Below are 899,585 nucleotides of genomic sequence, written 5' to 3' on the forward strand. Positions count from 1 at the left end.
AATTTAGGTAAATAGTTTTCTTCTTTCTGGAAGGGGAAGAACATTCCCCATTCGTAACATAACATAATAGCGTAAATAAACAAATGAATGAATAAATAAATAAATAAATAAATAAAATGAATCACAAAGTAAAAGGTATACAGATTTCACTACATAAAAGTTGAAACGATCCATATGTTAGTAAACACCATAAGCTACATTAAAACCGAGAAATAACAGCATCCACAAAGCATTTATATTTATAATATACAAATAATCTATATAAATCAATGAATAAAACTCTAGCATCCCAGTAGACATGTGAGCTAAAATATAAACAGATAATTTACCTTATTAACAGAAAAAGAATTGCAAATTTAGACTGTGTATCTTTTTCCCCGTTAGAAAACTAACAAAGACTTGAAATGTGTTAATATTTTGTGTTGGTAAAAGCTCATTAGGACCAGGATTCTCACATTTTCTCATGAAATTGGTCTAATTTTTATGAAAAATAACTTGGTTAAATAAAGTAAAAGTTATGAAAATGTTTTCAATTCTTGGCCCAGTGAGACTAGCAAAATTTCCCTAGGAAATAGTAAGAGTTTCAGCCTAAATTTAAGTATAAAGATATGGACAACAGCTTTATTTATAACAGCAAAATTTATAGAAAAAAACACACACTCCACACTAAGGGTTAGAGTTTTGTATATTTATAGGAATATTACGCAGTTTTATAATTTCAAACTATTCTTAATGATTTGGGAAAATGCATACCAGAAAAGAGTGGTGGAGAAAAAAGTCAAGATACAAAACAATATACACGAGGGAAAGCTTTTGAAATTTTTTGGTAGTGGCTATGCGGAGTGCTGCATTCAAGGTTATTCTGAAATAACATCTGGGCTCAGCAGGAAGGAAGGCTGTGGCCGCTAAATATCTGCCATTGGCCTGAAAGGTGGGAAATAACACCACATATGCACTCTCGCGCCATCCTGTGTAGTACATACAATATGGCTTTAATCACTCATCCGCATACGTGTGTGGAGGATGTGTGTGTGTGTGTGTGTGTGTGTGTGTATGTAAAATCACTACATTGCAATAATAGTTCTCTTCAGACTGTGAGATTCGGCGATTTGGATTTTTTGGTATTTTTCAAGTTTTCTTTTTTCTCTTTTTCCTTTTTTTTTTTTCTTTTTTTGAGACAGGGTCGCACTTTGTCACCTTGGCCAGACTGCAGTGGCGCGATCTCGGTTCACTGCAAACTCTGCCTCCTGGCTTCAAGCGATTCTACTGCCTCAGCCTCCCGAGTAGCTGGGATTACAGGAGCCCACTACCATGCCGGCTAATTTTTGTACTTTTAGTAGACACAGGGTTTCGCTATGTTGGCTAGGCTGGTAAACTTCTGACCTCAAGGGATCTGCCCGCCTCAGCCTCCCAAAATGCTGGGATTACAGGCGCGAGCCATTCCGCCCGGCCTAGTATATTTCAGAGTTTCTATGATGGGGTTCAGGACATACTACCACAAAATGTGGCGTCTTGACATAGTTAATACTTTAAGCTGAAGGAATTTGAGAAAACAACAGAAGCAAGGATGTCTTGCTGACTCTTCTTGCTCTTCTCTCTTGAAGTAGGTCATAAAACCTAGGACCTTCCCGTGAAGCAGGTCTTAAAACCCGCCTGTGAGAGGTGCCCTTCCTCTACCCAGAGGAAAGGAACATCTTAATCTCTGAAGATAAAGGCACACAGAAAGGAAGCTGAATGAACAGGACTTGCTAAATTTCCCCCAATTTTATACAGTCTGCTCAACCCCCTTTGTCCTGTTATATTTCCCCACAGCTATCCACCCTCCATCAAACCTCGTATAAAAACACTCAGGTTTCACTGCTTCTTTGGGGCTTCATTTTTTTATGAAAACGCCCATGTCACATAAAACTTATATTAAATAAATGCATATGCTTTTATCTTGTTAATCTGTCTTTTGCTACAGGAGCCCCAGCCAATGAACCTAAGATGACAAAGAAGACATTTTCCCTCCCCTGCATCTACATTGAACACATATTGGTTTTACATTAATTTTTGTTTTAGATTTTCAAACTGTTCAGATGATATTTTAACTACATTCACCCTGGGGAAAGCCACAGGGGTGGGGAATAATTTTTGTAGAGAAAATAAATTTTGTATGTGCTTTCATTTCTTTTCCAGAAGGGAAAATGTATTATCAGAGTTAGGGATATCTTCCCCAGTACAGGTTAGTTCTAACTCTCTTCAAATTTGGTTATGAATAAGAATGTGACCTTTTGTCTCCTACAGAAATTCAAGCACTTGAAAAAAGATTTCTGTGAATGAGCTTGAAAAAAGAATCAATTTTTGTCGGTATAGATAGCCAAAGGGCCTGGACTAATAAGACCATATTTGAAAGTGCCAGTGTTACGGTGAGCTTTTAAAATGTTAAACCAATTAATGATGCTTTTAATGTCTCTTACTAGCTTGTATACTGCTGAGTCATTCCCATGCTTGAAGCTGATTTTGATATTTTCACAGCTCGGATTTCTTTGCAGAGAGTACTTACCAGGTGAAGAAGCGAGCAAGTGTGGTTGCATGACTGAATTTCTTCTACTTGGTGAGGCTGTCTCAGAATTGGAAACCCCAAGCTTCCGAGAGTCAGGGACAAAGGGCCCAGATGCAGCTCTCCCTTTAATTAGCTCTATGACCTGAGACAAGTCACTTTCTCTGTTCTCTTTTAGAGTTTCCATATTTATAATATGAAAACATACTATAACTCCCCTCCAGGGCAAAATATATAAGGATAAATTGAGTAAAAGATGTGAGATATATAAGCAGATGGGAGGCTATCTTTCCTTCTGGGTCTCACTCCCAGTTGACCATGTACAAATCCTTCCTAAGATGTTAACTGATAATTAGGATGCTAACTAGCAGCCAAGCAGTCAGCAACGTTTGAGCTTCTACAATCAACGTAAATTAAGTGCGATTGTCCCGAGTTTTGGAATCAGACAGTATCAGCAAGATATCCAGTGCCGCCCACAAGGGGCTTTGGGGGAGAATGTTCTCTGTAGTTTCCCACAGCCTCACTCAATTCTCTTGAATGTAAAATCCATGAACACAATTATGCACTATCTTCTACTCATACATATTCGACCACGGTTTAGCGAATTTGTCACCTTGCTCAGAGTTGATGTTTGCCTTCCCCTGCTCCTTCAATATGCTCTCATGTCCCTGGAAACGCCAGAACTTGGACCACCAGTGCTCAAAGAAGGAATAGTCTTTGTCTGAGAATTAGTTATTGGATAAGGTCCAAATAACTAGCATCTTCTTGGTAGAAACCTAAATATGCCAAGATACCCAAAATCCACAGGGAAAAATTTGACAGATTTGACTCATTAAATCTAAGGTTTTTTTCCTCCTCTGTAGCAAAAACACTATCGACAAAGTAAAAAACACAACACAAACTGAAAAGTAATTGCAGCACCTAGCAGACAAGGTAATATCCATAATTTATCATCATATCCATAAATCAATAACATAAAATATCATACATATTGTCTTTGAGAAGCCTTTACTGACCCTGAAATCTAAATCAAGATCCTCATTACATCATTGCATCGCCTCTTTTATCTTTTTTTCTTTACACATATCTGTATCCCAGTGGCATTTAACAAATGATCGCTCTGGACAGGCACTGTGCTACACGCTACCTATTCACACACAGACAAAAGAGCAACATGACAAGAGCTATCCTGGTTGGCATTATATCACTTTTGGAAGTATTTATATTTCCAGCTTGTAGACTCTTTTTTATAATTATCTAAACTCAAAGAGTTTAAAGCATGAAGAGTCTTGCTTTGTACTTATTTAAATTTTAATGAAATATATAATCCAGACAATTTTTGTTTTATACATAAAAATACATTACATTTAAACTATAATCTATTTCTCCATATTAAGTGGAAAGTTTTGCTTTGAAGAGGTTTTAAAAATGTAATATAAACACCAACCAAAAATATACACAGGTAAGAAAGCATGTGATGAAAGCACGTGATATGGCATTTTATGTAAAATTAAAGATATTGCTGAAGTTTGATTTTCTGTCCCAATGGTAGCTATTTCTTTGTGCCTACAGTTTAATAATGTTACCATGGAGCATTAAAAAAGAAAAAGACACTTTTTCAAAGTAAAGAATCTTTAAAAAAAAAAAAACTTAAATGTCCTTGTATGTCTTTGAAAATAAAATATTTATTTCCACCAAAACTGATTTATTAGAGACAAACCATCTGTTCTCTGGTTTGACAGAAGTAATTTTTTTTTCAGTATTGAAGACTTCTAACCAGTTGATACTATTCTCCATACAAGAAATGGCAAAATCTAAACTCCCCCTCTCCTTTGTTTCTCTTAACTCTTAGGTATTATGATGGTTTCCTGAGGGGTGGGGAGGGGAGCCAATTCTTGAATCATCTTAAGATCAAGTCACAGGGAATTCAGAAATTGTTTTATTTACATTGGTTACAGTGCATTCATTTATGTGATATGATTCTACACTTGCAAGTTAGGTGCCTCTGCATCATGCCAATCAAGCAAGGGTTAAATCCCTACCCCAGGATGCCCTGAAACTGCTGCCAACAAGATACCAATTAGGCTCAATAGACCAGCAGGAACTCCTTACAGCCACGTGGATGAGCATAATTGGCAGCAGGGAAGGTGCATGGGTACAAGCCAGCAGCAGGGACATCCATGGGACAAACTGGAAGCAGAGTAAGAAGATACAGGCGGGACGAGGCTGAATCTGGGCTTTGGCACGTGTATAGTTTATGTGAGTGGCTTGATCTGTTGGAAACTCTTGTCTCACCTTGGACTGGTGCTATCTCAGCTGAAGTGGCACAGTGTGCAACACCCTGGAATACTGTATTAGTCCAAGAAGATAGGCTTGCTTTTCCAATGTGGCCAAATGTCCCCTCTTTATAACAGGCCTCCTTTGTAGTAGATTTGGAACACCGGAAAGGCAGATTGAGAGAATTATCTGAACAATGCACTCAAAGGCAAAGGCTCTCTCACTTGCTGATGTGTTCCCTCCCCTCTCCATTCAGCTCCTTATTCTGATCAGGCTCAAACCCCTAAGTGAATACAAAGTTAGACTTAAGCATGATTATAAATACTAGGCTGAATTTTAGTTGACAAATTTGGAGAATAAAGGCAATGATTTAGGAAGCAGGCTTCATGTGAATCACTGAGGAGAGTACAGGAGCAAGTCATGCATTATTCTTTCATTTATCACATCTATCTAAAAATAAAGACATAATAATGGAACATTGAAAAGTATGTCATATTCATATGCTTTCAAAACAAGCATTTGTTGAGCATCTACTGTGTACTAGGTCCCATCCAAAACTCAAAGATCATTTGATTTGGTAGGAGAGTTCGACATGTTAGTAAACATTTATTTCTACAGTGTGTGATGAGTGCAATCTTAGAGGTAATAACAAGATACAAATAAACACACCAAGAAGGAATGGTCAGATCTAACCCAGAGGTTTAGAAAGGCACTTAAGGCAATCTTTAACCTGAGCCTTTAGGTTGAGCAGAAGTCTGGTTTGCAGATGAAGGTGGAAGGGAACTCTAGGCAGAGGAATGGGATGTCTAAAGATTCAGATGAATGGGGCAATAACAATGTGCTCAGTGACTCCAAGTACTTCAACATGGGGATAGGGTACAGTGTGATGAGGACAGAGGGGGAAGATTTTGTCAGCCAGTCTAAGCCTTTGACTTCTTTCTGAAAGCAAATGATAGCTATTGAAGGATTTAAACAAGGAACCCATCTGCAGATTAAAATGAGGATTATGAAAGCAAAGAGGGGGATAGATTGAAGGGGATGCAAACTGGGGCAGGGAGGCCAGCTAAGAAGCCAATTGTTAAAGTTCTTATGGGGAATGTTGGGGGCCTGAGATGACTTTTGACTATGAAAAGGTGATTTCAAGAGGAAAAGCATGGGATCATTAAGTCCGAAAATGAGCTGTACTAAAGCTTCATGCTATATGGTGTTCCGAGAAAGAGAGCAATGAACTAGAGAGACTGTGATGCTGCCTGCATAAAAAGAGGAGAGAGGTGAGAAGGTGAGGGGGGTATGCAGGCAAAGGCACTAATTACACAGCATCTAATTGAAAATTATGCTCTTTACTTAGAACTACATTAAAATCTGTCATTATGGCCTGAACTGGAGATAAATGTAACAATAAATTCAAATGTTGAAGAAAGAGAAATAGAAAGAAGGATAGAAAAATGTATTTTAGCTAAGTTAGTTTTCTATCACTGTGGTTCAGGTTCTGCTGCTGGGATACAGGACTAAAAACTCTACTCCCGGGTCTCCTTAGGCAAAGAGAATTCATACCAACTGTTCAGCTTCTGTTCTGTAATCCCTCTGGGAAAAGAATGAGTATTAGATCATTTTAGAAACATTTTCACAGTCTACCCTTCACTTTGTTTTAGGAATTCATTGAAATCCTCCTACAATGGTCTCTTCAGGAGTCACTGTACTCTAATCTTACCTGCTTGGCTCCAGACTTACAGGAAGCCCTCTGTAAACTCTCTCCAACTGGACCTCAAGAACCAACTAGGTTTCCACCTGTTTGATGTTCTACTCTGAGATCTGCATTTTAGGAAGCTCATTCTGGATGCTAAATGGAGAATAAATTAGAAAAAAAACAAGCGCAGCAAGCCAGCAATGGTTGCCTAGACTGGATGGTGGCTACAGTGATGAAGAGAAACAGATTTGAGAGCTATTTATCATAGATTTAGCATAGATTTGAGAGCTATTTATCAATGTTTAAGGGGCTGACCAATTATGGGGGATGAGCAAGAAGGAAGAGTCAAGGAAAATTCTTAGGCTTTTGATGCAAGCACTCAGATAGCTGGTGGTTCTATTTACTGAGCTAAGGGACATAAGATTCAGGAAGTTCAATTGAAGACTTTATGAAATTGAGGCACCCATGAGACCTCTAAGTAAAAGTGTCCAGTAGTTTAGATATACATGCCTGGAGGTCCAGAGAAAAACCTGGACTGAATTAAATGATTCTGGTGTCATCAGCATATAGATAGCAACACTGGGATGTCCCTAGGAGAGTGCCAATAGCCAGACCCTAGAGGAACACTGTATTTTAAAAATCAGAGAAGAAAGGAAGCTTTTGGTGAAGACCAAGAAATTCCACTAGAGAAGCAGGAGACAAACCAGGAGAGTGAAATTCAGAGAAATGTACAAGAAGGACTGCATTGTTAACACGATAAAACACCACTGAGAAGTCAAACAAGACAATTACTAAAAAGTATTTACTAGCTTTAGGGACACAGAGGCCACCAGTGACTTTGGAGAGAGCAGTTTTAATGAAGTGGTAGGCGTAGAAAACAAATTATAGTGCCTTGTGGAGAAAGAGTAAAAAGAAGAAATGGAGAGATCAAGGATAGACCATTTATTCACTAAGTTTGCCTATGAAGGAGAGGACAGAGTCAGTAAAGAGGGACATTATCTTAGTTCATTTTCTGTGGGATATAGCAGAATACCTGAAACAGGGTAATTTATAAAGTAAAGGAATTTATTTATAACAGTTCCAGAGGCTGAGAAGTCCAAGGCTGAGGTCCTGCATCTGGTGAGGTCCTTCTTGCTGGTGGGGACCCTCTGCAGAGTCCTGAAGTGATTCAGGGCATCACATGGTGAGGTGGCTGAGCGTGCTAGCTAAGGTCTCTGTTCCTCTTTTATAAAGCCACCAGTACCATGCCTATGATAACCTTTTAATTTATTAATCAATTAAGCCACAAAAAGATTACTCCATTCATGAAGGCAGAACCCTCTTGACCCAATCACCTCTGAGAGGCCCCGCCTCCCAATACTGCCATATTGGGGCTTAAATTGCAACATGAGTTTTGGAAAGGACAAACATGAAAACCATAGCAGACATATAATGAAGATAGGGTGTAACTGAGAAGATAAGACATAACAATAATGATCCGAGTGACAGAGGGAATCAGAGTGAGGGAGCAACTGTGGCGAGTTCAAGTGGTGGCAAAACAAGTACTGCTCATTGTGAAAGTCAGGACCAGTGAGTTCAAATTCTTGCTGGGCCATTATCAAGTTTCCTCCCCTGTAAAATGTGCATAATCCTTACTTTTTTGAGATTATCTGTATAAAAGTGTACTTTCCAACTAGCAAAAAATTAGCACACATCAATTTCTCTTTTTTTCTCCTTTTGTAGGCTAGAACAATAAAGCAAAGTGACTTCAGTACAAGAATAAAGATATGTGAAACATAGAATCCTCACATCTGAAGGAATATTTGTACATACATTCATATTTAAAATGCAGTATGTTCTATGGTAATGTCAAATCACATCATATATTTTACACCACTTTAAAATTTGCTCTGTTGTTTTCATTTTCATCTCACAACAACTCTATCAAGCAAGTAGGGCAGGTATTCTTATCCCTTGTTAAATATAAAGAAACTAGGGCATGCTGAGGTTAAGGGACAGCCCATCCTCAGTTGTTAGCAGTGGAGGTTGGACTAGAATGGTCCCTGGAGTCAGTGCTTTCTTTAGGAGTCCTGTAAAAGGCAGATAAAAGCTAATTTCAGTATCTGTAGCACATCTAGAACAATTAAAGGTGGGAAATTTCTTGCCACTTACTTTTGGATTTGCAGAAATAAATACATCACTTTCAGTTTCTTCCAGCTGAATTTTATATTATTATGCCCACAGCGACTAGTTCCCTTTTGCACCCTCTTTGCCTCTGATACTGGCCAAGTGCTAGCCTTTAAAGTTACAGAGATCTAGAAGCAGAGAAGTTGAATCCTGCTATCCCAGCAATAGGATCCGACCCCCAGTGAGAGGGCAAAGAAAACAATAAACCTACCCAAGAGTGACACGTCAACCAGAGCGAGGAAGCCGAGGTAGAACATCCAGGAGGGAGGGTTTCTGACAAAATGGAACTACAGACGAAGACTGATGTCAACCCAAACCAAAATACTACTACTACTGCTGCTACTAATACTACTAATAACAACAACTGAACAGTAACAGCAATACACGGAGAAATTCAACGTCACACATACCTAATGGAAGAAAAGACTCTTGGGAAATGTATTAATCTGCTTGGGTTGTTCTAACAAAGTACCACAGACTGGATATCAACACACATTTATTTTCTCACAGTTCTGGAGATGGGAAGTCCATGATCAAGGTGTGGAAAAATTTGGTTTCTGGTGAGGTCTCTTTTCCTGGCATGTAGGCGACCCCCTTCTGGCTGTGTCCTCACATAGCCTTTCCTCTGCATTCAGAGGTGAGAGAGAGCTCTATGTTGTTTCTCCCTCTTAATCCAATAGGATAGTTCTATTGGATTAGGCCCCATCCTATGACCACATTTAGCCTCAAATCATACCAGTCCTATTGGATTCAGGCCACATCCTATGACCACATTTAGCCTTAATTATCTCCCTAAAAGCATCATGCTTAAATATCATCACATTGGTTAGGGCTTCAACACATGAATTGGAGGGTTTGGAAGGGCATCACAAGTCAGCCCATAACAGGAACTAAAATCTATAATTTTCAAACAAAAAATATGATACTCATATCAGTAACCTGGAAGATCAAGTGGAAGAAATTGTTGACAAAAAGAAAAAGAAAAAAGTATAAAGGGCTAAAATTGATGGGGAAGAAACATGAGACTAGGCACACAGATCCAGCAGATATAACACGAGAATGACAGGAGTTCCAAGGGAAAAAAAAAATCATCGAGAAAAGGCAATAATCATGCACATAAAAAGAAATAATGTCCCAAGTTAATGGAAGAGAATAGATGTGAAGTGCTCACCTGAGTTCCATGCAAGACACACAGGTAGCATGCCCAGGTAAAATTTCTGACCTCTAAAAATTTTTTTTTAACTTTTACAAGATTTCCAAAAGAACAACTTAAAAACAAAATGAAACAAACAAAATATCAGAAAGGCTTGACTTCTCCTTTACATACCTAGAAAATGACAAAACACTATGATGAACTACTATTAACTGACGTAGAGAGAAAACGACAGCCACTTAATAATCTTGAAAACATCCAATATACCATTTACCAGCCAGGTTAAAGGTAAGATATTTGCCAAAAAGCAAGAATTCGGAGAATCCACTGAGAAGAGTATAATCAGATGGCAAACTAGTAAGAAGAAAGACCTCAAGAAAAGGAAAGATGAAGATGAAACAGCAGTGAATATTTAACCTGCAATATGCATATTTAAGATTAAATGGACGATAACTAGGAATGTAATAAAACATGTCCTAAATAAGTATTCTTGCAATAAAACTCTTATGCTATAAGAAAAAGCCTGTAACAGTTTGGAAAGTAAGATATTATCTTGGGCCGGGCTCAGTGACCCATCCCTGTAATCCGAGCACTTTGGGAGGCCAAGGCAGGCAGATCACTTGAGCCAGGAGTTCGAGACCAGTCTGAGCATCAAAGTGAGACCCTGGCTCTACTAAAAATAAAAAATAAAATAAAATAAATTAGCCAGGCATGGTGGTGTGTGCCTATAGTCCCAGCTAGTATGGAGGCTAAGTTGGGAGAATCGCCTGAGCCTGGGAGATTGAAGCTGTGTGAGCTGAGATTGTGCTACTGCTCTCCAGCCTGGGTAATGGAGCCAGACCCATCTCAAAAAAAAAAAAAAAAAAAACAAAAAAAAAAACAACTCAATGAAACCTAGGAAGTAGGTGGTAGTAACAAAAGGGGTGATGAAATGAATGAGGTAAAAGTTTTCTGGAAGTTCTATTTGTATGGGGGAGTCAGAAGTGAGGGAAGTAAAATTATTCTAAAACCACCTCTCTTTGAGTTGGGTCAAAAACCTTGTAGTAATTGGGGAAAGTAGTTTCTTACTGTCACACAATAATATATAAATAAACATTTATGAGTGTTAGAGAAAGGATGATAACCACTAGCTGAATGAAAAATTACAAGGGACTTCTAAATTAAAGTGGGGAGGTGAAGGTGAAGAGGGAATTAATAGTAACTATCAAATCACAAAAAATAAGGAAAAGGAAAAAGAAACCTCAGAATAAAAGTAATAGTTACCACAGATGAAAGAATAAAATATAATAATGATAGGATATAAAAATTTGCAGGAAGATATCAAACATGAATTAAGATGTAAAAATTCTTATTAAAATATTAACAAATAGATTTAAGTATTGTAGCAAAAATTATTCTGGGATTTCAAGAATTATTCACAACCAAGAAATTTACTAATATAGTACTTTATATTAACAAATTAAAGGAGAAAAACAGAATGATTCTATCAGTAGGTGCTAGGCCTTTGATAAAATTCAACAGCTATTCTTTTTTGTTACTAATAAAAACTCCAAGTAAAATAGTAATAAAGGAAACTACTTAAATATGACAAAAACCACCCACCAAAATAAATTGCAAAATAGCATTTCAAAATTGTGAAATGATAAAGCCTTTTTCATTAGAATCAGGAACAAAATAGAGATTCTTAATACTAACATTATTATGCAACACATTTCAAGGTTTTAGAAAATGCAATACATGAGGAAAATTAAATGATCCGTATAAATTGAAAAAGAAAAGATAAAAACTTAGTTTATATATGCTGATGACATTATTGTATACCTAAAGAATAACAGACCTTAGTAAGACCCTACTAGAATTTAGTAAGAAATTTAGTAAGGTAGTTGAATGCATAATAAATGTACCAACAATAATTACTTTGTTCCTCTATTAGCAAAAGCTAGTCAAACTATTACACTCACAATGACAATGAAAACTATTAAATAAAACATTTAAAAATAAATTTAACAAAAATAACATAGGACTTGCATAAAGAAAACTCTCATATGTTAGTAAATGACACAAAAAAATGTTCCAGATAATGGAAAATGATTTTAAATCCTTGCACAGGAGGACATATTATCATTAAAATGTCAAGTCTCTTGGCTGGGTGTGGTCACTCACACCTGTAACCCCAGCACTTTGGGAGGCCAAGGCAGGTAGATCACTTGATGTCAATCATTCAAGACCAGTCTGGCCAACACAATGAAACCCCATCTCTGCTAAAAATACAAAAATTAGCTGGGCATGGTGGCACACGCCTGTAATCCCAGCTACTCGGGAGGTCGAGGCAGGAGGTTGCAGTAAGCCGAGATCACGCCACTGCACTCCAGCCTGGGCAATAGACCAAGATTCTGTCAAAAAAAAAAGGAAAAAAAAAGGTCAAGTCTCTTCAAATTAATATATGCAGGAAATGAAATTCAAATTATAGTTCCACTTCTGAAGGGATGAAAAGTTTGAATAATAATATATTAAAGTAAATATGGAGGAATTCATGCCCAAGAATAATGAAGAAAATTATTTATAAGGGTAGTAAAGAGGAGGGCTTGCCTAACAGGATATTAAATATATCATGAGGTCACTATAATCAAAACAGCACAGTACTGACACAGAAATGGACAAATAGACCAATGATACAGAAAAGCCTGAAACATATCCCAAATTATAGGAAAACGCAATCCATTATAAAGATAACATTTCAATTCAGTTTCAAAAAAAGATGGCTTAAGTAGCCAATAATGTTGAAATATTTGATTATCCATCTAGAAGTAACACCCTGTCTCACACAATACTAAAACAAAATTCTAAGTGGATAAAGGACTTGAATGTAAAAAATGATATAATAACTATTCTATTAAGAGAAATTTGGCTTGTATGTATAAACTAGAGTTTGGAAAGACTTTTTAAACAAAACAGAAAGAGACGGATGAGGTGGCTCACACCTGTAATCCCAGCACTTTGGGAGGCTAAGGCAGGTGGATCATCTGAGGTCAGGAGTTCGAGACCAGCCTGACCAACATGGTGAAACCTCATCTCTACTAAAAATACAAAAACTAGCTGGGCATGGCATCAGGCACCTGTAATCCCAGCTACTCGGGAGGCTGAGGCAGGAGAACCACCTGAACCTGGGAGGTGGAGGTTGCAGTGAGCCGAGACTGTGCCATTGCACTCCAGCCTGGGCAACAAGAGCAAAACTTCATCTCTAAATAAATAAACAAACGAACCAAACAGAAAGCCCAACTCTCTAAGAGTGACAATGAACATGTTTCACTAAATCCAAATTTTGAATTTTGTATGACAAAAGATATGCAAAACCAAGTCAGCAGACTGAAGAACAGATTTTTAAAATTTGTACACATGATAGATTAATATCTGCAATAAACAAAGAGCTCATAGAAATTCGTGAAAATATAATAGGAAAAGGATATGAATAGGCAATTCAAAGAAAGGCAAATCCAAATCACTATTATGCATATGAAAGACAGTTTCATTGTCAAAGTCAGGGAAATACAAACAAAGTAACAATGAAATATCACCTAACAATAATTTAAAATGGTTATTCTATCTACTGCTGTTGGGGATATAGTTTAAAAAACAGTGCCTTCAAAAAATAGTTGAAAATACAGATTGCAATAGCATTTTGGGAAAGCAATTGGTATGTATATTAAAATGTAAAATACACATACCTCAGGCCCAGCAACACACTCCCAGAAAGTGAAAATTTCCAGTATATTGAAGAATATGATATTTATGCAACATCGCTTTAGTGGCAATGACAGAAACAAAGAAAGATCCATCCATTTGGGAATCATTGAATAAATTGCAGTACATCTACAACATGGAATAGGATGCAGTTCTTAGAAGAATAAGTTGGATCTATACTAACTGATTTGAAGGGATTTTCATGGTGTATTGCTAAACAAGAAAGGCATGATGAAAATTTTATTCTGTATATATTTAATATAAACAATTATCCTAAAATGAAAGTGTTTCTTGGTCAGATATAGTAGAGCCAAGCGGGGAGGATCACTTGAGGTCAGGAGTTCAAGACCAGCTTGCACAACATAGCGAGGCCCTGTCTCTACAAAAAAGCTTAAAAATTAGCCAGGTATGTTGGCTCACACCTGTAGTCCCAACTACTTGGGAGACTGAGGCAGGAGGATCATTTTACTCTAGGAGTTTGAGGCTGCACTGCAACCTCAAAGTGCAGTGACAGAGCAAGTCCCTGTCTCAAAAACAAAACAAAACAAACCGGTTTCTATATACTATGTGGTGGGGTGGGCTTGGGGTGGGATGTGTTTTATTTCCTCCAGGCCTTTACTCTTGGTGTTCCCTGCTTGGAATATTCTATCTCCAATTCTCTCCTTTTACCAGGCTAAAAGGAACTCCCACCTAAGGGCCATATTCTCAGGAAGGCAATCCCCAATCCCTTAGCTGAAGTGAGGTTCTCTTCTTATTAACTTCCTTATGACATCTTTTTCCTCTATCACAAGTTGCACGACATGTTAAAATCATTATTTGAATATTTCCCACTAAAATACGCTTTGTGCAAACCGGGGCTGTCTGCCTTGTTTATTCTGACTTCTTGCATAGTTTCTAACATTAACTAGGAGCTTAGAGCTCAATGAATACTGACTGAAAGAGTGAATGATTTCCTTGTAAGAATCTCAAGGCCATGAGCAAAACCATTTACTTCTTATGTATCCCTCTCCTCTCCTAGTGAATGTAGTCTAGAGACTTTTGCCTTAGCAGGAACTTATTTATTGACTGAATATATGAATAAATGACAGGAAGCATCATAGCCATGGTCCATGAAGGGTATAACCACTTCTTACAGCAGACTTAGATAATATTGACGATGCCAGGCCACTTAGTGGCATTGAAGGGGAAGGGAGCTAATGAATAGGGCTTTTAGGGATGGAGCGTGTCTTATTTGCTTAAGTCAGATTTGAGACAGATTGATCATGTCACTTTTCCTCCCTAGATCACTTGAGTGTTGAGGGATGGATATGTTAATGCCTAGAGATCTTGCTGTAGAGATGGGTTTCTGCAGCCCTAGATAGCAGCTAACCACACAGGCCTGCATTTGCTTAGATAAGGCGTAGACACTTGACCCAAAACGTGACTAATTTTATTGCCTCTCTTAAATTTCAATTTGGGAAACTGAGAGACTCTAGAGCTAAAAGGACATAGAAAACCGGGGCCAAGTCAGTACTACAACCAGACAAAGCCAAGGACAAGCACACCTGGAGAGAGCAGAGGGGTCTGTGCACAGCAGACAGAAAGATATGAATGGAGCAGTCATTCAAGGATAACAGATTGCCTGGTACCATGAGAGATGAAGAGAGCTGGTGCATTTCTCTATTTATCCATTCATCCATTCAAATATGTGCTGAACCTACTAGGATCCCTACATTACCACAGGTGCTAGGGATTCAACAGTAAATGGGACAATAGAAGTCCATGCTTTCAGCGGGCTTGAAGTCCTATAAAAAGGACTGTCGGGAACTGATTATGATGAAGAGTCACAAATGTTCTGATAGAGAAAGTTCAGGACGCCATGTGAACATAAAACAGGGAACCCAACATGGCCTAGTCTTCAGGCAGACTTTTCAGTTCCAATCCCTGTGTGGCCCAATTATATCTTATTTCCTGTCCTTCAACATCTGTAAGATTCCTTTTTTATCCCTTCAAGAATGAGCCCCCTTTTCAGTTGAATCAGCATACTGAAGATCTGATACATTTTGTCTGCCCAGTATGTGTTTGGGTACTGTCGTTTTAGGAACTGTCCCTTCTCTTCCTGGTGGTGCAATAGATCACAAGGTCCCACCTCTCCTGCCCCTTAGTCTCGCTAATCAAAATATCCCATGTTCCCCCTACAGTGACGGACTCAGATGTTTGGAGACAACCTACTCTGAATGACACTTGGACTCCGGACTCCTTTTTTGAGGACTAATGGGGAAATGGGGGAAACTGTCTCTGCTCTTCTAGGATCTCAAGCACGAAGCTTCTTATAAGGTCAGAGCCACTGGGGCCATTCTTGCCACTACGTGAAGAGGGCTTGCCTGGGCTTGAAAACACCACAGAGGACAGCAGAGCCAAGAGGTGCTGTAAATTAGAAAAATTCCTGACAACAACTTTTTAAGCACCTCAGGTTTCGAGTTCCATGAGCCAATACATTTCTTTTTTTCCCTTTAATTTAAATGAGTTGCTTTCATTCAAAACTAAAAACATCCTCCTTAATCCAGCTATTCTGGATAAATTTCTGTTCCCTGTGCAAATAATCCCTGATCAAGATGGTTTAGTGGAGATAGGGGTGGAGAGGACAAAACATGCCCTATCTTTCCCCTACTCTTCCTAGGCTGTAATAACTCATTTGTGTAATGCTTTACCCAACAATTCCTCACACAGTTTCCTACAGCCCTCACAACATTTCTGTGACATGGGTATTAGTATTCCCATTTGGCAGTGGTGTTCTGAGGTTGATTAGCTACAAAGTGGCTGATTTGGGACTTGGAATGTTGTTCTGGCACCAATGTCTGGTATATTCCCATTCTGCCACATCTTTGATTCCTGCTCCCCCAGATGCCAGTCCCTCCATGCCAGTGCTACTATATTCAGCCTCCAGCTTCATCCCTAGTTCCTTAATATGCCAACTGGAAAATGCCCACTGGAACATTATGAATTCATTTAATTATTTTCTGAGAAATTAAAATCATAACATAAATTTTACTACCCAACTAAAGTCTAATTTTCATATGCAAATTTTGGATAAATTAATAGTATCATCCAATTTTTCAAGAACCTTGAATCATGCCAACTTATTTTTTATTGCTGTGAATAAATGCATATTTTTCGAAACTTGGCAAACATATCTAGAAATAGTTGCAAAAATATCTAGAAATAGTTACCGCAATAATCAGACATAGATATCCATCAGATGATAGAAAGATCATTTTTATCCAGATTAAATGTACAGCAGTCCAGAGCTAAAAAATGAAACACAGAAAACTTCAATTTTTTTAAAATGAAAAATTCCCTGTACTGCCATGAAATTAGTCCTTAAACCTGTAAGATTTGGGGAGATAAATAATTTTTTGCTCCCTGACCCTAAAACATTCCAAAGGAATACTAAATTTGAATGAGAGCAATTAAAAATACCATTTAAAAAAATTTCACTGATGATTAAACTGTTGTTAAATTATTACACTTATTTTCTTGACAATTTAATAAAACTAACCTCTCTCTTTCAAACTCCATTATATTTTTAGTCCTTTAGAATTCCATTTGGATATTATCTTGTTATTTTTGGTCAATCTTTGAAGAATAACACCAACAATTATGCACCAGCAACCTGCCACTAAGTCACCTGCTAAAATAAGCCAGAGGCCATCACTACTCAATACACTTTTCTTTTGATGAGCTAATAATTAAAGCTTTATTTTAAATATAAATAGTGCCATTTGTACACATAAACACATACTAAGATTATTTACTAAATCTCCATATTGGTGTTTATGAATCAAAATTTCTTCATTAAAATATTACCCTATTTAGAATATGCATTTTAAAAAATAAAAAATTATTTCCCAAGTCCATTCTAAAACCATCTCTTGGTTATTATGAGGTTAATACATTTAAGAATTTGTCTGAACTTATTTCCGCCTCTCCTACACAAAGATTAACACAGAGTAGACTGAATTCTGTGTGCAGACTAAATGACTGTCTACACAACTTGACTTTAAAGACTGCCCAACTCTCAACATTGAAATCACTTAATACTATCTGAAAGTAGGGACCTTTGTGCCTCCTTGCACTATTATTGTCAACTGATAACACCTGGCCACGGTAGATTAACAAATTAGATTTCCTATTAGTGTCTAATACTAAAGGAACAGAACAGAGAATCAATGAGTTTCGTAGAGTAGAAGACAGGCAGGCAGAAAGGTCAGAATGACTGCATGGAGCTCTGAGCAGCTAGGAAGCATCAGAAAAGCACTGGCCCACCAAACTTCTGAGAGTAGTGAAGGCCCTAAATAAAAGGTAGGGAATATCATAGGACATTCTAAAGAGAAATCCACAAGTTTCACTGAATCCACATTTTAAATAGCATTATTTATATTTAGTGACATTTTCAAAATTTAATATCAGAATCATGACACTGAAAATAGATTCTGAAACTAAGGGGGAAAAATATTCTCTCAATTAAGCTCATGGAGGTAGTTGGCTGACTTTGGCAATGAAATTTAACTTATTCTTTTTCCATTCTCTCATACGTACACTCTGCTACACCTCACTGAACAAGCTGAAAATTCAATAAATAAATGCATTCATTAATGATTTAGTATAACCCAAAAGGAAAGGAAAGCTGCTGAAGCCACTCCACAGGTCTCCCACTTTGCCAAAAGCGATTACTGTGTGTCAGGGCTGATGGCAGGAACCCAGCTGTGGGAGGCCAGGGATGCGGGGAGGCTGCTGCCCCTTGCAGCTGTTGCTGTGAGAGAGATGCTGAAGACCTTAGAATCTGCACACCCACAGTGACTGAGAAATGAGGAATTTGAATACGTGCATGTGAAGGGTTCTTCCTTCTTCCCCTTCATTATGCACTAAGGGATGTTCTAGTAAAACTCAAGACAGCAGCTTAGAATATGTTAATGCTCATAAATTAAATTGCTCACAGAAGGTGATCAATTTTTAATGTTTACACTCAAGATGTTCTTTCTAATTAACACTTAGCTACATTTGTATTCTCTGTTCACTGTAGAAAATGTCTGAACTTGCAGAGAACTGCAATAAGTTGTAAGATACCAAACTACCATAATTTTCAAAGTTACACTCTTCAACTAAAGAAAAAGGATTTAGCTTCAGAGCATTGACACCATAAAGGGACCTAAGTTATTCTTCGGAAGTAGTGGGAAGTTACTCTGTATGAACAGATATTTTTAGAAAGTTACTTATATTTCTGATGTGGAGGTGGAAATTACCCATCCATAATGCCTATAATGTACTGAGACATATATGTGAAAATTAAAAGTGATTTCCAAATTTAGCAAAAGCTCATTAATTTAGAATATATTGATTTTAATTAATGTTAATTGGCCACTTGTGAGCTATATAGAACTATTTATAAAACAGATTATTTACTAGTTGTGTGGCCTTGAAAAATTGACCTAACTCCTCAGAGTAAAGGTGGGAATAATATCCACATGATGGTTTTTATGAGCTTTAAATAACATATGTGAAGTACATATCAGTGCTTCACATATACTATTAGATTAGTTTCTTTCCTGCGTATATTACCATATTTACTTGCATTGTGCTTCTTGGTACTTTCTCTCTGAAAATGGTAATAATAGTTTGTCAGGAAATATCTATGTATCTCACTGTGGAAAATACTGCTTCTGGCAGCGTCTGGGGTCCTGTGCCAAGACAGGAACAATTCAGGGAAGCAAGCCAAGGACTTTGACTTACTCTGCAAAGGAAAAGGTATTATGTGTCAGTTATTTATTTATTTATTGGAGACAGTACCCCACTCTGCCACTCAGACTGGAGTGCAGTGGCAAGATCATAGTTCACTGGAACCTCCAACTCCTGGGCCCAAGCAATCCTCCTTCATCAGTCTCCCAAGTAGCTAGGACTAGAGACATTCTTCACCATGACCAGCTAATTTTTTCCCCCTTTTCATGCAGAGACAGGCTCTCACTATGTTGCCCAAGCTGGTCTTGAACTCTTGACCTCAAGCTATCCTCCCACCTTGGCGTCTAGAGTTGCTGGGATTACAGGCATGAGCCACCACGCCCAGACATATGTCATTTAGAGGAAAACTAGTCTCCACAGAAAACAGATATTTGCCGGACGCAGTGACTCATGCCTGTAATCCTAACACTTTGGGAGGCCAGGAAGGAGGATCGCTTGAGCCCAGGAGTTCAAGACTGGCTTGGGCAACATGGTGAGACCTCGTGTCTACAGGAAATAAAATTAGCCGGGCATGGTGGACCACACCTGTGGTCCCAGCTACCCAGGAGTTTGAGGCAGGAGGATTGCTTGAGCCCAGGAGGTAGAGGCTGCAGTGAGCTGAGATCACGTCACTGCACTTCAGTCTGGTGAAACCCAGCCTGAATGACAGAGTGAGACCCTGCCCTCGCCCCCCAAAAAATGGAAAGAAAAGAAAACAGATATTCATGGAGCATGATGTGTACAATGGCTTTCATGATGCTATTGCCAGTTCTGTGGAAAATAAGATTAGAAAAGTACAAATAATTGTTTAAAATATAATGGACTCAGCCGGGCGTGGCAGGTCACGCCTGTAATCCCAGCACTTTGGGAGGCCAAGGTAGGCAGATCACCCGAGCTCAGGAGTTCGAGATCAGCCTGGCCAACATGGCAAAATCCCGTCTCTACTAAAAATACAAAAATTAGCTGGGCATGGTGGTGGGCACCTATAATCCCAGCAACTCGGGAGGCTGAGATATGAGAATCACTGGAACCTGGGAGGCGAGGTGGAGGTTGCAGTGAGTGGAGATCATACCACTGCACTCCAGCCTGGGTGACAGAGTGAGACAGACAAGAAAGAAAGAAAGAAAGAAAGAGAGAAAGAGAGAAAGAGAGAGAGAGAGAGAGAAAGAAAGAAGGGAGGGAGGGAGGGAGGAAGGAGAGAAGGAAGGAGAGAAGGAAGGGAGAGAGAGAAAGGAAAGAAAGAAAGAAAAAGAAAGAAAGAAGGAAAGAAAGAAAGAAAAAGAAAGGAAGAAAGAGAAAGAAAGAAAGAAAGAAAAGAAAGAAGGAAGGAAGGAAAGAGAAAAAGAAAGAGAGAGAAGTGAATAAAATAGAATGGACTCTTTTCATCCTTATATTCTCTCTAAATTGCATTTTTGTTTTCTTTTGTGTTTTTAAGGATCTGCAAGAATATCTCTAACATGGAGATTTCCACGTTTTCTTAGTTTGACGATAGAGGAAATTTCAGGCTCAGATGGAGATAGTAACAAAGGAGAAAAATTGGCACTAGGATAGGTGGGTGGAGCCAAAACCGAATTTACAGACTGATGAAAGTATGATTTTGGCAAAATGGACACAAATTTTTGGTTCTGCATATGCTCAAAATAGCTGTTGGAGTGTTAAAATATTAAATCATAAATGTGTAATTTTTACCAGTGGTGCACTAACTTCCTAGGAAGATCTCAAGACATGACTCTGAAATTAAGTATCCTAAAGCGTGTTTCTAGAGCTATAAATAACTTCCCTCTTTGTGTAATTCCAATAATCCATGCAAATGTTGCTTTCAGATATCTATGGAAATTTTTGGTACATGACTAATTAAAATCATTGTTTAAACCCATGGCAAGTCACTGGTGCACTAAACATGACAATGAGAGTATGCATGATTGTCATATTTAAACCAAAGCTGTGAGAGAGCTTCCTGGTCCACTATTTCTGGGATGTCTATTATAATTTGCCCCATGTTGAACTAGAAAAAATGATTCATATTTAGCTAACTCGACTTTAATTTTTTTGTATCTTACCCAATTTCCCAAATATTTTCTAAGTATTGCAATGTGAATTCATTTTCTAACAGTAAAAAAGGATATAGTTTTACAGAGTTCTATTTTCTGAAGTAGATAACTCAAGAATGTAAGGAAGTAAAGCAAAACACAAAAAAAGACTCAAGTGATTTTTTTGTTAGCCTGATAATTAGTTTTTGTTTTCTTTTTTAATCTGAAGATTTGTGGAGGAAATGATTTTACTTTATAAATAAGAAACTTGGACTCATATCAGCAAGAATTCTATTGGCTGGGCTCACACAATCCGGATTAACAGGGAACACTCCTTGAAACTTTTTATTTTTTTATTTTGTGAAACTATTTCAGATTACTTTTTATATGATATTTGAGTCACTATGAGTCAAACTGGGTAGTGATATCATCTAACCTCTAGAAGGGTAAATAGTTCAAAAAATAGTAGCCCTGATCAATGCTTCAAAATTGTGTTGCACATTAGATTTGGCAGAGTACCTTTCAAAAACATACAATACCCAGGTCCCAGGTGGGTCATGTCTTAGTATTAGTTCTTCAGAAACTCTACTCAGTGGATTTTAACGTGCAGATAGAATTAAAAACCACTGCTTCAGATAAAACCTTTTTTTTTTTTTTAACATAGAAAAGAGCACTTCAAAGGGTTATGTTCATCACAGTTCCTGGAATATGGAGAATGATCAATAAATGTTAGATCCTTAACTATGTGAATCCATCAGGTTAAACTTTTTCTGTAATAGATCTGACAGTAAATACCTTAGGTGTTGAAGGTTATAGGGTGCCTATTACAGCTAGCTACTCAACTCTGCTGGTCCCTCGCATCTATTCAATCCTGTCATTGTAGCACAAAAGCAGCCATAGACAATATGAACCAAATAGGCCTAGCTGTGCTCCAATCAAACTTTATTTACCAAAACAGGCGACAGATTGGATTTGGGCCACTGGTCATAGTTTGCAACTCTGGCAGTATATCATCTCTCAATTTTTGCAACTTTTTGCAATTTTATCACTATAGCTTTATTTTATAGTTTAAAACATTATTTGTTTATAAAATATTGCCATGGATTAAACCACTAACTATTATATGTGATTATTAAAGAGTTAGTGTAGCCAGACACATTGGCTCATGGCTGTAATCCCAGCACTTTGGGAGGCTGAGGTGGGTGGATCACATGAGGTCAGGAGTTCAAGATCAGCCTGGCCAACGTGGTGAAACCCCCGTCTCTACTAAAAATGCAAAAATTAGCTGGATGTGGTAGCATGTATCGGTAATTTCAGCTATTTGGGAGACTGAGGCAGGAGAATCACTTGAACCCAGGAGAGAGAGTTTGCAGTGAGCCAAGATCACACCACTGTACTCCAGCCTGGGCAACAGAGCAAGACTGTCTCAAAAAAAAATAAATAAATGAATAAACAAATAAAATTTTAAAAATAAAGAGTTAGTGTAAATAAAAATGACCAAATAATAATCTTTGCACTTTTGATGAGATTACCATCTCTAAAGATATTGGTTATTAAAGAATTTAATTTGACTTTATTTAGCCTAGCTAATGTAACTTCATAAATTATACCTACTAGGAAATGAAGAGATTAAATAGAAATTTCCTAGTGCTACTACTACTAAAGGACAAGAGCTGTTTAATTGTATTTCATAGAAAGTACTGCAGTCAACAGTAGAAAATGCGGAATATACATAAGGGCCACTTTCCTCTCCAGGAAAGACATTGCCAATCAATTATGCCTGATCCTAGATGTGATCTCCCAATACTTCTTACTATTACTCCAGGCAGTCATGACAAATCAAAGTTTGCAGACAAGATGAAATCTTTATGACATTCTTAGCACAAGAGGAGATGTGTTTCCAGCTCGAACAACGTGCAGGAAATTATTATTTGCTCCAAGGGTATACATGCCCTTCCCACCACCACACTGAAGAGTGTGCTGATCTTGCAGAAGAAACGTAGAATCACGTGTTCATGTTTGTTAGAGATGCAGAAAACTGCAGCAAGTCACATCTTACCCAAAGTAGGTAGTCAGCATTTTGCACAGCATACTTGGAAGAAAGAAAAGATTCCCATAGAAATCAATTGATTTAAAAAAAAAAAATCTATAGCTAAAGGCTGTAATTTAAACTTAAGCAAGAGGAAATAGTAAAAATTTTTCTATAATTTACATAAAATAAACTCTGAAGTAGAGGTTTTGGGGCAGCTAGTATGGGACTAGAGAAATGTGGGGCACACAAAAGGTGATTTCGATTGAATTGGAACTTTTTCCTTAGCCTCATTCTTCATGACTGGTAGTTGGCACTGGCTGTAGCCTGAGCAATCTCAATTCTCCTCTGGCTTCTCATCCTCCAGTGTACTAGATCAGCTTCCTTACATGAGAGTGGTGTTGGGGGACATTCCAAGAAAGCACAGGCCTTTGAGGCCTAGATTTCTGAACTTACATAACATCAGTTCCATTATGTAATCTATTCAAAGCAAGATTCAAGAGGTAGGAAAAGAGACTACACTTCTTGGTGGGAGGCACTATAAAATACTGGAGTTATGTTTTTCAATCTGCCACTCACAGTGGAGCTGTAGTCTTACTTAACACATTCTTCTGATTCTTCATAAAATTCTGAATTAAATTATTCTGATTATTACGTATGGACAGCAGGACCAAATGGGGCTTCTCTGACAACAACATCTTAAGATTCTGATGCTCAGAGCAGCAAAAATGGCCTAATAAAATTCCATCAGAATAAAGCATATTTCTGTCTAACAATGCTACATCTTACATATTCACCTTCCTTTCATGTTTGATTTCATAGAATCTTAACATTAAGAGAAAGAAAGAACCTTAAATATCATCCAATTCCACGGTAAGCAAAATTGCCAATACACAAAATATATACAACTTTTACTTCTTTAAAAGAATTGATACAGGCCCATGGAGGGGAATAATATTTTTCTACAATTCTGCTACCTTCTTTATTGAATTGTACAATGCAATCATTTTAGTAGCTCAAGGTTTAATGTCTGGTTATACTTCAGGAGAAGCAGCCAGGCAGGCAACATGACCAGTTCCTTGATTTCCCAGATAAGAAACAGACAGAGAAACTAAGGGTCTTGCTCAAGGTTACAGAGCTACCTCCTGGCAAAACTGATGCCACAAGACAAAACTCCTTGCTCCAAAAACAATGTTTCCTCATTGCTCCATGAGGACAGTTACTCTAATTCGGGAAAAGTCATTATTCTCTAAGCCTTACTGATCTGGCGAGACTAGAGGTCAGCAGCGTGTTTCTGGAAAGGGCCACATAAAAATTACTTTAGATTTTGCAAGCCATACAGTCTCTTGTTACCACTATACAACTCCGCCATCACAAAAGCAGACTGACAATACATTTTTTTAAATGACCATTCTGTGGTCCAATCAAATGTTTTTTACAGAAACAGGCAACAGGCCAGGTTTGACCCATGGCCCATAGTTTTCCAACCCCATGCACTTCATTAGAGTCTAAACTATTAAGACCCCAATTCCTCGTCCCTTTATGCGTCCACATCCCTTGCCATTTCATCATTATGGGTTCAGTTTATAAGTCCTTTATTTTGGGCTTGACCCTTTATTATGGGTCAAATTGTGTCCCCCCAGAATTCATATGTCGAAGTCCTAACTCCCAGTACCTCAGAATATGATCTTATATGGACATAGGATCTTTACAGAGGTAATCAACTAAAATGAGGTTATCAAGATAGGCCCAATCCAATCTGACTGGGGTCCTTGTAAAAAGGAGAAATTTGGAAACAGACATGCATACAGGGAAAACCCTATGTGAACACGAACACAGCCATCTCCAAGGCAAGGAGAGGGACTTGGAACAGATTCTTCTCTCACAGTCTTCAGAAGGAACCAACCCTGTCAACCCCTTGCTCTTGGACATTTAGTCTCCAGAGCTGTGAGATAATAAATTTCTGTTGTTGAAGCCACCCAGTCTGTAGACCTTTGTTAGGACAGCCATAGGACACTAATACACCACGTGACTTCTTGTGCCCTGTGATGCTGGGCTGGAAGTGGCAAATGCCAGTCTGTAGACTAGGTCTTAAAAAACCTTGAGTTTTTCCACTTGCTCTCTCATCCACCTTCCTTTGCTATGAGAAAATTATGCCCCAATGCTATTCTGCTGGTCTAAGAAGCATGAGACACACTTGAACCAGGGCCATTTCAGCCAATCCTAATCTCCAGATGACCTGCAGATACACTAATCATAATAAATTATTTCTGTAAAGCCACTGAGTTTTAGAATAGATAGCTACATAGCAATAACTAATTGATCTAAATGTTAAATTTAACATTAGATAAATTCCCAAAACACAGCTGTTTACATTCAATATAGAACTGTGACTTTTTTTCTGCATGTGTTTTGCCTTTTCCACTGAAAATTTAAGTCAATTCCTAAACACATGGTTTGCGATCCACAAGCCTCCTCTGTTCCTTTTTTTCCTCCAGTGAAAATAATGATATGAACCAATGAATAAATGAAGTCAGTTTGCTCGTCTTCTTCTAACTTAGGCCAGCAAAATTGCTATGTAATCTCACTCTTTTCCACAGTTGCAAAAATTTGCTCCATTTTGCTTTCAGCAGCCTTGTTTCATCAGTCAGGCTATTTATTAAGAGATGTATCCATAGAGGGATAGTTTGCTGCTGTTCTTATTGTTGTCAACTAAATAATGTGATCCATTTTTAAACACACAGTTGTAAAATGCCCTTTGAACAGACACACAGTTTGTTTGCTTGTTTGTTTGTGACAGGACCTCTCTCTGTTTCCCAGGCTGGAGTCAGCAATCATACCTCACTGCAGCATTCAGCTCCTGGGCTCAAGTGATCCTCCCACCCCAATCTCTGAGTAGCTAGGACTACAAGCATGTACCACTATGACCAGCTAATTTAAAAAAAAAAAAAATTTGTAGAGACAAGGTCTCACTATGTTGCCTAGGCTAGTCTTGAACTCCTGGCCTCAAATGATTCTCCTGTCTTGGCCTCTGAAAGTGCTTGGATTGCAGGCATGAGCCACCACTCCCAGCCACACACATAGATTCTTAAGTTGTTGGTACTTTTCACAAATTACCTAACATTTTTGGTCTTAGTTTTTGATTGGCAGGATGAAATTAGACTAATTGGCATGATGTACGGTGGCCTTGAGCCATGATGTGTCAGTTTGACCTCAGGAGGAACTGGAAACTGAGTAACAAAGGTCAGTCACACCATGAACTTCATGCCTACATGACCAACCCCCAATTAAAACCCTGGAACTGGCTGGGTGTAGTGGCTCACGCCTGTAATCCCAACACTTTGGGATGCTGAGGCAGACGGATCATGAGGTCAGGAGATAGAGACCACCCTGGCTAATACGGTGAAACCCCATCTCTACTAAAAATAAAAATAAAAAAAATTAGCAGGGCATGGTGGTGCGCACCCGTAGTCCCAACTACTCAGGAGGCTGAGGCAGGAGAATCTCTTGAACCCAGGAGGTGGAGGTTGCAGTGAGCCGAGATTGCGCCACTGCACTCCCACCTAGGCAACAGAATGAGATTCCGTCTCAAAACAAACAAACAAACAAACAGACCCTGGAACCAAAGTTTAGGTGAACTTCCCGTTTGGCAATACTCTGTGCTGTCACACATCATTGCTGGAAAAATTCAGTACTGCTCATATGACTTCACAGGGAAGGGATAACTGGAAACTTGTACTTGTTCTTTCCTTGTAAGAACAAGTTTCCGTGACTTTAACTTGTACCCTTTTGCTGTAGTAAACCATAACTGTGAGTATAACAGCTTTTGCCAGTCTATGAGCCCTTCTAGCAAGTCATTGAAACTGAGGGTGTTCTTGGGGATGCCCAAACACATAACTATGCAAACATACATGAAAAGAAAATATAAGATTGTGATGAATAACTTCTCCATGGCTTATATGTGTAATCACTGTACCCTGCCACACCGTATGTCACATTGGTTTAGGGATGACAGGTATGCAGGCTCCCGACCCCATGTGTAAGTGAGGAAGCCACTGAAGCTCGTGAGAGCCTAAGTTAGGGCATTCCATTTGATAAAATGATGTCAACATTACCATTGACTTCCCCAGTCTTTAGAGGATGTGGATCTCTCTTTAACCAGTCACATGGAAAACTTGCCCTCCATGGTCTTACAAGACCTAAGAACAAGGGTTAGCAATGCCCAGTAAACTATTTGCTGTTTATGAGATCCTGGGCAAATTCCATGAACTCTCTGAACCTTAGGTTCCTGGTTTTAAATAGGAAAGCAATAACTAGCACAGAGAATTATTATTAAGTTTAACAAAGATAATGCATGTGTGATTGAGTAAAAATTAATAACAGAGGATAGCTCTTTGCCACTGACCTCCTGGTGAAAGAAGATTTTGTCTGTCTCATCTTCTCCCCTTCCCCACCTTCTGAGAAGGATTCTGCTTTCCCAGTTGATTATTTGGAATTTGGTGTGCAGAATCAGAAAACGGAAAGTGGTAGAAGCGGAAAAAGTATATGTATAGACTAAGGCTGTGTGACAAGCTTTTCAGGAAGACTGGGGTTTGAGAGACAGAGAGAGATCTGGCAGCCCCTACAGAGAAGTAGAAAGTGAATGGGATATAGAAGAAAATGTTAAGAAGTGTGTATCCTCCTTATAAGTGATATTTGAGAATCAGAAATATAGACCTGAGTAACCTCAAACCAACTTATATCAAAATCCTATTTGAGAGACATAGTACAGACTGAAGAACAGTCTTTCTATTTTTCTGTGGATTAGGCCAGATCACACCAAGCTTCATACGCTTCTATTTGTCTTGCTTTCCAGAAATTCTTTCAGAGTTTCCCTTAAGATCCATGCCCTTAACTTATACTGAAGGAATAATAAACTCAAAAAATGTATTTTATTTGGGGAGATTTTTTTTCAGTGTGATGCCATGCTCAAGAAATTTCACTTAGAACATAAAGCCAGAGGAATTTCTCTCCTAAAGGTGTAATATGTTTTCCCTTCTGTAACTCTGATATACATGTGATTTTGGCTACCATTAAGATCAGAGTCAAATTTCTAGCTCGACTTTTGTCAATGATTTAAATTAAATTTAAATGATTTTTAAACTTCTGGCTGGATGTGGTGGCTCACACCTGTAGCACCTGTAGTTCCAGCACTTTGGGAGGCCGAGGAGGGAGGATTGCTTGAGCCCAGGAGTTTGAGACCAACCTATTTAACTGAGACCCCATCCCCCCAAAATTTAAAAATTAGCCAGGCATGGTGTTGTGCACCTGTAGTCCCAGCTACTTGGGAGGCTGAGGTGGGGGGATCATTAGAGTCCATGACATCAAGGTTGCAGTGAGTTGTGATCATGCCACTGCACTGGGCAGCACAGTGAGAACCTGTCTCAAATAAACCTTAAAATTAAAAATAAATAATTCTAAGTTCTATCTATCTGCATTTGAGCTGCCTTCTCCCCACTTTCATTTGCTCACACCAGATCATTGGGAATGGAGGCAGATAACAATACCAGAACAGGAGGATTTTTTTTTTTTTTTTTTTTTTTTTTTTTTAAAAGATAGAGTCTCACTCTATCACCCAGGCTGGAGTACTGTGGCGCAATCTCAACTCACTGAAATCTCTGCCTGCTGGGCTCAAGCAATTCTCCTACCTCAGCCTCCCGAGTAGCTGAGATTACAGGCACCTGCCATGCCCAGCTAATTTTATTTTGTTTTATTTTATTTTTGAGGCGAAATTTCATTCTTGTTGCCTAGGCTGGAGTGCAGTGGCACAATCTCGGCTCACTGCAACCTCCGCCTCCTGGGTTCAAGTGATTCTCCTGCCTCAGCCTCCCAAGTAGCTGGGATTACAGGTGCCCGCCACCATGCCCAGCTAATTTTTTGTATTTTTAGTATAGATGGAGTTTCGCCATGTTGGCCAGGCTGGTCTCAACCTCCTGACCTCAGGTGATCCGCCTGCCTTAGCCTCCCAAAGTGCTGGGATGACAGATATGAGCCACCACGCCTGGCCCAGAACAGAAGGATTTTGAAGTTCCCAGGAGAGGACAAAGAGGTAACAGACTTCCTTTGTGTGTAGGTGGGAGGAGTGTCAGTGGGAGTAGCCTTAAGATAAGTAATAATCAATCAACACACATTTAGGAGCTATAGTAAACCAACAAGAATAGAGCAGTTTATCGGAGCTTCAAGAGTCAAGGCTAAATGACACAAGGCTAAAAGATCCTTATGAATCTTGACCCAGCTTAAAAGATCTAAGTGATGAGAACAACTTAAAGTATTTTGGTTCTAGAATTTAGAATTCTTCTGTGTTAAGAATTTAATCAGGTGACTGCAAAGTGTACAGTTTTGATTTTAAAATAACAGGAGATTGAAACTTGGAGCCCCACCAGAAAAGACTAAATGTGCTTAGGGATTATGGCTTAGAGAGGTTTAACCAGCTGGAGGTGAAACAGTGTGCAACTGAACAATCTAGATGGCTTTGTGTGGTACTGTGCCATGCAGAGTCCTCATAATTTATCTCTGTAATTATAATATCAACCCTAGACCTTCATTTAAAAGAAGAAAATACTTGAACCATTATTGACTCCAGAAGGCAATATAAGAAGGCTTTCTCTTTTTTTTCCCCAGAAACTTTTTATTGGTTTCATTAACAGAATCTGGCATGTCCCCTTTAGTTCTCCTTAGTTAAACAGACATTTCAATGTAAGTCTACTTAAGTAAACTAAAAACATGACACATAGAGTCACGCCCAAGAAGAACCTTAGAAATCATCTAGTCCTAGGCTGGGCACAGTGGCTCATGCCTGTAATCCCAGCACTTTGGGAGGCCGAGGCAGGCTGATCACCTGAGGTCGGGAGTTCAAGACCAGCCTGGCCAACACAGTGAAACCCCATCTCTACTAAAAATACAAAATTAGCTGGGCATGGTGGTGCATGCCTGTAATCCCAGCTACTCGGGAGGCTGAGGCAGGAGAATCACTTGAACCTGGGAGGGAGAGGTTGCAATGAGCCAGCTGAAATCGCGCCATTGCACTCCAGCCTGGGCAACAAGAGCGAAACTCCTTCTCAAATAAATAAATAAATAAGAAAAGAAAAGAAATCACCTAGTCCTAGCTCCTCATTTTATAGGTTGGAAACTAAAATTCACAAAGGCCAGAATCATGTGTCTTAACTAATGGCAAGGACCTGAGGCCTCTGGATGCTCTGCACAAGATCCTGTTCTGTCAGAAATGCACGAGATTACTTTGCCCAAACCCCACCAACGCAAGTTATAAAAATGATTTTGAAGCTATTTCTGAGGCGAAAACAAAGACCCACAGTTCTGCAATTCCATGTGCCAGTCCCAGTTCACATTTGCCTTTTTTTTCTATCAATTATACAAATTAAACTTCTTTAGTTTTCAAATTCCAGAATAATTTGCATATTCCACTAAAGTCCCAGGTGACTTTATTGAGTGTAGGCGTTAACGGTATAAACAAATTTCATCATTTGACTTGTTGCTACATGTCTTCCTTTAGGAATCCCTTCTGGTTTTTATGACTCAAGATTTTCTTTAAAATCTCCTTGGACCAATATTTCTATATTTTCACTAAGGTTCAGTTAGCTCTTTTAAATTCAAAGCTGTAATCTGTAGCTATAAATCTGTTCCCCAGCAGGTTAAGCATACTTTGCAATTCTTTGGCAACCTTCTTTCTCTCTCCAACTTCTTCCATCCCATAATATTTACACTAAGTCTTATTTGTTCTTAGTTTCACTCCATGAATATCTCTTCTACCTACTAAGCACCCTCAGCCCAAGTTCAAGCAAAGATACAGAACAGAATCAAAAGTACACAAAAGAATAGTAGATACATTTTCAGGATCATTGTTAATCCTTGTTTTGTGTATTTTACCATGTGTGTGTGCATCATTTTGTTTTTTAATAACACAATATCTTTCATCAGTTAAAAAACATAATTTCTATTTTTCTATTGTAATATGGCCTGTTATTTCCTCTTATTTTTAAAAAATAATATGTTTGCTGTAACCTGTGTAACTGATATAGAAATAAGTTCACCAAAGATTATAATTTTTTTTTTGCAATAAAGAGTCAAGGTCAGGTACGTTGGCTCACGCTTGTAATCCCATCTCATAACAAAAAACAAACAAACAAAAACAAAGAGTTAGTCAAAACAAGTAGCTTGGCTGGACATGGTGGCTCACGCCTGTAATCTCAGCACTTTGGGAGGCCAAGGCAGGCAGATCACCTGAGGTCAGGAGTTTGAGACCAGCCTGGCCAACATGGTGAAACCCCCCATCTCTACTAAAAATACAAAAAAAAAAAAAAAAAAAATTAGCCGGGCATCATGGCACAAGCCTGTAATCCCAGCTACTCAGGGAGCTGAGGCAGGAGAATCGCTTGATCCCAGGAAGTGGAGGTTGTGGTGAGCCGAGGTCGAGCCACTGCACTCCAGCCTGGGCAACAGAGTGAGATTCTATCTCAAAAAAAACAAAACAAACAAACAAAAAATTAGCAAATTTTTGGAAGTCTTTTTGCAAGGATTAAATTCACAAATCTTAGATGAGCCAAGAGCTGGAAAATTCTGGCAAATGAAGTCAGAGAAGTGAGTAATTCCTCAGAATGAGTCTTACCCCTTGCATTTATGGAACTCTTATGAGATTTAATATGATAAATGAGGCTGGGCACAGTGGCTCAGGCCTGTAATCACAGCACTTTGGGAGACCAAGGAGGGCAGACTCCTTGAAGACAGACAGGACTTTGAGACCAGTCTGGCCACCATGGTGAAATCCTGTGTCTACTAAAAATATAAAACTTAGCTGGACTTGGTGGCACGTACCTGTAATCCCAGCTAATCAGGAGGCTGACGCATGAGATTCACTTGAACCTGGGAGGTAGAGGTTGCAGTGAGCCAAGATTGCGCCACTGCACTCCAGCCTGTGTCAAAAAATAATAATAATAAAATAAGTAAATAAATAAATAAATGTATATATTTATCATATATTTTTACATGATTTTATACTTATCATATATATGAACCAATTAGACTCCATTGTTTTTCAATGCCCCATCCCCCAAATTTGCCACCATTTAAAATTCACCAAAAGCTAAAATTTGAATTATTGCTTTACGACTAAAGTCTGTGAATCTGCTACCACCTATAAAATCCCTTCACAAGTATATATTCCCTTAGAAAAGATCAAATTCATCATAAGGGCAAATTTCAAGAGTATGAATTTTAAGCCATATTAAGAGTTCTTCCCAAAGCATCTCAGGGAAACATGTTCAGAAGTCCAGCCTCATGGCCACAGCCCAAACAATCCTGGAGTTATTTTAGCGCTCTGTGATACTTTTGTCCCTATCTTTGTCCTCCTTTTCTATAGTATCGCTTTCAGGATTAGTATCACTCTCATATAACTACACACACATACACATACACACATTAAAAACCTGTATGTAGGTATATTTTCATGTTGCCATATGCTTCTGATTATCCTTGATCTACATGCATATATGCTTTTAAAATAATGAACCTTATTTATTTTTCCAATTTCATTTTACCTTAGAACTGTTTATTTGCATAAGAGTAGTCAGTGAAATGTATACTTCTAATTGTTCATTTTTACTTGTGTCAAAACCAGATATCCTTCATCTTTTTTTCCTGACTTAACATTATTCACAAGCACAACCCATTTCCTTCAAAATTTTCTCACTGCACACAGTAATTTTCCAATGGTAGGAAAGAATGCTTCATGGGTATTTCAAAACATCTTCTGTCCTAATCCTTCCTTCTTTTCTCACTTTGGATTTCTAGTATCTTCCCACACAAAAAGGGGAATATGCCATCTCCCTTTGGGAAATCAAGATTCTAAAATATCTTTACTCTCTTGACCATTTCTCACATGGACTGTGGGTATTCATAACCTCACATATAAAATTGGCAGAAATGTATTTATTTATTTATTTTATTTTATTTTTTGAGATGGAGTCTCTCTCTGTTGCCCAGGCTGGAGTGCAGTGGCGAGATCTCGGATCACTGCAAGTTCCACCTCCCGGGTTCACGCCATTCTCCTGCCTCAGCTTCCCCAATAGCTGGGACTACAGGCGCCTGCCACCATGCCCGGCTAATTTTTTGTATTTTTAGTAGAAATGGGGTTTCACCGTGCTAGCCAGGGTGCTGTCGATCTCCTGACCTCGTGATCCACCAGCCTCGGCTTCCCAAAGTGCTGGGATTACAGACATGAGCCACTGCGCCTGGACTGATTTATTTTTTAAGTAATAAGCTTTTTTTCATTTACGATAAAACATCAGTTATGAACCACATTGTTAGTTTTTGTTACTCTTCTTTCGCTATTATATCTTAGTAAATATTGCCAAATGCATTTTAATTGTCTTTGATATTTTTATAGCTTCATGTACACTTGATGAGGTGTGCTGCCAGTCTAATTTTTTTTTTAAAGTTAAATTATCCCTCAAATAAGACTTTCTTCATTTTAAAATTTCCTCATCTACCCATAGTATTTGTTGATAGATGTCCTCAACTATTTTCTAGGTCTCTTGTTTTCTCTTGTGTTGTAATTAATCAGTTAGTGTTTTCATGCATAAGGAGACACATGTTGTTCTCAGGTTTCTTTCAGTTGCTTACTTACTCTTCTTCACAGCTTCCAGAAATATCTTTAGTTCATCTGTAGAATTAACAGGTTCAGAACACAGTTTCCTCTCCAGGTTATTGACTCTGTTTTCCCCTGTGATGTTGCAATTCTTATTCACTGGCCAAGGAGTATTAACTGGTGTACTCATTCGTTTGGGAACTTAATTGTTTGGGTTCTGTTATTTTCCTTTTTAAGGTGACTTTTTTTTTTTTTTTTACTGCATATAGAAATAAGGAATAACCTGACACTATAATGTTACTTCCTCTACTGTACCATCTTTCCAGAATGCCATAGACTTGCACCACAAAATACAGTCATTTTTTAATAGTCATGCTTGATTTTTTTCTTGTTAACTTCCTATGATGATTGCTGCACAGTATATTAAAATAGATGAGCATATTATTTTTAAAGTATTTTTCATCTCTTTAACAGGCTTTGTCTGCTGTGTAAGGTTTGGACACTAAATGATAATGACCCGTAATATAAAATAATTCATGTTCATGGATCTCTCCCAGTACGGATTTTGAGTAAATTAGAGGCACTCTTTCGACCTAGCAACTTTTCTTAGAACACGGAACAGCTGACATCTTCTGCCTTGATGCTGGGAGCTGCAATTGCTAAAGGTGGATACATTCATGGCCTAAGTGAGAATTTAGCCTTTACCTTACCTAGGGTATCATTCCAACACCCATCTACCTCACCACCTAAGCAGGAAAACGAAATGTCTTTTGTTTTGTCACTGGCTTTCTTCTCCATTAAAACTATAGAGAATAGTTGGTATAACTGTAAAACATAGAGCCTGTTCCCAAGGTTAAAATGGGTTGTTTTATTTTGTCTTTCACACACACACAAAAACCTCCTGCTTCTTTTTCCTTCAAGCAGGGAAACTGGCAAGTCTGTCTTGAACCATTGTGCCTTTCACATTCTCCTCCCCAAAGCCATTTAAACTCCTTTGACCTGCTTCTCTATTTCAAGAGGTCTTTTCTTTACATTTGCATAACTTAAAGGTATATATCTCCATAACAAAGAAACCCATTGCCTGGAAGTTGTGTTGGAGTTTCCACTTCTCACCTAATAAAGACTTCTTGCAGTTTTTAAATAATGAAATGTGAGAGACTGGGGAGATTACACTCTGTCATCCATGCCTCCAGCTTTTTTCAAAACCCACAGATCTGGGAAATCTGATATAACTACATAGTCTGCAAGACATAGTGCTATGCATTTATTGCATTCAAGTCATTTTCACCCCAATTGAGTGCTGACTGTGTACCTGGCTGTATCTATCTGTCAATGAACAACACAGACAAAACTTTCCCCTCATCCAACTAGTAAAAGGAACACCTGCCCTGAACAAAATGAGGAAGTTAAATATATATTATACAGCTGTGAATACTCAAAAAAAAAAAAAAAAAAAAGGAAAAAGGAGAGATTGGGAGCTAGGGTAGAGGGCTGTAAGTCATTCAGGCAAAGTCCCAAAGGAAGGAAGAGTGTTGCAGGCAAAGACTAACAGAAGGAACAGGCCTGGAGACTGGAGCATGCCTGGGGTTTTAGAAGAACCGCAAGGAAGCTAAAGGTAAGAACCCAGAAACTACAGCATTTAGAACTCCTATGACTAACATAAGGTTTTGCACTTTCTTAAGCTTTCTTGACCCTGTTGCATCCGAGGTCTCTAAGCTGTCTTAAGAACTCCTTAACTCTAAAAGGAGTTAGAACTATCCTTCAGCATTCCCTGAAGCTTAGGCCAGCATATTCTGAGCAACCATTTCTTCTAAATGCATAGACCCTCATAAAACCTTTTTCGGATCTATTTTTGTTTTTCTTACCCCTGGCTGTGTTCGTAATTGCTTCATGATGACATCTCATTGACAGATGCAAGGCTGCTGACACCACGCCAGACTCACTGAAATGAAATCATTTGGCACCTGAGGGGATCTGGGCCTTCTGGACTCCTCATTCCTGGCTGAGAACTCTGTGCCCTACTTTGAGGGTTTGAACCCTAGGGGAAGAAGCTAACTTAGGAATTCTCGTTGCCCTCATTGCTCATCTCTGAGCTACCTTAGCACCTGAAAAGGGGCCTGCAAATCCTGTCCCTTTCTTTATTCACAAACCTCCAAATTTGGTGACGGAGTGCAGGTGCCACAGAAACTTAGAGTCACGGTTGAACAAGCAGGGGCTGTGCGTTCGGATGCCTACAGAGGCTACTCCGGTCACGTATGCCAGCAAGAAGTTAGATGAGTGAGATCCACAGCAATTGTGAGCTTGTGTGTCTTTAGGGGAAAGTGAATTCTCAGATCTAGCCAGTCACTGAAATGTGGAAATAATAGTCCAGTGTTTCCAAATCTTATCATAAAAGAAAAGACAGCAATCCAAATATTTGTATGAAATTTCCTGATGTTTTAATGCCGACAACTAGTAATTCCCCCTGCCCCAAAAACAAACAAACAAACAAAACCACTATTGAATTAGGCCAAACAAGAGCTATCTGTAGCCTGGGTTCTGCCTGGGGGCTGTCATTCTATGACTTCTGAAAGAATCATCTTTGATCCTGTCACTCATTGCCCATTTCATGGTGTTTGTGGGAGTTTAAAATTTTTTAAATAAGATGTGGAACTAGGATGGCAAATAATTTCTAAATTGCATGTCAACTCTGATTTATTAGCAGTGGCTGCCGTGAGCATTATATTTAGGATTCTGAGGCTATTTCTGGGTCTGCAGAAAAAGTATGTGTTAAATTATCAATGTTGAATGATGGTACACAAGGCAAGTATTTGCAATTCTCCAACCAGACAATCCCCATGAAGGTTAGTGTTGGTGCTGGAATAAATGATTGCAGTTACTTCTCCTTCCTTAGCTCTTTAATTCAATAGTGCTTCTCTCATGTTCCCTAGGGCCTGGGAAAATGGAGCACTGACTTTCAGTGAATGAGGGGCCTGCCAAGTCATCAGGTGTCTTTACTTATAACTCACGAGGCACAAATCAAGCCAATGCATTCAACACCACAGGAGGAGAGTAACCAGTCTTATCTATCACTCAGACACCTGTTATAATTTGTTCAGATTTCTTGTGATGTAAAAATATCAGAGCAAAGTTTTACTACTCTAGACCAATCAGGCACCAGATTATAAATATTTTAATCCGAGTTGATATTATAGCTGATTTTAATATATCAAAATGAGTTTACTTTGGAATAAAAATGACCTTAAATACAAATTTCAGATACTTTATTTTAAAGAGAAACAATAAAAACCAACACTGGAAAGCAACCTACAAAATTAAATTATTGTTAGTGTTTTAATTCTTGATAGGGAAACTGAACCCAAGAAAGTAATTGAAAAATGTTATCCTCTGCAAGTATATCTTAGAGGTAAGGGCATTTGAATGTTTGGAAATACATATTTTTAAATATCCACTTATGTTTACTTTGAAAGGAATTTCTTGTAGAAAAATGCTAGCAAATAGGTAAGTTCTTACCTACTAATTCACTCTGTTTTCTGATAATATTCTGCCAAAATTTCATTCAAAGTAGTTGATGATCTACAAGCTTCCAGTTTCCAATAATTGCTAACTCAGTAACTAACATAAACTACTTGAGTGAATAGAATAGGTAGTAGTTGGCTGATATGTGATTTTAGACTATATATAGAGGATTTGATATAAAAAAAAACTTCCCACAATGCCCCAAGTCTCTTTTTCATCAACACAATGTTGATGCCTGAAACTCAGCAATCAGACTCCTTCTGAATTTTTATAATTCATTATTGCAATATTGTTTAATTGGAGTATCAAAATGTCAGTGTCTTTGAGACTATTAAAAAATTAGTGCTTCAATATAAACTATTTATTGTCTATAGTACATTCTTCCATTTATTTGATTCTGATTGTATAGATTTCTTCCAATTCTGTAACTTATAGGTAGCTAATGACATTGCAAAACATGCAACTGAACTGTCTGATAGAAGGACCAATTCTCCCACCATGGAAAAAAATAGTTTTGTCTCTGTTTACACATTTATTTCAATAGTCTTGATCTAGAAATGTGTCTGGTTTTTTGTTTGATTGATTGTTTTTGGATTTTCTTTTGACTTGCTTATAATATCTGCCTAGTTCTCTCACTGATCTATGAGTTAAGTAAGATCTTTAGTACATGTTTGTTTTATATCTGTATGAGTCAAGATTTTACTTCTTTATGAAAATTTTCTTTTAAAGATACTTTCCTATTTGATCAATATAAATTCTTGACAAGTAATTCCAATATTTATCCACATTTATGAAAAAAATGACCCTTTGAAAAAGAAACCTGATTAATGATTTGCAATTTTATTTTATTCTACCAAAATGTTACTGTTAAATGTGTTTCCAAAAAGTTTATTCCACAGCTAAGTGTCCTTTCCTATTTTATCCTTAAAATGTTAAACTTCAAATTTTGGGGAATGTAATAAGGAAAATAAACAATTAAAAACTCATTTAACAATTAATTATTGGGCACTTGCTATATTCCAGACTTGCTTATATATCAGACCAAGGATCCCAGTATGCGTCTCACTTTTGAAAAGCCCTTTTAAAGTCCATCTAAGAACAAATTCATTTCTCTAGCATCTACGGAAAAAGAGCCAGTCAAAGCATATGTTCCAAGTCCTCCCAGTGTTTCTCCAATGTAACAGCCACTGTCAGCAGGGTGACTGGGCCCCCTCCCCAGGCTGTCACGTCCGATGCTTCCTTTGGTGACGTGGCCTTCTAATTCAGCTTAACCTTTCCCCCTTCAACCTCAGCCCTGTCACCAGGACAGCCTCTCATTCCACTCAGTCCTGCTTCCAGTGGAAATTGGATGAGTGATTCTACATCCATGGTGGTCAAAGAAATGGGTTGCAGTGATGTGGGAGTGGAATTCAAGGTGCAGACATTCTATTGTTTAGAAACAGAGCTATTGAAGTTCCCCAGGGTAAACCAAAACTAAGAGTGCTGAGGAAGACCTAGAGGTCTTACAGTCCTTACAGTCTTAAGAACGAGACAGACCAGTAAACAAGCAATTAAAATATTGTCTGATCTGTAGATGATTAGGGAATGCTGAGGAAGCCCACAGAAGGTAAATGGATCCCAGTCTGGGTCAGTGTGGAGTATTTACAAAGGGAAGGATTGATGGAGAACTAGGCACTGTTTATTCAGCATGATCCAGAGAGAAACACTAAATATGGGCAAAATGAACTTCCCAGTAACTGGGAAATCATCTCTGTAGGTGAAGTAGAAATGATTGATTAGGCATTGCCACAGAGCAATGAATCTCTTCCATGCTTACTGATCAACATTCTAATTGTTAGTATATCTTCCTCGGTACCCTAATCTCAGCAAGGGAACATCCTGGGTGGGGATACATGCACTCCAGCAACTAGAACTGGATATCTCCCACTATATATTACCCAGGCCTCTTGTGAGTAGATTGCCATGAATCATCTTTCCAGAGGCTTTTCCACTCTGAGAAACTGACAGGGCTGAAGGCCAGACTGGGGGCCTTGTTAAATTCACCAAAGGTAATGTCACCTGTGAGGCTTCTCGGCAGACAGTTTTCAGCATTCTCCTGGAAGCACCCCAACCTTCTCTACAGCCCCTTCGCAATGTTTAACAATGCGCAAGGTGAATATGAATTGGATGTCACCAATCAGCTCTGTGGAAACGTAAACTCTCTTTAATGGTTACACATCCTTTTTTTTTTTTTTTTTTTTTTTTTTTTGAGACGGAGTCTCTCTCTGTCACCCAGGCTGGAGTGCAGTGGCACTATCTCGGCTTACTGCAACCTCTGCCTCCCGGGTTCAAGCAATTCTCTTGCCTCACCCTCTTGAGTAGCTGGGACTACAGGCGCATGCCACCACGTCTGGCTAATTTTTATTTTTAGTAGAGATGGGGTTTCACCATGTTGGCCAGGATGGTCTCAATCTCCTGACCTCATGATCCACCCACCTTGGCCTAAAAGTGCTGGGTTTACAGGCGTGAGCCACCGCACCTGGCCACTACACATACTTTTATTTGACAAGCCCTGTTACTGCTCAGCAGCAGAAAAACTAAATTGGTCCAATCAGAAAACTTGGTCCATCCCAGTAAATTTTTCAGTTTCTGCTGATTTAAAATTGAGCATCTCTCAGGTAAATATTCAATCAAATCCAAGTGTAATTATTTTCTGTTGTTGTCTAGTTCAATGCTTGTTCTGTGCCTATAATCCCTCCACTGTCCATCAAACTCTTAGGAGGCCACCAACACCTGTGTGGTGGACGATCTAAAATTAAGATCCAATATTATGTGTTGACTTGACATCTGGAAAAATCAGCAGGACCTCAAATGGCCTGATCCCAAGTTTACCTCCTCCTCCCATGGTTGAGGTCCCCCAGTCAAATAACCCTCCTTAGTCAGGGCACCAGGCACCGTTTCTACTTATCCCTGTAGTGGGTTTCAGTTCCCTACCTGCCTGAGGAATTTTTCACACAAACCAATCACATTCTCTCACAGAAATCAGGAGTCACCTTACCCTCTTGATACTACAAAGTCTGCCTTTCCCAGCCCTGGCTTGTTCACTCAGTTTTCGGGTGGAACTCTCACGTGACCCCGCATGGCGTGCCATGTTCTCCTTCCCCAGGTTATGAGGACTTGTAACTAATAAAGTTACAACACCTCCTCTGCCTGGTGTTGGGTGTCATGTGTTTGGCTATCCCAATAACTCTAAGGCACCAAAGGGTAAATAGGAGGCGATTAAAACACCCTGCACGAAGCAGCAGGAGGGAATGGAGATGTGTTACCTGACTGGCTGCACGGTGGCTGTAAGGTGGCTTCCTCAGGTGGGTCTTGCTGCTAGCTAGAGTCCTTCGCTAGTCTAGTCTCTGGCTCTGGTGTTTTATCACTGCCAGCTCTTTGGAATGATCTGGTAGATGGTGGATAACAGCCTATAAAGGCTTAGGGTGGCTTTCTGGTTTGGGTAATCCAATAAGGTGACCCATATGTGCTAAATCCTCCAAGGTCTGCCTCACAGGCTTAGGACATGAGGTCTTGTCCCCACTGAGAAACTTCTTGTGAGATGGCTGACAAGCCAGCAAGGACCTCAGCTACCTAGTTCCCTAGTTAATCCTAAGCCTACAGGAAAGCTAGGAATTTCCCCCAGCTGAGCTTGGCTCCAGAGGAAGCTGAAGGTAATCTTTCCCTTCTCTTGCCTCACATTGCCATCTCATCAGGGTCCTTCTTGCTCCAAAGGCGACAGACGATTCTGCAGATTCTATTGCTCAGCAAACTCTAGAAATGGTGTGTCAGTTTCTTACTTACTTGCCTACAGCTGCAAAACTAAAAATGATGCTTTAGAATGTTTCTCGTGTGTAGACATGTGGTCAGAATAAATCTTCTCAATGCTCAAATGCTCTCTTTTCCTCCTTTTCGTGTCCTCTCCTGACTCTCCTTCCCTTCATAGCCAAGCCTCAAGAGTGGTTCTATGCTGACTTCCTCTACTTCCTCCCATCACATTCACTCTTTGCTGCAGTCAGACTCTAGTCCCTGAAACTCCTTTCTATAAAGTCATCATTTATCCTCAACTTGTGAAATTCAATGACTGTGTCCTGGTCTTATTGAACTACAATGTGGCTCAATGTGCTGCCCACTCGCTCTTTAAAACTCTCACTTTAGTGTTAGTGATGTCATACTTGCCTAAGTATCATCTCCTTCTCTGAGCATCTTTCTGTCTCCTGCATGCAGTCTCTTCCAATTGCCCTTCAGTAATGCTACTGCCACTGCTCAGGACCTGATTTTTGCGTTGTGCTCTTCCATCCATATGGTTCTCATTAGGTGACCACAAGGAAGCCTCTGCTTTCCTTTAGCTACCACCATGTATGACCCAATGCCTCCAGCTCCTTCTACTGAGCTCAGACATTATCACTGGGTTCTGGACTCACATAATGTCATCTTTATTGGAAAAGAAATGATGACTTTATGGAAAAGAGTTTCTACCTGAAACTTGCCTAGACACTTCATACTTAACATGAATTAGAAGCCCTTCTTCCCTCTGTATTCCCTTAGTTGAAGGCACATTCATCCAAGGACCTAGTATTCCAGCCATTCTACATTCTGTCTCTTCTATCCCCATTGCCTGAGAATCTGATTTTACTTCCTAAATGTACATGTTTGGGCTCTTTTCTTCCCTTCTATTGCACTGCCATGGTCTTGGTTTAGGCCCTCATTGCTTTATGCCAGGATTATTGTTCTCTCAGCCTCTAGACTACACAAGCCCTTTCTCCTACCCAATCTCTACCAGAGTGACTTTTTAACTGTAAATCTGCTCATGTCAGGTCACCTTCCTGCTTAAAACCTTTCAGGGTTCTATTACATTCAAGGTAAAGGTCAGACTCCTCAGCTAGACACACTAAGTCCATCATTAATACTTTGGCATCACACTCCACAGCACTAGTGAGAGTGTAGAAAAGTTACTTAACCTTTCTATGCCTCAGTTTCCTCCATCCACAAAATAGAGATAAGATAGCACATGTGATAAGATTGTTGTCAGCATAGAATGAGCTAAGACATATAAAGTACTTAGGCACATAGTAAGCAATCTGTTTTTTGTTCGTTTGTTTTTGAAATGGTCTCACTCTGTCACCAAGGCTGGAGTGTAGTGGCATGATCTCAGCTCACTGCAACCTCTCTGCCTCAGTCTCTCAAGAAGCTGGGACTACAGGAGCATGCCACCATGCCCAGCTAATCTTTCTTTCTTTCTTTCTCTTCTTTCTCTTTCTTTCTTTCTTTCTCTTTCTTTCTTTCTTTCTTTCTTTCTTTCTTTCTTTCTTTCTTTCTTTCTTTCTCTCTCTTTTCTTTCTTTCTCTCTCTCTTTCTTTCTTTCTTTTTCTTTCTTTCCTTCTCTCTTCTTTCTCTCTCTTCCTTCCCTCTCTCCTCCCCTCCCCTCCTTTCCCTCCCTCCCTCCCTCCTTCCCTCCCTTCCTTCCTTCTTTCCTCCCTTCCTTCCTTCTTTCCTCCCTTCCTTCCTTCTTTCCTTCCTTCTTTTGTAGAGATGGGTTTTCACTATGTTGCCCAAGCTGGTCCTGAACTCCTGAGCTCAAGTGATCCACCAGCCTAGGCCTCCCAAAGTGCTGGGATTACAGGCATGAGTCACCACACCCAGCCAGCAATCTGTTTTTGATAGTAGCAATTCTTATTACCATTTAAAAATCTCATCTCCCCTCTCTCCCCTTCCCTTCAGCCACCCTACTGGTCTACTTGACATTTCTGAATACTGCCTATGAGTTCATTCTCCTGGGCTTACTTATGGTCCTGCTTCCTCGGTGTGTAATACTTTCCCCCTTTCTTCATCTAGCTAGCATGTACCTAGTTTTAAAGACCCTTCTCACATCACTTCTTCCAGAAAGTCTTCCTTGATCTTCCTGCTCCAGTTGGGGTTTAATTTCCCATGTGTTCATAACTCTCTGTTAATACATTTACCCCAGCACTCAATAACTCTGCATTGGGCTTGATTACATGTTTGTCTCCTATACAAGACTGTGGATTTCTTAAAGGCAGAATACAACTTTGTCTGAGTTCCAAGGACAGGGCTTGACAATATTGAACTAGGGGTTCAGTAAATGACTGCTGGGCGAATTAAAAGCTTTTGTCAGGTGCTTGGAGACTCTAGGACACCTTTGCTTCAAAAAGCACGTTACTTCAAAATTATTATCTCATTTCTTCCTCTATTTAAAGTCTCTATTTTTAAACTGTGAAATTAAGCACTATTAGTTTACTGTCAGTGATGAAACTAAGCTGGTCGACTGAAAATGTATTACAATTCATTTATACTTCTAAAGGGTATATTTATCCTTTCAAACAAGGAACTTGTAAAGATAATAGGATGAATTTTAGTGACGAGTTTTAAAGAAATATAACAGGAGGAGAAGGTGTAGTGTGAGAAGATAGGAAGAATAAATTTGTTTTTGCCCAGGCACAGTGGCACATGCTTATAATCCCAGCACTTTGGGAGGCCAAGGCAGGAGGATCACTTGAAGCCAGGAGTTTAAGGTTACAATGAGCTGTGATCATGCCATTGCACTCCAGCCTGGGCCACAGAGGAAGACCCAGTTTCTTAAAAAAAAATAAAAAATAAAAAATAAATACGGAAAAAATTAAAAAATAAAAAATAAATTTTATGGAAGAGTTGCTTGGAACTCTTCAAATAACATCAAATGGGAATCCAGCTTCCACTGGTAGGGGTAAGCTGATGGCCTACTATACGAGGGGATTTGACTGGAAAAACACCCAGAAGCTTTTCATAATTAAACTAGTTGGTGAAATACTGAAATAATATCACTAATAAAAAGGCAGCATGACAACAAAAGGAACTAAAATCTTGATACATGATACAACATGCTAAGTGAAGGAAGCCAGACAAAAAAAGCCATATGCTGTGTAACTTCATGTGTATGAAATGTCCAGAACAGGCAAACCCACAGCCAGAGAGTGGATCAAGGGCTGGGGAACAGGGAGTTATTTCTAATGAGTGTGGGTTTCTTTGGGGCTGATAAAAAATGTTCTGAAATTAAATAGCGGCGATGGGTGCACAACTCTTTGAATATACTAAAATCTACTGAATTGTACATTTTAAAAGGGTTATTTTTATGATATGTTAAATTATATTGCAATAAAAATATGTCAGAAAAGTGATATTCCAGGAAATACTGACAATAGACAAAAACCACCATGAGTTATTTATTATTATTATTTGAAGGTCCACAAATAAAATTATATTTTCTAAGTATGAAGGATTATATAGCCAGCCATTTTAATAGCTTACATAAAGCACTTTTATATTTCTTTCCCTCTAGTTTCACAGAACTCTTCTGCTGTATTGTGCCATTAATTAATAGGCTCTAAAAACTGCAGTTGTTTGTTAGCTGGTGTTTTGTTTCTCTTTCTTTCTTTCTTTTCTTTTCTTTTCTTTTCTTTTCTTTTCCTTTCTTTTCCCTTTCTTTCTCTCTTTCTTTCTTTCTTTCCTTCTCTCTCTCTCTCTCTCTCTCTTCTCTCTCTCTCTCTCTCTCTCTCTCTTTCTCTCTTTCTCTCTTTCTCTCTTTCTCTCTTTCTCTCTTTCTCTCTTTCTTTCTTTCGACGGAGTCTCACTCGTCGCCCAGGCTGGAGTGCAGTGGCTGGAGTGCAACCTCCGGCTCCCGGGCTTAAGTGATCCTCCTGCCTGAGTTTCATGAGTAGCTGGGATTACAGGTGCCTGCCACCACACCCGGCTAATTTTTGTATTTTAGTAGAGATGGAGTTTCACTACGTTAGCCAGGCTGGTCTCAAACTCCTGACCTCAAGTGATCCACCCGCCTTGGCCTCCCAAAGTGCTGGAATTACAGGGTTGAGCCACCGCGCCTGGCCCTAAACTTTCAATTTTTAAAAAATAATTTATTTTAGTTTTATAATGCTCTCAATTTAGCTCATTCATTCAAAACAATAACCTATACTATTTTTGGTTCAATTCATATGTTCCTTTTGATTATTAATTCCAGTTTTAAGATGAACATTTATAACTTTTCAAGCTGGTGCCACAGATATTCTGCAATAAATAACATTTTATGTTTCCTTTTATTTATCATAGTAACATAATTTTATATTACTGTCCACCATAAATGTCAGTTGAACAGAGGCTTAATTGAAACATTCTTTAGATTACAGAAAAAGATAGTGATGTTATACTTGTAATATTTCTCAAAGATTATACAAGGTTAAGAAATCAGTGAACATATGTTTATTGGAGGTCTACTACGCAAACGATGACTCTCAGTCCTCTTACATTTCCAAGTATACCTTGAAAACCAACTCTTCTGAGCAACAACCTGGAGAGATTAAATGTGCCACACAAGTCAGCAATAATTACACTGAAATCCCAGACTATCATGGCTCATAGTGTCTGTGAAAGTGTCCAGTCAGCACACTATTTAGCTGTTTACACTTTTACACTGAGGCCTTGTTGAAGAAGGAGAAATAGTCTCTTCCTTGACGATCCTCATTTATATGCTCAAACAGAAGGGTTTTTTTATGTTATAGTAAACACACATAATCCAGACATCCCAAAATTTTCTAAAATTTGATATCATGTTTTTGATAATATCCAAATAAAACAGCTCCTCCTCTTTATAAGTTCTGGGATGCCAGTGCTCTCCTTTCTCCTCCATCAGTATTTTCTTGCACCTCCTGGGGGTGCACATTTTCTCAGATGTTGCAGCTGCTTTCTCACTGTGGTTTGACCATGAACCATTATTTATGGCTTCCATGCTAGTTGTTATCCAGTTAAAAAGCAGAAACCAGTCTAGGGTTCTGTATTTGTCAGCTGAAACTACCATAATAAAATGCCACAGACTGGGTGACTTAAGCAACAGAGATTTATTTATCTATTTTATTTATATATCACAGTTTTAGACCCTAGGAAGTTCAAGACCAAGATGCCAGCTGATTTAGTTCCCAGTGAGGGGGCTGTGTGTGGCTGGCAGATAACTACCTTCTCTCTGTGTCCTCACAGGGCAGACAGCTCTGTTGTCTTTTCTTTTAGGACACCAACTCTGTTGGACTATAGCCCCACCCTTGTGACCTTGCTTTATCTTTATCACCTCCTCACACAGTCACATTGGGCATAGGGCTTCAACATATGAATTTGGGTGGGGGGAGGGGACCCAATTCAGTCCATAGCATTTCTTCTGCAGCCCTCCAAAATTGATGTTCTCACATGCAAAATACATCCATTCCATCCCAACAACCCCAAAGGCCCTAACTCATTTCAGCATCAACTCCAAAGTCCAAAGTTCCATCTAAACATCATCTAAATCAGATATTGGTGAGATTGGAGGTATGCTTTATCCTGCTGCAAAATTCCTCTGCAGCCATAAACCTGTGAAACCAGACAGGTTATGTGTTTTCAAAAGCATACGGTGGTGGGACAAGCATAGGATAGACATTCCCATTCCAAAAGGGAGAAATCAGACAAAAGAAAGGGGTGACAGGTCAGAAGAAAGTTTAAAACCTACCAAGACAAATTCCATGAGATCTTCAGGCTGGAGAATAAACCTTTTTAGTTTGATGCTCATTTATGTAGTTAAAAGCTACGGTTGTCCGTTAGTTGGTGTTTTGTTTCTGTTTTAAACTTTCAAAAAAATAATTTTTTTTTGAGATGGAGTTTTGCTATCACCCAGGCTGGAGTGCAGTGGCACAATACCGGCTAACTACAACCTCTGCCTCCTGGGTTCAAGTAATTCTCCTGCCCGAGCCTTACGAGTAGCTGGGATTACAGATGCCTGCCACCACACCCAGCTAATTCTTGTATTTTTAGTAGAAACGGGTTTCTATTAAACCTACTTTGGGGAGGACAAATTTTCTTTACTCAGTCCAGCGATTCAAACGTTAATTTCATCCAAAAACACCCTCACAGAAACACCCAAAATAATGTTTGACCATATCTGGACACCTGTTACCTAGTAAAGTTAACACAAAATTAACCATCACATTTTCTAACAGGGGGTACTTAATACAAGGAATGTGTCAGAAAACTGTTGGCACGGCTAAAAGAACAAAAATGGAGAGACATGGTTACCTAGGGATGGAGGAACAAAGGGGAAATAAAGTTACCTAGAGTGGATGCTGAGGTTGCCAGAGCAGCCACTGCTGCTGCTGCAACTGTGTTGCTGCACTCTGTGGTAAGTTTTGCACCTGCGTTGTCACTGACACTACAGGCGCGGAGAGGCCAGAAGATGCCTACTCTTGTTGCTGCTGCTGCGACTGAAGCCAGAACCTGTAAGTGCTGTGCTGCCAGTTCTGTTGCCGAAACTGCCTGACCAGGAACCCAGCAGCCTACACTTGCCTATTTGCCACCGCTACTGTCCAAGCTGCTGCCACAAGCAGGGCGGAAAAAAATGGCCTCTTCCTCTTTCCACCCTTCCCCTAATAGCCTACCTAATGCCTACCTTGGGCCACTGCTTATGCTTAACCATAAACTCTTAGGCAAAGCAATCTAGCAAATATCATTTGTAGCCTTTCAATCTCCTGTGATTTAAAGGATAGCATGAGAGGATAGGAATAGGGCTGAAAGCCAACAGCCACATCCCCAGAACAGTGACACTAATCCTACGATCGCTATTATTTTGCTGTACAGTTTGTCCCACATAGGGTATCAGCTCTGCTCTTTTATTCTACAAGCCTTGCTTTGAAAAAGGCTGCTGTGTGTAGCAAACTTTTTTGAAGGCTTTATGTAATTGAGGATATAATAACATAAGGAAAAAATCTCAAAGTTGGATACTGATTATGACTATTTCCATAAACCAAGGGAATAAAGCATAAATGTAAATACTTCCATGGGAGTTCTCTCCGGTCTTGCGCCAGGTCCCAGTCTTGCTTGTGTCTCTTGCTCAAGTCCATCTACTTGGTTCAGTCCCCGGCAGCCCCATATCTCCTCTCCACTCACTTCCTACATCCTCACCCCGGCCCCACAACTCACTCTGCCCCATGGAATGCTGCCAGTCAGTCTTTCTTTGACAGACCAATTTATCTTTCCTTGTTTTCTCAGTCTAACCTATCAAGGTACTTTTAAAATAAAATATCCATCCACCCTGGATATGAATTTAGCCATTGCAACAGCAATTGCAGTCCATTTTTGTCTTTAACGGCCATTTTTTCTTTCAGTTATTATTCAGATCTTTTTAAAAATATGATTTTAGGAACGCCAAGCCTCTTAGGTGCAGCAAATTATACCTCGCCATCCACTCAACTCTATACTACCATCCGCTCAACTCTGTGTGTCATACGCAGACATTACTGTAACAATGTATGTTCTTAGTTATATAGTAAAATAAAGTTTTCACATCATTGAAAAGTTGGTAGCACACCCCTGAAGATTTTCAGCACAGCAACCGAGAATCTCTAAAGTAGCAGGTAATTGCAAGTATGAAAGTAAATACAATGAATAAGACATCAGGCTTATTTTCCAGGAGTTTCTAGTCCATGGGGGTTAGTGTCCCACATGTAAAAACCATAAAATAAAGTGCTTCAAGAAAAAGAAGAAGAGGAAGAGGAAGGAGAAGGAGAAGGAGAAGAAGAGGAAGAGGAAGAGGAAGAAGAAGAAGAGAAGAGGAAGAAGAAGAAGAAGAAGGAGAAGAAGAAGAGGAGGAGGAAGAGGAGGAGGAAGGAGAAGCAGCAGCAGCAGCAGCAGCAGCATGAGAGCTTGAACGGGCTTTTGTAAGAAGTGGTCCCAGAGCTGAAGCTTGGAGAATTAGTTGAGACAGGCCATGAGAGGGAGGAAAAAAAAATATGTAGATGGGAGCATGCCATAGGAGGGGGCAGGGATGCAGAAGAATGCAGCCATGTTCAAGAAACAGAGTTGTTAACATAAGAAAGTCTTAAAATTCTAATTGACCCAAATGGCTTTTTCATTCATGCTGAGCTGTTTACCCCTACTCAGCCCCACCCTAACCTCCTGTCCACCCCTCCACCCTCATAAATACAGACCTTTCCAAGTGGCTAGATTGAGGAAGAAAGTTAAAGAAGGAAAGAAATATCCCTAAGTAGCTAGGGTAAGCCTTAGTTTAATTTATCTATTTGTTTTAGTTTATTAGCCAACGGACAAATGTATAAGGAATCCGAAATAGAAAAAGAGAGAAATCTGACTGTGATCACCCGCAAGATCCAAGCCCTGTCTAGTCCACATCCTAGAGACAGATGCAGCAGACAAAATGTAAAGAAGACAAATAAGGCTGAGCTTCCCAGCTCTAAGTATAGAACTTCTTAATGCTGTAGTAATCCTGTTCAGTAGAAAACAGTGACCTAAAGAATGACCCTTTCTCTGACCCCTCATTTCCTTTCCCCCTTCAGAGAGATGAAGAATCAAGAACAGGGTCAGCAGAAACAGGCCTTGGAAGATAAATGGCAGAACCCACATGCCCTATATCTTAAGTCCATATGTGCTTTTTGATCATAACCATAAATAGGATTTTTGGGTGTCTTGACTTGAAATTTGGTTTGGAGATATGAGGTGCATACCAGAAAGAAAGATGTCTCATCTGGAAGATTATGAAGGGAAAGCATAGTGAAGGGGAGAAAAGTTGACCAGCTATCTAAGGGTAGAATCGGCAATATTTGATGATGAAGTGGACATAGAAGCTGGGGAGAGGAGGGAGTAAAGTAAATAATCAGTTTTCAGAGTGAGACTCCTGACTAAAACGCAGAATATAGGATGAGAAACATGTTTGGTGCAAGAAAATTTCTTTTTGGCCTCAGTTAAATCTAGATGAGGTGGGGTATTCAGATGAAGATCCCCAGGAGGCGAGGCAATTGCTGTATGCGCTAGGCTTTTGGTAAAGAAGTCTAGGTCATTTATTTCCTTTTCTGACGCTAAGCTTCTATTTATTCTTTACGGCCCAACCCAAATGTTTTCTTTTACTGATCCAAATGGACAGAGTTGTATGTAATTGTTGTTCTCAACACATTTTATACCACTTCTGATAAAGCACTTATTTTTTTTTCTTAATTGTTTTCATCTCTTTTGTTATACATGAAGTCCTAGATAATGACTCGTTCACCTTTACATCCCCAATAGTTAGCATAGCCTAAATAATACTTATTGAAGTGAAATTAATGAATATTTTTGTTAAATGATTGATAGAACTTCTGAGAAATTTGGTAATTCATATGATATTTAAGGCAATTGGCAGGTGGTAGTTTATTATCTACTCAATATTCCCCAGTCATTGGGTTCTTTCATGTTTCCTAAAGGAGCCACACTGACTCCCATTTTAGGTTGTGAGTGTAGATAGGAGTTCCTCTGCCTGGAATGTTGTTACTTCAGATCTTTCTATTGTTATTACTTATTTTCATATGATCTCTTCAGAGAGGCACTCCAATCTGAAGGAATGCCATCCCAACTCAGAACCCTTTAACTTATCACCCTGCTCTGCTTTCTTCATTGCACATATCACTACTGTCTGTCTGCTCCCATACAAAGTTAGGTCTGTAAGAGCAGAGAACTCCTCTGTTTCATGCTCTGCTAGATCCCTACTGCCTAGAAGTTGGCCCTCAATAAATATTTGTTGACTAATAAATGAAGCAGGTCATCCCTAAGGGACAGTTATGTTGCCGTGAACGTTTGTAAAAACCTTTGCATTTGCTCCAATTTGGATTTATGCATTGAGAAATAAAGACTTATGTGGTAGTTTTCACATCCTCATGTGTTTTTCTCTCTACCTGCAGTTTTCCACTTTAGTGAATCCTGAGGCATACTCTCAAGAATCCTGCAGCCCTTTGTTTTCACAGCTGAATTGCAATGATTACAACTTCAGCGATAATAGACTGGATTCCTCTAAGATCTCTTTGTTGGACATTTTATCTTCTTTAGCATCACCCATGAGCAGAAACAAAAAATAAGTATGCCATTATGGCAGGTTCATGAATCTCCTCTACGTTAGCAGGAAAATAGATAGAACATCTGAAGGAACCATATGCAGTACAATTGTTGCTGCCTCAAGAAATGTGACCAAGACTCTGTAACACCCTGTCTGCACAGTTTGTAAATTGCCTAGTTAAGTCTGGACTCAAACTGTGTTACCACTTTTAAACTGTGTTAAATTTCTTAGTACTTTAGACTTGATAGGGTGAGCCCATTTACTGTGACAAAAGGATTACCTTTAAGTCGGTCTTCTACTTTAAGTAAGTAGTATTTAAGTAGTATTTCTCCTTTAATGAGTCTAACAAAAGAGGGCTATAGTTTATTACTTATGGGTAAGATTAAAGAAAAAGAGGACTCTGAAACACATGGGATTCTAAGAGGAACAGCTGTAAGTACATGTGCATGCCGGCACATAGTAGGTGTTGGGAAGTAGTATTAAAAGTCATTAGAAGGCCGGGTGTGGTGGCTCACGCCTGTAATCCCAGGTCTTTGGAAGGCCAAGGTGGGTGGGTCACTTGAACTCAGGAGTTCAAGACCAGCCTGGCCAACATAGCAAAACCCCATCTCTACTAAAACTACAAAAATTAGCCAGGTGTGGTGGTGGGTGCCTGTAATCCCAGCTACGTGGGAGACTGAGGCAGGAGAATCACTTGAACCCGGGAGGCGGAGATTGCAGTGAGCCGAGGTTATACCACTGCACTCCACCCTGGGCAACAGAGTGTGACTCTGTCTCCAAAAAAAAAAGAAGTCATTAGAATGATGGGGCCTGGCAAAACCAATCCTGAGTCAGGAATACATATTCAAAAGTAGATTAGAACATTTATAAGCTTAAATTTGAAATTTTGAAAATATTTTCTTTTAATCTGTATAAGTCTAAATATTTGCCTTTCCTTAATAATTTTGAAATTAGTACTCATCAAAGGGGCTGGCAATCATGGCAAGTGGCTATTAATGATTGATTTTTAACATAATACTAATTGCATTCATTAATTCATTTATACATTTTTAAAAGTCCTCCAACATTTTTTCATATTCTCCTTTGCTCATAAGCTTCAATATCCACATTCTCTGATCCTTATTTTGATCTTTTAAAATGCCTGTTGAGTATCCCTTATCCAAAATGCATGGAACCAGAAGTGTTTTGGATTTTGGAATTTTTCAGATTTTGGAATATTTGCATTATACTTACCAGTTAAGCATCGCTATTCTCCTTTGCAACAGGGTGCTAATATTCTCTTCTGTGTTTCTTGTTTTGTATGATAGTCTATGCCCACTTTCCTCTGGAAGTTAACATCTATGCCAGCAATAGTTCTTTAAATTTGTCCTCATCGTTCACGTTTCATTCTTCAAAGATCTCTTGAGATTTTTGGTTTCTATGCTCCACTTAATTTTGCTTTAGAATCTTTCACTAGTTGTCCAGTCCCAAGAAACCCATCAAACTTCACATGTCTTCTCTGACAAATGGACATTGAATTTCTCATTGATTTTACTGATCTCTGGGGAGGTGTGCTTCCTGAAGGCAACACTTTCATTTCCAGTGAAAAAGGCACAGTTAAGCAATATGGGAAAGGCATTTCTGAATTTTAGGACCAGTCCTAAAATTGAGTTTGGTCAGTTCTCTTTAGAAAAGATTCTATTTTATTTACAGAGCAAAATTATTTTATTCCTTACAACAATATCAGAGGAATTTTGCTACTATTTACATTCAGTCTTTTGCCCTAAGTCAAATAATCAACTCTGAGAGGAGGGGATCTTTGAAATAAACTTATTCTGTACCCTATGGACAGAGAAGAGTTCTTTAGAAGCCTTTAGTTATAGCTCCCTAAGAACTATGAGGGAAGATAATAGGCAACTGACTTCAAAAAATTTTGTTCTGTTTTTTTGAAAACTCAACTCATTTATGCTCTCCAGTGTCTTATCTCCATCCTGCTCTGTGTTTTACTTCTGAATCAAACTTCCTTCCCTCCCAAATATTTTCACTGTGACTTCTGGAAACCTCATTAGAGGACATCCCCTCCATTTCTTTGCTTTAATTAAAATGCAGCTACCTCCATGGGGACATTGCTTCCCTTGACATGTGCTCAACTGAAGGCTGGTCATTTTCCCAAAGGCTAAGGTATCATAGAATTTATTTAATTCAAGTGGGTTGGCATAATTTTAGCTCCATATTTCCTATTCCCAACCACTGTTCCTCTATTTTAATATAAAAGCCCCTTCTTTACTGTCTATCCATTTAACTATGATGTCTTCTAACAATTGCCACATTTATTCCAGAACTTCCTCTCCACACAAGCGACATCATTTTCTCATTTGGCTTCCCTTTCACATTCATGTGGTTGACTCATCTAACACCTTAACCTCATAGGTTCTTCATTTCCACAGCTCTGAGACTTTTTCTTGAATTCAACCTTCCACTGCCTATGTCTTAGACATTTTTTTAACGGCCTCAACTGTTCCATATAAAAAAAAAAACCAGTAAGCTTAAATATCCATATTCTCTGATCCTTATTTTGATCTTTTAAAATACTTGTTGAGTATTCCTTATTGAAAATGTGTGGGACCAGAAGTATTTTGGATTTTGGATATTTTTCAGATTTTGGAATATTTGCATTATACTTGAGTATATACAGTTGAGTATCCTTAACTTGAAAATCTGAAATCTGAAATGCTCCAATGAACATTTTCTTTGAGCATCATGTAAGTGCTCAAAAAGTTTCAGATTTTGAATTATTTCAGATTTAAGATTTTCAGATTAGGGATATTCATTGTTTGGTTGCCTTGGTTTGGGGCCACAATTTTATGTCCTGCTAGGGCAGCCTCTTCAGAGCCACTTCTTACAGCTGCTTCAGTGTGGGGAAGTAGTTGACAGGCTTACTGTGAAGCTCCTCCCAGACTTTAGCCAACTTCAATCTCAAGTGACAGGCAGAGAGTCTTCTTAGTGTAGTTATAGTCCTTTCCTGCCCTGTTTTATGTTGGTTAGCTCCAGCTTGAGTTCCTCTCTTGGAGCCTTTACTAAAAGTAGCAAGAAGCAAGCATCTTATGCCAAACACTTGAAATGTTTTATTCCATGTTCTTTGGAGTTAGAGGTTCAGATGGCATGTGCTCTACCTTCCATGACATCATAAGTGGTGGTTTTAACAAACATTTGTCCATGGCCTAGCTAAACCCACCAGCTGTATCACTGTCACTTGCTGGGGAATTCTGAGTAAATGCCACATATTTCAGATTCTGTTCTGTTCAGTTTCTCTTCCAGGTACAAAGTTTTGTGTTAGTTAAGATATAGGTTTGGTGGTTGCGACAGAAGTTCAAAATAAGAGTGGCTTAGACAAGAATAGAGACTATTTCCTGGTCACATAATAGAACAAGTTGTTAAGGTGGCATAGCTTTACAGGGCGGTCAGTACTTGCGTATCTTCTATTTTTCTTTTATCCAATAATTAAAGCATGGCCTTTGTGACCCAAAAGAGCTCATCACCACATCTGCATGTCAGCTGGGGAAAAGGAGAAAATACTCCCTTCACTGACATGCAGCAGTCACCAAAGCTGGTCATGTGGCTGTTGAGAAGGTGCAAGGGCAGCTGGGAAAACTGCAATGCATTCTGTGTATTGGTGAGGAGGCAGCCACACTCATTTACTCTGATATTGAGAATTACATGTGATTGCTTTTAATTTTCATGTTAAACTTATCATTATGTGAGTTGGAACATTAAAGAAAAAAATACAGAAACAAATAAACTAGAGGATATTTTCCACTCCATTCATGTGACTGTCAGTCTTTGATGGAGTTTCAACCTAACAGAGATGAGAGGCAGAGCACACAGGATAGGAAGATTTGAATTAGACTTTACTTTTAAATGCTTTCCTGATAACTGACTCCAAAAGTTAAATAAAAAAAAAACAAACGTTTAATTTTTCCCTCTAACTCTAGGTAGCCCTACATTACCATTATCATGAATACATTCCATTTAAAGACCTCCTTGAAAAGACAGCTCACAAATTCCCTCTATTAATGTTTCTCAGTTTTCTAGCCAAAATAAACATCTCAACTTGTGCATTTCCTTTACGTAAGGGTGTGCAGTTGTGATAAACAAATTATATATGGAACTGACACGATACTAGAACATAAACTCTTTGAGAACTGAGGCTGTGCATTTTTTAGGTTAGTAGATACTTTGCCATTTTTTTTTCTTTTTAATGGAGTCTCACTCTGTTGCCCAGGCTGGAGTGCAGTGGCATGATCTCAGCTCACTGCAACCTCCGCCTTCTGGGTTCAAGCAATTCTCCTGCTCAGTCTCCTGAGTAGCTGGGATTACAGGTGTACACTACCATGCTCAGTTATTTTTTGTAATTTTGGTAGAGACGGGGTTTCACCATGTTGGCAAGGCAGGTCTCAAAATTCTGACCTCAAGAGATCCACCTGCTTCGGCCTCCCAAAGTGCTGGGTTACAGGCGTAAGCAATTCTTCTTTCACCTTGATCAGCCCTTATATACTCAAAGAGTTACTTGGGTGCACACTTTCTTATTACCTATTTTTGTCATTGCATATATCTGAGGAAGGATAATGAAACTCTACTATCAGCAGAAAGACACTTGGATTATAAGTGCAACACTTTATAGCCTATCTTGACTGTTCTCCCAAACTTCATAGAAGATGGGATTTCTGACTCTTTTTAACTTCCTGGGACTGGAGAGCCAGGAAGACAGAAAAAAGGGGGGGGGGGAAGGGGCCTTACTTTTAACTTAGTACAAAGTTTATAATGGGAACATAATAGTTCCAGAAAGCAGAATAGAAGAATCTTATTAAAGAAACCAAGACAGGCAGCTTCATTAACATTCTTCTCTTGAACTCATGCTTTTATTATATACTTATGGGTAGGGCTATTCTGAGGACCTACTATTTATTTTTCAAATAATTAATATTTTAATGTGCTTACATAGGTAATTTACATGACATTGTATTTTTAGAAATCATGACCTATTTCAACCTGTCATGATTATCTATGGCTTAATTTCTGTGAAAAGCAATGAAGTCTGTCTGGAATCTAGCTATGATGATCTCTAATTTTGTAGTTCTCTAACTTGTTCACACACTTAGAATGACCTCTTATGCCTTTCCAACTATGGCATTTTCTATTGTTATATGGTTTGGGTTCAAATGTTCACCAATACATAGTGCTTGAAATGCATACTAAACACATATAAACAAGGGAGAAGAGACGTTGACATAGAAGCAGTAATACACAGTATTCCAATCAATCCACATAAGTTGCAATTTCTAGTTTCATATCTCATAACTCAAAATCCTGGGGAGCTGCCACTGAATCATTTCTTCTCCTAATCATAAATACCTAGACCCAACACACCAGGGAATATCAGGATCTTGAAAAAATGAAAGAATGGAATAACAAAATAGCCTCAGGAAAGCAGCCTAAATATATTTGAAGATGACAGATTGGTTGGTAGGTAGGTAGGTAGGTAGCTAGATATTCCAAGACTATAAAACCATGAACCAGTTTTTAAAATGATATAATCTTCCAATATTATGTTAAGTTGTGATCATCTGCTTATATAAAATTCAAGACACATTCAAAGAGATCCTCCAGTGATAATTTTTTTAATAGAAGGAAAAAGTTTTAGATGCTACTGGAGAAAAGGACAAAGTATAGCTGGAGTTTCTCTTTTTTCTAGTTGTTATTATTTAATTACACTATCTTTCTGGCCATAAAATGAACAAAAGGATTCATTCACTTGTGTCATTAGGTATTAAGCATCGGTTGTTTATTCATTCATTTCACACATTTTACTAGTGACACTGAATACTGCAGAGCCAAAGATGAAAGGGGGAGCAATTCACAGGCCAATGAGACGATGCATGATTATCATTCAGGTACTGAGGGCTGCAACGGAGGAAGAGTGGTGAGGGCACTAATGAATTCTTGCTATGTTCTGGTCATTGTCTCATCCTAATAACAGCTCCCTGGAAAAGGTACTATTAATCCCTAAAGAAACTAAAATTCAGAGAGATTAAATAACTTTCCCCAAATCACAAAACCAATAGCAATAGAGCCATAAATCCAATTCAGGCCTATCTCACATCACTTATTTTCTATCTGCTACAGCAAATGACCTCCTTGAGTTTTGCCAGATGCCCTCAGTGCCAAGGCATGAGCCCTGACCAGGGAGTCAGAGAATCTTTCTTTCTTCCCTTCCTTCCTTCCTTTCCTTCCTTCCTTCCTTTTTTCCCCTCCTTCCTTCCTTCCTTCCTTCCTTCCTTCCTTCCTTCCTTCCTTCCTTCCTTCCTTCCTTTCCTTCCTTCCTTCCTTCCTTCCTTCCTTTCCTTCTTCTCTCTCTCTCTCTCTCTTTCTTTCTTTCTTTGATGGAGTCTTACTCTGTAGCCCAAGGTGGAGTGCAGTGGTGTGATCTTGGCTCACTGCGACCTCTGTCTCCCAGGCTCAAGTAATTCACCTGCCTCAGTCTCCTGAGCAGCTGGAATTACAGGTGTGTGCCACCATGCCTGGCTAGATTTTTGTATTTTAGTGAAGACGGGGTTTCACCATGTTGCCCAGGATGGTCTTGAACTCCTGACCTTAGGTGATCCACCCGCCTCGGCCTCCCAAAGTGCTGAGATTCAGAGAAATTTTCATGGAGGGGGGACAGATGGAGTCAAGTCTTGTGGGGTGAACATGAGTACCACAGGTAGACCAAGGTTGTGAAAGATTTTCCAGACAATTGGAAGAGCATGTGAAAGACACAGATTTTGAGAAATGTCAAGTCTAGGGAACTGTAAGCCTTTTGGCACAAGAAAGCCACTGTGGACTGCAGAGGAAGGATGCCTACATTCAAATCCCAACTGCTACACTTCTAAGCTTTGTAACTTTGGCAGGTTTTTACCCTCTTTTTTCTTATCTATAAAATATAGATAATAATAGTACCTACCTAATAAAGTTGTCGAAGATTAAATGATATAGTACATGTGAAGTATTTTATACAGTGATCGGAACCCAGGAAGGGCTCTATGAATATTATATATTATTATTATTCTAAAGTAGCTGGAATACAATGTTCAAAGGAGATAGTGGCAGGAGACAAGTTTGAATTGAAAGATTGAGGCCAGAACATAAAGTGCCTCCTATGTTATATTTTATGTAAGTGGAACATCACTGAAGGATTTAAGTATTATTTATGTGTATATGTGTGTTTTAGGTAATTAATTCTAGTTCATCATTTTAAAATATCTTTCTGATGTCACTGTGAACAACAGGTGAGAAGAAGTGAATCCTGAGGTAAGGAGACCAACTCTCTGAATACTGCAATAATCCACGGAGGGTACCATAAAGATTTCAACTGGAAATGAGTTTATCGCGATGGAAAGGAAGGACAGGGCTGAAAAATACTTAGGAAGTAGTATCAGTAGAATTTGGTTAAGACAGAGCAGAGGCAGGCTACAGGGGTTGGAAGTGCCAATTACACAGATAGGGAAAACGGGAGGAGAAGCAGGCTTTGAAAAAGTGGCTTGTCTTGTAAAATTATGTCCTATTAAAACAATAAAAGAAATTAATATATTCAATCCCAAAATACAGGCACAATTCTGTTTGAAAGAGTTACCCAGATAATCTCGCTTCAAGTTTTCAGTTAAAAATAAAGAAATCTCTTGTTAACAAGTAATGTAGTCAGAGAAGAAAACACTTAAAACTTTATTGAATAAAACTAACAAAAATTTAATATCATTTATAGGAAACTGTTACATAACACACACATTCAATACTTTTAGGTAAAGTATAAATTAGTGGAAGGAGAGCACACACACAGAGGTTGCATTATGTTTATGATTTTATTAGTCAAGAATACAAAATTGAGTAGCTACATCAAGCAGAAACAGATGCTTCACAATCCAGCATAGAATCCCTTGACTTCCAAATTCCCAAAATAGACACATAAATACAGATGACACCGTCAGAACAAAATAGGGTCTCACCAGACCTATAATGTTCTTTTCTTGATATAAATATGCATATGAATTGCATATGGTCATATGGTGCCAATTACCATTATTTCCTCTGGGCTTACCTATCCATCTAAGGAGAATTTACACCAACACTGTACTTCTACTTACAAGAATGTATGAAAGCATAGTTAACTTCTGGCTTATGACCCCAACTCAGGATCAACAAAGCAGTCCTCTCAGGAGAAGCCCATTTTTCTACAATTTAAAGTCATTATAAGCATTAAATTAAATCTAAGTACTTGTAATGAAGTATGTTATAATGCAGTTAGGGAATTAGATTTCAGGTGTTTATTTTTAACACAAATCCATTAATTCTGACACCTAAGGCAAATGCCAGTCAATGTGAACGGAGAAACTTTGATTAGTGGTATATGTTTTCAGATTTCTGGAACATTCATAGACTCCTCAATGTCTTATGTACTGAACATTTTTAAACCATTGTTTTCTCTAGAAACTAATGAAACTCAACAGAAACTCATTTTTCAATACTAAAACATAGTCATAAGTAGAATATTAATCTTATATTAATTAACATGTTAACATATGTGAAATTTAATACTTCCTTTAAGGTATGAACATTTATCCAATTCATAATTTCAATGAAAGGAAATGTCTAAGAGAAACTGTTTTAATTCTTCAACCACAAGGACTACATAGAGCAGTTTCAGCACCAGGGATAGTAATCTTCCTGGATAGCAGCGAATGCTCTAATACTGATGAGTAAATCCTGTGTGTCTAAATTCAAATTAATTGTTAGGTTTATATGAATGAGTATAACAGAGTTAGGAGCATAGGCACAAAGGAAACATTCAAATTTGTTGTTGCTGTCCTTGCTATTATTCTTGTTATATGTGAGGCTGATATGATAAAAGATACTGATTTAGGTCAAATACACATATTACACGTGGAAAATTAATAACTGTAATTAAATGTTTCTTGTTTTATACACATTAATTTTAAATACAGCCCAACAATGGACCACTATTTCTCAATACAAGAAAGTAAAACATAAAAATCATGAAATTCTTCAATCAAACTTAAGTAATGGTTATTGCAAATAACCATTTGCAATAAAATTGCAAAAAATTTATAAAACATAAAACACAACACATTTTTAAAGAAATATTATCTTTCCAAACATAGCCATATGATTCCTCTGTATTAGAATTTTTCACAGGAATTTTAACTAGTATATATTTTCTACATGTTTTAAATAATAAAACAATTTGAACTGTTGACCAAATGTGATATATTTAAACTATCGTGTATATTTTAAAGTGAGGGTGAAAAAAGACATCAAAGCCTCTAGGAAGTTAAACTGAAAATTAACTTACAGAATTAATTAATTAGGAAGTTCAACTATAATTAACTTACACAAGTTACCAAAAAGTGTTAATGCCCACCCCAAGAATGACTATAGACCTATTAGTTAGAATTTCCATATACCTCAATTTTTAATACGTAACTGTTTTGAAAAATTTGGCCAATTTGAAAAAAGCCATAAATATGTAAATAAATATATCTACATTAATACATATTCTTTATTCTTTATTAGATACTAGATAATCTGGGTTCTGCACAATTTTGTATCTGGCCATTTATTTGTTTTATATGTCAATAACAAAAATACAATTTTTTGAAGCCACCAATACCAACATATTTTGAATGAGTGGGGCCATCTCTATGCTGACATACCATGGTTACCACACCAATTTATAGTTAACAGCTATCTGAATGTGATGCTGGACCTAGGAAACTAGTACTTGTAAACCCAATCACCAGGAACGCATGGTTGAGTGGCCAAAATTCAGGCAACATACAGGTGGATAAACCAATGATCCATTAACCTAACGGCATAATGGTTCCCAGGAACCAAGGGGAACAAAATTGGTTGGAGAAGAAATACACGATACAGAAAACAACAACTTGCTGCTGAGGCCAGGTTCCTTACTGGCATTGGAGGTAGCCAGTCCTGAGTGAGCCTGGTCTGAGGTTCCCTGGTAATCACTACACATGTCTAGCTAGTGGCATTCCTTGGTCAGTTTTGAATGTGGAGATAGAAAGCAAACTAACAGTTACCTAATGACAGTAATTCTCTCCCATCCACAGGAGGGTTTTGCCTAGCATTCACATGCATGTTGCTACAGTACAATTGATTCATTAATTAACTTTAGCCAATTACTTAGTAAACTCAGGTCAACAAGAGAGGAGGCAATGCTTTCGTTCCCAGCTGACACCATACATACTGAGGATCGAATAATTAGTGCATACATCACCGATTGAGTTTTTTTACTTTCAAAATATTTTGTGGTATCATGAAAACATGGTGTAAACCCCAAGGGAAATTTCTCTAGACATCTGATGAAGTTTTATCTTGCTGTCCAATTAGAAAATGGATGACTGGAAAGATTCTTCTAAAAACTGGCTAAGATATTTATTGCCAGAATTTTCTTGAGGAGAAACTGTTGGTTTAGCTCCACCTACATTTCCTTGCCTCAGCCATGTAATCCTGAGCACCTGCTCCTCAGGAGTCAATGCTCTCCTTCAAAGGATCCTTATACATACACCGGAGCTGACGCACAAAACTGTCTTGCTGCTTTTTGAGGATCTCAAATTTGGCCTCTTGTTTACATTATCCTTCTTTTTGTTCATCACATTTCCAGATTCCTGACTGTTTATCAAACTTTATATTGCCTTCCTATTCCATTCTTGAGGATCCATGGTCACTGCAACTGTCTTTTCAGGTTTGCCCCAACTGTGGCTTGTGTGAGCAGTTTTGATTCCTTGCCATTTGATTCCTGAGCACTATCTCTGGACATGGAACCTACCTAGCTCCTTTTAACATCCCCCACAACTTGTCATGCACTTTATCCAAACCAGTTCCCTGCTCTGAGTCTACAGCCATGACTCACTACTGCCTGTGCTTCCAGATTACTGGAATTACTGCTCCATTCCAGATTGCTGCCAGAATTAATGCTATTGCTTTCTCTGTAATACTTTGTACTTTTCAAAGGATCATAATTTATCTCGCTTCTGCTTACAACCCCTTTCTATAATGAGAGCTATTCACTCCCATTTCATTGGTAAGAAAATCAAGACTCAAAGAGGCCAAATAATTTACTTAATACCACAGTGTGATTTAATACTTCGAATGCTAGTTTTGAGGACCTTATTATTCCCGCAAAATCATGTTTTAGGAAATTTAGCAGTCCTTTAGAGGAATGATTTTATTCTGACTTTAAAACTTTTTGTTTTTCTTCCTTTAATATGTTATATTGCCTTGTAATGTAAGTAATTTGTATTAAACTATTGAATGTATTGAATTGTTAGAATTTTTACCTTTTAAGTTCTTTCCTCCTTTCTTTCCTTAATTGAGATATTTATCAAGTACTTACCATGTATCAATCAATGAGCATAGTATATTGCTGCAGAGTTTATTTATAAGCTATAGTCCCTGCCTTCAAGTAGTGCTAATGTAGTCAGGAAAAAATCATATAACAAAGTACTACAAGACTATATTTTTTTCATAAAAATAAATACCGTATAAAAGTATCATTTTCTGAAATCATATTATTTATATACATTTTACTAGTTTGTTGTCTGTGACCTCAATTAGAATATAAGCTACATGAGGACAGGGACTTTGTTTCATTTACCGCTATATTTCCTGTACCTTGAAACTACACATGGTTTGCAAAATACATTCAATAGATACTGTAGTAAGGAATACAATGTTAGCTCTCCTTTAGGCTTTTATAAAATTCTATTATGTTTCTAGGGAATGAAGACTATTAGATCCCACATGAGTGGCTCTCATTGCATAATCGGTTAGCACGTGGTACTTATAAGATGCTACATGAATTCAATGTATTTCACCTAAAGTTTTTGTTCTCTTTAGTTGAACTCATTTTCAAGTTTTTCTAACCTTATTAAAAAGGCCATATATGTTATATTATTTAACAGACACACAATCTTTTACACATAGAATTCATGTATTTAACAAACTTGTATTGTTAGAAATACATAATGTCTCTTCAAAGTTATCCCATTTCATGTTTTCCTCACTGGATAGTCATTAGTATGTTTTCTGATGACTCTAAAATGAATGCTACACAATTGTTACTGTAAAAAATTATTAATTTACTAGTTTATTTAGTAAATTTGTATTTCATTTTAGGTTAAGACTTATGGCCACAAAGCTCAAAGGGCTGATGTATCAATTATATTGACTATTTGTTGTTTATATCAACTACTTTTTGTTTGTAGTGGCTGCCTTCTAAGTTCCATTGCATCTCTGCTCTTAAATCTGTTCTGTGTTATATGTGATTATATTTCCTTTGGCATTTTTCTTAAACATCAAACAGATTACATTTCCCAATTTTAAGAGTGCTGAAACTATGTCTTTATAGTTATCTTTCAAAATAGTTAACAGTAATATCAACAGGTGTAAAGTTAATATGTTTTATAGTGATCCAATATGAGATGTTTTCAGTTTAGGCATTAGTAGAGGTTTTTTTTTTTTTTAAGAAAAAATTAATCATATGACATTTCTAGTGAATGAAGGCTACTTGCTAGATACTACTTAAAGACATTATGACTTTTATAAATATTCTGGGTAGGATAATTCCAAAGAGGTAACAGATAGGAAAAGAAAGTAGAGGTACAAAAACCTGTTGTTGACTCACATTTAAAAAACTGGAAGCAATATGGATAATCTTAGCCATAGCTAAGAAGTGCATACCATATGAATGCTTCCACAGTGTTGTGGGTCAATGTCAACACACACACCTAAGAAATAATTTCGAAAAGTTAATGTCATGAAATGCCACTGTTTCTTTAAAGAAGGAAATCAGGGAAAACCCTCTGTCTTGGCATAAACTTAAAGTACTGAGCTTGTTTACAAAGAAAGCAGTAACAAAAGATTTTTAATGAAAAGGAAAAGGAAATAGATATTGAAAAGTCTGGTTTAAACCACCAGATATATTTTGGTAGACTGTTTACTCTATTGGCTAGTAAATTATAAGGAAGTATTTTGTTATTATTATGTCTTTGTTCTTTTGGCTTTTTATTTTTATAAAGTTGCAGAGAAAAAGACTTAGTTTCTAATATGCCTTCTTTCTCTATGACTAGCAAAAAGCAAAGAAAAGTTATGTTGCCAATTTTACTTAATGTAATTAAAGGGATAAAACATTTAAGTTTAAGATAGGGATGGAAATCATTAAGGCTATCGTAAGATAAACAAATGTTGAATATATATTAGGCTATTCATTAAACAAACAAAACACTAAAGAAGACACTGATGTCCCATTTGCTCTTTGAAGAAGGGAAAGCCAAGTTAATGAATGAAGAGAAAATATGTGGAGATTAGTGTATTTAATTATGTAATGTGAAAACTCACAAAAACTGTACTAAGCCCTCTTTTTGCACTAATCTATAATCACCTGTTGAGCACTTATTACAGGCACTGTCTAAATGCTTTATATGTGTTATCTCTGTAAATCCTCCAAGCAATACATATGAGGTAGTTACAATAGTACCCCCTTATTCCATGGTTTTGCTTTCCATGGTTTAAGTTACTCACGGTAAACCGTGGTCCGAAAATAGTAAATGGGAAACTCCAGAAATAACAATTAATAAGTTTTGCATATCATGCTTTTCTCAGTAGCATGATGAAATATTGCACCATCCCACTCCATCCTGCCTGAGTCGTGAATCATCCCTTTGTCCAGTGTATCCTCATTGCACCTGCAACCTGCCCCTTAGTCACTTAGTAGTCATCTTGGCAATCAGATTGACTGTCACAATATCACAGTGCCATGTTCAAGGAACCCTTATTTTACTTACTGACCTCAACATGCAAGAGTAGTGATGTTGGCAATTTGGGTATGCCAAAGAGAAGTTAAAGTGCTTCCTTTAAGTGAAGTGGTGAAAGTTCTTAATAAGAAAAGAAAAAAATTGTATGCTGAATTTGCTAAGATCTATTGTAAGCATGAATTTTCTAAATGTGAAATTGTGAAGTTAAAAGAATTTCTTGCTAGTTTTGTTGTTGCACCTCAAACTGCAAAAGTCATGGTCACATTGGTGATAAGTGTTAGTTAAGATGGAGAAGGCATTACATTTGTGGGTGGAAGACATGAACAGAAACATGTTCCAATTGATGACAATGTGTTCCATCAGAGAACACTGAGCCTGTCTGAAGACTTCAGCAAGGGATCCTCTAAAAGGAGTAACACTTAGTCATTTACAGCAAGTAAAAGATGGGTACACATACTCAGGAATAGGTTTGTACTGAAAAATATAAAAATTATGGAAGAGGCTGCATCTGCTGATGATGAAGCTACTGCCACATTTCTGGCAGAGCTGATGAAGTTGATTAAGGAGAAAGGATACCATTCAAAGCAAGTCTTCAATTATGATGAAACCAGGCTCATCTGGAAGGAGATGCCTAATAGAACCCACATTCATAAAAGTGTAAAGGAGGCACAAGGGCATAAAACACAGAAGGACGGATTAACTCTGGTGCTATGTGGCAATGCTGCAGGGCATACGATAAAGCCAGGCATAGTGTACAGAGAGAACCCCTGTGCTCTCACAAACAAAACCAAAAATTATCTGCCTGTGTTTGATATAAGGTTCAGTACTATCTGCAGTTTCAGGCATTGACTGGGGGTCTTGGAACGTCTTTCCCTCAGATAAGGGAAGACTACCGCATATTTTACAAGTTCAGAAATAGGCTCATAGGTAATTTTTCTGGATTTGAACCCAATCTACCTAAATTCAAAACCCATTCTTTTAGCCACTACACCATAATTTGAAGGATTGTTTGGGATTAGAATGGGGATTGGATGGCAAAAAACAAAACAAAACAAAACAGTGAAATGTTTGGGAGAAATGTTTTATTTTATAATGGAATCATGTGAGCTCTCTTGTGCTTATGAAAGAAAACACTGTGGTGTGAATTATGAGGACAGGGCAAACCAGGTGCCCACTATGCTTACTATGCTTCACTGAATGCAAATAGCCTGAAACACGCTATGTTATGTGTTCTTGCCATAGCAAAAGAAATCTGCCTGAGCTTGTTTTAATATAAACAGAGACACTGGTGATGAAGCTGTGGCTAACATATCACATTTCATTTACTTCTCACAATTTTAGATCAGCGAGACAGAAGTGAAGTTTTATATACACATTTGTGTATATTTAACAGAATCCTAAATACTAAATATGATTAAGCATCTTAATTCTTTAAGATTCACTTTTACATTAACAAAAAAGGGGTTATATACAATGTATATTACAGAATATTTAAGTTTAGACTCTCAGATAAAAAGGAAAGGTCAGATACTATGTTCTTTCTTTTTACCTCTCTTTTCTGATCCTGACCCTTCTGTCTGTTAAGTGAAAAGAGACACATTATAGTTCTGGGAAATCAAAGTATAAGCCTCCAGTTTTCTCCATGACAATGGAGCTGCTAATTGGTCAATGAAGTGGCTGTTTCAAGCCATTCTTCCACCAGTTAATCCGTGGCTGCTAGCAGCAGAGAAAGGCTCTAATCCAAAACTTTATACACCACTACTAGGCTCAGATTGTTCTATGAAGTTTCTCAGTTGAGCTAGAGTTTGGTAAAGATGCTATCACCTATTTTGAAGAGATTCTAATAATGAGATACCTATTCCAAAGGATCCTCAGATATTTCCTCACAGCATTTCTTCTCTCCCCTTACCCAGGGTGTGTGATTTTTTATTATAAATATATAGATATGTAATCATAACCTTTTTCAACAAGGACTAGATTACACATTTTTTTTCCAGAAAAACATAAGGAACGATATATTAATGTAAGAATGAAATTAAATTTTGGTTACTTTTAATGAATATAATTAAAATAATTTGTTTATTCCAAGTGATTTTTCTCCAGGATTAAAATGATTTCCAGGAAACAGAAAGGCTAATGGCATTTTCTGAACCTTTCTTGGCATAGACAGAGATATAAGACCAGATTGGCTCCAGATATCATTTTTTGGTGGGGCGCTTTCAAATATACACACAAAAACATGATGATGTTCATTTTAAACGACCTGTCCTGGTCTCATTAGTATCTTTCGTCTGGTCAATTTGGTAGAAATTAGTAATGGTTTTGGTCTGGGTCCCAGTATAGGTAGTGTGGGATAGGAGTAAAGCTGTGGCTTCGGCCAGTCACAACTAGGATCAAATCCTAATTGTGTCACTTCCTTAAGTGTGACTTCACACAACTGACAGAACTTCTCTTTAGACTAATGTCCTAGTATGGGGCTAACAAATAACTTACTTGAAAGACTATAGTAAGGGTTTAGAAATAACACATGTAAAAGTGTGTGGCAGATAAGAGATAATCAGTGTGTGACACCTACAATTTTAAACAATTAAGCAGCCAGTAAAAATTAAATCAACTCCTTTCTTTAACATACTTTTCTTTCTCCAGACTATGTATACCAACCGCAATGGCAACTGCGGTAAAACAGATGTCTGCGCAAAACTAAAAGAGATTTACTGCATTGTTTGTTAGCGTGAAACATTTTATGTATAGTTTTTCTTTCTTTTTGAAGTCCACTGAAGGAGTTGTGTAGGTGACTACATATATTAACATGAATTTCTTACTGTTGGCAAAGGAGGCAGAGAAGAGGAAAATTATTAATTTAAGTGAAAATTTGTCAACCTATGCTATCTGAAAGAAAAATAATTTTTTTAAAAGTGGAATTGGGTACAGTGTTTTAGATAATTTTCTTTTTTTTTTTTCTTTTTTTGAGATGGAGTCTCGCTCTGTTGCCCAGGCTGGAGTGCAGTGGCGTGATCCCGGCTCACTGCAAGTTCTGCCTCCTGGGTTCGCTCCATTCTCCTGCCTCAGCCTCCTGAGTAGCCGGGACTACAGGTGCCCGCCACCACGCCCAGCTAAGTTTTTTTTTTTTGTATTTTTTAGTACAGACGGGGTTTCACCATGCTAGCCAGGATGGTCTCGATCTCCTGACCTCGTGATCCGCCTGCCTCGGCCTCCAAAAGTGCTGGGATTACAGGCATGAGCCACCACGCCCGGCCTTAGATCACTTTCATCTGGGTGGGAACATGAATGTATTCATGAAAACGGCACTTTCACTAGCAAGAATTTCAGTAGGGGAGATGAGAAGTATAGCGCAGTAGACAGAAGCAAGAAAATGAGTAAGGCACCAAAGGAGGAAAGCACAGTATATTAATTGGGGATAGAGAGAAATTCATGTTGGCTGAACCCTGTTTTCCCACCTGGGGACTTCGGAATTATTGACAGTGATCCATGAATACTCACATACATCAGGTATTGTTTGTGGACAGAATAAAAGTTAAACACATGCAGGTGAATTCGTTTCCTAAGGCTGCAGTAACAAAGTACTGCAAACTATAGGCCTTAAAACAACAGAAATTTATTCTCTCACAGTTCTGGAAGCCCAGAAGTCAGAAAGCAAGGCATCAGCAGGGTCATGCTGTCTCTGGAGGCTCTAGAGAAGAATCCTGCCTTGCCTTTTCCTCGCTTCTGGTGGTTCCCAGCAATCCTCTGCTTTCCTCAGCTTGCAGCTGCTTAACTTCAATCTCTGCCTCTGTCTTTACATAGCCTTCTTCCTTGTCTGCCTTTACATCATCTTCCTTCTGTGTGCATTTTTGTCTGTGTGTCTCCTCTCTTCTTATGAGGACATGGACGTATTTGGTGAAGGGCCCACGTCACTCCATTATCTCGTCTTAAGGTCACATTCACAGGTACTTGAGGTTAGAACTTGGATGTATCTTTTTGGTGGACACAATTCAACCCAAAATGGTGTGTATATGTATTTCAAATATATGTAGATGTGTGATTTTAAGTAAAAATTATTTAAATAGCATTATCAACCTGAAAGTAGCGGTTCATCACTGTAAATTTTCTCAATTAATGGATATTAAAGGAATACATTTGTCAGGTAGGAGTCTAACAATCTATAATTTTTTTTAATGATAAAAAGAGTTGTATACACTGAGAAGGGTTGGGATCTGTGGTATACGGTTCCTGTGGAAGAGAATGAGATAAAACTAGAAAATAAGCTAAAGTATGCAGGGTGTTTGGTACCGAAAGGACTTAATTTCTTAGGCAAAGAGAATTACTGGTGATGGTGATGTTTTCACAGATGCAGTGCATGTATGTAGAAGCTATTGTGATGAATAAAGTAAAATTCTGGACCACTCATCTCTCCATCAAGGTGGAACGTTAGGAAGACTACCCATGTAAGGATGAACTGGAGAAGAGTGAGTGTGGAAACAAGGAGACCAGGTATGAAGTGACTAGAATCTAAATCAGGATGACTGCGGTGAGAATGAAAAAAATGGGATGAATGCTAGACCCACTCCCAGGAAGAATGGGCAGAGGTATGACAATTTAATGGTGAATAAGTCTGTGTGGATGGTGCAATTGTATGCATATTTATGCGATGTTTACGGGTACATGTTTGCATTAGGGTGTTTGTACGATATCTAGTTCATTTAAGATTCCAGAATACGTATTATTTTAGCACTCTTTGACATTTTTAAAATACTTGCTGATTAATTTTCCATGTCTCAACACAATGTTTTTCTAAAGGAAATATCCAGAATCACTCATTTCAATTAGTTTAGTTTTTGGCATACAAATATTTATTGGTTGGTAAGCATCAACATTTTAACTATTCCCAAATTGGGTCAACTTAGGATACAAATATAGAATTTCTATTTTGTGTTTGTGTTCCCTCTTTAAGAGGAAAATTAGTGGAGCAAAAAAGATAAAAGAAGTAGTGGTAGTTGGAAGAAACTGACATTTAAGTTTGATGAAGAAACTCTAAATAGATACCTAGAGAGGCTAAATGACTTCAAGTCCCCAAGGTAGGGCAAATTGCATCCACCGATCCTAAAAGAATCTGAAAACTAGATCACTGAACAACTCTCAATGGTCTTTGAGGAGTCATAGAGAACTAGGAGTGCCAGAGGATTGAAGTGCTAAAGGCAGGGGGAGGTTAATTCTCGAAAATCCATAGCAAGTAGCTTAATATTGCCAAAACCAGTAAAAATACTTCACATCGATATACTTTCATTTAATTTTGCTCAGATACAGAAACAGAGAGTATCCAGACTGCAGCTAGACAGTTGTCAAGGTCCTTTATGGTATCCTTTGGAAAAGCCAGAGGAATATGTGTGCTAGTTATTAGAACACTATGGTAGCTAATTTATTATTGAAGGCTTATACTAAACAGGTGCTTATAAACAACTTAAATTAGTTTTTAAACTTTTTGACTACAACTTGCAGTAAGAAATACATATTACGTCATTACCTAGTAGGCCTACATATGTATTTTTATGTATATGTGCGTATAATTAAAACAGATTTTATAAAACGGTACTTACCCTTACAAAATATATTTTGAAATTTTTCATTCTGTGTGTTTCTATTCATTTCATTAAAAAACCCCTGCTGGTTGCAACCCACTAAATCAATTTCATGACTCCCTAATGGGTTGGGACCCACAGTTTGAAGAATGTGAATTGATTCAAGCAGAGTGATACTGGTGACTACTGAGCTGCTTCCATCCTGTTCAATCAAACATTTGAATGGAGGTATAGAAGGAATGTTCCCAAATTTGTACATAGGCTAATAAGACAATAAATTATTTGTGTGATATAATCAGGATTAAGAAATTCCTAGCAGATGAAATTTAAATGGAAAATTACATAGAAAATTTGAATGAAATATTTTTTTTTGTTTTGAGACAGAGTCTCGCTCTCTTGCCCAGGCTGGAGTGCAGTGGGGTGATCTCTGCTCACTGCAACCTCTGCCTCACGTGTTCAAGTGATCCTCCTGCCTTAGCCTCTTGAGTAGCTGGAATTACAGGTGGCCACCACCATGCCTGGCTGGTTTTTGTATTTTTAGTAGAGACAGGGTTTCCCCATGTTGGCCAGGCTGATCTTGAACGACTGACCTCAAGTGATTCACCTGCCTTGGCCTCCCAAAGTGTTGGGATTACAAGCGTGGACCACCATGCCTGGCCTTCAAATAAAATTTAAATTTAAATTTATATGTACAATTTTGTACTTTATATCTCAAAATCTACATGTAAAGCTACAAATTGTAGATATGCTGCTGCTAAAAAAAATTAACAACAAAAGAAAAAGCTTGTTTTTCAGGTTGATAATTATTTCATGCAGCTATTGTGGTTAATAAAGTAAAACTTTTTATTAATCCTAATTAATCCTTGATGGTCTAATCTGTCCATCAAGATGGAGCTTTATGAAGATTACCCATGTAAGGATGGACTGGAGAAGAGTGAGTGTGGAAAAGAGGAGACAGAGGTATGAAGTGGCTAGGATCTGAATCAGGGTGGCTGCAGTGAGGATGAAAAAAATGGGATGAATGCTAGACCTATTGCCAGGAAGAATGGGCAGATCTATAACTAATTTACTGGTGATAATAATTTCAATATGAGAGGAGAATGGAACCAACATTATTTGAGAACCCACCACGTGCCAAATGTGAATCATTACATTACATGAATCATCAGTGTCATGTTAAGAAAAAAATCCAAAACCAAAGCAAACCAAACAGATCTAATTTGATTTGGGGCAACATTAACAGGAGCTATATTGCTAAAGGTTGAGGGTGGGGTAAGAATTTCCCTCTGTTTTATACAGGTCCAAACCCACACCGAATTTGGAATATTCTGTTCAGATAAAGTTTAGAGAAAAGCAAGAAATCTGTTATTTAAAGAACAGGTGAAGGAAGTGGGAATATTTAGTGTGGAGAACTGCTGTTTCCATCCATGCATTTTTGAACACATTTATTCAATGTAAATTACAAGTCAGGCAAGGTAGATGAAAAAAAAAAAACAAAAATAATGACACAAAATAACTGTGGGTCTTTTCCAACAGTCAATGAAGGGAAACACTATTGATTGACACTTGCTACACTACCTTAAGTACCTTAAATGTATTAGCTCCTTTAATCCTATGAAGTAGTACTATCATCCTTATTTTGGGTTGAGTAAACTGAAGCTTTGAAGCTAAAGTCATTTTCCCAACACCATACTGTAAATTTAAGTAAATATAAGTGGTTGGTGGAACTAGAATCCAAATCCAGGTTCCATTGAATCTAGGGCATGACTTCTCTACCTCTCTGCAATATTGCTTCTTGAAACTCAGATTCACAGGTTTCTTATCTTTGAATGGTTGTCCCTGGGAAGTAGGGGTATGCAAAAATGCATACAAAATTAATATTCACCACATAAAATGTATTTTTAATCTGGAGATTTAAAAATATACAGATTAGGTATATTATTATGTAGCTTCTATTATTATGTAGCTTTTAATTCAAAATATTGTTAATATAAATGCAAAGTTATTTGTACACTTTCAGGAAAAGGTTTTGTAGGCCAAAAGGAAACAGACCTGCTGACTTTTCTAAACTTTACATTTTTGGGATGGTATGGAAGACATATAACTGTGCCATTATGCAGACTTATATGTGGTTATAATTGTAATTGTATGTGGTTATAATTGGTATTACATGTGTTTATAGGTTACACAATACACATGCCTGTATACTAAGGATACAAAGACACATTGACTATATGCTAGCTGCTCAGCTGAAATTATTTTATGGAATTCTCACTTTCCTATGGGACACGTATTATTATCCCTACTGAAGACGAAACTCAAATAGCTTGAGTAGACTGCAAAGGTAGTAAGTTGTGAGTGTGACTCAAAGAATCATGCACTTTCCACAGTATCATAGCGCCTGGGAGGAGCTGATCGTCCACTGGAGAAAACTTTTTAATTGGTAAGCTCTTCTAAACATCTCTGAAATTGAATTAAGTACGCAAAAGAAGTGGAGTTTTCCTACTTAGAAATGGTGATATTACCTTTACCCACTCACTATCTTCACTAAAGAAAAATGAGCAGAAAAATATAACCAAGTGCACACACATACTGCTTAAGAAAAAACACAAGAAAAATTAAAATGGAAATGTTAAAAATGATGTTAAGCTATTCATTCAGAAAGGAAATAGGAAGTTCAGGTTGTCACTGTCTCTCAAAGTACTCATGCAAGAAATCTAAAAATAGCAAAAGGTAGAACCTGCTGCCATATAGATATATGCACAGTGGGTAAAAAAACTTAGTATGACAACCTTTCAATCTAGATTTATGTATTTTAAAAAGATATCATTTTAAATTTGCAAATGAAACAGTACTCTTAACAGCAGATGATACTCACCTGGGACAGACAAAAAAGTAGTAGAAGGATATAAATGTTACAGGATTTTTCAATTATATAGTATATCTCAAGTCATACTATTATGACTTGTATGTTTTGTAAATTTCCCATACAGTTTCAAGCATTCTAGCATTTTATAATTCAATTGCTATTTAATTTAAGTGGACATGTTAGTTACCACTGCTTTCAGAAGTGTTTGCTTAACTACTTTAATAATCCAATCACTTTGGTGCAAGTTTAAACAAATAAACAGACATGCAACCAAGAATTCATCCTAAGCACTGGTTTTGAGGAACTTTTTTTATAACCTGTGGTACTTAGAATTTTACCATGTTCCCATATCCTGGGAGTTAACTTGACTGGCAGGTCCAATTAAATATGAATAATAACAAAACTGATAATGGTGGATTTGTATATTGACCTTTTTCATTTGAGATGACAATTAAAACGATCTGAATATACCTCAAGATACCTAATATTTCTGGTGGCTTTCAATAATCTTTACTGAAAAGTGCAGACCTCATGAAATATTAAAGAAAATTATATCCTTCCTTTCAAGGAATAGTCATGCCTATTTAGTTTTAATTCAATACGAGCAGTATGATTACTGGGTACATTTTAATTTTTTAAAATTAAAGGTTTATTTCTTATCTCTTGTGTCTGTGCAGACATAGATACGTACTTTTCTCACAGATCAAGGCTGGCAGTGAGAATCACCCATGTTTTCAGATAATTTCGAAAGTCCTCTGAATTGTACGTGCCTATGAAAAAAGGAAACATCAATAATTGGCATCATACCTGAGGATCGTCAGGGATTTTGAAAGTGTGGGATTTGTCGTTCCCACCAAACTACCCCAGTGTCACACACTGCAGCCTTTTTAGGCTGGGAGGTGAGTTCAAGAGCTGTTTGTTGTTCCGAGCTTGATCCAGAGAGGCTCACTGTTTGACAAGTTCTATTTTAAGTAGTGCCTGAGTGTGCAGGTGTCAGCCTCTTTCATGGCTGTAGAAGCACCATTACGCTCCATCTGTATTCTTCCCCCGACAATGCAGGATCGCGCCCCCACCCCCCCGCCCGCCTCCACCCCGTGCGTTTGTTTCTGCTTTGCCAGCCACTTTTTCTTCGGGAAATTCTAGGGAGGGCAGGCTGACAGGACTGCGAGAAAGGGCGAAGAGAGGCCGAAAGAGGTCGTCTGCCACTCCCCTACCTTACAAGGCACGTGGCACTCGCAGTAGCAGCAGCTGGATGCAACAACGGAGATGAGGAACCTCCTCCCAGCAAGAGGATATTGAGAGAAGGAGGAGGTGGCAGTGAAGGCAAGACACGCACACTGTGTCCTTCCCCACAGGGAAAATCCACCCTCAAGGGAAAAACCACAAGGAAGCCACTACCCGCCCCGCCTCTCCCAGCTTGCCCCAGTGTCTGGCAGCAGTCCCCATGCATCTGCTCACCTGTCTATCCTTTCAGGGTGGTTGGGGGAGGGACAAGGGGTGTCAGGGTGGGTGGGTGGGAAGAGAAGGAGGGCAGGGCGAAAGAGGGGGTGCACCGAGGGCTCCGCCCCCCCGGAGGCTGTGCGCAGGCGCAGTGGCCGCTACCGCAGGCAGGGGGCGGCAACATGGCGGAGTGAGCGGCGGCGTCGGGGCTTCACAACAACAGTGGCGCCCGTAGCAGCGGCGGCAGCAGCGTCAATTGCATCGGCCACAGCCTGAGCTTCAGCACCGGCAAGCGTCGTGGCCAGCTGCTCGCGTCCTAGGGCTTCTCGGAGCGGCTGCAGCATCTCCGCGGGGGGCGGGCCGGGCCGGACGGACCGGGAGAGGGAGAGAGCAGAGGCAGCGGCAGCGGCGGCGGCAGCGGCACACCTGCTGGGCGGGCACGGCCGCTTGCCCGGCAGCGGTTAGCGGTACCGCCACCGCCGAGAATAAGCTTGCGGATCCCCCGCCGCCTCCGCCGGGGAGAGCGCCGGAGCGGGCCGGGCTGAGACGCAGGCGGGGAGCGGGCCCGGCGCCGCGGCGCTGGTGGATGCTGGGGCTCCGAGGAGACGGCCGGGGGGCGGGGGCCGAGGCAGGTATAACGGTACCGGCGGCGGCAGCGCCGCTGCTCTTCCCTTCTCCTCAGGAGGGGGGCCAATGGCGAGCGAGAAGCCGGGCCCGGGCCCGGTGCTCGAGCCTCAGCCCGTGGGGCTCATTGCCGTCGGGGCCGCTGGCGGAGGCGGCGGGGGCAGCGGCGGTGGCGGCACCGGGGGCAGCGGGATGGGGGAGCTAAGGGGGGCGTCCGGCTCCGGCTCGGTGATGCTCCCCGCGGGGATGATTAACCCTTCGGTGCCGATCCGCAACATCCGGATGAAATTCGCAGTGTTGATTGGACTCATACAGGTCGGAGAGGTCAGCAACAGGGACATCGTGGAGACGGTGCTCAACCTGGTAAGGAAAAGGCGTGCTCTCCATCTGCTTCCCCAGTCCCCACATCCACCGTCCCTAGCGCCTTTCGCTCCCACCCGCCACCCCCAGGGTCACACGCGCCGCGCGTCCCTGGGAGCACAGAGCGTTCAGCCGGTATTGCCCAGCGGGTGACCTGCCTGGGCGCTGCCGGAACCACGCCACCTCCCTCCTCTCCTCTTTCTGGTCCTCTCCTGCCACCTGAGCGCAATGCCCAACTTAACACCGCTTCTTACCACTTTTTAGGACCACGAGTAAACCAGTCCCCGCGGTGAAGGTTTTGGGTCGACTTTAGAGTTTAGTTAGGAGGTGAGGAGGCCTCCTGTTCTCTGGGGTTCTTTTTCTCACACTCTTTATTGTCCGTGGTGTCGCTCTCGGAGGATGACAGCCTTGCCCCTGGAGCCTAAATTCCCCCGTGCTGCTGAGATGTGAGAAGCACATTAGCTTCCGACTTGAGCAGCTGGGGTGTGATGTTTTCGAGGGAGACAGAAAATGATGCAGTTTTGCATCTGTCTTTAAATATTCCAAGGCCATGATGGAGAGTGTTGTGTCTATCCATCCCCCTCCATCTCTGAAGCAGCCGTCCCTTCTTTGTAATGTTGCCCTGAATATACTGATTTCTTAGTCATTTTTTGTGCACACAAGGTGTGTGAGGACACCAGATCATACAGGTTCATTTCTGTGGTTACCTTCAGTAGCGTGGCATGTGGGTAAAGACTAAAGGAAAGGTTTGAAACGCAGCCCTAGGTTTTGGTTTCTTTCATGATAAGAAAGAGTTACTGCAGAAGTGTGTATGACTTAATGTTTTGCGCTATCTACAGAGAGGCTCAGAAGCGTTTAAGATGTCAGGGAAAGAAATGGAAAGAAATAAGGAGATGAGAATCATAAATCGAGGAAAATTAACAGTAGTTCATATTTAGTGCTTTGTAAATGGAGTTTTTTTTTTCCCCCCTGCAGCCAAGCTTTTTAAACAGTTTTCTCTGCAATATCTAGTCATTGACATACTGAAAGGTTGGGCTTTGGGAGGCAAGACATAAATCGGGAGCAATCAGTTGAGTATTGTATTTGGTGTGGAGTGACAGGAACATAACAGTATGCTTACAGGGGTGCTTTGTACACCCATGCAGTCATTTTTCAGCTAAGCAATTATTTTTACTTTATTGGAAAACTGAGAGAAAGCCGCAGCTACACCACTGGTGTCCTGAGGCATGCATTAGATAATGTCTACGGTTTATGAACCTCCTAAATGCACAGAAAAGTTGAAGCTGTTTTTTTCCTTTTGCTAGTGTGTCAGGTCAAAGGAGATTATCTGTCTTCGTTATATTCATTGTTGTTTAAAACAAAACACCTGTTTTTACTTCTGTGTGCCTTTCAAATAAATCATCATGAAAAGTCAGTGTAAGTTTGAGGGAATGTCACTAAGTTGGTATAACCAAGTTCTTTTCAGGGCACTACTGGAAATACGGTTTTCTTGAGTTTTAATTTTAACTAGTTGCAAATAAGAGGTCAGTACTTGCCATTTCTTTTTAAAAGAAGATAAATGAAATCTCCAACTGTTAGTATGTTAGCAGGTAACTGTATTTCTGTAATTTAAAGGAACACATTTTTAGTTCCAGTTTTGATCTAACCAATATCATTTTTATGTTAGATTATATTAGGCTATTTTAGTAAGTATTCCTATGCTTACTTAATACATTTTAACCTGGTAAGAGGCAGTATAGCTTTCACAACCTGGAAACTGATTTGAATATATAACCAGTTTGGATTCTGCAGCAGTAGCAATGCATGCTGAATCAGTTCTTCACAGATGGGGTTTTTTAGATAGACGGTAGACTAAGAAAGGAAGTGAAATGTTTTTCTTGAGATGAAAAAGAAATTTAACTCTTCAGAGCAGTAAAAATCTGGCATGAAGTTTCAGTATGCAGACATTTCAGAGAACTTTACAGTTAAGCTTAGAGTCACTAGAAATAAATTAATACTGAGATAGTGTATCCAAAATCTACTTAAGACTTTGTAACTGCAATGATATTTTAAATTTAAAGAGGTTTAAAATTTCTTTGTATGTATTTAAAGAATGCAATAGGTTTTTCAATAGAAACTTTTGGGGAAAAGAATAAATGACAAAAGGAGCTGTTTATTGCTAAGTTGTTAATTATATTAATTATGGAATATAAATTAGTCATTTGAAGTGCAATATTTCTTGAACTGTAGATTTAGGGCTTTATTGTGCAGTACACTCATGAAAATGAAAATGTCATATGAAAATTTAGGTGGATTCTCAAAAAATATGTGGAAGTCATGGGCGTTTAAAAAACGAATTATCAAACTTAATTCTATTTATGTAATAAGTAAACCAGTAAAATCCATATAGGACACTCAGTGATTCGTTAGAGTTTGGAAACCTTTAATATTAAATCTAAAATGAATTTTTTAAAATTTTCAGTTTTAATTTAACACTTTAAATAAAAATGTAAGGTAAAATAGTGAAATACCTATTACTGTGCCCTGAATGACAGAAAAAAAAGAACTAATGAAACTTAAAAAAGAAAAAAAGAAAAAAGAGGAGTTTCTACCTTAAACAATACCCTTGTCTCAGTCACCTTTGTCAGTACATTTTTCTTTGTTTTCCTGTATATTTTTTCTTCCTATGTGAGGATACTCATAAATACTTGGTTTCTAGGTGCTATTTCTCACATGCCTTGGCCAAAGAATTAAAAGCTGGGCAGAGTGAAGTTTAAGCATGCACTAAAGTGTAGGACTTCTTCAACAGAGCAGTGGCTGTAATTTTTCTGCTTTGTTTCCCAAAGGTCTAGAGACCCATTTTTACTACTAGGTGGTTTGTGGGAGTTTGGTGAAGAATCACCAATGTGATATGCAATAAAATGAGTGATTTTTATTAGAGATGTATGTATTTTGTATAATGATGTTATAGTTGACTTAAAACATTGAAATATGGAATGGATAATGTTAGGAAGATAGGTAAATTAGTTTGTGAATAAAATTACAGTCTGTATTGTCAAGGATTTTGCATTGTAGCTCTACTAATGAAAGAAACTGATCGTTAACAAACTTTGGCTTCTGGAGGAATTATTTAAAGTGGCAATATAAGAGAATTTAACTATAGAGAAGAGATTTTGTTGATTGTTTTCAGTTGTAAAGCTGGCATACTCCCTAATCAAACTAATCTATTCTTTTGTAAACACACTTAACATATGTTTATATAAGCTTTATTCATATTTGAAGTAAAAGCTATGTAAATATGTGTTATCGTTGTTTATAACATGGAAGTTTCTTTTATAAACATAAATTTCTAGAAAAATATATTTATAATAGAGGATTAATATTTACTTAGTGAAAGAATTCATAATTTTTTTGGAGTGGCTTTCTTATGTGTTATAGTATAATTCTATGATTATAATTATGGAATTATAGACTTGAAGATTTTTTATGAATAACTGAATTCATGAAATTTTTTTCACGAAATTTTTTCATGGATTTGTAATTTTTTTTCATGAGTTACTGTGAGTTGTATCAGTGTGTCTAGTTGTAGAAAATGATATTTCCTCTGATTATTTTTTTACACTCTAAGTGGCATGCTGTTGGCTGAGCTGGAAACCTGACAGGATGCTTTGAGGGGATATGTGGTTTACTGAGTTTCTTTCATCTTGGCTTATGGATCATGGTATTTTTGTTAAAAGGGTAACTTCAAGGTGTTTTTTGTACTTGAATATGGCAGTAACTCTTCTTCCTTAGAGTTTTTTTTTTTTTAATTTTGCAGATTGATAGTCATAATTTTCGTTTTAAAGATATTTAGAATTTTACAAAGAAGGTGTCTTCTGCATTTGAATTATATGTATTTTAAAAATACACAGTTGCATCTTAGAATCATAGAGGTCCTTAATACTAATAAAACCACATTTATATTAAAATAATTTCATGCATTTTAATTTATGTTGATATGTAAGCCTTTTCATATTAATTTGAATTGTATTTTATTCTCATGATTGGGTATGGAAAATAAAATTCAGGATTCACATGTAAATGCTCGGAGTTTCAATATCTTAAGGAGTTTTGAGGTTTTCCATAGAAAATTTAGTCATATAATGACACTAAGGCAGCAAATATTCTATAGTCTATTATCAATTTATATTAATTTTAAATAAATGTTTTGTGTATTGCTAGCTGCTTTTTGGCAAATACTGTGCTGTTAATTAAAAATATCTCAAGGTTCTTTACTCTTTTGCTATGCTTTTCCCAGACAGTGTGGAAGAATTTATTGGGTCTAACAGACTTAGCCCCCATTTTGTGTCACTGGTATAGCTGTATTATAAAATTCAGTCATCTGCTTTTTTTTTTCTATATACGGAACATATTGTTATGCATTAGTTCTAGGTTTTCCATTTCTTGTCTTTAAACAATGTCAGCATATCTCTTTGGCATCACATATCACCCTGTAGCATTGCAGTTATTTATGTGTGTTTCCCTTCCTAGGCTGTGAACTCCAAGAGGGCAGGAACTGATTTTATGTATCTTTATTTTTTGTATTTCTAGGCCTTGGATAAGTTAAGTGCATTTGTAGTGTGCATGACACTATCATAGGCAGTAATGATTATGGTCAGTTTCTGAAGTTATGTTCAACATTACGGTCCAGACCTAGGATCCTGAAATAAACTCATATATAAACTCAACTCATATAAACTTCATGTATTCCTTATTCTTCAAACTAGAAATATGTGTTCAATGTGTATAATATTACCTGGCTGTGTAGGCATTACTGCATATGTAGATGTTATTTTGAACTGGCATCCGTTAATAAGTTAGAATCTGGTAAAAACTTTTCAGTAAACTTTTATTTATAATCAAATATAATCACATAACAAGGTCATGTTGTTAACAAAGAAAATACGTAATGCATTGAAGAGAAATTATAGAAAATACTGTAAGCATTTGTCATATTGCCAAGAATAGTGAATTTGTTCTTGTGTGTCTGGCATACATTTCACCTCTTTGTAGTGGTACCTCAGTTTTCCTTTGATGATTCACTCATTCCCCATTTGTAGTTCAACTGGTTTAGGTGGGTCGACCCCACTGCCTGCCTTGAGGCTCAGACATCTAAGCCAGGTGTGGCAAGAATAGTGGTGATTGGTTCAGGGACAAACATTTAACTCAAGGGTAGCGAGCCAGAGTAGGTTCCAGGAATTGTGCTGGAAGGCATTCTGATGGGGATGCTGAATGTGTCAATTCTTAAAGAGTTGTAGGTCCCTGTCTTAGAATTTGACCAAGTGTGAAGCAAACAGCCTCATGATTCTGTTGGAGAACGTAGAGTTCTTTTTGTGGTGATTATCTTCTAACCATTAAATTATTTCCTTTAAAATTTACTATTGTTATTTATTTCAAATCAGTGTAAGTTGGGCTTTTTTTTTCACTTGTAAACAGAAAGAATCCCCAGTAACATAGACATTAGTATCTGGAAATGACACATTGTAGGAAACAGACCTTAGATTTTGAAATGGAGTGGAAGGCAGTGAGAACTTTGTGATCCTCTAGCAGTTCCTTTTAAGGAGTTACAGAGCAGCTATTTAAATTGTCACCTGTGTTATCTTTGTCAATGGAACTACTGAGGTTGGAATTTTAGGGATGTTGGAATGTTTTGGTCACTTTTTGGGGTCTTTGATAATGTCTTTTAAGAGAGCAGTTAACTTTGGTCCAAGTTAGGGTGCTTGAAAGCAAAGCAGAAAGAAAATGTAGCTTTTCCAAGGCAGAGAGGCTCTTTCTGCCTGTAGCTGCCATCCAAGATAGTAGGGAATTAGAATATTAAAGCTTTGTAGGTCATAAAGCCCTAAGTTTTTACCCCGTGCTAAAGTTGGTAAGAGGAAAGCCAAGAGTTTAAATTAGAACCAGATAAAGTTCTGTCTGATAAGCTTCTCCCAAGCCTCTCATGCAGCATACGCCAGCCTTCTGACCAAAGTAACAGTAATCCAGTTGTGAAGAGCTTTAAAATACGATACAACCAGGGAGCAAATGATAGAATAGCTGTGCCTCCTCACCCAGTTTATTGTTTCACATTGCTTCAAGGAAGATCATTAAGCTGAGGGTTAAGGGGATAAGAGTACTGGGAAGGCCTGTTGCTATGAGACTGAAACTTAAAAGCTGACAAGATCCTGACAGGATCGCATGTTTTGGTTGCGAATTCAAGTCCTTTGACTTAAGTAAAGTGACGAAAAACTTATCAAAGTTTTAGGGAAGCCATACTTGGAGAGAAACCTCAAGCCTGGTAAACAAAGGCCTGTATTCTTTTACTTCTAAGGCACTTCTAAGCTCCAGCAGTATAGCTGCTAGAAGGAAAATCTGCATTATGGAGGATAAGAAGTGAGATCTTCTGAGATAGTGGTAGTGAATGTATTCACATTGGCCGACCCAAGGAATTCCATTAGCAAGGACAGGGAATTCTTGTTACTCTGACCAATGATATATGGTTTATGCTTTGAATTAGTTATCATGGTGTTTCTTTAACCTTCTCCACTCTTCTAAATGCAGTTATTGTTACTTAATGTTCTTTTACCATTGTATATTAATTAGAGGGTATAGTTAAATTTATTACATAGCTATATAATTGGTCAGGTTTGAGGTATCACCAAGAAGAATATTATCATAACACAAAAATTTCAGACTTGAGGTTAGATGCAGTAATTCGACTTTGTCTTTTTTCATCCTCTGGTGAGGTGGTAAGTACACTTTCTATTGTGTCTAAGATAGCCATGTTAAACATGGATATGTAAGTAGTTATACGTATGAAAAGAAATGAGTGTCTGAGATGGGTGGGTAGCCAAGGACTATAATGTTACAGATTTCTGCCAGTTTTGGCTGCCTAGCATCCATTCTTTCTGTTGTTAACATTCTCGATTTTTTGATATTCTTTTAGGGAGTCATTCTTGATTTTTATGGTCTGGGGCATCATTGGACTTTATCCTGCTTTTCTGGACCAGACACAGAAACTGACGTCTGGCCCGACAGTAACTGGTATTGGTTATAAAATTTAGCTGTACTTCTGAGACAGTTTGATAATTTCTTTCTGAAGAAGGAAAAAGGTGCTTTCGCTGGGGTTGCTGAAAATGTTAGAATGTAAGTCTAGAATTGACTACCATCTGCACCATGAAGGCAGATTCTACTTGAAAACAGAGCCGTTAAAGAGGCACCTAAAACCAAGCAATACATTGCTGATGGCAGCTTTGGATCCCCTCAAGTCAGTTCTATCTCCAGATATTTCAGTGCATCACTTTGCTTTAAGCCAGTTTGAGGTGGTTTTCTATCCATTTGTGCCCCCAAAGATTCCTAATATTCTAAATTTTAAAAAAAATACTTCAGGTATTAAATATTACAGGATGAATCATAAGAAAAATGTTTACTTGTCAAAGGACTTGATATGTTTCAAGAAAGAAGAAATATACATGGTTAATTAATAGAAAAATATTCACTTTGGCTAAATAAGAACATAAGGTAACAGATAACATGAAAAAGAAGTGATTAAAAAGAAATGACCAGCTGGTTATGGTGGCTCATGCCTGTAATTCCAGCACTTTGGGAGTCTGAGGTGGGAGGATTGCTTGAGCCAGGGAGTTCAAGACCAACCTAGGCAACAACCCTGGAGGTTGAGTCTGCAGTGAGCTGTGATCATGCTGCTGCATTCCAGCCTGGGTGATGGAGTAAGACCCTGTCTCACAAAAAAAGAAGTGATGATTGTTTGCCAGGGCAAGTTAAAATAATCTTAAATGTTCTTGTTGGGCTCGTAAACTGTTACAGCTATTCTGAGTGACATTTTACCAATATGTATCAAGGATTTTAAAGAGGTTTCTATAATGTATTCTTAGTTCTTTAGGCTAAGGAAAAAATACCTGTGGACAGGTATGAAAATTTAGTGTATTTTTATGATGTAACGTATGTGGCAACAACTTAAATGTTCAACAATAGGAAAACATTAAATATATTATTTTTACGTCCATGTTATGGAATAACAGCTATTAAAACTTACCGTGCCTCAGTTTCTTCATGTGTAAAATGGGATTTCAGCCTTGTAAGATAGATACGCAGGTCGTACAGATTAAATGGGTTAATATATGTAAAGTGCTTGGTATATAGTAAACTTTACTTAGTACTTACTATTGTTTTAATTCTTATCTTGGTCCAGAGAATCACCTGACTATAGACAGAAGTAATGACTTACTAAAACTGATCTGTCCTATTTTAGCTTGGAGTACCTGAGCCTGGTGACCTGTCAGGGAGGGGACTCTTAGGTACTCACAGATCATGATGTCCTGCTGAAGCACAGGAGATCTGTTGTCTTGAATCCTGCATAGTCTTTATCAGTGCCTGAGGTAGTTTTTCTGATTTCTTTCTTTGAGGAGGGTGAGAAACTGGGGAAGGAAGAGACAAGAGGTAACAGGAGTTCCTTTGTGTGGAGTCTCTTCCATCTCTTCTCTCAGGTGGCTGACTTTCACCTGTAGATGTAGTAAGACATGAATGGTGATCCAAGGCAAATAGTAGCTCCCTCTGGGAGTATTTGCTTAAATATTTAGAAGACTACTTGGGTAACAAGTCTAAGGGGCAAGTTAAAGGATTACAAACTATTTTATGACTATTTTAGAAAATAATATTAGCCTATAGTTTAATAGCTCTTAACTGTTTACAATACACTTGTGGAATTGAACACAGCAGTGTTCTCTAATCCTTAGAATAATTTCCTTTTATAGATACCATACCATTCCTGCTTTACATATGTAGAAACTAAGGCTGTAGAAAATGTGAAGTAATTAGACAAGGTTATCTAGGTACTAAGTAGCACAGCTGGGACTTAGACCTTCAGGTTCCAAAGCTAGAGTTCTTTCCCATTGCTAAGGAAATGTAACTAGTACTTAGAAATTATCCCAAAGACAGCATGTATGAAGAAATGATGTTGGAAGGGGAGGGAGCAGCCAGCCTCAGTGAGTTGCTTTTCTGGTAGGGAATGTGTCCCATAGACAACTTAGGACAGGCTATTCAGAGGAAATTAAAAATGAATGCAGGTCAATTTAATGGATTTATACACAAAAGTGACTTAGCAAGAACTATACCATGAGTTATTAATATTTGAGTTTCGGGAAATAATTGGTTATATGGTAAATGGCTTTGAATTTTATGTTTTCACTGGGCATAATGTGGATACTTGAGAGATTACTCTGAACCAGAATAATAGTATGCATTAATATATTTACAGAAAAAGTAAATCTGTGATTTTCTTGTTATATATTGGAGGTAATTATTTGAGCCACTATATATACAACGTTTACTTGAATAAAATAAATGAGTTATAGAAGGAATATACTAGCATCTGGATATAATAATTTCTAGTAATTGTGATTTCTCTTTCAGTTTATGAAGGTAGAGCAAACATTGATTAATAGCAAATTTTATGGGAGTAAAAATATCTACATATATTTCTCTTTATTTTTTTTTTATTTTTTTATTTTTTTGAGATGGAGTCTCACGCTGTTGCCCAGGCTGGAGTGCAGTGGCGCGATCTCGGCTCACTGCAAGCTCCGCCTCCCGGGTTCCCGCCATTCTCCTGCCTCAGCCTCCTGAGTAGCTGGGACTACAGGCGCCCGGCACCGCGCCCGGCTAATTTTTTGTATTTTTAGTAGAGACGGGGTTTCACTGTGGTCTCGATCTCCTGACCTTGTGATCCGCCCGCCTCGGCCTCCCAAAGTGCTGGGATTACAGGCTTGAGCCACCGCGCCCGGCCCATATATTTCTCTTTAGCAAATACTTTCTTTTTTTTTTTTTTTTTTTTTTTTTGAGACGGAGTCTAGCTCTGTCGCCCAGGCTGGAGTGCAGTGGCGCGATCTCGGCTCACTGCAAGCTCCACCTCCCGGGTTCACGCCATTCTCCTGCCTCAGCCTCCCGAGTAGCTGGGACTACAGGCGCCCGCCACCGCGCCCGGCTAATTTTTTGTATTTTTAGTAGAGACGGGGTTTCACCGTGGTCTCGATCTCCTGACCTTGTGATCCGCCCGCCTCGGCCTCCCAAAGTGCTGGGATTACAGGCGTGAGCCACCGCGCCCGGCCTTTAGCAAATACTTTCATTTTCTGAGAGAAATAACTTGCAGCAGATTAAAAGATGGTATATACATATTTTTATGTCATTTAATTTTTTTACATCTGGGAAGGGAATTGGCATTTATAGATTGGGTTTGGGTTCATATCTTACGTTTTTAATGTCCTCTTCCAACTCCTTTGAAGTAAATGGGGATTTACTTTAGTATAATAACTAAACTATAACTGAGGTTAAGGAACTTGTCTGAGGTTGCAAAATTGCTTAGTAGCAGAATGAGATCCAAAGCTGGATCTTCCATTTCCAAGTTTTGCTGTTTAAATACACCATTACCTTCGATAATGATGATGATGACGGTGATAGAATCTTTACATGTCAGGCACTGTGTTAAGCATATGACCTGTGTTGTCTTATTTAATCATCTTGACCTAGAATGTGAAAGAGTCAGTGAAATAAAGTCATTGTCTTTCTAAGCTAAGCAAGTCTGCTATCTTAAAAGAGAAGTGTTTTCAACTCTGAATATATAAACGATACTTGATTATAAAATGTCATAGAATTATTTCAGTTAATTTATACTAATTCTTTATAACTTGATCACCCTTTCAAAGTCCTTGAATTTAAATTAAGTTTTTGAATTTTTTTAACCTTAGGAGATATGAGTTTTCAGTACAATAATGTTTCTTTTATTATAATATATTGACTGTTACTTGATAATTGTTACATTTCTCAAGTCATCATATTCTTCCATTTTTTGTCTAAAGAACTGCTCATCTTTCAAGATTTAGTTCTTACCCTATTTAAGTGACATCTTCCCTGATATTCCCCTAAAAGTTATTCCTCCCAACCCGTGCTTTCCCATAGAATTTTATACATATTTCAGATTTAGTACTCACACATTCTATTTTAAATTACAGTTGGCCCTGTATATCCATGGGTTCCATATCCGTGAATTCAGTTAACTTTGGATAGAAAATATGTGAGAAAAAGAATGGATGGTTGCGTCTGTACTAAACATGTATAGACTTAAATCTTGTCATTATTCTCTAAACCAGGGATTCCCAACCCCTGGGCCATGGACCTATTAGGAACTGAGCCACACAGCAGAAGGTGAGCCACGGGTGAGTGAGCATTACCACCTGAGCTCTGCCTCCTGTCAGATCAGTGGTGCCATTAGATTCTCATAGGAGAGCAAACCCTATTGTGAACTGCGCAAGCAAGGGATCTAGGTTGTGTGCTGCTTATGAGAATCTAATGCCTGATGATCTGCAGTGGACCAGTTTAATCCCAAAACCATCCCCCCTGAAGCCCCCATTCATGGAAAATTGTCTCCCATGAAACTGGCCCCTGGTGCCAAAAAGGTTGGAGATCACTGCCCTAAACAATATAGTATAACAAGTATTTACATAGCAGTTACATTGTATTAGGTGTTGTCTGGAGAGGAGTTAAAGTACACAGGAGGGTGTGTGTAGGTTATGTGCAAATACTACACCATTGTGTACCAGGAACTTGGGAATCTATGGATTTTGGTAACCACAGGGGGCCCTGGAACCAATCCCCCAGAGATATCAGGGGACAACTGTGTTTGTTTACTTATCAGACGGCACTAGAGGCTCTGAATCTTTTGAGGATCAGAACATTATCTTACTTTGCTAGTACGAGTATTTAACATAGTATCTGGCATTTTGTGGTGTTTAGTGAACTTTACTCTGAACATTTTCTCTCAGCTTTGATATAGTTACTTTGCTTGTTTCAGTCATGTCCAGCTTGTGTACAAATCTTAGCTTTGCAGGCTATTCTGATTCTTTTAATTTCTACATTTGCCTCTTGCTTTAACATTTCAGTTTTTATTTTTATTTTTGGGTGGCGGATGATTGGTATAACTACATGTATACAGTTGTCCCTTGGTATCCATGGAAGATTGGTTCTAGGACCCTTCAGGATACCAAAATCCATGGATGCTCAAGTCCTTTGTGTAAAATGCCATAGTATTTGCATATAACCAATGAATATCTTCCCATGTACTTCAAATCATCTCCAGATTACTTATAATACCCAGTGCAGTATAAATGCTAGGTAAATAGTTGTTATGTTGCATTGTTTAGGGAAGTGACGAGAAAAAATGTACATGTTCAATATAGATGCAACCATCCATTTTTTAAAAGAAATATTTTTGATCCCCTATTGGTTGAATCTATGGATATAGAACTCATGGATTCAGAGGGCCCACTGTAAATACATGGTTTATGTTTTTCAAAAAGTTTTCTTGATATTTGAGACTGGTAAAGAGTCACAATGTTTTCAGATCTGGTCAATGGCCTGACTCTTTCACTTGCATAGATGAGGAAACTGAAAACCAGGTAGGTTCAGATCCTGTGGTCCTTCACAGACTAGGATTAACACCCAGATTCCCTGACCCTTAGTCCACTTCTTTTTTCATTTTATCTTGATGACTGTAGTTCCACTTTGCTTCAGCTCATTTTCTGCTTTATAACTTTTACATGGAAACTTCTGTTTTTACTCCAGCAGGTTCAGAATACTTAAAATGATAGTAAAATAAATTACTGAATAATCCTAATCTAGTGTGCTATTGCTAGAGTCAGGATACTTCTTGGGTACATAAAAGAGTAACATAATTCATACCTTCAAATAACTTGAAATTCAGAACAGAGAATGGAAGAATAAACAGATAAATTATAATGGATAAAAGTAATATTGTAGAGATATAAACAAAGTGCTGTGGAAACATTAATGGAGTTACTAACTTTGCTTGGAGGAGTTGGGAAGGCTTCATGGGTAGATGTCTTGTGAAAGGAGTCTTGAAGGACAAGTAAGTAACTGTTCCAGGATTAAAAGAGCAGGAAAAGAACAACTTTCCACAGAGGGATAGCTTGCACAATGACAAGAGCCACGAGGGAGTGTTTTCATGGTTTTTTGCCTTAATGCTGACTGTAGACTACAGTAAATTAAATCAACTTTCTTTTTGTAGAAATCATTTTTTTTCCCTTAATTCTAGTAGTACAGTTGACCATTCATATCCTTCAGTTAGGAGGAGTTAATTACCCCTCCTTGAAGGAGGGTCAGCCTTTGGTTCTGTTCAGGCCTTTGACTGGTTGGTTGAATGAGGCCCATCCACATTAAGGAGAGCAATCTGTTTATACAGTATACTAATGCAAATGCTAATCTCATTCAAAAACACCCTCACAGACATTCAGAATCATATTTAATGAAATATATGGGCACCCTCTGGCCCAGTTAAGTTGACACCTAAAATTAACCGTCATAAGGGGTATGTATTTTCTCTATCAACTCTCCCTTTTATTTGACTGTTGAAAGATATATTGTTATACCCATTGCAGAAAAATTATAAACTGTGCACATAGTAGGCATTTAATAAATATTAAATGAATGAAGTACAAAAATAAAGGAATGGCTCACTGGCAAAAAAGAGGACTTTAATTTTGAGTATATTATACTTCTGAAGAGAATGTAAAGATGAATACATGAAAATTAACATTAACATTTGGCATTTACTTTTATTTTCAGTAGTCTTTGAGATGAATGATGAACTTTTTAAGGATATTAGTGTTTTGCATTTATAAAAAATGAAATTTATATACAAATCAATTTTTTATGAGAGCAAAAAACTATGACTTTGAAAATCAGTACAAGTGGTTTTTTTTTTTTTTTTTTTTTTTTTTTTTTTTTTTGGTCATTATTCTAGGTTCATTCCCAGGCTGGCCTGATTTGTTCAAAGTCTTGATATCTTTATTTTTTATAGAAGTAAAATATATGTAGCATATAATTTATTTCAACCCTTTTTAAAATTTTGTTTTCAATTGACACATAATTGTATGTATTTCTGGGGTCTAATGTGATGTTTTGATAGATGTATACATTGTGTAAAAATCAAATTGGGGTACTTAGCATGTCCATCACCTCATCTATTTATCATTTCTTTGTGGTAAGAACACTCAAAATCTTCTAGTTATTTTGAAATACAGAGTGCAATATTGTTAATCATAGTCACTGTTTATTTTAACCATTTTAAAGTGTACAGTTTAGTGGCATTAAGTGATTTCACATTGTTGTTCAGCCATCATCATCATCCACCTCCAGAATTTTTTCATCTTCTCAAACTGAAATCCTGTGCCCATTAAATAGTAACTTCTATTTCTCCTCTCCCAACCTCAGGTGATCTGCCTGCCTCGGCCTCCCAAAGTGCTAGGATTACAGGTGTGAGCTACCGCGTCTGGTCAAAAGTAATTTCTATAGGACTCAGATTATTTGGTTCTATTTATTTAATATCATGTAGAATATATACACACACACATACACACACATACATACACGTGTGTATATATATACCCACCATAGTGATATTTATATAAAAATTTATTTTTTCCGTTGCATTAGTTTTGTTCCCGTAGTAGAGCTACTCTTGATTCTCTTCTCTTGAAACTTCTCTGTAATGCTCCACACCCAGCCCTAACCCTGTATTTTCATAGTATTCCATCTCCTTCATCTTTATTACAAAGCTTAAAATAATTAAACTGGGAAGACAATCTTAAAAGATGAGGGAGGTGAAGAGACTCAGCAGGCCAAGCCAGAATTCTGGCACAGGAAAAGAAAGAACAGGAACACTCACACATGTATAATTTTTGTTGTGTCACCTAAAAATCGATGTATGGACAACAAAACTAATTTGTTATGTATGATTAAGCCTGATGATTTCACTTCCTTACTAAACATTCAGCAGTGATTTTACCCCAACTCCTCCTTTATCTAAAGCAAAATACTTGTAATTCATTTGTTTCTTAAGAGATTGTAAACATGTTACATTAAACAATCTGAATTTTAAAATAAAAAAAGATGGAGCAAAAACTTATCTTTCATCCTACCTGTCTAATTATAGGCTTCTAGAGAGCATGACCAATATCTGTTTGAACTTATTTTATATAACATACAACTTCTGAAGATACGTGTTTTCGCTACAACCCCTTTCTTTTTGTATTTTTAAGAAACAACATACAATTTTTTACTTTTATTATAGTCCTAGCTTAAATAACGTACTCAAGGCTTTTCAGTCATGGATATATTTATGCCTCTTTTGAGTCTATTTATAGCTGTATTTGTCTCCTTGTTTGCTTCTTGTTCTAAAGTTCTGCTGCTGCTTGTTTGTGTACAGCTTTACTATCCAGTGTGGAAGCCCATTTCTTGTGGCTGGTGAGCACTTGTAATGTGGCTTTTGAGAATTGAATGTGCTTTAAGTGTAAAATACACACTGAATTTCAAAGACTTAATTACAAAATATTTCTTATTAATAATGTTTTATATTACATGTTGTAGATATATTGCCTTTAGGTTATTTTATTATATATAAAACATACTTACTAAAATTCATTTTACCTGTTTATATTTCTTTTAGTGTGACTACTAAAATTTTTAAAATTATATTTGTACCCCACATTATATTTCTTTTAGATAACATTGTTCTAACTGAGGTAAGTGAGTTATTCGGTCTTATATTGGGGACTTTGGGAGACAAATTCATATTTTACATGATTTTATGAACCATCATAATAGTCACTTGTCCTTTATCTTTGGAGTAAAAATGATTATTTTTTATTTATAATGAAATTAGAAGTTATCAGTAAGAAGGGGATGACAGATTCAGATTAAGTTGTGATGGGGAAGTGACAATGGGAGGAGACCCCCTAATGCCTGGTAAAGTCAGATATTGTGGCCTGATATATAGTAAACATTTGATACACATTAATTTTTAAAAAATCAGATCAGGATTTGAAGAAATAGTAATAATAGGATATTTGACACCATGAATAGAGTTATAGTTTAAATGCATAGGTGTAAGTTTAGGCCCTGGGGAGTTTGGAGGTGCTTTTGGTTTTTACTGCCTGCCGTTGAGAGTGGGAGCTAGAACGCCAGGCATTTGTGAAAAATGATTAAGAGAAAAGGTGGAGGAAGGGATGAGAGTAAGCAAACTGAAGGTATTTGGAACTTATTTCTAATTTTTGCGGTCTCATAAAATTTGATTTCCAAAAATTGCAATAGTTCATCAAAGTAGAGTTAAATGGCTTGCTAAAACTTAGAAGAAAATTCAAGGGAGTGTGACACAGTTCAGTATTCTAAGAACAGGATCACCATGAATACGGATTTTTCCTTAACTGTTTTGGTAGCAGTACTATTTTGTCAAACCTTTCTTCTTCTGTAAGGGTTTCCTGTCCCCTCACCACCGCCTAAAGGAATTGTTTTGTCCTTTCTGCAAATTTACAGTTTTCTGTTTATCTGCATTAAAAATTAAAAGTATGTTACAGAAAAAATACCTTAGAAGCCAGGTCAAATAGTATTATATGTAATAATACAGTAACTAATTATGAAGTACTATGTTTACTTGTTGTGTTTTTTAAGAGTTGAGGTTCAGTGATTCATTTTTTACCAAAATGTGACTTTTCATATTGTAAGTTTCTTTAGAGTATCTATTTCTAGGAATAAAATATTCTAAGGTGTGAATTTTATGTTTTTTTTTTTCTAGGTGTTAATCTGTTCACATGCTTGTTTCATTGCTATTGTTGTTAAAGTCATCCACCTGGCAGACAGGAAGCTCTAATTGGGTGGGATTATAGGTGCAGTCTTTTAATACTGGACTGTACTAAATATAGATTCAAATGGCAGTGTAATCCCATTTCCTTGGCCTCATTAATACTACATAGCAGTTCAAGATTCGTTGAATGGTCATAAAATTGTTTTGAACTATTAACAGTTTCTCAACCAGGCCTTAGGATTAAAACAAAGCATTCATATTTAGGGTGACTGACATACGTATTTTAGGAGCCTGTTGAGTTGCTGTGAAGAAGCATTCTTCTCTTTGAAAGTACCCATTTATGTAAGTATAATAGGAAGTATGTTGAGCAAATAGGGTTTAGTCAGATTTGCTGATGTTGCATAATGACATTTTGGTCTACAGTGGACCACGTATACAATGGTGGTCCCATAAGATTACGATAGAGCTGAAAAATTCTTATCTCCTAGCAAAGTCAGAGCTATCAAAATGTCACAGCACAATGCATCACTCACTGTGGTGATGGTGATGTAAACAAACCTTTTGCACTGCTAGTTGTATAAAGGTATAGCACATACAGTTATGTACAGTACATAGTACTTGATGATAAGCAACTATGTTACTGGTTTGTGTATTTGCTATACTCTACTTTTTATCATTATTTTAGCATGAACTCATGCTTAAAGTTAACTGTAAAACATCCTCAGGCAGGTCTTGCAGGAGGTAATCCAGAAGAAGGCATTGTTACAAGAGGTGACAGCTCCATGGGTGGTGTTGCCCCTGAAGACTTTTCAGTGGAACATGATGTGGAAGTGGAAGACAGTGTTCTTAAAGATCCTCATACTTCGTAGGTTTAGGCTAATGTGTGTTTGTGTCTTAGTTTTTAACGAAAAAGTTTAAAAAGTTAAAAAAGGTAAACATAGAAAAAAGTTATAGAATAAGAAAATATTTTTGTATAGTCGCACAATGTGTTGGTGTTTTAAGCTAATTATTATAAAAGTCAAAAAGTTAAAAAAATGAAAATGTTTATAAAGTAAAAAAGTTTATAGTAAGCTAAGATTACTTTATTATTAAAGAAAGAAACTTTTTTTGTAATTTAAGTGTAGCCCAAGTATATACATTTTATAAAGTCTGTAGTGGTTACTGTAATGTCGTAGGCCTTCACGTTCACTCACCATGCAACCACTGACTGACCCAGAACAACTTACAGTCTTGGAAGCTCTATTCATGTTAAGTGCTCTCTATAGGTGTACCATGTTTTATCTTTTATATTATATTTTTACTGTACCTTTTCTATGTCTAGATATGTTTGGATATATAAATACTGTTGCATTATAATTGTTTATGCAATACAGTAACATGCTGTGCAGGTTTGTAGCCTAGGAACAATAGGCCATACCATAGAGCCTGTGTGTGTGGGCTGTACCATCTAAGTTTGTCTAAGTACACTCTGATATTTGTACAACAACACAATCACCTAATGACACATTTCTCAAAATTTATCTCCGTTGTTAAGCAATGGATGACTGTATTTTATCCTAGAAATAATGTTTAACCTTATTAGTGATGTGCACTCTGAAAGATAAACTAACATATTTTAGTTACTGTATGACAAACTGTCACTCATTGTGACAGCTGAACCCAATTACGTTGAAAAATTATGCTGCCAAACTCTGAAATAAATTGAAGGTGACCTGCTTTGAAAATATAGGATATAGACATTTACAACAGAGATTTGAATTCCAATGAAAGAAGTTGTAGTTTTGGATTGATATACATTTTATATTTTAGAACCTTAATTTATTGTCTGTGTATGTAAAAAGATTAGAGCTATATTAGTGGGAAGAAAGTTTATGGGAATAAAATTTAATAATTAGATGTGTCACACTTGTGGCATGTTATTAGTTGTTAAAGAGGGACTCTATTAATGTAGCTTATTCCTGAGAAAAAGCCACAAGTCTTATAAAAGTTTTGCTTTATATTATTATCAGGACATGATCAGGTATTAATGTTTAACATACACTCATAAGTTATTAAATTATATCATTGTCCAGTTTTGACTCAATTATTCAGTATGGGTTACTAGATTTAGCTCACAGATTATCTATTAATAGTTCTTTTGCTCCGAGCTGTTTCTCTGTGGCTTCCCCTCCTGCGGCGCCCACCCCCATATAAATACCAGTCTGTTGGATTTAAATATGTGTATTCATTTTCAATCTAACTTCATATCTGGTCACATATCCATTTTATCCCACAAACTTTTATTGATTACTTACCGTATGTAAAGCTAGGCACTTAGGATACAATGATCAAGATAAGGTCTCTGCCCTGGAGTTTATAGAGTTGTAGAAGGTGACAAATATGGGCAATGGGATGTGTAAATTCTATCATAGAAATCAATTAGAGTATTGTGGGCTACACTGAAAAAAGAAATCTACCAAGTCAGTCAAGGTAAGTCTTTATAAAGGTGATGATGCTTGAGTTGAGTTTTGAAAGATGGCTAGAGGCTAGATCTGGCTACAGCTGTGTGGTCCAGCATGGCAGCCACTAGCCACACATGTGGCTAGTGAGCATTTAAAATGTCCTTAGAGTATAAAATGCACGCTTAATTTTGAGGGCTAGGTGTAAAAAAAATGTAAAATATCTCAATAATTTCATAGTATTTACTACATTTTGAAATGATATTTTGGATATTTGGGTATATGTACTGAGTTAATAAAATGAAAGTTAATTTCACCTGTCTTATTTTACATCTTTCTTTTAATGTGGCTAATAGAAAATTTGAAGTTACATGTATGGCTTGTATCTGTGACTTGCACTGTATTTGTATTGGCTATCAGTGGTCTGGAGATTTCTGAAATTTTTAAGATTTTAAAATTAGAGGAACCATTAGAAGTATAGAAAGAAACTAAAAGATATTCTAGCATGCCCTCTTTTTCTTTGTATGCATATGTGTGTACATATGTGTGTATATATACACACACGTAACCTTTATATTGTTCAAGTCATTCATACTTTGGGTTTTCTGGTTATATGTCAGTAAACCTCATCCTAACAGATGCATTGACTTAATAGCAGCAATTTAAAAACCACAAACCACTGGGGAGAAACTTGTTCTCCCTACTCTGGTAAAAATTGCGTAAATAATTCATGGAAATCAATATGGCAACAAATTAAAATACATTTTATTGTCAGCAAATACTTTGAAAGGAAAATTGAAAGCATTGTTATAGAGTTGAGGAAACAATTATTAGAATAAAATGTAGGAGTTTGTTTCACAGTTCAATGAGAGTACTCTTATTCCCAACATGTTTTTATATATTATTTGCTATATTGTGTTTCTTAATGAAATAAACAACTGCTTTTTGTGAGCTCTATAAAAATATATATAAGTGAATGTACACTTTTGACAGAAATTCCTGTATTCCCTGCTTATTGAAACCAGAAATCAAGAAGGAATTCTAACTTTACCTGGAAAGCAGATGATGTGTTTTGTGAAGATTTTCTTATCAGAACAAGTCTCTCTTCCGGTATTAAGATTGCTACTTTGTGTATTAATTGTCAGGGGTACCATATTTTAAACAGGATTCTGAATGGAATACTAGAACTCCAGAATGCTGGTGTTTGATAAGATTTTAAAGATTATTTAGTTTTTCAGATGTGGAAACCTAGGCACAGAGAAATTACTGATTTAATGTGGGATACTTCGATTTTAAGTTGCCATACTGTAGAACTGGATTTCAGGTCTCTGATTTTCTAGTCTAGCAATTACCTCTTTGGTTATATTAATGTGAGTCTCTTGGGTTTGGCTGGTATATTAGTTTGCTGGAGCTGTCATGACACATACTGCAGACTGGGTGGCTTAAACAATAGGAATTTACTTTCTCACAGTTCTGGTGGCCACAGGACTGGTTTCTTCTGAACCTTTCTCCTTGGCTTGCATATGGCCATCTTTTCCCTGTGTCTTCATATGTGCTTTCCTTTGTGTGTCTTATGTCCTGATCTCCTATTCTTATGTGGACATCAGTTACATTAGATTAGGGCCTATCCATATAATCTCATTTTATCTGGCTTATCTCTTTAAAGGTTCTATCTCCAAATGCAGTGCCATTAGTATGTACCGTGTTCCCCCCAAAATTCATAATATTGAAGTCCTCACCTTTAGCATATGAATTTTTGGGGGGATACAGTGCAGCCTGTAATAGCTGGTCTTAACCAAGTGAAAATAAGGATAAAATGAGTGATAGTGATAAAAATGTAAGATCTTTTATTAGTAATGCTTTACTTAAATTCCTGTAAAAATGACACTGTTTTCTATTTTGTAAACCCATTGCTTTTTTACTTTGAATTATTTCATCCTTTTCCATGCTTCTACTCTTTTCTTTTTTCCCCCTCTTACGAGTTTTTATTCTTATGTGCCTGCATCTGTGCATCCAAAGGCACTGTTGGTTCAGTAGTATCACTGGAAAAGCCCAAATAGTTTTGACTCCAGCTAATTAAAAGAGAACACCTTTAAAAAATACATGCTGCAATGTTTGTAGAAGATCTAGGTCTTACTTTTCTTTATTAATATCAATAATAATAAAAATAACAATAAACCTCTGTTAAGCTTATATTAAGTACCAGGCATTTTGCTAAGTGTTTTACATGCAATACCCCTATGACTTTGGTAGTTTTATAGATGAGGGAACTAAAGGTTAAAGAAAGTGAAACAATTCTTCCAAGATTTCATAGCAAATAACTGTTAAATTAAGCTTCAGACAGAGGCAGTACTTGCTATGCTTACTGCCTCTTTTTTAGAATTCTTAGGAATTTAATGTGCAACTGTCTCGAATCCAAGCTGTACTCTGATTGAAATTAAGATATGGAAATAGCTTCACATGTTGATAGCTTTTGTGGTAACTATCGTGTTTACTATGGCAAGCATTCAGCACACTTAGCTTTGAATGTCTGAATATATTGAAGCTTTCATTCTTGAAGCCCTCAAGAACCTGTTTGCATACCCAGGCACAAAATCACTCGCATCTTCACTTGGCACACAAACACTAACTCAGTACTATGATATACATGGCATGCCATAATTTGCCTCTGCTTGTCTTTCTACTGACATTTTATTTTTTCTCATAGCGCTACAGTCTTTAGTCATAATAAACTACTACACTTATTTTCTGGAATTTAATTATTCTTATGGCTCCTTGGGGTTGCACACGTTCCTTAGTTCCATTTAAGAAATGTTGTATAGATTACTTACTAACGCACGATTCAGGGTGTGTTTGTTTTTGTCTCTGCACTATTGAGAGTGATTTTGGGGCCCAAAAACCAAAAAGGAGTTGTTTACAGGTGGACTTGGACTGTCCTGAAGAGAATCTGCAGATACCTATTTGTGTTTAGCTAACCAGAGTTTAAATGGCAATGGGCCAGAAGGAGCAGGGCTACAAAGGGAAGAGCAGGGGGAGAACATTATCTGTGTCCCTGGGTCCATCAGTAGGTACGTGCTTGGTCCCAGCTGGATCAGGTTAGTACTGGAGCAGAACTAGGAACAGAGGGCAATAGAAACAGTGGATGGGGAAAGGATTATTGTGGTGCTATCATTTTGGTGCTCCAAATCAGTGCCTAGAGTAGAGGACCCATCACAGAAGTGTTCTAGGAATGACTTATCTAGGAAACTAGTTACTGTAAATTTGGTTATTTGTCTATTTTTTTCAGACTTGGTGATACATATTATGGTCTTCATTAACGTTATATAGTATATGTCAGCAGCATTCTTGTATGGTTTTCAACCCTGACAGAACTGTAAAGACCGTTTGGTAAGGAGAAGCAGATTAGTTTAAACGTACTTCTATTTCTAGGTAGTTGATGGGAGCATAGTATAGGGATGGTATGCCCAACTCTAAGGACAGAACAGGATTGGGAAGTTGATTCTTATCTTTAAGGATTTCAAATTCTAATAAGGGAAACTAATGTGTAAATCAAAAAATACTAAATAATGTGTTCAGGCCTTTGTGGTAGGACTAGTCAGAATTCAAATCCTGGCTCTACCCTTCCTTTGCTTGTGACTTTGAGTGAAAGTGTATTAGATACCACAGTATTACAGAGAAGAAAGCGATGAACTATTTGAAGCAGTTGGGAAAGACATTTAGGTGGAGGATTCCCCTGAGATTGGCTTGAAAGGGTCAGCCGCAGTTTGCACAGTAGACTGGTGGAGTGAGGGCATTCCAGATAAGGAAATTTGAATTGGCACTGTGTATTCTAAATAGTGTTTTCTTCCTAGAAATGTTTTTCTTTCCCAGAAAATTCAAACCTATTCTTTAGATATAGCTTCTATCTTTTTTTATGGATCCTTGTGTAACTCACATCTGTCTCTTAACCTCAGGAGTCACATATTTGGCAAATGACATGGTTAGCAAAACTGCAGTTGCCATGATCAGGGTCTCCTGGATGGCAAGGGGTGGGAGGAGGAGAAATAAAGATCATGCATTAAATGTGTATATTTACATATAAACAAAAGTTCTGGAAAACAGTTGTTTCCAAAACCAGAATTATCTGTTGTTGCTTGTTTGTACCGAATGTAATAAAATGATAAACTAGTTACAAGGTTTTGTAAGGTATGTTGCTAGGCTGTTGACTCTTTTGATTTAATATTAGTAGCAGCTCTTTGTGAGAAGAAACACTATTACATGCTGAGACCAGCTCGGTCTGGGAGACCCTAACCCAGTGGCACTAGAGGATGTAAAGACACACAGAAATATAGAGGTGTGAAGTGGGAAATTGGGGGTCTCACAGCCTTCAGAGCTGAGAGCCCCGAACAGCGATTTACCTACGTATTTATTAACAGCAAACCAGTCATTAGCATTGTTTCTATAGATATTAAATTAACTAAAAGTATCCCTTATGGGAAATGAAGGGATGGGCCGAATTAAAGAAATAGGTTGGGCTAGTTAACTGCAGCAGGAGCATGTCCTTAAGGCACAGATGCCTTATGCTATTGTTTGTGGCTTAAGAGTGCCTTTAAGCAGTTTTCTACCCTGGGTGGGCCAGGTGTTCCTTGCCCTCGTTCTGGTAAACCCACAACCTTCCAGTGTGGGCTTTATGGCCATCATGAACGTGTCACAGTGTTGCAGAGATTTTGTTTATGGCCAGCTTTGGGGCCAGTTTATGGCCAGATTTTGGGGGGCTTGTTGCCAACAATTACATTAAAGGTATACATCAATTATGAGTTACATGTTTATTTCAGAAATGTTAAAATATTAAAAAAATATTTCTTGGAAAAAGGAAATATGGTATTCTCAATTAATAACTTTATGATGTAGGCATTTGTATTCCCATTTGTATATAAGAAAAATGAAGTTTGGTCAATTTGAAGCTAAGAACTTTGGGCAATATGGAGCAAGAGGCTTTTATAAGAGAGTGGCATGAGTAAAGTAGTGTGCCCATTGCATGTAGATTCATCTGATTGGATAGAGTAGTGTCCTCTTATCCTTTCAGTGTTTCTTACATTTCTTTTCCTGAAACAGGACTGGTCAGAGAGCACCACCTCTTCTGTAGTGAAGTGTATATAATTTGGGGGGTGCATCTTTCTAGCTCCAACTTGTACTTGCTTCTCTTAGGTCTATTATAACTATAAGCTGATGTACTTGACTCTCTACATTTATATTTATAGTATTAATGAATAAATAGTATTTGAATCCAATCAGTTTTTGTGTCCTGGTTTTCTGTAAATAACTTGGCCTTTGTGGTATGACTAATCTGAATTCAAATCCTGGTCTGTCTTTTCATGGCTTTGTGACCTTGAGCTATGTTACATATCTCTGAGCCTGTGTTTCGGTCTCTCTCTCTCTCTCTCTCTCTCTCTCTCTCTCTCTCTCTCTCTGTGTGTGTGTGTGTGTGTGTGTGTATGTGTGTACCTGTATTTTCTCACATACATGAAAATGAGGTAAATGATGTTATTTTTCCTTTTATTTCCCTTGTAAGTGGAAACTGTATATATGAAAGAATTCTATATATGATAGATCATTCTATTATTGTTTCTGCTGCTGTACTGCATGTTCTTTTAGCACATTTATTAGTCAAAATGTGGTCCACAGATGAGGTTTGCATATTCGTGAAATATTTGCTGTTCTAAGAGGAGATAAGGAACTTGTGCCAGAATGCAAATCATCTGTGCTAAGTACACTATTTCTTTTAACTAACCTTTCTTTCTTTTTTTTCCCTCATAATAAGACTTTCTTGATGAAGGAAGCAGAATGTTGATTCGTATTTTACTTCTGTCTCCTCATTGGCTTGTACTCTGAATAGCCTGAATGTAGAGTGCTTTTGGAAGATATTTTGAACAAAGCTTACTTTTATTTATATTACTTTTCATTTTTGGTGTTAGAAAGGTTATTGTTAGTGAAAAGATTATTAATTTTGAACTTGGTTTCTAATCGTGTCTTTGCTACTGATTAGTCGGGCAACTGAATTAAGTCTTCTAGGCCTTATTTTCCTGACTGAAAAGGAAGATTGGGTTAGATATCTATGGTTTTTGTAGGCTTTAACATGTTAATAATTATGTTTTTTAAGTACTTTTTTTTCTTTTACCTTTTTTTTTTTTTTAAAAGCAAAACTGAGGCCTAGTCAAAGTAGTAGATAAGAAGCACTGCAATAGAAACATGCTTTAAGAAGCTTCTTTTTGGAGTGGATGTTTTATTAAGCTGTTGTCAACCACATACCAAGGATTTGGTGCTAAGGATATAATGATTAATGAGACTGTTTTGTGTCTTCAAGTAGTAATATCCTGGGAAAGATAGACAAGTAAATACATATAAATGTAAATACATAAATATAATCGGTAGTGTGTTAGAGATATGGACCAAAAATGTGTGAAACAGGAGGCTGTGAAAGACTCTCTAGAACAAAGGTAAGCAAACATTTTCTATAAAGATCCAAGTATTTTAGGCTTTGTGGGCCATATGGTGTCTATTACAACTACTCACCCTGCAGTTGTAGTGGAAAGGCAGCCATGTAAATGAAAATACATCATTTTTCAACACCAATTCTCTGGCACCAATTAGGTGTCCTAAAATTCAGTTCAATCCTGATACTACATAGAATCAGTGCAAACCTCTTAAATTAGAGGCAAAATCTTTCAATTCTGACACTAATTAGCTAGAGTTAGTACAGGCTCCACAAGTTAAGGAACCAGTCCCACAAGACTGCTTCTATTTCAGATGCCAGCCTGAAATGGGCTCCCTGCACTTCTGCTCAACTGACCACAAATTCAGGGGTTCCCACAACTTCCCTCAGGTTCTGTAATCACCAGAATGACTCAGAGCTCAGGAAAGTGCAACACTTACAATTTTAGTTTTATTATAAAGGAAACAGCTCAGGAACAGCCAAATGGGAGAAATGTATAAGCAAGGCACTGAGAGGGAGTGAGCTACAGAGCTTCCATGCCCTTGCTGGGCGTGCCACCCTCCCAGCAGATTGACATGTTCACCAACTGAGAAGCTTCCTGTACCTCGTTGTTTGAGTTTTTATCAAGGCTTCAATTATGTGACCTGATTTATGGGCCATGTAATTGAACTCAAGCACCAGCCTTCTACTCACTTGCTTAGTTTTTTTGACTTGGCCAGCCCTTCCCTTGAAACTATCTAAGGGCCCCAACATGAGTTACCTTGTTAGCATGAGCTCAGCTATGGTCAAAAGAGTCTTGTTATGAATAGCAAAAGACACTCTTATCACCCAGAACATTCTCAAGATTTTTGAAGTTCTGTGCCAGCAATTGGGGACAAAGACCAAATATATATTTTAAATTATACGATAGGCAGCCATTACTGATATGTAAATGAATGGCCAATGGCTGTGTAATAAAACTTTACTTACAATAAGACATTGAACTAGAACTGACTTTTAGGTAGTAGTTTGCAGACCCTTGCTTTAGAAAAATGTGAAAAACTGCTGAAAGAATGTGACATTTGAACTGTATCTTCTATTTATTTTAAACTTTTTGCTGATATGATACTATTTTATAGAATTTTTAAAATTTATTTTTAGTAGCACTACTCATAGATTTTTTAAAGGTGCTATGAGAGTGAGGAAATTTTTCAACACATGTGCTGTGATTATTAATGTGATATTAATATGAAATTGATATCCATTTCATATCAATTGAGAAGGACTTCAGTTAAGTCCACTTTGTGCCTCTTACTAAGAAGGCTTGAAAACTACCTACTGGATCACAACTGGTAGGTGTTATTCTCCTGAGTGATCATGATTTTCATCACATTCCTTGATTAGTGATGTTTTTGTTGAGAATGCTGTTTACCTTCTGTCATTTATATTTTGCATCCCACTCTTGTTTTCAAAATAGTGAAAGGAATTAGAGCCTTGGGTTGGAGTTTTATTCCCTTGACTTAATGGGCCAGTGACTAGGCAGGTTCCACATTCTGAGAGCTGTCCAGTGAGGGATTAGAAATTTGACACTTACTGCTGTATAATAGGTTAACGAATGAACATTTAAAATTTTTTGGTTTAAAAAAAAACCTTAAATTTTTTGATTTCTGTTTTTTCTTTTATTTCTGGCTTGATGGTTTTATTTTTTATTTTTTAACTTTTAAGTTCAGGGGTACATGTGCAGGTAGAGTGCTTTTGGGAGATATTTTTACATAGGTAAATATGTGTCATGGGGGTTTGCTGTGCAAATTAATTCATCACCCAGGTATTAGCCTAGTACCCATTTAGTTATTCTTTTTGATCCTCCCACCCTTGACCCTCTAATAGGCCCCAGTGTGTGTTGTTCCCCTCTATGTCAGTGTATACTTACCATTTAGCTCCCACTTACAAGTGAGAACATACAGTATTTTGTTTTCTGTGTTAGTTTGCTCAGGATAATGGCTTCCAGCTCCATCTATGTGTCTGCAAAGGACATGATCTCATTCTTTTTTATAGCTGCATAGTATTCCATGCTGTATATGTACCATGTTTTCTTTATCCAGTCTATCATTGATAGGTATTTAGATTAATTCCATGTCTTTGCTATTGTGAATAGTGCTGCAATGAACATACGCATGCATGTGCCTCTGTAATAGAACAATGTATATTCCTTTGGCTATATACCCAGTAATGGGATTGCTGGGTCAAATGGTATTTCTGTCTTTAGGTCTTTGAGAAATCACTGTGCTGTTTTCTGCAATGGTTGAACTAATCTGCACTACCACCAACAGTGCATAAGCATTTCTTTTTCTCTGCAACCTTGCCAGCATCTGTTGGTTTTTGACTTTTTAGTCATAGCCATTCTGCCTGGTGTGTGGTTGTATCTCACTGTGGTTTGGTTTGTATTTCTCTCGTGATCAGTGATACTGAGCTTTTTTTTTCATGTGATTGTTGGGCACATGTATGTCTTCTTTTGAGAAGTGTCTGTTCATGTCCTTTGCCTATTTTTTAATGGCGTTGTTTGCTTTTTTTCCTTGTAAAATTGTTAAAGTGGCTTATAGATGCTGGATATGAGACCTTTGTAAGATGCATGGTTTGTAAAATTTTCTTCCATTCTGTAGGTTGTTTACACTGTTGATAGTTTCTTTTGCTCTGCAGATGCTCTTTAGTTTAATTAGATCCTATTTGTCAATTTTTGCTTTTGTTGCAGTTGCTTTTGGTGTCTTCATCATGAAATCTTTGCCCATGCCTGTCTCCTGACTGGTATTGCCTAGGTTGTCTTTCATGGTTCTTATAATTTTGTGTTTTATATTTAAGTTTTTAATACATCTTGAGTTTATTTTTGTATATGGCAAAATGAAAGAGTCCAGTTTCAATCTTCTGCATATGGCTAGCTAGTTATCTCAGCACCATTTATTGAATAGGGAATCCTTTCCCCATTGTTGGTTTTTGTCAGGTTTGTTGAAGATCAGATAGTGGTAGGTGTGCAGTCATATTTCTGGGTTCTCTGTTCTGTTGGTCTGTGTGTCTGTTCTTGTGCCAATACCATGCTGTTTTGGTTAATGTAACTCTGTATTATAGTTAAGTTGGATAGCGTGATGCCTCTAGCTTTGTTCTTTTTGCTTAGGATTGCTTTGGCTATTCAGACTCTTTTTGGTTCCATTTGAATTTAAAAGTAGTTTTTTTCTGGTTCTGTGAAGAATGTCAGTGGTAGTTCAATGTGAATAGCATTGAGACTGTGAATTACTTTGGGCAGTATGGTCATTTTAATGATACTGATTTTTCCTGTCTATGAGCACGGAATGTTTTTCTATTTGTTTGTGTCATCTCTGATTTGTTTGAGCGGTGGTTTGTAGTTCTCCCTGTAGAGATCTTTCACCTCCCTAATTAGCTGTATTCCCAGGTAATTTATTCTTTTTGTAGCAATTGTGAGTGGGAGTTTGTTTGTGGTTTGGCTCTCAGTGGGACTGCTGTTGGTGTGTAGGAACGCTAGCAATTTTTGTACATTTATTTTGTATCCTAAGACTTTGCTGTAGTTGCTTATCAGCATAAGAAGCTTTTGGGCTAAGATGATGGGGTTTTCTAGATATAGAATCATGTCATCTGCAAACAGAGATAGTTTGACTTCCTCTGTTCCTCTCTAAATGCCCTTTATTTATCTCTCTTGCCTGATTGCCCTGCTGAATAGGAGTGGTGAAAGAGGGCATCCTTGTCTTGTGCCAGTTTTCAAGGGGAATGCTTTCAGCTTTTGCCCATTCAGTATGATGTTGGCTGCAGGTTTGTCATAGATGGCTCTTACTATTTTGAGGTATATTTCTTCAACACCCAGGTTATTGAGAATTTTTAACACGAACAGATGTTGAATTTTATTGAAAGCGTTTTCTGCATCTATTGAGATACTCATATGGTTTTTATCTTTAGTTCTGTTTATGTGAGTCACATTTATTGATTTTTGTATGTTGAGCCAACCTTGCATCCTGGGGATGAAGCCTACTTGATTGTGAATAAGCTTGTTGATGTGCTGCTGGATTCAGTTTGGCAGTATTTTGTTGAGGATTTTTGCATTGATATTCATTAAGGATATCAGCTTGGAGTTTTTTTTTTTTTTTGTATCAGGATGATGCTGGCCTCATAGAATGACTTAGGGAGGAGTCCCTGCTTTTCAATTTTTTGGAATAGTTTCAATAGGAATGATACTAGCTCTTCTTTGCACATCTGGTAGAATTCAGCTGTGAATCTGTCTGGTCCTGGGCTTTTTTTGGTTGGTAGGCTATTACTGCCTCAATTTCAGGACTCATTATTGGTCAGTTCAGGGATTCAGTTTCTTCTTGGTTCAGTCTTGGTAGGGTATGTGTGTTGAGGAATTTATCCATTTTTTTCTAAATTTTTAAGTTTATGTGCATAGAGGTGTTTATAATATTCTCTGATGGTTGGTTGTATTTCTGTGAAGTCTTCTCCTTACCATTTCTGATTTTATTTGAATCTTCTCTCATTTCTTCTTTACTAGTATAGCTAACCGTTTATGTATTTTATTATTTTTTTCAAAAAACCAGCTCTGGGATTTTTTTGATCCTATGAGTCATTTTTCGTGTCTCTACCTCTTTCAATTCAGCTCTGATTTTGGTTATTTCCTGTCTTCTGATAGCTTTGGGATTTGTTTGCTCTTGGTTCTCTAGTTCTTTTAGTTGTGATGTTAGTTGTTATCTTGAGAGTTCTCTAACTTTTTAATATAGGCATTTAGTGTTATAAATTTCCTTCTTAACACTGCCTTAGCTATGTCCCAGAGATTCTGGTACATTGTATCTTTGTTCTCATTGTTTCAAAGAATGTCTTGATTTCAGCTTTAATTTCATTATTTACCCAAAAGTCATTTAGGACCAGAGTATTCAATTTCCATGTAATTGTATGGTTTTGAGTGAATTTCTTAGTCTTGAGTTCTAATTTGATTGTGCTGTGGTCTGAGAGACTGTTATGATGTCAATTTTGCATTTGCTAAAGAGTGCTTTACTTCTGATTATGTGATTGATTGTAGAGTAAGTGCCATATGGCAATGAGAAGAATATATTATTCTGTTATTTTGGGGTGAAGACATCTGTAGGTTTCTATCAGGTCCACTTGATCTAGGGCTGAGTTCAGGTCCTGCATCATATCTTTGTTAATTACCTGTGTTGATAATCTGTTCAGTATTTTCATTGGGGTATTAAAGTCTCCCACTATTGTGTAGGAGTCTTCAGTCTATTTGGAGGTCTCTAAGTAAGAACTTGCTTTATGAATCTGGGTGCTCCTGTGTTGGGTGCATATATATTTAGGATAATTAGCTCTTCTTGTTGAGTTGAATCCTTTACCATTATGTAATGCCCTTCTTTGTCTTTTTTGATCTTTGTTGGTTTAAAGTTTGTTTTGTCAGAAACTAGTACTGTAACTCCTGTTTTTTTTCTGTTTTCCATTTGCTTGGTAGATTTCCTTCCATCCCTTTATTTTGAGCCTATGTATATTATTGCATGTGTGTCTGTTGAAGACAGCATAGAAGTGGCTCTGTTTCTTTATCTAACTTGCTACTCTATGTCTTTTTTGTTTGTTTGAGCAGTGGCGTGGTCTCAGCTCACTGCAACCTCTGCCTCCCAGGTTCACGCCATTCTCTTGCCTCAACCTCCCGAGTAGCTGGGACTACAGGCACCTGCCACCACGCCTGGCTAATTTTTTGTATTTTTAGTAGAGACAAGGTTTCACCATGGTAGCCAGGATGGTCTCGATCTCCTGACCTTGTGATCTGCCCGCCTCGGCCTCCCAAAGTGCTGGGATTACAGGCGTGAGCCACTGTGCCCAGCCTAGTCTGTGTCTTTTAATTGGGGCATTTAGTCCATTTACATTTAAGGTTAGTATTGATATGTGTGGACTTGATCCTGTTAACAAGATATTAGCTGGGTATTTTGCAGACTTTTTGTGTGATACCTTTTAGAGTGTCACTGGCCTGTGTATTTCAGTATGTTTTTGTAGTGGCTTGTCTTTCCATTCCATATGTAATGCTTCCTTCAGGAGCCGTTGTAAGGCAGGTGTGGTGGTAACAAATTCCTTCAGCATTTGCTTGTCTAAAAAGTATCTTATTTCTCCTTTGCTTCTGAACCTCCATTTGGCTGGATGCAAAATTCTGGGTTGAAATTTCTTTTATTTAAGAATGTTGAGTATTGGGGCCCCAATCTCTTCTGTCTTACAGTGTTTCAGCTGAGTGGTCTGCTGTTACTTGGATGGTATTCCCTTTGTAGGTGACTTGGCCTTTCTCTCTAGCTGCTCTTAACATTTTTTCTTTCATTTCAACCTTGAAAAATCTGATGATTATGTGTCTTGGGGATGATCTTATGGAGTATCTTACTGGAGTTCTCTGCATTTCCTGAATTTGAGTGTTGGCCTGTCTAGCTAGGTTGGGGAAGTTCTTGTGGATGCTATCCTGAAATATGTTTTCCAGCTTTATTCCATGCTTCCCTTCTCTTTCAGGTACACCAGTCAGTTTTAGATATTCAGTTTCTTACACAATCCCATATTTCTCGGAGATTTTGTTTATTCTTTTTCATTCTTTTTCTCTATTCTTGTCTGCCTGTCTTATTTCAAAAGGATAGTTTTCAATCTCTGAGAATAGATTCTTTTCTCTGCTTGATCTATTCTTATTATGCTATTAATACTTGTGATTGCATTATGAAATTCTTGTATTGTGTTTTTTAGCTCTATCAGGTCAGTTATGTTACTCTCTGTGGGTCTGCAGCTCCTGCAATGTTTTATCATGATTTTTTAACTTCCTTCCATTGGGTTGCAATATGCTTCTTTAGCTCAGTAAAGTTTTTTTTTTGTTTTGTTTTTGTTTTTGTTTTTTGTTTGTTTTTGAGGTGTAGTCTTGCTCCGTTGCCCAGGCTGGAGTGCAGTGGTGTGATCTCGGCTCACTGCAACCTCTGCCTCCCAGGTTCAAGCGATTCTCCTGCCTCAGCTTCCCAAGTAGCTGGGACTACAGGTGTGCACCACCATGCCTGGCTCATTTTTGTATTTTATAGTAGAGACATGTTTTCACCATGTTGGCCAGTAATGGCTGTAATCCCAGCACTTTGGGAGGCAGAGGTGGGCAGATCACATGAGGTGAGGAGTTTGAGACCAGCCTGGGCAACATAATGAAACCCCATCTCTACTAAACATACAAAAATTAGGCCAGGTGTGATGGCTCACACCTGTAATCCTAGCACTTAAGGAGGCCGAGGTGGGTGGATTAGGGGTCTCAGGGGATTGAGACCACCCTGGCTAACACGGTGAAATCCCGTCTCTACTAAAAATACAGACTGGTCTTGAACTCCTGGCCTCAAGTTACCTGCCCACCTCAGCCTCCCAAAGTGCTGGGATTACAGGCGTGAGCTACCACACCAGCCTGGTTTTTGTTCATATTCTGAATTCTATTTCTGCCATTTTAGCCATCTCAGCCTCAGCCCAGTTCTGAACCCTTGCTGGAGAAGCGATGCGATCATTTGGAGGAAAGAGAGCACTGTGGTTTTTTTGAGTTTTCAGTGTTCTTGTGCTGATTCTTTCTCATCTTTATGGACTTGGCTACCTTAAATCTTCGAGGTTGCTCACCTTTGGATTTTTTTTTTTTCTTTTAATAGTCTGGCTGCTTTTCCACAGGACTGTTGTAGTTTGCTGGGGGTCCACTGCAGTCCTTAGTCATTTCGGATTTTCCAGTACCTACCTGAAGGTATCACCAGTGAAGGCTGTGAAACAGCAAAGATGTTAGCCTGCCCCGTCCTCTGGGCGCTCCATCCCAGGGAGGTAGGGACTTGTGCCTGGCCTAAACATACCTGTAGGAGGTGGCTGGAGACCCCGACTGGGAGGTCTCGCCCAGTCAGGAGGAACGGGATTAGAGACCTGCTAAGGAAGCAGCCTGGTCACCTTTCATAGAGCAGCTGTGCTGTGCTGGGGTACCACTTCTGCCTCTAGTTGGCTTGGGCTCTCTAAAACCTAGAGGCTAGAATGTTTGAGTTGCCCAAATAGCAAAGATGGCAGCCTGCCCTCCCTCTGGGAGCTCTGTCCCAGGAAGTTTTCGTTGGCCAGAGAACACTGGCGAGGGTGTCTGGAGGCCCCCCTTGTGAGGTCATGCCCAGTGATGAAGAATGGATTAGTCTGGTCACGTTTTGGTAGAGGAGCCGTGCTGCGCTGGGGGATTCCTTCTGGCCTAGATTGGTTTGGACTCTCCAGGGCCTGCATGCTGGAACAGCTGAGTCATCCAAACAGCAAAGATGGTGGCCCCCACTCCCCACAGGAACTCCTTCCTAGGTAGTGGTGACGCTGTTGCCCCTGGTTAGCTGGAATTCTAAGCCAGTGGGTCTTATCCTGTGTGATGCCATGGAAGTGGGGTCCGCAGACCATTACTGCTTGGTTCCCTGGATTCAGCCCCCTTCCCAGGGGTGTGTATTGAAGTCCTACCTCCTGCCTTGCTGGAGTTGCAGTCACTTTTGCCAGGATGCCCAGAGCCAGAGTCTGCAAAACTGGGCCCCTGTGCATGTCTGAGTGACTGTTCTGCTGAGACTCCACACAGCTCTTTGTGTCAGACTGAAGGCCCTGCTGGAGTGGGTTCATGAAGGGATCTCCTGACCTGAGGGTTGCAAAGATCTGTGAGAGAAGCATGGTTTCCTGGGTTGCACATTCACTCACCACTTCCGTTGGTGGGGGAGGTTCCTCTGGCTTTATGTCACTCTCAGGTGGGCCGTCATCCTATCTCCTTTTCATTGTTCTTTATGGGTTGAGTTGTTTCCTTGATTAGTCCCAATGCAAGTACCTGGGCTGTTTCAGTTGAAGGTACTGTATTTACTCGCCCCTTTCATTCCTCTCTCTGAGAGCCATGCACCATTGCTGCTTCTAGTTGGCCATCTTGGCCCGAATCCTCTGTTTTCTTTTTGCCAGAGTAGAAGTGGTTTCCTCTTCTTACCTGGACATTTCACAATGGAATGAATAAACAAGCTGATATCAATTTATCAGCTTATCTTGTTAGTTTCATTTCTTAGTATACATGAGATTTCAAAGTATACATGAAACCTCATGTATACTTCAAAGTACATGATGGTCACAAAGATGAACATTTAAAAAGCCTCCAAACAAGGAAAACTGGCAGTGGGCCATAATTGACTGTTTTAATAGAGATAGAGAGTTTGAGTTTGTTACTATCTTATTGCTTAGGTAATGTTACTGTAAGCAGAGGATAGAGAATAAAGAGAATTGCCCGTATGAATAAATACAAAATTGATGATGAAATGAGGGTAATGGGAAAATAATATTTTAGTGATAGAATAAATTCAAAATTCAGTAAAACAAAGTGGAGTTTATTCTTTTTGTCAGTAGTCACAGATGAGTTGCTAGTATCATCTTTAAACACAAATGGCAAGTACTTAAATGTAAATGGACTACAGCAATATTCTACCAGTTAGCAGCACATGAAATAGCTTGTTCACTTGCTGGTTCAGTTGAAATGTTTTTACTTAAATACCTATTAAACATTGTTGATACTGAATTAGGCTTGTTAGGAGAAAAAATAGAACAATAGTTTTCACAGTTTTAGCCTCATGCATGAGGCTAAGCATGTAGTCCTCACACTATCACTTTGAGGTAAAGTCCTGTTATCCACAATTTACATATGGGGAAAGGAGATTAAGTAACTTCCCTAGGTCAAGCAGGTAGAAATGGCTGCACAAGACCCAAGCCTTTTACTGGTTTTCTTCCTAACGACATAATTTCTTAAGTTCTGTGAGAAAATTACAAAGAAATCTGGAAGCGTCACATTACCCAACTTCAAACTATATTATAAGGCCTTAGTCACCAAAATAGCATGGTACTGGTATAAGAATAGGCACATAGACCAATGGAATAGAATAGAGAACCCAGAAATAAAGCCAAATACAGCCAACTGAGCTTCGACGAAGCAAACAAAAGCAAAGTGGCGAAAGGACACCCTATTCAACAGATGGTGCTGAGATATTTGACAAGACACGTGTAGAAGAATGAAACTGGTTCCTTATCTTTCACCTTACACTTAAAACTAAGACCTGAAACCATAAAGAATCTAGAAGATAACATTGGAAAAACCCTTCTAGATGTTGGCTTAGGCAAAGATTTCATGACTGGGAACCCAGAAGCAAATGTAACAAAAACAAAGATAAATAGATGGGACTTAATTAAAAAGCTTTAGTACAGCAAAAGAAATAATCACCAGTTAACAGAAAACCCACAGAGTGGGAGGAAATCTTCACAATCTATACATCCAACAAAGGGCTAATATCCAGAATCTACAAAGAATTCAAATCAGCAAGAAAAAACAATCCCATTAAAAAGTGAGCTGAGGACATGAATAGGTAATTCTCAAAAGAAGATACACAAATGATCAACAAGCATATGGAAAAATGCTGAACATCACTAATTGTCAGGGAAATGCAAATCAAAACCACAATGCGATACCACCTCACTCCTGCAAGAATGGCCGTATCAAAAAATAAAAAATTAATAGATGTTGGTGTGGATGTGGTGAAAAGGGAACACTTTTACACTGCTGGTGGGAATGTGAACTAGTACAATCACTGTGGAAAACAGTGTCGAGATTCCTTAGAGAACTTAAAAGTAGATCTACTGTTTGATACAGCAATCCCACTATTAGGTATCTACCCAGAGGAAGAGAAGTCATTATACGAAAAAGATACTTGCACATGCATGTTTATAGCAGTGCAATTTGCAATTGCCAAAATATGGAATCCTCCCAAATGCCCATCAACCAATGAGTGGATGAAGAAAATGTGGTGCATAAATACCATGGAATGCTACTCAGCCATAAAAAGGAATGAAATAATGGCATTCTCAGCAACCTAGATGGACTTGCAGACTGTTACTCTAAGTGAAGTAACTCAGGAATGGAACCCAAACATCGTATGTTCTCACTCATATGTGAGAGCTAAGTTATGAGGACACAAAGGCCTAAGAATGATACATTGGAGTTTGGGGACTTGGGGCAAAGGATGGGGGGTGGCAAGGGATAAAAGACTACATATGGGGTACAGTGTACACTGGTCTGGTGATGTGTGCACCAGTATAGAACTTATTTATGTAACTGAACATTACCTGGTCTCCAAAAACCTATTGAAATAAAAAATTTAAAAAAAATTGCAAATAATTAATGACTTTCTAAGGATTGGATAGATGTCTTTTTCTTTTTTCTTTGTTTCTTTTTTTTTTCGTGGAGCAGAGACTCAGACAAAACTTCATAAAGGAGAGATGTATGAGATGAAGTGAAAATCTAAGGTGAGGCCTAAGCATGGAAGGCATTGAATGTTAGGTTACAACATGAGGAGCTGCTTGAGTCATAGAGCTGTTTTATTTCTTTTGTTCATTGTACCTCTTGTAAACCATCCTGTGCTGCTTTTTTCTCTACGAAAATTGTTCAGATTTTTGAGGCTTTGTAGTTAAACACTGTTTTGCTTCTAGAGAACTTTTCTTTCTCTCTCTTTCTTTTTCTTTTTTTTTTTTAAATTGAGACAGAGTTTTGCTGTTGTTGTCCAGGCTGGAGTGCAATGGTGCAATCTTGGCTTACCGTAAACTCTGCCTCCTAGGTTCAAGTGATTCTCCTGCTTCAGACTCACAAGTAGCTGGGATTATAGGCATGCAGCATCACGGCCAGCTAATTTTGTATTTTTAGTAGAGATGAGGTTTCTCCATGTTGGTCAGGCTGGTCTCAAACTCTCGACCTCAGGTGATCCACCCGCCTCAGCCTCCCAAAGTGCTGGGATTACAGGTGTGAGCCACCATGCCTGGCTGAATTGTACATAACTATTTAAACAGAATAGATGCTAACATTAATCTGTACTGAGAAGTAATCTAATTCATTTTGATAGTTGTGGTCATTTTCCCCTCCAGATGAAGGCTAATGAGGTTCAGGATTTTGTTTCACATTTCTTATACCTGCCATACACTAGGCATTCAATCACTATTTGTGGAAGGACAGAAGGATACACTTTTAATTTAAAGTTGTTCTTTTTTCTTTCTTTTTTTTGGAGACAGGTTTTTGCTCTGTAGTTCAGGATGGAGTACAGTGGCATGATCACAGTTTACTGTAACCTCAAACTCGTGGACTCAAGCAGTCCACCTGCCTTAGCCTCCTGAATAGCTGCCATTATGCCTGACTAATTGATTAAAAAAAATTTTTTTTAGAGAACGGGTCTCACTATGTGGCCCAGGCTGGACTCAAACTGTTAGTCTCAAGTGATCCTCCTGCCTTGGCCTCCTGAAGTGCTAGGATTACAGGCATGGGCCATCACATCCTGCCTAAAGTTATTCTTTAATCAGTCTTCAAACCTTGGGATGGGCATATTCGAAGCAGTGCTGATCAAAAAGTAAGTAACAATGACTTTGAGGAAAATTCTGGAAGACTCTTAAGTCAGCTGTAATTATTAATGGCAAGATTTGGTTCTGGCGCACAGGCTTCGGATAACTAATATTTACTGATAGGAAGAATTGAAAAAATTTTATAGTGAACACCCATATATGTACCACCTAGAGTCTATACTTTACGTTTTACCAAAATAACTTGATCACATATCTGTATTTTTAGGCATCCATCAGTCTGTCTTTTTTTTTCCGGATCCATTTTAAACTAGGTTGACACTATATCTTTTAACTGAAATTCAATATTTGGCTACCTCCCCACCATAAAATTACATACAGTGAAAACATCTATCTTAAGTCTAATATTCTGTGAGTTGTGACAAATGCATGTACCTGAGTAATCCAAACCTAGAACATTATAGTCATCCCAGAGAGTTCCTCATACCCCTTTCCAGTTAATCCCTTCCTCCATACTCCCAGAGACAGAGGTTTTTTTCCCACCATAGAATAGTATTGGCTGTTGCAGAATCTTGTATAAATGGAGTCTTAACAGCATCAATGAATCCTTTTGAGTAAAACTTCTTTTATTTAACAGAATGCTTTTGCAGTTTTTTCATGTTGTGCTTATCAACATTTGCTACTTTTACTGAGTTGCAGACCATTGTATAAATATACCAGAGTAAGCTAATCCATTCTCCTATTCATGGAACTCTAGGTTGCTTCTAGTTTTTGGCCATTATGAATAAAACTTCCTTGAACATTCACCCATAAGTCATTTTAAGATATATGTTTTTATTCCTTTTGGGTAAATACCTAAGAATGTAATTATCAGGTCAGAGAGATGGCATTGCTTGGTTTTTAAAACCTGACAGACCATTTTATTAAGTGATTAAAACATTTTGTACTTTCAGCAATGTATGAAAGATCTCTTTTCCCCAGCATTTCATACGGTCAGCTCTTTTAGACATTCTGATGGCCACATATTGATACCCTGTTGTGGTTTTAATTTGAATTTCTGGGATGGCCAGTGATGTCGAGCCCTGTTTCATTCCTTTATTGGCCATTTAAAAGTTTTCCCCTGGTGGCTGGATGCGGTGGCTCATGCCTGACTTTGGGAGGTCAAGGCAGGTAGATCACCTGAGGCCAGGAGTTCGAGACCAGTCTGGCCAACATGGTGAAACACCATTTCTACTAAAAAGACAAAAATTAGCTGGGCATGATGGCGTGCACCTGTAATCCCAGTTGCTCAGGAGGCAGAGGCAGGAGAATCACGCAAACCTGGGAGGTGGAGGTTGCAGTGAGCTGACATTGAGCCACTGCACTCCATCCTGGGCAACAGAGCAAGGCTCTGTCTCAAAGAAAAAAAGACAAAAGAAAAATTTTCCCCTGGAAAGTACCTGTTCAAATATCTTGCCAATTTGCAAATTTTTAAAAATGTAAGAGTTCATTGTCTATCCTAGAGACAGATCTTTAACTCAGCTGTATGTTTTTGGGAAATTTTTCTTTTCTTTTTTATTATACTTTTAAGTTCTAGGGTACATTTGCACAACGTGCAGGTTTGTTACATATGTGTACACATGCCATGTTGGTGTGCTGCACCCATTAACTCGTCATTCACTTTAGGTATATCTCCTAATGCTATGCCTCCTCCGTCCCCCCACCCCACGACAGGCCCCAGTGTGTGATGTTCCCCTTCCTGTGTCCAGGTGTTCCCATTGTTCAATTCCTATGAGTGAGAACATGCGGTGTTTGGTTTTTTGTTCTTGCGATAGTTTGCTGAGAACGACGGTTTCCAACTTCATCCATGTGCCTACAAAGGACATGAACTCATCCGTTTTTATGGCTGCATAGTATTCCATGGTATATATGTGCCACATTTTCTTAATCCAGTCTATCATTGATGGACATTTGGGTTGGTTCCAAGTCTTTGCTATTGTTAATAGTGCCACAATAAACATACATGTGCATGTGTCTTTTTAGCAGCATGATTTATAATCCTTTGGGTATATACCTAGTAATGGGATCACTGGGTCAAATGGTGTTTCTGGTTCTAGATCCTTGAGGAATAGCCACGCTGTCTTCCACAGTGGTTGAACTAGTTAACAGTCCCACCAGCAGTGTAAAAGTGTTCCTATTTCTCCACATCCTCTCCAGCACATGTTGTTTCTTGACTTTTTAATGATCGCCATTCTAACTGGTGTGATACAGTATCTCATTGTGGTTTTGATTTGCATTTCTCTGATGGTCAGTGATGATGAGCATTTCTTCATGTGTCTGTTGGCTACATAAATGTCTTCTTTTGAGAAGTGTCTGTTCATATCCTTCTCCCACTTTTTGATGGGGTTGGTTTTTTTTTCCCTTGTAAATTTGTTTGAGTTCTTTGTAGATTCTGGATATTAGCCCTTTGTCAGATGAGTAGATTGCAAAAATTTTCTCCCATTCTGTAGGTTGCCTGTTCACTCTCATGGTAGTTTCTTTTGCTGTGCAGAAGCTCTTTAATTAGATCCCATTTGTCGATTTTGGCTTTTGTTGCCATTGCTTTTGGTGTTTTAGACATGAAGTCCTTGCCCATGCCTGTGTCCTGAATGGTATTGCCTAGGTTTTCTTCTAGTGTTTTTATGGTTTTAGGTCTAACATTTAAGTCTTCAATCCATCTTGAATTAATTTTTGTATAAGGTGTAATGAAGGGATCCAGTTTCAGCTTTCTACATCTGGCTAGCCAGTTTTCCCAGCACCATTTATTAAACAGGGAATCCCTTCCCCATTTCTTGTTTTTGTCAGGTTTGTCAAAGATGATGGTAGATGTGTGGTATTATTTCTGAGGGCTCTGTTCTGTTTCATTGGTCTATATCTCTGTTTTGGTACCAGTACCATGCTGTTTTGGTTACTGTAACCTTGTAGTACAGTTTGAAGTCAGGTAGCGTGATGCCTCCAGCTTTGTTCTTTTGGCTTAGGATTGTCTTGGCCAAAGGAAATCCTAAGCCAAAGGAACATACACCCTCCCAAGGCCAAAGGAAATTCCTAAAAGGAATTGATCCCTTTACCATTATTTAATGGGCATTTAGTGCTATAAATTTCCCTCTACACACTGCTTTAAATGTGTCCCAGAGATTCTGGTACATTGTGTCTTTGTTCTCATTGGTTTCAAAGAACATCTTTATTTCTGCCTTCATTTCATTATGTACCCAGTAGTCATTCAGGAGCAGGTTGTTCAGTTTCCATGTAGTTGAGTGGTTTTGAGTGAAGGCTCTTTTTTGGTTCTGTATGAACTTTAGTTTTTTCCGATTCTGTGAAGAAACTCATTGGTAGCTTGATGGGGATGGCATTGAATCTATAAATTAGGCTGAGCAGTATGGCCATTTTCATGATATTGATTCTTCCTATCCATGAGCATGGAATGTTCTTCCATTTGTTTGTGTCCTCTCTTATTTCCTTGAGCAGTGGTTTGTAGTTCTCCTTGAAGAGGTCCTTCACATCCCTTGTAAGTTGGATTCCTAGGTATTTTATTCTCTCTGAAGCAATTGTGAATGGGAGTTCATTCATGATTTGGCTCTCTGTTTGTCTGTTATTGGTATATAGGAATGCTTGTGATTTTTGCACATTGATTTTGTATCCTGAGACTTTGCTGAAGTTGCTTATCAGCTTAAGGAGATTTTAGACTGAGACGGTGGGGTTTTCTAAATATACAATCATGTCATCTGTAAATAGGGACAATTTGACTTCCTCTTTTCCTAATTGAATACCCTTTATTTCTTTCTCCTGCCTGATTGCCCTAGCCAGAACTTCTAACACTGTGTTGAATAGGTGTGGTGAGAGAGGGCATCCCTGTCTTGTGCCAGTTTTCAAAGGGAATTTTTCCAGTTTTTGCCCATTCAGTATGATATTGGCTGTGGGTTTGTCATAAATAGCTGTTATTATTTTGAGATACGTCCCATCAATACCGCATTTATTGAGAGTTTTCAGCATGAAGTGCTGTTGAATTTTGTTGAAGGCCTTTTCTGTATCTGTTGAGATAATCGTGTGGTTTTTGTCTTTGGTTCTGTTTATATGCTGGATTACATTTACTGTGTTGCATATGGTGAACCAGCCTTGCATCCCAGGGATGAAGCCCACTTGATCATGGTGGATAAGCTTTTTGATGTGCTGCTGGATTTGGTTTGCCAGTATTTTATTGAGGATTTTTGCATTGATGTTCATCAGGGATATTGGTCTAAAATTCTCTTTTTTTGTTGTGTCTCTGCCAGGCTTTGGTATCAGGATGATGTTGGCCTCATGAAATGAGTTAGGGAGGATTCCCTCTTTTCCTATTGATTGGAAGAGTTTCAGAAGGAATGGTACTGGCTCCTCCTTGTGCCTCTGGTAGAATTTGGCTGTGAATCTGTCTGGTCCTGGACTTTTGTTTGGTTGGTAGGCTATTAATTATTGCCTCAATTTCAGAGCCTGTTATTGGTCTATTGAGGGATTCAACTTCTTCCTGGTTTAGTGTTGGGAGGGTGTGTGTGTCCAGAATTTTATCCATTTCTTCTAGATATTCTAGTTTATTTGCATAGAGGTGTTTATAGTATTCTGTGTTGGTAGTTTGTATTTCTGTGGGATTGATGTGATATCCCCTTTATCATTTTTTATTGTGTCTATTTGATTCTTTATTTGATTCTTTTCTTCTTTATTAGTCTTGCTAGCGGTCTATCAATTTTGTTGATCTTTTCAAAAGAGCAGCTCCTGGATTCATTGATTTTTTGAAGGGTTTTTTATGTCTCTATCTCCTTCAGTTCTGCTCTGATCTTAGTTATTTCTTGCCTTCTGCCAGCTTTTGAATGTGTTTGCTCTTGCTTCTCTAGTTCTTTTAATTGTGATGTTAGGGTGTCAATTTTAGAACTTTCCTGCTTTCTCTTGTGGGCATTTAGTGCTATAAATTTCCCTCTACACACTGCTTTAAATGTGTCCCAGAGATTCTGGTACATTGTGTCTTTGTTCTCATTGGTTTCAAAGAACATCTTTATTTCTGCCTTCATTTCATTATGTACCCAGTAGTCATTCAGGAGCAGGTTGTTCAGTTTCCATGTAGTTGAGTGGTTTTGAGTGAGTTTCTTAATCCTGAGTTCCAGTTTGATTGCACTGTGGTCTGAGAGACAGTTTGTTATAATTTCTGTTCTGTTACATTTGCAGAGGAGTGCTTTACTTTCAACTATGTGGTCAGTTTTGGAATAAGTGTGATATGGTGCTGAGAAGAATTTATATTCTGTTGATTTGGGGTGGAGAGTTTAGTAGATGTCTATTAGGTCTGCTTGGTGCAGAGCTGAGTTTCTGGATATCCTTATCAACCTTTGGTCTCGTTGATCTGTCTAATATTGACAGTGGCGTGTTAAAGTCTCCCATTATTATTGTGTGGGAGTCTAAGTCTTTTGTACGTCTCTAAGGACTTGCTTTATGAATCTGGGTGCTCCTGTATTGGCTGCATATATATTTAGGATAGTTAGCTCTTCTTTTTGAATTGATCCCTTTACCATTGTTTAATAGCCTTCTTTATCTCTTTTGATCTTAGTTGGTTTAAAATCTGTTTTATCAGAGGCTAGGATTTCAACTCCTGCTTTTTTTTGCTTTCAATTTGCTTGGTAGATCTTCCTCCATCCCTTTATTTTGAGCCTATGTGTGTCTCTGCACATGAGATGGGTTCCTGAATACAACACACTGATGAGTCTTGACTCTTTGTATTTGCCAGTGTGTATCTTTTAATTGGGGCATTTAATTCACTTACATTTAAGGTTAATATTATTATGTGAATTTGATCCTGCCGTTATGATGTTAGCTGGTTATTTTGCTCGTTATTTGATGCAGTTTTTTCATAGCATCAATGGTCTTTACAATTTGGCATGTTTTGGCAGTGGCTGGTACTGGTTGTTGGTTGCCATGTTTAGTGCTTCTTTCAGGAGCTCTTGTAAGGCAGGCCTGGTGGTGACAAAATCTGTTAGCCTTTGCTTGTCTGTAAAGGATTATATTTCTCCTTTACTTAGGAAGCCTAGTTTGGCTGGAAATGAAATTCTGGGTTGAAAATTCTTTTCTTTATGAGTGTTGAATATTGGCCCCCACTGTCTTCTGGCTTGTAGAGTTTCTGCCGAGATATTCACTGTTAGTCTGATGGGCTTCCCTTTGTGGGTAACCTGACCTTTCTCTCTGGCTGCCCTTAACTTTTTTTCCTTCACTTCAACATTGCTGAATCCGACAATTATGTGTCTCGGAGTTGCTCTTCTCAAGGAGTATCTTTGTGGTGTTCTCTGTATTTCCTGAATTTGAATGTTGGCCTGCCTTGCTAGGTTGGGGAAGTTCTCCTGGATAATATCTTGAAGAGTGTTTTCCAATTTGGTTCCATTCTCCCTGTCATTTTTCTGGTGCACCAATCATACGTAGATGTGGCCTTTTCACATAGTCCCGTATTTCTTGGAGGCTTTGTTTATTTTTACTCTTTTTTCTCTAAACTTCTTTTCTTGCTTTATTTCGTTGATTTGATCTTCAATCACTGATACTTTTTCTTCCACTTGATCGAATCGGCTATTGAAGGTTGTGCATCCATCACATAGTTTTCGTGCGATGGTTTTCAGCTCCATCAGGTTATTTAAGGTCTTCCATACGCTGTTTATTCTAGTTAGGCATTCGTCTAATCTTTTTTCAACGTTTTTAGCTTCCTTGCGATGAGTTTGAACATCCTCATTTAGCTTGGAGAAGTGTGTTATTACCGACCTTCTGAAGCTCATCAAAGTCATTCTCTGTGCAGCTTTGTTCTGTTGCTGCCAAGGAGATGCGATCCTTTGGAGGAGAAGATGCACTCTGGTTTTTAGAATTTCAGCTTTTTTGCTCTGGTTTCTCCCTGTCTTTGTGGTTTTGGCTACCTTTGGTCTTTGATGTTGGTGACCTACAGATGGGGTTTTGGTGTGGATGTCCTTTTTGTTAATGTTGATGCTATTCCTTTCTGTTTGTTAGTTTTCCTTCTAAGAGTCAGGTCCCTCAGCTGCAGGTCTGTTGGAGTTTGCTGGAGGTTCACTCCAGACCCTGTTTGCCTGGGTATCACCAGCGGAGGCTGCAGAACAGCACATATTGCAGAACAGCAAATATTGCCGTCTGATCCTTCCTCTGGAAGCTTCGTCCCAGAGGGGCACCCGCTTGTATGAGGTGTCAGTCGGCCCCTACTGGGAGGTGTCTCCCAGTTAGCCAGTTAGTCTACACGGGGCTCAGGGAGGGGGCAGTCTGTCCATTCTCTGAGCTCAAACGCCGTGCTGGGAGAACCACTACTCTCTTCAGAGTGTTAGACAGGGACATTTAAGTCTGTAGAAGTTTCTGCTGCCTTTTGTTCAGCTATGCCCTGCCCCCAGAGGTGGAGACTACAGAGGTAGCCAGCCTTGCTGAGCTGCAGTGGGGTCTACCCGTTTGAGCTTTTCTGGCCACTTTTTTTACCTACTCAAGCCTCTGCAATGGTGGATGCCCCTCCCCCTGCCAGGCTGCTGCCTTGCAGGTCAATCTCAGACTGCTGTGCTAGCAGTGATCAAGGCTCCATGGGAGTGGGATCCGCTGAGCCAGACGTGGGATATAATCTCCTGGTGTGCCATTTGTTAAGACTGTTGGAAAAGCGCAGTATTTATGCGGGAGTGTCCATTTTTCCAGGTACCATTTGTCACAGCTTCCCTTGGCTAGGAAAGGGAAATCCCTCACACCTTGTGCTTCCCAGGTGAGGTGATGCCCTGCCCTGCTTTGGCTTGCCCTCTGTGGGTTGCACCCACTGTCCAGCCAGTCCCAATGGGATGAGCGAGGTACCTTGATTGGAAATGCAGAAATCACCCATCTTCTGTGTCGATCTCACTGGGAGCTGCGGATGGGAGCTGTTCCTATTCGGCCATCTTGGACTGACCTTTGTATTATTATGAAATGTTCTTTGTATTTGGTGATACTTCTTGTCTTGACGTTTACTTTATCTAATAGTTATATTGTTGCACAATCTGTGTTACTGTTTATTTGCATGCTGTATCTTTTTCTGTTCTTTTACTATTTCTGAATTTTTTATTTTCTTATTTTCTGTAAACAGCATATAGCTGAGTCTTTATAAAAATTAAAAATCCATTCTGACATTCAGTGTTTTAATAGGAAAATTTATGTTCTAATAGTATTTAATGTAATTACTGATATTGGATTTAGGCCTTCCATCCTACTACTGTTTGTTGTTTCTTTGTCCCATTAATTTTTTCTTCCTGTGTACCTCCTTTTCTGCCTTCTTTGGATTAGTTGATTAGAACTTAATTATTTTATGTATTTGTTTTTTAGGCATATCTCCCTGCGTTATTATTTTAATGATTCTTCTACATCTCTAGCTTTTCACAGTCTAGAGTTATTACCATACTATTTCACTTAAAAAATAGAAATCTTCAACCTGACAATGACTAAAAGTCATTTATCTTCCTCTTTTCTTCTGCTGTAGTTGTCATGTGTATTATACCTACACATATATACCCAATACATGTATTAGTCTGTTCTCACATTACTATAAGTAACTACATGAGACTGGGTAATTTTTGAAGAAAAGAGGTTTAATTGATTCGCGTTTTCACAGGGTGTACAGGAAGCCTGGCTGGGGAGGTCTCAGGAAACTTACAATCATGGTAGAAGGTGAAGGGAAACAGGCACATCTTCACATGGTGGAGCAGGATAGAGGGTGAAGGGGGAAGTGCTACATACTCTTAACCAAATCTTATGGGAACTCACTGTCATGAGAACTGCAAAGGGGAAGTCTGCCCCCATGATCCAGTCATCTCCCACTAGGTGACCCTCCAACATTGAGGATTATAGTTCAACATGAGATTTGGGTGGGGACACAGAGTCAAACTATATCATTCCACATCTAGCCCCCCCAAATCTTGTGTCCTTGTCACATTTCAAAGCACAGTCATGGCTTCCAAACAGACCCCCAGTGTCTTAACTCATTCTAGCATTAACTCAAAAGTCCAAGTCCAAAGTCTCATCTGGGACAAGGCACGTCTCTTTGCCTGTGAGCCTGTAAAACCAAAAACAAGTTAATTACCTCCAAGATACAATGGGGCCAGAGGCACTGGGCAAATGTTCCCTTTCCAAAAGGGAGAAATTGGCCAAAACAAAGGGGCTACAGATCCTATGCAAGTCCAAAACCCAGAAAGGCAGTCATGAAATTTTAAAGCTCCAAAATAATTTTATTTGACTCCATGTCTCACATGCAAGCACACTGATGCAAGGGATAGGCTCCCAAGACCTTGGACATCTATGCTTCTTTGGCTCTGCAGGGTACAGCCCCCTTGGCTACTTTCATGGGCTAGTGTGGAGTGCCTGTGGCTTTTCTAGGCACGTGGTGCAAACCATCAATGGGTCTACCATCCTGAGTTCTGGAGGGTGGTGGCTTTTTTCTCACAACTCCACTAGGCAGTGCCCCAGTGGGGACTCTTTGTGGGGGCTGCAACCCCTCATTTCCCCTCCACACTGCTTAGTAGATTCTGCATGAGGCCTCTGCCCCTGTAGCAGACTTCTGCCAGGATATCCAGACAGTTCTGTACATTCTCTGGTAGCCGTTCGGAGGCTCTCAAGCCTTAACTCTTGACCTCTATGCCCCCACAGGCTTAGCAACACGTGCAAGTCACCAAAGTTTGCAGCTTGCACCGTCTGGAACAGTGGCCTGAGATGTATCTGGGGCCCTTTTAGTCACAGCCACAGCTGGAGCTGGAGCAGCTAGGATGCAGAGAGCAGTGTTCTGAGGTTGCATAGGGTAGCAGGGCCCTGGGCATTGCTCTCAAAACCATTCTTCCCTTAGGCCTCTGGGCCTTTGATAGGAGGGGCTGCCTTGTCTTGGCTATTAACATTCAGCTCCTCTTTACTTATGCAAATTTCTACAGCCAGCTTGAATTCCTCCCCAGAAAATGGGCTTTTCTTTTCTACCATGTGGTAAAGCTGCAGATTTTCTTAACTTTTATGCTGTTTCCCTTTTAAATATAAGTTCCAGTTTCAGATCATCTCTTTGCTTATGCATGTGACCATATGCTGTTGGAAGCAGCCAGGCCACGTCTTGAAGAACACTTTGCTACTTAGAAATTTCTTCTGCTAGATATCCTAAATCATCTCTCTCAAGTTCAAAGTTCCACAGATCTCTAGGGCAGGTGCAGAATTCCTTCAACCTCTTTGTTAATGGATAACAAAAGTGATCTTTGCCCCAGTTCCCAATAAGTTCCTCATCTTGAGACTACTTCAGCCTGGACTTCATTGACCATATCACTATCAGCATTTTGGTCACAACAGTTTAACAAGTCTTTAGGAAGTTCCAGACTTTCCTTCATCTTCCTGTCTTATGAGCTCTCCAAATTGTTACAACCTCTGCCCATTACCCAGTTGCAAAGCTGCTTCCACATTTTCTGGTATCTTTTCCTAGTTACAAAGCTGCTTCTACAATTTCAGGTATCTTTATAGCAATAACCCACTCTCCAGTACCAATTTTCTGTATTAACCCATTCTTGCACTGCTGTAAGGAACTACCTGAGACTGGGTAATTTATGAAGAGAAGAGGTTTAATTGATTCAATTTCACAGACTGTACAGGAAGCATGACTGGAGAGGCCTCAGGAAACTGACAGTCATGGCAGAAGGTGAAGAGGAAACAGGCACATCTTCACATGGCAGAGAAGGAGAGAGGGAGTGAAAGAGGAAGTGCTACACAATTTTAAACACCCACATCTTGTGAGAACTCACCCATTATTACAAGAACAGCAAAGGGGAAGTCCACTCCTATGATCCACTCACCTCCCACAAGGCCCCTCCTCCAACACTGAGGATTACAATTCCACATGAGATTTAGGTGGGGACACAGAGATAGATCACATCAATATACAGTACACAGTGCTATAATTTTCACTTCAAGCCGTCATATATATTTTAAAGGTATACTAAGGATATGTATTCTTTCATGTTTACCAATATGCATGACATTTCTTTTACTTTTTGTTCCCTCCAGCATATCTAAGTTTCTGTCTTGTATCATTTCCCTACAGCCTGAAGAACCTTATAAAAGCACTTTTAAAAGATATGCTGGCAACCAATTCTTTTAAGTTTCTTTCTTTTAAATTTAAAAATGTGTTTATTTGACTATTCTTTTAAAGGATGTATTTTGGGTGTAGGATTTGGGATTGACAGCATTTAAAAAAATGTACCACTGTCTTATGGCTGGTTTTTTTTTTTTTTTTTTTCTGATGAGAAGAAAGTAGTCATTCAGTCATTGTTTTTCTATATGTAATATGACTTTCATTCTCTGGCTTTTTTAAAGCTTTCCTCTACCCTTGATTTACAGGTATTTGGCTTCTGAACCTTATCTTTTTGACAAGTTTTTTGAATTTTTAAATTTATATATTTCACCAAGTGTTTGAAAAATTTGGTTTGTTTCTATAAATATTTTTACTTACTCTCTTCCTCCTCTTTTTTGGGGGCTTACACTTGCAATTATGTTAGGTCTTTTGATTTTTGTACTGTAGGTCCTTGACAGCCTATTTTTTCCCCAATCTTTCTCCTGTCTCTCTTTTTTTTTCAGTTTAAATATTTATATTGATGTAACTTCACTGACTCTTTTTCTCTAATCTGCTGTTTAGCCCATCTTGTGAACTTTCTACTTTAAATACCATATATTTCAGTTCTAGAGTTTGTATTTGTTTTTTAATAGTTTTTATAGTTTTATAATTTTCTTAATAGTTTTATTTCTCTGCTATGATTTCTCATTTTTTACTTTTCTAGGAGGGTTTTTTTTTTTTTTTTAGAAAACATCCTTGAACCTAGTTGTAATAGTTGGTTAACATTCTTTGCCAGTTCCAGCGTCTGAGTTACTTCAGTGTTGGTTTCTATTGTTTGTGTTTTATCTTAAGTATGGGCTACATTTTCTTGATTATTTGTATATCAAATAATTTTGGATCATATTCTAAACACTGTGCTTGATGCTTTGTAGAGACCTGGCATTTTGTCGTGCTCGTCTTACTTTTTATTGAAAAATTGTAAGGTGTCATTTTACTTGGCTGAACTCATGCTGCAGACTGAAGAGATAGCAACAGCTGAAATTTCTTGCACATGAGTAGCTCATGGTTCAGCCAGACATTTGGCCAAAATTTATTTGGAGCTTCTTTAGTGCTCTTGTGTCTAGGATTTCTTCTCTCACTTTTAAGCTGCTGTTATTGTCCAAAATTTCTGGTTCATGATGCATTAGGTAATACATTGGAGTCTGCTCCCAGAGTATATAGATCATAAGAAATGGAAATTTACCTAATGCTGTTCCTTCTTTTACATGTGTCAGCCCCCTTTTGTTACATATTTGTCTGGGGGTGTCTTTAGATGGCGTTTAAAAAATATTTTGTCAAGAATTTATATTTCTGATCTTTGCTGTGTTAAGACCTACTCCACCATTATTAGATCCTGCCTATATCCTAAGTTCAAAAAGAAAAAAAGGTTAATATGCCATGAGTTCACCCAACAAATATTACAGAGCCCCTTATACATGTTTGACACTTTACCAAGCGTTGGAAATATGTATACTAGAGATATAGAGCTCTCCTCTCAGGAACTCACATGCGTCCAAAGAAACAAATGCTGTAAACAAGTGTGATAAATGCAATCCTAGAAGTTTCTACCTAGAAGGAAGGTAGCAAGGAGAGTGTGATTGATTTTAGTTGGGCTGGAGATTATGGGCATACTTGGGTGGGGTGGAAGAGGGGAGAATGTAAGGAAAGTATCATGAAGGAATATTACATCCAGCTGTCAGTTTGAAGGATCAATAGGTGTTTTCAGGCAAATGGGAAGGGAATGTAGGTGGACTGTGCTTCTGCTTCATTTTTAACGTAAGAACGAGAGAGATGATGTGAAACATAGAGCCAGGTCTGTTTGGAACCCTTAATATTTTCCTTAACTTTTCTCTTTCTTCCTTCTTTTATAATGTTTGATTTTAAGATTTCCAACTTATATAATTGGGTGACTACCCCAGTAGTTTATGAAATTTTTATGTGAACTGGTCAATTCCCTGTCTTCTACAGATATTTCATATTGGCAACTTAATGACCCAAAACTGGAAGAAGAGCTGAAACATAAGAAAATACTTAGTTCTTACCTGTTGCTTAAGTTTTCAAAACAGCTTAGGCAGCAAATGGAGATTATGTCCCCTTGATTGTAGTAGGAAGCTGTTGGTAAGAATTTGTGTTTGTGAATTGATCAATCAACAGTGTCAGTCTACACTATCAACTAGTCTATTTGTTTTTCTTTTTGTTTTTTTTTTGAGACAGGGTCTCTGTCACCCAGGCTGGAGTGCAGTGGTGTAATCACCGTTTGCTGCAGCCTTGAGCTTTTGGGCTCAGGTGATCCCCCCACCTCAGCATCCCTAGTAGCTGGGACCACAGGTGTATGCTATATGCCCAGCTAATTTTTTTTTTTTTGTAGAGACAGGGTTTGACCATGTTGCCCAGGCTGGTCTTGAACTCCTGAGCTCAGTAGTTCGCTCACCTCAGCCTCCCCAAGTGCTTGGATTGCAGGCATGAGCCACTGCGACTGGCCTCAGCTAGTCTATTTTAAGTAACCTTTTTTTGCATCAGGGATCTTTGGTCTATTTGTATATAAGTTTCAACAGATGTTCATTAGTGGTCTGTTAGTACATTTTACTTTTGCTAAGAGTTCAGACTCATCTTTATGGCTAGATTAACCATCTGCATAGTAGTGCTGGGCCCCTCAGAAAATTGGCACTGAGAATCAATAAAACCTTAACCTTCCGTTTGGGGAAGGTTAGATGCAAATATATATATATATATAATTTTTTTTTCTTTTTTTTTTTGAGACAGAGTCTAGCTCTGTCACCCAGGCTGGAGTGCAGTGGCGTGATCTCAGCTCATTGCAACCTCTGCCGTCTGGGTTCAAGCTATTCTCCTGCCTCAGCCTCCCTAGTAAGTGGGAATACAGGTGCATGCCACCATGCGTGACTAATTTTTTATATTTTTAGGAGAGACGGCATTTCACCGTGTTGGACAGGCTGGTCTTGAACTCCTGACCACCATGCCTGGCCAAGAAGCAAATAATTTTGGAATCTGTAGTCCCTTAATGGGGAGAAAAGGAGGTAGGATGAAATATATAAATAAGAGTTAAACATTTGACTTGGCAATGAGGTATTTGAGAGGGGAATAGTGCCCTTCAGTGTTTATTCTTACTTTTTTTTAAGGTAAAGGCTGGATATTCTTAATGTGACTTCTCAGCCCTTGCATGATCTCTGACGAGTCTCGTCTCCTGCTACTGTTGCAGTCATTACTCGCTCCTCTCCCCACTTTGCTGTCTATATTGCAGTCACACTAACATCTTATATCGTATCTTATTAGAGGTTATTCATTTGGTGACTCTATTATTTCTGCTTTAATTTCTCCTCTTCATTTCCCTTTCATCTTCTTCTGGATATTTTCTTTTCATCCTAATGATCTCAGCCAAGATATTATTTTTTCAGTTATTTCATGGCCTCTCCTAATAAGATTATATGCACCAATAGCATCCTCATTTTCTCCTTTGTAGAATTTCTCATTGTTGAAAATAGTTGTTTACTTACGAATATCTGTTTAACTTTGCTACAATGTAAGATGTATAAGGCAGTATTTTTGTGTTCACTGCTATATTTCCTGCATCTGTTACAGACCTTTGCATATAGTAGATGCTCAATAAATGCTGGAATGAATAAATCCAGAGATGAATTGATTATTCAGGATTTCATTTAGCTAATTTTCAGTGAGGAATAAACTGCCAAAGATTAGTGTGGAGACTATCCCTACCAGTTTCTACTTCTGACTCAGAGTGAGGAAGTGAGTCTCCAAAACTAAATAACCAAGATAAATGATGACTTTTTCATGGTTTGAGTATGACACCCGGTTATAACATAGAGTAGTGCCTACAGGCTATAATGTCTATCACTGAAATGAGCTATAGTGAGTAACATTATGTCCCGTATGCACTTAGGCAGTTACAAAAATTTTCATTTGGAAGAAATACTGTAATTATTTCTACCGTGTACTTTTCCCCCCCATTTGAGCTCAATTTTGATTATGGTTCTTTTGAAAAGATATGTATAAACAGTAAAAGATTACCTAAAACTATCAAAAATGGCTTCTATAAGGGCCTGGGCATGGTGGCTCATGCCTGTAATCCCAGCACTTTGGGAGGCTGAGGCAGGTGGATCACTTGAGGTCAAGAGTTCAAGACCAGCCTAGCCAACATGGTGAAACCCTGTCTCTACTAAAAATACAAGAATTAGCCAGGTGTGATGGTGGGCGCCTGTAATCCCAGCTTCTTGGGAGGCTGAGGGAGGAGAATTGTTTGAACCTGGGTGGCAGAGGTTGCAGTGAGTCGAGGTCATGCCACTGCACTCTAGCCTGGCTGACAGAGCAAGGCTGTGTCTCAAAAAAAAAAAAAGAAAAAGAAAAAAAAGGTTCTATAAGGAAAAAGTAAATAAATGAAGTTTAGTGGTTTATATGAAATAATTCAAAGGGATACCTTACATTAATTTTAATTATGTGGAATGAGTTTATACTAATCAGTTTTTGTTTTAATAAATGAATGGGAAAATGAAAATGTAGCTTTAAATAGGGGAGATTTATTTCAAATAAAAGGAAAAACATAGTGACAGTTAAGAGTGAGACAGACATAAGAATATTCCAGCAATTGAGAGAGTTGATGCGGCGTCCTTGATGACCTTTTAAGAAAATAGGAAAATATCTATTGATATTTCCTCCTATGTATGTAACTACTTTTAATGGTTATTTTTCTGATACAGCTTACCATATTTTTGTCATTAATTTTTTAAAATTTCCTGAATATGGAGAAAATCCTACCTTTACTGTTATGTATGAGCAATAAAACTCATTATAATTAGTCCTGTAAACCGTGACCACCAGGTACCTCATTGATAAGCTGGCATAGGAAGGGACCTCTTACAACAGGGAATTCAGCTAAAATATTAAAGTTGCTAATTCTGAATCTTGGCAGATGGCTGGAAGTCCAAGTCATCTTTTTTCTGAGACTCTGGTGCATATGGGTGGTTTTTGGTTGGTTCTGCTACCTGAAGTATCTGACGTGGTAGGTATTATGGACTTTGTATTTGAATTAATGATTTCAAATAATTGTTATATACATTGAAACACAAGGTCAGTCAGTGGCTGGAAAGGAATGCACACATTCAAAGTGAGAGGATTGATTGCTGAGAGCTTGTTGGGTGGTTTGGACCTCAGCCCTAGGTTCTCTCTGCCCCGACCTTGTGGCAGGAGGAATAGAGTTAGCTCAGGAAACAAGGGTAAAAGCCCATTTTCCAGAGCGAGGTAAACCAAGTAAGCATTACGGATATTAAAAAGGAAAAACTGGCTGGGTTTGGTGGCTCATGCCTGTAATCCCAGCACTTTGGGAGGCCAAGGCAGGAGGATCACTTGAGGTCAGGAGTTTGAGACCAGCCTGGCCAACATGGTGAAACCCCATCTCTATGAAAGATACAAAAAAAAAAAAAAAAAAAAATGAGCCTGGTGCGGTGGCACATACCTGTAGTCCCAGCTACTCAGGAGGCTGAGGCATGAGCTGAGATTGTGCCACTGCACTCCAGCCTGGGTGACAGAGTGAGAGCCTGTCTCAAAAAAAAAAAAAAAAAAAGAGAAAGAAAAACTTTAAGCATGTTTAACTTTATCAGAGGTTGCCTGAGTAAAAAACAAACAAAACCCAATAACAAGGATTTGCGATTAGTCAGCCTTCAGAACTAGAATAGGTTCTAAGAACTGCCTGCTACCTGTTCACCTAGCATGTATGGACAGAAAACAGGGTGGGGCAAAAGGAACAACTTAATTGGTTATGGCTAGGTGTTTTGTCTCACTTTAATCAGCTGACTGTCAACAGTTGACTAAAGCTCAGATGCTGTAACTAATAAACTCAGCTTTTTGTTACATGAGTACACGCTCGAGTTTCATTCAGCATGAATGACTTCATATTAGTTTGGTCTATTGGGCTCAGTAGAGGAGCCTAGTCCAAATCAATGGCCACCTACAAATTTTATTTAACAGGTTAAAAGTTTACTCCCAGAATATCTGAATTTCCGCATAAGGCAGAAAGATGAATTCTCAGTCCTACCTGCTAGTGGGGCGTGAGCCTTTAGATATTCTGTTGGGCTTGACCAGAATTAGCTCAAAGACTGAGCATTTGTTACTTGTAGCTGTTGAAGCCTGGAAAAGCAGGAATTCCACCTTAGAGAAATTATATGAATTGCCTAAGATCACAATAGTAATTTGAAACCGTGTCAGAATTGGGATCTAGGCCTATGTCCATTCCTAATCTAGTAGATTTGCTATATAATGCTATCTTGAATGTGCAAATTATAACCTTGTAGTTACTTCACAAAGTGTGTTTATTACTGTAAAGCTTAAAAAGTTGCTTGCTACTTGGAAAAGCAATCCTGAATAATGAAATAAATCTTGCTATATAAATATAAAATTGCATAAAATTTTTAGAAAACTATTGATAGTTTTTAGTATTTATTTTACATTCATATTCATCCTGTGGTAGATACTTGCTGCCTTATATTGAACTTTTGCCAATATTAGGGTTTAATAAATATTGATTGAGTGCTAATATCTGAAATGGTAGTCAGAGGAGTTGGAGTTTTCACCTCTGTGTGTGTGTGTGTGTGTGTGTGTGTCTGTCTGTCTGTCTGTGTATAATTGTCAACATGATAGAATTTATATTATAATCAAAATTACCTTGGTTTTTAGAAGTGATTTATAGTAGATTTACTTTTACTTCTATCTTTTGGGTAGTCCCAGCAATAATTAGTGAAACATAATGTAAGAATCAACCATTATCCTCTTTTTATAAATGAGGAAGCATACTCCCAGATTATGTAAATAGAAAAGGAAGTGTGGAAAAATCATATTTCTGAACATGATTTGTACAATTATCAGATTTTGTTTTAGGAAGACTCACTATTAAATGTGTGTGTGTGAGTGTGTGTATGTGTGTGTACATGTATGTTTTGATTATAATAGTATACCATGCTCATTGCAGATCATTTAAAAATATATGTGAAGAAGAAATGAAAAATTGCCAGTAATCTCATTGCTCCATGGTCACTATTGTAAACATTTGACATTTGTTAAATCTATTATTTATGTCCTGTATTCAAAGTAGTGTGGAGATAGGCAACATCCCTGGACTAGAAAGGAAATTTGAATATTCTACCTGTCTGTTACCTTAGTTTTTGTCCTTGGTGTAGGGATTCCATGATTTACCAACATTTAATTTTTAAAAGTATTTCTTACCTTACCTTCTTCTCCAGTTTCTACTGTTATTTCTGTTAAATAAATATGACTTTGTTTTCCAGTGAGATAACTAGATTAACATTACCTTTATAGTCAGTGAAGAATAAAAGATGATGTTTCACTTAGCTCATGTAGTTCTAGTTCTCAAGAATATGATATGTGATACTTTTTGAAACATTAAAAGTAGTTTAAACAGTATACATTTAACTCTATGAAAGTCTAGCTAGGCTCTCCATGAAGGGAGCAATTCCAATGGATGGTTTGTAACATCTTTTTCAGTTTTAAAATGCAGATACTCTGATTCCATTGCACATTGATATATGAACTCATTCTTCCTTAGTATTTTATTCCCCAAAATGGTAATTATTTTGCTTCTAGACCAGCAAGCTAATATATCAAAAACTCTTACATGTAAATGTAGTTGTTTGAAAATATTTATGCTGTGGAATGTCAGTAATTTATGAGTTACTGACATGATACACCTTATATTTTTGATTAATAATTCATTTTTAGGAAAAACTAAGAATAAAGTTATTCTTTGTATTGTTACCAGTCTTTTCCCAACCAAGTATTACTGAAACTATCCAAAAATCTTTTTACCTTTTAAGGTTCTCACTTTTGAGACTGAGAACTATGAAGCTAGTATTCAAATTTGCATTCATTGTTGTAATTTCTGGCAGCATGTCCAATTTACTTCTACTGTTGGGTGCTTGTTTGTTGTACTTATGAAGAGCTAAGAAGGATTTTCTAGTAGCCCAAAGTTATGTTATTTTTTTAGTGACAATTTTTTAGTGACAATTTTTTCAAAAGACCTTATTATAATGAAACCAATGAAAATGCATCATAGTACCTTTTTCAGAGTGCCAGTGGCTTGTGAGATAAACTTGTTAAAGTCATGTAACTAACCAAGCTTATATCCTTTTGGTAGAACTAGAGACATATTATAGATATTAATAATGAACAAAATTGGGGTAAGAATCTATCCTTCTTTTGTACTATTTTTTTGGTTAGTCAATAAATATATTTTTAAAAATTTTTGTGGTTATATCATATGGAGAATATATGTATGGAGTACTTTAGATATTTTGATACAGGTGTACAGTGTGTAGTAATCACATCAGGGTAAATAGGGTATCCATCACCTCAAACATTTATCCTTTGGCTCCTTTTCAGTAAAAAAAATTTGTATTCTCACAGCTCTCCCCCAATACTCTCTTTACCCCCTTACCTGAAATCTAAGTGCTTTTTGTTCTCACGAGTCTTCTGTACCTTACAGCGAGTGAAGAGCGTGACATTCTCCAGGTATTTTGCTTCTAGACTACGTTTTTAAAAATCACTTTCCTTCAGCAGAGTGTTCTCACTTTGAAATCTGTGTAATACCTGCTTTGCCATGATTGTTCTTATGTATGCTTCCTGCCATTAGTGAGTTTTTTTTTTTTTTTTTTTTTTTTTTTTTTTAAATAAGCTTTATAAAAGTGGAAACCTGATGTGAATTTTTCTGGGATTATTTTTCTTTTTTGACTCAACCTTACGGGTTTGAATTCACTTATTTGAGTATCTCCCTTTAACGTGACAACAACCTTATGAGATAGACACTATTATTATCCACACTTAACAGATGTGAGACTGAACACAGATATGTGTTTAGGTAACTTGCATAAGGTTATATATCCAGTAAGTGCAGTGTCTGGATTTTAACACAGGCATTCTATTTCAAAGCCCAGACTCTTAACCATTATACAGTACTTACATTCACTGGTAATCAGAACAATGCAAACTAAACTGTGATGCCCATCATCCATCGGTATGTCTGTATCTATCCTCCTTCTGTCTGTCTACATACATTTGTATGTATTTAGATTATCAACAGATTATCTGCAGCAAAATTGGGTACAATAATATCTTTAAGGGCTAGGGGAAGATACTTTTGAATTTAGTAATGTCCTAACCAGACATTAACATTTTAGAATAAGATAGACATAAGGACAATTTCAGGCATACAGGGACTCAGAAACTATCTTGTTCATAGATCATTGCTGAAAGAATTACTAATGGATGTACTCTAGCAAGAAGAGCAATGAACCAGGAGAAAATAATGGGATTCAGTATGTAATGATGCACAAAGAAAGCAGTAAAACTTGCTGTTACATTCAAATATAGTTGAAAAATTTACATGGGAATTGGGAGAGGAAGTATAGAGGACCATAACATAGTAAGCTGTGGTTCTGATCCTGTTTGGGAGAAGATAGGTACACTTGCTTGCTAACGTTAAACTTGGCTAGGAGAAAATAAATCTACATATAAACTGCTATAATAATACCACCTACAATTTACTAAGCATTTATATGTGCCAGATACTTTGTTAACATTTTACATGGATTATAAGAGATACACACATTCACTCTGTATATGTTATATATATTATATATTTATAATATATATAAAACAGACACACACACACATTTTAAGGTATACACAAATGTAGGGATATCAATTAAGCAAGCTTTTAATAGCTATATCCTTTAGGAAATAGAAGGGAAGGGATTGAGATGGGGAGGTGTGAAGGTCAAGTGGAAATTTTTGCTTTATCTTTATAGATAAATGCTTTTACATTAAAAATGCCATCACATATTATTCAGATTTTTTTTGTTAAAATCCTAAAGAAGTTTAAGCAGATATACCAAAAATATCAATAGCAATTAAATCTGTTTTTTTACTTTCCTTTTTTGTTTTTTAGTGTAATTTTGAATTTCCAAAAATAAAAAGCCTTGAGAGACACTTGGCAGTAATGATAACATAGTTTTTTGTTGTTGTTAAGAGAGGAGGTCTTAGTATGTTGCTGAGGTTGAACTTGAACTCCTGGACTCGGATGATCCTCTCACCTCAGCCTCCTGAGTAGTTGGGACTAGAGGTGCTTGCCAATGTGTCTGACTTGTGGCGTAGTTCTTAAATCTCTTCAAACTTCTATTAAAAATGGTAACTAGGGTAACTGAAGGAAGAAACAAGTGCTGGATAGGATACAGAGGAAAGGGAATCTTATACATGGTTGGTAGGAATGTACATTAATACAACCATTGTGGAGAACAGTATGGAAGTTTCTCAAAAAACTAAAAATAGAACTACCATATGATCCAGCAATCCCACTACGTAGATATATCCAAATGAAAGAAAATCAGCATATGAAAGAGATACTTGCACTCCCATGTTTATTGCAGCACTATTCACAGTAGTCAAAAGATGGAATCAACCTAAGTGTCCATCAACAGATGAATGGATAAGGAAAATGTGGTATATATGCACAGTGGAATACTATTCAGCTATAAAAACAAGTGGAATCCTGTCATTTGTAGCAACATGGATGGAATGGAGGTCATTATAGTAAGTGAAATGGGCTAGGCACAGAAAGATCAATACCACATGTTCTCATTCATATGTGGAAGATAAAAAAAAGTTGATCTCATGGTAGTAGAGAGTAGAATAGCAGTTCCTGGAGGCTGGGAAAGGGAGGAAGGAAAGGAAGAGATTGGTAAAAGGCTACTGTAATTTTGTAATTACAAAATTATAGTTAGATAGGAGGAACACTGTAGGGTGACTATTGTTAACAATTTATTGTATATTTGGAAATAGCTAGAAGAGAGGATTTTGAATATTTCCAACACAAAGATATGAAAAATGTCGAAAGTGGTAGATGTGCTAATTGCCCTGATTTCATCATTATACATTGTATGCATTGAAATATCACTGTTTACCCCACATGCACAATTATTATGTCAATTAAAAATTAAAATAGGTGACAGTATATCCCCTGTATCACTGAATATGAGTAAAACAATGGATAGCAGCAAGCATTATGGGGGAATAGCCAGTGACCAGGAATGGTTAAAGGAAAGATAAGCTATGGGGTATTCTAAGATCTGAGGAAACCAGAAACCACAAGCAAGTGTTCACCTCCAAAACAGGTACCCTCAGAAAGGGAGCTCTGGGGTCTTATCTGAGACCAGCAGTTGCAGTTGGTAGGGAGCTTACAGGTTACATACAGTTTGTGGGTGCAAGGAGACTGTGGAAAGGTCTGAGAGAATAAGGGTTCTCTGGGCCTTCAGTGTTCTCTGACATACTCAATAAGGTTTGGTCCTACAATGAGGAAAAATTTGTAGAAATAGAACACAATTTCATCAGTGCAGGAACTCTGAGTAAATGAGGGAAATCTTCCAAATACTAATAGGTGAATGACCAGCAAAGATGCATCTTAGAAAGTACTGGAGATGAGGCTATACTTGAGAGGCTCTTACTTTTTATATTTCTTGGTAACAGCAGTAAAGCTATGAACTCTATTCTGTCCCCATGTCCCCTCTTCTAATGGTTAAAGAGAAACCATCTCATTTAAACATATGCCTTAGAAAATGACTGTATTACAACTCCACAAAAATATATTGTATCAGGTCGGTGCAAAAGTAATTGAGGTTTCAGATAGTGAATTTTAAATCCTCATAACTATGCTCAAACACATATTTATTAATCAAAATAGGAATCATTACAATCAACACATTTTTGCCAATGAGAAATAAGTTTGTTTATTCCTGTAGTGTACAAATCTGTTTCGGGATGCCATGAACTCCTGGGGTGCATTTTTTGCATCCTGCTGGTTGCGGAAGTACTTTCCCCACAAAAAGTTGTTGAGATGCTTGAAGAAGTGGTAGTCAGTTGGCGAGAGGTCAGGTGAATACGGCAGATGAGGCAAAACTTCATAGCCCAATTCGTTCAACGTTTGAATTGTTGATTGTGCAATGTACATACCATAAGCCAACAAATAAAACCTCAGTAAATTTCATGAAACAGGAGTATTAAGAGCATTCTCCAACTACAGTACAGTGAATGAAGAATGCACACACTCAGTCCAAAGATGGCAGGAAAGAAGAAAATTATACATAGAAAAACTTGAATCAACAGAAAATATAAAGATGGTAAAAAGTTTGATATATTAATAATCAGAACAAATAGTATGAGCCTGGGCAAAATGGTGAAACCTCATCTCTACAAAACAAAAACTGAAAATAAAAATTAGCTCTGTGTGCTGGGGTGTGCCGGTAGGCCCAGCTACTCCAGGGGGGCTGAGGTAAGAGAATTGATTGGGTGGTGCAGCAAGCCATGATCACCCCACTGCACTCTAGCCCGGGCAACAGAGTGAGACCCCATCTTAAAAAAAAAAAAAAAAAGGGTATGCGGAATATGAGTGAGGTTGTAATGTGGGAAACAGAAAATGCAGGTATATGCTTTCTACAAGAAATGCCTAAGTAGTGAAAGGATGAAACATGGACTAGACAAACAGCTGCCCAGCCTGTCTCCCACAAGACACTAGGTGACTTTTAAAGTGCACACCTTTGATTTTAGGAAGGATAAAGAGCTGTCTAAATAAAAATTTCATTTCAGTTCATAGATATGGAAAGAAGATAAATGGTTTTAATTGCATCAAGTTTGTGATTGTTTATATGTTCCCATGTAGTTTGGGAATATTACACTTTGAATTTGTCATCCATAGACATTTTATTTCTTCACTTTAGTTTTTATCTCATTTATATTTGGTAGGATGCTTTGTTTTCTTTTTTTAAGAAAATTTTATTTTAAGTTCCAGGATATATGTTCTGATGTGCAAGTTTGTTCCATAGGTAAATGTGTGCCATGGTGGTTTGCTGCATGTAACAACCCATCTCCTAGGTATTAAGCCCTGCATGCATTAGCTATTTATTCTGATGCTCTCCCTCCTCCTGCTCCACCCTGACAGGGTGTGTTGTTCCCCTCCGTGGTCCATGTGTTCTCATTGTTAAGCTCCCACTTATTAGTGAGAACATGCAGTGTTTGGTTTTCTATTCCAGTGTTAAGTTTGCTGAGCTTAATGGCTCCCAGTTTCATCCATGTCCCTGCAAAGGACATGATCTTATTTCTTTTTATGGTTTCATTAGTATTCCATGGTGTATGTGTACCCCATTTTCTTTATCCAGTATATTATTGATGGGCATTTGGGTTGATCCCATGTCTTTGCTATTGTGAATAGTGCTGCAGTGCCCACACATGTGCATGTATTTTTATAATAGAATGATTTATATTCATTTGGGTATATACCCAGGAATGGGATTGCGGGGTCAAATGGTATTTCTGGCTTTAGGTCTTTGAGGAATTGCCATGCTGTCGTATTGGATGCTTTGTCTTCTAATGTAGATCATTACTATGGTCTTCAAGTCTTTTGTAAATTGCCGAATCTCCCGGCCCGCGGGATAGTCGAAGCAGGCCCTGGAGGAGGGGGTGGGAATTTGGGGAACAAGAGATACGAGAAATGGAGACAAGACAGTGCTCTGATCAAGTCTCTCTCTTTTAATGGCGGTAATGCAGTGCCTTATATACACTTGGAGGGAAAGGGGTTGGGCCAAAGGCGGAGATGATCTCATCGCAAAGGGCGTGACCAAGTAGGTATTGGTTTCTCTGGTCGAACGTCATGTTGCACCTGCGCTGTCAGGTAGTAATTTTCGCGGGCGCGGGAAAAATAGGTGAAGAAGCAGCAGGAAGAGCGCCATCTTTTATGAGGTATTAATACAGGGAGAAAAGGCAAAGATAGGGAGAAGGCGTGGGGTGGAAATGAATAGAGCTCAGGCGTTCCCAATCGTCAGCTATCATTCGCTATGGCCGGGGCGTGCAGCTCCGGACAGCCGAATGTTTGAAATAGTTTGCTGTGATTGAAAAGGAAGTTAAAGGGGAAAAAGGCACTGGAATACTAGACTCAGGTGTGCTGCTGCCACTGACAAACTTTGTTATTTCCCCTTGACTAATTTCTTGTTTCATTTATGCCCTTTCAGGCTCTAATATCCCATTTTGGAAGCAGTTCTTGTGGATTGGTGATATTGCCATATTTTTCTCTCTGTGGAAAATACCAGTGCATTTATTTAATCTGTGCATTAGCTTATATATTTCAGCAAGTCAACTACTTAATAAAATGATCATAGTAATCCCACTCGGTATATGACATGATGAAGATGAAGGTGCTATCTGGTTAAAGATCCAAAAGAAGAGGATTTATAACAAATAATGCTTGTCTGGACATTTGAAATTAATCATCTAAAAGGAGATTAATAGAACAGTGTGAATTTGCAAAGTAGATATAATGCAACTATGCACATGATAGAATAAAAATAGAGCTTTTGTCTTTATTTTTTAAAACTTAGGAGAATTAAGACGATTTAATGTTTTATGATGACACTTATTGTTTTGCCAGTTTTTTATTACCTTATTTATTATATATTATAATGCATTAAGTTGATATTGATTATCAATTATGTGCCAAGCATTGTACTGTTACATGTGAAATGATAAACTGTATTTGGGCAAATGATTTCCCGTGGCATTTTTGCATGTCTTGTATTAGCGTTTGTGCTGGACTATCTTTTCAGGGATTTTGGTGCAGGAAATAGCCTTGAGAAATAGACATATGTTTGGCACAGGGCAGATTTTATTTTTCTGACCATGATAATAAAGATGTTTCTCTCTGAGGCAAAGGTTGGACAGGTTTGCTGGCAGCTCCTTTAAAAGACTGGAGTTTTCAAAGCTTGTGGTTCCTTCTCTGTGACGCAAACTCACTGTGTGTGTGCAGCATCCACCTGCCTTGCTTCCGCCTTAACCCTGTGAGACTTTGGAGAAGAGAGGGAACCAATGCAAACATGAAGGTCATGATGCCTGTTGTGCAATGAATAATGAAATCTTTAATCTCTATAAACTTAAACCCTATAAACTTACATCTTTTGCTATCATCTGTGAAACTATCAGGCTAATTTGTTAGCTTGCAAGTAGGGTAAAATATCAGACCCTTTGTAGTTCTTGACCCAATGGAGATTGATTCCTTGGTATTATAGCATTTGTTCTCTAGTGGAGAAGACAGACAGTGAAACAGTTACTTACAGTGTCCTTGATAATCGTTTTGATGGTATGGAAGCACCTAACTGGAGCACTTAATTCAGTTCACTAGTTAAGGAAGAGTCAAGGATAGCTTACCAGAGGAAGTGACATATTTAGACCTGAAAAATAAGAATAAGTTAGGCAAAAGACAGAGATTAGAAAAGAGTTTATACTTCCCGATATGTGTATGCATAATTATTTTAGGCTTCCCTTTTTTGTTTTGTGTTTATGAATTACCTTGCACATTTTAAACTCTTTGACGAAACAGGAACCATTTCATAGCCTCCATGGGTTACATTCTGTAGTTTTCCTCAGGTATAAGGTGTATTTCTTCATTTCTTATAAGCTGCATGTGGTTAGTCTTTTTGTTTAAAATAAGTATGTGTATTTAAAAATGTAAATATCTATCTGTCCAGTTTGCCAATTCTTGTCTTTAAATTGGAGGGTCTAGTCTCTTTACATGCAATGTAATTATTGATGTATTTGAATTTAAGCATACTATATTACCAGTTAGCTTTTTATTTGTCATGTCGGTTCAGTACATTTTTCTTTTTCTTTCCCACTACTTTTGGATTTACATGTCTTTTATTTTTATTTAGCATCCCCCTTTACTAACCTTAAAAATTATTATATTGCTATTCTTTTAATGGTAACCCTAGATATTATAACATACATGTTTTATTTATTAAAGGGTAAAATAAATTTATACTTTTATCATTTTCTGAACAATTTGTGGATCTTCAAACACTAATTTCATTTATCCTTCTCCCAAATTCAGTGCTATTATTTTTGATGTATTTTAATCTTTTCCATCTTTTAAGCTCTTCTGGACATCATTGTTATTAATAAACATAGTAAATATTTATTTAGATTTATCCATGTGTTTTTCCTTTTTCTAGCTTTTATTTCTTCCTGCATTTCTGAGCTTCCATCTGGGTTCATTTGCTTTCTGCCTGAAACATAGATTTTAGTATTTTCTTTATTGGAAATCTACTTTTTAAAGTCTCTTTTTCTTTCTCTGCAATTTTTAATTTTTTCCTTCACGTTTGAAGGATATATTCCTAGATATAGAATAACAGTTGGCAGTTATTTTCTCTCCTAGCTTTTTAAAGTTTTTAACAGAGTCTCACTCTGTCACCAAGGCTAGGCTGGAGTGCGGTGGCATGATCTCGGCTTACTGCAACCTCCCGCCTGGGTTCAAGGGATTCTCTTAACTTAGCCTCGCGAAGAGCTGGAATTACAGGCATGCGCCACCAAGCCCGGCTGATTTTTGTATTTTTAGTAGAGGACTTCTGTTTTTGTATGACTTCTGTTATTTCAGTTTTTGAACAATATGTTGCTGCTTCTTTGAAGGTAATATATCTTTTTTTCCTTGTTACTTTTTAAAACAATTCTTTCTGACTTTTAGCACTTTTCCTCTAATGTGCATAGATGTGATTTTTTTTTTTTTGTATTAGTGAAATGGATGATAGATCAGAAATGATTCTGGTATCTATAACTTTATTTAATTGGCCTTGAAAATTTATTTGTAATTCTGTGTTCAAATACTGCCTCTTTATTTCTTTCTCCTATCCTTCATGAAGTGTAATTATAGGTATGATAGACCTATTCATTGTATTTCACATCCTTTTTCTCCCCTCTATTTTTGTCCTTATATTGCTATGTCCATATGTCTGAATTTTTTTTGTTGTGTATTCTAGTTCTCTCATTATTTCTTCAACTGTATGTAATGTGCTATTAAATCTACCATTGAATTGTCAAATTCACTTATTTTTCAGTTGGAGAAAGTATGTTTTATACTCCTTTATGGTTTTTTGTTTTCTGCTGAAATAGTCAATTTTTTGTTTGTTTGTTTGTTTGTTTTTGAAACCGGGTTTCACTCTGTTACCCAGGCTGGAGTGCAGTGGCATGATCTCAGCTCACTGCAGCCTTGACCTCCCAGGCTCAAGTGATCCTCCTGCAGCGGTCTCCTGAATAGCTGGGACTACAGGTGCATGCTACTGTACCACAGCTAATTTTTTTTGTATTGGTGGAGATGGGCCTTCACCCTGTTGCCCAGGCTGGTCTGGAACTGCTGAGTTCAAGCAATTTGCCCACCTTGGCCTCTCAAAGTGCTGGAATTACTGGTGTGCATTACCGTGCCCAGCCCTCAATTTTGTTTTTTACATTAGTAATTATTGTTTTATGATCTGGTTCTGATAACTTCATTATCTAGTCATCTGTGTATCTCTTTCATTATCTAGGAACCTATATGTCTGTTGTTTTCCTTAGCTTTTATTCACTTCTAATCATTTAATATGGCTGGCTGTTTTTTATTGATGCCTGAATAAAGTATATAAAAATTGTAGAGGTGATTTGAGGCTTTGGATACTGTTATCTTCCTTGAGAGAAGATTACTTTTGATTTACGCTGGTGGCTGGTATGTAGGCCTGGGACCCTGGCAGTCACAGATTGTTACAATCCAATTAAGAACAGGGATGATTTGAAGTTGTGCCTGGTCTCTGCAAGGACTTATCTATATCTTTTTTTATTTTTATTGAAATAAAATTCACAATGCCAATAGTTCACCATTTTAACTATTTAAAAATATACAATTTATTGGTTTTAGGATACAATTGTCCCTTTGTATCCTTGGGAGATTAGTTTCAGGACCTCCTATGGATACCAGAATCTATGGGTGCTCTAATCCCTTAAGGAAAATGGCTTAATATTTACATATAACCTATGCATATCCTCCCATATCCTGTAAATAATCTCTAGATTACTTATAATGCCCTATACAATATAAATGCTGTGTAAATAGTTGTTATACTGTATTGTTTAGGAAATAGTGACTAGAAAAATGTGTATGTTCAGTGGAGACACAGTCATCCATTTATTCCCCAAATATTTTTGATCCATAGTTGTTTGAATCCATACATAGAGACTCCATGGATTCAGAGGGCATAATGCAGGTCTGTATTTACAACATTGTGTAATCATCACCAACTTAATTCTAGAATACTTCTATTACATTCAAAAGAAACTCATCTCCCAATTTCCTCATCTCATCAACGCCTGGCAGTCCACTAATCTATGGATTTACATATTTTAAATGGAATCATACAATATGGTCTGTTGCTACTGCCTTCTTCCACTTAATATATTTGACCTTTTTTTAAACCCTTACTTTTAGGGTATACTTACTTGCGACAATTCTTGGAAGTCTGTGAACCCTAGCTTTGTCTCACTGTTTTCATGGGTATATTAAAACCTTTGTTCAGGTTCTCAGCCCTCCAACTGTGTTGCTTTTACAGTGGGCATTTATCTTGAGAGGGAAAATAGCCTAAAGTCTGGGCTTACTTCTCTGGGCTTCTTTTCTCTCTTGATCTGCCTTTGCAGTCTTAGTTTTCTTGGTAGCTCTCTGATGTCTTCAAGTATTGTTTTTATGTTTTATCCATCTTTCTAATTCCCAGTGAGAGCTCACTGGAATTAGACTATGTAAATATTTGCTGAATGACTGAGTTCATTTATTGAAACATTATTTATGAATGGAAAATATGTGCGCCAAATGCTGGAGGTATAGCAGTGTACAAAGCAGCAAAAGTCTCTGCTCTCACACAGGTTACATTCTAGGGACAGTTGATAGGAAATAAAGCATACACCTGAAATACATAGTATGTCAAAAGGTGGAAGTTTCTATGGAAAGCATAATGCAGGGAAAGAGCGTGAGTTCTAGGGCGTTGAGAGCTGTTTCAAGTAAGGTAAGTTAGGGAAAACCTCTTTGATCAGATGACGTCGGAAGAGTTACCTGAAGGGAGAGAGCCATATGGATATTAGGCAGAGGGAACCGAAAGTATAAAGGCAAAAATGAGCTGTCCCACTGTCCAAGCAATAGTGTGGTTGGAGCAGAAATGAGGTGGTAGATTAGCTCCGAGCTCTGGGGGATGGAGATCATGTAGAGTGCTGTACAAGTTTAGATTTTATTAGAACATTGTTGGGAAGCTGCCGGAGTGTCTTGAGTAGAGGATAGACATGATCTGCTTAGCACTCACGTTGATCTTGTTAAAACTGGTATTTCAGAATAAACCAGATCCTGGGTGGTGAGGGTGGATGTGGAGACACCATCTGGAGATTCTTTCAGTAACACGGACAAGGGAGGAATACTCTTTTAGATCAGGGTGCTAGCAATGCAAGTAGAAAGAATTGACCAGAATTTAAATATATTTTGAAGGTACAGACACCCCAGTTTGCTCGACATTTGAATGTGGGGTTATGAGAAAGTCAGGAGTTAAGTTCTTGGCCTAACTAATCGGAAGGATGGAAGTTCCATTGAGTGAAACTAGAAAGCTTGCTAGAGAATCTAATTTGTAGGTGGGATAGGCAGAAGATCAAGAGTTTGTTCTTGGCCCTGTTAAGTTTTATATGCCTGTTGCACAGCTAATAGGAGATGACAAGAGGTAAGTTAAATATATGAGGCTGCAAAATGGTCTGAGGTTAAAATATACATTAGTGAGTTGTTAGTATCTTGTTGATACCAAAAAAGCTTTGAGATTGAATGAGGTCATTAAGGGGTGAATGTGGATAGAGAAGAGACGCAAGTACGGAGAGACAATTCAAATTTTTAAGTCCAGGGCTGAGGAGGACTCAGTAAAGAAGAGTAAATGGGGCTCATACTTATAATCCCAGTACTTTGGGAGGCCAAGACAGGAGGATCACATAAGCCTAGGAGTTCAAGACCAGTCTGGGTAACATAGTGAGACCTCATTTCTACAAAAATTAAAACAAATATTAGCCAGGTGTGGTGGCACTCACCTGTAGTCCCAGTTACTTGGGAGGCTGAGGTGGGAGGATCACTTGAGCCTGGGAGATTGAGGCTGCAGTGAGCTGAGATTATGTCGCTGCATTCCAGCCTGGGCGATGGAGAACCTGTCTCAAAAAAAAGTAGATGTGCCAGGCATGGTGGCTTGTGCCTGTAATCCTAGCAGCTTGGGGAATCTAAGGCAGAAGGATAAGTTGAGTCCGGGAATGGGAATTCAAGACCAGCCTGGACAACATAGCAAGACTAGGTCTCTACAAGAAAAAAAAAAATTAGCTGGGTGTGGTGGTGTACACCTGTAGCCCTAGCTACTTGGAAGGCTGAGGTAGGAAGATGACTGGAGCCGAGAAGTTTGAGGCTGCAGTGAGCCATGATTGCCTGTGTGACAGAGCAAGACACCATTTCTTTAAAAAAAGGGCTAGTAGCTCAAGGATGAAGTGGAGCCAATGATTTTTTTTTTTTTTTTTTTAAGTTGGGATAGATTTTACTGCGTTTGTGTGCTGATGGGAATGATCTAGCAGGTCAGAGGTCAGGAATGAGTCTTGTAGCAGTTTTCTTGAGGAGGGGAACAGGTATGGAATGTAGAGGGCAGAGGACATAGGTGGAAGGTAGGCTCTATATAGTCTTAAGGGTAGTTCATCCACAAGAGAAGGGAAGGCAGATTATTTTGGTAACCCTACAGGGTTAATATGATAGAACATATCAAAATTGCCTTTTATCAGTAAGAGTAAGAATGGTGGAGGGGGTCCTGTAAGTTTAAGCAGGGAAGAAAAGCTGCAAAATAGTAATATGGAAAAGGAAATAGACCTGGGAAATGGATTGTAGAGGAGTACTGAGATAACCTCACCTTCTCATCTATAAATTGAGAAAGTTTAATTAGATCCGTCTCAAGACTTTTAAATGAATAAGTAATTGACTGCCACACCTTGAATACTATAATATATAAATTCTTGCTGTTATTTGCTCTTAGTTGTCGAACAGTAAAAAAAGTGTTTGATATGGATATAATATTGATATAAACAGAATTATTAATATATTACATTAGTGGATATAAATATGACATTGAAATGCAAATCTTATTGCTAGCAAAAATGTTTGATATTGATTTCTATATATAGTTTAAGCTACAGATTATGGAGAATAGAAGCAATGCCCGTAGTTGGTAATTCACATTTGAACTACATACTGATCTCTTACTACTCCCAAGAATTTCTAAAACTTATTTATGGAAGCTAAGTTTAGGTATGTATGTTTATTCAGGGAATATTCATTTTAGGCTACTTGATATTTTACTTAAGCTTAATTACTCACAGGTGTGCTATTACAGTTGTATGATAAAGGAAATAACTAAATTTTATGACTATTCAAAACACTCTTTGTAATTTTTTAACTATCTGTAAAGTTTTTTTAATTTTAATTTTTAATACAGTATTGCTTTGATATTTACAGTATTAATCAGTTGTCATTTATATCTGTTTATCAGTACATAGTGCCAGTGAAGTTATAGATACTATTCCCAGTAAGTTTTCCTCCTTCCTTAGTTCTGGCTGCCCATGTCATACTGGAAACATAAGGCAACTTAAATTTATTGAGTACTTTTAAAGTTCATTTTATGCCACTATAACAGAATAGTACAGACTGGCTAATTTATAATGAACAGAAATTTATTGGCACACAGTTTTGGAGGCTGGGAAGTCCAATATCAAGGTGCTGGCATCTCACCAGGGCCTTCTTGCTGTGTCATCCCATGGCAGAAGAGCAAAGAGAGGGTGGGAGAGAGAGCAAGAGGGGGCCTAAGTCATCCTTTTATAGGGAACCCATTCCTCTGATAAGGAGCCCTCTCTCATGACAGTGGCATTAATCCACTCACTGCACCCTCATGGCCTAATCACCTCTCTTTGGGCCCCAATTCCCAACAATCTTACATTGGGGATTAAGTTTTCAATACATGTCTTTTGTGGGAACACCTTCAAGCCATACCAAGTAAATAGCCTAGGTGAGTCACTTTTGAGTACTTTACATATGGTAGAGTCTTTAGTCTTGCAGCTGTCCTGTGAGATAGGCAGTGTTATTCTGAAAAGTTCCATGCCAAATTATGGATTTGTTAAGTGACAGAGTTGGGATTTATTTTCAAGTTATTCCAAATCTAAAGACTGTGCCACTATTAATGATTAATTATAGTTCAGTTAAATCTATTTTGTATAACATTTAAAAATAAAACAGTGGTTATTTAGTCTTGTGCCTGTGAATTGTTCTTTTTTACCTGGCTGCGTATCATCCTTAATTAGCGTCTTCCTGGACTCAATTATCCTCTTTTAATTAGTCTTTATTTTATGTTCTGATTGGAAACTTGATAATTTCTACATTATCTACAAAAAAGAATTTTTTATTCTACAAATTGTTTTTCTACAAATTTATTCTACAAAAAAGAAATTTTGTAAGTAAGAGACTGCTTAGGAGTCTCTTTTGTAAGTAAGAGACTGCATGGAGTGTGGAACTAGAGGTCAAGAGTTGAATGGCAGGTTGGCTCCTGATTGTGTTCTTTAGGGATAGGTTATTTTCGTGGAAGAGTTAGCAAGAATTCTTTTATCAAATTGATAGTTAATAGACTAGAAGGGGTAGATGGTTGAAAACTAAATACTTAAATGTTATTTTAAACCTACTTACAAATATACTGGCATCACACAAGTGATATGAAATACTTGCTTAATAATACATAATAGTTTCACATATTTCAGTGCATACTCTTTAGGTGCTTCTCATAGAATGGTCAACAAGACCAATGTGGAACTTACCGTTAGAAGTTTATAGTCCAGTGTTTGTATATAACGCAACCCTGAGAGATATATCCAGCCCCCACCCCTAGAAACTTACTATTTTCCCTCTGATTATCAAATATTCTTTTTAGAACATTGATGGAATAGGAAAAAATATAAAGATAAATATAAAGATAAATGGAAAAGATTTATAAGCCCACAGCTCAGAGATACACTTCGGACATATTTCACTTTAGTTTCTTTTTCTTTTAGACACATTTATTAGCATGAGTTAAACATGTATCTTTTTTTTTTTTTTTTTTTTTTTTTGAGACAGAGTCTCGCTCTGTTACCCAAGCTAGAGTGTAGTGGTACAATCTTGGCTCACTGCAACCTCCGCCTCCCAGGTTCAGGCGATTCTCCTGCCTCTGCCTCCCGAGTAGCTGGGATTACAAGTGTGTGCCACCATGCCCGGCTAAGTTTTCTATTTTTAGTAGAGATGAAGTTTTGCCACGTTGACCAGCCTGGTCTTGAATTCCTGACCTCAAGTAATCCACCCGCCTCGCCCTTCCAAAGTGCTGGGATTACACAGGTGAGCCACTGCGCCCAGCCTAAACATGTATTTTATAAGAAAAATCTATTTGCTACATTTTGCTTTTAGTTTTTAATTTTCAGGTTTTTTTTCTTTTTGTCTCAGGGTCACGTATGTCATTCTTTTTTCTCCTGTGACTCACTTAATCTTTGTATTTTCCGATCCATGAAATTCTGCTTTGACATGTATAAGTTCTTTTTATTTACTCAGTTTTGCTTTTAGAAATTCTCAACTTCATGAGTTAAATGCTTGACCCATTTATTGTTATTATTTGCTGCGTTTAATTTTTGCTGAAAGCTTTTTAAAATAGAAATTTTTGTAAATGCCTTCTCACTAGGATATAAACACAGTTATTTGGGAAGTTACGTTCCTTTCCTGTTACTACCAAAAGAACCCCTTTTTCATCTCAAGCAGGTTCTGTGAATTGTAGGGACCAGAGAATATTATTCTATTGTTCTAGTCATATATTTTTTATTTCTCTCAAACAGAAGTTTTGAACAAGTGAATCTTCTCATTTTCCTTTACCTCATCTGGTAATTTTTGCAGTCTATTTGTGCCATACTTGCAGTCTTAAAACTTTTTTTTTTTTTTTTTTTTTTTTTTTTTTTTTACCACTTTTAGGTCTTCAGATTCTAAATTCATTATGTATTCGGATGCCAAAGTTGTTGCATACTTCACAGTTGTCTTCTTAGTAGATTATTGTACTACTTTGGCATCATAGAACCGGAAGACCTTAGAGGTCATATAATTTTGATGAATATTATTTTTTAAAGATCTGGAAACTGGGGCGTGGAGAAGAAGTAAACTGATGTATCTAGCTCACTAAACTTCTGCTCAAAGGTTTTAGCAGAATCTTCACTTAAAAGCAGGGGTCTACTGGGACCTGGGCAAGCCTCAGTCCCTGCTGTAAGATGAAAGCCAGGCCATCTGCCACCCCCACCCTGCAAGGTACCTACTCCCGATAAACACAGAAGCTTCTTGGTGCTAGCAGGCACCAGACAGGCCAATGTGGGGACAGGGGCGGGGCCCCACCTGGTGGTGCCACTGGGCTAGGTGAGGTTGCCCAGGCTTTGGCCATAGCAGTCCCACTGCCAGCACTGGGAGAGGTTGAAGAGCACCAGAGAGGCCACCAGGGCCACTGTCAGCAGCATGACCTTTGGCTCCAGGCTCATCTGCAAGAAGATGGAGCGCAGGCAATGAAGCCCAGGACGCAGTTGCAGGTGTAGTACTGGGGAGGGGTGAGTGTCACTCAGGACAGGACCACCCCATCACCTCCTCTTGCCTCTGATCCAGCACTGACCCCAGAGCCCCACTCCCCAGTGCCTCAGCCTTGCGCTCTTGCTTTGCCGCCTCCCTTGTCAACAAAAAGCAATGAGACCTGAAAACAACAACAACAACAAAAAGCAGGGGCCTAGATCTCTTTCCATTTAACCCCATTGAATCTGATTTGAATCTGATTAGTAGTTCTGTGAGAAGCTATTACAGGATTTCAGATAATAAGATAGAAAATAATATAGCTATTCAGATCATAAAACTCATTTAATAATGAGTTATTGAGAAAGTATGTATTGTGATCTAAGTGGTGTTTTAGGAAGGTGAATTTGACAAAAAAAAGAGGGATTTTGAAACTGCTTGGCATGGTTCTATATTCCATCCCAGATATCTTTAACAAAAGCTAACAAACAGTATATACAACTACTTTCCATTCTTTTTAATATTGTCAGTTTTCTTTTATGTGGACTAAAGCATTATATTACTCTTAACAAGTAAGGTAATATTGCATGATACAATAATGAAATATTTAATTCAAGTCATATAGTCTGAAAAACAAAAATAATAAGAAAATTAGCCTTAAGAAAAACATTATGAAGATTAAGAATAATTACAAAAATATTTTAGTATATATTTAAATTCTGCATTTTAAAATGTCTATAAACATTAATAAATTTTATATTATGATTATATTCATAATATAATCATAACATAAAAATACTCTCTTCGGTGTGCTCTATTTGAGAACTTACATAATAACCTCATTTAGCATTATATATAACAGTGATTCAGGTTGGCAGATTTTATTTCACAAAGTGCAGTTATAATTACGGCTGAATTTTGAGATTCAGATTAAAATAAGGAATACAGATATTAGTTTTTCTTGTATAATCTTTATCTTTTATTCATCCATTTGAAAGTCATTCATTACACAGTTGCATTAGAATTGAAGCAAATAACTAGAATAAAGTTATGTTTTATATCAAAGAGCTTAATTCTTAAAATCCCAGATATTCAAGTATTGTTTACAATTAGGATTTAAAAGGTTAGAAATGATGCGCATATAACTCTCATGTAGCTTTTGTGAGTTACACTTTGATGTGATTGATTTTATAAATTTCTTTGTAATTATATTCTATAATTGTTTTGCCATATGTGTATGTGTGTGTATATATATGTATACATTTCTCTGTGTGTGTACATACATGTGCTAAAATGATGAGGATAACTTGTGAAGAGATGTTTAAGTTTTATGGTAAAAATGGAGTTTATTATTTTGTTAGAGTCTGAGTATTATATCTAACTGGGATGTATACACTGTAGTAATTTATTCATCAGCAACTTGGATATCTTGGACATTTGCCAACTCATTTGTTAAGTTGAGTCCTATTTTAGAAGGGACATTTTCTTGTATGACAGTTGCAAACTGTTATGTATCAGGCACTGAGGCAGGTACTAGGGTATATAATGGAGTGCAGAGCTACAGTACAAGCTCCGCCCTCCTTCAGCTTGTATGTGTATACACACACACACACACACACACACACACACATTTATTTATTTTAATGGGAGACAGATAATATACACACAAGTGAAGTATAGGTTGTATAGTGCTAGGAATGAAATAATGTATTTTTACACAGAATAATGGAGACATACAGTATTTTAGGTAGTGTAGGCAGTGAATGCCTCTTTGAAGAGGCAGCAACTCAAACTGAGAAGTATGAGAAAGAGTCCTCTAAGAGCCCGTTAAGAGCATATTAGAAAGAAGGAACAGTAAGCAAAAGGCCTGAGAGTTGGGAGAAACTATGGCTATTTAGAAACCAACTAAAATCTGAGTGATTGGAGTCTTTAATGAGCAAAAGGGAGAGTAACATGATTAAATTGGTGAGGTAGACATGAGTAAGATTTATTCAGGTTTTGTCGACTGTGAGAAACAGTTTGGATTCCGTTAAAGAACAGTGGGAAGCCATTGAAAGACTTTAGGCTAGGGGAGTGACATAATTTCTCTTATGTTCTAAAAGGATCATCTGCTGCAGTGGGAGAAGAGCAAAGGCAAAAAAGTGGCAATTTAGTGTAGTGCTTCATTTATAGTGGTTATACAGTGATTTTTTATTAAATAAAGTGAAGAAACTAGAATTAAGCAGGAATGTGTTGTTTCTAGTTGTTTCCGGTAGGGATGTTTCCATCTGTACACGATTTTTAGTAAAAATCCATAAACCTATGTTTTCATTTCCCTTGGGTACTAAAAGTGCTGAGGCCTACCTATGGGTAAATGTGTGTTTAGTGCCTGTTATATGAAATTTGACAAATTGTTTTCTGAAGTGGCTGTGTCACTTTGTGTTCATATAAGAAATGTGTGAAAGGTCCAGTCGTTTTACATCCTCTTCCATACTTGGGATCGTCAGTCTTTTTGATTTGAATCTAGTAGATGTAGGTGGTAGCTTACTGTGGTTTCAGTTTGTGTTTTCTGAATGCCTAATGGTGATAAGTATCTTTCCATGTGCTTATAGAACATTTTTATGTGCTTTTTTTGAAGTATCTGTTAAGATCATTTGTCAGTTTAAAAATGGCTTATGTTTGTTTTTATTAAGATGTGAGAGTTTTTATATTCTGGGGACAAATCCTTTATCAGATACATGATTTGCAAATATTTTTCTTCAGGCTCTGGTTTGTCTTTCATTTTCTCATTAGCATATTAATTTTGTAGAAGTCTAATTTATTGATTTTTTTCTTGTCCTTCTGTGGCTTACTTAAAAAATATTTGTGTAATCCAAGACAAGAAAATATTTTTTTCTTAGAAGTTTTACAGATTAACCCTTATATTTGCATATGATATAAGGTAAGGATGAAAGTTCATATGGCTATGTGGTTGTTTCTATTGGTTGTAAATACTGTTCTTTCTCCATTATTTATCTTGTCACCTTTGTCTCAAATCAATTGATCATTTATTGATTTGGTTTTTAATTTATGTGGGTTTATTTTTAGACTTTCTATTATGTTCTATTAATGTATATGTCTATTCTTACAGCAATGACATATTGTCTTCTTTTGTCGCTTCCTTGTAAGTCATAAAATCTGGTAGTTTAGGGCCTCTCAAGTTTGTTCTTCAGTTTCAAATTTGTTTTGGCTATTGTAGGCTTTTTGAATTTCCATATACATGTTATAATCAATTTGTGATTTTTCTAACAAAAAGCCAGGCACAATTTTGATTAGGATGGTGAAAGATCAATTTGGAAGACCAAGACCTCTTCTAATACTTAAATATGGAAATTTATATATCTACTTAGGTTTTTCTTTTCTCGTTACTATTTTTTAATCTTGGTAATGTTTTGCAGTTTTGAGTATACACTTTACAAATATTTAGATGTACTTATTCTGTATCTCATCTTTCTGTATTATAAATGATATTCTTTTTAGTTTTAATTTATTGTTTCAATTGTTCTTTGCCAGTATAAATAAATGTAATACATTTGTGTATATTGATCTTAAATACTGAGAATTTGGTAAAATTCTTTATTAAATTTGAAGTTTTGGGTAGATTCCTTAGGATTTTCCGTGTAGATGATTATGAGGTTTGTGAATAGAGATAGTTTTACATCTTCCTTTCCAATCTTTATGCCTTTAATTTATTCATTTTTCTTCCTGTTTTGCATTTGGTTGAGCATCCATGATAATACTGAATAGAAGTAGTCAGAGAGAACATCTTTGCTTTATTCCTCATCTTCATGTGGAAAGCATGCAGTCATTCACCATTAAGTATGATGTTAGCTGTAGGTTTTTTATAGATGCCTTTTATTAATATCTGGTTGAGGAAGTTCTATTTCTAGTTTGCTGAGAGCTTTTATAATGAATATTTTTGAATTTTGTCAAATGCTTTTTCTGTATCTTTTGAGATCATCATGTGGCTTTTCATTTTTAGTCAGCTGATATGGGGAATTATGTCATTTGAGTTTTTTTTTTTTTTTTTTTTTAATTGATGAACGAATCCTGCATTCCTGGGATAAAACCAACTTGGTCATGATGTCTTTTTTCTTTTTTTAATATGTTGCTGGATTTAATTTGGTATATATTAAGTGTTTTTGTGTCTATGTTTATGATGGCTATTTGGCTGTAGTTTTCTTTGATATGTTTTTCTGATTTTGTTATCATGATATTGTTGACTCATGGGTTTTGAAATGTTTCTTTCATTAAATGTTTTTTGTTTTTGTTTTTTTGAAGATAGAGTCTCACTGTGTCACCCAGGCTGGAGTGCAGTGGTGCAATCTCGGCTCACTGCAACCTTTGCCTCCCGGGTTCAAGCGATTCTCGTGCCTCAGGCTCCCGAGTAGCTGGGGTTACAGGTGGGCACCACCACACCCGGCTAATTTTTTGTATTTGTAGTAGAGAAGGACTCTTGCCATGTTGGCCAGGCTGGTCTTGAACTCCTGACCTCAAGTGATCCACCTGCCTCCATTAAAATTCTGAGAGAGATTGTGTAGAATTGATAGTAATTCTGTCACAAGTGATTGATAGAATTCATCTGTGAAATCATCCAGATCTGGGGTTTTGTTTGCAGGAAGGCTTGTAACTACAAATTTAATTTTTATAATAGATACAGGACTATTTAGATTGGCTATTTATTCTTAAGCTTTGGTAGTATATGCCACTCAATGAATTTCTCTTTTTAATATAAGTTGTCAGATTTATAGGTATAAAGTTGTTCACAAGAATCACTTACCTCTTCATAGTGTCTGCAGATCTATAGTCATGACTTTTATTTGTATTAGTGGTAATTTATATTTGTTCTGTTTGCCTCCCTCCAGCCTCTCCAACTGTCCCACACCTCTGCTTCATCTGGCTAGATAAATTACAGAACTAACCAACATTTGGTTTCATTCATATTCTATATTGTTTTACTGGATTTTATATCTTTGTTTTTTCCCTCTTGTTCTAGTTATATTTTTTCTTTGATTTATTTTGAGTATAATGTGCTCTTCTTTTATAGTTTCTTAATGTGGAACCTAAGGTCATTGATTTGAAAGCTTCGGTAGTAACGTAAGTCTTTAAGGTTATAAATTTCTCTAAAACACCGTTTTAGCTATATCTAATAAATTTTGGTATGTTACATTTTTATTTAGCTCAAAAATTTTCTGTTTTCTTGGGGACTACTTCTTTGATCTATAGGTTATTTGTAGTAAGTTTCCACATACTTAAGTATTATTATTCTGATGTATAGTTTTATTGATTTTTAATTCTACTGTGATCAGATATCATACTTTGTATAATTTGTGTTTTAAGCTTATTGAGATTTCTTTTGCAATCTCAGATATTCTTATCTTGATGACTGTTTCTTGTACACTTTTAAAAAGCTGTATTTTCTGCTGTTGTTGGATGGTATGTATGCCCCAATAACAATTTAGTAAAGTTGTTTGATAGTGTTGTCGAAATCTTCTGTATTCCTTTTTAAGACAAAGTCTCACTCTGTCACCCAAGCTGGAGGGCAGTGGCACGATCTTGGTTCACTGCAATCTCTGCCTACTGGTTTCAAGCAATTCTTGTGCCTCAGCCTCTGAGTAGCTGAGACTACAGCTGCGCGCCACCACACCCAGCTAATTTTCTTGTATTTTTAGTAAAGACAGGGTTTTGCCATGTTGGCCAGGCTGATCTCAAACTCTCGACCTCAGTGATCTGCCTTACTCAGTCTCCCAAAGTGCTGTCATTACAGGTGTGAGCCACTGTGCTTGGCAAATCTTCTATATTCTTGTTGGTAGATTTTTTAATATGGGGGGATTTTTTTAATATAATAATCTGCTATTACTGAGACGTGTGTTGAAATTTCAACAAAAATTGTATATTTGTCTATTTCTCTTTCATTTGTATAGGGTTTGCTTCTTGCTTTACAAAGCTATTATTAGATGCATTGACATGTGGGATTGCTGTGCCTTCTTGATGAACTGATTTTGTTTTTCTTCATATGAGACGCCATCCCTTCCTCCAGTTATTGTTCTTTTTATGCAGTCTAACTTGTCTGATACTAATTTATCCCTCTTTTTTTGGAGTTTTTTTGCATAGGGTTATTCTGTGTGTGTCACGGGCTGGGAAACTATTGCCCATCTGCTGGCTGCCTCACTTTACAAAGTTTTAATGGAATGGTGGCACACCTTGTCTTTACACATTCCCTATGTCTGCTTTCAAATTACAGATGAAGAATTGAGTAGTATCATGGAGACCAAACGGCCTACAAGTCTAAAATCTTCAGTATCTGGCCTTTTAAGAAAAAGTTTGCTGACCCTCTGCATTTTTTTTGGTAGACAGATTGTAATGGAGTCTTGCTATATTTTGTATGTTCTTATAATCTCTGCCTTTTGGGTCATGGTTTTAGAGTATTTACATTTAATGTAATTATTAATATTGTGACAATTCTGGCAGTTATCGTTGCTCTTTATTCTATATTTATTGCATCTGTTTTTTTTTTTCTTTCTCCTTTTCTTATTTTATGTCTGGTTTTGGATTAATTGAATATTTGTTATGACTTCATTTTACATATACTCGGTTTATTAACTACACTTTTTTGTTTTTTTTATGTTTAGTGGATTTTCTAGAGTTTATCATATGCATTGTTAACTTAGCATTCTCTAGCTTAAAAGTTATATGCTACTTCAAGTTTAGGATTTTAAGAACCTTATAAAAGTATACATTTATTTCTCCCTCCATGTCCTTTGTGCTGTTGTTATTGTTTTTATTTATATGTGCATTATCGTAAGCCCATAATACATTGTTGTTATTTTTACTTTAGATCATTATGTTTTAAAGAGATTTCAAACTGTGGAATTTTTTTTTTTTTTAACAAGATACTTAACATTCTGGTGCTCTTCAGTTTTTTGTGTGGATTTAAAATTTCCATATGTTTTCTTCTTTCTGATGAAGTTACTTACATTTCTCATAGTATAAGTCTATGAGCAACAAATTTTCTCTTGTATTTGTCTGCAGAAGTCTTTACTATGCTTTCATTTTTGAAATAGATTAGGATTTTTACTTGTTAGACTAAGAATTTAAAAGCGTTTAGTTGTTTGGCCATTAACACTTCGTTTTTAACTCATTTTACTTGTCACTTAAATACTGGCAGTCAGGTATCCTTACTATATCTATTTTTTAGACATATAAAGCCATTATAAAGGTGGTTATACAACTTTTGAAAAATTGCATATTGTTTTAAATATATTTGAAAGATATATTTTCAAGTAGGCACTTAGAGTATGATAGTCACTCCCTTTGGTTTCCCTTCCCTAGAGTTTTTATAGACTGTATTTGTAGCAGCATTTGATGTACTCTTGGGTACAGTTATTTCTATACCACAGAAAATTGCCAATATGAATTACTTGAGAGAGGACCAGTGTAAAAGAAATAGGAACCAAATAAGTGATTTTCTGTTTTGCTTACCTTTGTTTCCTAGCTGGGGTGCAGGGTCATTGATGTTTATTATGTTCATGTGTAAATTATAAGTATTTTTCTGTTATTTACTAAACAATTATCTAAAATTCATTTATTATACATGCTGATGGGGCAGATCTTAAAGGTTAAATGCTTGGTGGGGATAAATATATATGTCTTGGGCATGGTTTCTCTGGTATTCATATATTTAATTTTTTATTGTATTGAGAAGACATGGATTTGAATTCTGATGCTAACGCTAGCTTTGGGATCTTGGGTTGGTTATTTAATGTATGCTAACCTCAGTGTCCTCATTTTGAGACACCCATTGCATAGAATTTTGAGAATTAAATGAGAGTATACACATAAATTACTCAGCATATGGTAAATGTTTACCAAATGGCGATTCTTAATTATGTTTCTGCTTACATTTTTATTTCTTTGTATAATTTCATATAGGTATAACTTTATCTAGAAGAAGATTTATGTTTTAGAAATTAATAACTCAAGAGCTTTAGAATATAGATTGTGCCTACTTTGAAAAATAATTTGAATTGGCTTACAGTAAAAGATAGCAGTATACTAAAGGAAGGAAAGTAAAAACTAGGCAGGAAGACAGAATAAAGGAGATAATGAAGACAAATGTAGTTATCAAAATTTGGTCCTTAATTTTTAATTTCCTGGAAACCAAGGCAACAAGGATAATACGGTGGCTTACACTATTCTTATTGTATATTCAAAGAAAGCATACTAGTTCATTAAGGTGCTTAACATTTTTCCCCAAAGTTTATGATAAGAAAAATGTATTGATTTATAAAGGGACACTGTCAGTGTAACTGATGGGAGAAGTCACCTACAGGTCAGATGCCTAAGGAGATGAGAAATTATACTACTGATCTCATACTATATTCTTAACTTGCTTATATTTTGAAGGACTTTCATATTTTTTTCAATCTTATCTTTGTGTCCTGTATAATAAGTTATATTAAATATAATGTATAGTAGAGCTATATATGATTCCATGCCTTTGCTATTGTGAATAGTGCTGTGATGAACATACAAGTGCATGTTTCTTTTTGGTAAAAAAATTTGTATTCCTTTGGGTATATACCCAGTAATGGGATTGCTGGGTCAAATGGTAATTTTGGGCCAGGCGTGGTGGCTCATGCGTGTAATCTCAGCACTTTGGAAGGCCGAGGCAGGTGGATCACCCGAGGTCAAGAGTTCAAGACCAGCCTGACCAACATGGCGAGTCTCTGTCTCCACTAAAAATAAATAAATAAATAAATAAATAAATAAATAATAATTAGCTGGGCATGGTGGCACACACCTGTAGTCCCAGTTACTTGGGAGACCTAGGCTGGAGAATCTCTTGAACCTGGTAGGCAGAGTTTGCAGTAAGCTGAGATGGTGTCACTGCACTCTAGCCTGGGTGACAGAGTGAGACTCTGTCTCAAAATAAATAAAATAACATAACATAAAATAAAAGTAGTTATGTTTTAAGTCCTTTGGGAAATCTCCAAACTGCTTTCTACAGTAGCTGAACTAATTTACATCCCACCAGCAATGTATTAACATTTCCTTTTCTCCACAACCTTGCCAACATCTATTATTTGCTGATTTTTGTTTATAGTAACCATTCCGACTGGTGTGAGATCTTACCTCATTGTGATTTTGATTTGCATTTCTCTGATGATTAGTTACGCTGAGCAAATATACTTGTTGGCCTCATGTATGTATTCTTTTGAGAAGTGTCTGTTCATGTCCTTTGCCCATTTCTCAGTGGGGTTGGTTTTTATTTGTTGATTTGTTCATGTTTCTTATAGATTCTGGATATTAGACTTTTTGTAGGATGCATAGTTTGCAAATATTTTCTCCCATTCTTTAAGTTGTCTGCTTACTTTGTTGATAGTTTCTTTTGCTGTGCAGAAGCTCTTTAGTTTAAGTCGCACTTGTTTATTTTTGTTACAGTTGCTTTTGGAGACATCATCTTGAAATCTTTACCAAAGCCTATGTCTAGAAAGCTATTTCTTAGCTTTTTCTTCTAGGGCTTTTGTAGTTTTAGGCCTTACATTTAAGTCTTGAGTTGATTTTTGTGTATGGTGAAAGGAAGGGGTGCAGTTTCAATCTTCTGTATATGTTTAGCCAGTTACCCTAGCACCATTTATTGAATAGGGAGTCCTTTCCCCATTGTTTGTTAATGTTGACTTTGTTGAAGATCAGATGGTTGTAGATGTGTGGCTTTATTTCTGGGTTGTCTAATCTGTTCTGTTGGTCTGTGTGTCTGTTTTGTATGAGTACCTGGTTACTGTTGCCTTGTAGTACGGTTTGAATTTGAATAGTGTGATGCCTGTGGTTTTCTTCTTTTTTTTTAATGCCTGTGACGTGTGTGTTTTAGACTGAGAGCTCTAGTGGGAGAGTGATGAATTGAATAAAAGAGATGTCTCACCCTTTATCTCTCACTAGTCTCACTTGTCTCTCTTACTAGTCTCACTTGTCTCTCTTACTAGTCTCACTTGTCTCTCGCTAGTTTATTTTGCTATCGCTTAGATTTTCTTATCCATCCTCATTTTTTTTTTTTTTTTACAGACTCAGGTTATTATATTATGCTATTCTAATGATCAGTGAGAGGTTCTTTTCTGTTTCAATCTGTTTTACATACTACTAACATGCTGAGTTGTTTGGAAAAAAATTTAATTAGCTCCTTATTCCTATTCTAAGTGAACAAATTCTTTTGCATTTTCATTTTTTTCTTGGAGTCTGATATGGTTTGGCTCTGTGTCCCAATCCAAGTCTCACCTTGAATTGTAATAATCTCCACATGTCAAGGACAGGACCAGGTGGAGATAATTGAATCATGGGGGCAGTTTCCATCATGCTGTTCTCATGATAGTGAGTGAGTCTTATGAGATCTGATGGTTTCATAAGCATCTGGCATTTCCCCTGCTTGCACTCATTCTGTCTCCTGCTGCCCTGTGAAGAGATGCCTTCTGCCATAAGTGTAAGTTTCCTGAGGCCTCCCCAACCATGTGGAATGTGAGTCAATTAAACCTCTTTTCTTTTCAAATTACCCAGTCTCAGGTATTTCTTCATGGCAGTGTGAGAACAGAGTAATATAGAACCTCCTTGTAATCTCACTGTATTTCTCTGCTTTCTGTTTTCTGACTGTTCCCTGCTTTGTTTAGCTAGCATATTCACTGTTCTTTATATTTTATATCTCTTAGTTTTTTCTCTAGTACAGGGCACTTTCTGTTTTCAAATGCATGGCAGTATCTTTCATAGCTATCCATACCCATTGCATATCTCATCTTTTCATGAAGATGTATTTTATTGGACTGTCATTGTACCATCCTCTTCTATTTCTGAACTGTTGGTTAATACATTTTAGCAAATGATTGTTCCATAAGTGTTTTATATATTCTTTCAATTGGCCAGCTAGATTGTTAGCTTCTAAAACAGCACTACCAATAGAAATATAAAATGAGCCAGACATACTTTTAAATTTTCTAGTAGCCACATTTAAAAAGCAAAAGAAACAGATACAATTAACATTAATAATATATTTTATTAAATTCAGTATATCTGCTACTTTGGTGGTTAGCTGAGATTTTGACAGTTACCTACCTAAAATGCCAAGATAGAGAAGTATTCTATTACTACAAGTATAGTCACACCCATCCTCTTACCCTCATGAACCATAACTCTTGGTAACTACTACTCTCTTTTCTGTCTTTATTATGTTGTCATTTAGAGAATGTTACATAAATAGAATCGTATTTTATGTGATCTTAGGAGACTGATTTTGTTCACTCAACATAATATCTGTGATATTTATCCAGGTTGTTGTGTGTATTGACAGTTTGTTCCTTTTTATTGCTGAGCAGCATTTCATGGTATGGACTTGCCACAGTTCATTTAGCCATGTACTTGTTGGGAGGGCATTTAGTTGTTTCTACTTTATGACTATTACAAATAAAGCTGCTCTTAACAATTATGTACAGGTTTTGTTGTAGCTATGTTTCTATTTCCCTGGGATAAATTCCCAGTAGTGAAATTACTTGATAATATGCTAACTGTATGTTTAGTTTTGTAGTATACTGCCAAACTATTTTCAGAGTGACTACCATTTTATGTCCTTACAAGCAATTTATGACAGATCCACTTTTTTTTTTTTGCATCCACACCAGCACTTGCTGTTACTACTGTTTTCTGTTTTAACTGTTCTGATAATATATGCAGGGATAACTCTTCGTGCCAATCCATATATCCTCTTTGATCAAATGCTTCTTCATGTCTTCTGCCCATTTTCTGATTGAATGGCCAGCTTCTTTACTATCAATTTTTGAGGGTACTTTATACATTCTAGATGAGTCCTTTATTAGATATGTGGTTTACAAATACTTTCTTCCAGTCTGTAGCTTATCTTTTCAACTCTTTAGCATGATCTTTCTCAGAGTGAAAGTTTTTATTTTTGTGAAGCCCAATTTATTAGTGTTATCTTGAATAAATCCTGCTTTTGGTGTCATATCTAAAAACTTGTAGCCAGGCTCTAGATCCTGAATATTTTCTGCTATGTTATCCTCTACAAGTTTTATATTTTACATTTAAACTATGATTAATTATGAGTTAATTTTTATAAAAGATGTGCAATATCTTATAGGTGGAGTTTCATGTTTTTTGGCCTGTTGATAACCAGTTGCTATGACATTATTTGCTAAAAAGGTTGTTCATCCTCCATTGCATTGCTTTTGTATCTTTCTTCAGAATAACTTGTTGATAATCATTTAGGGCTATTTCTGGGTTCTCATTTATGCTTCGTGATCTATGTGTCTGTCAACTCACCAGTGCTACACAGTCTTGAATTATTATAGCTATATAGCATGTCTTAAAGTTAGAGAGTGATTCCTCCCACTTTATTTTAGATATTTCATGTAATTGGGGTCATATATTTGCCTTTTTGTGTCTGGTTTATTTCACTTAGCAAGAGGTTTCAAGATTAATCCATGTTGTAGCATGTATCAGAACTTCATTCCTTTTTATGGCTGAATAATATTCTGTTGTATGGACTATATTATTAAAAGTTATAAATTTTTAGTAATTAAGACTGTGTAGTATGGGACTCCTTTCTTTGTGTTTCTGCTTATTCATATTCCTTTGTTCAGTTACAGCAATGGTGAGAGAACAATTTTCTTAGAAACTTTTCTTGTCTACTTGACTGTTGAGGGCACAAACATTTAGTCTATAACATTATGTGTTATATATGATATATAGCACATATATATGTGTTTATATAGTGATATATAAGCATTTAGTCTATAACACCACTGCTGTGGTGTGGATGGCTGTAATGGGAGTTCAAGAAAAGCCATCTTTGTGGGTACTGGAAAGAGTTTCTGGATTAAGTGGTATCTAAATTGATATTCGTAGATTTAATGGAAGTTAACAAATCCAGGGTTTGAGAGGGAACCCTGTGTCATGCATAGGGAGTAACACATATAAAGGATTTTCTGTGAAGTGAGGGATGGTATTGTAGATACTTTCCTTATGGCAGTAGCTGGGAATTAGAAAAAGCTGAGGCTGGGAGTTAATTTGGGCTTTCTGAAAAGTGTTACCATTTTAGAGTTTATCCAGAATAACAAATTGCAAATAAATCCAGCAGTTTAACAATTGTTCACTTTGATTTAAATAATGAACATCGAATGATTGCATATGAAATCTAAGATTTCAAATTATTTAAAGACTCATTCTATACCTAAAACATACACAAAAGGTACTTAATTTGCTAGTATTTATAAACCTTAGCGTTCTTAGAAGACAACATGTTTCCAAGTCAGCATTTTGTATTTCAAAATTTTTACTCAGTAAAGTTTATTTACTTTATGTAAATAAAAGTTACTGCAGTTTGAAAAGCTCAGCTATGATATTTATTTTACACAAATTCACTTAAAACTGATTCTTGAGTAGCAAGCATCATTGTGGACCACTTCTCTAACAGCGGTAGTACCTTTCAGAATTTTTAGAAGGCCTGGAGGAAGAGAACACCATTTACCGTGCAAATAGAGTATCACAAAGATGCATTCAGATTTATAGGATGTCTCAACTAGTTTATCCTTCTTTTATACTATGGTCACAGTGATTTGACACATCTTTTCAAAGAACAGATTTTTATTTTTTATTTTATTTTTTAATTGTTTAATTGCAATATAATCTTAATCTTAACAATACACAATTCATAATAAAATAGAAACAAATTTTAGGCGTTTACCCATTCTTTGATAAAAGAATTACAAATATTTTTAAAGAATAGATATGACACAATTGACATTTTGTAAGCAATGTACTAGTAAATGATGGAGTATAGGATACCTTGAAATGATGTTGAAAGACTTTCAAATTCTCAAATCATTGAAAGTACATAAAATGTGTAAAACACAAATACAATATTAAGTAATGCATAATGCACATGATGTATTGTGAAAGTACAAATATAATTGTGTCTGTGAACCAGCACTATTCCAAACTGTTTTCTAAACAGTGTAAACTTGTTTTTCATCTGTATTTCCCGCTTTGTATCTTGCTACACATGCTAAGTAACTCAAAGAACAGATTTTTGATATTTAGCTTTGTTTTTTATTTAGCTTTTTCAGCTTTGCTACATCACTTCCTTTGCTTTTTAAGATGTTTTCTTATGTGTTTTTAAAGTATTTTTATTTGATTTTCTTATACTAGAACCTTCAAAATCTTCTGCTTTCTTGCTGAAATAACTTTAACAAATTCTTTTAAATTATAGACTATGATGTGTAGATGTTTCATTTCTTACCCACAAAAAAATCATTGTTTCCTCATTTTACTCTTCATAGAGCTTTTATAAATATCACCTCTCTCTTTCTTTCTTAAATCTACACTTCTGACTTCATAGCAAGTGATTAAGTGCATTTTGTAGTCTATATTAGTATCCTGGATCTGCCGTTTACTTATGTGTGACCTTAGTCTTGTTGCTTAACCTCACTTATCTTCAGTTTCTTTCTATGAGAACAATGAAGCCTCACTGTAGTTCTTCATAGGATCGTTAGAGAATTGTTTAAACAATGGAGATCAACTGTTTTTACTTATTATATGCTTTAGTTGCTAATAAACAACTCATTACAAGCAAATAAATATTTTCGTAATCTTGGGATGATATTTTCATTCGGCAGTTAGCCTCTTTAACATGAATGTATTAAAAGTTAACAATAAAGGTTATAAAAACATCTCACTGTAGAAAGCATAGGCCCATTAGAACATCTGTAGTAAATATTTTTACTGCTTCCGGCAATGAAATCAGAGAGCTAAATGATACATAGAAAGGGGCATTGTGTTTTTGGCTGTTAAAGATGTATACTCAGGCTTCATGTAACAGAGCCTGATTGTTAGAATTACATATATTAATTGTTAATTCCTTTCAAAGCAGGCTCCCCCAGTTACCCCTGCAATGAACCCATCTCTGCTATTTACATATGTAATTATTTGGTTATACCAGACTCTGCTAAAGCAGTTACAACTGGTTTAGGAGATTCATCTAAAAAAATTCTTCAATACTCTACAATTCAAGTGTATACCCTTTATTCTACAAATTTATACAGAGGCCCATAGGCATAAACCTCATTATCTGCTTCTATTGGTTCAATCAGTAAGTGTCTATATTATTGATTTTCCAACCTTTTGTTTTTATATGGTTTATTTCTCGAGAACCTTTTCTGAGTTACCAATCACTAGTGTTAAAGATTCACAGTAGTGACAGACTGAAGTCAGTTGGGCTCATAATAAAGAACAAAAAGGAGTTTTATAGTAAGGCAATGGTATGGTAAAAAAGTGATGTTTGAGTTGGTTTCAGTAAATGTCCGAGTATTATGTAATAGAGTGTATGATCCACAATACATTTGATTTTTCTGGAAACATAAGACAAGCTTGCTGAGTTTCATGATACTTCAGAGGTGTTTGATCGGTGACTACCTTTTTTTTTTTTTTTTAAATAGCTGGAAGCTGGGGTGGTTAGAGAACTGATAAGTGCTAACCTTAACTAAATGCTAACTGTATGTCTCCCATTGTGCCTAAGTACTTAATTATCTCATTTAATGCTCCCAACAATTCTATTAGACAGGAACTTTTTTTTTAGGTTTGTAGGTACATGTGAAAGTTTGTTACATAGGTAAACTCATGTCATGGGGGTTTGCTGTACAGATTATTTCATCACTCAGGGATGTATTAAGCCCAGTACCCAATAGTTACCTTTTTTGCTTCTCTCCCTCCATCCACCTTCAAATAGACCCCAGTGTCTGTTGTTTCCTTCTTTATGTTAGTAAGTTCTCATTATTTAGCTCCCACTTACAAGTGAGAACGTGCGGTATTTGGTTTTCTGTTCCTGCATTAGTTTGCTAAGGATAATTAGCCTCCAGCTCCATCCATATCCCCACAAGAGACATGGTATCATTCCTTTTTATGGCTGCACAGTGTTCCATCTTGTATATGTATCACATTTTCTTTATCCAGTCTGTCATTGATGAGCATTTAGGTTGATTCCATGCCATTACTATTGTGAATAGTGCTGCAGTGAATATTTACATGCATGTGTTTACATAGTAAAATAATTTGTATTCCTCTGGATATATACCCAGTAATGGGGTTGCTGGGTGGAAAAGTAGTTTTGCGTTTAGCTGTTTGAGGAATTGCCATACTGCTTTCCACAATGGTAGAACTAATTTACACTCCCACCAACAGCATGTAAGTGTTCCCTTTTCTTTGCAACTTCACCAGCACCTGTTATTTTTGACTTTTTAATAATAACCATTCCGACTGGTATGAGATGGTGTCTCATTGTGGTTTTGACTTGCATTTCTCTAATGATCAGTTTTATTGAGCTCTTTATTCATAAGCTTGTTGGCCACACTTATGTCTTCTTTTGAAAAGTGTCTGTTCATGTCCTTTGCCCACTTTTTATTGGGGTTGTTTTTCTCTTGTAAATTTAAGTTCCTTATAGATTCTGGATATTAGACCTTTGTCAGATGCATAGTTTGAAAATATTTTCTCATATTCTTTAGGTTGTCTCTTTACTCCATTGATAGTTTCTTTTGCTACGCAGAAGTTCTTAAGTTTAATTAGATCTCACCTGTCAACTTTTGCTTTTGTTGCTATTGCTTTTGGTGTCTTTTAGACAGGAACTTATATTCGCCTTTTGTAGATGAAGTAGCTGCGGCTTAGAGAAATGGTTTTATAGGCCGAGTGTTGTGACTCACACTTGTAATCCCAGCACTTTGGGAGACAGAGATGAGATGATCACTTGAGGCAAGGAGTTTGAGACCAGCCTGTTTAACATAGTGAGATCTTATCTCTTAAAAAAGAAAAAGGAAAGAAATGCCATCATTAAAGACACACAGCTAGTGAGTGGTAGAGTTAGAATCTGAATCCAGAAAGTTTGAATTCAGAGCCAATCTCTTAATCACTATTGTAGCTATTTTCATTAGTAAACCTGAAATAGTAGAAGGAGTTGAAGTTGTTTTGTATGAAAAGTGAAACTAGCCTTTAACTAGAGAGAATATCTAGGTCAGTCAAAGGGCAGAATTTCAGAGGGGCTAGTTGCTTATACCTTTTGTCTCTGTTATACTGAAAAACGTATGCATAATGTAATATTTCAAAATTTGAGACAAATGTTTCCAAAAATTGTCTCAGTTGTCTCTTCACTTTTTTGATTGTTTCCTTTGCTGCACAGAAGTTTTTTTAAATTGATGTGATTCCATTTGTTCATGTTTGCTTTGGTTACCTGTGGTTGTGGGGTATTGCTGGAGAAATTTTTGCTCAGACCAGTGTCCTGGAAATTTTCCTCAATGTGTTTTTATAGTAGTTTCATGGTTTAAGGTCTGAGATTTAAGTCTTTAATCCAGTTTGATTTGATTTTTGTATATCATGAGAGATAGGGGTTTAGTTTCATTCTTCTGCATACAGATACCCAGTTTTCTCAGCATCATTTATTGAAGAGATTGTCTTTTCCCTAGTGTATGTTCTAGGTACCTTTGTGAAAAATGAGTTCACTGTAGGCATGCAGATTTGTTTCTGGGTTCTCTATTCTGTTACATTGGTCTCTGTGTCTGTTTTTATGCCAGTACCACGCTGTTTTGGTTACTATAGCTCTGTAATATAATTTGAAGTCAGGAAATGTGATTTCTCCAGTTTTGTTCTTTTTGCTTAGGGTAGCTTTGGCTATTCTAGGTCTTTTGTGATTCCATATAAATTTGAGCATTGTTTTATCTATTTCTCTGAAGGATGTCATTGGTATTTTGATAGGGATTGCATTGAATCTATAGATTGCTTTGGATAGTGTGGATATTTTAACAATATCGATTCTTTCAATTCATGAACATGGAATATTTTTCTATTTTTGGGTGTCCTCTTCAATTTATTTCATCAGTGTTTTATAGTTTTCATTATAGATATCTTTCACTTCTTGGAGTACATTAACTCCTAGGTATTTAATTTTATGTGTGGCTGTTGTAAATGGGATTACTTTTTAAATTTCTTTTTCACACTGTTCACTGTTGGCATATAGGAGTGCTACTGATTTTTGTATGTTGATTTTGTATCCTGTAACTTTACTGAATTTGTTTATCATTCTAATAGTTTTCTTGTGAAATCTTTAGGTTTTTTCAGGTATAAGATTATATCATCTGCAAACAAGGATAATTTGACTTCTTGCTTTCCCATTTGGATACCTTTTCTAGCTTTCTCTTGTATAATTATGCTAACTGGGACTTCCAGGACTATGTTGAATAACAGTGGTAACAGTGGGTATCCTTATTGTGTTTCAGATCTTAGAGAAAAGGCTTTCAGTTTTTCCCCATTCAGTATGATACTAGCTGTGGGTTTGTAGTATATGCTTTTTGTTATGTTGAGGTATGTTCCCTCTGTCCTTAGTTTTTTGAGAGTTTTTATCATGAAGGGATGTTGAATCTTATCAAATACTTCTTTAGCATCAATTGAAATGGTCTTGTGGTTTTTCTTCATTCTGTTGAATGAATCAGATTGATTGATCCGTATATCTGATTGATATACAATCAGATATATCAATCAGATATACAAATCAGTGTATCAGATTGATTGATTTGTATATGTTGAACCATCCTTGCATCCCAGGGATAAATCCCACTTGATCATGATGAATTATCTTTCTAATGTATTGCTGAATTTGGTTTGCCAGGTTTTTGTTGAGGATTTTTGCATCAATATTCATCGGAGGTATTGGACTGTAGTTTTGTTTTGTTTTGTTTTGTTTTGTTTTCTTTCTTTCTTCCTTTCTTCCTTTCTTTTTTTGATGTGTCTGTGACTGCTTTTGGTATCAGGGTAATACTGGCCTTGTAGAATGAGTTTGGAAGTATTCTTTCCTCCTCTATTTGAAAGTATGCCCTTCTCTATTTTTCAGAATAGTTTGAGTAGGATTAATATTAGTTCTTTAAATATTTGGTTAGAATTCAGCAGTGAAGCTATCATTTCCTGGGCTTTTCTTTACTGGGAGACTTTTATTACAGCTTCAGTCTTGTAACTTGTTATTAGTCTGTTCGGGTTTTGGGTTTCTTCCTGGTTCAATCTTGGTAGTTGTATGTGTGTAGCAATTCATCCATTTCTTCTAGGTTTTCCAATTAATTTGTTGCTCACAGTAGCCGCTAATGATCCTTTGAATTTTTGTAGTATCAGTTATAATGTCTCTTTTTTTATTTCTGATTTTATTTATTTGGATCCTCTCTCTTAGTCTGGCTAAAGATTTGTCAATTTTGTTTAGCTTTCCAAAAAGTAAACTTTTTGTTTCATTGATCTTTTGTATTGTTTTCTTTATTTCAATTTTATTTATTTGTGCTCTGATCTTAATTATTTCTTTTCTTCTACTAATTTTGGATTTGGTGTGCTCTTGATCATTTAGTTCTTTAAGATGCAGCATTTGATTGTCTATTTGATATTTTGCCTCTTTTTTGATATTGGCACTTTACACATCCCTCTTAGTACTGCTTTTACTGTATCCCATAGGTTTTGGTATGTTGTATTTCTATTATTATGTTTCAAGAAAATTTTCAATTTCCTTCTTAATTTCTTCATTGACCCACTTGTCATTCAGGAGCATATCGTTTAATTTCCATGTATTTGTATAGTTTCCAAAATTTCTCTTGGTATTTCTAGTTTTATTCCGTTGTTGTCAGAGAAGATGCTTTATATTATTTAATTGTTTTGGAATGTCTCAAGATTTGTTTTGTGACCTAACATATGGTCTGTCTTTTCAGTTGATCTATGTGCTGAGGAAAAGAGTGTGTATTCTGAAACTGCTGCATGAAATGTTTTGTAAATATCTATTAGCTCAATTTGGTCTGTAGTGCAGATTAATTCTGATGCTTCTTTGTTTATTTTCTTTCTGGAAGATGTGTCCAATGCTGAAAGTGAGGTTTTGAAGTCTCCAGATATTATGATATTGGAGCCTATATCTGTCTTTAGCTGTAATAATATTACCTTTATATATCTGGGTGCTCCAGTGTTGGATACGTATATATTGAAATTGTTATATCCTCTTGCTTATTGACACCCTTATCTTTATATAGTGACCTTCTTTATTTCTTTTTGTAGTTTTTGTCTTGAAATCTCTTTTGTCTGATATAAGTACAGTGACTTCTGCTTTTTTTTTTGGTTTTCTTTGGCATGGAATATCTTTTTCCATCTGTTTATTTTCAGTCTTTGTGTGTCTTTATAGGTGAAGTGTGTTTCTTTTAGGCAACAGACCATAGGTCTTCTTTTTTCATCCATTTAGTTAATCTGTGTCTTTTGATTGGAGAGTTTAGTCTATTTACATTCAATGTTAACTATTAAGTAAGGACATCCTTTTGCCATTTTGTTTTTGGTTTTCTGGTTGTTTTGTGGTCTTCTTTCTTGCATTTCTGTCTTCCTCTAGTGAAGATGATTTTCTCTGCTGGTTTAGTTTCTTGATTTTTATTTTTTGTGTGTCCATTGTATATTTTTTGGTTTGAGGTTACCATGAGCCTTGCAAATACTATCTTATCACTCATTATTTTAACCTGATAACATAACACTATTTGCATAAGCAAACAAACAAGCAAAAAGGAAACTAGTAAAAACTTGCCTTTGTTGTTTCTGTTTATGTCTTATTATACTGCCTATGTCTTGAAAAGTTGTTTTAGTTATTATTTTTGTTTGGTTCATCGTTTACTCTTTCTAGTTAGGATAAGAGTAGTTTGCAAACCACAGTAACAATGTTATAATATTCTGTGTTTTTCTGTGTATTTATATTACCAGTAAGTTTTGTATTTTCAGGTGATCATTTATTGCTCATTAATGCCCTTTTCTTTCTGATTGAAGTACCCCCCTTTAGCATTTCTTGTAGGACAGGTCGGGTGTTGATGAAATACCTTAGCTTTTATTTGTTTGGGAAAGTCTTTATTTCCTCTTCATAGTCAAAGGATGTTTTCACTGGATATACTATTCTAGGGTAAAAGGTTTTTTCCCTCAGCAATTTAAATATGCCATGTCACTGTCTTCTGGCATATAAGGTTTTCACTGAAAAGTCTGCTGCCTGATGTATTGGAGCTCCTTTGTATGTTCTTGTTTCTTTTCTCTTGCAGCTTTTAGGATTCTTACTTTATTCTTGACCTTTGGGCGTTTGATTATTAAATGTCTTGAGGTAGTCTTCTTTGGGTTAAATCTGCTTGGTATTCTATAACCTTCTTGTACTTGGATATTTTCTCTAGGTTTGGGTAGTTCTATGTTATTTGAAGGTTTACTCAAAATAAACTTTCTATCCCTATCTGTTTCTCTGCCTCCTTTTTAAGGCCAATACCTCTTAGATTTGCCCTTTTGAGGCTATTCTCTAGATTGTGTAGGCACGTGTCATTGATTTTTACTCTTTTTTCTCCTCTGTGTGTTTTAAAATAGCCTTTCTTCAAGCTCATTAATTCTTTCCTCTGCTTGATCCAGTCAGCTCTTAAAGGACTTGATGCATTCTTAAGTATGCCAATTGCATTTTTGAGTTGCAGAATTTGTGCTTGATTTTTAAAAATTATTTAAATATCTTTGTTAAATTTATCTGATAGAATTCTGAATCCCTTCTCTGTGTTATCTTGAATTTCTTTGAGTTTCCTCAATACAGCTGTTTTGAATTCTCTGTGTGAAAGGTCACATATCTTTGTTTTTCCAGGATTGATTCTTGGTGCCTTATTTAGTTCATTTGGTGAGGTAATGTTTTTCTGGATGGTGTTCATGCTAGTCGATGTTCCTCGGTGCCTGGGCATTGAAGAGTTAGGTATTTATTGTACTCTTCATTGCCTGAGCTTATTTGTAGCCATCCTTCTTGGGAAGGCTTTCCAGTGACACTGCAGTTCTTGCAGACTTGTAGAGGTACCACCTTGATGGCCTTGGGCAAGATCTGGGGTAATTCTCTAGATTACCAGGCAGAGTCTCTTGTTCTCTTCCCTTACTTTCTCCCAAGCACACAGAGTCTCTTTCTCTTTCTGTTCTGAGACACCTAAAGCTGGGGGTGGTGTGACACAAGCACTCCTATGACCACCACCACCACCACCATGAGGTGCTGGGTCACACCTGAAGCAAGCACAGTGCTGGGTCTTGCCCAAGGCCTGCCTTAATCACTCCTCAGCTATAGCTGTGTTCACTCAAGGCCCTAGGGCTCTACAGTTAGCAAGTAGCAAAGCCAGCTGGGCCTGTGTCCTTCTCTTCAGGGTGACAAAGTCCCCCTGGCCACCAGCGGGTCCAGAGATACCATATAGGAGTCAGGGACTAGAGTCAAAAACCTTAAAAATCTACCTGGCATTCTGTTGTATTGTGGCTGAGCTGGCACTCAAACCACAAGACACAGTCCTTCCCCTTTTCCGCTTTTCCACTTTCCCCTTTCCAAAGGCTGAGAAACCTCACCCCGTAGCCACCGCCATTCCTGGCCATGAGGAGTACTGCCAAAGTACCACCGACATTCCCTTAAGGACCAAGGGCTCTTATATCAGCTTGTGGTGAATGCTGTCTGGCTTGGACTCACTCGTCAGGTCAGTGAGCTCCCCTTTGGCCCAGGGCAGGTCTAGAAATGCTGTCCAAGAGTCAAGTCCTAGAATTGGGGACCCCAAGAGCCCACTTGGTGCTCTACCCTACTGTGGTGGTGTTGGTACCTAAGATGCAAGACAAAGTGCCCTTTACTCTTCCTTCTGTTTTTATCAAGCGGAAGGAGTTTTGCCCCATAGCCACCACAGCTGGTAATGTGCATAGTCTCACCTGAAGCCAACAAGTCTCAGAAACTCACCAAGGCCCTCAACATAGTACCGTGGTATCACTGCTGGTTATTCAGGACCCAAGGTCTCTTCAGTTAGCAGATGATGAATGCTACCTGGACTGGGTCCTTTCCTTCAAGGCAGTGGGTTTCCTTCTGGCCTAGGGCATATCTAGAAATGTTGTCCCAGAGCTAGAGCTCAGAACAAGGGCCTCATGACCTCAAGGTGCCCTATTCTTCTGTGGCAGAACTGGTAAACAAGATGCAAGACAAACTTCTCCCCACTCTTCCCTCTCCTCTTCTCAAGTGAGAGGAAGGGGTTTCTTTTGTATCCACAAGCTGTTCAATCTGGGGTTGGGGGAGGGGTGATGCCAGCATTCCCTTAGCTGCCCCAGCTGGTATCTCAGTGTGTACCATGCTACTTTAGTCCACTGTGTTTGGGCCTAGTTCAGCACTAGGACTCACCTATGAGGTGCAGTCCTTATGGCCTAGACTGCCTTTCAAGTTTTTACTTAGACACCAAGAGTACTCTGGCCTTTGATACTGAGGTTTGTGGGCACTCAAGTTTGGACCTCTGGTATCAGTGATTCCCCTCTGGCTAGGGCTGGTTGAGATGCCTTCTTGTGGGTGGACATCAGCTTAGTTTGGTCAGATTTTCTTTTTGCTATAACAAGATGGCACTGGATTCAGTGCCTCACAATTGCTCTGTTCCTTCACCAGCACCCAGAGATGCTCCTGGCACCAAGCCATGCTGCTGGGGTCAGGGAGGGGTGGTGTCAGAGACTCAGAACTGTTTTTCTATCTTTTCAGTGTCTCTTTCAGTAATATGAGGTTAAAACCAGGTACTGTGAGTGCTCACCTGATTTTTAGCTCTTATGAAGGTGCTTTTTTCTGTGTAGTTGTTGGTTAACTTAGTGTGCTTGTGGTAGGGGTAGGGGGACAATCTGTGGAGTTTTCTGTTCTGCCATTTTACCTCACCTCCCTCCTAAAAAATATTCTTAAATGAGATTGTAATGTTTGTATGAACTTGCATGAAGACAGACTTCTTGTGTTTGGATCCTGTGTCTCTTACCCATTTTGTAACATTCTTCAACGTACTTATAACTCTGTGCCTATGATTCCTTATCTGTAAAATGAAGATAATAATAGTATCATAATAGATGTAAAACATTTAAAACAGTACTAAATGCCATGTAAGGTTAGGTGGTGGTATTATTACTATTTATCCTGTTTACCTCATATTCTGTGGTCATCTGTCAGTATTTGTGAATACCTTTCAGTGACAGGAAATTAATTCTACTTCTTGATCCTAATTCTACTCCCTGTCTGTTCCTAATCTTGTTTTTCCTTTGCTTCCTCTTTTCTCATCTACTCATATTTTATGTCTTCCTTCATGCTTTATATAACTTTTAGCCACCTTCAGTGTTTTTTGGAATAAAGTAGTGTATGCATACATACATATACATCTTTGTTCCTAGAATTTACCACTTTTAGTACATGGTTTTTATCTTGGACATTCATATATTCTAGTTCCCAGAACAGTAACTTCTAGACTTTAATAAATTATTTATTGAATGAACGAAGGAATCAATGACTTCAAATTTGTGAGGCGTTGTATATGATTATTATTTTATTCCTAAATCTTATTCTTTAGACCAAAAGGACATCCAGTTTGACAGTGTTCTTTTTTAAGAATGATGCTTATAACTGAATATAATAGTTCCTATGGGATTCCATCAGCAGAGAGTAAAAGAGTATTATTATGTCATTTTATTCTATGTGTATTTGTCTGCTACTGTACTTAAAATACCAAATAGGAGGGGCAGTATGACTTTGGACTCACTTGCCATAATGCTGAAGTCAAATGTGTTGCTGTTAAATCAGCTTTCTTTTACCCAATTCACATTTTTGCTTTAAAAAAAAATGTTTTACAAGACCTTGCATATTTCTGTTCAACTTATTTTTTAACATTCATTCCATTATTTCAGTATTTATTGTAAGTTGTATCAGTTTCATATTTCTTCATCTTCTATATATGGAGTTTATGTCCCAGTTACATCTCCTTATCTGTAAGACTAGTAATACCAAAAAAGAAAATGAATTTCATGTCTTAAAATTTATCATTAGTAAATTCTATATTTTCTGTTGATTATCACTTTTAAAGGCCAAACCCTCTTTTTAGGAAGTTTTCCTGAATCCCACCCAGGAATCACACGCTGTAGTTTGCTCTATTTTACTAGATTTGAAAGCAGTCTTTTCCATTTATGTGGAAATTAGATTTCTGTTCCCTAGTTTCAATGCTTACAACACCTTTCACTTACCTGTAGCTCTTATACTTTTGATCAAAATTAATTTTATACCAGAAGCCAGGAAATTTTTTAGAGTAGTAGTTTTGAATTCTTGTTATTTCATTCTACTGTTATCAGTAGCCTCCCATGTTAACACCATTGTTTCTTTCTGTTTACTTTCAGCTGGTTGGTGGAGAATTTGACTTGGAGATGAACTTTATTATCCAGGATGCTGAGAGTATAACATGCATGACAGAGCTTTTGGAGCACTGTGATGTAACATGTCAAGCAGAAATATGGAGCATGTTTACAGCCATTCTACGAAAAAGTGTTCGGAATTTACAGACTAGCACAGAAGTTGGGCTAATTGAACAAGTATTGCTGAAAATGAGTGCAGTAGATGACATGATAGCAGGTATGGGGTTGTCTGACAGGAAAGTATAACTTAAATGTTTATAAAGTTTCACATACTTCCCTTTATATTCCATAGGTAATGTAGATTTGTTGACACTACTTTGATTTAAAATAAATGGAAATGTATGAAAATTTTACTTTTTATATTAATGGGAAACGTGAAGAGTGGAAGAAGAAAAACATAATTACTGTAGTAGACAAACATAATTACTGATGTTTTCTAAATTTTAGAAAATCTCAGTACCATGGAGTGCTATGAAATCTATCAGAAAAATAAACAGTATCTTTTTATGTAGTATTTCATTAAGCTTTTACATAATTAAAATACCACAATAGGTATTACAGTTCTGTATAATGAGCATTTTACCAAATTCTCCTAGTTCTGTGCCCCTCAATCTGGCATAAATGCAACTATGACAGGAGGTACTAAAAGTCTTAGATAAGCATGTTGTATCTTTTGGACATGTCCATTTTGGAAGAAACTTGTATTAAAATAAACTAATATATTATGGGCTAGAACATAAAATTCACCAAGAATTTCAAGATAAAAATACTAATGTTTTGCTTGTTTGGGTTATTTCAAACAGTAACTTTGAAATCTATATTTTTTTCACCACCAACCCTTTACTACCTTGCACACTCATTCTCCTGTGTGGCTGGATGCATTTCAGAAAAGTGTTTTGAATATTATTCCAGAGCAAGTATCATTCCAGAAAATAAGTTTAAAGTTTGAAATGTTTATTTTTTGTAAGCCATGAATTTTCAGCCTAAGTATCTTCTGACATAAAAGCATTTTCGTAATTACACAAGTGCTGATATTACCCTCCACAGTATCATTCCTGATCCGGGAAAGTAGTTCAGATACCAGAGAATACTCTTTAACATTTTGGCTTATGCATTTAATTATTTTTAAAATTTATGGAACAATACATTAAACAAGAAAGAATGGAATGAAAAATGGGTTAAAAAAGAATGCAAAATTGCAAAAAGAATGCTTTTAATTTAAATATTTCAAAAAATTTGATTTTCTGAGAAAATATATTAAAAATCATATCTAATTACCTTCAGGGTGGCATATATCTTTTTTTAGAATGGTTTAGCAGTCCCTGTATGGGGTACTGATGGCTAACTTGATGAAAAATGAGATTTAGACATCTGTTTCTTAAAATACCTTTTTAATAAAGATATATTAATAGTAGCATTTCTATAAATTCTAGAGTTACTTAATAGGAATGTATTAATATAGACTTATGTGTACACATGTTTTGTAGGACATCACATGATCTTTCAATTCTTATATCTGAGCTTAAGCTCTTTTTTTTTTCTTTTGTAAACTGGCTGCTTCTCTATGGAGTGCAGTTTAGAGAATGAGCCAAAATTACACATATAGTAATTTACTGGTACATAATTCATCAGCACTGAAATGTAACAGTGACAGTACCATAGAAGTTCATATCTTGACATTGCTATTATATAAAGCTCCTTAATTCTCTTATCTTTTTCTCAGTAATAATATTAATAACACAAAACTTTCACTTTTTGCAGTTTCTAGCATTTCCCTTCAAAAGAGCTTGATGTTGGAAGGATATGAGAAAAGAGAATAAATGTCAGAAAAATACCTCTGTCTTGCTTTTTAATAGAGAAATTAAACTTTGAATATTATACTAAGGAAGAACCGGCAGCCACCAAAACACTACTAACATTCATATCTGAATGTATTGTAGTATGTTAAGTTCAGTGGGGTCCTTTTTATTTAATAATATAGTATAAGTGTTACTAGAAGTGGCTAAATTAAATATGTATAGCAAATTGATGAGAAAATTTCATGGTGTTAGTATTTTTCCTTTAAAAAAAAATCATTTCTGATTACTTTCAATCTTGTTCTCCAGAAAAGAAGACCTTCTATAATAGAATTAAACTGAGCTGCTTGGTTGTGTTACATATACAATATATAAGTAATTACTATTTTTTCTCTTTTAAAAATAATTTCTGATTGTTTTTAATCTTGTTCTCCAGAAAATATCTTCTGTAATAGAATTAAACTGAGCTGCTTCGTTGTGTTACATATATAATATGCAAGGAATTTTTAAAAATTTCTAATTAAATACAAAGTTAATAGATTACTTTTTGTGACATACATGGGAGATAAGATAAAGACTTGTATAACTTGAAAAAAAATTTAGATGTTGCAAATATTTTAAAAAGTTTTTTTAAAGTATTTTATGTAAACCTTTAAGAAATCTTCTGTAAAGGTTGCCATTGCAGCTAATTGCTTACAAATACTTCATATTATAGAAACATTAAATGGACTAAGACAAAAATACTTCATATTAGCTTAGGGTTTTTACAGTACTTGAATTTTTTATAGAAACATGCTTTTTGACCTATATATACTAATATTTTCATACATTTTTGTTGCTTAAGTGATGACATGTTTTATTTCGTTAAAATATTACTCTGAAAGTGGCATATCCACTGTCACACTTTTATTGTAGAGATTACTTGCTTATTGTGTGTTAAATAAAATTATTTATGAATTGATTAATTATTAATTGATGAAAATAAGCATACTAAGTTTCAATTTTGAAATATACAAATGAGAAATATTTTTTAAAGTCTCAAATTCCAGTTATTAATCTGTGATATGATATTGAATAATACACATTATATATCAGTACTAAGTATTTCAGCTTACCCTAACCTAACCTTTTTATTAATTGATTATAAGCTTTTAGAATATATATGTGTATTGCTTTGTAATAACCTTTGTAGTATGTTTCATTCTTAAGAAGTGCTTTAGAAATTGAGGAAATGAAGTATAAATGTTTAGATGTTCAATTTCTTGCAAAGAACAATGGCAGAAGAAGTATTAATCACAATATGTAGAGAAAGCAATCAGAGACAAGAGATTAAATGTGTAATTTTTCTCATTATTAGGTGTGCTGGTCTGTTATATGCACATGTACACTCACACTAGCATGATGGATACCATTAGTAATGTACTTACAGACTAGTGTGTAAGAGTGAGGGTTCTGAAACTATACTGTCTGGGTTTGAATCCTGATTCTACCACTTACTAGGTCTGTGTTCTTGAGCAATGTGAATAAATTATCTGTGCCACAATTTACTCATTTTACAAGGGGATAAAAATGGTACTTACCTCATAGGCTTGGTATGAGGATTTGTGAGGTTAGTATATGTAAACCACTTGGAATAATGTCTCACCTGGAGTAAGTGGTAAAAATTGCTAGTGGGCCAAGGAATATACCAAGAATATATTAAGAATGGACAATTCTGAAAGACAATATAGTCAGCTGTTACTTTTTCATTTGACAATAACCAATTTACAATTTTACATCTTTGTATATTTTCATATTTTTACCTACCTTTCCCTGCACACAGCAGGCTGTGTTGTGGTGTGTGTGTGTATGTGTTCTGGGAATATATAAAATCTATTTTACATTTCTGCTAAGAGAGCTTAATTGCATTGGTGATTTAATGGGGGAAAATCATATAATTGAAATAAATTATTTTGGTTATTTAATGAGTTAAAAATTGTTAATTGGGATGGCTATTCATGAGGACATTTAGCTGTATTAGATACATATATATAGAGAGAGATGACAATGACAACTTTTATCTTTCAAAAAGTATATTACCTTGACAGATGGCAGCTCATGACTAGAGTTCAGAATAACTTTATTTTCCTTTGAAGATCTTCTAGTTGATATGTTGGGGGTTCTTGCCAGCTACAGCATCACTGTCAAGGAGTTGAAGCTTTTGTTCAGCATGCTTCGAGGAGAAAGTGGAATCTGGGTAAGCTGTGGTCAGAGGGAAAGGTATTCAGTATTAGTTCATTAATACTTAATGTTCAAAAGTTTGTCTCTAGAGAGCTATATACTTGAATTTATAATGGAAATTGCTTTCCTCTTAAATGATTTAGTAAATGTTTTATAAATGATTTAAAATTAATTTTCTCTCTAGTTAAAAAACAGTCCAGTGGCTAACGTGGTATATTAAGTATTGTTGTTAAATTTGTACAATGACATTTATTTCTTTTATTGTTTCCCCAGCCAAGACATGCAGTAAAATTATTATCAGTTCTTAATCAGATGCCACAGAGACATGGTCCTGATACTTTTTTCAATTTCCCTGGTTGTAGTGCTGCGGTAAGTTTTAAATACATGTGCTGATTTTTATTTATTTATTTTTAGGTCAACTTTAGTAAGGTTTAATTTACATATAATAAAATTTACCAGTTTAGAAAGTACAATTTGATGAGTTTGGAAGTCATACAACCACTACTATATAATGATTTCAACAATTCCATCACTTCCCCAAATTCCCTTGTGCCTGTTGGAAGACATTCCCCCCTACCCATCCTCACTTCTTACTACTTCTGATTTACTTTGCTTTGTGTTCCTGTAGTTTAGCCTTTTCTAGATTGTCATATAAATAAAATCGTACAGTATAGTCTTTTTTTTTTTTTTTTGACGGAGTCTTGCTGTCACCCAGGCTGGAGTTCAGTGGTGTGATCGCAGCTCACTGCAACCTCTGCCTCCCCCGTTCAAGCAATTCTCCTGCCTTAGCCTCCCGAGTAGATGGTATTACACACACCCGCCACTGTGCCCAGCTAATTTTTGTATTTTTAGTAGAGACGGGGTTTTACCATGTTGGCCAGGCTGCTGTCAAACTCCTGACCTGCTGTTTGCCCGCCTAGGCCCACGAAAGTGCTGGGATCACAGGTGTGAGCCCCTGCACCTGGCCTGGTATATTGTCTTTTGTATCAGGCTTCTTTCACTTACCATGATGCTTTTGAAATTTTCTATGTTGTAGTTTTAATTACTGTTTTATTCTCTTGTCTTTTTTTTTTTTTTTTTGAGTAGTATTGTATTTTATGGATATACCACAGTTTTATCCATCCTATCCATTCACTAGTTGATGGACTTTTGAGTTTCTAGTTTTTGGCTGTTATAAATAAAACTGCTGTGAACATTTGAGCACAGGTCTTTCTATGGACATATGTTTTCTTATATTTCGATTAAATACCTGAGTGAGATTGATGGGTTTTATGGTAACTGCCTGTTTACTTTCATGAGAAACTGTCTACTTGTTTTCTGTATTAGAACATTGTACATTTTCATAAGCTGTGTATGAGAGTCCCACTTGATCTGCCTCCTGGACATTTTCAGTCTTTTAAATTTGAGGGATTTAAATGGTTGTGTACAGTAGTCCCGCCTTATCCATGGGGAATATATGTTCTAAGACTGGCTCAGTAGATACCTGAAACCGTGGATGGTACTGAACCATGTATATAATATATACTATGTTTTTTTCCTCTACATACATACCTGTGATAAAGTTTAATTCGCAAACTGGGTACAGAAAGAGATTAACAACAATAACTAATAATAAAACATAACAATTATAGCAATATATTATTGTAAAACTTTTGTGAGTGTTGTCTCTCCCTCCTTCTCCTCCCTCATTGTCTCTCTTTCAAAATATCTTACTGTACTGTACTCACCTGTTTTTGGACTGTGGTTGACCATGGGTAACTGAAACCATGAAACCACAGATAAGAGGGGAATCTACTGTAATGGTACCTCATCATAGTTTTAATTTTGCATTTCATTCATGACTGATCATGATGAGCATTTTTCATGTGTTTATTGGCCATTCTTATATCTTCATTTGTGATGTTCTGTTCAAATCTTCTGTTCATTTAAAAATTTTGGTTGTTTATCTTATTATCCTAAGAGTTCATTATATATTTGGAATGTAAGTTCATCTATTAGATCAAGGTAAAATATTCCCTGTTTTAAAGAGTCAAGAAAAGTTACATATTGTTTGACAATAAAATGTTATTTATATTGTATGATAATAAAACTGCCTGAACTAGTGGCTTAAATACTAAAATCTGAAAGGTTACTATAGGGTTTAACTCTTCATTTGAAATTGTGTGTGTGTGTGTGTGTGTGTATGTGTGTGTGTGTTTGTGCGCATGCGTATGTGTGTATGTGTATTTTTTTTTTTTTAACAACAAGTACTTAGAAATCTTTGACTACTTTGAGATTATTTATTGGCCACCTACAGAGTATTTTCTATATCTTCAGTCATTATGCTTGGAGTATACTACATTCCTTACTCTTGAAGAACTCTGATGGCTAGACATGCAGATACAGCTTGTTACAATAAGAGTTATAAATGACACTGTAGATTTAGGTACTCATAACTATGGGAACACAGTTGAAAAGAGAAATCACGCTAGGTTGAAGTCCAGGAAAGCTTCACAGATGAGGAACATATTAGTCTGCCATTAAAGAATAATTGAGATTTTGTTGAAAGGAAGAATGATTTGGATAGAAGCAACATGATGTATAGAAAGAGGAACTGTAAAAGAAGTGGAATAGCTGGTATATTTAGATGTACTTTGGAATGTGGGTTTGGGTAGTAGAGGAGGATAAAATCACAAGGGTTTGTTGGAGCCATAGCATGTGGGAAGTCTTGTATAACCTGAAGAAATTTAAATTTTATTCTGAATGCAGAAGATTTTTGACATAGAAGGGCCGTATTTTATTTGAGAAAGGCCATTATCAGCAATATGAGGATCTGTTTGGGGAACAGGTTAATTTTAAGATCATAATGGGTAATTATCTTTTATGTAGAATTTGGATAAAGCCTAGGAAAATAAATAAATCCATTCAGATGTTTCTTGAAGTCAGGTGAAATAATCAGCTACTTTCTCATTTATTCCTTAGAATGGCTACATTTTATTTGAGTGCTATTTTCAAGGGATAGCTATTTTATTTGATTGCTATTTTTCCTTGTCTGCTTTTGAATGGATCTGAATCCTTTTTGTTTATAAATATCAGTGGTTAAGTTTCTGAGTAATAAATGTCATGCTTTGCCTTTCTTGGTTTCAATGTTGTTAGCATTATAAACATTCTCTCTTAATGCTTGCATGTCTTCAATATTGATTCTGTTAACATTTTCTAGCTCAGTCATTTTTGGCTTTAAATATTCAATCTCCTTTAACCAAATGGATTACTACTGAAAACCTAGCATAAACCATAGAAAACTGAAATTGGGAGGCTTATATGTAAGAGACTCTATACTGATGAAACTAGATGGGGACTTCTTGGAGTATATAGTCTGAAACCTGCTATGTAACCTAGAGAGAAAATCTAATTCACTGAGTATTTGAAAATTGAATGCTTCTATAATCAACAAATACTATTTAGGTTTAGTTAGATTGTTTGAATAAAATACTAGCTTTTATTTTATGGATTTGTTTGTGATTTTCTGATATTTATACTTTGATTGTTATTTAATCTGCAAAAGCCATATTTGACATTAGCTACTATCACATTTCTTTAAATGATACTTTTGTACCTTTTCTCATTGCCTTGTAGGCAATTGCCTTGCCTCCTATTGCAAAGTGGCCTTATCAGAATGGCTTCACCTTAAACACTTGGTTTCGTATGGATCCATTAAATAACATTAATGTTGACAAGGATAAACCTTATCTTTATTGGTAAGTAAATGTTTAATTTTAGGACTTTTTTCTTTAAGTACTTGAATTCTATAAATGTATAGTCTCAAGGCAACTTAGAATATATATATATATGTATATATGCTAAAACTGTGAAGACACTGTAAATCAGTTTTATTTATGTGTGTATATATGCATTTATTTTGCTATTGATTCTAGGTCATCTGCCTCACAATTATCATTCTTTTTCAATTACAGTTTAAAAGTCAAAGGTACAGACTTTCTGTCCCAGTCTCCTTCAATGTATATCAGTTGTGGGAATTTTAGTGAGGATTGCTGGTCCCTGAAAAAAATTCCAAACTTTTACCAGATTTCATTCATTTTTGCCTTTTCACTTACTTTGTTCTATTAGCATAACTGACATATGCTTGAAAATTGTTAATAATAACTATGTAAGAAATTATAAGGTAAGATTATTTGGTGTGGACAACTAGAATGAGTTGATCAACCTAACAATGTGTTGATCTGTAAGGGTTGAAAGCTTGGTAATTTTAGTATGCCAGTAATGATGCACAGTCAGCATACTTATGAATAAGAACATCAAACATTCATTGATTGCCATATTATATGCTAGGCATTGTAAATGTTTATATATATGAACTCATTTAATACTTGCAATACTCTGAAATAAGACTGCCTGTGTTCAAGTTTTGGCTTCACCACCTACTATTCACCCTGTATTTTTGGTGTCTTCAACTATAAGATGAGGATAGTAATAGTGTCTATCCCATAGGATTTAATGAGAGAATCGTATTTAAAGCTCTTTGTTTAATGGCTGGGTCAGAAATGTGAGCAAAGAAATATGTGACCTATTACTATCTTCTAAAGTTCTATTATAAAATATTATATATGGATAAAATGAGAGCAAGTTTTAAATAAGCATCTGAACTTCCAAACATAAATGGGGTTGGACTTCAGAGTGGTCATTTTGGGAGGTCATACATTAATTTCAGTGGTACCTTCATTTTTCAATGATTAAACATTTTTCTACATTGTGATTAAATTTACAGCTAAGGGGAATGCTTCTGTAGAAGAAAACAACTATATTTCATAGTTACATCTTTTTATTTTTTTAAACTAAAAATGTACTGCTTTACTTGATCAGCTGCATTATTTATCAACCTTGACTCTGACCAAGTTTTTTTTTCTTTTTGTTTTTAATTTGTAAGCTCTTTTCAAAGGATTATAGAGCAGATTGTTATTTAAAATGTGAACTTTGTGTAAACGTGTTCTGTATTTGCTGATTGCAAATGGTCCTTAAAAGTAGATAAAGTCTACTTGGTGGTAGGTTTTTGTTGGCAATTAATTTGTTTTTAAGTATGTCTGAGATATTAGATTGAAATACTAAAAGCTTTCATAGTCTTTTGTTTCCCAGTTTAAATTTCTTATATTTACTTATAACTAAACCTTTTATATTTTTGTTTAGTTTTTATTTGACACATATTAAACTGCTTCTACTGTACAGGGAAATAAGTTTTATTTTCATAAGAATGTTTAATAGCCATTAGGTGTTTAGTTCTTTTTATCAGAGGATATTATACCATTGTCAGTTGTCTTTGCAGTTTTCGTACTAGCAAAGGAGTTGGTTACTCTGCTCATTTTGTTGGCAACTGTTTAATAGTCACATCATTGAAGTCCAAAGGGAAAGGTTTTCAGCATTGTGTGAAATACGATTTTCAGCCACGCAAGGTAGGTAAAAGTAAATATTTTTATAACTCACCTGTTATGACAGAATTCTTAAGTCTTTTATAACCTCTGTAGTATTCTCTTTCACTGGTTTTCCTATGCTTTTAATGGTTTTCTCTTATCCTTGTCTGTGTTTCCTTTTTATTTTTATGTTTGATTTTTATCTTCTATAAAATAAGTGTTTTGATCTTCTGTGATGCATTTCTGTTACCGTCTCTCATTATCTCAGTGTGATCTGTTCTATGGCATTCTTTCGATAAATACTTATTATTTACTGAGTATTGGACACCATTGTAGGCACTAGGGATTTATAAATATTTGCCCTTTTTTAAAAAAGCTAAATGTTAAACCCTCAGATTAAGCAATGCACCATTACTTTTTTTGTGTGTGTGTGGGAGATTCACCTAATCCTAGTAGTTCTGAGTCTTGTTTCCTAAGATGGAAGGTTTTGTTAATTTCTGATGCTTTAATAATGCTGGCTTCAAGGAGAAGAATGTTGCTGTGCTATTAGTTTTGGCTCATGAAATGTGTCTTTACTTAATATCCTAAATAATAGCAGAGACAAGGCCAAAACACATTTTAAAAACTGCTCTAAAGAGAAAATGCAGAGAACTGTGCAACTGTATGATTAGAATTATAAGAGATAATTCATTCATAATTAGATGGCATTTTCTAGAGAGATTTTCCTGCCTGTCTACCAGACTCCGTCTTTGTGTCAGAGTAACAAACTATCTGAAAGTCCAGATGAAAGAAAACAAGGACAGAGTGCAAAGGAGTTCCCGTCACACATGTTTAAGGCTTTGTCCCCTTCCAGGTTCAGGGTTCTTTCTTGGGTATATGACAGTGAGATTGTCAACATTTTTTAGGGCACACTGACTTCTCCTGACAGAAATATCACCTTACTCTTTGTGATTAATGGTACAATCATAACAGATATGATGAACCCAGATGCGGTGAGGGGGAGGTCTTTATTTCTTTTTCATATCTTTTTTGTTTGTTTTCTTGTTACTTACGATCTGATGTGTGTCTTGCTATATACAGAGAAATTATTTTGGGTGGTATTTTCAAAAATTTGTTTAAATTTTACATGATTCTAACGAAAAATATTTGCTTTATATTTAATGTCAGTTACTGTCATTTCTATTAAAGAATATCAATTTAACAATAATTCATTAATATATACTTAGAAAATAGTTTAAAAAGCAATGATTCTGAATACATATATTTGTTCATTATAATGTTGTATTCTTTCTTTTTTAATACAAATAGATTATTTTAATACCAGTCACATTGCCTTTGCTCTGGAAATTCTGTTTTATTAGAATTAAGGTGAGACCAAGATAGTTTGCTAAAAGTGCCAAATTATTTTGAATTTCAGTGGAATTGATTAGAAGTACAGTTGTTGGTATAATAATTTTTCATGTTAGGATTGTGTGTTTTTAACAAATATTCTAGGTAACTTTTCTCATCAGACAATTTTAGGAAACAGTGGTTTAAAGAATACACATGCAGACAATTAGAGTGAAGTTATAACCAAATGAAATTGTCATTAACCAATAAAAAGCACTTTAACCCATTTGTTCTCACTTTTTCTATTTTGTGTCTTCTTCACTGTTTACTTGTGGAAAACACATTCTCCTTTGTAAAGCTCTCAATATGCAGTGATTCTAAGGGGTCTAGTTAGGAGCAGGTCCAGAGAATGATGTGGATTTTAAAAAGTCTTCTGTGAAGATTCTCACAAACCTTGAAACATCACAAATATTTGCTTTTACTGTGTTTCATTATAATAAGTTCATTCTCTTATTTATTCCTTTCTTTAGTTTTCCACAGATGCCCTAGCTAAGTTGTTGTTATCCTTCCTAATAAGAAATTTACTGGCCTTTCAAAAAGAAATCTTTACATTAAAACTTTTGCTTTCCGAGCTGCACTACTTAACCAGCTGTTAGAACTTGTGAAAATGGATATAAACCATTAGCATGTTACCTAATGTTGATATGTGCTCTAGACATATTAGCTACTGTTGATATCATGCTGTACTTTTTAATCTTCAATTTATTTTCATATCTTTATATATATATATATCTTGTGGATTCTTAATATAGATCTTTTTTTTCCTTATTACTGGTTGTGTCCTTTTATAAATTTCTTTTTGAGTCTCAGACTAAATGCAGACTTCACTGTATATACATAATATCACTATGCACACATAGTTTCCAAGTTTATTTTTATTTTCTTTAGTCAAGGTATATCAGATCAAAAGTTAGGCTTTTTTTTTTTTTAACCATTGAAAAACTCACTTGTGTCATCTGTAGAGTACAGTTTGATGTACCAAGGAAAGAGAAAAGTTACTTTTCTTGTGAATAAGTACTATGGTCTTTACTGGGATCAGCTCATTAATCAGTGCATTTGTTTATTCATTCATTTAATTTTATCATATATTATTGTTATAACCAAAAGCAAACCTTGATAAACTCCAAATCTGAATAATTTTTCTGTATTAATTATCTTAAGTTAATGGTACCCTTACCCATCTAAGTGAAAATTGGAAGCCATTTTAGACTCCCCTTTTGTATGTTAACACTTCCTATCAGTTCTGTTAGTTAACTCCCATCCTCACTTTAAAATTATTAATGCCTTTGGCTGGGCGCGGTGGCTCAAGCCTGTAATCCCAGCACTTTGGGAGGCCGAGGCGGGCGGATCACGAGGTCAGGAGATCGAGACCATCCTGGCTAACCCGATGAAACCCTGTCTCTACTAAAAAATACAAAAAAAAAAAACAAAAAAAAAAAAACAAAAAACTAGCCGGGGCCGGGCGCGTTGGCTCAAGCCTGTAATCCCAGCACTTTGGATCACGGATCACGAGGTCAGGAGATGGAGACCATCCTAGCTAACACGGTGAAACCCCGTCTCTACTAAAAAAAAATACAAAATAGCCAGGCGAGGTGGCGGGCGCCTGTAGTCCCAGCTACTCGGGAGGCTGAGGCAGGAGAATGGCGGGAACCCGGGAGGCGGAGCTTGCAGTGAGCTGAGATCCGGCCACTGCACTCCAGCCTGGGCGACAGAGCGAGACTCCATCCCCCCCCAAAAAAAAAAAAAAATTATTGATGCCTTTGTCTTAGTTCAGCGGCTTATGGTATCTTACCTAAACCTTTGCAGTGTTTCTTCAGTTTTTGTCTTTATCCACACTTGCCTACCTATCTCACCTCCACATTGCTGCAGTTATTTTCTTTAACTATGGAGCTGATCGTTTTAACTTTCCTCCTCAGAATTATTTGGTTATACCACATTATGCAAAAAACAAAGGCCAGGTTCCTAAAGGTCTGTTTACAATCTGGTCTTTGCCTGTTTTTGTTTTTGTTTTTGTTTTTTTTTCCTGCTAAACCTACACACTGAGGAAAATTTTGTCAAGCATTTGTGCTGTATCATATTAAGATTCTGCCTGGAATTTTTTTTAACCCCTGTCTACTGAACAATTCCTTTTCATCCTTAAAGCTTAGTCTTACGGTTCATTTATCTTTCAGTGAATACTTCTATGATAGTCTTTCTTCTCTATTTGTCTTTCCTTCCCAGTTACTTATAGTAATTACTTGTATTACTCCCACATCTGTATTTTAGATACTCCCTATTGTTCTCATAACTGTTTCTCTAGTGAAACTTCCTTCAGTGTGTATATGTTGTCTGTCTTTATATACCCATGATCCAAGGTTGGGACAAGATACTTGGCATAAAGTAGGCTGTCAGTACATTTTTTGAATGAATGAATGATTCTGAAAGGTAAATAATAATCAATTTTAGCATAAATGAACCTCATCATGAGGACATAGTAGATAAAAACAAAATAGCAGTTTAGTTAATGGTATGTCATTTATGGGTGCCAAATACATTGGGAACTTTTCTTCATAGTTTTCATATATTATCTATTTATAATATTCACAAGGAATCCATAAAGTAGGCATTATTATTCCCCTTTTTCAGAGATGCTAAGTAATTTGCCAAAAGCCATAGAGCTAGTAACTTGGGAATCCAATTCATGTCTTTATGAAGTAAAATTCTTGCTGCCCAGTACATTGAGTTATCTGGAGTAGTAAGAACATTGAGTTATCTGGAGTAGTAAGAATTCAGTAAGTATTGTTTGAATGAGTACTTTGTTTTATAGCAAGTACACCAATAAGTATAATATTACATCTAGTATTTATCTTAAAACTGTCTTTGGGCAGGAAATCTTTGCCTATATGTAGGCATTTATTTGTGTCCCTTCTCTTTAAAAATGCAAAGATTTTACACATTTTACTCCACAATATCAAGTTTGTATCTTCTATGTTATTTAGGTAGCATTCTGGTTGAATATTTTCAAATTCAGTGAAGGTAATATATGCAAATTTTAATTCTTATACTTGTAAACTTCTGTAAGATTTTTCTTAAATTTATTTGACGCTCTTTTTTATGGTTTCTTCTTGATAATTTTGTATTATTTAGAAACAATTGTTAAATGACTACATTAAAGATTTTCTCTTCTGATTTTAATCAGGGCTAACATATATGTTGGTTTCGAATCAAGTGGAAGACTTAGTTTGCAATAAATTAATAATTACCTGGAATGAAAAAAAACTTAAAAAAAGGATGTGCATTTTAGACAGTTAAATGTCTTGACCTGACCTTGCTTTTATAGAAGGACACTGTTGTTTTGTATTACTGACTTTTTTGAGTTCTCTAACACACTATTTTTTTTTCTTTTTCTTTTCTTTTTCTTTTTTTTTTGTTTTTTGTTTTTGAGACAACATCTTGTCCTGTCGCCCAGGCTGGAGTGCGGTGGTGCAATCTTGGCTCACTGCAATCTCTGCCTCCCAGGTTCAAGTAATTCTTGTGCTTCAACCTCCCGAGTAGCTGGGATTACAGGCACATGCCACCACGCCTGGCTAATTTTTGTATTTTTAGTAGAGACAGCGTTTCACCATGTTGGCCAGGCTGGTCTCGAACTTCTGACATCAACTGATCTGCCCACCTTGGCCTCCTAAAGTGCTGGGATTACAGGCATGAGCCACCGTGTCCAGTCTATTTTTATTTTCTAAATTGAAATGAACAAAATTGAATTTTGCTCAAAGTATTTTAGATACCTTGAAATAACTTATATTTTAGTGATTAAGGATTATTATAACTTTTTATTTCTCAAAATATATATGAAATAATTGAATAGTGCATTTAAATAATCTGTAGAAGAAAGTTTGTATTTTATATTTTGGAGGGAGGGAGAAACCGGTTAATTTTCCCCCGTTCAGAAAGCATACTTGTTCAAATGTTTACAAATCATTTGTATTTTTCTATACTTTAGAAAAAAATATTTCTATATGCTCAATTTTAGGCTATTAACTCTCAAGCGACTAAAGGTTGTTTCAGATATCAAACCATCCATATTAAAATAGGTACTTAAAATGCTTTTTGATACCAGTAACTGTAAAATGGGCACTTAATATGAACTCATTCATTTATTCTTAATAAATATTCCCACATTAAGTTATTAATTATATAATTATCACTGGATTTACTAAATCTAAATTGTGAAATTGAAGCTACCTAAATCTTATTATAGATGCTAATGTTGTTTCTTTGACAGATCTTTCCTGACCACGCAATCCAAAGTAGAATCCTAGTTTATTCTTTTTCAGTTTATACTGTTCTTTTTCTCCTCACTGTAATCACCATGATTTATAATTCTACATTTGTTTAATTGTGTCATATATATTTCTTATACTAGCTCATAAATTCTAGGAGAACTTGTCAGCCTTGGGTGTCTGCAGTGCCTGGCACAATGTAAATTTTAAATGAATGAACACAAATAAATTATATTTCCACAATTTCACATCTTGGTATAGTGGAAGGAATATCACTCTGGAGGTCAAGGGGTTGTAGTTCTTGTCTTCTCCAAGAATATTCTTTATGTGCTACTTCTACCATCTGTGAAATGAGAGATTGGAGGGGGAGCTTGAGGAAGTGGTATTAGATGATCATTAATAGTCCTGTCAGCATATTCTTGTAGGGTTTTATGAATGTTATAACTGCATTTTAGACCATAATAACCAAACATTACATATTGATATATTTGCTTTTTTTTTATTTAAGTGGTACATGATCAGCATTGTCCACATTTACAATCGATGGAGGAACAGTGAAATTCGGTGTTATGTTAATGGACAACTGGTATCTTATGGTGATATGGCTTGGCATGTTAACACAAATGATGTAAGTCTTTATTTTTCTGTCTGTGTTTTCATTTGAGAGAATGATCTATCATTACAATATGAATTGAATTATAAAATAGTTTGGTAGCAACTTAAAACTTAGAAAATTTATTCTTTTTATTAAAATGAATCTTTCATTGTTAAATTTAGTATAAGAAAATTGCTAAAAGACATGATTAATGATAAAAAACAAACATTTGGCCAAAGTTTTAAGTTTTTTAGATAAAAAACCTTGAATCTTATTTTCCAGCATCAAGCACTAAAAAATGTGGTTTACCCCTTATTTAGATATAAGAAGACCCTAAACAAAAGTATAACATATAGTCACTATTATTCATTACATAGTGATAAATGCTATGGGGAAAATAAATTGGGCATACAGAAAGTGTAGGTGTAGGGAAGGGAGAAGCCAGATATTGCAGAGATGATTTTAGCAGAAAGAGTTGAGCAAGCAAGGTGTGTGGGGAACTTGTTCTATTCAGTGGGAACAGTGAGTGCAAAGGCTTTGAGGCAGAATAGGAAAGTTCAAGGAAAAGGCAATTTGTCTGAAGCAGAGGGAGGAGGAGGCATGAGGTTAGGCAGAAATCATTTTGGCCTTCATAAGCAAACAAGGCCTGGGCTTTCGCATCTTACTCAGCTTAAAAATCCTTGGAAAGTTTTCAGCAGAGAAGTGATGTGTGCTTCTATTTTAGAACCATCAGTCTGCCTGCAGTATTGAGAATATTTTGAAGGGAAATTACTGAAGCAGGAAGATCACTTAAATCGCTTATTGCAATAAAACAAAGAGACTATATTAGTTTCTACCAGTATGTTAGCAATGGAAGAAGTGACACAGTAGGATTCTAGGTAGAGGGTAACTAGAATTAAAACCTCAAGGGTCCTTATGATTTCTCTACTTTGGACTTTCTGTTGTCTACATTCTGGCCTGTCAGAGCCAAAGTGAAAGGTTTGTTTTAATGCTGAAAGTACCTCCAAGCTCAGTAATATACAACCCTTCAAGCATACCTGGTTTTATAAGAACTTACCTCTTAAACACAATTCATTTCTCAGTTTTGTTTGCATCTCTCTAGGCTTTCATCTCCCAAAGGGCAGGGATTTGCTTATCCTGTTTTGTATTCTTTTAGCTAGCATGTGCATATGGTCCATAGTTTGTCCTGTAGATAGGGACTTGGCAGACTACACCCTATGAGCCAAATCAGACCTTCCCCCTGTTTCTGGTTTTGTATAAGCTGGGGGCTAAGAATCTTGGCTTTTAATTTTTTAAGTTTTTTTTTTTTTTTTTTTTTTTTTAAGAGACACAAACCACATCAAAGCAGAATGGGACAGAAACCAGGTGTGGCAGGCAAGGTTTAAAATATTTTCTGTTTGTCCCTTTATAGAAAAAGTTGCTTTTCTCTGCCATAGAAACTCATGGTTGAGCCACAACCAATAAATATTTAATAGAATGTTGTTTTCAGAATTAGAATACACAGATGAAATTCTCCTTTTTATCTTCTCTGCAGAGGAGATCTTCTCTCCAGAGTCATTTTATTATAGAGTGGAAGAAACCCCAGTGGTCTTCTTGACTCGTTAAATGATAAGACAGTATCTTGGAAAGAAAAGGCTTACTTTATTGGTTATTTGTAATAGTGCCCTAAGAAGTGGAGAATTCTAGATAATATCACATATATACATACTTTAGGCAGTTAAAATTCCTATACTTCTAATTAAAGATTGGGTATTTAATGATAACAATTTTTTTTGCCTTTGTACCCCATTCACAATTTTTTTACTTTATTGAAGTACCAAAAGTACTTCTTACATATATAATTCTTGCTTATTCGTACTAAGGTGTGAAATAGCCTGTGGGGATAGGGGAAGGGAACTGAGCCATGACTGCTTTCCCTGGTTTCGGTGGGTGGGGTGTAAGAAGTAGAGGCTGGAAGGATCTTGTTAAGCTTTTGGCTTCTTCAGTGCTGAATTCCTCATGTGGAGAGCACTGTATCATTGGCTTTAAGAAGCAGATCTTAGTCTTATTGTTTATTTGATTCTGTGTAATTCCTACTCATATATGGGAATGGCTTTCTGTCTTTTACTTAATATGGAGGAATAGAGGAATAGATTCGTAATTTCAAAAATAAAGTAGAATAAAAAATTATACCCTATGTGTTCATGATTAAATGTTGGAATAGTCGTTCCCTTGATTCAGATCAATGTCTCTATATATGGATCATTATACATCATTACAGTTGTATATTAGTTTAACTTTTTAAAATAAATAATTATCTCTTTTGCCTTTAACTGTAGTATTTGAAAAGTGGTAAGTCTGAAGATTGAGTAGGTGGCTACTGTTTGTTTGCTTAAACATAAGTGTGCATGTAACTGATCATTTTTCCCAAAAAACTTGACTGGCATTTATTATTTAAATAATAAAGTCTTAATTGATGCTTTCTGCTATTATTTTTGTTATATTTTAAAATATTCTTGATAATGGAGGCCAATTTAAGGATTGAAACCTTTTTGTCATTAAAAATAATGCATTTGATTTTTTTTATGACTTTTAAAAATAGAGCTATGACAAGTGCTTTCTTGGATCATCAGAAACTGCTGATGCAAATAGGGTATTCTGTGGTCAACTTGGAGCCGTGTATGTGTTCAGTGAAGCACTCAACCCAGCACAGATATTTGCAATTCATCAGTTAGGACCTGGATATAAGGTAGTAATAACTGTAATTTTATAAATTCTATGGAGAGTTTTAGATGTAAAATGTGGTGTAATATAATTTTTAGTGAAAATCTTTCTCTAATATGGTTTAAGAGTCATTTCTATTTTTTTTAGGATGTAGTCAGTTTTTATTATATGTTTCTTTTTGGTTCAAAGATGCTTTTTTTCTCACCTGTTCTCTCTTTATAAACTTTTTTATTCTTCAGAATATTTTCTAATACTGGTGGCATGCCTTTTGTTAACAATTCTGAAATAATCTTATAAAACTATTTTGCTTAATGTAGTATTTAAAATACAAAAATTTGAAATATACATATTACAGAGTGAACATAATAAAGAACTTGTTAATATTACTGGTAACTTGGAAACAAGAGTTAAAGATTTAGAAGGAAAGTAAGATAATATACTTCATGGACCTGAAATTATTCAATTTTAGCTTATATTTTTGCTTTAATTGCACTAAGTGAGGAAGTAGGTACAGTAGTGAATATACTAATTTAGCAAAACTAATGTAATTTATCATATTTTTTTGTTTTTTAAACGTTCAAAACAAAGACTCTCGGTAAGATAGAGCATGCACATATATGAGTTAGTTTTAAATGTGAAGTATACCTGGCTAGGGGAGTGTATAGGGGTTCTATTTAAATCACATTAGGAATTGTGAAGTCTCAAACTACTTGGAGCTGAAAGAGAATTACACATTATCGTCAAAGTGTTTATAATTCTGAAGGAGTACTTGTCTTGTATGGAAGTGTGGTTTTTTATTGAACTCAATTTAAATAATTAATGTGAACATTGTGTTATGGAAAGGAGTAGTAAATATTAAAAATATTCCTTCTTTGGCCTTTGTATTTTTGCATTGGTATTTCTCTTTTTATGTCATTTATATATAGATAGAGAGAGCGTGAGACACAGCGAGAGAGGAAAGTTTGAATTAATCATATTAAAATACCTTTTGTTCTCAATGACTTTAATAACCATAATAATATTGAAGAATAATAATGCTATTATTTTTATGTCAAGGTAACAATACTTGCTATCATATATTCTCCATATCATTTTTGTTTTTGTCTTACTAGCTCTTGAAATGCATTTGTGCTTGTACAGCTGCTTTTTCTTTCATGGGTCGTTTTGTTGGGTTTGCATCCTGGTTCTGCCATTGTTGATCTTGCATAGGAATATTTTTGTAATTCACATTTTTTATTAATATGCGGCCTGCTTTTCTTTCCTACTTATTTGAGTTGTTTCATAAAATACTTGCAGTGTCTTTTTAAGCTCTAATAGAATGATATTGAATAGAGTGACAAGCAAACAAATGAAATATAAAAAGGTAGAATATCAAGAAAATACAAATCCAATACGATTGCTAATGCAAAATTTCAGAATTGATGGGAGCTTCCTTGCAACATCAAGGAAAAGGGCTGAATATAAGCAATTTTGTAATTCTTCTATTCACAAAGAAGCAAATTTTGTCCTAAACAGCTTTGCAAATTTTGTAATTTGTAGTATTCTTTTCACAAGTCTTTCTTGTTGTTCTTTTTAACAACAGTGATAATGAGCAGTAACCCTGTCATCATGTGTGCACAGCTCACGTGACATAGTGTATCCTTGTTTTCCTAACACACAGTAGAGTGCCTAAAGTCAGAACTTTTAAGAGAGAAACCTGTAAATTTGGGCGTTACATCAGAGAGTATTTTATTAAGTTTTGAACGTTCTCAGCTCACCGCACCCATTGTTGTTAGTGGGGGTTGATGATAAATCCACGGATACATGCATTTTCTCAATTTGTAAATATTATAAGTACAATTGCTACCGTGACAGGCATCAGCAAAAATTTTTCATATTAAAAAACTTTTTTTTGTAGGAATTCAGAAAATATAGGGAAGGAAGAATGCATATGATCAGATTGTGTTTTGATAGAAGAAAAGCTGAGTAGTTCACACATTATACTCACAATTATCTTGGTAAAGTCACTTCCTGTGAGTGAAGGAGTAGAGGGCTACAGTGGAATTTTTAAGGTGTAGGGAATATAATAACTAGTGGACATTTGGATAAATCCCAAACGGAGTTTAAATTACTTAGTGTTGTATAATAACATAGTATTTATATGTTTTGCCTTGAGTTATATGGAACTTTCTTTCATTGTAATGGTCAGACAATATTTATGATTCTGAGTTTAGTGTAGATAGCATGTCAACATATGGGCTTCGAAATTAATAAAATAAGTTAATTCTACCTTCAAATAATGTCGTCAAACTATATATTCAATGGAGCCTGTTACAAATGATTTTGACTTGTTGGTCACTGGAGTGCCAGGTAATTTTTGTTCTGTCGAACATTTGGTTTTGAGCATTGCAGCTTATCAGTAAAAATTCTATACTTGGTTATTTTCTGGCAGTAATAAGTTAGGGTATCACTTATTAACTAAATAAACCATTCAGTTTGGAAAGTAAAATACAGAAATTCAGAAAATATTTAAAATACAGAAAATCTCACTGTAGATTTGTCTAGTATGGTAAAATTTACTACCAGGTAAGTTTACTGTGGATCTCTATTTGGAGTTATTTAATGTCTTCGAGATTATAAAATCTTGTGTATCAGATGGCCCTTTGACATAAGCTTGCAAATCAGATTTAAACAAAAGTTTTATATTTTATAATTATTACTAGATATTTTATCAGTGTTACGTTAACCCTTGTGGCAAGCAGTTAGTCTTCATTGCCAGATATTTGAAAATTTAGCTTTGAGTTCTCTCCTTCATTTATGAATATCGTAACATAATGGTATTTATAATTTGCTATATCATAATAAAGTTCTAACTGATAAGAGAAAAAGTATAACACAACCTCCAAAATTAAAATTCACTTCAGAGGATTTCCAATACTTGTATGGAGGGGTGAGCTCCTAACAAACTGATATTCTCACAAATAACCATTTGCAAACTCTGCACATAATGTAGATAACATCTATTTGAGGGTTATGGAGATTGAATAAAAGCAGGCAGGCTTTGGAGGGTAGTCAATATATGGAACAGTCAGTCTACATGGCTTGATATCTCCATTTTTTGCTTTTATAGGAAACTTTCTGGCCAGAAAATTTCTCTACAATATTGTACAGAGCAATAGTCACAAAATTTAGCATATAATCCAAAAGTACTTATTCTAAAAATAGTCAGGAAAATGTGACTTATTCTCAAGGGAAGAGAAAATCATCATATACCAACTCCAAGATAACCCACATGTTGGAAATACCACATGAAGTCTATTATAACTAGTGAGGAAATACCACATGAAGTCTATTATAACTAGTGAGAAAAATTTACTTACGATGAATTAAAAGATAGGAAGTGTCAACCATGAAATAAAACAAAATCAGATGGCAGTTCTAGAACTGAAAAATATATCAAAATTAAAAAACTGTATGGGCTTATTAGCAGAGTTAATATGATAGAGAAGTAAATGAACTTGAGTATAGATTGATATAAACTTGGAAGAGAGTTATGAAAGATTGGGGTAACAAAATAGAACCCTGGAGATGTATGGGGCAATTTTGAAAGGTCTAATAGACACAGTGTAAGTGAAAGAGCCAGAAAAAATATTTGAATAAATGATGATCAAAAACTTCTCAGATTTGGTAAAAGGCTTATATTTATAGATTGAAGAAACTCTGAAAATTCCAACCAAAATAAATGCAAAGAGAACCAAAGTAGGCACATTACGGTCAAAGTGTGGAAAACCAAAGATAAAGAGAAAATCTTGTAAGCAGGCAGAGGAAAACTAGACATTGATAAGGGAACAATAATTTGAATATCTGTACGCATCTCATCAGAAAGCAGGAAAGCCATAGAGGTGGAACAAAATCCTTAAAGTTATGAATGGAAGAAAAAAATCAATCAACATAGAATTTTTTTATCCAGTGAAAATATTCTTTAAGGCTTTTGAAAGAAAATTAAAGAAATTTGTTGTTATTTGACTGTCATTACTGACTGAGGAAGAAAACCTGGATGATTAGGAGTATATACATGTAATACATATGACAACTAATGGAAAGATTTGGGGAGAGGCTATAAATGCATCTATATAGTTGAAAAGTTACTGTATGTTACAACGTGTCTTGATAGAATGATGTTGACTACAATTCAATGGCTAAAGCAAAATTAACAAAGTGAAAATTGCATGTCTTTTCTTGAATGATAGGTAAATGTGTATCCAGTATTTCATTTACCTATAGCATATGCTCTAGACCCCTCTTTCAAATTAAAGGTAACAAAAGCTCAGTTGAAAGGAAAAACAAAATAAATCAATGCTAGCTACTACAGGTGAGGTAAATGAAATACAAATAATGAGCCTTCACTAATTCATCTGTTCATTCTTTTATTAAACATGTGGACACTGTTCTAGATGTTAGGGATATAACAATTAAACAAAACCAACAAAAACCCCTGCCTGTATTTTGGAGAAGTAGGGTGTGCAGTATCATGGGAGAAGACAGGTAACAAAACAAAAGAAAAATAAATAGTGTCTATGTGATGATGAGAGCTATGAGACACACAAAGCAGGTAAAAAAGATGGAAGTTGATGCTAGCTAAGTGGATATCTGGGGAAAAGCTTTAAGGTTAAATGCCAGAGCAAGAAGGAAGGCCATTAGCAGAAGCTTACTTCACAGATTAAAGAACACTGTGACTGTGTTCCTGTGACTGTCACAGAAGGAGCAAGGGGGAGCGTCAAAGATTAATTCAGAAAACAACTATATGCTTTCAGAGGATTGTTATGACTTCATTTTTGCTCTTGAGTGAGAGGGACAGCCATTGAAAAGTTTTGAGTGTCCTGGCCTAATACCAATTTGAAAAGGATCACTCTGGTTACTATGGTAAATAGGGAGAAAAGGTGGAAGTAGGGAGACTAGTTAGGGGACTGTTGGAGTTATTTAGTGAAAGAGCTCTGGAAAGTATTGAGACTTGATTAGATTTTTGATAAAGCATATCTAAAATATCTAAGACTCTGAAAGGTCAGCTTTTGGACATACTTTGGAGGTAGTGCCAGTAGGATTTTCTGTCACTGTGAACATAGGTTAAGGGAGCAAGAGAGGATTGAGAGGAGCAAGAAACCCCATGAATTTTAGCCTGAACAACTGACCTGATGGATTTGTCCTCATGAGATGGGGAGGACTATGAAGAAATAAGTTTTGGCAGAGAAGATCAAATATTTGGTTATGGACATAGGTTATGGACATAGTTGTTTGAGATGACCGATAGATATCTAAATGGAAAAATGAAGTACGTCTGGAGTTCAGAGGCGACATCTAGGTTGGAGATAGAAATTTGGCATTGGCAGGATATGGACAGGATTTAAAGGTAAAGGACAGGGTGTGGGTACCAATGAAGTGAGTTCAGAGAAAAAGATAATTGAGAAATGAGTCCTTTGGAAAGCCAGTGTTTGTAAGTTGAGGAGATGCAGACGTACCAGCAAAGGAGAATGAGAAAAGCAAGGGAATAATGAGAAAAAGCAGGAGAGTGTGGTGTTTTAACTTGACCTGTTTGAAGTTAAATCTCCTTTCTTCTTCAGTGAGGATACTGATTGTCAAATAGACACAGGATAATAGATTAGAAAATCCCATAATTATACATAAAGAACAGTCTCAGAATAACAATACCAATAATGTCCAATTGTTATAATGACTGAAAATGCAGTTAATTTGTTTTTGCATATGTTTCTTCATTCTCCCTCTTGCCATTTTTAAAATAGTTGAGGTATGTTACAAGGTGAATTATGTTCCCCTAAAATTCACTAAAATTCTAACCCTCAGTAGTCTGTAAGGTGACTGTTTTTGAAGACAGGATCTTTAAAGAGGTAATTGAGATTAAGTGAGGTCATTTAGTTATTGGTTCCTAATCCGATATGACTAGTATCCTCATAAAGAGGAGGAAATTAGGACACAGACACATGCAAAAGGAAGACCATGTGAAGACACAGGGAAGAAAAGGTGGTTAGGCTATCTTCAAACCAAGGCGAGAGTCTTCAGAAGAAAACCCTGCTGACACCCATATACATCCTCCAGAACTGTGGGAAATTAAACTTCTTTTATTTAAGCCATCTACACTCTGGTACTTTGTCATAGCAGACTCAGCAAGCTAATACAAGGTCTTATCTGCATTGTGAGCACACACAGTTTTTACATACCATTCTGTCTTAACTCTTACATAATCCTAGTTCTGTAAGTTCCTGTGTGTTTAAGGCTTATATTATTTCCTTATATTGATGTGTTTTGGCTGTGTTTTAGCTGTTTCTATAGTAGATTCCTCAGGAAGAGCTCATAGAAATAGTATTTCTTGAGGAATGCATTCCCTGACTTTTCTTTCTTTGGATGTCTTAAATATGCTACTAATTTTTCTCTGGCATGGGGTATTGGTATTGAAAGTCTGTTGACAATGTAGTATCTTCTCCATTACAAGGCACTTAGTCTTGTTAGATGTTCGAAGGATTTTTTTTTCTTTTTCCTTAAATCTAGTAATTTTGGTAGATATATCTTGGGGTTGGTCATTGTGAGTTAACTTCCCAGGTATGTGGTGTGCACTTTCATATGTAGTTTGCATCTTTTCATATTTTAAGAAATTATTATTGTACTATACTTTTAGAATTTCTTCTATTTCCTTGCTTTGGTTTTCTTCTCCAGAGACTTGACTATGCATGTTTATTTACTTTGCTTATCTTTAACATTTCTCTTAAATCACTTCTGTTATTTCACTTTCTCTTAAATCTTTATCTCCTTCTTTATTTCTCTCTCATTTTAAAATTTAAAAGTAAAATAAAAATTACAGAAAAGCTACAAGGACTATGCCAGTCAGTTTTTTTCCTGAACCATGAGAGTGACTACTGACATGATGCTCCATCATTCCTGAATGTTATGTTCCTACAAGTGAGAACATTCTTTCACGTAATATTGTGTAACATGAAATCAAGAGGTTAACATCGATTTGTTACTAACATTTAATTCTCAGACCCCATTAAATTTTTGCTAACTGTCGTATAATGTCTTTTATAGTAAAAAGATCCAGTTTACTTCATTTACATTATAATACATCAAACAGCTTCTCAGTCTTTCCTTCATTTTCCATATGGATGCTCTCTTTACCTGAGGCAGGTGTTGGCTTCTTTTCTGGCTGCCTTCCATCATGGATGCACTCTTAACCCTCCCTCAGTTCTAGCACAATATACTGAGCTAGGCTGTTGACCTGATGCCTTCCCCATCCTTCTGGAGCCCCAGGTTTCTTTACCTCCTGCTGGACAACCCTCTTATTCAGATGCTACCCTCTCTAGAACTCTTGACACCCCATCCTAGCTTACTCCTTTAGGCAATGGCTCCCTGCCCTGCTGGTGTTGTGCCTTCCCTTGCCTGGTTGCTTCCCTTTGTGCATATTCTCTCATCTTTTTCAGGCTACAACAACCTGAGCCAGGCACCGCCCCCCGCTCCCCGCCCCATGAGGATGCCCTCCTCTGCCTGCCCAGGCTCTGACCTGCCAAGCCACACACCAGATGAATGATTTTCAACCCCCACTGTAGATTCAGCTGCCTCCCAAGGTTTGCCATCTCCTCTCAGGCAGATGCTTTCTCATCCTTTTCAGACTCTGACTCCCTACACAGAGAAGTCCTTAGTGTACTTAACCTTCCTTACCTTGCACATACTCAGAAACTTTATGTCAAGGCACAACCCACTTACCTCTTCCTTGTTGTTTCAGGTAGAAGCCCTATCACTGTTTTAGAATTTTGACATCATGAACTGAGCAGCTCTCCTACCTACCCTTCCTGCCCTTCTTATGCTCTGACATCCTGCAACAAATTGCACTATGTTGCTGGCTGTAGGTTTTTCATAGATGCTTTTTTTAGTAGATAGAAGTTCCATTCTACTCCTACTTTGTTCAATGCTTTCTATCATAAAAAGTGTTAGATTCTGTCAAATATGCTTTGTGTGTCTGTTGAGATAATAGTATGTTAATCAGTCTAGCTATAGGCTTGTTAATAGTGTTGATCTTTTCAAAGAACTGGCTTTTGGTTTCATTTTGTTTTCACAGTTTTCTTATTCTCTATTTCATTAAGTTCTTCTATAATTATTTTTATTTTTTTCTTTCTGCTTGTTTTATGTTTAGTTTGGTTTTTTGCTTCCAGGGACATAAGGTGGGAGGTTTAGTTGTTGATTTGAAGTCTTCTTTTTAAATACAAACATTTACAGGTATAAATTTCTAAGTGCCTTAACTGCTTATATTTTGATATTTGTGTCTTTATTCATCTTAAAATATTTCACAATTTCTCTTTTGATTATTTCTTCTTTGACACATTGGTTATTTAGGAATGTGTTTATTTCTACATATTTGTGAATTCCTCAAATTCCTTTATATTATTGATTTCTAACATTCCAGTTTGGACAGATAATATACTTTGTATTACATCTGTCTTCATAAATTTATTCAGGTTTGTTTTATGACCTGAGTTTGGTCTATCCAGGAGAATGTTTGATGTGTACATTTTTATTTTGGAAACAGGGCCTCTCCTTCTGTCACCTAAGCTGGAGTGCAGTGATGCAGTCCTAGCACACTGGAGTCTTAGACTCCTGGGCTCAATCTATGCTCCTGCCTCAGCCTCTTGAGTAGCTGGGACTATAGGCACAAGCCACTGTGCCTGACTAATTTTTCAGTTTTTTATAGAGACAGGGTCTTGCTCTGTTGCTCAGGCTAGTTTTGAACTCCTGGCCTCAAGTGATCCTTCTACCTCAGCCTCCCAAAGTGTTGGGATTACAGGCATGAGCCACTGAGCCCGGCTATGTGTACTTTGGAAGAATGTGTATTATGCTGTTTTGGGATGGTGTGTTCTAGAGATGTCTGTTAGTTCTGTTTGGTTTTTGTTCAAATCTTCAATTTCCTTCTTGATCTTATGAATGGAAAGTTGAGTATAGAGGGGAGGGATAGCATTAGGAGATATACCTAATGTAAATGATGAGTTAATGGGTGTAGCACACCAACGTGGCACATGTATACATATGTAACAAACCTGCACGTTGTGCACATGTACCCTAGAACTTAAAGTGTGTGTGTGTGTGTGTGTGTGTGTGTGTGTGTGTGTGTATGGCAAACTGGACTTGCAGAATAGATCTTTTGGTCACTGACCCCACTCAGCTCAAATCTTTTAAAATATCCTGCTTATCTGTTGACCTTTTCCTCAAATCTTACCAAAAAAAGAAGAAAGAAAAAGAAAGAAAAGAAGGAAGGAAGAAAGGAAGAGAGGAAGCTTCGGAGGAAGGGAGGAAGGGAGGGAGGGAGGAAGGGAGAGAGGGAGGGAGGAAGGAAGGGAGGGAGGAAGAGCCTAGAAAGACTTGAAATCTTAATCAACCATTAGAGGCAGTAGAAATATTATACCCAGATATTTCTCCCCAAAAGAACATAGGACTTTTATTGGTGGTGACGTAACAACTCTACTTAGTGAAATCTGATCGAGTCCCTTAATGGTGAAATGACACCCTGGGTGGAGCCAGTTATGCTGTTTCACTTCAAGCCGTCCTGTCCACTTTCCAGACTATTCCTACGGGAGATGATTGTTAGCCTGTTTTTTTCCAATGGTTTGTCTAAAAATAAGCAAAATTTGCCTTTTCCTGAGAATTACATGGACTTCTGGAAGTACCTTTCCCACTGCTTATAAGTGGGCTCTCCTCCCTTTAACACCCACCCGTTTTTTTCATATGAACTCTTATTTTTTTTTAAACCTTAAACCTTTTCACTTATAGCTTTCAATCCTCATTTTGAACCTAATAGGAAATCTCTGTTGGGCTTCAGCACTTTCTGTATTTAACACCATGTGTTTCTCTCTAGGATTTAGATGTTATGCATGGAAAACTATGTAGCGAATGGTTTTATAAGTTTTAAAGCTAACAGAAGTTACTCTTGTATTTTCCTATATCAGAAAATAAAGATGGAGGAAGCTATGACCTACCAAAAAAAAATCAAATGCCCAGCTATTATTGTTTACTTGTGTATTTCTCCCTTCATTTCTTCAGCTGTTTCTTCATGTGTTTTGACGCTCTGTTGTTGGGCGCACATATGTTTACGATTGCTGTATCCTCCTGATGATTGGCCCTTTTATCATTATTCAATGTCTTTTTAATACCTAATAATATATCTTGTTTTAAAGTCTATTTTGTCTGATATTAGCACAGCCATTCCAGCTTTCTTGTGGTTTCTTGATATTTTTTCTCATGTATTTAAATATGTTTTTACCTTTGAATATTCTATAAACAGTATGTTATTGAATCTTATTTTATTATCCAATCTGACAATCTCTGCCTTTTGATTTGATTGGTTATTTCATTCATCTTTAATGTGATTATTGATAGTTAGGTTTCCATCTGTCATTTTACTTTTTGTTAGCTGTGTGTCTTGTGTTTTTATTTCTTTCTTTATTCTTTACTGCTTTCTTTGGATTATGTGCTTATTTTCTTATATAGCATTTTCCATTTTTAAATAATTTTTTCACTTAAAAAAACGTTTCCTTAGTGATTGTATTAGAGCTTACCCTATAAATCTTAGCTCACTGGAATCAGCCTCAGATTTATATTAATTTTATCCTAGTGAATTATATAAATGTTACTTCTATATAGCTCTATTTGTTTTCTCTGTTTTTTGTGATATTATTGTTACATATGTAAGATCTGTGTATGTTACAAACCCAACATGACATAATTATTACTTCAAATAATTGTGTCTTTTAAAGAAGCTGAGAGAAGAAAGGAGATACAGTATATGTTTGTAGATTTTGTTATATTGATCTTCTGATTTATCATTTATGAATCTCTTCTTTTGTTTCTGTGGATTCAGTAACCACTTGGAGTCATTTCCTTAGCTCAGTACAGCTTTGCTTCCACCCACCTTCTTTGTTATGCTGAAGTGGTCCATATTGAAAAGCATGCATCATACTTTCCTCATTTGAGTGTAATTAGTACAAAATATATTCATACCTTCTTTTCTTCTTTTAAAATAATTGTAACAGTTTTATTGAAGTGTAATTTACATGCCATACGAGTCATTAATGTTAAGTGTCCAAGTCAATTATTTTTTATAAACTTAAAAAGTTGTGTAGACATCACTACAATTTAATTTTAGAACATTTCTATCAACCCAGAAGGATCCTACCTGCCTATTTGCAATCACTCCTCATTCTCATCTTGTTCTGTTCATACAGTTTTATATAACAGTTCTTCCTATGAAAATTCTTCTGAAAGAAATAATACAATAAATATTGATAATTATATAAAGGCTTATACTTTTATGTAAAATTTTTTCTTTCTAACTTTTTTTTAAGAGTCAGGGTCTCACTCTGTCACTCAGGGTGGAGTGCAGAGGCATGATCATGGCTCATTGTGGTCTCAAAATTCTGGGCTCAGTGATCCTTCCACCTCAGCCTCCTGAAGAGCTGGGACTACAGCTGTGTGACACCACACTCGGCTGATTTTTAATTTTTGGGTAGAGATGGGGTCTCTTTGTTGCCCAGGCTGATCTCAAACTCCTGGCCTCAAGTGATCCTCCCACCTTGGCCTCTCAAAGTGCTAAGATTACAGGTGTGAGCCATTGCGCATATCCGCCTTTATATATAAATTTAAAGACATAGAAATAACCTAATACTACAAATAAGGGAAGATAAGAAAATTATCTTTATTTAATGGATTTTATGTTTATATTACATTACACACTTTTTTAAACCTAAAAGTGTTAGATTTAATTAATTATTATATAAACGTGTTTTCCTCCTACAAACCAAAATCGGGTATGGTATATATCATGGGCTCAGAAAAACTAAGACCAATGTTTTTCCAAATAAAAATAGATTTTATTAGATATCTTACATTTCCACAAAATGATTTTAAATCTTTTAAGAGAAAATATTAAAACTTGTTAATTCTGGTGTAAGCAGTATGAACAAAATGAAAGCAAGAGTTTTGTTCTAGACAATGGGATATACAAATGTTTCAGCAGTGGTAAAATGCAGACACAGAAAGCTGATTTCAGTGTTTAACAACATACCTTATGTGTTTTAAATCAGTCACTGTTTTTTTAATGTAGATATGCTGAGTTCTTAAGCATTCTAGTGATAACACTACCATCCTCATTCAAAAAAAAGTATTATCAGTGAAATACTTCAGACTACAGCGTGTACAAATTTTTAATTATTCATGTTGCTCTTGTCTTGGCACATGCCTAGTAGTTAATGGTTTGCATCCAGTTTTGTATTAGATAGTCTCTACACACTAGTCCAGAAGTAAAAACTGACATGTTTGGTCTGCAAAGTGTTAAAATGTTTGAATTAAATTTTAAAATATAGTGATTTTAGATAGAAATTCAGATTTCATGTTTCTCTTGAAAAATATGGAAGAACTAGCAACATTGAACAACTGACTTAGGGGCCACTTTTAGAAAGAACAAACATTCTCCAGTTTGAGGAAGTTCCCATCTGGCCCAGTTCATTTATGCATATCTGTGCACCTCCCATAAGAACTTGAGTTTGGGACATTTGATTTAACCTTATTATAACATTAGAGTAAGAAAATTGGAGGCACATCAGCTAAATGATTTCCTCAGCATGAAAAAGATAATTAGTGGCAGAGTCAGGATTTTAAGATGATTTCACTATTGATACATTGAATATGGACTATAAATCAGAAGACTTAGAATTATGTGCTGGTCCCTTCTACATCTTAATTTCTGTAACATTCAATTTTCATAATTGTAAGTTGAAATTAATAGTAATACTGATATGTGATTATTGCAAAGGTTAAATATTATTTATCATTATTAGATTCATATCTGTAGAGCAATTTTAACCACGTATAACAATACCTTTCTTGTTACAGATGGCATATGTTTAGTTTTTATCTTTCATAGAAAGTAATAACATGTTTTAATGAACTTCTTTTCTGAGTTTAGTATGTATATTGTGATATTATTATTGAGTGTCATTGGTATTTCATAGGTTGATTTGCTTTTTAGTAAGGATAGGAATATTTTTGCATATTAACTTTTTATAGCCTAAAATGATGGTCATTTTTCTCTGTAAGTTATTCATGTGCCAGGCACTGTTTATTTACGTAAATACTTTTTAAAGTGTTAACAAGAAAAATTAAACTTATGCTATGATGTAGTCAAGTAAAATTCTATTTATATATAATATCAGGTTTGATATTTTTTTCTAATGAAATGATTTTGCCAGTAATGAAAAACTTTAAATTAGAAAATGAAGATCTGAGCATCTTTATTGTCATAATAAAACTTAGCTCTCACTGAATTAAAGTGACAATAACAAAGTAAGAAACACCATTGAATAGTCCCTGACACGTGAAAGGTGCACAAATAGTTTATTATTGTAAATGTTTCTCTGTTTTAAAACTTTTGAGTTTAATTATTGCTTTTAAAGAGTGTTTACCTTAGTTTTATTTTTTCAGAGTACCTTCAAGTTTAAATCTGAGAGTGATATTCATTTGGCAGAACATCATAAACAGGTTTTATATGATGGAAAACTTGCAAGTAGCATTGCCTTTACATATAATGCTAAGGCCACTGATGCTCAACTCTGCCTGGAATCATCACCAAAAGAGAATGCATCAATTTTTGTGCATTCCCCACATGCTCTAATGCTTCAGGTGTGTGAATTGTGGCTTTGTTTTCATGTTCTTGTTAGAATTTGACAGTAACTTTATTTTATATGTCAAACATTGCTCATCTATAAATCTATGATTTTTTGTTTCTTTTTGGCTTTTGCAGATCTTTTAAGTGAAACTTTAAAGAATGTCTCTCTTTTCTGTAGCAGTATACTCTACCCTGGCTTTGTCTCCTTAGTAGGAAATCTGCCATATCTATTATATGTTATATAGCCTTTGAAATTAAATCAATTAACTGAATAAGTTAATTGTTAGATATAAAAACATACTTTGCTTTAAGAATGTATTACTAATATTCTCTAACAATAAAATTACTTGTCTTAAATCCATCAATAGTATTTCTGATTTTAAAATAACGTTTGATTTTAACTTCATATTTTTAGTGTAAAAATGTCTCAACCTAAGATTTGAAATTTAAAAGTGATTAGCAAAGGTATTCACTTTTTTGTCTTATATGTATATAGCAATTATAATTGAAGGCTTAAAAATGTCCAACTATGTTATTTAATTCCCTTATAAAGGTACTTGGAACAAGGAAATAGTGATGAAAATCGTTCTATAGAAGTTTAATACACATTTTTGTTTTTGGACATAGGATGTGAAAGCAATAGTAACACATTCAATTCATAGTGCAATTCATTCAATTGGAGGGATTCAAGTGCTTTTTCCACTTTTTGCCCAATTGGATAATCGGCAGCTCAACGACAGTCAAGTAGAAACAACTGTCTGGTAAGTTTTCTTTGCATGTACAATTGCTGATATTTTATACACACTTAGACTATGCATGATATACTCGGTGCTGTATAAATGTATTATGGTATTTGGGTTCTGCCCTTAAAGTACTAATAAAAATTTTTTGGAACTAATGGAGATAGATATTTATACAATAAGTAAAGAAAACCCTGACATTTAGGTTGTTATATCATAAAGGAATGCCTTTCTTGATAATAAATAGCAAATTCTTACCAAAGATAGCATAGTGATTATAATATGTAGTTGAGGGAAAAATATTAATCCTGACCTTATCATTTGCATATACTCATGGATTGAATTGACCATGAAACCCTGTCAGGTTGAAGAAAATTACTAGGGTAAAGTTATTCAAAAGAATAATATTTATTAGCAATTACATAATTTATATCTTAAAAAGTGATACTATTTTATAATGCTTTTGTCATGGCATAAGTCTAGCATAATATTAATTGGCATCATCCCTTATTTATATATAGTTTATGTTTGAGGACTTAAATCTAACCAGTGGCAAATCCATGTTTATGTAAAAATTAAATCTCTTCTAATGAGTGTGATTTCATGTGCATTTTTATAGTTTCTCTTTTATTTAAAAAAAATCATGTGCTAGACTCTAATTTAATGTTATAGCTTAGAATTATACATAAAAGAATTTAAAAATGAATTGTAGTAATTATTTTGACTATACACATTGCCCTGCTTGGGGATTTTAATGGGCAAGTTATATAGATAAGCATTAATTTTATTCCAAAAGTAACACTATAGTGCTTCATTAGTATATATACATATAGATGAGCTCCTTCATGGGTTATCTAATTTTGAATTGATGGTGAATCTAGAAGGTGTGGGAAAAATTTAAGGTACAATGAAATACTTTTTCTCATAATTATTATCTAAATTACCTATTAATGAAATTCCATTTTAGTATTTCTAATAATGTTATTTCTGTTTTGGGAACAACTTTACGTAAAGTATAAATCTAAATATAGATATGAGATTTGTACATTTATAACATTCACTTCCCATCTATGGGTCTTGCCTTCTTTTATATCAATATAGTGTAAAGGTTGGAGTTTTGAAAGTAAAAAGCTTTGAAGTGAAAAAGAATCCTGAGGTTATGTCCTACTGTGATACTGTTTTGCTTGTAGATCTTAAATAATCTAATTGGAAGGCAGCTCAGCTTAGTGGAAAAATCAAACTTTAAATTTCAGTCCTTTATTTAAATTCAAAATGTTTTGCTATTTATCATCTCAGTGAACTAGGACACATTATGATCAGTAATTTAAAATCTAGTCAGTACTGTGAAAAGAAGTGGGAGATGAAGTAGCCGCTAGAAAAATCCATGTATAATTTAAATATTTCTTATGAAATAATATGAAATACATATATTATAAAATCTTACTGCTAAAACCATATGTAATAGGTTATATGGTTCATTCATCCAAGATGTATGTTTATTTTTACCGTCTTTCTTCAAAACTCATTTAAATTTTATATTACATCTTGGTATTTAACTTGTATTTATTTCATCATGGAGATAAAAGATAGTGTGAGGAGTCAGCATACCTATTTTCATTTTGATTTTAGTTCTTTTATATCATTCATCCTAATATCTCCCTATATCAACTAATTCCAACCTTTTCAGTGATGTCTATTATGTCTTTAGTTTGTTTGTTTATTTATTTATTTGAGATGTAGTCTTGCTCTGTTGCCCAGGCTGGACTGCAGTGGTGCGATCTCTTGGCTCACTGCAACCTCCACTTCCCAGATTCAAGCAATTCTCTTGCCTCAGCCTCTCGAGTAGCTGGGATTACAGGCGCCTGCCACCATGCCCAGCTAATTTTTGTGTTTTTAGTAGACAGAGTTTCACCATGTTGGCCAGGCTGGTCTTGAACTCCTGACCTCAAGTGAGTCACCTGCCTTGGCCTCCCAAAGTGCTGGGATTACAGGCATGAGCCACTATGTCTGGCCCTGTTTATAGTTTGCCAATAGAAAACATAACAAGAAAGATACCACTCTCCTCTTTAAATATAATACATACTCAATTCCAGGCCACCCTGTGATTTAGTTATGTGCTATTTTGAATTCTTATCTATTACTTTTTCATTAATTATTTCAGTATCCTAAATATCTGAGATTTGCTCTTTGGTACGGACAGTTGTGTGGATCAGTAATGCAGTCTTTTGTTATTTAATGTTTTATAGGGAACCATTATAGAAAACTATTTGCATCGGTGAAATAGTCTTTGATTTTGCAAGCTGTTAAGTGGGATTTCTCCCTCTATTTGAAAAATACAGATTCATGACTGTGCAGGGGTTATAGAATTTTATGTTTTATGGCTATATCATCAGTTCGTATAGATGATTGGGACCTTGAAAAAGGATTTATCATCTTATTGTTAGTCAATAATAAATTGTTCTAGATCAAGGATAATCAATTTGAAGTTTTTAACTCTTCCAGAAAAAATTTAATATACTCCTTTTTGGAAGTCTGATTGCATAGTAAAGAGATGACTGAAAGTTGCAATACTGTCTAATTTTTAATTGCTTTTTTGAGAAATGGAGCTAAGCTCACATATAAGTTACTTCTCTGCCCTCTGTGTTTCAAGCTGAAGCATTTTATCTTCCACATACTTTTCTCTGCTAAGTAGTGCCTTTTAATGAAAATTTTCAGTGTTTCTTAAGCCTTACCTCCGTTGGCACTACTACACTGTTTTTATCAACTTTGATGAGTTTTTACTTCATATAGGGGATTTAGAATTTTTAAAAATTATTGGCTGGGGGTGGTGGCTTACGCCTGTAATCCCAACACTTTGGGAGGCTGAGACCGGTAGATTGCTTGAGTCCAGAATTTTAAGACCAGCCTGGACAGCATGACAAAACTCCATCTCTACAAAAAAATAGAAAAAATTAGCTGGGCATGGTGGCATGTGCCTGTAGCCCCAGCTACTGGGGAGGCTGAGGTAGGAGGATCACTTGAGCCCAGGAGGTGGAGGTTGCCATCAGCTGTGATCGCACCACTGCTCTTCAGCCTGGGTAACAGAGCGAGACTCTGTATCAAAAAACCACCCCAAATTATTGAAGCAATAATTTCATTTTCTAGAGTCTTCAAAGATGAATTTATTTTTGCTGGATAATTTTTGTGACTTTTTAAATTATGAAGGCCACTTCTTATAGTTATTATATATATGGACATTCAAGTCAGACAAACTTGGGTTCAAGTCTTGAATTTAGTATTTATTACTAGTGCAACTTTGTGTATGTGATTAATTTTTTGAGCATAACTCAAACTCTGAAGTAACATAGCTTTTGTATCTTGTGTCTAGAATGACTCAAGAAATTAAACAGAAACTTTATTTTCCTTTGAATTGGATGATTATGTAGACTGAGTACATACTATTCTTGTTGAGTACGTATTATTGAGTACATACATCTTATTGAGTACATATTACTGAGTACATACATCTTATTGAGTACATATTCTTACGTTGAACTATTTTTTTAAGAACATGGGTAATTATGTAGGTGATACAAAATAAAACCTTCCTCATCGTGTGACCTAAGACAGCTTTGCTTTGAAAAAAATTTATGTTTTCTAGAACAAGGTATGAATTGAGTTTTGTATATCAAACAATTAAAAATACACCAAGAGATAGTTTCATTAGAGAGCAATGTGATATATTGCATAAGTGTTCTTTTGGTGGAAGACAAATTTAGACTCAAATCCCTGTCCTGTTTTATAGTGTCTCATGTTAGGTGATGGGATATTCATGGGTTTGTAGTAGTGGTACGTGGCATTTATTGAATACTTACCATGTGCTAGTCACTTTTTTAAAAAAAAAGTTTTATTGTGTATGTTTAAGGTGTACAGCATGATGTTATGGGATACAAACAGTAAAAAGGTTACTATAGTGAAGCAAATTAACGTCTGTCATCTCACATAGTTACCTATTTTTGGGGGGAGGGAAGCAGCTAAAACCTACTTATTATGAATCACATACAAAGTATAATTTTGTTACCTACAGTCCTCGTGTTGTGCATTAGATGTACTTGTTCATCCTACATATCTGGTACTTTATTTCCTCTAACCTACATCTCCCGACTTCCAAGCCCTGCTGCCCTTTCCCCTGATGGCCACTGTTTTGTTTTTTATCTCTGTATATTTGAATTCTGTCAGTCATGCATTTTAATCTAATTATTTGCTGGTGAAGAAGAGAAAAATTGAATGATTTGTTCAAGATCACAGAGACGTAAGTGGCAGGACCAGGGTCCTAGTCCTGAAAGCCTGACTCTAGAGCCCTTACTCTAAACCACTGTGGACCACTCTGAGAATCACTTTTGCCAGCTGTGGAATGATTTTAATAAGTGCCAACTTTATCTGATTGTAGTATGAATTAAAATAAGACATGCAAAGTATCTGTCATAGCGTCTGGTACATAGTTGGCACTTAATGAGTTCTCTTTTTACTTTTTTCCATGAGTACTAGTCTGTTGGTTAGATACAGCTTTTTAGTTATTAAAACTTATTTTTAATGTTATTATAAACTATGATAATTTTTATAAAGAAGAAATTTCAAGTGATAAATTATCTTAAGTATATGAATATTTTTCTGGGAAAAGCATTTTTAAAATTACAATAAATACAGTTTGTTTGCTAAAATGATGGAACGTAAGATATAAAAGTGTTTAGAGAATCCTATAAAGCATTTATGTCAACAGTCCTATCATATGAACAGTCCTCTTGTAATGTGAATATTTATGACTCATTAGTTTGTTTAGTGAACTTAAATCACAATTTATTTCTTAATATTATCTTGCTAATTAATAAGTTATTCCAGTAATTACCTTGAATTTTACAGCCACTTTAATAATTAAGCAACATCTTAATAATTAAATATTTCATTCTAATATTCTGATTAGTACTATTGTAATATGTAAAGCAACAGAATTATCTGGAAAATTTAAATATTTCAGTGTCTAACTGCCTTAGCCAGATTTCCTCATACACTTAAAAGTGACATGAAAATCCTTTATCTGACCATGTTTCCTGATTTTTAATTCAGAAAAAATGTCTGTTATATAGTGTTAAAATTTAATTACATATTCTTAATCCAACTTAGTCTGACTTAAAGATAATATGTAATTGCTTTTAATAGGGAAAAGAATTAAAATAAGTACGTGTTTATAATAATTGTTTCTCTTATGGAAGTGGTTGTTCTTCTATATAGAATATAATTAGTAATTTAGTTTCCAAAAGCATTTAAAATATTTTTATTAGTCTATCTTTTATGCAGTTATATTTAGTTTAGATTTTTCAGAAAGAATGTACCACTGACATGTCTTAAGATTCATATTTCTTTGTTTGCCTTTAAAAATTGCTAAATTGGTACTGAAAACATTTTTGAAGTGATAAATAGACACAAAAAATGCATTTGATGTACTTACACTACTACTATTAGAGGAGAAAAATGAAGTAATTTGGTTAGTGAGATTTAAGCAGAGTAAAATGAAATATGTATTGAATTCACTATGCAAATTAATTTGTAAGTAGTAAAAAGTAAAATACATTAAATATTCTGTCTGAAACATTAGGAAACATTACATTTAATTTTCAAATAGATTTTTCTTCTTTTTAAATTTAGCAAAAGCCACTTTTAATACTACTTTATGTTGTTTAGTTTTCAGCACTTAATTTTTCTCTGTAAATTTTTCTTTGTCTTATTACAAGGTTTCTGCTTTGTCTTTGACCCTTCACTACCGCTCTCTTGCTGCGGAAAAAAGGCGCCTTTTTGGCAATAAGGTTAACTACAAATTATTCTTTGCAGAAATTCTGGTGACCGTGGACACATCTTCAGTAAATTTGTTGCCTTAATGTTCTTCTAGTTTGCATTTCCACTTTCTGTTTTCTTTAATTTTTCACTCTTATTATCTTCTAACAGGAATATTGTTATTTTACTCATGCCATAGATTTCATTTCTTTTAACTGTCTTACATTACCTTCCTTCATTTATTTTGATTTTATGACAGTCATGCATGCAGGTATAATGGTATCAGTTCTAAAATTAAAATGAATATTATTTGCCTTTATAAAGAATATTGCCACATGCCATAATTCATCCTCAGAAACCCAGAATACTTTCAACAGAATGTAGCTATAATGCTGATTGTCACAAGTGTTTAAACCCTCTTCTTTTTCCATCCAGGGGTGAGATGTGATGACCATAACATGTAATGAATGAAATTTTCAAGAAAAGATTTAGTAAAGCATACTAAAGAGATTCTAGTTAATTTAGTATTATAATTTTATTGGTTTTTATTTCTAATTCTACTCAAATTTTTAAGTTCACAGTCTTGTTACCTAGGCTGGTAACTTCCAGTGCTTTATCTCCAGCTTGCCTTCAATTTAGGCTTATACACATAAACCATTGGTGCCATATTTCCATGTGGAAAATATCTCAAACTTAACATGACTCACATAAAAATTCATAAACTTCTTCTCTACCCAATTTCTATTGCTTTTGATTTTCTAATGTTACTGAGGAACATTGTCTCCAGGTAGTCTCTTAAATTAGAACCCCAAGAGAACTCATCAGTTACTTTCCTCCCTTTGAATAATTAAAATATTAGCTGTTCCTATATCTGTCACATACAATCTATCATGATAAGCTATTGATATTATTCCTTAAATACCTCACAAAGCTACCCTTTCCTCTCCATCCATATTGCTACTGCCTTAGTTTAGGTTCCCATTATTAATTACTTCAGCTAGTATATATCCAGTAATTGCTGTTGCCCTTTTCCAGTAATTTTCAATGGCTAGAAGAGTTATCTTTCTAAAATACGAATCTAATTATTTACATCTGTGGTCATTCATTGGTTTCCTGTTGCCTCAGAACAAAGTCAGCATCTGATTTGGTCATGCTTACTTCTCTCTTCTAGTCACATTTCTTGATAGTTTTTCCAAACCCAAATTCCTATATATAGCAATAAGGACAAAGAGTGGAAAATGCTAGCAGGGACATTCTAGAACATGTATTTATGAATAAAAGGTGCTACAAATAGGGACAGCCTCAGCAACAGTGTATGGTTGGGAACATGGTTTTCTGCAGTTCTTGGATTTATAATGTCAGTAAATTAGGGAGGGGATTTAACAGAATACCTCATTTAAGGTGTCTTGGAGTCTTACTACCTGCTAAATAAAGGGGAAGGTTTCTGTGCGCTTAAATCCAGCTTTCAGCTTCAGAACAGAGATGGAGTGTCTGCTGTCATGCAAGTGGACAGTAAGAAGAACCATAGGCAATCTGTATACCAAATGACCAATTATTTGTTGGCCAATCCCCTGGTTGTACAGATCTTGTTTAATAATCAGCACAGAGAAACCTATCAGTATAGAACTTATATTATCCAGCATTTACTAATTATAGCTATGGTAACAAACAGCCTCAAAATCTGGTAGCCTTGTAAAACAACAGAAGTTAATTGTTCATAACTGGTTGTGCTGTGTTCCCTGTGTCTTCTCATTCTGGGTCCTAGATTGAAAGATTAGCTGTGATATGGAATATGTTTTTCCTGTGTCAAAGAAGTGCAAGAATCTCAGTCAAACAGTATAATTGCTCTTGTAGCTTCTGGTCAAATGAGATGAATGTCATATTCAATCTACTAGCCAAAGAATGACCAACCAAGCCCAAATTTAGTGAGGGGATTTGGTTGTAAAATATATGTCCTGGAAGTGGGAGTGGAATGTAAGTCTTTTGGCCATAGGCAAGCATTTATAATCTTATTATTGAGATGGAAAAGTCAATAATTGGGAATAATAATACAATCTCCCATGGGACTTATGAAAAAGTATTATGGTGCACAGGAAGGAAACCGATATCCTGAAGACTTGAGGCAAGCAGACTTATAAAACTTTGGGAGGCCAAGGTGGGCAGATCACGAGGTCAAGAGATCAAGAGCATCCTGGCCAACATGGTGAAACCCCCTCTCTACTAAAAATGTAAAAATTAGCCAGGTGTGGTGGCACATGCCTGTAGTCCTAGCTACTCGGAAGGCTGAGGCAGGAGGTTTGTTTGAACCCGGGAGGCGGAGGTTGCAGTGAGCCGAGATCGCACTACTGCACTCCAGCCTGGTGACAGAGCGAGATTCTGTCTTAAAAACAAAACAAAACAAAACAAACAAACAAACAAACAAAAAAACCTACTAGTAGGAATTTAGAAGAAAATTTTGGTAAAAATTAGGGTGCAAAATGATCCTGTATGAAATAGCAGAATACCATAAGACTGACGTCAAGACAATACTATCAGAATTTAGAGAAGATGGCCAAAGTCTATATTTTTGCCAGGCATTGTAGAATATTCTGTTACAAAATCAGGTGTGGGAAAGAATGCTTTTCTAATTCCTTCTGATAACTTCTCATTGAATTAAAAATAGTATATGTGCCTTCTTTTGGATTTACTGGAGAAAGTAAAAATTAAAAATGTAATGGTTACAAAAATACAGAAAACAAGAGAATGGGAATAGAACCATAAAACAACTGTTAATATAAAGTAACAGGTTATATAACCTGGAGATACCATTAACTGTTAAAAGATAGAAACATACATATTCATTCAATAAACCAGAATCCAACAATGTAAGCTTTAAAGAGAAAGTATTTTATTTAAAACTCAGTGGTAAAGAATATAGGTCTCAAGTTTTGGTCTGCTGTAGTCTGGCAATTTTTTTCTTAGTATACTACTAATAAATGTGTGGATAGTATACTAATAAAAATGTGGCTATTTTGTCCCAGATAGAATGCATGGATGGTATCTTTTTACCTAAGAAAGCACATATTCCTCATTTGCTGGTTAGAATAAAATCATTTATTAAGCTACATAGAAATAATAGAAAATAGTCCATCATGTTTGTTATATTTTATCTAGAAAGTAGGTTAGGTCCCTCACTATTAACCTATTCCAAAACTTTCCCTAAAATTTTACTTCTCTCATGGGATGGGAGCCCTTTTGCAACTATTTATTTTCACTTAATTCATGGTCGTTTTATACTTTTTCTACAGGAAGAGTCAAGACATACTGCATGGCTTGAATGATAAATTTTCTATAGTATGGGTACCCATACTAAAGAAATGGTAGTAGTAGATCATTATAATAGTAATATTACCCATTTCTAAACTATGGGTACAGATGCTTGTTTCTTTCTCCACTGTGTAGTTTTTAGAACAACACAATTCTCCCTTTTCAATCGTTGCCTGATGCTGAGATGGCACCTTCAAATTATTTTCTCAAGAGAGTATAGGGGTCAGGTACCATATAAAATTTTAAAAATTGTTTACTTCCATATCTAGATCATGCAGGTAACTTTTGTCCCTCCTAGTACAACTGTCATACATATTATTTCAATTGGTATCATTGAGGATCTCTCCTTTGGTGGCCTATGGGTGCCTATTAATAGATCCAGCATTTAGAAACATGGAAGTCCTTTGCAGGATCATTTTGACATAACTTTATTGAGGATAGTAGTCAGGGACTTGAGTGGGATCTTACTTATCTGATAGAAAAAGAAGGTTGATATCTCCTCTGACAAAGAGGTTATGAGCAAAACCTCTGCCTTTAATTATGTAATTTCTAGATATTCTTTATCAGGAAGTCCAAGCTGAAATTGGAGGGCAGGTCACGATAATGCTCGGTTGGAAGAAGAAAATATTTTTGCCAGGGAGAGGAGGGCATATATTGTCCTTTGGGGTGGTAAAGCTGACTCAGCAGTTTGGGTATTTGGCATGTACCCCTTGTAACTCAGCCAAGTACACTAGGTAGCACATCCTTAACATAGTTGAAGACCAGACTTAAATAGGTTTAGGAACATAAGGAGTTCTAGTAGATGAGTACTATTAGGAAGCACAGGGTAAAAAGTTTACACTAATTGGTTCCTGTGAAATCAATGTGGAAGTCAGGTATGAGACACATACATTTATTTGCTGCCAAATATTTTTATAGTTGGAAATGGGATACAGGACTTGGTACCTTTGGTATCTTATGCAGTAGTGAAGAGGACCAGGTATGATCCCTTCCAGCAAGTCTTGGTGGAACTTTAATGAGGATCCAATGTCAGACCAAAGATGCTGGCATTCATCATCCCAAGTTTATCAGTAGGGCTTTTTATACCTCTAAAAAGTTTGCCTTAACACAATTACTTTATGATTTAAAACATCGAATGAAATATGTATACATAAATGTTTTGTAGTATGGCTTGCTGCTGGAAGGCCTAGAGGGAAGTTTCACGTGCCTCGCCCTCAGTAATTCACGGAGGAGTAGTAGGATTCCTATTTTTCTGGTGGCTGTGTATCTCATCAGGGTTACGAGTATCTGCCTATTAGAGCCTAATTTTTGTACAAAGCCTAGCTATTATTTTTGAATTCTATCTTGGCATTTTCTGTGGTATTTGTGGTGAAAATATTGTTGAAGTTGATCTCCTTGAGACAATTCCTTTGCAATGTCTTTATTAATGGGCAAGGTACTCTGAATCTGGGTGTTAAATATTATATGACAGCTTTTGTTAATGGATTTATTTAACTATCTTCATAAAATACGTATATTATTTTTTGAACTTTTTTTCATAGAAACAAATTCAATCTAAATATTTATTAATAACTCTCAAGATGGGCAAGCTTTTTTTTTTTTTTAAATGCTTACCTCCATTTTGCAAGTAGCAAATATGGCAGGAATGATAGTATGTGTGAGGCATTTGAGAAAACAATTTGGAGGATGTTAACAATGTTTGTTTGCATAACTTTTTTTATTTTTTACTTTTTGTGCCAATTCACGTGCAAAGAACAGGAGAAGTTTTTTTATATCATCTAACAACAATTTGTGGAGTATAAAATAGTGAATCTTGTTTTTAAGCATATTTTTTTCTTTTCTTCAAAATTTATTTTGTTGATAAAAACACTTTGCCAAATTTATAGGTGTATGTGAATATTCGTTACATTCATAGAATGTGTAATGGCCAAGTCAGGGTATTTGGTCATTACCATCACCTTGAGTATTTATCATTTCCGTTTTGGTAACATTTTAAGCCCTCTCTTCCAGCTACTTTGAAATGTACACTACATTGTTGCAAACTATAGTCACTCTACACTGCTATTAAACATGAAAACTTTTACCAACCATCTAACTGTACGTTTGTACCCACTAACCAACCTTTGTTTATTCTCCCTCCCACCCACATACCCTTCCCATACTTTGTATCTGTCTTTCTACTCTCTACCTCCATGTGATCAATTCCTTTAGCTCCAACATATGAGTGAGAATGTGTGGTATCTTTCTGTTCCTGACTTATTTCACTTAACATCATGACCTCCACCTCCATCTGTGTTTCTGAAAATGACATGAGTTCGTTTCTTTTCATGGCTGAATAGTACTCTGTTGTGCATATATGCCAAATTTTCTTTAGCCATTTGCCTGTTGATGGAAACTTAGGTTGATTTCATAGCTTTGCTTTTGTGAATAGTGCTGTGATAAACATGTAAGTGCATGTATCACTTTGATATACAGATTTCCTTTCCTTTGGATAAATACCCAGTAGCAGGATTGCTGGGTTTAATGGTAGTTCTATTTTAACTCTTTGAAACATCTCCAAACTCTTTTCCATAGTGGTTGTATTAATTTATAGTGTGCAAAAGTTCCCTTTTCTTCACATCCTCACCAGCATCTGTTGTTTTTGTTCTATTTATAATAGCCATTCTAACTGGGGTAAGTCGATGCCTCATTGTGGTTTAGATTTGCATTCCTCTTATGCTTAGTCATGTTGAATAATTTTGCATACACCTGTTGACAATTTCTGTGTCTTCTTTTGAGAGATGTATATTCATGTCCTTACCCCACTTTTTAATGGGGTTTTTTTTTTTATTGTTGTGTTGTTTGAGTTCCTTGTATATGCTGGATATTAGTCCCTTGTAGGATGAATAGTTAGCAGGTATTTTCTCCTGTTCAGCAAATTGTCTCTTCACTCTTTTGATTGTTTTCTTTGCTGCATAGAAGCTTTTTAGTTTTATATAGTCTCATTTGTCTATTTTTATTATAGTTGTCTGTACTTTTGAGGTCTTAACCATTAAATATTTGTGCTGAAACAATAAACTACTAGGAAAAAGTATAGGGAAAATACTTCAAGATATTGATCTAGGAAGAGATTTCATGCCTAAAACTATATTTAAAAATTAAAATATTTATATTAAAAATATTTCCCTTAAAGTTGGTACCTTATCTTATGTAAGGAAATTTTAGAGTACACTCTGGAGAAGTCCAGTCAGCACAAAATTGAAAGGATGAATTTGGAAGTGGTAGGGACTACAGCTTTGGCTGAAGCATGAGCCACTATTAACATCATCATACAGCTTTTGGTCAGCAATGAATTTTATGATAGTTACGGCAGAAGGAAGTTGTAAATGATGTAAGTCATAAAGTAGCATTAAAATAATATGCCAGGGAGATTTTTTTTCAATAGTAGGCAAGGAATTCTTATTATATGATTGTGTAAAATCATGAACAGCTTCAGAACCATAAAAGAAGTCATGGCATCTATCAACATTACAGCCCAAAAGTCGACATTTATGAAAGGAACGGATATATGCTCTAGAGAGAGAATCAGCTTTACACAATTTTAGACACATGGACAGAATATTCAGAAGCAAAATAAAACTTTTTGTTACCTGATGTATGAACAAATGGTATAGCCAGAGAATCTTGTAGACTATAATTGATTTACATTAGAGGTAAGGTGAAGATTTTGAAGTAGGTTTGTTAAATGATGTTGGTTTTCATCAAGTGGTCAAGTTTTCTATAGCTGGAGTTTGGAATAAAGGGGTTGGTATGGGGCACCAGTAGTAATGTAACACAGGGAGGAAGAAGAGTTTTTATCTTCCAGGCATTAGAAAGGTGCAGTATTTTGGTACTTTGGATAGGTACTGAGGTATCACCTACCATAGTTAATGTCAGACAGGAATCTATTATGGAGGCTGAAAAATCTTCCAATATTATTGCAGCCATAAACTGAATGCAATCTATGAGGCAAGCAAGCTGCTATGAGATTAAGGAGAAAACTGTAGTAAGCAATTGGATATTGTTTGTCCTTTTGAATCTCCATTAATGTACCCTAAATAATTCCATACTTCAAAAGAAAGGTAACAGGTTTAATATCATTAGGAAAACTCAATATAGGGACTTTGGACAGATGTTGTTTAAGAAAGTGATAAGTCCTTTCAGTTTTCTGGTTCTGTGATGACAGCCTGCCAGTTTTTATGGTCGTTGAGCTATTGTAATATAATCCAGCTTCCATAGTTAGTCATAGCCATGTGGATTTGTCAAACTATATGGTCTGGAGGCATCCCAGATAGCTTCTTTTTAGGAAAATGCAAGGTGATGTTTTTAGTAGAACTTAGTAAAATGTTGGCTTTTCCAGTATAGTTCAAGTCAAGTTTACTGGAGTACTTGATAAGAAAGATAAATAAAAATTAGATATTAGGCTGGTAGGGACTCTGAAATACATAGTAGTATACAACCTTTTTTTTTTTTTTTTTTTTTTTTAAATCTGGTTGTATTAGTCAATGTAGGTTATATGATATCAAATTAGCCATGAAACCTTAGTGGCTTTATACAGTGAAGGTTTATGTAGTGTTCCTGTGATCAAATATAGTTTCGTCAGCAATCTAAGGTTTTGGGTTTCACCATCATATTTCAGAGTAGCCAGTATTCATCATAGGAGGCGAGGAGTGGTACTAGAGAATTATGCATAGGTTTTTTATTGTTGTAACCCACAAGAGATTTCTGATAACATGTAGTTGATTTAATCACATAATTAACTATAATGGGGTTAGGAAATGTCTTCTGTATACACAAGAAGTAGGCATATGACATAGGAATTATTAATAACAAACATCGTCTCTAGCATACTTGGTTTCTTAGCTGGTAAAATTAGTGGGTTGCAATGGTTCTTGGTTAGAATTACAGGTTTTTGGTGTGAAAGGATTTGACGACTATTAGAGATGTGATGACATAGCAGTATTAAACCTGACTTTAACCGATGTGATGCTGTATGCCAATATCTGGGCATATTGAATAAGTTTGTCCAGTTAGTATGTTGAGATCTAAATGTGGGGACTCAGAAGGATTTTTTGAGTCATCTTAGCTTAGAGTTTCATTTAAGTCAGTCAGAAAACAAAAAATTCAGTTCCAATTCTGGTTAAGGTGGAGTGAGCACACCCTACCCTGTTTCTCCTACTCAATGCAAGAATAACACCTTACATGGACAGAATTCATGCAGCCACTATTTCAGAGCTCTGAAAAGTGAATAATAGCAGGTAGAGTGGGGAATAAGAGCAGAATTCACAATGCCTTTGAACTGGAAGTGAGTTCACTATACTTTTTGCCCCTTCATTTTTCCCCAACATGAATTAAATTGAAAACCTGAAATTGTGCACCAGGGTGTAGTGAGAGACAACTCTGGGAGAAATCCTCTAGTTCTAGTACAGAGTGCCTGGTTAATTTATCTTTTCTTCACCTTGTTCTGTCATGACCCAGCCCTCATGTAGTCTTATCACCAATGGAAGCCTATAGAAGCCAAAACTCTGAGGGAGGCTTTTCTTTGATCAGTAGAGCTTGAGTCCTAATAGGGTGGGACAAACACCCTTTTCTTTTTAATCTCTCTGCTTTTCTGCCAGTGGCCTTGGGTGTGAACAGGCTTGTAGAAGTACATTGCAGAGCAGAGAAACTAAAGCCCCAGACAGGAGAACTGAAAAGCAGAGCCCCAGAACTGAGAATTTCTATCAGAGATATCATGGAAAGGGAAGAACATGAGAAAGTAACCCTATAAAAGTTTTTAATGAAATGCAGCCCTGAGTTGTGCGTACATGGATCTAATCCAAATTAGAAGTTGTAGCTGCTACAATAAGGTAAGAAAAAGAAAGTCATACAGATTATAAAGGAAAAAATAGAATTATCTGCTTTCACAGAAGACATGATTGTCTATGTAAAAATTCTCAAGAACATGACTTACACATAAATTCTAGCACTAGTAAGCCATGTTTAGCACACTAGTGTCACAAGACACATGGTTCTCATACAAAAATGACTTATATTTCTTTATATTAACAGTGTACAATGTGAAACCACATTTAAAAATGCCATTAACTGTAGCCTCAAAAATTTTAAATACCGAGATACAAATTTCATGAAACATGTATAGGATGTGTGTGCTGAAAACTACAAATTGCTGATGACAGCAATCAAAGATCTAAATAAGTTTAGGGCTATGTCATATTCATGGACTCAGTATATAAAGATGTCATTAAATTGGTAGATACATGTAACACAGTAACAATTAAAATCCCAGGTGAATATGTTCATTAATATAGACAAGATGAGTCTAAAATTTATGTTGAATGACAGAGCAACTGGAATAGTTAAAACAGTTTTGGAAAAGAATAAAGTTGGAAGAATTATACTTACCTGACTTTAAGACTGACTTTTAAGCTGTAATAATGAAGACAGTGTAGTATTAGCAAACACATAAATCAGTGGAACAGAATAGAGTCCAGAAATAGTCCCACATATATATGGACAATTAATTTTTGGCAAAGGTGCAAAAGTAGTCTAATGGAGGAAGGATAATCTCATGCCAGACAAATGAGCCTTGACCTAAACCTCACAATTTATATGAAACTTAACTCAAAAAACTAAGTCTAAATATAAAACATGAAACTGTAAAACTTTTATGGGAAACATATGAGGAAATTTATGGGACTTAGGGTAGGCAAAGCTTTCTTAGTTGTGATGACAAAAGCATAATTCACTAAAAAAAAAGGATACATTTCATTTTGACTTTGTCTAAGTTGAAAACTTCTGCTATGCTAAAGATGCAATGAAAATACACGGTACAGGCTGAAGGAAGATAACAGCAAATTGCTTATTTGACAAAGGATTTATGTCAAGAATAAATAAAGGACTTTCAATCCTTAACAGTAAGACTACAATTCAGTTTTTAAAAGTGGACAAAAGAATAGACACTTTACCAAAGAGAATATAAGGATGTGAAAATAGTTCATGAAAAGATGTTCAACATCGTTAACCAACAGAGAAATGTAAATTAAAACTATGAGATACCATTATATACCTAGTAGAATAAAAAATAGCTATTGAGATAAATACTGGTGAAGGTGTGCAAAACAACTAGAACCTATTACTGATGAGATTGCCAAATGGGTCAGCCAGTCTGAAATATAGTTTGGCAGTTTATTATAAAGTTAAACTTACACTTACTGTATAGTTTAGCCTTTCTACTCCTGGGCATTTATTTATGAGAAATGAATGAAAATCATGTTCACATAAAAGCCTTTATATGAATGTTTATAGTAGCCTTATTCACAATTGCTATTCCACAACCCAAATGCCTTTACAAATGAATGGGTATACAAACTGTGGAACATCCATTAATACAATGGAATACTACTCATCAACTAAAAAGAATGGACTCGATATATGTACTTACTTGGATGCCTCTCAGAGGCAATATGCTGAGCTTACAAAGGGAGACTCAGAAGGTTACAGACTGTGTGATTCCATCTGTGGCACATTCTTGAAAAGTAAAAATATATAGTGATAGAGAAAAGGGATAAGTACTAGAGCTTATGGGTATTGAGAAGGTGCGGCTATAAAGCTGAAAAGTGATAGCACAAGTGAATTTTTTGGTGTGATGGAACTGGGCTATATTTTGATTGTGGTGGTAGTTATACAAATCTATGTATTTATTTAACATTCTCAAAATGGTACACAAAAAAAAAAAAAGAGAGAGAGAAAGAAATTTCATTGTATGACCATTTAAAAAATAAAATTAACTATTAAAAGAATAGAAAATTCCTGGCCTGTATAAAGCCTAAGTATTAAAGAATTGTTTCAACTTTGTGTAGTCAGCTGTTTATCTTTATTTTCTTGCATTTGCAAATTCCAGCACTTCTAGTGTATGTTAATCCTGTTTCTGTTAAATAGGCTGGGGCTTAGGTGAAAGTGGAGCCAGCACCAAGATAAAGGTCTGGGCATTTGGCTTTCTTGCTGTGGCATGTTTTGACCTTGAAGGGCATTAGAGTATGCATAAATAGTTAAGATCATCCGTGTGTAATTATGACCTGTTTCTAATTTTTCTTTCCAATTTAGAACTTAAGTTCTCCTTAGGGGTTAGGAAGTTACATTATTAAATTTCTAAAGCATTCTTCTATCCATATTTACTATAGTGGTGGCTGTCATTTGTAAAATGCCCAGGACATTTTCATAAAGGGACTATGACATTTAGTGCACTGTAAGGGGCGGCATGTTAGTTGGGGTTAAACTGCAGTACTATTAGACTGTGAAAGTTATTTCTTTTACCTTTGAATGCTTTTAGTAAATATATGAAAGGAGCTTATAATAAAAAGTCGTTCTGCTCTCAAACTATATAAATTTTGTTACATACTGTATACTAATATATAGTAATATAAGAGATTTAGAATGAATTTGTTTACATATGAAAATTTTAACATTTTGTTTTCTTCAGAAGATAAATTGACATGTTTCAAGCACTTTTTTATACTTTTTTAAAACTATATTTGTCAGAAATAAGATACGGTATACAACATAAAATTAAAAATCTCTGACAAGACAAAGGAAGACATGAGTAATAACCTGACTTTTAATAGAGCCTCAAAGGAATGCTCTTAAATATCCATGACAGTGGTAGCAATTCAACTTATAAGGCTGCCTTGCCTTTTTATCAGGATGAAGGAAAAGGTAGAAATTACTGAGAAGAGATTTCACGGCTAGGGGCAGACTTAGTGATTTCGTGTACTATCTTATGTATCCATCTGTCCTTGTATTTTACTGTGTTACATTTCACAGTTTTCCTTATTTCATACTGCATTCACTGCCTGTGTAGGCATTGGTCTTCTCTGAGATCACATCTTCATGAGGGCGTTGTCTAAAAGTGACTGCTAAATGTACCTGGAGTTAGAAACATATGGGTTTGCCCCTTCTAATGTTGAACTATGAAGGAAATTAGCTCTTACAACTTACTGTGAGTTTTTTTTGTGTCACCGAAAATTATCTTGGATGCGAAATTGTCTTGGGTGTGGACTTGAATTGATTAACATACAATGAAATCAATTATTTCTGCTGTGGTCACTCTCATTTAGGAGGAGTTATGTAGTGAGAGAAATACTATAGAAATATAATATTAAATATTTTACATAATTGTAATCATCTTTTAAAATATTTCACTGTAATTCAGTCCTAAAGTTGGCTTAAAAGATGAAACCTTTTGAAAATGTCCAAAGATTTTTTCCCCCTTATTGATACTGTAAATCTGATTTGGGACTTAATCTACTTAATCAATTACTTTGCAACATTCTTTTATAAGGGGAGGACGTATTAGATTTTAGGGGGAATCTTTACTTTTTATGGAAGGTATTTCCAGTCTTCTTAATAAAAAGATGGTTATTTAAAAAGCCAATCTAGTTGTGGTACTTAGTTTTTTCAGTAAAGACCAAATTGAATAGCCAGTTTATGTCTTCAGAGAGCTACCTTTGAACAGAACTTAGGTTTATATATTCACTCTTAATCATTTTAGTTATGAATTAGGTGTATCTTTATGATATATTGAGTTCTAAATAATATAAGTACCTGAAATATAATGAAACTTTATGGATCACATTACATGAGTTATCAACATTAGTTATTAAAAAAGTTAAATACAAATTGAAATGGATAAAGTTATAGTAAAATAAGTCAAAATTCATATTTAAATTTTAATGAAATAGAAATATATATATTTTTATTATAAACAAATTAGTTATGTTTACACATAGTTAATAAATATTCTCAGGTATTTGTGGGCCAAGACTGTTGTTGTATTCTTTATCAATAAAGGCCAAAAAGCTCTGGAGAAATAAATATGCTAATTTATAAGAGGTATTATTATACTATTTCTTTCATTTTTTCCCATGGTCTAGCCCTTTAGAATCTGGTACTTGAAATAAATATTATTTTCTAACTTAAATGAAGCTTATTAAGAATTACAAGATGGTAATTATTTTTAAGAAAAAACACCCACTAGGTTATTAGCATCATTTTCCTCAAAAAGATACAGGATTACAAACTCATATCCATTCCTGAAGTAGAATTGCTACTTATAGAACATGTGTTATGGTACTGTCTGTTGAAAAGTTTAGCAATTATATATCATGACATAATAATCAGCATACTTTTGGTCTGTGAAGTAAAATACTCCTCTGAAAATCTGTCCCCAGGTATTGCTATACTTTTCAAGAGAATGTTCTATGTTGTATTAGTTCTGGCTGACTCAGATACTTGCTTTTTGGTTTATCCTATAGTATATATTTAGATCCTCTACAGATGAACTGATGTGTTCTAGACAGGAAGTGGTATGTAGGAGATATAGGAATGGGCTGAAGTATCCTTTATATTTGCCTTTGTATCTAGGGGAGTTGGAAATAGGCAAGAATGGAGAGAAATTTTGTATGGCAGTACACAGAATTTTGCAAGTTTATTGTGAGCCCTGCAACAATCCGATGCATTTTAGTTACTGGTAAGTTTGTTAAATTATGTTTGAAATTGTACCTCTTCGAAGATGGCCATCTATTTACTATTACGTCCACCATGTCAATTATACCTTATTGTAACGATTTTTTTTTTTTTTTTGCAAAGATGTGGTATTGCTATTGCATTGGGTTTTAGGTATAAATTGAAACTACTTTTGTTAGTGAATGCAATTGACATTTCAATTGGTGTCCTGGTTAATATTGAAGTGAAATTAACACTTTATGGATAGCAGAGTCCTGTGTTAATATTTTGGAATAATAATATTAATATTTCTGTTTTTGTAATGGAACTACACTGTGTTTAGAGGTCTGAGGTAACTCATTAGATGTTTGAGAATGAGTAGTTATTCTGACATAAAAGAATGAGAAAATCCATGTCATCCTTGCAATTTTATATGGTTCTATATAGTAGGGCGATTTACTGTAAGAAATACGTTTTTGCCTTTTTTCATGGATCATAGGGACCATTGTGAGGCATTTCTAGTCTTTCTTTTTGGCAGTGCTCATGTTTAGGAATCCATTTTCCCACTAAATCACTAACTTCGGTGTATGTAAGAATTCTACGAACAGATTAGGAAATTTTGTAATCTCTATGCATAGTTTTCTTTATTCTTTTTAAACATCTAGGCAGATGTGTTATGTGTAATACAGTACTTAGCAATTATTTGTGAAGTGGCCTTGACTATTCAGTTCATTTAAAATGGACTAGATTGTTTAATAGCTGTGCTTCTTTACAGAAACATTTTTTAAAATCCCAAGAGATTCCTTGGTAGTTGTATTTTTCTTGCAAGTGTCTATCTTTGGCTTAAGGACAAAGTAAAAGAATATCATTGATTTGTGATAGTTTACATTTTTTTTGTGGTTTAAGGATATAGGGTCAGTTAATATAATTGACTTTTAATTTCCTGTAACAAAGTACTTTATTTCTAGATACTATATTTTGTCTAGCTGATATGTAATTCATTAAACTATCAATTTTTATAATAATGATAATGGTAATTTTGCTGTTGGTTCTTGTTATGAGAACATTTCTAATTTGAACAAAAGTAGCCACATTAGGAGAAAAATGTATTATCCCTATTGAAACTGGAAGAGCTAGAATAATTCAAAAATTAGAATAACTTCAGATTCCTTTTGGGCTTTAATAATTTTCAAGTTTTCCTTATTACCAAATTGTCTGAATCACTTGTAAAAATGAGTACTTCCTGCATTTAAAATATGTTTAGAAATGTGTGGTTTTACCCTTTCTTATGAATATAAATAGGTAATTTAGGGTATATTATAAAACATTGTAATTGATACTATTTTAATTCTTGATAAAATCTGGTATATAACAATTTATTATGAGCTACATTAAGCATATACAATGAAGGAATATGTATTTCCATTATTCAGAATACTATATTCATGTATCAGTGTTGCTGGTTAAAATCATTATATGTAACTGTGAAGTAATGCATTATCAAAGCTTAATTCAATGCAATCATTTCTTTTTGTTTTATTTCTTCATTCATTCCAAAGACAAATCAAGTGCTTAATCTTTGTCTGACACCTCTTCATCTGCTTTTATGTATTTGTTTATGTATTGCATAATTGTCACTTTTCATTTCAATATTATATAAATAATTTATTTGATCTCATGAGCTTTTCTTAGGGCATACCTGGACATAAGTGACATGTTACATATTTCTCTGGATTTTTTTTAGCCAAGTGTTTTTGAAGAATAGTTCTAAATGAAAAGTTTATTTAAAAATAGGACTTGTTCTTACAAAGCAATATTGCATCTATATTTAAAATTTTAAATATACATTTAAAATTTTCTACAATAGCTTGTTATTCAAAAGAATAGTCTTTATTATGGAAAATGATATGTGTATGTTTCTTAGGTTTACTTGAAGCCAGACGTATAAATATATGTAGAGATAAACTTTGATGTTTAATCTACACAGTTATGATTCAGTTTATTATATTTAATTTGTAAAGAACAACACTAGTTTTCTCATGCTTATGAGGAAATATATTCTTTCATATATAAGGCATAATAGTCATTGTCAGTAAAATAGAAATTAGATTTGAATATGGTTATTATCTTTTGGCATAATAAAATACTGAAATGGAATGCTGTGTTTATAATAAACATGTGATGATTACATAATGATGTCTGTACTTTACATGCAGTGCTACTCTTTTGGCATTCCTGGTTGAACTACTTAAAAGTTCAGTAGCCATGCAAGAACAGATGCTGGGTGGAAAAGGCTTTTTAGTCATTGGCTACTTACTTGAAAAGGTAAGTGATATGTGTTGATGGTTTTATTGTGTAGCTTCACAGTTGGACAGCTGACAACCACTAATTATATTTTTTCTATAATTTCACTTTCCATTGACTTATACTATTTGCTAATTCCCAAATGTCTGAGATTTCAGTGTAGACATGGAATTAACTGGGTATCGGAAGTGTAATTAAGAAAATTTAAATTAAAAAAAGTAAAGAAAAAATGTACATCTATATTCAAGCAATAAGTATCATTTCTCTTAAGGTTTTCTATAGTAGTACAACCTTATTTCTACTCTCGCTTTCTAAGGTGTCACTTACCCATGGTCAACTGTGGTTCAAAAATATCAAATGGAATAAACAATTTATAACTTTTAAATTGTGTGCTGTTCTGAGTAGAGTGATGAAATCTCATGCTGTCCCTCTTTAACAAGCCCTGGACATGAATCTTCCTTTTGTTCAGCTTTTTCATGCTGTATACACTGTCTCCCTATTAGTCATTTAGTAGCTATCTCAGTTCTCAGACCGAAAATCGTGTACATCATCCACTAGGGGTCTTGGAACTATCGCCTCGGGATAAGGAGGGAGTACTGTAGTTGTTTCTTTGCTTTCTTTTCACTTAGATTATTTTCATTTTTTATTTTTATTTTTGAGACGGTGTCTCACTCTGTCTCCCACACTGGAGTGCAGTGGCACGATCTTGACTCACTGCAACTTCCTCCTCCTGAGTTTGATTAAGCGATTCTCCTGCCTCAGCCTCCTGAGTATCTGGGATCACAGGCGCACACCACCATGCCTGGCTAAAGTTTTGTATTTTTAGTAGAGACAGGGTTTCCCCATGTTGGCCAGGCTGATCTTGAACTCCTGGCCTCAAGTGATCTGCCCGCCTTAGCCTCGCAAAGTGCTGGGATTACAGGCATGAACCACTGCGTCTGACCTTAGACTGTTTCTTGAAAGTCTTTTGTATTAAGATAAAAATCTTAATTTATATTTAGTATAAATGGATTTACCTGTTAGGTTTTGTGTTATTTTTTAATTATGCAGTCAAAATTTTTATTTTGTAGTAATAGAAACATTATTTTGTGTTCTTTTTCCCTGCTCTTATTACATATTATTTAAAGTAGTTTTTTCTGATCTATACGTAATATAAACAATAAAAATTAGATGGGTTTACTTTTTCCTATTTTGTGTTATTTATGTTTTATGACCTCTTTTGCTTTAGTCACAGCTGTGCTTTTATGATAATGAGTGCTGAATTTCTGATTATGATCTCACAAGAGTTTAATTGTATCGTGATTTCCTTTAAAAGTTAAAGTGGGATTTCATGAATAAATTTTTTTTATAACAAATACCTATGCCCTTTATTAGCACTCTCAGACCTCTTCTTATCTGTTAGTTAACTCCATAATATTCAGCTGCTCTGAAAATGAAACTATTTGAGAAGTAATAGAAGTGAGATCTTAACTAAGGGATAAACATATTTCCTTTGGAAAAAAATTGAGAAGATATTTTGAAGTAGTTTTAATTTTACCTCCAATTGTTTTGCATTTGAAATGTTATCAATTGATTAATGGATAAACAAAATGTGGTATATACATGCAATTGAATATTATTTAGTCACAAAAAGAATCAAGTTCTAAAATATGCTATATTTTATATATTACATGTCTTTATACGTATTTTGTATATAACATGTCTTTTCTTTGAAACAAGTGTTGACCTTTCTTTAAGGATTAATGATTGAAGAGTGGTAGATTGTTAAGTAGATGGATCACTGGCAGCATTTCTTTATTGAGATGATTTTTTCCGTAACGTTACTAAGAACTTAAGGCTCTTTGACTTATTTTTTTAAGTGATAGAATACTCTTTTTCTATATCTAGTTTATAATAATTGTTTAGAAGATGTATGATAAGCTACATTTAACATGATTTTGATAACATATGAAATGCCTTTGTAAGATTACTGTGTGTGACAGGATTTCTGTGAAGACTTACCCCTTTAAATATGCTTTCGTTTGTTTACTGAGAATGTATCAGAAAATTATAAAGTAAACATTCTTTTACTTAAAACTTAGCTTATAGTTAGAAATATTTGCAAAAGCCTTCAAGTAAAAATGTATGTTAATATTTCAAATCTTATAATGTCAATTTAGTGGATGCAAAATACTCTTTCATTGTGGTTTTCATTTGCAGTTTTCCTAGATTTTGAATAAAATTAGACATTTTCATATATAATTATAGAAAATTAATCTTTTATCTTCTTTGGTATTCATTTCCTTTACCAATTTTCCCTCTGTCATCATGATTCCCGCCCTGAGTCAACCCATAATTCATTTTTTGGCTTTATGAATTGCTTATTCTAAATATTTCACGGAAGTGGGATCATACAATATTTGTCTTTTTGTATTTGGTCCATTTTGCTTAGCATAATGTTTTCAGTGTGTATCCATGTTATAGCATATTTTACAACTTCATTCTTTTTTATAGCTAAATAATATTCCATTAGATGTATGTATACATTTTGCTTCTCCATTCATCAGTTGATACACATTTGTGTTGTTTCTATCTTTTGGCTCTATGAATAAAGCTGCCATGAATGTTCATGTACTGGGTTATATGTGGACATATGTTTTTATTTCTGTTCAGTAGATACCTAGCAGTTAATTTGCTGGGTCCTATGTTTAACTATTTGATAAACTACTGATGTTTTTCAAAGTGACTTCATCATTTTACATCCTACCAACCATATTTAAGAGTTCCAATTTTTCCACATCCTTACCAACTCTTGTTTTGTATGTCTCTTTTTGATTCTGGCCCTCCTACTGGGTGTGAAATGGCTTATCAATTTTAAATTTGCATTTTTGGAATGAATAGTGGTGCTGAATATCTTTCCATATGCTTGTTTTCTATTTTCATGTGCTTATTAGCTATTTATTGATATATGTTCTTTGAAGAAATACCTTTAGCTCTTTTGCCCATTTAATGATTGTGATATGTGCCTTTTTATTATTGATTTGTAGGAGTTTTTTTAATAGATGGATGTTTAGCAAATATATTCCTCCATTCTTTGGATCACATTAATTTGCATTTCCCTGATGACAATAAAGTTGAGCGTATATTTATTTTACTTTTGGATATCTTCTTTTGTTAAATACTGCTTCAGAGTGACAGTTTTCATTTGGGTTGTCTGTCATTTTGTTACTGATTTGTGGAAATCATACATATATTTTGGATGTAATCACTTCATTGGATATACACTGCAAATTATCTCTTCTTCTTTGGCTTGCCTTTTCACTCTCTTAATGGTGATTTTTGAAAACAGAAGTTACTAGTTTTAGTATAGGTTACATTTTCAGTTTCTTTTATGACCAGTTAGACCCATATCCCGAAGCCATAAGGTTATTCTGTTTTCTTCTCAAAATTTTGTTTTATCTTTCATATTTAGATCTATAATCTATCTGGAATTGAATTTTATATATGGTATGAGGTATAAAGGTCAAGGTTCTTTTTTTCCCCCGTGTATGTCATCTAGCTGGCCCAGTACCATGTTTTGAAAAGATGATTTCCTATCTCATTGCAGTCTAATCTTTGCCATAAATCAGATGACCATGTATGACTGTGAATTTTTGGTGTGTTTCAGACAGTACAACAGTGTTTTAATTTGTATAGCTTTTTAGTATGGCCTGATATTTAAGAGTATGTCATCTAGCTTTACTGTTGTTCTTGAAGACTGCCTTGACTGTTTTTGGGTCTTTGCATTTCCATATATATCAGCTTACTAACTTCCACCAAAAAACATGAGGATTTTTATTGTATTATATTGACATCTTTCCTATATTGAATCTTTCAGGTCATATACTTGATATGTTCTTTTATTAATTGAGATTTTCTTTTGTACTTTTCTCTATGGAACAGTTTCTGTCTTTTTGATGGATTTTTTCAGATACTTAATATTATTTGATGCCCTTAAAATTTTAATTTTTTACACTTGATCTTACCCAAAAGGCCAAGAAGCAATTAAAATTTTTGATTTTTAATTTGTTAGTGGTACATAGAATTATAATTGATGTTTACTTTGAACTTTTATATACCAGTCTTTCTATTCCTCTATTAAATCTAGTCATTTGTAGATTTTTTCAGAAAAATTTTTGTAGACAATAACAACATTGGAGAATGATTAGTTTTGTTTTTTCTTTCTAATGTTTAGTTTTTTATTTTTTTCCTTCCCTTGTTATGCCACCTAAAAACTGCCAGCACAGTGTTGAATAAAAGTTGTCATAGTGGCCATCCCTGTCTTATTCCTGATCTCATGGGCAATGCTTTTAATAATTAGCCAGTAAGTATGATATTTTTAATAGATTACTTTTTGTAGATTTTTTAGTTAAATTAAGGAATTACCTATTTCTAGTTTGCTAAGAGTTTTCTTTATTATAAACAGGATTTTATCAAACACCTTTTCTGCAGTATTTGAGATGATTATAATTTCTCTTCATTTTTCTTAGTTTAGTGAATTACATTGATTATTTTTCAGATTTTAAACCTTCCTTGTATTCCTGGACTCTCGTTTACTCCTAAATCTACTCGTATTCCAACCTGGCTTTCATTCTTACATGCCCTTTAAGATGGCTCATGTCTTTATCACCAGTGGCCTTCATAATCTGTCCTGTGATTATTTCTCAGTCCTTATCTTATTTGGCCTGTGAATATTTCAGTTGAACATTCTTTCCTTCTTGAAATACTTTATTGTATTGTGTTTTGTGATGGCTTTCTTTCTTTTTTTCTTACTTATTCTCTCTCATTAGTTCTGCTTCATCTTTCTAAGTTCTGATGACTGTTCTGTCCCAGTGATTAATCCTGGAAAGCGTTTCACTTTTCCATCTACACAGTACCTTACTCTAATTGAGATTATCTACTTCTGCAGCTTCCATGATCCTGTAAATACTAATTGCCTCAGTTGTTTCTCCTACTTTTAGTTCCACTTGGATTTCTAGTAATCTTCTTGACTAAATTATCCAAACTTATTTTTCTCACACGTTTCATCCTTCAGAGTTCTTTATCTTATTTAGTGGCATTACCATTCAACAAGTAGTTGAAACCAAAAAGTTAATTCTTTTTGACTCTACTTTTTTTGCACTCTAGATCCAAACTCTCAGGAAATTATGTTGTCTTACTGTCAAAACATATCCAGAATCAATTACTACTTCCTTACTTCTCAATTCCTTACCATGTCCGTTGATATCATCTTAGTTCAAACCATGATCATCCTTTACCATTGGTTACCTACAGTCAGTTTTTCACTTGCAGTTAGACTAGTTGTCCTAAAATGTGCCCAATCTTATTCAAGTCTTCATCCTTCTCATAATGAAGTCATAAGCTTTATACCTCACATCATCTCTTCCCACTCTTCTTGCTTTCTCGGTTTTAGGCAAGGTCTTTTTGCCTTTTCCTTAGAAACTAATAAAATGGTAAGCATTTACCCAAGGACTTTTGCATTTACTTCCCCCGTTGTTTCCATCACCCTTTCTTCAGATGCTCACAGAATATGGTTGTATGCTTCATTCAGGATTTTGCTTATATGATGCCTTATCACAGAAATATTCTCTGATCATTCTAAATAAATTAGTATTCCTTCCATAACCATCAGTGTTTATGTACCCTGCTAATTGTGTAGCACCATTCTGGCATGTTTTATATTTTTTACTAATTTTCTGCCTCCTCCTGCTAGAATGTAGGATTCATGAAAGCAGGGGCAATGTATGTATATTTTTGTCTCCCCTTATTGTGATATCTTCAGCACCTAGAACAGTGCTTGGCTCAGTAAATAGTTGTTGAATTGAGTATATGAAAAGTCCTTGCATGCTTGTCTGATTACCTAAGAAAGAGTAACTCTTTTACCTTTCTTAGAGAAATGCTCACATTGTGTTGTTTTTAAATAATCAGTGGCAAGGTTAGTATTAATAGTATAGTAATAGAATTTTCATTTTTTAATTGCTTAACTGATAACAGGTTACTGGTTAACTGCAACTTAGCTTTTGTATCTCCTTGTCATAGAAGATATCTTAGGAAGAGAGTATGTGAGAGGCCTTTTTATTAATAAAAATTTTACTGTTCCACAAAAAATTTTAAGGTGTTTTTGTTTTGTTTTGCCAAAATATGATCTTACGGAAAACTTAGAGGTTATCCAGTGATTCAATAGGATATTTTTGATTGTGGTTAGTAGAAAATTTGATTCAAAGTATCTTAAACATTAAGAAAATATACTAACTAATGTAACTGAAAGTCTAGTATTAGATGGCTTGTCAGTTATATTCTTGGCAAGAAACAGATGGCATACTCAATCTACGTTTTTGAGAAGAGTTTAATGCAAGGGTATTTAAAAAGTTGTAAACAGGGAGCTTGGCAAGATTTGAAGAGATGAGGGAAATAAGTGTTTAGTATAACCCAAAGAGAAAGTTGTTGTAGCTATTAGGAGAAGGGTACCTGATGGGAGTGTGGTCTTCAAGAAAGGAGTATAGTGTAAGTGTACTGAAGGGGTAAAATCTGGAAAATATATACCCAAATTCATTTTCTTTCTGTCCTTTAATTTCTTGGTAATGTCTTCAATTAGTCAAACCCAACTAGAAACCAGTAGGCAATAGAGCATCCCAAGCATGAGAATAGGACAGGGAATGTTGGAAAGGCAGCAAAAGGTTGGAAAAGTAGCAAACAGTAAGCTGTCTTTCAGGGCTGGGTTATCTGGGTCTCAATAATGTCATCAGAGACCCAGGTTTTGTCTGTATCTCTACTGTACCAGCTACAGTGTTGATTTTATGCTAAAGCCGATACTGTTTGAGGTCACAATGCTGCCAGAAGAATTGGTGCTGTATGCCTTCACATCCAGGTAAAGAAAGTGCGCTCCTTCCTGTCAATTGCTGAGCAAGTTTCTTCTCTCCAATTTGATTGGTTAGCTTAGAGCTTGGCTGGCCTACCATTGAACCAGTTGTTGCTATGAGAATGCTAAACTTTGATACTGAGTCTCTGAGCTAATCATTGCTTGCTACCCTCCCTTATCACTCCCTACCAAAACAACAACAAATGAAGTAATCTGGTTGGATTAGGCTATTTGGAGCAAAACCTTGAAGTCCTGGGAGGAGCAGAATGGATAATAGACTACTTTATGATGTACCTCTACAATTACAATAGTTTTACACAATTTATTGAATATATACTCATTCACATTATATGTATATGTGTGTGTATGTATAATGGTTTCTACAATAAAAATGAACGTTTCTGATAACCTGTTCCGTTATGGGCTAATCTAAATGTTGGAACAATCTCTCTTTATTGAATAGAAGTTTCTCTTTGTAACCTCCAGTGCTCCTATTTGGTTTAGTTAATTCTGGAGTGGATGCTATAATGCAGCAATTTTATAACTTCTCAGATATTATTTCTAAATATGATTTGCCATATTACATATAGTACTTCTTAAAAATTGTGTGTTCTGCCACCACATAAAAGTAATATATGGATCAAATTCCAGAGCTTACATTTTCTATGAGATTTAAATTGTATTTCCATCTAAAAGTTACAGATTTATAACTATAAATTATCCAAGTATAGATCTCCTTTTAAAATAGCTTTACTTGAGAAAATGAATACAAATACCAAAATATAAAAATATTTTAAAACTGTTAATCAAAGGAAATACATCTAAAAGCAGAGTTAGAGATCTTCTTTCTTCTTTTCCCAGGCTGTGTTTTTTCCTACCTATTCTGTTCTTACTCTGTTTTTGAATATGACATTAATTCAGTTAAATGTTTCCTGGGAAATTAGGATAGGGATCAGGAGGAAAAAAGATGAATAAGATAATATCTTTCTTATATTAGGAAAGAGATTTTTTTTTACACTAACAGTAATACAAGGAAGAAGAAATAAGTACTACTAAGAGGTAAAGGTAACATGCAGTTGAAGAGAATATTCTTTTATACATTTATATACTATTTACAATCCAGAATAGTAGGATTTTGAGTAGGGAAATTAAAAGACACAATTTTAGAAAAATATTTTCTGAAGAATAATTTTAGAATGCAAATCTGCTACCCAACAGCATTAATTGGTATGCAAAAACAACAGGCTTTTTTTTTTTTTTTTTTTTTTTTTAAAGTAATGTGGAAGGCCTTGTGTTGCTTCTAGTATATCTTTTAATATCATGGTCCAAGTTCCAAACTTGTTTTTGTATTATGAATTCATCAAGTGGATATGTTTATAATGGTCAGCCTGATTTTATAATACAGGTTAATGTTCTTTATAAGGACATGATGAATAATTTTTTATGAGCTACAGTCTGGTCACATAGCATGTTTAGTAACAGGATATGACTGTATTCTATTTTAGAGTTTTACGTGTAAGAGTAGAATGTATCAGATCATGTTCTTGAAATCATTACTATTGAATAAAAATAGAATGTATAAGATAAGCTATGTGAAATTGTAATTAGTGAAGGAGCTGGCTACAGTTTTAAGTAACTAGTGATCTCTTATTTTAATTTCATTCCCTTACAAAGTACTATATTATTTTCATTGATATTCCTTTAAATATGATTACCTGCTCTTTACTTTTTAAACTCAAATGTTTGTTTTGGTTCCCCTCCTTTTTTAACTCAGCTATTTATTTAGATCATTTCCACCATCTTTTGTAAAATTTTCATTGAAAATTATGTACTAAATTTTGATTTGAATTTCATTGAAAATTATGTACTAAGTCTTGATTTGAATTTTGCAGGTTATTGCTTATGTAAGCACCATTGGTAATTTTGTCAGACACATTATTATATTAATGTGAGATCATTTTTAACCTTGTAATAATTTGAACCAATTAAATGCCCCCTTCTTAGTAAAACCTGTTAACCATCCTTCTACAAATGTTTTATCTGCACCATAGTTTCTTCCATGAACTTAGTAACCTCTAACATGTTACATATTTTTCCTTTTTATTTTATTTACTATGTGTTCCTGCCTTATCATCTCTTAGAATATGTTCTGTGAGGCAGAGTTTTTTCAATTTTGTTAGCTGCTTTTTTGACAATGCCAGGGAGCGTACTTGACTAATAGTGAGTAATCAACATGTATATTTTCTAAATGACTAAAAGTCTTGAGCTCTACCTTTAAGGTAAAGGAAATGTATGCAGAGGTGTTACAAACTGGGGGAGCAAGATGGTAAAGGAGGGGAAGCAAACGTGTCCTGTGGGTGAAATTGGCCCACAGTAATATTCTGTAGGACTCAACAAAGAGGTTTAGTTTTGGTCTTCACCACCCTTTACTGTCTCCTACTCTAGTTTACACATTGTTGTTAGCTATTTGCAATCATTTTAGTTTGTGACCTTTTATGTGGAAGTGTGAAAATTCATGATGTGCTTAAGTCAAATTTATTGAGTTGTCCTTATTATGAACATGAGAAATGTAACTACATCATATGGGAGGTAAACTTGGTAAGACGATTTCATCCCTTTTAAACTTAGATCATCTTAAACTGATATTCAGACTTCAGTCAGTGAAGAAAAGGGAGGAAAGATGTGTTGTGTGATGTGTGCTTTAGGACTCAGTGGTAGGTGGTTCTTTACCCTATGATTGAAAGGATAGTGATACTACAAAATAGTATCACTAGATGAGGAAGAAAAGATTTGTGTAGGTAGATGTACTTTTTGATGTTTGAGTTTGAATTATCAGTTTGAATGAAAAGCATTTTTTAATATTATAGCAATTTTATCTGAAATTGTATTCTAGGATAGCATTGTCCAATTAAAATACAATTCAAGCCTCAGGTGCAATTTAATATTTTCTAGTAAAAAATTGCAGGTGGTATTAATTTTAATAATGTATATAGCCTAGTGTTTTATTTTGATAATATGCAAAATATTATTTCAACATCTATTCAATAAGAAAATACGATTTTTAAAAATATTCTGAGCTGGAAAAACCCAGTTTTTTTCATACTTACAACGCATCTCACTTTCAATTGCAACATTCCAGCAGCTCAACTGCCACATAGGGCTTCTGACTACTATATGAGATGGTTAAGCTTTAAGGTTTGGTTTCAGTTTTGGAGAGTCTGTTGTTTAAATACGGTTGGTAATAGGTACATGGTGATAGCCATTGAAAATTCTTGAAGCGAGTACTCAGCATAGACATAGTGTTATATGAAGCTATGAAAGCATATGTCATCCAAAGATAGGGTATTTATGGGAGAAGAGAAGATCAAGGAAATAATATTTTAAGCAGTATTTTACATATTTTAAGCTGTATTTTTATATATTTTAAACACTATCACTTTTTATTTCTATGTCTAAGATCTCTTCTTGTATGTCAATTTCTATAAAAAATGAAATGAAGACGTTTACAATATTTCATTTCCTTAGCTTTATCTAATAGCATTATTTAACTTGAATTATTTATCTATAATTGTCCTAGATCGGACTTCAAATAACAAGCTGTCACTCAAAGAAATAGCTAAAATTTCAGATATCTTAAAAAATTATATTTTCGTGGCAAAGAAAATATAAATGTTTATTTCATATTTATTAGGGATAGCATATGAAAAATTCATGTGTGCTTATACTAAGTCAGAAATTACACAATTTGATATTCTGGATATTTCAAGCTAGAATTTCTGTTTTCTTTCTTAGTCATCAAGAGTTCATATAACTAGAGCTGTCCTGGAGCAATTTTTATCTTTTGCAAAATACCTTGATGGTTTATCTCATGGAGCACCTTTACTGAAGCAGCTTTGTGATCACATTTTATTTAACCCAGCCATCTGGATACATACACCTGCAAAGGTATGAATTTTATACTTACTCAGTTTGTTTTAGTGCAATGTTATACATTATAGTTGCTGGATCTAAAGTATCCAGTGGAAAACATTTAAACATTTTAGCTTATTTTATAGTTAATCTGCGGCAATTGTGTTAGGCAGTATCAGGAGATCAAAATATTTATAAGTAGTAAAATAAATGAAACGATAGGTAAAAAATAATCTTTGTGTAACATTGCATTCTAACATCTTTAGATGTGATACATACTTTTCCAATGAAGAGAATTAGCCATACCAATTTTTGAAAGACGAGGAAAGAGAACAGAGAACTAATTGTATTATGACTGTAATCATTTTGCTGGAAAATTGCTTTCATTTTGAAGGCAGAATTTATATCATGACATGTAAATAATACTAATTTAAAAATAAATATATACATGAAATAAGTATTTTTCCAGATAATAACAGAAAATTCTTATTATTTTATATACAAGGATTTAGTCCTAGTTGAAATCAATAATGAGGGATTTTTTTATTTTGAGCTATCTTTTACAGTTTAAAAATATCTCACCAAGTTACTAATTATTGCCTAAGCCCAAATCTGAATTTTGAGAACTCTTCTAAGCAAGATGTCTGACATTCCATCTCTATGCTCACATGGTCAGATTGTGAAAGCGAACTATATATTATGGCCATAGGTGAGGAGAATTTGAAATTGCATGAAGTTTTAGGATATATGACAAAAATATATATGTTTTCAGATATGCTTTAGCTGACTGATGTTCTGTTGCTATGAAGAAATTTATACACTGAAAACTACTGAAATGTATTTTAAGAGCTTTAGTTGACTTTTAAAATATTTTAATCTTTTTATCAGATTAATTTCAATAAATTATTAAATCATTTTACAATTATTTAATTGCCACAGCTATTAGGCTACCTTTATTATAATAAGTTTATTAGAATATGTTAATTGCAGATTATATATTTTTAAATATAAATAATATCGAAGAAGAAAGTTATTTTTAACCTCATAAAAAATGGTCATCTCTTGACCTTTACTAATTCGCATTTAAATTAAAACTGAATGTATATTTATAATATAAGCACTTGAGGCATTTTAAATTCATTTTGATGATTTGTTAATATTCTGTATTAGGTTCAACTTTCCCTATATACATATTTGTCTGCTGAATTTATTGGAACTGCTACCATCTACACCACCATACGCAGAGTAGGAACAGTATTACAGCTAATGCACACCTTAAAATATTACTACTGGGTTATTAATCCTGCTGACAGTAGTGGCATTACACCTAAAGGATTAGGTATGTATAACACTTCCTCTGTATTTACATTTGCCTATGATTATTCTGTATTCTGAGTACTGTTACAGTGAGCAGTGTACATGACTGTGAAATCACTGAAATGTTTTCTTTCTTATGTAGCAAACTGGCATATTGAGAATGGTTTGTGGTAAAGAAGTTTAGGGCTTTTCAATATTAAATTATTTTGGAATAAAATCAGATAAAAAGCAACAGTATTATTTTAGCCTATATGCTTTTTTCATTCAGGAAAATACTTCATAATATTAAAAACAGATAAATCATATTGGTTATAACTGGTGTGTTCTAATACATCAGTTGCTTTCAACATTTTCAGATTGCTACTTTTTTTTTTTTTTTTTTTTGAGACGGAGTCTCGCCCTGTCACCCAGGCTGGAGTGCAGTGGCCGGATCTCAGCTCACTGCAAGCTCCGCCTCCCGGGTTTATGCCATTCTCCGGCCTCAGCCTCCCGAGTAGCTGGGACTACAGGCGCCAGCCACCTCGCCCGGCTAGTTTTTTGTATTTCTTAATAGAGACGGGGTTTCACCGTGTTAGCCAGGATGGTCTCGATCTCCTGACCTCGTGATCCGCCCGTCTCGGCCTCCCAAAGTGCTGGGATTACAGGCTTGAGCCACCGCGCCCGGCCCAGATTGCTACTTTTTAAAATTTTTTTTTTCCAAATTTATCCTTTGTTCTCACTATAGTGGAAACTAATTTAGTTCCTCACTGTGGTTTCTTTTTTGTTTTGAAAATATAGCCAGTTTTTCTAATTATACAAAAATATAGAAAATAAAATAATACAGAAGAAAAAATATATTTATGACCCAAACCCCAAGAATAATTACTGATATGATTTTGTCATGTTTTCTTCCAGTGTTTCTCATTGCATACATATATGAAAATATTTAAACTTTATAATTATAGATAGAGATTTTCTCAATTTTTCTATCTTGTTCTTTTCTCAGCTTAATGTAGCAATGTAAGGGGATGTACCATTTACATTGTTTCTAAAGTTTTGATTCTGTAAATATTAGAGAATTCTCTCATTTATATATGTGTTTACCTCCATCTTTGATTTGTTTAAAATTACTGAGAAGGGGGCTAATGACAAATATTTTAAATTTTTTTCAGGAATGTCATATTATTTTACAGTTTTGCCAGTAGTATGTTACAGTACTTCCTTTTGCGTGCTCACAATAGCATTGAATATTATAGTTTTATAATAATCCCGTTGATAAGGAAAAATAGCACTTTCCAATTTTTTTCTTTTTTCTTTTTTTTGAGACAGAGTCTTGCTCTGTCACCCAGGCTGGAGTGCAGGGGCTAAAGTGTATTTCCTATAAGCAGCATATATTTGGATTGTGTTTCTTTTTTTTTTTTTTTTTTTTTTGAAACGGAGTCTTGCTCTGTCACCCAGGCTGGAGTGCAGTGGCGCAATCTCGGCTCACTGCAAGCTCCACCTCCTGGGTTCACGCCATTCTCCTGCCTCAGCCTCCTGAGTAGCTGGGACTACAGGCGCCCACCACCATGCCCCGCTAATTTTTTTTATATTTTTAGTAGAGATGGGGTGTCATCGTGTTAGCCAGGATGGTCTCGATCTCCTGACCTCGTGATCCGCCCAACTCGGCCTCCCATTTTACTATTTTAATATTTACATAAGCTTACTTTTATTATGTCTTTTTATTTTATTAATGGGGCTTTAGAAGTTAATTATACTCAGATCTGTTATTTTGTCCTTTTATGGCTTCTTCCATTGCTTTTAAGTTGGTAATGCCTAAAATTTATTAGATTTTTCTGCCAAGCACTCTACATATTAATTTAATAATATATATAGTAATTATAGACATATCCATATACATACATAAGACTGCATCTACATATAACTTTTTTTTTGATATCATCCTCATTTTAAAGATTAGGAAACTGAAAGTCGATACAAACCCACCAGCACCAAAATTTGAATCATATCCATCTGACTCAGAGACCTAGTTCTTAAATGCTACACTATGATAGCATTTGCTCTAAACAGATCTTATATTCACACATAATAATTTTTGCCTTATAATATTAATTTCTAATTTACAGAAAAGTTACAAAGTTGTAAGCATTGCACAAAGAATTCTTATATGTCCCTCACCAGATTCTCAGTATTTTATATCTTACCACTTTAGCCTTTACTATTCTCTCATGCTCTCTTTTTATGTATATATAAGCACACCTGGAGATACATACACATATTTTTTTCTGAATCAATTGATAATAAATTGTAGACATGATACCCTCTCACCTCTAAATATTGTGTATTTCCTGAAAGGTAAAGGCACTTTGTTAAATAACCAGAGGATACCCATTAATATCAGTAAGTTAGCATTAGTATAATATTATCATCTAATTCACAGACCCCATTCAAATTTCAGTAATTACAATAATGATGCCCTTTCCAGGAAAAAAATTCTTTTGCCCTAAGTCTGTTGAGGATCATATGTTGTGCTTAGTTGCATTCTTACTTTTAATGTTCTTCAGTGTAGAATAGTTTTTTAGTATTTCCTTGTCTTTCAGGACCTTGACATTTTTGAAGAATACAGACCAGTTATTTTTTTTGGATAACCTTAAATTTGAATTTTCTATTTGTCCATGATGATTCAGGTTTTTCATTTTTACAAGAAATTACAGAAGTCATATTGTATCTGTCTCCTTGTATTGTGTCAAGGAGGCACATGATGTTGAGTTGTCCTTTTCCAAGTGATGTTAACTTTAAACATTTGATTAAGGTGTTATCTTCCAGGTTTCTTCATTAAAAATCACTCCCTTCTCTTTGGTAATTAATAAATATTTGGTGGAGAAATACATTGAAACTATATAAATAACCTGTTCTTCAACCAAGTTTACTTGTTTTAGTTCGTTGATGATTCTTACTAGAAATTATCTTTATTGTGATGACTGACAAATGATGATGTTTTCTAAGACATAATTAAGCTGGCATATCTGCTGTGAGGAAGAACTTGTTTTACTCCTCCACTCTGTCTGTCTGTCTGTCTGTCTGTCTATCTGTCTGTCTGTCTGTCTATCTATCTATCTATCTATCTATCTATCTATCTGACATCTTTTATATCAGTATGGACTCATGTATTCAATATGTTATATGAACAGTTGGCATACTTTCTTTGCAAAGGGCCACATAGTGTTTTAGGCTCAGGGAGCCATAATGTCTCTGTTGCGCATAGTCAGCTCTGACATTGTATTGCAGAAATAACCACAGACAGCATGTAAATGAATAGGTGTGGCTTGTTTTAGTGAAACTTACAGAAACAAGTGGCCTGATGAATTTAGTCCTAGGGCTGTGGTTTCTCTGTCTCCTGGGTTGTATCATTATTTTAATGCTCAAGATTTGGCCAGTAGGACCCTTCACATGGATTATGGGACAAATGCCCATAAGTTTTAATACTTTCTTACTTTCTGAAACAAGATGTTTCTGACTTGTCCTACACTTTGCTTATCCCAGCCCTGAAATTAGCCATTTTTCCAAGAAGCCCTGCTTTGCTTGGTGGATATGGTTTTTAGGAACCAAGATCTGGATGTGAGGTGTGCTTCTTGGTTTTTGAATGTCTTTGCTTCTACATACTCTTAGTGGACAGATCTAGGAAATGACGTTCCTATCTATGTATATAGGTATATCTCAACTGATTTATCTATATTAAAACCATGAGTTCACAGCAGTACCTTCAATTCCAGTCCAAAGCCACATGGCTCAACCTAGCCTCAAACTTTTTAAGTTGCAGCTTTCTTCTTCAATAGTGAGAAATCTTGCTTCTATTGTCTTTAATACATTTATATATTTTCTTATTCTACTTTGTAAAACCAGTGTTTTGATACATACGCCCTAACCTTCTCAGCTTTAACATTGCTAGTCATCTGTAACCATACCCTCAGATTTAACTCTGTATGGCCCTTGTTTTCTCCTCAGCCCCAGTTGTTTCTTTGGCACTGGCCACCCTCCTGACCTCTACTGTCTCCTTGGCCTGACCCTGGAAGTCCTTCCAGACTCACTTGCCTCTTTGGCTCTGTAAGACCCTGGGGATCACCAGAGCCTCTGCTCCTTCCATAGAACCCTTGCCCCTGAGGCCTCACTGGCTGTAGCTACATCAAAGAGAGGGAAAGGAAGAGAACCAGTACATATATTTTAAATGAAAATGACAGGAAAGTGGAATGAGCATTTATTTTTCTTTGTCATTTAAATAATTATTTTACTTTAACATTTTAATGCTTTGAAATTAATTTTTTTTATATAGTAGAATGTAAGGTTCTGACTTGAAGTATGTAGTTTTCTAAAGGACAGCATTTTTCAATACCATTTTAAACAAATGCTTTCTTTTAAGGACACTCTAAAGATAATTTGCACGACACTAACTTTCGTAGAACTGTTCATGTGTAGGCACTCACCTTGAGAAGTAGGATATTTTTGCTTTGACTATGACTTAACACTTTTGTCTCTTAAATTATGATTTATATAGTTAACTGTAGAAGCATTGAGATATATTAAAAGTATTATAGGACAGGTAATATGTATTTATGGTAGCAAGTGAAATAATACAAAGGTTTATAAATAAAATGTTACTACTCTCCCAGGTAGCCAATGTTACCAGTCTTGTATATCTTTCTACTGCCTTTTCTCTGCTCATACAAACATGAGCTTACTCATGCACACGCATAGGTGTTTCAAAGCTTTATTTTGAATATATCATGAACACAAAGTGGTATAATTACATATATCAATGTAATATGTAAACATGTTATAAATATAAATATAAAATGAACCTCACTTAAACATCACTAAGCTTAAGAAACAGAACATTCCCAATGAGCCTGAATATTCTCATGCGTGATCACATCTCTTTTCTATTCCCTGTCATAGAAATAACCCCATCCCAAATTTTACATTATTTCTTTTCTTTACTTGGGTGCTTATTATTTTTTTTACTATGCTTTGCTCTTTTACTATTTATGTATGTATTACTAATTTATTGTTTAGCTTCTGTATGTTACATAAATAGTGTTATTTGGGGATTTGTTTTTTCATTCAATTTTATATTTGTCAGATAAATCGGTTTGTATTTTATTTTGTAGAAATGGATTTATATCAAGCACAAAGCACACAAATATGTATATATTTCTTTGCAGCATGCTGTTTGTATTGTGCAGTATACAATAAAAGTGATTATTGCTAACATTTGAGTGCTTATGATTAAAATGGGCCTGGTACTAGTCTAATTCCTTTACATATGTTGATCCATTTTATCCTCACAAGACGTCCTATGACAAGCAGTAGTATTATTCTTACCCTAACAATGAAGAAGAAAACAAACCTAAGGCACAGAGATGTTATAAAACTGGTCCAATTTTATTAATTGGTAGCAGAAATAGAAGTAAGAATAAGGAAATTATTACTAAGGCAGTATCTGTGTGTTTTTGGATGGAATGGGGATGTGATCAGGAAAAGGAATGTGGCACAGAGCTGAGGTCTGGAGCATGGTGAGGGCTTTGGCACTCAGGGCAGGATGGGGCCACAATCAGTTGTTAGATATTCAGGAATTTTATGAGCTGTTTGTTAAACTGTTGGTATCTTGAACTTGAAATCAGATTATTATTAATATGATAGAAATCAGAAATACATAAATGCTCAAAATCAGGACCTCATCCCTCCACTCTGCAGATAATTCCTTTACCAGCATACCAGTGGTTGATGGGTTTCCCTGTCAGGCTACTGTCAGTGTTCAATTTATTGACCAAAGAAGTGTTTATACAGGTGTTCATTTTATGATAATTCATTAAGTCGTTCATGTATGTTTTCTGTACATTGGCAATATTTTACAATGAAAAGTTTTTTTAAAGTAATACCAGTGTCAATAGGAGGAGAAGAGTACTTTGTGCATCTTGGTGGCAGTGGGGCAATAAAAGGTGGAGAGCAGTCTGGGAAATAGGGAAGATATTTCTTTTATTATAATAGGCGGGATGGATTTTTTGGATAACTTGCTTGCAGATGTAATAATCTTCATGTAAATATTAAGTGAATAAGCAGATGCTATAAATTATACATGAAGGGATTATGCTTTTAAAACTTGTCAAGCAGTAGATAAATACTGGTTGCTACAAGAAAGGCTTAATGTTAAAGGATTTTTATGAAGCCACCTTCATTTTTTAAAAGTATTCTTTATTGTATATTATGCATATTACATGTATTATATTTTCATTTTTAAAAATAATTAGATATTTTGAAATTACTTTAAAATTTGTACATTATGATAGAACTGTTATGCACATCTTAATATTTTATGCTCATTTTCACTTATTGACACAGCATTTCTTAAATGCCCTCAATAATATGTATTTTCTGTATACAAGTGACATAGAAGAAATCTGCTGAAAAGCAGATAATTACAATAAAACAGAGTGTCATTTTTTCTGTGTTTTGTTAAATAATGTGTGGGGTGAAAATGGAGAGAGTCCTTAAATGAAGACAAATTTAATTGAGAATGGAAGACATATTGGAAAACCTATTAATGTAATAAAAACAAGAAAGTATTAAAGTATTAATATAAATAGTTGAGGATTATACATTTATAAATGGATATTAATATATTACAACTTTTTAAAAAGTTCTTTTTTCCACAAAATCAGACATTCAGTAAATAATTTGAAGTTGCCAAAAATTTGAAAGCTAATTTTTGGATACTCACATATTATTAAAATTGTATAACATTAATATAAATGTTGTAATTTAAATACATATAATTATTCAAGAATGCCATGGTATCCCAACATAATTGCATTTAGCTTATTTAATATCTTGTATTTTTTATTTTTACTTTTTTTTTCTGTTTTGTTCTAGATGGTCCCCGGCCATCACAAAAAGAAATTATATCACTGAGGGCATTTATGCTACTTTTTCTGAAACAGCTCATACTGAAGGTAAAATAATTTTATATAATTTAGAATTACAGTATATTAGGTAGAAAGGAATTTCTGGCATGTTTTAAAATTATTATTCTTAAATTAGTAATAGCTACCTTTAAGTGATGAATTGCTTTCAAAATTCTGCACATCTTAGTATTAACTTTTATTGAACTTAACTAACTTCTGGTTAAATGCTCTCTGAAATCTTCCCTATTAAGGGATGTGACAGAAATGGACAAGGAACATATGAATAAGAATTGAGCCCTTATTCTTATAATAATTGACCCTTATTCTAGAGAATGATCTGTGTGCCAGTTTAAGAAGGCTTACATAACGCATTTTATTGTAGTAGGATGTTTTAAATGTTAAGAGGAAACCAAAGTGAAAATAAAAATAAATTGTGGGATAGTACCCAAAAATTGATACTGTATAGTCTTGCATTTATATTGTTTTAAGGAAAGAGTAAGTGATTAGAAAATAGTCATAAGAATACTTAGATGGTCAAAATATGCTAGCTTTTTATAGTGAATGTCAATCAAATATTAATGACTTAAAAATTGATATGTTTCTAAATATTTACTTAATTAACTTGAAATAATATAGTCTATAAATTGTGAAATGTGTGGGGATTTTAGTTAAAATATCACTATATTAAACTTACTCTTATTTTCTTTTAAAATGATTATTTTGACATCTTTTTTAAATTAAAATTTTAATTTTAGATGTAAAGTAATAAAATATTTTTTAAAAATTAGGATCGAGGGGTCAAGGAAGATGAACTTCAGAGTATATTAAATTACCTACTTACGATGCATGAGGTAGGACATGTTATGGGCCTTTTATTTTAATTATTTAAGCCAATCTTTAGAGTAAAATTTTAAATCAATTTTGTTGATTTATGCAGGATGAAAATATTCATGATGTGCTACAGTTACTAGTGGCTTTAATGTCAGAACACCCAGCGTCAATGATACCAGCATTTGATCAAAGAAATGGAATAAGGTATGATATTACTATTAGACTTTAATGGAGCACAGTTGTTCCTCCTAGAATAACTCCTATGAATATTTAAATAAATATTGCAAAATCTTACACATAAGAGAATAAATGGAGAATGCTGCTATTGATCCTCGAATACTCAGGAAACTGATGAAGTATGTATAAACAGTAGTCTCAGGAATCAAGAAGAGTAATTAAATTGTTTTTGCTATAGTAAGGACATTACAAGTTGTGAATAGAGCTTTTTTTTTTTTTTTCAAGAAGACACAAAAAAGCAAGGCATGTTTTACCAAAAGAGGATACAATGAAATTTTATGATATGAGGCCTGAGAGAGATGATAGCCAGATTTGGAAGGTTCATAGAATGGTAATAATTTCAGTGGTTTTTTTTTTTTTTTTTTTTCAGTTGGTGATGAAAAAGAATTTTGAATAGGGGAAATGTTGTGCTCAGATACCTGTTTTGTTAGATTTACAATCACCACTGTGAAACATGAGTTGAAGGACAAACTGACGTAGCAATATCAGCAGGGAGATTATTTTATTCATCTCTATTAAAGATGATAAAGATGACGACCTGAGACAGTGGCAGTGCAATGCAATGGAAATAACAGAGATGAAAGATGTTTTGGAATAAGAGGCCAAGACCAAAAGAAATTGAAAACCAACTTTTGTTGTGGCAGTTGAAAAGTAACTTGGTAGATAGGTGAAATCCAATTTCTTAATTAGTATTTTTATGAACTTAACCCTATAATTTAGCTTCTTAAGGAATTCTTCTGTTTTATTTTTCTGGAGTTTTAATTAGTGGGATGAGCAGGATATAAAGGTTATATCATGTATAACGCAATGAATTTCCACAGATTTATTGTGAAAAAGAGTTTAAAAAACAGTTTGGAAATAATATATCAGTGACTGTCAAGGGCTTTTTTAAGTGCTTTTTTTTTACTTGGCCATTTAAATCAATGAATAACAACTTTCTAGACCTGAAGAACTCCTTTGCAAATTAGAGAAGCAATCACTATCTCTGCATGCATATCTCGCTTGTGATATCCCTGTTACTTTGAGTTTATAATTCATGGGGCTGCCAGTCTATTTGAAGAAGATTATACATTTAGTGATTAACAACTGTTATAATTTTTTACTCTTGTTATAATTTTTTACTGTTGATATTTAACTGACTTTACCAAATAATGGCAATTTCATATAGTTCGATCTAATAATATAGTACAGTTACACTCACTTCTGAACTTATATTTAGATTGAATAATTAGTGTCCTTGTCCTTAGATTTTGCTTTGTTTATTATATTATCTAATAAATTTAGTGAATCAGTTGAAGATATCCACATTACTCTTATGGAAGATACCAAACTTAGATTGTCTAATATGATGAAATGCAGAAATATAATTCTATTATTTTGACACATCAAAAATATGATTCTACAATTGAGAGTACTATTTGGTAAGATCTTTAGGATTTACATAGTATTTTAAATGTATGGTACGAAAGAACTGATTAAGCACAACAGATTAAAAGGACTTGTGCTCATGGCTGGCCATGAGCAGAGCATGTCAGATTGTCACCAGTGTGTTAAAAACAATCACACAGATTAAAAAATGGCCTTTCCTTGACACTTCAACTTTTCTACTTCAAAAATGCGGAGAAAGCTGGTTCAGAATAGTATAAAAGATGAAAAAAATAGGCTTATTAGATAGAAAATATTGAAAATGACTGAAGCATTTAAATGTCTGTATTCTAGAAAATAGCCATTAAAGGCTAACAGTTGTATATGACGTATTTTGGGAAGAAAATTCTGGTCTGTTGTAATTCATACAATTGAGTTCAGTATAATAGTTGAACAAAAAGAATGAACTCAGTTTAATTCTGATGATATGCTAATTGGGCTTAAGGAAGCCCTTGTGATAACGGACCACTGGACTAAGCAGCCAAAAAATTGGTATTTTTGTATCTGGAAATTTTCAAAGAAAGGAATAGACAACTACGTGTCTTATATAGCCTAGACCATTTGCTGGCTGAATATAGTGAGCTTAAGCAGGTCAATTAGGATTATTGTTAATTAGTAATAATGTATATTACAAGTAAACATTCATTAACAAAGTAAATTTCTTATTCATACGGTATCACATCCCTATGTAAGTAGATGTGTGATGGCCCTAGACATTTTCATGTTTCAACATTAATCATAATTTCTCTTGATCCAGGGCAGGGTCTGATACCTTTTTTTCCTGCTACTCAAAGTTATTCCTAGAAAGTAGAAACTCTGTGAGAACTTCTAATTCTATATTTGAGTGTAGCCACATTTTTAGACTGTGAGGGTTTTTTTGTTTTTTTGTTTTTTTGTTTTTGACAGAGTCTCACTCTGTTGTCTACGCTGGAGTGCAGTGGCACCATCTCGGCTCACGGCAACCTCCACCTCCTGGGTTCAAGCAGTTCTCATGCCTTAGCCTCCCAAGTAGCTGGCATGACAGGCATGTGCCACCACACCTGACTAATTTTTTTGTATTTTAGTAGAGATAGGATTTCACCATGTTGCCTAGGCTGCTCTTGAACTTCTGCGCTCAGGCAATCTGCCCACCTTGGCCTCCTAAAGTGTTAGGATTACAGGCGTGAGCCCAGACTGTGAGCTTTTACTCTGGTTCTCAAGACCATTTTTGCTGTTTAATGTTGTATCTTATGATTTCTTGAATGTATTTTTTTTTGACATGTCTGACTTTGCTATTCTCAAACTTGTCTTTTTTCATTACTGATCTTGGTTCCTAAAAGTTTTGAAAATGGATTTCAATGTTAACCCATACATATTTATGAATGTGGGATTTGAAAAAAAAGATGTTCCAAAGGAAATGATCACTTTTCTCAGAGTTTATTCTTTAATAGTTTATTCTTTAATCACTTATTCTCATAGTTTATTCTTTTCTCATAGTTTATTCTCATAGTTTATTCTTTAACTATTATTCTCTAATAGTTTATTCTCTAAAAAAGAGAAAAAGAAGCAGTATCACTAACTTCTTTTTTAATAGTATAAGCTCTTCACAAAACTAAAAATAATGAGATTAACTTTAAGCTATTTGTTCTCCTTTGTAAGTATCACTGAAATTGTGAAAATTATATTGCATCTTTTACTAGATTCTCTTGTTCAGCTTAGTACTTTACCTGAAAATATACAATGGCATTTTATTTTTTAAGAAACATATTTAATAAAATAAAGCACACTATAGTGTTTTAGCACCTAAAGAACCTTCTTATATTCTAGAATTAGTTGCCAGTGTATATAGTTGTCATTGTCCCTTCTACTCTATGGAAACAAATTGCTTTTTTTAATAGAAAAAATATGGAATAAAATGTCTAAACACTTACAAATATTATAATGAATATGGCCCTACTTGTATATAGTACTTGAAGTGATTGTATAGGTTAGTTTGTATATTAGTGGAGGCTATTTTGCTCCAAGTAAGAGAAAACCTCTCAAGCTTTTAAAGTAAAAACTGAATAATATATTTGTTAAAAAAAAAATCTTAGAGTAGGAACCAGGAATTGGAGGGCTATTAGGAAACAAGTTTGCTTTCTCTGCTGCTTTCTGTAAGCTGTTTAATCCTTCCTTCTATATGTTGACTAGCCTTTCTGAACAGAAACAAAACATTGCTGTTCTAGTTTCTGTTTTAAACAGTTGTCAAATTCAAGAGCCCAGCAAAGAGGAGATATTGTTTCTTAGACCTCATTCCAAATTCGCAAAAAGGAGAAATAACTAGGCAGGTGCCTACCTATCGTCTAATTAGTCATACCAAGAAAACAGGGTTAGGGTGCAGTGGCTCACGCCTGTAATTCCAGCACTTTGGGAGGCCGAGGTAGTCGGATCGTTTGAACACAGGAGTTCCAGACTAGCCTGGGCAATATGGCAAAACCTCACCTCTATACTAAAATTAAGAAAAAACATTTTAAAAAAGAAAGAAAATAGGGTTATCAAGTTTAAATGTTGGGGCCAATTCTTAGAGAGAAGAGATGTGGCCTAACTAAGCATGTCTCTTAGAACTGAAAATTGTGTTTAGTATGTTGGGAGGCAGTACTTATGAACACCAGTCACATTGCCCTTTTGAGTGTGTGGTTGAAGGACATGTTTAAAGAAAAATGATTAAAGCATGCTAGTTTTTAATTTTTCCAAAGAATTATAATCCTGAGAATAAAATCTTCAGAGAAATTTTATATTTCACATATGTATAATTTATTTGTAAAGTATATAGTGTGTTTTTGTTTTTAATATTAGTAAGTTTTTAAAAGATAATTTATGTATTTTTTAGGGTGATCTACAAATTACTGGCTTCTAAAAGTGAAAGTATTTGGGTTCAAGCTTTGAAGGTTCTGGGATACTTTCTGAAGCATTTAGGTCACAAGTAAGTTGATATTTGTCGTAATGCATTCTAGAAATAACTATTGAGATTATGTTTTTATGAGTTTTATATGTAATGTGAGATGAAATTTGACTTGAATAATGTAACAGTGGAAAATAATAGCTTTCTGTGATAGAAGTTGCAAAAAATTTTTATAAAATATATTTTATTAATAGTAGATTATGGAACAAGATTACAATTTAAATAATACAGTTTATTTCTATATTCTTCCTAAAAAGAAAGTATTATCTATTCTGAAGATGTAATAAAATATTTTGTCAAGACAAAACGATGCACATATAGGAATGATTTCAAGGAAAGCTTTCTTGACAAGGAAATACCATGTATATGTTGAGGTCTTTCTGAGAATTGATCTTATGCTTACCTGCTGAGTCGGTATTTGTTATTAGTTTCTAACAGTAGGGTTTATTGATTAATTTTGTGACTTACAGATGCTAGAATACCTCATATCTTTTCCCAAATCCAGAATTTGAATACTTTCTAAGAACACTTTTGGCGTAAGAACTACTGCTGGCTTAATGGTTGCAATTCATACTACACTATCCAGTGTGTGATATAGTTTTAAGAGTATATTTTCCTTACAAATGAAGCCAAGGAAGTAGTGCAACTATAATTTAAATGCTGCTAGATGAGGTTCCTATCAGAACCTCATTGTTAACCTCTTTTTTTGTTTTTTTTATTGGTGCTTACTTAAACTTGCAGAGCGCTTATTTGTAATAATCATGAAAACTGCACAAAATTCAGATAAGGCATGTCTAACAAGCTGTATAGCCTAGAAGTTTAAATATTTCTAAAATTTTGGTTCCAAGCAATAATTAAGTAAGGGAGACTAGATATGCTATGAATATAAGGAATAGTTCAAACAAGGCCAGGATTGTGGAAAAGGATACACACACACACACACACACACACACACACACACACACACACATACATATACACGTACATGGAACTGTAAGTACACTTGGTGACAGAATACTGGGAATGAAGAACCATATGCTCTTTCTATATTAAGAGATAAAGATCGCTTATTTAACTTCAGTTAATTAAAATAAATTGACTGGACAAAGTTAAAGGATTGTAGCCCAAGATGCAGCCTCCTAAAAATGTCAAGAAAGCACATTAAAAAATTTATAAAAAGATGAAAACTCATTACCAAATTAAAAATAACAGACAATTTCCTGTATAAACATGGTGTTTAAGATGCCCTGTTTTCCCCTTTTCCTGTAAAATGTATGAATGATACAACAAGAAGTAAAAAATGTACTCCCTATCACAAATATTATCACAAGTAGAAGACAGATGCAAATATATGAACCCCAGAATATGGTTATCAGCTGCTTAAAGTCGCTAAGGTTGGGTAAAAGCTGTTAAGGCTAAAGAGAAAATACAAAGAGAGTGGTGAGAGAGTTCAGTTATAGCAAATAGGAAGTGTCAGTGAAAGTACATAGTTTCTGAAGATGAGAGGCACACCTTAAATTACAAAAATAGATCATTTGTTTGAAATAATAGATATACATATATCATGCCTGATAGCAGAGTTTTTTTTAAATCAGATTGGTTTCAGAAAAGGAGAAGATATATCACAAAGAATTACACAGATGAGCTATATTTGTGGCAAGCAGTCTGTCTCTGTAGCTATAGAGAAAGGGAAAGTTTTCGGATTGTGAAAGCAAAAAGATTACCCTTGTCCCTTCTTTTACACATGTTCATGGAAGTGTCCTGCAGACGGATGGTCCACGTAAATTAGACTGTATCAAAAGAATTGGCACATCATCAGTGCATGTGTATCAGATAAAAAACATGGAAAAAGTAAGTTAATCAGTACATGAATAGCACTTAGCAGAAAAATACTGCTATGGAATATAAAGCATTTAGATTTAAAAATTTGCTATCATAAGTTAAAAATAAATAAATAAATACATACATACATACGTAGCTTCTGAAAAAGAACCACTAAACAGAATTTGGAGAAGTAATCCAGCTACTCAGGAGGCTTACGCAGGAGGATTGCTTGAGCCCAGGAGTTTGAGTCCAGCCTGGGCAATGGAGCAAGGTCCCCTTCTGGAAAAAAAATAGTTGTAAGAAATGTTAACATAGTGATATGGTTTGGTTGTGTCCCCCCACCTAAAATCTCACCTTGAATTGTAATCCCCATGTGTGAAGGGTGGGACCAGGTGGACATAATTGGATCACGGGGGCAGTTCCCCCTTGCTGTTCTTGTAATAGTGAGTCACATGAGATCTGATGGTTTTGTAAGCATTTGGCATTTCCCCTGCTTTCCCTCACTCCATCTTGCTGCCCTGTGAAGAAGGTGCCTGCTTCTCCTTGCCTTCCACCATGATTGTTAAGTTTCCTGAGGCCTCCCCAGCAATGCAGAACTGTGAGTCAATTAAACCTCTTTCCTTTATAAATTAGCCAATCTTGGGTATTTGTTCATAGCAGTGTGAGAACAGACTAGCACAGATAGCATGGAAGTATTTAATTATGAGCTAATAAAACATTGGACAAATACTGGAGGAAAAGAACTATACACAAAAAAATAAAATTGGAAACTTCTCAAAGGCAAAACTCTGGCTAGTAACATAGTGAAATACACAGAAGATAAAACTGAAAAAAAAGCAAATAATATGAATAGATGAAAACGTGAGTTTAGGATTAGAAAGAAAATGAGCAACATGGGAGAAAAACAAATTACCATAATGGCATAAATCGGCCGGACGCGGTGGCTCACGCCTGTAATCCCAGCACTTTGGGAGGCCGAGGTGGGCAGATCAATGAGGTCAGCAGTTTGAGACCAGCCTGGCCAACATGGTGAAACCCCATCTCTACTAAAAATACAAAAATTAGCCGGGCATGGTGGTGGGCGCCTGTCATCCCAGCTACTCGGGAGGCTGAGACAGAAGAATCGCTTGAACCTAGGAGGCAGAGGTTGCAGTGAGCTGAGACTGTGCTATTGCATTCCAGAGCCTGGGCAACAGAGTGAGACTCCGTCTCAGAAATAATAATAATAATAATAATAATAGCATAAATAGAGTTCCCAAATAAGAAAAGCAGAACAGTGGAACAAAACAAATATTTAAATCTGTAATTCAATGAAGTCTTTATGTAAGATTTTGCCATTCTTATTTAGAGGACATATTGTGTGCCAGGGAAATCTGACCTAGAATGGTTAGCATCAAGATGTGTTACTGGACTTAATTATAAGAATACTTGGTATATTAGTGCACAAATAAAGAGAAAAATGAGTCTGGCTTTAGACTCCAAAATAACCTTCAATACAAAAATCTATAACAATCATAAGATACTTAAATGAAGAAAGTGGGAGCCAAACTATCCTTTAAGTAAAAAGAATGTTGTCAAACATTTTTAAGCCATACAGCAAATTATTTCTGTGACTAAATTTTGAGGAAATTGCTGGGGATAAAGTCCAACCAATTAGGAATGACTGGAGAAACTATTGCTAAGGACAGCTGGTGAGCACTGAATAAATTTATGCTAATATATAAAAAGTAAATTCTGATCTATCACAATAATACCTACATTTATTTTAGTCTTAGTTTTATGGTTAAAATGAATTGGGAGGGGTGAGAAAAGAAGGAAAGCAGAGCAAGTGCAAAGAGTCAGAATTTCCATGTAAGCGGACAGATGAAATATTACAAATATAGGCCTATTGACTAAAATTTGATGATGTAGATGAAAGGAAAAAATTAAGAGCAAATATGCTGACATTTAGATTTCTCATAGTAGGGAAATACCCTTTTTAAACAGATGTAGGATTACTTATTCTTTCATAAAGAGATAAGCAGTTCTATAAAATTATAGAGCTTTCCAAATATTTAAGATCTGTATGGATAAAACTAAGAACAATATATGTAATGGAACTTTAAAAAATCTGTAAAGATCAGTAAGCATAACATAAAATATGACATATCTAAGACCAGTCATATTGTCATAAAAAATAAATGTAAAAGCTTTTATACATCACCTGTTGTAAGAAAAATATCACAATTGATCACTGTAATAAAACCCAGTTCTGTACGCAAGAAACATACCAGAAAACCAAAGTGGTTTTGAAAGGTTAAAAGTAAAAGGATGGCTAAAGATTTATCATGTAAGCACAAAGAAAGCAGAAAGTAGGAATCATGATCTTAATATTGGACAAATTAGAATACAAGCCAACAAGCAATAACCATTAGATAAAGAAGAATTATTTATAATGATAAAATAGACACATTCATAAAATAGAAATTACAGGAGAAACAGACAAAGTTTAAAACTTTAAAACAAACTTTAATTCACCTATTTCAGTCCACAAAAAGCCAAAAAGTATCTGGGATGGTGGGATAAATCTTCTCATCCTTAAACTTGTAGGTTGATGTATAGGAAGATTGGAGTGCTATCATGCTGGTTCCAGGGGCTCATGGTGCAGAACTTACAGCTTGCTAAGTTTTATACTACAGGTCAGTAAGTTTAGAGGGTGCTTTGCCTGACACCGCCTGCAGCGATCTCATCATTTAAAATACACAGCCATGAGATTTGACCTTGACTCTGTGGATAGTGAAAAATAGCAACTCATCTAAAGGGGCCTACTAGTCAGAGGCAGGATAAGAGAATCATCAAACTATGTACCCGGTGAAGTAGAACTTTGGTGGAGGCTGTTGTGGAACTTTTGAATTTCATTTGTACAAAGAGCTTTTGAGATTCAAATAGAGCACCAAAGATAATATTCTGCTCTTTTAGCTGATGATTTTTTAACCAGTTCACCCTAATTAGCGGACTTGAAGATCTCAAAGCATGGATGAAAAATAGAGAGTGAGGGAAAAGATAAAGCCTTGGAAAGTAAGAGACTTCACATGTGACTATTAAGAGTTCTTAGAAAACTGATGGATGTAAAAACTAGATATCCTGAAACACTTTGATCTACTAAAAACCTAGAAATGTTGGATAAAAATATGTCAATAATCCTGTTAAATATATAGGTGTGCACACAAAAGTAAGGAAATTCTCACATGCCGGAAATGAAAATCAAGCATACCAAAAGAAACAAGACTTTAAAAGCAAGGTAATTTTAAAATAAGCCATGTGATTTAAAAAACCCTAAGTAACTTGTGGAAATGAAAAGGTAGTAATTACAATTAACACCTATATGGAAACATTAAACAGATTAGACAAAGCTTCAGAAATAGTTGGTGAACTGAGAGATAGAACTGAAGAAATTACCTAGAAATCAACACCAATAAACAAGATTACAAACATGAAATTAAGAGAGAGAGAGAAAGAAGGAAAGGTTTCAAATATGGCTAATAAGAGTTACAGAAAAGTGGAAGAGAGAATGAGGAAGAGGCACTATTCAAAGTAAATTACTAAAGTTTTACAAAATTGATGAAAGAGCTGATTTTTCAGATTTTGGAAGCAAAATGAATTCTAATCAGGGAAAATTAGCATGAAATCTTACCACAAAGTGAAACTCCAGAGTCCAACAAGGACAAGGAGAACAACAAAGGGAAGTTAGCCATGTAATATTACAAGAAATATAATATTTTAGTAAAGAAAACAGTACAGTACATATTTGTGAATAAACAGAGCAAAGTGCAGTTCATAGATTGACCCAAATACTTAGTGATTTTAGTGCTAATAAAGGTGCCATCTCTGATGAATAGAGTGATGATATACTTTAAAAAATGCTGTCTGTTAAAGGAATGGAACAAATGATATATTTTTATTTGCATTTGAAAAGTTAATAGGCAGTTATAACAAATGTACCACTCTGGTGAGGGATGTTGACAGTGGGGAAAGCTGTGTGTATGTACGGGTAGGGACATATGGGACTCCCTACTTTCTGCTCAATTTTACTGTGAACCTAAAACTTCTCTAAAAATAAAGTGCATTTAAAAGAGAAGGGGAAAGTTTTAGGGAGATGAGAAATCATAAAGTGTTCACTTGTATGGGGGAGCCGTGAGTGATGTGGAAATGTAAGGGATGAGTTGGGTGTAAAATCTCTCTGGGTATCTTTTTATGTCATCATATATTTTTAACTAGATAAATGTCTTACTTATTTGAAAAATTAAATGATAAAAGCTGGTATTGCATTATTTAAATATATAAAAATAAACTTTAAGGCAAAAAATTATTGAGGATGAAGGAGGGCACCATATTATGAAAAAGATGTAATTCACTAGGAATGTAAAACAGTTTCAAATGCATATATACCTAGTGTAGGTGAGTCATAGAAATCTATTATTGACTAAATTTGGAAGAGTATTTTACAAGTTTTAACATATTTTTCTCCTTAAAAGATCAATTACAAAAAATCTCAAAAGTATAATTTGAAAAAAAATTAATTGGCTTGAGTGCCATACACATTCTTTTCAAGCACACAAAACTATAGAAATTATTTAAATGAGGCCATAAAGTAGGTTCAATAAATTTAAACAAATTGTCATACAGATGACTTTCTCTGCAAACTGTGCAGTTAAACAAGAAATCAATGACAAAAATTAAACTTAGAAAATAGAAATATGTATCTTCTAAATAACAAGAAGTTATTCATTATGCAAATTATAAAATGCAGTAATAAATACTTAAAATTATGTATATTTACACTTGTGAGATTTGGTCTAAATGATACTAGAGAAAATTCATAGTTGTAAATATTTATATTAAAAACAGAAAGGTACTTAGGTTTTCATTTTTCTAGGTTCTCAGTTGTGCTTACCTCATTAATTGTCTGCCTAAGAAGGCAAAAAAATAATAAAGGGCAGAAGTGAATGAAACAGAAAGCAAGACTATTAAACAGAGTAACAGCAAGGCCAAAAAGCTGTATTATTCACTTATAAAATACTTTTCCGTGACTAGCTAGATAAAGAAGGAATTGGCCACTATTTCACCTAATAAAATTAGTACAACCTTGATACCAAAATTGGATATGGATTATCCAATTATAAGGGAAAGGTATGGTCAATCTCCCTTATGAACATGAGTCTGTCAGTTACTTTTTAAAAGTGTACAGCATAACCAAGTTGAGGGTAGTCATAGAATGTAAAGGTGGTTTGACATCAGGACAACATTTTATCTATTTATTAACAAAGGAGAATAGCTATATAATTATGATGTGTGCAAAAAATTTTCATAAAATTCAGTAGCATTCATCATAAAAATTTTTAGCAAACCACAAATAGAAAATAATTTATTAAATCTGGTAACATATGTCTACTGAAAACTTTCCACAGTCCTATTTAGTAATGAAATGTTAGAAGCATCCCCTTTGAATAGCCAACAATTAATGAAAGCCTGCTTTGACCACCCCTGTTCGACATCCTATTGGATAATATTTCGGCATTTATATAACACTCCACCTAAAGCTAACAAAATTGTTTTCTAGTGCATATGCAGCATTCTCCAAAATGTATTATGAGTTGGGCTGTAAAATATAAAACAAGTCTCAGTAAATTTAAAAACTAATAAATCAAGCAAAGTATATTATCTGACCACACAGAATTAAATTTGGATGAAAGAGATTTGAGAAATTGCAAGGTATTTGGAAGTAAAGAACGTAACTAATCCCTGAGTCAAAAAAGAAATCATAAAGAACGTTAGACGTTGATTAGAACTGAATGAAAACAAAACCACAGCACAGACTACTTATTGAAAGCTTATGCATTGCTGATGGAATGTAAAATCCTGCAGCCATGTTCCAAAAGGATTTCCTAAGAAGTGTTGCCATACTTAGGAATGTATCCAAAAGAAGTGATAACATGTTCATAGCCAGACTTTGCATGAATGTTCTTAGTACTATTATCATTATTATTATTGTTGTTATTATTTTGAGACAGAGTCTCACTTTGTCACCCAGGCTGGAGTATAGTGGCGTGATCTCCGTTCAGTGAAACCTCTGCCTCCCATGTTCAAGCAATTCTTCTACCTCAGCCTCCCACGTAGCTGGGACTACAGGTGCGCGCCACCATGCCCAGCTAATTTTTTTGTATATTTAGTAGAGATGGGGTTTCACTGTGTTGGTCAGGCTGGTCTCAAACTCCTGACCTCTGATGATCCACCCACCTCAGTCTGCCAAAGTGCTGGGATTACAGGCGTGAGCCACTGTGCGCAGCCAGTACTATTATTAGTAGTAGCTCCAAACTAGAAACTATCCAAAAGTCAATCAGCTGATGAATGGATAAACAAAATGTTTTATGTCCATACAATGAAATACTATTGTGCAATTAAAAGGAAACAAGCTACTGATGCATACGATGACATAATGAGTCCTAAAACTATTATGCTAAGTGAAAGAAGCCAGATGCAAAAAACTATATACTATATACTTATGTTTATATTAAATGTCCAGAATGCAAATAAGTGGTTACATGGTGCTAGCAATGGGAGTGGGAATTAACTGCCAGTGGACACAGGGAACTTTTTAGGATGATAAAAATGACCTACAACTGTATTGTAATGATAGTGGCATGACTTGATATAATTTTTTAAAATCAATTGTTCATTTACAAAGTGTGTGAATTTTGTGGTATGTGTATTATACTTCAATAAAGCTAGTAAAAATGTGAAAAACAAAATTTAAAACTCTTTGAAAGTGCAGGATAATAATATTACCACCTTGGATTAAGGAAGAATTTCTGAAACAATAAATACACATAAATCATACAGGAAAAAGATAAATTTGACTATTAGTATAAAAAGTACTTTAAAAGATGCCATAAAAAGTGAGAAGACAAGGCACAAAGTGAAAGAAGATATTTGCGGTTTATCTCGGATACAATGGATTTGTCTCCTAAACATATGAAAAAATTGTGCAAATAAATTAGAAAAAGAAAATCTGTTAGGATCATGAAGAATATAAACAGACAATTCACTGAAGAGGAAACTTGAGTTAGCAGTAAAGATATGGGTAATATACTCAATTTCAGTAGTAATCAAGAAAGTGCAAATAAAACATGCATTTAATGCTCATCAGGATGGTAAATTTTAAAACTGTTGACAGTATCAAGTGTTGACAAAGGATGTACATCAGTGGAAACTCTCCAATAACTGGTGGAATTATATACTGTTACAATCACATTGAAGAACCATTTACAATTTTTAAAAAGGATAAAGATACTTATACTCTATGACTAAGGAACTCTCTCCTTGATGTAGAGAAACTCTCATGTGTGTGAACAGTGTTCAATATAACATTGTTAATATTAATTAAAAGTTGGAAACAGCATAGAAGAGGAGAACAGAAAAATAAATTAAGGTATATTCATACAGTTGGATATATTCAGAACTGAAAATGAATGATGTAAAGTTACCTTCCACAAATCAAACATAAAGCAATAAAGCAAGTTGCAGAAGGATACATAATAATGATGCAATTTATTTCAATTTCAAAAATATGTGAAGACAAAATTGTAAATTGCATATGAATAGATATTCATCTCATTAAAATTATAAAGACGTACATGGGAATAAAAACCAAAATTTTTGATTATTGGTTATCCTCAAGTAGAGTGTGAAGAATGGGATGATAAATAGGTGTCCAGAAATACTAAGTTGGTTGGTGGCTGCAGGAATATTATGTTTTAAAAAAAAAACTGAGTAAAGAAACCTATAGCAAACAAAAGTAAAGCAGAAATTTGTTGACACTATAAAAATCAGATGGGATTTGAAAGCCCAGAACACAATGAGTTGAACCTGAGATTAAAAGTTCAAAAGAGAATGTGGAAGGACATTCTGTATTTTGAAAGGAACAATTTAAGTAGATAGTGTTAAGTTCATAAACGTGAAAACATCGAATAGCGATGTCAAAACTATAAAGCAAAATTCATTTGAGATGCAATAAGAACTTGATAAAATATAATAATGGTATAGATGACTATCTCTCTCAGAATGGGACCAATTGATAATACATGCAGATATAGAGAAATTGAACTAATACATACAGATATAGAGAAATTGAGTAATAGATTCATAAAACCTGGCGCAGTAGATATATGTTCAATCTTACATTTTTGAGGATATACTTCATGGCTAAAGAAGATGGAAAAAAAAAAAGCGTCATGTCCTGGGTCATAAAATGAAAAAGCAGACAAAGTAGACATTTTATTGGATACTGCTTCCTGACCATAATGTGATAAAATTGGAAGTAAAAAAAGAAATTATGCAGAATATCTTACCTACGTAGAAGTTAAGAAGCAGTGTCAAGATATCCTTTAGAAAATAGAAGAAAATAAAAGAAAAATTGGAAATTATCTAAAATTTTCTGTACTTTATAGCAAAAACTCTTATCAGAAATAAATACCTCCATTATTGAAAAATAAAGATTAAAAGTTAGAGGGACTTTGTACTTACATTACAACATTAATTAAAGTACAATGAAGTAGGAAGTACAAATTAGTAAGGGTGTAGGCTAACGTGAAGAAACTAGAAGAATAAAAACTGTTGAACTGTTGAAAGGATCACTGACTACAAAGCTGATGTTTTTAAGGAACCAACAAAATGAATCAAACTTTCCCATACCTCACTGAGGTAAAATAGAGAGAAACTTTTGAATAAGGAAAGCCTTTTTAAATTACAGGATAGATTATAATGATTATAAGAAAAATATAGTACATTAGGATGACATGTAAGAGATCCACTTCTAATTCTTGGTAATAACATCATTTTGTTCTGTATATTTTTATGTGTTCATTTATTCAGTTTTTCACACATATACATAGTACTTCTGCCATCAATTAAAAATAGGAAGGGCAACATCAAGTTATTAATAAATAAGATAAAACTACAGGAGCACAAAACATGCCCTGTTTTGCTTCACTAGTAATCATCAACAAAGCTATCCTATGCTCCCTTAGTGCAGAACTGTGTTTTGATACAGTTTCCATGTAAACATTGGTGCATATAGCATTGAGTTCCTATGCCCTACCCTCCATTCTAGCCTCAGAATAAAATGCTGGGGAGATGTAGGTTAAAATCTGAAATAATATTACAACTGTCCTGACAGATTGAAGAAGAACAGAAAGTGTAATAATATCTACCGGTTGAGTAACTATTGCTTCTTACTACAGAATAATATATACAATAATAGCCAAAGGAAATTGGAAATGTAAATACAATTATAAATTGTTTCCTGAAAACCATTAAAAAATTAAAAATGCAGTAAATGGAGAGCTATGCTGTGTACCTTAATGGGAAACACTCAATTATATAAAGATAGAATTGTAATAAATCAGTTTGTAAACAATGTCATTCTGATAAAAATTTTTTTTTATTTAAAGGTTAAAAAAACTCTTCAAAAGCTAACTCAGATGAACAAATGAGTAAAAATGTCAATAGAAGTTTGAAGAATAAGAATAATGAGTAGTGTAATAAGTCTAGTAGACTTTAAATCAAGGAATAAACTTAGACAAGGGGTGTAGAATGAAGGCACAGAAACACATCCTGATATTTATATTTGTTTAGATACTAGAAACATAATTAAAATGTGAATTATTCAATAATTGGCAGTGGGAAATCATTGAATTTCTGGATCGAAGGCGGAGAAGAAGCCTTCAAACCATATCACCACACCCAGCACCTCCCCCACCATCAAAAAAAAAGAAAACCCAAAACCACAAACATTTTACAAAGAATACACATTTGGAATTGTGGACTTCTAGATCAAGTTGATAAAGAGAGATGAAAGAATTTCCCTTGTCCAAACCTAATGAAATAAACATTATATAGTAACATAGAGACTCTCCCCCTCCGAAACAGCAAATTCAAATGTGACCAGACAAGGAAAGCAGCATCACATAAAGCAGTGCATTCAAAATATTGACAGCTAAAAAAAAGAACCCAAAGATTCTGGAGTGACTTTGTAAGTATCCTTCCCTCATTTCTATCCCTGCAAAGTCAACAGAATTCCTAGATTTCTCCCTTAATAATCCCCACATTGGAGTGACAGGAATTGATTGGGTATGCCTGGTTTTTGTTCTTTAGTACTTTTGGTGAGTGAATATAGTTCTTTTTTGAAACACGAAGAATGAACTGAGATTGATGTTCTGTGATGAAAGTGGGATTCCAAGTTTTTGTATTAATATGTCATACTGAGGGATCAAGTCAATGCCTGAAACAATTTCTTATTGGAAATGAGATATAGTCCCTTAAGTAATGTATAGAAAAAGCACACCATCTTCTAGGAAAATTTGACAGAGAATGACAACACTAAGACATATAGAATTTAAATCAGAGTTCAGTGATTAAAAAAAAGAGTTCCTAAAAAGAAAATGAGAAAACTAGGCAAAAAAAGAAGTACTTTCAAATGGTTAAACATTTGGCCGGCCTCAGACTTCTCCCAGTTGAATTCAGTGCCAAAAGAAATAAGGCAATGTCTGCAAGTTCTGAAAGAAGGTGTGACCCGAGAACATTATATCCTGCCAGATTGTTAAGTATGTAGGCATCAGGTCAGAATTCAGAAGACAGACTTCTTCGTCTCCTCTTGAATGGCATCCCCAGTCAATTGAGAGCTGAGTCAAAAGAAAAACCAGAAATGGCGAAGACAAGGTCAAGGAAGTGAATTCATTTGAAATAGACAAAGACCCAGCAATTCATACATAACAGCAGTGTTACGATGAAAATAATTTAAGTGTTTTAAACCTTGATGTTCAGATAGCAATATAACTCACAAAAATTAGGTGACCTAAAGTGTGAGGATGGTAATTATCTGTCTTTAATATAAAAGAGTAAACTGATACTTTCTAAAAGTGAAATGTTTAGTTAATTAATTATGTAACACTTTGTTTTTACTCATAATTTTTTTAAGCCTCATAAAGATTTTTAATTAAAAAAAGCCTTTCATGTGGTAAAGAAAGTCATCTGAAGTTTAAAAATTTTTTTTATTGTTTCATGTCCTTTTCTTTCTTTTCTGTTAAATGTAAAATTATATTTGATGCTTTTTATTTAAAATAAAATTTAGTATGAGTTTCTTCTATCCTTCTTTATTCCCTCTTCCTTCCCTTCTCCTTTCTTGCCTTCTCTTATTCTCCATAAAAAGATATTTAATGTTTATTGTTATTTATTGTGTTACTTTTAGGTAGTAGTATTTTAAGTGTTGTACTTTCTATTTCCCTATACTTTATGAATTTCTATGTTGTATATGATTTACAAAAGCAATTACATAATTATGAAAAATGAGTTAAAATAAAAATCATTTTAAAATGCTATAGTAGAAAGAGTGAATATTAAGTATAAATGAAGAAATGACAGGATCAAAACTTAAAATGATAGATTTTATTCAAGAAAATTATAAAAACCTTTTATTGCCACAAAATCCCTTGAAATTCAGAAAGTGGAGAATATTTGTCAATGAGTTGACAAAGTAATAATTTTCCTGATATTATTAGAGATCTTATAATTAGTAGAAAAAAGATGAACACACATAAAAAATGGGTCACAGGACAGTATCAGGAAGTTCTTGTAAGTAGTATAAATGCTTAGAAACTTTCAATTGATCAGCAATTCTTGTCAGTGAAAATAAGATCTAGTTTTTACATACCAAACTATTTTTCTGATTGTTATAATACATAGGGTTGGTAAAATGCATTTATACCTTAATAGTAGAAATATAAGTGTACATATTTTTGGAGGTCAGTTCAGCAAAGTCTCATAAAAATTAAAATATAAAAAGCTTTTAACCTGATTTCAGTTTTTATCCTAAGGAAATAGTCATGATTATGCCCAAAGATGTGTCTAAAGGAAAATTTTATTTATGGTAGAAAAAAATGGGAAATTACATAAATGGCTAACAGTAGTGAATGGATAAAACAATTATGCTACTCTTTTTTTTTTTTTTTTTTCCGGAAATGGCGTTTTGCTCTGTTGCCCAGCTTGAAGTGCAGTGATGCAATCTCTGCCCACTGCAACTTACACTTCCCATGTTCAAGTGATTATCCTGCCTCGGCCTCCTGAGTAGCTGGGATTACAGGTGCCTGCCACCGTGCCTGGCTAGTTTTTGTATTTCTAGTAGAGACAGAATTTCACCATGTTGGCCAGGCTGGTCTTGAACTCCTGACCTCAAGTGATCCTCCCGCCTCAGCCTCCCAAAGTGCTAGAATTACAGGTGTGAGCCACCGTGCTTGGCCAATTATGCTCCATTTTTCTTATCAGTTATATTTTATGACACTGAAAAATACACAGTATATTGTTGATTTAAAGTAAACAAAGTATAAATTACCTTATATAGAACAATTTCCATTGTATTCCTCTCATCCTCTCATTTATATCTGTGTGTCATATGTGGATTTATATGCATAGCAATTAATCTGTATATAAAATGATATTTATAATGATTATGTCGGGTTACAGAATTATGGGGTTTCTTTTCTTTCTTTTTTTTTTCTTTACTGTTTTCACATATACTCTGAATTTGTTACAAGAAGTATCTTTTTTTTTTTTTTTGAAACAGGGCCTCACTCTGTTGCCCAGGCTGGAGTGCAGTGGTGCAATCTCAGTTCACTGCAACCTCCGCCTCCCAGGCTCAAGTGACTCTCCTGCCTCATCAGCCTCCCAAGTAGCTGGGACTATAGGTGCATGCTGCCACGCCCAGCTAATTTTTGGGGTTTTAGTAGAGATGGGGTTTCACTATGTTGGCCATGCTGGTCTTGAACTCCTGACCTCAAGTGATCCGCCTGTCTCGGCCTCCCAAAGTTTTGGGATTACAGGCATGAGCCCCCATACCTAGCAACAAGAAGCATCTTTGACCACCCCACAAAAAGACTGTTTTGTGAAGAAGAAAATTGAAATACATTTCAGTGGAATGTTTAGTAAGCTAATACATCTATAATGTGCATGATTACAAGATTCTGTAAAAATATAGATGACACTCTTGATCCATGTGGGCAGAAGTCCTGTCAAACTCAAGATATAAGCAAATTAGCACTAAAACTGAAGTCTCTTTAGATCTTAAAGGTAATTTTGATATTAGTTTTTCCAGTAAATGTCCCCCTGAAGCCTTTCCTGAACTAAACCCACAGAGCTAGGTCTTTCATTAGAAGTCCTATAAGGAACAAAATCATGTGATGTACAAGGGCAGTGCACCATTTCCTGCCTAATATGATGGATGGTATTTTGTTTATCTCTTGACTGCTGTGCAGCAAAATTTATGGTAAGTATTGTTTTAAAGCAAACTATAGGAGGAAGCTGACTTGTCTCTTCCCTGGTGTATGCACAGTATCTTCAAGTTTCCCCCAAACCTAGAATTAAGCACCTGTATAACCATTTGCATTGGAGGAGGTAATCAAGAGGGCAAGGATTTCTTTGGTAGCTGAAGTAGCACAGTTAAGAGAGTATTCTAAATTTCAGATAGCCTACTTAATTAATTAGTTCAGTTTTTTGAGACCGGGTCTCACTCTGTTGCTCAGGCTGGAGTGTAGTGGCGCAAGCCCACTGCAGCATTGATCTCCAGGAATCAAGTCATCCTCCCCTTCTTGAGTAACTGGGGATGAGAGGAGCCTGCCACCATGCCCAGCTAATTTTTTATTTTATTTTATTTTATTTTATTTTATTTTATATTTTATTTTATTTTATTTTATGTAGTAGAGATGAGGTCTTGCTGGGTTGCCCAGACTGGTCTTGAACTCATGAGTTCAAGTGAGCCTCCTGCCTTGACCTCCCAAACTGCTGGGATTACAGGCATTACCCACTGAGCTAAGATAGACTAATTTAGACATATGTTTACCAGCTCCTTGTAACAGAGATCTGTTTCAAGGTCTGTGCTTTGTCATTTGTTCTTTCCTGATTGGGAGCAAAGGAACACTTAAGGCCTCCTTTTCTTGGGCTAGGCGTGAGTTGGAAGAGATTTAAACCTCCCTTCCATTGTCCCATAATACTCATTAGCCCTGTATTTTTTTTAATAGCCATTTGACCTTTTTCAGTCATATTTAAGTGTTTTGCAAACACAGCCACAGGACAGATGCCCTAGCTTCCTTTTGAGTTTAGGTAATTTTCCTTTTTTCTTGCCTCGACTGAGGCGGATAGGGTAAGGGGATCAACAGTCCTGTGCCTTTTGTTATGGAGTGTGGCACTTGGAAGCTGATGTTAGAAGAGACCTTTTGCAGATGAATGGTACCCACATAAATGGTTCATTTGATTTCTGTATTAATTATGGTAGCAATAGCTGCCATAACTGATAGATAATAAAATTCTAGTCACTTACCAGGTAGTATTTTATTTCATGTTCACTTAAAATCCAAATAGGCTTTCCCAAGCAGTTGATTATCTTACAGTGATTTAGAGACCCAGGCAGCTTCTCCCACCTTGTGGCTCCATTGTCTTCCTTCTGTGGATCTGTGTTGCTGGCTTGCGGAAAGAGCATGGAAAATGTGCATGAGTGCTTTTCCTCTGGGTCAGGCCTCAAAATAATCTATAACTGTTCTGTTCACATTTTATTGGCTAGAACTCAGTTAAATAGCCACACTTGGCTATAAGAGAGGCTGGAAATGTAATATAGATGTGGACCCAGGAAGAAAGGAACCAGAGTTTGATGATTACTTTGTCAGACTGTGTCACAGTTGCCAAAACCAGAGAATAGAAAATTGAAGAAAGAAATGAAATACTGAGAGCTGGGAGAGAATATGATCCAGATTTTGAATTCTTTTTTTTTTTTTTTCTTGAGACGGTGTCTCACTCTGTCCCCCAGGCTGGAGTGCAGTGGCACGATCTCGGCTCACTGCAACCTCCACTTCCCAGGTTCAAGTGATTCTTCTGCCTCAGCCTCCTGAGTAGCTGGGACTACATGCGTGTGCCACCACACCCGGCTGATTTTTGTATTTTTAGTAGAGATGGGGTTTCACCATATTGTCCAGGCTTGTCTCGAACTCCGGACCTCGTGATCCGCACACCTCAGCCTCTGAAAGTGCTGGGATTACAGGTGTGAGCCACTGCTCCCGGCCCAGATCTTGAATTCTAAGGAAGTAACACAAATGAGAGGCCGGTAGTAATTCTTGAGCTAGAGCTAAGAGTTCTAGGATGGTTCCTTTAATGGAACCTTCTATCCTAAGTGTGGGTGTGGGAGGGACAAAATTAAATCAGGCAACATTAAGTAGAAAGGTATTTTTTAAATCCATTGGTAGACCACAAATACAAGCAATGATGAACTCTCTTTAATTATGCAGAATTATTTTGTTTTATGACCCCAAAATTAAGCTATCGTATTTACTTTTAACCATAATTTTAGTTCTTGATGTTAAAGTTTGTTACAGTCTATGTTATAAACTGAATTTGGATAGAAATGATTTAAAAATTATGTGGTCTCTATGTTAGGGGAAACCAATAGTATTAACCCAATAAAATCACTTCTAAATAGTTATTTGAAATTTGAAAATAATAACAATGACATTTATGTAATATTCCATAATCTGTACATTTCACATTTTAGTTCACACAGATATTTTATTTGAAAAGTTTTTAACAGTCTTGGAACTTTAGGACACAGTTGTGTTACAAACTGTTGTTTCTATAGATGGAAGTTCATAAAAATAATTACTTGAATTATTCTGTATCTGCTTGTAAATTGTTCTCTCTTATCTAAAAGTCATGTGAGCAGAGAATCCAATGTGTTTCATGGTGTTTTATTTTTCCCCCTTCTCTCCAGGAGAAAAGTTGAAATTATGCACACCCATAGTCTTTTCACTCTTCTTGGAGAAAGGCTGATGTTGCATACAAACACTGTGACTGTCACCACATACAACACACTTTATGAGGTAAAAATAAAAAATGTGTGATGAAAGTTTTAAGTGTATATAGTGGAAACCCTCTAAATCTATGCAATTGAGATGAGTAGTTGGTCTGTTAATCTAAAAGCTAATTAAACCAGAAAATGGTTTAATGGTAAAAAATGAATACATACTTTATATTTTTATTTTATTTTAAAACATATCCATGTACAAGTTTTGCCAATCTCTTTATGTCTATCCAAGAGCTTTTCTTCTCGTATGGGTTGGCTGACTGGCTTCACACAAAGTCTTTCTCACATAAACTACATCCATTACATATTATATATTAGTTCTACTTTCCCATCCCCACCCCTCTGTTTTTTTCCTCTCCTTCCTACTCTCTCCCTTTCTGCTTCTATTAGCTATATCCACTGCCAATATTAAGCTAGAGTTGCTACTGGGATAAATTTAGGTAAGAATTATTTGTAAAAATGATATCTGGAAGCATCTTTGGATCTCATCATTTCAATTTAGAAGTTCCTTTTTTATCACTTCCAACAAATGGAACAGTTTTGGGTTCAGTATTTTCTACAAAATGTGTATACTACCTTACAAGAGTGGCTACTTTCATTTTTAAATGCTAGTAAAATGTTAGTAATGTCCCCTTACATTAACCTTAAGTCTGCTTTTCCTATAACTCATCTTCAGTGGTCCCAATTTTTTTTTCTCTAGCCTAAGAGCTAACTGCCAGCATCCATTTTTGTATGGCTCTAAGTTAAGGATGCTTTTTTATATTTCTAAATGGTTGAAAATAATCAAAAAAAGAATAATATATGAGTTGTAAAATTTATTGGATTTTCAAATTTCAGTGAACACAGTCACACTCATTTGTTTAGCTATTGCCTGTAGCTGCTTTGTGCCACAACCACAGAGTTAGAGTTGTAACAAGAATATTTGTTATGCTCTCCTCACCTTGCACTGTTGCTTGGCAAACTAGAAATTACAGAGATGTAATAACTCAACAGTGTTTCATGTACCGCCTGTATTGCCAAACCTAAGTTTTCTGCTTTTAAATACCAGTGCATACCCATCGTGTCTAAACAAGAAGAAAAATGGATTTCTAATCTCACACTTTGAAATACGGCAGAGTGTAGATTATTTTGTTATAGATTTAGATGAAAAGACTTTGCATCTGTTATACAAGGGCATTATAGTCATGCTAAGAGAAAACTTACAGGTACTACCAAATATCCATAATATTATGCCTAACTTGGAAGAGCAGTGGTCAGGAAACAAACAGAATATCTCATCATTGTAGATTTATTTATAAAAATATTTTTAAAATGAAAATGAGAGACATTGAGAAAGGCAGACGCTGAGATTCTGAATGAAATTGTACTATAATTTTGAATTAACCTGTAGTCTCAGTTACTTGGAGGGCTGAGGCAGGAGGATTGCTTGATCCCAGGAGGTCAAGGCTGCACTGAGCTGAGATTGCGCTGCTGCACTCCAGCCTGAGTGACAAAGTGAGACTCTGCCCCCTTCAGAAAAACAAAACAAAACAAAAACAAAAACAAATTTACTCTTCTCTAATACTGTTTCTTTTCATGTAAGCCATGGAACAGATCAACTCAGTTTCAGATTTTGCACAGTCCTCAAACAGGATAGGTTTTACATTTTTTTTAATTTGGAGATTTTTCTATTTCAATTTTATTTTTTCTTTTAAAAATTTTTTATTATATTTTAAGTTCTAGGGTACATGTGCACAACGTGCAGGTTTGTTACATAGGTCTACATGTGTCATGTTGGTGTGCTGCACCCATTAACTCATCGTTTACATTAGGTATTTATCCTAATGCTATCCCTCCGCCAGACCCCCACCCCCTGACAGGCCCCAGTATGTGATGTTCCCCGCCCTGTGTCCAAGTGTTCTCATTGTTCATTTCCCACCTGTGACTGAGAACATGCAGTGTTTGGTTTTCTGTCCTTGTGATACGTTGCTGAGAATGATGGTATCCAGCTTCATCCATGTCCCTACAAAGGACATGAACTCATCCTGTTTTATGACTGCATAATATTCCATGGTGTATATGTACCACATTTTCTTAATCCATTCTGTCATTGATGGACATTTGGGTTGGTTCCAAGTCTTTGGTATTGTGAATAGTGCCACGATAAACATACGTGTGCATGTGTCTTTATAGCCATGATTTAAAATTCATTGGGTATATACCCAGTAATGGGATCACTGGGTCTTTGGTATGTCTGGTTCTGGATCCTTGAGGAATTGCCCCACTGTCCTCCACAATGGTAGAACTAATTTACACTCCTACCAACAGTGTAAAAGCGTTCCTAATTCTCCACATCCTCTCCAGCATCTGTTGTTTCCTGGCTTTTTTTTTTTTTTTTTGTACATTAAGTTCTAGGGTACATGTGCACAATGTGCAGGTTTGTTACATATGTATACATGTGCCATGTTGGTGTGCTGCACCCATTAAATCGTCATTTACATTAGGTATATCTCCTGATGCTATCCCTCTCCCCTGCCACAATAGGTGTGTGATGATCCCCTTCCTGTGTCCAGGTGATCTCATTGTTCAGTTCCCACCTATGAGTGAGAACATGCGGTATTTGGTTTTCTGTTCTTGTGATAGTTTGCTGAGAATGATGGTTTCCAGCTGCATCCATGTCCCTACGAAGGACATGAACTCATTGTTTTTTATGGCTGCATAGTATTCCATGGTGTATATGTGCCACATTTACTTAATCCAGTCTGTCACTGATGGACATTTGGGTTGATTCCAAGTCTTTGCTATTGTGGTGAATAGTGCCGCAATAAACATACGTGTGCATGTGTCTTTATAGCAGCATGATTTATAATCCTTTGGGTATATACCCAGTAATGGGATGGCTGGGTCAAATGGTATTTCTAGTTCTAGATCCTTGAGGAATCACCATACTGTTTTCCACAATGGTTGAACTAGTTTACAGTCCCACCAACAGAGTAAAAATGTTCCTATTTCCCCACATCCTCTCTAGCACCAGTTGTTTCCTGATTTTTTAATGATCGCCATTCTAACTGGTGTAAGATGGTATCTCATTTTGGTTTTGATTTGCATTTCTCTGATGGCGATTGATGATGAGCAAGATGGGGGAAAAAAGAGTGTTTTCGGATGTGTTCAATTAAATGAAATTAAAATTTCGGGGTCTGCAAATAAAAGGTTTTGTTTGTTTGGGTTCTTTTAGGAAAAGTACAGAGATTTATTGCAAAGAGAAAAGTACACACTCAGGAAAGGGGAGTGTGGGCTTACTTAAGAGAGAGTTGCATGCAAGGGTTTTTGGGGCTGCTACCTCTATGAGTTTCTTCTAAACAAGGGATGGAATATTCATCAAGATTACTGTAAACGGGTAGATATTTCTCAGAACTGTGATGCTATCTAGTTTTACTCCAAATATGGGTGTTCCTGTAACCATTATGGTACTGATGGGTGTGTGATTTTATATGTTAGTGAGTGTGTAATGAGGTCCTAGGTGAACCTCCATCAAATCCAGTGCCATAGTGGGTCCCATCAGCCTTAGCTATCTTGGCTCTCCTCCTGGCTTTTCAGGGTCTTATCAACCCCTAGCTTCTGCAGCTATTTCAATAGTTTCTTTTTGCTAGTCATGTGAAACTGCTGCCTGGAGTTTTTTATTCTCCTGCAACCACCCTTATTATTCCTGTTTCATTTCCCCTTCCCCTTCAGAGATTTCCATCTCTTATTCTTAAGGGTTGATGAGGGAGAAGGCTGGTCTTCTTTATCTACTTCCTGCTGATTAGAGATGTTGGCCTTGCCTCGCAAGGGCGTGGAAATCTCTGGCTGCCTGGCCTGAGGGCTCTAAGGGTGAGTCATCAGGAGACTTTGAATCCAAGGGAGGGATTGGAATCATTGCATGACTATCGTTTTGACATGGAACTGTTGTAGTATAAAAGACACAAAATTTACAAAGAGGTTAAACAAGTAAGGACAAAGATTCATAGTAATAAGAGAGCTATTGAAGGTCAAAGGAAAGAACCACATCACAGTTGGTAGGTATCCTTTGATGGAGTCCCAGATGGTTTGAGCAGTGAGATTGTATTGAAATTATGTAGCCAGGTAGCCTGTTAGTAAACCTTTGGAACTTTCAGTTCAACTAATCCTGAATTGTTAATATAAGAACAACAGGTGTGTTTTATTACTGTGCAAACCCCACTTTGTTCAGCTAGAACATAAAGCCTCTTGTTGTTTCCTTGACCATTCAAGCAGTTCATGCTTTGACCCTGTTAGAGCTTCATACAGTAGCTTAGCAATGATTCCAAATCCTGGGATCCAAATCTTGCAAGTTTCTGTCATATCCAGGAAAGTTTTGAGTTACTTCTTCAGTTGTAGAGGCCTGACCTTTAAGATAGCTTCCTTTTGTTCAATGGACATGGTATAGTTTCCTGGGCTTAAGATGTACCCCAGATATTTTACTTCCAGTTTAGAAATCTGGGCCTTGGATGGAGAGACTGGATACGCTTTCTCCCAGGAAGTTTAGAACTTGAATAACATTCTTATCTGAGGCCTCTTTAGTGGGTCTGCATACAAGGATGTCATCCACATATTGGAGTAATGCTTCCCTTTCTGGCTCTAGTTACCGTAATTCTCTTGCCAAGGCATTTCTGAACAAGTGAGGGCTATCCCTAAAGCTCCGAGGCAGTATGACCCAGGTATACTGCCAGGAAATACTATTTTCAGTATTAGTTCACTCAAAAGCAAACAAATAGTGACAGTCAAGGCATAGAGGGATACAAGAGAAAGCATCCTTAAGATCTAATATCATGAACCAATTGGTGTCTTCTGATATTTGGGTAAATATGGTAGAAGGATTTGGCACTATAGGATGTAGGGGAATTACAGCCTCATTAATAGTTCATAAGCCTTGAACTAGACAATATTCTTCATTTTCTTTTTAGACAGGGAGGACAGGACTATTACAAGGAGACTGACATGGAACTAGGAGGCCATGTTTTAAAAACTTCTTGATTAGAGGTTAGAGTCCTCACCTGGCTTCTTGTTTGAGGAGATATTGATGCTTATGTGGGAAATTACTTTTGTCTTTTAAAGAGGTGATCACTAGCTGACCACGTATTGCTTTGCCAGGAGTTTTTTGATTTCATACTTGTCGTTCCATTTCCAGATCTTATTTTGGAAGGAATCTCCTGTTTGTCTGATACAGGTAATGAAAAAACAAGTATTGCCAGTACTTCAAAGGAATGTTTCCCAGGGCCTGATAAATGTAAAGTGACTCCAACTGTGGCCAGGAAATCCCATTCCAATAAAGAAATGAGGCATAGAGTTTTGTAGCCTGAAGCTCAGGGGTAAGGTAAAGTGTTTTGATTTTGGAGTGCCATCAACATCCATGACAATGCAGTTATTGGAAGATAAGGTCCAAGAGTGGCCTTTAGGACAGAGTAACTTGCCCCTGTATCAATTAAGAAATTATTATTCTTTCCTGCCGTGTCAAGTCACCCAAAGCTCCTTAGTTGTGATGACCATGCTTTTGTGGGAGCCACCAGGAACCTTGGGTCCCTTCAGTCCTCAGTTATAACCGTTATGGCATCAAGTTTCCTTCTCCCCTTTGGAGCTGAGGGCAATCCCTTTTCCAGTGGCCCTCCTGCTTGTAGTGAGGACAGGGTCTGGTTGGGGTCCCTTGGCTGGGACAGTTATTGGTACTGTGTCACAGCTCCCCACACTTGAAGCAGCAACCATTACCTTTAAGTTTTCTGGGAGGTCTGCTTGGTCCATGGGTGAAGTGTACCTCTGGGTGACCCTGAGGTTGCAGGATGCTGCTTATAGTGACTGCTATCATTTGGGCCTGCTGCTATCTCATTGTTTGCCATGCTAGGTCCTTTCAGCATATTCAGCCCTATCCCTATTATTGAATTCCACATCAAGCATTTCATTAATAGGCATTTGGGATCCCAAGGCCAATTTATGTGGTTTTCTTCTGATGTCAGGTGCTGACTGGCTAATAAAGCGTGTCCCAAGTAAAGTTTGGCAAGCATCAATATTGGGGTCAATGTTAGTGTATTTCTTAGGGCCTTCACAGGCATCTCTGGAACAAAGCTGGGTTTTCATCCTTTCTTTATTTCTCTTATTTTATTATAGTCCACAGGCTTGGTGTTATATTTTTCATTCCCTTCACTAAACAAGTCACCATATGATTTCTTTTTCTTAGATCAACTTGGCCCTTTTGATAGTTCCAGTTAGGGTCTTTGTTAGGCAAAGATGTGGCCCCCATACCATATTCTTCAGAGTCCCCAGATGACAGATTGTTATCATAAGCCTGTGCCTTTGCCCAAATATGCTGCTTTTCTTCAGGGGTGCAACGCATGGACAAGATGATATGAATGTCTCCCCAAGTTAACTCAGATGAGAGTGAGAAAGCCCAGAATTCCTTCATGAATTTAGTTGAAAATCAAAGGTACATGCACCTGATGAATGATCCCAGCATCCCCATTGGCTACCTCCGTAAGTGGACATAACTTAGAATGGTCTCTTAGGAGGGTAGGAAACACCACTGCAGGTGACCCCATCAGGGCTCGGTTCCCTTGGTAGGGAAGGTTATATAGGGTGTTAAGGAGGCGGACTAGTAAGAGTCGGGATGCTGGAGACAGTGGAGAAGACTGGGGAGTTAAAGGTGGAGCTGGGTAAGAGGGAGAAGCCATGGGTGCCAGACTGTGTCTAGGTTAGGAGGTGAGGGAAGGCTCCTGAGAGGTATATTTCCCAAAAGGGGATCATTTAGGATATCTGGTTCCCCATTTGGTTCCCTTAAAGGGGTATGAGCATAACAAAGGTGGGAATTCCTGTGAAGCTCAGGGTTTTGATAAAGAGCTATGAAGGCCTGTACATACAATATTTGAGTCAATTTTTTCTTATGTTCACAAAAAAGATCTAATTACAAGATGGTATTAAAATGTAGGGTCCTGTTCTTTGGCTATTGTACTCCATTTTCTGAAAGAGAGTTACTGTTGGCTTTGACTTGTTCTTGGGACAACTGACCACGAGTGATTCTAAAATAGGGCTGATGATGCTCCAGGCTGGCTCATCATAAAGATAATACTGGTGGACCGGGTGAGATTTCCAAACACTGGTGGGACCTTCACCTCAGCTGGTGTTCAGGCTCTTGATAATAGGAGTTCAAGGATGAGTCAGAAAATAGTGATAGCATGGAGATTTCTTGCAAAGAGAAAAGTACAAACTGAAGATAGGGGAGTGTGGGTGTACTCAAGAGAAATAGTTGCATGCAAGGGGGTTTAGGGCAACTTCCTTTATGCAGAAATAAAGTTTAATAGAACATAACTCATTAAGTAAAGTCCATTGGTCACTTGACATTACAGAGTTAAGTAGTTGTAATGGAGATTATATGATCCACAAATCCTAAAATACTATCTGATCTTATCTATAAAAAATTTGCTGACCACTGCTCCACAGCAGTACAGAGAAATTTAACTCCCCTCTGTTGTTCTTTTTATTACAGTCTGTATTATATTCTTCTATCAGAATTAATATTCATCATTGCAAAAATTTGGAAAATGTAGAAATGCAACAAAATAAAATTTAGCAATTATGTCTGATTCATACTTAAGAATATATATATATATATATTTCTCAACTCATACACATATGCACACAAAACTTTTATAAAATGTTATCCTAAATATAGTTTTCTTGTACAGCTTTTTGCACTTATATTTACAAATATATTTATCACAAAATATCTGTAGCTGGGAAGGGTAAACTTTTCTGGTAAACGGACAGATAGTAATATTTCAGGCTTTGTGGGCTGTGCAGTGTCTGTCACAACTACTCAAATCTGTTGTAGCTCAGAAGCAGCCATGGACAGGATGAATCAGACAGGCTGTGTACCAGCAAAACGGTATTACAGAAAGAGGTGGCAGGCTAGATTTGGCCCACGGGCCGTAGTTTTCTGACCGCTACTCTATAATATTACTTTTAACTACTTGATTTTTTCTCTATTTTATGTTCTCATCAGTTAAGAGTGGCTGCTCTTCAGATTAGTGAAGAAATCTACTGACTACTCTGAATTGTTTGTTTGTTTCTGAGCTTAATATTCCCACTTTGTGTCAATCATTCCTCAAATCACAAGAGTAGTAAACCATGCCTTTCTGAACAGTGCCTTTTTGAATTATAGTAATGTTTTAGTATTGTTTCAATATTTTGCACACAGAACTGAATAAGTACTAGCATAATGGCTTTTCCCTATGCAGAGTATAATGAGGCCATTTTCTTTCTTTATTCTGATACTGTATTTCCCTCATCATAGTAACTATTTTTTATTGATCACCTCTCATGACAAACATGGTAAATTCTTTATGAACATTGTTTCAGATCTTACAGCTACCCTATGATAATGGTATTTTTTATTTCTTTTTAAAATAGACAAATTAAGACTCACAGGTTAAATAATTTGCTATATGTCATGCCACTAATAAATAATCATAAAGTAGGTAGGTTCCATGATATATATGCATAATGCAAAAATGTCAGAATCTCTCCTCAGTTGACAGCATTAAAGTCCTCCTCTGAATCAAAACCTGCTACAATATCAAATTAGGCTTCTGAAAGCTGCTGCCTAATATTGATGAACGTGTGTTTATCTTTTGATTTTTTGAACCTACTAATTGCTTTGGTCAATGATGCCTATGTAAGTTTTTAATCATTGTTTTACCTATGTGAATTTTTGAGCATCTGCTTATTTTGACCTCTTATCCATAATAGAGAGTCTGAGTAGTCAGTGGAACTTTATATAAGAGTGTAGCATAATAACATAATATGTTGAATTTGAAAAACCATTGTGTAGTACTAACCTTTTAATAAGAAAATTTGGAATACATGTATACACACATATATGTATTTCTATTAGTCTTCCTGAAAAGTGACTCAATACAAGTACAGCAGCGTTTTTACCCACCACCTATACTTCTGTGTATTCCTGGTATCCAGATTTTGGTCTCTAGTGATATTCTACACAAAACAAAGCCAAATAATTGTCTTAGATGAGGAAAACTCAGGGTAAGTTTGAATTCTCTGATACTGGATGTGGGATGAGGCAGAGCTCCTGAAATGATGAAAGAACCAACTTACAGGCCTCTGACCAATTTTAGTAATAATATTTGTTTTTCAAATAGAATAATGTTTATGGTTACTTTAAATAATTTTTCAAGGACTTTGAGTTTATAATGAACCCATATTCTAAAAAGAAAAGTTAATGTAAGTGTGCAAAATGCCAAAAGAGAAAGATCATAAATGATTGGTCAGCATTGTTAATGCTACAAAGTAGCAGAAAGGGTATTTAACATAAGCTTTAATACTACTGCCAAACCAAATTGTATTATTAGAATGACAGGACAGTAGATTACTGTTTCTGGATCACCAGAGTTTAAACATTACATCTTTTGCTGGGTCTCATCTAGTTGCAAAAAAATTAACTTGTGTGATGGGTATCAATTTAATTTGTATTAACATAGTAAAGGAAATTTAACTGAAAAAGGAAGTCACTTCCAGAGTTGCAGTTTAGGTTTAATTCATCTTGTTAGCGTCAATCAAGTTTTGTAGTCTTAGCAAGAATTAGTTGTTTGATAATCCAGAGTTTGAAATGTTTTTTTAATCTTCATTTTCTTTTTTCAGTTTGGGAAAATCACCTTAATCTCAGCAATGCATCAAAATAAATATTACTACAACTCTACGAATGTGTAAAATTAAGTGCAGAAATAATGAAGAACCAACTTATGGTGTTGATAATGATGTTTTAGAGTAGAGTAGAGTAAAGTAGAGTAGAGTAGAGTAGAGTAGAGTAGAGTAGAGTAGAGTAGAGTAGAGTAGAGTAGAATAGGAGGCCGGGCACAGTGACTCATGCATGTAGTAATCCCAGTACTTTGGGAGGCCGAGCAGGGTGGATCACTTAGGGTCAGGAGTTTAAGATCAGCCTGGCCAAAGTGGTGAAACCCAGTCTCTACTAAAACTACAAAAAATTTAGCCATGTATGGTACTATGCACCTTTAATTCCAGTTACTCGGGAAGCTGAAGCAGAATAGCTTGAACCTGGGAGATTGCTCTACTGCACTCCAGCCTGTTCGACAAAGCAAGACTCTTGCTCTAAAAAAAAAAAAAAAAAAAAAAAAAGAATCTGTAACTTTAACTAATGTTTTTTGAAGTCTTATTAGGATAAAGACTATGTTATAGTGATCTTTGAAACAAATTTTAAGTTTGATTTGATAAGATGCTTGTAATATAATAAACAATAAATTTTAAGTCACAGGCCGGGTGCGGTGGCTCGTGCCTGTAATCCCAACACTCTGGGAGGCCGAGGTGGGCGGATCATCTGAGGTTGGGAGTTCGAGACCAGCCTGATCAACGTGGAGAAACCCCATCCTACTAAATATACAAAATTAGCCAGATGTGGTGGCACATGCCTGTAATCGCAGCTACTCAGGAGTCTGAGGCAGGAGAATCGCTTGAACCCAGGAGGTGGAGTTTGCAGTGAGCCGAGATTATAGCATTGCACTCCAGTCTGGGCAAGAAGAGCGAAACTCTGTCTCAAAAAAAAAAAAAAAAGGCACAAAATCAGATTCTTGGCAGGACATGTCAGACAACATTGTATAAGTTGTGAAGATGTAAATATCTATCTTGATTATTTTGAAAACCAAAAAAATCAATAAATTATTTACCTCTGTAGTTTTCTCAGGTGAATTTATTCTGAAGAATATATACTAAGAAGTGAGTTAACTTTAATGGACCTCTTTTTGAAATTACTCAAAGCTATTTTATAACATATTATTTAGAAATTGTAATATTTATAAAACTTGTATTTTAAATTCTATTTGTATCTTTAGTTTTGCTTTGTTACTCCATCTCTAAATTATGAGTAATTATGTTTTTCTTTTGTTAATGATTTGTAGCCCTCTCTAATACACTTAAGAGTTGTTTGATTTTAGAATATGTTTTCTGCAGGCAAAACGAGTAGATTTTCATGTTTAATACACTTGTAAATCTCAACAATAATATCTGTTTCATTACTTCATTGTGATACTAGTTTTGCTTTATGGGTTCTCTTTGCATACTGTTCCCTTAATTTAATTAAACATCTGGTGGTGACACAAGGAGCCAAGTGTAAGATCTTATCACCTAAATGAGAGCTTTGTTCCTTATAGTAATAATTAACCGAAAAACATGTGTTTTTAAAATTAACTGTAAGGATATAACAATTTATGAATGCAATCATTTTACAAGTTAGTCAACTTTAAAACTAAGTACTTAGGCCGGGCGCGGTGGCTCACGCCTATAATCCCAGCACTTTGGGAGGCTGAGGTGGGCGGATCACGAGGTCAGGAGATCGAGACCATCCTGGCTATCATGGTGAAACCCTGTCTCTACTAAACATATGAAAAAATTAGCTGGGCATGGTGGCAGGTGCCTGTAGTCCTAGCTGCTCGGGAGGCTGAGGCAGGAGAATGGTGTGAACCCAGAAGGTGGAGCTTGCAGTGAGCCGAGATAGTGCCACTACACTCCAGCCTGGGCGACAGAGCAAGACTCCGTCTCAAAAAAACAAAACAAAACAAAACAAAACAAAAACTTAATAATCAAACTTTTTCTCAAAATTATAGAATCTCAGAGGTAGACAGTATGTTAGATACCATCTTATTCAAGCTTTCTATTCACAGAAAAAAAAAGTCATAAAGTTAGGTAGCTTGTCCAAACCTGTACAGATTCTCTGACCCGAATACAGTGGCAGTTAGATGCAACAGCAGGGTTAATAGTTTGCCTTTTTTTTTTTTAACCACCTCATCTCAAATAGTTGAGCCTACTAATACTACAGAATTTACGCATGATGAAGCTGGGGAGCAAGTGCTTCAGAAAGATAGCTTCAGTAGCTCCTGCTTCAGCCTAAAGTTCTGTAACACCTGAATTGCAAAATAATTCCATTTATAAAATGAAATTTCAATGTGTAATGCTGGGCTCAGGTGTTATCTCTGTAAATAGCACATGAAGTTACCTCCATAGTTATGATTCATTATTGTTTCCCTCCCTGTTGATTACCTGTATTCTAGCCACTGGTGACATGTGGCTGTTGAACACTTAAAACGTGGCTGGTATGAATTGAGATATGCTATAAGTGTTAAATACACATTGGTTTTCATGTCCATATCCAGCTCTGAACCTCTGTACAATTTTGTTTTACTGGGGGTTTGGGGTTGCTATGCATATCTCTTACCAATCCAGTCAAACCTTTGGGGCCCATCTTGAGCCCTGCTCTTCCATTAAAATGTTTGGGTCTAAATTCATCTTTTTTTGTTTATATCTCATTATTCCCTTTCTCCCTTTTTAAGCTTACATAGGTTCTTAATGATAGTCTATCATATTTTGTTACCTAATAGGGGCATGCATTTATGCCTGCCTCTAGAACAATAGTTAAATTGCTACTAGAAATGAAGTTGCACCTAGCAATGTATTTTCAGTCTCCAAACATTTAGCAGAGGGAGGGCACATATCTGGATATTAATAAATACATGTTGAATTGAGTTTCTCAATATATATTTGTCATTTTAAAAACCCTTGTATTTCAATATGTTATAGTTTTCAAAGCACTTTCACATATGGAGCTTTATTTAATCTTCCTAGCAGTTTTATTAGATAGACAAGGCAATTATTCTTTTCATTGTTAGATGATAAAGTAGGGACTTAAAAAGACAATATAAAAACTGGTGACACTTTTGTTTCCTGTGCAATGTGATTTCCTCTCTTTTGGTTGAAAACACTTTCTAACTATCATGGAAGAGTAGGTCCTGGTTTCTTTTAAGCTCATCCGAAGTTATTTTGAATCCTTTATTTATAATCACAATTTTCTTGGATCTCATCCACTGGGCTATAGGTACACACCAGGGTCTTTGGGGCAAGTTGTGAAAACTCCTTATAGGTATATACCAAGCAATAAGTGATTGTTCTTTAGTATATGGTTTTCAAATAAATTTTATCTCATGTCAACTCCATTTGATTAGGAGTGCATGTGTGGGATCCTTTGTGTAGAAAGTTGTGAAACACTGTTTAGTTTTAACAAGGAAGTGTTTAGTTTCATCAAAAGTATGAGAATGAGGGGAATGGGGGTAATTAAATGCTATATTATTTAATAGAGTAGGTCAGTTTTTATTTCTGGTCAATATCTTTTTTATGAACATTCCTAATATGAAAATGTCCTGTCTTAGTTTGAGTAGAAAGGGAAGGAAAATGAGACCTCTGGATGTCATAGTCCTTTTCTCATCAGAAGAGACCATCTCTCTCCCTCAATTTGCTTTTTCCATCTTCAGCTTCAACAATACAGCTATGTTCAATTGTCCTTTCAACTAATGTTAGTGGTTTTGCAGCAGTTTTTGTACTTAGGTTTAACTGTTTATTCAGAATTTGCCATGTTAAAGCTAAACAGGAAATTGAATCACAGATATAAAATGATATCTTTATTAAATATAACCTCATTGGGTTTATGTAAGAGGTAAACACAAGCTCAAGCCTAAAATACAGTGAGCAGTCATATATACATTATTGATATATAATTAAGTTAATTATTCTTTAATTTAACAGATATTTACTGAGTGCTGGTGTGTGTCAGGCATTGGTGCTGATTACTAGGAATATAACAGTGAAGATGATGTTCAAAATCCTGCTCCCACATTTTAGTGGGAAAGTTAGTAAATGTTTTAGAATTTTTCCTTTATTTGGTCAACTGTTTTTTGTATTTGAAAGAAATAATTTGAAAAACTCATTAGTAAATGACAACGAGCCACATTGTTAGGATGTCTCTACTAAAAGTTCTTGTTAGGAAGAACTTTCCCTTGTCACACTTATTGAAGTAGGGGCTGGATGTGGTGGCTCATGCGTTTAATCTCAGCACTTTGAGAAGCTGAAGCAGTAGGTTTGCAGGAGCCCAGCAGTTCAAGACCAGCCTGGGCAATAAAGTGATACCCCATCTTTACAAAAAAAGAAAGAAATAATTAGCTGAGTGTGGTGGCATGAACCTGTAGTCCCAGCTACTTGGGAGACTTAGGTGGGAGGGTCGCTTGAGTCCAGGAGTTGGAGGCTGCAATGAGCCATGATTGTGCCACTGCAGTCCAGCCTGCATACCACAGTGAGACTCTGTCTCCAAAAAAAAAAAAAAAAAAAAAGTAGTTCATAAATAATTTTATGAACACTGAAAAGGCATTTTGAACAATAAATTCATGAATTTCCTAATTAATCTTTCCTTCTATAGATACTGGTTCTGTATGTATAAATAACAAATAAAATTTGGTGAATACAGAGTTAAAGAGTTTAGAAGTATATGGAATTCATTAAAAAGTCCCTTTAGGGCTGGGCACGGTGGCTCACACCTGTAATCCCAGCACTTTGGGAAGCTGAGGCGGGTGGATCATCTGAGGTCAGGAGTTCAAGACCAGCCTGATTAACATGGTGAAACCCTGTCTCTACTAAAAATACAAAGAATTAGCCAGATGTGGTGGCACATGCCTGTAATCCCAGCTATTTGGGAGGCTGAAGCAAGAGAATCACTTGAACCCATGAGGTGGAGTTTGAAGTAAGCTGAGATTGCACCATTGCACTCCAACCTGGGCAACAAGAGTGAAACTCCATCTCAAAAGAAGGAAAAAAATAAAAAGTCCCTTTAGAAGAGATGTTTCTTTTGGTTTGGACTGCATTGATATTTCTTTTGCAGGTTCATTGTATATCTATATTTTACAATTGTGATTTAAATTGTTTTCTAAATGAAGTTCAAATTCTTCATCTTTCAGATCTTGACAGAGCAAGTATGTACTCAGGTCGTACACAAACCACATCCAGAGCCAGATTCTACAGTGAAAATTCAGAATCCAAGTGAGCAAATGGCAGTTCTTTATTGTATTGGGGTCGGCGCATGGCAACATATGAGACTAAATCAAAACTTTTCCTAACCCCTTAAATCATTATGGTGTTTACCGAGTTCATGACAGTTTTAACTCACCTTTTATAGTGCTAAGTATTTATTTGAAAGTCAGTAATACGTTTTGAGTTGAGCATAGGATATGGTTATAAATCTTTAAGTTTTTTTCTTTGTTTACAGTGATTCTTAAAGTGGTGGCAACTTTGTTAAAAAACTCTACACCAAGCGCAGAGCTGATGGAAGTTCGTCGTTTATTTTTATCTGATATGATAAAACTTTTCAGTAACAGCCGTGAAAATAGAAGGTAAGCAGTTTGGATACTATAACAACACTTTATTCCATAATTAATATTTTCTCTCTTTTAGAATTTCAATTCATTTCAAATCTTTTCCATATTGCTAAATACTTTTAATCATCAGAAAAGGCATATTATGTTTCTTTGACGTATTCAGTATACTTCTATTTATTTTTATATTATTTTTATTTTGTTATATGGATATTATATTTTAATTGTATATATGAATATACATATAAACAAACTCTTATTTAAAATGTAATATCCCTTTTAGTGGTACCTATCTATCACCAATAGAACTTTCAGTTGTAATTGTGTTGGATTTTCTCATTTTCGTCTATGCTTTCCACCCCATTTTTCTTATGGCTGATTGTTGTTCGTTTTTAAGCTAGTTAGCTAGAACATGGGGTAGAGTCTGAGGCCATGAACTCTGGAGTAGTCATTGCCTGAGTCTATAATTTAACAAATATTGACTGAGTGCCTATTGTGTTCAGTGTAAGACCCAGTGCTACACAAGATAGTCTTAGTACACAGTCTCGGTACATTCCAGTGGGAAAGAAAACCATAAAGCAATGATTAATACATAATGTGTTAAATACATTGTGAATGCTAAAGGTGGTAAGAAAGTAGAGAAGCAATAAGTAAATCTGACTGTGAAAGTTAGGAAAGTGATTTTGAATGACAATTAGGATTTTTCCTGGTAGAGAAATAAGAGAAAGTCATTCCAATTACAGAATCTATAATGTGCAGCATGACTGTACACCTTACTTTACTGAGGTCAGATCATATTTTCACTATTTTATTTATCAAAGTTTCAAAATAGTAAATTCTAACTTAATTTGGGTATTTTTAATGAGATCAATTTTTTTTTTTTTTCTCACAAGATGCTTATTGCAGTGTTCAGTGTGGCAGGATTGGATGTTTTCTCTTGGCTATATCAATCCTAAAAATTCTGAGGAACAGAAGATTACTGAAATGGTCTACAATATCTTCCGGATTCTTTTGTATCATGCAATAAAATACGAATGGGGAGGCTGGAGAGTCTGGGTGGATACGCTGTCAATAGCCCATTCCAAGGTAACACGGGATTTAACATTTTAATATCAGAGTTATTGCGGTGGATTAAATGGCTACAGATATGCATCTGGTGCCATCTTGTGGGCATCTTAGATTTTGACAGATTCCTGTATCTCAGTTTTGTATTTTTTTCCTCACTGTTCATAGACTGTTAGAACTTGAAAGTGGCTTATAGATGAATTAATTCAAACCCCAAATTTATAAATTAGGAGTTTCATACCCGAAGATGACCTACATCTGTTTTATAGCAAATCTGATAACTTTAATCTGAGCCACTTGCTCTTTTAACTGGTTCTTGGAAGACTATTTCATGAAATAGTCTCTGAAATATACTTTTTTTTTTTTTTTAAAAAAAAGCTTCCATAGTTAATTTAATGAATTATAACAATAGGGGCAAGGTATAAAACTTCTTAACACAAGGGAACTCCAACGAAAAACTGGCAGATAATCCCCATCTCCTCCCGTTGCGCTTGTGGATCTCAGCACATATGGTCCTGCACCAGGGGTTGCAGAACAGTGAAAGATTCTAACACCATATGTGTGGAAATCCTGTACCTTGCAGAGAGTGAAGGAGCAGGGAAAGCTTGTCCTTGAATCCTGGACCTTTACGGCTGTTTTTCTCCTGGCTCTGTATCAGATTTTGTCCGCTCCATATGGTATTTTTAACTTATTGTATGAAATATACTTTTTAAGACTTTTTTTAAGAAGTCAGATTTTTTTATTTCCAAGTGAATCATAAATACATTTAAAGTGTTTAAGTTTAGTGGTATTTTAATTGCATTATCTTTTCTTTATTTTTAATCTTAAAAATCTGTCTGTCTATATTTTAAGTATTATTTGATTTTTGGTAAAATGAAATAGTGAATTAAAGTGTACAAGTATATACACATTAGATTCTGGAAATTCAGAGTTAGGATATCTCATCATGAAGTGTTATAGAAGAAGCATGGGTGTCAGAAGTATGGCTTTTAATTTAGTCTGTGCCATAATTGAGTTTTGTGATTTTTGAAGACTCATTTAGTCTTCTTGAACATGAGTTAGAAAAAACTGTTTAATAAGATAGATAGTAAACATTATAGACTGTGTGGGTTATATAGCCTCTGATATAACTACTCAACTCTGCTGTTCAGTGTGAAAGACAATACATAATGTAAATGGTTATCATGGTTTTGAATAAACCTTTATTCACCAAAAGAGATGATAAGCAGATTTGTCCCGTGGGCCATGTGTTACGAACCCCCACTTTTGGGACTTGCATTCTTCTTCTGTAAAATTAAGGAGATTTTTGTATTATGAGATATTCTTTAAAGGATGGTTCCCCCAATGTAAAATTCTGTTAACTTATTTAAATATACATTAATAGCACCTATGTCTATAAGAGAAAGACTATGAACTTTAAAAAATATTAGAAAAGCTTTTGTTTCTATTATAAATTTACATTTTGTAATATAGCGATGCCTCAGATTTATCATTGCTTTAACAAATTTGAAAATAGGAAAGAAAAAGACATTGCAGGTCTTTGTACAAAAAAAGGATTCTGATTATTAATAAAGAAGCCTAAGTAACAAATTCAGAGCAGCTTATATAAGGATAAAACTGTCATGTTTTAACAGCTTGTAAATTTATATATTTAATGATATGTGTGAATTTTTTAACTTCAGTTGTTGGGACAGGTACACATATGAGCAATAGATGGTGAAAACCGACATAGTAATAGTACTTTGGATATTGTATATTATTAGCTGTTTATTCTCTGTTTAAGCTTACATAAATATGTGGAAGTTAACTGGCATATTAGGTTTGGGTAACATTGAAATATTCAGCCTAAAAGAAAATAACTTTTAATATTGCTGAGTTATCTGTGTGACTTTGGCAATCCTTATAATAAATCATATATAGCTGTATTTGTTGATTATTTCCAGTTCCTTAATGAAACTAAGCACTTGCTTTAGGATTAACAAGTGCTAGCTTTGAAGTCTTAAAATTTCTGACATGGTTTTTTGTATTTCCACAGTTTAATGTGTATTATTTATTTTTTTCTTTTTGATATGTACAAAATGCCTTAATGTTTTCTTTACTTATTCCTAAGGTCACTTATGAAGCTCATAAGGAATACCTAGCCAAAATGTATGAAGAATATCAAAGACAAGAAGAGGAAAACATTAAAAAAGGAAAGAAAGGGAATGTGAGCACCATCTCTGGTCTTTCATCACAGACAACGGGAGCAAAAGGTGGAATGGAAATTCGAGAGATAGAAGATCTTTCACAAAGCCAGAGCCCAGAAAGTGAGACCGATTACCCTGTCAGCACAGATACTCGAGACTTACTCATGTCAACAAAAGTGTCAGATGATATACTTGGAAATTCAGATAGACCAGGAAGTGGTGTACATGTGGAAGTACATGATCTTTTAGTAGATATAAAAGCAGAGAAAGTGGAAGCAACAGAAGTAAAGCTCGATGATATGGATTTGTCACCGGAGACTTTAGTAGGTGGAGAGAATGGTGCCCTTGTGGAGGTTGAATCTCTGTTGGATAATGTATATAGTGCTGCTGTTGAGAAACTCCAGAACAATGTACATGGAAGTGTTGGTATCATTAAAAAAAATGAAGAAAAGGATAATGGTCCCTTGATAACATTAGCAGATGAGAAAGAAGACCTTCCCAATAGTAGTACATCATTTCTCTTTGATAAAATACCCAAACAGGAAGAAAAACTACTTCCTGAACTTTCTAGCAATCACATTATTCCAAATATTCAGGACACACAAGTACATCTTGGTGTTAGTGATGATCTTGGATTGCTTGCTCACATGACCGGTAGTGTAGACTTAACTTGTACATCTAGTATAATAGAAGAAAAAGAGTTCAAAATCCACACAACTTCAGATGGAATGAGCAGTATTTCTGAAAGAGACTTAGCGTCATCAGCTAAGGGGCTGGAGTATGCTGAAATGACTGCTACAACTCTGGAAACTGAGTCTTCTAGTAGCAAAATTGTACCAAATATTGATGCAGGAAGTATAATTTCAGATACTGAAAGGTCTGACGATGGCAAAGAATCAGGAAAAGAAATCCGAAAAATCCAAACAACTACTACGACACAAGTAAGCTACCTTATATGAGTTCTAGAAATAAAAAAAATGCTTGAATAGATAGAGTTGTTAGCACCAAAACAGAGTACTTTCTTATCAGTTACTTCCTGTTTATATTGAATTATAGCATAATAGTAATTTATGGAATGAAATAGTGTGGTATAATTTCATGTATATAAGAAATTAAAAATATCTCAAGTATATTTCCAACTCTGCCACATTCTTCTGTGTAACTTTGCTCAACCTCTCTGGGCCTAAGTTTCCTTATATAGTGCAAGAGGTTGTACTAAAGGATGACTAAGGTCTCTACCAGTTCTAACATTTTAAACTCTGTGACCACATTTACACATTTTGTACTCAAGATCTTCCTTCTGAATACTTGATTAATTTTAACCTTTTAAGCTTCAGGCCCAACCCTGTTCTGTGGATTATAGAAAAGAGGACTTGGAGCCCAGATTGAACTGATAAATGAAGGGGAAGGGAAAAGGGAACTGTTATTTATCCAGTGCCTACTATGTTCCAGGCACTGTGCTATATGTTTTCAGATTTAATCCTCACAACAACCCTGTGAGGTAGGTAATATGGCTGAGAAAAATTAGAATTATTAGCAGTGAGAATTTTCTGTACAACCACATGAATAGGAATTTGTTATAAGACAATTAAAGACTCTTAGGTCTGGTTGTTAGGAAATGTTAGTGCTTCAGTTTTGACCTCACTGGAATAAAGCTAAAAATAGATGATGTTTTCTGATACGGATTTTAATTGTTGAGCTTTGAGTTATGACTACTTCTTTATTTTCTAGGATAAATAATACCTTATGGTTAAGAGTTTAAGAAATAAGAATACTTTTCTCGTTAATGACTTGGGTTTTTTAATCCTCTGGGTGTCCCACTTGCCTTTTAATGTCATTGAAGATACATTGAATGTGTTTCCATTAGGGCTATACTTTGAGGAGTAAACCATGCCTGTCTTGTGTCTTTGTACTCCAGTAAGAATCCTTAATAATATATCATGTGTGTGGGGAAAGTATTTTTATTTTTTCTGTAACCGCCAATTTCCATTTTTTGTGGCAGTTGCATTGTAGTGATAATTGGCAGGAGATGAGAATACTGAATTAGATACAGATGTAAAATAAAGGAAAACATCATGCATTGTTGATTGAACAATAGGCTTGCCTGTTGAACACGAGGCTTGCCTGTTTTACATTTGGAGTTTATAGACATTTTTCTGGTTTGTTTTCTAACTTACCAAATGCATTTGTGTTTTTGAATGGAAGTATTATACGTGAAACAGATTTTAAAGTTGAATATTACTTGAAACTGTTCAAGTAATATTTTTTCTAATCGTGTGCTTTAGTTACAATTAGTTGATGACATATATCCAGTATACTTCACTTTGTATATGCTGACTTCAGTAAGGAAGTGATGTGGTCTAATTTAAAGACTCTTAATGGGGTCAAGAGGGTCTGGTTTTCAGTGTGAACTTTGGTGTTAGCTTTAGGTATTTGATTATCTTGCCTAGTTTCTGCAATAGTAAAGTAAAAGCAATAGTGGAGACTTCAGCCCAGAAAGTTTCCTGTGCAAGGAATTACCAGGTGAATAATATATGTGAAATATATTAAACTGCTAAAATCATATGCTAAAGCATTAAAGCATTGTTCACTTTACTATACTCACAGTTTCATTTTGAAATAAGGCATTTCTTTTGTATTCCACAAAAATTCACCTTTTCCTTCTTTAGGCTGTGCAGGGTCGGTCTATCACCCAACAAGACCGAGATCTCCGAGTTGATTTAGGATTTCGAGGAATGCCAATGACTGAAGAACAGCGGCGCCAGTTTAGCCCAGGTCCACGGACTACGATGTTTCGTATTCCTGAGTTTAAATGGTCTCCAATGCACCAGCGGCTTCTCACTGATTTGCTATTTGCATTAGAAACTGATGTACATGTCTGGAGGAGGTAGAAATATTTCTTTTTTATAAATTAAAAGCAAATATTTAAAATCTGCTGTTGCCTGTTCTATTTTAAAGAGACTTTACAAAACCAAAAATCTGCTTTGATTAAAGGAATTTCCACGTTTTTCTTGTTTCCTGTTTAATACCATGTACTAAATTTATTAGTGATAATATTATAATACATACTGTTTAAAGTTTAAAATCACCCTGTGACATGTGAATTCAGAGCCCGTAGTATTTGAGCAGTTAGTGGATATCAGTTCAAAGATAATAACTTAAAGACAACAAATCTACATAAATTAAACCATTGCCTTTCTAAATTTTCAATTTAATTTTTTAATAGTAAATGTGCAACAGATTAATTATGACAGCATATCATTTACATAGGCATGAATACAATTAGGAAGTTGATGGATATAAGTAACAAGGGCAACTTAAATGATCTAGCACAATATTCTTAGGAATGTCGGCTTCTATGCTTCTCATTTTCCTTTTAGGATTCAAGGTGGCTGCTTCAACTCCTAACATCAATTCATCATGAGAAACTTGCCCAAATTAAAAGGCAGAGATGACTCTTCTTCCTTCCTCTTCTTCCTATTTTTCCTCTGCCTCCTCTTCTTCTCTCTCCTCTTTCACTTTCTCTTTTTATTCTCCTCTTTTCTTCTTTTTTTTTAAAAGAAGCCCCTGAAGAAAAATCCCCCTTATATCTCATGAGACAGCAGGATCACATCCTCTTTCAAAATTAATCATCAGAAAAAGCAAATGAGATTATAATGACTGGTTTTTAGGGACTAATACTGGTTAATTAACTAGTAACTAGGGTGAGGCTAGTCTTTCCTATACCCAATCAAGCTCAATAATAGAACAAAATATAAAATATGTGTCAGCAGGGAAAAAGTTACGACTGTTGTGGAAGACGTCAATAAAGTCTGCCATAGAAAGATTTTGATTTTGATTTTATTTGATCAATTTGTTCTTATACTAATATATTTTCATTGCTAATTATTATATGATAAATTACCTAGAGATGGTAACTAAGGAAACCTAAATACCATGAAATATATTACTATTAGCATGAAGACCAGTGTATGGAGATAAATTATGTAATTTAATAATTATAATATCAGTAGCCTCCAAGTGAGTGATACTCAGCTTTTTTTCCATCCACCCCTACTCTGTGTTTTTGTTTTCTTTGATGGGCTCTCATGAAATTACCCAAGTAGAATTTAATGACATTTAAATTTTTTAAAGGTAGCACTTTATTTTTAGGAGGGGGAGAAACATCTTGAAATGTAAGATACACAGTGATAGATAATAATTCACAAATCTAAAAGGGTGAGAATTATTGACTTAATTTTGACCATGGAGTAATTTCTTTTTTTTAATCTTATTTTTTTTTCCCATTAAAAAACAGTTCAGGCCAGGTGTGGTAGCTCACGCCTATATCCCAGCACTTTGGGAAGCCAAGGCGGGAGGATAGCTGGAGCTCAGGAGTTCGAGACCAGGGCAAGATACTGTTTCTACAAACATTAGCTAGGCGTGGTGGAGTCCACCTGTAGTCCCAGCTACTCGGAAATCTCCTGGGCCCAGGGAGGTTGAGGCTGCAGTGAGCCATGATCCCACCACTGCACTCTAGCCTGGGCGACAGCAGAGATCCTGTCTCAAAAAGAAAAAAAAAATTATATTCTTGACTGACACCAAACGAAAGCAGTGTATTTTTTTGACATCTACATTGTATGTTTTGTATGGGAATGCTGTACTACCAACTTAGTTTGAGATTTTGTTGCTTTTCTTATTAAATAAGTTCTTGAATTTGTACTGATTTATTTATATTCCCCTATCATGTCACTTCTTTAACAAGTACACCTTTTCAATGTGACTAGTCAAAGGTGGGGCTGAAGTCACTGGTGATGTGACAAATTGAAACCGCCTACAAAGTAAAACTTTCAGTTAAATTTTTAGGTTTTCAGTTTCAGATTTTATTTATAGGTACGAAAATTTTGAATTGGTTATATTCTGAGTTTCCATATTATTTTTAACATTAGACATACTTTTTATATTTAAAAGATTCTGCCTTTCAACAAAAAAAAATCAGATTTGGCAACATAAATATTTTTAGCCAAATTTATTGAATCAGTCATATGTCTTAGAAATCTATTCTATGTTTTTCAAGCAAAATAGTAATAATAATGAGTTAATATTCTTGGACACAACAAAATTCTGTGGAGATGAATGCTTAGTTTTTGGTAATATGATATCTCAGTTATAAATCGCTTTATTTTATAATAATTTTAAATATGGCTAGCTCCTACAATTCTATAATTTTTCACTTGTTATTCTAAGTAAATTGTCTAAGCTTTTCATTTAAGTAAGCCAAATACATACTCATTTCTGTTTTCTGTATTTTAGCCATTCCACAAAGTCTGTAATGGATTTTGTCAATAGCAATGAAAATATTATTTTTGTACATAACACAATTCACCTCATTTCCCAAATGGTAGACAACATCATCATTGCTTGTGGAGGAATTTTACCTTTGCTCTCTGCTGCTACATCACCAACTGTAAGTACTTTGCCTCCATCTAGTGGTTATATTTTATAATTACATGACTTGAGCATTTCAGTGGTGGTCTAGGCTGTAAACAGATTTTAAACGGACCTGTAATTTTTAGGGAACTTTTTGACCATATAAATTTCTGTTTCCACCACTTCTGTTTATCAGTGTTGGGTTCCAGCTATGTGTGCTTATGAAAATATTTCTCTGGTAATTCTGATGAATAAATGCTTCATCAGAAGAATATTGCATTCTTCATCAGAGATATTACATATCTCTTCAATTCTATAGTATAAATAAACTCTTAAAATTCTTGTTATTTAACATTTTCATTTATTTACTGATGCAACATTTATTTTACAAAATCTAGCCTTATCTTGATTTGTTTCTATATTAAACAGTGAAATGTGTTAATACATTTTAAAGGCATTTAATGTTAATTGTGTATGTCATTTAAAATATAATAGGTCAATGTTAACTTTATATTTTGGTTGTCATTAAAAACAAAATCTTTGATTCATATCAAGGCAGACTCCATAGCTACTTGCTCAATGGGAAAGAATATAGAAATTTGCTTCCCATATTACCCGTGTTCTTGTTGCCGTATGGAAACTCATCCTTAAGCTCAGAAAGTTTACCTTGCCAGAGGGAAATCTTTCATTTTACTAAGATGTCTATTAGTTGGTGAGACACTGTTTCCAAGTTGATCTCTAAGTTTATTTCATCATTAACAAGTTTTTCTATATGACTCTTTTTCTTACTGTCCTTTTGTCAATGCCACCACCATCACCAGAGCAGCAATGAAACTTCAACATTAGCAGCCACAGGCTATATCCTCACACACTTTCCCCAGTTGTTACTCTTCTATTTTATTCATGATTTTGCTCAAGAAGTCCACAAAGGGAAGCATTCCAGTTCAGAAGGAGGAATGCAACAGAGCAAGTCACCAGTAGGGCCTTAACCAAATTAGCAGCTGAACCAAGGAAATGGAGCTAGGAAGAACAGTATAAATGGTTGATGGTGTGTGAAGAGTGCAGATATACATACACCACTCCTTTTCTTTCATCTCTCTTTTCCTCTGGTGATTTATACCAAATTCTGGTAAGTTGAGAGTTATGTATGATTTTTAAAATGCTTTCTAATAGTGAGACATAGAGGGCATTTTCTTTCTTCTGTTTTCCTTTTTTTTTTTTTTAAATCAGAGTATCATTCTGTGACCCAGGCTGGAGTACAGTAGGGCGATCTCAGCTCATTGCAACATCCGCTTCCTGGGTTCAAGCAATTCTGCTGCCTCAGCCTCCCAAGTAGCTGGGATTACAGGTGTACACCACCACACCCAGCTAATTTTTGTATTTTTAGTAGAGACGGGGTTTCACCATGTTGGCCAGGCTGGTTCAAACTCCTGACCTCAAATGATCTGCCTGTCTCGACCTCCCAAAGTGCAGGGATTACAGGCATGAGCCACCCCTCCCGGCCAACTTTTTTTTGTTTTATATATTGAAGACCGAATAAATCAATACTTTCTTTGTGACATTTTTCTTGATTATATAAATTGCATTTTATGTCTTATAAATTATCATTTGTTATGAAGAAATTTTTTAAAGGTTGTATTGAAATTCACTTTGAAATGTAATATTGAATGTTTTTAAATTTTGCATGCAACAAAAAATGCTTTTTATATAAAAAAGAGTTTAGCAATAGGTTATTAAAATTTGTATAGGTTTAAAATATTCACATTATTAAATAGTTTTCCAAATTTTAAAGTCAAAAGATGTTTAGCTATTAAGATAGAATGTTCAAATAATGAAGTAAACTATAGCATATATACTATTGCACCAGTCAAATTTGCTTATTTATTTTGTGATGATTGTACAATAAAGATACTGATGCTTTGAGGTTGGCTTCCAAAATTATTACAATTCAATTTTGACCACTATAGTTTGGAATTTAAAATTATTTGTTACCTAGACTTTCTCAACAGACTTGGGAATTCGTTCAATTATAGAAACCTTTGTTTATTTTCTCAATTTCTGTATTTCTGTTATTTTGGCCCATTAACTGTTTGGACCTATGCCTGGTTGTACAACATACCTGATTTTATGTCTTCTGAATGAATTGCTTCCTTAAGAGAAATAGCCAAACCTTTCTCCCATTTTGTATCTGGTAAAACTATGATTGGTGCTGACTGTTGAATGTTGTTTCTGTATTACGGGGTTGTATAATATTCTTGCTAGAAGTTGTAACGTAGCAGAGGGAAAAAGTTAGGAAAGAAAAGGTTGAATAAAGAGGGAAATTAAACCTGAATATTTGGGCGTGTTATATTTAAATTAAAAGTGTAAAAAGCCAAAAGAGAATTTTGGAAGGGATAAGCAAAAAAAGGAAACATTGGTAACATGAAGATTACTGAAAGGTAACATTGTCTTGTAGGTGCTTTTAGAATTTTGATGCTAGATATATGAAGAGAGATTGAGACATTTGAAACTAAGGTTTGAGTGATCTCGTAATTTTGTTTATACATATAGTTTTTCAGAATATTCTTATTATATGCATTTTATGAAGAAATAGGAATAGTAATGGTTTATGGCAGTAGTTCGCAAACCTTTTTTGTATGGGGCCAGATGGGAAATATTTTAGGTTTCATTGGCAGTATTGTCATCTGTCACAGCTAGTCAACTCTGCTGTGATAGTACAAAAGCAGCAATAGACAATACATAAACAAATATTTTTTTGTCTGCTATTTCTATGAGAGTGACATAGAAGTGTTCTCTTTTCTGCCCTGGAAATGTTGATCAGTACAGTAATTTATACTAGAGATAACATTTTTGTATTGCTATTATAGTATCATCATGGAAGAAAAGTTTGAACTGTTTAATCTTAGTTGGAAGGAACATATCTTAATGGAAACTTAAGAAAAAAAAGAATATATATTGTTTATAATGATAGGTTGAGCACCTTGAACTTAGTACACTTGAAGAAGCAGCACTTTATGGGAGTTTCAGTTTTGCCTAGATTACTTAATTTCATATGTAGCATAGAAAATACATTACAAAAATAGTTTCAGAACTCTGACTTAGACCAATAGTTTTAACTGTAGTACTCAGAGAAAAAAAAAAAAGACCTCTTAGTATGTAATTTGGCCAATCTTTGCTTTGGGAAAGCAGCAATATTTTTGTTGTTGATTTTTTTAGTTAATGTTTCTATGACTAGTTAATTGAATCCTCTCATTTGTTCTCTAATATATTGTTTAAGTTGGTCATGAATGAAAGCAAAAAATTGGAGAAGAAAAAGAAAAGCAAAGAACATGGATCAACCACAAATTGCACACTTTGTGATTTTAAGTTGACCACTTTGGTCAACCATCCTGAACACTGAATATTATGGAACTTAATTCAGGGCTTAATTTTCTCTGTCCCAGAAAAATAGTAGAGACTGACATTTCCAGCACTCCTAACAGTTTCATAATTATAAGAGAGAAGAACTGCTTTTTCTATTTTGTCCAAAAATAACGAAGTCTTACTTTAGTTTACTTATTTTTATTATCAGGATATATCAGAAATATATTCGGAAAAATTATGAATAATGTTGTTGGTTTTGCTCTTCTTTTGTTTATCTCATAGAACTGATCATACTTTACTATTCTCAGGATGCTTTTATGTGTTTTCCTATACAAAGTACCATGAAAATAGCATATTTTAAAATTTATACTCACATGTGCTTGTCAAAAATTAGAAAGTAAGAATAATTGATTTTTATTGTGAAGCCTAATTCTATCTGATATTTGAATATAATGAATGTAATTATTAATAAGAATCTGAACTTAGTATAATACCTATTTAATTACCTTTATTCATATTCAGGCATCGTTTAGTATATCAAGTTATTTTCTAGCATGGGAAAGTGGTTTATAAGTTATAATCTCTCAAATATTTTATTCTTTTATTAACTTCTGGGAATTTTCAACTATAGGAAGGGTTCTGTATATTTGAGAAAACAAATTACATTATTTCCTTATGGAAAATTCTAGAGGTTGGTATAAATAGTTCATTTCCCTGAGTCATTTCTGCCTAAACCAGAATTGAGGTAGGGATTTTACAGAGGCATTATATTAGCTTATTTATTAAAATGTTCTATTAATTATAGGAAAAGATACTTGCTTTGTAAAATAGAGTATGCATTATTTCTAATATATGAACTATACTTATATATTATTTGGGCAGAGTTACTACAATAAAAAATAAATTGAAGTCTAAATATTTGATGTTTAACCTTGATCATATGTAATTTCTAAAATGAAAATCTCTTCTGAGAATTTTGCTTTTAATAAAATAATTAAATATAATTTTAAAATATATTATTTTGTGTTTCAATTTTACATTGTATTTTCATTTAATTTAATAATTTCCTTTTCTTGTACTTTTTTGGTCTGTTGTCTGTTTTGTCTAATGCATGTCCAGGGTTCTAAGGTTAGTATTACTTTTGTAGTAATTTTCAGCTTTTCAGTTTCAAGTTTTATTTTTACTTATTTATGAAATTTTTGACTTGGTTATATTTTGAGTTTCCATATCATCTTTAACATTAGACATATATTTTGTATATTTAAAAGAGTCATTGAAAGGATTACTTTCCCAATGCATTGATATATTACTATTTTATTATGCACAATAATCTCTAGATTAAACTATCGTAATGAACACAATGGTGTTACAGTCATATGTACAATCAGATTTTAATTGGTTCTAAGGAAAGTAAATTAGATGAAATATATTATTTTAAGATTTAATAATTGTATGAGAGTGATATTTATTTTTTAGCCCTATCTTTTGCTGCTTACATACTTCATTTTTTAAATTACTTTTATATAAAATGGAATACAAATTCTGTTTCAGACTATTGTGTCGAAAATGCCTTTTACTTTAAAATTTAATTTTTTCAGTCAAAAAAACACTTTGGTGGATTATATGGACACCTTAATAATTCTATTTATAATTCACTCATTTTGAAATGAAAGCATAGTTTGATAGGTCAAAACACTCAAAACCATTAAATAATGAATATAAAGAGATAGCTATCTTGCAATTTCAGTGATTCAAAATGATGAAGAATTTCTTTGAGAACACAGATCAGGATATTCTAAATTCTAATGTTTGAAAAATTATTTACAGTACTTGATAGACCTAAGAAATGGCCAAGTCTTCATTCCTTTATAGAACATTTTAAATGGAAACAGATTTTAAATGAATTTTTTGCTTTTTCTTGTTAGCTATGATGTCATGGTCATAGATTTTAATTGATATTATGAAGTGATGCTATATATTCATGAAGTGCTAAGAAGTAAAGAATCTGCATTTTAAAGTCTAAGTAATGAATTAATCATTTCTTTATGCCGTGTGTACTGAATTGGCATAATGTTGTAACAACTGAAAACACATTTCTGTCTCTTTCCAGGCTCATTTTAGAGAATGATTTTGACCCTATTTTGTTGTTAAATGGAAGGAGGAATGGTTGTTACATTTTATACATCATTTAAAACTGAGCTTAGTTATATAATGCTTGCAGTTGTCACCTATCATTTTTATTACCCACTTTGTACACAAGAAATGTTTTGAGTATTTTGAGGTTTTTTTTTTTTCAGTGTTTTCTGCTCACATTTCCATGTTAATGCTCGTGCTTCTTCAAGGAGGGAGAAGGTTAGGTATAATGATGGCTATAAACAATGTCAAAATGAAACATTGAATAGGAGTAGATACCTATTACATATGCTAACCTTGTAGTTGAATTTATCATTTGGTTAAGAGGTAATGTTGATTGGAATGGCTAGTGTGCCCGTTTTCAGAAAATTTAAATAATATTTTTTTTGCTTATAGAGTATTCCCTTTCTTTGTTCCTTGAGGCACTGATAAAATGTGGCCTGGTCATAAGGAACAAAAATAATTAAAATGCTATATAGTCCACGGTGCAAAACAAAATAAGAAATGTTGACATTGTTTAAAAAACCATAATGTTGTGCATTTTAAGAAACACAATACTTTGTAATATTCCCTCTGAAATCAGAAATGTAGTGAAAGTAGTTTCCAATCTAGAATGCTGTGATTCTTTTTATTACTAGTGTTTTATAAGTCACGAGTTAAATATCTGTAGACGAGTTAGTGATCTTGATTATTTTTACTCTGGAGTTTTATTGTACATGTAAAGTACCTAGTAGTTTCAGTTTACTCTAAAATGGATAAGAAATTGTTATGTACTCTAATTTGACAGCCATCTCATTTTGATACTAAGTTAAATTACCATATATTTTCCCTATTATTCATCATAAATCTATAGGAAAGAAAAATTAAAGCATATATTTTTATTAATGGGAATGAAGATTTTAGGAAAGAAATATCAATGTAAAATCTTTATAAATTACAAAACAAAACTAGTATAAGTACATATATGTGGTTCTCTCTAAATATCTTTGTGAAATGATCTTAAGTTTAGAATGTCATTTTTATAACTAAAGACATTTAAAGCTAATGTTGATTTTAAAATGGGCTTTTCCTTTATTCAAGGATAATTGATAGGTAAAGTAAACAAATTCGGTAACCAGCTCTGGTGATGTATGGAATTAGTTGATCTTTTATTTTATTAATAAAATATGATAAATATATTAAATTTGTGTTCACCTGTAGTATGTATGTATATGTATTATATTTCCAAATTTCCAAATTTTAAACAAGACTTAAATCTTCTACTTTTCTAAAGACGGAATTGGAAAATATTGAAGTGACACAAGGCATGTCAGCTGAGACAGCAGTAACTTTCCTCAGCCGGCTGATGGCTATGGTTGATGTACTTGTGTTTGCAAGCTCTCTAAATTTTAGTGAGATTGAAGCTGAGAAAAACATGTCTTCTGGGGGTTTAATGCGACAGTGCCTAAGATTAGGTAAGTCTGTTAAAACAGTAATGCATGTCAAATAATTATCTACAGATCAGCCTTATAAAGCGCTATGGTACATAAAATATTGATGATCTAAGTTGATGATTTTATAATATAGAGATTATCTTGAGATATAGAGATTGTTTTTATAATTAATCAGAATTACTCAATTTTAAAAAATTATGCCTTCACGTTGGAGATTTCACAGAACTGATCATCTTTAATGGCTCATAATTTGAAATCAAGAGTGAAATATACTTGAAATTCTTTCAAAATCAATAAGACTATCAATTTGTCATTGAAGTGATTTTAATGCAAATCCATTTATGAATCCAATTTTGGTAAACTAATACTGAGGGTAGTGTCCTGGCCCCACAAACATGTCAGATACACATAATGCTAGAAGGTTAAAATAAACTATCCTAATCTTACTTGGGGTGAACAAATGTCCCTAATAAACATTGTTATACCCATGCTGTTCGCCTTTTATCTGTGAGGCAGTGAAACTTTAGCACTGAAACCTCTTAGTAAATCTGAATGAATTTCTTAGGTAAGAACCATTTCTACTTCTCTTAAAAGGAACATTTATTTACACTATTTAGACTTTCAAAACAACCAGAAAACTGCTCTTTTTGTACTTGCCTTAGATCATGAGCAGGACATAAGAACTGCAAGGCATGAAATAGGGAGGACGTTCCTGATACGTACCGTTTTCACCCATAACTTTTAAAGATTATGTCAAAAATTCATTTCTGATTCAAGAAAGGAACAAAGATTTGGTTTAAGAATGGTAGGATGAAACCTCTTTTTTTCGTTTGTTTCATATTATTTATTTAAAGACAGGCAAGCTGAGAGGAATCATTTTGTATTCATTTTAAGAGAAAGATAGACCACATTAAGATCTTTCTGGCAACCAAGAGGTGTGGGGTAACTGACTGTGGGCCATTAAGGACATTTCCATTGACGTATAACAAGAGCTGCCAAATGAACTGTGTGAGAAAGAGATTATATTTTTTAAAAATGGCTCAATATCTTGAAACCTGCGTTTATTTGGTTATTCTGCACTTTTATTTTTAAATATAGTCCAAGACTTTACTCCCTGTTTCATTTTTATCCTAATACTACTAGCACATTTAGTTGTTTCATCAACCACAGAAAACTTTTATAAGTGAATAATAATAAAACATTTTTATATTACCTCCTATGCTATTTACTGTTCTAAGCACTTTCTGTATATTCAGTTAATCCTCACAGCAACCCTCTAAGGCAGTTACTTTGTTCATCCTCATTTTACATGTGCAAAAACTGAGGCACAGATAGTTTAAGCAGCTGGCCTAAAACCACACAGCTCCAAACCGGAAAATACAGGATTCAAACTCAGGTGGTCTGATTTCAAACTCTGTACTATTTGTCACAGTACTCTACTGCTTCTTAAAATAAATGAGTAAATAAAAATGTGTACATATTGAATGCTTATTGTCAAAGCCCAGAGACTTTCCCAACATGAAGGAAGGTGGATTTGGGGACCTGTGATACTTGAGTATACAGAGGTACTCTATTATTGACTGAAATGGGAAGTTGTACTCAGTAGAGTCGACAAGATAGTCAAATTAAGGGCAGAAGCTTTATTAAATTTTTAAATCAAATATGAGCTTTAGTTTAAAAAAATTTTATTGATCCATAAATTCAGAACTGTGAAGCTCAGATGGTAATAGAATAAGGAAGGATACACTGGGGGTTTCAGAGCCTCTGGTAATGTTTTATTTCTTCAGCTGGCTGGTGGTATATGGGTATTTTGTTTTATTTTTAGCTGTATGTATATTTTGTAGGTACTTTCACTATTATATTTCATAATTTTAAAAATTATTGCTCTAGTTGATTTGAAGATTAATAATTTATGAAGCAAGGGGAAAGAAAGGGAAGAAGAAATAAACTTGCAACTTTTTCCAGGATATCAAAGTCAACAATTTATATTAACAATATGTTTTTGAATTTTTAAATAGTTTGTTGTGTTGCTGTGAGAAACTGTTTAGAATGTCGGCAAAGACAGAGAGACAGGGGAAATAAATCTTCCCATGGAAGCAGTAAACCTCAGGAAGTTCCCCAAAGTGTGACTGCCACAGCAGCTTCGAAGGTAAGTAAACTTTTTTTTTGGTCAAATATAATTGACCTGAAAAAAGTCTTTTTTAAGTTGATGAGAACAAAGTACCATGGTATTGCTCAGTGGTAGAGAGCAAGGGCATTCTCATCAGGCAGCTCTAGGCTGCTTCACAATTTTCTTACCAAGATTACTTCTCTGAGATTTGTGTGTTTTGGTTATTAAATGAAGTTACTAACAATTCTACTTGATAAAGTTCTTACAAATATTATAATTAGCACTAAAAATGGTTATTTCTATTTTTAATAGTCATATATTTTCACAGAGTTTAATGTATGAGTAATTCTCCTTTTAAATGGGTAGGCATAATAGTCAACAAAAACTCATTGAATCCCCATTCAATGAATGGAGTATTTTGAAATATACTATTAATTTTCTTTCTAAATCAGCTCTCTTTATCATATGCTTAACTGGCCCTTGGTGTCACATCCGGTTTCATTAACATGCTTTCTGAGGTTCTGTGCCTGGTCCTTGCTTACTTCTCCGGCAGCAGCTCTCAGCCCATCAAAAGAAGCAATTTCCCCTAACTTCTCAGACTTTCATATAATTTCCTTTCCATGAAGTATTCGTCCTTATTTTTTATCCAGCTAAAATCTGTGCAACTACTGGGTTACATTAAATGCTACGTTTTCTCAGGAAAATGTTTTTTGACACCCTCACTACCACCCCAGTCAGTCTAGGGTCGTTTCTTCTGTTTGTTGTTTTCATAAAATTACATAGGTCTGTTATCACTCATTATACTTGTAATTACATGTTTAATGTTGATACAGTAACTTTTTGCTCAATAAGTGAAGGTATGAAATAGAAGTTTAATTCATCTTAAAGTTCTATTGCTTTAAACTTCTGCAGATGGCAAGCAAACTGACTGTATATTTATCCTATTAGTCGGTTATTTGCAGTATTGTAGCTTTTTTCCATTTCACTACTCTCAGAGAACATTTGTAATTTGACTATATATTATTTGCTGCTCACAGGACTCCATAGTGCTCTTATTTGCTTGGGAAATTAAATACAAATGGATCATCAATAATGCCTCATATCATTTGTATAGGCATAGTAGACAGGTACTTGAGGACAGTGTCTATGTGTTATAGATCCTTGTAACTTTAGAGTAATTTTTTTTTTTTGAGGCGGAGTCTCGCTCTGTTGCCAGGGTGGAGTGTAATGGCGCAATCTTGGCTCACTGCAACCTCCTGGGTTCAAGCGATTCTCCTGCCTCAGCCTCCCAAGGAGCTGGGACTACAGTAGGAAAGTTTCTTGCAAGTTTCTTGCATGAGTTCCATACCTTCATGCGACCTCATTTTTATACTGTGTGAAAAGGAACAATTACGCAAGCTTTTCCTATCATGTTGTCTTTATAAGGATCAAATTAGATTGGGGTAGAGAAATACATCATATAGAAAAGAAAATATTTCTGATTTTAAAGTCTGTGTTATTTATGCTGTAAATTATGTATTATTTTCTTTAACCACCCTGTAGTAAATATTATTAGTCTATTACATCAAATGATGTAGCTGAGGTTCAGAGAGGTTAACTTCTCACCGATGGTCATATAGGCAGAAGTTTTGGAATTGTAATGGAAACCAAATACTATCAACCTTTAAATATTTTACTATGGTGTGCTACCAAGTAATCAAACATTTTAATTTTGGGGTAGAATATCATGATTGACATTCATTGAGAAATAGAAAGTACCCTGTTTATTTTTCATTGTTAGAGTAACAACAAGTACATACCTATTATAGGCTGGAATTGTATTTTGCATTATACGTGTTATCTAATTTAATCTATACCGTTTTTAACACACTGTATAAGTGAGAAAGTACTTGATTGAGTTTCAGGGAACCTAGTTCACTTAGTAGTCTACTATGTGACTACATTACCTGAAATTTGTAGATGTTTGTTCCTTCAACTATAAAATGTTTTGTTGGTAACAATCTTTAATGTCTTTCAGCTTTGATGGGCCGTGACTGATTTTTTTTAATCTTACCTTTTCTAACCTTGGATAGACCATGAAATGGTTACACATATAAAATCTCATATAGTAATGTAGTAGAATAATCTCATATATTATAAAAAGCATGATGGATAAATGAACCCAGAGACTCAATGAGATTTGTTAACTGGAGGTAGAGAAAGTGAGGCTCAGGAAATCTTCTGAAGTCCAAGATGAATCTTTATTCTTCCACAACCTTACCTGCCTTTATGAGTCTATAGCGTAGCTGTGCCAGTGAAGAACAAGAATGCTAGTATGGAAACCATGCCATGAGTAGAGAACAGAAATAAATCTCAACTCAGAGAGGAGGAGATACATGATGTGGCCAGTTTAGCATGAATTAAGAAATGATACTTCTATATATTGTCTGTAATATATTATCTATTCACAATTCTTTTTATTTTTAAAGACTCCATTGGAAAATGTTCCAGGTAACCTTTCTCCTATTAAGGATCCTGATAGACTTCTTCAGGATGTTGATATCAATCGCCTTCGTGCTGTTGTCTTTCGGGATGTGGTAAGTTATCCGTGATTGCTTTCCCTGAAATAAACCTTCTACTGTCATTCTTATGAAATACGTTTTATAAGAAAGCTGCTTATGAAAATGACATTCCCTAGTATCTGGGATTGTTGGTTTATTGCATACTTCTCATTATAAAATGGTTGAACCTTAGCTTTCTCTGAAAACTTATTGATAATGTTAGTTTTAAAAAATGGCCTGAAATTTTGATGTAAGTTGCTTGCATACTAAAAATAGGACTAGCTCTGAAAAATTATAATTAATTTTATCTTGTAACATCTACTTCTTTGTTAGTATTCCTTGCTCCATTTCCAGGTACTAAAAATTTGTTATTAATGTTCCTTACATTATGGATGAAAGGGATTAATTCATTAAGTGTTACTGACAATTGCTTTTGGAGGAGGGGCAATTAAAGAATAATCTGCATTTTAAAAATACAGGTATCTATGGGAATTGGAGTTAGAAAGATAGCTTAATAAAGCTAAAGGGAAAAGATAGGTTAAAGAGGTGTCATGGAACCCTCCAATCTTACGATCAGTTACTCCAGGTAAGTAAAAGTAAGACTGACCTTTTCAGAAATTGCATAGAAACATATATGGTGTTTCACATCAGATTCAATGCTGACAGCATCTCTTAACATAGTTATTATAAACCAGCCACTTTGAATTCTGTTTTTCTTATTTTAGTTGATGATTCTTACTTAGTTGTTGATTCTATATGAAATGTAGAAGAAAGGTTATATTTGAAACTTATATTTAACGGTAAATTGAATGGCATGCTTTGTACTTTAGAAAATGATTAAAATATGTTTAGGTTATATAAAATAATGCTGTATGTTAGGAATGTACAATAGAAAAATCGTCACTCTGTTTAATATATATTATTTATAAAATGCTGGGAAAATTCCAAACATACCAACAGAAAAATAGGCAATGGACACAAGGCAACAAACATGATAAAAATTCAGTATCCCTAGTAGTCAACAGAATGCAGATTAACACAAGAGTGATATATTTTTCACTATTAAATAAACTAAAAAATTTTAAATGATCATACCTAGCATTGCCTGGGTGCAGCGAAACCTGCTCTGTCAAACTAGTGTTTGAGCTTTCAAATAGCTCTTTGCCAGTATGGTTAAAACTCTTACAAATATTGATGTCCCAATGAACCACTAGAACCCAGTGGTTCTAGTCAGAATTTGTTTAACTTAATGTTTTCATCAGAGATGTCTACAGGAAATTTGGCAACATTATAAATATCCAATAATAGAATTTTGGCCTAAAAAATCTTGACCTAGTCGTTTGGCAGTGTCTTATTCAGCCTTTAAGCACATATTTCTGAAGGAAATTTAATGACAAGGGAAAATGATCATGATATATTTTAAGAGAAAGCAACAGCATGTAAAAATACTTATATTACACAAGTATTACATATGTATACTGATTGTATGTACGTACATATGTACATCTTTATTTTTAAAAAATGACTGAAAAAATATACCAGTATTCCACCAATGATAATCTCTAGGTAAACAGATTTTATTTTTTTCTTTATCCTTTAATGATTTTTTGTAGTTTTAAATTTTCTATAATAAACCTATATTGTGTTTATAATTAATAAAAAAGGAAGGTATTTTTTTAAAAGGGAGACTACAGTAAAGTATAAAAACCACAATGTAAGAACTCACTGTAATCTAAACTGTAATCTAAGCTTGGAAAGAAGATACCGTTCTTACTGACAGTTTAACCATTTAGAAATGGGAATAGTCATCATGAAAAAAATGTGCTGTGGAAAGGATTTTTTTTTTTTAATGAATGAATGATTAAAAACATGGAACACATCTTCACCTCCAAAGGCACAGTCAGATGTAACATATAACATACTGAAGGAGTTTCTATTAAGGGTGACATTGTGTTTAACTTGTTAGTAAATTTTGAATTAGGTTATATGGTAGATGATGATCATTTCTCTTAAATTCATGGATATTTTATAAATATTTTGGATAACCCAGCAGTCATTATATCTGTGAAATATGGTGATGAAAAGAGAATTCTTTGGAAAGATCTGGGTTGGAATTCTGACTCTACCTTATACCAGTTGTGTGGTCTCAGTGTTTCTGAGTCTTAACTTTTTCTTAACCCTTAACTGGAAGCTTAGGATAATATGGATTTAGTGCTTAATACATAACATAAACTCAATTAACACAAGTTATATTACCTTGATGTTGTTGGGAAGGTACACCATGGCAACACTTAAAGCAGATAGGAGAAACATTATACAGCTCATGTCTTCTCAGTAATAAAATACCTGAGCAAGTCAATTAATTTGTGTAAAAATGTAGTCATTCCCCAGATGTTTAGCCTCTATCTATATTGACAGAACTGGAAATAAGAAGCACAATTGTGTAGGATGTCTGTATTAAAAAAAAAAAAAAAGCTAACTCTTTTCATGCCATATATAAAGGAGGTTTTCGTCTAGCTATGACAGCAGTTTAGTGTCTGTTATTTACAGCTCTGCCACTCTGTAGTTGGCATTCATTCATTCATTCATTCTACACATATTTGTTAAATGCCTTCTGATTGCCTGGTACTGAGTTTCTAGTGTTAGAAATAGAAGTATTGTGGGATATTATGATCTGTCACAGCTTGAGCAATGTGTGAATCAGTTCTTGGTCAGTATCTTTTCTTAATCTGATTGTGCTTCATTTTCCTTTGTAATAACTGCTTAGGTATTTGATTTCTTCACTTCTCTCTGTGTTTATCCTATCAGCTTTTAATGCAAAGAATATGCATTTTAAACAGTTTGTAAGACAAAGTATCTGTAGAAAAACTGTAACCCACAATGTATGAAATAGTAAATTGAGAATAATTCGGAACAGATTTTATGTATTTTGGTCATTTTCCCCATTAGCCAGACTGTTTCACACTATTAAATCATCAGTAAATATGTCTTATTTGCTTTTTGCTTACAAATGCACATAAATTATGAATTTTGTTTGCATTGTGCTTAGATGAAGTAATAAATATAAAGTGCCTGTTAATCAAGTTACTAGAATTTATTGCTTATTTGTTTTCCTTATTTCTTATTCTGCCTATTATCTGTAGGCCACAGTAACTGCTTTCAGTTTTGGTTTGAAAGTATCAGTTTTACCTAGCTTATAAAAGAAGCTTAATAAAGGTTCACATTTTATTCCTTAGATATACTCTAGTGTATTAGAGGTCACATAATTTAGACTTGATACTTATCATTATTTCCCTGGAAGAAGTTTATCTAGGCTTTTTGAATAGAGCTCTCAAGGTTACATGCAGCTTGTTATATTTTTGGAAGCATACTTATTTTAAAGTTATCTCTCTTACCACATCACAGCCAGTGTTTTAACTGTCATTGCTTTCTGAGTTAGACAGTTTTTTTCAGACCTTTTACCATTTGCTGTTCTCCTCTGGAAAAACTCCATTTTATCTTTGAGTTTGGAAATGAGGAGCCTGAAATACTGGCAGTGTTTTAGAGGTCATTTTTGCTGTGCAGAATAGTGGACTATTATTTCTTTTTTAAAAATGTTTTATTTCCATAGGTTTTTGGGGAACAGTAGTATTTGAATACATAAGTTCTCTAGTGGCAATTTATGAGATTTTGATGTACCCGTCACCTGAGCAATATATACTGAACCCAATTTGTAGTCTTTTTATCCCTTACCCACTTCCCACCCTTTTCCCTCCTAGTCCCCAGACTCCGTTGTATCATTTTTATGCCTTTGTATCATAGCTTAGCTTCCACTTATGAGTGAGAACATATGATGGTTTTCCATTCCAGAGTTACTTACTTCACTTAGAATAATAGTCTCCGATCCCATCCAGGTTGCTGTGAATGCCATTATTTCGTTACTTTTTATGGCTGAGTAGTATGACGTAGTGTATATGTACCACAGTTTCTTTATCCATTCATTGATTGATGGGCGTTTGGGCTGGTTCCACATTTTTGCGATTGAAAATTGTGCTGCTATAAACATGCATGTGCAAATATCTTTTTCATATAATGACTTCTTTTCCTCTGGGTAAATACCCAGTAGTGGGATTCCGGGATCAAATGATAATTCTTTTAGTTCTTTAGGAAATCTCCACACTGTTTTCCACAGTGGTTATACTGGTTTACATTCCCACCAGCAGTGTAGAAGTGTTTCCTTTTCATGGCATCTGTGCTAATATCTATTTTTTTTTTTTATTATGGCCATTCTTGTGAGAGTAAGGTGGTATTACACTGTGGTTTTGATTTGCATTTCCCTGATAATTAGTGATGTTGAGCATTTTTTCATGTATTTGTTGGCCATTTGTATATCTTCTTTTGAGGATTGTCTATGTCTTTAGCCCACTTTTAGATGAGTTGTTTTTTTTGTTTTTTTTTTTTTTCCTAATTTGTTTGAGTTCCTTGTAGATTGTGGCTATTAGTCCTTTGTTGGATGTATAGATTGTGAAGAATTTCTCCCTCTCTGTGAGTTGTCTGTTTATTCTGCTGACTGATCCTTTTGCTGTGCAGAAGCTCTTTAGTTTAATCCTGCCTGTTTATCTTTGTTTTTGTTGCATTTGCTTTTGGGTTCTTGGTCATGAAATCTTTGCCTAAGCCAATGTCTAGAAGGATTTGTGAAATGTTACCTGTTGATATGATTGAAGATTGAATTAACTTTTTCTCATGCTGCCATAATCACACTTCTGGCTCATATTGAGCTTATGTAAATTCATGTTTAATGCTCCCCCATTGTTTACTTCTCCTCTATTTCGTGTTCATATAGTCTCTTGCTCCAGTTATGCTAGGATTTTATATGTATTTCAGTTGTAGTTTTATCCTATTAATTTTATTCAGTTTTAATATATAAAACTCTTGATTTTTAAAAAATTCGGGACATTAAATTATTCTTTTCAACTTTGTGCCATCTATGTATTTTATAAGCACACATAGTATGTCGTTATGTAAGTAGTAGATAATAATGGACAAAAAAGGACAAATAATAAAATTTTAATATTCTAGTTTTTGGAAATTACTTTCCAACCTATAGATGATATATTTTGGGAGTTTTATATTTGTAGTTAAATAATACTTATTAAATAAAAATATATATTTAGCAGGTTTTCATAAAAGTTACATATCATATTTTGCCTCCATAAACATAATGAAATAGCAGTTTCTAGTGCTTTAAGAACTTATACTTTAAAAAGTTAGAGTGTTAAAACTGTCTTTTCATTTTTCATAGGATGATAGCAAACAGGCACAGTTCTTAGCTCTGGCTGTTGTTTACTTCATTTCGGTTCTGATGGTTTCCAAGTATCGTGACATATTAGAACCCCAGAGAGAGACTACAAGAACTGGAAGCCAACCAGGTAGAAACATCAGACAAGAAATAAATTCACCAACAAGTACAGGTACTTAACATTGTATAATTATTTGAATTTTCACCATGATGTATCTCCTTTTTTTTTCACCTTTACATCTGGATTTGAACTGGACCTCTTCATAATCACCTCAAATATTTATGAATGGTTGGTATAGAAATGCTAGTTTAGTATTCCTTAATTCCACAAAAATGTATGAATGGTATTTCTATATAGTTGCGACGTTCTCATCTTATCAGGACAGCTTTGGTTTCAGTGTTTCTCATTTATTAATATAAATCATTAATTTATACCATTATTTAATATACAAGTAACTCCTACATTTTTAAATGTATTACTTTTTTAACCTTTATGAACATGGAAGTAGAAAGTCATTATAGAGTTATTAATGCCAAGGATAAGTCAAAATACACATCTTTATAGCCAAGCTCAGAAGTTGGATTTTTTTCTTTTTTAACTGTATATAGTTAATTCAGTATCTAAATATTCTGTCAGTGATTTATAATCAAACATGTGTTCTAAACTTTATACCAAAGTGGCCTCAACTAAAATCAAAGACTTGTGGGAAGTTAACATGGACAACAATGAACCACCTTGGGTCATGCTGCCTTTTTCATTTGCAGAAAATGCTCATGTTGCATCTGTTCTTGCATTACTAGCTTTGCCCACTCTACTTGAAGAGCATAAACACAGTTTCTGGCAACTAACATTTTAATATTGGACACCTATCATTGTCATTTCCTTCCAGGTGTTTATATCAAGGTTGTTTCTCTATTGTTTGCAGTGAGACCTTGATAACCTAATGGTTATTTCATATACCACTGGATTAATTTGTAGTTGAAATTTTCTTTCCTAAATAAATGCATATGATTTATAAATAAAATGGATATTTTAAAAAGTGAGTAGAAATTAGTGGTCAAATCTCTGCATCTTGTTTTTCATAAGCATATCATATTTCATATACCTTTTATTGATGTCATATAGATATGGATTATGGTTTAGCTACAATATTTTGCTGTTGCATGATACATGTACTTTTAACACCTAAACATGAGAATTTTTCATTATAATATACTTTCACTTTTAATTTTATTCTTCAGATTAAACATCATCCTACCATTCCAGTTCATGTTTTTTCACCATTTAAAACACAGACTTATCATCTTAATTCTTTTCATTTTTAATGCTTTTATAACCATTATATGTACAAAAAGTAATAGTGTAGTGAACCTTCTAGTTCTGATTTTCTTGTGTATTTGTATGTCTCTGTGTATGTTGCTAGAATTACTCTGCTTAACAAGTGTATTATTTTCTTTCTCTTAATACTTAACCTCTTTTCTTCAGAAATGCATTTGTTATTGCTAGTATTGTTTGCATGTTGCAGTAATATAGAATTGTCATGGATCTTCAGTGGACCATGTTGCAGGTTGTTACATGCTGGCTCAAATTTGATTCCATGATTTTCTCCACAGTTGTGGTCATACCATCTATCCCTCATCCAAGTTTGAACCATGGATTCCTTGCCAAGTTAATTCCTGAGCAGAGCTTTGGCCACTCATTTTACAAAGGTAATATTGACCTCATCTCCTGACCTGTTTGGGTATTCTTATTTCATGAATTGTTATAAAATAAATATTCATGATATAATTGTTTATAAACAAGTATATACCTCAGGTTTCATGGAGATATGAAACATTGTATTTATACCTAGCTATTGAGAGCCTTTATATTTGTATTTTATTACATTTCTTTAAGTATCATCTGTAAATTAAGGATACCTAATTATATGTGTATTAATATGCATAATGGTAGCACTCAGGAGAGATCTCAGGAGAGTCACAATTTAGTAGTCGTGGGACTAAATGAGCCTAATATAAAGGCTACTCTAGAATAAAGCTTAAAAGCATGCCTCAAAAGCATCAAACTCATCTATAAGTTATTTAACTTCCAGTTAAAACAAAGCCCCAACACTGTTTAAAGGAATGCGAAAGTCCTTACCAAAAACCATAAAATTAAATGTTAGACATCCAACAAAAATTGTTAAACATGCAAAGAAGGAGGAAAATGTGATACATAAGCAAAAGAAAAATATCAGTGAATAGAAACAGATTTTGAGACAACAGAAATTGCAGAATTATCAGATAAGGACATTATAGAAGCCATTATATGTATATTCAAGATATTTTTCAATTTAATGGAAAAAAGTTAACGTATTGAGGAGAGAAATGGAAGATATAAAGAAAAAAATGACAATTTTAGAGATGAAAAATACAATAGCCAAAATGATAATATCTTTGGGTAGGAGTAACATGAGATTACTGACTTCAGAACAAAAGATTGTAATAGGTAGAACTCTGTGATAGCTCCAGGGTTTTCCTGTGTACACACTCTGCAAAATTCCTGGGATGGTAAATATGATGGTGTTTACCCCTGTGATTAGGTTATGCTGAATGGCACATTAGCCTTTAAGAAATGGTGATTATCCAGGTGGGCTTGACCTAATCGCATGAGCTCTGTAAAAGAAGAGGGTTTCCTTCTCTGGTCACAGAACAGGAAGTCCAAGAGACTTGAAATGTGAGAGAGATTTGACATGAAGGAGGATCTTTATTGCTTAGATGGAGGAGCAAGGATCTGAGGAAACCATATAGCTAATAGCACTCACCAGCTGACAGCCAGCAAGAAAGTGGGGACTTTAGTCCTACAGCAGGAAGGAACTGAATTCTGCCAATAATTGAATGAGTTTTGAAGAGGACGCCGAGCTCCAGGTGATAGGATACTTCAACATATTCCATAAGTAGCTAATCATTTGGAACAGCAATTTTTGGAACAAATAAAGCTAGCAAAAATATTTTTGTTACAACTTAATGAACGTACAGATACTATTTTTTACAAATGTGCAACCTTTCAACAGCATGATGAAATGAAAAATATTGTTCTCAACTTCACTGCTGACTGACAAACACATCTAGCTCTAAACTGTGCAAACCAAAAAAAAGGATGAGATTGTCAGCAGACATCTTCTGGAGTTTGTCTGGTGGAGTGTGTTCTAAAGGCTCTGCTATGGAAAGTATCCTGGTGTATCTGCCCAGATTAAGGAGCCTGTATCAGAATATTAATGCACGTTGTCGAGAAAGTCTTGCTATGAAAATAGTTTCAGTTACACTGAACAGTGGTGTTAGTAGCATAATAAAATTTTGAATTACTTTAAGGCCAATGTGGTAAATTTGCTATTATTCTTTGTATTATGTGATATTATGGCAGATTATCATAACTTATGGCATGCTGTAGTGCAGTGGTTATTGGGGGAAAGTGTCTGTCAAATATTTTTCATGAACTCAATGCTTCCAAACAGGGAAAGATATTTTTTCATGGTAGGTATGATCAAAGAACACAAAAGTTAAAATCTTAGAGGTACACAATTTCTATGACATGTTTCACAATTTAATAATAATTATCGACCCAGCTTGGTGGCACATGCCTATAATCCCAGCATTTTGGGAGGCCGAGGAGAGGGGACAGCTTGAGACCAGGAGTTTGAGACCAGCCTGGTGGGCAGCGTAGTGAGACACCGTCTATACGAAAAATTAAAAAATTAACCAGGCATGGTGGCATGTGCCTGTAGTCCCAGCTACTCAGGAGGATGAGGTGGGAAGATTGCTTAAGCCCAGGAAGTTTAGGTTGCTGTGAGCTGTGATTGTGCCTACTACACTCTAGCCTGAGCAACAGAGCAAGACCCTTTTTCAAAGAAAAAAATTTATTAAGTGTTCTGGTCTTTAGGAATGATCAGATTTTGTTCATCTTTCAAATTATCACCTGTCATTTTATGGATTGGGCAGACTATTTTATATTTTATTTTCCAGCAATAGAAGATTCACAGATAGCAAATTCATGGATCTGGAATCCATTTCTGTCACTGAAATATAACTTACATCTTGTTATAACTATACAAGATGTAGAAAAGTTTTCATTCCATCAGCATACCTGTGTGACATTACTTTCTCCTCTTTGAGTGTTACTGAAATAAAACAAAAACAATTTAGGTATTTATTATTCCCCTGAGTTGCTTTATTGCCAGTTCACCTTAGATTAGATAAATTAACAAGCAAAAAACTCATTGTCAACATCACAAACTTTATTTATAATTTCAGTGTTTGTTCAAAATATTCATATAGGCATTTGGGAGGTGAGGATCATTCTCTACCTAAAACTTTTTGTTTAGTTATGATGTGTAATGAAGAAAAGTTGCAAGTGTAATAGTAGTTGTCTAAATTAATCCCCAGTTCACTTTTGGTGAACAACACAGGCCATTTTTATAATTGTGTTCTTTTTCTTTGTGCTATTTTTGTCTGATTATATTTATTGATGTGTAATTTTATGTCTGCCTAATCAAATAACAAAAACAGTTGTGCTTTTATTTTGTGTAGTTTTAAAATTTTTTATTTTTTTAGTAATTTACTACAATTAGTAAATAAAATTTTATATTTTATTTTCTAAATGTGTCAGCGAATGATGGATTGAGGAGATAAATGTAAATTTTCACAAATAGTTTGAGAAACCCTTTTTTGGACTACTCTTCAGCTCCTCCACATCCCACTCCCTTCTTTCAGCTTCTTTTTGAATTAGCTCTCTGATCTCTTTTTTAAAATTTTGATGTAATACCTTAGTTCAGACTCAAATCCCTTCTTGAAGTATTGCCATAGTTTCTTCATTGGACTTTTTGTTTCTGGGCTTTCTCTCAGTTTATTACTGACAATTTTGGAAATAACACTAATATATAATACAATATAGTAACAGAGTAAGTATAATTTATATACCATTTTAATATAAATATTTTATAATATATAATAACTTTAATAAAGTAATTTTTCTTTCTAAAATTCTCAAAAGGCTCCCTGTAATTTTTGGAACAAAATTAAAATGCCTTAACGTAGCAAAACTATTCTAATTCTGACTTGCCTCAATTACAATACTCACCTCCAAAGTGAATTCCTTACTTCTCTTACTGATCGTTATTCTTTTATTTTTAGTTTTACTGCCAATTTCATTGTTTTAAAAGATAAAGCAGATTATGTCCTTTCTTGACATAAAATTTGTAGTAGTATTTAGAGTAACATTTCACAAGGACCCTAGATAAGATGACTATTGTCTATGTTTCCAACTTTATCTCATGTTATTCTTTCTTTTGCTCACTATGAAACAGTCAGACTACCTTCTAGTTTTTTAATCATGCCAAGCATTTTCATGCCTCAGGATGTTTGTATTTTGTCACTGGCTTTTGGCTCTTTTCCCAGTTTTCTGTGTGACTGGTGCCTACTCATTCTTCAATTCACCTCCTCCAAGAGGCTTTCCCTGACTCCTGTAACTAAGTAGCTTCCTTTCCATTATTATTCTTTCTCATATCATCTTGTTTTATTTCCTTTCTTCTATTCAATGCTTTCTTTAATTGTTTATTAGAATGTATGCTTCAAGAGGGTAATCATAACTAACTTTTTTTAGTTTATGTATTTATGGTGTACAATGTGATATACTGATATTTGTATACATTAGGGAATGATTAAGTCAAGCTAATTAATGTCTTCTTCACCTCACGTATCTTTTTTTTTTGTGGTAAGAATGTTTAAAGTTTATTCACAGCAGTTTTCAACTACTGACACGTTATTAACTGTAGTCACCATGTTGTAAAATAGATCACCAGCACTTATTCCGTCTCTGTAACTGAAACATTGGTTCTTTTGGTGAACATCTTCCCAGTCCCTAGTAACCAGCATTCTACTCTTTACTTCTGTGAGTTCAACTTTTTAAGATTCCCTATACAAGTAAGATTATACCCATATTTGTCTTTTTATGTCTGACTTAATGTAATGCAGTGTTCTCTAGATTCATCCATGTCATAAATGACAGGAGTTTCTTTTTTTATGGCTGAATAGTATTCCATGGTGTATATACATTTTATTTGTTCATTCATCTGTTCATCAATAGACAATTGATTCCATATCTTGGCTATTGTGAATAATGCTGCAATGAACATTGGGGTACACATACTTCTTTCAAATACTGATTTCATATCACTTGGATATATACCCTGAAGTGGAATTGTTGAATTGTATGGTAGTTCTATTTTTAATTGTTTGAAGAATCTCAATACCATTTTCCATGATAGCTATACTAATTTTCATTTCCATCAATAGTGTACAAGGGTTCCCTTTTCTTCACATCTTCTCCAACACTTATATTTTACATTTTGTTTTGTTTGTTTGTTTGTTTTTTGAGATGGAGTCTCACTCTTTCACCCTGGCTTCAGTGCAGTGGTGCGATCCTGGCTCACTGCAACCTGCACCTCCTGGGTTCAAGTGATTCTACCACCTCAGCCTCCTGAGTAGCTTGGATTACAGGCGTGCAACAGCACGCCCGGCTAATTTTTGTATTTTTAGTAGAAACAAGATTTCACCATCTTGGCCAGGCTGGCTCGAACTCCCCACCCCAAATGATCCACCTGCCTATGCCTCCCAAAGTGCTGTGATTACTGATGTGAGCCACTGCGCCTGGCCACTTTTTCAATAATAGCCATCCTGTGTGAGGTGATATTTCCTTGCAGTTTTAATTTGCATTCCTCATAATTAGTGAAGTAGAGCATTTTTTTATATACCTGTTAGCTGTTTGTCTTCTTTTGAGAAGTGTCTATTCAAGTTATTTGCCTGTGCTTTAATTGGGTTATTTGTTTTGTTGCTGTTGAGCTGAGTTCCTTATATATTTTGGATATTAAACCTTTATCGGATGTATAATTGTATATGTCGCCATTTTATTATTAGTGTTATTGGTTGCCTCCATTGCATTATAAAAGTGCATGATACATTTTAATAGGGTTTATGTTTTTTTTTTTTTTCCTTTGAGAAGAAAAAGAGTAAAAGCACAATCTAGGGGAAGAGAAAAGCAAAATACATATATACAAATATATTGTAATTTCTAGTCAATAATTTATTTAAAATAAGTGAAAATTGTAACTACTTTAAAATTTGAGTTCTAAACATTGCTTGTAAGTGGGACTTTGGGAAGAGCAAAGTAAGAACCTCCAAAATACTACTTCTCTAAAAGAGCAATGAGAACACTGGCAAAACTGTCAAAATCAACTTTTTCTGTTCTTTGGAAAGCAATCAGAGGCTTACAATAACCCAGAGGGTGTTAATTCAAGAAAAACTCTAGACCTTTATAAGAATAGCAAGATTTAGAGTGATTTAACTCACCTTGTTGCCATCTACCTTTCCTCAACTCTGTGGTTGCTTTGAAAACCGGAGGCCAGACACCAGTGGTAGTTTTGAAAACCAGAAGCCTAGCAGTCACTGGGGATAGGAGTGGGAGTAGATTAGGTTTGGAATTCCTTAGAAAGTCTCAACCTTAGAGCATTGTAACTATTTGAACTGTATGGAATCTTCCTGGAAAAGCTTCATTCACAGGGCTTATTATTATTTGACCTAATCTAGAGCTTGTTTATTGAGAAAAGCCTGTCTCCAAGGTATTTGTTGAAAATAATCAGCATTTTTTTTTTTTTTTAAACATTGCAACTGCCTGAAGTGATAGTGCCAGTTGGGGCAAACAAGAACCTTGCCTAAAAGCTTAAACAGATGTGAGAATGAGATATCCATATTCCCGGGGCTGTACTTAGGCCCAGGGAAGACCAGAGAAGGCCTCAGTCTCTCACCTTTGGCTGACCTTGAGGCCCAGCCCAAGAAGGAAGCACAGGCTAAGAGAGAGTTTTAAACCATGGGAGCATTGCAGGCACCCCCGAACACACACACACAGAGCCTCTGGCAAGGGTGGAAAATTTATTGGTTCAAGACATTTAAGACAATGTCTGTGCAATCAATAGCTGACCACTGGGTTAACTGAGCAGAGACTTAAGTGGCTACAGATGATGGAAAACAGATTTTACAGAATTAGTTCAGGAAAATGAATAAACAGAACAAGAACAAACTCTTTAATTGGGGTCCGATTTCCATGATTGCCACATTATGTTATTTAAAATATCCAGTTTACAACAAAAAGAATTATGGGACAAGTAAAGAAATAGGAAAGTATGGTCAATACACAGGGGAAACAAAGCAGTTGATATAAAATGCCCCTGAGGAAACCCAGATATAGAACTTACTAGACAGACACTTTAAACCAGCTATTTTACATAAGCTCAAGTAATTAAAGGAAGCATTTTCTAAGGAACTAAAAGTATAAGAGTGATATCTCACCGAAGGGAGGATACCAATAAAGATATATGTAATAAGGAACCAAATAGAAATTCTGGAGTTGAAAATTGTAATAACTGAAATGAAAAATTCACTTAGAGGGGTTCAGCAGAAGATCTGAGATGGCAGAAAAAGAATCAGCAACGTGAAGATAGCTCGATTGTGTTTATCCTATGCTGAGGAAGATAACAAAGAAAGAATGAAGAAAAGTGAACAGAGCCTCACAGACCTTTTTGACACTATTAAGTTGAACCAACATATGTATACTGGGAGTCCCAGAGGAAAGAAGAGAAAAAAGAAAGGAGCAGAAAGAAAATTTGAAGAAATATTGGTCTGAAAATGCCCTACAGTTGATGAAAATCATTATATGTCTAAAGAGCTCAGTGCACTGAGGATAAACTCGGACCTGCATGTTAACACAGCATAGTCAAAACATCAATTAGAAGATTTTCTTGGCTCTTAATTTTCATTTTATCTCTTATGGGCATATAATTTAGTAATAATATTTAATTCCTGAATTGTATTATTTTCATGCACTTAGTGTAGCAAGCAAACAAAATAAATCATATATAAACAATTGCAGGCCGGGCGCGGTGGCTCAAGCCTGTAATCCCAGCACTTTGGGAGGCCGAGACGGGCGGATCACGAGGTCAGTAGATCGAGACCATCCTGGCTAACACAATGAAACCCCGTCTCCACTAAAAATACAAAAAAATTAGCCGGGCGTGGTGGCGGCGCCTGTAGTCCCAGCTACTCGGGAGGCTGAGGCAGGAGAATGGCGGGAACCCGGGAGGCGGAGCTTGCAGTGAGCCGAGATCGCGCCACTGCACTCCAGCCTGGGCGACAGAGCGAGACTCCACCTCAAAAAAAAAAAAAAAAAAAAAAAAATTGCAAATAATGCATTGCAGTATTTTTTGTTTAAAATGAACTTTAATGAGGATTTAAAATCTTTTTGTGTATTTTTTTCCTCTTTGGAGTTAAGATATTTAATTAATTTTGCATTTATGGATTTAATATAAACAAAATGAGTAAGTTAGTTACATACAGCTTTTTTATGTTTTATTTTAAATTACAGTGATTTATTTGCTTATATTATTATTTGAAGTAAGTAACTTAATATCTTTAGTTCTATACTAACAAGGTGCTGTATGTTTCTTTCGTGATACTCCTTATTTAGAGAGTTTGGAAAATGACAATTTCAGTAATTTAGTATGTAAGGCATGTTGAAATTCTTCATAAATCATGGTAAAACAGGATTTTTGGAGGAAGGAATGTGATACGTGAAGTCACTGTGTAAATATGATGTCATTTGCTGAACTTGTCCCCATATTTTTCTTAAAATGTATTAGATGAACTCATTATATTCGATGTAAAACAGTAAGAAAAAGAGGCATCTGGCATCCAAATGCCTGTTTCTGACAAGGTTAAGATCACTCTGGCTAGTAATGTTTCTGTTCTGTGTGCTTACATTGCCTGTTGCTACAGAAACTGATAAGAGCTATTGAAAATGTACATGCCTGTGATTACTATAACCTACACAGATGCAATCATTTATAGTTTCTCTGCAGTTCATGCCTAACTTCCTATTTAAGTCATGGATTAAATCCTCAAAGTACTTTAGTGTCACAAAGAGGTATTCTGGAAACATAAGTTATCTAAGCTGAAGTTTATAACTGAGAGCATGTTCTGTTAAGGATGTAAATGCATAATGAGAAATTAAGGTAGGATTTTTGACTACTGATCTGTTTTTTAATTGCTATTATAAAATATCCTATTGGCATTTAATTTTATTTCTATGTAATATCACAGCATGTATGCTTTACAAAACATGTTTATTTGAATAAGACTCTTTGAAATATCAAAATTGCTACTTCCTTTTTGAGATCATTTTTTTGTCAGCCTCAATAAAAATGAAATTGAGACTTTTTAGTACTCTGTAAATATTTTGATGAGCTATTTAAAAATATTCTAATATTTGATTTCTAGAAAGTTTTAATTGTGCTTTATAATCTAGAGGTCAACATTTATATTGAAGTTTCAAGTATCTAGTTAGAAAGTTAAAGATTTTAATGTCCATTGAAAGTCAAATAGTTGAGCAGAAAAGCAAAATACTATGTAGTTGGTGGCAAAAGTCTTTTTATGTGGTAGCTTGTGAACACCAAATCAGATTTTATTTCCTTAGATATTTTGTTTGCTAGTGAAATGCTTATATTTCAGTCTAATATAACTTGAGAAGTTTAAACTTTTTGTATAGCTGTTAATGTAACATGTCATATATAATGATAGTTAGACATTATATTAATGTAAAGTCAAAATGCTAGACCATATCTGTAAATTAGCTAAAATCACACTAAGTGTTAGACACAACTATATGACTTTTGATAATTAAACTCTATAAAAATTAGCCCATGCTAGTAACCATGACACTGTTTTGTTTTTGTTGTTGTTAGAGTTTGTGTTTCTGCAATTTACATTTTCTGTCCTCTTGTCACTATTACTGTTTAAACTATTTAATTCTTTCCTGATACTTTGCTGCAATTGTTTTCACTCAAAAAATGTATAATCTATAGATGCAAATGTATGTTAAAATATATTCAGTGGTATCTCTAATAGTGAAAATAACTGCCTCAGTCGTCTTCTCCTTCTAGATTTGTAGATTATTTTATCAACTTCCAAAATTTCGGCTACTGTCTCAGTTTGAATGATCCCAAAATGTATGGCTATTCTTCTTTTGACCTGCAGATATAAGTATCTTAGAGATTCTGTAGACTAAAAGTGATTCAAAATTTAGTTAATTATTCTCCTGAAGAAATCTCATTTTCTTCCTTTCTCAGTTAGTGACGTATTACCACTATTTTTTTCTTAACCTAGGTATTTCAGAAATATCCTTAGTCTTCTCCTCCTTCTCATTTCTAGGGTTACTATTCTAATTTAAGTCTTAGTCTTCTCTTACAAGGTTTTATTAAAAATGCCAAACTGTTGTCTTTACTTCTTACCTGTTTCCTTCTCTAGTCCTTTGCCTACTGTTACTGACATTGTCTTCTCAAATGCAGTTATTTTAATTTTTAATCTTGGAAGCAGTAAAGAATCTACCCTGATTTTCACATTGGTCATCCAATATGAATGTTTGAATATTATTATCATATTCCACAGATTAATCTGTTCTTTCAGTCTTACCATCTTTGACCAAACAAACAAACAAAATTTAAACCTGTTCATTAAATATGAGGAAAACTATGACATTGCATTGTGAGAAATGCATATTTTAAGTTAGTTTAAATTAGTATTTGATATTAGGTATATTGAATAATATGAAGATGTTATTTATTCCTAATTTAATGTGTAGATTTGGTATAATTTGACTCAAAAGAAAAGGGAACAAAAGAAAAGGGGGAGGGAAAAAAAGGGGAATTTTCTTTCTTTCAAAACCTGGTAACATTTTTCTGATGCTTATCCTCAAAAAAGTATTATAAATTCACACTCTCAGGAAATTTGAATGGCATGCCATTAGTCTAAATTCAAGCGATTAAAAAAACTGTTTAATAGACAGCACCCAAGAATTGAGTCTGTTACTGACAAAATCCCTTCATATTGTTTCTAATTTTTAGTACGTATGTACAAAACTTTCAGCAAGCTGTGATCACACCCAACAATTCTATGATCAGAACACTTCTTTGTGTTTTTACTAGAGATTTCACAAAAGTTTTTGAGATGTCTTACTGACATCAAGGTAGCCTATTTTCCTGTTGGGCAGTTTCCTGGTTTCTTGTCCTAACAACCTTTGAATTCAAAGAAACAAGCAAATAATAACAACAAAACCTGAGAAGTTATATAGAATTTACTGATTTTCACATTTTTGGGAGATCTTTGAAATAATTTAGTCTGTACTTCTCATTTTCAAAGATTGTGAAACTTTCAAACTTAAATGTAAGTTTTAAGTAATGCAAATAGCTAACATTTACTGAGCTTCTACTTTAAGCAAGAGCTGCAGTGAATTTACATATAGTAGCTTAATGGTATCTTACTTTATTCAAAATGATTAAGTAAGGACTGTCATCTCTCTTATACTTAGATGAGATACACTTTTCAAGGTTATCATTTAGAATTTGGTAACATTTCATTATATGGAGAACTTTATTACATTAACCTTTGATGAAATTTAATAGAAATTTAACACTTTAAAGATTTTTTGATTTCATTACTTTTAGTTGTTAATATTGTATGTGTATTTCATTATCTGTATAGTTATATGCACATGTATGTTTCTGATTTAATTTTCACAGATTGAATTTTATATTTATTTATGAAGAATCAGCATGAGTATTCCAAAATATAGGCCTTGTCCTTGAGGAACATGATTATATTATTAATGTATTTATTCTTTAGAACTAATCGTTTGACTTGCTTTGCATTTTGCAAGTGTGTCAGAATTTTATGTATTGTAATTTTAAAATAATGTCTTCGATTATCTTGAATATTTCAGATATTATTAGTTATTGAAGTACCAAAGAAGGTATAAAAATGACTTTATATTTTTAAGGAAACTAATAGAGAAATATAAGACTTTCTCTTCTATGATTGTTTGGTAGCTAACAATCAAAGGATAGGAGGGGAACATCATATAATTATTATTTATAAGCTGCTTTAGGAAATTGTTATAAGAACTATTTCCTGATGCTTTTGAAGGCATCAGTTTTGAAATGCCAGATGATTTAAGAAGCAAGAGGATTATTTTGATGCTCCTTGAACAAAATAATAGGTGTAGTGGATGATATCTTTTTTTTTTTTTATTTTTTTGAGATGGAGTTTTGTTCTTGTTGCCCAGGCAGGAATGCAGTGGCATGATTTCAGCTCACTGCAACCTCCACCTCCCGGGTTCAAGCGATTCTCCCGCCTCAGCCTCCGAGTAGCTGGGATTAGACGTATGCCACTGTGCCTAGCTTATTTTTGTGTTTTTAGTAGAGACGGGGTTTCACCATGTTGGCCAGGCTGGTCTCGAACTCCTGACCTCAGGTGATCCACCTGCCTCAGCCTCCCAAAGTGCTGGGATTACAGGCATGAGCCATCACGCCTGGCTGGATGATATCTTTCAACTGAGTTGTGTTACTACTATACACATCCGTTTAGCAATTTTTTGTTTTTTACAAGTTTTATTTTCTTTATTTGAATATCTGAGAACATTTTATTAATAATACAAGATTTTTACTGTCGAAGCTTTTTTCTAACCTAGTTTCTTTCATTACAGAAACACCTGCTGCATTTCCAGACACTATAAAAGAAAAGGAAGCACCAACTCCTGGTGAAGATATTCAGCCAGAAAGTTCAATTCCCCATACAGATTCAGGAATTGGAGAGGAGCAAGTGGCTAGCATTCTGAATGGGGCAGAATTAGAAACAAGTACAGGCCCTGATGCCATGAGTGAACTCTTATCCACTTTGTCATCTGAAGTGAAGAAATCACAAGAGAGCTTAACTGAAAATCCCAGTGAAACGTTGAAGCCTGCACCATCCATATCTAGCATTAGTCAAACCAAAGGCATCAATGTCAAGGAAATACTGAAAAGTCTTGTGGCTGCTCCAGTTGAAATTGCAGAATGTGGCCCTGAACCTATCCCATACCCAGATCCAGCATTGAAGAGAGAAGCGCAAGCTATTCTTCCTATGCAGTTTCATTCCTTTGACAGGTAGGTACTGAACTTATTATTCACTGGGCTTTATACATACAAGGAAAATTAGACTTTGTTAATTTTAAAATATAAAGAAGGTCTTGAAAGCTTTATTAATGTAGATTCTGATTACAAAGACAATCAAAATGATGGCTCAACCTAATCTTATAATAAGACATCTTAATAATACATCTTAAGAGGTTTCAATGTGATATGATGGATGGCACATTGAATTGGAAGTAGGGAAACATGGATTATGGTTATATTCCATTATCAAAGGACTACAGTACATTGAGGTGTTATTTTTCTCTTTGGACTTAGTTGTTGCATGTATATAATGGGGAAGGGGATGGGTCACAGCTGTCCAAGGTTTATCCTGGCTTTGAAATTCCATTATAATATTATAAAATACTATAATAATTGTTGGAGATTATATAACGTGCTTTAAGTGATAACATTTAAATTTGAACCTTAAATGGAAGTATGTGGAAAATTTAAAAATTGTTTGTGATCATCTTCTTTATGAGATTTCCAATACCAATGTAAAAGCTGTATTTTGAAGCATATATTTAAAAGTAAATATTTTTGAAAGGTATTTTGGCATTTTAGATATCAAAATTATTTATAACATGGCCCATATGTCATATGTCTACATTCAAATGTTAAATCATGCAAGGGATTTTTTAAGGGACAATTAATTTTTTATTCCAGTATACGTTCAATAAAAATGATAGTTCACAGAAGCAGAATAAGATATTTTAGAACCAAATATCCTACGCATCTAATATCTTCCACTATTTAAAAATATGTACAAGATTAGAAGAATATTTTAGTCACCAATTACTAACAGTAGTACTTAACATTGATCACTGGGATTAATGCCTATTCCAAATAACGTTTGCATGTTAATGTATTAACTAAAAACTGTGATGGCTTACCTTTTAAAGGAAATCATTGTTACTGATGTTTTAAAACATCTTTTCATACAAAAAATTTATATATATGTATGAGGTGATTGACAAGCAAGTATTTTTTTGTTTTGTTTTAGAAAGACAAGATCAAATTAGGAAATAAAATGTTTCTAAATGGAAATGTCAAAATATATAGTCAAAAAATAATATGTATTCCATATTGCTTTCTCTAAAATACCCAGATTGCTTTGTTCTAAGTAACATTTTAGTTTAGGGGTAGAGGATGTGGTGGTATAGTCATTTCAGTTTGGATGAATTACACTTTTTTTTTTTTTTTTTTTGATGGAGTCTCACTCTGTCACCCAGGCTAGAGTGCAGTGGCACGATCTTGGCTTACTGCAACCTCCACCTTCTGGGTTCAAGCAATTCTCTTCCTCAGCCTCCTGAGTAGCACCTGCCACCACGCCTGGCTAATTTTTGTATTTTTAGTAGTGACGGGGTTTCACCATCTTGGCCAGGCTGGTCTTGAACTCTGACCTCATGATCCACCCACCTTGGCCTCCCAGAGTGCTGGGATTACAGGCGTGCACTGCTGCGCCAGGCCGAATTACCCTTTTAATACACAAATATAATTTAAACTTTGCCTGTAAACACTTTTGGTAGTGTTTTACAGATACATCTGGAAAATTTGTTGTAGAAAATGTAAGTGACGCTAGTTATGCAGAATATAAAGATGAATAACATTAGTTTTATCTTCTATGAACTTACAGAGTAGTAAGATATTTGCACATAATTGCTATAATAGGTAAAATGTGTTGTGTCAAAAGTTTTAAAAAGTAAAAAATGGTAGGACTATAAAATATAAGAAATATTTTTCTTTTTTTGGTATTTTGGTATTAATATTATGTTTGGATGTTCATTCATGTAGTAATGTTCCCTGGGTGTTCCTTATGATGTTTCTCATTTATGTCACCTTTTTGACATACTTGGTTTATGTTTTCACGATATGCCTGTATGTGTGTTTATAAGTTTGTATAAATATATGCATGTAAGTATGCGTACTTGTGTATTTCTAAAAGCGTATAATATATAAGAATTTAAGTTTTTTATTCTAGTTAATTTTAAATTATATCTTTAAATGTTGGTGAAATACAAACCAATAAATACAGATGATTATTGTGGTTTACATATGAAAATCCAATGAAATAAACATTAAGTAAAATTTTTTTGTTTTAATTTGGGTTATTGTTAGAATGAGTTTTTTTAATTAAAACTTTAAAAAGCAGTCACCTGAGTGCCAATATTCTTACATACTCAAAATTTATTATACTTTTGAGAATATTGCTTTAAGAAAAATAGAACTTTCTATATGTTCCTATAGCATTTGTGCAAAATGCAGTAGGAATGGAATCATTATTCTAAATTGCATAAGTACAAATGAAATGGAAGAGCACAAAGCATATTTCAATTCTTTTTAGGAAAAGAGTCTCTAGTGTAGTTAATATATGCAGTAGCTCAAGTACTATCAAATGTAAATGATGAGGTGATATTGATGAAAGGAGGGGATTGAGGTCTCAGGGGGCGCTGATGACGGATTGAACAGAAGCGGCCTTGCACTGCACGTAACTCAAGTCTGTCGTCTTCACTACTCAAAGCCATAATGGGAGGTGGCAGTTTGAAATGAGTTGCCACGGCAAAGAGTATTATTTTTGAAATGCTTTCACACAAATCACTAGGCCCTGCATACAACTTAGTTTCATGCTTTAATGTCATCAGGAGGCACAAATTGGTGTGTCTAATTGTTTGCCACCTGCCAGCAAAATGAGCTGCCAGCCAGCCAGACGGGTTTGATTGTCTGTCAGACATTCAATAGATTGAGAGTGACAACATCAAAAATTTAACTTCAAACTCTGAAGCTTTGAGCAGCTTTTCAGAGACATCATCCCCACAAGTGCTTCTGGACCAGTGCATTTTTCAATTATACTTCCAGGGTATTGCTACCATTTGCCTTATCTGTCTTAAGGTAGCTATAATTACATTATGAGGTATATAAACATATTTCTGAAGCACTAAAGTCTGAAATCCAAGTTATGACATGTCTTTTAACATCAGATTGAATTCGTTGAAAATGGAATCCAAGATGACAGGCTTTAGAATGAAAGTCCTGAATGCTACCAGTTTCAAACCCAGAATCTATCATGGATCTTACTTTACGAATAATGTATTTTTCATTTTAATCTTTGGTTGAAAAGTAGATATAAACTCAGTTGGTCACTTCTTTGTAACTAAATCACACTCCTAATAATATTGTACAGTGTCAGTAGAATTCATGTAGGATTTTACTTTTGTTAACCAGTTGTTTATTGGTTATATTGCAGACATGCTAACAATGAATTCCTTATGCTTATCCTGGATTTTAAATTTGGAAATAATTTCTTAAAACAACCTGGATAATTTTAGTTCTGTTAACTTGTGTTCTGCATTGAGTGTATCTCAGCCCTTAGGATGGAGCATTGGTGAATTTCAGTGTTTTGAAGTGTATAATAAAAAATTGCAACATCAAATTCTTAGAAACATTTAGACTTAATTAAAATTAACCTTTTTTCTTTACTATTACATATTTCAGCAGATTATGAAATATTACATAAATGTTCTCTACATATATGGAAAGTGCTGATTCTTTTTCTTTTATTTCCTTCAGTCATCTGTGCAGATTAAGTATATATCTTTGATTATACTCAGTGATCCGAACAGATGTGTACTCATGAAGTATTAAAATGCTAGAGATCCTCTAGTACTATTCTATAGTGAGCAAACACTGTATGTAAAGAGGAAATACAATCATAAAACTCTAACAATTTTTTCAAAGTTCTGTTACTGTGAGGCAGAGAGAAATATTTATGATGATTTTATTTTTAACAGAAAAGCCTAATAATATCATTTTAGAATTCTTAAATCAAATTGCCAAGTTCCCTAACAATACTATCTTTTTGGATAGATTACTATATTTATTGATGGTTTATAAAATGTTTTAATTGAGCTATTATTTTTCATGTACTGTGTAACTTTTACTCTGGAGTAATGCTTTTCTCTAAAGCCACCAATTAACCTTTTACTTATCTTTTAAACTAAAAATTTAATCTTAAGTATCTGCATGCTTTTTATCTTTTGAGAGTTTGGTGTGTGTGTATGTATATATATATGTGGGGGGGGGGGGGGCGGGGTGTGGTTTGGTTCAGTTTTAATTTCCTAGGATTTCCAGAGATCCCACTTAGTTTGAACAAAAGACAAAAAAAAAAAAAAAAAGGAAAAGGGCAGTGTGCTTCCCATAAATTTTTAACTGTTATCATGTTTATAAAAATTGTTTTAAGTGTAGGATATCACACAAAGCTTATAGTTGTGTTGCTTCTTTGGCTAACACACATCAGACTTACACTTCATGTTTTTAGATTTTGCAAACCTCCTGTATTCAAATTACTGGGTTTGATATATTCAGGGAAACTAGTAGGTATTTTTTCCTCAAAATTTTAATATCCTTGCTTCCTAGTGTTTAATACTCTGAAAAAGAAAAATCTATTTTGTAAATAATATAGGGCAAAAAAAGCAATTTAGATAGACTTCATATTATTAAACATGAAGTATAAGCTTGAGCTAGGTATTTTCTCTTTAGTTTCATTAGTTTTTTTTTAATATTGATATTGGTGGTAAGGATGAAATTTCAGGTAAATACTTTTTAAAATGTTGAGTAGAGTTGATGAGGTCTTCTTACATTGATTTATTTAAAGCTAGAATTAAGTAACTATGAAAAATTATAATTACTTCTGAAGACTTCAATTTGTTCTTATTACTTTCTATTTTTTTAAAAAAAGTATTTTGACCATATCACTTAAAAGATGAACAAATAAATGTAATCCAAATTGATTATTAATCTTGCAGCCTTTACAGTTATAATTTCCTACATCTCGCCACTGTAATTTCTGCTTTTATTAAGCTGCAGGTGCCCTGAGTATATATTTTAAGGTCTATTGCTGGAAGATTCAGTTTTGACTGAGCATGTTTGTGTCCTAATTTCCCCAATGTTGTCGCCTTTGTCTCTCCTGGCAATTATAGAGAGCTGAATAAAGTATCTCTCATTAATAGGTGATTTGATGAAATTCTTTATTGTTTCTTAAACATATTTTTTGTATTGCAGTTCTCAGATATTTTACAAAATAGGGAAACATGATAGATAAAATCATGAGAGCATTCACCTGGTGATTTCTGACGAACTGAAGTAAATTGTCATGTTATCCTAGAATCAGTAACAAATTATTTTTCTCTTTTAAGTTTCAACTTTTTCTTTCAAGATATACATTTAACATCCATACCCTAGTTAGAGAGTGATGACCTGGAAATTAGGGGAACTGGATATTAGTAGTTGGTATCTCTGTAATTTGTTCCGGGACCTTGATTCATTCTTTTTGGCTCTCTGGAACTCAGTTTCCCAACTCAGATAATATGGGATAAAGCTACATGATTTCTAAAAGGTCTCATAAATTTCCAAAATTATATTTAAATGAAATGGGCTTATTGTTAGCCCCACAAAGCAACAGATGGATATTTTTGAGCTTGGCTAAAAGATGTGAATCCCAGAAAAGGTGCATCTCCATCCTCAAGCTACATTAGCCCCTCAGCATCTCTAAGGTGGATTCTTTCTGTTACCTCCTAACTGCCCTCACTATTTCCATGTTTCCTTTCTCACTTCAAATGTATTTTATGCCATAGACATTTTTCTAAAGTGTGAAACTGATGAAAATTCTGAAATAATTCTTGTTATTTATACAATAAAGGAGGATTATTTTAGTTTGGAATAGAAAGTCCACACCTTTCACCCGCCAGAGATATCTAAAGCAATTCCTTTAACCTACCTTGTTTTTTCATATCTCTTTGTCTTACTAGGTTTTTATTATTGAATTTTTGTATGCACTTTTCCCTACTTGGTTAATTTCTATTGATCCTTTTCATTTCAGCCCACTCTTCCTTGATTGTGCACAGCCTGTGTTCCTGAAAGGACCTGGGCGTAACTCTGACCAGGTCAATTATTGAAATATATTGCATGGTCAGTTTGTCTGTCATATTCCTTAAAGTATCTACGGAATATGCCTCAGGGCATGGGGCATGTACTATTTGTCTTGTGTCTCCTAAACTTGTCAGTGTAATCCCCTGTTCGTGCTCAAACAGCAGAAGGGAACAGAAAGAAAGGGATTCTTACAGTGTGCCATGAATAATTATAAAACTCACTTGCCTTAATGAGTCACCATTTAAAAGCTCTTTCTTATCTTCAGTATCTCTCTTTGTACTTAGGATAAACCATGATGTATACAGATAAGATAGTATCCCTGTTTTTACAAAATTTACCAAACTGATTAATGGAGACTGCCAATACTCTATCCTTATACCACTTTTGCTGTCCCTTTGCATTCACTTCTTTGGCCATCTTATCCACTCTTCTGGCAATAAATAGCATCTATATGCTGATGACTGTTATATTTATATCTTAGTTTGAACCTCTTTTCTAAACTAGAGACTCATCTATCCAGTTGCTTATTCAATATTGCTATTTGGATGATTAAAAAGAGGTATAAAAATTAGTATAAAAAACCTGCTCCAACCACATTCTTTCCTATCTCAGTTAATGGCAACTTGTCCTTTCTGTTACTTAAGGCAGATTTTTTTGCATAATCTTTGACTTTACTCTCATGTCCACATCCAGTTCTTATTTAAATCTTATTTGCTCTGCCTTCTTAATATTGCCAAAATTTGAATCACTTCTTACCAGATTTTGCTTTGCTATTCCGTTCCAAACCACCATCGTTTCTTGTTTGTATTGTTGTAGTCTCCTAGTCATTCTCCACAGTAACCATTGTCCCTCCTAGGACTATCCTTGACATAGCAGCCAGAGTGGTCCTCTTGTAACCTAAGGTTATATTCCTCTTCTGTGCATGAGCCTTCATGGTTTCTCATCCCTCTCTGAGTAAAAGCCAGCATCTATACAATGGACTACAAGGCGCTGTGAGCTGAGCCCTCTTACTTATCTCATCTCTTATAGCTTTCCATGTCACCCAGTGTTCTCTTGTCACACTAGCCTTTGTACTGTTACCTCTGACTGTGATGCTCTTCTCTAGATAGCCTCCTGGCTTATTCTTTAACCCCCTTCAGTGTTCTCTTGAATACTACCATTTTTTGGTCAATCTTCTCTGAGCCACCCTTTCAACATTATTCCTTCTTCCTATCTATGCTTTATTTTTCTTATAGCACTTAACATCTGATATACTGTATTTACTCATTTATGTTATTGTATCTGCTGTATCTCTGTATTGGAACGTCAGTTCCATGAGAGAAGGAATTTTATTCCATATATTGCTATATCTCCAGAGCTTACGACAGTTCCACACACATTGCAATGCTCAATAAATATTTGTTGAATGAATGAGTGAATATATCACATCTAGCTTTGAGATAGGATAAATTCAATGATGGAAGAATTCACACTTACATGTATTATGTATCAATTTATTAAAATCATATAATCAATTAATGAAATATTTTATGAAGTGAATTAGATTGAAATATGTCCTGGCTTGTACCATTTTGATGATAACTTTTACAGCCTTGGAGTGTGTATAGATTCTATGTAGTATAAAAGAATTATCCACTTTTCTTGTAGTTTACAGTCTTAAAGATGTGTGATAGAAGTTTGAAATTGTGTGGAAAGCACAGTATTGAGATTTTTAAAAAATTCAATTGGTAAAGAAAGTGTAGAATAGAGCAGGGGTCCCCATCCCTGGGCCACAGACTGGTACCGGTCTGTGGCCTGTTAGGAACCAGACAGCAGGAGGGAAGCAGTGGGCAAGTAAACAAAGCTTCATCTGTATTTACAGTTGCTCCCCATTGCTCACATTACTGCCCAAGCTGTGTTTCCTGTCAGATCAGTGGTGGCATTGGAGTCTTATAGGAGTACAAACCCTACCGTGAACTGTACATGTGAGGGATCGAGGTTAACTACTCCTTATGAGAATTGAATGCCTGATGATCTGTCACTGTGTTAGCTTGTTTTTACACTGCTGATAAAGACATACCAAAGACTGGGAAGGAAAAAAAAGGTTTAATTGCACTTACAGTTCCGCATGGCTGGGGAGACCTCAGAATCATGGCAGGAGTTAAAGGCACTTCTTACATGGTGATAGCAAGAGAAAATGAAGAAGAAGCAAAAGTGGAAACCCCTGATAAACCCATCAGATCTCATGAGACTTATTCACTATCATGAGAATAACACAGGAAAGAGCAGCCCCCGTGATTCAATTACCTGCCCCTAGGTCCCTCCCACAACACGTGGGAAGTCTGGGAGGTACAATTAAAGTTGAGATTTGGGTGGGGACACAGCTAAACCGTATCAGTTACTAGTGCCAAAGGCTTTGGGGACCACTGGAGTAGAGGATTCAAGGTATCTGTTAGGATGAATAGCAGATCTAAAAGAAGAAGAAGAGCATAATACCTGAATAGTTTAGTTCAATGGCTCTTAACCTTTTTGTGGCTATATATGTTTTTGAAATTCATTAAAAACTATATGTTCACTCTAGAGAAAATGTTTTTACCACCAAAATTTGTATATATTTTAGTGTGTTTATGTACCCTAAATAGGTTACCCACAGTAGGTAGCTAGACTTCTAGGTAAGAGTTTTTGGTGTAGATGGAATAGATAGCCAGTGTGAAATGCTGTGTAACAATCTGATAGAAGGTTTTGTAAGAGTTGAAAATTTTTACTCTCATATATAAATAGTTACTAATACCAAGTAACATTTTGAAAGATATTAATTTGTTATCAACACATATTGGTTAGTGTGGACTTTCAAATTAATTGTAAAATTGATTGCTTAGGAAAGAGAATGGTTTGAGATAAAAGGGAAGGAGTAGCGTTGGTGAAGAAACAATATTAAGGACAAGAACGTGCAGTCCTTTAATCCTAGATAAACAGTTTGGCCATCTGAATTATAGGGGAAATAGTTCTTACAAACTCATAATGTTGTAGATTCAGAAAAAGATCGGAGAAATCAGTCAAATACAGGTTCCTACTTCTCTCAACTAAACCCTTGTAACTTGGTCATCTCAGCCGTTTGGACACATCAGTGATTAGAAACTGGAATTCATAAAAATTATCAGAGCTTTTTTTCTTCTTGTTGGTCCTAATTTGGTATGTTGAAGTACATGGAAGTTTCATTTTGTTTTCTTATCATACATTCAGATTTTTAAAAAATGCTGTAACTTTTTCTCACCCTTTTACTGTAATTTTCTGTTGTTTCAGCCTTTACTCACATGACTTGTTTTCCAGATCAACTGTCATCCTAACTGTTCTGTTATGGACATGATTCTGTTTGTCATTATTCTTGAAATAAGTGCCTAAAACTACACATATGAGATATGACAATGGCAGAGTATATGAGGATTATTGCTTCTTTCAGTCTGGCTGTTTTTGCTGATGTAGACCCAGACTATATCAGCACTTTTGGGAGCCATAGCAATACTCATAATAGCCAAAATGTATTGGCTGCTTAGAATATTCCATGTACTGTGCTAAGTACTTTATATGTGTTACCTCCTTTTATCTTTATAACAATCTTTATAGCAATCTTAAGTTTATAATGATACTACCATTATGCATCTCATTTTAATGGGGAGGAGAATGAAGCTTAGAGAGATCTATGTGCCCAATACCACATAGTAACTGCTGAAGGTAGAATTCTAACCCAGGTCTGTAGGGTTAGGATTCTGTGCCATACCGACAAACGGCTGAGTTTGCCAGCAATGAAATATTTGGAGGCTTTCACATCAATTGCTATTAATTCAGTGCTTTCAGATGTTTTAGTAAGTAGGCATTTAACCTTTCTATATTTTACTTATAAGTCGTAATTACAGGATTTAGATATTTATTTTTTTCTCTCACTCATATAACTTATTTTTCCCAATATAACTTAGTTCTCATAGCTTCCACATTCGACAAGATACCAGTCTGTTAAAGACAGCTTTTGCTCAAAGTTAGTAATGATCAATAGATCAGAAATTTATAATAATAGTTTTTCTACATTCTGCAAATTCAGCTCATAGCACTGTTCATTAGCTCATGATTCTTGATCCATAAATAAACATCATTGTATCTGCTGTTGTCCTAAAAAAAATCATGAGAGATGCAGAAAAAAGAGCATTATACTTTCACTAATGACTTCTCTTCAAATCAACATTTGATGGTTTTGTTTTCTTCCTGGAGAGCCAATGAAATAGTACGTCTCACATTATTTTCTAAGTTTAGAGGAGAATGTTGATGACAAACCCCAAATATTGGCATGTTCCTTTTTTCTATTGATTTTTATGTAGATCATTATAAGTAGATGCCTTATATCCCATAGATGAAAAATGTATTTCACTTTAGACATTGGGAATGATTATTAACATTTATAATATACCTCATAATTGACAAAGTCCATTTAAATATGATCTCGTTTAATCTCCCCAGTTGTATGTGAAGGAGGTAGCATCAGTCTTACCATTTTACACTCAAAAAAGTGTAAGATCATACAGTTTGAGAGTGGTCCAGTTTTCAAGCCTTAGTTTTGAAATATAGTCCTATAGTCCACATCTTATATTCTTTTCTGCAATGTCACATGGCCTCTCAATGAAATAAACGAAGGCATTAGATGAGGACTCGCCAATATAGGGATTGAAAGCATAATGTGTGCTTTAGGTAATTAGATGATAGTTGAGAGTTAAAGGTTGAGTCTGAAGAATTTGACACCAACATGCTTAAAGAGAAAAGAAGAAAGTACCTAGAAGGAGATAGTGAAGACATTTTTTGGCATTGTAATACCAGGCCGGGCGCGGTGGCTCAAGCCTGTAATCCCAGCACTTTGGGAGGCCGAGACGGGCGGATCACGAGGTCAGGAGATCGAGACCATCCTGGCTAACACGGTGAAACCCCGTCTCTACTAAAAAATACAAAAAACTAGCCGGGCGAAGTGGCGGGCGCCTGTAGTCCCAGCTACTTGGGAGGCTGAGGCAGGAGAATGGCGTGAACCCGGGAGGCGGAGCTTGCAGTGAGCTGAGATCCGGCCACTGCACTCCAGCCTGGGCGACAGAGCATGACTCCGTCTCAAAAAAAAAAAAAAAAAAAAAAAAAAAAAAAAAAAAAAGATTGTAATACCTTTGGTCACACAGAATTTTTTAAGTATTTCTAAAATTAAGAATAATAATTATTGCAAATTTAGATTATTAACATTAAAGAAGTCACTGAAGATATTAACAAAACCACTTATTTGTGGAAAAAATGTGTTGGTATTAAGGAAGTTTAAGCAACAGACTTGAGAATGGACCACTGATGTAGTTTTCTTTAAGGAGATTTTTTTCATTGAATAAGTATAAAATAGAGATGCATGAAAAAGTTGTAGATCAAGTTGGATGTTTTAGTACGATCAGTCACCAATTTCCAAGCATTACATTTGATTAAAATAGATCATACATCTATTTGTAGATGAATAAAATCAATGATGGTTGAGTAAGGTTTGGAAGATATTTGTTAAATGAAGTTTGCAGTGCTGTAAATTTTGAGAAGAATGAACCTTTACTGCAAGGAAGTTTAGATATTTATTAAGTTTGAGAAGTAGTTTCTGTTTACATTTTTAAAAATTGACTAATATCCACATTTGTCATTTAACCTTAACACAATGTCAAATTCAGAAATTTTTAAATGAAATACATTTAAAATATGCTAAAGAAACCTGGGGAAATGTTGAACTCCTCTGTTAAGGAAACCAAGGCTCAAAAACTAAATAAACTTCTAACCAAATGTCTCTCTATCATCTCCGTTCTCTTTCATAGCAATATTCCTACTATAAAAGCAACTCAATTTTGTTCATAAAAATACAGTATAACCTCATTATGCCGTTAGATGTTGTTTATTATTGCTTGGTTTAATTTTCAGCTTTACTATGAAGAAGCTTTAGAAGTTGGCATTTAAAGGCTGGGTGTGGTGGCTCACGTCTGTAATCCCAGCACTTTGGGAGGCCAAGGGGGTTGATCACCTGAGGTCAGGAGTTTGAGATCAGCCTAACCAACATAGTGAAACTCTGTCTCTACTAAAAATACAAAAATTAGCTGAGTGTGATGGCGCGCACCCATAATCCCAGCTACTTGGGAGGCTGACACAGGAGAATCGCTTGAACCCAGGAGGCAGAGGTTGTAGTGAGCCAAGATGGCACCACTGTGCTCCAGTCTACGTGACAGAGTGAGACTCTATGTCAAAAAAAAGAAAGAATTGGTGTTCAAATGTTTTATGTTTTTACATATTTATGAATATCATGGAGAATGTGATGTGGATAAGATGGATATTTTATGTATATTTTACCAAAAATTCTATGTGCATGGGCAAAATAAAATCTCCTAACTTGAGCACAAATTTCTTAATATTCCCAGATTTATGATCGCAGTCCATATGCCATCTTAAGAAAGGTTTGCAGACTCCAAAGTCTACAAAAATATTGGCCAAATCAATTAGTCAACGCACTTTATATATATCCTTAATGTCCATATCCTTTCCACTGACAAAGCTGGACTAAGGAGTTTAAAAAATTTTTTTAATTGGAAGAAGAAAGAGGGAGAAATTTGATGTTGACTATGTATATCTGCTGCAGCGGGATTAGAATTCATCTTCAACTTCATGTTTGTTATTTCCAATCCTTCATTTCTTTGCAGGAGTGTTGTGGTGCCTGTAAAGAAGCCACCTCCAGGTAGTTTAGCTGTAACCACTGTGGGAGCCACTACTGCTGGAAGTGGGCTGCCAACAGGCAGTACCTCTAATATATTTGCTGCTACTGGAGCTACACCAAAAAGTATGATTAATACAACAGGTATTGTCCTTATATATTTTTGTGATACTCATCTTTTTATGTTTTCTATATTTTCATTTTTCTGCTTATTTGATCTTAAAAATTAAAATACCCTAATCATTTAAGATTATCTTAATTTTTAAGAAGGTTATATTTTATGTTATGACTTTTTAGAATTTGTCTGTAGTTGTAGAGTGCATTTTTTAGTGGTCATTTTAGAGGACAGTATTGTTTTTGAGTTTTCTCAAAACGGTGCTGTTTATTTTCAGAGTGAAATCAGATTACTGAAAGATATTTGGGGAGCAGAAGCAAAGGATAATTTGAACACTGACGTTTGATATGTAAAAATGAGTAAAATATATCAAGAATATCAAGATGTACTAAAAATGTTAGTGACAGAAAGCAGATTTGGGGACATTGATTGGTTGAGTTCTAACATATATTCTTTGCTAAATCCCCTAAGGGAGGTAGAGCTCCCCTAAGAACCTTGACGATATGCAAGAGCCTCAACTTGATAAAAAGTGCATGTGAATAAGAACCGTTGTTTGACATTGAATTAGTTCATATACATAGATTATAATTTGATCCAATTCATTGCCCAGCAAATTCCTAATGAATCTAGGAACAACAAATTTCAAATCATTACAAATATTAAAAGTCTGCCTAAAATAACCTTTTTTTTTTCTGTAAATTTACAGAAATGTTCCTGTTGATTATCAGCTAAATAAATCCTTACCCAAATCTTTGTGATTCCGTTTTAGGTATTTATACAGCGCAAGATGATCCCTGACTTTTCTTCCCTGACTATAGTAGTCTTCTCTTCTCCAGACTGTATAGCCTTGAACTTTCCGTTTATTATCATTGCCTAGATTCTTCCCATTTTTATTAATTTCATAGCTCTTTTTTGTGCTTTCTGTATCTATCTTGTTTATCATACCACCTGAATCTGACATATCATGAACAACACATTTATGGGGTTGTAGTAAGTAGAATGTACTCTATTAAGAATATTTATATTGGCAAATAAATGTCATTAATGGCATTGTGTCAAAGAATAGACCATCTATTGTTTATCTGTATTATAAATAGATATTTTTACCTGGCTTGTCTGAAGACTTTAAAGTCTTTCCAGTATTAGAGTTTCATTCTTTATACTCATTTAGCTTTCTAGAGATAGGAGTCAAACTGCTTTTCTTTTACTAAAGTATATACTTTGAAAGTGTAAAGGTTTTAAAAATATGAATGAAGTCGTTATTCTTGTTAGGAGTTAGGTAAATGCAAAATGGAATCACCTTTTTTGTCTTTATATGAGACAAGTCATGATGTTTTTAATTTCTATTTTAAGAATTAAGAATGAATATGGAAAGTAATGGTAGCAAGAGTTTTGATGATAGTATAAAGTATATAATATTACAATGAGAAATAAAAATGTAAGTGATAAACTTCTTAAAAATGTGTGTGTGTGTGTGTGTGTGTGTGTGTATGTATGTGTGTATAAATTGTGAGCCAACAGCTAAGCCGGACATATTCTTCATTTCAAATATTGGCATATAGGTGCTCTAAAATGTTCTAGTGGAAGTCCCAGTAAGCAATTCAGTTTTATGGGAATTAGTATAAGATGATAATATTTTGGAACACTAGATGTCCCTCAACTCCACAGCTATTTAATATACTTACGTGGCGTATTACAGAAAAATCTTTACTAAAATTATATTTTTATATCATTGAGGGAACACTCATTATTTTAAGACCAGGTACTAATGTAACTCATTATAGCCCTTCTTAAGCAGTGATCTTATCAAAAGCAGCATTTGATGCTGCAGTGCCACAAATTTATGCTCAGATCGTCCACTCCAAACTCTGTCTTAAATGATGAATACCAAAAATATTGCAGTGTAACTATAAAAGATAACTTTTTCACACCTAAATTTGCATTGTTTTATCAGCCTCATTTTATCTAAAAATTTTTTCATTTGTTGATGTTTTTTATTTATACCCCATTTGTAGTATGTAGTTTTGTTAGATTAATGTAAGCAAATCAATTAGATTTCAATGCAGCATCTGTTATATAAAATTATATTTATTAGCATACTTACTAATGGCCAAATGATTGTCAAATTCTGTTTTGAAATTCTGATGAGTAATTCTTTCAAAATCAGATAGTAATGGTGTAATAAAATTTTTTTAAACAAATTTATGTTTAAGGCTAAAAATTATTATTTTGGGAACAGGTGCCGTGGATTCAGGGTCCTCCTCCTCTTCCTCCTCTTCTAGTTTTGTGAATGGTGCTACCAGCAAAAACCTTCCAGCTGTACAAACAGTTGCTCCAATGCCAGAAGATTCAGCTGAAAATATGAGGTATGCATGACTGTTTGTTTTTATTCATTTTAACTCTTTTTAAATGTAGTGAAACAGTACACAAAAATACAAAATATAGGAAGAGTTCTTGGGAATGAAGATTAATTATTTTGCAATTGCATTTCACAATTATTCTGATATCTTTGGCTAGTTGTTATGTAAAAACCTCTGATATATTTTGGTCCAAGTAGAGATCTTCAGTGATTTTAAATGTTTACTGTTGTATTAGTAATTCACTGTCATTAGTGCATGTTACTATTTCCAGTAAAGATTCAAACATGTACAAATGGTAACATGATAAAATTGGGCATCTTTGGGGGGTGATAAAAAGTTTAAAATATAAAGTTTCAGGCCAGGCGTGGTGGCTCACGCCTGTAATCCCAGCACTTTGGAAGGCCAAGGAGGGCAGATCACTTGAGACCAGGAGTTGGAGACCAGCCTGGAAAACATGGTGAAACCTTGTCTTTACTAAAAATACAAAACTTAGCAGTGTGTGGTGGTGCACGCCTGTAATCCCGGCCACTCGGGAGAGAGGCTGGGGCAGGAGAATCGTTTGAACCCAGGAGGCTTGTTGCAGCAAGCCAAGATGGCACCACTGCACTCCAGCCTGGGTGACAGAGCAAAACTTTCGCTAATTAATTAATTAATTAACTAACTAATGAACTAACTTTCAAATTAGATCTACAATGTTATATATAACATCACTGGAATTTGAATAAGCAAACATTATCATATCTGCCATGATTAAAGGCCATTCCTGGAAGAGACTGGCCCTCATTCTTGGAGTAAAATTGTGCACATGTATACACATACACACAGAAAAAACTGTGAATACATACAGAGGTATTTATAGAGGTATAACACAAATACAGAATATAAAAGCTTATTGAAAGAATGAACACACTCATCATCACCCAAGTTAACAAATAGACTGTACACCAGGAACCCTTGCTTTGCACTTTTTTCCTAGTCACTGTTCTTGCTTTTCTTCCAATTCCTTACCCTGACTTTTAATAGTAAGATAGTTTTGTCGTTTTTGAATTTTATGTAAATGTAAGTACATCGTATGTATTTGTTTGTCTCTGACTTCTTTTGTTCAACATTATTTTTATGAGATTCATCTATTGTTGCATATAAAAATAGTTTATTCATTTATTCTTTTATTTATTTATGTGTCTATACCATAATTTATTAATTCATTTTACCGATGGTGGGCATTTGGAATTTTCCTTATCTTAGTTATTACAAATAATACTGCTATATAGATAAGGCCACTTATAATTACTATGAGTGTGCTACTATTACGTGTGTGTACTACACATTAATGTGTATATGTTAGATAATTTGGAGTGTAATTGCTGATTCATAGTGTTTGTATATGTTCAGTTTTACTAGATAATGCCAAATGGTTTTCAAAAGTGGTTGTACTAGTTTAGTAACTCTGCAGCAGATTATGAGAGGTCTTGTTGCTTCATATCTTTGATAGGACTTAGTAGTTTTAGTCTCTGTCATTGTAGCCATTTTGGTGGAAGTGTAGTGGCATTCCATTGTATTTTTAGTTTGCATTCTCCCAATGATAAATGAGGTTGAGCACTTTTTAAATACATTTGTCTTTTGTTTTCTTCTTTTGATTTGCCTGTTGAAATCTCTAGTCCATTTTTTTTAAATTGTGGGCCTTTTTTGGTCTTTTTCTTATTAATTTTTTGAAAATGAGCCCTTTGTATGTTATATGTTATACATATATCTTCTCCCATTTTTTGACTTATCATTATCAATATGGTCTATTTTGATCAACAGAAGTTGTAAATTTTAATTAAATTTACCTTACAATTTTTTGGTTTATAAGTGCTTTTGGTGTTGTAAAAGCTTTGCCCTGTCTTACCTTCTGGCTGCTTTATTCTTTGCTTTTTGAATTTAGATGTGTAATCCATTTGGAATTTTTGTGACTATAATGAGGTAGGAGCAATAGGTATATGAAGATGACCCAGCACCATTTATTGGAAAGACACTTCTTTTCCCTGTGTTCTGTCACTTTTGTCACAAATTAGTTTTTCATATATACTTGATTATGGTTTGGCAAACAGCTCTGCCTCATCTCTTTTTCTGTCTTTAAGCCATACTATCTTAATTAGCCTTAGGTTTAATAAAGATTGGGTTGAGTAAGATCTGCTCACCCTGTTACTTTTCCTCAGTATCATTCAATTACCTATTGACCACCTATGTGTAGATCTATTTCTAGACTCCATTCTGTCCCATGAACTATATGTCACTGCTGCACTATCTTCCTGTATCATAGCTTTATATTAAGTTTTGAAAGAGATGAGGTAATATAAGTCCTCTAACTATTCTTTTTTAAAATTGCTTTGACTTTTCTAGATTAATTTACATTTTCATATAAATTTTACAAGTGACTTGTCAATTCTAAAGCAGCAAAAAAAGAAATTCTGCTGAAATTTTAATTACAACTCTGTTGAACCTTTAAATTTGAGGAGATTCTTCATTGTAATACTGAGTATTCAAACTTTTGAAATTGTCATTCATTGAGATCTTTAATATTTTTCAGCAGCTTACTGTAGTTTTCATTGTAAAGCTCCTGTACTTATTCTTATATCTTTTTAAATTTTTATTTTTTTAAATTTTTCATGTGTTTGATGATATTATATTCGATTTTTTGCTCTAAATTTCCAATTGGGAGTTAGAAGCCAGACAAAAAAGAGTACATAGTGTATGATTCCATTTATATGAAATTAAATGAAATGCAAATTAATTTATCTTTAAAAATAGCAAATCAATGATTGCCTATGTCAATTTTACCTCAATAAAACTGAAAAAAGGGGACAATTTTGTATTAGTGTATTGATTTTTATATGTTGATTTTATATTTTATAATCGTGCCACTTAATTTTAGTGAACTCGGTAAGTTGTTTAGAACTTTCTAAATTCACATAATCTATCTAACGCTTTCTGTAGTTTCCTTGTTTTCTTTGCATGAGATAATGTCACTTGTAGCTTTAGTATTATTTATCCTGAAATGTTTGAGAATTCACCAGCAGAGCCATTTCTGCCTGGAATTTTCTTTCTTGGAAAATTTAAGTTATAGATTCAGTTTTTTAAATTGATAAGTGAGTATCCATATAATATATTTATTTTTGTATCTGTTTTGTTGTTTTTGTCTTCAATGAATTTACCCATCTTATCAAAGTTGTTGGACTTATTGCCATACATTCTTTGTAATTTTTTACATTTTATTAATATTTTAAAATATAAGTATGATCTCTAATGATGTTCCCTCTTTCATTTCAGATTTTGTTAATTTTTGTTTTTTCTCATTTTTTCATTATCAGAATAGCTGTTGTTTTTCAATATTATGATTTCCCCCCAAAAATGATACTGTGTTCATTAACATTTTTAGGGTTTTTTTGCTTTTTATTATATGAATTCTGCTTTTATTACTCCTTTCTATTTACATCACATTTCCTTGCTTTTTTCTTTCCATGTCTTAGAGTGGAAACTGAGATTGAGTGTCTATAAACTGTGGACCATGAGCCAAATCATTCTGCCACCAGTTTTTGTACATAAAGTTATTGGCATACAGCCACACTCATTTGCCCATATATTGCCTATCACTGCTTTCACATTACTGTGACTGAGTTAAATAGTTGTAACAGAGACAATATGGCCTAAAGCTTAAAATATTTACTATCTTATCCTTTACAGATGTTTCCCAAACCCTCTCTTGGATCTTTGATTTTAGACTTTTCTTGTTTAATGGTGTGGTATATGAGCATTTAAAGCCATAACTTTTCCTCCAAGCACTGTTTTACCTGCATTGTACAAATGTAGTATTTTTTATATTCAATATTTTTTCTAATTTTCCCTACTTCTTCTTGGATTCCTACACTTTTCAGAGGTGCATTTTAACATTTATCTTTGTTCACTAAAAATACTGCCATGCAATCCATTCAAGTTGTTGCATGAATTAATAGTATGTTCCTTTTTAATTTCTCAGTCATATTCTATGGTATGGATGACAGTTTGTTTAAACATATACCTACTAAAGGACATTTAAGTTTTTTCCAGTTTGGGCCTATTAAAAATAAAGTTACAATGGACATTTGTTTTTATGTGAACATATATTTTTATTTCTCTGGGATAAGTACCCAAGAGTGAGATTACTGGCTCTTTGGTAAGTATATGATTAGTTTTATAAGAAACTGCAAAACTCTCTTCTAGAGTGACTGTACCACTTTATGTTTCCACTGGCAATGTGTGAGTGGTCCAGTTTCTCCTCATTGTTACCAGCATTTATTAAAGTGTTCTGATAGGTATGTAGTGATATCTTATTGTGCTCTGAATTTACATTTTCCTAATGGATAAAGATGCAGAACATCTTTTCATATGTTTATTTCCCATCAGTGTGTCTCCTTCATGAATTGTCTGTTCATGTCTTTTGCCTATTTTTTAATTGAATCACTTTCTAACTTTTGAGCTCTGAGAGTTTTTGTTGTATTCAAATACAAGTCCTTTTTTAGAAATGTAGTTTGCAAATATTTTCTCCTAGACGTGCTCCGTTTCATCCTTTTAATGGGGTTTTTAGCAGAGAAAAATTTAAAATTTTTTTAATCTGGCTTGTCAGATTTACCTTTTTATAGTTAAGCTTTTGGTGTCATGTCTAAGAGCTCTTCACCTAGTTCTGAGTTCCCAAATTTTATATTGCGTTTTCTGTAAAGTTTTGTGGTTTAAAAGTTGTTTTACTTTTAAGTCTGTGATCTATTTTGAGCTGATATCTGTGTAAGGTGTGAGGTTTAGGTTGAGGTACATATTTTTGCCTATGAATGTCCATTTGTCCCAGCACAAGGATAGGAAGAGGCTATCCTTGCTCATGAGGCATGCTTTTAAGATCTTCTAAGGCAAATTTAGAGAGGCCTCTATTCTTGGATTGCTTTTGCCACACTTAGAAAGGGTGGACTTGCTAGAATTTCTCCTGAATGCTCAGTGTATTTATTGAGCTCTCTCCTTTCTGGCTGGAGGGAATTCAGACAATTCCCAGCACTATGCACTCTCAGTGATGTTTGTGTTACAACTCCTTCATAATTATTCTTTTCAAAAAATTGTTCTATTCTAGCCCTTGGAGCTTTCAGGCTTCACATAAGTAGATTGCTATTCAGGCTAAGACTCAGGTTTTTGGAAATTTTTTTCTTTATAGCTTCCTCCTCTCAGGGACTCTGTCCTGCAAATTCTATTCACCTTGGCTGTCTTGAACTACAGTCTCAGTCTCGTCAACCCAAAAACATTGCAGGACTCAGTATTTGCCATAATGTAGGAAATACCTCCATAAAAGAAATGTGGATGATGGGGGAGCTCACCTTATTGGTTTCTCCTTCCTTAGGGTTCATTGTTCTGTACTCCCTGTAGTGTCTGAAAATAGTTGTTCCCTGTATTTGTCTAATTTATTAGCTGTTAGCATGGAAGGTAATTTTAGACCATCTTACTTTTTCAAGGCTACAAATGAATTTTATATTTTTATCATGTTGTCAGTGGTTTCTTTTATACATTTTATTTTAATTATTTTAATTGTTTCCATTTCAATATCCTGAAATGTTAACCCACTTATTATCCCTAATTATTTTTGTATAGATTATTTCAAAATGTATATGTATATACATAATTGTGTCATCCATGAATAATGGGGGAGTTTTTTTCCCCCATTAAAATCCTTGCACCTTTTAATTTCTTTTTCTTTTTTCTTTTTTTTTTTCTAAAAAGATGCAACAAAATTTTTTTATTGTAAATTGACAGTTTATAATTGTACAAATTTATGAGTTACAAAGTGATGTCATAAATTGTAGATAGAGTATGGAATAGTTAAATCAAGCTAGTTAACATATCCAATACTTCAAATACATTTCTGTGATGAGAGTATCAATTTTGAAATGTATAATGCTCCATTAAGTATAATGCGCCACACTGTACAACAGAACTCAAAAAAAGTATGAAACATATTCTTCTTGTCTGAGATTTTATACCTTTTGATCAGCATTAATTTTTTTTTTTTTTTTTTTTTTTCTGAGACAGTCTCACTTTGTCACCCAGGCTGGAATGCAGTGGCGCAATCCCAGCTCACCGCAACCTCCGCCTCCTGGGCCCAAGAGGCTCTCCCACCTCGGCCTCCCCAGCAGCTGGGACCACAGGCACGTGACACCACACCCAGCTAATTTTTTTGTAGTCTCAGTAGAGATGGGGCTCTGCCATGCTGTCCAGGCTGGTCTCGAACTCCCGACCTCAGGTGATCCACCCACCTCGGCCTCCCAAAGTGCTGGGACCACAGGCGTGAGCCACCGTGCCTGGCCTAATTTTTATGAGACAAAATATCAATTTCAGAACAGCATCAGTGACCAGGCACAGTGGCTCACGCCCGCAATCCCAGCACCCTGGGAGGCCGAGGTGGGCGGATCACGAGGTCAAGAGACCAAGACCATCCTGGCCCACATGGTGAAACCCTGTCTCTACCAAAAATACAAAAATTAGCTGGGCGTGGTGGCGTGCACCTGCAGTCCCAGCTACTCCACAGGCTGAGGCATGAGAATCGCTTGAACCCGGGAGGCGGAGGTTGCGGTGAGCTGAGATCGCGCCACCGCACTCCAGCCTGGTGACAGAGTGAGACTCCATCTCAAAACAAACAAACATACAAACAAACAACAAAAAAGCAGCATCAGAAAGTGAGCAGACCAGGCACGGTGGCTCACGCCTGTAATTCCAGCACTTTGGGAGGCTGAGGCATATTTTTCTGTATTGAAAATACGAAAGTATTTGTCTCTAAAAAAAAAAAAAAAAAAAATTAGTTGGGCATGGTGGCACGTACCCGCAATCCCAGCTACTCAGGAGGCCGAGGCAGGAGAATCAATTGAACCCGGGAGGCAGGGGCTGCAGTGAGCCCAGATCGCGCCACTGCACTCCAGCCTGGCGACAGAGCAAAACTTCGTCTCAAGAAAAAAAAAAAAAAAAAAAAAAAAAGAGTGAGCATATCTAACTACCCTCAGCTCATAATAGAGCTAATAGGTCAACAGAATAATAATTCATGCTATTGCACTGGAAAAGGAATTAAAAGAAATTTAAAAATGTGTAAGCAGAAACTCAGTTGTATGTAAGAGAACCCAATTCCCTGAGATAAAGAGAAAGAGCTGGAGTCCTTTAAAAATTAACTGCCTGTTTTCTGTGGCTAGTGAGCCTTATCTCTCCTCCTTTCCCAGGCATTGTAAATACCGTTTCTCTAGCTGTGCGGCTGCAAGGTAACTAGGCAGATAAACTCAAGTCATAAAACATGTTTTTCCTTGAAAAGAAAGAAATGATGTAATGCATGTCTCAATTAATTGTCTTTCTCACTTCTATAATATGCTTCCCCCTGCACAGATCCCGCCCCGCCGCCCCACAAAATGCTTAAAAGGTAACTTAACTCTTTGTTCAGGGCTCAGTCCTTTGGATGTTAATCCAACTGGTCCAGTGCACCTAAATAATAAATATCTTCCTGAACTCCATCGGTCTCTCTGATTCCTTAAAAATCCCGCTACATTTCGTGTAATGAACTGGCAACAAGAGAAAGCTGGTTGAAGAAAGGCAGAGGAATTGTGTCTTATAAGAATTAGAATCGAGGGGCTCCATAATCATCTGGCATCCGTTCGATGTTGTATCTGTGGTTAGAAATGTACATAATAGGAACTCCAGGAATCTTACGGATTCTTCTTTTAAGGTCCCGGTCAACTGTGGCCACAATGTAACACTTATGCTGAGTTACTCTTTGTACTAAGCAGTCATCTGCATAAGTCCCTTTGTGTGTACATGGTAATCATTCAAATCTTGGATCCTTGGCGATCCTTAGAGCCACTGGATACTTCTGCCCCAATTTCTCAATTTCAGCCATTACACAGGCAGTTATACAAGGGATACACTTGGCATACAGACAGTCCATCATTGACTGCACTAAGTCCAGTTTGGCTTTTATGGAAAAGTTGATAAAGTTGGTATCAACGAGGATGTGGTAAGGTGGGCCCAGCTGTGTATTATATTGGAAAAATAAGCAGGAAGGGTGTTGGGGAACTTCTCTTTCCTTTAACGCACTGCGATCCTTCTTTTCTTTCTTTTTAGGTTTTAATCTATCCTTTTCTTTAAGCCTCTGATCTCTGAGACTAAGCATTCGCTTCATGGTCACATACTTCCTTGTTTTCTTTTGCTTCCCCATGGTCACGTCACACTCCTGGTTCTTCCGTAATCCAAATTTCTTTTTCTTAACTTACAGTGCCACCCAGTACCTCCAATACAATTTATTACAGTCATGGTTATAGCAGGCATTCTTTTTACATTCTCCATCTCAGATGAAAAACATTGAACATTTATCATTAATTATGATGCCTCTTATCTATTTATATAATTTTCAATAAATGTTATACATTTCTTATATTTGTAATTAACAAAAACTTGCTATCGTGATGTATGTTATGCTTTTTAAATATACACTAAGATGATCTTGTGGTTTTTCTCCTGTTAACATGGTGTACTATATTGGTTTAATTTTTAAATGCTAAAAGAATTATCAATTTCTATAAGAAATCCAATTTCATTGTAATGTGAAATAGATTTATCTCTTGAAAGCTTCTATAAGATTATTTTTTTGTCTTTTATTCCCCTGAAATATTTAGCAAACTTCACAAGCAAAGACATCTACTCCTGGATGTCTTCTTTTAGGAAAGTTTCTTAATTAAAGTTTCAATTTAATTAGTTACAGATCTCCCAAAATTTTCTGTTTTTTCTGGTGTCAGTTTTGGTAGGTTTTTATTGGCATAAAGTTTTTTGTAATGTTATCATGTTATTCTTTTAACATTCATATAATCTGTAGTAATGTCCCTTCTTTTTATTCTTGATATTCTTTATTTAAGCTAGCCAGCTTGTCTGCCTTCCTGCCTTTCTACCTTCCTGCCTGCCTGCCTGTCTTACCTTCCTTGCCTTCCTTCCTTTTCTTCATAAGTTCTGGCAGTAATCAGTGTTATTCTTAATTGCCAAAAAAAATTCACTAGCGAGAAGTAACAAGAAACTGTTAAGTTGAAGGTTGTACATTATTTGTTTCCTTAGTGCAGTAGTTTTCTAACATCAGCATGCATCAGATTAACATAGAGGGCTTATTAACATACAGATCATTGGGTACCTGATTCAGTAGGACTTCAGTAGGGCATGAGAATTTAGGGCACCTCTAATGAGTTTTTAGGTGTGTTAGTCAAGCTTATTTAGAGAAACAGATTAAATAGGATGTTTACATTCATATGAATATACATGCATATACATATTATTTATTATAAAAATTTGGCTCACGTGATTATGGAAACTGAGAATTCCCAATATCTGCAGTTAGTATGCTAAAGACCCAGGAGAACCAATGTGTAGTTCTAATCAAAGTACCAAGGTCTGAGAACCAAGAGAGCCAGTGATGTAAGTTTCTATCCAAAAGCTGGCTGGCTCAAGGCTGAAGAAGAGCCGATGTTTCCATCTGAGTCCAAAGGTCAGAAGAGACCGGTATTCCTAGCTCAAACATTCAGGCAGAAGGAGTTTGCGCAACTTTTTTGTTCTATTCATATCTTCAATTGACTAGATGAAGCCTTCTTACATGAAGGAGGGCCATCTACTTTATCTAGTCTACCTGTTCAAATGTTAATCTTATGAAGAAATACCCTCACAGTCATACCCAGAGTGCTGTTTAATCAAATATATTGACACCCAGTAAAACTGACACATAAAATTAACCATCATGCTAGATCATGCTGATGCTGCTGGTCCAGAGAACACACTTTGAGAAACTGTGTGTAATTGATAATCCCCCAAATTGCAGGAGTTGTCCTTGATTTATCAAGGTCCTATTCCCAGACAATGTGTGGTCCTTCCTTACTCTGTTTTAACTCAATTTACTCCAAATTTTGCAGACATACGTGTACATATGTATACATGTGTACATGTTCATCTTAAATTCACACCCTGCAAGAAAGTCTACTTATTTTATTGGTCAACATCTGTTTTGATTTAACCAAATGACTATCCTTTTTTGTTGCTTATCATTCTTTTCTGAATGTCTGACCTCCACCTAGTATCATTTTTCTTCTTCTGAGAGAACACTTCTCAGTATTTGATTTAGTGCAGGTTTGCCTGTCATGAATTTTTAGTTCCTGTTTCTCTAAACGTCTTGAAAATCCACCTCAATATTTGGAAGGATATTTTGAACCAACAGAATTCTAGGTTGGCAGTTATTTTCTTTTAGTGCTTTGAAAATATAATTTTATTGTCTTTTGGCTTTTTTCATTCTGTGTTTTATTTCTTTATTTTATAGGTTAATTCTTGGTCATATTGTTTCTATTCTCCACTCCAACCCACCTGATGTCTGTTTTAAAGGTGTTCTGTATTTTGGGAGTTGATAAGTTTTACTATGATGTTTTCAGGTGATGTGGATTTTCTTTGTATTTACCCTGCTTAGGACTTGTAGAGATTTTCAAATCTGAAGTTTTATCACTTTCATTCAATTTTGAAACTTCCTAGCCATTACCTCTTCAGGTATTGCTTGTGACTCTTTTTATCCTTTTGTTAGAGCTTATCTTAGATAAAAATTAGAGTTTTAAAAAATACATTTCTTACTTATGTATCTATATCCTTTCCCCCACTCCTATTTCTCTCTCAGTGATTTTGAGTATTTTCTTTTAACCTATAGTCTACTTTATTAATTCTCTCTTTAGCTGTGTCAAGTCTTCTCAGTTCTTAATTTCAAATTTTGTAAGTACTCAAATTTCCATTTGACTTTTGTAGTTTAATATTATCTTCCAACTGGGTGTGGTGGCTCACGACTGTAATCCCAGCACTTTGGGAGGCCGAGGCAGGTAGATCATGAGGTCAGAAGTTTGAGACCAGCCTGGCCTTCATAGTGAAACCCTGTCGCTACTAAAAATATAAAAATTAGCTGGGCATGGTGGTGCGTGCCTGTAATCCCAGGTACTCAGGAGGCTGAGGCAGAATTGTTTGAACCCAGGAGGCAGAGGTTGCAGTGAGCCAAGATTGTGCCATTGCACTCCAGCCAGGTGACAGAGTAAGACTCTATCTAAAAAAAAATTATCTTCCAATTGTCTATCTTATCCAATTGTTTATCTTGGTCCTTAATTTCCTTGGTCTTTAATTTCTTTAATTAAGTTAATTTAGTTAACTTTAATAGTTAATATTTAACTATTAGGGTAAATGTAGTTACCCTAAAGTCTTTGATTATTTATCAGAGCTACCTCTGTCATCTTGTGTTACTTTTGGTATTCAGTAATATCTTCCTCTCTACTTACATGTCTTTTCTTGTTATTATTATGTGAAAAACCTATGTAGTATCTGAAAGATTATAAACATAATATGAAAGTACAAAGTGGTGTTTTCTTCCACAAAAAAATACATTTTCTTCTGGTAAGCATTAGCAATCCTAAACGACCTTAATGAAGTCAAGGTTAGAGGGCCAGTCTTTTTTCTGATTCACCAGTTCTTTAAAGTATAGTTCTATAGGGTCTCAACTTAAATCATAAGGGGTTTTCTAAGCTTTTTTTCCTCTTTAGTAGGCTCTGAGCTCTAAACATTTTGTTCAATTTCAGTCATTCAGTTGCTTCTACCAAAACATGTCCATGGGAGATGAGTGGTCCAGAAACCAAAATCATCTTCTTAGAGTTTCTTCTTCAGGGTCATGGTCAAATAATTGACTTCTGTCTTAACTCTCCATTTCCCTCAAAGAAGTATTTCTGGTTTTATCTAGCTTTTTTAGTTGTTCTCAGCAAGAGAATTTGCCTGTTATTAAAGGTGGAAATCCACATTATTTTTATATAGTTACTGTGTTTATGATCATATATTTGATGGAGTGTAAATGTTAAAATGGCTTGGTTTTTTTAAAATCACTGATTTCTGCTGGGTTATGTCAGATTCATTCCTTCTGATCCTTAATTATATGATAGAAAAATGTGTAACTTTTTGGTAATTTTTAAGTTGTGTAAAGCTCACCCAATTAAACATTTTCAACTCCTTACATGACTTTCTTTATTTTAATGAAGGGTTTTGATGGTAATTTTTTTCCTTTCTTTAAACTTGTGTACATTTTTATATTTAAAGCAGTTCTGCTTTTTTTTAAAATACCAAACTGACAATTTTTATATTTTAATTGGTATTTCTACATCATTTGCGTTTAGTGTAATTACTGACATGATTATATTGATATCTACCAATTTGGTAATTGTTTTAGAATACATTGTTACTTTCCATTTGTACTTTATTTTGTTTTTCTTCTTTTATGCCCTTTGTTGGGTTAATGGAGTATTTTTTTATTATTTCATTTTCTCTCCAATATTGTCTTATTGGAGACAATATTTCAAACATTTTTAAAATGCTTAAAATAAAAGACAACCTTTTAAACATTTTAGGGGCTTCTCTATGGCTTACAATATAAATCTTTAAATTATCAGAATCAGTTTTTAATATTATTACACAGTTTCATGTGTAATAGTGATGCTTGTAACAGTTTACTCCTAATTCCTCTATTACATCCTTTGTGTTAATGTTGTCATACATTTTACTTTTATATATCTTATGAAGAAACAGTAGTTAGGGCACCGTGGCTCACACCTGTAATCCCAGCACTTGGGGAGGCCGAGGCGGGTGAATCACCTGAGATCAGCAGTTTGAGATTACCAGCCCGGCCAACACGGTGAAACCCCATCTCTACTAACAATACAAAATTATCTGGGTGTGGTGGCATGTACTTGTAATCCCAGCTACTCCGGAGTCTGAGGCAGGAGAATTGCTTAGAACCCAGGAAGCAGAGGTTACAGTGAGCCGAGACTGTGCCACTGCACTCTAGCCTGGGTGACAGAGTGAGACTCTGTCTCAAAAAAGAAAAAGAAAAAGAAACAGTACACTGCTATTTTGCTCTGGACAGTGAATTTTACTTTAGAACAGTTAAAAATAAATGCATTTTATAGTTTTATTTATCTTTTCTAGCACTCTTGTTTGTATAAATCTGTTTTTGTCTGGTATATTCCTTATACTTGAACTACATTTAAAAGTATTCGTAGTACAAAGTCAGCTACATGAATTACCTCCGTTTTTGTTGTCTAAAAAGGTCTTTATTTTACCATCTTTTTCTGAAGAATTTTTTGGCTACACATGGAATTGTGGATTATATATTTTTAAAATGGCTTTGAAAGGGATTTCATCTCATTTCTTCTGACTTGTACGGATTCTAATGAGATGTCATTTTTATCTTTGTTCCTCTTTATGGAATGTGTCTTTATTCTCTGAATGCCTTCTTCAGATTTTCTCTTTATATTTGAATTTCAGCAGTGTATTATGATACTCTTTTTTTACTTATTTACTAAAATTCTACTTGGTGTTTTCTGGGCTTCTTGTATATGTAGTTTTATGACTTCACTGTTTTCGGAAAATTCTCACTCAATATCTCTTCACATATTTCTTCTGCTCTAGTATGTCTCTGTGTTAGTTTTCTATTGCTAGAATAACGCGTTGCCACAAATTTGGCAGCTTAAATCAGCACTGATTTATTAATTATTTCACAGTTCTGTAGGTTAAGAGTCCAACACTCAGGTCACACTGGCCTAAAATGAGGACTTTGGCAGGGCTGCATTTCTTACTGGAGACTCTGGAAGAAAATGCGCTTCCAGGCTCACTCAGGTTACCAGCATAATTCAGTTCTGTATGGCTATAGAACACATGGGCCTGTTTATTTGCCTGCTGTCAGAACCTTCCCTTATCTCCTAGAACTCACCTTGCATGTGGCCTCCTACATTCAGAATTAGTAATAATGCATCCAGTTTTTCTCAAACTTGGGATCTGTCTGTTTTCCCCTTACACGTATCTTTTCTGCCTTCCTCTTTTGCCGTACTTCTCTAGCCGGAGACTTTTCTGCTTTTTAGAGTTCGTGTGGTTAGACTGAACCTACCTACATAATCTAGGATAATCTCTCTATTTTAATGCCCATAACCTTAATTTCACTTGCAAAATCCTTTTTACCATGTAATATAGTTTATTCAAAGGTTCCAGAGATTATGGTTTAGATATCTTTGTGGAGCCATTATTTGGCATATGGCACTTCTCTTTCTGTGATTCCAATCACATTTATGTAGAATTATTTGATAATGTTTAATAGCTTTTGAATGCACCAATGTGCACACTCTCTCCATCGGAGTGTGTGTATATTCTTTTTTCTTTTTGTTTTAATATGTGTGTATTTTATTGGCCTGTCTTCAAATTCACTGAGTTTTCCTTGGCTTCACTGAGTCTTTTGATAAGTCCATTGAAGGTACATCATTTCTTTTACTGTATTTTTTATTTCTACCATTGTTTCTTCTTTACAGTTTCTTTCTTTTGCTGAAAATTTACATCTGTTTATGTATGTTGTCTGCCTTTTCAGCTATTAATTCTTAACATGTTAATCATAGTTACTTTAAATTCTTTAATAGTTCCAACATAGGGTTCATCTGTGATTTTGATTCTATTGATTTTTCTCTGACTTTTTTTTTTCTTGTTTCTTCATGTGTAAGGTAATTTTTAGTTGAAAACTGGACATCATGTATGGGATAGTAGCTCCTGACAGTTGTATTTGTGTTCTAAATGGGCCTGCCTCTCCTTATGCTAAGCCTTTTGTGAGAGGGGTTGAGTCATTTTAGTCTTTTGTTGAACAGGGTTTATGTTTTCTGGTTGTATTTGTTACTCCCTGCGTACCATGGACTTTAAATTTCTCTATCTTTACTTTGTGTTTAGTTAGGTGCTAGTTTTTCAGTGTCTTGCTGTTTCTATTCTACCCTGTTCTGATTCAGAGAGGTTCTCTACACTATGCAGTCCCTTCCGCAATAGACTACCATTATCTGTTACTGGGTGCTTGCAAGCCTGGTGTTCAAGGGCATGGGGTTCTCTTTTGTCCTGGTCTAGACTCCATTTTAGTCAAGTGCTGTCCTGGATCTTGAAGGTAGGGCTTTTTCAGTGATTTTGTGCATTTCTACATGATTGGGGATCTGTAAATTTCAGGACTCAGAACGTTTCCCTTCCCCTCCCTCAGAGTAGAAGGTTTTTTATGTTCCTTTCTTCCAGCTGCAACAGGCCTCCTACTGTGCCCCAGAAGTGACAGGAGTTGTTACCTTTCTCTCAGATGCATAAGGCTTCCGTTCTGTAGAGGAGATAGGAAGACGGATGTGGGCAGAACTTTGTGTCTTTTCTGCAGCAATTAATTCTCCCTCCTTTAACCTGGAGCAATGAAGTAAGTTTTCTGCAGTCTTCCATGCTGCCTCCAGTTTTTCTCCTGAGTACTGGTTAGGTTTGAATGCAAGAGCCTGGGTATTCTTGCAAACTCCCCTTGTGTCTATAGCTCTGGGGGTTTTATTCTCTTATAGTCCACACATGGACTTCAGAAATTTATTTAAAAAATTTAGCTGATTTTTTCTTGCCAACTTAATGTGGTGCCCAGTGCTGCTTCTTCCTGTTTTCTGCCTCACGTTAGAAAGTTCATGCATCCTGACTCTTCTTGGAGGTTCCTGTCCTCAGATTTCAAGCTGTTTGATTGCTTGGCAACCTCAGCTCTCTGATGAGGCCTAAAAAAGTTATAATTCTTTAGATTGTCTGGCTTTTTCTTATGATTTTTGTGGGAATGACTCCAGTTTTCTGCATCTGAAATAGAAGTCCATTTCATTTTAAAAGTTCAAATTCTTAATTGATTTTTCAATTTATATATTCAAAAATATTATATTTAACTAAATACTATACTACAAAACACTCATTAACTGCTATTCCAGAAAACAAATTCCGTAGGTGCTTTACTGGGGAATATTCTTGATAACACCACCTATAACTAAGTGGCAGTGGAAGACTGGTCTGAAGGAAAAGTGGTGCAATTGTAAGAGATATTCCAGCCCACTCCATGGGAAAGCTCTGAAATTGGAATGGCTTCAGAGGTGTCCTCAATTGGGTCAAAGGAGCTGGGGTTTCTTTTTTTTTTTTTTTTGTCCTTCTAATTGACCATTGTTTGAATTCACACTGCTTCTAATGAGGGGGCTTAACCTTGGGTGAAGCAGCTCCCTTCTATAGGGAGGGTTTCAACTGTGAGCCATCACCCCACAGTTCTCAGAACTCTCCAGGGAAAGAATGTCTCTATCCTAAAAGAGGATCTTGGTGAGACACCACAGCTCCCACTACATTAAAATTTTTTTTTAATATGCTAAATATTTTATTTAAGAGGATAAATGTTGTTACAATTTTCATGTCAAGTATTTAAGACACAATTAGCCTTACCCTTTTTATCACTAGATTTGTTGTTTGGTTTTAGTTAGACTTACATTCTTGAGTTTGTATTTTTATTTCACTATAGTTAACTTTTGTGTCATTTAAGTGGTTGATTGGAAAGAAGGAATTGTTCTACATCAATTTTTTTTTTTTACTTTTGTAATTAGTGCACTCCAAACAACTTTTCTAATTGTCTAAGGGCATCCCCCAAAAGCATTACATAATGGCTATTCACAGATGTGATCATGCCACACAATAGCTCTGAATTCCTGGGCTCAAGTGATTTTCCTGCCTCAGCTTCCCAAGTTATTGGGACTAGAGGTGTGCATCATCATGCTCACGTAGGCATTACACATCTTAAAACTTGAAAAGTGTTTACTTGGAATTTAGTTTACGATATAAAGCAGTAAACTTCTTACTTATAAAAATATTCTATTTAGCTTCAATTTCTTAGTCTTCTATAACTTTATCTGCTTTTTTAACCTTTTCATCATGCATTTGAAAATAATTCTGTTTAGGAGTAATAAAGAGAAAATGCCAGTTTTAAATTTATAAGATCATAGGGAAATAAAATAAGTAAGCATTTTTTTTCAATATCATGTTTTCCGTAGTGGCCACAACCTTAGAAAGCTATAACTTAATAAAATTGTCAGTAGGTAATTATGTCACAGTTTTGCAGATTTAGGATACATTTACTCATCAGCTATTTTAGTATGTTAAATTATATTTAATATTAGAAATTTAGTGACAACAGATAAAGTATTTGGATTCCGTGTCAATTCCTAGTCATAATATATAGCTGATAAGAATTTAACATTACAATGTATGGTTGTTCTATCATTAATACTCTCTTAATCTTGTCTTTTCATCTGTGTTTACCTAAACCCAATCAGTTCACTTACCGATGCCTACGTTTCCTCATTTACATAGGAGCATTCAATTAATAAAAATCTATAGAATTCACTAATGTAATAATTTCTTTTATGTCTGAGTAAATCTTTTAGGTACAATACTTAAGGGTATATGATTATTTCTTTTTATTCTATGTTTTCTTATTATAACTACCTATTTTATATGATTTAAGAAATAGGAAATTTAAGCACTAATCTTTCAAATCAAATTATTGTTTGTTATATTTATGACATTGTGCTAAAGACCTAGGAGAAGACAAAAAGTAAATAAAATCAAAAGTAAGTAAAAATGACTTTATGAAGTAGCACAAACATAAGGGAGTTTGTTAAAATAGAATACACAATGTATGTAGGGCCCTAAATAAGAGTAGAACTATTATATTTTTCTAGAATTCTAAAACATATACCATTAAGAAAAGATCACTTTGTTATGAACTATGTTTATCAGGGGATTCATTTAGATGACAGGAGAGAAAAATTTTCATTTTTTTTTAACTAATCTGTGTACTTACAATTACCATGGCCTTGGATATTTCTTGAGGCCAGTTACATTTGGCAAGATTTAATAATAATTAAGCCATGGGTTTTCATACATTATTTTTTCCATGGATTATATTTTTATTCATATGAATTTCTTAGAATTAACTGAATGAGACTTCCTCAATACAGGTAAAAGCCAAACATGATTGCAGTTTTTAAAAACCATAATTGTAAGCTTTTGTGTTTTAAGTCATATTGTTTTAATCTAATCATTGGAGCTATAGAATTTCATCTAAAGCCTTATTACTTCTTTTGAATATTTTGTTTTGAGTTGGTAATTTTGCAAGAGTGGTTTATAATTTCTCAAGTTGCAACAGGACTTTTCTTCATGGAAATAAGTAATTCTCTTTCTTTTTATTTATTTATTTATTTTTGATTTGTGTAAATTTAAGGGATATAAGTGCAATTTTGTTTTGTGGATATATTGCGTAGTGGTGAAGTCTGGGCTTTTAGTGTATTCATCACCTGAATTATGTACATGGTACCCATTAAGTAATTTCTTACCTCTCACTCCCGCTTTCCACCCTTCAACCCTTCCAAGTCATCAACCTCCAGTGTCTATCATTCCATATTCTGTCCATGTGTACATATTATTTAGCGCCCACTTATAAGTGAGAACATGTGCTATTTGCCTTTCTGTTTGAGTTACTTCACTTAAGATAATGGCCTCCAGTTCCAGTAATTTAATTCTTTTTCTTAAGAGTTTATACTTACTATTAAGAAAACTAGCCAAATTCAAAATAGTTATCAATCAAGCATCTTAAACACTTCATTAGTGTGACTTAAGGGGAAAAAATAGACTGGGGAGAATAGAATGAGTGGCTTGAAATTGTATGCTTTTCAACCCACACTTGATAAAGTCTGTGGTTAGAGCCCAAGAACTTAACCAAATATTAAGTTATTAGAGTATAAGATTATAAACTCACTCAGACTGTGCAGGGCAGATTCCCCTACTTAGGGAAATACACTTTTGTATTACTTCTGTGCATAAAATGTCTTAGACTAAATAAACAGTTTTTTTGTTTTTGTTTTTTGTTGCAAAATAGGGGTCTTGCTCTGTTATCCAGGCTGGAGTGTAGTGGCATGATCATAGCTCACTGCAACATTGACCTCCTGGGCTCAAGCGATCCTCTTGCCTCAACCTCTTGAGTAGCTAGGATCACAGGTGCCCACCACCACACCTCGCTAATTTTTTAATTTTTTGGTAGAGACAGGGTGTCACCATGTTGCCCAGGCTGGTCTTGAACTCCTGCACTCAAGCCATTCTCCTTCAGTCTTCCAAAGCGCTGGGATTATAGGTGTGAGCCACCGTGCCCAGCCTAAATGAATGTTTTTGAATAAATGAAAATAAACTTTTAGAGAAAATTGAAAAATTACTCTTTAGAATTTTCCTCTAAAGTCAGTACATTATGCCAGTTTTTCTTACAAAATTATTTGCTGAAGAATACCTGGTTTTATTCTGGTGGCTATATGTTCTTTGTATTTTTATTTTAAGGAGAAAATTTTATTTATTTTTATAGGACTTAAGGGCATGGGCTTTTCTCACATTAACATAGCTTTTAATTTTTTTTTAACATATTAACAGGTAGCTGTCTCATATGTGTCTTGGAATTGGGGAAAAGGAGTTTTATGTTGTGTGTTTCTTTGAGATGAGAACAGAAATAACAAAATGACAATATAGCCACAATATGTCTTTTTTTGGGTATTTTTTGTAATTAATCCTTATTTTCAGGTGATAAAGGAGGGTCTTAGGATGAAGTTTGTGTTCGTACCATTTTCTTTCAGAATTTAAATTGTGTAACAATGAAGCGAATGTATACAGCATTTATAACCTTGTTTGAAATACATTGTGGGGACTCTAAATAGCAACAACAACAAAACCTGTTTTCTTCACTGTGAAAAATGAGGATGAAGTTTTTCCATTTAGAATATTTTGCTGTTGTAATTCCAGCAGAATTATTTGATAATGGTTTATATACATAAAACTTCTAATCTCTTGCTGAGTAAAATATTATATTCTTTGCCGCCATTAGAAAATTAAAATTCTCGGCCGGGCGCGGTGGCTCAAGCCTGTAATCCCAGCACTTTGGGAGGCCGAGACGGGCGGATCACTAGGTCAGGAAATCGAGACCATCCTGGCAAACACGGTGAAACCCCGTCTCTACTAAAAAATACAAAAAACTAGCCGGGCGAGGCGGCGGGCGCCTGTAGTCCCAGCTACTCGGGAGGCTGAGGCAGGAGAATGGCGTAAACCCGGGGGACGGAGCTTGCAGTGAGCTGAGATCCGGCCACTGCACTCCAGCCCGGGCGACAGAGCCAGACTCCGTCTCAAAAAAAAAAAAAAAAAAATTCTCATTGCAGGATGATATGTAAGAGCAACATTTAATATTCTAATAAATTTTATAAGAAAATATTTGTAAAAAATCTTAGTAGGGATTCACTTAATGAGAAATAACTATTACCCTTAAGTCAAGATAATTGGAAATAATGTCTATTTATACATACTTACAGACATAAGTAATCAGTTGCTCGGATTAATTGAAGTTTCTATTTCATATTTAACTTAATCACCAGTAACAGTATTTTTGTAATTCTGAAGCCTCTAAAATCACACAGAAATCTGTAAAATAGGGGAGAAAGTTCTCAAACTGGGATAAAAAATGTTCCTGGCTTTAACTCAATAATAGTCCATTAAATCCAATAGCTATGATGCAAACCTCCATGAATCAATAATTTTTCTAAAATAATTTTACTCTCACTTATTAATCTTAAGAAAAATAATCATACTTCATTTAGAATTGAGCATCAGAAACTATTATATCTAGATTTTTCTCCTTTTAATAAACTCACTCTTACCATTTTCACCATTTCTTAGTAGAGGGAATTAGTTTAGCTGGGAAGAGCTGTAGGACGTGAGTTTAGAGATTTGAAGGAATTAATGAAATTGTAGATTCAAAAAAGAATCTCTTTGTATTCACTAACAGATAACTTCCTGTGATTATGCTTATTCAGTGACTCAGGTGGCCTTTCTTTTGCTGGCTTCTTTGTTAATTCTTTCTAATAGTAAATACTCTCATTAAAACAGTCATTCTCAAAGTGTGTTTCCTGGATCAGTAGCATCAACACCACCGAGAATTTGTACTTCTAACAAATGCTCGCTGTACACACAGTCCTGCTGAATCAGAAACTAGGGTGGGACTCAGCAGTCTGGTTAAATGGACTCTCCAGGTGATTCTGATCCACACCAAAGCTTGAGAAGCAGTGTCTTCAGGAGGTCCTTGCTTTAGGAATTACAGAGTAGGAAAGACTATTGAAATCTCTTAATTTCAGTAAGTCTGCCAAATCCCCTTCAAATCCCTTTTTCTTATGGAAAATTGTTCCTCCAGAATTTTCTAAATATATGTGGCAGTGACCAAACTTGAGTTTTCTCCATGCTTTCTCCTTTCTCTAGAGCTGTTGACACAGGTAAGAGGAGACAGAGTTAAACAGAAGTGCTGATGGTGAGACTTAGAGTGCTCAAAGATTTGAAACTTGGCTGTTTCCAATTTAGGAAAGAAGTCATCCAATATTATTCTCTAATAACTATTTAATTGCTTAAAAAATTAAAAAGATGCCATAGTTTAGTTTTAAACCTTAGTAATATATTACAAATTATTTTATGGTTAATTACCTTTTTTTCATTTATAAATGTTTGCCTCATGTGTAACACAATGTTACCTGGCATTGTGGCAGAACTTGTATTATTTTGTAACATTGTTTAATTGCTAACTGTACATATCTTCTGTGTAGAAGAATGTGTGCTCATCTAATATATTGATTTTGATTTGTTTAATGTATCAGAATCACATTTTGTGAGTGTAAATATGGGTGTGTTCAAAGTAGATTGAAAAAAGTGAACATTATTGACCTCTCACTGTGTGCTGGGTGCTTTTCTGTGTAGTTTACATTCCTTAGCTGATTTAATCCTCACTGGGTAGGTACTGCAATCATCTTCATTTTGCAGACATAGAAAGCCTAATGTGCCTAAAGTGACCTAGCTAGTGTATGATAGAGCCAGGATTCTAGTCTAAGCAGTCTTACGCCAAAGCACTTTTTTTTATCTAAGACAGATAAATCTGTTACTGTGTTGTTCATTTGTCTGAGCAGAAATATTTTCTTCATCCCCATTTTTTACTTTTACATGTACCAAAGTATTTTTAAGAATGTCAAATAGTGCTTATGTATGACTATTAACATTCAACAGTGAACTATATAGTAATACAGCAGCTTGTAAAGAAAAGTAAATGGGCTTATGAAATGGAAAATGCCTAGTTTGGCACAGCATTCAACTGTATTACAGTGAATTTCAGTTATTACCTTATTTGTCCAGATTTCAGGTAATACCTCCTTGAGAACAAGAGTTAAATTATTTGTAACTGGCACGGTGACCCACATTGTCAGTGTTCAAAATCATCTTCTTTGATGGATAGATACATAGAGAAGGCATACAAGAACTCGTTTACATGACACTCATAGAGCTATGAACAGTCTTTGGCCCTTTTGGGTGGCATAACCCCAATCTTTTTCATAGTATAGTCATTCCAATTTAGCTGAAAACTTTCAGTAGCCTTATGACTATATGTGAAACTGTACGGGGTGTCCCTTATACATGAAGCTTGCTATTATTCCATGGGATAGAAAGGACATTTATGATTTATAAGATTTTAGTTTAGAAGTAAAGTTTATTTGACATTTTATATTGAATTATATTTATTAGTTTTTATGTCTTAATTTCAACAGCATCACTGCAAAACTTGAAAGAGCTTTAGAAAAAGTTGCTCCTCTTCTTCGTGAAATTTTTGTAGACTTTGCCCCATTCCTATCTCGTACACTTCTTGGCAGTCATGGACAAGAGCTATTGATAGAAGGTATGATTTCTCTCTCTATTCTAATTATTTTAGTTTCCTATAATGTATGTATTAATCATGGCATAATTTGTGCTTCTAGAGGAATATATATTTCCAAAAGAATGTAAAGGCATTACTTCACAAATTTTAATAAGATATTCAATATGTTTTCTCGTCACTCATTTTTTTTTAAATAACATGTTTGCATGGTCAATACCAATAAGAGAACTTTGAAGATGAGGAACATTGAAAAGGTGTCAGAATGGGAGGCTTTGGCTCTTTAATCCATTTATCAGGGCTGACGTATATCCTGTCATTAAGATAACCTGTTTATTAAGCAGTGATCTCTGACATTTCCTTGTGACTCTGAGAGCCATGCATCTTTAAGTGATTTTTCTTATTCACATAACATTTGTAGTGTGAGAATCCTTAACTAAGAAGACATTAAAAATCTAGAGAAATACTTAAAGAATTGATGAAGCCGTTGTCTCCTCAACAGCAGCTTAAATAGAGTAAGGAGCCAAATGAGATAAATTTACTAGGTGAGTGGCTTTGAAAAATATGGTTAATCAAAATCTTATTTCTTTTTTAAAAATGTTGTTTTACAAATATTTCTGAGCTTCAGAAAGAATTAGACAATATCAAGATGATCTGTAGGTGAATAACGGCTTTAGATGCCATTTCAAGTAGTCCTGGGATTTAGCATCCTTGTATATCTTTTTTGCTTTTCACTTCCTGTTTACTGCAGAAGAAAGAGAGTTTTCCTGTGCCTGTTCTGTTATCGTCACAACTGCTTCTACTTAGTGTTACTATTAGGAAGACTCAGCATCTTGGAGCAGACTTTGAATCCTAGTTCAACTACTTTCTTAACTTTGTGGCCTTTGTGAATTACTTAGCCACTTTGTATCTTAGTTTCCTTTCTATAAATTGGAGTCAATGATAGCACTTTAGGGTTCTTGTGAAGATTAAATTATGCAGTGCATTTGAAGCTCTTAGAATATTGTCACATAATGAGCTTCTCAGGTTTCCAAAAGTACTGAGTACCTTCTGGGCTAAGTACTATGTTACATACTTTTGATATATAAGTAAACAGACAAAGATCCTTTTCTTCAGATGGAGCATATATTCTTACGAGGACACAAAATCAATAAGCATTAAACAAAATGAATAATTAAATTATATAGGGTGTTAGAATATAGCAAATGTTATGTAAAAGGATAAATACAACACACAGAGAATTGGGATTACAGAATGGCAAGGTTAGGTTGAAGTTTAAAGAGAGTGGTCAATTTTAAATAGACCTCATGGTAAAAGTTACATTTGAGCAAAAACTTACATAGTAAGTAATAAAACTTCCTTAATAAGTGCCTTATAGCTTATTAGAAGAGGAGTGTTCTGTGCAGAGAGAACAGTCAGTACATTGACCCTAAAATGAGGATAGAAAGATGTTCTTGGTATGATCTACCAACAGGAAAAATGCCAGTCTCATGTGAACCAGAAGGACAGTAGTCAAATATTAGGGCCAGAGAAGTAGTGGGTTATTTGGCTTTAACTAGTGTGTTGTAGGGAGGCTGCTGATGTGTTAAGTAGGAATGTCACCCTGGATGCTACTATTGTCATTATGATACTCGCACCTAGAAAGCGAAGTATTAAATGCTCTGAAGAATGGGATTCTGAGAAGAACCGTGCTAATTTAAAGCAGCCCCAAAATGAACTTTACAAGTTCTTGGAAGCTTAAAAACTATTGCTTGGCCACAGATTGTGTGTATAATTTATATAGCTTTGTTCTAGATGTGTATGATTGGTTACACAAAATCATATATTCATTCATTCATTCAAAACAGGAGAAATATTCCTTATGGAGCTTACAGTTGAATGAGCAAAAAGACATAAAAACCAATAATTAAAATTAAATAGGATATGTGCTATAAAAGGTAGAGTGGGAAATGAGACTAGATGGCCTACTGACCACTTGCAGGGCACATATTCTTCTAATGGGGTCAGTGAGGTAGTTGTGTATACCTGGTCTTACTCCTGCTGCTATAAAGCCACTTCCTCATATTTATGAGGACACACGTTTGAAAGCGTTATGTTCCCTGCTTCTACCTAACTCCTGTAACAGCTCAACCCAGACTTCTGAATTCCAGACATAGTTGAAGTTACCTAGCATAGACATCTAAACCCTTATACTCCAGGGATACCTCAAACTCTGTTTATCCAAAGTTTGTTTTCCCTCCATTTACTTTTCCTTCTAAATTTATTTATTTTGTCATTAGCATTACTATTAATGCAAACATTTGAGGTGAAAATTTGGTTTTTCTTTAGCTCTTTTCTCCTTCAACTTTAATATTTACAATTACTTCATGAGAATGAATAATTTCCGAAAACAATATTTAGAGGCTAGTTTTTCAAATATTATTAACATTACAAATTTTATATCAAGCCATGTATAAAAACCTTCCACAGTAGCCTAAATATTATGTTAGCTGAAAGTGGTGGCATCATAGTTACGGAGTCTGAAAGGTACCAGGTTATCAGTTGGTCCTTCTTGAGTTCCTTTTTTTGCTTTTAATTCTTTTGATTTCCTGTAGTTAGATGCTGTTGAGGAGCAAGAATGCTGGTTATTGATATTTTTATTTTCATGCTTTTCTGTAACGTGTGTTACTTTGTTAAAATAAAGAAGTTCAATAAACATCATTGAAAAAAACAAATCTTAAATGTTTCCTCATTCCCTACAAGATAAAAGCCTTTTATTTTTTCTGTTGCTATCTATCTTTTCCTAAAACGATTTGATAGGTTTTACAGAAATGTATAAATACTGACCAAAGACATAATGAAATAAAACAAGGAATAAAGTTAGTCATGTAATAATGTTAGTAGTGAGTCCTGCACTGTTACTAAAACTAAGACAAATTCTATACAAGTTTTCTAGCCGCCAGAGCAAAGGCACAATTAAGTTATAAGACTCATGTTACTGGTTCTTAAGTGACAGTTTGTGGCAATTTTACGTTAACTGCTCTGTATTGGAAAATCAGGAACCCCTGTGTGTAGCTACTTTCCAGAATCTTCCATGGCCACACATTCAAATTGTTTCTTATTTATTTCTTCTCATCAATGCACAGAGAAAAATGACAGAGTAATTGAGAGCTATTTTTTTTTAGCTTCTCTGTTTACCTCAGATATTCTGAATTGAGTGGAAAGACCATTAAGAATAAGCCTTCATTGTTATTAGTGCATCCAGGTGAACTTGGATTTTCTTTTTTAATGTAACTATGCTAGAAATGAAATATTGGAACAGGTTAGATATTTAAAAGTTCATTTTGTGTTCCCTTGGCAGAATACAATTATATCTTGTAACTTTCTACGCTCAAAGAATTTTAATACATCCTACTTTTTAATCTATATGGATGTAATATTTATGTCTTTCTTTGCTGATGTTAAAATGACTTTTCTTTATAAAATGATGACAGCAAATGATCGATTTTTAGGTTTTGAGTTTTGTTTTTTAAATGCCAGTAACTTGGCAGTATAAAAAGCTGACAACCCTAAAATATGATCCTTTAAATTTTGGCTAGTTCATACAACCCAAAACTCTAGAAACCATAGTTCTTTTTTTTTTTTTTTTTTTTTTTTTTGAGACGGAATCTGTCTCTGTCACCCAGGCTGGAGTGCGGTGGCGCGATCTCGGATCACTGCAAGCTCCGCCTCCTGGGTTCCCGCCATTCTCCTGCCTCAGCCTCCCAAGTAGCTGGGACTACAGGCGCCCGCCACCTCGCCCGGCTAGTTTTTTGTATTTTTAGTAGAGATGGGGTTTCACCGTGTTAGCCAGGATGGTCTCGATCTCCTGACCTCGTGATCCCCCGCCTCGGCCTCCCAAAGTGCTGGGATTACAGGCTTGAGCCACCGTGCCCAGCTGAAACTATAGTTCTATAAAAGAATGACTTTCAGTATCCCTCATAATTTGGTCATAACCCTCCCTTCCAGACCCAACTAGTCTTTATCTTCTTCCTATAAAAAAACATTTCCTAAACCTGTAAAGAGGTTCACGTACTATCACATTTCCTTGTTTTTGTACAGCTCTTCTTTCTGCATTGAATCCTTTTTTTTTTTTTTAATCTCCCTGAATTATACTCATCCTTTGAGTCCATTTCAGGCTCATTAAGCAAATTAATGTCACGACTTCTGTGCTCCTATGGTATTTTACTTATGTAATATTAATAAAAGTATTTTATACTTATTGAAATAGGAAATATCTTATTGTTTATTACCTAACTTAGATTCTGGTACATCATAAATATTCAGTGTTTTTCCCTTGTACTTGAATAGAATATTATTTTTCTTTCTTGGGAGGCCGAAGCAGATGTGTTGCTTGAGGTATTATGGTAGTTGCATAAGGAGAAGAAAGAGAAAAGGGCAGAAAGCATATGTGAAGGAATAATGGCTAAAAAACTTCTCAAATTTTAGGAGTCAGACATATGAACTGAAGCTCAACAAGCTCCCATGGGATAAATTCAGACACACACACACACAGACACATTTTAATCCAACTATTGAAAGTCAAAAATAATCTCGGAAAAAGCAAGAGAAAATTGTAATGTACAATGAGCCTCTATAAGTTATCACCAGGTTTCTTAGTACAATCCATGCATGCTGGAAGGCAGTGGGATGATATATTTAAAGCGCATGAAGTAAAAAGCAAAACAAAACAAAAAGAAACTGTCAACCAATAATACTACCTCCAGCAAAACTGTCCTTTAAAAATGGAGAAGAAATTAAGAATTTTCCAGATAAACAAGAGCTGAGAGCATTTATTACTACTAGATCTAACCTATGAGAAATGCAAAAGGGAGTCCTTGAACTCAAAAGGAGGGATTCTAAACATTAAATCAAAGCCATATGAAAATAAGGTCTGCAATAGACATATTACAAATATAAAACTTTATTATTATAATTTTGGTTCTATTGTTTTAAAAGATTAAAATCCAAAAATGTAAAAGCAAACCTATGAATCTATGCTACTGGGTAAGCAATATATAAAGATACGACTTGTGACATAAGTAACATAACTTGTGCAAATGACTGAGCTGTAAAGGAACAAAGTTTTATATGCGATTGAAGTTAAGTTGTTCAGTTTAAAATGAATTGTTATAACTTTAATATGTTTTATATAATCCACATGATAGCCACAAAGAAAATATCTACAGAAATTACACACAAGAACAAGAGAGAAAGCACATCACAACAAAATTCAGCTACACACAAAGGAGGGAAGTACGGGAAGAAATAAGGGACAAAAATGCAATGACATACAGAAAACAACAAAATTAAAATAGTTCTTCCCCTTTCAGTAATTATTCAGGATGTAAATGGATAAAAACTCCTCAATCAAAAACATAGATTAGCTGAATGGATAAAAAATCAGGAACTAACTATGTGCTGTCTTTAAGAGACGCTCACTTTAAATCTAAGGGCACACAGAGGTTTAAAGTGAAAGAGTAGAAAATGATATTTTGTCCAAATAGTAACCAAAACAGAACAGGGATAGTTATATTAATATAAGACAAAATAAACTTTTGAAACTGTTACATGAGACAAAGAAGAACAATATATAAGGATAAAAAGGTTAATTCACAAAGAAAATATAACAATTATAAATTTATATGTACCAAACATGTGCATTCCTAAATATAAGAAGCAAATATTAACAGACTTGAAGGGCAAAAAGTTCTGCAATTATAGTGGGAGACATTCATATCTCAATTTCAATAATGGATAAAACAACCAGGTAAAAGGCGAATAAGGAAATAGATGACTTGAACAGCACTACAGACCAATTGGACTTGACAGACCTATAAAGAATACTTCACCCAATAATATCAAAATATACATTTTTCTCAAGTGTATATGGAGCTTCCTCTAGGTTAGACCATATGTTACGTCATTAAACAAGTCTTAATACATTTAAAATGATTAAAATCTTAACAGAGTATCTTTTCTAATCACCATGGAATGAAACTAGAAATAAAAAGTAGAAGGAAATTTTAAAACTCCATAAATACTTAGAAATGAAACAACATATTTTGAATAATAAAAATAAAAACTAGAAGGAAATTTTGAAACTCCATAAACACTTAAAAATAAAACAACATATTTTGAATAACTGATGGTCAGGGAGAACTCACAATGGAAATTAGAAAATAAATGAAAACTGAAACACAACATACCAAAACTATGGCATGAGGGTAAAGTAAAGCTAAGAGGGAAGTTTATTGTTATATATATTTACATTTTAAAAAACCTCAAAACAACGATCTAAAAGAACAAACCAAGCCTAAAGCTAATAGAAGAAAAGAAACAGTAAAAATCAGAGCAGAGCTAAACAAAATAGAGAATAGAAAAGCAATAGAAAAAATTCAACATAACCAATAGGTGATTATTGTTATTCTTTGAATATAAAAAACTGTATTTCCAAAAAATAAGTTTTTGGGAAACAAGTGGTATTTGGTTACATGAGTAAGTTGTTTAGTGGTGATTCATGAGATATTGGTGTACACATTACCTGAGCAGTATACACTGAACCCAATTTGTAGTCTTTTATCAGTCACCCCCTCCCACCCGTTCCCCCGAGTCCTCAAAGTCCATTGTATCATTCTTATGCCTTTGCATCTTCATAGCTTAGTTCCCACTTATGAGTGAGAACATAACGATGTTTGGTTTTCCATTCCTCAGTTGCTTCACTTGGAATAATAGTCTTTAGCTCCATCCAGGTTGCTGAGAATGCTATTAATTTATTCCTTTTCTGGCTGAGTAGTATTCAATCATACATATATATCATAATTTCTTTATCCACTTGATTGATGGGCATTTGGTCAGGTTTTATATTTTTGCAACTGCAGATTGTGCTGCTGTAAACATGTGTGTGCAAGTATTTTTTTCATATAATGACTTCTTTTCCTTTGGGTAGATACCCAGTAGTGGGATTGCTGGATCAAATGGTATTGTATTTTTAGTTCTTTGAGGAATTTCCAGACTTTTCCTTAGTGGTTGTACTAGTTTACATTCCCATCAGCAGTATACAAGTGTTCCGTGTTCACTGCATCCATGCCAACATCTATTGTTTTTTGATTTTTTGATTATAGCCATTCTTGTGGGAGTAAAGTGGTATCTCATTGTGGTTTTGATTTGCATTTCCCTGGTCATTAGTGATGCTGAGCATTTCTTCATATGTTTGTTGGCCATTTGTATATCTTATTTTGAGAATTGTCTATTCATGTCCTTAACCCAGTTTTTGATGGGATTGTTTGTTTTTTGCTTACTGACTTGTTTGAGTGCCTTTTAAATTCTGGATATTAGTCCTTTGTTAGATGTATAGATTGTGAAGATTTTTCCCCACTCTGTGGGTTGTCTGTTTATTCTGCTGACTGTTCCTTTTGCTGTGCAGAAGCTCTTTAATTAAGTCCCTCATATTTGTCTTGGTTTTTGTTGTATTTGCTTTTGGATTCTTGATCATGAAGTCTTTGCCTAAGCCAGTGTCTAGAAGGGTTTCTCTTAATGTTATCTTCTAGAATTTTTATAGTTTCAGGTCTTAGATTTAAGTACTTGATCCATCTTGGGTTGATTTTTTTATAAGGTGAGAGATGAGGATCGGGTTTCATTCACCTATATGTGAATAGCCAATTATCCCAGCACCATTTGTTGAAAGAGTATCCTTTCCCCACTTTATGTTTTTGTTTGCTTTGTCGAAGATCAGTTGGCTGTAAGTATTTGACTTTATTTCTGTGTTCTCTATTCTGTTCCATTGGTCTGTGTGCGTATTTTTATACCAGTACCATGCTGTTTTCGTGACTATGGCCTTATGGTATAATTTGAAGTCAGGTAATGTGATGCCTCCAGATTGGTTCTTTTTGGTTAGTCTTGCTTTGGCTATGTGGGCCCTTTTTTGGTTCCATATAAATTTGAGGATTATTTTTTCTAGTCCTGGTTGTATTTTGTATGATGGTTGTATTTTGATGGTAATTGCATTGAATTTGTAGATTGCTTTTGGTAGTATGGTCATGGTCATTCTCACAATATTGATTCTACCCATCCATGAGCATGGGATGTGTTTTTATTTGTGTTTATGATTTCCTTCAGCAGTGTTTTGTAGTTTTTCTTGTAGAGCACTTTCACCTTTTGGTTAGGTATATTTCTGAGCACTTTATTTTATTTTTTGCAGCCATGCTAAAGGGGTTGAGTTCTTGATTTGATTCTTGGCCTGGTTGCTCTTGATGTATAGCAGAGCTACTGATTCGTATACATTAACTTTATATGCTGAAACTTTGCTGAATTCATTTATCAGTTCAAGGAGCTTTTTGGAGGAGTCTTTAGGTTTTTCTTTAGGGTTTTCAACAAACAGCGACAGTTTGACTTTACCAATTTGGATGCCCTTTATTTTTTTCTCCTGTTTGGTCTGATATAAGAATATCTACTCCTGCTCACTTTTGGTGTCCATTTGCATGGAATGTCCTTTTCCACCCTTTTACCTTAATTTTATATGAATCCTTATGTGTCAGATGAGTCGTCTCTTAAAGCCAGCAGATACTTGTTTGGTGAATTCTTATCTATTTTGTAATTCTGTGTTTTTAAGTGGAGCATTTAGGCCATTTACATTAAATGTTAATATTGAGATATGAGGTAGTATTCCATTTATTGTGCCATTTGTTGCCTGAATCCTTTTTTTTGTTTGTTTGTATGTAATTTTGTTTTATAGGTTCTGTGAGATTCATGCTTTAAAGAGTTTCTGTTTTGATGTGTTTCCAGGATTTGTCAAGATTTAGAGCTCCTTTTAGCAGTTCTTGTTTTGCTGGCTTGGTAGTAGAGGATTCTCTCAGCATTTGTTTGTCTGAAAAAGAGTGTATCTTTCATTCATTTCTGAAGATTAGTTTCTCTGGATACAAAATTCTTGGCTGATAATTGTTTTGTTTAAGGAGACTGAAGATAGGGTTCTAGTCCCTTCTAGCTTATAGGGTTTCTGCTGAGAAATCTGCTGTTAATCTGATATGTTTTCCTTTATAGGTTACCTGGTGCTTTTGCCCTGCAGCTCTTAAAATTCTTTCATTTGCCTTGATTTTAGGTAACCTGATGACTGTGTGCCTAGATGATGATGTTTTTGCAACAAATTTCCCAGATGTTCTTTGAGTTTCTTGTATTTGGATGTGTAGATCTCTACCAAAGCTGGAGAAGTTTTCCTCAGTTATTCCCCTAAATATGTTTTCCAAACTTTTAGATTTCTATTCTTCTTCGAGAATGCCAGTCATTCCTAGGTTTGGTCATTTAACATAATCCCAAACTTGGAGGCTTTGTTCATTTTTAAATTCTTTTTTTCTTTGTCTTTGCTGGTTTGGGTTATTTTGAAAACCTTATCTTCAAGCTCTGAATTCGTTTCTTCTGCGTTTTCAATTCTGTTGCTGAGAGTTTCCAGTACATTTTACGTTTGTCTAAGTGTGTCCTTTGTTTTCTGAAGTTGTGATTGTTTTTTATGTATGCTATCTATTTCACTGACGATTTCTCTCGTCGTAACTTATATCTTTTTTCAGTTTCCTTGAGGTAGACTTCACCTTTCTCTAGTGCCTCCTTGATTAGCTTAATAATCAACCTGAATTCTTTTTCTGGCAATTCAGGGATTTCTTCTTGGTTTGGATCTATTGGTAGTAAGCTAGTGTGATTTTGGGGGGGGGATGTTAAAGACTATTATTTTGTCATATTATACAAATTATTTTTATGGTTCCCTCCCATTTGTATAGGCTTTGTCAGAGGGAACATCTGGGGCTCAAGGCTGCTCTTCAGATTCTTTTCTTCCACACAGTGCTCCCTTAATGTCATATTCTCCCCATTTTCCTAGGGGTGTGGCTCCCTGCTAGCCAAACTGTAGTGATTGTTTTTTCCTTCTGGATCCAGCCACCCATCAGGGCTACCAGGCTCCAGGCTGGTACTGGGATTTGTTTGTACAGAGTCCTGTGATGTGAGCCATCACAGTTCTTCAGATGTGATGTGAACAATCGTCAGTTCTCTCAGTCGTGGATACCAGCACCTGCTCCAATGGAGGTGGCAGGGGAGGGAAATGTGCTCTCTTATGGTCCTTAGTTGTAGTTGTTTAATGCACTAGTTTTGTACTGGCTGGCAGGAGGTGGTGCTTTCCAAAGAGCATCAGCTGTGATAGTATAGGGAGGATCAGGTGCTGGTATAGGGAAGACGGGCAGGGCCCTAGATCTCACAAGAGAATATGATCTTTGTCTTCAGCTATCAGGGTTGGTAAGGAAGGATCATCATGTGGGGGCAGGATTAGGCATTTCTGAGCCCTTGAACTGGGCTTGCTGTGGCTGCAATGGGGGTGTGTGGTTCCCAGCTCAATGGTGTTATGTTCCCAGGAGGATTATGGCTGCCTCTCCTGTGTCAAGCAGGTTGTCAGGGAAGTGCAGGAAAGCCGGCAGTTACAGGCCTCACCCAGTTCCCACTCAACCCAGAAGGCTGGTCTCATTCCCACCATGCGTCTTCCAGCAGCATCAAGTTTGTTTCCAGGCAGTGGGTGAGCAGGGCTGAGAACTCACCCCAGGCTAATGGCCTGGAAAGCAAGCAGGGCTTTTGCCTCTCCTGCCTGTCAGGTCTTCACACCGAATTCTTGCCTTCCCCCAAGTTCTGGCCAGGAAACTTCACATTCCTTTGGAATTGTTACAAAATTCAGCTGCAGGTTTCCTTCTCCCTGTAGTCTTTTCCCAGTTCTTCTGGCAGCCCTCCCCAAAGACCCCACTGGACACGTCAGAAATGGCTTCCCTGGGGACCCAGAGAACCCACAGGGCTTTTCCCTGCTGCTTCCTCTACCCTGTATTTTGCTTGGCTCTCTAAATTGTCTCAGTTCCAGGTAATGTCAGAATCTTTTCCAGTGATCTAGACCCTCACATTCCCCATTGAGGGTGTGCATTCAGGGGCAGATGATCCCCCTTTCCCATTTTCACAGTTGGACACTCACCGTATTTGGGCTGTCTCCCAGGTTCTGCAGGAGCAATCCACTTCCTTCAAAGGGTCTGTGAATTATCTTGGCTTTCTTGGCATATTCCTCTTGAAGCAAAAGTTGATAACGTGAGTCTCCACATTCTGCTCTGTCCATCCAAGTGGGAGCTGCAATTCAGTCTTGCCTCCTATCTGCCATTTTCCCCCCTCCCCCTAAATAGTTTATTTTATTGAAACTATCAACAAAATTGAAAAACCTTTAGCTTGATTTAGGGAAAGAAAAAAGAAGATTCAAATAAAGTAAAAAAATGAAAGAATAGGCATTATAACCAATGCCACAGAAATATAAAAGGATTGATTATAAGAGAATACTATGAATAATTTTATGCTGAAAAATTAGATACATAGAGGAAGTGAATAAGTTCCTGGAACCACACAACCTACCCAGACTTAATCATGAAGAAACAAACCATGAACAGACCTATAACAAATAAGGATATTCAATTAATAATAAAAAAAACTCCCAACAAGGAAAAGTCTAGGATCAGATGACTTGACTGTTGCATTTTTCCAAATGTTTAATAATAATTAACACCAACCCTCCTCAAACTCATTCAAAAAAAATTGAACAGGATAGAATATTTGCAAACTCATAATATGAGGTCAGCATTGCCCTGATACTGAAACCAGATGCAGTACTAAATGACAACTATAAAACCAATATCCCTTTTGAATATTAATTCAAAATTCTTCAACAAAATACTATAAACTGAATTTGGCAGCATATTAAAAGGATTATATACCATAACCAAGTAAATTTTATTACTGAAATGCAAGAATGGTTCAGCATATAAAAATTGACCAACATAATGCATCACACAGAATAAAGAAAAGAATTACATGATCATCTTATTTAATTAGTTTATTGTGTGGGGGAAAAAAAGCCCTCTTAAAATTCATATGGAATCTCAAGGGACCCAGAATAACCAATAGAATCTTAAGAAAGAACAAAGCTGGAGGGCTCACAGGACCTGATTTTAAAACTTCTACTTACGTAGCTCCACAAATCAAGACAATATGGCACTGGCGTAAAGACAGACATAATAGACCAACAGAATAGAATCTCTAGCCAAAAACAAAAACAAACAAACAAAAAACCCAGCCCTTACTTATATGGTCAAATGATTTTCCATGTGGGTACCGAGACCATTCAATAATGAAAGGACAGTCTTATCAACAAATCATGTTAAGAAAACTTAATATCCACATGTAAAGGAATGTTTTTGGGCCCTCACCTTTTTCCATATACAAAAATTAACTCAAAATGCATCAAAAACCTAAATGTAAGACCCAAAACTTTAAAACTCTTGGAAGAAAACAGGATAAAAGCTTCATGATGGCCGAGCGTGGTGGCTCACACCTCTAATCCCAGCACTTTGGGAGGCCGAGGCGGGTAGATCACTTGAGGTCGGGAGTTCGAGACCCGCTTGACCAACATGGAGAAACCCCCTCTCAGGTAAAAATAAAAAATTAGCCAGGTGTGGTGGCACATTCCTATAATCCCAGCTACTCAGAAGGCTGAGGCAGGGGAATTGCTTTAACCCAGGAGGTGGAGGTTGCGGTGAGCAGAGATCATGCCATTGCACTCCAGCCTGGGCAACAAGAGCTAAACTCCATCTCAAAAAAAAAAAAAAAAAAAAAGCTTCATGATGTTGGATTTGGATTTGGCAATGATTTCTTTCAAAAATCAGAAATATAGGCAACAAGTAAAAATAGATATATTGGACTACATCAAAATTTTAAACTTCTGTGCATCAAAGACACAATCAACAGAGTGATATGGAAAGGCAACCTATGGAAAGGGAGAAGATACTCACATTATATACCTTTTAAGAGCTTATTATTCAGAATATTTAAGAACTCTTAGAGTTGAACAACAAAACTACAAATAACCCAGTTTAAAAATGATATAGTCAAAAGCACAAGAAGACACGTTACACCCATTAGGATGGCTACTATCAAAAAAACAGAAAATAACAAATGTTGGCAAGGATATGGAGAAGTTGAAAACTGTGTTCGCTTTGTGGGAATGTAAAATTGTGCAGCCAGTATGGAAAACAATATGGCATTTTGTCAGAAAATAAAAAATAGAATTAACATATGATCTAGAAATTCCAGTTCTGGATTTATAGCCAGAATGATTTAAAGCAAGGTTTCAAGGAAATATTATTTGTGACCTACGTTTATAGCAGCAGTATTAACAAATGGTCAAGTGGTGGAAGCAACCCAAGTTTCTATCAACATATACATGCATTTCAAAAAATGTAGTATATACATGCAATGGAATGTTATTCGCTCTTTAAAAAAAGGAAGTTCTGACACATGTTGCCACATGAATTTACCCTTAAGGAAATTATACTAAGTAAAATAAGCAAGTCACCAAAACACAATACTGTGCGATTCCACTTACATGCGTTATCTAGAGTAGTCAAATTCATAGAAATAGAAAGTAGAATGTTATTTGCCAGTGACTGGGGATGGTGGGAAATAAGGAGTTGTTTAATGGGGTATAGAGTTTCAGTTTTGCAAGATGAAAAGCCTCTGGAGATGTGAATATATTTAACACTACTGAACTGTATGCTTTAAAATGGTTAAGACTGTAATTTTTATGTTATGTGTATTTTACAACAATTTTAATTAAAGTGAAAAGTTCACCTATAGACTGGAAAGGTATATGTCTAATAATGATAATCAACAAATGTTGATATCTATGTTACACAAAGAAACTCCTACCAATGAATAAGAAAAACACAATTCTATAGAAAAAATGAGCAAAAGAATAAAAACCTGTTAATTTGTGGATGGGTTAAATACAAGTGGTCAGTAAACATGTAAAAAAAAAAATCAACCTCATTTGCAGTGTCATAAATGGTTAATAAAGCCAAAATGAAACAATTTCACTCCCATCCAATAAGTATAAAATTTATATTTAAAATCCATTTATTAGGAAAGATGTAGACTTTTCTAATGGGAGTCTAAATTGATAAAACCACTTTGAGGAATAATTTTGCATTTTCGAATGAAGTTGAATTTGTAAATGTACATCGACTCCGCAATTTCATTCTTGGGAATATACCATGGAATAATTTTCGCATGTGTACACAAGAAGATACAGATGTAAAATGCTTATTAAAAACAGTGATTTTACCCAGGACATACTGAGAACAACCTAAATGTATATTAAAAGAAGATTGGATAATTAAATGATATACTGTGCAGTAGTGAAATGGGATTTCACAAAAACAATATTTACCATAAAAGCTTAACACATGGATAAGGATACTGTATCTTCTTTAGGGACACATTCATAAGTGGTAAAAGTATAAATGCCAATCAAGATGATAAATTTACAGTAGTTATTACATCTAGGGGAATGGTATCAGTGCTATAACTCTAATGTTCATGGGGGATTCATGTGGACATCAGAATGGATGCAAGTGTAAGGGTTCTACAGAAGGAAACATGGCTGCCAAAGCTCAGCCTGGCCTTAACCATTGCACGAGGCATGATGAACTCTGCCTTCTACAACATGGATGCTGGGCACAGAGCTGTTTTCTTTGACTGATTCTGTGGAGTGCAGGAAATTGTGGTAGGGGAGGGGACTCACTTTCTCATCCCATGGGTACAGAAACCAGTGACGTTCCACTGCTGCTGTCAACAATGCACTGTGCAAGTCATCGCTGGTAGCAGATTCATAGTATGCCAGCATCCCTCGCATCCCCTTCCAGCCTGTTACTGCCAGCTTCCTCACATCCTCACCAACCTGGTAGGGGTGTCCAATGAGTGTGTGCTGGTGTTCTGCCATCTGTCACTACAGAGATCCTCGTCAGTGGTGGCTCGCTTTGATGCCGGAGAACTTATCACTCAGAGAGAGCTGTTCCCCAAGCAGGTGAGTGATGACCTTGTGGAGTGAGCAGCTGCCACCTCTGGGCTCATCCTGGACATCGTGTCCTTGATGCATGTGACCTTCGAGAAGGAGTTCACAGAAGCAGTGGAAGCCAAACAGGTAGCTCAGCGGGAAGCAGAGATGGCTAGATTTGAGGTGGAAAAGGATGAGCGCAGAAAGAGGCGGCCATCATCTCTGCCTATGATATGGCTCCGAGGCAACTCACTGGCCCCCAGGGTGACTACCTGATGGAGCTGCACATGCCCAAAGCCACCAGGAGTGTTGCTTACCAGCTCTTGTGCTCTTGGAACGTCACCCACCTGCCCATGGGGCAGTCCATGCTCCTCCACCTGCTCAAGTGGTGCCTGCACCTCCGTGGGCCAGCTGGGCCACAGCCCTGATGATTGTTAACACCAACCTACCTTCTGCCTCCACACCAGAAATCACTGTGAAATTTTGTGATTGGCTTCAGGTGAAGGAAATAAAAGTAGAATCACTCCAGATAAATACTCTATCAAATGAAACCCTTTCATTTTTCTCACATCCGTCTACTTTTTTATCCACTTCTGTATTAGTCCGTTTTCATACTGCTGTAAAGAACTGCCCAAGACTGGGTAATTCACAAAGGAAAGAGGTTTAATTGATTCACAGTTCCACATGGCTGGGAAGGCCTCAGGAAACTTACAATCATGGTGGAAGGGAAAGCAAGGTACCTTCTTCACAAAGCTGCAGGAAGGAGAAGTGCCAAGCTAAGAGGGAAGAGCCCCTTATAAAACCAGCAGATCTCATGAGAACTCACTATCTCACGAACAGCATGGGAGAAATCACCCCCATGATTTGATCACCTCTGCCGGGTCTCTCTCTTGACACTTGGGGATTATGAGGATTACAATTCAAAATGAAGAATTAGGTGGGAACACAAAGCCTAACCATATCAACCCCCCTGCCAAAAATTCCCAAGTATGTATGCAGACTGGCTTTAAGCCCCAGGTCGGGGCCTGCTGGAGCTCTGGCCTAGGCACTGGCAATTGTCATAACAAAGGTAGGGCAGTGTGTGATCGACTGGGGAGCACAGTTGTCAGCCTGAGTAATGTGTAGCTTCTATCCTGTCCTTCATGGTTGATTGAAGATTTGAGGATGATGGATATGTAGCTGACCCAGGAAGGCAGACCTCAGTTTTTCTGGCTGTTCCTGCGCAGATGCAGCTGAAGAGAGTTGCTAACCAAGGTCAGGGAGGAAGTGGTCTGTCTCTTACCCTAAGGTTGACTCTCTCTAACAGTGTGACCAGCCGAAGCAGGTATGTGTACACTGGGCATGGACTGAAGAATCTGTTCCTGTTGAGCTGGATGGGCCTGAATGTTGCCCCCTAGGTCCCTAAAAATTGGATGGACTTGAGAGAGGAGGCCTGGACCAAGACGTGAGTCCCATTGAAGACTTCCTGTCTACTCCCCACCTTGGTCTCTCTCAAATACCCAACAGAATTCCAACTTGAAGGATTGCATCCTGACAGGGCTGAACATGCCTGCCAAGGAGTGCGCATCCTATGTTCCTGGCTCACTCATTCATAGACTTCTCTTCTCGAAGGCTCTGTGCCTGTGCTTTGAAGGAAACAACCATGGGAAGAAAACAAATGTGTATAAACTGCCGTCAATAAATGACACCCAGACCCTCAAAAATCGAAAATAAAATATATACCCAGGAATACTTCTTTTTATTGTGCTTCACTTATTATGCTTTGCAGATACTATGTTAACCAATTGATGGTTTGTGGCAACCTTGCATGGAGCAAGTCTATTGGCACCACTTTTCCAAAAGCATGTGTTCACTTTGTGTCTCTTTGTGGGCATTTTTAGCAATGATGTATTTTTAAATTAAGGTATGTACTTTGTGATTGTTAGCCACAGTGATATCACTTAGTAGATTACAGTATAGTGTAACATAAATTTTATATACACTGGGAAACCAGAATTGTGTACTTGCTTTATGGTGATACTTGCTTCATTACAGTGGTCCCGAACTGGACCTTCAGTATCTCTGAGGATGCCTGTATTTTTAAGACTGTGTATTAATCATCATCATATTATGGTGTATACCAGGTTTCAGCTAACTCTGACCTAGCAGTCAAATCTGCTTTTGTAAATGAAGTTTTATTGCAATCCAGGCAGGCCATTCTTTTATGTATTATCTAGATCGCCTTTGTGCTACAATGGGAGAGTTGATTGGTTTCAGCAGAGACCATGTAGTTCACAAAGCCTAAAATATTTACTATCTTGACCTTTAAAAAAATTGCTTACCCTTCATCTATACTTCTATACATTTCTGTAAGTAAGGAGTATTAAAAGAAAAGAACGAAAGAATGGTATATTAGGATTGTCATCTGATATCCTTACGCTTTTGATGAAGTTATGAAGTTGTTTCGTGGTCCAAGTTGAATAAAGTTGATGATTCCTGGTTATTTAGTCAGGGATATTGTGTTGTAAATTAGTCAACTACATTTTTGTAAAACTATAGTATTATCATTTATTTCCTATATTTTATAACATTTTTTGTAGCTACATCCTTATTTAATTTTCAGCTGAAAAAATAACATGATCTTATTTCTCCTACCTTTTTGAGGAAATGATTATAATAATATAAGAACTTTGCCCTTTGATGAAAGCATTTGATTAGTATTTGGTCCAGTTTTAGCCAGAATCTTCAGGGGTAATATTCTTACTATAAAATTCTTAAACAATTAAAATTATATTGTAAAACTTAAAATTTTTTAACTAAGTTTCTAACATTTTTATTCTTTACTTTTTTTTTTTTTTTTTTTTTTGAGACAGGGTCTTTCTCTGTTGCTAGGCTGGAGTGCAGTGGCATGATCACAGATCACTGCAGCCCTGAACTCCTTAGCTAAGTTGATCCTCCAGCCTCAGCCTAGCCTGGGACAACAGGTGTGCATCAACACACTCAGCTAATTTTTTTAAAAAATTCTTGTGCAGATGGGGTCTCCCTATGTTGCCAAAGCTGGTCTTGAATTCCTGGGCCCAAGAAATCCTTCCACTTCAGCCTCCCAAAGTGCTGAAATTACAAGCATGAGCCACTGTGCCAGGCCTATTTCTTACTTTTGATAGCAGTATTAGTGTATACAATACTTTAATTTTGTTCCTATTTTTAAGACTTTTTTCAAGATAAAGACAGTTTAACTATCTTTATAATAACTTCTGCAGTCCTATTTTTAGTTCAAATTCTGTTATCTAAATTTAAAAGCACTTAAAGTTGATACAGCAAATATATCTCATTGTTATATCCAAAATTTCAAATTGGTAAGAATAAAATGAACTGGATTCTTAGAAATATTCTCCTTTTTATTGTTAGTTACATTAAAATATTTAATTTTTTAAGTATAAAATTAGTTTGAAGATTATTTCTCCAAAGGGAAGTATTTTTTTTTTTTTTTTTTTTTTTTTTTTTTTTTTTTGAGACGGAGTCTCGCTCTGCCGCCCAGGCTGGAGTGCAGTGACTGGATCTCAGCTCACTGCAAGCTCCGCCTCCCGGGTTCACGCCATTCTCCTGCCTCAGCCTCCCGAGTAGCTGGGACTACAGGCGCCCGCCACCTCGCCCGGCTAGTTTTTCGTATTTTTCAGTAGAGACGGGGTTTCACCGTGTTAGCCAGGATGGTCTCGATCTCCTGACCTCGCGATCCGCCCGTCTCGGCCTCCCAAAGTGCTGGGATTACAGGCTTGAGCCACCGCGCCCGGCCCAAAGGGAAGTATTATATAAATAACAATTTAATGGGAATAATACAATAAGATTAGTTTCTGTTACTAAAGTTTTACCTGTTGCTTATGAAAGCTAAAATTAAAATTAAAAATAAAATGTGATTTTGTTTAACAGTAATATTAGGTTATCAAATTTATTATTTAATGAATTGACCTCATCTTGCTTGGCTCTCAGGGATATAAGGTATAGAGTACCATTACCAAACTCTAAAACGTTACTTATTTTTTTCCCCACTGAATGGTTATATCTAGTCACTAATTTTGGAATAAATATGGACTGTTGTGAAGCATCACTTTCATTCTTTCCATATTGAATCATAATGTGATATTGTCACGGGATCATTGGGGTATCACTTTGCCAGCCAGAAACCTCTGTGGCTAGTGGCACCTTTCCCTGAGTTTTGTTCAGGCCTGCTGGGCTCATTCCGCCCACTTGGCTTGACATGCTGCACTCGGCTCCTGCTACTGGCCTAGATCCCATGCGAGCCAGGCATGGAGCAGTGATGGGTGCATGAGCGGGCAAGCACAGGTTCCGGCACACTGACTGCTGCGGTGGGGTGAGAAGCTCTAGGCACTGGCATAGGAGCTGGCTTTAGGCAGGCCTGCAGCTAGATCAGATGCATCACAAGCAGCTTCCACTGCAGGCACCCATGTCTGGATGAGGGCAAGATGATGGCACCTGGAAGCTTGGAGACACCAGAAACTGCAGAGCCCCAGAAGGGGTGTCACAGCCCAGACTTGGGGACTCCCTAGGTCTGGGCTCCCTGAGTGTTGCAACTGTTCTCTCCTCGTCACCCTCTGTGTGGTGAGCGGGGATAGGATGGTTGCTTCAGCCCTGTTTGTGTTACAGCTTTTCAGTCCCACCATTTGGTGAGTCCCAAGTTCTTGACCCATGTTTAGGAAGAATGAGGTACATGGACAACTAGAGGGTGAGCAAGATGAAGAGGAGCTTCATTGAGCAACTGAACAACTCTTGAGAGACCCAAAGTGGGTAGCTTCTTTCTGCAGGCAGGTCATCCCAGTGAGTGTCCAGCTCTCAGTGGAGAGGATACCTGGAGTGAGTAGCTCCTTTCCACAGGCAAATAGTCCTGACAAATGCAACCCTCAGCAGAGAGGAGACCCAGAGTGGGTAGCTCCTATATGCAGTCACGTTGTCTTGATAAGTGTGCAGCTCTCAGCAGAGAGGAGACCTGCAATAGGTTCCTCCTATGCACAGGCAGGTCGTCCCTATGAATGTCCAGCTCTCATCGGAGAGAAGACCTAGAGTAGAAAGCTCCTTTCCGTTGGCAGGTCATCCCGACAAGTCGAGGAGACCCAAAGTGGATAGTTTATTTCTGCAGCTGGTAGTCATGATGTCTGTGTGAGTCTGGCTGGTTCCGGGGTCTTTATGGGCTCAGAAGGGAGGAAGCACATGCTCATTGGTCTTTGGGAGGCCATAGATAGGCCTGGAAAAATCACCATAAGTTCTCACTCTGGGCTGCAGACTATACCCAGAACTGAGAGACTGGTTCCCAGGCTTCAGGCCATCCCAGGCTTGAAGGTGGAGCTTCACAGGGGTCCCACCCCTTTCTGCCCAGGAGCCTTTCTTCTTCCTATTGCCATCAACATGATATCCATGGCACCCAGGCTGTTCATGCCGAGGGGCACCTGCAGGCTCACGCTAAGCCACCCTCAGCACCCTCTCAGCCTCCCTCCTGTGCTCTTCAGCACCCAGTGTCTGGAGGGGGCCAGGGTGATGAGGCTGGCATGTCAGCACCACCCAAGCATGTGCACACCCAGCTAGGTTGTGACAATGCCTGGTGTGGCTACAACTTTGCTCTGCCCAGGAGTAGGTGCCAGGAGTTGGGGGAGCCCAGGCACTGGGAGCAAACACTTTCAAGCCTGTGGGGGCAAGGGCTTCCTTTGCCCCCAAGAGTGCAGGGATGCCAGGGTCTGGAGCCATGGGTGGGCAGCTGCAGTTGCACCTGGGAGCCTGGGGCTCCTGCCCTGCCAACTTGATAAGGGGTGGAGCTCCCACCTGTTCCGGCCCCCACCTAGTCCATGAGCCCACAGCCCTGGCCATGCCTCCCCCACTGCAACTGTTGTCTTTGTAGTGGCCACTCCAGATGGGCCACTGCTGCCATCAATGTCTCTTTTAAAAAGTGTGTGAGAGAAAGGAAGTGGATAGAGTATTACACAGAAAAATCATAGATAGGCAAATTCTGTTAAAGAGCATGGCAGTTTTATAGAATTATAGTAGTAAAGTGGGTAAGTTTAAGTTGTTAGCATTTTTATATGAGGCATGTTCCTATAGGTCAAATTGTCATTAAATACTGTTTGTGGAAAAATAGGTTTTTGGATGCTAACTGTTCTGAATTTTCCCTTTTAGTTTTGCTAATTCTATTGTTATTTTGAAATCTGTTTAAAATATTTTATAAATAATTAATTTCTGTATCACTTCTGGGAGGTAAGATAAAATAGTCAACTAACTAACTTTGATCACAAAATTTATTAAAATTTGCATTAGTTAAGAGCAGCAATGTAAATGACTTCTATGGTTATGTTCACTATTTGAGATATTTAAAACATACTTCATGTGGTTACAGTTTCCATTTTTACACAAATTTGAGCTTAAAATATACAATATGATGGTATGACATGAAGAAAATGGAAAGGAAACTTAGCTGTGTTCAATAATCTAATGAAAAAAATACTTTGGAAGAAGTTGTATATAAGTGGTAAACTATTTGAAAATCATTCTTAAAAAAAGTTTATTTCCTACTTTTTAAAATGTGACAGACTCCAACTTTCTATATCCTGTTGGGCCATTTGTCCCTGTGCAAACAAAGATTGGTAATATCATACAGATCTGATTAATAAAAATAAATTGAATGAAGTCTGACATATAAAAAGAAAATGCTCCAATTTTTTTCTTACTTGAGTGAATAGATTTTTCACAATCTAACATGAGTTAACTCATACAGGAAATTTGAAAGACTGTGCATTCATATGTTTTATGTCTCTCGACTCACTTTTACAAAAGTGAATTTCGACTCACTTTTACAAAAGATTTTAATATTTATTAGTTTTATTTGTAATGAACTTTACATATAATATAAATTTTTATTGTATAGAATTTTACATTTTACTTTGTTTTCCTAATGTTTCATGAATTGGAAGTACTGTAAAATAAGATTTTGCGAACTTTTTCTTCAAAGGTTTGGTATTAGCCACATAGTCTTTGTCATTTTTTTTGTTGTTGTTGTTTTGTTTGAGACAACATCTCGCTCTGTCACCAGGCTGGAGTGCAATGGCACGATCTCGGCTCACTGCAACCTCTACCTCCTGCATTCAAGCGATTCTCCTGCCTCAGCCTCCTGAGTAGCTGGGATTACAGGCATATGCCACCACGCCTGGTTACTTTTTGTATTTTTAGTAGAGACAGTTTCATCACGTTGGTCAGGCTGGTCTCGAACTCCTCACCTCGTGATCCACCCGCCTTGGCCTCCCTAAGTGCTGGGATTACAGGCATGAGCCACCGCGCCTGGCCATATTTTTTGGTTTTTGTGTTGTTTTATTTTTATGATCCTTAAAAACTATAAAATCTGTTCTTAATTTACTGGCCATAAAAAAAAAAACACTGGCAGAATAGGCTTAACCCATAGACCACAGTTTGTCAACCCCATTCCTAGAATAAGAAGTAATAGCATCATCAACAGAAAAATTAAATTTAGATACCGTTGATAATGTTGGTGTTTATTTTTCATTTAATTGGCTGTGACTATTATATGATGATGTAACTTGTAAATCTCATATGATACCTGTATAGGCAGTCGTTGACTTACGATGATTTGATATTTTTTTTTAATTTTTATGATGGTGCAAAAGCAGTATGCAGTGGAAACTGTACTTTAGTACAGCATTCAATAAATTACATGAGAAATTCAACATGTTACTATAAAGTAGGCTTTGTGTGAGATGATTTTGCCCACAAATAGGTTAATATACGTGTTCTGAGCATGTCTCAGGTAGTCTAGCCTAAGCTGTGATATTCAGCAGGTTAGCTATATTAAATGCATTTTTGACTTAAGATATGTTCAACTTACAGTGGGCTTATCAGTACATAACCCCATTGTAAGTCAAGCAGCATCTGTAGTTCCTTTCCATGTTAAGCACAAGCTTTTCCTTAATAAATGGCCATAGTAAGTTATTTTTCTCCATTTTGTTTAATATCTGCTGTCCTGAATACCTGTTCTTGAAACCTTTGTTTTGAAATAAATTTCATTTTATTTTTAGCTCAGCATCAGACTTAACTGGTAAAATTTCCTGGCCATCTAAACCTTATTACTGTGTTGTTTAATAATGAACTACATTGACTGCAGAAAGCATTTATCTTCCTATTTTTGATAACTAGTTTTCATCAATTTTGTTAACTGACAGGTATCATTTTCAGTTATTTGCATAATTTCTGCCTAACTAGCAGTGAGCAGCTGTAGTTCCTAGAGTTGTTATTAGTTATCTTGTTTAAAGAAAATGGTCACTAACACTTTAAAAAAATTTTACAGACATACACCAGTGATGTTTTGTATAACATTTAAAGTTTTTGTAAATTGTAGATTCTATTTTCACATTAGTGGAAAAATAATTCACCTATTGTGCTAAATCTCACAAAAACTTACCAATCTGAAATCAATCATTTTTACCCTAAAAATAAAACATTTTATTAGCAGTTTTTAAAAACGTATTATAATTATTCTTTAGAGATACTTATTGGCATATGAACAGATAATTATTTGAATTTTTACAAATATAGTTAAATGATATTTTCTCAAAAGATCTCATAACTTTCAAAAAGCCACTAAAATTTTTTAGGTGTGTAAGTTATTTGGGTTGTCAAATGGTCAAGATTTTATGTTATAACATAACTTCAACCAAATAAATGTTATTTCAGGAATGATATTTAAAATATAGAATATTTGGATAGTCATCAAGATGGAAAAAGATGGCCAGTTGATTAGCTGCATCAGCTTGCTCAACACTGACAATCAGTGCTTTAACAATTGATGGCTAGATTGCCTTCACATAGAAATTATAATGCAGTATGAAGATATGAATATCTTTAATATCTGTTACATAGTATTTTGTATACAATTAAGGATTTTACTTTAAACACATAAGATCCTGTCCTCCGTTCTTGGTGCTTTCAGAGATGGGGAAATCAAACTAAAACCCATGAAATAACAAAGGCAGTCTTTAGCCAAGGTTAAAGCTTCGTTAGTAGTCTTGATTGAATATAAGGCTCTACATAGGATATTGACAGGAACAGGGAAAAAGAGACAGTGACATAGTGTTTTGAAAGAAAACTCTAAAAGACTTTGATTTCTTCTTTTTCTCATGATGGCATAACAGGAAGTAGACTTAAATTTCCCAATTATAATTACTAGAAAATTGAACAAAATATATGAATAAGAAGTTGTTATACATTGAACAATAGGCCTCAGATAACTGTGATCCCTGAGAGAACAGAAATAATTGAGTTGGGCTCTTTAATTTCTCTGATTTGCCTGGAGGCACTTTCTGGATTGTAGTGCAAGAAAGGGAATTTCCAGTAAATCACAGAACTCTTGCTGAGTTGAGGAGACAGTGATCAGAGTTCAGGAAGTTATGGAGCAGAGTTTTGTAGAAGAAGCAGCACCACAGTAAAATAGCTTGAGAAATCTGCCTATAGGCCCCTTGAAATTTGAATTGTTTAAGCTGCACATATAAAGGGCAAAATTCCACAAGACTGGGTGAAATATGACCATAGACCTTGAGCAAAAAATTTCTAGAGCTCACAGAGGGGAAAGTGTTGTTTTTCTCTACACAGCCAGAGTGGCTAATCCTAATGGATTTCCTGGGACAGAGAGTAGAGAGTCCAGAAGAGTGGCACATTAATAGTAGATTTAAATTATTTGTAGAGTCAGGCATTTTCTAGAACCATTCAAGTCTAAATCTAATCTAAAAATATCTTCAAAACAAGCCTCAAATGGTCAAATTGTTTCACCAGTAACTCAGTTGTGAGAACGAACCCAACACATTTTAAAGGAATACAGCAAAATGCAAACACTTAATGTAATACTCATAATACCCAGCATCCAAACATAATTACTAGACATGAGATAACACAGTAAAATGAAGCACACTACTGAAAGGAAAGTCAATTGTAAAACTTTCTGGGAAATGACAGGGATAAGGGGTTTAAAAGGCAAGGATTGTCAGCTACTATAAAGATGTTTAAGTATGTAAAGTAAAATATGGGTCAGGTGCCATGGCTCATGCCTATAATTCCAGCACTTTAGGAGGCTGAGGCGGGTGGATCACCTGAGGTCAGGAGTTTGAGACCAGCCTGGCCAACATGGTGAAACCCCGTCTCTACTAAAAATACAACAATTAGCTGGGCGTGGTGGAGTATATCTGTAGTCCCAGTTATTGGGGAGGCTGAGGCAGGAGAATCACAGGAACCCTAGAGGTGGAGGTTGCAGTGAGTCAAGATTGTACCACTGCACTCCAGCCTGGCAACAGAGCAAGATTCCATCTCAAAATAATAATAATAATAATAATAATAATAATAATAATAAACTAAAATATGAATGTGAAGTGAATTGGACAATTTAAAAAAGAAAGAAATGGAACTCTGGAAAATGAAAAACAAAGGCCTAAAATGAAAATTCATTTGATGACTTGAGCCAAATATTTTATACTGATTAAGAAATAACCATGAACTCGTAGATGTAGAATAGTATGTTTCCAAACTGAAGCAGAGAAAAGGTGACAAAAGAAATGGAGACCAGAGCCCTGCAAACTTACTACATAAATCAAGCAGTTTAATATACATGGACTTGGACTTCAAGAAAAAGGGATTAAGAGTGGAAAATAATATCCAAATATTTTGAAAACTATAAATCCTAATATCCAAGAAATTCAGCTAACCATGAGCAGGGTTAACACATATAAAAATTACCACGGAACATAAGTAAACTGTTTAAAACCAGGGTTAAACAGCAAAATTTCAAAAAGCTCTTATTAACAAGAGGCAAACAGCTAATTCACTTAACCGTGACTTGAAAAGACACTTCACCAGTGATTATATTAAATGCCAAATGAGCACATAGAAAGATGGCCAACATCATTAGCCATCAGGTAAATGCAAATTAAAACCAACATTACATACCTCTACAAATATATGCGAATTGCTAAAATAAAAATCACTGACATTTCCAAGTGCTGCCAAGAATATGCAGCAGCTGGTATCTCATCCATGGTTGTCATCCATGACTTTGAGAATGCAAAATAGTAGCCACAGAGGAAAATAGTTTGGAAGGTTCTTATTTAGTTAAACAAACTCTTAATTATATCACCAAGTAATCCCATTTCTGGGTGTTTTCCCTGGAGAAATGAAAACTTATGTTCACACAAAAACCTGTAAATCAATGTTCACCTCAGTTATGGTTGTGATAGTCAAAAGATGGAAAAACACAAATGTCCTTCATGAATAAACAAACCATGATTTAAACACAGAAATGCTACTGAGCAGAAACAAAGGACCAAACTTATAAACCTGACTATGTAGATGAATTCAAAGACATTATTACAATGAGTTTTCTTGTGAGTAAGAAAACTTTTTTCAAAAAGATATATTGTATATTTCCTTTTTGGGGGAAATTCTCAAAACAACAAAACTATACTGACGAAAATGATTAGTGGTGGCCAGAAGTTATGGGTGAGGTAAGACCTCCAAGGATTCCTTCAGTCAGTGGAGCTATTGTGTATTGATTGTGGTGACAATACATAAATCATTGCATGTGACAACACTGATAAAACTTTACACAAATACTGGTAAGATTTGTACAACGAAAACTACAAACCACTGCTGAAAGACATTAAAGGCAGAAATAATTAGCAAGCTATTCCACGTTCATGGGTTGGAAGAGTTTATGTCAATCCTACCCAGAGCAATTTATAGATTAATTGCAATTTCTATAAAAGTCCCAATAATGTGTTCTGCAGAAATAGAAAAATCAATCATAAAATTCATTTGCAAACTTAAGGAACCCTGAATAACCAAAATAATCCTGAAAAAGAAGAGCAAAGCTGAGAGGGGCATACATCCTAATTTCAGAACTTGCAACAAAGCTACAGTAATCAAAACAGTGTAGAGTGGAATGAAACTGACATGTAAGCCAATGGAATACAATCTCTAGCCCATAAATAAAGTCTCCTGTATACAGTCAAATTATTTTGACAAGAGTGCCATTATCATTCCCTGGTGAAAAGGCAGTCTTTTCAACAAATGGGAAAAGTGGATATCCACGTGCAAAAGAATGTAGTTGGACCCTTCACTAACAACACAGCCAGAAAAGATAGACTGCAATCCAATAACTGTAGCAGACTTTATCAGCTGACTTAGCAATGGACAGATCATCCAGACAGAAAATCAGTAAGGAAACATTGGACTTAAACTATACTCTAGACCAAAAGGACCTAACCAACATATAAAACCATTCTATCCAGTAGCTACAGAATACACTTTCTTCTTCAATCCACATGGAGCATTCTCCAGAATAGACCATGTATCACAAAATAAGTCTTAACATATTTAGGAAGACTGAAATTGTATCAGGTATCTTTTCTGACCATAAAGGAATAAAAATAGAAATTGAAAACAGGAGGAACAAGTTCAGAAAAATCACAAATACATACAAATTAAACAGCATGCTTCTAAACAACTAATGTGTCAATGAAGATAATAAAAGAGAAATTTTAAGATTTCTTGGACAAACAAAAATGGAAACAACATACTAACACCTATGTGGTACAGCAAAAGCAGATCTCAGGGGAAATTTTATAGTAATAAATGCCCACATCAAGAAAGAAGAAAGATCTCACACAACCTACAGTGCACCTCAAAGAACTAGAAAAACAAGAGAAAACAAAGCTCAAAGGTAGTAGAAGGAAGGAAATAATAAAGACCAGAGCAGAAATAAATGAAATAGAGACTAGAACAACAATAGGAAAGATTGACAAAACTAACGGTTGTTTTTTTGAAAAGAAAAACAAAATTGACAAACCATTAGCTAGACTAAGAAAAAAGAGAAGACTCAAAATCAGAAATGAAAAAGGAGATATTACAACCGATAATACAGAAATACAAAGGGCAACAAGAGACTCTTATGAATAACTATATGCCAACAAATTGGATACCCTAGAAGAAATGACAAAAAAAACTAGATACATACAATCTACCAAGATTGAATCATGAAGAAATAGAAAATCTGAACAGCTCAATAATGAGTAGGCATCAAATTAGTAATAAAACATCTATCAAAGAAAAGCCCAGGATCTGATGGCTTCACTGATGAGTTCTATTAAACAATTAAAGTATTTATGCTAATCTCAAACCCTTTTAAAAAATTGCAGAGGAGGTAATATTTCCAAACACATATTACAAGCCCAACATTTCCTTGATACCAAAGCCAAAGATATTATCAAAAAAGAAAACTGTAATACAATATCCCTGATGAACATAGATGTAAAAATCTGCAACAAAATACTAGCAAGCCCATTTTAACAGCACATTTAAAAGATCATTCACCGTGATCAAGTGAGATTCATCCTAGGGATGCAAGAATAGTTCAACGTACGTTAATCAATAAATGTGATACATCACAACAACATAATGAAAGACAAAATCATATGATCGTTTGAATAGATGAAGAAAAAGCATCTGACCAAATTCAATGTTTTTGCATGATAAAAAGTCTCAACAAGTTCAGAAGGAATATACCTCAACACAGTGATGGGCATTTTGACAAACTCATAACTAACATCATATTCAATGGGGATAATTTGAAAGTTTTTTCTCTAAGATCTGAGACAGAACAAGTAAACTCACTCTCTTCACTTCTGTTCAACATAGTAGAAGTCCTGGACAGAGCAGTCAGGCAAGAGAAAGAAATAAAATGCATCCAAATGAGGAAAAAAACAATGTTAAATTGTCTCTTTGCAGATGACATGATCTTACATGTAGAAAACCCTAAAGAATCCTCCAAAAACTATTAGAACTAATAAATACATGTAGTTAAGTTGCAGGACACAGATCAATATTTTAAAAAAATCAGTAGTGTTTCTATACATTAACAGCAAATTATTTGAGAAAGAAATCAAATCAATAACATTTGCAGTCGCTATGAAAAGTAAAATGCTTAGGAATGTGTTTAAACAAGGAAGCTCTCTACACTGAAAATTATAAAACATAAATGAAAGAAATTGCAGAAGACACAAATAATGAAAACCCATGTGATCATGGGTTGAAAGCTTAATAGTATTCAAACTACACAAAGTGATCTAAAAATTAAATGCAATCCCTATCAAAATACCAATGACATTCTTCACAAAAGTAGAAAAAGTAGAAAAAACAATTCTAAAATATGTCTGGAACCACAGAAGACCCCAAATAGCCAAAGTAATCTTGAGTAAAAAAAAAAAAAACAAAAAAAACACGTTTGAGGCATCACACTGGCTGACTGCAAAATATAGTACAAAGCTATAGTAACCCAAACAGCATTGTACTGACATAAAAATAGACATATCTACCAATAGGATAGAAAGATAGCTCAGAAATAAATCCACACATTTACAACTAACTGATTTTTAACAAAGGTGCCTAAAACACAGTGGAGGTAGGACAGACTCTTCAATAAATAGTGTTGGGAAAATTCAATATCCATGTTTAGAAAATAAAATGAGACCCTCATTTTACATCACACATAAAAATAAACTGAAAATGGATTTAAAACTTAAATGTAAGACCTACAACTATGAAACTACTGGAAGAAAACATAGACATCTCCATGACATTGGTCCAAGCAAAGATTTTTGCAGTGACTCTAAAAACACGGACAACAAAAGCAAAAACAGACAAATGGGATTACATCAAACTAAAAAACTTCTGCACAGCAAAGAAAACAAACAACAGTGAAGAAGTAATCTACAGAGTGGAAGAAAATATTTGCAAGCTATACAACTAACAAGTGGCTAATATCCAAAATATATAAGTAACTTTAACTAAACCAGAAAGCAAATAACTTGATTTAAAAATGGGTAGGAGAACTGAATAGACATTTCTCAAAAGAAGAAATACAAGTAAGTAATGTTCAACATCACTAATCAGAAAAATACAATTTAAAATCACAATAAGATATCATCTTCCTTTTTAAATATAAATTTTGTCAAAAAGATAAAAAGTGTTAGCGAGGATGTGGAGAAAAGGGAGCACTTGCTCACTGTTGACGGGAATGTGAATTAGGATAGTCATTATGGAAAACGGAATGGAGGTTCTTCAAAAACCTAAAAACAGAACTACCATATGATCTAGCAGTTTTTCTACTGGGTATATATCCAAAGGAAATCGAATTAGTATGTCAAAGAGATATCTACATTCTCATGTTTATTGCAGCATTGTTCACAATAGCCAAGATATGTACTCAGTTTAAGTGTCCATCAACAGATAAATGGATAAAGAAAATATATTATATATACACAATGGAATACTAGTCAATGTAAAGAAGGAAATATTTTCCTTTGCAACAGCATGGAAGAACCTGGAGTACATTATGTTAAATGAAGTAAGCCAGGCAGAGAAAGACAAATATTGCATCATCTCACTCGTGTGGAATATAAAAAGTTAGACTCATAGGAATAGAGAGTGGAATGTTGGTTACCAGGGCCTAGGGTGGTTGGTTATGGGAGTTAGGGAGATACTGATCAATGGATACAAAATTTCAATTAGAGAAGAGGAATAATTTCAAGAAATCTATAGTACAACATGGTTACTATTGTTAAACAGTTATCCCATGAACAACTCTGCGTGTGGGGTGCTGACCATTTGTGCAGTTGACAATACCATATAACTTTTTAATTCCCCAAAACTCAACTACTAATAACCTTCTATTGACAAGAAGCCTTATTGATAATATAAAGTAAATTAACACATTTTATATGTTAATAGGTACTGTATTGTTAAGAATAAGCTAAAGAGAAAATGTTATTAAGGAGATTATAAGAAAGAGAAAATATGTTTACTATCCATTAAGTGGAAGTGGATCACCATAAAGGTCTTCATCCTCATTGCCTTTACGTTGAGTAGGCTGTGTAGGAGAAGAAAGAAGAGGGGTTGGTCTTCCTGTCTCTTGAGTGGCAAAGATGGAAGAAAATCCATATATAAGTGGACACAGGCAGTTTAAAGCTGTGTCTTTCAAGCGTCAACTGTATTATATTTTTGAAAAATACTATGAGGGTGGAAGTAAAGTGTTCTTACCACAAAAATAACTGTTGAAGGCAATGCATATGTTAATTAGCTAGATTTAGTTTTTCCACAATATGTATATACTTCCAAAAATGATATTTACAAAATATACCATTTTATCTGTAAATTTTTTAATGAATAAAAATACTCGAAGGAGAAAAACATCAGGGCATTGGATTTGTCAATGATATCTTGGATATGGACACCAATGACACAGAAAACAAAAGCAAAAATAGACAAATTAGATGTCATAATAATTTTAGACTTTTGTTGGTCAAAATACAATATCAACAGGGTAAAAAGACACTCCACAGAAAGGGAAAAATGTTTGCAAATATTTCATCTAATAAGGGATTTATATCCAGAATATATAAAAATCTCCTAAAACTCAACAACAAAAAAACAACTCAAAGAAGCACAAAAGACTTGAATAGATGTTTTTTTCAGAAAAGTACATAAAAATGGTGAATGAGCACATGAAAAGATACTCAGCATCACTAGTCATTAGGGAAATGCAAAACAAATCCAGAGTGAGATGTCACCTCACACCATTAGGATGGGTACTATTAAAAAAAAGAAGAAGAAGAAAAATAACAATAACAAATGTTGGCAAGGTTGTGGAATAACTTAAACACTGTGAACTGTTGGTGGGATTTTAAATGGTACAGCTGATGTGCAAACCAGTATGGTGGTTCCTAAAAAATTAAAACAATTACCATGTCACTAGCAATTTGACTTCTGGGTATATACCCAAAGGAATTGAAAGCCTGGTCTCAAAGACATATTTGTGTACACATATTTTCATTGCAGCCTTATTCAAAACAGCTAAAACATTGAAACAACCTGGGCACCCACTGATGGAAAAATGGGTAAGAAAAATGTGGTACACATGCAGGCGAATATTATTCACTCTTAAAGAGAATTCGGGCATATAATGCAACATGGATGACCCTTGAGAACATTAAGCTAAGTGAAATAAACCAGTCACAAAAAGGCAAATGATGAGTGATCGTGTTTATATGAGGAACATAGAGTAGTCAAAAATCATAGAGACAGAAAATAGAATAGTGGTGGCCAGGGGCTGCAGAGAGTGGGGAATGGGCAGTTACTGTTTAATGAGTGTAAAGTTTCAATTTTACAAAATAAGAGTTATGGAGATGGATGATGGTGAAAGTTGTACATTATGACTGAATTTAATAACTCTGCCTTGTACACTTAAACATGACTAATATGGTAAGTTTTATTTTTTATGTACTGTACCACAGTAAGATATTGGAAAAAATATACAAACTTAGAATTAAACGAATTCTATTAAAAATAACACCAACATTGCCAACAACAACAACAAAAAAAAACAGTGTAGCTCTGCTGCATAAAATCTTGAAAACTGACCCAAATTTTATCTGTAATCTTGCCTCTGTATCTACAAAATATAATATACAAAATCTATATCATTTTCTATATTCATTTCCAGTCTTTTTTTAGTAAATATATTTTTATATAGAAAAACAAGTAACAACTTCCATTTTAATGTATGATCATTTAAATTTTAAGTTTTAAAAAATCTGTCAGAAGAAAAATCACATCACTTGCAAAAATAGACAGAAATTATGCAAGCCAGAAGATAATGGAACATCTTTAAAGTGCTAAAAGGATAGACTGCCAACCTGTTATTCTTAATTCAGTGAAAATATTCTTCAAAAATGAAGGCCAGATAAAGACTTTTTCAGACAAGAAAAGCTGAGGAAATTTATGGCCAGCAGATCTGTATTGTAACAGTGTTAAGAAAACGGTTTTCAAGCAGAGGGTTAATGATACCAGATGGAAACATGGACACATACAATTGAAAAAAGGAGAGCAAGAAATGGTTTCTGTGTGAATATTCAGATGCTCCTCAACTTATGATGGGGTTACATCCCCATAAACTCTTTCTACATAAAAAGTAACGTAAGTGGAACCATCAGAAGTTGGAGGTTATCTGTATATTAAACATTGTTTTCTCATTTGTAGTCGATGGAGAAAAAGCATCTGTTAATATTCAATACCTAGTCATAATAAAATTTCAGAAAAATAGGACCTGAAGTGAAAAAAACTGAACTAAAATTGGTATCTAGGATAAAACAACTTAAGACATATTTGACAGTAAAAGACCAAATAAGATTGGGCAAGAGTTTTATCTCTCATTACTTTAACATGTTACTGAATATTCTAACTAGTACAGTAAATATGGGGGATGCACATTGCCTCTTACTACGTGGAAGTGGTCAATATTACAGAGTAGTCAATAGAAGGAAGATTAAGAACAGACCACATGATGTCATTAGAATCTTTTATTTGGAGACAGATCTCAGAAGAGTAGTGGAAACAGACATAGAACTGTAGGGTGTAAAATGTTTGAAAAACAAACTGAGTAAACATAGACCATTCATTGGAGAAATTTGACAATGAAACAAAAGAGGAAAATTGGTGGAGATTTGTCTAACTGTTGAAGATTTTATTCACGTAAGGGAAAGCTATGTTTGTTAGGACATAGAGGAAAAAGAACCATTGGAGATGTAAAAATGAAGATTGATAGAGGTAAGAGAAATAATGCAGAAAAGCTGTCTTGAGTTAAGAAAGGACTCAGAAGAAATAGAGAAGTTTGCTTTGGAGCAGAGCAAGGACAACTTCTAAACTTAGAAGGATAAATTACAGGCTAGGAATAGACATGGGTTGAGGGAAGTGTAAATGGAATTTTCTGTGTCCATTATTTTTATTCAATTTACCATCAAGGATATTCTAATTCAGTTATTACTTGATTCTGTGTTCAAAGAATCCTCCTTTTGACTTAACCTGGTGTTCTGAGAACTTGTCCAAATTATTTTTTTCTTACAAATAAATAGAAATTAAATAGCCCCCAAATGTAATCCAAATGTTTACTAAATGTAGAAGTTGACAAAGACTTTTTTCATTACAGTTAAATTCTACCAAGAAAACAACCTCCACATAGAGAAATGATACTCTTTTGTCATAAACAAACATTTAGAACTGCACAGTTTAGTATTTCAATATGGAAATTTCCTTTTATATAATTAAGATGGTTAACCCAAAGAAGATATGATTTGTCAAGAAGAATGGTTATGGATCACTTTCAAGTGGGCCACATGGGAACAGCTTCAGTCTACAGGTCCCAGCGAGGTTGACTTAGAAGACAGGTGATTTCTGCATTTCCAAGTGAGGTACCTGGTTCATCTCACTGGGACTGGTTGGACAGTGGGTGCATCCCATAGAGGGTGAGCTGAACCCGGGCAGGGCGTCACCTCACCTGGGAAGCACAAGGGGTCTGGAGAATTCCCTTTCCCAGCCAAGGGAAGCTGTGAGTGACTGTACCTGGAGGGACGGTACACTCCTGCCCAAATATTGTGCTTTTCCAACAGTCTTCGCAACCAGTAGACCAGGAGTTTCCCTCCTGTGCCTGGCTTGGCAGGTCTCATGCCCATGGATCCTTACTTGATGCTAGCACAGCAGTCTGAGATAGACCTGGGATGCTGGAACTTGGCAGGGGGAGGGGCGTCTGCCACTGCTGAGGCTTGAGTAGGCAGTTATATGCTCACACTGTAAACAAAGTGGCAGGGAAGCTCGAACTGGGTGGAGCCCACCGCAGGTCAGCAAAGCCTACTGCCTCTGTAGATTCCACCTCTGGGGGCAGAGCATATCTGAACAAAAGGCAGCAGACAGCTCCTGCAGACTTAAACATCCCTGCCTGACAGCACTGAAGAGAGTAGTGGTTCCTTCAGCAGGGCATTCGAGCTCCAATAATGGACAGACTGCCTCAAGTGGGTCCCTGACCCCCATGCAGCCTGACTGGGAGACACCTCCCAGTAGGGGCCGACAGATACCTCATACAGGTGGGTGCCCCTTTGGGACGAAACTTCCAGAGGAAGGATCAGGCAGCAGTATTTGCTGTTCTGCAGCCTCCGCTGGTGATTCCCAGGCAAACAGGGTCTGAAGTGGACCTTCAGCAAACTCCAGTAGACCTGCAGCTGAGGGACCTGACCGTTAAAAGGAAAACTAACAAATAGAAAGGAATAGCATCAACATTAACAGAAAGGACATCCTCACCAAAACCCCATCTGTAGGTCACCAACATCAAAGACTAAAGGTAGATAAAACCACGAAGATGGGGAGAAACCAGAGCAGAAAGGCTGAAAATTCCAAACACCAGAATGCCTCTGCTCCTCCAAAGGAACACAACTCCGCACCAGCAAGGGAACAAAACTGGATGGAGAATGAGTTTCATGAGTTGAGAGAAGTAGGCTTAAGAAGGTTGGTAATAACAAACTTCTCCGAGCTAAAAGAGCATGTTCTAACCCATTGCAAGGAAGGTAAAAACCTTGAAAAAAGGTTAGACAAATGGCTAACTAGAATAACCAGTGTAGAGAAGAGCTTAAGTGACCTGATGCACCTGAAAACCACAGTATGAGAACTTCGTGAAGCATACATAAGTATCAATAGCTGAATTGATCAAGTTGAAGAAAGGATAGCAGCGCTTGAACATCAAATTAATGAAATAAAGCATGAAGACAAGATTAGAGAAAAAAGAGTGAAAAGAAACGAATAAAGACTCCAAGAAATGTGGGACTATGTGAAAAGACCAAATCTGCATTTGATTGGTGTACCTGAAAGTGACAGGGAGAATGAAACCAAGTTAGAAAACACTCTTCGGGATATTATCCAGGAGAACTTCCCCAACCTAACAAGACAGGCCAACATTCAAATTCAGGAAATACAGAGAACACCACAAAGATACTCCTCAAGAAGAGCCACCCCAAGACACATAATTGACAGATTACCAAGGTTGAAATGAAGTAAAAAATGTTAACAGCAGCCAGAGAGAAAGGTCAGGTTACCCACAAAGGGAAGCCCATCAGACTAACAGTGGATCTCTCTGCAGAAACCCTACAAGCCAGAAGAGTGGGGGCCAATATTCAGCATTCTTGAAGAAAAGAATTTTCAACTCAGAATCACATATCCAGCCAAACTAACCTTCATAAGTGAAGGAGAAATAAAATCCTTTACAGAAAAGCAGATGCCGAGAGATTTTGTCACCACCAGGCATGCCTTACAAGAGCTCCTGAAGGAAGCACTAAACATGGAAAGGAACAACTGGTACCAGTCACTGCAAAAACATGCCAAATTGTAAAGACTATCGATGCTATGAAGAAACTGTAACAACTAATGGGCAAAATAACCAACTTACCATCATAATGACAGGATCAAATTCACACATAATAATATTAACTTAAAATGTAAGTGGGCTAAATGCCCCAATTAAAAGACACAGGCTGGCAAATTGGAAAAGGAGTCAAGACCCATTGGTGTGCTATATTCAGGAGACCCGTCTAACATGCAAAGACACACATAGACTCAAAATAAAGGGATGGAGGAAGATCTACCAAGCAAATGGAAAGCAAAAAAAAAGCAAGGGTTGCAATCTTAGTCTCTGATAAAACAGCCTTTAAACCATCAAAGATCAAAAGAGACAAAGCCATTACATAATGGTAAAGGGATCAATGCAACAAGAAGAGCTAACTATCCTAAATATATATATACACCCAATACAGGAGGACCCAGATTCATAAAGCAAGTCCTTAGAGACTTACAAAGAGACTTAGATTCCCACACAATAGTAATGGAAAACTTTAACACTCCACTGTCAATATTAGACAGATCAACTAGACAGAGAATTAACAAGGATATCAAGGACTTTAACTCGGCTCTGGACCAAGCAGACCTAACACACAGCTACAGAACTCTCCACCCCAAATCAACAGAGTATACATTCTTCTGAGCACCACATCACACTTATTCTAAAATTGACCACATAATTGGAAGTAAAAACACTCCTCAGCATATGAAAAAGAACAGAAATCACAACAAACTGTCTATCAGACCACAGTGCAATCAAATTAGAATTCAGGACTAAAAAACTCACTCAAAACCACACAACTACATGGAAACTGAAAAACTTGCACCTGAATGACTACTGGGTAAATAACGAAATGAAGGCACACATAAAGATGTTCTTTGAAACCAGTGAGAATAAAGACACAATGTACTAGAATCTCTGAGACGTATTTAAAGCAGTGTGTTGAGGGAAATATATAGCACTAAATGCCCACAAGAGAAAGCAGGAAAGATCTAAAATCTACACCCTAACATCACAATTAAAACAGCTAGAGAAGCAAGAGCAGACAAATTCAAAAGCTAGCGAAAGACAAGAAATAACTAAGATCAGAGCAGAACTGAAGGAGATAGACACAAAAAACTCTTCAAAAAAACTGATGATTCCAGGAGCTGGTTTTTGGAAAAGATCAACAAAGTAGATAGACTGCTAGCAACACCAATGAAGAAGAAAAGAGAGAAGAATCAAATAGATGCAATAGAAAATGATAAAGCAGATATCACCACCAATCTCGCAGAAATACAAACTTCCATCAGAGAATACTATAAACACCTCTACACAAATAAACTAGAAAATCTAGAAGAAACGGATAAATTCCTGGACACATACACCCTCCCAAGACTAAATCAGGAAGAAGTTGAATCTCTGAATAGGACAATAACAGGTTCTGAAATTGAGGCAATAATTAATAGCCTGCCAACAAAAAAAGTCCAGGACCAGATGGATTCACAGTCAAATTCTACCAGATGTACAAAGAGGAGCTGGTACCTTTCCTTCTGAAACTATTCCAATCAATAGAAAAAGAGGGAGTCCTCCTTAACTCATTTTGTGAAGCCAGCATCAACGTGATACCAAAGCCTGGCAGAGACACAACAAAAAATGAGAATTTTAGACCAATATTCCTGATGAACATCAATGCAAAAAATCCTCAGTAAAATACTGGCAAAAAAATCCAGCAACACATCAAGAAGCTTATCCACCATGGTCAAGTCAGCTTCACCCCTGAGATGCAAGGCTGGTTCAACATATGCAAATCAGTAAACATAATCCATCACATAAACAGAACCAATGACAAAAACCACATGATTATCTCAATAGATACAGAAAAGGCCTTCGACAAAATTCAACAGCCTTTCATGCTAAAAATTCTCAATAAACTAGGTGTTGATGGAACGTATCTCAAAATAATAAGAGCTATTTATGACAAACCCACAGCCAATATCATACTGAATGGGCAAAAACTGGAAGCATTCCCTTTGGAAAAAACCGGCACAAGACAAGGATGCCCTCTCTCACCACTCCTATTCAACATAGCATTTGAAGTTCTGGCCAGGGCGATCAGGCAAGAGAAAGTAATAAAGGGTATTCAGTTAGAAAAAGAGGAAGTCAAATTGTCTCTGTTTGCAGATGACATAATTGTATACTTAGAAAACCTCAGCGTCTCAGCCCCAAATCTCCTTAAGCTGATAAGCAACTTCAGCAAAGTATCAATGTGCAAAAATCACAAGCATTCCTATACACCAAGAACAGATAAACAGAGAGCCAAATCATGTGTGAACTCCCATTCACAATTACTGCGAAGATAATAAAATACCTAGGAATCCAACTTACAAGGGATGTGAAGGACCTCTTTAAGGAGAACTACAAACCACTGCTCAACGAAATAGAAGAGGACACAAACAAATGGAGGAACATTCCATGCTCATGGACAGGAAGAATCAATATCATGAAAATGGCCATACTGTCCAAGGTAATTCATAGATTCAATGCTATTACCATCAAACTACCACTGACTTCATAGAATTGGGAAAAAAGTACTTTAAATTTCATATGGAACCAAAAAAGAGCCTGCATAGCGAAGACAATCCTAAGCAAAAAGGACAAAGCTGGAGGCATCATGCTACCTGACTTCAGTACAAGGCTTCAGTACAAGGCTACAGTACAAGGCTACACAAGCCTAGTATACTACAAGGCTACAGTAACCAAAACAGCATGATACTGGTAGCAAAACAGATATATAGACCCATGAACAGAACAGAGGAGTCAGAAATAACACCACACATCTACAACCATCTGATCTTTGACAAATCTGACAGAAACAAGCAATGCGGAAAGGTTTCCCTATTTAATAAATGGTGCTGGGAAAACTAGCCATATGTAGAAAGCTGAAACTGAATCCCTCCCTTACACCTTATACCTAAATTAACTCAAGATGGATTGGAGACTTAAAATGTAAGACCTAACACCATAAAAACCCTAGAAGAAAACCTGGGCATAAACCATTCAGGACATAGACATGGGCAAGGACTTCGTCACTAAAACACCAAAAGCAATGGCAACAAAAGCCAAAATAGACAAATGGGATCTAATTAAACTAAAGAGCTTCTGCACAGCAAAAGAAACTTATCATCAGAGTGAACAGGCAACCTACAGAATGGGAGAAAATTTTTGCAATCTATCCATCTGACAAAGGGCTAATATCCAGAATCTACAAAGAACTTAAACAAATTTACAAGAAAAAAACAATCCCATTAAAAAGTGGGCAAAGGGTATGAACAGACACTTCTGAAAAAAAGACATTTATGCATCCCACAGACACATGAAAAAATGCTCATCACTGGTCATCAGAGAAATGCAAATCAAAACTACAGTGAGATACCATCTTATGCCAGTTAGAATGGTGATCATTAGAAAGTCAGGAAACGACAGATCCCGGGGGAGGGATAGCCTTAGGAGAAATACCTAATGTAAATGACGGGTTGATGGGTGCAGCAAACCAACATGGCACGTGTATACCTATGTAACAAACCTGCACGTTGTGCACTTGTACCCTAAATCTTACAGAGTAATAATTTAAAAAAAGAAGTGATGACCACCCAAAAGTTGTAGATGGTGTATCTGTACATCTGCTGTAGAGCTAACTGAATACATGTAATTTTTCATCAATATAAGATGACTTTATCCCTTAATATGACATCAATCTTCTACTTTGATATGGTGATTAGAAGATACTTTTGTTATACAAAATAAGACCACATATGGTCTGTGTTGTATATTCCATGATAATTTTTAAAGGGAATTGTTTTCTCTTTTGTTCTAATACAATTGATGTATTTGTATAAATTTTTAACTGCGATCCAGGAAAATACCAAAAAAAAATAAAAAAAGAGGCCATATTTAGAATTACTCTCAGGCACCTGGTGCGAGCTTGGATTGTTTTGACAAAAAGACATTTGGGTGCTTAAAATACAAGGTAATACAATGAAAGATCTATGTATTTCATTAAATTTATGTCATTGAATAACAAGTTTGGTTTGGAGGGCATACATGTAACTTCTTTTGAGATGAGAAATATTTTTACATTATGAAAAATTGCATGCTGACTATAATGTCTACTCATGATAAACTACATGGAATCTTCAAGAAGCTAAGCATGAAATTAATGTTGGCTTTTATTATTATACTTTCTGGGATACTAATGCACGTTAGAGAAATATGTAAACAATTTGGGAAAAAATAGGGAAGTTTTTAAAAAGGAAATACATTGCTTAGCAGTCATATTGTAGTGATTAAATTTTCCAAGTAATCTATATACTTATTATAGACATACTGTAGTTCCTAAATGTGAATAGACTACAAGATACTAGCCTGAGTTTATTTAGTAGCTGATGGCCCTCTGCTCATCCTCATGTTGTTATAAGCAAAGTCCACATTTTTTAATTGAATTCTGATTCTTTTTGAATATAAAATAGATTATATATTTGTTTAAATTTTGTAATATTACATTACATATTTAAAGAAAACTTTAGAGAACTGTTTACGTTTTCCTTCTGTTTTAACAGAGTAATGGAAAGCATGCATGCAGAACAATAACAATGCAACGTAAGCGTCTGTGGCCCCAGGTGGCGGGGATTTAGAGAGAACATGGGAGATACCTATGTGTAAAAATTCAGCTAGTTATGGACAAGATTCAACAAAGCTGGTACTTACCTCAGCACTGCTTTGTTTCCAACTATATTCTTAAAACAAAATTTGGTAAAGTAAAAATACAGTACACACACACACAAACCAATGTGGATGACATCTTGATCAGGTTTAAGCCTGGCAGACACCGGGTATTAAGGGAAGTAAAGACATCAGAGAGCCAGAAAAACTCATATTTGTTCATGACTTATTAAAAATTACATTAAGCCAGGTGTGGTGACTCACAACTGTAATCCCATCACTTTGGGAGGCCGAGGTGGGTGGATCACTTGAGGTCATGTGTTCAAGACGAGCCTGACGAACATGGAGAAACCCCATCTCTACTAAGAATACAAAATTAGCTGGACATGGTGTCGCATGCCTTATAATCCCAGCTACTCAGGAGGCTGAGGCAGGAGAATCACTTGAACCTGGTAGGCAGAGGTGGTGGTGAGCTGAGAGCGCACCATTGCACTTCAGCTTGGGCAACAAGAGAGAAATTCCGTCTCAAAAAAAAAAAAAAAAGTAAAACAGCATATGTATGGAAAGGAGGGTAGAAAGAAAGGAGCAGCGACTTTGCCAAATACCCATATTCTCAAGGAAAAAAAGAAACCTAGATTCTAGTCATTCTTGAAAAAAATTTGAACAGAAAGGGACAAAATTAAAGTATGATTTAGGGTTGGGTACAGTGGCTCTCACACCTGTGATTCCAGCACTTTGGGAGGCTAAGGCAGGCAGACCAGTTGAGACCAGGAATTTGAGACCAGCCTTGCCAACATGGTAAAACCCCATCTCTACTAAAAAAAATACAAAAATTAGCCAATGTGGTGGCACATGCCTGTAGTCCAAGCTGCTCAGGAGGCCGAGGCAGGAGAATCGCTTGCACCCAGGAGGCAGAGGTTGCAGTGAGCCAAGATCACACCACTGCACTCCAGTCCATGCAACAAGAGCGAAACTCCATCTAAAAAGAAAAATACATATATATAAAATATATATATGCACACATATATATGTATATATATGATTTAGAAACAGTAGTGTACAACAAGGGTTAAATAGGAGAGTAAAGGATAAGATTGTATTATACAAATTCAATAAGGATGTTATACATTTGAACAATGAAAGAAAAAAGGATAGTTGAAAGGCAATTTTGAAGTACATGAAAGTGGCTTCATTTTCTCTACCTCTTGTATTGTAAATTTAACACATAGCAATACAATGCCATGTAATTGACCATTTTGTGTTCAAACCTAATCCTTGCTAAAAGTATTAGGAGCCTTTACTGGTCCCATCATTTAACCGAAATGCTTAAGGTCTACAAGATAAAACCCCGTGAACTCACAAAAACAGATTCTATGAATGATTTGTCATCTTTATGCTACCACCAAATACTGCCTGTTGGTTTAGCCACTTTTCCTTCTTGTTTTCAAGTACATAATTAAATAGAAATTTGATGCCTAAATAACTAAGAACCAATACTTTTCCATATCATTTCATTTCTGCTATCATACATCTTCTCTTTGGTACCAGTTCAGCCCAGTAAGACCTGAAGGAAGGAGTTAGAACCTGGGATATTCAAGACAGAAAGAACTATGTGTGCTTTAGCACAAGGGTTGGCAAACTATTTCTTAGATGGGTCAAAACATGAATACTTCAGGCTTTGCAACCATGTAGTCTCTGTCATAGTGCTCAACTTTCCCACTGTAACGTGCAAGTAGCTACATACAATATGTAAAAGAACAAGCTCAGCTATGTTCAGTAAAATTTTATGAACACTGAAATTTGAGTATTATATAACTTTTAAGTATCATGAAATATTGCCTTTCTGTTTTTCCAGTAACTTTAAAATATTAAAACTATTTTTAGCTCACAGGCCATATAAAACAGATAGTGGACCAGCTCTGGAGAATTGATTTTCAGACTGCAGGCTGTGATTCATTAGGTGTACAGTGTAATCAATAAAGCAAGCACTGGCCAGTAGTTTTTAATGGCAGGCCATGCCATAGCATAACATAGATGACAGTATCACAGTGAAAGGAAGTACTATTTTGTAAAATATTTGTTTCAGTTACATATGTAGGATCATGATATGAAATGCATTGCTGTAGACTGTAATAAAAAAGATTTAAAATCAATCTATTTACTAGCAAGGAAATTTAGTGTCAAGAATGTGAAGCATCTTAGCTTAAGTTTACACAGCTAGTTTGTAGAGACTACATTAAAACCAGATACTCTGATTTCAGTTCAGAGTTTCTTTGACTTAATTAAAAATTAGATTCAGACTAAAAGAATTCTGAAATACTTATAAAATTGCCCAGGTCTGAGAGCTCAGGATAAAACCCTAACATTGAAATATTTAGAGGAATGTAAAAACTAATTGGCTTATTACTAACATTCAGATTATTAGCAATAGTCACCTAATTTGAGTTTAAAACAATACAATGAGTTAGAAAGTATACAGGCAGACTTTTTCCTGGACCTTGATCTGTGCTGTCCAGATATGTTGTTCCTTGCTCTCTAGTTTCAGACTATGAGGTCGGGCCCAGGGCATGTCAACTTTGACCATCACTCTTTAGTCTGTCCTTCTCAGGTATCAAAACACAATGTTTCCCATTACACATGCCCCTTAATTAAGAGTTACCACAACATAGGCGGATACTGGATCACAAGAGAAATAAGCCACCAAGAACTAACTTTTGCTGAAAAGCCTGAGAAAAATAAGCTGAGGGAATGGACATTTCCTAAGACATAAACCTGGAGAAGTTATCCATTTCCCCTGTCTGCCCATCATGGGTGTGTCAGGTTGATTTTTTAAAGGACAATTTTAACATAGAAGAATATTTTCTAATTTTTAAATTATTTGAAATTTCTTTTAGTAGAGATTTTATATCTATCTGAGTTAATTCGTAGGGATATACCTGTTATATTATCCGTATCTGAAAGGTTGTTCTCTCTGTACTCAGTAGGATTGTTCTAATTACACAAAGTCCAACCAAATATATTCTTCTGATTAAACGTATTTTTTAGCTTATAAACTATTTACTTAAAAAGATTATACAGGTAATTTCAACAGCAGTACAACAAAATATTTCAACTGAAAAATATTCTCACAGTAAGTGTGCTTTCTATTTACATATTTGTTTTGTTATGGAGAATATCTGAGACTCTGCATCCTCTCATGAGTAAAAGAAGATGTTTAAATTAATTTCAGCAGATTTTCTTTTATAAATTGAATAATATTATTTATAATTACTGATCCTAGAATAATCGCTAGGTCAGTTTTTCTCTAGAAATTAATACCTGTTCATTATTTCAAGTTAAATATTTCCTACCGGTATTTTTTAATTCCACAATTTTCTAATAATCACAATAGGAATTACATTAATAACAACATTTAGCTTGCTTACCAAGTTAATATCCAGAAAAGATTCTGAGGTCATACTGGGTCCCATCACAATAAACTGATCAGTTTACCTGCCTGTATACTCCATTAGAATTCAGGCTTCTCCAGCACATGGAACATAACTTTTATATTTGTGTCCTGGCCTGTGGTAAGTATACATACTGTTTACAGAATCGAATCTTTGAATGCCTTTAATTCTTGGAAATGACTGGTTCTCTTTTTGGCAGACATTTTTTGCCATTTATTTGGTGCCCTTTTTTAGATCTAGTTCATCCAGTTTCAAAATATAACTCACTTGTAATAGATCTCCATTATATTATAACTGGATTCTAAGTAATAAAAGTACCACTTTTAGTTTATAATAGGTCTAATATTTTACACTAGAAGTGTTTTTTTTTTAATTACAGAGACTCACATACTGACTTCTTTATTGTATCATTATTGGACTGAATTATGGTGTATAATATAGAATTTGACTCTTAAGATCTCACCCTGAATTGTGGATAGTTGTGATTTGGATACAGGATTTTCTAGTTAGGCAAAATAATCTTCTTAATTCAATGTATATAGTCTTTGGCATACTATCCCAATAAATTATTCCTTGGGTTGAATCATATGCTTATAATAATTTCTGTGACTTTGGGAAATATCTTCAATGTTGTAAAATTGAAGGAAATTCTAAGAACCTATTTCATTCCTATGAATGAATGAAACTGTACTGATTACTCATCTCTAACTTTTTTCTTAAATGGAGGATTTGGTAAGAAAATTTGACTTGGATCACATTTGAGAATTTATTGCTTTGAGCACAAATAAGGAACTTTGTGAAGTTGTTTGTTTTTTCAGGGTATTTCAACAATTTGGCAATAATTATTGTATAAAGTTAATGTACTTTTGGAATTAAGTGAGGTTCACCTGACTGACCTCTGCTTGAGCCTGCTTTAGACTGAAACCATTTTTTTTGGTGATTTATGCCTTAATTATAATAATTATCAACTAATTTCCTTTTACCAATTATGTTTTTTCTCTTTGACTTCATGAATGTCTTTTTTATGAAAAGAAGAGTGATACATAGCATTTCCATTTTACATGATATATTAAGTATTTGAAAGAAAAAACACCAGTGCTTTTTCAATACAAAAATAAAGATCTTAAAGGTGTGTATAACTACAAAAGCTACCTGAAATGTATTTAAATTTGTGAACTTGTAATTATTAAATATATTTATTTGAGAATTTAAATAAATTAATATCAGAATTTAGGTAGTTTGAAACTGTATACAAATTGTTCATGTATATATAATATGCTTAAAAAGATTTCTATTTTATTTATTTATTTATTTTGAGACAGAGTCTTGCTCTGTCACCCAGGCTGGAGTGCAGTAGCTCAATCTCGGCTCACTGCAAGCTCCGCCTCCTGGGTTCACGCCATTCTCCTGCCTCAGCCCACCGAGTAGCTGGGACTACAGGGGCCTGCCACCATGCCCGGCAAATTTTTTTTTTTTTTTTAGTAGAGACGGGGTTTCACCATGTTAGCCAGGATGGTCTCGATCTCCTGACCTTGTGATCCGCCCACCTTGGCCTCCCAAAGTGCTGGGATTATAGGCGTGAGCCACCACACCCGGCCAATTATTTTATTTTTAATATAGAAGCCTTACTGTAGCCACTTTTATTTATTTACTTGTGTAAGGTAATCATATCACTAACATAGTATATTTTCTCTTCTTTTGATTATTAATATTTCTTGAAATGTGTACATGGTTAAAACACATGTATCATTCTTAGTAATTATTTAGGACCAGAGTCTTTCTTGAGCAATGTTAAAATTTGAACCAGACATAGGTTAGTAGTTTTAGAATTTGATTGAGGCTTTTGAAATTTCAGGGAGCTCAGAGAGAAATAAAGAAAGTTGATGCAGAGGAGTGATACAGGAATAACAATTGATTCTCTAACCTAAAAAGAATTGCAAGATCCAAATGATTTATGATAGCGAAATGTCTCTTATTTCCCTTATTTCATTCATACTCATTGCTGTTGTGATTGTATTAGGAAGTCAAGAACAGGGCAAGACACTCAGGTCAGTCACCTCCTGTAGTAGAAATCAGAGTTACTACTGTGAGTAAAAGTATCTTATGCAATTTCAAAAATAATTGTTTTATGTTATTTGGAGGCATAGTACTTTATTGTAATCCTTATTTCAGTACCATATTATTTAGACTCTTCGTAAATCTACATTTCTATGTCTTATCTCTGTAACTGGTCTCTTATCTTCTTGAGACCAAAGACTGTATCATTCTGGATTCCTTGTAGATCCTTATAGATAGTGCAAAGCGTATAGCAGTGATATAATTATTGTTCCTAAAATAAATTTGTAAAGCATAAATTAAAAAAGAGTAAACTCGGGGCAGTGTTTCACAGATAATAGGTGTTAATGATATTGCTGATAATGCCATTAGAGTATTCTCTTCGGCTCATATTAAAATCATATCACTAGTTTAAAATCTGTATAGAAACCATCACTATAGATTCCTTTTTGTATTTTAATCTGTCATTTTGTAGAAGAGTTATCTGTGAGTGTTATGAACTTCAGTTCTGGCATTATGTAAAAAATTCTCAGCAGAAGCAAAACAATAAAAAATATTCACAGTAAGATTTCTAGGCTGTATCAACATAATGACAAAAAATTTAGAGAGTTTATTTCAATAAATCAGTCAAAATGATTATTTGGGTATTGTGTAACTACAATTAAACTTTGTTTCTGAGCAATCTAAACATTCTGAGATTACAATTTAAAAGCACTGAGTCAACCATTGTCATATGGAAATTGATTTTTAGTTCTTCCAAACATCTGAAATTTCCGTGGGGAAATGTGTAATATCAAATTACTTTGAAATTGCAAGTGAAATTAATAATATTAATTTCTTTGTCAATCTTCCAAAATATCTCATGTAACACAATACCACTGATTTCTGACTTTTGATAAGCCAGATGCATTTTGCAATTCAAATATTTTGGATCTACGAAAGGCAGTAAATGCATATATTTCATAGCATCTTTAGGAAAGGCTGGGAGAGCTCCCTAATAAAACACATTAACATGCCTACAGTAATACGTAGGGATTTTCACAATAAATAGAATAACAAATTTTAAATAGCATCACATTATTCAGGGGATATTTTGCTGATAACTGAATTTGTGATAATCTTACAAGAAAGCTTTCAGTTTTCAGAGCTTTTTGGGTTTCAGAATTGTAAAGTATCATGGATATACAGCTGAAATAATTGCCCCTGCGATTTTTAGTATCTCTAGATGTGTAAGGGTGTGTATGTATATGTTTGTGTTCTGCTTTTCCTTTTCTCTTACACATACGAGCTCATGCACATGTGTACACAGATGCACACACACACCCACACCACACAAATGCATGTACACACACCACATAGATGCATGTACACACACATCTTGGGATGAGTAAATAGTTTCCTTGGAAGACAGCCAAACTCATTTGTTTATGTATTGTCTATGGCTACCTTTGTACCACATGCCAGAGTTCAGTGGTGGTGACAGAAACTTATAGCCACCAAAGTCAAAAATATTTACTATCAGGTCCTTTACAGAAAAAGTTTGCCACCACCTAATATATCTGGTATATCCAGAAACTTAAGTTTTGTTCCTGTTTTAAAGACAGTAAGACTGTCATAAGTTTGTGATAACTTAGTTTTTAGTGAACTAAAGATCAATGAATGCATGAACTCTCACTGTCTCTACAGTATTTTGCAGGGTTTTTGTTGTTGTTGTTGTTGTTGTTAAAATTTGTAATCTGAACATGAATGTAAGCTGTATTGGCTTAATTATATTTAAATAAGCTTTTTTAGTCAAAAAATTGAATTTTATTATAGTTTTAAGTTAATGTTAGAGTTGATCCCATTTGTAATACAGTTTTAAAATACTTGAGAGAACACATAGGCAAACCTTAAAATGTTCAATTAACATAGTAACTAGTATTACCTATATACATCCTATATACATCTTAATATTAGTTTTAGCAATAATAAAAATTTAAGCCATTATTGTTATTTCAAAGGATGTTTCATGTTGATTTTTGTTTGTTTTCTTGGTTTTGAATTAGAAAGCCACACTAACTGCTTGCTTTGCTCTTTTTTAAGGTTTAAATCTTAGTAAGTTGAGGTGACTTACATGGTAACATTGAAAGTAAATTTCACAGAGAGAAGCATATCACAGTGAGGGAATAGGAAGATAATTTCATGTTTCAGGTTAAAAAAGTAAAAGAATAGTAGAAAATATCAGAAATTACTGTTGTGCAGATAGAGATGTGTTAAGTATTACAGGAGTCTAAAAGACACTCATTATGGTAATACCCTGCGTCTTAGAATCTTTCACCATACCACGTGAGAAGTGGAGAGAACAGAATTTTGAAGAACACACCACTGAAACTAAGGCACACGAAGCACAGTGGACATGCAAAATTCCTTTCCACACCTATAGTTACTCAACATTTGTTACTGAAATCAAAGTATTTCAGTGCCATTCAGCTCTACTAGTTTGGGGATTTTTTAAAGTTAAGAATAGGCTGGGCCTGGTGGCTTACACCTGTAATCCCAGCACTTTGAGAGGCCCAAGTGGGTGGATTTCTTGAGCTCAGGAGTTCAGATCAGCTTGGGCAACATGACAAAACCCTGTCTCCACCAAAATTACAAAAATTAGCCACCGTACTCCAGCCCGAGTGACACAGCAAGATTTTGCCTCCAAAACAAACAAAAAGATTAAAAATCATTAGAAGATTAACTAAAAACTAGTTAGTCCTGGGCATATTTGATTTTTAAAATTCAGATTGTAAGTATAGTCATATCTGTTTGATGGAAAATAAATTGGTATCTTTTATTGTGAGGATAAATATTGTCTAGATTGAAACTCATCACTTTTCCTTCTGCAAATTTGCTTCTTTATTTGCTTTCCTTATCTCAGTTAAAGGTATCATCATCACACTCTGATGGTTCCTTTACCGTGCCCCAAATGGTTGTTAAAATAGTTGTCTAAAATAGTTTGTCCCATTACAGAATGCCTTTCAAGTCTGTCTCTACTTACATTGCCACCATCTTGAGCTCAAGCTTTCAGTCGTGTAACTAAACTTTTTAGTTACTGGTTTCTTCCCGTACTGCTGACAGAAAGCGGTCTTTCCAAAATAGAGCTAATTCTGTCTGCGCCCTGCTTAAAATCCTGTCGTTTCTCCCTGGTGATGACAGGATAGTATGCCGTGTATGGCTCTACTTCCTGCCTACCTCTCTGTCTTCATTTCCAGTCACTTCCTTTCATCCTTCACACCCTATGACATAACATTCCAACTCCATTTTGCTGACTATTGCATGCTTCTTTATACCTCAAACATTTCTCTGTCACGTGGAATGACCTTCCCTTATTTCCAGTTTTTGCTTAGATAGGCTCAGCATTATCCAACTTAAATGTCACATTCCCCATAACTTCTTCTCCTAGACACAGTTGCTTAATACCCTTCCTGTGCTTCTCACACTGCATTCTTTATGAACCCCTTAAGATTCCCTATCATGATTATTTGCTCACATTATCTGCCCCACATTCCCACTTAGTACCTACCATGGTGTCAGGCACATTAGAAATACGCTTGGTAAATGTTTTTTGAATGAATTCAGATCTTATTCTAAAAAATGATGTTCTTATTATTGCTCAAAATGTAATTTTTATCTACAGTTGATAATGATTTATAGGTTTATTGATTCAATTAATATTTATTGATTATATATTCAAAGCAATCATAGATGTCTGTCAGAGTCTCCTCTCTTGGATCCTTACTTCAAGAAAACTTTAACATTTAAAAGATGAGTTCCATATAAGAGCATTAATTCTTGTCCCTAGAACATGTGATATTCTTCATCTCCCACCATGAGGAACATTCTGCTAGAGATGGAATTTTTCAACAGTATTTTAAAACTTTAGGGCTCTTTTAACTTGATATTCAATTCAACAGATGTAAAAAGTTAGACCCACAGATTGACTCAAAAGAGTCTGACAGTTCTTTATTAAAATAATATCATTGTACCTTTTAGTAGTGTTTGTATTAAATAAAGATAGCTTTGTCCCAAAGGCCAAGCTTCTAACTTTATACTCATTTTGGAGATTTCTTATCTGGTTTATCATTTGTGGCAGTTTTTTGTTTTGTTTTGTTTTATCTTGTTTTTTTAGTGGGGAGGGAGTGTCATTCTGAAAGTAGAAATTGACTTCCTATCCCTAGTCAGTGTGAACCCAAAAGAACTGCCAGTTTTTTTGGATAATGGTTTACTCAGCTATATCAGTTTTATTTACTGCCTGGATCTGGACCACCTCAAGTTTGTCCAGCTAATTAATCTTCTCAAGTACTTGTATCTTAGCCACTCAGTGAGCTGACTTCATCTTTCAACAATGTAGTTCATAATATATTCAAAAGCTCTTAATGGACGGTTTCCTTACTGTTAAAGTATCTCCCAAATATACAAGCCTCTTTCCTCTTAAGCCCTCACACATTTATTGTCTACATTCCAGGTGTTCATTTTATACTGGTAAGCTATATGGTTTGCAGTACTGAATCAGTAATTCTGGTTAGAATATTTATTCCAGCAAACATACATATTTTCTGGCAAAAATATTCTATTACTTTGCCCATACTCCTAACTGTATTTTTGCTGGGGAGGCACATATGTACAGCTCCTTTGGGGGCTACTTCTTACTTAACAAGGCACAGATTGTCATGATAGAATGGGAATGCTATAAATAGTGCTTAGTATCATTTCTCCCATTTTATAACTTGCTTTAAATTTTTCCTTTTGTCTTTCAAAACCGTATAATTTTCTTTCTTTCAATCTTAATCTATCTTTGATTTTTACCCTAGCCCTTCAGTACACTTTTAAACACTCTTATAGTCTGTTCATCCATCCCCCAAGCTATACAAGTTTTTTTCAGATTTTCTCTTTGTTCTCTGCTTTGTATGTGCTTTTCGCTTAAGCTATTGCTTTTTGTTCCCATGTCTGACCACAATAAGTTACTTTGACCAGGAAAACTGTCAAAATCATTCAACTTTGAATTGACCATTATGACCAGTCTCATAAGCATATATTGCCATATTATTAATGCCAAACTATTTATGTAGCTCTGCAGCAAACAGAATGGGCTTTGAGTTGGATGACTTGAATTTGGGTCCCAATTCCACCAGTTACTGAATGACACACCTTTGGCTAGCCACCAAATTTCTTCAATTTTTATGTATCAAATGAAGTAGTTATAACTAGTTTAAACAGTTATTAAGAGATTCAAATGAGATAGCATATATGTAAGTTATCTGTAAATTCTAAAGCTCTATATAAATTTTATATAATCTTAATTTGAATTAAAATATGGGCACTTGGGAAGGTATAAATAATAACTTATTTATTACTATAAACTCCTTAGTACTAACACTATATTTTGCTCATAAGTGGAGATATCAAATGAATTAATTTGATTATGAATTTTTTGTGACATACAAAAAGGATACAGTCAAACTTTTTGAGACATACACTTGTAAAATGTTTGTCTTACTCATATACAGCTTAAGAGTTACTTATAGCATCATTCAGTGGTTGTATTTTCATTATCTCTAGTAAAACATTGAGTTTACCTCTTTTTTTTTTAGTAATACTCCCAACCAAAGTGATTATGTAATTTTTGAAGATAGATAGATCTTTCAAATTTGCCTCTGCTTGTGTTCTCATTGTCACATTTAGTTTTTCTTTTGCTTTTGGGAAAATCCATTTGTTCCTTCTGTCCAAAACTAATTAGACAAAACACATGAGTAAAGGTGTGAGGTTCTATGGACTTGAAATCACAATGGCCTTTTACAAAATACTGAGAGCACTGTTTGCAAATTGCAATTTTGCTATTGTATCAATTTTTTGTCATTCCTTTTGAACAAAGCATTAATGAAGCATTTGTTTATATTTTTCTTATGATGGAATGATGGTATTTGTAAAAACTATAAATGTTCTTGTTACATAGTGTTTTTTAAAAGTTCATTTAAAAAATTGACTTCTGAGAAATGAATGCAATTTCATGTTTTTTCTAATTTTACTTCAATTTGTTACATATTTAAAAACTCATACACAGAATATATGTGAATAATTCTTTATATCAAAGCCTTATTGTCTAAATTTACATGAGTTTAATTATGATCATTTGGCCTTTTACTTGTTTTCTCTTTGTCAGAATTCAAATCTTTGAGTAGCCAACAGGTGATACATGTCCCATTAATCTTTCTGACTCCCTAGAACTTGAGCATGAGAATTGCTGATCGATTACACCAATTGTCTCTTAAATGAGCTTCTCACATCTGCCTCTTATTTCATTAGTTAACTGTCTGCCCAAAGATCTGATGAGATGGAACACTAGTATGTTTTTATAGCTTGTTCTGTCGTCGGTACAATGAGGAGATAGGGTCGTTAGCAAAACGGGCACAAAAGGGTGTCTATCCACTACCTACAGTAAATATACATGCTCATGTCTAGAAGGCATTTGAGACTGTTTATTGAAATCACCTTAAGAAACAATAACTGGTTTCACTTGGACTTTCCATTTAGCAACAAATAATGTTAAGACCATGGCCTTTCTTACTGTATGATGCTTTTACTAATTACATTTATCATCAAAGGAAGAAAAATGATAGCATTTCTAAAAACTATGAATGTTCTTGTTACATCGAAGTTATTTTTGAAAGAGGAAAAAATATATTTATTAAGTTACTTTAATTTTAAAAGCAGTGAAAAACTTTAGAAAATATTTTTAAATTACCAAACATCATAATTAACTTACTCTCAGCAGCTTTATTAATACTTGATTACCTCATTCTCTATGTTGGCACTTCAAAAAACTACCAATTAAGATCTGCTTTCTTATCATATACATTGTTATACAGCAGTCATACTTTTAATTGGAAAAAATCTTGATAACTTTTCATCAATACATATAATAAGAATTAATGTTTAAACTGTTTATAGGAAGAATACGTTCTTAACCTGTAGAATGGGAATAATAATACTGTGTCACAGAGTATAATGATAATTAAATGAGACCATGCACATAAGGCACTGTGCCAATGTGTTAAATATTGCCCAGCACATAGTAAGTGATCAATGAGTAGTAGCCATTATTACATAGACATTATTACATTCCATTTTTTTTCTTCTGCTATCTATTTGGGGAGACTGGAAGTATAACAGTGCAGTATTTTATGAGCATTGATTGATGTGTTAATCATACATTCTTTTTTATTATTTTTAAAATTATTTAATAACTGATAAGCTGTGGAAATTACCTGTTTGTAAATTAATTTTGTCTTTCGGAACAAAATTTAGGCAGAACTTCAATGATTATTGTTCTTTGCTCCAAGGAAACAACCATATAATAAATGTCGTTGGAGTAATAGCAGCTATACATAGCTCATCGATTTTACTAACCTTCCCCATTTTGTTTAAATGTAAGAAATGCCTGAACCAAATAAACAACCAAAGCATGAAGTCAGTTGTCAAGTATTTTCACATCATCTTGTGTATCTGAATAGTTTTAAATTATTATTAAAAATGTATGTTAGGTGAACATTTTCATTCAGTTTACCCTAGGAATTCTATTTAAAAGAAAGCTTTTTTATACATTAAAATTATATAATGAATTAACTCAGAATGGTAATTTCTACCATTGTAATTTCATTTTGTTTTAACCTTTCTTTGTTGTAGGCCTTGTTTGTATGAAGTCCAGCACATCTGTGGTTGAGCTTGTTATGCTGCTTTGTTCTCAGGTACAAAATCTCATTCACTCAATTACATTAATATATGAGGACTTTTGTGACTAATAATAAAAAGTACGTGCATGTAAGTGTATGTTTATATATTTTTAAGATTTCCATCTATTATCCCATAGATGGAGAAAGTAATTTACATTGAGTTATATTAGTATATAGATTATCTTACCATGTAAATATTGACTTATTCTCCCTCTCCCTTCTTCTACTCTTTTTAGCAGTATTATTCTCCTACCCTTTCAATTCTTCCATTGTTTCCTATCATATATATGTATATAAAATACATACATAATGCATATATAAACATCATAATTTATAATTTTTAAATGTATTATTAATTACATTGTTTCTTTCTTCTTCTCTGTTATATTTGAGATAATGAAAAGTAAGTTTTTTAATTGCATGCCCAAAGTGTATGATATAGCTTAAGACCTTGCTGCTTTCTCTTTTTTTAAGTGTAATTTGTATATGTCAGTATAAATTCTAAAAATCTACTTGAGCTGTTTATCTTTAATAATCAGAATCAAAGATAAATGATAATTGTTGGGTATTGTTTCTTCTTAACAATTACAGAGAAACCAAAAATAAATGTAAATATATTTTCTGATTACTTAAATAGGAACCTATTGGTCTTTCTTCTCACCAGCTCTGTCAGGTCTCCTAGTAGTCCTGATTATCCTGATTATCATATTAGTGTTAAATATTCTGTAATGTCAGAATGAAATAAGAGCTTATGTATGTTTGTAATAAGCAGTTATTACCTTTATTCATAGTTTCCCCAGTAGAAAGAAACATATATCTAAGCTCTTCCTAATTACTGGCCTGAGGTTTGCTTAAAGCTGTAGCTAACTCTCAAATAAACAACAATATGAATTCGAGTGATCCTCTAAAACATCAGCAAAACTAAACAAAACAAACGAAAAACTTACCAATTGATTTTCAGTTTTCAGGTTTACTTTCTTCAAGAATATATTCCTAGGAAAATTGTTAGGCCCATGTTCCTCATTATAGCCAGGAACAATATTGATAAGGAAGAGGTTAAAGAAAGCAGCATCCCTGTGAGGAGCTCATCTGCAGGGCATTTGAAAATGTTGTCACCTACTGTTGAAGTCCTGAGTTCGAGAGACTATCTGGATCTTTTCGATTCATAATAATGCACAGTTCTGTAAAATGCTTTAATGGAAAAATAGCATAGAATTCCTTCTTCTATAGCCCTGTGTTTCACTGCTGTTCAGAGAAATAAAGAGGAATGTAGCATTAAGATCTAGTGTCTTTGATGGCCTCATCATCTAATCATAGGTTTAACATTACTCATTTGCTGGCTCCAGGAATTCCTGCCATTAAGGGCCCTAGAGATGAAACTTTGCCTCAGATATTGATTGAAAGGAAGAGTGAGAAATTTAAGCTCTCTATGCAGTGCACTTTCTTTCAGTGTTGCAGCAAAGCAATATTATAAACATGCCTCTCGATTTGATTTTTAAGTTGAATTTTTAAAATAATTCAGTTTTTTAAATATTTCAAGTATTTAATTGATTAAATGCACCTCATTTAAGTAAATTAAAAATATATGCTTATTCTTTAAAATAGCTCCCAATTGTTTTTGTTATTTTCTGTTTAACTGAAATAATGCTTTCCACTAAATATTTTTAATGAAACAAATAATCCTCCTTTATTCCTATTTGGGAGGATAAGTTTACCATTTTACTGTGAAATTAAGCTTCTAGAACTATCTTTGTAGATCATTAATTGCTCCATGTATGTTTAAAATCATGTCTTTAGTTGTAAGGACACACATACCAAAAAATGGACATGTCTTCAAAGTTTCTTAAAATGATGTGCCATTTTTCTATACTACTTAAATGCAAGATGATTTACATCCTATTTTCATCCATTAACAGGGCAACATAGCAGTAGCATACCTCTGAAAAGAGAAATAAATACAGTTAATGATGCTGTGGAGACTGCTTGGCATAGCTCTCTCCAAAGCAGTTCTTCTACAGCCCTTAATGCATCTCTTATAGAATGAAGCACAGTCCCTGTAGAATTAGTATAGTTCCGTAGGCCATCTTTGTGCCAAGGCAGTAGGTAATCCTGATGAATCTTGAAAGCTGCAGAGTTCTGAGTACTTTTTGTTTTGCTCTACAGACAGCCTTTTGTAAGTCTTGATAGCTCCATGTTATTATCATGAGCAGTATTAATACTAATAAAAATAGTTGAATATCTGAATGAATAGCTTTAAGTTACTATCTTGATATACTATGTATATATTTTTTCCACAGTGAGAAATCAAACTAAGATCTTATTCATATTGTAATTTAATGCTGGTTAGAATAAGTTAGAATTCTGCAAATGGAATTTTTAATGTATTTATTTGTATAAAATATGCTTTTCTTTTTCCAAATTTAGACAAGCTATTGAAAGATAAAAGTTTTTTGAGAGATCAGGCAGCTAAGTATTAAAAAGGGAAAAGAAAATGCAATATTGGGTTTTTTATAGGATTTTGTTTTTCTTTGCTACAACACATTAGATGGATTTTGTTTTTATGCTTCTCATTTTCATTTTGGAAATTTCCTGTTAGCAACTACATATTATTAAGGATATTAGCTTTTCTTTCTTATCTGAGCTCCTGAATAAACTTACTATTGCTAATAGTTTGTGCCCAAAATATGGTCTAAATTTACATGAGATCATATTACAAGTGTCTGAAGGTACTTGTCAAGGATAATTCAGTTCATATGGGCAAACTTTTAAACTCCAAGGGATGTATATCCAGTCTACCCCCCACTGTAATTTTACATCTTTGTGGAAAATGTATTTAAGTCTTAAGAAGAAGCTGTTAATATTATCATTATGATATATTTATCATTCCACAAATACCCAAAACATTTTTTACTGTATTCTAGATTTTTTTCTGATATAAATTTTATGATACAAATATATTTATTCTTCTTCACTTTTCTTTTGTATTAAAGTTGACATTAGTAGCATTTTAAAAATTGGTTTCATATCATTTTGAAGTGAAATGAACTAAAGTAAAAAACTTAGTATCAAATCAGAGCTTAATTAGGGAGTACAATGTCTTTTACAGATTCTTCAGTATATCAGAGGTCTGATACTATCTTTTATCATAGCTTTTAAAAAAAAGTTTTATAATTAGATATGGTTGAGGTGCTTATTCTCTATGTGTACTTATTTGTTTATTACATTATTTTTACCATATTGTGCTCTTTGATGAATAGCAGATTTAGTTTTCAAGTAAACTTCTTTAGGTACTATAATAGTTCCTAATTACTTCCAGATTTTTTAAGGAAGTCTCCATAAGATATACTGCAGGAAAAATGGACTGATGTTATCCCATAGCATTTCTTTAAGTTTTTGTAAGTAAAGCTTAGCAGATGTCACTTGCATTTTTCTGTGCCTTATCTGTCAATAGAAAATATTTTATAAATTGAGAAACTGTATATTTAAAAAATTCTTAGTATTTAAGCGCTTTCTGACTGGAGGCAATGATTAAGCAAATGCATGCTTAGTAAGTCATTTCTACTCTCACTGAAAACCTAAAGATGTATAAGTAATGTAAAGTAATAGGCCTGCAAAATGAATTATTTTGTGGTTTGTTTGAATTTACTTTTTTCTAAATACCTCATATACTTAAATAAAAAGAATTTTAGTGACTTCACTGATATGATCAAAGCGTTAACCCAGGGCTTCTAAAGACAACACTTATAAAAGAACCACAACTAAAGAACAATCTTTTTTTTTTTTTTTTTTTTGATTTGGCCTTTGAACATTTGCGTTTTTCATTTTTTCTCCAGTTTGATATAGTTGAGTCAAATAGTACAAAAGAAAAAATACACTTTTCTTCTGCTAAATGCTATAAACCTGAGACTGAGGTTCGAAGACATAGATAAGAGAACATAGAGGCCTATTAAAAAATATTCATTGTAAGTACTCAATAGTGAAAGGATTTTTGCTGTATGCAGTAAGATTTCAAATACAAGAAAACCAGTAGATGTTTTTTTCCCCATTGTCTTTAGAAATATCATGAAATTCTAATTATCATGATGAAGTTATGTCACATTTAATTTTGTAGTTATTTAGTGACTACATTTTTTAAGCATTTTGATGGTTACTAAAGACTTACACATTGTTCCATTTCTCACGTTTAGTATTATCGATGAAACTTGCCAGTTTTGAAGCTGAATTTGAATTCAGTTAAGAATGATAAAAAATTATGACCTGATACTTAAAATTGAATATAAATGAGCAATTACCTTTGTGTGGTTCAGTAAATGAATCCTATGTACCAACAATAAGATTGTCATGGAAAGGTTTATTGAGGCGAACTAAAAATGAGCCCTGAAGGTGCAAGGTATTCTATTTAGCATAAGCGGAGAAGGAGAACTGGGCTGAAGAAACAGCCTGAGCCCTGTTTCTTCAGAAACCTGAGGTCTGGAGAGGAATGAGTCTCTCATTCCTCTTCAGATTGGGATTAGACATTCAGCAGTGTCTAATCTTTTGGCTTCCTTGGGCCACATTGGAAGACGAATCATCTTGGGCCACACATAACATACACTAACACTAATGACAGCTGATGAACTAAAAAAAAAAAAAAAAAAAAAAAAAAAAAGTCTTGTACTGTTTTAAAAAAGTTTACGAATTTGTGTGGGGCCGCATTCAAAGCTGTCCTGGGCCACATGCAGCCCATTGGCCACAGCTTGGACAAGCTTGTGTTACCTGCTCAAGCCAGTTACCAGCCTCATTTACAACACATCAGAAATTAAGTAGCCATATGTGATTAAGGTAGAGGGATAGCAAAAACAATTTTTTAAAAAATTGGAAAATTTAAAAAACAACAGTAGAAATTAAGTGGCCAGGCAATATATAATATTTATTTGTTTACCTAGGCAGTGTGTAATGCAATACCTTCCTCAAGAGTATTTTTAATTTAAAATATTGTAGTGTGTTAATAGTATAGAATTAAGGCTAGTAAGAAATGTCTAACTTTTAAACAGTATTGGATAGTTCATGATCATTGACTACAGATTCTGTTTTACAAGAGCCACTTTTTCATTTTCTAATATCTAAGAAATGCCTACCTTGCTGTCTAGATGGTGGGTGACCCCACCTCTTTTATCTGTGGTGTAATGTCATTTCCAAGTTAAAGGGGGCTAATTTGGGCATTTAATGTTTTTGGAGTGGCTATATTGTATAATTTTTACTGCCATAAAAGTTTGTAATATGTCCTAAAGTATAAATAAAACTTAAACAGGAAGGTGAAAATACGGTGAGGCATAAAGATTATAATCAACTCAAATAACAATAAAGATTTAAAATTATTAGAGAAATTGGAGAAAATTATACACTGAAAATGTAGACATTTTAAAGGAAAAGGAGTATCAATAGAAAATAATTGGAAAATTGTATTTAATATATCTTGGGGAGAATCAGTACCGAACACATTGCAACAGGAAGACAGACTCTCTCTCTGTTATATGCTTAATTACTTATAGCATTCCTGGATGAAAATTTAATCATAGATTTAAAGAGCATATAATTCAAATTACTTTCGATTAATTCTATGAGGTATTTTATTGTTCGATTCTTTTTTAAAACTCTTAGAGACATTAGCAGGTATAAGACATTTTCAGTCTCTTTTATGTTATAAAATATTTTTTCTAAGCTACCTGCAATACATACAATACTCACACATCATTTAACACTTACATATAACAACTTAGCACATATCCACTTCAAATTAGAGAGGTAAAAGTTTATGAATAAACAAAAAGTTCTAACCCCATCTGTTAGAAATGATAAACTAAGGCTGGGCGTGGTGGCTCAGGCCTGTAATCCTAGCACTTTGGGAGGCCAAGGCAGGTGGATCACGAGGTCAGGAGTTCCGGACCAGCCTGGCCAACATAGTGAAACCTGTCCCTACTAAAAATACAAAAATTAGCCAGGTGTGCTGTGGGCACCTGTAGTCCCAGCTACTCAGGAGGCTGAGGCAGGAGAATCTCTTGAACCCGGGAGGTGGAGGTTATAGTGAGCCGAGATTGCACCACTACACTCCAGCCTAGGTGACAGAGCGAGACTCAGTCTAAAAAAACACACACACACATACAAAAAAGAAAGAAATGATAGAAAAGAATGACAGTCTTTTTTTCCTCGTGTCTAATTTCTCACAATTCTAGTAAGATTGAGGGAAAAAAGAAATCAATAAGCCTAGGCCACCTGCAGGATCATTTTTAAGAGTGTTTAATGTCTGTGACAGAAGAGAAGGAATGTAGAATATGCTGAATCCCTGGATCCCAGACACTAAGTCCACCTCCCTGACCTAAAATTTCTTTCCATACTGTGCCTCAAATTTCACATTTCCCTTTCTCCCAGTATTTTGGTTTATTTTTCTTTAATCTTTATTTTCCTGTGTCTACATTGTATAAGTTTTTCAGACAAATTACAACAGTTTTGAAAAATAGTGAAAACTATATATATATATATATATATTTTTTTTTTTTTTTTCAAAGTTTTCCCTCTAGTTCATGTTCCCTTTTCTGGTGGTAGATTTTCTTCATTTTTGTCTTACGCATATTTTAATATGCTTTATTTTTATTAGCTATCACGTAATAAGTAGTTTTCTGTATCCTCTTTTTTTGTTCCATTGTACATTTCCTCATGATCATTTTTTCTGTGGTTTCGTTGTTTTTAATTAGAGACTCACAGGAAGTTGCAAAAATAGTACACAGAGTCCCATGTACCCTTCCCTCAGCTTCCTCCAAAAGTAACATCTTATGTATAACTGTAGTAGAGTATTAAGACCAGGAAATTGATACTAATGTAGCACTGCTAACTAGATGATAGACATTATTCAACATTCTCTGTTTTTTACATGTGTTCATTTCTATGTGTATGTAACTCAATAAAATTTTATTCCAAGTATTAATGAAACCAATATGGTTGTTCCTGTACCTCATATCTTCCCAATTATTTCAAACCTTTTTATTTCATGAAGCCTTTCTGTATTATTATTATAAGGTTCTAATCTCTCCATCATTCCCTTAGCATCTGAGTGCATAAATCTGGATGGTAAATATAGGAACCTGTTCATATGTTTTAATTAGATGCTTTTATATGTGATTAAGGTATGATTTTCTTTATCCACCACATTTCAGTTTGCATTAGAATAAGCTGCATTTCTAGTATTTCCTTTCTTTCTGAAGAACTCTATTCAGCCAATGGAGAAAATAGGTATTGTATAGTCTCAATATATTTAACTAACATTTATGAAGAGCATTTAAAAGCATACATTGTTTATTTACAACAATCCAAAAGAAAAGACTGCTTAAGGATGACACAGAACTTTGAAGTTTTCTGAAGTCACTTTATGGATGTTATTCATTTCAGTTATGCTACGAATTTACACCATACTGAAGATCACTTTATTTTTCTATTGCCTTGTGTTATGCTTACCACTGTGTCTTCCACTCCTAGTATAAATATCCAGCACATAGTATAGGTAATTGCTAATGACATATTGAGTTATTTTATAAATAAAAAGGAGTATATATTAGCTAAGGTGATTTGTTATTTATTTTTATTGTGATAAAATACGTAAAATGTAAAATGTGCCATTTTTACCATTTTAAGTATACAATTCAGTGGCATTAATTAAATTCACAATGTTATATAGCCATCAACACTACAATGTGAAGGTTAGGGAGGCCAGTCCCCCTACACAGTCAAAAATATGCATATAACTTTTTACTCCCCCAAAAGTTAACTACTAATAGCTTAGCACTAGTGACCAGAAGGAAGCCTTACCGATAACATAGGCCATCAGTTAGCACATATTTTCTATGTTATATGTATTATGCATTGTAATCTTACAGTAAAATTAGCTAGAGAAAAGAAAATGTTATTTAAAATATAAAAAATATATATAGATACATAGCCAGTATATATATAATGCTTCTTTTTTTTAATTTTAATGTAGTCCAAAAGTATAAGAAGCTGTTTCAGAGGTCCAAAATATAGTAGGTCTTCAAAGAAAGGTCAGCTAATTATGTGTCAAAGATTCTTGTACTTAGTTAAAAATGGTGATCTCTAAATTTCTCTACAACACTAATGTTCTTATACTGGCTTCCACACCTATTGCTGCATGATCATTTATGAATAAATTATTTCTAAATCTTAAACTACACATTTGAATGTGAGAAACTTTTTAACAACTCAAAACTAATATATAAACATGTGTGTTGTATATACTCATAACATACGCTCTTTTTAAAAATTTCTTGTAAAACAGTCTAGACTTTTTTATTATAAACAAATACAAATACATACACTCATTTTATAATAAGATGTATCCAATTTTAAACCTAATTTAATGATCACCTAAAGTCCTATAGAAGCCTCCTTATGTTTATATGATACGCCAACTTTTCCTTGAGTAACCAACTAAATATATTTCAGTATTTCCTAATGGTTTTTTAATGGTTTATTATTACATCAGTAATCTTCTCTTTGAATTGATTATTGATTATTCACTTCTTACATTCAGTTTTTCCTGTAATACTTTTAGTAAGATCTTCATAAAAATAAGAAATGAAAATGAAATAAATGGTACTTTAAATACTTCCCATATATATTTTCATTATGTATTTTTTACATACATTGAAAAAAATTCTTATCTCTATTTTCACCCTGCAGAGTGTTTTTTTCACTTCACTCCTTATCCTTACTGACTTCTCCAGCTTATTGCACAGAATTTCTAAACATGCCAGTTATGATGAACATTCACTTTGAAAATTTTAAGAAACACACCTATGTATTTTAGTGACAGATAATGATAAATATTAAATATATCAGAAATATAAAATCAATTCTGAAATTCTTGAAGACTTAAGATCTCAATTTACTCTTCCGTTTTTCCCTTGTAATGTTTTTATATTTTCAAAACTTTTATGATGGATTGAATCTCTAAGAACATTAAATTGGTTGATTTAATTGTATACAAAGAAGAGGGAATGAAAAATGTACATTGAGTTGACATAGATGAGGAGAAACTGATGGGGAGCATTATGTTTTGGATCTGAGATTTCTTCGACTAGTCCATCTAACTACCATAAAGTGATTGTGAAGAGAACATAGGGATTTTATCATCATCCTTCTGGAACTTATTTGTCTTCAAAGTGTTTAGTTTCAAAGGGTCCTTAACATGAGATCCAGTTCCCTGAAAAAGTCCTTCATCTTCAGGAAATTTTATGCATGCATGTTGAAGAGTTAAAAAATTGTGACAAAACTATCTAAAGACTTGGCAGCTCTCTGCAGGCATTCAAACCTAAAGTTAAATATGTTTCCCCATGAAAATAAAAGGTTGTTCATTTAGGTTTTCAGCAGAAAAGTGAGTATATGTCTATGTAGGTGTGTTTTCTCAAGTGGCAAAAAATTCTGGAATAATTTGTAAGATAAGACTTTAAAATATACCTTTTTCCTGTCATTGCCAAGAGTTTGTTGTTGATGAAATGACAGTAAATTGTTCTTATCCCTTTGCATGTGTTCTCATGTATGTGTAAGTCTTTGTATTTGTCAGAGAGAATTGTTAGAGTGCTAGGGCAGGGATTAAAATTGTCTTCCATGTCCACCTCTATCCCATTTTTTAACTTTCAAGGTAGCTTGTATCTCAGCATCCGTAACAAACAAGTAACGTTTCTTCTCTATGCTATGTACTTTTCTTGTCACAAAGTTTTGTTTATCTCTCCTTTCAATATTTGATCTAATTATTTTTTGAAGCTCTTGTAATCAGTTACGTAGTAATGTGCACTTAAGAAGTATGTTTTGAAATTAGCCAGGCATAGTGGTGCACACTTGTGGTCCCAGCCATTCGGAAGGGTGAGGCAGGAGAATTACTTGAATCTGGGATACGGAGGTTGCAGTGATCTGAGATCGAGCCACTGCACTCCAGCCTTGGTGACAAAGCGAGACTCTGTCTCAAAAAAAAAAAGAAGCAAAAAAAATTTTTTGAAATTAAAAAAGAAATGTGCATCAGTGTAAAAGAACATAATCATTGCCTATCCAAATTTGTTACAAAAAATTCAAAACCGTGTGTATCTCATTTACTTCACACACACATGTAAATAAAGTATTGCAAATATAAATAACTCCATTTCAGAGGCAATGTTTCATGATTAATAAAAATAACATTAAGTGATGAGAAGATGATATAGGATTTATCCCATTTCCCATTTTCAGAGTTTTAAACCTATTTCATTTACATGCTTTAAGATTTGTTATATTGCCGGCATAAATTCTTAGACCTTACTCCTATGGAAGAGGGCAATAGAAATAGAAATTTTTAGACCTGACTCGCATCAAAATGGGCAATAAGAAGCATAAATTCTTGTCATAGTATTGCACTTTTCCATAGGAGTCAGGCCTAAAAATTCATCTGTAGCTTGGGATAACCGATGGGGAAGATGCCCTTTGTTACACTTTTCCTATAGGATACATTTTTCTTCTCATTCCATTTTTTTTCTTTACACTTAAGCATTTTTGTTTGCCACCCAATACTGTGTACTGTTGTCTACCTAGGTGTAAAGGGATTGGACTTCTCAACTAAATATGGTTAAAAAAAAATTATCATTGCCCCTTTTACAACTGTCATTCATAAATTATTAAACATGCTTTAAAAACCATATGCAATCCTAACATTTTCTGAGGAGGAAAATATACTTTATCTTGTGCAGAATATTTTATTGTCCCTTTTCTCTCTCTCATTTGGTAGATGAAAAAAATAAACTTCTGCTTTCTTCATTGACCACAACAATGAGAGTCCACAATATGGGCTTTTTTTTTTTTTTTTTTTTTTTTTACTTTAAGTTCTGGGATACATCTGCAGAACATGCAGTTTGCTACATAGGTATACGTGTGCCATCGTGGTTTGCTGCACCTGTCAACCTGTCATCGAGGTTTTTAGCCCCACGTGCATTAGGTATTTGTCCTAACGCTCCCCCTCCTCTTTCCCCAACCCCCCAACAGGCCCCGGTGTGTGATGTTCCCCTACCTGTGTCCATGTATTCTTATTGTTCATTTCCCATTTACGAGTGAGAACATGCAGTGTTTCATTTTCTTTTTCTGTGTTAGTTTGCTAAGGATAATAGTTTCCAGATTCATTCATGTCAGTGCAAAGGACATGAACTCATTCTTTTTTATAGCTGCATAGTATTCAATGATGTATATGTGCCACATTTTCTTTATCCAGTCTATCATTGATGGCCATGTGGGTTGGTTCCAAGTCTTTGCTATTGTAAATAGTGCTGCAATAAACATACATGTGCATGTGTTTTTATAGTAGAATGATTTATCAACCTTTGGGTATATACCCAGTAATGGGATTGCTGGGTCAAATGGTATTTCTGGTTCTAGATCCTTGAGGAATCGCCACACTGTCTGCCACAATGGTTGAACTAATTTACACTCCCACCAACAGTGTAAAAGCGTTCCTATTGCTCTGCATTCTTGCCAGCATCTGTTGTTTCCATACTTTTTAATGATCACCATTCTAACCGGCATGAGATTGTATCTCATGAGAGCCCACAATATGTTTTATGCTAAATCCCAGAAAATAACTGATAAAAACTTATGTTTAAAATTTCTAGTTTTAGTGCTGTCTGTATGGCTAAAGTCGTTAATTCTCCAACTCTTCTACTTGAAGCAGCACCTCGTGGGCTGCAGTAGGGAGGAGTTGGAAAGGTGGCCCAGATTGTAACGCATGTCAACCACCGGAATCACAAATGTCCTATGCTCTTAGACTTTCAAAATCTCATTTTTACTTTATTATTCTTACATTCCTCAACATTTTGAGTTAAATTACTTGAGGTTATTTTTTAATTTTTTGTTTTCCTCTCGGACTCCAGGGGGTGCTGAACATGTAGTATATATCCTGGGCATAGTCACTGCCTGCGTCTTATGTTTCTCATACCCCAACTTGAATAAACAAAAACTTCAAACTCTCTTTCTTCAGAAAAGACAATTGATAACATTTTTGTGACCTTACACATTGTTAATAGCAGTTCATAGTTTTTCATGTAGTTAATAGACATTTACTTGGTAATTTGAAATTATGCAAATTGTTGCAAATAGTTGAAGAATTTTAAAAACCTTCAAAAACTGAATTATACTCTCTTAATATTAGGTGGAACCACTTTGGCTGTTGCTCAAGGCAAGACCTGCATAACTGCTCTTGTGCCCCAGCCATATCATGTTAATGGAGCATGTGTGACAGAAAAGAAAACATTCATGTTGGGAAAACAAAATAATAATAGAACCTAGGGGAAAAAAGGCACCAGGAAATATAACATTTAAACATTTTTATACGTAAGGATTTTTTCTGTGTTTGCCATTCAATGTTGGTTAAACTTCTAGAATTAAACTCTTGTTTCCTTAATGTTGTAGTATAGTCGTTGTGACTGTTGTACCATCTATTTCTTCTGGTCCTAGTGTCATCACAGACTAATAAAGCCTGGCTCTTCCTTTAAAAATACAGTACTTAAAATCTAATGATACCCCGTCTCTACTAAAAATACAAAAAATGAGTCGGGCGAGGTGGCGGGCGCCTGTAGTCCCAGCTACTTGGGAGGCTGAGGCAGGAGAATGGCGTGAACCCGGGAGGCGGAGCTTGCAGTGAGCTGAGATCCGGCCACTGCACTCCAGCCTGGGCGACAGAGCGAGACTCCATCTCCAAAAAAAAAAAAAAAAAAACAAACTAATGATATAATATGCACATGAAACACATAAAGAGTAAAACTGACCTCATAGAGTCACATGAAGAAGACTATTCAGCCAGCTGGTGGTAAACTCCCATATTGAAAAATTGGCAGTTCAAGTTAAAGTTACTTTAAATTCCTCTATCAAATAAAAGTATTTGATGTCTACCTACATCAGGACAGGTGAGCAGGACAGATAGCGGGATAGAAGAAGACTTAAATTTCCTGCAGGGCACGGGGAGAACAAAAAATACCTTATTTACATTTAAAAAATCCTTTCTTCTTTTCATAATTAGCAATATTTTTTCATGTCTTCATGGAAAATGAGAACCCAGTTAGATTATTTTTCTATAGGATTAAAGAAACACCATGTTCAATTATTATTATTCATCTGTAGTAGTATCATTTTAAGAGGTCTCATTACCAGTCACCTGGTTTCATATATCTGACAATAACAAGAGGTGGATTGTATGTTAATCACTATTGACCCAGTAGATCACTAGTTAATAATATTTGTTATTATGTTACTCAGACTGTAGCAGGTGTTCAGAGTTAAAATTATATTATAATTTGAAACCACACATCTCTTAAATTCAAAAAGACCAAGACAAATAAGACCAAGGAGTTTATGATTTTCTGGGAAAGAAGTATAGTGAAGTTTACAACCATGTTACTAAAGTCTGGGTGCCTTTATGAATAATAACTGGACTATTTTATACATAAACAAGTAAAGGAAAACTTCACACTTTTTATTCTTTTTCTGAAGAATTAACTGTTCTTACCCCTTTTCAAGACACCCCATTCTCGTATGCATTCATCAGAATTTCCGTCACCTTCCATCTCTTGTAATCTTTCTGTCTCTCCTTCACCCTTTCATTCTGGTCCACAATTACAATTAAGTCTCTTCATATATAAATTTCACAAAAGCTTTCAAACGTGTGTCTTTATCTGAGCATCCTGTCCATTGTTTCTTGGCTTTAATCACAAAGCTTTTTGTGATTGTTTGCTCTAGTTACCACTTTCTCTTTCTCACTTACCAGCCCAGTACAATCAGACTTCCCTCCACAGTATTTAGGGCCTCTGTTGTGTCCTCATCATACCTGACTTTTCTGAAATACGAAAATGACAGTGTAATGTCATGCAAGCAAATGGAATAGCGATAGTTTTCTAATGATTATATTTTTAAAATATGGAAAACTTGCAAAATAAAATGAGAACGTGACACAGTCCCACCGTCAAAATGAGAAAGTGACACAGTCCTACTGTCAGAAAATGTTTAATGTTCTCTTCAACAAGAAGACTTCTGCCACCGGCTCTCCTTCTCTAATATTGACTCTGCCTTTGGTAGAAAACTTTTAAAAAGAGCAACTCAGGCCTTCTGAGGAGTTGAACACAAATACAGGTCAACAGTGTTATATTGTCATTGAACAAATTCAGGAATTACATTGCCTTGACAAAAGCAATTCTGTGTGTGTGTGTGTGTGTGTGTGTGTGTGTGTGTGACGGAGTCTTGGTCTGTCACCCAGGCTGGAATACATTGGCGCAATCTCGGGTCACTGCAACCTTCGCCTTCTGATTCAAGCAATTCTCCTGCCTCAGAGACCCGAGTGGCTGGTATTACAGGTGTGCAACACCATACCCAGCTAACTTTTGCATGAAAAAGCAGTTCTTGAAGGGAAAACATGTAATTGAAGTGATACATTTTTATTCAGAATGTTTTCGTAAGTCTTCTGTGTTCAGACTCACTCTCTGTAGTCTCATAAAGTTACTGTTTCCTTTTTGACAGTCTTTACCCTGCTTGCAGTACAAGTCTCTCCTGATTCATCACAGAAACTCTCTATGGTTCTGTAAAACTAATACTGTTCTAAAAAATTGTTTTTGAAAAAGGTTTTAATTTTACTGTATGTAGTTTAAGGTACATAACCCACAAATAACAGACCCCTACTCCACCACTGAAATCCACTGGACTGAATCAACCACTTTCAACTCTTTTATCTGTCTACTTTATTAGTAAACTATATTTTTGAAATAACTCTGTTATACTAATATTCTTGGTTTTTCTATTTTAAATATTTTTAAAATTTGTTATATATAGCATGTCACTCTTACAACATAGCCACTACCACCTACTAAAAAATATGGGGGAAAGTTTCTACTTTTGTGTCAGCATGTCTCCACTATAGCCATATCACAGTTTTACAGCGTGTCAATATTTCTTATAAGTATCATCTGTAGCTGAACTATCCACCATTTCCTTCCCAAGATAACTATTTTCTTTTAGAGTGAATTGCCTCTTTGCTGTTTATTTGTTGGCTAAGTTTTCTGGATGCCTATTAGTACATTTCCCCCAAACTTTCCAGTAGGACTAAAAACCTGCTCTAACTCTAGTGCACATTAAGTATTCTCTCAGCCTCTGCTTAATCCTGTTTTGGTACTTCCATTAACAATTATTTGGAGAATTTCCATTGCCTCTGTTTTGTTTCAGTCTACCGTTTCTTAGATATGAGTCTATCTCTTTTTAAATGTATTTTCTGAGAATATGTGTAGAGTTTGTCACAAGTTCTTTCTGTCTTATTGAGTGCTTTTGGTGGGTTTGCATTCCCCTCCTGCAGTGAGCTTGGGCTTTATCATAGGACTTTCTCTGGCCAGTGAATGTAGGCAAAGGGACATGTGTTACTTTTGGCTGGAAGCTACAAGAGCCAGGGCATGCTTAGACCCATTCTCTTTCCCTCCATATTGGCTGCCAACAGTGTTCCAGACAATGACAACATAGTCAGTATGACTCCCAGGATGACGCCAATAAGGATGTAGAGCAGAACACAGACAGTAGACAGAATTTGAGCAAGACATAAACTTTTGTGTTTTAAGCCCCTGAGGTTCGGGGACTAGCACAACATAAACTTGTTTCTCCTGTTTGATATATTTTCTCATTTTGGCAGAGCACACCATCAGTGGGTTCTTGAACAAGAGTCAGTGATAAATTTTTATACATGTGTGAAAATGTGATTATCCTCTCTTCATATGTTACTGATAGTTTGGCTGCATAGTTTGTTCTATTCTGTTCATAATTTTGAAACTCGCTGATGTTAAACTCCCATATTGAAAAATGGGTATTTCAACTTGAAGTTACTTTAAATTCATATATCAAATGAAAGTATTTGATGTCTATCTACGTCAGGACAGGTGAGCAGGACAAATAGGAAGCAGGATAAACAGAAGATTTACTTTCTTCCATCGTCTAGTTTTGCTGTTGAAAAGTCTCATTCAGATTCCTGATTCTTTATATAAACTTTTATTTTTTCCTGCGAGTCTCTTTCTTAACCCTGGTGTTCTAGAATTTAATGATGATTTACTTGCTAGGGTATATTATGTATTATATTATTCATTATATAATTATGTAATTATATTGTCATATAATTAAATCCTAGAAAATATTTGAAATTCCTTTGGTAATTTCTTGATACAATGTTTCTCATTCACTCTTTGTAAAATTCCTACTTACTAGATAGTGACCTTTCAAAGGAAGATCCTCTAATTTCTTTGTCTCCTTTGTTTTCTCTCTGTGTCTTTTTGGTTGTACCTCATTATCTCTTTGTTCTATTTTCTGGGAGATACTTTCATCTCTTTTTTAATGTATACAATATCTTCGTATATCCCAGTTTTATTACTACATTTTTTTGGTGTCGCTTCATTGTCTCTCATTCCCCCCAACCCCCACCTCCATTATCCCTTTCTGATATTGGCCTGTGTCTTTAATATAAGGTTGCCAACAGGATCATAAGTAGTGACTTTGAAAGTAATATTTGTGATTAAAGGGTCCTGCATCTTTCTGTTTTCCTGAGGCAGTGTATATATGTGGAGTGTTTTCTTTCAAATAATGCTATAATATTCTGCTTCTGTTCTTAAATTTTAATAGATCTTTTTCTGTCCCTTTCAATTGCCTCTTTTTGCAGTCCTAAAAATGTGAATCCTTTCCAGCCTAGGAATACTTTCTCGGCCTAGATATTTGATCCTCTTTTTGTTTATACTTCTTAGGAGACTTCTGCCTTACTCAATATTTCCATGTAAATAATTCCAAATTTCACATTTTTTGTTAATATACTTTAAGTTCTAGGGTACATGTGCACAACGTGCAGGTTTGTTACATATGTATACATGTGCCATGTTGGTGTACTGCACCCATTAACTCGTCATTTACATTAGGTGTATCTCCTAATGCTTTCCCTCTCCCTCCCCCCTCCCCACAATAGGCCCCAATGTGGGATGATCCCCTTCCTGTGTCCAAGTGATCTCATTGTTCAATTCCCACCTATGAGTGAGAGCATGTGGTATTTGGTTTTCTGTTCTTGTGATAGTTTGCTGAGAATGATGGTTTCCAGCTTCATCCATGTCCCTACAAAGGACACGAAGTCAGCCTTTCTTATGGCTGCATAGTATTCCGTGGTGTATATGTGCCACATTTACTTAATCCAGTGTGTCACTGATGGACATTTGCGTTGGTTCCAAGTCTTTCCTATTGTGAATAGTGCCACAATAAACGTACGTGTGTGTGTGTCTTTATAGCAGCATGATTTATAATCCTTTGGGTATATACCCAGGAATAGGATGGCTGGGTAAAATGGGATTTCTCGTTCTAGATCCTTGAGGAATTGCCACACTGTTTTCCACTTCTCTTTTGAGAAGTATCTGTTCATATCCTTTGCCCACTTTTTGATGGGGTTGTTTGTTTTTTTCTTGTAAATTTGTTTGAGTTCTTTGTAGGTTCTGGATATTAGCCCTTTGTCAGATGAGTAGATTGCAAAAATTTTCTCCCATTCTGTAGGTCACCTGTTCACTCTGATGGTAATTTCTTTTGCTGTGCAGAAGCTCTTTAGTTTAATTAGATCCCATTTGTCATTTTTGGCTTTTGTTGTCGTTGCTTCTGGTGTTTTAGACATGAAGTCCTTGCCCACGCCTATGTCCTGAATGATATTACCTAGGTTTTCTTCTAGGGTTTTTATGGTTTTAGGTCTAACATTTAAGTCTCTAATCCATCTTGAAATAATTTTCATATAATGATTAAGGAAAGGATCCAGTTTCAGCTTTCTACTTATGGTTAGCCAATTTTCCCAGCACCATTTATTCAATAGGGAATCCTTTCCCCATTTCTTGTTTTTGTCAGGTTTGTCAAAGATCAGATGACTGTAGATGTGTGGTATTATTTCTGAGGGCTCTTTTCTGTTCCATTGGTCTATATCTCTATTTTGGTACCAGTACCATGCTGTTTTGGTTACTGTAGCCTTGTAATGTAGTTTGAAGTCAGGTAGTGTGATGCCTCCAGCTTTGTTCTTTTGGCTTAGGATTGTCTTGGCAATGCAGGGTCTTTTTTGGTTCCATATGAACTCTAAAGTAGTTTTTTCCAATTCCGTGAAAAAAGTCATTGGTAGCTTAATTGGGATGGCATTGAATCTATAAATTACCTTGGGCAGTGTGGCCATTTTCACAATATTGTTTCTTCCTATCCATGAGCATGGTATGTTCTTCTATTTGTTTGTGTCCTCTTTTATTTCACTGAACAGTGTTTTGTAGTTCTCCTTGAAGAGGTCCTTGACATCTCTTGTAAGTTAGATTCCTAGGTGTTTTATTCTCTTTGAAGCAATTGTGAATGGGAATTCATTCATGATTTGACTCTCTGTCTGTTATTGGTGTATAAGAATGCTTGTGATTTTTGCACATTGATTTTGTATCCTGAGACTTTGCTGAAGTTTCTTATAGGCTTAAGGAGATTTTGGGCTGAGACGATGGGATTTTCTAAATATACAATCATGTCATCTGCAAACAGGGACAATTTGACTTCTTCTTTTCCTAACTGAATACCCTTGATTTCTTTCTCTTGCCTGATTGCCCTAGCCAGAACTTCCAACACTGTGTTGAATAGGAGTGGTAAGAGAGGGCATCCCCGTCTTGTGCCTGTTGTCAAAGGAAATGCTTCCAGTTTTTGCCCATTCAGTATGATATTGGCTGTGGGTTTGTCATAATTAGCTCTTATTATTTTGAGATACATTCCATCAATACCGAATTTATTGAGATTTTTTAGCATGAAGGGCTATTGAATTTTGTCAAAGGCATTTTCTGCATCTGTTAAGGTAATCATGTAATTTTTGTCTTTGGTTCCGTTTATATGCTGGATTACATTTATTGATTTTTGTATGTTGAACCAGCCTTGCATCCCAGAGATGAAGCCCTCTTGATCATGGTGGATAAGCTTTTTGATGTGCTGCTGGCTTTGGTTTGCCAGTATTTTATTGAGGATTTTTGCATCGATGTTCATCAGGGATATTGGTCTAAAATTCTCTTTTTTTGTTGTGTCTCTGCCAGACTTAGGTATCAGGATGATGTTGGCCTCATAAAATGAGTTAGGGAGGATTCCCTCTTTTTCTATTGATTGGAATAGTTTCAGAAGGAAAGGTACGAGCTCCTCCTTGTACCTCTGGTAGAATTCAGCTGTGAATCCATCTGGTCCTGGACTCTTTTTGGTTGGTAGGCTATTAATTTTTGTATCAGTTTCAGAGCCTGCTATTGGTCTATTGAGGGATTCAACTTCTTGCTGGTTTAGTCTTGGGAGAATGTATGTGTCCAGGAATTTATGCATTTCTTCTAGGTTTTCTAGTTTATTTGCGTAGAGGTGTTTATAGTATTCTCTGATGGTAGTTTGTATTTCTGTGGGATCGGTGGTGATACCACTTTATCATTTTTTATCGCGTCTATTTGGTTCTTCTCTCTTTTCTTCTTTATTAGTCTTGCTAGTGGTCTATCAATTTTGTTGATCTTTTCAAAAAATCAGCTCCTGGATTCATTGATTTTTTGGAAGGGTTTTTTGTGTCTCTATCTCCTTCAGTTCTGCTCTGATCTTAGTTATTTCTTACCTTCTGCCAGCTTTTGAATGTGTTTGCTCTTGCTTCTCTAGTTGTTTTAACTGTGATGTTAGGGTGTCAATTTTAGATCTTTCCTGCTTTCTCTTGTGTGCATTTAGTGCTATAAATTTCCCTCTACACACTGCTTTAAATGTGTCCCAGAGATTATGGTGTTTTGTATCTTTGTTCTCATTGGTTTCAAAGAACATCTTTATTTCTGCCTTCATTTCGTTATGTACCCAGTAGTCATTCAGGAGCAGTTTGTTCAGTTTCCATGTAGTTGAGTGGTTTTGATTGAGTTTCTTAGTCCTGAATTCTAGTTTGATTGCATTGTGTTCTGAGAGGCAGTTTGTTATGATTTCTGTTCTTTTACATTTGCTGAGGAGTGCTTTAGTTCCAAATATGTTTTGGGATAAGTGCGATGTGGTGCTGAGAAGAGTGTGTATTCTGTTGATTTGGGGTGCAGAGTTCTGTAGATGTCTATTAGGTCGCTTGGTGCAGAGTTGAGTTCAATTCCTGGATATACTTGTTAACTTTCTGTCTCAGTGATTTGTCTAATCTTGACAGTGGGTGTTATAGTCTCCCATTATTATTGTATGGGAGTCTAAGTCTCTTTGTAAGTCTTTAAGGACTTGCTTCGTGAATCTGTGTGCTCCTGAATTGGGTGCATATATATTTAGGATAGTTAGCTCTTCTTGTTGCATTGATCCCTTTACCGTTATGTAATGGCTTTGTCTCTTTTGATCTTTGATGGTTTAAAGTCTGTTTTATCAGAGACTAGGATTGCAACCCCTGCCTTTTTTTGTTTTCCATTTGCTTGGTAGATCTTCCTCCATCCCTTTATTTTGAGTCTATGTGTGTCTCTGCATGTGAGATGGGTCTCCTGAATACAGTAAACTGATGGGTCTTGACTCTTTATCCAATTTGCCAGTCTGTGTCTTTTAATTGGACCATTTAGTCCATTTATATTTAAGGTTAATATGTTATGTATGAACTTGATCCTGTCATTATGATATTAGCTGGTTATTTTGCTCGTTAATTGATGCAGTTTCTTCCTAGCATCGATGGTCTTTACATTTTGGCATGTTGTTCCAATGGCTGGTACCGGGTATTCCTTTTCATGTTTAGTGCTTCCTTCAGGATGTCTTGTAGGGTGGGCCTGGTGGTGACAAAATCTCTAAGCATTTGCTGGTTTTTTAAAGGATTTTATTTCTCGTTCACTTATGAAACTTAGTTTGGCTGGATATGAAATTCTGGGTTGAAAATTTTTTCTTTAAGAATGTTGAATATTGGCCCCCACTCTCTTCTGGCTTGTAAAGTTTCTGCCAAGAGATATGCTCTTAGTCTGATGGGCTTCCCTTTGTGGGTAACCCAACCTTTCTCTCTAGCTGCCCTTAGCATTTTTTCCTTAATTTCAACTTTGGTGAATCTGACAATTATGTGTCTTGGAGTTGCTCTTCTTGAGGAGTATCTTTGTGGCATTCTCTGTATTTCCTGAATTTGAATATTGGCCTGCCTTGCTAGGTTGGGGAACTTCTCCTGGATAATATCCTGCACAGTGTTTTCCAACTTGGTTTCATTCTCCCTGTCACTTTCAGACACACCAATCAGATGTAGATTTGGTCTTTTCACATGATCCCATATTTCTTGGAGGCTTTGTTCATTTCTTTTTACTCTTTTTTCTCCAAACTTCTCTTCTCACTTCATTTCATTCATTTGATCTTTAATCACTGATAATCTTTCTTCCAGTTGATTGAGTCAGTTACTGAAGCTTGTGCATTTGTCACCTAGTTCTCGTGTCATGGTTTTCATCTCTATCAGTTCGTTTATGGACTTCTCTGCATTGGTTATCTAGTTATCCCTTCTTCCATTCTTTTTTCAAGGTTTTTAATTTCTTTTTGCTGGGTACGTAGTTCCTCCTTTAGCTCTGAGAAGTTTGATCAACTGAAGCCTTCTTCTCTCAACTCGTCAAAGTCATTCTCCAACCAGCTTTGTTCCGTTGCTGGCGATGAGCTGCGTTCCTTTGGAGGGGGAAGATGAGCTCTAATTTTTTGAATTTCCAGCTTTTCTGCACTGCTTTTTCCCCATCTTTGTGGTTTTATCCACCTTTGATCTTTGATGATGGTGATGTACTGATGGGGTTTTGGTGTGGGTGTCCTTTCTGTTTGTTAGTTTTCCTTCTAACAGTCAGGAACCTCAACTGCAGGTCTGTTGGAGTTAGCTTGAAGTCCACTCCAGACGCTGTTTGCCTGGGTATCAGCAGCGCAGGCTGCAGAAGATAGAATATTGCTGAACAGCAAGTGTTGCTGTCTGATTCTTGCTCTGGAAACTTTGTCTCAGAGGTGTACCCAGCTGTGTGAGGTGTGAGGTATCAGTCTGCACCTAGTGGAGGACCTCTCCCAGTTAGACTACTCAGAGATCAGGGACCCACTTGAGCAGGCAGTCTCTCCTTTCTCAGATCTCAACCTCCATGCTGGGAGAATCACTGCTCTCTTCACAGCTGTCAGACAGTAACATTTACATCTGCAGAGGTTTCTTTTGCTTTTTGTTTAGCTATGCCCTGTCCCTAGAGGTGGAGTCTACAGAGACAGGCAGGCCTCCTTGAGCTGCAGTGGGCTCCACCTAGTTTGAGCTTCCCAGGGTCTTTGTTTACCTACTTAAGCCTCAGCAATGGAGGCACCGCTCCCCCAGCCTCGCTGCCGCCTTGCAGTTAGATCTCAGACTGCTGTGCTAGCAGTGAGGGAGGCTCTGTGGGCGTGGGACCCTCTGGGCCACGTGTGGGATATAATCTCCTGGTGTGCCGTTAGCTAAGACCCTTGGTAAAGCACAGTAGCAGGGTGGGAGTTACCTGATTTTCCAGGTGTTGTGTGCCTCAGTTTCCCTTGATTAGGAAAAGGAATTCCCTTCCCCCTTGCACTTCCCAGGTGAGGCGATGCCTCACCTTGCTTTAGCTCTCGCTGGTTGGGCTACACCCACTGACCAGCACTGACTGTCCGACATGCCCCAGTGAGATGAACCCAGTACTTCGGTTGAAAATGCAGAAATCACCCATCTTCTGTGTCCCTCATGCTCGGAGCTGGAGGCTGGAGCTGTTCCTGTTTGGCCATCTTGGGCGCCCCCATTCACGTTCTTTTTTGATATACCATTGCCACTGTAAATCCAACAAATTCAGACAACAGTGTTTGTGATTTCCCCAAATGTATTCTTCAGTATTTTCATAATAATATTACCATTATCCTAGTCATCTACATTGAAAACTTAATAATTATTTTATCTCAAATTCTCTATACCAGCTCTTAAATTCAGATTATTATCTAGTCTTGGCATCTTTTCTTTGTAACATCTCTTATTTTTTTATTCCCTATTTGAAATACTCATTTAGACGCCTAATATATCTCTTGTGGAAAGGCATGTAACAACAATCTCCTACAATTTCCTCTTGCTCAAAACTGACAAATTACTCTTCTAAAACACTGATTTATTGAATGAAGTCTTTCATTGGCTTTCTCAAACTTTAAACTCTAATTTCCTTAGTGTAGCTCAGACTTCCTTCTAGTGTTCCTCCACCAAAGGTAAATTAGTACATCTCATGGGCTGTATGCAGATTCCATATAATTTAGATTGATTCAAAGATAATTTACTCTGTGATTTTTTTGACAAGGCATAATTTGGGATGCAAATGTAATACCTACATATGTACTCTGTGAAATAGCTTACTGAAAAATCTTATTCATATTATAAGTTTATGGTGACTAAAGAGTCTTAGTGTACAAACACTATCACAGAAAATCATGTGTAAGAAGTTGTAATAATCTAGTCTTCATAGTGACATGGGTCTACTTATGTAAAAATCAGTTTTCTCTTTAAGTTAATATCCCAATGAATATGAATTATTTCTGAGAAATGTACATATTTTGTAGGATCCTCATTTCCAATAAATACAGAATATAGAATGAGAATATTAAAGAGGCTTTAAATTTTATAAAAATTTGGGAAAAGAAATTTCCTGCAATTGTTTCATACAGAATTGGTTTGAAAGTTTCAGTAAGTTCTGTACAATGGAATAGCAATCTTGTCATTTGGATAAATTTTAGTTAAAGGTTATGATAGCTAGAACCCAGTGGCTTTGTACTATCCCCAGGTTACCACATCTCTTTTCACTAGTTGTTGATTTTCTCTCCTTGGGAGATTGAGGATTTGTTCTTCTTAGCACACATTTACTTAGAGCAGAGAATATTTACACGTACACAAATACTTTTGGGGACTATATTTATCTTCAGAATGAGTGTAATTTCTTTAAAGGTAAAGGAATCAGGAGTAGAGTGAAGGGTTGATACAGAAACTGTGTTTTTTGTAAAGCTGAACCCATGGCCAGGGCAGCCAGTCACCTCTGTACAACCAACACCTTATGAGGAAAATCATGGGGAGGGGAATATATAGAGGGCCATGACTGGTCAATAAAGATTTTTCTATTAAAATGCATTAGGGAACTTTGGGGAGTATTTACTTATAGAACCATTGGAAGGGATATAATTTTCAATCCAAAACACTGCTTTTTACCAGATGTGTATATATGCACACACACATATATATATATTTAAAACCCCTATATATATTTAACCTGAAATATATATATTTATATATGTATTTAAAACCCAAAAATATGTATATATTTAAAACCCCCAAAATAGAAATCACTGGCATAAACCAAAACAAGTGTGTAAATTTTATTCTAAAGAGCATAAAATAAGCGTTTGCTTTTCTAATCTAAAACACTTCATTATAATCACTTATGTTCATAATGATGATCCTGACTTTGAGAACTGCCAAATTCACAAACATACTCTAATCTAAATTAGCAAAGAGAGATTACATAGTTATCTATTACATATTTAGCCATAGGTTTACTCTATTTTTTTTACAATTTTCAAAAAAGTTAATTTGTAACTTTTTTCTAATTAGCATTAAATAATTAGCATTAAGTAATTTGGAATGCACATATAACTAGAACATTTCACTTCCAAGTCAATTTAAATATGTTTATGTTTCTAATAGTTTATATTTCTAGTGTTCATTTTATTATCTTAATGTAAAATTTCTGTATGAGGAGATAAAGTTTTCTATCTCAAGTATTTCTAGTCCTTATGTAGACACATCAGGCCTCTTTTGGTCATTTGCTCTCTTTTGGAAAGAAGCTATGTGCTCAGAGCCCTCTATACCTGCGTCTCACTTTCCATCTCAGTTTGCATCCAGCCTGACATTTTCTGATGAACCAAAAGCACCTTCTAAACTAAGTGATAAAACTAAAATTTGATTTTTTACAAAATAACGTTTGTTAGAATCTTGTAAAGACATTTGGAAATAATATAATGTGGAAGTTATTAACAACATCAACGTGATCCCTAAACCAGATGTTACTTTCATTTAAATGTTCACTTTTCTCACATTTGTTTTGGTTTCTCCTTTTAGGAATGGCAAAACTCTATTCAGAAGAATGCAGGACTTGCATTTATTGAGCTCATCAATGAAGGAAGGTAATTGATTTTACAATTTTGAACAACTAGTCAGTGTACATTTTATTCCACTGGGCAATTGCTCTTTCCTACCATCTGTTCCAAAAATGTGGAAGAAAATATCTTTTAGTTAACTAATTTATCACACAGGTACTTAATTAAACTTTAACAAAGTTTAAAATGCTAAACATTTATTTTTGAAGAAAAAGCCATGCATGAAATAAAGGGACAAACTTTATAAGGTTTGGTGAGATTTGAAGTACATTTTACTGAGTAGTAAAGTTGTTTTACACAGATCAAGTGAACCCAATCTGCAATCCCATCTGCCACTCCATCTGTTTTCAGAGCAGTGCTCAGTGTTTACCCCTTCAGCCTCTCCTCAGTCCATGTGAAACAGTTTTATCTGAATATGTCACTCATTCAATATCCAACTGAAAATGTGAGGGATATTAAATATAGCAAATATATCTCTCTCGGGTAGAAATGTATATATTCTATTATTAAAACAATAAGTAAAATTACATTTGAACACATTATTATATTTACCATTTTGTGGTAAATAGTTGTTAATTATTATTTTTGCAGTGCTTTATTGGCAGTGGACACATTAAAATAGATTTAGCTGTCACCATGTGACATGTATAGCTTCTATCAACTCAAGACCTGCAAACTTTACAACTTGAATTTCTTGTATGATACGCTGCATTCTTTGGAATATGATGATTATTTGGCATGACCTATTTATTTCATATTTGAAACCAGCTTTAGATTAATGAGGAAATAATGCTTACTGTATATAAAATTTATCTTTTTCAAGAAAGGGAGTTGTGAAAGAATAGTCCTTGAAAATTAGTTTCTATATGTTATAGATACCCAAGTTTTAAAAATTAAATATCACTTAGTATTATTCATTTTTTCCATCACTGTATTATATTTTGAGAAATATCTTCTGTTTTTATAACAATTTATCTTATTTTATATTTCTCATTTTGATATTTTGTGACCTAATCATGTCAGCCAGTAGTACCAATCTAAAATTTAAAATAAGCTTTGCATTCACTGCAACATCAAAGATGCAGGAAAATATCAGTTTTCTTTTATAACACAAATAGTATTTTACATAACAGCACTTGCTATGTCTTACAGAGTTTTATTGTGATAAGAGTTGCTAATAATTATTATCCGTTTTTGGGTGATGAATAAATAGAAAAAAAACTATTCATTGTTTTTTCAGTTTTAGTAATAGCTCTCAATGACATATCCACAATTATTTTATTTCAACTGTGAAGTAAAAATATATATATGTAATTATTATTATTATCAGTAACTCTCCTAAGAGTTACCAGAATTGAACCTCTAAGCACTTAAATAAAGATTGTAGTAATAGGCTTAGAAAAGGAAGAGGGTGGAAAATTTGCTAATATCAGAGATTTTAAGCTTCTGATAATGCTTTTATCGGTCAGTGGTAGAATTTGGGATTTATATTAGGAAAGGTTGGAAATAAAATAGTCACAATTTTAAAAAAAAATTTCAATCTAGGCTGGGCACAGTGGCGCACATCTATAATCCCAACACTTTGGGAGGCCAGGTGGGGTGGATCACCTGAGGTCAGGAGTTCAAGACCAGTCTGGCCAACATAGTGAAACCCCATCTCTACTAAAAATACAAAAATTAGCCAGGCGTGGTGGCAGGTGCCTGTAATCCCAACTACTCAGGAGGCTGAGGCAGGAGAATTGCTTGAGCCTGGGAGGTGGAGGTTGCAGTGAGCCGAGATCATGCCATTGCACTCCAGCCTGGGCGACGAGAGCGAGACTTCGTTCCCCTTCCCCCACGAAAAAAAATTAAACATGTAATAATCTCTGAAATTCTGTCCATTATGTTCTCTCTGCTCTCGTAAATTTCTGTTCCTATTCTTCATAGGACTCGTTCTTCCAAATAAAAATGATTTTGGAATAAGGATTCAAACATGAATAGTTGTAAATATGTTAGAACAAATCATGTATGCATGAGTGCAGCAAATGTCTGTTCAGCCCTCATTACATGTCAAATACTATTATAAGAGTTAGGAATAGAGTTAGGAATAAGATATAAATGGTCCCAGTTTCTTGGGGAAAGGCAAACGTTAGATGAACACATACAATAATACAAGGATACTGTGATAAAAGTGGTGTAGGTAATGATGCAATCGTACCGCAGAATACTTTACCTAGTCTGGAGGGATGCATTCCACTGAGTGCTGGGATTGTCAAGGTTTTCGAAAGAGTACTTACCCAAAGGGAACGCCATTTGAGAGATCATCAGGAGATAGCCAAGTAGAAAAAAAGTAGAATTACGATTCTTGGCAGAGGGAATTGTATAGTGCAGAGGACTAGGGGCAAGAGAATAGTGAGACATGTAGCTGGAAAGCTATTTTCAGTCAGCTAGCAGCTATTTAAATGCATGTTGTATGCCAGCCACATGAAGGCACATGTCATTAGCAAAGATCATGCCATGAAGCCATGCAAAGGATACTGGAGAATAATTGAAAATGTTTAGGCGTAGCCTGCAATGTGGAGAGTTTCACGGGCTCAAGACTTGAAGCAATACCAACCTAAGGTTCAGTAATCTTGTTGAAGAAGACGATGCCATGGACTAATAGTGGCTGTGAGGATGGAAGAAGTGAACCAATTTGAAGTATCTTTTGGAAGTTAAGTCACTATGATTGCTAATATATTGGATGGAAGAGGGGAAAGAAGGAATCAAGGATATTTTGATGTCAGCTTTAGTAACTGACAGTTTACAGTATAAGTATAGTTCACTTAGCTAGGAGAGTACAGAAAGTGAGGTTTGAGTTGAGAATTTTTCACTTTTGGGTTACACTGAACTTGTGGTACTGGTGAAATATCCAGGTGGAGATGTTGAATAGGCATGGGCATTTGAGTACTGAGCTCTCCAAAGAGAGAGCTGGCATGGAGATTTAGGCTTATAAGTCTCCAGGTTACTCGTGGTAAACTGTAGAAAGGATACAGATGTGATGCCCAGGGAGAGTGAATAGAGGGAGTGGAGAACCAGGGGCCCCGCTTCTACTCCTGTTTCTGCTGGGAATCCCCTTCTCCCACATCTTGACATGATTGGTTGTTTCTCATATTTGAGGAATCAGCTTAAATGCTACCCTGTCACAGAGGCTCCCCTGACTATCTTACATAGTTGTTACACTCCCATGACATAATCCTGTTTTAACACATAATAACATCATCTCAAATGATCTGCTGTGTTTGCTTGTTTACATCTATTTCTTCTGCTAAAATGTGTTTCCTTAAGATCTTGTGTCTTATTCATCATCTTATTTGTTGCTATATCTCTATATTCTGGAATAGTGCCTAGTATGTAGTTAGCATGCTAACGAAATATTTGTTTATTTGCCACGTTAAATTAATATTTATTGAAAGCATAAAGAAAAGAATGGTGAGTAGAGTGTTTAAGGAAGAATGTATGATCAAAAAGAGGATTTTTAAGTTAGTGTTAAAGGGACCACTGGGTTCAGCCAAAAGGAGGTCATGGTGATCTCATCCAGACTTAATACTGGTGAGCACCTGTGTGCTGAAGAAGCTGGGTGTAGATCCAAGTCCTACCCTATTAGAGCTTACAGTCTAGTGGGGGCAACAGCCTTTGATTAAGTAATTGCAAGTTTAATAAATATGTAAAGGGCAATTAGATGGTGCTATGGGAGCAGGTAACTGAGAGAGGTATTTTTTGAAAAAGTGGTGATTTACTGAGAGTAGAGGGACAGAAGCCAGGTTGCTTTGAGTTGAAGAGCTAGCCCAAAATGAAATACAGGCAGCAAGTACTTCTCTAAAGAAGTTTGGCTAAGAAGGGGAAAGATAGAGTGGTTGATGTAGGTAGATAAGGTTTAAATTTGGAGAGAGGGGTTACTTTTTAGAAAGAAGAACCTGAGTATTTTTCAGTGTTGACGGAAAAAGGCAATAAGGTGGGAGGGAAAGAAGGCAATATTGACAGCATAAACTCTCTGAGAGGGGTGCACTGAGATAGAAGGATTGGCCTTTAGTGGAAGAGCACTGAGAAAGGATGAAGACAATTAAATTGGTGGAAGAATTCAGAGGAGATCTCACATGATGCCTTCTCTCTATGAAGTGGCAGTTAGGGTCATTTGCTGAGAATAAAGGAAATTGGGAGAGGGTACATACGATTTTTAGAAAAGTGAAGAATACTGAAAATAGCAATTGTAAAAGAATAGAGAAGAGGAAAAACTAAAGAAACCTCAGAGGCTTGCCAGGCAATTTGGGGGAGCCAATTGAGGTTGCTGTCTTTGATAGTGTAATGTTTTCTTCAGCCGTTCACAGTTAAGAGAAGATAGGCATTTGCTTTAATACATTGACTTCTCTTACTTTAGCGAAAATAATCTTTTCACCGAGGACCAACCCCTTCCTACCCCTAATCTGGATTGTGTACCTTTCTCTGTTCTCCCAGTACCTCAATTTTTCCCTGATTTATATATACCTATCTATAGTGTTTATTTGTGGTAGATCTTTTTATGGTTATTCCACAATGCATAGTATAATACATAGTATCCATATGTTAATTCTACTGAGTTCAAATATCATTTCTCCCATTGATAAGCTGTTAGACTGCAGGCAAGTAATAATCTTCCTCCGACATTGTTTCTCATCTGTAGAATACTGTAACACCCTTCTTGCTCAGTTTCCCAGAAAGTTCAACATAATATATATGATATTTTAAAATGGAAGTTTTTACTTTTGTTATTGCATATAATATGTATTTAGAATTTTGCTTACTCCCACCTTTAGTTTGGATCATTTCTTTCGATTTAGACTTTTCTCTTTCACAAATATGAACTCGGACTTCTGGCTCAAAAAGTCACATTTCGGTAGCTGGGATGCAGTTCCATTAAAAAGCCCATTACTCTGTTTATCTTCCTACTGTATGTTGATGCCCATTATGTGCAAAGCACAAATTAGATATTTTATACATGCTTTTATCCCATTTGCCTGGACATATAACATTTTTGCAACTTTTTCATATGGTTTAATATGAAACATTTAAAAACTCACTTTATTTGGGTTGTTAGAATATCAGCCTTTAATTTGCCCTTATGGGAATGAAGATAAAAATCTTTAAGTAGAAATTATTATAAATATTTATCCTACTTAACAGCTACACTCGTGAATACAATTCATCAATCATAGCTAGAGAAAGCAATTGTGCAGTTGTCTGCAATTAACAGGACAAAAACAGTTGATGAATGTGCATCTGAATTAAAGTACTCCCTAGGACAGGCTGAAATTATAAACTGGATCATTTAAAGGAATCTAACAAAGGATCTTTATAATTAAAACAAAGCAAGGTTAATGGGATGTAAAATTGCCTGTAATATCTTGGCAATAATGATTGGAATTTGAATTATTAAAATATGCATTGAAGAATAAGGCAAATAGGCAGTACTTACTTAAAATACAGAATTTGAGTTATCTTTTTAAATAATCATTTGCCTGAAATAAACCTTTGTCACTCTTTTAAAATAATATAGAATATAATTTTTGAATATTCATCAGAAAGAACAGATCATATTTATGTTTAGCACTGAATTTAAGCTAGAGCTCTCAAGATTCTGATTTTTTGTTTTGTTCTTTAGAATAGGGGAAAATATACACCATGCATTTCTTAGGTTTTTAAGAGGAGAAGCATATTGCATCCAAGTATAATTTTTTAGTGATTGTATGGCACCAATTTGAATGTATTCTTTAATTTAACAAATGCTAGTTAATATTTTAACCAACAAGCATTGGTTTGCTTTTTATTTCTCTTATGTCTTTGATTTGGCAAAACCTGTATTTAAAAACAAAACAAAACGAAAAAACTTCCAAAGCTGTAAAATAAGAAACTGTTTCCTTAAAGTAGACATTCTGGTTTAATTTGGAGCCGATAATCTCTGGAAGCTCCTGGAAAACAGAAGTTTCTTTTCCATGTGTTTTCTTATAAAATCTGACCTATGCCAGGTTTTCTTTAACATTCTTTTTAAATTATTATTATTATTTTTTAATATTATGCTTTAAGTTCTAGGGTACATATGCAGAACGTGCAGGTTTGTTACATATGTATACACGTGCCATGGTGGTTTGCTGCACCCATCAACCTGTCATCTACATTAGGTATTTCTCGTAATGCTATCCTTCCGTAGTCCCCCACACCTCAACAGGCCCCAGTGTGTGATGTTCCCCTCCCTGTGTCCATGTGTTCTCATTGTTCAGCTCCCACTTATGAGTGAGAACATGCAGTGTTTGGTTTTCTGTTCCTGTGTTAGTTTGCTGAGAATGATGGTTTCCAGCTTCATCCGTGTTTCTGCAAAGGACGTGAACTCATCCTATATGGCTGCATCGTATTCCAAGGTGTATATATGCCACATTTTCTTTATACAGTCTATCATTGATGGGCATTTGGGTTGGTTCCAAGTCTTTGCTATTGTGAACAGTGCTGCAATAAACATATGTGTGCATATATGTTTATAGTAGAATGATGTATAATCCTTTGGGTATATACCCAGTAGTGGGATTGCTGGGTCAAATGGTATTTCTGGTTCTAGATCCTTGAGGAATCGCCACACTGTCTTCCACAGTGGTTGAACTAATTTACACTCCCACCAGCGGTGTAAAAACATTCCTGTTTCTCCACATCCTCTCTGGGATCTGATCTCATTGTAGTTTTGATTTGCATTTCTCTAATGACTAGTGATGATGAGCTTTTTTTCATATACTTGTTGGCCACATAAATGACATCTTTTGAGAAGTGTCTGTTCATATCCTTTGCCCACGTTTTGATAGGGTTGTTTATTTTTTTTTCTTGTAAATTTGTTTAAGTTCCTTGTAGATTCTGTATATTAGCTCTTTGTCAGATGGATATATTGCAGAAATTTTCTCCCATTCTGTAGGTTGCCTGTTCACTCTGATGATAGTTTCTTTTGCTGTGCAGAAGCTCTTTAGTTTCCTTAGATCCCATTTGTCTATTTTGGCTTTTGGTGCCATTGCTTTTGGTGTTTTAGTCATGAAGTCTTTGCTTATGCCTATGTCCTGAAAGGCATTGCCTAAGTTTTCTTCTAGGGTTTTTATGGTTTTACATTTAAGTCTTGAATCCATCTTGAGTTAATTTTTTTATAAGGTGTAAGGAAAGGGTCCAATTTTAGTTTTCTGCCTCTGGCTAGTTTTCCCAGCACCATTTATTAAATAGAGAATCCTTTCCCGTTGCTTGTTTTTGACAGGTTTGTCAAAGATCAGATGGTTGTAGATGTGTGGCATTATTTCTGAGGCCTCTGTTCTGTTCCATTGGTCTGTGTATCTGTTTCATACCAGTAACATGCTATTTTGGTTACCATAGGCTTGCAGTATAGTTTGAAGTCAGGTAGCATGATGCCTCCAGCATTGTTCTTTTTGCTTAGGATTGTCTTGGCTATACAGGCTCTTTTTTGGTTCCATATTAAATTGAAAGTAGTTTTGTCTAATTGTGTGAAGAAAGTTAATGGTAGCTTGATGGGGATAGCGCTGAATCTATAAATTACTTTGGGCAGTATGGCCATTTTCACAATATTGATTCTTCCTATCCATGAGCATGGAGTGTCTTTCCATTTGTTTGTGTCCTCTCTTATTTCCTTGAGCAGTGGTTTGTAGTTCTCCTTGAAGAAGTCCTTCACATCCCTTATAAGTTGTATTCCTTTGTATTTTATTGTCTTCATAGCAGTTATGAATGGGAGTTCACTCATGATTTGACTCTCTGTTTGTGTATTTCTGGTGTATAGGAATGCTTGTGATTTTTGCGCATTGATTTTGTATCCTGAGACTTTGCTAAAGTTGCTTATCAGCTTAAGGAGATTTGGGGCCGAGACGATGGAGTTTTATAAATATACAATCATGTCATCTGCAAATAGAGACAATTTGACTTTCTTCCTACTTGAATACCCTTTCTTTCTTTCTCCTGCCTGATTGCCCTGGCCAGAACTTCCAATACTATGTTGAAGAGGAGTGGTGAGAGAGGACCTCTTGTCTTGTGCCAGTTTTCAAAGGGAATGCTTCCAGTTTTTGCCCATTCAGTATGATATTGGCTGTGGGTTTGTCATAAATAACTCTTATTATTTTGAGATACGTTCCATTAATACCTAGTTTGTTGAGAGTTTTTTGCTTGAAGGGGTGTTGAATTTTATCAAATGCCTTTTGTGCATCTATTGAGATAATCATATGGTTTTTGTCATTGGTTCTGTTTATGTGATGGATTATGTTTATTGATTTGCATGTGTTGAACCAGCCTTGCATCCCAGGGATGAAGCCCACTTGATCATGGTGGATAAGCTTTTTGATATGCTGCTGGATTCTGTTTGCCAGTATGTTATTGAGGATTTTCGCATTGATATTCATCAGGGATATTGGCCTGAAATTTTCTTATTTTGTTGTGTCTCTGCCAGGTTTTGGTATCAGGATGATGCTGGCCTTATAAAATGAGTTAGGAAGGAGTCCCTCTTTTTCTATTGTTTGGAATAGTTTCAGAAGGAATCATACAAGCTCCACTTTGTACATCTGGTAGAATTCGTTTGTGAATCTGTCTGGTCCTGGGCTTTTTTGGTTGTTGTTGGTAGGTTATTAATTACAGCTTCAATTTCAGAACTTGTTATTGGTCTATTCAGGGATTCAACTTCTTCCTTATTTAGTCTTGGGAGTGTGTATGTGTCCAGGAATTTATCCATTTCTTCTAGATTTTCTAGTTTATTTGAGTAGAGGTGTTTACAGTATTATCTGATGGTAGTTTGTATTTCTGTGGGATCAGTGTGATATCCCCTTTATCATTTTTTACTGTGTCTATTTCAGTCTTCTCTCTTTTCTTCTTTATTAGTCTGGCTAGTGGTCTATTTTGTTAATCTTTTCAAAAATCAGCTCCTGGATTCATTGATTTTTTGGAAGGGTTTTTTTGTGTCTCTATCTCTTACAGTTCTGCTCTGATCTTAGTTATTTCTTGTCTTCTGCTAGCTTTTGAATTTGTTTGCTTTTGCTTCTTTAGTTCTTTCAATTGTGATGTTAGGGTATCAATTTTAGATCTTTCCTGCTTTCCTTTGTGAGCATTTAGTGCTATAAATTTCCCTCTAAACACTGCTTTACGTGTGTCCCAGAGATTCTGGTACGTTGTGTCTTTGTTCTCATTGATTTCAAAGAACTTATTTATTTCTGCCCTCATTTCGTTATTTACCCAGTAGTCATTCAGGAGCAGGTTTTTCAGTTTCCATGTAGCTGTGAGGTTTTGAGTGAGTTTCTTAATCCTGAGTTCTAACTTGATGGCACTGTGGTCTGAGAGACTGACTGTTATGATGTCCATTCTTTTGCATTGGTTGAGGAGTGTTTTACTTCCAATTATGCAGTCAATTTTAGGATAAGTACAGTGTGGTGCTGAGAAGAATGTATATTCTATTCATTTGGAGTGGAGAGTTCTGTAGATGTTTATTAGGTCCACTTGGTCCAGGGCCGAATTTAAGTCCTGAACATACTTGTTGATTTTCTCTCATTGATATGGCTAATACTGACAGTGAGATGTTAAAGTCTCCCACTATTATTGCATGGGAGTCTAAGTCTCTTGGTAGGTCTCTAAGAACTTGCTTTATGAATCTGAGTGTTCCTGTATTGGGTGCATATATATTTATCGTAGTTAGCTGTTCTTGTTGCATTGATCCCTTTACCATTATGTAATGCCCTTCTTTGTCTCTTTTGATCTGTGTTGGCTTAAAGTCTGTTTTATCAGAGACTAGGATTGCAACCCCTGCTTTTTTTTGCTTTCCATTTACTTGGTAAATAATACTCCATCCCTTTATTTTGACTCTGTGTGTGGCTTTGCACGTATGGTGGGTCTCCTGAGTACAGCACACTGATGGGTCTTGACTCTTTATCAAGTTTGCCAGTCTGTGTCTTTTAATTGGGGCATTTAGCCCATTTACATTTAAGGTTAATATTGTTATGTGTGAATTTGATCCTGTCATTATGAGGCTAGCTGGTTAATATGCCCATTAGTTGATGCAGTTTCTTCATAGTGTCAATGCTCTTTACAATTTGGTATATTTTTGCAGTGGCTGGTAGCAGTTTTCCCTTTCCATATTTAGTGTTTCCTTCAGGAGCTCTAGACAGGCAGACCTGGTGGTGACAAAATCTCTCGGCATCTGCTTTTCTGTAAAGGATTTTATTTCTCCTTCACTTTTGAAGCTTAGTTTGGCTGAATATGAAATTCTGAGTTGAAAATTCTTTACTTGAATAATGTTGAATATTTGCCTCCACTCTCTTTTGGCTTGTAGGGTTTCTGCAGAGAGATCTGCTATTGGTCTGATGGGCTTCCCTTTGGGGTAACCCGACCTTTCTCCCTGGCTGCCCTTAACATTTTTTGCTTCATTTCAACCTTGTTGAATCTGACATTTATGTGTCTTGGGGTTGCTCTTCTCGAGGAGTATCTTTGTGGTGTTTTCTGTATTTCCTGAATTTGAATGTTGCCCTGTCTTGCTAGGTTGGGGAAATTGTCCTGGATAATATCCCGAAGAGTGTTTTCTAACTTGGTTCCATTTTCCCCGTCACTTTCAGGTACATGAGTCAAACATAGGTTTGGTCTTTTCACAGAGTCCCACATTTCTTGGAGGCTTTGTTCACTGCTTTTAATTCTTTTTCTCTAATCTTGTCTTGACACTTTATTTCATTAAGTTGATTTTCAGTCTCTCATATCCTTTATTCTGCTTGATCTACTCGGCTGTTGATACTTGTGTATGCTTCATGAAGTTCTCGTGTTGTGTTTTTCAGCTGTGTCAGGTCATTTATGTTCTTCTTTAAACTGGTTATTCTGGTTAGCAATTCTTTCAACCTTTTTTCAAGGTTCTTAGCTTCCTTGCATTGGGTTAGAACATGCTCCTTTAGCTTGGAGGTGTTTGTTATTGTCCACCTTCTGAAGCCTGCTTCTGTCAATTTGTCAAACTCATCCTCCATCCAGTTTTGTTCCCCTGCTGGTGAGGAGTTGTGATCCTTTGGAGAAGAGGCATTCTGGTTTTTGGAATTTTCAGCCTTTTTGAGCTGGTTTTTCCTCATCTTCGTGTATTTATCTACCTTTGGTCTTGATGTCGTTGACCTTCGGATGTGGGCATCCTTTTTGTTGATGTTGATACTATTCCTTTCTGTTTGTTAGTTTTCCTTCTAAGAGTCAGACCTCTCTGCTGCAAGTCTGCTGGAGTTTGCTGGAGGTCCACTCCAGTCCCTGTTTGCCTGGGTATCACCAGCAGAGGCTGCAGAATAGCAAAGATTACTGCCTGTTCCTTCCTCTGAAAGCTTTTTCCCAGAGCGGCACCTGCCATATGCCAGCTGGAGCTCTCCTGTATGAGGTGTCTGTCGAACCCTGCTGGGAGGTGTTTCCTTCATTCAGGAGGCACGGTGGTCGGGCACCCACTTGAGGAGGCAATCTGTCCCTTAGCAGAGCTCGAGCACTGTGCTTGGAGATCCGCTGCTCTTTTCAGAGCCAGTGGTCAGGAACATTTAAGTCTGCTGAAGCTGCACCCACAGCCGCCACTTCCCCCAGGTGCTCTGTCCCAGGAAGATGGGAGTTTTATCTATAAGCCCCAGACTGGGGCAGCTGCCTTTCTTTCAGAGATACACTGCCCAGAGATAAGGAATCTAGAGAGGCAGTCTGGCTACAGTGGCTTTGCTCAACCGCAGAGGGCTCTGCCCAGTTAGAACTTCCGGGTGACTTTGTTTACAGTATGAGGGGAAAACCGCCTACTCAAGCCTCAGTAATGGTGGACACCCCTTCCTCCACCAACCTTGAGGGTCTCAAGTTGACTTCAGACTGTTGTGCTGGCAGCGAGAATTTCAAGCCAGTGGATCTTAGCTTGCTGAGCTCTGTTGGGGTGGGATCTGCTGAGCTAGACCACCTGGCTTCCTGGCTTCAGCTCCCTTTGCAGGGGAGTGAACAGTTCTGTCTCACTGGCATTCCAGGTGCCACTGGGATGTGAAAAAACCTCCTGCAGCTAGCTCAGTGTCTGCCCAAATGGCTGCCCAGTTTTGTGCTTCAAACCCAGGGCCCTGGTGACATAGGCACCCAAGGTAATCTCCTGGTCTGTGGATTGCAAAGACTGTGGGAAAAGTGTAGTATCTGGGCCGGAGTGCACCATTCCTCATGGCACAGTGCCTCATGACTTCCCTTGGCTAGGGTAGGGAGTTTCCTGACCCCTTGTGCTACCCACATGAGGCAGTGCCCCATCCTGCTTCTGCTCACCCGCTGTGGACTGCACCCACTGTCTAACCAGTCTAACCACCCACTGTCTAGTCATCCCAGTGAGATGTGCTGGGTACCTCAGTTGGAAATGCAGAAATCACCCTCCTTCTGGGTTTATCTCACTAGGAGCTGCAGACTAGAGCTGTTCTTATTTGGCCATCCTGCCAGCCAACCCTCCATGCTCATTTTTTGCCACTCTTGTATTCACTTTATACATCTAATTAGTTAACAAACATACTTTTACAAAATTACCTGCATACATCTTAAATAGTATTTCTGATTTATACGTGCAACCTTAGACATTGATGGTAAAATAAAATGTTATTTATCTAAAACTAAAGTCCCATTTAATAATAGTTAGATTTCAAGTAATAGGGAAATATATTTCAAAATTTGGCGATCATAAATTATATTTGAATTATATTTTGTTTTTCGAGACAGGGTCTCGCTCTGTCATCCAGGTTGGAGTGCAGTGGCATGATCTCAGCTCACTGTAACCTCCATTTCCGAGGCTCAAGCAGTCCTTCCAACTCAGCCTTCCAAGTAGCTGGGACTATAGGCACGAGCCACCATGCCCAGCTGCATTTTTTATTTTTTTTGTAGAGACGGGTTTCTGCCATGTTGCCTAGGCTGGTCTCGAGCTCCTGAAATTAAGTTATCCACCTGCCTCAGCCTCCCAAAGTGCTGGGATTACACGCATGAGCCACCATGCCCAGCCTAAATCACATTTTTAACCATGTTTAAAATATATCTACATATGTATGCATATTATTTTTTCTCTTCTGAGAACAAGTTTAAATATACTTTTCTCCTTATTACATTAAGAAACATAACATTTAAAAAGTGAATCAATGAAAAAGTTACCTATTTTGGCATATTCATTTATCTGCCATATTTTTCCATTTCTTATTTCTTAGAGACACATTTTTTTTGTTCTTGGTTTACTTATTGCATACAAAAGCTAGTCAAGATTTACTTAATCTGTATCTTCATTAGAAAGCTTTTATTTAATTTTCACACCATTCTGTTAGGTAAGATCAACTTGGCAATAGAAGAGCCTAGAGTTGGCCTTTGCATATGTGGCTGGTGTATTGTGAAATAACGGATGCAGGTAGAAGTGAACTAACGGGGCTACACTAACCTGAAGGCATAGATGTTGTACACATGACCAAAGGATGCACTAAAGGTGAGAAGTGAGGACATAAGATGAGCAAGACAGATGGGACAGGAATACAGCCATGACCTGTGTCATAGATTTTGGTTTATGCAAGAGTCCCACAATGCCAGGAGAATTAGAATACTGAGTTACATAGACTGATTAGTTCATATGTTGGTAAAATAAGAACACATAAATGATTTATTTTCCTCATGTCCTGTTGTACAGATCAATATTTGAAAAACCAGAATATTTCTTCGATAACATGTCTCTTATAAAGATCCACAGTCCCTGCTAAACAGGGATTAAGAAAAAGTTATTGTTACTGTTTTTTAATTACAAAGGTAATAGAAATACATGAACATGTATTCCTGGAGTTCTTAACTCTTATTAATTACAGTATGTCTTAAAAAACAAAACCTGAATAAATACTTAGAAAACACTCATTTTGTAGTTAGTTTTAGCAGGGACATAAATACATTTTGCACATATTCCTCATTTACAAGTAACTCATAATTGAGACATTAGGATTTATGTCCAGAAAAAAATTAAACAGTTCCAAAACATTATAGTCAGTATATGACTAATTTCAAACTAAATGATATAAAAATGTCAATGACTTTAGAAGGAGGTATTTCAGTGGGCTGTAATGATTACAGAAGGCTTCTTTTAGGAGATAGGACCTAAGCAAGTATAGGCACAATGTGTGGAATCCAAACAAACAAAAAATCATCCCTGGCTTTTTTGGTGAAAATTAAAATTTAGAACAACAGAAAATACCTTATGAGTTTCATTATCTAATAAAACAAATGTGGTCCTAATTTTAGTTGTAAAAAATAAAATCTGTCTTTGAAGTTTATGTTATTTAAATAGTCAAAGTTTTCTTGACTTTTTAGTGCTAACCAGTAATTTACTTAATTATTAATGCCGATAGGGTTTTATAACATTAATCTTTGTATCAGAAAGAGTATGAAAATTGTACATATTTTCCTTTTTTAAAAGAATTACTCATAAAGAGGACTTCAAAACAATCAATTATACTAAAGTCTAGTTTTCGGTATTCATAGAACAGTATAAGAAAAGCAGTGGACTTAATTTACTAAAGAACTGGGTTGATGTTAAACAACTTTAAATATTTCTTTTTAATTTTTAAAAATTTTTAATTTTTGTGGGTACATAGTAGATGTGTGTATATGGGATATATAAGATGTTTCGATACAAGGATACAATGCATAATAATCACATCAGGGTAAATGGGGATGAAACATTATTATTTAAAGAATAAATAATACCAATATGCTGAAAGTCTTCCAGAAATAAAAGAGGAAGTAATGCTTTATAGTTCCTTTTATGAGACATCATAATACTGATACCAACACTAGAAAAAGACGTAATAAGACATGAAATTACAGACTCATATCCATCATTAGCATAAGTGCAGTAATTTTTAACAAGGTTTGGCAAATCAAATCCAGCAATATATGAAAAGGGTTATATCATCATAAACAAAAGGTAATGATCCTCCAAAATGCAAAGTATATATAACATTCAAGGCTATTTATCACAAATTTTTTCCCAAGGCTCATGTCTAGAATGGTATTTCCTGTGTTTTATCCTAGGATCCTTACATTTTGAGATTAAATGTAATTAAAATTTTTAATCTATCTTTAGTTAATTTTTATATATGGTGAAAGGTAGGGGTTCAGTTTCGACTTTCCCTATATGGCTACGCAGCTATCCCAGCACCATTTATTGAATAAGGAGTCCTTTCTCCATTGCTTATTGTTGTCAGCTTTGCTGACAATCAGATGCCTGTAGGTGTGCAGCTTTATCTCTGGGTTCTCTATCCTCTTCCATTGGTTTGTATGTCTGTTGTACCAACACTATGCTGTTTTGGTTACTGTCGACTTATAGTTTGAAGTTATGTAATGATACCTCCAGCTTTGTTCTTCTTGCTTAGGGTTGCTTTGGCTATTCAGGCTCTCTTTTGGTTCCATATGAATTTTAGAATACGTTTTTCTAATTCTTTGAAAAAATGACATTGGTAGTTTGGTAGGAATAGTGTTGAATCTGTAGTATGGCTATTTTAATGATATTCATTCTTCCAATCCGTGAACATGGGATGTGTTTCCATTTGTTTGTGTCATCTATGATTTCTTTCAGCAGTGGTTTATAGTTATCCTTGTAGAGATTTTTTACCAACTTAGATGTATTCCTAGATATTTTTTTGGGGGGGAAGGGGAACTATTATAAATGGGATTGCAGTTTTTATTTGGCTCAAAACTTGAATGTTATTGGTGTATAGAAATACTACTGATTTTTATGTATTGATTTTGTATCCTGAAACTTTACTGACATTGTTTATTAGTTCTAGAAGCCTTTTGGCAGAGCCTTTAGGGTTTTCTAGGTATAGAATCATATTGTCAGTAAAGATATGATAGTTAGGCTTCTTCTTTTCCTATTTGAGTGCCTTTTATTTCATTCTCTTGCCTGAATGCTCTGGCTACAACTTCCAGTACTGTGTTGGATAGGAGTGGTAAGAGTGAGCATTCATGTCTTGTTCCAGTTATCAAGTGGAATGCTTCCCATTCAGTAAGTCTCAAAAGCAATTACAACAAAACCAAAAATTGACAGGTGGGACAAGATTAAACTAAGAGCTCGAGTACAGCAAAAGTAACTGTCAACAGAGTAAACAGAAAACCTACAGAATGGAAGAAAATATTCACAAACCGTGCATCCAACAAAGGCGTAATATCCAGAATCTATAAAGAACTTAAACAAATCAACAAAAAAAGCCCCATTTAAAAATGAGCAAGATACATGATCAAACATACAAAAAGAAGACATACAAGCAGCCAACAAACATGAAAAAATGCTCAGCATCAGTAATCATCAGAAAAATGCAAATCAAAACCACAATGATGTACCATTTCTTAGAATCAACCTAGGTGCCCATCAGTGTGGACTGGATAAAGAAAATATGGTATGTACACACCATGGAATACTGTGCAGCCATACAAAGAAATTAAATCATGTTCTTTGCAGCAATATCGATGCAGCTAGATGCCATTATCCTATGCACATTGAAGTCGGAACAGAAAACAAAATACCACATGTTCTTACTTATAAGTGTGAGCTAAACATTGGATAAATGTGGACATAAAGATGACAACAATAGACACTAAGTACTACTTGAGGAGGGAGAGATAGCAGGAGACAAGGGCTTAAAAACTGTCTGTTGGGTACCATGCTCACTACCAGGGTGATGGAATCAGTTGTATCCCAGACCTCAACATCATGCAATATACCGAGGTAACAAACCTGCTTCCCCTGAATGTAAAATAAAAATTGAAATTATTTGTTAAAAAGAATATATATCAATGTAATATATCAACAGACTGCAGAAGAGAAAACTATACAATCATTGTCATAGATGTAGGAAAAGCATTTGAAAATGTCAGCATCTATTCCTGATATTAAAAAAAAAAAAACTCTCAGCAAACTACAAATTAAGTTGAACTCCCTCAATATAAGTGGCATCTACAAAAAAATATATATATATAGCTAACATTTTAATTAATGGTGGCAGACAAAATGCTTTCCTTGTGGATCAAAAACAAGGTAAGGATGTTCTCACCACTTGTATCAAGCATTTGACTGGAGTTCTTAGCCAATTCATTTTGGCAAATAGAAGATCTTAAGATGTCTGACAAAAGCTACTAGAACTAATAAGTAAATTTAGCAAAGTCACAAGATACAAGATCAATATTCAAAATCAGTTATAATAACAAACATGTTAACATATATAAAACATTGGAAATTGAAATAAAATAAATTATTATAATAGTATCATAAATAGGAAGCACTTAGGGATATACTTTGAAAATATATGGAAGACTCATACAATAAAACCTACAACATATTTCTGCCAAAAAATAAAAATAAATAAAGGGGGAATGGAGATGGTTAATGGGTACAAAAAAATGGAAAGAAGGAATAATACCTAGTATTCAATGGCACAACAGGGTGACAATAGCCAAAATAATTGTACATTTTAAAATAACTAAAAGAGTGTAATTGGATTGTTTGTAACATAAAGGATAAATGCTGGAGGGGATGGATACCCCATGCTCCATGATGTGATTATCATGCATTGCATGCCTGGATCAAAATATCTCATGTACCCCCTAAATATATACATCAACTATGTACCCACAAAAATTAACATATAAATAGATTTAAAAATGCGGAGACACTGTGTTCGTGGATCTGAAGACCCAACATTATTAAGGTGTTAGTTGTTTCTAAAGTGAGAAACACAACAGAAGCCTAATTAAAATTCCAGCAGGCTTTTCTTTTTTTTGGTAGAAATTTAACCAGCTGATTTTAAAATTTCTATGAAAATACATAGGGCCTAAGATAGCCAGAACAAATTGAAAAGGAACAAAGCTGGAAGATTTATACCATTTGACTTTGAGACTTATTCTAAAGCTACAATAATCAAGACAGGATAGCACTGATGCAAAGATAGACAGATCAATGGAAGGAAATAGAGAATCCATACCTTACAACTCAATAATAAAAAGATGATCTACACAAGTAGGCAAAAAATCTGAACAGACACTGCACCAAAGAAGATATACAAATGGCCAGTCACTATATGAAAAAAATGTTCCACCTCATTACTCATTTGGCAAATTCAATTTCAAACCACAATTAGATAACATTACACACTTACTATAATGGGAATAAATAGATTGTCAACACCAAGCATTGGTGAGGATGTGGAGCTATGGGAACACTTGTACCATGGTGGTGGAAGTGCAAAATAGTATATACCCACTTGGAAAACAGTTTTGTTAGTATTTTACAAGGTTAAACATATTTTTACCATATGTCCTAATAATTCCAAGCCTAGCTATTTGCCCAAGAGGAATGAAAAATAAGTCCACATTAAGACCTGTATATGAATATTCATAGCAGTTTTATTCATAATAGCCAAGGACTGAAAGTACCCCAAATGTATGTCAACAGGTAAATGGTTAAACTCATTATGATACATCATTATAGTGAAATACAACTCCACAATTTAAAAAGTGTGAGCTACTGACATACACAGTAATGTGTGGAACTTAAAAAAATGATTATGTGAAGTGAAAGAAGCCAAACAGCAAAGACATACCACATGATTCCATTTATGTGACATTCTATAAAAAACAAAATTATAGGTACAGAAAACAGTTCAAGTTCACTTGCTACAGATGGCAGGAAAACATAACAAAACATGTTGGGATGAGGGAAGTGTTCTTGATTGTGATCGTGATTAGATGAAATATGCATTTGTCAAAATTAAACTACATTTTAAAGGGTTAATTTTATTATATGTAAATTGTGTCTCCATAAACCAGACTTTAAAAAAACCACAGTAGCGTTTCATTACTTACGAAGTTCAGGCTCTGTAACACTACCCAGAAGGCCTTCACTTCTCTGGCCTTCTTTACTTCTCACACTGAATTAGGAACCTACTTCAGGTTCCATGAAGTGCTCCTATACCATGCTTATATTTTACTGTCAATTGCTACCACAAAGAAAGTTCACAGTAAATTATTGTTCAGTAGATGAATGCCTAATTCTGTACCCCTTGTCTTTACTTACTCTCTGGAAACTATTAGCAGCCACACCAAACTGATGGCTTTTTCCAAACAACACAGTCACCTGTTTCTGTGACTTTGAGCAAGTTACTTAATATGTTTCAGGTTTTTTTCTTTATGTATAGTGGGGCTAGTTGTGCTTAATAAGATATCAAGTGAAGTAAGAATCAAATGAGATGGTAATTGTAAAGCACTTAGCCTGTTAAGTAATCAGTTCTCAGTGTTTCTGGAACATAATATGTCATTTGCTTTTATCAGAATTTATTTATTTAAGTGGCATTTTAGCTGGATTTTGAAGGCTCTGGACAATTGTGAGGAAAATAGACGACCTTTCACATCCTACCCAGGAGCACACATGGGTCTTCTATCTAGGCGCTTTCCTTTAACAGTTCATTCCACGGGGAAAGGATGGTTTTCATCCAGTATTAATTCACTCTCCTCACCCTGCCTTCTCTTTTCAGTGCTTCTCTCCTTTCCATATCAAGTCCTTATATTTCAGTCTCAAGCTCCAAAATTATTATTTTGGTTTCTCTTTATTCTCCCTACTTCTCACCCAATCCAAATGATAGTTCCCATAGTGAATTAATCCCTAGTTAGGTCTGATTGTATTTTTATATAATTGTTCATATAATCAACTGACACAAAGGCATGAATAATTGATAGATTTTATCCTCGAGGAAAGATTTCTATTTTAAGAGAATGACTTACCTTTTTTTTTCTAATAGCTATACAGAGGGGGAAGTCTCTAGTGTCTTATTTTTCCATCTTCTTCTACACAAATAGAAAGTCTCAAAATAGCCTGCTACATATACCATCACTATGCCTCAGTGTTCAGATATTTGTAGTTTTACAACCTATGAAAATGAGTAAATTGGGTCATGCATCAAAAAAAGAGTTTGATTAGTAGCATAATTAGGATAATATGGCAGACTACAAATCTAGATTATGAATATGCAGAATTGATATGAATTCTCACCACAATCTGGTATGGAGCTTCATAACTAAATAGCAAGATCTGCCATCTCTTTTTCTCTCTCCTAAGAAGCATAAAGATGACCAATGTATCAATGTGTATCTTTCAGAAAAGGGAACTACCATTTTGAGGTACTTTTTAGTGACACCAGAAACTTCGTGACTGACTTTTGAGATTTTAGAGCCAGAGGAAATTACACTGAAGTATTAAATCTCCAATCAAAGTCTGTCTTCTTCACTAAATAAATCAGGATCTTAAAATCTAATCTTACAGTTTGGGCATACACTCTTTCCCCTAGTTTGTAGGAGACCTGAAGTAGTACACTCCCATTTTCTGATGACAAAAACTGAAATTAAGACATAGGGAAAATTATTTGTCCAAAATTATAATACTACTGAACAACAGAACATAGATACAAACTAGTTCTGCCTTTTGTTCTCTACATATGATGAAAAATGAATTTGTCTGACCTAGCCTATTGCCTTTTCTATTGATGTATTTGTTTTTTCATCAAGTAATAGAAATTGTTTATATTTAAAATGCAGGATCTCACAGTCTGAGGTCAAAGACATGCATTTAAATTATAACAAACTGCATAAAATCAGTTACTTCCAAGAACATTGGAACCTGCTTGTTGACATCTACTCCATTTGGAATAGGACACTTTGTTCTGTTAACTGACTCTTTTCTTTCTGGTATTCATGACAACTCTTATCTGTTATTAAACAGAAAAGAATAGAGCTGGATAAAATATTTTCTTTTTCTGTTTCCTATGAAAAACTTACATTAGAAAATGAAGATCACTTCATTTACTTTCTGTGTTGTATAGATACTCCAAGTAGGAAATGTTCTATAATAGCTATTCTTAAATTATCTGATGTTTTATTTACCTTGTTTTTTCCATGTTAAATGTACTGTACAGTTCTATAGCTTTAACAAAAATGACATTATCATTAATATTCTATTTTTCTTAGCCTTCTTCCCATATAACATATTCATGCATTCATTCAGTCATTTATCCGTTTAGCTGTATACTATTGGTGAATTCATACTTCATGGCAGGTACCATGCAAATCATACTGGACACTGAGATAAATAGATTTTGTACTTCATTTACAGAATTTTACAGTTTTAGAAAGAAAAAGTTTACAGTTTTAAAAGAAAATAAAAAGAAAAAGCAAAGATAGTGTGATAAATAAATATCCAGAACATTTGAGAGATTGGGAGAGGTCTCTTAGCTCTATAGGGATGAGGGTGTGGCAGGGGTTATAAGAAGAAGAAATGGCATATATAAAGGCCCTGAAATAGCATGACTCATTAAAGGAAATACAAGGGTTGTTCAAGGATATAGAATAAGTATATTAAAGTGGCAGCAGAGAAGGTTGGAGAAGTAGACAGACATCTCTATATCATAATGTTTAACTGTTATATTGTAAGTTGTGGGTAGCCATTGGAAACTTTAACTTTGGATAACACCAATGGAAAAGTGAAAACTTTAGAAGTAGACAGACATCTCTATATCATAATAAGTTTAACTATTATCTTGTAAATTATGGTTAGCCATTGGAGAAATTTAACTTTGGATAACACCAATGGAAAAGTGAAAAATATATTAGAAGGATGGAAGATTTGAGGGAGGCAGAAAATTATATGGCTGTTGTAATCCAAGTGAGGAAAGATTAAGATTTAAACAAAAGCATTATCACTGGAAAGAATTAATAGATTAAAGTATATTATGGAGGTAAAATTTACAGACCTTGGTGGTTCAGAATGTTCACATTCTATGTAGAGTACACTCATTGAAGCATCATGGGTCTTTAAAGTGTTGGGACTCCTTCAGGGCCAGCCCTCCCCACTATAAATTAGTGCCCCAAGGGGAAGGAATTCCCTCAGGGAATATGCCTAAAGTAACATGCCTTTGGAATTTTAAACCTGCCCCCAGAAATAAAGCAGAGAATCTAGCCTGGAACTATCAGACTAAGCCAAGATCCTTAAGAGAGGCTGATATGTTTCTAGTGGACTCTTCTTGTTATCACCAGAAACAAAAGCAAACCATCTGTAGATAAATACTTAATGACTAAATATGTGAAACTGAAAGCCAATATGCATGAGAATCACCAAGGGGAAAAAAAGAATTTAGATCTCAAAGGGCTGCAAAGGTTAGGATTGTGAAATAAAATAAAGCACAAAGTAGAATGAATAAAGAGACCATTAAAAATGAAGAAGAAGATTTGGAAAAAGAAAAACTTGTAGAATATTTAAAATACAGATTAGAAAAAAGATGTTTATTGATAATTCATCACATTAGACAAAGATGGAGGTAATTAGTTAATTGGATTTTTAAAATTTTTTATTTTTGTGCATACATGGTAGATGTATATATTTGTGGGGTATGAGATGTTTTGATACAAGTGTGCAATGCGTAATAATCACATCATGGAAAATAGGGTATCCAGTGCCTCAGGCATTTATCCTTTATGTTACAAACAATACAATTATACTTTTAGTTATTTTTAAATATACAATTAAATTATTATACACTGTAGTCACCCGGCTTTGCTATTCAATATTAGGTATTATTCTTTCTAATTAATTTTTTTCGTACCATTAGCCACCCCTACCTTCTCTCCAACCCCCCAATACCCTTTCCAACCTCTTGTAACCATCTTTCTACTCTCTGTCTCTATGAGTTCAATTGTTTTGATTTTTAGATTTCACAAATGAGTGAGAACACGCTATGTTTGTCTTTTTCTGTGCCTGGCCTATTTCACTTAAGATAATGACTTGCAGTTACATCCATGTTGTTGTAAATGAGAAGGTCTCGTTCTTTTTTATGGCTGAATATTACTCCATCGTGTACAAGTACTGCATTTTCTTTATCAGTTCATCTGTTGATGGACATTTAGGATGCTTCCAAATCTTGGCTACTGTTAATAGTGCTGCAACAGATATGGGAGTGTAGATACCTCTTCCATATATCGATTTCCTTTCATTGGAGTTTATACCCAGCACTGTGATTACTAGATCAAATGGTAGATGTATTTTTACTTTTTTGAGGAACCTCCAAAGTGTTCTCCATACTGGGCTGTACTAATTTACATTCCCACAAACAGCGTATGAGGGTTCCTTTTTCTCCACATCCTTGCCAGCATTTGATATTGCTAAAGTTTAGATAAAAGCCATTTTAACTGGCGTGAGATGGCATCTCATTGTAGTTGTTTGTTTGTTTGTTTGTTTGTTTGTTTTGGGACAGAGTCTTACCAAGTCACCCAGGCTGGAGTGCAATGGCATGATCTCAGCTCACTGCAACCTCCAACTCCCAGGTTCAAGGAATTCTCCTGCCTCAGCCTCCCGAGTAGCTGGCATTACAGGCGCCCACCACCATGCCTGGCTAATTTTTCTATTTTTAATAGAGATGGGGTTTTACCCTGTTGGCCAGGCTAGTCTCGAACTCCTGACCTCAGGTGACTCACCCACCTCGGCCTCCCAAAGTGCTGGGATTACAGGTGTGGGCCACCATGCCCAGCCTCGTTGTAGTTTTGGTTTGCATTTCTCTGATATCAGTGGTGTTGAACACCTATTCATATGCCTGTTTGCCATTTGTATGTCTTCTTTTGAAAAATATCTGTTCAAATTATTTGCCCGTTTCTAATTGGATGACTAGATTTTTACCAATAGTGTTATTTGAGCTTCTTATATACTCTGGTGATTAATCCCTTGTCAGATAGGTGGTTTGCAAATATTTAATATTTTCTCCAGTTTATGGATTGTCTCTTCACTTTGTTGACTGTTTCCTTCGTTGTGAAGAAGTTTTTTAACTTGATGTGATCCCATGTGTCCATGTTTGCTTTGGTTGCCTGTGCTTTTGGGGTACTGCTCAAGAAATCATTGGCCCAACCAGTATCCTGGAGATTTTCTCCAGTTATGGTTTGAGTTTATAGATTTAAATCTTTAATCCATTTTTATATATGATGAGGGATTGGGGTCTACTTTTATAGTTCTGCATATGGATATCCAGTTTTCCCCACACCATATATTTTTTTGTTTTGTTTTGTTTTGTTTTTGTTTTTTGAGCAGCAGCAAGATTTATTGCAAAGAGCAAAAGAACAAAGCTTCCACAGTGTGGAAGGGGACCTGAGCGGGTTGTCCTCCCACACCATTTATGAAAGAGACTATCTTTTCCCCAGTGTATGTTCTTTGGCACCTTTGTCAAAAATGAGTTCACTGTAGGTGTGTGGATTTGTTTCTGAGTTCTCTATTCTGTTTCATTGGTCTATGTGTCTGTTTTTATGCCAGTAACATGCTGTTTTGGTTACTATAGCTCTGTGATATAATTTGAAGTCAGGAGATTTCTCCAGTTTTGTTATTTTTACTTAGGACAGCTTTGGCTATTCTGGGCCTTTGGTGATTCCATATAAATTTGAGCATTGTTTTTTTCTATTTCTGTGAAGAATGTCATTGGTATTTTGATGGGGACTGCATTGAATCTGTAGATTGCTTCGGATAGTATGGTGATTTTAACACTGTTGATTCTTCCAATCCAGGAACATGGAATATCCTTCCATTTTTTGATGTTCTCTTTGGTTTGTTTCATCGATGTGTTATAAATTTCATTATCGAGACATTTCACTTCTTAGGTTAGATAGGTTAGGTGTATTTAATATATTTTTAACTTACAGTATTTTTGACTTATGATGGGTTTATTAGGACACAACTTCATCATAAGTCAGGAAACATCTATGTAGATTAATTACACATATATTAATGGCAAATAATGTGTTAACCAAAAGTTTGAGAGGAGCAGCTTGGCAATGGGTACCTAAGGGCTTTGAAAAGCTCTAACATATTTATGGAATTCTAAAAGGTCATTCACATGCCAGGGGCTATGTGCATCCTCTGGACAGACTTAAGAAGGCCTTAAGCTTTCACCTTCTGCTGGCCTTGCAACAATATGAGAGGAAGTGAATGCTAAGGTACAGTTGAAACCTGCCTGGTTGATTATTGAAGGGCTGTCCCTATACAGAGTTCCTTAGGAAAATCTGGGAGGTTTTTTTCTTTCCAGGAATTTAAGGAAATCTCTATTCAACTATTAGTTGACCACTAAGGTAATGAAATACAGACTTCAGTGACCACACATGACAAAGAATACAAACCATACAAAATTAGTTAAGAAAAATCACTCCTCAGATAACAAAAACACCACCAACAAATCCTACGGAAGAGAGAGAATGAGATTTTAAGAGTTGTCATATTATAATACTCAAAACATCATTGCAAGGAGACAAATTAAAAAGTATGACCCACACACGGCAAAAAACCAAATTGATAGAAACTCTGCTTGAGGATGCATTGACTAGAACTTTCTAAACACAGACATTAAATTTTTAAAATATGTTCCACTAGTCAAAGAGATGTGCTTATATACTACTGGTGGGGGGGTGGGGGTGTAAATTAGTTCAGCTATTGTGGAAAGTAGTGTGGCACTTCCTTAAAGAGCTTAAAACAGAATTACCATTTGACCCAGCAATCCCATTACTGGGTATATACCCAAAGGAATATAAATCGTTCTACCATTAAGACGCATGCATGCAAATGTTCATTGCAGCGTTATTCACAATAGCAGAGACATGGAATCAACCTAAATATCCATCAGTGGTAGACTGGGTTAAGAAAATATGGTACATATACACCAGTGAATATTATGAAGCCTTAAGAAAAAGAATGAAACCATGTCCTTTGCAACAACATGGATAGAGCTGGAGGCCATTATCCTAAGCAAATTAACACAGGAACAGAAAACCAATTACTGCATATTATCTCTTATAAATGGGAACTAAACAATGAGAACACATGATACTAGGAGGTAAATAACAGACCCTGGGGCCTGCATGAGGGTAGAGGGTGGGATAAGGGAGAGGATCAGAAAATGTACCTATCAGCTGCTATACTTATTAGTATAGTGGGTGACAAAATTATCTATACACCAAACCCATGTGACATGCAGTTTGCCCATGTAACAAATATGCCCATGTATCCTTGAACCTAAAAGTTAAAAGAAATAACAAGGGAAAGAAAATGCTACACTAAAAAATATTTACTTAGTACAAAAGAAGGCAAGAAATGGAAGAAGAAATAAATAAGACATATAGAAAACAAATAGAAAAATGGCAGAAGTCCTTTCTTATCGATAAATCGGTGATTACACTAAATGTAAGTGAAATGAACTTTCCAATTAAAACACTGAGATTGGAAGAGTGGATTTTATAAAAAGGATTCAACTGTAAGATGTCTACAGGAAACAGATTAATAGACACAAATAGGTTGACAGAAAAATGATTTTAAAACATATTCCATACAAATAGAACTCAAAAGAAGGGATGACTATGCTAATATCAGACAAACTGTATTTTAATACAAAAATCATTACAGTGACAAAGACTTTATATAATGTTAATTATGCAAATCCATCAATAAGACATCATAGTTTTAAAAATTATATGCACTTAACAAGAGACCCATAAAATATATTAAGCAAAAACAAACAGAACTAAAGGGAGAAATAAATAATTCAAATATGTTACTTGGAGACTTTAGTATCCCACTTTGAATAATGGTTAGAATGCCTAGACTGAAACAACAGTATACACCACCTAGACCTCCCAGCCATCTATAGAATATATCATTTAACAGTAGCAGGCACATGTTCTTCACAAGTGCACATGAAATGTTCTGTAGGACAGATCATATGTGGCCAAAAAACAATTCTCAATAAACTTGAAAAGGTTGAAAGCATACATTTTATCTTCTCCAACCACAATGAATTAGAATTTGAAATCAGTAAGAGAAGGAAATTTGAAAGATTCACAAATGTGTGGAAGTTAAACAGGAAACTCCTAAATAACCAATGGATTAAAGGATACATTACGAGAGAAATTATATAATACTTTGAAGAGAATGAAAAAAAAAATCAAAACTCATAGGATGCATTTAAAGTAGGGCTCAGAAGGAAATTTATAGCTGTAAGTAACTACTTTTAAAAAGGGGAAATAAGAAAACATTAACATAACCTCCCACCCTCCCAATGGGACAAACTAGAATAAGAGGAGCAAATTATTTCCAAAACAGACTGAAGGAAGGAAAAAATAGCAATTAAAGTATAATTAAAGCAGAAAATTTGAAAGTAATAAAGATTAATAAAACCAAAAGTTGATCCTTTAAAAAGACCAACAAAATTGAAAAAACTTTAGCTAGAATAAAAAGAAAGAAGACCCAAATTATTAAAATCAGGAATGAAAGTAGGAACATTATTAATGACCTTAATGAAAGAATAAAGATTATTAAGAGAATACTTACTATAAACCATTGTGTGTCAATACTAGAAAACCTATATGAAATGGAAAATTTTCTGGAAACATAACTAACACTAAACTAAAACTGACTGAATATGAAATAGAAAATCTGAATATTGCTGTAACAGTAAGGAGTTTGAGTTAGTAATTTAGCAAAACTTCCAACAAAGAAAAATTGATTACCAGATGTTTTCCCTGTTAATGCTATCAAACATTTGAGACGGAAGAGAGTCAACAGCAGTCCTTCTCAAACTCTCCCAAAACGTAGAAGAGGATGAAACACTAACTCGTTTTATGAGGCGAGTATTACACTGAATGATACCAAACCCAGATAAAGCTGTCTGAAAAGTAACAAACCAGTGTCTACAATGCTATTAAATAAAGGTTAATAAAACTACAAATCTTATGACTATGGATGCAAAATCCTGAACAAAATACTGGTAGATCTACTTCAGCAATACATAAGAAAGGATTACATACCCCGATTAAAAGGGATTTATTCCAGGAATTTATAGTTGGTTTAACATGTGAAAATCAGTCAACATAATACACTATATTGCTGAAGTGACTGGGAGATACCTTAATAGATACAAAAATCATTTTACAAAATTTAATATTGTTTAATGATAAAAACACTCAATATATTAGGAGTGGAAGGAAGCTTTCTCAATCTGATAAGTGAGATTTGCAAAACAAAACAAAGAACCCCACAATGAAGTCATGCTTATTTGTGAAAGACTGAATGTATTCACCCTAAGGGAAGAAGACAACAATGCCCACTAATACTAGTTCTATTCAACATTATACTGGAGGTTCTAGCTAGGGCAGTTAATTAAGAAAACAAAATAAAAACTGTCTAAGTTGAAAATGAAGAAACTCTCTATTTGTAGAAGATAGGACTTACATATAGCAAACCTTAAACTACCAAAAAAAAGGATCTGTTAGAGCTAATAAACAAGTTCAGCAAAATGGCAGGATATGAGATCAATATACAAAGATCAATTACATTTCTATACACTAGCAATGAACCATCTGAAAATAAAATTAAGAAAACGGTTCCATTAACAATAAAGTCAAAAATAATAAAATATAACAATAATATTAAGTAATGCTCAACATCAGTAGTCATTATGGAAATGCAAATCAAAACTACTATGAGATACCACTGGATAACCATTTGGATAGGCACTGTAGTACTCTATTCTTGCATTGCTATAAAGAAATACCTGAGACTGGGTAATTTATAAAGAAAAGAGTCTTCTGCAGGCTGTAAAGGAAGCATGATGCTGACATCTGCTTGGCTTCTGGGAGGCCTCAGGAAACAAACAATCATGGTGGAAGGTGAAGTGGGATAGGCATTGTCTTACATGGCAGAAGCAGGAGCAAGAGAGAGAGGGGAGGTGTTACACACTTTTAACAACCAAAGTTCGTGAGATCTCACAGTCTATCATGAGAACAGCAGCAAGGGGATGTTTCTAAACCATTCATGAGAAACCACCACCATGATCCAGTCACTTCCCACCAAGTCTCACCTCCATCATTGGAAATTACACTTTGACATACAATTTGGTTGGGAACACAGATCTGAACCGTATTAGGCACTATCAAAAAATTAGAAAATAATGAGTGTTAGTAAGGACATGGAGAAACTGAAACACATGTGCATTGTTGATGGCATAGTAAATTGGAGTAGTCACTATGGAAAACAGTATCGCAGATCCTAAGAAATTTAAAAACAGAATTGCCGTATCATCCAGCTATTCCACTACTGCTTGTATTCCCAAAAGATATAAAAGTAGAGACTCTAAGTAGTATGTGTACACCTATGTTCATAGCTGCATTATTTGCAGTACTTAAAAGGTTAAACCAACCAAAATGCCCATTGACAAGTGAACTATAAACAGAGCTCTTTATACATACAATGGAATATTATTCAGCCTTCTAAAGGAATGAAATTTAACACATTCTACAACATGGATGCTAAATAAAATAAGCCAGTAATAAAAGGACAAATACCACATGATTCCACTTATATGAGGTACCTAGAGTAGTGAAACTCACAGAGACAAAGTGAGATGATGGTGGCCAGGGGCTGAGGATAGAGGAGCAGGTAATGGGGAATTATTAATATTTCTTAATAGGTAAAGAATTTAGATTTTACAAAATGAAACAAGTTCTGTGAATGGTTATTAGTGATAGTAGCAAAACAATGTAAATGTGTTTAGTACCACTGAACTGTACAATTAAAAACTGTAAATTTTGTATTATATGTATTTTATTACAATTAAATTTTTTTTTAAAAAAGAATAAATTTAGTCAAAGAATGTCAACACTTATCCATCAAAAACCACAACATTGTTGAATTTCTTTCAAACATTGTTGAAAGGAATGAAAGAGGATATAAATAAATGGAAATACCTCCCAGGTTTTAATGGATTGGAAAAGTTAATAATTTTAAGATAACAGTACTTTTCAAATTTATATATAATGTCAGTGCATACTATCAAAATTTTAGCTGTCTTTTTTCAGAAATGGAGAAGTTGATTCTAAAATAATATGGAATTGCAAGAGACATAGGATAACCAAACCTATATTAAAAGAATAAATTTGGAGGACTTATACTCTTAATTCCAAAACTTAATACAAAGCTACAGTGATCAAAACAGTGTGGTACTAAATAAAGATAGTCTTACAGACAAATTTAATAGAATCGAGAGTCCACAAAGAAACCCATATACTTATGGTCAATTTATTTTCAACAAGGTTGCCAAGACTTTTCAAAATGACTGTCCTTACCATTGTTGAAAGGACAGTCATTTCAACAATGATGGTGGAACAACTGGATATCAACAGGTCAAAGAATAAATCTAGTCTCCAACCTCACACCCTATGAAAAAATTAATTCAAAATTCATGAAAGACCCAAATGTGAGAACTATAACTATTAGAAGGAAACATAGTTAAAAATCTTCATGACCTTGAATTACACAATGGTTTTCATAGATATGGCACCAAAAGGACAAGCAAAAAAAAAGTAAATTGATAGTCATCAAAATTTAAAACTTGTGTGTGTCAAAAGACATTCATTTACAAGATAGTGAAAATACAGCAGCAGAATTGAAATCAGTGTATGCAAATCAAAAAGAGTCTAATCTCCAGAATATAAAAGTAATCCTTACAACTCAATAATAAAAAGACAAATGGCCCAATTTAAAAATGAGTAGAGGATATAAGTAGACATTTCTCCAAAGAAGATATACAGATGGCCAATGAGCACATGAGAAGATTCTCAGAAATGCAAATCAAAACTGCAGTAAGATACCACTTCATATTCACTAGAATGGCTATAATGTTTAAAACAGACAGTAACACGTGTTGGCCAGGATTCACAGAAATTGGAACCCTCACACTTTGTTGATGAGAATGGAAAGTAGCACAGCCACTGTGGAAAACAGTTTGGCTGTTACTCAACAAGTTAAACATAGAGTTACCATATGACCCAGCAATCTCATCCGTAGATACATCCTCAAGAAAATTGAAAACGTATGTTCACAAAAAAACTATTCATAATAGCATAATTCCTAATTGCCTGTAAGTGGAAACAACCCAAATGTTCATCAACTGGTGAGCTGGTAAACAAACTATGATATATGCATAAAACAGAATATTGTTCACCAATAAAAAGGAATAAGGTACTGATACTTGACATGGATGAACCTGGAAAATATTATGCTACCTGAAAGAAGCTAGACACATATTGTGTGATTCCATTTAAATGAAATGTCTAGAATAGGAAAATCCATAGAAACAGAATGTAGAATAGTACTTACCAGAAGAAAGGAGGAAGAGGAAATTGAGATTAATTACTAATAAGTATGAGGATTTTTACAGAATGATAAAAAGGATCTAGACTCACATAGTTCATGGTTACACAAGATAGTGAGTATACTAAAAACCACTAAAGTGTACATTTTTAAATGGCGAGGATTTTGTTATATGAAATATATCTCAATTTTAAAAATACTTTTTAAAAATTAGTGTGAAATGAACATTTATAGATAACCATAATTTTAGATAGTTTATCCCTGAGAGCACAGCAACTAAGAAACTTACAATGTATGCATGTCAGGATAAAATAAGAAAATCTCATAATGACAAAACTATACAAAGATAAAAGTATGCAAATTAATTGGTAAATCTACATAGAACACATATGTGTACATCTACATAGAAATTGTCTTTAGGCCGGGCACGGTGGCTCAAGCCTGTAATCCCAGCACTTTGGGAGGCCGAGACGGGCGGATCACGAGGTCAGGAGATCGAGACCATCCTGTCTAACACGGTGAAACCCCGTCTCTACTAAAAAAAAATACAAAAAACGAGCCGGGCGAGGTGGCGGGCGCCTGTAGTCCCAGCTACTCGGGAGGCTGAGGCAGGAGAATGGCGTGAACCCGAGAGGCGGAGCTTGCAGTGAGCTGAGATCCGGCCACTGCACTCTAGCCTGGGTGACAAAGCAAGACTCTGTCTCAAAAAAAAAAAAAAAAGAAATTGTCTTTATAAAGGGCAATGATATGTAATATGTGAGTTTGAACTCGACAGTACTGGGCAATAGCTTGTAAGTTAGAAGGAATTATTACATAATATTGTTGTAGAAGAAGCTTATGATATTATTTAACTTCATACTTATTTAAGTTAACTATACCTGGTAAAAGCCCAAGCATAGCAATGAAAAGAATAGAATAAATACATTTCCAATCAGTAGGGAGTAAAAAAGATGGAATCAAAACTAAATTTTCTATCACCAACCCCTCTCCACCCCAATAAAAAGCATTAAAAAACTGGAACCAATGGAAGATTTTTAAAGTATTGGGCTAGAATTAAATACATTATATATCAATAAGCACAATAAATATAAAAGGACTGATTTCCAGTTAAAAACCAAATTTCTCAGATAGGATTAAAACTCCAGGTGAGTTCCATTTACTAAAGGCATACCCAAAGCCAGAAGAATGTTGAAGGTAAAAAGGTAGAAAAATATATACTGGGCACTAATCAAAAAACTAAGCTGACATAGCTATATTGATATTTTAAAAAATATTTCAAGGCAAAAATTGTTAGTGAAGAACTAAGTCATATGGTTAAGAAAAGTTGAATTTTCTTAAGATGCTACCATCCTAAATTCATGTATTTCAAATAAATAACCTCAAAATGTGTAAAGCAAAAAGTGATGAAACATCAGGGAGAAAATGACAAATCTGCCATCTTTGTGGAAGATTTCAACACTCCTATCTCAGTTATCAAAATATCCAGCAGACAAAAAATTCAGTGAATATATACAGGATTTGAATAACATAATTAGCATTTGATCTTATTGATATATAGAACTTTTCACCCAATCATAGAGAGTACATATTATTCTCAAGCAAACATGTAACATATGTAAAATCTGATCACATGATTCAGGGGTCCCCAATCCCTGGGCCACAGACTAGTACCAGTCCTTAGCCTGTTAGGAACCAGGCAGCACAGTAGCGGATGAATGACTAGCAAGCGAGCCAAGCTTCATCTATATTTATAGCCTCTCCCCATTGCTGGCATCACCGCCTGAGCTCCACCTCCTGTCAGTTCAGTGGCAGCATTAGATTCTCATAGGAGCATGGACCCTATTGTAGAACTGTGCATGCAAGGGATATAGGTTGCATGCTCCTTATGAGAATCTAATGACTGATAATCTGTCACTATCTCCCATCACCCCAGAGGGGAACGTCTAGTCACAGGAAAACAAGCTCAGGCTCCCACTGATTCGACATTATGGTGAGTTGTATAATTACTTCATTATGTATTACAATGTAATAAAAATAGGAATAAAGCACACAATAAATGTAATGTGCTTGAATCATCTCGAAACCATCCCTTTCCATCCACTTTGGCCCACAGAAAAATTGTCTTCCACGAAACTAGTCCCTGGTGCCAAAAAGGTTGGGAACTGCTGACATAGTTAGATCACAACACAAGTCTTATCAGATTTTAAGAATTAGTGTTATAAATACCATGATATCTGACCAGTGTAAATTTAAATTTGAAAGCGAGAACAAAAAATTATATTAAAATATTCTCATTACTGCTAAAGAATTTTGAACATTTAAATAACTTATATTTCAAAGAAACATAAAAAGTATTTAGACTAAACAATAATAGATATACTAAATACAACAACTTGTAGAATGTAAGGAAAATGAAACTTGAAGATAAATCTATTTGCATAAAAGCTTATTACTTGAGAGAAAAGCCTAAAATTAATGAACTAAATCTCTAACTGCAAAAAAAAAAAAAAAAAAAAAAAAAAATCCAAGTTAGGAAAATGACAGAACCCCTTCACAAAGTAGAAGAAAGCTGATAATAATGAAGTCTAACAGAAATCAGGGAAATAGAAAAATAAGATACAGTGGAGAAGATTAACAAAGATAAATGTTTATTCATTAACTAATAAGAAATGAGCAAACTTCTAAGATTAAGAACAAAATAAAACAACACAAATAGTGAACACACAGAATGAAAAGGAGACAGAATTATAGCCAAAACTAATTAGAAAAGAAAATGAGACTGCTATCAAAACATTATACCATTAAAATTACAAATTTAAATGAAACGAGCAATTTCCTAGAAAATATACAACTTCCTATAACTGAATAAGAAGAAACAAAACCCTCAATAGTTCTTTAAGTATGAAAGGAAGTTAATCAGTAAAATTTCTTCCTGTAGAGAAAACTCTAAGCCCAAATAGTTTACAGGATAGTCTACCAAATGTTCAAGTAAAACACTGTTCCAAACTTACACAAACTCCTAGAGATCAGAGACAGGGAATGATCCAGAGTGTTCATTGAGGCCTGTGTAATCTCAATTATAAGAGCAAACAAGACGTGTGGGAGAAAGGAAAATCACCAGTCTCCCTTGTGAATATAGAGCTGTAAGTTCTAATAGAAGTATTAGCAGAACTCAATTCAACTGTGTATAAAAAGATAACATGTATATGTGGGGCAAACTGGAAGAGGGTGATGAGGGAAGTTTATCCCATGAATGCAGGAGTTGTTCATCATTTTAAAAATTTCTAAAAATGTCATTCATTTATCACATTAAAAGTGAAAACCTTTATGATCATCTTAGTAGGTGCAGACATCTAGTAAAGGTCAGTAACATTCATGATTAGAAAGAATACTCTTAGCAAATTAGGAGTAGAAGAGAATTTTGAACTATTTTAATTTAAAAAACAGTATGTATAGAAAACCTGCAGTTTTATTTATAAAACTCACAAACAAGCAATCTGAACAACATATTGCTTTGGCATATATACATATTTGAGATAAAATAATTTGTTAAGGAAACAAGAGACTGATAAACACCAAGTGCAGCCGAGTGGTTTATTTATTTATTTACATATACTAGTTTTTTAAGTAAGTGAGCTTAGGATAGTAAAGACATTCGTGTAGCCTCTTAAAACCTGAGTTAAAAACAATTTGACTGTCAAAAAGAAATACAGATTTTATCTTCAGTCAAAATTCATTTTGTAACTTTCCTTAACAGCCTAGATGTAAGACTGAGGAAGGAGACCAGTGTGTTAACCCAGTGTTACGTATCTTTAACTCCAGTGCAGCAGGTAGATCAGGAGTTAAGTGAAGGTGTTGGCAAGAGTGGTTGAAACATGGAATTGTGAGATCCCAGATGGATGCAAAAGGAAGTGAATTTTTAAGCACAAGAGGAAAGAGAGCAGCAAGGATAGGAGATCATGATCTGAGAGTAGACTTAAAGCATGAAGATTTGTGAAATGAAGCTACTTATGGCCATTGGATTTATTTGCTGAAGTGAGGGAGATTTGAAGATCTTTCAAGTTAACTAGTCAAAGAATTGTGCGCTGCTGTGATCAGTGTTTTCCATGTGGGTAATGAGGTCATTCAGAATGGTGGCAAGAGTCATAGAAAGATACTTTCTCCTCTTGTAAATAAAACAGGATAGATCAGTTGGCAGAACTCATAAGTGCCCAAGATAGGGGAACAGACTTTGGAAAACTGATACAATTTCTTTGGTGTGTCTGAGGACAGGAGTCTTTTGTTACAAAGCCTCCACCCCCACCGCCATGCCTCTTTGCTTTGCTAATCCACTGCTTTGCTCCTGGGAATGATATGTATTAACCAGCCAGACCATGTGCCCTTCCCTTCCTGCTGTCTCCTGTTAATCTATTTAAGTTTTGTGATCTGCACTAATTGGCACATATTAGATTTCTTCCTGGCTTTCTTCAGCCTTCAGCATGCACTAGACAAAGCCATTGAACGGAATATTCTAATATCACATCTCTTCTCTCTTTTGAAGCCTCTCTACAAAATGTAGGTTGATAATATGATCAAAAGTTAATAATCAAAGTTTACATGATTTTCTTTTTTAGCTTATTTTAATTTTCCATTTCCCTCAGTGATTAAGACTGTATGCCCTCCAACATCATTTACAGAGGAGTTTTTATCTTTTTTCCTAAGTATCGTCATGCCTAACAGATTTCCATAACCTTTGTATTCTTTTAATAATTTGTGTTGTGGTTAACTTTTAGATGGAAAACTAGACAACTTTCCCATTAGAATGTGCCTATGTCCCCCTCAAGAGATTGGAGATATTACTGCTCCATGCTTCTAGGAAATATCTGCACCTATCCTGCTGCTATGCAAGATTTTACTGGTGCTGCTGTCATACTGTCAGAACCATTCCCACTGGTCCTAGAGTGACAGAGTAGTTATTTAACCTAAATCTCATCAAGGAGTGGTTAAATCTATGTCCGAGCAGACATGGATTTTAGACAGATTTCTACTGAGAACTATCGTGAATTCAGTGTTGCTCAGTATTTACATTACCACCCTAAAATAAAGGAACCATTCACCTGTCGGTTTTTATAGAAAATGCCACAAAGATATTGCAAGTAATTTGGTGGAAAGATGAAAACTTCATGTTTTGTAATTCAACCTTGATATTAGAAAGAACAAATAAATTCAATATAGTCACGCTTACCTCAAAGACATATGTAGGCTTTTAAAATTATATTTAAACAATAAATTAGAAATATCAGAATATATAATGATATTTTGTTTCTTCTGCTTATATTTATGTGTCAGTAAAGAAGAAAGTTTGCCACAGGTAGACATGATATAGTGAAGAATATAGAAGGAATTACTAGGACTCAGTATTTAGTAAGTACAGAAATTAAAACAAAGTTAAATCTATTCCCATCTGATTTATATTTATGAAAACTTGAGCAAAAAAAGTTGATGTATTTCATTAATGAGCAGTGAAAATAAGTAATGCTGTTATTGAAGTAGTACTTCTGATTAAAATCCCCAGAAAGAAAAAATGTACTATGAAGGAATATGAGAATTAGAATGAAATGTAAAAAGGACATAGATAAAGGAACTGAAACTACTTCTTAAGCTTCCCCTTTAAGGAAAGCCCAGAAAGACTTGAGGGTAGCTTTTTAAATATTATTTGTGTGTGTGTGTATGTTTTTAACATACAGTAATTACTTTTTGCCAAAAAAAAAAATTGAGGAAGACTAGAAAAGGTCAAATCATTGTTTTTAATTGACACAGTGAAAAACAAAATGATATTAATTGTTATAATCAATATTATCTTCCCCTCCTCTTCCTCCTCTTCCTCCTCCTCCATCTCCTCCATCATCATCATCATCTTGTGGCTTAAACCAGTAATCAGTTTTTTTCTTTCTCATGATTCTCATTGCCTGGGCTCAGCTAAGCAGTTCTCTCTGGCTCCATGTGGAGCTGTCTGGGTCTGCAGTGTCCTGAATGTGACTTACTTTGGGCTGAGACCTCATCTAGGCCTGAGAGCCCGAGCACCTCTGTGCTCTTCAATGTGCTCCATGTCATGTAGGCTTCTCTCAGGGGAGCAACAGAGTCCAGAAGAGAGTTCAAAAAATGTCAAAAGCTGCCTGGCATCTTAGTCCTAGCTTCAGGAGTCGCATAGCATCACTTCTGCTGTATTCTGTGGCTCACAGGAAGTCACAGGGCAAGTCCAGATCAACAAGGAGTAGCAAAAGTCTCCATTTTTTAATGACAAAGTCACACTGCAAAAGAGAGCATGTGGAATGAGAAATGTTGTTGCAGCCATCTTTGGAAGTAATCTCTGCCACGTGTTACAAAAGAAGTTAGAAGAAGCTCCCTGTGTGTACATGTGAAAAGATATCCAAGATACATTGCTATGTGAGAAAAGCTGGGTAAAAAACAGACTGTATAACGTACTAATAATTATCAGTGTTAGGAAGTGAGGGAAAATAATATATTTGTATTTTATTTGTATATTTTAGAAGTCTCTGAAACACACCCAGGCATAACAGTGGGTATCTGTTGAGGTTGAAAATTTGGCGACTAGAGGACATAGTGAGAGGCTTTTCACTGTAAATGTTACTACACATTTAAAAACTAATTCAAATCTTCTCGAAAAGTAACTTCTGTAGTTAAAAAATTCGGTTCTATGGTTGAACTTTAACTGTAGTTCCATATTAGAATTTGGAATCTCAGCATTTAAAAGAATTTAGATGTCATTTAGTTCTATCATTCTGCATTATTTAAAGTAAGAATCTACATGGTTTATCTGAAATTCAAATTTAACTGGGTATCCTATATTTTTAAAAATTTTATTGAGGTACAATGTAAAAAAAAAAATAAGAATCTAGTCTATTGATTTCCTAAAGTGTAGTCATTGAACTTATCTGTGAAAAATTACCTCTAAGATAGTGAGTTCTGTTGCATAACCATTTTAAAACACTCCAACCAGAATTTTTTATTTTTAAGTAACCTATCTTAATTGAATTAACTGAGTTGCTGATTCACAAGACACACTATTTAACAGAGGAATTGATACAACAGTTTTATGACATCTTTCTATATTTCACATTTTATTGAATCATAATTTAAAATATATTAGTTTTATATCTAGCTTTATCTAAAACATATATTTGAAATACTGCAATCTGATTATTGAAAAAAATTGGACTAACCAAAGCTATTAAGAATAATATTTCTAAAGGTATTTTTCTTTTTAGATTACTGTGCCATGCTATGAAGGACCATATAGTTCGTGTTGCAAATGAAGCTGAGTTTATTTTGAACAGACAGAGAGCCGAAGATGTACATAAACATGCAGAGTTTGAGGTAAGGTTTTGGGAGTACACTAAATTCTGCATTTCTGTTATAAGCCAAAAATCACCTATCTGTGACCTTACATAAGAATGTTTTTTAAAAGGAAAATTTCACTGAAGGCATTTCTGTTCCTGTTTTTTAAAAGCTTTAGTAAATGTCAAACACAGAGTACTAATTTATTTTCACCCCATTTACAGCATGAAAACATTCCTTCTGCCCTATATGTGCCTAACCTTTTGGTAGACTGAAGTTACTCTAACCTACTCAAGAGTAAATGCAAAAAATAATTTATAATGCAACAATTTTAGTTATTTTAAGCTAGCAGATATTTACACACCAATAGGTCGATATGAGTATATGATACAGTTATATGAATAAACTCATATAACATTCAAAAAAATCTTTCAATTTATATGTTTTATGTATAACAGTTATTAATTATTTCAGTTTATTCCATTTACAAGACAAAATAGGTTCCAGAAATATTTATGCGCCCTGGTGTTTGGCTTACCTTGGGCTTGAAAGTAATAAATGACCCACCAATTTATTCTCCTGATACAACAGGCTAACAAGTATGGTGTAGCTGGAAATCAGAGCCCACAATTCTAGTTTTGATGAGGTTTTTATCTCAGTAAAGCAGCTCTGTGAGTCATACACGTTGATAGACTGTGTCTAGTGATCTCTGACCTGGCTAGCTGAAAAGCATGAGACAGGAAAATAGCCGCTGTTGCTTTCAAACACATGACCTCTGCTTCATTCGGTCAGAAGAGGCACGAGACAAGCAGGCACTTGTCTTGTGAAATTGCAGCAACCATATTCTGGAAAAGATACCAGATATTTTAAACTTCAATAAAAGTATAGTGATCTTTAAGTGTCTATCAAAGTGAAGTTTCGTGGTAGTAAATAAGATTTGGAATCTCAACTGAATTCCCTGCAGGATCAGTTTTGAGTGTCTGTACTTCCACTAAGAAAATCAAGATATTTTGTGGGGATATAAGCAGATCAATATTTGTTATGTGGAAACATTTAAAGTAGATTTTCAAGTGGTTGGATATTAGTTATGAGCTTTAACACATGTTTGACCAAGGTGACATTAGACCAAGGGCAGTTTCTCAACCGTTTTCGTTGTTGTTATCGATTCCCTAGGAGTCCTTTTAGACATTTTGCCTAATTGGCCACTCATCCCAAAGAAATTTTATAATACCACCCATAGGCTGCGCATCTGTTTTTGTACTTACGTACATTTGTGTTTTATGTACTGAAATAACAATATTTGTATCCCCCACGCAACACACACCAATTTTTCACTCTTAGGAATGAGATTACCCTCATTGTGGGTCAACTCCCAAGGTGATAAGTGGTTTCCGAGGACACATGAAAACTTAGTGTTTTTTAGATTTTATATACATAAAATATAATATTAATGTAAATCTAATTTTGATTGTATGCCAATGTTATTTGATGATTGTACCTTATTTTTTTAACCTGAATGTTTCTATCTCTTCTTTTTGGGTTAGAGCTGTTGATGTGTGTGCGTGGTTTACACAAAGATATCCCTTTTAAATTGTAAAAGATTTTACAAGTCAGGACATTTTGCTAGAACTTTTTGAGGAATTTTTCTATCCCACATATCAGCCTATAATTAGGAAGAAAAGTATATTTGATATTAGATGGGTACTTCACAGTTAAGTTTTTTTAGTTAGCTACTGTAATTGTTAAGGAAGAAAAATGAAAATTTAATTTTACTCTCCAGTGAACTAATGAAATATTAAGCTCATTACTGAGGCAGATCATTGTACTAATTGGTGATTCCCTGTACAAAAAGATAAATTGGAAAATGAATTAATCCTTCTTAGATTACTGTAGGGTTATTTCTCCAGAAGAGATTACTTGTGGTAGTAGTGTATATCAATAGATAATGGGAGGAATATGTTCAAGTGCCTTCCATGAAATAGATTTTTGCATAGTAATGATGAATGTGAACTAGTTCTATTTATTTTATCAGATGTATGAGACTTTTTTCTTCCTAGTTATATTACTTGTATTACAAGTTTATTAATGTTAAAAGTTATAGTCACACTACTCTGCATTTATTGTAGTTTTCTTTATAAAAACTACAATAAAAAGAACCAAATTTATAATTAATGTTCCTCTTCATATTTACATGAAATATTTTTAATACAAAAAATGATCCATTGATCAACAGTGTTGCTAACAAATGTAAGAATGAATACACGTCAGATAGCTGACATGACAACTGATAATTATGGGAAAAGGGAGGTAAGAATAAGGTTGTAGTTCTCGTGAAACTGTTTGAACATATTACATTTTAAGAATGTGGAGAGATCGTAGAAAAAAATCTTGTCTCAGCTCCTCATTTACAAATATGAAACTGAGTACATTAAAATATATGGAGTTTGTGTATTTTGTGAATTAAAATCCAGGTCTACTGAATTCCTAAATGACTACATTTTCTTCTATATCACATTACCATTCATGAAATGGAAAACTATAAATTAAGTGACAGATTTTTGATCCATATGTAATTATCAGCAACATGCCACTTATTTTAAGTGAGATATACTGTATTGGCTTGATAAACAAGTAGGTTTACATTCATAGTAAATATTTGTGCTTCTAAAATACATAAAAATTAGATTCTCAGAATTGGAAGAAACCATAAGTCTTTAATTACTTCAATATTATTCAAATTATTTTACATGTACTTTGGAAAGAGCACTTTTTATATTTGAAAGGTGACAATATGTATTCTTTAGAACAAAATATCAAAAGATTACATTGAGTTTTAAAAAATTGAATTCCTGTTACCCTTTAACTTAGATGTATGTCATCCTTATACGCAGTAAAAAGTTTATTATTGTGCATCGTTTGTATTTCTTTATAGTCACAGTGTGCCCAGTATGCTGCTGATAGAAGAGAGGAAGAAAAGATGTGTGACCATCTGATCAGTGCTGCAAAACATCGAGACCATGTAACAGCAAATCAGCTGAAACAGAAGATTCTCAATATTCTCACAAATAAACATGGTGCTTGGGGAGCAGTTTCTCATAGGTGAGTTTTAATAAATTAGAGTAAATAACGATTCATAGGTTAATTATAATAGTTGGTAATAAAAAAATGGCTACAAATTTAAAAGTCATTTAAAAATATAATTTAAAATATAAAAAAATTAATTGAAATTTTTCCTGAAATCTTTAATAATTCTTCATCAGAAGAGTTTAAGGGAAAATCTAAACTTTTTATAGTAGCTGCAATGGAAGTTATGTCTACTTTATAATAATATGCAACATAATACAAAATACGGTTAGGCAAGTATTTTAGTCTACTGTCTTTCATATGTAACACAGATGTTTAGGTATAAGAAGTGACTCTTTTTAAAAAAGAATCTTTTAGAGTCAACTCGTCCTATTTATTAAAGTTGTATCATTCTTTTTTATACAGAAGCATATATAAGCATATACATAGATAAGTAATATGTTCTTCTAAAAAGTTTTCTTTCGTAATTTTCTATTCAGTCTTACCAAGGGAAGATTTTCATCTCAAAATATGGTTGTTTATGGTAATGTAGTACAACTAAAACTAAAATTTGGTTGTTTATAAATCACAAATGTTCTCCCTAAAGTTTTGTGGACATACAATTATTTTTGTTGTTCTTGTTGTTGTTATCTGTACAATGAAGTTTTCTGGAAAACTAGTAGTGAAACAGGTCAGTATATTTAGATTGCTGATGTTCTTCCTTTTATATTTTTATTTTATTTGACCCCACTAAATGTTTCTATTAAATCTCTGTTTGGCAGAGTTTATTAAATCTCTGTTTGACAGAGTTGGCTGGTGAAATGTAAACAGGACACTACTAAGAAGAGCCTTGGTAAAAATGATTCTGTTGACCGGGTGCAGTGGCTCATGCCTGTAATCCCAGCACTTTGGGAGGCCAAGGCGGGTGGATCACCTGAGGTCAGGAGTTTGACACCAACCTGGCCAACATGGTGAAACTCCGTCTCTACTAATTTATAAAAATTAGCCAGGCGTGGTGGTGGGTGCCTGTAATTGTAGCTACTCAGGAGGCTGAAGCACAAGAATTGCTTGAACCCAGGAGGCGGAGGTTGCAGTGAGCCAAGATTGTGCCACAGAACTCCAGCCTGGGTGACAGAATGAGACTTTGTCTCAAAAAAAAAACTGTTAGTTAGAGAAAAACACCTAGAATATGAGTAGGATGGTATTTAACCAACTTCCTGGGATTATGAGTGTAAGACAGATTTTTTTAAACTTTATTATTTTTGGATTTAAGGTAAAATTATATGTCTTTAAAATAGTCAACACTTAATATTTATCATAATAATAGCAATAACCCATGACCTCTAACATTTATTATTTGTTATGTGCTAGGTACCATACTAAGAACTTTACATGGATTATTTCCTTTATCCTTGAACATCTTTATTAAGGGTGACATTGAGGTGTTCTCCATTTTACCAGGAAAAACCTGAAGCTGAAAGAGGTTAAATAAAACTTACATAGTATCACACTGCTTGTACAAATAGAGGCAGATTGTATCAGTCAGGATGCTCCAGAGATATTTATATTCATTAAATAAATTTATTTTAAGGAATTTGTTCGTGAGATCATGGGAGCTGGTAAGTCTGAAATCTGTAGGACAGGCTGGCAGGCTAGAAACTCAGGCAAGATTTCTGTGTTACAGCCTTGAGGCAGAATTTCTTCTCCAGGAAACCTCAGCTTTTGCTAAGGCCTTTGGTTGATTGGATGAGCCTTTCCCACATTCTTGAGGGTAATATCCTTTACTTAAAGTTAACTGACTGTAGATGTTAATCATATCTACAAAATACCTCTACAGCAACAGTTAGACTAATGTTTGACCAAACAACTGGGCATTATAGCCTAGCCAAGTTGACATAAAATTTAACCATTACACACACTAACAATAACCTGAGCATTTTACCATCTACAGACCTTGTCTCCCTTTTGTGTTATCTGAATTGGGTTTATCTCTTAATACTTAACTTATATGTAGTCAGGACTGTAACATTATATTGCTAGTAACGCAGCTGGTATGATTCAGGATATTGCCTTAGCTATATAAAGCAGTACATGGTTTGGGTTTTAATTATTTCCTTATGTAATTAGAATACAGCTAAAGGACAGTGACCTCTGTAGTAGCAGTCATGTGGTATCATGTCAGATGCGTCCTGTGCTAGCTGGTCAACAATCTTTCTGACCTCTCGTTAGACTGACAGAAAGCATGGCCTGAGCCCTCAGAAGAGCAGGCATCTTCTTTCCTGCACATTAATTTCTGCCAACTATCTGAAAAAAACCCACAATGTTTTTATGATCATTTACTAACGGTGTCACTGAACTCTAAACCTTTAAGCATAGGTTTTGTTCTGTTTAATCCTCCTTAGTATTTTATTAACTAATAGGGCTCAGCTAATATCATTGGACCTCTTCTCTTTTCTGTCTTATTCACTCTCTAGACAATTTTATCTAGTCCCATAACTTAAAAATACTCCTAGTATGTTGATAACTCCAAAATTTATTATTGCAAGTCCAGATCTCTCCCATCTCCAGGTCTGTATATTCATCTGTCCACTTGGCATCTTCTACTTGATTATCTAATAGTCATCTCACACCTAACATATGAAAACTGAGCTTCTAATATTTTCTTCCAAACCAGTTTCTCTTCTATTTTTCTCCATCTCAGCCAAAGGCAACTCCATTCTTACTGTTCCCGAGGCCATAAATGTTGCTCCGTCCTTGACTGCTGTTTACACATCCCACACTGAGCCCTTCAGCAAATCTTACTGACACTGCCACAAAACATATCCAGCTTTGACTGCTTCTCACCATTACCTTGGATCACCTTAGTCCAAGCCATATCATTCTCACTTGACTTATTGTAACAGCGTGATATATAGTCTTATTTATATATTTCACTTGACTTATTGTACCAGCATGATATATAGTCTTTCTTTTTATATTTTCCCCTGTCCTCCTAAAGTCCATCCTCAGCACAACAGCCTGAGTGACTGTTGTTAAAATGTAAATCCCTCTGCTCCTGTGCTTAGAAATCTCCACAGCTGTACTATGCCAGACTGTAATCACTAGTCATGTGTGGCTATTCAAATTTAATTAATTATAATTAAATTTAATTAAAATTTTGATGCCTCAGTTGCACTAGCCAAATTTCAAGTACTCAGTAGCTACATGTGGTGGCTAACATAGTAGATATCACAGAACCTTTCCGTCATTGCAGAAAGTTCTTTTGAACACTTGCTGCAGAGGTTTACCATTCACTGAGGGGAGAAATAAGATCTCATAGTGACTTATTAGGCCCTACATGGTTTAGTCTCTGTTAACTCTTTAACCTCTCTCCCAGTACTCTCCTCTTGGTTCTTTTTGTTATGGTCATCCTGGCTTCTTTCTTGCACGTCATGTTTGCTCTGTTTAGAATACTTTCGCAAACTTTTAGATTTTCTTCAGGCATTAATTCCAAATGATACCATCTCAAAAAAAAAAAAAAAATCCTTCTCTAGCCACTCTGTCTAAAATTGCACTTCTTCCTTCAAATATTTTATATTGTATTTCCCTGCTTTTCAACATCTATTACTTTGATACTTAAATTTCATATATTATACTTAAATATTATTTTTATTGTTTTGTTTTCCAATAACATGTAAGCTTCATAATGGAATAGGTTTTTTGCTCTTTTATCCATAATTGTATCCCCAGCACCCAGAATAAGCCTTGATGCATAGTAGGTACCAAAAAATTTGTGAACAAATTAATGAATAAATACTTTGTGCATGCCCTTTTTTTGTCAGTGACAATACCTATCATGGAATAATAGAAAATAAACTAGTTCATTGGGAATAATTTTATATTTTATTTATCTTTATTAAATGCCAAAAAGTACTTATCCCTGCATGAAAGCAAAGTGTTAGAGCCAGCATCCACCTAAAACAGTTGTTTACAAATCCAGTAACATTTTACATAGAAAAATTTATATATTCTAACTGGGCTCACAAGTTCCTCAAAAAGACAAGAAAATGTTTTAACAGCAAAAGTTACTTTTGAATGCTGTTATTCTGTGAATGTTACAGATTTGGTTTTTATATAAATTATCAACTTCTATATATTTTACAGTGTATGTTTCTACTACAGAATAATGCTCTCAACTTGCAAATGCAAGAAAAATGTGTGGCCATATTTTGCAGGCTAATCCAATGGGATTAATACAATTGTGCATGTAAGAATATTTATGTCATACTTAGGAGTAACTGAAAAATATTCTTCCATAGTAGAGTGACCATTGATTTTTTTGTTTGGAGTTCATCTTACTGAACTTCTAAACTGTATTTGACAGTCTTCTATGAACTCTATTCTTCTGACCTCTTTTGTTTCACTGTTACATCTGACCTCACATCCTGCCATGCATCTTCTCAGCCCATGGCTCACTCCACCGCAGCCACCCTGGCTTCTGTCTGTTTTGTATACAGGCCAAGCACTTCCTCCTTTTGTATGCTGTTCCTTCTGTATGATATACTCAGATAGGTCTTTGCACAAGTGTTTCCTCATTAGAGTGACACTTCTCTGACCATTCTATCAAAAATTGCACACCGCATTTTTCCCTTCGTCACTCCCTCAATTTTCAATGCTTTACTCTTCCTCATAGCACCTATCACTTGACATATAATTTACTGTTTAAGTATTGTTTACCTGATATTATGGACTGTCATTTACTGGTATATCCCCAGTGCATAGAACTTTGCATATAGTAATTGTTCAACACGTAATTTAAAAATTAATGAATCCATGAAAGTTTCCATACACATGTATCATGGCACCGTGTGTAGATGGCATGTAAGCTAGGTTTGATAAAATAATCTTTCCACATAGAATTTGAGCTTTATAATCAACATTAAGAGCTCAATTACTTTCTAGCTGTGTGACTTGTAAGCTATGTAATCTCGAACAAAGAGGTATTTTTGTTTTTCTTCTTTTTTGTTGTTTTTTTAACTTTTAAGTTCAGTGGTACATGTGTAGGTTTGTTACACAGGAACACTTGTGGGGTTTGTTATATAGATTATTTCATCATCCAGGAATTAAGCCTATTTTCCGTTATTTTTCCTGATCTTCTCCCTCCTCCTACCCTCCACCCTGTTGTAGGCCCCAGTGTGTGTTGTTCTCCTCTATATATCCATGTGTTCTCATCATTTAGCTCCCACTTGTAAGTGAGAACACATGGTATTTGGTTTTCTGTTCCTGTGTTAGTTTGCTAAGGATAATGGCCCCCAGCTCCGTCTTTGTCCCTGCAAAGGACATGGTATCATTTCTTGTTATGGCTGCATTGTATTCCATCATGTATATGTACCACATTTTCTTTATGCAGTCTATCATTTATGGCCATTTTTGTTGATTTCATGTCTTTTGAGCAAAGATTTTCCCTTCCTGATGCTCACCTTTTCTCATTCAGAAAATGGAATGAAAAGTTTCTACTAAATTGGGTTATGTTAATATGAAGAAGTGAAATATTGTTTGCAAAATGCTTAATATAATGTCAGAAACAATAGATATCCAATGCTTGTTAGTAGTCTCTTTTTTCTGTTAGTCTTTTCTTTGCAAAGAGCCTTTTAAAATTTTTTTCTGTCTGCTTAATCACTCTTTAACTTCTAATATATAGTTGTAATGTATTGATTTTATTCATTTTATCAACAGATAATTCTCTTTCTTTTAATTGAGATGGAGTCTCACACTGTCATCCAGGCTGGAGTTCAATGGCACGATCTTGGCTCACTGTAACCTCCGCCTCCCGGGTTCAAGCAATTCTCTTGCCTCAGCCTCCAGAGTAGCTGAGATTACACACACCCACCACCACGCCCGGCTAATTCTTTGTATTTTTGGTAGAGACGGGGTTTCACCATGTTGGCCAGGCTGGTCTTGAACTCCCTACCTCAAGTGATCTGCCCGCCTCGGCCTCCCACAATACTGGGATTATAGGAGTGAGCCACCATGCCCAGCCTCAATAGATAATTCTTGAGCTTCTATTTGTGCAAAACAGATATACTTTCTCCCCAACTGAGCTTATAGTCTAGTAGAAGAGATTGATATTGAATTAGTAATTATAGAAATAGGCCAGGCGTGGTGGCTGAAACCTGTAATCCCAGCACTTCGGGAGGCCGAGATGGGCAGATTACTCTGAGGTTAGGAGTTTGAGATCAGCCTGGCCAACATGGTGAAACCCTGTCTCTACTAAAAATATAAAAATTAGCTGGGCGTGGTGGCGTGTGCCTGTAATCCCAGCTACTCAGTAGTCTGAAACGGGAGAATCACTTGAACCTGGGAGGCAGAGGTCGCAGTGAGCAGAGATTGTGCCACTGCACTCCAGCCTGGGCGACAGAGCAAGTCTCCATCTCAAAAAAAAAAAAAAAAATGGAAACAAAAGATATAAAACGTTGGCAAATGATAGGAGAGAAAAGTGCCAGGTACTTTGAAGGAGCGTGTAAAACAGAGGAGCTTTATTTTAAACTAGGGAGTGAGGAAAGACTTGTTTGAAGGAGCTCTGTTTAAGCTAAGTAAAGAGATGAGTAGTGCATCTTTAGCAAAGAGTGGCGTGTAAACCATTCAGAAGAGAAATATTACAAAGACTCTGGGCTTAAAAAACAAAATGAACAAAAAGGAGGGTAGTTTGTCTGGAGCCTAGTGAATATTGGGTAGTGGCTTGAGTGGAGACTGGAGAATAACATGAGCCAGATGATTAAAAGTCCTGTTTGATCATGTTAAGGATTTGTGACTTTATCCTAAGTAGCATGAAAAGCAAAGAAGGATTTGAACAGGTGAATAACATGATCTGATTTATGTTTTAACAACGTCTGGCTGTTATATGAAGATACATATGCGGACAAATAGGAAAATATAGTCACCTTATTTATAGCCGAGTTCAAATGTCACCTTTTTCTATAGCATCCCTTGGCTTTCTCTATCTTTTCTAACACTGCTTCCCCATGTTTTGTTGTTATCTGTATTGAAATTATCTGTGATATATCACTTAATGTTTTATAGCCATGTGAATGTGCCTATCTTTTCAACATACTTGTAGCTTCCTAAGTGTAGAGATTGAATACTAATTGTTGTTATATCCCTGTTATCAAGTATATGTTAAATATGAAGGAATTTCATCCCTATAATGTTCTACTTGCTATTCTACTGAAAAAAAAGTTTAGTTATAACATAAAAATCTCTTTTACATCTATCTTTGGATTCAGTGGTGGGGCCGGTTCTAACATACTTTAGCGTTTGAATTAATAATGTTGATCTTTATTTCTGTGTTGAGGAAAACTACGAGAGATCCTTTAACATGCATATTTCGAGATTCAGTGTTGTTAAATAATGCTCAATGTATATAGTTTTTCTTTGTTTATTTTAGCTTTTTGGATCATATTTCCTGTTGCTTAAACTAATTAAGCCATACAGCCTAATTTAAGTGAACAGTTTTTAATAGCCCCTTGAGTTTAATAGGCGTGTGTGTGTGTGTGTGTGTGTGTGTGTGTGTGTGTGTGTGTGTGTTCTCAGTTTTTATTATTCATTTTCATATAAGCATTACTATTAAGGTTTCGTTTTCTGGTAAGATGTTGAGAGCACAGCTATGTATTGATGGTAACTATATTGATACTTCACTTGGAATGTCTTATTTTCATCGTAACAACTGTAAGGAAGACATTATTTTTTCTGTTTTACGGATTAAAAAATGTGAGATTCATAGAAATCAAATGTCTTGCCCAGTATTACACAGCTAAGTAATAGAAACAAAAGTAGGATTTGAGTCTAGATTGATCTGACCCTAAAGCTTGTAGTCATTTCAATGACTAATTACTGATTATTGTATTGATTATAAAAACTGGCCATTAGAATAATGAAGTACAAAGAACTGTGAATTAAGAAGAAGACTGATGACTTGGAAATCTGGGGCTTTAAAAAGTATTCTTAAGTTTCCCAAATCCAAGGCCCAAACTGAAGTGACTTTGGACCTGCCACCCACTGAAGGCACGGAAGAACTTGTCTGAACCTAAAAGGTTCAATTGACTTCCAGAACAAAAATAAACAAATATTCTACAGAGGAAGTTAACATGATCCAGTGTACTACAAGGTAATATTATAAATGTCCAGGATACAGTCCAAAATTCCTCAATATACAAAGGAAAATCTCACCGTTTCTCAAGGACAGAGAGTTAACAGATGCCATTCTCAAGATGACTGAAATGTTGGAACTATCAAAGACTTAAAAGCACCTTTATTATCATCTTCCATTAAGTAAAGGTAAATACTTTTTAAATGAATAGACTGATAGATCTCAGCAGGGAAATAAAAAGTATATAAAAAAACAAAAAATGAAAAATCCATCACCTAAAATGAAATATTCACTGGATAAGCTCAATGGTAGAATGAAGATGACAGAGGAAAGAGTAAATGATTTTGAAGATAGATCAAACAAAATTTTATAATTGAAGAAAAGGGAGAAATCAGATTGAGGGAAAAATTGAGATAGCTTCAGGCACCTCTGGGATAATATCACACAAAACGTCTGAGTTTGAACACTGAATCATCAGAAGAGGAGAAAGAAGTTGGTACAGAAACATTATGTACAGAAAAAAATGGTTGAAAATGTATCAAATTAGGTGGAAGATGTCAAGTTAGAGACTCAAGAAGCTCAGAGATGACAAAGTATAAATACAATTATACAATTAAAGCTAAATCTAGACACATCCTAATTAATCTTCTGAAAATCAAGGTAAAGAAAAAATCTCGAAAGAAAATACAGGAAAACACAACATGTTACCTATAATAGGCAACAATTCAAAAGATAACTTTTTTATCAGAGATAAGTGGAGGCCAGAAAAATAATTGGCAACCCAGAATTCAGCATTCAGCAAAAATATTCTTTAGAAATGAAGGCAAAATTAAAACATTCTCAATGAAGTATTAAGAGAATTCTTCATCAATAGAAATGTTCTCAAAGAAATTCCAGAGGACCTCTTTCAGGTAGAAGGGGAACAAAAACAGAACTTTAAGAATGAAGAAGCATTCTTTGTTTTGTTTTGTTTTTCCCACAACAGTGCAAAGGCAATGTAGTGGAGAAATGATAAAGTCTTTTCAGCAAATAGCGCAGAAACAATTGAACATCCATGTGCAAAAATCGGAACTTGCCTGCACCACGGACCCTATGCAAAACTTAACTCCAAATGGACCATAGACTTAAATACAAAATGTAACACCATAAGACTTCTAGTCGAAAACATAGGAGAAAAATCTTTGTGACCTTCCTTGTTTTGGGCAAAGAGTTATTAAATACAGTACCAAAAGTCTGATCCATAAAAGAAAAAATAATTTAAAACATTTTTTCTGTGAAAGACTGTTGAGAGAAGGCCACATTCCTTCAGATTGGGAAAACCATAGACTGGGAAAAAACACTTTTCAAACCTAACAGTGAGAAACAAATATTGTAATTAAGAAAAGCAACCTAAATATTTTAACAGATGCTTCATTACTGTAGGCAAACGGAGCAGTGGTTTTCAAGGGTTAACACCTGAGGGAGGATTTGACTAGAAAGTGGCCACATGAGAGAGCTTTTCGCGATGATGGAGCTGTCCTATATTTTGATTGGGGTAGTGGTTTTATGCCTGTATGCATCTGTCAAGATTTATATAATTGTAAGTCAGAGTGTGAATTTTACTATGTATAAATTTGAAAATATTTTAAAACTTTAAAAAATACATGGCCTGGAAAAGGTTTTACAGGTGATTCTTCAGGTGTTAACACTAGTATTTGTCACTCTCGACATTATGTATTTATTTATAAAGATTTCCATCAAATAGTATTTAATTGTTGTTATAAAGATAAATAAGTTACAGCTCAGATTATCTGCTATTTCTATGCAAACACTATTATGTTGGTCATAGAGTCTCAAGACCATAAATTGGATTAGCTTTCTCTATAGCTATACCTATAAATAGGTTAATTTGTACTAGATGTATTTATATATGTGTGTGTATGTGTATATGTGTGTTTTATATAATCCTACAATAAATTTACCATTCTCTAACAAAGATTATGAATTATTAAAATGAGAAAAAAAAACTTTCCCAGCAATTTTTATATAATTTAAAATGTCAAGGTTTTACCTAGGAATGTGCTCTACACTCAATGAATATAGTTGTTACAAGTATATTGACAGTTATTGAGTTAGACTAAACAGTCTACCAATTGTGATCTCAGTAACACTGTGAGATCTAAGATGACTTACCCATGCCCACCAAACAAACATGCTTAGGAAATAAATATATTTACATCATAGATTATATTTTTAATGGCTATAAAGCTTCACAAAAGGCTATATTATAGTTTTATGAGAGCTATGTAAATGTACATAACAGGTTCAAATGAGAACATGTGTTTTTTTATTTCAATTTGATATTCTACACTTCCAAAACAAGAGTTCTTAAACTCACTGTTTCAAGAATTTAAAGTCAAAATAATAATTAAAATAAATTAGAATAAGCATTGTCGGCACAAAATAATAACTTAAAGTGACATAAGGTAAGCGTGAAAACATAAAGTAAGCAATGACCAGGTGGAAGTGTAAAGTAAAAATTATATGCTTTTTCAGCAAATTCTGGGTTTAGAATATTCTCATGCAGTCTATTCACTTTCTCTTCCTGGTCCCACTCCTGTTTCCCCTATCTTCAGACCTTCACCATTGCCATTTATGGTGGATGTGAACTGCAATCACTATACTACAGCATTTACTTAAATCCAGTTTAATTTGCTCCTAGCCCCTCCATGGGGCTGGTAGAAAATTTAATCCCAGTTATTTATAGAGCCTCAAACACATACACACCCCAGAATTAGACAGATATTTTAATAATTTTACTGGTGTAAAGCCCTGGGATTCTTATTTCACTGTGGACTCTAGGAGCATGTTTGATTTGTTCTTAAAGGTATGTCTGTTCCTGGCCAAAATGCTATATTAGTTTCTATACTAAGGCAAGGAGCTGTAGTACCTAGGGCATGGCCATATGGGTTCCAGCCATTTCATTAAAAGTAAATGTACCCTATTACTTTTAGGACCCCTTTTTAATATTACCTTCCCAGCCTTGGAATTAACTACCTGAACCCTGATTACTTCAACTTCCTTACCCCAAAAAGCCTTCCTGTCCATCCTCTCTTCTAGGATAGTTCATCTACTAACAGTTCTTATATCTGTTGAGAAGATAAGGGAATTCTCAGGTGTCCTGAATTCAAGATCCTGCTTGTTCTGAAAGGGTTGGCATAGGATGACGTGGAAATTTTGCTTATTTTTCTGATCCATTTGGATTCCCTGGCTTCCCTTTCTAGAACTGTCCTAAAACATCTGATTCAAAGGTACTATGTAACCATGGAACAATTTTTTCTCCTCCCTTGGATATTTGAACCTTTGACATTTAACTCATCATGTTCTAGCTAAATGATTAATTCTAAATGTTCTAATGGACAGAAAACATAAATCTCACTTTAGGTGGAATCATTGTGACTTACTGATTGAATAAATAGGAAAGAATCAGGAATGTTGCTGTCATCCTTCACTGGTTGAATGGTGATGTCACTCTTGGAACTGAAAAATGCAGAAGGAACTGGTATGCAAAGGAATACGATTATGTTGAGTTTGCCTTGCCTGTGGCATGTTCTAGTGGAAATGTCTACCAGGAAGTTGAAAATAGAAATAGCTCCATGTGACATGAGGTCACTACTTATGCATGTGATAACCTTCTCAGACATATCCAAAACATATTTGTCTTATGGCCAACAAATTTCATCTCTCCCATTTTCCCAGAGAAGGGCATCTAGGAAACATCCTTGATTTACTTATTTCCTTCAGCCCTTTCTCTGCCTATACAACCCACATACACAAATAGTCTATCAGCAAGTCCAACAATACATGTAGAGTATATGCTGTCTTTTTCCAAGCACTGAAAATAGTTTGAAGATGGGTTCTTCGAGGGCTGTGTCTTGCTGGGTGGGTTCACCAAGGCAAAAGAATAAGGTAAATATTAAGATACAAGTAAGGAAGTCATCAAAGTAATAGAGTGTACTTAGTCTGAGGTAGTTAAAGAAGGCAAGTAAAGAAAGAAGGGGATTGATGAGCAGAAAATTAAGAAGTTAAGGAAACAAACATCAGTGTTTTAAAAGGATGGAACATTGTAGGATGTTTGAATTTAAGATTCAGAAATACAGCAATTAATACAAGATTGACAAATCCAGAATGTTGTCATGAAAGTAAGGGGGATTGAAGATCATGGTAATCAGATTATGAAACTGAAAGGATGGAATCTTCTGTTGATTTACCCAAGATAAATCCAGGAAAGGAAGATTGTCAGCATCTTCTAAAAGTCTTCAGTAAATAAGTGAAGTGGCCTGTGAGGCTGACAGATAATCCCAAATGAGGAGAGGTATAAGATAGTATTGCCTGATTTAATAGGAGCCTTAAAAGAATCCCATCTCAAAAGTTGATCTTCCTTAAAACAAAACATAATGCGGGTGCAAAGGGAGAGGAGTTGAAAATATATTATGGAATGACAGAGCTTTAAAAGCCAGTCAACATTCACTGACCCTGATAGAACTCTAATACAGGTCACCTTGGTAAGAGTAACTATTTGAAAGCACTTAGTGATGCAGATCAATAATGATTGGATGGGTCAGCCTCAAAAATGTCTGTTATTTGGACATGAAGGAAATTAGGCGGAAGCCTCTATGAGCCAGTTGATTGCCATCATCATTTCTGATGGATTTTTTCTAAAATATATAGATTTTTACAAATTAAGATAATTAGTAAGTCAGAAGTACAATACTTTGTAAAATGCATTACGTAGATTAGAATTACATGAAACAACAAATAATGAAGAAAATCAGCATGTAAATATAAAATAACTCTCACAAATATTAACCTACTTTTTCAGCAACAGAAAAGTCATTAGTTTTAAAATAAAAATGAGCTTTTGGATTCCCTACATTAATGAAACTGCTCCTCGGCTTACAAATGGCATGACATTTAAAATTTTTGACCCATTCACAACAAACATCTGTAGTTAAAGTGAGGCTATCACAGTCCCTTAGTCTATAACTTAGCTGCTTATTAAAATATACATTTACCAAACCAAAAAGTGTTTTTCTTTTTTTGTTTGTTTTCTTTGTTTTTTGTTTGTTTGTTTTTTGAAATGGAGTCTCGCTCTATTGCCCAGTCTGGAGTGCAGTGGCGCGATCTCAGCTCACTGCAAGCTCTACCTCCCGGGTTCATGCCATTCTCCTGCCTCAGCTTCCCAAGTAGCTGGGACTACAGATGCCCGCCACCACGCCCAGCTAATTTTTTCTATTTTTTAGTACAGACGGGGTTTCATCGTGTTAGCCAGGATGGTCTCGATCTCCTGACCTCGTGATCTGCCCACCTCAGCCTCCCAAAGTGCTGGGATTATAGGCAAGAGCCACCACGCCCAACCAAAAAGTATTTTTCAAAAAGTAACATCTGGAATCTTGTCAGATTCTAAGGTATTTTTGTTGAAATCATTGAAGATGGAACATTATTAGGCTAGTGAGATAAATCTCTTGACACTTGCTGTGATTTTTGTTTTAGAAGCTTGCTTTTTGGTTTAGATCTTTTTTATTTCTGTATCACATTTTCTAAAACAAAATGTTCTACTCATAAAATTTTTGGAAAATTATGAAAATGCATGTTAAAAGGTTTAGAAATTTGAATTCTGACTGCCTTTTTCTCTATAGATATCCTCTTTTTATAACAACATATTTTTGTTTTTCATAAGTGAAGAGTAAATTAGTTTACAGGGATATTGTTCTATATTATATGCACACTCAAATTGTATGCATTAGATTGTGGAGCATTTTCTGATATTTGTGCTCACAAGTAAGTTAGTGTCATTTGTCAATAATAAGACTTGCCTACATAGTTGGAAAGTGCCATTGCCCTAGAGTGCTATATTTTGAAGTCATCTGTCATGGATACATTATACAGAGAGAAAACTATTTATGTTTATGGCATTTTAAATAACTGAGTTAAACTCTTTGGAATATAGAGAAATGGCTTGTTTACTGTCATCACTGTTCACTTAATCCTACGACCTTGACATGATAGCATTCCCATAAATCTCCCTGTGGGTAGTTCAATAAAACAGATGAACATCAAAATGTAATGATTGTTTCAGCTTTAGGAATTAACTATGTAATGGAATAAATATAAGCCAGTAAGCAATATTACAGGAACATTCTATTATACCAACCCCTTTTTCTAACAGATAATACTTACTAGAACATAAGGAGTTATTATGTATTCTATTTTCTGATAATGTTTGCAGTATCTAATAGATTATTATATATTAAAAAAGAAAATAGATACGGATAATATGCATATTGTGACTGGATTTTTAAAAAGCAGTTTAAAATTTTTGGTATACCTATGATTATAAAAATAATGAAATTAAGTTTTTTTTGCAATGATGTTTTAATATAGCTTTATTTTACATTGTGTTTTTATTGCATTATATCTCCATTTTTAATTTTCTCTGATTGATTCATTTTAATTTTGTAATTCCTCAAACATAAATTTTTGACATCAGTACATTCCTCTTTCCCCCAATGTAAGCAGCTACTAAGGTATTCAGGAAAAAAAAATTGAGGAAATTGGAAAACTGAAAAAATAATTAACCATCGCACTAGGGAAAATTAATGGATGAAACTTAAGGGAATTAACATTCAGTCCTCACTATACTATATTCCAGAGTCCATGTCCACAAACAATAAGAAAATACAACTTAGATTCAACAGCCTCTGAAAAAGTAAATACTATGAGTATTCCCATTGCTTACATAATAGATCTGTCAGATAAAATAATTTTAAAGCAAGTTACATTTGCCTCTCACCAATTTTCATATGTAACAAAAAAAAAGGTAATTTACTATAATGTAGTAAAAATCTCTATTCTTTTTGAACGAGATTTTGTACTTTGCATGGTAATGATACATTCTAAATACTAAAAGTATGCTATATAATGTGAAATCTGTGAAAAACCATAGAATTTATGCTTTATATAAAGATTATTATAGAATTATTATTATAGAATTATGTCTAACATAACTGTAAAGACCCTTATAAGCATTTTTAGTAGCTACTTAGGTAGAAACCTAACAAAATGAGGGTTTTGAAGCGTGTCAGAAAAGAAAAGCAATATTACTATGATATATAAGTCCTCAGAAAAATAAGATGGTAGAAGTATCTGTACTAATTTAATCATAGACCATTAGCATCTTCCATGAAGATAAGTTGGATATGTGTCAATAAATAAATGTCAACTATTTTACTTTTAGACAGTTAGCCAGTTGAGCTCCAGGAATATTTTTGTCTATTTTAACAGCCTTTCAAGTTGGTAAGTCCTAAAAATTTGATTCATAATTTATCTAGAAGTCACAAATTGTAATATCTCCTTGTGCATTCTGTTAGAAGCTGTTTTTTTTTTCCAGTTGGCATTCTTTTCTATTACCATTATTCAGTAAATAGTTACCAAATTGTAGTCAAAACACTCTATTAATAAAGATACCATTCAGAGCTAGGGAATACAGTATTACACAAATAGAAATTTTATGCCTGTTTTCAGTCTTAACATAAGTCTTAAAAATTAAATACATCTGGCTTTTGGATGAAGAAAGACTTTTGAAGTCCAGGCAATAAAATATGCCAACTATAAGCTATCACATAGGCATTTTTACAGGTTGTAAACTAGACTTATCCAACTGAATAAGCTAAGTGTTCTTATGACACTGTAATACACATTACTAAGCAGTAAGTTAAAATACATACGAAGTGGACAACTAACAAAATGCCTTATTAACTGATTTAGGATCAGTAATTAAGTCTACAATAACTGATGGATTGTTAAAATTTTCACCTTTCATTAAATTTGATGTGTTATGGGCAGAGTTATGTGAATATTGGTTCCAAGTATTAATGCTTCCAGGGGCACTTAAGAGGATTTTGTAATATTTTTCTTGAAAAGAATCATATCTGTTGATACCTACTTTAAAGTAAAATATATAAATCAATTACTCCTATGTAATTTGGTATCTTATATAGGTCCTTTTAATCTGTATTAATAATAAAGCTTTCCTCCCAGGTAAATTCCAACTATGTCTAATTTACTGTCACCCGGATTATTTTATGTTAAACTTTAACTGTGGTCAACCCAGATTTCATCAATAAAATAGTAATCATCTCATAAAGAGACCTAAATATACTCCTGTCTCAGACTTTGTGACTGATCTGTGCTATTCTAATTTGGGTATATATAATACAGGCCCTAAAGGGATAAAATACCTGTCAGATTTGTCACTTTTCATTGTTTGAATTTCTTCTCTATCTCTATTCTGTCCCACTTAAGATCTTGCCAATAAAATATGTTTTATTTTGAAATTGCAGTCTTATCTACACACAATCAAAAATTACTTGTTTTTATTTCATTTATTATAAATATCTTTACTATTATTGATACTACTATTGTTTGTTTGTTATTTCTTGAAACAATCTATACTCCAGATATTTTAAATAACTCTCTGAACAATTTTTAACATTTAACACGTATGTTATTTTTAATACACAGTACCTGCCACTTGGGCTGTGAAGATTAAAAACATGCGAATATAAGTAGGTGTTAGTTATTATTATGTAATTCCTTGCTACTTATTTACCAAATGAGGCAACTTGTTAATGATATAAAAATATTGAAATATCTAAATTATACCTAAAATCTAATATATATTAACTCAGTTCAGTGTATTGTTTTCTTTCAGATGCTAAGATTAGAAAGTATGGCTAAGAAGAATCCATTCTTCCAGCCTCTGACCAATTAACAAATACAACCAAACCATCTAAGGCACATATTCAGTGCTCCGAAGTGTTTCCCTGCATTTTCTTGTAGTCATTTTATAGCTTTGGGTTTTAACATTTAGGCCTTTAATATACCTTTAATTCTTTTTTTTATGTAGTGAGAGATAGAAGTCCTGTTTCATGCTTCTGCAGATGGATATTCTGTTGTCCCAGCACCATTTTTTTTTTTTTAAGAGAGTGGGTGTTTCTCCAGTGTGTGTTTGTGGCACCTTTTTTGAAAATCAGTTGGCTGTAAGTACATGGATTTGTTTCTGGGTTTCCTATTCTGTTCCATTGGTCTATGCATCTGTTTTTATACCAATACCATGCTCTTTTGAAGTTAGGTAGTGTGATGCCTGCAGCTTTGTCCTTTTTCTTTAGGATTTGCTTAATCTATTCAGGCTCTTTTAGGGTTCCATATGAATTTTAGGATTCTTTTTCTGTTGCTGTGAAAAACAATATTGGTGTTTTGATAAGGATTGCATTGAATCTATAGATTGCCTTGGGTAATATGATGATATTAACAATGTTAATTTTTTCATTCAGTGAGCATTGGATGTCTTTCCCTCTGGTTATGTTTTATTCAATTTTGTTCATCACTGTTTTGTAGTTTTCCTTATAGAGGTTGTTCACCTCTTTGGTTACATTGTGAATAGGACTGCCTTCTTGAGTTTTTACTCAGCTAGTTCATCATTGCTGTATGTAAACACTACTGATTTTTTATGTTGATTTTATAGCCTGCAACTTTACTGAATTTATCAGATCTAAGAGGTCTTTGGTGGAGTCTTTAGGTTTTTCTAGATATAAGATTATGTCATCTGTAAAGAAGGATGGTTTGATTTCTTCTTTTCAAATTTGTATGCCCATTACTTTTTCTCTTGCCTAATTGCTCTGTTCAGGACTTCAGTACTGTGTTGAATAGAAGTGATGAAAATAGTCATCCTTGTCTTGTTGAGACTTATTTTGTGTCATAACTTATAGTCAATCTTGGAGAATGTTCCATGTGCTGATTAAGAAGAATGTATATTCCATAGCTATTGGATGAAATATTCTATAAATGTCTGTTAGACCCATTTGGTCTAAAATACAGTTTAAATTCAATTTGTTGTTGTTGTTGTTGTTGTTGTTGTTGTTAATTTTCTGCCTAGATGATCTAATACTGATGTGGGGTGTTGAAATTCCTAACTGTTACTCTATTGGAGTCTATTGGTCCCTTTAGATATAATAATCTAATAATAGTTGCTTTATATATCTAGGTGCTCCTGTGCTGAGTGCATATATGTTTAGAATTGTTATTTTCTCTTGCTGAGTTGATCCCTTTATCATGAAGACCTTCTTTGTCTTTTGTTTTTATTGATTTTGACTTAAAGTCTGTTTTATCTGATACAGGTATGGCTACTCCTGCTTGTTTTAGATTTTCCTTTGCATGGAATATTGTTTCCCATTCCTTTATTTTTAGTCTGTATGTGTCTTTGCAGATAAGATGAGATTCCTGTAAGCAGCATATAGTTGAGTCATGTTTTTAAACCATTCAACCAATCTATATATTTTAAGTGGAATATTTAATCTGTTTACATTCAAGGTTATTATTGATACATGAGGCCTTATTTCTGTCATTATATTAATGGACTTCTGGTTGTTTTGTATATCCTTTGTTCCTTTCTCTCTTTTATTGTTTATCATTGTGGTTTGATGGTCTTCTGTAGCGGTAACATTTGAGTTATTTCTCTTTCTTATATGTGTGTTTGGTCTACCAGCGGATTTTATACTTTCAGGTATTTTCATGTTTGGAGATAGCATTCTTTTGCTTCCAAGTATAGGACTCCCTTAAGTATTTCATGTGAAGCTGGTCTAGAGGTGATGAATTTCCTCAGCTTTTGTTTGTCTGGGAAAGACTTTATTTCTCCTCCATTTATGAAGGATAACTTTGCTGGGTAAAGTATCCTCAGTCGGCAGTTGTTTTTTTTTTTTTTTTTTTTGACTGTGACATCTCATTCTCCACTGGCCTATAATGTTCATGCTGAGAAATCCCTTACTAGTCTGATTAGGTTTTCCATATAAGTAGTTAGATGTTTTTCTTTTGCTTTTTTTTTTGAATTCTCTCTTTGTCTTTAGCTTTTGACAATTTGACTATAATGTGCTTTGGAGAAGACCTTTTGAAATTGTATCTCTTTAGGGATCTCTGAGCTCCCTGTATCAGGATGTCTAAATCACTGACTAGACTTGGGAAATGTCCAGCTATTATTTGGTAAATAGGTTTTCTGTCTCTTTTGTTTTCTCATCATCTTCAGGGACACTAAAAATTCAAATATTTAGTAGCTTTGTGATGTGCATTATGTCATGTGAACTTTGTTCATTTATTTATATTCTTTTTTCTTTATTATTTTCTTACCAGGTTGTTTCAAAAGACCTTTCTTCAAGTTCTGAAATTCTTTCTTCTGCTTGAGCTGGTCTATTGTTGAAGCTTTCTAATGTATTTTTTTATTTCATTCCATGAATTCTTCAGTTTCAGGATTCCTGTTTGTTTGTTTGTTTGCTATGATATCTCTTTAGTAAATTTCTCATTCACATTCTGAATTGGCTTTCTGATTTCTTTGTATTATCTGAATTCTCTCATATCTTACTGAATTTCTTGAATATTATTTTGAATTCTTTCTCCAAGATTTCATAAATTTCTTTTTCTTTGGAATCTCCTGCTAGACCATAATTTTGTTTCTTTGGAGATGTCATATTTGCTTTCTTTTTTTCATAGTTCCTGTATCCTTATGTTGATATCTGCACATCTAGTATAATTGATGCTGCTTCTATTTTTTTGAATTTGCTTTTGTAGTGGAGGTTACGTTTATGAAGATGTGTCTGTGGTGTTTGTTGGGTAGGGCACTTTGGCCTGATTCTGGGTGCATGCAGTAGTGTACTCTCCATATAATTTCTTCAGCTTTAAACAGCATCAGTTGTATTTATGATTTCCTCAGCAGCTTAGGAAGGCTTTAGTTGTTTGTGGAGGCTTTAGTAAAGTTTTGTTGGAGATGGAGATGGCAAGAGGGCCAGTCCTTTGGGTTCTGTGGTAACAATGGTAGGCCAAGTCTGCCTGTCTTTGGCCCCCTATTTGGCATAGGCTGGTACCAGTTTTAGCAAGTCCAGGCATGCCAATTTTTGAGTTTCCAGGTGGCTTTCATGGGTGCCAGCAGTGGCAGCAGAGGGCCAGGTGGGTAGGTAGGCAGATTGGCTGGTCTTTGGTTCCCTGGGCAATGGGCGTGGTATGAGTGATGGTAGTAATAATGGCAGGACAACCCTCTGGCTCCCAAGTGGTGTATGTTGGCATTGACGGTGGCTGTGACAGGCTGGGTAGGCCCATTCCCAGGCCCGCAGGTGGTATATGGGAGTACGTGCTAGCTGTGGTGGTTGTGGCAAGTTGGGTGGGCCCATCCTTAGGCCCTCATGGGAAGTACTCAGGTGGCAACAGTGGTGGACAGGACAGAGTGATCTCCAGGCCTCTAGAGAATGTGCTTGGTCACTGGGGAGGGCAGAGCCAGGCCCACAGTACCTATCCTCAAGTACCCTGGTGGTACCTGCATATGCTGGCTGAGGTAGACAGGGAGAGGTTTTCCCGCAGCTCCCCAGTGAATTGCTTGGGTAGGGATAGCAACGACTGCACTGTGGCCTTTCTGCTGGGGAGGGAGTGGTTGCTTTCAATGTGCAGCAGCCATAAGCAGGCAGCTGGGGAGCGTGCACTTCAGCCCCAGGTAGCAGCTTTGTGCGGTGGTGTCTATCCTCAGCACACAGGAAAATGTGCAATGGCACCATTTCTGGCGGCAGTGGGGATGCTACCAATGGCTTGTGCCTCAGCTCTGTTGGCAGCAGCCAGCAGCAGTGGCAGCTGTGGGTGAGGGATGGAAGGAATGGAATGGGAGCCCAAGGATGTAGAGATGCAGGGGCTGCTGGGTCACAGGACAGGATCCAGTCTAATGGAGACTAGGCTCTCAAAATGGTGCCTTGATGTAGCTGCCTAGGCCTCAGGGGTATGTGGGATCATTTCGAGTTCCTTTTCTCTGGCAGTGTAATCACATGGTTTCTTGGCAACTTCTTGTTTTATTATCAGAGCCTCCAAGGGCTAAAGGATTCGCCTAAATCTAGGATTGCAGGAGTCCATGGTGGGAATGTGAGCCACTGGGGGTCTCTCACTTACCCTTTTCCCATACTGGGAAGCCTTTCCAGGCTCCCAGCTGATCTCAGCTGAGTGGGCTGCCTCATATCCCTCTCCTTCCTTGCCTTAGGTGTTTCCTGTCACCTCTCTATTGAATTCCAGTGTTCTCTCTTAGATGATCTATTGTAAGTGTGATTATCTGCTTGCTATTTTGGTTCTTCTTTGTGGAGGAGGCAAGTACCAGATGCCTCTAGTCAGACATGTTAAAGCCCCACATAACACATACTTTAATGTTATATATGTTGGGTACTGTATTCTTAGAAGAAAGTAGGCTACAGAAAAGAAAATGTTACTAAGAAAGTCATGGCCAAGCACAGTGGCTTACACCTGTAATGCCAGCACTTTGGGAGGCTGAGGCAGGCAATTGCTTGGGTCCAGGAGTTTGAGACCAGCCTGGGTGACATGGCAAAACCCCATCTCTATAAAAAATACAAAAATTAGCCGGGCATGGTGGTGCATGCCTGTAGTCCCAGCTATTCAGGAGGCTGAGGTGGGAGGATCACTTGAGCCCGGGAGGAACAGGTTGCAGTGAGCTGTGATGGCGCCACTGCACTCCAGCCTGGTAACAGAGGGAGACACTCTCAAAGATAATAATAATAGTAACAAAAACCTAAGAAAGAGAAAATATATTTATTAAAAGTTAAGTGAAAGTGGATCATCATGAAAGTCTCTGTTCGTAGGCTTCATGTTGAGTAGGCTGAGGAAGAGGAAGAGGCAAAGGGTTGGTCTTGCTGTCTCAGGGGTCTTTTTTGCAGAAGTGGAAGAAAACCCATGTATAAGTGAATATGAACAATTCAAACACATGTTATTCCAGAGTTAACTCTACATTGAATATCTTGCTTATTGTAGCCTCCTTCATCAGTGATCTTAGCTGGATCTTCTGAATAACTTGCTGCAGCTTCTATGTCAGCACTTGTTTGTTTTACCTTTATGGTATGGAAGCAGCCTTTGACATGCCTTCCTCACTAAACTTAATCATTTCTAACTTTTGACCTGAAGCGAAAGACATCACTTTTTTTCACTGGAACAGTTAGATGCCATTAATTGGGATTATTAATTGGCCTAATTTCAGTATTTTTTGCCTCAGGTAATGGGGAGGTCCAAGAAGGAAAGTCAAGGCGAACAGTTGGTTTTGGAACAATCAGAACACACACTCATTGGTTGAGTTCACAGTTAGATATGGGCAACATTCATGGCACCCCAAAACCATTACAGTAGTAGCATCAAAGATCACTAATCACACATTACTATATTGGAAAAATTACCAAAATGTGACCCAGAGATATTAAATGAGCACATGGCACCAACAGAGTTGCTTGATACAGGATTGTCACAGACTTTCGATTTGGAAAAAACGCAGTTATCTGTGAAGTATAATAAAGCTAAGTGAAATAGAACAAGGTATGTTGTACCTCATAGAATTGTGGAGCATAAGTTAGAAAGCAAAATCCTGCAGTTTATGAAATTTGTATTAAATAAATGGATATTTCAAATTGGTAATAAATTTAAAAGCAAACCTAAATGATAACATTAACACTTACTGCCTTGTTTTTCTACTTTAAATATATACAGTATTATATTTAACCATCAGAATAGTCACCAGCATATTTCAAGCTAATAAAATTTACACAAGTTTAAAAGTATCTTTACTGTTCTGATTTTTAACCATTTACTTATGGTTTTCCTTTATTTTTCTCATTGTTATACCAGTGAAAGCATTTATCAATTGGCATTGTACTTTTACAAATTCACAGGAATGCATACTAGACTATTTAGTAGAAATAACTTTCCTAAATAAAACTGTGGCAGAGTATTGTTCATTCATAAATGTTTTCCCAGAGAAACAATACTAACTTCAATACCATAAGGCAGAAATTCACCTTTGGCTTTAAAATTCACTGGCAGTATTCTTTTTATTTATTAAAATTAGAATGTGCATAAGATTGCTTTTCATCTCTCAGTATTTAATTATAGTTAGTCACTTTTGCACTGCTTTCCTTCCTTTCAAAGCAGTACACACACAAGTTTTGAACACTTCTACTAGTTTTTGTGTTTATTTGCTCAGTTAAAATCAGATTTAAAATTCATGGTAGACATTCATTTCTTTTGGTATTTTAAGTAAAGCCTAAAACATCTATTTTATTCAAGAACTTTTAGTCATGCCATCTCAACGTAAGGTCATCTCATAAATCGTATTCTTGTGCTCCTTTTTCAGCAACTTTTTGATACATTGGTAAAATGAAATTTAAGAAGGTAACAATGTTTTTGTGATTTCAAAAGAGAGAATCTTAGAAAATCGTCTCCTACTTATTCAAAAAATAATATTATATCAATCCTCAATTTTTGACTCTGGTTTTTCGCCTTCCACCTTAACTGAATTATGATCAAACATACATATTTACAGATTTTATTCTTTACTTCCACTACATAAAAGAAATGCAACTATTTTTTATGTAATACAAAGAAAGTGACATGCATGATTATGTCATAGTTTTGCAAAAATCTAGCAAGGTGACAAGTTAACTTGTGTTTCTAGAAACTACATGAAATCATAGCATTTGTGATGCTGAAATGTATTGTAAATGACAGACCTTTGTCTTTGCAGCAAAATAACAAGTGATCTTAAATATAATGAGTCAGAAATATTAGGTAATTTATTAAAGCATTAGATATAATTTCTCAGTTACTTTCTAATTAATTCATAGTTACCTGAATTAATATGACTGTTGTTTACAATTCATAGATAAATTGTTTCTACCTAAATATTTGAAATGTAATGCCTTTGTGTTACATATTTTCTCCTCAGAAGTATTTATGAGGGGAAATTGTCTAACTAGGATACAGTTGTCAGGGACTAATTGGATACCCTATAAAACACAAGATTTTATTTTATATATTTATTCTTCTTCTTCTTTACTTTTGCTTTTGGTCAAGAAGGCAATTGGAAAAGAACAATGACCCGTTATTTCCATGATCTAAAGATTTTTACTGCAACAGCGGAGCAGCTCACTTTTATTCAATGCTACATTAACTTTTCCATTAAGGGTGCTGTTGTCAAGTACAGAGCCTTTACACATTTTGAAGTTGCTGTCTGGTATTTGTTCATTGATATCATCGCTTTATTTGAATGTTTCAAGTCATTCTAGAGTGAAAGCCTTCATCACGGTTTAAGATTGTTGTCTCTTTCATTTTAAATTTAGTTAAATTTAATTGCACTGCTGTAGTTTAAGGGTCTGTAAATGTTTTCATAAGCCTGAATTCTCTCGTTTTTTTCTTACTTAGAGCTACTGTCACTTAAACTAAAACATAATTACAGTGTTACTATTATTCATAAAATCCAGTGTTCAGTGACAACTCTTTTTTCAACAACAAAGAGAAATACTTTGGTGTCATGATCCCCCTTTATTCATTTTTCTTCTTTTGCTTCTTTTCATTAATTCTATAAATTATACCAGTTGTCTACAATTGCTCAAGAGCCGAGGAATATTCTCTAGGAGGCAGGAGTCTTAGGGTGAAACTGACAGGAGGAGGAATAGGATTTCCCCCATTCTGGATTAGACTGTGAGATGATTAGTCCAGAATGGAGGGGATGGTTAGACTGTGGAAGGAGAAGGAGATTTAGAGTCGTAGAGTGTTTAGGAAAAGGGGTTTTGAAGTTGTGGGCTCATGCTGTAACACAGGGAGGCTGCAGAAAAGTTGCTGTAAGCCTGCCTCGGGTTGACCATGTGGTACCCCACTGAGCAGACTGGTGAACTTATCTACTGAGAGGCCCTGTCCCGCATTCCTAGCAGATTTTCGGACCTCCTTCCATCTTGTTGAAAGGATAAATTCTCTGGTGATGAAAAGCCTATTATAGTTAGATACCCTTTGTTTTCATGATTCCTTAAAGAGCTAAGACATAGATAAATAGATCATTAAAATGAAGTTTGTGCTCTGTGATGTTTTATTTGATGATAGGTTGGTTAATTTTAAGATTTTGACCAAAATAAAAAAAGTGAAGAGAAGAAACATATGTCTCCACCAACTGTGGGAGTAAGCTACAGTGGTGGCAGTATGATTGACATTCATCAAAAACAGCATTAATCTAATAAACAGCAAGGAGCAGCAGCAGCAATGGTGAAACTCAGGCTGGGAAGGAAGCTGATTTGAACACTGTCCAGGGATTGCAAAGGGAGATGTGGCAGAATCCAGTTCCCTTCCAATGAAGGACTACATAGTCAATTTAGGTTGAACTACTGAGGCTGGCCGTGAGAAGGAACTATCCTTTGGAGATTCGAGTCTGATGGGCTATCGCTTTCTTGTATAGCAATAATCTTGATTCACTGTAGTTTGATGGTTAATGTCTCCCAAATACTTAATGCTTCCAAAGTTTTGCATTTGAAACATGTCACTGTCTTAAAGCAACAAGGTGCTATCTCTTATTCCATAACCTTGTGAACTTTACTTGTTCCATTGAATAAACCTCTAGCTTAGATCTCAGTGATTGGTACCTATCTATCCCTGATATTTAGCCTTCCAGTTGCCTCTAATTTTAAATTCCTTTCTCAGCTCACTGCTTTGCCATATCTTATCATCTTGGAAGCATTTGACTCTTGCCTTACAGTAACTTCACAATAAATTCTGATACTTTCTACCAGTGTAGTCCTGTCTTTGTGACCCCTGTTATCCCTGTCTCTCATTTCTCCAATCAAAACAAATAGACCGTAAACATATACACAGGTACATAAGCTTACTCCCTGCCTGAAACAAAAACACTGATTTGTGTCTTTTCATTGAAGTTTCTTATTTATCACTTTGGTCTTTATAAGCTCTTCAGTAATCACTTTAAGACAGCAGCTCGGTGGAGCGCGGTGGCTCAAGCCTGTAATCCCAGCACTTTGGGAGGCCGAGACGGGCGGATCACGAGGTCAGGAAATGGAGACCATAAACACAGTGAAACCCCGTCTCTACTAAAAAAAATTACAAAAAACTAGCCAGGCAAGGTGGTGGGCGCCTGTGGTCCCAGCTACTCGGGAGGCTGAGGCAGGAGAATGGCATAAACCCGGGAGGCGGAGCTTGCAGTGAATTGAGATCCGGCCACTGCACTCCAGCTTGGGCGACAGAGCGAGACTCCGTCTCAAAAAAAAAAAAAAAAAAAAAAAAAAAAAAAAAAAAAAAAGACAACAGCTCAAAAGAGAGCCCTATTATAGTATTTTTTCCAAGTAAATTTTAGTTATTCTGATTACAGTATAGCTTTAGGAATGGAAGAACAAAATAAAATGTTATCATCAAATATTACTCTCTTGGGGAGAAACAGGAATACTCACATGTATGTGTATATCTAGGAATAGGCCCATAAAATAAAGTCTATTTTTGCTTCATTCTTCCTCACATTTCAAATATCTTTGCTTCTAGACATCTCTTCGGCCCAGCTGGCTGGCCTGGCCTCTGAAGACAAACACCCTGTCTATGCCTCACAGAAATAAGTCTATTTTGCTAGTATATTCTAAGAGACAGAGAAAAATTCATAACTCAGTAATGAACACCTGTGGTCAAATTTCAGAAAATATAATAAGTCATTCAAACATATTTTGGTTATGTCCTGGTATGTTTAAGGCATATCATGACATTGGCTGGCCACTTAGCCACTGCTTATAAAGTTAGCTTTATAATTTATTTTTATTTGTTGGTAAAGAATCCAAGTTAGAGCCTTTTAGGTCTTAGGTAAGTGTTATTTTATAAGTAAATCAAATTGATGGATTTGAATTTCAAACACACACTGATATGGACCATAGATCCCACAGAATGTTTAAAAAGGCAAAGAGAAATTATTTTTTTCCTTTATATTAAAGTATAGCATACATACAGAAAAGTACATATGTCATAATTGAACAGCTAAATAAATTTTCAAAAACTATAGACACCTGTGCACTTACTACACTAGATGAAGACACAGGCAATTACCAACACCCTATATGAACCCTTCCTGTATTCCCCACCCTGCTAAGGTAACGGCTATCCTAAATTCTAAGAGCATTTATTTATTTTGCTTACCCTTATATTTATAAATGTAGGTGGAATCATATAGTATAAACATTGTTGTCTAGTTTCTTTTGCCCAGTATTACATTTGTGACATTCATTTATATTATTTCATATAGATTGTTTATCATTGCTATGTAGTCTATTGTGTTAATATAACTGAACATATTTATTGTACAGATTTTAACTATTATGAATAATGTTGCTCTGAACATTTGAGTACATGTTTGTTTTGTTTTCTTTTTTTTATGAATAGAGCTGTTGAGCATATACCTAGGACTAGAATTGCTGAGTCACAGTGTAGACTTGTGTTTAGCTTTACTGCTGAATAGTTTTCCAAAGTATTCAGTTGCTCTGCATTCTCTCCTACACTTTACATTTTCTGGATTTTCATTTTAGCTATTTAGGTGGGAGTATGATGTATTGCCTTATAGTGTTAGTGCATTTTCCTGAGGTCTAGTGCCTTTCATCATGGCCAAAAAAGGTCACTTGCCTATCTTCTTTTGTCAAATGTTTATATAAGCCTTTGGTCCATTGTTCTATTGTATTGTCTTTTTATTCTTATTGCTTTGTAAGAATTCAGTATATATTTTGGATCTGAGGCATTTGTTCCATACATATATTGCAAATATCCTACTCTGGGTTGCCTTTTGCTTTCTTATTTTTAGTTCTTCCAATCTATCATTTTGTCTTCTACAGTTAGTGATTTCTGTTTTTTGTTTAAAGCATCTTTGCCTAGTGTGGCATCACAAAGACGTTCTCTTCCAAAAGCTTTCTTGCTTTGATTTTTACTTTCGGATTTGAAAACTATTTGGAATTGTGTATGGCACGAAGCAGAAGTCAGGATTACTTTTTTTTTTTGCATGGATATTCAGTCAACGTATTATTTATTGAAAAGACCATACTTTTTCCTACTGTACTTAAGATGTTTGTTTCCGGACTCTCTCTACAGTTCTTTTGGTCAGTTTGTCTATTTTTACACCAATCTCACACTATCTTAATTACCATAGCTCTATAAATAGATCTTTATACCTGGTAGTGTAAGCCCTTCAGCTTTGTGGTTCTCACAAATTGACTTGGCGATTCTTGGCCTTTGCATTTTCATGTTAATTTTTTGAATCAGCATGCCAATTACTGCAAATAATAAGTGTTAGGATTTTGATTGGGACTGCATCGAAGGTAGAGAACAAGTTGGAGGGAAGTGATATCTTTGCACTTTTGATATGCAATTGGAATCATTTATTGATACATGCCTTTCTGTATAGGTCATCTGTGATTTCTCTTGGTAATAATTTGTAGTTTTGGCCAGGCACGGTGGCTCACGCCTGTAATCCCAGCACTTTGGGAGGCTGAGGCAGGTGGATCACCTGAGGTCAGGAGTTCGAGACCAGCCTGGCCAACATGGTGAAACCCTATCTCTACTAAAAATACAAAAATTAGCCTGGTGTGGTGGCAGGCGTCTGTAATCCCAGCTACTCGGGAGGCTGGGAGAGGAGAATCACTTGAACCCGGGAGGCGGAGGCTGCATTGAGCCTAGATCACGCCACTGCACTCCAGCCTAGGCAAGACAGAGTGAGACTCTGTCTCAAAAAATATAATAATAATAATAATTTGTAGTTTTCAGTGTGGAAGTGTTACAGATATTTCATAAGATTTATTTGTAGGTGTTTGATACTTTTTGAAGCTGCTATAAATGATACCTTTTTTAAAATTTGACTATGAGCTTGAGACTGATAATTTGTTTTCCTGCATAGACTTTTATCCAATAACCTTGCCAAATTTGCTTACTAGTTATAATACTTTGTGTATTTTATTTGATTTCGTATATTTTATTAGATTATGAGCACAATCATTTGCAAATGCTGTCAGTTTTCTTTTTCAGTTTGCATAGCTTTGTTTTTCTACTTTACTGTAATGACTGCAGTTTCCAGTACACTGGAGTATGATAATGAGAATCCTTGTCTTGCTCCTCATGACAGAGAAAGTTTTAAATATTTTGCCACAATTAGTCATAGGCTGTTTTCTTTTGCTTTTTTTATACATATTCTTTACCAAATGAATGAAATTTCCTTCCTGTCCTATTTGTTAAAAGTTTTTATCCTAAATTGGTATTGTATTTTTTCATATGCTTTTTCTTTATCATAATTGCCATATGATTTTTCTTTTTTTCTACAAATGTAATGATTGAATTGAGTGTGGTTATAATATTAAGCTATCAAAAGGTAATTATTAAACTATAGTTTACTGACTTTTCAGACTATAAACTTCTCGGCAGTTTAAGTACCTACCCTCTGGCAATGTTTTTGGTACCTAGGTAGTAGTTTTTGTTAGCTAACTGGTAGTTCAATTAATATGTCATTTGGGGGAATATATACTCTCTTTCATCCAAATTAGTGCCATTAAACAACTGTTCTATAATATGACACAGCAGACTACTGTGCTGTACACTTTGTAAAATGGAAAGATATATAAGAATCAGTCCCAGCCTCAATGAGCTATAGTCTCATTTGTGAGATCATACCAATTCTTAGGTATTTATAATACTAATACAAAGCAATATTTAGTAATATTTGAGTGAGGCATTAACTAACCTGTATACTTTATAAAGATATACATGAATATTCAGACTTGTATTCCCAAGGAGTAGCATGGGATGAAATGGCCAGGCTTCTCTGAGAAACATTAAGTTATCTAAAATAAAGTATGAGAGTGACAGTAGTTGAAGATAAGACTGCAACTCTACTGCAAAGTAGAGTTCAAATTCAATCAAGGAGGATCTTGAATGCCCAGCTAAAGATTAGACCTGTTTCTATCTGGTCTGTAAGCAACTCAGTTTTACAGATAAGGAAATATATCTTGAGAGGTCATGACCTGCCTTTGGTGATACTACATCAGAACTGGGAGTTCATAATAAAAAGAAGGTAATCGCCTTAATTCTTAATGAAATTCTTCACCTTCTCTAAACCAGTTTATGTGACTGTTATACTGGTGTTGCTTTATACTCATAAAAATAATTTGTTTATTATCCATTTTTAATTACATTCTTCTCTATCTAATTATATTTCTTAGTTGTAAAACTAAATTGATGAAGAATGGAAGACAACAATTATTCTCTAGCCGTGACAGATATAATAGGCATTCGTGTCATATGATACTAAATGTTATAATGAGGTCACAGGGCACTGGAGAAAAGGAAACAAGCAATATAGTACTTCTGAGTGATGAATGTGAGGGGAAACATCTTATATAGGGCGCTAGCCAGGATATTTATCATTTAGTACTGAAAGCCTGACGACATGATAACAAGGATTTTCTGTGGTGGTCATGATAGCAGAATCCCATAGAATCTCTTCATGATGTCTTTATCCTTTTAGCCCAGCACTTGCTTAAACAAGAGGCAGATGGCCACAGATTTCATTTGAAATGATGAAAATACCTTTATCATTTCCTTTTTGGGTGTTGTTTTAGTTTTCTTAATATTCAGAACAAATAATGTAATTCTATTTTATTTAACATGTACTTAAGCACCAGAGGGCTAGCCTTTGTAGTTGGAAGGAAGGTAAAAGGAGAAACATGAGCCATATAGATGAGAAACTAATTAACAATTTTGTTGTTTTGGGGAGTATAATTCATTTGGAGTAGTAAATGCTGTCTTTTAGAAAACATTAATTGCACATAACAATTATCAATAAATAATTGTGAAATTAATTAATGCAAAAAGGGAATGAATTGTTATCATTTCTACGTAAGCCTATATGCAAGGCATTAATGTCTTTTCTCATTCACTTGTTTTTTAAATCACAACTTTTTAATAGGTTTACATTTTCCAAAAAGTGTATTTATATTATTCACTTTAATAGTAAAAATGCCTATATTTTGCAACGTGATAAAAAATGTCATAAACTAATTTGAACTAAATGTAAAAGTGGTTAATTTGGTAACAAGGGAAACTTTAGTTCATCTTAAGCCCCTGGTTTAGACTTTTATGGGCTGTATTTCAAATTCAACCTTTGCTACAAACAAAGGAAGAGTAATCATTCTCGTGTGAACAGTGCCACCGAAGGACGTAATTCCCTCATACCATCTGCCTTTATAGAACTGTAGACCAGCAGGCACTAATTGACAATACAGTTGCTTTTCCCTCTGTCCTTAAATACATTAATACTGGCCAGAGACACATCTCACTATCCACCGATTATACATACCAGTACCTTACAGATTTGAGGAAATTTGAATTGTAAGAGAATTCGTGGAAGAGAAATTTAGACATAGGCTTTAGAGGAGGTAAGTCATCAAAACTGTCCATCTAGAAAGACTCTGATTTGGTAAATTAGGTGACCTCAAACTCAGGGAGGTTAGATGACTTGGTAGAATTTTTAAGAGCAGTCAGAATTGACAATAGAAGGATGTATATTATCTAAAGTGAGAAAATAAAATAATATCAGCCAGGACCAAGATAGGCCTAATCAGTATATTAACTATCAGCATTATTTAAGGGGGAGAGTGAAGAGATGGAATAGGGATTGTTCATGTAACATAGTTCAGTCTAATTCAGAGAGCTATAGGGCTTTGCATACCCAGGGGAATGATTGTCAATGGGTAGCTGGAAAGAATGCTTTTAAGTGAACTTTTAGATCAACTCAAGGCAGAGATAATCCAAAATACAACTTTTAGACTGAGAAGAAAAGCAATAAGAGACCATTGTGGGTGAGAGGGTCAGGCATAGCCAAGCGATGTGACTGGTCCTCGTGCAGGCATCCTCCTAGCCCAGAGACAGCAGTTAGTCCACAGGATCTATTGGACATAGTTGTACTGCTGGGAAATACATGGAAGGATGTAGTATATAATAAAAAAGTTAGGAAAATGAACAATAACCAAAATTATTCATGAAATTTGACCTCGATGACAGGAATAATGGTAAAATTTGTATCAGTATTTTTAAAGACAAGTAAGGAAAAGAATTTCAGGAAAAAAATGCACATTTGTGTGTATGAGTATATTTAAACATATTTTTATGTTTACAGTAAATGTTGAGTTTCTTCTGTGTTTGGGATAGTGATGAACAAGCCAAGCAGATAGATATTGGCATATGACTGGCTGGCCAACAGAGAGTCAATCTCGAAAGGTGAATCCAGTATAGAGGCCCAAGTGATTTCTAGAACTAATTAAAAGAAAAATTGAAAAGGAAATAGATTCTAATACCAAGGCCCAGTCACACCCATACTGAGTGAGGTAGCATGCAGAAGTCACTAAGACACCAAGGAAAATGTTAGAAAATTGGAAGAAAAACATGAACAATATGAATATTAATTTTCAGATGCTAATATTGTATCAGTGTTCTGTTACTGAATCAGTTGTAATATTCTAAAGAGTATTTACTTATCCTAAACTTTTATACCTAAATGGATTCTCTCTACCTTTAGCAAAAATTGCTAACCAGTAAATTTCATCTCTGAGACATTAAGTAGTACCTTTGAAGTATGTGAGAGTAATATATCTCCAAAAGTCCTTTATATGTATGTAATCAGAGGAGTGATTATTTCTTCAGCGGATTACAACCTTCTCTTGTCAAAGCTGTCTTACTTAGGCCTTTTTACAAAGCAGTTTTTAAAATGCATCCCATCAGCATTTAGAACTTTGAGTAAAACTTTTTTCTTTTTTTTGAGACGGAGTCAGTCTCCCTCTGTCATCCAGGCTGGAGTGCAGTGGTACGATCTTGGCTCACTGCAACCTCTGCCTCCCAGGTTCCAGCTATTCTTGTGCCTCAGCCTCCCAAGTAGCTAGAATTACAGGCACCAGCCATCATGCCCGGCTAATTTTTCTATTTTTTGTAGAGATGGGGTTTGACCATGTTGGCCAGGCTGGTCTTGAACTCCTGACCTCAGGTGATCCACCCACCTTGGCCTCCCAAAGTGCTAGGATTACAAGCGTGAGCCACCGCCCCCGGCCTGTTTTTTAATTACTTATTTTCAGTCATCTTCATTTTGCAAATGGACTACTTTTTCTGGAAAGATTAAGAATATGATATTGCACCATTCCCGTTGTTAATTATGAGTTCAGCTGAGGATCACCAAACAGGATTCAGTCTGAAAATATCATCTACTTTTTGATGTTACCTTTCTTTTCCGAAAGTATACTCCTGCTACTGTTGGCTCAGATGTCCTGTGTTTTAAACACTGCATTTATAGTACTACATTTTTTCCTTCTACTGGTGATAGTTTTGTTCTTCAGGAAAACCTTTTTTAGTCTCTGCTACATTAAAATTTTAGTAAGTTCTAAAATAGTTCAGCTTTTTTATTTTATTTTATTTATTTTATTTTATTTTATTTTTTTTTTTTTTGAGACGGAGTCTCGCTCTGTCGCCCAGGTTGGAGTGCAGTGGCGTGATCTCGGCTCACTTCAAGCTCTGCCTCCCAGGTTCATGCCATTCTCCTGCCTCAGCCTCCGAAGTAGGTGGGACTACAGGTGCCCACCACCACGCCCAGCTAGTTTTTTTGTATTTTTTAGTAGAGACGGGGATTCACTGTGTTAGCCAGGATGGTCTCGATCTCCTGACCTTGTGATCCGCCTGTCTCGGCCTCCCAAAGTTCAGCTTTTTTATACTTCAGTAAGTGAAGGTTGGCTTGAGTTTCTGTATGTATTATTTATAGAGTACTTTGTTTTGATTATTCTATGAGGTAAAGGTTTTAAAATTTTTGTTTTCAAATTACAGTTTTTTATAATTAGTTTTTTGCCTTGCTTTTTTCTTTTTAAGCATTTTGCTTCTACCTGGTTAAACAATATAAATCATACATTTCTCAATTTATGACATTAAGAAATTAATATTTTATTTTATTTAACATATTAGTTGGGCCAGGAATGGTGGCACATTCCTGTAATTCCAAAGCTTTGGAGTCCAGAGTGGAGGATTACTGGAAGCCAGAAGTTCTAAACCAGCCTAGGCAACATAGCAAGGCCCTTGTCTCTACAAAAAATAAAAATGAAAATTAGTCAGGTATGGTGGTGTGTTCCTATAGTACCAGCTACTTGGGAGGCTGAGGTAGGAGACAGGCTTGGGCCCCAGAGTAGGAGGCTGCAGTGAGCCATGATCACTGCACTCCAACCTAGGTGACAAAGAAAGATCCTGTCTCTAAAAGTAATAATAATTAAAAAAAATAAAACATGTTAACTAGAAATGTTTTGTCTTTAGTATGTGCCTAATGCAATAAAATCTCTATTGCTGTTCTCTGTTTCATACTGACTGGACAGGGACTGGCTTTATATAAGGTTCACCATAGTGCCATGCACGTGTGGAAGGTGGAGCTGAATAAATAACATTTACCATCACTGATTTACATTGTTTCCCCATCCCATCCATTTTCTTGTAATGTTTTATATAATTTTCTACAGAGATTCACAGTAAATATAATGGTATTTCATGTAATTACATTAATGTGCCAGGTTTTAATTAAAATACACATTTTCTAAATATATAATAGAAAACCTATAATGTTTATAAGTAGATAACATAAATATATTAAAAATAAAATATACAATTTGAAGTCGAATGCTGTCAATTTGGAAGACTTTTTAAAGGCCATGATTATTCCATAATAGCATTTTCTTCTGTTTATTTTCTCTAGATTCTTAATGGTACTCACAATTAAATACTAATAGCATGGTAACAAATACTTACACTTTGTTTGCAAAATATATTGATATTCTACTTTAAACTCTCCAGTACATTATGGATGACTTGAGCAAAATTCTTATTAACAGAATTTTCATCCATACATTTGTGAGTTAAGAAACAATTAAATGTTCTCTGTCCCCAAAATATTTTTCCTACATAGTCTGAAATTCTTGAAAAATGCTTTATTAATGCTTAATTTCACTTTCAGCTGTTAGTTAACAAATGGAGGTACTTTGTATGTTAAATAATCACTTACTCCAAAATTTTTCTCTTTTTAATTCTAAATATTTAGAATAACTCATTATAAAATAGGATTATCTAATCCTGTAAGATAATGTTGACCTAGTTAAAAATTGAGAACAGGCAAAATGAAAAGTAGTAGTTATTTCCCAAAGTATTATTTAAAATTCAATGTTTTGGTTAACTAGATTAAACAATTAGTTTGTAACCATGATTAACCATCAAGGCAAACAAACCTGAATTTCATTTGATCATTTTATTTTCTAAATGTGTTTTAAAAATATCGAGTTTTTTATGATTGTTGATAAATGTGGCTGCCCTAAGCTTATAGCAGAAGATCAATGTTTTAAAAATTGAAACAGTATAGGTTTGTATTGATTAATGTGGCTAAATCAAAACGAGAGGTTTTGTAACAGCTTTCTTAGACAGGCTGCTCCCCAGTAATGGCAACCTATCAATTTTAGCTTTCCACTGATAAATCAGCTTGAAAATTGGATGTCAAAATTTTTTTCACTGAAGTAGTGATTTTTTTTATGCCCTTTAACCTTTCTGATATATTAGATTGGTTTATAAGACTAAGCTCTATCTTATAGAAAGCAGTTGTCAAATTGACATTTGGATAGATTTCTAAATGATTGTAACAACTATTTTTATCCCTGTATGTAAAATACGTGTGTGTATAATCATATATATTCTACCTCCCTAACTAGAAGGATTGTTTATCTTGAGAAAAATTCAATTTCACATTTCAGAATTATAGATGTGCTGTTTATGGGTCTTGGATATTCAAAGAAGGTCAGAGCCTCAACTGGAAGGTTAAGACACATGCTTCCAGAAGTATTTTAGTTTTCATTGAGTAGGGACATTGATTTTTTTCTTGCGAATTGATTTTTTTCATTTTTTTCTTTTTATTTCCTTGAAAATTACTAATGGATTAATTAATGGCACCTATTCTATGTTGTTACATGGTCAATAGTAATTTGATATGCTTTATTACCAAAAACAAAAACGAAAACCAAAAACTGACAACACTTTCTTATTTGTCAGAAACCAGTATTGAGGATTTGAAACAACACTAGAAAAGATTTGATTAACAGCACAGGAAAACAGGCTTAATTTGGATTTAATGGGGTAGACTTCAGTGACAGCTGACAGTACCATACCTTCATGCCTACATAGCCGACTTTAAGTTAGCCTGAAAAGGTATTGATTGTGAAGTTCCTGTTGTATAATTACTTTTTGCTAGGAAAATAAAAAAAGCATGGTGTATTGATCTAGATGGGAGCATTTGAGTAGCAGTTTCCCTTGGCTAACAGTGAGTGTCATCTTTCAGCCATGATAAATGGTAACGCTCTGGCTCAGCATAATTACTTTGTGGTGAAATGAACCTCCTATCCCCTTCTCCTTTTCCCTGCAAGGAGATATAGTAATCATCATCATCTGAAAGCCATGATTTACTGAACTAATCATCCTCTTAATAGAGGAAAATCTTTCCCCCTAGAGTATGTCCAGTTTTTGCTAACTGAAACAGAAATGCATTATGAAATGATAGAATTTTTTTAAATTTCCAAATCCACAAGTACACATCTTTTTAATTAACTATCAATTATTCCTGACCTGTGCTTTTCCCCTCTGTCTATTCCCAAACTACTAGGTAACCTTTGATCTTAACTTCGAGTATAAATAAAAAGAGAAAAGAGAGATGGCCAAATCTTATGTACTCATCTTGACAATAGGTGGAATAATTATGTAAAGAAATTTATTCCATTTGGCGAAAATAGAAAGTTATTTAGTTACAACATGTCTTGGAAAGCCTTTGGGTATAACACTTTTTCATATAATTTGTAGTGTTAAGCACCATTATTATTTTTTAGATTCTGTGATGGTTCTCTACATTAAGAGGCAAATAAGATACCTTGAATGTGAAAACCATACAAATTCTGAAAAACTAAGATAATTTACATTGTATGTTAGCTTTTTTGGCAAAGATATTTAATATGTTATCAATTTTTTTATTAAGCCTATGTTATATTTTGCTGAAAATAGATCTGTATTTACTTGCCAGTACTTTAATATTTCTCCTGGGTAATGACTTTTAGTTAAGTAATGTTATTTAAAGAATATCTGGCAGTCATTTTAGATCATTTTAAGACTGCCGTGAAGAGTTTGGATAAAGGTCATTTTCAGTGATTGTGCTTAAATAAATGTGAAAGGTTTCACAAAGGGAATCTTGCTTTTCAGTGTGCCGTCATAAATTTCCTCTTAGCACATCTGGGAATACCAAGTAAAATGTAGTTGTTTCTGCCTTGAAGGCATTGTATTTTATATTTTCCTTCTCTGTGTTTATTTTCTCCTCATAATTCTATTTATTCCCACAACTGAGCACAAAGATTTCATTTTGTCTTAAATTAGATCCTCCACTTTTGACAGTTTGTGGAAACCCCTACATATATTTCTCTAAACGTTTAGAAAGAGTAGATTTTTTGCTAAGACTTCTTGAAAAGTCTGGCGGGTTCCTTTTTTTTTTTTTTTTTTCTTTTGGTAAACAGTTCCTCCTTGAATGTAACCCTGGTTCACAGTTTGCTCCCACTCTGACCACAGCTGGCCTCTTGCTGTTCACAGCTGAAAAGTGAAATCAATTCTTGGTCTAACAAAATGCAGATGAAAGCCATTCTGATCATTCATAGTCATTTCCCGTAATTTTATCAGCCTGTGGCACTTATATGATCTCTGGAAAGCATTGTTTATTCAAGTAAATTCAGTCCCAGCTTCTTTGTTGAGTGTTGCTGTCTTCTAGGGAAATAATACTTCCTTAAACCCATAAGCATTGTGAATAGCTCATCATTATACAGTTTTCTAAAATAACCATTGCTTTTTCCCCTAAGGAAATATTACATGTCTAATCAAATCCTTTATTATTTAAATTTTACAAAGTTGTATTCTAGGCAAAAATGTCTCTCTCTTTCTTACTGTTAAAACTTTAAAATTCTGAAACCAAGAAAATGCTAAAATACCTCAATAATAATGATCATTGATCTAGTATTTTCTTAAATTTTTTTAACAAGATTAGACAGAAAGTTGTATTATGGCTGAATGCTTCAAAGGTCACAGAACAACTGTGAGTTTGATGGAAAACAGCTTTTCTCCTTCCTATTTTAAATGGTTCCTACTTTGATTGCAAGCATTTATTATAATTATCAAGAGATTAGTCTGCTGTGATAGAATCCTTGTAATGGAACCATTTAAAAGGAATATAATGGCAGTTTATTGGATTCTGCAAAAGAAAGGAGCACAGATAAAGTGGTCCTTTCATAAATGGCTCAACTGCTAGCTGAGTATACTAATTTTATTATTCTCTCTTAGTTCCCTCACTTTAGTAGTTTTTGTGGCTAACATTACAGTTTTTTCTAATCTATAACCTGTCCTCTGGTCATTTCTATGGTTTATGTCTTTTGTAGGGTATTTGCGTGTATGTGTGTGTGTGTGTGTACACAAATAGCACCCAGTACTCTCTGATATATAGTTTTTGTTTTAGAACATATATTTGTACAATAGTTTTTCTAAGATTATTTTGAATATTTACTTTTTGATTTTTGAAACTTATGAGCATATTAGATGAGTCCATTCATCACTTCTCATTCATGTATACTTATTCTCTAGGTGCAATAAAGCAGTCCCTCCCAGTGCAATAAATACCCAGGAAGTGGCAGACTTAAGACCTATTCTGTGCTAATACCTTTTCTATAAAAATTAATGCAGTTGACACTCAGAGTAGATGTATTTGGATTCTTTCTAATTTCTCAAAGGCAAAAATAAGGGCCTTAACACTTTCTTTTTCTTTGGAGACTTTAATCCATTTGGAGCCAGACACAAGAAAATACAAGGACAAAATTTTTAAAGAACCTAAATTCAGTAAAGTAGATATTCCTGTTCTTTCCCAAACGGGAAACTAGTAGAATTGCAATGTTTGCTAAAATACTTGAATAAACAATTAGAGAATCGATGCCTGCAGAGAAAAGGCACTAAATGTTATCTGTCAGAGGTATCAGGGCTAGATAGAAGTCTCAAGTTCATCCGAACAGATTCTTGTGAAGTGGGAGACTGGAATGGGGAAACTTAAATAATGTTAAAATAAGGCTATTTTAGAGATTATACACTTTCTGAAAACAAAAGTCAGCTAGTAAGTACCTTGCACTAATAGGTATCTTGAGCATAATAGATCTTCAAGAATATTTTTTGGAAAATTTTGTTTTTATCAAAGTAATAAAGGAAGCACCACTTTTTAAGTCCTAGATTTTATATTTCTTTGAAGAATTTCAAATTATATTATCTCCTTTTTTTACATTTTATGTGAACAATGTATGTGCTGTTATTTTCTTAATATCGCTGCTATACAAAAATGCCAGATTGAAGAGTAGTAATGGTTTTATTTCTCCCTACTTACCTGGAAATTCTTAAATCACTTGTCGTATGCCGTAAGAAGGCCTTGCAGTCTGGGTGTGGTGGTTCACGCCTGCAATCCCAGCACTTTAGGAGGCCAAGACGGGCAGATCACTTGAGGTCAAAAGTTCGAGACCAGCCTGGCCAACATGGTGAAACCCCATCTCTACTAAAAATACAAAAATTCGCTGGACTTGATGGCACATGCCTGTGATCCCTGCTACTTGGGATGCTGAAGCAGGAGAATCACTTGAACCCAGGAGGCAGAGTTTGCAGTGAGTTGAGACCGTGCCACTGCACTCCAGCTTGGGTGACATAGCCAGACTTGGTCTCAAAAAAAAAAAAAAAAGAAGAAGAAGGCCATATAGCTCAAAGGTTATTAGAGATAATAACTCACTGTAAGAGTATACCTAGTCTTCTTTCCTTCATTACTTGAGTTTCATGTTGTACATATAGAAGAATTGGAATTTGTAATTATGCGACTGTTATTATAGGTATAAAGGAAGTTATCTAAAAGAGAGAGACATAATTCAGAAAGACTGAATAATGAAGATGGTTAAAGATTTACAAATTTGTTGTACATTCTACAAGTTTACCTTGCTTTTCTATTTAGTTCCATACTTAAGCTTTGCTTAAAAGAATATTATACATGTGTGTTAATATTTACATGGGTGTTTGTAGGTAAATAATCATTGTAGATGCATGAAGTATGTGTATATAAATAAATAAGAATATTGGAAACATGGAACATAAAAGTAATTCAGAAGGGTAATTTCTAGTCACTCGATTCTTATGAGCACTACGCTTAAAATATTAAAGAAGTGAAATAAGGAAATTTACATATATTAATTGAAAACTGTCTCTGGCATTGATTGTCATACCAAGTCATCAGAAAGTTATTTCTTACAAAATTTTCTTCAAATATATATGCTAATTTTGAAAATTAGTTTTCTGTACAACTGAATTGAGTTTTTGTTTCTATCTCATTTGTGAGCAATACCACACATGTAATGCTACTTTCATTAATATGAGTTTGGTCAATAGTGGAGGTAAATTTATATATAGGGGAAACGTAAGAACAATAGCAGTCTGCTTGGTAGAAGGTATCACAAGCACACTGTTTCTCTTAGATTTTCTATTATAAATGAATAAAAATAAACTTTTCTACAAATACCATATTTGTATTTTGTATGCAATGTTTTTATTAATTTTATTTAGAAGAATTCACAGAGACTGATGAGATCATGCTTTAATCATTCATAAAAACGAAAGCAAAAGAAAAGATTTATGTTTACTTGCTAGTACTGTAATAAGGCAACTGAGAATTATTATTGAAAATTAAATAAGGAATTGTGGCATTTATTCAAGCACTTGGACCAAAAACGGGCAAGAGTTTTACTTTTGTTACAGATCTCCAATCCCTTTAGCCCTGAAGTATGTAAATTTTTGAATATGCCTATAGGAAACATTTGGTGGTAAAACCTAACTTGAGCCAATGTGTGTGTGTGTGTGTGTGTGTGTGTGTGTGTGTGTGTGTGTTTTGCCTTTATCCCACTTAGAGTCAATATTTATACATTTATTTTTGCAGAAATATTAATTTATTTGATTATGGCGTAGTACTCTAAATGCTACTAGGAATGATATATAATACAAAGTAGCTGCACCATACTAATCTTCTAACATGAGAAAAATTATGATTTGCAAAACATACTCAATCCCAAGGGTTGTGCATAAGAACCATGCTAACAGTACAAATGGCAGATCAAAGCTGCCGTGAAACCTGAAGCAATTAGAAAGGAAAAATTGAAGTCAGGTCTTTGAATAAATGGGACTTTTTTTGCCCTAGATAATTTCAAAATAAGAATGGTATCAAGCCTAGACCAAAGATGTTTTGAGGTACAGAAGTTAAAAACTCAACTGAGTTAGCAGTATTCAAAAGGAAGGTCCAAGTAGGACATATCGTGGTTATTAATGACCTCCCAGGCCACAGTTGAACGTTCCATTGGAAATTATTTCCTGTTATAGTTGTATTTATTGGTTATCCAGAGCTAGCACTTTCGGAGTCCTATTCAGTAATTATGAGCTACATTCTTTCTGAGAAGCTGCTTTTTTACAACCTCTCTAGACTAACCCTGCCAATATGACTGACTGGTTTTAAATTGTATTTAATCAATATAATTTGTCCAGTTACCCTAAAGTGAAAGATAGCAATTGGAATAGATTATTTTTCCCTGTACAACACCTTAAACAGTTAACTTAGAGCAGTAGTGGAAGCTGCGTCTCAAAACACATTTTAGCACATTTTAAAAAATGATTTTTAAAATGCTCCTGGTAGACAACTAAATGTAAAATTGCAGAGCATCCACTAGAGTTTTGCTCTCATCCCAGCTGAGATAAATTATAAGAAGTGCAATACTCCAAAAATTAGGATAATTATATGGCATAGAATAAAAAGAAAATGATAACTTAGCTTTCATTGCCAAACATTTAAATTAATATCCTTTGGTATGCTTTTTCCTTTAAAGTATTTTATTTGGTGAAAATTGGAATCCAAAACATCATTTGAAACATTTATTTTGGAAAATTTTCTGATTATTTTATTGAGATTTAAATTTAGAGTCCCTTTTGTTTTTCAGTTTCAAACATTTATGAAAAATTCAGGTACTACTAAAACATCCTTTTTCCTATTTGAAATTTCTATATGTAAATGATACCAATGATATCCTAATTTACAACTATGAAGTAGCTAAAACACTAAGACAATTGGCAATACAATTTTAGTGTATGGTTTTCCAAGTTAAAGGAAAGAAGTATGGAATACATCGTCTGTCTTTAAATGCTGTCTCCCTTGCATTTAGATTTGTATTTGATTAGACAGAGCAAACCTAGGCTTAAGTTATGTACCTCGTTCGAGAAGTTATTCTCTAATTGGCTTATTTTCCCTGGGGATATGTATTAAACAGTACAACTACTACTTTTGCTACCAGCAGCTTTCTGCTGGAGACTAACAGCCCATTCTAGGTATTCTTTAATAATATGCAGCATACCAAGATGACTAAGGCTCACCTTCCTATTTTAACTATTTTATATCATCGTATAGACACAGATGTATTAAATGGGGGAAAATAGCATATCCTTCCCTTCCAGAAAAGCAGAGACTTTATTTAGCTTATCTGTACCTCTTTTTGTAGGCAAATATGGGATTAATTGAATCCAGAAAATGTCTTAGCTTATTATTTTCTCTCTTGCTCCCAATCATTGATGGATGGGCCTATCTCCACCACGCACTTCAGCTGAACACTGTGTAGGTCTGAAAGGCTTACTTCTGGGAACAGATGTTTATGTATTTCTTTACCTAGAAGGAAAGGATTGTGTTTTCAAAACATAAGGGAAAGTGCGTTTTGTAATTCTCTCCTTTTTCCCTCACTCCCTTACTTCTCCTTCCTGCCTTTTTTCCTCCCTTCTTTTTGGTACTAGAGTAGAGCTTCAACTATATATGTGATCATTGATGAAAACTTAAGTGTTACAGTAAAGTTGTAATGTTTAAAAACATTTTTTAAGTTGTTGTAAAGATTTTCCAAATCAAATAAAAAGTGGTTTACTTTCGATTTACCAACAAATTCAAATAATTAAAGGTATTTTTCTTGCCACATGAGCAAACTCGCTGGAAAGAAAATGAGACATTTCATTCATTCTAGATCTTGGTATCTCCTCCACATAACATGTACATATATACAAACACAGAACATGAACTCCCTTCCTGAGAAATTTCCAAAACCATGCTAGACATGGAACCAGCTAAATTAGCAAATTCTCTACCAGATAATTCCTTGTGATTTCTTCTCTTATCGTTATTATTTTCTTTTTCTACTTACATGAGGCTTACTGTTTTTTCTAATTTTTTGAGGTACAAGCTTAGGTCATTGGTTTTATATCTTTCTACTTTTTACAAAATATAAATATGTAAAGCTGTAAGTTTCCTTCTACACATTGCCTTAACTGCATCCCACAATATTTATGTTTTACTTCCATTATCATTGAGTTTCAAATGATACTTTTAAATTTCTTCTTACTTTTACTTTTCTTTTGTAACCTATGTATTATTTAGAAGTATGTTGTTTAATTTTCTGATATTTGGAGTGTTCATAGAGATCTTGTTATTGATTTATACTTCAAATTCATTGTAGTCAGAGAACATACTCCGTATAATTTCAATTCTTTTAAATTTGAAGATTGTTTTAGGACACAGTATATATGGCATATCTTGTCAAACATACTGATATGATTTGGATCTGTGTCCCTGCCCAAATCTAATGTTGAATTATAATCCCCTGTGTTGGAGGTTGGGCTCAGTGGGAGGTAATTGGATCGTGGGGGTGGGTTTCCCCCTTTGGTGCTATTCCTCTGATAGAGTTCTAATGAGATCTGGTTGTTTAAAAGTGTATAGCACCTCCCCCCTCTCTCTCTTCCTTCTGCTCCATTTATGTAAGACATGTCTGCTTCCCCTTCACTGTCTGCCATGATTGTAAGTTTCCTGAGACCTCCCCAGAAGGAGAAGCTGCTATATTTCCTATATAGCCTGCAGAACTGTGAACCACTTAACCCTCTTTTCTTCATAAATTACCCAGTCTCAGGTATTTCTTTATAGTAGTGCAAGAATGGACTAATACACATACCATGTTCACTGGAAAATAACGTACATTTTTCACTCATTGAGCATAGTGTTCTATAAATTTAAATTAGGTCAACATGGTTGATAGTGTGTTTCAAACTGTTTCTTTACTAATATGTTTGTCTACTTGTATTCTACCTATTGAAAGAGAGATGTTAAAATATTCTAATATGATTGTGAGATTATTTATTCCTATGATTCTGTCAATTTTGCATCATATATTTAGGCTCTGTTACTAAGTACACATCTGTGAATATTATGTTTCTTCAATAATTAAACTCTTTCTCGTTATTAAATATCTCTCCTTATTTCTGGTAATGGTACTTATTTTAAAGCAAACTTTGCCTGACATATATAGCTACTCTGGCATCTTCTGTTTATTATTTGTATGCTTTTCTATTCATTTATTTTCCACTCATCTGTGTCTATATTTTTAGTACATTTTGTGAACACACAGCATATAGTTGAGTATTGCTTTTTTTTTTTTTTTTTTTGGAGACAGGGCCCTGCTATGTTGCCCTGTCTGGCCTCAGACTCCTGGGCTCAGACAAACCTCCTGCCTCAGCCTCTCAAGTAGCTGGGGTTATAGGTACATGCCACTGCACCCTAGTGGGTATTGCTTTTTAATCTATTTTGATCTCTGCCTTCCAATTAGAAGGTTTAGTTTATCGATGTTGATTATAATTATTGATGTGATTGGATTCAGCTCTAAAATTTTAATATTTATTTGTTTCTGTGTGTCTACTCTGTTTATTTCTGGTTCGTGCTCTATTCTCCCTTTCATTCTTTTTTTTTAAATTTTTTGAATTTTTTTAGAATTTCATTTTAATTTATATATTAGATTTTTGCCATGTATTTTTGCAGCATATTTTTAGTGGTTATATAGGGATTATTTTATACATCCTTAAATTTCAGTTTACATAGAGTTAATAGTGTACCACTTTATGTAAAACATAGAAACCTTGAAACCATATAGATTCATTTGTAGCTTATCAGACAGGGTCTTAGTCACCTTGCACCATTGCTAGGGACTTCAGTTGTACTCAATCCAAATGCTCAAAAATGGGTAACTCACCAATTCCTGCAAATTTTGCTCACCTCCAAAATGAGTCTATTTTTGTTTACTCCCAGAACATTCACATTGTTGTAACCTCTATTTTGTTCAGATTTTATGATTGCTATCTGTAGGAGATTCCATTTATGAGGCGTTTACTCCTCCAAACTAGAAGTAGAACTCCAACTAGGAGTAATTTTTCATTCATTCCTGTCCTTCACCACTCCTCCAATAACTTTCTCTGTGCCCGTGTATTCTATCAGATGGTCCTGTTGGCTCTATCAATGAAAGATATTCCATTTCTGACCTCATCTCTTTCGTTTTCAATGCTATGCACTACCAGTGTCTTCATCCTGGACTTCTACACTATCTTCCTAACCTGCCTTTCAGCTTCCACTTTAACACTACAATTTTTTTCCTCACACCGAAGCCAAAGTAAGATAAAGTATAAATTTAATCTTATTACTACCCCTTCCTTAAAACCTTCAAAGACTCCTTCAAGACCCCAAATGAATTTGCCCCTGCCTAACTTTCAGAACACATTTGATCCCCTTATTCGCTAGGCTTAAGCCATGCTAACATCCTTTCTGTTAAACACACCAGGCTTATATCCAACTTAATGCCTTCCCTGCAGGCTCTCTCCACTGTCAGTGCTTTTACCTTTAATCTTTGGGTGGCTGGATCCTTTTCATCATTGAGCTGTCAGCTCATGTGTCAACTTCTCACAGAGGCTTTCCCCAACCATACTGTCTATAATGTTTCTAGTCCATCTCTCTCTTATGACTAAGCTTTATTTTATTCATAATACTTACCATTATCCACAAATATTTTCTTTACATACTCTGCTTAACTACAGGAGAATGTAAACTCCATGAGGGCAGAGACTTTTTTTTACTCTTGATCAGTGCTGTATCAGCTCCTAGAAATCGTGCCTGTTATAGAGTAGTCATTAAATAGGTATATTTTTCTTGAATACATATATGCATCAGAGATACTGTGGGTTCAGTTCCAGACCACTACAATACAGTGAACATCACAATAAAGCAAGTCACGTGAATGTTTTGGTTTCCCAGTTTACACTATACAGAAGTCTGTTAAGTGTGCAATAGCATTATGTTGAAGAAATGAACACACCTTAATTTAAAACTACTTTATTGCTAAAATGTTAATGGTCATGTGAAACTTCAGCAAGTTAGAATCTTTTTGCTGATGAAGGGTCTTACCTTGATGTTGGTGGCTGCTGAAGGTTGGAGTGGCTGTAGCACTTTCTTAAAACAAGAAAACAATGAAGTTTTGCCACATCAATTGACTCTTCCCTTCACAAAAGATTTCTCAGCAGTATGTGATGCTGTTTGATAGCATTTTCCCATAGAACTTCTTTCAAAATTGGAGTCAATCCTCTCAAACCCTGCAGCAGCTTTATCAATTAAGTTTATGGAATATTCTGAATGCTTTGTTGTCATTTTAATAATGTTCACAGCATCTTCACCAGGAGGAAATTCCATGTCAAGAAACTATTTTCTTTGTTCATAAGAAGCAACTCCTCATCCTCAAAAGTTTTATTATGAGATTTCCACCATATCTGCAGTGATTTCCTCCACTGAAATCTTTAACTCCTGAAAGTCATCCATGAGGGTTGAAATCAACTTCTTCTAAACTCCTGTTCATGTTGATATTTTGACATCCTTCCATGAATCACAAATGTTCTTAATGGTATTGGGAATGTTGAATCCTTTCCAAAAGGTTTTTGATTTATTTTGCCCAGATCCATCAGAGAAATCACTAGCTATAGCATTACAAAATGTGTTTCTTAAATAACAAAATTGAAAGTTGAAATAACTCCTTGATGTGTGGGCTACAGAATGGCTGTTGTGTTCACAGGCATGAAAACGATATTCATCTTGTACATCTCCAACCAAAGCCCCTCAGTGACCAAGTGCCTTGTCAATGGGCAGTAATATTTTAAAAACCTTTTTTTCTGAGTAGTAGGTCTCAATAGTAGGCTTAAAATATTCAACAAACCATGCTGTAAACAAATATGCTGTCACTAGGCTTGATTGTCCCATTTTTAGAGCACAGGCAGACTAGATTTAGGATAACACTTAAGGGCCCTAGAATTTTTTGAATGGTCAATGAGCTTTGGCTTCAACTTCAAGTCATCAGCTGCATTGGCCCCTAATAAGAGAGTTAGTATACCCTGTGAAGCCTTAAAGCCAAGCATTGACATTTCTCTAGCAATGAAAGTCCTAGGTGACATTTTCTTCCTATGTAAGGCTGTTTCTTCTACACTGAAAGTCTGTTGCTTAGTGTAGCCACCTTCATCAATGTTCTTAGCTAGATCATCTATATACCTTGCTGCAGCTTCTACATCAGTTCTTGCTGCTTTGCTTCATCTTGCACTTTTACAGTACAGAGATGACTTCTTTCTTTAAACCTCATGAACCAACCTCTTCTAGCTTCAAACTCTTCTAGCCTTCATGGAATTGAAGAGATAGGGCTTTGCTCTGGATTAGGCTTTCGCTTAAGGAAATGTTGTGGCTGTTGTGATCTATCCAGGCCACTCAAACTTTTTCCATATCAGCAATAAGGCTATTTTGCTTTTGTATTAGTGTTTTCACACTGCTATAAAGATACTGCCAGAGACTGGGTAATTTATTAAACAAAAGAGGTTTCATTGACTCACAGTTTGCATGGCTGGGGAGGCCTGAGGAAACTTAAAATCATGGTGGAAGCTGAAGCAGGCAACTTCCCCACAAGGCAACAGGAGAGAGAGAAATGAAGGAGGAACTTCCAAACACTTATAAAACCATGAGATTTCATGAGAACTCACTCGCTATCAGGAGAACATCATGGGGGAAACTGGCCCCATGATCCAATCGTTACAGGTCCCTCCCTCGACACATGGGGGATTGCAATTGAAGATGAGATTTCAGTGGAACCTCAAAGCCAAACCATGTAAGCTTTCGTATCATCCATGTGTTCACTGGAGAAGCACTTTTAATTTCCTTTAAGAACTTTTTCTTTGCGTTCACAACTTGGCTAACCATTTGGAGGAAGAGACCTCGCTTTTGGCCTGTTTCAGCTTTCAACATGTCTTCCTCACTAAGCTTAATCATTTCTACCTTTTGATTTAAAGTCAGAGGTGTGAGCCTCTTCTTTCTCTTGAACAGTTGGAGGCCATTGTAGGGTTTTTCATTGGCCTAATACCAGTATTGTTGTGTCTCAGGGAATAGGGAAGCCCAAAGGAAGGGAGAGGGACAGGGGAACCACCAGTTGGTGTAGCGGTCAGAAAGCACAACATTTATTGATTAAATTTACCAACTTATATGGGTGCAGTTTGTGGCACCCCAAGACAGTTATCATAGTAACATCAAAGGTGACGGCTGACAAATAATCATAACATGCAATAAGAATGAAAACGTTTGAAATATCGCAAGAATTAGTAAAATGTGACGGAGACACAGTGAGCATATGCCGTTGGGACTATGTCATGGATAGATTTGCTAGATGCAGGGTTGCCACAACTCTGTTCAATTTGTTAAAAAAAAAAAAAGTATCTGTGAGTACACTAAAGTAAAGAGCAATAAAACAAGATGTGGCTATGCTGAATTTGCAGGCTGGGCTTGGTGTATGATTTCTTGAGCCTCCTTTCCTTATCTATGAAATTTGGGTATTAAAACATGTATCACAGAACTATTGTAAGAATTATATGTTTATATGTTTAAGGGATATAATGTAGTACCTGGCTCATATTTGTTACTCAGAAAAATTATCTTATTGAGAATCGCAAAAAAGAAAAGAGACATCTAATATGCCCTACTTTTTCTCAGAGCAAGAAAAATTCTATACATATTTTTAGGATTATATCACAACCTTGAGAGAAAAAGTAGGGGAAAGAATCTTAGAGCTCATATTATCCAAGATGATAGAAAAATATTTTAAGCAGGCCTGGGACCTCTATAAAATCTGATTCAACCCTCCCTCCCCTTACTGCCTCAATCCACAATAAATTTTTCTGTGTTATTCAATTTGTAGTCTGGATTATAATCTGGAATGTTCTCTGGAAATGTTGGAATGGGATTCAGACTATGGGATGACCAAGGCAATCACAGTCTCAACCAAAATTCATTTATCCATTTGTGGAGCACTCCTATGTTAGGAGAAAATCACTGAGAAACCATTGTTTTTATGGGAGTTGATGGTTTTTAGGCTCATTCTTTTTCAGTGTGGCTGTACTCTGAGGTAAGTAGCCGTGCTTTCCTCGTCCACATGGCACATCCCTTTTTATCATTAAAGGCTCATTTCTAACATCATCTATCTCTTTTTGCCCCAGCGGAATTCATCATTCCTTCACATGTTCCCTCAAAGCACTTTATTCAAACATTGATTACATTACATTGTAATTATTTATCTATTTGTTCTCCTCTCCACACTACTGTAAGCTTTTAAGTAGAAAATACTCCTTACTAATCTTTATTGTATTAACTCCTAGCACAGTTGCTAGAGCATGGTAGTCACTCAAAAACAGACACTGTAACAAGCACTATTTCTGAGCAATGGGAATAGAGCAATGGTAAGACAGAAAAGACCTCTGCCTTCATGAGCAGTAGGAGGTGGCGTGACTGTTCTAACATGCTTAGCAGACCCTGACTCATAGTAAATGATATTTTTAAGTGAAGAATCACCATCTCCCTGACAACACATTCCAAAGTATAATCAAAGGGCTGTCGATAAGTGTTACTTAACTAAAACAGTGTGTGGTCAAATGAATTTAGGAAATGTTGAGTACCAAAACAGTAAACAGTTTTGTTTACTTCAGATTTCCACTATTGTGGAAAACTTCACCAGAATCCCTAAAGTGAGTTAATCACGTCTTCCTAAATGTATTCTAAAGCATTTGTTATACCCTCTATTGCTCTATCTTAAGACATCTGTAAGAGAAAATCTTCTAGCTGTTTTACAGAGGGTCATTGCCATCTTTAAATAGTCCAGAATCAATAAGATCTGTCTGTTGCTTTGAAAAGAATGTGCTTTTAGGGAAGGCAGAGGTCATTTATTATCAGCTAAATGTACATCATTTTATGCTCATTATTTGTATTTAGAATTAGGAAAAAACTTCCATTAAAGGTCAAATCAATGGATTATGGATTAGTGAGTTGTGAAGTGTGTGCTGAGTTTTCTAGTCATGTTATATGCCATTGTTTTAAAAACATAAGCCTCCTTTATGTGAAAGAGGAAATAATGAAACTGATTAGAGTGCAGCTGTCCATCTGTAATTATAGGTTGTGTAACCTGTGTACAAAATCTTGGGTTTGTATTAACGTTATCATTATTAATTTTACATGAACTATTTAAATTTTGGATATTGAGTCAAAATAAGCAAAATTCTGATAATTATCTAAATTGGGGAGATAGTTGAAAACCACTTCAAAAGGTGAACAAGAAAATATTTCAGACATTTTAATATAAAATTTAATTTAAATGTAATTGCAATAATAGATATAAATCTTGAAGTAAATACTTAAATATGTTTAAATTATATAAACACATCTGTTATGCTGATCTTTAGAAAAACATTTTATACCTGAATAGTAAAAATGAGTTCAAAATTAAATGTTATCTTTAAATATCAGTTTTTAAATAAGTACAAAATCATTTCTCTATTGTGAATGCCATTTTTAAAAATACTTTTCCACATTAATGAGAATTTGGAAGAAAAAATATAACAAAAGATTGCTCTATGGATACTGAAATAGCAGCTCTTGTTCTTTTGTTATTATAATACTCTTAATGTGGCAAATATAAGTCAGGGAGAGAAAATTACTTTGAAAATGACTTATATTTTTAAGGACTGACATTTATAGGAAAAAAAACTGAAGTACAGAGTGTGGAGAGTTTGATTGTTTTCTGAATGGACACAAAATTGAAAACTTTAGCCAAGTTAAGAGTTTTTGTAAATAGGAAGTTAATTGTAAAACAACAAGTACACTTTTTAATTAGCTTAAAAGCAGATGTGTTTGATAACTTCTTGGTGGGATGGAAACATTTTTCTTTGGCATGCCTCATAAATATGAGAAAAAATCAAATACAAATAGGCCAGATTGCATTTAATTACTGAGATGATTACATAGCCTAAAGCAAACTTCACAAAGGCAGACTAAATTGTCACCATGTTCTTAATTTACTATGTTGTATTTTCCTTTTAGGGCTAAAAGTGTTACTGGCAAATAATTCCCTCCTATTAAAGAATGATAAGCTTCTCAAAAAGTGATACTTTTAGTTCCGTTATCAGTAGTTTCATAACTACTTCTACCTCACTTGGTGGAGAAGCAAAATAGGACATACAGGATTTTGTTAAAATCCATAGCATGTTTGATACTTAGTAGCTTTCCTCTGCCTTTGAAAACTAGTCTCTGTCATAAGTTTGTTTTAAAATTTATGTCTACTTTTATTACATGAAAAAACTGTGAGAGAGCAATCACATTAACAAATATTAATAAATAAAAAAATTATTTAAAATAAAATTACTTAAATTGTATTTAAATATTTTATTTGAAATAGTTATTTATTAATGTTTATATGATTAATAACAAATAATAATAATAGCTGCCTAATATTTACAAACACTGTTATAAGTACTGTAGGGTTACACAGCTGCATGAGACGAATATCCTGATCTCTTGTTGCTTACAATCTAGTAAGAGTGTCAAGGTATAAATGCATGAGGCATTAAATGAACAGTTGAGATCCAAAAAAAGAACAGTACAATGATTAATTGCCAAATTTACAAGCAACAGTATTTTAGAGAAAGAAATGGCATGTGATACAAAATAAATATTAGAAACATAGCAAAGAAGAATACACAATTAATTGCCAATTCGATAAGCATTAAAATTTAAATGAGAAGAATAGCATAGAACTAGGAATGAACAACACAAGACTGGAGGAAACCGTCAGAAGGGAGTAAAGATTCTGGATAATGCAGTAGGAGAGATGATGCTGGAAAGAGGGCCCTCTGTGGACCCTGAGAAGCAGGATAGGAAATTTACTTCAGTATTTCTATCACTTCGGTAAATGTTGCATTAAAAATTGTTATGTTTGAAAAGAAACAAATCTGGATTTTTTGAAAACATATTGTAGAAATAGAAATGCAAAAATACATGCACTTTAGTCTGTGTGACAGTTGATGTAATTACTATTTGTTGGTGGACTCATGGCAAGCACTAGGAAAAGAGCATTATAAGAACTATTGCATCCATATGAATGAGAAATGAATACTCAGAGAAGTTATCATTTACCTAGCAGGTGGCAGGGCTGGGATTTAAACCCATATCTTAGTAGACTGTCTCATGCTGCTGCTGCTGCTGCTGCTACTGCTGCTTACTTATATGTGCCAGGCACTGAGCTAAACACTTTACATATATTCCTTCTATCAGTTTTACAGAATCGATTTTATTTTTCCCTGTTTTGTGAATGAAAGACCTGAGGTTTAGATAATTTCTGTAGTAAAAATCATGAACTTAACAATTTTAATACCAGGCTTATAAATATGACATAGCTAATAAGACATCTTTAATATAAAATATTTTATGAGATTTTAAAAACTGATTTTGCAGTGATAGACGTAGTTTCAAAAATAATTGACAATTGTACAATTTCGCATTTAAGGATATTCATGTCAAAGTAAGTCCTTTTCTGTGGGATTTCTAACAGTAATCAAATTTTGAAGTCTTATGGGGAAGAATTTTTAATTACAATTTCTAAGAATATGTAAGCCTATTCAATTCAATATAGCAGTAATTACTAAGATGAAAGAATGCCTACTTTCTTCCAAGTGTGGTAATTGCTCAATGGAATTAGATATTTCACAAGTAATTTTATAATTTTGTTAATTAAGATTAAAGTAATTATCTTGGCCCTGAGATTGCTGTAAACTGAGAGTCTAGCTCTACCGGCGGAAAAGAAAAAGAGTGTATATGAGCTCTAAAAAGGTTTGTATGCTATTCCCGCCCCCGCCATCCCCAGAAAAAAAAAAAAAGAAAAAGAAAAAGAAAAAGCTGAGTCAGAAGAAGAGCTTGTTAAAGATGCAAAGAGTGAAAATGCAATTTCACATTTGTGGTAATAGAGAGCTTACTGAATAAAGCTAAAAACAAATTATTTCTCTTTTTTACTCTCCAGCCCTGCCTTCTTGTTTAATATTTGGAACCACTTTTTTCCTTCGTGTTAAAGTGAAAAAACATACTCATTGTACTAAATTTTTCCTCAAATGTTTCACCTTTAAAACCTTCCATTCACCTCAGCCAAATCTTTTTTTTTTTTTTTTTAATTTATTTCAGTAGGTGTTGGGGGAACAGGTGGTGTTTGGTTACATGAATAAGTTCTTAGTGGTGATTTCCGAGATCTTGGTGCATCTATCACCTGAGCAGTGTACACTGTACCCAATTTGTAGTGTTTTATCCCTCACCCCCTCCCACCCTTTCTTTGAGTCCCCAAGTCCATCGTATCATTCTTATGCCTTTGTATCCTCATAGCTCAGCTCCCACTTATGAGTGAGAACATATGATGTTTGCTTTTCCATTCCTGAGTTACTTCACTTGGAATAATGGTCTCCAATCCCACCCAGGTTTCAGTCAAATCTTTTCTGTAGGATCATACCTGGTGACCTTTAAGAACTTTAACCACCACAAGAAATCAGTTGGTGGTGCTCTAGTGGGGTGGCTCTTCCTCTTTAGTCGTAGATTAAGGAAAGCTCAAGAACCACAACTCTACTGCTCTGTCTGAACACTCCGATTGTTAATTTTGTTCCTCCTCCTTTAGCTGAAATTCAGATTTTATCAACATTGTGAATAAATATTTTGTGAGAGTTTAGCTCAGTTTCCTGGACAACACACTTAAAATGCCTGCTTTTATATCTTACAGTTGCATATAGAACCTGACCAGATGTTTATGGGTTTGTTTTTTTTGTTTTGTTTTGTTTTGTTTTGAGACAGGGTCTCACTCAATTGCCCAGGCTGGAGTGCAGTGGTGTAATCTCAGCTCACTGCACCCTCTGCCTCCCAGGTTCGAGAAATTCTCCTGCTTCAGCCTCCCAAGTGGCTGGGATTACAGGCACCCACCACCACACCTGGCTAATTTTTATGTTTTTTCAGTAGAGACAGGGTTTCACCATGTTAGCCAGACTGGTCTCAAACTCCTGACCTCCAGCAGTCCACCTGCCTCAGCCTCCCAAAGTGCTGGGATTACAAGCATGAGCCTCTGCACCCAAACTATTTTTTTCTGTTTGTGGTTATCACATTGAAATTATCCCTTAAAGACTATAAAACCACTTTATTCCTTCAGATACCAGAAAATTAGGCTTATAGGGAGTGATAACCAAGAGACAAGAAGCAACAGCTAAGTATTTTTTGTTCTTAAAAAAACTGCTTTTCCTGAAGAAAGCAAAATAAAATAAAACCCAGATTAAAGAATCAAATATGATGACATCTAATACTCTTAGAAGACCTTTCTGCATCATTCCAAAAAAAAAAGGCTATAAGCCTCTGATATGATTATTTTAAGGACAGAATGAAGATTTCCTCTTGAATGATTTGCTCTGCCCTTTATCAAAAAGATGCATCCGTCCACTTTAATGTTTCTGGTATAAATATACTTCGCCCTTTAAAAATTACTACATAACACTAAAATCACTAGCATTGCTGTACATCATCAACAGTCAAGCTGGAGAGCCAAATCAGGAATGAACTCCCATTCACAGTTGCCACAAAAAGAATCAAGTACCTAGGAATACAGCTAACTAGGGAGGTGAAAGATCTCTATGAGGAGACCTACAAACCACTGTTCGAAGAAATCAGAGATGACACAAATAATTGGAAAAACATTCCATGCTCATGGATAGAAAGAATTGATATCATTAAAATGGCCATATTGACCAAAGCAATTTATAGTTTTAATGCTATTCCTATTAACCTACCATTGAGATTCTTCACAGAACTAGAAGAAACTATTTTAAAATTCATATAGGACAAAAAAGAGCCCAAATAGCCAATGCAATCATAAGCAAAAAGAATAAAGCTGGAGGCATCACACTACCCAACTTCAAAATATACTACAGGGCTACAGTAACCAAAACAGTATGGTGGATACAAAAACAGACACATAGACCAATGGAACAGAATACAGAACCCAGAAATAAGACCAGATACCTATAGCTATTTGATCTTTGACAAACCTGACAAAAGGAAGCAATGGAGAAAGGATTTCTTATTCAATAAATTTGGTGCTAAGATAAGTGGCTAGCCATATGCAGAAGGTTGAAACTGGACCCCTTCCTTATACCATATTCAAAAATAAACTCAAGATGGATTAAAGACTTAAATATAAAACCCAAAACTATTAAAACTCTGGAGGACAGGCTAGGCAATACAATTCAGGACATAGGCATGGGCAAAGATTTCATGATGAAGACACCAAAGCAATTCCAACAAAAGCAAAAATTGACTAATGGGATCTTTTTAAAGAGCTTCTGCACAGCAGAAGAAACTGTCAATAGACTAAACAGACAATTTACAGAATGGAAGAAAATTTTTGCAAACTATGCATCTGACAAAGGTCTCATCCAGTGTCTTTTAGGAACTTAAACAAATTTACAAGCAAAAAACAACCCAATTAAAAAGTGGGCAAAGAGCATGAACACTTTTCAAAAGAAGATATATATGTGTCCAACAATCATATGAAAAAAAGTTCAACATCGCTGATCATAGGAGAAATGCAAATGAATACCACAATGAGACACCATCTCACACCAGTCAGAATATGGCTATTATTCAAAAGTCAAAAACAACAGATGCTGTTGAGGTAGTAGAGGAAATGGAACACTTGTACACTGTTCGTGGGAGTGTCAGTCAGTTCGACCAGTGTGGAAGACAGTGTGGCAATTCCTGAAAAACCCGAAGGCAGAAATACCATTAGATCCAGCAATCCCATTACTGGGTATATACCCAAAGGAATATAAATCATTCTGTTATAAAGACATGCATGTGTATGTTCATTGCAGCACTATTCACAATAGGAAAGATATGGAATCAACCTAAATACCCATCAATGATAGGCTGGATAAAGAAAATGTGGTACATATACACCATGGAATACAATGCTTCCATAAAAAAGAATAAGATCCTGTCCTTTGCGGGTAGGTTGATGGAGCTAGAGGCCATTATCCTTAGCAAACTAACAGGAACAGAAAATGAAACACTACATGTTCTCACTGGTAAGTGGAAGCTAAATGATGAGAACACATGGACACATAGAGGGAAACGACACACACTGGGGCCTGTCTGAGAGTAGAGGGTGGGAGGACAGAGAGGATCAGGAAAAATAACTGCTGGGTACTAAGCTTAATACCTGGATGATGAAATAATCTGTACAACAAACCCCAATGACACAAGTTTACCTATGTAACAAACCCGCACAAGTACCCCTGAACTTAAAAGTTAAAAAAAAAAGAACTGTGTAATATTAACATGATATTTCAAAATTCACTGTGAGTGAAGAGTTTACTTGTATAGTGTATTTTTCGCCTATATATTTTATTTTGCATGTAACTAATAGTAAGTTATCATACTTTAACCAAATGGCTCTACCTTTTTCTCTTTCTGATAAATAAGTAAATTTGGAGTAAAAGTGATGCCGAGAAGCAAAATATATTATTGCTGCAGTGGGCAATACAGGGGAAAAGGGAGGCAGAAGGTAGCGGAAACTACAAAGGGGGAAGTGTAGAGAGGGCTGCAGCTTAACAAAGTAGAAAAAGAAACACATACTGGAATTAAAATTTTAGACAAAATGTTACTTTCCTACCCACTGTCTTTTTTCATGTCTTTATTTGATTTGGTTGATAACAAACTTTTCTAATTATTAAGTATAGCTTATACAATCTAACTTTTATTTAATTATATTCATGCTTTTTTTGCCTAAAGTTTCATTATTATTAATTGGGGATCCTGTTTGATTTGATACTGGCATTTATCGTCTTCCTCTAGTGTGAATCCAAAATGTTTCAGAGAATTTATCAAGAATCATCATTAATAATGACTATCCTACTGATATGCATGGAAATAAATGGGGATATAAACAAAAAGTTGAAATGCAGCTCAGTGATGTATTTACAATTCTGATTACAGAATCCTATCTTTCATTCCGTGTTTAGCAGTCACACGGAGAAGGAACAAATTAGCCTGGCTTTAAAACATTGAACTAAAAACTAGGATTTGACTGTCTGAGCCATAACTTTACAGTGTCAGAATGTGAAAGTATACCTCCTAAATGCAGAAAGGATGCATTTTTTCAGGAACTTCACCAATTAATTTGCAATGTAAATTGATATAATAACCATATAGTAATACACAACCCTGAGTATCAGAGAAAGAAGACCTTGAAAGAAGTGCTCAGTAATACATAGGCAAGAATCAAAATAGTAGTAACGGCTTGAGATATATATCAAATGTAAGTGGGGACTTCAAAAGTTTCACAGAAAAATGGAATTAAAAGATAGGAATAAAGAAATATAAACTTTATCTCTCAACATAAATGCCATCAAGTTCAGGACACTTTTGTAAGTGATACCAGCCATTTAGTCCATCCCTAAAGAACTGAGGGTCTTGGAATTTAACATGTCAGTATAGTCTTTTTTACATTATTAACTGAAGAGAAGGGTACCCTTTACAAACATTTTAAGGTTAGGAAACAAAAAGAAGTTACAGGGAGCCAAATCAAGACTGCATGGTGCATGCCTGCTGATTTCCCATAGAAACTCTTTGAAAATTGCACTTGTTTGATGAGGGTATGAGCAGGAACATTGTCATGTCAGAGGACTCTCATGAAGCTTTCCTGGGCATTTTTCTGCTAAAGCTTTAGCTGGCTTTCTCAACACACTCTCATAATAAGCAGATACTATCATTCTTTGGTTCTCCAGAAAGTCAGCAAGCAAAATGCCTTGAGCAGCCCACAAAACAGTTACCATGACCTTTGCTCTTGACCAGTTCACTTTTGCTTTGACTGGACCACTTCCACCTCTTGGTAGCCATTGCTTTGATTGTGCTGTTTTTAGGATAGTAAGTTTTATCTCCTGTTACAGTTGTTCAAAGAAATACTTCAAGGTCTTTATCCTACTTGTTTAAAATTTCTGTTGAAAGCTCTGCTCTCATATGCAGCTGATATGGGTGCATTGATTTTGGCACCCATCCAGTGGAAAATTTGCTTAATTTTAATTTCTCAGAATTGTGTAAGCTGAACCAGTTGAGATTTCTATAGTATTGGTTATTGTGTGTGCTGTTAATCATTGGTCCTCTTCAATTAGGGTACAAGCAAGATTAATTTTTTTTCATAAATTGTTGTAGATGATTTGCCTGTGCCTCTGCAAGCTTCATCTTCAACATTATCTTGTCTCTTTTTTTTTTTTTTTTTTTTTTTTGAGATAGAGTTGTGCTTTGTTGCCCAGGCTGGAGAGCAGTGGTGCAAACACAGCTCATTGTAAACCTTGACCTCCTGGGTACAAGCTATCCTCCTGCCTCACCTCCTGAATAGCTGGGACCACAGGCATGTGCCACCATGCCCTGCTATTTTTTTTTTTTTTTTTTAGTTTTTGTAATAAAGGGTCATACCATGTTATCCAGGCTGGTCTTGAACTCTTGGGCTCAAGCAGTCCTCCCATCTCAGCCTTCCAAAGTGCTGTGATTACAGGCATGAGCCACTACATTTGGCTTGTCTCTTTAAAAAGTCATCCATCAACACTTGTGAAAAGAAGGGGACAATACAAGTTTTTTATTTGTAAGCTTCTGCTTTCTTTAATTGTTTCCATGAATGGTTTTTTAACCATCAATGATTGTATCATTCTTCCACCCAAACTTTACCATAAATTTGGTACTTGTTCTTAGTTCAGTTCTAGCAGGACTTATGTTGCTCTGAGAGGGGTTTTGTTCAAACTGATGTCTTATCTTTCTTAGTGCCTTACTATATCCTGTTCAGACATATAGCAAGTTAGTACAAGTTTATTTTGGTGCAAAAAATTTGAAATCCATGCATAATGTTTTCATAATACACATTTTCCATGAACCTTTTGAAGTCCGCTAGTATGTATACAGATACATATTATAGGTAAGAGATTTTGTGTGTGTGCACACATACATGCACAAACACACGGCATTGCAGTACTATATATCACTGGGAATACATCCAACAGGACACAAGACATGTTAAATGAAAGAGTGATGACCTTTCTTATGGTGGAGAACAGTGCCAGTAAGTATAGACTGTGTCTTTTCAACATATTTTGTAATCATGTTTCATTAGTGTATTCTCGTATGTGTACTTATACATTCACCTGTGCAGCAAGTGGGTTCCCCCATTTTCATTACTTTGTCTCACCTCTTTCCTTCAATTTGTCAAAAATTTTAACTATAAGTTTGTTTTTATTATGAAATAGACTGAAAGCTGCATAAAGACTAGAATTATGCTGATATTTACCTAGTGTGCATGCCTCGTATTTAGTCTATGGCTTGGCTCATAGATTTGTACAATAAGTATTTGTTGACTAATGAATGAACATAGACATTACACATACAGTACTCTACATATTTCATAGTTATCACTGTTTATCCAGAGTAATTAGTACTGGTTGTAGAGAGGCAGGAAACAGCTATGCTGGTGCTGTCAATGTAGTATCCTTAAGATAGTCCATTTTCCTGGTTGCTTTCTTTACAGTGAGAAGCGGTGCAGCATAAGCAAGGAAGTCAGACTGCCTGAGGACACATTCTGCCACCAACTAGTTATATGATCTTGGGCACATTACTTAACCACTCTGTGCTTCCATTTCTTCATCTGTGCAATGAATTAATAATAGTACCTATCTCAAAAGGATTAATGAAAACTGGTGGAGTAGTGAGTAGATATGTATGTAATGATTAGAAAAGTACCTAGAACACAGAAAGCTCTCAGTAAATATTGGCCTATTTTCTTGATCACTAAAATGGTAGGAAGGGAATATTGCAAATTGTATATTGGCTCTTAAAGTTTTTGTCTGGAAATGTCTCATTTCTGCTCACATTTTATTAGCTGGAGGAGGTCACATCAACATGATTAAGTTCAAAGTGATAGAAAAGTACAATTTTAAAATGTGTATAGAACAAGGAGAGGATAACCATTTGTAACTCTCAGTACTTAACGTTTTTGTTTAATCTTGGTGGGATTAGAATTCATGCACAGAAGTCCTGACCTCAGTGATTACCACTTAACTCTTGTAGCCAAAGGGAATTTCAATTTATCATGTATTTTATGTGTATATTTAGTAAAATATTCCTTTGTTTATTTCACTCTTTCCTCTGTTCTGTTGGATAGTTTTTGTTACTACATATTAAATAACCAATTAACATTTTCAGTAGTGCTTCACCAGGTAAATTCAGTTTTCTCTGTAGCTTATAAAGCGGAACCATTCCTGGGGGACCAAGGGGCTTTAAGGAAAATCAAGTGCATGCTCATAAGTTGAAAATGCAATTATCAAAAATGTTATTGAGGAAACTATGAGTGTCTAAACCCTATTTATCTAAAAATAAAACCAAGTTCCAGTTAATGAACATCATTATATCAATAATAACATTAATTACCATAATACAACCTAACTGGAAATCTTCCCTTCATTAATTATTGACTGTTCATATGTTCTTTTCTTGCAATAGTACACTGTTCTCATATAACCACACTCATGAACAAAATATACATATGATGCTCAATGTTTCTGTATAATTTAGTCATTAATGGCACAAAGTTATAAAGACCAAAAAATAAACTGCTTAAAAGAAAGCATATGATATCACACTCACCTTCCTAGTTCACATCATTGGAGGTATCATGCATGAGACAATAAATGTATAAGCTAACAAATCCAAACAGACTTCAGTGTAGTATGACTACCGGTGCCACTGTGGAGACAGTAGCACAGGTGGCTCCTGTCTATTCAACAGGGTACTCTCCAAATACAGGAAATCTAAATTAGCCCTTCCTCATGAAAAGAAATGCTTTTATATACCAAACTGAGGACATTCATTGAAACTCTTAGAGCAATCAGATTATACTGACTAAATAGATATATAATAGGATAACATGAAGTTCTCATCATGCTTACAAATTATTAATAATAGTCACATCTACAGTTACTCTTTTTTTATTATACTTTAAGTTCTAGGGTACATGTGCACAACGTGCAGGTTTGTTACATATGTATACATGTGCCATGTTGGTGTGCTGCACCCATTAACTCATCATTTACATTAAGTATATCTCCTAATGCTATCCCTCCCCCCTCCTCCCTCCCCATGATAGGCCCCAGTGTGTGATATTCCCCTTCCCGAGTCCAGGTGATCTCATTGTTCAATTCCCACCTATGAGTGAGGACATGCAGTGCTTGGTTTTCTGTCCTTGTGATAGTTTGCTCAGAATGATGGTTTCCAGCTTCATCCATGTCCCTACAAAATACATGAACTCATCCTTTTTTATCGCTGCATAGTATTTCATGGTGCATATATGCCACATTTGCTTAATTCAGTCTATCATTGATGGACATTTGGGTTGGTTCCAAGTCTTTGCTATTGTGAATAGTGCTGCAGTAAACATACGTGTGCATGTGTCTTTATAGCAGCATGATTTATAATCCTTTGGGTATATGCCCAGGAATGGGATGGCTGGGTCAAATGGTACTTCTAGTTCTAGATCCTTGAGGAATCGCCACACTGTCTTCTACAGTGGTTGAACTAGTTTACAGTCCCAGCAACAGTGTAAAAGCGTTCCTATGTCTCCACATCCTCTCCAGCACCTGTTGTTTCCTGACTTTTTAATGATCGCCATTCTAACTGGTGTGAGATGGTATCTCATTGTGATTTTGATTTGCATTTCTCTGATGGCCAGTGATAGCATTTTTTCATGTGTCTGTTGACTGCTTAAATGTCTTCTTTTGAGAAGTGTCTGTTCATATCCTTTGCCCACTTTTTGATGGGGTTGTTTCATTTTTTCTTGTAAATTTGTTTAAGTTCTTTGTAGATTCTGGATATTAGCCCTTTGTCAGATAGGTTTGATTGCACTGTGGTCTGAGAGACAGTTTGTTATAATTTCTGTTCTTTTACATTTGCTGGGGAGTGCTTCACTTCCAACTATGTGGTCAATTTTGGAATAAGTGCGATGCACTGCTGAGAAGATTGTGCATTCTGTTGATTTGGGGTGGAGAGTTCTGTAGATGTCTGTTAGGTTCGCTTGGTGCAGAGCTGAGTTCATTTCCTGGATATTCTTTTTAACTTTCTGTTTCATTGATCTGTCTAATGTTGACAGTGGGGTGTTAAAGTCTCCCATTATTATTGTGTGGGAGTCTAAGTCTCTTTATAGGTCTCCAAGGACTTGCTTTATGAATCTGGGTGCTCCTGTATTGGGTGCATACATATTTAGGATAGTTAGCTCTTCTTGTTGAAATGATCCCTTTACCATTATGTAATGGCCTTCTTTGTCTCTTTTGATCTTTGTTGGTTTAAAGTCTGTTTTATCAGAGACTAGGATTGCAACCCCTGCTTTCTTTTGTTTTCCATTTGCTTAGTAGGTCTTCTTCCATCCCTTTATTTTGAGCCTCTGTGTGTCTCTGCACATGAGATGGATCTCCTGAATACAGCACACTGATGGGTCTTAACTCTTTATCCAATTTGCCAGTCTTTGTCTTTTAATTGGAGCATTTAGCCCATTTACATTTAATATTGATATTGTTATGTGTTACTCTTAAAGACATTATTATTAGAGTTTTTTCTGTTGTTTTTTCTATAGTGACTCATATGTTGCAGAAGAAAATGGCAGAAGAATAACTTATATTGAAATACTAAAAGGAGTGATGCAGGAGCAGTTTCCCTAAATAAACAGAAAAAACTATGTGCTTGTATATTTATGAATTTCAGTAGGAAAACAGAGTGAAGTACATGTGAGAATGAAAGGAAGAGAAATGCATGATGTTGTTTTACCACAAGAATATATGCTCACCACTGAGAATATTGCCTAACACAAAACAGATGCTCAATAAATATATTTTTGAATGAAAACCATAGAAGGAAGGATGGAAAGAAATAGATGAGAAGGAGTTTGAACAGAAAACAGATGATGATATCCTAGATTGGTAACCTGGCACAGATGCCAAATATAATGGTGTTGGAATATAAGCCTTTTATGAACATACTATTCTACAGTAGAAAAACCTCTCATGATTCATGACTTGGTGGTAAACAATATTATCAGAAAAATGAGGGTATAAGGAAAGTATTATTTGTTTACTCTATGTTTTAGTTCATTGAGGCTGCTATAACAAAATATAGGCCAAGTATTCCTTATCTGAAACACTTGGAACCAGAGTGTTTTGAATTTAGGATTTTTTTCAGATTTTGGAATATTTGCATATACATAATGCGATATCTTGAGGGTGGGACCCAAGTTTAAAAACAGTTGTCAGCCAGGCATGGTGGCTCATGCCTGTAATTCCAGCACTTTGGGAGGCTGAGGAGGGCGGATCACCTGAGGTCAGGAGTTTGAGACCAGCCTGGCCAACATGGTGAAACCCCATTTCTTCTAAAATACAAAAATTCGCCAGGTGTGGTGGCATGAGCCTGTAGTCCCAGCTCCCCGGGAGCCTGAGGCAGGAGAATCGCTTGAACATGGGAGGCGCAGGTTGCAGTGAGCCGAGATCATGCCATTGCACTCTAGCCTGGATGACAGAGACGAGACTCCATCTAAAAAAAAAAAAACACAATTGTCTATGTTTCATATATATACCTTATACACATGGCCTAAAGATTTTATATAATATTTTTAATAATTTTGTACATGAAACAATGAAACACAGTTTGTGTTAAGTACTTACATGTGGAATTTTCCACTTACGGCATCTTGTCAGCACTCAAAAATTTTGGATTTTGTAACATTTTGGATTTTCAGATTAGAGATGCTTAACCTGGTCCATAAACTAGGTAGCTTATGAACAACAAAAATTTATTTATCACAGTTCTAGAAGTGAGAAGTCCAGGATGAAAATACCAGTAGATTTGGTGTTTGATGAGGGCCCCACCTCCTGGTTCATAGAACAGTGCCTTCTCCCTGTGTCCGCACATCATGGAAGGGGCGAACAAGCTCCCTTGAGCCTATTTGATAAGGGCACTAATCCCATTCACAAGGGCTCTTCTCTCATGACCTAATTACTTCCCCCATGACCTAATTACTTTCCCCAAAGCCCCAGCACATCATACCATCACCTTGGAGGTAAGGATTTCAACATATGAATTTGGACACAAACTTTCAAACTATACTAATAACAGTGTTTCTGAACATTTCTTTATTAGAAACTACTTTTAGAAAAATGTAATAAAACTCTAGACTTCTCCCTCAAAAATACATATGTACATATCCCCATAAAATTTTGTAGACCATTTCAGTTTTGTGAATCTGTAAAACTCATCCATTGGTTAATTATGAGTGCCACATTTTTTAAATAATGTGAATGTTGGGCTTAATATCTACCCCCACCCCCCAAAAAATATGAAAAGAGCACAGAAGTGCCAAGGAACAACACACAACTCTGTATATAGATATCGGAAGGACTAAAACCCAGAATAACCTGAGGTGCAGTCTAAAAAAGTAATAGGACTCCTCCGTCAGGTCCCACAGTATAATAGGATATAGCCAATTATCTTTCCATTTAGTGATTGTAATTTTTTGTGTCCACATATTCACTGCTAGTATATAGAAATAGAATTATTATTTGTGTGTCTGTCTTGCATCTTGTGACCTTGCTTACCTCAGTCATTAGTTCCAGGAGTGTTTGACAGATTTTGCATGATTTTTTATATAGACAGTCATGTTATCTGCATATAGGGACAATTTTATTTCCTCTTTTTCTGTTTATATTCCTCTTATTTCCTCTCTTTTGCCTCACTGCATTGGCTATAAATTTCAGTACCCTGTTGAGTAAGAGTGGTAACAGCAGACATCTTTGGCTTATTCCCAGTTTTAGGTGGAGAACATTCAGTCATTCACTCTTACGTATCAAGTTAGCTATAGTTTTTTGTCGATACTTTTATCGAGTTGAAGAAATTGCCGTTTATTCCTGTTTTCCTGAACTTTTCTAAAATTGTGAATCATTGCTAAATTTTGTCAGATACCTTTTATAATGACTAATGTGATCATGTGATTTTTCTTCTTCAGCTGTTAATGTAATGCACTACATGGATTCTTAAGAATTTTTTTGTCTGTATAAAGGATGGCTATTGGTCTGTAGTTTTCTTCTTTTGTACTGTTTTTGGTTTTTGTATTGGGGTGATATTAGCTACAATAATTATTGAGAAATGTGTCTTCCTCTTCTGTTTTCTGGAAGAGATTATGCATAATTGGAGTTAATTCTTCTTTAAATGTTTAATAAAATTCTTCAGTGAAACTATCTCAGCCTGGAGATTTGGGGAGAGGGGAGTAAACATCTTAAATTTCCTTAATTGTTACAGAGATGTTCATGTTATCTTTTTCACATTGGGTGAGTAGTGGTCATTTGTGTTTTTTGGTCCATTTCTTCTAAGTTGTCAAATTTATGTGTGTAGAGTCTTTCACAGTATCCACTCGTTCTTTTGATGTCTTCAGAGTCGGTAATGATATCCTCTTTTTCATTCCTGATATTGGTAATTTGTGTCTACTCTTTTTTCTTTGTCAGTCTTTTCAGAGGTGTGTCAGTGTTACTGATTTGTTTCAAAGAAACAGCTCTTTGTTTTGTTAATTTTTCTCTGTTGTTTTTGTTTTCAGTTTCACTGATTTTTATTGATTTCTGCTTTTTTTATTGTTCCTTTCTTCTACTTGCCTTTTATGTGTTCTAAAGGTGAGAATTTAGACTACTGATTTTAAATGTTTCTTCTTTTCTAATATATGCATTTAATACTATAGATTACCCTCTCAGTCCTACTTTAGTTGTGTCCAACAAGTGTTGATATTTTTTATTGTGATTTTCATTCAGTTCTGTGTTCTTTTTGTTTTCCCTTGAGAATTCTTTTTTAAATCAAGAGGTTTTTTTTCCTGCCTTCCTGTGGGTGACTTGGTCATTTTTTAGAATTCTGTTTTGATTTATCTACATTTCTTAGTATATCCCTTTGTGTAACTTTTTTAGTGTTTGCTCTAAGTATTACATTTTTTATGCATAGCCTTATCAGTCTACTGGTGCTATCATTCTATCAGTCCATGTGAAATATAGACACTTTACATCCCTTCACATCCTTTTGCCTTCCCCCATTTATAATATATTTATCTTAAATATTACCAGTAAATACACTTAGAACCACATCAGTGTTACAATTTGTGTTTCAACAGTAAAACATAATTTAGAGAACTCAAGAGGAAAAGGAAAGCCTATTATAGATAGTCATATTTTGCTTATTGTGTTCTTTCTTCCTCCCTAATGTTTCAGTGTTTCTTCTATTACCTCCCTCATGTTTACAGAACTGCCTGTAGCCTTTCTTTTAGACTAGATCTGATAGCAATAAATATTCTGGCTTTTACTTCATCTAAAGACATATTCACTTATTATTCCTGGAGGTGTCTTCATTGGCTATAGGATTTGGGGTTGACTGTTCTTTTCTTTTAGCACCTAAAAAGTATTTTGCCACTTCCTCTGGTCATCATTGTTTCTGATGTAAAATATGTTGTCATTCTAATTGTTTTACTTCTCTAAATGAGATGCCATTTTTCTCTGGCTGCTCTTTAGACTTTCTTTGCGCTCAGTTTTCAGAAATTTAATTATGATGTGTCTCAGCATGGACTTCCTTGGATTTAGTTTGGAGTTCAGTGAGCTACTTAAATCTGTACATTTATGGCTTTGCCAAATTTAGAAAGTTTTCCGCCATTATTTTTTCAGATATTGTTTCGACTCTGCCTACTTTCTCCTCTCCTTCTAGGATTCCAGTGACACAAATGCTAAATGTTGTGCTCCACAGATCCCTAAGGCTCTGTTCACTTTTTCATCTATTTCCTTCTGTTATTTGGATTGCATAATTTCTATTATCCTGTCTTCCAATTAAGTGATTCCTCCCTCTGTCCCTTCCATTCTGCTGTTAAGCACATCTACTGAGCTTTTATTTTGGTTATTATATAATGTCAGTTCAAAAATTTCCATTTGGTTCTTCCTTACATCTTCTGTTTCTTTTCTGAGAGTTTCTATTTCTTTGCTAAGGGTATTTTTTTTTCATTCATTTCAAATATTTTCATAATTGCATATTGAAGCATATTGTCAATCATGGCTGCTTTAAATTCTTCACCATTTCAATGTTGGCATTTTGGGGTGATCTTTTTGCATACCCTTGGAGATTTTCCAGCTTCTTGGTGTGACAAGTGATTTTAGATTGAAACTTGGACCTTTTCTTATTTTTTTCTGAGAAAATTTATTTTATTTAAACCTTCCATTTAGACTTTCTATAACATGCTTCATCTGGAAGAGGGGACACTGTCTTATATCTGCTACATTGTAGTAGAAATCTAAGTTCTTCACTTGACGTCCATTGAAACCCAGTGAGTCAGGGGCTCTTCTCATACTGCTTGATGGGGGTGGGAGTTCCTGGTCCCCATGTGATGTCCACTGGTGGGCTGGCCTCATTGTTGTTTGTCAGCAGTAGAAATCCTGACTCTGCAGTAGGCTTCCTCTGACACTACCCCAGTGGGGAGGAGGAGGGATGCCCCATTACTATCCAATGGGAGGTGGAAAGCCAGCCTCTCCACATGGTCTCCACTGACTCCATGTGAGTGGGGCACCTTGTTACCAGCCAGCAGAGATGAAGTCCTGGCTGCCTACTTGGTGGTCTCTGATAACACCCAGCAAGGGTGTTGGGTATCTCATTACACCTTCATGAGGGTACATGTCTGGGCTTCACCGCCATCCTTTGCTGGTGTAGGTCAGGTGGGGACACAATTTTTCTGTGATGTTTGGCTGGAGTATAGCAGTTGTCTAAAAGTTTTCCATCTTGCTAATCTGCTGTTTTCTCGTCCTTTGACTAGAGGGAGCAGGCTTTTGCTGGGGCTTTTTTTTTTTTTTTTGCTTTTTTTTTTGTCTGCACTCATTTGTCTATCTGGGCTGTTGGCCTCTTTGCCTCCAAGTGTGGAATATATGAAGCAAAAAGAACTCATCAATATGTTGTTCCTTATGTCCTGAGGTCCTTAGTCAGTCTACCTTCTCTCACCTTTCAGAGCCTTCTCTTTTTTTAAATTTATTTTAATAGGTTTCTGGGGAACAGGCGGTATTTGGTTATGTGAATAAGTTCTATAAGTGGTGATTTCTGAGATTTTGGTGCACCCATCACCTGAGCAGCGTACCCTATACCCAATGTGTAGTCTTTTATTTCTCAGCCACCTCCCACCCTTTCCCCTGAGTCCCCAAAGTACGTGTGTGTGTGTGTGTACATATATATGTATATATGTGTGTATATATACATGTATATATATATACGTGTGTGTATATATATAACATTTTCTTTATCCACTCATTGACTGATGGGTATTTGGGCTGGTTTCATATTTTTGCAATTGCAAATTGTGCTGCTATAAACATTTGTGTGCAACTATCTTTTTTGTATAATGAATTCTTTTCCTCTGAGTAGATACCCAGGAGTGGGATTGCTGGATCAGATGGTAGATCTACTTTTCATTCTTAAAGGAATCTCCACACCGTTTTTCATTGTGGTTATACCAGTTTACGTTCCTACCAACAGCGTAAAATGTTTACATTCTCACCACATCCACACCAACATCTATTTATTTTTATTTTTTTGATTATGTTCTTTCTTGGAGGAGCGAAGTGGTATTGCATTGTGGTTTTGATTTGCATTTCCCTGATAATTAATGATACTGAGCATTCTTTCATAGGTTTGTTGGCCATTTGTATATCTTATTTTGAGAATTGCCTATTCATGTCCTTAGCCCACTTTTCAATGGGATTGTTTGTTTTGTTCTTGCTGATTTGTTTGGATTCCTTTTGCCCAATGTATAGATTATGAAAATTTTCTCCCACTGTCTGTTTACTGCTTATTTCTTTCACTGTGCGAAAGGAAGCTTTGTAGTTTAATTAAGTCCCATCTATTTATCCTTTTTTTGTTACATTTGCTTCTGGGTTCTTGGTCTCGAAGTCTTTGCCTAAGCCAATGTCTAGAAGAGTTTTTCCAGTGTCATCTTCTAGAATTTGTATGGTTCAGGTCTTCAGAGTCTTCTTATGTTTGTTTTATATATCCTTTCCAGAACTGTTCAGCTGCCCTTACAGAAGAATAGGGAACACTATGTCTAGGGCTAGAAATTTTAGATAACATTAGATCTCTGACGGCTTTTGGTGAATTCAGTTACTTAATTTTAACATAATCTTACTGAAAATCAATATAGCCTGATTTTAGCATGGTCTTCCTTAAATTACTGGGGTTAGTTTGTATTTGTAAGGATAGAAATCATCCTATTTTAAATTAGAGAGATATACTATTTATTACTATTATTCATCAAGTAATCATTATTTAACAGAAGAATTAAGTTATAATTATGATGTACAGGAAAAATAAGTGCATTAAAGTATACTTTAAAGACTTACAATTTTAGTTCTTTTTATATGCCCTTTATACTATCAGGTTTTTATAATGAAATTATAGATAAAAAATTATATAGCCATAAAATCTAAAATGCCTTTCAAAATGAAATTATTTTTCTCAATGGCCAGACATTGAAAAAAATCCATAGTTTTTTTTGAAATTAAAAAAATGTTTTCATTAATTCAGTGAATATTTAGTAAAAACATGCTGTGTGCCAGACATTGTGCTAGAAATATAATGATGAGCAAAACATACATAGGTCCTGCCTTAATCAGACTTAAAGTGTTCTTCTACAGTAAAATATCAAAATAATTAATGAAGTGAAATCTTCTAGGAAAGTATTTTATATGTTTTTATGAATACTGCTGCTCTGGAAAATTAGAATATTATAAAAATTGACTTCTTAAGCAGTGGTATTTTTTACTAATGTTTACTGAAATTAAACTAACAAACAAAAATTGTATCATTATCACAAAATATTTCATTGGCTATATAATGGGCCTATTTACATCATTTCTGAAATATCTCCTGGATTTTTAGTATTGGTTTGGAGTATAAAAGACAGTGATGGCCAATGTTGGCCATGGCTATTAATGGTTTATATTAGTTGAAAGCTGTAAAATCATCCAAGAACTCTATTAGCATTAGAATAATAATTTACCAAGACAATTACCACATACTGGAAATTTTTGCAGCTCTAGTTCAGTATTATTAATAATGGATAAAATTGCATTTTTCTCAGGTTGCTGTGGGCAGTGGGGAATTATTTCAATGAATATTTCAGTGCATTATTTTAATCATTTTTCCACCAAATCCAAGTGGGCAATATTTTATACTTCTTAATTCAGCCTACTAAGAAACCATGGTCATTAAATTGTAAACTATTTGTAGTGAGGTGTATTCTGTGATTTACATCCCTTGTTAAAAATAGTGTAAAAGAAACAAACTGTACCATTAATACTTGTAATTTGATGTTGCATTTGTTACTAAACTCCACATGATTAATGCTTTTAGTAGAAATAAGAAAATTTAAAAAATAAAAAGCAGAGCTGAGTGGTATAATGCCTGAAATATAAGAATGTTATTATTTTAAGTCTTTTTCGTTGTAGAGGGAATATATATATATGTATATTTCACACTTGTATTTGTGTATGTGTGTATATATATGTGTATATATATATATTTATATATGTGTGTATATATATATAATGTGTATATATATATACACATTATCTTAATTTTTCAATGAGACCAACAAAATAACTTCAATTTTATAGAAAAATGTATTTCCAGTTATACATTGTTATTAATAGGGATTACTTTTTTTCCCTCTACTCTTAGCCAATTGCATGATTTCTGGCGTTTGGATTACTGGGAAGATGATCTTCGTCGAAGGAGACGATTTGTTCGCAATGCATTTGGCTCCACTCATGCTGAGGCATTGCTCAAAGCTGCAATAGAATATGGTTAGTACCAATGCTTCTTCCACAAAAATACTTCTGGATGTGAGGTAACTCCTTGTGTTTGAGAATTCCTTTTTTTTTTTTTTCACTAGTATTTAATGTTCTCCATATCATGAGTCAGAAATATTTTGTTCTGCTTTATCCTTCAGCATCATTTAGGTTACTGTTAATCAACCCATTATTTCTCAGACTAGATATCTTTTTATAGCCTTCAACTTCTTTTTAAGAGATAAATGGACTTCACATAGTTATTAACTAACATCCCTTTCATATATCCTAAAACAAGAATAAAATTAATTTATTTTTCGGTGTCTTTCAAACTTTGATGACCAAGACTCATAGTAAATAAAAAAATGACCCTGATCCTGTACTCAGACCTATATATTTTATGTATAAATTTGTTTCTGTGTACACACTTACATATACTTCATTAATATACATATACACATGTAATATGTATACATATGTATACAGTGAGTATATGTTTATGCATATACATATTGTATATATAACTGAAAAAATGTTTTATTAAAAACCTCTTTATATGATATTTTGTTTTCATCCCACCTATTCTTTTCAGTTTAATAAAATATAATTTAAAATCTTGTTATAAGCTGCCAATTTAAATTTCCAGTTCTCCAATGGACTACAAGTCTGAAAAAGATGGTCTCCTACTTACAGTATCATTAATTATCACACTACAATAGAACTGTACCCTAAATTGTTCTTTATAAATTGTACAATAAATCGTATTTTTGTAGTTTAATAAAAATGCTGCTACTTTAGATTGCTTTCTGCTAAGAAATATACTTAGGAACATTTGGTCTACTTGCCCATTTTTCAGTGCTGTAACAAGTTTAAGTTTGATGGGGCATATCAGAATTTTATAAACCACATTCACTAAGGAAATACCAGTAATGAACACTGTCCATGTACTCGTCATCCACTTTTGTTCTTCAATTACTCGTATTTTATTATATTAATTTTCATTTATTTGGGAGTACTAAGTGAGCCATCTGTTTTAAAAATTTACTATAGTTGATAAATGGCATTATATCAAATCATAGTTTATATCATGTAATACTATTCATGTTCTTAATGAATTGAACAGGGAAACAATAAAAAGACAAAATGTGCAAAGCTTTTAAAATTTCTTGTCCCAGTAAGCTATGAATTGCTATAACGTAATAAGCCTCAAAATATCATTAAAAAATAGATAAGGATTTTGTATGAAACTATTACACCTAAGATAAAAGTTACACAGTAACTTTATACAGTAAAAGTAACTATAGAAAAAATATGCTGGAAAAAAATTATACTTTGTCTTCTTTGAATAACTAAAAATAGCACCTAAGGATAATAGCCCTCTAAGGATTTGATACCAACTTAAAATAAGTTATCATTATGATCCTGTAGGAGAGAATCTTAGAAATATCTGCCTACTTAGTAGTGGCATGTTTTATAATATGAGCTTAAAATTACTAAAACTTCATTTCATTTAACCAATAATTTAGACTTTTTTACCAATTAATCCTGAATTTATCTTATTTGAAAGTAGAAACATATAAAGACAATTTGTAACAGAGGTTATGCTACAGTGATATCATTAGTGATACTGAGTTGCCAAAGCTTTAATTGTGTAGAATTCATATTATACTACATTCCACAGTCTACAGATTACTTTTAAGAAAGGGTTTTTTAAGAAAAATGTTTGTATTTCTTCTTAAAAGTGAATACTTTGTGTGTTTAATTTGTAAAATAATTCCTAATAAACCAGTGTCAAAGCCTGTAAGAAACAAAATTTAAAATCTTTAAATAAAATATTTTTCAAACTGATAGTCATATTTTAATAAAATAGTAACTATTGTTAATGAACCTAAAGTTAAAAAAACCCCTAATTTTGAAATAGATAGAGGTGTAAGTGATACTAAATATTCTTTATGTGTACTATATTTTAAAATATAGTATTTAAGAATTTTCCATCTGGATCATCAGCAACTTTCAGAACCTATTATCTATCCCTCTTGAGTTGTGTTATTTTTTAAAAGAAAATAGGAGTATGTTTTTATTATACCTATTAAGAACAAAGATGACACATCTATACTATACAATATTCAGGGAATCTACATGATACTATTGGAGTTACTCCATGGTCATTCTAAGGTCAGGGAGTGGAAGACTAAAGAGAACTAAAGCAATTTTATCTCCAAAAATGATTCTCCTATAACCTTCATCACAGTTCACAAGACTATGGACTTTAGAACTGAGTGGAGAGTTGGGAGTAAATACAGAGGATGTAGAGAAGGTGAGGGGGAAGCTCTCCCTGGAGTGATCTATATATAGAAGTAGAGGGAAGAATCACAAATTGATGAGAGAAATTTAGTATTGTGCCTTCTTCCTGCCTCTTAATGTGCACTCTAACCTATATCAAAAATATCTCTTCAGAAGAAATAGGAAGTAAATGTCAATAATTATTACAAAGCACTTAATCCAGTAAATGTTGAAAAACTTAATTCAAAACAGATTTTGTACTGCCAAGGACCCAAAAGATAAGGAAAGACTGAGAAAATATTCCAAAGACTGAGAAAATATTCCAAACTGGAGAAGACCAAAAAAGACAAGATAGATTATTACAGCACTTTTTGTTGTTGTTGTTGATTGTTTGTGACAGAATTTCACTCTTGTTGCCCAGGCTGTAGTGCAATGGCACGATCTCAGCTCACTTCAATCTTTGCCTCCAGGGTTCAAGCCATTCTCCTGCTGGGATTACAAGCACCTGCCACCATGCTGGCTAACTCTTTTGTATTTTCAGTAGTGATGGGGTTTCACTATGTTCGCCAGGCTGGTCTCGAACTCCTGACCTCAGGCAATCCACCCACCTTGGCCTCCCAAAGTGCTGGAATTATACGCATGAGCCATGGTGCCGAGCCTTACAGCACATTTTTCTAGATGATTGCAGTTGGTAATATTTGACTGGGGTCCATGATCTGGATGGCAGTATTGTTATCAATGCTAACTTCCAAAGTTGGAGGGTCGATGGTGCTTACACAGGAATGTTCTTGTTCTGAGAAATACAATGGAGTAGTTAGGGGTAATAGGGTACCATACCTGCAACTTCTTAAAAGGTTTTCAAAAGATTAGTGATAATGGATATGTACAGGAGTGGGGTGGGGGGAGTAGATTTTGTTAATATTGGGAAAACCTAGAGAAGGATAAAAATAGGGGTTTTGTACTATATTTGAAATATTTCTATTAGTTTGAAATTATTTCAGATTTTTTTAAAATTTTATCCCTGCAACTTGAATTAAAAGTGAAAGTGATTTTAAAAAAAGTACAGAAGAAATCATTTATCCATTGTAAATGAGCTCAGAAACCTTTTTCTTGTAATATTCACTGTTAGTGGGTTTGCAGTAAAAAAATAAAAAGAATCTCATGTATGTTGCTAAAACAATGTAAATGAGGATTGCTGGAAACAAGTCCTTTGCAAAACATTTTGCCAATGCACATCAAGAGCCTCAAAAATGCTGATAATCTTTGACCCAGCAATTCCCCATCTGGGGACTTGACCCAACAAAATGACTCAAAAGAGGGGAAGAAAAACTATTTTAAAATATTCACCGCAGTTTTATTTGGAAAATCTGAAAAACAATATCATATTGTGGGAAGAGTGGAAAGCTTAGTTTCAAAAAAAAAAAAAAAAGACTCAAAAAAAAAGAAAGAAAACAGATTTTGTGTATTTTATATAAAGATTTTATATATACAAATTTCCAGGACATCCATGTAAAAGTTAAAAAAAAAAGTAGCGATAGTTCCCTTTAGGGTTCCAAGATGGCCAAACAGGAACAGCTCCAGCCTCCAGCTCCCAGCATGAGCGACACAAAAGATGGGTGATTTCTGCATTTCCAACTGAGGTACTGGGTTCATCTCACTGGGGTGTGTTGGACAGTGGGTGCAGCCCAACGAGCGAGAGCCAAAGCAGGGTGAGGCATCACCTCACCCAGGAAGCACAAGGGGGAAGGGAATTCCCTTTCCTAGACAAGGGAAACCTTGACACACAACACCTGGAAAATCAGATCACTCCCACCCTAATACTGCGCTTTACCAAGGGTCTTAGCAAATGGCACAAGAGGAGATTATATCCCATGCTTGGCTCAGAGGGTCCCACACCCACAGAGCCTCCCTCATTGCTAGTGCAGCAGCCTGAGATGTAACTGAAAGGCAGCAGCGAGGCTGGGGGAGGGGAGCCCACCATTGCTGAGGCTTAAGTAGGTAAACAAAGTGGCTGGGAAGCTCGAACTGGGTGGAGCCCACCACAGCTCAAGGAGGCCTGCCTGCCTCTGTAGACCCCATCTCTGAGGAAAGGGCATAGCCAAACAAAAAGCAGCAGAAACCTCTACAGATGTAAATGTCCTGTCTGACAGCTTTGAAGAGAGTAGTGGTTCCCCTAGCATGGAGTTTGAGATCTGAGAACAGACAGACTGCCTGCTCAAGTGGGTCCCTGACTCCCGAGTAGCCTAACTGGGAGACATCCCCCACTAGGTGCAGACTGACACCTCACATCTCTCAGGGCTGGGTACACCTCTGAGACGAAGCTTCCAGAGGAACGATCAGACAGCAACATTTGCTGTTCAGCAAAATTCACTCTTCTGCAGCCTGTGCTGCTGATACCCAGGCAAACAGGGCCTAGAGTGGACCTCAAGCAAACTCCAACAAACCTGCAGCTGAGGGTCTTCAATGTTACAAGGAAAACTAACAAATAGAAAGAACATCCACACCAAAACCCCATCTGTACATCACCACCATCAAACACCAAAGGTATATAAAATCACAAAGATGGGGAAAAAGCAGTGCAGAAAAGCTGAAAATTCTAAAAATCAGAGCGCCTCTCCCCCTCCAAAGGAATGCAGCTCCTCACCAGCAACAGAACAAAGCTGGATGGAGAATGACTTTGATGAGTTGAGAGAACAAGGCTTCAGACGATCAAACTTCTCCAAGCTAAAGTAGGAACTACAAACCCAGCGGAAAGAAACTAAAAGACCTTGAAAAAAGATTTGACAAATGGCTAACTGGAATAACCAATGTAGAGAAGTCCTTAAACGAACTGATAGAGATGAAAACCGTGACATGAGAACTACGTGACAAATGCACAAGCTTCAGTAACTGACTCGATCAACTGGAAGAAAGGGTATCAGTGATTGAAGATCAAATGAATGAAATGAAGCAAGAAGAGAAGTTTAGAGAAAAAAGAGTAAAAAGAAATGAACAAAGCCTCCAAGAAATATGGGACTATGTGAAAAGACCAAATCTACGTCTGATTGGTGTACCTGAAAGTGACAGGGAGAATGAAACCAAGTTAGAAAACACTCTGCATGATATTATCCAGGTGAACTTCCCCAACATAGCAAGGCAGGCCAACATTCAAATTCAGGAAATACAGAGAACACCACAAAGACGCTCCTCGAGAAGAGCAACTCCAAGACACATAATTGTCAGATTCACCAAAGTTGTAATGAAGGCAAAAATGTTAAGGATGGCCAGAGAGAAAGGTCGGGTTACCCACAAAGAGAAGCCCATCAGACTAACAGCAGGTCTCTTGGCAGAAACTCTGCAAGCCAGAGGAGCGTGGGGGCCAATATTCAACATTCTTAAAGAAAAGAATTTTAAACCCAGAATTTCATATCCAGCCAAACTAAGTTTCATAAGTGAAGGAGAAATAAAATCCTTTACAATCCAGCAAATGCTTAGAGATTTTGTCACCACTAGGCCTGCACTACAAGAGATCCTGAAGGAAGCACTAAACATGGAAAGGAACACCCGGTACCAGCCACTGCAAAAACACGCCAAAATGTAAAGACCATCAATGCTGGGAAGAAACTGCAACAGCTAATGAGCAAAGTAACCAGCTAACATCATAATGACAGGATCAAGTTCTCATATAACAATGTTAACCTTAAATGTAAATGGGCTAAATACTCCAATTACAAGACACAGACTGGCAAATTAGATAAAGAGTCAAGACCCATCAGTTTGCTATGTTCGGGAGAACCATCCCACATGCAGAGACACACATAGGCTCAAAATAAAGGGATGGAGGAAGATCTACCAAGCAAATGGAAAACAAAAAAGGCAGGGGTTGCAATCCTAGTCTCTAATAAAACAGACTTTAAACCAACAAAGATCAAAAGAGACAAAGAAGGCCATTACATAATGGTAAAGGGATCAATTCAACAAGAAGAGCTAACTATCCTAAATGTATATGCGCCCAATACAGGAGCACACAGATTCATGAAGCAAGTCCTTAGAGACTTACAAAGAGACTTAGACTACCACACAATAATAATGGGAGACTTTAACACCCCACTGTCAACATTAGACAGATCAATGAGACAGAAAGTTAACAAGGATATCCAGGAATTGAAGTCAACTCTGCACCAAGCAAACCTGATAGACATCTACAGAACTCTTCACCCCAAATCAACAGAATATACATTCTTCAGGCACCACATTGCATTTATTTCAAAATTGACCACATGGTTGGAAGTAACGCACTCCTCAGCAAATGTAAAAGAACAGAAATTATAACAAACTGTCTTTCAAACCACAGTGCAATCAAACTAGCACTCAGGACTAAGAAAATCAAAATCGCTCAACTACATGGAAACTGAACAACCTGATCCTGAATGGCTACTGGGTACATAACAAAATGACGGCAGAAATAAAGATGTTCTTTGAAACCAATGAGAACAAAGATACAACATGCCAGAATCTCTGGGACACACTTAAAGCAGTGTGTAGAGGAAAATTGTGGCACTAAATGCCCACAAGAGAAAACAGGAAAGATCTAAAATTGACACCCTAACATCACAATTAAAAGAACTAGAGAAGCAAGAGCAAACACATTCAAAAACTAGCAGAAGACAAGAAATAACTAAGATCAGAGCAGAACTGAAGGAGATAGAGACATAAAAATCCCTTCAAAAAAATCAATGAATCCAGGAGCTGGTTTTTTGAAAAGATCAACAAAATTGATAGACTGCTAGCAAGACTAATAAAGAAGAAAAGAGAGAACAATCAAATAGACACAATAAAAAAAGATAAAGGGGATATCACCACCGACCCCACAGAAATACAAACTACCATCAGAGAATACTATAAACACCTCTATGCAAATAAACTAGAAAACCCAGAAGAAATGGATAGCTTCCTGGACACATACACCCTCCCAAGACTAAACCAGGAAGAAGTTGAATCCCTCAATAGACCAATAACAGGCTCTGAAACTGATGCAATAATTAATAGCCTACCAACCAAAAAAACTCTAGGAACAGACAGATTCACAGCCGAATTCTACCAGAGGTACAAGGAGGAGCTGGTACGATTCCTTCTGAAACTATTCCAATCAATAGAAAAAGAGGGAATCCTCACTAATTCATTTTATGAGGTCAACATCATCCTAATACCAAAGCCTGGCAGAGACACAACAAAAAAAGAGAAATTTAGACCAATATCCCTGATGAACATCGATGCAAAAATCCTCAATAAAATACTGGCAAACCGAATCTGGCAGCACATCAGAAAGCTTATCCACCATGATCAAGTGGGCTTCATCCCTGGGATGCAAAGCTGGTTCAGCATACACAAATCAATAAACGTAATCCAGCATATAAACAGAACCAAAGACAAAAACCACATGATTATCTCAATAGATGCAGAAAAGGCCTTTGACAAAATTCAACAACCCTTCATGCTAAAAACTCTCAATTCGGTATTGATGGGACATATGTCAAAATAATAAGAGCTATTTATAACAAACCCACAGCCAATATCATACTGAATGGGCAAAAACTGGAGCATTCCCTGTGAAAACTGGCACAAGACAGGGATGCCCTCTCTCACCACTTCTATTCAACATAGTGTTGGAAGCTCTATCTAGGGCAATCAGGCAGGAGAAAGAAATATAGGGTATTCAGTTAGGAAAAGAAGAAGTCAAATTGTCCCTGTTTGCAGATGACATGATTGTATATTTAGAAAACCCCATTGTCTCAGCCCAAAATCTCCTTAAGCTGATAAGCAACTTCAGCAAAGTCTCAGGATACAAAATCAATGTGCAAAAATTGCAAGCTTTTTTATACACCAATAACAGACAAACAGAGAGTCAAATCATGAATGAACTCCCATTCACAATTGCTTCAAAGAGAATAAAATATCTGGGAATCCAACTTACAAGGTATGTGAAGGACCTCTTCAAGGAGAACTACAAACCACTGCTCGACGAAATAAAAGAGGACACAAACGAATGGAAGAACATTCCATGCTCATGGATAGGAGGAATCAGTATCATGAAAATGGTCATACTGCACAAGGTAATTCATAGATTCAGTGCCATCTCAATTAAGCTACCAATGACTTTCTTCACAGAATTGGAAAAAACTACTTTAAAGTTCATATGGAACCAAAAAAGACCCCGCATTGTCAAGACTATCCTAAGACAAAAGAACAAAGCTGGAGGCATCACACTACCTGACTTCAAACTATATTACAAGGCTACAGTCACCAAAACAGCATGGTACTGGTACCAAAACAGATATATAGGCCAATGGAACACAACAGAGCCCTCAGAAATAATACCACACATCTACAGCCATCTGATCTTTGATAAACCTGAGAAAAACAAGAAATGGGGAAAGGATTCCCTATTTAATAAATGGTGCTGGGAAAATTGGCTAGCCATAAGTAGAAAGCTGAAACTGGATCCCTTCCTTACACCTTATACAAAAATTAATTCAAGATGGATTAGAGACTTAAATGTTAGACCTAAAACCATAAAAACCCTAGAAGAAAACCTAGGTAATACCATTCAGGACATAGGCATGGGCAAGGACTTCATGTCTAAAACACCAAAAGCAACAGCAACAAAAGCCAAAATTGACAAATAGGATCTAATTAAACAAAAGAGCTTCTGCACAGCAAAAGAAACTACCATCAGAGTGAACAGGCAACCTACAGAATGGGAGAAAATGTTTGCTATCTACTCATCTGACAAAGGGCTAATATCCAGAACCTACAAAGAACTCAAACAAATTTACAGGAAAAAAACAACCCCATCAAAAAGTGGGCAAAGGATATGAGTAGACACTTCTCAAAAGAAGACATTTATGCAGCCAACAGACTCATGAAAAAATGCTCATCATCACTAGCCATCAGAGAAATGCAAATCAAAACCACAATGAGATACCATCTCACACCAGTTAGAATGGCAATCATTAAAAAGTCAGGAAACAACAGGTGCTGGAGAGGATGTGGAGAAATAAGAACGCTTTTACACTGTTGGTGGGACTGTAAACTAGTTCAACCATTGTGGAAAACAGTGTGGCGATTCCTCAAGGATCTAGAACTAGGAATCCCATTTGACCCAGCCATCCCATTACTGGGTATATACCCAAAGGATTATAAATCATGCTGCTATAAAGACACATGCACACATATGTTTATTGTGGCACTATTCACAATAGCAAAGACTTGGAACCAACCCAAATGTCCATCAGTGACAGACTGGATGAAGAAAATGTGGCACATATACACCATGGAATACTATGCAGCCATAAAAAAGGATGAGTTCATGTCCTTTGTAGGGACATGGATGCAGCTGGAAACCATCATTCTCAGCAAACTATCGCAAGAACAGAAAACCAAACATCACATGTTCTCACTCATAGGTGGGAATTGAACAATGGGAACACTTGGACACAGGAAGGGGAACTTCACACACTAGGGCCTGTTATGGGATGCGGGGAGAGGTCAGGGATAGCATTAGGAGATATACCTAATGTAAATGATGAGTTAGTGGGTGCAGCACACCAAAATGGCACATGTATACATATGTAACAAACCTACACGTTGTGCACATGTACCCTCGAACATAAAGCATATTAAAAAAAATAGCCTGATGTCTAGATATTCTGTCTGTCATTAAACATTTAAATGTGTTTAAGTATTTTGAAGTCTAGCAGTATATAGACTAACGTCCAAAATGATTTAATGTTTTGGAGTTGCATAGGTGGAGATTAAGAGTATATTTATAGCACAAACCTGCAAATTCTGACTAAGCTACTAGAATAAGTTGAAATTCAACTGATCTCTTCCCCTATGTTAAATAATGACACTATTTCAATTTCCCTATTGTTAAATTCTACTGTGAAAGTTAAGTGCTAACTGTGTAGAATTTCTGCTGAACACTTTGGTCAAAAAGTTTTATATTGATTACCTGGTAGCAACAAAAAAGATTTTAGGAACAAAAGAACATTTTATAGATGGAACTTTCAGAATGTCTAGAAGTATTTGAATTAGGAATCAAAGTTTTCAGAATTTTCAACATGTTGTATACACTGGGAGAACAGTCTTAAATTACTTAGGAAATTTTTACATGACCATGAACGCAATCCCTGGGATTTGGCATAGATTTCGTCTTATCTATTAATGTAGTAAGTATACGGTGGTTCAAGAATATAAGCCTTTATTAGTGTAATAGAAGTGAAACTGATTTTGCAGACTTCATGTTTTAATAAAAATATCTTGAGTCATTTGATTTTTTCTAATATCCTAAATTCAACTAAACATTTTAAATTATAGTTAAATTTTCATGTGATGGGAAGGAACATTTAGCCTTCATTTGGATTTCGTGACATTATTTTCAGGCAATTTATTTGGTGCCTCATATATATTAATAATACATTGGCAATGCTCTCTTTTAAATGAGCAATCAGAATTGGATGTAATTTCAAGGAAATAATGGATAATAATTTTATTTCATATTTACTTTGAAAAGCTTTCCCTTCAATTTCATTATTAAAACTTGGTTGACCTTTTTCAGTTGGAAAATATCCTTTATACTGATGGAGATTTTCATGCTTTTTTAGTAATACTAATGAGTTGAATAATTTATGAGGTTGTCATGTGCAAAAGATTTTGTGTGATTTGATATACTTTCAGCCTCTGGTGTTGGAATGTGATTAATGAAAACCTAGAGGCATGTAATTTTTTCCCTGATGGTTAGTGTTCTAATTTTGCATGTATTTAATGTGTTATTTAGGTGTTTTCTAATAGTAAAATCTCATACAAGTGAAAATTTAATTGATTACCATGAGTTTTACAGACCATAGCAATGGAACAGTATAAGGAAAATATTTTAAAACTCATAAACTCATCTTCTGATCTGCAGAATTCTTTTTCTTTTGAGCAAATTAGCTAATAGGGAAATGGTCGAAAAAGGAGGGTTTTGTATATTGTTTATATATTAGAATAAAACTTAAACTAGTCAAATTCTGGTGCATTGCTAGCATGTCAATATTGTAGTTGTCGAAGAATGCTACAAAATCTTAGTAAGTTTGATTGTCTTTTTTGACTGTCAATTATTATTTAGGCCTCTGTTGCCCTTTCATAAAATTACAGTGGAACAATATTTCATCAAAAACTAAGATTACAAGTGCCTCCATGTCTGTGATCAAAGACATCATCTTAAATAGGTCTGATCAGACATCATAGAAGAGAGTAGTAGTCTGCTTCAGCCTGAGGAAAAAAAAAAAAACATGTGGCGAAAATGACAAAGTTAATCAGTTATTTCTTTGGCAATAAATAATAAGATATGCTGAGAACTGCAAATGAGAACATTCTTATGTTCCTCAGAGATGTGTCTGCTTAACACCTGATTTATCTAAGCTTGTGAAGCCATCAATATATGACCTTGATGAATAAAAAGCAGCTCTGTAATGAATCTGGAATTAAATTAGTTTTGATGGTATATGCATGGCTACTGTAATGTGCTACTTTCAGTCATCAAGAATAAGAAAGGCAGTGAGAATAGAAAAATACTAAGACAGCTATACAATTGTTGAGAAAGAAGCTATCAAGTAATCTGACTACATTTTTCAAAGACTTTATAGTTCTTATAACATGTGAGAGAGATGACTTGATTTTTTAAAACCTAATAACCTATTGGTTCTATTATGTAGAGACTCTAGTAAACATCTTCATTGTTGTTCATTGAAAACTCCATTTTGGTTTGTATATTATTAATTGGATCTCCTTGTTTGGAATGAAATAGGTAATCTGGTTACGGTTTAAATCGTTTATTGAAAGTCAATGATGTAAATTTTTAAAAAGAGAGAGGGAAAGACATGCAGGAAGTGTCTGTCAGCTCTTTTTGGTGTAGTGTCATATTTTAGTATCATAGCCTTGTCTTCACCAATAGTTTTTACAGTCTCTTAAAATAATTTAAATGGGTTATATAAAGGCTAAGTTACAAAATATTCTTACAAAATACATTTTACAGATATTATATAGCATTTTTCATATTAATAAATGTTCTAACAAGCCACTTAGTTTTCTGGCGAAGGTTCAGCTTGTAGACTTTATACAGATTCAGAGGACTTGAGTAACTTTATTAATTTAAAAGCATTTATTGAATAACTTCTACATACTATGCACATGCTAGATGCTGGATTTGGAGATTGAGACAATCAGTTTCTTCCATCTAACAGCACATGGTTTAGTGTAGTGATTCTCAACAGGGGTAGGGGTAGGAGTACACTGCTGGCATCTAATTGGTAGACATCAGGAATGCTGCCTAAAATACCCTACCACATACGGGAGAGCTCCCCACAATGACAGCAGCAAAATTCCTTCCCAAAATATCGATTGTAGCAAAGTTTGAATAACCCTAGTCCAATGGAAAGGAATAAAGAAAATAAACATTTGTCATAGAGGGATGTAGTAGTTCCTAAAGGGGCACAGGGAGAGACAGTGACTGACTGAGTCTGGTTGGAGTAGGCTTCAAACAAGTAAAGGCTTATGAATTGCCTCAAGATTATGAATTTACCAGGTTATCAGGGGAGTAAAGGCAGAGGTGATAACAGAAATTATCATGGCATGGAGACAAAGGACCCTTACTCCTTTGAATGGCCTTAATATTTGGCATTTGATGACAAGTCACTTTGTAAAGGTTTCAGAAAGTATTTTTATTTTAGATGTTTCATATTCCTAGATAAAACAAAAACCATTTGAGGATAAACCATTTGAACTTCTATCAGTTCCATTTGGAACATTCACATTAATACAATTCTTTGTGCTTATTACTCAGTTGCTATTTTTTATTTAATTGATAATTGAATTTTTCCTTTTTTTTTTTTTTTTTTTTTTTTTTTTGAGATGGAGTTTCACTCTTGTTGCCCAGGCTGGAGTGCAATGGTACGATCTTGGCTTACTGCAACCTCCGCCTCCCAGGTTCAAGTGATTCTCCCACCTCAGCCTCCTGAGTAGCTGCAATTACAGGCATGCGCCACCATGCCCAGCTAATTCTTGTATTTTTAGTAGAGATGGGGTTTCACCATGTTGGCCAGGCTGGTCTCGAACTCTTGACCTTAGGTGATCCACCCGCCTTGGCCTCCCAAAGTGCTGGGATTACAGGTATCGGCTACCACGCCGAGCCCGATAATTGGTTAATTTTAAGGTATACAAACAGATTTTAACCATGCCGTTCATCACTTTGGGTAACAACATTGAAGGATGGATTTTCTATAAAATAGGTCTAGAAGGATGGTATTTCCAAATTACTGACTGGCATGGAACTAATTTAGATCATTGTTCAAAATCTTGCTTCTTGTAGACTAATTTTTGGTAAAGTGTACACACAATCGCATTTATAAGTGATTACAATATACAATTATAATATTTTAATCTAAGTATATTAAAAATGTTATGGGAGCTCAGTAAAGAGGGTTGCCTAACTGAAGAAATATATTTTAGCTGGAGTCGAAAGGATGAATGGAAGTCTTCCCAAGCCAATGAGTGGGAGAGTGGCATTGTGGAAAAAGGGACCACATAATACAACATAATGTATTCAAGGAATGGAAAATGGTACTGAATAATGGAACACAGGATAGTGTGGGGAAATGGTGTGAAGATGAGGCTGAAACACAGTGGTGGCCCTGCTGTGAAGGGGATTGTCATTAAATGATTTTTATTTGGAAAATGACAAACCATAGAAATTAGGTGATGTGCTAAATAATAAGTGATAGATAAAGCTAACTCAACCCAAATACCAGTCTCTTACTCTACAGTGTGTTGTAGTAAATGCATTTGGAATTTCCTTAACTGTAAGGGCATTACTGAACATTTCTCTGCTGTAAAGTTTACCTGCTAATATTTGGTTGACGCTTATAACCTATTGTCTGTAAAGATACATCAGAACAGATTAACTTAGTATCATTCTCAGGATATGTATTCTGTGCCATTTAGGAAAATATTTTTAAATGTTTTGGTGTTTTAAAAAGTGCTTTTAGATCATCTGTATCAGCACCATCACTTAGATATTTCATTTTTTAATAATTAAAGAGACTTAAAATCTCTTTCTTCCATGTCTCTGGGCCAATTGCTTACCTGTCTCAAAAGTCTCCTGCCCCCATTTTCCACCATCTCACACTTTTAAAGTGAATTGTCCACATTGGACTTTGTGATAGCCTTAAAAGAAGACACCAAGCCTCTCATGGAAAACCAGCCCGTATTTATTTTCTCTGTTTATTTTCCTTCAATTGTCTATACAATCATGATTTTCTCCCTCACATTTTAAAAATTCTTATCGTAAATTCTTCATTGAAAATTCTAATCTATAGTAATCTGATTTCTGGTTGTTAATGCTGTGTAGAGCAAAACCACCATTCATTTTTAGCATAATGTAATTAAAATATAATATAAATGCTAACTTGCATGACCTATCAAAGCCATTATGTTTGGGATATGCCATATCCCAAATGAAGGCCATGTTGTCATTAATGCCATCTTAATTCTTTGACTTCTTGCTGGCTCCTTCCCCTACCTTCATGACCCAGGCCACCTTCACAAAAATTGCTGCTCCATCACAATGATCAAATAGGGAATTGACATTTACTAAATGTGCCAGAGGGATACAAAAATCACTCAATAATTGGATTGAGATCAAAAACTGAGAATATTGTCTTAGTGCATAGGCTAACTGCAAGATGGAAAAATAAACTTGTCTCCTATTTGAAAATACATGAAATGGAAAAAGTTTAAAACTCTAGTAAACAAGGAATGCTAGATGTTAAAAAAAAAAAAAAAAAGAAGACACTAAGCATCATTCCTGAGGTAATGTCACTTACTGTGCAGGAAAGTCTCCCCACTCTCGCAGCCCACTCTCAAGTTGTCCAGTTAATCTTTTCTTTCATTCTAATGGTTGCCAAACTTTCTAACTCACATTCTGTTGCTCACCAGCCATCTACCCGTCTTGGTACATGATACAGGTTCCTTTCCTTTGTGCCTCCCTCCCTGCCTCCCTCCTTTTCTTGCTTTCTTTCAGAAAAACATATGCTTATTATAGGAAATACCAAAAACAAAATGCCAAAAACATTTAAAGAAGACATCCATGTAAAGATAGCTGTCTTTATCATTTCCATGTATTTATTTCATGTTAGTCTTTTTCTGTGTGTATTTTATCATAGGGACCAAACGCTAAGCGATGTACTCGTATAGTCACAAAGATGAATAATGCATCATCTCTGCTCTTTATGATATTTAGAGAGTTCCAAAATGACCCAGGTTTTCTATATGTTTTATTATGTTTTTTCACAAGTAAAATGTGCCCTGTGATTTTTAATATAATGAAATCCCATTTTAAATAATTAAAAATCTTAACTTCATGGCTAATCAAAATCCTACCAAGTAATATCCAGTCTAAAATGTGGAGAGAGTCTGCGTTTACCATCATGTATATTCTTAAAATATGGTTTATCAAATTTTCTTTAAAAAGCATAGAATGCAGTTTTCTACGTTGACTCCATTAAGATTATTAAGTTAACATTTCATACTTATATAGTGCTTCACTTAAATTCAATAATATTTTCTTGTACTTTTTTAATTGCATTTTTCTGTTTAAAAATGCTGTTTATGAATTTCCCATTTGTTGGTCTGCTCTAAAAAATATTGCTTACCTATGAATATTTTGAATTAGGAATAAAATGAAATTCCGTTTTTGCTGTCAGAACCAAATTGTAAAAATGCATTGCATGTCTTTGAAAATCAGTATACTCTATTAGCAGGCCTGTCAATATAAAAAGTGCATTCCATTTCCACCTCTTGCTCTAATAACCTTTTCTGTGTTACTCTGAGGCAGTTCACATAATCAGAGTATATTGTCAGCTTACTGGAGTTGGGGAAGCATGAAATGAAAATCAAGTTAATATTGATCCAATTCTTTTGCTTGCAAGTGTCCTTGATGTCCTTTTCCAGTGAGCAATAACTGTTGGTGTTAGGTAGCCATTTTCTTCTCTTCTTTCTTAAATTCCAATAAATTGTTTACAAGCATAACTAATCTGAATACAAATTTAACACTTGGGATAATTTCCATGTGTTAATTCCCAGATTGCTAATGCTGCACATTTACTATACCACTGAACTGTTTTCCCCCAGCTTTTCAAAACATAGCCTACCTAAAGATATAATATTTATATCTAGTTTAAAATTAAAGTCTGTACAAGTTCCTTTTTGGTAAAAATACATAAGATGCTGTACTCTGACTTTTATGTAATATAGTCGTGTGCTAAAATGGACCATAAGTGTCATGAATTTTTGGTCCATGTAAGGAATAGCATTTTTGAACCAAGTTTATTATAAATTTGAAGCTGGTGTCTTAGGTTTTTAATTTTATAGTGGTATAGATAATATCTATTTTGGATTATTCAATATATTCTCTGTCAACAAAATTAAATTGAATTGGGAATCATGGTTAGATCCAACTCATTCAAACTAAAATATCCACAACTAAGAAAGAAAGAATTGGATGGTTGAACTATCCAGACTTTATATCTGTATTTATTAAACTTGCTTAGTAAATACTCAGATTTTTACTTAAAATGTGTTTGGAACAACAAATAGAAACAGTCTATTTCATGTGTAGGAATACTTGCTTTCATAAAATAATTTTATATTGATAAAGTGAGGCTTCTGACTCAGTATCAGGTATAAAAGAGTGAGAAAATGCTTGAGATTTCTGGTCATTCTAATTTAGTGTTTTTATTCAGTATCACTAACAATTTTTGCCATTGGGATTTTTCTATTGAAAGGTCTGTTTTCCTTTCTTTTTTAAAAAAAAACATGCTGTTTTATAAAGAAGATGATTTAATTTTTTGTCCTTAATCTTCATTAGAAAAGTGATCTTTCCTATTATCATAATTTTTTTCTTAAGGAAGGATACACTATATGTTATAAAGTGAAACACAAAATTAAAATTTGAATTTAGATGATTTACAAAGAAAAATATTTACTTATTAGTAAATGATTGTTACAGTAGACTGTTCTAGTGTGTATCACTTTTATCTCACAGATAAAACTAAGGCAAGCATAAAATGTTTCTGAACACTAGGTTCCTCAGTATAAGAAAAAGCATTCTTTCAGGTTTTTTTGAAATGTTCAAAATTGCAAACTTCTCAGTAATAAATTGATTCATACATATTATTGCACAAGATTATGTCATATCTAGTGTAATTTTCTGAGAGGTAGATTTATCTTAAACCTTTTTCCTTTTAGTGGAAATTAAATAACATCATATAGAGTTACTAAAAGCACTAGTCTGAAAAGGTATTTGTTGCTCAGACTTAATTTTTAATGAGAAAAAAGTAAGCTTTAAAATTTCCTGAAGTATTCATGTAATTAATGCACTTTAAAAAGTATTTAGGTTTGGAAATGAATTGCAACATTTCTTCCTACTAAAAGAGTGGTAGACTTTGTCAAAATACATTGAACAAGCTAAAAAAAAAAAAAAATTGAGAAATGGTGTATAATGAAAATAATTTCTTCTCTGATAAGGAATGCCATCCTGTCCAACTGATTTCTGAGTGTTTAGAAACAGAATTACCTGATAATACCTTTAGGTAAAAATAAAATTAGACCAGATTTCAATTTTGCCAGTGTCCTCCCAAAGATCTTTTTCCAAAGATGAAAGGAAGCCTATATTAAATGCATTATCTCTTCTTGAGAAAGCAGTTCTTTTCCTTCAAGTGTCCAGGATGCTAAACATATTTATATTATTAAATATCTGTATGCAAAATTAAAAGTACATGTCAAATACATTGGTGCTTTATGTAATTTTATTTAATAATATCTTTAAATGAATAAAATAGTTATGGAAAACATACATTACATTTAAAATGTAAGCTATTTATACTACATTCAATTTCCAAAGGTGTTACTTCATAACACTTGTACTTCATGCTATCCTTCCTGTCTTCAGGGAGCATCCGATCTAGTGGAAGCGCTGAAGGCTCATTCATGCTTTAATTAATACAAACACTGTTATAACAGCATGGTGGAAGGAAGAATATTAACTCCAACTGAAGGAAAGAAAACTATCACTTGTTGAATACCTGATGTTGGATAGGTATTGTGCCAAGACCATAGATTCATGCTTTATCTTGAGTTTTTTAATCCTCAGATAAGCCAGCTTTTCTTTTCCCCTCTTTACATAAATCTTATGCAAAACTATTATAAGCAATACAGCATTAACTATGTTCCTTTTCAGTTTTAATTATATACTCAGTATGCTTTTTACCCTCTTGTTTTATTTTATCAAAAATTTAATAAACATTTTTGAAAGCATACTATGTAAACAATCTCCACACATTTCCATTGTCTCATTTTAACTTTGCAATGATCCTGTGAAAGAAAATGTGGAAAATACTTAATATTACTCTTCTGCAAATTTGGAAACTGAAATTAAGAGGTTGGTCTGAATTTTTTAAATATGTTTCTAATGGATATTGGTGGGGAACAATAACTTATGCATGGCAAATCAAATAGTCCAACTCTCCCACTTATGAGGAAACTGTAAAGTACATGAAAAGTAACAAGTAATGTGCATGTAAAATGACTAATATGTAAATTGTGTTTATGTGTTTTCATTTACTCAACAAACATTTAGTACCATTTTGACAAGTGAAATTAAAGTCCAGTAGAGAATCCCTAAACTAAAAACACTCCAAAAATGAACAATGATAAGATGTGATGACTTCTTTCTAAGATACAAATGTTATACAGAGATGGAAATAATCAACCTGACTGAATCCTGAAGGAAAAGGCACGTAAGAGATTTTATGTAAAAGAAATTACATACGTTGGACTTAAAGATTTGAGACAACGTGGCATGTATACAGACAAAAACATTCAGCTTTTAGAGAATATGAAGTGCAAAGAAGCCAAATCAGTAAAATAGTGAGGTTAAATAAGCGGAGGCTAGATCATGAGCTTTAGACCATATGTTTAAATGATACAAATAAAATAACATTGAAAATGTATTATTCCATGGTTGATATATATTAGATAGATATATATATACACCTCTATATACCTATGTAAATATACCTATATATAACTTTTCAATAAATACATCTATATATAACTATATATATACTATGTATATATACTATGTATATAAGTATATATAAATACCCATAAATATACCTATATATAACTTTTCAATAAATGAAAACACCATAGTTCCACAGTCAATATAAATAATAATAGCATAAGCTGGTGAAAAGCTGAGTCTACACTAAAACTGGCTTATTATGGGGTTATATCTCTTTTTTATGTGTGTTAGCCACACATATGATTTATAGCTAACCTATTGTTGTTAATTACTTTTTTCTTTATTAGTATAGATGTTTTAGAGTTGATTATAGGAGGAATTCTTAAACAGAAATAAAATACTATATTTTTCTTTACATTAATTGTTTATTTTTATCGATAGAAAAGAACATAAAGAGCACATGAACTAATTGCTTTGCCTTGATCGTGTGGCCATTCCAGGTAGACATATTCTTTGATATCGTTAAGAGGAGCTAATGTCTCCAGTTTGTCATTTCTGCATTTTTACTTATGCTTATTTAAAATAACAATAAAACTTTAAAATGGTAATTTAAAATATCGCAATAAGAGTAACAATAATACTGGAATATAGTAACAATACTAGAAACATTTTAGTTCTGCTGTTACTTCACCTTTAAAATATACCTTTTTTCACATGGATTCTTGGTTATTAATAGAAATTTTATGAAAAAGGAACTTTAGATTTGTGCAATGCAATATTCTGTATTACATAACATTTTCATATACAGAGCTTTATATGTATATATTTACTCAGAAGTCAGTCTATAGAGTGCTTTCATGTGTTGTCACATGATATAGAAAATAACATAAGTATGATTTTGGATTTAGCTTCCTTGAGCTATAATTCAGTGGCATTTTTTCTCCTTAAACTTTTAAATTTTTTGGTATTTTAATGTTTTCATAGGCCATAGCACATATATATGTCTATCCTACCCAGCTTTACACATAGTATACATTTTCAGATCCAAGGCGTTCTGGTAGTTTGTGGTATTCGCTTGTTAATTTCTTGATGAATGGCTAAAGAGGCCAAAAAGTGCACTCGGTCCAACAGTCTTCTGAAGATAGATGATCTCAAATAAATTCTCTTCCCAATCAGATTTTGATTTGTTGGGTGTTAAACCTTTTCTTCCTAAGGACAGTGTTTACAAGCCTTGTAATGAGACAGCCCTTTGAGACCTTACCTCTTTTTGCCTGTAATTTTGATGAATGAAACTCTAATTCATAAAGGATATTGTGATTGAAAAGCACCTTTAGATCTCATACGCTTTAATTTAGATAAATGTTTGGTGCAGTACCATAAAATCAGGAAGTTTGCTGAGCTGCAAACTGATAACACTTGAACAAGGATGACAAGCTTAGTGTGTTGATATGGATTAGTTTACTGTATATCTTTTAAAGTCATGATTGTTTTACTACTTTAAAACCAGAGGGGATAAAATTGAAAGCTTGATATACATTTCAGAGCTCACCTTTCTTCTACTACATTTTCTTCATTGGTAAATATTTATTTTGGTAATACAAAAGTAATATAAAGCTTTTTTTACTGACAAAGATGGCCCCTGATTTTTATATAAGGAAAAACTTGCTTTATTAGATTACTCACACTTAAAAGGCTTTTTTGACTTTATTGTTAAAAAAAACAAGTTCTTTTTCCTGTAAATACATAGATTCTCCAGCTTGCCACAAACTAAAGGCAACTCACTGAGACTCCAAGATATCCTGGGAACTTCAGACTTTTGAAATAGGCAAGGGTAACTGTAATGTCTGAGTTTATACATTTATTCAGGATTTTTAAGGGTTTGCTCTGTGCTAGGCAGCGTGCTAAGTACTGAGAATACCAAGACAAAAACATGTTTCCAGGCATGAAGGAACTTGGAGGCTTTTGTGGAGATAAATAAGCAAGCAGTTACAATACCTGTAAATTCTGCAGTAGCAGGGTTCAAGAGGTATGGTGGAAGCGTAAGGGAAAGAACACACAAGGGCTCTTAAGAAATCAGAGAAGGGAATAGGGTGGTGGGGTGAACTTGAACTTCAGTTCAGCACATGTTTGTGGCACAACTGCTGGGCGCCAGGCACTGAAGCTACAGAAATGGGACTACAGCCTAGTGGAGAGGACAGACACATCATAGGTAACACCTATACAGTGCAGTTGAATTATGTGTAAGCTGTGAATGTGCGGTAGGGTTTGTTAGGAAAGACAACTGAAGCAAGTGAGTTTTGAAGGGCAAGTAGCAATTAGCCAGGCCAAGGAGGAAAGGTAGTAACATACCCTGCAGAGGGAATAACATTAGCATGGGTAAAGAGGTATGTGAAAGCATGACATATTTTGGAAGCTATAAGTGGTCCAATATTGCTGAGGAGGGTGTGGTGAAAACACAGAACTGGTAATGAGAGGATAAAAGGCCTTGGCAAGCCATGCTAAGAAGTTTGGATTTTATCCTCCAGTCTAAGTCTTGCTTTAGGTATACTTGATTGGGAGGAGTTAATGAATAATTTTAATAGGAAAATATCCTCAACTTATTTGTGTTTTATAAAAATCACTCTGACAAAAGTATGGAAGGTGGTGTGAGTAAGGCAACTGTTGACACCCTCTAGACCAAAAACAGTGATGGCCTGAACTAGGGCCGTGGCAGTCACCATGCAGGATGAATTCCTAGGTTTCTGCTAAAGTACATGGTTGGCCAAAATACGAGGAGGAGAAGGAGCAAGAGACAATTAGCTCAGTAAGAGAAATGTTCAGTTAATAGTATTCAGGCAAAGTCCAGAAATACAGCTAAGAAGACCTCAGGAGAGATTTCTGAATTATTAATCATTGGATTTGCCTCTTTTGTTCTCAAATGATGCAAGCACTGTATTTCTGTTTGCCCAGGAAGCAAACAAGTTATAAAGATAGCTACCCTCAGAAGATTACTCTTTTGCTGGCTTTATATTACCAAAAATCAAATAGAATTAAGATAAGGTTCTGAAGCATTCAGTGATCTATCCCCAATCTTTTATTCCAGAAATAATAATTATCTGTGGGCCAGTGAAAGAACAATACACATGGAACCCATTTAATTCCCCTCCCCTCCAATGTAGCATTGATTTGTAATACTATTTGTCTCTGAAGTATTTATCAAAATATATATTTAACAATCTATTACTTTATACATTTATGGTATGTATTAACCATGTGCTGTAAATGTGGTTATCCAGTAGGAGCTAGGATGACAGACTATACCTCTCAGCCAGTGACACTCTGTAATGGTATTGTGATGTGACTATGTTCCTCAACATGTGTTTTTACTCTGGTGGCCTTTGAGTCAATTTTTTCATATTTTAGCAAACAGAATTGGCCTATATTCACTGAGAAAAAGAAGTATGCAAAATGCAAAGAGAAAAAGGAAAAAAGATAACTATTTTACAGTGCAAGTTGTATGACAGCCAGATGTAGTTGCAAGAAAATGGTTGAGGCTGGGCACAGTGGCTTATGCATATAATCCTGGCACTTTGGGAGGCCAAGGTGGGAGGATCACTTGAGCCCAGGAGTTCAAGCCCAGCCTGAGAATATAGTAAGAGCCCATCTCTACCAAAAACAAAAGTAGCCAGGCATTGTGGTATGCGTCTGTGGTCCCACCTACTCAGGAAGCTGAGGTAGAATGATTGCTTGAGCTTGGGAGGTCGATGCTGCAGTGAGCTGTGATCATGCTGCTGTACTCCAGCCTGGGTGACAGAATAAGACCCTGTCTCAAACAACAACAGCACAATGGTTGAGCAAATATCAGTAGGCAGTAATAGACTGTTGGAAGTTCTATGGTATGGGCCTGGGTGAATTGACCAAAAGTATTGTAAACTTTCGACCAAAGGCATGACATCATTTGGAGAGCCATTGTCTATGTTTCAACACCGTAATGTCCCCTAAAAATATAATACGACACCGTATAGGACTGATTTATAAGGCTCCCATTTCCAGGAATATATCCACCACACCAAATGAGATACGAAGACGTTTTCCGAGTTAATGCTGCTCCTTGAAGACTATATCCTAATACAGAATACAGTAAATTACAATGCTTTATTCTAAATGGAATTTCAGCTTCAAGTGATATAAAAGTATTTCATGTGTGTGGTGTTTGTGTGGGTGTGGGTGGTGTATGCATTTGTAAAAGTTGCTTTCAGTTCAGATAATTTTATATTAATTGTCACCTGCCAAAGCAGGTGTCTGAATGTAACTATGAAAATATTTGTTAAGCAGTCAAATTCTTGAGGGATTCATATGCATTCATTTCTAACTTACACATTAATGCCAGGTTAAATCTTGCAATATTTACAATATTTCAGTTTTTCTGCTTATTTTCATGTGTTTTGGTTTTGGCTTTTTGTGTGTTTGTTTGTTTGTTTGTTTTTTGAGACGGAGTCTCGCAGTGGCGCGATCTCGGCTCACTGCAAGCTCCACCTCCCGGGTTCACGCCTTTCTCCTGCCTCAGCCTCCCAAGTAGCTGGGACTACAGGGGCCCGCCGCCACGCCTGACTAATTTTTTGCATTTTCAGTAGAGACGGGGTTTCACTGTGTTAGCCAGGATGGTCCCCATCTCCTGACCTTGTGATCCGCCCCCCTCGGCCTCCCAAAGTGCTGGGATTACAGGCGTGAGCCACTGCGCCCGGCCAGCTTTTTGTGTTGTTATATATAGCAAAATAAGGCTATCATTTCAGAAAAACCAGTATTTATTTCACTAATTGCTAAAGAAATAGATATTATGAAGAAGCTTTTATGTCTCCATCATTTCTAACTCCGCCTTCCTGTAACTTTCCAATGATAATCATTTTTCCCCTCACATGTGAATGGTTTTTTGTTTTCTGCATACCTATCTCATCCACTTTCAAAAATGATCTGCTAATTAGCTAATTAGCAATTGATTAGCTAATTTAGACAAAGTGTGATTATGTAAAATAGTGTGATTTTAAGAAAATAAATTTGGGGTGAAGTACAGACTTTTGTGCAACATACACTGATCTTAGAGCCCTAAGACATGGATCTTCCAATCCTAAGACGTGGTAGAGTTATTTTCTCTAACATTAGCAATTGCTGGGTTCCTCCAAAATGCATGTAGTTTCCTCATCTTTAAAATAAGGGTCAGTGATTACAGCTCCTCACACCCCATGTTTCTCACAGGAAACCAAACAAGGTAAAGAAGGTTACAATGTTCTATAATTGTAAAGTAATATGTAAATGCAGCATATAATTATCATAAAGCAATCAATTATTTATAATACCTACTATAAGCAGAAACAATCATAATAACCGAAATTATTATATTTTCATTGTGATTAGGCACGGAAGAAGATGTAGTAAAGTCAAAGAAAACATTCAGAAGTCAAGCAATAGTGAACCAGAATGCAGAGACAGAACTTATGCTGGAAGGAGACGATGATGCAGTCAGTCTGCTACAGGAGAAAGAAATCGACAACCTTGCAGGTAAATTTTAAAATATGTTTTTCCTATTTGTTGTAAATGAACACAAAGCTACTGAATTCAAAATCTGTCTCCTAGTAAATGAATGAGTGCCAATGGTTGTAACAATGCTCAATCACACGAATGTTAAAAAGTTACTTTATCTCATTTCTAATATTGAAGACAAGACCCCAAAGTAATGTGTATGTTACTGGCAATAAATGAATATCATCAAATTTCTAGGTAATGAAGAGCAACTTTTTATATAGAAGAAATAATAATAGTATCAGTTACTCACATCTAAGTGCCTATATTATAATTGGGAAGTGGGACAGGATGACAGGCTCATTGATTTACATGTGTCTCCAACACTCTTAAGAGCCAATAGGTCCTTCACGCAGGTGCCAACTGAATTTGCCATTTCCTCCCATTTGTCACTCTAAAGAATGTCTCTCTCCACTCCTGTTTTGTTCTGTAGCCTCATATTCCTAAGCCACCAGCAGATATTCTTTCCCCTACTGCCTCAGTTTATCTTGTTGTGATAGATGTCTGAGATCAATTCTGGATGTGATTCTACAGTGACCAGATGGGGTATGGATATCTTAGCGTATTCACCCATAACGTTTTTTGAGTTTTAAGCCACTTTGAGAATCTGATGAAAGCAAATGGCTTCATGAAGAGGCACATACAGTTCTGTACACAATGTTATAGTGATCACTGACCCCTGAAAATCAGTCCATGGAATTATATCCCCAACCTCACCTTAAAAACTCCTGCTTCAGAGTCTCAAAAAGTAGCTGAGTCTTAGTTCTATACTTGCAGCCCACACAAGGTTGAGGTGGCAGGTGGCAATAGAGAGGTGGACTTATATTTATAATTCTTGACACAAAATCACACTTGTTGCAAGGAACTGAAAATTATCTGGCATGGCTTTATGAAAGTCTCTAGTGATTTATTTCTACTGGTTGAAAGAGTTGTCTTTTCATCTTCAAAGAGAAGATGTTACTGTTAATTGTAAACTGGAGATAGCACATTATTCTCCGTCTTCTAGATTAAGAAAGAAAATATTTAATAAGTTTACTCTAATGCTAGTTCCTAGATATTTCTATATTATTAACATTTCTGTATTATAAAAACTATTTTTTTTCGATTTAAATGTACTCTTAAGTCTATGACCAAATGTTTGCCTCAAATTCTTAAGTAAATGTTCAAGTTTTGGTTTTGTTGTTTTCGTGGTTTGTTTTAGTAGCTCAGAGATTTTTATCTGAGGCCATTTGGAAATTTAAGCTAATGAAGGTCATTGATTCTGTTTGCCCCCAGATGTGTTTTCTTTTCTGCTGGTCTCATTCTTCATCTTAAAGAATATAGAAAATTCACAAATGTTATTTCTGACCCTTGTTATATTATGTGTTGTCTTTCCTATTCATATATGCTAGCAGAGATGTTTAATAATTGTACAGTTCAGATTGACTCCCTGGTCCTTTGTTCCTACTGAAGATAATTAGTTAATACAGATTTACATAGTCCCTTGAAATTTATTGTAAGACTGCCCAGTAATGCCAGTGGCACAATTCAACGAAGACTAATAACCTTTATATATTTCTCTTCTTTAATGGTAGCTAATTATTAATATTAATTTATGTTTATAAGAAAAAAGCCCCCAAAAAAGTTAAGTTCAAACACCTAAAGAACAGTGAAAATATGCTTGAAATAAACTATTTAAAATCAAATTATATGACTCCTGACCAATTCACTGAATCAAGACTCCTCTAATTTCTTTTAACGGATTTGTCATTGAGCACACCTGTTCCTATCTATAATATACCTGGTCCTAACTCATACTCTTCTAGCAGGATCCTTGTGTGTTACAGCTGTCCTAAAGTATGGATCCTCTGCCTACTCTGTAGAGTTCATTTTAAAAACAGCAGTCCACAAATATACTCTGAACCTTGAATGCCGTGGAAAAGTAAGGAATGGATGTTTTATGAAGGGCCACAGAAATATTCTGCATATTTTATAAGAATAGATTCATTTTGTAAATGCTGAAGCCTATTAATCTAGACTAACATAATAGTTACAAGGTTACATAAAATTCACTTTTAGAACTTTATTACAAGCCAGAATTCTTAAGTTTAAGAAATCAGCTATTAGTTAAAGATGCAGTTACATCAATACGTAACTGTTTTTGCCCTAAGAAATTATTGTCCAAATCATGGTTATCTCTGTTGCAGAAATTAAAATTTGTTTAATAATAATGTCTGTCTTACTCATAACATGTCATTCTAAGTAGCCTGACAGAGCTACACTGCCTAAAGAAAATGTCACCCTTACAGGAGACTTAAATCCAAATTAAAACCCAGGCCGGGCGCAGTGGCTCACGCCTTTATTCCCAGCTCTTTGGGAGGCCAACCTGGGCGGATCACAGGGTCAGGAGATCGAGACCATCCTGGCTAACACGGTGAAACCCCGTCTCTACTAAAAATACAAAAAACTAGCCAGGCGTGGTGGTAGGCGCTTGTAGTCCCAGCTACTCGGGAGGCTGAGGCAGGAAAATGGCGTGAACCTGGGAGGTGGAGCTTGCAGTGAGCGGAGATCATGCCATTGCACTCCAGCCTGGGCGACAGAGCGAAACTCCACCTCAAAATAAATAACTAAATAAACATAAAAATAAAAAACACAAACCCAAGAAATCCTAAAATCTGTGTATAACATTAATATAATCTCATATATATTTGCTATCTCAGAAATACATAAAGTAAAAAGTGCCTATTTCAGTCTCTGAGATAAAAATTACAGGTTTATCTTTTCATGACAACTTAATGAAATGGCTTGCGTATTATTAGTATAAGAAATATACTTTCACATATATAAAAGTAATTAGAGTTCTTAGATTTTTAGAATAGATATGAAAGAATACATCATTTTTATAATTGTAAAGGTAAACCTAAATCTGCTGATTAGCATACTACAATTTCCTGTTATTTATAAAACTCTGTTTTGCTGACATAGGCATACAGATAAGCAGATATGCCTTATGATTTGCCATTATGTAATAATAAGTTAAATTCAAATAGAAGAAAGTATGCTAATTAGTACAGAAAACTTAGAGAAAAGTACTAATTTAGTTAAGATTAATTCTTTTCTTTTTTTAATTCAAAAGGTAGGATCAATTTCTGTTTATTAAAAAAAAAGAGAGAGAGAGAGAGAAAGAAGAATAGCCTGCATGAAGTGCTAGGAGCCAGACATCAAAACCAGCTTTTTTCTGTATATAAATGACGCTGCTATTATAGATTTAACATTTTCTGTGAAAGGAAAGTCTGTATTTTCTGCCTGTTGAAAACTGTTTAATAGCAGTTACTCTTGAGTATATTTACATTTTCATGTTTTTAAAACTATTTTCCTTATAGCTGAAAATATTGACAAATGGATATGGTGAACTTTTCTAAATAAAAAAGAGTTAGGCCTAGGGTTAGGATAGGTGTTCAGACAGATTTGTGGGCAGTAACCCACTTAATCTAAACAACAACCCAATAAGGTAGAAATGATTACCACCAATTTTAGAAATAAAGATAAACAGGTCAAGAGATTAAGTAACTTGCAAAACGTTAAGAAGTATGCAAAATAATGTATTTCCTTACAAATACATAGTATATGGTTTAAACTAAAATATACCAAATAGTATATTTGAATATGTGTGTGTGAGTGTGTGTGTAGGTATATATCATTAAAGATTCTTCTAAAATTATGTAAAAATGACATCTTCTGTTTATAACTCAATTTTTACACTGGTTCCATTACATTGGAAGTATATGAATATGTTTAATAATTCATTTTAGTTTTGCTTATAGATAGTCTATGTGTGGTCCAAATCAATCTGGTAAGTTAAAAACAATATGATAGACTGCTTTTAGTACAATTTTACTTAAATGTTGACCTTTTCTTATGTTTTCTCCATTTTGTTTGGAGTTTTCTAGTTGTAATAAAGACAAAATGTTCCACAAAACTCTATAGCTTTAAATGTCATACAATTTTCTGTTTCACTTTTAGTTCCCTTTCTTCCCAAGCTGTTCATCTCAAGAGGCAAGTTAAATGTGTGTGACTACTAATTACCCAATTTATTATGTATTACTGTAGCAAATGGCTAATATTATTATAATATAGACGTATGCCAATCAATAAAGTAATTATTATATTAATAAAACCTAACTTAATTTACTTTAATTGCATTTTTAGTTTGTAGTGATTCGCCAAAGTGAATTAGTACCTAAATCCCATATGTGACTAAAGATTTCAATTTACTTTTTTACTGAAAACATTGAAATTGGTATAATTCAATGAATTTTAATATAAAATCTTGATTACCTATTTTAATTTGAACGTTAGCAAGTTGTTTCTTCAAATAACTATTGAGTAACTGAAATTCAAGATTAACTCAAATTTATATAAATTGATAAGTGAAGGATTTAATTAAATTGAAAAAATGACATCCCACCAATGAAATGTATTTCATTTCTTTTAGAATGGTAGTTCTGTCACATATGCTGAGTGACAATAGAAATAGTTTACATAATGGAATTGGAATTTATATGGGTTCCTTATTGTTTCTTCCAAAAGTTAGTAATTTTACTAAGTTAGGGAATTCTGAGTTAATGACAATGATGGTTCTTTATGCTTTATGATCAGTTCTGTAAATTGTAATAATTTTATTTTTTGTTTGCATATATATATGCTATTACTAATAGCAACATATACATATATTGTTATTAGGTGATATATATATATATATATATAGGCCCAAACTAATGTCCAAACTTCTTCACCTGAAATATCCTTCTATTTCTCTGTTCCACTCCCTCTCCCATCTCCTCCTGTTAAAAACCCTACGCATTTTTAGACCCATTTAAAACACTGATGAAATATTCACTGGCCAATCATATCATCTCCATAATATTTTTGTTAGCATTTTTTTGGAAGTAGCATTATTGAGATATAGTTCACATATCATATAATTGACCCTTTTACATTGTACAATTTAGTGATTTTTTAGTATATTCATTCACAAGGTTATGCAACTGTTACCAAAATCAATTTTAAAATATTTCATCACTCCAGATAGAAACCTTGTTACCATTTGCCTTTCTTCACCAATTTTCCTGTTCCCTCCTTTGCAGTCCTGGACAACCACTAATCTACTTTCTGTCTCTATAGATTTGCTTATTCTGGACATTTTATACCAATGGAATCATAGATAGTCTTTAATGGCTGCCTTCTTTCACTTAGCATGGTGTCATCAAGCCCTTTCCATATTTTGTCATGTAGTCCTTCTTTTTTTTTTTTTTTTTTTTTTTCTGAGATGGAGTCTCACTCTGTTGCCCAGGCTGGAGTACAGTGGCACATGATCTTCACGCACTGCAAGCTCTGCCTCCTGGGTTCACGGCATTCTCCTGTCTCAGCCTCCTGAGAAGCTGGGACTACAGGCACCTGACACAACGCCCAGCTAATTTTTTTGTATTTTTAGTAGAGAGAGGTTTTCACCATGTTAGCCGGATGGTCTCAATCTCCTGACCCCGTGATCCACCTGCCTCGGCCTCCCAGAGTGCTGGGATCACAGGCATGAGCCACCGTACCCGGCCGCATGTAGTCCTTTTTATGGCACTTATTCCATTGTATGGATACACCACATTTTATATATCAGCTCATTAGTTGATGGACATTCAAGTTGTTTCCACCTTTTCACTACTATGAATAATTCTGCTGTAAACATTTTACAAGATTTCATGTGGACATATGTTTTCATCTATCTTAGGTATATTCATAGGAGGGGAATTAGTGGGTCAAATAATAAATCCACATTTAACTTTTAGGTTATTTACCAAAGAGGCTGCGCCATTCTGAATTCTCATCAGCAGCATGTGAGGGTTTCGATTTCTCCATATCCTCACCAAGACATGTTATTATCTGTCTTACTTTATTCTAGCCACCCCACAACATATTGATTGTATCATTCTTAAGACACATACCACATAAAGCCTTGCATTGTAGATGTTCTTCCATGTTTTCTCTGTCCTTTTAGACTAGATCCCTTAAAGACAGCATTCATATACTGTGTAGCTTTGAACTGTGAAGAAATCTCCTAACACAATTATTTGCCCTCAAAGGTTCCCACTTAAAAATATTGTGTAGGTAAACTGGAAAGCTGAGATAATTATTGAATTAGTTTATATCAAAAAACAAAAGACAAACCAAAACTTATGATCTGTTGAAATAAATATTTGGGGGCTCAAATTATCAGACTGTCTGCTCATACTAACTGAATTATTCAAATAATTTCAATAGCTCTTAATAAGTTTTGTTTTGTCTTTTGTTTTTTGGTATAAGTTAATTATACCAAAAGCTGAATTTCAATTCAGCCATCACTTGAATTTTCCAGGATAGGAACACCTAAAGTTAAGCTAATCTTTATTGCATTTCCGCTTCTGGTAAACGTGTCATTTTAACTAAATGTTTCTGTAAGTTCCAATTTATAACGTCAAAATACCACAAGTACTGTTACTGTAAAAAAAAAAATTTAGCAAATAGAAAAGGTGTTCTATATCCAATGGATTGTAATGCTACTTTGTTTTTTTTTTTAAGTAGTTAGTACAGGGAGATAGCAACACAGGGAAGAAGTATTCAAATGTAAGAGTTGGATTTATTTTTAATTTGTGTTTTTCATAATGGTAGGTTTACATTTCTTTACACACACACACACTTACCAAGAATCCAAAATTCAGAAAAGTGATTATGTAAATTAAGAATGAGAAAAATACGGAAGTAAGGAGGAGATCTATTAAAAGGCTCTCTGAAGTACCAGTCATCTCCTTCATGACCCACTTTGTTGCGCATGACAGTTCCCGGTTGTACCTTCCCTGATTTTTAGAGGGCAATGTATTTTCAAGCTGTTTTTCTTCTTGTAAACTGGGTTAGGTTGTATACATATTCTATAGCTGTTGTTCTACTTGATCAAAACAAAATCAGGTATCCAGTGGTGAAAACAGGGCTGGCAGGTGGAAGAGGGGGCATTATGTCAACTTTTTCTTAAGGCTGACCATTTCTACCTCCCTAAATGTCTTTTTGACTACGTTCACTTGCCCATTTACTTACCCATTAACATCTTTTGAATATCTACTAACTCAGATTGTGACAGAAAAAAAAGTCATCAAGAGAATTAGCTCTGCTACCACTACCTCTGGGTAACTCAAATAACCAGGAAGTTATGGCAGATAATGTATCTTCCCTAAGAAATTAAAGTAGACAGTTGAAATGATCAGCTTGACAGTTAGACCTTCAGTGTCCTAACTTCGAATATCCAGATACCAGAGGCAAAGTTGTTTATATATAAATTGAATGTTTCCTACAAACTGAGCTAGAAAGGAGAATAAAACAAAAATATACAGCATATGAGAAGAAAGAACTCAAGATTCTGGGAAAACATAATTAAAATAAACTACAGAATTCTGAAATCTAAGAGTTTGTCTAAGAATATGTTCTTTAAAAAAGAATAAGAGTCTAAGCCAGTAGCACAGAAAATTTTGTTGTAACTGTTGACTTGAATACGTACTATGGGAGAGAGCATGTTCGGTGCAGATAGATTCAAATTAATCTGCTTAAGCCTAACTCTGTGCATTGCAGTGCTGATATGGTGAATGTAACATTCTGTCTCCAACAAAACTAGTATTTTTTAAAGGTTCCTCCATATTTATTTTTATTTCATTTTAGTTACAGAATCTAACTAGAAGTTATTCAACCTGATACTTGTATTTAGGGGGAAAATATCTCTTAAACATTCTGAATTCTCTAAAATGCGTTTTGCTCAGGATTTTCCCCTTAATTTTTAAACCCATGTGTATTTCAAGGGAAATTTAATCCATATGTCCCTGACTCACTCACACTTAACTCATCAAAATGTTGTTTAGTGAAAGCTATTTGATGTTGAAAAAGCCTTATGAGTCTTTATGAGTCTTTTTTCTCTCTTTGAATGAGGAAGTTGCTTTCCCAGTCATAAATAGTATACCCAAAGGATTCACATTCAGCTTCAAACACAGAATTCACAATGCTCTTAGAGACAACATTAATACATGCCTATTTCTTATAAAAGCTAAAGTATTTAAATTTCTAACTTAATTTTTAAATCAGTTAAGGTGTTATAAAAGTAAATAAAAGCTTCATCTTGAATATTGAGCCTTTTTGCCTCTTTTCATTATTTTCAAAAAGTCTACAGGTCCTTTTAGAGTGTGCAAACATTTTACTGTAATCCATATTTCTTTTATTTCCATATACGTATGTTCCCCTTCAACCATGATTCTGTCATCTATGAAACACTCTAAGGTACTCTTAACTGTAACAACATCCCTGATAACCAAACTGTATAAATTAAAAATGTAATAAAAAGACACAATTCAACCATGCTTATTAGACATTATCTTAGTTCATTTTCTGTTGTTTATAAAAGGATGCCTGAAACTGGATAATTTATAAGAAAAGAAACTTATTTTATATAGTCATGGAGACTGAAAAGTGCAAGGTCAAGGGGCTGCATGTGGTGCGGGCCTTCTTGCTGGTAGGGACTCTCTGCAGAGTCCTGAGGCCACACCTGGCATCACATGTGAGGGTTATCACATGTGAGGGGCCGAGGGAACTCACATGCTATCTCAGGTCTCTCTTTTTCTTCTTATAAAGTCAACGAGTTCTACTCCCATGATAACCTATTAATTCATTAATCCACAAAAGGATTAATTCACTCATGAGGACAGGGCCCTAATGACCCAGTGACATCTTAAAGGCACCACTTCTCAATACTGCCACATTGAGGGTTCAATTTCAACCTGGATTTTGGAGGGGACAGACAAACATATTTACACAATAGTAGACATCAACCATAAATCATATATAATTTGCATTTTTTTGTTAATTTTAAGAATAAAAGCCACCCTTTTTATGGTCAGGTGTTTCACAAACCATACTCATAATATCTGTTCTTTCTTAATACAGTGTAATAGTTGAAACCCATTTTGATTTTCTACTTTTTTCTCTGTATGGAGAATTTATCATAAACTAATTCCTCTACAAATTTATAGTCATACTCTCTACCAATCTGGAGAATAGGGCAATAAATAACTAACTTACCAGGAGACCATATTTTTCTATATGGAGGTGACTAAGTTTTCATCATTGTTTTAAGCATGTGAATGAGAATATTGATCACCTACTGAGAAAATATATGGGTCATCTTATTAGATCACATTTGAGGGAAAATGCGAGATAACAAAACAATTTTCCTAGTACTGAATTATGGATGTTAGCAACTTGGAGAGAAGGAAGAGTGAGCTCTTCATTACCTTGTCACTGCCATACCTAAGTGTGTCCTTGTCCTCTCTCTGAAAGACTTTGCCACTTACTCAAACGTAAGTTTACAAAGTGATTTTGTCACTACAGTTAGAGCAGTGCTATACAGAAGGATCAAGAAGTCTTTCTGCAGACTGAAAATATTTTATTTAATTAGTTTATTTCCATGACTTGATGTTGCAGAGCCAGAATAGCAGCTATAGAAATACTTAAACAGTTAGCTCTAAGGACAAGTATTTACATGGCAATTAATTTACAAATGGTTATTCCAGTAGAATATGCTCTACCAGTTCAAGTCATCAGTCCAATAAAAATAAGTCAATTGTTTTCTCTTAGAATAGAAGATTAGAATAGAAAATGTCAAGAATCACACAAAATAAGGACAAGACCTGGAAGGACCTCTTGGACTCTTATTCTCTGATGCCAGATCCAAACCACTCAGGTGAATGTGGTTATCCCACCAAAACAAATATAAGTATTGAATATCAACTCTTTGTGAGACATAATGGTGGGTTCTTGGAGTAAAAAGACACATATGATCAAAATTCTGCCCTGCAGGAAGTTATAGAGGAGAAGAGATAATGAAAAAAAAAATAGTTAACCTAAATGTAGAAAGGAAACCATTACAACACAATAAATGGTCCTAGAATAATATGGATTCTGGAAAGCCTTTATTAGAATGGGTATTTCCTTTCTTGAGTCTTGAAAAATAAGTTAAACATTTAGAAGTATTTAGAGAGTTGTTGCAGAAGGCGGGAAATGTATGCTAAAACATTAACTTCTGTGTGAAACTACAGTAGTTCTAAATTACTTCGGTAAAACGCATGAGGCAGGGAGTCTCTGAAGCTGAAACTGACAAGCTCAGGGAGGGAACTTGATGCGCCATAAGGAATCTTGATTTTATCCTGAAGGCCACAGTGAGACTGTGAAAGATTTTAAGCATGACAGTGATTAATTTTTTTAAAAAATCACTCTGGCCCTTGTGTAGAATATGTTTTTAGGATGCCCAGACTTAAGGTAAGAGCTTGACAGGAGGCTCTTTTCCAAAGCAGCAGTGATGAGAGCCTCAACTAAGTTGACGGCAGGCAGGAAAGGGGAGAATGGGACAGCTACCAAAAAAAAAAAAATTAGAAGGTAATTTGTGGAGGACTGTAATAACTGACTAGTGCAGGCAGTAAGAATGAGGGGAATCAGGCCTGAGAGGAGAGGTGGTTTAGAAGCTATTAACTGTGTGTGGGAATGTGCAGATGCAAGGTCTTCTGTGGGTGGGAGATGAAGATGCTTGACCTGTTGGGCCTCCAAAAGTTTCAAAAGAATAGAAGTTTGAAATTTGAGAGCCAAGGTGGGCATGGAGTTCATAATGGAAACCAGTAAGATCACCTAAGGGAAGTGAGAAAATAGAGAAGTAGTAGGCCAAAATCAGATGCCCTGTGGCACAAGGTTTAAAGGGCAGCCAATGAAGGAGAACCCACAACAGGATACCAAGCAGGAAGTAAAGTGGTAAGAGAAAAGGAAAGATTCCTATGCTTAGGAGTCAGGAACTCTGGCTCAGCACTTTTCAAACTAATGTTCCTTGTAACACAGGTCTTTTGAAAGATGCTAATGAGAAAAAAGAAACTCTGTAGTTAAATGTGTTTGGAAATTTATGAGTTTAAAAATAAGTTGCAGGCCAGGTGTGGTGACTCATACCTATAATCCCAGCACTTTTGGAGGGTGAGGTGCGAGGATCGCTTGAGCTCAGGAGTTCAAGACCAGCCCGGGCAACATGGCGAAACCCCATCTCTACGAAAAATTTTTTTAAATTAGCCAGGTGTGGTGGTGCGAGTCTGTGGTCCCAGGTACTCAGGAGGCTGAGGTGGGAAGATCCCTTGAGCCTGGGAGGCAGAGGTTACCGTGAGATGGTACCGCTGCACTCCAGCCTGGGCAACACAGTGAGACTCCATCACAAAAAAAACAAACAAGAAAAAGTTGCAGAATTTTTTAATTGATGGACTTTTCCAAGCTTTTAACTTACTAATTAATGAGTATTTCCCAAATAGCTTGGCCCAAGTAGAGGTTGGACTGAAATTAAAGGAGAGAATAGGAGTGAGGAACTAAGAGATGGAAACTGATACCTAGAGCTTAACAAAGAAGGGAAGAAAGGAGATAGAAATAAGAGAGCAGAGGCGGCAGGGGAGGGTAGGCCTAGTAGCACAGATAGACAGGGTAACTACCTCAAACAAGAGGAAAGATATATTTCCAGAAACTGCTGAAAAACAGCAATAAATGCAGATGCAGAAAAATCTTTAGATAAAGGAAGACAAATGAAAAAAATTTAATTTTTCTTGAAAATATGAATTATTCATTTATTATATAATCAGGATGAACAAATGTATAGGTGAACTTTTCTAGAAAAAAAAAATCCGTATATCTATCCATCTTCTCAGGAGAATGTGTGACCCAGAAAAAAGGGTAAAACCCACTGCTCTGCATTATTATTTCTGAGCTCTAATCTTTGATTCCTTAACCTACAAAGTCTGACATTCAAGGATATGTATGATTTTTCAGTTTCATCTCACACTGCTTTCCCTTACACACCCTAAACTCTGGCCAGACTTATTTACTGCTCATTTATGCCTGCAACTGTGTATTTGCCCAAACTATTCCCCTTGCTCACTATGCTCTCCCAGACCCCGACCTGTCCAAATTCTACCCATCCATCACACCTCACTACAGATGTCACTGCCGTCATTCTATTCCAACTGCTCACTCCCCCACCAAAAATAGGCTGGAAATCATGATTGTTCTGTGAATGTCTAGAATTTTTTTCTGTCCCTTTCTTGGTAGGAGGCAACATATATAACAAATACCCTGACTTTGGAATCAGATCACCAGATTTGAATCCTATCTCTCATTTACTAGTTGTATGACCTCTAAATCACTCCAACCCTCAGTCTCATTTTCTTATGTGTAAAATGGAGATGATAGCAGTGCTATCACACAGGAATGTTAATAGAAATAAATCATGTAAAGTACTTTACACAATTCTTAGTTTAACCCTTTCTTCCTTATGTCATAATTATTTTGTGTGTTCTTTACCTTATACTATAAGCTCTTTGTGGGTAAAATTTATGTCTTATACACCACTGTATTCTCTCCTTATATGCAAAAACAATACACTACTCATTAAGTAATTTTTGTTGACTACATGAATGAATGAATGAATGAATGCTGAGTTAAACATGCCTCTACACATTTAATTACAAAGAGAGAGCAAAGTATACACTAGGAAAAATATGATAGTCGTAAAATTATGCCCTTTAAAACCATAATAGTGCACATGTAATATAGCTAGAATGATCAATTAAATTATAACTCTCATTGGTTATCAGTATATTTTTAAATTTGTTTTCTCTAAAACAGTTATCTTTTATATTTATAAAGAAAAATTTGAAATCAATTTCAGAAAAACATAAAATATGTAATATATTAATTTCAGTGAGCTTTTACTATGACATATAAATGCAACACTGGTATATATCATTTTCTATATTCAATCCACAAACATAGATTGCATACTATATGACAGATACGTGATAGGTGGACAAGATAATAAACCCTGTCTTCAATTAGCTTGTGCCAAATAGGAGAAACAGACTTTTAAACACATATATTTAATATATTATAAGTGCCATAATGATATGGCCAGGAAACTATGGAAATATAAAGGCAAGCTACTTAATCCAACCTGGGGGTGCAAAGATTTAAATCATATCCTCTGGTTTATTCACTCATCTAGTCTAGTAGAAATTTACTCTTCCCGATCATTAAATGATATCCCAGTGCCATAGAAGAGTCAATACTCTTCCAGAAGGTGAAAAATATATTCCATATGTTGAACTAAATGTAATATAACTAGAAACAGAAATCTCAGCTGGCTCACTTATTAAATCAAAAGGCAGAGCAAATTTTCACACTGAACATTAAAACTATCACTGTTGTTTAGTACTTTTTGTACTGGAAAATAACTCGGTGCTATTTTACTTATAGTATATATGCTTTGTAAGCTTTTTCTTCTAGGAAATCACTCACTGCCTTTGCAGAAAATGCAGCAATTTTTTTTTTTGATTCCTTGTAACAAAGAATTACCTGCTCTACAAATAAATTGGTAATCATAAATGGTAGGTTAAAGTTAGAGCATACCAGAGTCTTTCTCAGTACTTTTTAAAAATATGTATTATAAATACATTAAGGTGGGATTTTAGATAATAGCATAAAAATAAATGATCTACCATGATGAACAAATAATATGCTAAATTGCAGTATTCAGTTGTTCATATAAGAGGGCTCCATTCCTTCCATGTCTGTTTTAGACTATGCTAAGTTGAGTTTTTCAGATGTAGGTTTATTCTCATCTCAAAACACCTAATTTGTGTTCTTTATCATCTGTCTCATTTTATACAATAATAATCTAAGGAAATTATGATCTGTGGGGATAATCGGTTATTGTTCATCTTAGTGTGAAGGATAGATTATGCTCAAGAAGTCAGCTAGGATCATCAAGAGGCCAATTCCTGAAAACAGTGAGCTTTTGTGTAAAATTTGAGTTTATAGAATATTTATAATGGATAGTTTAGGGGAGGGTACATTGTGTCTTTGTGAATATGTTGGGGAGGAAGTAGTACTGAAGTTTAAATTCATAACCCTTGAGGCATAGTGTTCTATGAGTTGTTAAAATATTTTTATTTTATTCAAGCAAAAACATTCTGCAACTATTTCCATGCAAAAAAAAGTTCAGGGCTGGAGTGCAGTGTCACTGTCATAGCTCCCTACAGCCTCAACTTCCAGGGTTCAAGGGATCCTCCCACCTCAGCCTCCTAAGTAGATAGCTCCATCGGCATGTGCTACCAAACCCAGCTATTTTTTTTTTAATTTTTTTGTAGAGATGAGATCTTGCTAATTGCCCAGGCTGGTCTCAATCTCCTGGCCTCTCATCCTCCCACCTTAGCCTGTCAAAGTGCTGGGATTACAGGTGTGAGCCACCATGCCCAGCCCTAAAAAAAATAAAAAAATAAAAAAATGAAAATTGAAAATTTCAAAATATCATTACTCTGAAATTTTATCTGGACAACTATCAATATTCTCTGTATATAAATAAAACAGTCATTATCTAGAGACTTTGCTACTATGACTTTTATATATATATATATATATTCTTAAGACACTTCAATCACCTGAAACCCAGAGAACCATCCTGGATATCTAAAATTTGGAAATCTAAAATTTGTTGCAGTATTTTTTCTAGAACTTGCCCCTCCCTCTGGCACATACACAAATACCTCCATTTTCATAATGCCCAAAGCTTTCCTAGGATTCCAAAACAAAGTTACAACTTTATTATATTCTTCAGTAATTTGTTTTGAGATTAAAACATCTTATTCCTTTGTTTCTATGGGGGAGAATGTTTTAGGGAAATTGACTGTACCATACTTAAAAATAATGAGTCTATGGCCAGGTGCAGTGGCTCTGACCTGTAATCCCCGCACTTTGGGAGGCCAAGGTGGGTGGATCACGAGATCACGAGTTCAAGACCAGCCTGGCCAACTTGGTGAAACCCCGTCTCTACTAAAAATACAAAAATTAGCTGGGCATAGTGGCGTGCACCTGTAATCCCAGCTCCCTGGGGAGCTGAGACAGGAGAATCACTTAAACTAGGAGGCGGAGATTGCAGTGAGCCAAGATCACACCACTGCACTCTAGCCTGGGCAACAGAGCAAGACTCCATCTCAAAAAAAAAAAAGAGTCCAAAGCAGTGATAGATATCTTGTTCAGTCACTCATGCTATGAATTACTTCCCTAGAAAGTATACCACATTATAAAAATAATTATAAAAATTTACTCCCTCCTTATATTTTTGTCCTAATTTCTTTGGAATAATATTATTTTACAGTGAACATAAAGAATTTCAGATTAGTTTTAGTTCTTCTAAATAACATCAGGATTTTAAGTTTAATAATTCTACTAAGATTAGTCAATTTTTTATTATCCAAAAATAACAAGGTTTCACAGGTTCTAAAAGCAAATTGAGCATGTAGTTTCCAAGTAATTGAGGATGAAGAAAATCCATATAGCTAATACAACTTTTAACGATATTAAACTAAGGTTAGGAAATATTCAAGCGATTCTAAAATACATTATAATTTTATGTACCCTAAATATAGTTTACCAATTAAAAGTCATCAAATAATTCTAGCAATTCCAGTTTTAATTAAACGGCAACTCTTTTTCCATGTATAGTCTTTGCTGTGCTTTACATTGAAAGTTGTAAAGAAGCTTATCATTATTAGGAAATTTAATAGCCATCGTTGCCTTTTAATCACTAGAATGTATTTTACCCCCTCCTGAGAATGATTAATTTACCCTCCCGTCCCCCGCCCCCCGCCCCGAAAATGATTAATCCCTGCAGTTGAGAAAAAGGAAAAGCAGCCTCTGACCTCTGGGAACTGGCCTGCCTATATCTAGGCCTCATTCTTTTTGAGTACTGGCCTGGAGCTCACTGCTAGGCCATGATGTTCCCTTGTTGGACATAAACAACCTCACAGAGCACCAACTTCATACAGGGCTGTATGATGATGATGTGAGACAAAAAACTTTATAATTTTGACTAAACACAGACAAAAGCAAGATCACTGTGCATACCCCAAAAGTACCAGACATTCCCCTCTTTTGGCTAATATGAGTGACTGCTACATCTTTTGAATTAGAGCTTTAGCATACATTTAGTCTTCCCTCCCTCTAGATAAAATTGATTGAAATACTTAATGATAGAATTATTTCTGATGCCTGACAGAGGCCAATCCAGAGCAAAGCCCTGCTTTCCTGAACCCTTCCCAAAATCACAAGTAAAATCCAGATCCTACAATGAGTCTTTTAACACCCCCTAAGTCACCCCATGGTTCTTATTGTTGTCGGTTTCTCTCACTGCAATGAATAATAAAACCCACTTGTTCAACTACAGATATGTTCTTGGTGGTCTTTGGCAAGAAAGCATTGACACATCCAGTAACTTAAAATTTGTGAATATTGGACTATTAGTTCTGTAAAAATACAAATGAGTTTTGTGGCCGTGCACAGTGGCTCACGCCTGTAATCCCGGGACTTTGGGAGGCCAAGCCAGGTAGATCACCTGAGGTCAGGAGTTCAAGACCAGCCTGGACAACATGGTGAAACCCTGTCTCTACTAAAAATACAAAAATTAGCTGGGCACAGTGGCATGCGCCTGTACTCCCAGCTCCTGAGGAGGCTGAGGCAGGAGAATAGCTTGAGCTCGGGAGACAGAAGTTGCAGTGAGCCAGAGATTGAGCCATTGTACTCCAGCCTGGGCGACAGAGCAAGACTCCATCTCAAAAAACAAAAAAGAATTCTGTAAATTGTAAAGTTTTACCAAAATGTCAGTGTATTATTAAGATTTCTGGGCTTGAAATTTTGATTTTCATCAGCATAATCTAAACCCACAAGTATTTAACATTCTACTTTTAAAGTGTATTTGATAAATGGTTTCTTTTTTAATATAAAATGTGTACTTTCTACTCTAGGTCCATGATGAGGTTTACCATCTCAACTGGTTAAAGATCTTATGGCTCTAAAGAGAAGTTATTATTTTAAAGATTCATTATGCTAGGGTGGTTTTTGTTCTAGTTCACATTTTAGGTTAGATAAATGGGAAGTAATACCCCTATCCTTCTTTCAAAAATAGTATTGGAACAGTATTTTTTAAGCATTATATTGCCAGTTATAAAAAGTAAATAACGTTTGTATTTTCCTTTTAATTACCACTTTAGATGGTGGAATTTTAAATTATTATATGCATCAATGCAATAAGAAGAGGTTTTGTCTTACCCATTTGTTTAACATGTAATATCAATACTTCTATGTGTGCTGAGGACATTATAATTTATTGTTTTATTGCTACAGTAGTGATTGGGATGAATATATTTACAGTCATTCCTCAACTCACTACACCAAGCAAAGTTTAGGAAGTTAAATTTGTAGTTACTTAAGTTATCTTCTAGAACAGAATCAGCTAGATCACCATCTCACCGTCATTCAGAGATGCTGTTCTTTATAAACTATTTTTATTTGGAAAGGGATCCGAGGTTTTCAAATAACCAGGTACCATATGGAAGATCTGCTGGCTTATGATTGTGCCTTGTGTAAACATTTTAATATCGGATCCCTAAAATCCAAAGGCTCCCCCAAAGGGGATTAAAACATAATCCCCTCTCTCTATTGCTGTAGTGGATTAACTCCGTATTCTCTCTGCGGCTGGTTTGCTCCCTGAAGACTACAACAAAAAGATTCAGTGCTCCTTAAACATGCTATGGAATTGGAAGTTGTAATTGGAGATTTCCAAAGGACGAGGGTAAAAATGACACACTATTAATGCTGAATATTTCATGATGTATCTTTCTTAAAGAAAGACCAGTTCGAAGCCCTTTTATAAACGCCCGGAAAATCTCCTCAACACAACGATATTGGAGTAAAATCTAAAGGAAGCCATCTCCTTTCAGAAACGCAGAGGAGTAAGTAGAGAAGATGTGCTCCCCGTGGAAAGTTCACGGATCGTGTCCTTAAAAATTGTAATGTATTTCAGTAAATCAATGGGTACGGTTTTGATGTTTCACGATCTTTTTTCTCATGTTCTCAATTTGGATACGTTAAATTACTTTTTAGGAGAAAGAAGTAATTCGCCATTTTTAGTGTTTTTGACCATTATTTGTCTCCAAATGCCAGAAACCTCTTACACATCTTGGTAGTCCTCTGTCTTTAGAATGGAGACTTTTTTGAGGTTTTTAGCAATGCCTAAAAATGTGTAACTTTGTTTCCAGTGTGAACCAAATCACCTTTCTCACCTTGCCCCAATCAAGAGTAAACCGCATAGATTTCTTCAGAGAGAAAATAGGAAAACTGGCATCCAAGGGAGCGTCCTGGTTGCTTAAGGGTTAAGGGAGCGGTTCGAACCGGCCCGAGCGTTGGGGGATTCGGAGGAGGGCGCGGAAGGCAGGAGGCGCCGCCAAGCGCGCGCACAGACCCTCCAATAAACACAAAGGAGGGCCTGGGGAATAGAAACCCAAATCCACTTGTAATCGTACAAGAGATTCGGGCGTAATTACTTGAGCAACCTAGATTAAGATTGATGAGCCTTTAAAGTGGTGCTTCAGATCGACTGCCTCTCCCTTTCCAAAGAAAAACCTTGTGCAACCGAGGTGGACCCCGACTCCGCTGGGCAGAGGCCGAAGCCCAGAGTCCGCGAGCCCCGGGGGCTTATCCGAGGATCGAGAGCAGTGAAATGAAAGACAGGGCTGTGCGTGGGTCTGGCCCAGGCAGTCCCGACAGGCTGAAAGCTGACACTGTCACAGTTTGCTCCTTAGCCACCCCCTTGTAATTGCGACAGAAGCCAGCCCAGCCCTCTGTGTTCCCGCAGCCTCGGGAAGGCTCGGCTTTGTGCAGGACGGTCGCAGATTGGGTGTGTGCTGCGCCAGGGAAGGCCAACTTGGCCGCGTCTCCCGAGGCCGGCCCGGCGGGGGCTGAGGGCGGCATCGGCGCGAGGGATCTCCGCCCGGAGGGCCGAGGCCTAGCGGCCGCAGAGAACCTGACTTTTTATTGCCTTCCCCCGACTGTTATTGTGACGCACTTGACTATGCATTTGAGGGGAGAAGTGGAAGGGATTATGATGCGCCCTTGCTACCGACAAATGAATGGTTGTATCCGATCCCCACGTTATGTATAACGTTGTATCGTGTTTCAAATCCAGGATTGCGAAGAATGTCTCCCTTTGGGGAGACTTTACAGGAAACATTTAGGTAATATCCCATTTGAATTCGTATTCTATACGCGTAATTCGTGATTTTCAACCTTAACAGATTGAGGGAATTCGAAGCAGGCACCCTGGCAGGCACTTTTAGTGAAGCTGTTTCTGCAGTTTCAAAAGTTGAGAAGTAGCACTTTCGCACGGTTTTTTTGAGAATCGTTTTGTTCAAGCGTCTTACATTTTCGTCCCTTTTGATATATTCTCTGTGAGAAAGTGACTACGATTTTCGTTCTTTTCTACATAAGAACTTTATGTAATGTCCGTATGCACGCGTATGTGTGTGTGTAGCGCGCCTTAGGAGACAGATATTAATCTTCCTGCAAGAGGCAAACCGCTCACAACAGCGGAATTTATCATTTAGATCCTTGCCTCATTTAGATCCTTGCCCCCTTCTGGTCCTCTCGCCTGTCCTTCGGGAGCGCCGCTGCTGAGTGGAGCGGCTTCGCGCAATGGCTGGTCTTGGGGGCAGTGCTGACTGCCTAGGGTCTCTGGAAAAGCCAGTGATACTCAGTGGAGAATTGGGACATTTGTCCGTTCTGCACTTTTAAGTAGGTTAATGGCAGCCCCTCACCAACCATGTAGGATTTCTAGGTGGAAATTGAGCGGTATTCGGTAGCCTGACCTTCTGGGTTTTCATACCATTTTTTCTCTCTAGTCTTGTTATAAGGTAATGAATAAAAGCTAAGTAGTCCTTATCTTACATGAAAAAAGAGTTTGCCGCCTAATACGGGAACCGTTTTTTCTAGTGCATCCTTACCAATAAAAACCTCTGGTACCCTTCTGGGAGGGAGCAGGAAGGGCCACAGGGGATCAGCCTGACTCCCCTTATCCTTGCCTTGCAGGCCCAGTGGTTCTCAGCACCCCTGCCCAGCTCATCGCTCCCGTGGTGGTGGCCAAGGGGACTCTCTCCATCACCACGACAGAAATCTACTTCGAGGTAGATGAGGATGATTCCGCCTTCAAGAAGATCGACACTAAAGTGAGTTAAAGCGATTCCGTGTACGGTACTGGTGGCTTTGTGCCAGGAAGTGGTTTTCAATTTTGTTTGATTTTACCTGACAGTGGAGGAGGGGAGCACATTCTCCTCTTTCTCAGAGAAAATAAAATGAATGAAAAAGCATGTTCACTTTATGGAACTGAAGACTATATTAATGAAGTTAAATCCTGTATTACCAGAGCATGCACATTTTAACAGTCTTTCTGTGAGTGCCTTTGTTTGCGCTTGGGCAGATTTGGTAGTTAAGCCAATTGCTCCCAAGTCCCTGGGGCCCAGAATCTCAGGCTCTGAGGGCTGACTACGAAAGGTCTTAAGAAATTTCTTATTAAGATCACTTTTAATTTTCAAAACTTTAGATTGAATTGTGATTATTGAAAAGTTATAAGGAAACTGGGGGGAGAGCCATTTAGATATAAATTCATCTCCATTAGTACACCCATTTTGTCCATCTCCTGAAATAAGAATGGGTTTTATATGTGGATTTAAGAGGAAAGCAACTGATTCTCTGAGCTTTGATTTAAAATATATATGCTAGAACTCAGATGTTTAAATATTGTATTCTTCTTTGATTATAATGCCAGAAAATACATATTGGAACCATTTAAATGCATACTTATTAAATATTATTGTGTAGATTTTAAACACCAGAGTATTAGAGTAGCTCTTTCTCAGCACTTTCTGAGATCTATTTTAATATTTTGACTTTCATGTTACTGTGCAATTTGCAAACTTCTATTCTGGGGTTAAGAATTCAAGAGCATGAAGTGTCACACTAGAAATTCTAGCATCATTTTGCAAAAAATCTTCCTTTATTTTTAGAGGCAGTTATTCTAAAATAGTCAAAGACAAATGCTCCCACAGATCCAGAACTTTATTGTTTTTAATTTAGATATTGATATAAAATGTAATAAAATAGTATTGGTAAACTAGAGCTAAAATCCAAAAATTTACCATCACCTGAATTAACTAACTTAAGGCCCATAGGTGATCAGCATTTTCAGCACTTGTTGACTACTAAAGTATTCCAAAGGATAGTCATGGGACTTCTTTTACTTCCAGCTCCAAATGCAGTTTTTAAAATAAGTCAGTCATCTCTACTGTCATGATAGACTTTTTTTCTTATATTATCAAAAATGCTACAAGAAGAGCAAGCTTTCAAAGGTAGATTTAAATTGTGTCTGTTGTAGAAAGGAATTGTCTTACAAGTAAGTTAGAGACTGAGAGTAGATCGTTATCTTATATACCTATACAGAAAGAGCTTTTCTCCAATGTTTTATTTTTAAGGATTTCATTAGCATATTTCTCAAAATGTTTAAGATATTCAAGTGGGTTTGATTTTCAAAATGCAGCATTACATCTTTTGATAGGAAACAATTTAAAGTGAGACACGACAACTTTTATTTTACTTCATTTATTAGCATCTAATTAAATAAAAACCAGCAACAAATTAAAATCTAAATCACAAAAGTAATTATCCAGTGTATTTCAAGTGCATTTTTCAAATATATAATTCAGATATTCAAGCGTTATTATATAAGCTGAATTCAAATTTCTTTGAATATATTTAAATAACATTTCAAGTATATTTATGGAATGTTAGAAATAGAACAAGCAATATTTGAAACAAAATGTAAACTTTTTAAAGTTCAGACACTTTCAAAGACAGAGGAAAGTACCAGGAGGAAATCTACCTTTAAATGATAACTTTGTTAGTGGAAAATGTCTGGAAGTATCGAGAATGGCAATTTAAGTTCTGTTCACCAAATCACAAACACCAACATCCACACTTTCAAAGACAATGTGAGATCACAATATTTGTTACAAATCAAAATATACATTACAGTTTCTTTCAGATGGCATATCCAAATCGTGTTTACTCACAGGCAGATGCACCTAAATCACCAGGATTGCAATAATCCTTTGATAGTTAGGCGGAGTGTTCGTCGCGGTCTTGCATTACAACCGGGCTGTTTACGGAGTGTTACGGTGTACTTTTCAAGGGAGATAGGAAATCGTGTGGCAAGAAGTCTTCTAATACTAGTGGCTTTGGGTTTTTCTCCATCCGCTTCCCCTACTTTTTCTCCCCTTGTGGGGGTGGGTGAGATGATGTCTAAATATTGTATTATTACTCCTTTTTAAAGGAAGAGATTGTTTACACTGCGGAGTGGAATATTAGGAATTGAACAGAAGTTTACACTTAATAAGGACTTTGAGAAGGGTAATAATTTCGGCTCTTGATTAACTCATCCTCTAAAGTTTTTCCAAACTTTTCGGGTTGGTCAGGATCTCTCTTGCCAGTCGCCACGTTTGTTTGGCAGCGTTTTCCAGAGCTGAGTGAGGTTTGCCTTGAAACAGATCTAAGTTCGGTAGAAAGTAGTGGGGACACCGCCGGCACTGCAGGCAGGAGATAAGTTGCAGCAAAATCCCGTTCAGCCGATCACCCAGGCAAGACTCGTCCCAGTCCGACTCCCGGGGATGCTTTTCACACTCGTAGGAAACCAGAGTCTTCATGTGGTAATTGTTCAAGGGCTGGCCAGGCAGTTCAAGGTGACGATCCCTTAAGGTTTTGAGGATGGAGAGGCACTTCTTTCTGCAGCCCCCCATCTGCAGTCTGTTCTCTGCCTCCGCGAACTGCAGCACCCAGGCGTCGCTCTCCGCCGAGCTCTGCTTGCCGGCCAGGGAGTGGCACTCCTTGGACAAGAGATTGAAACCTTCCGCCTTCACCTCCGCCACCCGGTTGGGTCCCGGCCAGGGGATGTGGGGAAGTGGCCAGTGGGCAGCACTCCTCGGCCAGATCCCGGTGCATTTAAAAGCCGGCGTGATCTGCACCACGTACCTATCTCGGATTCTCAGTTTCACTTCGCTGGTGTCTGCCACCATCTTTACCACATCCCTGTAGCTACATTTGTCTACCGCTTGAGCCACCAGCGTCTGAAACCTGGACCGGATTTTGCGCGCCGAGAGGTAGCCGGAGGCGGTAATGAATTCCACCCAGAGGGACATGCTTCTCTTGCGCCCGTCGCTCAACTTCAGCACCGCGCAGCCGGGCAGTGAGCCATCGTCCACGAAGTTGAACACCCCCATTTGGTTGAGATAAAGCACCACTTCAAATTCCGTGGGGGAGATGACCTCAAGGCCCTCGTAGCGATTGTCCATCTCGTTGAGAGAGCTGATGAACCGCGGCTCCTGCACTTCCACTTCCTTCAGTACGTCGGAAACTACTTTGCAGACTTCCCGGATAGTTTTGGCAATGGCAGCTTTCCTGGCTTGGCATTTTTCGTTGTAGTATTTATTCAGATGGTAGACAAGCTTGGCCTGGGCCGCAATCATGTTGGGGCAGAGATCCGGATTGTACACCGGAGTCTCGCAGTAAGCTGTGGGATCCAATGCGGCTGCTAGAGCTGGAGCCAACTTCGGTGGAGAAACGGGCCGCAGCGCTCAGAAATGGATCAAAAATGCCTCTCGGAAGTGCTGCAGCGTTGGTTTCCCTGCTGCTGCTGCTGCTTTTCCCTTCCTTTTATCTTTGAGCCCAGCCGTTCTTAAAGTGAAAGACTGTTCTCCCCCCTCTCCTTGTCTCTCTTCCTCTTTTAAAGAATCCTTGTGTGAGAGAACCGCATGGAGAGATCACCTTCTCAGGAATAAAAAAAAAAAAAAAAAGTTGCGCTGAGACCCAGCAAAGCTCTTCCAGTAGTCAAAATAAGCACCCCTTTCCGTATTTATTTACGCTTTCCCGTAATCATTGTGTGTGCAGCACTGTTAATCAAATGGAGGAAAAGTGTGCTGAGAGTGTGTCCGGGGTGAGTGTGCGTGTGTATATGTCAGAAGAAGCTGCTGTTGATTTGTCTAAGAGCCCAGATGCACTCGTGTGGAAATTATAAAGGCAGGGCCAGGCAGGCGGGCGGCCAATCGCCACTGGGCTCGTCACGACAGCCTCCTTCAGCTCCAACCCGGCTAATTAATCCCCCCTCATGGATATAGGCACACAAACTAAAGGTAGGAGGCTGCTGCCGGCAGAAAACCACCCAGGCCACCTAGACAGTTTGGAAATCAAGAGGAATATCTCAGCTGTGGTACTACTTGAAGCATATTGACATTTTGAAAAGACTTGGCAAAGCGGCTCTCTTCTGTGCCGAAAACCCTGCTTGTCTTTTTACCGCTGAAATGCAAATACAGGTGTATTAATGGGAATCCATCAATTAGTGATCTAGACGGGGTTTTCTAAAACAAAATCACTAACTTGCATTTAGAGTAAGATAATTAATGCCTGTTAATCCTTGGGGTCTTCTTAAATGCAGGTTGAAAGTTTGTTCATGCAGACTACTGGCATATGGAAGTTGGCTTTAGATGGAGGAGGACCTGTGTAATTTTCTCATTCTGGATGTTCCTATATGTTAAAATGATTTTTTGAAACGTTATGGAGGTAGTGTGCTCTTTTTTTACTTATGTTTTTTCCTTTTTTGCATTTGTTGAAAGGAATCTGAAAATAATTGCTGAATGTATTAGATGTTCTACCCCCGTTTAAGTTAGGATGTTTAAAAAATATTTAGTACATCCCTCTGCCCCACCAGCTGCAGTCTTTGCACTTTGGTAGACTTGACCAGCATTACAAGCAGGACACAAAGCTATATATGCACTATAGAAACATTTGAAAAATCACTTCTCTCTGGGATGGAATTTTAGTTCATAAAATTCACGTGAAAGCATAGAGATCAAGCCTCCTCACAGATAACTATCCTGAAAATTTGAAGGTTTGGGGGTTTCTGGCTTGTTTACAGATGTATAATTAAGGATATATCTCCTGTCTTAAGTGTCCTTAAGTGGTGACCTAGCAGTAGACTTCTAATTTTATACTATTTCGTGTGATTTAATTAAGGGAAAATGGTTAACATTTTCAAAGAAAATTAACTTGCAATCAGCTAGGGGTCATTTCTGGATTTAAACATCATTTTGAAAACAAAAATGAAATCATTTCATTTCTGAATTTTGGAACCCGGAAACAGGAGGAGGAAATTTCTTTTCTTCCTAGTTGGTGGTCCAGTTGTGTCCTCAAAGCACAGGAACTACTTAGTGGTTATGTCGTGGTTTTTAAACCTAGGTGGATTTTTTAATTGTCTACCTTTAATTTAGATGCCACGTCTTTCCAATTAAGAATATTTCCAGTCAAATCCTATAACTCCCCGTAACAGGTTTGTAGGCACTTTCAGAGCCACTTTTAATAAGATCTTGTTCAGGGATCCCACTTTTTACTTAAGTTTTTGATTTTTGTTTGTGTGTTTTGCACAGGTACAGCATCACAAAGCCACCTATTATTTAATTTCTCCTTATCCAACAGTGATAGATTCCAATTTAGCTGAAAATAGTATATTACATTGGGTTGCGTGGCACCCATCTACTTTATTTCCCAAGAACCTTCCATCCCCTTAGGAGCAGGGCTTGGGAACACCCAAAAAGCCCCTCCCCGCTTTGCCGTCGTCTCGGGTGAATGCACTGCTACCTTTTGGCAGTTCGAGGGGAAACGCATCAGAGCCCGAGAACCTGCAACCGCCACGGCGAAGATGTGCAGTGGTCTCTGGGGAAACGCCGCCTTCTGCCCTCACCCGGAGCGGGTGGCCCTGTGCCGTCCGCTCGCCCTCTCTCTCTAGCTGCGCCGCATTCCCGTGCCCTCTTACTTTCCTCTCTGGGCTCAAGATCGCTACGCTCTATTTCTGCGTGAGCTTATTTGAAAACCTTACTTGGAGTCCGGGTTTACTCTCCACGTCTGCTCCAGGCCACGCTGTGCCCACGCACCCCTCAGCCTTGACTGCCCACGACCGGCCCAGGTGTGGTCGCAGCCAAGCCCCCGCCTCGGGCCTCTGCGCCCTGCGCTCTCTCCCTTGCGTTCAGGCCCTCTGAGATGCTTGCCCCAAGACCTCGCCCCTTGCCTTCTTGGGCCACCTGCAGAACAACCCTGGTTGTCAAGGACCTGAGACAGCCGAGGACGGGGAGTCCCCGGGGCTGTACGAGGGACCTTGAGTGGGTCTAACGGGAAGGATGCGGGCCTGCGCGGGACGCCGGCCGGGTCTGGCTGGAGCCAGGCGCGCAGGTGGCGCATCTTCGGGGCTCACTGTGCAGCTTAATTGGGTTAAAGCGAAGCTAAACACCGAAGCACTTCGTGCAAACTAATTGGTGCAACCAGCTCCTTTTCACTAACGATTTGCACTTTGAGAAAGAAAAATGGATGGTGAGAAAAGGTATACTAGGAAACTCGTTAGATCTAGTGTTCCAGGAAAGTGAAGTCATTTAGTTTCAAGGACGCCAGGACTGTGTTTTCTAAGCTGCTTCCTTAAGCATCCTTCACACACGGAGTTGAAGGTGATTTACATAACATAGGATTCACCGGTCCGCGGTTATCACTGTGGGTGAACTGGGCGCCCTGGATTGAATAATACTCTAGTGCAAGTACTGCTTGTTGCTGCAACACAGTGATTTTCTATTACACTGAACACGTGAAATGAATTGCCTTCTGTAGCTGAATCCTTTCAGTGATCTTAGACGCCCCTCATTGTTGAAGTGAAAATTAAGCTATTCGGAGAAGTGTGTTTTCCATCCCCGAAATTTTTTTATGGAAGTGACCTATAGAGAGGAATTACAAATAACAGTATGTTTTTGTGCAATTCAGCCTATTTTAATCTAGGCTTGGGGGATATATTTATTTTATGGGAGTAACATATTTAACTATTTTTCAGTAAATTTTTAAAAAATATCATTTGACCTATTAAACTAGTTATGTCAAATGATTATGCAGTACATCGAGATGGCTTAATATACGTTTATGTATTAATGTGAACAGTTTTTTAAAAACCTCCAGCTATACCAGTCTTGCAATATTTTTTGTTGAAAATGTAATCTTAGTGCTACTAGAATAAAATTGTGTGTGTGTCATGCTTTCGGATGTAAATACTTAATTATTTTCCGTGGTATGCATGCAGACATCTTTGACATGACCTAATAATAGAATGATAATTAAGGAAAACTGGCCTAATTGAAGAAAAAAACATCTCAAGAATCTCATGATGTAATGATAGTTTGAAATGCTTATATTGAATGGTATTTAGAATTTTAATGCCTAACTGACGTTTACATTTCATTTACTTAGTTTATGAGGCAGGCTTGTTTTAAAATGTACCAGTTAGAAAAAAAAATAATAATAAGGACACAGCACACCATTATCATAAATGTTAGTAGTATTAGTGAATATAAAATAATTAAATACTGTGATCCTTAACACTTCGAAGCGTTCAAAATAACAATACCTAAACAACTTTTCCTCAAGTACTATTTCCTAAATAACTTATCTCCACTTCTGTAAACCTGCTTACTTATATGGGATATACAAAGCAATTCATAAATAGTGTCATTATTAAGCTTAAAGAAAAACTCTGTTATGTTCGAGAAATACAAGAATGCAAAATTTTTTTCTTTTAGAAAAAAACTAATTTAAATTTGAATTGCATGTTCATAAATCTCAGCAATTGTAACCTTTCATCTGGAAAAGAGGTATCTGTTAAAGGATATGCACATACATGTTAAGTGCTTACATAGATATTGTTTGGTGTTTTTTCATTATCTGCTAGCTGCTAGTCTATTCACAAGTATTCATGAATTTAAAGTTTTATTTTTTTAATATGTGCTTATTACACTGGGGAGATAAAAAGAATATGAAGTTGAGTTTATTACATTATTTATCCCTACTGCTGGAGTGGCTTTGAAGGCTCATTGTTGGCATCTGATTTCCTTCCCCCTTCTTTTTTTTATAAATGCACCCAGGCTATTTCAAGTGTTTCATTCTGCCAGACACAATATATTTCTTTTTTTACACTAGAGAAATTAAAGACAGATATTTGTGCAGGGTTTTCTTTATGTGTCACATTAAATAAAGTAAAATAGAGAGAATTTTTCTGGTAATCTAATTTGATGGCATCTATACCTTTCTTCCTGTGTGATTCTTGGTATAAGAACACTTGAGACAAAAAATAGCTTAAAAGCTTTCAAGGTTTCAGTGATTTCTTAAAGTAATTATTTCATCTTTTAATATCAGATTTATTTCAAAGTCAAACAGAGGATTGAGGTCGCTGTTTGCACAATTTAGACCCTATTTCACTTCTTCAACTAGAACATTTTGAGAATCGTGGTTAATTTTTTAAAATTGTTTATTCTTCACTTGACTGATGAAGGCCTTTGCCTCAGTTTTCTTCATCACCCTAGTTCACATATAGTCACATTTGTAGTGAAGAGTACTGTTTTTCTCTACAGTGTTGCTTAATAAACTTGATATTGGTATTAATAGGTTTTTGAAAAGAAAGGTAACTTTGAGATTAAAAATGGAAGTTGGGAGTATACTTCTAAGAATTGACCACCACTGCTTGATTTGCAGACTTGAAGTAATACTGGATAACTCTAGCCAAAACCTTTCTTTTGATAGAAAAAGAAATTTAAAGCCCAGCTTATTTTCATAATTGTCTCTGTTTCCTCACTTCATTTGCATGTGTACACAGAGGTACACGATGTTTTCAGTTGTATCTGCAAACTGAAAAAAAAAATGGGGGAAAAAAATGGGGGAAGGGAGGCTATCAACCTAAAGAATTTTTTATTGCTCAGCATAAATTGTGATCTCTAACCTTTTCCAAACATTTAAGGACAAGTCATTAATTTATTGAGTATTATGTAGGAAATATGGATTCTGATAGTCTAATTTCTCACAAACCCTTCAGAAAGTTACTGTTATCTTTCTAATAAAACTAAAATCTTTTTGTTAGATTTCAGCTTATAATTTTCTTGTGATATTATAGAAATATTCAGACAGGATAAATGGGCTCACATGATTCTTTTCTATATGAATATATGAAAATTAGGTATTTCCTAACCCATAACACATACACAAATGTATGTATGATTTTACATACATGAATTTACATATATTTGTGTATATGGCTACATTTTTAGTACTTTTAATATGCTATATTTTTATTGCATTTAGAGAAAACAAGGAAATCAGATTCGATGAGTGTATGTTAATCCCTACATCTGTACTAGGTCATCCAGGACTGCATTGCTCTCATTACTGTTTCATACTGTATGTGATTAAGCCACTGAAAATATTCAACATGACCTTGAGACTAGAATATGATACATAGATAATCAACTTCCAGTGATTACATGTCTAAAATAACCTTTCCTGTTTTTAATTTATAGTTTTGGAGCTTATTTTTTAATGAGCAAAGTAATTCTTCTAAACTAAGATTTATTTTTTTAATGATCAGTAACTGGAGTAATAATTTAAAAGGATAATTACATCAAATAGAAAACGATTACCTTTTATCACATATATTATATGCAGTAAAATAAATGGTTTATAGAAAAAGAAGGAAATTAGTTTATAAATACAAATTTTCTTTATATCTTTACATATAAGTATAGAGATAACTATCTGAGAATATAATACCTATATAATATTTCCAGTTACATTTCATTATTTTCACTATGGTAATAATATACATTTTAGTACACCAATATGTACTATTTCTTGAAAGCACACTTTTCATATAATGATTTGTCAAGAATATCAAGTCTAAAGTAATACTAATGAATAGTTAATACTTTTATATTCATATATCCTTATCCATATTATTATCTCAATATCCCAGTCAAATTAGAAGCATGAACAGCATAGTTTGTAAGATGTAGTGTTCCTGATTTAAAAAAAAAGTGGGAACCTAGTGAAATAAAATGTATAGCTTTGTCTTTCTGTGAAATGTATTTTTTTAAGTTAGGTTTCTCTATGTATAATTTGCATACAATAGCGTTCCATGATTTTTCCATATGATTGTGCCATTCTATGAATTCTGACAAATGTATACCATCATAGAAGCTCTACCACACATGTAGAACATTTATATTACCACAACAATGTTTCTTCATGCCCTTATTTCATTATTTTTATTTGGAAATTTTATGATTAATGTGTAAATGTCTGAGTGTTTTAGTTTTATATCAAAAGGTCTTTAGACTGTAACACCCGTTATTTATTTCCCCTAGAATTTACTATTTTATCATGCTTCCAATTAAAGACAAGTTTTAATCAAAAAACACTGACACAGGCAAAGTATAAAATAATATTTCAGATATATAAGCAATATGTTTATAATTTTTATTTTATGTAAAGTTGTTTAATGTATGTGACTAATTAATACTTGGTAGAAGATTCATTTTTCAAAGAAACTCCTAATATTTAGTGGCTAACATGAATATATGTGTTAGATTTATGAATCAGGTTCACAGTTTGCACATCAAAATATGCAAGAAAGAAAGGGTTTCTCATATAAGTTAGCAACATTTGAGGCATATTTGTAATGTTTCTAGCTTTATGTCACTAGAGAAAGAAATGTCAAGATTTCTCAATATTTTTGCTTTACATTTTCAGTAAATTAACCTTCCCTTTGAGTGGTAGGAATTGAGGCTAAAGAGTTTATTAGATCTAATATTACTTAATATATGCACATTCTTGGGACATATGTATAAATATACATTATCCTAATTTTGTATAAATATACATTATTATGTAAATTTAGATGGTTACAAATACTCTAAACCAAGACGTATTAAATTATATAGGAGTGAAGACATTGATAATGATGCTTTTTCAAATATTCTGCCTTTTTACAACTTGGAATAGTGCAACTAGTCTTTTATTTCTTCCCCTAAGATATACAGATTATTTAAATGCTTTCTGTTTTATATTTTTATTTGCAGTTACAATAGAAATTTTAATGTTATGCATGCTTACAGGCCTATTAAGAAAGAAGTTATTGCTTTCTTAATAATCTCAAACCATCTTTAGGAAATACACTCTTTTTATGGTTTGCAAAATAGCCCATGCATGCAGTCTGCGTACAGACACACACACACATAACACCAGTGTTTAAGATAGTAAAAGACTGATGCAGTCTGCGTACAGACACACACACACACATAACACCAGTGTTTAAGATAGTAAAAGATTGAATTGGCCTCTATACATTTTCTGTATTAATCTGTTAAAAGGAAACAACTACTAAATATTGGATTCTTGTTGCCACCAGGAAGTAATATCCACATCTGCAAGATTGTCTCATAATAACCCTTAACAGTTTTGGTAATACCTGAAGAGACTGTACCTAAATTGATTTTTTAAATAACACTGGAAATTCCAACAGCATGTATTCAGTCACATATACTACATCAACTTTGAATGTCATAAGCTTGTAATTATGAAATTGAGAAGTTTATTGCTAGCCATTTTGTCCATAGAAAAAAAATACTTATTTACCTACATTAATATGTATGTGTGTGTATATATATATAGAGAGAGAGAGAGAGACCTTCACTAATTTAAAATTGTTTTTTACTTTTTTGCAACAGACTAAGTTTAAATTTTTTGCAACCTTAACCTGCATTTGATAAACAAAATGTATAACTCATCAGGGGGAAAAATGTGGGATGTTTTGTTTTTTGTTTTTTACTAGCAATTTCAGTTCTTCATTTGTTTTGCTCTCCACGCTGCATTAGCACAGTTTTCCCCTGTGTGCATCTGCCAGTGTACAATTTAGCCACGGGCATCTGTAGACCTTGTGGTGATCAGTATTGCAGGCAAAAGCCATATGTGTTTAAATAAAAAAAAAATCTCTTTATTTCATTTGCTGTTTTAACTGGATGGATAACTTTTGTGCCTCAAGACAGAAGAAGAAAAAATACAGAAATAATTAATTGCCTCTATTCTTGAGGCAGTTTCATTTCCCCTCCAATATGGAATGCTTGTCAGCTTTCCTGATAAATGACTGCATGTATTTGCATAGATTTTACATTAACACAAAAATTAGTTTTATTTGTGGAAAACTAGTTTACATAATAATATAAAACCCCGTGTTATTGATTATGTTCCCAAGCATTGATGACTTTAGAGGGGTGGTGGTATGCTAAATTTTCAAAAGTCTGATCAGCCTACATAATTTAAACTTTCTTTTGATAAATAGTTTTACATTAAGATCTAAAAGACATATTTATAACATTTTAAAGTTTTAAAACTTATTTTCTAGATTTACTTACCACAACTGTTTCAGACTCATAGTGGCACCCATTTGGTAAGATTTTGATTTTAAACTTTAGCCAAGGAATATTTTTAAATACATATTACCAATTACATACACTTCAGCCAATTGGAAGACTGCATCTAAATGAATTACTTTAATTTTCATATTCATATTATGAAAAAAAGATGGGTGCTATATTGAGTGTGTGCAGTTTAGCTAATTCTTGGGAAGTTATGCATTATTTACAACCAAATTTAAAATATACCTGAGAACTATAGTCTCCATCTTTAACGTATTTCCTTCAATATACTTAATTAATCACCCAGCCCTGAAAAACCCACTCTGCTGTAGCTGTTAGGGTGCTGAAAAGAATTCTACCTCTAAGTGGCAGGCAGTAGATGTTTATTCATACTATAATCTGGCATCTTGTTGTCTAGAGGCAACCTGCTAATTATGTGCTATCATTGTATTATCCATGTTATGGAAAATTCAAATATGTTCACTACTGTTAGTTACATCACAAAGCTTTCGTAAAATATACTTGATCCTCAAGAACCCTACTATACTTAATGGCAACCTAAACCAAGAGTGTCTCTGCCACTTCTTGATTCTGGGACACCCTGGGTGCCAGCTGTCACAGCTCAGCTAATGATGACAAATGCCCCTCTCTATGCAGATTGCAGAGCTTGCAGGCTGCTGTGAAAGGCAACCAGATTACCTTTCTTCAGATAGTAACTTAACCTTTTAAACTCGTGTCAGAATGAAATGATCAGCTGTGATAGTTTCAATATCTGTATCTTTAAAAACAAAAATCAGAATAATATCAAATAACACTTTAAAAATTTTCCAGTATTTGTATGATTTACAGTGTTTTACCCTTGAATGCTGTAATAGTCTTAAATAAGAAACTCTGGGTAAGACATACTTCACAACCACTCTAGAGCGTGTGTTTGAACTCTGCATATAACCCAGGTAATAGGTAATTGAGAAAATTCTCCAGATTGTTTAGTCTAAAAAATAGGCCGATGAAATTTTGAGGGAAAATACGTTCTTCTCCTCACCTGAATGAATGGTAAAGCCTCAGTTCTCCCACTGCTTGTACAAGCCTAGCCTGTCCCAAGCCAATAGTTATATTATATCATTAAAACTTACTGAGTTATTCCAAAATGATTTAGAGAATAATTGTTGCTAATTATTGTTTTCTCTGGGTATTTTCAAATATGATCTTTTAAGTTATTAATTTGTTCTATAGAAATTTATCATGTTATGGAACCTATACTTACATGGATTATTCAAAACAATAATGAACACCATTAACCATAATGTAATTCATGGGGATAAATTACCTATTAAATGAGATAATGCTTTACAATTGCAACATTCTTTCCAATCTACAAAGGATTTATACCCATTAATTCATTTGATACTTAACATAATTCTGAGCTGGGAAAGATGGGTGATAAGGAACAGGGACCAATATTTAATGAGTATTTAATCTTCCCAACAAATATTAGCTCCCATTTACAAATAAAGAGACTGAGGTTTAGAAAGGTTGCGTCTTACCAGGGTCACACAAGTAATTGTAAAGCCAGGTCTGTCTGACTGTGGCTGCCATCAGCACTAGAGTTTCCAGACTACATATGTCCATAACCGGCTATAATTCGTAGAAACTGCTACTAGGATATAAATGTTATTCTAGAAAGAAATCTACAAGCTTGCATTTACATAAAGAACATAATTGATGAGTTTTAAGGATAGAGTTCTTTATAGGATACTTTTAAATAGGTAGATACTGAGATACTTTTTATGTTATGAATTTTAATTTTATGAGGATAATGTATTGATCTATCACATTGGGAGAAACTAGGAAAGACATATACTGTTTACTGAATATCAAATTGGACTAATTCATCTACATAACCACTTCATTGTAAAACTCAAGATTAATGGGATATACCTTTATAAATGTGATGAGGAGAAGCAATTATTTCAATGATTACTTGAGTGAAATATTTATATACTTTTCTTTTATAAAGGTGTATCCATATCATAGTGTTACTGTGTAATATCAGTGAGCTATACAACCCACAACATTGTTTTTCAGCGCAAGATACATTGAAAACTCCCTTTGATCATGAATTTAAGTGCAATCATTTCCAAGAAAGCTATGCCAATGCCAGTTGTTTTTATTCTGTAGTAAATTATTTTTTGGTATAGATACTAAAATGTGAGGAAATTTTTTCAATGATACATGTGATTATATTATTATATAAAGACTATGTATTTTATGTACTTATTTGTAGAATTCTATTAGTACTTATATAGAATTAGTACTTAGAGTTACTAATCAGTATTCATACTCAATTTGTATTTCACTCTACATAAAAATTAAAACAGTGAAAAGTTTACTAAAATGTGTCATGCAGTTAGTATCAGGGAAAAAAGTAATTCTGCCTCAGAAGTCAGACATTTTATGTCAGGGCGGGAAAGAACTCTGGAGGATAATAGAAAGGAACCCTCTTCGTAACTGTCTGAATTTTCTCTACCAGCCATGGTAACAACCATAGCCAGAGGTGGTTATCTAACATCTACTTTTACCTCCATTAATGAGAAACTTACTACCTCCTCAGATAGTTAATTGTACTTACAACAGTTATATTGAACCACAATATTTCCCCTTGAAACTTTCACCTTTTGGCCCCTACTTTCCCTTCTGAATAGTCTTTTCCCTTTAACAGATACATGCTTTTTAAATTCAGCATTTCAGATACCAAGTTGAACATATTCCAGTCTTTCAGCCATTATACCTTTGGCATATTTTAAGTCACCTCACTGTTCAGGACCCATTCTGGTACACGATATTCTTCAAGTATGGTGCCTAGAATTTATTACCCCTAGAATGGATTGGTACATGTAAAGTAGAGAATAATAGTGAACCATGGGTCACATTAGCTTTTTGGGCATCTCCATTCCCATGCAGATAAATTCTGTATGTCAACAAATATCTTATTTGTTTAAATATATTATTACTGAAGTCCTAAGTACATGATTTTTGTAATCATCCAACTCATATCTTGCTATTTTTAGGTATTTTTTCCATGACTTGACTTATAATAACAAGTTACACATCATTATTTTAAGAATCAATAGGCATAAGTTCTTTCTAAAAATGTGTTCATAAGCTACACATAGAATATTCAGAGCAAAACAATTTAACTTTAATGAATTTAATGATTTTGCTCAGCTTAAGTATAGAAGGTAGCTAATCCACTTAATAAGACCTCAGGATACATTGAATTTACTAAATACTCCACAGCCTTTGTATAGTTTTTTTTCCAAATATTTAAAATCCTAATACTAGTTGTTCATCGAAATGTGTAACTAAGAAGCCTCATTTGGGATAAAGTATATACTTTATATATTTTGGCATTTATCAATTTTGCTTTGTCAATAAATTTTGTATCTACAAATGGAATCTACAGGTTTCCCACATGCTTGATCAATGAACAGCAAAGCCAATAAACTTTAAATGCAAATAGATGTGCTCCTAGGACTTGTAGACTATTATAGGAATCACCAACATATTGATCTATATATTTTAACCTTTTGACAATAACAAGAGTTTCTAAATAATTTAGCATGAGCAGAGGTAAATGCTTTTAAAAAGTGATACTTTTAATAATTTGAAGCCAATGTGAAAATTTGTAAATCAAGCTAAAGTAGTCTCAAGACCCATTCTGCTCAGTTTTCTTCAAGCGCAGTGCCTAGAACTGAATATTCAGTATCACAGAGTGAACTGGTGAATGTAAAGCAAAGAGGCCTCCCTTAAGTAATGAATACATTGTTGGGAAAAAACATTTTCTGAGAATTCTCAGAACATATTTGAGAATCAGTAGAAAAATACAAAATGTTATTATATATTAATTAATTTGAAAATACAAAATACATGTGTTTATTTCTGTATGGCTGTTAAAAAAAAAAACACGTATATTAACTTTTTGTGTTTTTTAAAGCCTTTAATTTCTTTAAGTGTAGGCACATGTTTTTATTTGCAAAAATTTTTTTTTTCAATGAGGATGTTTCATTACTACTTTATTTATTACTGCTGTGACATCTAGGCAATAAAAGACAAAGACAGCCTGCCTGAAATTTGGCTTTCTTGCAGTTTGTGTCTTGAATGGGGAATAAAGAAGTCCAGTGCTTTTACAAAAGAAACATTCTTCAGTGAAGAGCTACCCCATCTGTTTCATCTGGTGGCTTATGCAATAAGAGGTGTTATCACATGAATCTAAATGCACAAGCGGTCGTTTTATGAACTCTTTCTGTGCTTTGAAGAGTTTATAAGTTGCCTACTCTATTGTGTGTCAGTCCCAGCTGACCCAAGTGCATTCTGCTGAGCATATTTGGGGGATAATTAGAACTAATGAAGCCTGGAATACAGCTAATTCTCTAAGTGATTTATTCTTATGCTCTTCTCTGATCCCTAAGAATTCTCCAAATCATAATCTATGCTGCTTATTTTTTCCTAGCATTGTGTTGATACAGCTACTTTATGCTTATTTGATGAACATCAAAAGTAAATTAGGTATTCGAAAGGCTGAGAAACATGTTTCAAAGTAAAACTTTACGTTAGTTATTAGTCCCCAGGCTTGAGAAGAATGCCAGTTCTTCAGTATTTTATGTTTTTGTTTAAATCTCAAAATGTTTATGGCACTTGCAAGTAGATAATAGGATAGAAAATATAAAGCAATAAAAGCTTATTTAAAAATGTACCACTGGGAAATAAAACCTACAAGTAAAATAATTGAAAATTATTAATGGAAGATTCCTATTTCTTAATTAGGTTTCCCAAGGAAATCTGAAGTTTTAAAAAAACACTTTATGAATAGCTTTCATGTTCCAAAGCTGTTTCATTAACCTGGCTTCACTGTCCTAGCAGTGTTGAAAATGATGTTTCTTTACATGCCCTCACCAAGTAGTCAGTGATTCAGTGGCCTGTAACACTGTAAATCCCATCAACTTGCTTTCCTTTCCTGTTATAACTGTTTCAATGAGTGGCACTTTTGTTGTGCAGGTTAAGATCTGGTAGCTTACTGAGGGCATACTAGAATGAGGACAGACACAAATGCCAACAAAAGAAGGCTATAACTTTATTAAAGCCTTATACTCAGTAAATAAGATAGTGGAGCCTCTTCAGCTAAGTAGTTTTATAAGCTATGTCCTATTTGATCTTCTGTTGTCTAGAAACTATAGTAGAATTTATTGTTAAGAATCGTTACTTTTACCTATTGATTTCAGTATTTAATATTTACCATATTCTAGAGCCTAGATAACAAAAACCTTAAGGGCAAGTACCATTTTATTAGTTAGACATAGTGAAATACCTATACTAATGTAGATCACCAGCTAGACTGATTATCGACCAAAGGACCAGTTGGAGATTCCTGAATCTCATTACAAGATACCTAATCCAGCCTTAGATAAATTCTAGTCTTAACTGTATACCCTGACATAAGAAGTTACTGTTTCTTATATTTCACCTTCTGCCTAAAAGTCAGCTAAACACTCGAAAACATGTCTTAGGAACTTGATGAAAAAAGTTGCAGGTCGTTTTTTTAAGAACATTTTTACATCTTTAAACAAGACAAAGAACAAATTGGTAAAATTGGCTAACATTGAGTTTTTGTTATCTGCAAGTTATTCTGCTAGGTGCTTTATCTATATTACTGTATGTACCTTCATCTTCTCAACACTATGAAGTAGAAACGTCTGGCTTCATTTCATTGTTAAGAATCTGAAACATAGAGCATTCAGGTAACTCTTCCAAGTTTACAAAGCTAGGAGTTAGCAGAGTTAAGATTTTCATCTATGCCATCTGGCCCCAGGCTCCAGAGCGTGCTTTCTTAGTCATCAGATAGAACCTCTCTAATTTTTCCTGTCATCTGTAGAACAGCGATAATAATTCTGTGTCATAGGGTTGTTGCACAGGTTAAATAAATTAATACACATAAAAAGTTTATGTGTTTTAAAAAGAGTACTTTTAAACTTACATTACCCAAAACCACACAGTAACTAGCAAAGATAGGATTCAAACCCAGTTTTTTCTGTCTCCAGACTTCTGAGTTTATGTAGCATCATGCTTAGATGTGTTTCTTGAATGAATAATTAAATTAATATCATCTGTTCTGTTCTTCCCACAGGAAGATTTTGTTAATTTTCCTGGTTATTTTGATAGCATATAGTAGGTACTCAGTGCCTGAATGAGTGAAGGATTTTTCAAACAATACTCTCCAATATAATATGTTCTATACATTGATCACTCTTAAATTTATATCTCCAGCCAAGACCTCTCCCCTTAACTTCAAGCTGGTGTGTTCGGTGGTCTTCTCCACATCATCTCACATAGCTATCATCTTTGACTCCTCGCTTGCTTTTGTACCCAATATCCAGAGTGTCAGCAAATCCTCCAGAATCTGCCCATCTCTCACCAACTTTACAGCTTCCGTCCTTGCAAGCCACCATCATCTCTTCATTTATTTTTAGTGCCCATCATCTTGTATGTATACTACTAGTTATCTGAAACAATATAGAATGAGAAAAAGTACAAGGAATTATGCTAGGGAACATAAACAGAGGAATATGATCCAACAGGAATAAATGAGAAAGAATGTTCAGAAAAGTAAGGAGGAAACATCTTAAATGCCAAACACAAGACAGTTGTAATAAAAAGTTAATGGACAACAGTTCCGCTACCACATAGAGTTCAAATAACATAAAAAGTTCTTTGTCTTTCCACATTTGTATCAGTGGAATTGTAGAGACAGAAACAGATCACAATAGGATTGAAGAGTAAATAGGAGACGGAAAGTGAGGTAGAAAATACACTTTGGAGAAAAGTAGGATTGGAGACTATTCTAAGTGAAGTAACTTAGGAATGGAAAACCAAACATTGTACGTTCTCAATCATAAGTGGAAGCTAAGCTATGAGGATGCAAAGGCATAACAATGACACAGTGGAGTTTGGGGACTCGGGGGGAAAAGGTGGGAAGGGAATGAGGGATAAAAGACTACAAATTGGGTTTAATGTATACTGCTCAAGAGATGGGTGCACCAAAATCTCACACTAAGGAACTTACTCCTGTGACCAAGCACCACCTGTTCCCCAAAAACCTATGGAAATAAAAATTAAAAAGAGAAAAGTACACATAAAGGAAATGCAAGAGATAGTATGGTAATTATGAAGTGCTGCAAGAAAAACTTTTAAAGGTATTTGAACATATTTAGGGCATAGAGAAAGAAGCTATAGAGGAGAAGTTAAAGTTAAAATGAAGGACTAAATCATGGAGGTCTCTCTATCTCCAAGATCAATAGAAAGAAGTGGTATCATTGTCTTGAGGCTACAATGAGAGATGGCTTTTTTCCACAATTGTTAATATTGCATTTTGTTTTATTCCATATGTATTTGTAACAGTGGAGGGTGAGATGTTGGGTTTAGGATAAACAGGTGGAGAGCTGAAAATGGAGCAGGAAGAAACTGTTGCATTGTGGAAGATAAATTTGTAGATGGTGGTTTTTAAAGTTGGTGGAGTATGCAAGTAGGCCTCAGTTTTCTCTTGGCACTTAAAGCACTGGGACTGAGGTAAGATTCAAGAAAGGATTTAGATGTTTAAACTCTCACTAAAAGGAATGGGAGATAACGATGCTGAATCCTTCTTTACCTGGCAACCCTAGATGAAGGTGAAAAGTAGATGTAGTAAAATTTCTAAATAGATAAGTGACTAAGATAGCTTAAACATAGGCAGAGTAGTTTACTAAGCGGAATATGGACATAGGCATAGACTGCTGAAATACAAAGAAATCAAAGAATTTTAAGATTAAGGTACAGAATAGATTGTCTATATGAATACTGAATTCGCTAAAAGTGGTTATAAGATTCTGGGTGGAGAGGGAAAGAATTTTGGGTAAAGAAGACCCATGAAGAGTAGAATGAATGCTGTTAAGTGAATGGAACAGGAGACAATCTGAGTCACCAGAGCCTGCACAAAACAAACAAATGGGCCTAAGAGAGGTTGCTGGGATTTTGGCAGCCAAAAGATAACTTGATGAAATCCTTTGTAGTCTAATGCTTTGAATACTTTTGAGAGATTTGATAAGCAGTTCTATCATCAACAGCTAGTGATGTGGGAGTTTATTTAAATTTATTCCTGGAGCCAGGGAATTCATAGACTCTTCTTTTAAAAGACCCTAACATTCCATATGGAAGTGTTTTTTAGGTGTCTGCCCAACTGATAATCCATTTTAGTTTATCTGTTTCCAATACTACCCAAGTGTCCACAGGATATTTTGGTAGGACCTACTCATATGTTTTATTTGAAGTATGTAAAACTGCCAAAGATACTTTTACCTTAAGTGTTTTCATATCATATAACTTTCTTTAGTTTCCCAGTAGGGTGAGGAAGCCCTTGATTAGGAATCAGAAAGCTTGGGTTCTAGAGCTTGCTCTTTTTTGAATAAAATATACAATCTTTATTAATGGGCTTAGTTTCCTGCCCTGTGTGATGAAGGCATTGGAGTAGATTATTTCCCTTCTAAAATTTATTCAGTTCTCTGTGTTATTTAACTTTGAGATGAGTACAAAATAGCAATTTTAAAAGGTATATTGTCATGTGCAACATATACATTCCTGAAAAGTTAGCATATTTTTATGATTTGAATTATATTTAAATATATCTGAATTTATTCTTCAGAGGATCCTTACATCTTTTAAAACTGAATTCATTTTATAACTTTAATGATTTCTTTATAATGCATAATTTCCATTTTAAATCTTTACTTATTAAATATTTTTAAAAACACAACTCTACATATTTGTCTTTATGTAACTTTATAAAGGGTATAATGAATATGAATATAAGGAATACAAAACCAATGATAAGTAAGAAAATAGTAAGAAAGTAATTAATCACTAAATGAATTCATGACTTCAGGGTACTAACAGAATTTGGAGGTTTGACTGAAGGACCAATCACTGTTGAGGAATTACAGAGACAGTGAGATATGTCAGAAGACTAGATGAGAGCAAAATATTAGAGAATTTTGCTTGGCACCTTCTTGATCAACAGTGGTAAAAAAAAATGTGATTAAGACTTGAGGGAAAAAGTCAAGTCTGCCTCAAATCCTGTGGGTAAGCAAATAGGATCTATATTTTTGAAAAATAAATCTGGTCTGATAAGTTAAGATGTATTAGGTTGGTGCAAAAGAATTGCAGTTTTTCCCATTACTTTTCATGGCAAAAACTGCAATTACTTTTGCATCATCCTAATATATTGTAAGCCCTGGAGCAATCGCTAATAAAATATCTAAATATATATAGTTTAAAAATAAGTGAAGGAATGGCAAAAGAAGGCAGTAAAGGAGGAAGAGGTGAACAAAAAAGATATGAAACATACAGAAAACAAAAAGCAAAATATCAGATGTAAATCCAGCCATATCAATAATAGCATTAAATGTAAATGGATTAAACAGTCCAATAAAAAATCAGAGACTGGGACAGGTACAGTGGCTCATGCCTGTAATTTCAGCTCTTTGGGAGGCCAGGATGGATGGATCACTTGAGCACAGAAGTTTGAGACCAGCCTGGGCAACATGGCAAAACGCCATCTCTACAAAAAATGGAAAAATTAGCTGGATGTAGTGGCACATTCCTGTAGTCACAGCTACTGAGGAGGCTTAGGTGGAAGGATCACCTGCTGAGCCCGTAGAGATTGAAGTTGCAGTGAGTTGTGACTGCACCACTGTGCTCCAGACTGGGCAACAGAGTGAGACTCTTTCAAAAAAAAAAAAAAGAACAGAAAAAAAAAAAAATCAGAGACTGTCAGACTGAATTAAAATAAAAATAAGATCCACTCTCTGCTCTCCACATACAACCAGATGCTGTTAACTATGTGTTTTGACCCAGTTTAGGTTCAAAGATACAGACAGGTTGAAAATAAAAAGATAAAAAAAGATATGCCACACAAGCAGCAACCATAAAAGACCTAGAGATGGCTACAATAATATCAGATAAAATAGACTTTTACACTAAATAAAGCCACTACATACAAAGAGAAACATTTTATAATGAAAAAATTAGCTTATAGGAAAGTTATAATAATTATAAATATCTTTGTGCCTAACAACAAAACCCAATGTCCATAAAGCAAAAACTGACAGAATTGAAAGGAGAAATATTAAATTATCCAATAATAGTTGGAAATTTCAATACCCTGCTTTCAATAATGAAGACAATAACTAGATGTAAGATTAACAAGGACATATGCTCCTCCATTTACAAGGGTGTAGCATCCTGACAAACCCATCATAAATTGAGGAGTGTATTTTATGTGTATCATTTTTGCACCATTATGAAGCCAAAAAATCATAAGTCAAACCATCATAAGTCAGGGCCCATCTGTAAATAGAAGACTCAAACAACACTGTAAACCATCCAGACCTAATACACATCTGCAGAACACTCCCAAGAACAGCAAAATTTCTTAGTGCACATAGAACATTCTCCAGGATAAACCATATGTCAGGCCATAACACAAGCCTCAATAAATTTAAAAGGATTAAAATAATACAAAGATTTTTTGACACAATAGAATTAAAAATATTTCTACGGTTGACAAACTGAACCAGCAAATACTTTGGATGATAGGCAAGATTCATAAATGATATAGAAACCATGCCATGTGATTTGAAAGAACTGAGGCTAGTGTACCCAACTAAGGAGTCTAATTTGGATGGTAGAGATGGGGATGAAGTAAGATATAATAATTTCCTCTGAAAAGCCTGTCGTTTATAATAAGGAGAATATTAATATTTATACATGATCTTCCAGAGGATACAAGTAAGATCATTGGGTGGAAGTTACAGCACAAAATAAGGAAGAATATTGTAACTGTACTTCTCAGTTCAGTAAGATATAGGCAGTATTGTTCTTCCTTTTTTTTAAAGACAAGGTCTCATTATGTTTCCCAGGCCTGACACAAACTCCTGGGTTCAAGGGATCCTCCCACCTCAGCCTCCCAAGTAGTTGAGAGGAACTAGAGGCACATGCCACTGTGCCTGGCTCTACTTTCATATATGGTGTTCCTTAAATTGGATTTTTAAAGTCCTATGTAGAAAAGCCAAACAAGGCCAGGTGTGGTGGCTCACGCATATAATCCCAACACTTTGATTGGCTGAGGCAGCAGGTTTGCTTGAGCCCTGGGGTTTGAGACCAGCCTGAGCAACATAGTGAGATCTTGTCTCTAAAAAAAAAAATGAAAAACTTAGCCAGGCATAGTGGTGCACACCTGTGGTCCCAGCTATTCAGTAGGCTGAGGTGGAAGGATCACTTGAGCCCAGAAGGTTGAGGCTGCAGTGAGCTATATTGTCACCACTGCACTCCAGCCTGGGTTACAGGGTGAGATTCTGCAGACAGTGTGGCAATTCCTCAAGGATCTAGAACTAGAAATACCATTTGACCCAGCCATCCCATTACTGGGTATATATCCAAAGGATTATAAACCATGCCGCTATAAAGACACATGCACTCGTATGTTTATAGCGGCACTATTCACAATAGCAAAGACTTGGAACCAACCCAAATGTCCATCAATGACAGACTGGATTAAGAAAATGTGGCACATATATACCATGGAATACTATGCAGCCATGAAAAAGGATGAGTTCGTGTCCTCTGTAGGGACATAGATGTAGCTGGAAACCATCATTCTCAGCAAACTATCGCAAGAACAGAAAACCAAACACCGTATGTTCTCACTCATAGGTGGGAACTGAACAGTGAGAACACTTGGACACAAGAAGGGGAACATCACACACCAGGGCCTGTGGTGGGGTGGGGGGAGGGGGGAGGGATACATTAGGAGATATACCTAATGTAAATGACGAGTTAATGGGTGCAGCACACCAACATAGCACATGTATACATATGTAACAAACCTGCACGTTGTGCACATGTACCCTAGAACTTAAAGTATAATAAAAAAAGAAGAAAAAGAAAAGTCAAACAGTGGTTTTTAATAGTTGTTTTAGCAAGGATAAGTTTAATTCCTGAAATATGTCTTTTCTCAAAAAGTCAAGGAGAAACCTTAATAACTGGAGCAGCTTGGTGTGCAGGCACCTCTACCCCGCCCAGGGCTGGAGCTAGAACTTAGATATCGAGTCAGGACATCTCATGTCTTTCTCAGCAAAATAACGCCCCCTCCCCCCAAACAAATTTAACAAACTTCTAAATAAATTATTGCACAACTTCCTTATGGTTTGGTAGGAACTTTTTCCTAACTTTATCAAATCTGAAGAACCATAGAGCAACTCTTTCTCCTAAGTCTATGCTCTAGTCATACGCACTGTGAATTATGCAAATAGCTTAGTTAGATATGTAGATGAATTAAAAATAGAATCTGCAAAACAAAATGCAGATTGTACAAAAATTAAGGATATGATCACCAGTCCAGGATCACCTCCAATAGGTTATCTCATAAGCTGTGAACATTGCCAGTGAAAGCGATTCACTCAGGGCCTAAGGAACCTTCTGTAGGAGAAATTGAGGAAGTGCTTACACTCCATGATTTCATATACACGTACAAAAAAAGTGGACTGAAAAATATAAATCTCTTTTGCCCGATGTTCTTAATATTTATATTTATCTGCATTAAAACAATGTTTTTGTTACTGGCGAGTGGAATTTTCAAAAAGATTTTAATAAGAAAAATTATTTCATTTGCTATATTCTCTCAGAATATAAATTATACTGTAGCAGTAAGTTAGACTTTCTTTCATCCTCTGGAAGTACATTTTAGCATATTATTCTTCCAGTAAACTAATTGATATCCGTAGAGTGCTGAAGAAGTTAGCATCCAGATTATTTGGTTTACCTATAAGAGATTAATTTGCATATCAGGAAGGTCTGCATAAATCTGGGTGCAGTATCTTTCAGTCTTTTCTCTGTTTTGTGACACTTGACCCATCAATTTAGATAGTACCGTACCTGAAGTACAGAAATGAGGAAGACATATTATCTCTTTTAATGATAGGCAAATGAGGAATCAACTCTTTCAGGTATCTAGGTGATTTCAGACTATATATTTATAATCTCATTTAATATTATATAACCAAATATTTTTATGTCTTTCCACTAATTTTCTACCAAGTGCTTAAAGAGAGTCTATTTAGAATAAAAACCACTTGGATGGAATATTTATGTTAAGAACTTACTAAACATTCTTTGTAATGTTGGCTACTATTTTTTACCTTGAATGTGTTGCTTAAATATGGACTTTTTCCCAAACATTTTTGGTATTTTAGAAGCAAAATTATTTAATGGTAGATGTTTAACATTGGAGATCTTAGCATATATTGATTTGCACAAAAGTTCTTTTCCTTAAAAGTCATATATATCAAATTTCATAAAGGAAATGCATTGGAGATGCTTAGTAGATATTTTCGTGGGCACTAAGAAGTACTTGCTTACAAGGATATTTTTCTGTTTATGTATAGGTTAAATACTTCACTTGTAATGTCCATCTTCTAAAGAAAGTTCTCTCTGGGTTGAAAACCTCTCATTGCTAATCTTGTTTTTTATATGTCCAGTAAGAATTACCAACATATCTTTCATGAGCTATGGCAAATCATTGATAATTACTGTTCAATTTATTCCTCCCTAGGCAAATGGGTTCCTTTGTAGTACCTAGGACAAGAAGTCCACAGGCAGGAGTCCTCTGGCATTGATGACTGATGGAATAAGCCATAGTGACACATAGCTACCATATCACATGAAAACATCATGATTTGTTTATTTTAGAGCTGGTTGTAGCCATATTAGAGGATGAAATAATTTTCTTAAAGCACTAGGAGAGTGGGGACTACATCATCAGGATACCTTAAAGAAAAGCTGCTCAAAAGCAAAGTGCCCCAGTCTCTTTAATAAATTGTACTCTCTCCTTGACTATTTAATTTATGCAAATACACTATGAAAATATTTTTGCTTCATATCTGAATCTTCATAAGAAAATGTATATTTAAAAATACTAAAATCATATTTTTCAGTTACCTACATTAAATGTTTAATTCATATTATAGTTTAATTACATGATATCTGTCTTCACGAATGGAAATGTAATGTGCTAAATGCTCCATTAATTTTTTCCCCTTATACCTTATGCTCAGCTATGCCTGGTACAGACGACATATACTTTTCTGATATTATTGACGAGGTGTTCATGACCTTTCTGTTGAGATTTGTGTGGTGGTGCTGTTTAAAGAAAGACTACTTAGTGGAATTTGTGTGACCACACCAGGCAATTGAAGAACAGATATTATTTCTGGCCTTGGATCTATAACCCAAGTTAATTATAATCACTTTAAGAAGAAAACAGTCTTGCTATAGCAAGCAGTTTTGGGTTTTCTTTTTCTAAATGAGAGAAAATTGATGTAATGCTTTTTACATTGCATTTTACAGCAAAGCATAAAGTCTGTTTACCTGGTTGAAATTCAAATTGTTTTATTATGGTGTCAATTCTTTGGTTTTGGCAGCACTTCTAAAGTGTCTATTCACAAAAAGACTCCCATAGTGAATGAATGCTAGTGTTGACACCACCTAACAAGCAGGGATTATGTGTTTACAGAAGAAGTAATATGATAGGTCAAGTATAAGAGGCACTTCTCAAGAGCACTTCAGCACATAATGAGTGACTGACTAGAAAGTGCGGAGCTGCCACTCTTTGGCTTGGAGTCGGTGTTGATGCCTGCCTCTCTTCTCCAAAGCTCTCTTGATCATGCTCAGCTGCTCTGTTCTCATGTGGGGAATAATAGTAGAGTAAAGCTGCTTTTCTGTCTCATTTTTCTTGCTAATTTACACATTCAAGCCATTTTTTGTTTGCTACCCTTATTTGCTATTCCCTTTTGTCCAGGCACTGTTCGCTTTTTTGCCTCAGGCCTAAGAACTAATTTGAGCTTCTATAATTACTTCATGTTTTACACCTGTCTGCATATCATGCACCCGCTTGTCTCTGTACTTAAGCTGTATATTTCCTTGCAGAAAAGCTAGTTTTCATATACAAGGACTCCTAAGTTTCTCCCCTCAGACTTCCTACAGAAGAAACACAATTAAACTGTTGCTGTATCCTCAGCCATGCAGCTGACCTTTGCAGTTCATGAAGGACAAATGAACGCTGTCTGCTCAGACAGTTTGTGTTAAGACATTGTTGAGCAGAGAGCATGAGCTTTGTTCCTCATGAATGAAGCAATGGTTGTAGTCATTTTAAAATCATTAAGACCCTGAATGCATAGTCTCATTCTACAGTGTTTGCTCTACAGCTGCTCTTCTGCTTTAATAGCAGCTTATTAAATTTGGGTCAAGCGTACTCTGAAGAGTATCACAATGAAGAAACTGTTCTAAAAGTTACCTGTTTAAAAAAAGGCAATTGATTAGATTTTTAACTTAAGTGACAGCTGCAATTCATTGCCTATTCTTTGTGATGTCCTGCAGCCCAAGCAGCCTTTTGTAATTTGGGCTTCATTTTGCAAGAGCTTTCCTGAATAATCCAGGGTTGCTTTCCACTCGGAGCCTGCTTCAATCCAATTAGGAGTTTAACAAGGGTCAAATTAAGGAGACTTTACACTTCATGTTTGCATCATTAGCCATAAGACTGTTACGTGAGTGCATGACTGTGTGTCAGGGAAGAGGGGGAAAGGCTGTAGGATGGGACAGACACAAAGCTGTCATCCACGGTGTGGTGTGCCCCTTTACTGATGGAGGCTCAGCAGGCTAGCAACAACATTTCCAGTTGTCTTTGAGGGTTGCTGCCTTGTCAAATCAGCTGGTATATAGTTGTTTGGAGGTTACAGGTGCTAGCTGGGGCTGATAAAGAAGAGTGTTTTTTGCTTACTCTTTTCTCTTTTGGTAGTCTGTTGTGATTGGACAAACGACTGGGAAGACATGAAGTTGAAACCTCTTGAGCATTCATTATTTTTGATGAGATGACAACTATCTAGGTTCGTGTTCTCACTCCTTGTGCTCTTTCCTGGCTCTTCATTTTTTTTTTTTTTTGAAAACATAATTGTTTGTTCTATAAAATATTATCATAGGAAATGGAAACTAATTTTTAGGAGAATAGTTTGTTAGAGGCTTTGCAAAGACCAGTTACCTGTTATTCAGGAAAACAGAGTTCACGATAGTATTTTCAGAATTGTGTTACATGGAATAGCATTTTGCTCCACTTTGTCCATACCATCAAGATATATTTAGCCATATTATGTCACTGTTTAAAGAAAATGACCTATTTCTAAAAAGAAGAGACGACAGAATTCTGCTAATCAGCAGTTCCATGCGTGGGATATCGCTAGAGAACTGTTGCTGTGCCTCTTGAGCAAAGCTTTGTGCTGCTACACACAAAGTAAAGATTTATCTAAAATAACACTTCCATTGTTCCTTTCTTACCTCCTCAACCCATTAATAGGTACTTTAGTATCATGAGAGTTTTCATAGTTTAATCCCCTTTCAAAAGCTTTTCAGAATAAAAGCTCTAAATGGTCCTCAGTATTAATTTGATGTGACTTCTGTACAATATGGTTTAAAACTCTCAGAAGCACATTTTTACCGCTTACCCTTTTTCATCAGAGCAACGTGTAGAAAATACCAGCTAAATGTTTAGTGGAGTCTCTATTGTGAGCCATTGTTGTTGCTTTCTGATAACATTGATTTTCAATTAAAAAATTATTGTCATTTTGATATATAGGACTGTTAATCCTCAAGAATATATGGGCTCTCCATTTTTAAAAATGTAAATGTCTTCTTAATATTGATAATTTTCAAAGCTGTATTTTTAGTCTCTGATTTGCTAACAATTAAGAGCCAGTAATAAAGTCAGCCTGGTAAACAGTGATCAGGCTTGATTATATGCACTCAGTTACATCTTTGTTTATATTTAGACCACAGTGGCTTCAAACACAACAGCTTCCAGCACTAATAAACAGCCCACCTCACCTTTTATATGTGATGCTTTTGAATACACATTTATCTTTCTTAAAACAGTTAATATAAGGTAAATGTAATTCTTGCTGTCTATGAAGCATTTGATGATGGAACTATACATTCCATGCCAAGTTCCATTTCCTCAACTTCTACAACTGCAAAGCCTCCAATATGACAAGGGCGGGAACCCCTATTAATCTTTTTAAATTCCAGATCCCCTCTCTGAATTTTTTGCACATTGTCACAGGGGATGTATGTGTGTGTGTGTCCATGCATGAGTGTATACACACGTGAACATCTTTCCACAGAGAAAAAGGTATTTATTTCTAAAAATATTTTTGAAGCACCTGCTAGTGCTAGGGACTGAGCCAGTGAAACAGTAGAGAGAGCTCAAACAATACCACCTTGCCCGCCAGGGCTTTAGTGGAATGGAGAGATAGGCAGAAATCACAGGAAATAATGTAAACTTACGACTGTGAATGTGCTGTTATTAGGGAATGTGTTCTAGTCAGCAAGTTCAGGGGCAGTTTTCCTAAGCAAGTGACCTCAGGCTAACCTTTTGAAAACATCATGCTATAAAAAATTTTTATTTATTTTCTCTCCAAAGAACTGAAAATATTTCTGCATATGCTTTGAACTCAATATTTACAAACATAATGAGATTTGTGCTGATAATATATTAGGTAAGAGAACATGTAGAAAAGGGCATCTGGAAAGAGATATAAATAATTATAATTTCTAAGGAAAGTTTTAGGCTTAGTTTTAAGTTACATTTATGGACAGGAATGAGTAAGTGACTTCTAAAACTATTTCTTTTTCGTGGTTATATTTTCCCTGTTTTTTTTTTCTTTTCTTTCTTCAACAAAGTTTATTCCATGATTTATGTGCTTACCATGTGGAAGCAGATTGGAATCTTCCACTAGTGAATCAACAGTGTGCTGGGACCAGATCCTCTGGGGGTTTGGGAGTCTGTACATTCAGTGACCTCACTTTGGTAGCTTGAAATCTGCTTATGACAGTAGGATTTATAAAACGGAAATTGGTAAACCAGGCAAATTAACCTTCCTTCCCTGCACTAGCTTGTTTAGCAGCGCATCCGTGCTTATGTCTGATATAGTACATGGGATTTGGGCCTGCAAATAGATTTGGGAAAAAGAGTCCATAACACAGTTTCCCTCCATAGCTCCAAAGGAGCTATAAATGGAAATTAGAAAGCTTAAAATCAAGTTTTTGAATTTTTTATTAGTTATTTTAAGTTTTATGAGATTTAAAATGTAGCTAATGATATCATTTATCTTTTAAGGTAATAGTCACAACTCCTCCCCATCGATTAAGTGATGATTACTTTTTTAAATGATTGTCTTTTGCATGTAAATGTTTACTAGTTTCCAGTGTAATCACAGGCAATATAAATTTGAAGGTATATTTTTAAACTGCACACTAATGACCTTTATTAATCGGTCTTTATTTTTTCCGTATAATGAATTAAACATTGTTTTGCTTTCAAAACCAATGTACTCATATAAACATATGAGTACGAATATAAAGTACGAATATAAAAGTAATACTTGCTAAATATTTAAATATTAAAGTATAGTCAACATATAATAGTATAAAAAACAAAATTGAAATTACTGATAATCAAACAGCCCAGATATAAGAATTTAAAATACTATATATTTTCAATGTATTTATCTACATATAGGTAGATATATAATTTTTATAGATCATAGTATAAAGATTATTTTGTAACCTACTTTTTTCACACAATATAATATGAACATATTTCTATATCAATAAGTATTGATCTACATTATTCCTTTTAGTGGCTACATAACAGTTCATTGTATAAATACAATATATTACTAATAACTAATCACCTATAGGTAAACATTTTTTGATATTTTCTCTATTTTAAATACTGTATAATTTTGTAAATACCCTTTTGTATACTTGTTCATTTACCGGGATACATTTCTTAAGGTAGCATTTCTGGTATTGAGAATTCATGGTTTGCTTCATTTTGTTTTTGAGGCTTCTATACAAATTGCTTCCAAATTTCCCTTCAGAAATTTTGTACTAATATATAAAATAGCATATTGGACTATTTATGTCATTGCTCCTTTGTCAATATAGGTATTATTATTCTTATTTATTTTTGTTAACCTGATTAACTGATCATCACACTGGTTTTAAAGAATCTAATTTAAAAACTATTTCTTCCTGCTCTATAGCTTGTAAGCTTAAAATTGACTTCAGTATAGTAAAATGTTATTGTGTTATTTTTCAATTTTGATTATTCCCTAAGAGAAAGGAACAAGTACATGATCTGAAGTGTGCAAAATTTATGTAAAAATACGAGAATATAGTTTTACATTAAAGAGCTGATAAGATATATATTATGCTATCTAGGAAGAAAGCAATTATGAATATTCATTTACAGTTGGATATTTGAGATATTTCACATTCTTCACATCCATTCATGAGTGAATATTTGTTTTAGAGGAAACATTTTGTGTTATAAAATCAGAATGTGGAGCATCCCTCTATAGAATGTTGCCAGCTAATTGAAGTTAAAAACAACAAAACAACCAAAAATACTGCAATCCAAGCAAAGCATATCTGAAGCAAAATTTGACCTAAAGCCTGCCAGTTTACAAACTCTGCGTTTTGTGGCTTTCTTCCTATGTAATATAATATACATCTTACCAGTTCTTAACTAAAACTGTTTCTCTTCCTTTCCCTGAAACCTCAGTAACACCTACCTGTTTAGATTGAGCATGCCCAACTTGGAGGCTGCCACCCTTGAGACCATTTTATCTCGTCTCACACCCATCCCATTTCACTCTTGGACTTCACTTGACTTTATCTGCAATTGCTGTTTTTGAGTATGTAAAGATAAAAGATAAAAATCTTTTCATTTATTTATTTTTCTTTTTTTCTGATATTGTTAATATTTAAGTATTTTATATTGTAGGTAGGAGGGAACTTTGTTTTGTCCCTTTTTGAGACAGGGCCTCACTCTGTTGCTCAAGCTAGAGTGCACTGGCACAATTATGGCTCACTATAGCCTTGACCTCCTGGGATCAATCATAGTGGGATTATAGGTGTGCCCCCGTGCCAGGCTAATTTTCTTATTTTTTGTAGAGACAGGGATCTTATTATGTTGCCCAGGCTAGTCTCGAACTCCTGGGCTCACCAAACAGTCCTCCCCGCTTGGCCTCCCAAAGTGCTGGGATTACAGGCATGAGCCACTGTGCCCAGCCAATATGTTTTTCATGTTTAAATGCAATGTTGCTTATTTTTTGGTATAAAATAAAAATATTACGATTATCGGAACCTAATTTTATCTCAGTAAATTACTGGCTTGTATTAATTTACTGCTTAAAGTAAATATATATAAATATATATATTATTTTAAAGAATGCAGGCAGAAATCAGAATTCAAAATAACATTTTTAAAAGAGGCTATGTCATTATCATTAGCATACATACTGAGATATGCATTTATTTAAAACATACCTGTACTTGTTTGGAATCATGCTTCTTGTGTTCATATGAATCCAACATTGAGGTAAAAACTGGCTTTTAAAAAAAAAATTAGTTGACAATAGACATATAGAGTTTGAATTTAGACCTAGAAATAGCTAACTATCATTTCAATGATACATATTTGGCCTCTGACCTTTGTTGCTTAAAGACTAGCTCACAATGCTCCACAGTTAATCTAAAATTTAGTTATATCACAGCAATCTATTCTGGAGTATGAGAATTGGAAGTGAGAAATGGAAGAATTCTGAACTGGGAGTGTAATCAGTTACTTCTCATGGTTTAAGTAGTCCAGTTTTATTCTTTCTCCTTCAACTCTTCATTTTTCCATGTAGTGAGCATAAATACGAACTTTTTAACTATTATATTAGGGATATATCTATGCCTAAGCTGGAGCCCGAAGCTGTATTTTAAATTTGTGATTCCATCTTAGAAGGAATGGCCAGAGTACAATTTTGAAGAAATAGGTTAAAAATGCATTCCCTTAATAACTACATTTTTCTCCTCGAAAAGGTGAATGTAATAAAATAAATACTCTGAGAGGTATTAATGAGTTGGTTTTGTTTTTGTTTTTTCTTGTTTGTTTGTTTGAGACGGAGTTTCCCTCTGTCGTCCAGGCTGGAGTGCAGTGGTGCGATCTCGGCTCACTGCAAGCTCCGCCTCCCGGGTTCACGCCATTCTCCTGCCTCAGCCTCCGGAGTAGCTGGGACTACAGGGCCAGCCACAGCACCCGGCTAATTTTTTTTTTTTTTTTTTTTTTTTTTTTTTTTGGTATTTTTTAGTAGAGAGGGGTTTCACCGTGATCTCGATCTCCTGACCTCGTGATCCGCCCGCCTCAGCCTCCCAGAGTGCTGGGATTACAGGCGTGAGCCCCCACGCCCGGCCCCAGTTTTAATATCTGGAAATCTTTTATACGTGAGATATTTTTAAAGTTCTTTGTGTTTTAATGAATATTCAATGAATTGATTTTAAATTAATTAGGTTTAAAGACAGAAAGCATTCTACTTTAGTAAGTTCAACTTACAGATTTGATTGTACTCATAAATATTTTGCATATAAAAACACTATTTACTTTCAATTAATCTTTAATTCAAATTTAAATAGCTGATAGGCTTGAGAAATCAAATTCCTGTAATCGTGTAACACCAGATCCATACTAAGTCATCAGATTATCTTATATATTTCCAAATTCATCTATTAAATTTATTTATTTTTTGAGACATGTTCTCACTCTGTCACCCGAGCCAGAGTGTGGTGGCACGATCTTAGCTTACTGCGCCTCAAACTCCTGGGCACAAGTGATCCTCCAGCCTCAGCCTTCAGAGTAGCTGGGACTGCAGGCACGCGCCAGCACACCCAGCTAATATATATATGTGTATATTATTTTTGTAGAGAATAGGTCTGGCTTTGTTACACAGGCTAGTCTTGAACTCTTGGCCTCAAGTGATCCTCCTGCCTTGGCCTCTCATAGAACTGAGATTACAAGCCCATCCATTAAATGTATAAATCTGATTTGTTACTACTAAGGCAGTAGTTTAAATACTTAGAAAGATTTTTGTTTTAGGTTTATAAGTCTGCCTTATGTTTTTTAAGTGTTTGAGAAATCAAATGTATTGATTCAGCAATAGTAATTTGAAATTCTTACAAAGAACTGTGATAGCAAAATGCTATAGTTAAAACAGCCCAGGGGTCAGATGGGTTCGTGTTCTGTCAGTCCCTCACTCATTCCCTACAACGCAGTCAAAAGATAAATCCTAAGTAAATTACCCCACACATGTTTGAGTTAGAATTTGTGATAAATTATTTCATTGCAATTTTTCAAAATAAAGCCACAATGTGACTTGTCACAAGTCATAGAGTCAGTTAGAAGAACTCAACCTAGAGCTCGTTTGATTCCTAGGTCAGTGTTCTTAACTCCAAACCATTTCTCAAATTATAGAACCATTGCCATAGAGTTCAATGATACTTTCTAAGTCATCTGGTCTAATTCCACGTTGTAGGACTCCTTTCTTGAACATCCCTTTTAATATCCATCCATTTTGAATGTTTATAGCAATACAGACGTCCTGTTAATTTTTCCCCTTCTGACTACTGTCCTCCTTGTCCCCCTTAAAGCTATCTCCAATGACTTCTTTCTTTCTTTGTCTTAAAACCACTTAGTATAGGCTTTGCTTCCAACACTTCTCTGAAAATGCTTTTGTTCAGGTCACCAATGACCTCCCTTTTACAAAATCCATAGGCCAATCTCTATTCTATTTATGTAATTTATCATACCCTCATCCTGAATTGAAACTGACCTTCCCTTCCAGGACGCCCTGCTCCTGTTCTTCTACCTCACTCGCTTCTCCTTTTCAGTCTTCTTTGCCAAAATTCTCTCATTTTCTTCAACCACCTGATGTTGGAGTGTCCCAAAGCTCAGTTCTTGGACCTTTTTTTATTCTTTTTACAATTACTCTCCTGGTAATCTTATGGCTTAAATATCCTCTATATACTGAAAACTCCAAAATTCCTGTTTCTAGCCTGACTCTCTTTATTGAACTTCAGGCTCTTATATTCAAATGCCCACCTGGCGTTTCTGCTTGAGTGTCCAATGGATAAACCAAACTTACTTTGTCTAGTTTTGAACTCCTATTTTCCTTATCCGCTGCCCTTCCCAATTCCCGAAATATTGCTGTACCTACAGTCTTTCTTATCACAGTTCCTTTCAACTCTTCCAATCCAGTTGTTCAAGCCAAAACCTTGGAGTTATTTTTGACTCCTCACTTTCTCTCACACCCAACATATACAGTCTCTTAGCAAGTCACATTATCTATACTTCAAAATATATCCAGAATTTCACTTGTCACCATCTCCACGGCTACCATGTAGATAAGCTTCTTCTGGGTATTCTTTAATTTTGAATGCACCCCTTACAATGAAATACTCAGAAATGGCCTGATTGAACATGTTGCAGTGGAATTGCTCTATTCCTTTTCCATCATCATAATTCATTCTAGGATTGTAAGGATCATTTTAGTAGTCATATCACAGTGTTTACTGGAGTCAACCAAAGTTCCAGTATTTCTTTTATATTAATTGCTGCTAGATAAGTATCACCATATAAAATAATTAAGTGACTATCACTTGTTGAGCACCTACATACACAACTTTGTTTCATTACTACCTTTAAAGATAGGAATTATTACCTCAATTGGTAGATGAAGAAATAGAGACTCAGAAAAGCTACGTAATTTGCTTAAGATCACAGGGCTAAAAACTGGTAGAACTGGTGGTAGAATCCAGAACTGTTTCACTTTAAAGCCAGTCCTTGGACCATCACATATGAAGGGCTGCAGATGAGAAAGAACATGATACACTCAAGGATTTGAAAAACATGCAATATAGTGGGAAAGTATAAGGGACAGGATACTGGCAAGAATCAGACCAGAGAGGGAAGTGCTCAGTTTTGAGGGATATTATAAACCATATTTGAGTTTACATTTTACTGACAAACATTGGGAAGGTACTATTAAGGTATTTCAAGCAGATTTACTTTTCTAATAAATGATTACTCTGATGTTAGTATGAGGAATGAATTGGATGACAACAATGCTGAGTTTTAATGGCCTAAACTAAAGTAGTAGCAGTGAAACAAACAGAAATTGATAGATCAGGTGGATTTCAGGAGTAAAGTGGATAACGTTTGTGAACTGACTGGATGTGGGAGGTGAGAGAGAGGACGACTGCCAGGTTTCTGGCTGAGTGGTTGATAACATTCACTGAGAATGACCACTGGAGGAAAGGAAAGTAGTGCTGGAATGGGTATAGGAGGTGTAATACCTTTACTTTTGGAAATAGTAGAAGGAATCTAGGAGACATTTCAGTGGTGACATCTGATCTAGGATCTAGGGGGGGAGTGGAGGTCTCAGCTACAGGTAAATCTGTGAGGTATATCTGTGAGACATCAGAACATGGGTGGTAACCGAAGTCACAGAACTGGATGAGTTGAATAGAGGATTGTTTGGAGATCCCATAGCTAAACTGGGGCTCCAATACCAGAGTGTCTAGCAGTCATGCCCTAAAGGGAAAGGAAGGGGAGCTGGACATGGTTGTCTACTATATGCCTTTCAATGGATACGCCTTTTACCTGCAGATGGCCTGATGCCTCATTGTCCGGCCCTGACCAGGAGTCCCTCCCGTGGGTAACTGTTTATAATGGCAGATGCCCTTGTGTCTCTTGTCTGACCTGTGTCTGGTGTACACCTGCCTGACCGTGGCTCTGGTTCTGCGAACCCAACCTTGTGGTTCCCCCTTGCATCCTAGGGAAAAGCCAGCCGGTAGCTGGCTGGTACCTGGTTCTTCTAATGGAAGGCACAAATTCGATACCCCGTCACAACAGGAAATATGTTCAGAAAGCTGTTACTTATAGATCTTGGGCAGGGAGGGCACCATGAGTCAGGAGGGAAGTCCTCTGTCCCAGGTCACGTGAGGCACGTGTGTAGAGACAGGGAGAGAGAGAGAGTGAACACGTGAGCACTTACATGGAAACTGGCAGTATATATAAGGGAATGGGGGCAGGAGGGTCACTTTAAGTTTGTGGGCAAATGCATGAATGGTCCATTTGAAGGTAATGGTGGAAAAGCTAAGAGCCCAGTCTGCTAGGCCAGAGAGAGGCCTCTAAGTTTTTGTATTTGGCCACCAGCTTAGTCCATTTGTGGTGTTCCACTTCTAGTACCTAGACAGCAAGCTTTGCTGTGTTGTTTCCATTACAAGGATGCCAGTCTTTTAAAGATAGGAAGGAGTGTTTGCAAATGGCATTTAAAGAATAGATACAGTTAGTGGGAAAAAATCAGGAGAGTGGTAGTGGAAGTCAAGAAAAGGGTTTTAAGAAGGATGGACTGACTGGCGAACAGTGCCAAATCTGAAGGGGTTAGCTAGATAGGGACTGAAAATAGCCATTGAATTTAATAAGGAAACAGTCACTATGAAAAGGGTCGTTTCAGCAGATTGTCAAGGGCCTAAGGATATTAAGTATTTTTTATTTTTCAAGCTAAAAGGGGAGTTCATTTCAATTTATTAAATTTCATCTTGAAGACTTCAAGCAAACTTCTACTTCATGATTTTGAATGTCAATAGATCTGATCTGAATATGAAATTCTATGGAAGATTTTTCCTTATAGCCGCTAAATGTTTATTAATTATTCTCAACATACTTTTGAAAACATTTGAAGTGGGTTTGTATCACAGGTGACTCCAGAATTTCTATGTAAAGGAGACTAAGACTGTGAGTGTTTGAAAGGGGAACTGAAAGAACAATCCATGGAACTCGTGTATTTCCATGGCCTATATTACAAATCAATAAAAACAGTGAGGTGTTCTAGAGAGGTTTTTATTCACAAGTTAAATTTAAGTTTAAGGAAGGACAGATGCAGCCTCGTACAACCACTCTTTCTTCTGTCATTCTTGACATAGTTTTGCATTTTTGTAGCATCCATGACATGAAAATAATATTAAATACCTTAGTGTCCATTTATATTTTGACTTAATTTTTCAACTCTGATGTTCTAACCTATCTTAGTAAAAGTAATCTGCCTTGTGTTATAAGCGTTAACACTAAGGACCTGCCATGCAACAGCCACCTCGCTGGGATGTGTGAGGATGATGTTTAGATAGTTCTTGCACCAGAATTTTTACAGTATTACATGTTACTGCCTGTTTTTTGACTCAGAAAAATAAAATCAACTTGCAAAGGAAGAAAGGGAAAGCAAGGAGAAAAGAAGGTAAAAGAGGGAAGAAGGAAGCATGTACTGAGCATCTGACTAGGTGCCAACCATTATGCTAGAAACTTGCATGTATAGTATCTCATTTAGTCCTTACAATTTTGTTAGGCACTCATTTTACAGTGGAGAAAACTAGAGTTTGGGGAGGTCCAGTAAGATTTATTAACTTACCTAAAAGCTATGTAGGAAGTAAGAAATAAAGCTGAGATTTTATTAATGTCCAGAACGCTTGCCACCACACATCATGCCATCTTACCTGGAAAATTCATTTTCCTCATTTTAATATTTTGGTCCTATTATGACTTCTTAATGGATTTTCAGATGGCATAGTAATAAGTAGAAAGCATGAAAATAATAAAATACAGTGGATTATAAGTACATCGTTCAAGTTTGCTATTGAAGGAAATGTATGTTTCTTTTGAAATAATTGTGATCCATTTAAATATTAGCAATCGCAAGTAAAAACTCAAATAAATACTCAAGTAAAAGCTTGGGCTATTTCTGAAAGTCACTGTTCGTTTTGAGGTGTATTTATTCACATAGTCAACCTGCAATTGTCAAGCAATACAGCGCAGAAAGCATTGTTCAAGTTGCTGTGGAATACCTATGCTATTCTCTGCTTACAATGACTGCACTTTAAAGAATTTTGAACCACATAAGGACTTTTAAAATGTTGTATTTATTGGTGATTATCAATATACAACTGTATGTTGCCTAGAGAACATACAACTCAGAACACATAAATACTCGAAAGTTGACTTAAACCTACAATGAAATATTAAGTACAGAGCCTATTACAGATTTTTCGAGCAAGGAACACATTTGACAAAGAAAGAAAAAATAATCATTAGCATAATTATTACTGGATTTGTTATCCACACATCCAGTATCTCTAAACCCTCATCAGACGTTGATTGCAATGTATATTTTTACTCTAAAGTATTCTATGCAAGTAGATATCTCCCTATATATGCAGTTAGCAAAGATAGTCAAATATTCTATTAGTAAGGCAGCACTACAGTGTATCATATTACCTATGTTAATACACTCTTGAAAGAAGTTATATAATGTTTTAATTTTTAAGCTTCTACAAATATATTTAAAATTATCCCATATCTTGTTATTTGAAATATAAGAAGTTAGGTATTATGTATTGTTAATATAGCAGTTACCTCAATTAGTTACCTGAGAGTACTGTTTGCAAATAATTAGGAGAATGACAAAAAAGTATAGTTGGAAATTGTGTCATCTGTCAGTACCTCTACTGAAAGTTGTTTTTGATGTCCGGTGGAGATGTTTTGATATTTATAATTGCCTCTACTTTGTTTGCTTAAAGAATGTTTTCACTAAGCTATGCAGTGACTATTTGAAGATAGATCTTGTATTCAGGAACTTTTAAAACCTCAGTGTCTAAAAGAACTCATCAAACTCACCCCTGTCGAACTGTCAGTGAAAGCACATGCTTTTAATTTCTCACACACATTAGTTGTGTTTGCACTACAGATACGTGACAGGAAGTAAAATCTTGAACCCGTAGCTTCCCAGTATAATTAAAATCTTGGCTGCATGAAACAGTATTTTTTGAGGATTACCTGATGGTTGAAGGGTTCATTCATTCCTAAATATTCTGTATCCTTGGATTAAACCTGAATAGCATAAATTGTCAACCTGGACTATCATGTTGGCTCCTGTTCTGGTTAAAATCTTTGGTTGCATGAAAGAGGCTTCATTCAAGTTACCTCAAGCAATAGATGCTACAGGTATATATGGCCTGGAATTTAAAAATGGAATGGCTCAGTCAGCTTTAGGGACCAGCTGCTCTGTTTCTCTTTCATAAACTGTTTGATCTGCTAATCTCTGAGTGTTCTTTTCTTTTTCTTAACAGATTATCTTCCTGTACTTACTCAAACAGCTTTGGTTCCCTTTTAGCTTGCCTGAGTCTTATCTTGGCTCCCTGGCCTCTCACTACATTATGATATTTCAGCTTCATTTCCTACTGCCACACAGTTCTTTCTACATTTCCTTTTTCTAGTTCTCTGCAGAAAGAATCTGACTCATTCAACTCCTATTTTTGAGTCAGGCCAAACCACAGACTATTGGCAAACCTCTGGATTAGCTGTTGTTGATTCAGCCTGGAGGAGGTACCTTGCGGTCCTCACAGGTCGACCTCCTTCCACAAAAACTGCGGCTGAGCCCATTTCTCTCAGAAGGCAGCTGCAGGCTCTCTTGTACTATCTCATGGTAGGATTGATTTTTCTAAGTTGTGCTTTGGGATATATTGTAAGCCTTGAAACTCAGTGTAAGGTTATTGTTGAAGACATTATTCATTATATTCTACAGGTTTTTTTTTTTAACGCTTGGCATAAATTTATTTCTAGCTTTAGTATTAGGAAATAATTGTGCAATTATTCCTGAACTGGTTTGTTTTTATCTTTATTACCTTTGTGGTGAAATTATTGCTTTTTTCTTTTTCTTTTTCTTTTTTTTAAGATGGAGTCTTGCTCTGTCGCCCAGGCTGGAGTGCAGTGGCACAACCTCGGCTCACTGCAACCTCTGCCTCCCAGGTTCAAACGATTCTCCTGCCTCAGCATCCCAAGTAGCTGGGATTACAGGCACCTGCCACCACGCCCAGCTTTGTGTGTGTGTGTGTGTGTTTTTAGTAGAGACGGGGTTTCACCATGTTGGCCAGGCCAGGTTTTGAACTCCTGACCTCAAGGGATCCGCCTGCCTCGGCCTCCCAAAGTGCTAGGATTACAGGCGTGAGCCACCACACCTGGCCTATTACTTCTTTTTCAACATTGCCTGTTGGGAGTTCACAAATTTGTGCCCCAAACACAGGAAGTTTAAATGATTCTGTGGTATGCTTTTTTATTCTTATTATCCAGCTTACGCCTGAATTCATTTTCTATTTTTCACCTTGTTTTTTAAAGATATTTCTAATTTGAATTATAATTTATATATTCCTGTAAGTCACTTTACATCTTTTCAGAAGTGAGGTATAGATATAAAGTATATAAATTATAACATATTCAGGAACATGTTCATGTTTCCAGCTAGTTTTTAGTTAAATGTGGCCAATTTTAACGAAATGTACAAATAATTTGAAAATAATAGTATGTGACATTTTTCTGTATTTAAGTAATTTTAAATCATCCAACTACTTAAAAAAAAAGAAAAAAACCTAAAATTCCCATTGGGTTTAGAAATATCTTTCAAATATAATTTGAGATTAGAAAAGATTTTATTACACATTAATCTTTTTTTGTCGTAACTATTTGTAACATATTCTTGTCGTGGAAAAGGTAGTAGATGTGTAATAAAATTAACATACATTTAAAATTATTTTTACATAAACCTGTTTCTAAAACAGCAGCCTCTAGCCCTCCAACAATAACATACTCCTAAAATTATTTTTTCCCCAGACTCTACTTCTTGGCTACTCCTTTAAAAAAAAAAAAAGAAACTGACATCAATTTTATATAAAAGCAGCCCTTGAGGTGGAAAGTTAGGGAAGACTGCATGAGTTTATAGCAGACAAAATGTCGCTTACATTTTGCTGCTCAGTAGTTTGATGTACTCATTTGCTGATGTGAAATGACGAGGGCTTACAAAACAGGGTTTTGTTTTTTAGCTGCCTGTAGACCTAGTGGGGCCTAACAGAACCCAGTCAGCAGGTCATTAACTCTGGAGAAAACAGCTTGCATTAATATGCTCTAATCCGGTATAATTAGTCAAATTACTGCACGCCGACCAGCTTGTCATGTGTTGTCAGACTTGGCATGTACGCTGGGTTGCCTGGGTCCCTCTGGAATGCCACCCTCAATCAGAGAAAACTGCTCATTTGTAGTGGTCTTGAACTCTTGATGGAAAAGCCTACTTAAAATAGTGGTCATAGAGGAATTTTTATTAATTTTTTGAGAAAAAAATTATTTTCACCAAACATAATTTAGTACTTTGGTAATTGAAATGGAATATCTTCATTTTTGCTGTTTTCTGTACCATATCTGTGTAATACTCCAAGAAAAATTAACATTAGTGCAAACAAAAAAGAGGTCGAAAATAAATAATTACCAGTTGATCGTTTATCATTCCAGTATATGGCAGTGTGCATTTGTAGGTGTTTGTGTATGTGTGGGTCTTTTTCCAGTAGGGTAAGAGGTTATTAAACTCTAAAAGGGCCACATTAGCATAAATTTACAAGAGCTCTTGTTCTGGCGGCATGATAAAAACCTGTGTTACCTTTGCATTAACACTGAATTGCTTGTTGTGCTTTTGGCAATGACAGATAAGTCAGTGTAATTCCCCATTGCAACAGAAATGATGCTCCAGATTCCAAATGCATCCTGAAGATGTCACTGACAATAATCTTCAAAGAACGGGCAGTGAAAGTGGGCTGTATGTTTGTAGGATGATATACTGCAAATGACAGGAAGAATTATGTGAGTGAAGACGAATCTGTAACATATTATTAAGCAATTTCACGAGAATAACAGGGATAAAAGGATAATGGATGAGGGTGTCATTATTACCTTCATGTAGAGGGAAAGCAAAAGCAAAGGTAGAGAGACAAGATTAATTGAGGAAGGGTGAAGCATTCATTGCTCATCAGCTCTTTTGTACTCTCTGCTCCTGAAATTCCAGACTGAGGAGGGGAAAAGGTGCTCAGAGCTGCATTTTAATGCATCTGGCAAAGAGTAGAAAACTGACAAGGCGTTTTTTAGTCACCTCCCTTTTTATCAAAATACATATAATGACTGTTACCTTTTGAATGTTCCAAAGTCACAGCAAAAATCCAGCAGAAGGTTTATTCTTTGTGTATATGTGTATGTGTGTTTGGCAGCTTTGGTTATTAATTATGCTTTTAAAAACCAAAATTATAAAATATCAAAATGGTTTTTTCCATGCATTGCCAAAAAAATTGCTATTTTCAATTTAGAGAATCACGTTCTGTGATGAAACATTTCAAAATCCATTATATTCTTATTTTGATTAGGCTGAGGTCATTGTGTTAAAAAGGCAATATATTTTATAAGCAGTTTCTACTCTCCATTTTCTAAGTACATTTCCCTTTCATGTAGTAACTGTTTTTTTTAATGTAAATATATCTTCCCTTTATTATATGAAAGATGTAATTAAAAGCTTAAAATACTAAATTCTCCATTTATATCTTTTTTTAATTACCTGTTTCTTATAACTTCTCATTGGGCCAATTACTCCAAAGCACATATTATATCACACACAATAAGATGCAATTATAACATAGCAACCACTATCCTTCTGGTTGCAGAATAGTAACACAGGTGTTTTGCTGTAATCTGAGAAACCTTTTGGGGCATGAAATCCCCTCTGATTATAATTTACTTATGATACGGAGTTAACCTTAAACATTGTAGAAACTTCAAAATATATATATATTTCTGTGTGCTGGACTAGTAGGAAAATAAAATGATCATATTACAAGCTTAAATATGTATCCAATGGAGACACTCACTCAAAGATTAATTTGGGAACAGGAAGCCTACATTTCATCCTTGTCTACATAGCAAGTTCATATATTCAGGAAAGGTAACAAAGGATTGAGATTCAGGAGTCCATGAGAGTTGAGACCCATGCAAGGCTGATATCCAGATAACAATCAAGAGTTTAATGTGTACATTCATACGCAGATATGCATAGCAGTAATGCTCTTAAATGTTACACGTATATACCATCTAGTAATGCTAGATGTTATTGCATACTGTCTGTCTGCCTATAATATTTTATCCTTGTCATTTTCTGATTAGCAGAACTAGAATTTCTATTTTAGTTCTATAAATGGGAAATTTGAGGAGCAGAAAATTAAATGCGTCTACCCAAGTAATTTTATAGTAAATGATGCTTCTAAGAATAAAACCATCTTCAGATACCTCATCCAATCTGCTTTCCCTTTGCTGTTTGATTTTTTAATTTGTTATTCATGCCACATTCTGTTTTTTGATATTTTGCTAGTTTTGATGTGTGTCTTTTATTATCTTAAATGTTTCTTCACTAAAGGAGCATCCTCTGCCTTATGTCTTCTGTAGAGTAAGGGAAAGGAAACTAACATTTGCCAAGTACTTAATATGTGTCAGACACTGTTCTAGGCACTTTGTATGTATTATCTAACTTAACACAGTTATAATAGCTAAGTGAGTTAGATATCATTATCACTGTTTTACAGAGGACAAACAAATTCAGAGATGTCCAGTTACTTCTCCAAGCCTGCAACTAGAAAGTGTTAGGGATTCAAATCTAAATTTTCCTGGTTCCAAAGATCACATTCTTTCAATTACTGTATACTCACTTACTCTTGTCTATCCTATATCAACATATACAGTCAAAATTATACTGTCTTTTTATGTCTATCCCATGTTTTAGATCTCCAAATGTCTGTATTCAGTGACCTTTTCCTGTCCACATATTCCTTGATTTCTGCATAACATTTGACAGAGCTTCCAAAATCCTAAACATGCTTCCTTGCTAAGTCCTCCGGTCCCGTTCCCTGGCCACTCTTCGGTCTGCCTCGCCCTCAGTATTCTCCCATCCCCAAAGGTGTGTCCTTTCAGTCACCTATATTCTCTGCCGTAGAGATCTACTTGCTTTTTGTGCTTTAAACTTTCACTGTGTACAGATAATCCCAAAGGTACCCCTCTAGTCTTGTCTTCCTTCTACAGCTCTATATTCCTAGCTGCCTGCTCTGTTGATTAGCTCTTAGTATGCTTTGCTTATCTCAAACCAAACTCATAATTTTCCTTTTTTCTAATTTCCTTTTAACTTCCCAATTTTAAAAGATGTCATGATTCTAATCACCTAGGCCTTATTGCCCATTTGAATTATTTAGAAATTCTTTAGCCCAGCATCAGAAGCCTCTCCCACCTCTTTAGCCTATTGGAGTTTATCTCCCATCTCCATCTTTGGCAGATCAACTATCCTTCAAGGCCCATTATCAGATATTGTCTTTAATAAGACGCTTGCCCCAAACCAATCAAATATATGTATTTCTCTCATCTTTGAATCTCCAAACAATGTGTACCTTCTACTATGTATTTTATCGTAGTTTGTCTTTTATTATTTTTGTAGTTGTCTGCTCACTTCCTTAGACAGTAAACATCTTGAAGGCAGGAGCCATTGTATCTTATACACATAGTACTTGGAACAACCTTACAACATACTTAATAAATATTTGTTGAATTGAATTAAATAAAATTATCTGACAATCTCAATCAAGTATTTTAAAAATATTTTTCCTTTACATGAAAAAGCCTTCACTATGTTGAAATTTAATGTTAACCTTTTGATTATTTATTTGACATCCTTCAATGTATTGTCTTTCCTAATTTACATTTATACATTGCAATTTATTATCATAATAGTTACCTTTTGTTGAGCATGTACTTCCCTTGGTACTTTGTTAATTCTGGATATATGGAGGTGAGCAAGTCCCTACCTTCATAAAGGTCACTATTTCCTTGAGAAGATAGTGCTCTTTTCATGTGACATTTCATACCAACAGTCCTTTATAGTTATAGGTATGATATATGGAAAAAATTAAAAAGAGAAATTAGAGCACTTTATTATATATTTAGATATATCTAAATCTTAATTATATGAAATCCTTATAACAACTATAAAGTGTAGGTATTATTTATCCCCATTTAACACACGCGAAAGCAGACTCTGAGAGTCAAAGGTACTTTTTCCAAATCACAAAAGCAGTAAAATGGCAGAGCCAGAAATGGAATTGAAGATTGTTTAAAGCCAAAGTCAATGGTTTTCCATTGTGCCACATGGCTCTGCATATTCTTGCCTTAGCAAAGGGATGTTATATGGCGGGAGCTCTTCACTGTAACTCCTGTATTTGACGCAACCTAGAGGAGGCAGGGAGCATTAGTCATAATTATGCCAGACGATGGGTAGAATGGTATTACTTATTAAACTCAAGGAAAGCTTACCCCCTGCAGTTTTATAAAAGGAAGGAAAATATCTTACTACTTTTGTGCAAAATGCCCAATCAGGGTGAGCACACACACATGGTTGCCCTACTTGCTAGAAGCAGTGACAAGATCCCAATTATTGATATAATTTGGGTCAGAGAGAATGTTTTCTGCATCCTACCGAGCTTTGATTTGGGGCGGTGTTGGGGGAAGGTTGCAGGATGCCTCATAGAGGCTGATGCTTTCCACTGCACGTGCAGCTGCTCAGATGATTGTAAGAGAGCAATTCGTCATTCACCGTAAGTCCAAATCAAATGTAGAACATGACAAACAAAATAGAATTAGCTCCTCTCTTCCCTTTGCATTAAGCAAATTTGATGCTTCGTTGTGAAAGGAAAAAGCAAGCAAACATTAACAGATTGACTAATACAATTCTACTTAGCCTTTCAAGCAATCTTTCAGACTGCTTCTTATGCCTACATGTCTCTTTATTTATTCTTTTCTTCTTGTTTTTTAATTCCAAACTTCGTTTGTAAAGACTTCTTTTGTCTCCCTTTCCTGTAAACTGTTTTTAAATATATTTTTTGTTTTGGGGGAAAGTAAGAATTTTCCTTTGGTTTCACATTACCCAAATTTCAAAATTCTAGTCCACATACTCATACAATAAATGATACTCCTAAGTTTTAGATAAGGTTAGGATTTGTTTTATTCAATTGCTTGCATCTATTAGATGATTCTAATTTTATGTTTCAACTTATAAACTTTTAAAGGTGGGATCATTCAAGTCCCTTTCATTGACCTTATTACTACCCATGATGGTGACATACCCAAATGTTTGTATGCTAGTGCTTTCGATTATAAAGATATTCTTTTTACTTTCATATTTTCTAGGCATTCGTTAAATATTAGTTTCATTTATTTTGTAACATAGTTTTGGCCTTGTAAATAGCATTCAGTGTAATGTAGACATGAATGATTATGCCTTACAGAGGAAATGAAGAGTACAATTCATTTATTTTTAAAATTTTTAAAGGAATACATAATAATTATACCTATTTATTGAGTACATGTGATATTTTGATACATGTATGCAATGTGTAATGATCAAATCTGAATAACTGGGATATTACCTGAAGCATTTATCATTTATTTGTGTTGGGAACATTTTGAATCTTCTACCTGTTTTGAAATATACAATACATTGTTATTAACTATAGTTACTCTGCTGTGCTATTGAACACTAGAACTTATTCCTTCTTATCTAGCTGTGTGTTTTTACCCATTAACCAAACTCTCTTTATCCCCACACCTCCTTCCTGTCATCTGGTGATTATTATTCTACTTTCTTCTTCTGTACAGCAGTCCCCAACCTTTTTGGCACCAGGGATGGGTTTCATGGAAGAGCATTTTTCCATGGACCCAGGGCATGGGTGGGGATAGTTTCAGTATGAAACTGTTCTACCTCAGGTCATCAAGTATTAGATTTTCATAAAGAGCATCCAACCTAGATCCCTCACATGCTCAGTTCACAATAGGGTTTGCGCCTGCTGGCTCATGGCTCACCTCCTGCTGTAAAGCCCAGTACCAGTCCATGGCCTAGACGTTGGGGGCTCTTGCTCTATAAGATCAACTGTTGTGTATTTATCTTTCTGCACCTGGATTTGAAGAGCATAATTTAACCTGGTGATTTGATTAGGTAGAAGCCAAGCCTAAGGTACCTACTATCCTAGTATCACTGTAGTCACCATGTATAATCATACTTAAGTGAAAAAATGCCTTGAGATAAGGCAACCATGTCTCTTCCTATACCAGCGAGATTCTAACATTTCCTCTCCTTAGTACTGAGAAAGGGGGTTTTATAGGATAAGGGACTGGAGAAAGGTTTAGAGAGAAGATGTTTCTGTGGTGATGCTAGCGAGGAAGAGGTTAGACTCTCCGGGGTTACAGGAGAATGGTGCCAAGGACGTCATGCTTCAGAAACTCTGAGGGATGCCAACCAAGTGACCAGTGATCTCTCTCTCTTTTTTCCAGCCAGCTTCAGGAATTGATTCTCCTATTTCTCTCTTCCAGTACTATTATAGATTACTTTCACCCAGGGTTTCTTTCCTTTTGACCCCAGAGAGGAAAAGAACACAGTCTTCTAGCTTCTCATAACTGTCCTCTCCCTTTAGCCCTCAGACTCCTTTAAACTTCTATTGGAAAACTCTAAGTCTTTATATCACTTCAATTTGAGAGCTTCTTCTTGAAACTTAAGATTTATGAATGACATACTATAAATGCAATGTTTTTTGGACAAATCTTTACTGACAAGAACAATTTTTCGTTGAGAAAAAATTCTTTTATTCCCTCACATGTCTTCTTTGTCCATAGAGAAGAAAATTCCACTCAAACTTTTGTTGTTCTTCTCATGGGAAGGAAATTTCTGCTCTCATTTTCCAGAGCGTTTTAATTACTGGGTGTTGGAGGCCTTGTTTTGGTTTCGCATCACACCAAATTCATCAAGTCTTGCCAGGATAACCTTGCAATAAAGGAGAATAATATTAGATATTAATTGCATTAATATTATTAATGATTATTATTTAATATTATAGTAGTTACTATTAATTTTTATGAAAAGTTCCCAGTTTTACATCTGTTTTACATTTTATTTTTCCCCTGATGTACATTTCCTTAGTCAGAAACCCTGCAGGAAAAGGCAAAATATGATAGGCTTTAGGCAGCAAAATTTTACCCACAGGTTCTAATTCTGATTCCATTATTATTACAGGTATGAATATTCAGGAATCATTTGGTTGCAAGAAATAGAACTCAAAGTAGCTTAATGTAAAAGATCATTTATTATAAGCAATAGGAGTAGCTCATGAAATCCCATGACAAGAACAGGCAGAACCTGAGGAGAGACTGGAACTGAGGATTGGAAAGCCGTTTGTCTGGATGTCTCCCCTTCTGGGCCACGTGCGTCCTTGTCTCTGCTTCTGCTTCATTGCTGTTTCTCCTCACAGATAAGATGTCCCTGGACCTCCCTGCTAGAAACCCATAAGTCACTGCAGGGACATTACAGGGACTGTAACTCACTGCTACTCCATTACCAACTAAAGTTCCACTTTCAAATTCCAAGGAGAGGGAATTTGATTGGTTTGCCTCGGCAACAAGTGTTCACCCTGGTCTAAGTCAGCTCTGGTCAGAGAGAAGTAGGGAAACCCCTCTGAGAGTAAGGGGAAGCTTTTTTAGAGAAAGGGGGTATGGTTGGTACGTAAATTCCAAAAAGTCTCTCCCCTTTAACTGTTTTGGTTTCTCATTTCCTCAGTATACTATTCGGAAAGAAGAATGCCCAACCCAGTTTGGAGGAAGATAGGAAGATTCTTAAATATGAACCCATCAACAGGCAGTCAGACAGAGAGGAGCAGGACATTCCATACAGATAGAAGGAGCAATGAGTGCGGAAGTACAGAGGGGTGAAACACTTCTGAGAACAGCAGGGATTCAAGGGGATGTAGAGCAGTGGTATGAGGGGAACCCAGAGATGGATGCTGATACTCAGCAGCAGCATTTGCTATAGGATGCAAGGGGTGGTTGGCTTGGCGTGGTGGCTCGTGCTTGTAATCCCAGCAGTTTTGGAGGCCAAGGCGAGTGGATCACCTGAGGATCACCTAAGGTCAGGAAATCGAGACCAGCCTGGCCAACATGGTGAAACCCTGTCTCTACTAAAAATACAAAAATTAGCCGGGCGTGGTGGCACATGCCTATAATCCCAGCTACTTGGGTAGCTGAGGCAGGAGAATCACTTGAACCCAGGAAACAGAGGTTGGAGTGAGCCAAGATCACACCACTGCACTCCACACTCCAGCTTGGGCAACAAAGCAAGACTCCATCTCAAAAAAAAAAAAAAAAGGATGCTGGGGGTGGGAGTCAGAGTCATCTGGAGGCAGGGGCATTGGTAAAAGTTGCTGGAGGTTAGAAAACCACTAAGATGGGGTCCCCACCCTCCCCCGTGATGGTACCAGACCACCCAGCAGGAGGTGAGCAGCAGGCAAGCAAGCACTGCTGCCTGAGCTCCACCTCCTGTCAGATCTGTGGCAGCATTAGATTCTCATAGGATCATGAACCCTATCGTGAACTGTGCATTGGAGGGATCTAGGTCGCACACTCCCTACGAGAATCTAATGCCTGATGATCTGAGGTGGAACAGTTTAATTCCCAGACCACCCCACTCCTTCACCCCCAGGTCCATGGAAAACTGTCTTCCATGAAATGGGTCCCTGGTGCCAAAAAGGTTGGGGACTGCTGCACTAAGAGACTTAGACAGCTTTATCAGTGAAAATAAAGAGAAAAGAACAAATGTGAGAAATATTGTGGAGCTGGGATCAACAGGATTAGCCACCAGTTGGATGTAGAAAGGAAATGACAAGAATATTTACAGATGAGTCCCCAGTGTTTAGTTTGATGGCTTTATGAATAGTGTTGCCATTCACTAAGATAATGACAAAAACTTACTTTTATTATAGTGACTACCCTTTTTGAGTACCTGTTACATACAAAGTAAGGTGCCAGAGACCTTTCCATCCACTATTTCATCACTCTGGTGTCCCTATGATTGATATTATTTTTACTGTTTTGTATATAAGAAATGCAAGTCTTCAAGAATTTAGGTATGTTGCCTGCATTCATGTAACTCAAAGTACAGAGTTAATTTTCATGCCCATTTCTGACATCAGAATCACCCTGCACTTGGGTTTGTTTTTCTTAAGAAAGAAAAACAGATTTTTAAGGAAAACAGAAGTTCATTTTGGACTTACTACATTGAGTTTCCTCTGAGACATTCAGCTGGAGAGGTCTAGTGGACATTTGACTATGGGTCTGCAACTTATGAGCAGTCTGGGCTAGACCCTTCGATTTGAGAGACAGCAGCTTAAAGTGGGAATTATGAGAGTGGCAGAAATCACTCAGGGGAGGAAGCTGCCCAATGAGTTACTATGTAAAGCAGACGCCTGCCTCTCCTGGGGGTTGACATCATAAATACACTGACACACAGTTTTCCAAGGCATTCGCTTTCAATTTTAAGAATCCCTTCTATATCAGTTATGATAGCCCTGCTTTTTAGATTTGTACTTTTTCTCTTTCTTTTCAAAAATATTTGCCAGGGATTTGTCTTTTCTAAGAACCAGTTTTTAGATTTCTTAAATTTTCACTTTTAAATTTTCTAATGATTTTTCTATTTATTTTAGCTACATTTCCTTCTGCTTTTTTCCTTTGATATGTTTTTCTGTTTTTTTAAGATTTAAATTGAATTCCAAATTCATGAAGTTTTCTTTATAGTTGTAAGCATTTAAAAGTAAGAATTTACATTGCCTTTCTATTTTCATCACATTTCATGGTAGTTTTAAATATTCACCATTTCCTAAATTCTCTATTACTGTGTTCATTCCTAAGACAATGACATTAACCCAAATGTATTTAATTGGTAAGAAATCTTTGGGAATAAGGTCTTTCTTGGGGCACTGGAAAGAGGATAATGTAAAGCCTCACATTGCTCCCTCTAGATTCTATACCACGTTACCCAATCAACTCAGAATCCATAAGGAAAGGCTGTGCTACAGATTCAAAGAAAAAGAAAAAGATTCATCCTCTCTTTTTGAGTATGTTTCAAAACAACAAGTCAAATCTTTTGGTTAAGTTCCAAAGGAACAAGTCAGCAATGAACATTGTGGTCTGAGTGAGGAAGGGAGTTCGGGGAGTGCCCCCAAGCCCTTGTACTCCCTTTCCCATCTGTTTTTCACTTTCTCCCATTCCCCCAAGTACTTAGTAGAGTTTTCCATTAAGCTCCACTGAACTGAGCCATTCTCAACAAAATAACTCCACAGATTATTTATTGCAGTTCAAATAAGTTCCAAATCAAATTCTGTGTCATTGAATATTGATATCATTTTTAAATTCCTTCATGTCAGATTGGTATATTACGTTGAGTTTGTCATACTTAACCAACAAACTAAAGCTAAACATTTTCCAAAGGAAAAAAACAAATGCTGAAATACACTCCTTGAATTTTATTTAATATTATTTAAAATAACATTAAACTAGAATATGTGGACATAAATTCTATAACTCAACTTACTGATTTATGTATCATAGAAAAGTAATAAAAGAACTTTCTTCTAAATAAAGGCTTGTTTACACAATGTTAAATGGTCAGAACTACAGCACTTATCAGGATATTCCTCATCAGCACACAAGGTATTGCAAGAATAGATTACCTGGATGAATGATTCAGAAGGCTTTTATCTAGATAGTCAGCATAATAAAGATAGGACATAGTGTATTCTGCTCCCCAATGTGGATCCTTTTTTCAATTTAGAGAACTAAATTGATGTCATTTATTGAGAAGAATGCTCAATAACAAAATGTATTACTTTATCCTTTTAAATGTCCTACCATGTTTCAGAAAATATTTAAAGCAAATTAATGCATATCAGAAATAAGTTATCTTGTTACTGTCAAAGGATATTAAATGTTATTGCTTAATATATTTACTTACTTCGCTTTAGTGCCTGGTATATCAAACCATTGAATGTCAATCAAGATATGCATTAAATCATTATAGAGATTAGTGGTAAATATTACTATATTATTAAAATAAATTTGAGGCTGGGTACAGTGGCTCATGCCTGTAATCCTAGCACTTTGGGAGACCAAGGTGGATGGACCACCTGAGGTCAGGAGTTCGAGACCAGCCTGGCCAACATGGCAAAACCTCATCTCCACTAAAAATACAAAAAATTAGCCAGTCGTGGTGGTGCATGCCTGTAATCCCAGCTACTCAGGAGGATGAGGAAGGAGAATCGCTTGAACCCAGAAGGCAGAGGTTGCAGTGAGCCAAGATCGTGCCACTGCACTCCAGCCTACATGACAGGAGCAAGATTCCATCTTAAAAAATAAATTAAATAAATAAATAAATAAATAACAAATGAAAAAAAAAACTTGAGAAAACATTCCCATATTTAGAGGGAAGTGTACTCTATATGGCAACTCTGAGGCAGGATACTTGGTTTCTTAGTCTTTTGGGGTCACTATAACAAAATACCTCAGATCAAGTTATTTGTAGACAGCCGAATTTTATTGCTTATAGTTGTGGAGGCTGGGAAGTCCAAGAACAAGGCACCAGCACATTTGGTGTCTGGTGGAGGCTCTCTGCCTTATACATGGTGCCTTGTTGCTGTGTCTTCACATAGTAGAAGGGGAAGAGGGTTTCTCAAGCCTCTTCTATAAGGGCACTAATTCCTTCCCAAAGGCGCTACCTCTTAGGGATTACAGGTTAGGTTTTAACATACGAATTTCGGAGGGAAGGGAGAGACATGAACGTTCAGACCGTAGCATTTGGACTCCAGTCTCAGCTCTCCCAGCATTCAGACTTTTTGTGACCTTGGTGAAATAAGCTAATAGTTCTAAGTCTTTCCTTCCTCATTGGTAAAATGGGAATACAAATTCTTGTCCAGCCTATCAAAAAGTGATTTTGTGATGCTTAAATAAAGTTGAATATTTGAAAAATGTGTGGTGTGTATATAGTTATATATTAAGAACTTCTACATTTTGTTTTGAAGATATTTTAAATTATTTTACTATGAAATGGTCAAATCAGTAGAAAAACTAACCAATGTCATGTACTCAACTGCCCAACTTTAACATTTCATAAAATTTGATATATTTGCTTCTGATCATTTTTACAAAATAAAATATTAAAAAATACAAGTTTTTGGCCAGTGTGGTGGCCCATGCTTGTAATCTCAGCACTTTGGGAGGTCAAGGCCCATGGATCACTTGAGTCCAGGAGCTCAAGACCAGCTTGGGCAACATGGTGAAAACCCGTCTCTACTAAAAATATAAAAATTAGGCATGATGGTGCACGCCTGTGGTCCCAGCTACTCAGGAGGCCGAGGCAGGAGAATCACTTGAACCCAATGTCCTTGGAGTGTCACTTTTCCAGCTGGAAACCTCTGTGGCCTGTGGGGCCTTTGCCCAAGTTTTGCGTGGGCCCACTGGGCTTGTTCTGCCCACTCAGCCTGGCAGACTATGCTAAGCTTGCACTACTGGCCCAGATCCCATGCCTGCCAAGGGCAAGGCAGGCACGGAGCGGCATTCCTGGCTTGAAGGTGGGGTTTCACCAGGGACTCGCCTCTGTCTGCCCAGGAACCGGTCTGCCTCCTGCCATCAATATGCCATCCACAGCACCCAGGCTGTTTATGCTGAGAGGTGCCTGCAGGCCCATGTCGAGCTGCCCTCAGCTACCCCCGTCCTCCCTCCTGAGCTCCTGGATGCCCGAAGTCCAGACGGGGCCCCAAGGCAGCAGGGTACTGGCATGTCAGTGCCACCCCAAGTACACACACACCCGGCTGGGTCACAGCTATGCCCAGGCTCAGCTGCAGCCTTGTTCTGTACCAGAACAGGTGCTGGGAGCCAGAAGAGGCCAGGGAATGGGAGCAGGCACTTCTGAGCCTGCGGGAGCCTCCAGGGCCCCTAAGAACACAGGGATGCCCAGGTCCAGAGCCACAGCTGGGCGGCTGTAGCTCAGTAGGGGCCGAGGCTCCCACCTGTTCCTGGCTCCTGCTGCACTGCCGAACACACAACCTCATCCGCACCTCCCGCGCATCACCTGGAGTCTCCCCAGCGGCTGTTCTAGTCAGGCTGCCTCTGCCATCACTGGGAGGTGAAAGTTGCAGTGAGCTGAGATCATGCCATTGCACTCCAGCCTGGGTGACAAAGCAAGACCCTGTCTTAAAAAACAAACAAAAAATAATACATAAGTTTTACCCCACAATGGTTCCATTCTGTTCCCTCTTTCCCTAGAAACTCCACATTATTATATGGATGCATTATCCTAATATGATCATGTTCAATTTAGGCTTCCTACTCAATTTTCAGTTTTTCCTATATGCAACAATTTTACCCCAAGAATAAGTACATCCATTATGATGACGTTTAATAGAAGGGCCAGGCCACTCACACAGATTTTCAGAAACACTAAATTTAGTCACCATCAAGAAAATCTGTAATCAAACTCTGTCTTTTTTTGTTCTCTTTCTGCATGTTAGTTGATGCCAAACAGAAATAAAGAAGACATTCTCTTCAGTGCATTTACACTGTAAGAAAGATTGCTCATTGAAAATATGGATTTTCAATTATTTCTTTTAGATAGATAAATTAAGAACCAGAAGCAATTCCACAACTTGATAAAAGCTACAGTTGTAGGCAAATTTGGATGACAAATATGAATATTTACTGTATTGGGAATAAGGTTAATATTTTAAAACAAGGTTGACAGGAGAAAAATTGTCTTAGTTTGCAAAAGGAAATTTGTTTCTTTAAGTGAAAATTGGGGTCAGTAGGCCACAGCTCTTCTTGCTTTTACATGCCTGAAATGAATTAAATAATGCAGTAGCAAAGCAGTACTGAGCAGACTAACGACAAAATTATACATTAAGGCTCAGAATCATTATACACTAGAAATACATATTTTATATAAGAAAACATGAAATTTTAAATGCATTGCCACTTCACCTCGATTATCTTAAGGGAGAAAAACTAAATCCTATCTTCTTATGTTCATTAAGGAACTCATGGTCTTTTTCTAGGGAGCAGGGGTGGTTACTGCATTCTGTTTGCTGATTGTGATTTCAATGTGATTAAAGACTTATTCTTCATACAGTAGATGCAGTATCCAGCTCCATATACTATTCAAAGTGAGTATAATATTATTGTATAGAGGGTAAGTCTAATTTTGAGTTGTTTACCCTTCTTTGGATTCCCTTAAGTGAAATAATGATAGTAAATAACTTTGTTAAACATGTACTTGCTATGTTCTAGGAATTGTGCTAGGTATCCACTGTCTTATTCACAATAACCCTTTGAGGCAGATAGGATTTTCACCATTTTATAAATGAGGACAAAGGCTCAGACAGGTTAAATAAGTTGACCAAAGTAACCAGGCTAGTAAGTGGCAGTTATTAGATGCTAACTTCATATTTTCAGTAGTGACATTTTCAGGAATGTATTGCAAATATATTAATATTCAATCCACTATTAACTTTCATGATTTATGACTTTTAAAGTAAGTGTGAGTGGGAGTCTATTTTTAGAAATCAAAATAAATAGCACTTTAAGCCTATGCTGTGCACTTGTATACACTGACACACATGGAGCATTGTGCTTGGCTCTCTTGGTTTCAGTGCCAATGCCAGTAGTTACCCTATGGAAAATGTTAGTGAAAAACACTAAAGTGTACTGGAAAGTACATTTTAGTATATAATTAGCATTTTATATGTGGGCATATAGTAAACAATCAACCTATGCATATTACATATAACTTTACTTTGAAAGACATGTAAATAGAACAGAGTCATACTCTGATGTATCTATATGATGCTGAAATAACCATCTAATTCACAGAAGTTATTTCATTAGAATGTGGTTTTTATTCCAACCTTTCACTCTCTAGTCCCTCGTGTCAAGTTATATAGACACGGCCCAAGTTGTCATGTCCTCAGTGGGTTTTATTTATTTATAATGGTACATTTTTCCCAGCATCACAAAAGGCAGAAAATTCGTTATTGCCATGTTAAAATACTCATTTTGTACCATTATTCTCTTTACACATATTTGTCCTTAGAATATGGGAAATAAAATTAGCACTACTGCTACCCGGTAATCTTTACTAGAGGATTGTTTTTGAAGATAAGGAATTCAAATATCAATAAGCTGAATTGAAAACAATATTAAATTTCCAATGTGATGTGGCTTCTCTTTGGAAAGAGATGGAACTGGTCTATGTTTCTTTACTCTGTGTTCATAGTATCAAAGTAACCTTTATATCTGTTTTTCTGTAATGATGACATTTACACTTGGTTGCATTAATACGAAGTAACATGGATCGCGTGTGTCCATAGATTCTTTTTAATTACTGTGTAAAACTAATATGTGATTGAAACAAAAAGCATTGTTTCCAATCCTAATTTTTTTTCCTCAAGTCCATCCTGTCAAGCTGCAAGCGTGAAAGTTATTTTCTGGTGGTGTGATTAGATTGGGGCTCAACCCTCCAGCTGGCAGGCCTGTCTATGACTGGCGGCGGCCTGTCCCCAGTGCTTGTCATTTCCTGACATGCCTGACAGGATGGGGACAGCCGCCCCAGACAGGTTCATTAGATGGTGTTTTCTACAGCTGGGCTAAAAATAAATAAATAAATAAATAAAAAGTCTGTGCTTTGTCAAAGCCCAAGCTGTAGGGGCCCTTCTTGTTGGTTTAAACCAGGGCCTTGTCGTGACAAATTTTGATCTGTGCAGTTTTTAGATTTTCTGACACATTTTTGTTTCCTTCCCCTTTGGCCTGCACTTTGTGCTCTCTGCCTTGTTCAAAATCCTAACATAGTCTTCCCAAGAGAAAAAGAACCACCGTTACTGAGGGCTTAAAAGAAACAATAGTGTAATACTTCATAAAATAGCAATACTTAATCTATTTCCATGGTGATCTGCACAATGGAGGAAAAACAACCTTGGGACTTGTGATAAGCCAATTACAAGAAAGGTTAAGAGTTTTTATGGTGCCAGAAACATGCCATCTACATGAAAACATAGGATCATTACTAACAGTCTACACTGTCAAATACACTGCTCTTTAGAACTGCCAGAAATTTAAGCTATCTTCATTCTTGAGCTTTTAGGAAGCTGACAGAGTTTTCTGCCTGTGTTCATAGGCTTTGATGTCAGAAAGAGAAATTACAGAAGACTGTAGAATACTTGCTAATTAAAGCCAGAAATAAATTCAAAAATCAAATTTAGAAATATGCTTCTTTGTCAATGATAGGGCCCCTTTAAGGCTAACTAGATGTGCCAAAAATGGAGTGCATTGGAAACATACATTTCTACAGAGTCATGATTTATCATTCTCAACCCCAAATTCAAACTTTTAGAATATAGTATTGGAAAGAAAAGAAAAATATTCAGCCAAGAAATTATTCTTCTGGGTTGCACCTGTAATTAAAAAGTAGCTGTTGACATCTGTGCCTTAGAGACTCGCCTTAGTCTCTCTACTATCATAGTTGCTGATAGCTGCTTTCCATTAAGAGAAACATTTTATCTTAATTTTTAGTAGATAGACCATGCCCATATAGAACACATCTGATCATATTTGTCTAAATAATCTTAGTGCTGCTGTTAGCTATATTTCCTTTCACATGTAAAGATACAAAATATAATAATGTTTATGTCTCATGTGCTTTGTCATTGGTGTAATAAGTAGTGTTGCTGAAAAAAATCAAATTCCTCATTCACAGAAATCCTAGCCCTTACCTTTCCTTTGTATTGTTAGCTTTCACTGCTTTAGTTCCCCGTCTCTATGACAACTGTTTAAATTGGGATGGGCAACTGTCATCTGGAATATTACCGAGAGAAAAGTGTTAGTGAGCACACAGTTCCCATAGATAGAGCATTTCAATATAATCCAATTTTAATTGAGCTCCAGAGACTTTGATGTGCTGCAGAAGGTTGGGAGAGAGCTATTCCAGGGAGAAATTAAAGCAGCCCAGCAAGGCTTTCCTACTCCAGACTGTCACCATTTTAAGTAAGCATTAGCATCAGACTTAACCTGCCCCTATGGAACATCTCACTTCTTTTTTCAGCTTCTCACTGATTTATTTTGCCATATGTAAAAGCAAAGCGCTTTCATCTTTTTATATATGTTTTTACACCCATTTGATTAGGCTTGAAAAGCTTGTACTGGACCTGAGATTCATCTTATGCTGTCTGTTGGACTTTGCTTTGGCGGCTCATAAAAGACATAGAAAGTAGAGTAGGGATTAGCTTGAAATTGTCAGCTATTATATATTAAACTTCCTTTTTTAATACAGCTTTGTAAGACCCTATTTTGGAGCTAAAAAGTTGAAGGAAGTATAGTTTGTATTTAGCTTCGATTTATCATTGAATTTCATTTTAATGCTTAGATTCATCGTCATTTATTAGTGGCTACAATTTTTATTTCAAAATGCATTAAAATATCTTTTCTTCATCACATGAAAAGTACCTTTCAGGGAAAGCTGGTTCAGAGCAGCTGAATACAGTCATATCAATCCTTAACAGAGAAACCATTAACCCTTTATTTGTTTTTAATGGGAAGGTAAAGGGGTATTTTTCCACGTGTATTCAAAGAGCTTTTTAAATATTTTGAAATATAATGTTGAACATACATCAAATATTCTAGTAATAATAAAAATGACATCAAATCACAATGTTAATTATAATTAAGTATTAAATATTTTGATTGTGCAGTCAAAAAGCTTAGTTACGGTATGATAAAGGAAATTATTATCTCTTTTTAAAAAAAAAAAAACATGTTTAGAAGTTAAGTAAAATATAACAATAATTAGAAATTAGTTTGAGTCTATGCATCATTCTAGATACTTCTAGTACCAGAAGTAGATTGACTGTAAAGCTAATGAATCTTCAGCATCAGGGCCCCTTACTCTTCAGGCCTTGGGGATGATGGGAGTTGTCAATAAATTGTGCAGTGGTTTCAGTTTACTAAGTTACCTTAAAAGATCTCAGAAGAATAGAACCTAATTTCTGAGGCACTAGTAATTTGTTGAGATTTACTTTCTTATTCTAAATAGTCATGTGCATAACTTATTATAAACAATGCTGCAGTGAGTGATCTGGTACACATTTCATCTTGCTTTTCTGGGAGTATATTCACAGCATAAATTCATAGAAATAAAATCACCAGGTCAAAGGGTATATAGAAATAAAATTTGGATAGATGCTGCCAAAATTTTCTTGATATGTTTTATTATTTGTGAGCCCACTAGCAATGTAGTGAGAACTTGTTTTTCTGACAGTAAACTCAGTATTAGCAAACTTTCGGATTTTTACCTATCTGATAGATTAAAAATATAGTATTTTCATATAATGTTCTTTCTCCAACAATGAATCAACTTAAGCATGTTTTCAGTCAAGTAAAAGCCATTTTTACTATTTTCTGTGATTTATCTATTTGAGCTTTTTTAAAAGGAAAATGTTACCCTCTCAATGTCTGTGGGATGGGATTATTTAAATAGCATTGTTTGTCTTATGCATGTTATTTTTCCATATTAGTTAACATAACAATTTATAATGCGTATTATGAAAATTACATACACATTTAGATATGTCCCTTTCTCACTGCTTCCAACCTAGATTAATTTCTCATTCCTCAATGAAATTTCCTCCTAAATATTAGTGTCATTTGTTTTGAGGATAAGAATTTTTTTTAATTTACCTACATACCCAGGAAGAATCTTTCTTCTCTAGCATAAATCAACTGCTCTGTTACCTCAAATTCTAGCTCATTTCTTATAATATAATTAGCTACATATATTAACACTCTATTTACTATATAGAATTCTAAACCAGAAGGGCTGCATCCTTTATAAATTAGTTTGCCAATGTGGATGTCTCTAGTATATATTTTTATTTATTTACTAAATATGCATATTGGAGAAGCATACACTGGCACTCCACGAAGCTGCATTCATTGAGTACTTGCTGTGTGCCACGCACTATACTGACCACCAGGGAAAACATTCCACATTAAAGTGGGGTTTTGACTGAAACACAGAAATAACCTCTATATATGGAGAAAATATTATTAGGTTTATTTATATTATCAGTGGAGAACAAAGCTTTAGTAACACTAGATATTTTAATTTGTATTTTATTCACTGGTTATCATTCCTTTAAAGTTGTCAGGTGTCGATAGGTTAATCGTTTTTTATTGTTAACACATTTTCTTTGTGGAAGTTCATGTTTATATGAGTGATAACAAACAGAGTGACTGCCATATCTAAAGTCTGGACTGAACTTCTTATCTTTTTCACAATACTTGTAAATCTGCCAGTAATCCTAAACCTAGGAAATAGCAGAAAACCCCTAGCCACTGGAGTCAGAAACCCTCGAGACTCCTTTCATACCTTTACCTCAGCACAAAACAAAACACTGCAGCCCTATCTGTCTCCGAACTGTCTGTTCTTCCTTCCCTCTTCCTACCTGCTGCAACTCTCTTAAGTCAGACTTCCTCTACTTCCTACTGGCTTCATTCAGATTTATAGTTTAGCCTCATTCCAAGTCATTCTCCGTACTGCTTCCAGAGTGCTCTTTGCAAATGCAGTTTTAATCTTACAACCACCTTCCTCCAGTGCTCTCAATGGCATCACATTCCTCATTAGAGCTGCCATCTATTGAGGGCTAAGTTAAAATCCCCATTCTAGTTCATCCTTTCTGCAGTGAGTGCTCTGGACAGCCCTTGCCTGTAGACACGTGACCTCTGTAATTACCGTGGAAACTCCTGAGATAAGAACTTTACGTACTGTAGCTCATTTAATTCTTTCAACAACCCAGTAAAATAGTATCATCCTATCCATCTTACAGATAAAGACACAAATAGAAAAGCTGGGCTCCATGAAAGGAGGGGCCATCTCTGTCTTGTTCACAATGTATCCCATCACCTAGCACAATATCTGGATCCTAGTACATACTGCCTAAATTTTTGTTTGATAAACAAATGATGTGTTATGCCAACAGGCTTGGTCTAGGATCAGAGAACTTGCTCATGATATTCAAATGAAACAAATAAAAGACAAATTTTCAGCAAAGTGGTATTTTGCTTCAAATAGCTTTACAAAGAAAGAATAAAAAATCAGTGGAAGAGAAAAAAATAATCCTAGGGCATTCCAGAAATGCAGAAGAAACTTTTAGGTTATATTTAACCCTGGAAATACTGTTTTCATTGCCTGCCAGTCGGATGATCTCTAAATAATCTTTTTACCCGATTATAGATATTTGTGAAAGATACTCATTTGCCAGCAAGGGGCATTTACTGGGCTATTTACAGTTAAACTGAGTTGCATTTCTTGAAGAGCTAATTTTCCTCTAATGTAGAATTTTTCTAATGTAGAAAACTGGCAACAGAAGCAAAAATACCATGGGAAATTGAGTAGGTACATTGTGTAGTTGAAGCACTAAGGTGTTTTAAAGTGTTTTTTGTTTTGTTTTGCTTTTTATGTTAAACTTCAAATGCAGAAGACAGAACACTCAAAACTGTAGTAAGTAGTATGTAAGAACAAATTCCAGGAAATAATCAGAGCTGATTGGAGCAATGTGACACACAAAACCAAGATTGGATCAGAGAATAAAGTGCATTGAAAAGGATCAGGGCTGAGGTCAAGGCAGAGACTGCTCCCATCACTGCTGACTGAGGGTTCACTAAGGTCTGGGTGGGGAGGATTGTGAATTCACTTGTTCAACACATCTATGTAGCACAGCCTTTCTGCTCACCTCTCCACTTGATACTTGCTGTGTTACTTCATTTAATACTCACAGCAACCCTGCAAAGTAGATGTAATTGTTCCCATTTTATATAAGGGAAATTGTGTCTCAAGTATACTGGGAAACTTTCCTGAAGTTACACAGACTTTAGAGTCTGTGTGTCATCATCGAAGTCCAAGTTCTTTCTACTACAGCATGGCATACAGATATATAAAAAATTACTTTAGTCTACAAAACTAAGTGCTAGTAAAGTACACACTTGTTGCTGCATACTGGTAGGATGAGGGAATGTGGCAAGGGTAACATTCATACTATATTAGGTAGATACACATTAAAATAGACCCAATCAAAAGGACTTCCAAAATGCAAATTTCCTTGCGTGAGGTTATGTTTCATTCTACCACTTCTCTTCAGGAGACGGTGATGCTGAGGGAGCTCTAGCTTTAAGACAAAGAAAAATCAATTCTCATGACCCCGAAGCAAGCACCTGTGAATACCCAGGGGCACTCGGGTTTTCAAGTGAAAATATGCTTCACAAACCCTGAACTCATGTTTTATGATAGCTTTCAGTTGCTAATTGTCACTGAAAAAGAAAAGTCTTTAAAACCTGAAAAAGAATTCACATTCATCTTTTCTTTCTGGTCCCCGATGAGCCTACTACCTACCTGGAAGATACTTGATAAATGGTCAATATTTTTTGAATAAATGCTTTTATGAGCAGTAAGTTTTTAATACATCATAGAAATTTACTGGGTAGACAAGGGGGAGAAGTTATTCTAGAACATAAAGTGTGGAAATGTTTGATATCTGCATTTTTTTTAATTCCAATAGACTTTACTTTTTTAGAACAGTTTAAGTTTACAGAAAGTTGAACAGCTAATACATAGAGTTCCTGTATATGTGGGTATTGGTCATGTTTTTTTCCTTCTTTAAAGAACAGAGACATGAAACTAACGTCTGATAATAACACTTTATATCAGAAAATCATCAGCTGCAAATAACAGACACTCTAAACTGGCTTCATTAAAAATAGATAAATAGATCATAGGTAGGTAGGTAGATAGATAGATAGATAGATAGATAGATAGATAGATAGATAGACAGACAGACAGACAGACAGACAGTCCTGGATTCTGGTAGTCTCCAAGGTCTCATTCAAAGGAATGAGAGAGCATCTCTTTCACTGGCTCCCTCACAGCACGTGGAAACTTTTCTAAATCTTATATACCCCTGGAACTGGCCACGGGGTCAGTGTGTCCTGGCTCGGAAGTGATGTAAGAGAAGTCAATACCTGAATATGATCAGAGTTGTGTCAATCAGGGAAACGGGGCAGGGAGGTGGGGTGGGGGTAGGAGGAGTGGAATGGTTTCCGAATAAGTAAGCAGTAGTGTCTACTGTAGAGTTTCTTTTAAGAAAGCATAGTAAAGTACAAATGGTAAATTTTGATTAGGACTTCTGAAAAACTGGAATTTTTTTTTCAGCTCCAATAAACCACTTTTTTCTGTCTCCCTCAATCATAGATAGACACTCATTAACATAGCACCAATTACTCTGTTTATACTTCTGCTACTACAGAATAACTGTATATATACAGGGTCTCCTAGCTGAATCATTAGTAGAAGTTAATCAGAAGAACAAAATCAGAAATCAGAGTCTATATATACCCTTTAATTCAGTCATTCAACAGATTTTTTTACTGAATTTCTACAACATACCAGGCAATGTGCTAAGTACTAGAGATACAGTAATGAGAAGAAAAAAATGGTCAAAAAGCTTATAGTCTAGTGGAGGAGATTACATTAAAAAATGAAGTTATACAATGAATTTGCAAAATTACATTTGTCGTAAGTGCTGTGAAGAGAACTTGTCTCATATAGGTGCTATGAGAGCATAAGATAGGGTGATTTTTACCTAGCTAGGGAGGTCAGTGCAAAAATAGAAGCAAAAAGAGACCTCGAAGATGAGTAGCAGTGAACTCGGCAAACGGGAGGATATTTCCGGAGAGGGAAGAATATGTGCATTGGCTCTGTGACAGCAAACAACATGGTATGTAGCAAGGGACTGAACAAAGGCCAGTGTGGCTTGACCTCAAGGGCAAAGTGGAACCTGATTCATCTGGAGCAGGAGACCTGTTGCGTGCACCACTAACCCCAACCCATCTCTTTTGTTGTTGGCTCTGCTTCCTCGGAACTCCTGCTGCCTTATGATTTCTGCTGACTGCTTTCTCACTGTGTTCTGGCTTCTTCCCACTGTCCTGTTCGGGCTGTCTCTGAATATCTTGAATTCAAATCTTAAGAGAGATCCTCTGATTGGACCAGCCAGCTAAATTCATGATAGCATGGCTCTGATGGTTTTCATAACCACAGACTGTAGTTACCCTACTTAGATAACCACAGGTGGAGTATCCCTTGTCGCAAATGCTTGGGATCAGAAGTGTTCCAAATTTTGAATTTTTTCACATTTTGTATCTATATATAATGAGACATCTTGGGGATGGGACCCAGGTCTGAAAATGAAATTTGTTTATGTTTCATATATACCTTATACATGTAGCCTGAAGGTAATTGTATACAATATATCTTAAATACTTTTGTGCATGGAACAAAGTTTGTGCGTTGAACTATATCAGAAAGCAAAGGTGTCACTACCTCAACCACCCATGTGGACAGTCTGTGGTTATTTGGCATCATTATCATTCTTGAAACTGAATTTATATGCTACTGATAAGCAGTCATTTTCTTACACTTATTCATATGTAAGCACATAACAGTAAAAAATATGACACACTATTAACACCGTGTAAAAACAATGTGTAAGCAGCACGGTAACATCACAGAATACCTGGATCAGCTGTTAAACAGCAGCAACAACAGACGACGCGGGCTTTAGTCTCTACCTACCATGGGTTTTGATTAGAAGGTAAGACGTTGTACAGTAACCACCGTGAGGCACTGAATAAACAGTGCGTCGCATACTTGTGTTATGACTGTGACCTGTCACGTGAGGTCAGACGTGGAATTTTCTGCCTGTGTCCTCATGTTAGCATTCAAAAAGTTTCTGATTTTTGAACATTTTGGGTTTTGTGTTTCCAGATTAGAGATGCTCAACGTGTACTTTTAATGTTAGTACTCATCCTGGTTCAATCCAGGGTGGTGGCATCATTGGTAATAAACATGGTACAAAGGAGCTTTTCCAAAGAGGGCATCACCCATGTTCTGTCCAGTCCGTAACAAACTGGAAATCACTCTGGAATATTTTAATATGGCTGATTTTAATCATTATAGACCATGTAGATTAATAACTTTTCTGCACATGTTTATTACTAAATAAAAATCAAGAAAAGTATTCATAATTCATTAGTGTGTTAAATCACTGCTATGTGCTAGGCTCTGTGCTAAGTATGAAGAATGCAGAGATACACAGAATTCCTGCCCTCTGTGAGTCGGTAGGTTAGTGGGAGACACCAAGAAGTCAACCAACAATTATAGTTTGGTAAATATTATAAAAAGGTGGGTACAGGGTTCCCAGTAGGAGCAGCAGGGTCTCCTAGCTTAATCATTAGTCATATAGAAGTTAATCAGAAGAACAAAATCAGAAGGAATCTGCCAGTCAGAAGAAATATCATTTGCAGGGGCACAGGAGTGTGACAGGACATGGCACACTGGGGAGCTGAAAAGTGTTCACGATTGTTAGAATTTAAGAGCTAGGAAGAATGCACATTTTTGCTAAATAGGGAATTTTATACTACTATTAATAGTAACATTTGCCACTTTTAAAATACCTACTACATACCATAGTATATATGCTTCATAGGCATACATTGTACTATGATTTTGATTTCCATGACATTAGGATGCAAATTTTTAAAAAATGTTCAAAGCTGTAATGGAGTAAAATCAAAAAGTGCACTAGTATTTGTAATATATGTAGTTTTCTTCAGGTTAGCATAAAGAAATGTTAACTAGGGAAAAAATGTTTTTAATTAAGTCATATTTGACTATTGCAACAATGATTACTGCAACTCTACCCTGTAATCTTGTTTCATTCTGGCTGTATCTAAAATTGTAATATGAAATATCTTTAAAAAGAGAAAATAATGTGTCTTGACAATTCATAATATTTGTAAAATCAGACCCTATTACAAAATTAGTTAAAACAAAAACCTCTAACCCAGAACTCCAAATGATCTGAAATAGAAGAAAATCAATAAGTCTATAGAGAGAAGACATACAAATATAACTAGTTTAAAAATTATCAGTATGCAGAATAATACAAAGAGAAGTTAATGTTTTCAGTATAGAAACGAAATACTGGAAACTAGAAATTCATTTATTTTCAGTAATATAGAGTTCTGGTCTTCCCACCTCATCCCTTTGTAAAATAATAGCAGAGAGAAAAAGGAAAGATTTTAGAGTATGCCAAATTTGAGAAAATGAGGAAACACAGCCAAAGATACAGTATTTACACATGAGATGAGTAGGACAAAAATGAAGCAACTGTGCCGGTATCATTTTTAGTTTTGAGAGTTTTGCCATGATTTAAGAGTATGTGTTTGAAGGTGAAGTAGACACAGAGGACTCCAGCTGCAACTCAGTTTGTTTGTAAATTTAATTTTAAAATATTTTACTCAACAAAAATTGAGTTCCTTCTCTGTGCAAGTTCTATAAGGAATACAAAAATAGAATACAACTCAGTCTCTATCCTCATTAAGTTCATTTTTTAGAGGATGTATGTAATAAGATAGATCAATTTAAAAGGACCTGCCCCAATGTAAGAGATGCTATTGGAGAAATACAAATAATACTCTTTTGAGTAGTTCCTGGTTCTTAACCAATGAGTATAAAATACCATTTACATAGATCTGGAACAGTATTGCACTTCTGTAGCACAAATAGTGTCTACCTTGCAGCCACAGCAGTGATTTCTAAAGTGCCAGTTTCATTGTCTCACCTCTTGCTTTGTTAAAAATCTTGTAGTGACTCTCCATTATTCTCAGACCAGAGTCCAAACTCTAATGTGAGTTGTGAGATCTAGCCCCACATCCTGCTGCCCACTCACCCTTTTTGTTCTAATTTTATTTTTCACCTCTGTGCTTCTTACAATATATGCGCACACAGTCTGGGTCCATTGCCCCCCACCCAGGACTGTGTTTATGTATCTTTACATACATGTTTACATATGTGTTGTTCCTTCTGCTTGGTACTTCCTTTTTCCCCACTCCCCTGCCTTTTCCCATTACTTGTGATTTTCCACCAAACTGTGAACTCCTAGAAATCAGGGACTCTGCTTCTCCTGTTCACCATTGGTTCAAAATGGTCAGTTGATAAATATTTGTTAAATGAAAGTAACTGAAGAGAAATAAAATTGATAAACCATGAGAACACTTGGTAGAAAAGAGCTGACCTAGTTATGGGCTGTTTATAAAAGAAGAAGCCTTCTTACAGTTTATCACTACTAATAATGAGACTGGTAGCTCGTGTCCCCAATAGCTGGGCTTCGTAGTTAAGAGTTGAGTACTATGATTCCAGTAATGTCTAGGTCACAAACTACCACTAAAGAAACAATAAATGTGGCTTTTAGTTCAGTAAAAGGTTATATGCTGTGGTCCAGATTTTCTACATCTGTTTTGGTGATGTCATCAACAAAGATTAGAACCAGAGGTCTGCATGGGGTGTGTGTGTGTGTGTGTGTGTATGTGTGTGTGTGTGTGTGTCTGTACACATGCACAAAAAGGTAGGGAGTAATTGCAGTAGTAGGCTAACATTTGTTAAGCATTTCCTGTGTGCCAGGCACTGTGCTGAGCATTTTTTGAAAAGAACTGTTAATATCTCATTCAATCTCACAATGACCCCATGAAGTTAGGTACCATTATTTTTCACCATCTTTAGATAAGAAAACCAAAACATCAAAAATTAACGAACTTGCCTGAGGTCTCACAGCTAGTAAAAGAGGAAGACCCAGGGGAAGCCTTAAGTCTAAGATAAGCAGGTCTATAAATTGATGAATTAGAGAAAAAGTCAAGATTATTAAATCAAAAGTTCTCCATGGATGGGCTGCCTATATTTCCCCCAACTGTAGGATGTTTTGACCCCCCCACTGTATACCCATATGTCCATGTACCAATAATGGCTGTTTTTATAATAGCTGTGTTTATAATAACCGTTATAGCAGCATTGTTTAATTTTCATTGAGGGTGTATTTTCTGGAAACCTTCATTTTTCCAGCTTCATTTCTTGATCATTTTTGTTTGCCTCACAGTTAAGCCATTTCCAACTTTTCCCATTTTCAGTTTTATATTACTGAATTGTTTTCATCAGGATTAATTATTTTCCATATAAGTTTTATGGAGTGATTTGGTTCTTTGATCAATCTTTTGGTCCATATTACATTTTACTAACTATAGTGCCTGCCCTTGACATTTTTATTTTGATGATAGTATTCATTATTAATTGAGTAAAAAGCTAAAGTGAAACTCTTCTGCCAGATATTTGAAGATTTCTTTATTGTGTAGGAGTCGTCTGTAGCAGTTGTTCTCTAACTTTTCTTCACCAATTTTGTAAAAGAATTTTATAAAGCTCTATACCACATTGCACGTTTAAGTTAACAATTAAAATTTTCCATAAGTTTAAATATTTTAAAAAGATGTGATATCCAGTATGTTCTAAGTATTACTATTTGAAAATAAAATTTTTATATTACTTTTCAGATATATCCAGTAGAATAAAATAAATAAAGTAGAATAGTGATTTGATTACTATCATCTGTTTTAAGATATACAAATAAGCTGTTTTTTCAAATGAACATTTTATATAATTTCTCTCTTTGAACTCATACTTCCTGTCAATTTCTTCCCCCAGATTTACCTAATCTAAAATATTTGTGCTTGTGAGTCTTTTTTGATCACTATATTATACTACTCTGCAAAAAGTGTATATCCTTACTGATTAAAGCTTTAGTTTTTTAGGTTCCTAAGACCATAACATTCTAAGTATTTAAAATTTTTATTCTGAAATAAATTGTTACAAATATTATCAGCATACAGTCATACAACAGCATATATTGTGAACTTTGAAAAATAATTAAGCATAAAAACTGAAATTATATTAGAAATTCATCTCTTAATGAGATGAATAGTTAACACATGCACATATGAATATTATTTATTGCTAGAACAATATAGGAATCAATATTAGAGCTACTTATAACTTTCTTTTTTATAGAGGTATTGAAAAATCTTGTTCACATAAGTAAATAGGATGTCGAAGATGTATTATAGACAATGTTATTCAATGTTTTCTTTTTTTCTTTTTTTTTTTTTTTAACAGAGTCTCGCTCTGTCGCCCAGGCGGGAGTGCAGTGGCGCGATCTCGGCTCACTGCAAGCTCTGCCTCCCGGGTTCACGCCATTCTCCTGCCTCAGCCTCCCGAGTAGCTGGGACTACAGGCGCCTGCTACCACGCCCGGCTAATTTTTTTTTGTATTTTTAGTAGAGACGGGGTTTCACCGTGTTAGCCAGGATGGTCTCAATCTCCTGACCTCGTGATCCGCCCGCCTCGGCCTCCCAAAGTGCTGGGATTACAGGCTTCAGCCACCGCCCCCGGCCGTTATTCAGTGTTTTCTAGTCCTTCCAAGTTGTGTGCTAGAAATCATGTAAGGATCTATTGTCAGAAGTTATTTTTAATTCTCTCTCAATTGACAGCCCATTTAGATCCAACTTCTCTTTGAAAGTAAAGAATTGGGAAAACATCTGACTTGCAAAAGGATTTTTTTTTTAGTCCAGTCACTGGAAACATTCACTTTGCAATGCCTCCATCAGGTATTTTGAATCATCCCATTTGATGCTCCTACCCCTCAACAGATCTTATACCCCAATCAATACACCACAGAGAAATACCATTTTTTATTTTATTTTTTAAGTGGTAGAATGGCAATGTGAAAAAGGAGATGGAAAGAGAACCAGTACTATCTTACGTTTCTCCACGTCTTTGGTAGGGAAATAGCATCACTAAGACGTGTGGTGAGAGGGGGAAAGGGAGTGTTCCGTAGCTGCTCCGCACATCGTCACCGCATGTGCCACACAGCAGGTATCCGTCAGACATGGTCTTCCAAGTGGTCATTTTGGAAGTCAAGCCTCTCCTACCTTGTAGATGGACTTTCCTTCAGGGCCTTGGGATCCTCTCCATCCAGCTGACAGTTTACAAAGAGCATGGGTGATCAGTGTAGACCTGAAATTTCTTTTGAACTATTCTTCTTGAATGTATTTGCTATAATCCTGAGCCATTGCCACAAATTCCAAATTTATATGAAATTATAAAAGTAATAGGGATTTGTGACTTTAAATTGCACCACAACAAGCCCTTTAATTAAACTGTTGAAACTGCAAGTGTGGATTGAATGTGACAACCTTAGGAACTCTGAAAAGGGTTTGCACAGCCGTCTGTAGCATTTTCATCAATTTGTAACAGGAAATTCAACTGGAAACAAAATTTAGATTTTTTTTCGTATTCAAAGAAAAAAATTGTAATACTTGTGCTAATATATGTATTAGATGATTTGAGATCAGCAAAGCTATCACTAAACAAGTACTTTTTTAGGTTGCACAATATTTAGCTTCCTTAAAAAGAAAAAAAGATAAAACTTTTTTCATCTGTGATTTGACAGTCATTTACATGTTTCTGACAACATATACATGTCTGATACACATGAGTGCACAGCAGCCTTGTATTTTTCAACGTGATCATCAGATAATATGTTTTAAGCACATATTTGGGTCGGTGGTTTACAAGGGATTTCTGTGATATTTGTATTGTATTACTTTCTATGTACCTTACCTTCTATGTACTTTAGTTCATAAGTGAACTAAAATTCGTAAGTGAAAGGGGCAGATCTCAGGGCATGAGGCTGGCGTGAACTCTCTCCCTTCACTTCTTTTGGATTTTAAGCAGTTAGCTCAGTATCAGTTGTCACGTAAGAAAATCACAAAGTTCCATAAGATTTGGGGTCAAGATGCTTTAATATTCATGCTTATGATCTATATGATATATCAAAAATTATGTTTATTCAGTTCTCAAAAATGAAGCTGGATGGGATCATATTTGTTGATTAGATTTCATTGTATATTAAATAATTTGAAGAAACAGGCAGGCACAAGCTAGATGATATGGGAAGCTTGGCTTAAGAAAGAAAACAAAACCATAAACCTCAAGTATACATGAAAGTACTTAAATGACTTAGAAAAATATCTTGGACTATAATAAAAAACAAACTGAAAGAATTATTATAGAATGTCCTTAAACTTATAGAAAATTATGTAACCAGTAAAGGTATAAATAAAAAAGACAATTTTATAGTATCAGGCCGTATTTCAGACCTGGGCTTGATGCCCAGATTTCTATAGAAACGTACCATAAATTCAGTATTTAATTGACTGTGATTGATATTCCTTTACATTTATGAGATGTATACAGATTGATTAACTCATCATTTGCCTGAAGTAGCATCCCCTCCAGTCATTCTGCCCCCATCCCACAGCATTCCACTGTACCCGCCACATGCTTTCCTAGTGCTGTACCTCAAATCTCACTCTGCCACCTTCCTGCTAAGCTTCAGGACTTTCCCAGTGCCTGTGAGCAGAACAGGGTAATGGAGCCTTGGGATATAGTCCAAGGAAGCCACAGTAACCACATTTATCTGAGTAGCAGTGTTTTATCTTAACAATTCATTCGTTTTTGCATTCTTTTCCAGCCTGTGCTAATGTTACTACAAAAATGTTTTAAATTGTTTACCAGAAACCAAATTGATGCTCAAGAAGGGGTTCCAAATGATATTCTTTGACATACCTTAGTATACATTTTCCCATGTGAGAGACATAAGTCCATAATATGAAGTCAAAATTGCTTAGCCTAAAGCCCTTCCATAACTCCTCTGGAGTCGAGGAATCCTTTTTTGTAAAGGGTAGTGTCTTCTCAGAATGGGATCTAACCCAGTCGAAAGTTCCATGGTAGTGCAAATTAAACTACTAAAAAAGAGAAACCAGCTGTATTTAGATTATTGTTTTGGTTCTTGATTAAAGTCAGCAGGGGTGTTTGGTGGACTATACCATTAGGACATAAACATGAGAAGTCTGAAGGCCACATTGGAGAGAGCTTCTTTGGGTTTAACAAAGGAGTCAAAAACGCACGCACTTTGTACGATTTCTTTAGAACCTGCCCCATATGTACTATTTCTATCAGTTTCCCATTGTGATTTATTAAACAAACAAATGTATATGGAGCACATATGTGCCAGACACTGTTTTAGGCACTGTGTATCGAACAGTAAATAGGATAGATGAGAGTCCTATTCTCTATTCCATGTCACAGGGAGGGGACAGATGAAAAACAAAGAAGAAAATTAATCATTTTCATATGCAGAATTAAAACAGTGATAAGATAGGCTGGGTGTTGTGACTCACGCCTGTAATCCCAACACTTTGGGAGGCCAAGGTGGGCGGATCGCTTGAGGTCAGGCATTCAAGACCATCCTGGCCAATGTGGCAAAACCTCGTCTCTACTAAAAATATAAAAATTAGCTGGTTGTGTTGGCGCGCCCCTATAGTTCCAGCTACTCAGAAGGCTGAGGTGGGAGAATCGCTTGAACCTGGGAGGCGGAAGTTGCATGAGAGGAGATGACATCATTGCACTCCAGCGTGGCCAACAGAATGAGACTCCATCACAAAAAAAAAAAAAAAAAAGAGAGAGTTACATGATAACTCTTAAATTGCGTGTCAGAAAAGGCAGCTGAGAGGAGTAGATCTAAAAATGTTTTAAATAAAAATGTATTATGGAACGAAACTCTTTTTAAATAAAAAAATTTTAGGATAATCTTACTCCGTGATCAATCTTGAAGGAAACAAGCAGGGAAAGCAGGAGGTGGTTTGCTATTAAAAAAAGAAAAGAAAAGAAAATGGCCCTAGGCTCTTTTGGCTTTTCCTAGCAGGGAATTGTGTCTGGCTCAGAACATTGTCTTTCATCAGCCCTTTTAGGATTTCAGATGCTCAAATATAACATGGGTTATTGTAAAGTAATTAGGCAGATTTTTTGAAAAGCATATAAGAGCGTATATAAAAATAATTTTTCTTCCCATGTCCCCTTTGGTAAGGGCTGTACACTTATTTAAATGATGCTGCCATTGTTCAAAATAGCTTTGGACCTTTGGATCTGTCTTTCAGAGTTTGCTTCCTAAGCCATTTAGAAGCTACTAGCAAAATCATTTTCTTTTAATTTTGTTATCTCTCCCTGTCCTCTTTGTGTTTAAGCTTTACTGATCTTAGGTTCCTTTTTGCTTGCTGCAGTGGGTCCCTAGGACCATTATGGTCCCAGGCTGTAGCTAAGAGAATGATAGGAAAACTGAGTTTGTGTATTAGCTGGGATCCAGTCAGGGGAGAGGAATCAGAGGGCAATTTAGACAGGAAAAGTGTAATATAATTATAATATAAGTTATGCCAGGAGATTGAGTAACAAGGGACTGGCTAGTAAGAAATAAAGATAACTCTAAAGAATATTGGCCAGGCATGGTGGCTCACACCTGTAATCCCAGCACTTTGGGAGGCCGAGTCAGGTGGATCATTTGAGGTTAGGAGTTCGACACCAGCCTGGCCAACATGGTGTGAAACCCCGTCTCTACTAAAGGTACAAAAATAAGCTGAGTGGTAGTGGCACGTGCCTGTAATTCCAGCTACTTAAGAGGCTGAGGCAGGAGAATCGCTTGAACCCAGGAGGTGGAGATTTCAGTGAGCCAAGATCATGCCATTGAACTCCAGTCTGGGTAACAGAGTGAGACTCTGTCTCAAAAGTAAAAAAAGAGGGAATTGATGAAGCCATTTATGGGAGGTGTCCCAACAGAAGCACTCTGCTACAAAACGGCTCAGGGTGAGGGAAGTACTGAGGAAACTGCTGGTCACTGGGTGCTGAGAGCATCATGCGTCCCAGGAGCCAAGTGCTGGAGAACAGGCGCCTGCCAAGTGAGCACACCAGAACAGAGAAGAGGAAACCCTTCCTCCTGTGCGCTCTCTTCAGTGCCCTTTCCTGACAAAGTTTAATGCTATGCCAGGTAGCAAAGGAAAAGTATTTTAAGGACACAGGTTCATTTTCACAGAGCAAGGGATTAAGGGTGAATTTGCAGATGGAAGGCCATAAATGAATAATTGGCACAGTTTATAAAATACAGTTTTACATGATGCACTTAAGGAGTCAAACTAACATGCTTTTTGGAGCTACCTGCTTGCTATAACTAACATAAAAACTGATAACATCCTTAATGGAAAGAAAAGCTTGGTCAAATTGTCATTGCACCATAGCTCCAGAAGGAAAAAATAGGTCAAAATATGACTATGTGTGTATATACACATGTGAGATATCGATATATCTGAACCTAGAAATATAGATACAGGTATCTTTCTGACATAACGCTATTGGTATAAGGGTGCCAACACAACTTTCATGGGAAGACCTATCATTTTTTCTGATATTATATTCACTTTACTGTTTGGGTTTTCAAATGGCCATAATATTTTTAGCACCTTAGTGAAATAATGATTATATTTGAAGATAGATTTTGTTGTTGTGGCTGTTTTGTCTTAAAATGTTTCCTACTTGACAAAAAAAAAAAAAAAAAAAGAGTTAATCCTGTGTCACTATCCCTGGTCTATGAAAATCAAATATGGAAACCATTATAGCCAACTAACAATGTATAAGTATAAATTGTGGCAAATCACTATAACCCTTTTGTGAAATATACAAGAAGTTGTTTTGCATTTAGAAACCAAAAACCAATTGTCACCTGATGCTCAACAACAAGGAGATATCAATTCATCAATGGAACTTAATAGCCAGGGTCATATACTGTATATTCTTTGTCTCTGCTTAAACTAACCATTCCCAGGCATCACTGTCACTGTTTTTCAGATGACGAAAACCAGATGGAGTCAAATAATTGTTTTTCAAAATACTGTAGTTGGTAAATAGCAGAGCTGAGAGTTAAGTAGGAGTCTGAATGGCTCCAAAATGTTTCAGGATTTAAATAGACATCTGACTGCCTCCAAAAACCTTTCAATGTCTAGAGAAAGATAAAAACTGAAATAAGGGTTACAAAATGGGATTTTCGAAAAATAAAGACCAAAATATTATACACTTATATATTTTATTATATTTCCTAGAGAAAGGAAATGTAAAAAGAAACTTCATAACTTGTTTTCAAATGTATATATGAATATAATATATGTAAAATGAATATAATATATGTAAAACTCAGTAACTGTTTTCATTTCCACCAAAGCAAATATAAGTGCAGTAGAGTATACCAAAGCAAGCAGAAAAGTCCCTATGAATTGTTAATACACATTGGTGTATCAGGAAGGAATGTGCTTGTTGTAGATTTGAGGACAGTAGCTTAATCAAATATAGATTATATACATGGTAACCAGAAGTCCAGATATGGATAGTTGCTGTGATTGTTTCAGTAGCTCAGTATTAGAGCCAACCTTGGCCTTCCTCTCATAGTTACACAATTGCTGCTACAGTTTCAGCTATCACATCTCCATTCAAGCAGGAAGGGCAAAGTGGTATGCCAGCTACCTATGACTCATTTCATCAGCTTTTCTCAAACATCCTTAACTGCTTTTGGTTTTGATCTCATTAACCAGTGCTTGGCCTAATGTCCTTCCACAAAGTTACAAGGGAATGTGGGGAAGCAGGGAATAACATTGTCATGATTGGCTTAGACCATGGGTCAGCGAAACTCTGTCCTGGGGGCCAAATTCAGCTCATACTTGTTGTAAATAAAATTTTGTTGGAACACCTCCATACCCCTTTATTTACACATTGTCTATGGCTCCTTTCATGTTACAATGGCAAAACTGAGTAGTTGCAACTGAGACCGTATAGCCTGCAAAGACTGAATATATTTACTCTCCAGCCTTTTACAGAAAAGTTTGCTGACCCCTGGATTAAACCAATCATGATCCTTTGCCTGGGGTGGACCATATGGACACTTTGGGGGTAGCTGGGCTGCCATTAAGCAAGGAAGAAAGGGGAGAAAGGATAGTGGAAAGAACCAACAATATATGTCTCACAGGTGGTCACCTGGTCCAATTAATTATATACAAGAACGAAAAGTGATCATATATTTTTGGTTTTAAGTCACAGAGTCTCTTTGAATATGTTTTTCTACTCCTTCTTTTCCTCAAGACCCAACTGAGACAATTTAGAAAGGCAGAAATTTTGCAAATACACAGTATCAAATTATTGACAGCGTTGTGACAGACAGTGAATTCATTTCTAGTTTTCTGACTTTTACTAAGATACTGTCAGAGAAGATCTGAAATCCATATTTTATTGATTGACACTTCCCTTTAAACTGTTTATTTTAGGTTCTTGCATACACTGAGGGACTTCACGGAAAATGGATGTTCAGCGAGATACGAGCTGTATTTTCAAGACGTTACCTTCTACAAAACACTGCTTTGGAAGTATTTATGGCAAACCGAAGTAAGTCCCCTTAAATATTTTGAAAGAAAATGTGCTCATATTTACGTATTATTCATTTACATGGTATGATAATGTCTTGATTTTTCCCACTGTATTTCTGATACGCTCTAGCTTAAACAAACATAAATTCTTTTTAAAAAATAAAAAAGAATGAATTTGTTTGAAATGTGAACCCATTTGTTTCTCATGGATGAAGTTATACTGAAAGCTGATTTTTCATGAAGATCCATTACCTTTACAAATAAATCATGATAGGCACTTGAAGATGACTTGTAAAATTGATGGCTAACTTTCCTGTGGTTTTCTAAACCCTGTTTTTTTCTTCTTACCACAGCCTCAGTTATGTTTAATTTCCCTGATCAAGCAACAGTAAAAAAAGTTGTCTATAGCTTGCCTCGGGTTGGAGTAGGGACCAGCTATGGTTTGCCACAAGCCAGGTAATTATATCATATTACATATTATCTATGGCTTGTTAACATATTTCAATCTCAATATTACAGCAATGTAAATGTGGTTATAACATTGTAATTATTTCAGAGACCAAAGAATTTTCTTTCTCTGAAGGTTATTTGTAGGGATAGAGATTATGAAAATAGCTATTTTGAGAATGACAGAATGGTTAGGGCAGATTTTTATTTAATACATATAAATAAGAAAGTAAAAAACTTGATTGCATATCATAGCTAGCATATAGTTAAGACATTCTTGCTTGTTAAAATCTTACAGGAAACAGCAAAAGCCTCAAGATCATAAATGATTAATTGCTATGTAATAGCATATAAATGTTTTTATAAATGCCATGTATAAATGCTTCTTCATTAAAGCAATAAAACCCTTAGAGTTTATTAAGTCTAATAGTCATTAATTATGGTATACTGGTAACCACATTTCCTAGATTTTCATCTTGGTATTTTAGAAGAATCATTTTGAAATCTTATATTATTAAAAGATACTAATGTAAGTAGAAAACGTAATCAGTAGTTATTCATATTGCTGATATCAGTTTGTCTGTTTTTGGCTCCAAATAACTGAATACCTGACTGAAAATGACTTAAACAATAGGGGTATTTTGGTGTGTGTGTGTGTTTAATATAAAAGATCTGGAGTTAAGGTGCTGCCGGTATTGGTTCAGAGGTTCAGTGATGTCAGAACTCTATTGGCTTTGTATTGGCAAAATCACCACTGCTTCTCCAGCTACTACATCTTCACACAACTGCATTACAGTAGGAAAAAGACACAAAGGATTTCTCTTCAAGCTTCTCTGTTTTAGGAAGGAATGTATTTCTCAGAAGCCTAGAGCAATCTTTATCTCAAGTCCCTTTGGCCAGAATACAGTCACCTTCCCATTCCTAAAACAATCACCGCCAGAGAGGTGTGAGTTCCGTTGGCTTAGCCCAGTCATTCCCTAGGTTTTATGGGAAAAGATGCCACTGATTCTTTGCCAGCTCTTGTTTTTTTGTGTTTTTTTATTGAGGGGGGTTGGAGGGAGACGGAGTCTCGCTCTGTGCCCCAGTCTGGAGTGCAGTGGCACGATCTCGGCTCACTGCAAGCCCCGCCTCCCAGGTTCACGCCATTCTCCTGCCTCAGCCTCCTGAGTAGCTGGGACTACAGGCGCCGTCACCACCACACCTGGCTAATTTTTTTGTATTTTTAGTAGAGACGGGGTTTCACCGTGTTAGCCAGGGTGGTCTCGATCCCCTACCTCGTGATCCGCCCGCCTCAGCCTCCCAAAGTGCTGGGATTACAGGCATGAGCCACTGCGCCCGGCCTTCTTTGCCAGCTCTTACATGAACAAAAGAAGATTTCTGTGGATGAGGAACAAAGGGAGATTGGCTTTAGGTAGATACCACAGTGTCTACCACATAGATTGTTATGTCCTTGAGAATTGTTGCACAGCACTGTATGGATGGAAAGAAAAACTAATCTTTGTCTATCCTCCCTTAAATAGGCTACAGACATTTGAAAGACAGGGACTGTGTTTGATTTATCCTTTGATCTACAGAACCTAACACAGTGCCTAATTGCAGCAGTACGTTTAAAGTGCTATTCAGCTAGGGTTACGTTGTATTGCAACTTAATCTATTCTCTTTAAGCTTACAGTGTAAGACCAATTCACTGACATGTATACACATGCTCAAGATATTTGCTAGTAGAACGACAAGATTAAACTAAGATATTAGTAGATAATGAAGCACTTATATAAAATAGAGGTCAAAGAAAAATGCATTTCATCTATCAAAGAAAATGAGGTTAGTTCTGCAAGACTTGTTCTTATTGAATCTAAGCTGACTCATAATAATCATTACTTCCTTTCCCAAGTGCTTACATACTATTTGTTTAGTCATCAATTTAAGAATTTACTCAGGAATTGACATTAAGAACTTACGAATGGGTCTAACTTTTTCCTTTTTAAGAGTAATCTCCTGTCTTCTGGCATATTTCTCAATGATTCCTGAAAGATTACTAATAGAGGTTTCTATATGGCATGTATAATTTCCCTCAGTATTCTTTGACTTGTCTGGACCGGAATTCATTTAAAACAATCAGAAGCTCTTTTACTATATTTCTTACCTATTATGAGTATTGTTTCCCCTTTATCCACATTTGGTCTCTTTTTGACATTTGGAAGATCATTCTTTTTTTTTTTTTTTTTTTTGAGACAAGATCTCACTATGTCACCCAGGCTGGAGTGCAGTGGCATGATGTCAGCTCACCACAGCCTTGATGTCCCCAGACTCAGCAGATCCTCCCACCTCAGCTTCCCAAGTAGCTGGGAATACAGACATATGCCACCACACCCAGCTAATTTTTGTATTTTTTGTAGAGACGGGGTTTCACCATGTTGTCCAGGCTGGTCTCGAACTCCTGGACTCAAGCAATCCACCCACTTCAGCCTCCCAAAGTGCTGGGATTACAGGCAAGAGCCACCATGCCCAGCTGGAAGATCATTCTCTATAAGAAAACTGAAAACAAAAGAGCGGTTCAGTAGTTTTGGTCTCTCTGTAATTCATAATGCCATTCTATCTTTAAACATCATTTTGTTGTCCTTGGTTTGTTTTCCCCCCAAAAGCTCAACTAATTATTAGTTTCCTAATAATATTCTTACAGACTCAGTTTTATATACTTCCCTAGATATACATCCTTAGAAGTACCAAGTGGCAATGGGGAGACCCTGCATCTAGGCTTAAATCTGTCACTTAACTGGGTAACAATACGCAAGCCTCACACTTACTAGGAATTCAATAAATATTGGTTGAAAGAATGAATAACACTACTCAAGCAGAATGGCACTCTTATCTACCATAAAATGCGGAAAATATCTTTGCAAGAGATACTCTGCAAGAGATATTTTGCAAGATATCTTCGCAAGAGATATTTTGATAGTCTTTTGTGCTATGTACAAGACAATGCCTATTAAGATTCCATGTGAATACTCATGTTAATAATCCATGAGTAACAGAAATAGCCTTAAGTCTGTTCCCAAACTGAACACCAAGGCGTTCTGAGATATCACAGTGAATTCCCAGGGGTACTGCAGGGCATTTGTTAATTTTTTAGGGAAAAACAGCAACATTTGTCAGATACCACACAAAGTATTTGCTCGAGTTAGTTCCAAGTTTCAACTTAGAATGATTAGTTAGGGCTGCATTTTTTTCAGTGACACCTCTGAGAAACTGGTGTTTGGTGGCTACTGTTTTCAAAAACAAGAGCCACATGAAAAATCAGTGTGGAACAGGAAATGAATGTGATGGTGTCAGATCTGATTCCAAGGTTTCAGAAGTTGTGCAGTGTCCAACAGACATACACACCCCATTAGTAAATGTGGTTATTTAAGAATGAAATATAAATATTTCTCTTTAAGTTTATGAGTATTGTGTTTTCAAACAGCTACTCAGTTGTTGAGATGTTAAATATTTATTGAGTTGTTTAGAGCTAACTACTTAATAAACACAATTGTAAGATATTTCTCTTGGCCAAGGAGCACTATGAAAAATTATGGAGATACTAAGGGTGCCATGAATTGAAAAAGTTTGAGAACCCCTGTCAATCAGTTTAAAAACCCAATAGCTTTATCATACTTTTCTAAACAACGGCTTTCATTATTTTTAGATGAACATGTTGAACCTGGAAAGTTTCATAATTTGGACGAATTATCATGGTTTATTTCCTTAGGCTGTTCCTATGTCCCTTCTTCTGGACTCATGCATTTTTTCAAAGTTCCCGGTTGTTTATATTTTACACCATTGCAGGGATATTGTACAGGCAGATGCTGTGCGTGTGTGCACACTCTGTGTGTGAAGGCAAGTCTAAAATGTTCATTGACAGACATTAAGTCAAATGCATGTAAGCAGTTACCTGACTACCTGTCTACCTACCTCGTTGACATGGAGCAGATTTGCTGTATTGTTTAAAAACTACTTGATTTATCTTAAGTATAGTTTTACTTTTTTTTCTTGTTGATTTGTAAAATGCTCATTTGCAGCTATGATTTTACAAGTAAGGTTGCTTTCAAATTGTTTTATACTGAGTAATTAAGTGTATCTTCTCCATAATGGAATTCTCAAATATTGCTAATTTCTACAATTAAAATATATTTTCTAATTCATCTAAGAATGATAAACCATAAATTATTTTAAATTGATTACCAAACTAATATATTAGTTAATACTGGATTTTTTAAAATTAAGAATTAAAGAGACTATGTTTGTTATGCTATGCTTAATTGCTAGGAGGATATCATTGGCCACTCCTCGACAGCTTTATAAATCTTCCAATATGACTCAGCGCTGGCAAAGAAGGGAAATTTCAAACTTCGAATATTTGATGTTCCTTAATACGATTGCAGGTAAGATGTCTCATTCTTTAATCTAATAATGTGTTTATGTTCATCAAAATCATGGTAATGTAGCCTGATATAATACATTTTTCTCTTTGGAATTCAAATGCAGCATTAGAGAAAATTTTGAAGCACTCACATTAAATTTTATCAGAAACTGTACAAGCTTATACCAAACTCTTAGATGCATTTATCGTTGAAGAGGCTTTTCCTTGCTCTCCTTCTGCCATTTCCTTTGCTGACAGCTTTGTCTGAAGGTTTATTAGAGTCAACAAACCATTGCCAGAGTGTCTGGAAATAATAATGGGAAAAGTAATTTCACTACTTTGTCATTCTCAGCAATAGCAGCTAGACAGGAGAATAACAACAGGTTTCTGCCTAGTACAGATGTCACCTGGATTATGGCATGATTAGGTTACAGCATCTTTTTTTCTTAAAATCTTCAAATAAAAATACAAAATCAGATTACATTTTCTAGATTATGAGTAACTGCCATCAACCTCCACAGTACCACGCTTGCAAATCAAAAGGAGGTAGTGGCTTTGTTTTCTGCTAAATCAGTGGTTGTCGGTGGTTAAACATGTCTATGAGATTTAAGTACTTCATCTTTTTTCTTAAGCTCCAAAAGCCCTTATTCATGATGAATTACAAAGAGTTTACTTCTATAAACCAGGCTCTACAAAAAGTTTTTGCAATTAGATGAATTTAAATAACCACATAAATAAAGATGCTTACCGTAATTATTGTTTTGTTATGAATGAATGTTCACAACCGTGTATTTAGAGCAGTGTTCTTCTCTGAATCATTACTTTAAAAATATAACTATGTAATATTACTCTTTTTTAATCTATCATACATAAGTGTGACTATAGATACTATAGGTATATATTAAATATGGGTAAATAGATACATATTAAATAGACGAAACTTGATTTGTCCACAAAAGGGAATAAAGCTATTTGATATATTAAAATGCTTTTTCATTTTAATACCAATACATTCATGTATATATGTTCATATATACATGCATTTATTCATATGTATAGTATACACACATATATATCTTGAATAAACCTGTTTACTCCCTCAAAGATAAAAGAAATGTGTTGTACTATTAAGTTAGCATATTATTTATAAATAGAATGAATTTAAACATCTGAAATGTAAAGAACTTAATTTCATTAGCATATTTAAGTAAATAGCATGGTGTAGCAGAAAGAACGTAACTTTCAGAACCAAAGAGAAGAGAGATAGAATCCCAGATCTGCCAACTTTCTGTCCTGGAGCATAAGTTGAATTTTAACTTTTAACTCTATCTTGGACTTTTAATCTTTTAATATCAGTATTTAATATGTTTACATCTGTTGTAATAACTGGTATGTTTGGTCTTATATCATCTTGTTTTATACTATTTTTTAATGTTCTCTTGCTTTTTATGTTGTTTGTTCTCTGGCTATACGAATGCTTTTTTGCTCAGTGATATTGTGATTTAAAATATAAACACCTTGTTATTAATTCTCCTAGAGATATTACATTTTTAAAAGCCTTATAAACTATACTTTTCTTAATTTGAACTCAAAAATGAATTACCATTTTTAAATGATACGTGAGTAAGACAAAAACCTCAACTCAATTTTATTTCTCATTCATTGCTTATCTTTGCAAATATAAATTACTAGCCAGAATCCAGGTTATTATTAGCTTCATACTCTGGGTTCTCCGTCTTTTTGCAAATTAAGAAACATTTCAAACTATTGAAATTATGTGTTCATGCAGTGTATTATTTTCAGCTGTATGGATCTTTACCTGATTTTGGGGGATGATATTCTCTGTACGTTCTTGTGTAACATTTTTCCATATTCCCTGTATTAGGTTTTTGTATTATCTGCTCTTGAGAGACCTATCAAGACTTAGTATCATTAGACACTGTTAGATGGACTTACAGGTTTTTGTCCCTTGGCTGTGCTAGCTATTTGGAACTGTTCGATATAAAACTGGAGGGCAGGGTGATATACCTCACTTCCAGTTCAGTTTCCAATGTAGCAGGCAATCATATTAAATGGTTTTGCTATTCTAAAATAAGATTTTCTCCAGGCTCTGGATGGAATGTTTTCCAGTTCGTTGTTGTAAAGGTCTCTTCTAGTCTCCATCCCTTCCCACTGCATTTTACTCATGTCAGGTCAATTTCCCACAGTGTGGTACAGTACCACCTAACTACTACCTACTTCATGCCTGTTACTCTCTGGGAGTCTCTTTATCTGTCCAACTCTGGAAAGGCTGCTGTGTCTAAATCTGGGTGAGATAACATTGTCATCCCTTCTAAAAGTTGCACCTGAGCAGTATAGAGCCTAATATGCTTTTTTCTATTTGGGGCAATCTTTGGGTTTCTGAGCCAGAGCATGCAGACTGTCATGGGAATTAAAAAGCAACTTTCTATTCTTTTTTGAATCATTGAAGTCTGTTTTATTTATAACATGAAGATTATATAGGCCACTGATTTTTTCAAAACTTGCTGGGTACTTCCTTTGCAATTATTATAACTAAACATGAAAGCCTCACTATTGTAAGCAATGGGATAAAAATTAACAATAGGGACTAGGAGCACAGAACACTTACAGTCTAGATGAATTAGTGAAATACACATAAATAAGACATTTTAGGACGGCTGATAGTAAATGCTGAGTCATTGCTACAGTGAATGCTGCATGAGCTCAGCAGAGGGGAGGTATTTTAAAATGTGTTTGGGGAGAAAAAAAGAGAAGAGCTTCACAAATTTCTGCCAGTTGTATATATATGGTGTGTTCAGTGGACAGAATTATCATACCTTGTCTGGAGTAGAGAATTATATATAATATTGGAGCCTTAGAGAAGAGCCAGATTTATAAAGAGGTTTTTAGGAGTCAGTATAGTTTTGGAGTAGAAGGGAATGCGATGTGGAGCTTTAGGAAAATTAAACTGATAATTATGTATGGCATAAATCAAAATTGAGATTCCTTGGCATTAGTGCTATAAGGAGAGTATTACAGTAGTAATAGTAAATCGTTACTGAATATTTACTATGTACCACATATTCTAATTTTCTCTGACTACAGAAGCAAGTAAAGTATGGTTTCTGCCTTTAAAAAGACGTTATATAGTGAAGAAACAGATGTATACCAGTAATTCCACTAAAAAGTGTTAGAATGAGGAAACAGATATGTATACCAGTAATTCCATTAAAATGTATTAGAATATATAAAATTTTGTGCAATTTTATAATGTATAAAAAGTATTATAATGGGAGTATATGTGAAGCCATTTGCAGTAGTCAAATCTAGAAGCCATTATTTATAACTAAGAGATCAGAAAAAGCTTCCCATAGGTGACATTTAAATTGGGAATTGAAATATGGTTAAGAATTCACTAGGAAGTAGGCAGAGGGCATTCCAAGAAGAAAATGTGAGGTGAAGATTTTGGATGAGTATAGTGGCAGCAGGTATGGCAAAAAGAGAGTAAATGACACTTTGTATGATATCATTATACAAAAAAGTTTCACTGTAATTTGCTGTAGTTCAGTGGTTATCAAAATGTAGTCCCCTGACCAGCATTATTACCTTGGAGACCTGTTAGAGATGCTGATCCTCAGACTCCTCAAACCTAGTGAATCAGAAGCTGGCAACCTGCCTTTCAGCAAGCCCTCCAGTTAGTTCTGATACAAAAAGTTTGAGCACAATTGCATTAGCCATTTAAGATCTAATTATCAGGACAAGATTTGCATATAAAACGTTTAAAACATACAAGAAAGTACAGGATTAAGTGCCATTCAGTGTAGTACAAGTTTAGAGAAGTGAGAGATTAATATGAAATAGTCTACTCGAGGAAACCTTCTTGGAAAAGATGAGCTTTAAATGAACTCTTCAAGGATTTTGTCAGATGTGGATGACTATCCAGGCAAAATAAACCTTAATAAGTAGAATGACAATTGAAAAAAATTATGAATATGGATATCCTGAGGTACTCTCCCTGGATATATTCCTATTAATTTAATTCTTCCTGTGCCATCATCCTGAAACTAAATAGGAATGCCAGTTTAAACTGAGCACCAGCATTAAAGACATGGGTGATGGTTTTATTAGAGAAGCTTCACTAATGCCGTGATTGAATACTTGTTAGTGCAGCAATTAGATTTGCCTGTTTTCCTGATTGGTGGACAGTGTGTATCCATTCATCTCTTATTATCAAATCACCCTTCAGAGTTCTCTTATGATCCTAAAATAAAGGATGCTCTAAAGATGTTAAGTTGTACCAGTATCACTTCAACGAACATGGGTCCTAAAATAATCATACTAGTTTATAACACTGTTTTAGGGATACAGTTATTGTTCAGGAAATATTTATTTCATTTGATTGATCGAAACTTAAGATTTATTGTTTCTAGATAGGATGTTAGTCTTCTTTTTGACGAACTGTAATTCTTAGGTAATCTAAAGCCAAGAAATGGTTGGCTTATATTTTGTCATAATATTTTTAAACATTTTTATTTGATATCAAGATTGAGAAAAAATAATAGTATTTTTATTATGTCTTTGTTTTGTTTCATTTTTCCTACTGAAACATTTCTTTGTTAATAATAAGAACTCAGAAAACATGGAAAGTAAGTTTATGATTATTCAGTGATTTATAATGTGCCAAACATTGTTCTAAGGTCTTTATATGTATTTGTTCATCTAATCCTCACAATAGCCCCATGAGTTAGGTTCTGTTCTTATCCCTATTTTACAAAGAGATGAGGTAGAGAGTAGCTAAATAACTTGGCCCAAGGCATAGGGCTAATAATGACAAAGTCAGGATTCAAACCTGGGCAGTTTAGCTCCAGAGTTTTCATTCATTTACTACGGCATACTGTTCCAGGATATTCCTGGTACCATACAACTTCACCTTCAGTCACCAGCCTTAACTTATTAACTGCTTTTAAAACCTAAATAATTAATGATTTAAAACAATTTTGTCATTTTCTTTTACATTTCATCAGATTAACCCTTTGAAGTTTATTTACTGTCATGACTCGTAGATACTGATATTCTAGCACTAGATCTGGGCCTGGAATTATTATCTTTAATGTAGAACCTAGCCCTGTTTTCAGTTAAGCTTTAGATCAAAAGAAAGAGACTCTGAGACAGAGATTTGCTTGAGGATTTTTACTGGAAAAGCACTTGGGATCAACATCTGTGGGGGAGTGAAGAAATTAGAACTGGGCAGAAGGAGGATTCAGACGTAAGTGTAGTTGTGACAAAGGCTTCAGTAGATCCCATGGGGTGCCTGGGCTAGGCTAACCATTCAAAGTTGTCTTGGCTTGAGGCAAGGGAGCCAGGTCTTCATTACCTCCACTCTGCAGCCATTGGATGCAGACTCCTGGGAAGGAGACATGACTTTGGATTGGGGACTTTCTTCTATCGATAGCAATTCTTGGAGATGGGCGTAGCTGAACACCACCAGCCATCAACACCACCAGCCATCAACGCTCCCAGGATCCACCATACCAGCAGTTCTCAGACTTCAGTGTATCCAAAGCAGGATTGCTAAAACACAGATCTTTGGTCCCCACCGCCATAAGTTCTGATTCAGTAGGCTTGGATTGAGCTGCAAGAATCTGCATTTCTAAGAAGTCTCCATTTGATGCTGATGTCATTGATCTAGGGACTACACTTTGAGAATTACTGCCCTGTATCTATATTCTTTAAAAGACATACCTAAAACTAATTTTATTAATCTTCATATAGCACTGTCAGTATCACACATTTTGACTCTTATGATAGGGCATCCTTAGCATTTTATGTGCATTTTGTCTTCCCAATGAGAAAAAAAGTTTTGCTCAGTAAATACCCATGAAATTAAGTTACTTAATATTTATTTTTGTAAATATTTGCAGGATTTTATGATCTATTATGTAAATTCACTAGAATTACTGGACAAGGGATTTTTAAACCTCTTGGATTAAAGAGAAGTATTACAGAATTGGAATCTGTTCGAAAAGATGAAACAATCTTTTCTGGCTTCACATGTTTAAAAATATAGGCCAATGTGACCTAATAAATTTCATACTTTCTATAAATATTCTCCACAAATATTCTATAAATAATTCTAAGACTTAGATTAAAACAGTACCAAACTCTACATTATTGGTTACTGTCTTGCACTCTCAGATTTATCTTTTTTCCCAAAAATATTATTTTAGTATGAAATACAAAGTACATTTTATGACCCACTTCTTAAGGTGTCTCATACTTGACCAATTTCACTTTTCTCCTTTCTAGATGCTTTTAAAAATAAGACTCTGTATACAGCACATGGTCACAGTATCATAGTATTAATGCATTATGCAGACTTTTTACACCCTCCTGTGGTATGTGTACATATGCATAACTGCATATAAATAAACTCACATTTACTGTATGTAAGTTTTGTAAACATACTTTACATAGTAACAGAAGCTTGTCAGATATTCAGGAAACATATTTAAAAGACAACTAAAATTCCATAAATGTGTTCTTAGGCTTTGTTTTATTCTATTTATAAATTTAATGAATGTTCATTTTAGAAAATTGGAAATACAAAAAATGGTAACTTTAAAAATTAAACCACTCAAAATTCTAACCGTAAATATCACAGTCGACATTTGGGTGATTTTTCTGTTTTTCTTTCTCTGTGTGTGGTGTATCATTGGGAACCTATAATGTATACAGGTTTGCTTTCTGCTTTTTCCATTTCACTAAATATTCTTTGAAGGCATGACTTTTAAAACTACATGAGAGTCCAGTTTAGAAATATGGCATAATTTATGTAACTATTTGTGAAACACTTGATTTTTTTTAAAGAACATTAAATTTTAGATGATTATGTAAAATAATCTTAATGATACTTAGAGTTCTACTTAAAATGTGGTTTCAACTTTCAGTTCCCAGATTGACCTGATTTCTGTTCGTTTTCTGAAAAATACAACCTACACCTTATTTTATACCTTTTTAGATAATATTATGGAAAAGATGTTGAAACCTGTAATTCTTGCATTTTAAAACATAGGAGAGTGACTGCTAACGTAGCTTTGTATAAATGATCCCCTGTTAAACTTGAGAATTTTTTTTTAAGCATTTTGAGTTGTTTTTCATATGATAGCTAATGAATTCAGCACGACTTCTCCAGCCCCAACCTTTTTCTCCTGTTTAGCATTTTCCACTTTTTTACTCTGTGATGAACAAGCCCTCCCTGGTTAATTATGTATATATTTAGCTACTGCATGTGTTGGGCTTATTATTGTCATCTAATTAGATGTAACTTGAACTGCTTGCTTCTAGAAAAATCATTAAAAATTCTTTCCTAATGACCTAGAGATGACAAAATGTCTGTAAAGTGTGAAGAAGCAGACAAGCACAGGAACATCGCTCTTAAAGAGTGTTAATCCAGATGCTGCAATCATCTAATTAAACAATATTTTGCTGTCATTAACATTTTCACCAAGGAATTGCAGTTATAATTTCTTTGTCAGCTGTCTCTAGATCACTTTACCTTCAAAACCAAAGTGCCATATAAAAACATTAAATTGGATGGTTTAATTAAAAAGTTTTTTTTTAATGAAGAAACATATCCAGTGATTCTGAGATCTCATTTACTGTGTTTCACTTTTATTATTTGAGTAGATTAGTGTCATAGGCTTGCAGTATTTAATATTCATCTTCTAAGATAAATTCTTATAAGCATAGTTAGCAAAATAAAGTGTACATATATATTTATATGTATACACATATACATACACATATATATACACACACACAAATATATATATATACTTACCACTGCTGGAGAAGGAAAGGACCCTACCAATTATAGCACCAGTGTATTTACTAAATATCAACTATCCTAAAGAAAAAGCAAAACAATTAGTAAATAAATATCTAGGTATGCCAGAGCCTAACAAGTATTACTTTGGAAATATCTCACTTTTTGGATGATTTAATGAACAGTATTTTTTTTTTCATTTCACAAAGATGTTCAGTAAAGTAATTAAAGGAGTAATGCTAATTCATGATTAAAACATATCAATGCAAAACCCCAAAGTGCCACTTAGTCACTCTTTTTTTTCCATGTAACATTAAATACATTGTGCATTTTTTATTAAAATCAAATACATATATGACTGTCCATTTTGATAGGCTCTTATGCAGAAATTGTTATTAAAAATAAGCATTAATGTCATATTTATTTATAAAGTTTATTATATTTATTAGAATTAAAATAGTGCTATAAACCTCTGCTAATTTAAAAATTACTAAAATTTTCTTCTTAGCACTTATTTTCAAAGGACCACTCAAAGATTATTTAAAGTGAATTGCAAAAAACAAAATGCAGGACAGAATAATAGACATGAAATATGGTTACTGGCATCATTCATTTTATGTATACGTGTGTGTGCATTTTTAAATAATGCTTTTCTTCTTTGTATTTCTTTCTAAAAATAGCATTATATCTTTTTTTAACTTTTATTTTAGCCTCAGGCGGTACATGTGCAGATTTGTTATGGGGTAAATTACATGTCACGGGTGTTTGATATACAGATTACTTTGTCATCCAGGCGATAAGCATAGTACCCAATAGGTAGTTTTTGGATCCTCACCTTCCTCCTTCCCTCTACCCTCAAGCAGTATCCTTTTCTTTCTTAGAAAATCATTTCTATTAAAAGGCTAGGGTCTTCAAATATGGTCTATATTTTTATGCTATTTGCATTTATACAGTACATTTAAATACTGTGTTTATGTAAATTGGCTTTTTATTTTAACAGTTTTCCTTCATATGTAAGTTATAAAACTTCATCAGAAATTATTTTAACAATTGTGGTATCTGATTTTCATCTATCAATTAATTTATTTAAGTAACATATGTTATATCTAGATAGGTAGCATCAGCATTATTCTGTTAAAAAATACACACTGGAATACTTGCTTTTCATTAAAATCTCCAGATTTTTAAGTAGAACAGTTCCCCTCAGAAAATGGAAGAGCTCTAAACTCTGCCATGGACCCATTTAGGATCCCAGAAGTAGCTCTGTCTAGCCAATCTGTACTCTTTGTATATATACATATATTAAAAAAAAAAAAAATGAGCCCTATCAGGTGTCCTAGGGTAGCATACATATGAACTATTGGTAATAAATTTTCAAGTTTAGAATTGTACAGCTTTTATTTTACAATATTGGTACTGTTTTAGCAGATTATTGTCATGTACCAAAGACTTTAATATGGCTCCAAACTCTCATTTAATCTCATTATTCTTCTTCACCATAGACTTAAATACAAGCAGGTTCATCGATTGCTTGAGCCACCTAGCTGCAGACATTTTCTTCTAGTTTAATGCAGACATTCACAGTATCATTCTCTCTCATATATACCTCTATGCCTTTGCATAATCCTCATCTTCTAAAGATAATGTTCTGCAGTTTTCCTTTACTTTACTTACGTTTGTTCATCTTCTGAAATTTGGATCATTTTATTCCATTTTTATCACATGCATATCCATTCCATCAACAAATATTTATTGGGCAGATGGTATGTGCCAACACAGAGAGATTACAAAAACAAACAAACAGCCCAGCCCTGACATTTATGAGTTTACAGACTGGTGGAGAGGCAGAGAAGTAAACGGTGATGTGTATCAGGTATAATAGAGGTCTGTATGAGAACTGTGGTGGGGCAACACAGGGGAAGCCCTAACCTAGCTGTAACCTCATCCCAGTAAATGCAAAGTGGAAGCAGTATTCTGCTGCCATTATCCACACCTATATTACATACTTACAGCAGTTTATACACTTAAAGCAATATGCAGTTTAGTTGTAAAATGCAAAGCTTCATATAATAAACAGATAAAATAGTCATCAATAAAATGTTTTCTAAATGTATTAATTAATTTGGTTTGGTGCTTACAATTGCAGATTTTAGTTCTTACTCAGATTGTAGTTCTTTTTTTTTATATTTCACAGTTATGTTTTCCAACTGCTATAAGAGCAGATATCATTTAATGTAATTTCCTGATGATGAACAAGATAATACCTGCAAATCTATATTACTGTGATAGTACATGTGGTGTGTGCAACCACGGCATACTGGATGAAATTCATATCACTAAATACCAGTGAAATAGCTGTTTTGTGTGAATTTTAATGGAAATTTAGAAAATTACTGATAATTGGATCATAACACATTTTTATAAAAAATAATTTTGTTCAACAAAACTTTTCTTAGGATCCTGTTTCTTTGATAGCCATTCTTTTAATTTCACCTGATCCTATGTTTTTTCAGTTCCAGTTTATGAGGGGGGGCACAGCTTGCTCCCCTAAACTTTCCACATTTCCAGTGTACCTCAATATCATATCTGAAGTGTTTAAGACATTCTACCAAAACATAAACAGACATACTCACCCTAAGATCCAGCAGTTCTTCACTCAGGTGAAACAACGTAAGATAAAAAAAAAAAAAATCATGAACTTAAGGAGTGAAAAAATGTATGATTGACATCTGCCTCTGTACTTTTTCATCCTAGCTTCAGAGTACTTCTGTCCACTTGCAAATTCTCTGCATTCATTCTTGATATAAGTTTAACATAGTATTCTGTGTACTCATAATTTCTCGATATATATTCATTATAATAGAATACCATCACAGCTGGGCATAGTGGCTCAGGCCTGTAATCCCAGCACTTTTGGAGGCTGAGGCGGGCAGATCACGAGGTCAGGAGTTTGAGACCAGCCTGGCCAACATGATGAAACCCCATCTCTACTAAAAATACAAAAATTAGCCAGGTGTGGTGGCATGTGCCTGTAATCCCAGCTACTCCGGAGGCTGAGGCAGGAGAATCGCTTGAACCCAGGAGGCAGAGATTGCAGTGAGCCAAGATCACGCCACTGCACTCCAGCCTGGATGACAGAGCGAGACTCCATCTCAAAAAAAATAAAAAATAATTAAAAGATAAAATAGAATACCGTCACCTAAGCTGCAAATGTGCAGGTCATTGGGGTGACTTCCTCCATAATTACTTTCAGGGCCTCTAACTGACAAGGCTCTGCTTCCAGGGTTGCAATATTATCTACATCAGCAGAAGAGAGATGAGATACACATGCAGGAAGTTTCAGTGGGCCAAGCCTTGAAGAGACTTTGCTCACATTCTGTAGATTAGAACTAAATCCCGTGGCCATAGCTACTTGTAAGGGAGGCTGAGAAATGTGGTGTAGCACAGAAAGAGGAGAATCAATTACAATAACCAGCCAGTAGTCTCTATCACAATCTTATAAATAGTAATTCTGGTTATGTTTTAAAACAATTGAATGAATTCACTTGAAAAGCATTGTTATCAGAGTTAAAGGTATGGTTCAATAAATACAAAGTTACTTTTCTTCTGAAATTCAATAGATGCTTTGTAAGAACAGAAACTATTTCATAAGCATTTTGTGTATACAAATTTTTATTTCTGTTTTTCTTTACTAGGACGGACATATAATGATCTGAACCAATATCCAGTATTTCCATGGGTGTTAACCAACTATGAATCAGAAGAATTGGACCTGACTCTTCCAGGAAACTTCAGGGATCTATCAAAGGTAACTTTTAAACATATAGAAGTCAGCTTTCTTCGTAAGGCTGTAGTCTAATAGTATTTCTGTCAGAGTATAAATAGCCAGTTAATGTTTGTAAGAAAGTGAAACTGGTTATCCTGACTTACACAGTCAGTTTCTAAATCTTACCAATTCTTAGCACAGGAATTAAGCTACAAGAAGATAAACTAGTACTAGCATAGGCAAAATGAAATGGGTATTTGAGAAATAGCACATGTAGGGAGAGGTTTCTCATATATCCTAGGCTTTAAAGTCTAGGTTTAAAACCTAAAATTAGTAGAAAATATGATGGCAGATCATTTATGTGATATATTCCTTAGATGATAAGGCATGTTATATTGACCATAAAATACACACATTGTAGGGAAATATAATACTGAAAAGAAAGTCAGTTTAGTTTATCAAGTTTCTATCTATATATGAGAAAGAAGATATGGTCCAAAAGATGGCAAGAAAATGGTGCATAACGGTAATAAGAAATAAAAGGCAAAATTTTTATTAGCTTACCTCGTTTATCCAGAGGAAACTACAGTGTGATACTGAACTGTTGGAAATTCAGTGAAGAACTGGGAACTAAGCCCAAAAAGCTGCTCTATAGTCTAAGCTTACACCAGAGGCTTGCCTTAAAGTTCATGTGTGTTAGCCGTAGTAAAGTCTCAGCCCATTGACTTTGAATGTATCTCTCTTTTCTATGAGACTTGATTGTCTGATTTAGCAATCCACAGAAAGTTGAAAGGTATTTGTGTATACATTTGGTTTTGGGGGGCAGGTCTAAGGGGCTAATGGACAAGAGCAGCATAAGCTCTGTGAATTAGGGAAACGTCATTACCGCCGATTTAAAATGAATCCCACAGATGGTTTTTAACTCAGCATGCCTGTGCCTGCGCCTTTTCTGGCCTTTGAAAGCTAGACTGTTAAACTTGCTCTTTGACAAAATCTTGTCTGCATGTATTTTATTTAACATTAATTGAATAATCATTACTTAGACATTATAAAATATATATACGATACAAATTCAGAGTATAGATTATCAGGTAGCATATTAAAACCTCATATGATGACTACTATTATGTCTATTGTATTATTTTTAAAACAAGGAAGGAAGTTCTTTTTCTTCGAAGTCAACTGGGATATTGTGTTTAAAGGAAACTTACAGACTGAAGCTCCTTTTTTCTCTCCATCTATTTATTCATTCTTTCAGTTGTTCAGTCAACAAATATTTATCACACATGTACTATATGTCAAACACTCTACAAGTGAAAGAGTGTACAGGAGTGAATAAAGCAGACATATTCCCAGCCACTTGGAGGGAGTTCAGCCCAGAGCAAAAATGAAAACTCAGATAGTTAACAGCAATATGAGAGGCCAGCATTTACGAGATAGGTTTAGTGGGGACTGTGCCTCACTGGGGAGTACAGGCTCAGCCTCGCTAAGACATTTGGACTCGAATGTTCTTGAAACCTAGCCCAGCCAAAGAAAATGTGGCACTCATTATGATTAGTATGATTTATAGAAGGCATTTATTTACCACATATTTGCTGGTAATCATAGATTTTTTCCATTTATCCGTGTAGGAAAAAATGAGTTAAAATAAATGAGGAAGTCACTGTTTCTACAGTAACTGAAGATATAAACATTTCAAGGTTCTTTTTTTGTTTTTTGTTTTTTTTTTTTAGATGGAGTCTCGCTCTGTCGCCCAGGCTGGAGTGCAGTGGTGCGATCTCGGCTCACTGCAGCCTCCACCTCCTGGGTTCAAGCGATTCTCCTGCCTCAGCCTCCTGAGTAGCTGAGATTACAAGCTCCTACCACCACACCTAGCTAATTTTTTTGTATTTTTAGTACAGACGGGGCTTCACTATGTTGGCCAGGCTGGTCTTGAACTCCTGACCTCATGATCCACCCGCCTCTGTGTCCCAAAGTGCTGGGATTACAGGCATGAGCCACCACGCCCAGCCCAGCCCACTTCAGGGTTTTTATGCTAACCTGTGTAATGTGTATTTCCTTTGGCAGAGCTTTTCCTTTTGTGCCTCACATGTGCTCCTCTAATTTTATATAGTGTCAAGTAAATAATACAGGTAAACAGATGGAGCCTAAATAAATTAGGCAATATGACTAGAAACTGTCGTTTTGCAAGCATGTAGTTCTTCATGCTGTGAACAGTGGAATCCATGAGCACTTAAAAGGTAGATAGCTTTTCTTCAAATTTTACTATATTCCATGCTTTAGCAATTTCTTCTTTCTATTCTGTCACCCTAGCATGATAGGAAAATGTTAGCAAATTAAAGCCTGTTGATATGTTAATAAATTACTTGTGCATTGTTCCCATGCTTCATTGAATTTCTTAATAGGAGCTTCTTACAAATGGGCTAGAAACCTGAGACTATCCTGTGTAAAATCCATCAATAAACAAGATTTTAATGTATGAAAATATATCTTATTATACGCCTAATGGGAAAATGACATTTGAAGTATAATAATATAATTGGAAGGAAAAACTACTATAGTGCAATATTATCACAATGAAGAGATGTCCACTAAGAAGCACATGAAATTCTTGTAGTTATAATCAATACTACAAATGAAAATATTAATGGAGAGTTTTACTCTTCAGAAGCTCAAGGAAGAATTGAAATACTTGAATGATATAACCAAAAGCATTCTAAAAGACCTCTAACAACAAGAGTAGTTGTTTCTAAACAAACACTGGGAGTCCTGATCCCAGTAATAATTCTTAGCAGTGAATAATTCTAGAATTTGTTTCAATAAACATGTGGTACCCCAAATAATTTCTATATTCTTTACTATATGAAAGAATTAAGAAACTATGAAATGTACAATGCCAAAAAAATAAATATTTATTTTCTTTCTTTATACCACCACATTACACAGGCTTCATGAAATTCTGTGTTGTATCAGTTGGGAAACTTTTGAATGAAAGTTTCAGAAAACACAGCTGAAATTGGCTTGAATAATAATGGGAATTGGGAAAAAAAATCAAGAGGTTGTAACTGGAACATGAAAAGAATGTAGGCCTCGCTCAAATATTTGTTTCTCTGTCACATATTGTGCAAACTTAAGATGTTTTCTAAATTCTCTGAACTTGTTTGCTCATCTTAAAAATGAACACAATCATACTTACATAATAGGGTTGTTAAAAGATTTTAACACCGTAAAGTAGTTAAGGCACCTAGTATAATGCCTGACACACAAGTGGCATTCAGTGAGTGGCAGTGACACAGCAAATTTCCATGATTGTTAGTTGAGAGTTCACTATCTTTGGTATGATTGACAAAAACCTGGTGAACGTTTGTTTGATTCCTGTGATTTATTTTTTATTCTAATAAAATTAAAAAGTAATGCCATTTAATAAAATATTTTGAATTCAATAAATAATTGTTTTATCATCTATTTGAGTTATCAAATTATCAAAACTGTAACATCAAAACACTAAGGTTATATTAAATGTTTATTAGAACTTTAGATGCACATTTATTTAGACTGAAATATTTTATATTTATAATATTCTTACTTCTTCTTTGGCCCACTTAATTGAACACTTGGAGAGCACAGGAGCAAAAAAAAAAGTTCTTTATCAGTAAGATTTTTTTAGACCTCTCATTTTATTAGACATCATAGGTTCAAGTTTTATTTATTATGTGTACAGGTTAGAGGCTATGTTTATTGTTTTACATGAGGGACAGCAGATGAAATAATCTGCCTTTGACCTATCTTTTCAACACTAACCAACAGTAGGTTTAGAGATTTCCTCCCCACTCGATTTATATAGATATTCCTTATGGAGATGTAACCTTATGGTGAAATCTATCTTACAACATGATATATGCTAGTGTTTCAGTTATTTACAGATACTCATATGAACTCGACTCTTAAAGTATAGTTTTTACATGACTTTGACGTGAAGCAGAGTCTTCTGCTCATTAAAGTGTAAATAGAATTTTCCTATTTCCCAGTCATGCCCTCTGATAAGTGAAATAGTTTCATCACAAAACCAAGTCCTACTAATATTGACATGAACATAAGACATCACATGCACACACCCATTCATCGAGTGGAAAAAATAGATTTTGTTAACACAGGAGTTGTTTGACTGACAGATGATGATAAGCATAACCATTTTCCCAAATTATTATGCCACTTAATAAAAGGAAGTGATAATGCCTTGAGGCTTTGAAATGTGATAATGCAAATGGATGCACTGAAGTGTGAATACTCTTCAACCATCCACCCTCGATACTGCCAAATGTCTATCTACCACATAGAAAAGAGTTTATATTGGTAAGGTGGGGAATCCACGACTCAGCAATCTAGAGCAAGTTCGTTTGTTTTGTTGTTGTTGTGGTTGTCGTTTTTGAGATGGAGTCTCCCTCTGTCACCCAGGCTGGAGTGCAGTGGCACAATCTTGGCTCACTGCAGTCTCCACTAGAGCAAGTTTCTATGGTTATTTTATCTTTCTTTTTCACCATAAGTTAACAACATCTGAAATGAAATTAATTCCATTTACTTGATCATAATCTACCTAATGCTTAATTTTAAACAACAAAACAGGAAGTATGGGCAAATACTAGGTGTGTTAGTAGTAGTTAGGATGATATAAAATAAAAGAAGTGTGAATGTGTAAATTTAATTATATACTATCTGCCAAATAACCCTGCTGCCAAATTTGAAATATTTGTTTCAATGTATGTTGAATGCTGCCTTAACATATAACCCACAGTATGTTGAAAATTGTTTTCATTAGACTTGCTTATATGGCAGTGCTGAGGGACAAGGTATTGATTGGCAGGATACTGTTTTAAACTCATGGGATATTCGTTTATTTAAATTAATACTTTTATTCATTCATTCTTTCTTTCATTACACAAGCATTTATTGCCACCTACTCTGTGCCAGACACTGGAGATACAAAGGCAATAAGACTTAGTCCATACCTTTAAGAAGTTACAGTCGTTTTTTTGTTTACCCAGTGACATATTAAGCTATTTTCCTTCTAATTGAAAAAATGGAAGGATCAAGAAAAGTGCAACTAAAAAGGTAGACTTCACAGACACTGGTAACCAGAAATAGTGAAGTGTTTTTGTGTTTGTTTGTATCTCCACTGTTGCTTGTTGGAGACATAATAGGGTGACAGGGAGCTTTATAGATTTATACAGAACTTCCAAAGCAATCCTAGGCTCTGTTTGCTTATACTAAATGTCTCTTTATCCTCTTTTCTTGTTCCTTCCCACTCAGCCAACTGAATCACCTTTTCAGAAAAAGAGAGGGAAAAAAAAGCCTATAGAGCCTGTTCTGCTTTGAAAATTTTAGGCTGTTGAAGAAGGAACTGAAAACAGCAGGAACACTGTTTAGTGTATACTCTTAGAAGAATCCTACCTATGGAAAGGAAAAGAGAGCCTGCTTTATGCACTTTAATTTCACCAGCCACATGTCACCTCTGTGTCTAAACCACAGCATTATCATGCAAAACTAGGTCAAATTCAGTCTCCTTTAACCTTTCTTTCCAGCTGAAACAGAATATTAAGCAGTTAGAAGTGATCTTGAAACTAATTTGTAGCCCCATCATTATCCTACTTAATACCTGGAAAACTTCTAGAACTGACACATGAAGATTTAAGATGCTCCACTGTTTGTAGGTGAAAGTGTTCACTTTTCACTAAGATACGTAAAACTCATTTTCTTGGGAACTATCTTGGGATAATGATAACAATAATAGCCAATATTTTGCATGTGTTTATTATATGCCAGGCATTGTGCTAAGCATCTTACATGGATTTTCTTGCTTTACCCTCACAACGCTGTGATAAATTGCACTGGTTATATAGATTGCATTTTCTTCCATTTGTTACCTATTATTTCTCCATAATACATAGGTAGGATATTCTTTTTAAAAAAAAAAAAAAAAAAAAAAAGCTAGTGATTAATTTCTCTTCTATATGCCTCTACCTTTTCTAAATGCCCTGGCAGTTTTTATACACTATCAAAAAAAAAAAAAAAAAAAAAAAAACAAGGAAAGAAAAAGAAAAAAGAAAAACTCTCCCTATTATCCAGTAAGAATGAGTTCTTTTAAAATATCCTGCACATTGCTCAGTCATGTCAGATATGAGCAGAGGAGTCAAAAGAAATGTGGTCAGTGAGCCATTCCACACCTCCAAAGCTTTCAGTCCTATGTGGGACTAGCATTCCTGTGGAAGTGCTTAAAGCTGGGTGTGGTAGCTCACGCCTGTAATCCCAGCACTTTGGGAGGTGGAGTCAGGAGGATTGCTTGAGGCCAGGAGTTTGAGACCAACCTGAGCAACATAGCCAAACCCTGTCTCTACAAAAACTTAAATGAAGTGCTAATAGGCTTTTTTTTTTTTTTTTTTTTTTTTTTGAGTTTCACTCTTGTCGCCCAGGCTGAAGTGCGATAGCGCAACCTTGGCTCACTGCAACCTCTGCCTCCCAGGCTCAAGCAATTATCCTGCCTCAGCCTCCCCAGTAGCTGGGATTAAAGGCTTGCACCACCACGCCTGGCTAATTTTTGTATTTTTAGTAGAGATGAGGTTTCACTGTGTGGGCCAGGCTGCTCTCCAACTCCTGACCTCAGATGATCCACCTGCCTCGGCCTCCCAAAGTGTGGGGATTATCGTCGTGAGCCACTATGCCCAGCCACGTGCTAATAGATTTTGCTAATCAAATTGCAACTTTAGATCAAAGATTAGCTTTCTTCATAATATACTCAATTCCACCCCATGAAAAAGTGTAAAAAGAAACACATTTAATTAATAGAAAAATATACTCAACACTTCTCTTTATTAATGCTTCATGACTTCAAGTTCTGTTCCTTAATAATGTATTTGAAAATTGTGTACTGATTTGCTGAAGTTCATCGGAGGATGAAAGGCCATATTAAGCCAATTAACAGTGTAAAATTGCAAAGGGAATGTATAATCCACACTTACGGAACACAATTTTAACGTATTTTAGAGAAACAAATTTTCAAATCATTTAAAGCATTCTTATTTAGAACAACCCAAGACATAGGAAAGACTTGAATTGATTGGAAAGGTTTTGCTTGTTTTTATACTCTATTTTAATTGATTTTGACTTTATTATGAAAATTTTTAAACAAAGAAAAAGTACCAATTCCTAATAACAATACCCATTAACCAATACCTACATGTTATAATTATTGACAGTTTAGCTTTTATTGGTTTACTAAAGTATTTAAATAAATATATCATACTTTACCCCTAAATATTTCAGTATGAAAAATATTATTTTCCCATATAATCAGATCACCATCATTACATCTAACAAAACTAATGACATTTCCCTAATATTAACTAACACTGTGCCTATAATCAAGGTTTTCTAATTATCTCCCATGTGTCTTAAAAATTGTTGTGCTTAAGCCAGGATTCAGTCAGCGACCACACAGTACATCTGATTCTTCTGTCTTATTTGTCTAAGGTTACAATAGCTCCCAGTCACCCTATCACCCCCGCTTTTTTTTCATGATATTGACTCATTTAAGAGAGCATGCCAGTTATCTTATAGAACATAACAATAACAGCCAATATTTTGCATGTGTTTATCATATGCCAATGCTAGGCTTCTGGATTTGTCTTTTTGTTCCTCGTGTTGTCATTTAACTCACTGTAACTAGTAAGGTTTTGATGTGTGCTGATTCAAATATCAGTGAAGATTGGTAATAGAAGCTTTTTTTTTTTTTGAGACGTCGTCTCACTTTGTCACCCAGGCTGGAGTGCAGTGGCGCAATCTTGGCTCACTACAACTTCTGCCTCCCAGATTCAGGCAATTCTCCTGCCGCAGCCTCCCAAGTAGCTGGGATTACATGTGCCCACCTCCACGCCTGGCTAATTTTTGTATTTTTAGTAGAGATGGGGTTTCATCATGTTGGCCAGGCTGATCTTGAACTCCTGGCCTCAAAGTGATCTACCTGCCTCTGTCTCAAAGTGCTGGGATTACAGGCATGAGCCACAGCCCCAGCCAATAATAGAAATTTATATTTGGAAATATTTGGTCAATAACACTTACTAGCCAAAATAAAAAGTTACTATAGTTAATTTAAATTTATCAAAGTTAAAATGTTCACATGTGAAATATATTTCTGGGTCATAGAATTGTAAAAGCCATGTAAAATTCTCTCTGTGAGATAAACCAAATTCATGATTAAACAGCAAAAAAAGAGCATATAGGGAAGACTAAAGTCTCCACAGTCTCACTGCCCAGAGACAACTATTGATATACTGTCATGTATATTCTTCAAAAAATAAATTATACAAAGTAGAATTACTTGATCAAAACTATATGAATTTTTTAAATATTACCAATTTTCCCCACAAGAAATTTATGCCAATTTATTTGCCAACAGCATTGTGAGATACCATGTTTTCCAATACTGAGTATTATAAAACAATAATTTTTGACAATCTAGTTAATAAAAATAGTTTTTGTCTGACCTTTTAACAATTGTGAGTGTACTTACAATTTTTGACTACCTATAATAGAAAGTCAACTTATACTGGTTTTAATTTAAAATGAAAATTTTATTAGCCCATATAACTGAGAAATCCAGGGATGAGTCAGTTCAGGAAAACTCGATCCAAGTGTTCACCAGAATTATCAGGTTCCACACCTCTTACTTTCTGCATTGGCTTCATTCTCAAACAGGCTTCCCTGTGTTACAGTGATGATGTCTTTGTAACCCCGCTAGAAAAAGAGCTTTTTCCCAGATAGTTGCAGCAAAGTTTCATCCGATCAAGTTGAATCACATGCCCATTCCTGCAGCAGTCATAGTGCCAATGTGAATAAAATATTATGATTGACAGGTCTAGATCCCATGCCCACCCAGGGAGTCAGGTAGCAAGGTCAGCTCACCTGCACCAGGTGGGGAAGGAATGGTTCACAAAGGAAGAAGGCATAATGAATGCTAAACAGTAAAAAAGAATAGATATCCATTACATTGTAGGAACTGGTACTATTTTTTCTTATATATATTGGAAATTGGCATTTATTATTCTGCGAATTGCCTATTCATCATATCATTTCCTCATTTATTTAATTAGATTGTTCATTAGCTTCTTATTGATTTGTAAGAGCACGTTTTTAAGGAAACTAACTCTTATGTGCTATGAATATTTTTCATTTTGTTATGTCTTTCGATTTTTGCATAAAATTTTTTTCTAAAACTTCCACATGGAAATTTTATATAATATTATATAATTGGGTTAATCAGTCTTCATTCATTTAGCATTTATTGCTCACTTAAAAAGATTCAGGTACTGTAGGTGTGAAAATAAAGAGATGAATAAAAGACGGGAAGTTTCTTCGAAGGGCTACACTACTGGGTTAAAAAGGTTAGAAAGTTGCCTATTACCAGATGGTGTCATGTAAGGCTTTACAGATGCAATTTGAAAAACCTCCAAAAGAATGAGTTGAAGTTCCTTAGTCAGATAAAAAGGGAGCCGGGGGATTTACTTGAGCACAGAAGCGTCTGTAGGTATGATTTCTATGTTGTCATAACAGAATTTTCAGAATGATGACAGGTAGTTCATGACTGAAAAAACAAGGTAAGAACTCTCAAAGCCTCATCGAAAGATTTTCAAGCCCTTGATTACAAAAGATAACAAGATAACTTAGATATCTTAGAAGTTCAGTGTCTTAAAAGTATTGAGATAACTAAAAGCTATTGTTAGAAGCCAGACAAATGTGTCAAATGTACCCAGCTTCAAGCTGTATCTAGCACAGAGCTGCAGCTGGTTCTGTAAAATGTCTAGCCACTGACCAGCAACATGATCTTCATTTGACTTTTCTTCAGTGTCCTCATTTGTAAGGATTTGGTCAAGTAGACCTGAATGTTTCCTTCTATTTCTGTGGACCTATGAGGAATGAGAAATTAAGTAGGTAGTCATAAAAGAAAAAAGTCACATCAAGGGCCAGGCAAACTGGCTTACACCTGTAATACCAGCACTTTGGGAGGCCAAGGCAGAAGGATCACTTGAGGACAGGAGTTCAAGACCAGCCTGGGTAGCACAGTGAGATTTCATCTCTATTAAAAAATAAAGTCACATTAAGATCAGAATTTCATATTTAGCAATGAAAAAGCAGTGCAGTAGTGTAGAATGTGGAGACCCAGGTACTTGTTTGCTCATCATGAAATTAGATTCATATTGAATGCCTTACTGTCCTCAGAGACTTACGAAAATCAGTCTAGAAAATGGATGTGAAGACAATATGTTTCACAAATATATAGTATCATCGGCAGTTGTAATAGCAGTAGTAAACTCTTGAACATATTATGTGTGCAGGTTTGAGTATTCCTTATCCATAATGCTTGGGACCAGAAGTGTTTCAGACTTCAGATTGTTTCAGATTTCAGAATATTTGCATATACACAATGAGATAGCTTGGGAACAGACCCAAGTCTAAACAAAAAATTATTTCATTTCATATACACCATATTCCATATAGCCTGCAGGTCATCTTATACAGTTTTTTTTTTAAACAATTTTGTACATGAAACAAAAGTTTGTGTTAAGTACATATGTGTGGAATTTTCCACTTAAGATGGTGTCATGTTGGCATGCAAAAAGTTCTGGAATTTGGAACATTCTAGATGTCAAATTTTTGGATTAGGGATGCTCAGCCTATGTAACAGTAGAATGCTAGGACTATGAACATCATTATCATTTTCAGTTTTTTTATGATATATTAGAATTCAGTGTTATTGACATTGCTTTAACTAGGCCTCCGATTTCTCCTTGACAAACTTTTTTTTTCTTGAAAATTATAATCTAGTTTGATGACATTGACCATTTATCAGATCAATCCACATTTATTTATTTGTATATATTTAAGTCAGTAACTCTGTGCTCAGACTTTTATGTTCTCTAAAAGTTCTTCTGATGTTTCATATAATACCATTTATACAATATGTTTTATTTATAAAATTTTTGCAGTCATTTTTACTTATTAAATTTATATATTATATACCTGTTCTAAGAAAAGGACTTTGTACAATATGCAGGTTTTAAAAGATAGAAAAATATTGATAAATCAAGGCTAAGAGAACAGAAAGAGAAAACAGAAAAATGAAACTAAAGAAAAAGTTAGCATGCAGAAATACACACCAAATATGTACCAGAATTTTTCAAAGTACAATCTAAGGTATTGCATCTAAACAGTTGTTCTAAAAACAAAAGAAGTATGTGTTTCTCATAAAAAATAAAAAAAATAAATAAAGAGAAACACTGGAATAAACACATTTAAACAATTATATTTACAATAGTATTTCTCAGAGCCTTAAGATCATGTAAATCCCCACAAACCTCTGGTAGAATTTTTGTTTCATGTAGTAAAGTCACAAAGGTTTTTATTTTTAGGAAAACCAAACTTTTTGTAGCACTGAAGTTTGAGACAGATTTCTCTCTTTGGTCTTCAAAACAGGGAAACTGAGTGATAAGCGTAGAGAAAATTCTCAGCATTATTTCTTCAATAACTACAGTAGTGTTTCATGTGAACATCCTAATGCTACACATGTAATTTCCCATACATTTTATAAGGAATGCGAATTTTTGTACATTAGTCACTTCTTGAATTCTTTCATGTTGGAAATAGTGCTTTTTTGCAAGCTATTTAGGCTTTTTGGCAGTTTTTAAAACTGAATTATAATAATAACGTTTTATAGGGATAGAAATGTTATTTTTCATTTTTGCATTTTTTGCACCATTTTTTCCTGTTTGTTAAAGTGTTCACCTGTAACATAAAAACTAACAAAGACAAAACAGCAATAAATCTAAAAATAGGGTTTAAACTTTCAGTTACACTTTTGTATATGGTAACACTTAAAAAGCACAGAAGTCACTGAATCCAAATGCCCACTGTTTGACAGAAAAGGAAACAATTTATTGATGTAGTAACTATGATGAAAATTGAAAAATATTGCAAAGTAAATTTATAAATTTTATTAAGTGTAGCCTTACCTTTTGACCAGAATTCTTAACCATATGCATCTGGCATAAATCAAATGATACTGACATTGCAGTATTTGCTAAAATTTTTAAAGTATAGCAAAGTTACAACCTTGTCAATATGTAGGTAAGTAGGTAATTGATTGATGGATGGATAAATATGATATGATAGGTATCTATTATGATCTCTTAAGAAAATATGTCATCTGTGACAAAATTCTCATTTCCCCAAACAAACATTTTGAAGCTTTTTGCTTTCTAATTATTTATTGCTGTTTGACTATTAGAAGCAAAACGATAGAAAAATATTAAGTACAAAGCAAATCACTTACATTATGTTCCATAAAAGTCATTTCTAACTTTATTAGGTAAAAATTCAAAATTAGAAATATATTGTAAGAAGTGTCTAAGGGAGGGATATGCAGACTTTAATACTGTGCAGCTGTTTCCTACACAGCATTACTCTGTAAAACACTACAATAAAATGACTTTGATGAAACTTGCGTAAAATAAAAAATGTAAGTCTTTACTTTTCCTTTTCCAGAAATGTAAGAGAAGACTGGAAAAGATTAGAGGAAGAGCCATGCTCCTTTTTAAAGAATGCTTTGTGAGATTTTACAGGACAAACAGTATCAGATAAGATCAAACCTTAGGGATTGCACAGACATTTTGTGCATGCGAAAGGTCTATCAGCATATTCACGACAGAACAAAGTATTAAACATTGAAAAATAGACTTACTGAGTTAGAAAAACATATCTGAACATCTAGTAAAGTATAAAATATGTAGGTAATTTTAAATGAAAAACTCATTACTTTGGGCCAGGCGTGGTAGCTCACGCCTGTAATCCCAGCACTTTGGGAGGTCGAGGCTAGCAGATCACGAGGTCAGGAGATGGAGACCATCCTGGCTAACACGGTGAAACCCCATCTCTACTAAAAATACAAAAAATTAGCCGGGCATGGTGGCGGGCGCCTGTAGTCCCAGCTACTTGGGAGGCTGAGACAGGAGAATGGCGTGAACCTGGGAGGCAGAGCTTGCAGTGAGCCGAGATCGTGCCACTGCACTCCAGCCTGGGCGACAGAGCGGGACTCCATCTCAATAAATAAATAAATAAATAAATAAAATAACTCATTACTTCAGTTCCATAACAGACTTTACATTCATTTCACTTTATAACAATTAATCTTTTACCAATAATGTAATTATGTTGTTTTAAATAGTATTAAGATTTTATGTAATGTTTAACAAAATTACATTACCTTTTTTACATCTATCTAAAGAGATTTGAGAGATAATCAATGAAATTTAACACAATAAAGTTTAAACCTTAGAACATTCTTTAAAAATCTAAATTTTTATACTATCATACTTTGTTTTACAAAATGAAGATAAAAAAGTTTAGGAACCTTAAAATATTAACATTCTTGTGCATGAAAAATACAGCTTTTATATAAATAAATTGTTGAGTCTTTGTTAATCATAATTAAAGTTAACAAAAAATGAACATAATTTACAAATAATTTAAATTTTCAGGATAAGCACCCTTGCAAATAAGAGTTTATTATGGAAATTCTAACAGACTTTTTACTGCTGATGACCTCATTGTGTTATTTGAATTAGTCTCCTGAGGCCAAAAGAAAAGGCTCATAACAATTTATAAATGAATCTTCCTCCCTTGTGTAACATTATGTGTCCCATTGAAACACTAATTTTCTACTACTTCTCTTATTAAAATTAAGCCTTCGAGGGATCTTCATAGTTGATTATAAATATTAAATTTTGAAATAAAGTAGTTAGACATTGTACTTAGTAGTCTTCTTTTGTTTTCTCTGTAAACCTACTTACTTTTATAGTATGCAACTTAAATCAAAATCATGTGCTTATTTGATACCATAAGCACGGACTCTGTATACCATTAATCCAAAATCGGACAAAAACTTAAGCTAAGGCAGTTTGCTATTGGAAATCATGAAGATGGTGTGCTGGAAATTCCTAATAATTAGATGTGCTAAAATTTTGAGAATATGATGCAGTTAAGCACATGCTTTATTGAAGAAATCAGTATAGGGATTAGCATCATAATCAGTAAATAGGGTGGTGGTACTCATAGGAGAGGTCTTAGTGGCCTCAGCAAAATGCTTTCCAGGGAATCTGAATTTCCTGAATTATTCCATCCCCCTTAAGTGTGTAGTTTAACAATAAAAAGGATAGTTGTTCCATCTATATACTACTAGAAGAAGACTAACATTCTATCAGGGTTCCATATGGAGGGTTGTCTTTCACACTCTGGGTAACCGGCTGTTAAGACAAGGTTTTCACTCATATGGTTGTCAAATGGTCAATCTCTTCACATTCTCTGCATTGGGTTTCCTGTATTCCAAGCTAAATGTTCATTATGTAGCTTATTAAGTAATAGGAAAATAACAAAACTGTTGATGTGGCCTTAACAGTTTAAATGAGATCACCTCTGATAATCTAGTTTACAAAAACTGTTAGTAAAGTCTAGAAACTTTGGACTATGAATCATCCTCTTGGGCAGTTTTTAACAAGTGTAATGATTTGTAATTAATATCAAAATCTGGTATGTTTAAAAATGTAATAGAAAATAATGTATTTATGCTGTATGGCTAAAAAGAATTAACAGTGAAATACTGAAAGTATAAAGATTTATTACCTAGGATATCTAATATGACTGTATTAAACAAAATATTTTTTTCTTTTAATAGCCAATTGGTGCTTTGAACCCAAAGAGAGCTGTGTTTTACGCAGAGCGTTATGAGACGTGGGAAGATGATCAAAGCCCACCCTACCATTATAATACCCATTATTCAACAGCAACATCTACTTTATCCTGGCTTGTTCGAATTGTGAGTATCTTCATTGAGCTAGTTTGCCTTTGTTACCTTAAAATTTTTAACGTAAGTAAATTAAATACAATTCAAATCAGTTGTAATTTGTTCTAAACAAAGATTAGAGACAAGTAAAGTAGAAATTAAAGATTCCAAAGTAGCAAAATATGAATTTTTTAATGAGTTGTCTCATTTGCAAAATTGGATTAGAAAGTTAGTTATCTATTGCTAGGTATTATCAGCTTAAACCAAACCAGTTGTCCAGTTATAAAGGAGCCAAAACTGAGTACATACCTTTTTTTTTTTTTCAGTAACAGGGTCTCTCACTCTGCCACTGAGGCTAGAGTGCAGTAGTACTATCACAGCTCACAGCAGCCTTGAACCCCCAGGCTCAAAGGGTCTTGCTGCCTCAGCCTCCCAAGTAACTAGTACTACAAGCATGTAACACCTTGCGTGGCAATTTTTTTTTTTTTTTTTTTTTTTTTTTTTTTTTTTGAGACAGACTCTCGTTCTGTCACCCAGGCTGGAGTGCAGTTGCGTGATCTCAGCTCTCTGCAATCTCTGCCTCCCGGGTCCAAGCGATTCTCCTCCCTCAGCCTCCAGAGTAGTTGAGATTACAGGCGCCCACCACCACGCCTGGCTAATTTTTGTATTTTTAGTAGAGATGGGGTTTCGCCATGTTGGTCAAACTGGTCTTGAACTCCTGACCTCAGGTGACTGGCCCGCCTCAGCTTCCCAAAGTGCTGGCATTATAGGTGTGAGCCACCGTGCCCGGCCCAGCTATTATTTTTAAACATGGCATCTCACTGTTTTCCCCAGGCTGGTCTCTCACTTTTGTTCCCCTGGGCTTCAGTGATCCTCCTGCCTTACCTCCCAAAGCACTGGGATTACAGGTGTGAGCCACCACACCTAGCCCTGGAGTGCATTCTTAATACCCTCTGCCTCCTTCCTCACAAATGATGCACACTGGCACTTGCTCTCCCCCAGCCCTCTCATTCTTACTTCTTGGGCAGCATGTTTTACAACCAGTTTCCAAATATTTTGAAAACCTCTTTCTGTTACTTTTCTCTTTCTCCTAAGACATAAATATATTCAAGTCTCACTGATGTTTAAAAAAAAAAAAGAAAGAAAAAAAGCCTGCTGCCAGCCCCCGCCCACTCTGCAGTTCTTTCCCATCTCTCTCCCTGCATAGTCAGATTCCTGAAAGCACAACCTCTGCTGTCCTGCAATGCACTGTGGTACCTGTTGCCTATACTTTATCACCTCGCATTCAGTCTTTAGCCTGGTTGATTTCAGTTCCACATCCATCACTTTACTGGATTGTTTTTGCGAAGGTCACATATTATGCAGATAGAGCTTCCCATTTCTTACCTATCATGTCTCTTGAAGCATTTCACACCATTGCTAATCTTCTCTCCTTGAAATTTTCTTTCAACGTTCCTTTTACAATATCCTCTCCTGGTTTGCCTCCTGTCATCCTAACTGTTCTGCTCAGTCTCCAGCTCAGATTCTTTTTCCTTGATGTTCCTATTCCCCAGGATTTTTCTTTATATTTCAGCTGAGCTGTGTCATTCAGTTATAAGCTAGTGATTTCCAGCTTCTCTCTTCTTTGCAAACATTTCTCTTGTGTTCCTGGCCTATATTTCCAAGTGCCTGCTAGATATTTCTACCTGAATATCTCACAGTACCATAAGCAGCATTTCAATAAATGAACTCCTCATCTCCCTCATGAACCTGCTGTGGTTAAATGCCATGATTATTCACTCAGCTGCCCAATCTAGAAATTGGGAAGCTTTTTCCTAGATATTTTCTCTATTTTTCCAGCCTCTTACATCCAATCAGACATCCACAGATTCTACCAACTAAATATCTCTATCTCCTTTTCTCTATACTCTGGCACTTTCTTTAATTTAGGTTCCCATTCTCTCTCACCTAGATTATTGCAAAAGCTCTTAGCAAACCTCTTTTCCTTTATTCTTGCCTTCTCCATTCTGGTCTAGATAGGAGCACTGTAAGCAACTGAGGAGTACTATAGAATGCTAAATTAAATCTTGTAATCAATAATTTTCCCCCTATTAAGATATACCTCAGACCACTCTATTGTATGAGGCTGATGTGCCCAAGAAACACATTGGTAAAGCAGAGTATATGAAACTGCATCTCCTGTCTTTGAAAATATTTTTTCCCTAAACCTAAATGACAGCTCTAGTTTGTAGGTTTTCCTTAAACATCCTCTCCATTATGGGAAAAAAATAACTTTCTACAGAAATTTAGTATGAATATATTTTAAGTAACTTGCAAGCCGTTGATAGGTGACAAACTACAATTATTTTTGTTAAGAAAAATTTTGTCAGAATTGTGATTCTGTTTGAGCATAAATCTTATCTCTTTCATAATTCTACACCAGCATAAGAAGTAAAGGAAGTCTGGACTAACTAGTCTTTTGAGAAAACAAACCCAAATCTTATTTTTAAAACTAAACTCTGTAATGATAAACTAAAGGAAAAGACATAAAACTATTTTTAAACCAAAGCTATTAAATCATTCTAATTTATCCAAACATTCACTTTAATTATGTGAACTTGGATTCTTTTATAATAATGTTTCTGAGTTAGAAGTTTCTTAAGAAATACTTTTTAAATCTGGTACTTTTAAAGTATAGAATTCTCTTTTTTAATTTTCTGTTAATTTTGAGAATATTAGATTTATATCATTGCCTATTTATAAAGCAATCAGAACAGAGCATCTTTAGTTTCTGGGTGATAATAATAATTCCAGAGGCAGGAAAATACTTCACACTCACAAGAGGCAAATGCTTTTCAAATTCCAGATACACAGACACATAAAGAGCTTATAACTTCCAACCTTCAGTTTCAGCCATAGGTCAAAACTAAACAAAGTCACAAAAATTGACCAGTCAAGATCTCAAAAGAGCCGGTTTTCTTTATAATGGATATAAAATATGCTCTTAATTGATTTGAACTCACAAATAGGCAAACAGACAAGAATACCAAAAAAACTAATTAATTAGATTCACTGATCACCAAATGGTAAGACCATAAAACCAAAACTAAATGCTCAATCATTACTGCCACCAGTGGAAAATTACCTATTAGCTGTACAGAAACCAGAAACAAAAAAATCAGTAGAAGGAGCAACTTTTAAAACCTAGAAAAAAAAAGTCACTGAAGTTCAAGTTTTGTTTGCTGCCTAGGGTCCACCCTGGAAACCAAGAAAAGATGTAGCTGGGCTTAAGTAGCCCATGAGATACACTTCTTAAGCTAAACGGTTAATCTGAGGCCATCAGGTTAGTCCACATGGAACTCTCAAAGGGGCCACCAAAACTCTTTTAGCAAAGGGAATTTGTAGAAAACATTGAAACTAGAGATTTGCACCCTGGGAGGCCTTTTCATACAACCTCAGGTCCCGTCAATGACAGTCATTGCCTTAGTGAGCCACCACCTGTAGGACAGGTGGTGCAGGACACCTCTTTCAGGTACTTTGAGGATGAGAAAAAAAGTGAGAAGTCCTTCCTGAGAAAATGTTATCTACTGTGTTGTTTGACGGATTAAATGAGAGTGTATATACAATAGTATTTTGAAATACATAAAGGGGTATTCACTGTTTTTTTTACCTAATCAAGTTAGTCTGAAGCCAGATTTACAAGACTCCTTCAAGAGTGACTCCATAAAAATACTTGTTATCAACAGCCTAAATTTAAGTTAACCTCATCTATCCCTAATCAGCTAAACACTTTCCCAAATCATAACTCAGAATTTATACTTAAGTTGATTTGTTATTCCAGCGAAATGGAATTCAAACTTGAATCTATGCAAGGGCATGCCAGAATATTCTACACATTTATCCCACACATGCCCTTGTCTATAGCAGTGCTGCACAACAGAAATATAATGTAAACTACCATGTGACTTAAAATTTCTAGTAGCCACATTTACAAGTAAAAAAGAAACAGGTAAAATTAATTTTAATAAATATATTTGTTAATCTACTATTTCCAAAATGTTATCATTTAAACATGTAACCAATATAAAAATGTAAAATGAGGCATTTTACATTTTACATTTTTGGAGGGAGGGTACTGAGTCTTTGAAATTCAGAGTGTATTTTATATTTACTGTGCATCTCAATTTGAACTAGCCACATTTCAAGTGCTCAATAGTGACATGTGGCTAGTGGCTACTGTTTGGACAAACCTATAAAACTGCTTTTATGGGGACTCAGCCCAAATATCTTATGTCATGTGGTTATAAATAAAAGTATCAGTCTCATGGTTTACTAAGCGTTTAACCTAATGGTCCAGGATTCGTGATTTCCTCACTCCCATTCCAAGGAGTTCATGAAACAGGAAATGCATTAAAATTTGGGTCACTAAGAATTTGTTCACAAAAATAAAATACAGATTAAAATAAGTGTCTGTCCTTTACCTTAGGCCTTTTAGATCTAAAGTCATTAAACTTGTTATTTGTTTCGGTGTACTTAGTATGACAAAAATAATAATTGCTTAAAAATGCTAAATAACTATATACTTCATTACTTTAAATTAAAAATATTATTTTAAACAAACTACCAGTGAAATCACTTGTCTACAATATGAGACTCTGAAAAGACTGTTTTCCTGACAACTGCCATTGGGCAAATGATGAATAAACTTATAGCAGCCTTTGGAGTTTCTTCAGATATTAATATTAAAAAACACATTTTACTTGGGATGTTTTTACTTTACATCTTACCCTAGTCATATAACATGTATACAGAAATAATTAAATCTTTCTCACTGACTTGCTGACCACTCAGTAACTGGTTCGCCTTCCAAATTCAGTATATTCAGCCCTCCTATTCAAAACTCATTTGTCAAACGTTTCATAGTTTCCAAGGAAGTGATGTTTAGAATTTGAAACTTTCTGTGTAAATTATGGCTTGTTTTGAAAGCTTACCCTAAAGCTTCTTTAAACCATAATGTGTCTTTAAAAGTATATATGTATAGTAGAAACATTTTTGCACGTGTTGTAACTAAAACCAAAAGATAGTGCTACTGAATAAAATATTGTTGTGTTTATCTTGAATTCTGATGCATTAAGGACAATGCATATTTACTCAGAGAAAGATGAGAAATACTTAACCAAGAGCCTAGTGCATGGTAGGTACATAGGTTAATTAGTGAAAACTTTTGGAAAATTCTAAAAGACCCTTCTTGGTTCTTGGAAGAGAAATAGGAGAAAATAAACTTCTGGGATTAGACAAAGGCCAGTAGAAATAATGGTTCCTCCATCTGTTAGAATGTGACCTTGAAATTTCTCAGATATAAAAGGGGAATAATTACACCTACTCTGAAGGGTGATAGTAGGGATTCAGTTAACTTAGATAATACAGAGCCTGGCACAGAAAAATGCTTAGTAGCTGTTATTTTCCTTCCCTTTTTATTTTATTATGCTTCCTATCACTTCAAATATACATCTTTTCTTTGCTGTAGTTATGTTGCAGGCACTACCTATTACCCATAAATGATGTTTGTTTTGGCTTTTAAATGGAATGAAGAGAAGGAAAAGAACAGAACTACAACAAGCAATGGACATAAAAGATTATTATGAGATGACTAAGCAAAAATCATGTAAGACGGAAGAATGAAGAAGTTGAGTAAAGAGAAGAGGCAGCAGGGAAACAGCATTAGTTGCCCATGATGGAATTAGTTGATCTGTAATCATCCAAAAGCAAGAAAGGCTGTTAGTGTCTTCGGACAGGACTAAGGGGTATAATAGAATACAGAAGGACAGGTACTTCCAGTCCAGGCCAGGTGAGTTAGTTTTCCATCACTGAAAAAGGATTGGAAGATATGAAATGATGTTGGAGTGGGTGTAATTAGGAGAAGAAAGTCTGCCATTGGCCATTGATATTGCAGGACCTAACCTGAACTTTTTAAAGCCTAATGAGTTCCAGAATTGCAATTTCTGAAATTACTGTTTAGTATTTATTCATTTATACATCTTATCTCGCATGCCTAAAACTTTTCTAATATAATGGTAAAATGTCCAATCTATTGATGTACACATAGAAAATGGCTCAGTTGACAGGTGGTAGGCAAATAAATATAAAAGTTATTCAAGCTTAATATAGCACCTGATCCTCTATGTTATTCAGACATGGGTCAAACGAAAAAGAAAGGCTTTGCATTGTGCCTTGAAGGTAAAAGGGAAACACATGGAAGAAAGCAATCTCCACGGTAATCAGAGCTTGAAAGATCAATACTTACTTATAAACAAATAGGTTATCAATTTCTATTAGCACTCTACCACTGTAGCAACTGGAGGCCTTCAGGAATAATGAGAATATATGTCAGTAATGTAGTATGTGACACTATAACAGTTGTTAATCAGATCTTTTTAAAAGCTACTTAAAACACTGAAATGTGGAATTCAATATTCTCTGCTTTTAGGTGCCACCAGCTTCATTCATAACTTTGTTACTAGAAATAAATACAATTCTTTAATTTCAGATTTCTTTTCACTAAGCCCATCTGTGCTATTCTTGGCATGTCTTTGTTAGGAGTTGAAAACTAGACAGGATTTTGTAATTTAGGTTGAGGTGGAGATCAGCTTTTAGCGGCTGATGGTAAGTACGGCTTTGCATGTATAAATGGGTTTTCACTCACATCTGTTTAATAGGTTAAAAAACCTAGAGACAAGCCTGATCCTTCTAAATTAATCTCTGCCACTACCTACGTGAAAATTAAATGCCTTCCATCAGCATCCTGCAATAACAAAGTGGGTTCTGAAGATACAACTGTTGGGTCAAACCTACTAGTAGTTAAGAACTGAAAAAGAAAACCCGTATCTTACTCTCACCCACCATACTCCCATCTCCCAACAATACCTTGTATATTTAGGTGTATTTGACAAACATTTATTAAACATGATGAGCCATGTGCTGTGCTTGGGGCTGGGGATAGAGAGGTAGATAAGGCCTTAGGAGCTGGCAGTCTGGTGGGAAGTCCGACAGCGAATACTTGGCATAGTGCGTAAAGCTGGTAGTCATTTTTATAACTCTGTCAGGTAAGATACATCAAGCTTTCTCTATGTTATTTCATTTAATCTTATTTAATCCCATAATTTCCCCAAGGTATTGTCGTTCCCAGTTTACACAGATGAGGGAATGGAGACAGTTTCTTGACACAGTTACTTAAGGTTAAGTAAGCTTGCCCAAGACAGAGAAATAGTTCCACCAAGATTTGAACTTAAATCTTTCATATTTCATTCAGTTTACCATTGCTACATCTAGAATTTTTATATCCCCATTTTAATTAATATAATTTAGTGACAGATTGTTTTCACTACCTTATTTTTGATAGTGAATTAAACATCTAAAAAGCAAATAAATTAGTGAAAGACTTGTCATATAATTTTTTTCTAACTTAATTTCACTAACATTTATTTATTTCTCATATCACTTAAAATCCTAAACAGCAATATGGACTTCTTGGATGCATATCTTATTTTCAGGTGAATCAGTACTGTCTCCCTTACTTCTATATTGTTTTATCATTCTTGATCTTATCTCTTTCATCATCCTTTTTTCTCATCCAACACTGAACATGAAATAGTGGCAGCATATTACAAGTTTACAAAATTGATGACATCTGGCCATACTAAATTTCAGGGAGATATTGAGGAAGATCAGTATTTGTTGCCCTTTACCCCAACAGCCAGCCCTTAAGGTTAGTGGCAAGAAGGGGAGTTTAAGGGGACAAAGTATGTACCCCTTGTATGTTTAAAGTATGCAAAGGAATGAGCAAAGATTATGTATTAAAAAAGGAGGACTAAAATATTTTGGAAAATGTCATGTAGGTTTCTTAGCATTATTGAACCTGGGAATGGCATATCATTCGTCCTGCACTTGAGAGAGAAGAATTAAAGCAGGGAAAAGGAAATATGTATCTATCTTTGCTATAATTGTAGTTAAGAAATCTTTAGCAGGAATGAATGTTATTCAATCCTTTTAAACTTGGAAGCAAATTTAATGACATCAAAAACATAAGAACAACCTAAGAACTCCCAGCAAGAGAACTCCCAACTTAAGAATTACAGAAAAAGCATTAAAATTAAATGCATTAGGACATTGCAATAAAGTTATTCCTAGGTTTTCTGCCATAGGGACATGTGCTGGATGGCAGTCACTGTGTTATCCAAAGATAATAGTCACAGAATACAAAAAAGTCTGGTTTATCTACTGTCATTTGTACTTACTTTATTCTTCGTTCAACAGATTGTATATCGAGCAACTTCTACGTACCGGGAATTGTTCTAAGTGTTGGAGATAAAACAATGAATAAGATACATACGGAACCTACTCATAGTGAGGAATATAGACAGATTAACAATCAATTAAAACCAGTGTGATAAATGTTTCAGTGCTGTTTGAGGAAATACAGATTGCAATTTCAGCACACTGGAGAGCCGCGGTAGCGCAAGGAAAGTTTTTCAGGAGAAAATGACATCATGGCTGAGTCTTAAAGCACGAAAAGAACTTAGCCAGGTCAGAATAGTGAAATAAATGGGTAAGTTTGTACCCAGCCTAGGGAACATCACATACAAAGGACAAGAGGTGAGAGTAGTGTGGCAAGATTTTAGAATGTGAAGAGAGGAATGGTGAGAGATAAGAGTTAAGCAGGTTCCAGATCATTCAGGCTCTTGTAAAACAAATTAGGTAGTTTTAGACTTTCTCCTAATCACTCCCAAGAGCTATTGAAGGTTTTTAAGCAGGGATTTGCATTTTAAAAACATCATCAGACCATAAGGTGGTACTAATACTTTTGTAGTCTTTCACAGGTAATCTAAGATGGATATTCTGTACCTAATTCCACACTGCAGCGATCAATATCAGAGTGATTTTTCTTATTGCAATGTTAGTGTATATATATATATATAGCCTTAATTTTTAGAAAGAAAGATCCAACTTATGAATTGTCACTAATGCAAAATTATTTCTCAGAAAATCATAGAGCACTGGAACCCCATCATTTCACAGATCAGAAGACCAGAAGCGAAATGACCTGCCAGAGTTGCAGACTGGCAACTGCTGCCTTGGCCTAGTCAAGCCCAGACAGACATCTCCTACTGCCTTAATTTGGGGCCATCTTTCTAGGACCCTGCTCTGCTTCTACATCTTGAGGGTTTTAAAGATAGCCATGTTTCACAAAAGAACAAAGGCAGCTGTGTTTAGAGGGGTCAAATTTCTGATTCTGTTTTTTGCTTAGGAACCTTTCACAACCTTCTTCCTCAATGCAAATGATGGAAAATTTGATCATCCAGATCGAACCTTCTCGTCCGTTGCAAGGTCTTGGAGAACTAGTCAGAGAGATACTTCTGATGTAAAGGTAGGCTCTTTTATTTGTTGATATTCGTTAAGTTTCAAAATATGTGGAAATTTTGATTTTTTAAGTGGGTACGTATAAGACATTTTATATTGCAGCTTTGTTCCATCATATTAAAATTATATGGTACATATAACCTTAAAGGAAATAATTTTGAACATTACAGAAAATAAACTGAAATTTATTTTATATTATTACTCAGTGAAGGTGTTTTCGTTATTTCAAAAAATTCCTATCTAATTTAGATCGAATAATCAGGAGATGCGAAAAGCCTATAAATTGCCTTTCCTGCTGTTAACTCAATATTTGGTCCATTCCATAAAACACAGCAGGAATTGGATTTGACCTTAATGTGTCATATTGTTATAGCTTGCCTGGCTTGGGGTTTGCGTAGCCTGGGGCAATTAATAAAGCATTAATGACAAGACCCATTTAAAATGTAGGCTTTTCTGTATAGCCTTAGCTTTTACTTGACTGTGCCTGGGGATACTATGCAACAATACACATTAGATTAAACCAACACACACACAATATCCAGAAACAGCCGGAGAACAGAGTAATTTTACAGTTGGTACTGCTTAACTATTGTTAATTACAAAGATTTGTTATTCATTTATATGGGCTCCTGTTTTAAAAAAGAAAAACATTGTATTCAAAGCAATAATATATATTTGTTCTCTCATTTGTCTCATTTTTTTGCTGATAATAAGGTTACATGGCCACGTTATTGCATAGGCAAATGTGTTTCTTATTTTAAGCTCATTTTCTTCAAGGCACATTTTTTTCCCATTACTGTCACTCATTATAAAAATGTTATGGTATCATTCCATTTAGAGCCTTAAACCAACAAAAGTTAGGGAGTTAAAATCAAAATTGTCATTTACATATTTATGCTTCTCGCAAAACATTTGTAAAAGGCAATTTTAGTGTTAATGAACTATAATTGGATGAATACAAGTTTTGTTCAGTGTTTTTCCAAAGCAGAAAATAAAGGAAATGGAGCCAAGTAGAGTGTAACATATCTGTGTGTTTTATTTGTTGTCGTCAAACTTTACATACAACATATTTACTTTGTAAAAAAATAAGAGAATTTAATATGCATCCTTACTATATCAAGCTTTGAAGTTCTAACTGTCTTAAAACTTTGCTGAGAATTAAACTCTAAAATATCCTTAAGCCATCATTTAAAATGATTTGTTACCAGTGAAGTCAGGGAGGGAATCTGTTTCTTATATAATAACACTTTGAGAATTAATACAGAAAATGGGAATCAATAGGCTCCCATTGAACAGTAGTATCCAGAATTCACACAATGTTCATAAAAAGCACTCAGATATTTTGTATGTGAATTAAATATTCTTATCTATAATTGAAGGCTTCTTATCGCAGTTAAGATTATTGATATTTTAAATCAGAGCTATATCCATATTATATCAGCCTATTTCAAATGAAAATGCCTGCTCACTGTTATTTGACATCATCGCACACACATACACAAAAACTGGCTTTTCAACTTAATTCAGAGATCCACCCTCACATGCCCACACACATACTGGGGTCAGTCATTCTAATTTTTATATACAGTTATAGATTTCACTTCCTAGCCTGAGAATTTCATTGATGCTTTATACCATCAGTCTCTGATAACCAATGCCCTGTACCAGGCTTTTTCCTCTACATTCTCCCAGGAATTTTCCTCTTCAAAACCCTTTCAGAAACATTTACATTTTATTACTAATTGTATTTTGGGGGCTCCTGGGGTCACATCATCCAGGACAAAGACCAATGTGGATATCACTAACTTGGGAGTTTTTTTGTTTTTTATCCTCAAGCAGCTGTACTGAACACAAACATGCAGCTTTTATTTTTTCCCCAAAGATTTAATTAGTTCATAAGAAGCTCATTTCCCCAGGTTGGCATTACACAGATTGCTCTCATTTTCAGCTCTCTTACCGCCACTCGTGAACCTTTCATATTATATGTTAATACATCTTAGATATCTTGCCATGTAGACTTCCCCTTTCTTTTTAAAGGCAGCATGCTACATATATACAATAATTTATATATGTGATCTCTGGTTGATGGAGAATCTTTCTCCCTGATTGTTGCTATGAAACACAAGGCTGTAGTGAACATCTTTGCACAGACATCCTGATGGACTCCTTCTATATACCTAAAGACTAATTCTTGTTAATGGGACTCATGGCTCAAAGACAATATATGTTTTTTATTTTTTAAGATACTGCCAAACCATCATCCTCAAAGATGAAAATTCACTCCCTTACAGCAGTGTGCAAGGGTACCTCCTTCCCCATACCCCCTACACCCATCATCACTATTGTATTAAACAATGGAGCTTCCGTGAGTCTGGCAAGTGAAAAACTAAGTTATCTTTGTTTTAGTTTGCTTTTTTTTTTTAGTGAAGTTGAGCATTTTTCATGTACTTATTGACCTGTACACTGACTCCTGTCTTTTGCTCATTTTTCAGTTGGGTCACATGTCTTTCTCTTACTGATTTGAAAAAGATCTTTGAAGTTGCAGAAGGTTCCATTGCAAGTAGGGTTTCTCAGTCGTTTTAGCTTTGTTATGGTTCGTTTAATGTGTGTGAGTGGGTGTGCATGTGCATATGTGCGTGTGCACGCGTGTGTGTATGTGTGTGTCCAGTCAAATATATTTATATTCTCCTTTATAGCATCAGAATTTGGGGTCCTCATGACCAGAGTGTTAAAGAGAAGATCAGACTTTTGGGTAATAACTAGTGCTAACTTGAGAATCTTCTGAATTCATGATTAAACCTGATGTATCAGATAAAAATATGTTGCTAAGAGTAGTACTTGTTTTGCTACTTGTGTGTTAAAACCTAAAGTTTTTATTTCTTATTTCTAGACTGTTAAAACATAGCATTTGATATATTTTTTAAGGAAGTGTGTTTCCACTTCCAGAGAAGACAAGTATCTCTGCAATGTCTACTAACTTAGTCAGTTAATCATATAGGAGAGAACTAGGATGCAGTAGATGGTTTTATTCTGTCTGTCTCTATTAATGTCAGTCTCTTCCTGTGCTAATGAACGCAAGCTGGGAAGAAGGAGTGCTGCTGAAGTGACCTTTCAGGAGAGAGGTCTCTGGAGTTGAGTCAGATCAGTTAGTTTTTACTTTATTATTATTTTTTGAATTTCTTTCCTCTAGCCTAGTCTTGGTAACAATGACATTCAACTTACTGAAGTTCTTACACTAATTTTCCTTAATGCCTTCAAAAGTTGTTATATTACTTTTTGAATAGCTATGTAGATGTCAGAAAAGGTAGCTGTGACAAAATGTCATTAAGGTGACATAGTGTAAATTAATACAGTTAATGGAGGTGCTCGCCATTGACTCATTGACCCATTATGAGCTCTTGTGGAATTAATGAATGCCAGGGCATCAGTCTTTTGAAAAAAAAGGAAGAAAAGAGATGGCAGCTTTAAAACCTTGCAATGAATTATATTAGAAAAGTGAAAACGTCTGAATCGGATTTGATTTCACTAGGAAGCCATAAAATGGTATGCTCTCTCAGCAAAATATATTAAGCTGAAATGTCAGATTTGATGCAGTAGGTATACAATTATGATAGTGTTAATAGTGGTCTTCTATCATTCTAAGACATACTTTCAGGTCCAATTTCTCAGCAGCTTGAACTTGTCATAAGCTTATAAATTAGAAATTGCATTTGAGGATATGTTCTTATTTTTTGACAGAATGTATATAATACTATTAACTATACCATGGGGTTTTAGTGTAACTGCTAAAGTAAACTAGAAATCACATTTATAGACACAAAATGCCTTCTATAATGTTCATTTTGCCATTTCTTTAGTAATATTTGGTGTTTTCCTGCACTGTTTTTCATTCAGGAAATTTTAAACTACTTGGACTTTTTCCTTAAAGAGAAGCTGATTAATAGAAATTTATCAATGGGAAGAGAGTCAGCAGAACAGCAGTTATCTTAAGTAGGCAATCTAGTGTCTAATGTGCCTCTGTAGGAGTACACTTACACATTTTAAAAATAAACCCATCTTTTAAAATAATACTGAATAGTTTTCAAACATGTTTTTTGTCGGTTGTTTGATACAGTCCTTGAAACAATCCTATGAGGTAGCAGTCATTGTCCCTATTTTGTAAAGGAGGTTCACAAATATTAAGTGAGTCACCTAAGTTCACACTCAGGCAGGTAAAGAGGAAGCCAGTACTAGCACAGAGTCTGTCCAGTTATTTAAGATGCTTCATATCCAAGAGGATTTTAAGAATGGGAGCTGCAAGGCCACTTCATGCCTAGGCCTGGAAGTCACATCATGTTACTTCCACAGCATTGTATTGCTCAAAGCAAGTCATGGGGCCGGCCCAGAATAAGGGAGAGTAGACACAGACTCCACTTCCTGATGAGATGAGTGGCAAAGTCACATTTCAAGAGGACACTGAGGGTGGAAGGATTACTGTGCCCTTCTTTGGAGACAGTCTACCACAGTCCTCTCTCTGGTCAAAATTCACATTCATCCTATATGTAAAATATACTCAACTTGTTCCCCACAAGTCCCACCACAGTATTTGTATCAGACTGAAAACCTGGTATCTCAATGTCTATGTAAGCTCCGGATACAGATAAGGCACAGCAATTCCTAATTTGGAGACCTGGGAACTAAAAGGACAAATTATCTGTCCCATGTACACCCAACATGTGGTGGTAAGACAGAACAGTTAAACTTCAGTAGATACTCCATTCAAAAGGGGGAGGATGTGGAAGGTACACAGCAGTCAGTGGTTCATAGCAGTTCTGAAACCCAGCCAGGAACAAGTTGCCGATTACCCAGACTGCAGGGAAAGGGACTGTCCATGGATTAGGGCCCAGGTCTGTTATCTGGGCTTGGCTCCCTAATTCATTATTTTCCATGGCTCTTGGTTACTTCCTCTGGAACACTGGCTTTGCCCTCTGAATCATTCTTTTGTTTCCAGAAGAAATAACCATAGTTTGCAGCTGAGTATCTTTCTCTGCATGCTTCCTGACCATAGAAAGTTAGGGCCAAAGCCTCATATGCCCAAGTTGGTACAGCAGCTTAAAACTGTGTAGCCTTTCTGTGTATCAAATTAGAAAAAGCTAATACTCACAAATCCTTTTGGAACAGGATTCTCTCTTTCAAGCTGTAAATTAGGATACTGTTGGCCGGGCGCGGTGGCTCAAGCCTGTAATCCCAGCACTTTGGGAGGCCGAGACGGGCGGATCACGAGGTCAGGAGATCTAGACCATCCTGGCTAACACGGTGAAACCCCGTCTCTATTAAGAAATACAAAAAAAAAAACTAGCCGGGCGAGGTGGCGGGCGCCTGTAGTCCCAGCTACTCGGGAGGCTGAGGCCGGAGAATGGCGTGAACCCGGGAGGCGGAGCTTGCAGTGAGCTGAGATCCGGCCACTGCACTCCAGCCTAGGTGACAGAGCGAGACTCCGTCTCAAAAAAAAAAAAAAAAAAAAAAAAGGATACTGTTTATAATGCCCTAAGAATCCCTTTCTCTAGCGAATCACTCTGTGTAGCTGAGCAAGTCTGAAAAACACTACCTGAAATTTTAACTTTTATAAAAGAGTTTTACAGTCACGCCTTTGATTTGAGCTTTATTCTATGGCCATATTTTACTTGTAGCACCTTGGAATTGATCTTCATCTTGAACCTATGTCTTACTTTGAGAATCTTTTGCCAACTGAAGAGAGTGTTCTAGGCCCTTCTATTTCTTGAAATACCGCTTCAGAACTGAACAGTTTCTTCCTGAGTTCCTCTCTCTCTTGCATAGCTCACAGCATTAGATGAAACCACTGGTCACTTTCAGCATTCTGCCTGGAAATCTTCTTAGTCAGAAGCATATGCTTATTAGGTACTTTTTCTGTCTTTGAAATTTTTGCAGAAGACGATGGTAATTTTCCACCACTACTTAAGAGGGACTGCTTCCAATAACAACTTCCTTGCTGATCTTCCAGACCCCACCAGGCTCCTCACCGCCCCTCCCACTTCTGCCTGCTGCCTCATCCCAAGCCAGAATCATATGTTAAATTCTTTTTATTACTTTACACTCCACTTTGAGCATTCAGTTTCTGTTTTGGTCATTTATTACTTTGTAACAAATCACCCCAAAACCTATAGGCTTAAAACAGCTATTTATTCATTGACAATTATGCAATCAGAGTTAAGGCTCAAAAAGGACAGCTAACCTCTAAGCCACACAGAGACAGTGGGGCAGCTTGATTGGGCAGCAGAATCCACAGTAGCTTTGCTCACATGTCTTGTGCCTCATCTGAGATGGCTGGAATAGCCAGGAACTGCCTGGGCATGTCTGTCTGTATCTAATGTTTCTCTAGCAAGGGAGCCACACAATTGCATGTGGCAACTGGCTTCTAAGAGGACTAAAACAAAAGCTGCCAGGCCTCTTAACTCTTAGGCTGCCCTAAGAAGGCTTGCAGTGTCACCTTGTCACATTCTGTGTGTTGAAACAAGCCAGGCCATATTCAGAGAGAGGGGAAATAGACTCCACCTCTTTATGGGAGGAGTAAAGTGGAGATGCCAAAGGGCTCGCTTGTGAGATGGGAGGACTGTTACACTGAGAAAACTCTGTAAGTTACCGATTTTAAAAATATTTTAAGTACTAGTTTGGTTTGTACCATTCTCTACAGTCTAAGTGTGCGTCTAGACATAAACCAAAATCTCATGAGCAAGCAATGTATAAAATACATCTGATTAGTTTAGGTTATATGTGTTAGTCCATATATATGTCAACTTTAAATAACCATATTCAGAAAATATGATTAAGTGTAAAGTTCATTTGAGCTCAAAGCTTGAGAATGGTCACCCCGTAACATAGATTCAAGTAGCCCTGAATAAACACTCCGATTAGCAGCAATCATAAATGGGTTTTTAAGAAAAAAGGAAGAGGCAGGTCCTAAATTGCTTACCAAGAATTTGCATTAAAATAAGATAAGCCATTGGATATACATTGTTCTTTGTATCACTGATTTCAGGAACATGAAGATAATGGGTAAGGCAGCTGGTCAGAAACAAAATTCCTTTTTAAACAGTTGCTCCCCAGGCTTGGGTTGAGGAGGTGGCGTGAGTGACTGAAGTCCCACACGCACGTCTCTCTGGACCTGATGAATTTTTGCATGCCTCACATAACTCAGACTGCTGTGAGCTATTTTTTTTTCCTCATATTTGCTAAAAATACTTGCATCATCTGAACTGTCTACTTAGCTATTCATTGAAACACAAACATCCAAAGTGACAGAACTTTTTAACTGAATGACGGGATGCACTTTGGTACGGGGTAAACTCTAAACTCAGAAGTAATATTTTTGATCTGTGCCCCTAAAAACAATTGAGACCAAATATCTTCTAGAGTGTATTTTATATAAAGTTTGAAATGTATTGTTTTGTAAACATTATTTCATTTAATCCTCACATCTACCCTAAGAGTTCATTGCTGACATCACCACCATGTTGCATATCAAGAAACTTTCTGTCAAAAGGTTAAGAAAGCTGCCCAGGCTAGCAAGAAGTCTGGATTTGAACTCAGACCCGTTTGATTCTGATGTCCATAAAGTAGCCCTTCCCTGGCAGAAGAAGGGACAATCCCAGTGCTGCTGCCTGCCCAGCTACCCCCTTTATCTTCAACTCACTGGTAGCCGTGAGATTCCTCTTCTTTAAGAAATACGCTTTGAGCCGGATATGGTGGCTCATGCCTGTCATCGCAGCAGTTGGAAAGGCAGAGGTAGGCAGATCACTTGAGATCAAGAGTTTGAGACCAGCCTGGCCAGCGTGGCAAAACCCTATCTCTACTAAAAAATACAAAAATTAGTCAGCTGTGGTGGCACACACCTGTAATCCCAGCTACTCAGGAGGCTGAGGCTTGAGAATCGCTTGAACCTGAGAGGCAGAGGTGGTAGTGAGCCGAGATCGCACCACTGCACTCCAGCCTGGGTGACAGAGCAAAACTGCATCTCAAAAATAAAAAAAGAAAGAAACACACTTTGAAATCTAGGGCCCGCAAAGTTTTTAATCAACATTTCAATGCCTGAAATTTAGGATATGGTAGACATATAGTAATCTTGATTCATTTTTAATTTCACAAATATTTACGGAATATGTATTATATGTTAGGCACCAGTTTTAGCAAAATAGACAAGGTCCCTAGTTTCTTGGGATTTCTATTATGATGAGACATGCAAGCATACAGCAATAAATAGAGAAAATTATCATTGCTCTGCAGAAAATTAAAACAGAGTAAACTCATATGAATGACTGGGTTGTGGCCGGGCACAGTGGCTCACTCCTGTAATCCCAGCACTTTGGGAGGCCGAAGCAGGCAGATCACAAAGTAAAGAGTTCGAGACCAGCCTGGCCAATATGGTGAAACCACATCTCCACTAAAAATATAAAAATTAGCCTGGGGTGGTGGCACACGCCTGTAGTCCCAGCTACTCAGGAGGCTGAGACAGAAGAATCGCTTGAACCCGTGAGGTGGGATTGCAGTGAGCTGAGATCATGCCATTGCACTCCAGCCTGGGCGACAAAGTGAGACTTCATCTTAAAAAAAAAAAAAAAGACTGGATTGTCACTTTAAACAGCGGAATACAGAATGTAAGAGCAGGAAACCTGGATTTAAAGTATCTGGGTTTGATTTTTGGCTTTACCACCTATTTGCAGTGCAGCCATTAGCAAATTACCCACCCGATCTTTACCTCAGTGTCCATGTCTATAAAGTGGGAATAATGAGAATACCTACTTCACAAACTTGTTGTGAAGATTAAGAAAATATATGTAAAGCACTTAGAACAGTGCCAAGACATAGAGAGTTACCAAAATAAATGTTACCTGCTGTTTTAGAACAGAATGACCACAGGTAGCATTTAAGGTGATTCCTGGCCTCGGAGCACAGATGTAGTAATTGTCATCTTCTTGCACATAACTAGTTGAATCCCAGAGATGAAACGCTCATATTCTTTGGTTTATATTTTTAAAACAACAAATCTTTTCAATAATGGAATTATGAATATAAATTATACTAATGTCTTGTGTTTACATACTAACTTTAAATAAAAATTGCTATTTGAAACAAGATTGTAAAACAATAAAACTGAGACCAAAAAAAAAAATTCCCTCCTCTGCTGCTTCAGCTACTTCTCCCTAGACTTCTTGTAATTTCACTTCCTCTTCTATCCCCTTCAGAAAACTCCAGACTATCCCCAACTCTGGACTTCAGGTTCAGAGAGCTTTAGTCACTGATAGCTCTGGTGTTTTGAAACCTCCAGGGGCTCTGCAAATAAGCTGTGCTTCAGGAGTTTCTCTCTGTGTTTAAAACATGTCTGTTTAGTGGTTGTTTCCATTATGAGAAATCTGGGAGAGTTTCTTTGTCCCTTCAAACATCAAGCCTCTAACATCTTACATCAGCATCTTAGTTAATGCCCTAATTTATGACCACATTTTGGGTGGCCTGATAAGAATGGAGCCAAAAAAAAAAAAAAAGTCCTTACTTAGGACGTTGTCCTGTAGGCCCTGGTAACACTACTTCTTTCTATGACTAGCCCCAGTTAGGGCCTCCTTGAATGTTCTTACTGGAGTATTCTTCCTCCTGCCCTTCTAAAGAACCATCAAGACAGATCCTTGTAGGCCTGCCTTGTTCTTTGGTGGAGGCCAGCTGTTAGTGCCTAAATGAAAATGAAATTAGTCTTCTGCCACTTTTGTAGAGAACAATTCTGATGGCAAATTTAAAATCAACTTTTTCTGGATTTGAATTGAGCTATTTTATACTTCTGAGCCTTTTAAATATAACTGGAAAATAAACAAGATAACATTTTTTAAACAGAAAAGTTTCCCCTTAAAAGGTAGATTCCATGTCAGGGTTGATATCCTTTTCCTTTTATTTAATGAAGTCCTTCATTGACTCTTTCCCCATCTTGAGGCATTTTTCCAACCATCTGCATATTCCCCAGAAGATTTCTAGTCTTATTAAAGTAACTTCATCCAATATCTGTAATAGTTTAATATTTAATGAGCACCTGCTGCATGCAAAGTATAGCACTGAGAGCTACTAAGGATCCAACAAAACGTAAACCTCACAAAATAGGCTCAGAACTTTTCATTTGCCCAGATTTTATTCATACTAAAATTGCATTTTCCCAAATTTTATTCACATTAATAAATATGACATCCTATGTTTCTTGCGCCTTTGTGAATCTAATTTAATGACTTTCAGTGAAATCGCATTGTAGTGGTAAGTTAATAATGACCACATACATATTTTATACAGGAAAGAATGGGAAATAATATATGAAAAACATTATAGAGTGCCAAGGTGGTATAAGATAAATTAAGACTATTTGAGTTGTTTAAATAAAACTAAATATATTTTGCTATATACACGTAGATATATACGTTCCTCTCTGCCCTCAAGGAAGCTTCTGTAGCCTCGTTATAGAGATAGGACAGGAGCACAACTAACTGATGAAAGGCAGTAAGGGAAACACCTGATTTATGTGAGTCTAGTACATATAAATCACGCTCCCAACCGAGCAGCTGCACAAGCTTACGTTCCTTCCCACTTTGGACCCTTTAGGGTGTTATTGCTATTGTGTCACATGAAGACCAGATCATATGCAAATAGCAATAATCTTTGCTTTCTCTGCACCTTTTACTAATTCCTTGTGTTTTCCCAAACAGTGAGAGTAAGAGCAGAAGAAACTATATATTTTATGTTAATACGTTGAAGTCTTAAGATAATAATACACATTTCTGATTGAGTGCCAATACATGAGAACAGCAGTGATCCTTTACTTCTACTCTCCAGTCAGTGATCATACCAAACTGCTCCTTCCGTGACTGATAAACACTGTCATGTTTTCCCTGCCTGGAAATCGGACTCATGATAGTCATTGCTGATAGAATGGTCACTGCTGAAGCACCCTTTAGCCTGTCTTATCCCTCAATTAAACTGTATGATTTTTGGCAAATAAACATGTGTTTTCTGCCATATGGTTTTTCTTTCAGCTTCTTCTCCATTTCCCCGTTAATATTGGAGTCATTGAAAAATTATTTGTATTAATTCCACTAGAATTCTCTTTTCCTTTTTCATTGTGACCTTGAGGTCTTGTACATAGTTTATTGCTGATACACATTTGGCTCTTAGTGTGAGCCATCTAATTCCCTCTCTTTGTCTCTGTTGCATATTTCCCCTCTTTGATTAAGTTCCACAGTAGGGCCCCTTTTTGTCCACACTTAGCAGTTGCCCTTCTCTCTTTCTCCTCCCTACACATGCATACACACCACATCTCCCCATTCTCCAATCTCTCGTTTACTTTGTCACCCAGTATCTTGCTATAAAACAAATTTGACTGTGTTAAAAACTCTTTTTTAAAATTTCTAAACCAGTAAGACAAAATCCAAACAGCCTATCCTTCATAAACCTTTTCTCATCATCTGGCCTCATATACCTCCTACCATCTCATCTCTCTCTTGTCTTAATCTACCCACAATATACCCTGTTCTCCTCTTGTGTTCATCACCACTCCGTAGAACTCCCTGAGGCTGCCCCGCCCCCTCTTTTTGTTTTCATCTTAGCCATGCTCCAACTCCAATGTCCCATCTCCAATGAAGTCTCTCCTGACTTGCCCAGAATCCCCTGCTCTTTCCTCCCTGCTCCCTTCTTCCACAGCTGCTATTGTGTATTATAACCATCTGGTTCTACACCTGCCCCATAGGCCAGACTATGAATTACTTAACAGTAAGGCCATGTCTTGTTCATTTGTTGTTTCCTGAGTACCCATCACAGTTTCTGGTACTAAAAATCTTTACTATATGCATAAGTAAATGTCAGAGAAATATGTAAAGGATTTTAGAAAGATTCCTATTTTAAAATTCTTGAAAAGCAAAGCTCCATTTATCCAGAAAAATCATTTATATTGACCTGTTGATGTACCCGTAATACTGGAGAAAATGAACATTTATATTTTTCTTATGGTTCACAGTGATCATCGTAAGAGTAATGGTCAGTTTCACACAGAGCATTACTAAAATGAACACCCACTTAAAACAGATATATTAGTTTTAGTGGGAGAACTCATGAAGAGAAAGATTTTATATATGCTTTTTCTAGAAAGTTAGGGATCCAGTTTATTTGAAGACCTCAGTATGTGGTGGTTTTAATTTTTTTATGCATCCCTAGAAAGACTACAGATTTAAGTTTCAGGTGTCGTGCCATCAATGTTGATCCTATTACACAAATAAATGTGTAGCCTCACAACCCTATCTTGATATTTGAAAAAAGATGATCAAGATGGTACACATAAGAACTACAGTTTGTTTTAATTTTCTCACAATTACTTTTTTAAAAACAGCAACAAAAACGTTTAGGGTATTAAAATCAGTTCATTTCTATATCAGATTTATTCTAAAGTAACATAAACCTCAAATTAGACACTGTACGTCACACACAAGTTTGCCTTGAATCCAGTTGTTTATGTTACACTTACATACAAGTAACACAAGTTGTCTTTGCATCCAATTTATTGAGGACCTGTCATTTCTATGGCATGCATTAAATATTTAAAACTGATTATCGTATTGAGTATCATCTCTTTTATTGTGTTCAGTGATTGATATAAAAATAACTTACTTTATCAAGTCAAAAAAACTATGAATCTCTTTATAAAAAATCACATATTGTAATTGTCAGTATAGATTAAAAAGAAAAGTAGAAAATATGTGATCTGTTACAAATACTGGCAATTAGTTTCTAATTTGGATAGTTCATTAATTTTCAGACAAAGATTTTACACAACATAGACTTGTTTATATAGCCTTACATATTTGTTTTCTAATGCTATTATGAACTGTTGTTAATTTGAATACTCATTTCTCTTCATTAATTTATGGGAGGATAAAATTGAAAATTGGTAACATTTTAAAATATCATCTATCATAAACATAAATTTTCAAGTGAATTGTTCACAAGAAATGCTTTATCTTCTCAGCTCTTTAAATAAAATTAAATGAATAGAATAGAATAGAATAAATTCATAAAATATTGGTTTTAAGAAATTATTTTATTCCATTTATAGTTAATAAGTTATAAGTTAATAGTTTTTACTCAACTTTTTTATAAAGTGGTTTGTTGAATATGCTTCATTTTTATTCCTGATAGGAACTAATTCCAGAGTTCTACTACCTACCAGAGATGTTTGTCAACAGTAATGGATATAATCTTGGAGTCAGAGAAGATGAAGTAGTGGTAAATGATGTAGATCTTCCCCCTTGGGCAAAAAAACCTGAAGACTTTGTGCGGATCAACAGGATGGTAAGAGAGATTTTGCTTTTGCTTGAGCAGTCGTCAGTAAGCTAACATATTCCGTAGTTTTGTTTTGTCCTGTTCTTTACTGTAATATTACCAGTTGCCACTTAACATCTATAAATACAAGGTTAAAATTTTAAGTGAAAAGGAGAACATTTTACTGTTGTCTTGACAGCATTCCTTATTGTAGAGTGGATTTTCCTTTCGTGAGGACTAATAAAGCAATGGTAATTCAGTTATGTTTGCTCCCTTAGGAGAAGGCAATCAGATGAGCATCTGTTGACTAATATAATGTATTCTAAAGTGTTTAAAATAAATGCCTATTTCTTAGTTTTGTCTACTGACTAAATCTGAACACTTTTTTACTTATAAAAACACTCAAAACAGAAAAAATTTATTTAGAACATATTTATATGTGGGATGTTTATATTGTGAAACTTACCTTAGGGTATAAACATTCTGAAATGGAAAACATCTTTTTTTGTTTTGTTTTGGAGACAGTGTTTCACCCTGTTGCCAAGACTGGAGTGAAGTGGTGCAATTTCATAGCTCACTAAAGCCTCAAACTCCTGGGCTCAAGCAGTCCTCCCACCTCAGCCTCTTGAGTAGCTGGGGTTATAGGCAAATGCCACCACGCCAAGTTAATTTAAAAAAAAAAATTTTTTTTGTAAGATGGGATCTCACTATGTTGTACACACTAATCTTGAACTCCAGGGATCAAGAAATCATCCTACCTGGGCCTCCCAAAAGAAAACATCATTATTTTAAGCTATATTGCAGATATCTGAGTGTCCAAATGAGAAATGTATAAATAGAATGTTCACATATGGGAATTTGATGGGTTTTAGTATATTTTACACATATTTAAGGAGATTTTAATCCCAACATGGTTATAGTACATGACAATAAACCACTTTACAGAACAGCCTCTCAGGTGTACTATTGAATTACATCAATAAAACCAATGACGCCAAATATATTTTTAACCCTGTTTCATTCACTCCCAAGTTTTTCCAACTGTCTGATAAATATATTTTATTTTGTTTTTACAGCTTATTTATTTGAATCAAAATTCAAATAAGGTCCACACATTGTGAGGGAATTCACATATTCCTTAATCCTCTTTTTTTAAATAGCTTAATTGAAATATAATTCATATCCTATGCAAATCATTCATCATTTAAAGTGAAAAAAATAATCATGTATATTAGTACATTCACAAAGTTGTGCAATCATCACTACAATCAATTTAAGAGTATTTTTATCACCTCATAGAGAATCCCATACCTTTGAACATCTTCCCCAATTTTTCCTGATTTCCCCATTCCCCCCAGCTAGCCCAAGGCAAACATAAATCTACTTTATATCTCCATAGGTTTGCCTATTCTAGATATTTCATATAAACAGAATCATAAAATACGGGGTTCTCCTCCCCCATCTCGTTTTTTTGTCACTTTTCTTTTGGACTTTACTGTCAGTCACACATTTTCTTGTATTTTAGAGCCATATTTTCTGTCTCTAAGAAATATTTTACTTTTAATGTACTTTATTTTAGAAAGTTGCTGATGTAATATACCTACGCTTAAAAGCATCATCTAGATAATCTGCAATCTGGTCTCCCCACTTCTTTATTTTTTTTTTTAAGAAAATTTCATGTTTTGCATAAGTCTTACTGCCAATCTCTTTCTCTTCTCAATCTGTTAAATTGGCACTTTCAGATATATGCAGTTATTTCATACTGTTCCCTTGAACAATAGCTTATTTCTTCAATTTATATTTTTAACGTGAATGACTTATATTTTACTAATATATACTTCTGAAAATTTCTGTTTCTTTTTAGAATTGGTATTTCATCACCACATTATTCTTACATACTTGAATGTTATCTATAAATATCAATGTCAGGATACCAGCTCTCCATATGCAACCCTACAAGCTCACTGTATATCAGTATCTCTCAGGCACATCATTCCACTGTAGCTCCAGAGCTCAGAACCCTGCCTGGCACATACTAGTTGTTCAGTAAATATTTCTGAGGAAATGAATGAATTAATGAATTATAGAGGTGCAATAATCTCATTGCTGTTAGCATATAGTCTATTAAGTACAAACTAGTCAAACTGAATGAATCCTTCACTCAGGCAAGCAAAGTGGCCAATAGTTGTTGGACCAATGCTTTTGTTTATCATGCTATTGAACAGAATTCTCATATGGGTGCTGATAATAAGTGCCTCTTACCTGTCAGGCATTAAGCAAGGCACTTGATTTTTTTTTTCCTTTTTTTTTTTTTTTTTTTTTTTTTTTTGAGACAGAGTCTTGCTCTGTTGCCCAGGCTGGAGTGCAGTGGCACGATCTTGGCTTACTGCAAGCTCCACCTCCCGGGTTCAAGCCGTTCTCCTGCCTCAGCCTCGAGTAGCTGGGACTACAGGCACCTGCCACCACGCCCACCAAATTTCTTTTTTTTTTGTTTTTTTTTGTTTTTTGTTTTTTTGGTAGAGACAGGGTTTCACGTTGTTAGCCAGGAAGGTCTCGATCTCCTGACCTCGTGATCCGCCCGCCTCGGCCTCCCAAAGTGCTGGGATTACAGATGTGAGCCACCATGCCTGGCTGGCACTTGAGTTATTTTAACTTTTATTTTACAGATAAGAAATATGAAGGCCAGACATGTTTCATAATTTATCCATGGCAGAACCCAGATTCAAGTACAGGAAAGTTTTAACTCTCAAGCCATACTCTTTCCAATATGCCAGCTACGTCTGATATTATCTCTTCTTTGTGAAATTCTTTGAGATTATTGGATCTCTACTTTTAGGTTAATAATTGTCAGTCGAGAACTTATTTATTTCCTTTAACATTATGAACATGGTTAATGCAGATCATTCACAGATAAAAGATTGCAAGTATACCAAGCTTAAATATGCATTAAAGAAAAATAGAGTAGTTATCTTTATTATCCACTGGACCTTTCACATTTATTAATTTGCTAATGTTTACTGATAATGTACCAGGAAATGTATATGACATTTTTTAGACCTCTAAACATGCAGTGATGCAGACTGGATGAGCAGGAGGCCACTGTTGTTTCCCAGTCCCAGGACTAGGCCACATTTCCTGCTAGGAGAGTACTGTTTTAAGTGGTGCCCATTCCACTCAGTGTAAAGATAACTTTAGGAAAGGGATTTGCCTTCTTAATAAAAGACTAAAAGCTTGAGAAGAAAGTTTTAGGATGTGGGAAGATTTACTATGATACAGGGAAAGGACATATGTTTTTAAAAATTGGGGAAATGGGATCTCATGTATACGATCTAAACCATCTCGTCTTAAGTTTCTAGTAGAGGCCTAAATTAACGAAATTGTGTTGCGAAAAGCATAGGGCATTTGGCATTAGCGTTTTTGAAAGCAGTTATCTAAGATCAGTTTCTCATTATAGTTATTTAAGCAGAGACTTTTTCGTATTGAAAAGAAGCCATTAGAGAGATAGCTCGTTAGAGAGATAGTGTGAATGTCACCTTTCAGTTTTTGCAACAACTCCTTTATCTTGCATTACCAATAGCAAATTTCAGTGAGAACAAGCCTAACTAAGTATTTTAACTAGTACTCAATTATAATACATGTAAATACTTCTCCAAATAGAGAAAGCCTGGGCAGAATGCTGTTTTGAAATAGGCACACAGCTAGTCAGTGGTCTTGGTGAGAAGCTGCCTGCTCTGTAAATGAGCCGAAGTCATAACAAAGAGAGGTGGAAGTAAAGGTCCTCAGTGATATCTCTTCTTAGGAGTAGGTCTGCACTGGTGCTTCCAAATGCAGACGTAGGAAACAGTGGACTAAGTGATTGGTCAAATGCCTCCAGATTCGTCCGCTGAAAAATAATTTGTTCGCTATAGAAATTGGTCTCCACAGTTTTTCCTCCTTTTATTGTCCTGTCTGCTCATAGCTCATGCTGTCTTCTTAGCTGTTCTGCTGTGTTCCTTGCTTTACCTGATTAATAGACATGGCAAAACGGGCTTTAAAGATAAATTGGTGAAACCTTGTCCCTACAAAAAAATACAAAAACTAGCCAAGTGTGGTGGCACGGTGTCTGTGATTCCAGCTACTCAGGAGGCTGAGGTGGGAGGATCGTTTGAGCCTAGGAGGTCAAAGCTGCAATGAGCCAAGATCACGCCACTGCATTCCAGCCAAGATTGCGCCACTGCACTCCACCAGAGCAATACCCTCTCTCAAAAAAATAAAACAAAATAAAGATAAATTGGCACTCAACAAATGGTGCTGGAAAAATTGGTGCTAGAAGAGTTGGATATCTATATCCAAAAAAAGGAAGGGGAGGGTTTCAGTCCTTACATCGCACCATATAAAAAAATTAACTCAAAATAGATCATGGACCGAAGTTTGAAACCTAAAACTATAAAACATCTAAAAGAAACATATAGGAGGAAATCTTTGTGACCTTATGTTAGCAAAGATGTTTTACATATGACAACAAAAGCACAACCCATAAAAGAAAACACTGATACACTGGACTTTATTAAAACTTAGCTTCTTTGATCACTGCTGTAAGAAAATTAAAAGAGCACTCAAAAATAAATAATTAAGAGAATTAATTTTTTAAAGGAGGGGCAAAAGAATCTTCAGCAAAGAAGATATATTGATGGCAAATAAATACATGAAAAGATGCCTCATATCAAAAATTAATCCACAAATTAAAATTAATCAAATTGAAACCACAGTAAGCTACCATTACACATTAGAATGACTTTAAAAATTAAAAGGGGAGAAAAAAAACCTCTGACGTCCCAAGCCCTGGTAGAGATGCACAATAGCTGAAATTCACATATCCTGCTGGTAGAAAAGTTTGGTAGTTTCTTATAAACACACACCAACCATATAATCCAGCAACCCTACTCCTTGGTTTTAGCCCCCCAAAAATGAAAACTTATATTCTTATGAGTACATTAATGTTTATAATGGCTTTATTTGCTTTTGTCAAAAACTGGAAACTACCTAAATATTTCTCACCTGGTAAATGGATAAACAAACTAAAATAAAGTATGGTAACTCCATATTATGAAGTACTAGTTAACCATAAAAAAGAACCAAGCACTGATACATGTAACAAAATCACTTTCTTGCTGTCACTTAGATGATGCCAAAACATTTTTAATGGCTTTATTAAAATGTAAGTTATATATCATAAAATTCACTTGTTTTCAGTGTACAATTTTAATGATTTCTAGTACATTTTAACAGTTATATGACCATCGCCATAGTCTAATCTTAGAATGTTTTCACCACCCCAGAAAGATCCCCTGCCCACCTCCAGCCCAAGCAACTGCTAATCAACTTTTTATCTCCAAAGATTTGCCTTTTCTGTGTATTTCATATAAAAGGAATTATACAATATGTGGTCTTTGGGTTTGACTTCTTTGAGTAGTTTTTGAGATTCACCCATGTTGTAGCATGTATTGGTATTATTGGTACTTTGCTCCACTTTTTACGTAATAGTACCACATTGTGTGGAATATCACATTTTGTTAACCCATTTATCAGTCGATGAACATTTGATTTGTTTCTACTTTTTGGCAATTTTGAGTAATGCTGCTATGAACAGTCATATACAAGTTTCTATGTGAACATACATTTTTATTTATTTGGGGTATAGACCTAGGAGTAGAATTGCTAGGTCATGTGGTAAATGTATGTTTAACTTTTTAAGAAACTGCCCAGCTGTTTCTCAAAATGACCTTGCATTCCCCAGCAATGTATGAAAGTTCCAATTCCTCAATATCCTGACTCCCACTTGTTATTACCTGTTTTGTTTTGTTTTGTTTTTTTAATTACATCCATTCTAGTGAATGTGAGGTAATATCTCTTTACTTTTTTTTTTTTTTTTTTTTGGAGACGGAGTCTCATTCTATCGCCCAGGCTGGAGTGCAGTAGCGCAATCTCGGCTCACTGCAAACTCCAGGTTCACGCCATTCTCCTGCCTCAGCCTCCTGAGTAGCTGGGACTATAGGCGCCCGCCACCATGCCTGGCTAATTTTTTGTATTTTTAGTAGAGACAGGGTTTCACCATGTTAGCCAGGGTGGTCTCTATCTCCTGACCTCGTGATCCGCCCACCTCGGCCTCCCAAAGTGCTGGGATTACAGGCATGAGCCACCGCACCCGGCCTACAATTTTAACATGTATTCCCTAGTGACTAATGATATTGAGCATCTCTTCATGTGTTTATTGAATGCTAAAACATTTTTAGATTTATTTTAATAAAACATTTAGTGATTCATTATAGACACAGAATTTGTGTCCTTCATAGTCAAAGAAGTTTGTATGCCCCCAGAATTAATAATTTTATTACTGATGTGCCTAAATGAAATAGAAAAGTTAGTCTTGCTTTTAAAGACAAATCCCCTAGGCAGTATGATACCCCAAATTTTTTGAATATAGGAAAAACTAATTATTATTATTGATGAGAAACCATCAAATATTTAATGTTGGTATAAGCTAAACAAGCAAGACCTACCTGTATCTGCAGAAAATGCTACATTCAACTAGTGTGTTGGGTGGTAATGCAATCCAACTAAATAAACTTTTCAGATAAATGAAGTTTCTAGGTTTTCCTAAGTGAGAACTTTTTTGAAGCATTATGGTTATCTTTTAAGTTTTGTTTTATTTTTAATTGACAATTAATAATTGTTTATATTTATGGGGTATACTGTGATGTTTTGACATATGTATACAAATCAGAATAGTTAGCATATCCATCACCTCAAATATTTATCATTTCTTTGTGGTGAGAACATTTAAAATCCTCTCTTTTAGCTATATCGACAGATAGATTAGATAGATAGATAGATAGATAGATAGATAGATAGATAGATAGATAGATAGATAGATAGATTGATTGATTATTGCACTTTGCTGTGCAATGGAACACCAGAGTTTATTCCTCCTAACTGTAACTGCACCCAGTGACCAACATTTCCCCTTTCCCTATCCATATCTCCCATCAGCCTCTGGTAACTACCATTCTACTCTCTACTTCTATGAGTTTGACTTTTTTAGATTCCATACGTAAGTGAGATCATACATTATTTGTGTCTCTGTGCCTGGCCTGTTTTATTTAACATAATATCCTCCAGGTTCATCCATGTTGCCACAAATGACAGAATTTCCTGTTGTTTTTTAAAGCTCAATATTATGTCATTGTTTATGTATACCATATTTTTAAAATCCATTCATTCGTTGGTGGACACTTAGGTTGTTTCCATATCCTGGCTATTATGAATAATGCTGCAGGGAACATGGGAATGCAAATATTCCTTTAGCATATTGATTTCAGTTCCTTTGGGAAAATACCTAGTGGGATGGCTGGATTGTATGGTAATTCTATTTTTAGTTCTTTTTGTTTGTTTGCTTGCTTGTTTGTTTTGAGACAGGGTCTCACTCTTGCCCCAACTGAAGTGCAATGGCGCAGTCAGTGACCACTGCAGCCTTGAACTCCTGGGCTCAAGTGATCCTCCCACCTCAGCCTCCCAAGTAGCTGGGACCACAGGCACATGCCACCACACCCAGCTAATTTTTAAATTTGTTATAGAGATGGAAGAGTCTCAAACTCTTGGGCTCAAGTAATCCTCCCATCTCGGCCTCCCAAAATGCTGAGATTACAGGCATGAGCCACTGAGTCAGGCCTATTTTTAGTTTTTTTGAGGAATCTCCAAATTGTTTTCCAAAATGGCTTTACTAATTTATGCCACTCCTAACAGTGTAGCTGTTCCCCTTCTCTCTACATCTTTGCCAACACTTACCTTTCATCTTTTTTTAATAGCCAATCTAACAGGTATAAGGTGATATCTCACTGTGGCTTTAACTTGCATTTTTCTGATGATTAGAGATGTTGAACATTTTTTCATATGTCCATCAGCCATTTGTATGTCTTCTTTTGAGAAATTTTTATTTAAATCCTTTGCCCATTTTTAATAGGATTATTTGTTTCCTTGTTGTTGAGTAGTTTTGGTTCCTTGTATTATGGTTACCTTTCTAAAATTTATAACTACTTTGCTCCCTGCTCTTTTACACAAAGAATGACACTTAATTTTTTACTTAAAAAAATTGAGTTTACCATCCTGAGAACCCATTGTTATTCCATGAAGTGATATCATTCCATATCTATTATTTCCTACTTTCTTCTTCAGATTCTCAGCTATCAGCACAGTTCCCTTTAGTAGCCCTCAGCCATACTGATGAAAACTGGTTGTTTACAATCTCTTCTAGACTACAAAACCAGATAATTCATTGTATCAAGGCCTCACTGTAAGGCTTAAGAATCAGTCAAGTGCTCAGTGAGGCCCTAGAGGAAATGTGAATTTTGTAGCTCTGATAGGGAGTGACTTTAGCTTCTACCTCAAGTTTCACTGGCCACTGCTGATTTGGAAGTTGTGTAGCGAAAGATGAAGTGACAAAACTATCCTTAGTAAATTAATGTTACTACAGGCAGCACCAGGTTAACACTTCTTCTTCCATGCAAACAGCTATCTGGCTGGCCTAAGGCACTCTTCAACCCTAGGGTAGCTGCTTGCATTCTTTCTCCTCTTTCCTCATTCCAAGACTTACTGCTGACAACTGCTGCAAATCAGAATGGATACCCTAATTTTAGCCACCTTACCCCATACACTAATGATAGTCCTGAGTCATCCCGATAGGAAGCTTGACCAGGATATCATAATGGCAATGATAGTGCTTATAGCATGTGCCATTTGAGTGTGTATTCTGTGCCAGGTACTGTGCTAGAACTTCCGGTGCATCATTGTTTTAATCCTTAAAAAATCACTTTCGGAGGCCAAGATAGATCGATCACTTGAGACCAGGAGTTCAAGGACCAGCCTGGGCAACATGGTGAAACCTCATCTCTACTAAAAATACCAAAAAAAAAGAAAAATTAACCAGGCGTGGTGGTACATAGTCCCAGTTACTCAGGAGGCTGAGTGGGAGAATCACTTGAGCCCAGGTCTCCGGAGAGTGAGCTAAGATCACACCATTGCACTCCAGCCTGGGTGGCAGAATAAGACCCTGTCTTTAAAAAAAAAAAAAAAAAAAAAAAATTAGCTGAAGAAGTATTAACCTGAAATCCATTGAGGTTTTTTTTTTTTTTCTGAGACGGAGTCTTACTCTGTTGCTCTGGCTGGAGTGCAGTGGCATGATCTCAGCTCACTGCGACCTCTGCCTCCTGGGTTCAAGTGATTCTCCTGCCTCAGCCTTCCAAGTAGCTGGGATTATAGGCATGCACCACCACGCCTGGCTAATTTTTTGTATTTTTAATAGAGACTGGGTCTCACCATGTTGGCCAGCCTGGCCTCGAACTCCTGACCTCAGGTGATCCGCCTGCCTCAGCCTCCCAAAGTGCTGGGATTACAGGCCTGAGCTACCACACTCGGCCCCATTGAGGTAAATTTACATGCCAAATACCACCAACTTATCAAGGTGTCAGTTTCTTATTCACAGTCTCCAGGATAGGTAAGTGGTGGTGGCAAGAGGAGCTGTGGAGGAGGAGAGGAGACAGGAGAAGAGAAGGAAATCAGAAGCCAGTCCCATAGGGTGAGCAGAAGATGGGAAGAGATGAGAATTGATCCAAGATTAGTATCATGGTCCAGCTCCAGCAGCTTTTAGGACCTGACTGTCTGTAGTCCCTGTTTTTGTATCTTTTACCCTCCACCCTCACCCGTAAGGCTTCCTTTCACTGCCAGGAAGCCCTCGACTTACAGCTGAGGAAATACCAGCTCCCTCTGCCCATCTGGCATGAGAGGAAGGGTGTCCTCCTTCAGTTTTCCAAATGGAAGAAATGATATTTATTTACTTTCTAAGCTTTGTAGTCATGGGATTTTAGAGCTGGAATACACCTTTATTTGAATGAGGAGACTGAGACCTAGGAAGGAAAAGTGGTTCATGGAAAGTCTGAACCCAAGTGCTTTTCTAACTAACCATGCTTGATGTCACAAGTTGGAACTCTGAATGTACTGTCCCCTAGTTTCATCTTAAAGTCTGCAAAATTCCACCTGTAGTTTGAATTAAATATAATTTATAGATTGACTTGCGAACAAAACCATAGTAGAATAATACCGTTTCTACTGCAATATATATTTCAATCACCAAATTATAAAGAAACTTTGGAATATCTTGTTTGTTATTTGCAAACTGTATGTATCTGTGCTTGGATGGCCTCCAAACACCTAATTGTGACCCAGATTTAAAATTCAGTTTTCATCAGTGACACTCTGGTCTATCTCAGTATACATGTGATCAATACACAGGTTTTCTTTTAAAAAGTCTCTTTAAAAAACCTGATTCTCACCAGATGGTTTCATGTCATTTGGGTTTTAGAGAATTAACAGATCATTCATTGAAAGGAATAGCCTGAAAAAATGATATTATACTATAAAGACAATTTAAACTCTGAAGTAGGTTTTCCCTCTTTCTGTAAGAGAGAATAAAACACATGAATACAAATTTTGAGTAACAATTTTTAAAATTTATAATTGCTCGGAGTACTTATATTACGCATAATTAAATATAGCAAATAATTTACTCCTGACACTAACATGACCAGTTTAAGAACTGACTTCTGTTTATGTAAACTTCTTACCTGTTATAACTTGTCTTTTTAACATCTGAAGTGCTGATAAGCAGACTTTAATCAAAGTGTGCTTCTTTAAAATAAGCCTCACTGTGTAGCATCCCTGTAAATTACACATTAATCCAGCCAGCTGTGTGCAACGCACTAGGAACTGTAAGAATTGCTCAGTGAAGCCGCTGTTCCTCAAATATTTACTCTCGCATATTCAAAAGAATTAAGTTTTACAACTAATATATGAAGGATACATATTATGCATCTCTGGAAATATAAAACATTCTCAGAAATGAATAGTCCATTTTAATAGTAAGTAGTAAGTTCCAACTTGTGTTCATGAAGGAATGAAAGAAGCAAGGCACTGCAGTTTCCCTGTATTCTAAACCAAATTCCTGTCATTTCATCATAGGAATTAATGAATCTGGTAAGACTTGTGAACTGAACCTTTATTGCATGGAGCTAAAGGCTTTATACAAAATTCTGCATTTTCAGGATAATTAAACTGCCCCAGTCTTTGTTCTCTGCATCACGTGGAAGCAGTGCCGGGTGAAATGGATCACATGTAGGAGTGCCTTACTTGAAAAGTGCTCATTGTTTCTGTGTTGTGCTTCTGGGTTTTCCTTGAAGGAAGCCTACAGAATAGAAAGGGAAAGCTACCTTGTGTATCAACAAAAAGCTGTATCCACAACACCTATAGCAGCCATTCTTAGTTGCTTCAGAATTAGAGCCAAAGGACAAGCCCACGCTGCTGCCTCTGAGAACTGTCTTAAGCATCAGTGCTATGCAGAGACGTCTCGCGAAATGTGGCTGCCTGACTCTGCAGCCGCTCCTCTCTCAGTGTCTCCTGTGCTGCTTCAACGTGAAGTTTTCCCTCATAGCACCTTTTTCATAGTTTCTGTTGCTCCAACTCCTGGTCGGTTTTCTTATCCTACTGCTAGGAAATGATCATACTGATCTCTTGCAGAAATAATGTGAGATATCTCTGGTAAAACTAAAAAGTTTAACCAGTTATCTACATATGTTCATACTTGCTGAAGGAATGTTTATTTGATGAGTATTTATGTAATATACAAAGTCTAGGCACTAATATAAAATATCAGGTATTTAAATTTTCCATAAATTCCTTTAATATAGGCTTTATTTTTTATGTTGTTTTGTAACTTTAAAAGTTTCTAACTTTATATTGGCTGGGTAATTCATACAGGATTTAGTTCTTATGAAATAGGTTTAGAGAAAATGTGCTCTAGTATATTTATAATTTTGACTAGGATTATCTTCAGTTATTTGAAAGAGTTCTTTGTAATGAGCCTAAAGTATAAAATGAAAATGTCATATATTCCAAAGAAATGACATTCACAGCGGTAAAAAAACTTCCATTTCTTTGTATGGATTAGTATTCTGTATCTATGAGTATTCCCTCCTTCTTCTTTCAAACTGTCATTAAGAAATTCAAGGCAAAGATGACAAAATATTATAAAAAGTGATATCATTGATGATTAAATGCCCAGCTTTATTATTGCATGCCAGCAATTGAACAGCAGGTATTTGATGCATTTGTAGCAGACTTTACATGTCTACAACCTAATTTCATTTTTTTATTTTTTAAAAATGAAGCAGTACTTTGTTGTTTAAGTTTTGGACAATAACATATATACAATTGGTTAGAATTGTTTGTTTTGTAAATACAGTGCCAAGAATTATGTTTCACTGAAGAGCTGTGAAATACAAAATTTACTCTCACTAGAAAATCTGGAAAAGTCATACAGATACTTTTAGTAGACATTTCAATGAATTCTAAGGTCATTAAGTTTATACATCAAGAATTGGTCTAATTTATCCACATGAAGCTAGGTTTATTACGACTGACTTACTCATGAAACATTAATAAAGCATTGTGTTTAGTTCTAACCTGATTATAATCTGACCTTCTGACAAAGGACAGAAATAGAAAGTATCTCTGATAACATTACCCTAATGCTGGGTTCATCCATCATAATCTACCCTTTTAAAAATTTGTTTTAGAAAACGGCCCTTTCACGGATGTGCATTGATAATCTCCTCTAGCCCTCAGCCCAGCAGATTCCTGGTGCTGCTGGGCCACGTGCAGGCTGTCTGCAGTCAGCAGAGCATGCACAGCAACTGAGGCAGGGCAAGCCAAGCTCCAGTGTGGCTCTGCTCGTATTGTATTATAGCCTTTACAGAATGTCTGTATTTCAAAGAAAATGTTTCCTTTTTAAGCCGGGTTTTTTTTTTAAGTAGATTATACCCCAAATGCAAATGTAAAAATTTGCATTTGGGGTATAATCTACTTTTAAAAACCCCGGCTTAAAAAAGAATTTTGAGCAAATAACATAAGAATTTTTGGAAGTCTTATGTAGGAATTCAAAATATCAAGATAGACATCTTGTGTTTGAGTGCCATCTCTGGAACACCTGTTAGCCATGTGTTGTGCTGAACCCCTATTAACTTCAACAGGGATGGCACCAGGTTCTAGAGGCCAAAGAAGAGACCCAGAGCCACGAGCATGACATAGTTTTACTGGGAACTTACCTATTGGGGAAAGTCCAATGGTAGCAGGCTGGACAGGAGACCCATATGGCTCGGTGGCAGCAGACTGGACAGCAGAACTGCAATCACTTGTCAAAAAGCCCTTTATATCACATTTTTACTTAACACTCTCCCACCCAACCACAACAACCTCTGTCTGGCAACCTTCATTTAACTCAAAACAAAGGGCCTTGATTGCCATTATGGCCTGTGTTCCTTGAGATGGGCCAGAGGGGGCTCAGATATTCCTCACAGATAAGGAATGGATCTCCAGGTTGGCCACCCCAATTCCCTAGCTTGAGACTCTCAACTGCATTCAGGTGTGTCTGCCATACAGCGTCATTCTCAAGGTTTGCTCAAGTCATCACTGTCAGGTGCAGCTTACAACACACCATGACACTTGGAAATAAGACACCTTATCTCTTAGAATTGCAGTGTCCTCCTTATTTCTTAAATTGAGGACTTGTTCATTCCATAAGTCTTTACTGAGAGCTAGTTATGAGCAAGGCATTATGGAAAATACAAAGAATGGCCATGGATCCTACTCTAAGTGAAGCTAGAGTAGAGAAATTCCTTCGTTCATTCCATAGTTATGAAGGGGCTATGATTCATTTCATCCTGCTCTGGGCTCTGGGAACACAAGGATAAGCAACTCAGTGAGTGGCTTCAGAAGGTTCCCTCTAGATAGGGACACAGACAAAATAAACAAACAGTCCCAGTAAACACTGATAGTATTTATTGAACAGATATCTGTTGAGTGTTCCGGATGATGTTTTATGTGTTTGCAAGGATCTCTGCCCTCCTGGAGCTTACTTTTGATCGAAAGGAGACAGGCAATAGACAATTTTTTAAAAGTGAAACATCTAGTATGTTAGAAGGTGATCGGTGGTAGCAGATAACACTGCAAGAAAAGGGGACCATGAGTACCTGCAGGGGAGAGCGGTCAGGACAGCCTCCCTATGAAGGGAGATTAGAGGTAGGCCTGGAAGAGCAGAGGGAGGGAACCAAGTGACTCTCTTAGGGAAAGAGCATTGTGGGCAAAGGGAACATTAGAACAAAGGGCCAGTGGCAGGGATGTGCTTGGCAAGGAGGCCGGTGGGCCAGGAAAGGGTGGGCAAGTAGGCACACAGTAGGAAAAGAGGACCAAGTAACAGTTGGGGAGCATCACACAGGGTCTTGAAGGCCATTGTAAGTACTTTGCCTTTTTACCATGAGTAAAATGTAAAGTCCTTGCAATGTTTTCAGCAGAAGAGTGACTGATCTTCCTTATGTTTTGAAAGGATCACTCTGGCTGCAGTGTTGGGAATGAATGATTCTGCAAGGGTAGAATCAGGAAGATCTGCTAGAAGGTATTGTGAGAGATGATGGTGGCTTGGACCGGGGGTAGCAGTAAAAAAGTAGTAAGAAATTATTGATTCTGGGTGTATTTTAAAATTTGAGCCTGTTATCTCCCTGGGAGTTACTACCAGTGGCCGTTTTCCCTCAGGTTTCTCTGGTCTTACAGAGGCAGGTGAAGGGTTGGGAATGAGCGTGCAGAGCAGTGACGGCTACAGCAGCAGAGATAGATAAATCCATCTGGGAAGAACATTTTAGAGAGTTCTGCTAGAACGAAAGCATGCGTGTTTAGTTCCTATTGTCAACTTGGCCCTTTAGCAGAAATTCTAAGCAGCGGAAATAGCCAGAGAACATGTGTATCCTCCACTAGACTCTAATCTTTTTCAGGACGTCGAATGCTTATTCATCTGTGTGTCCTCCAAGGCTAATGTCTGACATACGGTAGGTGGTCAGTAATTTGGAGCAGGAGGGAGATTAGACTATATTCACCTTCTTTATTTGCATTTCAGTGGGATCTACTCCCAGAAATCAGAGGTTTTGTCTTGTTTATCACAGTATCCTGGGGCCTAGAACACTGCCTGGCACATAACAGGTGCTCCATGTTGAACGAATGAATGTTCCCTCTGTCTGAAATGCTCTTCTCCCAGATGTCTTTACACTTCATTTCTTCATCAGGGTCCTTAATTGTCACAAACTCAGGGAAGCCTTCCCTGACCTCCTCCCCTAAATCAGTAATCCTCCCGCCACTACATGTACTCCTTACTCCCCATCCTGCTTTTCTGTTTCCTTCGCACTTGTCACCTGCGGACACACCGTGTATCTTACTAATTATCTTAGTTTTTGTTGGTCTCCTCCCACTACAATGTCAACTCTCTTGCAGGGACTTTGGGTTTTTTTGTTCACTGCTATAATCTTACAGTCTAGAAGAGGGTCTGTCACAAAGCAGATGGCCAATCAATAGTTGCTGAGTGAATGAATGAGCTTCTTCCCCAGCCCCACCCTCATTCCTGACATTTCTTTTATTCCTTCCTTTTGTGACCATCACATCTTTTCCACTGCTTTAATTAATAAACCTATAAATATTTATTAAATAATTATTATCCAATGATAGGTTAAGAGTTATGGGAAATGCAAGATAAGAATTAGATAAAGTCCCTGTATTCAAAAGGCTTATATTCTAATTGAGGATATAGTATTAACTTTGGAAACAATGAAGTGCTAATTGACAATCATCCCATTCATTTGTACAGTACCTCGCAGTTTGTCGTAAAATGATTTCACAAGTAAATTTGCATGTGTTATCTTACTCTATTAAGTAACAGGAGGATACTGATGAAAAGTGTTGGATAGAAATTCATAGAAAATAACAAGTGAGAGCTGAGAACACAGGAAGCAAACACTGAACTTGAGTAAGAAGGATGGGTAGGTCTTCAAAAAGCAGGAAGACAATGCTTTCAAGCTAGAGAGAAAGAAAGCAAAAGCTCTGAGGTCACACCAGCTGCTGTGTGCCTAAGGGCTATGAAGTGTCTGTGCTAGGGAAACTAAGGATTTATATCAGGAAGTCCTGAGAAACAGTGGGGAAAGGTGGGATGGAGGTTTGAAAGGCCTGAGTCACATAGGTTATGCTGGGAGGAGCAGTGGCAGCTTTGAAATAGAGAATGGCAATGTGGACAGGGTGGCTTGACAAGTCTGTCCCACAAGCAGGGCGCCAGACAGATTGGATTACAGAAGAAGTTTGAAGTATATTGTAGTAACCCATGTGGAGAGCTGTGAGAGCTAGAAATAATCTCCTGTCTTATACATCCAGAAACAGTCAAGTACTGGAATAATTTAAGCCCCTCAAAATAAACATCAAAGACAACTATATTGTCTCTGCTTAAAACAGTTGAATTATTGAAGTTGTAGTAGCTACAACTGCAGTTAAATTATGAAAAGAAGATGGCATAGACACTACAGAAGTGACAATATGGCTTTCTGATTATCTACTTGAATATATGCAACTCTATTTAGAGAATTTTTTAATCCCAAAAGCAGATTTTTGAGGTAATGAAAAAAAGGGATGGGAAATAAATATTTTTGCTCCGGTCTAGAAGAAGACATGGGTATTTAATATTCTTAAATGTTAAAATTCAGGAGAAATATTGTCTCCTCACAGTTAAATTCAGTAGTCTACTTTCTTTTTTTCATAAATTTCAGAGAAGCTTTACCCCAAACCTGCTAGAGAAAGAATTCTGTACCATCTAATACTCATGGGACAAAATAGAAATTAGAATGAGGGAAATATTATCCATCTAAGAGATATCCTCTCTAGTTTAAATATCACTCTTTATTTCCTTCCTTGCAGATCCCCAGGGCAGAGCTATGGATTGGGAATTGGTTTATCTAGGCTTAATGCAATTGCTTCTGCCTCTAGATATGCAAGTAGAGGGTAAAGAAAGTGATTAAGAGCATTATGACACTAATAGCTTAGTGATCAAGTATTTCTTTACATTTTTCCAATGTAAGTATTGTACTAAAAATCCCGTTTCAAAATGCCAAATGGGTTTGTATATAAAAACGATTCTGAAAAGAACAAAATAAACAGATACCAATGATCAGTCAATACTGTTTATCGTAAAGAGTCTTAATGTCAGGCTTCAGTTTTAGAAAAGTTGTTATATTTTAATTATTGATAGCTAATGTTCCATTCGTAGATAGTCATTTGATTTTGAACTAGATTTAGCTTTTAAATGTGTAAACTGTATCTTCTTTTCTTTCTGCACAGTAAGTGGCAAGATAAAAAATTGACAAGACTTTAACCTCCTACCTCATTGTTTCTTTGTCATTTAATTTTATAACAAAAAAGACAAAATTATTTAACTACAATCAATTATTTATTGATTCACTATGTTGCCTCTCTAATATATAGAACAGGGTAAATAACTATAGACATAAATATTTTTAAATTTAATTAAGGGCTATTATGGCTGGTTCCAAGATGACTGAATAGGAACAGCTCCAGTCTAGAGCTCTTCTGCATGAGCAATGCTGAAGACAGGTGATTTCTGCATTTCCAACTGAGGTACCAGGTTCATCTCACTAGGGCTTGTCAGACAGTGGGTGCAGCCCACCGAGCATGAGCCGAAGCAGGGCGAGGAAGTGCAAGGGGTCAGGGAATTCCCTTTCCTAGCCAAGGGAAGCTGTGACAAACGGCACCTGGAAAATCGGGTCACTTCCACCCTAATACTGCACTTTTCCAACAGTCTTAGCAAACGGCACACCAGGAGATTATATCCTGAGCCTGGCTCAGAGGGTCCCACGCCCACAGAGCCTTGCTCATTGCTATCACAGCAGTCTGAGATCGAACTGCAAGGTGGCAGTGAGGCTGGGGGAGGGGCTCCTGCCATTGCTGAGGTTTGAGTAGGTAAACAAACCAGCCTGGAAGCTCGAACTGGGTGGAGCCCACCGCCCCTCTAGAAGGCCTGCCTGTCTCTGTAGACTTCACCTCTGGGGGCGGGGCATAGCCAAACAAAAGGCAGCAGAAGCCTCTGCAGACTTAAATGTCCCTGTCTGACAACTATGAAGAGAGTAGTGGTTCTCCCAGCATGGAGTTTGAGATCTGAGAATGGACAGACTGCCTCCTTAAGTGAGTCCCTGACCCCTGAGTAGCCTAACTGGGAGGCACCCCTCAGTAGGGGCAGACTGACACCTCACATGGCCAGGTACCCCTCTGAGATGAAGCTTCCAGAGGAACAATCAGGCAGCAACATTTCGCTGTTCAGCAATATTCGCTGTTCTGCAGCCTCCACTGCTGATACCCAGGCAAACAGGGTCCGGAGTGGACCTCTAGCAAACTCCAATAGACCGGCAGCTGAGGGTCCGGACTGTTAGAAGGAAAACTAACAAACAGAAAGGACATCCACACCAAAACCCCATCTGTACATCACCATTATCAAAGACTTTGGTCTTTGGTAGACTTATGATAGATAAAACCACAAAGATGGGGAAAAAATAGAGCAGAAAATCTGAAAATTCTAAAAATCAGAGCACCTCTCCCCATCCAAAGGAATGCAGCTCCTCGCCAACATCGGAACAAAGCTGGATGGAGAATGACTGACGAGTTGAGAGAACAAGGCTTCAAATGATCAGACTTCTCCGAGCTAAAAGAGCAAGTTCGAACCCATTGCACAGAAGCTAAAAACCTTGAAAAAAGATTAGACAAATGGCTAAATAGAATAAACAATGTAGAGAAGTCCTTAAATGACCTGGTGGAGCTGAAAGCCATGGCACAAGAACTACGTGACACATGCACAAGCTTCAGTAGCTGATTCGATCAACTGGAAGAAGGGGTATCAGTGATTGAAGATCAAATGAATGAAATGAAGAGAGAAGAGAAGTTTAGAGAAAAAAGAGTAAAAATAAACAAAGCCTCCAAGAAATATGGGACTATGTGAAAAGACCAAACCTACGTCTGATTGGTGTACTGGAAAATGACGGGGAGAAATGGAACCAAGTTGGAAAACACTCTGCAGGATATTATCCAGGAGAACTTCCCCAACCTAGCAAGGCAGGCCAACATTCAAATTCAGGAAATACAGAGAACGCCAGAAAGATACTCCTTGAGAAGAGCAACTCCAAGACACATAATTGTCAGATTCACTAAAGTTGAAATGAAGGGAAAAATGTTAAGGACAGCCAGAGAGAAAGGTCGGGTTACCCACAAAGGGAAGCCCATCAGACTAAGAGCAGATCTCTTGGCAGAAACTCTACAAGCTACAAGAGAGTGGGAGCCAGTATTCAACATTCTTAAAGAAAAGAATTTTAAACCCAGAATTTCATATCCAGCCAAACTAAGCTTCATAAGTGAGGGAGAAATAAAATCCTTTACAGACCAGCAAATGCTGAGAGATTTTGTCACCAGCAGGCCTGCCCTAAAAGAGCTCCTGATGGAAGCACTAAACATGGAAAGGAACAACCAGTACCAACCACTGCAAAAACATGCCAAATTGTAAAGACCATCGATGCTAGGAAGAAACTGCATCAACTAACAAGCAAAATAACCAGCTAATATCATAATGACAGGATCAAACTCACACATAACAATATTAACCTTAAATGTAAATTGGCTAAATGCTGCAATTAAAAGACAGAGACTGGCAAATTGGATAAAGAGGCAAAACCTATCCATGTGCTATATTCAGAAGACCCATCTCATGTGCAGAGACACACATAGGCTCAATAAAAAGGGATGGAGGAAAATCTACCAAGCAAATGGAAAACAAAAAAAGGCAGGGGTTGCAATCCTAGTCTCTGATAAAACAGACTTTAAACAAACAAAGATCAAAAGAGACAAGGCCATTACATAATGGTAAACGGATCGATTCAACAAGAAGAGCTAACTCTCCTAAATATATATGCACCCAATACAGGAGCACCCACATTCATAAAGCAAGTCCTTAGAGACCTATGAAGAGACTTAGACTCCCACACAATAATAATGGGAGACTTTAACACCCCACTGTCAACATTAGACAGATCAATGAGACAGAAAGTTAAAAAGGATATCCAGGAATTGAACTCAGCTTTGCACCAAGAACCTAATAGACATCTACAGAACTCTCCACCCCAACTCAACAGAATATACATTCTTCTCAGCACCACATTGCACTTATTCCAAAGTTGACCACATAGTTGAAAATAAAGCACCCCTCAGCAAATGTAAAAGAACAGAAATTATAACAAACTGTCTCTTAGACCACAGTGCAATCAAACTAGAACTCAGGATTAAGAAACTCCCTCAAAACCGCTCAACTACATGGAAACTGAACAACCTGCTCCTGAATGGCTACTGGGTACATAACAAAATGAAGGCAGAAATAAAAATGTTATTTGAAACCAATGAGAACAAAGACACAACATACCAGAATCTCTGGGACACATTTAAAGCAGTGTGTAGAGGGAAATTTATAGCACTAAATACTCAGAAGAGAAAGCAGGAAAGATCTAAAATTGACACCCTAACATCACAACTAAAAGAACTAGAGAAGCATGAGTAAGCACATTCAAAAGCTAGCAGAAGGCAAGAAATAACTAAGATCAGAGCAGAACTGAAGGAGAGACACAGAAACCCTTCAAAAAATCAATGAACCCAGGAGCTACTTTTTTGAAAAGATCAACAAAATTGATAGACTGCTAGCAAGACTAATAAAGAAGAAAAGAGAAAGAATCAAATAGATGCAATAAAAAAATGATAAAGGGGATATCACCACCAATCCCACAGAAATACAAACTACCATCAGAGAATACTATAAACACCTCTATGCAAATAAATTAGAAAATCTAGACGAAATGGATAAATTCCTGGACACTTACACCCTCCCAAGACTAAACCAGGAAGAAGTTGAATCCCTGAATAGACCAATAACAGGCTCTGAAATTGAGGCAATAATTAATAGCCTACCAACCAAAAAAAGTCCAGGACCAGACGGATTCACAGCCAAATTCTACCAGACGTACAAGAAGGAGCTGGTACCATTCCTTCTGAAACTATTCCAATCAACAGAAAAAGATGGAATCTTCCCTAACTCATTTTATGAGGCCAGCATCATCCTGATACCAAAGCCTGGCAGAGACACAACAAAAAAAGAGAATTTTAGACCAATATTTCTGATGAACATCAATGCAAAAATTCTCAATAAAATACTGGCAAACCGAATCCAGCAGCACATCAAAAAGCTTATCTACCATGATCAAGTGGGCTTCATCCCTGGGATGCAAGGCTGGTTCAACATACACAAATCAATAAATGTATTCCAGCATATAAACAGAACCAAAGACAAAAACCACGATTATCACAATAGATGCAGAAAAGGCCTTTGACAAAATTCAACAGCCCTTCATGCTAAAAACTCTCAAAAAATTAGGTATTGATGGGATGTATCTCAAAACAATAACGACAGACCCACAGCCAATATCATACTGAATGGGCAAAAACTGGAAGCATTCCCCTTGAAAACTGGCACAAGACAGAGATGCCCTCTCTCACCACTCCTCTTCAACATAGTGTTGGAAGTTCTGGCCAGTGCAATCCGGCAGGAGAATTAAATAAAGGGTATTCAATTAGGAAAAGAGGAAGTCAAAATGTCCCTGTTTGCAGATGACATGATTGTATAGTTAGAAAACCCCATCATCTCAGCCAAAAATCTCCTTAAGCTGATAAGCAACTTCAGCAAAGTCTCAGCATACAAAATCAATGTGCAAAAATCACAAGCATTCTTATACACCAGTAACAGACAAACAGAGAGCCAAATCACTACCATTCACAATTGCTTCAAAGAGAATAAAATACCAGGAATCCAACTTACAAGGGATGTGAAGGACCTCTTCAAGGAGAACTACAAACCACTGCTCAGTGAAATGAAAGAGGACACAAACAAATGAAAGAACATTCCATGCTCATTGATAGGAAGAATCAATATCATGAAAATGGCCATACTGCCCAAGGTAATTTATAGATTCAATGCCATCCCCATCAAGCTACCAAAGACTTTCTTCACAGAATTGGAAAAATCTACTTTAAAGTTCATGTGGAACCAAAAAAGAGCCTGCATTGTCAAGACAGTCCTAAGTCAAAAGAACAAAACTGGAGGCATCACGCTACCTGACTTCAAACTATACTACAAGGCTACAGTAACCAAAACAGCATGGTACTGGTACCAAATCAGAGATATAGACCAATGGAACAGAATAGAGCCCTCGGAAATAATACCACACATCTACAACCATCTGATCTTTGACAAATCTGACAAAAACAAGAAATGGGGAAATGATTCCCTATTTAATAAATGATGGGAAAACTGGCTAGCCGTAAGTAGAAAGCTGAATCTGGATCCCTTCTTTACATCTTATACTAAAATTAATTCAAGATGGATTGAAGACTTAAATGTTAGACCTAAAACCATAAAAACACTAGAAGAAAACCTAGGCAATACCATTCAGGCCATGGGCATGGGCAAGGACTTCATAACTAAAACACCAAAAGCAATGGCAACAAAAGCCAAAATGGACAAATGGAATCTAATTAAATTAAAGAGCTTCTGCACAGCAAAAGAAACTACCATCAGAGTGAACAGACAACCTACAGAATGGGAGAAAATTTTTGCAATCTACTCATCTGACAAATCTACAAAGAACTCAAATTTACAAGAAAAAAAAACATCAAAAAGTGGCAAAGGATATGAACTGACACTTCTCAAAAGAAGACATTTATGCAGCCAACAGACATAAAAAAATGCTCATCATCACTGGACATCAGAGAAATGCAAATCAAAACCATAGTGACATACCATCTCACACCAGTTAGAATGGTGATCATTAAAAAGTCAGGAAACAACATGTGCTGGAGAGGATGCAGAGAAATAGAAACTCTTTTACAATGTCAGTGGGACTGTAAACTAGTTCAACTGTTGTGGAAGACAATGTGGCAATCCCTCAAGGATCTAGAACTAGAAATACCATTTGACCCAGCCATCCCATTACTGGGTATATATCCAAAGGATTATAAATCATGGTGCTATATAGACACATGCACACGTATGTTTATTGTGGCACTATTCACAATAGCAAAGACTTGGAACCAACCCAAGTGTCCATCAATGATAGACTAGATTAAGAAAATGTGACACATATACACCATGAAATACTATGCAGCCATAAAAAAGGATGAGTTCATGTCCTTTGTAGGGACGTGGATGAAGCTGGAAACCATCATTCTCAACAAACTGTCACAAGGACCAAAAAACACCACATGTTCTCACTCATAGGTGGGAATTGAACAATGAGAACACTTGGACACAGGAAGGGGAACATCACACACCGGGGCCTGTCATGGAGTTGCAGGAGTGGGGAGGGATAGCATTGGGAGATATACCTAATGTAAATGACGAGTATAAATGACGAGTTAATGGGTGCAGCACACAACATGGTGCGTGTATACACATGTAACAAACCTGCTTGTTGTGCACATGTACCCTAGAACTTAAAGTATAATAAAAACAGAAAAAGAAAAGCAAAAAAAAAAGACTATTATGAGCATCTATGAGCTAATAAATTTTAAAACTGAGATGAAATGGATGAATACTGAGAAAAATATTTAAAATGTCAAAATTGAGACTTCCAAGACTTACGGAAATGTAAATGGTAAAACCTTCCCATCCCAACCCCCCCAAAATTCAAGGCCCAAATTACATTACACGTAAATTCTACCAAATTTTCAACAGATAATGAATTCATTTTCTTATACCAGTTGTTTCAGGAAACATGGAAAGCTATCCAGCTAGTTTTATGAGGCTAATGGGATCTCAATTCCAAAAATAGTGAAAGGGCGGAAAAAGAAAGCATGCTCATTTCATATACAGCTCTAAATATAAAAATTCTAAATGAACTATTATCAATGTTATTAAATGTGTGTGTATATGCCTGTGTATGTGTATATGTCTCTGTGTGTGTGTGTGTGTGTGTGTGTGTGTGTGTGTGTGTGTGTGTGTGTATGTGTGTTGCATCAGAACTAAGTAGAGTTTAACCCTTAAGATCAGGAAAAAGACAGGGATTTTCCACATCACCACTGCTGTTTTACGTAGTTCTTAAGGCTAAGAACAATTCTATAAGAAAAAAAAGTTATAGGTGTAACTACTAAGAGTTGCTACAAACACAATCAACTTCTAGAAATCAGTATCATTGTTCTACATCATTAATAACCAAGTATAAAATATAGTTTTAAAGTGTTACAGTTGCATCGAAATTTATGAAGTATCTGGGAATAAACTTAACCAAGAACACTAAGATAAAACTTTTATGGACAAAATTTTAATTTTTAACTCTAAAAAAGGACATAGAAAATGATCTGTATAAATCAAGATATTTGGGGAGCTTGGATAGTAAAACCTAATATCAGTGTTCACAAATTAATTTATAAATTTACTGGCATTCCAATCAAATTCTTTTGATATATCTATGCACTTAATGTAAAAGTTACGAAGAAGAATAAATGTTCCTGAATAGCCTAGTTAATCCTGAAAAAAAGAATAAATTCTACCACATGTTGAGATATGTAAGAAATAAGATAGTTAAGATAAATTGAGGTAATAATAGAAATTAAAAATATAGAAAGCTGGACACACACATATGTTGACATGATAAATACATAGAAGAGAGAGCAAAAGAATATAAAGATAAATTAAGATAATAATAGAAATGAAAAATATAGAAAGCTGGGGACACACATATCTAGACATGATAGATACATAGGAGAGAGAGCAAAAGAAAAAGGAGGAAGGAGGCTGGACTTCTTCTACGTAGATTATGATATTATCTGTAAATAATGAATGTTTTATATCTTCATTTCAAATATATATTCACACAGTAAAGATAACACCATACATCTCTGAGAAAAGGAATTTTTGTTTAATAGATGGTATTGGAAAAACTGACTCACTGTATAAACAAAAATAATACTGGATCCATATCTAATATCACATATGAATGAAAGTAGATCTAGATTAATTAAAGATCAAAATATAAAAAGTAAAACCATAAATATAAAGCTAATTGATAAAAATATAGTTATCTCTGTAATTCAAGACAAAACCCCAAAGCATAAACATTTTTAAAACATGATTTGATGATCTCAAAATTAAGAAAATATATGTAACAAAGAACATGGATAAAGTTAATAGATATATGACATTTGGGAGAATGCATTTGCAGTGTTTCAAACCACAAGGAACTCTTACCTAAAATATGTAAATCAGGCTAGGTGCAGTTGTTCACATCTGTAATGCCAGCACTTTGGGAGGCTGAGGCAGGCAGATCACATGAGCTCAGGAGTTTGAGACCAGCCTGGGCAACATGGCAAAACCCTGTCCCTGCAATACAAAAGTACAAAATACTAAAATACGAAAATTAGCCAGGCATGGTGGCGCATGCCTGTAGTCCCAGCTACTCGGGAGGCTGAGGTGGAAGGATCACTTGAGCCCAGGAGGTGGAGGTTGCAGTGAGCTGAGATCGCACCACTGCACTCCACCCTGGGCCATAGAGTGAGATCCTGTCTAAAAATTAATAATAATAAAATTAAATATATAAATCAACAATATAAAGACAAGAACCTCCATTTTTTAAATGAGTAAAGGATATGAACAGGAAATTTACAGAAGAGGAAACCCAAAAGACCAACAAGCATATTAAAAAGATATCAAATCTGTTAGTAATTTGAGGAATACAAATTAAAACAATGAGATATTATTTTGTATCTCTTATGCTGGCCAAAATTAGAAACCTGGATAATACTAAGAGTTGGTGGAGATAAGGTGTATAGAAACTGTCATGCACTGCTAGAGAGTGGGCATTGATGACTCACATTAAGTATGCACTCCCAGTTCTACTCCAGATTATAAATCCCAAAGAAATTCTCACAAAGATCCAAAAGGGGCATTTATCACAGGCTTGTGTCATGGGGATTAGAGGCAGCCTGGTGTTTGTTACCAGGAGAGTTTTGTGCAGCCATGGGAAGCAATGGGCTAGTCACACAGTGACACAGGTAGATTTTTAAAATAATACTAAGTGAGAAAAGTAAGGAACAAAATGAAAATTTTAACCCTATATATTTTTATAGTTCAAAAGTATATCCACAAAAGAATGAGTAATATTTTATAAGGGCACATGCAAACAAAAGGAGAAACATTAAATACATTACAGTTATTGCCTAAGATAGTGGAAGGAAATGAAAATAAGAGATGGAGATAAAAGAGAAAAAATGTATTTTAAAAGCTCAAATTATTGAAAAGTCATCATTTCCCACTACCACTCATGATTCCATTGGGTATTTTATTCAATAATGGTTTTACTCTAATAGAGATAATAGTAAATTTCATCGAACCTTTCTTTAGTGGTATTTATAAGATATATTTGTAATGAATGCTGCTTAGCTGATCATGTTGGTAAAATCTCTTTTAAATTGTATATCTGATTCCATAACTAATTTGAATTCCTGTGAATAGGTTTAAGCAATAGTTACTCAATAATGAACCTCTATTTACTCATTTTTAAATCCATTCATTTATTGCATCAGACACTGAAAATGTTACTAAATACTTAGACTGACCTTTTTCTTAATTGAATAGTTATAGAGAATCAACAAAATCATTTATACAAATTGACCAAACTAATATAGACATAATACAGAATTTTAACCATCTCTTCTTTTGGACTTTGTCTCATTTCCTATGTTCTACTCTGAACTGTTATTTCAAGATGGATGAGATAGACAGTATAGAAATTCTGTTTAGCTTTAGTACGGAAACTGCTCTTTCACAAAATGTCATTGTTTACATTGCTGAATGAGAAACATCCACACTAATTGGTGTAGATGAAATACAAAAAATGTTGAAAGGAGTAAATCAGGAAAGGGATTGAAGGGAATAAATTACTAGTTAAATGCAATCACAGGAAAAGTTGAAAAGTATTATTTATATTTTATATACTTAAAAAATGAAAAGCAGTTTTTGGCAATCTAATTTAAGAAATCATTTATTCATTAAGTGAATTCCAAATTGGTTTCAACACCATGGAAATCACAGAGAATGACTTTGTTCACATATTTAGTGACAGCCATAATTTAGAAATTGTCTTATATGGCTATGCATAGCTGAAATTTACAAAGCTAGATGTCCAGCTCTTTTTCATGTTGAAATCAGTGTCCTGTTTAAATCAACAGGAAGTTAATGATAAATGACTGCAGTAAGTGAGAGGCGTAGTGAGCCATGCACCATCACTGCTTGTTTCACAGACCTGAGCAAGACTCCCTACCTACTGTCAAGAGACCTCTAGGAGGCTTCTGATGGCTTCTTAGGAAATAAAAAGGCCTTTTTTTTTTTTTTTTTTTTTTTTTTTTTCTGTTTATGGAAAGTTAGTATGGCCCTTGATTCTCAGTAATTTATATTTCTTTCCCATTAGTTAGCAAACATCCAGAATTGCCCACTAATTCCTAAACTGTATAATAGCTGAGTTAATTCATAGCAGAAGAAAGACATTCCCTGCTAGTCATCTCAGAGGTAAGCTGGAGGACTTCAGGCAGGAAAATAAATGTATATCAGAGTGTCTCATAAAATTGCTTTATTTCAAACTAATATTTAAAAATGAGAAATGAAATTGTTGTAACATGGTATTAAAAAAGGTATTTTAAATTATTTTTCTGCTAAACATGAGTGTATTTTTATAAGAAATTTATTTATATTAAATCATACTGTGTACCTAATGGAGCCAAGAGAAAGTTTAGCATTTTAGAAAGAGAGAATTTTCATTTAGGTCTGTGTAAAATACTGCTGAGGTAGTGTTTTTCCATTTCTAGGAACTGAAGATCTGATACATATAAATCAAGTATAGAAATGTAAAGAGCATATTCTCCTTTTTATATATAATATTTCAAAGTAAAAAAAAGAAAGGATATGAAGGTCTACTAAGTTTTGATGGTCTCTCATTTCTTCCTTGACTCATTTCAGGCCCTAGAAAGTGAATTTGTTTCTTGCCAACTTCATCAGTGGATCGACCTTATATTTGGCTATAAGCAGCGAGGACCAGAAGCAGTTCGTGCTCTGAATGTTTTTCACTACTTGACTTATGAAGGCTCTGTGAACCTGGATAGTATCACTGATCCTGTGCTCAGGGAGGTAGGTGTTAAGTCCTATATTATTCCAAAAATTTCTGTCATCTCTCAAACACAAATTTGACATTCCATCTCCTTCTGTATAATTTTTTTTTTTCAACGTAACTTTTTACAAAACATAGATTTCAGGTTCTTGATGTATGTGGAAAAATTGAAAAAAGGCCCAAAACAAGTAATGAGACCAGTATGTGGTTCCTTTTTAACTTGCAGACACTTTTAATGTACTTCTATATCTATATTTTATTTTTCTTCAAAATTTACATTAAAATATGTAATGCTTTATGTGTGTTAGTAATAAATGAAACCTAGCTGAATATTTAAATAGGAATATTTCACATTACAATAATCTGCCACTGTGGCTATTCTTAAAAGCACAAGTGCTGGGATTTCAGTGGCTCTTGCCTGTAATCCCAGCACTTTGGGAGGCCAAGGTGGGCAGATGACTTGAGCCCAGGAGTTCGAGACCAGGCTGGCCAATATGCTGAAACCCCATCTCTACAAAAAATACAAAAATTAGCAGGGTGTGGTGGTGCAGGCCTGTGGTCCCAGCTACTCCGGGGCCTGAGGTGGGAGGATCACTTGAACACAGGCGGCAGAGGTTGCCATGAGCCAAGATTGCACCACTGCACTCCAGCCTGGGTGACAGAGTGAGACCCTGTCTCAAAAACATAATAAATAAATAAAAGCAATATTTCTACCTTTTAGACAGAATACTCAAAAAATACATGAATGAAATAGATGCGGTTATGCTATTTTATTCCTATGTGTTCTCAATCTGAAATGTTTATGGCTAACAGTTGGGAATTATGTGCTGTAGTATGTGTATAGTATTTTTAGTGAAAATATTCATATAAAATATTGCTTAAATCACTTCTACATTGCACAAAATTTTAGATAAGTGGAAAGAGTGAAGATACAACAGCTGCTACGTAAGTGTTGCTTCAAGGAAGTGATATCCCAGTCTTCCATTCTACCAGATATCTGCCATCTGTCGTATGCAAAACAAGTAATCATTTCTGCATCTCCAGCCAGTGGAATGCTTTTCTTATATTTTATTTTAGAGGTGGAAAACTTGTAGATTGGAGCAATGAAGCTCTACAGAAAAATTTGCATTCATAAGTTTATTTCTTATATACCTCTATAAAATTAAAATGACTCTATTTGCATGGTTCAAACAGAGAAGAGGAAAAGGAAAGGAAGAGCCTCATAATCATTGATCCTTGGACCCTTAGGGCAATATTCTGAGAACACGTTGCAAGCATATTATTAGGGGCAATATTGTACCATATTGTGTGCACAAGAAGATAAAATTATTGCCTGAAGCCAAGAGAAAAACAGAGAGACAGAATGAATGAATGAATGAATGAATGAGAGAGAGAGAAGGCAGGTATTATGAAATAAGGAATTTTCTCTGCAAATCATTACACTCACCCAACTGAGTATCCCCAGTTGTGTATAAATTGTAATCAGATTATTTGGTAGGAGAAATTCTGAGCTTAATTATTCTCTTAACTATATACCCTTGCTTATCACATGCCTGTTTTATTAAATACTTTATAAACGAAATTATTCTAAGGCTGATGCCTTTTAGAATCAGGAAAAAAATAATTGTAATAGTTCATCTTTATATTCCAAGATCAACTCTAAATTGTCTTTTGACTTCTAAATGTCATAGACATTTCTGCTTTGGAATATTTTGTTATACATTTTTACCCATTATAATAAAGTTCTGTTCTTATAAAGAAAGTTAAAAGTTAATCCTGTTGGGCAAAACAAATTAAATACATTAAATACAAAATAAAATAAATTAATACATTAAATACAAAATAAAATACATTAAGCATCTTATACATGATGAAAGTGCAGGGCAGCATTAAAACTGACAGCAAAATAGCAGGTTTTTCCAATTTAAATGAGGGTTTAAAAATAGATAACTGAAAGAATTTGAAAATGGAATTAAAACGGAAACTTTCTTTACTTGGATACAGTGTTCATTATTTGAATCTTATCAAAATACCTGTTTCTACAAAATAACACGTCACTGCTTTGGACAGGGAAAAAATTGTATATAAGGCTTTGTTAATGTAGAACTTCTTAATGAAACATTACATAGAAATGTAAACATTAAAAATTGTTTTCTGTTGAATGGGAATGGTTCAAGCATATGTTGGCATATTATATAGATGGTCTGAACAATATCTTGTATTACAGCTTTATGACCTTCTAGTGATGCAGACTGTCTGCTGCTAGGGTGCCTCAGCTCAGGACTCTGTCTCCTTTCAGCATGCTCATTCGAAGCACATAATTGCCAGACACTCAGGTTTCATTAGAGACCCAGAGTCATACTGTGAAATGTATGTTCTTTCTCCCCAAACCCCTTGCCCACTTCCTCAACCCTATAATTCTGTGTCAGTTCTTAGAACACTACATGTGAAGGAGCGCATACCTGGAATACTCTTACCTCCCTTCCCCCATCCCCCAGAGGCCTGAGCAAACATCAGCAGAGAGGTTTACCATGGACCTGTGTGGACTCAAGGTTGCTTAGGAAGAGCCTCTGTCTCCTTGTGACCACTAGGGGGCCATTTAGTACAGTGTAGACATAACAGATTAAAGGAGTTCAAGGAATGCTAGTTAATTTCCCCTCTCCCACTTCCCACCATTCACCCCTCTAATATATTCCCGTTGCTGTTAATGCCAGTTAGCCAAGTAGAAGCTAACAGATTCCCACAAAGACAGTTCTGCAGTAACATTTAAGAATGTGAGGAATAGTGTCCTCCAAAGGACAAGAGCCCACCTGAATCCTGTGAGCTGGGTAAATGAGGCCAAGTCATTCAATTTCACTTTACCTCAGTTGCTGTCTCTGTAAATACATCTATTGTTGTAAGAAAGAACCCAGAGAAAATGGAGTGAAGTACAGCATATTCATTATTTAGTGGTCATTATGCACCCTTACCTATATGCAACCCCTGTGAATGGACCGTGTGGGAGGCACAATACCTTTTTTTAAAACGTTCTTGTTGAATTCCTGGAGGTCTTGTATTACTGTGTTGTGACTTGAGAGAGTTGATTCTCACCTAAGTGGTTGGACACAGACTCTTGGAAAAAGCAGAGTTTAAGGATATTAACCCTTTTATTGAGCTCAATACATTTATTTTACTTGATAATGTTTAGCTTAGTATTTTTAAAATACAAAGATTATACATTTCATATAGATAAAACCAAAGGAAGGCTAATTATAGTTACACTAAACCCTAACTAGCCTAAGATGGATTTTTTCATGCTTAAACACTAATTTAAAAAGAAAAATATTTAATATATGAATATCTATATATGTCTTCTTTGTTTAAAAAAAAAAAATTCTACTACCTGCCTATAAGTTTTGAGTTTTGAAGTTAGTGGTAAAGTTTGAGAAATGGCTTAAGGTTATGGATTCATTCTTCCTTGACAGGTGAAATCACGAAGCAGCACTAACCACAGCAATTATGGCATTAAAATGTCAAGAAATTAGAGGTCAGAATAACAGATAATTTTCTTCTCTATGTCAGATTGAAAATTGACATTCTTTGACAGTTTAGGAACTCTGGCTGAGAAAATTATGACAGCTTAACTTATTTTATACTTGTAAAGCAGTAATTGATAATAAACTTTATCATGACAGCCTCTGGGCAGAAACATGACAGAACAGTTCTGGTACAAAGCTCTTCTTAATATGTAAACACTAAATCTGTTGGATAGTAGATATTATTTAAATTGTCTGAAGTCTTGGCTTACATCATAATCTTCTATGCACTTTTTTCATATATGAGCTGTACTATTGGAGCAGTGTTTTCCAAGCATTATAAAGAATATTTTTTCTTATCCATTTTTATATATTAATAAAAACTATAGGATTTGATTTATATTTTTACTTACTAAATGATGACCAAGAAACTTCATCCTATGACCTGCTTAGGAAAGAGGATATTCTGGTTGGTAATCATTTAGTCCCATGGTTTTTTAACACCTTGATGCTCAAATGTAGCCCATAACCCAGCAGAATCAGCATCACCTGGGAACTTGCTAGAACTTCAGCCTCTCAGGCTTACCCAGCCTACTAAATACGGTTAATGAGATCCCCAGGCAACTTATTTGAGACATTAACTTTTAAGCAGCACTGCTAGTGAGCTGAGATCGCGCCACTGCACTTCAGCCTGGGCGACAGAGCAAGACTCTGTCTCAGAAAAGAAAACAGGAAGCACTGCTCTACTAAAGGTGTATTAGAATCATTTGGAAAGCTTTTTTTTTTTTCTTTTTCTACAAAAGTACAGAGAATGGTACAATGAACCTCCATGAACCTCTCACCCAATTTCAAAAATTTAAAACTATTTCATCAAAACCTCACCACTCCCCCTGTACTATTTTTTTTTTTTCAGAGACGGAGCCTCGCTCTGTCACCCAGGCTGAAGTATACCGGCGCAATCTCGGCTTACTGCAACCTCCACCTCCCAGGTTCAAGCAGTTCTCCCACCTCAGCCTCCCAAGTAGCTGAGATTACAGGCACCCACAACTACACCTGGTTAATTTTTGTATTTTTAGTGGAGACAGCGTTTCACCATGTTGGCCAGGATGGTCTTGAACTCCTGACCTCAGGTAATCCACCCGCCTCAGCCTACCAAAGTGCTGGGATTACAGGCATGAGCCACTGTGCACAACCCCCTGTACTACTTTTAAATACACATGCCATACCCATCTAACTCCCCATCCACTCTATCCTCCTTATCCCATGGGCATCTCAGAATATCCAGGGAAAGGCTTCAAGCAAGTCTTATTTAAAAAAAAAAATTATCTGGGAATTTCACACACATTCCCAGTTAAAAACCATTAATCTAGCCTAACAGTCTTATTAAATAATGTTTTCAGCGGGGTGCGATGGCGCACACCTGTAATCCCCACACTTTGGGAGGCCAAGGTGGGTGGATCACAAGGTCAGGAGTTCTAGACCAGCCTGACCAATATGGTGAAACCCATCTCTACTAAAAATACAAAAATTAGCTGGGTGTGGTGGCCTGCGCCTGTAATCCCAGATATGCAGGAGGCTGAGGCAGGAGAATCACTTGAAACTGCGAGGCAGAGGTTGCAGTGAGCTGAGATCACGCCACTGCCCTGCATTGTAGCCTGGGTGACAGAGCGAGTCTCCATCTCAATAAATAAATAAATAAATAAAATGATATTTTTCAAGACACCTAGCTATGTGACATCAGAGTCAGGACCTAGGTCAGGTATCCTGGTTCTTGAGTCAAGGCTTCTTTAACCGCATTATTTTCTAGCAATTGAAAAATAACAAAACATACACTTAATTTTATTCATTTTAGGATAATATTCTTCTTGCTTCAAAGTGATTCTTAAAATTGTAAGTTAAGGTTATTTCGCTTTTTCAGACCATAAAGGTTTTTCTATATTTGATTTATGCTTTTGAATTTGTTACAACTTTCAACTCAGTAAAACTTTCAGTAATCATATGAGGAAAATTAAAATGATTTTAAGAAAACTTATCCCTTTTGTTGATCATTTGATCTCAGCACTTCTCAGAAAAATATAATTTTATTAGTCTTTGAGGCTTCCAAAGGTACTATGGGGTCATGTTGTAGTTAGTAATTGATTAGTAGTTACTATTAATTAAGTGAAGACCACAAAATTTTTTACTGTACTTTTATAAAATAAGTGAAAAATACTTTATTCTAAAATTGCTGTAATAAATTATTATGATTATAGACAAAATTATTCAAACCTGTCTGCCTCAGAGTATGATTATATTGTATGCCATAGGCAACAAAAATGGATAGAAAGATGGGAATGAGGTTATAAGTTGCACAGCTCAACCATTAGTATTTGAGTGACATTAAAGTCAGTCACTTAAATTTTATGCACCTGTATTTTCTCACCTAAAAAAAAGTGATGACAGAGATGATACCTAATTCATAAGAGAAAAAAATACTTTAAACTGTAAAGCACTACACAGGCATTATTACCTAAAGGCATAATTAAATGAAGTATCTTAGAAGAACTTTTGTTTTAATAATTTCTTTATATATGACACCAAAACTATCAATTTAACAAAAAAAAAAGATGTTAGCAACAGAGAAAATAAGTTAATTTGTTTTTAATATTATTTAGTAAAAAGAAGCAATTGTGGTTTTAAAATTTATTTTCCATACTGTCTCCAAAATTTTATAAAGATGGCCTAATTGAAGCCCACTTACTGCCTGTAACATTCTTTCTTGATCTAAATTAGTATTAGCATTTATATCCTTTATTATCCTTTATATTTTTAAAAGTTTTACATTAGGCCAGGCACTGTGGCTCATGCCTGTAATCCCAGTACTTGGGGAGGTCGAGGTGGGCAGATCATGAGGTCAGGAGATCAAGACCATCCTGGCTAACATGGTGAAACCCCAACTCTACTAAAAATACAAAATATTAGCTGGGCGTGGTGGCTGGCACCTGTAGTCCCAGCTACTGGGGAGGCTGAGGCAGGAGAATGGTGTGAACGTGGGAGGTGCAGCTTGTAGTGAGCCACTGCACTCCAGTCTGGCCAATAGTGTGAGACTCCATCTAAAAAGAAAAGTTTTACTTTAGTGTCATTAGTTTTCTGTTCATATTGTCACATGAATTAGCATCACTGTTACTGGCATTAAAGTTGTACTGGTTCAGCAAGGGAAAAAAATGGAGTCAATATTTCAGCAGAAGCTGTAAGCATATACCAGGCAAGTTATTAACAAGATACTAAGTTCTGAGCTTGTCATAATACTTGTCATCATTCTATAGCTGACATTGCCAAACTGAAAATTATTTAAATGGCTTCTTTTTAACAGTGAGAGGTATGCACATAAGCCTATCATAAAGGGCTGTTTTGCTGGCAGCTATCAGAACAGACGAGCCACTGCAATATTTATTTATAGATATACACATTTATTTTTGCTGGAAATATATAAATATTAAGTAGTTTTTAATATTGCCAGCAGTCGTAAAAATGTGGCATTTTTAGTCTAATTTTCTGTTAATATTTCTTGGTTTTCTTAGCTTATAGTTTCTTTTTCTATCTTTTTCTCAATCTGACAGGGATAACACCACCTCCCTTTGGATATGCTATGGTGAAAGTATGCCCGTAGGAAGTAGGCTAGATTACTTCAGTTTTTATTTTCTTGCTGAAATATTCCTTACTACTACAGAGAATTGACATGATAGGGCTGTCAAGAACCAGAAGACAGATGTGTCTTTAACCAAAACAGCTGCAATGCTGGCTTTTCTGAGAAGATGAATTCATAAAATGTATAAGAAAAGAAATTGACACACTTTTTCATCCTGACGATGTAAATGAAGGATAATTTAAAGGCCCATAATGACAACATTGAGGGCCTGTACAATCATTGCCTTCCTTGAATTCTTTCTATTATTCTTTATTCTTTCATTGAATCCTTTATCGCTCAGCCTTTCGTCCCCCATTTCTGACTCTCTTTGATATGACAAGGAGTATCAACGCCGCTTGCCTGATCTGCGCGAATGAGTTGTAGCACGAGGTCATCCATTTACAAACGCCGTGATGCCTAATTGTCTTCCTGTGGGGGATGTCCAGGGTTCTTTTCCTGGGTAGTTATTCTGAGAAGTGATTGCAACAAATGATCACAGAGTGGTTGATAAAGATTTCTTAAAACCATCTTAATTTCCCCCTGTAATTACTGGATGTTTTACTGGGATGAAAATTTTCACAGATTCAAAAGCCAAATTCAAATAGAAAGAAAACCCCTACATTTTAATTATTGGAGTGAAAATACATAGTTGGTGTTCTTTAAAGCTAAAGGATCATTTTGGGAACATGAAAAATACCATGATTCCTAAAACTAATAAGGATATATTTTCAAATATATTTGTTATATGTTTCTCACTGCAAAGATTTGCATTGAGAGCCATAAGGCTTGCATTGCAAAGGTTTGATGAATAAGGTTTTACTATAGAAATTGGTATCAAGGAAATTAATGATACACATTTAATTTTGATTAGTGAAAAAATCTTTAATTTAGGTCTATCTTACCTCCTCATAATTACTGCAGTCCTTCACTAGGCTATGGTCATCAATCGTCCACTAGAAAAGTATAAATAATACAGCTAGTCAAAGTTGGATGTATGTCATTTATGTGACTTGTGCTTCTTTCTCCGCTTTGTATTATTTTTATTGTGTGGTGTTGGGAAGTGCTAATTATTGATTTTCAGAAATTAACAGCAAGTACTTTCACAAGCATCTAAAGCCATATTTTACTCAAGGGAAGAAAGGTGAAAATTGCAGCCTGCTGTTTATAATAGAAATAGCTGGAAGGGATTTCCTCATCTTCTATTAACATAGATTTCACTTCTATTACACAGTTGTTACCTCAGCATAAATTAACAATTATTCAAAACATATTGCATGCTTCAATTTGTTGAAATAGCTATTACTCAATCTAAGTACCTAGGCATTTCAGTTAGATGTTTAGAACTCATTTTTAAACATTTTAAACATATTGATAATGAGCCTATTTAAAGCCATTTGTAGTCTCAATATAGTATATCTAAATTACTGTTGCCCATTTATGTCAAAATCAAGAAGAATATTTTGTTCTGCTGAATACATCCAATAATACTTTATTCTCACTTTAGTGTACTAAAAGTATATGATTTCAATTTGGAATATTTATACCAGCACCTGGTAAACCTGTGTCACAATGTCATTCGACATACCAAACAAATCTATCTCAGCTTTTTAAAAAAATATTTTCCCATGATTAGACATTTCCAGTGAACTTATAAAGGCCCCCACTTGTCTCTCCTTCCTGCTCCTACACCACCACCTCCCACTCAACTTGTTTTCCTCCTCCTTCACCTCCTGAATCAGCCAGCATAGAGTTTAGCTTACATAAACTTACTCAACCAGGGAAAATTTGGCAGGGATGTCATACTGATTCTTCTCACCTACGGTAAAGGATTTGTGGGTTGAGTCCTCTGCTTAGGTACCATTTAATGATTAACCCCAAAGTGGGCAAAGAACCAGAAGCCTGGAAGAATCCTTAAGCGATCATCTGCTAAAATGTTTGCTTCCAGGTAGGCCAATCCCTAAGTCATCTAGAAAAGAGTATTTCAGTTCTCTTCCTGAGTATCAACAAATATTTATTTCAGTGAGACTCTACAGCCTTTCCTATATGCTTACAATATCTATCTCTGAAATATTTAAAATCCTCAATGAAAATGCCCCTTGCTTGGATAGAACCATTTTTTTGGTCATTCCTACCCCAATATATAGCAAAACGTAACCAGCATTGCTCCCATTTGTTGTGCCTGAATAACAGTCCTATTTGTATCAGTCAGGATCTCAGCACATTACCTTTCAAAGCGATAATGAAGACTCCAAAGAAGACATACACATGACCAACAAGTATATGCCAGGATCATTCATCATTAGGGAAGTGCAAATCAAAGCTACAGTGAGATACCACCTCACACCCATTAGGTTAGCTACTATCAAAATAGAAAATAACAAGTGTTAGTGAGGATGTAGAGAAACTGGAAACTTTGTGCACCATTGGTAGGAATAGAAAATGCTACCACTGGTATAGCTGCTAGGAAAAGCAATATGGCAATCCTTCAATAATTAAAAATAGAATTCCCTATGACCCAGCAGATTCTACTTCTGGGTATATATCCAAAAGAATTGAGAGAAGGGTTTCAAAGAGACATTTGTATACCTATGTCCATAGGAGCATTTTTCACGTTAGTCAAAAGTTGAGGCCAGGCACAGTGGCTCACATCTGTAATCCCAGCACTTTGGGAGGCTGAGGCAGGCAAATCACAAGGTCAGGGGTTCGAGACCAGCTTGGCCAATATGTTGAAACTGGGTCTCTACTAAAAATACAAAAATTAGCTGGGCATAGTGGCAGGCACCTGTAGTCCCAGCTACTAGGGAGAATGAGGCAGGAGAATCACTTGAACCCGGGAGGCGGAGGTTGCAGTGAGCTGAGATTGCACCACTGCACTCCAGCCTGGGTGACAGAGTGAGACTCTGTCTCAAAAAAGAAAAAAAAAAAAGTTGAAAGCAACCCAAGTGTCCATGGATGGATGAATGGATAAACAAAATGTGGGGTGGTGTATGTGTGTGTAATGCATTACTAGTCAACCTTAAAAAGGAAGGAAATTCTGACACATGCTACAACATGGATGAACCTTGAGGACATTAATACTAAGTGAAAAAAGCCAGTCACAAAAAGACAAATCCTGTATGATTCCACTTCTATGAGGTATCTTAACTAGTCAAAATCATAGAGAAAGAAAGTGGAATAGTGACTCCCGGGGACTAGAGGGAGTGGCGAGTTTTTGTTTAATAAATAGAGCGTTTTAGTTTTAGAAGATGAGAAGAGTTCTGGAGATTAGTTACACAATTGTGTGAATGTACTTAACACTACTGAACTGTACTCTTAAAAATGGTTAAGATGGTAAATTCTGTGTTACATATATTCTACCACAATTAACTGTTTTTTTAAAGGATAATGAAGAGAGTTTAATAATGGTTCTGTTTACAAAGGTATAGACATGGTAAAGTGGATGAACAAGGGAAAGTGACAAGGAAAGAGAGCCATTCCCAGAATCTGGCAAGAAAAGTGCTTATCCAACAAGAGCTGTGGCCTTAGGTAGAGGAGTACCGGCCAGGCACTGCCAAAATGGGACTTGGCAGAGAGGACCCATATAATCCTGTCTCCACTCCTGAGCTGTGTCATTGGCTGAACCCACCGGGAAGGTAGAGAGCAAGGGAGCACAGTTCTATGGAGGCGCATCTTCCAGAGCCAAGGAAGGTGTCCAGCTCACTTGTCTGTTCCCCCTGGGTTGTTCCTTTCTCTAAGCTAAGAAGACTTATTTAAGGCTTCCAGGCTTGGTCAGCCACAATCAGCTACATTAACATGCACTCACTCTTCCCACCTGAGTTGACTTATACTTATTTTAAGTGGAAAAATTGAGTGAGCTTGTCATTGATGGCATTGAGCTGATTTGGACAGAAAATATTCTGGATGGAGCATTTTCTGTCTGAAGGAAATGGTGCTTACTTTTTCACATTCATTTGTTAAGTCAATTTTGTAGTATCACTATTATAATTCAACATGCCAGGGAGGAAGCAGGGATCAGCAAGAAGGTAAGTCACATCATTCTGCTTAGATTTGTGCTAAAAGAAAGAAAAAGAATTCAGGCAGGTAACTGGATAAATCAGAATCCCTCCCTCAAATATTGTCCAATAGCATCTACTAATTAAGGCAAATGTGGTCCCTTTTTACTCAGATTACCAAATGTTTGCTTAAAATATTCTAGTAATTTTGCCAGAATAGGTTTAGCCTTAATGCAGTTGATGGTTAAAACAAAAGGAAAAATATTTATTCTTCTATTTTGTGGTTTCTATGAAAAACTAGAAGCAGTTGAAAATAGCATTTTAATTTTTTATATAGTTTAATATTTATAAAGCAAGAAATAACAAAGTGCAGATATTATTTGCTTGATTTATTTTGCTCCTGTTTTTCCAGCATTAAAAAGTAATGCTTTATATGATCTTGTTTTATTACAACAATAAACCAGGAGCAAAAGCTTATCAGTTAAAATATAGTCTACCATTAAGTAACCTTTCCTTTTATCATTTCAGACTTAAAATTCCATTGTTTTTGTTTATTTTTTTCCTATCTGGCATTGGTAGAATTGCAGGTGGAACAGAAAGATGATATCAATCACGTGTATTTTTTTATTTTGTATCAAACTTGTGTTTTTTTGTTTAAAAAAGAGTACTTTTATGTATTAAAATAAAAGCCTTGTAAGTAAGAGCTATACAGTGAGATAAACAAAATGCTAAGGAAACTTTGAAAATCTTTTTCTGTTTTCTCAAGCAACCACTTTTACTACTTTTTTCTTGAATTTTCTGAAAATTGTTAGTGAATTTACTGCTATTTGGATGTAGTTTGATATTTTGCATTGTGGGTTGCTAACCTATAGTATTTTATAAAATGCTGATTTTTCTGGAAAACAATTTAAAAGTTTATACAGACCAGGGAGATGGATGAATAGCTCATTTGAGAGCCTATGTTATTAGCTCCCTCGTGCTGTTTGTCATGACTATGTAGACCTGATGGCATTTCATCTGAAAGATAATACTGAACTACATTTCCCAAAACAACAACAACAACAACAAAACAGTTGTAATCGTTCTATGGAGAAAAATGTAAATGGGTTAAATCTACCTGCAATGTGGAAAAGACAAGATTAACCAAAGTTTTTACCTACCACACACCAGAGAAGGTATGGCTTCTGAATTCTGGCTTACTTGTTTGCCACTTTTAATTTTACCTTAGTAGGAAGTCTTTTATATTAATAAGCAAATGTACAACACGTGAGCACACAGTATATTTATCGATTTCCTCTGCTGATGATTTAATTCCAGGTATGTATCTTTATTCATAGAGGAGGTAGAACTTTCTTGGAAGGAAAGCCAAAAGGGAAAGAAAACAATTAAGCAAGAGATACAGAGGTCAAAGGAATAAGGCATATGTCACATCATAGCTAACACACATGCCCCTTTGTGCCATACCCATGCATAGTGGCCCTGACCTATGAGGAAGAAGAAAAACTCAAGAGAACTTGTTAAGAAAAAAGGGGACTCCGATGAAGATGTCGTAATTTTGTAATTTAGTAGGTGGGTCCCGCAGAACTGTATGAAAGGAGAGCCTCACCAGACTAAGGAATGGGATAATCAGGAAGAATCAGGAAGTAGGAAGAGGACAAAAGGGAAAGTGTTCCTAATAGAAACTTTTCCTTAATGAGAGCTCTATTTACAGATAAGCAGGTAAAACTGAATTATGTGTCATATATGTGTTTGCAATCTGAAAATTATGCATACTGTTCAGATTTACTTATTTTGTTTGTGTATAACTCAGTTCACATTTATCTTTACTTCTCTGCCTATACCTACAAAATTCCATGTTTTAGGACTTCCTCAAGGCATTCAACCTACCTGTTTCTCGGTAGGTCTTAGCTGGAAAGAAAAATAAATGCTAAGCGCATGATGTTAGTTCAATAAATAGCAAAACAATTTTTACAATAAGTAAGAATCCATATAACAATTAAAATTTAACACTCTTTAACTTAATTTTCATTTCTACTTTAACAATTCCAGGTAAAGAAATACTAATTATAATTATTTTATGAGACAATTGACTTTTGATATATACAAGTTTTATTAATAATTTATCAGTACCCTAAAAGACCACACAATGTAAATCATTACTTTATTTACAGCTTCAACCGTTACATTTTGGGTTCACAAATACAGAAAATAAATACACAAAACCATTTTGGAGAAACAGTTTGACAGTAAAACTAAACTTACTCCTACCCGATTACTCAGCAATCCTATATCTAGCTATAGACCCTCCAAAAACTGGCTGCTAACCTCCATCAAAAGACATGTGCAAGAATCTTCTAAGCAACTTGATTCATAATAACCTGAAACTGTTAACAACCCAAATATCCATCAACAGGAGAACTGATAAATTGTGGTAGGTTAATACAGGGGAATACTATTCAGCAAAAAAAAAAAAAAGAAAAGAAAAAAAAGAACAAACTACTGATACATACAAGGTTGAATCTTGCAGACATTATGTTGATCAAGAAAAGCAAAAACAGAAACTATGTAGTATATTACTCAATTTATCAAAAATTCAAGAATAAAAAGTAATCGATGATAAACATCAAAATAATTATTAACTTGACAGGGTGATGGGGCTAGGTAGGGGGAATAATTGGCTGGGGAGGTACACAAGGTTACCACTGTCTATGTATTCTCTCATGTAACCACCACCCAGACCAAGATATGGAACCTTCCAGTTGCATTCCAAAGTCCTCTGTCTTAATCTAGGTGGTGGTTAGAAGAACTGAAAAAGTGTATAAACATACATATATACATTCATCAAGCTATACACTTAAGATTAGTGTACCTTATACACTTTTATCTTAAACCTTAAAAAACGAGAAATTTGAATAAAGTGAATGCACATAATAATCTTAACTGCAAGATACTAAAAATCAGTGATTTCTTAATAACATTAAGAAAGAATATTATTTAAATACAAGCAACTCTATATTTTCATGTTATTCTACCAAAGCGTTGTCTTCCAATGGATGCATGGTCTTTCGTATTTGTAAAACATCAAAGGTTTTGTTAGCCACATTTGTTTTAAAAAATCTAGTGGTTTAAGCCTATTACCTATGCTAGCTTTGTATGAAATATGTAAGACTCATGATACCACTGTTGATTTAAGTAAAAAGTTACTATGATGTATTGATTCTAAGATGCACACCATTTTCATATCACAACACTCCCAAATCATAATGTGTCTTAAAATCAATCATAGAGCATAGCATATTTTACTTATTAATAGTACATAAAATAATGGAGCTTCTACTAATAGATAACATAGGTTTAATGAAGTTAGACTGACAGACATTTCCAAAGTTTTAGTCTTTTTCCATATGCATTATACATGCTCATGAGCTCATGTGTTCGATGTTAACTCATTATGTGTTTACTGGAAAGTACAACAGATAATACAAAGCAATTGATATCTTGTAATACAAATTAAAGTTTTAATTATTATATTTTAAAAGGACTCACAAACCCCAAAGCATATAAGAATCAGACAGGGAATAGATGAGTGACACAAGCCTTGGCAGTGCCCAGGTCACGTGAGTGGTGGGCATTACAAAAGGGCAGTTGTGCAGGAATGCTGATGTGGTACTGCCTGATCTGCTAATTTTTCAAGAGAAGCCAAAAAATCCAATTTCTTGTGTACCATTTACTGACCTGTAAATTTGGGCTCAAATAAAAACCACGTCTGGGAGCTGCATCTAGCCCATGGGATGCCAGTGTGTGACTTTGGGCAGAATGTAAGCTCTTTGAGGGCAGAAATCTTTATCTGTTTCATTGGACCAGTATCATTAATACCTAGAACGGAATCTAGTATGTAGTAGGTACTCAACAAATACATGTTTTGTGAACAAAGTTAACATTAAATCTCTCTGACCCTCGCAGACCAATGTATAGAGAAATAGATACGTGTAGAATTTTTTAAAATGACATTTCTGGATAATACAGAAGGAATTCATCTCATAGTTCTAGTAGGTTTTTTTCGGTTTTTTTGTTGTTGCTGTTGTTGTTTTTAGCTTCATATATTTGGAAATTTTTAAGGGAAAATTTCTATATGGCAGAAAACGTTTTCATGCTGTTGACAAGTTAATTCTTTTTTTTTTTTAATACTTTAAGTTCTAGGGTACATGTGCATAACGTGCAGGTTTGTTACATATGTATACTTGTGCCATGTTGGTGTGCTGCACCCATCAACTCGTCAGCACCCATCAACTCGTCATTTACATCAGGTATAACTCCCAATGCAATCCCTCCCCCGTACCCCCTCCCCGAGATAGGCCCCGGTGTGTGATGTTCCCCTTCCTGAGTCCAAGTGATCTCATTGTTCAGTTCCCACCTGAGTGAGAACATGCGGTGTTTGGTTTTCTGTTCTTGTGATAGTTTGCTGAGAATGATGGTTTCCAGCTGCATCCATGTCCCTACAAAGGACACAAACTCATCCTTTTTTATGCTGCATAGTATTCCATGGTGTATATGTGCCACATTTTCTTAATCCAGTCTGTCACTGATGGACATTTGGGTTGATTCCAAGTCTTTGCTATTGTGAATAGTGCCACAATAAACATACGTGTGCATGTGTCTTTATAGCAGCATGATTTATAATCCTTTGGGTATATACCCAGTAATGGGATGGCTGGGTCATATGGTACTTCTAGTTCTAGATACTTGAGGAATCGCCATACTGTTTTCCATAATGGTTGAACTAGTTTACAATCCCACCAACAGTGTAAAAGTGTTCCTATTTCTCCACATCCTCTCCAGCACCTGTTGTTTCCTGACTTTTTAATGATTGCCATTCTAACTGGTGTGAGATGGTATCTCATTGTGGTTTTGATTTGCATTTCTCTGATGGCCAGTGATGATGAGCATTTTTTCATGTGTCTGTTGGCTGCATAAATGTCTTCTTTTGAGAAGTGTCTGTTCATATCCTTTGCCCACTTTTTGATGGGGTTGTTTGTTTTTTTCTTGTAAATTTGTTTGAGTTCTTTGTAGGTTCTGGATATTAGCGTTTGTCTGATGAGTAGACTGCAAAAATTTTCTCCCATTCTGTAGGTTGCCTGTTCACTCTGATGATAGTTTCTTTTGCTGTGCAGAAGCTCTTTAGTTTAATTAGATCCCATTTGTCTATGTTGGCTTTTGTTGCCGTTGCTTTTGGTGTTTTAGACATGAAGTCCTTGCCCATGCCTATGTCCTGAATGGTATTACCTAGGTTTTCTTCTAGGGTTTTTACGATATTAGGTCTAACATTTAAGTCTCTAATCCATCTTGAATTAATTTTCGTGTAAGGAGTAAGGAAAGGATCCAGTTTCAGCTTTCTACTTATGGTTAGCCAATTTTCCCAGCACCATTTATTAAATAGGGAATCCTTTTCCCATTTCTTGTTTTTCTCAGGTTTATCAAAGATCAGATGGCTGTAGATGTGTGGTATTATTTCTGAGGACTCTGTTCTGTTCCATTGGTCTGTATCTCTGTTTTGGTACCAGTACTAAGCTGTTTTGGTTACTGTAGACTTGTAGTATAGTTTGAAGTCAGGTAGCATGATGCCTCCAGCTTTGTTCTTTTCACTTAGGATTGTCTTGGAGATGCGGGCTCTTTTTTGGTTCCATATGAACTTTAAAGCAGTTTTTTCCAATTCTGTGAAGAAACTCATTGGTAGCTTGATGGGGATGGCATTGAATCTATAAATTACCTTGGGCAGTATGGCCATTTTCATGATATTGATTCTTCCTATCCATGAGCATGGTATGTTCTTCCATTTGTTTGTGTCCTCTTTTATTTCACTGAACAGTGGTTTGTAGTTCTCCTTGAAGAGGTCCTTTACATCCCTAGTAAGTTGGATTCCTAGGTATTTTATTCTCTTTGAAGCAATTGTGAATGGAAGTTCATTCATGATTTGGCTCTCTGTTTGTCTGTTACTGGTGTATAAGAATGCTTGTGATTTTTGCACATTAATTTTGTATCCTGAGACTTTGCTGAAGTTGCTTATCAGCTTAAGGAGATTTTGGGCTGAGACAATGGGGTTTTCTAAATATACAATCATGTCATCTGCAAACAGGAACAATGTGACTTCTTTTTTTCCTAACTGAATACCCTTGATTTCTTTCTCTTGCCTGATTGCCCTAGCCAGAACTTCCAACACTATGTTGAACAGGTGTGGTGAGAGAGGGCATCCCTGTCTTGTGCCAGTTTTCAAAGGGAATTTTTCCAGTTTTTGCCCATTCAGTATGATATTGGCGGTGGGTTTGTCATAAATAGCTCTTATTATTTTGAGATACGTTCCATCATTACCGAATTTATTGAGAGTTTTTAGCATGAAGGGCTGTTGAATTTTGTCAGAGGCCTTTTCTGCATCTATTGAGATAATCATGTGGTTTTTGTCTTTGGTTCTGTTTATATGCTGGAATACCTTTATTGATTTGCGTATGTTGAACCAGCCTTGCATCCCAGGGATGAAGCCCACTTGATCATGGTGGATAAGCTTTTTGATGTGCTGCTGGATCTGGTTTGCCAGTATTTTATTGAGGAGTTTTGCATCGATGTTCATCAGGGATATTGGTCTAAAATTCTCTTTTTTTGTTGTGTCTCTGCCAGGCTTTGGTATCAGGATGATGTTGGCCTCAAAAATGAGTTAGGGAGGATTCCCTCTTTTTCTATTGATTGGAATAGTCTCAGAAGGAATGGTACCAGCTCCTCCTTGTACCTCTGGTGGAATTCAGCTGTGAATCCATCTGGTCCTGGACTTTTTTTGGTTGGTAGGCTATTAATTATTGCCTCAATTTCAGAGCCTGTTATTGGTCTATTCAGGAATTCAGCTTCTTCCTGGTTTAGTCTTGGGAGAGTGTAAGTGTCCAGGAAATTATCCATTTCTTCTAGATTTTCTAGTTTATTTGCGTAGAGGTGTTTATAGTATTCTCTGATGGTAGTTTGTATTTCTGTGGGGTCGGTGGTGATATCCCCTTTCTCATTTTTTATTGCATCTATTTGATTCTTCTCTCTTTTTTTCTTTATTAGTCTTGCTAGCAGTCTTTCAATTTTGTTGATCTTTTCAAAAAACCAACTCCTGGATTCATTGATTTTTTTGGAGGGTTTTTTGTGTCTCCTTCAGTTCTGCTCTGATCTTAGTTATTTCTTGCCTTCGGCTGGCTTTTGAATGTGTTTGCTCTTGCTTCTCTAGTTCTTTTAATTGTGATGTTAGAGTGTCAATTTTAGATCTTTCCTGCTTCTCTTGTGTGCATTTAGTGCTATAAATTTCCCTCTACACACTGCTTTAAATGTGTCCCAGAGATTCTGGTATGTTGTATCTTTGTTCTCATTGGTTTCAAAGAACATCTTTATTTCTGCCTTCATTTTGTTGTGTACCCAGTAGTCATTCAGGATCAGGTTATTCAGTTTCCATGTAGTTGAGCGGTTTTGATTAAGTTTCTTAGTCCTGAGTTGTAGTTTGATTGCACTGTGGTCTGAGAGACAGTTTGTTATAATTTCTGTTCTTGTACATTTGCGGAGGAGTGGTTTACTTCCAATTATGTGGTCAGTTTTGGAATAAGTGTGATGTGGTGCTGAGAAGAATGTATATTCTGTTGATTTGGGGTGGAGAGTTCTGTAGATGTCTATTAGGTCTGCTTGCTGCAGAGATGAGTTCAATTCCTGGATATCCTTGTTAATTTCTGTCTCGTTGATCTGTCTAATGTTGACAGTGGGATGTTGAAGTCTCCCATTATTATTGTATGGGAGTCTAAGTGTCTTTGTAAGTCTCTGAGGACTTGCTTTATGAATCTGGGTGCTCCTGTATTGGGTGCATATATATTTAGGATAGTTAGCTCTTCCTGTTGAATTGATCCCTTTACCATTATGTAATGGCCTTCTTTGTCTCTTTTGATCTTTGATGGTTTAAAGTCTGTTTTATCAGAGACTAGGATTGCAACCTCTGCTTTTTTCTGTTCTCCATTTGCTTGGTAGATCTTCCTCCATCCCTTTATTTTGAGTCTATGTATGTCTCTGCATGTGAGATGGGTCTCCTGAATACAGCAGACTGATAGGTCTTGACTCTTTATCCAGTTTGCCAGTCTGTGTCTTTTAATTGGACCATTTCGTCCTTTTATATTTAAAGTTAATATTGTTATGTATGAACTTGATCCTACCATTATGATATTAACTGGTTATTTTGCTCATTAATTCATGCAGTTTCTTCCTAGCCTCGATGATCTTTACATTTTGGCATGTTTTTGCAATGGCTGGTACCGGTTGTTCCTTTCCATGTTTAGTGCTTCCTTCAGGGTCTCTTGTAAGGCAGGCCTGGTGGTGACAAAATCTCTAAGCATTTGCTTATCTGTAAAGGATTTTATTTCTCCTTCACTTATGAAACTTAGTTTGGCTGGATATGAAATTCTGGGTTTAAAATTCTTTTCTTTAAGAATGTTGAATATTGGCCCCCACTCTCTTCTGGCTTGTAGAGTTACTGCCGAGAGATCTGCTGTTAGCCTGATGGGCTTCCCTTTGTGGGTAATCTGACCTTTCTCTCTGGCTGCCCTTAAGATTTTTTCCTTCATTTCAACTTTGGTGAATCTGGCAATTATGTTTCTTGGAGTTGCTCTTCTCGAGGAGTATCTTTGTGGCGTTCTCTGTATTTCCTGAATTTGAATGTTGGCCTGCCCCACTAGGTTGGGGAAGTTCTCCTGGATGATATCCTGAAGAGTGTTTTCCAACTTGGTTCCATTTTCCCCCTCACTTTCAGGCACCCCAATCAGATGTAGATTTGGTCTTTTTACATAATCCCATACTTCTTCTTACTTAATCTTCAAACCTGAACTCTGTCCTTTTTCCTAAGAATCTGTTCCCCTTCTCCTCTGTCACTCATCTGGGCTCCCAGGGCAGCCTGGGCTTGCCTCCCCTGCGGTCCTGCTCCCTACCATGTGCGCTGACACACTCATCGTCTTCATTTTGGGGGCTGCTAACTTCCTGAGGGCAGTCTGGTATCTGACTTTGTATTCCTTGGCATAGAGTAAGCATTCAACAAATGTCTGTTAATTGTTTTTGTGGTATTGAATTGTAAAAGTAAAAAATTCGGAAGTGCTTTTCTTTCTCTAGACTAGGTTTCAGTTTTATACAAATGCCCTACTTACATATTCAGCAAATATTTTTAGAGCCTCTATTAAGTCACAGTCCTGACCTGCAGAGATTCACTCTGAAGAGACAGACATACATAAATAATTGTGTGTTAAAATCTGTAGTAAAGGAGAAAAATGTGCTGTGAGAATATGCAGGGCATTCATTATGATTTAGGGAGTCTGGGAGGTGAAGGATTTAGATCCCTGCCCAAAGTTAGCATTCGGGGAGGATTTTCTCCTACATAGGGAGTAGCTCTCAGAACAACTACTTCATTGTAACAATTCATGGGTTGCAGAATGGGTTCTGCGTGTCACCAGGCAACCCTCCCGTGCACAGGACCTGCACACTTGACAAGAAGGTCATTGATGACTCCCTGAAAGTGGGAAAGGACAGAAAATCTTACATGGGGAGCAGGTGAAGAAAGATAGTAGCCGTTCACTTCCCCCTCAAATGTTTTGGTAATAATAAGAAGTAGAACTTAAAGGAGACAGCATGCTTTTCAGGATCAGAAAGATCTGTACATTTTTAAATCAGAGGGTAAGGAATTACTGGAAGGCAGGATTACCAGATAGCTAAAAGGTAAATACTGGACTGAGATCCTTTGGGTCATGAAGGCATGTAAAGTAGATCACAAGGAAGAGGGAGTCAGTATAGTCCCAAAAGAAATAAACGTTCAGTGTTGAGAACTGACTATCTTAATGAAAGGATAAAGTTAGTCACAATCTCGTCTTTATCCTGATGCCTGATTGGGGAGCTCTTTTAAATATACATGCATATGTACTCTGCCTTAATCCAAAAAGGTCAGAGTTGGGACTCACTGAAGATAACTGCACAGAAGATTTCTAGAAATTTTACCCATTTCATAACATTTTCTAGAACATGTTAATACTTTCCTTTAAGAAACAAAACTAGAGTCAAGCAAAGCATGTTTGTTGACTCATTCCTTCAATAAACATTTAAAGGCTGCCTACTAAGTGCAAGACACTGATCTAGAGATTAAAACATGTTTAATTTTACCCCTGACTCCTCACTCCCACTTGAGTCCTTTTTCTGGGAAGTAAAAACAGGAGTAGCAGTATCTGTTGTTAGAGAGACATTTAGCTGTTAATGATATATGAAGCTAGGTATTAGACATTTGCTAACCAGGGCAGCATTAACAATAAAATTACCACTTTTGTTTCCCAAATAATTCTCAAGAGTTTGTTATTAAAAATGTGAACCTAACCAGAAATGGTCTGTTCCCCTTTTATAATCATAAATATTGCATTGGGGAAAAAAAGTAGGATGTAAATGCATCATATGTGAATAAAATTTAGTTAAATAGTCACACTTTACTTGTGAGTGGACACCATGCAAATAAATGTATATATAAAAATTGGACAGCACTTAAAGAGATTTAATAATTCATCCCATTGCCTCTGCAGATAAAAGAACCAAAGTCCCCTTTACGCGATGGCTAAAATATGGCAGATAATGATGCATTCACCTTTAATATTGCTAATAAATTTGCAGGTTCACATTTTTATTGATAAATATTTTCTTGAAATGTAGTGTAGGAGGGCAGATTTTCAAATTTAAGTACTTTATAAATTAGAATTGCAGATAGCAATGAGATTAGTGGTGGTGCTATGTCAGGAGCCATCTACCAACTTACCTGTGCTTCTACAAGCACCTAGCTATGATTTTCATATTTCACTTTTATGTGCAACCAAATTGCATACAATTTAGGGAAAAAATTAGCATGGTAGCAGAGTAATGATCATAGTAAATATCATGCTTCTCCTTGTTGACATAAATTACATATAATATTTCAGAAAGATTTTGCCTATAGAATTTATGTATAGAGGAAATACTGAACTTTGACACACACAAGAAAGGTATATTGTACAGTCCAGACAGTTTGAGGGCTAAAATTATTTTTATTCATTGGAAGCTATAAAATCTCATATCCAGCTACATAGGCTTTAATGAAATAGTGTGTAGCTCAGGATACAGAAAGATTTCTTTCTTTTTTGGGTGAGTTCTCTCTAAAATTTCAGGGAAAAATTTTGAGAAAATGAATTTATACCTTAAAAATAATATTCCAGAATTCATCTTAAAACAGCATAGAAAGCTAAAATATATTTTTGTAACGAAAGTTTTGTTATATTTAATTACTCTATAAAATCTTGGTGTTCTTTCTACTGATTGTCCTCTGAATTAATTGGAACCTATAACTTTCTGAATTTTATTTTGTATAATTGGTAGGCTTTATGTCTCGTTCTTTTTTTCCCTGTTAAGATTCCAGAAACTTATTTCATTAGAGACCCCCATACGTTCCTTCTTACAAAGGACTTTATTAAGGTATATGTGCTGTATTTAGTGTGGAAAGTGTTTTTTGGTCTTTAGCTGCATGCATGTATTCACAGGTTAGCTTTTCCACATTTAACCCCAGCTTCTGGAAATAAGAATAGTGACTGGGTTAACTGAAGCATGTTTGGAAGGAGAAGCAAAGCTTGTCTACAAAATACTAACACTTGGATGATTCTGCACCCTGAGAAAAGAGCACCCGTTGAATTTTCTGGACTTTTTTTCATGGCTGACTTGGGATACACTTGCATTGTCAAAGAGTGTGTTGGCCTCTCTCTTTGATGCATATTGATTATGACAATCACCCTCCTTCCCCTGCAGGCCATGGAGGCACAGATACAGAACTTTGGACAGACGCCATCTCAGTTGCTTATTGAGCCACATCCGCCTCGGAGCTCTGCCATGCACCTGGTAAGACATATCAGCATGTTGAGGTTTTTTTTTTCTTTCCTTTATACCTGGGAATAGAGCAAATAAAATAGTGATTTTAACAGCATATTTTAAAAGGTTTCTCGATTTATTGGTTAACTCTTCAGCCTAAGTACAAACTAATACCCTAGGGAGAGACCGAGAAGGGAGTGTAAATCTACCTTTAAGCCTTACTTAAGCGATCCCACTTTTGGATTCAAAAAAATAGCCATCTTCTCTATGTATGCCTCTACATAAACTCATTCATGCACACGCAGGCATAGAGACACACACTGACACCAGAATTAGACTGTATTTGTAAATTACAGTGAAAAATATATTGCAGACACAATATGATATTGCCAAATTTCAGGGCAACATACAGTAGGGGAAGTAGTTCATTTGAAGAAAAGGAAAGAAATATAAAGGTAATTTATGGTTATTGAAGAGAGGTTGTTGAACAGAGTGGTTAAGAGTAAGGGCCCCAGAGCCAGACAGGCCAAACACCGTCTCTGCACTAGCTAGTAAATGACTTGGGCAAGGTATTTAACCTCTCTGTGTTTGCATTTCAGCATCCGTAAAATAGGAGTAAACATAGTACCTACAACTGAGAATTGAATGATTCAATACTGTATAGCACTTAGACCAGCAACTGTCATACAATAAGTTCTTAATAAATGTTAGCTGACATCATCATAATTAGCTACTGGTTAAACCTCTTATTCCCCCTTTTCTAAGGGAATCATATTCTTTTCACTTTAATCTGAATTAAAAGTCCATTTCCATTAAAAAAGTTTCTTTACAGATTATTAGCAAATAGTAAACATTTTCTTCTTTAAGTAATTTGGAAAAGGTAAAATTTTTATGAGCAATTTCTTTAGAATTTATTTTTAAACTGATTTTTCACTATTTTTTTACTGAAGTAAAAAATACTTGAAGGTAAAAATGTGTTCACAAGACGAACTTCAAGACAACAAGTACTCTAATTTTAAAGAGCTCTGGAATATGGTCCATAATGTGTGTGTAAACAAATGTATAAGCTGTTATTTCGTGATGGAAGTATTAATCACACCTTTCATTTACTCTGTCATTTAACAAATTTTTATTGAGCCCTTTCTGTGTGTCAGATCTGATGCTAAGCGCTGGAGATACGGTCACAAATACTTTCTCTAACCTTTCAAGAAATCAGTAGTCAAACTTTTGGGAAACACATAAATGCTTTTTTTTTTTTTTTTTTTTTTTTTAAGACAGAGTCTCACTCTGTCACCCAGGCTGGAGTGCAGTGACGCAATCTCAGCTTACTGCAACCTTCGCCTCCCAAGTTCAAGCAATTGTCCTGCCTCAGCTTCCTAAGTAACTTGGATTACAGGTGCGCACCACCACCCCTGGCTAATTTTTGTATTTTTAGTAAAGACAGGGTTTCACCATGTTGGTCAGGCTGGTCTCGAACTCCTGATCTTGTGATCTGCCCGCCTCGGCCTCCCAAAATGCTGGGATTGCAGGTATGAGCCATTGAGCCTGACCTAAATGCATTTGTTTTAAACCTTTAAGATAAGGTCTCACTCTGTTACACAGGCTAGAATATAGTGGCATGATCATGGCTCACTGCAGCCTCAAACTCCTGGGCTCACACGATCTTTCTTCCCCAGCCTTCTTAGTAGCTGGGACTACAGGTGTGTGCCACCATGTCTGGCTAAATTTTTTAAATTTTTTGTAGAGATTAGGTTTCACTATGTTTCCCAGGCTGGTCTTGAACTCCTGGGGACCCTCAGTCTCCCAAAGTGCTGGGAATACAGGCATAAGCCGCCATGCCTGGTGTGTGTTTAAACTCTTTTTTTTTTTTTTTTTTAAACCTTCCTACAACAGCTCAGCCAAACAGCTTCGTCCCCCTTGGTTACTCACTAATGAACTCTTTTGACTGCAGTTGGTCCTTCTGTATGACTAAACAGAAAGGTTTGCACCAAGCTCAGGCTGTTGCCGTATAAAGCCTCAGCCACATTGTAGACACAGAGATGTGGCCTTGGAGCCTCACCATTTTTAATAAACTGTCCAGGAGGATATCTCTAACACTTTATTTTATGAAATGCTTTGGCAGAAGAGTTTTATTCCCATGTTAGTTTTCTGTGTTTAATAATAATAATAAAAATATTTATCCTGGAGATATGCCCAGTCAGAATTCATTACTTTCCTAGGGGAAGTTGTTGGAGACTGAATTGGCATTAAACTGTTTATAAAGAAAATCTAAGCTTTCTAAGTTCATCTAGCAGAGAATTCATATATACTGCAAACCATCATGAAACATATATGAAAGCTAAATCATGGTTATTTCCAACCTCCCTACTTTATGTTTTTAATATGGTGGTATTTGTAGTGTTTTGTCGGACTTATAGTATCCACTTTCTGTCAAGTCATATGCTAGATGTTTACAAAACAGAGGCTAAAAACAGAAAGAAGAAAGCACATGGACACACGAGGGGGAACAACACCCACTGGGGCCTGTCGTGGGGGTGGGGGTGGCAGGAGGGGAGCATCAAGAATAGCTAATATAGGCAGGGCTTACTACCTAGGTGATGGGTTGATCTGTGCAGCAAACCACCATCACTCATGTTTACCTATGTAACAACCTGCATGTCCTGCACATGTATCCTGGAACTTAAAATAATTTTTTAAAAAAGAAGAAGAAAAAGCATTGGCCCTCCATAAGCTCCCAGCCTAGAAGGCAGAAACAAGGCTTGAACCATAAACAGTCAGTGCCAGAGCAGAACCTGGGGAGCACTGCCAGGGAAGCGCTGGGCCTCTTTGTGGAGGCTATTGTATTTTAATTACTTAGACTGTAGTCATGACCCCAGATCAACCAGATAGACATGAAAGTATTAGTCAATTCACTTTATATTTCATGTAAAAAATGTGAGTCACTGATTTGACTGACTTTCCCACCAAACTGATTTTTAAGCTGCATTGAATAACTGTGTTACATCGTGTGGGTGTGTCTGTGAGCTAACTTTTCACATTGCATTGTGGCGATACTTGAATTGAGGCTGGTCTTTAATGATTCTGTGTCCCTGTATTACTGACTTCACATAATTCTTATTCTCTAGTCTCTCTGCCATCCCCAAGTCAAAGCTGCTCGATTTGGGGCAAACATTCACCAGTATGAAAGTTTAGGTGGGATGGGCGCGGTAGCTTACGCCTGTAATCCCAGCACTTTGGGAGGCCGATGCGGGCGGATCACGAGGTCAGGAGATCCAGACCATCCTGGCTAACACGGTGAAACCCCATCTGTACTGAAAATACAAAAAATTAGCCAGGCGTGGTGGCGGGCGCCTGTAGTCCCAGCTACTTGGGAGGCTGAGGCAGGAGAATGGCGTGAACCCGGGAGGCGGAGCTTGCAGTGAGCCGAGATCCCGCCACTGCACTCCAACCTGAGGGACAGAACGAGACCCTGTCTCAAAAGAAAAACAAAGTGTAGGTGGCCTTTCCTCCTTGTGTGTGGCTCGTGCTAGCCTTGTCTGTTTAACCTCATTCTCCCTAGGCCTTTCACTAACTGTGTTATTCCTTTTGTCTTCCTCTGTTCTCTTCCCTTTCTATTCAACAGTGTTTCCTTCCACAGAGTCCGCTCATGTTTAAAGATCAGATGCAACAGGATGTGATAATGGTGCTGAAGTTTCCTTCAAATTCTCCAGTAACCCATGTGGCAGCCAACACCCTGCCCCACTTGACCATCCCCGCAGTGGTGACAGTGACTTGCAGCCGACTGTTTGCAGTGAATAGATGGCACAACACAGTAGGTATGTGTGCCTGAGCAAATCGCTTACTAAAGATTTCTTAAAAGCTACAATGAAGGTAAAAAAGTGTGCTGGGATTAGCTCATATTCCACATTATCTACAAAAAACAGCAGACTAAATAACTAATTGTCAAACCCAACTGAGTGACTCCTATCTGTCTTCTTCATTTCTGCTGTATGTTAGTTAAGTACTCAATAAATATTTGACAAATTGAAGCAGTTCTACCAATAATTCAGGTTCTCCTACTCTATTCTGCTATTGCCTAATTGCAAAAAAATGTACCCCACTTTTTTCCTATATCAAACAGAAGTGAGTTTGAATGTGGGTTTCTGTATGCTGGCTTCAAATCCTCTTTTATCAGTAATTTACAAGCAAATATTTGAATGACTATTATGTGTCAAGTAGTCCTAAGCACTGTATATACAGCAATAAACAAAACAAGCACCAGCTCTATTTTTGCAGAGCTAGAATCTTTGCAAAAAGACAAAATCTAAATTCTCCAGTGATTTCATATTTCACATGTGTTTCTTCAAAGTCACTCCTGAAAGTACCAGCCAATACATCTTGAAGCGGCACAATGCTGTGGCAAACATTTAGACATATTGCAGGAGTTCAAGACCAGCCTGGCCAAGATGGTGAAACCCCATCTCTACTAAAACTACAAAAATTAGCCCAGCACAGTGGCAGGCACCTGTAATCCCAGCTACTTGGGAGGCTGAGGTGGGAGAATCGCTTAAACCTGGGTGGCAGAGGTTTCAGTGAGCTGAGATCGCGCCACTGTACTCCAGCCTGGGCAACAGAGTGAGACTTCATCTTGGAAAAAAAAAAAAAAAAACATTTAGACATATTGATCCTTAACCAGGGCAGAAGTGGATATGACCAAAAGATTTAGTTGGCCCAATTCACCACTTGAGATCTCCCAGGAAGCCAAGGACTACCCCGGTCTCCAGAGTTGAGTAACTGAGTCATGCCGAAATAACCTGAATCTTTGTATTCCACTGACCTCTACATTGCTTTAAAAAATACAGTGATTTGTACCATAGCTTTATCTCCTAAGAGTTTCTAAGTGCACTTATTTTAAGGTTATTGGTGATATTATCAACATAAGGTAATGCTACTTCCATTCAATCAGAGATAGGCAGCAAATATCTTAAGAAAAATTTATGACTATATTATTATCAGGAGACAGCCTCTAGAAATGTTTTGCATTGAGAAAAACTATAAAGGACTAAAGTTTTATTTAAAATTGTTCAAAAGTGTTGTATATATTATATAATCACATGTGAAAAACTATGACTAATGAACTTCATCAAGCCCTAAACATTAATCTTCTGAAAGTAGCTTTTAGTGAGATTAAGATTTTAGGTGTGGCCCAATTTTACACCTTCAATTTACTTGTCATGTGTTGAAAAAAAGGCCCCCTTGGATGGCAGCCCCAGCTTCCTCTGTCCTGCCCCAGGTGAGCCCAGGCTCATTCCCATCCCTGCTTGGAAGCATAGCCCTTTCATTGATTTCAGGCTGATTGATTGCTCAGTAACCTTCGCTTTTTGATGGGTTCAATAAATGTTACGATCTTCTATTTATCCAGCTTTTTCTCATCATTAGAACAGAAACAAAACTCTTTCCAGCCTTCTACATCCTAAGTGGAAACCTGAAGTCCCTGTTGTGATTGTTTTGTAAAGCTGTCTACAGAGACGCATAGTGTAACTGAATCAGAGAAATTTACCAAATAATTTTTAAGCAAATATGCGTTTTGTAAAATCATCATCAAACACTGCCCATTAGGAAATTCCTTCTGAGAATTTCATGTTTTTCTCTCTTTTTTTTAATCTTTAGGCCTCAGAGGAGCTCCAGGATACTCCTTGGATCAAGCCCACCATCTTCCCATTGAAATGGATCCATTAATTGGTATGTTAATAAAAAAGAATAAATTTTCATGGATACTATCCACACATTCATATATAGTTATTTTTCATAAGATAGTTAAATATTTTTTTACCACAAGATTAATTTGCTAATAATATCAAATTATCATCAAAGAGCTGTATAAATCATAATATGACATCTAAGAACTTTTTGGTATTAAAGCAACTGTTTCTTGATATTTTTGGAGGTCATTTAAGTTGGTTATAAATAAGACAAATAATTCCAAACTGTATTTTCTTTCAGCCTAAAATGTTCTCTAACAGCTCAGTATTATTTAAAATATAAGGATTCAAAAAGATTTTTAAAGGCTGGGGGAGGGATAGCATTAGGAGGAATACTTAATGTTAATGATGAGTTGATGGGTGCAGCAAACCAACATGGCACATATATACCTAACAAACCTGCATATTGTGCATATGTACCCCAGAACTTAAATTTAAAAAAAAAAAAAAAGGCCGGGCACAGTGGCTCACGCCTGTAATCCCAGCACTTTGGGAGGCCAAGACAGGTGGATCATGAGGTTAGGAGATGGAGACCATCCTGGCTAACACGGTGAAACCCCATCTCTACTAAAAATACAAAAAAATTAGCCGGGCCTGGTGGCAGGTGCCTGTAGTCCCAGCTGCTTGGGAGGCTGAGGCAACAGAATGGCATGAACCCGGGAGGCAGAGCTTGCAGTGAGCCAAGATCGTGCCACTGCACTCCAGCCTGGGCGACAGAGCAAGACTCTGTCTCAAAAAAAAAAAAAAGGAAACTAATATTGAAGAGCATCTTTTCTGGCAGTCTTTATCACTGAATTTTTTAAAACTAACATGTTGTAAAGCAAATGTTTCATGTGAATTGCAAACTGATGAGCTATAACTCTTTGCAGCAGACATTCAAAATATTTTTAAATAATCATGTACATATGTATTAGCCATTTGATCCAGAGCTAGCTTCTTAGTCTTTCTAGGCCCTTCCAGTTTCGTATCTGTAAGACAGTTTTTAGTAATGTTTGTTCTATATGTATCATTGAATGATTAGTAAGATAAATTAGAAAAAAATTGAAAATGCTACGAAAAGTTATTAAGCTACATATTAAAGTCATGGTGTTTTATTCTTTGATTCTTGTTTTTTGTTTTTTTGTTTTTTTGTTTTGAGATGGAGTCTCACTGTGTCACCCAGGAGGGAGTGCAGTGATGCAATCTCGGGCCACTGCAACCTCCGCCTCCCAGGTTAAACCAATTCCCCCACCTCAGCCTCCCGAGTAGCTGGGATTACAGGGGTGCACAACCACACCTGGCTAATTTTTGTATTTTTAGTAGAGACAGGATTTCACCGTGTTGGCCAGTCTGGTCTCGAACTCCTGACCTCAAGTGATCCACCTGCCCAGCCCTCCCAAAGTGCTGGGATTACAGACGTGAGGCACCACGCGCAACCTCTTATTCTTAGATTCAAATTCATCCTTCGTCTTTGAACCTGGAAATAAGATAAGATACAGGCATTTCAATTAGTTACTTATACCCATACACAAAATACCATTTACATTTCTTTGGGAGCTTATAAGGTTTAGGATTAAGAATATTATTAGTCTAGTGTAGCTATTTCTCTTTCCAGCAGACATTGACAATGAAATATACAGCTAGTATGTAACCATGGAAAAATTAATAGGTCTATTCTAATTAGTAAAGGACCAATTGTATAGTTTTCAAGTGGCCTGGGATCTTTGGTCTTTTTTTCCTTACTGACTTTTTTGTATAATTTTTTTATTATGTTTCCTAGTAGTTATTTTTATAGTGTTAGTAGATGTCTACAAATAGTAGTACTTATATTTAACTGGTGTTAGAGAGTGGTGGTGACCTTCTACATCTGCATTTCTGTTTAAGAATTCAGCCCAGGGATTTATCCTGAAAGGATGGCGTGCAGTAAGGGACAGGCTGGCATGCAGACAGGCACTGGGGAAATCAGATGGTGTCTCTGAGTTCCTGACTTTATTCAGATTCAATCTCAGGGCTCTGCACTGATTCTTTGCCTGTCTCTTTCCTCACCAGTCCCTCTCGCATCTTTTTTGTTCCTCGCCTCCCCTGCTAGCCCATTCTGGAAAGGCCTTCTGTCTGTTGACAATCCAGGCCTGTAAAGCTGCTGACCTGAAGCTCCCTGTGGGGCTACCCACATAACAACATCACTTGCTCAAATCTCTACCCTCCTTTTTCAGGGGAATTATAAAAATACCATCCGAAAATGACAGACTGGGGCAAATATTAATATATCTCTTCCTTAATAACATACTTTATACAATATTTAGTTCTCATGTGATTCTTATAAACTAATGAACTTGTGTGTAGTGAGCACCTAAAGAATTAAATGCATTAAAATATTGTATTATGTTGTAAATTAATTTTCTTGAATTCCTCATATTGTTTTTATTTATTGGTGGAGGGAGAACTGAAATTTCTGGCAGAATTTTAAAATACATAATATGGTTCATAAATAATCACTGCTACTAAGGAAATCTTTATTCCTCAAGGGAGAATCTTAATAATCTCATACCATTAAACAAAACTATTCCTGGATAAATGAAGCATGAAAGTATTGTTTTCCTTCTATGAGTGCTTGGAGAAACTCATATGGAATCTTCAAATTTTTTTTTCCATTTATTTTTAGCCAATAATTCTGGTGTAAACAAACGGCAGATCACAGACCTCGTTGACCAGAGTATACAAATCAATGCACATTGTTTTGTGGTCACAGCAGATAATCGCTATATTCTTATCTGTGGATTCTGGGATAAGAGCTTCAGAGTTTATTCTACAGAAACAGGTAATCCTAACTATGAAACACCGTATTCTCTTCAAAATGACTATTGTTAAAACCAAAGCTGAATATGAAATCATACTTGATGTAGGCATTTTTATCATTTGCCAACTTGAATAGTCAAGATTCAAATTAAATGTTCACATTGTAAGTGAAGTAACTATAACTTCATATATTCCAAACATTAGCATGATCCCTGAGTTCATAGGACAAATAGGGCTATTTTTCCCTTCCCACAAATTCATATGCAGTAAAAGATCCTGAAACTCCCCTTGGTCTGGCCCAAACCCTGAAGAGAAAAATCATGATCGTGTTATTTAATAAAGTCTTTTCCTTAAAAATCTCAAGTGACATTCTTGTATAAATTTTCAAAAGCAATGCAAGAAAGCAACCTGTAGCTAGATTTGAATAACATTGTAACTTTATCAGCCTATAGATGAACTTTTCACAAAACTGGTAAAATAAAATAAAATAAATATGGTAAAATTTTTAAAATCTGATAAAGTTACACTTATTACCATTTGAAGAAAAAGATGAAATGAAGCAAACCTGTCATTTCTGTGTTGCAGGGAAATTGACTCAGATTGTATTTGGCCATTGGGATGTGGTCACATGCTTGGCCAGGTCTGAGTCATACATTGGTGGAGACTGCTACATCGTGTCCGGATCTCGAGATGCCACCCTGCTGCTCTGGTACTGGAGTGGGCGGCACCATATCATAGGAGACAACCCTAACAGCAGTGAGTGTTTGTATCAAATTGTCCTTTCAAACTATATAAATATATATTTAAATATATTTTGCCGTTTTGATTTTCCTAATAGTTTTTTCCTAAGGTGTAAGGATTTTCAAACATGAAAGCTTAAGTGGCCAGAATCTGTACTGGAACATAGCTATGTTCAAAGTGTTAAAATGAGCAGTACTATCACCTTCAACAAGGAGAGACTTCCAGATCCCCTCAACAATCCCCTACCCAGATCCTCTGCTCAGCAGCCCGGTCTCCAAATGTCCCCATCCTTCAGCTTCACCTAGTCCATTAAACCTCATATGATTTCTTTCAGCTGAAAATAATCCCTCCCTTCTCTGAATTTTCAGAAATGTTACCTGTGTCTCAGTCAGGGCACTAATTGCTATCTACCATATACTGTAGTAAATTTCTGCGTTTATTCATTTAGCAAACAGCGAGTACCCGCTTCACATGAGGCATTGTTGGGGATGCAAAAACTGAATAAGACAGTTTCCTTGCTTGGGAGGATTCCTCGAGTGATTGTTATTCCACAGTGCACCCTAAGATATACGATAGGAAGAAAGCATCAGGGGAGGCTGGACTCCTTCGTGAAATAATTTTGGAGTACATTGTTTATACTCAAACTTTCTACATAAGCTCTGAAAGTCTTACACAAATAAATTTGTTGATGCTTGTTTAATCCACAGCCTCTCAAGCTTCTTTCTCCAAGGAAACTTTTATTTATGTAAGAGAACTTAATTATTAGTTCTTGGACTGCTGCCCCAAGAAAACACTGAAGTGGATAATGAGTGTCTGTCTTTCTATCTTAAGTTCCTGTCATAGTGATATACATAATAGGTTTCCAATAAACTAAATGACTGGAGAGCTGGATAAGAGATTGCCTAGAAATAATTACTGCTTTTAATTACTAAGCTTTCAATAGTTCATTCAAATACATGGCTTTCCTGTAAAATATAGAAAGGTTTCTGTGAAGTGATAATGGCAAGTACACAAACCGGGATTCTTGAGATTGTCACAGCTTACACAGCACTCCAAAATAAACTGAAACATGAATTTGGGGAATACTTATAACGCAACAGAGAGAAAAGTTTTTCAGGAAACCTGTGCATCTACAACTAAAATACTGTGAGAGTAGATAAGAAATCTACAAGATGCCATGTTACATTGCTTGGCCTGCTGCTGCCTCTCTGGGCAGTTCCAACCTGTGAGACAGCGAGGGGTGGAAACGGAATTGCACCTCTACCCTTCATGTCCCACTCCATCCCCCCAACTCTTATGCATTTTGACAGGAATACTACAAAAGTAGGAAATGGCTTTGGTTGGATAAGAACAAAGTCCCCTGCTTTAAAATCTTTTGGGGGGGCAGAGCAAGATGGCCGAATAGGAACAGCTCCAGTCTCCAACTCCCGGCGCAGGCGATACAGAAAACAGGTGATTTCTGCATTTTCAACTGAGTTACTGGGTTCATCTCACTAGGGAGTGCCTGACAATCGGTGCTGGTCAGCTGCTGCAGCCCGACCAGCCAGAGCTGAAGCAGGGCGAGGCATCGCCAAACCTGGGAGGCACAAGGGGGAAGGGAATCCCTTTTCCTAGCCAGGGGAACTGAGACACACAACACCTGGAAACTCGGGTAACTCTCACCCCAATACTGCGCTCTACCAAGGATCTTAGCAAACGGGCACACCAGGAGACTATATCCCACACCTGGCCGGGAGGGTCCTACGCCCACGGAGCCTCCCTCATTGCTAGCACAGCAGTCTGCGGTCTCGCGGCAAGGCAGCAGCGAGGCTGGGGGAGGGGCACCCGCCATTGCTGAGGCTTAAGTAGATAAACAAAGCCCTGGGAAGATCGAACTGGTGGAGCTCACAGCAGCTCAAGGAGTCCTGCCTGTCTCTGGAGACTCCACCTCTGGGGACAGAGCACAGCTAAACAACAACAACAACAAAAAGCAGCTGAAACCTCTGCAGACGCAAACGACTCTGTCTGACAGCTTTGAAGTGAGCAGTGGATCTCACAACACGGAGGTTGAGATCTGAAAACGGACAGACTGCCTGCTCAAGTGGGTCCCTGACCCCTGAGTAGCCTAACTGGGAGACATCCCCCACTAGGGGCAGTCTGACACCCCACACCTCACACAGTGGAGTACACCCCTGAGAGGAAGCTTCCATAGCAAGAATCAGACAGGTGCACTCGCTGTTCAGCAATATTCCATCTTCTGCAGCCTCTGCTGCTGATACCCGGGCAAACAGGATCTGGAGTGGACCTCAAGTAATCTCCAACAGACCTACAGCTGAGGGTCCTGACTGGTAGAAGGAAAACTAACAAACAGGAAGGACACCCACACCAAAACCCCATCAGTACGTCACCATCATCAAAGACCAGAGGCAGATAAAACCACAAAGATGGGGAAAAAGCAGGGCAGAAAAGCTGGAAAATCAAAAAATTAGAGTGCATCGCCCCCTGCAAAGGAACGCAGCTCATCGCCAGCATCAGATCAAAGCTGGATGGAGAATGACTTTGACGAGATGAGAGAAGGAGGCTCCAGTCCATCAAACTTCTCAGAGCTAAAGGAGGAATTACGTACCCAGTGCAAAGAAACTAAAAGTCTTGGGAAACAAGTGGAAGAATTGATAACTAGAATAATTAATGCAGAAAAGGCCATAAACGAATGGACAGAGATGAAAACCATGACATGAGAAATACGTGACAAATGCACAAGCTTCAGTAACCGACTCGATCAACTGGAAGAAAGAGTATCAACAATTGAGGATCAAATGAATGAAATGAAGCGAGAAGAGAAACCTAAAGAAAAAAGAAGAAAAAGAAATGAACAAAGCCTGCAAGAAGTATCAGATCATGTAAAAAGACCAAATCTACGTCTGATTGGGGTGCCTGAAAGTGAGGGGGAAAATGGAACCAAGTTGGAAAACATGCTTCCGGATATCATCCAGGAGAACTTCCCCAACCTAGTGGGGCAGGCCAACATTCAAATTCAGGAAATACAGAGAACGCCACAAAGATACTCCTCGAGAAGAGCAACTCCAAGAAACATAATTGCCAGATTCACCAAAGTTGAAATGAAGGAAAAAATCTTAAGGGCAGCCAGAGAGAAAGGTCGGGTTACCCACAAAGGGAAGCCCATCACTAACAGCAGATCTCTCGGCAGAAACTCTACAAGCCAGAAGAGAGTGGGGGCCAATATTCAACATTCTTAAGGAAAAGAATTTTAAACCCAGAATTTCATATCCAGCCAAACTAAGTTTCATAAGTGAAGGAGAAATAAAATCCTTTACAGATAAGCAAATGCTTAGAGATTTTGTCACCACCAGGCCTGCCTTACAAGAGACCCTGAAGGAAGCACTAAACATGGAAAGGAACAACCGGTACCAGCCATTGCAAAAACATGCCAAAATGTAAAGACCATCGAGGCTAGGAAGAAACTGCATGAATTAATGAACAAAATAACCAGTTAATATCATAATGGCAGGATCAGGTTCACACATAACAATCTTAACCTTAAATGTAAATGGACGAAATGGTCCAATTAAAAGACACAGACTGGCAAACTGGATAAAGAGTCAAGACCCATCAGTCTGCTGTATTCAGGAGACCCATCTCACATGCAGAGACATACATAGGCTCAAAATAAAGGGATGGAGGAAGGTCTACCAAGCAAATGGGGAACAAAAAAAAGCAGGGGTTGCAATCCTAGTCTCTGATAAAACAGACTTTAAACCATCAAAGATCAAAAGAGACAAAGAAGGCCATTACATAATGGTGAAGGGATCAATTCAACAGGAAGAGCTAACTATCCTAAATATATATGCACCCAATACAGGAGCACCCAGATTCATAAAGCAAGTCCTTAGAGACTTACAAAGACACTTAGACTCCCATACAATAATAATGGGAGACTTCAACATCCCACTGTCAACATTAGATAGATCAACGAGACAGAAAGTTAACAAGGATATCCAGGAATTGAACTCATCTCTGCAGCAAGCAGACCTAATAGACATCTACAGAACTCTCCACCCCAAATCAACAGAATATACATTCTTCTCAGCACCACATCACACTTATTCCAAAACTGACCACATAATTGGAAGTAAAGCACTCCTCAGCAAATGTACAAGAACACAAATTATAACAAACTGTCTCTCAGACCACAGTGCAATCAAACTACAACTCAGGACTAAGAAACTCAATCAAAACCGCTCAACTACATGGAAACTGAACAACCTGATCCTGAATGACTACTGGGTACATAACGAAATGAAGGCAGAAATAAAGATGTTCTTTGAAACCAATGAGAACAAAGATACAACATACCAGAATCTCTGGGACACATTTAAAGCAGTGTGTAGAGGGAAATTTATAGCACTAAATGCACACAAGAGAAAGCAGGAAAGATCTAAAATTGACACTCTAACAGCACAATTAAAAGAACTAGAGAAGCAAGAGCAAATACATTCAAAAGCTACCAGAAGGCAAGAAATAACTAAGATCAGAGCAGAACTGAAGGAGACAGAGACACAAAAAACCCTCCAAAAAATCAGTGAATCCAGGAGTTGGTTTTTTGAAAAGATCAACAAAATTGATAGACTGCTAGCAAGACTAATAAAGAAGAAAAGAGAGAAGAATCAAATAGACACAATAAAAAATGAGAAAGGGGATATCACCACCAACCCCACAGAAATACAAACTACCATCAGAGAATACTATAAACACCTCTACGCAAATAAACTAGAAAATCTAGAAGAAATGGATAATTTCCTGGACACTTACACTCTCCCAAGACTAAACCAGGAAGAAGCTGAATTCCTGAATAGACCAATAACAGGCTCTGAAATTGAGGCAATAATTAATAGCCTACCAACCAAAAAAAGTCCAGGACCAGGTGGATTCACAGCTGAATTCTACCACAGGTACAAGGAGGAGCTGGTACCATTCCTTCTGAGACTATTCCAATCAATAGAAAAAGAGGGAATCCTCCCTAACTCATTTTTGAGGCCAACATCATCCTGATACCAAAGCCTGGCAGAGACACAACAAAAAAAGAGAATTTTAGACCAATATCCCTGATGAACATCGATGCAAAACTCCTCAATAAAATACTGGCAAACCGGATCCAGCAGCACATCAAAAAGCTTATCCACCATGATCAAGTGGGCTTCATCCCTGGGATGCAAGGCTGGTTCAACATACGCAAGTCAATAAACATAATCCAGCATATAAACAGAACCAAAGACAAAAACCACATGATTATCTCAATAGATGCAGAAAAGGCCTCTGACAAAATTCAACAGCACTTCATGCTAAAAACACTCAATAAATTCGGTATTGATGGAATGTATCTCAAAATCATAAGAGCTATTTATGACAAACCCACCGCCAATATCATACTGAATGGGCAAAAACTGGAAAAATTCCCTTTGAAAACTGGCACAAGACAGGGATGCCCTCTCTCACCACACCTGTTCAACATAGTGTTGGAAGTTCTGGCTAGGGCAATCAGGCAAGAGAAAGAAATCAAGGGTATTCAGTTAGGAAAAGAAGAAGTCACATTGTCCCTGTTTGCAGATGACATGATTGTATATTTAGAAAACCCCATTGTCTCAGCCCAAAATCTCCTTAAGCTGATAAGCAACTTCAGCAAAGTCTCAGGATACAAAATTAATGTGCAAAAATCACAAGCATTCTTATACACCAGTAACAGACAAACAGAGAGCCAAATCATGAATGAACTTCCATTCACAATTGCTTCAAAGAGAATAAAATACCTAGGAATCCAACTTACTAGGGATATAAAGGACCTCTTCAAGGAGAACTACAAACCACTGTTCAGTGAAATAAAAGAGGACACAAACAAATGGAAGAACATACCATGCTCATGGATAGGAAGAATCAATATCGTGAAAATGGCCATACTGCCCAAGATAATTTATAGATTCAATGCCATCCCCATCAAGCTACCAATGAGTTTCTTCACAGAACTGGAAAAAACTGCTTTAAAGTTCATATGGAACCAAAAAAGAGCCCGCATCGCCAAGACAATCCTAAAGCTGGATGCCTCCTAAAGCTGGAGGCATCACGCTACCTCACTTCAAACTAGACTACAAGGCTACAGTCACCAAAACAGAGATATAGACCAATGGAACAGAACAGAGTCCTCAGAAATAATACCACACATCTACAGCCATCTGATCTTTGACAAACCTCAGAAAAACAAGAAATGGGGAAAGGATTCCCTATTTAATAAATGGTGCTGGGATAATTGGCTAGCCATAAGTAGAAAGCTGATACTGGATCCTTTCCTTACTCCTTATACGAAAATTAATTCAAGATGGATTAGAGACTTAAATGTTAGACATAATGCCATAAAAACCCTAGAAGAAAACCTAGGTAATACCATTCAGGACATAGGCATGGGCAAGGACTTCATGTCTAAAACACCAAAAGCAACAGCAACAAAAGCCAAAATTGACAAATGGGATCTAATTAAACAAAAGAGCTTCTGCACAGCAAAAGAAACTACCATCAGAGTGAACAGGCAACCTACAGAATGGGAGAAAATTTTTGCAATCTACTCATCTGACAAAGGGCTAATATCCAGAACCTACAAAGAACTCGAACCAATTTACAAGAAAAAAACAACCCCATCAAAAAGTGGGCAAAGGATATGAACAGACACTTCTCAAAAGAAGACATTCATGCAGCCAACAGACACATGAAAAAATGCTCATCATCACTGGCCATCAGAGAAATGCAAATCAAAACCACAATGAGATACCATCTCACACCAGTTAGAATGGCGATCATTGAAAAGTCAGGAAACAACAGGTGCTGGAGAGGATGTGGAGAAATAGAAACACTTTTACACTGTTGGTGGGATTGTAAACTAGTTCAACCATTATGGAAAACAGTATGGTGATTCCTCAGGGATCTAGAACTAGAAGTACCATATGACTTAGCCATCCCATTACTGGGTATATACCCAAAGGATTATAGATCATGCTGCTATAAAGACACATACATACTTATGTTTATTGTGGCACTATTCACAATAGCAAAGACTTGGAATCAACCCAAATGTCCATCAGTGACAGACTGGATGAAGAAAATGTGGCACATATACACCATGGAATACTATGCAGCCATAAAAAAGGATGAGTTTGTGTCCTTTGTAGGGACATGGATGCAGCTGGAAACCATCATTCTCAGCAAACTATCACAAGAACAGAAAACCAAACACCGCATATTCTCACTCATAGGTGGGAGCTGAACAGTGAGATCACTTGGACTCGGGAAGGGGAACATCACATACCGGGGCCTATAACAGGGAGAAGTGAGGGGGGAGAGATTGCACTGGGAGTTATACCTGATGTAAATGACAAGTTGATGGGTGCTGACGAGTTTATGGGTGCAGCACGCCAACATGGCACAGGTATACATATGTAACAAACCTGCACGTTATCCACTGTACCCTAGAACTTAAATTAAAAAAAAAAAAAAAAAAAAAGAACAAAGGCCCCATCATAGTACAGCAGAGAATGGAAAAATACATTTGAATGAGAAGATAGTGGAAGATTGGATTAGATGTCCAAATGTTATGTGAAGTTTTATTCCCTTTGCCCATAGCTGGAGTTGAACAGTGGATGAAGAAACTGTGTTGTAAAATAGCATATGCCTCTTGGCATAGCTACTGAAAAAGAGTGTCTATTGTACATATGAGTCTCTGTTCTAAATTTGAACAAGATGTGATCTTGATTTGATGGAAAAGATATTCAATGTTGCTTGATTTCCAACCAGTTCAAATAACTAGTTACCAATTCTATGTTATTAACAAACATTATACTCTAAATACCAGTAAGATAATCTCCTTACTCTTTTTTAAAGCTATGTCCTTAAAAAATTCATTTTAACAGAATTCTAGTATGTCTATGTATGCATATGTGTACATGTGTATAAGATATATGACCTACCAGTGATGGCTTTATTATTCTCAAGAATGGTACATTATCAAGTATATGTTATCTAAATATATGTTCACATATTTCCAAATTGTCTTTATTTCCATAATAGTGTAGCATTTCTTTAAAAAGTTTAATTAAGCAGCAGGTCTGTGTAATATCTTTCATATACATTGATAAAAATTAGAACTTGTTAGAAAAAAGTTAAAAGAAACAGAATAGAGCTTTAAATCTAATTAATTACCGTCTTCGAAATGAAGACCAGAAATGATGCTAGTGTTATTTCCAAAAAGGGGATTTGTTTCTTAAAACTGTCATCTAGTAGCAGAGATAAGATGTTTTATATAATGTACTGTTAGGAGGTAAAGAATACTAAAGAAAAATATTAAATTATAGTAATTATCTATGTTCACTACTCTGTTTTCTAATGATCTCTTAAACCAAAAGATGGCTATCAATTATAGCTTTGGTGCATCAGTTAGCAAGAAAAGTTAGATACAATAATATTTAAATTATTTAGCTCCTTCCAACAGGAGCTATGTAATACAAAATGTTTTTATAATCCTTAAGAACAAAAATGTGGATATTATATTTGTTAAAAAGCAGTATTATATTTAAGTTTTAAGTAAGGACAAGATTATTTTAAAGATGTTATGACAGAAAATTATCAATGTGTATTTTTTAGTATTACCTCCATGTATAGGAATTTAGTTTTAGTCAAAAACTGTTGTCATTGTTATGAACCTAAACCACTTCCATAGAATTCATCCTGTCAAGACTTTATTAGATATTTAATGTGAACATATATAGTATAGCACATTAATAAAAGGGAAAAGTGCTCTTCTAGAATAAACAAGATAAACACCTAAAGTATTAGTCAAGCAACAACATGTGTTGAGTGCCTACTGTGTGCCTGGTACTATCTCAGCAGCTGGGAATGCTGGGAAAGTCACAACCTCTGACTTTCTAGAGTTTACAAGAATCTACTTTTATACTAATCACAAACTGCTTCTCCTGCTTGGATATACTGAGGATGTCCAGTATTTGTTACATGAATCATGAATTGTTATCAGATAATATTTGGTACCATACTTTAAGCATTCATAAAATGCTTAACTTTATATCAAATTGATGATTATGAAACAAACTGGTTTTAGCTTTTTTCCATAAGGATGATCACAATAGTAAAAAAAAAAAAAAATCTCAGGTTTAGCATTGGTTGACTGCCTGATTTATGACTCACTTACCTCTTTAAAAAGCTAACCTAGTAGCGTATATATGCTGGACTAGGGCAACCATCTGTGTTGGTCTCTTCACTCTTTTTTCAGGCAGTCACAGCACACACTGAATTGACTGTCATATCAGTGCCCCGCTTGTGGTTTGACATAGATGTAGTTGTTGCTATCAGAAAACTCACAATATGAAAGAGATGTTTTTCTGTTCCAGTTTAATTACTCTAGCTTCCAATTCACAGGTCAGAGAAGCAGGCCAGATGTGTTTTCTCTCTCATAATACATTGATACTCAAGACCAGAAAGCTAGTTATGTCTAAATTTGTATTAAAGTGTGTGACACAATGCCCTTAAGTACAAGTATTAACCTATCCTTGAAGGGGGAAGTCCTGGCATGTAACTTAATATCCTAGTAGCTGTTATAATGCAGGGATTGGCCTTGGTGTGGACATGGAACTGCTTTGTGTGTCACGGAGGCCAAATCATACCTGTTCATCACAACAGCATTAAACAATAGGATTTATCATTTAACCTTACATGCATATCACCAAAATCTTCTCAAGATAAGTTCAACTGACTTTAACATATTTGTTTCTCTTTCATTGTCATTATTATATTGTAATAGATAGCTCTATTAATTCCACAAAGAAAAAATGTCATGTTTGTGAAATCTTTTTAGGCAGGTATAGAAAGTATGTGTGGTTTTATCGTGTCAAGTATATTGTGAAGAATGCAGACATCTCGGAAATATGAGTCTTTTTCTAATCATTTTGACTATTGTGATGAATTGGTCACAAAGATAATGAATATTTGTAAGCAGACTATGTGATAGAGAGTCTCAGACCATAAAAGAGATAAGCAAAGGCTACCTAGTGTAGGTTAGAGTTGAATTATCATTGCTTTATTAATGTATTTTATAATATTATTCATTGTTATTCTTTCAAACTTGTGGCTTTGAACACAGAAATTATCTTGGAGACTTTAAATAGGTCCCTAACTAGATAACAGAATTGAAAAGATGTGAGGGACAGATGCTTTCATCTGAAACAGACTTTGACACAAATTCTGAAACTAATTTGGAAGTGATAAAAATTAATTTGCGCACTTTAATTGGAAGCAGCCTATTGCATGAAAGAGAGCAGAGCAGAGTGGGCAATTTGCGCTAAAAGCTGATTGAATTTTTTGTCAGGTAGGTATCTTGGACTTGGCCGCTTATCCTCTTGAGCCTCTCTTTGCAATATATTACAACCCATCTTCTGACTGGTGTTCTTTAAAAGGATCAATGCTATTCCTGTGGAATCCCTAGAGTCCAAAATTTCATTGATCTTGGGACTTGACATTTCTCATTACGTGCTATAGCTTCCAACAAGATAGTCACAAGAGAGGCAAGTTAACATTGTTGTCTCTTCAGCAGACACTCAGAATACATTGGGACTTCATCTCAAAGCCAATCTGCTTTTAAAGTATGTAGTTTTAATGTTTATACCACATATAAGGTGCTTTATAGAAAGTTTGGTATACATACATACAAACATTTTTAAATCATAGCCATGTGAAACTTTGAAAGAGAATTTACCGTTCATCTTTTCTAATCAAATCTACAAATATTCATTGGGTAATTTGTATAACACGTTGTTACGCCTTTCTATTCCACTTTTTAAAAATAAGTCTTTTAGCTCGTGTACAGGCATTATGCAGACTGTGAAAGGAGAAGCCAATTGCAAAGGAGACTCCAGCTGTGCACACACACCTTCTCTGGGCTCCCATTGTGTATGCCTCAGCTCTGGACGCTGACCCTCCTGCCAGCCACAACCTGTCACCAAACATCTGCCAAATCACATCCCTCTCTTTGTTTGCATCCAGGCTTCTTTTAAAAAGACTGTCCTGGTGCCCAGCTCCACAACTGCCACTAACCAGTGCTATTATAAGAAATGAAAGCATGGGCGATGAACAGCCCAGAGAGATTTGTAGAGTGTATTTAGATTTAGATACATTGAACAAGTTTGTATCACTTCTCGGAGCAGAGAATCTTAGCTAGGATTTAGCATATGTTAAACCATCTTTTTAAGATCAGAGGAAGCATAGCTCCGTATGTAATAGTTCTCACCATGCAGGGCTTTTTGAGGACCAAATGGTAATGGATGTATTGGAACATCCATAGCACAGAGCCCATTCTGCAGTAGACCACTCAGCCACCCCATCCCTCATTCTAACACAAGGAGACTTTCCAGGGTTCCAGACTGAGAAGGGAGCTCCTTGCCACTCAGCCTCTGCTTTTCCTTTCCCTTTATGGGACTAAGACTTCAAGAAAGGTCTTTGGCCTAGATTGGAAGCAATATATACAGAGTGACTAATGTGTTCTGATCAGAGAACTTCAAGTTCTAGACCAGGGGGTGTCCGGGCTTTACACAGAGCCTAGCTTCCTGAGGAAGAGGAGGTGGATGATACTATTAGTTGTTTTTAGAAGGTGAGCGTAGGGGAGTCATGTACTGTGACCTAGGTCTGGGCTCAGGACTTCAAGAGAAGAGGTTTTCCTGCAGTGGCAGGGCTCAGAGGAAAATGTAGTCATTGTTATCTCTGAAGAGGAAAAAGAAGTTAGAGTGAATGAATAAATACTTTCACCACATCTATCTTCCATTCTTCACTGAATACTCTATGAGTACATAAGGAAATGAAACCGCATCACGGGTGAATTTGACATTTTCCAACCCACAGAATGTTTTCACTTGCATTATCTTAGGATCTTAGGAAATGCAGGTCCAAGCATATTTGGTAACTGGAACAGACCTCCACAGCACCCGCCTGTGGCTGAGGAGTTGGGGTCTTGAGAAGGGACTCCTGACCGATACTGTTCTTCTCAGCTATTCCAGCAAATTTCTAACCTAATATGTTGAAATAAATCTTGAAATCATAGTAGCAATGAAACCACCATACCCTTTGACTAAATCCCTTATTCTTGGATTTTAACTTTAAAAACTCCATCATATTTTATCTAAGTATAAACATGAATGAAAATACCTTCTGCCATGATTCTGCAGTGACTTCCCCAGGGTCAGAAATAAAATTTGAATGTCATATACCAGGAGGTTTATCCTCTTGCTGTGGAGCGGAGGTCTTAGAAATCCACTGGCTCTGTTTAGTTCTAAATCAGAAGGACCACAGCTTCCCCTGCATATCAGTGTCCCACAAATGAGGTTTAAAATAAGAACCATGAGTTCTGTTCTTTGCCCATTTCTCTAAAAGCCAGAGACCATCTCACTGAAAAACCTCTCCTGTCTATGTGAATAAGCAGCATCTAATACTAGTATATTTTTTATCATCCGTTTTGAGAATATTGAAATGACCTTTGATAAAAGGAGGATGGAATTTGTTTATTTTAAGCCTTTTAATATTTGGAGTTTCCAAATGCATGTCTATGAGGAATCTAAAAATTGGACGTGTTTGTTCTTCATCAGTTCTAGTCATTCCAGCACATGGCGAGTGCTTCTGTGGAGGCAGTGGTGGGGCTGAGGGCGATGACGGGGCACTCAGAGGGGCGCTCCACCTGCACCTCCCTCTGCACTGGGCCCTTTAACCCTGGGCTACATCCATCAACTGTGATGTGACAGTGACAGAATATTCCCCGGATTTTGAAGGATTGTTGGGGTGTGTGACATCTGTCCCTAGCAACAAAATGAAATATAGGAAATAAGCTTTCCCGCCGCTGCAGGTTTGCCAACTCAGAAAGCCTGGAATGGCGTTTTATTTGCCTTTCACTTAAAGAAGGAAACAGTGCTTTCAGGGGCCCTAAACAATATCCCCTAATAGTTAAGTTCCACAGTTTATTCAGATGATCTGGGGAAATTGTAATAAAAAAAAATAAAACATTTTAAACCTCTAAATCAGACACGAGCCTTTGAAAAACTCATTTCCTAGCAGAAAATGTATAACATGCATAAGGAATAGTTTTATACATTTTTTTCTCAATTCCCTGCAATAGGATCAGATTGCTTTTTATTTTTTCCACAGCACATTAGGGAAAGGTCTCAAAACTATTTATTTTATACAAATGAATTAAGTGTATAATTTCAGGGTTTTCCAGTATGCTCGTCTCTCCAAGTTAAAATTATCATTTAGAAAAATTAAAGCTGATATTACACATAAAATCTTACCAATACCTTTTTAAAGATTTAATTTTTATGGATACATAATAGTTGTACATATTGATGGATACAATGATACAATGTGTAATGATCAAATCAGGATAACTGGGATATCCAACACCTCAAACATTTATCACTTCTTTGCATTAGGAACATTCCAAATCTTCTCTTCTAGTTATTTTGAAATGTACAATAAATTATTAGCCGTAGTCACTCTATTTTGCTACCAAACACTAGATCTTATTCCTTCTATCTAACTGTATCTATCTAGTTGTATTGTTCTACCCATTAACCAACCCCTCCCCACCACCATTGCCAGCCTCAGGTAACCACCATTCTGTTTATTTCCTCTGTGAGATCAATTTCTTCACCTCCCACATATGAGTAAGAAGATGGGACAGTTGTCTTTCTGTGCCTGGCTAATTTCACCTAACCTCATGTCCTTCAGTTCCATCTATGTTGTTGCAAATGACAGGATTTCTTTTTTATAGCAAAATAATATTCCATTATGTAAATATATCTCATTTTCTTTATCTTTTCGTTATTTGTTGGACACTTAGGTTGATTCTACATCTGAACTATTGTGAATAGTGCTGCAGTCAACACAGGGGTGCAGATATCTCTCTGATATGCTGATTTCCTTTCTTTTGAGAACTCTTATCAATGCTTAAAGCTTATTTTACCAGGGAACCCAGGGCATCTTTGAAACAATTTTTGTTTCTTTTTCACCTTTTTCCTGCAGTGTGAAACGTAATTTAACAAATTATATAAATATGTTTCAGACAAATCCAGGACTGCTGACATTGTAAATGGACACTCAACCAATAGTCAAAACACATTATAGCAACATCCATGTGTTTAGAAGAAGATGGCAAGCTAGCATGAACTGCTGTCCCGCTTCTCCCACACTCCATCTAAGAGATACCTCAGAAACAAAATTGGAGCTGATGGGTCTGAGAAAACGCACATAAATCCCTGGGGAGACAGAAGATAGGCGGGTCTTAAGATAGGCGGGTCTTAAGATAGGCAGGTCTTAAGAAAGGGGCTCTTGGCCGACCAGAGTGGAAGATGTGGGGCGCCTTACTGGGTAAGGCCTTATGATTATGCACTTTCCTCATGAACTCCCTGTGGCTTCCTTCTTGCCACTGTGGGCAGAGAACTGGACCAGCAGTCCAGCTGGCCAGCACCCAGAGGTCCCATAAGTACCAAAGAAGGGGCTGTCCAAGGGGAGGCGCATCTGCCAGCCCTGGAACATTTAACTTCCCCCAACCCCAGTGAGGGCCAATAGTTCAACCTAGGAGGCAGCTCTGGGAAAGAGGGGCACCAAGACCAAAGTACAGGGTGGTTCTCTGAGAGACAAGATGGGGGCTGGGGTTGGTTACCCCACCAAAAATAGGAATTCACAGAGAAAAACAGGCAAGCATGCAAGGAACACGAGTGCTAGAAAAGAAAGATCGCAAATGGAACAACCTATATGGCTGATGCAGAATAAGCTCATTTCCTTCCAGTAAAAGAGAAAAATGTAGAACTTTTTACAAGAGGCATAATATTCTCTAAGTCCTTCAGTTTATGAAAGCAGTTAGCAGTGAAAATGCTTTTGGGATATAATTCAGCTGGACTTTTTAGCTAGGTTCGCACTGATAAAGCGAAGTGGGTTCAATTCCAGCCCTTAGCTGTTGGGCAAGTTGAATCACCTTGCAAAGCCTTGGGTTTCTAGGCGATAGACTAGGCATCGTAAGAGTTCCTACGACACAGAGCCTTACCATAAATACATGAGGTAACACAGATAAATGCCTTAGCAGGCATTGTACCTGTTTCATAATACTAATAGAAGAAAAAGAATAGCCATTACCACTCCCGTTATGTTCTAAGCATGTCACATATGTTAACTTGTCCTGTCATCTAAACAGCATGTATAGTAGGTTCGCTACTTATATGCATCTCACAGAAGAGGAGAGCAGAGAGGTTAAGTGGCTTATGGTCACACAGCTTAATAATAATGCGCATAATAAACATGGGTATTTATTGAACGTTGCGTTGCTGGTGTAGCTCTCTCCCCCTGCCATTGGTCTGTAGTGCCTCACTGCTGCTGTTTTCTTGCAGGTGACTATCCTGCACCAAGAGCCGTCCTCACAGGCCATGACCATGAGGTTGTCTGTGTTTCTGTCTGTGCAGAACTTGGGCTTGTTATCAGCGGTGCTAAAGGTCAGAAGTCATTTCTTTCATTTTCAATGTTTAGGAACTTGACGGTTTTCTCACACTAAACATGATTGCCAGTTTATTTCTTCCAGGAAGCTTCCCATAGACAAATGGTATCCGAAGTTATTTGTAGATGTTTACTTTTATGATTAATATTTACTAGCACTAATATATGTATAAAATTTTATATAGTATTTTGTGGTCAACAGCATTCTAACCAGAACACTGATAAATTAAATTAGTGTATTCATATGATGCAGCCATTATAAAGGACATTTAAAAGACAAGGGGAAAGTATCCCTGATGTAGTGGGGGAGGTGAGGGGTCAGGTCACCCATCATACACGGCCTTGGACCCCCTTCCTCTGTAAGTCCCTTTCTTTATAAGGCCAGGGGCTGTGTAGAGGTTGGTGGAAAGGAAACAAAGATTACTTGGTTCTTTGGAGGTTTGGTTTTGTGTTTGAGGCATACTTTCGCTCTTGTCACCCAGGCTGGGGTGCAATGGTGCAATCCAGGCTCCCTGCAACTTCCGCCTCCTGGGTTCAAGTGATTGTCCTGCTTCGCCCTCCCAAGTAGCTGGGATTACAGGCATACACCACTGGGCCTGGCTAATTTTTTGTATTTTCAGTAGAGATGGAGTTTCACCATATTGGCCAGGCTGGTCTTGAACTCCTGACCTCAGGTGATCCACCCACCTTAGCCTCCCAAATTGCTGGGATCACAGGCGTGAGCCACCACACCCAGCCTCTTTGGAGTTTTTGTAGAAGACATTTCATTTCAGCAAGTCAGGAAACGTACGTCCTAGTTCTGGCTCAAATAGCAATTCTCTGTAGGAAGACTCCCAGGCAGAAAGGAGCCCTGGCTGCTGCTGGAGTATCACCGTGGTGCACAACCTGGAGGAGTGAGAAGGCTGAAGGGATGTGAGGGGCCTGGGACACAAGCATTTGTAATTTTTTTGTTTGTTTTTAATGAGTATAGTTGGAAACCATTGAAGTTTTTTAATGGAGGTGATGAGATCGATCGGTTTGGTTGTTAGAGCTCATTTCAGCTGTTCTATGGAGAATGGATAGAATCTGAAGGCTGGCACCATGTTTTTAAAATTTTGGTATCTAAGAATAAATAACCCATAAATGGACACTAAGGATATCTTCAGCCTTTTAATTTTAAAAAGTAATAATATGTGTAATATCATTTTACCCTGTGAAGTTAAAACAAAGGACAATAAGTGACACATAGTGTGCACCAAGAACGAGACATTTCCCACAGGGGCTGCGTGACGTCAGAGATGATTGCTGGTGTTTTCCTAATTCTTTATAGGGCAAGTCTATTACTGTAGTAATCAGGACAAAATTTAATAATGTCACTTGCTTTGTAAAATATGTGTCTATTCAGATCAATTAAAAATAAGCATGTAATTCATACACTGTTTTGTGGAGATCTTTTTGTGACAAGGGAATAGATAGATAATACCAAGCTATAGTGAGCAATTTTTATGAACTGATCAGTGAATTTTTTACCTTATCAACACTATTTTGTAAGGGTGAAGAAACCCAGAAACAGAGCCAAATGTCACTCTTTATCCTTCTTTCACACTCTTGCCTCACTATTCATTTATGTAACAGACAAAGTATGTTTCTGTAGGTTGAAATAATAAGTTTTCTCAATTTTGCTTTTACATTTTATGCACAGATGACAGAAAAAGGTAAAATGTACTTAACAGTAATGTATTTATGTGGTACAATGCGTAAAATGTTGAGGCTACTTGAGAAAATGAGCAGCTGTTCTGATAATTCTATTAAACTTTCAAGAAAAGTTTATAAAAGCATATTAAGAAAAAATGTCTGGCACACAAAATCTTTTATTCTCACATAATCTATGAACTATACCATTTTGTTATGAATATTACCTGACAAAGGAAAGACCAAGTATTTACCTGGTGAAGAAGTGTGCAACGCAGGAGTGTGACATGTGACAGGTGCTCTGGCTTTGCTCTGTTTAAATATAACATCAGCGCTTGGCCTGGCCAGCCTACCTCTTTCATCACATCTGAGTGCACACTCAGCGAGGTTTTTGGGTTGGTGGGAGCTACTATGTCGTTTGTCATCCGCAACTGACCCTGGCATTGATGTCCCCACTTTGCAGAGGGCCCTTGCCTTGTCCACACCATCACTGGAGATTTGCTGAGAGCCCTTGAAGGACCAGAAAACTGCTTATTCCCACGCTTGATTTCTGTCTCCAGCGAAGGCCATTGTATCATATACTATGAACGAGGGCGATTCAGCAATTTCAGCATTAATGGGAAACTTTTGGCTCAAATGGAGATCAATGATTCAACACGGGTAAATCTGCATACTTCATGCTAAGTAGGACTGAAGCCAGGAGATTAAAGATTGATTGTTTTACATTAAATAATTCATAATAGAATTTCTGTGCCATCCAGATAAATGTCTTCTAGATTAAAAGTATATAATTTCATGTGGACTGATACTTTAAACAAATTCAAAATTCATTTAATTGCAAGTAATTAACTCAGTGAATTAGACTTCAGAAATGATAGCTGTTGTTTGATTAAAGCTTAGACCCTTAAGAGGGTTTTTAAAGCTCCTTTTATAATTGTTTCAGCGCTGCACCCTCACAACATTAAAAGTGAGTTTATTTTCAAAGATTTCTATCTTTAGAACCCTAAACAAAAATTATATATACCCATTTACCCTTCATTCACAAATAAATTATAATTGCTGGGTTGTCATTATTAAACACTGTTTTGAAATATGCTTCTTCCATTTGTTCTAAAATTCTCTACAATATTAATATTCAGGATTTAACTAAACATGTTACTTAATGCTCAAGTTCTTCCTGGATTAAATTGGTAATATTCTCTTGGGAATTTAATCTTGATTTTAATAAGACCTTTTGTATATGTAAGAACTTCTATGAATTCCACATTGGGAATTCTGTGGATTGAACTTGACAAAAGTTGGACAAATAACTAACAGTAGTCAATAATGACAAGGGAACTGTACTGAGTACTTTTCAGTAGTGACAGTTGGCTATTTAGGAAAAATTGAGAGAGATGGTTGTTGTGTTTTTTATTTTGTTTTACCTTTTCTGAAGGCCATTCTCCTGAGCAGTGATGGCCAGAACCTGGTCACCGGAGGGGACAATGGGGTAGTAGAGGTCTGGCAGGCCTGTGACTTCAAGCAACTGTACATTTACCCTGGATGTGATGCTGGCATTAGAGCAATGGACTTGTCCCATGACCAGAGGTGAGCTGCGTCAAGGACAAGTGTCATCACTGAGAACTGTCATTGAAGGCTCTCTTCATTCTACCAAGGGTGAATTGTGCTCTGAGTGCAATTCCAGCATCCAGATGAAAGGAAAACTGGCAAAGAAAAGGGGAAAATGAGGGGAAGAGTAAGGATTCTAGTGAGAGGGAAACAGAGGAAGAGAATAAGAAAGAAAAAAAGAAATTGATCTGATGAAGAACAGGCGCCTCCAGACATGTTTTAAGGGCCCAAGACATAGAACTTACTCCCACCAAGTTCCCTGTTCTCAGATCCTTGCCTAGTCTCAGACAGGCCACCCTGGCTTATATGATGTGAGGGAAACACGTATTTTTCAGCAGAGGTGGGATTCAGTGTGAGACCTACTTCTAGCTAATGAGTTTCCAGCAAAGTGCAGTGTGGGGTGGGCTGTAGCTGCCTCCCTTTCAACAGCATGTGGCATTCATGCATTACCCAGAACGGTCTTTTACCCCCATGTTCTCATTTACCTGTTTCTCATTTACGTTATTTTGTTTTATTGTATTTCCCTAAAAACCTTTAATCCTTTAATTTACTAACTCTTTCTTGGAAAGAGTTGATATGAACGTTAATCAATTAATGATTTTCCATTCTTCAATTTGCAATAAGATTTTATTATTTCCTAAAATTTACCTTTGGGTTTCTTATAAAGTGAAAGTAATATTAGAAATATAAAGTCTAAAGTTACTAAGCCTTTAAAATAAACTACAACCCTATAATCTGAAGATGGCACGTGATTTCTAATTTTTGCTATTTAACAGAAATAAGAAAAGCTTGTTGACTGACGTTTTTCCCAACTACTTATAATATTCCTCATAACAGTATTGGTTTTAAAATAGTTTAAATATTAAGACACATAGTAAAGTTAACAAAGCATCTTCATGATATAATAAAATGGTACTGAAGTCATCAGGAAAAACACTGTAAGCTAATTTAGTCTGGGAAAGGATGTTTGGGCTGCAGCCCAGGCTGTTTCTAAAGAAGGTTTAAGGTTATTATTGGAGTGTTCCAGAGTGCGGCAGCCTGTACTTACAAATAAATGGGAATGGTTTATTGTGTTATTATTTGTATATATGTGTGCTTCCAGAGTGTTTGAAATGATTTTTGTTTGTAAGTAGTTTCAGTATTTCCCTGATACTCTTACTCATTCGTGTATTCATTTGGCTGCCATCACCATAGGTTGAGTGCAATGCAAAGTACTAAGGATCCACAGTAAGAAATTGACCCCAGAGAGCTCAGATCCTCATAATCATTGAATATGAGGGCACCAGGAACAGACTAACAGAAGAAGGAAGGGATGAACTCTTCTTGAGGGCGGGGGAGGGCAGGAAAGACCTCAGAAGATGCTTATCCATTCACTAGGCATGAACAAAGAGGGTGGAGGGAAGAGCATATTCAAAGTCGCAGTAGTATTAGGGGGTCTCCAAATGGAGGGGGGAAGATACTAAGTTTCTATTTCTATTTTAATCTCATCCTTGGTTTTGATTATTTTGTCATTTTATAATGAATAGCGCATGCATATCAATTATCAACTGGTAAACATACATTGGGGATATTACTCAAAAGGTATTTATTGGATAAGGTGTCGAATCAAAAGTGAAGCAACACTTTATATAGACAGAAATCCTGAAACCTGAGTTCAGTCAGTGGCAGTGGGACTGGGGAGGAACATCCCCGAAAAAGAAGCCTCAGAGCTCAACAGCTGATCAGTTAGGAGGGAGAGGGAGAGGAGACAAGGTGACTTAACCAGTAAAAGACCAGCAAGGTCAGAAGGTACCAGTGATTCATGGTGGACGTGTTGAATCTGAGGGTTTTGTGACACAGCCTGGCAGTGACCCCCACTTGACAATGGGAAATCAGCATCTGGGGCTTCAGAAACAGACGTCATTGCCTTTATGTCCAGGGAGAGTGTGGACCAAGAGGGCAAGGGGTGGAGTGATTCAAGGGGGCAAAGCAGAGAAAGGTCAAAGAGATAGGAAGAAATGCCAGATATCCTCAGAGAAGCCAATAGATGCCCAAAACAAGGCAGCGACAGGCACGTGTGTGATTGCTGAGAGAAATGGGGCCGCCAGCAGAGGCTGGAAATGTGGTTCCGTGGCCCCCTCGTGCTCTGCAGCAGGGCCGGCTGGCCAGGCGTCTGCAGGCGAACTGTGCTCCTCTCAGCAGAACCAAGAAGAAATTTCAGTCCTACTTCCATAAATACAAAAATAAGACTTGGCAAACTTTGAGATCATGATACTGTCTAGTGTAAAATGCCAAACTTTGAGATCACAATACTGTCTAGTATAAAATAGCAACCACAGAAATGATTTTATATCACTCTTAACTGCTGTTTCTGCTTTTCCAGGACTCTGATCACTGGCATGGCTTCTGGTAGCATTGTAGCTTTTAATATAGATTTTAATCGGTGGCATTATGAGCATCAGAACAGATACTGAAGATAAAGAAAGACCCAAAAGCCAAGTTAAAGCTGAGAGCACAAGTGCTGCATGGAAAGGCAATATCTCTGGTGGGAAAAACTCGTCTGCATCGACCTCCGTTTGTGCATTCCATCACACCCAGCAATAGCTGTACATTGTAGTCAGCAACATTTTACTTTGTGTGTTTTTTCACGACTGAACACCAGCTGCTATCAAGCAAGCTTATATCATGTAAATTATATGAATTAGGAGACGTTTTGGTAATTATTTCATATATTGTTGTTTATTGAGAAAAGGTTGTAGGATGTGTCACAAGAGACTTTTGACAATTCTGAGGAACCTTGTGTCCAGTTGTTACAAAGTTTAAGCTTTGAACCTAACCTGCATCCCATTTCCAGCCTCTTTTCAAGCTGAGGAAAAAAAAAAAACACACACACACACACGTTTGATACTTTGTACATCAGATGCATCTTATTTAAAAGGAATACTTTTGTAAAAGTAAAACCTTGTATAAAGAACAAAATGTTTCTTAATTTTATTGTGGAGTTACAACTTGCATGTTCCTTACTCCTGATGGCTTGATGGAACAGGTGCATTCACACTATGAAACAAAGATCTGTCCAAGGACACAGCTTGTATGAAAGGGTTGAATTTGGGCTCCATCAGTAATTTTTGACATTTTCGCCAAAATATAGTTTGCACTTTTTAATCTAAATTCATCCCTTCTGAGTGAAATTTGCTCATAAAGCATTTGGATACTAAGCCATTATTTGCCATTTTGGGTACTTTATACAAAGAAAATTCAGCCCTACCCTGCATAATTTGAAGACACAGCAGAAAGGGGGCTTAGGGATGAGGTCCTGGTTTTTCTTGTATAAATAGGAGTTATGAGCGTTAGTTCCGTAGTAATAACTTCCCAGCACCTGCACATCTCTTCCAGAGTCATCCCACTGGCTTGGTGTGTATACATCAGGGGAGGATAATCTGATGCTAACTTTTTTTTTTCTCTTTGGTTCTTGAATAGCTTAGTTTCTTTAATAACAAGTCAGACTTTATTACAACAATAAACTGAAGTTATTCTTTTAGGTTCTCGTGAAATTCTCACCGAAAGCCACATTCTTAGCCTAAGGCACTTCATCTTTTATGATATAAAATGATGGCTATCAAATGATTTTCCATACATTGTACTGATCAAGTTATACACCCAGGGGTATATACACTTTCTTCATGTTTCTTCTTTGTATATTTGGTGACTGTATCGTCATAGATGTACATATTGTGTCGGTAGGGCTATGAGGCATGTTACAGGAATGTAATTTTCTCAGAATTTACACTCACTTGCAGTCATTTATTTAAAAAGATAAAAGATAATGGGTTCTTTGTATTGGCACTTTGCACCAGAAACATATCATTATTTATTGATGTGATTACTTATTTGTTATCCACCTTGTACTAGTAAGTTTTAGCACTGAATTCCTTCTTCATTGTTGTTTGTATTTATGAAATTCTGAAATTATGGGGAATCAGCATAGTGATTAAGTTATTCATCACCAGGCTGTAAAGCAATATCTTGAGTTTGTAGCTTAGAATTGGGAGGACACTGAACATCTGGAAGACAAGTCCATTTCATCTTGAGATCATGGTGAAATATTTTGGATATATAAATTCCTTAAGCTATTGTAACCATGTTTTATTGCAAAGATGTAAAATATGCCAGATGTGTGTGAGTTGGAAATCAAAAAAAGAAAAATAAAATATGCAAAGAATTCATGGATTGTTTCAGATTTCATCGGACACGTCACTAGCATGCTTTCATTGTGTTGTCACACGGGCTTCAGAAGTCATCATCATCTGATATAGAGCCTACAGCAGCTAAAAACATGAAATCGAGTCCTAATGAGGTTCTGCAATTTGCCGAAACCCGAGCTGCTCTGCCGGGCCATCTGGCAGGGATTTGGGGCAACAGTGACCGTGGGGAAACAGCCCTCATTGTCCATTCCACATAATCCACTTTGGGGATTGTCTTTATTTTATTTAAAAGGAACTAAGTAGTGAAGGTTATAATAGCACCTTTTTTGAGTATTATCACATAATGCCTTTTTCATTTGAAACCACACCTTCTAGAACTCATCAGCTACCAGGCATGGCACAGGCAGGGACTGAGGACCTGGAGAGGCTGAGCCACTGCTGGCAAGGGCAGCCACGAGTGGACTAAGGGGGGTTCAGTCACATAGATTGGCATGGGTGGTTGGGCCAGTGGCCCAGACAGGCCCAGAGAATGACAGAACTGCAGGCCGTGCTTCCATCTGCATTCCCAGAACCCAGGGGCAGACCCAACAGTAGCCTAAGGAAGGTTTGCTGCTCTTACTCTCCATCCTATCCCCACACCAGAAATCTGTCAGTCATCTGCCCCGCTGGCTCCCTCACCCAGCCCTCCTACCAGGCACTCCAGCCAACTGACTGATCACTACCTAAAGTGTCTTTTGAAACTGCCCCTGCCCTTTCCAGCACTGTCATCTGGACTATCCAGAAACCTCCTGACCTCTGACCTGTACCCTCCCATCCATGCTCTGCCCTGCTGCGGAGGCACCCATCCAGTCATCTCCCTCCCCGCCAGCCTGTGCCCCCTGGTGCCTCCCAGCACTTCGAAAAACCAACACCAATGGCTTAAAAAATGGTATTCTTAAACTCTGCTGGGTTGAAAATCCCCGGGGAGCTTATTTGTAAAAGCAGACTCTAGAGTCCCACCGCCTCCCCTCCCACCCCAGGCACTTCTTGGGCACATCGAAAAACCAACACCAATGGCTTAAAATGGTATTCTTAAACTCTGCTGGGTTGAAAATCCCCAGGGAGCTTATTTGTAAAAGCAGACTCTAGAGTCCCACCACCTCCCCTCCCACCCCAGGCACTTCTTGGGCACATTTTCAACAACACTGATTTGAGGGATAAATTTCTAAGCTCAGTAAAGCGCGGAAGTCCTTCAGGAAACGCCCCCAGCAGCTAGCACCCCTGGTAAACCTGCCTTTTTGCAAGTCCCTGAGAACTCTCTTGCACCTGACTCTCAGCTTCCTCCTGCCAGGGGGCCCCTCTCTGCTTGCGCCACTTGCCTGCTTCCTTGTTGCAGATGGACCTAAACCAATTTGGTCATGCACAGTCTTTTTTGGCAGGTAAAGTTAGCCCCCAAAACACCACATCTTCACTATTTCATGATGAAAACAACTTTTAGAAACAGTCTCTGCTATGTGTGGAGATATCTTTTTTTTTTTTTTTTTAATTGAGACAGAGTATCGCTCTGTTTCCCCAGGCTGGAGTGCAGTGGTGGAATCTTGGCTCACTGCAACCTCTGCCGCCTGGGTTCAAGCAACCCTCCTAGCTCAGCCTCCCAAGTAGCTGGGATTAGAGGCACACACCACCATGCCCAGCTAGTTTTTTTAATTCTTAGTAGAGATGGGGTTTTGTCATGTTGGCCAGGCTGGTCTTGAACTTCTGACCTCAAGTGATCTGCCCGCCTCAGCCTCCCAAAGTGCTGTGATTACAGGCGTGAGCCACTGCGCCTGGCTGGGATACTTTTAAATGAAACACATTTTAGTAAGCAGGCAAGATCTTCTGTGAGTTTGGTGAAATCCAGAGCTTGGATTTTTTATGTGATCTCAAAACCATTTTACATTTCGAAAGGTACGCTTAAAGCAGATGCACAAATATTCTAGAAATAGCATCCCATGAGCCTTGTAATGCCATCAGCAGTCTAAATCCTCCAACCCAATCATCCAGCTATCAAGCCCTGGGCACCACCCTAAGAGTATTTGCTAAAGGCCTCAGTAGGCTGTTAAACCCTGGTTATGGAGAGGTAGGAAAGTTCAAATACTTTAGCCAGCGATACTGAATTTATATGTATATTTAGCATCATTAATTCCATCAACAAAAGAACATGTCTATCATCCATTAAGCTAACTTAGATGCCAATAATTTCCCCTGCTGAAAAGCCATTTCTAGTATTTACTATCCTAACTCATAAAGCTTCCAGTTTCTTTAGGATTAGAAAGCTGGAGTATTGGAATGACACCTTTCTGAAATGTATATTTCTGATTAGGGCAACTGACTATCCCTAGGATGCAGTATAAATTAACACATCACATGTCTATACTGGATATTTTAAAGTAAATTACAACATGGTAACATTCCTACTTACACTTAGAGGCTCCCTGCTCGGGGAAGTCTTCCCTGACCACTGCCTTAGCCTCCTCACCCCTGGTGGGCCTGGCACAGCGCTGAGCAGTGCATTATTGTAACTCACATCTTTCCTCCATGTGGCTATGAGCTTCGTGGGCAACACAAAGCTTAAATCCTTAAGGCAGTGTTGGATTCAGAGTAGATTCTCAACAAATGTGATTTGTGGAATGTATAGATAAGCAGACAAACACCACATCCCTAAGCAGAATGACAAAGTTGGCTGAGATGGTCCAGAGCCCCCAAACTTCCCTCTTCTCATTGCTCCAGGGCCCACAGCTTCATGTCACCCTTTCCCAGCCTGCATGACAGTGCCTGCCAGGGAACCTCCTGCTCCAAGTACCACCTCAATCATGGGCCTATTCCATCAAGGTTCAGAGAATCAATTTCCAATAAGCACCAAAAGAGGGAATATTTTAAAATTTTAATTACTGCCCTTGACCCACATCAATTCAGTGGGAAGAAAACAGAGCTGACAGATGATCTGGGGTAAGAGCTTCTGGTGTTGCAGCCCATTCAAACTGCCTAAGAACAAAATCCAGTAACTGGGCTCTTCACTCTGAGAATAACTTGTTGGCACCCTCATCAGTTAAAATAGGCACAATAGCTACATTAAGCATTGTTTTGAGTATCAAAATACATAACAAATGCCAAGCACCTACTAAAGCACCTGGCTCCCGGCAGAATTCAGCAGATGGTCATTTCCTCCCACCGTCTGGTGATCATGGATTAGCCTCATCTGCTCAGCATCCCTTTCCCTATTTACCTGCCACGGATCTTCCTGTGGGAAACTTCTCTTTTCATCATGTGATTTAGTAGGACTGCCAATTGTACCACCAGATCCCTGGAACTTCCTGGACTCAGGCCTGGCCAACCATGTCACCTTCATTTCTGGGACCTCAATGATTGGTCAGGGTTGTACATGACCTGAGTTGTTGGGCCAATGAGAGCCCTTTTGAAAATTTTTATATTTTGAAGTCAGAAAGAAAAGTCTTTTTCTTCCAGAGTCACTAACCTAATCAATAAGAAATTGGGGACTACTAGCAACCCTGTTCTCCATCGTAGAGAAGACCTATTTGCAATAGGTAAGAATAAAGCCACGAGAAATGAAAGAGCATGTGCACTTGTATGCCAGCCACAAGCTTCTGGGAACCTAAATTGCCCTCATATTTACAGATGTCCCAATTCTGGATGTTTGCTTTAGTCAATGACCAATAAACACTATTCTCTCCCCCTTACATTGATCAAAGCTGTATTTAATTATTTATTTGTTTTTTATACTCGAGATCAAATCAAATAACCCTTAAGTCATACAGCTCCCTGCCCCAGCTCTCCACCCTTGCTTAGAAAAATGTAACATATTCCAAATTTGTTAGGAAACTAAGCATATTCCTAGCCTATGTATGACTCCATAATCCCACATTTAGATATAGTTCCAAAAGAAATGCTTTTTCCATCTGTCAACACACATGGAAAACAATGCTCTTGTCAACTTTGTTCCTAATCAAATATACCTGTTGAGTTTTTTTAAAAATCCAGACACTGATATATGCTGTTAAGAATCAGAATGGTGGCTACTTCTGGCCAGAGGTAGTGACTGGTAAGGGCCATGAGGGGATTTGGGGGTACTGGAATGTTATTCTGGAGTGTTGGACTCTATCTCAGAGCTAGGGGTGTTACAAAGATGGGTCCACTCTGTGAACAATCGTTGAGCTGTGTAATGATGATTTCACACGTTTTTGTGTCTATGTTACACTTTAATAAAAAGAAGTTCACTTTTAAAAAAAAATTTTTTAAAAGCACTGGCTCTTAGTCACCACTCTGAATTTGTCTGCCCATCATCTGAATTTGGGACCACCATTGCCACTCATCCCTTTCTCCAGTGCTTTTTAGGTCTACTACCTTGGCTGCCATGTCCCAATGGGCACTTTTCTTCTGGTGACAGCCTGGCCCCAGTGCCGCCTCCTCCAGGCAGCCTCTCCTCCACTATCCAGTAGGTACCCTGCTGTCTATACACAGCTTGTACATACCCCTCCTTTAGCACCTTAGTGCAACTATAAAAAAACCAGAAACTGGGTAATTTATAAACAGAAATGTATTTCTCATGATTCTGGAGGCTGGGAAGTCCAAGATCAAGGCTAGCAGATCTGGTGTTCAGTGAGGGCTCATTATCCATAGATGACACCTTCTATGTTCTCACATGGTGGAAAAGACAAACTCCTTTGGGTCGCTTTTACAAAGGCACTAATCCCATTCCTGAGGGCTCCACCCTCATGTGCTAATCAACCTCCTAAAAGATCCCACCTCTTAAAAAATACCAGCTTGGAACTTGGAGTCCTGGGTCTGTGTCCCAACTCCCCTGCTCACCAGCTCTGTGGCACTGGGAAAGTCCTCTAACCTTTCTGAGGCTCAATTTCTTCAGATGTGCAATAGATACAATAGAATGTGGATTTCACATTATTTGCAAATCATAAGGTACCACATAACTAAGGTTTCACTACTAAATAATGAAGCCCTCAGGCCTCAATTGGAGTTTTTATGACACAGTCGAACCTCCCAGGAGGATCTGGAGCTCTTTTTCTATAAAATCTATGTTCTCTGTGGGGGAACCTGGGCCAGCAGCATAAATTTGCATTTAGGTTCAGTTTACCACCTAGTAAGAAACATTTTGTTTAATTGAGTTCTGTTTTTTGTAATGTACCTTCCCAGTCAGCACAGAAACAAAAACAGGAAGCTACTTGACATCACTGGGAAAGCCAGCTCTCTTCTCAGCCGGGCCGGGCCTTTCTCTGAGTGATTGTTTTTTTTGTTTTTTTTTTTTTTTTTTGAGATGGAGTCTCGCTCTGTCACCCAGGCTGGAGTGCAATGGGGCCATCTGGGGTCACTGCAACCTCCACCTCCTGGGTTCAACCAATTCTGCCGCAGTCTCCCAAGTAGCTGGGACTACAGGCATGTGCCACCATGCCCAGCCTGTATTTTTAGTCAAGACAGGGTTTCACCATGTTAGCCAGACTGGTCTCGAACTCCTGACTTCAGGTGATCCACCCACCTTGGCCTCCCAAAGTGCTGGGATTATAGGCATGAGCCACTGCACCTGGCCGTGATTGTTCTTTTGGAGAAATGAACTGTATTCCGTTTGCCTCTAGAGCAAGTTTGAACAACCTGTGGTCTATAGGCCGCACGTGGCCCAGGATGGCTTTGAATGCAGCTCAACACGAATTCGTAAACTTTCTTAAAATGCTATAGTTCCTTTTTTTTTTTTTTTTTGTAATTGTTTTTTCAGGTCGTCAGCTATCATTAGTGTTTGTGTATGTGTGTGTGGCCCAGGGCAGCCAACGGATTGGACACCCCTGCATCTAGAGCCAAAAACCTGGTAGGGAAAGGGGTGGTTAGAGGCTCAGATGCCACTGTACTTCCCTCCCCTCTGGTGGCAAGAACTTCCCCCAGGAATGGTTCTGAAGGCAGAGGGGCTTTTGCAGCTGGAGGCCAGGAATGCTGGGAAGGACAGACCAGAGCCAGCTCCCCTCAGGCTGACAGAGGCCTGGGGAAGAGTCAAGCTCTGCCTCCCAGGGGCAGGCCGGGTGACAGGCCCCGGGCCTGAGGAGAGAAGCCTTTAGCCCAAGGTTACTGAGGGGCCGCAGAGGCCAACTCATTCACCCACCTCTATTATCCTACTGGGAAACTCATGCCCAAAGAGGTCATGACCCCTGTCCCAGGCCAACCACATGGGTGGTAGGTGGCAGGGTCCCCATCCTGCTCCCCTGCCCTAATGAACACCCAGACCAGTTAGGACAAGGGTGGAGAGGGGTTGCAGGCCCGTGAGGAGGGGTTGGTGGGGGAGGGGAGTTTGGGATGAGAAAGACTGTATTAGCGTCCCCCAGAGAAACAGAGCTGTCGTAGAATATCTATATACATATACACACACACATATATAGACACATAAATATATACGTATATACACATACATATATATACACACAGATGCACATATATGCATATACACACAAATATATACATATATATACACGTGAACTCATATATACACACATAGACATACATGCCCACATATAAATATATACATACACACACACACACACACACATATAGAGAGAGAGACAGGCTTGATAAGGAACTGGTTCACAGTTACAGAGGCTGAGAGGTTTCACGATCTGCTGGCCAGAGACCCAGGAAAGCCAGTCGTGTGGTTCCTCCTGAGCCCGAAGGCCTGAGAACCACCGGAGCTGAAGGTGTTGATCTTAGTCTGCGCGCTGGAGAAGGCGAGATGAGATATCCCAGCTCAAGCAGACAGGTGGGAGGCAAAGGGGCAGCTCCCTCCTCGTTCCACCTTTTTGTTGGATTCAGGCCTCCGTGGAGGGGCTGATGTCCGCCCACACTTGGGATTGACAGAGTCTCACTCTGTTGCACAGGCTGGAGTGCAGTGGCACAATCTCAGCTCACCGTAACCTCCACCTCCCCAGTTCAAGCAATTCTCTGATTCTCCTGCCTCAGCCTCCTGAGTAGCTGACTTTACAGCTGTGCACCACCATGTCTGGCTAATTTTTTTATTTTTAGTAGAAATGGGGTTTCACCATGTGGGCCAGGATGGTCTTAAACTCCTGACCTCAGGTGATCCATCCACCTCAGCCTCCCAAAGTGCTGGATTACAGGCATGAGCCATGACGCCCGGCAGTAGCACCACCTTACAGAGTGCGAATCCCATGAAGAAACAGCCTCAAAGACACACCCAGAGATAATGTTGAACCTGGGCACCCAGTGGCTGGTTAAGACAACACAGAGAATTAACCCTGCTGCAGATACAAACGCTCCCCCAGGGGCAGACGGGTGGGCTGCCTAGCATCCCTTGTGTCATTAGACCAGCCGTTCTCAACCCTGATCTGAGGGCCCAGGACAAAGATGCCCTTGGTCTAACGAGAAATTAGACCGATAAGGGCCATAGAGCGAGATTGTCCCAGTGCCTAAATCACCCCATTGTGTTTATTCTGAGGTTATGACTTTTGTATGTGCTGAAAGTTTCCTCTCAGATGAAAGTATGGAAACCGTAGGTGATCGCTATTCATGTCTTTCTTGTTCAAGTAAATTCAGTGCCCAGGATGTTTTTGAAATGTTACTTGTTCCTGAAATTCGAAAATCAACCTGATTAAGACCTGGCATCTGTCTTCCAGAGAAGAGAGGACTGGGAAGCCCCGGAAGAGATAGTCCCAAGTCCCCAAACTCAGGATGCTGCAGCTAAAAGTAGCCAGGGTGGCCAAAGGCAGGGTGGGTGCACAGCCAGGGGCGTCATGAACCCAACTAAAGTAACTCTTCCCCTGTGCCTGGGTGGTTCAACAAAGCTGAGATCTGAATGGACGTCTACTTGAGGTAGTCGGGAGCTACTGGCTTAGTTCTGCCGACAGAAACAGATTCCATCACAAAGCTCCTGCAAGAGACCCTCGGCCCCAGCTGCTGTGTGTCCCTGCCCCTGTCCAGTCCTGAGAGGTCGGTGGGGGTGGGGGGTTGGTTGCTGGGGAGTGATTACCCCAAACTCTGGCTTTCTACCCGGGGTTGCATGGATGAAAGGAACCCCCTGTGAGCCTGCCCCAAAGTCCTTTGTGGGCTATGGCCAGAGGTCTGCGTGCCAGGCTAGGGCTGGAAGCTGGCAGGATGCAGAGAGAACTTCAAGGCTCCAGGCACCCACCCTGCATGATCTGAAGTGGGGTGGTGGGTGCCCAGGTTCAGGAGCTATACCAGCAGGGCTGCCTGGGAGCTGAAACGTCAGGCCCAGAACACGCTGGGAAGCTGGGTAGACCATCTGCCAAACCCAGAGGATTTTGTCCTTGGAGACAGGGTCTGTCCTCCATCAGCTAGAAACAAAGAAAATCAGCTCTTGGTAACTGAAGCAGAAAAGTGGTTTATCCAAGGGGTATTTGGAAAAATCCTTGGCCAGGCGTGGTGGTTTGTGCCTGTAATCCCAGCACTTTGGGAGGCCAAGACGGGCATATCACCTAGGTTAGGAGTTTGAGACTAGCCTGGTCAACATGGCGAAACCCCATCTCTACTAAAAATACAAAAATTAACCAGGTGTGGTGGCACACACCTGTACTCCCAGCTGCTTGGGAGGCTGAGGAGGAAAGATTGCTTGAACCCAGGAGGCAGAGATTGCAGTGAACCAGGTTCATGCTACTGCACTCCAGTCTGGACAACAGAGTAAGATCCTGTCAAAAAAAAAAAAAAAAAAAAAAAAAAAAAAAAAAAAAAAAAAGCCTCCTCTACTTCAGGCTATGGAGTGGACCAGAAGGCTTAGATGCCATACCCAAATGGAACAACTAGAACATTGGATCAAATACAAAAACCAGCATTTAAATGCATTGCTGGGTTGACACTAAAGGAGAGAGTCCCCAGAGACAAAGCAGAAAGTGAGAGTAGGAAGCCTGGGTCCCCTACAGGTAATTGTTTTGGGGACCAAAGGAGGGTGGAGTGGGGCTGGCTGCCCAGAGGCCCAGGAGCTCTCAGCAGGCGAGGGATCTAGGAGGGTGCATCTGCAGCAGCAGTTTTTATAAACAGACAATACCTGAGGGGGGCAGAGAAAGATGGCCAAACAGGAACAGCTCCAGTCTCCAGCTCCCAGTGCGAGCGACACAGAACACAGGTGATTTCTGCATTTTCAACTGAGGTACTGGGTTCATCTCACTAGGGAGTGCCAGACAATCGGTGCTGGTCAGCTGCTGCAGCCCGACCAGCGAGAGCTGAAGCAGGGGGAGGCTTTGCCTCACCTGGGAAGCACAAGGGGGAAGGGAATCCCTTTTCCTAGCCAGAGAAACTGAGACATACAACACCTGGAAAATCGGGTAACTCCCACCCCAATACTGCACTCTACCAAGGATCTTAGCAAACAGGCACACCAGGAGATTATATCCCACACCTGGCCGGGAGGGTCCCACGCCCACAGAGCCTCCCTCATTGCTAGCACAGCAGTCTGCGATCTAACCGCAAGGCAGGAGCGAGGCTGGGGGAGGGGCCCCCACCACTGCTGAGGCTTAAGTGGGTAAACAAAGCTGCTGGGAAGCTCCAACTGGGTGGAGCTCACAGCAGCTCAAGGAGGCCTGCCTGTCTCTGGAGACTCCACCTCTGGGGACAGGGCACAGCAAAACAACAACAACAACAACAACAAAGGAGCAGAAACCTCTGCAGAGGCAAACGACTCTAACAGCTTTGAAGAGAGCAGTGGATCTCCCAACACGGAGGTTGAGATCTGAGAACGGACAGACTGCCTGCTCAAGTGGGTCCCTGACCCCTGAGTAGCCTAACTGGGAGACATCCCCCATTAGGGGCAGACCGACACCCCACACCTCACACGGTGGAGTACACCCCTGAGAGGAAGCTTCCAAAGCAAGAATCAGACAGGTACACTTGCTGTTCAGCAATATTCTATCTTCTGCAGCCTCTGCTGCTGATACCCAGGCAAACAGGGTCTGGAGTAGACCTCAAGTAATCTCCAACAGACCTACAGCTGAGGGTCCTGACTGGTAGAAGGAAAACTAACAAACAGGAAGGACACCCACACCAAAACCCCATCAATACGTCACCATCATCAAAGACCAGAGGCAGATAAAACCACAGAGATGGGGAAAAAGCAGGGCAGAAAAGCTGGAAATTCAAAAAATAAGAGCGCATCTCCCCCTGCAAAGGACTGCAGCTCATCGCCAGCATTGGATCAAAGCTGGATGGAGAATGACTTTGACGAGATGAGAGAAGAAGGCTCCAGTCCATCAAACTTCTCAGAGCTAAAGGAGGAATTACGTACCCAGCGCAAAGAAACTAAAAATCTTGAAAAAAGAGTGGAAGAATTGATAACTAGAATAATTAATGCAGAGAAGGCCATACACAAACTGACAGAGATGAAAACCATGACATGAGAAATACGTGACAAATGCACAAGCTTCAGTAACTGACTCGACCAACTGGAAGAAAGTATCAGCGATTGAGGATTAAATGAATGAAATAAGGGAGAAGAGAAATCTAAAGAAAAAAGAAGAGAAAGAAATGAACAAAGCCTGCAAGAAGTATGGGATTATGTAAAAAGAACAAATTTATGTCTGATTGGGGTACCTGAAAGTGAGGGGGAAAATGGAACCAAGTTGGAAAACACTCTTCAGGATATCATCCAGGAGAACTTCCCCAACCTAGCCCAACATTCAAATTCAGGAAATACAGAGAACGCCACAAAGATACTCCTCGAGAAGAGCAACTCCAAGACACATAATTGCCAGATACACCAAAGTTGAAATGAAGGAAAAAATCTTAAGGGCAGCCAGAGAGACAAGTCGGGTTACCCACACAGGGAAGCCCATCAGACTAACAGCAGATCTCTTGGCAGAAACTCTACAAGCCAGAAGAGAGTGGGGGCCAATATTCAACATTCTTAAAGAATTTTAAACCCAGAATTTCATATCCAGCCAAACTAAGTTTCATAAGTGAAGGAGAAATAAAATCCTTTACAGATAAGCAAATGCTTAGAGATTTTGTAACCACTAGGCCTGCCTTATAAGAGACCCTGAAGGAAGTACTAAACATGGAAAGGAACAACCAGTACCAGCCATTGCAAAAACATGCCAAAATGTAAAGACCATCAAGGCTAGGAAGAAACTGCATCAACTAACGAGCAAAATAACCAGTTAATATCATAATGGCAGGATCAAGTTCATACATAACAATATTAACCTTAAATGTAAATGGACTAAATGGTCCAATTAAAAGACACAGACTGGCAAACTGGATAAAGAGTCAAGACCCATCAGTGTGCTGTATTCAGGAGACCCATCTCACATGCAGAGATATACATAGACTCAAAATAAAGGGATAGAGGAAGATCTACCAAGCAAATGGAGAACAAAAAAAGGCAGGGGTTGCAATACTAGTCTCTGATAAAACAGACTTTAAACCATCAAAGATCAAAAGAGACAAAGAAGGCCATTACATAATGGTAAAGGGACCAATTCAACAGGAAGAGCTAACTATCCTAAATATATATGCACCCAATACAGGAGCACCCAGATTCATAAAGCAAGTCCTTAAAGACATACAAAGAGACTTAGACTCCCATACAATAATAATGGGAGACTTCAACATCCCACTGTCAACATTAGACAGATCAACGAGACAGAAAGTTAACAAGGATATACGGGAACTGAACTCATCTCTGCAGCAAGCAGACCTAATAGACATCTATAGAACTCTCCACCCCAAATCAACAGAATATACATTCTTCTCAGCACCACATCACACTTATTCCAAAACTGACCACATAATTGGAAGTAAAGCACTCCTCAGCAAATGTACAAGAACACAAATTATAACAAACTGTCTCTCAGACCACAGTGCAATCAAACTAGAACTCAGGACTAAGAAACTCAATCAAAACCGCTCAACTACATGGAAACTGAACAACCTGCTCCTGAACGACTACTGGGTACATAACGAAATGAAGGCAGAAATAAAGATGTTCTTTGAAACCAATGAGAACAAAGATACAACATACCAGAATCTCTGGGACACATTTAAAGCAGTGTGTAGAGGGAAATTTATAGCACTAAATGCACACAAGAGAAAGCTGGAAAGATCTAAAATTGACACTCTAACAGCACAATTAAAAGAACTAGAGAAGCAAGAGCAAACACATTCAAAAGCTACCAGAAGGCAAGAAATAACTAAGATCAGAGCAGAACTGAAGGAGATAGAGACACAAAACACCCTCCAAAAAAAAAAAAAAAAAAAAAAAAAAAAAAAAAATCAATGAATCCAGGAGTTGGTTTTTTGAAAAGATCAACAAAATTGATAGACTGCTAGCAAGACTAATAAAGAAAAAAAGAGAAAAGAATCAAATAGATGCAATAAAAAATGAGAAAGGGGATATCACCACCGACCCCACAGAAATACAAACTACCATCAGAGAATACTATAAACACCTCTACGCAAATAAACTAGAAAATCTAGAAGAAATGGTTAGTTTCCTGGACACTTACACTCTCCCAAGACTAAACCAGGAAGAAGCTGAATTCCTGAATAGACCAATAGCAGGCTCTGAAATTGAGGCAATAATTAATAGCCTACCAACCAAAAAAAGTCCAGGACCAGATGGATTCACAGCTGAATTCTACCAGAGGTACAAGGAGGAGCTGGTACCATTCCTTCTGAAACTATTCCAATCAATTAAAAAGAGGGAATCCTCCCTAACTCATTTTATGAGGCCAACATCATCCTGACACCAAAGCCTGGCAGAGACACAACAAAAAAAGAGAATTTTAGACCAATATCCCTGATGAACATTGATGCAAAAATCCTCAATAAAATACTGGCAAACTGGATCCATCAGCACATCAAAACTTATCCACCATGATCAAGTGGGCTTCATCCCTGGGATGCAAGGCTGGTTCAACATATGCAAATTAATAAACATAATCCAGCATATAAACAGAACCAAAGACAAAAACCACATGATTATCTCAATACATGCAGAATAGGCCTTTGACAAAATTCAACAGCCCTTCATGCTAAAAATGCTCAATAAATTCGGTATTGATGGAATGTATCTCAAAATCACAAGAGCTATTTATGACAAACCCACAGCCAATATCATATTGAATGGGCAAAAACTGGAAAAATTCTCTTTGAAAACTGGCACAAGACAGGGATGCCCTCTCTCACCACTCCTACTCAACATAGTGTTGGAAGTTCTGGCTAGGGCAATCAGGCAAGAGAAAGAAATCAAGGGTATTCAGTTAGGAAAAGAAGAAGTCAAATTGTCCCTGTTTGCAGATGACATGATTGTATATTTAGAAAACCCCATTGTCTCAGCCCAAAATCTCCTTAAGCTGATAAGCAACTTCAGCAAAGTCTCAGGATACAAAATTAATGTGCAAAAATCACAAGCATTCTTATACACCAGTAACAGACAAACAGAGAGCCAAATCAGGAATGAACTTCCATTCACAATTGCTTCAAAGAGAATAAAATACCTAGGAATCCAACTTACAAGGGATGTAAAGGACCTCTTCAAGGAGAACTACAAACCACTGCTCAGTGAAATCAAAGAGGACACAAACAAATGGAAGAACATACCATGCTCATGGATAGGAAGAATCAATATCGTGAAAATGGCCATATTGCCCAAGGTAATTTATAGATTCAATGCCATCCCCATCAAGCTACCAATGAGTTTCTTCACAGAATTGGAAAAAACTGCTTTAAAGTTCATATGGAACCAAAAAAGAGCCTGCATCTCCAAGACAATCCTAAGTGAAAAGAACAAAGCTGGAGGCATCACGCTACCTCACTTCAAACTAGACTACAAGGCTACAGTAACCAAAACAGCATAGTACTGGTACCAAAACAGAGATATAGACCAATGCAACAGAACAGAGTCCTCAGAAATAATACCACACATCTACAGCCATCTGATCTTTGACAAACCTCAGAAAAACAAGAAATGGGGAAAGGATTCCCTATTGAATAAATGGTGCTGGGATAATTGGCTAGCCATAAGTAGAAAGCTGATACTGGATCCTTTCCTTACTCCTTATACGAAAATTAATTCAAGATGGATTAGAGACTCAAATGTTAGACATAACACCATAAAAACCCTAGAAGAAAACCTAGGTAATACCATTCAGGACATAGGCATGGGCAAAGACTTCATGTCTAAAACACCAAAAGCAACGGCAACAAAAGCCAGAATTGACTAATGGGATCTAATTAAACTAAAGAGCTTCTGCACAGCAAAAGAAACTACCATCAGAGTGAACAGGCAACCTACAGAATGGGAGAAACTGTTTGCAATCTACTCATCTGACAAAGGGCTAATATCCAGAACCTACAAGAACTCAAACAAATTTACAAGAAAAAAACAAAGCACACCATCAAAAAGTGGGCAAAGGATATGAACAGGCACTTCTCAAAAGAAGACATTCATACAGCCAACAGACACTTGAAAAAATGCTCATCATCACTGGCCATCAGAGAAATGCAAATCAAAACCACAATGAGATACCATCTCACACCAGTTAGAATGGCAATCATTAAAAAGTCAGGAAACAACAGGTGCTGGAGAGGATGTGGAGAAATAGGAACACTTTTACACTGTTGGTGGGATTGTAAACTAGTTCAACCATTATGGAAAACAGTATGGCGATTCCTCAAGGATCTAGAACTAGAAGTACCATATGACCCAGCCATCCCATTACTGGGTATATACCCAAAGGATTATAAATCATGCTGATATAAAGACACATGCACACGTATGTTTATTGCGGCACTATTCACAATAGCAAAGACTTGGAATCAACCCAAATGTCCATCAGTGACAGACTAGATTAAGAAAATGTGGCACATATACACCATGGAATACTATGCAGCCATAAAAAAGGATGAGTTTGTGTCCTTTGTAGGGACATGGATGCAGCTAGAAACCATCATTCTCAGCAAACTATCACAACAGAAAACCAAACACCGCATGTTCTCACTCATAGGTGGGAATTGAACAATGAGATCACTTGGACTCAGGAAGGGGAACATCACACACTGGGGCGTATCATGGGGAGGGGGGAGGGAGGAGGGATTGCATTGGGAGTTATACCTGATGTAAATGACGAGCTGATGGGTGCAGCACACCAACATGGCACAAGTATACATATGTAACAAACCTGCACGTTATGCACATGTACCCTAGAACTTAAAGTATAATAATAAAAAATAGATAAAATAAAATAAAATAAACAGACAATACCCGACCTACGATGCTTGGATTTAAAATGTTTCCACTTGATGGATGTCTGGGGTATTAAATGCATTTTCCACTTCATGATGTTGACTTATGTTGGGTTTTTGGGGATGTAGCCTCATCAAAAGAAAACAAGCATCTGTATGTGTTGGTTTCGGTGTTTGGTTGTGAGAGGAAATAGGAGACTGTTGCCTTCCATAGTAGAGATGGAGTAGTCAAAATATGAGGCCCATGGGTGAGGATGAAGACACTCTCAAAACACAGGCCCATGCAACAGGGATTCACACACCGCAAATCTCAAAACTGACAATGTTCAGTCATAGCAGCAGTCATCCCTTTTGGTTAGCGTGGTTGCTATTCTTCCTAGTTTGCTCTTTCCCAGGGACAGTCAAAAACAAAAGAGAAGCATAATCATCATCATCACAGTTATTATTAGTAACTTTATTGAGGCCATCCCTGTGGCTCACACCTGTAATCCCAGCACTTTGGGAGGCCGAGGCAGGGTGGTCACTTGAGGTCAGGAGTTCAAGACCAGCCTGGCCAACATGGTGAAAACCCATCTCTACTAAAAATACAAAAACAAATTAGCTGGGCGTGGTGGTGCACACCTGTAATCCCAGCTACTTGGGAGGCTGAGGCAGGAGAATCACTTGAACCTGGGAGGCGGAGGTTGCAGTGAACCAAGAGCGTGCCATTGTACACCATCTCAAAAAATGAAGAAGAAAAAAAACTATTGAATACCCCTACTGGGTACCGCGTACCTGGCACAATTATGTGACTTAAATACATTATTTCTTATCCTCACAACAACCATGTACAGTAGACACTATCATTCCAGTTGTTCACATACAAGAACTGAAGCCCAAAGAGGTTAAATATCTTGTCCAAGGACATACACACAACTCTGAAATAAATTTATCATTATATATGAGACACTGAGAAATCAATGAGTAATGCTTTTACAGCAGGTGCAGTTTTTATGTGACCTTTCCCAAAAGAGCATTTGATAAAATTCAAGGATACGATGTGAAAGCAGCTCATTGCATCAAACCCTTGGATGTGCTAAATGAGCAGGACCAGATTTGCAGCCTTCTGAAAATCTAACTTGATAAATTGTCTCTAGGTTGGCACATTGCAAAGAACTTGAGGGCAGACAAACTCCCCTCATAGGGGCCTGAAGAGGCCTGTCTGCCATGGTGGTATTGGAGGCGGCAAATCTGGAAGTTTTTTTTTTTTTTTTTTTTTTTTTGAGATGGATTCTCGCTCTGCCACCCAGGCTGGAGTGCAGTGTCATGATCTCGGCTCATTGTAACCTCTCCCTCCCAGGTTCAAGCTATTCTCTGATTCTCCCGCCTCAGCCTCCTGAGTAGTGGGGATTACAGGTGCACACCACCACCATCACCACGCCTGGCTAATTGTTTTATTTTTGGTAGAGACGGGGGTTCACCATGTTGGCCAGGCTGGTCTCAAACTCCTGACCTCAAGTGATCCGCTCTCCTCAGCCTTTCAAAGTGCTGGGATTACAGGCATGAGCCACTGTGCCCAGTCAAACCTGGAAGTTTTAGAAATCATGAATACAAGAAACGGGGGCCACCATCTCTCATGAATGTTGAGAAGCCTGACAGGTGTCCTCACTGAGCGTGAAGGCTGCCCCCATCATTAATTCATTCACTCATTCAGCAATTACGTCTTAAGTCTTTACGGTTTGCCAAGTTCTGTATGAAGCCCCACGTTCGAAGCAGTAAGCAAACCCCTCTAGTTCACTGGGGGAGTCCAACAGCGCACACATGGTTTCTTTGCCAAGTATCACTGCTGCGGTGAGTGATGGCAAAACAGAGGCAAAATGACAACACAGGTCTCTCACTTCATAGATCACATCCTGGGATCCCAAAATCGCCACATTAATACTGATACACTGTATTTTATCTTAAAATAAGCCATGTCCAAACTGTACCTCTAGCTAAAATAACTATTCCGAACTAGTCCCTGGTCTCTGTTCCTGCTAAAAGTACAGCTGTGTTTCTCCAGGTAGGATAATCGGGAAAGACAGTACAGGCTGAAATAAATTTTCTCAGGCCAGGAGAAAGGAGGCTCCAGGGACTGGCGTTAGCTTAGAAAGAAAACAGAAGGGGATGGAGGATGAGAGGAGAAAAGAACCACCTGTGGGAGAAGGGACGTGTCTGGCTCCAGGTGAAGAGACGGGAATTAGGCTGGGAAACTCCCCGGCTCCTGTCTCCTTCCCTTCTTCCCCTCGCTGCCATCCCCTCCTCGAATTCCCTCACTATACCCCATCCTGTTTGCATTACTGTCTGTTTCCACTCCACCCTCATTCTAAATGATTTTCCAGTTGATAGAATTTCACTGGAACCCAAAACTGCTTTGAGGAGACATGAAAAAGAGGAATAAGCAAAAGAAACAATAAGAATCCAAGGGAGATCTTTTGGGAGGGGTTTTAAACTGAGAAGGGCTGTGATCAGAGCCCTTTCTAAACATGTGCACCTTTGTTTAGCTTGAATGTAACAACCATATGTCTTCATTTTATGTAATTGCATATCAAGATATAAATGACTTCAGATTGAAATTCTGAAAAATCAGTGTTACACCAACAAAAGTACCATAACCTGGTTCTCAAATGTTGCATGTTAAGCCAAATCCTGGACGCCAATGGATACTGTGATCGCCACTCTGGTAGGGCTGTGGGCAGAGTGCAGGGGCACAAAGTGGAGAATCTCTGCCCAGGCTGGGGTGGGCTCCCTGGAAGGGGTGATGACCAGAAGCTGACACATGAAGGATGGGAAGTTAGAGAAGAAAAGGATATGAATGTGGAGAAGAGGTGACCTCTTACCTTTGGGTGCTGTGACTTTGCTGTTGGTGCTCTGGTCACACAGGGAATGCCGCAAGCAGTGCCAAGGTGCTCCTCAGGAGGCAGTTTGGGACCCACCTTACTGTGTTTTTCTTTTTTTCTTTTTTTTTGAGATAGTGTGTCCGGATTCTGTTCCTTCTGGTGGGTTCGTGGTCTCGCTGACTTCAAGAATAAAGCTGTGGAACTTCGTGGTGAGTGTTACAGCTCTCAAAAGTGACACGGACCCAAAGAGTGCGTAGCAGCAAGATTATTAACAGCAAAAGAACAAAGCCTCCATAGCGTGGAAGGAGACCCGGATTGCTGCAGCTGGCTGGGGTAGCCAACTTTTATTTCCTTATTCGTCCCTGCCCACGTCCTGCTGATTGGTCCATTTAACAGAGTACTGATTATTCAATTTTACAAACCTGTAGCTAGCCACAGAGCACTGATTGGTGTGTTTTTACAGAGCACTGGTTGGCACGTTTTACAAACCTCTAGCTAGCCACAGAGTGCTAATTGGTGCATTTTACAATCCTCACTACAGAATGTTGATTGGTGCATTTTACAATCCTCTTGTAAAACAGAAAAGTTCTCCAAGTCCTCACCCAATCCAGAAGTCCAGCTGGCTTCACCTCTCAATAGGGTCTTGCTCTGTCACTCAGGCTGGAGTGGAGTGGCCCTGTCTTGGCTCACTGCAGCCTCGACCTCCTGGGCTCAAGCAATCCTCCCACCTCAGCCTCCAGAATAGCTGGGACTACAGGCATGCACCACCATGCCTGGCTAATTTTTTTTTTTTTTTTTTTTTTAATTTCCTGTAGAGACAAGGTCTCCCTATGTTACCCAGGCTGGTCTTGAACTCTTGGCCTCAAGCAATCCTCTATCCTGTGTCTCCCAAAGTGCTGGAATTACAGGAGTGAGCCCCCTATACCCATCCCCACCTAACTCTTTTTCTTTTTTTTTTTTTTGAGACAGAGTCTCACTGTGTCACCCAGGCTGGAGTACAGTGGCGAAATCTCAACTCACTGCAACCTCCGCCTGCTGGGTTCAAACAATTCTCCTCCCTCAACCTCCTAAGTAGCTGGGATCACAGGCACCCCCACCATGCCCAGCTAAATTTTTTTGTATTTTTAGTGGAGATGGGGTTTCACCATGTTGGCCAGTCTGGTTTTGAACTCCTGACCTCAGCTGATCTGCCCGCCTCAGGCTCCCAAAGTGCTGAGATTCCAAGCATCAGCCACCGCGTCCAGCCCCCACCTAACTCTTAATGGACTGCAACACACACCCTAGAAGAGATGTGTGAACAATTCTAAAAACAGACAATCCTTAGTATCCACTTCAACTCCTCAGAATATCAGCAGCACCCTAGGCATGACTGATTCCCAGCGGCAGGGTTGCTGCTGTGTCCCCGAACCTAAATGTATTTATTAGCACTTAAGGAACTCAAAAATGAATGTCAGAGAATGCAGCTGCTGATGTTGAAGTAGGCAGTTGTTTGTTTCCTAACTCTTAAATTTCACTAATATACTGTAACCAAGATGGAAACAGACTACGTCTTTCTGGTTATAGAGGCTTCTCTTCCTCTATCACTAACATGGACCTACAGGCTTCCCAGCAGAAATCTACTTTCTGGGACTTTTAAGAGACACAGAACACAGATAGACCTTGCCCCTTTGTTGGACAGATTCAAATGTTTTGCTTGTTTTTGTTGTTTATTTTTTTAAAAATTTTTTGGTAAGAGACAGGGTTTCACTCTGTCAGCCAAGCTGGAGGTCAGTGGTGCAATCTCAGCTCATTGCAGCTTCAACCTCCTGGGCTCAAGCGAATGTCTCACTTCAGCCTCCTGATTAGCTGGGACCACAGGCACACACCACCACTCCTGGCTAAGTTTTGTATTTTTTTGTATAGACAGGGTTTCAACATGTTGCCCAGGCTGCTCTCAGACTCCTGGGTTCAAGTGATCCGCCCACCTCGGCCTGGGCTTCCCAAAGTGCTGGGATTACAGGCATGAGCCCCTGTGCCTGGCCTTGCTTTTCTTGTACAGAAAAAAAAATTCTACCTCATTGTCATTTCCAAACATACCTTTAGTTCTGCCCCTGGAAGCAAAACAAATTGGTACTGGAAAAAAATGAACAACCCCCCTGGCATCAGGAGCCCCAATTATTTTGGGAGAGCATTTGTTGCTTGTTAGAGGGACCTCAACAACAAAAGCCTCATAATTCATTACTTAACAGAAGACCCATCTTCCTATTGGATTTGACAAGGGGGCTATAATAAGTTCTTCTAAAAGCAAGCCCAGACCACTCAGTTATAAATTGTAAATGTGGAAGATTTTTTTTTAAATCCTTGTTTCACAGAACTTCAAACATCTATGTACAAAATCAAAAGACTGTGAGTGTCTACGCTGATTTTTGTTAAGTGTGGTGCAGATTTTTATAAGGGCGTTAATATTTGGTTCATAGAGAGACCAGAGAGAAAGATAAATAATTGTCACATTATCCATGGCAGGTTTCTCCAGAAGGTGAAGGGAAATATGGAAATGGTCGGTGTTTGGGAATGAAATCCAGTTGTTCCTCATATAAAAAAAAGGTAATGAGAAATCCAGGCCCGAAGTTCTAAGAAGAAAATGGGCACAAGTTTAGAAGGAAAAACTATCGAAGTAAATGAATGGGCATGTGGGATCCTGACATGGGGATATTGAGAAAACAGAGTAGACTGCATTTTAAGTTTATAAAGAAGGGCATATAATGCAAGAAGTAAAGAGACATAAACAATTTAGCAAGAATCAGAGCAAACCATTTAGATTCTATTTTGGCAATATGGAGGCTTTGCTATTCTCAAACCATCCCATTACAAAACACCTGAAAATGTTGGAACCCATGAGAATGTAAGGGAGCTCACAACAGGCCAGTATCAAAGTTCAGCTGTGAATTCTGAAAGCTAAATTCTTCAAACTACCCTAAGGCTATTTGCCAATCCCGTTTCCATAGCCCTGTGGAGAAATAAAGATAAGCTTAGACCCACCAAACTAAAGAGTTGGAACAGAGCCCACCTGCCTCCCCTGCACCCACCCAGTCCCTCAACACACAATAAAGCCAGAATTCCTAAAAGGCTATTCTTAAGGTATAAGAGTGAACTAGGAAAAAAAAAAGCAAACAAATTTGTTTCTCTTTGGCTTTGTGTGGAGAAGGGGAACAGTCTCTACTGAAAATTCATGATCACAGCCCAGCCCATGATCTGTGTGATGTTGAAAGCCTCAAGCCAAGGCTTCCATTTAAAGTGGATCTGGTTTGTTACTTCCTTGGGCACCTGGAAAAAATAAATGCAAATTGTCCTTGGAGAAATGGACCTTAGTCTTCAGTAATTTTCCATGATTAAATTTGCATGGAAAATGAGCTCTTGGGAGAGAGAGAGAGTGAAAGAAGGAGAGAGAAAAAACATTCTTCTAGGAATAAAAATCAGTACAAGTAATCAACAGCTGAATTAGACTCCTAAATACTACAAATATGAGAACTACAAATATCAAAATGTATTAAAATTATGTTTAATATGCTATATACTTTTAATATGTATTTTTATATTCTGAAATTCTACTGGTTATGAAGGGGCTACACTGTCTGGAGTATATACCCTGGGGTTCGTTGTCATGCTCTGAGAAAGAATTCAGGACACAGACACATGTGGGTGGGTTAAGGAGAAGAAAGTTTAATAGAAGAAAGGAGAGAGGAGAGCAGTTCCTTGTGAAAGAGAGAGAGAGATGTCTGAAAAGACGGGAGGTGGTGGATTGTATCAGATTCTATAGACAGGCTGGAGAAGGTGGCGTCTGATTTACATAGGGCTCACAGATTGGTTTGATCAGGTATGATGTCTACATAGTGTATGGGGAAGGCTGGTCGCCCCACCCTAATCTTATACAAATTGGATTTCTAGTTGATCAGTGTCATCTTGTCCACTCCTTTACAGTACAGGTGGCTGGCAGAGAAGAGAAGATGGAGCTGCCATCTTGAACATGTCTAGTCCATAGTTCCTGCTGGCATTCACCCATACAAGCTCCTAGCTTTCAGGCTGCTCTTTGTTAGAAAATGATTTGGGGCTGCTTTTTATTTAAAAAAAAAAAAAAAAAAAAAAAAAAAAAAAGCCTTACAGAAGACCCTCATGCCCTTGCTATCTGCATAAGTAATTCTTAACTTCTATATCAGTTATTTTTAAGGAAAGGAAAACAAGACAATTAATATAAAAATAAACGAATATACAAGAATGAATTTAAAACAAATAAAAATGAGTAAATATTAGAAAAAAGAAGAACACACCATCTCAAAAGACCAGGATGATTTCAAAACTAACCAAAGCAAACTTCAGGAAATAAAAAATACAATTAGTAAGACATGAGCTTAATGGGTTACACAGCAGATTAGACTCAGCTGAAGAAAGAATTAGTGAACTGAAATATAGATTTGAAGAAATTGCCTAGAATACAAGACAGAAAGCAACGAGATGAAAAATATGAAGACATGGAGGATAGAATGAAAAGTTCTACATATATCTGACTGGAATTCCAAAGAATGGAAAGAAAGCAATATTCAGTAAGATAATGGCTCAGAATTTTCCAAAACTGATAAAAGACTTGAATCTTCAAATGCTGGAAACATAATGATTCCCAAGCAGGATAAATAAAACATATGTATGCCTAGATTCATTGCAGTGGTAATATAGACCCTCTAAAACAAAGAGAAGATTCTAACAGCAAAGACAGATCACCCTATAAACCATACAATTAGACAGAAAATTGACCTCTCAACAAAAAACACAATGGAACCAGAAGGCAAAAGAATAACATTTTTAAATCACGTGAGAAGAAAAGAACAGGTAGTGTGTTGTATTTTAATCATATTATACTCACAGCAAAATTGTCTTTTAAGAATAAAAGTGAAATAAAGACATTTTCAGGTAAATAAGAATGAGAGCTGGCCAAACGCAGTGGCTCACGCCTGTAATCCCAGCACTTTGGGAGGCCGAGGTGAGTGGATCACCTGAGGTCAGGAGTTAGAGACCAGCCTGGCCAACATGGCAAAACCGTGTCTCTACTAAAAATACAAAAATTAGCTGGGCGTGGTGGTGGGTGCCTATAATCCCAGCTTTTTGGGAGGCTGAGGCAGGAGAATTGCTTGAGCCTGGGGGACAGAGGTTGCAGTAAGCCAAGATCTCATCACTTCACTCCAGCCTGGGTGAAAGAGCAAAACTCCATCTCAAAAAAAACAAAACAAAACATAGAGCCTAACTAAAACAGACCTTTGTAAAGGGACTTAATATTCTTCAAGCAGAAGGAAAGGATCACAGAGAGAAAGACCTGAGCTGCAAAAAGAAATCCTGTGCAAGAACCTGGTAAGTGCATAAGTAAACGTAAACAATAAACTGAACAAACAATTATGACAATGTCTAACATAGGGAGTTAACAAAAGGTGGAAACCAAGTCCTGGACAATGAATGGTATCTTGTAAGCGGGTAGTGACTGGTGACAAAGCATTTTAGGGTCCTTGTGTTGTCTGCTGGGATGCTGATAAAGGAGATTCGGCTTCTTGATGATCTACAGGCGGCCAGAACCCAGCATGCTCAGAAGGGTTTAGAAGCCCTAAACCCTTATTCTTTCCCGGGCTGATAGCAAGAATGGCATTATATTTTGTTTTTATTTTACTCATTTTAAAAAAGTAAAAGAAAGACCCTAAAGAGTTCAAATACAAATATCTTTTCTTGGAACTTTGTTCAGTTTAAGGTGGTTGATCCAGTGAGGAAAAAGGATCAGGTCTGTGATGGTTAATACTGTGTCAACTTGATTGGACTGAGGGATGCAAAGTGTTGTCTGGGTGTGTTGGGCGTTGCCAACGGAGATTAACATTTGAGTCAGTGGAGCGGGAGAGGTGGTCCCAACCTCAGTCTGGGTGGGCACCATTTAATCAGCTGCCAGCGTGGCTAGGATAAAGCAGGTACAAGAAGATGGAAGAGTAGACTTGCTGAGTCTTCCAGCCTCCATCTTTCTCCCGTGCTGGATGCTAGGAAGCCCTCAAACATCTGACTCCAAGTGCTTCAGTTTTTGGACTCTTGGATTTACAACAGTGATTTGCCAGGGACTCTTGAGCCTTTGGCCACAGACTGAAGGCTTCCCTACTTCTGAGGTTTTGGGACTCGGACTGATCCACCACTGGCTTCCTTGCACCTCAGATCGCTGACGGCCTACTGTGGGACTTTACCTTGTGATCGTGTGAGTACGTTCTCCTTAAGAAGCTCCCTTTCATGTATACGTCTATCCTCAGCTGGGTGCAGTGGCTCACGCCTGTAATCTCAGCACTTTGGGAGGCCAAGGTGGGCGGAACACCTGAAATCAGGATATCGAGACCAACCTGGCCAACATGGTAAAATCCTGTCTTCACCAAAAATACAAAAATTACCTGGGCATGGTGGCAGGCACCTGTAATCCCCACTACTCAGGAGGCTGAGGCAGGAGAATCGCTTGAACCCAGGAGGTGGAGGTTGCAGTGAGCCGAGATGGCGCCACTGCACTCCAGCCTAGGTGACAGAGTGAGGCTGTCTCAAAAAAAAATTTATATATATATATATATATACACACACACACATATATCATCTTTCCTATTAGTTCTGTCCCTCTAGAGAACCCTGACTACTACAAGTCTCAGGCTGCCCAGTTGTCCTGGGATCAATGAGACTTCAGATTGTCAAGGAGGAATCTACTTCCACAATATCCATTCCTAAAACCATAACAACACTTGCTAGATCCCCAGTTACACATTGTTTATTAGTAACAAAGAAATAGTTTCAGTATTTCCTTCCTTCCTTCCTTCCTTCCTTCCTTCCTTCCTTCCTTCCTTCCTTCTTCTCTCTCTCTCTCTTTCTTTCAACAGGGTCTTGCTCTGTCACTCAGGCTGGAGTGCAGTAGCACAGTCATAGCTCACGGTAGCCTTGAACTCTTGGGTTCAAGTGATCCTCTTGCCTCAGCCTCCAGAGCATTGGGATGACAGGCACGCACCACCACACCCAGCTAATATATTTTTTTATTTTTCTGTAGAAACGGGGTCTCACTATGTGGCACAGGCTGGTCTCCAACTCCTGGCCTCAAGCAGACCTCCTACCTCGGCTTCCAAAGTGTTGGAATTACAGGCATGAGCCACTGTGCCTGGCCACTTTTGCCATTCATTATACATAAGTTTTGCTTAGGCAAAAAAAAAAAAAAAATGTATAGTAGTAAACTCATGAAAAGCTTCTTCCATGTTGCACCTGAGATGTTACCTCCTAACCTGCTTAGGCTTGTTTTTGTTTCTGGTTGTTACTAAACCAAGAACTAGAGGACAGAGGCCCCTGTGTACCAAAGGAAGTCCTCGCAGGAAGAGGGAAAGCACTCGATGAGTCAGTGTTGGCAGAGCCGGCTTACATTTTCTGAGCTGTTTGGAAGGCAGTCAGGATTAATAGTGAACAACTATCTTTCTGAACTTCATTACCGGGTAGCCCATATAAGAACAGGCACAGAATGGTTTTTGTTTTGTTTTACTTTTTAAATAACACCCCCGGATGCCCGCAGCTGGAGGGATGTGAAATAATATCACACAGGGAGGGCTCTGGCTCAAACAGGGGATTCGTTTCCTTGTGGATTCCATTAGCAATCGCTCTTCTGCTGGGGAGGTGATGCAGAGAACCAACTGGGATGATCGAAGAACTGTCCAGCCGACGGAGGAGGAGCTCGCCAACAACCAACCTCAAATGTTTATAAGAAAATACACCACGGAAGAAGTCTCTTTAGAAATATTGATAACAGGATGTCCTGAAAATGAATCCCAACAGTTGCACATTTACAGACTAATTTCTTTTTTAAAAATTCAGATATACAAACTGCTGTTGCAATATGCAAAATAGAACAGGGTCCAGAGGGTGAGGGGGGTGTGGCCTTGTAAGAGGCTGAGGATGGGCAGAACTTAGGTTTCATCAGAGTAACACCCTAAGTCATACCTCTTGGAAGGTTTTCACTAGTTTTTAAATCAAGTAGAAAACAGAAGTTAATTTTATAATTTTCCTGTTTCACTAATAGTGTTTTGTGTTGTTTTGTTTTCCCCAGGGTATTATGGTTTTCATTTCCAGTATGGATCCAATCATCTAATGTTTCATTTCTTCCATAAAGTCCTAAGTTCAAGAACGTCTCCAGGTTTTGTCATAATGGCTCCTGCACAGAGTAAAACATAGGATGCTTTTAAGGGCAAAAGTCTGTTTTTTCAAGGGGATATAAAACTAGGAAAGCAGCCCCCAGCCAAGACCCCCCAACACAATTGTATTAGTCTGCTTGGCTGCCATAACAAAATATCACAGATGGGTGGCTTACACAACAGAACTTATTTCCTCACAGTTCTAGAGACTGGAAGTCCACGGTCAAAGTGCTGTCAGGGTTGGTTTCTAGTGAGGACTCTCTCCATGGATTGCAGAAGGCATCTTCTTTTTTTTTTTTTTTTTTTTTGTCATTTTATTTTATTTATTTTTTGGGGATGAAGTCTCTCTCTGTCACCCAGACTGGAGTGCCGTGGTGTGATCTTGGCTCACTGCAACCTCCACCTCCCAGGTTCAAGTGATTCTCCTGCCTCAGCCTCCCAAGGAGCTGGGATTATAGGCGTGCGCCACCACACTCGGCTCACTTTTGTATTTTTAGTAGAGATGAGGTTTTATCACATTGCCCAGGCTGGTGTCGAACCCCTGACCTCAAGTGAGCCACCCACCTTGGCCTCCCAAAGTTCTGGGATTACAGGCAGGAGCCACTACACCTGGCCAAAGCACCTTCTCATTGTGTTCTCACATGGCGTCTTCCTGTGTGGGAGTGGAGGAGAAGGGAGAGGAAGGGAGTAGGGAGGGAGGTCCCTGGTCTCTCTTCTTCTGCTTATAAGGCCACAGCCCTATCTTACTAGGGCTCCACTCTTTTGACCTCGTTTAATCTTAATTAACTCTCCAAAGGCCCTCCCTCCAAATACAGCTGCAATGCGGGGAGTAGGGCTTCAACATATAAATTCCAGGGACATGCGATTCAGTTCGTAACAAAAGTATGGCTTTATGGAGGTTCATTTGTGACGTCTGAATATGTGACAAGCCCTCAGACTTGTTCGAACCTCCCAGTTGAGAGGAAGAGCACTGCCTTTGTCTTCACAAGACGTGGTTTTGAATCTTCTACCCCTTACCTACTAAGGTGATGTTGAGCAGGTTCCTAAACAAGCATTTTGGGAGGGTCATATATTAAATATGAAAATGTGTAGTCCTGGGTCCTGTGAATAGCAAGGAATTAATATCTGATAGTTCAGTAACTCTTCTGGATGATTCTGTGTATGCCGGAAATGTGAAGTCAAAATGCTGTGTGACTGAGTTGGGTCAAATAAAAAACATCTATGACTATAGTATTGGTTATTGTAGGATAAAATAAAGCAAGTTGAATTTATTTACAGGGCTTTTCAGGGTTAGCTAATGTTCTCATATTTGTTCCTTCATACCAAAATATGAACAGCTGGGCTGCCAGAAATATGTTCTTCACCCTATTTTCTGAAGCTAGCTGCATTCCTTTTCCTTTGTAAAGTGAGAGAGGATTAGGATCAACAGTTAGACAAACTAGCGTATATGTGTCTTTCGTGGAGAAAAGCAGAACTCAGCCATTTTTCTAATAACCAAACACTCTGTCCTAAAGCCCTTTAAACTGATATTGTGTTGAATGATGTCACTAATGTTAATTGACAGTTTGCTGGAAACCATCTCTTGAAAATTCTCCTTTTCCGTTCAAGTCCTGTTTATTTTGTCACAGAATTAGAAATCAAGAAACTTCCAGAAAGAAAATGTGTGTGTGCATATGTGTGTACGCACATATGTTCTGGCTTTTAAACTAGGAAGGTCATTTGCAAGAGAGGGAGAAAAAAAAATGCAACAAGTAGAAATGAAATTAGACCTGTGTTTATACAGTTCTCCTCATTGGCCCGGGACTTATTTTTGAAAGTTTGTAAACTGGCCTTCCAGTTTAAATTGAATAAGTAGGTGCAGCTGAGTAAATGGAGAGACCTGGGTTTGCAGCCATGTGTTTTCACTTTAAAATTACATCGACGAGGAACACAGGGGGTTAGAAACAAAAATAAGAAAGGGAGAGAGAAGACAGTCTACGTTTAAAGGGAAAACGTGAGAAAACGAATAGTCAAAACAGAAGTCCACTCTGCTCAGCCCCTAAGGGGTCGGCAGCCAGTCCACCATGACAGGGGAGACAGAACAGCCTGCCCAGAGCTATCCCCACAGACCTGGGGACGAGGGGAGAGCTTGCAGGCAAGGAACACTGAGGTGCTGCGCTGGGTCTATAAAGGCCTGGAGACTTCCAAGCTGGTGTGGATTTAAGACACCTTCATCTGGAAGTCTCCCCACAGCCACCTGGGGAAATCCACTCTCCTGCTCAACTTAAAAGACCAACTCAGCTGATCCTCAATAAGAACACTGACTTTCTCTGTAGCTAGTTGGTATTGGCTAAATTGTATCCCACTTCCCAAAATTAATATTTTGAAGTCCCAAGCTCCAGTATCTCAGAATGTTAACTATTTGGAAATCAGGGCTTTCAGGAAGAAATTGAGTTCAATGAGGTCATTGGGGTAAGACCTCATTCCAGTCCAGCGGGAAGGCAGGTGTCTGCGAGCCAAGGAGAGGCGCCTCGGGAGACACTGACCCTGCAGACACCTTCACCTTGGACTTCTGGCCTCCAGAACTGTGGGGAGATACGTTTCTGTCGTCCCCTGCCACCCAGTTTGTGGTATTTGGCTTGTGGGTTATGGCAGCCTCAGCCACCTGATACACTACTGAAGACAACCCCACCTATGGCTCCAGGGAAAGATGGGCCATGTTTTTGCTGGCACTGACACGGGGAAAATAGGGTAGCTTCTTCCTCTGACACCAGCGGAATCGCTTCGTTTCTGCCTCCTTAATGGCACGGGGCACGTTGTAAAAGCTATCCGGAGACTGTAATGATTCATGAACTTCTGGGTGATCCTAAAAGACTTCCCTCAGCTTACCCCTGCCACGACCCTGCTATGGGTAAACTGTGTCCCCAGCCCCTCCCACCCCAAAAGCTATGCTAGATTCCTAAGCCCCAGGACCTGAGAATAGGATCTTATTTGCAGATAAAATCTTTAGAGAGGTGATCGAGTTTAGGTGAAGTCATCATAATGCGTCTAATCCACTGTGACCAGTGTCCTTATAAAGGGGAAATGTGGACACAGAGACAGGTGCAGATGAAGGCAAAGAGCGGGTGATGGATGCAGAGGCGGAGGAAAGCAAAACTTCTGGGGAAACCCCCAGAGGCTGGGAGAAGGTCTGCAAGAAACCAACCCTGTCCCCATGTTGACCTTGAACTTCGGCCTCTAGAATCGTGAGACAATACATTTCTGTAGTTCTGCCCCCACCCCCCACCCCACCCCCAGTCTGTGGTACGTTCTTACGGCAGTTCCAGGAAACGAACGGTCCCTCTTCCCAGGTTCCTTCTCCTGGGAACCTGATGAGAATCAGCTCCGGGCGTCCAGTCCGCACATGGAACTCCCAGAAGCTGTGGAGCCCAGTGGCTGCACACATTTGGTGAGAGCTGCAGCAGCTCTTTGTCTGCGCACACTCAGCCCACCAGTCCCCCACCCACCCCTCCTAATGGCTCTGAATCTCCCCCATGCCCCTCTGCTTCTTCTCTCTCCACGCCCTTCGTGCCCACGGCCTTCTCCACTCCTCTTTTAGGCTTTAGTTCCCCGAAGACTTCCGGTTCCCTTTCTGGCCCCTCCCGGGCTGGCGCCTGCAACCCCCCCCCCCCACACCCCTCCACACCCCCCCATCCCCCCACCCCCGGGCCCCTGCCTTCTGCGGATCCCTGAACTCGAGGCCTGGCGCGGATTGCAGGTACTCAGTAAATATTCGCTGAAAGAGTAAATAAAATGAAAAATCGTGTTGAAGGGTGTGATGTAAAGGCAGACGTTATTTGTCTATGACTATGTAACAAATTTCCCCAAACCTCGCAGTTTATTCTCGCGGTTTCTGTGGGATGGGAACCAGAGGCTCAGCTGGGTTCCAGGCGGGCTGTTGGCTGAGCCTGGCTGCCACACCAGAGCTCTGCTTCCAGCTCGCTCACAGCTGCTGCCTGGCCTCAGTTCCTCGCTGGCAATGCAGAGACCTTGGCTCCTCACCACCTGGGCCTCCCCGTGGGTGGCCTGCGTGTCCTCGGGCATGGTGGCCGGCCTCCCTGGACGAGGGCGAATGACCAAGCTGGAGAGCCCAAGATGAAAGCCACAGGCTCTTGCCACCTAACTGTGGACAGGACGTATGGTCACTTCTGCTGAATCTATGGATACAATATGGGGGAGGGATTACCCAGGGTGTGAATTCCAGGAGGCCAGAATGATCAGAGCCATCCTGAAAGCTACCTACCCAGAGAGACAAGGGTTCAAATCCCAGACTTTCCATCAACGGGCTCCGGGCAACACTGGCCCCTCTACAGATCTCCTTGGCTGATTTTCAGCTGAATCATGACAGCTAATAATTGGAAGGCGATGGACTGTTCAAATGGTTGCATATGTTGTCTCATTAAATCATCCCATCAGCCCCCAGAGCCAGCAAGTAGTACCCACGTCTACTTCAAAGGAGAACAGCTGCAGGTCACTTGCATGGTAAGGGACAGGGACGGGGGCTGCAGCCTTGAACCTGAGTCTGCCTCTCTCTCCCTCCCATGATTTTTGTTTTTGTTTTTGAGATGGAGTCTTACTCTGTCACCCAAGCTGGAGTGCAGTGGCGCAAACTTGGCTTACTGCAACCTCCGCTTCCCAGGTTCAAGTGATTCTCATGCCTCAGACTTTTGAGTAGCTGGGATTATAGGCGCTCACCGTCATACCTGGCTAATTTTTGTATTGAGTAGAGACGGGGTTTCATCATATTGGTCAGGAGTGCCTGACCTCAAGTGATCCGCCCACCTCGGCCTCTCAAAGTGCTGGGATTACAGGCATGAGCCACCACGACTGGCCCACTCCCATGTTTTTAATATGGGAAACTGAGACTGCTGGACTGCTGAGCCTTCTGCGGAGGCCTCGGGTTGAGGAAAGGGCTTCCACCTTGCTGTGGGCTCCCACCCCACACGCATCCTGTCTGCTTGTCCTGTGCTAGGAGCAGTGCCACGGGGCCTGTGGATCCTCAGGCAACACAAACACTCGTGCTGTGGGGAGAGCCCGTCTCCCCTGAACAGAGGTGGGCAGTTCGGGCTGCTTCGTAGAGTCACAGTCTGCAGGAATCAACCCTGGCCTGATGGCACAGTGTCCGATGGCCGCGTGGACTAACTGGCTTGACACGCACCACAGCCAGGTCACGAGCTGTCACTCTCAATTCACCTTTGTTTCCAAACATTTGTTTCTGCCATTTTAAGGGGAGGGAAGGGTTTTAGACCAAACCAACTCATGGTTTGGGGCCACTCACTGGAGGCCGAGGACATCTCCTGGGGGCAGTGAACAGGCAATGAGAGGGACTGGAAGGTCACATTTGCGGCCAGAGCCCAGGCTGCCCTGGCATGTCCGGCAGGACCACGGCCAGTCCTACTGGATGGCTGCGTCTCCCCTTTCCCTCGGTGGCCACATTTCAGGACCCCTGATTTCTTTGCAAATTCCACCCTGCCCGGCCAGCCCGCTCACTCTCATGCCGACCGCAGAACCAAGTCTGCACCCCTTCAAAGGCAGAGTTGGGGTAATTTTACTTGACAAGACTGTGCCTGCCCTCCTCCTCTTTCCTCATCTGCCTTCCTCTCTCCTGACCTTGTTTATTATTATCAGGAAAAAACAATAGGTCCCCATTTAAACTTCAAAGAAAAGCAGGGGGTCGGGTTTCAAAAAACTGCAGAGGCCTGGGCTTGGGACAGCCCCATCCCTCTCTCTCCCCTGAAAACCTGGGGACGGATTTCAACTCTCTGTAGGCCAGCACTAGCGCTCAGGGTCAAGGTGAGGCCCAATCTGTGACCACAGAGGAATTCTGGAATGTGGTGATGACCAACAGGAATTGTATGAATGTCCCTCTGTGGAGAAGCCTGAGAGAGAAAGGCTCATGGAGGGCGGAGGGCGGAGGGTGGAGGGCGTGGGACCAAGTTCCTAGAATAAGGCTGTGGCCCCATGGTAAGGGCCTGGATGGGGAAGGTCAATGTTAACCCTTTGAAGGGCCCCTGGGAAGTGAATCAGGTTCAGAGCCCAAGGCTTTCTCACATAGGTGTGTTCTAAAGCTGGCAAAGCCCCTGATCATCAGCCAGTGTCAGGTGTCACAGCACAGCCAAGCGACCAGACCAGCGGATGAGACCTTGTTAATCCCCAGTGCTGATGAGTAGCTGTTCTCCCCATCACATACTGGATGTGTTAGGGGGCCCTTAGGACTCGTTCCATTCTGCCTTACCCCGCGGTGACTGGAAGGCACAGTTCCCGTTCCCCAAATGAGTCTCAGCGTGGTGTTCTCATTCCTGCCCTGTGAGTACATCCACCCAACCTACTGATTTTCCTTGTTTAATAGCATTTAAAGCTGGTTGCGGTGGCTCACACCTATAATCTCAGCACATTGGGATTTTGAGATGGGAGGATTGCTTGAGGCCAGGAGTTCAAGACCAGCCTGGGAAACATAGCAAGACTCCCATCTCTACAAAAATAAAATAAAATAAAATAAAATAAAATAAAATAATAAATATAATATAATATAATATAATATAAAAATTAGCTGGGCACGGTGGTACATGCCTGCACTCCCAGCTACTCAGGAGGCTGAGGCTAGAGGATAGCTTTAGTCCAGGAGATTGAGGCTGCTCACTAGCTATGATCATGTCACTGTACTCCAGCCTGGGTGACAGAGTGAGACCCTGTCTCAAAAATAAATAAATACATAAAAATAGCATTTAAGCAATGGAGGGAGGGAGATCTTTGTGGCCTTTATCCTGTGTTGCTAAGCAGACCTTCAGAACTCCAGCTAACATGTCAGGGACACCTTGGGAAGGTAGAATGGAATAACTAAACAGGACTTGGTGCTGATGGCAGACAAGCTCCACTCCAGTTCACCTCCACTGCTAGCTCCCTCCATCTCCCCTCCACTGCCAGCTGGCTCCATCTCCCCTCCACTGCCAGCTCGCTCCATCTCCCCTCCACTGCCAGCTGGCTCCATCTCCCCTCCACTGCTAGCTGGCTCCATCTCCCCTCCACTGCTAGCTCGCTCCATCTCCCCTCCACTGCTAGCTCGCTCCATCTCCCCTCCACTGCTAGCTCGCTCCATCTCCCCTCCACTGCTAGCTCGCTCCATCTCCCCTCCACTGCTAGCTCGCTCCATCTCATCTCCACTGCCAGCTGGGCCTCTGAACAGGGCCCATAAGATAATTGAAATTTTCAGCTTATCTCTAGAAAGGGGAAAATCATACCTATTTTGCAGACTTTATTCAGAGGGAAAGAAATGCATATAAAATGCCTAGCATGGAAGTCAATGTTCAGTTTAATAGTTTTCTTTTTCCACCTTCCCCTGGAAGTGATTCATCCAGGTGGCACTAGGAGGATGTTCGCCGCAGAGGGCATTCGAGAGACGACAACTCTAGACATCCATGCAGCTTCTGTTCTCGTGCTCCTGCTGTTTGCAAATTCCACAGTCACAGACTGCACCCTGGAAAACTCAGGACACCCTAGAGTGAGCTGCTCTGAAGAATAAAGTTGCTACTTGCGTGCTACCTCTGGTTGCTACCCCTGGTTGCGTTTGGTTGCCACATAATGAAATGATTTTCCTTCCCTCTTTTATTTCCTTTCTTTCTTTTTTTCTGAGACAAATGGAAAAATAATTTGATCCCCTTGAATCTTTTCACCCTTGGTATTTTCCCCCTTCACACCCGAGCACCGCCCCTTGATAAATGAGAACACATGTGCTGAAATCGCGGACTTCACCCTCCAGACTCAGGGTCCTCATGCTCTTGGGGGGACACATTTCCTTTCAAACCTCCAGAATAAATTCATCACAGCAGGAAGAACATTGTTTTTCTTAAAAAAGAAAAAAATCAATTCCTGTATGACAATTATTTCATTTCAGAGGGAACTGCTCCCCTTTCATCTGAAGCTTTCTTGTCTCCAACTCTGCAGTGTTTGACCGTGGCGGTCCGGCACCCTCGGCCCGGCTGCTTTTGCAAAGTCCACACTGATTCATTACTTCAGAGAGCCAAAGGGTGACACATGCATATTTTGAATATTACCCTGTATGTAGATCTGCCTCTGGCTTGACTTAGGGGCTTCTAACCTCCTGATGTATTGGCACCCACATGCTTTCGATGGTGTGTGCATTTAAAAAATCTTGGAGGGTGAACTTTCTGAAAAGGATGCTGGGAACCATGTTTTTTCACTGTTATTTCTCTACTATACCAGCCCCTTTGCAAGCAAACCCCTTTTTCCTTAATGATAACACACAGTGACAAATGCCCAGTGCTGTAAACACGAAGCTCCTTGGTTTGACTGAGACGGTCTGTAGCTGACATCAGAGAAACAGGACATCTTCTTGAACCAAAACACCCACTCAAGAATTCCTATAAACTTCCTTACGCTTTGTTTTAAGGAAAACCACCTGACAAGAAGCATACTTGTTCCTCGCTGCCAGGCATCTTTCTGTTTATGTAGCCTTTGTTTACATGTGCCCCCTGTTAATAACAATCAATATTTAACAGATGCACTCAAGCACCTTGGAAACTAATTTTCTTTCAAACGCAGGCACTTTCTGGGAAGGAATAAAAGGAGAGGAGAGGAGAGTTGGCAGCCCTCCATCGCGTGACCATTTATTGTCATGGAATGTAGCAGAAGACGGCTCCTGCTATTTCCTTTTGATTTCAGTGTGTAAATCTGCTCTCACCTAAAGCTTGACCGCATGACAGTGCAGACACACATTAAACTGATTATTTCTGTCTGAGCTGTGTGTAGAATGTGCACTCTAAATTGCACATAAAAATGTTCTCCAAAATAGTACCACCTGCCTGCATGAGGATCATTTTCTTTCACAAAGGCAGACTCAGATGTGTTTCTAGGATTCGGCAGCCTCCGGGCTGATGAAGGTTGCCGCCCTTTCTGTGTCGGGTACAAGCCGGGCTGGACTGGGGCTGCTTCTCTTCTTTGTCCCCTGCCTTCCCCTCCAGAGGGAGATGAGGACTCTGGGGGCCTCGCTGTGGTGTCTTGAGCTCTTGCTTAGAAGAGGGTCTCAGATTCCCAGGGAGCAGCTTCTCCTGATCAAAATGGGAGAGAACAGAGGAAAGCAGGGTGGGTGAGTAGAAGGGGCTGGAGTGAAGGGAGTGGAGAACAAAGAGGTAGAAGAACATGAAAGTACAGCACAAACCATCACAGCCCAGGGAAGAGCACCTAGAGAAGAGGAGAGAGAAACAAACCTGGTGAGGAAGACAGAGAAAGAAGGATGAAACTAAACACTGGGAGAATGGCTTCATTTTTTAAAAGGCAGAATGAAAACTAACCCCAGAAAAGGCAAGATCAAAGTATCACGATTTCTCCAGATTAGCCTATTTTTCTCCAAACAAATGCCGTGCCCTTGCCAAGAAAAAGAAGAGAAAGATGTTCAGAAGGAGAAAGAGAGGGTGTTCTACCCATACAGGGGCAAGCTGCGGGATGTCATTCTCAACAGACCGCTTCCCTGACTCACTAACTCACACAAGGACCAGAGTAAAGGAAGTCAAATCATCCCATCTTTGAGGGCTGGGCTTGCAAATGCTTCTAATTTTCTAATATTTGGGGTTATGTGCTGGAATTTTCTTGGTCATGCTATGCTCTGGATACATAGCTTTGAGGATCTAAACACGGAAAATAGAGGCTGCCCCTTCAGTTATAGTTGAAAAATTGAGGACCACAACTTTTCCGTCATGTCATTATTAGCTGGGAGGGCTGAGGCTACTCTGCTCTCTCGCAGACTTTGGGACTTCTGGTTTCGGCCCCTAAAAGTCTGGGGCCCTTCGTCCTCATCCCCAGACTGTGCTTTTTGCTTCTATTTCCCATTTTAGCCAAGCTTCTAAGAAGTAATCTATATCCATCTGGGCTCAGTGGATCACACCTGTAATCCCAGTCCTTTGGGAGGCCAAGGCAGGAGGATCGCCTGAGGCCAGAAGTTTGAGACCAGCCTGGACATCATAGGGAGACTCCATCTCTAAAAAAAAAAAAAAGAAAAAAAAATACAACAAAAAGGCTGGGCACAGTGGCTTACGCCTGTAATCCCAGCGCTTTGGGAAGCTGAGGCGGGCAGATCACCTGATGTCAGGAGTTTGAGACCAGCCTGGCTGACATGATGAAAGTCTATGTCTACTAAAAAATGCAAAAATTAGCTGGTGTGGTTGTGCCTGCCTGTATTCCCAGCTACTCGGGAGGCTGAGGCAGGAGAATCACTTGAACCCGGGAGGCAGAGTTTGCAGTGAGCCAAGATCACGCCACTTCACTCCAGCCTGGACGACAGAATGAGACTGTCTCAAAAACAAACGAACAAACAAAAAACCCAAACAAAACAAACAAAAAATAACAACAACAAAAAATAATAATCTATATCCCTATTTCTGCATCTGCAGCTCATGTTCCCATATCAGACGTCTGTAAATCAGCTTCCCTCTCCCACACCCTGCTATTCCCCACACCCTGGCCAAGTCTAAGCCCCATGCCCAAGGCAGAGGGAACTTTTCAGTCCATTTCTTGTCTTCGTGGTGACACCTAATGATGCTGACAGTCCCGTGTTGAATCTGCCCCTCTCGAGCTTCCTGACACCATCGTCTCCTGTTCCCCTCTGCCTTTTCTGACTGGCCATTCTTACTCTTCCTGTCAGATACCTGTTTTGTTTGGCTTGGTTTGGTTTTAGCTCTGTGGTGGTTAATTTTATGTGTCAACTTGCCTTGATATCTGCTCAGACACCATTCTGAGTGTATTTGTGGGAGTGTTTCTGGATGGGATGAACATTGAATTGGTGGAATGAATAAAGCAGATGCTCTCCCCAGTGTGGGTGGGCCTCATCCAGTCTGTTGAAGGCCTGAATAGAACCAAGCCCTGAGGAAGATGTTCCTCTGTCTGCCTGGTGGTCTTCAGGCTGGGACATTGGTCTTCTTATGCCTTCAGATTTGGACTGAGACTTACACCATTGGCTCTCCTGCTTCTTTGGCCCTTGAACTATAGATCTTGGGATTTTTCAGTACCCCCGAGAGAGAGGGAGAAGGAGAGAGAGAGGGGGAACCTAATGGTTCTGTTTCTCTGGAGAACCCTAATACAAGCTCATTCTTAAGTGTTGGTGTTTCCCTCCCCTACATCTCCCTCATAGCCAAGTCTCAAATGAATCTTCTAACCCAGGTCCCAGGCACATCTCAGCCCTCTGAATTCTGCTGCTGCACCCTAGCCGTGGGTAAACTATTTTCACCAAGGTCATTGCCACTGGCTGAATAGTGGCCTCACAATATATCCGTGTCCTAATCCCCAGAGCCTGGGAATGTCACCTTATGTGGCAAAAGGGACTTTACAGATGTGATTAAATTAAGGATATTGGGATAGGGAGATTATCCTGGATGGTCTGGGTGGATCCTACGTGTTATCACAAGTGTCTGTAAGACACAGAAAAGGGGATTCAAATTCAAAATTAGCCCCCAATTGGATCATAGACCTAAATGTAAGAGCTAAAACTATAAACTATTTGAAAGAAAACATAGGAGTAAATCTTCATGACCTTGAATTAGGCAGTGGTTCTTTGTTATCTGGCACCAAAAGTATAAGTCACAATAGAAAACAGATAAACTAGACCACATCAAAATTAAAAGTTTTTGTGTTACAAATGATAGTATCAAGAAAACAAAAAGGCAATCTACAGAGTGGAAGAACATATTTGCATATCATAGATATGATTTTAAAAACCTTGCATTTGGAGTATGTAAATAACTCTTACAACTCAAAAATATAAAGACAAGTAACCCAATTTAAAAATGAACAAAGAATCTAAATAGATCTTTCTCCAAAGAAAATATACGAATGGCCAATACGATCATGAAAGAATTTGCAACATCATTAGTCACTGGGAAATGCAAATCAAAACCACAATGATATCACTTCACACCCACCAGAAATGGCTTAAATAAAAAAGACAGACAATAACAAGTGTTGTCAAGGATGTAGAGAAACTGCAACCCTTATTCATTGCTGGTGGGAATGTAAAATAACATAGTTGCTCTGGAAAACGTTAAACTTAGAATTATTATGTGACCCAGCAATTCCACTCCTAGGGGTGTATGTGTGTGTGTGGTTTATATACACATATGTGCCTACATATGCATGTATATAGAAAGATGGATAAAAGATACACATGTGTATATATATCCAAGATAAATAAAAACATACATGTACACGAAACTGGTATGTGAATGTCCATAGCAGCATTATTCATAATAGACAAAAAGTAAAAACAACGTAAAGGCCTATCAACTGATAAGCAAAATGTGATCTATTCATATGATGGAATATTACAGAGCAGTGAAAAGAAATGAAATCCAGATACAATGCTATGCTGTGAATAAACCTTGAAACATTATGCTAAGTGAAAATAGCTACAAAAGACCACGTATTGTATGATTCCCTGAATATGAAATATCCAGAATTGGCAAATCTGTAGAGACAGAAAATAGATTACAGGTTGCCTAGGGCTGAGGTTTGGGTGGGAAATGAGGAGTGACTGCTAATGGGCACAGAGCTTCTTTTTCAGATAATGGAAATATTCCAAATTTAGATTCTAGTGATACGTAAATCTGTAAATTTACAAAAAGCATTGAATTGTATCTTCAAGTGCTGGAATTATATGATAGGTGAATTATGCCTCAATAAAGATGTTAAAAATTAAAAAATAAAAAAGAATGCCACTGAAGTGATGTGTCCTTTGAAGGTATCATATCCTCAGGGGGTCCCCATGTCCCTTTATTTGCTGACTTTGATCATTTGGATAAAGGGTCATCTGCCAGGTTTCTTCACCGTCACGTTACTATTTTTTCCTTTGTAATTAAGTGCTTTGTAGGGAAGTCCACTGAAAATACATAAATATTGTCTCTCATCACATTCCATGCATTAATCTTAGAATCCATTGCTGATTCCTGCCTGAAACAATGATTACTGTTGGGTTTGCTGAATGGTGATTTCCTGTTTCCATCATACCTTCCATATTTAGTAGCTGGAATTCTACTGGAAGGAAGACCTGTCCTTCCCCTGCCCCCATTTGTTTATTTATCCAATTGTTTATTTATGTCACCATGGACCCGTGGGTTCTTATTTTATTCTATGGGTTATAACAAACATACACACATTCACTCACTGGCTCATCAAATATTTACGGCGCTCCTAGCACCTGTCAAACACTCTTCTGGACTTTCGGATTTCACTGTTGAGCATGATGTCTTGGCCAAGACAGCTTTTATTCTCCTTGAAGAAGCACCCGCTCCTCCCTGAGCTGACACAGGTATCTCCCTTGTCTGTGTCCTGTGCACATACTTGCACGGGTCTATGCACTCAGTCATCTCCCTGTTTCTGGATCTCTCTGGCTGGCTCAGAGGACCCTGAGGGCAGCTGCCCACATTGAGGATCTTGAAGACACAGCGCTGATCCTAGAAGACACTCAGCTCTTGCTTGGGGCTGGGTGAGCTAGTGAGGGAAGGAGTGAAGGAAGGAACAAACATTGCTAGTGCTCAGATGCAAATCATAATATTAGAACATTGTCTGAGAAGCTCAAAGTTTAACTTTTGTTTGTCCTTGAGAGGCTGCCAGGTGTCTGGTATATTGGTTTTCCATCCAGACTGGATATAGGAGGAGAAAAAGGAAAAAATTCAATATACCTCCGGGATTTCTGGCTATGAGCCATTGGTAGAAGGCGGTGCACACATTTGGGCTGGGGATCCGTGTAGAGAAGATCTGTGGGTTTGACAATGCTGGGCTGAAGAGGAGCCCCCGGGACACCCAGGTGGGAGGTCTAGGAGGCAGCTGCAGACCTGGGCTGGAGATCCCCAGAGAGGATAGGGTGGGGTGGGGGGATGGGGATGCTTTTGGAGTCATGGGCCTCTGTGGGGAGGAGTAAGCCATGGGGAGCACGGGCATGAGCAGAGGGAGGAAGGAAGAGGGCAGGGAGTGAAAGAACCATGGCAACACCAAGGGTGACACCTTAAGCCTGAGGAAGAGGCTGAGAAGACTTTCAAGGAGAGAATGGTCAACAGAGCCAAGAAGCACAGCAGGAGTCCCCAAGATAGAGGCTGACACGGGCCAGGACCTAGGTGGGGCAGGGAAGTTAGGGGACGGGAGGCCTATTTCAGAGACTGAAATGGGATGATGGAGAGGTGGAGTAGGTGGAAGGGAAACTTATTCCCTGAGGTAACTTGAATGCCAACAGGACAGAGACCTGGGGATACCTTGGTGGAAGCAGAGGATCAACTGATTAATTCTTTAAAGGCTATGGAGGGTCTCGAGTATGTTCACACAACAGAAAAGACTGGGCCAGGCTGGGCACTATGGCTCACGCCTGTAATCCCAGCACTTTGGGAGGCCGAGGCAGGCAGATCATCTGAGGTCAGAAGTTCAAGACCAGCCTGGCCAACGTGGCAAAACCCCGTCTCTACTAAAAATATAGAAATTAGCCAGAAGTGGTGGCGTGTGCCTGTAATCCCAGCTACTCAGGAGGCTGAGGCAGGAGAATCGCTTAAATTCAGGAAGTGCGGAGGTTGCGGTGAGCCAAGATCATGCCATTGCACTCCAGCCTGGGCAACAAGAGTGAGATTCTGTCTCAAAAAAAAAATTAAAAGAAAAGAAAAGAAAAGAAAAAAGATAAGACAAGATGTGCCGGTAGAAAAGAAGTGTCCTGGTAATGGATGGAATCATGATTAGCAGGAGGCTAAAGACTCAGGAGGAGAAAGGGTTCAGAGCCTGGATGGCAGGGACATTGGACAGGGAGGGCCTTGCCTTCCTATAAGACCCGAGGGAAGAGCAAGATGAGTGAGTTGCAGGGGAGCTTGAGGGAGGAGGGGCAGGGGCAGGAAGCTGGGGCCACCTTCTTTGAAGGCCTCTGTGTTTCCATGTGAGGAGGAGGGGAGGTCACCTGCAGGGAGCGGGAGTGGCAGGCAGGAAGCCTTGGATCCCTTCATTGCTGAGTGGCTTCCAGAGACACCACCGATGCCTGACCCCACAGCTCCCAGCAGGCTGCAGGAGAGAGAAGAGGGGTGGGTGGGGTGGGAGGAAGAGCTAGAGGGAAGGAAGTTAGAGTAAGAGAGCAGCTGCAGGGCTGGCCTGTGGTCTAGGGAGGACCCAGGGGAGCCGGGGAGGGAGCTGGAATGACGGGGCTGTGGCCAGCAAGTGGGAGGATGGAGTGGGGTGGGGGGTGGTGTCAGGGGAGCAGCCGGTGATGACAAGATCTGGGTGTGGCTGTGGGTGTGAGTGACTGGGTTTGCCAGAGCCTGCGGGGGTTTAGGAAGTGAAGGGGGCATTCCAGGACACCCAAGGGGGAGGCCCCACCTTGGAGGCTTCAGCTAAGGTTGGCCAAAACAGTGTCCAGGGTGTCCAAAGACAGATCCTGCCCCCACCCTGGGGCAAGGGAGCAAAGGAAGAGGACGGGAGAGTGACGGGCGGGATGGGGTGGGCCCGCAGAGGAAAGGAGGAGAGAGAGGAAGGGCCAGGGGACAGGAAGAAGGGGTGGGGATGGATCTGTGTTGCCTCAGTGGGGACGCTGCCTCGGAGAAGCAACACTGCTGCCTGGCCTGCGGTGACTTGGAGGCTCGCCTCCCAAATGTGAGCTCTGCATGCACCTCTTCTAAAGGCAAAGGATTCTCCAGGAGCCCTAGTTTGTTGTTGTTGTTGTTGTTTGTTTTGTTTTGTTTTTCAGACAGAGCCTCACTCCCTCACCCAGGTAGAAGTGCAGTGGTGCCATCTCGGCTCACTGCAACCTCTGCCTACCAAGTTCAAGCAATCCTCCTGTCTCAGCCTCCCTAGTAGCTAGGACTACAGGCACCCACCACCACATCTGACTAATTTTTGTATTTTTAGTAGAGATGGGGTTTCACCATGTTGGCCAGGCTGGTCTCGAACTCCTGACCTCAGGTGATCTGTGTCCCGCAGCCTCCCAAAGTGCTGGAATTAGAGGCCTCAGGTGAGCCACTGCTCCTGGGCCCCAGTGTTAAGTGGGGTAGAGGGTTAAGTTCAGTACAAGCACTTCAGGCTCTTCAACTCCTATGAAACCTATATGCTGGTGTCCAACTTTTATACCCAGCAAGAGGCTGATAATGGAATTTTGCTGAAACGAAATCATTGTTTGCATCACGGCTATCATCCAGTCTACTGGAGTCCAGTTTCTTTTTACTTTGGCCTCTTGCCCTTTGTCCTTATGATGATTCAGATTTTCCTGCCACTGGATTCTGTCTGATCTGCTTTGAAACCTTTGATCATGTGGCGTGTGTCAGTGGCACCTGGTTTCTACCTGACGGGGTATAGCTTGTGTGTTCTGGAGGTGCTGGTGACTGGCAGCTCTTAGCAGAACTTCTCACTTGTGGATTCACCCTTCCTGAAAAGCGCCACCTTGCCCAAGGTCACATCCTCTTCCAGGGTCCACCCCACCCCCCCAGTGATGGTCGGTGTTGAGTATTGATATGGTTTGGCTGTGACCCTACCCAAATCTCATCTTGAACTGTAATTCCCATAATCCCCAAGTGTCATGGGAGGGACCCACTGGGAGGTAATTGAATCATGGGGCGGTTACCCCATGCTGCTGTCCTTGTGACTATGAGTGAGTTCTCACGAGATCTGATGGTTTTATAAGGGGCTCTTGCCCGCCTTTTGCTCAGCACTTCTCCTTCCTGCTGCCATGTGAAGAAAGGCATGTTTGCTTCCCCTTCCACCATGATTTTAAGTTTCCTGAGGCCTCCCTAACCGTGCTGAACTGTGAGTCAATTAAACCTCTTTCCTTTATAAATTATCCAGTCTCAAGTATGTCTTTTTTTAGTAGCGTGAGAATGGACCAATACAGGTATAAAGCCCCAACCACCTCCCTCAATATGAGATGACTCTGAAGGGTCGCCCAGCTCAGGAGCCCCTGTGTGGGGTTGGCTGAGGCCTCCCTTTGTTGCAACTGCATCACAGTTCAACTTCTCTCTGCTGGGCTCAGCTGCCTTCCCTCCCTGACCAGTGTTGATCCTTAGAGCATTCCCCAATAGACTTCCTGTATGCAAACCGTTATCTTGGAGTCTGATTCTTTCTACAGTTGCTAGACTTAATGCATAAAAATGCAAGGTGCCCAGTTAAATTTGAATTTCAGATAAATAAGAAATAACTTTGTGATATGAGTATGCTCCAAATACTATATGAGACAGTATACTAAAAAATTATGTCCTGTTTTTCAGAAATTTAAATTTAACTGGGCATCTCACATTTTATCTGGCAACCCTACTTCTTAGGGAGCCCAGGCTGGGTCATGAAATGATCCTTCATGGCCCTCATAGGCTGTGGAAGAGGAGCCCTGTGGTTTCTATGGCAACGAAAGAGCACAGAGGTTATCGGAGGCATGAGCACCAGGGACACTTCAAGATCAATGGAACATCCCATCTGGAGAATGGGTTGAAGACTGGCATTACTGGTGGAGCTGAATGAGTCTCAGTGGTGGAGATGAAACTGAACACCTCTCCAACAAGAAAGCTCCCACACTGCCCATGTGAAGGCAACTACCTCTGGTGAGGTCGCCAGGAGAGCAGAGCATGAGCACCGAGGGGCCAGGAGCATGGCCCCACCATGACAGTCACAAGGGGAGACTGCCTGCTTCCTGCTCAGGAGTTGGGGAGCCCACTCTTACTGAAGAGGGGGCTCAAAGCCAAATCACACCCACTCCTTTGCTCAAAGCAGTTACAGCCCCTTTCAATGATAAGGACTGGGCTTTCAGTGCTGAAATAAGTCTGTTTTAGTAACCAAGAATGCCAAATAATTATAGAATCAGGTCAAAATGTTGTGATGAAGGGACCTTTGTTGGCCTTAAGAAAAAAGTTTCAATATGACATTATCAAGGGGGAGTTACTGGAAGGAATAAAACCACTTTATGCTTACGTCCAATGAGTTATACTTTCAATAAATCAGTTACAATTATTATTATCATGTCAAAGGGCTTTTAGGCCTGAGAAACTAAGTTTTCTAATATCCTAAGCAAATATGCCTGCTAGTAACGCTTACCAGAGATAAAGGAGAAGAGAGCACGGTCCTTACTCCTTGGCCAGGCCACCCACTCTTCCTGCCCTCTCAGCCTGTTCCCACTGCACTAGCTCTGGGAGTCAGGGAGGGGAGTGGCTTTTGGACCAAAAATGTACTCAGGTCTTCCTAAAGAGCTTACCTCACCCTATTACTTCTTCAAATTCTTCTCACCCACACCCAGCTCTGCAAGTCACTGCCAGCATGGCTCTCTTCGGGACCTTGGTGACCTGGTTGGTTCATGCCTTTTGTACTGGTTCGACTCTTCCTTGACCACTTGGCCGTGCCTGAAGTAGCTGCCTGCCCACTTCTCCTGATGCTCCTCCTCCTGGGGGGCAGGACTTCCTGCCTCTCCCAACACCCACTTTCTCTGTTGACTACCTACCTCCTCTTTCCACCTTGGGGAAGGTACTCGTTCCCCAGAATGCCATTCTCAGTTTCCTTTCATTATTTGTGTTTTTCTGTGTGATACTTTATTTTCAATACAATTTTTGCATATCAGCTTTATTTCAATGTAACTTACCTACCATAAAATTCATTTTTTTAAAGTGTTTGATTCAGCAGCTTCTAATAAAGTCATACTGCTGTGCAACTGCTGTGGCTGTGGGTGTGAGTGACTGGGAGTCAGGGTGGGTGTAGGAACTGAAGGGGGCATCCCAGGTCACCTGAGGGGGCAGCCCTGCCTCCATGACCTTGGCTGAGATCGGCCAAAATAGTGTGCAATGTATGTGAAGACAGATTCTGCCCTCAGCCCTCAGGCGGCATCGCAGCACTTGTGTTCAAGCAACACTTCTTTTACTTGATAATGGTCCTAGAGCTCAAGAATTCTGTGCCTAATTTATAAATTCAACTTTATCATAAGTATGTATGTATAGGAAAAAACATAGTAATACAGGATTAGGTACTATCCATGGTTCCAGGCTTCACTGAGTGTCTTGGAATGTATCCCCTCTGGATAAAAGGGGACTACTACATGTTTTATTTCTCTTTTGAAGTTTTTTTGGTTTGTTTGTTTGTTTGTTTTTGAGACAGGGTCTTGCTCCGTCACCCAGTCTGGAGTGCAGTGGTGAAATCTCAGCTCACTGCAACCTCCACGTCCCAGGTTCAATCGATTCTCTGGCCTCAGCCTCCTGAGTAGGTGGGACCACAGGTGCGCCCCACCACACCTAGCTAATTTTTGTATTTTTAGTAGAGACGGGGTTTCACCATGTTACCCAAGCTGGTCTCAAACTCCTGGCCTCAAATGATCTGTCTGCCTCGGCCTCTCAAAGTGCTGGGATTACAGGCCTGAGCTATTTTACCCAGCCTGTTTTGAATTTTGAACCCATGGGTGGCAATGAGCCTAGCTGAAATTCAGGAGTTCCAGTCTAATGGGAGAAGAGAACACATGCGTGGGGCAGCTAGGCAAACAGAATCAGTAGGACACACACTCAAACCCATGCATCCCTAGGGATTGATTGTGAGGAACTGTCTGGCTAAGAACGTCAGAAATCTTTAGGGCAGGCTTCAAGAAGGCAAGATCAGAAGCAGGCAGGGGCTCCACAGACACAGGCAGAAGCTCATTTCTGGAGAAGGCTGAAGCTGTCTTTAAAGGCTTTGAGAGTTATCCCCATCCAGGGTAGTCTCTGTAACCTAACGCCAGCTGATCAGGGGCTTGAAACACATCTGTGAAATTCCTTCACAGCAGCATCTATTTGAGTGTTTGGGTAACTGGGAAGAAGGGTATGTGTGCTACACAGGGCTACTGCTTCTTTTCCATCCTCACAGTCTCCTAAAAGCATGTCTTTTGTGGGCCATCCTGTCTGAAAACATACAGGAAAGGGAATTCTAAGAAATGCAGTTCAGTACAGTAGTGTATCACAAAGCATCACACCTGTGGTCCCAAATTGAGGAGTCCCATAAAAGTCTCTAGTTGGCCCAACTCAAGTCATATGACCAGCCCAAGTCCAACCACTGTTGCCAGTGGAACGGGTAGAAGGACTGGGCTGAGCCACGTGACCGTCTCGTGATTAGGAAGGGGAGGATACCATGATGGGTGGCCCCATAGCAGCACCTGATTGGGATGGGGAAGGAGAAGAACCCTAAAAGAATTGGGGATACTGAAAACCTAACACAACCTATATCATCATCTTGGATGCCCCATAGGACTGAGCACCATGCTTGGTGCTTAGAAGACCTTCAGAAAGCACAGCTGGCAACTGAGGTAAGAACTCAAGTGAGACCCATGGATTATATTAGCACGACCATTTGTACACTCACTGCCATTGGCTGGACCTGGCTGAGAGCCAAGAAAAGAGCAAGTCTCTAAGTCCTGGAGGTTCCCACTGACACTTTGGTTCTTGCACATCAGGAGTGGCTTCTCAGCAGCGAGTGCCTTTCCAATGTTCAGAAACAGTTGTTACTTGCCAAGACATGTTGCGTATCTCCACCGCAGACTGCTGCTTATTCACACTCAGTTTCCTCTGGAAATCTCTGGCAAACACCATCTGGCTTCAGCGGGGGGACTGAGTCCTGGTCTTTTGTTGCTCCACGGCCTCCTACTCAGGGGATTTCACCCCTCTTCATGGCCCCCAAGGAGAAGGCCCTCCAGGTCTGTGGGCCCTATTTGGCAAAGGTGGCCAGTGTGTGCCCCGAGTCCCGGTGGCATCATCCCCTTGGTAAATCTGGGTCAGGGAAATGGTGCTTAGCTCTTAACCCATCAAGGTTTCATGATCCTTTTCATCTGTGCAGTTCCAGCAGGGAGAGGAGCTGTCACCGTATATTAGCCTGGTCTCCTCCTCCACGATGTTGTCAACTCTCTTGCAGAAGCGATGTTGCATCCTGCCTGTACGTTTCCTCCATGCCTAGGACGGTAGTTTGATTTTAAAGGGCACCAGGCTATTGTTTGCTGATGAATATTAAACAAAGGAGGAAATGATTTTTCCAGCCATCACGGGAGGAGGTGAGAAGGGGTTGGACTTCACTCCCCTTTAATCAGAGTCAGTAACAGAGCTAAAGTTCTAGCCTGCAATGCGCGGTACTCATGCAAGGTGGGTTGGTGGTGCTAGCGGCATGACTTCTCCCACTGGATGTTCTTTGCAAGCCCCCTGTCCTTTCTTTTGATGCACTTACTGGAGGAGTTTGTACTTACTTATAACACATGCCTTTCATTCTGCCTCTCTCTCCTCCTGGACTATAAATTCTATAGGAATAGGGACAGGGCCTCCTCACCTGGCCCACAGCAGGCACCCAGTAAAGAAGTGCTGAATGAATGAACACGTTCTTCATGTCATCTGGTGAGCATATTTAATTAAAAATATCAGTGCTTTCTAGGAAGACGAATGAACTCTGCCACAATCTTTTTCATTTGAAATTCTAGTTCTGATTCTGACTTTAAACCGGTAGTGTTTATTGAGTACTTGCTATGTGTCAGGCATTGTTCAACACTTTTCACTTTTATACTTTAAAAAAAAAAAAAGTCCTCGTGGCTGGGCTTGGAGTACACAGCAAAGAACAAAACACCCTCACCGCATCCCTGCTGGAATGCTCACTTTACAGCTGAGGAAACAAAAGCGCAAAGAGCTCAAGTACTTGCCCGAGGCCATGCCACTAGTAAGAGGTGGAGACACCTAAGAATGAAGCAGATCTGCCCCCTCCTTTGCGTCTAGACCAACAATGCAATAACGTGACTCTACCAACTCCCAGCAAGGCCATGGGTAGAAGTCTTGAAAGGTACCATGGAGCCCAGAGCTGAGCTGACTCTTCAAATTCATCACTCTGATATTTCACTTCCTGTATGAACCACTCAGCAACATTCCTAAACTCCCCCTTTCTAAAAAAAAAAAATGTTCTACATATACTTGCCAAATGACCCAACAATCCCACTAATGGCTGTTTACCCTCAAATAAATGAAAACATATGTCCTCACAAAGTTCATAGCAGCTTTCTTCTCAATAGCTAAAAACTGGAAACAATCTAAACGTCCACCTACTGGTGAAAGGATATTCAAATTGCAGTGTGCCCATATAAGGAAATATGACTCAACAGCAACAAAGAATCAGCTGCTGATCCACGCAGCAATGTGGATGAGCCTCAAAGGCATCCCCTGTGTGAAACAAGCCAGACACAAGAGATTCTATAAAGTGTGTGCTTCCATTTATATGATATTCTGGGAAAGGTAAACTACAGGACCAGAAAACAGATCGAAGGTTGCCAGGGGCTGGAGGTTGGGGGGTGGAAGGTTCATTGCAAAGAGTCACAGGAAGCTTTTTTTCTTCCTTGAGACAGGATCTTGTTAAGTTTCCCAGGCTGGTCTTGAACTCCTGGTCTCAAGCGATCCTCTCTCCTCGGCCTCCCAAAATGGTGGGATTACAGGCATGAGCCATGGCTCCTGGCCAAGGAAACTTTTTTGGGAGGTGGAGAGAAGGGGCTGAAAGCTTGATTGCAGTGGTTGCACTCTGTTTGTTTCCAGATTGTACACTAAAAAGGACGAATTTAATTGTATGTAAATTAGACCTCAGTAAACCTGATTCTTGTTAAAAGTAATTTTTAAAATCTTTTATTCCAATGTATAAAATTGGTTCTTCTATTCCTTTCCTTATAAATCCAAGCAATAGTTTCGTTCTTTAAAAATGCATAATGTAAAAATAGCATTAGGAAAGCTGCCTTGAAATATGGATACTAAATGCATCCCACTGGGCAACTTCAGCAAACCGCCGGGTCTTCCACCACAGTTAAAATAGCTCCTGCCGTCCCTGGGGCAGGAGTGGCTTAAGAAAGCATTTAATCCAGGAGTGCGTGTCTGGATCTTTGTGTTAATCAGATTCCATATGACTGAATGACCTTTGTTTTCCCTCTGGTGGAATCGTGACCATTTGGGAAACCGGTTTAGTTTTACTGACTGTTGCAGGGCGCAAATGAAACTGTACTCAACCCAGGATTCGACTCAGAGAAAAACAGGAGAAAGGTCACAGGATTGGTGCAAGGACAGTGGGTCAGTGTCAGGGGCCAGGTGACTGGAGAGAAAGCTTGCTGTCCCCTCTGAGTCTCCTCCCCCAAACCTCAGCCTCCCCTTTTGGAGACCCATGCCATGGCCCCGGGCAACGGAGGCAGCAACACAAATAAATAGAAGAGCTGTTTCATTAAAACCTCCTCCAGACAAGGCGAGCTCTGGATGCAGTCTTCTGTGACCTCTGGGTGAGAGGAGGCGGTGTGTTAAAGACAGGATTGCCCCTGAGGCCAGTCTCTGCAGTGGGACAGGGACAGGGCAGCCGGAGGTCAGCTAGGGCAGCTTCCAGCTGGAGGTAGATGGCAGGACTCAACGTCACCAGCAGCTTCCCAAGGAGAAGAAGCCACTGCAACTGGGGCAGGCAGAAGCCTGGTGCGTACCCAGAGGTAGCGAGCTCACTCAAACCCCTGATGAGCTGGGGGGAAACTGAGGCAGCCTGGGATTCCTGCAAAGTGGGTAGGTCCAGAGTCACACAAAAAATTGCTTTCTTACTGTGATATGTATCCTTCCCCAGCTGGTGTGTGGCTGGGAATAGCACAGACTGCAGGCACAACTTTTAAGTAACCGGATTCTGTGCTGCAAAACATGGATGTGCAGCCACATGACACCTCCCAGCCTCCACAATTCCCACCTGCACTACATACAAATCTCCTTAAAGATTTCCGTGCATGTCCTTCTGCCTCGGCATGCATCTCCCGGGAGCTCTGGTGCATAGCAACTGAATTAGCATCCAGGCCTGCTCAATTAATAAAATGAACCTGCGTACATCTGCAATCCTTCCAAACAATTTCAGCATTTCTCTCGTTTCTACGTGGAATTCAGCCTGTTAGCACAAAAAACCATGGCGCACCACATGCTTGTTTTAGCCTTTAAAAGAAAAATTCTTTAAAATACAGGTTGTTTTGGCTGAGACGTTTCAGGAAGTTCTTCTTCTGAATTGTGCTCACTCCGCTTGGCATCTGGGAAACCCCAGGCCTAGCACAAAATAGAGGCCTAATATTTGCTGAATAAACTGTGACCTTGGGTCTGTTGCTTAATCTCTGCCCGAGCCTTAATTTTGCCATCTTTAAATAAAGAGAGTAATACCACTTCTGTAGGATTGAAGTGAATATAGACACAATATATGTAAAACATGTAATACATTGTAGCTGTGAAGACAGTTAGCACTTTACATGTCAAAAACCAATGAAAAGGAATAGAGACCTGCCTGTTCAACCCAGACCTGCCACAAAATTGTTGGTTGACCTTCAGAACATCCCCAGTCTTTCTATCTTGTTGTAGAGACACTGACATCGGTGGCTTCAGGATTTTTCTCTAACATGAGACTGTCCAGGTACATGAGACTATCCAGGTAACAGCAGGTTGAAAAGTAGGAATTGTTATTCAGTTTCTACAGCTCTGGGATCAGTGAGTTTCCTCCATAGTTAAACTTTTCTTGCTCTGGGAACTGACCCTTCTTAGCTATCAAATTGATCCATGCTTCTGTAAGAGCTCACCTTGGTCCATCTATACATTTCATCTCCACCTGAGTTCAGCGCAAGCACTGCCAAGCCCTGCCAGGGTCTCACAGCCCTCCTGAGAAACACAAACATGCCCATGTTCATAAATAAACACTGTTGTCCTTCTTGTTTTTTTCTTAGGAATTGCTACACACGCGTTCCCTTTTCTGCACCTCGGTGTGTGGAGGCTGGGCTGTATTTATTTATTTATTTTGCTCGTCCATTCTCGTTGGAGGCTGTTTCCCTCTCGTCATCTTTTGGAGCTGTCACCCTTTGTAGATCATTCTTATTAAGCATTAACTTGGTGAATGGATGAGCATCACTTGGGAACGGTTCTGGGATATTACAAAACATAAAACAGTCAGTGCAAACATCTGCAAAACTTGGCAATCCACTGTGGTTTCAATGAGCGAGGGGCCAAGTCCTTGACAGGCCTTGAGGTCCTCAGAGAATGCTGTGCAGGAAAGATTTATTTGGGGAAAGGGCACGAAATGTCACTTTGCACTTCAGGTATGAGGTGGGGGCGGTCAGCATTTGTAAGCATGAGTCATTGTCTAATCTTAGCCTTCATGGGTGTTGGCTAAGCTGCCCTCAGCCCCATTCCAACAAGTCCTTGTAAGGGCTTTCAAAGAAGCTTAAAATCCAGGATCACTTCTGGAAGATTTGAGGAGCAGGTGCCATCTCTGGGCCGGGTCTGGAACACTTATTCTCTTGGGTTCCAGAGCCTGTCCTCCCACCACCTCTGTGCTAACAGGGGCTGGCATCCCACTCTGTACAACTGAGTCCCTCTGAGCCACCCGACACTCTGGGCTCCAGCTTTGGCACCTCGTCTGAGACGGCTGGCCAGCTTGGGCTCTCGAAGGTGGGAGGCTCTCACATATACCATCAGCCAGCAGCCACCGAGGCCTCCTGTGCCCACTGGCGAGCAGTGATGTTTCAGCGAGTGAGCCTGTTGAACCTTCTCCTGGAGTCCCCAGCAGTGCGGCGGACACTCGCTTGTTTCCAGAGCATGACTGCTTCTTGCTGCCTCACATCCTCGTTCAGTGCAGGGAGAACAAGCAGGCCCCTTTCCCAGCAATTCCTGGATTCTTCACAGAAACTCCACAGTGATGCTGTTCGGGTTTCACGAGGGGGATGCTGGTATTTGGACCTTTCTTCTACCCCTGGGCTTTTAAGGCAACGTCTCATGCTTCTAAGATCATTTTCCTCTGAAGGCTGGACCTTGAGATATTGGATCCCCATTTATGATCATGGATAAAACATTCCCTCCAATTTCAGAGTATTTACTTCAGAGCTGAGGAATGTTTTCTGTACTTTATAAAATCCCATATGTGTTTAATGGTTAATATTTACCTGTCACTACAGGGCCACATGGTGACTTTCCCGGGCTCTAGGCAATTTTGCTTTCATGGGCTTCTCCCTCTGTTCATTAAATAAATACATATTTGTATTTGTAAGGCGTACCAGTGCAATTTTTTTGCACGGATATATTGCTGTAGTAGTGACGTCTGGACTCATGGAGGCTGCCCATGGTGTTGGATCTGGTCTTGCAGCCTCACCAGGAGCCCAGAGGTTCTCGGTACCTGCACTGCAGCATGAAGCTGGTTGCAGTTGTTTTTCTACTCCAGTTAGAAATGTCCCATGGCTAGGGTTCATGTCTGATTCACCTTTCAATCCCGTCATCACTTCTATACCTTCTGTAGATATTTAACAAAAGTTTGCAGAATTAAATTGAAGTTCTAAGATCAAATTTCACAGCCACATCCCAGGAAGCTTTGGGAAGTCAGCTCATGACACTGACTAGGGGCCACACACACACAGTGCTGTGAGTTCATCCAGAAGACAAATGATGGTGCCGGTTCCTTCACAACCACGTGGTGCAGACACATCGGGGAAAAGCCTTCTGCTTAGGCCAGGGATCTGGAGCCGTCAGCCTTTCCTTGACCCCCAACTTCAAGGCCTTGGACAAGTTCCTTCATCTTTGCTTTTTTTTGGCTTGTGAATTAAGGTGATAATAATAACAGCAACCTTGTTAAAAAGAGAATGCATGTGAAGATATTAGGACACCACCTGGGACACGGAATATTCAAGATGTTCATTCACTATTTTCAGTAGTATAATCTTATCCTATATCCGTGTTGAATTATCACCTACATCTTAATGGCTCTATTTCCAGAAATTTCTGCAATCAGCTAATATAGTGCATGTTCAAAATCAAACTCCTTTTCTTATATTGAAACACATAAGGTGTGTCCTTTTCACCCCTGCTGTAAGCTGTTTGAGGACTGAGCCAGTGCTTCTTATTTTTGTTTTCTCAGAGCCTAGTAAATTCTACTTATGGGGGCAGGTGTGACACAGATACACCGTGAGGCTCCCAAGGGACTGTAGCCTGAAGGATGTTAAGTGGTGGATTTAACCAGAGAACTGAAGTGGTGTTTGGGCTCACGGGTGATGGGTTTAGCTCAAAATTCTATGGATAGAGGCTTTCCCACCAAGCTATAGCATATCTACCCCTTTGCTGCCTCAGGGACTTGCTGTAAAAAGAGGTGCAGGGCTCAGGGAGCGGATGTAAATCTGGAAGCAAACTTTCTGCAGCACCTATTGGAGCCACACACAAACTGTTCTAAGAGCAAACTTGGAACTTATGCAGAAATAAAAACTGTGGACATCTTGATATGGTAGAATAACTTTTTTGAGATTTTAATGGAGATAATATTAACTGGTTTTGAAAATCTCTCCTGGTAAATCTTCCTTCTTTTCTCTCCTCTCCTCTGCATTGCCTCGGGGTGAGACAGCACAGCTGTGAAAATCTAGAAGGCAGAGGGGAGCTGCCTCTACCTTGGCTTCCCAAAGCCTGGACCCACTAAGCTATTGTCGGGTGCCTCCAAGGCAAACCAGAAGGTACAGGAAGTTTCTCTCAGGGAAAAACCTCAAAAATGGAAAAGAACTTCCTCCACTGGTGTCTAGAAAAAAACATGCTCCTTAAGAGTAGAAATTAAATCCCAGGAAAGTTGGCTGGGAGGTGGGGGGCCATCCTGAATATTCTCCTGGACAGAGTCCTGAGAAGTCAAGACCCCAGAAAGGATTTGAAGGGGGGCGCTGAGCCTCATGGGAGCAGCAGAACGAACATCACCTCTACATCTCGGTGCAGGGCAAAGGGAGCCTCGTGCCTGTGGACCGGCTCAGCAGATGCCTCGGCTGCAGGGAGGGGGACCTCCATGGACACATGACTCAGGGACCACATTTCCTCCAACCCCCTTGTCACAACACTAGTCAAGTTCATGCAGCTTCAACATTACCCTGGGAAAAATGGGGATTGGAATCCCTGGATAAATGGAAAATGTGTGTCTTTCAGTCAGGTAGAATAGTGTCTTGAAACAGAAATTAACTTACAGAAAAAATGGGAAAAGTCCTATTTCTTACATTATTGAATGTTTGGATGAGACTCATTTTGGCCGCAATAACGAAGACCCATGCCAAAGATGTGAGCCTCAGCAGAGATAATCCCTCTCGATGGCCAATAGCCTGGGACCAGAAGAGGACACAGTGTCTCTATGGATGACAGAAGAGTCCTTTTGATCACACGGCCTGAGTCTTGTGAACAAGAATAAGAACTTGCAAAAACTCCTATAGTAAATGATAGAGATGTACTTCTCTTTTCAAAGTACCAATCATTTCAAACAAATTCTCTTGGCAGCATGATAAAGATTTGAGTTAAAGAAGCCCTCCAAGATTGCTTTATCTAGAACAGTCAGGACTGGGTGAATGCTACCTGGCTACTAGAGTCAAGATTTTGGTGCCCAATGTAGATACAACCAAATGCGCAGTCTCTCTATGTGATGAAGAATGCTGCTCCAGCCTGGCTTATTTCTGATTCATTTTGTTGCTAGGCACATGCCAGGTGCTCAATAAATATCCACTGAATGAATGAATGAATGTATGAATGAATGAATGAATGAATGAAGCCTCCTTGATTGCCCTGGGCCAGTGAAGTCTGAGCTTCTCTGGAGTCCTTTGTTGTTCCAGGGCAGTAGAATTGCTTCTTGATTGGCAGGGCCTCAGGCACCCAAGCTGCTGTTGATGATTCTGGCCCAGGTCTACTGAGATGTTACTGAGGACTGGCGGGATGATGTCCTCCTGGGCTGAGTCAGACAGCGCCTCATTCAATAAATGACTAGAGTACCGGTATATCCCCAGCACAAAGAGTAGAGGTATATCCCCAGCACAATGCCTGGCACATGATAGGTGCCAAACAAATGTTTGATAAATTAAATGGTCATGTGCTAAAATCATGCCAGATAAACCCGATGGCTGAATGAATGAATGCAGAAAAAACTCCGCATCATCAAGGGGCAGTAGGTTGGCAATCTCTCATCTGGGCTACTTTTCACAAGGTGCTTACATTTTTAAAAACTTCCATTTCTGAAGTCTTTGAATTTCCAGTGGGAAACTCTGTGTCAAGCAAGCCAGCGTGGCTAGGACTCCCAGGTGCTCAGTCTAGAGCACAGGCTGGTTCCCCCGGAGGTGCAGTCCTCTGCTCCACCACTAAGGTGCAAAAAGTGGGATGGTGAGGAGATGGGAGGAGTCTCTGATTATGCTCAAGACATGCCTGAGGCTCGGAGAAGAATCCTGGAGCTCAGCAAACAAAATGCAGCCTAGCAGATACTGCAGGCTGAGTTGGCTGCTCCTTCAAGTTCGCTGGGGGGCTGGAAGAGGGATGCTGTTGGTCTTCCGGTCCAGTCCCTGGGGACTGGGATGATGCACGGGTGCCCCCTGGTGGTCTTCTCACCAAACTGCAGGCTCTGAAAGCAGGGTGGTCTCCGTCTGGGGAGTGGTCTGTCCACCCAGAGGAGCAGCATCACCTGTTAGGCAAAGAAAAGAATCAATCGGGGCAGAGGAGCCAGAGCGGCTTAATTAAGTGCCTGACATTGTGGAATGTCTTCTTAGTAAGTCTATGCCCGGTTAGTCTATGTGGATTGATTTTGTGATTACATCTTGAAGTCCGGCCGCCAGGAGCCTTGATAAAATCTTTACATCTACATTAATCAGGAAAACCAGGTGGGCCCCTCGGAGTACTTCCCAGATGTGTCCGGCAGATGAAGGCCTCCACGAAGGAGATCAGTGTTCTCAGGGTCGTCATGAATTGTCAGATCCAGTAGACAAAAGGGGCTGAGCAGAAAGAGTGGGGGAAGGAGATCGGGGTGGGGCTGGCGTGGACATTGGGAGACCTTGCTGAGAACCCAGCAAAGCCAGGCTCTGTGGAGGGGCCACAGGCCTCCATCCCTGAGCTTTCAGCAGCGGGACGCCCCCTCCCTTAAGAGTGGAGAGATGGGGTCCACACCCAGGCCACTGCCAGTTGACACTGAAGAATCTTCAGGATTCTCCCAGAGAACTGGGAATTACTTCACAGATTAGAACTTATCTTAGGGGGAAAACCAAGATTCTTTTCATCCCCATATGCAGACGAATCATCCCATGAAGTAATACGTCTTTTAAACGTATTACTTTGCTGCCTCAGGGACTTGCTGTAAAGAGAGGTGCACCAGGTTTTTTGTTAACATGCTATATTAACCAAAGGGACGTTAGAAAGCAGGGAATTGCATGGTTCACAGGTAGATAAGACATGTAGGTAGATGATGTCTCTCACCAAAAACCACGTGGATTCAGGATAATAATGATAACCAAGAGTGGTGGCCTATAGTCCCAGCTACTTGGAAGGCTGAGGTGGGAGGATCCCTTCAGCCCAGAAGTTCAAAACCAGCTGAGCAACATAGAGAGACCCTAATTTTGGAAAGGAAAAAAAAATGGAAACCCCAAGACGATTCCGTACATTGGGTCCTCTTCAAGAATCTGGAGAACCAACCCCTTAATTCAGAGCCCAAACGATCATAGAGTTTGAACTGTTTCATCACAAAATTACAGCTTATGCCCCTACGGGTTCTTTTGCTTGTGCCTCTACAAGTGACTAAAACAACTGTTTAAATATTGTGGCTGCTTATTTTTGCAAGTGCAAATGGCAGTCTTAAAAACATGAGTTAGGCGTGCTCCACTTACAATAATCACACACCCCTTCAATGAGTGACTAAGCTGAGGCTCTTAGGATGTTGCTGTGTGTTTCATAATAACTGAAACGAGGAAGGACAAAGCGAATCTAGTGTCCCTGTATCCTTTCACAGGGAGAATGCGTCCCTGATGCCCCCCGAATGCACGGCCACAGCAAGCCTACTTTCTTCTGGCTTCTTGGAAAAGACAGGCCACAAGAAGTGATTTCGGAGAAAAGCAATACCCCTCAATGAAAAACTGGCCATAAAACATAAAAGAGGAGCTGCCCTCCTCTCACCAACAGCAATGCGCCTTCTACTGTATCCTGCCTTCCAAAGGCTTCAAACGGCAAAAGAGCTGAATTTGAAACATTTGCTGCATTAAGGCAAAATTGAGCTTAGCCAGGATCTTTATGGCTCTTATAAATATTTATACTTAATAACATCTGGGCCTGAGCTTTAGTTTCTAAGCTCGCATTTGCTCAACAAGTCTAGTTGTGTGTGTGTGTGTGTGTGTGTTTGTGTGTGTGTGTATGTGTGTAAATGAGAAATGACGTTTGGGAGGATACCTTTAGTTTGGTATTTTCCTTTTTATATTCATTTCTCTTAGCATATCTCATAAGAGCCAAGCTAGGGTCGGTTTGATTTATTCATTTTGTTACTGATCAAGAGGCACGAAGTGAAGAAGGATGGGAAAAATGGGCGAATGGAAGGTAGGAACTCTCTCAGGACCAGCTCACACAGCTGAGAGTTGCGCAAGTATCTGCAAATGTCAGGCCCCCAAATCTACTTTTGCCTGAATTATATGATTGGCTGTCCCAGAGGTCCTGAATTTCCTCTAAATAATTGCATAATGTTCTCACTTTGTTTTAGCTAAGATGACTTAGTCATGAGAATCAAACAAATGTTGTTGAGCCCTTCATGTTTTCCAAAAACTTTTCAAGGACTTGATTTATTATTTTTGGGTAGGTCAAGATCAGCCACGTTTGCACAGCCAGAGAGCAATTATGTCTTTTGAACTTAAAGGACAAATATGAGTGAATGCAAATGAAGTCAGCCCTCAATTTTCTGCACTGGGAAAAGCAAGACAATTCAAAAAAATCACTGGTATTTGGTTTGGAAATGGGTTTGTGCTTTTAATCAAATCCAATACTTTTTAATTTTGTGGACACTCACTTTCAACAAGGAAAGGAACCTTGCTTTGAAGGACTGACTTGGAGCTTGGAAGCGCTTTTCTTCTCTCCTCTTCTCTTGTTTCTCAGTGAACAGGAAGAAGGGGAGAAGAAGGCTTCCTTGCTGGCTTCAAAGGTTTTAGGGAAGGCTGCACTGCCCTTGTAAACATCTCTGCAGCAAACACAGCAGTACCATTCATTTTGCAAGGGGCTCCCCAGCAAGGATGAATGTTGCAGAAAAAGCAAGTGAATACTAGAAGATCTATATGTCAGTAAAGCAAGGAATAAAAATGTTAGTGTTTCCTGAAGAAAGAGTGAGCTGTCAACTAGGAAAATAATTAAATGGTAAGTGCTGTCAAAGAATTTGAAAGATTTGCCTGAGGTAAATCAAAATGCAGATAATAGATGCCTACGATAACACAGCAGATACACACGGCTAGATGCCGGGGAGGATATTCTGACCTAGACAGGGGAAGTGACTAGTTCAAGATCACTCGGGAGTTAAATTCCACAGTTTATATCCCTGTGACTGTAGTCCCCTGGCCGCCAGTAATTAAGTTCCATTGCCTTGTATTGTTGCACAAGCATTTATCTTTGTTTTCTGTTCATCAGTGCAAGTGTGATGTGACCAATTCCATTCTTAGCACCGGACTTTTCTGACTCTAAGCTCCCTCTGAGTGTCAACATCATCTCCCTTGAAAGCAGAGATATAAGCCACTACTGTGTTATTAGAAGCAAAGGGTTTGAGAAAATGTTTTTTCCCCACCCTCAACTCATCCTCCAGCATGTGATGGAAAGTGAGAGTGAAACAGAAGATGTCCTCCTCCTTGACTTGGAAGTTGGTTTTTGTCCAAAGGTAGAAGTCTTTGGAATGAGATAGCAGGTAGAATTACACCTCATTTTCCTAACGATACAGGCACTATAATAACCTCGGAAAAGCAATCCTCAACACGATACCCATAGGAATATTTCTAATAAGTAATTTGAAATCATATAACATTCCTGCTGTGGTGCAGTGCAAGGGAACCATGAGGAGATTAGATTTATTTTCTCGTGTTTTTCTAAATGAGGCCGAGAGGCAGGAAGAGGGGCATCGCCTACTTAATACTAATACTCTGACATTGTGTGACTATGTTCTTAGGCCCAGATCCAAATGGTGCTCTGGCTGAGAGAAACGAAAGCTGAAAGCTGAGAACCATCAATCTCTGAAGCTGAGCTTTTTCAGATGCTTTCTGAAAATTGAGTATGCACATGATGGCTGGTGCATCCTGCGATTTCTAAAGGCTGGGGACTCTGGGAATGCACTGATGAAAAGCAATCCCAGAAGGAGTCGACAAAACTGAGTCTTTGAAACAGAGACTCAGATTTCAGGAGTAAAACAAATGATTGTGTTTAGTATAGAAGAAAGCAAATGCTACTTTAATTTGTTAGTTTCACAAAAATTCATTATGCCAGCAAGAAGAAGATTTCTAGTCTAGCTTTTTAAGTATAACAAAAATCAGATTTGTAAAATATGAGTACAAAGTATCAGGTGGAGGAAAGAGTTACATGAACAGTTTTCACCTTTAAGTCTTGACTATTCTGTTAGGCATGCTCACTTAGAACAATAGCTACCATTTTAGGGCATTTGCTAGAGATCAGACACTAAATTAAAAGTATGTACTTGATGAGCATTATCCTGATGAATCCTCATGACAATCCTGTGAGGCAGGAGTTAGTATTCCTGCTCTCCAAATAGGAAAATTGAGATTCAAAGAGGTAATTAATTTTCCTCAAGATCATGCAGTTAGTCTTTGGAGTAGCTAGGATTCAAACCCAGATTCGGGAGCCATCAGTAGGCTGCCCTGCATCCCAGAATGCATCACTCTAGCAGTTCAAGGCCCCTTCTCCACCAAAAAAGAAGCTAATTGTGGAACCAGAGCTTAACTCAGACCCAGGGGAAAGTTCTTAAAACGAAGATGACTGGGTGTGGTGGCGCATGCCTATAGTCCCAGCACTTAGAGGGGCTGAGGCTGGGTGGGGGGATTGCTTGAAGCCAGGAGTTCTAGACCAGCCAGGGCAATATAGCAAGACCCCCTCTCTACAAAAAAAAAGGGAAGAAAGAAAGAGAGAAAAGAAAGAAGGAAGGAAGGAAGAAAGAAAGAAAGAAAGAAAGAAAGAAAGAAAGAAAGAAAGAAAGAAAGAAGAAAAAAAAAGAAAGAGAGAAAGAAATCTAAGGTAACCAGCCACTTGAGAGCCTTGTTCTAACAATATAGGTTAATGCAGAGCAGGGCTCTATAGATTTACCAAAACCAATATTTTAAGGACGTTGTCAGAATTTGATGAGAAGAAATGACAAGGCTTGTGGTCATTCTGAATAATGCCCAGAACATAAACCAGAAAAGGCGAGGAAGAGATGTTCACACTGGATTGAACTTGGGCTGACAAAGCAACAGGAGCAAGGTCTGTAATTGGGAGCAACGGGTTCACTTTGGGAGAGCAAAGAGGAGCACTTCTGTCAAGCCTTGGTGCCAAGACCAATATTATCTTATATTAAAAAATAATTGAAACAGATACAAGGCTTTTGCAGTTCCAAATTCACCATGACTGGGAGAAGAACAGGGGGTGGGGTGGGCAGTTGAGGACAGCAACCAATTCTCAGTAGCCTGGGGAGGAGGAGAAGAGAAGCCGATGAAATGCAATATTCCAGAAGTTAAAGCCCCACGCTTGTAGAGAACAAAAGAAAACATGCCTAATGGAGTAGAATAATAAAGGGAACACTCTGCATTCAGAGGGATTGGGTCCTTCAAAGACCTTTGCTAATAACACAGGAGACTCCTCGCCTTACACCTGTGGGGCATTATTATTTGCAGGCTACTCTCTATCGTGAACCTGGCCATTGACAATGGTAAGAAAGTACCAACCCCACCATTGCATTCTAGCCTTGACAGGATTAGGACCCAAAGCCACCTGGGAAGAGAATAAGGCAGCAATAACTGGGGCCCCACTGCCTGGGTGCTCATTTCGCCAGTGGGTGGGGAATTTTCGGTGTGGTCTCGAACGATGAGGTCACTCATTCCCTTCCTCTCTCCCTCCCGCACTCTTTCCAGAACAGCTAAAAAGTTCTGCAAATAACTCTCTGTTAACCAACCACGTGGTTAAGGTTAACAAAGTGAGTTATTTGAGTATGGCTAATGGAGAGTTGTATATTTTTTAATAGATGACTAGTTTGCAGAGAATGAGAATATACCAAAGCAATTATCTATAACCATTTTGGTTTACATACCCTCTAAAATGTTCTGAAAAACTTTGTACCCCCACCCATATTTTTCAATTGACATCTAAGTTTTTTCATCATAAGTTTGTGTAATTGTAAAGGATCTAACTTCGTAAAATTCTACAATTCAAAATATAACTGTTATTAACTTTCTTAAATGTATCCAGCTGAATGATTTAGTATCCACCATCATCCATTTAAAAAATACAAGTACAAACTCTTGTTTAGTAAAAGGAAATTCCACATCATTCCCTTTTCTGCTTGACATTGTATCTGTATTCGAATTCTCTTTAAGAGTCCTCTTAATGTATTATACGTTTTGTGTTTGTCTTGTATAATCACCCTATCCTATGTTTCTGTGATAAATATATTTGTGAATATGTACGTATATGTATGTTTTTAAATGTATAGGTTTAAAACTTTTCTGGATTGAGATGCCATTCTAATTATTAATAAATGATTTGACATAACGATATAAATATTTTACAAATTTAAAAAATAATTATAAGCACAAAACTAAAATTTTTAGTGGACATATATCTTAATGAAATGTAAGAGAGTTTATAGTTTCTTAAACTGCTCCTGTGTTTGATGCCCTGGAGGATTTTACACTTGGAACAATGCTGCATAATAAGCCTTTGTTGTTGTTTGTTTTTGTTTTTTATAAAATAGTAGAAGAAAAATTTTGGCAGGAGAGGTGGGAAAGGCGAAAAACGAAGCCTTGCCTCAGACCAATCAATTTTTAGGAGAGAGAGGTCATAGAAGTTGAAGAGTTGAAAATTGACTTTCTTTTTTTCTTTTTTTTTTTTTTCTTTTGAGATGGAGTCTTGCTCTGTCGCCCAGGCTGGAGTGCAGTGGTGCGATCTTGGCTCACTGCAACCTCCGCCTCCCAAGTTCAACTGATTCTCCTGCCTCAGCCTCTTGAGTAGCTGGGATTACAGTTGCATACCACCATGCCAGGCTAATTTTTGTAATTTTAGTAGAGACGGGGTTTCACCATATTGGTCAGGCTAGTCTTGAACTCCTGATCTCAAGTGATCCACCTGCACTGGCCTCCCAAAGTACTGGGATCACAGGTGTGAGGCACTGCACCTGGCTGATTTTCTTAAAATTATCCAAATGCAGGTACCAGATGGAAAGACTTGCTGTGGGGTCAGACAGGGAGGGATCTGTACTTCGGCTTGAAGATGATTGCCTTAAACTGCACTGTGGATTGCCATTTACTCTTTCTCTGGGGAGTCAGAGAAGCCAGCCAGAATCTTACAGTACCGGCTGACAGTGAAGATGTCAGACAAGCCTGTGCAGGCTCCAGCTCTGCCACTTGCTAACCATGTGACTTCAGCAAGTCGTAAACTCTGCTGACACTCAGCTGCCTCTTCTTTAAAATAGTTCCACCACAGGGCTCTAGAAGGATTACATGGCTAATACGTATTGGGTAATATGTAAGCGTGCATGTTGAACTTGGATGCTCAGAGCGTATTAGTTTCCTTTCCTACTATAGAACTATTCGGATTATGGCCAGGCATGGTGGCTCATGCCTGTAATCCCAGCACTTTGGGAGGCCGAGGTGGGTGGATCACCTGAGGTCAGGAGTTCCAAACAAGCCTGGGAAGCATGGTGAAACCTCGTCTCCACTAAAATACAAGAATCAGCCGGGTGTGGTGGCATATGCCTGTAATCCTAGCTACTTGGGAGGCTGAGGCAGGAGAATCGCTTGAACCTGGGAGGTAGAGGTTGCAGTGAGCCAAGAGTGTGCCACTGCAATCCAGCTGGGCGACAGAGCGAGACTCCATCTCAAAAAAAAAAAAAAAAGAAAAAAAAGAAATATTCAGATTATTTGAAGTTAGCTACATGGACATTTATTCTATTCCCTCAACTCTTAGGGGCAAAGCACCTGAGAATAGTCTGCTGCCATTATTATTCAGAGTCAGTCCTCCAGGAAAGAAAATAGTCACTTTGTATGTCTTCACCCCTCTCTCTTGCTACATTAGACACATCCAGCCATCAGTCCCTTCGCTCTGGGATTTGCCTTCTTCTCTTCCTCCCCTTTTTAGTAATCATGAGTAGAAACCCCGCCCATGGTTGCAGAGGGTGGGGCTGTGGGTGTATCGAAGCACAGTGTTGTCATACTTCAAGAGATGTCTTCATGGAAACTCAACCATTATTTGGGTTGCTATACATAAGCTACATACATGCATAGTTACTATTCACACACTTATTTGGGTCTCCAGTTTATCTGGAAGACATTAGGAGCTCTTCACCCTGTCCCTATTTGGAGGGGCAGAGGAATTCCTTAGAAGCTGAGAATAAACCCGGCAAATACAACTGAAGACCACGGGCTGTGGAATCAGAAAGATGCAGGTTCAAATCCAAGTTCTGTGACTTAGTTGGGAAACCTCAGCAGGTCTTTTCACCCCTCTAAGTCCGAGTTGGCTTATCCACAACATGTCATCAGTGGTGACATTCTCTTCACAGGGTTGTTTGGAGAATTTAGTGAAAGGATGCACGTAAAACACTAGCACAGTGCCTGGCATAAATAAGTATTCAGTAAGCACTGGAAGTTCTAGCCAGGAAAAACTAGCCAAGACTATGAAATAGAAGGCACCTAGAATGGAAATGAAGAAGTAAAACTATCTATATTTGCAAAGCAGAACATTTGGTCACCTTAGAACATCCCCATGATTTGTACTGATTAACCTCACCTTTGAAGTCATATTTTTTTTGGATAAATTCTAGGGTACAATTGGCAGAACCGTGTTCAAACATGACAGCTCCTGGGAAGAGCCTTGTGAAGAAATGTTTGTGAAATTGATTCAATGTTCTGAGAAAGGAACCCAGGATTACTCCACCAAAAGGAGTGTTTGTTGATATGAAAGATCATTCCTTGTATCCCAAGTGTGGATTTAATATTTAATAGAAACTCATAGGACAACTAAGAATGAGATTCCAGGTGGTTCTGCTTGTGGGTGAGTGAACTGGCAAGAAGTACTCATCTGGGAGATGGGAATACTTTATGTTACTCTTTCACATACATGTGCGAGTGGACATAGCCCTCTTCATTTTTTCCCTGTTATTTCTTACTAATTTTTTATTAAAGTACAACCACTCAAGCTTCCCATAATGGCACTGGAAGTCCTCACTGCAGTGTTGAGAACAAGATGGACAAATTCATGTCAGCTCAGGACTGTCTGTTGTCAAACTGGAAGCCTGCCACCAGCCCTCTGTCAAATGGTCCCCAGCAATGGCCCCTCCCAGTGCTGGCCAGTGGGTCCCATGTGTCAATGACCTGGAAGAACAGTTTCCAGCTGTGCAGAAGTCCCCTCGCTCAAATCAGCAGCACTTGGCAGAGCCAGTAAGATCTGTCACACTGTGACGTTTGCACGCGTGGGCTTGGTGTCTAAAGAATTGGCGTTTAGCTTCAAATTTGGTGGGAGGGACCTTGAAAAGACATTGGTTCTGTCCTCCGTCTCATCAGGACAAAGGGTCATGGGTCCCCTTCAGTGTGCTGACTTGCTACTGCTAAGAAACAAAAGCAAAAGCAAAAACCCAAACCAAAACGTAAACAAAGCATGGCTTGTTGAGCCCCTGCCTGGGTAAATTGAAACAAGACTGTGGCTGCACTGAGAAAATACTCATTTTGTGGTATCAAATGTGGATTCCTGTTTGCTTTTTAAATGAGCCTCTGCTCTGGGCCACATGAGCTCTTCATGCTCTGTGCTGTGGACTAAATGTGTGTGTCCACATACGTTCACAGTTGTATGTCGAAGCCCTACCCCTCAGTGTGGATATATTTGGAGATGGGGCCTTATGTAGGGAAAACGTCTCTCAAACTAGATTTTTCCTCTGCTCTCACACCACCACCACAATAATCATCAAGACGTCTGTGATAATGAAGACTTCCGTGACCAAATGCGTGTGGGTTTTCCCCCATGTATCACGCAGCAGACACCAGCTGGGCGTCCTCCAATTCAGTTCCAACAGTATCTACTGGGAGATGGCATCAGATCCCACTGGTTAGGGGCTCAGTCCCCAAGAATGCTCCCTACACCCTCAGATGCCAGTTGCAATTTTGAGCCTCCAGAACTTCCGACCAATTGGCTTCAAGATGGGGTCGCCTGACTCCCTTTTGGGTTCAATTAATTTGCTGGAGCAACTCACAGAACTCAGGGAAACACTTATGTTTACCAGTTTATTATAAAGGATATTGCAAAGGATACAGATGAAGACACGTGTAGGGCGAGGTTTGGGAGAAGGAGCATGCAGCTTCCATGCCTTCTCTGGGTGTGCCAGCCCTGCAGGAGCCTCCATGTGTACAGCTATCAGGAAGCTCTCCTAACCCTGTCCTTCCCCCAGGGAATGAGGCAGGACCTTTGCAAAGGAGGGTCTGAAGACCTACAGTCAGAAAAGTGGGGAAAGATTAGAGTCCCGTCTTGGGGCAGGTGAAAGGAAAGTCTTCCTATTTCTCCACATCCTTTGCAGCACCTGTTGTTTCCTGACTTTGTAATGATCACCATTCTAACTGATGTGAGATGTATCTCATTGTGGTTTTGATTTGCATTTCTCTGATGGTCAGTGATGATGAGCATTTTCTCATGTGTCTGTTGGCTGCACAAATGTCTTCTTTTGAGAAGTGTCTGTTTATATCCTTTGCCCACTTTTTGGTGGGGTTGTTTGATTTTTTCTTGTAAATTTGCTTAAGTTCTTTGTAGATTCTCGATATTAGCCCTTTGTCAGATGGGTAGATTGCAAAAATTTTCTCCCATTCTGTAGGTTGCCTGTTCACTCTGGTGGTAGTTTCTGTTGCTGTGCAGAAGCTCTTTAGTTTAATTAGATTCCATTTGTCAATTTTGGCTTTTGTTGCCATTGCTTTTGGTGTTTTAGTCATGAAGTCTTTGAACATGCCCAAGGCTGAATGGTGTTGCCTAGGTTTTCTTCTAGGGTTTTTATGGTTTTAGGTCTAACATTTAAGTCTTTAATTCATCTTGAATTAATTTTTGTATAGGTGTAAGGAAGGGACTGTAAACTAGTTCAACCATTGTGGAAGACAGTGTGGCGATTCCTCAAGGATCTAGAACTAGAAATACCATTTGACCCAGCCATCCCATTACTGGACATATACCCAAAAGATTATAAATCATGCTGCTATAAAGACACATGCACACATATGTTTATAGTGGCACTATTCACAATAGCAAAGACTTGGAACCAACCCAAATGTCCATCAATGATAGACTGGATTAAGAGAATGTGGCACACACACATCATAGAATACTATGCAGCCATAAAAAGGATGGATTCATGTCCTTTGTAGAGACATGGATGAAGCTAGAAACCATCATTCTAAGCAAACTATCGCAAGCACAGAAAACCAAACACCGCATGTTCTCACTCATAGGTGGGAACTGAACAATGAGAACACTTGGACACGGGTGGGGAACATCACACACCAGGGCCTGTCATGAGGTTGGGGGAGGGGGAGGGATAGCATTAGGAGATATACCTAATGTAAATGACGAGTTAACAGGTGCAGCACACCAACATGGCACATATGTACATATGTAACAATCCTGCACGTTGTGCACATGTACCCTAGAACTTAAAGTGTAGTAATAATAATAATATAATAAACTGGTTAAAAAAAAAAAAGGAAGGCAGGCAGGAGAGATAGTCTGTTTCCTGAGGCCTGTCCCTGAGGCCTCACACACCCAGCCTTATAACAAAAGATTGTAACAATGGGATATGGGAATTATAAGCCAGAAACTGTGGCCGAAAACCAATATATCATAATACCAAAGGCTTCTAAGGAAATAATTAAGGTTAAATTTAAACGAGGTCATAAGAATGGGGCCGTGATGCCATAGGATTAGTATTTCTCCCCCAACCCCAGCACACGGGCACTGAGGAAAGGCCAAATGAGCACATGGCAAGAAGACGGCCATTTGCAAGCCACGGAGAGAGCCCTCACCAGAAACCAACCCTGCTGGCACCTTGATCTTGGACTTCCCAACCCCTAGAAGACTAACAAAATACATTTCTGTTGTTGAAGCTGTCTGACCTGTGGTGTTTTGTTACAGCAATCCAAGCAGACAAATGCAATCTGAGAAACTTGCACAGGTAGGGGTGCTCAGGACCTCCCCTGGTCCTGCATCCCTTACCTGTCTCTGCCTGGAAGCAGCAACTCAATCACCCTGTCTTTAGGATTGCTGATTATAACCCCCCAGGCAAATGAGACTGTCTCCCAGGTAGGAAACTTTGGATGAGAATTTCTTGCCATCCTACCGCCATCCCTCATCCGTGGGCTGCTCTGACTGTGTCCTCAGTGGAGACATAGGCAAAGGATTTCACGCTGGCAGGTGAGCTCTGCAAACCTGGGCTATCCACAAGGCAATCTTCTCCATGTTGCATGATTTTACTACACTCTGGGCTCCTGTGTAAATTAATGGTGTAAAATGTTCTCTCATGTCCGTTCCAGATCTAAAGCCACAGCATTTCTTCTTTTTATTTACCTTTTTTTTTTTTTGACAGGGTCTCAGTCTGTCTTCCAGGCTGGAGTGCAGTGGCACAATCTCAGCTCACTGCAACTTCCACCTCCCGGGTTCAAGCGATTCTCCCACCTCACCACACTGGCTAATTTTTGTATTTTTAGTCGAGACGGGGTTTCACCATGTTAGCCAGGCTGGTCTCAAATTCCTGACCTCAAGTGATCCCCTGACACTTGGCCTCCCAAAGTGCTGGGATTACAGGAGTGATCCACTGCACCTGGCCTTCATCTCTTTAAGAGACATGATTTTTGAGGTAAAAATCAACACACACGAGAGTTGAATTTTCCTCAAATATAAAGTAAATAAGTTACCTATGGGTGTAAGGGTGGGAATTTACATAACGGGATGAACGTCCTGCGCTGGGTATTGGGAGCACAAAGACAGATAAGATGGTCCCATTTTCAAGGACTTCAAATACACTAGACAACAACCAATAATTAGTCCTTTTTATTTTAAGCTTTTCAAACAAGAAGAAAGAAACATAGCAGCAGTTTGTTCTTTGACCTTTCCTACCTCACTTATAGAGCGTGCTTCAAGTTTGGAACATCTGAGCACTAACAGCAATAAATGCTAAGTGCTTTTAGCAGAACTCAGCGCAGAGCCTAGCTGACATTCTAAGTACATTGTGCACTTGTATTAAGTTACTGTGTTGAATATATAAATTCATTTATGGCACATGGTGAGGGTTCAACACAGCAGCTATTAGAGATACTGAACATCAGCACAAACTAATTGTCATTTTGGAGCTAGATAGGGGTAGTGGTTGCATAATGTTGTAAATATACTGAATGCCACTGAATCATGCTTTTTTTTTTTTTTTTTTTTGAGACGGAGTCTCACTCTGTCACCCAGGCTAGAGTGCAGTGGCATGATCTTGGCTTATGGCAATCTCCACCTTCTGGGTTCAAGTAATTCTTCTGCCTCAGCCTCCTAAGTAGCTGGGATTATAGGCGTGCACCACCACGCCCGGCTAATTTTTGTATTTTTAGTAGAGACAGGGTTTCACCATTGTGGCCAGACTGGTCTTGAACTCCTGATCTCAAGTGATCCACCCACCTTGGCCTCCCAAAGTGCTGGGATTACAGGCATGAGCCACCATGTCAGGCCTTAATCATGCACTTTAAAGTGTTAATTTTCTGTGATGTGACTGTCACTTCAGTTAAAAAAAAAAAAAAAAAAGCTAATTGCCACTTGCACCAGGTGCTAGGCAAAAATGCAATTAAATACCCAAGATTCAAGGCTGAGAGTTACCACTAGAAAGGAAGAAGGAAATCACAAGGTTAAAATAAAAAATAATTATGTGCACAGGAAGGCCTGGTGCCCCCAAGTTGAGCACACATCCACATCAGACAGTCTGCAAACACTGAAGAAACACAGTAACACAGTAGGGAGATGAAAATCATAGGCCCTAGAAGACTTAGGCCAAGAGGCTCATTCTTACCTCCTCTGAGCCTAGACTTGACCTGAGTCACAGAGATGCCTGGTGGGGTGAAGCAGGTTTCATAACTTTCTTCACTGTCACCATCTACCGCTCTCAGAGTTACCCTCTTAATTTTTCCCATATAATAGCATACTTAACTCTGGCCTCATCATTGCCTTTGCTTCATCTGTAATGTTTTCTAGACCTGAAATGCCTGGCAATGTTGAATGTAATATTACTTTTATCGTCACTGTGTTACTATTTGCCCTTCAATGGACTTTGGAAAATGCCTTTACTTTTAAATGTAATGCTTTATTTTCACACAGATGGACACACCTCCTCCTTCCTCTTGGATTCCTCCCAGTTGGGGGATTATGCCCTGGTAATTTAATCACTTGGCCTCGTTGGCCTAGTTTCTATCTTCCTGTTTACATCAGAACTTCCTTTCACTGCAGAGTGTGTTTTCTGGTCAACTATCTCGTTTCTTGTCTTCTGTACAACTGTGGGAAGACAACACAGCCAATGCGACTTTAAGTTCTTGTTTCTTTTCTTTAGAAAAGAAACTTTTCTAAAGAAAAGAAACAAGAACTTATGTGCTGAGGAGAATAACCACTTTGCAGTCATTGGGTGAAATATTCTATGAATATCTATTAGGTTCATTTGGTGTCATGCAGATTAGGTCTTACGTTTCTTTGTTGATTTTCTATTTGGATGATCTGCCTGATGCTGAAAGTGGGGTGTTGAAGTCTCCTGCTATTATTGTGTCAAGGTCTATCTTTCTCCCTCGCTCTAATACTATTTGCTTCATATATCTGGGTGTTTCAGTGTTGGGTGCACAATTTTTATATCCTCTTGCTGAATTGACCCCATTATCATTATATAATGATCTGCTTTGTCTCTTTTTATAGTTTTTGTCTTGATTTTATAGATTTTATATAATTTTATCTGATACAACCATAGCTATTGTTCTTTTCTGGTTTCTATTATATGGAATATATATTTTTTATTCCTTTGTTTTCAGCCTATTTGTGTCTTTATAGATAAAGTGTGTTTCTTGTAAGCAACAGATTGTTGGGTCTTATTTCCTTATTCCTTCAGTCACTCTATGTCTTTTGATTAGAAAGTTTAGTCCATTTACATTCAATGTTATTATTGATAAGTACTATTGCCATTTTATTATTTGTTTTCTGGTTGTTTTATCATTTCTACCCTCCCTCCCTCCATTCCTTTTTTCCTTCCTTCCTTCCTTCCTTCCTTCCTTCCTTCCTTCCTTCCTTCCTTCCTTCCTTCCTTTCTTCCTTCTTTCCTCCCTCCCTCCCTTCCTTCCTTCAAAAGTGGTTTCCTTTTATGGCATGTGTTAATTTCTTGCTTTTTATTTTTTCAGTATCTGTTTTATTTGATGTTACCACGAGGCTTGCAAATAACATCTTATAATCCATTATTTTAAACTGATGATACCTTAACTCTGATTGCAAAAACAAACAAGCAAACAGAAAACTAAGAATTCTAAACTTTAACTTTATCCCACCTGCTTTTTAACTTTTTGTTGTTTCTATTTATATCTTATTATACTGTCTATTTCTTAAAAAGTTGTTGTACTTACTATTTTTGATAGGTTGGTCTTTTAGTCGTTCTACTTACCATATGAGTAGGTTATATACCACAAATACAATTATAACAATCTGTATTTTTGTGGGTACTTACTGTTACCAGTGAGTTTTATATCTTCAGATGATTCTTATTGTTCATTAACATTCTTTTCTTTCAGATTGAAGAATTCCCTTTAGCATTTCTTGTAGAACAGGTGTGGTATTGATGAAATCCTTCAGCTGTTGTTTGTCTAGGAAAGTATTTATCCTTCATGTTTCAAGGATATGTTCACTGAATATATTATAGGATAAGAGTTCTTTTTTTCTTCAGCACATTTAAAAATGTCATGCCACTCTCTCGTGGCCTGTAAGGTTTCCACTGAGAAGACTCCTGCGAGATGTATTTGAGTTCCTTTATACGTTATTTGTTTCTTTTCTCTTGCTGCTTTTTAGGATCTTTTCTTTATCCTTGACTTTCAGGAGTTTGTTCATTAAATGTCTTGAGGTAGTTTTGTTTGGGTTAAATCTGATTGGTGTTCTATAAACTTATTGTACTGAAATATTGATATCTATTTCTAGGTTTGGAAAGTTCTCTGTTATGATCTCTTTGCTTTTTTTTCCCCTCTACCTAATCACTACAAGTTCCTCTTATTCTACGTCTATCAGTTATTTTTTGTAGATGACTTAGATTTTATATCTCATATGGGCTCCAAACTAATGTATCCCTACTGCATCATTGAGGTCTCTTGGATATTTAAAAGTTACCTAAAAAAGAACATGTCTAAAATTAATTTAGCATCTACCCTGACTCCTCCAACTGATCTTCTTCCAGACTTACCTACCTCAGGGAATGGGAGCATTATTCACTTTTGTGCACAGAAAAGCTAAAATCAGCCATGATCTCTTATGCTCAAACCTCCTATGTTTAAGTCCTGTTAAGAATAGCTCTTTAATATTCATTTTCACCATTTTCAGGACCCCTACTGAGTTTATCTACTCCCATCTCCTACCTGTTCTGCTTTCTATGTCTGTCTTCTTGGCTCCATGCCCTTGTAAACCAAAGGCTCAATCAGTTTAGAGGTTTATTTTGCCAAGGCTAGGAACATGCCTGTGACACAGCCTTAGGAGGTCCTGACAACATGTGCCCAAGGTGGTTGGGCTATAACTGGGCTTTATACTTTTTACAGAGACCTAAGACATCAATCAATACATGTAAGATTTACACTGGTTCCATCTGGAAAGGCAGGACAACCAAAAGCAGGAGCTTCCGGTTCCCTGGCAGATCCAAATATTTTCTGATTGGAAATTGGTTGAGTTATTATCTAAAGACCTGGAATCAATAGAAAGGAATGTCTGGGTTATGATAAGGGGTTGTGGAGACCAAGGTTTTTCATGTAGGTGAAGCCTCCGGGTAGCAGGCTCCAGAGACAGTAGATTGTAAATGTTTCTTATCAGACTTGGAGTCTATTCTGTCAGTCCTCAGGTCTGTGTTGATGTTAATGGTAATGAGGCATGTCTGACTCCTCCTTCCCATCATGGTCTGAGCTAATTTTCCAGGTTAACTTTGGAATGCTCTTGGCCGAGAGGAGGGCCCCTTTCAGATTGTTGGGGGGCTTATAATTTTATTTTTGGTCTATATCCTTAACTCTCCAGACTGTAGCCAGCGTGACGTTTTCGAATGAATATCTGGTCACATCACCATCTCTACCTCCTGCTTAAAATCTAACAGTGATGTAGGGACACTTGGCCCCCTGAAGTTTTGCTGAAATTCACTGACATGAGACAGGTTGATTAATAGGAGAAAAAGCATACAGATTTATTTAATGGGCATACACAGGAGCCTTCAGAATGAAGACCTGGCCCCCCACTGGGATGCAGAAGCTTATATACCATCTTGAGATTACAGAAAGAATGTGAGCTCAGAGCATAGCCAAAAACAGGTTATGGTGGTAAATCATGTAGTGGCAAGGCTGGTTATGGGATGGGGAGAAGAGGAGGCTTGGTTCGCAAAGGAGGTCTTGTTCTGTAGATGAAATCTCACAGGTAGCAGCTCTCAGAGAGAATACACGGTAAATGTTTGTTTTGGATCTTTAGAGGTGTCAGACTCAGTTAATCTGTCCTAGATCTGGACAAGGGAAGGCCTGGCTGCATTAACAGAGATTATCTACAGATGCAAATTTCCCCCACAATAGATGTTTTTGAAGGGGCACTTCAGACTACTCTTCCTGTGGCAGCCACCTCAAAATATGTCAAAAAATTATATTAAGGGGTATAGTTTGATTTCCTTCAGTAACTTCTGATGACTTAAGGGACAAAGGTAAACCACTGCTCAGCCTGTGAGGCTGACCTTGCCTGCCTTCCTCTAGGGTTTCTCATACCATGCTTTCTCCATACTGGCCAGATGTCAGTCCCTTGGGCTGGCCCCACTCCCTTTCACCACCAAAGCTTTGCACAAGTTGTCCCCCAAATAAATACTCTTTTCTTTCTTCTTTGCCTAGTTAACTCCTACTCATCCTTCTAATCTCAGCTCAAGGCTCACCTCATCTTAGAAGCCTTTCCTGAGCTCCCTATCTCCACTAAATTTCCCATCACACCCTCTCGTAGTACCCTTATTTCTCCTCTTTAATATTCCTCATAGCTGAACATTTATTTGTGTCCTTATTTGATTAATGTTTATCTTCCTCTAGATTGCAAACTTCACAAGGTAGGAGGATTTATTTGATTCTCTGTAGCATGCTCAGCCCATAGCAAGATGTTTGGTGCCTTGTGGGTGTTTCATATTTGTTGAATGAATGAATGAACAAATGCCATACTAAGATGTTTGTGATTTATCCCTTGGGTTTCATTGAAAGAATGTAAGCAGAAAATAGATTATTTAAATTTAAACAAGAAAGCTCAGACAACTGTTTTGAGACAGTATGGGCAGAGGTTGGAAATGGACCAGTTTGACAGCTGTCACATCAGCACAGTTGAGAAAGAATGAGCACCCAGCCAAAGTCATCCCATTGAGGCTGAAGAATAGAGTCGAAGTGATCATGTTTAGAAGGTAGGGCAGAGAGAACTTAGTGACTCTGTGAGGTGGTGAAACTGCCTTTGCAAAGATTATAACTGAGCTGATCTAACTGACTCCATCTTGCTTCTAGCCTCTATGCTGTCTTTGTTCATTCTTGGGCATAGGCTGAACTAACTTTGGGAGGAACTTAGTTTGCAGTTTAATTTTGAAACAAATACAATAACACCCTTTCCCCAGATAAGCCCCCTTCTTGGCTGGGAACTAGACTGCTTTTGTAGGACTAACAAATTTGCCACAAGATTTGAAATTATGGTTTAGGAGTCATGCAGCTAGAGGCCACCAAGTTCTAAACCTCCCCAATGGCTCCTAGGGATAACATCACTATTGTAAAACCTAAGATTGGCGCTTGAGTTATTTTTCAGGCCTTTCACTGAATAGATCACCCAGTGATCTATTCAGTGATCACCCATTTCTATGATAGAAATGATCACCCAGATCAATAAACTGACTCATCTGATATCATGGCCCCCACCCAGGAACTGACTCAACTCAAGAGGGCAGCTTCGACTCCCTGTGGTTTCATCTCCAACCCTACCAATCAGCACTCTCCGCTTCTCAAACCCCCACCCACCAAATTATCCTTAAAAACCCAAATCCCAGAATTTTCAAGGAGACTGGTTTGAGTAATAACAAAACTTCAGTTTCCGGTATAGCTGGGTCTGCATGAATTAAATTCTCTGTTGTAATTGCCCTGTCTGGATATCTTGATAAATCAGTTCAGTCTATACAGGCAAGAAGAACGTGTTGGGAGGTTTACAGTGGCTGCCGGGATGGAGGGAGGTGCACCAATGAATCCAGGGTATGTAGAGACAGAACAGCTTTGTGGCAAGAGAGAGTGCACTCAGTTTGAGACTCGATGAATTTGAGGCTCCTAGGAGACACCGTGGGGAAGATGTCTAATGGGCAGTCTTATATTTTCAGCCGTTTTCACAGGTTTCTTCTCTGCCTAGTAACAAGGGCTAGGTTTATTGTTCTTTTAACCCTTTTCCTATTTAGAAAAAAAAAAGTGCAGCACGCTGCCAGCACTCATTTAATTTTATAATAAACATGCCGTTTGAGGCTGAAGCAAATCAGACTGATTTTTAATGTGAAAATAAAACATAAAAATTGTTCTTGGAGTTATTGCTACACATAACTAATATCAGAACTGTCTGAATCATCAGAAACATGTATTTCAGAAAAATCAGATTTGTCAAATGAGTCTTTGGCCAACGACTGTTCGAGATCGATGTGAACAGCATGTGTAGAAATGCTACGCTTTCCATTCTTATACACCAGTAACAGACAGACAGAGAGCCAAATCATGAATGCACTTCCATTCACAATTGCTTCAAAGAGAATAAAATACCTAGGAATCCAACTTACAAGGGATGTAAAGGACCTCTTCAAGGAGAACTACAAACCACTGCTCAGTGAAATAAAAGAGGACACAAACAAATGGAAGAACATACCATGCTCATGGATAGGAAGAATCAATATCGTGAAAATGGCCATACTGCCCAAGGTAATTTATAGATTCAATGCCATCCCCATCAAGCTACCAATGAATTTTTTCACAGAATTGGAAAAAACTACTTTAAAGTTCATATGGAACAAAAAAAGAGACTGCATTGCCAAGACAATCCTAAGTCAAAAGAACAAAGCTGGAGGCATCACGCTACCTCACTTCAAACTAGACTACAAGGCTACAGTAACCAAAACAGCATAGTACTGGTACCAAAACAGAGATATAGACCAATGGAACAGAACAGAGTCCTCAGAAATAATACCACACATCTACAGCCATCTGATCTTTGATAAACCTGAGAAAAACAAGAAATGGGGAAAGGATTCCCTATTGAATAAATGGTGCTGGGATAATTGGCTAGCCATAAGTAGAAAGCTGATACTGGATCCTTTCCTTACTCCTTATACGAAAATTAATTCAAGATGGATTAGAGACTTAAATGTTAGACCTAATACCATAAAAACCCTAGAAGAAAACCTAGGTAATACCATTCAGGACATAGGCATGGGCAAGGACTTCATGTCTAAAACACCAAAAGCAACGGCAACAAAAGCCAGAATTGACAAATGGGATCTAATTAAACTAAAGAGCTTCTGCACAGCAAAAGAAACTACCATCAGAATGAACAGGCAACCTACAGAATGGGAGAAAATTTTTGCAATCTACTCATCAGACAAAGGGCTAATATCCAGAACGTACAAAGAACTCAAACAAATTTACAAGAAAAAAACAAAAAACCCCATCAAAAAGTGGGCAAAGGATATGAATAGACATTTCTCAAAAGAGGACATTCATACAGCCAACAGACACATGAAAAAATGCTCATCATCACTGGCCATCAGAGAAATGCAAATCAAAACCACAATGAGATACCATCTCACACCAGTTAGAATGGCAATCATTAAAAAGTCAAACAACAGGTGCTGGAGAGGATGTGGAGAAATAGGAACACTTTTACACTGTTGGTGGGATTGTAAACTAGTTCAACCATTATGGAAAACAGTATGGCGATTCCTCAAGGATCAAGAACTAGAAGTACCATATGACCCAGCCATCCCATTACTGGGTATATACCCAAAGGATTATAAATCATGCTGCTATAAAGACACATGCACACATATGTTTATTGCGGCACTATTCACAATAGCAAAGACTTGGAATCAACCCAAATGTCCATCAGTGACAGACTGGATGAAGAAAATGTGGCACATATACACCATGGAATACTATGCAGCCATAAAAAAGGATGAGTTTGTGTCCTTTGTAGGGACATGGATGCAGCTGGAAACCATCATTCTCAGCAAATTATCGCAAGAACAGAAAACCAAACACCACATGTTCTCACTCATAGGTGGGAACTGAACAATGAGATCACTTGGACTCGGGAAGGGGAACATCACACACCGGGGCCTATCACGGGGAGGTGGGAGGGGGGAGGGATTGCATTGGGAGTTATACCTGATGTAAATGACGAGTTGATGGGTGCTGTCGAGTTGATGGGTGCAGCACAGCAACATGGCACAAGTATACATATGTAACAAACCTGCACGTTATGCACATGTACCCTAGAACTTAAAGTATAATAAAAAAAAAAAAAAAGAAAGGAAATGCTACGCTTTCTAGGATTTGACATTTTCAGTGATCGAGAATTACTATATTTGGTAAATGGAGATACCACTACTAGAAACAGAATTCTATAAATAGGATGATGTCTTTTGTTTCCAAAGTTGATATACTAGAGGGATGCAAAAATAATAATGAAGTGAGATTTTGTGGCAAAGTTATCTTGTGGTAAATGCTGCAGCCACAACTGTTGGCCGTGAGTATTCTCAGGGAAAACAGGAAAAGGGCTAAAAACAAAACATTTCTTGGAAGCTTATTCCTTTACTCCTCTTCTTAGCAAACTGTCTTTGAAAGGGCAGACAGCACATGCTCTGTCTGCATCTATTGAACTCCTGTTCACTCCTCTACTCCCCGTTCTCTTGGCATTGCTGAAACTGCCTTCAATAAGGAGCCCAGAAGCCAAATCTAGTGCACCCCCCAGAGACTGAATATACAAAAGGACAATGTCCAGACCATATATACAAATAGAACTTTGATCCACAACCTGCAGCCACCTGCCCAGGAAACTAACCCCTTATTTACAAAAAAACAGTCTAGGAAGCCAGCTTGCCATATTAAGTCAGACTTGTAGGAAGCCAGATAGCTATCTTTACTGACAATCCAGTGAAATAACTTTCGTACGTACTGGCCACAAGTGGCCAGGACTTAATTAATGACTGAAACAATTGGCAGTTGGCAGCTTCCCAAACTTTTTTTCCTGCTCCCAACTTAGAACCAACCAGAGAAAGCCAAATATGCTCCAACCAAACATACAGGATGCCCCACTTCTGATTAGCCTGCCTACAGCTTCCTTGTGCCTAAAGTCACCGATCAGGGTACACCTGAGCCTTCCATTTTTCTACTCTCAGGCATTCCTGATCCTCTGTCTGTCTCTGAGTCTCTGCCAAAGCGCAAGTGGTGGTGGCTGACTACCCTTTCTACAGCAAACTCGGAAGAAATAGCCTTTGCTTTTCTCATTTAGTTGGTCTTCATTTATTCCCACAACCCTCCACTTATCAAAATCACTCAGCCGCACTTAATGCTACTAATCATGCCCTCCTTGAAATTGTCTCTTCCCTGAGCTCCCGAGCCCCCAATTCTGATTCACCGTCATTTGTGTGTACGATGTCTTCGTGTCCTTCAGCGTCTCTCTGCCAGGCGTGTCCAGGGTTCCTTTCCTCAGCCTTCTTCTCTACTCACGTTCATGTCTCCTTGGGTAATGGTATCCACTCTTTCTCAACCACCACTGTTGCGCTTATTCCCGAAATCACTGCGTCCAGCCCTGACTTGTTCCTCCTGACTGCCTCCTCCCTGAGGCTCCACAAGCACCTAAATTCAACATATTCAAAGCCAATTCCCCCTACCCCAACACATACACACACATAAACATGCTGCCCCTTTCCCTTCCCGCCTCTGCTGGTCGTACCATACCCACCGTATCACCCAAGTAAAATAATGAACCTGTACTGATTGATTTGGCCTCTCAAATATTTCCTTGGTGCATTTCCTCTTCTTCATCTCTAGTTCCACTGTCCACTTTAGGATGTCACTATCTCTTCCCAAAGTATTACAAAAGTCTCCTAACTGGTTTTCAACTTGCCAGGCTTGTCTCCTTTCAAACAACCTTCCATTCTCTTTACAGAGTCATCTTTTCAAAATATCCACCTGAGCATGTCATGCCTTGCCTACAACCCTCTTCATTATTTAGTATAACATACAAGTCCCCACAATGTTCTCATCAGCCATGTTTCCTGTCATACAAGACTTTGAACCTGATGCTCTAAGCAGATACATCACACTGTTCAGACTCCTGAGTGCAAATTGTGAGTGTGCCCCTGGGAGGTATCAAAGCACCAATGATATTCTCACTTGCATCCTCACTGGTGACCTGTGGTCTTAGCTTGGCGTCCTTAGAGAATGGTTATGGCCAGCTGCTTGATCTCTGTGAAGAGATCTCTGCTTACGTGGCTAGCTGCCAGGAGGACCACGTTGGACTGAATTAGCTTTGATTTGTGAGCTTTCGAATTCTCTTTGTTGGAAGCCCTAGTTTATACTCAGCTTGCAGGTGTGGCTGAAACCAAATGAAGGACTATCTAGGGCTTCCCAAAAGAAGGGGAATTTCAAACTCTTGCCCTCAGAATTCTGCACAAATGGAGTCTCTGCTTATACTTACAGATGTGGTCCTTTCCCTCCCGTGACCCCATTGATGTATCCACATCAACAGATAAGGGGCGCAGCAGGCTTCTCAGCTCTCCAGAGGCGGGCGAGGGCCTTCCCAGCAGGCGTTTACTGTCAGCCAAACCAGCAGGAAGAAAGAAAGTCAATATCAGAGGGCAACTGGCTGATTGTTAAAGCTGGGCCTCGTGTGGGAGAAAGATAATGGTCTGGTGATTTCACACGTAAACATTTTTAAGATGCCGATAGCCAGCAGGCAGCCTTTCACATCAGATATCTCTGAAGGGCATCAGCATCTGGGGAAAGGCTGGGAGACAAGAAACTGCCCCCTTCAACTAGAAAATATCGTAACTTTTATTGAAGAAAGGAACGCCTCATCCTCCAAGTGCCAGACCGTGCCTTCCTGATTTACAGCAGGACTTTGGAGGCTGACTACTCAAATCTAAAGTTACCGCAGCTGCCTCCCTGTTTGTGTGGCATGATGAAGTGGAAGGCAATAGAGGAGAGTAAATAGAGCTCTAGGAGGCCAGTGCTGGCCGGGAACGAGGTCCCAAGTTACAGTCAGCCATTAAGACTGACACTGTGGGAGAGGGTGATGGTTATGAGGACAGAAGATGGCAGACGCCGAGGAACAGGGAGGCTGCCCACATTGGCGGGCTGGCTGCAGGTGTCATGATGCTGGCTCACACCAACACACATATGCACATACATAACCACCTGTGCACACCACACACGCTTACATACATACACACCTATATACACATACACTTTTACACACCTACACACACACCTATACTCATACACACGTACACCCCATACACCTATACACATGCCTACACACACACCTACACCTACACACACATACATACACACCTACACTCGTACACACCTATACACACACTCCTACACACCTACATGCATACACACCTACACATACATATACACCTACACTCATACACACCTACACACACACTCCTACATACCTACACACATACACACCTACACATACATATACACCTACACTCATACACACCTATACACACATATACCCCTACACACTTACACACATACACACACACATACACGTGTACTTTCAGGATAACAAGGCAGTGGCTCGGCTGGAAACTCTAGCAATGGCACCGGGAGCTGCCGCTGTGCGGTGGGAAACTTGGAAACACAGGAGCAGCGCAGTGCAGGGTCTGAGCTCCAAAGCTTCTCTCAGGCATCCTTGGGACCTGCAGGACAGAGAAGAGCCAACAGCCCGCCTGCCAGCTGTGCTCTGACTTCCTCCAGATGGTGTCTGGTCCTCTCATAGGGGCCTGTGGTCCCTACTGCGAAAGTTCACTTTGGGGATCATTCCCAAATCTCCAGACTTGAAGAGGCACAGAGGTGGCCAAGCCCAGAGTTTGCCCAGAGGCCAGTTTGGATTTAGAGCCACATTAAGGGGAGGTGAGACCATGAGTGCTTATGGTGGAGAAGCTACATGGATTTCAGGCGGTGGACGTGCCTCTGGGGAGGACAGCAGGTTAACGCCAGGGACTGAACTTGGACTGCCAGTGGTTTACCTGGCTGTTTTTGCTAAAACACAGCTGAGTGGAACGAGGCGCTAGGAGGAGGCAGGTTGGCAGCAGTTAGGGCCTGGCTTGGCCCAGTGAGACCCTGGTCTCTCTTTTGCCTGGAAAGTTTCTATACATTAGAGCAAGTCCTGCTGACAGGTTGGAGTCAGAGCTGAGGTGGACAATCCTCAGAGTGTGACTAATGGGAGTGATCACTTAGGCGCAAGGGCACCCACTGCTCCCTGGACTCTGGTTTTAGGAGGGGCCGTAGAAGCTCTGATCCACCGATCCTGAAGATAGCTAAAGCCCAGCAGTGAACAGACATCGCTCTGGCAGCTGGATCATCCAGGGCCAGAGTTCTCGGCTGTCTCCACCCTTCTGAATGCATCTGCGGGTATCGGGGAGACTCGGGTTACACAGGTGCTCCTTGTTTCTCTCCCCTTGCTGGGTTTTCATCAGGTTTTTTTCTGATGAAACATACTGAGAGCGGAACGCTCTGTTGTAAGAAGACCCTGAGAGGCGGCAGGATTAAGCCACACATACCTCTCAGCAAGATTTTTGCAGAAAAGCATATTGAAGTGTGGGCATTTCAGGAGAACCCACAAAATCACAAGGCAGGAGAAGTCCTTTGAGCAAATCAGCAGACAAATATGCTAAGATGAGGCTTCCCTTCCATCCTGAGCAGAACATTTTCAGTTTTCCAATTTAAGAAACCAAAGTGAACTGTTACCTTCCTTTATAAAGTAAGTAGAAACAATAGGAGCTTTTCATGAAGAAAAAAAAAAAGGCTTGCTCAGAAAGATAGCAGAGAACTTAGAAAATGTTATTTAAAAATGGGACATCTGAGACAGTAGGAACAGAGGAGACTATGTCAAGAGAAGAAATTGCAAATGTCTGGGTTGGTTTGGACTTTGATTTACTTGTTGAAAATGAAAGGATATTTCATATTCTGAACGATGAGCCAGCCGTGCTGACAAGTTCACTGCTTAATCAGAAGAATCCAGCAAATTAATAGGTAATTCTGATGGAATAACAAAACCTGTCTCAGGTGGACCGTAAATTATCGCCCTGCTGCAAGGGAAAGGTGACAATGTGGATTTGTCCAGGAAGAAGGAGGGAGAGAAATATTTTCAGGGTCAGTGGATTTCTCTCTCCTCTCTGTCTCTCTCTCTTCTCAGAACAACATAGGAGAGAACGAGGTTTTCCCCGTGAGCGGTGAGCTAATAAGCTTTGTGAGCAGGAGGTTCTATGCATTAGGAAAGGATTAACCCACGGCTAGCTCCTTTGTTTGCACAAGGAGGTGGCCCTCTGCTATTGCTGTGAAGGAGCAATTGGAACCCACAGTATTTCAGAAGGGCCTGGGATCTCTAGTGCTCCCTCAAAAGCCATCCTCCCTGCCCCTCTTCCTCCTTCGCCAGCCCTGGGACCTGGCATTGGGCACCGTTTTATTTTTACAGCTGCCTACCCCATCCTGAGCACATTCGCACAGCCAGGAGATGGGCCAGTTCACTGGACTCCACCCTGGCCTCGTTGGGGCTGACTTGAAGCCTCCATCTTGCAGATTCTGAGCACCTCTGTGTTCTCTGTGTTTGCACCATTTGTTCCCATGGCTTGGAATGTCTTCCTCCTCTTTCTCTTGGCTGATTCCTGCTCATCTCTGAGGCCCTCTCTCAGGGACACTTTCTTCAGAAAGCTTCTGATTGCCCATGGCAGTTAGATGACCTTCCAAAGTGATCCCACGTGTCTGTCTTGGGCATTCCTCCGTCTCGACCCTAGTCATGCTGGACGGCAACTCTCTACTTCTTTCTCACACAGGCCCGTGAGTGTGGGAGAGGCAG

At 36.5% G+C, this 899,585-nt stretch overlaps 2 protein-coding genes, 3 long non-coding RNA genes and 1 pseudogene across 15 annotated transcripts; 2 read left to right on the forward strand and 4 right to left on the reverse strand.

Moving 5' to 3' along the window:
• Nucleotides 1-66,599: 66,599 nt before the first annotated feature.
• LOC107127929 (uncharacterized) lies at nt 66,600-75,326 on the reverse strand. Its single transcript, XR_012426817.1, has 3 exons — nt 75,203-75,326; nt 74,436-74,514; nt 66,600-69,529 (listed from the first exon to the last, which is right to left on the reverse strand). It is a non-coding gene; the product is annotated as an uncharacterized lncRNA (long non-coding RNA).
• A 27-nt stretch (nt 75,327-75,353) lies between these two features.
• NBEA (neurobeachin) lies at nt 75,354-816,983 on the forward strand. 11 transcript variants are annotated; one of them, XM_005585622.4, is made up of 58 exons: nt 75,354-76,171; nt 175,019-175,250; nt 178,965-179,065; nt 179,323-179,418; nt 182,665-182,786; nt 184,367-184,493; nt 190,608-190,727; nt 193,276-193,422; nt 206,907-207,104; nt 207,718-207,851; nt 229,682-229,790; nt 240,439-240,591; nt 241,726-241,894; nt 248,779-248,858; nt 249,599-249,661; nt 249,748-249,845; nt 254,152-254,244; nt 271,889-271,997; nt 286,807-286,888; nt 287,115-287,238; nt 288,114-288,306; nt 290,396-291,412; nt 293,141-293,358; nt 295,764-295,917; nt 302,650-302,830; nt 304,828-304,958; nt 307,388-307,495; nt 312,741-312,909; nt 314,352-314,447; nt 326,359-326,797; nt 339,469-339,623; nt 341,834-341,960; nt 364,526-364,653; nt 418,751-418,812; nt 443,942-444,006; nt 482,491-482,599; nt 485,493-485,659; nt 556,873-556,997; nt 581,758-581,901; nt 601,954-602,090; nt 679,236-679,353; nt 679,688-679,790; nt 684,084-684,199; nt 695,698-695,810; nt 710,545-710,685; nt 719,936-720,055; nt 733,258-733,410; nt 761,435-761,602; nt 784,220-784,282; nt 784,610-784,699; nt 788,292-788,484; nt 790,319-790,390; nt 793,052-793,207; nt 793,771-793,941; nt 809,397-809,498; nt 811,634-811,830; nt 812,606-812,757; nt 815,141-816,983. In XM_005585622.4, the coding sequence occupies exons 1-58, from the start codon at nt 75,878-75,880 to the stop codon at nt 815,229-815,231; spliced, it is 8,895 nt and encodes a 2,964-aa protein (XP_005585679.2). In that variant the 5' UTR covers nt 75,354-75,877; the 3' UTR covers nt 815,232-816,983. The 11 variants fall into 11 exon arrangements, with proteins under 11 accessions (XP_005585679.2, XP_065389216.1, XP_065389217.1 ...); XM_065533144.2 differs by having other exon boundaries at nt 788,307-788,484; XM_065533145.2 differs by having other exon boundaries at nt 339,469-339,605.
• On the reverse strand, nt 349,450-350,213 carry LOC141408964 (rRNA-processing protein FCF1 homolog pseudogene; annotated as a pseudogene).
• MAB21L1 (mab-21 like 1) lies at nt 603,504-605,928 on the reverse strand. The gene has a single exon (XM_005585621.5). It carries the CDS (start codon nt 605,436-605,438, stop codon nt 604,359-604,361), a length of 1,080 nt encoding a protein of 359 aa, XP_005585678.1. The 5' UTR covers nt 605,439-605,928; the 3' UTR covers nt 603,504-604,358.
• Nucleotides 606,077-606,523, forward strand: LOC141408965 (uncharacterized). The gene is made up of 2 exons (XR_012426818.1): nt 606,077-606,281; nt 606,404-606,523. It is a non-coding gene; the product is annotated as an uncharacterized lncRNA (long non-coding RNA).
• On the reverse strand, nt 783,856-835,377 carry LOC141408966 (uncharacterized). Its single transcript, XR_012426819.1, has 2 exons — nt 835,058-835,377; nt 783,856-784,746 (listed from the first exon to the last, which is right to left on the reverse strand). It is a non-coding gene; the product is annotated as an uncharacterized lncRNA (long non-coding RNA).
• Nucleotides 835,378-899,585: the final 64,208 nt, after the last annotated feature.

The sequence above is a fragment of the Macaca fascicularis genome, chromosome 17 (genome assembly GCF_037993035.2).
Source record: "Macaca fascicularis isolate 582-1 chromosome 17, T2T-MFA8v1.1".
NCBI lineage: Eukaryota > Metazoa > Chordata > Mammalia > Primates > Cercopithecidae > Macaca > Macaca fascicularis.

Excerpts from the sequence above, each read along its gene's own strand:
- NBEA (XM_005585622.4), top strand. The coding sequence starts at position 75,878 with ATGGCGAGCGAGAAGCCGGGCCCGGGCCCGGTGCTCGAGCCTCAGCCC. Across the intron at positions 271,998-286,806 it reads CATACAACACACTTTATGAG|ATCTTGACAGAGCAAGTATG; the intron begins GTAAAAATAAAA and ends TTCATCTTTCAG. Across the intron at positions 304,959-307,387 it reads CTGCCACAGCAGCTTCGAAG|ACTCCATTGGAAAATGTTCC; the intron begins GTAAGTAAACTT and ends TTATTTTTAAAG.
- MAB21L1 (XM_005585621.5), bottom strand. The coding sequence starts at position 605,438 with ATGATTGCGGCCCAGGCCAAGCTTGTCTACCATCTGAATAAATACTAC.